The sequence below is a fragment of the Crinia signifera genome, chromosome 2, assembly GCF_055691185.1.
Source record: "Crinia signifera chromosome 2, ASM5569118v1, whole genome shotgun sequence".
In the NCBI taxonomy this organism is placed as follows: Eukaryota; Metazoa; Chordata; class Amphibia; order Anura; family Myobatrachidae; genus Crinia; species Crinia signifera.
The window spans coordinates 284,365,564-285,518,996 of record NC_139218.1 but is presented as its reverse complement, the minus strand read 5'-3'; the positions used below and the strand labels follow the sequence as shown (position 1 = coordinate 285,518,996).

General features: G+C 42.1%; 4 protein-coding genes, 1 non-coding gene and 4 pseudogenes across 16 annotated transcripts in view; 6 read left to right on the top strand and 3 right to left on the bottom strand.

Moving 5' to 3' along the window:
* Nucleotides 1-129,291, bottom strand: part of UGGT2 (UDP-glucose glycoprotein glucosyltransferase 2) — a 290,033-nt gene extending 160,742 nt beyond the window's left edge. Inside the window, exons 1-20 of the mRNA XM_083168784.1 lie at nt 128,802-129,291; nt 128,007-128,089; nt 123,778-123,908; nt 111,617-111,729; nt 111,331-111,505; nt 107,432-107,528; nt 94,437-94,509; nt 87,427-87,527; nt 76,087-76,186; nt 49,436-49,496; nt 43,510-43,601; nt 43,228-43,378; nt 38,814-38,933; nt 33,535-33,620; nt 26,897-27,035; nt 25,623-25,754; nt 15,302-15,466; nt 13,968-14,091; nt 10,697-10,795; nt 874-968 (exon numbers count right to left, since the gene is read on the bottom strand). Of these exons, the coding sequence (XP_083024910.1) occupies nt 874-968; nt 10,697-10,795; nt 13,968-14,091; nt 15,302-15,466; nt 25,623-25,754; nt 26,897-27,035; nt 33,535-33,620; nt 38,814-38,933; nt 43,228-43,378; nt 43,510-43,601; nt 49,436-49,496; nt 76,087-76,186; nt 87,427-87,527; nt 94,437-94,509; nt 107,432-107,528; nt 111,331-111,505; nt 111,617-111,729; nt 123,778-123,908; nt 128,007-128,089; nt 128,802-128,935 (2,271 nt within the window). The 5' untranslated portion in view covers nt 128,936-129,291. The remainder of the gene's footprint in view (nt 1-873; nt 969-10,696; nt 10,796-13,967; nt 14,092-15,301; nt 15,467-25,622; nt 25,755-26,896; nt 27,036-33,534; nt 33,621-38,813; nt 38,934-43,227; nt 43,379-43,509; nt 43,602-49,435; nt 49,497-76,086; nt 76,187-87,426; nt 87,528-94,436; nt 94,510-107,431; nt 107,529-111,330; nt 111,506-111,616; nt 111,730-123,777; nt 123,909-128,006; nt 128,090-128,801) is intronic.
* Nucleotides 117,198-117,314, top strand: LOC146061011 (5S ribosomal RNA; annotated as a pseudogene).
* A 58,620-nt stretch (nt 129,292-187,911) lies between the features above and the next one.
* On the top strand, nt 187,912-188,016 carry LOC146061801 (U6 spliceosomal RNA). The gene has a single exon (XR_014471253.1). It is a non-coding gene; the product is annotated as a U6 spliceosomal RNA (small nuclear RNA).
* Nucleotides 188,017-275,689: 87,673 nt separating this feature from the next.
* HS6ST3 (heparan sulfate 6-O-sulfotransferase 3) lies at nt 275,690-779,963 on the top strand. The gene is made up of 2 exons (XM_083168783.1): nt 275,690-276,911; nt 778,725-779,963. Exons 1-2 carry the CDS (start codon nt 276,280-276,282, stop codon nt 779,431-779,433), a joined length of 1,341 nt encoding a protein of 446 aa, XP_083024909.1. The 5' UTR covers nt 275,690-276,279; the 3' UTR covers nt 779,434-779,963.
* LOC146061878 (5S ribosomal RNA) lies at nt 716,105-716,223 on the bottom strand (annotated as a pseudogene).
* Nucleotides 739,835-739,953, bottom strand: LOC146061882 (5S ribosomal RNA; annotated as a pseudogene).
* Nucleotides 742,137-742,255, top strand: LOC146061881 (5S ribosomal RNA; annotated as a pseudogene).
* Nucleotides 779,964-853,043: 73,080 nt separating the features above from the next.
* On the top strand, nt 853,044-858,594 carry OXGR1 (oxoglutarate receptor 1). The gene is made up of 2 exons (XM_083171199.1): nt 853,044-853,274; nt 856,722-858,594. The coding sequence occupies exon 2, from the start codon at nt 856,723-856,725 to the stop codon at nt 857,695-857,697; it is 975 nt and encodes a 324-aa protein (XP_083027325.1). The 5' UTR covers nt 853,044-853,274; nt 856,722; the 3' UTR covers nt 857,698-858,594.
* Nucleotides 858,595-956,847: 98,253 nt separating this feature from the next.
* Nucleotides 956,848-1,106,449, top strand: MBNL2 (muscleblind like splicing regulator 2). 12 transcript variants are annotated; one of them, XM_083168773.1, is made up of 11 exons: nt 956,860-957,108; nt 1,026,117-1,026,903; nt 1,065,914-1,066,078; nt 1,071,764-1,071,964; nt 1,076,526-1,076,789; nt 1,087,366-1,087,413; nt 1,088,486-1,088,639; nt 1,095,916-1,095,951; nt 1,097,368-1,097,462; nt 1,101,292-1,101,352; nt 1,103,208-1,103,346. In XM_083168773.1, the coding sequence occupies exons 2-10, from the start codon at nt 1,026,730-1,026,732 to the stop codon at nt 1,101,343-1,101,345; spliced, it is 1,191 nt and encodes a 396-aa protein (XP_083024899.1). In that variant the 5' UTR covers nt 956,860-957,108; nt 1,026,117-1,026,729; the 3' UTR covers nt 1,101,346-1,101,352; nt 1,103,208-1,103,346. The 12 variants fall into 12 exon arrangements, 11 of the variants coding, with proteins under 11 accessions (XP_083024907.1, XP_083024900.1, XP_083024903.1 ...); XM_083168771.1 differs by having other exon boundaries at nt 956,866-957,108; nt 1,087,360-1,087,413; XM_083168772.1 differs by lacking the exon at nt 956,860-957,108 and adding an exon at nt 1,003,857-1,004,214 and having other exon boundaries at nt 1,087,360-1,087,413.
* Nucleotides 1,106,450-1,153,433: the final 46,984 nt, after the last annotated feature.

Sequence of the window (1,153,433 nt, the reverse complement as noted above, 5' to 3'; positions counted from 1 at the left end):
CCAAAATTGTTGTAGTCTGTGGGCACCTTAACTGGGTGCACGGCTTTGCAAGAGTCTCTTCCGCAAAAATTAGGTTTCTACAGTGTGGTGCACTACAAGGTTAACAGAGGTTTAACGTCCGGAGTAGCTAAGAGGCAAAGCATAGAGATGAAAGGTTTTTTTAGTGTTTTTTTTTTTTTGGGGGGGGGGGGGGGGGGGGGGGGGGGAGAAGGCGTGGGGGTAGGAGCCTAGCCATGGAGATGGCAACACACATACAATGCACACTGTAGAAGGCTCCGAAACTTTGTTTTTACACCAAAATTATGTGTGCCAGCTTGCACAAGTATAGTTGAAGATAATAAATATATACAGGCTATAAAAAAACAAAAAAAAACCTGAAATTAAAGAACATGTACATTGTATTCTGTAAAGCCATATACATCCGTGGTTATTCAATACTGTACTATAGTTTTGCTTAGTGGAGCAATCGCGACCCAGCAGTTAAGCATGTTACACACCACAGTACGCTTTATTTTCCCTAAGTGCAACTTAACTGGCCATTCTTATGGTGACAAGGAAACCCGGACAATGATACTACAGCAACGATGTGCTTCGGTAGATATTTATATAAAATACCTGCTGGCTTCCCCTGTACCTTTCTCATATGTTATTGCACATACTTTATTCAGCTTATCACCAAGCATTTTATAAATATTACTGTCAGTTGGTCTTACTCTAACTTTAAGGTATGTATTCTATGTGAGCCATTAGTAATTATGAAAACCAAATATGAATCAACATAATTATAGTGCAATATAAGGTTGGTTTCATGCCCACCTTACATACAGTACTGTACAGTAGAACATTAAACACCAGAAATTAGTAGAACTGTACCATGTGTTTCACAGCTTTAGCAAGCAGTTGTCTCCCACTTGGCTTATCAAAGTCAGCTACAATCCAGATGGTGACTGCATAAATTACATCCTCATCTGAAAAGAACAAATACCACAGCACTGATATCAGTAACATTACACACTGCACAAATAAGAAATTATTTAACATGTTAAAAATATAAAATATGTTAACAAGCAACATTTCTTTACATAGTTTAATTGTGAAATGTAACAATAATACTCAAAAGTAGTACACTTACAAAGGTTATTAATCAATGCTAAAGGGAAAATGTACCATGAAGAAACACTGACATACCACGTAATCTTATAATTAATTTCTGCTTTTCATGCAGCAGAAAAAAATGTTGTTCTATTACGAGAGGTCTCCACTATACTGCAGCTACTATTACAGAAAACTATAAGAATACCTTTACACATCGCATGCGCCACAAAGACCTAGGCAACCATTACTATCCAATGTTTTTTTTTTCTAATAAAGAGCATTTACGTTTTGCAAACAAAATGGATAACAATATATATATATATATATATATATATATATATATATATATATATATATATATATATATATAGTTCCAAGTATAGACCGCACTCTCACTAATCATTGAGATGTCACGGGGTGCCAGATAAAGGAGATGCGTATGAAACGTATGTCCAATTATAATCCGGGGTGTATCTACACCTATATAGGTCTAGAATATCCAGCACTCGCCAAAATATGAATTCCAAACAAGTTGGTAAAATCCAAATAGCTGAAGTTTATTCAATTTGCACACGGTGTCACGTAGATAAGTTCACAAGTGTTTTATAGAACATGCCCCGACGTTTCGATCCCACTAGAGGGGATCTTTCTCAAGAGGCCTACAATACACAGTGAAGGTAACTTATCAGTAAATTTTATCATAGAAACATTTTTTCAAAAGAAAAAAATAAATATACACATAGTCACAATAATGCAAAAGAACAAAAGGTATCTTACTTTAAGTTCAGTGGTACAATGAAATCAACGTGGAGTCAAGGGGAAAACCCTGGGTGACCGGAGCAGCTGCTACATGATGCTGCCCGGGCCCAGCTATTTATTCACTCTGTGTGTTAATGCAGCACACGGACGCAGCGTCCGCGTGCTGACAGCGCTACTTCCGGGACCGGAAGTTCGGGACCGGAAGTTAACGTGCGGTGACCCGCACTGCTGGAACGCACGGCTACCTGTCACTGACGGGGGCCGTGTGTACGCTCTGAGAGCAAGTTTCTCAGCAACGATATTTAGGTGGCTCTAAACAATATAGGTGATATAAGGAGCACTACGGTTTTGGATATGCGCTGTGGATCTTTATGTCAAAAAGGGGTATATTAGTGTCCTTAAAGCAATGGACTAATATAACAGAGTAAAAAGCTGGGGGCGGTATTAAAATAAGAGCCTAGTATTATCATTCAAACAATGTGAAAATATTCTCATTAGAGATTTAATAATTATAGACAATTTACTGGCTAATATTTAGTTGAACTATTGCTGGAGAAATACGTTATTTTAAATAAAGATAATATTAATGTATTTATTGTTTATGTCATTTTTTATTTATTATTTATTTTTTATTTTATTTTATTGGCTTTATTATCTTAATTACAGAGGGAGAGTCATTAGTATCCCAGTGTAAGCTGTAAAAAAATAAAAAAATATTTTTAGCATATATATACACACACAAAGAACATGTTTCTATAATAAGAAACTATTTGTATATATATATACACATTTTTGCATATATCTTCATATATATATATATCTTTTTTCTTCCTTTAGCTCAAAAAGACCCAATAAGGGAATTCTTGTGAACCAATCACTACAAGGGTATAATCAAGATAAATAATTAGTTTGTTTTGGAACAATTAATAAGAAAAGGACAGTTATTCTCAAAAAAAACCTTCCTATGATCCAGTAACCTGTCTATGACAGAAAAAATATTTTTATATATCAAAGATAAATGGAAAGTGGGATATTTACAAAAAAAAGGAATGATGAGAGAATTCCTCAGTATTGTACCTAAAGAGGATTTAGTATATACATATGGATAGGTTTAGTTTAGTTTAGACTGAAGAAAAGGGGGGGAAAAAAGGAACAAAGAAATATACATATATATACATATAAAAATATATATATACACATAAAAAACAGAACAACACTGAGAAAACGTCCATAGTATGATGGTATTATTTTAAGAAAATATTGTAAGGATTGTTCTCGTTAAGGCCCCTCGGAGCAAGTGTCCCAAGTTGATGGATCCACCTGCTTTCTCTCTTCTTGAGTAGCAAGCCACGGTCCCCTCCGCGGATAGGTGGTGGTATCCAATCTATCAATCGGCAACGAAGTGTAGATACTTGGTGGCCGGCTTGTAAGAAGTGACGGGGTATCGGAAGGTCAGCTTTACCTGTCTCTAAAGCTGCTCTCACTGATTTTCGGTGATTGGCCATGCGTTCACGGAATTTCCTAGATGTCATCCCGACATATGCCAGTCCACAAATTGAGCAGCAGAAAGCGCCACCCAGGATGATCTATGTGAATAAGTATGACCACACTTCAGCTAACATCCAAAAGAGCATTAAGAAGCATTGGCCAATTGTAGCCACGGATCACACTCTAAAACTCCAAAGATTTGGACCCCCAATGATGGCCTATAAGAAAGGTCCAAACCTAAAAGAGCTTCTCATGCGACCAATGGCCACTCCGAATTTGGAGCAAAACACCACTTGGCTACATTCCAGAAGACCAGGCTGTTTTCGCTGCACAGGGTGCACCACCTGTAACAGTCTGATTTCAGGGACAACATTTCCTCATCCACACTCTGGTAAAGCCATAAAGATTAGACACCGACTCCATTGGACTATGTCGTATATTTATTAAATTGCCCATGCGGACTGGCATATGTCGGGATGACATCTAGGAAATTCCGTGAACGCATGGCCAATCACCGAAAATCAGTGAGAGCAGCTTTAGAGACAGGTAAAGCTGACCTTCCGATACCCCGTCACTTCTTACAAGCCGGCCACCAAGTATCTACACTTCGTTGCCGATTGATAGATTGGATACCACCACCTATCCGCGGAGGGGACCGTGGCTTGCTACTCAAGAAGAGAGAAAGCAGGTGGATCCATCAACTTGGGACACTTGCTCCGAGGGGCCTTAACGAGAACAATCCTTACAATATTTTCTTAAAATAATACCATCATACTATGGACTTTTTCTCAGTGTTGTTCTGTTTTTTATGTGTATATATATATTTTTATATGTATATATATGTATATTTCTTTGTTCCTTTTTTCCCCCCCTTTTCTTCAGTCTAAACTAAACTAAACCTATCCATATGTATATACTAAATCCTCTTTAGGTACAATACTGAGGAATTCTCTCATCATTCCTTTTTTTTGTAAATATCCCACTTTCCATTTATCTTTGATATATAAAAATATTTTTTCTGTCATAGACAGGTTACTGGATCATAGGAAGGTTTTTTTGAGAATAACTGTCCTTTTCTTATTAATTGTTCCAAAACAAACTAATTATTTATCTTGATTATACCCTTGTAGTGATTGGTTCACAAGAATTCCCTTATTGGGTCTTTTTGAGCTAAAGGAAGAAAAAAGATATATATATATGAAGATATATGCAAAAATGTATATATATATACAAATAGTTTCTTATTATAGAAACATGTTCTTTGTGTGTGTATATATATATGCTAAAAATATTTTTTTATTTTTTTACAGCTTACACTGGGATACTAATGACTCTCCCTCTGTAATTAAGATAATAAAGCCAATAAAATAAAATAAAAAATAAATAATAAATAAAAAATGACATAAACAATAAATACATTAATATTATCTTTATTTAAAATAACGTATTTCTCCAGCAATAGTTCAACTAAATATTAGCCAGTAAATTGTCTATAATTATTAAATCTCTAATGAGAATATTTTCACATTGTTTGAATGATAATACTAGGCTCTTATTTTAATACCGCCCCCAGCTTTTTACTCTGTTATATTAGTCCATTGCTTTAAGGACACTAATATACCCCTTTTTGACATAAAGATCCACAGCGCATATCCAAAACCGTAGTGCTCCTTATATCACCTATATTGTTTAGAGCCACCTAAATATCGTTGCTGAGAAACTTGCTCTCAGAGCGTACACACGGCCCCCGTCAGTGACAGGTAGCCGTGCGTTCCAGCAGTGCGGGTCACCGCACGTTAACTTCCGGTCCCGAACTTCCGGTCCAGGAAGTAGCGCTGTCAGCACGCGGACGCTGCGTCCGTGTGCTGCATTAACACACAGAGTGAATAAATAGCTGGGCCCGGGCAGCATCATGTAGCAGCTGCTCCGGTCACCCAGGGTTTTCCCCTTGACTCCACGTTGATTTCATTGTACCACTGAACTTAAAGTAAGATACCTTTTGTTCTTTTGCATTATTGTGACTATGTGTATATTTATTTTTTTCTTTTGAAAAAATGTTTCTATGATAAAATTTACTGATAAGTTACCTTCACTGTGTATTGTAGGCCTCTTGAGAAAGATCCCCTCTAGTGGGATCGAAACGTCGGGGCATGTTCTATAAAACACTTGTGAACTTATCTACGTGACACCGTGTGCAAATTGAATAAACTTCAGCTATTTGGATTTTACCAACTTGTTTGGAATTCATATTTTGGCGAGTGCTGGATATTCTAGACCTATATAGGTGTAGATACACCCCGGATTATATATATATATATATATATATATATATATATATATATATATATATATATATATATATATATATATATATATATATATATATATATATATATATACATACATATACACATACACATATATATATATATATATATATACACATACATACATACATACATATACACATACATACATACACACACACACACATATACATATATACACACATATACATATACATGTTTGTTGTAGTGAGTGCTGGGCCCCCTGTGTTTGTATTTACTTGAGTGTGTGGTCACAGGCCAATGCACCCCATCCTGGGAAGTGGGTGCTGTTTGCACCCCATTCTTAGGAATGGCGAGTGTGTTGGTACTTCTCTCTATCTATCTATCTATATAGTCCCACAGAATCAAGGCACTCACCAAGCAGCAAATAAGGCAATGCTTTTTTTATTCCATAGCCAACAACAGTTAAGCCGACATTTCGGACCTAACAAGGCCCTTAATCATGGCGTCCTGAGTCCCACAAAAGAGCAAACCGTGAGTGCATTGGAAAAATACATTATATATATATATATATATATATATATACATACACATACAATATATATATATATATATATATATATATATATATACACACATATACATACACATACACACACACACACACACCCTTTCCATGTATATTCGCAAGGAGCGAACTATGTCCAACTTCTTTACAATCTCCTGGTTTAAATGAAACGAAGATACTACCTTAGGTAGAAATTTAGGAACTGTTCGAAGCACAGCCCTACTTTCATGAAAAATTAAATAAATTTTAAACCACATTTAAAACGCAATATTTAATGAAACGTTGATCAGCTGTGTTGTATATAGAATTGTGATATCAGAATAACAGTGTTTGGGAATAAACATTAGGATACCTTTTATCTTTATTTTTCCCCACAAAGAAATCTGAATCACCAAACTGGGGTCAGTAGGCCAGGTTTTGTGCAGCTCTAAAAAACCTGGCCTGGAGCTGCACAAAACCTGGCCTACTGACCGCATCTCTGCTAAATTGGTGATTTGTCCGATCGACCCACGGATGCTCCTCAATCACAACTGGACCTATCGCATTGGGATAACAGCATGATCCCTAATTTTTCCAGCTAAACAAGAGAAAATCTATACAAGTGGGAACCGTGAGTCCTTGAAAATATAGGACACCTAAGGACACATTCAATCACCAGTCTGGATCCATCTACAAACCAGACCACTCAGGATGGTAACATTCATGTCAGTTATTAAGTGCCAATTTATCCAAATATCCCGGTGATATTCCTTTTTAAAGAATGTATTGGACACTCAGTCTATTGATTCACACCTTTTAATATTATTTTTATTTGTATTTATATTATTGTATATTATAATGTATTATTAAATTTGTTATACTTTTGAGAACCGCCTGATCCATTTATTGGTATAGCCAGCGCTGACACTCCTTGTTTCTGTATCAGGCTGGAGCTGACTCCCTAAGGCTTCAGCCCACTTAATCATTGCCTTGGGAACCCAGGCAGAGGCAATAGTGGGGTAGAGTGCGAAACCCACTCCTTCAAAAACCGCTTTAAGGCATCCTTCCACTTTCTTGTCCACAGGATCCTTAAAGGCCGCCCCGCCCTGTACGGCTATGGCCTTGGACAATCTAGCTACAGGAGCATCTACCAAGGGAACCTTTCCCCATAATTTCACATGTTCCTAGGCATGGGATACATATTAGCAAATCTCTTAGACATAATACATTTTTTGTCTGGAGCTTCCCATGCTTCTCCCAGCAAGGAAATCAGAGGGAAAAGTCACATATGAATCTTCTTAAAGACACAGTGTGCAGGCACCTGGTCTTCCTCAGACAAATCTAATGTCTGATTTACTGCAAGGATCAAATCCTCAATACCAGGGACAGAAGCTTCAGCCTCTTCCCCCTGGTCCCAGCTCAAATCCTCTTCACACACACACCCTCTTCATCTGAATCCAAATTCAAAAGTGAGGGTGTAGAAAATGGGTGTCTAGAAGAAAAACTCTCAGAGGACTAGCAAACTGTTCCATATGGAGCTCATCCTTTGAACACCCTGTGCAGTGTCTTGCATGACCTGCAATAATACCGGGTTCCCCTGAGATGGTGTAATGGAGTCCATAGACGTTTGAGAGGAAGAAATATGGCCAGGAGACTTCATTAAGTTATCTCTCTGCCTGTTTAAAGCCTCCACCAAGGCATTCATGGACCTCCCCAACGCAGCAGCCCACGCAGGTTTAGACTGCTCAGATCTCTGGGCTTGCGCTCCACTGGGCACAGACTCACGAGGGGCACAAATCCCATTGATCCATCTGTTTACATGTTAATTTAACCCCACAAAACTTGCAGTCAAGTAACAAGGACCGCACTCCCTCTCCCAAGGCAGCAGCATTACACCCTTCAGTCATGTCTAATACACGGTGCACAATGTCAGGCAAAGCACAGAATCATATAACAGTGCACTTATCGGTCTGCGGCCAGTGACCTCAGCGATCAGCGGGGGAAGCGCTGTCCAGGAGAAACTGCACTCTCTGCACTTTGTATGAAAACCTTGTTTCAGCTCCACAGCATGGAGAGAAAAGGCGCCAGCACACAGAGCAGGTAGAGACCAAGTCTCTGCTTCAGCAGGGAAGGATAGCCTTTTTGGCACCTTTCCCCCTTTTAGCCGCTCCCACAAGTGTTTCTCCTCACCTCCACTGCCTACAGTTCTTTCTGGGACCACATGGAGTTGTCCAGCAGTGCTGGACTCCTGTAATAGACTTCCCTAGTGGGATTTCAGTCTATAAACCCTTCCAAGATGGCAGCCGCCATCGCGCACGGGGGGGGGGGGGGGGGGGGGCCAAGATACCCTTCTATGCAAGGAGCCAGTTCTGGACACCCCCAGGGCCAAGGAAAACCTCTCTTGTAAAGAGGTTAAGTGCACACAGAGAGCTGACAGGATGCACTTCTGTCAGCCTCTGCTGCGCTCTCAGTGTCTGCAAACTTCTGTAAGAAGTAACATACTAGAAAACCTGCACTAACTAGTGAATTAATAAAATAATAAAAACATAGCTACTCTCTGTTAAAAATCCAGAGAAAAAAGCGGCTGCAGCAGCAGCCCATCAGAATAGCACCCACTCCTGTGGGCACCTAAAACGAACTGAAGCTTCATGTGATACAAAAGGGAGGAGCCTGCTTCCAAAGACTTTCAGCATGGGTGCCTTGGTTCCTGCGGACCCACCTACATCCCAAGGTTAGCGGTGTCACCAGTATGGACGAAAGAGAAATGTTTTATTTTCTTAAAAGTCCTTGGTTCTTCAAATTAAATAAAAGCTTAACACAATTACGATCTTTTACTATGTTTTTTTTAAATTGTAGACATGAGAAAAGTATAAGCTATGCAGAGAAGAGCTCAATGCGTTTCATCTACATGTAGACGTCACCAGGGGTCATTCAAAAATCACCAAACAGATTATGCAAGAAGGACTGCTTCATAGAAGAAAAAAGAAAAAATGAGTACTTCAATACCAGTTAGGCTTTAAACCTTGTAGAACTTGATTCCAAAAAGTTACAATCTAGAATGACATTATTAGTACGAAAGATCACTTCTATCCACCAATTGATATAAGTAATATACAGGTTGAGTATCCTGTATAACGGATTATTCAGTATTTTGGAATATTTTTATATTTGAATGAAATATCTTGCATTTACTGTATGTTGTATAAAACACAACACACACCTGTAATGCACACAAATATTTTTTTGTGCATGAAACAACGTTTGTGTACAATCGCAGCCACCAAATTTGAATGCCAAACAATCATTTTCTTGCACCTATTTAGTGTCAGTTACATACCATTTCCCCTGTAGTCTTAGTTACAGATGTTTAGAGAGGGTATTTGGTTGAAATCTGCACACAAAGAGAGGGGATTGGAACCCTGTCTGGTAAGGGTATATGCCGCTATATTGGAATCAACTATCGGGGGTGCTATCCTGCCAACTAAATATGGTAGTCACAAAAAAGAGAAAAGAGGAAAGTAGTTGTAACGGATGCACTCCAAAGAGAGTTTTTTTTGTTTTATTATATTTAGGGAAATATTGTCCAAATTAATATCTTAAGTGGGGAATCCTATTAATCTTTATTAATCTTTATTAATTTGTGGATTCAGGATACACCCACTGTAGTTGCGCAAATGTTGCGCTAATGTGGTTTCCTATTGGAATCTACCGTAATTTCAAGTTAGCCAGTATTGGTTTATTCTGTGCTGATTGTAGCATTCCACATGTGCTTACAAAATATACACTACTGCATTTGATACATTGTGTTATTCATCAGTGTGTTATTGTCGTTTGCCCAGAGTTACTGTATGTAACAGTGTTGCAGAGAGAGGAGGCCCTCAGTGCTGAGCTACAATAAGCTCTATTTAGCTGCTGGTATAATACTGGCACCTGCTGGTGTTATGTGCGGTTGCCTCCTTTTTACTATGGGCAATCCTCCACACACATAATATAATATGTCCAGCAGATTATATATATTACGATTCTTATGTATAGGGGGTAGGCACTTTTCACTGAGCTACAATGAGCTTTGGTAAATGCCGATACGATACTGACACCTGCTGGTGTTATATCAAAACTACCTCCTTATTACTGAGCACAATCCTCTACATACAGTTTTGAATATTCAACAATGTTTGGGTCATGAGGCACAAGCCTATTTTACATTTGCAATATATCAAGGACACATTTCCTACACCATCTATTCACAGCCCATTATCTAGCTCTATAAACATTGGTTACAACACGTGTTTCGCACTAGGACCTTCTTCAAGCTAACCTGGTTGGAATGGGGCACGCAGACATCAGAGACGCTCACGTGCCCCATTTTCGTCAATCAATGTACGAGCGTGTGAGATGTTCGCACAACCAAGTCCGTCGGCACGCCAGCTGACAGATACCAGCAGTTGGTGCACTGCCAGAAACAAAGAGAGCGGCTCCATCAGCACACACACTAAAACATAATGAACAAAATAAATACCTTCTTTTGTCACATATTTCATGTTTTCAGAAACAACTGCACTCTTATCTTGAGAATCCAAGTAAACGAAAGTTTCATAATCTTGAAAACTGTATGTAGCTGTAAAGCAAAAATAAGGATATATAAATTAAGAAGTTTTTTCACACAGTTAGATATAGATAAAGAGTGTTTTGTGGAGCTGGGTGAATTGCTGTATTTACACATAATATATCTTTAGTACACCAATGTCACACTTCTCTGTATTCCTGCTGACTAAATTAATTTGTATTACAGGTGTTAGTTTGGTACTGTAAGCTAAAGGACATTGGGGAAGGTTTTCAACAGCATGAGGTAGTAATTGTACATCACAGCCTACTCATTTGTTTTCATACACAAATTTCTGTAAACTGCATACTCAACCTTATTACATTATATACTCTAGCTATTCATAATTTTTCATTCACATATTTACATAACCATTATATCTGACATTGACAGCAGTGGTAACTCCCAGAGACAGTGGACGCACTGGATGCTGTGCTCCAGCTGTCAGAGGGGGCTACTGAACTACTGTATGACATATCATATAACAATACAATTGGATAGATGAATAAGGCTTCTCTAGCTGCAGTCAATGTAATGTCTTACCTACCAGATATAAAAGTGGTTATGAAAAATGTGTCATATGCATACCACTAGACTAAGACAGATAACACACTAATGTTATAGTAAATTATATTAGGTAAAAGGAGTAAAGTTGTGTAATTTAAAGCATACTGTGTAGCATATTACTACACTTGGATAGATGCAAAGGTTACTTAGTTCAATGTAATTTAGCTCTGACAATTACACTCCGATTGATAATATACTGTAATGTTGAACACTGTATTGCTGCGTTATATGTATATAACATTAACTACAACAGTAACTACACTTACGTAGGTGTCCAAAGACTTACCACAGTTTCCCTGCAACTTGGTCTTTAATGGTATTGCACCTTAATGATCAGTTGTAGTAATTATGTTTTTTTTTTTTCATTCTGTAATTTCCCTTCTGGATTCATGTGTGAATGAACATGGTCTATGAACATGGTCATGGTCTGTTGCCCATCAACAAATAAGCATCAGGTTAAGCCCCAGTACTGTTCAACCTGCTTTGCCCTGGGCAGGATATAGATCGGTTTTCCCTTCCTATATCGTGGGATCAGGTCACCAATGAGCTGGTGGATCCTTTTGCAGGGTGCAGTATAACTTATAACGTAAATAGTAACCATGTTGTTATGATCGGCATGTCAACAGTAACCATGTAGACGTTCATCATACATATACAGTTATACTCAAGACTCTGATGCCACGTTCAGACCGCACTTAAAAACCGATATTTTGCTGATTTTTAACCGTTTTAAAATCGTAATCTGTGCGGTCTGAAAGGTGCAGGACCACTTTACCATTTTACAAAAGCCGATTTTGTAAAACGGTTAAAATGGAGGGTCCTACCAGTTTCAGACCCAGTATTTTAGCATCAAAATCGGGTCTGAAACGGTATTTAGGACCCAGCCAATGAGCTGGGTCCTAAATTCACTGCAGTGAATATTTAATGAGTGCTCATTAAATATTCACAGCACTGGAGCCGCCCCCCCCCGCGTGTGGGTCGACTCCCCCCACCCTCCCACCCCCTGCAATGTGTTATGAACCCCCCCCCCCCCCCTGTGCAGCCGGTACCTCCGTAATTGCGGATCCCGGCAGATCAGCATGGTCGGAAGCACTCATGAAAAAAAGTGACTTTCAGAAAATGGCTGCCCCATAGAAAAACCTGTTTACAAAAACTGTCTTTCGTATGGGGGCAGCCATTTTCCGAAAGTCACTTTCCTTATAAGAAAAGTGACTTTCGGAAAATGGCTGCCCCCATACGAAAGACAGTTTTTGTAAACAGGTTTTCCTATGGGGCAGCCATTTTCTGAAAGACACTTTTTTTTCATGCGTGCACCCGTCCATACTGCATTGCCGGGATCCGCAATTACGGAGGTGTACCGGCTGCACAGGGGGATGGGGGTGTTAGCCCTGGGGGGGGGGGTTGGAGGTGTTAACCCGCGGGGGGGGGGGGGGGGGGCGCACACACGCTGAAGACTGGCTTTGACCCTGTTTTTGTAAAGTTTCCAAAAATGTGTCTGCCAGTGTAAAAAAAATGCACTTAAACGGTAATATACCGTTTAAGAGATGCAGTGTGAAAGGGGTTTTGCCTGGCAGACCCGTTTTTGGAAACCTTTTCAAATACAGGGTCAAAGCCAGTTTTGCGGTCTGAAAGCAGCATTATTGAGTCAGGTATTCTAATTACCAATAAATGTTCAAATTATTCCTCATGTGTAAATTGTTCAGAGCACAGCTGCAATATGCAAAACCCTCTGTGTTTGAGCGTAAAAAGACAGAAAGAATTGTGCGGATCAAATGAATAATATGATGGGCCTGCTAAATACACATTTAATATAACAAGATCAAATTTTATCTGGTTAAATGTGTATTTAGCAGAATCCACCAGATTATTCATTTCATCCAAGCAATTCCTTTTCTATGTATGTCTTTTTAGACATTCATCATTTTTACTTTGAGGATATGTGAACATTATAAACTGGCATCCCGAGATTTTGGGATTAGACTGCACATGCGCAGTCTAATGCCGGGCAGCGTCTGAGCTAGTGCTCAGACGCTGCCCGGCTTCTTCCATCCCGGGCAGTGCGGCTCTGCACAGCGTGACACGGCCAGAGGTCATGCTGCGCAGGCCACACAACAACGTAACAGTCTGACTATGGAATAAAGTATCAATGGGAAATCCAGCACTACAATGTACAGTAGTACTAAATTAGGGTAGTGCACTAAAATAAAAAAACCCATAATCAAGACTTTTTTGGGGGGAAACCAATAAAGCTAACACTAGCTTGATTGGTTTTCCTTCCAATATAAAATCCTGTATTTCAGATTTGTATCCAACTTTGAACAAGCAGAGCATTAATAGGTAATATCATTCTAGTTACAAAGTAAAGCCTGCCTTCACAGATAAGAGCCTTTTTTATGTTATTCTTTATTATCTTGTTACTTGTGAGCCAATTGAATTAACTAAGCATAACTGTCCACATATAGTAGCCTTGAATGATAAGGTTAATGTGATGCACATAATTTGGTCAGTTTGTTTTAATTCACACTGCATCAGTACGGCTCGCTGTGCTCATGGTATGTTGGTCGGAATTATGACTGGAATGAAATTTATACTTACTGTAAATACTAAAAATATGCTTTACCTGATCTTGAAATAAAGTTAATGTAGGTCTTTTCATTTGTAAGAATAGTAGGATTGATTCGCGTAACTATATTGGGCTGATCCATCACAAAATCCACTACATCCATATTGTCATTAAGCTGACCCTGTGAGAGACGAAACAAAAACAACAAAAAAAACATGTAAATAAAAAAAACAATACTATATTTCACAAGCTGTGTATTTGAGGCCAAAGAAACGAAGCTCTGTTTCTTTTCTATGAACACTGGGCCTGCTGATGCTGCTGGTCGCAGGAGCATGCTCCCTATCTATACACCACCCCCCCCCCCCCCCCACCACCACCACCACCACCACCACAGGCCAACCATTCACCTCCCACCCTTCTAATTTAAGATGTTTCCGCCCTCCCCCCCCCCCCTCCTCCTTAAATGATTACCTCCGGCACCGGCAGCCATTACTGCTTTCCCCGACGCTGCTCTGCTCCTCCTCGAGTTCTCTGTGAAGCTCAGCCTCAGAGCAAACAGGAATTCACTACCTGTCTGACTCCAAGGCTGAGCACAGCAATAGGCAGCTTTTGGGATTGGCTGCCGAAGGAGGCCAGTCACCTGATGGAATGGATGCAGAGGTGCAGGGTGCCTCTGCATCCATGTCTTTCCCACACGCACCTGCCACCATGCTGCGTACCCCCTCACTACTCATGCGGCACTGCACAGTTTTAAAAAAACAAACCTTTGGGCCCCAATGCACTGCACTATCTGCACCTGAGATAGTTCCCCCCCTTAAACAAATGTAGCATGCATAATGCACTATTCTGTAGAAATCAGTTGCTATACCAGCAATAGCTGCATACCCAATGTTTATTAGGGGACCGCACTGAAGAAAGACTATCTGCAAGTCTATAGGATACTGATATGATGTTACCGCTTGTCTATGCTATGCTCACTCAGTAAACAACGCATTTTACAGAAATTGATGGTGTGCTGCTAGAGATTTGTACAGAAATAATGAGATGTTTGTTCTTTGTTTGTGTTTTACTCTCTGGAGGAAAGAATGTGTACCTCCTGAAGGATGAAGAATACTAAAGATAACTATTATTATGATATGGTGTCTGAGCTGTTTGATCTTTAACTGCACTGGTTTCACAACGTAAATCTCTCTAAATTTCCATTTCTCTTGACTGCAGCCTTGTGTGTCAGTTCCCTGACAGACCGTACAAGGTAAATGCAATGTAATATAATCACTTTTATGCAGTATAGCTGCAGGAAATGACAGCATGTGCATCATGTAAATAAAACTATAATTAAATATTAGAATGATATAGATCCATCTCGTATGCTTCATAAGCGATAAGCTCACCATGAACACTGCCCTCTGGAAGAACCCTGTGGCATCCATGATCTTCTGCAGAATTACTGTCTCCATCTCTTCAACATCCATCTCTTCACTGTTAAAGGGCACACCATTAAACAGAACTTGAGGCAGTGGACCCAGGCCACTCTTCTTATAAAAGGTTGTTCCTGCCTGTTTAAATCAGAATCAAGAAAGAATAACATTAAATGAATGTGGCTGTAAAATAAAGATACTATTGTGAGAGATGACTATTACATGTCGGGGAATTTGAAAGCTGTTACGTGTAAATTTACTGCATACCGTACAGTACCAAGTTACTTACATTCTGAACTACTGTACCAGTAATTATAGTAAGATGTGAATTGGAAAAGAAGGCTTGTTTCAAGCTGTCCTCGACACTATCACTATTTAAAAGAAACTATTTAATGTATAAAGCTTCAAAAAGTGATAAAATGGAGAATGATAAACAGCCAGCTAATGAGCTCCTAACTGCCATGTTACAGACTGGGATTGAAAAATGACAGGTAAAAGCTGATTAGCTGGATGTTTATCACTCTCCACTGTATTACTTTTTGAAGCTTGATACATCTGGCCCTTAAAGAGAAATAAATATAAAATTCAAGGACATACAAAAAACAGGGGTGTGGTAGAACACCCCGACAGTCATTAGCCCGACGCCAGAATCCCGACTGCGGGGACACAGACAGCGGCTGGAGCGCAACAAAGCCACTTGCTGGCTCGCGTTATTCTCCCTCTATGGGGTCGTGGACCTCCATGAGGGAGAGCAGCCGCTGCCCATGTGTGTGTCGGGCTTTTAGCAGTCGGGGAAATGAATGTCGGAATCCCGATTGCCGGTGAGTGCTACGGCACCCCAAAAACAGGAGGTCATCACATTATTATACAATGAATGCAAACTCTAAGTCACTGTTAAAACATGATTTTAAAACTAATTATTAACATAAAAACAAAGGCGACATTGCATTGCAGAGTTTACATTAATTGCCCTACTATAGGAGAGGAGCAGTATTAGCCTGTAATTATACCGGATAATGGCTGAAATAATGCTGCATTAAGCTCATTGTGCCTGTTATGTCAACTATGGTATACGGTCACTAAGTCGATATGGGGAAGGTCAACATGCATTGGGTCAACCACTGAATGTTGACATGCATCAAGGTCGACACACCTGAAGGTTGACACGGGCTTAGCTTGACACATGCATGAGGTCAACATGAGCTAGGTCGACAGTCAAAAGGTGCACATGGTGTTTTTTGCATGTTTTTATCAGTACTGTGGAGTCGGAGTAAATTTTGAGTACCTGGGGTCGGAGTCGGCAAACAATGCTCCGACTCCAAAAATTATAATTAATGACTTCTCTACTGTAAGAATAAAGACCAATGCATGCAGTGCCTCACATAACCGCAAAACGAACCAGTTAAGTGACCGTGAAAAAGCATGCTTTTCATGTGCTTCACTATATGGCACGCAACGCACAATTCGGATCACCAATACTTATAAATGTATTCTCCCTTGTAGCTTACAACTTATTTCAAACGTTCAATAAGGTTTTCAATACCTCGAAAAATTCATTCAACCAAGCTCTCCCACCATACGCACAACATCTTTTTACGCGGATGAAGATCTTGTTTCATGCGCGGGGTCGTTTGTTTACCTTGGCTAAGCCATTCCTTACGCTGGTTCATATTGATGTACAGGCACCATTTTTCGTCGCCAGTAACGATTCGGTAAAGAAATCGTACCTTGTGTCTGGGAATTGACCAGTGACGAGCAAGTAAACCAGCGGACAAACATTGTGTTTGTCCTTTGCTTAAACTGTTCAATACAGTAGACTGTTGGCTTCCCAGCCTCTAGTTTCTGTAGTAATAATATGTTGCCTTTCTTTCCTTCAAGGAATGTATCAAATACATTTGCATATTAATACAGGAGGAGTCGGAGTCGAGGAGTCGGGGTCAGACGTACGAGGGGTCGGAGTCGGACCATTTATCTACCGACTCCACAGCCCTGGTTTTTTTCAGCCGACGTGCCAGCAGGCGATATTTCATGCCCTACCATCAACTAGGGCGTGGTGTGAGAATAAAATAGTCTGCTAAGAATAGCGAGGCACCATGACTGAAACATGACGAGCGCAGCGATACACTTAGTGTGGGCACGCAGTGCACTTATTTAGTGTGCATGTCGATATTCGGGATTAAAAACGCAAAAAACCCTATTTTACATTGGATTCAATGTAAAAATGTCCCCAGACCCCAAATGGCCCCATTGTGAACGGCACCCCACGATTGACACCAACCCGAAGCGTGGCGAGCGTATCGAGCCCGCGAGGGGCGGCGGTACGCGTCCTCCGACCTTTTCATACCCCTACTATCCAGGTCGGCGTGGAGTTGAGAATATAAAGTGTGGCAAGCGCAGCGAGCCCGAAGCGTGGCGAGCGCAGCGCGCCCCGCGAGGGGACGCGGATTAATTCACAGGTATAAGCGTCCGCTCGCCACGCTTCGGGCTCGGTGGCTCGCTGCGCTCGCCACACTTTATATTCTCAACTCCACGCCGACGTGGATAGTAGAGGTATGAAAAGGTCGGAGGACGCGTACCGCCGCCCCTTGCGGGCTCGCTACGCTCGCCATGCTTCAGGTTGTCGTCAATCGTGGGGTACCGCTCACAATGGGGGGGGGGCATTAATTTATAGGCATGACGGGGGCATATACAATGAGAAATGGGCCATATTGGCCCATTTCCCATTGTTAGCTATGTAAAATGTGCTTAATCGCGTCCATCGCATCTTGTGCCATTATAATGGCACAAGATCGACACGATGAACGCGATTACAATGTTAAAAATATTTTAACATTGAACCCTATGGCAAAATCGGGTCCATCACGTCAAAATCGGGTCCACCGACGCGATGGACCCGATTTTGCCTTTGCCGGCAAAATGGACCTGATTTCAAAGGAAATCGGGTCCATCGCGTTAATCGTGTACCTTAAGTTAAGGTACACGATTACTCCCGATTGTGGCCGTTCTAGGAAACAAGTACCGATGCCTGTAAAGAAACGGTTTCCTGGTGGAGAAAAGCTCTATATAAAATTGTATTATTATATATTTATCCTTAATAAATATCCATTATGGTGTCATTCTGGATATTTGTCCATTTGGTGTTCCAAAGCTTCTCTAGTACTACAGATCGTTGCTACCAGTAACATCTGGAAACACGGCCAATCTAAGTTCTGTGGATGGAAATGTAATGGCGCTCATTGAGCTCAGCCTGGACAGAGTTATAAACAAACGCTGGTCTAAATGACAATGAGCCAAGATTACAAAACAGGACAATATTTCATTCCACAGATTATCACTTTAATAGCCTATCAACAACAAAATAAAAAAAGCTCAGTAAGCAACTGTGCTACAAGTTTCCTAGCCCTAGAACACAAAAATTCCATGTATAGCTATAAAATACACAATAAAAGTGGAAAAAATGCGATTAACCATAATCTTATTATTAATGTGCATTTTGTAAGCATTTCTCTGATGAACTGCTTTGAATCCTGATGAGGCAATTAACAGCTGGGAAACAATAATGAAACTTCATCAAACACATCTAAAAAGTGGTTTAATATGCCTAACTAATGTTTCCCTAACCAACAGTTTGCTTGTAGAACAAAATCATAAATTAAACACCACCTCCCACTCCAGACCCCTCTCCAAATGCCAAAGGCAGATGAAAGAAAGACTAATCTCTAGCATGCGCCATTTATCTTATTTATTAGTAGAATTTCTTAACTTTGATTTCTATAACTCCAGCATCAGCAATCCGACAGACAACAAGAAATAGACAAAACTTGACCTGCATTAAGGACTTGTGAGCAGCTGCGCTCAATGCTAGATCAGATTAAAAATCACACCTGTTGCAACAGATTGCAAGTAACTTTACAGGAAAGGTTCTCTTTAGTTAGTTGCCTAGTGTGTATTCATTTAAGTGTCTACAGTGAAATGTACAAATTACAATGTATCTTTCACCATGTTATTGCTCCGACTGTACGGCTATATGAAATAACAGACATATTGGAGAAAGTTGCAAATGTATTAATTTCCCAAATTTTTTGTTTTTGTTTTTTTAAACAAGTCTCATTAAGGAGTACATTTACTAAAGTTCGAAAAACAGAAATATGAAAGTTGCCCATCCTGTATCAACTAATCAAATCATTGTCTTATCTAGTACAGGCTAGACCAGGGGTCCTTAATTATTTTGCTCTCGGACCCCATCAGAAAATAAAATCAAATTACAGGACCCCAGCAAGTTACTGTAGAAGGTCATCACATCACATGTGTAGTCAGCAGACGGCACATAAATGGCAGCATTGTGAAGGGACAGACTGATGGGAGGAGTCTAAAATAACAGACAATTCAACAGATTTTTCAGTCTCCTTGAATCCCTGACTGAGATTAGAAAAGTCGGTACTTATGTAGTATCTGGGCGCCCGATTTTCTGATTGTATGCCTTATCTTAAGGCATACAATCAGATGCGATTTGACGCGATTTTCATCAAAATCGCATCGAATCGCATCCGATATCCCATGCGATGCGATTTTACATAGGGTTCAATGTTAACAAGGTCCTGTTCATTTCCCCACTATCCAATTGGGCATGGAGTTGGATATAAACCACGCCCGAAGCGTGGCGAGCGGATGCAGATTTTTTAAAAAGTATTATGTGTCCGCTCGCCACAGGTTTATATCCAACTCCATGCCCACTTGGATAGTGGGGAAAGGAAAAGGACCCTTTTTTCCCATTGAATTCTATGTTAAAATGGACTCAGACCATTTTAACATTGAATCCTATGGAAAAATCAGGACCATCGCATCGCATACGATTTGGTCGCATGTGATGCGATGCGATGTGCCCGATCCGATCAGATTTCTAAATCGGGCGCCCAGATACTACATAAGTACCAAAAAGTCATCAACCTTATGGTCAGCAAAATGGAGTCACGATCCCATGCTGAGAAGGTCGGGATCCACTTTGGGGTCAGGACCCATAGTTTGAGAACCGCTGGGCTAGACGATGGTAGACAAATTTTGTCGTTTGCTACCAGCAAAAGCTGCATGCTTAAAAAAAATTGTCATTTTCCCCAGCCTGGTTTTACAGTATGTTTTTGCATAGGTTGAAGTTTGAAATTTTAAGAGGTTAAATAGCTCTTTATCTGTATTATCCTTCCATTCTTCCCACCTCAGCTTTCCAATTCAGGTGCCTCATGTGCATCAATGCAGTCTGAATATAGCTTTTCTCTAATGGGTACAATGGTTGTGGTACACCTGTGCCTCTGAGCCCAGGGAGGCCCACACTGCACACGTTTTAAAATCCACCTCTCTGGGTCCCATGACATCTGCGGAAAAATGGCTGCAGCGCATGCGCAGTAGTGAATTTAGACTCCGAAACATGGTGGGCGCCATGTTTCCAAAGTCGTATGCGCCGAAGATTCTGACACAATGCCAAAGTCTACAGAACTGAGGGGAGAAGGGGGTGTACCTGGAGTCTCCACATTGGCCCCATCTTCTGTTGATACGCCCCCGAGACTGAAGTGTCAAAGTGAGCGCTGCAGCCAATGTTTTACCTTTGTGGATATGGGAAGATACTTTCCTCAGTGTTTTACGAGGAGAACATGTTCTGCGGCACTATCCATGAGGGGATAACCAACTAGATCATGAGTGGTGGTGTCAGCAAGAAAGCATGGAGATGTTACACTCATGTGGTAAGTCCTACAGTTAGAATATGGGAGAGAATTTTGTACCTTGGGATTGTAGAAATTTGCCTAACTGACTTTATATAACTTTGCAATCTATTTCTAAATACACAGTGACAATAGCCTTTCTTTTAAAACTACTGAACATACTGTTGGATGTACCTCACTTCACCGCATGCAATGTACTGTACGTGAAGGTAGGGTAGAATCACACCGCAGAACGATGTATGCACTGAAATACATTGGTGACCAATTTATCTTGAACTTCTCCAGTGTCCTGGATGAAAAAGATGTGGTGCATAAATGCTGAACGATTTGACGAAAGACGAACTATCTAGCTACAGCCTATGAGCTTTTTTTTTTTTTTTTTTTAAGAAATCTAAATTGAGCTGCCTGCATAGTCAATGAACAACCTTTATGATCGACCCACTGGACCACACATCGTCGTTTATAGCATACTCACTGAACAATATTTTGACCAATATCATTCCGAAGGGCCAAAATGAACAATATTGGTTTTATAATCATTCAGTGTGTGTGCGCCTTAAGGAGGAGACAAATACATTTGAGGACATCATTTTACACATAGATGTGTCTACATACATCTATCCCCCTTGCAACACAATTTGTGTAATACGCATGAGCCTTGTGCGACTCTTAACACTGCTCGTATTTTTTACGGGGTTTTCTGTCAAATAGCATCTTATTTGCAAAACTATATCTGCATTAAAGATGGAATGTCACCGTTGTGTCCTGGAAAGCACTGTAACATAGCATTTCATATGCAGATACAGCTGCAGTCACACACACACAATTTAAGCATGTCACATTTTAATCAGAAAAAGCTGTTTGTACCATATGTACAATTTTCTCCATTTTGCAAATAGGATGCATTTGAAAGGAAAAAGGTCACAAAAAAGATGACCTGCGCTACTGAGTCACGTCATGGCATGGTACGACTAAAAGGGCTGTTTAAATATACAACAGCTCATTAACACACACATGTAAAACATTTTGTGTCAATTTATGCATAAAACATGACAGTAAACAATCCAGCTTAGTAGACTTGTTTTGTATTAGCCTTCTAGAACTATCTTGACATTTGAACAATTAATGTTCCATGTGAGACAGGTCCTATATGAACACTTAACTGGTGATGTTGCTTGGGATATGACCCGCTCAGCAGACATATTGGCTTTCTCTGGAACAGTAACATGGGACCATGCCCTTCTAGGTAAATAGTGGAGGGGAGGGTTATACTATTTGGAGATCTATTGCCACAGGGTGAAATTGGCATATTGCTGCGCTAAATATTTAAATACAATTTTAAATACATGCTCTCAAATAATGGAGATTTTTTTTTTTTACATTTTATATACAGTTGTGCTCATATGTTTACATACCCTGGCAATTTGTCAGAGAATTTGAATAACTCAAAAACTTTTCTTTAACTCATGGTTAGTGGTTGGGTGAAGTCAATTATAGTCAAACAACTGTGTTTACTCTTTTTAAATCATAATGACAACAGAAACTACCCAAATTACTCTGATCAAAAGTTTACATAACCTGGAGATTTTGGCCTGATAACATGCACACAAGTTGACACAAATGGGTTTGAATGGCTACTAAAGGTAGCCATCCTCACCTGTGATCTGTTTGCTTGTAACCAGTGTGTGTGTGTGAGTGTGGGTATAAAAGGTCAGTGAATTTCTGGTCTCCTGAAAGACCCTTGCATCTTTCATCCAGTGCTGCACTGACGTGTCTGGATTCTGAGTCATGGGGAAAGCAAAAAAAAGATCAAAGGATCTGTGGGAAAAAGTAATTTTACTGTATAAAACAGAAAAGGGATATAAAAAGATATCCAAGCAATTGAGAATGTCAATTAGCAGTGTTCAAACGCTAATTAAGAAGTTGAAAACGAGGGATTCTGTGGAAACCAAATCACGTTCAGGTAAATCAACAAAAAATTTAGCCACAACTGCCAGCAAAATTGTTTGGGATGCAAAGAAAAATCCACAAACAACCAGCTGAAATACAGGACTTTGAAAAAAAGTGGTGTGGTTGTTTCAAGATGCACAATAAAGAGGCATTTGAAGAAAAATGGGCTGCATGGTCGAGTCGCCAGAAGAAAGCCATTACTACGCAAATGCCACAAAGCATCCAGCTTACGATACTCCAAAAAGCACAGAAAACCCTCAAAACTTCTGGAACAAATTCATTTGGAGTGATGAGACCAAAATTTTACTTTTTGGCCACAACTGTAAACGTTACATTTGTAGAGAAGTCAACAAGGCCTATGATGAAAGGTACACCATTCCTACTTTGAAACACGGAGGTGGATCGCTGATGTTTTGGGGATGTATGAGCTACAAAGGCACTGGAAACTTGGTCAAAATTGATGGCAAGATGAATGCAGCATGTTTTCAGAAATTACTGGAGGAAAATTTGCACTCATCAGCCCAGAAGCTGCGCATGGGACATACTTGGACGTTCCAACATGACAATGATCCAAAACACAAGGCCAAGTCGACCTGTCATTGGCTACTGTAGAATAAAGTGAAGGTTCTGCAGTGGCCATCTCAGTCTCCTGACCTCAATATCATTGAGCCACTCTGGGGAGATCTCAAACGTGCAGTTCATGCAAGACAGTCCAAGAATTTACAGGAACTGGAGGCTTTTTGCCAAGAAGAACAGGCAACTTTACCATCTGAGAAAATAAAGAGCCTCATTCACAACTACCACAAAAGATTTCAAGCTGTCATTGATGTTAAAGGGGGCAATACTATTAAGACCTGGGGTATGTAAACTTTTGATCAGGGTCATTTGGGCAGTTTCCGTTGTCATTATGATTTAAAAAGAGTAAACACAGTTGTTTGACAATAAATGGCTTCACCCAACCACTAACCATGAGTGAAAGAAAAGTTTGTGCGTTATCATTCATATTCTCTGACAAATGGCCAGAAAAAATCACAAATTCGGCTAGGGTATGTAACTTCTGAGCATAACTGTATATCTATATGCAATTATTTATTTAACAGTTTCTTCTATATCGCACACATATTCTGCAGCGCTTTACAGATAATATTTGAAAGTTCACCTGCCCCAGTGGAGCTTAAAATCTTCACTATATTCCCTACCACATATACACGCACACACATTTATTCTAGGGTTAATTTGTTGGGAGACAACTAACCTACAGTACCAGTATATTTCTGGATTGTGGGAGGAAACTGGAGAACCCGGAGGAAACCCATGCAAGTAGGAGGAGAATATACAAACTCCACACAGTTAGGGCCATGGTGGGAATAGAACCCATGACCTCAGTGCTGTGAAGCAGTAATGCGAACCATTACACCATCCATACTGTTACAAACAACAGTGCAGCTTTACGTGTGGCTGATTGTTCCTTACAATTGCATAGTGAATTTGCGCATTATTTAAAAATTGACACTTAAAAAACATTAAGCTTTTTTACTTCAGAAATTTGGTGCATGAGATTTATTACATTTACATGGGTGTTTTTCTTTTCGTATGTCAGCATATATAAAGTGTAACTATACTGCCTAATTTGAAAAGTTTTTGGTACTTGTTTCCTATCTGGGCGCCCGTCGTGGTGATCGCGGGTACATTTATGTCTGGCCGCGACGCGACCGACACGATGCCCGCGATTTCCCATTGAAACCCATGTTAAACATGGAAATCGCGTCGCGGCCGGCCATAAATGTACCCGCGATGCCCACGACGCGATGCACCCGATTTCCCATAGGAATCAATGTTAAATGGCCCGACCGACGCGATTTTACTGTTAAATGCCTCAATGGACCCGATGTGGCCATAGGAATCAATGTTAAATGGGCTACAGAGCCCAAATAGGCACTATTAACCCTTAAGCGCAGCGAGCCCCGCGAGGGGACGCGGATACCTTCACAGGTAAACGCGTCCCTTCGCGGGCTTCCCAGGTGTCCGCGTCGCCATGGACACCTGGGAAGCCCGCGAGGGGACACGTATAACTGTGAAGGTATCCGCGTCCCCTCGCGGGGCTCGCTGCGCTCGCCACGCTTCGGGCTCGGTGGCTCGCTGCGCTCGCCACACTATTCTATTCTCACTCCACGCCCTAGTGGATAGTAGGGCATGAAAAGGTCGGAGGACGCGTACCGCCGCCCCTCGCGGGCTCGCTGCGCTCGCCACGCTTCGGGTTCACGTTGATGGCGGGGTGGCGTCAACTACTTTTGGGGGGACATTTTTATGTTCAGGGGTGTTTTTGCCCCATTTCCCATTGTTCCCTATGATAATTTGGGGAAATTGATCCATTTAACATTGTTTCCTATGGTAAATCGCGGTCATCGCGGGTAAATTGAGGCATTTAACATTGTTCTCTATGGGAAAATCGCGGGCATCGCGTCTGGTACATCGCACCCGATTTTTTATCGGCCGCGATGCCCGCGATGGCCCCGATTTTACCCCCGATGCCCGCGATTGAAATCGTGGGCGCCCAGATAGGAAACAAGTACCAAGTTTTTCAAATGTCCAAAACATCAATATAATGTAAACTAGAAATATGCACAACTAACCTTTAACTTGTGATTGTACTCAGAGTTTAAACCCAGGATACTTTCTACATCAGCCTCAGGAAATTCATATTTCAATAGAGACTTCACAATGTCCCTGGTCAGCACTTCCCCATCCTCTACTTTACTGTACATCTGTAAAAGGGATAACAGCAAATATTAACATTACAGATGCAACAGCCAGACAAGTGCATACATATAGTGTAATAAATGTTCTGACTGCTTTACTTCTAACAGAAAAAAATGCAAACATATGTGATGATGAGATGGGAACTTCAGCTCAGTTAGTACCAAACCAGGAAACATTCTGTAACAAGCTTTGTCACTGTGACTGGGACAGCTCAAATGCCAAGAGTGACAAGTATTGCTTAGGACTGGATTCATTTGATGTTAGCAATTTGCACAACCTACGTTAAACCACAGTGACTTAATGAGCATAGGCAACACATCACTCCTTTTATGCAAACATGATACTCACACAGAGTACATGAACATATTTTATCCCAAGGAAATTATGGAGATTCACTTTATTTAGTTCCAAATCAGAACTTCGTCGTTCAGTAGTACTTTACATAAAATATTGCAGTCATTCAAAATGATCTATAGAATTCTGAAGTGAGGTGCTTAAGACTGTAAAACATTATGCATAATATATGTGTGTGTGTGTGTGTATGTTTTTGTGTATGTATGATAGATAGATCTATACATATCTATATATCTTATAACTCTGGATTGCCTAAAGCAATTTATACCAAACTTGGCACACATGACAATCTGGAAAAAAAGACACCCCTAACAAAACTGTGGGCCCAAAAAGGGTCTGCCCACTATGTAAAATGGGTCAGGGAAGCAAGATTTGGCAAATTTGCATAACATAGAGGGGGTAGAAGACATTGATTGGGTTCAGATTAAGTTCACAACCACTTAGACAACCAATCCCAACCCTGCTGTGGCCCAAAACGAGGTCCGGCCACTACATAAAGGACATTGATTGGGATTAGGGTCACAGCCAAGAAGACCTATAGGGGCCCAAAAAGGGGTCCAACCACTACAAACTGGGTCAGAGATGCAAGATATGTCAGAGTTGCATAACATAAAGGGGGTAGAGGACATGGGGTTTAAGAAAAAAATACTATGGTCATACCATGGGCATGGCGATCGCCTAAGCTTAAAACAAAAGAAAGATAAATCAAGTAATGCTAACCAAACCAGAGTACCTCAGCTAGTAGCAGATAAATCAGAGGATTTTAAAAGATATTGTTGTGATCAATACATACCCTGATCAATACAGCGAAAGCATGAGTGCTGTCTGATTCTTTGGTGATGTAGTTAAAGGCACGCCATAAAATGGCTCCTGCACCGTCATCCTCTTTTTCATCGTTATCATTAGAATTAACAACAAATACAAATCCAATCCTGAAATATAAACAGGAGATGGTAAAGGTGTTTGTGTGGGTGTGTGTGTCATTATATATGCAGCTGCCACTACACATAGCTGTTGCTCAATCACACTAAAATTAAACAATGAAAATGATATGGATATGCTGTAAGTATTGAGACATGCTTTTAATTAGCTCGAGGGGAATCAGTGACTTACATTTAAGCAGAGCCATAATCAAGCAGTAAAGAATCGATTTATTTCAATGGAAATTTTTTATTTTTTTTCCTGCTTGGTGTTCTAAAATGCTTTGTAAAACACATAACCAGATTAATATCTATGGGGAATATAGTGGTCCTAATTCAGATGTGGAAGCAGTGTCTGTCACAGCCAATAGGCCAATGTTACAAGTTTGTGCTTATGTCTGAGTCGAACCGCGCATGTCTCACACCATTGCAGAAGAAATGAAAAATGTACAGCAGAAAAAATGCCAAGCATGTTTCTGGATGCTGATTGGTGTGGCTACAAAGATGCAAGTAAATGTGGGGTCCTAAAGCTACAATAGGTAGATTATATTACAGGGGGCATCACAGCTCGGCCATACACCTTAGTTAGATCTGGCAAAAAAGGTTGAACTTGATGGACGTATGTCTTTTTTTCAACCTCAACTACTATGTAACTATGGGGGTTATTCTAGTTCATTCTTTCTGACAAAATCCTTCTTAGATGGACAAAACCATGTGCACTGTGGGTGGGGCAGATGTAACTTGTGCAGAGAGAATTAGATTTGGGTGGGGTTTTTCTTCAAAGTGAGATCTATATTGCAGTGTAAAATAAAGCAGTCAGTATTTTCCCTGCACAGAAACAAAATAACTCACCCAAATCTAATTCTCTCTGCACATGTTACATCTGCCCCCCTGCAGTGCACATGGTTTTGTCCATCTAAGAAGGATTTTGTCAGAAAGAATGAACTAGAATAAACCCCTATGTTATGTTACTTATGAAAGTGTTTAGCATTCTGCTAAAAGCAGTTACATACGGGGATGCACATCTGCTCACAAAGTCAGTAGGAGAAGCTTCCCCTATCAAAGGGCTGGTGCAAGTTTTGATGTGCATCTAAAATAAGCAAAGGTTGTCTTAAGATGCAAAAGGGCACCCTCAGTCCTTGCACATTCAGACACACAAACATGTACAGGGAAAAAGCATTGTAGGGTCATTAAACTTAAGTTGCAGATGTGACCACGACAAAATACACAACAGCAGAATCTGCCATGTTGCATATCGGACATAAGCATAGAAATTCTGCTAGCAAAAATAGGAAAGCTTACTGTGCCTTTAAAAACAAAATAAATAGTTGAGTATTTAAAGATCAGACTTCTAACCAATCACACATACCAAAAGTATGAGACAGAGAAGAGTGTGGCATTAGATGACAGAGCTTTCAGGTAAATGTATAGCAGGTAGCAGGTGGACGTGGTCAAACTTTCAGCTATTTTATTTACATTTTTTTTCTTCAAACAATTGCCATCATTGTGGAGATATAGTTGCATTATCCAATAAGGATGTTATCTTGATAATCATTCTCCTCTCTCCCACTACTTCTACAATATGCAAAGGCACTCCCAAAACAGAACTGGCCTTCCTAACTAGTCTGTTTAGCCCATGGGTCTTCAAACTGTGGAAGGCATGTTGTGAAACTACAAATCCCAGCAAATCTGTGGCAAGGCATGCTGTGATTTGTAGTTTCACAACATCTGGAGCACCACAGTTTGAAGACACATGGTTTAGTCTATTACTGTAGCCAGTCAAAACACTGCTGCCCCAGCAGACCACTCCGTACAATATGCCTGATGCAAAAAAGTTCTTCGGGAGCGCTCCCCGCACTCCAAAGGACCTCAATCTCCTCAGCAGATTAAGTCTGCTCTGCCTCTTCCTATACAGAACAGCAGACTTATCAGACTTATCAGACCAATCCAGTTTATTATTCAGATGAAAACCCAGGTACTCGTAAGATTTTACGATCTCAATATCCACTCCCTGAATCCTCACCGGTGTTGGAGGAGTATGCTGGCGTTTCCTAAAAGGAACTTTCCCAAAAATTTTTTTACCCCAAGGGCCCTGTGGATGTGTCTGTCCTCAAATACATTCACTGCTGGTTGAAGGCTCACATTTTCCACCAGGTGTTTGTTTTTATGGACACTGCTTACTTAAGGTGCATACACACTGTACAATTTTTTTGACCAATTTGGTTGAAAGACATTTCCATTGAACCCAGTGTCCTGGACGGAAGATGTTGACAAAATATATTGTCAACAAACAAACGATGAATGATGATGCGCATACCCGCCAGTTGTTCATCAAGATTGTTCGTCAACTGTGCATGCAGCTCAATTTCAATATCTTTCAAAAAGAGCCTATAAACTGTAGCTAGATCTTTCTTCTTTCGTCTGTTGTCAATATCTTTTGTCAACATCTTTAGTCCAGGACACTGGGTTCAATGGAAATGTCTTTCAACCAAATTGGTCAAAACAATGGTACAGTGTGTATGCACCCTTAGGGAGGTATTCGATGTCTGTCAAGCTCGTTATTTTTGGCGAGCCTTGTTGTTTTCTCGACGAGAGGTTGGTTTTTTAGGAGGTCGCCTATTCATTGTCTAGTTTTCTCGACTTGTTAAGTGTATATGCAGGATTCCCTAATGTTTGTAGTGCTTATCTTGACTTCTGTCTGTGATATTTTGCTAAATATTCCTATTTTGTTTCATTTTCCATTGGCTGCATGTTTATATGGTATGCTTTATTCCATTATCAGCATCAGTTTTGAGCTTGTATTTTATGCTTTTGTTTAAACTATTTCATTTGCCATATAAGAATTATTCACTTTTTTTCTGCTCACCTTTCATGTTAACTGTGCTGGATTTTGCCCATTGAAAGTCTTCTGTATACATGTCTATTTGTAACAAAACAAAGTATGAGCGCTAGGGGCTGGTTGTGGTGTGCCGTGTACAGAGGCTGCCCTGTGGTTGAGGGGTGCCGCCCTCAATACAAACAAGACAAGGAAAAAATACCACTAGGCGCCTAATGCCCCTTTCCCACTGCAGCTAAAAAACGGTAAATTGCCGATTTTCAGTGCAATTTACCATTTAAGGCTGCAGTGGGAAAGTGCCAGAGTTGAAATACCGTTTAAAGCTAAATAGTATTTCAACCCGTTTTTAAAGCAGAGCCCTACACGTTAAAATAACGTTTAAGAGGCAGTGGGAATGCCTCTTAAACGTTATTTAGCCTCCAGGCTGTCCCAGTGCCTGATGAGACCTAGTAGTTCTCACTTTGTGCATGTGTAATGAGTGCACGTGCATAATAAAGAGCCGCTCATTACATATGCGCATATGTAATGAGCGGCTCATTAGTATGCACGTGCATTCATTACATATGCGCAAAGTCAGAACTATAGTTCTCATCAGGCACTGGGACTGCCTGTACTCTGCATGGACCCCCGCTGCCTCCCCACTGCCCTGCATCCCCGTGCAGGTAAGTACAAGGGGAGGGGAGGTGGGGCACAGGGCAGGTATGGGGGGTTAGGCACTCTTTACACTGGGGGGGGGGGGGGGGGTTAGGCACTCTACATTTTACACAGTTCACTGCAAAGGGAATGGTACTTAAATGGTATTTAAAACGGTAATCTGCTGCAGTGGGAATGCTAATACCGTTTTAAATACCATTTAAGATTACCAGTACTTTAAACTGGTCTGCAATGGGAAAGCAGCATCATTGTACACTCAAGAGAACATTTAATAACAATTTAATAAATCACAATAAAAACAATTAATTGCATGCATGCAGATTAAACCTAAAAATCAGGGATATATAATCCCAAAAGTGCAACAAATTAATTGATTTTGTAGCAAACAAAGTAACTTGCTGTTAAACCCTGGTATAGGGAAAATGTCCCATCAGTGCGCAATCAGATGGTATAGCATCACATTGGGATGATTTGTATTCCACTTTTGAAACCCCCAGTGAGGTAACTGAAGTGCTCAGCTGTTTTTATGTATAGCGTCCTAGGTCTGGGGAAAGAATAACAGTCACAGATGCGTTACTTACTGCTTCCCGCAGTTAATTTTGGTCCGTGGCTTTATGACAGTGTCCAGCAGGGCGCCTCCTGTATGTTGTGCAGGGTCCGATGACACCTCGCGGCGCCCGCTTACTGCACGCCGGATTGTTGTATTGCGGAAGGGAAGCAGGTGGTAGATTAAGCTGATCACAGCTGCTGCGTCCTCACCGGTATCCGGGATAATGGCCGGGCTGTGTGGCCACTCTGCCGATGTTGCAAAGGTGGGAATGGGACGTTTTAACAATTTGCTGAGTATTGATACATCTCTCAATCCTCAGTAGTGGGGATATATCAGAGTCCTCAAAAACATGTTTCGCCGCGCTCAGGGCGGCTTTTTCAATTCGCTAATTCATAATTAGCGATAAATTACCATATTGTGATCCAATATATTTGTAATTAAAAGAGAAAAGAAAAAAGGAAACTCACGAGGGCGGTGTGGCAGACCGCCCATAAGAACATTCCAGGGAGGGAGGAAGGGAGGAAGGGAGGAAGGGAAGGAACATAACAAAAGGGATATGAATATTTTTTAAGATATTTAATTTAGGAGAAAATAAATTAAATTAAAAAAGGGACGTTGGGGATATGTTAAGGATGAAAGCGTTTTAGAATACAAGTGGGGGAGGGGTAACCTGAGAGGTCAACCAAGGGGCCCAAGTTGTATTAAATGTTTTGAAGGGGTTACATAAAATAGCCGTTATATGTTCCATTTTATTAAAATACAAAATACGGGACATAATCGCTTGCAAAAGGGCTGGGGAGGGCTTTTTCCAGTCAACAGCAATATGACATGTCATAGCTGATATTACTGGCGACGGATAAGAGTGGGCTAAGGGAAGCAGGAAGTATTTGGGTTCTGAGGGAATAACAACATCAAATAGACTCGACAGTAGGGGGATAATTTCCCTCCATATATTAATAATTTTCAGACAGGATCACCAGATACAGTATGTATAAATGTACCTCAACCTTTGTTTTTTATTAAATATACTGATTTTACTTTGGACATTATCCTGATTTTTTTTCTGAGAAAATTTATATACATCTAACCCAGTGCTGAGGATTGAACCAGCGTGGATGGTGTACTTTGGCTGCAGGGTTCAGTGCACCTGATTAATCACACACTCTCCAAAAAAGTACAGTATTCTCAAACATATCACAGGTATTTGTGCAATAGTATAAGCAGTGGCGCCGGAACGGGGGGGGCGAGGGGGCAGCTTGCCCCCCCCCAAAATTACTGAGGCGCTAAAGTACCGTTCAGGGCCGTTTCTAGAGGTGGACAAGCCGTGCAGCAGCCTGGTGCGCTGCACGGCTTGTCCGCCTCTGTTAAACAGCCAGGGCGCCCAACAATGTTCCCTGCAAGGTGTGCGCACAAACATTTTAATTGTGCGCACTACTGTCCGCCGCCCGCCGCTCACTCCCCTGTCAGTGCAGTGGAGCCTGGAGCCGGGAGCCAGCCAGCGCCGTGTGCTCTGCCTCTGGGTATAAACTATAAAGTGCTGCGCCGGCGTCTGACGTCAGACGGAGACGCTGGCGCCGCACAGCGCGCAGAAAGAGCTACACTCAGGACGGAGCCTGCCCACCTTCCTAACCCAGTGCCCACCACATAACTTAAGGCAGTGGCACAGACAGAGCCCTACCACCCCAGACGGTATGTTTAGAAATAAACTCGCCCCCTGAAAATGTTGCACACTGACTATATAATATATATATATATATATATATATATATATATATATATATATAGTCAGTGTGCAACATTTTCAGGTGTACATATATGTGTGTGTATATATATATATATATATATATATACATACATACATATGTGTATATATATATATATATATATATATGTATGTATATAAACAGGGGGTAACATATAGCAATTTAGGGGGCGCCAAAATGAGATTATATCTTGCCCCCCCCAACCTAAAAACGTTCCAGCGCCCCTGAGTATAAGTATCAGTGACATTCCTAAGGTACTGGTGACCAGGCTTGTATTTAAATCAGCTTTCCTATACAAGGCATTTCTAATAGATCTAAGCAGACATGAATCTAAAAATTGCTGCTACTGAATCTACTAATAGATTCTGTTTGATTTGGATCTGTTAATAATAATTAAAATATTTGATGTACTTTCAAAGAAACTAAACAAAAAACTAAATTCCATTTGTTACCACACTTTTATTTCCTGAGACTTTAGTTAAGACTGCAGACATTTGGCATACCTGACACACAGAAGAATTACAGAATTACATCTCAGGACAGATGAGATTTCTGGTAGTATGTAAAAAAGTGGGCATTAAAAAAAAGTGATGGAAAATAAAAAAAATTCTGGTCTATTTTCACTTAGTACTTAGGTCTCCACTGGAACCGCAATATTAACATTGCATAGTTACAGTTATTATTATTTTACTAGTTGCAATACAATACCTGAGAGGCACATTGTGGCGATAAAATAGTTCAGCGAGCTTCACATAATCAGCTGTATAATCTTGATCAGGATCAACAAAGAGAACCTAAAGAAAAATGTAGGAGTCTGTTAATATCCATGAAGACTGATCTCTAGACTGTGGAGGAGTGATGCTTGTAGAATTATTGACAAACAATGGATTTATGTGTCTAGGATCGGTTATACTTTAATTAAATAAAATGTAAATTAAAAGAAGAGTCTCAGTGTTTCATTTACTGGCACTTTAGTCATGCATTGGCAGCTTTTCCAGAAGAAACAATGCTACACTGGCTGTAGAAAATGTAAATGTTATGTAATGTATGATTTGGGGCAGAACAAAAATCAAGAAAACACACATTTTATCTGTTAAAGTGAATAATAGGTAATAAGTCACTTCAAGCTATGTAAAACCAAATTTAGTCTCAAATGCTACAAAATTGGGCATACTTGTAACCAAAAATTCTATAGAATTTTGGTAGCCAAACCACCAGATAACAGGCTGCCCATCTTGCCCACAGAGTGACTGATTTGAGAAGTATGAATACTTACCAATTAAGCACTCAATATGTCGGGCAAGACATCACAACTGGACGGGCATTTAAATTTGCCTGTTTATTTGCAATGTCACTTTGGTGGTTGCTGTAGCCAGCAGAACAGTTTGGTCACCTGCAAACCTGCATGCAGGAAGATACATCTGAACAAGGCTGTTCAAAGACAAATCCGCTATACACAAAAAAAGCTGCTGCACACAGCCATATATCATTGCTCGGCTGTATAAACTGGAAACAATGTAGTCCCATTTGTTCCTACTTCTGCTCATATTTCTGTATATTACAGTATAGAATACATGCTAAAACACACACACACTTAATTAATAGCACTGACCCCTTTTGCTTGCTCAGATAGCACTGGCCTTTGCCCTGTATATGAATCCATCTGCAGCCTATACCAAATAGTTATTGTACCCTGGAATATAGTTAGCTTCTCTGGGAGACTGGCTTTCTCTTCTGCCAGAAAATGTAAGCTAGAGACGCCCCACTTGCCTAAGTAATGCCTTTTACATGCAATATATTAATAAACATTCTTCAATAACCGCTTTAAGGTGCCCATACACTTATCCGACTTGGGCCGATCTCACCTGATCCAGTCGGATGTGTTTGACATTCCATCCTACCTGATGGGCGATCATGTGTGCATTGTACAGATTGAACCTGCTGCAGGTTCAATGTATCGAATCAGACCAATCAGCGGCACATCGCGGGTGCTTGTTAGCACTCACAATGTGTTGGTCTGGTCCGTAGGTGTGCGCCAGCGGAGTAGGGGCAGCCAGTGGTGGCATCTGTGCTGCGCTGAGCTCCTGGGGGTGACCATGCAGAAGGAAGGCGGGCAGTGTACGGGAAACGTTGAGCTGCAGGTGCCGTGTGGCCATCGGCGTTAGAAATTTAAAATAAAATTCATAAGACAGGCTGGCCACTGATTTTTTTCTAAATTCTGGGTCCGCCGGGCTGCTCAGCTGTTCCCGAACACTGCGGACTGCCTGCCCTGCTGTGACACTCGCTCACCCACACCCCCCTAGAAAAAAAAAAAAAACCACTGGGGCAGTGGCGGAACGCCACTGCCCCGGTGGTTTTTTTTTTTTTTTTTAACTCTCCTGCCCCTGCAGCTCCCTGAGAGTTTAGATGGCATATCAAGTGCCAAATCGTTAATGAGCTCTACCTGGGAGCTGCTGGTGGAAATTGGGTCCGACTTGGGCTCAGGTCAAGTCGGATTAGTGTATAGGGGCCTTTACTTTCATCCTATGTTCAGAGCGAATACTATAAAGGTTCTATAGTAAACATAACTTTATGTACCATAGTATGACTAATACTGCAAAGGAATTTGATGGGTTGTATAAGAATCTAAACTTAATGTTACTAAATAAACAATGATCTAAATAAAGACGCCTTTTGCTTGTTTGTGTATAAACACAGAAAGACCAATAAGTGTGTTCTATTTGCTACACAATAAATTAACAGCAGTTAAGCAAAGTAGAAAGCAAACATATCTAGCCATAACACTTTCTTAAGAAAGTTCTCCTAATCTTGATCACCCTTCCATCCTCACACCTTTCCCCAAGAGCATGCTTCGGTGGATTGTTGGATAATGTAACGCTGTGGTTGAAAGAACTCCCAGCACTGAAGCATACTGTAAATGCCAACCTCTCCGTTTCTAGGATGCATCATTTATTTCTGCAATGGCTTTTTAACTCCTGAGCCAAGACATTCTTAGGCGACTTAGCATTGTTTACTACTTCAAGCTACAGTTATTCTCTAATCCACCGTTATTTTGTCTTATCCCCAAAAGGCTTAGTCATTTTCTCATTAAGAACATATTACCCCCAAGGACTGCTTTAACAGAGCAAGCCCCCAGCAGGATTAGAATTAACTTTTGGGATATATTCTTTAAATACTCCTGTGAAGTTGGCAAACTGAAACCACGGCTACGGAAGAAAATACACAGTACACAGTATTAAAACCTACATTTCTTAACAGAATTATAGAAAATAATCCGATATGTATGTATTATATTGTATGTACGTACGTACGATATGTATGTATATTGTATTTGCTTTATATCAGTAATGACTGTCACTTCAATGAAAAAGTTAACTTAGGACAATGATATTCTGTGACCTTCCAGAACGACACAATGACTTTTGTGATTGTGATATTGTAGAGCTGAAAAAAAAAATCTTGTGTATGATGCAAAAGTTGTACTATGATTAAAGCAGATGGCAAGGATTTTTTTTTGTTTTGTCAGCTATTGTACCATTAATCTTTGTCATATTTTCTTCCTAGCAGCGGCAACTAATTGTATTTATTTTCTGTTTATCTAATTAGCAATTCAATGGCTTTGCTCACAACAGATGCCTCCGTTTTATATTTAAAATTTGATTTAGAAAAAAAAAAACACTTACAAAATTTCATGGAAAGATAAAATTTGACTGGCTAGGGGTTGGGGGAGCGGGGAGGGACGCAGCGGGGTTCTTTGTTCGTCCAAATATGTTTCAGGTGTAATATTCTCACATGAGGAATTCCATGAAAAGGATAAAGGAAAAAGGGGTGTGTTAGAATAAGAGTAACTAATTCAAGTCCTCTATATCTTTGGTTCTTTTTTTGTGAGAGACTACCCACAAGAGGCTTCATTGGTGACCCTAATTTTCCATTGTGAGGCTGCAGGATTCTGGCTTTGTGCCTTGGGACTATTATATCTTGTATTTCTAGGGTAGGAGGATAGTTGGAGACCTGCTCTGGCTGCTGCAGCAGCTTTTATTTATTCATTATTTATTAACAGTTTCTTATATACTGTAGCAAACACATATTCCGCAGCATTTTACAGAGAGAATATTTGAACATTCACACAAGTCCCTGCCCCAGTGGAGCTTATGATCTATATTCCCTACCACGTGTACATGCACAGACATTCTAGGGTTAATTTTGTTTTGAGCCAAATAAACTACCTGTATATTTTTGGATTGTGGGAGGAAACCGGAGTACCCGGAGGAAACCCACACAAGCACGGGGAGCATATACAAACAAACGCACAGTTAGGGCTATGGTGGGAATCAAACCCATGACCTCCATGCTGTGAGGCAGTAATGCTAACCATTACAACATCCCTGCTGTGGTTGGAAAGGGTAGGTGGAACAAGAATTGCATAAGCATAAACTTTCGCCAGTCCATCGGATGGGCATTATGACTAGTTAAATATATTTTAGTGATTTTTCTCTGAAAAAAAGAAAGAAAATCTTTTGGATGCCTATATTGCTTGCGGTTTTTTACTTTTTGTAAATCTACGTTTTATGTACTACAGTATGTGCCATTGCCCAACTGTATTACATGGTTTGAAATAATATTTTATTATTAATAATAATAAATATTAATGACTGTGGTATTAAATAGATTTAAGGATTTCGCTCTGAAAAAAAATAATCTTTTGGATGCCTATATACATCTTTCTTATGTGCCAGATGGCAGCTCTGATTTAAACCAGGGATTGAAATTAAGTTCTATTTACCTTAAAATTAGCCTCTGAGAATTAAGGACAAATTTTCAGATCAAATATTTCAAAAGTTCCCTGTTCTTTTGGGATTCCTAAAGCTATCAGTCCCACAAAGGAGAGCCCAATTTGGAGTAGGCCATACACTTGTCCCAGTCACCACATTGCTACGTCCCACTTATCAATGCACTAGCCCAATCCTTATTTGATGTGTGAGCCACTAGAAACTGTGTTATGATGTGATATAGAAGCATCCTGATAATTTTGCTTTGCCATGACCATAAATAAAGCACAAGGTCAAACACTTAATATAGCTGGAGTTAACCAAAGTGGGGAATGTTTTTCCCATGGCCAACTTCATGTGGCCCTTTTGAGTGTTACATCAAAATGTGATCTATAAAGAATTTTATAAAAGGCACTAATTTCTTCTTTACAAACACCGGTACTAGAAACAAAAGTACCTATGCAAAGCAAAAGCGGGTCTATAGTAGCTGTATAAAGACAGTCATAGGTTTTAATGGTAATGATCCTACGATATTTCAAGGAGTCCTTTCTCTATGTGACACCAAAGTTCGACAACAATTGTTTTAGAACTCCTGGGAAATGGAGAAAGGGCTTTCAACTTCCTGGTTGATTTAGTAGCCTGATAAATCTCCATATATGGATAATTCCCAAAATAGGTTGGGGACAGAGGTGAATAGTTTAGGTAACCTCATCAGCAAATAGAGAAGGGGTCTATTGTGAGTCTCTAAGTTACGCCGGCAAGGTCAGGCAACGTATTCTTCTAGCCAGTGGCTCAACAACAAAAAAAAGGGGGCAATTAAGGGAAGTCCATTTGAATCCTGTTGGTTTTATGAATGATTTATGTCCTTGTTTTAAGCAATTTATAATTGTAAAAATAAATTGTAAGTTTATTTAAGATGTAATTCAATAGGACTACATTTTTGTATGCATCCACTCTGTTATAAAAACTTGCTTTTGTGTACCACAACCCACCATTTCTGACAAAGCTCTTATTATATTTGTTGCACAGGCTATGTGGAGGAATTAGATGGAGACAGCTTAAGTTTTACATCAAAATCATAGACAACTTCACACCATGGAAATACTCCCTTCAATTTTCTTCATTTAATATAAATAAATAACTAAAACCTAACAAGATTTTTTAAAACAGAACTCAGCTTGGCATAAAACATGGAAAAATACACGAGAGGTAACTCACCAAATTGAAGAAGTTACACCTTACTGAACGTATGGCTCCAGGGAACGCTGGCCTTAAAAGCTCCTGAACACTTGAAGGCCATTTTGAATATTTGTGATCAGTTTCAATGTTGTTGATCCACTGTAAAACCATAAACAAATATTCGTGTTATCTTTAAGTATTTTCTTTAACTGAATGTATTATTAATGCATTCAGTGCAAACAGAACAACAATGATACACTGCAGTCAACACAATAACAGATCGGTAAGCTTCTCTGGAAGAATGAGGAGGGTAGATGGGAAAAAAACATAACAAATGGCTGTCTTTCTTCTTTATAGATGAAAAGAGCACAAACTTACCAATTTGCTTACTACAGGTTGGATCTGGCAACCCACCCTAAACACACAATTTTATGTAGCCCGAAATAAGTCGGAAAACACATTTTAGGTCAATTACTGAATGATTGCCATCTTTCCATTATTTCTGCTTAAGGTAAGGTTTACGTATTTTATTTATTTATTATTATGTACATTTCAAGGTTTACGTATATTTATTTATTATTATGTACATTTCAATATAGAATTTTATTTAATTAGAGGTATCTCTTGTTTTGTCTCCGCTTTTCCAAAGAAGGTCTTTATGTTAGGCAAAAAAAAAAACAGGCAGATAATACAGCTAGTCTGTTCTTGAACTCGGTATCTTTATTGACTGTTTAAAAAAAATTCATCCAACAATAAAAAAATAAAAAAATCTAAATCTAATACATGGAGAAAAAAACGGAAAGTATGCAGACATTGATTTAGTTCTACAATATTACTTGAGACATTTTCTTCCTACCAGTTCTACAAAGGCAGCAGAAGTTGGTGCTGTAACACGTTCAATATTGTATAAAAGAAAAAATAGAAAATCAATATCTAATTTTATATATATTATAAATGAAACCTGATGATTTTGAAAAGTTAAAATATAGTCTACACATTTTTCAATTATTTTATTTATTTTTTCTAAACATAAATGTAACATTTCAACAATCACTTGATTATTGCAATGGCTGCAAGGAAGACTGTGGAATGCGACCATGTTCCTATATATTATTATCGAGATTTCATGCATACTGATCACATGGTAATTTAGCAGTTTAGATTTTCAATTTATTCATTTCTTCTGTGTATTTTGTTTTAATTTGCTAGTCCATTAAAAGGACATGTGGCATTTATCATTGTAGACTCATAGTTAATTAGTTTTCACTAAACATGTGAGAATAAAAAAACAAAATATTGTGCTATTCAGTCAGGAATAATTGCTAGCAAATGTTTACCGTTCGGAGGTCAATCTCGTTCCACCAATCTTTATTCAAACACTAGGCTGCTAGAAGAATGCAAATCATAATAGAATGCACAGCACATATACAGTTTTTAGGCTTTGTGAATAAAGTGAGTAACTCTATAAAATACAAATATACAGATGGAGCCACTGTCATTTATCTCTATAATAGGATTAAGTGAGTAATTGGATTACTTTGATAATCCCCTACTCCAGGGGTGGCCAAACCTGTCCTCAAGATCTACCAACAGTTCTTGTTTTTCAGGCAGCCTGTGGATCTATAGTAGGAATGATGCAGTATGTTTGAAAATGTGAAGTTTGTAATGACCACAGCTGTGCACCAGCTAGGTGAGCTGGAAAACGTGGACCGTTGGTAGATCTCGAGGACCGGTTTGGCCACCTCTGCCCTACTCTATTGTTCTATGTATTGTATTGCAGCTGAGAACAATAGGATAGCCATGGCTAGCCATGCTGAGCCATAGCCTAAGGAAGATAGATAAGATGGGCTCCTACTGTATGCATTGATCAGCTATTATTAATTTAATTAATATATGCTTTAAAAAGCATTAGGTATCTTATCAGCTGTACTAAAAAAAAACTTTCACTCTAGAGATGAGAGAGTAAAGGTAACTTACCCAGAATCTATGTAAAAATAATAATAATAAATGGGCAGAGATTATTTCCATGAAGAGCAACTCCATTTCCAAATTACATTTTAACTTTCCAACTATCCTCTTGAGGCTCTTTGTATCTGAAGATATATCTACAATGTAGGGATTTCTACATTTTATCCCTCCTCATTATGCATGAACAACCTATAAAGGAGTCCCACAAACTCCACTAGGAAGAGCACATACTTTATGAGATACCTGGAGACAGACGTGGTAGATACAGTAATATTTGCAAGATGTCTTGCCCTCACATGTACAGAGGTTTCACTCAACTTCATTTATTTCCTCCTTTCATACCCCATTCTAGATATGGAAAAAAACATATAGGCCATTTCCACACAGCAGTGACATTCTTAATAGCACTTCACTGTAAGTAAGGACGTGTCCTCATATCTTAGTTGCTGTCATGTCAAACAAACTCCCTTAGATACCAAGATACTAGAGCATCTTCTAGCGTCGGCCTTCTTTACTTTGCTTAGTTTTGGGAGAACATTATTCTAAGGCGTGACACAATTTGACTAGGATGCATGATGAGACTTTTGCAGAATAATCCTAAATCTCCCTCCCCACAGACTAACCCTAACCTCCCACTGATACAGATACTGCTGTCATGATGCTAACTACATCCCTGCCTGGGACACTTGTGAGTCTTTACATATCTGAGCTCCCTGTCCGCTGGCTGCAACATCTTTCAGGGTGGTAGGTGCAGACCATCCTCACACCGGGTGTGGTACAGGGGTCTGACAGTCGGGATCCCAACTGGCCAGACCCAGACAGTAGTATCTGCCTTGTGGGCACAGTGGCTCACTACATGAGCCACCTATTCTATTCTCCCTCTATGGGGGTCGTGGACCCCCACAAGGGAAAATAGCCGGTGGCCGTCGGGAACCCGGCTGTCAGTGTTTTGACAGTCGGGATCCCGACGTCGGGTAAATGCCTGTCGGGATTCCGACTGTCGGGACCCTGTCCGGCACCACTCACACGAATACATGAGAAAGAAAGGAGCACAAGTAATATAACAACAACAACAACAACAACAACAACAACAACAACAACAGGTGTAGAGTGTCTGAGTTGACTATATATTAATAAAATGCTGATTATATTGCCCACCAGACACCCATCCTCAGACTTACCCACATTCACTCGATGTATATACAAACCCCACTGCACACTACTGCAAAATTACATTATAATGTAGGACACCAATTTACTTTCCCACATTCACCTTATAATGTATTTTGTGCACCACAACCTAACATTCACTGCTTCCCACTTCACATTCACTTTATGTATATAGCGGTTTCACCCCCACAATCATCTCATAATATCTACAGACACATTCTATAGTGCCCCTCCTTCACATACATACCATCTATAGTGCCCCCCCTTCTCTCACTCACTCACACACATATAATTTCTATAGTGCCCCTCTTTCCCTTCCAGTGCTTCCACACATTCACCTCACATTTGAAAAACTTACAGTACATGATGTCATGTGCTGCTGCTGGTCAGTGGCAGCTTGATCCCCATGAAGCAGCAGGAGGCAGCGGGCTGAAGGATGGACAGCACTCCGAGGCTTCCTGAAGCTCCCGCTGGCACTGCAGAGACAGCTCTGCTGATTGGCTGCTGCTGTCTGACTGCATATTCTCCTGCTGCTGCGGAACCTTCTGCACGATGACACAGACCACCTTCTACAGGAAGACACAGACCAGCCCGAGTGGCATTTGGCACAATGTCTCCATTGCTCACAATGCCTGTTGACGGCAGGGGTGCCGATGTTATCTCCTTCTCACCCCCAGCACTGACCTCAGGCACCTAGCAGGAGTCACTGGCTCATTGGATGCCTGCACAGCCTCATCCTTCAGTGTAAGCAGCAGTATTCTGTCTAACTATTACACTTTTCTGTCTAACTATCACACAGCTGACTGCGGCTTCCGTTCGTCCAGGCAAGCAGCGTGAGCAGACCATGTGTTCCGGTGCCCCAGTCAATCGCTGCTACTTGCTGACAAAATGAGCTGGCCCTAGGCTTGGGTCTACTGGTTCTAATGCAGTGTTGCTACCCATTTGTGGGACCCGGTAACCCCTTTCACATTGCACTAATTACCTGGTTGAGCCAGCAAACTAGAGATGAGTGGAGTTGTGGCAAACCCTGGCTTTCCATTTGTGGACAAAAGCATTTCTTTTGTTTCACCATCCTGTACAATATTATCCTGATCTGCATTTACCAAATTACAGTTTGCAGAATTTTTAATTTGCGATGAAAAAGTTAGGACAAACAAACTTAATGGTGTGGCCAAATATTTTATGGGAACGTATAGATCATCTCTGGATTAGCCCGGAATGAACAACATTATTATGTTTCATAATCTGCTGAGGTTTAATGTGATTACTTATATTTCAACTTTTTGCCTTCTTTATAAAAATAATTAATACTTACATTGATTGCAGCATTTCTAATGTCTAAGGCATAATTTTCCTCGCCGGGATGTACTTGCAATCTCAGAAATTTGAGGAGATCCTCATTTTCAATTCCCAAAACTGAAAGACCATATAGAGCTTTCACTTCATTTTTCAGAATATCAAAAATACTGTATTTACAAAAAGAAAAAAAAATTAGCACAAAAGGGCACTTTTGCATCATTACATTTCCCATCAAACATTTGCATAAATTAATGTTGTATCGAATATTAGTTAACACACATATATAAAAAAATCATACCTAAATGCATTATGAACATCCACATCAATCTGAACGCCGTTTATATATAGACTTGCATCTCCAGGCTGAATTCCATAGGTCTCAGATAAATGCTTTTAGTAGGAAAGAACAAAAATAAATATATTTAAATATCTGTCATAAAAGGGCCAATCACAAGAGAAGGACAGCATAAGCTCCTCTGTGCAAATCAAAGTGACCTTGAGTACGATTATACAGATGATCTAATTTTCTATATGTCCTTTTGGTAGTCAGATCTAGAGCCAAAGCTGTTGCAGATTGTGACAATTGTTCTTAATTCCCTTTACAGTACTATGGACAATATAAAATTCTGGATTAACCACTGTTGAATATTACATTATGTACATCATCTCCTGGAAAAAAGGATTACTAAAACAGTTTTGTCTGTAGGGACTACTATTTGGCACAGAACTCAGGATAAAACTATACAAATAAGAAAAACAATAGAAAGAAAAAAAAAAAAAGATTATTGGAACCTTTTTGAGCATTTGAAGATATACAAACATAAATAAATAATAAAAAATTAGATCTTGTGATCAATTAGAATTTACAGTTACTGGAGAAAAAAATGTCACTGCTCACATGACTTGAATGAACCTATGAATGATAGCTTTAATGATTAGAAAGACCACTCTACTCCTCGTCACTTTGTCACTATGGTGAAAGCAAGAGAGCATCAAAAGGGAAATGATGAAACACGTCTAAAGGGTACAAGGTACCTTGAACTGCACACCCTAATTCTAAAAATGAAGAAACTTGCTACTCATGAACCTGTGTAGACGCTCCCCTGGGCATAGAAGAAAGAAGAAAATTGGTAAGAGATGTTTTGAAAAGGTTAGTACGAACTGCTGAAAAAATCCAAATAAAAGTTCCAAATAGCTGAAGGCTGACTTGGAGCAATCTGAAAGGATTGTTTTAAAACATCCATACGCCACACACGAAACCCAAAAAACTTTACGGGCAAGGGAAAAAATATACAAAAGGAATGACTGATCTGAGCCAAAATGCATCTATGCATTTGCATTTCTGAAGCTGAATATGGACAAAACCGAACTCATTATCTTTCCCCCACCCAGAGCTATGCCCCCTACTAATATCTCTATCACTGTTAACAACACCATCATCGGTACTCTTTACTTAGAAGGGCGCCCATCATGGCCATCTCGGGCATTGAATGCACTAAAAAATCGGGTGCGATGCGACCGACGAGATGCCCGAGATTTCCCATAGGGAACAATGTTAAATGTCTCAATTGACCCGATTTTTCCATAGGAAACAATGTTAAATGGGCCACAGAGGCCAAATAGGCACCCTGAAGTGAATAATGGCCACCCGAATTGTTAACGCCACCCCACGATCAACGTCAACCAGAAGCGTGGCGAGCGCAGCAAGCCCGCGAGGGGCGGCGGTACGCGTCCTACGACCTTTTCATACCCCCACTATCCAAGTCGGCGTGGAGTTGAGAATAGAAAGTGTGGCGAGCGCAGCGAGCCACCGAGCCCGAAGCGTGGCGAGCGGACGCGGATACCTTCACAGGTATCCGCGTCCCCTCGCGGGCTTCACAGCTGTCCGCGTGCGCTCGCCACGCTTCGGGCTCGATGGCTCGCTGCGCTCGCCACACTTTCTATTCTCAACTCCACGCCGACGTGGATAGTGGGGGTATGAAAAGGTCGTAGGACGCGTACCGCTGCGCTCGCCACGCTTCGGGTTGACGTTGATCGTGGGGTGGCGTTAACAATTCGGGTGGCCATTATACACTTCAGGGTGCCTATTTGGCCTCTGTGGCCCATTTAACATTGTTTCCTATGGAAAAATCGGGTCAATTGAGGCATTGAACAGGAAAATTGGGTCAATTGAGACATTTAACATTGTTCCCTATGGGAAATCGCGGGCATCTCGTCGGTTGATCGCACCCGATTTTTTAGTGCATTCAATGCCTGAGATTTTTTACTAACGATGCCCACGATCAAAATCGTGGGCACCGTTCTAAGTAAAGAGTACCCCATCATCTCTCCCGTTCCCCAACTCCGCTGCCTGGGTGTCACTCTTGACTCCTCCCTCTCCTTTGCACCCCACATCCAAGCCCTGGCCCATTCTTGCCGGTTCCAGTTACGCAACATTGCTCGCATCAGGCCCTTTCTCTCACAGAGTGCAACTAAGCTGATCATCCACTCATTGGTCATCTCACGGCTCGACTACTGCAATGTTCTCCTCACCGGCCTCGCTCAATCCCAACTGGCTCCTCTCCAATCTGTCCTCAATGCTGCAGCCAGGCTTATCTTCCTCTCCCGCCGCTCTAATTCTGCCACTCCCCTTCAACAAAATCTGCACTGGCTTCCATTCCCCTACAGAATCCTCTTCAAACACCTCACACTCACATACAGGGCCATCTCTAATTCCATTGCTCCATATATCTCTAACCTCATCTCCATTCATAGACCCTCCCGCCCTCTACGGTCGGCTGATGACTTTCGTCTCTCCTCCACCCTGATCACTGCTTCCCATGCTAGAGTACAGGACTTTGTCCGTGCTGCACCCCTTCAGTGGAACGCACTCCCTCGCTCCATTAGACTCTCCCCGACCTTGCAAAGCTTCAAACCTATTCATCAAAGCATACCCTTCCACTGCATAAACCAGATGGTTCTCCGACCCCTTGCCTGTTTACATCCTGCTATCTAACCACCACCCACTTGCTTGCACCTCTTGTAATCTGTCTGTCTCCCCTTCCTACTAGATTGTAAGCTCCTCTGAGCAGGGCCCTCTTCCCTCCTGTTGTCAAAGCCCTCTTCTCTTCACATGTCACTCACAGCTCTCCTATACTCCAACACTCAGTGACCATCTTTGTCCACATACTCATCTCCATCATTGGCATCTAGCCTCTAGTTGTATGTTGATTGAGTCCTCACTACTTATATCCAAGCTGTAATGTGTATTGAACGGTGGCGCTCTTTATTTGTACTGTATTCTTGTTATTTATTCAATGTTATGCCAAGCTTTGTCTCCTTGTATTGTTCCTTTGTACGGCGCTGCGAAACACTTGTGGCGCCTTATAAATAAAAATTATAATAATAATAATAATAATAATAATAATCTAGAAAAGCCACAATTCTTCTGGGCATATTTTCTTTAGACAGAAAAAAAAACAAAATATAGCTCTTCAGCAATAGGAATCAGCAACTTGTTTAAAAATGACGAAAGGAAGCTTTTATGGAGAACATCAGCTTAGCTACAGTTAAACTTGGTGGAGAATCCATAATGTTGTGGTGCTGCTTTGCTGCCTCTGGTACTGCAGGCCTTCACCATATTAAAAGGAATTTGAAATTTGAAAGGATTACAAAGACATTTTGGATCAAACTGTACTACCCAGTGTATGAGCCAAAAATCATAATAAAGACTGAAAATACACAAAATCACAAAAGAATGGTTGAAGAAGAAAAGATGGACTGTTTTATACTGGAATTGAAAATCTTTGGATAGAGTTGCACTCAGCCATAGGGAAAAGGAATACTGCAAACACTCAACAGTGTAAAAAGATTGTGATAGGTGGGAAACCAATAAAATTGACCACAATGAAATACTGCAACTGAAGATCTACAATAAAAGTAGAATTACCCTCATTTGGAAAGCTCAACATGGAGTCCAATGGTGGTCACTGTATAAAATAGTCTTCGTGGAATGTGCAGCATTTTATTTATTTACAGTTTCTTATATAGCGCAGCAGATTCCGTTGCGCTTTACAATAGTAGACAGTGATAAAACAACGTGGGTAACAGACAGACTTGGAGGTAGGAGGGCCCTGCTGCAAGCTTACAATCTATAGGGATATAGAAGGGAAACACAAGGACAGGCACCAGTAATAGCATAGCAGTCCCACCAAGTTACAAGTCCAGAAGGGAAGCTAAATAATACATAAGTGCCTCAGAGGGTTATGCGTGTAGAACTAAAATATGATAGGCTTGCCTGAAGAGGTGAGTTTTCAGGGAACGCTTGAAAGTTTGGAGGCATTTGCCAAATAGCAGTAGCTTTCTGGTACAGGATCAAAGTGGTATATAAAAAGGCTTCAGCTATGAAAGAAAATCGTTACTTAGATGCTCGTACTCTCCTGCAACAACGGGGCTCACTTGTGGAGCTGTAACCTACACACTGTGAATAGAATAGCCTCAACTAGAACCCAGTCTGTCCATTTTCTAGGAAGTGGGAAAATCACCAAGGTGCTGTCAAAATATTCATCATGTACCGATTCCTAGTCTACTTAACAGATAGGTGACATTGCCATGAATATTTTATTTCTCCACTGTGTTTATGTAATGCGTGCCAAATGTACAGTACCAAAGTTCTGCATTGTGTGGGCTTCCTAAAGGGGTAACTGAGTTTAGTTCTTATTTAATAGAACTACTGCATAATAATGAAAGGAGCATTTGCTTGCATCAGTTTGAGGATGTATTGTTTATTCTCGTTGAGAACAGGAATGTTCCATCATTGAGGGACAAATATCAAGACTCTTAGAATAATGCTAACAGCAGCTATTTCATACCACAAAGTGAAGGATGCTTATTATTATCATCATCACATCTAGAATCCCAAGAGGAAATGTCCGACAAAAAAAAAAAAAGTTAATGATGCAAAACAAAGCACATTAATACTCGTTAAAGAATACACCAGTACTGTAACACTCATTTGCTAGCTGTCAAATGTGAGACACATATGTTAATGTAAATTTAACAAACATTTTTTTTAATAACCTTTCTGAGCAATGCCTTCATTTCATAAGCCACCTGGCAGTTTGAATACTATTTTGCCTAAGCACAATCATCATAATATTTTCTGCTTTTAACACCTTTGTCATCTCCCTCCTTTCAATGCATTTTGGTGCTCTGCTTTCATTATCTCAAATGGGAATGATTCCGTTCTGCACAGTTGGAGACGCCATCCCCTGCTGCTAGATGGATGGACTATAGGCACTACAGCGCCAATGCCAATTTAATGCCTGGAAATACTGATGTTTGGAAACTTTTAGTGCTATTCACTTGGGGGAGCTGAATATAAAAAATGAGAGTACAACTCATAAGGGCTTCTGTCCAGCTTGAATCCTTTTAATTAACTTCTGATTGCAGTTATTTTCACATTTTAAGGCTTCCAGCAAGCTAAGTGCATGTTATATTGGATTTTTGTGCCACAGAGAAATGTAATGTACATATAATGTCAAACAATCAACTGGAGTTTTTAAATACCACAGTTATATTCAAATTAAACACCCCACATAAATCTAGATTTGTAAAACAAATAATATACATCACATTTATATTTTATTTAAACGCATTTTCTTGCTGTGTGCTTGTTCCGTATGTACAATGATAATTGACAACATAATGCATTTTTTTTTTTCAAATATCAAGTATCGGCAGCAACTATAGGTAGGCTTGGGTTATTGTATAAAATAAAAAACAGCGGCCATGAATTTTGCTAAAGTAACCAGACTACTAATTCAGCATTGTCAAAATGCTACTTAACCAACATATTTATTTAAAATAGTCTTGTAACAATTTTTGGTCAGTTTTGAAGATGCACTGTATATGCATATTTTATTTTATTTTTATTATTTAAAATAAAAGTATTCGGTCTGTTATAAAGGTACGTCAAGGATTTATAAATAATAAGACCAACAAGTCCAGAATAAAAAGGACAACATATAACACAACTGTAAGTTTTTACGATTTTCACTAATTGATTTGTGTATTGTGATTTGATAGTAAGCTTGTTGGGGCAATAAGCTCTTATGATAAGCAAGTTGGGATGTAACCATATGTTACTATACATATGGATACAACTACTGCAGTATATATCTGATGCAAAAAGCTGTCTGAGGTCAATGTAGACAAACACAATTATAATTGTTCTAATAACAAACCATCTGGTTTTCCTCAATTTCTTTCCTCATTTCTTGGTTTAATGCAATTCTGGTTAGTGATCTGAAAAACAAAACACAATAGTCTTAGCTTGAATTAAAATAGCACAGCATACAGTATTTCATGACATTCTAACATGAAACCATTTTTAGAGGTGTTAGCCCACAGGCAAAAATTCCAAAGCCTTTACCTGTCTGCTCAGATTTATGAGACAAGGAGTCATTGTAAGAGTGTTTAATGGTGGTCTGAATATCTAAACACATTAATGATCAGAAATTATTCAATTATGATCAGAATTTTTCATCATTGTGTGTGGCAAATTAGGCCAAGTAAGATTAGCAGATAAACATATAGTTGGGGTGGAGGAGATGAAACACCTTGTTTGCATGCTTTGAAAACCACTATTGGATGACACAAGCTGTACAAATTGGTTCTTGGTCAACTTGGTGCCAGATATCACACACCAGAAACAATGTCTGCACCATGTGATGGACCTGGACAGCCACTAGGTCTATATAGACCTTTTTTGTAACCGAAGTGTGCATGGTGATAATGGGACAGGTGGAGTACCACAATATGTCTCATCAACTAATCACCGACCTTCCACCACGCTTTACTCTTGGCAAGACAGCCATAATCACACACTTCATTTATTGTTCTCAACATAAACTCCTGCTGTTGGGAACATGGTGAAAATTTGTTCATAAGGCCAGATGATGACTACATTTCACCCATGAATATCACCCTTGTGGAGTTCCCTCCTCACAGTCCTTGTAGGCACAGGGTGTTGAACAATGTAATTCAGCTCAGCAGTAATTTTTGCAGCAGTTGTCTTATTACTCTTGGCCACTATTATCCTCAATGCCCTTCTGTCTCTGGCACTTTGTCCATTCTGTTTAGATAATTTATATAGCTCTCTTTCTCCAATAGGACTCAAGGAGCTTAAAATATAGAATGAATGTAATACAGTACAGAAACAATGTAGTACAGAAAAGCTTTTCATAAACAATACAGGGGGTGGGCCCTAATCAGCCCCAGTAGCCAGTTTGCCCGGCCTGCCTGCCGTCCTGCATGCGATACATGTTTGAGGAGAGGACGCGCCGGTCCGCCCGGCGAGATGAGGGGAAGTTCTGTGGAGGAGACACAGCCGCCAATCAACTGTGGGTGGTAGCAAGCTCTTGTGAGTTTTGTGATGCACCCGCCATACACTGCATGAGCATTGCGAGAGGCCTCCGCCAGTCTCAGCAGCAGCCGCCCTCACGCGGTTCCCCTTATCTGCCAGGCAGGCCAGCGCGTCTCCTCCTCAAACTCCAATAGCCGGGGCTGATATCTTATTTAAGAAATAAAGGTAAATGAGGGGCGGCGTTAAGGGCCACCTCAGGGGGACGGGGGAAGCCGCATGCTAGGCCAGGGGGGCTCCTTTCCATGCTGCTTTCGGCTCATTACTGTCCCTGGCTGCCTCCTGTCACTTTTTATGAATAAATGACAACCCCTGGGTCTGTCATTCATATCACCCTCACAGTGCTGTGCATTAATAAGCCCGCCCTGTGTTGTCTCAGCAGTGGTGGGCAGAACAGTTGTGTATACCCGCATGTATATACTGCTGCCCGTGTGTATAATGCCCACATGTATATGCCGGTGTCCATGTGTATACTGCCCACATGTATATGCCGCTGCCTGTGTGTATACTGCCCACACGTATATGCCGCTGCCTGTGTGTATACTGCCCACATGTATATGCCCCTGCCTGTGTGTATACTGCCCACATGTATATGCCCCTGCCTGTGTATACTGCCCACATGTATATGCTGCTGCCCGTGTGTATAATGCCCACATGTATATGCCGCTGCCCGTGTGTATAATGCCCACATGTATATGCCGCTGCCCATGTGGCTTCCGAAGGTTTGTAAATGGCCCTTGGTAGAAAAAAAGGTTCCCCACCCCTGATTTAAGGGAATGAAGGAAATGCTTGAGTAAACAGGAAAGTCTTGAGTCTAGAGTGGGGGCCTCTCGAGATGTGTGGGGAAGGGAGTTCCATAATGTAGGAGCTGTGTGGCTAATCGACCCCCCGATGAATTACTAGAGATCCTAGGTACTGCTAAAATTCCTTAATCTACAGATCTCAGTAATCAGGTGGGACAGTATGGAATCAGAAGCTGCTCATCCATTTAGAGTGGTTAAAAACAAGAAAGAAGAGGTTGAAACTGCGCTTTGAGGAAGTGAATCACAATATAACAATTTATTAAGAAATTATGAATAAATTAAAATACATTAAAACACCTTCAAATGAGTATAGGTATTGCATAACATTAAAACACCTTCAAATGAGTATATGTATTGCATAACAACACAGTGATACTTGGCGTGTAAATGGTGCAATCCTTAAATAAAAGACCCCATATACATATATACATACACACATATATACATACACACACACACACACACACACATATTATTGCTGGGCACGTTAACGCGTTAATAACGCGTTAACGCACCAGCACCTTAACGCAGATTAAATCTTTTAACGCCGTTAACGCTGGGGGGGGGGCGCCCGGCGGCAGGGGTAGTGGCGTTGCGAAGGCGCAGAGTCTCTGAAAGCAATACAGAGACCATGCACCTATCCAAAAATGGCAGCCACCAGAGAAGAAGACATGCTAGAAGTACTTCTGTACCTCTAGCGGCTGTCTCCTCTGCTGCGGTGGCCATCTTTGGAGGGGCGCTGAGTCTCTACTGTCAAAGACTCTGCGCAGGCTAGTGGGGAGGTGCTGGTTGTTTTTGCTGCCGATCAATGCCTAGCACTGCTGCCGTTGGTAGGGAGAGACAGATCTGACTGGTGGCGCTGCTTCCCCTCACAATTAAGATTTATCTCCCCCTTGACAATGAGCATTTAACCCCCATGGCAGCAAGCATGTATTCCCCACTGGCAATGATCATTTGACCCACTATGGCAGCATGCATGGAAAGACCATGTAATCACCCCTGGGAACGAGCATGGAACCCCTGGCAACGAACATGGAACCCCCTATGACAATGAGCATGCAATCCCCCCTTGGCAACAAGCCTGTAATCCCCCTTGGCAACTAGCATGGCACTCTTGGCTACGAGATTGTAGGTAAGCAGCACCTTTGTGCCTAAAAATGCGATTAATCGCGATTAAAATTTTTAATCGTTGCCCACCACTAATATATATATATATTATGAGTAAATCTAGCTTGGCTTTTAAATTGGCTCTGATAAGTGTTCAAGTATGTAATGCGATGCTTATATTAAAATTAAAAATTAATCCTTCTTAGATGGGCAAAACCATGTGCACTGCAGGGGGGCAGATGTAAAATGTGCAGAGAGAATTAGATTTGGGTGAGTTACTTTGTTTCTGTGCAGGGAAAATACTGACTGCTTTATTTTTACACTGTAATATAGATCTCGCTTTGAAGTAAAACCCCACCCAAATCTAATTCTCTCTGCACAAGTAACATCTGCCCCACCTGCAGTGCTCATGGTTTTGTCCATCTAAGAAGGATTTTGTCAGAAAGAGTGAACCAAAATAACCCCCAATGTGTCTGGATAGGTGTTCATGAATGTACACTGAAACAAAACTAAATCGTTTCAAGCTAAGCTCCTGTAAATAAAATAAATAATAATTATCTATTCTTCATCTATATATACTGATCGTATATGTAAAAACAATGCCTTCAGTTTTATTAAAATGTACGGTTTCTTTGAGCAACAAGAGTGTTAATCTCCACATACAAGTCTAATTTATTCTTAAAAACCTACTCTTGATCACCCTCTCCAAATACAGACCCATCTGTCTCCTCCCTTTTGCCTCCAATCTCCTTGAGTGTATGGTCTACAACTGCCTTACTGCCTCTCTTTCCTCCAATGCTCTGCTTGACCCATTCCAGCCTGGCTTCCATTATCTCCACTCCACTGAATCAGCCCTCATAACAGTCTACACTGACCTCCATGCTGCCAAATCTAAGGATCACCACTCTCTACGGTGGACCACCCTCTCTTTCTGTAATTCCTTCACCGACTTGGTCTGCATGATACTGCCCTCCTACATGTATGAACACTCCTTTTCTGTCTCCTTTCATAACACCACCTCCACTAACTGTACATGTCCCCCAAGTTTGTGTTCTTGGACTATGCCTTTTCTCTTTCTATAGGTTTTCTTTAAGTGCATACATTAGATCTTTTGACGTCCATTATCATATGTTGATGATACCAAAATGTACCCCCCTGACCTCTTAACACTCACTGCTATTTTGTCTTGGATGCCCTAGTGCTTTTCTAAACTTAATAAGTCGAAGACTGAACCAATCAATCTTCCCAGCCTCACACATGACCTCACCTCCCACATTCTCATTACTACTATCTACTCTAGCCTCCAATGTGCCGTCTTGAAGTAATCCTTGACTCCTCCCTGTCCCTCAAACCACATATTCAGCACATCTCAAAACCTAATTGGAGAGAGGAAAGAGCAGTTTGTCGCTGTAGTGGTGCACCACAGTAAATAAGAACGACTTAAAAAGTAACTTTTAATAATTCAACATATAAAAAAGATGCTGCGAAATATGACAGACTACGTGTAACATATAACAAGGACAAGTGAACGAATAGTGCTAATTAAAAACTAGGGCTCATGCGGTGTCCCTTAGCACTTGATTCCTTTTGATGATGGATACAAAACGTCTCTTCCCTAAGTGCCGGCTGGACCGCCTGTTGACACCAGGGGGACGTATTATCTTAGTATGTGTAGCCCTGTCTGTCAATAAGTCTGTTGTGTCACCATGTTACCACACACGAATGTTGTGTTTGGTGTCACAATTTTCAAGGTTGAGAAGCCGTTTATTGGGGTGCAGCGTGAGTCACAAGCCTAGTCAGCCAATTGTAAGTAGGAGTGGGAGACTAGAGTGATAGTCAGTACAATGTCATGCAGCGGGCAAAAAATTTTTTGCCTAATATGTGCTGCTAATCTAATAGTGAGGACATGGCTGCAATCTGAGTATCTAGGATTTGGATATAGGAACCCCGATATGACCAATCACCAGGAATGAGACTGAGTTTTTAATCAAGCCGTATGGAACTCTAGTTAAATGCTCCGCAGTAAAATTGCGGCTGGTTCTCTAGCCGGCTATTAACGGTGATGCAAGCTAACAATTGTAAGCGTGCTGCTGGACCCTCCAATGGCTGTGACCGCCCCAACGGGTTAAACCCTGTGGTTTTGGGTACGGTCCTCCTGAGGTTAGGCTAGTTACGTGGGATTGTTAAAGCTTGAAAAGGTGGAACCTGTATATAGGCTGGAGTTGGGGGCAAAGATCGCCCGGTGTGTGCCACTTATGATTGATCACCAATTAATTCGTTATACAGGACATGACTACCGTTATTAGAGTGGTTAACTCAGTATTGGCGTTGCTCACATAATAAAGGGGTTTTTAAGTGATTGCCGTATGGAACTTCACGACCTGCACCGAACCTCAGTGCAGTGGTGAGTTCTCTAGCCGGCTACTTAGAATTGGCTCGTGTCGCGCTACGGTACCAATCACATATGTATATTTATATGCAGAGTGTAGACAGATGAACGTGCCGCAAGCCCGCTTAAGTGTTGAGACCGACCGTACGGGTGAGACCCTGTGAATAAGGTGCGGTTCTCACGGGGCAGCTGGCTGTGCTCTAAAACGTAGGCTGCATAGCGGCTATAGGAAAAAGACAGAGAAATTTTTAAGCTAGACATTAGAGTCCTTAAAAGGACTGATATTGCAGACAGGAACAAGGAGGCTAAGGGAGCGTGCCGCACGGCTAAGGTGGCCGGCGTACGCTTCGCAGTTTCTTCTTCAGGGCAACCTGCATTGTTGCAACTGGTGGGTTTAAGTAGACGATATTTAAAATTGTACCAATGAGCGTTCATGCTCAATCTCGTGCCACGCCTTCCATATTAGCATATTGCGTGAGTTACGATTGCATGGTGTGGTTGTCTCTTTCTCGTATATTAAATGTAATGCTGGTCCCATCTGTATCTAATACAGATAAGCATCCCTTGTATATGATAATAATTGTACTGGGTTGAGTAAGTATCGTGATGTAACCCAAGAGAGTTCTCCCTTCGCCGTTCACATGTCAATTCGATCGGGATGGCGTCAGCGCACGTCGATAACAAATGGGTAGCTCAAGGTAAGTATCTTGAAAGTGACATACATGTCGACTCACTATGTCACTTTCAAGATATTTACCTTGAGCTACCCATTTGTTATCGACGTGCGCTGACGCCATCCCGATCGAATTGACATGTGAACGGCGAAGGGAGAACTCTCTTGGGTTACATCACGATACTTACTCAACCCAGTACAATTATTATCATATACAAGGGATGCTTATCTGTATTAGATACAGATGGGACCAGCATTACATTTAATATACGAGAAAGAGACAACCACACCATGCAATCGTAACTCACGCAATATGCTAATATGGAAGGCGTGGCACGAGATTGAGCATGAACGCTCATTGGTACAATTTTAAATATCGTCTACTTAAACCCACCAGTTGCAACAATGCAGGTTGCCCTGAAGAAGAAACTGCGAAGCGTACGCCGGCCACCTTAGCCGTGCGGCACGCTCCCTTAGCCTCCTTGTTCCTGTCTGCAATATCAGTCCTTTTAAGGACTCTAATGTCTAGCTTAAAAATTTCTCTGTCTTTTTTCCTATAGCCGCTATGCAGCCTACGTTTTAGAGCACAGCCAGCTGCCCCGTGAGAACCGCACCTTATTCACAGGGTCTCACCCGTACGGTCGGTCTCAACACTTAAGCGGTACTTGCGGCACGTTCATCTGTCTACACTCTGCATATAAATATACATATGTGATTGGTACCGTAGCGCGACACGAGCCAATTCTGAGTAGCCGGCTAGAGAACTCACCACTGCACTGAGGTTCGGTGCAGGTCGTGAAGTTCCATACGGCAATCACTTAAAAACCCCTTTATTATGTGAGCAACGCCAATACTGAGTTAACCACTCTAATAACGGTAGTCATGTCCTGTATAACCAATTAATTGGTGATCAATCATAAGTGGCACACACCGGGCGATCTTTGCCCCAACTCCAGCCTATATACAGGTTCCACCTTTTCAAGCTTTAACAATCCCACGTAACTAGCCTAACCTCAGGAGGACCGTACCCAAAACCACAGGGTTTAACCCGTTGGGGCGGTCACAGCCATTGGAGGGTCCAGCAGCACGCTTACAATTGTTAGCTTGCATCACCGTTAATAGCCGGCTAGAGAACCAGCCGCAATTTTACTGCGGAGCATTTAACTAGAGTTCCATACGGCTTGATTAAAAACTCAGTCTCATTCCTGGTGATTGGTCATATCGGGGTTCCTATATCCAAATCCTAGATACTCAGATTGCAGCCATGTCCTCACTATTAGATTAGCAGCACATATTAGGCAAAAAATTTTTTGCCCGCTGCACGACATTGTACTGACTATCACTCTAGTCTCCCACTCCTACTTACAATTGGCTGACTAGGCTTGTGACTCACGCTGCACCCCAATAAACGGCTTCTCAACCTTGAAAATTGTGACACCAAACACAACATTCGTGTGTGGTAACATGGTGACACAACAGACTTATTGACAGACAGGGCTACACATACTAAGATAATACGTCCCCCTGGTGTCAACAGGCGGTCCAGCCGGCACTTAGGGAAGAGACGTTTTGTATCCATCATCAAAAGGAATCAAGTGCTAAGGGACACCGCATGAGCCCTAGTTTTTAATTAGCACTATTCGTTCACTTGTCCTTGTTATATGTTACACGTAGTCTGTCATATTTCGCAGCATCTTTTTTATATGTTGAATTATTAAAAGTTACTTTTTAAGTCGTTCTTATTTACTGTGGTGCACCACTACTGCGACAAACTGCTCTTTCCTCTCTCCAATTATCCTAATCTTTGTCCCAGTGGTAGCACACCCCCAAGCGTTATACAACAATTTAGTACATAGAGCTAATGGGGGGTCTCTTTCTATTTCCCAATTGTTAAACATTGTGATCTGTCCTGTGCGATTTGACCCACCCACAATCTCTACATCTCAAAACCTGCAGTTTTCATCACAAAACCAATGATGCCAAGATCCTTACCTTTGCTCTAGACATCTCTAGACTAGACTACTGTAATATCCTATCTGGCATCCCTGACAAATGCCTCTCTCCACAACAATCTATTCTCAATGCTGTAAGCCTGGATCAGCTTTCCCGTCAAATGCAAATTTATTCCCCTGCACATTTGGGAGGTATATATAAAGTAGTGATCTTAGGACTAGAGTTTTCTAGGACAGTCCTGACTTTGGACACTAAAAATCTGAAGACAAACAAAGGATCCATCTTATTCTTCATGAAGGCACGACACATGCCAGTAAGCACTGATCCCTGCAGATCCTTTTAGTGCCCAACTAGCAGAGCCAAACTCTGCTAGCTGGGCACTAAAAGGGTCTGCAAGGATCAGACAACGTTTCCAGTGTTTGCACCCCACAACTTTAACTTCACTCCCTTAGTGGGGAATTGGACTGACAACAAAAACTGTAGTGCACAGGTGTCTGTATAAAACAGTTCTGCAAGATTTGGTACAGTGCATTGTAATAACTAAAGAAATGGTTATTTCACTGACCTAGCTAATATGTAAGGGTTATGTTCGTAAATATCAACTATCTGTATCAATTTTTCACAGGTGTTATATTGTGTTGGTGACATGAGAATTAGGTCATTAAGCATGTGGATACTGATGTAATGTCGACATTACTGAAATGACAGTTTTTGGTGTAGTTCTATTCCTAACCCAACAGTCACCCTTACCCCTATGCAAATATCGTCATAGGACACTGACATTCTGTGAAATGTCAACATCTTCAAAGGTGTGGTTGCTAATCATGTTGACCTTATAACCATGTCAACATCATGAATGTTAACCTGTTTTTGACATGAACACTGTCAGCTTAGTTACAGCATAGCCTTTTTAGTAATCATGCAAGAACCGAAATACAGTTTTCTGGATAAAAGGAATACTATTATTTCTGGTTTACTTGATTATTATACTTCTTCTGTAACAACTAGCACACTGCATGAATAACTCATGCCCAATTCTACTTAGGATTCACACTGTGTCCATTTCCTCTAGGACATGCACTGTTTGCAGTATTGTCAGATTGTATCATGCACATTCTGCTCTTCAGTACAAGACACAATGTAATACTTTGCTGCTGGTCTCGCCAGCACAGAAGTGGCTGAGTGCAAATGTATCCCAATGCACACCTGTGAAAAGACCTTGGAGGTTGAAAGTCAGCTAGAGGTTGGGCATGAACTCAATAGAAGCAAAATGCTTTCCAAAACTTCTTCAGTATCATAGGGGAATGCTGGGACTGCTAGACATTTCAAATGATACAAATCATCTGTCATTCTGTGTAATTTGCTGCAGTATAGTAGGTATGCTTTTGTTGTCGCCAAGATATTAATGGCACCAATTAATAAGGGAAGATTGAATTCATATAAAAAAAATTACAAACTCCCCCCCATATTTGAAGAGTACAGTAGTATATTTCTCATGGAACATATAACTGGAAAACAAATATATAGCAATGGTGTTATTTATGCCAAATGACTGTTTAGGAAAATGTTGCTTAAAAATCATAATGTTTAACTATCAACAAGGATGGACACTACAAACATATTTAGGGGGATATTCAATGTCAGGGTCACGGCAGTCGAGTTTGCTCGACCGCCATGACCCAGTAACGTTCTCGGTCAGCTCGACCGAGAACACGCAGGCGGGATTCAATGTCCCGCCTGCCGGGGAGCGAAAAGGGGGCGTGGCCGTGAGTTGCGGCCGGGAAGAGGCGAGCTGCAGCTAGTCACTTGCCGGCTGTTCTCGGCAGAACGAGCCCGACAGCTAGTGATGTCGGGCTAGTTCTGCCGAGATAGCATTGAATAGGGCCCGGCGGGCATCTCCCTGATGGTAGGTGCTCGCCGGAGATTGAATATCCCCCTAATGCTATCAATCTAGTTGTACTATATCCACATTTATTTTAAGAAATGAATCCTGAGGCCTTTCCGTTTGGTGCTTCTTAAACATATTTACCAAACTGAAACAATTAATACAGTGTAATGGTGTGTACACATGGTAGATATGCCGTGCTATGCAAGTCCCGATACGATCAGATCGTATTGGGACAAGCATAGCACGGCATGCATGCAGAGGCATAATTTTGACTATATAGTGCAGATCTGCACTATATAATCTTGGCTGCCCTCTCTATTTGACTGCCGATTTTCACTCACAGGGGAGCGGGCATCAGGCTTGCAAGCCCTAAAAAAGCACACAATCAGCATGCGATATTCACTATATAGGAAACATCGGAAACCATATCGCACCGTGTGTACACACTATAACACTTTAAAAAAAAAATGAAATAAATATATGGTTTATCTGCAATACATGTCAAATAAAACATAATTCTAATTCTGGCTCATTTTAAGGTGGAAATAGCATATAACCCTGCAATGAACTTTGACAGTATACATATGCTGTGGCACAGGGATGACCAACATGTGGTGCTCCGGCTCTTGTATAACTACACATACCAGCATGCCATGCCACAGTTTCGCCATTAGGTAATCCTAGTGTCAGGGTATGCTGGGATGTGTGGCATATTTGCAGGCGTATTGGACTAAGCCCCATACACACTTACCGATGCTCCCCTCCGCACAGGAACCCGGCATCGGCAAGTGCGTACACTTGCAGATGCTGGCTTCGAGGTCAGCGATGGCCATCCTGTCACTGCAGCATGGCGGTCGTTAACGAGGACCTACCTCATCCGGTCATGCTGGACGAGGGAGGTGGTCGTAAATGACAGGGAGCGTACACACTAGGCGATATTGTCCACAATATCACTCAGAAAGCCCTGTGTATGGGGCACAAGGAAGAGGTAGTATTTATTTGCCCACATATTCACTGTTGAAAATAAGATGAAGCTCCAGAATGGAAGTCTATAGGGTGTTGACATTTGCATAATAATGTTAATAACAAAAGAGACTCCATTTGTGAGCATGTATATTCAAATCTCTAATGTCATATCCTATGTGGCCTCATAAAAATGGGATCCCGACAGTCATTTACCCAACGTCGGGATCCCGACTGTTAAAATACAGACGCACGGGTTCCCGACGGCCCCCGGCTATTCTCCCTCGTGGGTGTCCACGACCCCCATAGAGGGAGTATAGAATAGGTGCCCACAGGGTGGCGAGGGCAGCAAGCCCGCAAGGGGCTTTGTTGCACTTGCCACGCTGTCTGAGTCTGGCCAGTCGGGATCCCAACTGTCGGAACCCTGTACCACACCCATAAAAATGTACTTACAGTATGAAAGGATATGGAAAACCGAACTGTTCCAAGAAAATCAATATGTTTGGGGGAAGCATTACCAGAAGTATTGTACAAAATGGTTGCTAGTGCGTACACACTACCAGGTTTGCCCAACATTATACTAATATAGGTCATACATTTGGGACTTAAAATGAAGCCAGGTCATAAGACCCACCCAGGTTTTTTTTTGCAATAAACCATTTTTATTTATTAATAGTTTCTTATATAGCACACATATTCCTCAGCGCCCCAGTGGACCTTACAATCAATATACCCTACCACATGTACATGCACACACATAGAAGGATAATTTTGTTGGGAGCCAATTAACCTACCAGTAAATTTTTGGATTGCGGGAGGAAACCATAGTACCCGGAGTAAACCCACGCAAGCACGAGGAGAATATACGCACAGTTAGGGCCATGGTGGGAATCAAACTCCATTATCTCACCAAAAGTTTATGAATCTAATGATCTTTGAGGTGACTGTATAGGTGTGTGCCCAGCTTAAGTTATAGATTTTAGTGTGAGCTTTTAAGATACTCTAGGATCTAGCTTGCTATCCGGCATGACACTTTGCTATTCATATAACAATGTTTCCATACCAGGAAATATCTAGCAACTATGTATTAGGTTTTACTTATGTGCAGTGTCCTTTTTTGCTGTACATCAGTTTCATCCTTCCGAAAACCTTAAAAATACAGGATAAATTCGACAGCTAGAAAAGGCTTTATATTGAATTCATGTTGTTTCCTTTTTGTATCTCTACTCACTGTTATTGATGCACTTTTAACAAACTTAACGAATATGAAGCAAAAATAATGTATAATTAGTCCCTGTGAGCAGGCCCCTGGGATTCATTGTGTTCCATATCTGTTTACATCTGCACAATAGACTGGTAGTTGCTGCCTGTATTTGTACTTTCTAAAATTTTATTTCCTATTTTGTCATATTCTTTCATGATGTTATAAATAAAAAACAAATAACCAATACTCGCAGCTACACTACTACTTGTTTTACTGAAATCTCACTGACATTTCTAACAAATGTACACAGAAAAGTATATCTTACGTACAGTACAAACCTGCTAATCTCATATCCCCAGTGGGGTAGCAAATTGAATCCTGTTCTTATAATGTAACGGAAGTAAAGATTTGATACCGCAATGGACCAAAACCAAATGAATAGTGCTTTAGAGGAAATAAGAGCAATGATTTTTGTAGTACAATCTCAAAATGAAATACATGAAAATGTAAACTAGATGTGATATTGCATTCCTACAGGAGACACTTCTTTGTGGGAAATTTACTAAAATGGGAGTTCTATTTCACACGGGATGTTGCTATAGGCAACCGATACGATACGATTATCTGCTACTGTAGATTAAGGTGTAATTAAAAAGTAGAGACTCCTTGGTTTCCATAGCAACATCCTCATCTTAGTAAATTTCCCGTTCGTCTCTTACCACCTATGGCCCAGTCTCATTCCACATGTCCACCATTACGGTCACTCTACTCACAAAAAGGGGGGCGGCGATTGAGTTAGCTAGCCACCTTAATTTCACACCCACTACTATTGTCCATGGCCAGTAGGGGAGAGGATTTTGATTCAAAGATAGCCAGAACATAGATAGTAATTATGTCAACACCAGATGGTTGTCCATCAGCAGGTCATCAGGCTCAACATGAAAATGGTTGATGTGAATTTATGTCAACATGCAACTCGTCATCAAACAAGGAGACAATTTTTGATATTTAAACCTTAACATTCCCTCTAGTGCCTAAACCTAACCATAGTGCCCAACTGCCCTCTTGAACAGCCTAACCCTATGGCAAGAGCCTTACCACAACAGTCCACTTGGCAGTCTAACCTAAGCCTCCCTTAGATGCCTGGTTCTAAAACACAAAAAAAACTAATTTCTAAATTTCAATATTTTAAACAGGTCAACCCAACTTCACGCTGATTAAATTGATGGTTGTCATTTTATCCAGGAGGTGACGTGAGAAACATGATTTTGGTGCTTATACCTTTGGCTAATGTCTATGCGCACAACTGGCACAAATCCTGCTTCTTCTAAACATTTAGTTATTCAACACATACCAGCCTCCCTTGCATTTGTGGCTTCTGCTAATACTAAAGCCCTCCTCCTTCTACTCTCTCTAAACCACTTTACTAATTTCTGGCGTGTGCATCAGCCAAACATTTCACATTTTGCTACAGCATGTCCATATTAGAATTGATATAAAAACATTTGTGATCTCTGGTCCTGCCCAAACTATTCTGTGTCCACATTTCCACTAATACCTGCAAAGACGTCTCAGACTGTTCATACCAATGCTGGTGTTCCACATGGTCAGTGACCCTCCAGGAAGCACCACCTGTATCTGTAGCACCATATTGTCCACTATCATGATTTAGATTCTTCCAATAATGAGCAGCCTTGCATTCATTACTGCAGCCAATCCGATGGCTCGTGAGGGTATAAAGCTTCCTGGTTCGTAAGGTCCAGATTGCCAGTGCCATAAGTCACACAGGGGCAGATTTATTAAGCTTGGAGAAGAGATAAACTGGAGATAAAGCCGAGAAAAGGTAAAAGGAGATAAAGCACCAGCCAATCAGCTGTGTTTGAAAAAGACAGTTGGGAGTTGATTGGCTGGTGCTTTATCTCCTTTTACATTTTCTCCGCTTTATCTCCAGTTTATCTCTTCTCCAAGCTGAATAAATCTGCCCCACAGCTCTGTGTGAGAGATTAGTCCCTGTGTTCCTTAGTGTACCTGACAAGCTTGTTGCGTGGACTGGTCCTCTGAGCTGAATCCTAACCATAGTTCATCTGGCTCTGCATCCCATCATCACCATTTATCATTAGACCCTACACAACATCGATACCAATCGGTCATCTTGCTCTGCATACCATCGGTACCAATGTTCATCCGATTCTGTACAACATTGACATCATCAGTGCCAAAAGTCAGTTCCAGACAATGCTGCCCTCCATTGGTTCCAGTTGATTCTACTACTCTTGGGTTAAATTTAAAATTCCATATATATTATTTACCTGGACTTTAGTTGGCATTTCCTGTGCCACCCAAGGAACTCTAATGGGGGGGGGGGGAAACGACGCAACCAGGGCCTCAGCATGAGCATATCACTGACAGTGGCCCTGGCCGCAACCTGGCTGCCGGAAGCCGCAAAGTCCAAATCTCCTTGCTGATGAACACCACCAGCAGCTTAGTTCAGCGCTCCATTAGGTTAGTTTAGTTCTACTTTCCTGCTGGTTTTGTTTTACTCTGTATTTCATTGCCACTATTTTATGATATTCTGCAAGTTCTACATTTGCATGGATGTTGTAAGGTGAAATAGAAAGCAATTTAAACATTAAAACTGCAAAAGCATTGCAATACATACACTAAAAAGAATCAGCTTATCTACTGTGTTCTTGTTCTGGTACAGGTTTAAACAAGTGTTTAGTTTACAATGCAGAGATGTCAATGACCCATGAATCTACTCTGCAATCCAATGCAAAACATCTGCGCACAGTGACAGAGGATACAGCACTAAATACTATAAAGCACGGATTTTAAATCTCCTATGAACAAAAGACAGTAAGACGACAATTAAGGTCAAATGCAGTAAATTGAAGAACAAAAAGTGTCATCACAAAAGATTTTACTGAGCACATTTACATTTATTGGTCTACAAAAATATTTAAGCATGAGGAATATGGGGCAGTAAAGGAAGGAGGAGACTGATTATACATGAAATGATTGTTTGCAAAAGCAGCAAAGACACAGCTCATAAAATTCTCAATTTTAACTCAATGAAATGCCAGGGTCATTTTACTTGGTCTATAAAGTATCTACAGGCATTCTAAAAAAAAAAAAAAAAAAAAAGGGATCATAATAGAAGCAAATGTATCTTATTGAAGAGACTAGTTTTTGCCCTAGTACCACAAAATGGCATTATGATTTTGGCATAGCATAAGATAATATGGATATACTACAGACGTCTCACAAGACAAATGTAAAACATTTTTATATGGCCCAATCTAATAGGAGTATTCATATTCCTGTATTTATTAAATAAAATATCCAATACTATTTCCAAAAAAACATTCAGATTAACTATATATGTATGTATTATTATGGGAGACAGCCTGTCCGCACATATGCCAATATTTCGATGATCTCGAACGTTAGGGGCCAAATGTAAGGCTGCTTTCACACTGTAAAACCTGGTATTTAAAACATTTCTTAAAACGCGTCAGAGCAAGTTAAAACCCCTTTCACACCGCACATTAATACCGGGCCTCAAGTAGGTTTGCAGTGTGAAAGCAGTTGGAGAACAGGACACACAGTAGCTATGAGACAGGCTGCTGGTGTCACCACAGTCAGGGTGAGAGGAGCGCGATAGACTACAGCAGACAGGAAACAGCATCCCTGGCATAGCTACAGGCAGGTGGCAATACCCGCACGCTGCCCTGCTCACTACAGATCCCTGATGCACTTCTCCCCCTCTGTGCATATGTAATGAGCGGATCCCGCATTTTGATGCTGTAAATGTTGACATTTTCACTCTTCACGGCAACATGGTGGTGACATACTGTAAAGATGATTTACTCTTCCCATTAGGTTATGGCTGTGGCATAAACAAAACATTTAAGAGTTATTTATTGTAGTGGGAACCCCAGTTTCTGCTCTAATGAGTTTGTGCAGACTAGAGTTTCCATTTAAGATTTTTCTATTAGATAGAAAAATAATAATTAACAATATATTATTATATAACATCTACTCACTAAAATACTTTTAGGCAGTGGGTAATTCAAAGAAAAAACTATTGTGGTATAAATGATTTCAACACAGTGCTTTTCGACCTTCTATAAATACATAATTGACGTGGTAGTTGAGTAAGCAGCCCTTGGCCCATACATACATACATACACACTTTTTATTGACATTTTTAGGAACTTAGCGAAATGATATGGATGTTTTTTTTTTTATTACACGGTTTATGATTATCTTCGTGTTTTCACTATATTTATAGCTGCTGTCCAAAAAACGGATTGCAGTAAATTAGTATATAAAAAAATACGACGGCAAAAAAATAATTTCTTTGAATAAAAAACAGGACTTAAACAACTAAGGGCAATGTGCCCACTAACAAAATGGCCACCAAGGCCACGAGCAATCACAATCTAAGAATGCTGTAATAAACCATCATATACAAGCCAGGATATAAATAGGTGCATCTGTACTTCTCTAAAATCGGACAACGGCTCTCACACAGTGCTCCATTGTTAACTAGCGTGTTGCCGATCTTTGTACTATAAACAAGTACACGACTTGGACTGCCGCAAATGAAAATGAGGCTTGATATGCACAATGATGTCATGCCCACCAGCCGCTTATGGCTCCAAAACGAGGCATGGGATACACCACTAAGGATTGGCCGAATTACTATGAGGGCGTCTACATCCAACTAATTACTTACCAGGAAGTCCCTTGGCTACACAAGCAAATCAGCTATGTATGCTCTATTTAAGGACGCTATCCACTCCATACAGCAGCTCACTATCTTAAGAAGCCACCGAAGACCAAAGGAAGCGGGAAACGCATCATTCACTATCTTTTTTTGCTGAGCGACCATCCTCTTCTGAGATACATGGGGATCTCCTCCAGACCTGCAGGCACCATACACCCTGTCACACCAGAGGGCTGTTACTCGAACCTCACTGAACACTGGGAGCCAATTAATATCGGACTGCTCCCATTACAGCATAAAGGTATAAGCTGTATTTGAACTACCACTAGCATGTATAGGGAGGTTTTCTCCCTGTTTTTACTTTTTTTATTGTGTCTGGCCAGACAAGGGGATAGAGAGGGAATTCCTTTATCACCCAAGGGGACTTAACCATCTGTTCCCCAATCCCCAAGAGGAGGGTAGAATACCTGGGACACTAAACCCTTTCCATACTACTCCCAACAATTAATTCAACTGGGTGGGAAATAACTAATTAAATCGGACTAACAATCTTCATATTTTTAAAAACATTTCAGTTATTAATGTTACTGGTTGTTTTTTTTTTCCCCCATCAATACATTTTTATTGGTACAGAAAGTTTATATGGGGTACAGAAAGAAAGAGGGGACATTCAGGGGGGGGGGGCATGGACTACAATCACAGTCAAGTTACAAATTGGCAAATAACACATAACATGTCGCTACGCAGAGCGACCAATAAAAAAGCATGGTTATGAACATAGCAAAACATGGCTAACACAATGGCCCTCAAATACAACGAATGAAAGTAAGTCAACCAGCCTAGGAGGGAGAGGGAGCAGGGATGGAGCCCTGGTCCTGAGGTGGGGAGGCATCGGGGGGTTCATTCAGGCTGAACTGTGATTGAGGTAAGGGGGTTGCGGAGGGAAGGTATCTGGTGCCACCTCCTTCCGTGGTATATATGTACCAAGGTAACAAACGGGAGTGGAGGGTCCAGATGAGGGGGGTAGGGAACTAGTTTCCATAAGGTAGTGGTGGTTTGTTTTTAAGATAACCTGGAGGAGGGATGGGGGGGGAGGGTTGTTTCCATTGCTGCGCTAAGTTTGCCCAGGCCGCAATGAGGACATGTCCGAGGACACATGTTTTTTCTGCTGGGACTCCCGGAGGGTATATATGGAATAAAGCAATGCTTGGTGAGGGAGTGAGAGTGATCTGGAGGACCGTAGAGATTAATTTAAAGACCTCGGCCCAGTACTCCCGGAGTTTGGGGCAGGACCAGAAGATATGGTATATGTTGCCCACACAGCTACATTGCCTCCAGCATTGGATGGAGCAAGATGGCCAGAAGGTGTGGAGACGGTCAGGGGTCAGATAAAGTCGGTTGATGAGTTTAATGTGCATTTCAGTGTGGTTAAGACAGTGGGACATTGTGTAGGAGGATAGGAAAATCTGTCGCCACTGAGAGGGCGAGAATGACCCGCCGAGATCCGACTCCCACTTCTTATGGGCATAGGTCCTGGAGAACTCAGAGGGAGTCACCAAGGTTTTATACCAAAAGGAAATGTCTCCTGTAGAATGTATCAGGGAGGGCCTAGAGAAAACTATCTGCGAGTGTGCATCCGGGGGGGAATAGTTGTCGAAATTGGCTTTCCACCAATGTGCAAGTTGTAAATAGTGGTAATGTTCTGTATTGGGAAGTGAAAACTGTCGTTGGAGGGTAGTAAAAGGAATCATAGAGTGAGCGTCCAAGACGTCACCAAGGGAGACAATCCCGCATGAGCTCCAAACTGTCAATCGGAGGTTGGGAATTAACTTCGCTACTGTAGTGATAGGCAGGGTAGTAATGAGGGAAGTCGGGGAAGGGAGAGTGGCAGTCAATTAGTCCCACGGTGGGAGCAATTTAGTGGATGGGAGCAGACTCGGGAGGGCAGTTCTAACATGTTTTGGGGTCTTAAGTAGGTCAGATAATGGAATGTGGGGGGGGAATGGGTTTGTTCAATGCTCACCCATGCTTAAGGGGAAGCAAGGTCAGTGTAGTTTTTAACTGAAGCTAGTAGGCATGCTGATTGATAGTGGAATAAGTCGGGGAGGTCAAGTCCCCCAAAGGCTCTGGGAATCGACATCTTTGATCGGGCCATTGCTGGGGGTTTAGCTGACCAGACATATTTTGTCAGAATGGAGGTAGCAAGTTGCAGGGACTTTTTGGGGAATACATAGGGGATAGTGCGGAATAGGTACATTAGTTTAGGAAGAAGTGACATTTTAAATGCTGCCATGCGTCCCAACCAGGAGATTTCAAATGATAACCAGGACTTGGATATGGCAGCCAGGGATATGAGGAGTGGGGACAGATTGGTGTCAAAGACATTTGCCATGAGGGGTGTGATATGTATGCCTAGATATTTTATCGAATCAGTTCGCCAATTGTATTTGTAGGTAGTTTTCAGGTGGGGTAAATAATTGGCAAGGGTTATCGGGAGAGCGTCAGTTTTAGTTGTGTTGAGCTTGTAGTAAGAAGCCGCACTGTAGGAAGCAAGTGTTGAGTGGAGAAGTGGAAGGGTAGCAACGGGGTTGGTCACGAAAAGTAGAACGTCATCTGCAAAGAGACTAAGCTTGTGGCTAATGGGGCCTGTATGTAGACCTGGGAGGTTGGGATCATTACGGATGGAGATGGCCAAAGGTTCTATAGAGAGAACAAAGATTAATGGGGAGAGAGGGCAGCCCTGTCTGGTGCCATTGGAGATCTTAAAAGAATCAGATACGAAGCCGTTGCTGAATACCCGGGCCGACGGGGAGCTATATAGCGACAATATCGATGTAAGGATCCGATCTCTGAAGCCAAAGCGCGACAACACCTCCTGCATATATTTCTAATTTAATCTATCAAATGCTTTTTCAGCATCTAAAGACAGGAGGAGGAGGTCTTGTTCTGCAGAGAGAGAGTCAACCAGGTCGAACACTCTCCTCGTGTTATCCGAGGCTTGTCGGCCTGGGACAAATCCCGTCTGGTCCGGGTGAATCAGCAAGGGCAAGAATTGATTGATACGGAGCGCCATTAGTTTGGCAAACAGTTTAATGTCATTATTCAATAATGCAATAGGGCGATAGTTTTGACAAAAGACTGGGTTTTTGCCTGGCTTCGGGATGGTCACTATGCGGGCTTCCAATAATTCAGGGGCGGCAAAGCCTGTGGAGGATAGCTCATTAAAAAGATTTGTTAGGTATGGGGACAGGAGATCACTAAAGGTAATATAGAAGCCGGTGATAAACCCATCAGGTCCAGGAGCTTTGTTACGGGAGAGATTTAATGGCTGACTGAACCTCTGCCTGTGTCCATGGGGCGTTTAGGGAGTCTAATTGTTCCGAGGTGAGAGGGTAACTGTAAGCCATCTAAGAAGTCAGAGATGGTGTCAGTGGTGGGCTGTGGAGGGGTCTGAAGTCAAGTTGTAGAGCTTGGAGTAATAGTCTGCAAATTGGTTAGTAATGTCCTTGGGGTTGCTAAATTTCTCTTTATTGGGGGAGGTGATACATTTGATTCTGTTTCTGGCCTGTTGGGCGCGTAATTTGCGGGCAAGCATTCTGCCCGACCTATTACTAGAGAGGTAAAATTTGTGTCTTAATCTAGTCAGGGCAGACTGGGTGCGTGCAAGGAGAAGCTTTTGAAGTTGGCTATGTACAGCAGCCAGCTCTTTTTTTAAAAGGCCAAATGGAGTCGTCTTGTTTTGGGATTCAAGGGCAATCAGCTTAGCCTCTAGGGCTTTTTGAGTCGTGATGGCTCTACGTTTCATGTTAGCCCCCGCTTATATGGCCGCACCTCTAGTGACCGCTTTAAAAGGCGCACCAGTGGTTGGTTATAGAGGTGTCGTTTGGTGAGTTGTTGGACATGTAGGAATTGATTGTTGTTAAGATGGTGCTTTTAGCTGTGGGGTCTGTCAACAAGTGAGGGAACAGGCGCCACGGCCTGGGGGGGAAGTTTGGATGGGTGAAAGTCCCATTGCCACACAATGGGGGCGTTGTCAGACCATGTGATTGGGAGGATGTTGACTCCTGTGGTGTGTTGCAGGGACCATTTGTCGCATTGTCCAAAATCAATCCTAGAGTACGTGTTGTGCACCGGGGAATAAAAAGTATATTCACGGCCGGTTGGGTAAGTCGTTCTCCAGGTGTCGTACAGAGGTTGCGAAATGCGAAGGAGGGGTTGGTGGAAGGGGATTGGCGGCTAGAGGGTTGTCGGGATTTGTCCAATAGGGGGTCTAGGGTCAGGTTAAAGTCACCCAATAGTATCAGGGAGCCCTTGGCAGATCTTCTAACAAGGGAGAATAATTTGCGTAGGAAGGGTATCTGGTTTGAGTTGGGAGCATAAATGCAAACGATAGTGGTCAGTCTATCATCGAGGAGGCCTATCAACAGTAAATATCTGCTATTTTTGTCGGCTACTTGGCAGTGGTGGACAAAGGAGTTGTGTTTATTAAACAGGAGCGCCACGCCATTTCGCTTAGCGGGACCGTTAGCATAATTGGCCACGGGTTAATTCAAGTCTCTGAAGGTAGGGGGCTTGGAGGAGGCGAAATGTGTCTCTAGAAGAGCAACTACGTCAGCCTTTTGCTTATGGAAATATGAAAGAGCTATCCTGCGCTTATTAGGGGAGTTCAGCTCTTTGACATTCAGTGAAAAAATTTAGGCATTATAAGGTCTTAAGGGGGTGCTAAAGAGAGCCAGAGAGTACTCACGGGGGGTGTTGCAGATCTAGGGGATAAGGTAGCGACAGCTGTGTTCCATTGGTAAAGGGGGAGGGAGGGAGAAGGGGTGTGAGAGAGGAGGGGGACAGGGAACAGAGTGGGGATTGAAATAAAGGGAAAGGTAAAACAAAAAGGGTCCAGCATGACTACTGCAGGGGAATGAGAAAAAGGTTTTTTTTTTTTGCAGTAGTATATAGAGGTTGCGGGGGGTGGCCTGGTTCCTGAAAAGGGAGGAAGCAAGGCTGCCACTTCTAACTTCAAAACAGAAAGAGGTGTATGGTGGAAGAATCTAGCATACTATGAGTCAATTAAGACCGAGAAGATTATTAACATACCATAACTAATGGTGTCAGGATTCTCAACTAGTGGACTAAATTCCTAGGGCCCTGCTTCGCTAAACAAACAATAGAGATTATACTTATCACATAGTCCTCATCCCAGTGGAGAGGGAGGCAGGGGGTGGAGCAGTGAAGTCCACTGAACAGAAGAATATAAACAAGCCAGATGTATTACAGTATTCAAGTGTCGGTCCACTCCTGACACAGGGACTGCGGGCGCTTGGGTTCTTGGGGTCTGGTGACTGAGATGTCCCATTCAAGTAGCAGCTTAACCCCTGCATCTAGGGAGGACACGTTGTAGGCAGTATCTTCATGGTATATGATCAGTTTAACTGGGAACCCCCAGCGGTACCGGATTTCGTGGGAACGTAGTGCAGAAGTAATGGGAGCAAATGCTCTCCTGCTAGCCAAGGTTGCAGGGGAGAAGTCCTGAAAAAGCTGAAGGCCGACTAGGGTGTCTGTGTTCTTTTGTTCACGGGCCGCTCTTAAAAGTTGCTCTTTAATCGTGAAGAAGTGGACCCGGAGGAGGGTGTCTTTAGGTAGATGGGCGGAGACTGTCTTAGGTCTAGGGAGACGGTGGATGCGATCAATCAGCAGGTCTTTAGGGTCTGTGGAGGGGAAGAGTTTACAGAATAGAGCAGTGACGTATCCTTCGAGTTCAGAGTTGGCCACGGAGTCAGGTATACCCCTGATCTTGACGTTGTTACGTCTTCCAGATCTGCAAGTTTGGATTTAAACTGGATAATCTCTTGTTTGCTGCCGATCGTAGGAGGATATAAGGTCATTGTGGGACGCAACCAACTCCTCCATTTTTTGTTCCAGGTGATCTGTCCTATCACCTATCGCCACTAGTTCTGTTTTGACCTCACAGTATGGCAAGCTTTAGATCTTTGGCTATCTCTGCTTGGAACACAGAGAAGACCTGGCATAGAGATTTTACCGTCACAGGTTCACCTGAATCGGCGTCTATCCCTGGCACTCCAGGCGAGGGGTTCAGCTTGCCAATCATTTCCAAGGGGGAGGATCTCCTGGAAGACATGGAAATCCTCGCTGGCACAGTGTCCTTGGCTTTCTTGGAGGGCATATTGATAGTATAGGCACAATAAAGTTGAGAGAGAGAAAGATTATGGTACCGTGGGGGTAATTACCACAGGTTACAGTGGCATGTCTGGTGCTAGAGACTGAGCGTTAGAGAGTGGCCATGAGGGCAGGGTGCTCACATTTAGACAAATAGAGGAAAGTCTCCTATGCGACCTTCGATAATTGCACTGTTGTAGGTCCTGTATGTAGGCAGTTGGGGGTTAATCAAAGTAGCCACAATGGACCCTCCAGAGTGTCCCCAGTAATATGGGAGGGGGAGGGTGAGAGGGATCTCTATGCTCAGAGAATGCTGGACAGGGTGGGAGAGTGATCAAGAATCCTGGAGGTCTGGTGGCAAAGCTTTGCAGGGATTTTTGGAGTCGGTGACCAAATATTGGGGTGTAATCCCCAGGGGGATGGTAGAGAAAGAAGCTGCGGGGGTCTCAGCCGCTAATTCAGAGCTCAGCCCTCTGTATGGTGGCGGTGGTGAAGCGGCACCTATGGCGGCCTGGTCTCCGTGTAACAAAGGGTGTGAGGCACTGTGGGGGCAGGTTCACCCACAATGGGGTACTTACTGATAGGCTTCTGAGTTCCCGCAATCCCAGCTCCCCAGTGTGGAGTTAGAGCAGAGTTGCACTTCCCAGGGCCCTGCATCAGTGGTGTTCACAGCGGTCGCACCCGGCGGGGAGTAGACACAGTAAGCCGCTCAGTCTGGGTCCCGGTAGTCCAGCTGTCAGTGCGGGAGGGGGTTTCCCCGGGCGGGAGAGCGCTGATCCTCTGTTTTCGCCGGGTTCTGGCGGGCCGCGATCTCGCCACGGCTCAGAAATTGCTGTCCCGGCCGCAACCCGCAGAAGCGCTGAGAAGCGCTTCCCGGCTCCGCGGCGGGGTCGGAGGCAGCCGGAGGCACAGGTAAGAAGTCTGGGAACATGGTCCAAAGAGAAAGTAGTTAGGAGAGTGGATTAGGTGCCAGGCAGCAGGAGCTCACGCGAAGCACGTCTATCCTGCTTGCGTGCCAGGCCATGCCCCAGAATTGTTGGTTTTATCCATCTATCTATATATATGCACCTTCCCCCTTTTTTATATTTAATTTTTTTCTTTTAAATTGTATATTCTGCATACCAGTGAATGTCTTTATATTATTTATGTGTAACTTAGTTTATTAAATATATGGTTATAAATAGTCTCCAGCGCATTCTCTATATACTCTTTCAAAATTTTGACTGTCTTCTTAATACTTAGCGTGTGGAGCTGCATTTTTCCCCTGACATTCAGACTATGTCATCATTATCATTATATTTACATTACATTATCATCATTACAGTTCCACATACAACTTGCACCTGTGGTATCTCTATCATATATCCCATAACCACATTGTTAATTTGCTTAATTTCCTGTTCATGATAGAGACTGACCTCATACCCTTGTCTGTAGATTATAGCTCAATTAATTTATTTAGTACCTCCAGCAGAGTGTGTTATTTCTTGTTAAATGTATACTTGCACTCTTTGATAAAGCTGGAAGAGAAATCGAGAAACACACGGCTACTGAAATAATATATTCATGGCATATGTTATGGCCATTCACAAGGATGCTCCCGAAAGTCTTGTCATGTTTAGATCCTGTTCTGTAGTCCAGTGACCAATTGCTCAATGGGTGTCTGTTTCCGTCTTGTATTCTACAAGTGGTTAGTTAGATTAATGCAGCTGGTTGATTGAGGGTCATGCGCATCTTGGTTTGTGTTTGGTGTATGGGGAGGAGGTTGGTTTTTGAGTTGTGTATATTGCTAATTCTCAATTCATTGCCACAGTATCTATTCAGTTTATATTAGTTTTATAATAGCGTAATGTTGGCATCTGGGTGGCCTAGTCTGATTTTCGGCATCTTGCAGGTGGGAGATTGCCATTGTTTGGCTCTGGTTTGGTGTAATAATGTTTCTGTTCAACTTAATATGTAGCTATACATTTACTTATCAGTAGGGTTACCACAGTCCCTTATACTAAAATTTAATCAACTTGCTCCGGGAGCGATATAGTTACTGTAATAATAGTATCTGCAAGCATGTCTCTTGATGATATAGTCATGCAGCACAGACAGGAGGGGGTGGGGGTTCTTAACGATGCCTGGGAGCGTGCATTATTAACTATATTGATCTTACTCACTAAGCTATATAATATTCTAAATCGCTCAGAAGAGCAAGAAATAATCAATACCTTTAAGAATATAGAACTTAAGGTGCCCATACACTAGTAAGATTACCTTCAGATCTGGCTGGTTGGAACAAAAACATGCATCTTATGTGTTTGTGCGGCATAAGATGCATGTGATGATACAATCGACGAGATTTTTACATTGGAATCAATGTGAAATGGTCCCCGAGACCCAATTTAACATTTATTCCAATGTAAAAAGCCCCCAAAACCCCAATTTTAATTGCTAACCCCCCTCATGGGTGAAATGGCCCTCCCATTGTTAACGCCACCCCACTAGTGGCGAGCCCCGCAAGGGGACGCGGAATACATGTGAAGTAGTCCACGTCCGCTCGCCACGCTTCGGGCTCGCCACACTATATAGAATCAACTCCACGCCGACGTGGATAGTGGGGGTATGAAAAGGTCGGAGGACGTGTACCGCCGCCCTTCGCGGGCTCGCCACGCCTCGTGTTGGCGTTGATAGGGCTGGTGGCGTTAACAATGGTTATTGGGGCTCACGATTTTTATCTTATAGCATCTTATGCATCTCGTGGATCTTACGGATGCAGAAGATCCATGAGATGCATAAGATGAGATCTATACAATTAAAAAATAATTTCAAATTGTATTGATTGTATGCCTTAAGTAAGGCATACAATCTATGCGATGGGCGCCGTGCTAGGAAATAAGTACCCATTTGACGATGTGGAGTGGGTGGACCAGATTCTCCATTGGACACTGATATTCTAGGCAATGCACTAATTAGTTTGGCCAGCTACAAAGTGCTCGACTGCCACCAGGTTTACCTCTATTTAGAACTTATAACAATGCCTGAACCATGTTTGTGTACTGATTTGTCAGTTGTGACCATCTCTATGTTTTGTTTGTTATATATCAGTTGTCCTGATTTGCTTCTATTATGCAGTGTAAAATTATGAAAAAATATCAGTTGTCCTGATTTGCTTCTATTATGCAGTGTAAAATTATGAAAAACATATTCTAAACAAGCACAAAAAGAGAAAAACTAAAAAAAACCTTTGCATTTCCATTCATGCTTTTTACTGACATGCACGGATTTCAGAAGCAGAACCACTATGGTGCGATATAATACATTTTCTCCACACAATTTCCTCCTTTCACTGTGTGAATTACATTTACATTTGAATTTCATGTGCCAAATCCTTTATCTGAAACTCACGTCAGTAACCACTGCAAAAAAAACTGCAAAATACTAGTTACTTTTCATTGAAAGCATAGATATAAGAAGTCACTGATACACCATTTGCTCAATTGCATCAATTTATCTCTTAATGAGGTACTGAGTAGCAGACATGTTTTAACAAGGCCAAAATTACCATGACCTAAACTATATAAATGTGCATTTTCCAGTCTTACCTTGCTTTAATAGGAAAATTCTGGCTCATGTCTCGCAAAACCTTCAGTGCTTCATAAGCAGGAGTGGAGGAAATTTTTGAGGCTGCTTGAAAGCTCAGATCTAAAAAAGAACAAAATAAAACCATCACAACAAAAACAAAAAAAAAACTATGCAGCTAAGCAAATTTGGTGAAAATTATAGCGTTCTATTCACCAATAAAGAGATTGCTCAAGACAGATAATGTAGAGCACATTTCACAGAATTCCTGACACATTCTTCCAGTTAGCAGGAGACAAACAATGTACAGTATCACTTCTTAAACTACAATGAGCTAACGGGAAGAAAACATGCTGTCCACAGTAGGAGAGGATTTTTTTTTCTACAAGGATAACTTTGATTTTAGTTCTAAAGAACAGTCAAAGTTATTTGATGCCATGTGCCCTTTTTTCACAGTTTGCAGGAAGCTCGTGAACATTAGACTATCAATGAAATATGCTCATTAGAAAAGTTAAACAAAACCAAGTACTAACCTTGACTTTCTATGAAATCAAATGACTGGCAGAAGGCAGTATATATATGTTTCATTACATGTACAACTTTGTTTTATCAAATCATATCATAATATATTTATATATATATTTTAAATATCCACATAGCTGACTGATTGGTATCTGGTCGATGGGTTGACAGTGTCAACACCATATGGTCAACACGGCAATGGTTGACACATGAAAAGGACCAAGTGAATTTTTCGGAAAATGTTTGGACGGTTTCATAATTTTATCATCCACATGTATCCAGGAGGAGCGATATTAAGCATCTGGCCTGAAGCATGGCAGGCAAAGCAAGCCATGTGATGGGACTTGGAACACGGACACCCCAGAAATGTGAAAAACTCATGTTGACTCATGTTCATTAGGTCTACAACAACTAGGTCGACAAGCATTGGGTCGACACCACAAGGTTGACATGGGTCAATGTCGACATGGCATTAGGTCGACACACGCATTAGGTCGACTGGGGCTAGGTTGACAGTCAAAATGTCGACATGGGGTTTTTCCGTTTTTTTGAGCCGACAGGCGGTATTTCATGCCCTACCATCCACTAGGCCTGGGCATGGTGGGAGAATAAAATAGTGTGCCGAGCGTAGCGATGCACCATGCCAGTAGCATAGCGAGTGATGCGAGGGGAGGCGGTGCACTTCAAACTGTGTCGACCTTGAACTGTATTCAAACCTTGATCCATGTTGACCTTGATCCATGTCGACCAAGTGGTGTCGACCCAATGCTTGTCGACCTAGTTGTTGTAGACCCAACGATCCCAACCGTTCAGGTGTCGACCTTTTCCATATCTATATTTTACATGTGTTGGACTTTTGTCTGTTGACCTTTGGTGTTAACTTAATGACTTTTGACCCTTTATACCATAACCATCTGATTTGCATAAGGATTTCTTATGCCTACACTGAGATCAAAATGCTCAGTCTGCGAACACTAATGATTTCCATAACAAAGTAAGCAAAAATAAAATAAATTGCAAGGATTAAAAATCATCTTATTATCAGATGGGGAATAAGAAGCAATTTTGGATAGAGTCTACTTGTGAAGAATTAACATTAATGCATTGATTGGTGGGGCATTAATACGTAATGATCTGTGATTGATAACAATGTGCTGGGGCATATTCATAGAAAGGATGGAGACACAAGTGTGCAAATAAAAAAGTGTTCACATCAGAAAAACGCAGGATATTTTAAAGATCTAATATTCCACACCAAGGAGTTTGAAAGTAATTGGTTCTTTACTCCACCATCTGTGGCTGTACTTTAGCTCATACAAAAATCAATACATGTTTACATTACATAACAAGGAGAGTTCCTGTGCCAGCAGATGAAGTGCATAGTAAATGAATACATTTGCTCCTGATATGTACATCTCCATACAGTATGTCATTTAGTTGGCTGAACACTTTGCCAAAGAGCTTGATGATAAAATAGTAAAACTTCCTTGGAGCTCATAGGAGTCACTATTATTGCCATAGAAAATAGCTTAAATAATAAAGAGTAAAAAAATACAGACCTAGAAAGACAATTTCTTGAAGATGGAGATCCAAACTCAATTCTACACTTGCACATAGAAGAAGTCCCCCCTCCATTTTATAAAACCCTTTGCTGTGGTCTGTGAAAAAGCTTTGGGTCGGAATGAGACAGTCACAACATAAATGCTCACAAATCCTTATTCCTCCCACTAATTAATAATCCTGACTTTCAGAATGGCTAAGCATATTACCCTTTTAATATTTGGAAGGCGGGGGGTTTTAAATATTGGTAACCTGGTCTACCGTTAGAGTCAGAGGCCGCTTACATTCAAGGAGGCATCAGAAAGGTTTGCAGTTGAGGGCCCTTAACCGATAGGTTTTCTATTGGTCCAGTATTATAGTGGATCTCTCACGAAAATTTTTCACATATTGGGGCAGATATATTATAGCGGCGCTTATCGCGCCACTATAATACTTCCTGCTTCGCTTCATTAGCGAGGCGAAGCCGGAGGGGAGACCAACAAGATGTATTAACATCTTGTCCGCCGAAGCGGGGGAGCACTAACTCCCTCCTCCGGCGATGTCCCCTCCTGGAGATAATGCATCAGTTTACACTGATGCGCTGTCTCCTGTCCCCCGGGCGGCTGCACTGGGCATGCGCAGGATCTCGCTGCTCACACGAGATCCCCAGCGCAGCCCACAGCTAACAGCAGGGACAGTCCTGTCCCTGCTGTTTAGATAGGGCTTCGCCAGTCTGATGCTGGAGAAGCCAAAAGCGGCAGCAGGCGGAACGGTCAGCAATGCTGACCGTTCATACATTCGGCCTGCTATCATTTAGATAGCAGCGCCGATATGGACAGGGGCGCCCCTGCTGGCTCCTTCATACATGGGGGAGAAGCGGTATAGTGCACATAACATGCACTGATACCCCTTCTCCCCATAACAACCCTTCATACATCTGCCCCAATGACTGGCTTAATCCTGTTGATAAATTACTCCAGAAAGAAACATTCATTCATTTTCAAAGCCATCTCTTTCGCTTACAATTTTTTTCAAGTACCTTTGGATTATTCTTCACATTCTATAGGTATAGCATATATTTCATTTTCCATTCTTGGAGATGTCTGATTTTCACACATTAAAGCATTTACATTTTCTCTTCCTCTAGATATCAGGAAATGTTTTTAAATATATTACATAGAACATACCTAACTAGACTCTCAATACAATTGAGATTATTGGAAATGTAGACACCAACAAGCTGGCCTTTACCACTGTTTATGGCAGTGCCCACTAATCGTACTTTTGGGTCCAGATTAGAAACTACACTGGAAATCTAGTAAACTACAGTATATGGTTCTAAAGGGGTGTACACACTGAGAACTTTTAAACATGAGATTTTGACTAGATGGTCAAAATCTCCTAGAACAGTGGTTCCCAAACGGTCTACCTAGGCACCCTGGGGTGCCGCCTCAGGACACTTGCAGGAGTGCCTTGGGTAGGTGGACCAAGAGCAATTCATATTATTTATGGTCAATGTACCAGTCCAAACGAGTGCTTGTGGCTGCCAATCATAATATATGTTGACAAACAGAAGCAAATCCTGTCCCTCACCAGATAACTGTGACATATAAAACACAATGCACTTAATGTAACTTTTTTTTCTGAATTTCTCGATAAGAAGCATTTGGCCTAGGGGTTCCTTGAAAATATTTTGATGCTCTAGGGTGCCGTGATTCAAAAAAGTTTGGGAACCACTGTCCTAGAAGGTTAGCCAAAATCTTCCTATTTTTCTCCTGCTTAGTCAATATTGTCTAGCAGAAATTGCTTAGAATAGATTGACTGTGCAGGCAAGAAAAATTTTGACTAGATCATAGACTATCATTGCATAGACAAAATCTACAGTGCATCTAGCCAAAATTGCTTAGTCAAAATTGTCCATTAGTCAAAATCTCCCCGTGTGTACACCCCTTAATACCAGAATGGGCACTTTCGGGAATTCTCCCAAAGAATTTAACTATGACCAATGGTGTCAAGAATTTACTACTTGCCATCAGCTCAGCAGCACGTAAAGCGAGTTTACAAATATGAAATATAAAACCAGAACCACCATCATTACAATTATTTGAGGCCAAGTTAGTCTATCAATATGCAAAAGTGCAATATTTCTTTGAAGCATGGGAAAGCTACATCGCCACTATCAGTCCCGGTACGTACACAAATTCATATCTTAATATTTTTCCTACAACTGATGTTAAGCTCACTGGTCTATAATTTGCCAGGACTACTCTTATACCTTTCCCTAATCTCTAGTCCCTGGGTACCATACCGGACTAAATTTTTTTATCAAATATGGAATGCAACTACTCCCTTAGTTCCATCAGAACTCTCGAGTGAATTCCATCTGGACCTGGTAATTTATTAGTTTTTATTTAGTCTTTTATGGACCTCTTTTGTAGTGAATTATGTAAATCTCCCAGGCCAGGGCAGTATATGAACAGAATTATTTTACTAAATAAGGAAATATTGTATATACTGTAGATAAACATGCCCCAAAGGCTGTATTCTTTTCAATGAAGAACTATTTTAAGCACAGTAGCATTACTTTCAATTGTACAGAAAAAATGGCCTTATCTGTTTAATTGGATCCAGTGTGCTTGACCAGTGAGCGGGATGCATCCTACTGAGCATAATCCCAACAGTGGCTTGGTAGGCAAAGTTGTGCGCCACCCCTACATGCAGCCTAAAGCTACCCGCCCCCCCCCCCCCCCCCCCACACACACACACACACACACACAATCTAACCCTAACTCTTTCCCCATTGGTGCCTAATCCTAAACCTCTCCCCTTAGTGCCTAAGCCTAACCTAACCCACCCCCTTGTAATTTAACCCTAGTCTCCCCTTCCCACCCGTACCCACCCCTAGTTTTTAAACCTTATCCTCCACCCATCCTAATACTATGACACCTCGACATACTTAGGGTCAGGATGTCAGGATTCCATCACCAGTGGTTTTGCAGTTGGTTCGAGATTCCAGGACCGTTATTTCAAATGGTAGCATCCTGATAACTGGCATCGTAAATTACATTCCGTTTAATTTTACTTGAATTCATTTTTGAGAGGTCCCTTCTTTCTGTGTTTCTAGATTTCCACACATGCTCTAAATGTCTGGTATAATTAAAGTTAATAAAATAATTTAACAGTCCAATACTTTTTATTTACCTAATTTTGTCGACTTTTAATTCACAAAGCTTTGGGAGGTTCGGGTCAACATGAAAATAAACAGTTAATGTAGCTAATTAAAATGCTTAATGGGAAGTCAGAAGTAAACACTGAAAACTAAAGGTGAACTTTATCCAGAAAGTCCAGACAATACCTGTAGACTCTGACAGACACCTAACTCTCTCCAGGGGGATGCGTCAATCTGTAAAATGTGGCCAAACCTCCATAAATATCACTTGCCACATATACACTAAGCCCTAGAATGCAATAGATACCAGAACTTGGATGCAGTGGGCTGCAACATCTTTAGATGGAATTGATTTATAGAAGCCTATGGTCTTCTTTCGCATTCTCCACTGACAGCAATCCAATCGAATCACTTCCAGCACCCGCCACAGCACATGCGCCACTAGAAGCATGTGCAGATGGGAAGCCAGGTCATAGACACTGAAGTCCTCTCTTTTCAAAGGATAGCTCTTACCAAAAGTGCAGCTGTTTGGCTTCACTGTGACTGGCAGTAACTTCCTATTTGAAGTCCGGCGTGCCAGTCACTTATGGCAGTCCGAATGGGAGGTGTTCAGTCAATACAATTCTATGCGTCTGCTCCCGAAGCAGCCCCACAGAGGCTGGGACCAGTGCATGCACAGTACCGAAGAGGCTACTGCGCATGCGCCGATCCCGCGATGGTGATCGGGACCAGAAGATTGAGGCGGCGGTGAGGACCTGTGGTAACCAGCAGCAGTGGCACCAGAGGGGGGTAGCCCGGCATCTCGGCAGCCCCTCTACTCTGATGAGATAAGAGCCGCCACTGATACTAAAGCACAATTTTTTGAACTATAAATGATTATGTAACAAAATAATCAAAGACACAGGTTATTGAACATACAATCCTGTTCCACAGCACCTCATTCAAGATGTACCTGAGGTAGAGTCATAAGAGTAACAGTTCACTATATGAACTAACAAGTAAACAAGGCATCAATTCTTGAGTAAACCCATCAGCTTTTAATAAGGCTGTCAATATTTTATTTTCCTTCTATAAACCTTCCAGCTAGAAAATACTACAGTGTATTGTGATTATGTGCCAAAATTGGCAGAGTTCCACAAACACAAGCAAAATGAACACTGAATTCTCAATAGTTTCTGCATAGACCAGGGCCTGTCAGAATAGCTATGAAAAGGACCAGTTGCAATGAACAGTTTATGTATACAGCATAGTTGAATAATAAAATATTTAACCACTTATTTTGTCCAATCCATGATAAATATTCACCAGCCATATTATAAAAAAAAAAAAATAGTAATCAGCTCTACATTCGCTCTCCCACTTCTGCAGTGCAAGTACTGATAGCTACACAATACATTTTGCTACAGAAGTTAAAAAGTACTGTTCAATTGCATTCTGAAACTATCTTCATTCAAAAGACCAAAGAATTTCCATTGTGACCATCTGTCTACTCTCCATGACAAAGTCTTGTCCAGCTGAAATCAATATAATGTACAAATAGAAAAAAATATAGGTACTTATGTAATATCTGGGCTCCCGTTTTCCTTATGAGACTGCGTGCGCTCGCCACGCTTCTGTCACGGAGGCTCGCTGCGCTCGCCACACTATATAAAATCAACTCCATGCGTAGTTGGATAGTAGGGGGTATGAAAAAATGGGGTGCATTTAACATGGGAGCCCAGATAATACATAAGTACCAAAATATATATACCCCCCCCCCCCCCCCTGTAATTAAAATTCAAGTAAAGATAGAAAATCACTCCAATAACAGGTCATTCCATATTTAGGAGCTCACCACAAACATGAGAAGGTTTGAAGGATTCCATTTAAATGGTCTTGTGACATGCATATCAAATATCCTAAAGAAGACATGTGAACCATATCAACCAGTCAGATTCTAACTCTTTAATTTAGCACAATGCAGAAAATTATAGCTGGAATAGGAATGGTTGCTATGAGCAATACAATGTGATTGGCTGTGATCCTCTTCATTTTAAAGCAGCCAATCATCCTGTCCATGCTCACAGGAGCTTGCCACAAGTCTTTCTTGCAGACAGACACATCAGGGAGAAGGGCAGTCAAATAGAAAGCCAGTAAGCTGTGCCACGCGCAGTCTTCCCAGCTCTCTGTATGGCCAGATCTCAAAAGGCCATCAGCCTATCTAGCATTTACCAGAAGTGACAGATGGAGAGTTCGACCCAGAGCCATCACCTGAACAGTGAAGCTCCTTTTCAATTTAACAGCCACACCCAGAATACTCCTCAAACAAATTCTGCCCAATTCCTGATCAATGATGTTGTACATTATCCTGCAGGAATATTCCACTATTGTGGGTGTACATTAAGGGCAGCAGAAATTAACTGCAACATAGCAGTTACCAGTTAATAAAGGGTTCAGGTGGACCAGCAGGCACAACCCATGCAATGTGAGCACACTACAAACCATTATGTAACCATCGCCTGCCTGCATGATGTCTGATCCCCATGGGGTCCATGGCCTCATGGGGTCTGTGCCACACCTGAACCCTACCATCAGCCTGAAACAAATCAAATGGTGAGTCTTTGGACCACACCCATGTTGCCAGTTCTCCAGGTTCCAATTAGCGATATCACAAGTCCAGCTGAGGTGCTGTGTCCTGTGTCATAGTGTTAACAGCTGTACACAGGTGAGACTTTTCCCCACACATGCTATGGAAGCTAAAGAATGCTACACTGACATGATGGATACAGGTCTGATACTTTCTGAATAAGGATGGGATTTGAGCCAGTGTATCTTGGTTGTTACCAAGGAATTCTGTCCAGGCTCCGCTGGTCACCATCATTAAGCACCTGCGGTCAGTTACTGTGCTGTCCATAGTGGATGGCAAAACGGTCAAGTCAGGGTCATCTCCAAATAATCAGCCCCCATGCCAAACCCAAGCATATTATACCAACCTTATTTAACACACAAAGTACCCGGGCTTTACAATAAAATAACATCCTGTTTTTAATGGATATTTATCAAACCTTTGAGAAAAATAAAAGAAGGAGCTGCTCATAGAAGATGATTTGCAGCCACAGTCGTTTATCTAGCCCAGTTTATAAAAGATCAGAAGCTGGTTGTTTGCTATGGGCGACTCCTTTTATCTCCCTTGAAAGTTTGATAAGTCTCCAATCTCAGGGTTTTTATAGTTATCCTACCAGTGATAGTATAACAAAATTTCTGTTTATTAAATAAAATAAAAATTAATTACAATTACCTGACATCGCTTACATTTATGGAGGACTAACCTGTAAGACGTCGACACAAGTGTAGAATGACACATGAACCAGCTTTTATTTCCCACAAGCTAAATGCGAGTTTAACTCACATAATGCTATAACTCTGCCTCCTGAGTATTTTGTGCTCTTTTAAATGGAGGGAAAAAATGTTTGTTCTCTCTAGCGTTAAAAATCACTGTTTTGTAATTGCCAGACTATTTGGTTGCTATAGCAACTTAAGACTGCAGTCCTTTGGGGAGACGTACATTTTAGCTTCCTAGACACTTTGGGGGCTCTGTTATATAGACTGAAGTGACAGTTCTAGTAGTAACTACCATTAAAATCGACGGGTATTGTCAAACAACATCGCCAGGAAAGCCTAATAAAAAATAATATCCTTAATATTTTCGAAACAAACCTCTAAAAAAATAAAAAAAAAAAACATATAGAAAATAGCCCCTAAAGGAAGCATATCACCTAAATATAAGATCCAAATGTTCTGTGACAATTCTATGCATTTGGGCTTCATAAACATAGCTAATAACGAGGCAGGTACAAGCAACCTCAATGGGACACTAACTTGGGAACTGATGTTTTTGACATAAAGTACATTCTCAGGAGTGACAGAAGAGCTGACATCAGATGCATGTGCAAATCTCTGTTATACCCCTTTCACATCAAAATGCCGGTTTGGAATCCAGGTCTAGCGCTCTTACATTAAACCCGGTTCACCCGGGTTTAACCCTTCTCTTCTTATTACCCAGGTCGAATTGTCGGGATGGTCGATCAGGGTTCTAAGCTTTGGTGCTTTCACACCGCACTTCGACCTGGGTCGGCATGTCACCAATCCTGTAATTACCCAGGTCTGAGGTGTAGTGTGAAAGGGGTATTACTTTATCCTTTGTCTTTAAAAATGGAAGTATGTATGGTGTATACTGCTTTTGGGAGTGTGTCTATTATAGTATATTCATATTACCGTGAAGTAAAGAGACATTAAAACAATGTACAAATAAAAAAATTGTCACGGTGTGTAGACTGTATATAAACTTATGTATGCACTGGTGTATAGAGAACAGATACCAGTGGCCTACTGTATAGAATGGCATATCTTTAAAAATTCTGTCTCAGACACACAAAAACACTATGATCTATATTTTACATTTGAGCAAGGTCTGGTCTAAATAGAAGACACCACATGGGACCTACTGACAATTTGAGAAGATCAGTGTACCATAGCTAGACTGCAGCCACTAAGATTACCAACATCTACAAATGGTTGCTGCTGAGGAGTACCTGAGGCAACATTGGAGTTGGTGGAATTAAATATGCTAATTACATTGAACAGAATTTGCAACCCTTTGTAACTTAAGGGGCCTACACACATGACGATTTGTCGCTTGTTTTTTAGCGATTTTGCTTATTTTGACGTAAATCGCTAAGAAAAATAGTTTACATCGCTGTGTGTGTAGGGTGCACAGCGATCGCGATGCGCATACCCGCGCGTCGCAATCGCTGATAGAAAAAGAATGGTCAGTGCTCATCAATCTAGCTACATCGCCAAGCAAGACACTGCACATCGCTGTGTGAAGTGTGTTGCAGACATAGTGATCAGCGATTGGCGTCACAAGGACACTCCCCGAAGCCCTCCTTCTCCTGCAGCATTATCTACACGTGGATGCAGAGACAAGAGGTGCAGAACCCAGTCGTTAAGTATTTATTAACATTTCCATATTCAACATGGCTTTGCCCTGATAATACAGGATAAAAACCTCCTCTTCATCCATAAAGTGATCCATAATATCTCCAAACACACTTTTCCAAAAGGAGGCCCAAAGAAAAGCAATGCACTCAACTCTGTAAAAACTGCAAGCAGTCAAACAGCCAGTCTGAAAATGCAATGAGGTAATGCATTGGGCACAGTATATATACACAAACAAGAGAAACTCCCACAGTCCTAAAAAAACGCCCCCAGGCCTATTTCCCAACCCATTTTAATTTAATTATCCTCCTTTTTTAATCTCCCTTGCTAACTTCAAATCATCAATTCTAAGTCGCTAAGCAAAATCGCTGGTACACATCGCTGATAAATCACTGGAAATGTTCAGCGATTTTGTTCGAGCGAAATCGCCTATGCTAAGTCGTCCGAACTAAGTCGCTGCCAGAAATCGCCATGTGTGTAGGCCCCTTTAGTATATAGCTGGATCTCAAAGTTTGGTAGTGGGGTCTTTCACAGTTGGATCTCATTGCCTCTTTTGGCAAACAATATTGAGTAAAACTGGATTGAGGGACCACTTGCCTAGGAAAAACGTTCTGCTGTGGAAGTCCATTTGGCAATTTCCTACTTCAAGCATATTTCCATAAATTTATAGGCAAAAGCTTATACTGCTTGAAAGATCTCCCTCGAAATACCGAATAGAGAAAAGGGATGCCCTCACCATTTGTTTTATGTATTATTTATTAATTAACAGTTTCTTATATAGCCGCACACATATTCCGCAGTGCTTTACAGAGAATATTTGAACATTCACATCAGTCCCTTCCCCAGTGGAGCTTACAATCTATAGTCCATACCACATGTACATGCACACACAGACACAGTGAATTTTGTTAGGAGCCAAATAACCTAGCAGTATATTAAATATATACATAGTAAACTATGCACAGCTAGGGCCATGGTGGGAATAGAACCCATGACCTCAGTGCTGTGAGGCAGTAATGCTAACCATTACAACATCCATACTGCCCCATTTTATCCACCTCCCAAAAAATAGACTGAACTAGTAACTAACACTTAGACAAATGATTTAGTCTCTACAGATGTATAATTGAGAATAAAAGGAAGTCCTGTATCTTACCTTGTAACTCCCACACTTTTAGAGGCACCATCTCATTTGTACTTTCAATGAGATGTTTTCGTAATTCTACCAGATTCTCTTTCAGATCAGGATACATTTGTCTTGGAAGAAAAACAAAGAAGAAGACTTTATAGAATGAAATTTTGATTCTGCATATGCATTCATTAAGAGACTGTATAGAAGGCTGCCTGTCTCTGTACAGATGCACAATCCAAATGGCAATATAGATATGAAGGTCCAAATATTAATCACAAGATTGAGGTTTCTGTTTACGCTTAGATACTACAGAACTTCATTCCATGCCAGACATTAGAAGCTAGTATAAATATTTATACAGTCCAGAAAGCAAGAGCCTACTCAAAATTTTGGTTGTGTTCAACAAAGAAAAGAATACCTGTTTTATTAATTATTTATGATCTTACCTGTTTCGTTTTATGAATAGCGAAGTGACTGGGGGATAGAACAAGCTAGATCACAGTATTCTCAAAGAAATGCAATACGTCAGATTCCTAACCACTGATGTGCATGACTCTAGGGAAGGGGCAATTTAATGAGATAGGCGCAAGATGCCACAAATTCTTGGATACCTCAGGGCCACCAACATCGTACTTTTACCCCTAATATCCCACAGGACAGAGAAATAAAAGGTGTTCTGTTAGGGGACCAGAATGGCCCATGAGCATTGCGATCATCGAGAGAGGACTTGCCCCCAATAATTGAGTAAACCGTTTAATGTGATCAAACTACACTACTTCATGTGTTAAGGCAGGCATGTCCAACGTTGGCCCTCCAGATGTTGTGAAACTACACATCCCAGCATGCTTTGCAATAGTTTTAGCATTCTCTAATAGCAAAACTGTGGCAAAGCATGCTGGGATGTGTAGTTTCACAACATCTGGAGGGCCAACGTTGGACATGCCTGTGTTAAGGCATTTAATAGCTATACCGATCCAATAGTGAATACTTTGAAAACAGTTCCATACTGAATGCAAAACTTTCCACCATTTGCAAATGATGGGTTACCGGCCACTGTATAGTTCTTATAAGAAATGTTAATTAGACAAACTGTCCTATCAACCTTGGGTATATAGAAACATAGAATTTGACGGCAGATAAGAACCACTTGGCCCATCTAGTCTGCCCCCTTTTAAACATGTTACCTCCAACCATATACTTTTGCATACTAAGAAGTAGACCGATTTACTTTATGCTGGCTCTAAACCTTTTGCTCATCTATGTTTTTATTCAGCGAGGTGTCCAAAGTTGTACACCATGTTCATGAGGATGTGGTGGGACTGGTGACTTCTACAATAGTAAAAGGTGCCCATACATTGCCTGCGAGGTCTCGCAGCAGGGACGCATGTGATCCATTGTGATGGATCGCATGCGTCCCTGCTTCCCGTCCGCCTCGCCGCCAGGAGGAACGGGTGATCGGACAGCCTGCCGGTCCGACCACCTGGTCGAGTCCGATGCGCATGGGACCCGACGGCATGTCAGGAGGGATGATTTGGTCCGATTTAACGAGCCCATTGGTCGCAACCCGCACAAAATTGGACCAAATCGCCTCAGTGTATGGGGGCCTTAATATTATTATTACATCAAATGCATTTTTCACCCTTTTAAACATCCTACTATTGTATTTGCCTTTACAGCTGCTATCTAACACAGTGTGCGTCTACTTAAAATATTCACAGCAGAAAGAGAATAGGCCCCTCTAAGTTATTTCACAAATTAAGAAAGAAGGAATAAATCATAACTACTTCAATCTGATTGGTTAAACACCCCCAAAAAATTAATATCATACAGAAAAAATATGCAGCATTCCTACTGACTATGAGTTTGTTTAATAGAAATTAAACACTTAAATGTTATCCATTTAACTTTTATTCTCCAAGCTACAGTTTTAAGTTACAAAGCATTTCTATATTTGGTCAGATGTCTCTGATAAGTAAAATGTTGGCTAATATTTTTATTTATTTATACTATATGGCAAATGTCTATTATTTATTGCTGCAAGTTTCAGATACTGCAGTAAAAAAGGAGGAAAGATAACTATACATATTTCTCCTGCATATCTTTACAGTTCTTTGAGAGGTGCATACTAGAGTATACTGTACTCTTGCAGTGTCATTTTTAAAAGCATGACATTTAGTTATAAACAGATATAATAAAATGGTCAGTCAGCATTTAAACTAAACATTTGCGTAGTTTATGGATGGGTGTAAAATCTGCTGAAGTAGTGGTCTTACTATTAGTATATTACATATAAAATAAGTGGAGTATACCTGGTAACAGAATCTGTGTGGATTCAATTATCCTAGAAAGCATACCATGAGAGTTATAGGGTGGAAGACAGACGTTTATTCCTGGATATATTCAACTACAACCAATTTTTCTCACCTGGTAAAACTGCGGCTAATGCTCGTTAAAAGATTCCAGGATAATTACTGAGAACTAGGTGTTAACGCATTTGCAGCACCCGCAGTAAGGACAATTATCACGAGATTCCTTTTGGAGTCTCCCGCAGTCGAAAGAAATATGTATTAAAGTGTAGACTGTGGGCTATAACTGAACAGCCTACTGCATTAGCTGGTAGATAATTAAATCCTATCCCAAGAAGTCACCCATGGATGTATTCTGAATTACAATGAAAATAAGTTCTCTTATATTAAATCTCTTCCAGGTATTTACAGATGCATCCACCTCGTTGCACATTAAACAGTACTTCTAGTTGTACCACATCGTGGTGCTATTCTGTAGAACTGAATGTCTTTTTGTTCAACTTTTTCTGTTAAATGATGCCTTATTCACTCCTTTGTAAAAACCTATTAGACCTCTCTCCATACCACACAACAAACTGTTTGGCCATATTTTACACTGCAGCAAAAGTATGGATTGCTTTACATTAGAAGCAATCTGCTCCCCCTTCCATGAAAGCCTTGATTAATAAAATTTGGTGTTTGGCATCCATGGAATATATTTCAGCTCTCCTTTAAGATAATGTACTATAATTGCAGGTGACTTGGGATCCAAAGTATTTGTTCTATAATAGAAGATTGCCTGGCCCTGAGTAAATCCGGCCTTCGTTAACCTATCATTGTTCTGGGAGACACCCTCCTCCCCCTCCCTCTGGATCCTACACCACGCTTTTATTGTAAAATGTATGTTGGTTTTACTTATTTTACAGTTGTTTTTCTACTAGAGCTATAAAATATTAATAGTGGACTAGATTTTCTTGTGTACAACTTTTGCATTTTACATATTCTGATATTTTGAGCTGCTTTGTACCCTATACTTATATTTCTTGATCATTACATTGTATGTCAACTATGTTCATAAATAGAAACATTCAAAAATATACCTTATTCACAAAACATTGCAAATATGTGCACAAGCAGCGTATGCTTATTAAAAAGGATATGCCTGTCTATGTTCTGTGTGCGACTGTGGCTGAGTCTGCATACAGATGTGTCGACTTATATGCTTGCTGCAATACAGGGACAGCATGACATAGCAGGTTGCTTGGGACTGCGAGCACCGGCTATAATATTGGCATGAATGTCAGCACCTGCGCCGCCTCCCATTCACTTATTCAGGACCCAGCAGCAATATGGACGAAAATGCTACGTTACAGTGTTTTGAAAGTAAGACACATAGAAAGAAGCTCGGTCTCAAAGTGCTGAAGCTTTATGTGTAACGCGCCTTTGAGAGCACGGTTGATAGATGTGTCTAGCTGATTGACAGGATTCCGGATTTACTTTTCACGTTACAACTAAACTTTTATTGCTTTACTCAGAATCTTAGTTATGCTTCCAAAGAATTATAACTTAGTATTGATAGTATTAATCGCTATCAGCAGAGTAGCTAAGAGCTCCCAGATATAATTTTGACTGATCACACTGATGGATGCTGAGCCTAATCAATCAGACCTGCATCAAGCTGTATGTCCATTATTAAGCAGAGAGGTATTGAAGTATTCTCCTGTTATTATTTAAAGACTTCCTAGTGTGTTTCCAATTTAACTTACATCTGTATTAAATGCCTTTGGCACACTTTATTTCTATGAGCATGTTGCTGAACAATAAAAGTTGGATAACAATTAATACGCAGACAGTGCATTCATTGAGCTAGGATGTTTAGGTTTCAGTATGGAGTTCTTCTCTGTTCTTTTACAGATACTGTACATTCCACTAAACTTATTTATAATTTATAAAGAGCTGCTATTGGCTCAAGTACTCTATTCATCATTGCATATGCATGTATAATTAGTGCCGTGTCTGAATCACACCCCAGCTTCGTGGATAGCTACAGGAAGTAATATGCATAGATTTCAGGAACTCTGATCTTACTAGCGGTCAGCCTTATCACAATTGCTAAAATATTGACACCCACAGCTCAAAAATATATATACCTCTGCCCAGGGTTACACAAAAAAAGCCATCACCAGAAGGCTGAGACAAACAATGAAAAATAGAAGAATGTTTTTCACAGCTTAAATCACAAACACTGACAGAGCTGCCTTTTACCAAGCAAATTATATTATTGGACATAAACCCCAAAATATATTCAGAATGATCACTTATACTATGTTCACACTGCTAGTGGATTTATTACTTATAGTATGTTCACACTGCTAGGGTGAACTACCCGGCATTTAAATGCCAGGGACTGCAGTGGCGGGCCCTTCTTTTCACTGCTAGGCAAATTCCAGGGTAAAACAGTTCTACCCGGTAATTTGCCTCTTAACACAGGTTTTTTTTTGCAATCGGGGTCAATCCGGGTCGGCATACCCAAGTCTTCAACCCGGGTACAGGGCAAGGTTGGAGACCAGAGAATTTTGACCTGGGTTGACCCGTTCACACTGAAAATAACCTGGGTTAAAAAGGCAAATTACCAGGTCGACATGCTTGACCCAGGAATTTGCCTAACAGTGAGAACGGGGTATTACTCGTCCTTCCTGATCCACATGAAATTTACTGTTTTTTTTTTTTTTTTACATATTACTAAATGTTATTTGCAGATACAATGTAGGAGAGAGTGTGAATGAGCCCTTGCCTCTTGGCCGGTGTTTCAACTTAACTTTAACCAAAGTCCTAGAACTATCACTAGATTTGGTCTCAACGGATTGTGGCCCTCTACTCAGCATGCTTTTATCTAGTATTCTTAAATCTTTTCCAAATGGGTTTTCTGCAATAGTTATTACAAAAACCTAAACCTGAAACCCTTCATTTGGAGTTACAAAAAATAAATAAAAGGCTCACATGTCTAAAATTTTTATGCAACAATATTATTCCATTATTAAAAACTGGCTCCCATCTCCGGTTCACCAATGTTGTAGCACTGACAGGGTGATTCCATAAACAATGATTACTCAACGTGGTTTCCTAGCTACACTTGAATGGAACTCATCTGGGTCATAAACTCCTGCCCCCTGTCACACTGGGCATGAGTTGTATGAATAGACTTAGCACCTTGTCAGGCTGAATGCTATAGTTATCTGTGTGTGCAAACAGCTTGCTTGAATTGGTTCAAATTAAACTTAGAAAAAAAAAAAAGATCTTAAAAATGTCTGCATTAAAAGGATGTTTTGTCGAAGCTGAATACATGAAAGCTTTCTCTAACTTCCATAATTATTTTTCCTGCATAATCATTTTTGGTACAATATTGTATTTTATTTTTCTTACGCAATTGCAAAACGTTTTGATATTTGCTATCTATAGCAATACGATTTTCAGCTTCAGCCTTCGCAAACCTGATTTTGCTATATTCATTGTACAGTATTTCCATAAAAGTGACATTAGCAATATAAATGCTTTCTTAAATTCTTATTTCATGCAGTATTTTCTTATTTAAGCACATCAGTTGCTCTTTTTTCTTATAAATGGTCTTGTCCTACATACCTGTAACAGTATTTATTTAAAATATTTATTTAAAAACCCGATTTGTCCTCTGTACTTTTAATTAAGAGTATACGTTCCAAGTCTGCAAGCTTCATTGCTTCTTTGAGACATGTAAGTTTCAGCCTTCTAAAATTCATAATTTTCATAGCGCCTTTTAGAAAATACCATATCAGGGGTGCGCAAAATACCCAGTCACCGTTTTAGTGACAGTGCAAAACTGTGGCAGGGCATGCTGGGATGTGTGGCTCCACAACATCCGGGTGGCCACATGTCTTGCCCCACTGCAATGTAAAGATATTTAACTTAAGTGTTAATATAATATATATTATTTTCTAAATGCTCACTCACTTGTGCATTAAATATACATATTCTCAAATATGTAGTACTAAATGTAGCACTACTCTCCCTCTAGATCATGCATGTCCAACATGCGGTCCTCCAGCGGTTGTGAAATTACACATCCCAGCATGCCTTGCCACAGTTTTGCTATTAAGGAATGCTAAAACTTTGACAAGGCATGCTGGGATGTGTAGTTTCACAACTGTAGGGCTGCAGGTTGGACATGCCTGTTCTAGATGGTTCATCTACTACTTGCAAACCTACACTTTCATCAAGTAAAATATAATAAAATAAAATGGTATCCTTTACCAATTGCATTGGCCAAATTAAAAGGACCACCACTTGTTCATTCCTGTATTTTTGAATGTATATCTACATTCACAATATTTGATAAGCTTAATACACACTAGACGAGAAAGTAAAAGATCTCTCTCAGAAGGGCCCTTCTGAGTGATATTTTTTGACTATCTCATCTAGTGTGTACACTCCATATCATTAATGATGCGCGCTCCCGCACATCTTTAACGACCGCCTCTGGAGGGTACAAGTTTTAATGAGTGAGAGGTAATACATGGTTTATAATTTAAGGGAGCGTTGAAAGGGGCAGTCAAATCATCTAGAATACAATTTTTGAATCGGAGAATAGAGGGCAGTTTTGGGCTAAAACTAGTAGATACACAGTTTAATCTGCTAATAAAGTAGATCATATAATCTGTTTTAAAAAATGTAAACATAACATGCATAAAGATAAATGCAATTTTGCAAACTTACATCAATTTATCAAAGTAAAACCCTTGAACATCTTCAGTGATTCCATCATGTGACTTTACAGTAGAATTGATGGCTGTATTAAAAAAAAAGCAGAAAAAAGCAGCTGACTGTATAAGATATTAGTAACAAGAGATCATGAATATATACTGTATGTCATGCTGGGTGGTAGATTAATAACTTTGCTTTGTAAAACATGTAACTGAATGAGTTTAAATATCAAAATAATGCATCCATCAGTCACACTGAGGTTTCATTATAGAACATTTAATGAGCGTTGATATTCTTAAAGCTATAGACTTAGAAAGTTGAAGTGTACAAAATGCACACTAAAAACTTTCCGCCTCGACAATTGCACCAAACATGAAACAAAAAAAGGAGGAAGTACCAGTGCATATAGATCTTTCCAGGTATAACTTACACTAATGGTAGGTAAGTGTCCTTATTTGTAGGTGAAACAAGTTCTTTTAAACTAGATGCTTGAATGGTCAATGGTCAGAAATGCATTAAGCAGGTGTTCCCGTGGCTGGTAGAATCGCTGCTTATTTTTACTTGTACTGTTTGGACTGGAGGACCCCTGGAATTTCCATCCCGAGGAGAAAGGTGTCCGGAGCCTGGAAACATCGGTGAAAGGATTCCTGGGTGTAACCTCCCACATGTTATCACCGGCTGGTGATAATATGCGGTTTTTAAATCTGGAAATTGTGAGTGCAAAATAAATTGTTTTTCCCCTTTGAAAAAAGGTGTTGCACTATTTTCTGTTTCCGTTTTAGAGCATTCGAATATCCAACAGTTACTGAAGAATTTGGTGACCTTCTCCTATTTGAATAACTTTAGGATTGACCCAAGTTTAAAATAACTTGTTTCACCTACAAATAAGGACACTTACCTACCATTAGTGTAAGTTATACCTGGAAAGCGCTATATGCACTGGTACTTCCTTCTTTTTTTGTATCCTATGTCTTGATAAAGTTGGTGAACTTTCTTTTACTGGTACTAGCTGCTTCCAGGCATCAGCGCAAAAGAATTGCATATTCTCTGTTCTTGTATTCACCAAACATGAAAGCTAAAATAAGCAGGGCCCTCCTTGCCTTTTCATTTAATACACCTCATCCACCTTGTATATTGTTATTTGAATGTACTGTACTATAATATACTTTTGGTTTAACCCAAATATTAATCATATACTCTCATGTGCAAGTAAGCACTATGTTCCCTTTAGGACTGAGTACATGAATCTGGGCAAAATAGTGTGATGGGAAACAATAGAGAATCTGAATAGTCGGATACCCACAGCGCAATAATAATTCTGCCCAGGGTGACACAAATAAAGCTATCACATAGAGTAACAAACATGAAAAACATGAATACACTACACAATAGTCACATTGGCAAATGAAGATCCAAATTTGTCAATATTGTATCTAAAGGACTCAGAAAAAAGAAAAGACCATAGTGCAAAAATGCCTTATGAAAAATGAAATGACAGCGCATATCATAGAAATGATCTTTTTCTTTTCTCTTCTTTTTCTGAACCAATCCTAAGTCACCTATAGGGATTTGATAAAGGAATTGATGGTGCAATATTGTTTGATTAAAAAACATAACAATTTATTGGTGCACTCACAATTAGAATAAAAACATGAGCATATCACCCATAGAGGGTAAATAATCCTGGACGCTGGATTGACAGGGTTTCACCTTGAATGGTTTGCTTAGCCCGAAAGCGAGCTCAAGCCAATTCATTCATCACCACCGAATGGACCTAACCGCACTGCGGGATCCAGACCAACCTTGGGCATTTGGAGACTTCTCCCCTTGTTGAGGTAAAACCCTGTCAGTCCCTCTAAGGGTGACATGACATGTTTTTATTCTAATTGTGAGTGCACCAATGAATTTTTATATGTTTTTATCAAACAATATTGCACCATCAAATCCCTATAGGTGACTAAGGATTGGTTCAGTGTCTTGGGGAGGCAACTACCAAGCTATTGAAGGTGTTTACAGACAGTCCCAATGACAACTTGCACCCCTCACATGTGGTTGACAGTTAATTGGATTGAGCCCTTTGCACTAAATCTTGAGAGTTACATTTTGCACCTTGGATCTAACATTTTAGGAAATACTGTAAAACCCCATTTTATTGCACTGCAGAATTCATAAGTGGGGCAATAGTATATATATATATATATATATATATATATATATATACATACACACACACACACACACACACACACACATATATATATATATATACATACACACACAGTGAGTCAGAGTCCTGACCTCAACCTGATTGAGATGCTGTGGCATGACCTCAAGAGAGCGATTCACACCAGGCATCCCAAGAATATTGCTGAACTGAAACAGGTTTGTAAAGAGGAATGGTCCAAAATTTCTCCTGACCATTATGCAGGTCTGATATGCAACTATAGGAAATGTTTGGTTGAGGTTATTGCTGCCAAAGGAGGGCCAACCAGTTATTAAATCCAATCCAAGGGTTTACATACTTTGTCCACCCTGCACTGTGATGGTGTGTTCAATAAAAACATGAGAAAATGTAATTGTTTGTGTGGTATTAGTTTAAGCAGACTGTGTTTGTCTATTGTTGTGACTTCGATGAAGATCAGAAAATATTTTATGACCAATTTATGCAGAAATCCAGGTAATTTCTGAACCTAAAGGGTTCAATATCTATCTATCTCTAATTATTATTATTAGAAGGATAAAAACAATATAGGGAAATTAAACGTTAGAATTCAGTGGGGCAGGTAAAGATCTCGCATAAGGTGCGTACACACGGGGGGAGATATATTGCTAGCAATATATTGCTGAGCAATATATTGCTCAGTGTCTCCTTTTCAACAAGCGACCAGAGATGGTCGCTGTTGAAAAGGAACCTCTGCTGGGGGTGCCGCAGAGGTAATTAGCTGGTCGCAGGAGCAAGCTCCTGCGACCAGCGATTACAATGGGGCAGAAAACGGGAGCGCGCACCCGGCGATTTATCGCCGGGGCACACTCCCAATCACTGGCAATATGGTCGCCTGCGACCATATTCCCAGCGATTACAGCCCATATCTCCCCCGTGTGTACACAGCATTAACCTTATCCATACAGTGCTATATTCTAGCATTTGAACGCATTTCAAATATGGTTATAGAGCGGAATACACAAATGACTAACAGTCTAAAAAAAAGTCTGCATTGCAAGGAGGGGAGACATTATGCAGACAATTACCACAAAGAAATAGGAAATGTACATAATTAGGTAGAAAATGCCATGTAGCAGAAGTTGTTAGCTTTTTGGTAGGAACATATGTACAGAAAAAAAAACAACTGTCAAATAGAAGCACATTAAACAGAATTACAGTGACAACACAGGATATCGTGTCTTCAGTGCTCTTTCCAAAAGGTCTAGCTGCTCTTCACCAGCTAACAAAATAAAACCTTTAATACGACCTATTGTTTGGTGCAAAGCAAATTTAAATCGGATATGCCTGTGTATACCTTTTGGACAAATTAGGTAAGTGTAGCTAAAAGTGGTCTACAATATAGATGTGTAGCTTTAATAAACATATACTCAGCAGACACTAATAAGCATACTTTCAGCGCTGGCTCTACCATTAGGCAGCAGCCTAGAGTGCTGGGATCTGTGGGGCTCCACTGAATCACATAATTAAGTATAGCTCCGTACACACGGAGCAATATATTGCTCACTATCCCGTTTTCATCAGCGACCAAAGATTGTTACAAATATAAAGGAGACCCTCTGCCAGGGGAAACCGCTTATTGCAGGAGCATGCTCATCCGACCAGCGACCACCCCAGGGCTGGTCAGAGGAACGCGCTCCCAGCGACAGTCACCCCGTACACACGGGTATATAGGTTAGAATCACCCCGTGTATGTGGGGGGGCCTTATGTCGATAAGCGATAAAGTTCCTGGTACTTTATCACCGGCCAATCAGCTCCTGACTGATAACTGTACCTTTTTAAATCCAGCCTGTAACTTATCAGTCTGGAGCCGATTGGTCGGTGATAAAGTACCAGGAACTTTATCACTTCTCCTCCCTTATCACTGCTTCATACATTTTCCCCTGACTGCCTGGTACCCACTCTCTCTCCACTTTATCGCTCTCAAAGGTTTGATATAACTCCCAATTAAATTATCCCATTAGTATGGAATATGGTCATTGGGTCACCAGCAAGTTGTTAGACAGTCATTAGGTCGACATGCATTTAGGGCGACATGCAGGAAGGTCGTCAGGGTCATTAGGTCGACAGTCAAAAGGTCAACATGGAGTTTTTCACTGTTTTTTGAGCCGACATGTGCCGACAAATGGTATTTCATGCCCTACCATCCACTAGGGCATGGTGGGTTATTAAAATAGTGTGCCGAGCGCAGCGAGGTACCAAGCCCGAAGCATGGCAAGCGTAGCGAGCCATGCAAAGGGATGCAGTGCACTTTAACTTGTGTCCATATCGACTGTGTCGACATTCGGGTAAAAACAAACAGTGAAAAACCCCATGTCGACCTAATGACCCTGTCGACCTAGACTCATAGCAACCTTCCTGCATGTCGATCTAATGACTGTCCAACAACTGGTGACCAACTGAAGCACACCCATTAGTATATGCTGGTCAGAATTTTGACCCAGGGAGCCATTTCTGGGCATTCCAATGGATGGATTTGTATGAAGGCTTTAAGGAACTATTAGAACTGCCAGAAAGAAGTATACATCAACTACTAAAATAACTGAATGACAGAAGTGGAGGTGAGGAGTACCCAAAAGACTTGGATTTATTTTCTCTCTGTTATTAATGTTCCTGTTCCAACTCACAATGTAACAGATTATGAACAGAAAGGAAAGCTGGGATTAGGGTTACAGGTGAACAGGTGAGATACAGATAACTCCTGCTGCTTTTAAATATTTTATCACAGTTGCTTTGCACAAAGATGCAGTAACTACAGTTAAAGTGCACATCTCAGACGAGAGAGCGAGAATGCAGGTGGCTGTGATTTTGCACTTTGTAGGCTTTTCGTGTGAGGGCCTACATCATAAACCGGCTTTTGAATGTAAAATGGCATGGAATAAAAGTCACTGCATGGTAGCGAACAGTCAGTTATAACTTTAATCTGTAGATATGACATATCATGCAATGAAAGCTTACTTAATCATCAATGATAGATAGAATACATTTGGCATCACCTCTTCAGGCAAGCCTATCATATTTTAGTTCCGTACGCATAACCCTCTGAGGCACTTATGTATTATATAGCTTCCCTTCTGGACCTACAAGCTATGCTATTACTGGTGCCTGTCCTTGTGTTTCCCTCCTATGTCCCTATAGAGTGTAAGCTTGCAGCAGGGCCCTCCTACCTCCAAGTCTGTTGTTACCCAGTTTGTTTTATCACTGTCTACTATTGTAAAGTGCAACAGAATCTGCTGCGCTATGTATAAGAGACTTTAAATAACGAAATAAAAAAAAATATATATATCCTTACAAAGAATTAAAGAATTAAGAAAACCTGAAGTAAAAGTGGTGAAAACCTGGGATCCAATGATTATCAAGCAGTATAGTACAGAATAAAGACAGAGACCCACTTATCCCATACTTAAACAAAAGGTGCTGATTTTGAAGGGATGAGAAAATGTGTAAGCAATGCTCTGACCGAATGGAGGAACTCGGACAGAGTGCAGAGGTGGGAAAAATATAAAAGTGCAATACTAAGGGCAACAGAACTGTGGGCGGTATTCAATGAGAATACCTGCGAGGTGCAGCGAATCCTTTTTAGGATTCGCTGCACATTCGCCACGTTCCGGAGCCGGCGGGCTCCGGTATTCAACGTGTCAGGGGCTCGCTGCCCCTGACTGGCGAATATGAGCTCCTGCGGCGATTGCCGCAGGGAGCCTGAGGACGGTGGCAGGCAGAGAGAAGGAAGTCTCTCTGCCTGCCCCAGAACTTTGTGGGGGGGAGGTGGGCTCCCCGGGTGCCAGGCAGCACAGGCTGCCCCCCGGGGGTGCCAGCAGGGGACCGTATATTCACTATACCCGATCGCAACAATCGGGTGCAGTGAATATATGAATATGTAATGAGCGGCTCGGCTCCGGCGCCCCCTGCTGGCTGCTGTGTAAAAAAATATATATATATATATTTTTTAAAATTAAATATATATTCATGTGCTTACAGCACATGAATAAAAATAGCATGCCCCTCCTCAGAGTAAAATTCCTGATTTTTTGACACCAAATGTAAAAAACAAAAACACTTTATTTTAAAAGTTCACATTCCACTTCACCATAAAAAGATAGCGATTGCTACTCTGTGAATCATGGTGAAAAAAACCTTGAAATGTATTCGCCATGTGGTCATTGAATAGGGTGATTCACCGTTTTAGTCAGAAATTCGCCAAACAGCACAAATTCGCCATAAAAACATGGCGAATCAGGCTCATTGAATACCGCCCATTGTATCAAAAGGGTTAGGAAAAACACAAGGAAAAAGAAGCCAGTGCAGTTTACAAAAATAAGCAGCAAGTATTGTGAAAGCCAAAAAGATGGCTTTTAGGAAATACAGTATAAACTGACACAAACAGATAAAAGATAAATAAATCCATATTGTTAGACAGAAGGAGACTATGGTGTGTACACACTTGTACAATGTGCCTGAGATTTTGACTATATAGCTCATGCAGATCGCACTGTTTTAACCCTTGCGATCCCGATGCGCGCTACCGTATCGCAGCCAGAAAGTCTTGGCTGCATTGACTATATAGTCTAAATTGTATGCAGATAGTCTAAATTGTAATAGTCTAAATTGTACAAGTGTGTAAACACCATAAGAAGGTAATCAGAAGTGCACAGGCACTAGCCGAGGAAAAAATGGCCCAGTCAGTGGGTAAATGAGGTAAAACTGTTTTTTAGGTGTATAGAAGTCAAAGGAGAAAAACAAAAGACTAAACACAGAGAGTGGGAGTCAATAGCAGATCATCTTAATAATTATTTTGTTCAGGGTAAGGGGCCACAGTTACAGTAAGTTGCAGGGATAGTCCGAAAAATTACATAAGTACATTTACAGAGGAGAAGGTCCTAACAGACCTATAAAAACTAAAAGTGGCTATATCAATGGGGCCAGATGGGATAAATTTAAGGAAACTAAATAAGCTTAAAAGGTGTGCTAAAAGCATCATTAACAGAATTATTCAACCAGTCACTAACTACAGGAGTAGGGTTGCCAATCCCGGAGCATTTTTTTAAATCCTGGAATTCGGGATTGAAAAATGTCCGATCCCGGGATTTCCGGGATACCGGGATTGGCTTCCCTATTTAAAAAACCCGCCCCGGTGCGGCCGGGAGGGTGGCAAGTGAAGCTGAGAGGGTGGGCGTCTGATTTCTGATGCCGGGAGGCGGGCGGGTGAGTGAGCGGCCAGCAGCAGGAGCCAGGCAGGCAGGATCCAGGAGCCGTTGCCAGTCAGGCGGGTGGGCGATATGTCATGCTGGACGGGTCTGTGCAGCAGCTTGGCTGCGCAGCGTGACCTCTGGCCTGACTGGGTGACTAAATTAATAAATAAAGGAGGCGCAGTAGATATAGCTTATCTAGACTTTAGTAAGGCTTTTACAATGTCCCACATCGCAGACTGCTAAATAAACTGGAAAGTTTGGAATTAGATATGAAGATGGTTCAATGGATAAGATCTTGGTTGCAAGATAGAAAACATAAAGTTGTGGTAACTGGAGTGCATTCACAAGAGGGTAATGTTACAAGTGGAACCAGTGCTTTTTAAATATCTTTATTGCTGACATTGCAAATGGTATTGAAAAGGAAAGTGTGCATTTTTGCAGGTGACACAAAGGTATGCAACAGGGTAGAAACACCAGGAGGGGTAAAACAAATGTTTGATGAGCATGGAAACTACAGTTTAATGTCCAAAAATGTAAAATCATGCACTTGGGTCTCAAAAATCCAAAGGCTAAATATATTAATAATGCCATTATAGTGGAAACTACTGAGGAAGAAAGGGATCTAGGAGTAACTATTTCAGGTGACTTAAAGGCAGGTAACCAATGTAACAAAGCAAGTCAGATGCCTGGTTGCATAAGGAGAGGAATTAGCAGCATAAAGAAAGAAGTGATAATGCCACTGTATAGGCCATTGGTGCAACCTCATCTAGAATACTGTATCCAGTTCTGGAGGCCATATCTCCAGAAGGATATAAATACTCTAGAGATGGTACAAAGAAAGGCAAATAAAATGGTGCATGACCTACATCACAAACCTTACCCAGAAAGACTAAAAAGAATATTAATATGTATAGTTTGGAGCGGAGAAAAGAAAGGGGGGGCATGATAGAAACTTTCAAATATATCAATGGTTTGAACAAGGTTGAGGAGTGAAACAATCCTCAAATGAAGGGAAGCAGTGAAACACTAGGACAGGCACTGAAATTGGAGGATGTCAATATTACTTATCCCCAAATGTAAGAATAAGGCATTTGCAAACTCTCCATTGCTGCTGGCAGCCGCATCCCCATAGATTTTTATGGAGTATGCAATGCTCCATAGAAAACTATGACTTACCAATAATGGGAATGCAAAGCATTTCTGATATCGAACCCTGTTGTAGCCTATGAGCTAAGTATTATCTAGTTCTGGTAAGGTTCCCAATGGTCAAATACCGACCACTATTGAATGATGGTCAAAATACCGACACGTTTAAAATACTGACATTCATTATGCCAACATGGTCAAAAAGTAGACATGGTTTTTCTTGATTTTTTTCTATTAAGCCGACCTGTTTATATATTTTACCATTCCAGTGGACGTGAAGGGGGAATACAATAGTGGGCTGAGCACAGAGCCGTCTTTCCCATTGGGCATGATTAGGGATGCCAATCCTGGGGCATTTTTTCGATCCCGGGATTCTGGATTGAAAAATGCTCGATCCCGGGATTCCCGGGATCCCGGGATTGGCCTCCATGGTAAAAAAAAAAAAAAAACACCACGTCCCTCCTCCCCAAACTGGCCGACCCGCACATTAACACGGCAGACTAATCCCCACTATCCCTCCTGCCCTGCGCTGTCACTTACATGATGGTGGTGACAGGCAGTAGCAGGACCATCTCCAGCGGGCATGCGGGTGGGAGCTACTCAGCTTGGCTGGGAGCTGCTCAGCGGGCGGCTAGGTGCTGCGCAGCGGGCGGCTTGGAGCTCCTTAGCGGGTGGGCGGCTGGGAGCTCCTCAGCGGGCGGGCGACCAGGTGAACAAGTTCAGAACAGTGTCTGTGTGTGCTGCAGCGGCATGACGGCAGCCGGGCTGTGCAGCATTATGTGATGTCAGAGGTCACGCTGCGTAGCCCGGCCACCGTCATGCCGCTACAGCACACACAGACACTGTTCCAAACAGCCGTCTGCTGGATTTTTACAAACCAGTACTAATCCCGCAATCCCGGGATTGGAAGGCTCAATCCCGGGATTGAAATCCCGCCGTTTTTAGGCTAAAATCCCGGGATCCCGCCGATCCCGGGATTGGCCTCCCTAGGCATGATGGGCAGCTAAACAGGGGCCCAATGATTGTAGGGCCCCATCCCAAATGGGAAAGATGGCATGGCAGCGGGCAGTGGCGGCTGACCGCTTGTACCTTAGTGCTATTTGCTGGCAGGGCGGGAAGCGCTGCTGAATTTGGAAACACTGGACAGAATTCAGCCAATCAGCATCTGGACAGTCTTTTCAAATTCAGCAGCGCTTCCCACACCGGCAAATAGCGCTACAAGCTGTTAGCCGCCGTCCCCGCTGCCCAGATCCCCGCTGCTGCACAAGGCAGGAGGTTCGATGAGGGTGATGGAGGGGGTCGGGTCCCCGCCAGTATCCATAACTCGGGGACAGTGGATTAGCCAGCCATTTAGCTCGATCAGCTCACCTGTGGGTGCTCCGCTTTCCCTCTCACTGACTGTATCGGTGATCACTGTTAACCGGAGATGTGTAGAGAGTGGCTGCAGGGCATCCCCCCTCCCCCTGCTGTGCCAGGGAGATGGCAAGTAACAAGCCACTGGCGGGGGCCAGCTGGCCGGACAGGGATCCCCCGGGTGGATCCGGTTCCATGGTGCTGCTGGGCGGGGTGATCAACCCGTCTGTCACAATCCGCAACATGAGGATGACATTTGCCATACTCTTTGGGCTCATCCAGGTCGGGAAGGTCAGCAACCAGGACATCGTGGAGACGTTGCTCAACCCGATAAGGAGGTCACATGGCGGGCGCTGCCTGCTGCAAACCCAGGAGGGGGGTTGCTACATGGATCCCATTCATTTGTATGTGCTGCTGGGTTACCCCAACATTGCTTGCAGGGAGTGCAACAAGTTGCCCGTATCCTCCCACCCCCCTGCACCCAGCACTTCCCTGCTGCCTCAAGTGCAGGGCCATCTCAACATCAATGAGGGCCCAGTGAATTATTTTGCCCAGGGGCCCTCACTGGTGTTGAGACGGCCCTGCTTATACAGTGTCCATGTTGACACAGACACCTAAAAATTTCATGGATCATTTGACCTGTTGACATTTTAAATGAGCATTATGTAATGTGATCTGGGTGCAATATTAGCGCCTAGGATTGCATTGTAAATGCGATCATTGTTAAATGGGAAAGAAAGAAAAAAAAACAATAGTAACAGAAAAAAAACAAAGAAAGCAAAGGAAAGGAAAGAAAAGCAATAGACAAAGAAAAAAAAGGCAGAAAGAAAAAAAAAAAGAAAAAAAAAGGAAAAACTAAAGAAAGCAAAAGAGATAAAGAAAAATATATGCAGCTATGTCCCTGAAAACGTCAGATTTTGGAGGCTAGCCTCAAATATTATTAAGTATTCCAAATGTGAGTATCTCTCCATTAGCACTGGCAGAAGCATTCCCCATAGGTTTGTATGGGAGATGCGATGCTGCACAGTTTACCGATATCAGAACTGAAAAGCGTTCTGGATGTCAGTACCTGTTGTAGCCTATGGGCTACAGTTCATGCGATGTAGCTCTGGAAGGGTTTCCCAGGAACCCTCTAATGGAAATGGCCCCTGTTTATGGGCAGAGACATCCGCTACCCTCACAGAACATTGCAGGGATTGGCTCCTTTTGGAGCCTTTGTCACTGCGCGTGCCAGTTGATACATTCAGCCGATAGGCTAGCATTATGCATGGTGATCAGAGCACAATATTAGCGTCCAGGAATGCACTGCAAATGCGATCACTGTTAATTGGCAAATAAAGAGAAAAACAAAGCAAAAAAAAGTGGAAAAAAGAAAAAAAAAAAAAACTTACAAAAAAGACAAAAATAAATAAAATAAAAGGACCAAAGAAAACAAGGGCTAAAATTAAAGAGAAAGAAAGGAACTCTGGTTTCTGTACTAGATTACAATTTATGACTTTACTAGTTAAAATCCTGTCAAAATGATGGCGTCTGCAATGTACTTTCACTTTGACAGGTTTACTTTAGCCCACAAACTCTTTACCCCACCCCAATCTGCTTCTACCTCCAATCTGTCTTCACAGCTCCCACTCCATATCCAGCAAGTATCAGAATTCTTTTCATTACAAACCTAAGCCAAAAGTTGTGTGAAAGAAATTTAGAAAAAAAAATAAAAAAAATTAAGTAAATTGTGTTTATATGTCATCTTCGGGGTTATTTATGTGGTGAGGGACAGGATTCATTTCTGTTGGTCCACGTATTTAAAGAGGGGAAGATACAAGCATTAGTTTTGTCTAGTATACGGACCAATTTGAATCTGAAATAATCTTGGCCAACCAACCCAAGGCACCCATCTGCAAGTGTCCCAGTTTGGGAACCACTGGGTTAAACATTGCAAGAATCACTGGTTGAGGGTACTGGTAATGGCAGCAAAGCATGCGCCTGTGTGGTCTGTGCATGTGCAGGAGTCCCAGCACTGAAGTGAGCACATGGCAGGGACAGGATCCTTTCAAAGCACTTCCATAGGAGTAGGTCAGTTAGGGGTCTGGAAGACCCACCGACAATTGTGATTCAGACTGTCATTAGTCCGACATCGGAACCCCGACTGTTAAATGCCTGACAGTCAGGATCTCGACTAACGGGCTATTCTGCCTCATGGGGTTCATGGCCACTATAGAGGCAGCATAGAATATGTGGTGAGCACAGTGAGCCACCAAGCACACAGTGTGGTGAGCCCGCAAGGGGCTTCAAAGTGCTCGCCCCACTATCGGAGTACCAGCAGTCGAGATTCCGAAGTCAGACTAATGACCGCCATACCACGCCAGTCACTTCATACATCTGTCCAATTTGCGCATCCTGCAATGCAATCTTGGGCATTGTCATCATACGACATTATGTCATTGCAAAGAAAATTATTGATAAATGGCCCTCTGTAAAAAGGGCAATAACACCACTACAAAAAACACTATAGATTAAATCACAAATATGGTAAGCATAAACTCGCTAAATGTAAGAACATACACAATGTAAAAAGAATAAGGATACATAATCTACATTGATAACAGTATGGTAGGATACTGTAACTAGATCATATTTAACAATCTTAAAAGGTTTTTTTTTTATAATGAAGTGTGACAGATAGACAAAAGTATATAAGCATATAGGGGCAGATTTATTAAGCTTTGGGAAGATATAAACTGGAGATAAAGCGGAGAAAAGGTAAAAGGAGATAAAGCACCAGCCAATCAACTCCCAACTGTCTTTTTCAAAAACAGCTGATTGGCTGGTGCTTTATCTCCTTTTACCTTTTTCTCCGCGTTATCTCCAGTTTATCTCTTCTCCAAGCTTAATAAATCTGCCCCATTGTGTACTGTTGCGTAAAAGATAGCTGCATAAAAAAAAAAAAAAAAAAGAAGAAGAAGAGGATTGCTGTATATAAACATTTGAAAATAAAAATGTAAAATACACAAAGTGAAAAAGCACAAACTTAAGGCTAGAGTATCCAAACTAAGTAATAACATAAAACTTTTCTGGATTTTACTATGTATATCTAAAATACCTTCAACTTTTGTATCATCCATGGCCTTATACTCTGTGTCCTTTATGGCAAGTTCTACCCCATAGCCAGATAGGTTCACCTTCCTTGTACTTGGATTCTGGAATTAAAGAAAATATTTGGGTACTCTTTACCTAGCACGGCGCCCATCGCGGGCATCGCGGGTACATTTATGTGTGCCCGCGACGCGACCGACGCGATGCTCACGATTTCCCATTGAAACCCATGTTAAACATGGAAATCGTGTCGGTCGCGTCGCGGCCGGCCATAAATGTGCACACGATGGCCGCGACGCGATGCCCACGATTTGCCATAGGAATTAATGTTAAAACACCCGATGGACACGATTTTAATGTTAAATGGCTCAATGGACCCGATTTTACCATAGGAAACAATGTTAAATGGGCCTTAGAGCCCAAATACTTACCCTGAACTCAGAAATGGCCCCCCCAATTTTTTACGCCACCCCACGATCAACGTGAACCCGAAGCGTGGCGAGCGCAGCGAGCCCGCGAGGGGCGGCGGTACGCGTCCTCCGACCTTTTCATACCCCCACTATCCACGTCGGCGTGGAGTTGAGAATAGAATAGTGTGGCGAGCGTAGCGAGCCACCGAGCCCGAAGCGTGGCGAGCGCAGCGAGCCCCGCGAGGGGACGCGGATACCTTCACAGCTAGACGCGTCCCCTCGCGGGCTTCACAGGTGACGCGTTTACCTGTGAAGGTATCCGCGTCCGCTCGCCACACTATTCTATTCTCAACTCCACGCCGACGTGGATAGTGGGGGTATGAAAAGGTCGGAGGACGCGTACCGCCGCCCCTCGCGGGCTCGCTGCGCTCGCCACGCTTCGGGTTCACGTTGATCGTGGGGTGGCGTACAAAATTGGGGGGGCCATTTCTGAGTTCAGGGTAATTATTTGGGCTCGAAGGCCCATTTAACATTGTTTCCTATGCTAAAATCGGGTCCATTGAGCCATTTAACATTAAAATCGTGTCCATCGGGTGTTTTAACATTAATTCCTATGGCAAATCGTGGGCATCGCGTCGCGGCCATCGTGTGCACATGTTTAGCCCGCATACGACGCGACCGACACGATTTTTTACCTCACGATGCCCACGATCAAGATCGTGGGCGCCGTGCTAGGTAAAGAGTACCTATATTTGTATTAGAACTTTAAGGGGGGTATTCAGGCCCGGCGGAAATAGTGTCCATTTCTGACATTATTGGGTCAAATGTCATTTGACTTATTCAACATGGGTGCTTTCTTCCAACTGATGGAATATATTCCCACTGTCAGAAAGTCTCTGCATCGGCAAAAATGGGCACCGATAGTCGGAGACTGGCACGGATTCGACAATCCAACAGCCGTTTCGAAAAATACAGGTTCGTCTCCATGAATATGCAAAACAAACTTGCAACATGCAAAACAAACTTCTTAAAAAGTAACAAACCAGGTAATGCTGTAATCCCATATACTTTTTTTTTATATATAGAAAAAGCAAAGTATGTAACAACTCAGTAACAATATGACGTTAATAGTAATAATTGGTACTCTTTACCTAGAACGGCGCCCATCGCGACCATCGTATGCACTAAAAACCGGGTGCGATGCCCACGATTTCCCATAGGGATCAATGTTAAAAGTCAGATTGGACGCAATTTTAGTGTTCAATGCCTCAATGCCCGCGATTTTTCCATAGGAAACCATGTTAAATGGGCCACAGAGCCCAAATAGTCACCCTAAAGTCTGAAATGGCCCCCACAATTGTTAACGCCACCCCACGATCAACGTGAACCCGAAGCGTGGCGAGTGCAGCGAGCCCGCGAGGGGCGGCGGTACGCGTCCTCCGACCTTTTCATACCCCCACTATCCACGTCGGCGTGGAGTTGAGAATAGAATAGTGTGGCGAGCGCAGCGAGCCACCGAGCCCGAAGCGTGGCGAGCCCCGCGAGGGGACGCGGATACCTTCACAGGTAAACGCGTCCCTTCGCGGGCTTCACAGGTATCCTCGTCTGCTCGCCACGCTTCGGGCTCGGTGGCTCGCTGCGCTCGCCACACGTGGATAGTGGGGGTATGAAAAGGTCGGAGGACGCGTACCGCCGGCGCTCGCCATGCTTCGGGTTCACGTTGATCGTGGGGTGGCGTTAAAAATTGTGGGGGCCATTTAAGACTTCAGGGGGACTATTAGGGCTCTGTGGCCCATTTAACATTGTTTCCTATGTAAAAATCGCGGGCATCTGACTTTTAACATTGATCCCTATGGGAAAATCGCGGCTATCGCGTCGCACCCGTTTTTTTATGTGCATACAATGACTGCGATTTTTTACCCCCGACGCCAATCGCGGGCGCCGTTCTAGGTAAAGAGTACCTAATAATTTAGTATGCACTCCTATAAATTCTTCTCCACTTCTGCCTGCAAGGGAGACAAAATTTTTACTCTTTGGGATGAATAAAGACTATTTACTAAGCCAGATAAATTTAAGGGAGACAATTAACTATATAATATTTTAAATGTCATATAATGTTAGTTAATGCTTGTTGCATGGCATACTGAATGATGTGTATGTACTGTGTGTAAATATATATATATATATATATATATATATATATATATATATATATATATATATATATATATATTTTCATGAAGCCATTTAGGCATCTTGTATGAATACGTGGGTTTTATATAAAGAAGGAGTACAAACAGTGGAGAATTTTGAGGCTCTTCCACTATCTGTGAGTCCTAGCGCTATTGAAAATATATAAATTTATAATAAATTAAAATCAATCAATCCACTGCTGCTGCAGGTGTTTAAGTGAGTCTGCTAAGAGCTCACATAAGTGGATGTTTCAGTTTGTGTGAACCTCACTGAATAAAATGAACACTGGACACACTAGAAATTTGATAAACTTTATATAAAAAAGCATGAAATTAACAACATATAGCAAAATATAAGTATATAAAAAAATCATAAACAATAACAAATATTGGAATAATTAGAGCATGCCAAATGGCGTTAATAGAACACGTAAGATTAGTGGTTAGTATGGTAAACTCCGTGCAGGTCAGGGTGTTAGTTAGTAAAGGGTTAATTCCAGTTGTTTGGTAAAGCAATGTTTTTGTAAGTCAACCAGGTATTTAGGAGAGAGCAAGTGAGTTATTTTCACATTGCACCAATTTAAAAGGTGTACAGTACTACTGAAAGTATGTTTGGACTGGTCTGAGGGTACCCCCTGGTTTGTGTGTATAGGCCAGCTTTAAATCCAGGATGTGCCCACAAGGTCTCCCTCTCCATATACTAACCCGAATAACAGCAAGTATAAAATGTAGTTAAGCTAAGTAGATAAATTACTTTGGGGCAGATTTAGTAAGCTCAGTGATAAACTGTCTGGTTTTTATCACTGGCCAATCCACTCCTACCTGTGAAGTTACAGGCTTGGTTTGAAAAATGACAGGTAGTAACTGATTGGCCGGTGATAAAAACCAGACACTTTATCACTTCACCAAGCTTAATAAATCTACCCATTTGTCTTTAGTGTAAAGGAGCCCATACACGCTCCGTTGTGTCCGGCTCTGTTCTGTACTATGCGATGCACGCTCCCGCGCATCACATAGTACGGTACAAAAAGTATGTGCTGAACATACGATGTGTGGCTAGTACAAAAAGTATCGGATCACAGTGCATGCACAAGGCATGCGATCCGATGTGTACTATTTAAGTCCCGAACGGATCCGTTAAACGGACCGTGTATGGGCAGCTTAAGTTTCATTATGCTTACCCTCTCACTGAGAAGTACTATCCCAGGTTACAGTAACAATTCTTCTATGGCTCCGCTGATTCATTTAGATAACTAAGCTAACACTCCCATAAACTGAATAGAAATACAGTCAAGCACACATACCTGGACGTAATGGCGAAGTACATAAATTATCGCTCCACTTTCTGCTTTTTCTGTAAGTGTTTTGTGAAAGTTGACAAATGCTTTTGTTCCTATTTCTGCATAGAGAATGACTACTGGTGCAGTCTTGGAAAGAGTAGGGAAGATGTGATCTCCTTTATACAAGTAAGGCCTTGGCCTGAAAACGAAAAATAAATCAAATCCTGCGACATTTATCCACAGGTTTACCCATTATTACAAATATGTACAGTACATGCAGCAATATAGATGATGGACTTGTCACATGTACCTCTCCAGTGCTTCCTTCAGAAGTTTCTTTATCTGACTTGGTTTGCAGGTGTGTTTCCCGTGAACAGAAATAAATGCGCTGCAACCTTCTGGTGGAGGCTCATCAGCAGCAAACTAGAATATTAAGAATTGGTCGTAAGTTGCTTTATTTGCATTGAGACTACACAATCATCGTGCATTTCTTTAGTAAAATTGCTTGCTCTTTAACTACTGCAGATGCAAAGTGTTGTGGTAAGAATAATGTGTAATAGTAAGTACAGATCCTCCAACACAATATCCTCCAATATGACCCTTCGCACTCATAATATATGCTCCCAACATACCTAATCACTTCATTTCACTATTGAAATTTCCTGTATTAAATTAATTCATTGATAAGAGGGTGATTTAGTTAACAGCAATGCATTCATTATCACAGGTCATTTTTATATTAAATTAAGTGGGAAGCTTTGGTGCAAAATATTTTATACTTGTTGGCAGGAGTCACGTTGGAGGGTATGCAAGTCCAGAGAACCAAATGGCACATACCAACATTACATACTGCAGTGAGGACATTCGCCAACCGCAGACAAACTGAGGTAGTAAAGAAACTACTTTGGTTATTTATCAGCTAACCCACTGGATAACTGTTGAGGATTTTTTTTTACCATGAAATCAAGAATTCTATCTTCTCCTACAAACTCTATAAAATAATGCTATAGAAAAAAGCTAGATACTCACCACAAAGCTTACTAGAACTTACACAAGTAATCTCATCTCTACCTATCAGAATATATAGAATACAAATACCTCCATTTGTGAAATTCTCTGGAAACCAAACTAAGAAGAACGCTTTTTTTTTTTTTAACAGAGTACCGGTATATTTTTATATTTACTGTTGCTCAATACGGCTTATGTAACTGCACATTCAACGGATCGCATTTTGAAATCACGGTATTGTTTATATTGTTATATAAAATCATTTCTATTTAGAAGGCCTAGCGAGCCTATCCTGAATTTATGCTGTGTGTTCAATTCTTACACTTCCCATTCTCCAAATTATATCAGACACATCTTGGTGTATCGGACACCACTGTCAGGTCCTACTGGGTGCAGACAGATACTGTAATTGGCATAAGAGACATTAGTGTGGGAGAATAGGCCTGATTCAGACCTGATCGCATGGCAGCAAATTTGCACAGGGGAAGAATATCACATTTATGCACATTCGTATGGGCCACAATGCAGAACTATAATTTCTTCAATGCACCCCCTCTGCCACATCTATCCTCAGATGTGATGGGTTCCACTGGGCATCACTGCCCCTTGCTCTGTCGATAATACTGGGCATCACTGCCCCTTGCTCTGTCGATAATACTGGGCATCACTGCCCCTTGCTCTGTCGATAATACTGGGCATCACTGCCCCTTGCTCTGTCGATAATACTAGGCATCACTGCCCCTTGCTCTGTCGATAATACTGGGCATCACTGCCCCTTGCTCGGTCGATAATACTGGGCATCACTGCCCCTAGCTCGGTCGATAATACTGGGCATCACTGCCCCTTGCTCGGTCGATAATACTGGGCATCACTGCCCCTAGCTCGGTCGATAATACTGGGCATCACTGCCCCTTGCTCTGTCGATAATACTAAGGAGATTATTAATATAGTTACAGAGGTTTCAATACATGCCCTGCAGGATATAGTGAGTACGCAAGCTTAGACCAAAAACTGGATGAATTGAAAAACTGGAATAGGCATGGAAATATAGGATTTATGGGCCCCAATGATTCTGTAAAATATTTACAATTTATTAATTGTACAAATACTATGGGGATTATTCTGGTTCATTTGCTCGGATACCAATTCGCATCCTTGTGAGTGGGATCCCACCTTGCGAATGGTGGTACGCCGGCCCACCTTTCACAAGGCGCATACGTTCCCAATGGCTGTGAAGAGATGTTTTACATAAATATCCATTCGATTGCCACAGGGACCATCCCATATCTTTCGATGGTCACTGACCATCAACAGATGTGGAAGGTGCATGCATATGTAAGGTTGCTCTGAGCAACCTTACATATGCGTATATGCTTGGGGGAAGTGGGCAGGCAGCTGACATCTGGTGATATGCTAATGGTGCTTTACACCACTGCATCCAACACTTGCCATTGGATTTGGCATTGCGAGGCATGCATGCTCGGCAATGGAAACCCATTCCATTACGTTCCCACTGCACAGTTTTTGTGCTTATATTAATGCTAGTAGAAGTTCAGAACGCTTCAGCTATGGATTCAGCAGAGCACTGGCAACGTTTATGCACCATGTGCCTTAGCAGACGTTGACAATGTTTTGTGATATTGTGTGGTCTTCCACTTCATGGTTGAATTGCTGTTCTTCCTTAACCCTTTGAGTGCCAACATCTGGGAGAGATGTGCAAAATATCTGCTAAAAATACCAGCATCGCTCACATTAGTTATATTTATTCAAATAAAAAACATTGTGTTAAAAAAAAAAAAAAAAAAAGGGAAGATAATATTTTCTATATAAAAAAAAGGAAGCAATTACAGGTCATTACTATAAAATAAAAAAAGTTTTGATCATGGAATATCCAGAAGGATGACATTTCATGAACAACTTATTGCACAGTTGCCATACTATCACAGTACCACACTTGAAGTCGGAACGGCCCATTTTGTATCACAAATGTTTGTAATTGGAGACTGCATGGCTAGGTGCTTGATTTTATAAACCTCTGATAACGGGTATGATTGAAAAAAACTATTTAATAATTAACAGATGTGGCCAAAAGTATTTAGATTTTGCAAGCCTTTTGTATTCAGGATTATAGGGATTTCCCCCAAATTGGATGGGTATACAGATTGGGGGGGGGGGGGGGGGGGGGTGTGATTTAATAGCATGAGAGATTCAGAAAGTGAGAGATTTGGTAAGATATCTCCAGTTTTTTTAAAGCGGCATTTATACTGAAAAAACAGTTTCTGAATATCTCATCCTATTGTTTCACCCTAGATCTGTGATGTTAGGACAATAGTAACAGACCAAAAAGGGGATTTTTGTAAGAACTTACCGTTCGAACCCCTTTCTCTGAGTCCAGTCCAGTGATACAGCTAACCTTGGGATGTAGGAGGGTCCGCAGGAGCCAAGGCACCTATGCTGAAAGCTTTTCCCCTGGACGCAGGCTCCTCCCCTTCCGCATCCCATCATGCTTCAGTTCAACTTAAAAAGCACACTAGGATACACAACTCAGTACAATGCCCGACATCTTATATGCACAATCATATTACCATAACATGACACACATGAACGGTATGACTTACTGAGCGTAGGGGAGGGATCGCTGTGTCACCGGACTGGACTCAGAGAAAGGGGTTTGAACGGTAAGTTCTTAAAAAAATCCCTTTTTCTCTTTCATCCAGTCTGGTGACACAGCTAACCTTGGGACGTTCACGAGCCGGTCCTTTGGGAGGGTACGCTCAGACTGTCCTCCGACGCGAACTCATGGAACCTGTAAAATTGGTAAAGGTTTGAATAGAGGACCTAGTGGCAGCCCTGCACAACTGCTCCGCTGTAGCCCCATGACACACAGCCCAAGAGGAAGCAACTGACCTGGTGGTGTGTGCATTGATTCGAGAAGTAACAGGTCTACCCACCTTAGTGTAAGCAAAGGCAATTACAGACCTCAGCCATCTGCTTAGAAGCAGGCCAACCTCTCTTATGCACATCATACAGAACCAACAACAGATGTTTTGCAGATGTCCTTTACCCTTTACACGTAAAATTCGCAAGGCGCGAACTACGTCCAACTTTCTTAATTTGTCCCTATTTTTTGCCCTTTCTGGAGGGGAAAACACCGGGAGCACATTCTCCTGGTTTAAATGAAAAGAAGAAACCACTTTTGGTAAAAACTTAGGCACTGTTCAAAGCACAGCCCTATCATCATGGAAAATTAAATGCGGAGATTTACAGAACAAAGCTCCTAACTCCGAAACACGTCTAGCCGAAGCAATTGCTAACAAAAAAGTTAGTTTCCAAGAAACAAACTTAAGGTCGGCCGACCTTAATGGTTCAAATTGTTTCAAAAGGCTGACAGAACCAAAAGCTAAATCCCAAGGCGCCACCGACTGCCTATATGGTGGTTTTAACCTGGTAACACCCTGTAAGAAGAAGGTTTGAACTTCAGGTAAAAATGCTATCCTTTTCTGGAAGAAAATGGACAGCTGTACTTTCAGAGACTGTAATCCCAGTCCAGATGAGAAACCATCCTGCAGGAACTCCAATAATCTAGACACCTTGAACCTGGAGGTGTGTACTTTCTGACGCTCACACCACCTGATGTAAATCATCCAGACTCGGTGATCATTAGCAGCTGAGACAGGTTTACGAGCCCTAAGCATAGTCTGGATAACTGCATCAGAGAGACCCTTCTTTTTTAGAAAAAAGGTCTCATAAGCCAGGCGGAACGGAGACGAGCCAGGTCCAGGAAAGGCCCTTGTCTTAGGAGATGAAGAGGAAGAGGCCAAGATTCCACTGATAACCTCAGAATGTCCGAATACCAGGACCTCTTGGGCCAGTCCGGCGCAATCAGAATGGCCTGCACTTGCTGAGACTTCACTCTTCTCAACACCCTCGGTTTTATTGTGAACGGAGGAAAAATGTAGACCAGGTGAAAATGCCATGGAACCGTCATGGCATCCACTACCCAAGCGGTTGAATCCCTGGTCCTGGAACAAAATTTCGGAACCTGACAGTTGTTACTGGATGCCATTAGATCCACCTCTGGGAGCCCCCAGCGACTCTGGGGTGCTCCCCTGAGTCCGAATGTAAGTATAAACAAATGGGAGAGAAAAGAAAGAGGACTCTTTTTTTGGGGGCACTCTTGGAATATGATAAAAATAAAACTTAACTTTTATTAGTAGTATTTAAAAAGAGGGAGTTGGACGATGTAGCCTGTGACCCAAAATCTCAGATCAGTCTTGTAGTGAACTTTTGAAAAAATATATATGATATGCGCTGGGGATTTTGATGTTCGTTATCTACTTCCAGTTTGGGATGTGATGTGTGCCTAGTGAGCCCATGGGCTATATTTTAACTTGGACTTGCTAGAGGCAAATTTGGGAAAATTATGTATGTGTTCAAATAATATCAAATACAATCCAAAAGAAGGGGGGTACATATCAGATTTATGATCCTGCTAGAGGCAACCTATACCATGCAACAGTAATAGAATAAAATCAGAAAAACAGTCATAATCTTAATCCCATCAAGTCAAACATAATGGGGAATATACAATGTGGCTGGCGAGGGTTTTTTTTATGGCAAGGGTGGCTTGTTTTCAGCGAGGATCACTGAAAAACAAGCCATCCTCGTCGTTTAACCCCCTCGCCAGCCGCTCCCCAAAAGGAGGTTCGCCGCAAATGCAGCGAGCCCGCTGCATATAGCTGCAAGCCTTGCCGTTTTGACATCCACACTCACCGTTTCCAACTTTTTAAAAAGAAACAGCGACTGAAGTGGGGTGGGTTGAATACTGAAGGTTGGCTATTACTGGCTCCCAGTAACATTCTGAGGCTCTCTCATCTGTTGATATATACTGCCATACATCGCTGTGCCGCCTGATCCCATCCGAACTCAGCAGCTAAGCAGTGATTGGCTGGATCAGTACCTCTTGGGAGACCACCAGGGAATATCCAGTGCTGTATTCGCATCCAGACAGCAGAAGCAGCAAATGCATACAAAGAGCATTCCTCTATCCTAAAAACTCTTGTTATATCTCTATAACCACCAAACCTGTGACTGACACCGTATTGAAGGCATTTCCTGTCAGTAACCTGTGTAGCACTCTGTAGTAGAGTATATTATACACTCCAGGGTCCTGATCAAGAATGATTGACAATATTTGTATTGGTGCATAGAATATCCATGTCACTATATATCTTTCTCTTGATCAAGAAATCATTTGGGACTGGGAAACTTCCTGTAAAACATTTTCGCCTATCTGAATGACGTTGTGCAACAATTAACCTAGAATATTGTTATTCTCTACATATATTCCAATTGATGCCTCTTTTTCTGTGACATGTATATTTATGTATCAATTTCATGTATACATTTTAAATATTAAGAAATAAAGGTTAGATTTTACTTCACCCATTTCTCACATTCTTTCACTGATTCTATTACTACATAAGCGTGAACCCAAAAAACCCTAGTGTTCTTCCTACGTCTTTCTCTAGACATCCACTTTAATTCGGTGATGTGATGACCTTCTGCGGTAACTTGCTGGGACTGTAATTATTTTTATTGCCTGATGGAGTCCCAGAAGAAAATAGTTTGAGGACCTCTGATCTAGACCATAAATTATTGGATATGCCTCCCAAAACTACGGATTCCAACCCAAATACAGACAACTGCAAGACTATAAGACACAGACTAGGGAGCAATCACAGATCTGACTTTTCCATTCTTCGAAAAGTTTGGCTAAATGAGTAAACATGGAAAATGGAGCTATCTGGGCATCCAGCATGAGCTTTATCGGTACCAATCTAGCAAATGAAAGAGTCTAGTGCCAATATTTGACAGTGCTAGCAGTTCATTTAATACAAGGGAAGGAAGTAGACAACATGAGCCCAGCATATATGGATATGTATTTGGCAGTGGTTAAAGGAATTGATGGTAATGCCCCCTTCAAGTAAATAAGAGCTGCAGTGCTGTAACATCAAATGCAGTCCAGTAAAGCGAACTGCAAAGGTATAAGTTAATGGAGGTGATGGAGCACAGGGGTGAAAAGGGGCCCAGGGTAGCTGACTGGAGTGACTGTATTGTAGTGTACCACAATGCTCCAATGGGTTTCCAGAGTCCAATGTAAGGCCATTCTAGCAACTCTATAGCAGGAGCAGAGACCCAGCCATATCATGTCTTGAAAAAAAAAAAACCTTAGGGTTTTGAAACACATTGGCTTGGAGGAAAGGATCCAGGGGATTGCCGGGGACGCCCGCTGGGCTAATTCCATAATGCCTTTAGGTCTGTAATATATGTGGACATATACCTCTGGTGAGAGTCCTCTTGTTTGCACTTTATTTCTTTTAGGAATTTTATTAAAAACTGTATTGCACTATATGTGTTTTTTTCCTGTATTTTATATGCACATTGGAGTTGGAAAAGGAATCGATTTCATGGTGACAATACTGCTCCATTGAAAGTTTGATTTGTATACTGGGAAAGTATACAACATCAAAGGGTATGAGTCAGTAATTATCCCAAATAACCAGAAAGAGTTTATAGAGGTTGATTCCTAAAATTAGGTTAGCAGGATCTCCAGTGTACAAGCACTTATCGGTTAAGCAGGATAGTGTAGGAACACTGATCTAGAAACTGAAGTGCATCATACAAAAGCAAGAACCTAGGTACTCTGCCTCTGAAAGAGTAATTTTACTGGCAATGTACTGCCAGGACTTTCTGCTCTACAAAGGGCATATTGAGCGATTAAACCTTCCAATTACATGAACAGGCTTGCTGCACTCCGATTGGTTGGATGACTGGGTGGCATTATACTAAAATGGCAGCATGCCATGAAGTGCAACTGTGAGGAGCACCAGAAGAGAACACCAGCCACCTGTAAGTAAGTGCACTATGGGAGCAAAGTGTACAACACAGGACCTGGTAATAGGTCTTTTGGGAGTCAGTGCATGAAATGGTACATATAAGTAATGCAATAAAGAAAAATGTAAATGTTAGCTTGCCAGTGAAATTTGTATGTGTATGTACATAAAAACACATACTGTACACACATTTATTATTTTTTTCAACAAGGTAATTCTGCAACTATAACCTAATGTAGCTTTCACATCACATAAAACATTTTGAAACATTTTGAAAAACTGTAATTTTAAATGGTATTTTTAACGGGTCTAGTGTTCATATTGCAGCAGATTACCATTTAAAAATACCGTTTAAGTACAATTCACATCACCAGTCAAGCCGTTTAACCTCTGAACACGTTTCTACCCACAGCTTATTTCCTGGTTCAGGGAAGGGACACAAGACAAGGGACAGCCTATCACAGTGCTCTAACCTTTATTTTTTACTAAATACCATTTCAGTGCCATTCAGACAGCACAAAAAACGGCTCTGAATTGGCTTTAAAACGGGTAGGACTCTGCTTTTTAAACGTGTTGAAATACCAGTTAACTTTAAATGGTATTTCAACTATGACACTTTCACACTGCAGCCTTAAACGTTTTAAAAGGCAAAAAAACGGCAATATACCGTTTTAAAAGTGTGATGTGAAAGCTACATAATACAGGCCTTGAGTAATATTCACAATAGAATACAATTTAAATCATAGAATATCACAAGTTACAAAAGGTGGTTACATAACAATTCAGTACAAGACAAGACAGAGGATATCAGTATGGAAGAACAGCAAGTGAATGCAACAAGTTTCAACCAGAGTTAATGATAGTACAGTCTATTCCTGTGTGCCTCCTGGTATCGATCAAAGTTGAACTATGCAGTAAAGGTTTACGTTTCATAACAGATTAATTTTTCTACACTCAATCACAAAAGGCACAATAAAACTTAAAGGGTATGGAAACACTGTCATATTTACGATGAAGCGCAAAACATCCAACATTGTTCATCTTTAACACTTTTAGTTCTGGTTTGCTTGGGCAACACTGTTCTGAAACATACCAGTGATATTTCTTATTGTTTATGTTTTTTGTGATTTTTAAAAAATTCAAAAAGTTTTTTTTAAAATACACATAGTTACAAGGTGCTTTTGTGTAGCATATGAAATCTGAATATACTCAGGGATTAAAGTGGTCCAGGACTGCCATCTGGCAGTTAAAATTTGAGGCAGAACAAGTTCTGCTTCCATCCACCCAGTAACTATTGGTTGTAAGAATCATAGCCTGCCCTGCAAGCTTCTCTATGGTGGCTGCTCTGCCTCAGCCCATTCAGAACATAGGCAGCTGGGGCTATCATGTTAAGAAGACTCTTTTCTGAGTGTCCCACCTCCACACTCCCACCTTATCTAGTCACCCACAAAGTACAGGCTGATGCTGGGTGGCTGCAGTGCTGCCAAATAACTATGGTCTCACAGATGCTGAGTCCCCTTTAATATGTGGCAGCTTAGTAGCCACCAGTAACAACCTGTAGTTCGTGATGGGTGCGCAGTGGCAGGGCAGCAGTGAAAAATGACAGTCAGTGACTGAGTGAGTCTTTGTCTCGAAGACAGAGCAGAAGCTCTTCCTGGCTTTGGGGCTAAACTATGGTTGCCCTTGCTGACCCGCTGAGCAACACACACCTACACCACTCATTTTAGTAGATATGGTGAATTGGTGCTACAGTTACTCTCCTCTGGCAGCAGAGTTGAGAATGAGCACTCTGATGTCATCATGCGCCTATGTCGAATGCATCAGTCTACACGCATAAAGAGGAGCTGCCCAGAGAGGAGGCCCCACATGGATGCAGATAAGGGGTACTAGCAGTGGCACAAGAGGGAAGTGGGAGGAGGGGGGGGGGGAGTGTCTACTAATGAGTTGTGTCAGCAAAGAGCTCCATCATGGATAAGATGAGACAGGGGGAGAGCGGTGTGAGGTGCAAGCTGTATAAGAGCAGAGATATATCTATAAGCAGCACTACTGTGGTTGTAATGTGTAAGAGACACTACTGTGGGCATAATGTGCAGCTGCTAGTTTTGAGTGCCCAAAGCAGTTATTCAAGTGCTGCTGTCTGGCGCTGGCATTTCAACTTGCGCCACCCAGGGCTGTGTGCTCTTTGATTAAGCAGGACTTTTCGTGCGGCACCAGTTAAGTTAGGTGGGGTTGGGCGCTTTACACAGCTATACCCTTCACTATTTGGCAAGATCAGTGCAATAAAAAAAAAAAAAAAAAAGAAGATTAGTGTTTATAACTGTTTAATTTCCCCCCAAAAGTGTATAAGTGGCATCGCGTGTAAGATGCACTACTACCGTAGGCATTGCATGTAAGGGGCACTATTTTGTGGAAAAAGATGAATATAGAGGTCTACTGTGTGGTATAACATTAATACGGAGCACTACTGTGTTGTAATGTGAGCAAAGGGTACTAATGTGTGTAAAGAGAGCAAGAGGCAGCATTAAATGGGTTAATATGAATTAGGGGCACTATGGGCCTGATTCACAGTCTATCACAAATGCAAAATCTTTCTTAAATGGGCAAAACAATGTGCACTGCAGGGAGGGCAAATGTAATATGAGCAGAGAGTTAGATTTGGGAAAGTTATTTTGTTTCTGAGCAAGGATAATACTGGATGCTGTATTTTTAAACTATTCATAAAACTTGAAAGGATCAGGTGTAAACTTAAGTTTAAGCAGTGGCGTCACTAGGTGGGTGTGGCCCGCACCGGGTGTCACTCTCAGTGGGGTGACACCAAAATCATCCGCGCTACCACACCCCACTGCCATGACTCCAGTCCTCAGTCAGGCAGTCCACTCCGCACCCGCTGCAGGCAGCTCCGGCCCCAGTCAGCCCTGTCATTACGCACCGCCCGTCCTGTCCCTCCCTGATGTGACCAGTGGTGCCCGCCCGCCGCTACTACCCACAGCACACTGTGGCCAGGCACCGTCTCCAGCACACCACCACCAGGCAGTCAGCAGCTTAGCCTCAGCGTGCCGAGGCCTCCTCCGTGGCGGGTTCCGGAGTCGGGGGACACGTTCACCTGCTGCCAGTGCTCACTCCACCCCAGTATTAATTCACCAGGGTGACCAGGATATATATATCCAACTTGGGTGTCCCGGGCCCAGTCACATGCTCCTCTCACCAGTTTGAAGGCTCAGCCTCCGGTAAGTAATGTGCCACAATGACATTCCAGAAGCCAGGGATAAGTCCGGGCAATGCAGTATGAATGGGTTGTGCATGTGGGGTGTTACTGACAGTGATGCAATCTGCAGGTACACAATACAATCACGGTACAGCAGGACATAGCAATGGTGAGATGCTGGTGATTGAATCATCATCATTATCATCATCAGATCGCCTGTGATTCAAAATAATTTTGCAGTATGTAATCACTAGTGACATTCTCCATGGGATGCAGTCAAAATACCGACAACCATTGACCGACGGTGAAAATCCCGACAAGGTCAAAATACAGACATTTAAAATCCCGACAAGGTCAAAATCCTGACACGGACAAAATACCGACATATAGAATGTAGACAGGTGAAAAAGTCAACATGACTTTGGGTCGACAGGTCGATATGGGTTTTTTCACTGTTTTTTGACTCGACATGTGCCAACAGGCGATATTTCATGCCCTACCATCCACTAGGACGTGGTGGGAGAATAAAATAGTGTCCGTGCCTGAAGCATTGCGAGCGAAGTGAGGAGCTGCGGTTGATTTCCAACTGTGTCCATGTCAACTGTGTCGACATTCGGGTAAAAAAAAAAAGTGAAAAAACCCATGTCGACCTCAAGACCTGTCGACCGAAAGTCATTTTCATCTGTCTACATTCTATATGTCGGTATTTTGACCTTGTCGGGATTTTAAATGCAGGGACAGATGTGAATGTTCAAATACTCTCTGTAAAGCGCTGCGGAACATGTGTGCACTATATAAGAAACTGCTAATAAATAAATAAGGCCCCAAGTACTGGGTGAATATATTTGCAATAAACAGCTCTTCTTGTCGCGCCAGGCATCGTTTTGTCAAATAGAGCAAATACTAGGAGCTCAATCAGCTCCTGCTGATTAAAATGATATGCAGCATGTCTATTTAGTGTGTGTCTGACTGCATGTGCATACGAAATGCTGTTACACACTTCTGTCACACACTGAATATGAACATGCAATATATAATTTTCACTCTTTTTTGCAATCAGGCACTACATAATGGAATAAGTTGAACAAAAGACACTTGGCACTACAAAATTGAATGGTGCGCATGCGTTATGTATGATGCTATTTGTATCACGTGGAGTATCAATGTATGTGGGCACATCTGTAGGAGGATAAATCCAGAATCAGGTTATATATGAAACATAACTTTAAACATTGCTCATATTGAAACATTTCATGGGCATTACAGTCAAGTAAGGTGTTCAGAAGAATCTTACAAAAAGGGATTAGGATAATTAAATCCAGTAATTAACCTAATAATAAGACAAGTAAATAAACAAAATACCTGCTGGAACATCTGAACAGTGGGAGAATATGCTCTGATAGAAAATGCAAATTTCAGCAAAGTGAGTTGCAGGTCAGACAGGAACTGGCCAGCTTTCTTTAATAATAAGTTGTAGTAGGAAACCTCCGAACCTAAAAATAATTGAAAATCAATAAGAGTTTAACAAAAAAATAACTGACAATGAGTTTAAACCGCAAATATTTTATACATTTGATATAGGATCATTATATTTCTGTATGATCTTGTGAGGTAAACAGTAGATATAACAGTCAAATATTTAGGCCTCTCCATGAAATATTATGAAAACAAGAGGTAGCGCTAATAAATTAATTATTTTAATCACTGGGTTACAAAACCACAATAAATTGATTGAGTCTATAAGACAATGAACATTATAAACAGGGCTGCTGGAAATTGGACTTGTTTCCCAGAATCTCTTGCAATTACACAAGACCTTTCTTTTCCTTCCATTATATAATTGGACTTCAACACAACAAAAAATGCCAGTCTTTCTTTGGACTCTACTCTCTAAACTGCAAATGCAAAAATTTTATCATTACAGGTGATATTTTATGGGGGTTTTTAAGCTGTATTATCCTATATTCTAATAATAATAAATAAAAAAAAAAAAAAAAAAAAAACAGGGCTGCAATAAAAATGGTTAAAATATAGCATTACCCAACTAAGACCAGAGTAGGAATATTGGCTTAGCAAAAAAAAGTAGAAAAAAAAAATTATGAAGTGAATGGAAAAATAGTCTGTATCTGAAACTCTACTCAGAGCGGTAGGCAGCGTTTAAAAGACACGCAAAGCTGCAATTCTCAGCCTTGCATGTTAACCTGAATAACCCCCCTCAGTTTCTTGAGGCAAACGGATATGTAGGGTACTCATGAAGTATAAAAAGTCTTAGGAGCATAAGAGTTATTAATAAAATCATATTTGGCATTTTCTGAGGGTATTACCCCAATGTACAATAGTAGATATCTACATATCTGCCGTGGTACATGCTTTTTCAACAACAGCTGCAGCTCCTAAAGGTGGGATTATGGAGCTTGGTAAGTGCCCGAAATGCCTGATAATTCCAGCCATGGTTCTCAAAAGCTGTAGTCCTGTGCACCTATGGGCAGCCCAAAGTCTCCCAAGGCCCCTGGTCAGCCACAAGCTTGAGCAGCGTGTGCTGAGCTGGGGAGAGAGGCTGAGCTGTGGTAACAGCCTTTAATCTCTCTCCCCACCGCCCAGCTCCCTGCAAAGGGTGAGAGAAGAGCGGAACCTGGACCCCTCCATCAGTCCCGAGCCCAGGTAAAACGTACCTTCCCCTTCTCGACGGCACTGCTTAAGCTAGTCGGCCCTGTTTTCCCTTGAACTCCACCGGTAGCTTCATCCGACCTGACACTTGAAGGCCATTTTTTTTACCTGCGATAAATAGCAAGTAAAGGAACTCTGATACGGGTGCTAAAAAGCACCCACGATGTGATGATGATCGATTCAGATTTATCCTTATGTGCTGCACATAAGATGTACAGGATCTGATCATATGTGCACGAGAACCTCCGATTTGGCCTGATTTCATCTGATGTATCAGACCTGTGGGCAAATATGATGCACCAGGACATTGTTGGGTTTCATTTACTATGCAACACACACACATATATATATATATATATATATATATATATATATATATATATACGCCTCTGAGTTTGTAAGGGGTATATTCAATTACTGTCGAAACTGCCACCTTGTGGTGGCAGTTTCCAACAGATTTAGGTCAGAAGGGGGTTCGCCATCCCGCCTCCTCCTGTCGCTCACCCTGTCCCAGAGCCATCTGGGTGAACAGCAGTAGTAGCACCCAAATCCGACAGTCTGCTTTAGCACAAATCTGACAGTCAGTTTTGCCTGCATTGAATAGGGCGTGTCGAATCCATTCCAACAACTGTCGGAACGAATTCAACTTTAATAGAATATACCTATTAATTTGCATACAATAAGCAGAAGCCGTGACTTTTTTCATAAGGAGTTCTATTGTGCTTTATATACAGACTCATTGCACACAGATATACATGTACCATATATCAAATTAATTGGAGCAGTCCTAGAAGCATTGAGGTACAACAAATGCATTTTTATTGAGATAAAAGAAAGTGGCTGCCACTATTGGAGTTGAATGGGACTTGTCAGCTCACTTGTACCATGCATCTTCTACTGCATGGTATATTGAAGTTAGATGTAGGACGACACATCTTTTGAAACAAAGCTACTTTCGGTTTTGGGTCGGCACCCAGAAGTTACAGATTTGACAATATTTACTTTCCCTGGATTCTGCCACATAGTAATCATAGGCATTTTATTAGGGGTCCACGGTGAAAAGGGTGTGTCTATTGGGCATGTCTATTATGGCCCATTGGGCGTGTCTAACACCGCCAATCAGGCGTGTCTACCAACATCTATTGGCACTTGCTACAATATAAAACATCTCCCAGCCACACCATAATCTCCTGCCCATTTTAGTTTTAATCTTCAAATTACTCTGTGTAACAGTATATGCAAATAAAGCCAGTCAAAAACATATATGGATGACACAGGTATGTAGTGATGGGACTACATACCTGTGCATAACACACAGAATTGATTGTTGATTCTTTTAACAGAATACAGTCTTTGGTAAAAGGTACTGCTGGTATTGCTAGAACCGGGGAGGTGTTCATAAGTGTGTGTGCACAGCATTAGGGTGTGCCTGTTCATTCATAACAAAGGCCCTTATTCTGGTCCGTTCACATGGGGACTGATGTTTGGTGTATCCACAGCTGCATTTCTGCACATGTGCATACACCGGGTGCATGCGGCCACGACAAACAGCCTGTTCGCTGGGTGCACCCACCCAACATTGCGGGTGGGGGGCGGCGGCGGATCGTCGTGCCTATGAAAATGACCAGCATTTCATGGGCGTTCTGATAAAAACACTGGCTGTTCCCATGGAAATTGTGGGCACTGGGGGCGGGCAGCTGACATCACCAGATTTCAGCTGCCCACCCACGTCATGCCGAAGGCCCACACACATCTAAGGTTACCTGAGAGTAACCTTAGATGTGGCGTGTCCCTTCCACACCATTCGATAGTCGGAGACCATAGAATGATGTGGGTGTTCCCCCATAGCCTGTGAATAGATGTTTATGTAAAACATCTATTCGCAGCCCGTGCGAGCGTACTCCACATGTGAGGGAGGGGGGTGTAAGGCCATTCACAGGGAGGAGTCTGATGGACTCGCAAGGTTGCAAATTTGCAACCTTGCAAATAAACCAGAATAACCCACAATCTGCGCATGCCTATGCAACTATGGGTTAGATTTTTCTGGCTATGGCAAGGACCAAACAACAGATAACTTTGAATATCACATGAAAAAAATATGTAGAATTTATTAACATTCAGGTTTAAAGGTGTGTACGCACGGCAGATGCTGCCGTGAGATGTGAGTCCCGACGCGATCAGATCGCGACTCGCATCTCACGGCATGCCAGAGGGGCACAATTTACACTATATAGTGCAGATCTGCACTATATAGTGTTGCCTGCCCTCTCTATCTGGCTGCCGATATGCGCTCACACGAGAGTGCGCATCGGCAGAGCATCGGGCTCGGAAGTCCTAAAAAAGCATGCGATTTGGTTTCCGATGTTCCCTATATCATCAGGAACATCGGAAGCCAAATCTAACCATGTGTACACACATTAAGAGCAAATATTGTATTTAAATATTGGTATTAAAACTGTATTTTGGAAAAGGGTATGAAATAGTAATATTTACATGGCAATAAACAGGGTATGGGTGAAAACCGGACCAGGACAAAATCCCCGGACCGGACATCAAACTCTGCATTTTGTAGCTTGTACAGGGGGTGTCCTGTCTGGGGGTGTCCTGTCCGGGGGAGTTGCCTGTCACCAGGTAGAGGAGGAGGGGTAGAATAAAGCCTCCCTGTATGGTCCGGGCATGTAGCAAAAAAACGGACGGTCCGGACCACCTGGGGAGGCTGTAATCTCCCCTCCTCCATGTCCCTGGTGATAGCTATCACAGGGACCCCCCCGGACAAGACACCCCCGGACAGGACACCCCCAGGACACCCCCCGGACCGGACCCTACAAGCTCCGTACTGCAGACTTTGATGTCCTGTCCGGCGGTCCGGAGTGTAGTCCGGGTCCGGTTTTTACATGGTCCCCAATAAACATTATTGTACTTACCTTTGTTTTTATATATGGTTAACTCTTGTACAGTTTCCAAAAATTCCCAAAATTTATCATTTCCTTCTTCAGAAATAAACTCACTGAAAATGAAAGAAAACCTGCACTTAACATCAATTAAAAGGTAGTGAAATGAAACATCATTTTAAAGGTAGTGAAATGAAACAATGCCTTATACTGTATGTAAACATTACTTTAAGAACTTATCAGTGTTTAGCAATATGTTATTTTCTGCTGGACCAGCAAAATAATATATTATGGAGCAAAATATTAAAACAACTATATAGTTCATGTATTCAATTAACCTCTGAAGATAAACCAGTAATATAAATCCATTGGGACATCTCAAAGGCCATAGGGTACAGCAAGAAGTGATAGGCATTTCTAAACAATTATTGCAGATTTTAACAGTTATTAGCTAATAAAAAATATCTACAGTTACAGTAGTAAAATGAGCATATCACAATACAATGTCAATGAGCATATAACACGCAGCAGCCCATTATCTTGGTCATGTTGTATTGGGAAATGACAGGCACATAACATTCTGCTCCCAATACAAATCAGTTCCATAAGCAAACCTTCCGTATAGAATACATTAGCAGTATAAAGCATAACTATATTTACAGACGAATGCACAGTAGATGATCTCATTCAGCATTGCTTTGCTAGGCCATTGCACTCTATACATGAGTACATGTCTCTATGGATGTACACATAGGACCATACACATAGTAGTAGCATGTACAGAATAGCTGCTGCGGTCAATGCGCCCTGTGAGCACGGTTACCACACCTGGCCTCCAGTAATAGCGGGCTCTCTGGCCACTTGGCAGCTAAGCTTGCGGTCACTCCTTTGGCTGCTGCTGCTTGGACCATGTAGCAGTACAGAGCACAGGAGAGCAGGCAGGTTGCGTGCAGAGCCGGCATTTCAGCCGCTCAGTGAGGACACTACTGTAGGTAGAATAAATGGCAGCAGCAGCGTCAGTGAGCTGCTTCCATGCACACAGCCCAGCGGTAAATAGCCCTGCCCAGCCCTGTTAGTTATCCCAGCCGGTACAGCTATACACAGTACACAGGGAACAGCCGGCAACTGCCAACACTATATAGCCGCTTCCGGGAACTCCAGGCTACCGTGCAGGACCCTCACTGTGTGCCGCCATGTCCCGTTCTGCCATTGGCTGACATCCTCCTCTCCACAGCCAATCAAAAAGCGGCAGTTGTCATCTTTCAGACAGAGACCCGCTGCACGCACGGCGGTTGGGGAGTTAGGATTGGGAGTCAGTGCTACTCATTCAGTACAGCGGTGGTATCCCGTAGCTGGTGACATGGCAGCGCCGGGGTTTGGGGGTGATGGGATGGGCGTGTGAGAGCAGCTGATGTGTGCAGCTATAGGACAGCTGTGCGCAACTCTGCTGGGGCCTGAGCACCACTAGCTTGCTTTGCACACCAAAGGTACGTCTGCATATATACTGTAGCTATTTTTCAGCAGGAACTCAGGGCCTGCTGACAAATTCCTTCTAAGATGGATAAAACCATGTGCACTACAGGGGGATGTAAAATGTGCAGAAACAATTAGTTTTGGGTGAGTTATTTTGTTTCTGTTCAGGGTAAATACTGGCTGCTTTATTTTTACACTGCAGTATAGATCTCACTTTGAAGTAAAACCCCACCCAAATATAATTCTCTCTGCACAAGTAACATCTGCCCCACCTGCAGTGCACATGGTTTTATCCATGTAAGAAGGATTTTGTCAGAAAGAGTGAACTAGAATAAGGCCCTCAGTTCCTGAACCTCTAATTAAAAAGGACATCATCAGGAACTGGGGGGTAGATTTATTAAGTGGTGATAAGGGGCATATGTGCTATCCCCATGCACTAAAGCAGGGGATAGCACTTCACCTGATCTATGACACCCGCTGAGTGTGTGTCAAGCGTGCGGCGGTGTGAGGCAGGAGGCATAGCGCATCTACGATATTTCGTAGTGTGTGCCTGCCTCCTGCCTAATTTATGAACGGTCCGCCACCTGCAGCTATCGACAGCTACAGGCGGCGATGACCTATGCCCACAGCAGGGACAGCGCTGTCCCTGCTGCTGGCTCTGAGCTGCGCTGGGGATCTCTCGAGAGTAGCGAGATCCCACGCATGCGCCGTCAGCCGGGGGGGGGGGGGGGACGGCGCATCAATATTAACTGATGCGCTGGTCTCCAGGAAGGACATCGCCGGAGTACATCTTGTCGGTGTCCCCTCCTGCTTCGCCTCGCTAATGAGGTCGAAGCAGGAACTGGGACAAAATGTACTTTCCATAAAGATAGTTTTATTTTAAAGTCACCTGTGTCTTTGTTTCTAAGTATAGTATATACATATCTCTCTCTCTATCTTTCTCTCTCTATTTTTATTTAATCGATCCACCCCCAGACTCTGAGTTTCTGGACCGATTTTTCCAGAAAAATAGTACTGATTAGATTATAGCCGTAAGTACCACCAAGCGCTGTATGGTGTTTTTTTTTTTTTGTTTTTTTTTTTTGGGGGGGGGGGGGGGGGTGATATTTTTGTTTCATCTTAAGATGGGTACACACCATATGATTTTCATTATTGATATGCACAATAATGATATTGTTAATGATATCAACGTGCATATCTTTTAGTGTATTCCCACCACATCATTAATGGTACGTGCTCCCACGAATTGTTAATGATAACCTCAATGGGGTGGACTGCATGTTCCGCGGGGGTCCCAATAATCCATATCAGTCACTGAACATTATTGTTAACGATATTGGGCCTAATTCAGACCAGATTGCAAAGCTGCTTTTTTAAGCAAATGGACAAACCATACTGCACCGCAGGTTTTGCAGATGTAACATGTATATTGAAAGTTAGATTTGGCAAATCTAAATTGGTGTGTTAGAATAAAGCTGCCAGTATTTACCCTGCACAGAAACAAAATAAATCCCCAAAATCTAACTCTATCTGCACGTTACATCTGCCCCACCTGCAGTGCAGCATGGTTTTGTCCATTTGCTAAAAAAGCAGCTTTGTGATCACGTCGGAAATAGGCCCATCGTTCAGTGTTTAGCCCACGAGTGGTTCGTTTTACGATATCCCTGAACTGGAAAGTGATCTTTTAAAATGTTATTTTGTTTTTTTGGTGTAAAAAAAATCAGATTTTTTTTTCTGTGAAGGGGCATGCTATTTTTATTCATGTGCTTGAAGCACATTAATATATATTTCATTTTTCTTTATTTTAAAAAAAATTACACATTCGCCAGCAGGGGGCCAGGAGCCGCTCATTAACCCCTTCCCGACATTTGACGTACATTTACGTCATGGTCGGGAAGTACTTCCCGACACATGGCATAAATGTACGTCATGTACGTCATGCCATTTAACTGTCACCACCCTGACAGCAGACATGTCCCTGCATGCCCAGGGGGGGCTGCGATGCCGCCCCCCCCGTCGGTGATCGCTGTGATTGGCTGTTCAGTGTGAACAGCCAATTACAGCGTTTTCTGTGTCACCGGCGAATAACGTTCGCCGGTGACACAGGGATCGGTGGTGATTGGTGCTGTAAAGTACAGCACCAATCACCACGGGGTGTTAGGGTGACACTGGTGTCACCCCACCTCACCCAACCCGCCCCCAAAGGCCGTGATTGGTTCGTCGGACCGACGGACCAATCACAGCCATGGAGGGGGATTTAAACTAACGGTGACTGCACTGCAGACGCCATTCCAGTCTGGAATTGCGTGCAGTGCGGTCACCTTGCCAATCTGCCGTTTTACTGACCTGATCCTTGCAAAATACTTACCTGATCACAGCTTGTAGCGTTCCTGGAGCTTGGGACTTCCTGTGTTGTGCTGTGCTGTGTTGTGCTGCTGTGCTGCTGCAGTGTGTTCCAGTTATAGATAGAGAGAGATAGATAGAGAGAGATAGAGAGGGCTAGTGACAGAGAGTGCTACATTTTGTGCTGCTGCAGTGTGATAGAGTTATAGATAGAGAGATAGAGAGATAGTGACAGATTGCGCTATATATTTTTTATATATATATACAGCTGTACTGCGTGTGCAACTGACTGCTGCCCCCCCCCTTTGTGCTGATCAGTATAAATTAACTGATCAGCAACTTTTTGGGGGCACAGGTTTTTTTTTTATACAGTATATATACCAGTGCTGCTGCAGTGTCATAGAGTGGTAGATAGTGAGAGATAGAGAGATAGAGAGAGATAGTGATAGAAAGTGCTATATTTTGTGTCTGCTGCCCCCTTTTTGTGCACCCCCAGCAACTTTTTGGGGGTGCAGGGGTTATTTTTTATATATATATCACTGTCAGTGCTGCTGCTGCAGTGTCATAGAGTGATAGATAGTGATAGATAGTGAGAGATAGAGAGATAGTGATAGAGAGTGCTATATTTTGTGTCTGCTGCCCCCCCTTTTGTGCTGATCACTATATCTGAGGTGATCAGCAACTTTTTGGGGGTGCAGAGGTTTTTTTTTTATATATACCTGCCAGTTGCACTGTCAGTTGCACCAAAGGTTGTGCACCTGCTGCCCCTCACTGGTAATCAGTGTCGCATCACTGATCACCTTTTTTTTTTTTTTTGAGGGTGCTGTGGGGTCTTTTTTTAATTTTTTTTGATCAAATTTTTTTGATCAAATTCCTGTTGCCTTTGAGCGCTGTTCAGTGACGGACGTTACTGACCAACATCTGTGCTCAATTTTTGGCCCAGGACCTTTTTTTTTTTTTTTTTTTCTGCACTACATACACACTACACACTACATACTACATTGAAATAAAGTTTGTACCCCCCCTACACTATACACGTGTTGAAACATTTCACTACCAGAAACACAAAAATAAAAATGGCATCCCAAATGTCATCCCAAATGTCATCCCAGTCATCCAGAAGAATGTATTCAGCGGAGGAGGCATATGCCATGCTTGCCTCTGACTCTGACACATCCAGTGAGGCAAGCGGGGAATTTGAAGGATTCATCTTAAGCTCCTCTTCCTCCTCTAGTGATGAGGGACCCCCTCAAAGACGCCCCCGTAGAGCAGCTGAGACCCCCCCCCCCCCCAATAATCTCGTATGGACCCCACCACCAGACAATTTTGAGCCCCAGGTTCCTGAGTTTTTGGCCATCCCAGGAATCCAATTTGATTCAACAGGTCTCAGAGAAATTGACTTTTTCAAATTATTTTTCTCTGATGATTTTATAAATTTAATGGTGGACCAAAGTAATTTATATGCCCAGCAGTTTATTGCTCAAAACCCCACGTCATCATTTGCTAGGTGGACCCCTGTAGATGCAGTAGAGATGATGACGTTTTGGGGTCTGGTGTTTCATATGGGCATAGTAAAAAAGCCAGAAATTAGGCAATATTGGAGTACAGATGTTCTGTACAGCACCCCACTTTACCGTATGGCCATGACCCGGAATCGTTTTGAGTTAATCCTTAAATTTTTGCATTACAACGATAATGCACAGTGCCCACCCAGAGATGATCCCACCTTTGACCGGCTATTCAAAGTCAGGCCGGTCATTGATCATTTCAGTGCCAAATTTGAAGAGATGTACATCCCAGATAAATTCATTTGCATAGACGAGTCCCTTATACATTTTAAAGGAAGGGTTAAATTCCGCCAGTACCTTCCCAGTAAGAGGGCAAGGTATGGCATAAAAATGTATAAGCTGTGTGAAAGCACCTCAGGGTACACCCACAGGTTTAGGGTATATGAAGGGAAGGATTCAAGAATTGAACCGCCAGAATGCCCCCCCTCCCTCGTAGGTGTTAGTGGAAAAATTGTCTGGGATTTAGTGCACCCCTTCCTGGATAAAGGTTATCACCTCTATGTGGATAACTTTTACACCAGCATCCCCCTGTTTAAGGCCCTTGGTTCAAGAGGTACAGCAGCTTGCGGTACTGTGCGCAAGAACCAAAGAGGCCTCCCAAAAACACACATTGCCCAAGTAATGAGAAGGGGTGAAAGCAGGGGAATATGCACCGAAAATATGTTGTTGGTCAAATATAAGGACAAGAGGGATGTCCTTATACTGACAACAATTCACGGAGACAGTACCACCTCCGTCCCTGTACGAGGTACCAGTACCCACACCTCAAAACCTAATTGTATCCTGGATTACAATAGGTACATGGGCGGAGTGGATCTTTCAGATCAGGTACTGAAGCCGTACAGTGCCCTGCGGAAAACAAAAATCTGGTACAAGAAGCTGGCCGTGTATATCATCCAGATGGCACTGTATAACGCTTACGTGCTATTCCGTTCTACCAGCCAGAGGGGGACATTTATGCACTTTCAAGAGGAAGTCATAAAGGGCCTAATATTTGGGAACCAGCAGGCAGAGGGCCCCAGTACTTCTAGTACTGGCCCCCGTATTGTACCAGGGCAGCATTTTCCTGATGAAATCCCCTCCACTGGAAAAAAGGGCAGGACACAAAAAAGGTGCAAAGTTTGCTATAAAAAGGGAATAAGAAAGCAAACTATTTTCCAGTGTGACACTTGCCCCGACAAACCCGGCCTATGTATAAAGGAGTGTTTTAAAATATACCACACATATATGGATTATTAGGTTCATAATTTCACCGTGCTTCGGGGGTCTTGCTAATGCCACATAGCACCCACCATTCATTCCACCAGAATCTGAGCCGCAAAATCCAAAAATCACTCCTTCCCTTCTGAGTCCTGCCATGCACCCAACTGGTATTTTTTGGTCACATGTGAGGCATTGCCGTACTCGGGAGAAATTGGGGCACAGATTTTGGGGTGCTTTTTCTCCTTCATACCTTATGAAAATGAAAAATTTTGAGCCAGAACTGCATTTTTGTGTAAAAAAATGTAATTTTTCATTTTCACTGCCCAGTTGTATCAAAATTGGTGAAACCCCTGGGGGTTTGAAATGTACACTATACCCCTAGATGAATTTCCTGAGGGGTGTAGTTTGCAAAATGGGGTCACTTGTGGGGGGGTTCCACTGTATTGGTGCTTCGGGGGTCTTGCTAATGCGACATAGCACCCACCAAAATTCCACCAGAATCTGAGCTGCAAAATCCAAATATCACTCCTTCCCTTCTGAGTCCTGCCATTTTTTGGTCACACATGAAGCATTGCCGTACTCGGGAGAAATTGGGGCACAGATTTTGGGGTGCTTTTTCTCCTTCATACCTTATGAAAATGAAAAATTTTGAGCCAGAACTGCATTTTTGTGTAAAAAAATGTAACTTTTCATTTTCACTGCCCAGTTGTATCAAAATTGGTGAAACCCCTGGGGGTTTGAAATGTACACTATACCCCTAGATGAATTCCCTGAGGGGTGTAGTTTGCAAAATGGGGTCACTTGTGGGGGGGTTCCACTGTATTGGTGCTTTGGGGGTCTTGCTAATGCGACATAGCACCCACCATTCATTCCACCAGAATCTGAGCTGCAAAATCCAAATATCACTCCTTCCCTTCTGAGTCCTGCGATTTTTTGGTCACACATGAAGCATTGCCGTACTCGGGAGAAATTGGGGCACAGATTTTGGGGTGCTTTTTCTCCTTCATACCTTATGAAAATGAAAAATTTTTAGCCAGAACTGCATTTTTGTGTAAAAAAATGTAATTTTTAATTTTCACTGCCCAGTTGTATCAAAATTGGTGAAACCCCTGGGGGTTTGAAATGTACACTATACCCCTAGATGAATTCCCTGAGGGGTGTAGTTTGCAAAATGGGGTCACTTGTGGGGGGGGGTTCCACTGTATTGGTGCTTTGGGGGTCTTGCTAATGCGACATAGCACCCACCATTCATTCCACCAGAATCTGAGCCGCAAAATCCAAATATCACTCCTTCCCTTCTGAGTCCTGCCATGCACCCAACTGGTATTTTTTGGTCACATGTGAGGCATTGCCGTACTCGGGAGAAATTGGGGCACAGATTTTGGGGTGCTTTGTCTCCTTCATTCCTTGTGAAAATGACAAATTTGGAGCCAGAACTGCATTTTTGTGTAAAAAAATGTAATTTTTCATTTTCACTGCCCAGTTGTATCAAAATTGGTGAAACCCCTGGGGGTTTGAAATGTACACTATACCCCTAGATGAATTCCCTGAGGGGTGTAGTTTGCAAAATGGGGTCACTTGTGGGGGGGTTCCACTGTATTGGTGCTTCGGGGGTCTTGCTAATGCGACATAGCACCCACCAACATTCCACCAGAATCTGAGCTGCAAAATCCAAAAATCACTCCTTCCCTTCTGAGTCCTGCCATGCACCCAACTGGTATTTTTTGGTCACATGTGAGGCATTGCCGTACTCGGGAGAAATTGGGGCACAGATTTTGGGGTGCTTTGTCTCCTTCATTCCTTGTGAAAATGACAAATTTGGAGCCAGAACTGCATTTTTGTGTAAAAAAAATAATTTTTCATTTTCACTGCCCAGTTGTACCACAATTGGTGAAACCCCTGGGGGTTTGAAATGTACACTATACCCCTAGATGAATTCCCTGAGGGGTGTAGTTTGCAAAATGGGGTCACTTGTGGGGGGTTCCTAACTTTTAGCATCTTATGGTGCCTAGAAACCTACATGGTGCCTAAAAAATAATCTCATAAAAAGGAGGCTCCAAAATCAAGTAGGTGCTCCTTCTATTATGAAGCCTGTGGTTTGGTCAACGTGCACACTAGGGCCACATATAGGATATTTATGAAAACAAAAGAATTGGGGGAATCAATTTTTAGTCACATTTCTCTAGTAAAATCTACTGTGTTCCTTAGAAAAATGTATTAAAATTGCAAATCTGCAAAAAAATGAAATTTTGAAATTTCACCTACACTTTGTTTTAATTCCTGTGAAACACCTAAAGGGTTAACAAACTTCCAAAATGCTGTTTTGAATACTGTGAGGGGTGCAGTTTTTGAAATGGCATCATTTATGGGGGTGTCTCACATACAAGTCCCTCAAAGTCACATCAGAACTGAACTGGTCCCTAAAAAAATCAGTGTTTGAAATTTTCTTGAAAATTTGAAAATTTGCTATTCATATTGTAAGCCTCCTAGTGTCCAAAAAAATTAAAAGGAAGTTAAAATAATGATGGAAACATAAAGTAGACATATGGTCTATGTTAGTTATTAACTATTTTGAGTGGTATGATTATTTGTCTCACAAGCAGAAAATTTAACATTTTGCAAATTGCTAAATTTTCCATTTTTTCCCGACATTTTGGTATTTTTCACAAAAAAACACAGACTGTATCGACGAAAATTTACCACTAACTTGAAGTACAACGTGTCACGAAAAAACAATCTCAAAATCACTGGGATAAGTAAAAGCAAAAAAAAGTTATCCCCACTTAAGTGATACATGTCAGATTTGAAAAAAAGGGCTCTGTCAGGAAGGCAAAAACATGCTGTGTCAGGAAGGGGTTAAATATTCATAAATTCACTTCACACTGGTCCCGGCTTATTTAGAGCAGGACCAGTGAAGCGGCTCTCTACCCCTGTCCCCTGCCAGCTCTCCTGGGGGGGGGGGGGGGCATTTTCTGCTGCCTGTGTCCCCGGGAGTCCTCCTTCTCCCCCACAAATTCTGGGGCAGGCAGGGAGGCTTACATCTCCCTGCCTGCCAGCCGGTTCCCTGCATCATTTGCCGCAGGGGTTAAAATTTGCCGTCAGGGGCAGCGAGCCCCTGCAACGTTGAATAGGGTGACAGGGAGGGCTGGCAGCGAATGCTGCAGCCCTCCAGAACCCTGCGAATGTGCAGTGAATCCTAAACAGGACTCGCTGCACATGGAGAAAAACGCATTGAATACTCCCCATAGTATTTGCTAAGTTATCTGAGCATTTATTAACTGCTGCTGGTCCCATCTGTGTCCTACTGGTTAATTACAAAAGTTATTACGGCATTGGATTTCTTTGCAAACTGGATATATCTCTCAGCCATGGTCTTCTGCTGTGCTTCACTTAAATCATACTTTATTACTACTGCGATCTAAGAATTTATGCCTGCGATTGTCTCCATAGCCATGAATATTGATTGTGAACAATAGGAGACATTGTATTTAAACATTGAACTGCTTCTAAGGAGCTTTTAAGTTTACATTCACTGTCTGCATAATGCCTAATTGAGCAATTATTATAACTACCAGTTCGAGTGACAAATTAACCATGTCCTTGCTGAGCTGCTGTATTCTGAATATGACTACTCCAGCAATATATTGTAATCTCCTGTCAATTATATCAGCCCTTACTAATTGAGATTTAAGGCCTGGTGGCATCATAAGTATCACTGTGTTTGTAAAACAGCAAAGGAACAAGTAGAAGTCCCTCCCTGTGCACTTGGGGTCTGCTATAAATTGTACAGGAGTTTCCTAACATATAGCGACACTGATTTTTTTTCCAGAGGACCCAACCTACATATGTTAGGATCCCAGAAAAGGACATTCTTCAAAGAATCAGAGTGCCTCATATCTAAACAGAAAATATCATGATAATGAAGAGGAAAATGTGGTGATAGAGGAAGAAATTAGCTGTAGCTGTACATACAGTGTCAAAAGGAATATTTAAGTTATCCAAACATACTATACTTCTTCTCAATCACAGATTTAATTCTTAAACAAGGGACTAAAGTTTGCACTAACTAAAATTAAACACAATTGAAACTTTTATTGATGTTTACATTAAAAAGACATGGAAGAGAATTCACATTGAACTTGCGCACCCTAATTTTAAACATAAGAGGAGCTACCAAGCACTGGTAATTAGAAACAATATACAGCCTACAAATAACATGTAGTACAAATAATGTTCTTAGCACATCTTTGGCCAACAATGCATTTACACCTATCACAACAAGATGAACCTCATCAGGCGGGTACCTATCATACCTAATAATGATACATTGGGTGAGAACTAATAGGATGAGATATTCAGAAAGTGAGAGATTTGGTAAGAAATCTCCAGTTTTTTTTAAAGCAGCAATCATTTACTCTGCAAAATAAGTGTAAATGATTGCCGCTTTAAAAAAACTGGAGATTTCTCACCAAATCTCTCATTTTTTGAATCTCTCATCCCATTAAATCTCACCCATTATTTCATATCTAATATGACATATGCTAATTAAAATCACCTAAGGGTAGGGGAAAGGGATGCTCATCCAGTCAGAAGTGTACATTAAATACAGAGGAAAAGGTAAGTTATGGACAGCACACCTTAAGTTTAAACATTGCAATACTGTATAATAGGTGCTACCATTCTAAGCCTTGTAGATTCATGCAGAAAAAATAAAATGCAGGTACACACTTTAAATACATAATGTTACCCTCTAGAACAGGGCTTCTCAAACTTTTTTTGCTCTGGGACCCCATCAGACAATAAAAATAATGACAGAACCCCTGTCACTGCAAGTTACTGCACACCCCATGACTACACATGGGGTAACAAAATAGTACAAAACGACATAGTATACATTACAGGTACAATCTAATAGTATTAATTAACAAAGGTACCGTACATTACAAACAAACATAATCAGCAATCAGCTATAATACAATATCATACAATCAGCTATAATACAATATCATACAATCAGCTATAATACAACCACACCAATACAAAAAGTACAGTTACTGTCATCAACTCACAGCGCCTCCTGGATCAAGGAACTGTATTGAAAGGTTTGAGCACAGCGTTCTGAGTTCCTGGCCCAGAGATCTACAATTTATTGTGAATAGACAATAGGACCCTGAAGCTCTTCCATTGGTCAAGGGGGTCAGTTTTCACCTCTTCTGATTGGCACAGTAAAGATGAACAGCTGGGCTGCTAAGATCTGGACTTTTGGGGACTGCAGGTGGAAGGAGACTCCCATAAAGTTTGTCTTTTTGTGGATGTCATTCTTCTCTTCATCACTGACCCTCTCTTTTCTTTACCCTGTCTATGCAGTATACTGGACAAGTTTAGCGCTGCTTCCTACTACAAATTGAACACTACTAAAACTTACGCACTCCCTGTCCATCTATCTGATGCTCTTATATCCTCTTTACACTCTTGCTATCCCTATAACTGGCAAACTGCATCTATTCAATACCTAGGCATTCAAATTTCCCCTGATATGACTTCTATTTTCCATGTGAATTTTATCCCTCTCCTTAGTCGACTTTTGTCTACCTCGTGGCTCGCTTTTGAGATCTCATGTTTGGGTTGTTTAGCAGCCTCTAAAATATCCCTTCTTCTTAAACTCATGTATATTATTTTCACTATCCCCTATATCACTCCCAAAACTACTTAGACAAATCCATTCTTCTTAGATATGTTTGGAAGAACTGCCCTCCGGGACTGGCCCATGCCAGAATGGTCTTACCTCCGAAAAAAGGTGGTCTAGACCTCCCTGATTTGGCCCTTTACCAAGAAGCATACCTTTTGGCCCAACTCAAATATTGGATTGCAAGGTCATCTCCTAGATGGGTGTCCATTGAACACTCTCAAAGTTTGGTCTACCCCTTAGCAGACCTCCTCTGGACACCCAGACATATGAGTCCACCGCATATGTCGCTCCTAACCTCCACTTCTACAGCGGCTGGGTATGGGACAGATTGATATCGCGGATCCCTGGCTATTACCCAAAGTACTTGGCCCTGCCACTGCAGGCTATTAATATGGTGATCCCAAAGTTGGATCTTTCTAGATGGCTAGCATGCAGAATTCATACCCTAGGGCCAACATGGCCAAACTGTGGCCCTCCAGCTGTTGTGAAACTACACCTCCCAGCATGCCTTGCCATAGTTTTAATATTCCCTATTAGCAAAACTATTGCAAGGCATGATGGGATTTGTAGTTTCACAAAGCTGGAGGGCCATAGTTTGGATGTGCTGCCCTAGGGGATCTTTTAGATGCCTATGTTTTACTTCCCTTTTCTCATCTCCAGGCACATTTCTCCCTCCCTCCCTCATACAGAATTTTTTCACTTCTATCAAATTCAACATTGGTTTAGCCGGTCACCACCACCTAGAGGATCCCTGTTCTCACTTTCAATTCAGTATAGCCTGTATTTCTAAATCCCATTCTAAAGGAGATATTTCCTTTTGGTACAATGTCCTTATAGAACTATTTCCTTATGCTAAATCCAACTCTCAGTCCCGTTGGGGGACCGACCTTGGTATTTCCCTTTCGGTCTCACAGTGGTAAAATATTTATGCAATGTCTTATAGTATGTCTAGATGTCTTTACCACTCAGAGATGCATGTAAAATTATTGCACCGATCGTACTTAACTCCATATAGATTACACAAGTTCTGGCCTTCGTGCTCTAAATTTTGTTGGTGGAATTGTGGTGAGGTAGGACATATTTTCCATACCTTCTGGTCGTGCCCTGCTCTTCACAGTTTCTGAAAAGAGGATTTTCAACTAATTAATAAAGTCTTAAAACTTACACTGAGTCCTGACCCAGCTTTGGCCTTACTGCATATCTTCCCAACTGCAGTCCCCTCCCACCTCAGATGTTCTTGGCCATATTTGCATTGCAGCCTGGGCTACAATAACCCAATTGTGGAAGCAAACCCTCTCTCCCCCTTTGATAAAAATATTTTGTAAGGTTCACCTTCACTTCTCTATGGAAACTATGTTCTTACCATACTCATCTTCGACCTCGTGTCCCCTAATAAAGTGGTTTCCCTGGCCTGAATATGTGCACAATTTCTACCATGAACTTTGGATTCCGATCAGCAACAATTTAGTTTACTTGAATCCCTCGGCTTTCCTTTTAGGGTAACTTTTTTTCTTTTCGGTTCTTTTACTTGTTTCAACTCCCCAGGTCTATAACACACACCAGGTGATGTCTAGCTTCTGCACAGCTGTTCTCGGATCGTCTTCATGTATTGGGGCTCCTGCTGTTCAATGGGTTTAAACTGACCAATGTATGTCCCTTTTCCTTGTGGCAATACATATATATTTTATATCTGTGGTCTATAACTTGTTACTGATATATGCTGCTGTCTAAATTCAAACACTGGAGCATTGCAAGTGGGACGCTAATCATAGAAAGGAAACACAAAGGGAAAATAATGTGTAACATTAAACTACTGTATGTGTAGTGCAAATATAAGCTAAATGACTATATTTTATTAATTTGTGGATGTGAGTATAAACTATGTGTATCATTATGACTGCAATTAACAATCGCATATTTGGGGCTTCCGGTTCCGGTCTCATGGTGTGAGGACACAGCCGTTGGAGCTCCGCAATCGCCCGCTGCAAATCACCTTTTAAAGGCTTCGTTTAGCCTCGACAGAGACCTGAAGTACACCACAACCGACTACCAAAGGAATGGACCGCTCCGTGTCGCAGACGACTCCCGCGGGGACGCCCGTCGCCAGACAGGAGAAACGCCGCACCGGCAACATGGCGCCCGACGCCGAGAGAGATGCTTCCTCTCCCGCTTCTAAGAAAAGTATTATCGAGGGGGACCATGCCACCGGAGCTCAGGTATATAGAGCCCCAGACTCCCCAGTGACTTATGGCGAGATAGTGGACGCCATCAGGTCTACCATGACCCCGCTGCTCAGACAGGCGGTAGCGGACATAACAGCACAGATGAGCACTCTCACTAAAAGAGTTGCACATAATGAAAATGTCTTAGGTGTGGCAACGCACGACATAGAGGGGCTCAAGCAATCAGTCAAATCCCTGACCACTGAAAATTACCAAGTCTGGAATAAGTTGGACGACTTGGAAAATAGGTCGAGGAGGAGTAATCTCCGTATAGTAGGCCTACCATAGTCCCTCAAAGGTCCTGCCCTGGCATTTTTTGTGAAAAACACCTTGCCCACATTGCTGGGGGTCTCACAGGAATGCAGCGACATGGTAATCGAAAGGGTGCATAGAGTTGGCCCGACCCCTTCTCCCACTAAGCCTAGACCCCGGGTCACTTTGTTCAAGACTCTCAATTTTCTTCACAAGCAAGTTCTCTGGTCGGCCTCGCGCAAGGTCAAAGACCTAATGTGGGAGGGCCATAAATTATTCGTATTCCAGGATTATTCTGTGGAACTGACCAGGGCCCGTAAAGCTTTTTCGCCCATTTGCTCCCAAATGATAGCTGAGGGTCGCAAGTCCGGCCTCCTTTACCCAGCACGTCTACGTATCTATGACGGCACCTCCCAGAAAGATTTTATGTCCCCAGATGACGCTCAAGCTTATCTACGAGGCCTTTCTCCTGAGCACCCAGAAGACATAAGTGACCCAGTCGCCAGTGCCACCTCTTCATAATGGTTACTGATATCCATGAAACTGCGCTCCTGGAGTTTTTTCCCCGGGACAACTATCTGCCACGCTCTTTCATAACTTTTCTGGTTGATATCCGGCAGGCTCCATTTACCCACGAGTACCCCTGTACTGTTCGTTGCAAAGATAGTATTTGACCTGGACATAACATATCCGTGTCATGGCTGCCAGATGACTACTCCACTACACGTATGATCTCATAATGCTTAACTGTATAACTCTTCGCATATAATATTGGTGAACTCCATTCCTAAGACCAATTGGTCTCTCCTCTCCTGTTTGACTGCAGTTTGGGTGGTCTGCGGACTCCGCTCTCTTTCCCCCATTCCCCCGTACTATTACCTCCCACTACTGCTACCGGATTTGCTTCAAGTTGAACTGTTATTTTAATAGCTGTTACCCACGGAAGTCAAGAACTTCATTTTGCCTCGTTATACACTTTTTTTTGAAGGGAACTCCCCATATAGCAATTTAACAAAAATGTTGTTCAATAATAGCATAGCTCTATATATGTTTGAATGTGTATGTACCCTGTTTGTCGCTTCCCCTCCCCTCTTTTCCTCCCCCCACCCTTTCTCTCACTTCCTTGTAGACCAGGTTGTCCAAGATGTCTTCGCATCCAGATGTCTGCTACACCCTCCCTGAATATAGGCACATGGAACATCGGGGGCATCAACTCCCCAACCAAGAGACGAAAGATCCTGACATACTTAAAGAAGCAAGACATTCACATTGCCATGCTGCAAGAAACACATTTAATACCTACTGAGGTACTGAAGCTGAACACACTGGGATGGCAGGTACTAGGTTCCAGCACTTATACATCCAAGGCTCGCGGTGTAGTGATTCTGATACAAAAACACATCACACATGAAGTCTCAGATGTAATTACGGACCCGAGAGGCAGATATTTAATTCTTACACTTAAAGTCGGATCCCGTTCATTCACCCTATCCAACATATATGCCCCAAACAAATACTCCAGGAAATTCTTACAACATCTTATAGCGAAGCTGAGCCACAAATTATCAGAATCCCTCATAGTCAGTGGAGACTTTAATTTGATATCGTCCCCGACCCTAGACAAGTCAAAACCCAAAACCTCTGCCCCCACCCTCCCAAAACTAGGTGTCCCTACATTTGCAAACAAACTCCAACTGATTGATGTCTGGAGAGCCCTCCACCCTATTGACACTGAATTTACCTGCTTATCATCAGCCCATGCTACTATGTCTAGGATAGATTACATTTTGATATCGCAATCCATATTCCCCATGGTTACTTCCTCTCTCATTGTTTTGTCAGACCACGCATTGGTCATTGCTTCACTAGAATCTCCCTTGACACCACCTGAGAAAAGGCAGTGGAAATTCCCAGCCTATCTGTCTAAAAACAAAGATTTCCAAAAACATATTGAGCTAACATGGAAAGACTATACATTAAATAACACAGATCATATGACTTCTGATCCTACCCTCTTCTGGATGGCTTCTAAAACGGTGATGAGAGGCGCGATCATATCTTATGTATCAGACATGAAACGCCAATATGCCTCCAAATATATCACAATACAGTCCGAACTGACCGCAGCCTTTCAGCAATACAAATCAACGCCCTCCCCAGGTAATAAACAGATCTATACACTCGCAAAAACAAATTTTGATCATTACATTCAAACCCTAGGAGACAGACATTTGTTTTCTGTAAATTATCGCTACCATAAATTTGGTAACAAGACAGGTAAACTCTTGACTAATTTACTTCAAGGCACCCGATCTCCGGCAACGGTTCACCCTCTAAAGAAAGCAGATGGTTCACTTACCTCCTCCAATTCAGAGATAGCTGACGTATTACGGGACTTTTATATCTCTTTATACTCTGATCCCCCCCTCCCTCCCCTATGCTATCTTCTTCTTCATCATTACCCAACCTCCCTCATGATTTCTGGGATTCCCTCATATGCCCAAAGATTACTGAAATAGATGCACAGAAATTAACAGCCCCCATACAATTAGAAGAGGTCACCGAGGCAGTTAAACATCTGAAAAGTGACAAAGCCCCCGGCCCTGATGGCCTCAGCGGTGATTTCTATAAAATTCTCCTCCAGCACATAGGCCCCACCCTAGTCACTGTTCTCAACTCAGTTCTTTCTGCCACGACCCCCCCTATACATTTCAACACGGCGACCCTTAGAGTACTCCCAAAACCAGGTAGGGACCCTTCCCTTCCTGGTTCTTATAGGCCTATTTCATTATTAAACCTTGACTATAAACTCCTAACAAAAATTTTGGCCGATAGACTAAAATTTATTCTCTCTACGTCAAAATCCCCCCTTCCCGCGTCCAATTTGATTTTATCATTAGACGCGGAGAAGGCATTTGATCTAATTGAGTGGCCCCATTTATTTAACACCCTAACCAAATTCGGACTTCCTGCTAAATTTATATCATTCTTAAGATGTCTATATACCTCTCCAACTACCCAAATTGCTAGTAATGGCCTTCTCTCATCCCCGATCACTATCCGCAAAGGAACCCGTCAAGGGTGCCCACTATCCCCTCTCCTATTTGCCATAGCCCTTGAACCTTTAGCCATCGCCATAAGATCCTCCGACAAATACAAAGGGATGAAGATCGGCAACATTGAGCTTCGTCTGTCATTGTTTGCAGATGACATGTTGCTCTTCATCTCTGAACCTACCTCCACTATCCCCGAAATATTACGTCTTATCTTTTCATTTGGAGCCGTTGCCGGATATCGCATAAACCTTTCTAAGTCGGAAATCCTGCTTTTCCCCAATACGGATAAGAGAGTTAGAGAATACCTGGCCTCTTTACCTTTCAATACCACTTCCTCTGATATTAAATACTTAGGCATCAAAATCACAGCTAATCTTAATGACTTATACACCAAAAATTATGCACCTGTTATTACGAAAATAGCTACATCACTAGACAGCTGGAAGATGCTCCCAATATCTCTATTAGGAAGAGTGGCGGTCATACAAAGTATAATCTTTCCCAAACTCTTTTATTTGATGCAGAAAATCCCTCTACACATATCCAAATCAGATTTGAAGAAACTTAACAAAATAATCCCTTGCTTTCTATGGCGGGGCAAAAAACCCAGGATCGCATTCACTAAACTAACAGCTCCAAGGAGAGCAGGGGGAGTAGGCTTACCTGATTTTATGCTATATAACCAATCAGTCCTTTTCCGTTGTGTTGCTGACTGGCTGCTCGGTACTAGTTCCTTTACGGATACTAAATTAGATGAAGCAATGCTCTATCCTTTCTCACCAGGCGCGCTCCTACATTCTAAAAAGTCAGACATACCACCAATAGTGCTTAATAACCCACTTTTCAGAGATATCTATCACTTGTGGATAGCGGTCAACAAATCCCTACATAGAAACCCACAGTCATCCAAATACATACCATTATGGGGGAACCCGGCTTTCCCACCATCCCTGTCCAATTATAACTTCCGCCGATGGCACGATTTAGGAATAACAGCTTCCTCCAAGGTGTTTGATCCGGGGGGCACTATACTTCCTTTTGGAGATCTACAATCCAAGTACAACTTGCCTCGAGGGCAATTCTTTATGTATTTACAACTACGCCACTACCTTTGCTCCCTCACCCTCATCGTATAACCCTCAACCACCCTCAGGTCCTGACCGACTACAAATTCTTTTATCTACACTCGAATTCCAAAAATATAGAATAAGCTCACTATACTCTATTCTCACTGACTTAAACACACCCGAGAGATGGAACAAGCTCCACAATAGATGGGCTCAAGTGCTGCCAAACATCCCGTCCCCCCAATCTATTAGTGAAAGATATGAACAGACGATGAAAATTTTGGGATCCGCGTATCTGCAGGAAACCCATTATTTTTCTATACACATGGCTTACATATCCCCAGCCAGGTACGCTCACTTTGCCGAAGGGAATGAAGGTCATTGCCCTAAATGTAAGATAGCTTCAGCATCCTTTATACATTGTATGTGGGAATGTGGTATTGTTAAAAAATTTTGGCACAAACTGGTATATTATATTAACCGCTCACTCCAGCTAAATGTGACGCTCCATCCAGTTGCATGTTTGTTTGCTAATTTCTCTGTTTGGGATCTAAATCGAAAAGCGTCACTACTCACCCCAGTGTTAACAACGTTTATGACAGTGGCGAAAAAAGTCATCCTTACCCACTGGCTAACAAAATCCTCCCTCACTGTGGAAGAGGTTCAGACTAAAATGTTACAGCTTCTATACTTTGACAGAAAAACTGCAACTATACTTATTGAAGAAGGTGCTGTTCGTTTTCATAAAAAATGGGGAATTTACATGAATAGTCTTGACCCTGATGTTCAAACACGAATAAAAAAAAAATTTGAGCAGACTCATTGGTACTCTCTGAACCAACCTCAAAAATAATCTTTTTCTATTAGTCCCTTTCTAATAACATTATGTACTGCAAGAATGTTTATTGCTCATAGAAAGTATGATGGTTGAAAAATTATGCTAGGACTATGCTGGTCTTCTCCCTCATCCCCCCCCCCACCCCATCCTATATCCTCCTTGTCATACTTTCCACCCCCCCTCTTCCCTGTGTTATATTTGTGTTATATATATATGCCATATATATGTTTTCTATATGCTTTTTGTAAGTTTTTTATATATGTACTGGTTATTGTTGCACTGCACGATGGTGAGACTAGACATAAGGATATAAGTACACCAGATAGGAGGCAAAGTGTGAACTCCCTACATGTAATGTTACCCAAACCTACTACTTGCCAGATAGTTCGAGATAGGCCAGGTTGGACTCTATAACACATAGTTTCTTCGAGATATTTCTTTAAAGACCAACAATATTATTTCAGAGGAATTCTACGTCATTGCCTCACTATTCTAAAAGTCTAAATAGATTCAGTGCAATGTGTGTAATTAGACATAATTCCATGATTGTATTTTTTGTATTTGTGTCCAATTGATATGACTGTTACAGATCTACAAGTCACCTGAATGTGGTGCTACATGTCACTATACTTTATTTGTTACTTTATCTGAAAATACAATAAAAAGTTGTATAAAAAAAAAAAAACAATCGCATATTTTCCTGCTCTCCTCCGTGCGACTTTACTTATGTGAACGTAAATGGCGACCATAATATTCTATTGCAGTCTAAATGCAGTTCAGTTTTGACAATACTTAGGACATCAATAAATTCATGAAAAAAGATTAAAGTAAGAAAAGGATTAAAGAGAAAAAAATATAAGTCTGACAACTGTGGTGTAGAATGTCACAATAACCAAAGTCACTGTTAGGTAAAATGAGTAAACTAGCAAAACTTGTATACTTACTGTACAATTTAGACAATGTGTGTACTCAGTGACATCAGCAGTGATGGGGCCTAATATGGAGCAAGCATCATTAAGGTGCATACATACTTGCTGATGCCGGGAGCGATGGCCCTTTCTAGGAGTTTCCCATCATTTCTGCATGTAGGGCTGATCGAGGATGTCACTGACTGCATGTGGGAGAGAACATCAACTACATAGCAGGTACACACTAGACGACAAGCCTGATACTGTATGTCGGTCTGATCCACCAGATCTGATGACATACTGTACAGCAGTGTCTAGTGCAGGGGTGGCCAACCTGTGGCTCTTCTCCCTTTGATTGGCGGCTCAGGCGTGTACAGCACTGCCTGGACTCAGCCGCGGCCACATGAGAAGAGTGACCCGGCGCATGCGCTGTATTGCTAGGAGGAAGCTGGCAGCAGCGTCTTCCGTCACTGAGTCTGGCACCATTTCATTTGTGTTAGGTGTCTCCTGCTCCGTCTCCCCCCCCCTCCATCTCCTGCTCTGAGCCCTTCATGATGCGCCCCAGGTCCTTGGTAAGCAGGGCCATTTTTAAGGCATTTAAAACAAAAATGGTGCTTTATGTATATTTATCCTGATGACACCTGTATATTTATTATGCTGTGAGTGCTGCAACTTGGATTCTGATATATATATATATATATATATATATATATATCTATATATATATTTTGATGTACAACACATAGCTGTATATAGATAGATATCTATATCTATCTATATACATAGATAGATAGATACATAGATAGATAGATACACACACACACACACAGATGGAGCCAGTTTCATCTATGCGGCTGGCATGCCATATCTTTCCATCTCGGCACGCCATTTGCCAAGATGGGGGCGCCTGATTGTCTCAGATGCATATGTGCCCAATTCTTGGTGAATGGCATGCCAAGATGGAACAATATGGCACGCCGGCCGGATAGATGAAATTGGCTCCATCTGTAGAGAGAAAGAGAGATCTAAAAATGTACCTGTTGCATTTTTATTTTTTACTTGAGGTTTGAACACTCCCAGCCAGTTGAATATATGTTACTGGCACTTAGGTAACATATATTCAACTGGCTGGTGCCTTTTCTGCATTAATCCAGACTCCAATTAATTATAAAATACACAAGGTCATGCTCCTATAAACCTTGTGCCAGCTAGGCCACAACCCATATAAAAATAGGGCATGGCCTTTCAGTAACTAGGCCATGCCCATTTTACATGGTATCGGCTCTTTGTCTTACCAGAGCATATTTTTTAGCTCTTTGCCTCTGATTGGTTGGCCACTCCTGGTCTAGTGTATCAATGTGTATCAATTTATTCTATCTCAATTTCCTAAGAATGGCCTTCTGGTGGCAGCTACAGTGTATACTGCTATAGAGTATTCATCCCAATAAAAATTTTATTTCAATGTTAACAATTCCAAGAAATATGACATTAAAAACTTTAGGAATTACAGCTCATTATAAGTGATCTATCTTTTGTAAAAAAAAAAAATTAAGAATATTGAAATTGAGGAATCAGAAACATGCGTAACATCAGGAATAAAGTAACAATGGTGCAAAGAAGTGGTATTACTGCACGTTATGTGTGCTGATACTGCTTCTCTCCCATTTGTGACTCTGGTGCTCAGTGTTCAATGATAGGGTCGCATAGGTATCACCCCGACATAACCACCAATACAGTGTAATGTTAGTAGAATCGATTCCTTCAGCTGCTGATGTCATTACCCATTCATACCAGCAGGGAGAGCGCTGTCCCTAGCTGTGGTGGCTGCCGGCTCCAGGCTCAATATGAGAATCTTGCAAAATCTTGTGCATTGCCATTAAGTTGGTTGGCAGGAGAGACAGCTGTTTGTTTTATCAAGGAACACCAAAGGGGTGAGTTTTAAATTCCCTGCTGTGGCATCTAAGGTGGTAATACATCTCAGATGTAGCACATTGCATTCTTTTTTTTTGCTAGATGCGATGCAATCTAGTACAAAAAGTACAGAGAACATTGCTCCGTGTATGGGCACCTGCAATTATTACCTAGAATATATCACTTTTACAGCTACTAAGAATGTCACAATGGGAGAAAGATGAGAATATTTATCAAATAAACTATCTAGAACCAAAAAGATCTCTTTCTTGTTAAAGAATTATGTAGACCTCATTAGTAATTTTACAGCTGGTATGTATGTATGCTCCTGATACCTGCATATAACAGTTTTGTAGAGTGTTCTGTGTTGATAACTCACTGCTGTCATCTGCGCACAGGTGCTGAATCCTGTATAAAGGAGGAAGCTGGCCAGAGAAGAACAGTGTAATATAGTGTGTGTGTGAAGGGAGGTGCAATTTGAGAGGTACTGTAGTCTAGTGTGGGGAAGGGGGTTCAGGAGTAATGTGTACCTGTCCTGTACCCAGCTGGTCCCTGGAAGCTGTCTCTCTACGCTGCAGAAGAGAACCGGAGGAGGAGGCAGCAGGTGTGAGATATGTTTACGGTTCTCACATATAATTGAATAATAAAAGTTATGAAATACCACATTTATCATGAGCCCTGTTAATATCTCTTTATCCTCATTTTTACATCTGCTTAATATAATATGTGTTTATATATTTAGATATATTCATTTTTATATACAGTATATATTTTATGCGTATGTTAGCTGGCTGGTCATTCAGGATTCTCCTGTAATTCATATTATATTGATTGGAAATTACAACTTGTGTTTGCAGCTTTAAGTCCAAAATAAGGATTCAGTCGTGCTGCCGGAGAGCATCCCCCGTTTCTATCCAACAAAGAAAATTTCATTATGCTCCTAGGAAATAGCTACCTCTTCAGTGAGCTAAGCTATCTAAAACATGTTAATATATTCAATTAAAAGTATTACTCCAGTTTCCCCATTGCTTTTATTATTATTCAGATAGTTCTATATGGAATTTAAGTGAGAACAATTATGTGTTGGCAATATGTATGAGATTTAAATATTTTTATATTTTGACTATATTAAATTTTGTATTATTAAATCGGAATTTTCTATATTAAAGTTGTGTTGCCGTTCTCTCTTCTTACTACCGAATCAACAACTGTCTATTAGCATGCGTGCCTATATGTATATGGCATTCATTTCTCATATACTTCAATTAAAGTTTCTGATACATTGGAGATCATTGTCCTTTAATTTTCTACCTGCAGCTTGTATTTATTGGTGTTTTTACAAAGTTAATATTTTATCATAAAGAATAACAACTGAAGTGATTAATAGTCATACTATCTTTAGTAATGATTTTTTTCCTTTCACATAGTAATTTTAAGGCTGCCATCCGAAATTGTGGGCGCAGTATTCACAAAAATGGGGGGAAAAATTAGGGACGGGGCATAAATTTGTGCATAAACCGCAGTTTGGTCTGTGGAATGGATGGTATTATACAGTATCTTATATACAGTATATTCAGACCCGGTGCAAGGCATTTCAGCACCCCAAGCAAAATGGGGGGGGGGAGATGGTATCGCCGGTGACCTGCTCCAGCCCACTGGGGTGGAATCAGATGCGGGTGCTGCTCACCTGCTCGACGGGGGGGGGGGGGGGGGGGGGATTGCGGCCGACCTGCCACTCACCTGGTCTGAACACCCACTCAGACGCTGCCCGCATGCGCAGTCTAATCCCCAAATTGTAGAAAGACAAGATATAAGCGATAATTCGCATATATCTAGAGAGCGCCATAATCCCCAAATTACAAACGCCAATGCCGGGATTGAAATGCCCGAATTTTGGGGGCCTGATCCCGCCGATCCCAGGATTGGCCACCCTAATCACAAGGTAGCAGACTAGCTTTTGAAGCTTTTGCTTCGAGCAGGCTTAACTAGTGTCAATATATTATATGAATTATATGAGACCCTAACCTGCCTCAGTCACCCCAGTATACAGAGGTAGCCACCACCATCATTGCTGCGATGCATATGCACATACATACTAATCACTAGTGACATAACAACTTATGGGCGATCATTGTGCTGTACCGTCGCAAAAGCTCTGTGGGCGTACTATCACCCACCTCATTGCCTGCACTTGTGGATTTCAGGGTGCTTGGAACACACCCTTCAGCCAATAGTGCCACTTAAATATCCACCGACTATCGACTACAACAGCCCATACTTCGGGGACTGCTGTAGTTTTCGTGTGATGGCGACCTGTCACCATGTGCATCATGCCCCACGTAAAGGAAGTGGGGCAGCACAGGGCACCGGGAGTGCTTGTTACAGTGCTGCTAATCATGGCAATAACTATGTACGCTCATCTGTGACTAGTTGCACAGACAGTCACACAGAAACTCTATGTGCCACCCATGCCCACCAACAAACAAATTGCAGGTGCGACTAGTTACAGCTTATATGACGGCTGCTATATCTGTACATACATACTCTAATGGCAGCTCCACCTCACACACACACATATATATATATATATATATACCCAGCCTTGCCCCAGCTACCTTCCTCTCACATACATATATCTCAGCCTCTTACACACCTGTACACAAGCCACCTACTTTTCGTGTATATATGCTCCTGCCCCAATCACCCCACATATAGCACCACCCTACCCCATCCACCTTCCGCACAAACATATCCATCAGCCAACTACATCTCACACCATGGTTGCCAAGGAGAGGGCAGCCAGTTCGATGTAACATGATGCTCCACAATGCCGAAATTAAAGGGCCATGGCGGGGCCATGATGATGTGATTCAGCAATAATTGCCTCACCTGGTCTCCACGGTCCCCCTTGACAAGGGGGCAAAAATAGCATAACCTAATTTTTAGGTGCATATATGCTCCTAAGTCCTGCCCACCACCCTCCCATTTTTGTGCTGCTAGGCAGTCAAAGTTTTCCAGTGTGTTAGTTAAACTGCCGCGATTCTGCAAGCATAAAGTTTGACTGCTATTAAATGTGCTGCTTCATTGTGTTCTTATCAAGTGTAATTTACTTTATTTTTTTATTGCTATTTTCTGTACATACTGTATCTGCAACATCCCATTCCTGTTCATTCCCATGATGAAGTGGGACCTATACATAGATATAATATGATGGGATAGACCAGGCATGTCCAACGTTGGCCCTCCAGATGTTTTGAAACTACACATCCCAGCATGCTTTGCCACAGTTTTGCTATTAGAGAATGCTAAAACTATTGCAAAGCAAGCTGGGATGTGTAGTTTCAAAACATTTGGAGGGCCAACGTTGGACATGCCTGGGATAGACCTTCAAATATCTGGACTTACTGTAAATGGACAGATACTTTTTTTTTGCTTGTTTTTTTTTACATTTTCTACTTACTATTGTCTCCTATCTGGATATTCTATTTTCTACATTAATCAAATAAAAATATAAAAAACCTGCTTAACCCTTTGAATGCCCAAATTGTTGTGAGCGATCCTCAAAATATCCGCTAAAAATGCCAGTGTCACTCACAGGGACTGTTCTTTTAGTATAAATAGATACAAATACAGCCAAGTCAATGAATTGAAGTTTAGTTAAATATTGCACCCAAAAAAAGAAAAGTCGCTGTGAGCTACCCTGGCATTTTTAACAGGTGTTTTGAGGATCTCTCACAGCAACATTGGCACTCAAAGGGTTAAACCTAAACAATACATGTGCATTGGTTATTTATATTAGGACTATTTGTCCCACTTTTAACCCAGGGTGTTACTTTTGTCTCCCATCATGTCACACAGCTGCACACATTTAAGGACAAGATGACCACTTTACAGGCTCAGTAGACATTTTGGTGGACATTTTAGGCATGAAACCTCACTTCCACAATGACATTATCTATTGAAAGCACAACCCTCTCCTCAAGCTCCCAAGTGCAGTCTCTAGGAGTTGTCTTTGACTTTTCCCTCTCCTTCAAACCACACATTCAGTACCAATTGCAGCCCTGCCATTACTATCTCAAAAATATCTTCAGGGTCAGATCTCTTCTAACCCGAGATGCTACTAATCCACTCACTGGTAATTTTCTCCTATCCACCTCCATGACGTCTGACTCTCCACTCCAATTTGTCCTCCACGCTGCCACCTGGCTCACCTTCTCCAAACATAATGGGGGAAATTTTCCTCGAATATGAATACGACTCAGTCGTATTCGTATTATTATTAATACGACAGAATACGACTGGCATTGGTCGTATTTTGTCTAATATAGGAATTGTAAATAGGGCAGGTTTACAGATTCGTATTCTGCCAATGGCATAGCCAGTCGTATTCTGCCGCATTCATATTTAGCGGCCGAATATACAGCCGCTAAATACACATACGAGTCGGCAGCCTACGCGGATCAGTCAGATTTGTGCAGGCTGTAGTGTAAAAATATAAAAGGGCCGGTCCTGGTTCACAAAATACAGGGGACAAAACGAGTTGGGGTGAACCAGCACCAGGCCCAACCAGCCAGCAGGGTAATGCCACAGCTGGGGGGGAGACTTTTTATACAAGTCCCCCCGCCAAAGCATTTACCCCCTGACCGGTCAGCGTGGGCAGGGATCCTGGGGACAACCCAATGAAGGGGTCCTCCCTCCAGAATTTATCTGCCCAGGCTGATGGTAGTGTAAAAAAAAGATTAAACTATTGGGTACTTGTGTATTATAGCGGCGCCCCCGATGTACATCGTACGATGAACGCATCGCATGCCATGTACCGGATGGCATGCGATGCGACGCGATTTTGACCCCCTATACGATGAAAAATCGTATAAGCACCCTAAAGGGTGCTTTTGAGCACCCTCATGGGTGCTTACAATGTTAAATGCACCCCCACGCCACCCCCCCACTATAAACGTGAACCCGAAGCGTGGCGAGCGCAGCGAGCCCGCGAGGGGCGGCGGTACGCGTCCTCCGACCTTTTCATACCCCCACTATCCACGTCGGCGTGGAGTTGAGAATAGAATAGTGTGGCGAGCGCAGCCACAGGTAAACGCGTCCCTTCGCGGGCTTCACAGGTATCCGCGTCCCCTCGCAGGGCTCACTGCGCTCGCCACGCTTCGGGCTCGGTGGCTCGCTGCGCTCGCCACACTATTCTATTCTCAACTCCACGCCGACGTGGATAGTGGGGGTATGAAAAGGTCGTAGGACGCGTACCGCCGCCCCTCGCGGGGTCGCTGCGCTCGCCACGCTTCGGGTTCACGTTTATAGTGGGGGGGTGGCGTGGGGGTGCATTTAACATTGTAAGCACCCATTAGGGTGCTTAACATTGTATAAGCACCCATTAGGGTGCTTATACAATGTTTAATCGTATGTCATTGTATGCCATGTACAATGCCATACAATTTGAAAATTGTATGCCATCGTACACTATCGAACGAAATCGCGTCGCATCGCATACCATCGTATGCGTTATGGTATGCGATGCGATGGGCGCCGCCAAAATACACAAGTACCAACTATTGTATATAGCTGTGGTACTATGAGTCCCAGCATGCCTGGACCACATGCAGGGACTTCGAGAACCACAAGTCCAAGCATGCGGGGCATTAAAGGTCCCGCTGGAACTTGTAGTTCCACAACAGTACAAATAGTGATATAAACACACACAATGAAAGTAAAACTTTATTACATACTAAACCCATACATACAGATACCTATCTTGACACATAGGTAGGTATCTGTCTGTTCACTGTTCCTGTATTAATCCAATTTGGGCACCTGTGTAAGGAAACTGTACTCACCAGGGTCCTTCGATGTAGATCACATCTTCTTGGGTCCATGTAGGTATCCAGGGGACTTGGAAAATAAAAACAACGCTAACCTAAATCCCTGTACATACTGGGTAGAGCCGCAGAAAGCTTTGTTTACTTTGGTACTCTTTACCTAGAACGGCGCCCATCGGGGTGATCGCGGGATCGCGGGCAGTACATAAACGGCCGCGACGCGATGCCCGCGATCACCGCGATTTTCCCATAGGGAACAATGTTAAAAAGCCAGATTGACCGCGATTTTGCATTCAATGCCTCAATGCCCCCGATTTTACCATAGGAATCAATGTTAAATGGGCTACAGAGCCCAAATAGGCTCAATTAACCCTTAAATGTCACCCCAATTTTTTGACGCCACCCCACGATCCACGCCAACCCGAAGCGTGGCGAGCGCAGCGAGCCCGCGAGGGGCGGCGGTACGCGTCCTCCGACCTTTTCATGCCCTACTATCCACGTCGGCGTGGAGTTGAGAATAGAATAGTGTGGCGAGCGCAGCGAGCCACCGAGCCCGAAGCGTGGCGAGGGGACGCGGATACCTTCACAGTTATACGCGTCCCCTCGCGGACTTCACAGGTGTCCGTGGCGACGCGGACACCTGTGAAGCCCGCGAAGGGACGCGTTTACCTGTGAAGGTATCCGCGTCCCCTCGCGGGGCTCGCTGCGCTCGCCACGCTTCGGGCTCGGTGGCTCGCTGCGCTCGCCACACTATTCTATTCTCAACTCCACGCCGACGTGGATAGTAGGGCATGAAAAGGTCGGAGGACGCGTACCGCCGCCCCTCGCGGGCTCGCTGCGCTCGCCACGCTTCGGGTTGGCGTGGATCGTGGGGTGGCGTAAAAAAATTGGGGTGACATTTAAGGGTTAATTGGGTCTATTTGGGCTCTGTAGCCCATTTAACATTGATTCCTATGAGAAAATCGCGGGCATTGAGGCATTTTACATTAAAATCGCGGTCAATTAGGCTTTTTAACATTGTTCCCTATGGGAAAATCGCGGTCATCGCGGGTACACGATTTTGATGTACCCGCGATTTACCCGCGATGCCCGCGATGACCGCGATTTTTTACCCCCGACGCCCGCCGTTCTAGGTAAAGAGTACCTTTACTTTTTGCAGACCCACCCCAGAATAGCTCTATTGGCCGACTAGCGGCCAATCAGGAGTCGCTAGGCAGCCAATAACGCATATACGGGGGGGGGGGGGGTGGAGCAGCAGAAAGTGACGAAAATATGAATATGCCTAAAATAGGCGTATTTTGATTTTACAAATATGCCTATTTTAGTTAGGCGTATTTCTGTTAGTACATTTTCCCTAATATGATTTCCAAAAATGTCCTAAAAATTGGTGATTTTTAAAAAATTATTAAATTATGTAAATAACATCCAGTATAATTAAATATACCAATTTCATATGCAGGTATTAATCAGGTCTCTCAGGAATCAACTCGCTAAGTTGAATACTTCTGTCTCCCATCATGTCACACAGCTGCACACAGTTAGGGGTAAGATGACCACTGCATATGCTCAATAGAGATTTTTGTGGACATCTTCAGCATCAAGCCTCCCCTGGGAACAGAAAGACTGGAGACTACACAGCAGCGTACTCCTCTTTCAGAACTAAATAGCAATATGTTTTTACTCCCAAATGCAACATAGGAAACAGCCACCAACTCAAGATCCAGGAAAAGGTTTGTAATATTTAAATGATTAAATCAGTATGAGGCCTAGTAGTAGACCTGTATAACCATATTCTTACTGCCTGAGTATTGTACTATTGGTTAATTTAACTGCAAAACTGATATTGATAACAGAGAACAGTAATCATTTCCATAGCATTGAATTTAATAAATCATGGCTAGAATATTTAAGTAAATGACTATTTTCTCATTTAACATAAAATCTATTTTTTTAAAAGAAATATATTAAGTGCTGCCCTGATACAGTGTACGCATCACTGATTGAGTAAAAAAAAATGGTTGCATATTGTAAAATAACTTATCTGAGAAGTTCCAGAAGATATATATTTTGTGACTACACTAAATATTTATGTTCAGAAGCATCAAGCAAATGATTATACTGCTGAGATGGTAAAGTTATTGGCATGAATAATGTATGCAGAAACAATTCAGAATTTCATAACCTTTTCCCCACATCAGTAGAAATGTTTTGATAGATTTAAGCTTGATTGTCTATTATTCTGTTCTTCATTTCCTAAAATAAAAGCAACCGGGACCATGGCATCCGCACCTTGGGCCTTATTCTGGTCGATGCGTAATTTTCCGAATTACGCATAGCCATCTGCGCATGCGTGGGCAATGCTATGCGCATGTGCCACGCAAGGTCTCCGTACTCGTTCTCACTAATACCGTACAGAAAAGTGCACCGTTTTCACTCGGGAAATATGTTTTCATAGTTTCAAAGTGGGCTAAACTGGACGTAAACATGGGCGTACACGAGGGAGTGCACTAATTCTGGTAGGCGTGCATTCGGACAGAACACCGACTGCACACGAACAAAAAGGCAGGAAATATGCGGTCTTCATAAGCAAGTATTGCTTTGCGGACACCACTCGGTCATGCGCTAGGCATTCGGAACGCCCAATCAGTACGGCCGCACCTGAACCAATGTCAGCTGAACACAATACAATCCACGGTACTTGTGGAGTATCACGGCTCCCATCGTATGCCATCGTATGCCATATGTAGTGGCATACAATGCGATACGATTTTTACCGATTTTTGAGCATTTTTGCTCAAAAATCGTATGCGATCGCATCGGATGCCATCCGATGCGATGCGATGGCACCCAATTACGATTTTTGAGCATATTTGCTCAAAAATCGTATGCGATCGCATCGGATGCCATACGATGGCATGCGATGCGATGCGATGGCACCCGATTTTGCATTGAAATGCATCAGAATGCATTGAAATGTGTATTAAACTAGTGAAATGCCCCCAAATGCCATTTTTCATAGTGCACCACCCCCACTATCAACGTCAACCCGAAGCGTGGCGAGCGCAGCGAGCCCGCGAGGGGCGGCGGTATGCGTCCTACGACCTTTTCATACCCCCACTATCCACGTCGGTGTGGAGTTGAGAATAGAATAGTGTGGCGAGCGCAGCGAGCCACCGAGCCCGAAGCGTGGCGAGCGCACGCGGATACCTGTGAAGCCCGCGAGGGGACGCGGATAGCTGTGAAGGTATCCGCGTCCCCTCGCCACGCTTCGGGCTCAGTGGCTCGCTGCGCTCGCCACACTATTCTATTCTCAACTCCACGCCGACGTGGATAGTGGGGGTATGAAAAGGTCGTAGGACGCGTACCGCCGCCCCTTGCGGGCTCGCTGCGCTCGCCACGCTTCGGGTTGACGTTGATAGTGGGGGTGGTGCACTATGAAAAATGGCATTTGGGGGCATTTCACAAGTTTAATACACATTTCAATGCATTCTGATGCATTTCAGTGCAAAATCGGGTGCGATCGCATCGCATCACATGCGATGCAATGCAATTTTTAGCATACGATCTGCATACGATGCAGGTCGTGGGAGCCGTGATACTCCACAAGTACCCAATCCACTCCTTTACTCATTACTCATTAATTACACTCTTTTCATTGCTTCAATTGGAACCATTGCAGCTTAAATGGACCATTACAAAACACACAAATATATGCTGAAAGCATGGCTGCAGTTTTTACACACATTTACACTGTAAGCAATGGACAGAACTTGCTATCACTAATATAAATGTATATGTCACTTTTACATTCACCAATAACAGCACACATTTGGGGAAAAAAAAAATTATTACAGGAAGATTTAAAACATAACATTTTAAAAGCATGTTCTTTGGCACATGCCAAAAATTAAAGTTAACATAACAGGAATTTTAAACCGAAAACAACAAAAAAAAAACCCACAAATGTATTCTTTGCATACATAACCACAGCAGAATCATTAGGAACACATCAGGTGGCTTCACAACAAAAGTATAGCACCAACATTTTAAGTACAGCAGACAGTAATGGTAGCCGAAAGAGGGCAACAGGGGAACCAAACAAAACATTCAAACCGAGGGCAAATGTGGGTACCCTGTGCACGGGATTGGGTTGCACACAGGAAGCTGACACACACAGCTAAATGAAAGATTTGGGAAGACATAAGGGTGGAGATTAATGCGGACACAAGTTCATTTGCGGGACTTTTTGGCCGTGGTAGGGCCCTTGCCACGTGCAGCAGCTCCTCGGCCACTGCCATGTTGGGATGGTGGGGCAGGTGGAGCAGATGCTGTTGAAGGGGGGGGGGGGGGGTGTTCCCCTTCTGCCAGCAGGGAGTGCTGGTGTTGGAAATAAACCAGAAACGACTGACAATAGGGCCATATTGGTGGTAACTAGCTCCACCATAAGCTCATTATGGTGGAGGAGGAGGTCATTTTGGCGCAGGGCTTGATCTGCCAGCACCTGCAGGCTGGCAGCTATGGCCTGCTGGGTGCCAGCCATGGCCTGCTGGGTGTCAGCAATTGTCTGCTGGCTCCCAGCAATTGCCTGCTGGCTCCCAGCTATTGCCTGCTGGGTGCTGACAATACCCTGCATGACCTCCTCGGTCCTACGCAGCCACTCTGATGCTAACTCTCCCTGCTGGCGAATCTGCCCAAGCATCTACACCCACCTGTCCAAATCCGGTGTGGCCGTTGGCTGCTGCTGCTGCACATGGCTGCCACTGGTGGCAGGTGGCACTGACTCCTCCGCCTCCTCAAGAGATTCACAACCAAACAGTGGGGATGCTGCTGAAAGAGAAACTTAAAATTACAACACATTCCTTGAAAATTTGTACAAACTACTTATGCCATGCAAACAAATTACCTTCTAAATCAGCAGCAAAAACGTCCACTGGGGCCTCACTATCCATGTTGCTCACCCCCCGGACCTCCTCTATTGCTATACAGCCCTCAGCCATCTCCTCCAGGGGGGTGAGCTTCAGGCGGCCTGGCATGGGGCCAGCCCCAGAGGTGTGGCTGTGTTCCCACTGTTTGGTCAGTTTCTTCTTGAGGTTGGTTTTGAAGTCATGCCACCTGCAACCAAAGTTTACATATTACTACATGTCACTCATGACGTTTGATGTAGCCTCCATTGCAATCTGCTACAGATTACAACATGTGCTTCATTCCACATAACTTACATTATGTTAAACTATAAAACCAACCCTTAGAAGATACATTCACACTCACCCTACAATAAATATAGACTAAGTGACATGGCAATCATGTCTGTTGCTCCTAGCAACGTGACCGACCATTTACCAACTCCTTCTAACATCTAATAAAAACATTACTGGTCTTGTTCTGCTCAATTGTAACACACTTGAACTTGCCTCTTCTTCACATGCTCCGCCTCACAAACTTTTGGAGCTACCGCATTAATCTTCACAGTTATAGCCTCCCAAATCTTCCATCTCCTTGTGTGTGTCAACCTCTCCTGTGGACACTCTATCCAATCCTGTGCACGGGGTACCAGTATGGCAAGCTCCTGCGGTTCGAATGCCATGTTCCTGCTGCTTGGTTCTTCTGTTGGCCTCTTTCAGCCACGGCCACCAGTCGCTGTACTTGAAGTGCTGGCCAGGCTACTCTGTTGGGAAGCCACCTGCTGTGTTCCCAATGATTCTGCTGAGGCAGAAGATGGCCCAGCTGCAGATTGGGCATCTGTCGATTGGCCTGCTGTTGATGGCCCAGCTGCCTGCTCACCTCCCAATGGCTGGTCTTTGGTGAGGGGCACATAGGAGGTGCTGGAGTCCAGGCGAGCTAGGAGGCCCTGATACTCCTGTTCTCCCTCTGATTGAGAACCAGACATGTTTGCAACACCATTTTGTTTTTCTAGCACACCTTTATATACACATTTCTGTCATTGGCGTACATCAGCCACACCCTGCGTTCTTTGCGGCAGCGTTCTGTACGGCTACGTACACCATGCAGCGCTTAGGCCACGCCCATACCAGCGGACAAACAATAGTACAAAACCAGGCATACTTTCAAAGTCTGATTTTGTACTTATTGGCAGATTTGAACACCAATAAACACCTACAACTTTGGCCAGACATAAAATCTATATGTGAATGTTCATTTGTACTGTGCACTTGTTTGGTATGTACAACAAATGACACTAACCCATTCCATATGTTAATCCAGTCCACAACTCATGCATTAGTAATCACTGCTTGCATCCAAATCACATGTGATAGGCCTATAAATATTGGCTTGATGCTAGGTACATAAATGGCACCATGGGAAAGGGAAAAGGTAAAGCACTGTTTTGTATGTTAGTGGTGTATTGCTTTCTGACCACTAAGGCTGACTAATGTAGTACCTTGTACAGATATGTGTAACTGTATATTGTGGCACACTATTTCACCTGTTGTTTTCTGCCATGTATGGTGATTACATTGGTTTTCAAACTTCTTTCACCCTGTCTGTTTTAAATATACTAAGTACTGCCAAGGTTAGCTCAGTGATGCCAACCTACAGCAAGTGTTGTTTGGCTATGCGATGTTTTAGCCGTTTGTTGTGGCGCATACACGCTGTTAATGTTAAAATGATCAATAAAGTTATTAACAAATTTCACTGTGAACAACCAATTACAGGACATGATTAGTTGTATTGTGCCATTGCTAAGATGGCGGCCTATGGCAGAGCAGCCCCATTTTCGCCTGCGGAGCTCAGGACATTGGTCTCCGTTATGGAGAGAAGGCTGGGCCGTGCGGGGCCTTTTATAACAAATCAGCAGAAGCGTAATGCTTATGCAGCGGCCCGCCGCCGAATATTCGCCCGCACCCGGGTGCGGAGGAGCATCGCCCAGCTGGAGCGGCGATGGTCAGACCTCCGGAGGCGACAGCCAGATTTGCTCCAGCAAATCAGGGGCAGGATTGCTCAATGTGAGTGTTTACACAATGAATGGACATTTTTACATGATTGCTTACATGAACTTTTTAAAGTCAATAAGGTAAACTGGCTGGTCATGAGTTTAACATGCCATACACTATATGTGTGCTACTTCCTCTTTGACATGCAGTCATGTGGATATAATATGTAATTCTATAGGATTATTGATTGTGATGCATAAAATGGGCCAGATGTATTAAGCTTTAACAAGAGATAAATGCAAGGGTGATAAGGAGAGATAAACGTCCATCCAATCACATCATAACTGCCATGTTACATGCTGTGTTTGAAAAAAGTCAGTAAGGAGCTGATTGGCTGGACATTTATCTCCACTTATCACCCTCGCATTTATCGCTTGTTAACCCCTTCCCGACATTTGACGTACATGTACGTCATGGTCGGGAAGTACTTCCCGACATTTGACGTACATGTACGTCATGACTTCAAACTGTCACTGCGTCTAGAGCTGCTGCTGGAAAAGTTAAAAAATAAAATAAAATAAAAAAAAATGTGAATATGTGTGTATATATATATATATATTTATATATACACACACATATATATATATATATATATATGTGTGTATATATATGTATATATATGTATATATATATATATATATATATACACACATATATATATATATATATATATATATATATGTGTGTGTGTGTGTGTGTGTGTGTGTGCGTATACCGCACCGATCACCTACGATCGCCAGCCCCCCCCCCCTCCCACCCGGCAGCCCCCCTCCCTCCCACCCACCCGGCTGCCGCAGCGCCAGCACCCCTCCCACCCCCCCCGCCAGCCGCAGCGCCAGCCCCCCTCCCAAAGCTGGTGACCAAAATGGGGTCACTTGTGGGGGGGTTCCACTGTATTGGTGCTTCGGGGGTCTTGCTAATGCGACATAGCACCCGCCATTCATTCCACCACCAAAAATCACTCCTTCCCTTCTGAGTCCTGCCATGCACCCAACTGGTATTTTTTGGTCACATGTGAGGCATTGCCGTACCCGGGAGAAATTGGGGCACAGATTTTGGGGTGCTTTGTCTCCTTCATTCCTTGTGAAAATTAAAAATTTTGAGCCAGAACTGCATTTTTGTGTAAAAAAATAAATTTTTTTACACAAAAATGCAGATCTGGCTCAAAATTTTTCATTTTCACAAGGAATGAAGGAGACAAAGCACCCCAAAATCTGTGCCCCAATTTCTCCCGGGTACGGCAATGCCTCACATGTGACCAAAAAATACCAGTTGGGTGCATGGCAGGACTCAGAAGGGAAGGAGTGATTTTTGGATTTTGCAGCACAGATTCTGGTTGAATGACCCCCGAAACACCCATACAGTGGAACCTCCCCACAAGTGACCCCATTTTGCAAACTACACCCCTCAGGGAATTCATCTAGGGGTATAGAGTACATTTCAAACCCCCCGGGGTTTCACCAATTTTGATACAACTGAGCTGTGAAAATGAAAAATTATTTTTTTTCATTTTCACTGCCCAGTTGTACCACAATTGGTGAAACCCCTGGGGGTTTGAAATGTACACTATACCCCTAGATGAATTCCCTGAGGGGTGTAGTTTGCAAAATGGGGTCACTTGTGGGGGGGTTCCTAACTTTTAGCATCTTATGGTGCCTAGAAACCTACATGGTGCCTAAAAAATAATCTCATAAAAAGGAGGCTCCAAAATCAAGTAGGTGCTCCTTCTATTATGAAGCCGGTGGTTTGGTCACCGTGCACACTAGGGCCACATATAGGATATTTATGAAAACCAAAGAATTGGGGGAATCAATTTTTAGTCACATTTCTCTAGTAAAATCTACTGTGTTCCTTAGAAAAATGTATTAAAATTGAAAATCCGAAAAAAAATGAAATTTTGAAATTTCACCTACACTTTGTTTTAATTCCTGTGAAACACCTAAAGGGTTAACAAACTTCCAAAATGCTGTTTTGAATACTGTGAGGGGTGCAGTTTTTGAAATGGCATCATTTATGGGGGTGTCTCACATACAAGTCCCTCAAAGTCACATCAGAACTGAACTGGTCCCTAAAAAAATCAGTGTTTGAAATTTTCTTGAAAATTTGAGAATTTGCTATTCATATTGTAAGCCTCCTAGTGTCCAAAAAAATTAAAAGGAAGTTGAAATAATGATGGAAATATAAAGTAGACATATGGTCTATGTTAGTTATTAACTATTTTGAGTGGTATGATTATTTGTCTCACAAGCAGAAAATTTAACATTTTGCAAATCGCTAAATTTTCCATTTTTTCACGACATTTTGGTATTTTTCACAAAAAAACACAGACTGTATCGACCCAAATTTACCACTAATTTGAAGTACAATGTGTCACGAAAAAACAATCTCAAAATCACTGGGATAAGTAAAAGCAAAAAAAAGTTATCCCCACTTAAGTGAGACATGTCAGATTTGAAAAAAATGGCTCTGTCAGGAACGCAAAAACTAGCTCTGTCAGGAAGGGGTTAAGGCTTAATACATCTGCCCCAATGACCCCTAATTGGCACTAATGTTTCTTTTCTCCAACACAGCACAGGATCGAGCACGACAGGCCTGGGAGGAGGCAGAGGCGGGGCAGGCCCGGGAGGAGGTGCCGGAGGAGATGGAGGAGGAGGTGGTGCCGGAGAAAGTGGAGGCGGAGGAGGTGCCGGAGGAAGTGGAGGAAGTGCAGGAAGTGGAGGAGGAGGTGGTGGCGCAGGAAGTGGAGGAGGAGGTGGTGGTGGAGGAAGTGGAGGAGGAGGTGGTGGCGATGGAGGAGGCCAGGGAAGTGGAGGAGGTCGAGCCGGAGGAGGAGGAGGCCTGTGAGGTGGTGCAGGCGGATGATAGTGGTATGTATACAAAATGCATCACTATTCATTTTTTGGACTACTATTTGTTATGTAGCACTGGTGATTCAATTGTGTTTTACAATAGTATAAAGTCATAAAACAAACTGGGTACCAACAGACACACTTAGGGGTTAGATAGGGTGACCAAGTCATCCCTTTCATCCTGGACACATCTTAATTACACAGGTTCTGGGGATGGCTTTCAGCTCAATTTTAACTGCCACTGAACCTGTGTAGTTAATCTGTATCCTGGATTAAAGGGATGACTTGCTCATCTAAGGGTTACATGTCCCTGCTGCAAGCATACAATCTGTAGCCTCATATAGGTGAATAGAGTTTACAGTTGATTGATATTTCTAAACTAGATTAAGTATGGCATAAATGGAGTATGGACAGGCATGGCTTAGAATGGAGTCACAAGTGGTCAGTGCCCCTGGGCCCCCCTCTAGCTAGCCACCCCCTGTGGTTGGCATGTATTTTTGCAAACATAATTGTTGGAAGATTTTGACTTAATAATGTTTTTGTGCATGGGAGTGGGTTAGTGCTGCAGCTTCACCTAACTGGCAATATGACAATGATTTATGGAGCAGACCATCAGCAGTCAAGCCATCCATGATTGCACAAGTGTACTGTGCATTCCTGAGAGTTGACTAAGTCCCATGCCACGCTCCATCATATAACAGACACTGAGCGGTTTTTGATGAGTTGTTATTGGTGGAGCTCATTACATGCTTCTCATAGCTTAGTCATGGGTGGGTTGGGATTCAGAAGGAGCACTATGACTGTGAGGTCTTCTACAGAGTAAAGGGTAGAGGGACAAAAACAGGCTTTACATTTAGTATGTATGCATGTATGTATAGATGTATGTGTCATATATATTTATATATGTCTCTATATACATATATATATATATATATACACACACACGTCACCTTGCATTTATTAGATTTATGTATGACTATGTTAAATGTATTCATGATTATCATTACTAATTTTACCCCCTTTAACATACCCACAGATGAGCCTACCCAAGCAGATGAGGGTGTACGTGGGGCCCTCCTGCGACTCAGGGAACACCTGCACCTGGTCCTGGCCGATCTGCAGGACCTAACTGACCTGCTGCTGTGATTTTTTTTTTTTTTACATTTTTACTTTTAAATATTTTGTGACAAAAATAAATAGTTGATTACAGTTAGAAGTTGTCTGTGTGTTTTTGTGACATTAAACAGTATATGTGTAAATTGTTTAGAATATTTTTAAGTAGCAAAAGGTACATACTGTATATAGATGTATGTTATTGTAGTGTGCAGATCCTTGCAATACACAAATGTTCTATAATTGTAGAGCAATTAACATTATCCAAATAACTAAATACACACACACTGTGTTTATAATTGTTGTTAAGTTTCCTTTAGTATGTGTTAGTAATAATTAGCACATTGTAGAATATAGCATTTCACGTGCAATTATGATATAATATGCATACATAAAACCTAGATAAAGGGGTGACAATGAATAAATAGCACTTCACATGATGTAAGGGTTAATGTCTGTAATGAATGTGGTAGTAATGTGTTTAAGTATCTATTAGGATTTAATTGATTCCAATTCCAAACAAACACTTTTTAATGAGGTTGCCTAATTGCATAAGTGGGTCATGTGACCGATTTCTGTCTTCAGATAATAGTGGTGAGTTTTGCGAAAATACACTGCATCGGTGCGTACGGGCAGGTTCCCGTCCGTTCTGACGCGGTAAGACCGTGCAAACGCTGTAAGACCGTGCAGAATACTGTATGTGTGTGTCCACCGCACACGCAAGGTTTGGATGTCGTCCGTAAACACGCCCTGTTCTTAAAGTGTGAGTCCGTCTGAATGCGGAGGACCGGTGGGCGTTTCTTCGTACGATGTCCGCACAGCGTGGCGTGCGGACCACTCCGAAAGAATTCTGAAATTTACGCACCAACCAGAATAACCTCCCTTGTTCCCAGAAGCATATCTGGGATGAAATGTAATAGGGTGAGAGATTCAGAAAGTGAGAGGTTTGTTAAGAAATCTCCCGTTTTTTTAAAGCGGCAATCATTTACACAGCAAAATCAAACTGGTTTTGCAGTGTAAATGATTGCCACTTTAAAAAAAAACTGGGGATTTCTTACCAAACCTCTCACTTTCTGAATTTCCCATTCTATTACATTTCACCCCCAGTGTGCATGTGCAAATCATTCAGAAATGGCGCGGTGGCCATTTTTTTTTGTGATTTCTGTTTTTGAGATGCTGCTGTGGGACTCCTGGAGGGGTAAGTATAATATACTCTATTGGTACAGTGTGTGCAATGTGGCCCCTCCTGAAGCCAGGGGGCCATGTGCACCTCGTGGGATACGGTTGCTAGGTCAACACTATGAAGGTCAACATAACACTAACGGTCGACACAGCTTAGGTCGACAGGTCGGAAAGGTCGACACAAACATTAGGTGGACAATAGGAAGGTCAACAGTCAAAAGGTCTACATGAGTTTTTACATTTTCCCCACGATTTTCGATGTCGACATGGCACCCTATGACGCATACCTCGCTGTGCACAATGTACCCATTATAAAAATGCCTATGCAGCATTTGTATGCATCCTAACATGATTATGTGCAGTGTGCATATGCACTATGCATTCCTATGGAAGCAGAGGCTTGTGTCCGAGCACAGTCGTTCATGGCAAACCTGTAGTGGTTTTGGGTCTGCAATTAGTGGAGAACACAACTATATGCTGCAACATAAGTCAAGTATATTCTGCAAATGTCACAGCCGGTGACAGCAGGGATCGTTTATCCCTGCTTCATAATTTTCTCCTATTGTAGTTTTCTTTTTTATTGTACATCCCCCTAAATTTTTTACATCTTTATTAGGAAACAAGAACATGTTGCATGACTTATCTTAACTTATGTGTGGTCACAAGCCCCTGCACCCCAACCTGGGAATGGCGAATGCAGTTTGTACCCCATTCGTAGGTATGATGAGTACGGTGGTATCCTGTATGCATATATTTGGGTTCATTTTTAATGAACCATTCTGTGATCATAGCTTTCTCATACACCCCAGGTAAGCTAATTTATCTGAATCATGTGACAACTGCCCCTTTAATACTAATTCAGGTGCTGTGTTGGTGATTTTCTCACCTTTAAAAGCCATAAGTTATTTGGCAGATGAGCTTTAAACCAGGAAACAAGCACATGTTAATTTTAGCTATGATGTGTCAGTAGTTACCAGGTTCTTGATTTTAAAGGTTTTTTATTATTTTCTCAAAAAATTGAATACAAATAAAACATTCGTATACATGTATATGTAGATATAACACAAGGTGGTACAAATCCGTAATAGAACACTCAGGGATCGGGTCCAATGTGCTTTGAGATGTACATAACAGATTATAATATCTTTAAGCTACTGAGTTGCGTTTAAAATATTTCGAGCAAAAATCCAATGAACTTCGAGGAGAGATAGCCTCTTTCCCCATTGTAGTTAATTATTGAACTAGAGATATTGTTGATCTAATACAAGGATTTCCTACATAACATTTTGGAAATAAAACATCGGGTGTATAGGAAATAGAGAAGCAAAATAATATTCATCGATCAATTCAGAGACACGAGACAGAAATGGTGGGAGGGGGGGGAGGGGTTAGGAAGGATTCTGCGACTTTCATCTTCGAAGGGAGTTGAGGTTGAGCTCCACAGGTCGGTATCTCTTAATGTGGTTAGTGAAATTCGTCTATACATGACAAAACCTGTGTTTTTTGGATTATTTCTAGGGATTCTATAAGCGGTCTCCATTTATTGAAGAAAGCTTCTACGTTTTCATATAAATTGAGCATCAGTGAGCGTTTGTCAAATAGAAGAATCTGGAAGAGTTTGCTCTTAAGTTCACTTAGTGTTGGGGAAGTGGGGGATATCCAATGTGTAAGGATCATTTTTTTTGCTACTGTCAGGATTATGATAATAAGAGGTGTGTATTTTGAAGCTGGTGGGGTTATATTCCAATTTTGAAAATTAAGACAAAGGCAAGCGAGTTTGTCTGGTTTTAGTTGAATATTCAAGAGTGAGTTTATGTAGTGGAGAGTTTTTCGCCAAAACCTCAGTATTTTTGTACATGCCCAGATGCAGTGCAGAAATTTTGCATTGCTCATTCTGCATTTACAGCATTCACCCGTGGCTTCAGCAGCCATGTATTTGCATTGAGCGGGGGCTATATAAAGGCGGTGGATAGTTTTGAAGTGTACCTCTTGTAGGTAGGATGATTGTAAAATTTGCAAGGCCTTCGGATATGTCTTGAACAGTACTTCTGGTGAGGTCACCTCAGGTATGACCCTACTCCATGAAAGGCATAGTGAGTCCAGTGATGTATCTGGTAATTTGGCAAGCAACACGTCATATATGAGGGATGTTTTAAATCTGGTAAGGTGTAGTTTCATGAAAGTTTGTTCTAAAGGATCAGGGTTTCTAGGAGTTAGGATATAAGTGGATATTGAGTTTACGTAGTGGCGTGTTTGTAAATACATATAAAATTGGGTCTTTCGTAGATCATATTTCTCCAGAAGCGTCTGGAATGTGAAAAGGTTTCCTCCTGGGTCAAAAAGTTTGGTAGCAATGTCTAGACCTTTGCGATGCCACTCTTTGTACTGAGAATTGGTCAGGGAGGGTGGGAAACTGGGGTTCCCCCATATTGGGATAAAAGGAGAGACATGAGGGTCTCTTTGGAGTTTCCGGTTGATCAGGGACCAAGCATTGTATGTACCTCTGAAAAGAATGTGATTTTGTATGTGTTGGGGTATTTTGGAAATTGGAGAATGTAGTAAAGCGCTGGGGTGAAAGATATTCTCTTCTAAACTAGGGTCTGTATATGTGTTATTATTATACATCCAGTCTGCGATGTATCGAAAATGGATCGAACAGGAATTAGAATAGAAAGTTTGGGATTTTAAGACCCCCTTGTGGTTTGGCCCGCATTAGCTTGTTAAGGGACATTCTGGGTTTTTTCCCTGCCCACAGAAATTTAGACATTAGTTTCTCTAGAAGGCGTAAGTCTGCGTTTGGGATGATGGCTGGGATCATTTGTAGTTTGTAAAATATTTTTGGGAAAATAATGCTTTGAAGGGTTGCTGCTCTGCCTAGTAGTGAGATCGGGAGTTTCGTCCATATCTCTAGTTGTGAGGAGATTTTATTAATTAGTGGTGTGAAATTTGCTTTATACATGAAGTTTGGGTTTTTGGTTATAGTTATACCTAGGTATTTGATACTGTCGGGTTGAGTTTTGAATTGTGTAATGATGGGGTGAGTGGCTAATTCCGAAGTAAATGGAGTGAGGGGCAGGATTTCAGTTTTGTCTACATTTATTTTGTATCCCGATATAGGGCCAAAGGAATTTATTAAGGACATTACCGCTGGGATGGATGATATTGGGTCCGAGATAAATAAGAGTAGATCATCAGCGAATAGAGCTAGTTTTAGTTCTTCGTGTCGGACATTGATACCTTTGTAGTCCTGAGAGGATCTTAAGGCTATGGTGAGGGGCTCCATGGCTATTGCAAAGAGGAGCGGGGACAGGGGGCAACCCTGCCTCGTTCCTCTTTGGATTTCAAATGGAGGGGATAAGAAGCCATTACATGCTATTTGGGATGTGGGGTTCTTATATAGAGTTTGAAGAAAGGTGGTAAATTGGTGTGGGATACCAAATTTTGACACGGTGTGGTAGAGATGTGACCATTTCACCATATCAAATGCTTTTTCAGCGTCTACTGTCAGTAATAGTTTGGGAATGTTATCTAAGTGTTGTGATACAGATTGCTGTGTGACTGCTAACACTTTCCTCACATTTCTGACGGAGTGGCGCCCAGAAATGAAGCCAGTCTGGTCCCGGTGGATTATATGAGGGAGAATGGGGTTTAGTCTGTCCGCCAGTATCTTAGTCAGCAACTTGTAGTCGCAATTCAGCAACGAGATCGGGCGGTAAGAACCTGGAAGAGTTAGGTCCCTTCCTGGTTTGGGAATTAGTTTGATGATCGCAGAGTTGAAGTATTGGGGAATTTGTCTATTCACTAATATAGAGTTGAAAACTGATGTGAGGATGGGGGCTACTTTCTCTGGGTGCATTTTATAAAAGTCGCCTGAGAACCCATCTGGGCCTGGCGCTTTGGCTGATTTCAAGGCTTTTATTGCCCCGAGTACCTCAGCTTCTGTGATAGGGTTTGTTAGGTTTTGTGCCAGTTCGTCTGGTAGCTGTGGGTAGTGTAAATTTTCCCATAGGTCTGGGACCTGTGGATAGGAAGTATTACTGTGATCTGCGTTAGGGGCGTTAGACGAAGGTGCTTGATTGGAGTATATGTTTTTGTAGAAGTCCGACATAACTTGTGTAATCTGTGCATTGGAGGTAGTGAGTTCTCCATTTGGGTTTTTTAGGTGGTGTACTATCATAGGGGGACGTGTGGAATTTAAAATAGTGGAAAGGAGTTTACCTGTTTTGTTACCTAGTTTATGGTATTTGTAATTGGCAATGAACTGACTTTTATCTGTCATGGTTTGTAGGATGTCCTCTACTGATGATTTTGCCTGTAAATATTTGGATTTGTGTGTATGTGTCTGGGTTTTAAGATATGTGGAATAAGAATCTTCTAGAGCCTTCTGAGCTGTTTTGTATGATTGGGTCAGACGTTTTTTCTGTTCTTTTTCAAATCTCATGATTGAACCCCTCATGACCGATTTAACAGTCATCCAATAAAGGGTGGGATTGGATGCTAGGCAGTCCTCGTGTGTGGAGTGAAATTCTTCCCACGTTTTTGTTATCTGTTCCCGGAAGGGGAGGGATTTGGTGAGGTGGGCGGGGAACTTCCAGGTTCTATGGGGGGAGAATTCTTTGGAGGTTTGTAGGGAGACGTGTAGTAGAGCATGGTCTGATAAGATGATGGGGTGTATTTTCGCTACCGTGATTTGGGGTATCAGATTAGTAGAGACTAGTATATAATCTATACGTGAAAAGGTATGATGCGCTGCCGACAAACAGGAATATTCTCTATGGGTTGGGTGAAGTTTTCTCCATACGTCTGTGAGCTGCAGACTTTGTGCTAGAAAGGGTATATTTACTCTAGGGGAGTTTCTAATTTTGCTATGTATATTAGATCGATCCAGAATTGGGTGAGCCGTGAGGTTGAAATCTCCGCACAAAATTGGGGGTGAGGCTATGTGTGGGGTAAGCATTCTAATGATTTTTTTTAAGAAGATTTTTGAATATGTGTTAGGTGCATATATTGAACTTATGACGTGTGGCTTGCCATTAATTTTAACTTCTACTATAAGAAATCTGCCTTCGGTGTCAGCCTGTACCGAGGTGACCTCAATCGGAAGGGATCTAGAGACCAGTATCACAATGCCTCTTGATTTAGAATTGTATGGGGCTGAGGCTAAAACTCTCCACTTCAACATTTGAAGTTTCAATATTTCTGGAGGTGTTAAATGTGTTTCTTGGAGACATGCAATGTCTAGTGCGTGTTTTTGCAAGTATACTAATACCTTACGGCGTTTGGCCGGTGAATGGAGACCTCCCACATTGAGGGAGCCGATTTTAATTTCAGTCATGGGTGTCTGGGTGGACAGGGGTGTGAGACATCAGCCTAACGTGGAGCTCTCTCTCTGCTGTGTCATCCCTGGAATCCTGTAGAAACATTGGGGGGAGACAAGTAGGGGAAAACAAATATGCACGAGACAGGGGTGAAAAGAAACATATAACACAGAGTAGTGCGATCCACGCACTTAGGAAGCAGTCTAGAACATGGACTTTCCGCTGAAAACAGTAAATTTTAATTAACAAATTAGTGAACCTAATAATACGGTTCACGATATCAATGCAATTACGGAGCATGGGGGGAGTTACTCTAGGTATATTCCCTTTTTTTTTTATCTCTCTCTGCCCCACATCCTAAAAGGGTAGAGGGACGCATGCTCCACATAATAAGAAATGTAATGCCCCAAGGACTAATTATGAACGATGGGTAGAGGGGAGGAGGGAAAGGGAAGAGGTGATGAGAAGGGGAGGGGGAGGTGTAAAGGAGAGTGATGAGGGTAGGGTTAGGTGGGGGGGGGGGGCTAAATTAAGACCTTAACACTGCAGCTGACAAAATTATATCTCCCGTTGAAGCTTTTCTTAAGTAGGAGGAACCGAAAGATCCTAAATTCCTCATTGCCCACTCAGATCATTTATCAGAGATATCTACGGTCGCTGTGGAAAGTTTTTCTCTGAGGAATCCTTTGGCGTCATCTGGGTCGGAAAAGTCATAGTGAGTATCTTCTACGAAAATCCTCAGACGGGCAGGATACATTAGTGCGAACTTAACTTTTCGCTCCACTAAATGGGTGCAAATGGGTGAGAATGCTTTCCTTTGTTTGGACAGTTCGACAGAAAAGTCTTGAAATAAACGTAATCTCTTGCCTTCCCACATTAGGGTCTGGACTTTGCGGGAGGCCCTCCAGATGGCAACTTTATGAAGATAATTTAGACAGCGAAACAAAACAGGTCTTGGTCTGGGATCATTGTGCTTGGGTATGTAGCCTAATCGATGGACCCTCTCCACCACTAGGTCCTTACATTCAGCTGAAATGCCTAACAGCTCAGGTAGTTTTTTGGAGACAAAGTCCTCTAAAGCGGGACCTTTGATTTCTTCTGGGAGGCCGACTACTCTGATATTATTCCTCCACGATCGATTCTCCATCTCGTCTACTTTATTCCACAATTGGAAGTTATCTTTTTGTAATCTGATGATGTCTTTTTGCACTATATGCAGATCATGTGAGACAGCTCCCAGCCTGTTTTCATTTGTGGAAACTCTGGTGGTGAGTTGCTGTATTTGTTGGGATATTTCTTGGACTGCATTGGATAAAAGGGGGGTCATAGTGGATTTTATGGCTTCGACAATGTCTCTATAGGTGACTGGGGAGTCGAGATCTCTGCGATTTTGCGGTATATCAGGGTCACCTGCAGTTGTTACTGTCTTCTTGGATGCAGGGGAGAGAGGGGAGATGTGTTCCTCTCCTTCTGGTGACATGGTGTGGTCAACCCTGCGCTTTTCGTTTCTGATCGGAGTGTGCCTGTTCTGTTTCCCTGCAGGGAGGGACTGCTCCATCTATAACCGGTATAACTGAGTGGGCCTCAGTGGGTAAGAGGGATAATATCCTGTGGTTGATATTGTGGTGGTGGGGGGGGGGGGTGATCCTGATTACAGATCTGAAGTTTATCTGTAGGTAGTAAGGGAGAGATGGGGAGAGGAAGTCTTTCTTTGTTAAGCTGGGAGTAGGTAAGCTCCAATAAGAGGATATGTGTGTTATCTTGGGTTTTTATCTCTTACCTCCTGGGAGGGAGTAGCGTTGCAGCTTGGGTATATCAGGGAGATTATTTAGTGTCCCCTTGTGATATGTAGTTGTCTCCGTGTTGTGGGAGAGGTAACCCCAGCTTTCCCCGTACCTTTATGGGATGACAGTCCTCTCTGTGGGTGCTGGATCAAGATGGCACCGGCGCGCACGAGGGATGCCTTCCCTGAGAATTGCGGCTGCTGTGGGCTGGAGCTGTGTCTGGCTTGTCAGTGAGGCATCTGATTCGGGAGGTATGTGTGTTCTGCGCTTCCCCGTATCTGAGCCTTTGGAGCTTTTCGTGCGCCTCCGTGTAATGGCGCCGGGTAGCGGGTGACGTCACGGGTCTCCTCGTTTCTCTTGCTCCTTTGGGGGAGAAGGTAGCAGGTCTCCGGGGGGCTCTAAGTGTTCTGGGGGCCGTCGGGCAGGAGGCTATGTATCTGTGCCTTTGGTGTTTGTCGTGCGCCTCCGTGTAATGGCGCCGGGTAGCGGGTGACGTCACTGGTCTCCTCGCGTGTCTTGCTCCTTTGGGAGAGAAGGTAGCGGGTCTCCAGGGAGCTCAAAGTGTTCTGGGGGTCGGGCAGGAGGCTACTGTGTTCGGGGGCAAAAGAGTGTCCCCAGTGTGCACGGTGGACGGGATCTACCCGGAGCTGCGGTGTCAGGCAGCTTCTCCCATGCAGCCGGAAGCGGAAGTGTTACCAGGTTCTTAAGAGACCAATTGTTAGTGTAGGATTTGCAGAGAAATGGGGTCTCTTGGCGATGGGCTGCAAGCTCAAATGCATTGATCAATTAATGAACTAAAACCCAATTATTTATTTGATTATTTGTATAATAAGTGTGTGTGTGTGTGTATATATATATATACACTAAAGCTCAAAAAGTCTGGCACTCCTAGTTACCTGCCCAGGTGCTCGTCAGTGGGGAAACATGTCCCATATCAAATCCAAACCATTGAAGAAAACGTCACTCCAGGTCTTGTGCAAATAGATCAAATTTATGTGCAGTCTACAGTTGTTTCGGGCAAAAACCCGTCATTAGATAGACATTGTCCTGATGACGGTATTTGCCTGAAACGGCTGTAGACCGCACTTACAATAAACAGCTCTTCATAGAGCAATGTGCCCAGGAAGGTTATCTATCTATCTATTGATAGGTGGTTGAGAGGCGATCCTAAAGCAATCCTTGAAAGGGATTTAAAGTAACAGATGTACTCTATCCATTTATTGCTTTTCCCTGTGAATGTGTTCTCTTTACTATAATTTCTTTTAAAGTTCTCATTCTAATATGCTGATTGCATTCAAAAAACCTTGTGCTTGCCGATTGACTGAAATTATTATATTTAGTAACTGTTTAGGTTTATGCGTTAATAACTCATGTGGCAACAGATTAATGAAAGCAGCCAAGTTAAAGCACTTTTTCTCTAGTTTTACATTGCAGTAATAGATAATTTACAGTATTGCAACTGATTTATGTTTAAATATGTGTACTTGAGAGACTAATATAGCTAGGCTTTTATCTGTTTCAAGGCACAGTTCCAAAGTATTCTAAAAGTGCAGTGAAAGCAAAAGTTAAGTAGAATTTTCTGCATCTCATTTACTTTCAAATTCCTAAAAGTAATTTGTAATCAATATTTATGTTTGGGATGATTGACCAGCCCAAACTGTACTAGCAGTGCCCAAGTGCTACTGATTACTCTTTTTTTGTTGATCTGTATAACTAGTGGTCAGTGAGCAAAAAAGTCATGAAAATGATTTCACCTAATTTGCCTGTTGTGCATTCGACTACTGCTCACATTGTGCCTCCTCTTCCTCTAATCACAAACAGAAGTTTACTCAATATAGCCATACTTGGCATTGTTTTCTCTAAATGTTTTCTGAAAACTAGATTCTCTTCACAACTAGAAAGTGTCATCAAATACTGATCAGTTGTACTTCTTTCACACTGCATCCTCGACCCGGGTTATTGCCAGGTTGATGACCTTAACCTGGTTCAAGGTGCGCTGTGAAAGCATCAAAACTGATAACCCAGGTCGAGCAACCCGGCAATTCAAACCCGGGTATCCCTCTGCATAATGGGCAACCCAGGTTTAGTGTGAAATCGCTGGACCAGGGTCGGTGCAGGTTCTGACCCGGGATTATGATCCCAAGTCTAACATGGCATTGTGAACAGAAATGCTTGTAAGATTTCTTTTAACTTGATGTTATAGAAACATGTTTATTTTTTAGGACTGAGTTATACCCCTAGCAACCTTCCTTTATGTAAATACTAGCTGTTTTTAGGTAAACGTAATATATAACAAAACTGCCAGCAAGCAGTGTTTTTGATGAATTGTGCTTTGTCTGTTTTTACTATCTGTTATTGATAGTACTATCTTTTACTGTTATTACTTTGTTCTATCACTATCTACAGTTGTAAAGTGCAACAGAATTTGCTGCACTATATAAGAAACTGTAAATAAATAAATCTTATCCTTCAGTTTCTCTAACTGCTTTTCCAGTAGTTTATTTAATGGAATCACACAACTAACACTGCTAGTGTCTTCTCTCACTCTATTGGTTGCTGTTTGAAATGCTTTCAGTAGCTTGTATAAAAAGGAAAATATTATCCACTGTGCTGGACTAAGGTACACTCTCTCTCTCCTCTACCTGGCATGTCGTACGCATATAAAGGCTTTTTTCCACCTGGCTACCATCTCTTGCTTCAGTTGGTGGCATGGCAAACTGAACTGTGCTTGCAGTTGCTACAAACTTTTACATGCTGTTGCTGGGTGCCTAAAATGTCTCAACATTTTTCAGGCCACAGATAGCATTTCCTAAAGGCACCATTTTAAACAAAATCGGTACCGCCAGGTTGATTGTGTGCGAAAAATGTGGGATATGTTCAAATTCCCCTAGTTGTAATGCTCTCACAATATAACCTGCATTATCAGAAATTACAAATCCTCAGTAGAGTATTAGCAGGGTGGTCCATTTTGCTATGGCAATCCTTAGATTTTCTAACAGGTTTATATAAGTAGTGTATATCTCTTGTGATACAAAGAGTAGCCAGCTTTCAATGGAGATGGTGTATTGCATTATAGAGTATACTACTGCTGCAGAAGCAAGCTGTTACAGCCATGTAATCTTTAGTTTGACCAGTACTGCTTGTCTGATGTTGAGTTCACAGTGGGTATAATGGCATTTTATTATTTTGGTACAGGTGAGGAATTGCTATTCTGGAAAGAATCTAACTGAGATATAATTTGGTAGCAGGGACACAGGACCTCAGTTAACTGTTTAAAACTAGATGCATTGATTGCAGATATTGGGCACAAATCTAATACTAGCATAGCTGCCATGTCTTCAACGGGATGGTAGCTTTCATACTTGCTTGATCCACAGTCAGTTGTTGTTTTTAACTACTAGTCTTCTTGGTCATCACCTCAGATGAAGATTCACACCCAACAGCAGCAGCAAGGATACTTCTGGGGAATCCTGGAAAGGAAGGAGCCAGCTTGCCTTTGCAAATTGTTTGCAGAACTACTGTACTTCCAATATTAATAAGGAGATTTATGGAGGATGTGTTGGCAGAGAAGATTGCATGTGCTGGAATTTATCTAAGAGCTAGGAGCTCGGTGATGATGGACTGCTTAGTGATACTGGACTGCTTGGCATCATTGTACTATATTTTCATATTCTCCAAAACACTTTGCATGAAATGAATTGTTCCAAATAATATATAAGGATAGAGGTTTCTAGCTGTTAACTTCCCTACCTCTAATTACTGTGGCTTCTAAAGTGGTATAGATGGCTTGTCAATCATTTCCAGGATTTGGGTAAAAATGATTCCACACATAGAATAAGAAGTGGATTTTTTGGTGTAATGCACAGACATGATAACGGACTTATTTTTTTTTATCATGGGCAAGAACTACTGCCACTGGTGGCTGACTTACACAAACAACATCCTCACCATCACCATGTCACTACTTTTACTTGTACTGTTCATTCCAGCATATTTAAAGGGTGTAAGAATGTTGAAAGTAGACTTCCGGTTCCGGCGCTGGAGGAAGCAGCAGCTCCCAACTAGGGCTCCGTGTGCTCCCCAGCCTAACACCCAGCCGACCGAGACCATCCCCGCTGGTCCCCCCCCATACCCACCTGCATTAAGAGGGGCTGCGACGAGGAACGAACGGAGCCGTTCCCCGCCTGGATCGCGGCACCACAGACCCTGCTCCCGTGCGACCAACGTCCTCACTCCGGGCGGCACGAGACACCGGACGCGCTCCTGTACAGGGAGACGCCGACGGGAGTGATCACTCCTCCCCCCGGCTGACGCCGCCAAGCTGACCCGGACCCCTGCACGGAGGTGACTGCCGGGTGACGCTGATTGCCCGGGGTCTGACTCCTTGGACGCCGGGACCCTCTAACCGCCCGCAGCAGCATACAAAAGGCGGCGCCCGCAAAGCCACGCACACAGGCACACTATAACGCCGCACTGGGCGAGCCTAACAGCAGCAACAGCAGCTACACAGGCGGAGGTAAGCTCCACACCCTGCCCCTACACTCAAGCAGCCCCAGCTCTTCAAGCTCCCACACCCGCTCAAGACAGGACACCCCTCCTGATTGTTGCAGCCCTGCTGTAACCAGCACCCTATACCTTTCCAGAACTGCACGGTCTATCCTACAGAGATCCCACTGTCCTGCACTGCCCATCCTCTCCACAGAGACCCTTCAGGCGGTAAACACCCCTTCCAGCCCCAGCTTCTAAGCTCTAGCTGACCTTGAATCCCCCCTACCATGAATAAAGGGCAGCAAACACCAGCATCAGAGGAAACCCCAAGACACCGCTCATCCAGCCGTCAAGCTAGGGACAAAATGGCGGCCGCAGCACCTCCCATTACACAGCCCAAACCCCAGGGCACTGTTACTAAGGGGAAGAAGGGCGGTGAACCCCAGGACACTGCAATTGCCCCCACACAGTCTGAAAACACTGCGACATCCCCATTATGGGCTCCAGGAGATGAGACTTCGCCCGACATGACCGGCAACCCACCCTCACCTGATCTGGGACGGCTACTAACTCAAACCCCAAAACCACATGAGGGCCCAGTTACCTATACAGACATTGTGCAGGCCATACAAGACACGATTGGCCCAATTATGGAAGCCCATGCAGGAAAAGTAACACAAGCAGTCCAAGACATGAAGTCGCAATTTAAACAACTTACAAAGAGGGTAACCCACACCGAACACCTGACTGGAGAGATGTTCCAAGACGTCACCACGCTTAAAGCCCAACATGAAGCCATGCAGAAATCACAATATCAAATGCAGGCAAAGATAGACGACCTGGAGAACCGTTCCAGAAGGAACAACCTCAGGGTGGTGGGTCTACCTGAAGAAGTAAAAGGACAGGCCTTATATACCTTCATACAAACTACACTCCCAGAAATGCTATCAGTCACTGAGGAATGCACGGGATTGATAATTGAACGAGCCCACAGAATAGGCCCCCAACGATCCTCCACCGATGCACGCCCCCGACCAGTTATCTTCCGCTGTCTCAACTACATCCACAAGGAAGCCCTGTGGACGGCCTCGAGGAGAAAACGAGACATATCCTGGAATGGCTCCAAACTCATCCTGTTTCAAGACTACTCCGCAGAAGTAGCAAGGGCGCGAAAGGAATTTACACCTCTCTGCTCCCGGCTAGCCAAAAACAACAGGAAGTTTGCCCTGCTGTACCCAGCGCGCCTCCGCATATTTTCTGGTTCTTCCTTCAAGGACTTCTCTACAGTATCGGACGGTGAGGCCTTCCTCTCAGAAGAAACACTTGAGGAGACATCAGCATCACCGTCCTCTCAACCCCTCTTCACCCAAGACCAGCAGGAGTGACTCCGACACCCCCACTTTCACCCCCTACACCCATTTCACCCAAAACCACCCCCCACCCGCTATCCCCACTACTTTCTACTTTCTCCTCCCTATGCTACCCAGAATTGAATCTCTTCTCTGCAAGACATTCCAGTTAAAGTACATTACCTTCGAAAGATGAAAAAACAGATCTTACCTTTTATCCCCCCCCCCCCCCTTCTATGTCCGCCAGAAGACTGTGCTAGAGACGGTAATTGAAATTGGAGAAAACATTCCAAACTTTTGAGCCCATGGTTCAGCTTCTGGCTGCCTCTCACTTTACCGGGACTCCATGTATGTGGAACACATAATGTTTATACTAAGTAGAGAGGACCAGCGAGGTTAAAGTAATTATCTAGGATATTCTCTGCTCCTTGCTGTTACACACAGGAAGGAATCATAGGTCAGTTGTTTATAAGTTCACACCATTAAGGTGTCTGTTAATATCTGCTTGGTAAGGCTGAGGGAGACAGGGTCTGCTGGTTCAGCCCCTTAGGCACAAGCCTACATTCACCTCATCCGTTACCAACCGGAAGTTGATAATGGATAATAAGAAGGTTAGGTGCACCAGAAGCACCTGGTTTGTATTAGTGTTGATGTTTTTATGGTTATTGTTGTTTGTCTCCCCTCCTTCCCTCATGTTTTTTCCCCAGAACCCCAAAAGGTATCTAACATGGTTTTGTCTACTCAGATACTTCCCAGCTGCTGCCCACCAGCCGCAGGAGCCGAGAAGTTGGCCCCACGCGTCTAAATCAATCGAACATCTACAGATCTGTGAGTTACCTTGTCTCCCGACTGACACATGACTTCCCTGAAATTCGGAACTTTTAATGTCGGGGGTTTCCACTCCCCCGCAAAAAGAAAAAAAACTCTGCTATATCTTTCCAGAGTGGGGATTGAGGTGGCGTTCCTACAGGAAACGCATCTGATACCTGCTGAGATTCTTAAATTAAATACCCTAGGATGGCAGGTGTTGTCATCAGCTCCCTATAATTCTAAGGCCAGAGGAGTAGTCACCCTCATAAAGAAATCCATACCAACTGAGACACACTCTTCACAATCTGACCCAGGGGGACGATACACAATAACTGACGTAACCATACACTCCACTCGATACACGCTTGCCAATATCTACGCTCCCAATGCTAATCAGAGCCAATTTAACATAGATATGGTCACGAGATTACTTCCCTATGCCCACCAGCAAATAGTCTTGGCCGGAGACTTCAATCTAGCTGCCTCTAACATACTCGACAGAAATATCACTGTGCCCTCTAGGCGACAGACATCCAAATATGGAATCCAATACATACTAACCCAATTACAATTAGTAGATGTTTGGAGGGCATGCCACCCGGTTGACCGGGAGTACACGTGCCTCTCAGCAGCACACGGCTCCCTATCCAGGATAGACTATGTGCTGATGTCCCCGTCCCTATTTTCGAGAGTTCAAGATTCAGCACTTGAACCTATAACCATATCTGACCATGGGATCAGCTGGGTGGCGATCGCGACATACATAGATAGAGGCCCGGTGAGACAGTGGCGCTTCCCATCCCAGCTAATCGATTCGGAAAACTTCCGTAACATGCTAGATGCAACCTGGATGGATTACAAGCACTCTAATGTACAGACAGAGGAAAACGACCCCCTCCTATTCTGGCAGGCTTCCAAGCCGGTCCTTAGAGGCTCCATGATGTCTTATACTTCAAAACATAAAAAGGAATCCCAGAAGCTCTATCTAGAATCCCAAACTAGACTGACGGATGCGTATCAGTTATTTCAAAAAAGCCCCACAAGGGCAAACAAGGCCCAGTATGAGGAGCAGAAATCGCTTTTTGATATTTTACTATCAAAAATGGAGTCTAAACTCACATTTCTCTCCCAGGCCAGATTCCACAAACATGGAAATAGGGCGAGCAGACTTATGTCAAATCTGTTACGAGGCCAACACCCCCCAACCACTATACAAGCCCTCCAAAAAACGGATGGCACAGTAGTACACTCCGGTTCACAAATAGCAGAAACCCTACATACCTTTTACGAAAACCTATACTCCCAACCCCAAGTAGATTTACAGGAGAAAGAGAAATTTTGGGAATCCTTAACACACCCGACGCTAGACGTAGACTCCTCACACTCACTGACAGTCCCTATAACAGAAGAAGAGATCTTGGCCACTATTAAAGTCCTGAAGACAGGAAAATCCCCAGGCCCCGACGGGCTATCTAATGAATATTATAAGCTATTGGCCCCTAAGTTAGTCAAGCCCCTTTGCTCTCTATATAATGCAATTCTGCAGGGCGCGCCCCCCCCACTATATTTCAATTCAGCAATACTAAAAATCATACATAAACCGGGTAGAGATCCCCTTCTCCCGAGTTCCTATAGACCCATTTCCCTTTTAAATACCGATTACAAAATTTTTACAAAGCTCCTAGCCGATAGACTCAAACTTAAACTCCCTACACTGGTCCACCCGGACCAAACTGGGTTTGTATGGGGACGCCATTCCGTACTCAATGTGCGGAAGGCTCTTACAGCAATGCAATGGGTAGAGTCGGTCGGGCCCGCTGGCCCACACGCCCTGCTCTCTCTTGACGCAGAAAAGGCGTTTGACCTAGTCAACTGGGACCATCTTTTCCATACCATGAGAAGATTCGGACTCCCGACCGACTTTATCCGTACTATTCAACTACTATATAATAATTCGACCTCCCAAATACTAACCAATAATTACTTATCTGCCTCCCTCCCGATAGCTAGAGGGACAAGACAGGGATGCCCCTTGTCGCCACTGCTTTTTGCTCTGGCGATTGAACCCCTGGCAATCACCCTGAGAGCTACTCGAGACTTTCAGGGTATAATGGTACATACGTCAGCAGTCAAAATAAGCCTCTTCGCAGATGACATACTGCTGTTCATCTCCGATCCCAACACCTCCATTCCGGCTATACAAGATGTAATATCCCACTTCTCCCAGTTCTCAGGATTTAAAGTCAACTATGACAAATCTCGCCTACTACCCTTTCATTCCTCTCAGGGTTTTTTCTCCTCCCCCTCATTCACCTCACAATTCACGATATGCCACCCCACACTTAAATACTTGGGGATTCAGATCCCCAACAAGCTAGAAGACCTTTACACTGTTAATTTTCCTCCCATATACTCGGCAGTAGAAAAGCAGCTAATGGGCTGGATGACACTCCCACTCTCACTTGCGGGTAGGATAACTGTTATAAAATCAGTAGCGTTTCCTAAACTTTCCTACCTACTACAAATGCTACCATTACAGCTGAAAAAATCAGACCTACAAAAATTTAAGACATTATTTATAAAGTTTACCTGGGCGGGCAAAAAGCCTCGCATTCCCTTTGACCGACTACGACTCACGAAACAAGACGGAGGACTTGCTATGCCAGACATACAGGCCTTCTCACTAGCTTCCCACTTCAGATATATAACAGATTGGTTTCTAGACAGATCTGAATATACGACCCCCACTCTGGAAGGACATCTATTCCAATCATACTCCCCGGCAGCACTACTTCATGCTCCGGTTAGGATGATACATAAGCAGATCAGGGAGTCAATATTGTTTGGAGACACATACAGATCATGGAAAAAAATAAACAAAATACTACATAGAAACCCTACGTACTCCCCTTTCACCACTCTATGGGGTAACCCCCTATTCATTCCTGGCATGGAGAATATGGAATTTAAGGGCTGGAGAGACAAAGGGATCACCAATATCCGCAAACTATTTGACCCAGGGGGCATTGTAGTGCCGTTCACAAACCTAGCAGAAAAATATGACATCCCCAATAGACAATTCTACATGTTTCTGCAAGCCAGACACTTTGCTCAATCTCAGTGCCACCCCATGGATAAAAAAGAGACCGCTGATCCCATAGAGGCCCTACTTAGACCAGAATGCGTAATGGGATATAAGATTCATTATCTATACTCCTCGTTGATTACAACTGACGTGAAACGATACCATGGACAATTACATGAGAAGTGGCTGACAGACATTCCTGACCTTCCGGCTCCTCCCAGATTATTTAACAAACTCTCATCCACGATGAAACATCTCCAATCCATATCCTTACAGGAAACACATATAAAATTTATCAACAGGGCATACATTGCCCCAGTACAAAGAGCCCACTTTGTTCCTGACGACACAGGGGCCTGCTATAAATGTCAAAAATCAAAAGCTACATACTATCACAACTTCTGGGAGTGCGGTAGGGTCAGGAGTTTCTGGGACAAGCTGATGGGATATATTAACCAGACATATACCCTGAAACTTCAGAAAAACCCATTGGCTTGCCTATTCCTACAATTCCACACGTGGGAGCTCGGCCCCAAAAAGACGCAAATAATACCAATCCTTACAATCATTTTAACGCTAGCGAAGAAGTTAATACTTCTACATTGGATACACAGGAGAGCCCCCTCCATATTAGAACTAAGAAAAGCCATTCTCAATATACTCTTTTATGAAAGACAGAGCATGATACCTGATCTGGAAAAGGGAGCCCCACGATTTTACAAGAAGTGGGAACTATATATCAAAAGTCTTGACCAGACTACACAAGAGCGCATACAAAAGCTCTTTGAATCTACCTCCTGGTACCTCTTACGGCAAATTGCCGGATGATGGAGAAAACTGAAGAGTCTCTGCAGGGGAATGGGTGAAGAGACATGAGACACAGAGTAACGAAACCCAAACATTGAATATCTGTCCCCCCCCCCTTCCTCCCTACATCTTCCCACCCCCCCTTTTTTCCCTCTTTGTTGTCTAAGTGAGATGAGTGTAGATATAAATGTAATAGTTAATTTGTTGGTTGTTGCTGATATCAATGGTATAGCCGCTTGAGCTCAATAACTGAGATACCTAAGTCTGGAAGAACACTCTCTTCAAAATGGAACTTCGAACCCCACCCTGTATACCACAAATACTGACTGTCGAGACTTATAGGAATAGATGAGTCAACACTGAATCTCAGACTAGTAATGAACATAATACCAGGCTCTTTATCTTTCAATTCATGTTAACCTTATAACACAAATATAGTTTGTTGGTAATCGTTTATATTATAGTGATTAGACATTAGAGACATACTAATTCGATATATGTTAAAGAGGAAATAGAGACACAGATAACGATCGATCTCTCGCACCCTATGAAGACAACGCCAATGTTTAAGAAAAGTACAATACATGTAACATATGCTCATCAGTACTGTATACTGTTTATTTTATTATGCAAAATAAAAATTGTTTTACAAAAAAAAAAAAAAGAATGTTGAAAGTATGCTTCTCTATGAATACAATGAAATGTCAGGTTCACGTTTTATTTATTATTTTAATGGTGAATTTTTCAACTGTGACACAGCTACAGTGCTGCAGCGCACATCACATCACTGGTGACTCTGACATAGTAGCCCTGCCCACAGTCCTTACAATACAGCCCAGGGGTCTTCACTGATGATTTTGCAGACACTGACACAGTTATAGAGAGTGCTGCAGCCCACAGCCCTAGTTCACTGATGACACTGAATGTATGTGACTCAGTGGGGGAAATTTACTAACCTCCCAGAATATGGCAGATTCTGGGTATGAATTAATATGACTGGCATTGGCTGTATTTTGGGGAAAATATGATTATGGGAATAGGCAAATGTAATAATCTGTCATATTTCCTTGTTTTTTATTCCCGATGGCATAGCCGGTCGTATCCATACCTATTCATATTTGGCGGCTGTATTTACAATACGGCTGCCAAATACGAACAAAGCGGCAGCATCGCACGGATCATTCAGATCCATGTAATGCTGCCCTGTGTAAAAAAATTTTAGAAAAAAATAATTAATTAAAAAAGATCAAAGAGCCAGGCCTGGTTTTAGAAAATCAGGGGCCAAATAAGTTGGGGGTCCTCAGGATTTCTAAAACCAAAACCAGACTCAAGGGCAAGTCCTGGTTCACAAAATATGGGGAACAAAAGGAATAGAGGTTGCCCGTATTTTGACCACCAGCACTAGGGCCAAACAGCCAGCAGGACAATGCCACAGCCAGGGGAAACCTTTTATACAAGTTTCCCCAGCCAAAGCATTATACCCCCTGACTGGTCAGCACAGGCAGGGACCCTGGGGCCCAGAGCGGTAGTCAATGGACTGATTTGTGGTGTAAAAATAGATTAAAAGATTGTGTTTTGTTGCGGAACAACCACAAGTCCCAGCAAGCAGGGCATTAAAGGGCCCCCTGGTACTAGTAGTTCTACAACAAAACAAATTGTAAAAAAACGACACACACATAAGAGAAATAAAACTTTAATACATACTACACTATCATTCATGCAATACTCACCGATGGATTCCACTTTTGGCCTGTCCTCTTCTCCAGTAGAATCCCATCAGTACCTGTGAAAGGAAATTTTACTCAATGAGGTCTCCGACGTAGATTGCATCCTCTTTTGTCCATAGTAGGCATCGAGAGCACATATACTAAAATTGGAACGATACAGAGAAGATTAGCATGGCCTCTGTGCAAGGATGACACACAAAATTGTGAAGCATTCCATATTTTTACTTGGTTTCACACATGGAAGGCACTCAGTACAGTGAGTGAGATCAGCAAAAGCAGCCATAGCCTCCTCTACAACATCTAAACAAACGCAAAATGTCTTACTCAGCCTAGACGCAGAAAAAGCTTTCAACAAGATTACAGGGGGAACATTTATACAGCGTTTTAGAACACAGAGAATTTGGATCGAGGTTGATTAATATCATACACTTTTTCTACACCAATCCAACTACAAAACTGATAATCAATAATTTACTTGGGGACATAGTAAATCTTTACAGAGGCACACACCAAGGTTGTCCTCTGTCACCTCTATTATTTAATTTATCCTTAGACCCATTCATTCGCATTCTTGAAAACCAATTTTCCAAGGTATAAAAATTGAATACAAATCACTTAAAATTTTGGCCTTTGCTGATGATCTCTTGCTCTTTTTTTGGAACCCGGCAGACAGTTTGAGTGCAGTGTTTTCCAAGATAAAACAATTTGGCTCTATTTCTGGATTTTCCATGAATATCCAAAAGTCAACAGCTTTATCTCTTTCAACACAAACACGTCCAACCTGGGCACAATCCCTTAATCTAACTTGGGCAACCACTAGTATACCCTACCTCAGAATTCAATTTCCTAAAAACTTACCATTATTATACTCACTCAATGTTTCCAAAATTGTATCTAAGGTCATTTCAGATCTGAGGGAATGGCACGATTTACAACTTTCCTTTCTAGGCCGAGCCCATCTCATAAAAACGATCTCATTTCCCAAATTACTGTACCCCCGTCCAGCTCCTACGCGATGAGAATCAACTCAATAGCGCATTCCGCAGGTTTATATGGTCAGATAAAATCCTAAAATGAGTCTTAAAATCCCCCCCAAAAAAAGGAGGTATAAATTTTCCGCACTTAGCACTTTATAATCAAGCTGCGATATGCCGATATATCAAAGATTGGCTAACCTCCTCTAATTATTACGCAAACTCCGAATTGGAACAACATCTTATTCCGGTACTTGTTTCCTAGCAGGGTGCTCAGTACAAGTACCCTTATTAATAATATACATCTTTCAGCCTTCCTTCATATGGACAAAAAAAGATATACTGTACCTCCCATAGCATTAGAAAATCCACTGTTAACCTCCACCAAATCAATCTGGTTTAAAATCCGGAAAAACTGGAAACTAAATTCCCTAAAATCATTATTTCTTCCACTTTGGCCGAATCCCTCTTTTCAAGATGGAAAATGACAATTCCCTTTTCGCTTGTGGTCTCATAAAGGCTTATCTTCCATCAGATGCATAACAAATATTGACTCCCACAAACCCCTCACCATCAGGAAATCAATACTTCAACAGTGGATTTCCCCACATCCACCTTCTTTACAAATCTTTGAAGAAAAACTTTGTTTTATCTTTAAAATGTCCTGGATTGAAGCCTCACTGGCAAAATCAACCCAGATTCAAAATCTTTTTTAGCATATGGGACAATTATATACAATCTTAACCTCCTGACACAATACACCAGGTACAACTTTGTTTTCCCCGACTACGAAATACCAACTTATTCACAAAAATGTATACCCTAAATAATATAGATCAATACCACCAATATCACCTGCTTTCTCCATGCTCTCCACCAACTTTAGTTGGGGTGTGTAACCTACAGAGGTTCAGCGCAAACCAATACCCCCCATACCAAATTCTTTCTCTTCCCTCTACTACCCTTCACTCACTTATTTTTACCTGTTCTATATTGCCCCTTCCCCTTTCTATTTTCTAATTTTCTAATCTCACAAACCGTTAATATATGACTCCTCAAGATAAACAGATTCAAATCATCACATCACAATCACAATTATAATTGATTGTATGTTCTGTTTATTCATTTATTAGAAAAATGATAAAATGTCAAATCCGCTTTAAATGGATACAAGACAACTGTTCATCTATTGTTCCCATGTTGCTTTATTTATCTTCATAATTGGATTTCTTCGACAACGTTATTTGTACCAACTGCGAGCTCATCCACTTGTTGGGAATTTCTCATCCACAAAGACTTTACACTTGGATAGTACCAAATTAGCCTAATTTACCTCCATTTATTCCTCGTTGGTCTATTGTATACAATATGTCTTTGTAATCCATGGTTTGTTTACTTATATGTACATTATGATCTTTAATAAAAATGTATGGATATAAAAAAACAAAAAGAAAACGCACACCCGAACCATTTTGCGTGAGAAGTCATATGTGTTTGTTTACATTTACGGCTCCTCCACCAAACTGGGAGATTGGCCCGCTACCAGCCAATCAGGAGTGGCATCTGGGGGACCTCTGCTCCAGATTGGCTGGGGCGGGCCAATCCCCCAGTTCGGAGAAAGAGCTGTAAAAATAAGCAATCAGTTACGGTTTCTGCCGAGCGATGGTCCGCGATATGCGTTTTCTTGTTTTAACACATGGGATGCCTACTACGGATCGAAGAATATGCGAACTACGCCAGAGGCCTCGGTAAGTATACAGTAATTTCATTTCACAGGTACCAACTTGGATATCTACTGGAGAAGAGGACGGCCAATGTTGGAATCCATAGATGAGTATTGTATGAATGATTGTAGTATGTTGTAGTATGTAAAGTTTTTTTTTTCTCTTTTGTCTATTTGTTTTGATGTAGAATTACAAGTTCTAGTGGGCCCTTTAATGCCCTGCATGCGGGACTTGTGGTTCTCCAAGTTCCTGCATGCATGACAGGCTTGCTGGTACTTGTAGTTCCACAACAAAACACAATAGTTTCATCTATTTTTAGACCACAAATCAGCCCGGAGCCCACCGCCCTGGGGCACCGGGACATCACTGGGCTTCAGCCCAGACATGGATTATCCTAGAGGGGGGACCCCTTTATTGGGGGTCTCCACTCCCCCAAGGTCCCTGCCCACGCTGACCAGTCAGGGGGTATAATACTTTGGCCTTGGGAACTTGTATAAAAAGTTTCCCCTGGCTGTGGCATTACCCTGCTGGCTGTTTGGGCCCAGTGCTGGTTGTCAAAATATGGAGGGCCCCTGTTTATTTTTGTTCCCCATATTTTGGAAACCAGGACCAGCCCTTGAGCCTGGTCTTGGTTCCCAAAAAATGGGGGACAAAAATGAATGATCTGTTAGCCATTAATCACAGTAGCAGTAGCCCTTAATAATCACACTATAGTTGATCCCACACTATCTCCTTGTGTGAAATGGCACATAATCTTTTATAGAATCCAAAATATGCAACATCTGAAGATGACATTTTGCCTTATTTTGATTATTCAAGCCTGGTGGGAAAAAACAGAAGCTTGGAATTACTTAGAACCACCAAATATTTTAATTCCCCCCAAAATGTGCATATGCATGGATATATGCATTCTTGGTACATCGACACTGCAGTAATGTTTATATATTTTATATGTTTTATATGTAAATTAAACAGATGTACACTCAAATGTTCTCCTTTCCTTTTTTGTCATGGAGTAATCAGTATTATTGCGTCGTATGTTATGTAGCTTTTTTGTGTTTACAATATTCTTGTAAACGCTATTAAAACAATGTTAGCTTAGTGGTGTTGTTTATTTCCTCTAGGGGCAAAAATTGTGCTCTTCTACCCACAGTGCTGAGATAATAATAAGGATTATAATAAAAGAATGAGATTAATAATGCAACAGTTCTAAAAGCTTGCTGGACATGCATTTGTCTTATGTCTAAAATATGCATAAGATGTAAAGCAATTCAGTGTTTCATAATCCTTGCACTGATATTATATGAGTGGTCTTAGAACTAATATATACTAATAGGAGGTCCTGCTGCATGGCTAGAAAATTCACTATTTTCATGTTAATACTGTACTTCTCTTTACTTCTGAGTTATGCCTACAATACACTGAATGATAAACAAAATGCCATAAAACGGTTCTTCACATTTGATTTTCCAAACAAATTAATTTGACCAGTCTCCCAGCAGCAGATATCAAACTGCTGAAAGGTATTGGAAAGTGACAAAACATTTTATTCTTTGTGCGTGATGGGTGCCAAAATGGCTCGTTGCCAAAAGTTGACGCTTGGGCATGCCGGTGTTTGTTGAACCAATAGCAATTTGCCCAGGCACAATAATAATTGCATTGTACTAGAGGAAAAAGTAAATAAAGACAGATGCAGGTTTAATTAAAGCTCTCTTTTTAAAACAATGACACCCAAGACTCATCTTATTTTTACTCAATGGTTACTCTGTATGGGTAGAGCCCTAGTGCTATTGGCTGCCTGGAATCACAACGGGGTTAATCCCACACTGCAGATCTCCCTTTTGTATTTCCACCAGCCTGTCTGGCAACGCCTATTACCAGCTACCCTAAAATCAGACCCCCCCCCCCCCCCCCACACACACATGTTAGTCAGTCAGCCATATATGTATGGAAGGGGTTAATATAGACGAGAAACATCAAATAAATTCCTAGAGCACACAAAATACATGATTATAGTAATGCAATGACCAAGCTTACGTATATTCGCAAACATATCTTAAAGCAACCCGCCATGGCACGGCATCTCTGCTTTAGTGGCCCTATGGTACATAATAATAGCACCTAGTTGACATCCTCCAATGTGGCACTACACGGCAGTGCTGCAGAGAGGTCTGTTGGACACTGGTAAAATGTTGGGGGTGTGGCCTAATCATGGGATGCAGTCTATGGTCACCTCCCGTGATAAGGCCACACCCCCTGGGGAAATATTAATAAAACTCTGTGTGCAGCCGTGCTTGAGGAGCAGCAGCCTCTTCGCAGTACAGCAAACTACAGCATGTGCTGTGCTGACAGTATGAGAGCTCATGGTGCTGCTGCTGTTATCCTGGAGGGGGAGAGGTGAGTCGGACCAGTGACACCACACGGCCCCCCATTAGGCTCTGTTAGTTAGTACCCACTCCCCCCCTCTTGCCAGCAATGCTACATGGACAAGCATATCCTCCAACTACTAATGCAACTCATACCTCCTAGAACATTCATTCAAATAATGATACTTTCCTAATTCAATATATTGGTCCGTTACAGGTAAAATTCTGATTGTTGACACCCATCTCATGTGACGTGCATGTTTTTCCTTTAGATACTGTACAATGTTTACCTGCTCTTAATTCATCATCTTTGACAGAAATCTAGGTGCACATACCCAAATCAAGAGACACAGAATCCCCAAAGAGTATATTGATTCATTCTATATATATAAATATATAAAATTAAGAGAAGTTGTCTGGCACATTAATATAAAGACAAAGAGCAGATTATGGTCTTCTAGCTCAATGTATCCGTCAGACATGAATGCATTGTGTAGTTTACAACAAATGTCTTTGTCTAAAACTGCATCTTAAATAAAGGAAAGGGTTATGCATGCTACAATAACAATGAAAATCTGCATACCACACAAATCAGTGAATGCCTTTGACAGTAAGCTTTCAAGCCAATATTCAACAAACAACTTTATTCAGTACATTTCAATTACTGCTTATTGTTATAGTCTATAGTTAGCATACCACATTAACATGCCTATATTTGTATTCCCAGTATTGCTGAGTTATTCAATTTAGAGTAAAATACTATCCAGGCTGAATACTTTTAATAATTTTGTTTACATTTCATTGGTGCACTGTCACCTAGCAATCATATACCTCTGCCAAAATGTTTTCATTGACCTATGATTATTTATGAAGTCTTATTCACTTACCACTTCTCCAAACTATAAATTAATGGGGCCTACTCCGTTCTGAATAGCGAAAATCCAGTGGCGTAGCTACGTTTTGGGCGCCCCCCCGCCGTTAGGGGGGGCGCCCCCCCGTCGCTGCCCCGCCAAGCACCCCTACCCCGCCGCCCATGCAAACCCCCCTCTCAATCCCCCACAGCCTTACCTATCGCGCTGGTCCCGGCGGCTCCGTTCTTCTGCTGAGGACCACCAGAAAATGGCCGCCCCCATACAGCAAACAGTTTCAGAGAACTGTGTGCTATATGGGGGCGGCCATTTTGTGGTGGTCCTCAGCAGAGGAACGGAGCCGCCGGGACCAGCGTGATAGGTAAGTCTGCGGGGGATTGAGGGGGGGTTTAACTATAGCACCGCAGCCCCCGACGCCCCCACATGCACAGCGCCCCCCCCCCGCAGTGGCGGGGGCTGCGGTGCTATAGTTATGCCGCTGCGAAAATCACCTCAAATAAGGATTTTTGCTATTCTGTGCATACACAAGGCCTTGAGTAATGACAGGGTGGCAACAAGGCATTAGTTGGGCGGTGGCGCGGCGCTTGGTGGGTGCAGTCCGGACAACAGATACTTGGGCTGCCTTGCCATGTGCATGCTAGAGACAGCAGTTGTAGGTTGCGTTTTTGCAAATCTACAACTGTTGCTGAATACAGGGCCATCTTAACAGCCTTATGGGCCCATAGAGATGAAACATTATGACATTATTATGAATTTTTTTATTATAAATCAAGTGTTCAAACCAAAGATTTGCGAAAGCCTCATAACGGCGTACGATTAAAGGACTTTTATTTAAAAGCTGATTGATAGTCTGTTGCAATGTATCTATATATATCTATATATATCTATCTCTCTCTCTCTCTCTCTCTATATATATATATATATATATATATATATATATATATATATATATAATCATGTAAACAAATGCAGAAAACCAGAAGTCCAAAGCACCTGAACAGACCAGCACATCCAATACTTCAAACGATGAAATAAGAATAGGATTTAATAAAGGGTCATGATACTCATCACATAGGCGGACAGCAGCTATCTTTTATCCACATATCCAAAGTGGTAGCAGCACAGAATTGTCCCATCCATGAGTAGCTCCCTGACGGGCCGTTTCGGCGATCCAACTCCTTTTTCAAAGGGTAACCACGTACTGCGATATGGGCTGGCATAAAGACCCTATGGAGGAGATGATGGGTCTCCCGGGTGGCGAAATCATAGATTTATGAATCTTGGGTAATATATAGATGAGGGGAATCCGTGGATATTCCTGTGTTAGGAACTCGGAAATCCCCTCATCTATCCACCCATTAGTTAATCCCAGGCCAATGATGGAATCAATTTCAATCTTATATTTAGAGGTTGGGTCAAAACACAGTTTTTTATAACATGTAGCATCCATGAGCTGCCTTTGGACCTCTTCGATATATTTATCGCGGTCCAACACCACTATCCCCCCGTCTTTGTCGGCGGGGCGGATAATGATGGCCTTGTTATCACGTAGTGATCCCAGGGCCAACATTTGTTCACGTGAGAGGTTGGATCTCTGGATCCTAGCTTTCTTGGCAGTGCTTCATTGCGTACAAGGCGCATAAATGTGTCTATGGACGCATTGTTACAGGGGGGATCGAAAGTAGAGCGAACTCTGAAGGGACTAATAACATTGTCAGACGTGTTGGACTTGTGTCTGGCAAAGTGGTCCTTCAACCTGAGTTGACGGTGAAAACGATATAGTTCAGTCTCACAATCAAAGATTTTTTGTCTGTAAGTTGGGACAAAAGTGAGGCCTTTATTCAATACCTCCACCTCAGGTCCCGTGAGCTGATAAGTAGACAGGTTAAAGACCATTATTTCCCCCTCCCCTTTCTGCTTTTGTTTTTTTTCTGTGTTTTGAGCCACCCCTTCTGCAAGGTTTTTTCCTCTTGGCCTGGTACGTGTCGATGTGCCCTCTCCTAAAAAAGATGCCTTAGCACCCTTGGATAATTGTTCTGTTTCACTTTGAGAGGAATCAACATCAGTAAACTCAGCATCATCTCTCCTCCTATTGCCAAACCCACCTCTCCAGTTCCTACGAATTGGTTGACCTGAAAGCCAGGGATAGACCTTGGCATCCCTATAATCTTCTTTTACTTTCCTATATTTACTTTTTTTGAAGATAAGCAGTTCTGATTTAAATTTGGATACTGCATCTTCCAGCTTGACAAGCCACTCACCCCCAGCATCATCATTTAAGCAGGTGATACTAGTGCTCTCGCACTGATCAATCTCCTGTTGTACCGAAATGATATCTTTATTAACTTGTTGTATGACAAGTATCATTAAATCCTTGCTGCACTGATTTAGAATCTGGCACCACTGGGTGCAGAATTCTTTATTTGACCGGCCCAATGTTGGCTGATTCCTCACCCGGAACCCACGGGGTATCAGATTGTCCTTGTGATACTGGGACAACGTAAGTCCATGTAGTTCCAGTTCAATCAATCTTTTTTTACGTAATTTAAGAAGATCAGCATATATTTCTCCAGGGGTATCTTGGTCAAAGGCTAGTGCAGCCGTATCATTAAACAGGATTTTAGAAATGTCCTTGTCTGTAAATCTCTTAGTGCCCGTAATATCTTCCATATTATGACCACTGTGTATGGTGGTATTATACAGTGGAGCAATTAACGCTTGTAGAAAGCAAATAAGAACTAAACAAAAGTATATACAATAGGCAGGCAGGTGCATATCCAGATATCCAAATGGAAATATGTACATAGGTTGCTTGTAGGGAACGCACACCATTCCTTAATCGAATCTGAGTGCCAGGTCAGAAATAATGTATAATCATGTAAACAAATGCAGAAAACCAGAAGTCCAAAGCACCTGAACAGACCAGCACATCCAATACTTCAAACGATGAAATAAGAATAGGATTTAATAAAGGGTCATGATACTCATCACATAGGCGGACAGCAGCTATCTTTTATCCACATATCCAAAGTGGTAGCAGCACAGAATTGTCCCATCCATGAGTAGCTCCCTGACGGGCCGTTTCGGCGATCCAACGCCCTTTTCAAAGGGTACGATTAAAGGACTTTTATTTAAAAGCTGATTGATAGTCTGTTGCAATGTATCTATATATATCTATATATATCTATCTCTCTCTCTCTCTCTCTCTCTCTCTCTCTATATATATATATATATATATATATATATATATATATATATATATATATATATATATATACTTCGTGGGGTAGACACAGCACTCCAGACGCGTAGAATCTCAAAAGTATAAAGTTTTATTGAAGATGGCAACGTTTCAATGCGGATGCATTTTCGTCAGGCTCAATATACATTCGAACATACACAGATTAAATACCTAATCCAGGTGAGTCACGTGAGGGGGCAGGTGTTTAGGCACCGCCTCTCATGTGTGTGAGTGTGCTTACAGGTACTGGGTAAGCAGCAACACGCCCGTCCGGACGTGTGTTACTATCCCCTGTACGTGAACCATTGTCCCATGCTCAAATATACTGGTGGTCGACATAGTGCTGTAGACTTTTTGTGTTAACATGGATATCACATTAGTAAAATGTTAATAAAATATGGTGCAGATAATATAAGTATGACACAACAATAACAATGACAATGACAAAGAATTACAATATCAACAACAAACTATATAACAAAAAATCCACTGCACACTAATTGAAAAAGATGTGTCATAAAAATTGGTTTTATGTATAAATACTGTCAACTGACACTGTCCATCCGGCGTCAGCTGACAGGTGCAACAAAGGTGATATCAAAAAACATGTATACGTGTATCCCTTTTGGGGATAATAGGTGTAGGTGTAGCTACTAAGGGGTTACATCGGGGGGTAAAAATACAACCGCCAATAATGGTACTAATTCTTATTATATTACAGTAATACATTAATGCCCGAGTATTCGTTCAGCCCTTTGGGGGCAACAGTGCCCAGTCTGGCAATCCAACGTGCCTCGCACTTGAGCAACTGTTGTCCCCTATTGCCGCCCCGAATAGCTGCGGGAATGTGGTCTATCATACGATATTTGATCGTAGATAGATTATGTTGCGCTTGTAGGAAGTGTCTGGAGACCGGCTGGTCTGAGGACCCCTTGGATAGTGCTTTGCGTATCGATGACCTATGAGCCGTCATCCGTTCCTTGAACGGTCTTTCAGTCTTTCCTATGTAGGAAAGACCGCAAGGACAAATTATTTGGTATACTGTGTATGGCGTATTACAAGTCAGCAAATGTCTGATAGTTATAGGTTTTCCTGTATGTGGGTGGTTAAATGTGGATCCCGGGATCAAAAAGCTACAAGTAATGCAGACACATCTGATACATCCCACCCTATTGGAAGGTCTAGCAGTGGTAAACATCGATGCGTCTGACTTAACTAATATGTCCCTGATATTTTTGGACCTTTTAAAGCTAGGTAATAGTGAGGTATGTGACAGACCTAATGCCGGATCAGCCTGGACCAATGGCCAATGTTTGCGTACAATCTGTGTGGCCATCAGGCTATGGCTATTATACGTGGTTACCCAAGGTAGCCTTATATTGGGTGCTTCCTCTGTTTTTTTAGAATGTAATAGGACCTCTCGGTCTATGGCTAGCACTTTAGCCTTGGTGGCTTCCAATTCTTTGATGGGGTAACCCCGTTGGGAAAACCGGGCTACCATCTTGTCCATCTGATCTGTGGCTTTTATGGGGTCTGACTCAATCCTCTTGACTCTTAACTATATATATATATATATATATACACAACCTCACTCCCGGCACTCTGTTGCCCCTCACTCGGGGTGTCCTGCCCTGGTGCCCTCCGTGGTGGATTATCCACTTGTATAACCTCCTCGTCGGGGGCGGCACTCAGGGACTCCAAACGCTTGTACTTGGTGAAAAGCTTTAATCTACGTTTCGGAGGTCTAGCCCCCTTCATCAGAATACAACAAGTGGATACACTGCACACATTAAATACACTTACCCCATGCGTCTCCTCCCCTGTCCTCCGTGGCTGGCATCCTACCCAGCGTGCTCCGGCCCCGACTTCCTCTACGGCGCGTCACTTCCGGCTGCTACGTCAGAGCCGGCACCCGGCTGTTGCCATGGCTACCATGGGCTTCAGGGACGCACCTGGGGACAACCTGTGGATGTAGAACATATAAATATACAAAACCGCTATTGCGTACACTAAACATGTTTAAACCACTAAAATATTGTGTTATGAGGTTATCAGAAACAAGGTGCATTACAAAACTTCGTGCATGGATGACTGTGTCTGTATGCACAGAATTCTATTTTACTTAAAGTGACAGTGCTTACTAAAAAAACATGAAAAAATACCCTTTGCATGTTGGCATAAAGCCAAGCAAAAGGCTATAAAAATACATTGAAAAAACATATACACCCACATCTCAATAGACATGGGCTTAGACAGACTAACACTAGCAACCAGTATATTCAAAATAGATGACTTTAAATATTAGGTCCGAGAAGTAACTCTGGACCGTGACACCAGCCTTCGCTGTATGCTCATAGATCATATTCCGCCCCCTGTGAAGGAGGGTGATCGATATTCCATTCTCAAGAAAAGAGAAGCTAGATGGATTTTTGATCTAGACACATTGGGGGAAATTTACTAAGATGAATTCATAGAAAAAAATTGTATTTTCATAGGAAAATATGTGGTTTTTTTTTGTCGTATTAATATTTTTGGCATTTACTATCCCAAAAATAAGAATTTTCGTATTCGTATTGATGGGACATTTGTATTGATAGAATACGACAGAAATCACTATTTAAAAGAATGGTGATTCCTGATTTACTAAGGGGCCGTATTGAAAATTGGCATAAAACGGCCGCGAATGGCTGGCCAAATACGTCAGGAAATACACTTCATTTTCCAGTCGTATTTGACTTTAGCCTGCATGGATCAGTCAGATCCATGCAGGCTTCCATGTAAAAATAAATAAAATAACGGCGTGGGGTACCCCCCCCCCCCCCCCCCCCCCCCCCCCCGCAGCTGTAACCAGCTGGGGAAAAAAATCAGGAAACCCGGCAAATAGGGGTTCCCCGTTTTTTTTTTTTAAACTAGCTCCAGCACCGGGGCTGGTTCCCAAAATACGGGGGACAAAATGACTAGGTGTCCCCCGTATTCTAAGAACCAGCCCCAGGCCAAACCAGCCAGCAGGGTAATGACACAGCCGGGGGACACTTATTATATAAGGTCCCACAGTCAAAACATCACACTACTGACCAGTCAGCCTGGCCAGAGGCCCTGGGGGAGTGGGGACCCCCTCAATAAAGGGGTCCCCCCCTCCAGGACCTACCTGACCAGGCTGAAGCCTGGTGCTGTTCCTGGTGACCCTGGGCTGTGGTCACCGGGCTGATGAACTTGTGTAAAAAAACAAACAAAAAACTATTGTTTAATACTCTGGAACTATGAGTCCCAGCAAGCCTCCCCTGCAAGCTGGGGAGCCAACCTTCTTGGCTTCTGATTGGCCACTAGGAGAGGCGGAAGATGAAAGGAGAGGCCGGAGGAGAGGCGCGGAAGATGAAACATCTGCGTATCTCCTCAGTCCGTCACAGGTACCGGCCGGAATAGTCTGGTGTTTGTTATTTTCTGAAGACCTGGACTACGTCAGAATGAAGAGGACAGATTTTCGCCGGAGGACCTTGGTGAGTTGGATTTCCCCCCTTTGGATTTCTTCGGATCCTGGAGTCCCGGACTCTGCAGCCCTGGAGCCCCGGACCCAGGAACCAAGGCCCCAGACCCCAGACTCTGCAGTCCCGGACCTAAGGCCCTGGAGCACTGGACCCAGGGACCTACCTACGGTTTCAAGATAGGTAAGTATCAGTATGTGTAAGTTTTATTTTTCATGTGTCAGTGTGTGTGTTTATTTGACTATTTTTAGTACTGTGGCACTACAGGTGCCAGCAGGCCCTTTAATGCACCACATACTGGGACTTGTGGTTCTCCAAGTCCCAGCTTCCGGGGGAGACTTGCTGGGACTCATAGTTCCACAGTATTAAACAATAGTTTATTAATTTTTTTTACACAAGTTCATCAGCCCGGTGACCACAGTCCAGGGTCACCGGGGACAGCACCAAGCTTCAAGTCCTGGAGGGGAAGACCCCTTTATTGGGGGGTCCCCACTCCCCCAGGGCCCCTTGCCAGGCTGACTGGTCAGTAGGGTGATGTTTTGGCCGTGGGACCTTATATAATAAGTTTCCCCTGGCTGTGACATTACCCTGCTGGCTGGTTTGGCCTGGGGCTGGTTCTTAAAATACGGGGGACCCCTAGTCATTTTGTCCCCCCGCACTTTGGGAACCAGCCATGGCCCTGGAGCCTGGGGCTGGTTTTAAAAAACCGGGGAACCCCTATTTGCCGGGTTTCCTGATTTTTTTTAAATACCAGCCCTGGTTCTTTCAGCCTGGTGCTGGTTACGGCTGTGGGGGGAACCCCACATTGTTTTTTTAATTTATTATTATTTTTTTTCTATTTTTTTTACACAATGCAGCTTGCACGGATCTGATTATCCATGTAGACTGGCTATACGAATTCCTATCAGCAGCCGCTAATACGAATGGATACGCCATCGGAGGGTTACAAAGCAGTTGTATTTGACTGCTTTGTAAATTACCTTCTGGAACACGAATTTGCATATGGCTGAAAAAGTCATATGCAGTTGTATTCATTTGTATTAAGAATACGAAATTTCGTATTCTCAGTAAATTTCCCTCATTATCTCCATGAGGACTTGAGTACAATCCTTTGTCCATCTTTTTAAGATGATATTGAGTGCCTCTTCCCTTTCCCTTTTTTTTTCTTAGTTTTTTTATTGAGTTGTGGGCAGTTCATTTTTTTCACCTTTTCATTGTTTCCATTTTTTAATGTATTTGTTCATATTGATGCTGATTATTACCTTCGATTAATGTTGACTATTGAGAGTATGAGTTTTGATCTTTCCTCTCTATGTATCTATATGTTGGGTGTCGCATTATTAATCTGGTATATGAAAGTTGATTATGAGAGACTTTTGTTGATCTTCTATACCGAAGTATTGACCTAATACGCGATCCACCATGGTATCCCATATTCTATCTAGGTATACTGATTGTATATTTTGCTGTTTAAATTTATATTTTGTTTTTGATATGGTTTATTAGAGAAACCAGTTGTTATGTACTGGATTTTGAAACACTTTATTTCACATAGGCCCTTATTCTGATCTCGGCGGTACGGCCCGCGTGCGGCCGTACCGCCGATGTTTTCACTCTGCACATGCGCAGAGGTCACTCTGCGCATGTGCAGGCGAAATCGCCGCACAAAAAATGTATACGCCGCAAAGGGGGCGTATAGGGGCGTGAGGGGCTTAATAGCCTCATTACCCTATGCATACGCCCAGCGTTTCATGGGCGATCCCATGCAAACGCGGGGCGTATGCATGGTAATGAGGCTATGACGCCAGTGATGGGGGCGGAAAGCTGACATCGCCGGATGTCAGCTCTCCGCCCCCATACAAGCTTTCACACGGACGATTGTCCGTGTGGTCTAAGCTTGCGGGAGCTGGTGGAGCGTGCGGCCCTGCCTTCGATGGTCGCCGACCATCGAATGCAGGGGGCAGCTCCCACCATGGTGGAGGCGTACGCCCCACCATTTTCATGCGGATCGCCAGCCGTCCGCGTACGGACGGCCGTGGCGATCCGTATTGTAGGCGGGGATTGGTTTGTGCGGCCGGAGCAACGTATGCGGCTCCGGCCGCACAGATCAGAATAAGGGCCATAGTTTGTAATGACACATAGACACATTATTTGTTCGAAAAAATTCCTAAAATTTTAAAAAAGTGATTTTTTTAAAATAAAAAAACACATATTATAACAATACTAAATAATCTTGAAAAATGTTTACATTTTTTTTAGTAGCATATGAAGTGACTAACTCTATGACTATTGAAACGCAAAAGAGTAACAATAAGTTTGGTCATACAATTGGTTTATTCGATCATGATTGAATTACATATTGAATTTGTTGTATATATTTATTTTTTATTTTATTATTTTTATAAGCGTGTTTTGTAAATTTTGTTTATGTATGTTGTGTAGTTCACTTAAGGTCTATAGCAGGGCTGGGCAACTGCGGCCCTCCAGATGTTGATTAACTACACATTCCATCATGCCTTGCATCAGTTTCAGCATGGCCACATAGCAAAACTAATGCAAAGCATCCTGGGATGTGTAATTCATCAACATCTGGAGGGCCACAATTGCCCAGCCCTGGTCTATAGGGTATATTTAGGCCAGTAATTTCCTGCACTTCCTGAACTTTGGAACGCATCCCAAGATAGCCGCCGGCGGAACACATGGGATTATTTCGTTCCCGTTCAAACATTCGCCCACTGACAAGTATGTGAGTTCATGTAAATACCCACATGTGTGCCTCAGTGATTATTACAAACTGTTGTTTCTAGGCGCAATGGAATGCACTCCACTGCTATCATTGTGCAGGTGGAATGCATATGTCACTTCCGCCCGGTCAGCTGGAGCGCATTGCGCATTTCCAGTTTGGCAGCGGCAATTTGGTTTTATTTTAATATTATATTTTGATACTAAATGTTTACTTATTTGATATGCCCTAACTATAGGCTACCTTTACAATTAAAGTACATGTGTTATATTATTGAATTTGCTACAAATTAACCAGAGTGGTGAAGACAAGGGGTGATGATGTCACTTCCTGTCTATGGGTATATAAGTCGACCCGGTGGGGCAGATCAGATGTATCCTCTCAGGAGGATGGATGCCAGGATGCCTGTCTGATGTTGTTCATTACAAGGTTGTACATTTTCCTGATGATGGTCTTTCCTAAGACCGAAAAATCACGTTACATCGGATAAATCGTTGAGACCTTATCTTCTTTGGTGAGTGCCCTTCCTACCCACGATATACTCTGATGTTCAGTCATCTCTTGGAACACCCCGATTTTTATTGGATAACATTTGAGTGTGGATCCTTTGGATATATTTATATGTACGTACATATTATGTACACATGAAAGATGCACACTCTTCATCAATAATAAGGGGGGCGTGCGGGGTCAGAGGCTATTGTACACACAGTTCAATCAGAGGAGAGGCATCACTGCTACCAGTGACAGAGGGGACCAGCACACCCATAGAAAGTGCCACAAATTTATTGTTCAGACTTGATAATGCGCCATCTGCAGAGAGCGTAAGCAGGGATCCACCTCCCACCACAGGTATTGGTGCGGCTGCTGTCCTCTCCCAGCAGACACCCAGGAATGATCTGCAGACATCCCAAAGACTGCGGGGCGGGCATCGATGTCCGCCGCCAACTGCTACCAAAGTGGTGGGTGCCCAGGGTACTAGGGGTACAAGGTGCGATGGGGGGGGGCAGGCCTTGCTGACAGGTGTGGTTGGCTTTGGGCCCCTAGCATTTTGGGGCCCTTCAAGCCCATTCCTTAAGACAGCCCTGACCGAATAACCCCCCCATGTCCACTGTTTCGCTTTGCTTTGATATTTTATTTAATAAATTAACTATTTTCCTAAAGCTTGATCCAAACCCACATGCTTCCCTGCTTTTTACAAATGGAATCTGCTGCTGTCCTTAGTGACCAATAAGATATCATTACTCTGACTTCTCTAGTCTACTATAAATTGCTACTTAATTTGTTGCTAAAGGTCACAACACATCTTTGCTGTTTTGTCCATATTACTAAACAAGCCAAATAGCGGTCTATGGCTATTACCAACATTGCCGGCCTTGTACACCTGCTTGCTACATTAACCAGAGCTAATAAAACTCACAGTATATTAGTTTGTTAACAAATAAATATATGTCATGAGTAGAAATGGCCCACAAAGAGTATATTAAAAGTTTTGGATTTGTGTCTCATAAAAAAATATTAAAAGCAGTAACGGAATATGCTGCACTATATATGAAACTGTTAATAAAATAAAATAAATATATAAGAAACTGTAAATAAATGTTTGCTTTCTGTTCTGCTTAGAAATTTTAATTTACATTTGCTAGTGCAAGTATAACTATGCTCTATGACTATCCAATATCCAAGTCTTATTTCGGTACATAACTCCTGCATTTGTTATGTTTAGAAATTACTATTGTAAGCAATATGTTTCCTATACAGGGTTTGGGTATGAAGTCCCAGCAGTTAGTATCCTGACAGAGGAATCCCGATGCTCAAAATCCCGATGATCCCAGGAAAGTATTTTACCCATACTTGCCTATACTCCGGCAAGTGTTGGGAGACTCGTGATTTTGGGCCAGTTCCCGCACCCTGTTGAGATTTTATGGGGAATTGGGGGTCTGTGAGTAGGGGGGCGGGGCACAATGGAACAAATGTACATCAGTAAGCCCTGCCCCTTGCTCCCTGTCTCCTCTCTGGGCTTCTCCCAGAGAGAAGACAGTAAGGAAGGAAACTGTGATTTTTAACTCCACCCCTAACCTTCTACACTCCCACAGTCAAATCCACTAGCCTTCCCCACCCCCACAGCCTAACCCTAACCCCCATATAGGGCCTAACCCCTGTACTTACCCTTGGATGCGCCTGGATTCTAACAGTCGGGATCCCGCTTTCTGTATTATGATTGCATCCCTTATACAGTATATCAGTTGCTCTTTAAATAATGGGTCACTGAGGCATTGGGTTTGCATGGGTTTACTCTGTGTGCTCCACTTTTCTCTCAAAAGCCTAACATATATGAATAGGTTAATTGGATTCTGTAAGATAAGGATCATACAACTCATCAGAGATTATTATTTTATACTACTCAGTATTTAAAGCTCTGAAAACTGTAACAGTAAACTATTCCATTCCACAAATCCAAATTTTAAATATTTAAATGTAAGCATCTGTAATTGTTATTTATTTTTGTGTGCTTATACACAAGTTTAAATTGCTCATAAAATGTCATTTTAAATGTGGAAAGATATGTTTATATACCATAAGTAATCTACAATTTACAACTAAAGTAAAATAATTGCACCATGGGTAATTATGCATTTAGTGCTTTCAGTAAGAAAAATGTGTATAGAAATTAACCTTTTATAATTACATTCTAGAAATAAACAGGTTTTGAATATTAGTTAGAAATAAAAACAATACCAACCTCCACAATGTTCTTACAGCTACATATTGTTATGCTTAAAAACAGGGCCAGTTTCTAAGGTACATGTATTAATCTGGACAGTCTAATCCACCAAGGCATACTGTATATATGACAGTTATAATCATGCTTGCCTACTCTCTTGGATCCTGTAGGGCACACACGACTTTTGTGGTATTCCCCAGCTAGCACAGTATAGGGGACAGACCTCCTGTATTCCGCCCATTTCCTAGTGAAGTGCGCATAGGGTGCTAATTACAAAGAATCCAAAAACATTTTGGGAGGGGGTGTAGCCTAGTGATGCGTGTCTATGTCAATTAGTAATTTAGCCATTCCCCTATGCAAATTAGTACCAATTGCATCATGTTTACTGTGATGGGGTGAACAAAAATATAAAGCTATTGGTAGGGCAGCAAAGATATGCATGCAACATGTTATAAATAGCAGTAATAATAATAATAATAATAATAATAATAATAATAATAATAATAATACTAATGTAACTTATAATGCACTTTTTTTCCAATAGTACTCAATGTGATTGCATTTAAGATTACACGTAAGATTAGGGAGCTAAGTATTTGGCTTGTATTGTTTTAGGAACATCAATCAAATGCTTGAATTGACAGGTAAGTGACGTCACATGTGCCCAGATCATCCTTACATAGTATAATGCAGTCTGTGAAGCATGTCTGTCTGTCCGAATGCAGTAATTTTGCAAACCGCTGGACAAAATGATCTCTACTTTGCCCTATTACATGCTGAAGTTTCCCCCGAAGGTTTAGCAATACAGGTTGAGTATCCCGTATCCGAGTATCCGTTATCCAAATTATTCCGAAAACCATACTTTCCAGAAAGTGAAAAAAATAATTTTTTTTTGCTAAAAACTCACTGGGGACATTTGTAACAGCACTACTGGTGACATGATATGTAACTGGCACTCTATATGTGCAAGAAAATGATTGCTTGGCATTCAAATTCAATATCTGAGATAGTACACAAATTTTGTTTCATGTTTTGAAACCTTGTTTTTTGAACAAATAAAATATATTTGTGTGTATTTTATGTGGTAATAAAATTTATTTGTGTGTATTTTATGTGGTAATAAAATATATTTGTGTGTATTTTATGTGTTTATACAGCAAACATGCAAGATACTTCAAAATACATAATTGAAATATTAAAATATTCTGAAATACGGAAAATAATCCGTTATCCAAAATTCTCCTGGTCCCGAGCATTTTGGATACGGGATACTCAACCTGTATTACAACTTATGTAATTGGATAGGATGCAAGGAAAATAAAGCCTTTAACAAAATAGAACAGGCTGCTGGGCCCCACACTCTGTGTTACTTTAAGACTTCACTCCTAGCAACTCCTACAATGCAAGGTATCACTCTATACAGCTTTCCCACCCCCACCGTTTACAGTAGCCCTGTCCCTTGCCTTGCTCTAAGGCTTGCTTAGGCATACAGTGGGGCAAAAAAGTATTTGGACATCCACAGATTGTGCAAGTTGACTCACTTAAAAAGATGCAAGAGGTCTGTAATTTCCATAATAGGTACACTTTAACTGTGAGAGACAAAAAGTGGAAAAAAACAGGAAATGCCATTATATGATTTTTAAACAATTTATTTGTATATTCTTGCGGATAATAAATATTTGGAAAATCAAAAAGTTAAACTCAATACTTTGTAATATAACTTCAGTTGGCAATTACAGAGGTCAAACATTTCCTGTAGTTCTTGACCAGGTTTGCACACACTGTGGGCCTTATTTTGGTTCAAAAGGCAAATTCCTTCTCCAATGGACAAAACCATGTGCACTGCAGGTGGGGCAGATGTAACATGTGCAGAAAGAATTGGATTTGGGTGACTTATTTTGTTTCTATGCAGGAAAAATACTGACTGCTTTATTTTTACACTGCAATATAGATCTCAATTTAAAGTAAAACCCCACCCAAATCTAATTCTCTCTGCATGTTACATCTGCCCCACCTGCAGTGCACATGGTTTTGTCCATTTAAGAAGGAATTTGCCTCTGAGAGTGAACCAGAATAAGGCCCTGTAGCAGGTATTTTGTCCCACTCTTACATGCAGATCTTGCAACACTTGGGCAACACAGAATTTCAACTCCCTCCACAAATCTTCGATTGAGTTGTAAGAGGTTTTTAGCCAACATCTGATGATACATGGCCCCATTCATCCTCTAGTTAATATGGATTAGTCGTCCTGTCCCCTTTGCAGAAAAGCAGCCCCTCAGCATGATGTTTCCATCCCCATTCTTCACAGTGGGTATGGTGTTTCCACCCCCATGCTTCACAGAGGGTATGGTGTTTTTGGGATGCCACTCATCATTCTTCTCCCTCCAAACACAGCGAGTGGAGTTAAAACCAAAAATTTCTATTTTGCTCTCATTTGAACACACAATATTCTCCCAATCCTCCTCTGGATCATCCAGATGGTCACTGGCAAACTTTAGATGGGCATGGACATGTACTGGCTTAAGCAGGGTGACCTTTTGGGTGCTGCAGGATATCTATCCATGATGAAGTAGTGTGTTACTAATGGTAACCTTTGTGACTGTGGTCCCAGTTGTCTTGAAGTCATTGACCAGGTCCCCCCCGCGTAGTTCTGGGCTGATTCCTCACCATTCTCAAGATCATTGATACCCCAAGAGGTGAGATCTTGCATGGAGCCCCAGTTCGAGGGAGATTGTCAGTGATCTTGTATTTCTTCTATTTTTTTTATAATTGCGCCAACAGTTGATCTCTTCTCACCAAGCTGCTTGCATATTGTTGAGTAGCTCATCCCAGCCTTGTGCAGCTCTACAATTTGTCCCTGGTGTCCTTAGACAGCTCTCTGGTCTTGCCCATGGTGGAGAGGTTGCAGCCTGACTGTTTGAGGGTGTGGACAGGTGTCTTTTATACAGACAACCAGTTCAAACAGGTGCCATTAATACAGGTAACGAGTGGAGGATAGAAGAGCTTCTCAAAGAAGAAGTAACAGGTATGTAAGAGCCAGAAATCTTGCTGGTTGGTAGGTGTCCAAATATTTATTTTCCGCCAGAATATACAAATAAGTTGTTAAAAAAACATATAATGGGACTTCCTGTTTTTTTCCCCCATTCTGTCTCTCACAGGTGAAGTGTACCTATGATGGAAATTACAGACTTCTCATCTTTTTAAGTTGGTCAACTTGCACAATCAGTGGCTGTCCAAATACTTTTTTGCCCCACTGTATAATGTGCACTTATGCAGGTTTCGGGGCACGTTCCCTTCTCCCACCAACGCCCACAGCACGGACTGGACAGAGGATTCAGCAGAGGCTGGGGTGAACCGCTCCCATCATGGACCGGCACTTGCACCACCACAAGCTCCCCCATCACACGCACTGCAACACACTGCAAGCACTGGTCGGATGGAGACTTCCACACTTGACACACAGCACAGCCTCAGGTGAACAGACTGCAGAAGGCTACAGTACCAATCATATTTTATACATCTAGCCTTATGTAAGTCCTATACCCTCCCTGTATAATGCAGGTTCGGTGGGCAATTAGCTCCTTACACCATAGTCCCCGTGGGACTGAAAGCCGGTCTCCGGTAAGAAGGGGGCATGACCTACAGGGGCGTGGCTACACCACTCAAACAAAGAAATTTGCAGCAGTGTGGGCGAGTAGCCAATCAGCTGGTGGGAAACCCACACAGGGAGAGATTTTGTAAGTCTTTGATGCATTTGCTTTAATTACATTACCTTACTTTAACTACAACAAATGTACCCCTGCAAAACATGGGTGGGTTGCTAGTGTTGCTAGTGTTTTATATATATATATAGACCCCCTGAGGAAGTCCTTTTGCGACGAAACATGTTGGGCAGCTTCTGAAATCCTACCTCATTGCACTCCTTTTTTATATCACATTTTATATTACTTGTTTTATGGTACCTCATTTCATCTATTCTTATGACTTTTATGTGGTTTTTAACATAGTAGTTTTTTACCCACATAGTCAAAAAAGTTTTTTATTATTGTGTCATCTTTTTCCATTGTGCTGCTTTCTCCTATACGTGATGTTCCCATTTGTCTTATAGTGGTACATCCCCCCCCTTTTTATTAGATACATTTATTATATATGTTTTGCATGTGAAAATAAACTTTTCATACCCGTACATTTTTGCATATCCTTGTCCACTCAGTCGCCGGGTTCTTGAATTCTTTTTACCATACCTATGCTCTAGAAGGCGGTACACCACCGTTTCTTACCAAGACCTGTGCTGACACCCCGTATACTTAGGGGGAGTTAGATATATATATATATATATATATATATATATATTTATGGCACACTTGATTGGGCAAATTCAAGTTCTTCCTGTTATTGGTAACTCACACCATAAATATTCAAAAATACCTATATTTTAACTTAAAATACAGAAACGTATGGTTAAAGGTCAAAATGAGTCAATATTGACAACATTAGGATGTATTTAAAATGTTATAAAATTCACATTCTAAATAGTATAACTGTAGCTTATATTGTTGTTGATATATTGGCAATACAGATCTTCACATTTCAACTTTTCAAGGGCAGATCAGCGTTTTGTTTCCACTAAGATTTAGTATTTTTAGCCTGCAGCCACACTTCCAAAAGTTTATTGTCTTAATAAAGTTGTTTCAACATTAAAGATACCTGTATCTCTCTCATATTTCTTCTGTTTAATGCACCTGTGGATATTATTGCTGTCTGTTCCTAGAGAAACACAGCTAAAACCTCCTGCCTTTTTTCTGTTTTCAGTACTTTATAAAAGACATACCTCATGCTGCCTTTGAATGTAGTAACACCTTAAAGTGTATTACAATAGGCTGTTTTTGTCTTTTGGAAAAGCTACATGCAGTGAGATTACATGCATGTGTACATTAAAAATAATATGAATCTGCCAAGTAAAATATTTAAAACTGTTGAGTGATGTCATTTGTTAAAGCCAGGAAAGCACTACTTCATAATCTCCATGGTGGCTTCTTTAGGGAGGCTTCAATCCCTAACCAAGATGGCTGCTATCTGTACTTCTGCACAGGAGTAGCGCTATCCAGTCAGTGTGTTAGAGCGCTTGACTTTAGGTCTGATTCAGCCATGCTTGCTAGGCTGCGTGTTTTTTGCAAGGATGTGTACACATACACATTCGTTTGCATGCGGCTGCACAGAGGAGAAATCATTTGATTGTCACGCATCATCCAAATGCAGCAACAATTGTGGTATCCAGGGCTGGTGTAAGGCTTCTCAGCACCCCCCGGAAAGATGGGCAAGTCCCCTGCTTTGCCTGGAGGCCCTCTGCACCCTCCCCTTTGCCACCTGCCACAGAGTACAAGGAGGCGAGGGCAGCAATGTAGGGAAGTCTCAAGGGAAAGTATGGAGGTGAAGTCTTAGAAGTTCCACAGCAACCACCACCATTAAGGACAACTTCATCCTTGATTTTTTTGATTTGCATACTTGGTGGCTCCTCCCCCCACCCAGATCCCGGCGCCCTAGGCAAATGCCTAAAGCTGCTTAATGGTAGAGCCCGCCCTGGCGGTATCTCAACAATATACAAATCTAGCATTTTAAAAAATAAAAGTATTTTATTCAGGAATTACTTTTGGAGATGAGATTTTGGGCCTTATTCTGGTTCACTCTTTCTGACAAAATCCTTCTAAGAGGGACAAAACCATGTGCACTGCAGGGGGGGGGCAGATGTTACTTTTGCAGAGAGAATTAGATTTGGGTGGGGTTTTACTTCAGAGTGAGATCTATATTGCAGTGTAAAAATAAAGCAGTCAGTATTTACCCTGCACAGAAACAAAATAACTCACACAAATCTAACTCTCTCTGCACATTTTACATCTGTCCCCCCCCCTGCAATGCACATGGTTTTGTCCATCTAAGAAGGAATTTGTCAGAAAGAGTGAACTAGAATAAGGCCCTTTGTTTTATAATTAGCAATGCAAAGAGAAATACCCGCAGCTGTGCTCATGGTGTACCTGGTAGCCAGAGGCTGACCTGACAGCACTTATCTGGTGTGCCCATAGATGCCACTGCTGCTTTAGGTACACTGTTGCAATCAGTGTATGCTAATCAGAGAACGTATTTCTGCAAATCAATATTATGGTCCTTTATTAACTGACTGTAATGTTTTTTTTTTAGATTTCATTTGTAAAATTACAATGTCCAATATAGACTACAGCCTGGTATAATAAAGGAATTACTGCCTGATTATAATATATATGTGAAAAAAGCCCAAAAGGATACAACATGTTCTCGATTTGATAAAAAGCTCCAGCAACTACTCTGCCAGAACATTTCATATAATATAATTACAAGTAATAACCCAAGCCATAAAGCTTCATTCTGAGACCTTATGTATTCTCAGCTACCTTTAACATCAAGGAAGACCATATTTTATAACTGTACAACAACCACTGCATTATTGCAAAATGAATAATTTACTAGACAAATTTGGTATGTTTAAATTACACTTGTATTTGTTGCCAATAAAATCACTGTACTGACTTTAAGGGCCTTCAGGAATAGTTAGTGCTCTAGAAACTCATTTGTGCAGACGGCGCAAGAACAGAAGCCATGCACAAGGCAATATTCTTTCCATTTATAAGCAGATTTATTGTTTATACATCCTACTAGTTAAACTTATTTTTCAAGATATGTGTGTGTGTGCTCGGGTGTGCATGTGTGTAAAAAGCGATATAATCATAAATAAAATGATAATTTTTAATACATCGTTGAGAATCCTTTGTACTGTAGGTATAAAGTTCCTGATGTCTGAAACCCAAGGATATTGCCAATTGCTAGATTTTCTCATTTGTAAAACCTATGTCAACACTGGGGTTTCTTGTGTTCCCGGCTGTGACCGTGGAAGGAGTATTAGAGTGGTGTCACATTCATATTGAAGATAGGCAGCTGCTCTCAGACTCCGCACGTGCTTTTTAAATCACACTGTATTGTATTCACTTGTGTTTATGTTCTATGTTGTTTGTCATATTTTCGCAGATTTTAACATTAAATTAAAAAAAGGTATATTTTATGATTCAATTTTTATAAATGGTGCACCACCATAAGACTTTCTTTCCCAGTGGAGGGAGCTGGGAAGCAGAAAGCTGGAGATTTAATGTAAGGTGATGACATGCGCTGGGTAACCAGGGCACAGCAAGACCAGAGGGTTGGCGGAGACCAGAAATGGGGGTGCGGAGTCTAACTTGCCAGCGATATTCACCAGGGAGCCCTGCAAGGAGCTTTGAACTTGGCTGCGCTTTGCAAGCAGGTCGCAGCCCCCTGCCCTGGTCCTCTGGTAGTAGCTGACTGGTACCGAGGATACTGGATAGGAGACTGAGGGGTTGTCTTGAAATGACCTAGGAGCCGAGGATGACAGTCGACGGCCTGGAAGCCGCTTGGAGTTGTTGACGGCCTGGAAGCTGGAGATATCTGATGACGACCTGGGAGTCATTTAGGAGTGTCGATGGCCAGGACACTGATGGAAAAGTCTCTGGTAAGCACGTCAGCGAAAAGTCGACCTGGGATGTCGACAGTGGAGATGTAGTGCGGTAGGTCTTAGGTAGCACAGCAACTGATGGTCGATCCCGGAATGTCAACACAGATGGTAGTAGTCGCTTGGAGAACACAGTAGCTGAGAGTCGACCCAGATGTTGACGGTGACTGTCGATGGATCAGGACTGAAATTGAAAAAAGTCACTGATGGTAAGAGCAGTTTGGCCTAGAAGCCAATGGGTGTCTAGCCTGGAAGCTAGCGAAGAATAGCTAGCCAGGGCCAGCGGTGTCCTCTGTTGGGGATAGCTTGCTCCCTCAACCGCAGGGATAGAAATAAGCAGGAGTCTTTGGTAGATGGAATGTAACCAGGTTAGCAGTAGCAGCAGCAGGACACTTGGAGATGGTATCTCTGGTAACTCTGAATAGCCTGGAGCCTTGGGAACTTCTCTGGCACAGGAGTAGAACTCAGGGAACAGATTAGAGCAATTGTTCAAGGCAGGGAGGTTGGGACAAAAACCTGACTCATATTCCCCCTGCCTGCCTGTGATTGGCTGCAAGCCGCAAGAGCAATCAGAATCAGGAAGTGTCAACGTACACCTTGATTCAGATTCAGATCCAGGTGTACAGGTCAGAGTTCAGACCAGCAGATTGACCCATACTGTCAGCTGGCCACAGGTGTCATGGCGGCGCCCATGCAGCATGGGCCCAGCATGAAACTGGCAAGGGGCATTGCCAAATGCCCATGGGGGAGCAGGGACATCGCACCATGGTCCACAGCCTGAGGTGACACAAGTACTGGACCTGCAGCGCAGAGCGGACCAGCTTGAAGGTAAGGGACACGGTCACAAACGGGACTGTGCACAGCGGTTTGTGACACCATAGTTGAGGGTCTTTTTTGCCTTTAATTTCATCTTCTGAATGAAAATGTTTCCTCGATCAGGTTGTGATGAGGTAACCATTGCAGAATATTCCATTAAAATAAAAAATAAACCTCCTGGTTACTATTGCAGTGGTCTGTATGTTTTGTGAATCATTAGCCAATCAACTTTGCTTAATTAGGGCTGAATTAGAGCAGACAGTGTATCATTATACAGTCTTCTGTCACATCATCATTAAATACTAGTGACTCAGTCCCATTGCTCATGCTATTACACCACCTACACCAGGCATGTCCAAACTGTGGCCCTCCAGCTGTTGTGAAACTGCACATACCAGCATGCCTCCTTGCCATAGTTTTAGCATTCCCTAATAGCAAAACTGTGGCAAGGGGTGATGGGACTTGTAGTTTCACAACAGCTGAAGGTCCATAGTTTGGACATGCTTGACCTATACTGTTTTACAGATGGGGTGGTATGCTACGAGTCATGAACCATTCCAAGTCTTCTACATACATTTTTCTTCCCATGATTCTGCCACAGGTTGACATCAGCTTGAGGGGGTGGGGGGTTGAGACAGCATGTCTGTGCCGTAAAGAATGGATACTGTATGAAAAGTTATTTCAAGGAAATGCACTAATTATTATACTAAAAAATGTGTGTGTGGGGGGGGGGGGGACGCTTGGAGAGAGATACAGTTGTGAGAAATAATGTATCAATCAAGCTGCTCTTAACTGTCATTTTTGAATAGAATTGTCCTCGGGATGTGGCGCAGAGACCTGCACATGCATAGTAGACTTTGGCACATAGTTGAATTTTTTCCCTAAAAGCACTACTGGAGACATCTGTAACTGGCACTACTGGAGACATCTGTAACTGGCACTACTGGAGACATCTGTAACTGACACTACTGGGTACATCTGTAACAGCACTACTGGGGAAATTAAATGTACTGTAACTGGCACTAAATATGTGCAAGTCAGTGCCTGAGATACTGTAGTATACAAACTTTGGTTCATGTTTTGGGACCTTGGGGGTTATTCTTATTGATTCACTTGGATGGGAATTTGCACCCTTGTGAGTCAACCAGAACCTGCCCTGTGAATAGTGGTACACCCGCCCCCTCGCAACGTGTGTTCGCATCCAGGCCTGCAAATCCCTGTTAAACATAAACATGATCCATTCGCAGCCTGTGGGTGAACACCCACATCATTTGATGGTCGCTAACTATCGAATGATGTGGAATGTGCACACATATCTAAGTGACTCTCAGGTCACTTAGATTTGTGTGCACCCTCAGGAGGAAGTGGGCGGGCAGTCATCTGGTGATGTCAGCTGCCTTCCCCCCGGCACCAACGTCACGGTCAAATTTTTATAGGAACACCCAATGTTTACATAGGAACGACCATGAAATGCTAGGCGTTCCCATGGGCGCGACTATCAACTGCTGCCCCACGCCACCCCGGCTGCAGCCTTCGGTGCATGCCATGTGGCTATTCCTGCAGCTGGAGGCATGGCTAGCAGTTAACAGAGCTGCTGGCCAGGCCCCAACAGTGGTGAAAATGGGGGCGTGGCTTCACGGGAGCATCGTAAGTATAAGTCATACCTTGATGGTAGGCCACACCCCCACAATTTCGGTCGCGTGCCTTTGGCGCCCGTATTATCCCTCTTTCTGTCTCTCCAATGTTGGGAGGTTTGCATTTATGAGATTGTCATTTTTTTTTAAAGGCAGAACTGCAACATGTATTGTTTACAAAAAGAAAAGTATGAAAAAGGTGTGATTAAGTAACAAGACCTATCTAGGAATCTGGGTACACACCTGTATAATCACTTTCTATGTGATTTTACTGCAAGGAGTTAGATGTGATGTACGCGTTCTTCATCTAGTTACGCCACTGATTGTACCATCACATCTAATGAATATTAAACTACACATAAAACATGATTTCAGATGTAACCTATTTTCTTTCTATGATGAAATATGACAGAAAGTGCATACAGTACATGAATGGAGTGGCCTGACTATTGTACAGGTGGGAATCCAGCTTTAGCATTGAGTACTACATATGTATTTCCAAACCTCCCTATTAAGAACTCATGGTGCACTGGTGACCTACAATTATGGCCCGATTCAGGCTGGACTTCTAGTGTTTGGAGCCCAGGGAGCAGGTAAACGCCATCCCCCTGCCCCTGTGTACAGGCACACCCAAAAAACGCAGGTTCACTGCCCCCAAATGCCTACAGGGTGTCAATCACCCTGCAAACAGCCAGAAAAGGCTATCCATCGCTGGCTGCCTTCGTACAGATGGCTCACGCATAGGCGCAGCGTACCATGCGCATACGCAGGTCATCCGATAATCGCTCATGCGGCACAGCGAGCAGCTGGATCGGGCTCACAGAGTATTGAGAAGTTTCATTGAATAAAGGGAAGTACTGTATCATTTCTGGCTTACTCTTCAGCTACACATTTGCTAACATTTCTTGTACTATTGCTTTAAATTGAGCATCCACACAGGTAATAATAATGCCTGTGACCCAAAAAAGACAGAAAAATTCTCTATAAAAATGAACATGACCATTCAGATGAGTTTTCCAGTATGTGTTTATATCTTCCATTACTTGGACATCTGCTAGAACCACACTGTAGTCCAAAAGATAAATGACAAACTGCTGGCTTGTTATACTTTGAAGAGAAGCACACATAAAATGTTATTAGTTTCATGGAGCGCTCTATGTCCAGATGTCAAGACAGATGAAAGACAAGGAACGAATACATTTAAATGTTATGCTCAAATAGATGCATTTAAATTAGAAGTGGAACTGGTCATTTTGAAGTTTAAAACTTTTACTTATATGCAAATATTTGTGCTACATTTTTAGAACAACTAATTCAGCCATGAAAGCATATTCTTACAATGTATGCTGTAAATGGTATAGACGGTATTTAATTAATTAATTTGAAATTAGTGTAATTGCGGCAGTAGTGCTTAGGTTTTTATAGGGTCAGTATTAGTGTGACATTTTGTAATAGATGGGGATCAGGGTCCCTGTTTCACTACACAATATATAATACAATATTAAACAACAGGAATTGCAAAAATGTCATAAGCTCATACACCCTCTCAAGTTGTTATACAAGAGATTACTAATACCCCTTTCCCACCAGAAAATGCAGGGACCCACCTGGGAATATGGTCCAGGGATTGTGCCATTCCCAGGTTGGCCCCTTTCACACCAGAAAAGTCCCTGCATTGTCTGGTGTGTGAAGGGGGCGGGAAGGAGGCGGGAGGAGGCAGGCAGGTGGCTTGATGGCGGCGGGATGGCAGCGAGTACTCACCCCGGTTGCTGGTCCTCGGTACAGGCCGGGGATTCACACAGGAGGCGGGTGCAGATGACGCAGCTCTCTGGCAGCAGTGAGGGTACCGGAGAGCTGCGTCATCTTCATCCACCACTGTCATGTAATTTGCACACACACACTGAGGACCGGCAACACAGGTAAGTACCCCCTAGCCCTTTCACACTGGCCAGGTCCCCTTGATGAACCCGGGAACAACCTTCTCCATAGCAGGGTTGAAATTCCGTCCATTTTTCCTGGGATTTTGGCCCGGGCCCAACCTGGGAAATTTTGCTGGTCTGAAAGGGGTATAAGTAAGTGATATAAATCTCTAAAAACTGGAGCATGCATACTAGGCTACTCATGCTTCATATAAAAATACATCCATTTGTATATCAGAACTGTCAGATAATATCTGGAAATTATACAGAAAGTTACTGATATGGTTGTCCTAGGTGACATTTTGTTTTTTTAATGCTAATGAGAAATTTATTGAGGTCATAATCACCCGGAGATAAACTGAGCGCATAAGGTGCCCATACATGGTGCGAGGGTGCCGTGCAATGCGATGCATGCTCCCACGGGCATCCCATCACACAGCACATAAAGTCTGTGCAGGCCGTGTTTTATGAACCAGCTGCGGATCACATCGCATGCAAATTACATGCGATGCGATCAAGTTCAACAGCCTTCCTGGACTGGCGCAACAAAAGGACAGACTATTGAAGTGGTGCATTTATTATAAATGGAGTGTGATTTCAGCAGCGTTCATATGTAAATTTAGCAAATTTTGTTGTTGGACATTTTGTTGTATATTGTATTTTTGTAACATCGACCTTGAGCCCTATTTTTAACAATATCATGAATTAAAAGTTATATTTTTAGAAAAATAGGGGCGATAATATCACAGATATCAGACTATTTTTTCAAGCATTTTTTGAACCTTGCTAAGATGGGTTTGTTGGAAGATCCCTGAAATTGAGAAAATGTAATTGATCCTGGATTATAATATGATGCTGTGTCTGAGATGTATGTACACTTATGTCGAATCCCTCCTCCTTACCCCCTTGTCTTTTCCCTTTGTACAGGTATGCTTTTGTCTAAATTTACGTTTATTGCCCATCTTTTTATTTTTTCATTAATGTCTATGTTTATAAGTAATATGTGATGACAGTGATAAGTGCTGGTTTTATATTACCTTTTTCTCTGTGCTCTTTTTGTCTCTGACGAATTACGTTCTTAATGTATGTGTCTGTACAGAGATATTTTATGTCCTATGCTCTGAATCACTGTCCCCGCAAAGATAATATTTGATATTGTTTTCTTGTATAATGAAAACTCAATAAATTGTTTTGGAAAAAAAAAAAAGTTAGGCCCAATCTGTTTGCTGGAGCATCTTGACTTGATGTCAGTCATGATGTAGTGGTTCTCAAACTCCATTTTCAGTACCCCACACAGTTCATGTTTTTCCTGTCACCAACCATGAGGACTGTGTATACCTAGCTGTCACGTTTTAAAAATCTACAGGTGACCTAAAAAATATGAGCTGTGCAAGGTACTGGGGACAGAGTTTAAGAACCTGTGGTATAAAGGTATCCCTTCTCTAGTAAAGTGTTTTGGGTGCTTGTTACAAGGGATATCAGAGTACTCATCCAGTGCCTGGCGCTTGTTGGTTTGGTGTTGTGTCTGGGTCCATAATTTTTTAAGATTGTATGTTGTGGGTGAGCAGAGTACTGTATATACCAGTGGTTATTATGTAGGCAGTACCCAGTCCAGTATCCTAACCAGGCTCTGTGGTTTATTATTGCAAAAATAAATGTACAGTACACCATGATCCTTGTTACAATGGTTACACTAGCATTACATCAGTTGGTGACTGTCTTTTATTATGGTAGCTGTTCAGTGTTCTGGAAAAAGCAGTTACAGTGGTGGGAATTATTGGGTCTCGGGAGCGAAGAAGAGGATGTCCGTCCATCCACCACCATGTTGATAGTGATGATGTCCTTCACGATGTATGAATGGTGACTCCCTGACATCAACTTCTAGTGTTCATTCTTATGTGACTAACAAAACCAAATTTGGTCTTAAAAATTGGTTTGCAGGTGGCACAGTATTACTGTCAACTGGATTTGACTGTTTAATTACAGGAGGGCTTTAAGTGGTTTTTCTGCATTTGACATCAAGATCGTCTAAGAAAAAATTCAAACTTGTCAGTTGCATTATTTGCCAGCCATGGGTGCATTGAACTGGTCTAGGTTGTAGAAATTCAGGGGGACGAAAAAGTGGGATCCCTAGTATTTCTTTTTATTAACAATACATTTTTATTTCAAGGTTTTTATTTATAAAGAAATTAGGGGGGTACAGAATGGAAAAAAGGGAGAGGGAGAACAAAAAGTGATAACAACAAATGATAATCAGCAAGAATAAAACCATTATCTCACATTATTCAACAAACCAGAGATTATGCAATGATTTCTGTCTGAGAATTGCCCTGAGGAAGCCGCCACAGCCGGTGAAATGCGCATAGGCGCGTGATGTAGGATTGCTAGGAATGTTGAAATATTATCAGTGAAATGTGAAAGAGTGTTTTTATGTCTAAATTAAAGGAAGCAGTAGTGAACAGTTCCATTTACACAGCACCGGTACCACACACCAATAATAGGGGAAGCGGTTATCGCGCTCAGGCTGCATGAGGCAAGACCTAGGACGCTGACTGCAACACCGAGCACTGTGTGTACAACTGTACCAGGGCAGCGGGGCTGAGACGCTGTATAACAATATAAGAATAAATGGCTTTTCTCAGCCTGCACGAGGCAGAGTCCAAGACGCCGGCTGCAGTACTAAGCTTAATGTGCAAAGATGTATCTGTGTAACGGCGCTGAGACGCCCCACACCAATATACAGGAGTGGCTGCTCTCAGCCTGTATGAGGCGAGATGCGGATGCCAGTGACAGTGGGGAGCACTGCACATCTGAGTATAGCCGAACAAACGGCATAAAATACACCAAATCACTTGTGCATTAAACGTGCTTGACAATATAGCAACACAAATAAAAGTACAAGAATATCTGACAACCAACCTATGCGCAAGAATTACAGTAAGCCTGTGAATATAGGACCCAATCACACATGAAATATAAGATGTTTCCAACAAAATAATACCAATAAATATAACCCCCACCTAACTGTATGAAATACTCAAGCAGAGCTTGGGGAGCACACCGTTTATTTAATTTAATACAATAGGATATTCAAACCACCTAGGAGAGGGGTTAATCATATAATTAAAGCGCAGAAACCATCCTAGTCTGTTGTAAAATATACAGACTAGAAAGAAAATATTGTATCCATATATTCATAACAAAGTTGGTCATAGAAATTAAAGTGTGACATTGTAACTGAATAATAGAATAGTCTGTTCCAACAAATGGGTGCAGAAGAAATAACACAGAAACACCAGCAAATATAGTAGTGCTTTGTGATCTGCTTAAAAATATAAGAACTCAGTCAAGATAAATAAGGTGTGGGAAAATATACAATGAAAGTTAAGAAAAATATCCCCATATATGAAAAAAATCATTCGTGTAAATCATAAAATGCTCTCAAATTTAAAGCATCCACATCACATTTTTAATCACTTTTTCCAAACTTTTTTTGCACACTTGTACTATCGTTTCTTTAAGAGGGTATAAATAGTACACCTCTTTTTAAATGAATCTCTGAATAAAAGTTACATTTTAAGAATAAGTAACTATCAGTTGGACGTCCAGCATAAATATCTTCAAGAGTGCACCGCTGATATCTAATCTCTACTATTTCTATTTCTCCAATATGAATCCACATACAACAAGAACTACCATGAACAGCAAAGAGGAATATAATTATTAAGAGGCTAGAATTGTTAGATCGGGAGGGTTGCTATAAATGGTCGAATAGCCCATCTTATCATTAAAACGAGACCAGCCAAACCATTTCATGACTATCGAATTAGGAGAAGGGGAGTATTTGGTACCTGAGGTTTCATAAATAAACTGAGTGTGTATTTTATTGCGAATAGCCCCTATGGTAAGGATTGTGTCTGACTTTCACAGTTTACCAATAATAGCTTAAGTGGAAATAAAGACATGTCCAGCGATGTATCTGTCAGCAACCAAGAAGGATGTCGGGAAGGTATGGAGCAATGCTAGAGCTGGGTCGGGGAGAATGGATTGGTTCAGAATCATGCTCAACATCTGAAATACCTCTGTCCAGAGGGGTTTCAAGAGCGAGCACGCCCAAAATATGTGAAACGTATTCCCAACATGACCACAATTTCTTTAGCGTAAGTTAGAGGTTAAAGGCCAAATCCTATGCAGTCTATCTGGGGTAAAATAGGCTCTGTGTATGAGTTAAAAAAACATTTCGGAGTGGTTTATACAGCGAGAGATCCCAAAACAGGACTTGAATATATCATCCCATTCGTCATCGTCAAAGGTTCTGTTTAGGTCTCTCTCCCACAGTATTTGAGAAGTCACTTTATGCTTCATGGTGGTAGAAAGTAGTTGAGAATACCACCATGATATGAGAGGAAGTGGTTGCTTTAGTTTGAAGGATGGCAGGGAAAGATGGTATTTTGGTTGGCGTAGGAAGGTAAGCTTGGAGCCAACTTCTTAACTGTAAATAAATAAAAAAGTCATGCTTTGGGATATTAAATTTGTTTTGCATACCAGTAAAGTAATTTAAATGATCTCTAACATATAGGTCTCCCACAGAGGTTATACCTTGTTTAATCCATCTTTCCAATGGTAAATTAGGGATCAGAGATTTTAGGGCCTTAAGTGATAATAGGGGAGCTGGTAAAACTGCATTCTCCACATATGCTATTATTTTATGCCAAATATCTAGGGTTAGTTTAATAGATTTGCATAGGGTTGCATATTTCTGTGTTACAGAGGGGGAGGGAGGGGAAGAGCCACAGAAGATCTGCAATAGGGACAGGATGAGAATATAAACCTTCTAGAACCACCCATGGTTTCGAATCGACGTGAGTGAACCAGTCTCTAGCCTGATTCAACACACAGGAAGTGTAATAAGTTTCAATATCTGGGAAAGCAACACCTCCGTCTACCTTAGGCCTAAGTAGTATTTTCTTTGCAACCTTAGGTCTGGCCCCTTTCCAGATATACTTAGCTGAGAGTTGGTTAAATTTGTTTAATAGAGGTCTGGGGGGGGGGGGGGGGGGGGGGGGCTGTCTCGGGATGGATCTAAATAGATACATTAGTTTTGGCAAGAGGACCATTTTAGCAGCTGCAATTCTCCCAAGCCAAGAAACGTTGTGCAACATCCAGTCTCCAGTTAGCTCCAAAAAGGACTTTAAAAGGCGGTTATAGTTGCAGTCAACAATGTGTTTTGCAGATGCCAAGTGAATCCCTAAGTATTTCAAAGAACTGGTCTGCCACGAATAGTTATATAATTCTTTTAATTCCGTGACTGTATCGGGTGGAAGACCTAGAGGGAGGGCCCCTGTTTTACTAGAGTTCAATTTATAGTAAGAGACTTCTGTATAGTCCCGCAATACTCTGTGAAGGGCACGGAGAGAATTTACAGGGTCTAGAATGCATAGTAGGACATCATCTGCAAAGAGGCTGATTTTGTGTGACTGGTTGCCAATAACCGGTCCCAGAATAGAGTCATCACATCTAATGCATTCAGACAGAGGCTCGATTGCCAGCACGAAAATTAAAAGAGAGAGCGGGTACCCTTGTCGGGTACCATTAGTGATTTGGAAGCCTGAAGAGGTACACCCATTGGTAAAAACTTTAGCAGAGGGGAGAGAATAGAAAGCCAAGATAGAGTCTAATATCCGTCCGTGAAAAGCATATTTTTCCAGAGCCAGTTGTATAAACTCCCAATGAAGTCTATCAAAGGCCTTCTCGGCATCTAACGACAAAACTAAAAGAGGAACCTTCTTCGTGGAGCAGAATTCAATAACGTCTATCACTCGTATTGTCTGGAGTCTGCCTATTTAATACAAAACCAACTTGGTCAAAACCAACTTGGTCATGTTTAATAAGGGATGGGAGGAGAAGGCTGATACAATTAGCAACTAATTTAGCGTAGAGTTTCAAGTCGGAGTTGAGAAGCGCAATGGGTCTATAATTTTGTACAGAAGTCTGGGGTTTTCCCGGTTTAGGTATTGTAACAATACAAGATTCCAGCATTGCTGGAGGGAAATGTTTGGTTTCAGAGTCCTCGTTAAAAACTTTGAGAAGCACTGGGTATAGCTGGGTTTTAAAGGTCTTATAGAAGTTGGAGGGAAAGCCATCGGGCCCACGGGCCTTGTCGTTCGGTAGGGAGTCAATGCCACATTGGACTTCCTCTAGTGACCAAGGAGCATTAAGAGACAGGCAGGACTCAGAGGACAGCACAGGGAAGTTCATTCTGTCTAAGAAAATCTTAATCTTCTCAGTACAAGGTTGAGGAGTGGAAGGATCCTCTTTCAGATTATAGAGTTTAGTGTAATATGCCGAGTAAACATTGGCTATTTCGTTCGGGTCGTATATCTTCGAGCCATAGGCTGAGTGAATCATGTATTTTTTCTTTGGCTCTCTTACCGCTCAGCTTTCTAGCAAATAGTCTGCCAGCATGATTACCAAGTATGTAGAACTTTTCGTTCTACATGATTACCAAGTATGTAGAACTTTTGGTTCAGCTTAGCAACATTACGCTGAACAGCAGACAAGTAATAACTATTAACTTTATCTCTAGCGTAATTTAATAGCTTAAAGACTGATTTGTCAGCTAGGTTAACCTTATGGGCAGCCTCTAAAGAAGCAAGGTCTAATTCTGCTTGCGCAAGGGCTTTTCTATGGTCATTTTTGAGTTTGGCGGCTATTTGGATCGCAGATCCTCGAGCTACTGCCTTAAGGGTGCACCAATGTTTAAAGGTGGAAGTGTCTTCAGGGGACCCTGGGTGCAATAGAACCAGTTGAGCAGGGCGAGATGTATGCCCGTCTGCAGGAGCCTAGAGAGACACGTCCATTCCACCATGCTTCCAAGCAATGCCCCAGATCCCTAGTATTTCTATAACAGCACCAGGCTCATGGGCCGGTCCTGCTTCCCAAAATATTGGTGAAAAATGAATGAGGGTCACCCATATTTTGACAACCAGCACCGGGCCCAAGCAGTCAGCTGGCTAATGCCACAGCTGGGGGAAACTTTGTATACAACTTCCCCAGGCCAAAACATTAAACCCTGGTCAGCCCTGGGGGAGTTGGGACCCTCCCAATAAAGGGTTCCCCCTCATGCTACCCCCTGGCGGGGCTGATCCCCCTGCACGGTGGGCACTGGGCGGATAGCCAAAATGTGTAAAATTGGGGGGCATTAAAGGGCCCACTGGTATTTGAAGTTCTACAACTTCTACAATCGTCAAATAAAAGACATACACCTTACAAAAATAAAACTTTAATACATACTACATTCACTCAAACATACTTACCTATAACTTCCAATGTAGGCCCGTCCTCTTCTCCAGTAGAATCCATAGGATGCCTGTGGAAGGAAATTATACTCCCCAAGCAATCCAGCATAGATTGCAGCCTCTTAGTTCCATGTAGGCATCCAGGGGTTTAAAAAGCAAACCGCTGTCCCGAAACCATTACGAACTAGAGAAGCCCCAAGTGTGTTTACAGTAGAGGCTCCCCCCAAAACTGGGGAATTTGCCAGTGACATCAGACACAGGCTCCTCCCCTTGCCAATCAGCAGTGTGCTCTGGTGGAGCTCCGCATCTGATTGGCTCTTCGTGGCTCCATAGAAGCCCATGTTAAAATTTAACATGATCGTCTGTGGGTAGTTCTCATCATAGACGCGTTTCTTAAATATTTAACGTGGGTGACCGGGACCTGGGCATATTACAGATTGAATGGGTACGAATGACTGCCGCTGGAGATTGTGAGACTTTTTCATAGTCTCTGAAAGAAACAGCATCTGCTTCCAGAGATATGATATGTGTAGCAATTTCAGAATCAAGGTGTTTGTTATCACGTATTAAGCTTCCTAGGTACCAAGGTATTCTTTCTGATGTTCACCCATATTGACAAGAGCATTGTTTGCAGATGTAAGTTTTGCAGTTTGCTTCAGTATCTGGGTTTTCAACACGTCAATCACCAAGCAGAATTTTCGACACAGCAAATCTGTTAATGGATGAACTGGATTCTTTCAATACAAGCAGTGCTATTTTTCAGCAGGAACCAGCAGGAACTCAGTTCCTGAACCTCTAATTAAATATGACATCATCAGGAACTGAAAATGTACTTTTCATAAGATAAGTTTTATTTTAAAGTCACCTGTGAGTGCCTTTGTTTCTAAATACAATATATACATCTATCTCTCCCTCCCTCTCTCTATTATATATGTTTTTTTTATTAATTGATCCACCCCCAGACCTGCAGTTCCTGAACCTATTTTTCCAGAAAAATACTACTAAATACAAGGATGTTAAAAAAGTGGACAAGACGGTATATGCATTCAAATATATTTTATAGAAATAATACTAAGAGCATTGGATGATCTTAAGCAAAAGATATAATGATTAATTAAGTAGGTATGTTCAACGCAGCATTCATGTCAGTATATCAATAGTCTAAGAGACTTTTCTTCTATACAATAGAACAGTGTTTTTCAACCACTGTCCTGCGACTAGGGTGGCCAATCCCGGGATCGGGATCGGCGGGATCCCGGGATTTGGCCCCCAAAACGCCGGGATTTCAATCCCGGGATTGGAGTTTCCAATCCCGGGATTTTCGGGATTAGACTGCGCATGCGCAGTCTAATGCCGGGCAGCGTCTGAGCACTCGCTCAGCTGCTGCCCGGATACTCCCATACCCGGCAGAGCAACCCTGCGCAGCGTGACCTCTCAGCGTGACGAGAGGTCACGCTGCGCAGGCAGGCAGAGATGAAGCCGCCCGTCCACCTAGCCAGCCCACCCAGCAAGCAAGCAACTCCGCATTATGAAGTCGCCTGCCCGCCCACCTAGCCAGCCAGCCAGCCGACCCAGCAACCCGGCTCCCGAAGTAGGAAGCTGCCCACCCGGTATCCCGGCTCCCACCTTGCCGCCGGCCGGATGAAGCTGCCCACCCGGCATCCCGGCTCCCACCCATCAACCCGGCCACCGGCCGCCCCTGCAAATGTAAGTAAATGCGGGGCGGCCAGGGCGTTTTTTTATTAGGAAAGCCAATCCCGGGATCCCGGGAATCCCGGGATTGAGCATTTTTCAATCCCGAATCCCGGGATTGAAAAAATGCCCCGGGATTAAAAAAATGCCCCGGGATTGAAAAAATGCCCCGGGATTGGCTTCCCTACCTGCGACACACTAGTGTGCTGTGAGCAGTGCCAGATTAAGGTCCAAATGGGCCTGGAGCTGAAATTTATGAAGGGCCTATTGTGCGCTGCCACAGGGGGTGTGGCCAATATTGCAGGGGTGTGACAAGTTATGTGGGGTGTGTGGGCTATCATTTTTTAACAATATATGGTATAAAGGAATCCATATTATGATATAAAGTTCCATACGAACGCATGTGTCCATCCACCTCTTCCCAATATCTGTTTGATTTCACCTTTTGTTGATGTCTCCCACATCCCCGCTGCTGCTCTTACTTCCCCATGCCCCTCTCTCTCATACCCTCTGTCCCTCTTTAGACTTGCAGAGGTAAATTTACTAAAATGGGAGTTCTATTGTAGATGGGCTGTTGCCCATAGGAACCAATCCGATTCTATTTCCTATTATTTATTTTATTATATAATAGATAGAATCTCATTGTTTGTTATGGGCCACAACATCCTATCTTCAATAGAATTCTCATCTTAGAAAATTGACCGCAAGTTTTTCACTCCCTTAATTTCTTTCTCTCCACTGCACCTCACTCCCTCATTGCCCCCTCCACCTCTCACAACAGTACCTCACTTTGTCATTACACCCCTCACCCCTGCACCTCTAAACTCTGTACCTCTCGCCCTTATTGCATCTCTCACCCCTGCACCTCATCCCTTCCCTGGACCCTCACCCCTGCACCTTCCACCCTCACTCTTGTGCCTCATTCCCTCCTACCACTCACCCATGCACCTCACTTTTGTAGACTTCATTTGCCTTTTAGTACAAAAGATCCCCCCACCCAGACAAATAATTCTGCCCTTAGCAAAGAATAACCCCTCTCTCTCAGAAAACTCATCACCCCCACTACAGAACCTCCCCCCTCATACACCCTGATACAGATCCTCCCCCCTTCATCAGCCCAGGCAGATCTGCAGGCAGCCACTCCCTTCCCTTGTATCCCAGCAAGCGCTGGGTTTATGTCCCTTCTCTACAGTGACATACATAAATGTGGCAGATTGTAGCTGATGGCAGCCCTGGGAGTGCTGCACTTACCATAGAGCAGGACAGGGACCGCTGGGGAATGTCTTCTGACTTCCTCTCAGGTCAGGTGGGAAGCAGGAGGAGAAGCTGTTAGACATGGGGGCGGGGCTACACTAGGAAATAGCCAGACTAGTCCATCTCCAGACTGAAACCTTTGATGGGAGGGGAGCACACATCACCCATCTGCATCTAATGATCACATGCTGGCAGAGGTTCCCCCTGATGCCGATGTCCTAGCCCCTGGCTTCCTCAGCTCACACTGTCACAGGCAGACATCCACCTGTGAGCCTGAGGAGGATGCTGCAGCCACAGTCAGCAGTGAGTGCACCCCTCTGCCAGTGGTACAGCCCACCTCAACCCTGAGTCTGCAGGTTACTCCTGCTGTCCCGGCCTCGCCTGTAATCAGGATCCTCCTATTTACTGGCTACTCTGCTCAGCCTCACATCTCTGTGTATTCTCAGCTTCAGCTGTCTGGCCAGCTCAGCTTGCGGTGCGGGTCCTTGGGTGGCCACAGCAGATGCTGTGGGCCTATTTTGAATGGGGGCCTGGATCTGCAGCTCCACCTGGCCCATTGTTAATCTGGCCCTGGCTGTGAGTGGTCGCCAGGTGTGCAGCTGTCCATTAGAGATGCCTGCCGCTTGACCTGAGAAGGTCGAAATTATGTTTTAATTATGTTTCACTTTTGTGTAGGTATTTATAGATAATAAAAAATAAAAATTCCACAGAAAAATATTTTTGAGAATGTTTCTAAAGAGTTAATATTTTACCAAGCTAATAAAGATTATCAAAGTTTATTGGGCACTGTGAATATATACTTGCCTGGTGAGACAGGCAAGTTACCTTTAGAGGAAACAGCCAATTGGCTGAGAAATGCATCAAGGACAACCCCCAGGACACATCAGTAGAACAGCTGTGAGCCTGCCATCAGAACCTGCCAACACGTGGAGCACTAAGAGATATACTTGTGCCGAGACATTCTGGAGAGGTCGGTATTGATACAGACACCGGGAGAAAGTGATAGCAGGCGGCATCATACAAACCCCCAGCATTGACTGAACTCTATTGGACTATCCCCACTAACCCAATAAGCCCAACATAACAAGCTGTTAATTGACCCAAAGGTGCAGTGTTCTAACAATTATGGCTGTGGCTGACCGTCATCTAACCATCGGCTCCTTCAAGGGATATCATCTCTGTCGCACAGGCCAGCTAATAGCCACTGGTGGCTTCAGTGTGTTACAGGTGGTGTGGTGGTGCATTGGGACATTGGGTCCATATTTGTGTACATCTGGCTTATGGCGGCTGTAAAGTGGTACCTTACGTAGCAGCATCCAGCCTGTGAACTGTCTCATCTAATTCTGCTGACAATTAACGGGATAAATCAATAAATCGAGCAGCTCACTATTTAACCAATTAATCGTCTGCAAAAAATACTACAAGGAGTAATAATATTACACCCGTTTTACATGACAAACTGATGAACTCATTACTAATGGAAACTAATATATAGGTATCTGAATACCAATCTATATCTACCTACCTTGTAGTTGGAGATTTATACTGGTTACTGTAAAAAAAAGTTTATATTTTTATTACCTAGAGTTTATTGATTATACTGTATGTCTTAATTACACGCCATAACAATAGGCCATATTTTTATCTGAATTTTATGTTTATTATAATTTAATAAAATTACTAAATACATTATTGGTCTGAGTACAGCACTTCCTTGTGAATTTAGTATTTCTCCACTGTGTTTGTCCTACTGTGAGGGCCACTGGTTTTGCCCTAATGTGAGGACCACTTTGTTTGTCCTTATGTAAGGACCACTGTGTTTGTCCTACTTTGGTGGTCGCTGTGTTTGTCCTACCTTGGGGGGGGGGGGGGGGCATTGTTTTTTATCTATTGTGGGGTCACTGTTTTAGTCCTATTGTGGGGGCCACTGTGTGGGGGCCACTGTGTTTGTCCTGCTGTGGGGGTCACCGTGTTTGTCCTATTGTGGGGGCCATTGTGTTTGTCCTACTGTGGGGGCCACTGTATTAACAAAAGAATTACAAAAAAGGCAGGATAAATGTGAATACTTCCATTCTCATCAGGGAATCCATATATCTCCTCCTTGTACTGTAATTCCACACACACTTCTCAAAGACTCCTTCCTGGTAAATTCTCATAGTACTCTAGTGAGGATGGCATATACAAGGAAGAGAATGTAATACAGGGAAGTACATTTTTAATGGAGACAAAACATGCACAAGGACAGTGGATCTGAAAATCCACAAGAGTATTACAACAGTAAAATCCCTTAGCAGTAGAAGGAAAGAATTACCAGCATGCTGTAAGAACTGACAACGAGCAGTTCTTATCAGAGTGTTAAAAAGAGTCCTCCAGATCACCTCATGTGCTCACACTCTGGGCCTGTCGGCTGGGTCTTCCTTTCTTCCAGGGGCTAAGATGTCCACAAATTACCATGGCATCCTGTGTATGCTTGTTCAGTTCTAGTTATCACTTGAACCAGCTTCATACTGCATACTGCAAAGCCCACAGCTGCACCAACGCACTTAGTTAACTTCCAATCAATTAACTTTTCCAAAATTAGCATGGCCTGTCACAGGTCAGTTACGTCTCTTAAGTGGTTAGTATAGATTCAATTGAAATATGTATGACAGTGACTCACCTGTACTACATATACAGAACATGTTTTACAGTATATGGGAATGAACAAGTTTCAATCCATTGTTAGTTGTATGTTTAGTTTGATATCAGCCTCATACTTCCTATATGACATCCCTGAGTCCTTCTTGCCAAGAGACTGAGTAACTGAACAGCAAACCTAATACAAAAGGGTAACCGGTGTAAAATTAGATTGCTCTTTTTTGGATGTGTTATGGAGAGACAATAACCCCCACCTGATCGGTTACTATGGAAACCTACAATACCTGTGCTCAAGTTTGTAAAGTGTTTGTTGCAGATATAGACTACAGCTGGGTCACAAAGAGGAAAGATCGAGCACACTAAAAGAAAATGTTTTTCTGTTTGTTGGGTAGAGCACACTATATACATGAAAACATTAGTACAAGAAAGGGGGATTGTTACTATGCACAGGTAATCTAAAACAATTATAGTTGACCAGAGATTTTAAGAAAAAAAGGATATACCTAGGTTTCTATGGAAACCCTATCCATGCTAAATTTATATGGGTGTCATAGACTATATAACACATCTGGTGGTGCTCCCATACAGTTTGTGTTAAATATAGAAAAGTGGAGAAAAATAAACTCTTTTTGGCTGGGGCACTACTTATTTCTTTAAATCAATAAAATATATTTATTTAAATTTGATACATTTGATAATAATTGAAGGATAACCGTGCTGGCGAAAAATATTAATCAAATGAACAATATAGGTAGAAATTTACCACTTTAATAAGTTGAGATGTCCCTACAGTCTGGTATGTTCAGTGTTAAATACACTGTAACGGTTTATGTAACATAAATGTAACAAAACACTGTTGGCTGGAGTGTACACATGAATGCTGTCTATAGGCAAAAAGTTGTCATGTTCAATACAACCTGTAATTGGCTATGGTGTACAAATAATTTGTATGCAATCCGTTGTTAGATCTGTTTATAAGCCCAGATATCTGATGTACTCTCATAGATTGCATTCAGACTTATAAAATTTAATCCATACTACACACATATGTTCTGTATAGCAGGTATCATGTGTTTGATACTATACAGATTGGAGTTACCGGTATCCCTCATATCCTTCACAGTAGTGTAACTACCTAATGTGCGCCCCCCCACCGCAATTTTTTCGCGCCCCCCCCCTTGCCGTCCCCTTCCTTTCGGCACCCCCCCCCCCCCCTGCCCGTACCTACCCGGCCGAATCTGCGGTCACGGTCCCGTCGCCGGCTCCTTATAGCAGAAAGAGCTGGCGCTGGGAGGCGGATAGACGGGACCATGACGGCAGGTAAGACAGCAGCGGGTAACTATATCCCCGCAGACCCCCGGCGCCCACATGTTCTCTGCGCCTCCCCGCCACTGCAGGGGCTGCGGAGCTATAGCTACGCCACTGATCCTTCATAGGGAAGTGGTAACGTAAACATCTATTATACACTGCTAAACTCAAGTATTGTAAAGCTATCTACTCAGGGCCGGTGCAAGCCCCGTCAGCGCCCCAGGCAAACACCCCCCCCCTCGCGGTAATTACACGTGCTCCGGGGGTGCCGCACGGGATTTCGTATCACTCACTCATCTGCTCCCCGCTCCCTGACCCTGCTGGGATGAGTTCCATCCTTGGCAGCTTCTGCAGATTTCTATGGCACCTGCCGGCTCAGTACCGCCCTTCAGTGTCGGGCGCCCCAGGGCAAATGCCTAAAGCTGCCTAGTGGTGGCGCCGGCCCTGTATCTACTATAAAAGCTAAACTGAAAGCTAGTACTATTTACATAGATCTGGGCTTACAAATAGATTTTGCAACATACTGTATTGCATTCAATTTATCTGTACAATATAGCTGATTACAGATTGTACTGTTTTGCTGACCTATAGACAGACGGTCCAGTTTGATATGGGAGAAACAGTATAATTGACACTTTTGCTATATGTGATACTATTGCTGCCATTTGACTTCATATTGAAAGATCTGAGCGTACAGCGCTATTGTGTATACTTAAGCCAATTTATAGAGTTGTATTTTACTTGCTCGCAGACAAGCGGTCCAGCTTGATGAGGGCTGAATTATATGACATATATTTGGGTAATGTATAGTATCATACACATGATACCTGCTATACAGAACATATGTGTGTAGTATGGATTAAATCTTATAAGTCTGAATGCAATCTATGAGAGAACACCAGATATCTGGGCTTATAAACAGATCTAACAACGGATTGCATACAAATTATTTGTACACCATAGCCAATTACAGGTTGTATTGAACATGACAACTTTTTGCCTATAGACAGACGGTCCAGTTTGATATGGGCACAAATGTATGATTTACATTTGTGCTTGGTGAGATGCTGCACATATGATATGTGATATTAACTATTGCTAGTAAGCCTGACATTGACTCAATTGTACAGCATTCATGTGTGTACACTCCAGCCAACTTGTAGATTGTTTGTCCTGTATGCTCAAAAATCGTTTACATTGTTATAGAATATGGATTTTTTTTTCTCATTTTTTACTCATTTAGAGTTCACTCATCGGCTATATTTAAAGGGCAAGGTGCTGACAGTAGTAACTCACCAGAGCTGTCAGGATTCTGAGACACGGAGCTCAAACACTGAACCTTCCTCTCCGCTGTATTTTATACATGAGAGGAACCAGTAAGTGTTAGTGCCTAGACCTGTACAGGCTCTTTTTCGATCTCAACCCTCTACTTATCCCTTTACTATAAATATAGATCTTTTGGTCAACAGAAGAAACTCATGCTGCATCCACTGTAATCTATATATGATATAGCACAGCAGGCATTCTGCCCTAAAAGCTGTATCTTTTCCCGCTCTCACTATCCCTATACTCTCTATTAGATTTACAATCTAAGCTGTTACAACCAATTATGCCCAAATTAGCAGATTCAACCTCCGTCACTCCTGTGTAGCACAGTGATCTGTTACATTTATGTACATAAACCGTTACAGTGTATTTAACACTGAACACTGAACATACCAGACTGTAGGGACATCTCAACTTATTAAAGTGGTCAATTTCTACCTATATTGTTCATTTAATTAATATTTTTGCCAGCACGGTTATCCTTCAACTAATTCACTCTAGACATGCACTGCACATTACAGTGGATTGTACGAAGTGGGAGTGGGTTAGCTAGACACTGTGGGTGAGATTTAATAGGATGAGAGATTCAGAAAGTGAGAGATTTGGGAAGAAATCTCCAGTTTTTTTTAAAGTGGCAATCATTTACACTGCAAAATCAAACTGGTTTTGCAGTGTAAATGATTGCCGCTTTAAAAAAACTGGAGATTTCTTTCCAAATCTCTCACTTTCTGAATGTCTCATCCTATTAAATCTCACCCAGAATGTCCTTTTATGTTATATGTTTTGTATGTTCTTTTATCAAATTGAAATACAATATTTTAAATATACTTTATTGATTTAAAGAAATAAGTAGTGCCCCAGCCAAAAAGAGTTTATTTTTCTCCACTTTTCTATATATGAAAACATTGTCAAACTTAAAATGTTTCTAATTGAATGTTAAAAAACTGTTTCCTCGCTATAAATTAGTGTTACCATTTACAGGTATCTGTCATGAACCCTGCAAGAACACATTGTTATATAGGAGATCGTTACTAGTTAGGGTGACCAATCCCAGGATCAGCAGGAGCCCAGCTACTCCCATCTTGGCTGTGTGGCTCTGTGTAGTGTGAAATGGTGAGAGATCACGCTTCGCAGTCCGCCAGCTGCATCGCCGCTCTCCCGCACCGCTGCGCTCCTGGATGGACAGCTGCACCCCCAGCACCACCGCTCTCTCCCACCCCGCTCCCAGACAGTTTGGGGAGCCGGGGCATTATATTTTTAGGTACTTGTTTCCAAGCACGGCCACACCGATTTACATCGGGGTGGTCGTGTCGGAAAAATCGGGTCGATCGCATCGCATGCGATTTGGTCGCATGCGATGCGATCAACGCGACCGACCGATTTTGATTGGACCCGATTTTTTCATTGAATGAAATGTAAATGGGGTCCCTGGGACCCGATTTTACATTGGATTCAATGTAAAATATTCCCAACCCCCCGAAAATTTAACGTCGTAAACCCCACCCCACGATAGACGGCAACCCGAAGCGTGGCGAGCGCAGCGAGCCCGCGAGGGGCGGCGGTGCGCGTCCTCTGACCTTTTTATTCCCCTACTATCCACGTCGGCGTGGAGTTGAGAATAGAATAGTGTGGCGAGCGCAGCGAGCCACCGAGCCCGAAGCGTGGCGAGCGCAGCGCGCCCCGCGAGGGGACGCGTATACCTGTGAAGTTATACGCGTCCCCTCGCGGGGCTCGCTGCGCTCGCCACGCTTCGGGCTCGGTGGCTCGCTACGCTCGCCACACTATTCTATTCTCAACTCCACGCCGACGTGGATAGTAGGGGAATGAAAATGTCGGTGGACGCGCACCGCCGCCCCTCGCGGGCTCGCTGCGCTCACCACGCTTCGGGTTGGCGTCTATCGTGGGGTGACGACGGGGACATCTATAATGTGAAATGGGTCATATTGGCCCATTTCACATTTTTCACATTTTCTCACGATTTCAATGTTAAAAAATATTTTAACATTGAAGCCTATGGAAAAATCGGGGGCATTGCGTCGAGACCAATGTTAATGGTCCCGACCGATGCGATGCCCCCAATATTTTACCTTTCCCGACACGATTTCAATGTTAAAATATTTTTTAACATTGAAGCCTATGGGGAAATCGGGGGCATCGCGTCGGTCGCGTCGGGACCATTGTTAATGGTCCCGACCGACGCGATGCCCCCGATATTTTGTCTTAGCCGGCCAAATGGACCTGATTTCAAAGGAAATCGGGTCCATCGCGTTAATCGTGTACCTTAACTTAAGGTACACGATTACTCCCGATTGTGGCCGTGCTAGGAAACAAGTACCTATTTTTATTAGGGAGGCAAATCCTGGGATCCCAGGAATCCCAGGATTGAGCATCTTTCAATCCAGAATCCTGGGATTGAAAATTGTCCTTGGATTGGCATTCCCATTTCTAGATACAGCTTGTGCAATTCCAGAAACCAGAAGCAAACTGAAATCCTAATCTTATGCAAAACCTCAGCATGAAGCCCAATCAAACTCTCCTATATTAAGCACAAGCAAAACCTCCAATACTTAGCAAAATAAATACTCAAATTCTTATCAAGACCTAAAACTGTAATGGCTTAATTTATTATTCTGTATGAAAATCTGCGTTTCATAACTGGTAGGCATTGTGGAGGCTGGAATAATAGGGTTTTGTGGGATGGAACACAAATGCAGTTGGTAGAAAATAATTGTACAATACTGAGATCTGTAAATGTTAGACCCATCAATGAATGAATACACTGGGAATGATTCTGGGCATGAGAAGGATCCATTCTGTACATGTGCAGAACAGGTTTTTCATAATCCCTCCAACTGGTCCTATGCATTGTATACTGCAGCGTTTGGGTACCCCCATTTTGTAAGCATTGTTAGATGAAGACTTCCTGGCCACTACTGACCAGTTCTGATGGCCAGACTGTGTAAAACTAAGCTTGGACCCAATGGTCATCCAATTCTTGATCTTCAGATGCAGCATAAGGATCTCAAATGGGGGTGGGCACATTCTGTTTTAAATGTTGGAAATGATGTGTGTCTGCATGCTAATATTGCAGAGGTATGTAGGCATAGGCCAATGGATTACTCAAATTATGAACAACACAGTTGCTTAACCATTGTTGTTAGTTTATTGATAGGTGCAGTCATACTCACTGTTACATTTACACTGGCAGAGATGGACAGGGGCTGTAAAAAATACCATGGCATCATGAAAGGGGCATGGGCTCTTAGCGTGGCGACATGTTTATATCCCATGGGGGCATGTCTGTGTTCCCTAGCCGGTGAGTCTATGCTGCAAGTGGGTAGTGGTCAGGGATACTGGAACAGCTTTAGGCATTTGCCTGGAGCGCCGGCCACTGGAGGGCAGCCACTTGGGAGCAGCCACCCTTCCCCTGGATCGAGGTGAGCGGCTCCCTCTCTCGCCGCATCACCCCACCATGATGGATCATTGCCGCATCTCAAATTCCCCCCGTGGAGCGACGCGCTGCTCCCTCTCCCCCCCCCCCCGTGGAGCGACGCTGTGGCCATCAGAGCCTGGGGCGCTTCATATCACCCCCCTGTGGAACAGCTTTATATGCAGGTAATAATCACAGAAGCTAAGCAGGAGACTCTGACCATGGCATACTACATAGAGTCTTACCAATTCCCAATACAAAATGACCCCTGAACATGCTCAGTAATGATCTCAGCGGCAATCTATCTTGGGACAGGCCATAACACCTCCCTATAGATCAGGATCATTTTTTATTAAATAAATAACATCTACCCCTTTCAAGATCAGGAAGACTGTCTGCACAGTACTGAATATATATGTAAGCATGTTGGAATTACAATACTTTCTGAAACTTTAAGTGCACATAAAACAACACTAAGAATATCTGCCAGTGAGTACCACTGATGCTGTGAATGAATGTAATATTTGTTTCACTGTGTTTTTATTCCCAGTAAATCACCCAACTTCACAGAACAATAACTAACACCCCATGCTATCATACTAAAAATATGGATTTCACACAGTCTGACAGTTAAAATATGTCACGTCTCAGGGACAATGACCCGCTATACATTTTACAATACTGGCTAAAATGCAGCATTTACTACAAAATGTGCTTTGGAACAAAATAATTTCACTTTCTGAACAGTCAGGGAAATGTTAATGACATTACAGCAGATGGCAGTTTTCTGCAATAAAATGGAATTACCTGCTTCCATTCTGCAGTGTCTTATGTCACATGCTAAGTAACAATGGTTGGGTTTTACAGTAAACATATGAGTAATAGTGTTTTATACAAATTTTTTCCTCTGCATTACAATACTCAATCAAATAGCAGAAAATCAACTATTACATCTTAGGATAAGTTTAATCTACTTGCACAATTAGAATTGTAAACCCAATTAATAAAACAAGAAGACTGTAACTTACAATTAAAACATTGAAGATAGCGGAGATAAACATTGGAAAATTTGTACACTGCAATGGTGAATAAAGGGAATGAAATGAAACAAGCAAGTTGCACAGATTTTACTGTGACTAAAAATACCATTAACTTTACAGCTTTGTCTAGACAGGAAAATCACCTATTCTATAACACTAAAGATAGTAAAGATTGAAATTGTATATTCTCCCCATGCAAGTTAGATGCATTCATTATTCTGTTAAACTATGGGTTTAGTTGCTACTTATTACATTGGATTGTTGATAGATTAGGATATGAAAATACTATGATGTGTTCAGGATGAGGCTCTTGATAATGCACGTTAGCATTATACCATAAAGGTGATTTAAGTGAACTATAAACATATATTTTTTTAGCAATAGCTAACAGATGTTTGTCACACAGGAAAACATCTGGAGTTGGGCCCTCCTGGCCAACATCCTCTGTCTCTACCTTTAAAGGCGCCATAGTCCTGATCACATTCTATTTAACATGACACACAGACAAATAATACCACACACTACCTACAACACATACAGGAGGGCTCCTCCAGACCAGCAAAACCAATATTTCAAAATGGCAGAAGTATAAGTATCAATGGAAAACCTGGTGAAGTTTACCCATCATTTATGCATATTCTTGGGCTGCAGTGGTATATAATATAGGAGGGAGGAATAAATTGTCTCCTGAAAGATTTTATTTAGTAATTTACATTCAACAAAGATAGTTGTTTTTTTCATTCCTGAGGACATTTATTTTTTCCATTGCATATGTTGCTAGCAACAACTCTTCCCAAAGTTTAAATCATAATTGTTTTATTGTACATAACCAAGAAGCATTGTATCAGCTGTACCGGTGTCTCAGTTTTAATAGTCCTGTGGATACATTATCATATGAACATCATTGTTACTGTTTACATAGCTACATCTTGTTTATGAGGTATGACTGGCACCATCACAAAGGAGTCATAGATGCTTCCTTTAAATTTGGTCCCTAGACTTCATATTTAGAGGGATGTATCACATACAATCTGTACATTAGTAGAATGGAAATGTTTTCCATGCTGAACAATAGTTTTATTTCTCAAAGATAGAGATAGGACATTATGTATACAAACCATCACCTCTTATTACCCGCAGAAAGCCATCAATTTGTTGTCATGCTACTTTATTGCCTCATATAGTATAATGGCAGATGAATACAATGGTTGATTCACGACTGGAATGCTAGCACTACACGCTCGAGTACTCAACCAAATGCATTTTTTTGTGGCAGCCACTGTAAAAAAAAACTCAGACTCATACAAATTTAATACAGACAACAGCTTAGTCCGGTATAATCACTGTATGGATGCCAATTACTCATACTGTACTATATGCACCATGTCCTTGATGATTTGATCTGCCAATCAAAACTGCCACGTAACCTCAACATCTGGAATCTTAAAGAGATGTGTGACTTGGACACACTGTCTGGGCCTGTGATGTTGTGACTGATTAGCAATACCCACAGCTCAAAGCTAGAAGTCAAAATAAATGTTTTGGTTGTTGCCATATTACATCATGATGCTACAGTTATTCTGACATGCATAACATGTTGAGAAGATACATAAAAGCTAATAATACAGATAGGATACAATCTATGATTTGGTTAATTCCATTTCTGCTGATATTTGTTGGCAAAAGAGGGGGAAAAAAACAACAAAAAACCCTCTTGTTTTACAAAATGAGATAATAATGAGATAAAAAATCTTTAAATGGGAATAATTGTGATAAGATGAAATACAACTGTTTCATCATTACATTATTATTATTACTACCAATGGCGGTTGCAAAAGCGCGGTTGCAGTGCAGTTCAAAACTTAAAGAGAGGAGCATGATAAAACTACTGCATTTCCAAATGTTGCTGAACATCGCTAGGAGACAATGGTATCAACAAGCTCACTGGGAAGCAGCCAGGTAGTCTACAGCAGTGGCAGATCAACCCTCCTTACACCCAAACAATCCCCCCCCCAGGCTCTGGGACCACCCAGCTCCCATTAGCTATCTGACTGTCTACACACAGATGTAATGTAAGCCTGGTTTTGAAGGCCCCCAATTCTGGACCGGTATCCAATCCGAGTAAGGAAAAACCAGTAAAGGATACATTACAAGTTATCAACCTCTCTGACCATATACTAACTGAAATAGAAACAGACGTTCTCAGCAGAGGACTATCGTTCTCTCCCACCAACAATCTCAACAGATTTAACCTGGAAAAAGACCGGAAACTCTTCGGTCGGAAATTGCTTTTAAATCATTTTTTTGCAAACAAATCAAGATCCATTGAAGAGATAAATAGCAGCGATATCACGGAAATGTAAATAACAGCACTAATAACTCTGGATGAACTCCTAGCCGAATCAGAGGGATCCGACATAGTAACCTTGGAGAAAATACCTACCTGCAAGAAAAAGTCAACATTCACCCCACAGGACTCAGTCTGCCCAGAAGTGGGCATATTTACCAACTTGGTTTCCAAGGAATTTGACAAAATCTACACTAATCGGAAACAGCACAAGATACCATACAACCTTACAAAAGAGGAATGGTTAGGCCTTAAGAACATCCAGAGCTGGCAGGACATACTGTAGTCATTAAGCCCTCTGATAAAGGGGGTAATGTTGTGATTTGGCTCAAAAGTATGTACACGACCGAGGCATACAAACAACTAAACAATACACAATATTACAAACCACTTATGCTAAATCCACTCGGAATGATACTACCTAGGTACGAGACAATACTCAAAAGAGGACTACAGGAGGGTGCAAACACAAAGAAAGAATATGATTACCTATGGGTGGAAAATCCCAAGATTGCTACCCTGTATCTACTCCCGAAGGTCCATAAGAACCCTATTGTACCACCTGGCAGACCTATCGTTTCGGGGATAGGCTGCCTCTCTGAGAGGGCAAGCATATTTTTGGACCTACATTTGAGGAAACATGTCCTTGAACTCCCTTCATATACAAGAGATACACCTGACATTCTGAAGAAGCTACATGACGTGAATCTAGAGGAGGGTCAACTACTGGTGGGCTTGGATGTCGAGTCACTGTATACCAGCATAGACCATGCCAGGGGCCTCAACGCTGTGAATTATTTCCTCAATATGGAAGATTTTGGACCTTTTTTAAGAATTTCTGCTGGAACTCTTATCCTTTGTTATCCACTTTAATTTTTTCACCTTTGATGATAGATTCTTTTTGCAAACGAGGGGGACCGCAATGGGGGCAGCTTGCGCCCCGACTTACACCAACCTATATTTAGGTTGGTGGGAAAAATAAATGGTTTTCTCGGAGGAATATGAGAGATATTCGAAACACATCAATATGTGGAGCCGTTATATCGACGACATCTTATTGATATGGGATGGCAGCAGGGAGCTACTAGAGGAATGTCTGAGCATCCTCAACACAAATGACTTGAATCTGAGACTAACATCTGAAATTAGTAGCTTTGAAATCTCATTTCTGGATCTTAAAATCTACAAAGGGACAGATGGCAAACTGGAAACAAAATTGTTTAGAAAATGTATTTATTTATTATTTATTTATTTATTTGCAGTTTCTTATATAGCGCAGCAGATTCCGTTGCGATTTACAATAGTAGACAGTGATAAAACAAACTGGGTAACAGACAGACTTGGAGGTTAGAGGGCCCTGCTGCAAGCTTACAGTCTATTAGGTATATAGGCGGGAAACACAAGGACAGGCATCAGTAATAGCATAGCAGTCCCAACAAGTTACAAGTCCAGAAGGGAAGCTATATAATACATAAGTGCCTCAGAGGGTTATGCGTGTAGAACTTAAATATGATAGGCTTGCCTGAAGAGGTGAGTTTTCAGGGAAGGCTTGAAAGTTTGGAGGCTAGCGGAGAGTCTTATTGTGCGTGGAAGGGCATTCCATAGGATGGGAGCAGCCCGATGAAAGTCCTGTAATAGTGAATGGGAGCTAGTGATCTGCTCAGATGAGAGACGCAAATCATGTGCAGAGCGGAGTGGTCGAGATGGGAGATATTTAGTGATAAGTGCAGAGATATATGCTGGTGCAGTATGGTTAATAGCTTTAGGTACTTCTGTACTTTCACGGCGCCAGCATGGCGCCGCGCGTCAGAGTCCCCTTGCGAGTTTATTTTACTTAGTTAGTGGCGAGCGTAACCCGGAAGTACGCGCGGCGCCATGCTGGCGCCGTGAAAGTAAAGAAGTACCTAGCTTTATATGCAAGTAGAAGTGTTTTATATTGAATACGGTAATATACAGGCAACCAATGGAGGGACTGGCAGAGCGGATCAGCAGACGATGAGCGTCTTGCAAGGAAGATCAGCCTAGCAGCAGCATTTAAAATGGATTGCAGTGGTGAGAGTCTGTTCTTGAGAAGACCAGTTAGGAGACTATTGCAATAATCATTGCGGGATATAATGAGTGCATGGATAAGAGATTTAGTAGTGTCTTGTGTGAGATACGGTCGTATTTTGGATATTTTTTTTAGATGCATGTAACATGATTTGGAGACAGATTGAATGTGGGGAACAAAGGACAGGTCAGAGTCGAGGGTGACCCCTAAGCAACGAGCTTGTGGGGTAGGGTAGATTATCGAGTTGTCAACAGTGATGGAGATATCAGGATGGTAACTGTTCTTAGTTGGCGGGAATATAAGTTTAGTTTTTGAAATATTGAGTTTGAGTTGACGAGAAGACATCCAAAATGAGATGGCAGAGAGACATTCAGAGACTCGGCCCAAAACAGAATACTACTCTAAATTCTCTACTACAAATAATCCTCTCTCACTCGTGAAATCGCCCGTGTATCTGCACTGCAATACTAAATTCAGTAACAGTGAGTGCACGACTAAGTGAGCAGCAGAAGGTACTGTGGCCAATCTCTCACCCTTTCTTTCATTTGCGGAGGCTCTCCCCAACTCTCTCATCCACCATCCTCTAAATATATGATGGTGAGAATATAGAAATTTGGGTGAGATATAGACACCGGCAAACTGATTTATCTCTCACTTTATCTCTCTCCGAAAACTACATACTAAATCATTAGCAGCTAAAAAATCAAGGGATAGTTGACATAACTCAGCATAAACCTATTTACCTAGTACATACTTCGACTATATTGTTACTATCTGGACACTGTACATCAAGAGAGTTGTGACATATAGTGGGATGTACATGCTACAAGTTCTCAAAAATTTCTAAAAAATTTCTAAATCATACACAGTGGTTGATATTTCTATGAGCTCCTAGTCTTAAATTACACTAATGTTTTGTGCTTAATGATGAGCTCCTAACTTTTGCTCACATAAATAATACCTACCTCAGACAGGATTATTGAGTTGCAGTGCATCTTTTAAACTTTATTATTGTATATTGTGTGTATTACAACTTATATTAAATAAATTAGAATATTAAAAGTTAAGTTTTAAAATAATTAATATCACTAACAATTTCCTTCCACATATTTTGGTAGTTTACAGGTATCTGTATTTGCATATATATATGTAAATAATTCTCCAAGCGTGCCCCCACAAAGAGTCTTCTTTTTCTCCATGTTATTTAACATACACTTACCCCTGACTCTGGGGAGCACCTCCAACCTGAAAATGTGTTGAATGTTACAGAAAATGACCCCCCTTTTTTGAGAAAGGGAACCTTTTCAACACATAAATTGTGACAGGACTTGGATCTATTTCAAATCACTCACTCCACTACTTAAACCTATGACATTAAAATCCACACAGTGGAGTATCCAGTGAGGGACCCAAACAAAAAAACGTATACCATCCAGCTCCCATTAGCTGCCAAAGTTGCATAAGAGATTGGCTGATCCGCCGAGTCGGCTGATTATATCGGCCAGAGGGTCATTGTTTCAGCCAATCTCTATGTACCTAGACAGTTTGTTGAATCCTTACGTGCAGGCAATTAATTCATAAATTAAAGATACATTAAAGATACCAATGCTAATGCTATTACGTTTACAAGATGTTTCAGTCATTAATGATTTAACTGAATTGTGCAGCGCTGACATGGTCAGTCTCTATACCTGCATACCACATGGGGCTGGTATGTATGCAGTGGAGAGACTGATCATTGATAATCCACGATTTAAAGGCACCTTGGTGCCATTTCTTCTTGATCTGTTACATTTAGTGCTCACACGGAATTATTTTTCATTTAATGGTCGGTACTATGTTCAACTGCTGGGTGTGCGATGGGGTCCAGTGTGGCCCCATCGTATGCCAACAGCTTTATGTGGGCACTGGAGTCAACTATTTGCTCCTCTACAGAATGATGGCTGACTGTTATTATCGGTATGCTTTATAGATGACTTGTTTTTTATTGTGTCCAGACCAGTACAGAGTCTGGTGGACACTTTAGATTTACAGGACAGGGCATGAGGTACAATTCACTTTCATTACAAGCAAGTCTTCGATCTGTTTCCTTGATGTGGAGATCAGATTGGTCAATGGGCGGATCGTGACTGGCCTGCACATCAAGGAGACTGACCGTAATTCTGTGTTGTTGCACGATAGCTGTCATTCTTTGCGCTCGCCATACAGCGGGCATGGCACACGGCACACTAATTTATTCTCCCTCTATGGGTGTCATGGACACTCACTGAGGGAGAAAGTGTTGGGATTTCGGCGGTCGGGATTTTGAACGCCGGGATTGTAACTGCATCCCCACACAGTAGATAGCTTACATACAAAATTAATAGACCATGTTCCCCCACTCAAAAGGGGTGGGGATAGGGGTAAGCTATTATTGAGACTTGAGAGTAGATGGATGCTTATCCTTGATGCACTGCCATCTAAGGGTCTCAATGACTAGCTAGGATTACATTGCTTTTTATGAGGGATCTTTGATATTCTTTTGTCTTTTTTCCTCTTTCAAGATATAACATGTTTGTTACATCTTTGGTAACTTGAATATAAGGGCAGTGCAGTATATCTTGCAGGAGTGATCAGTTATGTTGGTATGGAGTGGCCGATGTTCGGGTGTATACACCAAGTACATCAAAATCTTTACAATCATATAAATATATTGATAATGTATAAATAAATATTAAACCAATGTAATAAATATTATAATATTATGTGAGACCAGTGTAAAAGTCTAGTGAAGTAACAATATTTGAATATATGTATGTAGTATTTTATGTGATATAGAGTATGTCGATTATTTGTGACAGTTATTGGTGTGCGTCCCCCCGGTGGAACATTGTTGTCACCTGTGAACGTGCCGGCCGGCATCAACCCACAGGTGTGCAGTGTTAAGCATGGGGAGGCATCTAATACCTGATATGTTTATTAATATGCACTATTCACTGTGATATGTTGTTCCCTGTTGGAATGAAGGTTATCTACTGCAATTAAAAAGTCTGACGAGTGCCAACTTTTTATGAACACATATTTGGGACCAAGAGTCCAAAGCCGGCACCGGAGCACTTTACAACCTTTACCTTTTGGAGTGCCGGGTTCTCCTCCATTATATAAACTTGCACAGGGTGATCCGAAACTCCAATAGCCGTGAAAACAATGCGGGTGCCACAGCCAAACAGACGTATACTCCTCAAATGGAAACAGAGGTTCCCCGTGCCTGGCACTCCCCTATTGGGCTGCTGGGGAGTGCCAGGCACGGGGAACCTCTGTTCCCATTTGAGGAGTATATATATATATATATATATATATATATAATATATATATATATATATATATATATATATATATATAATATATATATATATATATATATATATATATATATATATATAAATCGTGGCACACACTCAGACTTAGTAAATGAAGGGGATCAACACACGTGGTGTGATACCAACGTTTTGGGGTTTATTCCGTTTTCAAGGTATAGAACAACTGACATACATGAAAGTACATACCTTAATACCTTCTGTCCTGTACCACGAGTCCAGTCCTGTGCGCCAGCATCCCGACTGTACAGCCTGTCGGAGACCGCCCGTCCTGATGATGTCATCATCTACAATCTCCTGGTTCTCCCAAATATATGTCTAGTGTCCATGTGGCTCCAAAACACTGCCAAAAAACTACATTTACAGATAGAGCGCGTCTCGCTCTTGCAGGGGATGGCGGAAGATTCGCCATCCGCCATCCCCCGCCAGCCACTAAAAGGGGACTTGCGCGCACGAGATGCGCGCGCGTCGCCTTGCAACGGGTCTCCCCCCGGGTCCCCGCCGCCTTACCGACGGTCGCCCCGGGTCCCCGCCGCCTCGCCGCACCCCCTTACCCTATCTGTCTCCCTGAAGTGGAGACAGACAGGGTTCCCGTCCCCCCCGCCGACGGGAAACTGAGACGTGCGTGCGTGTGAGACGCATGCGCGTCTCAGTCAGATGGGGCGCCTTTCTGCCAGATTCTGGCGCTGGCGAATCGCCAGCAAAAATGAGAGGCGCTCCATCTGTACTAGCTTTAGAAGCATTTGTTTCGCGCGGGCTTACAAGGCCATCTGTTGGCAGCAAGTGAAACTACATCTACTAGCTTTCAAAGCATTTGCTTCGAGCTGACTTACTAGTACAGTATGTACATAATTTGTTCAGTGCCCATCCTAATTATAAATATACTGTATGCACAAATAAATTGCCTTATTTATGACACTGGTGGATAGTTTTAGTTTTTATCTTACTTGGCATTTGCAATATAATTCTGTACCTATAAAAAATAGAAAAGGTAATGTGGCTACTAAATGCTTAAATGTGCACTTGCTGTTATTAATAATGATGCGGCAATTTAAAGTGAATTGCCGAAAACAAATGTTGTTATTATAATTAAAGCCCTGAGTTATTGTGTTGCTGAAGCGAATAGACAGCTTAGTGATGAATTAGTGAAGTAATGTGAATAGGCATAGTATAATATATCTTCTCCTTAATGCAGCATGTGCAAGTGGCTGAATATGCATTACTATGATTTCATTCCTAGTATATTTGATGCTATGTGTACCTGCATTTTCAACATCATGGCTGAGTGTGACATCCTGGACTTTACACGGCCTTTGAGTCTTGAGTTGTTGTGCCGGTCCCAGTCTAATCCCCCAGTCTACTTGGTAATTTGCTGATCAACACAGTTAATTCTTCTATGTGAAAGGGTCAACCCAAGTCAAAATTCCCATGTCAAACCAGGGTCGAAGACCTGTGAATTTTGACCCGGGTTTACCCCATAACACAAGAAAACAACTCGTGTTGAACCGTAAATTAGCGGGTAGAAATGTATGACCCGGTAATTTGCTTTTCTGTGTGAAGGGGGTATAAAAAATATGGAACGCTATATTGTAAAAGCACATACAGAACAAAACTTGTTATATGAATTAAGTTCATAGCTATGTCTAGAATTGACTTCAGCTGCAGTCAGACCCTTCGACTAAGAAAAAACTTTCTTGAGTCACACAGTGTGTTAAAATTGTAGAGCAATCCTGACCTATCTATAGTTTCTTTGCCTAGAGCTTATAATGTTCTGATGATGTAGTTCTGCTAAACTGTGAGGCACTTGTGAGCAGTTTGTGGTTCAGTTTGTCAGAACAGTCTCCAAAGAAAGATGAATAGTGGCAAAGAATGGAAAGCCTAAATGTTACACTTCCATTCAATGTGATTCTGGCAGTTGTTTTTAATGTTATAAAATCTGACATTTCATAGATTTTTCTAATCTCCCTTATATAATAACAAACATATTTGAGTTTTACTAGAACATACTGTACAGTAGAGAGTTGATCAAGCAATGACAGCATTACCATAACCGAAAGATTTAGCAGTCACATGGATGGTACATTTGTATATAGTATCCTTACATTTAGTATGTGTGCCTATATATATATATATATATATATATATATATATATATATATACTTTAATAACTAGGTAAATATGATGGCTTCTGCCATGTACATTCACTTTGAACTGTGCCAATTGTTATTTTCACTTTGAGCTGTGGCAATTTTTAGCCCACAAACTCTCCCTCCCGCTGCCAGCCCTTTTCTGCTCCTACTGTACCTCCATTCTTTGCCTTCTCAGCTCCCTCTCTCCATATCCAGCAAGTTTGAAACATATAAGTGTCCTCGCAAAATTACTTTTAGTTTCTTTTAGCACACAAAAAAATAATTTTGTCCATTGAGTAGCCTCTTGTAGTCATAGGCCAATATTCAATGTAAATTATTGCTAATTATTTTATTTTTAAAAGAACACATTCCAGTTCAACTTAAAAAGATGGCAAATGCAAAATGGTGAATCATGGTGAAAATCATGCTGAAAGCAGTTCTCCATCCTAGCATTGAATACACTCTCGGCGAATCTCAGTGAAAACCCCATTGAAATACACCAGCGAATTGCAGTGAGCATGAAATGGAGAACTGTCCATCATTCACTGTTCGCTTTCGGCGAACAGTGAACATTGAATAGGGTGAATTCACTGTATATAGTGAAAACAGCCCGATTCGCCTCCTAAAAAACGGTGAATTGGGAGCATTGATATATATATATATGACCAATAATCCACCCACGCTATACAGAATGAAAAACCTATCGAGGTTGGCTGACTTACCACAATGTCCCCATACCACTTATGGTATGGCTCCTAATTTATGCGGATAATGTCCATAAATATGATGATCCAATGTTAAGTGAAGCAAACTACGTATGTTCATCCAGAATTTGTTTATTTCTTTTCAAGTTGTCACATGATACACATGGTACAGATCTAAAGCATAACAGTACAAATTCAGACACAGTTTTTATCTTGATTATTACAGCTGCAGAGGCACTTGTGTGTTTGTGGGTGCACTCTTAACTTAAAATCCATCTACATAGGCATCTACAAGCAGGAATAAAAGACAGAAGCCTTACTATGAAGTGGTAGAATGTTAGTTTAGAAAGTGTACTGGTTCCATTATGTTTGCGTACAGTATTTATTATGCTGTGTCTAAACTTTTCCTTGCCACTTATTTCTATTATTATTATTTTTGTTTGTTTCATATAGACTATACCATAGACCAGGGGTGGCCAAACTTGTCCTCAAGATCAGTGGGGTAACAATAACCCCGCAAACCCCTAGATGGCAGGGAGGTGCTGAGTAAGTACACCGGGGGTCTGCCAGGGCTATCACTGCGCTGCACCGCTGCCTTACCCCTCCGCTTGCTGCCCTGTTACCAGAACCCGCAGCTATATCTGTCTGCGGTCGCGGCAATCCTCCTGGCTCCTGCTGCTAATGAAACAGGCACTCACAAAATGTCCGCCCCCTTACAGCAGACAGCTTTTGAGGATGCTAGAGGAGGTGGTGGCCTCCTCTAGCCTTCTTATAAACTGTCTTCTCTTAGGGGCAGCCATTTTGTGCATTTTGAGAGGGTTATTTTTCATTAGCAGCAGGAGCCAGGAGGAGCACCGGGACTTCGGACCCATATGCAATGGCGGTGGGGGCAAGTGGAGGGGTAATGCAGGGTTGGAGGGATTTAATGTTACTGTGGAGGGGGGGAACGCTGCTGAGGTTTTCTGATGGGGGGGGGGCGCACATTTTCTATTTACGCCACTGCCCGAGATCTACCAACGGTCCCTGTTTTCCAACTCGCCTAACTGGTGCACTGCTGTAGTCATTACTAACTGTCACATTATCAAACATGCTGCATTCATTCCTTCTATAGATCCACCGGTAACCTGAAAAACTTTTGGTAGATTTTGAGAACAGGTTTGGCCACCCCTACTATAGACCATCTAAATTGTTAAACCTTTGCGTGCCAATGTAGCTAATAGGTTCAAAATATCTGCTAAAAATGCCAGGGAGGAAGTTGAGGAATATGAATCACTTTAGTTGTTGCTAGTAAATGATCTGAAGTCAATTAATTGAAATTTTGTTAAACATTGTACCAAAAAATGAACAGTTGCTGTGAGCCACGCTGGCAGTTTTAGCAGATGCTTTGCACATCTCTCACAGCAACGTTGGCATGCAAAGGGTTAAATATTAATACAGTATCCATTGTATAATAAGACCAATGTTTACAGATATTAATGTCCAGCGTTGTTAGTAGGTTATTTTACCACTACCCAGATTCCCACTTTTGCTCCAATTTTTCGCAGACTGGGAGATCGTGGACTGCTTTTGGAAACCCCTCTCTAGAAATCCTGCTTTTGCCACTGATATATATATATATATATATATATATATTTTCGAATAGCAGGCACTCTCATACAAAGTAGTTTTGTGCCGGGGTGCCCTGTCAGCTGAACAGCATACAACAAACCCATGTGGGACCGGCACTCGGCAGACTTGAAATCACTTGCTCATACCAATGCTGGCTTTTGCAACGTTTCAAACTTTTTATTAAGTTCTTCCTCAGGCAGCGTACAGACAATAAATGATATGAAAAACTAACCTTATATCCCTGTGCTTGTCAATTCCTCCCTCACGCCGGGCCGTCCACGCACTTCCTGTCCAGGTACCGGAAGTATGTCACTCACCTGTTCAGCTGTTTAGTGTTGCTATGGAAACCTGGCGCCTGGGATTAGAGACAAGAAAATGCAAAACAGTAAAACAGTCAATCACCAAGAGTGACTGTTTATAAAGGTCCTGTACAATTTATCATATTCATAGAGAGACATTAAGGTTCAATTGCTCATTGAGACCTCTGGGTCTCACCGTATCCAACAAGTAGATCCACTTTGACTCTAATGTTAAGAGCTTCTTGTTTCTATCACCCCTCCTGTGATCATCTGCTATGTGGTCTATTACCATATGTTTGAACGTTGCCATGGAGTGTTTGGCTTCCGCATAGTGTCGGGCAACCAGTTGTTTAGATGTCTTACCATTTAAAGCTGCCCGGATTGCCCCCCTATGCAATGCCATCCTCTCCCTGACCGTGCTAAGGGTCTTCCCCAAATAGCAGAGACCACAGGGGCATTTTATTATTATAATTTATTATTATAATTTTATTTATAAGGCGCCACAAGTGTTTCGCAGCGCCGTACAAAGGAACAATACAGGGAGACAAAACTTGGCATAACATTGAATAAATAACAAAAATACAGTACAAATAAAGAGCACCACAGTTCAATACACATTACAGCTTAAATGTAAGTAGTGAGGACCCAATCAACATACAACTAGAGGCTTGAGGCCAATGATGGAGATGAGTATGAAGATGGTCACTGAGTGTTGGAGTAAAGGAGAGCTCTGAGTGAAATGTGAAGAGAAGTGGGCTTTGACAACAGGAGGGAAGAGGGCCCTACTCGGAGGAGCTTACAATCTAGTAGGAAGGGGAGACAGACAGATTACAAGAGGTGCAAGCGAGGGGGTGGTGGTTAGATAGCAGGATGTAAACAGGCAAGGGGTCGGAGAACCAGCTGGTTTATGCAGTGGAAGGGTACGCTTTGATGAATAGGTGAGTTTTCAGTGCCCGTTTGAAGCTTTGCAAGGTCGGGGAGAGTCTAATGGAGCGAGGGAGTGCGTTCCACTGAAGGGGTGCAGCACGGGCAAAGTCCTGTACTCTAGCATGGGAAGCAGTGATCAGGGTGGAGGAGAGACGACAGTCGTCAGCTGACCGTAGAGGGCGGGAGGGTGTATGAATGGAGATGAGGTTAGAGATATATGGAGCAATGGAATTAGAGATGGCCCTGTATGTGAGTGTGAGGTGTTTGAAGAGGATTCTGTAGGGGAATGGAAGCCAGTGCAGATTTTGTTGAAGGGGAGTAGCAGAATTAGAGCGGCGGGAGAGGAAGATAAGCCTGGCTGCAGCATTGAGGACAGATTGGAGAGGAGCTAGTTGGGATTGAGTGAGGCCGGTGAGAAGAGCATTACAGTAGTCAAGCCGTGAGATGACTAATGAGTGGATGATCAGCTTAGTTGCACTCTGTATATGTATTTTATCATATAAATAACGTGTGTGCTTATCCATGTTAGTGGATGCCGGATTTTAAATCTTTTACCTGTGTGCGGGTGTGAGAAATATTTGCCTGTAAGCATGTGATTACAGGTTGTACACCCCACACAGGAGAAACACCCATTCCTTCTTGTCTGTATGCTAGGTTGTAATTTTGCACCCATCTCACCACTTATATATAGATAGATATACATATATACATATACACACACACATACATGCAGGATACCACCGCACTTGCCATTCCTAGGAATGGGGTGCAGTTCTAATGATTGCTTATTACAAACCAATACAATGATGTCCTCCTTTGAGGCTTAATTCAATAAAAAAAGAGAGACGGAAGCATGGACCAACTCTAGAGCAGAAAATTCTAGTAGGCTACAGCTGCTTGCACGTCACACCTGTCAGCTGGGAGGATTCCAAGGGTGATTCTCTCACTCTATTATATTTCAACCCAAATCTTATGTTGAGGAGCTCAATAAGGTCTATGTGCTGGACATATCTATTTACCAGTTGCTGGCTGTGGGACATATTGGGATATCTTTGATGACTGTAACAGAGAACTCTTTATATTTATTGTAACCCACACTGTATAGCATACCCGAAGATGGTCTAATCCTGGGGTAGCCAACTTTAGTCCTCGAGAGCTACCAACAGTGCATGTTTTGCAGGTCTCCTCACAGAATCACAAGTGAGCTAATTAGCTCCATCTGTGTATCTTTTAAAATGTGTCAGTGATTAATGAGTGCAGCTGTGCGGCAGCTAGGTTGTCTGGAAAATGTGAACGGTTGGTAGCTCTCGAGGGATAGGGTTGGCTACCACTGGTCTAATCTATACAAAAACTACTATAGGTACAGTATAATCTCTGTAAAGATTATAAAAGCTTCCAGTGGCATATGACGTTGTTGCAAAAGAGACAAAAGCTAACCATACACAGCATTGACCACAGCGGGACAGGCACACATCACCAGGGGCCTGACATTTATTCCATCCACAGGACATCATAAGAACTGTGAGGTGTGGTGACCCAGTCCGCGCTTGCCATCTAGCAGCGAGATGGGCACCTGCTGCCAACCATGCAGGTTAACTCTCCTGAGAATAAGATGTGCGAGATTTTGGAAGAGTTTTCCCATTTTTTTAAAGTGGCAATCATTTACTATACACTGGAAAAAAAACAGGTTTATTTTGCCATGTAATTAATTGCCACTTTAAAAGTGGAAAAACTCTTCCAAAATCCTTTCTGATTTTCACACCCTGTTACATTTGGCCCGTGGTGATTTCTTTCATATCTGACGTCTGGTGCAGAATCACACTAATATATGAAATAATACTAGACCATAGACAAATGAGACTGTACAAAACCATTTATCAGAGAATACAACCGGCTTTATTGAAGTCAGCTGAATCAATATGAAATATACATACACTTTCAGCTTCTGCCAAATTCATAATACAGTTATTCTCATACGGTACTCTATGTGAAATAAGCATAAACTTTCAATAGGATATGAGTACACTTAATAAAAGTGGTTCAGGGCTAAAATGGGAGAGATAAATCCCTTTAACATTTTAAAGAGAAAGTAAAGCCATTAAATTGTATCATTTATATACATGAAGTAAGTAGAATGTTTATACTGAACTTAATAACTTAATATACCCAGAGGCACCGACCAGTTTCCTAGGCCCTTGTGATGGGAGGGGGTGTGGTCAATTCAGTCATGTGTGGCCAGCCCCCCTCCTTAAGAAATCTAGGTAATTGTGCATATGCACGTGACACGGGGGTGGCCAGCAGTGGCTGTGAGCGTGCTGAGGAGAGGCTGCTGCTACAGCAGTCACTGCTCTCTCTCTGCTGTCTACAATGGGGAAGGAGGGAGATGGCAGCAGGACCTGCTTTCCCTCTTGGCACCACTGAATAACCTAACCCATTTTTTCTTACACTGTAACAGAAAATAACTGACAGTTTAGAAGCCTCACTTTGCTGAAATTGACAGTGTGCTTTGTTGATTCATGCACAATGGCAAACGTGGTGATAAAAGCTATTCTCAAATGCCTGCTTAATCTTCTCATGCATGAGATACAGTACTACTAGGATACTATCCTTTAGATATAGGGGAATTTGCAGCAAGTAACTGTGGGCTTGGACACAACCATGTTTCACTGCATGTAAAATGTGCAGAGAGGTTTGATTTGGGTGTGGTGTGTTCAAAAGGGAATCAAAGTTGCTGTATAGAAACAAGGCTTTCTAGCATATGTGGGCTACATGCATGTGATCATGTCCCCGGATTAGCCCGTAACTTCAAAGCTCATTGGTTGCCACACGCTTCGAATTCAATTTGAACCATATAGTCCAAATCAAATTGATCAGAAGGCGCCGGAGCCGCGCCCGCACCCATGCCTGCACCGTCAGCTCGCCCTCCAGCCCTGCACTGCCCTGCACCACCAGCCCTATACGCTCCCTCATCTGCTCCCGGCTGCCTGCTCCCCCACCCACTCCCAGCTCCCGGCTGTGCCGAGTGACGTGCAGGGCCCGGGTCAAAGTTCACAAAAACCATGATGTGGGGTGAGGAGGCGCAGCCCTACTATGGACAATTTGTGTGGTTGGTCCACTCCTCTCCCCTCCACTGACTGGCGGCGGCATCACTGGTTCCAGCTGGGTCTCCTCCTGGCTCCCGCACTGCCTCTGTTGCTGGATGGGCTCCTCTGCTTACTGCTGCTACCATCCACCCTCCTCATGGCCTGCTGGCTGTATCCTTGGAGCACAGGGTAAGGAGCAGGCATAGGGGAGGGCAAACAAGGGGGTAGGCACGGAAAAAGAAGCAGGCATGGGGGGACAACAGGGGTTGTAAGGAGCAGGCACTGTGGGCACACGGTAGACATCAGACACAGGGGCACATGGTAAGAAGCAGGCACAGGGGACACAGGGTAGGCATCAGGCACCGGGGGCATGTGGTAAGGAGCAGGCATGGGTGTGGGGGCGCAAAACATGCCCTTGCTCCGGGCACCGTGGCACCTCACTACACCACTGGAGTTTTCCCTCCCACTTTTTGCTAATTGTTGCACAATAATTATCTGACCAAATGACATGTTTGTGGTGAAATGAATTAGAATTAATAACTATTATCAACAATTATGTTTTGCTACTTACACACACCCCAGTATAGTCTTTAATAAACTTTAATAAATGATATTCAATAATTGTTCAACTAATTGTTTTCTGCATTGAATAGTTTTATTATCTTTTCCCTTTCCTAAAGTGATTTTGTTTAGTATAGATAGCATTTTGTACACTTGTATGTTTTAGTGTGCTCTCTCTATGGGCTTATTCTGATTGAGTCGGATGGCTGCGTGTTTGGTCGGACGGACGATGTATTGTGTTTGTGCATGTGCAGAGGCGTTTCTGCGCATGTGCAAACGCCGCGCACGTCCGAATACGGCATAAATTCCATACAGAAAACGAGAACCATCCGAGCAGAGGGTGGTGAGGGGCGTGAAGGGCTGTTTGGTCTCATTACCATATGCGTACACCTGTGTTTCATGGGCGTTCCCATGAAAACTCTGGCCGTACGTATAGTAATCCGGCCGTGATGCACGTGTGGGGGGTGGACAGCTGACATAGCCGGATGCCAACTGCCCGCTCATATCCCTGCTTTCGCACTGAGAAATGTCCGAGTGGTCTGGAGCACTCGGAGCTGTCTGACTGCTCGGTCCATCATTCGATGGTCGGCGACCATCGGAGGATGGGGGATGTTCCCATAGATGGGGGAGTTGTTCACATGAAACATCCACTTGCGGTCCGTTCGCTTGGCGTCTTACCGCATTCCGATGGTGTGAGCGTTCAGTACGGTAGGCGGGGCTAAAAACACTCAGTGGCCGTCCGAAAATATGCATCTGTCCGAGTCAACTAGAATAAGGCCCTATACAGTATGTTGTTATGGTTTCCAACCACTTTTTTTAGCTTGTTTTGCCACACAATGTATATATGATTGGTGTGGCATGTCTGTAATTAAATGAATCAAATCAACAATTACTGTCTTCAACAAAAGAATTCTGCTTTGTAACTGACAGTTACACAATATTGTTTATTATAATATGAGAAGATTTTTAACTTCGGAATCTAACATACAGTACAATATAATATCCAGTTGTAGTTAAACTAATAATAGACTTTTAGTAGCTTTCTATGACTATGTAATGGTTTTCTGTTGCATAACTAATGCAACAGAAAACCATTACATAGTCATAGAAAGCTACCTAATGCTTTAAAGTTTGCCTGGACAACCTGTGGCTCTCCATATGTTTTGACTCTACAAGTTAGGGAATGCAAAAGCTGTGGCAGGGCATGCTGGGATGTATAGTTTCACCACAGCTGGAGAGCCGCAGATTGGGCAACCTTGCTTGAGCATTACTATTTAATTACTACATTTACTATCATTACAGACTGTTTAGATTTTTTTTTATTTTGGAGCATAATCCCCAGAATGCCATTCAAATGGCATTCTGTTTTGTGATGTCAATATTCTCAGATGACTACATCACTGCTGGGGGGCTAGCTCAAGAGGATGAAATCCATTCTGTGCAACAACAGTTATTAATGTTGTATGGGATACAACAGTGTCAGGTAAAGCACATTTGGTTGCAGTTGGATATCATATGACTATGCCAAATAAGTAGATAAAAGAGTAAAAACCACCAGAGTTACTATCAACCAATGGTTTTGCCCATTTTGAGAACAAATTTGTGCTGCGATCAGATCTGAATAAGGGCCATAGTCTTATATAGTCTTCATATAGTTGCTCAATGGGAATCCAAATGAAATTCAGTCATCATGACTCACTCCCAATATATAAAACAAAATAAATTACCTATCATCTTGCACATGATGAAAAACAAACACAAAACATGCACACTATTGATGGCTATTTATGTATTTATAGATGTTAACCATGTCCTCTCTAAAATGCCTTTTTTTCAGCGTAAATATTCCTAGCCTGGTTAACCTTTTTTCATAGTCCCTTAATCAATTTAGTTGCCCTTCTGTGAACCCACTCTAGTTCCAGTTCTGGGCATCACATGTTTTTATTTTTTTTTAAACGTATATTTTATTAGAATAGCCAAAAGCAATTACATCAAAAAGGCCAGTACATTGTAGAAATGTTAAAAAAAAAACAGCAGAACAAATAGACAAGTAGCTGGTCACCATATAATAACCTTACAAATATGGCTATTAGTTTTCAATTTTTTTACTAAACATAATAAAAATAAAAAAAATATATTATGTCTTTATCAGAGAAATATGTAATATTCATAAAAAGAAGACTTTAGAAAATAATGCAAAAAGGGAGGGTGAAAGAAATATGAAAAAAAAAGAAGGGGGGAGGGGGTAAGGGAAGGAGGAAGGGGCAGACACTGGCCCTTATTCAGATCTGATCGCAGTACTAATTTGTTCTCAAAATGGGCAAAACCATGTGCACTGCAGGTGGGGCCGATGTAACATGTATAGAGAGAGAGTTAAATGTGGGTAAGGTGTGTTGAAACTGAAATCTAAATTGCAGTGTAAAAATAATGCACCCAGTATTTACCCTGCACAGAAACAAAATAACTCACACAAATCTAACTCTCTCTATACATGTTACATCTGCCCCCCTGCAGTGCACATGGTTTTGCCCATTTTGAGAACAAATTAGTACTGCGATCAGATCTGAATAAGGGCCACTGTGCGTGGTTAAATGGGCCCGGGGTGAGACCAGCTCACTCCAGGCCAGGTATTTGCCTTTGGTGCAGATTGTACCAAGAATCTCAAATTAAATGAAACTTTTTGACACTGTCATTAAGGAGGGCCTTAATGTACTCCATAGATGCAAGATACCACATCTTGTTAGTCAATGCATTTGAAGAAGGGGCCTCTGATTGCTTCTATTGAGTCGCTATTATTAGTTTTGCTACATTGAATAATTGAAGGCACAATGAATTTTGAGTTTTAGATAGGGAATCAAAAGGTTTACTAAGAAGACTATGTAAAGGGTTTTTAGGAATGGACTGACAAGTTATTTTGAGGCCAACTGCATTACCTCATCCCAAAATATAGATATCACAGGGCATTCCCACCAAATATGGTGGAAGGTACCAATGTGTCCACATTGTCTCCAAAAAAAATCTGAGGAGCCTGGAAAAACCCTAGATATCCTGTAAGGGGTCATGTACCATTGTGAATAAACTTTAAAGGAGTTTTCTCTAATGTTGGTATTAATTGAGGATTTGCTCATATATTGCCTCAAATCGATCCAGTCCTCGTCCTCCAGGTCTATACCCAAGTCCCGCTCCCAAGCCAACTCGTGTTTTTCTTTAGTCACTAGGTTCTGTGGGATGGTCAGTGAGTGCAATGTGGATATAGATCCCCTGCAACCAGGACTGTAAATACAACGTTGTTCAAATAGTGTGGGGTTTCTAAATTTATCAGATTTGTTGATAGAGCTTATGAAGCTAACAATTTGCATATATGCAAAGTTAAAGGTAGTTGAAAGGTTGTGTCGTTCACAGAGTGATTTGAAGTCAGGGGGAGAAAATTCACCTCTAATATGTCTTATTCTATCAATACCGGCTGAGATCCAGGGGGCTGAATATAATTTAATGTTCCCTAGCGGGAAGTCTGGATGTTTCCAGAGCGGGGTCAACAGTGAGGGATAGGATGATAAATTGTATTTTTTTATTAAGTTTATCCCATGTCTGTAAAATATCTTGCACACAAGGGACTTTCCCTATCAGAGGTGGTCTCAGCTTTGGGGGGTGCCAAGGGAGATAGCTAACTGAGGGTAGACCTATGAGATCCAATTCCAAAGTCACCCATGTTTTATTGTCCACAGGTGTATGCAACAATGAAATATGGCTTAATTGTGTTGCATGGAAATATCTCTCAAAAATGGGAAGTCCTAGGCCCCCACTCATTCTTGATTTGGATAGGATCTGTTAATTCTTGGTTTAGTGTTATCCACACAAAAGAATCGCAGAGGGATTGAATTTCTTTTAAAAATGAGAAAGGGACATTAGATGGGACGGTTTGGAAAAGGTATAGTACCCATGGTAGGACATTCATTTTGATGGAGTTAATTCGTCCAGTCCATGAGATAAAAAGAGGAGCCCAGCGTTTTAGATCCATTTTGATAGATTGTAGTAAAGGGATGTAGTTTGCTTTAAATAGTTGGTTGAAGGATTTTGTAATATGAATACCTCAATAACAAAATGAATTAGACTTCCACATAAAACCAAAACTGTGGTGTAAAAGATTTTTTATGTCTGGGGGCAGGTGAAGTGGCATAGCCTCAGATTTTCTATAATTGATCTTATGTCCCGAGCATTTCCCATAAGCATAGAGCTCCGCCATCAGATTAGGAAGGGAGGTCAAAGGAGAAGACAGAGTCAAAAGTACGTCGTCCGCAAACAATGATAATTTATAATGCTTGTCTCTAACAATAATACCAGTGACATTTGGATTATCTCTGATTTTAGCAGCTAAAGGTTCAATGCTCAGGACATAGAGCAAGGGAGAAAGGGGGCATCCCTGTCTTGTTCCATTATTTAGAGTGAAGGACGGAAAGGAGAGGCCATTAGTAGAGACTAGAGCTAAGTGATTGTCATATAGTGAACCAATCACTTTCAAAAAGATACCATTAATTCCATAAGACCTTAAGGATTGAAACATAAATGACCAAGAGAGCCGATCGAAGGCCTTTTCTGCATCTAATGATAACAATACAGTTGGCAATTTAGACCTATTGATGAATGAAATCAAATTAACAGTCCGTCTGGTGTTATCAAGTGCTTGTCATGTAGGGATACACATGTTTTAATTTTATCCAAAATATGATTTTCATTTGTAGAAATTTTTAAAGGTGGATTGTCTTGTAAAGTTTCTATTTTTGAAGAAGGTGTAGAATGAATCACTCAAATGATAATGATCTTCTAAAGTGGTTGGAAAAATATGTTTTGACAAACAAACTCTTTGTTTAGTATACACTGTTACCTTATAGACATTAACATTCTTAGGCAATATGCACCATTTTGTAAAACAAATGCATCAAAATAAATAAATGCAATAAAAAATACATGAAGTATAAAGTTTTGTCTAATAAAGTTTATCTTAATTTTAAATTTTGGTTAGATTTGATTGTACACAGTCTGAGAATTTCCATGTTGATGCAGTGAAATATTGTGTGATGCTATGTGCTTGCCCTTGTTCTCAAGATCATTCCATGGAACTTGTAGCTTCTGCCACATAAAATCATTCCTGGAGCTGTGAATTGATGCTTTACAAAAAGAACAAGAAGTACAAACAGAAATCAAATGTTGCTCGAGGCTCAGGATGTGTCTACTGATTTGGCATTTTGTATTTGACTCATTCAATGTATTTTTGTGATCTTTACCCCCTCAGTTGATGAGTCTGACAAAAAGTATCTCTTGATAAAGAACTCTTTAAATATATTTTGCTCTTGTTCAAGAAATAGCATTTAAAGTCCATAGTGCAAATGCATCGTTAAAAAGTGTGGTTGTCTGTGGATTTTTGTTGTGGAGACTGTAAGCATGGATATATCTAATCAGGCACATTATGAAATTTAGTATTCCGTCTATTATGAATTTTAGTATTCCATATATTATGAATTTAGCATTCCATCTATTATGAATTTAGTATTCCATCCATTTAATTACTATGGACAAAATAGTACTTGCCTGATATGAATCATCATTTTTTTTTTAAATTCACCTTTATTTTAATTAGTTTGTTGATGGATTAAATCATCAACATTCAGTTTAAAATCAATGGCTAATAAACCGAATATCATGATGACAAAAATAATATATTATGACTTTATCATCTACATTATTATTTATTTGAAAATTGAATGGTCGTTTGTTTAATACCAATTTATATATATATTTTTTTTAGCTCTGGTTGACTCCTGCTTTGTAAAAGAAAGGATATAAAACCTTTATTAACAATATGAAAGCCAAGTATGGAAAAAAGTTTGAGACTTTAATTAATTAATTAATGATTATGATAATAATAACAGACATGGATTTGGCAAATTATTTTTGCCTGAGATTGGAGTCTTCTCATATATTTTTACCCATTCTGTGATACAGAACTGAACAAAGAACAATGATGAAATATCACCCTTAGGGGGTATTCAATGTCAGGGGTACGGCTGTCGAGCAAGCTCGACAGCCGTGTCCCTGTGCCGTTCTCACTTTGCTCGACTTGAGCTCGGCAGTTGGGATTCAATGCCCCGGCCGCCGAGCGGCGAGAAAGGGGCGTGGCTGCGAGTTGAGGGCGGAAATAGACGAGCTCCGGCCAGGAGCTCGTCTATTTCCGGCTTTTCTCGGCAGAACGAGCCAGACAGCTTGTGTTGTCGGGCTCGTTCTGCCGAGAACCCCTGTTCAATGCTGTCGGGGAAGACAGCACTGAATAGGGCCTCGCAGCCATCTCCCCCGTTGGGAGATGGCTGCGGGAGCACGACAATCATTGAATACCCCCCTTAATATTGACTTTTCTCAATTGTATGTTTTGAGTTGACATAATAATAATAATAATAATAATAATAATAATAATAATAATAATTGAATAATGTTTTATTTTTATAACGCTCCTTCTTCAATAAGACAAATTGCCCTTATTAGTTTGTTAACTGCAGTTCATTACCCCATCTAAAAAGCTATAATGCATAAAAATCAATAATATTGATACTGCTAATTTTTGCAAATACCCATTTTCAAAAAATAGCACATGTCAGTTACTTGTTTGGCTACCATGTGATTCTTATAAGCTGTTTGGCACTGCAGTCTGTAATTGTCTCTGTTAAAGCACACTACTGTATGTCATACCAACCAGTACCTCTGTAATAGGTTTTATATTTCAGTTGTGTTTCAACTATTCTATATGATCAATCATTGCAGCTTGGTTGACCAAATCTGTTTCATTGTGACTAAACCCTCAGTTTTGATAATGAATTCAGAACAAGTGCCCTAGTCATTTCATTCTGAATTTTGAATCTCAAATTATTGCAGCCTGCCCTCACTTCAGCCTTTATCAGTAATTTTTCCATATCATCAACTCTGTAATGAGTCTAACCTGGATCCTGCAAACTGTTGTCTTAATGAGTCCAAATTTAGACTTATCATAGCTAGTTTCCCAAAAACTAAAGGAATAGCACATTCAGTTCCTAAAAGGCTTTTCTTGCTGCATAGGTGCAGTTTAGGCTTATGCCCCTTTATACTCCTGTTTCTTGTTCTAGTGATATCAAATATTCTGCAGTCAAGATTATTTTCCCAGTATAGTTTACAGCAGGCATGTCCAAACTGTAGCCCTCCAGCTGTTGGGAAACTGCACATCCCAGCATGTCTTGCCATAGTTTTAGCATTCCCTAATAGCAAAACTGTGGCAAGGCATGATGGGACTTATAGTTTCACAACAGCTGGAGGGCCACAGTTTGGACATGCCTGGTTTACAGCATACTTAGAAGACGACCTCACTACACTGTCAGTAGGAGCTTTTCAGACAGTGTCTAATACATTTTGAACTTCAACCATGGAATATGTCAGACTTTTTCAATTATTATCTACTAGCTGCAGTACCCGATGTTGCCTGGTATTTTAAGAATGTTTGTTTACAAAAATCAATTTAAATATTAAACACACAGTATAAATAACATTACTTGTTTCGTTAATTTACATTAAAGCGCTGCACATTATGCTTCTCCTGATATACTCTGTGCTGCTGGGGGACCCTGCTACTGCCACTATATAACTCTCAGTTTGTAGGATTGTGCTATCTCCATTTCCCTCCACACATCATTTTATTGGCACTGGCCCGTATTCAATGATGGTCTTCCCGGCCGGTGAGGGGCTTAAATAGCAAGGATCGCAGAACACGAGTGATCCTCGCTGTTTAACCCCTCGCCAGACATTTGCTCTATTCAATGTTCCGGGGGAATCCTCGCCATCACAGGACGGTGAGGATTCGCTGTATTAGCCGTGGGTTTCGCTGTTTGGGGGAAACAGCGAAACCCATGGCTAATACAGCGAATCAGCTGCATTTCACTGTGGGTTTCACAGCTTCAGCAGCAATATACGCCGATTCCCTCTCACTCCCAAAACAGAGCAAGGGGGAATCGTCGTATTAGGGGGGTCAGTTGAATACTGTGGGCTGCTCTCCCACGGCATTGAATATACCCTGTCACATGCAGCCCTGGTGTAAATTGCTGCAGTCATTCCGGAATTATGCTGAAACATACATATGAGCGTACAGCAAAAATTTTGCTTTTCAATGAATAAAAATTTTACTGTAATTGATTTTGATTTCAAATTTTTTTCATTGCCTTGGCTGTGTTTTAATATCATAAATCATGTTGTAATAATTTTCAGAGATTATCGACAATCAGTGCATTGGTGTGTCACACTGAGCATTCTGTATGTTGTAATGGGATTGTATCAGTGGGTGTGATCTGTGATCTTGGTAATTGGAATGATCGAAAAACAAAAATTGTGTTTTTTAATTAATTAAAAATTAACCATAATTCATTTCGAATTTGAATATTTTTTGTTGCCTTCGCCACATTTTAATACGCTCCTATGTAAAATTTCACCATCTTGGCTTTTAACCCCTTCCCGACATTGGACGTACATTTACGTCATGGTCGGGAAGTACTTCCCGACACATGGCATAAATGTACGTCATGTGTTTAAACTGTCACTGCGTCTAGAGACGCAGTGACAGTTAGGTGATGTCTGCTGTCCCTGACAGCAGACATCCCCCCTCGTCGCCCAGGGGGGGCAGGGGTGCCCCCCCCGGTCGGCGATCGCTGTGATTGGCTGTTCAAATGTGAACAGCCAATCACAGCTATTTCCGTGTTACCGGCGGCTATGCCGCTCGGTAACACAGAAATCGGTGGTGATCGGTGCAGCACCGATCACCACCGATCCGCAGACACCCCCTCCCACCCCCCCGGCAGCTCACCGTCCAGGGCAGCAGCACCCGGCAGTCGCAGCCGGAGCGCACGCAGCGTGCGCTCCCCCCGCCCACCCCCGTACCCACAGCAGCAGCAGCAGCAGCAGCATGAGCTGCTAAAAATAAAATAAAATGAAATCAGCTGAATTTTATATATATATATATATATATATATATATATACACATGTGTATATGTGTGTGTGTATATATATGTGTGTATACATATATATATATATATATATATACACACATATATATATATATATATATGTGTGTATATATATATATATATATATATACATATATATATACACACACATATATACACATATATACATATACATATACACACACACACACACACACACACATATATATACATAGATATTCCCGACATATGACGTATATATACGTCATGGTCGGGAGGTACTTCCCGACCGAAGACGTATATATACGTCATGGTTTTACTGTCACCGCGTCTATAGACGCGGTGACAGTTTGGAGATGTCTGCTGTCCCTGACAGCAGACATCCCCCCTCGCGGCGATCGCTGCGATTGGCTGTTCAAATGTGAACAGCCAATTGCAGCGTTTTCTGTGTTACCGGCGGCTAAGCCGCTCGGTAACACAGTGATCGGTGCTGTACAGCACCGATCACCACCGATCGCCAGCCCCCCCCCCCCCCCTCCCACCCGGCAGCCCCCCTCCCTCCCACCCACCCGGCTGCCGCAGCGCCAGCACCGCTCCCACCCCCCCGCCAGCCGCAGCGCCAGCCCCCATCCCAAAGCTGGTGACCAAAATGGGGTCACTTGTGGGGGGGTTCCACTGTATTGGTGCTTCGGGGGTCTTGCTAATGCGACATAGCACCCACCATTCATTCCACCACCAAAAATCACTCCTTCCCTTCTGAGTCCTGCCATGCACCCAACTGGCATTTTTTGGTCACATGTGAGGCATTGCCGTACTCGGGAGAAATTGGGGCACAGATTTTGGGGTGCTTTGTCTCCTTCATTCCTTGTGAAAATTAAAAATTTTGAGCCAGAACTGCATTTTTCTGTAAAAAATTACATTTTTTTACAGAAAAATGCAGTTCTGGCTCAAAATTTTTAATTTTTACAAGGTATGAAGGAGAAAAAGCACCCCAAAATCTGTGCCCCAATTTCTCCCGAGTACGGCAATGCCTCACATGTGACCAAAAAATACCAGTTGGGTGCATGGCAGGACTCAGAAGGGAAGGAGTGATTTTTGGATTTTGCAGCACAGATTCTGGTTGAATGACCCCCGAAACACCCATACAGTGGAACCCCCCCACAAGTGACCCCATTTTGCAAACTACACCCTTCAGGGAATTCATCAAGGGGTATAGTGTACATTTCAAACCCCCCGGGGTTTCACCAATTTTGATACAACTGAGCTGTGAAAATGAAAAATTTATTTTTTTCATTTTCACTGCCCAGTTGTACCACAATTGGTGAAACCCCTGGGGGTTTGAAATGTACACTATACCCCTTGATGAATTCCCTGAAGGGTGTAGTTTGCAAAATGGGGTCACTTGTGGGGGGGTACCTAACTTTTAGCATTTTATGGTGCCTAGAAACCTACATGGTGCCTAAAAAATAATCTCATAAAAAGGAGGCTCCAAAATCAAGTAGGTGCTCCTTCTATTATGAAGCCTGTGGTTTGGTCACCGTGCATACTAGGGCCACATATAGGATATTTATGAAAACCAAAGAATTGGGGGAATCAATTTTTAGTCACATTTCTCTAGTAAAATCTACTGTGTTCCTTAGAAAAATGTATTAAAATTGAAAATCCGAAAAAAAAATGAAATTTTGAAATTTCACCTACACTTTGTTTTAATTCCTGTGAAACACCTAAAGGGTTAACAAACTTCCAAAATGCTGTTTTGAATACTGTGAGGGGTGCAGTTTTTGAAATGGCATCATTTATGGGGGTGTCTCACATACAAGTCCCTCAAAGTCACATCATAACTGACCTGGTCCCTAAAAAAATCAGTGTTTGAAATTTTCTTGAAAATTTGAGAATTTGCTATTCATATTTTAAGCCTCCTAGTGTCCAAAAAAATGAAAATGAGGTTGAAATAATGATGGCAACATAAAGTAGACATATGGTCTATGTTAGTTATTCACTATTTTGAGTGGTAAGATTATTTGTCTCACAAGCAGAAAATTTAACATTTTGCAAATCGCAAAATTTTCCATTTTTTCACGATATTTTGGTATTTTTCACAAAAAAACACAGACTGTATCGACGAAAATTTACCACTAACTTGAAGTACAATGTGTCACGAAAAAACAATCTCAAAATCACTGGGATAAGTAAAAGCAAAAAAAAGTTATCCCCACTTAAGTGAGACATGTCAGAATTGAAAAAAAGGGCTGTCAGGAAGGCAAAAACAGGCTCTGTCGGGAAGGGGTTAAAATGTGGATTTGTATAGAAAGACCGACAGAAGGACAGATTTTCGCTGTCATATAGTAGATTCATTAATTGTTTCTTAGTGGAAAAGGATTAAACCATTTTGTATAATAGTTTGGTTTTTACTTGACATTCTATAAGGACATGACATACACAGTCAATGTTCTTGACCTCCTACTGAGTACACATCAAAATTATATGTATCCCAGCCAATGACACAACTTATATAAAATAATATATTGGTCGACCGTACACACTAAGCTATACATTGTGTGACCATGCCCTACTGTATATCATTCATGGCTGTGTATGCTGTAGCTCCCTGGGTCTTCCCGTTGGGAGTGCAGTACGCTGGGCAGGATGACTCCGCAAATGAACAGTGAGTGCACGCAATAAGGCAAACACAATAGACAATATGGCTTATATATATATAATTCCATCTATGACTTTAGGTCAATATATCATGTCATTTAGGATTTTAACCTTGGCCTAGAGTCTAGGCCCTAGACAATGAGACTTTGTTCAATGGCTTTAGGCAAGGCCTCTATTATTTTGGTAACAATTTCTTCTTCTATGCATTTATGGAGCTTTTGTGTATTTCGAGGAATACAAAGTGATTCAAGAATCAATTGGGGTTAGAATTATTTTGTTTCTGCCATGAGATTTGCCATAAACAGTAGCTACAAATATAAAGGAATACTTGGTTCATGTCTGGATTTCTTATTTTCTGCAGCAATGGTAACATAGGCAGCCTTACTTGATACTGTGCACATTATTACCAATGTATACAGTTTATCCTCGCACATGAGTAATATCAAACATTACCATCAATTATATACTGCAAATTGTAAAAATGAGTGGTAAGTAGGCAATCCATAATGGTCAGAATGAAAACATACAAAAACATGTTACAATAACTACTTTAAATAGATTTAGTACTTGAGAAAATATCTGAAGAATTAGACTAGGATAAATAAATATTTAAGAAAGGGTAAAATAAGGAGAGACAGAAAGGCAGTGGTGTAGCTAGGTGCCACGGTGCCCGGAGCAAGTGCATTGCCCCCCCCCCCTGATTTGTAGTAGGCAAGGCCCTACGTGGCGAAAAGGGGGTGTGGCCTAACATTATACCACACACAATAATGCCTATTGCACATTTTAGCAAACTTTGTAATACCCATTACACATAAAGCCACATGCCATACTGCCAATTACACATGATTACTATACACCAAACCGTAATGCTCATTACATACTATGTAAAAACCGTAATGACCATTACATACTATATAACACACCGCAATACCCATTAAATACTATACAACAAACCATAATGCCCATTATATACTAAATAACAAACCATAATGCCCATTACGTACTATATAACACACCGTGATGCCCATTACATACTATATAACCAGAATGCAGGGCCTGATGTGACAGCATAATGTACAACTTGTAAAGCCAAGCTTATGACTAGCATCCAAAATGCTACAATGAGAGAGCATATGGTACCTGTTTCATTAAAGCACCTCCAGCAGACAGGGGACACAGCTGGGATACATAGTGAGGGAGCATTATCGTTGGTTCAATACCCTTCAATGTGTCTCAAGGACATTTGTCCTAGAGGACCAGGGGTGGATTGGCCATAGACATCATGGGGAAGATTCCTGGTAGGCTGTGCCCCTGCCCAGAGTAGTGGCCTCATCCCCCTCCTGTCTCTCACACAAACAGACTTTTCTGGTTCACAGAGACGCTGCAAATACACATCCAAGATGAAGGCTCATCTAGTGTATATCCATTTTGACATCTATTAAAGGGTCATGTGAGGAGAAGAGATAAGAAACATTGTCTCATGATTGAGAAATGTTGAGAGATGCTCTAACATCCGCAGCCCTGTTTTGCCGGCCACCGCATTCTAAATGATCACATATGCTCTAACATATGCGATCATTAACGCAAGGGACAGCTCTTGCGATAAGAGCTGTCCCTTGCGATGCAGCGCTGGTGCTGGACTTCCGGGTCTGAGACCTGGGAGTCCATCTGCGCATGTGCAGAGCACGGCGCCGGCCACAGGGCATGCTTGGAGGGATCCGTGATGGATCCCTCACACAGCACTGCGGTAAGAAGCCCATAGGCTTCTGCAGGGAATTGCCAGATTTTGCTGGCGATTCCCTCTGCAGTGCTGCCACTGCAGAGGGGGGACAGAGCATACAGAAATACGGTAAAAACCCTGATAACAGGGGTTTTACTGCATTTCTGCTTTAAAGAATCTCCCCCATAGTCCTCAGCATACTTCACACTTCTAGGGTGGGAACACTTGTTGTACAGTATGTGATCCCCCCAGCTTTTTTACAGGACAATTAAAACTAAATTATATAAAATAGCTTATTTAAAAGTAACTTTCTGTAAGCAACATTCATAAATATTTATCTAACAGTATTGAGAACTTATCACAAACATTATGAAGATATTTGAAATAAAGAGGGTGATTATACCATTCCTGCTCCCATCTGATTTCCCGATTAGTAATTCTATTATAGAACCATATCCTAAATAGCTAATCATGTAGAACGTTCGGTTTTAGTCTAAGATACAGAAAATGATAACACAATTAAAATAGTATAACTTCTATCAAGGTATGTCAAATTGTATATTTGTATAAATGATTAACTTCTTCTCAAAATCAACTTTTTTTAGGTTTAGTTTCCCTTTAAATAATGACCTCAGAGAGCTACTTTTGCAATACAGTATTCAGAAACTCAGATACAACAGGTATACAAAGGATAGCACAAAACTGCTTGTCATGTGCACCTAAATGGTCTGAGCTGTGCACATTGAGGTTCTTGTCTACACCCTGCTCTCAGGTCATCTCAGATTCAATGGATTGGTTTTGTGGTTCTGCGCTCAAAAATACAAGCAGCTCTTATAAATTGGGGTATTAATGCAATGGAAAATAGAGCACTATCTGAGTTTATGTGACAGATTAATAAAATAAGTGAAAAGGAATATTGAGTGGTACCTGTAAAATGAAGAAATGGTTAAGATAAATATACAATGAACAAGATAAGATCTGCCAGTAAACAGTACATTTTAGACGGTTCTCTTAGAAAATAATTTATTACCTCAAATAATATAAAATGTAAAAAACAATATAATACAACTAAGACAATGCAAATACAAAATATAGAAATTAAAACAACCTATCGATTAATCGCATGAGCGATATCAAGGGTGGTATATTCAATAAAAAATTATTTTTAGTTGAAATGAGTCACCCATTAATATAAAAACTGGGTAAAGATTTTTGCATATTACCATTGATACAGTCTCCGTGTATTTTAAGGAGCTTTAGTTAAGGCAATAGTGTTTCCTTTAATTGCTGTGTAAAGATGATTCATCTGCTCAAAGTCACTTTGTATTGAGGTATCCTGATGGCAGCCACTTGTCCTCTGGTGTGGGTCCTTAGGGATCGGGCTAGGTATCCCAGATGTCTGTTAGACCACTTTACCAATATATCAAATGACGCTATAGGTTTTCAGGTGTCCAATAAAGATACTTGCAAATGCAGTTCAATGGTGGATGATAGAGTCCCAGTATGGCAATGGATTTAAAAATCTCAACGTTTTTCCCCGGACAATTTGTAACCTCTGGCTTCCTCAAGTTTTTATATTAATGAGTGACTCATTTCAACTAAAAATCTTTTCTTATTGAATATACCACCCTTGATATCGCTCATGCGATTAATCGTTAGTTTTTTTTATTTTTATATTTTGTGTTTGCATTGTCTTAGTTGTATTATATTGTTTTTTTACATTTTATATTATTTGAGCTAATACTAATACTTTTTTTTTTTAAGAGAACCGTCTAAAATTTACAGCACTGGCCGATCTTTTCTTGTTCATTTTTTTGGGGGGGGGGGGGGGGGGGGGGGGGGGACTGACCACCCCCTGCCAGCTGCCAATAACTGCGCACCACAAAACTTTCTTTTGATTAAGATAAATATTCACCCTTTTGGGGAATACATGTTTTTTGTGCAAGATGTTTAACCGGTATTGCTGTCCCTCTTCTTACCCTGAGTTGCTCAATGTTTGGAGAGATCAGGTTCTGCCATTGTTGTTAATTTTCTGTGTATTAAATGTCACTTTTTATGATTCACATGGTTGTTTTTCATCCTTTTTGTCTTTTTGAAAGATCATACCTCCCCTTACTCCTATCACCATATGTCCTTGGATGCGTTGGTGCCACCTTGGACCTGTGTTTGCTATATTGGACAACCACCTGCTAATTCATCTGATCAACTGACCCCACTTAATTGGATGCTTTGGCTATACATAGAACTGTTTGCAGCAATTGCTGAGGTTTAAGATTGGTCCTGACCAACATCTTACAGGACCGATCCCTCCAGCGACTCCCGGAAATTTGCTTGCCTCTGGACTTCATCCTATTGGGACTACTGCGATGGATTAGTGCAGGTTACTTTATATATTGGTCCATATACCAATCTTGGTCCATATACCACTCTTGCCATTTTATTATTATATATATTGTTTTATTTTCTGTGTATTAAATGTCACTTTTTATGATTTACATGGTTGTTTTTCATTGAAAGCGCTGCTTTACCACCCTTTTGTCTTTTTGCAACCTCAAGGGACTGACCACTCCCTTAAAAAGCAGCAGCTATAAGAGGGCAACTCTGATGCAAGCACTCAGTTTTTAATTTCATTTTTTCAGAGGTATGATCTTTACCTGGTTAAAGGAGTACAAATATAATGTCTTCAGACATTGAGGAAAGTAATGATTCATGGACACAAAGGGTATTAAATTACTCAAGTAGTTATGGGGTGTAAAAATCAAACCCAGTGGCATTTTGTGAGAAGGTAGAGTAGAAAACCCACCCCCCACCCTCAATAGTAAAGGGTGGGGTGGGGTCCCTTACTACCGGTGAGGTGGGTCTCTTAGAAACACACCCTACCCTGTACATCTATTAGAAACCTAGATATACCTATATCCCAATTATCCAAACTTCCCTTAATCTAAGGAAAACTGCAGAATACTAAAGGTAGTATTCTGGAGTTTTAAGACTCAAATACTAACTGCTGTATCTTAGCATAAGACTCTAAATAGTGTAAACCATACATGGTAGTGAGGCATTTTTTTAAACCCCCCAAAAGATACAGAAATCAGTTACCCTAAATACAAATAGGCTTGTAATTGTTCTCATATAATAAAAACTTGCTGCCTGCAAAAAATAAGGTTAATCACTTTGGCAAAAAATAATAATAACATGAACATATGCTGGTCTCAGCAAGGGGCACAAAGTCTCTGCTTCAACCATACTTCGGCTTCTCTCGTACATTACACGAAATTGAGCCAGAACTATGATTTGGATTTTTGTACTTGCGACGGAATAGGTCTCAAACTTTTACAGTTCATGTATTCGTGCTAGATGAAGAATAGCATCACAATCTTTGCAGTGTTGCATTCGGGAGACGAAGGTATATGCCAAAGGTCCAGGATGGGGAGCCCGGAGGAGCAGAAGAAGTGCGCCTTCTACAGCAAAATGTGCACTAAAGTTCTCTTTTTTAAAGTTTTTTTTAGGAGTCATTCCACCTGAATTTTTCTGGAAGAGAGCCTGGTACTTGTGTAGTTTCACGGCGCCAGTATGGCGCCCTGCGTCTGAGTCCCCTTGCGGGGCTCGCTTCGCTCGCCCATGCTGCGGCCTCGGTGGCTCGCTACGATCGCCACGCTATTTAAAATCAACTCCATGCCAACATGGATAGTGGGGGTATGAACTATCCATGTTGGCATGGAGTTAAGTTACTTTTTTTACCATAGTTTGTGGCGAGCGTAGAACCCGGAAGTAGCACGGCGCCATGCTGGCGCCGTGAAACTACACAAGTACCGAGAGCCTTTTGCCCTCTCGTGTAGCCCAACAAATCAAATGTTTTTTCTCCTTAGCTTGCCTTCCATATCGGACAACTTGGTCGACAGCCGACATTTGGGTGGACAGGTCAGCAACACTATATTAAAGAGGGTTAGTTCTAACCTCAAGATCAGATACATGGGGCTTCACTCCTTCCATTCTTTCACATCAGGTTGTCTGCCTGGAACTGACCAATCTTTTCGGTCACTTGGTGCTCAGAGGAGCTGATTGTGGAAACATCTTCAAAATGGGGTACCCTGAAATATTTTGAGGAGAGGGAAGGGATGAGTTCTGTGAAAATGGAGGTGCAGAAGATTGCGTGTTTCTAGCAGATCTTTCCAGGTGTGCAGCAGCACCAGCTGTATTGCCTGTTTTACCCATATTGATAACAGCAGAGAGCACTGGACTAAGGGGGTCATTCTAATTAACTCGGTAAGATGCAAAGATTGCAGCTTACATACAGTAGTCCTATTGAAGCCACCCTGGCAAATCACCACCCCCCATCGCCATTTCCCCTAGCAATCATGTGAGGGGATGTGTTACAAAGACACATCACCTAGCATGTGCCAGCAACAGAAAAAATAATTTGGTACTTGTTTAGTTTCACGGCAGCAGCGTATGCCGCTCTAGCTATGAATCCTGGAAGATCCCCAGCTGCCTTACTTCTGTAATCTACATTATCAGCGTCCTACGCTGACTCCGCGGCAGCCCAGTGCTGCTACTCCTAAACTCCTGTCAAGCTTAGTGAGCGCCTCTCACACAGCGCTGGTGCCCGCATGATATCTTCTCTTCTGTGGAGAGGGGATCATGCGGGCGCCAGCAGAGAGGCGCTCCATCTGTGTAATACATAGTTGCATCTCAGACACTCCAGCAATGACACACTCCTGCGTCTGAGTAGCGCGTGCCTCTCCTGTCCAAAGAGTGGGTGCAGATGCAATTGCATATCATGCACAATGAAGGAGGCATTTGCCAGTGTTCCATGTTACATACTGGAAAATGCCTCCATTTGATACCCCCACTATCCACAGCAGCCCGAAGCATGGCGAGCACAGCAAGCCCCGCAAGGGGTCGCGTTACACGTCCTCCCAACCTTTTCATACCCCAACCATTCACATCGGTGTGGAGTTGATTCTATATAGTGTGGCGAGCACAGCAAGCCACAGAGCCCGAAGTGTGGCAAGCGCAGCGAGCCCCGTGAGGGGACGCGGAATACATGTGAAGTTATCCGCGTCCCCTCACGGGGCTCTCTGCACTCGCCACTCTTTGGGCTCGGTGGCTCGCTGCGCTCGCCACACTATATAAAATCAACTCCTCGTCAACGTGGATGGTGGGGGTATGAAAAGGTCGGGAGGACGCATCATGCATCCCCTCGCGGGGCTCGCTTTGGTCGCCATGCTTCGGGCTGCCGTGGATAGTGGGGGTGTTTCAGGAACACATTCAACCCTGCATATCATACATCATCTGAGCAATAGCTACACAGAGGTCAGAGGCAGGAGCGTTTCATTGCTGGAGAGTCTGAGACACTCCTACGTATCACACAGATGGAGCGCCTCTCCGCCGGTGCCCGCATGATCCCCTCTCCACAGAAGAGAGGATATCATTTGGGCGCCAGCACTGTGTGAGAGGCGCTCAATAGGCTTAACAGGAGCTTAGGAGTAGCAGCGCTGGGCTGCCGTGGAGTCAGCATAGGGCGCTGATAACGTAGATTACAGATGTAAGGCAGCTGGCGAGCTGCCAGGTTTCAAACAGTCGCTACGCTGATAACGTAGCATAAGGCAGTCTGGCAAGCTGCCAAGATTCATAGCTAGAGCGGCACGCGCTGCCGCTGTGAAACTAAACAAGTACCAATAATTTGATGGTTGCCTACCATCAAATGATTTCTCCTGCCTGCACAAATATAAGTCAATCTCACATGGATTTCACAACGTTATATCTACACTGTTCGATATACAGACCACTCTGCCGATGAGTCGCTTATTAATTTCAGTTTGTCAAAAGTTTTGTAAAGTGAAAATGTTTTTAATTTAATGGACCCTTATAGGCCTTTAAGGGTCCACTTAAGGGATTCTGTTTATTGTGTTGTATTCAGAAAGTCATAAACTTTCCAATACATACAGTACTGTATCACAATGCATGAAAACAACAGAAATAGCCTTAAGGGCTCATCCGATTAAACCCATCTTCAATCTTAGATCGCCTCTTAAGATGTTAAGGTAGTGTGCAAAGTTTGAAGATGATTAAAGCATTCAAGAGTTATCATGGAACATCCACACACACACACACACACACACACACACACAAACATTGTTCAATTATACTTAATGTAAATGTGGCCCTCCATAAACTTTGTCTATGCGACAACCCTGGGGTTACTGCCTAGTAATGCCTTCGGTCATAAGTGTAGCACACCTACACTTATGACCAAAGGCATTACTGGGCAGTGAAAGGGGTTGTCACGTACACAAAGTTCATGGAGGGCCACATCTACTGTTAATTAGATGCTGCTGACACATGAATCACTACATAATGATTTCAATACAAATCTTTGGGAGAAGAAATAGTAATAATCTCCACATGCTACACACAATACAGTGTTTGTCAAACTTGGGCATTACAATCCCCATCATGATATGTTTGTGGATTTAATTACTCTGCAGTCTTTTATATCAATTTAAAAAACCTAAAGAATAAGAATAATGTGACATGCTGAAAAGGATACACAATATTGTGCAATTGTGCAGTGTTAACAAATCAGAAAATATCCAAAGACAAATCTTTAATTGCCCCCCTCCCTTTATACACCAATGCAACCATAGTGTACTCTACATACCCTGCTGACATATCTTACAGCACTCCAGTAGTCCAGGCCTATGCTCAGTTGCTCACTGACAACACAACCTGTAACTTTAATAAGTAAATCACTGCATCGCATCATCTACTTGTAATTGTATTCCAGTCTTGCTAACTGAATATTGTCCTGGTCTTTTTTATTCCTAAAGAACCTGCTACAAATGCATAGGAAAATAATTGCACAGCATCGCCTAATAGAGAGAATAGGCTGAAATCTCTGGAGTCTTTTTAAAGCACTTCATGTTTGCACTTGGCACCGATTTTTAATTTACCATCCTAATTCAATGAAATGTAACGCAGCTCCCTCCTTTCAAATGTGTGACAAATCTCTCTCTGCATAGGCTAGAGAAAGGGAGATAAAAACCTCTAGAGACTAGAAATATTTAGAGCAATTAAATATAATATGCATGACTTTGTGGTGAGAGGCATAACATGCTCTTTCTCATATACAGTACACAATACGAGCATCTCCTGTGTACTACACGCAGCTTCTCTAATACAGGCAAGTATTTTCTTTGCTGTATTTTCCTTTACACAGCAATACAATCTGCACAGTGTAATGATTGCTATAAAAAAACTTTATTAAATGATATCTTAAAGGGTTTCTGTTATTTCCTTTTAGTGCACTGTACATTCCAAGCTGCTGCAGTTGCACACACAAAAAAAAAAAAAGCACAAAGAAATCCTACTCTGAGTGCTTAGTGCTGCAGTAGCTCGCCTGCTTCTGTGAGCGTGGATGAGAAAGGTGATTATTCCGGAGACAGCTTCTACTCGCATTGGCTCTCACTCATCCCACTGACTGATTGGGTTCCATCACTCATCAGTGCATATCTCATTGGCTTATCTCCGGCGTCTGCATTGTAGGAGTCTATCTGCTCCCTGTTTACATTTTCTATTGGTCGGAAATGCCCTGTGGTTTATTCTCAGTAGAAATCAGTGATTGGGTGTGAGGATCGAGACATCAGTCTGTTATTGGCTTTCTGCGAATTAAAAATTCTAGCATCAAACCCCATCCCGTTAAGAGGAAGGCGTGAGAACTGACTTGCAGCTGTGTGTGCAAGCAATGAGAGGAGACAGCTGAGGGATAGATGTGGCAGCGGTGACAGGTGCATCATATGGCACCTTCACGTGTCCCCTCACTTGGAACTTCCCTACCGCATTGAACTTACAGTGCTCCTATTGCAGTGCCTGCTCTCTCCTAGAGCGATTCATTCATTCAGTGGCACGCAGCTTTGGGTGCAGCATACCCCCACTAGATATCGTTGCTATGAAGAAGCAAGTTATCATACTGCGATCGAAAGACAAGCTCACTTATGAGACTTGATGTCAGACCAAAGACTTAAGGTGCAGTCAATCTTCTTTATGAGCGTTCAGGATAAGAGCCTTGTTGGAATCATGGATGACAGAGCCAACAAGTTGATTTTGGCTCCAGTGTTAGCTGTACTCTTTGTGATGATTGTCTACCAGTACATATGTCCAACCGGGACAAGCTCATGGCATTTCCGGACAGGGGACTCCGCCAGAGGGTTAGTGCAGTCCTCAGAGCCCCCAGCCATTGCAGAGGCTCAGTGGCAGAGCGAGGAGGATGAGGGTGACATCCCAGAGGACAGTATTCCTGCCAAATTCCAGCCGACCTTCAACTTCATGGCCAAAGACCTTTACAGATTCGTGGATTTTAATATCAAGGGGGATGATGTGATAGTGTTCCTCCACATACAAAAAACTGGAGGCACTACTTTTGGGAGACACTTGGTCAGGAATATCCAGCTGGAGCAGCCCTGTGATTGTAAGCCAGGCCAGAAGAAGTGCACCTGTCACCGTCCTGGAAGGAAGGAGACCTGGTTATTTTCTCGCTTCTCTACTGGCTGGAGTTGCGGATTGCATGCAGACTGGACTGAGCTCACCAACTGCGTACCAGCTATCATGGAGAAGAAGGACAGTCAAAAAAGTCACAGGTCAGTGCACTGCCCCTGCACTTATTGTCCGCAATACTGTGCAAATCTTCACCCTATAGTATCAATTTACTGCAGTTGGTAGACAGATCGGTATAGTCATAATGGTCCAGTTATAATCCACATTATGTGTTCAAGATTGGTGCAACGTACAGTAGTATGAGTAGTATATGGCTATAGAGATTGAAATGTACGGTTTACGTCGGTCTATGTAAAATGAGCATACGTTAAGTATTTGCTGTTATGGAACATAACTCTTGTAATCCAATCTAATTGCTTCTAATAAGTAATTTTAATGTATGTAATTTTTTTTGTAAAGTTGTGTCTATTTCGCGTTATGGTCTTCAGACTTCAGCACCATGGACAGCAGCGCTGTTGTAGAAGTATGATTAGAGGTATGCGCACTACAGTACCATGGATAGCAGCGCGGTTGTAGAAGTATGATTAGAGGTATGCACACTACAGCACCATGGACAGCTGCGCTGTTGTAGAAGCATGATTAGAGGTATGCACACTACAGCACCATGGACAGCTGCGCTGTTGTAGAGGTATGAGTAGAGGTACTGTATGCACGCTACAGTATCATGGACAGCTGCGCTGTTGTAGAGGTATGAGTAGAGGTATGCCCACTACAGCACCAAGGAAAGCAGTGCTGTTTGTTTTACTGTATTAATAATATATTATTTTCAGTTTGCGCGTGTACTGTAGGTTTTCAGACTTCAGCACAATGGACTTCTCATTTCCTGGATCTGCAGCCTCTTGTACTGTAGTATAGTGCAATCTTTAGAGCAGTTAGGATATATATTTGAATGCGGAGTGCAGTGGATCTTATTATAAATATATTTTTATGTCGCTGGTCTTAATACAGTATGTACTACTGTCCAGACCCTGAATTACTCAAAGCAGCATATTCTTCAGAAAGTAAGACTCAAATTGACAAAAGTTTGAAAATGCTTCTTTCATGCATTGAAAAGATTATACACTGGTCAAGATACCTTAACAAACATAGGGGTAGATTTATTAAGCTTGGTGAAGTGATAAACCATCAGGTTTTTATCACCGGCCAATCAGCTCCTACCTGTCATTTTTCCAACCAAGCCTGTAAATACACAGTTAGGAGATGATTGGACAGTGATAAAAAACAGACACTTTATCACTTCACCGAGCTTAATAAATCTGCCCCATATACTTATAATCTTATGTAAAGAGACAGGAGGTGCACAATAGTGTAGTAGGTTATTTGATAGTTTGAAAGTTTTACTTCAAAAAGAATATAAACACTCACAAACAGATTGTGTGTTAAAAGAATAACACAAACAGCGCTTAATAACAAATGATTAAAAGTGACATATCACAGCTCCAAAACTCTGCACAGCTCCAGCATCTGACTTCTGGGTTTGACGTCAGCACGTACGCCTCGTCTGTCCCGTTCACTCCACTCTGCCCAGACTTGCCAGAGCTGTGTGGCGTTTTGGAGCTGGTGATATGCCACTTTTACTCATAAGCGCTGTTTGTATTATTCTTTTAACAGACAATCTGTTTGTGAGTGTTTTTATTCTATTTGAAGTAAAATTTTAAAACTATCAAAAAACCTACTACACTACTTTGCTCCTCCTATCTCTTTACATTGTTTGCAGAACTGGGCAGGTGGAAGAGCCCACAAAAGCGGAGTGCTGCACATAATCAGTGTACATTACTTCTGTCTCCAGAGCCATTATTTGGAATAAGCACCTTTATTGCACACTTCAGAACCATGTTATAATCTTATATTCATGTTGTTTGCAGAGTTTTCTTGTTTATTGAACTTAGGACCATATTCTGGTCCGCACACAATGCTGCGAAATTCACTGGCTGCCACCCGCCCCCCTCGCACCCGATCCCCCAGCATGGCTGGGAATGGATGATTTGCATAATCATCCATTCACAGCCTTGGGTGCGGGGGAGAAATTACTCAATGGTCGGCGACCATTGTATGATTCCTCCAGCGTTCGAAGATCTGAGACACCTCTATGGTGTCTCTGATCTGTGAGCGCCCAGTGTGGGAAGCAGATGGGCAGCTGAAATCTGCTGATGTCAGCCCCGTGTCATCCTGTGAAATGTGAATGCAAGGGGGACCGAATAAACCAGAATAACCCCCTTAATGCATGCGCAATGAAGTTACATACTGCCAATGTAACTTAATGATGTTTAAGAAGTTTTATTCTTTGTATATCACATTCACTCATTATTGAAAAGTATGCTGTGACATATATTTGGGGATATATAGCACTGTATATAGCACTGCCGAGATAAAATGGAGAGAGGTAACTTACTTATTAGCTTTTAACTTTTATTTCCCATGTTGTGCTATAAAAAAGACAGAAGCACGTTGTACTTTATCTCTTTTAAATTTTCCTTACTCAAAAGCTTGCTACAGTATATGTACACCATTTTGAAGATTTTGCAGTAGCATAACCATGTGTACTGTATATATATTTGGTAGCACCAGCTGTGTTTGCAGTTTCTTTTTTAACTTTTTATGACACATGGACTAAAAACAGATGGTTATCACAATGACTGTAGTGCCAAAATCTCATTAAGTCTTTTTGTAGTTAGATGCTTATTGCACCCATTGTTGCTTTTCTTTATGGTTTTTTTCCAGTTGTCTATGGTATAAATTGATGCATTTTATTATTTACTCTGCAGAATATTTGAGTCTATTGGAAATTGTTAGCAACAGCAAATATTAAAAATGTATTCATAGCATAAATATGCTTTTTACTTTGTTATATTTTGTAATACATTATATAAAAGTAGTACGGTTAGTTTTTATGGTAAACTAAATATGTCCTTCTTGCTTACTATAACCTATTTTACAGAGCTGGTAATACAATAAATACTACATACAATGATAACATTGCCAATGTGAAATGGAATGAAGTGATATGAAGGTTTTCTTCTAATTACGGTTGATATGTAAGAACATAAAACTGGATAGTAGCCATTTTACCCCTTTTTCTCACATTAAATTAAAACTGAGTTGTTAAAGGGATCATTATTGAGCACTTTTATGTCTGTATGAAAAATGATATAAGATTTACAGTACAGTATGTAGCTGTGGTGGCAGATTGAGTAGTACACTAGTCAGTGTAGAGTTTCTACTGTAGTATGATAATGCTCTGTGTATGCCCAGAAAAGTGTCTATTTGCATATGTGCTCATGCAGAATTTAGCATCTCCTGTAGGTACAAATACTCATATACAGTAGGAGCCCATCTCATCTATCTTCCTTAGGCCATGGCTCACCATGGCTAACCTATTGTTCTCAGCTGCAATACAATACATAGAACAATAGAATAGGGGATTAGCAGAGTAATCCAATTACTCACTTAATCCTATTATAGAGATAGATGGCAGTGGCTCCCACTGTAGTATACAGAATATTATTTGTGGGATGTCAGTTGCAGGTACATACATTCTGATAATTCTGGTTCCCTTACTAATAAACTGCTTGTCTATAAATTGTTCACTGATACTGGTTGTTCAGTCTTGCACTTATTATTCTTTTGGTTGAGTATGTACACAAAACTTTATTTTTTCAACCCGCAATAAGAGATACGTTTTGTATGATGTGTCTTTTTTAGCTTAGTTGTCTATATGCATACCATATGGCTGCGTTTGTGGCTTTTTTTTATGAACAAACTACACTTTTTGTTGAAAAAATTGCGATTAACACTTTATCAGCCAAAAGTATGTACTGTAGATTGCTCATTCTAGCACTTTCCACCTTTCAAAACCCATGCCGTTCCTCTTTCGTTTTGATGTCTTTATCAGATTGTGGTCTAAAAAAACTTAATACAGACCAGACTGTACTAGAAGCACCAAAGCAGGTAGCGACACCCAAGGCAGGATATATGAACTGCACAGGTTTTTACGGCGCAGGGTGCAAGGATAAACACTAGGACCGGCATTCCCAACCACAGTCCTCAGGGCACACCAACAGTACAGATTTTAGTGATATCCAGGCTTGAGCACAGGTGACTTAATTAGTACCTGAGTGATTCTGATTAAACCATCTGTGCTGAAGCCTGGATATAACTAAAACCTGCACTGTAGGTGTGCCTTGAGGACTGTGGTTGGGAATGCCTGCACTAGGTAGTATTTAGAAAATTGTGAGGACAAAAGACAAGTTAATTTGTTCATTATACCTTCTGCCAAGAATACAAGAGGAACAATTTAGGCATTGAGCCCACCATTGCGGGTAAACATGAACAATATTTTTGGGGTACTTAATTGAATTCTACAGAAACAAAGACAGTCTGTACTTATTAATGTAATCGGAAATATACATTTCCAGATTGTCTACGTTAATTGGTTCTTACTTCTACTAATGGTCTGTGCGAAATTTGTCCTTACTGTAGGTATATGAGTGGATATTTTAAAATCTGCAAACTGTAATGTTGCATTGCATATAGGGAAAAGTCATTTAGTTACTTACATTTGCAAAAACCAAGCTGAATATTATTTTCAGAGTATGTTATTTTATAATTAAATAAAGTTTTCCTATAAATCATGGTGAATATTGTAACATCATAGTTACTAACAGAAGAAAAAAACTTATTGTGTTGAATAAAAACTATGACATATCTTCAGGTGACAGCATCTGTATACAATGCACATTATTTTCTGTGTGTGACTATTCAACATGTGTATCATTTTATTTTATCCTATGAATATCAATATGTATGAATAACCAATTTATTTGTTCTATTAATCAGGTATCATTTCAATAATAGTGGAGCATTTTAAAACTTTATAGGGGAAATTTACTAAGATTGGAGTTCTATTTCACAGGGGATGTTGCAGAGGCGTAACTACTTTTTTTGCGCCCCCCCCGCCGGACATTTCGGGCGCCCCCCCGAAATATTATTCCCCTCCTTACCCGTTCCCATTGCCGCCGGCGCTTCTGCCTCTAACCCGACACGCAGATCTGTGTCGGGTGACGGGCGGTCCCCGGCTCCGGCTGCAGTGCTAATATAATAACAGACACTCAGAAAATGGCTGCCCCCATACAGCATTATGGGGGCAGCCATTTTCCGAGTGTCTGTTATTATATTAGCACTGCAGCCGGAGCCGGGGACCGCCCGTCACCCGACACAGATCTGCGTGTTGGGTTAGAGGCAGCGGCGCCGGCGGCAATGGGGTAAGGAGGGGGGAGGACAGGAGTCGGGAGCCGGGACCAGGCGGTAACTATAGTCCCGCAGACCCCCCAGGCGCCCGCACCTGCCTAGCGCCTCCCTGCCACCGCGGGGGCTGCGGGACTATAGTTACGCCAGTGGGATGTTGCTATTAGAATCGACTTCTTATATATTTAGCACCTTCTAGAAGATAATACTGTAGATAGTGTCTGATTGGTTGCCCATAGCAACATCCCATGTGAAATAGAACTCCCATCTTTGTAAATGTCCCCCTATGTATCACTGATTAACATCTATATCCTTTTATAATACAGGCAATATTCCTTTAATTTACATCTGCATTTGAATGCACACTAGGTCTAATTCAGATGCAGCCTCTAAGTGGCTATTGTATGCAAATCGGTCAATGTTGTCTTACTGCACATGCATCTGAGCCACAGTGCACATGCTCAGCAATTGAATTGCAATGGTGGTTGTTCCGCGGAATTAGTCAAGTGAGTGACAGGAAGACAGCATTTGGTGGTGGTAATGGGGAATGATCAGATAAATCCAGGTGTTTAATGGCCGCATACACAGCATTTTCTGGGCGTGCATATATTAGTAGTTGTGATCTTATTTGCTTTTAGAGAGTTATATGCATCCAGGGAAACCATCTTAGCAGGGACTTCAGTCCCAGGCCCAGACAGAAAGGGGGCCCAGGACGGGAGTTTATAAAGTATAAAATGTCATAAACAAAGTTAATATTTCCATTGAAGCAATGTAGAGGTGGAGTAGTGCAGCCAATGCTGCAGACACAGGACTCACCAGGCATTCCAGGTGTTCGAGAAAGGGAAGAGGACCCCATCTATTTTGTCAGTCCTGGGCCCCACAATTTCTGATGGCATTCCTGTGTACCTTATACAACTATTATAGCTTAAAGTTTATTTGTACAATCTTACATTATTACATTATGTGCCTGCTTACATTTTCGCTAATTACTTTCAAAATAAACTTTTATACATAATAAATGCTATAAAACACAAGTGTTGTAATATTTCTCAAAACCCTCCAGCAATAATAGCTATGTATTTGATAGTTGATAACAGCTGTTTCGGAGTCCCTCTGACTCCTTTTACAGGATTGTCGGCTGAATACGCTGTCTATCCATGCGGCAATCAAAATGGTGTGGAGTGCCACATATTGCCGCATGGATAGACAGCGCATTCAGCCAACCATCCTGTAAAAGGAGTCAAAGGGACTCTGAAACGGCATAGCCGTCAGAAGCATGGCTGCACTGCAACCTTAAATGGTCTACACTTTGAAATCACTGGCGCACCTGTATGTCTGGAATATCCTTGTATTTTTTACAAACAGTAACACTATTCGTAGATGTATAACATGTATCACTTTTTTGTTACATGTATCAGTATGTGGCCTTGAGCATATATTTTCTTCTGGAGAATCTCTTGCTACCTCTTTCTCTCAATAAAATATCATTTGTATTTATAAGGATGCAGCTAAAATGTTGACATTTACAGTGACTGACAGCAGAGGGTTTGGGTTAGGCTGCAGGTTGGGAAGTTAGGATTAGGCTGAGAAAGTAGAGGTTAGGAATAGTCTATGGAAGGGGAGGGGAGGATAGTGTAGGGTAGGTATTAAGGAGAAGGTTAGTTGTTAGGATTATGTTATTGCACTGCTTAATCTTCCAAAAGTCATCATGAAATGACCACTTGACCTTTAGACATCTCTGGACCTTCCAGACCTACTAGACAAGGGTTAGTAAACACTAGACCGCCTAGGACATTCTAATTGTGTAAAAAAAAAGTCATCAGTGTTGACATGATGAATATTGACCTATTCAAAGCTGATTCGTGAGCATGCCGGATGTTGACTTTATGAATACAATAACATTTTCATGTCAACATGAAAAATGATTACAAATTATACCACACCCATTATATATATGTACCATACATAACAAGATGTGTCTTGATAAATAGCAATTATATAAAAAGAACAAAGGAAAGTTTAATCTCATGGTGGCATTACTTACAATACTAGCATATCAGTAATTTACATTGCATATACTGTACATTATCTCATCAAAACTAGAAATATTTCTCACTAGACAGAATCATTAGTAATACATTTTTGTTGTAAGCTGTTGACATAAGTGCCATAAAATTCTGTCTGAGTCAATTAGTCCTCAAGAACACATACTGTACTCGCATCAATTTACAGATATACTTTGAAATAAAAATAGAAACCACTACTTTTTAAAATTGCTTTCATTATAATGTGTTAAATAAGAGCTGTGCACATTACATTCCTTCCTAGCAATTGAATAAAAAATGAAACCACATATTGTAAACTACCTATTACAGTTTTTCATTTACAGCTTGGAACATAGAAATGCAACTTAATGCAACATTTGACCAATAAAAACAGGTTTGACTGTTAGTATAGTTTGATTGTTGTGAACTAGAACCACGACATACGGTATTACCAGCCTAATAGCCAGTCACTTCCATAATTGCATAGAAGCCCTAGTGCCAAAGGCTGTATCTTTCGTTTTGAACAGCAGGAAGTTGTTAAATAAGGGCATCCTGAGGAATTGCAGATTTGTATATGAGGCTACTTTATTAGGTACACCTGACCTCGCAAGCTCTGTGGACTTCTGTTAAATGCTAGGTAGTAAATACATGTACAGTATCGTAAAAAATGTGAAACAAATACTAGCAACTTGGAAACATTAACCAGGTCTACTGTATAATAAATGTAAAGATTAGCTCCTGTAATTCAATGGATGCATCTTTAAGGTCCATGTTTACCTTGCCTCTACTGCATTGAACATACGGTACATTTCCAAAGTGCAAAAAGACACCAATATAAGATATGTTTTTATTAACAGTTTCTTATATACATCAGTCCCTGCCCCAGGGGAGCTTACAATCTATATTCCCTAAGATATGTACACACACACATATATACATTCTAGGGTTAATTTGTTGGGAGCCAATTAGCCTACCAGTATATTTTTGGGTTGTGGGAGGAAACCGGAGTACCTGGAGGAAACCCACACAAACATGGGGAGAATATACAAACTCTGCACAGTAAGGGCCATGGTGGGAATGGAACCCATGACCCCAGTGCTGTGAGGCAGTAATATGCTCAATTCCGAATATAGTGATAAGTTACCATATGTGCATGTGCATTGGACACACTCTATGCATGCGGCCTGCCTATATCTCAGTGTATTTCAGATCCTCAATGTCTTAGTACAATAAAACATGGGCCATTCAAACACCTTGCACAATTGATGCTAGGTCCTCAATATTAACAACAAAGAAAATTAAGCATGCAATATTAGTTGTGATATCTTTCTTCAATGAAAAAGACAATTTAAGGCTGGTGTAACCGAATCATTGTTTAAATTAATAACATTTCAATATATAGCATAGAGCACACAGGGCCTAATTCAGATATGTATGCAAATCCCACAGCCACTGTGTCTTCACATGCAGCAACTGTACAAACATATGCTAATGTTACAGGAAGTATCTTTTATAAACAGATACCTCCTGCTGGCTTGTCTGATCTGATGCTGCTTTGAGGTTACTCAGGATGACAAAGGAATTCACACTGTTTAAACCAGAGAAGCTGCGTCCAATGAAACAGCCACTGGGGGAAATTTACTAAAATGGGAATAAGACTTCACATGTGATGTTGCTATGGGCACCCAATCAGAATCTACTTCTTATTTATTTTGCACCCTCTAGAAGATAGTAGACAGGATCTGATTGGATGTCCATTGCAACACCACATGTGCAGTCTTATCCCCATCTTACTAAATTTCCCCCACTGGCTTTAACAATCCAAGAAAATTATAATGACAAGCCCCCAGTTTCTGGAGCACTGACCCTTGACTCCCATTTTTCATCTCCCAATGGCATCTATGACACTGCAAGGTAACTTTCAGAACTAGATCTACAGATGTGCAGGTATCACACCACTGCAGATGTACATAAACCATCGGGTTTCCACACATCTCTGATTTAGGACCATAGTTGGCAGGATTATAACTATCCTAGTAGAATTTGTTTTATTATACATTTATTTCCCCTTAAAAAATCCCCTTAAAAATGAACAATGTACTGTAATATTTCTACAGACTATGAATGGCTTAGTAGTACAGTATAGCAAGAGTTGCATATTTTGCTCATTTCTCATTTACTTTTACGACATAGTTTTACATTCACCACCAAGCCTTTTCCATTTAACTAGAATTATAATATATTTTATGTACTTTATTTTTTAATTTCTTGGCTTGTTTTGGTCTTTGAACAATAGATAAATGATATGCACAAGTTTCACTCATCCCTGGTTCTCAGTGACCCCCTACCCACTTGTTCAAAAGCACAAGTCTATTAACTACTTATTGGTATGCGTTAAATTATTCAAATGTGGTCTAATATATTGTATCTGAGGTTCTGTGAAGAGACCTGTAAAACAAGCCCCATTACTGAGCCAGAGGAGCAGCGTAGTCAAAAATATATATTCCAATTACTCCCGTATGCCTGGAACCTGTTTTTCTTTAGTTTGTAAGAAAATATGTGCTTTGAAAACTAATGAAGCAACCAATTCTATACTGTAATTGCTGTGAAGCAGATGATTTGAAGCTCCATTAGTTGTCTTAACTTATATCAAGGTTCAGTGATATACTTTATTTGTTCTGCTAATGATGCAATTTGTTTTCATATTTTTGAGCAATGAATGCAACTTATACGTCTATTAAGAGAAGAAAATTGCATGCTAAATTTGCATTCCGCATTAAACTTTTCAAAATAGTAAGATAAACTTTTTTTTTCTTTCTTAGAACAATATACAGTCAAGTTTTCCATAATCAATTATTTTATTGAATGTGAGAACAACATAGTAGTAGGGTTAGATATGAGAATAGTTTTATGGTGCTGCGCTCCATTAATGAAAATTCTACAGGCTGTTTTAAAAATAAATTGTTGTTCTTTATTTGTAAGTAATAGAAATGGGTATACGGCAATAAACCTTTTCAATACAAACGCCTGACGCTAAGGACAGGAATATTGTATTCCTTCAAGGTTTTTACAATTGCTCGTGGTGAATAAACATGCGACACATGCACTATGTACCTGGACCATGTGTGCTAGTTTACAAGGCAAGTAAATGGTACATGACAAAAAAATGTAGAAAAAGAACAAAACATAATGATACTGAACAAAGAGAAAATGAAAAAAAATGAAAAAAATGAGAATGAAAAAAATGCAGAAAAAATCAACACAAGTGTGTCGTCAGTTATCTGTCCAATAAATTGGACGGTGTGTACACAGTTGTCGCAATATTTTGCAATAATTGCAGTAAATTTAGGGTTCCTTGGTAAGAAAAAATGTGTTTAAACTTAGTCTGTGCTTTAAAACAATGTCAAGCGGCGTCCCGCTATTTGTACTCCTCCTGTCAGTTAGTTACCGGTTGCTGCTGGTACCTTAGGGTTGGTGTTCGTGTTCGGTCGCGGTTTTTCTCGTTGGGAGGAGGCTTGGGATCACAGGGTCCTGGACTTGGGTGCTGCGCCCGTCTACTACGTGGCACCGGCAGGTCCGTGCGTTACACGGCTGACCGGGCTGCAGTGATTCAGACGCTACTCCCTGTCTGGAGATGGAGCGGCTCACCGTTTCTGGATGGAGATCCTTCACGGTGACCGCTCGGTCTCCTGTACAAGACCCTGTATGACTTGCCTGGCTCCCCCTCCTTCAGATACTCACCACTGCCGGTACACTTGGTTTCCTTCAGTCTCGCTCAGGTCTCCGCTGCGTGGCGGTGTGTGCACCCACCGGCCGCTTCGACGTGGGATCCTTCCAGATGTTGCTAGCTTGGTTACTAGCAGGTATAGATTTGGTAGTAGTGTGTACCCTCCAACGCGTTTCGGCTTCTGCCTTCTTCTTCTAACGCACGGACCTGCCGGTGCCACGTAGTAGACGGGCGCAGCACCCAAGTCCAGGACCCTGTGATCCCAAGCCACCTCCCAACGAGAAAAACCGCGACCGAACACGAACACCAACCTACAGGTACCAGCAGTAACCGGTAACTAACTGACAGGAGGAGTACAAATAGCGGGACGCCGCTTGACATTGTTCTAAAGCACAGACTAAGTTTAAACACATTTTTTCTTACCAAGGAACCCTAAATTTACTGCAATTATTGCAAAATATTGCGACAACTGTGTACACACCGTCCAATTTATTGGACAGATAACTGACGACACACTTGTGTTGATTTTTTCTGCATTTTTTTCATTCTCATTTTTTTCATTTTTTTCATTTTCTCTTTGTTCAGTATCATTATGTTTTGTTCTTTTTCTACATTTTTTTGTCATGTACCATTTACTTGCCTTGTAAACTAGCACACATGGTCCAGGTACATAGTGCATGTGTCGCATGTTTATTCACCACGAGCAATTGTAAAAACCTTGAAGGAATACAATATTCCTGTCCTTAGCGTCAGGCGTTTGTATTGAAAAGGTTTATTGCCGTATACCCATTTCTATTACTTACAAATAAAGAACAACAATTTATTTTTAAAACAGCCTGTAGAATTTTCATTAATGGAGCGCAGCACCATAAAACTATTCTCATATCTTGCCCATTTCTTAAACGGGATTAGTCACCCATTTAGGTGCAGCTGCTAGTTAAAGATTATCAAAAAGATAGATTCAGTGCGCAGGTACAAACCCCTCGTTCTCTATATAGTAGTAGGGTTCCCAGAATAACAGATACTGTACATACATCGCTTTAACGTTCAATAGAATTTTAGAGCAGTTTTTTCTTGCATCCCCTGAGCAGGTGAAATCTTAGGGGCGATTCAGGATCGATAGGTATTATCCGAATTAGTTCTCAGCATCCATGTTTGTGCATGAACATTTTTGCACATGTGCAAACGCCGGTACCGAACGGCTTTGTTGAGTTACACATTCGCCGAGCAGTTCGCTGCAGAGAGGGAAGGCTGGTGGTGGGCAGGGGGCGGCTGTAGGAGAATGCCCAACAAACTCTGCCTAGAGAGCTGTACTGAATTAGACCCTTAGGGAAAATACTGTGGTTTTTGTACGGTTAAAATATTGTGACTCACTGCAGACCCTCTGGGACACCCTCAATCCCTTATGATTAAATAGGCCTTTATCAGTTTTTAGCTTTATTTGAGCAATATTTTCATGGCAATTGTAGGGGCAATATTGTGCAAAATGCAGACTTATGGGTAAAAATGTGTAGGGCAGGTATATCGGGGTGTTGTATGGCTAGGGCATATATTTAAAAAAATACAGGTGGGTGATACTGTACAGGTATTTTTTATTTAAAATTGAACAGACTTCAGCTTACACGCATTTTCATGCACCCCAATTTTTTTTACAGAATTTATTTGCAGCAACACTTGCTGTTAGCCAATATTAATTTAAGTTTTGTAGGGTACTGGCTGATTTCTATTTTCTATTAATAGTCAGAAATTCCATGCCAATGCTTTTTCCAATTGCATTGGTCGAGAATAAGTGAAATGACTATAGAATAGGAATGTCAATTTAAGCGGCAGTAAAATTTTTGTCCCATGGCCGTAACTAGGCTGGTGCAGAGTCTGCCACAGAGCTGAAGTTTAGGGTTCAGTGTTGGCAAGTTATTTGTTTTAATTGCTTTCACTTGTAGTTTCCCTACTGCTTGAGGCCTGGATTCTCATGACTTCCCCTTTCTCCTTCCCCCACATCTTCAGTCGCTAATACCTATACAACATTCATAAACTTAAATTGAGAGCGATTTGTTATTCAGTCATACTGTCCTCTATTACATTTCAAGATGCTGGCAAACCCAGGATTAAAACCCATCATCTGTGGTATAAATATATGATCATAATTTTTGTGCAGGATCAAATAGCTCAATAGTAGGGTGTGTAACTGGAATGCAAAAGGTTATGAGTTGGAATCCTGGATATGGCAGTTAAATTAAATTTGTTATTTACTAAAGGGTGTTGTAACTGAATAAAACATGCATGCATATGGTTTACAGAGGATTTATGTCAAAATCCATTATTTTGCAGTGTTTTGTAAATGTGTGTGTATAATTCTGTATATGTGGGAAATGGCATCATAGCATAAGCTTTCTATGGGATCGGTGTTGCCATGCTCCTCCACGAGGACATGTATTTTATGATCTTATTGGAAAAATGTGTGTGTGTGTGTGTGTGTGTGTAGGATGGATTCTCTTTTTTGACACAGGGCACCAAAAAGTCTAGTTCTGGCTCTGATATGTGCCATAGTGTCAGTAAGAGAATCATTGTGAAAATGGTCAGCCTTTAACTTCAGGATTTTACCTGTTGCCTGTACTGTACAATAGGATTACTAGGTTTATAGAACCAACAGTAGTTTTCTTAGTAGAACCTACATGGCATGGTGAAGTTTCCTCTGCATCACAATGTAGAGTATCTACTGTAGTATTATTATTATTATTATTATTATTATTATTATTATCATCCTTTATTTATATGGCGCCACAAGGGTTCCACAGCGCCCAGTTACAGAGTACACAGAATCAAACAGGAAAAACAGTAACTTACAGTTGAAGACAATACAGGACAAATACAGGGTAAATGATAATAGGAACATCAGCTGAATACTGCAACATACTGTTCATTCAGTTACTGTAGAACTAGAATGTAGTAGGGGATCCGGACAACGTGTCTACAGCAAAAAAAGGGAGCCAACCATTAGGTCGACACCATTCGGTCGACAAACAAGAAGGTTGACATGCAAAAAAAAAACCAGACTTGATTGGTGCGCCACTAACTGCAGCTGGCACTGGGGTTGTCAACTCCCAAATAAATATGAGGCAAGGTAAAACAAAATGATTTACCAGTGCAGGCTGTGAAAGATAGTAATAGTAGAATGGTATCTTTTACAATAAAATTTTATTAATAATTAATTAGCTGTAATTAAGATTATGGAATTCCATATAAGAATAAAACATTTCAAATTTTTTGGACATTAACTACTCAAATAATTACTACTCATCACTGTGCATAAATTAAATTGTATAGGGCATATTACCATCCGGACATCAAAGTCAATAGTCTCCAGTTTAGCAGCAGATGAACACCAGGTGGCCACTAAAAACACTATTCTGAAATAGATTTTTGTGACTATGACAGAGACATCGGGCCTGATTCTGGTTCACTTGCAAAAGCAAATTCTCTCTCTAATGGACAAAACCATGTGCATTGCAGGTGGGGCAGATGTAACATGTGCAGAGAGAGTTAGATTTGGGTGAGTTATTTTGTTTCTGGACAGAGTAAATACTGGCTGTTTTATTTTTACAGATAGATATCAGTTTGAAGTACAAATCCCACCCAAATCTTACTCTCTGCACGTTACTTCTGCCCCCCTGCAGTGCACATAGGGCCTTATTCTAGTTCACTCTTAGAGGCATTTGCATCCTTCTTAGCTGGACAAAACCATGAGCACTGCAGATGGGACAGATGTAACATGTGCAGAGAGAATTCGATTTGGGTGGGGTTTTTCTTCAAAGTGAGATCTATATTGCAGTGTAAAAATAAAGCAGTCAGTATTTTTCCTGCACAGAAACAAAATAACTCACCAAATCTAATTATATCTGCACCTGTTACATCTGCCCCCCTGCAGTGCACATGGTTTTGTCCAGCTAAGAAGGATTTTGCCTCTAAGAGTGAACTAGAATAAGGCCCATAGTTTTGTCCATTAGAGAGAGTTTGCTTTTACAAGTGAACCAGAATCAGGCCCATCATGTATACTGTACATTTAAAGGGTCCATTGCTTGGTTGAATAGACTCTAAATCTAACTCTATTGGCAAAATGTTATAGCCTCCAAGTGCAATGCTGGATGTGGCCGAACTTGTGGCAATCATTTACAAGGAAAAACCATGCCTTGTAAATGATTGCCCATTTACAAAACCTCAACGTTCAGTGGCTGTGCAGGATGTTGCCCAAACTGGCAGGTTTTGTAAAGGGGCAATCATTTACAGGCTATTACATTTGGCCATATGTTTGGCATATTGTGCATTTTCAAAATGACTTCATATTAAGGTACGAATACTCTTCTTACTTGACTCTTTTCCTTTCTTAAATACATTATAATTTCCATTGAAAATCAAGCTCTGCGGTTAGGAGCCTGGTAATTTTCAATTTGTGAACTATCATTCTATTTACGCATTAAATTTTTATTGTAAAGTTTTTGTCCAAATAATAAAAGGGGATACAAAAGAAAGAAAAGGGAATGGGGGAACAGAAATACAGAACAGCACTTTGGCAAATCACATTTGTCTCACGTTACACTGTAAACCAGACATCGTATTACTATCAGAGTATGGTGGACTGAAACTACACACAACATCTATATCTATAAGCATTGGAGAGGTGCATAATCATGGAGAGCCAAGTATGGTTAAGTCAGGGGGGTTGCTGTAGATGGTGGTGTTACCCATCTTGTCATTATAAAGGGACCATCCCAGCCATTTCATGATCAACGAGTTTGGGGAGGAGGAATAAGCAGCTCCGGAAGTCTCAAACAGATAGTGGCTGTGGATTTTATTATGTATAGATTCTATAGGGGGGATTGTATTCGTTTTCCACATTTTGGCAATAATTGCCTTAGTGGCAATAAATACATGACCTGCTATGTATCTATCAGCAGCCGAAAAATAAGGTGGGAAAATATGAAGTAATGCTATAGCTGGGTCAGGGGGAATTGATTGATTTAAGATTGAGCTCAGCGTTTGAAATACCTCCTTCCATAGAGGCCGCAAAAGTGGGCAGGACCAGAAGATATGGAGAATGTCACCAACGTTCCCACAGTTTCTCCAGCATAAGTTAGACGTTGCTGGCCAGATCCTATGCAGCCTCTCTGGGGTGAAATAGGCTCTATGGATGAGTTTAAAAAACATTTCTGAGTGATTAATACAGCGAGAGATCCCAAAACAGGATTTAAATACGTTTTCCCAATCTCCATCATCTAAGGGTCTTTTCAGGTCTCTTTCCCATAAAGCTTGAGAGGTCAATTTTGGTTTATTTTTAGTGGTAAGTGAGTGTGAGTACCACAATGAAATGCCTCCTTTATGAGAGAGGGCGCTCGCCTTTATTTTAAGATAAGCAGGGAAGGATGTTTTTTTATTGGAAAACGGTATATGTGTTTGTAGCCAATTCCGTAGCTGTAAGTAGATAAAGAAATCCTGCTTAGGGATATTGAAATTAACCTGGATGGACTCGAAGGACATCAAGGTATCACCGGCATATAAATCTCCCACTGTCTTCACTCCTCGTGAGATCCATCTATCTAGTGGAATGTTGGAGATATATGACTTCAAGGCACCTAGTGACAGGAAGGGGGCTGGGAGGATTACTCCTTCTACAGAAGCCAACATTTTATGCCAGACGTCCATGGTTACTTTAATAGACTTGCAGAGGGCTGTATATTTCCGTGTTGAGGAACGAGGAAGCCAAAGGAGGTCTGAAATAGGCATAGGGTGGGAGTAAGTACTTTCAAGCGCTACCCATGGTTTGGGGTCTTTATCTGCGAACCAATCTCTAGTCTGGTTCAACATACATGAAGCGAAATAGCTTTCGATGTCTGGGTATGCCACTCCCCCATCTATCTTAGATCTACGCAGGATATTTTTAGCAATCTTAGGTTTAGCCCCCTTCCAGATGAATTTAGCAAGGATTTGGTTAAATTTGTTGAATAGATAGCTAGTGGGGGGTCTCGGGATAGATCTAAACAAATACATTAATTTTGGCAAGAGGACCATTTTTGCCGCCGCAATTCTCCCAAGCCAAGAGATATCATGCAGCATCCAGTCTCCAGTCAGCTCCGCAAAGGCTTTCAGTAGGGGATTATAATTACACTCTAAAATGTGTTTTTCAGGGGTCAAGTTGATTCCTAGATATCTCAATGAACGGGTCTGCCATGAATAATTGTAACGTCCTTTCAAGTCAGTCACTATTTCAGGTGGGAAACCCAAAGGGAGGGCCTCTGTTTTACTGGTGTTCAGTTTATAAAATGAGGCTTCTGAGTATTCCTGTAACACTTTGTGAAGAGCAGGGAGAGAGTTTACCGGATCCAGGATTAGCAATAGAATATCATCGGCGAAAAGGCTAATTTTGTGAGGCGTATTGCCAATTACTGGGCCCTTAATGTCTTCTACGCGCCTAATGCATTCCGCCAGAGGCTCAACTGCCAGTGCGAAAATTAATGGAGAAAGCGGGCAACCCTGCCGGGTGCCATTAGTTATTTGGAAGCCTGAAGAAGTGCATCCGTTATTAAACACTTTAGCAGAGGGGCAAGAGTAGAGAGCCAATATAGAGTCTAATATCCGCCCGGTGAAGCCAAATTTTTGTAGGACCATCTGCATAAACCCCCAGTGGAGTCTATCAAAGGCCTTCTCGGCATCTAACGATAAGACTAATAAGGGTTCCTTCTTTGATGAGCAGAATTCTATAACATCTAACACCCTGCGTGTATTGTCCGGGGCCTGCCTGTTTAACACAAAGCCAACTTGGTCATGATTAATAAGGTTGGGGAGAAGATGGTTTATACGATTAGCGACTAATTTTGCATAAAGTTTTATATCAGAGTTGAGAAGTGCGATAGGTCTATAATTTTGGACAGATGTCTGGGGCTTTCTTGGTTTGGGTATCGTGATGATTCGGGATTCCAACATTTCTGAGGGGAAGAGTTTGGTTTCAGAGGCCTCATTGAAGACCCTGAGAAGCACTGGTGATAGTTGGGACTTAAAAGTTTTATAGAAATTTGAAGGGAAGCCATCTGGTCCAGGGGCTTTGTCTATAGGAAGGGAGTCTATGCCCTTTTGGATTTCTTCCAATGACCAAGGAGCGTTTATGGAAAGACAGGATTCCGAGGACAATGCTGGGAGACTAATTCTGTCTAAAAAGCTCTTAATCTTCTCGAAAGAAGGTTGGGGAGTGGAAGGATCTTTACTTAGGTTATATAATTTAGAGTAGTACTCCGAGAAGATATTAGTAATCTCATTTGGGTCATATGTCTTCAAACCCTGAGCAGAGTATATCATGTGTATTTTTTGTTTAGCTCTCTTGCCCCTCAGCTTTCTTGCCAACAATCTACCTGCACGGTTACCCAGCTGATAAAATTTTTGGTTCAGTTTAGCTACGTTTCGATGAACAGTGGCTAAATAATGTCTATTTACTATGTCTCTTGCATCATTTAATCGCTTAAAAAGGGATTTGTCAGCTGGATTAGCCTTATGGGCAATTTCCAGCGATGCAAGTTCTGATTCTGCCTGCTCCAGGTTTTTTCTATAATCTTTTTTGAGTTTGGCAGCAATTTGGATCGCCGATCCACGAGTGACTGCCTTAAGAGCGCACCAATGATTGAATACTGAAGTGTCTTCAGGAGGATTCTCCTGCAGGTAGTGTTCTAATGATGACTGGATCGCCAGCCGAGCCTCTGGCTGAATCAGACTTTGACTACCAAGACGCCACGGGCCAGGTGCTGTCTTCCTGTTAGTTATTTCCCACTTTAGAAAAAGAGGAGAATGGTCAGACCACGTTCGGGGAAGTATTCTAACCCCATGAAAGGATTCAAGAGTCCATTTATCTGAAAATGCTAAATCGATTCTTGAATAGGTTCCATGGGCATGTGAATAGAATGTGTAATCTTTTACCGTTGGGTTTTTGACCCGCCAAATGTCAAATAGGTCATATTCTGCTAATAATTGACGAAAACTTTTAGAGCAATCACGGGGCCGACTGGAGGACCCTAACCGGGTACGTGTGCTGTCCATAGTGGGGTCAGGAATTAAATTAAAGTCTCCCAGAAGGAGCAAGGCCCCTTTAGTTCTTTGGTGAATTTTAGCACAGAGTCTTCTACAAAAGGCCAGTTGCTTAATGTTGGGGGCATAACAAGATACAATGGTCACCTCTCTGTTTTCAAGGGTGCCGGATAGTATTAGAAATCTTCCTTCTGGGTCAGAGTATTGGGACGAGAGGGAGAATGGGCAATGATGGGAAATTAAAATAGCAACCCCGGCTCTCTTATCCGGACCATTAGCCGTAAAGCAATGCGGGTATCTTTTATCATGGAATAGTGGGGGAGCGGAAGCTGGGAAGTGGGTTTCTTGGACAGCTGCAATATGGACCTTGTGTTTGTGGAAGAAGTTGAGAGCTAGCCTCCTTTTATTAGGGGAGTTAAGTCCATTGGCATTGATGGAGATAACATTAACCATTATCAGGTGGTATGTGGACTGCTAGAGGAGGTAGAGACAGACGATCACCTAAATATATCAGTATACAGTGGCCGTTCTGGTGAAAGGGTAGGGGGACAGAAAAACAAACTGAGGAGTGACGAAGGGGGAGAAAAAAAGGGAAAGAACTATAAGGACCCCCCAACGGGGGCGAGGTTGGACGCCAAGCCATGGCGACTCGAAGAGACAGCAGGGGGTAGTGGCAAACAGAGATAGCGAACTACAGCACCTGGATCTTAATCTAACCTGAAAGAATTAACAGTAATAAAAATTAACAGTATTAAAACAGTTAGACGTATGAAGCAACAGGGCATAGTCTCCCGAGGACCTCCGATATGAGGGCCCGGGAAGGCAAGCACCCATCGCAAGCACAACCTAATAATTAGGAGGAATATAACAATAAGAACAACTAACAGAATTACCTCGACCTGTCATAGAGGAAGGTATCTGCAACAGTGTAAACAATTCAATACGGAAGATAATTCTCGCCAGACTGCTAAGCTATTATTTTAAATCTCTATGGAAGAGCAAGTAGAATGTAGACATACATATCAATAATCTAGATTCCTGTGAATAGAAAACAAGCAGAATCTGGAGACTAAACGTAAAAAAAACCGTGTAAACTCTAGTATTTAATGTTGGTCAGACCCTGGCGCAGACCAGACCGGCTGGAGTCCACACCCAGGCTCTGGAGCTGAAGAGGAGCCTGCAGAGTTTATAGTGGATAGGAAATGTTTTCCTTCCTCGACTGTTGACAACACAACTGTGGATCCTCCTCTATTGATTAGTAATTTTGTAGGAAATCCCCATCTGTAAAGGATATTTTCCTTTCGTAGGGCGGCCGTGACAGGGTAGAAAGAGCGTCTTTTAGCTAAGGTGGCTTGGGAAAGGTCCCCGAAGAGCTGGAGCGAACCCAGAATTCTGGAGGATTCTTCGGACGGTCTGGCAGCTTTAAGAATCGCTTCCTTCACGTGGAAAAAATGGATCCGCATAAGAACATCACGGGGAGCGTCCACCGGGGCACCTCTGGCCCTTGGAAGCCTGTGAATTCTATCAATCAACAGGTCAGCGGAAGAGCTACTAGGCAGAAGTTGTTGGAATATGTTAATGGCAAAGTCATTCAAGCTACTATTGGAAACCGTCTCTGGGATACCGCGGATCTTGACGTTATTCCGTCTAGATCTGTCTTCCAAGTCTGAAATTTTTTCCCGAAGGGCAACAACTTCAGCCTGCAGATTGTCATGGGAAGATATTAGATCGTTATGAGAGGAGGCGAATTCACCCATTTTGGTCTCCATATGGTCGGTACGCTCACCGAGATCGTCAATTGATTTCTGACAATCTTGTAGGGTGGTTTTAAACTCCTCTGTAACATCTCTTTTGAATTGTGCCAAAAGGATTTTCATGGAGCCCACTGTGAGTGCTTGATTATCATCCAAAACGGCTACATTAGGGGCAGGAACATCCATCTGAGTTGGACCTGGCCTCGAGGAGCATGGGGTAATTTGATTGGACGCTTGTTCCCTTGTCTCGGCTCCTTTGTTGGGCCTAGCAGGTGAAGGCTTAAAGAAGGCCACTTGGGAGACTGGCTTGGGTGTTTTGCAGCGTTTGGAAGGCATATTGGGGAAATCACCTTAGCAAAAAGCTCTATGAATGGATGGGATTTGTAAGATAGAGGAGGTGTTGTTTAGTTAGACAGGAATTAGATCATGCTTCTTGGGTATCCAGGTGCTTATAGATCATTCTAGAGTGTAGTTTCACCTAGACATGGAGAATAGTTTAAGCTGGGCTATAGACAGAAGCCACTAGGTGGAGCAGTAGGCTCAGTAATGTCTATTGTATTGCTAGCAATGTGGCAAGTGCTGCTGTGCAGCTTATAGAAGCAGATTTCTCTATTCTCCTGTATTAGATACAGTCTGGAGGTAACTCAGGTTTAACACCGCAGAGGCCAGCTATTATACTTTTGATGGTGCGGCAAGAACCCTCTAGGTATAGGCATGTGTGGGTATTTACTCACTGTTAGGTGGAAGTCCTAGAGATGCCAGCACTATGCCATCTGAGGTGCCAGGGGGTCCAGGCAGGCCAAACTGTGTATAGTGCAGGGCACTCAGCAGGTGCCACAACCAATATGGCCGCCGCTTCTTTACTGTGGGTACTGGTCCCAGAGAGGAGAACAGCACAGGTATCTCCCACCTCTCTGTATTCCGCACAGTGGTCTGGGGGAGTAGTGGGGCAGCTGGGGTCACTGCCCGCCGTCCTCTGGTGGCGTCCGTCTCAAGGCCCGATTACCGGGTCCCACAAGATGGCCGCCGCGTGTAGGGCTCAGCGAGGGGGACAGCTGCGTCCCGGCGTCTCCCGGAGCTCCTGTGCCCCAGTCCCCCGATGTCTTTATGTGCAGGTGAGAGGGGGGTCGTGCGGGGAGCCTCCGGAGGTCCGGCGGTATCGGAGCACAGCCGCGCTCCGCCTCCCGGAGCACGGAGCTCAGTCACCAGGCTTCCCCCACAATCGAGGCCGCAGGATGAGGAGAGGTGAGGGCCGCAACCCGCAGGGAGGGATTGTTCCCCCCCCCGGCTCCGCAGCGCGACACACCAGCAGTCAGGGGGATCTCTTAGGACTGAGGGCTACGGGTGTTGACCTCCGGGGACCCCCGGGCGGTGATCAGCGTTATTGGAAGCGGGGATAGCGCCGGAGCTCAGTAAGGTGCGTCTGCCTCCATGTCCGTCCAGGCCACGCCCCCCCTGAACTATCATTCTATGTAAATGGATTAGCTGCTAGTATTTTATATTAATGATTACCTATAATAACTTGGCCAAGCCAATCTGATAGGATACCTTTTGGTTCATTTTGCAAATCTGTTTTGAAATTCTCTTTTACAATGTTATATGTTATATGTGTATAATAATGCTTCCATAAACTCCAAAATGATAGTATAAATATTATATCAATGACAATGTATATTAAATGTTAGTATATAAGAAGTCCCTGAGGCAGTGAGCACATACAGTACAACATTTGTATAGGTAATGGAACACCATGTTTTCTAATATCCTTACACACCCACTTGCTGTGCAGTTTACATGATTAGTAAACAAAAAGGCACAGGTCCTATAAATTCATAGGGTGAAATTGACTTAAATGGGAATTCATTCACATGGGATGTTGCCATGGGTAATTATTAACTTCTGTACTTATATGTTAGTTGGGCGCCCACTAAGCTATTTGCTTAGTTTTCCGCGTACGCTCTTCAAACCTCAGGCTCGGTGGCTCGCTGCGCTCGCCACACTATATACATTCAACTCCATGTTGACAAGGATAGTGGGGGTATGAGCGTACTAACTATAGTGGGCGCCCAACTAACATATAAGTACCTTAACTTCTTATTTAATTAGCACCATCTAGAAGATAATAGATAGTACCTGATTGGTGCCCATGACAACATCCCATCTGAAATAAAACTCCAATCTTAGTAAATTTCCCCCATAGAAAGAGACTGAACACCTCCTATTATTTAATATTTTCTGAATTGTCCCTTTTTCTTTTATAAAATATTTGTTTTATCCATTTTTGTATGATATTAGCATAATGATACTTTAATTAAAACCAGATTATTCTGCAAATACCTGTGATTACATTATTACTGTAACTACAATGTCATTACAATTCTCTGTTCTGATCATGGCCACTATATAATATTGGTATCACTGAGATAGTCCTATAGGGTAGGGGGAACTGGGACCCACTTCCCTACCCTATACCTTTACATTTGGATTTACTTGTTGGACTTTGTGCTGCCTTGAGAAAGGTCCGTAGGGACCGAAATGTCGGCAGGCCTTACATTTAACCAATAAACTGGATGCTGATACGGATGACATTATCTGCAAGTCTGGTGAGTGCTGTTTTTCCCCTGTCTGTTTTTACATATTACTGTGGGCATCTATGCACTGCTATTTATATGGCACCTCAGCGGGTATCTCATATGAGGGTGAGAGTGCAGGTTTCTTGCTGGGAGCAGTTGAAACGGCTGTCAGGTCTCTACAGCTGTCATTTTTTGCAATGATGTGTTTGCAATAAAAGCTATTTTGTTTTTTTCACTTACATCTCTGAGTGCTGGCTTCAATTCCTTCTACACAGAGGGGGTAAGTGCTTTTATATAGATATATATATACATACAGATTCAATCCGCGCAAAGTCAGCTTCTATGACTTTAAGGTATAAGTCTGTCTCCAAATGAGTAGTGCAGCTCAACTTCAACAAAGGCTTGCCTCAGCCTCGAAATCAGGTGCATGTAGAAGAGAATAAGAAGGAGCGCACAATGAGTAAATTTAAAATCAATTTACTAAAAAATGTAATATCTCACATACATCATAATAAAGAACAATCAGCTTAGAGGTCACGTGTCACGCGGCACACTGCAATCTGGATGCGGGAGAGCGACTCGGGCAGATGGAAAGCAGAAGGACAGCGGCGTCAGCGTGTTCCACCAGGAGAGCTCAGGCGGGACAACGTACTCGATCCTGTACGTCAGAAGACCCCGCCCCAACGCGTTTCGTCATTCAAGACTTCGTCAGGAGCCGTAATGACAGGTAAGTATGACCAAGTATATAAAGCCGGCCCACAATGCTCAGCAGCTTCTGCTGCTCCTGACGCTGCATATAGATATATCTATATATATCTATATATATATATTTATACATGTATAATGTTATACATTATTCAGTTTTATGAATGTAAGTGATTATACACAGGCAGTATACCGCGAGATAATCCGCCACTTTATGGGCTACATTAAACATCTGATTTTATGGGATAATTGTTTGTTTTGTATGTGGAGCATGGACACTCATTTGAAGAAATGATGTTGCAGATGTTATCATAAGAAGTATGACAATCTATTTAAAAATGTAATATACATGGCAGCTATGGGTAGTTTGGCACAGGAGACAACTGGCACTATTACAGAGTTGGCAGATTTTGTACAGTTTGTGGAAACTGAATCTTATTAATAGATATGAATTAGCAGTGGTTGGGTGGAAGCCATCTACTTTGATTTAACATTCCATCCTTCTGTTGAAATTAATGTAGCACTTTGGGGCAGATTTAGTAACAATTGTTTAACAAAAAAATGACATTTTGTAGCTATTTACATGAAAAACTGTCCCAAACCCTTTAATTAGCATTTTTTAGTAACCAGATCACATTTTCCATACTTAAAATAGGAAATGTGATGTGACCGAATTCCTTCCCTCCCCCCTCAAATAAAAAAAACAATAATAATAATACTGCACTGAACCTGGTGATAATAATACCAGCTTCAGCAATTACAGGGCTCACTGCTATTCACTTCCTCCTGCACAGCTTCTCTGCCCCAGGGTTAATGTGATCAGCTACTGTATGTGTGACCAATGGACATACAAGCTGGTCACAGTAAAAAAAAAAAAATTATACCTACCTAGGGACCAGTGATTGGTGCTCCAGTGAGGTCTGCTAGTTATTGAGATACCCTGCTGCTCCTGTGACTCCCTGTTCAGTAAAATGATCCTGCAAAGTCGCAGCTCACTTGACAGCACTGGAGTTCACATCTACAGGGAGTCCTGATGACCGGCAGCCCTCCAGGAGTTACAGTTACCAATCCTAGGGAGTTGGTAAGTATGTGCAGGGGAAGGGGGAGTGGTCATCGCAACTAGGAGGGAGATGCCGGTGGCATTGGTATGTGGACACGTCTGTATTATTAAATCACTCATTATATCACGCATTGATTATTGCAATAGCCTCCTTACTGGTCTTCCTAAAAAAAAACTCACCACTACAATCCCTTTTGAATGCAGCTGCGAGGCTGATCATCCTGGCTAGATGCATTCAATATAAAATACTTCTACTTACATACAAAGCCATTACTCTGACTACACCGACTTATATTTCTTCACTTATCTCAAAATATATCCACTCCCGACCTCTCCACTATGCACAAGATCTGCATCTCTCATCCACACTCATTACTCGCTCCCACTTACACATGCAGGATTTATGTCAGGCAGCACCCACCTTATGTAATGCCCTTCCATGCACAATAAGACTCTCCTCTAGCCTCCAAACTTTCAAAACTCACCTGTTCAGGCAAGCTTATCATATTTATTTATTTATTTATTAACAGTTTCTTAATATAACACATATTCCGCAGCACTTTACAGAGAATATTTGAACATTCACAGCAGTGCCTGCCCCAGTGGAGCTTACAATCTATATTCCCTACGACATGTACAGGCACACACAGACATGGTATGCTAACCATTACACCATCCATACTCTAGAACCCCCACACAACCTCCAGTAGCATTCATATCTAATTGCATCCCATCAGCACTGTCTTGTAATCTGGTGGGACTGTCATGCTATGGAATTCTATCCTTATGTATCCCTCCTATTATCCCTATAGATTGTTAGCTTCTGAGCAGCGCCCTCCTACCTCTATGTTGATTTGTTTCTATCCAGTTTGTTTAATGACTGTTGTTTCCAATTGTAAAGTGCAACGGAATATGCTGCTGCGTTATATAAGTAACTGTAAATAAATACATTTTAAAAATCCAATTATTTGTGTGGGGTTGCAGCCAAGGACAATGGATTTTAATACATACAAAAGAAAGAAAATATTGGGTGACATTCTATGGAATGAGAAAAATAGACTTTTGCGAATTTTCTCGCAAAAACGGCCGAAATCGCATTTTTTTACATTTTCGCATATTTAATGAGGTCCGAAAATGTGAAAAAAAAAAATGCGATTTTTGCCAACAAGTTGGACACACTGGAAATGCGATGGCTGCTTTTCGCAGCACATCGCATCCAGATGTTTTCACATGGAAAAGTATACAAATCGCATATTTAATGGTATGCGATTTGTATAAAGTGTGATTTTATTTCCCTCAAAAATCAGACCAGGTTCTGATGGGCGAATTAGCCTGAACCCTGCACAGATCGCAATGTTCTGTTCAGGGTTCTGGTGTAAAAATGAAAAAAAAAAAACAGTTAAAATAAAAAAAAAACGAGCGCGGGGTCCCCCGCCAGAGCATAACCAGCCCCGGGCTCATTGAGCCGGTGCTGGTGACATAAAATCAGGGTCCCCGACAAATAGGGGTCCCCTTGATTTAATGAAACCAGCACCAGGCTCAAGGTTGTAGAACTACAAGTGCCAGCGCCCTTTAATGCCCCGCATGCTGGGACTTGTGGTTCTCCAAGTCCCAGCATGCGGGGTAGGCTTGCTGTGACTCATAGTTCGCCAGTAGAAAACAATAGTTTATCTTCTTTTTTTTACACAATCCATCAGCCCGATGCCCACCGCCCAGGGGCATCGGGGACAGCCCCGGACTTTCAGCATGGGCTGGTAAGTCCTGGAGGGGGGGGACCCCTTCATTGGGGGGGTCCCCACTTCCCCAGGACCCCTGCCCATGCTGACCAGCCACGGGGATAATGCTTTGGCCGCGGGACCTTATATAATAAGTGTCCCCCGGCTGTGGCATTACCCTGCTGGCTGGTTGGGTCCGGTGCTGGTTCTTAAAATACCGGGGACCCCTAGTCATTTTGTCCCCCGTATTTTGGGAACCAGCACCGGACCTTGAGCCTGGTGCTGGTTTCATTAAATCAAGGGGACCCCTATTTGTCGGGGACCCTGATTTTATGTCACCAGCACCGGCTCAATGAGCCCGGGGCTGGTTATGCTCTGGCGGGGGACCCCGCGCTCGTTTTTTTTTTTTAATTTGCGCTTTCCTGCAAACGTGCGATTTTCAGACATGAAAATCGCACGTTTTCAGGACTAAAGACATCGCACCACCTCGCACCTATTCGCACTATTTGGCCCGTTTTTCGCATCTCATTAAATATGCGAAAAACGGGCCAATCTTGCGATTTTAAAAAGGGCGAAGTGGTGCGATAAAAAAAATGCGCATTTATGACAATCCATAGAATGTCACTCATTGTCTCTTTTATGGCACCATTTTAAGCCCTATTTCTAAGCGATCTCACTAGATTGCTTAGAAATGAAGCACAGATCGCTCCGTGCATACACCTTATAGCGATGGCAATGTGCAGGCCCACAAGTCGCCATTGCCCACAGAAAAAGACAGTGCATGCACGGTCTATCTTGCTTAGATCGCAGTGTTTTGCCTATAACCATAGGCAAAACACTGCTCCACACAGATCGCTCAGCACACATCACAGTTGCATCGCATGTGTGTCTCGATCAGTGCTGAGCAATCTGTGCTTAAGCAGATCTCATAGCATGGTGCATCCATCACCCTATATGTACGGGCTTTAGCCTTTTGTACCATGTTTATCAGTCTGACCACATGTGTAAACCAAAAAGCCAACTGCATGGGTGTAGCCATTTACATTTCCTTGTGTGGTTTTTTTCAGTCCAAACCCTGTGGTGCAGCCATGATCACTTGATCCTCGTAACCTATTGACTTACACTGCTTCCTATTTAAACTCCATTGTCATAACAATGGATTAAGTTCTCTGGCTTAATTCATCCCTGGAATATTCCTAAAGTGACCAACTGTTTTACAATGAAAAGGAGGACACAAATAAATTGAAGAAAAACATATTGTAAATAAAGAAACAAGGAGCAAACCTAAATAGACTGGCAGGATGGGCAGTGGCGGAACTAGTCCCAGGTGCAAGCATATGGTTTGGACCCCCAGTAACCCATACCACCCAACTTCTAATCCATGGGAGGAGGGACGTCAATGCGCACCGTAGTTGCGCATCTGACATTTGGGGGCATGGTCTGGTGGCAAGGGGTGTGGCCTACAAACCCAGTCAGTGAAAAATAAAAGCCAACCCCATTTTTTACATCCCCACTTAAAACATTATTACACATATCAGCACTGGCATATCCCCCCCCCCCCTCCAACTTTCCCCATTCTCTGCTTCCCCATCTCCAATATGTTCACTGTGCCCTGAGCTGTCTCTTACCTCCTCCTCCGAGACAGGGCCTGGGCTGGGCGTGCTGCACAGCTGGCTGGAGTCTTGACTCTGGGCTGCAGGGTGCTGCTGCGGGCAGGCGGTGTGCGCAGCAGCTCCCACCTGGCTATTATATTATGGCTGTATAAAGTGCTCCTGCGCATGTTCAGAAAGGACTCTTTGAGCCCGAGAAAGGAACAGCCCTGTGTGATTAGAAAGGTCTGATCGCTGAAGCCACCACAGCAATGTTATTAGGGGCAATATAGGAGGACACATTTCGAGGGAGGACAGAACTTCCATAGAAGGACTGTCCTCCTTAAAGGAGAACGGTTGGTCACCATACTGTTCCTGTCATTACTATTATGTTTCTGTGTCTGACTGTCTACAGTTTACAACCTGCCATCTGTATCACCTCTGTTTAAGTACTTCCAGTATTTACCTACATTCCAGCATTTCCTGATTTACCTACATTCCAGCATTTCTCAATTTATCTGCATTACTGTACATAATAATTTGTTTTACATGACTTCTTTATTATCTACATTCGCTACACTTGGCACACTATTATATTATCACTGTATGCACACTTGGATAATAAAGTACGAAAAACCACCTTTTTTGGAAAAAAAAAACATGAAAAACTCTGTCTACCTTATTCATGTTGACCTTTTGTCAACTTTGATGTAATGCGTGTGTTGACCTAATGTCCACATTGACCTAATGCACGTCGCCCTATTTCATGTGTCACCCAAATGTAATTCTCTCTGCACAAGTAACATCTGCCCCACCTGCAGTGCACATGGTTTTGTCCATCTAAGAAGGATTTTGTCAGAAAGAGTGAACCAAAATAACCCCCATTGTTCTCACACATTTCAGTGTATTAGCTGTATAATGAGTCTATATTATAAAATTTAATTTACTTACTGAGTAGGTCAACTTTTACCATGTTCCATTAATTTGACTTAATGATCATTAGGGGCCCAGTCTAGTGTTTGTAATGAGTCGTGGGTAGATTAAATGTACTGTAAGATAAGACACACCACTCTGCATTCTCATTTTTTTTTTTCATTTTTCAAGAAATTAAAATACTCTAGCTCCGTAATATGTAATATCTTCTATTTAACAAACATATTTGTGTTAAGATAATATATTTACCAGTGTACAGTAGCAGTTTGTTAATAAAACTTTGTATCAAATTCAACCTGTTTTTATAAGGTATTATGTTTGACATTTACTGCGTTACAGGAACCTTTATCACTTTTATTTCTTTTCATAGTAATACTGTATTGGGAAGATCTTGGGTTTTGTTAGTCTGTTTATTTGCCAGAAAGCCATTTATTATGTGACAGCTATGTGATATTAACTTTGAATAAAAAGCATGCATGGAATTTGTGTGCTGCATGTTTCAGAATAGTTCTTTCTTTATTCAGTATAATTATTTTATTTAATAATTGTAGTTTATTGTGTTGTGTCTATCTATTTCTTCTTTGCTTGGTTTAAAACGGTAAATGGTAAATGTGGGGTTGTTTGCATTAACCTTTTGAGTACCAACATCTCTGTGAGAGATGTGCAAAATATCTTCTAAAAATACCAGAGTGGCTCACATTTGTTATATACATTTTTAAAAAAAGTTGTGTCAAAAAAGATCATATTTCCTATATAAGGTAAGCATTACAGGTCATTATGTTAAATGGAAATGTTTGCTTTGCAATTGTCACACCTATTTTGACAAATTCAGTTGGCACTCAATGGGTTAAATGGCATAGAATATGAGATTTTCCATTTTATTACTATTTATTTTATGACACATTTTCTGTGTACATGAAACCTCATAGAGTAGGCACTGGAGACCATGGGCCTTATTCTAGTTCACTCTTTCTGACAAAATCCTTCTTAGATGGACAAAACCATGTGCACTGCAGGTGGGGTAGATGTTGCTTCTGCAGAGAATTAGATTAGATTTGGGTGGGGTTTTACTACAAAGTGAGATCTATATTGCAGTGTAAAAATAAAGCATTCAGCATTTACCCTGCACAGAAACAAAACAACTCACCCAAATCTAATTCTCTCTCTGCACATTTTACATCTGCCCCCCTGCAGTGCACATGGGCCCTTATTCTGATCGGTGCGGCCGGATCCGATTATGCGGCCAGGACCGTGCGTGCGAAACCCCGCCTTCCATACGGATCGCCAACTCCGTCCGTACGCGGTAAGAAGCTGGCCGAACTGTATTTTTCACGGAATACGCCTCCTCCATCTAAGGGAACCTCCCCCATCATTCGATGGTCGCAGACGGACATTTTTCCGTGCAAAAGCCGGGATCTGGGCGGGCAGCTGACATCCGGCGATGTCATATGTCCGCCCCCTACACGTGCGTCACGGCCGCATTACCATACGTACGCCCAGCGTTTGCATGGGAACGCCCATGAAACGCGAGGCGTATGCATATGGTAATGAGCCCAAATAGCCCTTCACTCCCCTCTCCACCCCCTGTTCGGAGTGTTCACATATCATGCGGGATTTGGCGGTACGCTCCGCTCGCACATGCGCAGAGATGCCTCTGCACATGCACAGACACAAAACATCGGCGGGCCGAACGCACGCGGATATATCCGCACTGACCAGAATAAGGGCCATGGTTTTGTCCATCTAAGAAGGATTTTGTCAGAGAGAGTGAACTAGAATACGGCCCCATATGAGCAGATGAAATAGAGGGCCACAAAACAGAAGCATACGGGACTTCTGGAGATGGCTAAAGTTACAGTTACAGGGCTACAGTTAAAGCAGCTGTCAGTGTTGAAAATGGCTATTGTCACAATAGTGTCAGAATAGGAAATCTTAAAGATAACAAGTGTGATTAAGGATGCTAGATTTTCAAGAAACTAGACCCGGAGGGTCATAAATGAAAGCTACAAGAAATTGGCGAGCTGAGAATAGATTGATGGTGTTGACATCACCTTACATAGTACATCATAGATAAAGCAAGATAACTTGTCTGTGTGGATCAGTAAGTGCAGATGAGGGTGGTTCCCCAACAACTCTTAGGATCTGTTTGTATCATCCATGTGAAGGCATTGGAACAGCAACATGTGTCAAGTCAGTTTTTATTTGTTTTGTTGAATTTTCAATTATTAAAGGGCTCATTGCTGTTAATCAAAGTTCTGGTTACTTACCAAATTACCATAGAAGTTGACTACCTTCTTGAATCCCATTTCTCTTTCTTGTGAAGTGGGTGGGGCATTTGGAATAAGCACACAGAAAGGGCATGCCATGATGTGTCACTTGGTAAACAGTGTATATTATACATAACTTTTATTTTAGCAATTATTCCTAGCCCTAAAACAATTGTAATCCAAATGAAATGCAAGGGTGTTTCTATTCAAGTTATTTTACAACAGCACTAAAGTGACTGCTAGGCCATGGAAATACCAATACAAATGTTTAAATGGCAGTAAACATGTATAACCAGTAACATGTGATCTGTATATAGCAAGAATATATCAATTAAGTACATTTTAAATGACTTTCAGATATAGAATATCCCAAAAAGTTTAGCTGTTACTTTATTTGTATGTTACTTTCTATTTAATTACATTGATGTTAATCACAGTACAATATATGGCCAAACCTTACTGATCATGTTCTCAACTATATTCTACATGCTGTAAAGTCTGCTTATCCGCTATTATTTTTTTAATACTGTACATTTTTTTAGAAGTACTGTGTTTATAAGCAGATAACAAAGAACATAATACAGTCATTATGTTCAATGAAAACTCATATGAAAATGTTTTTGTTATGAGTGAGGAAAGAGGAGGTATTGTGGAGGTATTAAAGAGAAGGAAGTGTGTCCAACTGTCAGGAGAGAGTTTGTAAGTGGCCAATCAGGGTGTGGCTTAGGGGGCAGTGCATGAGACAATACAGGACCCATACTGCGCAATTGCATTTTAGTTACATATGGATATGTGATATGAATATGTACAGTATTGTTACCCAAAGCATTATAATGATTAACTCAATTTTATCTAACCCTGTTTCTATGACTCATCTTAAAGATATTTCCCTTTTCCTCTCTTTTCTTCTAAAAAAGTGTATGTGGGTACTCTTACACTGTGATAAATCATTACCCAGAGACGCTGTATGTCAATACCAATTAATTATACTGATAATGGATGACCTTTCTTTTAAGAATGTTCTATAATACAATTAAAAACCTGCTTAATTGCGCTGTCACTTGCTGTGTCTTTATTTTGTCTCTCCGTGGAGTTTATTTATCAGGATGCAAATGTCTTTGCACACTGCCCTGTAAGCTGTAACTTTTCACATTTATACGGTATGTACTGTGTGCAACTTTATTAAACACTGATAATAAACAATATTGTATTGCTTAGATTCATAGAATATAAGTAATAATAAGTCTACAATTGGGTACTGTGTGATTACCAGCAGCTGTCGCCATTTAACATTTTGTTTTGGAAGTACTGAAAACTATTTGATTCTAAGTAACAGAAATGTATTTAACATGGTACTATGATAAAAAGCCAGGATATTGACATTTTGGACACAGTGTGCAAATATGTTCTCTCAGCCCACTTGTGACCTTCAGACGTCCTTGATTTTGTATCCTACCTGCATTGCAGGCTCTGTTAAATCTCCATTACTGTACGTGTGGAACTCGTTATTTGACATGTTATGATAAAATAATGTTTTATAGTTAAAATAAATAACCTAGGAAACTTCAGTTTAAGGGTGTACTCAAACTTCAAAAGCATGGTATAATGACATGTGCTCTACATTATACAAACAATGGTATCTCAAAGTAGAGGTGGATTTAGACCTTTAGGGCTATAGGCAAGATACTGGTTTGGGGCCCTCCTCCCTCAAACAAACCACTATATTATTGCTGATGCAGGCAGCGTCAATTGAGTCACTTGGCCACCGATAAATGCTCTATGTTATCTGGCATTACATACAAATCTGGATCAGGTACTAGATCATTTGGATCCTTAATACCTGTGTCACATTGAAAGTAAACTGACTGCCTACATACGGTGGATGAAACCATTTTGTTTTTCCAAACATTTTTACCTCACTCAGCAATCGTACAATGATCCTTTGGGAATGTTATGGATGGCCATGATATCGTTATGAGGTCCCTTGGGACCTGCTGGGCCCTAGGGAGGCGTTTAGGTTGCCTTGTGGAAAATCCACCTCAAAGCTGCTAGAGTAAAAAATAAAAGGTGCATAAAATACATTTGCCATATATTGTAAAGCTTTTAATTGATTGCAGTGCCATAATATAGTATATGCTATTCATGTGACTGGGCAGGATCACATCATTTGCATGCTTTCTGGTCACACGGGCAGTAATTGTTGAAAAGAGAGGGGAGTTTGCCAAGTATTGAAGTACAAAACAAAAACAAGCTTTCATTTGTTTAATTCGTACATGTAATTTGTCCAGTTGAACAGTTCAGACAAGGGAGGGCCTCGTTAATGATGGCAGCTGCAGCATGGCCCCCACTCTCCACCGCCGCTCCCTTCCCACTGGCATTGGCAAGTGTGTATGATGGAGTCGGCAGAGATTGTGTAGTGTGTATGGGGCTTTAGTTATTTGAACTATCTATCTATTTATCTATATTCATGCAGAATATTTGTTTTTCTGTTTATGCTTATTTTTCCCTATTTAATACCTATGACATAAAATATATGACATAAATATAATAAAATATTTTATTAAATTAATGCCAGAGCATTTAAGAGACATATATATAAAATCTGCATATAATATCCAAATAAGTTATTCTATGTAATGTCAAAGCAGAATAAAAACACCAAAATATGTATTTTTTTATGGTACATACTACTTCTAGGTCCATGTTAAGAATTAACAACAGTACTCCGAAAGCCCCACATATGGCCTTTAGAACATTAATGGCAGAATTTAATATTTTCGACGCCTGGAGAGTGATGTACCCAACTGGGCGGGAATATATATACTGCTCCCCGGGTTCATAATACATATTCACGAATCGACCTACTAATAGTAGATAAATGATCCCTACAACAGTCGCAGTCCTTAGATATATTACCTATAACATGGTCAGACCATGCCCCTTTATTATGGTCATGGGGCATAGTTAAGAGACATAAGTTTATTCGACCATGGAGACTATACCCACACCTTTTGAAAAGTCTAGCCCACTAAGACACATATAGTGGATAACATTAAGCTCTATTTTGATGTAAACCTTCCAGAAGATATATCTACAGTATAACAACAAACTGGTGTGCGTTTAAAGCAGTTGTGAGAGGAGCAGCAATACAGGCCGGGGCACAATATAAACGCCAGTACGAACCAAAACAAAAGGACCTAGAGGCTAGAATTAAAGAATTAGAAATACAAAACCAGAAAAACCCATCTAGAGCAGGGGTGTCAAACTCAAATTCATCGGGGGCCGCATCAGCAGTTTGGTCACCCTCAAAGGGCCGGTTGTATCTGTAGGACTATGTGTCCACTCTTTATTATCATAATAGTGTCCTTCATACAAGTATGTCCCAAATAATACCACTGTAACTCAGCAGTAGCATTTCCCTCCTGCTATTGCTGTGAACTGCAGTGCATTAGGGCACACGCTGCCTGCACAGGGGGGCAGCACTCAGTCTTAGGGCATATGTCCTGCTTATTATCATGGGACACAGCAATTAATGATGGGCTGCAATGTGCCAGTGCACACACACACACATAGGCAGAGAGTTTGACACTTACCCGCTCTGATGCGTCCACTCCAGTCTGAGCTGCTCCACCACCAAGGACACAGCTGCGCTCTCACACAGGCGCATTTCCCCCTCCCTCCTGTGAGTAGCGCTCCTCGCACTATCTATCCAGGAGTGGGGGGCAGTGTGCTCCCGGTCACTGACACTCAGCAGTAAGTGACCTGGAGAGCACAGCAGCAGCAGCACCATTCACCACGACGGACCTGCTCTTTCCTCTCTCTGGCTCCTATACAGCAGGTGGGAGCGGAGGAGGGGTTGACGACCGGCGGCACTGCGCTAGAGGGAAGACATTCTCTGGCTTGTAGGCTGCCGCGCATGCGCTGAAGAGGCAGCTTTCTTGTTTAAAAAAAAAATCGAGAATAAAAGGTGAAGGCTGGCGGCGGCTGCGCGGGCCACATGAAGAGGTCTGGCGGGCCGGATTTGGCCAGCGGGCCTTGTGTTTGACACCCCTGATCTAGAGCATTGAGTAAGGACACGAGAGACAACACCTACTAGAAAGAGCCCAGACCATGGTAAATAAGACAGGGCAGAAATTTTATTTAATGGGAAATAGAGTTGGGAGAATGCTAGCACGTAAACTCAGGACACAACAAATGAGACATAGAATTAAATATATTAAGACATCTAGAAAAACAAAAATAATAGATCCAGCAAAGATAGCTCAACAATTTGCTACATTCTATTCACAGCTATATAACTTAGCATCAGACTCAATGGTCCGGATACCATCCATACAAATAATAGATTATTTTCTATCCAATTTGAATTTTCCATCAATATCTGCAGAACAATTAGTAAATGTAAATGCGTCATGGACATTAGCTGAGATAAAGGGAGTGATTAAATCCCTTCCGAAAGGGAAAGCGCCAGGCCCAGACGGATTTAGTAATGATTTCTATCGGGCATTCGAAGACCTTCTGGCCCCAAGATTACTTGGTCTGTATGAGGTAGTCTCGGATCAGGGTATATTTCCAACCGAAATGCTGGAATCACAAGTCGTGACAATACCTAAAGGGGGGAAAGACCCAACATGCTGTAGTACTGTAATTATAGACCAATCGCACTCCTCAATGGAGATGTGAAAATATACGCTATATTGATAGCGATACATTTGGCCCCCTCCTCCCGGAACTGATTCATGCAGACCAAGTGGGGTTTGTAGTAGGCAGACAGCAGGTCTCAGACAATACTAGAAGAGTATTGAATGTGCTAGATAGTAATGAGACCTTATGTTGCTTTCTCTGGATGCAGAGAAAGCTTTTGACAGACTGAACTGGACATACATGAGGGCGGTACTGGAAAACTTTGGTCTGACAGAACGTATCTTGACATCTATTATGGCCCTATATTGTGCGCCCTGAGCGAGGGTTTTTAGCAACGGGTTCCTGTCTGAAGCATTCCCTATAATCAATGGAGCACGCCAAGGGTGCCCCCTTTCCCCACTAATCGTTATCTTATCTAGCGAACCCTTAGTGATTAAAATAAGAGCAGATCAAGCTTTCCCAGGCATAAAGATAGGACAAAGTGAAAACAAGCTATGTCTATTTGTAGATGATATATTGCTTTTTGTGACAGATCCACATATCTTGCTAGCAAGACTACATAACACTCTCGATGAGTATAGAGAGGTGTCATACTATAAGCTTAACACAACTAAAATAGAAGCCCTACCTATTAATATAATAGAAAGTGAAGTAACTACCCTGAAGGCCGTATATCACTACCAATGGAAGACCAAGTCTATTGTATACATAGGTATTAATATTTCCCCTAACTCCAAGTTAATATTCAAACAAAATTGGCAGAAAATTAATAAAAATATCTCCTCTCTTCATCAATCATGGCTAGCATATGAAGTATCATGGCTAGGCAGACTGTCAGCATTTAAGATGATGGTACTTCCTAAATGAATGTACCTTTTTTGGGTGATTCCATATGCTGTCCCTCGCCAGTACATGGTAAAATGTCAGGCGCTGATGATGAACTATATCTGGAAGGGGCACCCACCTAGATTAGCAAAATCCCGAATGAATCTCCCAAAACATAGAGGCGGGGTGGCTCTCCCAGATCTAGATAGATACAGGGAAGCATGTGTTCTAACTCAAATGCAAGAATGGTTTAAAGAACCTTCCATGTTTACTTGGTTAAAAATGGAACAAGGTACTGTACATGTGCAGGATTTTCTCTAAAAGATCTTATATGGGTCCCACAATCAATGAGGCCAAGTAGACCACATACCCTACCCACAGTTTTAGACACGTTAAAAGTGTGGGATAAAATTTAATTGAAGGTCCCTTCATTAACCTTTCCAACATTAAATATACCATTAAAAATGTTTAAAACTCTGATTTCAAATTTGAATATATCAAAATGGATAGTGATGGGCCTAAGAGACTTAGGAGATATCTTTGAAGGAGGAAGACTTATACCGTTTAAAGACCTACAGACTCGGTTTGACTTACCTGAGTCAGAGTTTTTACAATATATGCAAATACAGAACTGGATACAAAAAGCGAAAGGCGCAGTGGACTTATTAGATTACCCGCCATCCACACTCCTGACCCAGTTGAATAAAATGATCCATTTCATACTGGTATAAGCTACTGATGGAAGTACCCCAAACCCCCAAGATGCCAGCCCAGCAAAAATGGGAAAGAGATATGAATATTCACCTATCTGATAAACAATGGGAAAAAATATATACCTCTGCCTTTAGCATGTCCAAATGCCTGAACAATGCAGACATGCATGTTAAGCTATTAAATAGACTATATCTAACCCTGGAAAAACTACATTTATACTGGCCCTCAAACTCACAGTTTTGTTGGAGGGAGTGTGGAGAGGTTGGGAATATCTATCACGCGTTTTGGCTTTGTCCAAAGATACAGCAATATTGGAGAGAGGTATTCGTGCTTATTAATAAAGTACCGGGACTGGCAGTGGCCCCCTCCCAACAAATAGCCCTTTTACATATATACCCAATAGAAGTGTCAGGGAATTATCAATATGTAATGGGGCATATACTGTATGTATAGCAGCACGAGCGGCTCTGGCGCAATGCTGGAAGCAAGCTACTCTCCAACATATTCAAAAAGTGATTTCCAAGGTCCAATATTAGTACACAATGGAAACAGAAACCATATATGGTATTACACCCTCTAGATCGGTGCAGAGGAAATGGAGTATATGGGGTAAATACATTACAGAATAGGAGGGTGGGATCTAGACATTAAATTGGAATAGTCTAGGAGAACTTAGATCTGATTAAATCGGAGTAAAGATATAGGCCGGAGTGGAGGGAAATTTACTTTATTAAAAAAGACTAGGAAATATAAAGGTGAAAGATAGGTGAACCTCCGTAGCAGAAAGAAATGAAAATGAACGTTGTAGATCAAAGGATGTGTAATGGATATTTTATTGTAACCCCCTGAAATGTACCCCCCCTTTTTTTTTCTGTATCCCCCATATTATATTGACATTTTTTTTCTCTTTTTTGTCTATTGGAAAATGTAATAAAGAAATAAATGTTAAAAGAATTAAAAACAGACACTTTAATTGAAATGGAAAAGATTATTGTTGATGAGCTCATGACATAATTCCTACTCCATTTTGTTTCTTTTTATAGCTATTAGACTATCTTTTCCCCATGTATCTCAGATCTAGTTCTTACTGCAGAGGGAGACCAATTAAGCATTCTTTCATGACACGTAAATTGCACTTTATCTTTGAATTTGTACAATGGCTTAACATTGTACTGTAATTTGGTTCTATGAATACACTGTATCTACTTGTCTTTTGTAAGGATTTGTGCAGGTGTTTTAAACTTGTACTTGGATTCTGTGCACTCTCTCTAGATCTATATTAAATATATCGACTATAAAAATAAATGTAACAGACAAGAATAAAATCATTCACAGAGTGGGAGAATGTAAGTGGAATGGAGGTAAAAGAAATGTTAAAAGCTATGCACATATAAGAATACTGACGTTCTATCGTATCAATAAATAAAAATGTGTGTGTGAAAGAATTCTGAAATAAAAGATTTTTTCACATTAATCAGCATCTATACTTTTTATATTTATTTTACAAATATACTTCTAGGGACTGTTTGTGAACTATGGACATACGGGCCAATTCAGGAACGAACACATTAACAGCAGTTGTATTATGCATTAAATGACAGTGGTCAAATGGTCATAGAGAACAGTTTTATAGCATTTACCTGTATAGTTATTTAACCCATTGAACCCTCAATAATTTATCTTACACAGTTAATCTCTTTCCTAGCTTTGATACATTTGCTATCATAAATTGTGGCCCTTTTTTACTTTTACTATTTTTTTTAAGATATGTTGACCGTATTTAGGATAAACCAGTAGTTAATGTTTATTTGGATGATAATCAATTTAATTGTGAAAGCATAAAATGTGCAATGATTTCCCATATCTCAGTCTAATCAAGACTTTTTTTATTTTCTATGAGCTACAGTATGTAGGAACAGTAAAATGGTGGTCAGTCGTAGCTGTCAAGAGGTGCATAGTACTTATTATTTTATCTCTTGTATATAGTTGGTCAATATTATCTATACCAGTAATGTTTAACCTTTTCCAATTGGTGGCACACTGTCAAGTCTTTAAAATTGCCAAGGCACGCCACCAGGGCCCCACTGGAAAAAAAAAACACACAGTGGCCCCCACAGTTATCACTAGTGTGCAGTGGTTGAAAAATGCTGCTTTAAGCTGCTGGTTATTCCAAGTGATGCATCTCATACAGCACTTTGAACTGTGCACACCAATGGCTGAAAGGTGACAATGATTGCGTCGGCAGGTTACACCTACAGGTTTGTGCTTTTTTATGAGCTGCATCACTGGAAATACAGCAGTTTAAGGGTCATTTGGGATTGTGTCGGCAGAGCATTATTGACATTAACTTAATTTAAGTCTATTTCAAGATCCATTAATCTGGAAAACATGGCCCGTTAACATTGATTTAAGATATCCAAAGACTCACTGAATTAGGTGTCATTGTCTGTGGCAGCAGCGCCTCTTTGAAGGGCATTTTGTTTGTGGTGCAGCCTGTCTAGAGCAGCTTCAGGTGAAGGAGCAAGGGTAGACAGAGGAGCAGTGGCAGTGTGCCAGCAGGTATTCCGGCGGGAAGGTGACATGGCGTGTGTGATCTATGAGTCACCACAAGTCACGTACCATTACATGGAAGCACCCAGTGCATATACTCAGCGGGCATGGATAGCAATTTATAAAGCTGGCAGCTACTTCAGGCAGGCAGCTACTGTAGCTAGAACGGCGGCATGGCACACCTGGTTGCCGCTCGCTGCAGACTAGTGTGCTGCGTCTCAGCGGTAAAAATCACTGGTCTATACAATATCTCTATAAGAAATAATTAAGATAGTAACTGCAACAACACAAACTGTTATTCAATAAAATCATATTTACATATTCATTATTTCAATCTTTAGCTATTTTTAGGGTCAATGTTATACATTGTTCCTTATTAAAATTCAAATGTCATGATTCCATCTAGCAGGATTTTCAAAGTCTGACATTACTATTAAGTAAACTATATAACAAACTCTTGCTAATTTCATGTATTGTATGAAATTTTTCCTTATGATATCTACATGTTAGTATATGTTATTAAAATATATAAAATATATACAGCATTTATTCTAAACAATTACTTTAATGGTCTGTAGTATTGCAAGAACATCTGGTAGGACATTTTTACAATGATTGTGATGGCAGATTACCTATTGTAATTGCAAGACACAGTGTGGTGCATAGTGCAAAATGTCCTTTCCTGAGTCCATTTTGGAGCCTTGTACTGCAGTGGCATTTGCTATCTGTTAATTTTCAGCTCATAATAAATGATACAGCGATGATCCGAGAAGGTAGCACCATTTATTTTGTCAAAATGTCTATTCTTCTACATGCTTGTGGGCGCACCTTAATATCACTTGAACTTTGCTGTTGTATTGATATGAGTAAGATATTTGTAGATTTTTCCACATGCCAGCTATTTTCTTGTCAACCCAGGATGCTAAAAACAGCTTTTTATTCATTAAAAATTAGGTACAGTAAGGTGTTACCTATAGGAAAAAATTTTTTATTGAAAGGCAATCAAAATCAATTTGCTGTCATGGCGGAATGGTCATTGTTCTTGTGTAACTTCTTTAGACTCTCTAGCACCAACACAAATTAACATCTTTTATAATCCTTTTCAATCACATCACATGAGTTTATTACACACATTCTCTTACTGACGTCATATTGTAGGGAATTTGCACAGCTAACAAAATTTACCAAGACCAGAACTTTTAGTGTGTTCTACTTTTGAGTAACCTTGGGGTTAAAGTCTAGGTTCCTATCTGGTTAGAACAAGACATGCTTTTTCAGAAACACCTGCTCTTGATTTGCTAGTAAGAGAACTGTTGGCCTTCTCCTGCATTGACATCTCCTTCAGACAAAGTCATGCTTCGGAGAACCCCGTTTGCCTACAGTAGCAGAGTTACAGGTATCCATTCCTTACCATGCTGGTAGAAGATAATCTGGCCATGTGACCAGGACTAGCCAATACCAGCAAGAGTATCAAATAATTTGCAGAGATTCTGTGGCCTATTTGGTGAAGCTAGCTGACTTTGTATGCAGTAATAGGACTCACATTGACAACTTTTAAAGGTGATTACAATGTAAAGTAATGTTGGGTGGTTGAGTATGCATTTTGGAGAAGTGGATATTTAGCTGGCTGTTCTTTAATGCTTTGTGGTGATGTTATGGTACTGTTTATGATGATGTTATTGAAATACAATGTTATAAAGACAAAAAAGTTGTAATGAAGGTATTGTTCTATCTTTTCTATTGTCATTACCTACCGGATGTGATCTGTGAATCTAAGCAGTGGAGTGTTCATCCAGGTTTAAGTTCTATGTATCATAATAGACTCACATACTGTACTGTACCATTTTTGTTTATTTAGGAAACACTAATCCAGTCATTTTCAAATGAATAAAACTTTTCAAAGCTGTATATTACCTGCACCTTTTTCTATTTAGTGTTTCCCAATTGCTTCATTCTATTTATAGATATCAAACTATTAATCATTTTTTACTTAACCAGCAATCTAATCTATTATCCACTCTCTGATTTTATTTTATTTTTATTATCCGCTCTCTCCACATCATTATTGATCCTTTAGTAATCTGCAGGTACAAATCTAGGGCGTAATAATTTCTACATCTCCATCTGCACACTGTGTTATCTTGAGAAATGTTGAGCAACATGACAGAAATGTCAATAGCACTCTTAATAAGCTTGACTTCACAATGAGGGAAAGAGTGTAATGGTCATTTACAACCCATTATAAAAACTATTTTGTTTGTATGTAAATCCTTGGTGCAAGTTAGGTGTACAATATAAATTTATGATTGTGTTTAAAAATATATTTAAGAAAGTAATATTGCAGTTAAAGTACAAATTAATCACAATATACATATATATATATATATATATATATTTTAAAGGTCATACCTTTAAAAAGAGATGTGCACTGGTAAAAGGCTCTGTCAGAATGACTTTTACCAGTGCACATCTCCAGAAAGTGGGATTTGCATCCTGAATAATCCTGACTATGTACAGAATTTAGTATAGACAGCATACTCTACTAGAAATATATTGTGGGCTTTGAGAAACCGTGTATCAGATTCACCTAAATACATGGAGCTGTCAGCAGACTTTTTAACTTTTTAAAGGTATGACCGTTTATGAGAATTAAGAGGCCTTTACAAGGACTCTCGAATGAAAAGAGTCTAAAAGACAGTGTACCTCAGAATTCTTTATAAGGATCTATTAAATCACTCTATTGTGGATATACTCCACGTGTGAAGGCCGTTGAAAGTAACGTTTCTGTTATCTGCGAACCCCTGATGAAGTCCTGCATAGGGACAAAACGCATTGGTAATACTTGTTTGCTATTTTGAAGTATCTGAACCTTATAACGGTCTGGAACAGCCACTAACATTGTGTGGATAAAGAGACTTTTAATAAACATTTGAAATTTATGGACTTTGCTTGTTCTAAAAATGATTACAAGGCTATACTGATCTAATTACAAAGGTCACTATAAAAGAGTGCCATCAGGATACGTTTCTCAGCACATATTACTGCTACTTATTTTGCAATATATACTCAATCATAGAAAAAAGGACGTACAAAAACGACAGGCATAGGTATATCACAAAATCATTTTTATTCATCATAAATTTAAAAGTAACACTGTAATCCAAGGGTCTCATTTAAACCATGTGGTGACAGAGTGTCCAATCTTTATATCCATTAACACTCAAGTTGTAAAAGAAGTTTCCCCTGATTTCCTCCCCTTGTCAAAACTGGTACATGATCTATTACTCTAGTTCTTATCCTAGCTACTGCATGTCTCTGCACAATGTCTTGCAAAAGGCTGATCACTGGTTAAATTGGTAATAGCAGAATGTATGGCAAATCTATGGTTTGCCATCCTTTCTTTAAAAGTAGTTTCTGCCTTACCTACATTTGACATTGTACAAGGGCAAACCTGATGTTAATTTTTTTTTCCCAGTAGGGGGTGTCTAAAATATTCTCCCATTGACATTGAACTGCACATAGTGTACCCGGTGCACCAATAACACCCGGGTCTATGCGTAAAAAAATGGACTTGATTGACAGATTTATTAAAATCTGTAATGTCAATTTTTACCTTATGTTATTTCAAATTTCTACCTATAGAGTATGCTGGTCGTAATTTAGTGGTAAACACTGCTGGTAGTTCGTTATCTGAGTTAATTATCGGCCATAGTACTTTGAGTTTATTAGACTGATCACTAATAGTGGAATACCGATTCACTCAAGTTATGGTCCAGTCTTCTTGATTTTTAGATTCTCTTAAGGTTAGACACGGTTGTAGGATTTTCATCAATTTACTTTTAATTCTGACTAATACACAGAATATATAGATATATTGTTGGCTGGACACACAGGAGGACACAGGCACCAATGGTTGGGAATGATGTTGTATAATCGCTGGCTCGATCATACGGAGCAGTGTGGGTGGGGGGCGTGGGGTGGTGGACATGGGTTTTGGAAATGCACATTCCCATGAAAATGCTGGGCGTTCCCATGGTAATTCGCCTGGGGTGCCAAGGATGGGCAGCTGACCTCACCGGATGTCAGCTGCTCGCCCTCTTTGCATACAAGGGCACCGCAAATCTGAGTCCCCAGAGAGTGACTTAAATTTACGAGCGCTGTAGAAATCATTCGATGGTTGGTGACCCCCAAATGCCATTCTCAAATCTTGGTCACTTACTGTACAGTAGGTCTGTTTCACCCTAAACCACTAGCAGTGTGAATACCAGATTAATGCTAGGTTCATCCCATCTCCAATCTTAAGAAACGGCACCCACCTGCCCCCTCTACAGTCACAGCACTGGCACTTGAGTCGACCGAATACCCAGAAGACATGCTCAGGTACTATCCTGTCCCCCACCCCACCCTCACTCACATCCAAAACTCAGATAGTAAAATCCTATAACCAAGTGGTAGATTCCTGTGATTGTCAGGTCAGCCATACACACAATATGATGTGCTGACATATATGCCGATATATGTGCTGCATTTGTACACACCTGCCTATCAATAAGCGATATATCGCCCTTTCAATTGATCAGATGATTTATCGGTCAGTATATGTCCGGCATGAGGGGAAAAAAAGCAAAAATATGTCTAAAGGTTGTGTAAAATAATGTGTAGTGTTATTTGTTACTGTGGACAGAATGAAAAATAGGCAAACTGCTTAATCTTGTGGGGTTTTTTGCATGACCTTATTCCAACCCTCATTTACCTCTTTCAAACATCTATCTTGTGTTTTCTAATGTGCACTAAATCATTACTTATTTCAGAGTTATTTTCTTGCTGATATGCTGTAACTAGAGCAAAATCAAAAGACAAGATGGATTGTTTTTTCCTTTCATAAATTGTCTAGAAAGCTATCCCTTTCATGAATATTGATTAAGGTAAAGTGCCTCTACTTGCTTGATATGCACTGCAGCCTTTAGTTTATATAACTGAATAAACTGCACAGAATGAAGGAAATGTAAAGGTCACTTGTGTCACACCTCATCAGTGAAATACAACAGCAGATCCTGACCCTTGTAGCATCACATAATGCAGATTATTACAACACAAAACTGTGGGAACTTGAAGTTTTGTATGCTAATAAAGTGTGGTTCCTTTGCCATTATAACAACCAAACCATAGTCTGTTCTGCACAAGGCATAATTACCCAGGGGGTCACATCCAAAAAGCATCAATGGAGTTCATTGATTCATAGGAAATACACTGGTTAAGGATGCTAGCTCTGGTAACATGCTGGTTATATCCATCATCAACATGGATCTCGCGCCGCGGGTCAAACTGTATCTGTCTGAATATTACATAGGGAGCACAATAGTGGTTCACAAACTGTCTTGCCCTAGAGCATCAGCATTGTTTTGGAAGATGCCTATAAATGGATGATTATACCATCACTATTTACATGTACCCCCCAAAATGACAAAGTAACAAAGAATAACAGTATAGAAGTATATTAAAATGCATAATGACAAGATGTTGGCACTTAAAATGTGTTAAATGACTGCAATATGCACTTTTCAAAACCACAGAAAAAGAATAAATAAAAAGCAAGCTTATTTTCATTTAAAATAAATGTTCTCATACAATTTGGAGTACATGAATTGGTATACTTTTGCGTCAGTTGAAGGCACTTTCCCCAAAATTCCAAAAAACAGTTGATTACTCCTGCAAGCCTAAAAACACTTATGGATAAGGGGCACTTCTTTGTGGCATAATATGAATAAATAACACTACTGTGTGGTATAATGTGAATAAGAGGCACTAATGTCAGTAGCTGTTGGGCATGGTGACATATGTGAAAAGCTGGTATACTGTACATGGGTCATGTGTGACAAATGTTTGTGGTTAGAGATGGAATGTAATAGAATATATTGACATATGTGGCTCTTCTGACATATCTGTAATATATTTTAAACTTTATCAAAACTCAGATTTTCAGCCCCCCCTCCTGAAATTTGTACAGTTACCCACTCAAAATATTAGTTGAATAGTCCAACTCAATGGAAGGATCCTTCACTCTCTTGGGGGTAATTCAGACCTGATTGCATGTCTGCGAATTGGATCAATCACCTTGCGAACAGCTAGCAAACAGAACTTGTTGCAGGAGTTCATCACAGGACGGCCTCCCACATGCATACTGTGAACCATATGCATGTGGGGTGTATAGGTAATCGGCTGAATTTACAGCTGTGAAATCATGTCTGAATCAGGCCCTGGTTCCCTGGACTTTCCTTGTCTCCAGAGTGCTCTCATTCATTCAGTGCTCTGATGCTTTCTGTCTGTCTTTCATAGGACACTAGATCAGCGACAGTTATTTTTATTGTCTATCTTTTTATAAAGTAAGATAATAATTATTAGTTCTAAAGCTAAAATCAGTTTATGGGATTTGTACATCTACACAAATCTATTTTCACTCTATGAATAATAATTATAATAATAATTATAATAATAATAATAATAATAATAATTAGTTTTTGTTCATTATACAGAGAATTATTGCCACTGTCGTATTTGAGTAAACAAAACTTATTCTTTATGATGTGAATGAAAAATCAACATAAGTTTTTAATAAAATACTATTCTACAAGGTCAAAGATCTCCAGCTGTTACAAAGAAATGCAATCTGCTCAGAAAGCTGACTATAACTAAGCCAATTGTAGAGGTTCAGTCGTTAGCTGAAGCTCCGTGGAATAATGTATTATCAGCTGAAGAATAGCATCAAATATGTGCATATCATGTATCCAACAGAAAATGTATTCCAAAGATTACCATATATGAAAATCTGAAAGTGTATTTGAGTTTTAGAACTTTTAAGGTCACATTTAGAGTGAGGTTTAAATTTCTGTTTTGGGTTGCTGAGCATGTGCAGGATAACAATGTGGAATTTGCAGTTTGTGTGAATGGCAGAGAGGACTCTCATTTGCATGTGCTGCTGATGTTTACTGACACAAATCACTGCAGTTTTAAAACAAGATAGGCATTATGGGAATATAACACTATAACACTATCTTTATATTCACTAAAGTGGAAAAAGTCTTGAGATAAGCAGTACAGTATATAAAGGTAATGTTATGTAGAGTTACCATACGGTGATGAACTGGAAATGCAAAGACCTGTATAAATTATAATATGACTCTGTGAGTCTGTTTAAGCACCGGCTAAGCTACTCACAGCAAGGATGCATGGATTATCTAAGTTTGAATGTGGCATGATAGTGGGTGTCCAATGGATGGGACATTCTACTTTCAGAGTTGCATGGAATTCAGGATTCCTCAAACAATGGTAACACAAGTTGACTGGGAATACTTCAATGAAGCCACTACCCACTGTGGACAGCAACGTGGCCAACCATGAGTGCTTAATGATCATGAGCAGTGACATCTGTCCAGAATTATCTGTGGTAACAGACAAACAGCACTGGTTCTAACTCCATCCAATTTCAATTTCTAATACCCCTTTTCCACTAGCAAAAATAACCTGGGCTTTTGTGTGGGGACATGCATCGATATGGATTTTTTGCTAGTGGAAACACAATTCCTGGGTCGACTGACCCGGCAATCCAACCCAGGTAATTTGTTGGGTTGGACCCGTGATGCTCTTGGGTCCAGGGGCAGTGTAAATAAGTAACCCGGATCATCGGAGGAACATTTGGCCAGAGAGAATTAATGCACTAGGTGCCAGAAACCACCCACGTGAGGTGGACCCAAACAGATCCATTACAGATCCCAGAGACCAGAACTGTCAGACCTAGTGCATCCTAGGATCCAGTGCACTGTGACACCGAAGTGACTGCACATATTGGAATTTCTAGTTTTATCTGTTAACTGTTGATATATTAAGAAAATAGTGTAAAAAGTAGCTATTTTAAGAATATTATATATTCTGTAAATAAAGTTTTACCATATTTGTGCAATAATTGCTGATTAAATAGGTAATTTTTTGCTGTGTATGAATGAGGTTAACGTTTTTAATTCATTTTTCTTTGTGAGACAGAAGCTAATTCTGGCAGAAGCTTGCTCAGACAGCATTGCCTTTATTAATATATAAGTACAGGAAAGGGGGATGGGGTATGACCGAATGGAGATTAAATAACTTGTGAGTCATTCAAGTATTATTTAATGTGTGCAACTCTACATTTTAGACTAATTTAGGACTAGAAGTCAAAGTCTTATGATGCACATGGAGGTTCTTTATGACTTAATATTTTAATCTTTAATGTGAAACACAATTCCTATCTTCAAATAGTACTGAGGGATCAAGACATTTTCAACCTGCCACTATCTCTCCAAAAATCTAAACAGACGAGATGCTGTAACAGTACTAAAATAATTACTTAATGAAAATTGCTGAACTCATTGAAGGCTGTCACATTCTGTTTTACGTTAATTTAAGAAGTAACAAGTTAAGGAAAGTCAGGTCAATTTAGCACCTGATATTCTTCTTTGACTGAAGCTGCTAGTGAATATGACTACAGTATCTATTAAGATCTCCATAAATTACTGCGACTTCTCCTAGGGGAAAAGTCCTAGCTGATCCCCTTGAGCAACCCAGGAATATAAATCGCATGCGGTCCTTTTGCATGGAATATATGCATATGATGCCATTCCCCGCTGCCAGGAGGCCTTCTGAGTTGGAGGCTGGATGCGCAAGCAGGTACGATCTCCGTCTCTGATCAGATGTGCACGGAACCATGCATCTGTGCGGATGTAACACATTTATTTATTTATTATTTTTTTACAGTTTCTACAGCATATTCCGTTGTTTATTTGATTAAACAAACTGGGTAGATACAAACTGACATGGAGGTAGGAGGGCCCTGCTCACAAGTTTACAATCTATAGGGATAATAGGAGGGATACATAAGGATATAATTCCATAGCATGGCAGTCCCACCAGATTACTAGATGGTCTTGATGGGATGCAATTAGATATGAATGCTACCGGAGGTTGTGTGGGGGTCCTGAATATGATAAGCTAGCCGGAAGTGGTGAGTTTTCAGGGAATGCTTGAAATTTTGGAGGCTAGAGGAGAGTCTTAGTGTGCGTGGAAGGCCATTCCATAAGGTGGCTGCTGCCCGACAAAAATCCTGCAAGTTTAAGTGGGAGTGAGTAATGAGTGTGGATGAGAGACGCATATCTTGTGCAGGGGAGAGGCCGGGTGGGGATATATTTTGAGATAAGCAAAACGATATAAGTCAGTGTAGTCAGAGTGATGGATTGTATGTAACTAGAAGTATTTTATATTGAATGCAGTAATATACAGGCAACCAATGGAGGGACTGGCGGAGCTTATCAGCAGATGACGAACATCTAGCCGGAAGATTATCCTTGCATCTGAATTAAAAATGGATTGTAGAGGTGAGAGTCTTTTCTTAGGAAGACCGGTAAGTAGACCATTGCAGTAATCAATGCATGATATAATGAGTGCATGGATTAAAATTTTTGCAGTGTCTTGTGTAAGGTACGGATGAATTTTTAATATGTTTTTTAGATGCATGTAGGAATGAAGGACAGTTCAGTGTTGAGGATGACCCCTAGGCAGCGAGCTTGTGGAGTAGGATTAATTGCTGTGATAGAGATATCAGTTTGGTAACTACTCTTGGCTGGTGGGAATATAATTAATTCTGTTTTGGAAATGTTGAGTTTGAGGTGGCGAGATGACATCCAAGATTAAATGGCACAAAGACATTCAGAGACACAGAGCAATACTGATGGTGACAATTCCGAGCAGGATAGATATATAGAATTGAGTATCATCAGCGTACAGATTATACTGAAATCCAAAAGAGCTGATGAGTTTCCCAAGTGAGGAGGTATAGATTGATAAAAGCAGAGGACCTAAGACTGAGACTTGTGGTACTCCAACGGACAGAGGTAGTGAGGAGGAGGTAGAATCAGAGAAGCGAACACTGAAAGAGCAATTAGATAAGTAGGAAGAAAACCAAGAAAGGTCTGTGTTCTGAAGACCTAGGGATTGTAGTGTTTGTATGAGAAGAGAGTGGTCGACAGTATCAAAGGCTGCTGAGAGATCTAGAAGAATAAGAAGTGAGAAATGGCCTTTAGATTTAGCAGTGGCCAGATCATTGACTACTTTAGTCAGTGCTGTCTCTGTGGAGTGTTGAGAGCGAAAGCCTGACTGAAGTGGGTCCAATAAGTTGTAACAGTTAAGAAAGTGTTTGATGCAAGTGTAGGCAAGTCTCTTAAGTAGCTTGGAGAGGCATGGGAGCTGTGAGATAGGACAGTAGTTTAGATCAGAATTGTGTTTTTTTAGAATGGGAGTAATTAGTGCATGCTTGAACAGAAAAGGAAATATACCAATAGAGAGAGAGAGAGAGGTTACAGATTTTAGTTAAGCTTGGGATAAGCACAGGAGACAGATCTTTACTGACTTTTAAGGGTATAGGATCAAGAGGAGAGTTAGTGGAGTAGGAAGATAAGAAGAGTGTGGATACTTCATCCTCACTTGTGGGGTCAAATGAGGAGAAAGTGGCAAAGGGCTCAGTAAAGGAATTAATCAATACACTGGCTGAGGAAGAGCTCTTGCACACTGATATTGGCAGGTGGGGAGGGTGAAGGAGGGTCAAGAAGTGATTTAAATGTATTAAAAAGTCGCTTCGGGTCAGTGGCATGAGAAGAGATTAGTGATTAAAAATAAGTTTGTTTAGCAGTGTCCAGAGCATTACGATAGGAGTGGTAGGTAGTATTAAATGTGACAAAGTCACTTGGATTTTGAGTTTTACGCCACTGACGTTCCAAACTACGTGATAGTTTTTGCAGGCGTCTTGTTAATTTAGAGTGCCACGGTTGGCATCCAAGCCTACGTGGATTGTGAGGAGTAGCTGGAGCAGTTTCATCAAGGGCAGTTTGTAAAGTGTGATTCAGGTGGGGTACAGATGTCTCAGGACAGGTAAGTGTAGAAATGGGTGAGAGCAGTTGTAGCAGAGAGGTAGAAAGTTGTTGAAAATCAATAGCATTAGTATTTCTGCGGGTTAGAGGAGGCTTGCACGATTTAGGCATTATAGTGTTTAGAGAAATGGAGGAGGTTGAGAAGGTGATAAGGTTGTGATCTGAGAGAGGGAATGGAGCGTTAGTGAATTCAGAAACAGAGCATAGCCTAGTGAATACCAGTTCAAGGCAGTGCCCCTCCTTGTGAGTAGAGGAGTCAGACCATTGGGAGAGGCCAAGAGAGGTGGTTAGAGAGAGTTTAGAGGCATGAGGAGAAAGTGGGCTGTCAATAGCGATATTAAAATCACCCATGATGATGATGGAGATGTCAGAAGATATGAAGTGTGGGAGCCAGGCAGAGAAACACATGAGATTTGGACACTTTTCACACGATTTCTTGGACTGATCTGTCGGTATCGGGTAAAAATTAGCCAAATCGCACTAGTGTATGACCAGAATTAGTTTTGCACTAACACGCAACTGCTTCCTTATTTCCCCTTCACTGTTGTTATTATGCTAACACTGGACTATATAATAATTGTGATATTGAAATAATCCTGCAATTATGTCTGCTGTATTGTTGTAGTATTGTTTAGCATGGAATCAGGGACACCTGTGAAACAAACTGTTTTAAGCTAGTCAAGGAAATATAATTTCTATCTTTAAATTATGTTTTACCTGTTATGTTACACATTTGTTAACTAGAAATACACATAAATAAAGGCGATCACGTTATGATTCATAAGACAGGGTTTCGAACAGTAGAATTAAAAATGTATTTTCTTTCCCTGACATACAGTTTAAAGTGCTTCAGTCTGTGACACCTTGTTTAATAATGTAATTAGTCTTTTTATGTAAAAAAGATTGATAGATTAAAGAGTCCTTTGAACTTGACAATAAAGCAATTAAGATGAACAATATTGATTGTTTAGTAGAACCTCTTTGTGGTATGACATTTATGTCTGAGAAATAAATAGATAAGGGGAAGCCAGCTGCAGGGAAAATATTCAATGCAAATATCAGATAATCTGAAACATTGGTCTAGACAGATGGTGCCGAGACGTTTAGTCACAATTCCAGTTTATGGCCACTTCTGTTGTTGAGTGCACAGCTTCAGTGAGTTATGCGCTGACTCTTGGGCACTCTGTATGTGGCATTTTATTGATATAAAATTGCAGCAATAAACTATTTTTGACTCCCAAGAAACCTAAAGAAAAATATGCCCTTGTTATTGTTTATGTGAGGTTTTCTGTGAAATGGTCTTCAAAAGATATAGGTTTAGCCTGTGTGCGGTGAATATACAGTAGCTTCTCACTGCTTTATGAACAATTTGATTTCACAGATCGCGAGGACCCTAAAATTATGCTCAATAATATTTTGATCAAACTTGACTAGATTATATTACTGGGCATGTTACAATATGATTGGCGAAGATAATGTGTATGTGTATCTTCCATTTAATAGGCATGGATATGAACCAAATTTAACTCAGCCTCTCAAACATTCTAATCTGAAGTCAGTGGCTATATATTGATTTGAAAAATCAAAGTGATAAGCAAAACTCAGTGTTAAGGCCCCCATACATTATGCGATTTGGGCCCGATTTCACCCGATTCGGATTTATTGGAAAATTTTCAAATACAAAAAAAGATCATGTCTGTGGAGTCTCCGGGCAGGGTCAGCGTGCAGGGGATGCCTGGGAACTGCAGAGAAGAGCCGGGCAGGGTGAGCTAACAAATAGTCTGCAGGCGGGGGATGCCGGTGAGCCGGGCATGGGGAAAGGTTGGCAGGGGCAGTGAACACATAGGCAGTGTGCGGGGGGATGCCAGTGAACCGGCGAGGGAAACGGGTCACGAGTTGGGCAGAAGTACCAGGCAGCCGCAGCTTCAAGGAATAAAAACACAATTACAATCAGCAAATTGGCTGCCCATTAATTTGTATTGGGGGTTTTCTTCCTTGAAGCTGCAACTGGCTGATCCTCCTGCCCAGCTTGGGACCTGTTCCCCTCACTGGTTCACCGGCGTCCCCCCGTCCGCTGCCTATGTGTCCACTGCCCCTGCCAGCCTCTCCCCATGCCCGGCTCACATTAAGTGCCTAATTGTGTGTCCCCCTCCCGGGGAGCTGTAGGGGAAATGAATTCCGACTCGTCCCTAGGACAAGTCGGTCTAATGTATGGGGGCCTTTAGCGCATGCCACTGATAAATCATGTGGACAATAAGAAGCACAACTGTATATCACCTCTTAACTGACCCTAAGGATGACAGGTAGGCACAATTTGCTTTCCAAATATAACAATAAAAAACTTATAGCCTATAGCTGCCATAAAAAAATCTGATACTCTAGTCCACCATTCAAGATTTTTCTAATTTCTGTCCTCTCTCTTGCATTTGTACCTCTCTCTTTGTATATCTCTCACACATCTCTGTCCCCCATGTGCTATGCGCTGTGCAATTACTTGCTGATGTGCTGTAGTCATGTACACAGATTGGCCATTATTCTGGTTCACTTGCAAGGCAAATTCCTTCTCAAATGGACAAAACCATGTGCACTGCAGGGGGGGGGGGGGGCAGATGTAACATGTGCAGAGAGAGTTTGATTTGGGTAAGTTATTTTGTTTCTCTGCAGGGAAAATACTGCTTTAATTGTACACTGCAATATAGATCTCACTTTGAATTAAACCCCCACCCAAATCTAACTCTCTCTGCACCAATTACATCTGCCCCACATGCAGTGCACATGGTTTTGTCCATTTGAGAAGGAATTTGCCTTTGCGAGTGAACCAGAATGAGGGCCTTTGATTCGATTAACTTACAATTTTTATGTCACTGAGAGGCCTGTATGTAGTCGTATGCTTGTCCTTGTAGTGCCATTCAGTTGCTTGTGGGGTGCCCTTGATTGAATTAGCTATCAATTTAGAAATATAGAGTGTAAATGCTATTATCATGTAGCAATACACAAATGTATGATCCAAAAGTGGATGGTGGTTTAGTAATTGGGGATGTCTGCACAGTCTAAAGCCCTGTACACACGGGGGAGATATATTGCTCAGCCATATATTGCTGAGCAATATATGGCTGAGCATATATTGCTCAGTTTCTCCTTTTCATCAGTGACCAGAGATGGTCGCTGATGAAAAAGAAACTGCCGGGGGAGCCCGGCAGTGGTAATCAGCTGGTCGCAGGAGCATGTTCCTGCGACCAGCGATCACTACAGGGGTAAAAACGGAAGCGCGCACCCGGCGATATATCGCCGGTGCACACTCCCATCGTGGGCAATATGGTCGCTTAGCGACCATATTTCCCGCGATAGTATACAAAATCGCCCCCCGTGTGTACGCACCTTAAGTCTATTGTTTTCATGGCTTAACCATATCTTTGCAAATATATGTAGCTGAGATCTCTTCTCTTTTTCTATCATATAGTATGTAAATGTCATTTACTGGTCAATTATAGCGTGTTGGTTGAATTGTGTTTTTTTCTTCTCTGTTTTTCTTAGCCCCTCCCTTGCAAGCACTTACAATGGACCTATACATTAACTTAAATGCCTTGCCATTTTGTATGGCATATACACCCAGCTCAATTGTCCGTAGGTGAGGGTATATTTTTTTCACACTTTACCCATTGACTTCCAGCAGTGTGTTTCATAGTTTATACCTTGGAGGTGGTCTCTCCCTCTCTTTGTATGTGAAAGTCATACAGTATCTCTGTTGCCTTTCATGCATGGTACACAACTGTGGCTGCAGCCACTTGTGGGCCTTGGTGTGATTGGTGATATAAGTACTTCTGTCCTAAAACAATTATCCTTTTTTGCTGAATGGCGCTATTCCTGTGCTGTGCAGTTTTGTATGTATGTGGACACATTTGTAGGTAGTTCAAGTTATATTTTTTTCAATTTATTCAAAACATATTAAAATGATGATAAAAATTTACATGTTTAGTTTTTTTTACAATACAGATTAATATGATATCACTTTAATGATGTATATCATATTTATGGACCAGATGTACTAAGCTTCAAAAAGTGATCAAGTGGACAGTGATACACTGTCAGCCAGCTAGCTCATAACTGCCATTTTTAAATGCAGCATGTAACATGACCGTTATGAGCTGAGCTGATTAGCTGGTAGTTTATCACTGTCCACTTTATCATTTTTTGAAGCTTAGCACATCTGGCCTTATAAGTTTGATATTTACATTTTTGCTGCTAATTTTAGTACAATTATAATTACTATTTTGGCAGAACTGCTTGAGCAGATATATACTTGGGACATGTGTACAGTGTGTCTACCAGATGATGACTTAATGAGGTTACCTGACCTTCCATTCCCATGGCTAATCCTGCGGTTGATTGAGGTGCCGGTGTCTGTTTTTCTGCATTATATAGCCAACTTTGAAAGTCCCCCAGTTCTGTCATACCAGATGGCCTGAGCTCATGACCTGTCCCATTTATAACCAGAAAGTGTGCAAAACTATAATTAATGAAGCCTCCAGCGTGTCTGAAGATATTTTTTATATATATTTATATCTACCAATATATTTTCCACATTTTTGAATAGATTCAATAGATTATCTGTTTTCAGTAAATCTATTATTCAGTGCTGTGTTTAAAAGATTGAAGGAGGGCTATCTAAATAGCTTCTATGGATGTGTCAGTAGAAGACCCACATTAAATCATTCTATTTTTATTTTAAATTTAAATATTGTAGATCAGTTATTTAATATCTTACAGATGCTGTAAGAGACTTCCAGTGTCTTCATAAAGCATATTCAACAAGCACAGCTGAGGAATGACAATTGATCTTACATTAGACTAAAGGATAACAATGGTACTTAAAAGATATCCAGAATAAAGAGTAGAGTAATTCTTTCCATCAATAGCAGTTATCCTAGTGCATGGATGAAAAGGGAATGATCAGGGTTTATAGTAAAAAGAGATGTGTAAAATATTACATGAACTCTAAGTGGCACATTATTAAGTACATATTGAATAAAATGGATGTATATATATATATATATATATATATATATATATATATATATACAGTATATTTGTAATTGAGAATAAATAAAAGGCTTATTCTGTAGAGTTGGAAAACTGACAAAATTCTATTTATGGAGTTACGCCAAGCCGACTTTAAGATGGTTAAGGAAAAAGCACTAAGGGTTTCATGCAGTGAGATTTGTCTTTTCACAGAAATGTGTTTTGGATAATGAACAAGCATATTGAGAAATAGAAATAGTTGAATAATTAGTTTCATTTGCAAAGAGCTGCTAATTATCAATCGCTTGCAAAACCTGTAAATTATCTAATATTACAGAACTCTAAAATTCCATGAGTTTTGATTTGTAAATGGAAATTGGAAAATTAAAAAATGTATTGTAATATCTGTTACTCTCTAAGTATTGAATTCTTCAGTTTTTGGGCTCTACCAGAGTATGGTCAATAAGTCTAAAAAGTGAGGAATGAGATAGGTGCATATTAGTATATAATAAAAAATGTGTAAAAAAAGGATTATATTTCCTTAATAAGGTGAACTTTACAGGCCATTATAATGAACAAAAATGTTTGATTTGCAATTTCCCACCTATTTTGACAAATTCACTTGCCACTTAAAGGGTTAAATGCCCTCATGTGAGGAATACAGATGTGTATAAGACGCAGAATGGTTATTGGCAAGGAGTGAAAAACACCTGTGCTAGGCATAATATATTACAGCAGCATACTCACTGTGAGATATGTATTTATAAGAAAAAAATCAATTGGACATTATCTTATTATCGGTAGCTACAGGTACTTAAGCTATAAATGTACATGAATGACTAAATAATACATTTGATGTCAGATGGCAATAAAGTGTGCGTTCCTTACATTTTGGGGCACACTGGTAAGTGGAATAGCCAATCAATAACTAGGAGATTGATAATTTTGAAAAAATCATCTGAAGGAAATATCTTTAAAGTATTTGATATACGGGGTGACATTCTATGGTTTGACTTAAATGCGCATGTTTTTTTTGCGCACCACATCGCCGCAAATCGCACTTTTAGAAATCGCACTTTTCTGTCAAAATTCGCATATTTAATGTGATGCGTTTTTGAGGCTGAAAAGTGCGAAGTGGTGCGATTTGCGGCGAATTGGTGCGCTGTCTTTAGTCCTGAAAATGTGCGATTTTCATGTCTGAAAATCGCACGTTTTCAGGAAAGCGCAAATTAAAAAAAAAAAACTAGCGCGGGGTCCCCCGCCCGAGCATAACCAGCCCCGGGCTCACTGAGCCGGTGCTGGTGACATAAAATCAGGGTCCCCGACAAATAGGGGTCCCCTTGATTTCATGAAACCAGCACCAGGCTCAAGGTCCGGCGCTGGTTCCCAAAATACCGGGGACAAAATGACTAGGGGTCCCCCGTATTTTAAGAACCAGCACCGGACACAACCAGCCAGCAGGGTAATGCCACAGCCGGGGGAAACTTATTATATAAGCTCCCGCGGCCAAAGCATTAACCCCCTGGCTGGTCAGCATGGGCAGGGGTCCTGGGGAAGTGGGGACCCCCCCAAATGAAGGGCTCCCCCCCTCCAGGACTTACCAGCCCATGCTGATAGTCCGGGGCTGTCCCCGATGCCCCTGGGCGGTGGGCATCGGGCTGATGGATTGTGTAAAAAAAAGAATAAAAACTATTGTTTTTTACTGGCGAACTATGAGTCCCAGCAAGCCTACCCCGCATGCTGGGACTTGGAGAACCACAAGTCCCAGCATGCGGGGCATTAAAGGGCCCGCTGACACTTGTAGTTCAACAGTAGAAAAAATAGTTAACAAAAACACACTGACACACTGTAAAATAAAAGTTTAATACACACATAACACACACTGATACTTACCTACCTTGAGCCCGTAGGTCGGTGCCTGGATCCTGGGTCCGGGCTCCGGGGCTCCAGGGCAGAAGAGTCCGGTTCCGGGGCCTTGGTCCTGGTTCCGGGGCTGGTCCTGGGGTTCCGGGGCTCCTGGGCTGAAGAATCCGGGGTCCAGGATCCGAGGTAGTCCCCAGGGGTACCTAAGGAAGCAAATCCTACTCACCTGGTCCCCGGCGACGACCTCGGCATCCTCTCCGGTGACAGCGCTGCTCCCATCTGGTACCCGGCTCGCAGGACTTTGACAGGCGCAGAGATGTTTCCTCCTCGGCATCTCTGGACAGAATGATTTCTGGCCAATCAGGAGCCGAGAAAGTCGGCTCCTGATTGGCCAGAAATCATTCTGAATACAGACGCCGAGGAAGGAACATCTCTGCGCATCTAGAGCAGAGATGCTGATGCAAGTTGAATTCAGGCTAGTTTTATGAAAGGATCTTGCTTATTTGTGGACTACACCTGGTCCAAAACCAATCATATTTAAGCATGGGCGATGTTAAGTCAAGCACAACTCAATCCACTTGTGGCTGAAGGGCTGTATCTAAGTAGTAAGGGGCATTCATACATAGGGCAGGTTTAGCGAGTATCAACAAAAGTTGCAGGCCATGCATAGCTGTGAATACGTGAAGACAGATCTCTGGGACCAGTTGTAGGGATGCTGTTGGTGTCCATTGGCAAGCATATGGAGAGAGGTGGCACAGCCCACATTTCATTCTATACACACAACGCAGGAGTAATTATGGTTGAAAACAGTTCCACCCTGCTTAATACAGTAATGTGGTGTTTGTATCTTTGCTGTTAGAGTAGTTTGTCTTATAACATTTGTGACTGTATTGAAAGAGTTATGGGGAATAATTAAATTAGTACAAAAGCACCACAAAGTAAGGGTCTGATTACAGTGTAGTCAGAGTACAAGGCAGGCATCCACCATGTGCATGAGGATTACATTTACAGTAGCCAATCATTCTTGTACAGCCAAATTGGAAGTCCAAACATTAGATTTCAATTAATAAATACTGACATGCAGTATAATTTATACATTCATATGCATGGAATAACACATTCTGCCAAATGTAATAGCCTCTGAGTTTGGCGGCTGTGCCTGATGCCGTCCGAACTCTGAGGTATTTAAAACGGGCAAACCCTTACAAGGCAAAACCATGACTTGTGAGTGATTGCCCCTTTAAAAAACCCTCAGAGTTCAGCCGGCATTCCTAAGAGTCTTTTCCATTTGACCGATTAGATGAAAAAGGCAAAAGTTGCTTCAAACAACAAAGTTGCAAGGCCTGTGATCTTTTAAACAGCAACTATGCTTATTGTTATCTGTACTTGCTGGGAAGAATAGTCAGTACCCTTTTTCTGTATTCATTGAAATCATATTATAGCTAGTATCACGCTGTGTGATACTTTTATAACCAAGGAAAGACGTATGACTTTATGCTGGAAATGTTAAAGATTGCTTCATGATTTACAGTAGTTATTATAAAAAAATACAATATATAGAAAGATCCAGCATTGCATTTTTCAGACATAAAATTAAAGGTGAAATGTCTTAACATGGGAATACCTATGTAAACCTTGCACCCACACCCAGATGATATTTTGGAATTTACAGCTTGACATCATTACAATGATACATCTATCCTGGTGCTGGCAGATCTAAATTATTCATTTTAAAGGGAATCCAATGTAAAACTGTATAACCAAAATGTGTTCAATACTGAGCATACAACAATCAAACAGCATAGATACTGTCACTTCATTCTTTGTGGTAAGCAACTAAACATTGTATTTTTTTTTATACAAAGCTTTATTGAATTTTTAACATGGAACTGTCATTGAATCAAATAGCACAAACAAGAGCATAGCATAAATGTATTAAACACAACTTCAAAAAGCCAACAGCTAACAGAAAAGGCTTTGCACTTAAAAAAATGATTAATAAAGTTAAAAAGGTTTGTTATTATTTAATCTGACTCAAGATAAAGAATTCCCACAAAATGTATTACTGTATAAAATTCAGACCCATTTATGCTATGAAACAATCTACCTACTGTATATACTATGGTGTGAACTATGACTAATTTCTTTGTTGTTAACTACAGTTTATTTACAGCACCATATAAACTATTATTATACTATTTGTATATTTTCTAAGGTGCTGGTTTATAGAAGTGTAGGTTGTCCATAGCAACAAAACTGATTCTATATGTAATTTCTCTATCACAATTTAGAAATAATAGCTAGAATGATGGGTAACTAAGGGCAACATCTTCTCTTCTAAAAACCTGTACCTTAGTAAAGTATGTGAGTACAAGGAATCAATATACTAGTCTTTTCTTCATGAACAGACTTTATCATACAGTACTGTATATATAAAATGTAGTGGGATGATCGAAACACATGATTAGGGGAGAATTTAGAGATCAGGTCACCCATAGGCACAACATTAATGGTTTCCCCCATCACATCACTTCATTCTTCATTTTTAACCTGGTTATGATGTTTTCAGACTGCCAAAGCAGACTCAACCTTACCACCCCCCCCCCCCACAACCACCATCATCTTGCCAGTAGTCTAGCAGGGCTCCCATGCAGCAGAGCATGCTGTACCACCCTCCAACAAGTGTCATCCCTAGGAAATTCACCACTGCATATGATAATATATTTTTTCCATTACTGAAGTCAGAATGCTCCTGACTTTGGTTCAAGCCATACGTTTTTGGCTGTTATCATACTGTATATTTATTTGATGTATGCATAGGTGTTGTGTTATGTGATTCATTGATTCATTTAAATAAACATAGTAACTGATATATGACAAGGATAAGTATGAAAAAAGAGAAGAACTCATCGGTGCTATTGAAAATATAAATAATGGGACACAAACACAAAATAACAATTAAAATACAACACTTGAGTTGCCAGCCCCCACATATACTTGAGTTGCCAGCTCATACAGTATATTTTTAATTGGTGATATTATTTAACCACAAAGATCTATCGATTATATAGTGGAAACATTGCTAATAACGTTTTTCCCCAAGAAATTGATAAGGCCTTCTACCAGAGGGTGAAGCATATCAGAGGCTACTTCCACATGGATCCTATCACCTGTCAGTGTGGGTATCCAGGCTTTAGAGCTACAGTCAAAATGTCGATATTGTCAAAGGTCTACAGTCAAAAGGATAACATAGTCAAAAGGATGAGAGTCAAAAAGTCAACATGAAAATGTCGACATGAGTTTTTTAAGGTCGTTATGAGTTTTTCATGATTTTTTTGGCAAAAAGACGAGCATAGCAAGGCACTGCGTCCGAAGCATAGTTAGCACAGCGAGCCATACAAGGGGACACGGTACACTTACAACCTATGTTGACATAGACATAAAAAAACATGAAAAACTCATGGTGATCTTTGTCGGCCAAAAAAACTCATAAAAAAATAATTATAACCTTTGTCGACCTTTTCAATCTTGACCTTTTGATCCTGTGGACCTTTCGATTGTAGTCCTAGACACTGTAGATCCAAAATACCCTAGCCATTAATGTATTTGGTGATGGTTACCCTAGGCAAACGGATATGCCTAACCCTTGCAGCTGTATGTTACAAGAGAGATGTATACAGTAAGCATCGATAATCAGGGATTAATCTCAATCAGCAGGTTTTCTTTTTTATAAGGAATAAAACCACAACAGAAGACATGAGAGTTGTGGGGAATGGGAGCAAATACTAATTACCTAGACAAGAGGCATAGTGGGGCCAAGGCCAGCTGCTGAGGGGGACACATTTCACCATTTCCAGTGGGCATTGCAACAGATAGTTTTTACGTTGTTTTATTCTCCAGTATATGGCTATAACTCCTTAAGTACTGTACCATGGCCCTGATCAACTCACTTGGCACCCCAAACATTTCTGGACTCTTGATAAAGAGCTGCAACACTGTATCCAAGCAACCTTTGATTCACCACAGAAGTCTAAACAGGAAATATACTATAAATTACATACTAGTAGGACTAGTAGTTCATGTTGCTGTTGTAGAAAAAAAACCCACCCTGGCAGGTGTGCCCGATCCACCCCTAAATGAGTTAATTCTGCGGGTCAATGCATAGACCAATGGTTCCCAAACTCATCCCTCTAGACACCCCAACAGTTTAGGTTTTATGGATATCCATGATTAAGCACAATTGAATAAATTAGTACATCATTTATTTTGATTTAACCACCCGTGGTTAACCCTGGATATTCTTAAAACCTTGACCAGTGGGGAGCCTTGAGGAATGAGGGGCAGATTTATGAAGCCTGGTGAAGTGATAAATTGTTTGGTAAATAAGAGTTTGGGAATCACTGGCAAAGGGGGTATTTAATTATTGCTTGTTTTTTTGCCAGGTGAAAAATCGTAGACTTTTGTCCATCTTTGTGGTGAAATGGATTTGTCCTATTTAATGACCGTGACAACTGGACAAAAAATCCATCATGGTTGAAAACCGTGTGGATTGACAAATTTATCTGCAAATGAATACTATGGGGGCAAATTCTAGCTAGCCGAAAAACACAGCACTTAATTGAAAACCCCTTTAGTCTGTTTAGAGGCTTTGCAGTAATTTACAGAATGAACACTGTATTTTACTAAATTATTGCATTGTCTTTCAGTAATATGTCAAATTTTCATAGTATTTACAATATAAAAGTCTAAGACTTTGCATTGTAAAGAAACTTCACATCTGATTAAGATAACTAATTAAGTCACGACAGAAATAGAAAACTTGTTAACAGCAATTAAACAGCTTTAATTAAATTAGCACCATCCCAATTCACCTTAACGAAAGCATGTGAAACATTACTTGAGTAAAGTATTTACCAACAATTTCTAGTGACGTTTTAATGGTATAATTTATATAGCTGTTAAACTTTGAAATAAGCGATTACTTGAAGGAATGTTGCAATTAGAACAGTGCTTTAGTTCTAAAGATGCACAAAATATAGATATTATTCAAAATCTCTATTGGAACCTGAGGCAATGTGTTAAATTGTGCCCATCCTCTACATAAGGTACTGTAACACTTTTTACATCCATACTAAAATATACATTACAGCCAAAAGTGCTAAGTAGCAGTAATATCCCAAATCTAAGTACCTCTGCACATGTAACATTTGCCCCACCTGCAGTGCAAAAGGTTTTGCCCATTTGTCCTGCGATCAGATCTGAATTAGGCCTGTGGTGTGGTCAATGGGTGCACATGATCTGGCTGCCCCCAGCCGGAGAGTGTTGTTGCTGATGACTTTGTCTACCATTACTTCTGGCTGGCTGCCAATGAAGATCCAACTGGCAGCAACTGGAGTGTACACTTGTAGCCTCTTTGAGCTACCACAGCATAGCTAGATAACTCAGCAGTGACCCATCTGCTGCAGCCACTGAAGCAGGGGCAGGCTGGCAACTTTTAGCCTAGGGGGCAAGTCCAGAGCACTGGCCCATAAGTAACAGTGCATCATCGATTCCTGGAGATCCACCCCCCCCCCCCCCACACAAAAAAAGGTTGGAGCTACGATTGCAACCCGCAATCAAACAAAAAAAACCCTGTAAAACATTTGCTTCATCAGAGGTGAGGTGGGGTGTGGAGGGCTGAGGGCTGGGAAAACCCCCTACTCTCCCTTTATAATAACAGCAGGACACCACAGGCTGCTCCTCCTGTATAATCATAACAGGGCACCACACGCAGCCTACCCTGTATAATAATAATAATAATAATAATAATAATAATAATAATAATAAAACACCACAGGCTGCTCCCCCTGTATAATAATATCAGGAAACCACAGGCTGCTCCCCCTGTATAATAACCAGGACAACACAGGCTGCTCCCCCTGCATAATAACCAGGACACTACAGGCTGCTCCCCCTGCATAATAACCAGGACACCACAGGCTGCTTCCCCTACATAATAACCAGGACAGCACAGGACAGGACAGCACAGGAAACAGCAGAAATATTTTTTATTTTGTGAGTTAGATCCTCATCTGCTTGATGTTTCCCTAAGTGTCCTGCTGCGGCTCCCCGCTTCTCTACCCTGCTTGCTGCTTCCTTGCACCACTGCCACAGTGCCCGTCTTCCACCTGCTGTCCTCCATACTCCACAGACGCATGGGCGGGCGTCGTCATCATCATGATATCCCCACCCAGCATCTATCACCGCCGGACATCAGGAGGAACAGGTGGCCGGGCCCTCCTACTTGTAGTCCTGAAGGCCGGCGGCCATGTTCCTGTAGCTGCAGCCATGTTTTGAAAGCTGGCGCTGCGGACTACAGGAACATGGCTGCCAGTGGGGGAGGAGGAGGTTAGGCGGCCTGCAACACTCCCAGTAGAGCGGCCTGGGGGGCACAGGGCACCCTTCCCCCTGTCCCTGCACTGAAGTGACGCTGTGACTAGATCACAGGGGAGAGATCACAGGGAAGAAATCAGCCCTTTTCCCCCTTCTGCCCCTCTGTGAATGATTATATAGAGCAGTGGTTCCCAAACTGAGTGTCTAGGCACCCTGGGGTGCCTTGGGATATTTGCAAGGGTGCCTCGGGTTTGGGGTTCACAACCAAACAAATTATTTATACTCCAAGTGATAGGCAAAACCAGTGCTGGTGACAGCCAATCATAAATGGATAAACAATTAGAACCACAGCTATGTTCCCCACCATGTAACTGAACCTGAGGGGGACAGTTCAGCACAATTTTTTTTATTTTTTATCCATAGGAAAGTGTTTGACTCGGGGTGCCTTGAAAAAAATGCGGATGTTCTAGGGCAACCTGGACAAGAAAGTTTGGAAAACACTGATATAGAGGGTTGGGCTCCCGCAGGTAATAATGTTATTTAATATTGCCATGTGAATGTTCAGCTGCTGGGGACTCCCTGCACATTTCCTATGCTCTGCTATGCACTAGACAATTTTTATTGAGCTAAGCTGCCTTGTTCTGTGCACCACTGAGCTAGGCCACTGTGAACCTTTAGGAAATTTTCCATGTTAAGGTGGAATTGTGTATTAACTTTTTTATGTTATTGAAATGCTATATTGTGTTTGAGGTTCATCTGGTTGAAGTTTTTTACTCCGCTTTTCTTACCCACTAAATTAAATAGCACTGTATCTTATATTGTGTGGTTTTAATGTCCATTTGGGGAAAACCAAACAAATTGAACTGCTTTCTCCAGAGCATGGGTGTAACACCATTTATTGCTTTCTCTGCACTATGTCCAGCTGTGCACCTTTCTCTTTGATTGGAAGGATGTTCTCGTTAAAGAGATACTCACATACTTGGCATTACAGAAATTCATACCTTCCAAGATTACCCAGTGGGCATATTGGAAAGGTATTTTGCTAAACTTGTAATGCACAGTAGGCATTGAGCATCATATTGAGCAATGTTCCTCGTGGTCTTTATTTGTATGGCACCAGCTCAACATGCTAATCAGGAAAACCACTAATTTTCCTTGGCAGTCTCAAGCAACAATTTGACTGATAGGATGACGGAACAGTCTCTGTTTTATATATTCTAGTGAAGAACATTAATGCCATTTTACAATCTAATGAAATAGTAATCTAGTGGTTATCATAAAAATTGTTCACCCTTTTGCAGACCTGTGATAGTCTTTGTTTTATTGAACAAGCCGGTTACTAAGATATGCATCAGTATAATGTTACCTTAATGAGGTACAGCCAACTATGAGGATCATTCAGACCTGATATATATATATATAAATAACAAACTCACACGGCGGTGAGTATACAGTACATAATATTAGGCTAATATTATGTACTGTATACTCACCGCCGTGTGAGTTTGTTATTTAGTGCAGCATGTGTGGTCTTGACAAAAATACCCAAGGGTATTGAAACGTTGACCCATTTGATACATGCAGTATTTATTCTATCATTAAAAAAGTACTTAACAGTCCGCTGGAGTGACGCAGATTCTTGCCCACATATCCTTACTTCACCGCGGACACCCGGGGCAGCTACTACGCAAGGAAGAGTGCTGGTTCATACACCCTTTATATATATATATATATATATATATATATATATTTTATATATATATATATATAGAAGCTGTGGGGGTTGCTGCGGCACAACAGGAGACTGGGCTGTTTAAATAAAAATTTAATGTGGTATGACACACATCACGTGCCCGATGTTTCGGGGTCTATCATGCCCCGTTTTCAAGGTGAGATATATATATATATATATATATACTTTACATATATAGACATTAAACAAATATTCCAACATTTTCTTATTATTTTTCCCTGTTCCAGCTCATCCATAACATGAAGCTTGGCATTTGCTATGCGCTTCTTATTATCAGGTTATATAGCTGAGGAAAAGTCACAATATAAACATCACTAACATATTTATAGAAACATGCTTTTGTTCATAAGGCTTCATGCTCTTTAATTTGCGTAGAAATTGTACTACAAGATGAAGGAAACTTAAAAGTGAATGCTTCGCTAAGAGTAATTAAGAGTGATGCTTGAGTTCTCAGCCTTCCACTGCTGAATGTGTAAATTGGACAGAGAGATGGGAAGAGTTGACAGCTGGGAAAGCTGCTTGCACACCATTCTGACAAGGTTTGGTATTGCCATAGATTAGTAATCACTAGAACTTGCAGACAGAACAGTCCCTCCTCTACAAATTTTAGCAGTGTGTGTGTGTGTGTGTGTGTGTGTGTATATATATATATATATATATATATATATATATATATATATATAATATATATATATACACACAGTATCTAATATATAGAAACTGAAATTTGTCCTTCTGACTTTCTATACAAATCCACAGTTTACAAGCTAAGATCGTGAGATTTTACATTAATGTTAATTTCTAATTAATTAAAAACCACAATTTTTGCTGGGCACTCATTGTGGGGCCTCACAGCATATGGGTAGGGCCTAGGAGTGAGCGTTTTGTATTGTCATATTTTGTCATAATCAGAATGTTTATCAGAGAGCTTTAGCTGGCTTTGCCGGCATTCTCAGCTCTCTGACTATACCAAATTATTCTTAAGGGCCCCTTACACTTGTGAGATTTTGTGAGATTTCATCCAATTTGAGTCAATTTATCTGACAAGATCTGATGTGCCGTCTGACAAAATCTTATGTGCCTGATGTGTAGGACACAATCCACAATCCTGTGCCATTGGGTATAACCAAGAGATTGGAAGAGATTGAACCTCCTGCACATAGGATAAATCTCGAGTCAATCAGGTTCAATTTGTTGAGACAATAAGTTGACAAGTGTAAGGGGGCCTTTACAATCGGAGGTTGTCTGTAAACAAACTTCGTGTGTAGTCAATATTACTTCAGAAATCATTTTCACAATGTTCTATTGTTACGAAAACAAAGCGAAGATCGTGAAATTTTACATACGACCGAGCATTTGTTTTTGTTTTGATTTAGAAATGTGTTAGCAGTTGTGCAATTTTATATTTCATTCCACATATTGGGCTTATTTTTGTTCATTCTTTCTGACAAAATCCTTCTTAGATGGGCAAAACCATGTGCACTGCAGGTGGGGCAGATGTAACATGTGCAGAGAGAATTAGATTTGGGTGGGGTTTTACTTCAAAGTGAGATCTATATTGCAGTGTAAAAATAAAGCAGTCAGTATTTTCCCTGCACAGAAACAAAATTACTCACCCAAATCTAATTCTCTCTGCACAAGCAACATCTGCCCCCCTGCAGTGCACATGGTTTTGTCCATCTAAGAAGGATTTTGTCAGAAAGAATGAACCAAAATAAGGCCCATTATCTTCCTTAATATATTATTGTTCTTTTCTGTTGCGCATGAAATAAAATGCCACCAAAGAAAAAAGCTAGATATGGTGGAAATTAAAAGAATTCCAAATAACAATAAAATGTTAGCGGCAGTGGAATATCAAGAACAGAGATTTAGAAGACTGGAACTTAATCGCACAGCTAATGCTGTTGCCAGAGCTGAGGAATCTCTGGAAAAAAGATTGGGGCCGATTCAGCATACACATCCGCTGGCAGCGTAGAGAGGGGATTTGGGTGGTGGGGGTGCACTCGGCGTGGCCGCGTTAACTTGCTTACTAGGCTCCAACTAAACATAACCTATCAAGCAGGTCTGAATTGCCCCAATATGTGAAATAATACTTGACAAATGAAGACTGACATTGGCCCCTAATGAGTAAAATGGCTATCAGTAAGTACAGCAGGGGTCCTGAGAACATGTATAACAATTTCTGCAGTTATTGCTGATGGTGAATTTTGTTATAGGTGTAATCTATCCCACTAGGTGGATGTATGATGTCAACAGATCAGAGAGGATGCCTTGATATGACCAGTACTGTTGATCATAGTATCATGTTTCCTATGGAATGAAATAGTCATTTGGGATATTTTACCTGCAGAATGCAAAAAACAGTTTCTGCTCTCTTAGGAATGATAATAAAAAAACAAGAAGATCCGGTTCCCATTTCTGACAGACCTAATAATCTGCACTTCATAAAATTTAGTAAATAATATTTTGCAGTGATAATCTAAGCTTTAATTCATTGCACAGAACTGTAACAACTTTTTTAAATATTATAAACAAAAATACAGATAGCAAGAAATCCTTCCTCATCCTTCTCTTAATAAATAATGAAAAATGTAAGGACAGTCAACAACCGTGTCTCGTGTTGAGATAAAGCTATTTATTTTCTCTGACCTTAAAGATATCAGCATGAATCTGTAGATCCCATACCAGTATCCTGTATACTAATGAATTCAGCTGAGGATGAGCACTTGTAACAAAATCTGTATTCATATAAAGTTATAAAACAAAACTAGTTACATCATATAAATTGACACGCTCCAATTTCATATTTGTTAACATCATTGACAGTGTGAAGATTTTCCGACCCAGATGTAGCAACCATCAAATTCACATTTAACATGACAAGAATGAAGTAACAACCATTAACTCTTAAATGAAACAGATACTCTTAATTCTACCTAACTTAAGCAAATCTGCTTAAGTCAGTGTAGTATAAATAAAAAAATAAATAAAAGATAACCCTTGGAAAAATCACATTAAAGAAATAAAACTCATCCTGTGCACATTATAATGTAAGATAATCATTAAAATAAAATCAGATTATCCTCATGCCACAGATCTCCTCAATGAACCTGAGTGCAAGCCATCCAAGGCTGGTTTCCATTACAGCAAAACAGCTATGAGAATTTGGATGCCAGTACAGTCTACTCCAGTTTAGGGCTTACAGCCTAGAATAGTTACCACTGTGACTTGGTGATCACATGCATGGAATGTCCCTGATAGATTATACACCAGACATTTTTAAAAAGTGATAAAATGGCACTTAAAAATGTAGGAGTACTTTTAACTTTTTAAAAATGGTGTTATCTGTTTGTGTCTTTTGAACTTGATACATTGCCTTGCTTATAAAATACAAATGTATGTCATTTGCATTACACAAATTAACATAAGCATTGTAACACACATAGGGCCAGGTTTACTAAGCTTCAAAAGTGATAAAAAAGAGATTGATAAGCTTTCAGCCAATCAGCTACTAACTGCCATGCTACAGGCTGTGTTTGAAAAATGAAAGGAGCTGATTGGTTGGTCATATATCACTCTCCATTTTATCACTTTGTGAAGCTTAGCACATCTGGCCCACACACACAAATGCACCAATACATATAAATGTGATTTCAGTCCTCAAACAATTGATTGGAGTAATAACTTTTACCAATTGTTCAGTCTCTTGAACTAATGATGTTACAGGTTGTGCGTAGGAGTGCTGCTCTCCTGGTCTTATTGCTGTTTAGTCATCTGGAAATAGCTGAGTGAAGTAAGATAGAGCACTAGGTTAGTTTTACATAATGAAGGTCACAAATTAAATTAGGAACCAATGAGGAATTGAAAAGAATAAATTACCTCGATCTAACTTATTTGAGTTACACCATTTAGCTAAAGTATTGATGTCACAGGATATTTCATTCCTGCATATGGTCTAATTATACAGGAGTGCATTTAAATGAAGGATAGTTTATGCTCAGATTATTGTCATTAGCTAGGCATACTGATATACATAAATATCACCTATTTGAGGCTCTTTTGGTGTAATGATGACAGCACAAACCTTTCTGTTTCTGATCATTAAGCAGCTACTATCCATTTGGAAAATGTCAATGGAAGTTTAAAGTGATTAGCATGAGTTACATCTCATTATAAAGTGTGCACCTTACATCACCGGAGAAAGGAAAGGGACAAACCTCTTCACACTTGTCATATTTGCTTTAAACAAATGACTTGACTCATTTGCATAGATGTCATTATGGGAAAAGCAATGGCAGGTAAAGTATTGTAGCTTGCATAAATTGTTGTTGTAAGAATGTTGGGTAGGCTGCTGTAGTGATGCCTTTCACTGTAATGCAACTGGTTAGAGTAGGTGACAGTTCTTACTATGTGGTTTTGTATGCACAAAAGTCCCATAACTTAGAAACATAGGAATTAACAGCAGATACTGTAAGAACAACTTGGCCCATGTAACATTTTTTACCTTTTGGTAACTTAAATGTAATCCTTAAATAGGGGTTCGCCTCCCACTTCTATTCCCTGAGGACCTCTTTGCAGTGCTCTTCCTTGGTTGTTATGTTATGGCATAATAGAAGTCTAGTCCTGTATCATTTCCATGTTCATCATCAGAAGAAGCTGATGGAGACCAATCAGCACTTACATTGTCCTGCAGTGTTCATAAGTGGCATATGGGGGATCATAGGAAGAGTGGGAGGAGCTGGCCATGCATACTGATATATTGCAGAAGATATCAGGCGGAGGTGCAATACAGTGGCATAGTTCTGGATTGAGTTATATAAGCACATTTCTGATTAAAGTAATGTCTGCTTTGCACAAACAAGTTTATAATTTAGAACAGAAATAAAAATAAAACATCACAAAAATAATGAGATGGATATGTATAGAGGATGAAAGTGTACAAGTGTGTATTGCTTGCTGCATTACAATATGTGCTGTATGTGAACTGATAAAAGCCACCCTGCAGCAATTCAGTATAAATCAATGAGTCACAGGTCAACATATCACTATGGCAATTCATACATTAGAACCTGTTCATGGCAATCCATACATTAGAACCTGTTGGAGAAAACATATTGTAGTGCAGTAGATATAACCTTGGAAAAACATTTTCATCTTATTGAATTTTACTTCAAGGGTAATTTGCACCCCTGACATAATGACTACTTGTATAGTTGATGCTGCAGCTAGTCTTAGTGGTTTTCTAATTCTGGCTTTAATAGTCACAGGGTCTGGCTGAAATATTATTGAGTTTTAAATATTAGTTATAATTAACAATAACATGCTTATGAATGATGCTCAACATCAGTGGGCTCCTTAATGGTTTTTTTTAACCTTACTGTAATGTAAAGCATTATTATTAATATTATTATTATTACTATTATTATTATTATTATTATTATGTTATGACAAAGCCTTTGTGACTTTAGGCTCCGCACATCTGAAGATCAGGTTGGTTATTGCATAACTTCCATTCCCGACTGCAGGACTTTCTTCTGGCTGCACCCGCTCTGTGGAATGCCCTCCCAAGCACAATAAGACTTTCCTCCAGTCTCCAAACCTATAAGCGTTCCCTGAAAACTCATCTCTTCAGGCAAGCTTATCAAATTCCAGAACCAGTCATAGAACCTTGCATTCTGTTGGAATCGATGCAATAAAGAATACAGTATCTATCCTTATGTATCAATGCCTATTTCCCTATAGATTGTAAGCTTGCGAGCAGGGCCCTCCTACATTTTGACTGTCTGTAAATACCCTGTTTGTTATATCTCTGTCTCCTTTGTAAAGTGCAATGGAATATGCTGCGCTATATAAGAAACTGTTAATAAATAAATAAATAAATAACAAGGGGCGAAGAGCTGAAAAGTAAACAAGTGATAGGGTGCCCTGAGCACGAACAAAGTGAAGGACGCATGGGAAAATAAGATATATATATTTCCTTTGATTTTCAGAAATGCTATGAGCAGGTCGATGATATACTGTATATGGGAAATAGAGAACAATGTGATACATTTTAAATGCAGTAAATAATAAGACAGGAGGTGAGGATAACCGTAAAATACTCTCAGAGGGATATCCATTGTCACCAATAAATTTTCAAGTGTCATTATCAGACAATTCAATTATAGCCCATTTTTTTGGTGTGAAAATATTCATACTTTCTTATGAAAACACACAGGATCTGGGATAAGTTCCAGCACCTAGGTGTTTATGCCAAAAAAATGGGGCTGTTAACGCTTGTTTATCAGGGATTTTTTCTTTGCATTTCTCAAGCATGTGAAACAAAATCCCCCCAAATTGCTCTCATGGGAACAATTAGCCATGTTAAATGACCAAAGCTAATTGAATATTCCCCTAGTATCTAAAATGATGCCATATAGAGATAGGCACAAATAAAATGCTTGGATGAAAAAAAAAAGTATTTATTTCTAAAATGATAACACAGAAAGAAAATAACACTTTAGCCCACATGGACAAGTAAATAGCTCACAATTGAGTTTAAGGGGTAGATGTATAAAGCAGTGACAAGGGAGAAGTGCCTGGTACTATATTACCGGCCAATCAGCTACTAACTGTTGCTTTTTAAACCCAGTCTGTAACTTAACAGTCAGTAGCTGATTGGCCAGTGATACCAGGCAAGTACCAGGCACTGAATCACTTCTCCTCCGTTATCCCTGCTTTATACATCTACCCCTAAGTAACAAATAAGCACATACTAAAATAATCAAACTGCCCAAAACACTTCTGAAAACCAAACAAGGGAAGTATTTTTGGTACTTTCTCATCTTTGCGGCCACCGCTTACATAGCACCACTGTTCCCTCGCGGGCTGGCTATGCTTCGTGCTCGGTCTCTCACTTTATTCGCCACAACTTTACTAAAGATAAGAGATGGTGGCATGGACACAGGAGGGTGGCGTGGACACAGGCGGGTGTGGTATCTCCTTGCCGAAAATCCTTACGTAGCGGTTAAGTAGCGGCTAACGTAACTGCCGTAGCGATGGCCGCAAAGAGGAAGTACTGCATTTTTTATTTTTCAGATTTTATTTTTCTATGATCTCTTCATATATTCATCCTTTGCGCTTTTGGGAAACTCAGGGGCCGATTCAGGCCTGCTTGCACAGGTCCGAATTTGGCCCTGTCTCCCGATGGTCGGGGACTGCGCATGCACATAGGTGTTAATGCGCATGTGCAGACCCCCGCAGTGAGCAACTTTGGTGAAATTTACATTCGACAGGGTGCTCGCTGCCTGATTGACAGGGAGGGGGCATTCTGTGGTGGACATCCGACGTTTCATGGGCATGTCCACAAAAACGGTGGGCGCGCCCATAGAAACACTGTAGAAATATTTTTTTGATCCACTTATCTTTGCATTTAACACTGAGTTTTCATTAATGGGAGATAATGTTCTAATAACTCCCATAGTATGTGAGATTGGACTTCCAGTGATAGGCATGTTTGTCCTTATGATGCTAGAATTGTATTGAGTTGCAGTGTGACTACACTGGTCCATATAGGAATCCTTCTGCTCTGTCTGTCTCTCCCCCAAATCCTCTTCCTGTGCTTCAGCTAAGAAGTGGCTGTGGTTGTAGCTCCGCCCACCAGCTACTCAAGATTTTGGTATTTCACTCCATTTTTGGCACTTTATACAGTGCAGCCAATCATCCAGTTCCTGTGACTTACTGCCTGCATCTGCCTCATCAGTTCTGTCTCTCTGTAGTGCCTTCACCTCTGCAGCTACTGCACATGGAGCACTGCTGTCTGTTAGGTGACCTAATCAGGCACATTATTCTACCCAAGCTCCCTTGGCTACCTTTTATGTGTACAGCCATAGGCGGATCCAGGGAAGGGGGGGGGATGTGCCTCCCTGTCATTACTTTTTTTTAAACATACTAGCCCCAGAGGAGTGGGCATGCAGCTTGTTGCAGCTTGCACCTGGGTGTCACCCTCCACCACAATGATCTGCAGTGCCTGTATACTGCCTTCCCTACCCCTCCATCCATTCCCATCCGTTCCTACTTATTCTATTGTTTTTCATTCGTCCACCCACCTCCTTTTAGTCTGTTACCTCTTATGAGTAGGGCCCTCCTTCCTCATTAACTCACCCTACCTCTTTACCTCACCAGTGTTCCTGTCCTGTTCTTCTCTTCCTCTACTTCATCTTCAGTCTCCTTGACAATTTCGACACCTACTTCAGAACTGATGCTGATTTTAGTTCTACCAGCTATACCCCTATTTATGCTGTATTTTATCAACACACCCTGTACGTTACCTTGTAATTTGTTTTTTGTTTGCTATGTACGGTTCTGCGGACACTTTGTGGCGCCATATAAATAAACAAACTACTACTACTGCTCTGCAATGTATTGTATGTGACACTGAAGCATGGGGGAGAGAGTTTGTTTGCACAGGGGCATAGTTCCCAGCAGCCTCGGCAGCTGCACAAAAAGTCAGTAGCATGTCACATAACCCATGTCAGGAGATGACAGTTGAGAGTGAGCAACAGTTGGGGAGTGCAGTCTGAGGTAACGATCTGAGCAGGGCCGGTGCAAGGTACCGAAGCGCCCCAGGCGAGTCGGGGTGGGGGCGTTCCGGTGCCCGGGGGGGAAGGGTGGGGGTTTCAAACCCAGCAGCGCTTCTCGCGCCAAGCATAGCACTAGTTATTTTCTATTTACTGCACGGACCCCGCTGCCAGCTTTATACACAGCTCCGCAGGTACCCCCGTGGCACGGACACCCCTGCCCGCTCCAGCACCTATGCTAACCCTCCATGCTGGGGGTGAGGGGCGAACTGCCGCCCTTCAGTGGCCGGCGCCCTAGGCAAATGCCTAGAGCTGCCTAGTGGTGGCGCCGACCCTGGATCTGAGAGGAGAGAACTAGTGCTGCAGGGTTACCGCTGATGGAGGGTGTGTGGGACTGCATCCCATGGAGGTGGTGAACTGGGACCCCCATTGCTGAGGAGAATGAGTGAGAGATAGGAGTACACTTTTGTGTGGAAAGGCAGATAAAAGGAGCAACTTTAAAGCCTAGAGGTGCAGCCTGAGACAAATTCAGAGGCATGTCTGAAGTGGGTAACAGAGAGACAGTGCCGTACTGTGTGGAGGTTGATCCAGGCAGAGTAAGAACCCGAGCATCAGCCTCCTTCAGCAGTCTGCAAGATAGGAGGCAAATGTTGGGTGGCAACAGGAGACTGACAGTGACTGACTGAAGAGGAGCATTAAACAGTATCCTCAGCAGACGGCTGCTGACAGCACCAGGAAACCTACGCAGCACTAGAGAGGTATAAGTACAACGCACTGTAGCACCACATATTTAGCAGCCATCAGAGCACAATATAGTTTGGCTTGACAGAGAGGCAAGCCAGTATCTCTAGAATTATGCACATCAAGCAACCCGGATACAACATTACATATAATCCTCTCAAAGGTACTGTAACTATATTTGCTTAGAACTGAGGTTGAGTAAATCCAGTGTTTCAAGCCTGCAGTATTGTGCGCTCTGTCAATGAACATTGACTCTCCCTTGCTCCAGTCAGGATTAGGAGCACATATTCCTGTCAGATATTTACCTAAAATGTCACCCTCCAATGCACGTACAGATTAGCGGAGCTCTGGTTTTATTCTAATACTACTGTGTCCTTGAAGAAAACTCTGCTTTTTGGGATAGAGCCAGCAGTCCCTACAAACTTTACCTAGTGTGCATAAGACTATAAACACTCAAATCCGAGATAACCCGACAAGAAGCCATAGTGATCATAAATTGAGTACTTCAACAGAAATTGGTTCCCAGCCCCATTATTAATATAATTCATAAGTGACTATTTGTAGAGGTCTAGTTAAATTAAGACTGTTAGTTATTGCTGTAATGTATGGTAACTTGTATTCTGTATTTAAAACAGATAAGTGAAATGTATTTTACTCTGAAATCCTTACACTACAAACAGTATTTACAGTAATGTTCTAGCTAAATAAAGGATAATAGAGAAACTGATTATTTATTGTCTGAGCGGAACTACTCCGTGGAACAACAGTGTAGCTGCAATAGCCAGATCACACAGCCATCTTATTCCTATAATAAGTGCAACCCAGGTGGAATCCATTACTGATTTACATCAGGTATTATCCTGTTTTGAGTGTTACACCTGTCTGCCGGGGGCATCCTGAGGCCCCGCTCACTGAAAGGCAGGGCCGCCTAGATTTCAAAGGTTGTGGTTGGACTGTGTGATATGTTGACTAGTGGTCAGGATGATGAGAAAGTGAAAGAAGGGAAAATAAGTGAAGGTATGTTTGGAATGCACTGAGGGGGTGTAATTGGATAGGGAAGGGTTATGAAGGTTATGTGGGACAATTTTCCTACAATTTTCACATTGACAGTCTTCCTTTGTAATTTATCCAACAGACAATGGTGTATCTATATTCAATGCTAATGTAAGCAAGTAATTGCAAACAAGCGTTTTCAGCTTTCTCTGTTACTTGCAACCGAAATTGTTTCCTATAATACCTTTTAATAGACTATATTAGCTTCACTAATGCAATGCCACTTCCTATAAATGTAACAGTATAGCATCCTTCTTCTAATGCACCTTAATGAACATCTAATGTGCTTATAATTGGTCTACCAAGAAAGATTTTGCAAAGCGACACACCAAAGGTTTTCATTGTAACAGCTAAATATATATCAAAATTATGCATCTGTCATTATTTCTACATTATCATAATAAAGACCCGTGTTCAGTCTATAAATTGTGATAATGAGCTTGTATTTATTTGTAAATGTATTGCTGTGTTTTTTTAGGTTTAATGTGAAAATGTACAGCCAATTTTACAGCTATAGCACTGTTGCAAAATAACTTTAATTATTTTGTTTGTATACACTAACTGGGAAATAACTGTTTGCTTCGTCATTAATTTCTTTCCTGAGACATGTTACCGCATGTTTGGTGCTAATTATATACATAGTTACTTTTCTCAGAACTTTGAATCAGTAAATATTTCTTTGTTATGTTTTTATTGTATTTACAGTATATATTTTTTTATATATAATATAGGTTATGATGGTCATTTTTCTACTTATTTGCAATTCACTGATAGCATGTAACTTTGGAAATCTATTGGCTTATTCTTGGTTAAATTGGGAAAATGTATCAGGTTACCAATAATTGCATTTACTGTAGTACTCTTCTTTTGCAAAATATGAGCTCTCATTTGTTTTACAATGTTTAGTTTCATTATGCAAAATAAATAATCCTAGTTTTGTAGTGAAATGTACCAAATCTCAAATTATAGTAACAGATACAGTACTCAGTGGCTACAACAGTTACAGTTTCACCTGGTGCAATCAAGAACCCCCTTCTCGCACCATTGGCTCACATCAAAAAAGGGAAGTGGCTTCTTGTGGAGGGGGCAGACCCTTGTGGGAGCCTCCAAGACATCACTAAAGGGGTTGTGGTTTAGCAAGAGAAACCCCAGATAAACTCACACCATATCTATGTGAGCTTCCCCCCAGACATTAAGACACTTTGAGTACTGTTGGCTCCTTCTCAGTGATGGGAGCCAAGTGCTGCAGGGCAATGTCACACTTCACCACCCTGCTGGGTCTTAATCGGCATTGCATGCAAATCGGCATAAGGCTCTAGGTCTTTGGAAGTAGGCTTAATACCTTTGCCACATTTAAAGTAAACTGACTGATCACTGCAGGGGATGAGACCATTGTGTGTGTCCAAATATGTATTATCCGATCAAAAAACATCAAATGGACTAGGGCATATCCGTGTGATGTCATGACATCAGGCGGTAATTGCGCATTGCTCCTCTGCCACCATTTTGGATATACAATATATCTTTCTGGGGCTTTGGACCTGCTGGGCCCTAGGCAGGCACCTGCTGGGCCCTAGGCAGGCACCTAGGTTGCCATGTGGAAAATCCACCTCTAATTAGCATGTGACTGATTGTAATTCCACTTTCAGGATTCTGATTGCTGGCATCCTGGCTACATCCCCTGTAGAGATGTGGGCATGTATATTTATCAGGCTATGGTGATAAGAGTTCCTTAAAGTAATGGTTAATAGCGTAGCACAGAAACAGCTAATCTGAAAATGATAAATTAACTTGACAGGATGGTATTTTCAATTTCTTTTTAATCAACACATTGGATCTGTGGAGTTCCTACAGGAAGAATTCTATTAAATATTAATTACCAGCAGTGAATGTGGTTTGTTGTTGTGTTTATAATCCCAGGCAGCATGTAGCACTGCATCTCTAATAACAACAAGGCCTCTGAGGAATAGCCCCTTCTTTATATTTACATACATCTATTTCTCTTCCATGCATGTTTTATCTGCTGTACAGTTGAGAAAAATTAGACATTAATCAAACACTTACTGATGAGGGTTCTTGCAAAAAATGTTTAAATGGCAAATGTCAATATTAATGTTTGGTAGATGTAGGAAATGTAATTTCTCTGTAACAAAAAGAACGCTGCATATTTCACAAGATGATTGCATTGTAACTAACATGTTACAATAGCAGGTAATACAGCAAAGCTGAATTTATGACCTGCACCTAACACAAGAGCTGCAGGTTCATATATATGTATACTGTATGTTGTGAAACTCAACCTAAACTACACAATGTACAGTATATTCAACCTAATCATACTGTACTCACATATCTGAACATTTACTGTACTGGGTTGCAGAGCTGAAACTAGACATTTTGGCTCCCAGGGCTACAAAAAAGCCCCCCCCCCCCCATGTATTTCAAAAAGTGAAAGAACTTGCTACCATGCACCTTCCCATATTAACTATGGACAGGCTCATGCATATGTTTAAGGTATTGAGCGTATTCATTGATATTGCACCTAATTAATGAAGCAAGTTCTACCTATGTGTGTATGTTCTATGATACTTATGAATGTTCTGTGTTACTTATGATTGATTGCAGCTGCTGTCTCCAGGTACAGTATAAAAGAGTCTGAATTATTCAATCATTAATTGGGAGGTGGGATATAGGAGTATATAGTATCTGTCTTTGTCTACTTAGATTTTACTTGATAATGGTCCCTTAAAAAGGACTGAAATATCATTCCTATGCTCAAAAGCTTCTGAGACATTTTAAATGCCCCAGTGTTAGCAAGTGTGTGTGTCATAATGTTGGTGTGGTCATGCCTCTCTTGGAATGTTGTCCTGTGTTAAGAATGTGTGTGCAGAAAAATGGGGGCATTGCTTCATCTGTCTGACTAGGCTGGGCTCACATTGTGCCTCCCAGGCATGCCTGAAGCTAGGTAAATGGTTCCCTGCCAAGGTTTCCATATCTGTATGTTACTGTATTTAAAATAATTATGTGTTACAAATCTGGTAAGTGAACTCAGTATACCTTAATACAGCTGTTCTTCTAAACTGTGGGTCCTGACCCCAGGTTGATTTTGTCATGTAATTGATTGCTTCTTTAAAAACATGGGAAAACTCTCCCAAAATCTCTCAGTTTCTGAAACTCTCACCATATTACATTTGGCCCACGGAGTCTGAAAAATCTGTTGAATTGTCTGTTATTATAGACTCCTCAAATAATTTTGTGCCTCCACAATGCTGTCATGTATGTGCTGTCTAATGACTACACATGTGATGTGATGACCTTCTGCAGTAACTGGCTGGGGTCCTGTAATTATTTTTATTGTCTGATGGGGTCACAGAGCAAAATAGTTTGAGGACCCCTGCCCCATTGTTGGTTTGCTGTTTACTACTGCTGCTTATATTGGCATCGCCTTGACAAAGGTCCGCACCAGGACCGAAACGTCGGCAGGCTATCGATTGAATTAAGCTATGGACTTATACTTTCATGAGAAGAATGGTGAGTGCTGTTTTTCCCTCTATTGGAATTTCTGGAGATATATATATATATATATATTTATATATATGATCCACAAGAACTGCAGCACTCCAGCCAGTATAAATGTAATTCTTTTTACTCCACGACAAAGTTTCAATACATTTTAAGTATTTTTCTTGGGCTAATAATATACAACAGAATGACAAAACTTATATACCTGACAACCTGCATCTGGCTCCCCCAGTGCAGTGATGCTTACAAATGACATCATCACACGGCGCCATTGTACGGCGCAGCATGTAGATCAGTTGACATGTAACTATGGTGACCAAGTGACATACTGTATAAATAACATAACAAACAAACTAGAATGAAACTACACAGTGCACATATATTATACACTATACATATACTAGTTTATGTTTGTTATGATATTTATATGTCGCCATGTGATGACATAATTTGTGAGCATCACTGAACCTGGTCATGCACGCCAGGGGAGGCAGATGCTGGTTGCAGGTATATAAGGGTAAAAAGAATTACATTTATACCAGCTGGAGTGCTGCAGTTCTTGCGGACTGTATGGGCAATTCGAAATCTTAAGTAGCTGTGCCGGACCGACCTGCCTTTTTTAAAATATATGTGTATATATATATATATATATATATATATGTAAGGTCATGAAATATTAGTTCAATTGAGCCCCATTGCTTTCCATATAGACCAAGTCCCAGTAAACTTCACATGAGATGATGACAGCACTCAAATGTGTCTATGTTGATGTTTTTAACTAAGGAAAATGGTGTCACAATAAAGACACATTTAATTATTCACCTACTGTACTTGCAGTCTCCAAGTGCCATTATTTAATTAGATAGCATCTTCTCAATGATTCTGTTTCAATATGCATACTCGGTATTAACGCCATCAAACCTAATCTGCCAGTGTGTAAAAAGTCTATATTAATCTTAGTAAATGTGAGAATATCATTATGTACTCTGTGGATGAAGGAGAGTCTGTTGTTATGCAGAATACATCTGAAGGCAGATGGGAATTTTCGGGACAATTAAATGATCCATCGGTCGACTATAAATTGCGCAAGGATCCTACATCTCAATTTAAATCTAAATGGGATTTTATATTATGAGTGCGCAAGAAGCATGGTGTATTAGATGTGAAGTGCAAGATCATCCCATCACTGCAGTCATCAGCACTGTCCCCAATGTGCAGTACACAAAGATTAATATTATCAGCTGTTTACATAGCCCCAGCATATTCCTTTGTGTTTCAATTTCCTTAAAAAACTTAACCAAAGGAGCTTCCTGAAAGCTCAGTTTCTATCCACCAACACATCTCAATTTCTGCATATACTCTTCTAATTACTTTTAACATCAGAACCTTTACACCCCCACCCCTCTTCTCAGTTTTGGCAGCAATAAAGGAACATTAGAACATAACTAAATACAATTATTGGAATGTATACTGTATACAGCCTATTCTGTGTGGATTTGTTTTCTACTCTGTACACACTACTGCATGTATTTCCTCACACCTTCTCCCCTGCCCTTTTCTAGTTAGTGATAGGGGAAATCCCCCTCTCCCCCCTTTTTCCTTCAGCTCTTTGGAAGTTGCTTCTATGCAAAATTTCCACCCTGTCCACATATGGTTTACAGTCATCAAGCAATCCACTGGTTTCTTCTCAATCTTTCTTAATAGTTTTTCATCCTAGCTTTCTTTTTGCTATTTTTTAGATGTTTCTATTTAGAATCTTTTGTTCCTCTCCAATTTCCCTATCCTTACTCAATGGACCAACTCTCCTTCATGTCCACATTCCAGTGTTCGCATTCTTATAACTGATAGTTATGCTTGTTTTTGGTGCCAAGGATGCTCCTTATAATCATGGTGATAAACTTATGTTTTGATACAGTATTATTCTCTTTTATGTTTACACTTGAATCAGTTTGCATCCTCAATTCTTGTATGTTGACCCTTGAAACAGAATGTGACCTCACAGCACGTCCACTCTACTGTCTATGGGAAAGTACGGGTTGAAGATTACATAAATGTAAATGCCCTGCTTCTATACATATATATATATTGAAAAAATTCAATGATGGCTCCTTATCTGATACAGGCTCCACGGCAGCTCAGTCAGTCAGGCATCCAATGTGAAGTTAAAAAAGTCTTTGTTTATTCCAGCATTCCACCAACATAGACAAGTGACCTCTGGGCATGCAGAGATATGACAGGGGAATAATACAGGAAGTGGCACTGAGAGGCAGAGTCTGTTGAGGGAGTAGGGAATGTTGAGGGGTGGGATCCCTTCTCATAGGGCCTGATTCTGTGTTGGACACAGTTACAGTTGTCCCCATATCTTTTCCTGCAGTTGGGTCTGTGACTTTATATTAATTCCAAGACAAGTCCCTTCCCTGGTGTCATGGGTGGATTGTGAATTTAAAGTGGCCCATTGAAAATTTTCCCCAAAAGTGACCCCCTTATATGCCCACATTGCCAGCCTGTCACCTTTTACCACCTAACACACCCACATCAGGATGCCACCCCCTACCCCTAAACACAATGACACCACCAACCTATCACCCTCTATACTCTCTCATCATCCATGTGACTTTCATTCAGAATCCACACCTGGTGCAGTGTAAATAAAGCATATGCACCTCCTTATATTAGAGAAACAGTGACTTACAGTCATTGTGAAGTAATTCTTTCATTCGGAAGTATAACAAAAGATGGCATCTGCTGTTCGTCTTTTGTGGGCATGTTATAATATTTAAACACACACACACACAAACAAACACACACAACTGCTTTCATTATACAGGTTAAGTATCCCTTATCCGAAATGCTCGGGACCACGAGCATATCGGATAAGGGACTTTTCCGTTTTTTGGAATAAAAGTTTGTTAGGCATACTTAAAAAGAAATACTCACACAAGGTGGGTGAAGCAGCGCTTAAATCAATGAAGGATACCAGTAATGAAAAGGTATAACAAATTTACTGATTCTGTTAAAATCACAATAATAAAACAATGACAATAAATAAAATACAATAATGGTATAAGATGGTGGGGGGGGGAATAAACGTAAATTGGAATAAATATCAAAAATGGTAAATAATAAGAATAGGCCCCGCCTCAATGGACAGTCAGAGTAAGCTGTGTTGACACTGATATGGAATAAACAGGTAAGTGCACTTTACCAATAATAAACGGTGGATCCTTTGAATATGAAGTATGCTGGGAGTCCTCACGATGTATGCGGCTGGAATGATTGCCGCTGGAGGTGGTAAGTATGCTGGGAGTCCTCACGATGTATGCGGCTGGAATGGTTGCCGCTGGAGGTGGTAAGTATCGCTTGGTGTAAACAGACCATATGTTGGTGCGAGACTGGTGGATTTTGACTCAGAATACCAGAATTTGTCTGCAGCGATCCCAGATGAATAATCCCAGCAATGGAATATAGATGTGGCTTCCGTGCTTAGTAGCAGCCCACACTGGTGTAGATGGTGATGACCAGTGGTAGTTTGCACGGTGTCCGCCAATGGGAAAAAAAATGTCCAAGTGAAGAATATGAATGGAAATGATGTCCAAATGAAACAAGGTGTCACAGCTGTGTCCAGAGGTGGGGGGCAGTCACCTAACGCGTTTCACTGCGTCCTGCAGCTTTATCAAAGGTGTTGGGGACTGAGGGTCTGAAGCAGGTATATATACCCTTTCTTAATGAGGGAATCAATACACCTGTGGGTTCAATTAATAATACCAATTCGTATACCATATAAAACATTAATATAGGAATAAGGAGGCAGACACATATCAAAATAATAAATGTAAATATTTAATATGAAACAGATATTCACACTAGAGATACTTTAAATACCTTTACTTCCATTATTATTACTATTGGCTCCGATCACGTGACTAGAATGAGTCACGTGATCGGAATCAGATGAAGAATGCAGAGCTGGACATTTGTCTGTATAAAATCATCCTACACTCACCATGTGGTAAAGGTGATCAGATGGTGAGTTAATATAGTCAGCGAGTCTGTCATAATGCAATGGGGATCTTGAAAACGCTATGTGTATGGAGCGCATATGCGTGCCATACAGCCCCCGAATCACTTCCGCCTTCATCCTGGAAGTGAAAGCGGGACTCGACGGGTAACATGCTGTGTGTGCTAGTGATAGTTGGAACGCATATGCGCTCCACAGTACAGCTGTACTCGGTCACTTCCGTTTTTAGTCCCGGAAGTGAGGATAACTAATAGTATGATAAGAAAGGGGACGGATGATGGTAACGTAGGAGGGTCAGCATGTGGGAGTTCCTGGGCCCCACGTCATGAACTGACGTGATTACTCAATTGCACAAGGGATTCGTAACAAAAACAAATGCAAATTAGATCATGTGAACAAACGTAATCAAACATATATGAATGTATGGAACGCATCATGCGTACCACACCACAAGTCATGTGATCACAATGTTTTGTACATCTCAATAGTTTTTATTTATATTAGGTCCACATTAAAACATGTATAAACCTAGGATGGGTATATATAATAAATAGAATATGTCAATTGACCCATGAATGCGTAGTGCTCCAAGAAAGATATTTAAACTCTTGGTATTTTTAAGTGGTGCGAGATCTAGAGGAAACATAATACAAAGAATTTAAGAACTGTTACAAACTCGAATGTAACAACAAATTGAATCAAAGAAATAGTAACAATAGTGAAAAAATAAAGAAAAGCTCTTAATATAGCAACGTATATAGCGGTTTTACATATATAGCAGGAAAAGAGACTATTTTTATTTTTATTCATTGTTTTAAGTCTTAATGTAATTTATTGTATTATACTGTTATCAGATTTCGGGCAAGAGAAATAGATATTTATCATTCACTATCCCATGTTGTTATTTATTCTTATTATTTAATGAGATATCCAAATATACGGAAAAAAGGAAGGAATGAAGTAGAGGCACGGGGGATGGGGGGGGGAAGGGGGGGAGGGGGGGAGGGGAGTCACAGGACAATGTTAAGTTCCATTGCCTCGTTCAAACCCCTGGGAAAAAGGCAATCCATTTTAAAGGTCCAAAATATTTCCTGTTTGCATAAGGTGCGGAACCTGTCGCCACCCCTTTTTGTGGGTGGCACATGTTCCAAACCGGTTAATCTCAGATGTTTTGGATTATTTGCATGGTGTTCGGCAAAGTGCCTTGATACACTATGTAGCAGGGAGCCTTTGATGATATTGCGGCGGTGTTCAAGGAACCTAGCCCTGAGGGGCCGTGTGGTCCTACCCACATATTTCAAGTTACAGGTGCAGGTGAGAAGGTAGATAACAAAAACGGTATTACAGTTAATGAACCCCTTTATCTTAATCTTCTCATTAGAAGTATTTATAATAGTTAATTTGTTAGTGATGAAATCACAGGTGATGCATTGATTGCTGCCACATTTGTAGCACCCCAATGGTTTGGTCGGGAGCCAGTCCAGAGGCGAGGTGGCTGTTTGAGATGGTATTTTTGGGCATTTCAGACAACTAGGTGCCAATAAATTTTTTAGTGATTTATTTTTCCTAAATATGAAAGAGGGTTGAGGTGGTAGTATTTCTTTTAATAGAGCGTCTTGTTTTAATATGAAATGGTTTTTTCTGATAATTTTTTGGATTCCCTGATAGTCTCTATTAAAAGTGGAGATGAAAGAAATGCGATTCTCTCTGACTGAGGTGGACTCTATGGGACCTCTACCGCACAGTAGGGTATCTCTGTCTCTCTCTCTGCTAGATTTGTATGCATTTTGGACCAATTGGGAGGGATATCCACAGTTTTGAAATGCAGTAATGAGATCTTTGGCCTGATTATCGAAAGATTCTAATTCGGAACAATTCCGTCTGAGTCTTAACATCTGCTCCTTGGGGATATTTTTCACCCAAGGAGGGTAATGGGCACTTTTGAAATTCAAATAGGAATTTGTGTTAACCGGTTTTTGATAATTGCTGGTCTGAATATAGCCGTTGGCACTCGTCAAAGTAAGATCAAGGAAAATAATAGTGTGTGGGTGATAATCGTGGGTGAATTTAAGGTTAAAGGAATTAGAATTTAAGTGAGCAACAAAAGAAGTGATAGAAGAGGTGTCCCCATCCCAAATAAAGAATAAATCATCTATATAACGGCCATAGAGGACCAGATTCACCCCAAAGGAGGACCCCCAAATGAGTTGGTCCTCAACCTCCCCCATATAGAGGTTGGCATAACTTGGAGCGAACCTGGTCCCCATGGCCGTCCCCATAACCTGTAAATAAAATGTGTCCTGAAAAAGAAAATAATTGTGTTTAAGAATAAAAGAAATAGAATCCGTGAGAAAATTCTGTAGTGCCACCGTCAGATCACCATCCTCTTTTAATCTTTTAGAAATTGTTTTAATGCCTTATTCGTGTGGTATGTTTGAATACAAACTCTCTACATCGAGAGTTAGAAAGTAATATGTCTCTTTCCAGACGACATTCTTTATTAAATTGAGAAAATGAGTTGAATCACGGATGTGTGATCTGAGGGTGGCAACACGTGATTGTAAATGGGAGTCAACAAATTGTGAAAGGTTGGAAGTGAGTGATTGGACACCAGAAATAATAGGGCGACCAGGTGGGGAAGTGAGGTGCTTGTGAATTTTGGGAAGGTGATAAAAGATGGGGACCAGGGGGTGGGGATTAAATAAAAAAAAATATTATTCTTTGGAGATAACACATTCCAAGGTGGCTGATTCAAGAAGAGTTTTCAGCTCCAAAATATACAATTGAGTTGGGTTAGTAGATAATTTTGTGTAAAAAGACAGGTTGGACAGTTGACGGAGTGCCTCGGCCACATAACATGTGGTGTCCTGTATAACTATTCCTCCTCCCTTGTCGGCCTCCCTGAAGACAATCGAAGTGTCCCCCAGTGAGGCCGACAAGGGCTCTCCTCTCCCATTTAGTGAGATTATCCCTACATTTATATCTAGATTTGCGCCCATCAGAGGAGCAAAGTTGTTTAAAGTCATCGAGAGTAGTTTTGTAAAAGGACTCGATGCTTGTTCCTTTAGCCTTTATGGGATAAAAATCAGATTTGTTCTTTAATCTGGACTTGTCTATATCAAAGATTTTTTTAGGAGAGTCATTACTCTCAGTCCACAGTTCCGCCAATATATCCAAAGAGGTCTAATCCCCACTGTCCAACAGGATTGGGGAACCTGGATCATAATCTTTAAGGGATTTTTTTGAGAAAAAATATATCTGTCTACATAAAGTACGAATATACCGGTTGAGTTCAATGAAAAGTGAGAAAATATTGGCGTCTGTGGAGGGAGAGAATTTTAAACCTTTATTGGCACCTAGTTGTCTGAAATGCCCAAAAATACCATCTCAAACAGCCACCTCGCCTCTGGACTGGCTCCCGTCCAAACCATTGGGGTGCTACAAATGTGGCAGCAATCAATGCATCACCTGTGATTTCATCACTAACAAATTAACTATTATAAATACTTCTAATGAGAAGATTAAGATAAAGGGGTTCATTAACTGTAATACCGTTTTTGTTATCTACCTTCTCACCTGCACCTGTAACTTGAAATATGTGGGTAGGACCACACGGCCCCTCAGGGCTAGGTTCCTTGAACACCGCAGCAATATCATCAAAGGCTCCCTGCTACATAGTGTATCAAGGCACTTTGCCGAACACCATGCAAATAATCCAAAACATCTGAGATTAACCGGTTTGGAACATGTGCCACCCACAAAAAGGGGTGGCGACAGGTTCCGCACCTTATGCAAACAGGAAATATTTTGGACCTTTAAAATGGATTGCCTTTTTCCCAGGGGTTTGAACGAGGCAATGGAACTTAACATTGTCCTGTGACTCCCTCCCCCCTCCCCCCCCATCCCCCGTGCCTCTACTTCATTCCTTCCTTTTTTCCGTATATTTGGATATCTCATTAAATAATAAGAATAAATAACAACATGGGATAGTGAATGATAAATATATATTTCTCTTGCCCGAAATCTGATAACAGTATAATACAATAAATTACATTAAGACTTAAAACAATGAATAAAAATAAAAATAGTCTCTTTTCCTGCTATATATGTAAAACCGCTATATATGTTGCTATATTAAGAGCTTTTCTTTATTTTTTCACTATTGTTACTATTTCTTTGATTCAATTTGTTGTTACATTCGAGTTTGTAACAGTTCTTAAATTCTTTGTATTATGTTTCCTCTAGATCTCGCACCACTTAAAAATACCAAGAGTTTAAAAATCTTTCTTGGAGCACTACGCATACATGGGTCAATTGACATATTCTATTTATTATATATACCCATCCTATGTTTATACATGTTTTAATGTGGACCTAAAATAAATAAAAACTATTGAGATGTACAAAACATTGTGATCACATGACTTGTGGTGTGGTACGCATGATGCGTTCCATACATTCATATATGTTTGATTACGTTTGTTCACATGATCTAATTTGCATTTGTTTTTGTTACGAATACCTTGTGCAATTGAGTAATCACGTCAGTTCATGACGTGGGGCCCAGGAACTCCCACATGCTGACCCTCCTACGTTACCATCATCCGTCCCCTTTCTTATCATACTATTAGTTATCCTCACTTCCGGGACTAAAAACGGAAGTGACCGAGTACAGCTGTACTGTGGAGCGCATATGCGTTCCAACTATCACTAGCACACACAGCATGTTACCCGTCGAGTCCCGCTTTCACTCCCAGGATGAAGGCGGAAGTGATTCGGGGGCTGTATGGCACGCATATGCGCTCCATACACATAGCGTTTTCAAGATCCCCATTGCATTATGACAGACTCGCTGACTATATTAACTCACCATCTGATCACCTTTACCACATGGTGAGTGTAGGATGATTTTATACGGACAAATGTCCAGCTCTGCATTCTTCATCTGATTCCGATCACGTGACTCATTCTAGTCACGTGATCGGAGCCAATAGTAATAATAATGGAAGTAAAGGTATTTAAAGTATCTCTAGTGTGAATATCTGTTTCATATTAATTATTTACATTTATTATTTTGATATGTGTCTGCCTCCTTATTCCTATATTAATGTTTTATATGGTATACCAACATATGGTCTGTTTACACCAAGCGATACTTACCACCTCCAGCGGCAACCATTCCAGCCGCATACATCGTGAGGACTCCCAGCATACTTACCACCTCCAGCGGCAATCATTCCAGCCGCATACATCGTGAGGACTCCCAGCATACTTCATATTCAAAGGATCCACCGTTTATTATTGGTAAAGTGCACTTACCTATTTATTCCATATCAGTGTCAACACAGCTTACTCTGACTGTCCATTGAGGCGGGGCCTATTCTTATTATTTACCATTTTTGATATTTATTCCAATTTACGTTTATTCCCCCCCACCATCTTATACCATTATTGTATTTTATTTATTGTCATTGTTTTATTATTGTGATTTTAACAGAATCAGTAAAATTGTTATACCTTTTCATTACTGGTATCCTTCATTGATTCAAGCTCTGCTTCACCCACCTTGTGTGAGTATTTCTTTTTCTGTGGTTTTCTTCCAGTGGGGAGTGACTACCCCTACAGCCAAGCAGCTGCTTTCACCGGAGATCCAGCTCATTGCAAGGCGCCTGATTATTCCTAGCGAATACCTTTTTTTCCCCCTTGTTAGGCATACTTACCTGTCCCCTGGTGGTGCCTGGTGGTCCCTCGGCGTCCACGTTGTCCCCTGGAGTCCACAGCAGGACTTCAACATCCTCTCCGGCATCTCCAGCGGTCCCAGGAGTGCTTTGCGTGAGTTCCCAGGCGCGCCGGTGACGTCACCGGCGCACGCGCGCACTTACGCAAAGCACTCCTGGGACCGCTGGAGATGCCGGAGAGGATGCTGAAGGCCTGCCATGGACGTCGGGGGACTTGGTAAGTATCAAAAAAGGGTTAGGAGGGGTAAGACAATTTTTTTTTTAATTATTCCCAAAAAAAACACGGTTTTTGGAATAATTCGGATACGGGATGCACGGATAGGGGATACTCTACCTGTACTGCACTTCTGAAGATTCGTTTTTATGAGCTAGTTGCCAAACTGTACTATTGTGTCCAAGGGTGTAACTACCATAGGTGCAAGGGGTGCAGCTGCTATGGGGCCCAGAGATGAAGGGGGCCCATCTTTACTGTATAAGTAACATATTTTACATACATTTATCACCATCAGTTGCTAAATATGGGGCCCTTACAAACTTTTGCTATGGGGCCTATGAATATCTAGTTACGTCCCTGATTGTGACACTGTTTAGCAACAGATGCAATGGGGAGGGTATTATGGTTTTGTTTTCTGCCATTTCTTACAGTGTTTCTTATAGCTGTAGGGTTAGCCTTCTTTGATGGCATTAATCTTCAGTGTAGCTGTCATTATATACATGTTCAGTACAATGTGAGCCTAATTGGAATAAATAGAATTATCACTGACAGATCCATGTCAGTCTTTTAAGTCTGCAAAGTTATTCTTTGTTTTTTGGTTAAATGAATACATAACTGGAAAATATTCTGAGCGTGAAAATAATTTTTATTGTGTTTTACACCATCTTTATTTCAGTGAATGAAGCAGATGAAGTTACAATTTCACATAGTGCATTTCTTGGTTTTATTGTTTTCTGGGAATTAATTATAGTGTTCCTAAAACCATTACATTGGACCGACAAATTAAATGCAATGGATAAAAATAATTGTTTTTCGTGTGACCAAGAAATCAATATGAGTTTAATTACCTATCTTCCCCTAATAGGTTTACAATTTAGTAAAATTACTTTAGACCTTTAGTGGAGAAACAGTAAATATATATTTAGTGAAAGCTATTTTCTAGTAAGTGAAATAAGTCCCTCAATTGCAGCAGACTGTCAGAGGTTGGCTGACAGTTTAGCAGTAGTAGATTAGTTTAGTAAACTGCAGTAATGATTTGTATGTAAAGTGATTCTGCTTCGGAGTATTCATTTATTATTGCTATTTTATGTGAATTTGTAAGCTACTCGAATGCTGTATGTCACCACAACTTTTTCTTTTTTTTATTTCAGTATGTTTACTCTTCTGCATGCGCTGTCTAATCCCAAAATCCCGGGATTGGAACCTCCAATCCTGGGATTGAAATCCTGGGGGTTTTTGGGGCCAAATCCTGGGATCCCTGGCAGTGTGGGAATGGGGGGTGCAGAAGGTGTTGCCTATGGTGCCAAGAAGCCTTACACTGGCCTTGATAGCACCACTTTTTGGAGAGAGGGTGCTTACCAGAAATAAGGACACTTTCACGTGTCCTTATTTCTGGTAAGCACCCTCTCTATTCTTCACCGTAGAATGAGCACTGAAAATAATAATGCTTTTAATAATGATAGTAATAACAATAATAACGATGATGATAATAATTATAATGGTGTTTTTTCTAAAGAAACATATCTTTGTAATAGGCAACAATGTGTAAATGTATCAGCAGTGCAGTTATTTGGGATAACTTACTTAGAATCTAAAGGTGTCCATACACGTTGCGATAAGCAGCGTGCAATGCGATGCGTTATCGGGCGGATCGCACCACATTTGAGCGCACACGTGCGTTTTGCATGCAATTTGCATGTGATGCAATCCATAGGCAGTACAAAAAGTATGTGCAGAACCTACTTTTTGTACTGTGCGATGCGATGGCCGTGGGAGCAACGTGTATGGCCACCTTTATCTCTGTTTGTCATGTTGGATTTGATATTTGAACTTCAGTTAACCTTTCTTAAAGTTAAAACTTAGAGACATATAACATTTATTGACTAATATATAAAATGGTTTTCATTTTCTTTTTTTTCCCCTTTTTTTCCTGTAAATCTGTCTCCCTATACTACCACAATTCACCAATTGAGTTTCTTTCACGTATCAAACACTTGAAGTAGAATCAGATAAGCAGCATCTTGGAACTTTCTGCCTTTGAAATACAAATAAAAATTACAGTATGAGTAAACACAGGAGATGTCAATATTTTACCCGCCTGGTTTCTAGTCAGAGCAAACTATTTGTAAATGTGTCCAGCCATGATAATATTGAGTTAGAAAGGATTGATTGAAGTTGAAGTCTGATAAAAAAAAATAATATAATCAGTTTCAAAGTGGTCTTACAAACATGCTCACTATAAACACCTTTCATTTTTGGTATATGACAAATAACAGGCTATGGTGCATGGATTCTATTGATGGTTATATTGAACACATAACTAATTCATTAGGTAAACTAATCTCAGTAGCACAGTGCAACCTAATGGAAACGTAGTAGCTCTCTATACATAAGAGTAAGGAGGGAAACACACTGTTAGTACACAACTGAAAATAAATGTATTGATCATAGTCAGTGGTGCCGAGAGAGGGGGGAGAGGGTACTATTTACCCGGGCCCAGCAATACATATAATAGAGATGAACGGGTTCGGATTCTAGAGATCCGAACCCCCCCGAACTTACCTGATCCGAGGCCGGTTCCCGCCATCCAGTCCAAATCGTCCAAATCGAGGGTAAAACGTCAACATCCCGCGTCGGATTCTCGCGAGACCTGGGGATATATAGTTCCCGGCGGTCAGCCCCATTTTCAAACAGGCTGGTGATTTCAGACAGCAATGATTTGTCCGTGCTGTCTGCTGAGGGGGGTGAGGGGGAAACCTGCTGGGGGGTGGGGGGTGATTAATGCATAGAGGGGGCTGCTAGTGCTACAGAGGGGGCTGCATTATTTTAATTAAATTAAAAAAAAAAATTACTGCTGCCAGTGCCCAGTATAAGTCCAGGGGTGCTGCATCAGTCCAGGGGTGCCCGCATGTGTACTGTATCCATCCAGGGGTGCCCACATGTGTGCTGCATTTGTCCAGTGGTGCCCACATGTGTGCTGTATCAATCCAGGGGAGCCCGCATGTGTACTGTATCCATCCAGGGGTGCCCACATTTGTGCTGTATTTGTCCAGTGGTGCCCACATGTGTGTTGTATCAATCCAGGGGTGCCCGCATGTGTACTGTATCCATCCAGGGGTGCCCACATGTGTGCTGTATTTGTCCAGGGGTGCCCACATTTGTGCTGTATCAGCCAGGGGTGCCCGCATGTGTGCCATATAATTCTATGGGTGCCCCCATGTGTCTCGTATCAGCCCAGGGGTGCCCGAATGTGTGCCATATAATTCCATGGGTGCCCCTATGTGTCCTGTATCAGTCCTGGGGTGCCCGCATGTGTGCCGTGTAATTCCAGGGGTGCCCCCATGTGTCCTGACCTTTTTTTTATGAACATAAAAATAAGGTGTTTTTTTTTTTTAATGCAAGGGCTTTTGCCATGTTACAGCCTGTGTTTGAAAAAAGTCAGTAAGGAGCTGATTGGCTGGACATTTATCTCTCTTTATCACCCTTGAACTTATCTCTTGTTAAGGCTTAATACATCTGCCCCAATGTGTGCAGCATACAAGTAATGTTGATGAAATAGTAAATTGGACAGATATCGTTCTCTACTCCCAACATTTATATGAATAAATGAAAAATGTCAAAATTGCTATTATTAACAATGCACAATAGTTTTATCAATGATACGACTGTGTAGACAAAAGCAATTTGTAAAATTGAAAGCAATTACCTGCATGTCTATTGTACACCTACAGAGCACAGTATGAAGTGACACTACCATTGTGCAGTATATACAGTATGATGTGTATTTTCAAGAAGTGTCATATTTTGTGACAATAAAGCTAAGAAGTTATGGTAAAAATTATATCTTATTTTCCATTATTAAAACGCAATAAACATAATAATTAATTGCAGTTTAGCTTTGTTATTCATTTGTCTGAGTATTTTCACAGTGTACAATGGGATAACAGCATGAAAAAGTTAAATTAATAACAAAACTTAAACCATTATTGTGTTACACTAATGATAACACAGGATTTTTTTATCTGTCCATTATTGCACTATGTTTTAATTGTGCAGTGCCACATTTCCCCTTCTCAGTGACATTTTGCACTAAAACTTTTTCACAGAATCCTGTATCCCATGTCCTATTTAGTCTCCATTTTTATTTTGATGTCATTCTGTTCATTACCACCACTTTTCATACCTTCCAATTTATGGAATGTCGAGGAACTCCATACACATGCCATCAGTGTGTGTGCCCATAAAAGTGTGGCATTGTAGGAAAAGAAGCATATCTCGCAACATGCCCCCATTGCCATTACTCTGAGGCCATGCTTAGCTTCCCCCAGACTCTCCCTTTATATACTATGCAGAAAAGTGGTATCTGTGCTCCAAAAACTCCTGTGTGCAGCCAACAGGAGCAGACATTTAGAAGGCAGTGAAGTAACTACGGTGGTTCCACAAGGTGAAGGGAGGGTACTTGTGGAGTATCACGGCTCCCATCGTATGGCATCGTATGCCATATGTAGTGGCATACGATGGCATACGATGCGATTTGATTTTTACCGATTTTTGAGCATTTTTGCTCAAAAATCGTATGCCATCGCATCCCCATCGTATGGCATCGTATGCCATATGTAGTGGCATACGATGGCATACGATGCGATACGATTTTTACCGATTTTTGAGCATTTTTGCTCAAAAATCGTATGAGATCGCATCGGATGCCATACGATGGCATCCGATGCGATGCGATGGCACCCGATTTTGCACTGAAATGCATCAGAATGTATTGAAATGTGTATTAAACTAGTGAAATGCCCCCAAATGCCATTTTTCATAGTGCACCACCCCCACTATCAACATCAACCCGAAGCGTGGCGAGCGCAGCGAGCCTGCGAGGGGCGGCGGTACGCGTCCTACGACCTTTTCATACCCCCACTATCCACGTCGGCGGGGAGTTGAGAATAGAATAGTGTGGCGAGCGCAGCGAGCCACCGAGCTCGAAGCGTGGCAAGCGCAGCGAGCCCCGCGAGGGGACGCGGATACCTGTGAAGCCCGCGAGGGGATGCGTATAGCTGTGAAGGTATCCGCGTCCGCTCGCCACGCTTCGGGCTCGGTGGCTCGCTGCGCTCGCCACACTATTCTATTTTCAACTCCACGCCGACGTGGATAGTGGGGGTATAAAAAGGTCGTAGGACGCGTACCGCCGCCCCTCGTGGGCTCGCTGCGCTCGCCACGCTTCGGGTTGACGTTGATAGTGGGGGTGGTGCACTATGAAAAATGGCATTTGGGGGCATTTCACAAGTTTAATACACATTTCAATGCATTCTGATGCATTTCAGTGCAAAATCGGGTGCGATCGCATCGCATGCGATTTGATCGCATGCAATGCGATGCGATATTTAGCATACAATCAGCATACGATGAAGGTCGTGGGAGCCGTGATACTCCACAAGTACCGAAGGGAGCTTCAGCATTCAGACACAGGTCATGGCATCTATTTCAAAACCCATTCGATTATCTTCGGCCATAATCATGCTAAATCCCCCCCCCCCCACCATGCTGTTTGCCATTTACCATAGGAGGCCCCTCTGCTATTGTAGTCTGGCTGTGAAAGCTGGTGTTCCCATAGGTCCCACACAGCTGCCATTTGAGGTCTCTGTACTCTGGGAGTGCCTCTGACCAGCATTCTGTACTTCTCCTTATCTGTTGGTTCATTTTCTGGTTTCTTTGGTACCTACACAGCAGCAGCCAATTGTGGAAGTGTGGCTAACAGTATGGACATTATTCCATTTTTTTTTTTGATTTAGAGTTACGACTTCTTATAAAATGATATGATGGTGGTGCAATAAGTATGTATTAATCAATGAATTGAAGTGTCATTCAGTTTTTGCGTATTTCTAATATGCATGATACAGAAATAGTTTTGACAAAACATGTAGACCAAAGGGTTTATAGAAATCACACAGGAAGCCTACCTTGAAAGTTTATGAGGGGCCTCCAAGCATCTTGTAATGACAATTTTGGGAGATGTGCTGAATACATTATATATTTTTTTACCTATGTAGACATATTAGGCCATCCAAAAACCACGTTCTCTGAGAATACACTGGCAAACACCGCACAAACCACTGTAAATTGCATGTGGCTTAAAGCAGATAAACATACTGATTTACATTACAATTTAGTATCAGACAATCTGTGTGTCAATGAAAACAAAGTATAGGGATTCACAATAAAAGTAATAAAGATAACATGCATACATTTTTAGGTACTTATGTATTATCTGGGCTCCCATGTTAAATGCACCACATTTTTTCATACCCCTACTATCCAACTATGCGTGGAGATGATTTTATATAGTGTGGCGAGCGCAGCGAGCCACCGTGCCCGAAGCGTGGCGAGTGCAGCGAGCCCCGCGAGGGGACGCGGTCTCATAAGAAAAACAGGAGCCCAGATATTACATAAGTACCCATTTTTACAACAGCTGGGAGTGAGGCTCCATATTCTGTTGGTCTTCCATAGTCTGTAATTCCAAGAAAGTCAACAACTGTTCTAAGTAGTGCAAAAACAGAGATCTGTCAATGCAATCAACAACACCAATAAATATACAATGCTGTTACTTCAAGGAGGCTTAAAAAAAATATTTACAAAAAAATTATTGTGGATCGCATTGATGGACGGACTGATTTGGGGACAAAAATAGGTTTAACGCAACCCCCCCCCCCCACTATCCACGCCAACCTGAAGCGTGGCGAGTGGCGGCCGAACGCGTCCTCCGACTTTTTCATTACCCCACTATCCACATCAGCGTGGAGTTGATTTTACATAGTGTGGCGAGCGCATCGAGCCAACGAGCCCGAAGCGTGGCGAGCGCACGCGGAATACATGTAAAGTAATCCACGTGCGCTCGCCACGCTTCGAGCTAGGTGGCTCGCTGCGCTCGCCACACTATATAAATTCAACTCTACGCCGATGTGGATAGTGGGGTAATGAAAAAGTCAGAGGACGCGTTCCACCACCCCTCGCGGGGCTCACTGCACTCACCACACTTCGAGGTGGCATGGATAGTGGGGGGGTGCGTTACATCTATTTTTGGGACATACAATCATATTATTGTATACCTAATGTCATGTCATCGCACACCCTATAAAATCGCATGCGATCGCATGCGATTTTGCGGGACATGCGATGCAATGCGATGCGATATTGTGGTGTACAATAAAAAAAATTACATAAAAAAAATCGCATCACATCGCATGGCGGCATGCAATGTGATTTCCCTACGGTGCTGTATGTTGAAAATCTGGGCGCCGTGCTAGGAAAGTACCTAGTGGAGTTTATGTGGCTAACACTTACATTTGTGCTTATATAAATCATTATCTACTCCCTAGTATCTACTCCCTAGTATTATTTAATCAGTTCTTGTAATATTCACAAAACATACAATAAGGAGGTTTTCATATTTTCCACCTTTACGGGAAAGTGCTGTGTATTTCTCCTAAAGATGGAGACTTTTACTGCATTTCATTACTGTAACTCAGTTTTTCTACATTCAGATAGGCATCTGATTTATAATGAAATACATTTTCTTTTACTCAAAGCAACATCTTCACAACTTACAAGTTATCTCAGACTATTGGAAGCACAGCTCAGGCTTGTTGCGATATAACCTATAGGTAATGTGAGTAGAATTCAAATAATATATACTTAAATCAGTACATCATTTTTGTTTACCACTTCACATGTTGAAATGAATAGCAGAATGTCAATATCTGTATACATTATGGGCAATACCATTCTCCCAAGTACATAGCTTAGATGAGATTTTTATTTAAATTACATTTTCACAGTTATTCATTTCCTCCTCCTCCTATCCAGATCATAGGTAATAATTTAAATCTTATTTGTACAGCAAGCAGAGCCTAGTCAGAATCTCAGTACATACTGTATGGTGAAATTACTTTTTGTGAAATCACAAGACTATTTGTGCTCTTATTGTATTTCATCTAGATAAAAGTTCTTAGGTTATTAAAGCCTACAGTAAATATATGAAGGGTTTATTTTTTCCAAATATTTGATAGAATAAATGTTAACATATTCAAAGAACAAAATTTTAACAAATTCAAAAAAAATTATTAATAAAGTATTTAATTTTTTCAGAAAAATTGAATATTTTATTAATAATAATATTATTTTCATTAGTAAAGGTTGACTATCCCTTATCCAACATGCTCGGGACAAGAAGCATTTTGAATAACGGATTATTCCGTACTTCGGAATATTTTTATATTTTAATGAGGTATCTTGAGATACCTTGCATTTATGTTGTATAAACATATGAAATACACACAAATATATTTTATTTGTGCATGACACAAGGTTTCAAAACATGACACAAAGTTTGTGTACTATCTCAGGCACTGAATGTGAATGCTAAGCAATCATTTTACACATATCTAATACCAGTTACATATCATGTGCTCAGTAGTGCCAGTTACATAAGACTCCAGTACTGCCAGTTACATATAATGTCCCCAGTAGTACCAGTTACAGATGTACCCAGTAGACTTTTAGCAAAAAATAAAATAAAAATTACATTCTGGTTTTTGGATTAATTTGGATAATGGATATTTGGATAAGGTATACTCAACCTGTAGAAGTAGTAATAGTAGTTAATACTGTTACAGCTACTACTACTACTACTACTACTACTACTATACTACAATGACTACTACTAATAATAATAGTTAATAATAACATAACACATATACTGTACTTAATTGGCATAAACAGGATTGACATAGAGATACTAAATACATTCTTGGGTACTTGTTTCCAAGCACGGCGCCCACGATATTCAGTCGTATGGCATCTTATGCATTGTATCGCATCGCATGCCATATACCCGCTTGCGATGTGCAATGCGATGCAATGCGATTTTAAATTGTATAAGCACCCTAATGGGTTTTTTCATTGTTAAATGGCCCCCCATACGATTTTTAATTGTATAAGCACCCTAATGGGTGCTTTCATTGTTAAATGGACCCCCCCTGCCACCCCCACTATCAACGCAAACCCGAAGCGTGGCGAGCGCAGCGAGCCCCCAAGGGTCGGCGGTACGCGTCCTCCGACCTTTTCATACCCCCACTATCCACATCGGCGTGGAGTAGATTATATATATATTCGATCCCGAAGCGTGGCGAGCGTTGCGTGAGGGGACGCGTATTACTTTACATGTATTCCGCATCCGCTCGCCACGCTTCGGGCTCGGTGGCTCACTGCGCTCGCCACACTATCTAAAGTCAACTCCATGCCGACGTGGATGGTGGGGGTATGAAAAGGTCGGAGGATGCGTACCACCGCCCCTCGCGGGCTCGCTGCCATCTCCACTCTTCGGGTTGGTGTTGATAGTGGGGGTGGTGTGGGGGTGCTGTTAACATTGTAAGCACCCATTACGGTGCTTATACAATCAGGGGCGGATCCAGGATAAAATGACAGGGGGGGCACCATGATAAAAAAGGGTTTGGGTGGGGGAGGGGCGGTGTTAGTGGTGCCAGTGTACATGCTAAGAGAGCGGCAGGAGAGGGTGGGAATGGAATTAAAAATAGGCCCTGGCATTTAAAGTACGCCGTCCCACCATGGCGACAAAAGTGAAGGATGTAGTTGTGCGCGCGCCAAAGGCGCACTCCAGAAAAGGGTGTGTGGCCACTCAACAGGTGGCGTGTCAACACCATATACAACTTCTACACATTATGCAACAAAATACTAGACCCCATTATACTTGCCCCTTACACATGATGCCAAATGGAATGAGCCAAAATTGACATAATGCCACATGGATTGAGCCAAAATTCTAATAATGCCACATGGATTGTGTCAAAATTCACATAATGCCACACGGATTGAGCCAAAATTCACATAATGCCACACGGATTGAGCCAAAATTCACATAATGCCACATGGATTGAGCCAAAATTCACATAATGCCACATGGATTGAGCCAAAATTTACATAATGCCACATGGATTGAGCCAAAATTCACATAATGCCACACGGATTGAGACAAAATTCACATAATGCCACATGGATTGAGCCAGAATTCACATAATGCCACACAGATTAAGCCAAAATTCACAATTCACTTGTCCACCAAAGGCGCGCATTAAACATTTACACCATAAGGTCCATTACACATTAAGTTACACGCCATTATGTCCATTATGTGTTATGCCAAACACCATAATGCCTATAAAAAATTATGCTACATAAGTGCTGCTTCTCTACATGCTCATTGCCAAGGGTTCCATGCTCATTGCCAGAGGTTCCATGCTTGTTGCCATGTGGGATTACATGCTCATTGCCAAGGGAGAATACATGCTCGTCGTGGTAAATGGGGGACAGCCGCACCAGGCAGAAGTGATAGCCACTGACAGTGGCAGAGCCTGGCAGTATTCAGAGCACTGCAGGTCCCGGCTATTTGAAATAATACCCCTTTCACACCAGAAAATGCATTCCCAGGTTGGCCCCTTTTACACCAGCCTAGTCCCTGCATTTTCTGGTGTGAGGGGGAGAGAAAACCACCCCTCCCCCCTTTAACCAGTTATCTCATTTACAAGAGACAAGTATTATATTGAAGAACTTTTGAGTAGGCTTTGAATGATGTTGGTCCAGTGAAACTGGAACGTTTGGTTCCAGAGTAATCTGCCCTCAAAATCATGAACAGCCATGAAATTACATTTCAAAAATAAAAAAATCGGTTTACACGCAATATCTCTGGAACCGATTTACCGATTTGGACCTGCCTGGTATCATATTGAAGGCCCAGCGATTTGGAATTGAATGATATCAACCACAAGCTTCTGTGATGCCAGGGCGGGAATCAGAATCGGGTGGGGGTCGGAATTTACGGGTCCCATATTATCCTATGGGGAAAAAACGTTACAGGTTTGCCAGGCGATATCTCCGGTTCCCGGGGGGCTAGAGACACAGGGCTGGGCTCGTTGGAAAGCCCTGGTCCTCAGCTACAAAATAAATGACAGGGGGGGCACGTGCCCGGGTGCCCCCCCCCTGAATCCGCCACTGTATACAATTAATAATCTTATAGGGGGCCCATTTAACATTGAAAACACCCATTAGGGTGCTTATACAATTTTAAATCGTATACCATTGTATATGGCATACAATGGCATACAATGTGATGGTATACGATTTAAAATTGTATAACATCGGCTGCCATCGCGTAACTTCGCATCACATACCATTGTATGGCTTATGGTATGCGATGCAATGGGCACCGTGCTAGGAAACAAGTACCCATTCTTGCTATGCAATTATTCATTATTAACCCCTTGAGTGGTGAGTTTTGCTGGGGCAGGACAAACCTACCAGCCTGATCAGGGCAGCTCGGGAGGACTCGGGCGTATGAACTTCTGAGTCCCCCCGAGCCGCGCCGAAAATCCCCGAGCCTGCCACCAGCCATCTGCTTACTACTACAGCTAATGGCGGCTGGAACACGGGACCTCCAGTCAGCATTCGAGAGGTGAGGGGCAGCAGTGGGAGGGGTGGATAGCGGAGAGCGGCCCCTGGGGGTGTGCCCTGCCAGGTGATGCGCCAGTGATGCCCAGCTGCAGGCACCACTGGTGCATACCTTCTTCTTAGTGGTATGCCTGGAAAATTTCCGGGACAGCCCGCTGCTTTAGTGCAGCTGAGCCGGGAAGTTTTCTGGGCATACCACTCAAGTGGTTAAACAAAATCAGCTAAATATTATGCGCATATAAATTAAAAGAATAGAGGTGAATCTCACTAATATTAAATATGGTGCAATGTAAACTTCATGCAATGTGTTTTGAACTAAAAAGTTCAAAACTAATCTGACCATTGCACCTTAACCACAGTGACATGTCTAATGCTCTGAGCAATCTAAAGCTGGCCATACATCAGAAAGATCGATCTTAAGATCGATTGCGCTCATGATTGTGTACAATTTCCCTTGAAATCCCCGGCAGTCCTTGGTGGTTTTTGGACACACAATCTACTCACAATCCATCATACAATCAGTCATACAATCCATCTGCTGAATGATTGTGTACACAAGATGTGCACACAATCTGCATACAATCCATCTTACAATCAGTCATACAATCCATCTGCTGATTGATTGTATGATTGTGTACACAAGATGTGCACACAATCTGCATACAATCCATCTTACAATCAATTGAGATTGTATGATTGGATACAATATCTTTCTGATGTATGGCCACCTTAAGTTATGCCATACAATTGGCTCATAATAAGTTTTGAAGAAAGAAGAGGGACACCCATATTGATTTAGGTGAGCAATCAAGTGGTGAAAGAGAGAATATATCAGAAAGGCTATACATGTGTCTTAAAAATATAAATTTCATGTTTTATTTTTGGGTTTAACTATAAATCAGTTCTTCTTATACTGTTAACATGAATACATCATGACTCCAAATTGTAACAAAACTGTATTGTGGGTTAAAAATTTGGGGTGGAGAAAATGGTACTGTACTGGAAGATAACTCTAATTTGGGGCTAATTTTGGAACAAATATAATATTCACAAATCCCATGTAGATGGTTTCTTTTTTAATGTTAGACAATGAGGAATTTTTAGAATGATATATTCATTATGCAACTGCTGCCAATAAAACAGCAGGTGCTTTGTCACAGTGAAGCAGTACTCTCTTTATTCCAAATGAGGTGCATATGTTTTAAGAATCATGAGGTGTAACAAGGTTTATTTGCAGCTGAACTCCCACAGATACTCTCAGTGGAGCTGTCTCATTAGTCAAATCATGGATGATTTTGTCCTTTGCTGATGTAAAATAACTGCCACATATTATTACTCTCTTTCTTAATAATATGATTGGACATATACTGTAATTCTTTGACATTTTAATATTTTTAGGGAGTAGTGACTAGGTTCTGAGCACCTTGTCATGTACAGTACTTAACTCCTGTATATCCAGGATGTCCTCAGCTTTGAAGTAGAATAAAACTACCAGGAACCAATCAGATCCTTGATTTGGTTACAACAGCAGCAGCAAATGTCATGGATCAATGTGATGATATTGTGGATAGTGTGGTTATACCTGTATTGTTGAATAGAGATGCTTTAAGCAGCTGCGTATTGTTTCTGAAAATAAATTGCATGTAAAAACAGTTGGCGGAATTTCATACTGTGCATCTTTGATTAACTAAGAAGATTCCACCAAAATTCAAGAACATCATATACAGAAGGTGGAGATTTGGCTGATTGCTTAGCACCACAAGTCTGCAGAGAAATGTACATTTTTTGCATTTAGTGGGAAAAAAATGCAGCTACTTTCATTTTAAATGTGACTGAATCAGAGCCTTAGGGTGGCATCCAATTATCCCGGTTCATTTTTGGCCAAAAAGAAATGGGATAATTTCATGATTTTAGCCAGATGGTGAGTATTGGCCAATCCTATCACAGCCCATTCTTTTTAGGTTGAAAAAATTCAGTTTTTGGACAATAACACATGGGATCGGTGATACGGTCCCAGACCCATGTGTTATTGCCAGTGGCGGCTCGTACCTGACTGGGGGGAGGTGGCTGCCTCTGGCTGCAGCTGGGATACCTTGATTCAGGCACCCCCCTCCCCCTGTCACCACCGCTGCCTCCTCTCCTGAGTCCCACTCCCTGGTGCCTGTGCTTTGATGATAGGCTCCGAGACTGGAGCAAAAGTGCTGCGGAATATGCATATATTTTTTTGCAAAGTACATGTACGTTTACTACTACATCTATACTTTGTCTACACTAAGGAAAAAATTGTAACACTAATGTCATAATATGAGTAATTATGCTAATGCTGAGTATACATACAGGGAATTATTATTGCCTACTTGTACACCATGTACAAGTAGGCAATAATAAAATAAAAGGGGATACATATTAAAGGAGTAACACCAGCAGCCTTCCCTTCAGCTTGGTAGTAATACCCATTTTACATCAAACTTCAAATTATAGTGTGAAGCAGTTCTACCCGGTTATTTGTTCAGTGTAAAAGGGTCATCCTGGGCCTTAAATCCCAGGTCGTCAACCCTGTTTTTACCATGGTTGTCGACCCAGTATTTATGACCCATGTTGAACCGTTTACACTGAAAAAAATACCTGCGGAAATCAACAAATTACCGGGATGACATCCCCCCCCCCCCCGGCATTGCATGCAGCTGATATCAGAGACCTCTGATCTGGTGACCCCAAAAGGTATTGATACCTTTGGCTATGTTGCTTGGCCCTTTATGTGACACACACTCCATGCTTTAGGATTCACTGGTTCCTTTTTTAAGGGGTTTGTGATATTGTATTTGATTTTGATGTTCTTCACTAGGTTGCCTCTTGTCACCTCTACTCACCACCAGATTCCACCTTAATATATCACATATAATCAGTTATAAGAAGATTTTTTTATGTATTACAGATTTTCCTAGTAAATCTAAGATAATGTTATTCAGATGAGGTGAGAGGCAGTGGGCCACATGACGCATTTTGAAAAGTGTATGTTTGCACTGGTACTTCTGTGGATTCTTGGATAACACAGGAGTAGACAATGGCAAAAAAATAATAATATTTTAATTACACAGCACACAAAGTAGCAGTGTAAAAAGTAACTCAATATCTAATTATATGATAATTGATACAATTATTTGTAAATACAATAATTTCTGTTAATGTCAGTGTCAATTATTTTAAACTCACATTGTCTTCTTAACCCTAAAAGGTCTTATGTCGGATTCGGTATGAAATCCAGACGGTCAAAATTCCGACAGGGTCGAAATCCCGAATGGGTCATAATACCGACAAGGACAAAATCCCGACATGGACAAAATCATCTGAAGGCGCTAAGGGATTTTTTTAACTTTCTTTTGTACTCTGTGTTTTGGAAGGGGGTGAAACCTTCCTTTTTCAAAAATTCCCAGCTGCATTCATTTATCAGCGCAAGAATATCAAACTAACCCATTGCATCTGAAGGCGCTAAGGGATTTTTTTAACTTTCTTATGGACAAAATCCCGACATTTAAAATCCCGACAAGGACAAAATCCCGACATTTAAAATCCCAACAGGGTCAAAATACAGACATATACAATGTACAGGTGAAACAGTCAACATGACTTACTGTTGACAGGTCGCTAGGTCGACATGGGTTTTTTTCACAGTTTTTTTACCCGAATATCGACTCAGTCGACATGGACACAGTTTGGAGTGAACTGCGGCCCCTCGCATAGCTCGCTTCGCTCCAAATGCTTCGGGTTCTATTTTATTCTCCCAACACGCCCTAGTGGATGGTAGGGCATGAAATACCGCCTGTCGGCACATGTCGGGTCAAAGAACAGTGAAAAAACCCATGTCGACCTTGCGACCTGTCGACATAAAGTCATGTTGACTGTTTCACCTGTACATTGTATATGTCGGTATTTTGACACTGTCGGGATTTTAAATGTCGGGATTTTGTCCTTGTCGGGATTTTAAATGTCGGGATTTTGTCCATGTCGGGATTTTGTCCTTGTCGGTATTATGACCCATTCGGGATTTTGATCCTGTCGGGATTTTTACCATCAGGATTTTTTCTGCATCCCCTTATGTCATCCTTACACCATAGTGCAGGCATAATATGTGAATCTTACCAGCCCAAGCCAGGTGCAAGCTTTCTTCTGAGTAGTGAGATGTCCATACAGGGGCAAGTTGGATGTGCTGAGTTCTCACAAAGAATATCTTGACAATTTCAGGTACTTGGCCAATAACCGTATATCAGTGTGGTAGGAAATAGCTGTCAGTTACCCCACTCTGTGGGGCATCCTTAGGTTAGAGAACCATAGATGGCTCCCATTGGAAAGAATATCACCATTGATCTTTGTAAGTTCTGCATGTTTTCCTAGAGCCTATCAGAAGCTGCAACTCCTTTCCAGAAATTCACTCAGACAGGGAGATGCATCATGCAGTAAAAAATAATGTTGGCTGCATAGTATACACCCTTCTTTTTCCCTGTGGTCATCTTATGAGTTTCATTGACCAGGTTGTTATGAAAACTATGGAGAAACTTCCCACATTTTAAGATATTGCAGTCAAAAATGGTGTCACCATGGGTCCAGCTGTAGCACATTTTCTGTAGGATTGCAAAGGTAGCAGTAGCTGTTTAAAGAGATCCATCTGTCAGGTACAACATTTGGGATACAATATTCATATACAGCACTTTGTTTTGTTACACTGGCCTAAGCTTGTGTGCTAAGCTCCTTTTATGAATACGCTGTTTTAGGCACACAAGTAAAATTTCAAAACACTATTGTACTGTATATCAATCTTTAACCATACGGCTGTAAGAAGTTATATGGCTGTCAATGGTGTTGACATCTATTGGTGCCATGCTTTCAGGAGAGTACAAAGTACTTGAAACAGGATACAGTAGTCTTTTATCGGGTAAAGTACGAGTCTCAGTGATAACCCCTGGATTAACATACGAGGCAATTTATGCATTAACAGTTTCCAGGGCTGTCACTTACCACTATGACCCCTGGTGCATCCATGAGTGATCTATATGCTTGCCTTTGCTATGGCAAGCATATAGATGAAAAGGGTCAGTGGTCCAGGGGAAAGGGGGCAGGTTTCACATCCAGCACCCCCGCTTTCTTCATTATGGTGGTCTAGGAGATGCAGTCTACTTCGGGAAACCACTACTTCGGGAAACTACTTCGAGGTACCTCTTTTCTGTTTTTTAAGTTGTTTTCTCTGATGCCCTTGTTCTTGAGCTGGTGAGATGTCCCGGGTATCCATCACAGACTCCCAGTGATAAGCAAGAGGTAAAGGAGTACTTCTTTTTATATATGTTTCTTGATTGTGGTAAATAAAAAACATTATTTTTATTTTTATCACTGGATGGAGAAGGTTTTTTTTCCATGAGGATATAAAAGAAACCTTTATGAGAGGATCACCGCTTTTAATCAAGTAAGCATACATGTAGGCACCCTTCTGGAGAAGGCCCCTGTGTGTAGTTTCCTTAAAAGATACCTTGATGAGCTTGTTTTACATCTTATCTATGTAAGCCTCAATGTAAGTTTTGACTTACGTGGAACTCACGTGGTGGACCCCTAAGTCTATACAGAAGATACACCGGGTTCAAAAGGAGGAATAGAGAAACCACTTTTTGGGAACCCCTTTATTACATCATTGAACTTTTTTACATGTGGAACTAATTTAATATTTCATATATTTTCTTGCTTTTTATGTCGTTGGAATACGGGAGCTTTCCCCATTACAGTGTTGGATGGCATTACAGTATTGGATGGCATGATTGATATCACCGAGGTATTTGTCATTTGATCCCATCATTGGGGCGCTTCACTACCTTTGTCTAATTTTTGTTGTATTCCCTTGTAAGGTGATATTGCCAAGGCTACTTGTAAATAATATCAAATAAAAATATTAATAATTATTAATTATAATGCACTCCCCTGCATCATCCTATCTTTTTTCACACACATTACACTTTTTATCTGGCATAGTAGAATAACATAATTAGATTTTAGTTACATCATTACAATTCACAGACTCCATTTAGTCTCATTCCATATCCTGTGGGTGAAAGCATTTGACAAATAATATAGAAATGTATACAAGAATGGAGAGTACAGTATGTCTCTAATGTGCACTGTTCTTATGCAGCCCTGGTGTATATAACTTTGGTATCCCTCTGACCAGATAGTGTTAATGCATTTGTGGTATTAGGTATAAATACTATGGGCGATCAGAGTTACCACAAGCAAGAAATTTATCACAAGAATAAATTAATACAGGAAGTTCTTGAATGATTTTTAAAACATGAACAAAGGAACGTTCTTACCCAGTTTGTGAATTTGGAGCCACTGATGGTAATAAGCGCAGAGAGCTTCCGGGAATATTTATGCAGAGTGCTTTTCAGGATATTTACATGCCTTGAAGAAGGGCCATAGGGGGCTCGAAACACGTCGGCCAAATTGGCTGTCGATTAAGGACTAAGGACCAAGGGGAACACTGCCCAGCTTATTACTCTGGATCCCAGCAGTGTGCATACATTTTGCAGAAAGCACTCATGCCATCAGTGGCTCCAAATTCATGAACTGGGTAAGAACGCTCCTTTGTTCCTGTTTTAAGAAACATTTAATGTCTTCCTGTATTCTCTTGGATTTTTGTCCTAACAATATCCTTTGCACCTTAGTCTATATTTTACTGGATGTGACAATGGATTTTATATTTGTTATATTTTACAAGTCTTTCATTCTTCAGTCCTGTTTGAGAAAGCGCACTACATAAATAAAACTTACTTTCTTGTAATACATTTCTTGCTTGTAGTAACTCTGAGCACCCATGTTATTGTATTTATACTGATACAGAACAAAAAAAGAAGAAAAAGAATTCCTACAAGGAGCACTCAGAACTGGCTAATAATTGCTTATGTAGCAAACATTAAACACATTTATATTTTGTATAGTGTCCCAAGAAAAAAGATTTAAAATGTAACTTTTATTGTTGTCAAAATTAAAAAGCAGTGAAAATATGGTTCAAATCAATTGTGAAAGTGCAATTACGTGTATTAACCCCTTCCTGACACAGCATGTTTTTGCCTTCCTGACAGAGCCCTTTTTTTCAAATCTGACATGTATCACTTAAGTGGGGATAACTTTTTTTTGCTTTTACTTATCCCAGTGATTTTGAGATTGTTTTCTCGTGACACATTGTACTTCAAATTAGTGGTAAATTTGGGTCGATACAGTCTGTGTTTTTTTGTGAAAAATACCAAAATGTCGTAAAAAAATGGAAAATTTAGCAATTTGCAAAATGTTAAATTTTCTGCTTGTGAGACAAATAATCATACCACTCAAAATAGTTAATAACTAACATAGACCATATGTCTACTTTATGTTTCCATCATTATTTCAACTTCCTTTTAATTTTTTTGGACACTAGGAGGCTTACAATATGAATAGCAAATTTTCAAATTTTCAAGAAAATTTCAAACACTGATTTTTTTAGGGACCAGTTCAGTTCTGATGTGACTTTGAGGGACTTGTATGTGAGACACCCCCATAAATGATGCCATTTCAAAAACTGCACCCCTCACAGTATTCAAAACAGCATTTTGGAAGTTTGTTAACCCTTTAGGTGTTTCACAGGAATTAAAACAAAGTGTAGGTGAAATTTCAAAATTTCATTTTTTTTGCAGATTTGCAATTTTAATACATTTTTCTAAGGAACACAGTAGATTTTACTAGAGAAATGTGACTAAAAATTGATTCCCCCAATTCTTTTGTTTTCATAAATATCCTATATGTGGCCCTAGTGTGCACGTTGACCAAACCACAGGCTTCATAATAGAAGGAGCACCTACTTGATTTTGGAGCCTCCTTTTTATGAGATTATTTTTTAGGCACCATGTAGGTTTCTAGGCACCATAAGATGCTAAAAGTTAGGAACCCCCCCACAAGTGACCCCATTTTGCAAACTACACCCCTCAGGGAATTCATCTAGGGGTATAGTGTACATTTCAAACCCCCAGGGGTTTCACCAATTGTGGTACAACTGGGCAGTGAAAATGAAAAATTACATTTTTTTACACAAAAATTCAGTTCTGGCTCAAAATTTTTCATTTTCACAAGGAATAAAGGAGACAAAGCACCCCAAAATCTGTGCCCCAATTTCTCCCGAGTACGGCAATGCCTCACATGTGACCAAAAAATACCGTTTGGGTGCATGGCAGGACTCAGAAGGGAAGGAGTGATTTTTGGATTTTGCAGCTCAGATTCTGGTGGAATGTTGGTGGGTGCTATGTTGCATTAGCAAGACCCCCGAAGCACCAATACAGTGGAACCCCCCCACAAGTGACCCCATTTTGCAAACTACACCCCTCAGGGAATTCATCTAGGGGTATAGTGTACATTTCAAACCCCCAGGGGTTTCACCAATTTTGATACAACTGGGCTGTGCAAATGAAAAATTACATTTTTTACACAAAAATGCAGTTCTGGCTCAAAATTTTTCATTTTCACAAGGAATGAAGGAGACAAAGCACCCCAAAATCTGTGCCCCAATTTCTCCCGAGTATGGCAATGCCTCACATGTGACCAAAAAATACCAGTTGGGTGCATGGCAGGACTCAGAAGGGAAGGAGTGATTTTTGGATTTTGCAGCTCAGATTCTGGTGGAATTTTGGTGGGTGCTATGTCGCATTAGCAAGACCCCCGAAGCACCAATACAGTGGAAGCCCCCCACAAGTGACCCCATTTTGCAAACTACACCCCTCTGGGAATTCATCTAGGGGTATAATGTACATTTCAAACCCCCAGGGGTTTCACCAATTGTGGTACAACTGGGCAGTGAAAATGAAAAATTAAATTTTTTACACAAAAATGCAGTTCTGGCTCAAAATTTTTCATTTTCATAAGGTATGAAGGAGAAAAAGCACCCCAAAATCTGTGCCCCAATTTCTCCCGAGTATGGCAATGCCTCACATGTGACCAAAAAATACCATTTGGGTGCATAGCAGGACTCAGAAGGGAAGGAGTGATATTTGGATTTTGCAGCAAAGATTCTGGTGGAATTTTGGTGGGTGCTATGTCGCATTAGCAAGACCCCCAAAGCACCAATACAGTGGAACCCCCCCACAAGTGACCCCATTTTGCAAACTACACCCCTCAGGGAATTCATCTAGGGGTATAGTGTACATTTCAAACCCCCAGGGGTTTCACCAATTTTGGTACAACTGGGCTGTGCAAATGAAAAATTACATTTTTTTTACACAAAAATGCAGTTCTGGCTCAAAATTTTTCATTTTCATAAGGTATGAAGGAGAAAAAGCACCCCAAAATCTGTGCCCCAATTTCTCCCGAGTATGGCAATGCCTCACGTGTGACCAAAAAATACCAGTTGGGTGCATGGCAGGACTCAGAAGGGAAGGGGTGATTTTTGGATTTTGCAGCTCAGATTCTGGTGGAATTTTGGTGGGTGCTATGTCGCATTAGCAAGACCCCCGAAGCACCAATACAGTGGAACCCCCCCCCACAAGTGACCCCATTTTGCAAACTAAACCCCTCAGGGAATTCATCTAGGGGTATAGTGTACATTTCAAACCCCCAGGGGTTTCACCAATTTTGATACAACTGGGCTGTGCAAATGAAAAATTAAATTTTTTTACACAAAAATGCAGTTCTGGCTCAAAATTTTTCATTTTCATAAGGTATGAAGGAGAAAAAGCACCCCAAAATCTGTGCCCCAATTTCTCCCGAGTACGGCAATGCTCACATGTGACCAAAAAATACCAGTTGGGTGCATGGCAGGACTCAGAAGGGAAGGAGTGATTTTTGGATTTTGCAGCTCAGATTCTGGTGGAATTTTGGTGGGTGCTATGTCGCATTAGCAAGACCCCCGAAGCACCAATACAGTGGAAGCCCCCCACAAGTGACCCCATTTTGCAAACTACACCCCTCTGGGAATTCATCTAGGGGTATAATGTACATTTCAAACCCCCAGGGGTTTCACCAATTGTGGTACAACTGGGCACTGAAAATGAAAAATTAAATTTTTTACACAAAAATGCAGTTCTGGCTCAATATTTTTTATTTTCACAAGGAATGAAGGAGACAAAGCACCCCAAAATCTGTGCCCCAATTTCTCCCGAGTACGGCAATGCCTCATGTGTGACCAAAAAATGGCAGGACTCAGAAGGGAAGGAGTGATATTTGGATTTTGCAGCACAGATTCTGGTGGAATGTTGGTGGGTGCTATGTCGCATTAGCAAGACCCCCAAAGCACCAATACAGTGGAACCCCCCCACAAGTGACCACATTTTGCAAACTACACCCCTCAGGGAATTCATCTAGGGGTATAGTGTACATTTCAAAACCCCAGGGGTTTCACCAATTTTGATACAACTGGGCAGTGAAAATGAAAAATTACATTTTTTTACACAAAAATGCAGTTCTGGCTCAAAATTTTTCATTTTCAGAAGGTATGAAGGAGAAAAAGCACCCCAAAATCTGTGCCCCAATTTCTCCCGAGTACGGCAATGCCTCACATGTGACCAAAAAATACCATTTGGGTGCATGGCAGGACTCAGAAGGGAAGGAGTGATTTTTGGATTTTGCGGCTCAGATTCTGGTGGAATGAATGGTGGGTGCTATATGGCATTAGCAAGACCCCCGAAGCACGGTGAAATTATGAACCTAATAATCCATAGATGTGTGGTATATTTTAAAACACTCCTTTATACATAGGCCAGGTTTGTCGGGGCAAGTGTCACACTGGAAAATAGTTTGCTTTCTTATTCCCTTTTTATAGCAAACTTTGCACCTTTTTTGTGTCCTGCCCTTTTTTCCAGTGGAGGGGATTTCATCAGGAAAATGCTGCCCTGGTACAATACGGGGGCCAGTACTAGAAGTACTGGGGCCCTCTGCCTGCTGGTTCCCAAATATTAGGCCCTTTATGACTTCCTCTTGAAAGTGCATAAATGTCCCCCTCTGGCTGGTAGAACGGAATAGCACGTAAGCGTTATACAGTGCCATCTGGATGATATACACGGCCAGCTTCTTGTACCAGATTTTTGTTTTCCGCAGGGCACTGTACGGCTTCAGTACCTGATCTGAAAGATCCACTCCGCCCATGTACCTATTGTAATCCAGGATACAATTAGGTTTTGATGTGTGGGTACTGGTACCTCGTACAGGGACGGAGGTGGTACTGTCTCCGTGAATTGTTGTCAGTATAAGGACATCCCTCTTGTCCTTATATTTGACCAACAACATATTTTCGGTGCATATTCCCCTGCTTTCACCCCTTCTCATTACTTGGGCAATGTGCGTTTTTGGGAGGCCTCTTTTGTTCTTGCGCACAGTACCGCAAGCTGCTGTACCTCTTGAACCAAGGGCCTTAAACAGGGGGATGCTGGTGTAAAAGTTATCCACATAGAGGTGATAACCTTTATCCAGGAAGGGGTGCACTAAATCCCAGACAATTTTTCCACTAACACCTACGAGGGAGGGGGGGCATTCTGGCGGTTCAATTCTTGAATCCTTCCCTTCATATACCCTAAACCTGTGAGTGTACCCTGAGGTGCTTTCACACAGCTTATACATTTTTATGCCATACCTTGCCCTCTTACTGGGAAGGTACTGGCGGAATTTAACCCTTCCTTTAAAATGTATAAGGGACTCGTCTATGCAAATGAATTTATCTGGGATGTACATCTCTTCAAATTTGGCACTGATGTTTTCAATGACCGGCCTGACTTTGAATAGCCGGTCAAAGGTGGGATTATCTCTGGGTGGGCACTGTGCATTATCGTTGTAATGCAAAAATTTAAGGATTAACTCAAAACGAGTCCGGGTCATGGCCATACGGTAAAGTGGGGTGCTGTACAGAACATCTGTACTCCAATATTGCCTAATTTCTGGCTTTTTTACTATGCCCATATGAAACACCAGACCCCAAAACGTCATCATCTCTACTGCATCTACAGGGGTCCACCTAGCAAATGATGACGTGGGGTTTTGAGCAATAAACTGCTGGGCATATAAATTAGTTTGGTCCACCATTAAATTTATAAAATCATCAGAGAAAAATAATTTGAAAAAGTCAATTTCTCTGAGACCTGTGGAATCAAATTGGATTCCTGGGATGGCCAAAAACTCAGGAACCTGGGGCTCAAAATTGTCTGGTGGTGGGGTCCATACGAGATCAATTATTGGGGGGGGGGGTCTCAGCTGTTCTACGGGGGCGTCTTTGAGGGGGTCCCTCATCACTAGAGGAGGAAGAGGAGCTTAAGATGAATCCTTCAAATTCCCCGCTTGCCTCACTGGCTGTGTCAGAGTCAGAGGCAAGCATGGCATATGCCTCCTCCGCTGAATACATTCTTCTGGATGACTGGGATGACATTTGGGATGACATTTGGGATGACATTTGGGATGCCATTTTTATTTTTGTGTTTCTGGTAGTGAAATGTTTCAACACGTGTATAGTGTAGGGGGGGTACAAACTTTATTTCAATGTAGTATGTAGTGTGTAGTGTGTATGTAGTGCAAAAAAAAAAAAGGTCCTGCGCCAAAAATTGAGCACAGATGTTGGTCAGTAACGTCCGTCACTGAACAGCGCTCAAAGGCAACAGGAATTTGATCAAAAAAATTTTATCAAAAAAAATTAAAAAAAGACCCCACAGCACCCTCAAAAAAAAAAAAAAAAGGTGATCAGTGATGCGACACTGATTACCAGTGAGGGGCAGCAGGTGCACAACCTTTGGTGCAACTGACAGTGCAACTGGCAGGTATATATATATATAAAAAAAAACCTCTGCACCCCCAAAAAGTTGCTGATCACCTCAGATATAGTGATCAGCACAAAAGGGGGGGCAGCAGACACAAAATATAGCACTCTCTATCACTCTCTGTCACTCTCTGTCACTATCTCTCTCTATCTCTCTCTATCTCTCACTATCTATCACTCTATGACACTGCAGCAGCAGCACTGACAGTTATATATATAAAAAATAACCCCTGCACCCCCAAAAAGTTGCTGGGGGTGCACAAAAGGGGGCAGCAGACACAAAATATAGCACTCTCTATCACTCTCTGTCACTATCTCTCTCTATCTCTCTCTATCTCTCTCTATCTATCACTCTATGACACTGCAGCAGCAGCACTGACAGTTATATATATAAAAAATAACCCCTGCACCCCCAAAAAGTTGCTGGGGGTGCACAAAAGGGGGGCAGCAGACACAAAATATAGCACTTTCTATCACTATCTCTCTCTATCTCTCTATCTCTCACTATCTATCACTCTATGACACTGCAGCAGCAGCACTGACAGGTATATATATAAAAAAAAAACCTGCGCCCCCAAAAAGTTGCTGATCAGTTAATTTATACTGATCAGCACAAAAGGGGGGGGCAGCAGTCAGTTGCACACGCAGTACAGCTGTATATATATAAAAAATATATAGCACAATCTGTCACTATCTCTCTATCTCTCTCTATCTCTCTCTATCTCTCTATCTATAACTCTATCACACTGCAGCAGCACAAAATATAGCACTCTCTGTCACTAGCCCTCTCTATCTCTCTCTATCTCTCTCTATCTCTCTATCTATAACTCGAACACACTGCAGCAGCACAACACAGCACAGCACAACACAGGAAGTCACAAGAAGTAACAAGATCCAGGAACGCTACAAGCAGTGATCAGGTAAGTGTTTGCAAGGATCAGGTCAGTATATCGCGGCAGATAGGCACGGTGAGCGCACTGCACGCAATTCCAGACTGGAATGGCGTCTGCAGTGCAGTCACCGTTAGTTTAAATCACCCTCCATGGCTGTGATTGGTTCGTCGGTCCGACGAACCAATCACGGCCTTTGGGGGCGGGTGGGTTGAGGTGGGGTGACACCAGTGTCACCCTTACACCCTGTGGTGATTGGTGCTGTACTTTACAGCACCAATCACCACCGATCCCTGTGTCACCGGCGAACGTTATTCGCCGGTGACACAGAAAACGCTGTAATTGGCTGTTCACACTGAACAGCCAATCACAGCGATCGCCGACGGGGGGGCGGCATCGCAGCCCCCCCTGGGCATGCAGGGACATGTCTGCTGTCAGGGACAGCAGACATGTTTAAACTGTCACCGCGTCTATAGACGCGGTGACAGTTTAAAGCCATGACGTACATTTACGCCATGTGTCAGGAAGTACATCCCGGCCATGACGTAAATGTACGTCAAATGTCGGGAAGGGGTTAAAGAGTGAAATAATTAAATTAAAATAGAGCTGTTCGTTTAGTGTGTTTCTTGTTGAGGTTCAATGACCTATAGTTTTTGAACAAATGCCAATGTGTGAAATGTTGAACTTATAATTTTGTGTATTCTAAGACCATCAATATGGAATATGACACTTGTAACACTCTGACCTGTGTCAAACAGTACTATGATGAGGTTATTGTATTGCAATTAGGTAATAATCCTATGCAACTGTGAAACACACTACACGAACAGCTCTATTTTAATTTAATTATTTCACTCTTTAATACACGTAATTGCACTTTCACAATTGATTTTAACCATATTTTCACTGCTTTTTAATTTTGACAACAAAAGTTAAATTTTAAATCTATTTTCTTGGGACACTATACAAAATATAAATGTGTTTAATGTTTTCTACATAAGCAATTATTAGCCCGTTCTGAGTGCCCCTTGTAGGCATTCTTTTTCTTCTTTTTTTGGTCTGTATTCATATTAATTCCTGGGATACACCTCTCTGTAGATATATGAAACCTGAATTAACCCCTTCCCGACAATTGACGTACATTTACGTCATGGTCGGGAAGTACTTCCCGACACATGGCGTAAATGTACGTCATGGCATTTAACTGTCACCGCGTCTATAGACGCGGTGACAGTTTCAACATGTCTGCTGTCCCTGACAGCAGACATGTCCGTGCATGCCCAGGGGGGGCTGCGATGCCGCCCCCCCGTCGGCGATCGCTGTGATTGGCTGTTCAGTGTGAACAGCCAATTACAGCGTTTTCTGTGTCACCGGCGAATAACGTTCGCCGGTAACACGCGATCGGAGGTGATTGGTGCTGTAAAGTACAGCACCAATCACCGCGGGGTGTAAGGGTGACACTGGTGTCACCCCACCTCACCCCGCCCGCCCCCAAAGGCCGTGATTGGTCCGTCGGACCGACGGACCAATCACAGCCATGGAGGGGGGTTTAAACTAACGGTGACTGCACTGCAGACGCCATTCCGGTCTGGAATTGCGTGCAGTGCGGTCACCGTGCCAATCTGCCGCGATATACTGACCAGAACCTGGCAAAATACTTACCTGATCCTTGCAAATATCTTGGCTGCTTCATCTGTGCTTGTAGTGTGCTGGATGCTTCCTGGATCCTGTTACTTGTGACTTCCTGTGAACTTGTGCTGCTGCAGTGTAATAGCGTTAGTTAGTTAGATAGAGAGAGATAGAGAGAGATAGTGTCAGAGAGTGCTGTATTTTGTGCTGCTGCAGTGTGATATAGTTATAGAGAGAGAGATAGAGAGAGATAGAGAGAGATAGAGAGAGATAGAGAGAGATAGAGAGATATAGAGAGAGATAGAGAGAGAGAGAGATAGAGAGGCCTAGTGACAGAGAGTGCTATATTTTGTGCTGCTGCAGTGTTATAGTTATAGATAGAGAGAGAGAGAGATAGAGAGAGAGAGATAGAGATAGTGACAGATTGTGCTATATATTTTTTATATAACTGACTGCTGCCCCCCCTTTTGTGCTGATCAGTATAAATTAACTGATCAGCAACTTTTTGGGGGCGCAGGGTATTTTTATATATATATATACCTGTCACTGCTGCTGCTGCAGTGTCATAGAGTGTTAGATAGTGAGAGATAGAGAGATAGAGAGAGATAGTGACAGAGAGTGCTAGAGAGTGCTAAATTTTGTGTCTGCTGCCCCCGCCTTTTGTGCTGATCACTATATCTGAGGTGATCAGCAACTTTTTAGGGGTGCAGAGGTTTTTTTTTTTTTTATATATATATACCTGCCAGTTGCACTGTCAGTTGCACCTGCTGCCCCTCACTGGTAATCAGTGTCGCATCACTGATCACCTTTTTTTTTTTTTTGTGTGTGCTGTGGGGTCTTTTTTTAATTTTTTTTTTTTACACACACTGTGATTTTGTGGGTGTCCTGTGGCCGCTGTGCGCGGATCAGTGACGTACATCACTGATCATCTTTTTCGGCACAGGGTTGATCTATTTTTTTTTTTTTTTTTGATCAAATTCCTGTTGCCTTTCAGCGCTGTTCAGTGACGGACGTTACTGACCAACATCTGTGCTCAATTTTTGGCGCAGGACCTTTTTTTTTTTTTTTTTTTAACCCCTTCAATTTTTTTTTTTAACCCCTTCAATTTTTTTTTTAACCCCTTCAATTTTTTTTTTTTTTTAACCCCTCCATTTTTTTTTTTTGTATAAAGTATTTTTTTTTTCTGCACACTACATACACACTACACACTACATACCCCCCGGGTTGAAATAAAGTTTGTACCCCCCCCTACACTATACACGTGTTGAAACATTTCACTACCAGTAACACAAAAATAAAAATGGCATCCCAAATGTCATCCCAAATGTCATCCCAGTCATCCAGAAGAATGTATTCAGCGGAGGAGGCATATGCCCTGCTTGCTTCTGACTCTGACACAGCCAGTGATGCAAGCGGGGAATTTGAAGGATTCGCCTTAAGCTCCTTTTCCTCCTCTGGTGATGAGGGACCCCCTCAAAGACGCCCCCGTAGAGCAGCTGAGACCCCCCCCCCCCCAATAATTGATCTCGTATGGACCCCACCACCAGACAATTTTGAGCCCCAGGTTCCTGAGTTTTTGGCCATGCCAGGAATCCAATTTGATTCCACAGGTCTCAGAGAAATTGACTTTTTCAAATTATTTTTCTCTGATGATTTTATAAATTTAATGGTGGACCAAACTAATTTATATGCCCAGCAGTTTATTGCTCAAAACCCCACGTCATCATTTGCTAGGTGGACCCCTGTAGATGCAGTAGAGATGATGACGTTTTGGGGTCTGGTGTTTCATATGGGCATAGTAAAAAAGCCAGAAATTAGGCAATATTGGAGTACAGATGTTCTGTACAGCACCCCATTTTACCGTATGGCCATGCCCCGGGCTCGATTTGAGACGATCCTTAAATTTTTGCATTACAACAATAATGCACAGTGCCCACCCAGAGATGATCCCACCTTTGACCGGCTATTCAAAGTCAGGCCGGTCATTGATCATTTCAGTGCCAAATTTGAAGACATGTACATCCCAGATAAATTCATTTGCATAGACGAGTCCCTTATACATTTTAAAGGAAGGGTTAAATTCCGCCAGTACCTTCCCAGTAAGAGGGCAAGGTATGGCATAAAAATGTATAAGTTGTGTGAAAGCACCTCAGGGTACACCCACAGGTTTAGGTAGGTGTTAGTGGAAAAATTGTCTGGGATTTAGTGCACCCCTTCCTGGATAAAGGTTATCACCTCTATGTGGATAACTTTTACACCAGCATCCCCCTGTTTAAGGCCCTTGGTTCAAGAGGTACAGCAGCTTGCGGTACTGTGCGCAAGAACCAAAGAGGCCTCCCAAAAACGCACATTGCCCAAGTAATGAGAAGGGGTGAAAGCAGGGGAATATGCACCGAAAATATGTTGTTGGTCAAATATAAGGACAAGAGGGATGTCCTTATACTGACAACAATTCACGGAGACAGTACCACCTCCGTCCCTGTACGAGGTACCAGTACCCACACCTCCAAACCTAATTGTATCCTGGATTACAATAGGTACATGGGCGGAGTGGATCTTTCAGATCAGGTACTGAAGCCGTACAGTGCCCTGCGGAAAACAAAAATCTGGTACAAGAAGCTGGCCATGTATATCATCCAGATGGCACTGTATAACGCTTACGTGCTATTCCGTTCTACCGGCCAGAGGGGGACATTTATGCACTTTCAAGAGGAAGTCATAAAGGGCCTAATATTTGGGAACCAGCAGGCTGAGGGCCCCAGTACTTCTAGTACTGGCCCCCGTATTGTACCAGGGCAGCATTTTCCTGATGAAATCCCCTCCACTGGAAAAAAGGGCAGGACACAAAAAAGGTGCAAAGTTTGCTATAAAAAGGGAATAAGAAAGCAAACTATTTTCCAGTGTGACACTTGCCCCGACAAACCCGGCCTATGTATAAAGGAGTGTTTTAAAATATACCACACATCTATGGATTATTAGGTTCATAATTTCACCGTGCTTCGGGGGTCTTGCTAATGCCACATACCACCCACCATTCATTCCACCATAATCTGAGCCGCAAAATCCAAAAATCACTCCTTCCCTTGCCATGCACCCAACTGGTATTTTTTGGTCACATGTGAGGCATTGCCGTACTCGGGAGAAATTGGGGCACAGATTTTGGGGTGCTTTTTCTCCTTCATACCTTCTGAAAATGAAAAATTTTGAGCCAGAACTGCATTTTTGTGTAAAAAATGTAATTTTTCATTTTCACTGCCCACTTGTATCAAAATTGGTGAAACCCCTGGGGGTTTGAAATGTACACTATACCCCTACATGAATTCCCTGAGGGGTGTAGTTTGCAAAATGGGGTCACTTGTGGGGGGGTTCCACTGTATTGGTGCTTGGGGGGTCTTGCTAATGCGACATAGCACCCACCAACATTCCACCAGAATCTGAGCTGCAAAATCCCAAAATCACTCCTTCCCTTCTGAGTCCTGCCATGCACCCAACTGGTATTTTTTGGTCACATGTGAGGCATTGCCGTACTCGGGAGAAATTGGGTCACATATTTTGGGGTGCTTTTTCTCCTTCATACCTTCTGAAAATGAAAAATTTTGAGCCAGAACTGCATTTTTGTGTAAAAAAATGTAATTTTTCATTTTCACTGCCCACTTGTATCAAAATTGGTAAAACCCCTGGGGGTTTGAAATGTACACTATATCCCTAGATGAATTCCCTGAGGGGTGTACTTTGCAAAATGGGGTGACTTGTGGGGGGGTTCCACTGTATTGGTGCAACATAGCACCCACCATTCATTCCACCAGAATCTGTGCTGCAAAATCCAAAAATCACTCCTTCCCTTCTGAGTCCTGCCATGCACCCAACTGGTATTTTTTGGTCACATGTGAGGCATTGCCATACTCGGGAGAAATTGGGGCACAGATTTTGGGGTGCTTTTTCTCCTTCATACCTTCTGAAAATGAAAAATTTTGAGCCAGAACTGCATTTTTGTGTAAAAAAAATGTAATTTTTCATTTTCACTGCCCACTTGTATCAAAATTGGTGAAACCCCTGGGGGTTTGAAATGTACACTATACCCCTAGATGAATTCCCTGAGGGGTGTAGTTTGCAAAATGGGGTCACTTGTGGGGGGTTCCACTGTATTGGTGCTTTGGGGGTCTTGCTAATGCGACATAGCACCCACCAAAATTCCACCAGAATCTGAGCTGCAAAATCCCAAAATCACTCCTTCCCTTCTGAGTCCTGCCATGCACCCAACTGGTATTTTTTGGTCACATGTGAGGCATTGCAGTACTCGGGAGAAATTGGGGCACATATTTTGGGGTGCTTTTTCTCCTTCATACCTTCTGAAAATGAAAAATTTTGAGCCAGAACTGCATTTTTGTGTAAAAAAATGTAATTTTTCATTTTCACTGCCCACTTGTATCAAAATTGGTGAAACTCCTGGGGGTTTGAAATGTACACTATACCCCTAGATGAATTCCCTGAGGGGTGTACTTTGCAAAATGGGGTGACTTGTGGTGGGGTTCCACTGTATTGGTGCAACATAGCACCCACCATTCATTCCACCAGAATCTGTGCTGCAAAATCCAAAAATCACTCCTTCCCTTCTGAGTCCTGCCATGCACCCAACTGGTATTTTTTGGTCACATGTGAGGCATTGCCGTACTCGGGAGAAATTGGGGCACAGATTTTGGGGTGCTTTTTCTCCTTCATACCTTCTGAAAATGAAAAATTTTGAGCCAGAACTGCATTTTTGTGTAAAAAAATGTAATTTTTCATTTTCACTGCCCACTTGTATCAAAATTGGTGAAACCCCTGGGGGTTTGAAATGTACACTATACCCCTAGATGAATTCCCTGAGGGGTGTACTTTGCAAAATGGGGTCACTTGTGGGGGGGTTCCACTGTATTGGTGCTTTGGGGGTCTTGCTAATGCGACATAGCACCCACCAAAATTCCACCAGAATCTGAGCTGCAAAATCCAAAAATCACTCCTTCCCTTCTGAGTCCTGCCATGCACCCAACTGGTATTTTTTGGTCACATGTGAGGCATTGCCGTACTCGGGAGAAATTGGGGCACAGATTTTGGGGTGCTTTTTCTCCTTCATACCTTCTGAAAATGAAAAATTTTGAGCCAGAACTGCATTTTTGTGTAAAAAATGTAATTTTTCATTTTCACTGCCCACTTGTATCAAAATTGGTGAAACCCCTGGGGGTTTGAAATGTACACTATACCCCTAGATGAATTCCCTGAGGGGTGTAGTTTGCAAAATGGGGTCACTTGTGGGGAGGTTCCACTGTATTGGTGCTTGGGGGGTCTTGCTAATGCGACATAGCACCCACCAAAATTCCACCAGAATCTGAGCTGCAAAATCCAAAAATCACTCCTTCCCTTCTGAGTCCTGCCATGCACCCAACTGGTATTTTTTGGTCACATGTGAGGCATTGCCGTACTCGGGAGAAATTGGGGCACAGATTTTGGGGTGCTTTTTCTCCTTCATACCTTCTGAAAATGAAAAATTTTGAGCCAGAACTGCATTTTTGTGTAAAAAAATGTAATTTTTCATTTTCACTGCCCACTTGTATCAAAATTGGTGAAACCCCTGGGGGTTTGAAATGTACACTATACCCCTAGATGAATTCCCTGAGGGGTGTAGTTTGCAAAATGGGGTCACTTGTGGGGGGGTTCCACTGTATTGGTGCTTGGGGGGTCTTGCTAATGCGACATAGCACCCACCAAAATTCCACCAGAATCTGAGCCGCAAAATCCAAAAATCACTCCTTCCGTTCTGAGTCCTGCCATGCACCCAACTGGTATTTTTTGGTCACATGTGAGGCATTGCCGTACTCAGGAGAAATTGGGGCACATATCTTGGGGTGCTTTTTCTCCTTCATACCTTCTGAAAATGAAAAATTTTGAGCCAGAACTGCATTTTTGTGTAAAAAAATGTAATTTTTCATTTTCACTGCCCACTTGTATCAAAATTGGTGAAACCCCTGGGGGTTTGAAATGTACACTATACCCCTAGATGAATTCCCTGAGAGGTGTACTTTGCAAAATGGGGTGACTTGTGGGGGGGTTCCACTGTATTGGTGCAACATAGCACCCACCATTCATTCCACCAGAATCTGTGCTGCAAAATCCAAAAATCACTCCTTCCCTTCTGAGTCCTGCCATGCACCCAACTGGTATTTTTTGGTCACATGTGAGGCATTGCCGTACTCGGGAGAAATTGGGGCACAGATTTTGGGGTGCTTTTTCTCCTTCTTACCTTCTGAAAATGAAAAATTTTGAGCCAGAACTGCATTTTTGTGTAAAAAAATGTAATTTTTCATTTTCACTGCCCACTTGTATCAAAATTGGTGAAACCCCTGGGGGTTTGAAATGTACACTATACCCCTAGATGAATTCCCTGAGGGGTGTAGTTTGCAAAATGGGGTCACTTGTGGGGGGGTTCCACTGTATTGGTGCTTTGGGGGTCTTGCTAATGCGACATAGCACCCACCAAAATTCCACCAGAATCTGAGCTGCAAAATCCAAAAATCACTCCTTCCCTTCTGAGTCCTGCCATGCACCCAAATGGTATTTTTTGGTCACATGTGAGGCATTGCCGTACTCGGGAGAAATTGGGGCACATATTTTGGGGTGCTTTGTCTCCTTCATACCTTCTGAAAATGACAAATTTTGAGCCAGAACTGCATTTTTGTGTAAAAAAAATAATTTTTCATTTTCACTGCCCAGTTGTACCACAATTGGTGAAACCCCTGGGGGTTTGAAATGTACACTATACCCCTAGATGAATTCCCTGAGGGGTTTAGTTTGCAAAATGGGGTCACTTGTGGGGGGGTTCCTAACTTTTAGCATCTTATGGTGCCTAGAAACCTACATGGTGCCTAAAAAATAATCTCATAAAAAGGAGGCTCCAAAATCAAGTAGGTGCTCCTTCTATTATGAAGCCTGTGGTTTGGTCACCGTGCACACTAGGGCCACATATAGGATATTTATGAAAACAAAAGAATTGGGGGAATCAATTTTCAGTCACATTTCTCTAGTAAAATGTACTGTGTTCCTTAGAAAAATGTATTAAAATTGCAAATCTGCAAAAAAAAAAATTTTGAAATTTCACCTACACTTTGTTTTAATTCCTGTGAAACACCTAAAGGGTTAACAAACTTCCAAAATGCTGTTTTGAATACTGTGAGGGGTGCAGTTTTTGAAATGGCATCATTTATGGGGGTGTCTCACATACAAGTCCCTCAAAGTCACATCAGAACTGAACTGGTCCCTAAAAAAATCAGTGTTTGAAATTTTCTTGAAAATTTGAGAATTTGCTATTCATATTGTAAGCCTCCTAGTGTCCCAAAAAATTAAAAGGAAGTTGAAATAATGATGTCAACATAAAGTAGACATATGGTCTATGTTAGTTATTAACTATTTTGAGTGGTATGATTATTTGTCTCACAAGCAGAAAATTTAACATTTTGCAAATTGCTAAATTTTCCATTTTTTTACGACATTTTGGTATTTTTCACAAAAAAACACAGACTGTATCAACCCAAATTTACCACTAATTTGAAGTACAATGTGTCACGAAAAAACAATCTCAAAATCACTGGGATAAGTAAAAGCAAAAAAAAGTTATCCCCACTTAAGTGAGACATGTCAGATATGAAAAAAAGGGCTCTGTCAGGAACGCAAAAACTGGCTCTGTCAGGAAGGGGTTAATAGGCATATTTATATACAGAGATCATCTGGCAATCACACCATCAGGTTGTGCGGATTAGTCTTCCTGTCCAAATTTTATACCTGATACCACAAACACAGTATACAAATGTGTTGAGATTGTCCATCTAGATTTTATTATACTGGATAAAGTATCACTTCTATATAGTACAGTGCATGTATGTTTTTTACCTTCAAAGGTCCATTTCAGAAATAATTTATTTTCATAAAAAGTCCTCTAAACCAAAATTGGTACTCTTTACCTAGCACGGCGCCCATCGCGGCCATCGACGCGACCGACGCGATGTTGTGGGGGCCATTTCACTCTTCAGGGTGGCTATTTGGCCTCTGTGGGCCATTTAACATTGTTTCCTATGGAAAAATCGGGTCCATTGAGGCATTGAACAGTAAAATCGGATCAATTGAGAAATTTAACATTGATCCCTATGGGAAATCGCGGGCATCGCGTCGGTCGCGTCGCACCCGATTTTTAGTGCATTCAATGGCCGCGATGCCCGTGATTTTTTTACCTGCGATGCCCACGATCAAAATCGTGGGCGCCGTGCTAGGTAAAGAGTACCCCAAAATTTATTTGGAAAAAGATTATTTTTTTCTATGAAGATTGCTACATCTTTATGATATCTGCATTTTTTTTAAGCTATTCAAATGCAGGGTGTTAATTGACTGCCTAAAAACACTACTTAAAATGCATATAAATATACGTGTTGCCTAGATCGCATTTCCCTTCATATAATAATATTTCCTAATTGGTTTTAGAAACAAACATATTTAAAGCTCCTTTAAATTGTAAGCATTTGCTCTCCTAAATGGTAGCTCATTATAAAACTCAACAACCTGTAATTGCTTTGACAGTCATCAGGGTTACTAAAGCAACAGTGGAACAATCAAAACAAATGTATTTACTTAGATTTACTCTTGTTGGATTTTACATAGATAATTATGTAGGACTAAATTGCTGCTATTTAAGCTCTTTTATCAATATAATCAATACACATTTTTTTTGTGCAATTACAGGCCAGCACTGTTTGTTCCAAAAGTGATAAAGTTTATCAAACACATAATATTTTATTGTTAATATACTTCTTACATGTATAATTTTTTTAATGATCAATGGCTTAACTATTAGTGACCAGAGGTGAAATAATTGATATATACCCATTTTTTTAAGCTGAAATCATTCACAAGTTAAAAAAAGACCCAGTCACATAGAAACATAGGCAACAAGAAACGACCAAACCCTTATATAAGTAAGATTGGGGTAGATATCACTTCATCGAGCTCTATTGGGGTAGAGCTCGGTGAAGTGATAAAGTGTCTGGTTTTTATTACCGGCCAATCAGCTCCAACCTATCATTTTTCAAACCAAGCCTGTAACTTCACAGGTAGGAGCTGATTGGCCAGTGATAAAAACCAGACACTTTATCACTTCATCAAGCTTAATAAACTTCCCCATTCTTACTGGTTTCAAAAGAGAAAAAAACTATTTTCCCAGTGACTTTGTAGTCATCTTGACTGATGTACACTACTTGTCAGTCTGTTGCCTGTGCTCATAAGTAGCTAAATTGCCTTTATTCTAATCCCTAATTTAAACTGCCAGAATAATCATTATACAAGATGTTTGCAACTTAAAATAATAATTTAGGGCTCCCTTCTCCACCCCAACCCACAATATGCAACACGGCAGTGAGTGAGTGAAGAGGGTGACAGTGTAAAGCAGGGGGAGGCAGAGTGTTACAGGAAGAAGAGTGGATAACAGGGAGAGAGTGCTGGGGGTAGACAGCGGGTTATGGGTACAAACACAATGTGCTGCATTGTGTGGAGACGAGGGGGCATGTACCTTGGTGGAGGCAGGAATACATTGACCTTGCTCTGTTTCTGATAGACCCCCACCCCTTGGCTTTCCTCAGTTCGGCCAGAAATACTCTGACCATGCCAAGTACACCGGTTGGGAGCTGCCTTTAATTCACAGACAGAAGAGAATCAGAAAAATGTACAGCTGTTCCTTAATTAGAGGCAGTATGTGACAGTGATCATCAGTGCTCATAGGTGGCAGGACTCTGCTATCCATCCCGAAAACAAGATCATCCCTACCTCTCTAAGGGTCCATCAGGCTGTGGTGCCCACCCTGCTCTCTGCAGTGGGCAATTCATTTAGCATTGCTCAAAATGGACTGTGGGAGGGCCAGATAAAAAAGAATTCCTTCTTTGAGTAGCAGTTTGCCCCTTACACCTCAGTGCAATGCACCTACTGCACCAATGGTAGTTCTGCCCCTGTGCCTCCATACACTATTCTGTACACTTTAACATAAGCCAACTTAAATTATACGGACCAGTTTGATTTTGCAGTGTAAATGATTGCCGCTTTAAAAAAAACTGGAGATTTTTTACCAAATCTCTCACTTTCTGAATCTCTCATCCTATTACATTTCACCCTAAGGGCCAGATGCATCAATCTTCAAAAAGTGATAAAGTTGGGAGTGATAAACCACCAGCCAATCAGCTCCTACCTGTCATTTTTCAAACCCAGCCTGTAACATGACAGTTAGTAGCTGATTGGCTGGCTGATTATCACTCTCCATTTTATGACTTTTTTAAGCTTGATACATCTGGCCCTAAGAGTTATTCCATTATCACATTACCTTTCTCATCATCATAACTGTCTTGATAATGGTGATACTATGCTGCTCTTTCTGCCACTGCTGATTATTCATTGATGTGTTTTGTTTATTTATGATACATGTGCACGTGATTATCTATAAAGGATATAAGAGTGCTGCTTCAGCGAACAGAAATGTTCTGTGAAGGACATTGGTGTGTGGATGATATACTGCAGAGAACACAACCCTGGAACACCTATACCAATCTTCTGTTTTATAAATAACACAATGTCAAGTCGTCAGCCACCATCTTACAAGACATTTGAAGATCACATTCGAACTGATAAAGAATGTTATTTAATGATCTTAAAATATTTAGAAATGTAGGGCCTAATTCAGGTTGGCTCACAAAAGCAAAATCTCTCTCTAATAGACAAAACCATGTGCACTGCAGGTGGGGTAGATGAATAATGTGCAGAGAGAGGTGCATTAGGTTGGGGTGTGTTCAAACTGAAATCTAAATTGCAGTGTAAAAATAAAGCAGCCAGTATTTACCCTGCACAGAAGCAAAATATAACCCAGCCAAATGTCGCTCTCTCTGCATGTTACATCAGTCCCACATGCAGTGCACATGGTTTTGCCCATTAAAGAGGGAGTTTGCTTTGGCAAACCAACCTGAGTCACCCCCTTAATGTCATATTTCTCGATTCAGGTTTATGCTGCATAACTCTCATTCCACCACATCCGAAAGGTGTTCTGGGTTGAGTCCTGGTGATTGTGGAGGGCATTAGAGAACACTGAAATCATTGTCATGTTCGTGGAACCAACTTGAGCAATAATTGAGGCATTCTCCTGCTGGAAGCAGACAATACAAGGTGTTTCTGAAATAGTTAAACCCATCTGCCTGGTGCCACAATCATTCAAAAGTCATAGTCATTTTCTTCTGCATTTTGGTGTTTGGTTGGAACATCACTGATATTTTTATTGGGAAAATATAAGAGAATATTTTTGTGAAAATCTCCTTACATGTACCTGCAAATGAAGAACATATATGTTATAATCTGGAATATATTTCTTAATTGAGTTTAAACTCAAATTTTGTCATGTTTGCTTAAAGATAAAACTTTGTAAAAATTTCAAAACCCTTTAACATGCTATAGACAAGGTAACCTGATAGGAATTTATACACAGTGCAGTTTCTACTTTATTCCAACTATTATGCTTGAACCATCCATAAAACTATTATACACATCAAAGGTTTTAAGTATTATATATTAAGGAGTAATAACAATAACAGAAGGCAAAATCACCTACATAGTGTATAATGAAACCTTTTCTTTCTTACTGATATATCAAGTTTTTGAAGTCTGAGATCTAAGGACCCTTGATCTTGCAGATGAAGGGGCTTTATAGCCACGAGACTTGCTGTCATTTCTAATACAGATTTATATTAAAGTTCTTGGTCAATGGCCAACTGTTACTGTTGCTTACCTCTCCCTGTAGGTAGTGTACAGTAATTATCAGGTTGTCCAATAAACACTGCAAATGATTGGAAAGAATTTACCTTGATTTGCGATTTTGCGGATTAGACTCATCTTGTATAGATATAATATTGTTGAAATGTTGCATGAAATGTAGATGGTTTGATTGACCTTGCCAGAATAGGGAACCATTTGATGCTGGTTTGTCATTTTAAAGATAAGCTAAACCTTAATTACATGGTGCCTTATACAAGTGCAATACTAATAAAACTCACAATATATAAGCTCATGTTTCCAGACTTAGTATTGTATATAAATCTTTGCAAGTAATGCATTATCCTTTATCAGCCACTCTGATAACAATAGCTGAATAAGACTCAATGGGAATGTAATGGGAAACCTGAATTGTAGAAGAAATTTCGTTAAATACCATAGAACCAGCAATGTCTGGATTTCAATCACAGTGTATTTGTAAAGTACTGTATAGATGTTTCCAGTTAATCTTAAAAGTTATTTGCGGCAAACGTTACTGATTTGCAATGAATAGTGAGCATGCAACAATTCCCGGGCATGTGTATATTCACCTGCTTCCAGAGGAATGTATGATGCCCTATGCAAACCGCGAACAGTACTGGCATGCTGCAGTAAGTACAACGTTACCTACTTTTCCTCCAATGGGAGGGAGCAGCATCGTAGGCACATAGGGGCCATGACCAGATAGGAAGTTATTGTATAGCTTGGGGGGGCTACAATCATGTAGGCGAAGAAGAATGTACAGTATCTATAGCTACAAAATATGTAATGTGAAGTTTAGCTTTATGCATGTTTTTACAAATATTGTTCTAAAGGTTAGTTAAAAATATATATATTCAAAACCATTATGTCCTCATGTTTATTATTTGAATAATGTAAAAAAGTTCCAACATTTGTAGCATGGCTGGTGGGACTCCAGCACGCGCCAAAGGTGTGTGACTGAAGTTTGGGGGTGTAGCCTAATGGTCAGGGCTGTGGCCTACAAATTGCATCATTCATGTTAGGCCATGCCCCATTTTCAATGCTGTCAGTGATCTGAGAGCTTCTGGCCATGCACCCCCCCCCCTCCCCATGGGATACTGTTGGCCCCGGATGGGATGCGGGTCTGCCCCCCAAAAAAACAGGATGGTCCTGTGAAAATTGGGACAGTTGGGAGATACAGTATGATAAAACCTTTGCATATGAATTAGCTTCTGTCCTTTTAAGGATCTAATATGAATAGCATTGGTGTGTTATTTTTTAACTTTCTATTTGTCTGTAACTTAGATCACTTTTATCTTACAAAGAATGCTGATTAAAATGTATGCAAAAAAGTCATTATCACTTTCAAAGTCTACAATGCATTTATGCAGCTACATTTGTTATTAGGATCACAAACTGCAAAATTGCTTAAACAGGCACAATTAGGAAAATAGCTGTTTACATTCACTAAACATAAAAAGAACGAAAACGGCTTTAGTTTCTTCCAAAACACAGATGATGAGAGTTTCGTTTTTTCTCCTAACATCTTCCATGCTGCTCAATAAACTGTACCAAATATACAGTCTTCAAACTATGATAACTCTAGAATGTATTTAAAAGAAAATAAGTTTTGAAAAATCTAAATGTTATGAGAAATGTGGATCTTTATTTATTTTACTGATTTTGTGACTTCATAATGATCAAATTTAAAGTCATCCATTCTCCTTCACACAATGTTCTAATCCAATGTGCAGTCCACATGCACCTAATGACAATAATCACAAGGCTTAACTGAATTATATACAACAATAGTATCATATTAGTACAGGATCATAGTGTTTTTGCAACCCACATGACTGAGTGCAATAATGACTACATATACAGTACACCCGCATGCAATTGTGTGCAGATATATTCATTGAGGTAATTATTTGTCCAAGGGGTAATTATTTTCCCCTCAGACAAATAGGGAATGTAGCCTTATGGGCATGGGCGTAACTATCACAGGTGCAAGAGATTCAGCTGCTATGAGGCCCAGAGCTGAAGTGGGCCCATATTTGCTGCCTTATATGTTTTACATACATTTATCACCATCTGTTGCTAAATAGGGGCGCTTATAAACTTTTGCTATGGGGCCTACTAATTTCTTGGTATGTCTCTGTTTATGGGGAGGGCGTGGTAGAATGTAAAGAATACATTTACTACAATCCAGGGTAAGGGGTGCTGCCTCATGACAAGTAGCAGGAGCCGATTGCTGTACGAGAATGCAACAGTGCAGTACATGGTACTCTGTCACTGCGAAGCAGCATTTTGGGTTGGTACACATTCCATTTGTGATGCCTCTGGATGTATTATATAAATAAAACTTTTTTGGGGGTAATAAGTTTGCAGTGCTCCAAAAACATCAGACAAACAGATATTGCAGATATCCGTTTAATTGGTAATATTCAAATCCTGGACCAGATTCTCTAAGCTTCAAAAGTGATAAAATGGAGAGTGATAAATAGCCAGCCAATCAGCTCCTACCTGCCATGTCACAGACTGTATATGAAAAATGTCAAACATGAGCTGATTGGTTGGTTGTTTATCACTCTCCATTTTATCACTTTTGAATCTTAGTGCATCTGGCCCCGTCTCTGTAAATTAGAGTGGAGATAACTGTAATTTGCTGTAACTGTAATGTAAATGTTTGGGCCTAGATGAATCAATGATGTTTAAAAGTATAACCTAATTTACCACGCTTTGCCATTCTTATTGAGCAAAGCCACCCATACAGGCAACAGGGATAGCTCTGGATTAAGTTTTGAAATATTTGTTCATTTGTACCTTGATTTAGTAGGATTAGTTATCTTTTAGATGTAATATGATAAAGTAGATATGGAATCATTATTGTAACTTACAATAACCTTTTGCAGGTTGCAGTGTGCAGAACCTTGAGCAGCATAATTGGCAGTCATATCACACTCAGTAAAGCTGAATATCCAGCCCTCTGTATTGTGCATCACCAAGGAGATCTTTATGGATATGGTAATAATTTGCCTTATTTTGTAAGTGAAAACATACAATTGGAAGTATTGTCTAAATGCCACACAAAAGATGATATCATTCTGTAGCTTCTCTTTCATTAGATTATATTAACCCTGCAAGCAGAAATAAATATAGAGTACTGTATTTCAAACAAATCGACATGAAATCTCTACAAATAAATTTACAGTACTTCAATGTACATCAGTGACGTGCGGTGGGGTCAGTGACTGGGGTGGCACGCATGGGGGTGGATGAGGGGGGCATCTTTAGAGTTTTGTTTGTGTGACTAAACCCACAGTGTAACACAGGACTCAGCTCAGCAGATGAGTCTTGTTATAAATATGCAGAGCTGTAAAGCAGTTACTATAAGCAGGGATTCATTCAGGCATACAGTAGTTCCCAGTGCTCTATCATGGCTCACACGTTACTGCACAATGACACAGTCATACAATCAGGTCCTATGTACAACTTGTTGATGAAACTCAGATTTAAGTAGTACAATAATAAGGGAGTAACTCTATCCTGTGTCTGTTAGCAAAGATTTACAGCGCTGAAGTTAATAAAGCCTACACATGGGTTTCAGTGCATTTTCTAAGCAATATCCCGAAAATACAAAGCTGTATTCGTCTCTAAGTGCATTGCCTGACATAGACAAGGAAGACCGGGGTAAGTACCGCTGCCCCCCATTTAATCCGGCTGTGTGTGATGTGCAGTGTGCGTGTGCACTGACAATGATGATACTCTCTAGTCTGCGAAGGGGCTTGCAATCATGAAAGAGGAACTTATATGTATATGTATATCTAGAATACAAAACATGCACCATTCAACTCCATGGAAATCCAAATCACACCAGATGGGACATCGTTAATATGCTTTTTCTCTGGGATCTGAGGGGCAGATTTATTAAGCTTGGTGAAGTGATAAAGTGTCTGTTTTTTATCACCGGCCAATCAGCTCCTAACTGTGAAGTTACAGGCTTGGTTTGAAAAATAACAGGTAGGAGCTGATTGGCCGGTGATAAGAACCAGACAATTTATCAATTCACTGAGCTTAATAAATCTACCCCACAGTGTGGTAAAAGACCTGAGTTGGGACTCAGATCCCCTAAGTTCTGGAATGTCCAGATTTTGAAAATCCAAACGGCACTTTAGTACATATTAGTAAACTGGATATTCAGCTTTCTTTAGCAAACTAATTGAGATCGAAAATATTTATCTTATAGTTCATTTGTATTTTGTTGCATACAGTATATTAGTAAAGTACCAACTTATCATTAGAATTATCTTTTATAAAATGGCAACAAATTATACACTGTTTATTGAGGGAATTATAATACAAGTAGATAACATACAATGCATACAATAGAGTGAATTAACAGGGACAGGCATTAAAAAGTAGAAAGTGGGAGTACAGCATAACATGAGGTACACAAAAGGATTCATAATATATGACAGAAACATAGAGGTTGCAAAATATTGCTGTTAATAGTGTGCCTGTGGCTATGCTCAACAACTTCAATATGCACCTGATTCCATAGCAATGCTTATTGCAACAAGTTGCAAGATGAACTTGAGACCCTTTCACAGGTAGGATGAAGCAGGACACATCTGTGTACAATATGTTATAGTTTTTCTTCTGTGTACAAGACAAAGAAATAAAGGAAAGGTGATGATCTTTGTGGTTATAAATAGCTTAAGTCTGTACACCATGTTTTCTTTTCTACATTCTTAACAATATACCAGACATATTCTATTTATAACTGATAACAAAGGGAAGAACTGATGTTTCCAATATAAAGCTATTTGACACTTGAAAGTGCTCAAAATATGTGTTTTGAACGTCTGGCTATATTTGAGAATATCAGAAACATGATGGGATAAAATGGAATATGTAAGGAAAATAGTAACTGTAATCCATGGAAGAAAGAGAATAAGATCATGTACTTCCATCCACAATGGAGACAGTATATTCATTTCCGATGGAAGATACAGGTTGGAGATCAAGGTAAGAACTACAAGAAGTACTGCAGTGTAGCAATGTTAGATCTGGAGATATTGGTAAAGCAGATATTGAGGACTTGATACCTACAGTATGGGAACGAATGTACAGGAATGGTGGTTGTTATAAAGTTTAATTCTGAACTACAGTAAATTCAGTAGGAAACAGGAGAAAGGAATTGGCCTGGAGGGAACCAGGGATTATCCCAACATGGAATAAGGACCATTGTGAAAGGAAAGTTATTTAAAGCAGGCCTACTAAGAGGGCTAACCATAGTAATATAGACTCTGAGTACAGGTTTTTAGCCAACACATGTCTGAGATGGAGAGTGTAATTAAGCATACTGAGTTAAGTGAGCGGCTCTATAGTATTTGAGAAGTTTAGAGACTGTTAAGCCTCCCTCATGAATAGATTTAGATAAAATATTCATATCAATTGTTAGTTTCATAGAACTCCAAATAAATGTGTAAGCCAGTTGATGCATTGTTTTGAAGGCACTACCAGGAACTTCTAGCAGAAGTGTTTGAAAAAGATAACAAACTTTAGAAATATAATTCTACCAGTCCAGTATTAACGGTTTATATTTAATTGGTTAATTGACTGAGGTAAATACCAACATTTTTCAATGTATAGGGATACAGACAATGATATATTGTTACCTTACAGTAGAGGCAGATTTTGCATTCCAGGAGGGGAAGATTTTTATACTTTTAGACCCACAGGATCAGAATATTGACAAATTCTATAGGCAGCATGAAGATAACATAAGCACTTACTTCTCTCATGCCCATTGCCCATAAGGGGCCTGATTTAGTCCTGTTCTCTACGCTGAGTACACTCCCATGTAAGCAAATTAACCATTGGCAACCAAAAGAAAAAAATATAACACTTATCAGAGGCTTGTATACCAGATATGAGTATCCCCTGGTTCAGTTATATAAGGGAAGAAATAACTTTATTTAATCTTTTAGACAAAATGTTCTCAAACAGTTTAAGATCGATATTCAATAAATAATTGAATTAACCGACTAATAAAAAGTTATTTATGTGAAATAAAAGACCTTAGAAGTCATCTTATGAACTTTATGTTACTATTATAAAAAATTATGAAAATAATTAACCTAAAGAGATATCCTTAGTCTCACTGTTATTAAACAAAGTAAAAGTAAACTTTTGGGCATAAATTTTATGTTTTGGTGTAAGTGAATATGAGATCTTTGGGAAATTAATGAAAAGTCATTAATCACTTTCTTGCAGCATATCAGCACACTTCCAGAACAATATGTCTGGGGCAAATAAACTTGATACAGTTTGTGCATGTGTAAGTGGTCTTGCTATCTTTTTTTCTGCACTCAGAGGTATATTATCATCATCTCTGTCATACCCCTTTTACACCAAAATCCCTGGTTGGACCCTGGTCTTTGAACACAGGAGTTTCCAGGGTTGGACCCAGCTTCATACCCCATTTACACAGCACTGTGACCCAGGTCGGACCCAGGTCTGCGCCATTTACACTGAACATGGGTCAGCACTGCTTTTCCCTATGGATGACATTAATAATGTCCATTTTAGGATAAACTGCCATCCAACTTTCCCTCAATGATTTAAATAAAAGACATCAAAGTTAGCTTTGAAAAGTGTTGGTTTGTTTATTTAGTAAAATATTTTTCAAAAAGTTTTATTCATTGCTCAAGCATACATAGCGGTATAAAAGTGCATCACCCATGTGCTCTCCCCAGCCCCTTCCCCTGCAGCAGCAGACTGAATCTCCCATGTGCTTCCCCCAGCCCTCCCCCCCCCAAATAAAATAAATAAATAATAATAATATAAATGATACTGCATCCAATTATGATTTCTGTGTGCACTGCCCGTATCCTTCCTGGCTGCTGTCTTTTGCCACTGCAGCGCACTGTGGAAAGGCGTCCAGCACTTCTGGTATCCTTTCAGCACTAACCAGATGTCCCAACCTGGGTTGGGACCATTTACACCGCCCATTACCCAGGTCCAACCAGTGTTCAACCCTGGTCAGGACCTGGATAGGAAACCAGTGTTACTAGACCTGGGTTGACCCCTTTTACACCAACGCTGACCTGGGTCCGCCCTGGGTCCAACCTGGGTTATTTCTTGGTGTAAAAGGGGTATCAGAAGCCTCATGCTATGTGTCACTCTACTGGCTGCGTATACTAACATAATCTTCGTTGAATTCACTTTCTGTTAAATGGCCACTTTTCTGAATCAGATTTCTCTAAGAAAGATAAACACCACACCTGCGCAGTCGTTCGTCAACTACGCTGTGGTGAAAAAATAAGAAGTGAGGGGTCTTATCTCCAGCTCCTGAGAAGTTTAGCAACACGGCATTACATTACAATAAAGTAAAAAAAACTGCCCTGATCATAATGACCCAACCTGACTGACTCTGGGTTAAAAAAGCTATAAGGCCTGAAATACAGACACCTTGGAGATATTTTTTCTTGAATATGGTAGTCTCTTATTGTTATTTCTAAATTTATATTGACACACAATGCCTTCACATTGCTGAAAATATATATAATCAGCAGAAGATTAGTGGACATTTTATTTAGTATTTTTATTAAGTCTCTAAATACAAGTGCAATTTTGAAAACTATTATCCCATTTTACACAATGTAATTTCATATTTCCAACATTCGATAGCTAGAAAAGCATTTTATGCTATTCTTTTAGTGTTTTGTATTATGTGCTGTACTGTATGAGTCAGTATGCGCCTCTTCATCAGTTGTTCAACAACTTAAAAAGTGTCAAAAAAAGAATAGACTTCTCAATTCTGGTGAAAGCAAATAATTAACAACTTCAGCCTCATAAATGGGACTTGAGTGCCTGGAGTAATAACCTTAAACCTTAGCTCTGTAGTACAAGGCATTTGTCCTTTAACAATTTTACAACCCTATAATTATTCAGGATTATGTGTATAAATCTATTATATTTAATAACATGTATATAGCACTTGCATGGGCTGATTTAGCCAAACTATTTGTTTCTAAAACATACTAAATCATAATGATAAATTCCCATTTTCCTGCCCCCACATTTACTAACATTCATCTTAGCATTAAAACGTTTAATCTGTGCTCCTTAAAGTAACTGTAGAAAGATACAATTAATGAGTGTGTCTGTGTTAGGAGGCCGTCTCACAGTTCCTCCTTGCTGCTGTCCCAGAGCCTCGTTGGGGCAATTTGTACAGGAGGCTCAGGGATGAGGGGCCATGGCGGCCATCTTCTTCTGGCAATAGCCGGGTAGACAGGGTGTAAGCATTGGGGACTTTGCTAGTCAACTCCCTGAACTTCTGCTCTACACTCTGCAGTAGGGGGAACACTCACTGGTCTGCACCTTATGTCACTCCCACCAGAGGTACTGTAGGCAGGAGTTTTGAAAAAAAGCCAGCTTGCCTTTCTGACAGGCGCTGGTTATGGCATGTCCTGTCTCAGCCTGTGCTTGGGTTACAGTCCTGCGTGTTCCCAGTCCCTGCCAGCTCCTTGGTCAGCACTTCAGCCTGTCTGCTGCAGAGCCTCCCTGCCTGTGTCTGCTCATTACCATCTTACAGATAAGTCAGGGGGGCACCCCTCTGCAGGTTTTTTCTATCTTTAATCTTATCATTGTCATCCTCTGCATTGTTGCAGTTACCAGCACAGAAGATTTAACCTTTCCCCAGGGTTTGGCCCATGTGCTGTTTCTGGTTTTGTTTATTCCACCTGTGCATTTTTGCTTTTCTAGTAATAGGTTTTGTATTATCTCCCTGGTAACAGCTATACATTGTTGCACCCGTGGGTTGTATCCTCACATATTGGAAGTTGGAAGACTGAGTGTGCCCACATTATCTCCCCAACTTGCAGTCTTTCAAACTCCTGTGAGTAGCCTTGTCCCTCCTTAGACCTGGCGGCACTGGATTTGGGCTGTACCTAATTCGGCCCCACAAATGTGGCTGTTATAGGTGAAGCTTTATCCTGCAGAAGGCAAGCAGGACCTTTGAACTTCGGTGTGCAATGAATAGTACCATTAATGTACTTATTAAATACCACTTATTAAATACCACAATAATGAATAGTACCATTAATGTACTTATTAAATACCACTGATAATTGGACTTGCCTTCTTCAGGAGACTTGAACCGTGGTGGATCCTCTCAGACACCTAGCTGAGTTAGGGGGGAAGTCAATTAGTTGTGGTAAATCAATTAGCTCCAGTGTTGGAGTACTCTTCCCCCGATGCAGACACTTATGGAGAATATTTACATCATATCATCAGAACAATTTGGGATTTGGGACAATAGTTATTTTTCTACTGAGCTTATTTAAAAAATGTTTGGTACTTGTGTATTAACACGGCGCCCACTACTCCATTTGCGTAGAGGGCTATTCACGGTAGCATATTGTATGGCATGCGATGCGATTTTCCTATCTAATGTATTTACTGCTCTGTGTCAGTGAATCCATTAAAAAGATAGGATGCGATAAAAAATCGCATTGCATGCCATTATTGTATGGCATGCGATGCGATGAGATATCAGTTCTGATGGAACTTAAAATAATGCCATTTAATAATAAGATGACATATAATGTCATTTATGTTGATCCCCCACTATCCACGTCATCCCGAAGCGTGTCGAGCACAGCGAGCCCTGCGAGGGGCGGTGGTACGTGTCCGACTGATCTTTTCATACCCCCACTATCCACGTCGTTGTGGAGTTGATATTATATAGTGTCGCGAGCGCAGCGAGCCGAAGCGTGGTGAGCTGACGCGTAATACATGTAACATAATACATGTCCCCTCGCAGGGCTCACTGCGTTCGCCACGCTTCGGGCTCGGTGGCTCTCTGCGTTTGCCACACTTAATATAATCAACTCCACGCCGACGTGGATAGTGGGGGTATGAAAAGGACGGTCGGACGTGTACCGCTGCGCTCGCCACGCTTCGGGATCACGTCAATACTGGGGGGGGGGGGGCTTAATAAATTACATTATATGTCATTTAATGTTATAGTACATTAAATGCCATTATAAGCGTCAATATCGCATCGCATGCCATACCATAACGGCATGGGATGCAATGCGATGCGATTTCACTACGTTTGCTTACGTAGTAAAATTGTGCGCCGTGCTAATACACAAGTACCAAATGTTTTTACAGTGCTACTATAAGGTTGATTCCTACAATGTAAATATACAGTATTCAATATATTTTATTTCTTTGTTTTTGCAAAATATACAGCTCAACATCATAATTTGGAAAAACAGCTTTAATCCCTTGAGTATTAGATTTTCCTGGGGGAGGAGAAACCTACCAGGAAAGCTTTGTCATGCCCCAGAAATACCCACCACTGAACATAAGGGCAGCAGCTGCCTTCTGCAACAGCCCCTGCTCCCTGGGTCTGTTTCGGCTTCGGCTGAGGAAGTTCATGGCACCACTGGTGCACCACCTCTAGGGGCTCCCCTGTCACTCCCTCCTGTTGTCATTTGCAGCAGTGACCAGGCAGTCCCCAACCCTGTTGCTCCCTCCTGTCGCTCACCCCGGCCAATCCTGACTTCCCACCTCATTGATTGCCGAGGCTCCCATGCCGCTGCCCCCCGCTACCATTTGCACCTTTGATCAGGTGGCAGGCTCCCACTCAGGGAGGTTCGGGCAGCATGGGGGACTATAGAAACAAAAAGAAAGAATGCCTTTTGCTGGTGCACCAAGAATAAAGTAAGACTCTTAATATATAACGTTTATTTCATTTATTTAAAATTAGTTTAGCGAAATAAAACCACACATAACAAGAAAATGACAACATTTAATAAAAAAGGGGGAAAGATGTTACCCTTGACTCAGTGTGACCCCTCTTTCCCTCTACCCTATGTGAGAATATATTTGGCATCCACAAGAGAATAAATGCTCTTAATGAGCTGGAGAGCCTGTGATGCACAATTGGATGTCTGTTCAGGGTTTGATACAAATAAGTGCTTAATTCAATTTGTATACACTGTATCTTTCCTAGACACTGATATCTCCAATTGGCTTAGTATGCAGTAAACGTAAGTCACAGGGATCGGCTCCTAAGGGCTTCGGTTAGTGTACACAGTCAGCCCAGACAGCTCCGTCTAACGTGACTGACTCGGAGACTGCTCTGTCTCCTAAGCCCCCGGTGAACTGGTATGAGAGGTGTGCAGGAGTGCACTCGCCTCGTTCAGCCGCCTCGCTCTGATGACGCTGAGTCTGGCGCCAGACTCGCGTCTTGGTCACGGAGGTGCCGGTGACCTGGATGCGCAACAGTACAGGTAAATTTCAAAACATTGGTAAGTGGGGAGGGGGAGAGGGGATTTAAAACACACTGAGTGTGTTTGATCGGTCAGCGTACGCTTCGCTTAGAACGCTTCCTCAGGACCACCTGAGGTCCTGAGGAAGCGTTCTAAGCGAAGCGTACGCTGACCGATCAAACACACTCAGTGTGTTTTAAATCCCCTCTCCCCCTCCCCACTTACCAATGTTTTGAAATTTACCTGTACTGTTGCGCATCCAGGTCACCGGCACCTCCGTGACCAAGACGCGAGTCTGGCGCCAGACTCAGCGTCATCAGAGCGAGGCGGCTGAACGAGGCGAGTGCACTCCTGCACACCTCTCATACCAGTTCACCGGGGGCTTAGGAGACAGAGCAGTCTCCGAGTCAGTCACGTTAGACGGAGCTGTCTGGGCTGACTGTGTACACTAACCGAAGCCCTTAGGAGCCGATCCCTGTGACTTACGTTTACTGCATACTAAGCCAATTGGAGATATCAGTGTCTAGGAAAGATACAGTGTATACAAATTGAATTAAGCACTTATTTGTATCAAACCCTGAACAGACATCCAATTGTGCATCACAGGCTCTCCAGCTCATTAAGAGCATTTATTCTCTTGTGGATGCCAAATATATTCTCACATAGGGTAGAGGGAAAGAGGGGTCACACTGAGTCAAGGGTAACATCTTTCCCCCTTTTTTATTAAATGTTGTCATTTTCTTGTTATGTGTGGTTTTATTTCGCTAAACTAATTTTAAATAAATGAAATAAACGTTATATATTAAGAGTCTTACTTTATTCTTGGTGCACCAGCAAAAGGCATTCTTTCTTTTTGTTTCTATTATCTGCAATTCTAATGCCTATGGTAGCACACCCTCACCAGTCATACATAAATTTTAATACATGAATAAATGAGGAGGGTCCGAAAATATACAACAACTGTTCCTATTTTTCTGTGCGATTGATATTTCTCTTCTCCGATTCTCAGCATGGGGGACTCCCAAGCAGCCCCAAACTTTCCCAGGCGGGGCCTGCCACCTTGTCACTGCTGCACAGTGTGAATGGCGGCAGGGGCAGTGTCAGGGGAGCCCTGCAATCTAGCTGTAGGTGAGAAACAAAGGGGGGGGGGGGTGAAAGGAGGGGTGCCCCTAGAGGTGATGTGCCAGTGGTGCACAGCTGGAGGCACCACTGGCGCACACCTCCTTATCGGTGGTATGCCCAGAAATTTTCCGTGAGAGCCTGCTCGTGCAGTGCATCTAAGCCCGGAAAATTTCGGGGCATACCATTGAAGTGGTTAATATTAAACCTTTTATTTAGTATTGCCACCATGTGAATTAACACCAGGGATCATATTGGCAAATCAATATACAGTACTAATGAACACATCTCTCCACAAGATGTAAGAAAGATATCATTAAATTTGGCTCTCCAAAGTAATTCTGTCAGCATGAGCCTTGTAGGTCCACAATAGATGGAGAGTTGAATTTTGCTGCTTACTGTGGGGTACATTTACTAAAGCTTCTAAAAATGAAAAGAGGCTATGTTGCCCATAGCAACCAATATTGCGTCCTAAAAAAAATTATAGATTGGTTGCTATGGGCAAAATCACCTCTTTCCTTTTTTTAGAAGCTTTAGTAAATGTATTAAAATGGGCAAAGAGATAAATAGATAAATCATACTGAACCCATTTCTCCTTATCCCACATGGTCAAAATGCTGACATTTACAATATTGACAGGTCAAAAAATAGACATGAAGTGTACCACATCTCCTCGCATGGCTCGCTTGGCTCGCTATGCTTTGGGGAAGGTGCCTTACTGTGCTTGACGCACTATTATATTCCACGTCCACTGCGATGATAAAGTATGAACAAGTCAAAGAATAAATTCATGAAAAACTCGTGTGAACTTTTTGACCTGTCAATATTTTGAATGTCAATATTTTGACCATGCCGTCATAACAAATGTAAGTATTTTGAATGTGTCTGTATTTTGACTGTCAGTCAACGGTGGTCGGAACTTTCACTGACGTCATTTTGACAGTATCCTGGGGAAATGAGTGCCTGCATTAGGTGCTTTACATTGTATGAAAGCAAATGTCAATGTAAATAAGAAATTACATAAGCCTATGGGTTATGCCATATTTATAAGGCTCATAAGACCAGTTTGCAAAATTGCCACCATTAGTGTATTACACAGGTATCTCAGTTCTCTAGGATTTATTTACAGGTCTCCAAGAAGTCAGAAGAAATACTCTAGTAGGACCTATGGAAATCTGACAGGTGTTTTATTAGAGTGAGAAATGGGATATAAACTGCCCAGAAAAAGATGTATGAATAATAATGAAGACATTACCTATAGTGCAAATTTATCCAGAGGGATTGTGCATCATTTCATTCAGCCAGATGTTAGCAAACAGAAAACATAATCTCCACTTTGTCCAAAGCAATAAGCTGGAATGTTTATTGTATAGTAAATTGCTGCCTTTGATTGCAGTAGAGAACACCATTACCTAGCACTTCACCAACCATTTAAAAGTCTTATAACATCAAATTGAACCATTTTAAAATGATCAGGATACTTAAATTCACATTGAAAAATCATCATCTAAACAATAAAATTGTAAATTAAGTTCAAATGTCATGCCTACCCCTCTCATCTTCTCATGGGAGTAAATGGTAGAAAGTAGACTTCAGTGCAACTTCTTTAAAGCTCATGGTGCAGCAATTTCACATTCATTTTAACACTTCAGTGGAAATGTGGTGACAAACTTTACAATTAAGTTCCAAGTAAAGTTTTTGGACAAATACTATTTCATTTGGATTGCCAAGAGTACATGTACTTGTCATGTATTTTGTTTCTGATACAGTAAATACACAATAGAATTCTTCAGATTTTTGCAGCCATTACTTAATCCACTAAAACCTGTTGCACATTCATCACAAAATACTGAGAACACTGAATGCATGTATTCATTCAAACAAAACCATAAGTAAAAGGGGATTCACAACTATTATGTAAAAAAAAAATCAAACAGCTTGAAAAAAATAAGCCTACAACTGGAACAGGCTTTACTTTTTGGTACAACAGAATGGCACAAAAGTAAAAGTAGTAGGGATGACTATCATCAATTGATGATTTAGCATCACTGATGGTCTATATCAAATTCTAAATACTTTTGCCATCAATCGAGAAGAACTAAATCATTTCCCACCAGTGATGGATCAGAACCATCAGATGCATGAAGCTCCACCCATAATGGACCACAAACTCTTCAATTGAATAGAATGGATGATCATTGGTGGATGAACCCAACAATGGTTTCCTTACAGATGGTTTTATGCCATCAAGGTTAATCATCAATGGTTCCATCGATGGCCATCTGATGGAACCCACCGATGGCCATCTGATGGTTCCCAACAATGGCCATCCGATGGTACCCACCAATGGTTATCTGAAATTAACTACAGACGGTCATCTCTAATAAAAGGTTAGCTGCATTGCAAAGGTCCTTGGGTGTACCTTTGTGTTCCTACTATCAACCTGATTCAGACTTGTATGCTATCTGAATCGTTCATGTACAAGTCCAATGGGGGGACACTTTGTATGTACAGGACTCCTTGTCCTGTGTCCTTACATGCAGTGCTCTCTAAGCCCCAGCCAGATTGACAGGATCAGGGCAGATGGAGACAGGGGAGGATTGTTGACCAGATCCATTCCTCAAAACAGTGGCATGTCACCTCTGTTTTGTAGGAGCTCCAAAGTCAATGATTGAATTTGGTGATGCAAATCTGTGATAAAAATCTGGGTAACCTGAACTTTAATCAGATGACTGATGGTCATGCTGTGTGATCCAATGGTACACCTTGAGATGCAACAGCAGATCACAGGAGCAGTCAGGAGGTATCTATTTACACCAGATTCTTCCTGCTGTATTAGCATACTATCTGTAGGGTATTGCACAGCTGCTTCTTTGTGGATGCGCAAAATCGTAAAACTCTGAATTAGGCCTTATGATACAGTCAGGGCTGGAGCCACCACTAGGCAGCTTCAGGCAATTGCCTAGGGCGCTGGCCACTGGAGGGCGGCACTACAGGCTGCCGATAAATCACTGCTTTTTTATTTTGATATTGCCTCTGCTCATCAGCTGAACTCAGTGGAGGGCTGGGGCAGGGTGCTAACTGCCCCCTAGCAGGTTGGTTTTTGAGCCCCCCCCCCACTGCAGGAGGCTCACAGAAAAAGGCAGAGTTTTCCCCTGAGTAGCCTGTCATTCCCTGTGAGGAGGGAGGTGTTTGTCCTGTTCTCACCAGTGACAGACTCTCCTCCGAGTGCAGGGCCAGCCTCCAGGCTTCCTCCGTCCAGTCACAGTACTGCCTGCAGCCAGTCCCCTTGCCAGAATACACCTCCTCCAGCTCACAACACTCAGTCCAGGTCAGGAAGACTTCATCAGCCACCATACTACTGCTACAGTACCAGAACTAAAAGAAAACAGGTGATTAGGTTAGGCAGCCCTGGTCTTTAGTTGTGTGTCTGTGTCTCTGAGAGGGAGAGGAAGGGTGCTGGGATGGGGTATAGATGTGTGAGGGAGGGTGCTGGGTCTTGGGCTGGGCTTTGGGTGTGTGTCGGTGTGATGAGGGTGCTGGGTGCAGGTAATGGTGTGTGAGGGAGGGTGCAGGGCTGTGGTATGGGTGTATGAGAGAGGGTGCTAAGTCCAGGTATAGGTGTGTGAGAGTCGGTGCTGGTCTGGAGTATGGGTGTATGAGAGGTACGGGTGTGTGAGGGAGGGTGCTGAGTAGCAGGGCTGGGTTACGTGTGTGAGAGCAAAGGGTGCAGGGCTGGGGTATGGGTGTGTGAGGGAGGGTGATGGGTGCAGGGCTGGGGTACGGGTGTTTGAGGGAGGGTGCTTGGTTCAGGGCTGGGGTATGGGAGTGTGAAGGAGGGTGGTGGGTGGGTGGGTGTATATATATACACATCGGGATGGATCGGCACTCACAACATATAGGTTAATGGCCAGCATGCAATTGCAGGAATTGCATAAAGACCGTTATTGTCCACCAGGTGTAGTAGAACTAGGCATTGCACTTCGGATCTTGTAAATAAGGTTTATTGCTTTTATAAGTATAGTTCACAGACCTATTGTGTATATTGGTGCACCATGCAGGATGCACGGGTGATACGCCAACAACCTATACACGTGCACTAGAGCTGCTGGTGATTGACAGCTCAGTGGGCAGGCAGCACTGTCTTTCACTTTGCCACATTCCCACTTTTGCCTAAGGGTGGATGTGGAAGTGGGGGGTGCAGAAGGCAGATTTTTGCCTAGGGCGGCATGAAACCTTGCACCGGCCCTGGATACAGTGTATGGACTGGTTGCCCTCATTTTGGCTGAACTTTACCTTTAACTCTATGCCATGGCATTTACAATCTGAACTACCTCTTGGAACAAACATCAGTTATCTCTAGACTGTGTCATTAGTTAACTTATAAATGTATTTTGCAGAGATATTATTTAAGCATTGCTGGGGAAGTATTTGGGAGACGGTTGCTGAGCAGTTATTTTTTTGCATGGAAACTGTTTTTGTTGTTTGAATATTGTTTGTTTTGTTGTTTGAATATGCACCTTGTTACATCCCTGCTTCATGCTAATTTGTGTCTCAGCGAATGTATAAGCACATGTATATCTATGAATTCTTATGGGAATGCCTTCCCTCTCCATTTTCCTATTTGTTGCAAAGCTGGCTAGCATAGCACTCAGCTGGCATGACACCTAGATGTGAACTGTAATTGTATTTACACAACTTGTAATCATTTTTACTATGATGAAGTTTATGATGTAATAACATAGTTTTAGCTTGCTTTATTTAAATTGTAAAAATAGCTACAAATGTATAGCCTTTATGGCAATGGGAAACATCTGGATGTCATCATGTAAAACAATTGTCATTTTGACAAATTATACTAATTAAGTTGCAGTATGAAGTACAGGCCTTATTGGGTTTTTTACTTAGCTTGTGCATGGCATTAGATGAGAACAGATGTGCCACAACAACAATGCAGTGATATCGCTAGCTTAGTCATCTGATCATAAGATGACTGCGGTCAGATAATGATTATGCAGATTGGTTACTAAATAAAACAACTGCATTGTTTCTTGAAAACACATTTTTACAAAAATAAAACTTAGACCATTTTATTTAGTACTGTATATAACTTTATATACTGCAGTGAGACAAAAACACAGCTGTTATTCAAATGTTATGACCTGAACATATGCTTAGATTGTATAGTGTATTATTACAACAATTTGCATCAAGCCCACACAATACATCTACCTGTACAGGACTGGCAGTGAAATTACAGCATTTCTTTTTATTAAATGACAAATAACGGAATGCACTAGTAGGTATTTATCACGCTCTTTACAGATGTGGTCAAATAATATTTTGGTTTCCATATGTAATGGGTTGAGGCTACTTTGCATTAACTCTCCGTATGGATTGGGTTGAGGCTACCTTGCATTAACTCTCCATATGAATTGAGTTGAGGCTACCTTGCATTAACTAATTGTTATTGACTCTGGGAGGGTCTCATTGACTGATTTACTTAGGCTCTTAAACAACAGATATATGTGTTTCTGCTATAACACTTTTTATGAAAACCAGATACTATTACTGTAGGTTACCCACCAATTGTCTTGCTGTCCACAGGCTGACAATGGTTTTACTTATTTATTTGTTCAGTTATTTGGAGATGCACTTGATGTATTTTTGAGGGGATGTGCCTACCTAGATCAGGTTTTAAAAGAAAAATATGTACCATGTATGATTCTTTGTCAACATTTTAGGATACGACTCCATATAAAATGCAGGTGCTGTACTACTGTGGAATTTTCCTATAGTAGGCTTTTGTCTTACTTGTCTTTTGATGTATGGTATTTTTTATACTTTTTAAAATTGTTTTTATGAATAACAGAAAAGTAGAAAAATAGAAGGGCTCCATAAAATACCTGATACCAGAAAAACACGTTGAATGTATAAACATATACATATAAACAACAGGACACTACAATAAGCACACCACAATAGTGCAAAAGCACATCTAGAGTATGACTGCTGAGCTAGTGAGTGAAACCAGTGAGTGAATCTAGTGCCATCATTACTTCCTTTTTTCTTGCAGTTTCTCTTAAAGAGAACCAGTGTAGGTGTTCCTCATAGAAACAAATCAGAGTCTAGCTATCATTTGTTAAGTACATTAAATGGTAGCTGCCTAGAATATGGTTGGTGTCTATGGGCATCTCCATTCCTGGTCCTGTTAACAAAGTTTGATAAATCAGCCCCATGGACATTTCAGGACTCACTCATGTACACACAGCACAGGTACTATGCATGCGCATAGTGCCAAACTTCAGTACTTCACAGCAGTGACTAGACCTGAATGAGGGCCAGTGTGTGATGGATTCTTTTTGTACTATGGAGGGTCTTGGTAATGTCTAGGGAGTTTCTATTGGAACCTCTCCATTGTGTACCACATACAGCAAGAGCTTTTTTATGTCACATATTTATTCTTCTAGCATTGGCTAGGCACAGTCAAGGGGCAGTTTGTGCACCTACTTAAGCAATGTTTTGGGGGGAATGCAAGTCTTTAAGGAGAGCAATAACCATCATACAAAACATGTATCCATACTGTATATATGAGATATATTGATGATATCTTAATAATCTGGAAAAGTAACAAAGCGTCCCTGATAACATTCTTTAATTCTCTAACCCATAATACTGTAACTTGAATTTAATACTCACAATTTCAATAAAGTATTCAAATAATATTATTTCTGGATCTAACCATATTTAAAATCATATTGTGTAGTTGGCCACAAAGCTACATAGAAAGGAAACCATCATCCTCTTGAATACCTCCAACTTCTAGTTCCCAACTACAGTAGTGAATATATTATGAGTTGAATTTGTTGGATTTAGATGTAATCATCAGAGGTCTCACCAGGGATCTCACCAAGGAATTCTTGAAATTAGAGAGACTTCAGACTTTAGACATAAACACATCACCTAGTGTCTCTCTTCTTACCTATCCACCTTTCCAATTTTTCTTTGCCTTAAATAAATCTGTTAAGGCTTTCACTATTTTATATATTGACATGATGTTCCTATTTTCATTTTTATACTAATATTTATTTTACTTACTATTAACACTCTTTTAATTATAATTAATTAATATACAGTAATTCGATATCACTTTATCATACATACAAACATACACAATTATCCATAACAATGTTTTTTTTTTCACTCCTCTTTTCCACCTCTCATTAATATTTTTGCACTTTACCATAACTGCCATCTATGTCATTCAATAATGTTTTATGGTAACCTGACACATATTCCCTCTCCTGGAATCCTTTCAGTTTCTTATAATATTCCTAACATTCCTTGCATCCTTTTTGATAATTTATTTCTAGACATACAGTATTTTTCTTGCTTATATTATATATTTATCATAATAATAATCTTTGTTTTCTATCCTTGCTATCCTTGTATTTAATATTGTTTAGGATCGTTTTAGTAATCCACTATTTACTAATGTGCCATAAATTAGATTTTGATTTACCTTTTTTTTTTAAATCTGGGTCCATGTAATTTCTTGAAATCTTTTATATTGATATGACTATGAGGATATAAGATGCTGCTTAAAGGCATGATCCTGCACTACTACAATCAGCCAGCTGGATTGATATATTAAATCAATCTACTGGAAAAGTTTTATTTTGTACTAAGTAAGAACTTTTCACCATCTCTGTATACTAAATGTCTGTTGATAAGGATGTAAGCATTTCTATTTTGTTTTCCACTTTATTTTTAATGTATTCTATTGAACAATAGAGATTTTTGTGATATCGGCCATTATTTAAACCTGTTAATTCTAACTAATACATGATATCGGGACAATTCCATGAAAAGATGAACATACAGTACAGCCTAAAATATTAAAGCCAACACAGATAAAAGATAGTCACCATTATTAATAAATGGAAGTAGTCTATTTTGCTAATAGAGGAAAATCATTTTTGATTTTTTAATCACAGTAATACTTCCTATTAGGGTTTTCTGAACTATCAATGTTCACTGAATTAAATTCAATTTAATTCAGAGAGAAATCTCCATTTGTAAATATGAAGACATGTCACCACTGTTAAGGAGGAGGCAAGAGGTAAGGGATCCCGTTCGTTGGAAGGAGATTTCCTGGACTCTTTGATTTGGGGCTTGTACGTTCCCATGGGTGCCGCAAGCCACCCAATGGTGAGTCAGTAAAGCAGGGTGCCGGTCAGATCATTACTACAGCATGGGGCATCAACTTGTAATAGATGCCTCTTGCTGCATTAATGCTCATCGTTGCTGCACCAATCGCCACATGCAACTTTCATGAAAATTTGCACAATAATGCACTAGTGTCTAATTTTCTCTACAGCTCATAGATATGCATTGAGTGTGGCAATTCCACTCTTCGAGTGTAATTTTGGCACAAGCAGCTGAATCAGGGCAACAATGAGAGTGGCTGCATTTGTACAGAGCTATCACTGCTTGCCACTCCAAACACTTTGGAATGAGTGCCATTTATATAATATTCCTTCACATGAATACAATTATTTTAAAGATCAAGTGAAATAAATGTATATGCTTTTTCACCCTTGCCCATTGAAGCAGTTTGACCAATTAAGCCATGCACTGGAATCTGTGACATATTGTAGCCACTCCTTGTTATATTTGGTAACCTCCTTTAATCTACTACTTTATATGAATTATTTTGTAGTAAAAAAGAAAATGGAATTCCATCCAACAGCTAAGAATTTTGTGCCATATGAAGCAAAATAGAAAGGCATATGTGCACATACTGTACCTGTAGTACAGTATATGGCCATTTTCAATAAGACAGTGTTATCAAATTGAATATTGCATATTGAGAACTTGAGAAGAACAGGAAACCTGCTTGGGTATTGATAAAATGTAATAACATCTGTGAAAATAGTTCTGCAACAATGGTAACATCTGTATTAAAATGAATTGTATGGAAATAGTTATAACTACAGCAGATAAAATAAAAAAAATCTTCAAATATTTTATAGGAAATCATTACAGATTTATACTCTGTCCCATAAAGCTGGAGACAAAATCATAGTTGTTTATTAACACAATTTGTTGAAATTTATTAAAGCATCTTCATTTTTCATCAAAACCTAGTTCTAGACACTGTTTTATCTCTGTTGTGAAATTATATGCACAGTCTTATACATAAGAGTGTTGGTGAGTCTCCACAGTCAGAGCCAATCCTTCGGTGATGTCAGGTTAGAAATTTGTCTTGTGGAAACCTACACTATAACAAGGTTTTATGGCAGCCTGTGCCAGCCAAATTGCCCTGAGTTCATGATATCATGCCGAGGTGGCTGAGCCGCCAGGAAGAATGACTCTGCCTGGACTCTCTGGATGCTCTTGGTGGCTGTACAGACTATAGTATGCATGTTTAGAGCATCCAAAGACACTTCAGGTAGCACTGCAGAGCAGACACAATTCTGGCTGCATGACATTGCTCCAGACAACCTGTTTAATGGAAGAAAGGACCATGGGGCAGCAATAGAGTCATCCCCCCACCCACCCAAACACACACATTGGGTGATGGCACCACTTACATACCCCTAGTTACAGCCCTGGTGGAAACATCCTAGAGATGTGGCTCTTATCTCCTGACCTTCTTATCACTCTACTCACAGGCTGAAGGAGAGTTCATGTCAACTGGTAGTATAAGTAGAGTAGATTATGGAGTCTGTTTCCTATGTGCTGTGGTTTTTCCATCAATTGAGGAGGTCCGATTATTCTCTGCTATATTTACAGAGCTCCGATATTGAAACTGCAATGCTTTTTTGTTCTGTTGCACAGAACCTCTCCTTCATTTAGCCCTCCTTCTCTGATTGTCCTGTCACATACATGTGACTTACAGTACATGGGGTTGATGACTGATTTTCGAGCCAGAAATAGGTTTCCTTCAAATAGTTCCTGGCCAGAGATGGGAGATGAAGAAATGGTTTTATACTACAGTATATGCCATCTGACATTTTTTTTCTGTAGAAAGTGCTCCAAAAGTCTAATACATTTCACTGATACTAAAATAATGGGAAAGAGTGCTAAAACACACCTTTTCACATTACTTTACTAAAAATAATATTATTAAATGTGCCCATAAGTAATCAGATATCTGTATGTAACAGATTTTTTTTTCTCTTGTCAGATACTTTAAAAGACAAAACTAGGGTTTTCCATGATGCTTTCATTCAGAGAGACAATACTTGTATGGTGTGGTGGTTTTTGCAATCGACTATAATAGCTATATTAAACTTCTGGCTGATGCAGACTTTGATTCTGCTTGTGCTCCATTTATACAATAAAACTGACTTGTACAAATAAAATATTATAAGATTAAGAAACTTTTTATAGAGGAAACAAATATGTATTACCTTTGTCAAAAGTGAAAAAATCAGAACAGTTCACTACTGTATTTAGTAGAACAGTCCCCAACCACAGACCTTTAAATGGTCCTGACTTGTGTAGGAGTGGGTGAGTTTCCTCAGCCTCAAAGTTGGCATTCTGGGTTATGATCTGGAGTTTGGGTGAATCGGATGTAAGAGTTATTTAGTACTGAAAAATGAAGCTACAGTATTACTACATAGTGACAATTCGACAAATATTGAAAACATTTTATGCTTTTAAAATTTATTTTATTTCTATAATGAGAGCTTTTGTATATTTTCTGAATAGCATTTTTGGTAAATTAACCAAATAAATTGCTAATATATAAAAACTGCCACCTGTCACACAATGTTGAGTGACCCTACTTATGGGTGTATATAGCTATATGTTTTTATGTATCTATGTATCTATGTATCTATTCTATCTATGTATCTATACATGCCTCACAGCAACACTGTGTGTATATATATATATATATATATATATATACACACACAGTGTTGCTGTGAAGCATGTATAGATACATAGGGGGGTATGCAATCTCTCATCGCTATTTCCGACGTGGGAAATAGCGGCAGCTCCCTATTCAATGCTGTCATTAGCGACAGCATTGATGCGGGATCAAGGCAGAACGGACCCGACTTCAGAAGCTGTCGGACCCGTTCTGCCGATAACGGCCGTGGATTGTCGTTATCCGAGCCACAGATCGACAATCCACGGCCGTTTTCATGGCCACGCCCCCTTTGCGCCCATCGGCAGGCGGGACATTGAATCCCACCTGTCGTTTTGCGGTCGATCTGACCGTAAACGGGCCCGGATCATGGCTGTCGGAGGGGATCGACAGCCGTGATCCCAGATTGAATATCCCTCATAGATAGAATATATATATATATATATATATATATGCGAAAAAAGGAATGGGAGGAGGCGCGCAAGTGAGTATAAAGTATGACAATTTTTACTAGATCATAAAAGCTCACGTACACATAGGTTAAAAGAAAACAGCATATTTGTCACCAGCGTCCAAAGAATTTCGGTACACCCGGATTCCCCAGAGACGGTATCAAAAGCTTTGTAATGCAGCGTGGATATCTGCTAAGCTTCACCGCGGGATCAGACCACCGGTTCACGTACGACAGGAACACCCTCAACGCGTTTCGTCACGCTGTAGTTGTTATACGCTGACTCCCTGTCTGTTTAGGCGTCTTAATGATATTTATAAGACATATGCATATATATATATATATATATACTATTTAAATATACAAATACATCATTAAAAAACATATCATATTTAATACAATGGGTCCAAAAACAATTTTTTATACACAATGAATAAAAACTAATTCATTGTGTATAAAAAATTGTTTTTGGACCCATTGTATTAAATATGATATGTTTTTTAATGATGTATTTGTATATTTAAATAGTTTATATATATGCATATGTCTTATAAATATCATTAAGACGCCTAAACAGACAGGGAGTCAGCGTATAACAACTACTCAGTGATTATGAGATGAATGACAGCAGCTGAGACCTGTAAAGTAAATGCTATATATACTTACCTACAACACCATGTGGACACGCCTCCTGACGAAGTCCAGCATGACGAAACGCGTTGAGGGTGTTCCTGTCGTACGTGAACCGGTGGTCTGATCCCGCGGAGAAGCTTAGCAGATATCCACGCTGCATTACAAAGCTTTTGATACCGTCTCTGGGGAATCCGGGTGTACCGAAATTCTTTGGACGCTGGTGACAAATATGCTGTTTTCTTTTAACCTACTGTATGTGTATGTGAGCTTTTATGATCTAGTAAAAATTGTCATACTTTATACTCACTTGCGCGCCTCCTCCCATTCCTTTTTTTGCATGTACCCTAATCTCTGAGGTTGGAGATAGCCTCTATCGTGGAGGAAAGGCTGCTCCACATGAAGGAATCGTTATAAGATTGACCACTCGCTATAAAATAGTGACCGAGCGTTCTTCAGATTATTGGTTGTATATATATATATATATATATATATATATATATATATAAATATATATTCCTTATATATCCTCAAAAACACAAACATAACCACATTTCAGACAGATGCTTTACAATATATAAACAATACTTATTACATGGTAACAACAGTAAATGTATTCCATTCTTCAGGTCTCCTTTTTTTGTATTATATTGATGTGTCATAAAGTAAAATAAAAATACAACTCCATGAAATATTGTGTAGTCAAATTGTCTGACTCTTGCTATTAGAATAAGCCATTGTTAGCTGCCGGCGTCTTAAAATGATAAATTAATTGTCAGTTACGTAAAGCTAAGCATGAAAACAACAAAGTCACAGTGAAGGAGAAAACAACTAAACATATTGCTTAAAACTAAAGCAACCATTACATGTGCAGTAAAGTATAAATAATGTGCTGTGATTGAAGAAGAAAATATGTTTTGATAATGAAAAGCTTTTATATAAGTTTACTTGTTTGGGTTTAAAGCTAATATACTCTAAATTGTATTGTATGTTTAGTCATTTTGTCGTGACTTTGCTTTGAAAATCATTTCTCTTTAACAGTCATTAAGTAATACAATTATTCCAAAGGAATGTTTATAGCTGTTTAATAGCATGCACATTGTCAATTATCATTATATGCAACAAAGACCACCATGAAACATAAATTGATATAAAACTGAAATAATTATTCTGTACTCACTAAAACGGTTATTCACAAAGAAAAGATGCAAATGAACACAGATATTACGCATCACATGTTTGTTCATTAAAATGATTGCCTACTCTTACAACTTTTACTAAGTGCCTGGCTTTACATTTATGGCTTGATTTTGTGTTAATTAAACCCTCCAATGCTAGTTTCAAATTACAATTTTTATTTTTAAAGCTTTGGTTAGACATTATAAAAAAAAGTATTACAGTTTGTGGTTAGTCTTCATGCTTTCAATTGAGGCGTGTTTGTTATTAAATCAAGTGTTTAAAGGTATAACTTTCCCCTCACTTGCACTAATTAGCAGCCCTCAAAGGTTCCACTTCAAATAGGTGTCCACACACCCAAAAACAAAGGCATAATAGAAAGGTGAGGGAAGTTATCCTTCTGTTGGCGCGTCAGAAACAAAATAATGGTGCAAATATGGAAGTATTATGTTCCTACATAGGAGTAATGGCTTCTCTTCTTCGCCTCACAAAGCATACAGGCTGACAAATATCTACAAAACAGGATGTGTAATTCAGAAAAATCATATATTCACATGACAACCCACAAACTCCTTCCCCTTCCTGTTTCTTCCGAATTGTATATCCTAACAACCGATGGTTGTTGCCGATGATGTCACATGTGCCTTTAAACCAGCTTGGCTACCTGTGGAAACATGTCTATTTGCATTGCCGGCTTTTCCACGATAGAAGACAAAATGCTGTATAATATGTCAGAGTGCAGCATTCGGCTACCTGTCAATGACTAAGACCTGTCAAGAGCAGCCCACACCCCTAGTAATTGAATTGGTACGAAGTTGTACATTAAGCAAAATGCTGCATTGTAGGATAAATTACACTGCTCACTCATATATCCATCCTCAGCCTTTTGTCTGTGTCCCAGTTCAGCATCTGAGTCAGACACTGCTGCTGCATGCGTTCACAGCTTAGTCGCATAATCTGAAGAAAGGGGGAGCAGCGCTGACTATGTGAATGTGGGTGATGACGATTGGACTGATTGTACAATTTAGAAGCAATACATCTTATTATAAGACATGACCAATAAAAACAATAAATCAAACCGGTACAAATTGTAACTGGCTTTTTTTTGGGGAATTTAAAATGCAATATGAGGACTGTCCATTCCTATTGTGCCTGGGGTCAGGACCATAAAGTGCAAATGCATACAAAGAGTTTTGGATTACCGTCCACCTGTAGATGGGAGGCTGGGGTGTGTGGTTTGTCTCTCCCTGGGACTCAAGGCCCGAGTTGGTGTTTGGGCCGAGTCACTTTCCAGAGTAGGGGAGTCACCCAGAGCTTGATTGTCCAAAAGATGTTATTGGAGTCCTTCCAGGTGGTGGGCAATGTCCAAAGTGTGGAAAAAGGGGTCCAAGAAGAAAGGGGTCCAAGGCTGGTCTGGAACAGTCCAATAAAACTGGGTGTGGGCAAACAACTGACGCGTTTCGCCGTCTTAGCGGCTTTTGATAAAGCATTCACATAGTCAGCGCTGCTCCCCCTTTCTTCTTTTTTTGTATTGCACAGTTCGGGTCTGACTAACCCGACATTTACCAGCAGCTGCTAGTGAAACAAGACACAGGTCACAGCGCCACCTTCCCCCCTTTTCCTTCCTTGTGGAGGACTACATTCCTTCTAGTCGCATAATCTGTTGGTGCACCAAGCAGAGCTACAGTATTTAGTGCTATTTCACATAAGTTAATGACAAAATTTGTGTATACTCCTTTATAGATTTTTGCCTTAGATATATTTTTTTCATTATCATTTAGTCTAATGAAGGATTTATTTACAAAACTCCCAAGGTCAAAGTTATAATAGAATACTGTAATGAAGTTGTTTGAGGGGAAGTACCATATGTGCATGCACAGTACAAAGTGTAATAAATAACCTTCAACATTTGTAGCTGTATAAAATGGGCTGGTGACTTCTAATTGACACTGGACAATATATATATATATATATATATATATATATATATATATATACAGTAGTTAAAAAGTTCTATCAACTATTATATCACCTCACATTTCTAGGCACTGAATTTCCCCCTATACGGTATAATCCTTTACAGTCAAAACTGCAGTCTTGTTGGAAAGACGGCAGTTTTTCTAATTGAAAAGGTCAGAAAGGGGTTCCGACCTATTCAATTAGGTCTGTTTTTTTCCGACAAGGCGGAATCATCTGACCTGTCGAACACCACGTGGATTGGCAGAATAGCCATGGATCCACGTGCTTTTGACGGAAACGTGGCCAAATCCGTCCAAATCCGGTTTTGGCACCATTTCCGTGCAATCTCAATCAGACTTGAAAAAATGTTGGATTGAGACAGGAAGGACGGCACTGGCATAGCAGCAGCAGCTCACCCGGTACTGTCCTCCTGTCCGCCATCCTCCCGCACTCTCCTCCATTGCTCACTGGGTCTCGCCATTGGGCTGGGTGAGAGCAGTAGTGGCTGATTGAATAGGTAGTGTCTGATCCATTCCAACAAATGAATGTTAGAATGGATCCGACACTATTTGAATATGCCTCTATATGTTTCTTTTGTATTGTGTTTTTATTTGCATATTACTTTGGATGCTACTGGGAGAAAAGCACTGTACAAATAAAATTATTATTAATAATAAATAAATTTATGATCCTCATTCAGAGCAAGAACATATCATTGCCCTTGACGTGACCTATTTTGCAAAGAGCACAAAGATATCACTTTACACTACTTGATAAATATACATTTATATCCCAAAATGAAAATGATGAATACTGGAGAATCTAATAATCTTCAAGACACTTAAATATTCTCCATAAAATAACCCTAGAACTATGTGAGAACGATTGTGAGCATGTATATTAATGTGCATCTAGAAGTCCCATTCATGCAGCCTGACAAGTAGCTAAATTCTGGCCATAAATTTAAAAGCTGAGATTGTATTGCTCTTGGCCTGCCACTGTGGGTTTCTAGGATGTAAATAAAAGCAAGCATACATTATTAGAGACATTCTTTCCCTAAACACAAGAACTATATGAGACTGTCTGACATTATTTTAGAATCTGTCTACAGAATTATTCTCCATAATGCTGGCAGCTTTGCAGATATGTCAGATGAGTTCTAGTCAGTATAGTAAGCCAATGAAAGATTTTAATGAGGTATGTCTGCAAAGAGCTGGTAGCAATGTGGAAACTGAGAAGATAATGAAACATGTACTCTCAAATATCAAAATAACGTAACCTCCACCATATCAGACTAGCATGAATCATATGAAAAAGCAACCAGTGCTAGGGGTTGGGAGGTGGCATATAATGATGTGAACTATGTGACACAAATATATGATATGAATTTTGTAGTAACTCCTGTTTTATTATAACATTTACAAATCCATGAATGGATAAATCCTAGGCATTAATAGAGACTTTAGCTTTCACTAGACTTTTCTAAATGACTTTATTGTGTGTGATAAAATGTGTTTCTTTTCATTGAAAAGTCCCTAATTGTAAATATGTCAGAACTAATAAAGCTTTTCAGTGATATAAGGACTTCTAATTACTCTGTTTATGTTCTTAGTACTCTGTTTATATGCTTCACCTAGAGAAAGTTCCTTGCACACTGATGTTCAACATGTATTCCCAGTTATACTCCTTTTACACTGCCGCAAAAACCCGGGGTTTCCCTTTTGAACCCGGGTCAGTGGTGATGTAAAAGGGATTAACCTGTGTCCCTTTACACAGAACTTCTACCCAGGCCCTGAGCAGGGTAGAACATGGACAGGACCTGGGTAGAGGGCAGTGTAAATGGGTACGCCGGGTCATATGACCTGGCTCCCGTTTACATCAATGGGTAAGCCCAACCTCTGGACCGCAGTGTCCGCAGGTTGGAAGGTGGGGGGGGGGGGGAACGGAACACACAGCCTCCGCTGCTGTCTGATGTATTGTTCAGACAGCAGCGGAGGCAGGGAGGAGGTGAATGGATGCCTGTGTGCGGCATCCATTCACCTCACGGATGGGGGATGGGGCGTGCACAGGGGCTGGGGGCAGCCCAGCAGCTTACCTTGGTGCTGGGCTTGCCCCCAGCGTGACGATCGGCGGTCCCGGTGTGGTGATCACCGGTCCCGGTGCTTGGAGATGATGTCATGATGTTATCTCCAAGTGCCACCTCCATTTACACTGCAGGTCAGCACAGCAGTGTAAACGGTGGAAATCCCAGATCCGACCTAGCTTGGATCCGTGTTCCAAATGCCGGATCGGATCCAGGATTTGGGTGTAAAAGGGGTATCAATTATTCAACGAGCAAAGCTCAATGTCCAAATTTTATTGTAAAACGCTGCACATGCTTTACGTTGTTTTGTTGTGCATGTTGGCTATACTTTCTATAGCTGTTGATAACATGTTCATAATACAATGCAAATTTAAATAAATCATTATTAGCCACAAAAAACATTCCACTTATTACATTCAAAGGGTGTTTTAAATGAGCGTATAAGGGAAAGAACTGATCTACATAGGTAATGTTGCATTTAACAAGCACACTTGCAGAAGTCTAAAGAGGACATTTATGATACTTGTTTGATGGATATTACAACTGTTATGCTCAGTCTATTTCTTATGTTGATGCTGGTGATAAAACCAGCATTGCAGAAAAAACTATGCAAGCTACAGAGTTGGAAAATCCAGGGTAAATACATTAAAGTGTCTGTTCTGTATATGCAGATTATCTTGTCTCTGATCTCCTCTCAGTAGTCCAATACTTGCCACCACTATGTAATCATTTACACCCCCAATGTTCTTCCACAACTCAATTACCCTCCTCCCGCTCTGTCCTTAACTTCACTGCCCACTGCATTCAGATATTGACACTGGGCCAGATGCACTAAGCTTCAAAAGTGATCAAATAGACAGTGATAAACAGCCAGCCAACCAGCTCCTGTCTGACATTTTTCCAACACAGCCTGTGACATGGCATTTAGGAGCTGATTGGCTGGCTGTTCATCACTCTCCATTTTATCACTTTTGAAGCTTAGTGCATCTGGCCCACAATCTTTATGTACATTTAAACCCTTCAACCTCCTCCTTTCCCTTCCCTTGAACAATACACAACTGCACACAAAAGAGGTTATATCTAATAGGTACACTTTTCAATTATTTAAAACTACAGTACAGTAGATACACATACAGTATATAGTGTTCAAAAAGTTTGAAGTGCTATAAAAACACTAGTGGTATGTCGGCTAATATTGTCACAGTTTTATCAGTATATTTTATGGCTACTGGATATGTATCAGTTTTTTAATTGTTAGTGTGTTATAAAGTATAATGATGGTATCAGAACCTAGCCTCCAAACTTTTAGAGTGTATTGCCTATTGCCTATTATTGCCTATTTCTGGCTTACCAAATTCTTCACATGTTCAATCTAGTTTCATCCCCTCCACTCTACAAACTGCCCTAACCAAGGTCACCAAACCTACCTCCAAGATATGGTGATTTTTTTTCTTCACTAAATCTTTCTGCCATGATCAATACTGTTTATTACTTGCTTCTCATTTATTGGTATCTGATCTGATTAATTTTTTCGGCTCTCTCTGATTCCACCCTCAACCTAACTCTACCAGTCAGTGTCTATCAAGGGACCATACCTGGCCCATAGCGCTTCCCCCTTTAAGCCTCCTGCCTTGGAAAATGTAGCTCTTTCAGTCTCCAAAATAACATCTACACTGATGCTACTCAAACATAGCTCAACTGACAAAGCAATGGTAAACCTTTTTAACAAGGACAGTGACTGTAATCACTACCACTATCTTCTGTTGGCACTTAACAGGGGCCAGGGCAGTAAAAAAGCTTTCTTTTTATAAAAAAATTAGGTAAATACCAGTACAAAAATATAACATTTTATATATTCGTCTTCTTTCACATATATTTTCATACAGTTTATTATTGTATAATGTTTCATTTATGGAATAAAACTGTGGTTATTTATTTTTCCATAGAAATATAACTAGAAAGATATTGCTGATTTCTATAGTAAAATACTCCACAAAATAATGACTGCATGATAAGATTACAGCAGTAAGAGTGTGAGCCTCCAACAAAATGGCACAGTATTCAAAGCATGTTGCTCATTAGCAAAGCTGAAAAATGGTATCTGCTGCTGCTTTATTACTGTATATACATACCAGTACATTTCTATATGCTGTGTTAGAATGACACTTTCTAATGAAATATTGGATGTAGATATGAGCAGCTATGAATACTACAATCATCATTTATTGCTACAGATGTACTGTACTATTACTGTATGAATACATTATGTGAACTGCTATGAACATTATACAGTATGTGCTATTTAGTGCTGCAATGCACTTGTAATGGCTTAATGGATTATAATTGGACAGTGTATTTAAAAATCCACCAGTATTCCATGTGGACGCAGCCACTGATGAAGTCCGGAGTGTTATGAAAGGCATTTGGAAGGACTGCCAGCTAGAAATAGAAGTGACATTGTTGGCACTTAAGAACTAAGAAAGGTCCACTAGAAAATAGCACCACTGGGTGGTTAACCCCTTCCTGACAGAGCCAGTTTTTGCGTTCCTGACAGAGCCCTTTTTTTCAAATCTGACATGTATCACTTAAGTGGGGATAACTTTTTTTTGCTTTTACTTATCCCAGTGATTTTGAGATTGTTTTTTCGTGACACATTGTACTTCAAATTAGTGGTAAATTTGGGTCGATACAGTCTGTGTTTTTTTGTGAAAAATACCAAAATGTCGTAAAAAAATGGAAAATTTAGCAATTTGCAAAATGTTAAATTTTCTGCTTGTGAGACAAATAATCATACCACTCAAAATAGTTAATAACTAACATAGACCATATGTCTACTTTATGTTTCCATCATTATTTCAACTTCCTTTTAATTTTGTTGGACACTAGGAGGCTTACAATATGAATAGCAAATTCTCAAATTTTCAAGAAAATTTCAAACACTGATTTTTTTAGGGACCAGTTCAGTTCTGATGTGACTTTGAGGGACTTGTATGTGAGACACCCCCATAAATGATACCATTTCAAAAACTGCACCCCTCACAGTATTCAAAACAGCATTTTGGAAGTTTGTTAACCCTTTAGGTGTTTCACAGGAATTAAAACAAAGTGTAGGTGAAATTTCAAAATTTCATTTTTTTTGCAGATTTGCAATTTTAATACATTTTTCTAAGGAACACAGTACATTTTACTAGAGAAATGTGACTAAAAATTGATTCCCCCAATCCTTTTGTTTTCATAAATATCCTATATGTGGCCCTAGTGTGCACGTTGACCAAACCACAGGCTTCATAATAGAAGGAGCACCTACTTGATTTTGGACCCTCCTTTTTATGAGATTATTTTTTAGGCACCATGTAGGTTTCTAGGCACCATAAGATGCAAAAATTTAGGAACCCCCCCACAAGTGACCCCATTTTGCAAACTACACCCCTCAGGGAATTCATCTAGGGGTATAGTGTACATTTCAAACCCCCAGGGGTTTCACCAATTTTGATACAAGTGGGCAGTGAAAATGAAAAATTACATTTTTTTACACAAAAATGCAGTTCTGGCTCAAAATTTTTCATTTTCAGAAGGTATGAAGGAGAAAAAGCACCCCAAAATCTGTGCCCCAATTTCTCCCGAGTACGGCAATGCCTCATATGTGACCAAAAAATACCAGTTGGGTGCATGGCAGGACTCAGAAGGGAAGGAGTGATTTTTGGATTTTGCAGCACAGATTTTGGTGGAATGAATGGTGGGTGCTATGTTGCACCAATACAGTGGAACCTCCCCACAAGTCACCCCATTTTGCAAAGTACACCCCTAAGGGAATTCATCTAGGGGTATAGTGTACATTTCAAACCCCCAGGGGTTTCACCAATTTTGATACAAGTGGGCAGTGAAAATGAAAAATTTCATTTTTTTTCACAAAAATGCAGTTCTGGCTCAAAATTTTTCATTTTCAGAAGGTATGAAGGAGACAAAGCACCCCAAAATCTGTGCCCCAATTTCTCCCGAGTACGGCAATGCCTCACATGTGACCAAAAAATACCATTTGGGTGCATGGCAGGACTCAGAAGGGAAGGAGTGATTTTTGGATTTTGCAGCTCAGATTCTGGTGGAATTTTGGTGGGTGCTATGTCGCATTAGCAAGACCCCCCAAGCACCAATACAGTGGAACCCCCCCACAAGTGACCCCATTTTGCAAACTACACCCCTCAGGGAATTCATCTAGGGGTATAGTGTACATTTCAAACCCCCAGGGGTTTCACCAATTTTGATACAAGTGGGCAGTGAAAATGAAAAATTACATTTTTTTACACAAAAATGCAGTTCTGGCTCAAAATTTTTCATTTTCAGAAGGTATGAAGGAGAAAAAGCACCCCAAAATCTGTGCCCCAATTTCTCCCGAGTACGGCAATGCCTCATGTGTGACCAAAAAATACCAGTTGGGTGCATGGCAGGACTCAGAAGGGAAGGAGTGATTTTTGGATTTTGCAGCACAGATTTTGGTGGAATGAATGGTGGGTGCTATGTTGCACCAATACAGTGGAACCCCCCCACAAGTCACCCCATTTTGCAAAGTACACCCCTCAGGGAATTCATCTAGGGGTATAGTGTACATTTCAAACCCCCAGGGGTTTCACCAATTTTGATACAAGTGGGCAGTGAAAATGAAAAATTTCATTTTTTTACACAAAAATGCAGTTCTGGCTCAAAATTTTTCATTTTCAGAAGGTGTGAAGGAGACAAAGCACCCAAAAATCTGTGCCCCAATTTCTCCCGAGTACGGCAATGCCTCACATGTGACCAAAAAATACCATTTGGGTGCATGGCAGGACTCAGAAGGGAAGGAGTGATTTTTGGATTTTGCAGCTCAGATTCTGGTGGAATTTTGGTGGGTGCTATGTCGCATTAGCAAGACCCCCCAAGCACCAATACAGTGGAACCCCCCCACAAGTGACCCCATTTTGCAAACTACACCCCTCAGGGAATTCATCTAGGGGTATAGTGTACATTTCAAACCCCCAGGGGTTTCACCAATTTTGATACAAGTGGGCAGTGAAAATGAAAAATTTCATTTTTTTACACAAAAATGCAGTTCTGGCTCAAAATTTTTCATTTTCAGAAGGTATGAAGGAGACAAAGCACCCCAAAATCTGTGCCCCAATTTCTCCCGAGTACGGCAATGCCTCACATGTGACCAAAAAATACCATTTGGGTGCATGGCAGGACTCAGAAGGGAAGGAGTGATTTTTGGATTTTGCAGCTCAGATTCTGGTGGAATTTTGGTGGGTGCTATGTCGCATTAGCAAGACCACCCAAGCACCAATACAGTGGAACCCCCCCACAAGTGACCCCATTTTGCAAACTACACCCCTCAGGGAATTCATCTAGGGGTATAGTGTACATTTCAAACCCCCAGGGGTTTCACCAATTTTGATACAAGTGGGCAGTGTAAATGAAAAATTACATTTTTTTACACAAAAATGCAGTTCTGGCTCAAAATTTTTCATTTTCAGAAGGTATGAAGGAGAAAAAGCACCCCAAAATCTGTGCCCCAATTTCTCCCGAGTACGGCAATGCCTCACATGTGACCAAAAAATACCAGTTGGGTGCATGGCAGGACTCAGAAGGGAAGGAGTGATTTTTGGATTTTGCAGCTCAGATTCTGGTGGAATTTTGGTGGGTGCTATGTCGCATTAGCAAGACCCCCCAAGCACCAATACAGTGGAACCCCCCCACAAGTGACCCCATTTTGCAAACTACACCCCTCAGGGAATTCATCTAGGGGTATAGTGTACATTTCAAACCCCCAGGGGTTTCACCAATTTTGATACAAGTGGGCAGTGAAAATGAAAAATTACATTTTTTTACACAAAAATGCAGTTCTGGCTCAAAAATTTTCATTTTCAGAAGGTATGAAGGAGAAAAAGCACCCCAAAATCTGTGCCCCAATTTCTCCCGAGTACGGCAATGCCTCACATGTGACCAAAAAATACCAGTTGGGTGCATGGCAGGACTCAGAAGGGAAGGAGTGATTTTTGGATTTTGCAGCTCAGATTCTGGTGGAATTTTGGTGGGTGCTATGTCGCATTAGCAAGACCCCCCAAGCACCAATACAGTGGAACCCCCCCACAAGTGACCCCATTTTGCAAACTACACCCCTCAGGGAATTCATCTAGGGGTATAGTGTACATTTCAAACCCCCAGGGGTTTCACCAATTTTGATACAAGTGGGCAGTGAAAATGAAAAATTACATTTTTTTACACAAAAATGCAGTTCTGGCTCAAAATTTTTCATTTTCAGAAGGTATGAAGGAGAAAAAGCACCCCAAAATCTGTGCCCCAATTTCTCCCGAGTACGGCAATGCCTCACATGTGACCAAAAAATACCAGTTGGGTGCATGGCAGGACTCAGAAGGGAAGGAGTGATTTTTGGATTTTGCAGCACAGATTTTGGTGGAATGAATGGTGGGTGCTATGTTGCACCAATACAGTGGAACCCCCCCACAAGTCACCCCATTTTGCAAAGTACACCCCTCAGGGAATTCATCTAGGGGTATAGTGTACATTTCAAACCCCCAGGGGTTTCACCAATTTTGATACAAGTGGGCAGTGAAAATGAAAAATTACATTTTTTTTACACAAAAATGCAGTTCTGGCTCAAAATTTTTCATTTTCAGAAGGAATGAAGGAGACAAAGCACCCCAAAATCTGTGCCCCAATTTCTCCCGAGTACGGCAATGCCTCATGTGTGACCAAAAAGTGGCAGGACTCAGAAGGGAAGGAGTGATATTTGGATTTTGCAGCACAAATTCTGGTGGAATGATGGTGGGTGCTATGTCGCATTAGCAAGACCCCCAAAGCACCAATACAGTGGAACCCCCCCACAAGTGACCCCATTTTGCAAACTACACCCCTCAGGGAATTCATCTAGGGGTATAGTGTACATTTCAAACCCCCAGGGGTTTCACCAATTTTGATACAAGTGGGCAGTGAAAAAGAAAAATTGCATTTTTTTACACAAAAATGCAGTTCTGGCTCAAAATTTTTCATTTTCAGAAGGTATGAAGGAGAAAAAGCACCCCAAAATCTGTGCCCCAATTTCTCCCGAGTACGGCAATGCCTCACATGTGACCAAAAAATACCAGTTGGGTGCATGGCAGGACTCAGAAGGGAAGGAGTGATTTTTGGATTTTGCGGCTCAGATTCTGGTGGAATGAATGGTGGGTGCTATGTGGCATTAGCAAGACCCCCGAAGCACGGTGAAATTATGAACCTAATAATCCATAGATGTGTGGTATATTTTAAAACACTCCTTTATACATAGGCCGGGTTTGTCGGGGCAAGTGTCACACTGGAAAATAGTTTGCTTTCTTATTCCCTTTTTATAGCAAACTTTGCACCTTTTTTGTGTCCTGCCCTTTTTTCCAGTGGAGGGGATTTCATCAGGAAAATGCTGCCCTGGTACAATACGGGGGCCAGTACTAGAAGTACTGGGGCCCTCTGCCTGCTGGTTCCCAAATATTAGGCCCTTTATGACTTCCTCTTGAAAGTGCATAAATGTCCCCCTCTGGCCGGTAGAACGGAATAGCACGTAAGCGTTATACAGTGCCATCTGGATGATATACACGGCCAGCTTCTTGTACCAGATTTTTGTTTTCCGCAGGGCACTGTACGGCTTCAGTACCTGATCTGAAAGATCCACTCCGCCCATGTACCTATTGTAATCCAGGATACAATTAGGTTTGGAGGTGTGGGTACTGGTACCTCGTACAGGGACGGAGGTGGTACTGTCTCCGTGAATTGTTGTCAGTATAAGGACATCCCTCTTGTCCTTATATTTGACCAACAACATATTTTCGGTGCATATTCCCCTGCTTTCACCCCTTCTCATTACTTGGGCAATGTGCGTTTTTGGGAGGCCTCTTTGGTTCTTGCGCACAGTACCGCAAGCTGCTGTACCTCTTGAACCAAGGGCCTTAAACAGGGGGATGCTGGTGTAAAAGTTATCCACATAGAGGTGATAACCTTTATCCAGGAAGGGGTGCACTAAATCCCAGACAATTTTCCCACTAACACCTACGAGGGAGGGGGGACATTCTGGCGGTTCAATTCTTGAATCCTTCCCTTCATATACCCTAAACCTGTGGGTGTACCCTGAGGTGCTTTCACACAGCTTATACATTTTTATGCCATACCTTGCCCTCTTACTGGGAAGGTACTGGCGGAATTTAACCCTTCCTTTAAAATGTATAAGGGACTCGTCTATGCAAATGAATTTATCTGGGATGTACATGTCTTCAAATTTGGCACTGAAATGATCAATGACCGGCCTGACTTTGAATAGCCGGTCAAAGGTGGGATCATCTCTGGGTGGGCACTGTGCATTATCGGTGTAATGTAAAAATTTAAGGATCGTCTCAAATCGAGCCCGGGGCATGGCCATACGGTAAAATGGGGTGCTGTACAGAACATCTGTACTCCAATATTGTTTAATTTCTGGCTTTTTTACTATGCCCATATGAAACACCAGACCCCAAAACGTCATCATCTCTACTGCATCTACAGGGGTCCACCTAGCAAATGATGATGTGGGGTTTTGAGCAATAAACTGCTGGGCATATAAATTAGTTTGGTCCACCATTAAATTTATAAAATCATCAGAGAAAAATAATTTGAAAAAGTCAATTTCTCTGAGACCTGTGGAATCAAATTGGATTCCTGGCATGGCCAAAAACTCAGGAACCTGGGGCTCAAAATTGTCTGGTGGTGGGGTCCATACGAGATCAATTATTGGGGGGGGGTCTCAGCTGCTCTACGGGGGCGTCTTTGAGGGGGTCCCTCATCATCAGAGGAGGAAGAGGAGCTTAAGATGAATCCTTCAAATTCCCCGCTTGCCTCACTGGCTGTGTCAGAGTCAGAGGCAAGCATGGCATATGCCTCCTCCGCTGAATACATTCTCCTGGATGACTGGGATGACATTTGGGATGACATTTGGGATGCCATTTTTATTTTTGTGTTACTGGTAGTGAAATGTTTCAACACGTGTATAGTGTAGGGGGGGGGGGTACAAACTTTATTTCAACCCGGGGGGTATGTAGTGTGTAGTGTGTATGTAGTGCAGAAAAAAAAATACTTTATACAAAAAAACAAAAAAAATTGAAGGGGTTAAAAAAAAAAAATTGAAGGGGTTAAAAAAAAATGGAAGGGGTTAAAAAAAAAAAAAAAAAAAAAGGTCCTGCGCCAAAAATTGAGCACAGATGTTGGTCAGTAACGTCCGTCACTGAACAGCGCTCAAAGGCAACAGGAATTTGATCAAAAAAAAAAAAAATAGATCAACCCTGTGCCGAAAAAGCTGATCAGTGATGTACGTCACTGATCAGCGCACAGTGGCCACAGGACACCCACAAAATCACAGTGTGTGTAAAAAAAAAATTAAAAAAAGACCCCACAGCACTCACAAAAAATAAAAAAAGGTGATCAGTGATGCGACACTGATTACCAGTGAGGGGCAGCAGGTGCACAACCTTTGGTGCAACTGACAGTGCAACTGGCAGCAACTGACAGGTATATATAAAAAAAAAAAACCTCTGTACCCCCAAAAAGTTGCTGATCACCTCAGATATAGTGATCAGCACAAAAGGCGGGGGCAGCAGACACAAAATTTAGCACTCTCTATCACTCTCTGTCACTATCTCTCTCTATCTCTCTATCTCTCACTATCTATCACTCTATGACACTGCAGCAGCAGCAGTGACAGGTATATATATATATAAAAAAAAACCTGCGCCCCCAAAAAGTTGCTGATCAGTTAATTTATACTGATCAGCACAAAAGGGGGGGCAGCAGTCAGTTATATAAAAATATATAGCACAATCTGTCACTATCTCTCTCTCTCTATCTCTCTCTATCTCTCTATCTATAACTATCACACTGCAGCAGCACAAAATATAGCACTCTGTCACTAGGCCTCTCTATCTATCTATCTCTCTCTCTCTATCTCTCTCTATCTCTCTCTCTCTATCTCTCTCTCTCTCTATCTCTCTATCTATAACTATATCACACTGCAGCAGCACAAAATATAGCACTCTCTGACACTATCTCTCTCTATCTCTCTCTCTATCTCTCTCTATCTAACGCTATTACACTGCAGCAGCACAAGTTCACAGCACAGGAAGTCACAAGTAGCAACAGGATCCAGGAAGCATCCAGCACACTACAAGCAGTGATGAAGCAGTGATGAAGCAGTGATCAGGTAAGTATTTTGCTCAGTTCAGGTCAGTATATGGCGGCAGCTCGGCACGGTGACCGCACTGCACGCTATCCCAGACCGGAATGGCGTCTGCAGTGCAGTCACCGTTAGTTTAAATCCCCCTCCTTGGCTGTGATTGGTCCGTCGGTCCGACGAACCAATCACGGCCTTTGGGGGCGGGCGGGGTGAGGTGGGGTGACACCAGTGTCACCCTTACACCCCGCGGTGATTGGTGCTGTACTTTACAGCACCAATCACCTCCGATCCCGTGTCACCGGCGAACGTTATTCGCCGGTGACACAGAAAACGCTGTGAATGGCTGTTCACACTGAACAGCCAATCACAGCGATCGCCGACGGGGGGGCGGCATCGCAGCCCCCCCTGGGCATGCACGGACATGTCTGCTGTCAGGGACAGCAGACATGTTGAAACTGTCACCGCGTCTATAGACGCGGTGACAGTTACAATCCATGACGTACATTTACGCCATGTGTCGGGAAGTACTTCCCGACCATGACGTAAATGTACGTCAATTGTCGGGAAGGGGTTAATGCCCCTAAGATTGTTATCACTCTATATAATTGTACATAGTTGGCATATGTCATTAATGGGTTTCTGTGTTGGCACAATCCATAACTCTATAAACATCTATAAACTATAAGGGGTAAATTTACAAAAGCTTTTAAAAATAAAAAGAGATGATGTTGCCCTTAGCAACTAATCAGATTCTGTCTATAATTTCTCTGTTGCAATCTAAAACATTATAAACAGAATCTGATTGGTTACTATGGGCAACATCACCTGTTTTTGTTTTTAGAAACTTTCATAAATCTTCTTCTAAGCATCTATAAACTAACTAGTTAAAAGCCTGTCAAACTGACGGCGTTTGCAATTTACTTTCACTTTGAGCTGTGACAGTGTTTAGCTCAAAAACTCTCCAATACACCCTCACTCCCTATCTGTTCTTACCTTCAATCTCTGTCTTCACAGCTCCCTCTCCTTATCCGGCAAATTTGAAACTAATCAGTGTCCCTGCAAAAATTGTATTCACTTTCTGTTATAACATATTTTAACACACAAAGGAGTCAATTGGTCGATTGAGTGGCCTCTAAGGGTCAGTGGCAGTACTACCATCCACTAGGGCGTGGTGGGAGAATAAAATGGTGTGCTGAGCATAGCAAGGCACCATGCCCGAAGCATTGCGTGTGAAGGGAGCAATGCGAGGGGATGCGGTGCATTGGAAACTGTGTCCATGTCGGCTGTGTCGATATTCGGGTAAAAAAACTGTGAAAAACACCATGTCAACCTTTTGACTGTCGACCTATTGCTTGTTTCAACCTATTGACATGTCGACCTAGACCCATTTCGACCTAGACCCATGTCAATCTAGAACCATGTCGACCTTTCCCCATGTCGACCAAACGTTGTCAACCTAATGCTTGTCAACCAACTTGCTGTAGACCAAACGATCCCAACCCTCCTTGAGGGTGACAGAAAAGATTACATTTACATATAGTTTAAATTACATTAATTAGTTAAACCAACAATCCAGGATGTACCAAACCGTAGATTATGGTGTTGGAGGTGCCCCCAAGAAATCGAATTATCAAATACTCCTGAAAAAAATGGTTGACTGGGACACTGCTGGCCGCGGAAGGGACCCAGGAACGACCCCGAAAACCGGAACGTTCCTGCGGTATTCGGGACAGTAGGGAGGTATGTATGTTATCCTTTTCCTGACCAATTATTTTATTTAAATTTTTGAAACAGCCTATACTCTAGACCATCTGTACTGCTAAATATTGATAATGTATTCCATACAGTATCCAGTGTATACTGTAAAAAAAAACTATTTTCAGGGCTGTTACCACTCCCCAAACTCCTGTACTTACTCCAATGTGCTGCAGAGTGGGAGATTTTGGTTGAAATTTGGAAACCCCCCTTTAAAAATCCTGCGTTTGCTACTGCCGGTGTCAGCTACTGCCGTCCGTCTTCAGTAACCAAACGGGTGCTGTGAGGAAAATGCCGGCGCGCTGATCGGTGAAAGTGCAGGAGCGTGTGTGGCAGACACCAGCTGTGAGCGGTGTCAGATCAGTCCTGATGCTGCTGCATTGCAGGGCTGTAATACACCACCAGCTGGCCTGGCCACACACAGAGAAACACGCACATACTGTACACATATGACTTATTGTTGACAGACAATGACCGTTTTTATTGAATTTCACATATTTCTATTTATCATATAATTTACTATGTTTTATCATAGTATAAACTAGTATCTTCCAACAGAGCGGAGCAATGACAAACACTTTCATTTTATTACTTGTTTAAGATAATACGCAAACCTTAATGCCCAACACTAATATATATATATATATATATAAATATAAGGCAAGACATCAAAACCTACGGTGTATTTAAAACATTGGCTACCAAAATCAGATGGTAGCCATAAAATAAGTAAAACAAAAAGATAACTGTTACAGTTGACAAGTCACGTAGTGGAATCAGAGATTTAAATATGCAAAGCGCCATAGATGTCAGCACGCAGACAGCAAGTAAAACAATTATTATTTGTAAAAGCAGTAGGAGTATAAAAGAATTAGTATGAATGTGACAAACTCCTAATGCACAGAATGTATTCAATAACCGTAAAGAAAACATAATGTACAATACAAATTCCAGAACCCTGGTTTCGTGGCTTCAACAATTACTATGGATGAGAAGAGAAACAGCAGGAATATATTTTTTAAATATCACATCTTAGTCATTATAAACTATGACGCATCAAAGGAATGTGGCTTTTGCTGAACAGATGTTTCCCAGAGAGTATATAGTAAAACCTAGTGCTGTATATATCAAGACAGATACAACAATCCTGAGCCAGAAATGGACAGTCTTCAATTTCCATACCTGAATAGCACTTTTCCGATATGCTGATGTTTTCACAATTGAGCGATTATTGTAAACTGCACATGCATCACTGTTGCTATGCCAACACAAGGTGATTAAGCTAGTCTTCCTTTCACAAGTAATTATAGGGAGCAGTGACAGTTCTGAGTGACCATAGATTTACTTGACCATGCACTGCTGCGAGCCACCCGGGACCTTCCCGGCGGCAGGGATGCATGTGATCCGTCACAATTTGTTGTGATGGATCGCATGCGTCCCTGCTCCCCGCCCATCTCCCACCAGGAGGGAGGTCCCAGGATGGGTGGTCAGATGGCATGCCGGTCTGACCACCTGCTCGGGTCCGATGCGCATTGGACCCAACGGCATGTCAGGGACAGACTATTTGATCCGATTTAACGGCCTGATTGGTCGCAATCAGACCAAATCGACTTAGTGTATGGGGGGTAGGGTTGACACCTCATCCCTTTAATCCTGGAGACATATTAATTACACAGGTTCTGTGGCTGGATCACTTCATAACTCAATTTCAACAGTTTTTTTTTTAAACAGCCATCAGACTTCATTCCAACTGTGTTTTTTTAATCAGCCACAGAACCTGTGTAATTAATATGTCTCCAGGATTAAAGGGATGAGGTGGCAACCCTAGTGGGGGGCCTTTAGCGAGTCAGTGTTTTCTGCATCAGCAGCTTTTATATTAGCATATATTTGCACATCCTCTGAGTAAAAAAAAAAAAACACATGTTTGACAGCACTAGCGTACCACAATGAATCAAGCCTCCTGTCTTTACCAGTCTACACACCCTATGAACCTATCAAGATCAAGGACTGGATGGAATTGATAAAGATCCTATTCTACATACAAACGTTTATATTAGAATCTTGAAGTCATTTGCAGTTAATTTCTGTGTGAAACAAGTTTTGTGGTAGAACATGAAATTTTGCAGATTTGGGAATTGGGGAAAAATGTTCCACATCGTTAGAATGCCACAATAGTGGTAAGTGAGACCAATACAGCAGAAAGATAGGCCAATGAAGCAGGAAGCTGTGCCACCACTGTGCCAAACAGCTGTAAGTGGAGCAATGCAGTGATAGGTAGTGCCAATGCAGCAGAAAGCATAGCCAACACAACAGCTATTCAATTGGTGGGGTTTTGGCGAGCAGCAAGGTGTTCCTAGAACTGCCTAGAAAGAGCATTATGGTTATTAATTGGAAAATAAACTACTCGTTGCAGCATGTATCTCTGCTAAGGGAGCTTCAGAGACTTTCTATTTGGGAACCATTAATGCAATGCAACACTGAGCCCTACATATGCCTGGAACTATAGAAGTTGTGATGAGCTTACAGAATGAGGCAGAGTATGTCTACAAGAGGCACGGACAATGCTGTGCTGTTATTAAATATCTTTAGGGGGAAATTTAATAAGCAGCATTTTATTTTAGTGAACATTTGATTTACCATCTCCAAACTGCTGATAAATTAGTATATGTTAGAAACCACAATCTACATGTAATCTCTAATGTGTGTTTTATTTCACTATTTGTTTTGTTGTAGAACTACAAGTACCAGCGGGCCCTTTAATGCCCCGCATGCTGGGACTCATGGTTCTCCAAGTCCCTGCATTTGGTATAGGCTTGCTGGGACTTGTAGTTCTATAACAAAACACAATAGTTTATTCTCTATTTTTTTACCCAAAACATCAGCCCGATGCCCACTGCCCTGTGGCACCCGAACAGCCCCAGGCTCCAGCCCAGGTTAGGGTTATTCATGAGGGGGGCCCCTTTATTGGGGGTCCCCGGTCCCCCAAGGTCCCAGTCCGGGCTGACCAGTCAGAGGGATAATGCTTTGGCTGGGGGAACTTGTATAAAAAGTTTCCCCCAGCTGTGGCATTACTCTGTTGGCTGTTTGGGCCCCTACGCCATTTTTTAAAAATGATTTCATTATTCTTTTTTTTTTTACACTGAGAAGCTGGCATGGATCTGACTGATCCATGCCATCTTCAGTCAAATATGAATGAAAACCATGTTCTACTGTATTTGACATTGATATTTACTGGTGAATTTGTATTCAAATTCACCAGTATGAATTATAGTAAATTTGTGGATACCATTGAAATGAATGGGCTTTTACAGACTTATTTTTTCTATGGTGTATACATTAGTGTTTTTAGTTCTAAAATAAATTTGAAAAGAAAAAATAAGAATCGTATACATTTGTTCTTTGGTAAATTGTTTGATGTGTGAAATACATGTGTATTATTGTAATATCTAATAGTAAAATATATAAAGCTAAATTCTCCTCACCTCTGAGATGAATTGCTGCCAGTGACCAGTGGAGGCCACTTGACAGACCAAATTACTCTTAACAGAAAGTGAAAGCAAAATTATCTGTTTCAAACTTGCTGGTTATGGAGAGAGGGAGCTGTGAAGACAAAGATTGGAGGTAGGAGTAGATAGGGACTAAGCAGTGGCAGTTTTTACCTACTGTATGGGCTGCAGGGCTGCAGCCCCCAGGTGAAATCCGCCACTGTCTCTGCCTAAAGTGAAGCCAGATGTAGTCTGTGAGACTGCTCTGGCCTCAATGTGACTGCAGTGACTTCCTATTGGAAGTCTGACCTGCCAGTCACTCAAGGCATCCCATTGGGAGATGTTCCCTCCCTCCGGGATGTCTCTCTGTGCGCAAATGTGCTGCAGCCCCAAATTGGGTTCTACGCATGTGCGGTACCTCGGATGATAATGTGCATATGCCGGACCCGGTAACATGATTAAGCCTTCGGGGCTGCTGCAAAGGCAGCCAATGGAGGCCTGGGCCAGCACAGAGTCCATGAAATCTCCATACTACAACATAGATCCATGCCCTCTTCCAGCACTAAGGGGGTTATTCTGATTCACTCGGAAAGGCACAATCACTCTGCAGCTGGTGATTTGCTTGGCACCATACAGATGGAGCCATGGACACTGTTAGTGCAGGTGTACTAAGGCCAACTCTGTGCACCATTCACCTGGACAGGTTACAATTGTAAAATTCATGCTAATTTTTTGCTGTTGATGGGCAATGGTGCATTATTTAGGAACTGTTAGTTTTTTAGATCCCAATACAATAAAATGATCAATACATACAGTATATCTAGCTGTTTTACATAACTCCAAAGTAAACATAGACTATTGACAGAGTGTACCCCGGTCTAAATAAAAAAAAAAAGATGAAAATGAGACATTTTTTATGAATAGTAATATAGTACTTCAAGTCTTATGATGGTTTTGTGTGTACAGTACAGTATGTGTTTGTTTGTCTGGTTGTCTCTAGATCCAGTCATAATGTATCAAATGTTTACACAGTAATGTGTTTTAATTTACAAGATGAATTTTTATTAGTATTACAAGAACACTAGGGAATTTGCATGGAAATGTTATTTGCTTTAATGAGTTTCCTTATCACGAACAATAAAGTGTAGAGATGGAAATAAAAGCGACTTGTAGGGAATGTTCACTGGTTATCTAAGAAATGAAAGAGAACTGTATAATTGCAACACAAGCAATATGCTTGAAATGATTACAGGAATGGTTTAATTTACTGCTTCAAATCTACAGTAATTGTTTTATTGAAAGTGGATCTGTGAAGATAGTGAAGATGTTTGCGGGAATGTCTACAAATTAAAATAGATGGCTCACATTCATTTTATATTGATATTCTTCTTTTCTAGGTAAAATGATCAATGTATGGTGAATTACATAAAAAATGATTCAAAAAAGTTTCCAAAACAAACTATTTGATAGATAAATTCTTCAGGCTTGTATAATAATTTACTGCAACAGTAATATAACCTACTACTACAAAATATTGTATATTGCACACTACATGAATATATTGTAAAACTAGACTGGAATAAAATGTTAATGAATCTTGTGAGTTACAAGACACATCAAAAGAACAGCAGGAACAATATACAACTATTTCAAACATACAGTAGAGATCAATGAAGTTGTGGTGTAATTTAGTACAAATACAATTTCTTGTGGAACAGGTCATTTTACCTGGTGTGAAATTGTAGCAATACAATCTATGAGTCCCACTTTTGCTTCAAAATTCAGTGGGCCGCCCTGACGAACCATATTTGTAAATTGTGTATTTCATGCAATTTATATTTTAGAGTAGAATTGGAACAAAGACAGTATTCAATAATTCTGCCATGTGCCATGATTTGAATTCTGGCCGCACAAAATTTATTTGAGGAACATAGAACACTACATTGGCTGCAGTAATTCATTGTTCTTAAAATGCAACCTATTATTCACTTACAGTATGTAAAATTCTGAAGAAAAATGTTTCAAAGCACAAAATTGTTGTCCTCTATGGGATACATTTTTGAAAGTAGTGTTTAATATTTACCAGTATGATTCAGCCACACTTATAGGCTACAAGCTTGTGGATAGTGGTGAAGGGTACTACCGATAAGTATTATACATCTGTGCCACGTGTAATACAAAAAAAAAATGTATGTGTGTTTCTCCCCACACATGCAAAACTTGGACAGAAGCAGTATACTTCGCTGACTAGTTATGCCTGAACAAGCAATGAGCAAGTATTCCTCCTCCACCTAACTCCACCATCTGCTACTACCAATGACTCAGGATAGAACACAAGAAATCAACCAAGAGAGATTGATATTGCACATAAAATGATAGAAGACATACAGTAAAGATGTATATGAGTTGTGGCTTGAAATGCCTGGCACAAGTGTTGTGCAGAGCAGTGTAGATTTCTATATGCCCAATATACTTCTTATGTTGGGCATACATATACAGGTAAAATGCCAGGCAATTAATCTGGCAGCCTTTTACAGTGCAGATATCAAGAAAATACTCCGTGAGATCCCACAGTGTATTGGCCATGATATTGGTGATATTGGTGATCCACCTTTGGTAGGAAACATTTCCCCATTCCTACCACATTCCCACCCATGTGAATAAACGGGACATACTGTATCAATTTGTTTGTTATGGCAGGGCATACACTAGCTTCTTTGAACGTGTGCTCCTTGCTCTACTAGACAGTAACCGGTGATTCAATTTTGTGACCTCAAATACCTACATATTACTCAGGCTTTTTGGGGTGTACCACAGAAGGGACATAATTGTAAGAAGATGGTTATTATAGATAAAACAACTGTATATGTTTGGTACTGGTTAGAGTGGAAGGTATAACATGCATTAAATATTATTTTATTATTTTGCACAAAGGTAATGTAACTGTGTCCTACTCTGGACATATCTGATGAGTCTTTTAGGAATAACATAACAAATCCAGAATATAACTTGCTTTGGGTATTTTTTCACCATAATCACTTTGAAAAAGACTGCAGAGTGTATGGAAATGCATTGGTGCCAGTGGAGTGTCTTGTAAGTGGGGGCACTTCCAATACAGGAACGGACTGCCAGTCAACCAATGAGAGCCCTTGGCAGTTCTTACATCTATCCGGTAATTGTTCTACTGTACCATTTGATGGACAAATCTCATTAAGTGCTAAACTTTGTGGATTTTATTTATATTTGTCTGTTTTTGTGTGTTTTTATTCTGTGTTCACTATTACACATAGTATGCTACATATTTTCTCTATTTTCCATTTTGTTTTCTCTGGGTATACATATATGTTTATGCTGTGCTGATAGTGGTGTTCCAGAATTCCTATATTTGGATTCATTGCTGTCTACTGGGCTTTGTATGCAGTATAGGGAGGATTGTACACTGTGTGGTGGATGTCATTGTGTCAAAAGAGGACTTAATTCATTTATGTGTGTATAATTATATAATTTATTTGTATCTGGCAATCTTTCATGCAACACCAATAGATTTTTTCGGTTTTTTCTTGTATACGTGGTTTGATCGGTGTTTAAAAAAACACCTCTTTTAGTCCTTTATCTATGACTGGTACCAGGAGAGAATCACTATTTTTTATTGTCCAATAATTTTATTTGGTCAAGCAAAAATACAACCAGTAATTAAGTAGTAAAACAGACATGAATATGGGTTGAAAGGTAGTAGAGTCAATAACTTTTAGGAGCCATAGGAGGCTTCAAAACATTCAAGTAAAAACATTATGACAAGTATAAGTTGTGGTTTGAGGGTAAAACAAGGTAATATAATGAAGGGTAAGTATGGGTGAGTTAACATGTCAGTAATTTCTGCTAGAATGGGGAGGGGGTGTAGTGGTGTTTTATTTGAGGATGAGTCTGGGCTGTTGGGGTGGGGTTGTAAGGGGGGAGGGAGGTCTAAAAGTATAATTAAGAGGTGGGAGTTATTTGAGGCCAGGGAGAGGAATGTTATGGAAAGAGTACCACAGAATCCATGTGGAGTGGAATTTTTTAACAAGATTGTTCTGGAGGCTAGTGATGTATTCCATGTCTGCCACATACCAGATTCTATTTAAGAGTTCTTGGTGACTCGGAGCCGTAGGTACCTTCCAATTTTGGGAGATTTGATACTTAGCAGAACTTGCAATGTGTAAGAACAGTTTATTGGCTTCGGTAGGAATGTGTTCAACAGGGGCACATAGGAGGAAATTGAGAGGTGTTGGAGGTATGGGAGTGGTGAGTATTTGTGAAAGTAGAGAGCGCACCATGTCCCAGTATGACTGAATTACCGGGCAAGTCCACCAGATGTGGTAAAATGTTCCCAATTGACCACAATTCCTCCAGCATAGGTTAGAAGAGCTTGGGTATATGCGGTGCAAGCGTTCAGGGACTAGGTACCATCTAGTGTAGATTTTGTATGAGTTTTCCCGTATGGCGACGCTTATAGAGCATTTGGATATAGCGGATCGAATTGTAACCCATTCCTCCTCATCTAAGTGTCTGCCTATGCCTGTCTCCCAGGCTCGCTCATGAGGCTCCAGGTATGGGGACTAGTGTGACAATAGTATCGAATTATATAGCTGGGAGATGGTGCCAGTATCGTTGGGTCTTTCGAGTGGTGAGGAAATTTGGGGTGTGTTGGAAGTTTGCTGGGAGGAAGCAAAATGACGTAGTTGGAGGTACTGGTAGTGTAGGGTGTCGGGTATATTGTGTTTTCTTTGTATGTCGGCAAACGTTTTTGGTGCTGATGGGCCCGAGATATGATGAAGTCTCGTAATACCAGCGGATATCCATGGAGAAGCTACCGTAGTTGAGAGGCCAGGAGCAAAAGAAGTGTTGTTCCAAAGAGGGGTGAGAGGGGATGGATGTGAGGTCAGTTTGAGTTTTCTATTAAGAGTGTCCCAGGTTCGGAGAGTCAAGTCGACGGTTGGAGAGTGGTGGGTGGGTCGGGGGCGGTAATTACAAGGGAGCCAGGGCAGGTGTGAGATCAGAGAGGTACCAATTAGATCACTTTCTAGGTCTACCCATCTCTTGTGATTTCTTGGGGAGTGCCAGGCGATGAGTTGACTGATTCTAGTGGCATGTAGATAGCGCTGAAAGTTTGGCAACCCGAGGCCCCCGTATTGAGAGCATTTGGCTAGGATGCTCTGGCGAATTCTCGGTTTTTTATGGTTCCATATAAATTTGCCTATTGTAGATTGTAGGGTGGTAATGGTTTTGGGGGGAATTGGGATCGGAAGGGTTTGGAATAGATATAACAATCTGGGGAGGATGTTCATTTTAGTGGCGTTGATACATCCGGTCCATGAGAGGTAGTAAGATTGCCACTGCTGGAGGTCTTTATTGATAGATCTAAAAAGTGGGGGGTAGTTTGCTCGATAGAGTTTGTGATATGATTTAGTGATCTGTACACCTAAGTATTTAAGGGAGTCCCGTTTCCATGCAAACTTAAAGTTAGACTGGAGTAGAGTTTTGGTAAGTCCCGGTAAATGAAGAGGAAGGGCTTCAGATTTAGTGTCGTTGAGTTTGTATCCAGAGAGGGACCCGTAAGTGGAAAGTTCTGAGAATAGATTAGGTAATGAAATTAGTGGGTTCGTCAGAGTGAGAAAAACATCATCAGCAAATAATGATATGGTGTATTGTGAATGTCCAATTTGGACCCCTTTTACATCTGGGTTATTACGTACTAGCTGACCCGCCTGGCGTTGCCCGGGAAAACCTTGGGGTTTTTTTATTTCCAAAATTGCTGAAAAATGTCATCTTACAGTATGCTGTGCCAAAGACCCAAGACTGTAATTTGTTATGACGGCAATGAAATCAGGTGTGGTGGTGTTGTTGTTTGAAACACAACGCTCCTGAGTTGATAACTTGTATGTTTTGATGAATTCCACATCCACTGCTGAGATTTAGCACCTATGACATACCCCCCAACATCTGAGGGTCAGAAATTGGTACAAAATCAGAAAGGGATGTGGCCACACCTCCATTTCTATACTTTCAATGGTACAGTTTCTAGGGTGTGTAATTACAGGCGCTGAGTGCGTGGAGACCGGGGTGGGCATTACTTACCGTGCCATAATTAATTAAAAATTCACCGCTCCCTGCCAGTGCCGCTCCCCTCACCGATCCTGCCTGCAACAGTCTCTGAGGTCTGGAGATCTGTAAAGCACATGCACCGGGCATCTCTACCAAACAGTGGGATAGCCACTGAGTGTGGGAGCAGGTCCGCAGGCCTGGCAACACGACATCATGACGCGATGCACGCTAACCGCACCACTGCAATACACCACTGGGAACGGGTGCAATGGGCCAAATTCTTCCCTACACCCACCGGGCCAATACACCGATCCAGCCATCGCAATCATAAATGGGTGCATTGATAAGGTTTGGAGTGTAATAAGTTGAAGAATAAGACTGTGATAAAGATTTGCCATGTTAAAGTGTACAATTTACTCGATAAATTGTGAAAAAATATATATACATGTACATAGAAGTACAATTAAAAAATGACAGTAGGATTATAAAATAAGTTCTGATTCAAACTGATAATTGTTTGGATGGGGGTGGGTTTCGAAACAAATCTATAGTTGGGGGGGTATGGATATTGTGGGCATAATTGGTGTTTGGTACACCTACAGGGGGTCCTCAATTGATGGGATTTTCAGTACAGTGTCATGGTCACAGTGTCACCATAGCGGGATTCCCAATTGGGGTCCAGGTGGTCTCTTAGGGACCCTTTACAATCTCGTAGGTCTCTCCTCCTTGAGCCTACGGTCTCCCTTAATGATAGTCAATCACTGAGGGAGACCATAGGATCCAGGAGAAGAGACCAACGGGATTGTAAAGGGACCCCTAAAAGACCACCTGATCCCCAATTGGAAATACCCCTATGGTGACACTGAAGTGAAAATTTATCATCAACTGGGGACCCCCTGTGGGTGTATAAAACACTAATTATGCCCAATATATCCATACCCCCTCCACCTGTAGATTTGTTTCGCAACCCACCCCATCCAAACAATTATCAGTTTGAATCAGAATATATTTTTTAATTCTACTTTCATTTCTTGATTGTACTTCTATGTACACATATTTATTTCACGATTTATTGAGTAAATTGTACACTATAACGTGACAAATCTTCATCTAAGTCTTATTCTTCAACTTCTTACACTCATAACTTCAAACAAACACATGCAGCGCTCATGGCCATCGACCAAACATTATCTATGAACCAAAAGAGTCTGGGAAACCCTTAAGGCAGAGCAGTGCCTAACATCCAACTGACTAACAGGGTGAGTGCAGTGTACCCACTTTATATTGATCAACGGGTGCATTGGCCAGGACAAAGATTTCTCAGTGCAACTGGCCGGGGTGCGCAGAGCTGTATATGGGGAAAAAAGAAAAGCTGGTACATTAGGTACAGTTTTTATTAGCCGGTACAGACTGTTAAAAAAATGGCAAATTATTTTTTTATGTGTTTGTGTGTGTTACTGTTTTTGTGTTTGTGTTGTAGTGTATGTGGTTGTGTGTGTTGTGTTGTATGTATCTGTCCAATGCGTAAGTGTGTGAGGTGTGCTATGTATATACAGTATGTGTATGTGTGTGTTGTGCATTTGTGTATCTGTGCAGTGTTTAAGTATGTGTTTTGTGTCTTGTACTGTTTTTTGTGTGTGTGTGTGTGTGTGTGGTGAATGTGGGTGTGTGTTGTGCTGTTAGAGGTATGTTATGTGTGTTGTGTGTATCTGCCCAATGTGTAAGTGCGTAAGGTGTGCAACGTATAAATGTGTGTGTGTGTGTAGTGTGCTGTGTGTATCTGTGCAATGTTTGTGTGTGTTCTTTGTATTGTACTGTTTTTGGGTGCGTGTTGTAGTGAATGTGGGTGTGTGTTGTACCTTGAGTGGTGTGTTATGTGTGTGTGTTGTGTTATGTGTATCTGCTGAATGTGAGGTGCGCTACATATATATGTGCGTGTAGTGTGCTGTGCGTATCCTGACAATGCTTAAGTGTGTGTGTTCTGTGTGTTTGTTGTACTGTTTTTGGGTGTGTGTTGTAGTGTATATGGTTTTGTGTTGTACTGCATGTGGTGTGTTATGTGTGTGTTTTGTTGTGTGTATCTGTCCAATGTGTAAGTGTGTGAGGTGCGCTACCTATATATATATATGTGTGTTGTGTGCATATGTGGTGTACTGTGTGTGTGTGTGCGTGTACAATATGTACGTGTGTGTGTGATGTGTGGTCTATGTATATCCTCAGTTATTCCTAATTGTTTAAACCAGGGCTGGGCAACTCCGGCCCTCCAAATGTTAATGAACTACACATCCCAGGATGTTTTGCATTACTTTTGCTATGTGGCCATGCTGAAACTAATGCAAAGCATCCTGGGATGTGTAGTTCATTAACATCTGGAGGGCCGGTGTTGCCCAGCCCTGGTTTAAACCCTTCACCATAATGTTAGACTGTGTCATTCATGCTCAATGACAGCAATGATATAATGGCCCTTATTCTGATCTGGGCGGTACGGCCCGCGTGCAGCCGTACCGCCGATGTTTTCGCTCTGCACATGCGCAGAGGTCACTCTGCGCATGTGCAGGGGAAATCGCCGCACAAAAATTTTATACGCCGCAAAGGGGGCGTATAGGGGCGTGAGGGGCTTAATAGCCTCATTTACCTATGAATACGCCCAGCGTTTCATGGGCGTTCCCATGCAAACGCGGGGCGTATGCATGGTAATGAGGCTATGACGCCAGTGATGGGGGCGGAAAGCTGACATCGCCGGATGTCAGCTCTCCGCCCCCATACAAGCTTTCACACGGACGATTGTCCGTGTGGTCTAAGCTTGCGGGAGCTTCTGGAGCGTGCGGCCCTGCCTTCGATGGTCGCCGACCATCGAATGCAGGGGGCAGCTCCCACCATGGTGGAGGCGTACGCCCCACCATTTTCATGCGGATCGCCAGCCGTCCGCGTACGGACGACCGTGGCGATCCGTATTGTAGGCGGGGATTGGTTTGTGCGGCCGGAGCAACGTATGCGGCTCCGGCCGCACAGATCAGAATAAGGGCCCAGGTGTGGAGTTGTTCCTTCGAAAACGGTTTCCCCAATCGTCAATCTTTTCCCCCAGATCATCAATGAAGGCAAATTTAAACTTGGTGTTTTTTAAATTTCTAAGTGAAATTTCCCAAAAACGGCTTCGAGGTGCACACCACCAGGTCCAGAGGTACCTTGTTGCCAAATTTGGCAGCTCTGAGTGCCACGGTGTGCCCGCAATGCAACGGACACGCACGCACACACACACGCACACAGACTCTTCAACTTATTATATAGATATGTTGGGCCAGTGGTTCAATAACAAGGGCGAAGATGAGGGGGGACAGGGGACAGCCAGAGAATCACTATTTTTATAGCACAACGTCACAATTGTCAGGCCGATCAGTTGTTACAGGGTAATCAGACTGGCGATTGTAAAGATGTGTTCCCAGCTTAAGTGATGGAATTAAAATGTTCATATTTATTAATAGTGAGTTTGGAGATTAAATCATTAGAAATATTGGAAAAATACAGAATTGCTAGGTGAGTACATTTTTCAAAACAAAAAAATATCCCCTTAGTCTTGCTGATGGTAGCAAATAAAGTTATTAAAGGTGTGTTTAACCTAGTCAAACTATTTCTCTCTTACTTCCTCCTCTTTTGAGAATAATAATGCTGTAGATGCTATAAAGTAAAGCTAATTTGTAGAAAAACTACAATTGCTAATTGTTATTGACCAACACACGTTAGGAAAATTGGCTTTCCACCTATGTTGGTAATTTAAGTAATTCATCTGCTTTTCACCCTCAAGGCAGCCATTCAGGCACTTAAGCAGCCCAATGGAATACCTAGAGTTTGACAAATGGAGAGTAAAAAGGCAGCCTCAAGCACCTTGAATTTATGTTAATTCTTTGAGAACCCTACTTGATGTCCTTTCATCTGTACACTGTCTTAAGGGATCTTGGAAATGCCATCAAAAAAGACTATACTTATTGCTTAATTCTCATAAATCTTCAGTTATTGTATTTTACTGCTTAAAGTGTTTACCTTTTTATTTTACTAAAATAGTGCTTATATCTTGTCTGGTGCATATAAGTAGTGTGTACAAAGGTAACATCTCTTTTTCTGTCAGCTTTTTGGTTTAATATGAACGGTATACAATATTACACCAACTGGTGTTTCCGCAGAGTTAATTTTATACTCGTGACTAGAGGACCCTAGAGTGCTCATTAAGGACGTTTTATGGTCTCTTGGCACATTGCCAGTCATAAGATGCAGTTGAATTCATGTTCCAACAAGCTTTTCAGTAATACTTTTATTTTCATCATAGATTTCACTGGTCTGGGATCCCTTATCTTCATTTATTTGTGCAAGAACTATGTAATAGGTCATAATGCTCCATAAATATTTCACAGTATGGCAAGATGAAAGTCATATTAGTTTATAGTTGGACACCTTTTTTACTGATGCAGAATAATAGTGTATATAGAATGTGTTCTGTTTTGCAATCTGCATATACACCAGATGAAATTCTTTTGTTTGCCATGCTTGGCCTGAGAATGGACAGTTAATGCAACCCTACTTCTTGTAAATTAGGGTGGAACATTTTCATTCGGTTCCAATAGCTTACAATAATGGTATCCGTATAGAAGATAAACCGTAGATAGTCAATGTGTTGACACCAGATGGTCAAAAGGCACTAGGTTCAAAGGTGCTAAAAGGTCAACAGTTAAAAATGTTGACCTTAGGTCTACATGGTCAAAAGGTAAACAGGTTAAATGGGTTATCATACAAATTGGGGACATGTGAAGATAAAAGTATTGATAGAAATACTTTTATCTCTGCAGTATTTTCCATACGTTAGAGTTAGCAATTAATACAGTACAATAGTTAAATGGTAAAAGGAGATGGAAAGTCGGTTAATGAAATCAATCACCTTGCTCCACTACTGATGGACCTTTTAGCATAACAACGTGACATGAATATAATCTGATTCCTATTGGAAACATATGATGATGTAATAGAGAAACCAAAGCTCTATGTGTATAGGTGAGGGAGGCTGATAACAAGGTGGAGGAGCAGGGAGTAAATTTGCTTTGTCAAGCTGCAGTACTCAAAAAGTGGGATGTCACTCTCCAGCAAAGGTTGCCAAGGAAGATGTGGGATGACTGCACTGATTAATAATGTTAATTAAGGATTTATAAATAGTGCTAGTAACTTAATATAATTACATTTTAATATATAATTTCATAAAAACAAATTTGTAAATGAATAAACCAAATACATGACGCAATTAATAATATATGGAACAATTGTGCTGTTAAAGAGTGGTGAATGATGACTAGAGTCCATTTGGTACTGTATATAGTGGAAGGGCCGAGCTGGGTTTTAATGCCTGGTTAAGTCCATTGCTATTTTGACATACTCGATTTGTCTGTAGCAATGATGATGGGATCTTTTTCCAAAATGTGTAGCTTAATGGAGGATGCTGACCCCCTGCTGTTTCAAAGCCAAAAGATGGAAAAGAGATTTTTTGGGAGTATTGGGGCCCCAGATTTTCAGCAATACAGAATGGTTCCGAGTCTGGTCCAGTAGCTCAGGCATTGAAGATGTTGGAGTGGTAGAGTGGAGTAGAGATCAGCCACCTATGAGGATCTACAAATGCGTTTCACTCTTTAACAGAGCTTTTCAAGGTGTGTAGTACTGGTACTGGTGGGTTTATATACCGTTACCAATCAAGCTAGTGGGAGGGTACTAGGCACTTAATTAACAAATGAACATAAACAACATTTCAAAACTTTTGTTTAAATATAATCCATCATGAGCAGGAGACAGATAAGCATAAAAAATAATATAGTGCTTAAAAATTGATATGTATAAAGTGGATTTTGAGAATTAATTAAAATAATCTCTAGTAGCATTTCCGGATATCCAGAAGTGACATGCTTCTGGTATTTGGAAAGCATGGCACTTCCGATATCCTTGATGATGAAATGCAAGTTACAAGCCCTCGTAGGGCGGGAGTGTCTCGGTTGCCATTTTAATTTGATAGCCTAATCATCAGTCAACACTTTTTAACAGCACATGTGTTGCTTATATTATTAATTGCTTTCAGTATTTTGTTTATTATTTTACTATTTATTTATTTGTTTTTATGAAATTATATATTAAAATGTCATTATATTAAGTAACTAGCACTACGTATAAATCCTTAATTACAATTATTAATCAGTGCAGTCATCCCACATCCTCCTTTGAAACATAAGCTCTATGTAGGATTTTTAAGTTAGCCTATTATTTATATATATTATCCATTGGGTGAATGCTATCTACAAAGTCATTCATTTGTGGAAGGTCTATAGGCCATTTTTTTTAAATAAATAAAAAATAGAGATGTCTACTTTGAAATTAGTTTGAAATTAGAAAAAGTTAAAATATAGCATGTCAGTGTGGGTGGAGTTTGAAACATTAAACTGGGATATTTAAAACAACATTTTCTAATTTTAAATACACAAAAAATTGGGAAATAGTAATACAATATTTAGACAATTTCAGCAATTGTGCGATAAATATTGTATTGTTATTTCTTTGTCTTGCTATATTTAAAAACATTACATAAGGATGACAGGAAATCTTGATTTGTCCAAATAAGAATGTTTGTTAAATTGCCAAGTTCTCAATTTAGCTTTATATTAATTACTATCCATGCTGCATAAGTTCAACAAAAATAGGTTAGTAGAAGAAGAGGTATAAATAGCTATTGAAAATAGTAGAATTGTGCCTTGTCCATTATAAAAAAAAACAATAAAACGTTTAACAACCAGCTAGAAAAGGCTGCCTGGGAGAAAGCCTGCACATCTGGAAGACCCAGATTTCCAGATGTGGATATTTTACTAGCAGTTTTGGAAATGGCTAGTGAGAACGTTTTAATGTAATAAGAAAGTTTGGGAAAATTGCAAGTTTTAAGTTTGCAAATTAAAGTTATTCTCCTTACTAGTAAAAGGGATAAATGCAACTAATTTTCAAATTAAGCCAATCGTTTCTTAGTAGTTCGAGAAACATTTAAACCATAAAGGCCATTTAAGGAAGAGATGATATGAATACAGTACCCAGATGTTTTATGAATTGTGATGCTATATGGAAGTGCAATAGTGCAGGTAAAGATAGATAAGGCTAGCAGGAAGAGGATAATGTTCAGAGTTTAAATTTATGGAAGGCCTGTAAATAAACTACGCCTGAAATGGAACTCATTTTAACCAGTATAGACATACTGTAACTGGATTGGAAATAAACAGCATCATGTTGTCAGCAAAAGGTGATACCTCCATATCCTCTTGCCTGGCATGTATTCACAAATACAAGGGAAGGTCACATAAAGTAGATTCAAGGGTTTTTTAATGCCAAGGTATACAATGAAGGAGAGAGAGGGCGTCCTTGTGTAGTACCTCTCTGATTAAAAAAAAGAGGAAGAGACTGTAAGAAACTATTAACTTGGACTGATGAAGAAGGTCGAAAGCTTTCTCAGCATCAAGTGATAGTAAAAACCTGGACCACCTCTTCCGGAGCTATCAACCTGAGCTACTGCTGTGGGTTTGGGATAAGTGCTTCATCTCCCTACACCTGGCATAGAAAAACCATATGATGACACTTTGTATTGGAAGAGAATAACGGTGTCTGCATTTAATTATTATTTGCTTATCATTTAAGATCTGCAGACAATAAATAATATTAAAGTAGATAAAAGTAAATGAAAGAAAATGGATAAGCATATTTCTCAGGAGATCAGCAGTTATTTGGAAAATTATGTCGATCAGAGTACTGTATTCCGTACTTTAGCATATAAATGGAAAATGTGAAGCAGTGTGCTTCTATTACAAACATACCCTTGCAATTGTTTGAGTTAATCCATCACTTGAGGCAAGAGGATTTCTAGTTTCAAAAATGATATGATTTCTCAAATTTTGCTTATTATTTGTACCTTTGTGACCTTCACTCAGGACTGGGGAAAATCACAATAATTGGTAGTAGTTTAAGGGTTGCCAGGAGTGCAAATGATTTGTTATTTTTCACTGTTCTGCAAGCTATTGTGCATAGTAGTTTTGCACTATAAGGAAACCAATGTTTATTTCTGGAAAGTTTTGTACAATAAGGTTTATTTGGAAAAAAGAATAGGCAAGTTCCTAAGGGACAACCAGGGCCAGCACCACCTAGGCAGCTTTAGGCAGCTGCCTATGGGCATCAGCTATTGGAGGGCACTGCTACATCTGTTATACTAAAAAATGAAGGATATATCTAAAAAAAGTCATCCTTCTTTTACATCGCGCGAGTGGCACCGGGTCTATACCACTGTCACTCAGACACATCACCAGCACCCACCTGCACAGCCTGTTAGGTTCTAGTGTGCACTGTCTACAAATGTGTTCACTTGCCTGCCTCCCAGGCTAATATGTTTAGAGCTGTGGGGTGCTGCCATTTGCCTGTAGCCAAAGCTACATTGCATACACATCCTGCAGGCACTGTGCTGAACTTACTGTTGAATGATGTCTGGAAATGTTGGGGCTTGAAGACGCTGGGCGCTGCACTGCCTGCTGATGACTCATTGGATTTCCTGACACAGAGGAGTCATCTGCTATGAAGCATGGATAGGGGTAATGGGAGCACAGTGTGGGATGGGGAATCAGGTCACATGTACAGTGTGGGATTGAATGTAATGTTTGTGAAATGGAAGTTAGAATGTAAAGTGCGTGGGATGGGGTAAGGTGTACAGTCTGGCCGACTTTTGGGGTAGGGTGCCACTATACCTTCCACAGACCCACAGTAGCTGTCTCTTGTATATAAGTCTGAAAATGCCACTGCATACCCTTAATATACCAGTAAATACAATCACAAAAAGTTTATACAAGTTCAAACTTGGGTAATGTTCTAAAAAGAGTAAATATTCAACTTACAATGGGGTCATATCTTGAAAAGGTTGCACTGTGTTTGCTATCACATTTTCATTTGACAAGTCATTTTTTTAAGATCTGACCACCAATCTAAGTGTAATAATTTACAAACTCTAATTAGAACTTTACCCTATTACCAACTTGTATATAAACTTTTTGTGATTGTATTTATAGTATGATTTATTTATGAAACCTATGTTTATAGATGTCAGTGGTATGTTATGGACATGAGTCCCCATGATAAAAACTTAACTAGTGGTTAGTTTAGTAACCATGTGGGATAGCAGGATGTAAGACAACATAGGATGAATTCAGCACAACTCAGAAACATGCAATGGGAGTCAGAACCAGCCAGGAATGGTCTCCTACAGCTAAACTGTGGTGTTCGCAGTGCACATACAATGGTGGCAGTGAGACTTGCGGAGGCATAGTGGTGTGTAGTGGCACTGCTGCTGCTATATGTGGCACCATAACTCTGAAGTACTGAAGCATTTTATCAGAAAGAGAGAGACACTCAGAGGCAGGTTCTAACTAGGATAGAGACAGAAGAAAATTTGGTAAGGAATACATGCATTTGAAGTTGCAGGTACGCAACAGTGCACCAATTTTACCAAGGGGACATGGGGCATATGAGTAAACAGTGATCAGTACACTCCTCAACAAAATTTGGATGGCTACTGTACATAAAAAAATCTGATGTTGAAGATGAAATGCGATAAGCCCAACAATTTTAAACCAAGCTTATCACGGAATTGAAAAATGCTACAGTATATCACTACAGTGTGTATTCTATATAATTGTAAATTGTTCAATATACTTAAAGTACTGCATATATTTTTTTTAAACTTGTTCTTTATCTATATCTAGAAATATCTATTACAGTACATCCAGAAAAATCCTATTTACCGATTGTTAGAACCCTGGTACTAGTGGGTGTGGCCAAGAGTGGGGATTGGCCACATTCCATCGGGTGTGTGAGTAGCAATGATGGTACATGGGTGTGTTATCTTGGGGGCATGGCTATGGCTTCTGACCTTTCCTCGGCCAACCTCTTTGTGTCCTTGCCCAAAATGTTCTCTCTAAATTTGAAGGCATGGACATTCTTGTAACCTTTATCTATGGTTACATAATTTTTTTAGATAATAGTATTCATGATAGAAGAATTCACCTAACTAGATAAGAGCCAATGCTGTTGCCAACATACTAGACCTTTAGCTTTTTGCATGATCAAATAGGAGCGATTCTCAAATGTTACTACTTAACACTAATAGGTCAAGGGGTAGATGTATCAAACTTACTAGAGAGTACAAATGGATCATAGCAACTAATCAGTTTCTAGTTATCATTTATTATCTACATTCTTTAAAACCATGGAAATATTTATATTTTCTGTTGCATATACTACAAGATATATTAGATTAGCTCTTCAATGCAGAAAAGCATTTTCTCAGTAATAGTTATTCACCAATATTAAAATATTGATATATACAACATATCTGATTATGTGTAAGAGCTGATATCTGACAATCATCATGCACCAAAAAAAACGTGAACTTTCGGCTTAGCCATGCCAAAGCACTGGTCCTAAGTACTTAGTTAACTATAAGTGAACTAAGATGCATTGTGGAAAAAGTATCACACTACAGAAAAAACTGCACAGGACAGGAATCATGCCATAAGGTGTAAAATGATAGTTATATGGGGACACATATGGGCATTTATTACCTCCAAAATAAAAAACTAAACAAAACAGCCCATTCATACCTATTGGAAGCACTGGCCTAGACATTGGCCTAACTCCCAAGACATTGGAGTCACTGGCTGCTGGGCTTCAGCATTCAGAGGGACACCAAGAAATAAATACTGAGGTGGCTGCTGAACTTGGACAAATCTCTCTCTACTTATTTCATATACTGTAGATATATGTTAGTCACTGCTGACTCGTATATGTAAACATGCTTTTAATCTGAATTTCGTCTTTTTCACTTTAATTGTTCTTTGCACTTCAAATCAAATGCATTTTTGAAATTGTGAAACATCAATTAGCCAAGAAAAAATACCAAATTAATCTTCGTGGTTGAGGAGCATCAAATTACATGACACAGTTTTTGAATCTATTGATTTGTGTTTTCCTATAAATGACCTGCAGCCGCAACACAGCTCACAAAGCCAGAAAACAGTACCTTGCTTTAGCAATGCATGAGATAAGATTGCCTTTATACAAACAGAATACAGTACTAACTTAGAAGATGATATTCTACAGAAATGAGATATATTCAGCACATAACAGAAAATAATATTTAAAGTATTTGACGCTCTGCAGCTCTAGTGAGAATGACTTATACAGTATAATATATATGTAAATACTACTTTAAAGTATAGTATTTTATATTTTTAATATATTTAATTAAAATATTATTTTCTGATGGGATTTCCAGTAGAAGCAAAATACCAAACTAAGAGGTGACACTTAAACTGTACACACATTTACACCAAATGACTAATAATAAAAAAAATATAGCATCTAAAGGGGCATAGACACAGGGCTATTTCAGCCCCTTTTCTAAGTGATCTGACTAGATCACTTAGAAAAGGAGCATGGAATGCTCCGTGTGTATACCCTGCAGCGATAGCGATGTGCAGTCCAGCGTGTCGGTATCGCCCTCAGGGAAAGCCATTGCTTGCACTGGCTTTCCCTAGATCCCAGGGCTTTTGCCTATTGCACCGCAATGTGTGCTGAGCGTTTGTGCTGCAGCACGTCACTCAGCCAAAAGCCAGCTCACCCCGTGTGTACTTGGCTTTAGAAACAGAAAACAAATATTTTAATTTGCTAATTGATGGATCAAAACATAGAAATACAGAGGGGGGGGGGGGGGGGGGGACAAGAACTAAATAACCAGTTAAATGAATCAATAAAAAAAACACAATTACTACATAACACTACTAAAGAATTAATGGATATTTAATTTATATAATATGGTACAGGAAAGACCCCCTTTCTAAGAACATTAACTACCTAACAGTGAGCCAGACATACCCATATTTAACGTTAGAATTTGAAGTTTTTCTTAAAACAGATTTTTATCTTAGGCAACAAAACATCTTTGTTACAAAGTAATAATGTGTTTAGCCCACTGTTTAGCTCACTGGTGAAATAAAGTGAAATAAAGTTGAAAAATAATAATACTTCTCTTTAAAGAACTTTGTCTCAAATACAATCAAGTATTCAAAGCATAAACATGCTGTACCTCAATTCTGTTTTTTATACTCCAGACCGGAAGTCAAGTGCCACCCCACCCAGTTTCCAGGCACCAAAATCTGCATTTTTGTGAAGGACACGCAGGGAAAGATACTTTGGATAAGCTACCCCACTAACCACAGCATCCCTCCCGATTTGGTGTATTAATTAAGAGCAATATTTACTGATACAGATAAAGCTCCCAATGCGCCATTCAGCGCACTAAAGTGCAAATAAGGCGCACGTACATGTTCAATGGATGTGTGAGACGCTTGCATGTCCCTATCCTGGCGAGTGGGCTGCCTTGACATGCCAGATCGGCAAAATAGTGTGGCTCCTTCTGGACCACAATAAATCACTTCTGGTCATGGGTCTGCAGTCTTCATTTTTGCATTTGAAATACATTCCATTTACCTATACTGTCAACAAAACTTTGAGCAAGAGCCAAGTGCTCAAATCACTTAAAAACTATAAGGACAATTGATGCAAATGGCACAGCAGCTGGGCAGCTATCAACAGATGACTAGGGTGTTTATGAGACACCAAGTGTTAAACCCAGATCCCTCATGGTGCAAAAAACATTTGGATCTGGTTTGGAGACTTTCTAGCAATAGACAGCTCTCTTATATTCTGCTGTTTATTTTGTTATCAAAGGTATTATCTATTGCTTAATTCGAGAGCTAATTTTTTTTTTGTGTGTGTGGGGGGGGGGGGGTGGTTGTTTTAATTTATTTTCCATTATTTTGTGTCTATTTGGATTTTATATACAATAAATTCCTCTTGCGCCAATTATTGTCAATTTTCTATCAAATTTACATTCGATCTCTTCAATCCAAGTGATGCTTTTTCGTCTGTCCTGTGTTTTAGCCAAAAATGCAGCGGTTTTTGAGTATTTTCCGCAGATGCAGGTCCGACTTTAAATAAAGTTGATTCTGCTTAATTGGAAAAGCAGGCCTTAAATGGCCGCATTGAATAGGGATGTCCAGATTTTTGGGCTAGTTGAAAAATTGATACAAGATTAAATAAATACCTCCCCACTGTCTATATCTCCATTTGAGTTTAAGGATTCCCCATGTGTATATAGCCTTGCTTTCTGATTATACTTTCTGGTGTCTTCCCACTACTAATCAAAACATTTTTTATTGCAAAATATACACAAAACAAATGTTTACACCCACAATGCTATCAAGTTGATTCAATGCACATGAAAGCAAAATATTGTTTTGGGTATACTATCAGAAAACTAAAGGAATGTGGCTAAGAGTATACTGAATGATATTCACATGGTGTGCTCAGTGAATTTCCTATAGATTCATCTATCCTTAACATACTGTATACTACAGTAGCTGTTACTTGTAAACATTGCAGTGAAATCATGATGGCAATTTAATTGAACATTTTGGTCTCTGCAGTACTGACAAATAGACAAAATCCAAAACTTGAGGAAATGTTATCAATCTTTGAACTTGAACACTTAAAACATTAAGGCACTCATGAAAAAAAACCTAAATTGATTCCTTGATAAAAGATAAGACAGGAAGATTGCCAGCAGAAAACTTGTCTTGATAAAGTTCAATTAATTGCATGAAATGTGTTGATGCTGTTTGGAATGTAAATTAATTTTTGAGCCTTCCCTGTTAACTTTTATCTATCTTTGGCTGTGGCAATTGGGTAGATCAGAGGAACTTTAAGCAATAAATGTACTGACATCTGGATGGCGAAGGAAGTCCTTGTTCTGTCTAACCAGAGGGACAGAGGAAAAATGGCTGAAGAATTAACAAAAAACACACGGATCCACAATTCTTTCACTAATACACGTGTTTCCCAACTGTGGTGGTTTTTCCGACGAAAATTTGCAGCTTGTATTGAATAAGTTGAATGTAAACTTGACTGAAAATCTTTGAAAAACTGTCGGAAAATCCGCACGGATTGACTAGCCCTAAAGTGACAAAATGGCAAGCACTAATACAGGCATTACCACTGTAATGCATTATTGTGCTTGCAATCCATATTTGTGCATACAAAAGTATCTTTATGGACAATAGAAAGCATGGTGTTGGTGTATTACATTTTTTTTGTACAAAATGGTAAATAAGGGTTCTATAATTGTTCAGAAGATCTATCCTACAAAGTTTCAAACTCATCTTAAAGACTATATAGTATGTTTTGTTTTTGATTATATCCAGGAAATTTTCTAAAGTATATCAATTAAAATTATATATACATGACACAAACACTGTGGTTTCTTAATTTATTATTTAATAAAAAATCCAGAAATTGGAATTCGCTTTCACATGATCGATTAATTCTAAAAATATGATGGCGTGACATATAATACTCATTGTTCACAATATTATATTGTCAATATTTCAAAGTGAAAAGACAACATGAAAATGTGTAGTATTATTATCTTTTGCATCCAAAATAAATAATAATAAGCTCTTAAAGTACCAAACAATAATTAAGTTATTGGACACAGATATCTAATGGTTATGGTATAAAACATAGACTGACTCATGATAGACAGTCATATGGTCTAATGGTCAAAAGGTCGACATGGTCTAATGGTCGACAGGGTCAAAAGGTCGGCATGGTTAAAAGGTTGATATGAATAAGGTCGACATGGTTAAAAGGTCGACATGTAAAAGAATCAACATTCGTTTTTAATGTTTTTAGGCTGTCTATGTTGACATAGGTCGACATGGACACTGTCTAAGTGTACCGCGTCCCCTCGCTGCACTCGGCACACTATTTTATTCTCCCTCCACGCCCTAGTGAATGGTAGGGCATGTCGGCACATGTCGGCTGAAAATTTTGTAAAAAATATGCATGTCTACCTTTTTCATGTTGACTTTTTCCATGTCGACCTTTTGACTATGTCGACCTTTAGACCCTGTGGACCTATTGTGTGTCCACCTTTAAACCCTGTTGACCTTTTGATTGTCTACCTTTTGACCCTGTCGGCCTTTTGACTGTCGACCATTAGTGGTCGACCTTATGACTGTCTATCATGAGTCAGTCTATGATCAGTCCGGATACCATATCTAATATGTAATTGTGAGAAAAATGTTGAAGTGCCATCAATTTTAAGGGAACCACTTTAAATCGAGTGACCTGTGCACAAATTAAATAATAATAGTATATACTGCAGTATATTATTTTGAACAGTTTTATGTAGATATTTTTTTTTTATGAGTAAAGGTGCCCATACACGGAGATATCCTGCTTTGCAAGGTGATGAGCTCTCCCGCACATCGCACATCGCAAAGCACAAAAAATATGTGCTGCGTGTAATTTTTGAACTAGATAGCATCGCATCTACAGTAGTACAAAACACACGGTGCTTTAGCACATCACATACATTTTGAACTAGATGTGATCTAGTTTAAACGGCACTTAGATAATCGCTCCGTGTATGGGGACCTTAAGTAAATAAGGAATACTGTTAAGCAAACCACATTGTCATGTTCATCATAATTTTTATACTGTGTAAGATCACCTAGATCAATTTACACAATCTACACTATAACCTTATACATGCTTTGACAGTCACCCTTTTTAAAAAGTGTTGTATACAGTAAATTCTCCTACAAGTTACATTACTACATATTTCATTAAAAGCCATGGGGAACCAAAAACTTTGAGTAAGTTCCCTATACCATAATTGAAGAATGTCAGATACAGTATTTGTGCCCATAAAATGCTGGGCGTTCCCCTGATGCCCCTGAAGATGATCAGAAGAGTTAAACTGGAAGTCTCCTTGGTGGTTGCAAACCGGTTTTAGTTTGGTTCAGGTCCATTACAGTTGGGTAGATTCAGATTTCTGGAGAACCATAATGTATGTCTCTGTATCCAATGTGTGCGATATACCATACTGGGACAGAACAGTTCCTACCCCAATTAAAGCATCTACCTCCAAAATTTTTTTTTGTAAAATCAGGTTTATTGAGTACTCTAGTAGAGATAGGGGGTGAAATTTAATAGGATAAGAGATTCAGAAAGTGAGAGATTTGGTAAGAAATCTCCAGTTTTTTAAAGCAGCAATCATTTACACTGCAAAATCAAACTGGTTTTGCAGTGTAAATGATTGCCGCTTTTAAAAAAAATGGAGATTTCTTACCAAATCTCTCAAAAATGGAGATTTAAGCCTCTATACTGTATACAGGAATGAAGCACCAGTCCCTCTTAATAAAATAAAAAATCCAGGACCAGCTGGGGTGGTTGATGGAAATATAAATTCTCTATCCAAATTGTCCTTTTTTATATTCCAACACGGCTTTTGATTTTGCTAGGAATAATGGACAAAATTTGACCTCCGAGAGGAGTCTTGCCTGGTAGTAGGTTGAAAATCCTAGTCCCTATGGATCTGCTGCTTGTTTATTGAATTATCCTAAAATCTGCATAGAAGTGGCAGAAATATTATATCGTTGGAGGACTGAGTAATTCCAGTGGGCAAGAAATATTGAAGGCAAATATATGTGCATGCTTCTTCACAGGTTAGAATTAGAGTCAACCAATATATATTGGCTAGATACACTTCTGGTGAAGGCCGGGGATGGTCACACACTTGCCAGTCTCCCAGGTTCCACCACCCGGAGCCCCATCCCCGGCCACTCAGAGATCCGGAGAATGCAGAGAGTGGTGAGCGAGCGGCAGGAGGGGAGCCCGGAGGAGGCCGCGGCCGTGGCGCAAGCAGATCCGGAGAGCGGACCGCAGATAGAGTGGGGATCGACAGGAGAGGAGGTCGGAGGAGGACCCCAGCCAAAACTCAAGATCCAGAGGAGGCCCCCAGCAAGGATGCGGCTGCGCCCCCCGGCATGAACGCGGCTGTGGCCTCCGGTGCAGGATGAGGAAGTGCCCCCCCAGTGGCAATGGCAGGATGCTGCCCCCATTGCATTGGACCAGAGGACCGCAGCTAGAGGTGGGGTGAGACAGAGGAGGGATGAGGGTGCCCTCCCCACAATACAGACACCATGAACCCCCCCGGTCGTGCTTCGAGGCCGCAAACACCCAGTGCCCAGCAATGGACTCCAGCCCAAGCTCCAGCCTCACTGGCTTTCTCTGTCTTACCCCCTCTCCCTGCATGCTGGCTCCCCCCCAGCTGCAGCTCCAACCAGGGCCCTGACACACTGCCCCCCCCCTACGGCCTAAGGATCCATCCTGCTGTGTGCTGTTGAGCCCTTCTGCTGCTGTGGTTCTCCTACAGGAAGTTGGCACTGCAAATGGCTGCCTAGGATCTGTGCACTTAGCCATATGTAACCTTGTGTCCCCTGTGTGATAACTGTAATGTATCTGCTTTAACTGCGATGTCTTTGCTCATACTGTTACCTACCTGGCTGCTGCAGCGACTAGTGGCACCGCTGATGGCTGCCTAGGCACTGTGCAGCTCGGCGGGTATATGTTCTCTGTGTGAGAGAGAGTTAAATTTGGGTGGGTTGTGTTGAAACTGAAATCTAAATTGCAGTGTAAAAATAATGCAGCCAGTATTATCCCTGCACAGAAACAAAATAACTCACACAAATCTAACTTTCTATACATGTTACATCTGCCCCACATGCAGTGCACATGGTTTTGCCCATTTTGAGAACTAATTTGTACTGCAATCAGATCTGAATAATGGCCAATGAGAATGTTCTAGAAAATTAGCACACCTTGTCCCCTCTCCAGATACTGCTAGGTGCAAAAGTTTCCTAATATTTTTAAATAAGATTGTAGACCATGGCCAGGTCCAGCACAAAGTGAACAGAATTTGTCACAAAAAATGTTTTGCTATTCTCAGAGCAGAGTTTAAAACGATTAACTTGTATAGGCTCCTCAGTGAGAATTTTAACAATACACAAGAGAAATGTCACAGAAAACACTGGTTCTAGAGAGCAAACTACTTATGAAGGAACTTGGACCTAGATGAGCAATGCTTGTGTGCATTTATACAAAAGGGACAAAGTTTTTTTCTTTACTTTTTGTAAAACTTGTGGCAAAAGGTTCGTAAATCAATTTACCACAAATAGACCTAACATTGAGGTTTTCTTACACCTGCAGAGATTTTAATTGCTATTGATGTTACTATCAATATTATAGGTGATAAGCTGATAATACAGTTTTCATCTACAGTATCTTCTCTGTCTATTTTATATAATAAGTTTCAAACAATATCAATGATAAAGGCATGTAGGTTTTGTATTTACATACATAAGAAACTATGTAGTATGCAAATATGGAGAAAGATCAGCATTTACCCAGGGGGTACCACACAGCCTCACCTGTGGGCACCTCAGACAGTCAGAATGATGAAACAGGAGCATGTGAGTGACAGGTACAAAGAATACCATTCAATAGTGGACAGTCAGCGTCAGATTGTAACCTCCAGTCCAGGATCTTTGGCTGCTGCTGCTCCAGTGAGTATGTTTGGAAGCCACAGGGCTGAATGGGTTAGATCACCAAAATGTATACTGAGCACTTTGGACCTGCAGATGCATGGCCACAGTTTTTATTTAATAATGTGACCAACCATTGTCATCAATCACCATTTTCCCTAGTTACCTCCCATATCATCAATGTTATTCCATCTCTGATCTACCCATCTCCCTTCTTTCTCCCCTTGTTCTTTACCCTGTTTCCCTCCATCTCACCCTTTTCTTGCCCCTGTCACTTTCTGTTCCTTTCTTCCTGTACTCTGCTCCTTGTCTTCTGCCCATCTCCTCCTGACCTTCACTCCATGTTCCACATATCCTACAACATTTGCCTCTCATACCCCACCCTGTTCTTCCCCATTCCTATTGGGAAGTATTCTGTGTCCTGTGCTTTGCCTTGCACCAAATGATATTAAACTTAGAGGTCCCAATAAATCAGAGCCCTCTTCCATGATCCAATGTCACCACTGTTGATTCTCTTGATAATAAGAGAAATTAAGGGGCATATTCAATGAGTTCAGTCTGGCTTAGCAAAAGCAAAACCTTGCATAAAGTACTTTGCACACAATTTTGCAATACCATATGTATTTGTGATCCTGATACCCATCCTGATCCTGATACTCTTAGAATTCAATCTTCTATTGATATTGAAGTTTTGTTTATTTTCCGGTGTTCCCCAGAGCAGGTCTCATAAGAATACAGTATGCAGACCTAAATCTAAAATTAGTAGCTTTCAAAGTACCATGTGCCTATTTCTAAACTTGATGTATAGTAATCTACCATTCCTATGTAACTTCCTGAGTGGAGATTTACACAAAACTGGCAAGCTCTATCACAAAACGACTCCCAAAAAGCTCATTCTTTTCTGATATAAGATGTTCTTCAACTGGATGTCATCATTTCCCACCAAATGTTTAATATAAAGACACCAAAGTATGCGTATTCTCCAGCACCATCCATTAACATAACAGCTCTATGCAGGTTTTCCTGCATTTAATTTATTTTATTTCATTAACTTTGTTTTTTTATGGCTCTAAAATATATGGCTAAAATAATACAGATACTCAGCTAATATTCTTTATTCTCCATCTTCATTGCATCCAGATAGATTTACATTGGGCTGCAGACTGAAATATCCCATGGTATCAATAAATACTTGGGTACCATAAAACAAGCTGTGTTATTTGATATACATTTTTTTTTGTAAAAGAAAAAGCTAAGGTAAGATTATAAAATACAGCAGATGGCATCAATAAAGCATCTATCTCTGTCAATTAGAAACTGGAAAGGCTATTATGATTTGTAAGGACTGTGCATCATTAGAGGGTTTAGAATAAATTTATATTCCTCTGGCCTCAAGCAAAAAATTTGTATAAAAATGTAAATGTTGTTGGGCATTGTAGCAAGATATGGAAATGTTTGTGGTTCAGTCAAGCATTGCTGACATAACATACTAGAAAATGTTCTGTTTCTCAAAAACTTACACATTTCCAGTGATGTTAATATCAGCTTCTCAGGATAAATATTTGTAATCGGTTCTACATAGTTGTTCAGGTGAAAACACTGGAATGTTAATTTATGCATTGACATTATTCAATGCGCTTACTATCGGAGGGGGTGATATGTACTCTAATGGTCACAGAATCACAACCAACAGAGTGATAGATGAAAGGTTGATATAGATTTAGGTTTTGTTACTTGTCCATATCTTGTGTTGTTAATGTTGTTAATCTGAGGTATTATTACTGTGGCAATATCCCTTTTAGCAGTCATTTTCCTGATTTGGTCAAACCATTACTTTCTAGCACAAGTCATTGTTTATTTCCTGTTTGGTATAAACTTCAACTTCTCATCGGAGGATCCCCCTTTTCTATTCTGATTATGCCTGGGGGGTAGCATATGTTCAGTAAAGCACCATCTGGGCTTTTAGCTCCAGCTTGTAAAATAGGATGTCTGGATGAAGGAGTTCTGTCTTGCATACTTGTATCTCTTTAGCCACGTACCCGACGGTGTCATCATACATAACAGTGATTTTATCTATTAATTGAGCTATGGCCTGAATGTATTTATAGTTAATGGTTCCTTTGGTTAGTTTGGCTATGGTTAATGTTACCATCAGTAAGTGATGTTAAGTGTATGGTTACTATTTGTTCATTGGCCATCATCATCACAGCCAGTATTACTTTCAATAGGGAAACACACTCCCTAAGAGTTTGTGGAAATCCATTTATATGCTCTCCTCCCACATGTGTAGTATATATCATACAGGAGCAAGTAATGTACAGTAAGGCATAGAATATACCAACATTCTGAAACATAATATCTACTAAGTGGCAGAACCATCACTTGTTGGATGTGTTTGGGTCCCTGAGAGATGACACAGGGTCTGACAACTACCGTTAATTTCCAGTCAGAGGTTCTATGATTGACAGCTGGCTGGAGACCAGAAATGAAGAGATAACACATACACACAGACAGAGTATGGTCAAACTCAGCAGACCCTTCTTGTCTGAAGTTTATTATTCAATGTACTCAAAGTATTACCCCAAATCATGGAACGCAGTCCACGGCAGTGCTCATTAAATATTTTTAATCAATTTTAATAAGCAAGCAGCAATTGTTCCATCTCCTTCTAGTTCCCACAACATTAGATGTCCTCTTCACATTCCAAAACACTATCTACAGATTTCAGGAACAATATGTAGTTTGTGTATACCTTCTGGCCTTGGTACATCGTACTGCTGGTCTTGGGAACAATGGAGGAGCTGGTAGATTCTCAGTCACGCTGAAATAGACTCTATTCTGCTATATGTTCTTAAAGAAACAGTGATACATTAATGCTAGAACTGAATATAATTTAAAACCTAAAACCTTATACGTATATATGTGTATATAAAAGGTGAGAATCATATCGATACTCTATCAGATGACTGTTTCCTTCTGTATTACTTCAGCGGTACCCTTCCAATTTGTATCTTTCTGTTAACTATCATGTACCTCATACTTCCACAGTTAGATTTATATCAAAACAAATGTTAAATAAAACAATAATATCACCCAATACCCTTGTACCTGTGTATCTGTAGAATGTATGCATACCACAGGATTTTCTAAATAATATTATAGACATTATCAGCTCTGTGGTCTAGTTAAGTTATATCTCTCTTTGGTTCTTCATCCATCTTGTAATGAGAATAGTTACAGTACTGTATGTTACATTTATTGGCATTGGAATAAGACAGGGGTCCTCAAATGTTTTTGCTCTGGGTCCCCCTCCAGGCAGTAAAAATAATTACAGGACCCATCAAGTTACTGCAGAAGTTCATCACATCACATGTATAGGCAGGAGACAGCACATACATGGCAGCATTGTGGAGGCACAACATGATGGGAGGAGTCTAAAATAGCAGACAACTCAACAGATCTTTCATACTCCTTTAATCACTGACTGAGATTAGAGAAGTCATCAGCCTGATGGTCAGCAACATGGAGTCGTGACCCCATACTGAGAAGGTCAGGACCCACTTTGGGGTCAGGACCCACAGTTTGAGAATGCTGCAATAAGACTTATATTGTCTTGTCCATGCGGCATGTGAGAAAACAACCAGAAATTGCTCTCCTTCTAACTTAAAAAGCAATCACAGGTGGAATGCACCTCCTCTTGATTTTGCATTGCTATGGATTGCATATGCTAAACTGCTTAGCATATGCAATCCATACTGAATCATGCCCAAAGTCACTTAGTACAAGTAAGGATCTGTATATACAATACTTGACATAGGAAAAGTCGGCATCTTCTCCTTTCTCTGACGAGTAAATTTACTAAGATAGGATGTTGCCTGTAGCAGATCTATTATCTTTTAGAAGGGGCTTAATAAATTAGAATTTGATTGGTTGCTATGGTGAACATGCCACCTTCAATAGAAATCTCATCTTAGAAAATTCACCCCTGAGTGTCTGGATCTTGATAGAGCCTGAGGGTCCCAATGAGAAGTACCCCATGCTGGTTTTCCTTCGGCTTCCATTATCTGAGATTATCAGTGGTAGAGGCAGTTTAAACATTACAATGTTACATTTCTAATAAATATACTTAAGAACATTATAACTGCAATATTGTGTTTGTACAGTACATGTGGCAGATATTTTGTATATAAACATCATTATCTGCTAATTTAAATAAGTTCAAACATCAATATACAGTATATGCAGTTAATGCAAATTAATATAAATGTGAATTTAGGCATAGAGTATAAGTAAAATAAGAACGAGATCTTTATAATAATGTACACTATAGATTTTTATTGTGCGTCATTCAGTTTTAATATTGGTTTTAACTCTATTAATGCAGCTTATCCTTCCATAGCTACGTAATAGTTTAGGCTGAAAAAGAGGTAAAGAGGTACGTCCATCATGTTCAATCTTTGATTAGAGGGTATGGTCTATTTGTTGTTTCCCTATTTTAATTGTGCATTTTGGTTTAACTTTGGACAAATTATGATTATTGATTGTACGGATTCAGTACTAAATCCCGGCGGTCGGGATCCCGGCGTTCAGAATCCCGACGCCGGAATCCCGACAGCCGAAATGCCGACAAAGGGGGGACGTGGATCGCCCCCCCTTGCGGGCTCGCTGCGCTCGCCACGCAGCGGGCCCGGTGCCTCGCTACGCTCGGCACACTAATTTATTCTCCCTCCAGGGGTGTCGTGGACACCCACGGAGGGAGAATATGTCGGTATTTCGGCGGTCGGGATTCCGGCGTCGGGATTCTGAACGCCGGGATCCCGACCGCCGGGATATTAACTGCATCCCGATTGTACCCATGGATGTTTTTAAAAAATAAATGTTTATTCAACCTTATTTTAAATATGATTATTGTGTCTGCCGACACCACCTCTCCAGGAAGAGAGTTCCATAATTTAAATGCCCTGACCGTAAAAAAAGCTTTTCATTCTAAGGGTACGAAATATTATTTTCGCTAAACACATGCCCACCTGTCAAAGACTCCTTTCTCAAATTAAAAAGAGTTCCTAACAGTTCGATATATTATCCCCTGATATATTTGTACATGTTAATCATGTCTCCCCTAAAATGTCTCTTCATAGCTTAAGGATTGTAGCCCCTTTTACTAGCTTGTTTGCTGTTCTAAGGACCTTCTTCAGTTCAGTAATGTCCTTTTGTACTGTGGAGCCCAGAATTGTACTCCAAATTCTAGATGTGGTCTAACCAGTGTCTTGTAAATTGGCATGATTCCACTCACATCCTTAGCTTCTATGCCCCTTTTTATACAGGGTAGTATCCTGTTGACCTTATTGGCTGCTACATGACATTGAGCACTACACCCCAGTTTGTAGTTAATTTGGATTCCTAGGTCATTTTCCAATTCTTATTTACCAATGCCACCCCGCTTAGATTCTCAGTAGCTCACAGGTTGTGTCTCCCAAGAAGCATATCTGCATTTATCGACATTGAACTTCATTTCCCATTTTTTGCCCACTCATCTAGTTTATATAGATCCTTCTGTAGCATGGAGACATCCTGGTCACGGCAGAATAAGCTTGATTTTAGAAGCTATCGGGCCCGTTCTGCTGATATGACCGTGTATTGTCGTGATCCCGGTCGCAGATCTACATTTCACGGACATTTTCATGGCCATGCCCCCTTTTCGCCGATCGGCAGGTGGGACATTGAATCCCACCTCCCGAATCGCTGTCGGTCAAACCGCAAACGGGTCAGGATCATGGCTGTCGGGAAGGATTGACAGCCATGATCCTGGATTGTGTACCCCTCTTTGTTTCTCCACTTATTACTGGTATCCAACCTGAAAATGCACTGTTTACAACCACTCTCTGCTACATTTTTTACCCCTAATCCCAATTCCTCCATTTTATTGATCAACCTCATATGTGGCACAGTATCAAAAGCCTAAGTAAAATCCAGGTGGACCAAGTGTACAACATTTCCAGTCCCTTTGGCACCATACCAGATGAAAATGATTGATTAGAAATGCAATGCAGAGGATTTGCTAACTCCTTCCTCAATTCCATAAGTGCCCTAACATTTTGCAGAGCCTCTTTTGGATATCTTCTGTAGTGAAATCTATGTTTAGTTTTAGTGAGCATGTCCCATGTGTGGTGCCTGTGGGTTCCTCTGTCTGGTTCTCCCTAGTAAAGACTGATGTATTTAACAGTTCTGCTTTATCCCTATCCTCTCAGTATGCTATTTACATTAACATCGGTTAACGGGCCAATGTACAGTATTTATTAATCTTTTGCTATTTATGTATTTGAAAAACTTTTTGGGATTAGTTTTGCTTTCAGTGGCTATCCTCATAGTATGTAATTTAGCACAGTAGTACTTTACATATTCTGTAATTTGTTACGTTTCTATTTTTGGGGGGTTCTTCATTAACATACAGTAAACAAATAAAGGTATCCTTGAAATATATTCAACTGCAATTTTATTTGTAAAGAAAACAAAAATAAAGGAAAACAAATGTTTTCAGTAATTAAATAAAATGTATCCGAGTCAAAATTGCATAGAAAAATGTGTGATCTAATTAACTTATCCCTTATTTTAATTATTAAGCCATTGCATACATTTGGGGGGTCAATTTGCAGCAGATTTCTTTAATATTTTGCCATGCTTCATTTACAAAGAATAGTTAATGATATGCTTTTATTGTTACCCATTTTTAGAATTAGGTGTGTGCATTATAGAGCAACAGATACTTGTTATTAAAAAATCAATTTCATGCATGACTAACCAATCTCTTATCTCTCTGGCTACATGTTACTGTGAACTCATTTGTGTTTACCCAGCTGGATGGTAAAGATTTTGCTCAAAGTGGACCCTTGTGCCACTGTGAGGGAAGAAATCTAGATTTGTCTTATTATTTCTCCTCAGAACATCTGGTATTTTTAAACCACAGGAGATAATAAAATTCTGCATGCACTAAACGTTCCCTGTATTCGTCGATCTCTGCTTAATGCACTTTATAGAGCAATACAATCAATAAATTGACTAAAATTGTATGATTTAACTTTATGCAAAGAAAGAATTAAAAAACATACTGTATGTATGACAAAGCATCATGGTAGAAAAATGTGTGTGCTATGAAATGTTGCAAGAGAGGTTCTGTAACATTTACAGTAATTTAAACAGCTACAGTATATCTATAGTATTAATAACAGCAATTTTTTTCTTTTTTCTGTTTAAAAAGATAGTTGCTTGATGGTTTATGTTTAACTTGGGAGATGAATACAAGTAAAGGATAATGTAATACATACAAGCAATAAAAATGGAGCATAAAAGAGAAATTGGCAATATATATATATAATGTGTTAACATTAATATATATATCTATATCTATCTATCTATCTATCTATCTATCTATCTATCTATCTATCTATATATATATATATATATATATATATATATACACACACACACACACACACCCCTCCACCTCCCTAAAACACAGCAAGAACATTTATGACGTTTTTCTTGTGGTGCACAAAAATATGAAAAAAATCTATTTCCTTTACTATTGCTACAGTATTATTACTACAGCTACTCCTATAGCCTTCACTACAACTAGTGTATATAGCATTCTCTACAACTATTGCTGATATTACTATTGATGCATCTGAAACATCTACTACTGTATTACTTCAGCTACCAGCTACTAGTAATACTACTACTTCTGCTGCTGCTAATACAACTACAGCTGCTATTGCTATTGCTACTGCTATTACTATTACTACTATTGCTACTACTACTGCTATTTCTATTGCTGCTGCTACTACTACTACTACTACTACTATTATGACTACTGCTATTTCTATTGCTGCTGCTACTATTACTACTATTATGACTACTGCTAGTTCTATTGCTGGTGGTGCTGCTGCTGCTGCTGCTGCTACTACTACTACTACTACTACTACTACTACTACTACTACTACTACTACTACTACTACTACTACTATGACTACTGCTATTTCTATTGCTGCTGCTGCTACTACTACTACTACCACTACTACTATTATGACTACTACTATTTCTATTGATGCTGCTACTACTACTACTACTACTACTACTACCACAACTACTATTATGACTACTGCTAATACCACCACAACTACTACAACTGCTGCTACTGTTGCTACCACTGCTGCCGGTGCTACTACTGTAGTATTAGTACTACTGCATGAGTTGACTACAGCAGCAAAAAAAAGTCTTAACGAGTATTAATACAAGACCAATAAATAGCTAAATGATTTGCATTGTGTTAGTCATTTGTTCATATTTATGCCCTAATACATTTCAACCCTTGTAAATTATAAGCTTTCTCTTCAAATATATTGTTATCTGGGGTCTAAAGACCCATACACATGGGGCGATTTTGAACTGAGACTAGCTCAATTTTGTCATTTGAGCTGCTGTCAGCTCAAAATCCACCCAGTGAGTACAGCTGTGGGATGAGTGGTGAGCATTGATGCGCACCCCTGCATCATCACCGGCATTCGCTGCTCATCTGCAGAGTCCTGCGTTGGAAAGTCATCCACTCCCAAAAAATTGTTCAGAAGAGTGAGAATCGCTCAGTGTGTATGGACCTTAAGACATTTCAGGAAAGTATATTTTAGCTAAAAAAAGGTCTTGACTCTGCACAAACAAAACGTAATAGAACAAAAAATTAGGTCTAGAGATATGCAGATCCGGATTTACACGATTTTACATGGAGCTCAAAATGGAATCTTATTGGCTATCGGCTGTCACATGTTTGGGCTCTAATGCAGCCTTATTCATGAACCCACATTGAGAAAGTTAAAATAAAAGTTGACTATTTATCAATAAAGCTTTCTTTCTAAGAATGATAATAATAACAAAATGTGATTAATATATTTATTAATATTTAAGAGTTCCTTATATTGAGCACACATATTCCGCAACGCTTTACAGAAAATGGTTTAACAACGAATCAAGTGGAACATTCCAAGCAAGGTCACAGAGTTTAGGATAAACATGCTACTCCAATTATTGTTACTTGTTTAGCAGAACTCAGCACAACCTCATTTAAACTATCTATTATAATTTACCAAGGTATAGTACTGGATGCTGTAAGTCAATAACCCTCCTGAGATTTGAGTGATGTCTAACATAAAGTCTGCATAATTGCAGAATGTCTTCCATGGGGAGACATCTTTTTAGTATAATACAGCATGCAGCTAAAACTGATTGTCTTTATTTCTTGGAGGCATAGACCTAGTAAGTAAGCACAGGCAATTTGAAACATAAAGAGGAACTCAATAATATTTAAAAGTTGAAACTTACAACTACATGATGGCAAAATGAAAACGTGGTCCTTTCTTCTGTTTGTTGCATTAACTATTATTTGAATGGAAAAAAGTATGCTGAGGGGGATTCAATTGAAATATTTATATAATCAGTAAATTATACTGTATGTATATAGATGTGGTCAGGATCCCAGCAGTCAAAAATGTTATGGTTAGAATCAGAATCATCATTATTGGCCAGGTATACTTGCGTATGCTTGGAATTTTTTGTGGTAACAGTGCAGCATCAAGCAGGGAACACAAGGGGGTGGGAAGAGAGGCATAAACAAACATAACATACATTTCACATATATCTAGAACAGTTCGAGTTAATATTTAGTATTTGGTACGTTCAATACTGTTTAGTTGGTGAACAGCTATTGGGAAGAAGCCTTTTGTAGGTCTTGTCGTCTTTGCTGGGATGGACCTAAAACATCTGCCTGACGGAAGGGGTTCAAACAGGTTGTGGCCAGGGTGTAGCTTGTCCGCCAAGATCTTTCCTGCACGCTTATTGACCCTGGCTATATATAGTTCTTGGACAGTGGGGAGCTCCGCCCCAATGATCTTTTCTGCCATCATCACCACTCTTTGCAACCTTCGTCTGTCATTCTCGTTTGCTCATCCGAACCAGATTGTGATCGAGGAGCAAAGGACAGACTCTACTATGGCAGTTTAGAAGATGAGCAGCAGCTCCTGCGGGATGTTGAATTTCTTGAGTTGCCTCAGGAAGAACAACCGCTGCTGAGCCTTCTTGACAGTTGTAATGATTTTAGACTATGCAAGGAGGGTGTCGCAATCCAGTCCCTGAGAAACATTTACTTAGCATCTAAGTGTTTCTCCTGGCTTGCTCAGAGACTCTCCTCCACACTCATGCTGCAGCGCTCCAGTGTCCGGCCGGTGCTGAGTACGTGTGGCTGATGGCTCCCTCAATGTCATCCTAGTGGGTACTGCTATGTTATGTTGCCTCTCTCGTGCAGGTCTCAGGCCTAAACCACATGCATGCCAAACTTCCCTCTATACTCAGCATGGGTGCAGCCATTTTGGTTTGGTATACAGGAAGTGTCTCCAAGTGAAGCCAATCCAAGCCAAGCTGTTCTAGCATCATCCTGCAACTACCAATCCATTGCAGCCACTCCCTATAAATATGCTGGAGCTGGGCTAGACAAACAGTCAGTGCAATGATGTCCTTAGAGTAACAGTGTTCCCAGTTACTAGTGAGTGATTCCTTTCTACAGCACATGCAGCCTTCCATCCTACTACAGTCCTTGGTCCTAACCAAGTCTATACAGCAGGGCTGGGTAACACCGGCCCTCCAGATGTTAGTGAACTACACATCCCAGCATGCCTTGCATCAGTTTCAGCATGGCCACATAGCAAAACTAATGCAAAGCATCCTGGGATGTGTAGTTCACTAACATCTGGAGGGCCGGTGTTGCCCAGCCCTGCTATACAGTATGTGCCTTCATTGGTTTCCTGATTATCTTCATCATACCATCATTCATTATATTCTTCACTGCTCACTTCTGTTATTATTATTTATTAACAGTTTCTATATAGCACACGCATATTCCGCCATGCTTTACAGAGTATATCTGAACTGTCACATCAGTCCCTGCCCCAGTGGAGCTTACAATCTATATTCCTTACATATACACGCATACACATACACAGACATTCTAGAGTTAATTTTTTTTGTTGGAAGCCAATTGACCTACCAGTATATTTTTGGAATGTGGGAGGAAACCGGAGTACCCAGAGGAAACCCATGCAAACATGAGGAGAATATACAAATTCTGCACAGTTAGGGCCATGGTGGGAATCGAACCCATGACCTCAGTGCTGTGATGCAGTTATGCTAACCATTACACCGTCCGCGATGCCCATGATGTCAATGATTCTGTTGCTATCTGCTCATGTATCCAGTACCATACCGATCACCAGTCACCATCTAAGAGTGTCAACATCGATATTACCACCATCAGTGCTAAACATCGGTTGCAGTCTTCATCGGTGGGCCTCTCCTGTATCTGTGGTAATGGTATCTGCCTAAGCTATATACTTACCTGCAGTGTTCTTCTGTGTATGCTCCACAATCTATTGCCAACATCGGTCAGGACTGATTCCTATCTTCATTGTGATATTCTTCAGTCCACTTACAAGTTATCTCTTTTTCAGTTTTCCAGTTATTCTTGCAAGTTCAAGTATTCCTGGCAGGGCCTTTGTCTTTGTCTTCTTCTGTTTATCTAAAAACCTCCATTTATATTCTATAATTATTAAGGAATCTAGCTTCCATTTCACTCCAGCCTCAGCCCAGAGTCACCCCTCAGACGTGAGAGAGGGGAGGTGGTGGTTAGGGTTAATCTGCAGGAAGAGTGGGCTAGGGTTAAAATACTTATCGGGATCCATCAGCATTTTGTCAACATTCTAATCATTGGAGGTGGTGACTGCCAGGATTTCGACACCACTTCCAGAGGGGGTGGGCGGGGTGGACACCAGTCTGGAACAGGTGAATGCTCAGCATTTATGGGCTGGCCATTGATTTCTCTCCCCTTTGGCTGCATGTGAGGGGCTGTGTTCTCGGAAACATACCCTCGCATGTTATCGAGGGGATGCAGGCGGAGCTGGCAGTGGGGGTGAGGGCATTTGTCGGGTGGGGCTTAACTGCTCGCTGGGCAGGGAGTGTACAAGTGTACACTGCCTAGCAACAAGGTCTTCATCTGACCCTAAAACAGAAAGATTGCATTAAGAGTTCATCACTTTGCAAATTTTACATAATGTCACCACATCTTCAGTCACTTCTGCAATAAGCCTACGGACTTTCTTGTAAATGTGTCTGATAATCACAAACCTTCAGATGTCTACACATAAAGATGTAGCTACGCTGAGCATCCTATTCACAGCAAAGCTGGCGTGACTATTGTGCCCGCATGCATGTGCACACCACAGGAATACCTTCCAGTCCAGGGTCTCAAGTTGTACCTGCCATACAGCATGGCACATACTGTATTCCCATGCGGGGATGCGGTCAATTTGCCGGCGGTCGGGATCCCGACACTGGAATCCCGAACCGCCGAAATCCCGAAACTTTCTCCCTCCGTAGAGGGAGAATAAAATAGCGTGCAAAGCGTAGCGAGGCACCGGGCCCGCTGCGTGGCAAGTGCAGCGAGCCCGCAAGGGGGGTGATCCACGTCCCCCCCCCATGTCGGGATTTCGGCGGTCGGGATTCCAGTGTCGGGATTCCGACCGCCGGGATCCCGACCGCTGGGATTACGTATCGGATCCCCCATGCGGTCCTGCTACATGAGAACTGTACATTGCAGCATTGATGTCTGTGTATACTGGTATGAGACATGTACATAAATTAAAGAATGATGTCAACTGATACAGTAAGTTTTAAATATGATAATATTATTTTTTGTATGAACTGATAAGATACATATCTGTTAATAATAAAAAAACTTGTGTTTACCATTCAACGGGGTAACTTTAGTAAGATGGGAGTTCTATTGCAGATGGGATGTTGCCCATAGCAACCAATTAGGGTATGAGAATCATAAAGTAAGATATTTTGGGAGAGTTTTCCCTTTTTTTTAAATCAGCCATAATTTACACTGAAAACCAGGTAGATTTTGCCATGTACTTGAGTGGCAATTAATAAAAAAAGGGGGAAACTGTCCCAAATCTCTCACATTCTGATTCTCACACCTATTACATTTGGGCCTACTTCTTATTTATTTAGCACCTTCTAGAACAGGTGTGGGGAACATTTTTGTGCCATGGGCCATTTGTATGGAGAAAAAGTCCTTCGGGGGCAATATGTAAAAATGTATCTTACAAAGTGTCCTGCTGCAGCCGTCCCACAATCCTGAGGCTGCCGCTGAATAGGACTGACAGTCTCCGGCTGCTGTTGATTAAGAGGAATCTCGTGAGAGATACCGACCTCCTGTTAAAATACCCCTGTACTTGACTCCCTGCAAAGCAACCGGGCGGGTGGGTGGGCCACACAGATCGGCTACGGGGGGCACATACGGCCCACGGGCCTGAGGTTCCCCACCCCTGTTCTAGAAGATAATATATATAATCTGATTGGTTGCAATGAACAACATTCCATCTTCAGTAGAATTAACATTTTAGTAAATTTACCCCATATTTAGTGCAATGACCTTAAGCAAGAAATACAGGATCTAGGTTATTTATACACAGTCTTTGTTTTTTCTCCATCGTATAGAGCACTGAATAACCCCAGTACTGGATTTATCATTACACTGTAAGATATATGCCACAGGGCATCCAGAAGAAAAAATAGGCTTTCTAAGAAACCTCTGATATGAAAATTCCTTGTAAAATATATTCCAATTAATACTAATATTACTTGCAAATGAGAGAATGAGAATAATGATTTTCTTTATCGTTGATGGTTAACAATGACTTTGACATACAACAGTAGCTATAATAATGCAATAATTTTCGTTAACCACATTATTCCTTGTACAACATTAATCTCCTTAACTATATTATAATTACTTTTTTAATGGGAGCCATTTTTGTATACAAGTAATGTAATATGGAATATAAATCAAAGAAAGCTGTATTTTGCTAATGGAGCAAAACAATTTCAATGGAAATTCAATTTGGATATCGTACAAAAGATCAAGGTGAGGGATTGAAGGTTCCTAAACATCTGTCTTTGTCAGTTCCAGATAGTTCTGCATTCCAAACTTAATTCTACTTGTTAAAAAAAAAAAAAGACAATCAAATATAAGACAATCACAGATACACGAGACTAGACATTCACGGTCACAGCTCCACTAAGGTGACCTGCAAAAATGATATAGTAGAAGGAGGTGATGTATTTATTTCTTTAACAGTTTCTTATATAGCACACACATATCCTGCAGCGCTTTACAGAGTATATTTGAACATTCACATCAGTCCCTGCCCCAGTGGAGCTTACAATCTATATTCCCTACCACATGTACATGCACACACAGACATTCTAGGGTTAATTTTTGTTGGAAGCCAAATAACCTACCATTATATTTTTGGATTGTGGGAGGAAACCGGAGCACCCAAGGAAACCCACGCAAGTACAGGGAGAATATACAAACCCCATACAGTTAGGGCCATGGTGGGAATAGAACCCATGACCTCAGTGCTGTGAGGCAGTAATGCTAGCCATTACACAGTCCGTACTGCCTATGTACTCATACAGGTATGTTCATTCTAGTATCAGTGAGTACCTGGGGTCACAATGTTCCCTCTAATTTTACGAAGGCTGTGTGCGGCAAAAGATTTTGGCTGTGCAATTTTGGAAGGAAATTTAAATTTTTGTGCGTCACTTATATATAACTGGAAAATGATGTTCAGCATTTGTGGTAACTTTACTTCAAAATTATATTAAACATTTAAACATTCAGAACACAGCACACAATGTAGTTAATGGGTGAAACACACATTAATTGAGTCCACAAGTGCAAAAAGGGACCACTGCTGCTTTGTGCGCTCTGTTTTAATGTCTGTGCGCACACTCGTTGGGTTGTGTGCGCGCGCACGTGCGCACAGCTTAGAGGGAACACTGCCTGGGGACTAAGAAAATGTGGTGTAGCCCATGGTTGCCAGTCAGCTTTAGTTTTCTAAATTATAACTAATAAGTGAACATCTCTGTTTTTTAGAATGTAAGTTCTCATAAGCAGGGCCCTCTCTCCTTTCATGCCTTTTCCTCCCTCTATTAGAATATATATTTTACTCCATAGTCAAGTAAGCGGCACCTAAACCTACGTCTCTGCAACTGTAATATTTACTTCAGTGTCTTGTCCCCTGATACAACTAGCCTTCTTTACCATGTACCATGTACTTGTCCTAGATTGCCTTGTGCTGTAAGTCGTTGTTTTCTTGGTTTTGCTCATTCATGTATTTTTAGGTGCTGCAGAACCCTTGTGGTGCCAAATAAATGATAATAATAATACTAGTTACTCTGTTGGGCCAGCAATGATAGAGTAGAGGAGTTTCACGAGTATATCAGAAACTGGACCGTTCATGACCTCTCATATAGGTATTTCTTATGTGTCATGTGGGTGCTAGGGCATTGGTCTTTAATAATCATTCTGAATTCCAGAGTCGAGAGGATCACAATAATATGGGACCAGAGAGCAAGTTAATAACAAGTTATTATGTCTCTTACCTGCTCAGAGTAAATACCCTAGGAATGAAGTGAAAGAAGCTGATAGACACCATTTACAGGAGGTTAGGTACAGTCTAGAAAACAGAATCAGCTATCCAACTGTCTCTGGGATTAAGGGCCGGCTTCAGGTTTGCTTGGTACGTTGTGATAATCGCAGCTTACCAAGCACCTGAGACCAGTTCCCCTCGGTACTATGCGAGGGTATGTGTAATGAAAACACATCCCCTGGCATGCCTCCGCTGCATGGAAAATCATTTGACATCAGTTCCTGACTCCAATTCATCAGGAAGCATTAAAATAAAAAGCAAGTCCTGGCTTACATTTCATTACGGACAGAGGAAATTCATTCACTGGTGAGTAACCATCAAATGCTTTTTCATCTGTGTGGCAGCATGTGAGCGGATATACTAGCATGATAAAAAGTTGTGACAGTTAAACCTGAGACAGTCAAGAATTTTTGTGATTGCAGTAATCTTGGATATGAGGTTATCCTGGGATAAATGGTTGTGAACTAGAGAACTACAAAAAATATTTTTAACATGAGCAAATCAAAAGCCTGATGATTGAATATTGGATATCACCATCCAACAAATTGGCCAACATGAATTTTGAGTCTGGGATCTGATTTATATTTCCTCCACATTACTAATTAAATAAAAAATTTTTTTTTACATGAAAACGATTGCTTTTGCAGCTATTAGAATGCATTTATGGATTTGATTACTTTTATTTACAAAAACAAATTTAAAACAAACAACTCATGTAACAGAATATATAAAAAAGTTTAGAAATGAATCTTTTAATATTTATTCTGTGATTGAATGGACTTTTTCGTATTAGCCCCCAAATATAATCCCCTGTCATACTCTCATTGTATTGGCCCTGATTACGACATTCAAAGTCGATCACATCTTGATGAAAATGTTCACCTTGCTCTTCCAAGTAGGCACCCAAGTTATCTTTAAATTGGTTCAAGTGAGCATCATCTATATATATATATATATATATATATATATATATATATATATATATATGTATATATACAGGCGAACTCCGGCACTCGTCTCAGAAAAAATCTCACAGCATCACAATTGCAGTTTTCAACGTTTCGAGCCCTTTATTGGCCCATCGTCAGGCAGTACAGTATCAAAGAATACAAGTTACATCACGTACCTTTATACCCAGAGTGTTCTCAAACTTCGCGCTGTCCCGGGCCGCGGTTTCCGCCCATCAACCGGAAGTTCAGAGCGCATCACACTCCTGTTCCCCTCGGGAGCTTGCCGCGTTACCATAGTTACCCGGCGCGTTCAGAATGAGTGCATATGTACAATGTTACCTTCACCTACAACAAAAACGATACATTATATACATATTACATCTACAGTATTTACAAATTTACAAGCACTATGTAAAGCCGAATACTGGTGCATTACATACACATCAAAACCAACACCGCATTTCTACGCATCTATAAAAATATGCTCAAATTGAGCTGCTCATTTAACCCTCTCGGGTACACTGTGTTTAATATATGGATCCACTTTGACTCAAGACATAAAAGCTTTTTACCCCTATCACCTCCTCTGTGATCATCAGGGACATGATCAATTATCATGTGTTTAAGGTTGGACATGGTATGATGCCCTTTAAGAAAATGTTTAGCAACAGGCTGATCATTACCCTTACCACTTAGGGCTGCTCTTATCGCTGTTCCTCCATGGCACCGACAGCAGCTGAAGAGAGCAAGTGCCGGCTGATCGCATTATATATATATATGTATATATATATATATATATATATATATATGAGCGTATCTCCAGATACAGGGAAAAACAGGTATCCAAATAAAAGAAGACAGAAGGCGGCACTCTCAAAAAGGTGAACAACTGTATTCAATCCATGGCAAAAGTGAAACAAACAGTCAGCATATAGGTGTCGACAAGTTTTGGAGCATTGCGCCCCTTCCTCAGGACAACTGACTAAACAGAAAGTCAAATGTGCAGTGCAGAACTAAAAAACTACATCTCTTTCTCTCTCACACATGCACAAACACAGAGGCAATCACAAGGTAGCAGACTAGCTTTCAAAGCATTGGCTTGGAGCGGGCTTACTAGTGTAACATATGTATGATGGTAATGATCATTGTAAAAGAGACAAAAGAAAAGCTTTAAAAAATATATTTTCCAATATAGAGAATCAGAAAATAGTCATTAAAATAAAGACTAAAACAAGTTGTTGTTTTTTATTGATAGGTAGAGAACCATATGAATTTACCAGTATAGAGATTGATATAACAGTAAAATGGGCAACTCTTGAACAATCCTGGTAAGGCCTCAATGCACCACTACTGTATGCATGTGTGTGGGATAGTATCCTTGATTACAATTTAAGTAAATATGTAAAATATAAAATGTATCAAAAAGCTTGGAAACCCGCTTCGTTTGTACTGTACCAGATGTCCTGAAGGTAGAAAGATAAAGCAATTGAATCTGCTTACATAGGGGTGTCCCACAATGGCCCTGTGTTTTTGGTTAGCAGTGCAGGGGAACCCGAGAACTATTTCCAGTGGAAATATAGCATACACTGCAGAAGCTGGGAACAGCAGCCTGCTAGTAAACTGCTGCTGACATTTTGTAAGTTGGAGTACAATATAATATATATCCATCTTCATTTTTTCATAGACAAAAAATATTTATTTACTCTTTGTATAGAACAATAGTTCCTAACCTGGGGTACCCCTGGGGGCACATTGCAGACAATAATTAGGGGTATTTGAAAATAATATTGCTAATGGCAGAAGTCTCCCGTTGCCATAAAGATGAACCATGTTGCGTCACTTACGGTTCTGTCTGCAGTTTCATCAGCATCTCCACAGTTTTTTTCCATATCACCAATCCACTGGGAGCTTCCCTGCACCGATACGGGGGGGGGGGGGGGAAGCAGTCGCCGCCTCCTCTAGCATCCTCAAAAACTGTCTGCAGTATAGGAGCAGTCATTTTCTAAATGTCACATCTTTTATTGGCAGCAGGTCCCGGGCAGAGCAGGTCCCGGGCAGATGGCAGCAGGTAACAATAGCCCCGCAGCCCCCCCCCCCCCCGGCGCCCTCACTTACTAAGCGCCTCCCCACCACCGTGGGGGCTGCGGAGCTATAGTAACGCCACTGCTCACACTACTCCTACCTAGGTTTTCAGTAGGTATGCAAGTGAGTACAGATGTTTCCTCATACTATCACACACCATCCCTTCTCAGCACACCTGGTCCAATGTGACTAGGCTTCCACAGCGCGCCATTCCTTCTTTGTGCACCAGTACTGTGGATAGTTCATATTGGTACTCATAAATGAAAAACCTTATCAAGGGGTGCGAGAGAGAAAAAAGGTTGGGAACCGCTTGTTATAGAACATAAAAATAAATGAAGGAAAATTAGATTGGATATGAGTCTTCATACTTACTTTTGTGCAAAGATTATTTGATCATTAGTTAAGGGAGTTTGTGATTGAGCCACCAGGAAAAACTTATAACATTACTTCTTCTTGGTGTTAGTGGTGACACCTGAAACTTGATGGAACTTGATGTGTGTATGCTATGAACAAACCTTCACTAACAGCAAATCTGAACACAAGCAGATTGTGCCCTTTGTATGTACACCTGCCACTACTTTCATAGTTAGATGCAAAATGAAAGACTACCTGCTTCAATGAGATGTTGGAATTCTGTCAGCAGTTATCGTATCACTTTTACTTTGAAGAAAAAGACCTGCTGTTAACATATCACAGAATCTTTTCTTGATATTGGATGTCTGCCATATCACATTTTAAGTTCTATTTATAAAGAATTTTTTAGCATAAAGATATATTGTAGTAAAAAAAAAGGTTATTTAAAGTCATGAAAAACAGCTTGATACAGTTTCAGCCATAAACAATGAATGCCCATACTGTACATTCATGTGCATTATTAATATTTTATTATGATTATTATGATTATTTATAATCATAATAATCATAATAAAAATTGATAATAATAAAAAATAAAGTGTCAGTCATATTACAAAAACTTCTGTAGAAATACTGTTTACATTTCAATACCATCCAGCTCAATTGACATGCATATGTTGGACATGAAAATAGTTTGGGGGGGGGGGTTCATGTGCTGTAACAAAAATGTAGAGATGAAGATGAGAAGGATTTAGGTTCAGAATAATTGCGGTAGGTCTGTAGTGCTGAAGTTTTCTCTCTAAAGCAACTTGTATAAAGTTGACACACCTGAGGGTTGAACTTGTTTTTTCTGAGGTTCTGGTACTGGAGCTGGAATATAATGGAAGTTGGGATTCCTGATAAGCTTTGCCCACATCAATGGCTATGGATACTGGAGACCAGGAATAGAAAGTATGTGCTTGGTGCAACAGTAATGAGTCTATGGTAATGTAGAAGGTGAAAGGACTATAACGGTACTGGAACCGTATATGGAGTATGAACTGGATCAGATGGAACCAAAGGAATGCTGGAAGCTGAAGGTAATAGAAAGCAGTAATAGAAAGCGGTGGAACGCATGCAGACATCCGGGTGGTGACACGTACATGCACTGTTGCTAGTGGATAATTTCATCCTGGAGAGCGTGCACCTTAAGTAATAAACATCTAGCACTATTAGGCAAGCAACGGCTGCTAGAGTTGCGGGGAGCCCATAGATTTGAGGGGGATTTACATTTGATTCAGGGTGAGCTGGAAGGATACTGGAATGCCCAGGGACTTCTGGGTTCAGTGTACTTCTGGCAACTTCTGGTCACAGCTGATAAATGAGCAGTTTTTATACATTTTATAAATATGTATGTTTCAGCCCTTATGTTTCACATAGGATTTTATTGTCACAATAATTGATTGTTTAAATATGTTGTTTCTGAGCAAGAAAATCTTGGATTTTATACTTTTTTAATAAAAGTTCAAGACACTCCCATGAGACTCTGCAAGAAGGAGGAGTAAAGATAGGGAGGGTATAAAAACCCAACACTAAATACAGGAAATACACCCTGAGGAAGGCTTACTACTAAGCAGAAACGCATTGGTGGATATAAGAGGGGACATAAAGACTGTTGAAATGGACCTTTTTGATTTACAATCTTGGAGGCATTTGGGAGTGGACGTTGTGGAGACCCAGGACCTCTTTAAACATACTCCTTTGTTTTAACTGTGACACAAATAGCCATAGGCGTGCGCAAGGGGGGTGCCGGGGGTGCACAGGCACCTCCTAATCATAGCTGAGGGATGGGGCTTTCCAACGAGCCCAGCCCCGTGTCTCTAGCCCCCTGGGAACCGGAGATACTGCCAGGCAAAGCTGGAACGTTTTCCCTATAGAATAACATGGGACCCGCTAATTCCGACCCCCACCCAGTTCAATGGCTGCCAGTTCCCCCTTCGGCATCACTGAAGCTCGAGGTTGATTTCAGTCGAACCCAAATCGCTGGGCCTTCAATCTGATACCAGGCGGATCCATATGGATTATTTGATTCCAGGGATATTGAGGTTAAACCGTTTTGTTTTTTTTGTATGTGTGTGTGTGTGTGTATACTATGTGTGCGGGCAGGCATTTGCCCCTGGGCACTTGGGGTACAAGTGCCCCGTGCCCGCCACAGCCTCCTTCCCTTTTGAGCGGCTGACCAGATGCTGCCTGCCGCTGACAGGTAAAGTAGCTTCAGTGTGCGGCGTGCAGCATCCGGCCAGTGGCTCAAAAGGAAGGGAGGCTGCAGCTCCGGTGGGCATCTTATAAGAAGAGTGCACAGCGCTACCCGGAAGTGCGGATTCACGGGAGCGCTGGTGTGCAATGCGCACCCCCAGCAATGAGCATGAAACTTCCCTTGTCAACGAGCATTTAACCACCCCCTTCCCAGGGAGCATGTGACTCCTGGCAAAGAACATTTCACATCCCCCCCCCCATGGCATAATCTGTAATGGCCATCACAGTCTGAGGCGTAACGTGTAATGGGCATCATGGTGTGAGGCGTAACATGTAATGGGAATTACACGTACAACGTGTAATGGGCATTATGGAATGTGGTATACTATGTAATGGCTGTGTGATGTGTAATATGCATGTAAGTATGTGTTAATTTTTGGCACGCGCCTTCGATGTGCACAGTCCCTATTGTCCCTGTTTTAATAATATTTTTTTTAAGCCCTAACATAATTTGTAATGGGCATTACGGTGTGTGGCATGTGTGAAGGGCATTATTGTGCGTGACATTATGTCTAGTGTGTTTCATTATGTGTAATAATAGGAGATGATGAACACGCCCAGTAGATAGTGATGGACACGCCCCCTCCAATGGTGCACCCCCTAATAAAATGGGCTGCGCACGCCTATGCAAATAGCCTTGATCAGAAGGTCAGCCATGGTACTATGCCCCTTGTTTTGTTTTATTCTTTATAGTAAATGCTTACCTAATTACACTATGTAGAGCATTTTAACTTTTATCTGAGGTATATGAAGAATTGAAGAGAGAAAATTGTATATTGCAGTATTTCATGGTACTACACAAAATACCTTGTGGCCCAAGTTAAGGCTCAATTCTGGTGCAGAGCATATAGACTGGTTAATAATAATAATAATAATAATAATTATTATATTTTATTATTAATAATAGTAATAATAATAATAAAAAATGTATACTATCTACTTTACACTATGAAAAGTGTGATTTTTTGTTTCATCTTTGAGGTACCAAGCACCTGTTAAGTATACCATCTTTGAATACAGTACGTCATAAGCATATCATTGTAGTCAGCAGAAAGTGGTGTAAATAAGTTTCATTTTATGAAGATTTTTTTTTTAAATGATGCATCTTGTGTTTGTTCAGCCTGGCTGTAGGACACATTCTCTTACATGTACTGTCAATGAACATTATAATAAGCCATATTAGTTCAATTGTTCACACTTAATCCTGTTTATACATGTGTTTTAATATCACATTTTCTTAATGTACCCCCAAATATATTCCCACAATTTACCCCTCAAATACATTTCCTTAGTGTACCCCCACAAATATATTCTTAATGAACCCCTAAATACATTTCCTTAATATACCCCAAATATTTTTTTCTTAATGTACCACACAATAACATTTTGTTAATGTACCCCTAAATGCATTTCCATAATAAACTACCCATACATATTACTTTATTATACCCCCCTCCCCATATATTCCCTTAATGTACCACCTCAGGAAAATGGTGGAGGTACAAGGTGTGTTCCTCCACACTGTGGAGGTTGCTGCTTCCGTGGCAGTAGTACATGGTGGATAGGACATACAGGAGTGAAGATGATGAAAGTGTCATCCTCCCCCTTCTCTTCCCCCATGCTATCATCCCAGGAAGTGGCAGGCCCAGGGGAGCTGATGATGGGGGATGCCAGGGTGCTGACAGCACATGAGAATGGCCTGCAAATTAAGGCATACCCTTGTAATGGAGTATAAAGAGGACTTACACTAATTTGGAACAACTACCAATGCATGTGCTTTAAAAATCATACTGACTGACATTTTGAAAACTACTATACAGAAACCCAATGTCAGCATGGATTATGACATTTTCTGGGCCCCTTTTATTTGTTCAAACTACTAAACATATCAACAGTGTCGGAACTCCCAGAGACAATGAAGGCTCCTGTCGGGCACCAAGCCCTACAGAGAGCACTTCCCCTTCCCCTCTAATGTCACAGCACCTGAAGTTCCCACTCTGTTACTAGTCTGACAAAGGAGCCAAGCACAGAGGAACCAGAAGAGAGAATTATTATTGCTGCTGTGGGACCTCTCCATCTCTCCTGATTTGCGTCCTGCGAATGGTGAGCTCCCAGTTTTCTAGATTGGAGTGGCAGTGCAGGGTACAAGCATGCTGAAGAGCTGCTGATGCACCTCTGACTGATCCCCCAGTACTTGCAGCACTGAACCCATTCCCAAGTACTAGTGGCAATGCACCTGTGATTTCAGCGCCCCCCCCCCCCTCACCACCACCATGCCAGCGATTACTCCTATCACCTCCACAAGTGGCACCACAAGCCTCTTTGGCAAGGTCCTAATTTTTATATTTTATGGTTGCTGCCCCCAATATGTGTTTAAAGTGTGTGCTTTTTTCTGGAACCACGCTTACCAGCCTCCTCAGTGTCTTCTTTTTGCTGTTGCTACTTTGGGGGAGCTGTATGGTGATGCACAGCTGCTGTAGTTAAAACAAATACATCAATAAGTCATGTTGCAGAGGTATTATTATTATTTAAATATACATTTTTAATGATGCATTATACAGCACAAAGTAATTGTTACATAATGTACAAAAACACTTGCCCAAACAAAATCAGTGGTTAGTGTGTTCAAATCCACACACAGCACACAACATGGATTGTTACAATCACAGTAAAAGGGAACATTTTTATCTTTGCTCACCAGAATGAGGTGGAGATGCTGGATGGTCTGTGTCCAGTGAGCAGCTCCAGCGGAAACATCTGCTTCAACTCCTCCTCCTGGAACTCTGTGTAGTTGACCAATGCAGCTCACCATCCTCCTGTCCTGAGATGTTGCCATACTCCATGTTCCAGAGGCCATGACAGCATGTACTACATCCAGGAAGGACCCCCACATGGTCTGCTTCACACACCTCTGCCTCTCTGTCTGACAAAGACTGCTGCTGGGACTTGCTTCCTCTACCTCCTCCTCCTCCGCCATCCTCCTATTATCTCTGCCCACTCTCCTAGATGTCATGCCTGCTCCAACTCTGCATCACCTCTAAAAATACACCAACCTCTCTCCCTTTCTCTCTCTATAACCACCAACCTTCCCCCAAGAAAAACACCTACTACTGTCCTTTCAAAGTACAAAAGGGAGGACTGGGGTTGTGATGCTTCAATAATGATACTTTTGAGTGCCACTGGGTGAACATCTCTCACACTGTGCAACTGTTATGCATTCTTCCTGGTCTAAAAAACCGCAAGGTCCGATTTGCCTTTGAAGTGTATAAGTCACATTGTCATAGTTCCGGGAAAAAAACATTATAATGTATGCTGTCGTCCAACTTTTTCCCAGCCACTAAAATCGGCTCCCATTACATCCCAACCAATATCTTAATCTTATACATTTTCTTATATTGATTGCATCGGTACCAAGAAACATTTATCCATACAAAACTGGTATTTTACAGTATAACAATGATCTAGAAATGATTTGCTTTCTCATTTCTCATGTGTTCAGATATTAAAATGTATGTACTCTTCTTAGAAAAGAACATTCTTTTCTCCTACTTCAAATGACATGATTAGCTGTTCCGCTTGTTCAATATGTCATCTTATTGCATTTCAAAGTGACGGAGTCACATTTCTCTCTCTAATGTGCTTGAATTTTTAGATTTATGTTATTTTTGGATCAAGAAAAAAGGTTTTTTTTTAGCTTCTTTTCAAATTTACAGGATTTCAACAATTCCTGATGGATTGAACAAGATTATTTCTCTCTCTCTCTCTCATCTTGCTAGGCTGTGTACATTTGGAGCCTATCAAGCAGATTACCACCACTCGGGCAAACGCACCCCCCCCCCCCATCACCATCACCATCACAATGTACGCATTCACATCCACTTGCATGCACCCGCACAAAGGAAAAATAATTTGATGGTTGCTCACCTTCGAATGACTTGTTCACAGCATAAAAGTAGCCCAGGACTTTTCTGCTGCATGCTGAAGTCCAAATTGGGGGTGGGCACTGATGTCGTGATGCCATTCGCCCAGCTCAAGCAGGAAGGGAAATGCCTACATTCCCTTGAGCATTGATGTAAAGATCCCTGTAGATAGAGAGATATTGTGGATTTAGTTAAGATTGGGATGAGCACACGAGACAGAGCTTTACTGTTTTGTGAGAGTATAGGAGAAAGAGGAGAGGTGGTAGAGTCACAAGATGAGAAGAGTGTACTGTAGATACAATACGGCAGCTTCATTTGTGGGTTTAAATGAAGAGAAGGTGCCAGAGGGGTAAGGTAGAGAATTGAGCTTGACACTGTTTTTTTGTTAAAACACATACCGTATTTTTCGGACTATAAGACGCACTTTTTCTCCCCAAAAATGTGGGGGAAAAAGTGCATGCGTCTTATGGTACGAATATGCATAGAAAAAACCTGTGAGTTGGGTGGGAGAGGCAGCAGTTATCAGGTGCCGGTAACAGCGGCGGCGGCTAACTGCGCTGGGTGGGAGAGGCAGCAGTTATCGGGTGCCGGTAACAGCGGCGGGTCCTGGCAGGCTGCTGCTGCTTCGCCGTCATCTTGATCCCGGCATCTCTGACAGCGCGGCAGCAGAGCGTCCGCATCAGCCGGCATCACGTGACTCCCCCCCGCTCCTCTCGTCACCTCCTCCTTCCTCGAGTCGAGTGCTTTGGGCAGTAATCTGACTGACAGGCTGTACGCGGGAAACCTGTGTTTACACAGTACGTGTGTGTACTGCTGTGCAGTGTAATCTGACTGACAGGCTGTACGCAGGGAACCTGTGTTTACACAGTACGTGTGTGTACTGCTGTTAAATGAACCTGTGTCTACAGTGTGTCTACAGTGTGTGTACTGCTGTTAAATGAACCTGTGTCTACAGTGTGTGTGTGTGTGTGTGTGTGTGTGCTTCTGTCATACTGAAAATGCAAAGTTTGCTGTCAAAACTGATGTTAAATATTTTGCCATAATAAAGTGACTCCCTCCTCCTTACACTGAGTGCTTTAAGTGAAGAGCCAGAATATCCAATATTTCGGCTGCTTCAATTTAAAATGAATGGGGATATTACACTATTTGGGCTCAGAATATTTTTTTCTTGTTTTTTTCTCCTCTAAAAACTAGGTGCGTCTTATGGTCAGGTGCGTCTTATGGTCCGAAAAATACGGTAATTTAAGTTCAGATCTTATCCATCTTGTCCTTGACATAGGATGCAAGCTCTTCTGCATTGTAGCTGGTAGGTTTGGTGAGGTAGGAATAAGAAGTGATTTAAATTACAAATATCATTTGTGGCTTAAACAGAGATGAGAGATTGGAAATATGTTCAGAAGTGTCCAGATCATTACAATAAGAGCAGCAGTAGATAGTCGTATATGTAGGTGGATACATTGGAATGTGTTACAATGGCTGCGCAAAGCATCTGACCCTGTTATAGTATGTGGAAGGTTTTCCTCACCCCTTCACCATCAGAAGTAAATGTAGACAAAAGGTCAAACACTACTTAACTAGCCATTCATGGTCATTGAAGATCATTTCAGGGATAACTTCCTTCCTCTTCACTTAAACCATACAGTTCCTGTCAGTTTCAACTTAACTGGTAATTTGCCTACTGATTCAGCTACAGTATACCAGGAAATTTCCTGGTATACCTGGTGTCTTGTGCCTATTGTAATTTATTGTACTTCACTGTATGCAATGTCTGTTCTCTCACTGTATAGATAAGATAGATATCACACATCTTATATACAGTTACAGTACTCTCTGATAAAGCATTAAAATGCAATCAGTTAATAAAATTAAGAATTCATGAAAAAACATACATTTTATTAAGTTTCAATCGTACATCAGGTGTATTCTTCACCCTTCAATTTATGCCCATAAATATAAATAATACACTGCATTTAAATAAAATAAGAAGTAATAGAAATTGTGTGTTATTTAATATTGTGTGCTGCTAGATAGAAGATTGCCAGACCTATAAATAGCCACCTCTTCCTATCACTGTGTTGGCAGATCGGTTGGGAAGACGACACTTCGTGAGTTGCAGGAATTTCTGCTTTTCTACAGATATGATGACAGGACCTGTTATTATCTTCTAAAGGCTGCAGTTTATTGGATTTGGAATGCTATTTAGCTCATTTAATTTTTATTGGTGCTTAAACTCAAGTAATGTGTCAATAAGCAAGGCATGAATTGTAATTCATGTAATATGGCCTCATTATTCCTCTTAGAATTGTAACCTATGGACAACTTATTCTGTCCTCAGGTTCTGAATGTATGTATGATGGGTGCAGGGTGTGCAGTGCATATGAACACCTAAGTCCAGACATGGTCTAGGTCGACAGTTAAAAGGTTGACATGGGGGTTTTCACAGTTTTTTTGAGCCAACATGTGCCAACAGGCGGTATTTCATGCCCTACCATCCACTTGGGTGTGGTGGGAGAATAAAATAGTGTGCCGAGCACAGTGAGGCACCGTGCCCAAAGCATTGCGATAGCAGCGAGCCATGCAAGGAGATGCGGTGCACTTAATCCTGTGTACATGTCGACTGTGTCGACATTCAGGTAAGAAAACTGTGAAATCAGGTGATTTGAGGATGCTCTTTCTCAAACATCATATCACAGGAGCTAATCTAGAGTATTAAAACAGGATATTTATGGAGGAGAGGATGAAGCTCTAAGCTGAGAAAATATCTGGTCTTGCAATGGAAGAAGGCGCTGCTTGTTATAGGAGCTTGCAGCTAATTACGTGACTGTGCACACTGGTGAAGGCAGCCTCCCTGCTGGTTATGGGTAGCATTCATACACTGGTATAGGTTGTGCACTCCGCAGGCTGAGTGGTAATGCACACAAGTAATTTATGTGCGCTCTGCAGGAGGTGAATGGATCCATGCAGGTGATGAATGAGCACTCTGCAGATAGTAAATGAAATGTACAGGCCAGCAGTGATAGACTGCTCAGTCTCTGCAAGCTGGAGGTGATGAGCTTTGTGAAAAATGCATAGGACAGTAGTGATTAACTGCACGGGCTTTAAACATTGTAATAGCAGATGTGTGACCCCAATCATGCTCTATATAATACTTATACTTCTATAATAAATAAAGACACGGAGACTTGAATTTGGCAGAACAGTTGTTAGCTGAATTTTATTTCAAAGAATTTTTTATGCTAATTTTTGTTTATTATTTTTTGTTTGCTTATTTATATTTAAATTTTTTAAATTTTTTATTTAATTTTTATTTTATTTTATATTTTAATTTTAAAGGTGGCCCAGAAAAGAGCGGCTTTTAACTAAGCTCCACCCAACACCCATGTATAATCGGTCTAACATATAAAAGCGGTATCCACTCAACCTACAGCACTGGCTGCCCACCCTCTGAGTGGGTTCGCCATCCCCGGTCGGGTAATCTAGCGAAGGCCTAAGCCAAATGAGAGGCGAGCGCACCGCAACATGACCGAATACGCAATAACATAACTTGATAAACCTCTTGAATCAATAACTTGCCGCTCTTTCCCGCCTAACAGCTAACGCAATTAAACTACTAACCCAAACCCTCTAGACCATAATTTTAGGGCAGGGAGGGCGGGGAAAATTCCCTGGAAGAAGAGGAAGACTCCTCCTACTCCCAGAGTAATTAACAGAGCCAACAACCCAAATTCAAGATAGCCATAGGCTCTCCATGTCACATGACCTCTAAGGTCACACCCAGCTATCATGTTTAATCTCCTCCATGCCTATGCAGTCATTACGTTTTACTAAACATTGTAATAGCAGATGTGTGACCCCAATCATGCTCTATATAATACTTATACTTCTATAATAAATAAAGACACGGAGACTTGAATTTGGCAGAACAGTTGTTAGCTGAATTTTATTTCAAAGAATTTTTTATGCTAATTTTTGTTTATTATTTTTTGTTTGCTTATTTATATTTAAATTTTTTAAATTTTTTATTTAATTTTTATTTTATTTTATATTTTAATTTTAAAGGTGGCCCAGAAAAGAGCGGCTTTTAACTAAGCTCCACCCAACACCCATGTATAATCGGTCTAACATATAAAAGCGGTATCCACTCAACCTACAGCACTGGCTGCCCACCCTCTGAGTGGGTTCGCCATCCCCGGTCGGGTAATCTAGCGAAGGCCTAAGCCAAATGAGAGGCGAGCGCACCGCAACATGACCGAATACGCAATAACATAACTTGATAAACCTCTTGAATCAATAACTTGCCGCTCTTTCCCGCCAACGCGGGGTCTCTAGCAAGAGGCACCCGCCCGCCACCTATCCCAGGACTATACCTACAACCGCTAGCAAGTCCTCGATGAACCAATACAGACCCCCCTCAACTAAATGAATCCCGTCCGGCCTAAATAGCTGATGATGCCTAAACCTTATACGCTCGTGTGGTACCACGGCCCCGCCTGCTTCAATCACCCATTTAGCTACAGCCGAATTCAATTTCTTCCTGGACTCGTCTATGGCCCTACAGTCTCTTGCCCCTCTCCAACAAATCCGGGGGACCACAAAGGACCAGATCAGGGTGCATCCAGGCCAGGCACCCCTAATGGCAGCCAGGTCGTCTATAATCAGGGCCCGCAACTGCAATTGGGACATTTTCCCAAGATCGTTACCCCCAAGGTGTAACACCAATATGTCCGGCACACCGAACCTCCTCACCTTCAGCAGTAAGAATGCCTTTAGCTCACGCCAGGACATTCCTCTCACACCCATCCACCTCACCAAATGACCAAAATCACATGCGGGTCCCTTGCCTGACTCTATCAACCTGGCCGCCCAATGTACGAAGGAGTGCCCAACTATCCATATTCTGCGTGCATCGGAGCCCACACCTATAAAGAAGGAGATGGTTGATATCAGTTAGCGCCTGTCTCTAGGATACCGGAGCGGTAGTTCACTAGTTTTGGAAGGGTCTGCCAAAAGAAAAAAAGGAATTTGGTGGTTGCAGCACAATTTGGTGCTTTTTAATGCTTCAATACCAATTGAAGCCACTCCTGGACACAGAAGGGAAGCCACAAACAAGGGGGAGGAATGGGTTTGGAAGGGGTTTGGAAAACAAGGAATTACTCGGCCGGAGGAAAAAACGTCTGGACCTGCTGAGGGACTCTTAATTGGAGCCGAATTAGCCGAATTAGATATAGCCGAATTCAGTCCGTCAGATCAGGTAAAAAAGCGTGAAAACTCCGGACACTGGCCCAACAACAGAGTGTGGCTAATCCCCGAGTAGGAAACAATCGGGCAGGGGTAACATAGGAGTACAACCACACAGCTGGAACCCATATATGCATAGACCGATCAGGGCAGTAGGTGAGGCCTAATATACTTTCTGTATGCTGCCGAGCGCCAACGCCCTAGCCTCTTAATTTCCCTAACCGACTGACCAGCGCTGGCAGCAGATGTTGCAGCTCCAATTCTAAAGGAGTGGGTGCCAAATTCCTCTGGTGACAAACCCAGTTCACCCAAGCATTTCCTAAGCATCCATGCAAATTGGTATCTGGTCAGGGGAGATCCATCATAGTGCACCAACCAAGAGGCAGCCCCAGCTGGTCGCACTAGTGTATAGCGTTCAGCCATTGCTACCGGACATGCCGATTTGGGTATGACAGAGGCTATGTGCACCCACGTCCCTCTTGCTGCCTGGTCGGTCTTGGATCGCCTAATCCTACACCAAAGCGACCCTGCGTCTATGCGAATGTCCGTATATAGCAGCGCAGCAACCTTAACTTTCGATGCCGCCACCAACTCTAATATTCTAAAAGCTCCATGAAACGCCATGGAAAAGGCTAAACTGAACAGGAGGGTCTCAAACTCGGAGTCTGTAAATGAACTAATTTTTTCCAACAAAGATAACAAAAGAGGGAAGCTAATGGGACGCCTGCAATCGGGAGCTACAGGAGCAATGCGAGCCCAACCCTTCAAAGCCCTACGCACCAAGAAGCCTTTTGTAAAATCCTGTTTCCCCTTCAGTTGCGCAAAAAAATGATATTCCTGCCAGGTAACGCGCTGCAACAGCTCTAGATTTCCCTGTCTTGTAAAGATGCCAGATAAAAGATAGGAATAGTTTACTGCCCCGCGTACCTGGCTGTGCTGCCCCTCCGGAAAAAGCCTCCCACTCGGACCAAGCGTGGCGGTATGTTCTAAGCGTAGCCGGCGCTACCGATAATTCCGCTAGCCCCTCCAGTCCGGGCTGATGACCTGCCAAATATAAGCCGGGCACGAGACCCCAACAACATCAGCATAAGGAGCCAGTTCCCTAAAGCGATCCCACTGAAAACGCGAAAGCGCGTCGGCTACTCCATTCTCTGTTCCCGGGACATGCCTAGCCCTGAAGAGGATGTTAAAACGTAGACATTGCAGGAAGAGCTGAGACAGCACCCTCAAAACTAAAGGTGATTTTGCCTTTTGGTTGTTAATCGCATGTACTGTGCTGTAATTGTCGCACCAAAAGAGTACACTGCGATTAGCAAGCTGCGCGCCCCAGACTTCAATCGCTACCATAATGGGGAACAGTTCCAGGAGCAACATGTCCTTCGTGAGGCCTTTAGTGAACCACGAAGGGGGCCATGCCTGAGCGCACCAACTACCGCCCAAGAAGCACCCAAAACCTGTTGCGCCAGCGGCGTCGGTGAATAGCTGCAGTGAGCAGCTGTCAATCACGGGAGCCAGCCAGATGCGAATGCCGTTGAATTCTTCTAAAAAGGTAGCCCAGACGGCTAGGTCGCGCCTGATCTCCGCAGATAGCCGCACTAAATGGTGAGTTCTGGCTACCCCAGAGGTTGCCCTTTCTAACTTCCTACAGAACAGCCTACCCATTGGGATGACCCTACAGGCGAAGTTAAGCTGTCCTAGCAGGGATTGGGCCTGCCGCAACGTAATTTTACGGGAATCATGGCATGCGTCAATGACTTCTTTCAGCTTAGTGACTTTCTCGACGGGTAAACAACACTGTCCCAAAACTGTGTCTATCTGGATCCCCAGGAAAGACAGGCAGGTCATAGGGCCCTCTGTTTTGTCCTCCGCAATAGGCACCCCGAATTGCGAGAAGACAGAACGAACCGTCTCCAACAACACTGCACAGTTTTCGGAACCTGCAGGGCCAACGCAAAGGAAATCATCCAGGTAGTGAGCGATCCCGCTCAGCCCGGATGACCTCTCCACGCACCAATGCAAAAAGCTACTGAACTTCTCGAAAAATGCACAGGATACAGAGCACCCCATCGGCAAACATTTGTCAATGAAGTACTCCTCACCTATGCGAAAGCCCATGTACCTGAAAGCATCGGGGTGAAGGGGCATGAGACGAAAGGCCGACTCAATGTCCACCTTCGCCATCAGGGCCCCCGCACCATTGGCCCGGACCATTTCCAGTGCGTCATCAAATGACTGGTAGGTCACTGAACAAAATTCCTCTGGGATGGCATCATTTACCGACGAGCCTGCTGGGTAAGAAAGGTGCTGGATAAGTCTGTACTTACCAGGAACTTTCTTGGGTACTACCCCAACGGGGGATAGAATCAGATCGGGCAGGGGAGCAAAAGGGAAGGGCCCGGCCATGCGACCCAAACGCAGCTCGTTGTCAACCTTGTCCCTTAAAACTAAGGCCAAGGAGCGAGCAGACTGAAGATTTTTAAACTTTCCCCCGGCAACTTCACCCTGAATAGGGAGGTGAAAACCCTCAGCAAAGCCTCGCAAAAGAAAATCCGCGGAATTCCTGTCCGGGTAATGGCGGAGCCATGGTGACATGGCCTCCACCCTTACCGGAGTATGGGCTCTATCTAGGGTTGCCTGACGTAGCGGGCCTTGCCGCTGCCGAGGCAGCCGCCCCCCTAGAGGGGCGGCTCCCTCGAAAGCAGCTAAATGCCGGGTGACTGCCTGAGCAGTTTATGCAGACGTGCTTGTAACGGCACCGCTGCCCCTGATTGCAGAAGGAGTTGTTGAAACCATAACATTTACCCTTTGCAGCCCCCGGTGTAAAGGACCTACCGCCAGAAGGGAAACGCTTCGGCCCGGCTGCGTCACTCCCCGTGGGACGCTGAGTCACCGCTGTGGCGGGAGTTGGAGCGGCAATAGCTCGCGTGCTCTCCACCGCCTCCACGGGAGTCCTTGTGAGTGCCATCCAGACTTCCACGTCCTTACACCCGAAATCTATGACGTGTAAGCAGTCCTGCTTGCGGCAGAACTGCTCATCGTATGTCCTCCACGCTACACCACCGTACGTGCGCCTCATCTCATGGACCATGTGAATGTATCGAATTACATTCAAATGCTCCTTTGGCCTATCCTCCAGATAACAAGCGGAGAAAACACAGAATCCCGCCAGCCAGTTATCATAGGAGCGGAAGGCTTCTGCCCCTATGCCTCCTTTTGCCTTAGCGGCTTTGTAGGCTTTTTTGGACTCATCAGTCAGACTGAACAAGTCCACAAATTCCCCTTTCTGAATTTTTGACCTACAGCTTTCCCTAAGACCTCTAAGCACGGCAGTGTAGTCGCAGTGCACTACTCCAGGCAGGTTACGGCGCTTGCGCTCCCTCTTTGAAATTGAAGCTGTATGTTTGCGCTTGCGACTGAGTGCTTGGCGACCCGCCTCCTTTTTGGCATATTTGGCCGCCTGCTTGCGCGCCTTCTTAGCACTGCCTACCTCGGAGCCACCGGCAGATGAAGAGGAGGAGGAAGAGGAAAAGCGACTAGAGCCAGACCCCACTGTGGAAGAGTACGCTACTGAACCAGCCCCTTCATCAGTATTTCCCTCACCTGAGGATTCGGGCTGCGCCGCCCAGGTGTCATCATCCGTGTCATCCTCCAACTCAGCCTCTCCTTCGTCCACAGGGTCAGCCTCTCCCTCATCGTGATCTGAGGAAACAACAGACAAAGGCCCGGCGGGCCTCCTTGCCCCGCTGCGGCCAGACCTGCGACCACTGGGAGCGGTGTTAGCATCGTGCCTGCTAGAAGACCTATGCTGTGAGCCCTGCGCTGTGGGGCTGATATTCCTAAAAGCCCTAACAAACTCAGCACAACCAGGGATAGCTTGCCCCCTAGCAGAAGATCTGCGGTGGGAAGACCCTGATGACCCGGCTTCGTCATGACCCTCCCCTATCAAAGGAGCCAGAGCCCCAGCCATTGATGACAAGGCCGCAGATAACAAAGCTGGATCAAAAGCTGCAGGAGAAGTCCTGCGTGCACTTTGTGACCCCCTTGTGGTCTCCCTGTCCCTGCTAACACTCCTGTGTGACCTGCTACTCCTAGTGCTCCCTCTCCCCCTTGATCCAGGAGGGGTCTGTGAGCGCTCATCTCCCCCCTGGCTTAGCCTTTCCCATGACGGCCTATAGCCGTACAGGGGAGTCTCAGGATCAGGTGAAGGGGAAAAACCCCTCTCTGATCCCCTTGATCCTCCCTCTGGGCCTGCATCCGCACTGTTTACTGCCCCCCTGCGGCTTCTAGGGCGACTAGGCCCGGCCGCCATGTTATGTGAGCGCGCTGGGCCGCGTAATGGCCGCCGGTCCGGGCTAGCCATCACGCTGGCCTCAGCAGCGCTGCCTTGCTCATTGCTGCCTCCAGCCCCCCCCGCCCCGCGAGCAGCGCGGCGGGCGCCGTCAGCAGACCTGCGCCCGCCGCGTGACACTGCTCGGCCGCGTCTGGCCGGCTGCACGCGCAGGGGGATGCCGTCGTCGACGGGCACCCGGCGCGCTGCAGACCCCGTCACGCGGCCTCTTCCGGAGCGCTCGGCTGCACCGCCCAAGCGCCCCCTACCACGCCCGGGGGCCTGAAAAGCTTGTGGGAAGCTGCCCTCCACCAACGCCAGGCCGCGGCGGGCGCTCAGTGACGCAGCGCGACCGCCGCGGGCAGCACCCCGACCGCGAGCCGCCGCCAGCCTGCCGTCAGGAAGCACAGGAACAGGAGCCTCAGCCCCACTGTCCCTACGCCCCCCTCCGGAGCCGCCAGCAGCACGCGCCGCAGAGCTGCCTGCCTCAGGTGAGGACGCAGTCTCCCTCCCGGCTCCCAAGGCCTCCGCAAAGCGGGCGGGCGGCCTGACAGCACGCCTTGAGCGGCTGGGGGCAGAGCGGGACATGATACCAATATTATGCTAGAGGAGAGCAGAATAAGGGGTGCAATTTAAGCTAGTGGGCCTAACCTTCAGAGCAACAAAATGTGTGTACTCACTCAGAAAATTCCCTGGAAGAAGAGGAAGACTCCTCCTACTCCCAGAGTAATTAACAGAGCCAACAACCCAAATTCAAGATAGCCATAGGCTCTCCATGTCACATGACCTCTAAGGTCACACCCAGCTATCATGTTTAATCTCCTCCATGCCTATGCAGTCATTACGTTTTACTACTTGCTCGATATGATGCTCAGTGTGGAGACTGCACAGGATTGCATTGTTATCTGCCCAGGCTTTACTCGCTGAAGGTGATGAGCAGTATGGGAACTGCACAGGATTACACAAACTAGTTAAAGCTGGAGATGAAAATTGAGAATGGGAACTTGATTAACTAGAACTATGGAATGTGCACCAGATGGCAGATACTGCAGTTCAGCTAGGAATAAGAAAGCATAGTTGCTGATACTGGAAGCAGGAACTGGTAAGAAAGAGATTGTACTTACAATAAGCATATGCATTTGATAGGTTTAAATTAGAGATGAGCGGGTCCGGATCGCCGAGATCCGACAGATCCGAATATCGGGGATCCGGGCCAGATCCGAGCCGGCTCGGGAGTTCCCGCCTGAATTCCGGACCAATAACGAGGCCGAACGTCATCATCGCGCTGTCGGATTCTCGCGGGAGCGGGATCTTATAAAAGACGCACGCGCGCCCCGCCATCTTCACTCCAATCTTGGAGAGGGTGATTGGGAAGCTCTGTGTGCTCCGTGCTGTGCTCTGTGCCATGTGCTCCGTGACCTGACCTGTGCCCTCACTGCCCTGTGCTGTGCTCCGTGCCATGTGCTCCGTGCTGTGCTGTGCTCCGTGACCTGCCCTCACTGCCCTGTGCTGTGCTCCGTGCCATGTGCTCCGTGCTGTGCTGTGCTCCGTGACCTGCCCTCACTGCCCTGTGTTGTAGACTTGAGAGTCAGTGACTGTTTATAGGCCTGAGCCCTGTAGTGTGATTTAACTAACTGGGTGCTGCAGTGCTCACACGCAGGGGCTGCAGTGTTCACTGTCCAGGGGCTGTCCTGTGGCCCGTGCCCTGTTGTGATTTATTTAGCCCTAAGCCCTGTGTTGTGATTTATTTTATTTAGCCCTGAACCCTGTGTTTTTTTTGTGATTTAACTAACTAACTCAGTGCTGCAATGCTCACACGCAGGGGCTGCAGTGCTGCTGAGTAGTACACTGTGTACAGGGGCAGCATTAATACAAGGGGCTGTGTCCAGTGTGACGGCCTATATCTTATCCATTGTCCAGTGTCACGAGTCACTCACTCCTGTCCTGTGTGACGACTGACGACATATCCTGTATCCAGTGTGACGACATATATCCTGTGTCCAGTGTGACGACATATATCCTGTGTCCAGAGTGACATATATCCAGTGTCCAGTGTGACGACATATATCCAGTGTCCAGTGTGACGACATATATCCTGTGTCCAGTGTGACGACATATATCCTGTGTCCAGTGTGACGCTGGGCCGGTGCTACCACTAGGCAGCTTTAGGCAGCTGCCTAGGGCGCTGGCCGCTGGAGGGCGCCCCTGATTTTTAATTTACATGAAGCAGAACAGCGATTCTCGCGTGCGGCCGCCACTTTTCTCTTGGCACTATTAAAAAAAAAAATTGTGCAGTTGCAGCGGTTTCCAGAAGGCAGGCAGGGGGGACCTGGCAGAGAGTAAGTGAGAGCTGTCCAATATCAGACAGCAGTCAACCACCCACCTGCGCGCCCAGCTAGCATTCCCTCACTACACGACCGCCCCCGCCCGTCAGTAGAGTCAGCGCCTCCCTGCCCCTGCCAGCAGCAGAGACAGGTGCTTCATGGGGTCCGCTGTGCTGCCGCTTGCACCGCATGTCGGTGCCGCCGTTTATGTCTGTTTTTTTTTTATCATTACGGCCGGGGCACAGAGCGGCAGCGTGTGTGTGCGGCCGGGAGGGAGGGACCTGACAGGCTGCGGGATCGCCAGGGCACAGAGCGGCAGCATGTTTGTGCGGCCGGGAGGGAGGGACCTGACAGGCCCTGACAGGCTGCGGGATCGCCGGGGCACAGAGCGGCAGCGTGTTTGTGCGGCCGGGAGGGAGGGACCTGACAGGCCCTGACAGGCTGCGGGATCGCCGGGGCACAGAGCGGCAGCGTGTTTGTGCGGCCGGGAGGGAGGGACCTGACAGGCTGCGGGATCGCCAGGGCACAGAGCGGCAGCATGTTTGTGCGGCCGGGAGGGAGGGACCTGACAGGCCCTGACAGGCTGCGGGATCGCCGGGGCACAGAGCGGCAGCGTGTTTGTGCGGCCGGGAGGGAGGGACCTGACAGGCCCTGACAGGCTGCGGGATCGCCGGGGCACAGAGCGGCAGCGTGTTTGTGCGGCCGGGAGAGAGGGACCTGACAGGCCCTGACAGGCTGCGGGATCGCCAAAGGAAGGGGTCCCAGCGGCAGAAGGTTAGGAAGATCAAGAGGGTGGGGATGCAGAGTGGAGGACTTTAAAGCGGTCTGCCGGGAACCTTAAACCAGAGGTCTGCACAGGAAGAGTGAGGTGAATCCATCTGGAGTGTCCACCAAAACAGCCACTTTTGAAGCACAAGGGGCCAGGTTAGTAGTTACTACACACCCCTAAAGCCTGACATTATCCCCCCCCCCTGCCTAACTAACTATACACACACCCCCCATCCTAACTCCTATACACCCCCTCCCATCCTAACTAACTATACACCCCTACCAACCTATCTATCTATACACTATCCTCCCCACAGCCTGACTCTATATATACTCCCCATTACCCCCCCCCCATGGTATTGGGAGGGGGGGGGGAGTTGGCAGAAGTTTTGCCTAGGGCACCAAGAACTGTTGCACCGGCCCTGGTGTGACGACATATATCCAGTGGCCAGTGTGACGACAATATATCCTGTGTCCAGTGTCACAAGTCACAACATATATCCTGTGTCCAGTGTGACATGTAATGTGTGCCGGCATATATCCTGTGTCCAGCGTGATACTACCTTGCAGACACAGTCAATGCTGTACCAAACACCCACTGCTCCTTGGCTGCACATGCCAAACTGCAAAATCAATCCACATTGGGATCTTGGTACTTGTGTGGAGGTTCTAACAGAGGAGCGCAGCTACAAGGGGGGGGGGGGGGGGTTATTAAACTGCCACCCTGTCTGCCCCTGTAGTGCTGCTCTGCTTCCAACATGTGCCAGGTTGGAAGTGTAAGGTCCACATGTATGTGATGCCCACTGCTGTCGCTTAGCTTAGTCATCCAGCTACCTCGGGATAACCTTATGGCCCTACTACAGTATATGAAAATGATTTTGTGAGCTGTGAAGTGAACAAAATTGTCTAGAAATGAGTGGAAACTAATGTTATTGAGCTTAATAACACTTAAGGGCCAAAAACAGGCCCGAAAACTATTATTTTAGCAATTTTTAGCATTTTTCCAAATAAATCCAGATCCAAAACCAAAACCCGCAAGGGTGGTTTTGCCAAAACCAATCCGGATCCAAAACACGAAGGGAAATCCAGATCCAAAACCAAAACCAAAACCCGAAAAAGTGGCCGCCGCACATCTCTAGTTTAAATAGGACACTCTGATTGGTAATTTGTGCCCCTGGTCATGTGGAAGCTAGCCCCTCTGTGATCGGGAGATATAGGGGGTGATTCAGGTTGGCTCGCAAAGCACATTTGGTTTGCTAATGGACAAAACAATGTGCACAGCAAGTGGGGTGGATGTAACATAGGCCCTTATTCTGGTCGGTGCGGATATATCCGCGTGCGTTCGGCCCGCCGATGTTTTGTGTCTGCGCATGTGCAGAGGCGTCTCTGCGCATGTGCTAGCGGGGCGTACGGCTAAATCCCGCATGATATGTGAACACTCCGAACAGGGGGTGGAGAGGGGCGTGAAAGGCTATTTGGGCTCATTACCATATGCATATGCCCCGCGTTTCATGGGCGTTCCCATGCAAACGCTGGGCGTGACGCACGTGTAGGGGGCGGACATATGACATTGCCGGATGTCAGCTGCCCGCCCAGATCCCTGCTTTTGCACGGAAAAATGTCCGTGTGGTCTGAGGTTGCGGGAGCTGGTGGACCATTCAGTCCTGCATTCGATGGTCTGCGACCATCGAAAAGTTATCGCGAAAAGGGGGCGTGGCCTCGAGAAAGGGGGCTTGGCCTCACGGGGTGACGCGAACTCCGGCCACGCCCCGTTTTCGCCGCTCGTCGGCGCTGAATAGATGCTGTGCGCATGCGCACAGCGTCTATTCTCGGCAAGCTGGGGGGGCTCCCAACTGTCCCCCCCACCGCGGGACAATGGCGGCCCCGGGCGGGACGCGGGAACGTCCCCGAATAGCGGGACGTTCCCGCGGAAATCGTGACAGTTGGGAGGTATGCTTACTGGGGGCATGTGGCTCACCGGTAGCGAATATTCCCTCTCGAGTTCTTGCTGTCACCTGTGGGACTGCAAATGATAAAAGAAGAGGTGTTGTGAGTCCAGCGGCTCCAGCCCCAAAATACATTCATACCAGCCCAGGAAAGAGGTAATCTTATATTTTTCTACACAGCTGTATACAGTTTAAAGACATATTACCTCAGAAAATGGCATTTTACCTCAGAGAGCTAAAGTCAGCTATATTTATACACAGCCGCAGACAGAAAAGAGAAATTTTTCCACAGAAAGACTGTAATACGCTCTTCTCTCACCCAGATGTATATATTGAAAGATATTATCCCAGGAAGGTTAAAGGAAGCTAACAACCTAATGCAGGGTTAACTAAGAGACTGCGTTTACCTCAGATGATAACTGTACAACAGGCAGACATTTACTTGGTTCCTCATCAGAAGGAGATAACAAGTCATTTTCCATCACTTATATAATTTGATGGAGAAATAGTGACTGTAATAAGCAATAAGGTGTAAAGACTTTATACAGTGACTTACATGCTTAGGCAAAGGATATGAAGAAAAGTGGAGAGAGGATATAAACAGTGTTGTTACAGTGTTGTTACAGTGTTGTTACAATGGGGGTTATTCTAGTCCATTCTTTCTGACAAAATCCTTCTTAGATGGACAAAACCATGTGCACTGCGGGTGGGGCAGATGTAACTTGTGCAGAGAGAATTAGATTTGGGTGGGGTTTTTCTTCAAAGTGAGATCTATATTGAAGTGTAAAATCATGCAGTAAGTATTTTCCCTGCACAGAAACAAAATAACTCACCCAAATCTAATTCTCTCTGCACATGTTACATCTGCCCCCCTGCAGTGCACATGGTTTTGTCCATCTAAGAAGGATTTTGTCAGAAAGAATGAACTAGAATAAACCCCAAAGTGAGAAAGACAGCTATTATTACCTGGTTCAGTTCACTTGTGGATTACAAATAAGGATACTCAGTGCGGGGCTCCAATCTACAAAAATAGATGCTTTGGTTATAAGCGACTACTACCTAATAAAGAGAGAGACTAACTAAAAGTTTACAGCTGCAGCAGGTATATTATTGTGCAATAAGAAATAAGTATTCTAGTATATAATAGTGATAATATTGTCATTTTTATGTAATGTGAAAACGGTAACAGCCACCACTAGGCAGCTCTAGGCATTTACCTAGGGCGCCGGCACCTGGAGGGCGGCAGTTCACCCCTCACCCCCAGCACTGTGGTACCTGTGAAGAATCTTGCGTCCCCGGCATCCCTGCTGAGTGCTGGTGCGTGCAGGGGTGTCCGTGCTGCCGGGGGAACCTGCGGCGCTGTTATTGTGTATAAGCTTGTCGCGCCGGCGGGGTCCCTACAGTGAATAGAAAATAACTAGCGCTATGCGCGCGGCGGCGCGGGAAGCGCTAGTTATTTCCTATTCACTGTAGGGACCCCGCCGGCCGCGACAAGCTTATATACACAATAACAGCGCCGCAGGTTCCCCCGGCGGCACGGACACCCCTGCACGCACCAGCACTCAGCAGGGACGCCAGGGACGCAAGATTCTTCACAGGTACCACACCCCCCCCCCCCGGCACCGGGGCGCCCCCACCCCGACTCGCCTGGGGGCGCTCCGGTGCCTTGCATCGGCCCTGGTAACAGTATATCTATGTTGAATACATATATAAATATCTGATGACTGCATCAATGTAATGTTTATTGCTTATACCTTTTGTTTTAACTTGTAAAATAAAGTACCTGATATTCAAAAGAAAGAAACATCGCGGTGGACATTCCTACTTACTAGATAGAAGAAAGGAAAAGGGAATTCATTAATATACTTCCTGTTCATTGCACATGTTAAAAGCTGGAAGAATTGATATTTAGATGTCTGCACAGTGATTCTTACAGAATGGGTCACTCTAATCTGATCGGCTTCCATCACGACTACCACCGCCCGCCACCCTGCGCTGTCCACCAGAATGGGGTGCGCGGATGTGGAGATGCTTATGCACCCCATTTTTTAAAATACTCTGTGGGGGTGATTCTCTAGCGATCGGACAGGGCTGATGTATTTGCGCATGTACAGACCCCCTGTGCGAATGCCTTTGGCGAGTATCAAACTTGCAGAGGCGTTTGCATGGGTAGAGAGGAGGGTGGGTGGGACCAGGCACCGGCTGTAGCAGGGAGCCCACGCCCTCTGATGCACTCTGGCGGAAACAAAAGTCAGTTTAGAGTGACTGACTTGCTAGAAATATCTTCTGGTTGGCCCTGCTGCAGTGCTGCTAGATGACATTGCTAACAACGGCCATTCAGCCCCATCACTCTGTCAATGCCAGCAGCTGGGTAAACACATTGCGTAGTGTGTACCCAATTTAGGATTAATACTCCCACAAGGGGCACTGACAATGGCATTAATGATCTGCAGCAGATACTGAGGTGAGCCAGTTATGGTTGTAATAGTTGTGACACTGGAAGATAAATGTATTTTCTGGGAGTTTAATGGGTGAGAAGTAAATAAGTAGACAAATAACTCAGCAATTGTGTACTGATTGATTCTCAGGAATGGTAACATTGTGTCCTGTTCCTGTGGAGGCTGACATACTGTAAGCACTGTTCCTAGATCGTATAACTACTCATTCAGTCTACAGTCAGTTTTCATATGCTGTGCAGTGTGTAAGTGGAATCTCGTTTTCCCACTATATCCTGGTGTGTAATTTTGTTGTCAACCAGAGATAAGTTATTTCTTCCAGATTGCTTGTTTGTAAAACAAAAAACACAAGAGCCAAAAGCAAGTGACAAAAGAGTTTGTTCCATTAACGTGTTTGTTTATTTGTAAGCTTGCAGTCAAACAATACAACTATAGACACAGTGAGCGGAGTTAAGAGTTTCATCCCCAGAGGCCTCGCTCTGTTCTTCAGAGCATCTACATGGTCTAACTAATGCACTGATGCTATTGTGGATTTCCATTAAACTGTGATATTCTAAAGAACTTGTTTACATGGGTACATGGGTACTAAGGGGTACATTTACAAAGATGGAAGATATATTGAAGATGAGATTCTGTCCATAGCAACCAATCAGATTCTACTTCTTATTTATTTAATCTAGAAGATAATAGATACAACCTGATTGCTGCTATGGGCAACATCCCATCTTCAACAGAACTTCCATCTTAGTAAATTCACCCCTAAGAGACCTCTTCACTTTGTCAACCCATAGCACCCATGTGGGCTATTATGGCTGTAGTTATATTCTTGACCCCACAAGTAATTGAAGTATTGGACATTTGTGCTCTACTACTGTAGTTAGTAGAGCACAATTCCCAAAACAGGAATTCTTTATTGTTCATCAATTCTGTTGATTCTTGGTACTTTTATACAACTATATTGATGTTTTTGTTATTTATTGCAATTATTAAAGGCACCTTGTGTATAATGTGTGTGTGTTCTACATTACCTACTACTAATTGTATATACGTAATATTTTCATATCGCTTTTATACATTTGGATTTTAATATACTAATGTTAGTTTATATTTTCTGGATCATTCATATACATTATTTAATTATTATAAACTACATCATAATAGGACTCAAATGCACCATATGACCCCCTCCCCTTCTCTCCCTTTCCAGCTCTGTATGTTATGTACGAATTATACCGTTACATTGTGCAGAGGGAGCAGAGCTGGCAGAACTCTTAAATTAAGCACTGACTGGATAATCCTGAGGACAACTGGCTTGTTTGGAGCATCTAAAGGATGATCTGGGTGTGCTGCAACAGCAATGCTGGCACCCAGCAATCCGGGCACACTGCTTTTCCAGGCACCCTTCTATCTAGTAGCAAGAAGCATTTGCAAAAAAAAAAAAAAAAGACGCCCAATGTTAGTAGTCTTACAAGACCTAGTAGGACTGCAGCAATAGTGTACAGTATGAGGACTCAATGGTCTAACTATGGAGGGGATGCAACTGCTATGGGGCCCTACTGCATGTGAGGCCTCAAATCCGAACAGGCACTCCACTGCACTATAAAAGAAAATATAGCTTCAGAAAGGCCACATGTGAAGGTAAAGAGTGAGATTATCACTGTTATTGGGGGGGTGATGAATGATAATACACATAAAGTTATACTTCCATTATCACATATGGAATTCCATCATGCTTTTACGCTATAATGGAAGTATAACTTTATGTGTATTATCATTCATCACCCCACAATAACAGTGTTAATCTCACTCTTTACCTTCACCTGTGGCGCCGTCTGAAGCTATATTTTCTTTTATTGTCTCTATTGTACCATTGTGAGGACTTGAGAATTTCCTCCATATATAGCTTTTGTGATAGCCTTAGTAAGCACAGAACTAGGGAGAACACACTTTTTCCTGACTCCCACTGCACCCTTTTGAATTTTAGGGGGAAATTTACCAAAATGGATTTGTAAAAAATAGGTGTATTCGTAGGCAGAAATACACCTATTTTTTACACATTTGTATTTTCGGTCAGATCCGTGCAGGCTTTAGTGTAAAAAAATATAAAAATAAATAAATATTAAAAAAAATGGCGTGGGGTCCCCCCCCCACAGCTGTAACCAGCACCAGGCTGAAAGAGCAGGGGCCGGTAATTAAAAATCAGGGAACCCGTCAAATAGGGGTTCCCCGATTTTTAACAACCAGCCCCTGGGTCCAGGTTCCCAAAATACGGGGGACAAAATGACTAGGGGTCCCCCGTAATTTAAGAACCAGCCCCAGGCCAAACCAGCCAGCAGGGTAATGCCACAGCCGGGGGGAGAGTTTTTATACAAGTCCCCCCGGCCAAAGCATTCAGCTCTCTGACCAGTCAGCCTGGCCAGGGGCCCTGGGGGAGTGGGGACCCCCCCCCAATAAAGCCCCCCCCCCTCCAGGACTTACCTGACCAGGCTGAAGCCTGGTGCTGTCCACGGTGGCCCTGTGCGGTGGCCACCAGGCTGATCTTGGTGTAAAAAATAGAACAATAAACTATTGTTTTAAACTGTGGAACTATGAGTCCCAGCAAGCCTCCCCTGCAAGCTGGGACTTGGTGAACCACAAGTCCCAGCCTGCGGGGCATTAAAGGGCCCGCTGGGTTTTGTAGTTCCACAGTTAAAAAAAATAGTTAAATAAATACACACTGACACCTGAAAAATAAAAGTTTAATACATACATTACACACACACTGATACTTACCTATCTTGATCCCGTAGGTAGGTCCCAGAGTCTTGATCCGGTGCCTTGTCCTGGTTCCGGATCATGTCGTCTTTCTTCACCATGTCGATCTTCATGTCGGCATCGGCGTCAGGTCCGGGTCCGAAGAAATCCATGGTGGACCTGTGGAAGGAAATCCAACTCACCCAGGTCCTTCATGGAAGTTCTTCTGGCTTGGTCTGACATTGTCCAGGCATTCTTCCATCTTCTGGCTTCTTTTTCAAGCTGCCGGCGACTCCAGCAAAGCTCCCCGACTGTCAGAGCCGCAGAGATCCTTCCTCCTCGGCGTCTGGACTAAGACTGAATTCTGGCCAATCAGAAGCCGACTTTCCTTGCTCCTGATTGGCCGCTAGGCGGCTTCTGATTGGCCACCATATGGTGCTGGGTCCACCCATATATGCCCCACATAGGGAAAATGTCCATCTATGCTCTTGTATTGTGCTCTGTTCATCTGCCTGTCTGTCCCCCCATATGGTGCACTGTCTGTCTGTTCATCTGCCTGTCTGTCCCCCATATGGTACACTGTCTGTCTGTCTTTGTCCAGCCATATTTGCCCCTGTCCATCTTTACCCTCACCCAAACTCATTCAGTGCTGTAATCAGGTAGTGTCTGTACTGCTCACTCTCCTTCACTCTCTTACTTTCCCTCCACACTCTTCCTGACACTTCTCTTCTCTCTCTCTCTCTCTCTCTCTCTCTCTCTCTCTCTCTCTCTCTCTCTCTCTCTCTCTCTTTCTCTGACACTGTCTCTCTCCCTCAATTTCCAGGACAATCTTTCTTTCTTTCTTTTTCTCTCTCTCTCTCTCTGTCTCTCTGGGTATGGGTCATTGGGTCAACACTACTAAGGTTGACATACATTGGGTCGACCACTGAAGTTCGACTAGCCTTAGGTTGACACCTGAAAAGGTCAACATGCCTAAGGTCAACAGTGTCAAAAGGGCGACGCATTAGGTTGACAATGGGAAGGTCGACAGTCAAAAGGTCGACATGGGCTTTTCACGGTTTTGTCCTAAATGTCGATGCAGTCAACATGGACACAGTGAAAGTGCACGCTGCACTCATCATGCTTCATTATTCTATTCTCCCTCTCCACCCTAGTACCCAAATAAAATGTAAAAAAACCATGTCAACCTTTTGACTGTTGACCTTCCCAATGTTGACCTAATGCTTGTGTCAACATTTTCAGGTGTTGACCTAAGGCCTGTCAACCTTCAGCGACCATTGTATGTCAACCTTAATAGTGTCGACCTAACGACCACATACCCCCTCTCTGGTGTTGTCTCTCTCCCTGACTCTGTGTCTCTCTTTCCCCCTGGCATGGTCTTTCTCTCACTGCCGTCACTCTTTGTACTGCCCTCCAGACGGGCATTTTAGTGACAATGGTAAGGGCTTTCATGATTTTGCTATGGGGCCCACAAAATTTTAGTTACACCCCAGTCTGTACTTATAGGAAAAACAAAATAAATATTTAGTTTTATAAATAAAATATGTATCTTTACATACTGTAGTATCAGTACTTTCTTTTTTCAATAATAAATTTTTTTATTAGGTCAAGTAGTTAATTCTTACATAGATTTGGTATAAACATCGTAAGGCAATTAACATATAGGGTGAGATTTAATAGGATGAGAGATTCAGAAAGTGAGAGATTTGGGAAGAAATCTCCAGTTTTTTTTAAAGCTGCAACCATTTACACTGCAAAACCAGTTTGATTTTGAAGTGTAAATGATTGCCGCTTTAAAAAAACTGGAGATTTCTTCCCAAATCTCTCACTTTCTGAATATCTCATCCTATTAAATCTCACCCATAGTATACACTTAACACATCACATAGTACAGGTGACTAGTGTTAATTTAAGCGACTAAGGGGTTAAAACCTGCGCTGAGGTTTGACCTGAGTTTTACTTACGGAAATAAGATAGGAAGAGAAAGAAGAGTGCAGAAGAATGGGAGATAAAGAAGACAGAAAAGTGGGTCGTACCAGGACAGGTTTACAGAGACACATTGGGGGCAAAAAACAAACAAACATGGGGTTAGGGGGGGGAAAGTTATACACGTAGCAATATGTAAAAGGTATTGGAATGTTCAAGTATATGTCATTATTCTTGCGAGTGCGGGGGAGATGTCAAGGTGTTTCCGTCCCATATATCTATTCTAGTTAAGGTGAGGCCCTGTGTTTCTCGAAACTCTGCCCACTTGAGCCATTTCAGGTGAATCGATGCCTTCGATGTTGAGTACCTAGCGTTCGTTGTTTCATATAGGAAGTGGTTGTGCACCTTGCTCACTACCTGACCAACCAGAGGCACTCCCTCCGACTTCCACATACGGCCAATAGCTGCCTTGGCGGCTATAAGGATATGCCTCAGTATGTATATGTCTCCCCCTGAAAGTGTTTCGGAGTAGTGGAGAAGAGCCAACACTGGGGTCAGGTGGACCTGGAATCTAAGGACAGAATTAGCCAGTAAGGACACCTCCGACCAGAAAGGGGCCAGCGCAGGGCACTGCCAAAATGTATGTAGCAGTGTGCCTACGTTGCCGCACTTCCTCCAACACTGGGGGGAAACGTTTGGCCAAATGGCATGTAGTCTAGTCGGGGTGAAATATGATCTATGACAGAGTTTAAAAAACATTTCCGTATGTTGAATGCATTTAGACATTTTAAATCCTGTATGGAAAACAGTGTCCCAAACCTCCTCACTAAGAGTAATATTGAGGTCCGTCTCCCACTTGATCTGCACCGGTAGCTTCCCTTTTTTTGTTACGGAGATGAGATAGTTATACCATCGTGAGATACCCCCTTTGTGCAACTTGCTGTTTAACTTAGAGGTGAGGATTTTGGGAGCAGGCACCATTGGTATCGGGCCCTCCCTGTTAGCCATGAGCCAGTGGCGTAGTTGGAGGTACTTGTAAAACTCACTTTTAGGCAGCCCGTACTTCTCCTGAAGGTCGGAAAACTGCTGTAAAGAGTCTCCTTGCATTAATTGGCCCAGAGTAGAAATCCCTGCGTTAATCCACGGGTTCAAATTTAGGTTGGGGATAAGTTTAGAAATGGCTACCAGAGAGATCTCTATATTTGGTAGGCTTAGCCCGCCCATACTGGCGAGTGCCCCATGCCACACCTCCAAGGTAGCCTTTGTCGCTGAGCTTAGTTCCGATTTTTTCTGAATAGCCCGCAGGGGAACCCATAATAGATCAACCAACGGAATGTTAGAGGCTAACGCGCACTCCACAGCTACCCACGGTTTTGAGGATCCGGAGACGTACCAATCCCCGGCCTGGCTTAATAGGCACGCGGCCTGATACACCTCCACATCCGGGAAACCTCCCCCCCCCAGGACCTTTGGCAGAGCTAAATATTTTTTAGACACCCGTGGACGTGATCCCTTCCATATGTATTTTGTAAAGATGGCGTTAATTTTGCACATTAAAGACCTGGGAGGTCTTCTGGGGATTGACCGAAATAGGTAGAGGAGTTTCGGGAGAAGGACCATTTTGGATGCTGCCAGTCTGCCCATCCACGAAATTTCGTGCATGGACCATTCCGTTATTAGTTTTTGGAATGCACCAATCAACGGCAGGAAATTACATTCCATCAGGTGGGTCTCCCGAGATATTAACACTCCCAGGTATTTAATCGCCCTTCCCTGCCATGCGTATCGATATTGGTCTTTCAGACGAGCTACCTCTGTATCGGGTATATTTAGGGGGAAGGCCTCTGTCTTGGTGGTGTTAAGTTTATAATATGAGATTGCGGAGTACGCATCTAGGATCTCATGTAGCGCGGGCAATGATGTGTCTAACTTTTGGAGGCAAAGGAGGACGTCGTCCGCAAACAAACATATTTTATGTAAAATTCTCCCTATGACTGGTCCAACTATTCGGCTGTCCGCCCTGATCTTCTCTGCAAGTGGCTCTATAGCTAATACAAATATTAGAGGGGATAAAGGACACCCCTGTCTAGTGCCATTTGTTATTTGGAAGCTACTAGATATGGTTCCGTTCACAAACACTCTCGCAGATGGGTGGGAATAAAGAGCGAATATCGAGTCTAACATCCTCCCCTGAATCCCAAAACGTACCAGTACCTCCCTCAGGTATCCCCAATGCAGCCTGTCGAAAGCCTTTTCGGCGTCTAGTGACAGCAATAACAACGGGGACTGGGCTCGCTCACATACTTCAACTACATTTAGTACTCTCCGTGTGTTGTCCGGAGCCTGCCTGCCCGGTATGAAACCGACCTGGTCAATTTTTACCAGGGATGGGAGCAGCGGGGCCAACCTATTAGCGATTAATTTTGCGTACAGTTTCAAATCTGTGTTTAATAGGGCGATGGGTCTATAGTTCTGGACTGCCGTGGAGGGCTTCCCAGGTTTGGGGATCGTGACTATCCTAGCCTCGAGCATTTCACCAGGGAATTCCCCGGATTGAGAGGCCTTGTTAAAGACTCGTAATAGGATCGGGCCTAATTCAGACTTAAAGCATTTGTAGAAGTTGGTCGGGTACCCATCTGGACCCGGGGCCTTGTTGTTAGGCAGGGCGTCTATTGCAGCCTCTACCTCTTGCAGGGACCATGGGGCATTAAGGGCTTGGCAGGCTTCGGACCGTAACCCAGGGAGATCAACTTCATCCAGAAAAGCAGTGATGTCAGCTTCCGAGGGCTGTGGGGTAAGGGGGTCCTCTCTTAAATTATACAGCTTAGCATAATATTCTGCGAAAGTGTTTGCTACTTGGAAGGGATCAGTGACCCTGGCTCCCCTTGCATTTATCAGAAGGTCTATTCTTGCCTTGGTCCTTCTGCCTCTCAGTTTCCTGGCGAGCAATCTCCCCGCCTTGTTACCAAATAGGTAGAAGCTCTGGTTTAGTTTAGAGATATTTTTTTGTACTTCACTGAAAGCTGACGCATTGACCTTATCTCTAGTTTTCGCCAGGGCAGCATATATAGCCTCATCTGAGGGGTTATTCTTGTGGGCTGCTTCTAGTTTGACCAGTTCAGTCTCTGCCTCCAACATCTCCCTTGCCTCCTTTTTCTTAGCTCTGGCCGCGGCCTGTATTGCCGCCCCTCTCACTACAGCCTTTAGGGCGCACCAGTGAGTGAGTATGCTAGTATCGGATGGGTCGTTGGTGGTGATATACAGGGATAGGGCATCTCTAATGGAGTTCTTAGTGTCCATTTGAGTCAGGGCTGAACTGCCCAGACGCCATGGACCCCGGGTAGACCTGTATGAGGTCAATTCCCACCTCAAACGTAAGGGGGAGTGATCGGACCAGGTGATGGGGAGTATGTCGGCTTTGCGGATGGAGGCTAAGGTCCACTTGTCGGCTAAGGCGAGATCGATTCTCGAGTATGTCCGGTGGGGGTGGGAGAAAAAGGAATAATCCCTCACACCTGGGTGTCTGGCGCGCCATACATCATACATGTCGTATTCCTTAATGAGCTGCATGAATTTCTTAGAGTGGACCGGGGGTTGGGCTGTTCTATGTCCTGGGGTATGTGATTTGTCCATAATTGGGTCAGGGACTATATTGAAGTCCCCTAACAATAACAATGCCCCTTTGGCATATTTCTGTATAGTGGTGAGGAGAGCTCTGATAAATGTAATCTGTCTGGTGTTAGGGGCGTAACACGAAACTAAGGTAGTTTCTACTCCCTCTAAGTTACCCACTAAAATTAGGAATCTACCTTCTGGGTCTGCATGCTGGGAGGACACTTCAAAGGAACAATTGGCAGACACTAGTATAGCGACACCCGCCTTTTTGTGGGGGCCGTTGGCCGTATAACACTGGGGAAACCTATGGTTAAAAAATCTAGGTGGAGCTGTTTTAATAAAGTGAGTCTCCTGTATGGCCACGAGGTGGGCTTTCTGCTTGTGAAAATAAGCCAGCGCTAATTTCCTTTTTTGGGGCGAATTCAAACCTTTCGCATTCAAAGACAAAACATTAATCATTTATAAGACATCAGGAACCCGCATATAGTCACGTCTAGTCAAATGAGTTTTAGCATACGGAAGTACATTCACAATATAAGCTACTCTGTAAGGATAGACATGGGGGCAAAACACATGGGGTGGAGATGAGAAAAGGGGGGTTGAAAGGACAGAGAGAAGAAAAAGACAGGCGACCCCAAGTGGGGTCGTAGTGAGGGGTCTGTCCAAGACCACCTCAACCGTGTTGAGTATCTTGGGGGTAGTGGGTTTGGGCCCAGTCACCCCTCGCAAAAGGTAACTAAAGCAAAATACAAAAAAGAACAAACACAGATATAGTGAAGCAACCATTAAACCTTAATCTGTGTATTTTTTTTTTTTTTTCAACCTTAACACATAGGAAATGAACTTCAACAATCCTGAGTCACGCAATTTCTAAGTGACCCTTAAACTAAAACAGGAAAAGCCTAGCATGTGAGGGTCCGACCTCCTACAACTATAGTAACAGATAAATAGACGAGTGTATGGGCACGCCGGGCCTGCCAAACCAAGCTTGTGAGGGCCATAAGGGCCCACAGACCACATTAGGTAACCATAAAATTTAGACAAACTTTTTAGGGTGGGCACCTCCCGCCAATATCCCCGACTCTGTTCTGCCATCTAAAGTCTGTGAACGATGAGGGTGGCAGGGGGGAAAGTGTCCAGCAAGGGGGTGTGTGGACCCTAATCTATTCCGGAGCTACCCCACCAGCGACCAGTCCTGCTGAAGTCGCTGGCTCGGGGAGGTCTCCGGGGAGGCGTCTTGCAGCTTCCAACTGGACACCAATTTCAATCCGTCCTCCACAGAAGAAACTGCAATTGTGGAACCTTCCCGTTGTATTAACAGGCGGGTCGGGAAACCCCATCTGTATATTATATTGGCTTTGCGTAGGGCCGTTGTGACCGGCGTGAAAGAGCGTCTTTTAATGAGGGTATCTCTTGAGAGGTCTCCAAATAGCTGAAGTGGCCCCAAGGCCGCAGCAGAGTCTGCAGAGGGTCTTGCAGCTTTGAGGAGGGCTTCTTTTATGTGAAAGAAATGCACTCTCATCAGCACATCTCTAGGAACTCCCTCGGGCGCAGATCTCGCCTTCGGTAACCTGTGTATGCGGTCCAACAAGAGGTCAGCAGGGGTCACCGAGGGTAATAGCTTTTTGAAGATGTTGATGACGTAGTCGTGGAGACCACTGTTAGAGATGTTCTCCGGAATGCCACGTATTTTGAGGTTATTCCTCCGTGATCTATCTTCCATGTTGACCAGTTTCTCCCGCAGGGCCACCACCTCTTCTTCCAGTGCTGAGTGGGAGTCTATAAGGGTGTTGTGGGAGCCCACTATTTCACCCATTTTGGTTTCCAGCTCATTTGTGCGGTCTCCTAGTTCGTCAATAGAACGTTGGCAGATCTGTAGGGATGATCTAATTTCTGATGAGACCTCCTCCTTCATTTGATTGAGCAACAGTTTGAGGGTCCCCACTGTTAAGGCTGCATCGTCGGCCACTTCTGGTCTGCTATCTAGCTTTTGTTGAGAGGTTTGAGTAGGTGGAGTGGCGTCTGATATCGGTGTGAGGTCGGGCGGGGAGGATGATGTGGAAAGGGGGTCTATTTTGTTGCCCTGACTTCTGGGGGACGGCCTGAAAAACGGAACCTGGGAGACTGGTTTGGGTGTCTTGGGTCTCTTAGGAGGCATTTTTTTTTTTTTTTTTTTTTTTTTTTATAGTCACGTCTTAGAAGTCGGACACCGACTCTGTGGGGCAGTCGGGAGAAACTGTATGCTCTCAATCTATAGGCTCAGGGCATGTGTCTCGGTCTCATACGAAAGGTCACGGTTGTTGCTTCGTCTGCATTATGATGATGCGAGGGGTAGACTGGGGACCTTTAGGGGCCAATCATCACATGTTCATCTTGTGTAGGCGCGTGCAGGTGAGCCGCCTGTACTTCCAAGGAAGATGGCCACAATATGTGTGTGAGTCGTGGTGTGAATCGTGCAGAGGTCCCTCAGGTGGTCGGGTAAGGCCGGATTGGCACCTTAATTCGGCGTGGGCACAGGAGCAGATGCAAAAGACGTCTTCCCTGCTTGCCAGCTAGGCCACGCCCCCATATATATATATGTCTTATATTTTATATACACACATATATATATATATTTTTTTTTTTTTTACTTTAATTTATTCGTTTTATGGAGTTTTGGGAGGGCCAGTGCTAACTAGGTGGTTGTGCAGCTGTGGGTCACTCAGGCTTGCTGGGTCAGAATGCAGCAGCAACAGTGCAGGAGGTGGTGGATAGTGAGGGGAGAGAGAGCTAGGGATTTTTACTACCAAAAAGATGGCCGCCGTCCTTGCAATGGAACAGGGGAGCCTGTCTCCCTCACCTGTAGGTGGCTGGCTCCTGAGCCTGGGGAGGGCACCTTCGGCTGTGTGGGGGGGCTGAGGGCTGTCTCCAGGCACCAGCGCGAGTGGGATGGTGCGCGCTCCACGCCACGGAGCTCCGATTGCTGCTGGGCTCTCTAGGCGAGTCCCCGACTCCGGCTGTAGTGCAGGCCTTCTGGAGCCGATCCGTGCCTGTCTGGCCTCGTCGGCGATAGCTGCAGGGGGCGCCGGCTGTGTGTGCCTATGCCCAGGCAGCTCTGTTCCTCAGCGGTGGCGGGGGATGCTCCGGTTCGTCGGGCGGAAGTGGCGGGGGAGCACCAAAATCGAGGCCCCAGCTTCAGGACAGTGGGAAGGCCGCAACCCGCAGGAACGCTGTTAAGCGCTCCCCGGCTCCGCAGCGCAAGCCCACCGGTACTGGGGTGCAGGTAGGAGCCTGGTGTGCCGGTAAGGGTGGCAGGGATGGAGATTAAGGCAGTGAGATTAGTAAATTTAGCGAGTTTAGATAGGGAGCTCTGTGAGATGCGTCCTCTCTCGAGTCCCGTCAGGCCACGCCCCCCGTATCAGTACTTTCTTATAGCGGGATTAATATTTGTTTTAAATATCAATTCTTTGCAAATACCAAATATGTTCTTCCTTAATCACATTTTCAAATTAATTATTCAGAGCAAAAACAAAATTGATGTTTAATGTTGATAACTTTCATCCAGGGTTCCAACATGTAAAGGTGCGTACCCACGGTACGATTCATGTTTCGTCCGATATCGTATGCGATGTCACGGGAACGCACTATAGGCTAAAAACCATCAGATTTGGACTGAAAATAATGTACTATCTGCAAACGATATGGTATACGATCTGACGTCACAGCTACTTGGCTAGATCCTGGACGATCACAGTGTTTGCATAATGGGCAGGGATTTCAAAAAAATAACAAACCCCTCATTGGCAGGCTGTAGAAGTGGGTGTTTGCAGGGTTGTATAAAGGCTCAGCAGCCATTTTAAAATTATTGCATTTGTGCAGAGTGACTAGTTTGTATTTCCTCATCAGGTTATTGCAGCTAGTGTGCTAATCAACCTTTTCCAAGGTCAATAATGGATACTTTCCATTGCAATATGCTGGCAGCATATGCAGGAGCTGCTGTGATAGCAGAAAGGGAGAGCTCTAATGATGAGAGAGGAAAAGGCTCCAATAGGGCAAGGCGATCCTGCTGGACCAAGCATTGGCTTTTACAGAGGGAAACTCTCTCTCATATGCCACTACTTGTCCAGATTCGTGAAAACAACCCAGTAGACTACCGTAACTACCTGCGGATGGATGACAGTACATTCCAGGAACTGCTGGGACTGGTGAGGCCCTATATCCAAAGACAGGATACCACCATGCGGAGGGCAATACCTGCAGAGGACAGGCTGATCGTCACTCTGCGTTTCCTGGCAACAGGTAGATCCCTAGCGGATCTGAAGTTTGGGTCCTTCAATTCTCCTCAGGCTTTGGGCCGTATAATTCCTGAAACCTGCAGGGCCCTATATGCTGTCCTCAAGCCACAATACTTGAAGGTAAGGACAATTTAAAAGTCACATTAGTTGTAAATATGTATTCACAGCATCCTCCGTAGAGTATATGCTAATGCACATGGTCCCATTGTGTTCCCACTTAATTGCTTTATTTGAAGTGTCCTTTGTTCTCTATGTGTGCTCCCCGCATGCTCTGAAAGCAGCAGCAGACATATACCTAGAGAAATGAGCACACACCAAATACATTGTTTAATGTTGTAAAATCTGAATTAAACCAGACACCGCTTAAGATTGCTGACCACCCCAGCGGCAAGGCTTACGGAGACGAGGAGGGGGAGAGTTGGGGTGGGGTGGCCCGTAACTCTGTGGTGGCTTTTTTATGGGGCAGGAGAAATCTGCCCTGGTTGGTTTGTTGTACCCCAGTAAAACACAACAAGCATGGGCTTAATACAGGCCTGGCCAACCGCTGCCTCTCAAGATGTTGTGCAACTACAAATCACATCATGCCTTGCCACAGTTCAGCAATAAAGAAAGGTAGTGTTTAAACTGTGGCAAGGCATGGTTGCATTTGTAGTTTGCCAACATCTGTCCATCCTTAATATATATCATACATGGTTTGCAAAGTATAATTATGTGGAGAAGTGTGTACTGCCAATCAATTGTCCTCCTTGGGAAGGCTCAATAGTGAGCATCAACAATGAAATATGCTATAAAGTTATGTAAATATAAACCTCAAATGAAAATCATTTTTCTTCAACCTTTTTTTCTAGTTTCCTACTACTCGTGAGGAATGGCAGGGTATTGCGGCCGATTTTGAGACCAGATGGAACTTTCCAAACTGCGGAGGGGCCATCGATGGGAAGCATGTCCGCATTACACAGCCACCCAAATCTGGTTCCTTGTACTATAACTATAAAGGGTTTTTTAGTGTAGTACTGCTGGCGATAGTGGACGCCAATTATGAATTTGTTTATGTGGATGTGGGTAAAAATGGCAGGGCATCAGATGGAGGTTCACTGAAAGACACTCTTTTTTACCAGCACCTTGCCACAAAGCGCCTAAACCTCCCTTCTAGTGATGATTGCCAAAATGGACTAAATTTTGTTTTCCTAGCTGACGAGGCATTCGCACTCCATGAGCACATCATGCGGCCCTATCCTCAGAGAGTGCTTAATCAGGAGCGTCGTATTTTTAATTACAGGCTTTGCAGGGCGCGACGCACTGTGGAAAATGCCTTCGGCATAATGAGCAACAAGTTCAGGATTTTCCACAGTGCAATCAATATGCGCATCGACAAAATCCAATGGATAGTGCTTGCAAGTTGTGCCCTGCATAATTTTTTGAGGCGCAAATCAAGACACGAATTACCTGTAGTGTCAGAACCGGAACCAGCACAGCAGTCTCAGGACATCGATGGGTGGACCTCCCTTAATGCAAACCCACTGGCACATGGGTCATCACAGCGTGCAAAGCAGGTCAGAGACCAATACCTGGCCTACTTCAATGGAGAGGGTGCATTGGACTGGCAGCTTCAAGCAATTGCCTGATACTGAACCTGCTATTTGTACATATTTGTTTATGATACATTACTTTGACTGCAATGTCCAAAAAATTTGCATGTGTTGTATTTTTGGAACAAATGCTATGTTTCAAGTATTAAATAAGTTTAGCTTACTATTTTATAAAGTTTATTGTATGTTACCCAAACGTATATTGTTTTTATTGAAAAGCCAACTGTGATAGCTGAATGGTAGTGTACACAGATTGTGACGTAGTTATCAATACCTTGGGGGAAAGCAGTAATTTATGAGAACAACAAAGTTTTGCAGAAAACAATATTTATTGCCCTTTCCACAAAAAATTGCAACCAGGCAATGTAGCTTTTTTCTTTTCAAAATAAAATGTGGTCCTTTCCACAAAAAATTGCAACCAGGCAATGTAGATTTTTTCTTTACCAAAAAAAATGAGGTATGATTTGTTTTCGGATCATAAAAACTATACTTCAAAGTAATGTGTTACAAGAACTTTCCATCAAGCCACATATCACTACTTCCTAACGGCTCAGCATTAACTTCTAGATATCAGGAACAGAGATATCTTAACTACCCAAAGGGACTGCATATATTATAACATTTACAACTTGTACAGATCAGGCTCACAAAGGAGAGTGGCCTGTGCACCCACCCATACAGAGGGGGTACCACTCGGGCCGGGAGTGGAAGTTTGATATTGGGGCTGTGATGAGGTAGCACTTGGGCTACAATACAAGGGTGGGCTTGTATGTTCAGTAAAACTTGGTGGTGGGTATGATGTGCGAGATGGGTATTGGTTAGGGGGAGGACGTTGGCCTTGCTGCGTTGTATATGATGCTGATGATGCAAGGTTAATATCACGCCTTAATTCGCCACTGCGCCCCCGTATCATCAGATCATATACAATCCTCTTGAAATGGATGCGCTGGTCTGGTACCATTGCCTCCAATTCCTGTGCAACATGTGTACCAAAAGCATTGAATTCATTGGGTAACTTATGCAGAACCTCCTCTGCACTTTGGAGAAACCGCTCGGCACGGTTTGGTGCTGAACTTGAGGAAGCTCTAGACTTGATTGTGGTGAGGGTCCTCTTGGGTCTTGACGGAGGTGTGCTTTCCACCACCACAGCAGTCTGCTTGGCTTCGGTTTGTTGGGTGTTGGGTGGCTCTGTCTCCGCACCTGAAAGAGTGACCTTGAATGTGCACAAAAATAAACTGTCAATAACAAATTACATCAAGCTAAATAACACAGTAAATAATATTATGTATACACTCACCACGTTGCTATTATCTGTTTCCTCCTCTGGCAATAGCCCTGGAGAGACTTCCATCATTGAACACTGTGACTGACTTAGGGGGTCTTGATCCTGTAGGAAATGGAGCTGATCATAGTACCATAAAGATGGTTTTTCAATCTCCTCTACCCCGGCTCCAGAGCGTTTGGAATCCTCATATTTCTTGCGTTCTTTTAAGTATACTGTACGGAAATTTTGAATCTTCTTTTTCACAAACTTTATGTCGGCAGAAGCATTTATGCCTTTGACGTATGTCAGCATTTCCTGCAGTGCCTTGTTGCGTTTCTCCTTATTAGCATAATTTTTGTCCTTGACCCGCCACAGACACTCATTCGCCTCATACATGTCCAGAAATCCTGTCCAAAATTCCTGGTTTGGGGTTGCCATTTCTTAAAAAAAATAAAAATAATAATTTAATATCAACACAACACTGACATCACATATACTGTAATAAAGCACTTTCTTCACGCAGCTCTCCATCCCCTGTGATAATGCAGCCTCACCCTCCATCCCCTGTGATAATGCAGCCTCAGCCTCCATCCCCTGTGATAATGCAGCCTCCCCCTCCATCCCCTTCATGCAGCCAGGTCTCCCATCCCCAACCAAGCACCATTTTCTTGCAGGCACCCCCACCTTAATACCCCTTGATAGATGCAGGCGCACACCCCGCCCAACCCACCACCATTATGTTGCAGGAACCCCCACCTACCCCTTGATGTATGCAGATGACCCCTCCCAAACGAGCACCATTTTCTTGCAGGCACCCCCACCTACCCCTTGATGTATGCAGGCGACCCCTCCCAACCAAGCACCATTTTCATGCAGGCACCCCCACCTACCCCTTGATGTATGCAGGCGACCCCTCCCAACCAAGCACCATTTTCATGCAGGCACCCCCACCTACCCCTTGATGTATGCAGGCGACCCCTCCCAACCAAGCACCATTTTCATGCAGGCACCCCCACCTACCCCTTGATGTATGCAGGCGACCCCTCCCAACCAAGCACCATTTTCATGCAGGCACCCCCACCTACCCCTTGATGTATGCAGGCGACCCCTCCCAACCAAGCACCATTTTCATGCACGCACCCACACCTACCCCTTGATGTATGCAGGCGACCCCTCCCAAACGAGCACCATTTTCTTGCACGCACCCACACCGCAGCTGAAACACCCATGACAAAATGTACTTGCTTTTTGTGCCTGTCTCCAGCTCCTCGTGCCTCCTCTGGGTGTGTGCGTGCGTCGTGCTTTTTTTCCCTGGCTCCAGCTCCTCGGGCCTCCTCTGGGTGCGTGTGCGCCGCGGAATGGCTGATGGGGAGTGTCTGGGCAGTGTCCAGGAAGTGGCCAGAGCGTGCCGCTGATGACGCGCATTGCTTGCTAGAAAGCATACGATACAGTGTGCCGTACGATATGCACTGTATCTTATGCTTTCTAGCCAAAATTCAGTTGCATGCTCACCCGACCAGCTCCCTCCCAGACGACCGGCGGGAGCGCGCATTGTACGTTGGATAGTGCGTACACACGGTAAGATATAGTGCACTATCTAGCATGCTATTCGAACCCAGCTAGATAGTGTGCTAGATGTTGCACTATATCTTACCGTGGGTACGCACCTTAAATGTAAATGTACAAAAGGGGCAGACTAGATGAGCCAAATGGTTCTTATCTGCCGTCAAATTCTATGTTTCTATGTTTCTACCCCATAAGCTAGGCATAAACTCGTGCGATTTGGCCACTTGTCACCCAATTCCAATGGACCAGGCCGAAAAATTGAGTGAAAAGTGGCCAAATTGCATGTGCTTGACATTGGATATGATCTGATGCGTGTCCCCATTGGATATGGAGATTGGCCCAGCTGCACATACAGTAAATCAGGTGTCAGTGCCCTAGGTGCTCTGGGGAAATCAGATACAATACATAAGAGCTGCTAAAAAGCAATGGCGATTTATTGTATCTGATTTCCCTAGAACTCCCCTGGCAGCTCCCCAGGAGTCTTTCTGTGCTATCTTTACGTGCCAGAAATCACATGCGATAAATCGTATATGAAAATAGCAAGTACCAAACAGGATGAAAAGATTTCCAGGGGGCTGCCATGGGAGTTCAAGGGAACGGATGTGACTTGTGGCTCAGTACTGTATGGGGGCCATAATACTGTATCTATCTTTTTATTCAAGCCTAACACTACTCCCAGCTCTCCAAGCTCTTCACTCCTCTGTATAGTCTTTCACAAATTTATGGTCTCTCTACTAGGAACAACAGTTGTACTGTAAGCAAGGTTATCTAGCTACAAAGAAGAGATGTTTCGGTGAACATTGCCTTAATGACTCTTTCCCCAGATAGTGAGAGACAAGTCATATACTGATGCCCCCTTGGTTTACACTTTGCAATCTGCAGTATGATTGGGACCCAAATTGAGCTTTATGGATTGAGCCTGCATTCCCTCAGTTTGTTCCATGGAACCCTTAAAGCAGCTTTTTATATAGCCACATTTTTCTGGACTGTTGTTTATCCATCTCAGTATATACTGTAATTTCCCATTTATAATATCCTCTGTTTTTTTTTATTACAAAATACATATTAAGTATACATTTCTGTAATTATTATAAATAAGAGTTTAGTCAGAGTGGACTTCAAATTGCTTTAAGTGTTTTAATGAGCAGTCAGTCATTAAAAAGTATATTGATTTATTGATTGGGGACACATAATTTGTGCTTTGCCTAAGGCACTTGTAGGTTCAATTATTCACTTATGCTTTTTCAGTCGTATCTTGTTCTTTGGGATTACCATAGACAATTAATGAGAACTCATATTCAAAGTATCAAAATACTTTTTAGATAGTAAGTTGCTGTTTAAGAGTGAGGTTCTGAACTAGAAAATTACTGATCAGCTTTTAGAGATATAAATATAGTAGTTTCCATTTTATGGTTATGGTATAGGGCAGGGATGGGGAACCTTTGGCCCTCCAGCTGTTGTGGAACTACACATCCCAGCATCATGGCTGTATTAAGCCTCCGGGGGGCACGGGGTCACTTTAGACAGGGTGACCCCCTCCCATTGTTATTACTGGCCGCAAACTGCATGGGAGAATATTACACTGTCAAATGGTCAATGGTTAACTGTGTGTGTGTGTGTGTGGGGGGGGGGATAATATATATATATATATATATACACACACAAGACAGGAACAGAGTGCGCTAGAAGGTGAAAGTACACAACTTCTTTTACACAATCAAAAATTTAATAAAAGCCAACAACACGGCTCATAAAAAATACAGTGGTAATATATTCATAAAAATGAATCAATTTGACAGCATCTGTGATAATTCAGTATAACGACAGGCCTGTCGTTATACTGAATTATCACAGATGCTGTCAAATTGATTCATTTTTATGAATATATTACCACTGTATTTTTTATGAGCCGTGTTGTTGGCTTTTATTAAATTTTTGATTGTGTAAAAGAAGTTGTGTACTTTCACCTTCTAGCGCACTCTGTTCCTGTCTTGTATTTCTATCTGTTCTGGGTCTCAGCTAACAGGGGACTCTCAGAGTTGCTGCTATCTTTAGAATTGGGCGCGGACGTTTTGGGTTTCTTTTGTCTTTAATATATATATATATATATATATATATATATATATATATATATATATATATATATATATATATATATATATATATATATATATATATATATATATATATATATATATATATATATATATATATATATATATATATATATATATATATATATATATATATATATATATGTATGTACAAACACAGGGGGCCCAGCACTCACTACAACAAACTAACTCACCTTAACATTCAAATAATCAATAAATAAATAATGGGGTTTTAGTTCATGAATTGATCAATGCATTTAAGCTTGCAGCCCATCGCCAAGGGACCCCATTTCACTGCAAGTCCTACACTAGCAACTGGTTATCTTGAGAACCTGGCACCTGCTTACACATCATAGCTAAAATGAACATGTGTTTTTTTTCTGGGTTAATGCTCAACTGCCAAGTAACATGGCTTTTATAAGGTGAGACAATCCCAAACACAGCACCTGAATTAGAATTAAAGGGGCAGCTGTCACAGGTTTCAGGTAAATGAGCTTATCAAGGGTGCATGAGAAAGCTATGATCACAGTAACAGAGGTTAATTAAAAATCAACCCAAATATATAGATACAGAAGTACCAACACACTCGCCATTCCTAGGAATGGGGTGCAAACTGCACCCACATCCCAGGGTGGGGTGCGGTGGCCTGTGACCACACACTCTAGTAAATACAAACACAGGGGGCCCAGCACTCACTACAACAAACTAACTCACCTTAACATTCAAATAATCAATAAATAAATAATGGGGTTTTAGTTCATGAATTGATCAATGTATTTAAGCTTGCAGCCCATCGCCAAGGGACCCCATTTCACTGCAAGTCCTACACTAGCAACTGGTTATCTTGAGAACCTGGCACCTGCTTACACATCATAGCTAAAATGAACATGTGTTTTTTTTCTGGGTTAATGCTCAACTGCCAAGTAACATGGCTTTTATAAGGTGAGACAATCCCAAACACAGCACCTGAATTAGAATTAAAGGGGCAGCTGTCATAGGTTTCAGGTAAATGAGCTTATCAAGGGTGCATGAGAAAGCTATGATCACAGTAACAGAGGTTAATTAAAAATCAACCCAAATATATAGATACAGAAGTACCAACACACTCGCCATTCCTAGGAATGGGGTGCAAACTGCACCCACATCCCAGGGTGGGGTGCGGTGGCCTGTGACCACACACTCTAGTAAATACAAACACAGGGGGCCCAGCACTCACTACAACAAACTAACTCACCTTAACATTCAAATAATCAATAAATAAATAATGGGGTTTTAGTTCATGAATTGATCAATGCATTTAAGCTTGCAGCCCATCGCCAAGGGACCCCATTTCACTGCAAGTCCTACACTAGCAACTGGTTATCTTGAGAACCTGGCACCTGCTTACACATCATAGCTAAAATGAACATGTGTTTTTTTTCTGGGTTAATGCTCAACTGCCAAGTAACATGGCTTTTATAAGGTGAGACAATCCCAAACACAGCACCTGAATTAGAATTAAAGGGGCAGCTGTCACAGGTTTCAGGTAAATGAGCTTATCAAGGGTGCATGAGAAAGCTATGATCACAGTAACAGAGGTTAATTAAAAATCAACCCAAATATATAGATACAGAAGTACCAACACACTCGCCATTCCTAGGAATGGGGTGCAAACTGCACCCACATCCCAGGGTGGGGTGCGGTGGCCTGTGACCACACACTCTAGTAAATACAAACACAGGGGGCCCAGCACTCACTACAACAAACTAACTCACCTTCACATTCAAATAATCAATAAATAAATAATGGGGTTTTAGTTCATGAATTGATCAATGCATTTAAGCTTGCAGCCCATCGCCAAGGGACCCCATTTCACTGCAAGTCCTACACTAGCAACTGGTTATCTTGAGAACCTGGCACCTGCTTACACATCATAGCTAAAATGAACATGTGTTTTTTTTCTGGGTTAATGCTCAACTGCCAAGTAACATGGCTTTTATAAGGTGAGACAATCCCAAACACAGCACCTGAATTAGAATTAAAGGGGCAGCTGTCATAGGTTTCAGGTAAATGAGCTTATCAAGGGTGCATGAGAAAGCTATGATCACAGTAACAGAGGTTAATTAAAAATCAACCCAAATATATAGATACAGAAGTACCAACACACTCGCCATTCCTAGGAATGGGGTGCAAACTGCACCCACATCCCAGGGTGGGGTGCGGTGGCCTGTGACCACACACTCTAGTGAATACAAACACAGGGGGCCCAGCACTCACTACAACAAACTAACTCACCTTAACATTCAAATAATCAATAAATAAATAATGGGGTTTTAGTTCATGAATTGATCAATGCATTTAAGCTTGCAGCCCATCGCCAAGGGACCCCATTTCACTGCAAGTCCTACACTAGCAACTGGTTATCTTGAGAACCTGGCACCTGCTTACACATCATAGCTAAAATGAACATGTGTTTTTTTTCTGGGTTAATGCTCAACTGCCAAGTAACATGGCTTTTATAAGGTGAGACAATCCCAAACACAGCACCTGAATTAGAATTAAAGGGGCAGCTGTCACAGGTTTCAGGTAAATGAGCTTATCAAGGGTGCATGAGAAAGCTATGATCACAGTAACAGAGGTTAATTAAAAATCAACCCAAATATATAGATACAGAAGTACCAACACACTCGCCATTCCTAGGAATGGGGTGCAAACTGCACCCACATCCCAGGGTGGGGTGCGGTGGCCTGTGACCACACACTCTAGTAAATACAAACACAGGGGGCCCAGCACTCACTACAACAAACTAACTCACCTTAACATTCAAATAATCAATAAATAAATAATGGGGTTTTAGTTCATGAATTGATCAATGTATTTAAGCTTGCAGCCCATCGCCAAGGGACCCCATTTCACTGCAAGTCCTACACTAGCAACTGGTTATCTTGAGAACCTGGCACCTGCTTACACATCATAGCTAAAATGAACATGTGTTTTTTTTCTGGGTTAATGCTCAACTGCCAAGTAACATGGCTTTTATAAGGTGAGACAATCCCAAACACAGCACCTGAATTAGAATTAAAGGGGCAGCTGTCATAGGTTTCAGGTAAATGAGCTTATCAAGGGTGCATGAGAAAGCTATGATCACAGTAACAGAGGTTAATTAAAAATCAACCCAAATATATAGATACAGAAGTACCAACACACTCGCCATTCCTAGGAATGGGGTGCAAACTGCACCCACATCCCAGGGTGGGGTGCGGTGGCCTGTGACCACACACTCTAGTAAATACAAACACAGGGGGCCCAGCACTCACTACAACAAACTAACTCACCTTAACATTCAAATAATCAATAAATAAATAATGGGGTTTTAGTTCATGAATTGATCAATGCATTTAAGCTTGCAGCCCATCGCCAAGGGACCCCATTTCACTGCAAGTCCTACACTAGCAACTGGTTATCTTGAGAACCTGGCACCTGCTTACACATCATAGCTAAAATGAACATGTGTTTTTTTTCTGGGTTAATGCTCAACTGCCAAGTAACATGGCTTTTATAAGGTGAGACAATCCCAAACACAGCACCTGAATTAGAATTAAAGGGGCAGCTGTCACAGGTTTCAGGTAAATGAGCTTATCAAGGGTGCATGAGAAAGCTATGATCACAGTAACAGAGGTTAATTAAAAATCAACCCAAATATATAGATACAGAAGTACCAACACACTCGCCATTCCTAGGAATGGGGTGCAAACTGCACCCACATCCCAGGGTGGGGTGCGGTGGCCTGTGACCACACACTCTAGTAAATACAAACACAGGGGGCCCAGCACTCACTACAACAAACTAACTCACCTTCACATTCAAATAATCAATAAATAAATAATGGGGTTTTAGTTCATGAATTGATCAATGCATTTAAGCTTGCAGCCCATCGCCAAGGGACCCCATTTCACTGCAAGTCCTACACTAGCAACTGGTTATCTTGAGAACCTGGCACCTGCTTACACATCATAGCTAAAATGAACATGTGTTTTTTTTCTGGGTTAATGCTCAACTGCCAAGTAACATGGCTTTTATAAGGTGAGACAATCCCAAACACAGCACCTGAATTAGAATTAAAGGGGCAGCTGTCATAGGTTTCAGGTAAATGAGCTTATCAAGGGTGCATGAGAAAGCTATGATCACAGTAACAGAGGTTAATTAAAAATCAACCCAAATATATAGATACAGAAGTACCAACACACTCGCCATTCCTAGGAATGGGGTGCAAACTGCACCCACATCCCAGGGTGGGGTGCGGTGGCCTGTGACCACACACTCTAGTAAATACAAACACAGGGGGCCCAGCACTCACTACAACAAACTAACTCACCTTAACATTCAAATAATCAATAAATAAATAATGGGGTTTTAGTTCATGAATTGATCAATGCATTTAAGCTTGCAGCCCATCGCCAAGGGACCCCATTTCACTGCAAGTCCTACACTAGCAACTGGTTATCTTGAGAACCTGGCACCTGCTTACACATCATAGCTAAAATGAACATGTGTTTTTTTTCTGGGTTAATGCTCAACTGCCAAGTAACATGGCTTTTATAAGGTGAGACAATCCCAAACACAGCACCTGAATTAGAATTAAAGGGGCAGCTGTCACAGGTTTCAGGTAAATGAGCTTATCAAGGGTGCATGAGAAAGCTATGATCACAGTAACAGAGGTTAATTAAAAATCAACCCAAATATATAGATACAGAAGTACCAACACACTCGCCATTGGGACCCAAAATTGATTGATTGGGACCCAAATTGAGCTTTATGGATTGAGCCTGCATTCCCTCAGTTTGTTCCATTGAACCCTTAAAGCAGCTTTTTATATAGCCACATTTTTCTGGACTGTTGTTTATCCATCTCAGTATATACTGTAATTTCCCATTTATAATGTCCTCTGTTTTTTTTTATTACAAAATACATATTAAGTATACATTTCTGTAATTATTATAAATAAGAGTTTAGTCAGAGTGGACTTCAAATTGCTTTAAGTGTTTTAATGAGCAGTCAGTCATTAAAAAGTATATTGATTTATTGATTGGGGACACATAATTTGTGCTTTGCCTAAGGCACTTGTAGGTTCAATTATTCACTTATGCTTTTTCAGTCGTATCTTGTTCTTTGGGATTACCATAGACAATTAATGAGAACTCATATTCAAAGTATCAAAATACTTTTTAGATAGTAAGTTGCTGTTTAAGAGTGAGGTTCTGAACTAGAAAATTACTGATCAGCTTTTAGAGATATAAATATAGTAGTTTCCATTTTATGGTTATGGTATAGGGCAGGGATGGGGAACCTTTGGCCCTCCAGCTGTTGTGGAACTACACATCCCAGCATCATGGCTGGATTAAGCCTCCGGGGGGCACGGGGTCACTTTAGACAGGGAGACCCCCTCCCATTGTTATTACTGGCCGCAAACTGCATGGGAGAATATTACACTGTCAAATGGTCAATGGTTAACTGTGTGTGTGTGTGTGGGGGGGGGGGGGGGATAATATATATATATATATATATGTATGTATGTATAAAATATCACATGAACACATGAAAAGCCTGTGTTTGTCCCTCTGTACCTTACTCTCTACGAGCCCTGACAGGCTCAACGCTACATCTAATTAAAAACCCTCTCATGAGGGTTAAAAACCTCTAATTAAAAACCCTCTGTCCTCCATGGGCATGAGAAGCATATGAGGAGCTCTGCCAAGCAGAGCTCAGCACAAGCCTCTCCGCCTCTGACCTGTTATGCAAAGTCTCAGGGAACTTAGTCAACTCCCAGTAATGCCCTGCACACTTGTGAAGTCTGTGTGCCTTGGCACCAAATGCTCAGCGATGGGCGGTGGGCATCGGGCTGATGTAAAGTGTAAAAAAAAGAAGATAAACTATTGTTTTCTACTGTCGAACTATGAGTCCCAGCAAGCCTACCCCGCATGCTGGGACTTGGAGAACCACAAGTCCCAGCATGCAGGGCATTAAAGGGCCCGCTGGCACTTGTAGTTCTACAGTACAAAAAATAGTTAAATAAAACATGCTGACATCCTGAAAAATAAAAGTTTAATACACACATAACACACACACACTGATACTTACCTACCTTGAGCCCGTAGGTCGGTCCCTGGATCCTGGGTCCGGGCTCCGGGGCTCCAGGGCTGAAGAGTCCAGTTCCGGGGCCTTGGTCCTGGTTCCGGGGCTGGTCCTGGGGTTCCGGGGCTCCAGGGCTGAAGAGTCCGGTTCCGGGGCCTTGGTCCGGGGTCCAGGATCCGATGAAGTCCACAGGGGTACCTGAGGAAGGAAATCCTACTCACCTGGTCCCCGGCGACAACATCGGCATCCTCTCCGGCAGACGCGCTGCTCCCGGCTGCTGTGGTACCCGCTCTCGGACTGAAGAGGCGCAGAGATGTTTCATCTTCCGCGCCTCTTCTCAGAATTATTCCATTGGCCGCCTAGCGGCCAATCAGGAGCCGACTTTCTCGCTAGGCGGCCAATAGAATCATCCGGAGGAAAGGCACGGAAGATGAAAATCTCTGCGTCTCTTCAGTCCGAGAGCGGGTACCACAGCAGCCGGGAGCAGCGCGTCTGCCGGAGAGGATGCCGATGTCGTCGCCGGGGCCCAGGTGAGTAGGAACCCCTGTGGACTTCATCGGATCCTGGACCCCGGACCAGCCCCGGAACCAGGACCAAGGCCCCGGAACCGGACTCTTCAGCCCTGGAGCCCCGGAACCCCAGGACCAGCCCCGGAACCAGGACCAAGGCCCCGGAACCGGACTCTTCAGCCCTGGAGCCCCGGAGCCCGGACCCAGGATCCAGGGACCGACCTACGGGCTCAAGGTAGGTAAGTATCAGTGTGTGTGTGTTATGTGTGTATTAAACTTTTATTTTTCAGGGTGTCAGTGTGTTTTATTTAACTATTTTTTGTACTGTAGAACTACAAGTGCCAGCGGGCCCTTTAATGCCCCGCATGCTGGGACTTGTGGTTCTCCAAGTCCCAGCATGCGGGGTAGGCTTGCTGGGACTCATAGTTCAACAGTAGAAAACAATAGTTTATCTTCTTTTTGTTACACTTTACATCAGCCCGATGCCCTCCGCCCAGGGGCATCGGGGACAGCCCCGGACTTTCAGCATGGGCTGGTAAGTCCTGGAGGGGGGGACCCCTTCATTGGGGGGGTCCCCACTTCCCCAGGACCCCTGCCTATGCTGACCAGCCAGGGGGATAATGCTTTGGCCGCAGGACCTTATATAATAAGTGTCCCCCGGCTGTGGCATTACCCTGCTGGCTGGATGGGTCTGGTGCTGGTTCTTAAAATACGGGGGACCCCTAGTCATTTTGTCCCCCGTATTTTGGGAACCAGCGCCCGACCTTGAGCCTGGTGCTGGTTTCATTAAATCAAGGGGACCCCTATTTGTCGGGGACCCTGATTTTATGTCACCAGCACCGGCTCAATGAGCCCGGGGCTGGTTATGCTCGGGCGGGGGACCCCGCGCTCGTTTTTTTTTTATTTTAACTGTTTAATTTTTTTTTTACACCAGAACCCTGCACAGAACATTGCGATCTGTGCAGGGTTCAGGCTAATTCGCCCATCAGAACCTGGTCTGATTTTTGGGCGAATTATAGACACACTTTATACAAATCGCATACCATTAAATATGCGATTTGTATACTTTTTCATGTGAAAACATCTGGATGCGATGTGCTGCGAAAAGCAGCCATCGCATTTCCAGTGTGTCCAACTTGTTGGCCAAAATCGCACTTTTTTCACATTTTCGCAGCTCATTAAATATGCGTAAATGCAAAAAAAATGCGATTTCGGCCGTTTTTGCGAAAAAACTCGCAAAAGTCGAAACTTCTCATCCCATAGAATGTCACCCATTGTCTTTATTAGTCATTGACTGATTGTTTGATATTGAATGTTTAATTGGTTACAGTATGAATTGTTTATTATTTATATTGGTGGGATTAACATGGAAATCATTTATATTTTATTTCCACAGAACTTCTGCTAGTGGCTCTTATGGTGAGTACACAGTACACGAGTGTTTACATGATAAGCATGAGAGAACGACATACAGTACAGATGGAGCACTACTCTTGTCGGTGCTGCTCCTGGCGATACAATCGCCATCTGGCACCGCCGCCAGCTGACAGAAGGGGTGTACCGTCTGAACCTTCCACCGCCCTCTGCAGCTCCCCTGCAGCCCCCCCTCTCCAGCTGCCCCCAGCTCACCCCGATCCCAGTCCGTCTCCCTGAAGCAAAGATGGGCAGGGAAAACGCTCCCTGCCGCCGTGTTGACGGGGATGTGCATGCGTGTGAGACACTCACGTGTCCCCGCCAGATGGAGTGTCTCTCCACCAGCCTGTACCAGCTAAGGGATTCTGCTGATTCCCTGCTCTGGCTGAGAGGCGCTCCATCTGTATGGTAACAACATTATTGTGTATATCGTCTAGTGTGTATGCACTATATCATTATCAATGTGCACTCCCATGGTTCATAAGCACTGTCCTCCATCATTTTTACATGCAGGATGATGGAAGATGTTGCTAGTGAGAGCCTTGCTGCTTGTTGCACATGGCATGGGCAAGTGTATATGTATTTACCATTGCCGGCTACCCCACTGGTTCTCTATGCTCCGGATATTGCACTGCTTTTGTTTAATGTGTACCCAGCTTTACTTTATATTAGCAATATCTTGACCACTCATGTATACAATACTGTTTATTTGAATTTACACTGCTGGTATTTCTTTCACTGTATTTATTTTTGTTTTGCACAACTGTAAAATTCAAAATATATCAAATGTATAAATTAATTATCAGGTTATAAACTCTTAAGCCCCGTACACACTGGGCGACACAGCTTTTTGTGCTGAGCGACAGGCTGCAGCATGAGCGCTCAGCACATAGCGGGACACCCGCTAGGCACACTGTAATGCTGTGTGCTGAGCGTTTGTGCAGGACTTTGCTTATTTTTATAATAGACAAATCCCCGTTATCTGTGGAAGGCCAGTGCCAGCAATGGCTTACCCAGCCGGCAAAACCGCGCATCAGTATCGCTGCAGGGCATACACACGGAGCGTTCCGTACTCCATTGCTAAGCAATCTAATCAGATCGCTTAGAAAAGGGGCTTAAATCGACCAGTGTGTATGTCCATTACAATACACATATCTCTTATATACCTTTAGAGTCCTATTGCCTAGTACTTTGTGATTAATGCACCAAGTTTATTAACCTTCAGATCCTTAACTAATTAGTACTATTTCCATCCCTAGATTTCGTTATACTCTCAGTATAATATAAGTGAGAAAAAAAATAATTTAAAAGTTTCTTGAACCTTCTGTTCAGTTTCCAAATAAAAAGAAAGACTCAATGTAGGTTATACACTGCACAAATCAAATTAAAGTACTGAACAATTGACATTAATTACACTTTAGCATTGCTGAAGACTGAAATCAGCTGACAGTATAGAGCTTAATGTGTCACTATTGAAATATGTTGCGTTACTTTTAAATAGGTGGCACAACTACCCACGTAATCGCTATAATTACATGCAGAATGGACGCTATAATGACAATTAACTCCTAGTCTATTCTTATATATATTTGTGTGTGTGTGTGTGTGTGTGTATGTTTGTTTTAAATTTAGAAAGATTGAATAGGTAAATTTAAATGGAAATGTATTATAAACTTTGTTTATATATTAAATATACATTTATTCTCAAAAAAATATTTTATAGCGCTCTTTATCCAACAGAACTCAAGGCACTTTACAGGCATCAAAACAAGCACATGCATATTAATTCAGACACTGAGCAGACACTTGGGGTAATAATTCCATGGGGTATATGTTCCATACACAAAAAAGGGTACTTGTTTCCTAGCACGGCGATGTTACGCGATGGCAGCCGATGTTATACAATTTTAAATTGTATACCATCGCATTGTATGCCATTGTATGGCATATACAATGGTATACGATTTAAAATTGTATAAGCACCCTAATGGGTGTTTCCAATGTTAAATGTGCCCTCTATAAGATAAATAATTGTACAAGCACCATGTATGGGTGTTTACAATGTTAAAAGCACCCCCACGCCACCCGTACTATCAATGCCAACCCGAAGTATGGCGAGCGGCTGCGGTACGCGACCTCCGACCTTTTCATACCCCCACTATCCACGTCGGCATGGAGTTGATGTTATATAGTGTGGCGAGCGCAGCGAGGCGAGCACAATGAGCCCCGCGGGGGGGCGCGGAATACATGTGAAGTGATGCGCGTCCCCTCGCGGGCCGCGCTGCGCTCGCCACGCTTCGGGCTCTGTGGCTCGCTGCGCTCGCCACACTATATAAGAACAACTCCACGCCGACGTGGATAGTGGGGGTATGAAAAGGTCGGAGGACAAGTACCACTGCCCCTCGCGGGCTCGCTGCGCTTGCCACGCTTCGTGTTGGCGTTGATAGTGGGGGTGGCGTGAGGGTGCATTTAACATTGTAAGCACCCATTAGGGTGCTTATACAATTAAAAATCGTATAGGGGCTTATACAATTTAAAATCGCATCGCATGCCATATGCCCGCATGCAATGTGATGCGATGAGATGCCATACAACTTAATATCGTGGGGCCGTGCTAGGAAACAAGTACCCAAAAAAGTACCAGATGAGGCAGCCATCTTGTGTGCACTATGTAGGGATACTCTGAGTGGAATAGGTTATGCCTAGAAGAGATACAGTGACACAAAATGGGACGATTGCAAGGATCAATTGCTAGGAGTAAGGACCCAACAAAAACCACCAGGACCATGTATTTTGCATCCCAATTATGTGCATACCAGGGGAGGCAGCCATGTTGGTCAAGCTGTTATCCGGTGTGTTTCTACCTTATATTTTAATTGTCTTTCCTTTTTATCTGGTCTGCCATCATTGCTTAACTGTCTTCTTATCACCTCTTCCTGTTGTCTGGATGTTGCCCGAGTAACATTCGCAAAGATGTAATTGTTCAAAGCATCTATGATAATTCAATAGTATAGCTGGTACTTGTTTCCTAGAACAGCCACACCGATGTTGATCGGGTCGGTCGCATCACATCGATCGCATGTGACCAAATCGCATGCGATGCGACCGACGCGATGGTCCTGATTTTTACATTGATTGAAATGTGAATAGGGTCCCTGGGACCCTATTTTACATTGGATTCAATGTAAAAGTCTCCCCAGACCCCAATTTTAACAACCTCAACGGCACCCCACGATTGACGCCAACCCGAAGCGTGGCGAGCGTAGTGAGCCCGCGAGGTCCGACCTTTTCATACCCCTACTATCCACGTCGGCGTGGAGTTGAGAATATAAAGTGTGGCGAGCATAGCGAGCCACCGTGCCCGAAGTGTGGCGAGCGCAACGAGCGGACGCGTATAACTTCACAGGTATACGCGTCCCCTCGCGGGGCTCACTGCGCTCGCCACGCTTCGGGCTCGGTGGCTCGCTGCGCTCGCCACACTTTATATTCTCACATCCACGCCGACGTGGATAGTAGGGCTATGAAAAGGTCAGAGGACACGTACCGCCACCCCTCGCGGGCTCGCTATGCTCGCCACACTTCGCGTTGGCGTCAATCGTTAAGTGAAGGTACACGATAACCCCCAATTGTGGCCGTTCTAGGAAACAAGTACCGTATAGCTTAATGTCAAAAGGTGGGACTAGAGCTGCAGTCAGTTGTGTTTAATGGTTATGGGTTATTAGGTCGACCAATACTAGGTCGACATGCATTGGATCGACATGTCTTAGATCAACACATGAAATAGGTCAACATGGCTAAGGTTGACAGGTCGACACAAGCATTAGGTCAACAATGACAAAGTTTACAGTCAAAAGGTCAACATGAGTTTTTCATGTTTTTTTCCCAAATGTCCACATAGTCAACATGGAAACTGTCAAAGAGTACAGCGTCTCTTTGCATAGTGCGCTGCTCTTGCCATGATTCGGGCACGGTGCCTAGCTGCCCTTTGCACACTATTCTTTTCTCCCTCCATGCCATAGTGGATGGTATAGCATGAAAAACCGCTTGTTGGCACATGTTGACTAAAAAAAAGTGAAAAACTCATGTTGAACTTTTGACTGTCTACCTTGTCATTGTGGACCTGATGCTTTGGTCGAACTTCTTCAAACCCTATCAACTCAATGCATGTCCACCTAAGCCGTGTGCTTCTCAAGCTTGCAGTTCCTTCACATGGTGGAATAAGCCAGCACCAGCGGTTGATTCAGTGGGCCTTATTCTGATCGGAGCGGCCAAACGTGCGTACGTTCACTATTAACGTACGCTAGCCGTACGCGGCCGTTGGGGTTAAGTCCACCCACAAATCAGCCGCTTACGTACGGGCAGAAATAACGCAGAAGGGGAGTGGCGTACAAATGAGCGTACGGCAACGTACGCGGACGGCTCAGCCTTGCACTCCGACAACAGGCGTACAACTGAGCGTACGGCGCCGTTTACGGACGTCTTTCGTCCGTCTTCCCACCGACTTCTTGCGTAGATCTGAGCGTACGCCAGCTTGCACGGACGGGTCCCTATTGTTTTCAATGGAAAACACAGCTTGTCACCGCTCGTGAGAGTGAGCGTACGTCCGTGTACGCTGCCATACCCTTCACATATATGGACCTGCAAATCTTGCCTTTCAACTACAATTCTGACAATTGATTAATTAATCTATTTGTTAATCTATTATTGTTTTCTATTAACTCAATTGTCTACCTTAATAAAGACCTAATAAAACAACATTTGAACCCTCATTACATGTATATTTGTTATGTTCTAATGTGGCATTTTAATCACTATCTATGTGTCCCCATATTGCTGTTACTTTTAAATCAAGTTATGTTGGTGTTTCAGTATATGTACTAAATTATGTCCATAATTACTTTGTCCACAATGTGTAACATGTATACCTACCCTGATGTTATGTGTGATGTTTTAATCGAACAACATTAAACATTCATGCATTTTCACTATGTGTTATTTTACTCAAAAACACACACATTCACACATCAATCATTACCCCTCACCTCAAATTACAAGTATAACTTACAGTACACATCTGTATGTACCTACCCTTACAAGCCCTCTAACATATTTCTGATTAAAAACACAGGCAATTTTGAACTGTACATAAACTTTTATTTATAACACAAATAATAAGGGGGGGGGGATAAAAAAAAATTAAATGCGGGCCTCCAGAAGGCCAAACAGGATCTGGAGGTACAGGAGGGTGAGAACGATCTCCCGCATTAGGGCTGCCACCTCCTCCTGCTGCTGTTCAGTGTCTGTAGTGAAGGGATAAAAAAAAATAATTAATATATAACATACACAAATGTTTGTTGTATTTGTACATAATAAAAAGTTCAGAGTTATGTGTGAAGGCCACATACATTTTTAAACTACATTGAAGATGGGTCTGCTGTAAACACAGTACTAAAAAATAATATGTTAACACACACATACTGTACATAGTAAATAACATTAATTCAATTACTCCTTCTTGAATGTATGTATGCTGAGACCCAATTGGTAGTTTGGTTTTGGGGGACTGTCCTCTAACCTCACAATTAGGCTGTGCTATTTAAGGGTTATGACATTGTTGTGGCTTAAGCACTCCTTACTATTTTAAATTTAGGACATTGCTGTACAAATTATAGGCCTACAGCTATGTTTGTAAAGCATGCATCCGCATGGCCTCACACACTATTAACAAAACAATCTCTACATTTATGTTGCACATCATGCTGGGAACTGGAGTTACCCAACACCTGGAGCCACATTACTACCACACCACTAATGTCGGATATCTCATTGGATGTACTGTTATGTCATCTTCCTCTGCAGAGCCACAGGTGGAGCAAGTGGCCCATCCTCCACCAAGAAGACACCCCCAGCCCCAGCCACAGGAGACATGGGAAGAGAGCATGATGGTGACGCTGGAGAGGATCGAGCAGCAAGGGGTGGATGCTGCGATCCGTCAGCAGCAGGTGGCGGAATTTCTGGCGGAGTGGAAGGCCACAAACAGGCTGCAGTGTGAGGCCTTGACCCGCATTAACGACACTCTGGCGGCTGGCATAGTAAGCATTGGCCAACACCTCAGCCGCCAGAATGAACTTCTTGCGGAGCAGCTGTCCACCGCCAGGTCCCTAAGGGACAATCCCCCATCTGCTGCCCCACCCCAAGCTGCTCCCCAACCTTCCACCTCTGCTGACCCTCCTGTGTCGACTAGGGGAAGACGCCGCAAGGCAGCTGAGCCAAAGGCCCCTGTCCCCAAGGCCCCATCTAAAAGGGGGAAAAAAGGGCCCAAATAATGAGACCTGGTTCACTTCCTCTGTGGTTGGACCCCAAATGTTTAAATTGCACTGGACATCCGCTTCCTGAGTTGGCCATCTATCCATTTGCGTGCCATGGGCATGAAAGTTCGTATTTTGACCTCTACAAATGCAGGATAAATTTGTGGTGGTGTGTATCTTGCTTAGTATTCACCCTGGTTGTTGCAGTACGTATTCTGGTGTCCCCATTTCTTTCACCATTGCATTTGCAGGGTAACACATGTTTGGAGATATGCAACCTCTTGTTCTGGCTGTTTTATTATTTGTGTGTCTATTTTATTTGTTTATTTGATTTCTCACATTAAAGTGTGAAATAAGCTGTGATGCTGAACAGCAAATAAATTTATTTTACAAATTAAATCAAAATTGTGGTATGTGTCATTTCTTGTGTGAAACAAATACTAGATTTATGTGTACTTACTGACCAGGGTATTTTTGAACATTTGTGGAAGTGTGGTCGAAGTTTCCCATGTGTAACCCTCTCCATGGCCATTCCCATGTTCCTATCCAACTTTTCCCTGCTAATTAGTTTGTGTCAGCACATGTGCAGAGCAACTTAATAGGTGAGAAAGCAGTTTGTGTGCAGGTGAGGTAGCTCCTACAGTAGTAGGTAAAAGCAGGTCCAGAACAATGCTTTCCTCATGGAGTGGGTGAGGCAGACAAACAAGGGTGAAAAGGTACATTTGTGTAGGAATGCATATGTGTCCTCCCTAAAAAAAGATGTGTGAATGGGCCAAACATGATAAAATAGGTTGTGAACAAACATGCATAACTTTTTAAATATATATGATTTTACAGTGTCATAAGCAGATGTAGGAATCCTTTGTTAGAGAGATGAGAGTGCAATAATGTGATTGATGGCATCTTACATCCAGAGTGTAGTCAAATCCAAATCATAGCAGATGAGATAGTGGTACAGGTCATTATTTTGGGTACTATACAAAGATTGTGTGCAAAATAGTGGTCATGGGCTTAAAACATTGCTGCAACATCCTTTGTAGGTGTTAGATGTGGTTTATGTTATTGTATCCTAAATACAAAACCTATGTTAGTATTAGAGTGAACACGTTGACACATGTCGACTTGTGTAGATTGAGTGTGCTACTGCGTAAAGTCTATGAAAGCACGTAGTGAATGTGTCTAACTGTTTAGCAAATACCTACCTTAGCGTATATAAGCAGGTCTTAAAAAGATTCTTACCTTAAATTAAACAAACCATTAAATGTGGAGAAGTATAGAAACATAAGCTTCCAATGTGTTTGCGTGCTGTGTGTGTGGCTTGCAGGCAGTGAAATAATGGTTTGGACTTAATAGACTGCAGCATTGCTTATTACATTCAGGTGTATGTGTTTGAGTAGGAATCAGCGTTAATTAGCAAACTCAGGCGCACGCTGGCATGCGGTATCTGTAGGGGTGGTTTGAGATGGCGGTTGGCAGCCGCCTGTTTTGTGTCCGAAATGAACGGTGCCTTAGTCGATCGTGCGGTAGTAGCACCGCTCATTTTTGGTGCACACCCCCGTGTACGCCCATTATTTCGGCCGCTCCCCTCATCACGCCCCTATGCCGCCCCCAATGCCCGTACAATCGCGTACAGGTTTTTTCGCACGTAGAGACCCGTCCGTAAGCGTTGTGGAGTGGTCGCGCCTGCGCATTAGCGAATTTACGCATGCGCAGATCATGAAAAACCCCGGGACGTACGCGTACGGCCCGGCCGCTCCAACCAGAATAAGGCCCAGTATCCTGAACACTAGTTGTTATCCTTAGAAATATACAGTATATAAAATGGTTCTGAAAATATAAAAAAACAGCATGGATATATATATATATATATATATATATATATATATATAATAATTCAAAGAATGGTGAGGAAGCAAGCGTGAAATCCTCATGATATATGAAATCTGCAATCTCCCGCTTGTTACTGGTACTTTTATATTTCTGTTCAAACATGCAGTGATTACTACCATTCTGAAAACACAATTCTGACCCTAACTCTCTTTCTAACTACCGTGCCAGCTCCCATGCCTCTCCAAGCTACTCGAGAGTCCTGTCTACTCTAGCCTCACACAGGGGCTTATTCTGGTTCACTTCTTCTGGTAAATTCCTTCTTAGATGGACAAAACCATGTGCACTGCAGGGGGGCAGATGTAAAATATGCACAGAATTAGATTTGGGTGAGTTATTTTGTTTCTGTGCAGGGAAAATACTGACTGCTTTATTTGTACACTGCAATATAGATCTCACATTGAAGTAAAACCCCACCCAAATCTAACTTTCTCTGCACATTTTACATCTGCCCCCCTGCAGTGCACATGGTTTTGTCCATCTAAGAAGGAATTTTCCAGGAGTGAACCAGAATAACCCCCCCACACACACTTTCTTAACTCTCACACCCTATTAGACCCACTTCAGTCAGTCTTTAGTTCCCAACACTCCACTGAGACAGCACTGACTAAAGTGATGACTGATCTGGTAACTGCCAAGTCTAAAGGCCATTACTCACTACTTATTCTTCTAGATCAGTGGTGTCAAACTCGTGGCCCTTCAGCTGTTGTGGAACTACACATCCCAGCATGCCCTGCCACATATTTTATATAAAGGATTGCATGTAGTTCCAAAACAGCTGGAGGGCCATGAGATTGATAACACTGTTCTAGATCTTTCTGCTGAGTTTGACACTGTTGATCACACTCTTCTCATACAAACACTGCACTTCCCAGGTCTTAATGATACAGCCCTTTCCTGGTTCTCAAGTTACCTATCTGATAGCTCTTTCAGTGTTTGCTTCTCTGACTCTACCTCCTCTTCACTTCCTCTTCACTACCTGACTACTGTAAGTTGGAGTTCTGCAAGGCTCAGTTTTAGGTCCTCTGCTTTACCATCCTGAAATCTCCAGAACTGTTGACAACTCAACAATCTACCCTACCCCACAAGCTCGTTGTGTAGTGAGTCATCCTCGACTCTGAACTGTCCTTTGTTCCCCACATTCAATTGGTCTCCATATTACATGCATCTAAAAAACATATCCAAAATATGACCCTATCTCACACAAGACACTACTAAATCTCTTATCCATGCACTCATTATATCCCGCATTGATTATTGCAATAGTCTCCTAAATGGTCATCCCAAGAACAGACTCTCGTCACTGCAGTCCATTTTAAATGTTGCTGCTAGGCTGATCTTCCCAGCAAGATGCTTATCGTCTGCTGATCCGCTCTGCCAGTCCCTCCAGGACAGATTGCCTGTATTTTACTGTGTTCAATATTAAATAATTCTACTCACAAATAAAGCTATTAACCATACTGCACCAGCATATACCTCTTTACTTATTACAAAAGATCTCAGATCTTGGCCACTCTGCTCTGCGCCATATTTGTGTCTCTCTTCTGCACGGATCACTATCTCCCACTCACTATTACAGGACTTTCATTGGGCTGCTCCCACCCTATGGAATGCCATTCCATGCACAATAACACTTTCTACTAGCCTCCAAACTTTCAAGCGTTCCCTGATAATGTACCTCTTCAGGCAAGCCTATCATATTTAACCCTCTGCATAACCCTCTGAGGCACTTATTATATAGCTTTTCTTCTGGACTTGCTACTTGGTGGGACTGCTATGCTATGCTATGTATTACTGGTGCCTGTCCTTGTGTTTCCCTATAGATTGTAAGCTTGCAGCAGGGCCCTCTTACCTCCAAATCTGTCTGTCACCCGGTTTGTTTTATCACTGTCTACAAATGTAAAGCACAACGGAATATGCTGCGCTATATAAGAAACTGTAAATAAAAAAATAAAAAAATAATAGGATCTCTACCAACCACATAAGTATAAATAGAATTTTTGATACTTATACAGTAGGTTAGTTGGGCGCCCGTTAAGTAGTTTGCGTACTGGTGTATTGAGAATACCAATACACCACTATGCTGGCTATGTAAACTATGTAACTTACACAAATGACGTAAGTTATGCAAATTACTTAACTGGAGCCTTGCTAACACATAAAGGGGCATATAGCCTCTATCCACGTCCTAACCCCAGTGTCCACGTGGGCATGGAGTTAATTTTATAAAGTGTGCCGAGCGCAGCGAGACACCGAGCCCGAAGCATGGCGAGCGCAGCGAGCCCCGCACGGGGATGCGTATCTGCGGGCGCTCGCCAAGCTTCGGGCTTGCCACACTTTATGAAACTAATTCCACGCCCACGTGGACACCGGGGTTAGGATGAGGATAGTGGCCATATGATTGTGTAAGTGTGTGTAGTGTGTGTGTGTGGTGTGTGTGTGTGTGTCGTGTGTGTAGTGTGTGTAGTGTGTGTGTGTGTGTGTGTGTGTAGTGTGCTTGATATACTTACCATCCTGGCATCTCTGGCACTCGGCTCCCCGCAGTCCCGGCCGCCATGACAGTCCAGGATCTACGCTATGTACGCTATTAGCGTAGTGCCGCTGGGGGAGCTGGGAAACCATGTGATGCTCCCCCAGTGGTGACTACGCTAATTCGCCGCCATTGCTCCCCGCTGCCTAGAGGCTTTGCCCCCACCCAGCTGCCGCTGATTCCCTGCCGCCCAGCCGCACAATCCGCTTCATAATGTAAGTTAACCCCCCTGGCTGGCCACCCGCCCCCGCCCACTGCACAATCCCTGCCCGACGCCACAGAGTAGCAGGCCGCCCGGCAATGGCTACGCTGATAACGTAGCCAAAGCTACGTTGTCAGCGTAGCGTAGCCGGGCGCCCGGCTAACATATACATGATTTTTTTTGTAGCGATGAAATGAGGGAAGCAATTTTCTTCCGAATGGAGCAATGATGTTGACCAATTTTTCATAGAAACAATCAAAAAGGGTTAATCAGTCCCCCATAATGACCAAAAATTCATAGGACAAACTCCCATAAGTAAAGCTATTAAATTGGTTATTAAAACAGTTCCGTACTCTTAATGCATAGCGACAAAAGATAAATTCAGGCAAAAAGTGGGTATAAATATACAAAAAGAGTGTACATAAACTCTTCATAGTGACTCTTAATGAATAGAGACAGAAGACAAATACAGGCAAAAGTGTATACAAATATACCAAAAATGATACATAGGCTCTTCATGGTGACACCACAATGAACAATTTCCTGTCAAACTCATCCACCAAAATGGAAGTGAGTGATGGAAGGACTGAAGGGCCCAGATTTTTATAGGGAATTTCAAGTGATGTCACTTCCTGTTTGACTTTTTTCTCTAAATCATAACAGTATGGTCTCAATTGTATGGAGACCTAATAATGATATTAAGCTGTGAGGGATAATATAAAGTGTATACTCATTCAGAATTATTTATTTTTAGTTGATTTGCAGTCCGCAGCTCTGTTTCCGGTCAGTGTGTTCCTGTTTGCATTCCAACCCATTTCCCGATTGAATGGAATATCCCAAGCTATTCTCCGAAGCGCCAAAAAAGGCTCCAACCCAATTTTGTGATCTCCGCGGTCACACCGAGCTACCAGTGCAGCGTCAGGGTCCCCAAAGAGAAGTAGCAAATTGCGGGGCTGATTCTCTTCGCCGGATGTCCTTACATTCCAGCTTCAGCTTCCAGTGTGCACTCCAGCTTTCCTTGCCAGAAGCATATGCAATCTATTAGTAGTTTCTAATGTACGTTCCACTGTAAATGGGTGCATGGAGACACATGCGTTCTATACACTATTTCTAATATGTGCTCCACTGTAGATGGGTGCTTGGTAATTTGTACCGAATTATGTGTTCCAATTTGATGGGAGAATTATATATATATATATATATATATATATATATATATATATATATATGAGGAAATAAGCAGCACTCCTCGGAGACTGCAGAATCGGTATAGTGAGAGGATATTTAATCCATATGCGGTGAAAACAACGTTTCGGAGCTCGGTGGCCCCGTCGTCAGGTCAAGGTGCTTTCCTTGACCTGACGACGGGGCCTCCGAGCTCCGAAACGTTGTCCTCATCGCACATGGATTAAATATCCTCTCATTATACCGATTCTGCAGTCTCCGAGTGCCGCTTATCTCCTCATCTAGTTATTGCTGAGGCCTCATCCCCTCCTGCCAGAGGGCACCGGAGCCAGTACATTGGGGCATTTACCCAATAGAACCAATTCCAATATATATATATAATTCTCATAGATCCAATCATATTATTTGAAATGATATATAAATAGAAAAATTATACTTGTGTCTATAATAGTGTTTTAAACTTAAATGGGGAAATTTATATATAAACATGACACCATAAGGAGTTCTATGTATACATAAAATTTAGCTATTTACAATACATATACTTTAATCTTAAAGTGTATTAATATGCAAAATTATTTACAACAATTATTGTATATTTGACAATTGCATATTCAATTAGCATACAATCAATGATGTTGTCATATAGTTATTGACAGTGAATACAATTAGTGATAATGTAATTAAATATACTGACATACCATCCTGACATATAATCAATAACAATAAATAAAATTTTTAAGATGTGTGTAAAGTGAAGTCGTACTTTAGATTCAGAGATACATTTTAATCAACAAGTCTAAGTCTTAACACTATTACCAGGTGTGTGAATTTGGAACGCACACTGGAATGCACTGACCGGAAACGGAAGTGCGGACGGCAAATACACTAAAAAGAATTGAGACCATACTGTTATGATTTAGGAAAAATAATCAAACAGGAATTGACAGTACTTTAAATTCCCTATAAAAATCTGGGCCCTCCAGTCCCTCACTTACTTCCATTTTGGTGGATGAGTTGGTCAGGAGATTGCTCATTGTGGTAAGTGTCACCATGAAGAGTCTATATATCTTTTTTGGTATATTTGTATCCACTTTTATCCTGTATTTGTCTTTTGGCGATATTCGTTAAGAGTTCGGAACCAAATGCCCTTTGAATTTAATCTTTCTTTATGGGATTTTGTCCTATGAATTTATGTTTGCTCCTTATGGGGGACTGATTGGCCCTTTTTGAATGTTTCTAGGAAAAATTGGTCAACATCATTGTCTCATTGGGAACAAAATTCCTTCCCTCAATTCATTGCTACAAAAAAAAAATATTTCTATTTGTGTTTACATTGTAGGTAGAGATCCTATCATGAAAGTATTATATGCTTGCTTCCTCACCATTCTTTGAATTATTATATACAACCATGCTTGTTTATATATTTTAAGAACCGTTTTATCTATATTTATAAGGATGACAACAGATCTAATGTCCATCAAACTAGTGTTATACAATTGTTTGTGTGGTATGTAGTATATCATCTCTTTTTTTTTTTGTGAAACCTGTTTTTGTAAAATATTTGCAGATTAGATTTTTATGTACTGTACTTTTACTATGCAACTCAGATATGCCCCGGATGAAGGTGTAAGATGAAACAAGTTGGTTTACTGTATATGGAAATATGTATTATGTGTTATGTCTGCAACTCTGAGAATGATATTACAGGTAGGGTGGCCAATCCCGGGATCGGGATCGGCGGGATCCCGGGATTTGGCCCCTAAAACGCCGGGATTTCAATCCCGGGATTGGAGTTTCCAATCCCGGGATTTCGGGATTAGACTGCGCATGCGCAGTCTAATGCCGGCCAGCGTCTGAGCGTTTGCTCAGGCGCTGCCCGGTTTCTCCCTTCCCCAGCAGTGCATCCCTGCGCAGTACAGAGGTCACGCTGCACAGGCCAAGCAGCTGCACAGAGCCAGTGTGGCCCGCCCCCCCACCCCGGCTCGCTTCCCGCCCCGCTAGCCGCTACCCGCCCATCCACCCACCCTCCAGGCTGGCTCCCCGCCCATCCACCCGGCCGGCTCCCCGCCCATCCACCCGGCCGGCTCCCTGCCCATCCACCCGCCGGCTCCCAGGCCATCCACCCACCGGATCCCCTGACGCCCGCCAACACACCCGGCTGCCCAGCTCCACAGACACCCGGGCCGGCTGCCCACCCACACACCCGGCCGCACCGCACCCCACCCCACATGTAAGTAAATATGTGGGGCGGCCGGGGTGCGTTTTTTAAATTAGGGAAGCCAATCCCGGGATCCCGGAAATCCCGGGATTGGGCATTTTTCAATCCCGAAATCCGGGATTGAAAAAATGCTCCGAGATTGGCTTCCCTAATTACAGGGTGGTGTTTGCCTATGAACCTACACCATTAGGTGGCGCTGCTTCACTCAAAGAATATATAAGACTTAAAAGATATAGAAATATCAAACCAGCGCTCCTGTGTGACTTTTTTAAAAAAACTCTAAGAATGAATTGAACAATATCCATCTTTTATTTGTTTTTAATTGTACAAATTAAAAAATATATGTTTCACAACATTGTTTGAATTGAGGCACTCTTTACAATACGCTTTCGGTGGCCCATCTGTATTTTCATTGCACCCTTTTAACATCTCAATAACTAGACTATCTTCCATACCCCTCACTAACAGGAGGAGGTCTATTAGAGGTGCAGCTTCCTTCTAATCTGTAGACTAGCATAACGCAGTATCTTATCAGTATTTTTTTGCAAGCAATATTTAATTAAACTTCAGTTATTTCACTTACAGATGTAGCGCCTCTCATACACAGGGCTGCCGAGAGGTGGGTGGGGGAGAGGGTACTAAGTACCCGGGCCCAGGCTTGCTGGAGGGGCCCAGCGGGGGCCCTTGTCCGACCCCCCCCCTTCCCCTTCCGTCTCTCCTGGGCAGCAACAGCACACATGCACAGCACATACTGTAGGTATGTGCTGCTGCTTCTGAGGGGGGAGGGGCAACAATAATACTCCCCCCCTCGACTTTAAAGTGTGTTTTCACCCCTCCCTAAACATTTTGGGGCGTGGCATAATCGTGGGAGGTGGCCCCGCCTCCCGCAATTAGGCCACCCCGCAAAAAAAAATTTACGGGGGCCCTGGCATACCTCTCGGCTGCCTTGCTCATACAGCTGGCAGCTGGTGAAAGAATCGCCAGCCCCCGCTATCCGACCAGAAGGGGGCACGCGTGCATGAGATGCTCATTCCTACATAGCTCTCAGATGCCTCCCTGGCACTCCCCGCCAGTCCCCACTGCCTCCCCAAACCCATCTTAGCCTTGCCCGTCACCCTAAATTGAAGACGGGCACGGGATCTTTTTTTCACAACATTTTTTTCATTTTAATTTATGTAACAAATGGGAGCGACACTGGCATTTTTAGTGGATATTTTCTTATTATATTCTCTCACAGACATTGCACTCAAAGGGTTAAAACATTTAGAGCAGCTTAGACATTTATATAAAACAATCCAAGTTTATTCTCATCAGTTTTCCTATTTATTCAACATAAGGTTATTGTCGTCTCCCAGTATACACTTGTCTAATACCTTAGGCTCATTTTTATGATCTTTTAGTATTTTCCCTCAGTGTTTTGTGCCAGCATCACACAGATATGCTGTTATGCTGTATATAATTATTCGTTGGTTGGACGAATCAGATTTCTGAACATTAAATTAATTGATATAATTTTGTTAGATGCTGTCATTAATATTACCTAATGGTTCATTTAGTGCTTAATTGTCAAACAAATGATTAGCGCTCTTCCTTAAACTAACCATGCTCTGTGAAGTGGAACTTATCCTTCTGAGAATAACTTTATAGGCTCTTACTTAATGCTTATGTGTTTTGAATGTGTTCTAGTGTCTTCTCAGAGAAAAAAAACAATTGAACAGCCACATTTGATTCCTTTTTTTTTTAAATTAATGTACGTTTTCAATTGAATTTTACTAGGGTAAACGGTAAAAATATGCAGGTTCTCTAAAATAACATTTTAGCATGAGCAATTTAGACGTGACTATTCTAAATATATATTATTAGCACTGAGAAAAACTGAGCAGGACTGTAAATGATAGATAGTGTAAATTCAATTAATATGCGATGACTGTTACGTGATCCATTATTTTTAGGGATTTGGTGCCCCTTGCAAATTGAAGGACTTTCTCAGTTGTGCTGCAATGGCATGATATCACACCCTGGGTAGATGCACTAAGCTTAAAAAAGTGTTCAAATGGAAAGTGATAAAAGCCAGCCAATCAGCTTCTACCTGCCATGTCACAGACTGATTGGCAGGCGCTGATTGGTTGGTTGTTTATCACTATCCGTTTTTTCACTTTTTGAAGCTTATGGCATCTGGCCCTCTATATTTTGGGGCTACAACATCTTGGAGATTTGATGATAAGTTCCAGATCATGGGGTGTGGACCAAAAGATAAGGCTATGGTCCTGAAATTTGCTGTGACCCTTACATGACATTGAGAGACTTTGTGCCCTAGACAAGTGCCATCCTGGCCAACTGAAAGTTATATCTCTGCTCTCTCACCCAACCACATTACAAAGACCACACAAATATTGAGGCTGGGTGGAGACCACACTGGACATTACCCTCACACAGAATAGTTTGGTGGAGCTAAGGAGGTGTTAAATTGTATGTGTGCCAATCAATAATATATAATGACCCTAACGTTGAAAACATAAGTAAATAAGACTCTGGAGCATGAATGAAAGAAATCAGTTTTGATCAAATAGTTAAAATATAACTTTTATCATATATTCAGTTAAATAGATTGGAGAATAAAATAAGTTAAATGATAAGAAAAATAATTCTAAGTCCTCTGTAGTTGTTCAACTGTGTAATCATGTCCCTTCAATTAAAAATTACTTTGGGACACATTTATTCTAACTTTAAATGTATTTATTAAAATTAATGATACCTTTAATAATTATGCTTTAAATGTCAATAATTCTACAAATTAATGGTTCCTTACTGCATAATCCCTTTGTGAATTGTGAAGGTGAAGTTTTTATGACTTTTTATGTATTAGTTATGTATCTATTTAGAGGACATATAATGCAATTTGTTTGTCTTGAAGAAAAAATAGGTACACTGTAATGGATTATTTAATTAATTATAAGTGCCCCCTGTAATATTTATTTATTTATTTACAGTTTCTTATATAGCGCAGCAGATTCCGTTGCACTTTACAATAGTAAACAGAGATAAAACAAACTGGGTAACAACAGACAGACTTAGAGGTAGGAGGGCCCTGCTGCAAGCTTACAATCTAACATAGTTACAATCACTGTAAACATCACACCTCATGTATTCAGGCTTCTGTAAAGGGTCTGCTTAAAAGTCAGTGCTTTTTCTGGTTTCTGTTATCAAGAAATATATATATATATATCTGCAAAAATTAGTCTAATATGTTGATTCCAATAAAAAAAAGACCTAGTGGTCTGGAATATTCATACCCAGTGACAATGATATTCTAAAAAAAAAAAACTCATACTGCATCACTTTAGATAGATTATTATTCAACTATGAATGCCACAATTGGAAAAGTTGTCATTAAAATGTAAATTGCGATAGGTGATTACACACTGCGCTCACCTTGTAGTTTTTCTTACTATTCGCAGGCGCTGTTCTCTCTAAAGGGTGTCCCAGTCCCTTTTGGCTGAATTAGTATAGATTGGGGAGAGAAAGCGCTGTCCTGCTTGCGTTGGATGTGGAGAGTGAATGGTATCGGTGTGCAGAAAATGGAGGGAAGACAAAGATAAATGTTTAAAAGCTAATTTATTTTGATTGCAATTGGGTTAATAAAATGCCAGTGTTGTACCAGAGTACGGTATGATGGGGAATTGGGAATGGAATCTGATACCCTATGGGTATGTACCTGGGGTGGTATTAAATGGTGTTTATTATACACCTAATTGGGGTCCCCACTGGGTGGGAATGTTCCTGAAAAAGTGTCACCAGGGGAGATTCCCAATTGGGCTTAAGAATGTCTGTACTAGACTTCTTTAACTTCCGTGGGTCCTGGGCCCAGGACCTACGATCTCTCCTGGTGATTTGTGGAGGAAGGGTGGTGTTGTGCAGTGCGGTGGGATGGGTGGGCGGTGAGGTGCCTCTGCGGCTTAGGGCGATTCCAAAAGGAACCCCCTTACAATCCCATAGGTTTTTTAAAAACCTATGTCCTCTCCTGTCATTAAAATGTGTTTAATTATCCTATGCCAGTGGCCACCTGCAGGGGCACCTTGGGTTGGTGGTCCAGGACCAATCAAAATGATCTGTGGTCAATGTTAAAGGCAAAACCATTTCTTAAAACTTCCAATCATAAAATATGTGGTCATTCAGAAGTGGCTACTGTCCCTCACAACATAACTGAATCTAAGGATGACATGTAATCACAAATTATTAAATGTAATATTTTTTCAGATTTTCCTTTGGGCTGGGGTGTCATGAAAACCTTTCTCTTGGAAAATTTGGGAACCAATGCATATGCCAATGGTTCTCAAACTGTGTTCCATAGCATCCTGGGGTGCCTCAAGATAATTGCAGGAGTTTACATAATTTAATATTTTTTTTCTAAACTTCTCAATAAGAAACTTATGGGGTGCTCTGATTCACAAAGGTTTGAGAACCACTGTATATGCAAATATATTTACAAAAAAATGAGTGAAAGTGTTATTCAATGTGTTTAACATTGTGTTTCAATTGTAATGAACATGTGGCAAGTTGTCAGAGAGAGAGAGAGAGAGAACAGAAGATAAGGGTCCAGTATACCTGATACCCAATGCAGTTGAGAGCCTGGCCAGGCCCAGGTACTTTCAAGGGGCATGGTCTAATCACGGTAGGCATGACCATGCACCTGTCACAATGAGTAGTATGATTCCCACCAACTCGGGAATTGGCTCGACCTGACACAGGGGCGCAGAGTCTAACCATGCCGGGGGTTTTCTGCCAGTGACCCCTCCAAGCGGGATTTGGGCTTTAGCGGCGCCCGACACGTCGGTCGCGGCCCCCTGGTCAGGTTTCCCGTGTGAGTTGGTGGTGGTTATGGGAATATGGAAACGTGGTCATCTAGCCGGGTCATTTACAGTACGGTCAGTAGGTACACAAGGTAGAAGACAAGAGAGAATCCAAAGCCGAGCCGGGTCATACACTGGGAGCACTTTTCGCGGGACACTGGGATGAGACTGAGAGAATGGTCGAGGAGGTTAGCTGAGGTCATACACAGGGTAACTCGGATGCAGGTACAGTGGGATAAGACAAGAGAATGGTCAGGAAACAAGCCGGGGTCTGTATGATAATAGCAGTCAGGATACAATACTCAAGGACGCTGGAGCTGGTGTGAACCTATACTCTGGCAGAGTTCCCCTGCCAGAGACTTCCTTTTATGCTAGCAGCGCTGCTACCTATTTCCTGCCTGTCCCTTTAAGAGATGCTCAGTCCGGCGCGCGCGCCCCTAGTGGGCGCGTGCACGCCAAGCTGGAACCACGCACAGAGGAGGACGCCGCAGGGAGAGCCCTGCAGCTGACGGAGATGCGCTGCCTGGACGGCTGTCTCCCGGGCTTCTGAGCACCGCTCAGACGCTGCCGCCCGGGACCCCTAGTCTGCCTGCCGCACCACGCTGGACCCCGGACCCGGTAAGAGACCCCCGCGGTCCGGGGAAGCGTGACATTACCCCCTCCCCTAGGGGTGGGCACCGAACACCCTATGAAGGGTTTGTTCGGATATTTTTGATGGAAGTTGTGAAGTGCCTGTGGGGCGTGAACCTCAGAAGCCCTAACCCAGCAACGCTCTTCAGGACCAAATCCCTTCCAGTCGATGAGGAACTGAAGAAACCCTCTGGAGATCCTGGAATCCAGAATTTGATTTATTTCATACTCCTCTTGATCACCCACCAGAATAGGAGCGGAAGGACGTTTAACGGTGGAGAACTTATTGATAATAAGTGGTTTGAGAAGTGACACATGAAAAACGTTGGGAATCTTAAGGGACTTTGGAAGTTTGAGCCTTACTGCCACAGGATTAATTACTTGGAGAATGCGAAATGGGCCGATAAATCTTTGAGCAAGCTTCATGGATGGAACCCTGAGTCGTAAGTGCTTTGTGGAAAGCCAGACCCTATCACTGGATTTAAACTGAGGAGCATTTCTTCTTCTATAATTAGCGTAGCGCCTATAACGATCAGAGGACTTAATCAAGTTTTTCCTTACTTCTGACCAAATGTCTGAAAATCTTCTAACCGTCTGTTGAACGGCTGGTAACGTACTGAAGGATTTGGAAAAGAATTCTGGAAGGTTAGGGTGAAACCCATTCTGAATGAAAAAAGGAGACTTGCCGGTGGACTCGTGAAATAGATTGTTGTGGGCAAACTCTGCCCAGGGAAGGAGAGACACCCAATTATCTTGATTGGCTGAAATATACACTCTTAAAATTTTTTCCAGGTCTTGGTTAACCCTCTCGGTTTGTCCATTACTCTGGGGATGATAGGCCGAGGAAAAATTAAGTTTGATATTAAAAGAGGAACATAGAGCTCGCCAGAATTTGGAAGTGAACTGAACCCCTCTGTTTGAAACAATACTTTGAGGGAAACCGTGCAGCCTAAAAATGTCCTTAATGAAGATCTCAGCTAACTTGGGAGCAGACAGAAGACCTTTTAGTGGGATGAAGTGGGCTGCCTTGGAAAAACGATCCACTACCACCCAGATAGTGTTACAGCCCTGGCTGACAGGAAGTTCGGTAATGAAATCCATTGAGATATCTACCCAGGGATGGCTGGGGATTGGAAGAGGCTGAAGTAACCCGGCCGGAGCTTGCGAATAATGTTTGTGTTGAGCAGAAGTGTCGCAAGCAGCCACAAAGTTCCTAACATCTACTTTCACTGAAGGCCACCAGTAGTGACGGCAAAGGATCTCCATGGGTTTTTTTGCACCAGCATGTCCGGCGAAGCGAGAGGAATGGAACCAATGTAAAAGTTTTGTTCGAGAATTTGAAGGCACAAAAGTCTTCCCGAAAGGAATCTTAATTTTCCTAGAGGAGGCGATGAAACAAGATGATTTTAGGATGGGTTTCTGCTCTTCCAATTCTTCCGAAGAAGCTGGCCCAAAGAGTCGAGAGAGGGCATCCGCTTTGATATTTTTGGACCCTGGACGATAGGTTAAAATGAGATTGAAATGGTCAAAGAACAAAGACCACCTAGCCTGCCGGTAGTTGAGACAATGAGCGTTTTTTTTAAATACATCAAATTTCTGTGGTCCGTATAAACTGTTACTGGAAATTTTGCCCCATCTAAAATATGCCGCCATTCTTGCAAGGCCAGTTTGATGGCCAACAATTCTTTGTCTCCAACTGCATAATTTCGTTCGGGAGATTGAAATTTTTTAGAAAAAAAACCGCAGGCATACCATTTATTGGCATCATCCCTTTGGGAAAGGACTGCCCCAACCCCTGCTGATGAGGCATCCACTTCTAGAAAAAAAGGTTTATCAGGATCGGGACGTCTTAGGATGGGGGCGGATACAAAGAGCTGCTTAAGTAAAAAAAAAACTTGCTTGGCTTCCAAGGACCATTCTTTAGTATTTTCCCCTTTCCGAGTAAGCTTAGGTATCGGGGCCACCACGGATGAATAATTCTTGATAAACTGTCTGTAAAAATTACAGAATCCCAGGAATCGCTGGATGGACTTCAGTCCTATAGGTTGGGGCCAGTCGGATATTGCGGATAGCTTTTTGGGATCCATCCGCAATTCTGTGCCTGTAACAATGAACCCCAGGAAAGGCATCTCCTGCTGTTCAAAGGAACACTTCTCCAGTTTGCAGTATAACTGGTGTTCCCGAAGACGGGACAGTACCTCGCGAACATGATGCCGGTGCTCTTGGAGGTTTTTTGAAAAAATTAAAATGTCGTCTAGGTACACGACTACGAACTTATTCAAGAGGTCTTGAAAGATATGGTTCATGTATCTTTGGAAGACTGCCGGTGCGTTGCTAAGACCAAACGGCATTAGAAAATCTGTATGTTATCATAGATTAATTTAGAAGTAAGCATTCACTACTAATTGTTGCAGCCCATTGACTCATAGATGCACAATAGTCCAAATGAGATTTGCACCCTAAGGTTAGCTCATAGTTGCCTACCCTCCTGCATTCTGCCAGAGATTCCCTGAAATAACAGAAATCTCCCTCTCTCCCTCATTAGTCTAGCAATCTCCCTCATTTCAACTAGCCCACATTACACTGTTACATTTTTGGGGGGAATAGGAATGAGAGAGATACATTTACATTGAATCATATGCACCATTTCCCAGCACTTTACCAAGTATAGTAGCTCTTACTAACTGCTTTCGGGCTCATCTACATTTGGATATAAGTCATTTTAAAAGATTCCTCTGAGATGTAGCAGTACACACCCACGATTCTAGGTGCACATTCACAATCTCTTTTCACAATCTCTCCATATATGGAACCAGACACGCCCTTTGGGTGGAGCATGACACGCCCCCTTAATGGGGCATTTTGCTAAATTCTATTTCCAACTATAATCTCCCTGAAACTAGTTTTGAAAAGTAGGTAAGTATGGGTTAGCTGCATATAGAACGTTGCACTTGTACTCCCTGTTTCCTGCACAAATCAGGCAGCATAAGAGCTCAATGCTTTACACATAAGAACAGTTTTTTTTCTGTGAATGCTGCCAACAGCATTCACACAGAGAATCATTGTTTGTCAGGAACCTACACTGTCTTTTGTGTGCAGGGAAACAGTCATAGAGTTAACTAGTGTAATAAATGTGTCTATCAAATGTATGTCAAAGTGTAATTCTATGGGAATGCAAATTGTGAATGAGGTCCCTTCACATTTGTTGCCATGGAAGCTCTTAAAACCTAAAAAGTAACGCACAAATTATAAGAACAGTTTTAAATGGGTAAAACCAAGTGTTTCGCAAATATCATGTAATTGTGTGCATATGGATAAATAAATAATTATTTTACACATCTGTAATTCCCAGCAAGTGTATATTGTAGCATATGTTCATCGTTATGTGAGCAATGTATCATTTCTACTTAAATCTATGAATGTTCTCAAAATTATTGAAAAGTGTGCAGACACTCTACTTACTTGTTCATCACTTATAGGATCTAATACAAGTATATTTTTGGACTGTGGTAGGAATATTTAACACCCAGTGGAAAGTCATGCAAATATCAGGGAGGGAGGGAGGGTGCTTATTGCAAACTTTACACACATAGGGCCTGATTCTACATTAATAAGATGGGGCCGTTGGGCAGGGCGTCTGTGCATGCACATGTGCATATTTGACATCAGGTGGGAGCAGGAAAATGCTGGGCATTCCTCTGGGAAAACAGGTGGGCCGAAGCCTGCCAGGGGCGGGTGGCTGACATCACATGATGTCAGCGCATGACCCATCTTCGGCGGACTCCAACGGAAAGACTGACTTTTATTTCCGAAGGGGAGAGATATCATTCGATGGTCGGTAACCATCTAATGATTTCCCTCCCCTTCAGCTGCATGTGAGGGTCTGTGTTTGGGTCAGGCGAACGACGGCTGCTTAGCGAGTAGTCCTAAATCAACCTTCATAAAACAAAGTGTTTAGGTCAGGCGAACGACGGCTGCTTAGCGAGTAGTCCTAAATCAACCTTCATAAAACAAAGTGTTTGGGTCAGGCGAACGACGGCTGCTTAGCGAGTAATCCTAAATCAACCTTCATAAAACAAAGTGTTTGGGTCAGGCGAACGACGGCTGCTTAGCGAGTAGTCCTAAATCAACCTTCATAAAACAAAGTGTTTGGGTCAGGCGAACGACGGCTGCTTAGCAAGTAGTCCTAAATCAACCTTCATAAAACAAAGTGTTTGGGTCAGGCGAACGACGGCTGCTTAGCGAGTAATCCTAAATCAACCTTCATAAAACAAAGTGTTTGGGTCAGGCGAACGACGGCTGCTTAGCGAGTAGTCCTAAATCAACCTTCATAAAACAATGATCTCTGATTGAAGTTTACATTTCTTGAGGCGAGCATTCGGCCAGGTGGCAATGGGTGTCGAGCCACTCGCTGAGCAGCGAATGACTGCTGCTTAGTGAGTGATCCTGAATCACCCCATAGAACAATGGTCTCTGATTTAAGTTTGCATTTCTTGAGGCGAGCATTTAGCCCAGGCGGTGTGCAGTGTCAAGCCGCTCGCTAAGCAGCGAACGACTGCTGCTTAGCGAGTGGTCCTGAATAACCCCATAGAATTGTCTCAAATGTATGTTTACATTTCTGTAGGACGTATTGTGGCATGTTTATTGGAGGAGCATTTTTTTTTGTGCAGTGTCTAAAACTTCTGAGTATGTTTAAGAGCAAGAGAGGAAATATGCTGTAAGTTCCCATAGAAACCATTTAGACATTTGCTTTCACTGCTTATCTTGCATCAGATCAATGAATCGGTTACTATGGGCCTAAATATTGATAGCAAAATAGTCCAAGACCTTCTTGGATTTTTATTTTGTCACATTGACTAGCTTATATACCGTATGTATGGTAAGGTGACTACATTTGCATGTGCTAGTCTATCGGATGAGTTTGGCTTGGTATGGGCATTCTCTGCTGTATATACAGATGGAGCCACTCTCATTAGAACGGCTTCTGGCAAGTCTATAGCCATGCGCCGTCCCCCGCCCGTCCGCCAGAGTCTGACAGAATGGGTCCATCTATTATACTGTGGCCCAAATATAATAGGGCGTGAGAATCAGAAAGTGAGAGATTCTGGAGTTTTCCCTTTTTTTTTAAAGGGCAATCGATTACATGGCAAAATCAACCTGATTTTGCAGTGTAAATGATTGCTGCTATAAAAAAATGTTAAATCTCTCCCAAAATCTCTCACTTTCTGATTCTCACACCCTATTATATTTGGCCCTGTATGTCAGCAAGGTTGACTCTAGTGCAAAAATTAGATTTAGTTTTGTAAAGTGCAATCCCTTAAATGAGATAAAATCACTACACTACATGCCCTTATACCCTGCACTACATTACTACACTACATACGCCTATACCCTGCACTACATCACTACAGGCCCCTATTTGCTGCTCTACCTTACTACACAACATACCTCTATACTTTGCACTATACTAAATGCCCTTATACACTGCATAAACCTATAGGCTACAAAACATCGCTATACTACACTCCCCTATATTCTACACTGCATGCCCCCATACACTACACTGCACACCCCTATACACTGCACTACCGCATTACATATGTGCCCTTACATAACTGCTCTACGCCCTTCATCCCCATATTAACAGTAGAGCAGCATAGTGCATCCCCCCACATGTGCTTACCATAAGCAGTGTCTCAGTGTCAGCTCAAGGATGGGGATGGCCTGGTTCTGCAGAAGGGCCATCAGCCGCAGGCTGCCTTATACTATTGGATAGCTGATCCATCAATCAGTGTGGTGGGGACAGACCAGAGAGGGAGCAGAGAGCAGTGCTGCAAATTGGCACCGCTAGACCCGGTGATGTGTCTGCTAATTGCTAACGCAGTCTGCACCTGGCACAGCAACATCCTGGCGGCAGCAGCGCTCCCCGCAGAACCTGCCGGTGCTGGCTCCCCCAAACCATCACGGGGTGTATATATCACTGTTTTTTCTATCACCTTGACAAAGGGGCGTTCGTGCCCGAAACGTTGGTGTCTTGTTACCCTGAATATATTTTCTAAAAGAAACCCTTGGAGTGCCGCCTGTTTATTTCCAACATTACCCTTACCCTACGGAAGGCACCGAGGTAATTATCTGGAGGGGAGAGTGCCGGACCGCACAACAGACTGTACAGATGGGGCCGGGCTCTTCTTTGCTGGCGAATCGCCAGAACGTCACCGCTGGCGATCCGCCAGCAGCCTGGCTCGCCATCTGACTGAGACGCGCGTGCGTCTCACGCGCGTCTCATCTCCGTCGGCGGGGCGACGGGAACCCTGTCCGTCTCCGCTTCAGGGAGACGGACAGGGTTAGGGGGGGTGCGGGCAGGCGGCGGGGACCCCGGGTGACCGCCGACAAGCCGGCGGTCACCTGGGGGAAGCGCGTCCCCTTCTCGCTATACAGATGGCGGCTGGCGGGGGATGGCGGCTGGCGTCGCCATCGCCATCCCCTGCAAAGATGAGCCATGCCCCATCTGTATATATATATATGTTTGTGTTTGTGACTGCTTCTGCACTTGCTAATATTTGGAGGATTTCGTTGCAACTGTCAATTCAATTGGATTGGTTAAACTAAACTAGGATTATCTTTCATTCATTCTTTCTGATTACTGGAAGTACATCGGATTGTTGTCTGAGACACCTGACTGCTATGCATTTATTGCATTGAATGCCTATAGTGTCTACTGATTGCAATATCTTGCCCCTGATGAAGTCATGATCTGACGAAACGCGTTGGGCCTTGTATCTGCGATTAAGAAATCTGTGAATCAAACAAAATCCTACCTAAGTTCACCAATTGTGTATTTGCATATTTGTGATACCCCCAGAAGGGTTCTTTTATTGTACATAATGTATATGTGCACTTTTTATATTTTATATTAAATATACAATTGTTTAAAGTGACATTCATTGTTCTTTAGCGCACTCTGATCCCCCCCTTTTCTTTATGTCTATTTGATTGGGTCTTGGCTAGCAGAGGACCCCTCAGAGGTGCTGCTCTCATTTCATCAGCGCAGGAAAAGGTTTCCCCTTTGTATATATATATATATATATATATATATAGTGTGTGTGTGTGTGTGTGTGTATGTGTGTGACTGTATGTGTATATTTATGAAATGTGCAGGTTTTAGAATTTGAGATCTTAGGGGCAACCATTTACACTGCAAAACCAGGTTGATTTTGCAGTGTAAATGATTGCCGCTTTAAAAAAACTGGAGATTTCTTCCCAAATCTCTCATTTTCTGAATCTCTCATCCTATTAAATCTCACCCCTAATGTTTTCCATTTCTGCTGCATCTGAATGACAACCATGCCCTCTCAACTATGAGGACTATATTACTGCCATACATCACTGTATCACCCAATCTCGCCCGATATTAGAAGCTAAACAGGGATTGGCCGGGTCAGTACCTGACTGGGAGACTATCAGTGAATACCCAGTGCGGTAATTTCTCCAGACGCACAGGACTAACTTTCAGCAGAGCAATTCTTGCTGCTAATATATTCTGTCTCTATCCCTTCCATTACCATAGCACCAATTGGAGCTCAACCGATTCAGGACATATATATATACAATATCGATCAGGCGGCACTCCCGGAATTTAAGTGAAAGCAAAAGTGGCTTTATTGATCCTACATGTTTCGGGCGTCAGCCCGTCCTCAGGGAACCCTGAGGACGGGCTGACGCCCGAAACATGTAGGATCAATAAAGCCACTTTTGCTTTCACTTAAATTCCGGGAGTGCCGCCTGATCGATATTGTGTGTACACTGGGACCCGCGGGTTCTGAGAGGAAGGCACCGGGTGATTATCGCAATACGGGATCTGTGGAGTGCCGGGCGATACTGGACATATATATATATATATATATATGATATATTTTTAGGGCATCAGTGACCCTCACAGTGGACCACCATGCTATTTTCATTGGATGTGGTAACTCCCATGTATTCCTGATGGAATCAATTTTTTGCTATATATAAAATATTTTTTGGACATTCATTCTAGTGTGCTGGCTTCTAATTTTTTACACATATATATATATATATATATATATATATATATATATATATATATGAGATATATTTTTGAGGACCACAATACTAGTCTATGGCATTCTATAGCATTTTCTATATTTCTGTTATTATCTAGATGCTGTGTCATGTACAAATACTGATATCATCTTGTACTGTCTTATGTTATAAGTACAAACTGTAGCACACAAATGCAGTGTAAATTGCACATTGTTGGTGACGGGTTACAAGTGAGAATCAGTGCAATCACCATTTTCTGACTGTTCAATTTATTTGTGACTGATAGTTTCTTTCATTCTATTTTCTTTTTCTACAGTACTATGTGTGTGATGTCATTTTAAACCTTTGAAATAAAAGTTATATTTTTACTAAAATCATTATACATCTATCTACAGTATATTGATTTTTGAAAGTGTGCCCCACTGTTCTTCTTGGGTCTTCTTTTACATAGTTTTTCAGTAGCAACACTGAACAAATTTGGGAGCACCACCAACCAGTTACCACTGATGATTGTTAATATGGCTTTGATGTTGGTAACATTTGATTGACTGCTTTACATTATTAAGCCAGTGCCAATACTTTCCAATGTTATTTTGTGTACACCACATTAAACTTATCAGTACAAGAGGAGGGGCGTACAGCAGAGATTGGCCTCACTCAATATATATATGTATAAAACATTTATCAAGGCCCAGGCCATGCATTCTGTACTGGGTAACCAAGCCTCTATTGGGGATGCCTACACCCTGGCTGGAGGCTGGCCACATCCATGGACCCCTAAGACTGCATTCCTCCTGTGGGCCCATCATATCCCAGTCAGATACTAACCGACTTCACCCCTGACAGGAGTAATGTGGTCTGTGGAAGCCTGCTATTTATGTGGCAGTCGCATAGATGTAACCAAAAGGCAAATAGTTCCACAGATCACAAGACACACTGTAGGCAGGGCTGTCGAGGGGGGGCAGGGCAGGCACTTTTTATCTGGGCCCGGGTCTTCTGGAGGGGCCCGGGGCCTTTCTCCCCCTCCCCCTTTCCTGTGAGCCGGGCAGTGGGGAAAGGGATGACAGGCTGCAGCCCCAGCGCAACAAGACAACTGCAGTCGCCACCCCTGACTGCAGTTTGAGTTACCTAAATCAACTTAATGGAAATCTACAGTTTTTTATATGAAAGATGTTGCATGACCTCCGTAGATAGCAATTCATTGAAGTGTTTAAAGCGTATTCAAGAATCTTGAATTTTATTACAGTTATTATGCACATTGAAGGCAGCCATTTGCTCCCTGAAACAGTTGTCAAAAGTAGATTAACACTAAAAGCTAAATCAACATTCAGTATAGTAATAATAATAATGGCAGAATATTGCTTTATATGTTTACTGCATGATTCCCTGTTGTGCCTATTTAATCAAGTGAACTAAAAATGTCTTTCCAAAGGAAATAAATATTCACATTTAGCAAATCTATAAATATGTATGGAACTATCTATCTTTAAAAGCAAGCCCTGTATATAGACAAGCGTATGAGATTTTTCAGGAAAATATGACAAACCTGAAGTTAGAAAATATATTAAACTATAAAATAATATCTTCAAAAATTGACTTGGCATGTTTTTATTTGAAATGAAAATACTTATATAGTCAAGGCTTCCTGTTCCTAATCATTCATAAGTGCTTGCTTGTGTGTTCCCATATAGGTGCTAAACCTATACCTCCAGGGAGACATACTTTCCCTTATGTTCAGTGATATGTGTGGACACGCAATCACTGAACTTTGACTTCGTTAAAATGGCTAGTTCCAAAGTGCTCAACCATGCACCCCCCAATTGGGGAAACCTTCAATGCTCTATCAGCTACAGAGAATGTAGGTACCTCCAATGTTCTGCTGGTATAATAGGTAAAACCGCATTATTGGTTGGTCCTATTTGTTGCAAATTTAACAATGAAAAATGTATTGTAGAATATTATAATGAGTTGGGACCCTATGGTTGACCACAGGAAGGGCAACATTCATTAGGTTGACCACTGAAGCCTTAGGTCAGCACTCTCAAAGGGTTGACATTGGTTGAGGTTGACAGAGTCATTAGGCAGAAACAAGCATTAGGTCGACACGGGGAAGGTCCACAGTGAAAGCGTCAACATGGGGTTTTCACATTTTGTTGTCCCGAATGTCGACACAGTCAACATGGACACCGTGTCGGTGCTTGCTGCGCCTGCCATGCTTCGGACACTATTTTATTCTCCTTTGTCAGTCTGTTGTCTTTTAATGCAGATTTATGTACTGTACAGTATTATGACAGTTTTTACTTTGTAGCCACCTGTTATCGACCCATTGGATACAGCCATGTAGTGGGCAGAGTCAATATTCATTAGCATGAATCCATTCACTAGAAATCTATATTTCAGGAGACACAGCTGAGATGCTCCGCTCACATCAATATTTCTTCAGGGTACAAAATGGTTGTTTCCACTGTGACTAGGTAACATGGTAAATGTTTCCCAGCTGAAAGGCAACTGAAAAATTAATAACCATGTTCGAAAAAACATTTTATTATTTGTTGTGAATACAAATGAAAAAAAAGACACCTTCTCTAAATGCAAAATGTACAGTAATGTGCTAACCATTACAGTAGCAGTGTTACATACACTTAACATTTCCAAAGTATTGTTATTTACAATGACTCACATTTCAATATAAGTGAATGCAAGAAAAATCCTTAGCTGAGAAAGTCACAATTTCTTTAATGTTTTTTTTTAAGAAACTATGAAATTGTTTGTTCTGGTTAGGTGTATTCTAAATGATAACTGTCCTCATATTATTATGGGTTTGATCTCTTGAAACATAATTGACTGTACTTCTGTATATTGTCATGACTAAGAACTCGTGAAATTGTGTATTTCATTATTAAAAGTGGACAATAAAACAAACTAGTTGAAGTAATGGTAAATATTAGATTCCAGCTATAAAGAAATCTAATTTTGCTTGGATGACACAGTAATGTAATTATCAATTACAATTTAATCAGCCAATCATTGTTCAGTGTTGTTCAACTAATGTTTTTTTACTAAAAATTTATTGTTTGTAAATCTGCAATCAATGTGCCTGGTTAATATATACTGAGCCTCATGGTTACCAAAAAGTGAAAACCTAGAGGTTTTTTAATGTTGATTAATTTGATTGTACATTAATGTTCTACTTCACATTTTACTCCAGGCAAAACATATGTCATTTTTGTGTTTATTATTCCATGGCAAATTTGAATAAAAAGGTCAGAAAAGGATGCCTTTAGCTGTAGAGCTATTTTTAATCAAATAAAAAAATATATTATTTAGCACACAAAGCTCATCTGGATGACTGACCGAATCAGGCCCACCTTAAGAATGTTACTGCAGTACAGATCAGGGCTTAACGTAGTTCTGGAGAACTGGTGGAACTCATTTGCCCACCCCCTCATTAAGCAGAGCCAGGGACAGTGCCAGGGTGTCCAGTGCTGCCCCCTCCCTGCAAAATATGAAACTGGGTGTGTGGTTTTGAAAGGAAGGGGCATGGCCACACAATAGTAGTGCCTCTTATAGAACATTATTTGACAGCAGAGTACCACTTTGCCCATCTTGTTGGCCCCTTTTTTTTATCCTTTAGGAAATATTAATACTTTATCCTTAATAAGGTTACATATAGGCCTGTCCCAAGCCTGTTAAAATTGCTCTACTTTCTTAGCCTCTGTCACCTCTGACAAAAGGCTCTTTCACTTATCCACTACCTTTCACTTATCCATTTCCTTGTTAAATGTTTCCTTAAATTACTCCTGAACCTCCCTCCCCCCCCCCAGATTCAGAGCATGTCTTCAATGCCCACAATAGTAGTACCCCTTACACATACCACAGTACCACAGTAGTATCTGTTTGTCGTGGCCATACACCAGGCGCATGCAGATGTGCAGAAATGTGCATGCATACTTCAAAAATATTGTTCCTGAATGAGAATTTGCATGCGAAGGAATGAACCAGAATAACCCCCTAGATGTTTGGAAGTCATTTCTGTGATACAATGTTAAAAAAAATTGCAACTAGCAAAATGAGAGTGTAATAGTAGGAATTGTTTTTAAACTCAGTTGATAGAATGTAATATTACATTTATATACATTTTTAGACATGGATGCCCTAATTATTGAATTTTTGAACAATATTGGTTTTAATCTACTGTAAATGCAATGATATGATTGTAAAGATATAACACACTTCTTTCCGTGTCCTACTATCGTATTTAATAGGAGTTGACAGCAGCTATAAAATGTATAAGATTCATATAAAAATATCAGCTTTTAAAGACTACCAGGCATCAATTACATGAAACATACATTAAACTTCTATACCTAGTTTAAAAAGTGTTTTGCATTTCCATATCTGTGTGTCATTTATTTTTGTTTTTATTCTATATGCAGTGCGTTTGTCTCTGTCATATTTAACTAACTTTAATAACATTCTGTACTGTTGTTCTTACATAATTCTCATATTAAATAAGCTAGGTTACTTGGTGTTTAGAAAGCAATGTTTGTGGCAGATATTTGTTGAATTTACATGAACGCTGTTTAAATAATTTTGGCATTTCATTTGGAGATCATTGAAGGAGTAATTGAAGACTTCTTACGAATGTCAGGTTTGGAACTAAATTTAAATAACGGTAGCAGTGGGTATATAGTAATAAGTGTGAAATAATACTGGGAATTTGGGGAGAATTTGCTGTGATTAACCAACATGCCCTAGTGTGTGTGTATATATATATATATATATATATATATATATAAACGTCCAGACTCGGTGGCACTCCCCAATAATACACGATACACTCAGGTAAGTGGATAACGTTTCGAGGCACTTTATTGCCTCGTCATCAGATCAAACAATACAGTACAAATAACAGAATTTATACTCACAACCCATCACCCGTGTTCACTCCCGGCGCGGGAGCATCCGCCGGCGTCTCCCGCCCTCCACGTCACTGAGCGTCGCACGACGCTACGTGTCATCATGTCACTCTGCTCAGGACTTGATGACGCCACGGGTGATGGGTTGTGAGTATAAATTCTGTTATTTGTACTGTATTGTTTGATCTGATGACGAGGCAATAAAGTGCCTCGAAACGTTATCCACTTACCTGAGTGTATCGTGTATTATTGGGGAGTGCCACCGAGTCTGGACGTTTGTATTGGAGACCACGGTCTTCTGGCTGAGCACCCTTTAAAGTACTTTTCTTCAGCGGATGTGCTGCTTCCTTTGGGACATTATATATATATATATATATATATATATATAGTGTGTGTGTGTATATATATATATGTATATATGTCTATATATATATATATATACACTGTATATACACACACACACTATATATACACGATTCCTTCATGCTGGCACAATGATAAAAGAGGTATTTGCTAAACACTCTTGAATCACTTTTCTGCATACAGTATGTGATTTTTAGATGCCATCATGGTGGTTTTTAAAATATTTTTTTAATCAAGCAGCAGCTCTTTCACTCAGTTACAATTAAAATGCAATGTACACCCTTACTACAACTTTCAGCAAAGGTGGTACAGAAATTCCTCCATCACAAGCAGCAAAAGATTAATCAATATTTACACAGATCCTGGGACAGGTCAATAATACTTGGCTGATTCTTTAAGTAGTTACCCATATTCAGGTCAGACCAGCAGGAGTTGTGGCCTTTTCAAGGGTGGGCAGTGCAGGGGTGTGGATGCTCGTTTGCATCCTCTTGACCCCATCCCTCACTATTCAATGTCCAGATTACCAGCATTGAAAGGTCATACGTGAGGCTACGATGAACAAATTTAGCACAAATTCTGTAATTGGTCTCCCTGTGCCGCCCACTTTCAAGGGAAGCTATGGGTAGTGTGATGAGTTGCAGGAGACTGAGGGGAGATGAGACCGGTTTCAGGAGATTTGCCTACCCTTCTGGGGCCCAGGAGCACCATCCGATTTTCTAGAGTATCCTGGTGAATTTGGGAGAGTAGGTAAGTATGATACAAACCTTGTAAAGCTTCTCCTCACAGCCCTATGTTATATACATTACAAAGATCTATACAAAATAGCAAAGACTATGTGCAAACATTGATAGAGTCTGTATACAACAGCATCAATATTCATTCCGGTGAGATGTAAGTCTCAATACCCATGCTAATGTAGAAACACATCACATTTCATTAAGGAGATAAAATATATGCTCTATGCTGGACAGATTATGTTGAGTAAATTTCAGATATTTTTTATTTGAGGTTATGTGCATTCCACTACTGCTTCACTAGGTTTATTACACTGTGTACCTAGCAAATATGCTTTGTGTTGGTTTTAATCCCTAGTAAACAGTTAGTAGGAGTAGAAGAGTTTATTCATCAATTGTTCCCAGCCTATCCAAATGATGGAAAAACATAACAGTAATGTCAGTGCCAGCGGCTGTGCACGCACAAACAGAGCAACATTTGGATTGCTGGGCACACTGAGGGCAAAACACTTGAATTCCCCTCACTGAGGTAAAAAGGATTGTTAGCCTTTTATTAAATATGATTTCATAATTCATTCATTTCATTCATATTTTACATTATTTATTTCTTTAGAAACCACACTTATTTTAAGAATTTGTATTCAAAGGTACATTGTGATGCCAGTTACATATTACAGGTCGAGTATCCCGTATCCGAATATCCGTTATCCGAATTATTCCGAAAACCATACATTCCAGAAAGTGAAGAATTTTTTTTTTTTTTTTTTATAAAAACTCACTGGGGACATATGTAACAGCATCGCTGGGGACATGATATGTAACTGGCACTATATATGTACAAGAAAATGATTGCTTGGCATTCAAATTCAGTATCTGAGATAGTACACAAATTTTGTTTCATGTTTTGAAACCTTGTTTTTTGAACAAATTAAATATATTTGTGTGTATTTTATGTGGTAATAAAATATATATGTGTGTATTTTATGTGTTTATACATCATAAATGCAAGATACTTCAAAAAACATCATTGAAATATTAAAATATTCCGAAATACGGAATAATCCGTTATCCAAAATTCTCCTGGTCCCGAGCATTTTGGATAAGGGATACTCAACCTGTAATACTTAACATTGATTTATTTTAAAGTTTTCAAGACCTTGGTGAACTGTATCATAGTTAAAGTAAACTGACTACACATACATAATACAGTGGATAAAACCATTTTGTGTGTCCAAACATTTCTCATCCTATTAAAAAACATCACTTAGCAACATTGTCACTAGTCCATAGTAAGTCAATAGGCTGCAAGCTAAACATTATTGGTCTGGACCTTGTATTTCTTGGACTGGATAGGATCTAGGTGTATAGATAAATGTTTAATGGAGACTGCAATCTCACCTTACACAGCAGCTAAGCACTGTATACTCTAGGCCTGTGCTTGATTCTACACAAAGCTATTTCAATCAGTACAGTAGCTCAAGGATGCATAGAATGCCTACTCTACTCCTGAACTCCATTCTAACCATATCCCCTAACACTAATGCCCTAACCAAAACCGCAAACCCATAAATTAACCCTAATACCCTATGCCTAAACCCCTAAACTATGCCTAAAATCCTACCCCAAACCTCTCAACTAACACCCCTTTCACACCATCCTAAATATCCGGTTGGGCCCGGGAACAACCCGCGACTAGCGCTTGTGTGTATGGTTCCCGGGCCAAAATCCTGGCAAAAATTGCTGGGATTTCAACCCTGCAATGGAGCAGGGTTGTTCTCATGCTCAACCTGGGGACCTGGCCGGTGTGAAAGGGGTAGGGGGTGGCTGCAAATTGGCATCTGCAGTTCCACCACAGGTGATGGCAATCATACATTACCAGGGAAGTCCAGGAACAGACCATTTTCTCCCTCCTGGAAAGGGTCCGGTAGGCAAGTATGGTTTAAAGTAAAACAACATGGTGTGAGCCAGATCTATATATAACATTTTTTTTTAATCTGTTGTAATTGTTTTCATTGTCCTATTTATAGGACAAATAACTGAACATTTTTTATTACATTGTGAGTTTCTCTTTTCATTTAGCCTATTAGCCATTCAGGTACAATTCACAAACTATATGTTAATAAACTTGTCCATGGCATTTAGAGCACTTTAAGTGAACCATATGGAAACCATATTAAAAATATTTTTTTGAGGTATTGTACAGTACAGTATGTGGGATTTTTCAGGGACTAGGTCAGCAACTACAAAAACTGTTAGTTTTCTCAGTTTACTTTGATAAGTTATAACTCCAAGAATTGCTCTAAGAATAGCACTAACATATGTTTGTAGTTGAAACAGATATACATTTATGAGCAGCAGTAATTTAACTTTATTATAAATTATACAGCTCTGTGGGTGTCTTACTCAATTAACAAATGTACTTATTTAGTGCCTTTATTATTTACATAATAATCTATTATATATTATAGCTCTTATGGCTATTGCCGTTATTATTTACAAAGATTGCTGGTTTTATTGTTATTTTTACTATTAATAATTATTATTAGCATAATAATTCTTAATGTTGACATTGATATATTGGTGTGGGCTACAGTGAACTGTGAAAAAGATTTTTTTAATTGTAGGCAAATAAGATATGTTACAGTTGGCATATGGCAATTCTATTTTTTTATTGACTGTTACCTATAATTATGTATTTAGGTCGTGGTTGAAGTTCACTTAGTGCAAGATGAGAAAAAGTTGTTTTTATTTTAATAATTGTTTTTTTCTTTTTTTGGAATATTGGCAAGTACTTAAGGTAGATGCAAAATCAAGCAAACAATTAAGCAATTAAGGTTATTATCTCTTCCTATTAAATTAAATATTATAATTTGGCTATGAAACAAACACCCACACACCCACACACCCACACATATATAAAGAAAAAAAGACCTGAGTTTGCACTAGACAGAACAGCAGAAGCTCTATACGACCTCCCTGTTAGTGGATTAAAGAATAGCAAAATATGTGAAGATAGAGTACGCTCTAGATGTGACACCTCCAATATAGTGAGAATAATTTTTTGGTTGAACAATCTCACACAATTTAAAAGCAAAATTGAATATATTTATTAAAACATAAATTAAAAACAATGAAGAGTCAGACACAGCAATCCATTATGCAGTCATTTCTTGGTAGATAGGAACTAGAAACCCAATGAGTTTCATCATAAAGAATTCATCAGGGGAATAGTTTCTGGGTGGTAAGAAAATAGCCATTTATATAATGGTCAAGGTTTTGACACGTTCAAAAATGAACTAGAATTTATATGCATACCCAAACTGTCATATAATGAGTTTTGGATTTTCTGCTGTTTAGTCGGTCCCTTTAACTGGTCTCCTCAAATTTATAGGCGTTCAATAAAATTTGTAAGTTTTGAACCATGTATATAAAATAAGTATAAGAGAGGAGCATGCTTGAGGGGGTCCAAAACAAATCTGAAAAGTTTTAATACATACCCAACAGAATTTGTATAATACAAATGCTATGTAATCGCAAGGATTAGAAGAATACCTAGGAGATAATAAAACCAAGGTTTTCTATTACTTCTCATAATGAAATGGTCAACCTACTATTTTCACATGATCATACAATGCGAAGGTAAACTCAATATCTTCACCATAAAGAAAGAAATAAATACATTTCCATGGCAAAAATAGGATATATACCCATGGTTCTAAACATTAGATGAGGGATAACACTTACTCCTCCAAATGACAGATATCTAACACAATAAAGTCTAGTTGTACTTGCTTAGATATCAATAAGCTATTACACATTCTTTACAAAATACAAACATAAATAAAGCCATTTCATAAGAAATCATTCAGAGTGCAACCTACCAGAGTGTTGAAATTGTCTGTAAACAACAGGGCAGCAGGTGTGTGTGTGTTCCAGCGTGCCTTCCATGGAGGAGGACCTACGGTTCTGGCTCTTGGGTGTGTGAAAGAGTGCGCGTGCGTTCCAACAGATATGGTGAGGAAGGGAATTACGACGTGCATTCCATCGCGGTAAATTCCAGTAATGGCTCCAGCGAGAGTGCATTCCACCGGGTTTATCGGATGGGGGAAAGATTGGACTACCTTGTGCACATTTAGATGGACCAACTTCCGGTTCCAGAGGGCTAGATATCACAGTGTGTGTGTGTGTTCAACTGAACATTTCCTAGGAGACCACTAGCTAACAGTTTCATGGGCGGGGAGCTTGTATTGTTTAGCAGCAGCTTTCCAGGAGATAAAAATACATTCCAAAGTACGGAACTAAGCCTGTACTATTTTTCAGGAGTTATTCCTCCCATTAGGAGTTTCCATTTCATAAATACCCAGGCGTTGACTGTGAATATCTATAGTGATATTTGGAATTGTCCATAGTAGTAATTGGATCTGATTAAATATATATTTAATACTTTATTGAGTTGCCATTTACTCAGAGCTAAGTACACTGTATGTACCACTTATTAAAGGAAGGATAATGTTTCTTCTTATATGTCCCACATAGGGACATATTAGAACAAGGGGAAAAGGTTTATAACTATGAATGATCTTTCATTACAAAGAAACAGTGTTACAATAAACAATATGATAATATACCATGATATGTATAAAAAATGTTTTACACATAATATTCCATGACAATACATATGGGAGAATATTAAGATATATACAAATAAAATAATATAAATCATCGTAAGCTTTACGGTGTGCAAATTTACAGTGCAAGGAAAAGGGATTGTTAAAACAACTAATCATACTTAATGTGAAATTATACAGTATGGTTTATTTATTAAACCACCTTTATTATGATACACTGTATTATTAAGGCATCATGTGGTGTGTTGTGTACAGTAAACATAAAAAATGAGTGCATGGAACAATCCGAAGACTCATACCTAATATGTACAGTATTTGATGATAGTTGGTGGTGTATATACATAATTAATATACAATAGGCACCACCTGAGTGACTAGAGTAGAGAAAATAGAAAGAGGAAGGATGATGGATTTTGATCCTAAAAAGGACTTTTATCCTATAAAGGGAACAATATTCACACTCTCATTTAGCCCTTTTGAGTGTTGTGAGTTCAAGGAATAAATCCAGAAGATCACATACTGTACATAGAGTTACAGGTGGTGGGCATGTTAAGAGTATATTCTTTTAGGTTCAATTTGCATTTGAAATTAGGTTTTTCCATAAATTTGCAACATATACGTCAGCGGATGTCAGCTTCCCACCTGCTTCCCGTACAGGGCGCCCGGCAGATGCAAGACACCAGAGAAGTGTCTTAAGCAGCCCATACACGCCGCTAAGCGTGCTGTCCCGATGTGTGCTTTGAGGTGCGCGCTCCCGCGGCACCTCATCGCACAGTACAAAAAGTATGTGCTTGCACATACTTTTTGTACTTAGGTTTCATCACATTGCATCGCATTGCATGCACAACGGATGCACATGCAATGCAATGCAATGTGATCCATGCTAGTACAGCACGGAAAGCACGCTCACAAAGCAGCGTGTATGGGCAGCTTTACATCTGTGAGCGATGTAGAAATCATACAATGGTTGGCAACCATCGAATTATTTCCTCCCTGCGCGTTAGATGTGAATGGATATTTATGCTAAACATCCATTTGCACGTGTGCGGTGGAACTCTGCATTTAAGGGGGGGGGGGTGGCCATTTGTGTGGGAGGATGTTGCAGCTTTCCGTGTGGACCAGAATAAGGTCCATTACGTGCTACTCATTAAAGTTAAGGGAATGTACAATTTTCTGATTAGTTTGAAAAATGTGACAGAATACCGTGGGATGTGAGAATATCAAAATGATTCCAAAATTATATTTATACCACTCTTTCAAGAAAACCTGGACATAAAATTAGAATGTGTAGAATGAATCCCAATTACAGTAAGCCGTGGTGATGTACAGTATAAATAATTAAATTTAGATCACATACTTAGATCACATACTGAATACATAAACTGTAATACAGTATGTGCCATACATATTGCACAAAACAAAAATACAGATTTAATATTTTATAATGTGTGTGGATTAAATAAATAGAATATAGGGCCTTAATTAGATATCGATGCAAAGCCGTCTTTCTTTTCATAAGAGAACTTCCTGTGCCTTATTGATGATTTTGTTTCAGTGGTCATTCCTTATTTAACCAGTTCCCCTGATGGTTTTCCGTATGGTAATGTGCAATCATCCCTGGCTTCCCATACCTTATATGTGCATCTGAATGTTTTAGTGCGCTACATGTATCTGTTGCACTTGACAATGCCGTTTCATACTACACCTGGTAACTTTGCCCTGTGTTACTATTCACACGCACAATTTATGTCTGCACCATATGCTAACTATTTTATCTCATTTTTATTTTTCTTATATTATGTGTTTAGAATATTTTCTTATTATAATATTACTTATTGTTCTAGATTATTTTTTTTACTAATGTTGCTGTTTTCACAGATTCCTGGTGACCCCCAGGAATCTCTTCATGCCCAAACTCTTAAATGGCAACAGTGTGCTGCTTCTTTTTTTTCTTGTCCTAATTTTCGATATATTTGTCCTTATTGGCCAGGGTCTCAATATGTTGTATGTAATTTTTGTCTTGCCCTCTCTCCTCGGCCTTTCCATGTGTGCTCCTGTTTCATAGCACGTATTTACTGAGATGGGAGTTCTATTGAAGATGGGATGTTTCTTTGGGCAACAACTCATCAAAATAGAACTCCAATTTTGCTAACTAAACCACTTGGAGTTCTGGAGACAACCCATACATCTTCTCCCTCATCATTCCCTCTCTAAATTTACTGAAACTACAGATGCATCATGCAAACACAGCGTGGCATGCCGCATGCATTCTCATCTCTTTTGGGTGCCATTGTAAAGGTAATGCACTGTATGTACCGAAGCCTGACAGACAGTCTCGTGCACATTACAGAAAATACAGGTCCCTTTTTAATACAATAATATTGCTGAGATTGTAAAATTCAACAATAATATTGAGGAGATTATGGTGTTCATTTTAGCATTCGCCATACTTGAAAACCCATGCAGTTCCTCTTCCCTGCCTGGGGTGTCGCTGTCTGCTGTAGTGCTTCTAGCACATTATGGTCTGTATATCAGCACTGGCATGCAAACCAGACCTGTGCTAGAAACACCACAGCAGACAGCGACACCCCAGGTAGGGAAGAGGAACTGCATGGGTTTTCAAGTATGGCGGGTGCTAGAATGAACACTAGATTATGAAATTCAACAAGGCTGCCTTACAAAAGAATGCCTTGCTCCAGGATCATATATAGGACTTTATATTGTAAATTAATAGCCCCAAAATACTGTACAATAGTGGTTAAGGCAACACTTTACATACTGTGGCATAATAAAGTGTTAAAGATAGTGTGATAGGCTGATAAACTAGTATAGGCTGCGTGGCCTAGTGGCTTCGGCTTAAGCATACCATGTGCTGCATTTGCGGTTTGGCTCCCTCTAAGAAGCAATTCAGTTTTTTATTTCTACGGTATTATTTTTATATTAAAATGGGTACTTGTGTTTTGGCGCCCCTTACATAGTTAGCGTAGTGTCCCTGTCAGAATCAGCATAGTGTTCCCGCGGCCAGCGTAGTCAGCGTCCCTGTCAGTATCAGAGTTGTGTTCCCGCAGCCAGCAGAGTCAGCGTAGTCAGCCTCCCTGTCAGTATCAGTATCGTGTTCCCACAGCCAGCAAAGTCAGTACGTTCATGGCTAGCCGGAGCTTACGTAGTTAGCGCAGTCAGTCAGCGTTATGCAGTTAGCATAGTCAGTCATTGCTTATTACATTGTGTACGAACCATTCACCATTTTAACCTGCCTGACATGGCAGGTGTGAATGTGTTCCTGATACACCCCCCACTATCATCGTCTGCCCGAAGCGTGGCTAGCATACGCGGGACACATCCTCCCGACCTGTTCATACCCTCACTATCCACATTGGCATGGAGTTGATGTATGTAACATGGAGCACTGACAAATGCATCCTTTATTGTGCATGAGACGCACTTGCGCACCGCACCCCCCCTTTGTGCAGGAGATGCACGCGCGCTATCGAACCCCTAACCCTGTCCATCTATCTGAAGCGGACAGGGGCAGGGTTGCCATACCCTGCTGCAAGAATTACTGAGACGCACAAGCGTATGAGACGCTCGTGTGTCTCAGGCAGAGGGAGCGCCTCTCCGCCGGGGCCCGCATGATCGCCTCTCCACCAGCGTCCACCAGCGCAGGGGATCTGGCGGTTACCGGCAGGCGCTGTGGGTAACCAGGCTTGCCAGGGACGCTGCGGAAAGAGCTGCAGCTCGTGGGGACAGTACGGTGACTACGCTGTCTGACGGGGACACTATGCTGACTACATAGGGCTGCCGCGGGGACACTACACTGATTACGCTAGGCAGCTGTTGGGCTACGCTGACAACGTAGCTTAGCCTATGCTGAAAACGTAGCGTAGGCTGGCGCCGTGTTAATACACAAGTACCTTAAAACGTTTATACTGTATATTTTTCAATTTTATTTGTGCAAGCTGGGAGACAATTTTGGTGAGAATTGACTAATGTTTAGGGACTCTGCTCACCATCTCCATAGTAAGGCTCCTACCACCAAACTGTCATCTCTATGCTTGCCAATCAGCTGCATCGGACAGTAAACCATTAGTCACCTTGTAGTGCAACTCACTGTAGAAAGATACAAATTCCCAATGGATTAAACTCACACCCCTTATTTAGCTATGTTTAAAGAGAAATTATTGTATGGCTTTTAAAATGGATTGAATAGACTCTTCCGTCCACAAACAAAAAGACAAAACTTTTTTTTCAATTTGGTTAAAAACTTTATTGATACTTTAAACAGATATTAAACTACAAGTTCAACATTGTTTAAATCAATACAATGGTATGAAACAAGATTGGTATTGCTCTCTTCTTCTTTATTTCCTTTACTTCCTTTTATTGCCATTAAAAATCTAGAGATCTTTGTACTTATTGTGGTTAGAAAATGTGAAACTGGAGGTGAAGTTCCTACCCTAATGCCCTAAGTTGGATGTAAACATTATATTTTCATATAACACAGCTAGAGTGCAAAATTCAGAGAGACTCTCAATTTCATGACTTCTTTTTGGGACTTGGTGCTGCAAATTTTCTCAAAATGATGTTCTCTCAAATTGTAACTGAACTCCATATGTATGGAATTAATATAATTATTATGTGTCTTATCTGACTTCAATAAAAACATTTTGGCGAAAAAATAAGACACAAACTGATCAGAAAGTGGTAAAGGAACTTATTTTTTGCGGAAAAAGTGGTTTCTTTACCACTTTCCGATCAGACAGTTAAGTGACTGATGCAGCTTGGGGACATACTGTAGCTTGTGGCAGTATGGAAAGTGGTAGCTGAACATGATTGTCACTCAACTGAAATTACTGTGTGAAATGATGCTTTGCAAGTTTCTGTTCCGCAAAAAAAAGGTTCCTTTTGCAGTGTGTATTGAAATGAGCTATACAGTACAATGTAAAGCATATCCAGCAGAAAAATGATAACAGAGCAAATTTCTACATTACAATATTTGTCAAAAGTCTACACCTTGTGTCCTTTGCAGAAACTAAATCCCAACTGCAGAAACTTAATCTCACATGTCACTGCTCCAAATGATTGACACTTTGTTGTTCTCTTCCGGAGTAGAACGTTTTAATTTACAGTAGTATCAGAGCCCCACTTTATTAATATTGTTTTAATTCTCATGTTGTCTCATCCAACTGAATGGTATATACTTGCCTGCTCACTTCTTGTCCATGTCCTGAACTTTGAGGAGTCTTTAACGGATACTTTGATCCAAGATTTTTTGCACCTAGAAAGATATCATTGGGTGACATTCTATACTAAATTTTGTCTTAAATAATCTCACAGTCCAAAATCCAGCTCTTTTACTAGAAGAAAAGCTGGTATGCAGTCAGACAATAACTATATCGGCAGTACAATTTTGATAGATATGATGACCACATGATTCAAAAATGTATATATTATATGTTGAAACAATAAAACTGTTGACAATAGTTAGGAGTTAGGGATACTTTAAAAATGAACTGTCAACATTGTGATTACGTTGACATTTCATAATTAATGACAAAATATATGCCATAGTGCAGTGGTTCCCAAACTGTGTGCCTAGGCACCCCGGGGTGCCTCAGAACACTTGCAGGGGTGCCTTGGGTTGGTGGACCAGGATCAATTCATAATATTTATGGTCAATGTACCAGGCAAAACCAGTGCTGGTGGCTGCCAATCATAATATATGGGGACAAACAGAAGCAAATCCTGTCCCTCACCAGATAACTGTGACATATACACACAATGCACTTCATTTAATATTTTCCTTCTGAATTTCTCGATAAGAAGCATTTGACCTAGGGGTGCCTTGGAAATATTTTGATGCTCTAGGGTGCGGTGATTCAAAAAAGTTTGGGAACCCCTGCCATAGTGCATAAAAATATTATCTTGCATGTTGTATAGAGAATTTAATTCCATATGTCCAACATATACAACTGTCTCTAGGAAAATCTTGGAAAATGCCAGTTTACGTAAACAATATCTCATTTTGCGCCTATCCCAAAATGTCTGCTTACGCTCCACCACTGCTCACAGGAACAAGAAGCAACTGCACTCACTACGATAAAAAGAAGCCACAGACTGTCTTATTATGTTGAAAATAATATCTAGGATAAAAAAATATATCTTTGATCCTTGTGTAGCATTGTGGCAATGCGCAAACATTATGGAAGCAACTAATTCTTTTTCACAAAAAGTTGAATTGATAGTTATCTGACATTAATAAAATATACTGTAGATACCAGACACAGTTTTATACAAAGTAACACAATTATTTTAGCTTTATTCTTATCATTTCAATGCTTTAATGTGGATATTTTATTTCAGCAGTGATCATTTATAGTATCAAAACCATATGGTACATAAAAGGAAGATTTTAGTCCCATCGTGTAGGACAATTTATCTTTAGTCTGTCTAACAGATGGGGGGAAGATGACATATTTAATGAAGACTACATAAAAATGACACAAGTAAATCAATAAGAATGATACATTTCGACTTTTTATATATTTGAGGCTGCTTACATAAAACTGTAAATGTACATATTGTTGTCGGATAAGATATGTACTGTATCTCAGTTTTTAAGCTCACAATATTCTTATCATCCGTCTCTATCAGATAATTCAGTTTCTGAATGTAAGCACTGATAGATTAATGATGATCACATGTGAATGTCATGTTAAAGTAAGAGGCAAAAATCAATAGCTGTTTCTGGTATATTAATCTCACCTATCAGTAGTATAAATCATGGGCAGTGGTGTTAAATTAGCAGATTTTTTTATACAATTACTAGATACATTGTGTTATGTTTAATGTATTTTTTGTTACATTATCTTCAACTTGTTCCTGTAAATTAGAATTTATTTTTAAAAGTTAATTTTCAATGTTCTTAATTAAATTGCTAAAAATATCAAAGGAAATAAAAATCTGTTTTAAGGAGAACAAGATAGCTTTCTCTGTGTTACTGTATTTTCCCTTAAATATTACCATACCATGGTGGAGATAAAGTGGAAGGTGATAACGCACCAGCCAATCAACTCCCAACTGTCATTTTTCAAACATAGCTGTTTGGCTGGTGCATTATCACCTTCTGCTTTATCTCAACTTTATCTTTTCCCCAGGCTTAATATATCTGCCCCCATGTGCTTCATTTGTTGGAAAAATAGTACTTGATGTTCAGTGGGGAAGTCTTAAAAAAGGCTTTCTCTTGGCTGAAAAAAAGTATTAAATACAGGAATCACTGCTTGTGCTAGAGTCTCACCAAGTGTATTTGTTGAACTATATAAAAGGCTAGTTAAATTAGAACACATCTTCATCTGTGCAGCCTTCTTGTGCATTTATAAACATTGAGCTACATTTACTAAGATATGAGTTCTATTGACAATGTGATGTTGCTATGGGCAACCAATCAGATTCTATCTATTATCTTCTAGAAGTGCAAAATAAATAAGAAATTAAAATCTGATTGGTTGCTATGGGAAAAATCTATATCTTCAATAGAACTCCCATTTTAGCAAAATTACCTCATTGTATCTCATGATTACATTATACGGATTCGGCATGAAAAGCAGGCGGTCGGGATCCCGGCGTTTAAAATCCCGATGCCGGAATCCCGAATGCCGAAATCACGACAAGGGGGGGACGTGGATCGCCCCCCCCTTGCGGGCTCGCTGCACTCGCCACGCAGCGGGCCCGGTGCCTCACTACGCTTGGCACACTAATTTATTCTCCCTCCGAGGGTGTCGTGGACACCCACGGGGGAGAAAGTGTTGGGATTTCGGCGTTCGGGATTCCACCGCCGGGATTTAAACTGCATCCCCATTATACAGACATTAGGCTAATCTACCCTTGTGTTACATGCATAATAAAGTGTCTATATTTGTCCTTAACCAGAGTTGTATGCAATTTGTGCTGCACCTACCACATAACCATATACTTAATGTGCATGCACTACTTTCAATAGATACAGATGTCATGCTTGCGGGTCCTGGCGATTCTATAGGCAACTGCCAGGACCCACCATCAGACGGAAGGGGCCACACGCATGAGACGCTCATGCGCCCATTCCGTCTGAGCCCACCGCCACCAGAGGGTATGGTTGTATAATCAGTTGGACGGAAGCTTAGAAGAGCTACTTTACCATTCAAGATGCACTATCATTTGGTTGCCGCCCACTTGGAGGTCAGAAGAATATAAGATATAGGGCAGTATTCAATGAGAATTTTGACGATGTGCACCGAATCCTGTTTAGGATTCGCTGCACATTCGCCACTGCCCGCCACGTTCCGCAGGGAGCCTGAGGACGGCGGCAGGCAGGGAGATGGAAGTCTCCCTGCCTGCCCCAGAACATTTGTGGGGGGGAGGTGGGCTCCCCGGGATAGCCAACAGGGGACCGGGTATTCACTACACCCAATTGTGCATATGTAATGATCGGGTGCAGTGAATATATGAATATCTAATGAGCGGCTCGGCTCCCGGCCCCCTGCTGGCTGCTGTGTAAAAAAAATATATATATTTTTTTTAAATTAAATATATATTCATGTGCTTACACATGAATAAAAATAGCATGCCCCTCCTCAGAATAAAATTCCTGAGTTTTTGACACCAAATGTAAAAAACAAAACACTTTATTTTAAAAGTTCACATTCCACTTCACCATAAAAAGATAGTGATTGCTACTCGGTGAATCATGGCGATAAAAACCTTGAAATGTATTCGCCATCTGGTAATTGAATAGGGTGATTCACCATTTTAGTCAAAAAATCGCCGTACAGCACGAAAATAGCACAAAATCGCCATAAAACATGGCGAATCAGCCTCATTGAATACTGTCCATAGAGCAATGGGTAGGAAAATTAATACACTCTTAGGGATACATTTACTAAAGCTTCTAAAAAGAGATTATGTGTAACATTTTCTAGGATGCAATAGAGAAATGATAGATTGAATCTGATGGTTGTTATTGGAAACATCACCTCATTTTCATTTTTAGAATCTTTAGTAAATTTAACCCTTACACTATAAGGTTTATTTATTAAGGCTTGCATAGAGATAAAGTACCAGCCAAAAAGCTCTTAACTGTAATTTTTTAAACAGAGCCTGTGCCATGGCAGTTAGGAGCTGGTTGGGTGGTTCTTTATTTCCATCCACTTTATCGCTCTCCAAGGCTTAGTAAACATACCCCTAAATGTCTTATTTATTCATTGTTCTAAAGACGAAGTACTTATTTGATTAATTTATACAGATTATTGATAGACTGTAGACAGGCACAAAACAGTTCTCCACAAATGGGTATTGTGGGCACTAAGGCCTGAGCTACAACATTGATGCTGGTTAAACAATTATTGTTGTAGGAGGTGGAACAGATTGTGATAAAGGTAATATTTCATTGTCTTAAATCAACCTCTTCACCTCAAACTACTCCGCCTAGGAAGCTACCTGTTCTTTGATTGTGGACTTTCTGACTGATAAAAAACAAGTTGTGAAAGCGGGGAAATTCACCTCCCAAGTGTGGTCCATCAGCACAGGAGCCCACGGGGCTGTATACTTTTACCCCTGCTCTTCTCCCTGTACACCAATGACTGCACCTCAGAGGTGCAATCAGTTAAGATAATGAAATTTGCCGATAACACTACCATCAATGGCCTCATCAAGGACCGGGATGAATCATCCTACAGACAAGAAGTGGACCAATTGGCCCAGTGGTGCAGCAGCAACCATCTAGAGCTCAATGCACTCAAAACCATCGAGATGGTAGTGGACTTTAGGAAGAAGTCTGTTGGTGTTCCTCCACTAACAATTATTGACAATGTGGTATTGCTAGTGGACTCCTTCAAGTTCCTAGGAACCACAATCTCCAGGGACCTTAAATGGGGGCCCAACACTGATACTATTGGTGGAAAAGCGCAGCAGATGCTGTTCTTCCTTAGCCAAAAGTTCAACATCCCACAGAAGCTTCTGTTCATCTTCTGTACATGTTGCCCCACCTGTTTATATTGTCATTGTTTATACTGTATACTGTTATACAGCAAACCAAAAACAAATTCCTAGTATACGCAAGTATACCTGGCCAATAAAGTTGATTCTGATTTTTTATTTACTGGAAAATTATTTTTTGTTTCTTAGCCTACCCAAACAAGCAAACATTTATGGATAGTTTTTACTTTGTTTCCAGGATATTCACCAATGACGATTACTGTTTAGGTAGGATGATAATGGACGTGTGCTGGATAACAGAATAATGTAGGTCATTTGCTTTGTATTGTATATTTTGTTATAAATCAGAGTAGATGTGCAGTAAACACACCGAAGGTAACAAAATAAACTTGGGAAAACACAAGACAAATACAAAGCACCTACTTGCTAATAAACTGTGTGTGGGTCTAGTGTCATTGGAAGCAATGGGTTCTATTTTCAGACTTGTTTAAATATAGTAAAATGCATGAAATTACAGCCACTAGGTACAAGGCCTTATGTATTACAATGGAAGTCAGCCGGTGGTAAATTGCTATCAGATTTGTTGGAGTATTTTTGCTTCCCAGCCTTTTAAATCTCTTAACCCTTACTACTCCAGAGACGTCGATCAGCTGAAATGTAATTTTCGGACAAACAGATGGAAAATGTTTAACGATGTTTTAAAAGCATCGTACTTTATCTTGGAATACATGAATATAGTGAGGATTTAGGAAATGGTAACATCAATTTGAAACACCTGGCAAAAGGGCTAATTTGCAAACAGTTTGGCTTTTACAATGTGAAAGTGGACATTGAAGTGGCATTTCTTTTTATACAGTATGTTGTTCATTTAACACCATTTATGGACAATTTCACTCCATTTCTGCCTACTCTACTTACGTGTAATAACCCTACATGAATTTGACCTGCTGAGTTAGAATGATGCAGCCTCAATTATCTGTTGCCAGTACTGTAGACTGTAGAGTAAATGATCATTTACCCTGCAGGTAACCCTTAACCACGTGTTACCACGAACCTACAGGTGACGTTGCACAGTGTTATTTGTTGTATTTGGTGCTGTGTTTGTGCTACAGGTGAATCCAAATTGTAATTTTGTGCTAGTAGTAAATGCTGATGTTAAAATGTGTATTCTTGGACTGCAGTTGTAAATTACAATAGAATATGCTGCTGTCGCTGCACAAATATTAATAAAATAATAATAAATATTATTTTTTGTATAATCTGTTTTTATTGAGATTTAAAGGAATTAACACAAATAACAGACTGAGGAGATTTCACTCAAAGAAAACATATGAATAGCCAACATATCTCGACGCAGCGAGACGGACATTTTTAAACAATGGGTAACAAAATGGCAATTACAAATAGAGTTCTCATGGGTCTGTAAACTGATTAAACATAAGGAAATGAAGAGCCAGAGAAAAGTGGGTTGTAGGTATTTGCAATAGTACAATCAAAATGAGGTGAAAGAAGATCAGATGAGAGTAGAGCGAAAGAAGGAAGAAAAAGAGGGAGAAGAGCGATGGGAACTGACCTTTCCCGAGGTAGGGGAGACAGATAGAAGCGATTTAAAGCTAAAATAGTTTAGTGCCGTACTAAGCTAGGCTGCTTAAGAAATGGAGAAATGTGCCAGCGCTGGCTGAATAATTATGAAGACCAGACGGTATCTCAAAAATTAATATAAATTTAATTATACATATAAAAACATAATATAACAAAAATTATAATAAAAACAATGAATAATTGTTAAAAGAGAGAGCACAAGATGCTGGGCTGGTATATGCGGAGCTCCACAAGTGTGGAATATGAGATGAAAGTTAGTAATATTACCATCTGTGGTTGGCTGGTGTGGATGACAAACAGCAAGACAAGTGATGTTGTAGTCCCTGTAGATATAATTCCCTTTGGAGGGATGAGGGTATTCCTCCCTATTTGGCGTCTTCTCCTTTATGGATGGATCTTTTTAGGAACTAGGCTGAAGTCCCAAGCAGGCTTTTTGTAATCCAATAATTTATGTGGAGATAATAGACGTCTGTGGGAGAAAGGGCATCACTAGGACAGAAGGATGAGATGATAGTGGAAATAATACAGCTCAACGCGTTTCCCCGGATGTTTGCTGTCCGGCTTCCTCAGGAGCTTAAGAAATGGAGTCCTTAAATTCCAGTGAGTTCTTGTGTTCTAGCCAAGGGAGCCAGGCGGCTGTGAAATCTGAGTGTTTGTCAACTGCGGATAGTAATACATCCTCCATGTTCATGTAATAGTCAATTTTGGCAAACCAGGATTTACGTGTGGGAGGGCTTGTGGATTTCCACAGGACTGGAGCATTACCTATATGTCTAAGCAATGAGGATTTTTATAAGGAGAGCGAGATGGAGGAGAGATTTAGCAAGATTTAGAGTTGTGGGGATATAAATATTATTATTAACAACCGTTTCATATCTAGCACAACATATTTCATTGTGCTTTACAATTGGACCAACAGTAATAGAACAACACTGGGTAATAACAAAGAGAAATACAGTAGAGGTAGGAAGGTCCTGCTCGCAAGATTACAATCTATGGGGAAATATGCATTGCTACCTATTATATAATAGTTCTACCTGATTGTAAAGTTCTTAATGGGCTGTATGATATGGTCTCACAGCAATATTAGGCAAATATCAGGAGGATGGGAAGTGAATAAAGACAAAATATATAAGGTCATGTGTGGACTGTAAAGACAGGACTTAATTGAGTAAGATAGTTTATGAAGGTTTTGCCAGCAGTTCTGGAATCTGATACTCTTGTCTGAAGAGGTCAGGTTTGAGGGAATGCTTGAAAGATTGGTGTCTAGAGGAGAGTCATGTGGTGCATGAGAGGACATTCCACAGAGTGGGTACAGCCATAGGCGTGCGCAGCCCATTTTCTTAGGGCGTGCACCATTGGAGGTGCGTGTCCATCACAGCCTACTGGGCGTGTCCATCGCCGCCTACTGGGCATCAATGCAAACTAAATAGAAGGTGACTTATTTATGTATATTCACTTCAGAGTGAATCATTCTCCTACACAATACACCAGTGTTTTTCAACCCCTGTGCCGTGGCACACTAGTGTGCCTTGAGCTGTTCTCAAGTGTGCCCCCAGATCTAGAGATGTCCACACCAGTTTACAGCCACCACCAGTTCAACTGTTAATTATTGGTCTCTTCTTTTCATGTAAATGGCCAACGTATTTTATTTTTGTTACCTATGGGGACCAGTGTGATTGTTTTTTTTATATGGGGCCAAAAGGTTTGTTTTTTTTCCTGTGGGGCCAATGTAGGGATCTGATGGTGTGCCTTAGCAATTTTAAAATCTTATTTAGTGTGCCTCAAGGTAAAAAGGTTGAAAATCACTGCATTACACAGTATACCACATGCCATAATGCTTATTACATGTTATGTCACACACCATAATGCCCATTACACATTATGCATCACACTGTAATGCCCATTACACATTACGCCTCACACCATAATGCTGATTACATGTTGCACCTCACACTGTGATGCCCATTACACGTTGCGCCTCACACTGTGATGCCCATTACCCCTCACACCATGATGCCCCTTACACGTTACGCCTCAGACCGTGATGCTCTTTACACATTACGCCTCACACCATGATGCCCATTACACCACACACCGTAATGCCCATTATATGTTGTGCCTTACATTGTGATGCTCATTACACGTTGCAATTCACACTGTGATGCCCATTACCCCTCACACCCTGATGCCCCTTACACATTACGCCTCAGACGGTGATGCCCTTTACACATTACGCCTCACACCATGATGCCCATTACACCACACACCGTAATGCCCATTACACATTATGTCACACACCATAATGCCCATTATATGTTGTGCCTCACATTGTGATGCTCATTACACGTTGCACTTCACACTGTGATGTCCATTACATGTTGTGCCTCACACTGTAATGCCCATTACACCTCAGACCATGATGCCCCTTACATGTTACACCACAGACTGTGATGCCCATTACACATTATTTGACATACGTGATGCCCATTACACATTATGCCACATGCCTTAATGCCTATTACATATTATACTACACACCTTAAGGCCTATTACATATGATGCATCATAAGTATTGCTTACCTACATGTTAATTGCCAGGGGTTTCATGCTTGATGCCAGGGCTTTCATGCTCAATGCCATGCTCGGAGGGCTCAGGAGGTCTCTGGAACAGCACACGTTGGGCTGGAGCACAGTAGCACAGCACTTGCCATTGACTTACTGGGGCAGTGGACTGGGCATACTGGGACTGGCTGGACATGGACAGGCAGCAGTCAGTGCAGCCAGATGTCGGCCAGCCTTGTAAATTTAAATGTTGCCAGTTGCTTCCCCATTGTCCTTCTTTAGCTTCTGTGCATGCGCCGGACACACAGTGGATGGGGACAGAGTGCCATGGAGAGGGGGACAGAGTGCCATGGAGAGGCAGTGTCAGAGAGAGAGAGAGGGCAGAGTGCCATTGAGAGGCAGTGTCAGAGAGAGGGCAGAGTGCCATGGAGAGGGGGCAGTGTCAGAGAGAGAGAGGAGAGAGTGCAATGTAGGGGGGGAGCAGAGTGCCATGGAGGGGGGGAGCAGAGTGCCATGGATAGGGGGGGCAGAGTGCCATGGAGAGGGGGGACAGAGAAAGAGTGGGAGCAGTGTCAGGGAGAGGGGGGGGGCAGAGTGCCATGGAGAGGGGGGGCAGAGTGCCATGGAGAGGGGGGGGGCAGAGTGCCATGAAGAAGGGGGGCAGAGTCAAAGAGAGAGAGGAAGCAGTGGCAGGGAGGGAGTGCCATGGAGTGGGGGGCAGAGTGCAATGGAGAAGGGGGGGCAGAGTACCATCAAGATGGGGGTCAGAGTGCCATGCATATGGGGGGGCAGTTTCAGAGAGTGAGAGTGAGCAGTGTCAGGGAGAGAGGGGGTTAGAGTGCCATGGAGAGGGGGGGCAGACTGCATGGAGAGGGGTATTTGTGTCAGGGAGAGCAGAGTGTCATAGAGAGTGGGGGCAGAGTGTCTGAGAGAGAGGGAGAGTGTTAGGGAGAGGGGTCAGGAGAGAGATCACACTACCTGTCCTGAAATGAGCAGCTGAGGTATCTGATGGGGGCGGGCATTTTGCAGCATTAAGCCCCGCCCCCTTTCTACCTGCGAATCGCGGAACTCTCCCCCTCTGAGCGGCTGCAGCCTTGTGGTGGCTGGGGACTTCCTCCCAGACCAGCGGCCTCTAGGAGGTGCTGCAATCGTGCGGGGGTGCCAGTCATTAGGAGGTGCCTGTGCACCCCTGGCACCCCCCGTGCGCACGCCTATGGGTACAGCCCACTCTAATTGTGAGTGGGAATTAGTCATTAGAAATTCTGTATTCATATTAGTAATTATATTTTTTATTGTAAATGTGGCTTCATACTGTATGTATTAATAACTATTTGACAGTACACTGCATTGTTTATCTAACACTTTATTACATTATTTTTATTTTACAAATAGCATAAAACAACTTTCAGTACTATAAACACTTTCAAGTCAAATCTTTATGTTATCTCTACACCTTTATGGGTCTCATGTATACACATTTGTTACTTCTGACATACAGCACATTTGACTTTGGGGGGTATTCAATGTTTGTCGTGCACCCGCAGCCATCTCCCAACAGGGGAGATGGCTGCGGGGCCCTCTTCAATGCTGTCTTCCCCGACAGCATTGAACAGGGGTTTTGCGCAGAACGAGCCCGACAGCACAATCTGTCTGGCTCGTTCTGCCGAGAAAAGCCGGAAAAAGGCGAGCTCCTGGCCGGAGCTCGTCTATTTTCGTCATCAACTCGCGGCCACGCCCCCTTCTCACCGCTCAGCGGCCGGGATATTGAATCCCGACTGCCGAGCTCCAGGCGAGCAAAACGAGAACGGGACAGGGGCACGGCTGTCGAGCTTGCTCGACAGCCATTCCCCTGACATTGAATACCTCCCTTAGAGTGATAGCCAACTCCAGTCCTCGAGAGCTACCAACAGTTCACATTTTCCACAGGTTCACAGGTGCACTCATTACTCACTGACACATTTTAAAAGATCCACAGATGGAGCTAATTACTTCACTTGTGATTCTGTGAGGAGATCTGGAAAACATTAACTGTTGGCTACTCCAGACATAGATGCTACATATTCTGTAAGACAGAAAAGTCTATTAACTGATAGATGCAGTCTATTGTAAAGTAATAACTTTGAGAGAAATAAAGTACCAGCTCATCGGCTCCTTACTAACATGTTATTTGCTGGGTTTCAAAGAGAGAGCTGATAGGTTGGTGAATTACCATTATCCACTTTATCATGTTATAAGGCTTATAACATCTGTTCCATAATGTTTTATTATTTATTATTAAAAATTAGATTTTCATTTTGTTGTGTTGGTTATTAGTATATCTTAGAGAGCCAAATACAATTTTTAACTAACAATAAGAATTTTTTTTTTTTTCAAGGAATAAAGGAAACTGGAATGTGACAGTTTGTGCAATGGGTGTTGCTGCAGTACCAGAAGCAGCTGATATGTTTTACTTCCTAATAAAAACCTTTTTTTCTCTTCAACATTCCTGTGTCCAGAATTATCTGCTGCTTACAGTTATTCACTGACAAAGCAAGCAATCAGCAACAAACTGATTGGTTTTCCTAGTTCAGGTTACATGTGTGATTGGTTGCTATGGATTATGGCACATTTGCACTTTGTACATCCACCACATCATCTGCATACATATTTCTAGCTCTGGAAGCATGACCTCTGCTACTTGTTTGGTCAATAATGAATAATTTATGACATGCATAGAGTTGTTTATTGAGTGTCAGCCTCCAGGAATAAAGTTTCTGAAGGCCAATCTGATCTCTTCTAATCATCTTGGCAATGGGTTACCGGTAATAAGTGATTATTTATTGTATTGGTATGTAGTTTATTTTTATGGGTTTGACTATTTTTATTATTTATCTTTTCTTATGACTTTTATAACTAACCATCAAAAGTTTGCTTCCCATTAGACATGCAATATGAAATTACAATTTAGGAAATCATAACCTTAGGCAAGCTAAATGCTATTCAGATTGTCAATCTTGGTAAATTTGTCAATAAAAACATAAGTTATGGTACAGGTGTAAATTTAACTTTATTAAAATAGAAATGTTATATATTCATAAAATACTGTGTATACATTTTTATGGCTCAAAAAACAAATGTTAAAATCACATGTTAGAAAATGACTGATTATATATGAATACTTGTTATAATTATGCCATTTTCACTTATATAATAATCAATCCTAGTGCCCACTGTTACTAGTGACCGTAGAATGCCCATTGTATTTCATCCTGTGCTGTACTCATCAGATAGTGAATACATCAGTAGCTGACCTCAGAACAGTGCTATACAGAACACTATCAGAAAAAAATCTTCCAGCCCTGACTGTACAGACATCAAGTTTGAAATTTAATAGGATGAGAAATACAGAAACTGAGAGATTTGGTAAGAAATCTCCAGGTTTTTTAAAGCAGCAATCATTTACACTGCAAAATCAAACTGGTACAGTGTAAATGATTGCTGCTTTAAAAAGAAATGGAGATTTCTTACCAAATCGCTCACTTTCTGATTCTCTCATCCTATTACATTTCACCCTATATGTCAAAAAGAAACCTGGAATTGTCAGATTGGATATTTTGTCTATCTAATACTGATACTGATATTGATACTGCAGACTTCACAGTGATCCATATAAAATTATTTTCATGTTTTCATACAAATGTAATGTGGTAGCTCTACCATCATCCAAAGTAAGATACCTTCTGGAGTCTAACTGGAATGTCATTCATAAGAATAAGAGAAAGGAGACAAATAAACACACCACAATGAAACAAAGTTTAAATTCTTTAATTCATTGTCTTAGATTAAAATACAGATATTCAATATTTTGCACTTAGAAACAAAATTACCATAAGAAAATACCTTTGTTTCATAACATTACTGCTTCTGCAAAATGTAAATTTGTTAGAATGTAGTATGGGTATGTATAAATATGCAATCTGTGTAGCAAAAGGAGTAGCTATTGAATAACAAGACTGATGCTGCAGTTTATGTGTGATTATAATAGGTACATTTTAACTCAGTTCTCCCATTTTGCATATACTGTATATAACTATATACCACTGCATTCTTATTTCCCACTGGTCAAAGCTGTGCTCTAGCTCATTATTTGTCCGCTGCCTCGACTGTTGTTCTGAATGGTGGCTTGACACGTAAACATCAGGCATCAGCCACAATCAAATCCTCACTTTTCATTGGAGGAACATATCCAGAATCAAGCGTTTAATTCCAACAGAAGATCTGCCTAAAGTCACACATACATTCACACCTAGACTACTGCAATGCGACCTACCTTGGTCTCCCAGCAAAATAATTTCACCACTTGCAGCTGCCAGGCTATTCACCAACCAGACCCATTTCAGACATATTCTCTACTCGCTTCACTGGCTGCCTGTAAGACGGCGAGCCACTTTTAAGATTAGTTTACTGACATTCAAAGTCCTTTGTGACCATGGGCCAAAGTACTCAAAGAAACTTATGATTCCATACTGGCCTGCTGATTACTATGATCACAAATTCTCATGACTGTCACTAAATATTTAGCACCACTTAAAACAGACGTGCAGGTAACATACAATCTGGTCCATAAGTCTTGGTTAGCATAAGGAAAGATTCAGTGTAACTTTTCTGATACCTCCTGCTTAAAAACAAAAACGTCAGGAGGAGGTGAGGCCCTGCTTTCACGTTCTGTATTCATACTGAAAATCAAGACCAAGTCAACACATTGCTTTACTGTTAAATAAGCATTTTTATGACCCAAGGTAAAAATACTACTTCTTCGACTGCTGTGTGACAGTGAAACTTGAAAAACTTTTTGAGATAGTCCAAGGTCAATGTTTTCCCACTCCCTTTTAAGTATAGTCCTGATATATAATAGCCAGATCTTGAGACAACAATTTTAACCAGTGCTCGAAGTAGAAATTTAGTAGAGGGGGCATGGAAATGTAAAACCACCCCCACCCACCTGGTACCTCTCACTCCCCTATCCTCCCATGTGCCTCTCACGTTAATATCCTTCTGCTCCTCTCATTCCCATATATCCCATGCCTTTTAATCCCCTGTTTCCTATTCCCATCCACCCCTCACTCCACTATCTCACCTCATATCTACACTGCTTCTTATGCTGGGATCGAGGTGCAGTCGGGAACAGTGCAGATTAGATGTACTGTAGGCACCAGTCAACAGCCAATCCCTGCTCGCATACCAGCTGCCAGTGAAAGGAAGGGGCCTCTTTTGAATCTGGCGCTGATTGCGCACCAATCACATCTTGCAGACTACCAGCCAATAAGTTGCTACTTGGCAGCTTCTCATTGGCTGGCCACCAATGAGACATGATTTACTTACGTCATATTTTAAAAAATCCACCCCTTCTGTTGATTGGAAGCCTATATGCTAGCCAGGATTGGCTGGCAGTCAGTTCTGGCTTTAAACTGCACTGCAGGGGGGACCAAATGCATCCTTCCTGGCTCCTGTTCCAGTACCACCGCACTGATAATACCAATAAAGTTTTTTTTGCCAATACAAAAATTTAAGTTTCCCAATATAGGCTAAGTTCTAGTTTTCGGTTTATTGGGTTGGCCACTAAAAGTCTAGATATACACATTGCTAATTTTTCTATTTTTTGGCTACAGTATATAACATGACAAAAGCTGTGGATACTACTTGTGCTTTATCTTGAATTAACAATAACAATCTAAACACAATGTAAAAATAAAATCAGATATATTGTTTCTATTTGTTATGTAAATGACAATAACTAAAAACTTTTTACCTTTTGAGATTGTAATAGTTTAAAACTTTTTAATGAATTCATTAGTCAAGTTATACTTCTATTTAATAATATCATTCATTAAATGAAAACAACGTCTCAAATTAAATTGCAAAATAAACTATATTAATTAATTGTCAACCCAAATTGGCAGGTCAAATACATCTGAATTAATACTAATTAGTTATACCATACTTTACGGTGCATAAGATGTGACTTCTCTCTCAATGCTTAGGTGATATTTTATTGGATGGCAGCTCAGAAATGTTAATACATGCTAAGAACGTGTTTTGTAATAGTTCTTTGATTCAGACTGTGACAGAGCTGCCCCATAATTCCATAAACATAAGGCACGTTAATCCCTTTAGTTGACGGATTATTAAATGGGCAGCCTCGATGAGTAATTGAGTTTTTCGGCTAATGCTTTGCTTGGAATTTAAATGAAGAATGACTTGATATTTATGCCTTTGCCGTTCTAAAGCCTCTGTAATTGATTTATTATGAAATAACCTCTTGCATTGTTGACATTAAGCAATTACCTGTACAATATGTCTTTATCTGCAACAGAACAGTATTGTTTTTATGTACTTCTAAAAGATGAAGTTTAGAACGTAGCTATTTCTGTAAAAGCTAAAAGGTTATTTTTCAAAGTATGTAGAACGTATTGTAATTTATCTAAAATAAGAGATTCAAATGGGCAAAAACTCTGTTCTGGTTAGTTGCAATCTATATCCTTGTAAATGAGCCCTCAATTTCCTTGATCTTTTTTAGTTTAACTCTCCCCCCCCCCCCCCCCCCCAAAAAAAAAATCTAAATCTTGTTTTTGCATATTAGTATAAAGATAGATGTACTTGTATGCTTACTTCATTCTCATCAAGGAAGCATCTATTTGTTTATGGACCACCAGATTTGATACAATTGAGAGTACTTGAGATAATTAGTGCTAATGAGGACTGATATAAGTGGGGTCTTGGCAGAAGGTATACATTACTGATATACATGGGGGCATTCTAGTTTGGTATATGTGGAAATTATTTTTGCTTGTGTTATGCATATTTCAGTGTTTATTTTGCAATACACATGTACATTTTGGGGACTTTTCAGGTGTGATAACTAAGCAAAAAAGCATGTAAATGGGCAATACCATGCTGTACCATGTGCAGAGTTAGATTTGGGTGAGGTGTGCAAGGTAAATCATGTCTTTTTTTTTTAGGGGGCTCTCCCCACTGGGCACGTTTTTTCCGGGGAGCTCTCCCTAAAAAAACACCCTACCACTGCACTAGTGCTGCTGAACTATCAGCCGCTGCCCAGCCCTGCACTTGGCAACCCAGCTGTGTGCGGCATGACGTTACAAGGTCACGCCGCACACAGCCTGGGGAGGGAGGCCGGGCAGCAGGAGCCAGGCAGCCGTCAAAGCTGAGTGTGGCACTGATCCCAATGCTCAGCTCAGCGGCGCTGCCCGGCAAGAGGGAGCGCTGGCAGTGGCACTCCCGAGAATTTTCCAGGTTTGCCAGTCTGCACACTGGAGCGAACCCCGGAAATTCACAGGAATGCCACTCAAGGGTTCATATTTACATTGCTATTTATATTTCAGTTTGAATATACCTCACCCAAATCTAACGCTCTCTGCATAGGTTACATCAGCCCCACCTGCAGTGCAACATGATTTGCCCATTAGAGCAAGATTTTGCTTTTGAGATCATTACTGAATAACCTCTTGATACATTAAATGTGGACTAGTAGGGTTTACAGCTTTACCTGAGGTTTTGATTATACAGTATGCCACTGCAGCAATTATGTTCAATGCAAGCAACAAATTATTAAATATATTAGATGAATCAATATTGAATTACCTCTCTGAGTAAAAGAAAGTCTAGTTGAGATCAGCTATAGCATAGCATAGTGTATTCTATAATGTCCAAACATCCCTGACACTACTTTTTAAAATGTTAAAATTGAGATATAAAGAAAGTAATAATGAAATACCTTTAAATATATTTTCCTAGGCAAAAATAAACAAAATATAGGGTAATTTAAACAGAGCACAGCTGGCAGTGCATAATACCCATTTGGGTGTATATTTCTAGGTCCAAGTACACACAGAAGACTATCCACCCTGTTACATCTCAATATGTTTGACCTCCATAGTTTTTAATGAGGGACTCAAAAATGTGTCTCTTGCAATATTAAAAACACACAGCAAACATACATTAGACCTAACCTACTACATCAATATAAAGGTACAGAAATTGATTTGTACATATTAAAATACTAATATTAATGTTTTCCTAGTAACCCAGTTCTAAGCTCAGTCTCGCAAGCCTAGAGCAGAACTATTGTAAGCAACTTGTAAAAATTGGCATTTCTGCAAAGAAAAAACATCAATTTCCTCTAATGAAAGTATGGTGGATTCTCTTGGGACAGCAGGATGGATTGAACAAACTATCTCCCCTGTTGTTGAAGATAAATGATGCTGTCACTCAGAGTTCCCCTAGCCATGGATGGAATTGGCATACAAACATCCTGTTTCCCAAGGTTGCAGAACAGTCCTACAGCCTCATAAGATGCACACCTGCCAGTTGCTCTAGAATATGATTTATTTTATTAATTACAACTTTTTACTAATATTGTAGGATAAACTGTATGTATAAAATGCAGAGCATAAATAATGTGAGGATGTTAAGCTATTTTATCACTAATACTATGCAAATATGATTCACTGACATCAATAAATGTTGCTGTAATCATAAAAATATGGTAAAGGATGGATATATAATATTTATAGTAATATGTTTTAAACTGTACATGATACACATATTAGAAGCATTTGTCAAGCTATTTCACTCCAATTAAAAAATCTTAACAATTATTAATACCTCTTTGAGGGGCAGATTTATTAAGCTTGGAGAAGAGATAAACTGGAGATAAAGCGGAGAAAAGGTAAAAGGAGATAAAGCACCAGCCAATCAGCTGTGTTTGAAAAAGACAGTTGGGAGTTGATTGGCTGGTGCTTTATCTCCATTTACCTTTTCTCCGCTTTATCTCCAGTTTATCTCTTCTCCAAGCATAATAAATCTGCCCCTCAGTCTTCTACCCACTCTGCCAATGACTATAATCTACTTCCACCTCCAAGACTTTACATATTACATATGCATTATGGAACAAACCTCTATGCCCAGTCAGCATTGTGTGATATCTTGTCTGTTTATTCTGCATTACTCTCTTTTTCCAGACTATATAATGTTGCAGAACTTTATTGTGTAATAAACATAATAATAATAATAATAATAATAGTATAGGGATTTGTGCATGGTGGTAACTATGTGTGGGTATGCAGTACAGATGTCAATATTTCAAGACCTAGGGGATGGTACCATTGCTTTCCCATGGCATCTGAATTGTCTTGAAGGATGCATGAAATAACACCCTTTAATCAGGCACCTGATACTCGTGGTGCTCTACTACATTCTGGTTCTGTCAGACTGGCCCTCTTAACCTGACACCATAAAATCTCATGTCTGGTGGACAAGCCGATACATGGTGGATTTTTCACTCCAATAAGGCCATGTTTATATGTAACTAGTTAGAAACAACAATTTTTTGAAATCTTTGAAAATATTTTGGGGAATAAGTATAGGTAACCAAGAAATAATTTTTATAAAGTTACAGTAGAAATAATCTAATGAGAGGAGAGACAGACATTTCAAAATGGCTTATTCCACAAGTGCAATATGAAAGTTTCTCTGGAGGCATTTAACTAAAGTGGATAAAAGTAAGTGTATAACAAGAATGGGCGCTTCCTTACTGGATGGAAAATCGGAACAAGAAAATGAGAAGAGAATAAGGAAGAAAGGAAAAAACAAAAAGAAAAGAAAACAGATAAAAGATGGAGTGAAAGAAAAAGAAAAAAGAAATTGGCGGGGACGATGGTGTAATGCGAATTCCTCTGATAAAGGTATCTTTTGTTGTTTGGAGGATAAAAAGATATCTTTATGAGAGGAATTCGCATTACACTATTGTGAGTACGGGTATGCCACCCATTTATTGACCATTAAAAAGAAACCTTTATATACGTATACCCACTGTTTTACCTGTAAGTTAGGTACGCCCTTAAAATGAGACGTACTTAACCAATCAAAAGTGGTATAAGAAAGTAGTGTTTCTACATATTGTTTTGTTTTTAATCTTTTACATATACCACTGATTGGAGGATACAAAGGACCGAAAAAGGATCACATCAAAGGAGGAGGAGCAAATACAACAGGGGAGTCCCCTCCCACTTCTTTTTCTTTTACTCCATCTTTTATCTGTTTTCTTTTATTTTCTTTTTTTTCCTTTCTTCCTTGTTCTCTTCTCATTTTCTTGTTCCAATTTTCCATCCAGTAAGGAAGCGCCCATTCTTGTTATACAATTACCTTTATCCTTTTCTGATAATCTCAAGGGTGAGATTATTCATAACAAGAGAGCAGCATCCTTGGAGCGCTCGATTCAACCCAATAATTCCCTACCAATATTTAACTATAGTGTATTTTGTTACATTTTTTTCTATTCTGAACAAACCACACAACAGAGCTAAATGAATTGTTGTTGTCCCTGCTTTGTTTATAGACTGAAAAATACAGAAATGTCAAAACCAGTACAGAATGATGTTTTGCAGAATTTTAAGGAGCTATCAAAGGGTTTTATTATATTCATTGGAAAATAGCAGAAAAAAGAAAACTTTTTGTTGGGGCAATCTTAGCTTATTATTAAAACGTAACTTTTAATCATAAGGAAATAGCAAATAAACAAACAAAGAAAAACATTAATGTAAAAGTTTCCAGATAAATCAGACCAGATCCATCCTCAATATGCAGAAATCACTTTACCCTACAGGTTATAAGGATCAAATGGTGATTGCTGTGAATTTCCAGTTTACCAGATTAGTTATTTTGTAACAGCAATTATGTTTATGTAAAATCGTTACTGTATGGAAGATAAATGGTAACAAATGTAACATCAGACTGCCAGCAGATTGCCTTCAAGAGACAAGCTACATACAAAACAAATGTTCTTTATTTGTGGATAATTGTGTGCTTATTCTACTATGCAGCATTTTAGAATCACAAATTCCTAATCCATTTTACATATGCAATATTATATTCAATCGACGATCATCATGTTCTCATTCATAATGTTGATTGAGAATAGTGACATTAAACATGTCACTACTAATGTAACGTTCATGGTCAGGATGTCAGCACTTTGCTTTTCAGGTAAATCTAGATCAAATACTAACCCTAAAGCTTAACCATAACTCCTAAACCTAACCCAAAGCATAACTTATACTACCCTAGTGTTAACTTCAACATTTTAACAATGTTGAAATATTGACACTTGTAGGGATACGTACACATTTCAAAATAAACTCTGAGTGCCAGGTCATTGAAATCAATACAGCCTGATACCACAGGCACTGTTCACAATGCCCAGGACCAGCACATCCATGAATGATTAAATCCATTTATTCAGTATACTCATCCACAGGCAACAGCATATCAACATGTTAGACACAGATCAAGGCAGCATCTCATAGGCCGTGGACAAAACTCAGTCCCCTGAAAACAATACCAGGCACCAGATGTGGCCTTCTTTTGTCCAAGACGCAGTGGCGTGATCTTCGTGGTCCCATCCATGCTGTGAGTTCCTGGCCGGCAGCTATCCGGGCACCTGACACAGCTCGCCTGCTGCAGTTTGCGAAGCGCTATCTGGATTCCACCATTAACCCGTGATTGCGCTGCTGGATCTCTGCTATGGCAAGCTATTATACCCTAACCCCAAAGTACATGTGCAGATTATGAAGTAAAATCTTTTTACAATTATGCTCACTGGTGCGCTTTCTCTCATTTCTTTTTGCATATATATATATATATATATATATATATATATATGCAAAAGAAATTAAGAAGAAAACGCACCAAATGAGCAATATATCACACATTTTTACTAATATAATAAAGCTCACGTACACAGGGGTTAAAAAATGTATGCTTGCCAGCCAGATCGAATAACCGTCACAGCCCAGACTACTGTGTAAGGGAATCATCGCCGCTCAGCTGTAGTCGGAAGACCTCAGACCAAGACACAGCACCACTCACACAGGAACAGGAGGAACACCGGCTGGAACACGAGTGGAAGATGGACGTCTCAGCTTTGGACCAAACAGGCTTTTGAGCCTGATGATGATGTGAAAACATTGAAACGTTGCTGTCGTGATACATAAAGTTTATTCTTGGATTACAAATTGGACGGAGTGCTGCTCTTTTTTGTGGAGTATATATATATATATATATATATATATATATATATATATATATATATATATATATGCATATGCTTTTGTATACAGTACAATCTTTAGAAGTTTAGTGGGTGTTATATGAAATTATATGGTGGTTTTAATAGGACGAGTGGGTACATGTATATTTTTTCATTATAAGGTCATTTAAACTGACAGCTGTATTTCTCAAAAGACAAAGGCCATTGTCTGGTTATATGTGACCAAATTAGACAAGTGTTTTTCAGTAGTAACAGTGTTAGCATTAGGGTCCTTGCTTCTTAATCCAGGGGCAGTATTGTTCACCTTGTGTCGTAAATCTATTTAATCTATATGAACTATGTTATACATTGTATTTAGATGTTATTTTGAACACTCAAAGAGGCAATAGTGCCCCCTACTTTTTTTTTACTTTCATTTATATAATATTACAATTTGAAATTTGGAATTATGAAATAGCTTAGTAAGGTTCTGCAACATATATAAAACAGACTCTGTCAGTGTTAGCCTCTTGCCTGGAATAAAACACATACTGTAGAAGTGCCAGGAAGACCTGAAAATAATTAATTTGCTGATGTGATTGCTGTATTGTGTATCTGCTTAATTGATCTAATAACCATAGATTTGTATATATCATTTATATGTAATATTTAAGTTATTTGTGGAAGTACTTTTCTGGGAATCCACCCATCTGGGTCTCCTCGAACTTAACCCACCTGAAACAAGTACGTTTCTATGGGGATGAATTTGCCAAGCTCTGTTATTTAATACATTCCAGAGTTTTGCCCCTGTAGATAGCGCCATCTTAAGATTTAAAGATGGCATTAGCTTGTTGTAGCTTATTAGGTACATTTAAAAACAATAAGCAGTCATGTGTACAGCTTCCAAAGAAGTAGCAAAGGAATCACAAGTACAACCCCTTCTCTACTTAGACAATGCAGGAATTGGCAGTTTTTGATAGCTTAGGCAATAAAAAATAATAAATATCAGGTCTCAGACCTAACAATTAATAAATATGTCCTTTAGTGCTTTAAGATGGAAATTTACTATAATTGAATTTTGCATCCAGATTGTTAATTCTTTGGGTTTCAAAGTCAAATCGTTACAAACTGCAATTTGGAGGCTGAATATCCAGATTTCATTCCAAAATCCCACCTGCTGATTACCAAAAGCTGGATGTTTGTTACAGAAAACAACTGGCTTGTCACATAAGCTTGTGTTTGAACCATGCATCTTCACAGTGCACAGATTTGAATTTCTTGTCAAACACACAGATTGTGTCCTAAGAAAATCTTTAACAACCTTGGCACATTTTTATTTTCCTAGTCACAGTGACAGGAAAGAAAAGAGGTGATAAGGGAGTTTCTTAGTTGTTAAATCAGAATCAGAATCAACTTTATTGGCTAAGTACTTGTGTAAACCAAGTATTAGATTTGGATTGCTGTGCAACAGCCTGGTAGGTAACAAGTAAAACAGTGTGCCATTGCACGCCAAAGCACCTCTTTTCCAGGGCCCCGAGGATGGGAGCTCCACCTGTATGTGACCATCCCTGGCCCCCAGATTAGATGAATGTCTGAACATTCTGGACTCTGGTATGCTGGAGTGGACCAGCTATCTAAAGGGACCTTGGCTGTCTCCAAAGCTCTTTGTGCATGTTTTCCTGCACTGTTTGTTGTGTGACAGCTACAGCATTACAGGGATGTGCACAAAGAGCTTAACAGCAGCAAAAGTTGCTTTTGTCAACCAGTCCTGTATTCCAGAGTGTTGACTGTTCCTGCCATGCAGGTCCCATTCCCTCTGCCCAAGTGCAGTAGCTGTGGGTCAAGAGGGGGCCAGCGCAGGTTTCCCCAGCCCTCAGCCATTTGAAATGCAGCACCTACTTGTGAGCCAATCGGAGCTCGTAAACGAGCAGCAGCTGTGATTAGCTGCCAGGACATGAGCTCCGTTTGGCTGACAAGCTGGCACCATACTTGAAATGGCTGAGGAACACAGTACAGGTTGGAGAAGCCTGCTCTTCACCCTCCTTTCAGAAGCTGCAGCAGTGGAGGAGGAGGCCAGGGTGGTGAGTCTGCACTACAGGAGGCATTATGTATAATTGGCACTACAGGGTATTATTTATAATTGGCACTACTGGGGGCATTATGTATAATTGGCACTGCAGGGTGTGTTATATATAATCAGAACAACCAGGGGACAGGGCATTTCGCAGAATTGTCACTACAGGTGGCATTATATGTGTAAGTGGCACTACAGAAGGCATTATGCATGTAAGCAGCACTAAATTGCTGTGAGGAGGGGCAACATTTATAAGTATATCTTTGCATGCATAGTGTTACCTATAAGTGCTGGGAACATTGGTGCCACTTTTGACATGAAACTCTTGACAGAAGGTAATATGTAATGGGCATTGCATAGTGTGATGTAAGGTGTAATGGAAATTATTGTGTGTGGTATATTATGTAATGGGAATTGTGGTATAATATGTAATGGGCATTATGGAACAGCCCTGTTGAACCATTCCAGCTTTCACTCAAACCTTGCGTTGCAAAGTATTTACAGTACTTACTGATTTCTGAGAGTTCTCAGGTCTAAAAGTAAAAAATACTACAGCAACAAACAAGAATAATACAGTCTGTGTTATTTATGTGTGACCGGAGCATGGCTGATTCAATTGTTAATTAATAGGTTTTTTTTTTCGTTTTTTTCTGTGTTTTGTTTTTGTGAGACCATGGAGCAGGATTGAGGGTAATGGATTGGCAGCACAGTGATGACAATGAGTATGTTAAGGAAGAAAGGGAAGTAGGAGAGTTCGTAGTAGACCAAATGCAAGAGGAAGGGGTTATTATTATTATTATCATTATTATTATTGTTTATTTATATGGCATGACAAGGGTTTGGCAGCACCTGACAACATGTAGATGAGCCAAAAAACAAGAAAATAGGGATATACAGTACAAATATAAATCAGGACAAGTACATGGTAGATAACAGACACAGCAGCAGACACTGACACAAATATAAAAGTGGCAAAGATATATTCTTAGAAAAGCACATGAGAAGAGAGGGCCCTGCTCGTGAAAGCTTACATTATAAAGTGAAGAGGCAGACTGACTGGGGTGACACACCAGGGATAGAAGTGATCATAAACAGAAGGTTAGGATGAGAAATGGTTATATTTAATGAAGAAGTGGGTCTTGAGAGCCTGTTTAAAGTTTTGTAGGGAGGTAGCGAGTCTGATAGGGAGGGGTAGAAAATTCCAGATACTGTATATGGGGCTCAACAGGCCAAAATCTTGGAGTTGGGAATAGGAAGAAGTAACCAGTGGACAGGCGAGGTGACAAGCAGAGAGGGCGAGTGGGAGTGTAAAGAGAGATAAAGTCAGATGTAGGTGGGAGAGGAATGGGTGATGGCTTTGTGAGTGTAAGTAGCTTGAATTGTATTCTGAAGGGAAAAGGGAGCCAATATTGGGCTTGTAAGAGAGTGTAGGTGGACATAGTATGTTTGGAGGAAAAGTACCCATACCAATGAATCAGATTCTAGCTATCATTTTATAGACTGTACTAGTATTTGATTGGTTGCGATACACGACACTTGCACTTGCACTCTTTAGAAGGTTGGATACATCTTGCTCAACTGGCAATTGTAGTATGTGTTTGTAATGCTGTAAAGTCCTCATCTAAGCTATTGTGATCAAATTTGTGGTTTCTGAAAGCAAGTTTGATGAAAGGACTTCCGCGACTACACTAAACACCTGAGTAAAGTGCCTTGCAAACATTACCTGTATAATGCCCTAACACTTGGGAGCACACAGATTCAAATGATCCTGTGCCCATGAAGTGGAAATCACATAGTAATTTGTGCATGACAGCAATTGCATTGCAGCAATTTATTAAAGGCTTCATACCTCACCTACTCATAAAGATTCATAAGGCTCCAACAGTTCAAGCAAAACATCGGAATCCCCTCCTGATCTCAGATAAATTCCAGCGACAGCATTGCTTTAAGAAGCAGAACCCTGCGGAACATTGACAGCACACGCTTCTGCTACTACTGTTACTACTCCTCCTGACTGCGTATCCTATAGTCTTTCTGTTATTGGAGATGCAGCTGTTCACTAGGAAACATGCATTTGCTGTACTTTTATATTTTATTACAATATGGCTTTGTTTTGCTACCTTATTAAAATAAATACAAATGCATTGAATTGCAAAACAGGCAAAAATGATTGTTTCTACCTGACTAGCACAAACTGAGAGTTCAATTGAAGATGGGCTGTTGCTATAGGCAACCAATCAGATTCTATCTGTTATCTTCCAGATGGTGCTAAATAAATAGGAAGTAGAATCTGATTGGTTGCTATGTGCAGCAACCCATCTTCTATCTAACTCCTATCTTAGTAAATAGCTGGGTCTATAAATGTTTAACAATTACTGTGTATAGTGAGTGTGGGAGTGTGAGGAGCACAAACAGTTGCCATATAGGTAATGCTAATTACTTGCCTGAGGTGGGGAAATACAAGGCTGCACTTACTTAAATCATGTGCTGCTGGGTGATAACACAGTTGGCTGAAGCAAATTGTACATAAAAAGAATAATTTCATGGTATAACCGGGTGAAGTGAATATTACAAAAAAATCTACATTAACCAAGGAAAAACAACATTGCAGTTTCATTAATTGAGTTATTTACCAATTGGTTCATTAAATGCTATTAAATTATAAAATATGTTTTATGGTTCATTCAATATTCTTTAATCCCGTTAAAACTTTGCCGGTGCCACCATTTCCTTTGTTCTCTTGTTTCCATATTAGAGGGCACAGTCACCTACTTTTTAGAAGTATTAGAATATTTGGCACAGCTATTGCTTGTATGTGTTGTTTTAAGACATACTTGTCCCTCATGGAAAAACAAAGGATGTGTAGGGAATGTGTGAGTGTGTGTGTTCCTTCTATACGTGTGTGTGTGTGTGTGTGTGTGTGTGTGTGTGTGTGTTTAGACAATAACTCCCAACATGACCCATTCTAGGGGGGACACAAAACTCTGCTCATTTTCTTCCCTTTTAATGTGTGTAAACTTTTACTGTAGAGTTTTACTAAAACCCAAACTAGACATCAAACTGTATCATTGCCAGATCTGAAATTGTAGTTCTGATTTTCATGCATGGAAAGAATACAATTTATGCACTGTACCAAGCTGTGGGTTGCAAAGCCACATGTCAAACCGCCAGAAAATAGGCACTTTGTGCTACAGTACTTTAATATTATGGGGTATTCAATCCCTGCTGCTATTTCTGACATATGAAATAGGGGCAGGTGTGTATTCAAAGCTGTCAATCCCAACAGCATTGAAGTGGCCCAAATGGCCAGTATGGGCCCGACTTTAAAAGCACTCAGGCCCGTTGTGCCGAAAACGGACATAATCACAGCCGAATCTGAACAATATCTACGTCCGTTTTGCAGACAGACCCCCTTTTTGCCAATCAGCATTGTGTCCATTAACACATATACTGTACCTGTGGTTCCCAAACTTTTTTGAATCATGATGCCCTAGAGAGTATCAGTATTTTTTCACCACACCCCTATGCCAAAAGTTTCGGTACTTGTTTCCTAGCACGGCCACAATCTTCTTGGTCGTGTGCCTTAACTTTAAGGCACACGATGCCCCCGATGGACCCGATTTTCTTTAAAATCAGGTCCATTTTACCGTCAAATGGAAAATCGGGTCCATCGCGTCGGTCGTGTGCCTTTAATAAGGCACACGACGCGACCGACGCGATGGACCCGATTTCTCCATAGGGTTCAATGTTAAAATATTTTTAACATTGAAATCGCGTCGGTCGTGTCGGTCTTGTGCCATTATAATGGCACAAGATAAGATGGACTTGATTAAGTCCATCTTAACATAGTAATCAATGGGAAATGGGCCAATATGGGCCATTTCTCATTGTATATGGCCCCGTCATGCCCCCCCATTGTAAACGCCACCCCACTATCGACGCCAACCCGAAGCGTGGCGAGCGCAGCGAGCCCGCGAGGGGCGGCGGTGCGCGTCCTCCGACCTTTTCATTCCCCTACTATCCACGTCGGCGTGGAGGTGAGAATAGAATAGTGTGGCGAGCGCAGCGAGCCACCGAGCCCGAAGCGTGGCGAGCGCAGCGAGCCCCGCGAGGGGACGCGTATAACTTCACAGGTATACGCGTCCCCTCGCGGGGCTCGCTGCGCTCGCCACGCTTCGGGCTCGGTGGCTCGCTGCGCTCGCCACACTATTCTATTCTCAACTCCACGCCGACGTGGATAGTAGGGGAATGAAAAGGTCGGAGGACGCGCACCGCCGCCCCTCGCGGGCTCGCTGCGCTCGCCACGCTTCGGGTTGGCGTCTATGGTGGGGTGCGGTGTACGCCGTTAAATTTGGGGGGGTTGGGAATATTTTACATTGAATGCAATGTAAAATCGGGTCCCAGGGACCCGATTTACATTAAAATAAAAAAAAAAAATCGGGTCCAAAATCGGTCGGTCGCGTCGATCGCATCGCATGCGACCAAATCGTATGCGATGCGATCGACCCGATTTTTCCGACACGACCACCCCGATGTAAATCGGTGTGGCCGTGCTAGGAAACAAGTACCAAAGTTTCTTTTTGAGAAATTTAGCAAAAAATAATTGGTACTTGTTTCCTATCTGGGCGCCCGTCGTGGTGATCGCGGGTACATTTATGTATGGCCGCGACGCGACCGACGCGATGCCCGCGATTTCCCATTGAAACCCATGTTAAACATGGAAATCGTGTCGGTCGCGTCGCGGCCGGCCATAAATGTACCCGCGATGCCCGCGACGCGATGCTCCCGATTTACCATAGGAATCAATGTTAAAAGGCGCGATGGACCCGATTTTACTGTTAAATGGCTCAATGGACCCGATTTGGCCATAGGAATCAATGTTAAATGGGCCACAGAGCCCATTAACCCTTAAATGTCCCCCCAAATTTTTAACGCCACCCCGCCATCAACGTGAACCCGAAGCGTGGCGAGCGCAGCGAGCCCGCGAGGGGCGGCGGTACGCGTCCTCCGACCTTTTCATGCCCTACTATCCACTAGGGCGTGGAGTGAGAATAGAATAGTGTGGCGAGCGCAGCGAGCCACCGAGCCCGAAGCGTGGCGAGCGCAGCGGATACCTTCACAGTTATACGCGTCCCCTCGCGGGCTTCACAGGTGTCCGTGGCGACGCCGACACCTGTGAAGCCCGCGAGGGAACGCGTCTACCTGTGAAGGTATCCGCGTCCCCTCGCCACGCTTCGGGCTCGGTGGCTCGCTGCGCTCGCCACACTATTCTATTCTCACTCCACGCCCTAGTGGATAGTAGGGCATGAAAAGGTCGGAGGACGCGTACCGCCACCCCTCGCGGGCTCGCTGCGCTCGCCACGCTTCGGGTTCACGTTGATGGCGGGGTGGCGTCAACTACTTTTGGGGGGACATTTTTATGTTCAGGGGTGTTTTTGCCCCATTTCCCATTGTTCCCTATGATAATTTGGGGAAATTGATCCATTTAACATTGTTTCCTATGGTAAATCGCGGTCATCGCGGGTAAATTGAGGCATTTAACATTGTTCTCTATGGGAAAATCGCGGGCATCGCGTCTGGCACATCGCACACGATTTTTTATCGGCCACGATGCCCGCGATGGCCGCGATTTTACCCCCGATGCCCGCGATTTCAATCGTGGGCGCCCAGATAGGAAACAAGTACCAAATAATTAAGTAAAATGAGTTTATATGTCATTTTTAGGTTTAGTTATGTTGTGACAATATTCACTTCTATCTGTCCACATATATTATGTTTGGTAGAGACAAGTATTGGTTTTGCCTGTCACATTGACCATAAATAATTTAATATGTCCTGAACCACCAATCTGAGGCTCCCCTGGTAGTATCCTGGGACACCCCAAGGTGCCTTGGCATGCAGTTTGGGAACTACTGTCATATACAAATGTACAAACAGCTCTGCTTAGCAGAAGTTATACTGCTAAAGGTGCCCATACACGTCCCGATGCGGGTGTGCATTTTGAGCTTAAAAAGCACGCATCGCATCGCATTGCATGACTTGTGCATGCGTTGTGATGCGATGAAAAGCAAGTACAAAAAGTATGTGCACCTCAAAGCACATATCGCACCACCGGGATCGGTGCGTGTATGGGCACCTTAACAATAATAACAGTAATTGCTATTTTTTGGGCACTTCAAAGTTCTACCCATTGGTGACATGGCAGTACTCATCTTACCAGCAAGGCTTCAACAATAATACTTTCTTCAGCTAGAGAGCTGCGAGGTGGCTGCAGTATATGATGTTTGTGGGGATGAACTGTATACTTTATTTTAGATTTGACTGATTTACTCTGAACCTCATTTATCCTTCCCTTTGGTCTTTGCAGCCTGATGCCTTATCTTTGTGCATCGGGGTTTGATGTAAAAATAGTCATTTCAATTTGCCCTGAACCATACAGAATATGGGACCTTGTATAGTGCCTCACACTTTATGTAGTTTAAGTTTTCATTTCTATACAGAAGGCCAGTAAATCTGTATTTAATTTTAAAATCACAAGCAGTATACAATATGGTATTTTGTGAATCAATACAAAATGGTAACCTTGTTATTATAAAGTCAGTAAAATTATCTTTAAGTTATTTTCAAACAATAAGTGTTCAGCTGATATTTGTGTACTGTATATTTATACTGGGTATAAGAAACAGAATAGGCCCTTTTTATACACATGTAAATGTCAAAGCCTCAACTTGGTCTTTCTGTGATCAATGAGAAATATACTGTAACATTTCAGATCATCAGTGGCTTAACAATGCATGTTGAATCAGAGACAACGTAATGTTATGACAGCAGTGGGATTTTTTTTTTTAATCATCAGTAATTTTTATTAAGAACATTTGTTTTATTGGAAGAGATACAGAAAAGGAAAACAAGAAGGGGGGATGGTAACAAGAACCAAGGGACACGGGATACATAAACATTAACAATCAGAAAACAATCACAAAAAATAGTCTAAAAATATAAAATAACTGAAACCAGAAAAATGGACCGTAGTGGCAAAAAATAATGAACATATTCTGGTTTGAAAGCAACAGGGGGATTCAGCTACATTCAAGCTAAATTGGAAAGGGCTTGTATGAGATAAAAATGTATGAGATAAAAACTGCACCATTCCTGTCAGTCATGTAGACATGCCGTGTCACCCATTAAAATAAATGGCGGCTGACAAAGAAAATGGCATGAATTAAGTTTCCATAGCAGAATGACACTGTATCTTGTGGCATACCCTAAGGATAGGGGTCGGGAGAGGTTGCTTCCACAATTGAGCTAGAGCAGCACAGTCCACTATACAGATATGGTCAAGGACATACCTTCGGTGGGAAGGAATCACATTGGGTAACATATCCAGCAAGGCAAGAATGGTAGAATGAAGAAAAAAAGAGATGTAAACACTTTATTAATAAATAAAAATGTACTCTTTGCAAAAATTGTGGAGAGCAGGGCAGATCCAAAAAACATGGTACACATGGCTTACCGACCCACAATAATGCCAACGATAATTTGAGCATGAAAGCCAAAATGTATTTAATCTTTTGGGCATTAAATATAGCCTATGCAATAGCTTTATATGCATTTTAGAATGGTTCAAATATTGGGGCAGATGTATTAAGCCTTATCAAGAGATAAATGCAAGGTTGATAAAGAGAGATAAACATCCAGCCAATCAGCTCCTTACTGACTTTTTTCAAACACAGCCGGTAACATGGCAGTTAGGATATGATTGGCTGGACATTTATCTCTCTTTATCACACTTAACATTTATCTCTTAGGGCAGTGGTTCCCAAACTGTGTGCCGTGGCACCCTGGGGTGTCTCAGGACACTTGCAAGGGTGCCCTGAGTTGGTGGCCTAGGACCAATTAAAATTATTTATGATCAATATCACAGGCGAAACTAGTGCTGCCAATGATAACGTGGACAAACTGTAGCAAATCCTGTCCCTTACTATGTAACTGACCCTAAGGATGACATATAAACACAATTTACTTAATTTAATTTTTTTCCCCCGAATTTATCAATAATTCACATTCGGCCTAGGGGTGCCGTGAAATAGTTTTGATGCTCAAGGGTGCTGTGATTCAAAAAAGTTTGGGAACCACTGTCTTAGGACTTAATACATGTGCCCCATTGTAACATATGATGGGAAGAACTATAAATCTTCTCCCATTAGGTATTCTAAAAGTAGCGACCTACAGTCTCCCTAGACAAGTGTTCATTCCTATAACAATAGGTAACATTTCTATGCACTATACTAAAAGAAAATATCAACCTTTGTACCAAACTTCAAATTTTTAAGAGCCCAATTTATATTTAAGAAAAGCCCCAGATAAAGGATGCAAATTGAAGCCAAACCATCCTGAGAGGCAGGAGATGAAAAATATAATATTTGTTTGCATGGACTACTTGCTCTTGTCAAGCTCCATATTAAAATGTCTTATGGTGGCTATCCACTAGTGAGATATGGCCACTTTTTTATGCAATTCTGACACATTGCTGCGACAGATCACATAAAAGTGGCACATCACATGTCATTTACCTGCGATTGCGATTTGAGATGCATTCCCATACGTGTCGAATATTTTTCGCAGCCCGTACCCCTGCAAGGATCAAATATGATACATTGTATGCAAAAGGGCCGCATACAGTGTATCTTTGGGTGAGATGGCGGTGTATCGCATGCAAGGTACCGCATGCGATACCTTGCCCTAGTGGGTGGGGGCCATTAATTGATCAAGGACTGTAGTTCCTGCATGAATGAGATTATCTGGAGACCATTCTATACACAGCGCCTCCATTGCCAGCACTTATGACTGTGACATAACTTTATGACATTGAATGTTATTACTAAGTCCTAGAATCTAAAAAAAAACTAAAATTATTTTTTTATATTTTTAAATCCATTTTTTAGCGTTTTATAGGTTAAAATTTTCACTTTAGGATTGTATGAAAATGAAAGAAAACTTTACAACATATCATTATATATGAAACATCTGTTGCTTTATTACAAATGGACAGTGCTGTTACTTACCCCAATGTGGCATATTGTGAACTTTTGTTAGAGCAAATGAGGGGGTCCCAAAATTCATTTTTGCACCTGGGCCAACCACTCACAAGTTCTACCACTGCACACCAGGTGTGGCAGCTACTAAAAAGAAAACATGACAGGGGCTTGGCTTTTTGTAAGGGGGAATGGCTAAGTATTCCTGCCCTTTTCTATCACTCCTGTGGTCCAAAGGTGTCGGCTACCCCCCGGAGACCACCTTGTCTGCAGTGCCAGCTCAAAGGGAATTTTAGGTTCTATAGAAAGTACAGATTTGTTATTTTTTCTTACATAAAACATACTGTAAAAGAAATTTTGAGTGTAATATTAATTAGAATAGGTTAGAACTTAAGAATTCTGTTTGTTTTACCTGTTTCTAGTCAACTCAAAAGAATAAACTTTACTGTAAAAAAGTTAAAAAGTCAAAAGAAATGACAATTCCACAGATTTGGAATAACTAATTATTAAACGTAATAAAGCATCCAAAATTAGTGAGAAAGCATGCATTACTGTATGTAGACTAAAGTTTTATCTTTACTTATTCTTAACATATTCTTAAATTGTAATACAGTATATGATACTGTAAATACTAATTTAATTATTGCATCTTTTCTCAACTTGTTTATAGCATGTTACTGCTTTTATATATAGCAGTGCTGAAACATTGGATCTAATATCAATTATATTCTTTGCAAGTATTTTGTTTTGCAAATGTTGGGGGTACAAATGGCATTGGCTGCCGTGGCTCTAACCATTTTGACACCTTAGGTAAAAATTTGAATGGTGCCTGCTAGCATTGTCACTAGTTATACCTCTGATCCAGCACCTCTCTTCTAGAACAGCATCCTTCCCCCAGCAGTGACCAGTAACAAACATAGCAATCCATATCATAGTGTACTTGCCAGCAAGAGGATTGGTGCTCCCACCACCTATGTTTCTATCTTAGAAATTATTATAATGTGATACACCCCTCATGGTGGGGTGTGTGAGGGAGGATCGTATCATACCTGTCCTCCTGCAGCTATCGTGGATCCCAACCTAACACCTGCTTTTTAATCTTTATAGCAATACTAACTGTAGTCAAGAAACTGTGGTTATTACTGGATCTTATTGCACATAGAATATTTATCATTGTTCTTTAGTTAAATGCCATTCTGTTCCTACTTGCACATAATAACTTTATAAAACTGTAATCTGATACAGTTACTTCAAACCGACAAAATTGGTCAACAATGCTCCAGGCTGCCAATATGTTACAGTAATGAGCCAAATTCATATTTCTTGGCGTCTGCTGATAGAGTTATTGTTAATGTGATACTATGGGAGCTTATAGCATATAATTACTAATTAACAAAATTACTTCATGTTAATACAAATTATGCATACTGTATGTTATTATAAAAACTTGGAAATAAAGAGGTTTTCATGTATCACGATGGACCAATATCGCATTCATAGGAATATTTAATACAAGGATGGATGATAAATCATAAGGGGGCAATACATAATAACTTGGGATGGCTGAAAGCTTCTTAATTTTACTACTGAAAGAAGAGGAGGGCAATTGGGAATACTTCTGTACTAGTTTATTTTATTTTGTTGTTTTAGAGAGTCCCCAATTTTAAATGCTGTGTTAAGTTACAGTGAGAACAAAAGTGGGGGTGCTGCCAAAGACAATACAAAATGTTATTTCTTGGACATTTTTCTAACATGATTTTTCTAGTCAGAGGTCATTTTTTATATAGGATCCAGCTCCTCTATAATACTGAACATCATATCAATTCTACAGTACAGTATCTGCTATTTTAAAAAAGGTGGAAAAGTGAGTGTGCAAATGAGAGGACTCTACTCTACTCACAGGAGCATCCAGATTAGTGTTAGCAGCCAGAGGTTGTGGGAAGCTTGGTGGTGGGCTCAAAATATAGTATACAGCTGTTTTCCTAAGGCAATGCTTAGGGAAAGACCAATACTGTATATTAGTATAGGTCTGTGACAATTGGGTTGGCTGAAGTAAGTGTAGAATATACTGTAGGAAACTTGGGGGTATTATGAAGCTCCCTCTCAGGAGAATACAGATGTACTGTAGACAGGGCCGGCACCAACACTAGGCAGCTTTAGGCATTTGCCTGGGGGCACCGGGCACTTGGGAGCAGCGCCCCCCCCCCTAAGTGGAGCCTGGTGAGTGGCATCCCCCTGGACCTGGAGTAGGTCAGCAGCGGGTAAGTGCCCCCCCATGTGGAGCCAGGTGAGCGGCACCGCACCCCTTTCCCTCCCACCCCCCCCCCCCCTGGAACAGGTCGGAGGCGGCCACAGTACCCCCCTGTAGCGATACGGCCGTGTTTTGATGCGGCCACACCCCAACCCCCTGGAACAGGTCGGCGGCAGCCACAACCCGCCCCCCCACCATGTAGCATCCCCCCGGAGTCAGAACTCTTGACTTGCAGGGAATAGTAAATTGCAGCAGTTTAGAGCACTGGTAATTGTTGATATCTGCAGCAGTGAATAGCAGAGCTGGCTGAGAGCTACAGTATGGCCACACACCAGGCCAGTGCTATGGTGTTTGATGCCCACAGCAAACTATACATTTGCACCCTCCCATACATTACAAAATAATAGCGTATACTAAAAGAAGAAGGTGTGGTCTCGATTTCCAGGCACAACTGCATTGTTCGGACCAGAACCCTGCACCGCTCCATCACCGTCCTGCAAACACTGTGTCACCGCACCATCACTCTGTCACCAACCTCATCATTTTTCACAATGCAACTGAAGTTTAATAAGTTGCACAAGCGCAATTGCACATGCACACATGCACAATTTGCTGGATGCATTTTTCGCCAATTTGCAAATGCTACTGAATGAGGGCCATAGTTCCTGCAGTAGTAGCTTACACACATAGGGGCCTAATTCAGACCTGTTTACTAGGCTGTGTATACTTGCAGCCTAGGAAACAGCTAAGCAACCACCACCACCCCGCCAAACGCATGCAGTTCGCTGACCATGAAATAATTTTTCAAATGATTTCTCTCCACTTCGGTAATAAAAGTCAGTTTAAACAGACTTTTATTTCTGCTGCTGATCGCTGCATATGGGGCGGGCGCTGACGCCATGTGACGTCAGCCACCCGCCTCAAATAGACAACGCCATGCCTCCATTCCCATAACGCTGAGAGTTCCCCTGCTCCAGCCCCCTGTCCGCCCACACCCGTCACCTCTGGCGAGATCGGCCTGGCAAGTGTGACACTAGCCGCAGCCGTTCCCTCCCGGGTTTGCACATAAACATAAATGGGCATGCTCAAATCACAAATATTGGGGAAGGGGTTGAATTTGGCCCGCTACGAGCGAGTCTGAATTGGCCCACAATGCACAGACGCCTTTTCTGTCGGGCAAGGGTGTCCACTGTGCTTACAGTAGACACCTACTGTATTGTAGCTTGTCAATCCCTTTTATAGTCCAAGTATGCAGTGAGATCTAGCAGAACAACAAAGACACATGGAGAACACCCGGGATCCTGTGCCTGTGCCCGCAGCTCTTATGACTCCCAGACTACATACTGTCACACAGGAGGTAAGGGTGATCATGAACAAGTGATCTACCTGCCATCCTATACATCCTCCAGCCTGTTGTCTACCACACAGGAAGGCGGGGAAGCCCTGGGCTGTCAATTACCCACTCAAACTAGCCGTTGGACGGTATTGCAGAGACGTGCTAGCCATCCTGTCTCCCTGACAGTCACCCGCACTAGCAGTTGCACAGGAGTACAGGGACACACTGGCCTTCCTGTCTCTCTGACAACCTCCTACCACACAGAAAGCAGGGGAATGGTGGACTACGCCTCTCTCTGTCCCACCAAAAAACTAACTAACAGGAGAGTGGTAAAGTATATGATCTATTATCAATACAAATGATATTGCGTTTTTTCTAAATTTATATCTTGCATATATGGTGTGTTCCATTTTGATTGCTTCGATAATTACTGAGTATTTAATGGACACTATTTAGCAGATAGACAGGCGGACCAGTCTGATATCTGCATACTGAATTGATGTCCCTTAAAACAATCAATATAAATCACTTAAGGCAGTGTTTTTCAACCACTGTGCCGTGGCACACTAGTGTGCCTTGAGTTGTTCTCGTGTGCCCCCAGATCTAGATATGCCCAAACCAGTTTACATCCACCACCAGTTTAACTGTTATTTACTGGTCTCTTCTTTTCATGTAAAGGACCAATGTATTTTATTTTTACCTGTGGGGACCAGTGGGATTGTTTTTTATATGGGGCCAATAGGTTTTTTTTTTTCCTGTGGGGGCCAATGTTTTTTGCCCTGTGGGGATCTCATGGTGTGCCTTGGCGATTTAAAAATCTTATTTAGTGTGCCGCAAGGTAAAAAAGGTTGAAAATCACTGACTTAAGGTAAATTAACTTAATATTCACCAGTGCTACAGTATATTGTAAATGCACAAATTGCAATTATATCACACCCTGAGATTGCAACAGTTATACACCATACCTTTTTCTTGAACCGCAATTGTAGCAATCAAATTTTTCTTCTGTAACCTAAATGAGTCAACTAGACAGGAGATACCTTTAACGCCTAATCATCTGTATGTGAAATTATAACATAATAACATTTAGTTATTGGTGCAATGCAATACTTGACTAGAGAATTGTTGTAACGGCATTATTATTATTATTATTATTATTATTATTATTATTATTAATAAACCGGCAAGAAATGTTTATATTTCTTATACAGTATTTCTTTATATATTTTGAGCCCACTCATCAGCATTGGCTACCGAGCGAATTAGCTGAAAGTCGCAGCTCACTTTACCGGTCAGAATTTTGAGACACAGTATTAACACTCACATTTCCGACCTGCTGTAAATTTTAAATGAAGGTTAACATCCTCATAAACTGTCTGCTGTAAGAGGGCAGCCATTTTGTGAGGGACATTTTTAATAGGAGCCTGGAGGAACGCTGGGACACAGACTAGTAGATCAGATATTACGTCCCTACATATTAAGCATGGATGGGGTTACCATAGCACCATATTAATATTACACCTTCTAATTCTGGTTAAACAAATTGTTTAATACCTGTGTAGAGTAACACTCCCAATTTTACTACTTACAACATTTGGTAGTATATTGAAGTAAATCGGGATCTGCCACGATGGCCGGAATGAGGGTTGGATCTTAGGCAAAGGGGGGATGCATTTTATGAAGGGAGTGGCCTTATGCTGCAACCCACACCATCATAATTTTGAGGGCATGTTTAGGGCTCTCTGAGCCTCTGGGCAGCCTCCGGCTCCTTTCCCTACACTGCTAGATGCAATTTGCATGCTCAATGCATCTATTCAGTGATAACTGGCTGCTTTGCAGAGCAGAGCAGTGGTGATCACTGCCTCTCCAAACTACTGGCCCCCACCCATGGGACACTGGTGGACAGCAGGACAGTGTTCAGTTAGTGGGACTGTTTCACTGTAATCAGATCAGTTGGGAAGTATGTGCAGGTAATACTGAATACCGGACTGCAGAGCAGAACTTTGGTTACACAGTCAGAAGCAAGGAAATGGACACAGGAGTTCATTTGTTTTGAAAAAGTTTGTAGGAAAAAACTTTATAAGGTGCCCTTAAATCTTCTAGGCTTCTCAGATCAGATGGTCAGACCAGCAATCTTGATAGGTACAGAAGAAATCAAGTGACATGGTCAAGATGGTGCACCTACTATATGCTGAGGCTCTGCAGCAGTGGCGTAATTACAATATCTGAATCTTTTCAGGTGCCCCCTTTGTATATGCTCATCATCAGGGGCTGCCGCTGCACCAAATGTACTGCTTATTGTCACAGGGGTTTCCCAGATCTGGTCAACACCACCGGATCTATCTCTCCTGCTCCCATTAAAAAAGTCCCTCCCAAAATGGCCACTGCCTCTTCTAGCATCCTTAATAACTGTCTCCTGTGAAGCGTTTGCTGTTTTGGGACAGGAAATTTTCAATAGGGGAAGGTGCGACAGGACCACAGACAAGTATCTGCAAGTCCCGGCAGGGCTCTAGCCAGGGCTATTTTTCAGCAGGCTCCAGCAGGAACTGAGGCCCTTATTCTAGTTCACCTGCAGTGCACATGGTTTTGTCCATCTAAGAAATATTTTGTCAGAAAGAGTGAACTAGAATAAGGGCCTCAGTTCCTGCTGGAGCTTGCTGAAAAAATAGCCCTGGGTCTAGCAATAGTCCTTGCAGATCCCCAGCTCTCCTGAGCCACAATAGGGTTTGCACGTGGCTCTTGCTATGCCACTGCTCTTCAGAAAAAGCTGCAGCAGCAGCTCTACCCATATAACAAAGTAATAAGCTGGCAATAAATGATTGACCCACCTAGTTATCCAAGGCATCAAAGCAGCACCGGGGTTAGTGCAGTATTAACATGTAACTTAATAAAATAGAATACTTTCAACCTGCATTGTTTTTAAATCATACTGGTTCCCTGTTTCCAGCTATATAAACATAGTGGAGAAACCCATAATGCACTGTGACTCATGCTTACACTAATGAATGAATTGTCCCCATGCATACATATTTGTAATACTAGACATTAAGGGCTTTATTTACTGAGCAACAGATTGCTTAGTATATAAAACCCTTAAAGAGAGTTTGCTTGTGGTTGGCATTTTCAAATATAACCCCGAAAAGGTCACAAAGTTAGTCATTTATTACTTACAGTATATCAATAATTACAGGAGTTCTCATACTGTAGGTAGCAGAAATTAGAGAGGCAGAAACGGTTAAATGTTCCTCTCGCTATATTTCCTGTTTACTGTTATTTTGGAGATCACTGAACCACTGCTGACCTGCAGTTTGCCAAAGATAATAACACTGACTCTGTATATTCTCTACATTACTGTGACATAGAACTCTTGAAATTTCTCTAATTAATGTTCAGTGAACCTTGACATATGTCATTTTAGCCCTTTAAAATTGTTATTTTGTCACACTGGCCCTTTTCATCTTAGATTCATACCATAATGAAAAACTATGCCTAGAGCAATATAAAATTGTATCCCTTCCTGACCCAATAGTAAGTATAAAATGTATTACAAATGTAATTTTCTTGATAGAGAAACAGAAAATAAACAATAAAGACTGGAAACCTAAATAGAACTTTTACCTTGATATATCTGTTAGAGTTCCTGTGATTTCTATATTAGAGTATGTTTATGGTGTCTTGTACAGCAGACTCTTGTTGGTGTAGCTCAGTGGCTGCTTTTCCATCAACTTAAACATTTGCTCTGCCATTTCCTTTACAGCTCTATGGAACATCCAGTCCTGGAAAGTGAACACTACCGATAAAGGCAAGGTTAATTTTCCCAGATACTATAAAAGTTCCATGCAGGGGCGTAGCCAAAAAGGAATTAATCAAGAAAAATCTGATGGTTTTCTTCAAGCTTAATCGTTAGGTTAAATCAGTGGTTCCCAAACTGGATGCTTAAGCATCCTGGGTTGCCACAAGTACAGGGGTAGCTCAGGTTGGTGGTCCAGGATTAAGTCAAATTCTTTATGGTCAGATTAATAGGCAAATTCAGTGCAAGTGCCTCCCAAACATAAACATGTGGACAATCAGAAGAACAACTGTACACCATCATGTAACTGACACTAATGGTGCCCGATCATCACTGGCTGCTGATCTGTGCATCAGGTCAGTGGAACGGCAGTGCCGATGTTTCAGAGGAACAGGAGATCAGGCCCACAGGTAAAGGTGGAGTATCTCCCATACAAGCTGGGGCTGGCAATTGAATCGCCAACCGCCAGCCTTCGCCATCCACTGCCAGCAGCCGAATGGGACGTGCGCAAGACAGATGTGACGTTCCGACGGAGCTCCTTTTTGGTCCCCGCCTCCTCCCTGCCAGTCCCCGTTGGTTGCCGCCGCCTGCCCACACCCCCCCCCCCGCCCGTCTCCCTACTGCCAAGTGATTGGGACGCACGTGTGCGTGTGAGATACTCACATGTCCCAGTCAGGTAGAGTCCCTCTTAGCCAGCGCTCACCAGCGGGGACATTCTGGCAAGCCCTGGAGCTGAATGAGAGGGGTTTTATCTGTATATGGGCACCTTAGGGATGACAGGTAGGCACAATCTACTGTTTTGTACTTTTTTTCCCCCAAAATGTATCAATAAAAAACATGAATCCTAGGGGTGCAATGAAAAAAGTGCTGATACTCTAGGCCACTGTGATTCAAGAAAGCTTGGAAACCATTGTGTTAAATTATTCCATTTTTCTACCATGAAGTTTTATAAAACAGTTATTAAAATACTTTATTTGTCTATGTTTCAAGTATAAAATATTAAGCACACATAAAATGAAAATGTACTTGATAAAAAAAAAGTAATGTAATCATTTACTTCTGCTGTTTTACAGGGAAGAAGGAAAACTCACATATATCTGCCTTAGACTCCTGGGAATTGTAATGCTGTTGCTAGTACTTGGCAGTTTGTATAAATGAGGGCTGAGGAAATTGTAGAACTCTTGGAGGGATGGATACGTGTAATGTAGCAATAGGTCTGTTGATGTATTGGATGTGACATTGCTTGTCTTTAGCAAGCTGATGAATGAATGTTTGTACCTGTTTCAAATCTGCATTTAGATCTTCCATTGCATTGACAAGCTCCTTCAGTAGAGAAATTACAATATCCATCTGCTTAATTTGTTGAACTCTTGTTGTTCAGAGCCTCTAATCAAGATGGTTATCTGCTAGGGTAAAATAAAGCTACATAGCTCTGACCGACCGTGAATGCTGCAGTTCACTGTAATATACTGTAGCACTAACGCCTTAACCAAATGATTGTCAAGCAGTAATAGTCATTCTTGGACATAATAAATATTATTCATTTGTTTGAAGTTTTTCGGACTTTATTTTTTCCTTATATATTCTGTTTGACAGTTCAGCTTGCCAGAAGTCTGTATATATGTGCAACATGCACAACGCTTGGCAGCCTAAAGGTCTTGCAGAGCTTCAGGAAACAATTGCTTAGCTTTTTGGTGGACAGTTAATCAAATCAGTGTTCAGTTGAATAATTTGCTTTGTTTTGCTTGAGTAATGATGTAGCTTAATAATATCACAGAGAAATCCATGTTAGTGTAGTAGACCAGTATTGTTATCCACAGTATATTTCTGATACATATGATGCCTGAGGCAGCCCCAACCAGTCTGCTTCTCACATGGATGGAGAAAGAGAGTAGATTTGTTTTTTAGTAAAAGTACACTCTTCCGAACCATCAGAATGCACATGCAGTATAGTATGTACAAAGAACTGGACAGTGAAGTCAACGCTGCTGATCTCAAAATGAAACTAAGGGGGGTATTCAATCCTGGGTCACGACTGTCGATCCGTCCTGACAGCCGTGACCCTGGCCCTTTTTCATTTTGCTCGCAGCATAGAGCCAGGCAGGATTCAATGTCCGAAAAGGGGGCTTGTCTGCGTAAATGGCCGTGGATTGTCGAGATTCGGCCGTGATCGCGACAATTAATGTCCGTAATCGACAAAACGGGCCTGACAGCTTTCAAAGTCGGGCCCATTCTGTTGATCTGCCTTTTCAATACCTCACCCCACCCTGTCCAGCATCGTCCTCTTGCAGTAAACAAAAATATATATAGACCTCCTAAATGCGCCACCTTGTGGAGCACAGCTCTAATGACACCAAAAAAACTTTCACCAAAGTTTTAGAATAGACAGAAAAAACAAGGTAGATCCCACATAAAGATAATTCACAAATTCTTACATAAGACACCTTCTGGGTGGGTGATATAATTCACAGAGTCCTGATATTGATCTGAAATAACTCAGAAAAAGACAGACATAGTGCAGATGGTTTGGACACCAAAAGTATATAAATTTGTCTTGATATCCCACTCACATATTTGATGTTAGTTTAAAGGTAGAATCGGGACACTCAGGTCCTGCATAGATCACTCTGGGCTCAGATGATGATTTTCAGGGAAATCCTTAGAACTTAGAAAATACGTATAGTGCAACACTGTATAGATAAAATATCAAATTTTTATTACAGGTGTACACTCACATTTAAAAACTAAAAACAAGCATGTAACACCACGGAGGGTGTAAAAGATGAGAGGATGGATAATAGCCAAGGATAATACTTGCTGCTCGCTCCAAATGGGGGTACCGGTTCCTCCAAAAACAGAGGGTGGTAAAGCAGTCAAGCAGAGTCCAAAGACTATTCCAGGGAGTCCAAATGAGATGGTGTTGTCAGGCTTAAATGCGTTTTCGGACCTGGATGGTCCTTCCTCCAGAGCTTCTGAGTTTTCTATTGTGTGGTGAAATTGAGTATAATTATTTAGAGTGGAGGAAACGTTTTCCTAAAGATTTCAGCACTAGACCATCCCACATTCTATTTCAAGGTTCTATTCTACATGTAGTAAGGTGTTGAGGTCTGTCATGGTTTAGCTACTTACCATATCTAAATGATCTAAATACCTTTGCAAACAATTGAGCCCTGTTATTAAGCACATTCTTTCATTTAAAATGTCACAAAATACATTTAATTGTTGAAAACATGTTGTCAGTGTCCCTGATAGGGCATACTGCATTGATTTTATTTAAAAGCTAGTGTGACTTTGTATACAGTCCTTCAATATAAAGTAAAGAAATTAATGTGTTTTTTAAGGAGCCTAAAGATTATCCCCTCTGGAACTAGAGGCATTTTAATAGAATAGCTTCTTAATTACAGAAGTGTCCTTGATAAGAGCGAGGAACCATTGGGTAGGAAGGTATTGATTGAAAGCACTTCTTTTTCTCCTAAAAGATGCTCTCAGCCAGCAAAATACTCACCAATAGGGAGATGAGTTGAAGCTTAACATAATTTAATCAATATGAGTCTACTTCCATGGCACATAAAGGTGTCTGTGTTCATTTAGCAATAAAATTGTCAGATTATAACGATTTCAAAGGGGAAATAGTCATCTTAGTAATTGCAGTTCATCATTTTTATAGGCTGTAATATATAAGTAATTATGTTGAATATGTAAATGTTCTTGTACATCTGTAATGTACCAAAAGCAAAATAGAGCATCGGTTCACCAGAGTGTTATTTCCTGGTGAATTCGTGATGGAACAAGCTATTATGTTTCAAGTATGATAATGGTATCATAGATTAAAGGGGATACATGCATATAAATTTCAATAAATAAAATCAAAGCTCAAACTCTGTATTATTCAAACCAAAGCACAACACTTTAACATTAGGAATCAGTACTGTTTGACCAATAGTCAATATAGATTTAAATTATATAAATGACCTCAAATTCAAAGATTGTACAGTCTAGTCCAGTGGTTCCCAAAATGTGTGCCTGGGCAACCTGGGGTGCCTCAGGACACTTGCAGGGATGCCTTGGATTGGTGGTTCTGGACAAATTCATAATAGATATCGGCAAAGCAATAGGACAAAACAGAGTTGGTGGCTGCCAATCGTGAACTATATGGGCAAACAAAAGCTTATCTGGTTCCTCTCTACATAATAGATCCTAAGGATGCTGTATAAACACACTTTACTTCATTTAATATTTTTTCTAACTTTATCAACAATAAACTTTTGAACTAGGAGTGCCGTGAAAAATATTCCGATATTCTAGGGTGCCGTGGTTCAAAAATGTTTGGGGACCACTGCTCTAGTCACATAACAATTTCTGCATGACCAGATCTACTGCCCCATACCACATATTTGGGATACAAGACTGTACAGATTTGACTGTCGGTGACAGTACTGAATTGCTTTTTCACATTGGTCAGCTTTCTGGCTGCATACAATAGACAAATCATTGCCATCATCCGCAATCTATGTTTTCAAGATGACCGAAGCTAAATCTTAAAAATCCAAATTGCTGAACATGTTTAGAAACTGAGGAATTTATTAGGTACAACAACCAATAATCAGTATGGATGAATTGCTCAAGCTTGATGTTTCATACAAATCCTTTTATATAAACACATTAAAAATAGTGACACCTGTGGTTACAGTATTTTTATCAGAAATTTACATCTACAGACGTGTTATTTTTTCCTGTGGTTTCAGTTGTGCCAAGTAAACTCTCTGAGCCCCAGATACCTCGGAACTCCCAAGCTGCATTGCTAGTGTACACTGACCATTGCAAGTGTGGAACATTTGTACATCTGAATCTGTGTAAAATTGACTCTGATGTGGCAGCCACAGTTTTCCTCACTCCAAGTTTCATTGAGCTGCTTCTACATTTACATGTGGTGTGTGTGAAACCAATACCTGTGATGTTAAAGTTGCAGCCTAGGGTCTCTAGTGCACTGTGAGCGGTTATTCTTGGCATCTTTGCCTAAAACACAAAATATAAAGTATAATATGGCATGATACTCATCTAGGATTAACAAGACTCCCACAGTTTGGTTTGCAGGCATATGTTGGCAAGCAGTTTGATTTTGCAATTCGTTGATGCTTTATTTCTTTATACAAAAATAAAATGTAATTAAAAAATAAGTTTTTGGGAGCAATAATAATAATAATAATAATAATATTCCACAATGCTTTACAAATTACAGTCACAATTGAGAGAACAAGAAAACAGTCAGTTACAGTACGGAGATTACAGGACTGTAATAAATAGTGTAAGTTTAAACCTATGGGCTGCTGGCCCCCCAGGTAAAATCTGCCACTGTGCTCAGCCTAAATGAAGCCAGAGGCAGTCTGTGAAAATGCACTGGCTTGACTGGGACTTGCAGTCTCTTCCTATTGGAAGTCCAACCTTCCAGTCACCCAAGGCAGTCCCAGGTTATCCCTCCCTCCGGGATGCCTCTTTGGCTTCTTTGGGCTGCAGCTGAAGCAGCCCATTGAGAGCATACATTTGAAATAGAGGAAGTGTGTATGCAAGTGCAATTTCTTCCACTGACACTTGGTGGTTTGTGAGCATTTTGCAGGTATCTGGGGCATTAGGTGTACCAGTGTTGAGGTTTGGATCTACAAGGGTGAGTAGTGATCACTGTAGTCAAGAGCAGAAGTACGATATACACTGTAGAGGGAAATGGCTTTTTCAGGCCTTTAGAGAGATCATTATGGATTATAGTGAACTGAGCATTGCCCAGGGGATAAGGATACATGTCAGCATCAAGCCTACATATAATGGTAGCCCAGGGTGGCAGAGGTTGGGAAGGAGTGAGGGATAAATTAAAAGAGAGAAGGTGGTGGTGAGACTTACAATATGTATAACTTTTTGTACAATTTGTTTATCAAAGACTTTAAAAGATAATTTCTATCATTTTCAATTATCACATGTTCTCTTCAAGGTACAGAGCACTGAGAAAAACATTTATAGTAATGGGAGTTTTGTGTACCCTTCATAGATTATCCAACTGGAATGAAAAGACATCTCTTTGTAGTCTCTGGAGGCCATTTAGAACCCTGAGCTGATGTACTGTAGTTTGCATGTTGTAGAGATATGAATCTGCTTATTTTTATTGTTCATCTGCATGTAAACTTTGCACAATATTTTCTGAATGTTATGACATGATTATTATTATTATTATTATTATTAATAATAATAATAATAAAAATAACTGTTTCTTATATAGCGCAGCAAATTTCTATGCACCATACAATTGGAAATTTCATGCAACACATTAGGTATTTACAGACAGTCAAAAAGGTAGGAGGGCCCTGCTTGCATGATAAAAAGGAGTGCAGTATCCCAAGCAAGTTTTTATTAATAAAAAGCTTTTAAGAACAAATAAAAGAAATGGGTCACGTACCACAACTGACGGTTACCACAACCGCAGTGTATTTCAGCGTATGTTCTGTGGATCTCACAGATGGTTGGAGTGGTTACACTCAAATAGCAGGACGACGCTATATTGATTGACCCCACGAATCCGGGTGTTTGTGAAAGGAGCTGCCGGTCACACTAAGGCCAAAGTCCTGGATATATGTGTTGTGACTAATTAGTCCTCTGATTTTGGACATAAAAATGACTTGCGCACTATCATTCCTTTTTAAAAAAAAAAAAATATATATATATATAATGACAAGGATCACAAACACAGACTCAGATGTTGTTTATTCTGAACAGGTTAAATCCATATGCACTCGTTATTACAGGGAGTAGCATACAGGTCCTCTTAGCATAACAGACTTTTGCCAATGCTCCAGTGGTCCCCACAATAGCCCACACACACCCTTGCACAGCTATTTCATCATCAAGAGCATGGTGACTCTGCTCTGGAAACCCTTATGTCAGGAAAATCCAGTTGCTGCTGATTAGACACCTGGGTTTGTTACTGCTCCAAAACCTGGTCTGGATCCTCCACATTACTTTCATGTGGGGGAATGCTGACTCTGCCACAACATATATACTGTATATTATGTAAAGTCTGCATAATGAATTGAATGTAGTAACAGTATAACTTTTCTACTAAAGAGATTTACTAAATTATGTTTTCCTCTGCAATTCTAATTGTTGTTTTCCTCTTTGCCTATCATCTATATATCTGCTGGCAGAGAGTTAAACTACATCTCTTTCTTACACATGCACAAACACAGAAGATAGCAGACTAGCTTTCGAAACTTTCAAAGCTTTTGCTTTGAGTGGGCTTACTAGTACAATTTGCAATTAGAAAAAGTAACTAGCCAGCTGGAACATCTGAGTGAATTCAGTATTATTCTGAAATCCTTATTTTTACTACCTGATATTTGTCAACAAATGTATTTTGTATAAATGATATTCAGCAACTTCATCAGAAGCCTCACATGTCACTCACTACTCGATCATGCTGTTAATCCTTTATTTGGCAAGAAATATTTCCATTTTTTTTATACTTCAGTTTATGAATAAATTAGGATATTGCTTAAAAGAGTAATACTGCCAGACTTCTGCTTCCAGGCTGCATGGTGGGAACAGGCTGAAGCCACAGCTCGTAGAAAAATAGAGGTATACCAATCTCAAACAGCACCCAGTAAACCCAGGGTGAGTGGGTCTAATATAAAGTGCAGTATGGGGGAATCAAAACTTATACTTCCATATAGTGATGTTCCGCCTGCATCCAGTATATTCCTCTGAAGGGTAAAGTCCTCCAGTACATGTAAACAGAGAAGGGCTTATAATAGTGAAGCCTATTTTATTAACATGTACAATCATAAAACACAATGAAATACATTAAAATCATGAAACAAAAAATCCAGACTCATAGGGGGAATAGGTACAAATCACCAAAAGGTACTCCGGCGGAGTACTGTTGGCAGCATCCCAGACAGAGGAGGACTTAAGGAGCAACCAGACCGGACTGGTGAATATATGACTGAACGCTTTTGAACTGATTAACACCCAGTTCTGATCCACCTTTTGGTAATTTGTACCTATTCCCCCTATGAGTCTGGATTTTTTGTTTCATGATTTTAATGTATTTCATTGTGTTTTATGATTGTACATGTTAATAAAATAGGCTTCACTATTATAAGCTCTTCTCTGTTTACATGTACTGGAGGACTTTACCCTTCAGAGGAATATACTGGATGCAGGCGGAACATCACTATATGGAAGTATAAGTTTTGATTCCCCCATACTGCACTTTATATTAGACCCACTCACCCTGGGTTTACTGGGCGCTGTTTGAGATTGGTAAACCTCTATTTTTCTACTATCGTGTTACCTGAAGGATTTGGGATTTTTCCTTCCATACCCATTTCTGTAGCGACCATATAGTGCAGAACCTTAAAGTTTAACACTTGCTTTTGTTTGAAGCCACAGCTCACCTGCACACTGGAGCCAGCCGCTGGTCTCCATCCACCTGTAGACCAACGCTGCTCCCTCCTGCCCATGAATGGAGAAATTCCTGGCCGCTTGGACTGCTCCTAAGCCACAGCAGAAGCGCTACAAAAAAGCAGCACTGAGGCCAATATGGTGACAGACCCAGACACCTCACCTCTGTCTCCCCAAGAAGGCAGCTGCATCACAGGGTGATTCAGACACCCCACAGTTGCACAGGAACCCTGACTCCCCCTGCACATATGGAGATATAGTATTAAAGCCACAATGTCTCCATTGCTCTCTAATGCTGTGACTGAAATCACACAGCAGCTGCAGCACCTTACATCCAGGGTCTCTGAAACAGAAAATAGGATTGGAGCACTCTGCCATGATATGCATATTGCCCAACCTGATGTAATTAAACTTCAGAAGGAGAACTTTCAATTAGGGAACCGCCTGGATGATGTGAAAAATCGTTCATGCCATAACAATATTCGTGTAGTGGGTCTCCCTGCTGTCATTTGCATCGGTCTCACTCCCCTAGCTTTTGGGTATACCAGAGGAGTGCAAACATATTGTGATTTAAAGAATCCATCGGGTAGGGCCCCCTCCCAGGCAGTCAGACGCCCGACCGAGGGCCATCCGGTTCTGAGGTTTGAGTTATCTGCATAAGGTAGCTATCTGGAAAGCTTCTCACAAACACCAAAACCTACTTTGGGAAGGGAGGAAGATTTGCATTTTCCAAGATTTCTCAGTTGAACTCTGAAATCAACGTAATCTTTCTGCCCTATATGCTTGAAACTAATAGTGGACAGCCAGAAATTCGCCCTAATATATCCTGCCCGCCTTAGAATTTTTTGTAATGGTGTTTTTGTGTTTTATATGTGTACTACAGTATATGTGTGTTGTGTCCAGTGTGTCATGTTGCCCAGGTTTTGTGTGTGTTGAGCATTGTTTTATGGTGCCCGCATTGGTTTGTCAGATATGCCTGGATGATCCAACCTTAGACAGCTAATGGGGCCTGACATATATGACTTATTTTTTGTGTACTTTTGGCTTGTTGTGGCTCCTGGGCTGCTTCAACAATGATGTGTCCTTGTGCTGTGTGGTGTGTGTGGCCACTGCTCTGGTGTTTGAGATGCAAGCAGGCAGTTGCCTGGCACCATGAGTTGTGCGTCTACCCAGAAGTACACAGTGATGACTTCTGGCATTCAGAATGCGGCGGACTCCGGGAGCCAGGCAGAACCTGTAAGCATAAATGTGCTGTGATGGCAGTGATTTCTTGCTGTAGGTTGGGACTTAGGATGGGGGTAACACCATAAAATGTTCCCCTTGTTTTAATACACATCTTTTTGCAAGTTACCAGTCTTTTGAGTGCGGTTTCTTTCCTAATGGAATTGGATTAATATCACTACTTTTTTTTACTTTTTCTGGCACCTGAAGCAAGTTGGAGCTATTAAATGAGTACCGGAAGATTTGTATCTATGTATTTGTGCTGCAGGTTAACCCCTAAGCACCTGTTGCAAGACACCTATTGGATATATATACATCAGGGTTCCTCAAACTATTTTACTCTGGGACCCCATCAAACAATAAAAATAATGACAGGACCCCAGCAAGTTACTGCAGAAGGTAATCACATCACATGTGTAGTCAGCAGACAGCACATACATGGCAGCATTGTGGAGGCACAAAGTGATGTGGGGAGTCTAACATAACAGACAACTCAACAGATATTTCAGACTCCTTAAATCACTGACTAAGATTAGAAAAGTCATCAGCCTGATGGTCAGCAACATGGAGTCGCGACCCCAGGCTGAGAAGGGTGGGACCCACTTCCGGGTCAGGACCCACAGTTTGAGAACTGCTAATCTATTTTATTAAGTTAGACATTCCTGCTTACACCTATTATACCTACATTGGTCTTTATTATTTGTTTGGCTTATTTTAACTGCTGTATGTGCCTTTTCATCGTTATGGAGGATGCAGTTGGAGCTGCCGTGGATGAAATGGCTGGATGTCATATATTTGCTGTTCCACCATGTGAGACATTTTCATTTATGACAGCAGAAATTTAAAGTATTTTATTTGATTAGAGTGATACTCCACAAAATTCCAGTTTATCTTTGGAAGAAATATGCCATCAGTTATTTCACTTATGTCAATAAGAAACAGATTTTTTACTCCATGGGACTTCCTTATCGGATTATTTCCATTCTAGACTTATTCCCCAGGGTTTTGTAGTGAGGAATACCCCCACAATTGGGCATCATAACCTAGATTTTGTGAGAGAGTGAGTTGGGATTTTTAATCATTGTGCCTTGGATCTGATGGTCCTGGTGATCGAGGAAGTGGGGTGTGAACTCCAAACTACCAGGAGTAAAATCAGTGCATTTATTACAGAGCACAATACGATGCTTAATGATTCTACTAATGCCACCTATTTAGATAAATTGGAGCAACAATGTGAATCCTACAAGAATGATTTAATCAAATTTAAATAAAATTGCACCGTAGATGCAAATTCCAATGAAAACCATGTTTACACTTGGTTGGCGAGAGTTAACCTGCGACAAGGGAATAGTGAGAAAAAAGATGCCTTTGGAAACCAAGATCACCTAAAGGTCATACTCAACGCAATATGGCCACTGCTAATAATGACAGTGACTTCATTATATCAGATTCTGATGATACCAACAGCTCTCAGGATGTCTCTTTGGGACAAGCTTAGTTACCACCTGTTGGTGGAAACAATAACCACCCACCCACCAGGGGAAACAAAATAAGGGGAATAAGGCTAAACACCCCTCGCACCAACAAGAAATAGCTGTAATGAATTTGTCCCACCATGCTTTGACCACATTAGACCTTATGTTTCTTAATAAAGGACTATCGTATGTACCCACTAACGGACATGATCCTTTCTTATGGAAGTGCGTCCATCAAGTGGGGTTTAGCATCGTTTTATGGTGCCCCACATTGGTTTGTCAGATATGCCGGTTGATCCACCCTTACACAGCTAATGGAGCCCGGCACTTAGAGGATGGGGGTAACCCTTCCCTGAAATGTTATCCATGTTTTAATACACATCTTTTTTCAAGTTCCCAGTCTTTTGAGTGCCATTTTTTTCCTTGTGGAATTGGATTAATATCACTACTTTTTCTGGCACCTGAAGCAAGTTGGAGCTATTAAATAAGTGTCGGCAGATTATATCTATCTATATACACACACACACACACACAAAAATTGGATGCTACTGCATTTGAGACCTTAGTAAATAAATATGTAACAGAACAATGGACAAAAAGTTTATTAATTAAACTTTAATTGCAATTTTCTCAGTTTTTCCCCCCATAATTCTGAATCACTAAACTAACAGATGTTAAATCTTACTGTAAATATCTGTACATAAAGTTCCCAAAAGTGTGCCCATGCCAGCAATATTCACTTTATCAAATTACCTGGCTTTGGATTCGGACCAGTGCTTGGAGCTTATGCCAGCACATAAACACCTGGTATCTTTGAAAAGATTTTTCTAATGCTTAAACTGTGCTGTAATTCACCTTGAAAAACCTCAAAGTGGGGACTGTGCAGAAACATATAAAAGCATGCAATGAATTCAAAATTAAAGTAACAAGTTTAGAAATGTGCAAACACCCACACAGTGTGGTTACTTTAGAAACTCTATTAGAAAACTACAAACGTAAAGGCGACTAAATAATACCCAGAGTTTTATATAATGTTATGATAATCTAGTACAAATAATCTAGATTTTTTTTCTCATATGCAGATAATTCAGTCAAAACTACTTATATAATCATTAAGTCGATACTCAGCTATGAACGGCCTAGCAATGTGGCTTGTGTGGCCAACCATGGGCATTACCTACTATTAGTGCATGGATCTTAAGGTGCGTACACATGGGGGAGATATATTGCTCAGTTTCTCCTTTTCATTCCAGACATGGTCGCTGATGAAAGGAACCTCTGCCGGGCGGAGCCGCAGAGGTAATCAGCTGGTCACAGGAGAAAGCTCCTGCGACCAGCGATTAGAATGGGGCTGAAAACGGGAGCGCGCACCCGGCGATTTATTGCCGGGGCACACTCCCATCACTGGCAATATGGTCACCAGCGACCATATTCCCAGCGATTTCAGCCCCTATCGCCCCGTGTGTACACAGCTTTACTGTGATTCATTCTAAAATCACACATGTTCTGGCTGTTAAATGATCAACACAATGGGCCAGATGTATCAATGTATCAGATGTATCAAGCTTCAAAAAGTGATAAGATGGAGAGTGATAAACAACCAGACAATCAGCTCCTAACTGCCATGTTACAGGCTAGGTTTGAAATAACAGGTAAGAGCTGTTTATCACTCTCCATTTTATCACTTTTTAAAGCTTGATACATCGGGTCCAAAGTCAGCTATATATCCATTGGGTTTCTATAATTATTAAGAAGAGAAAATGTATTTCTGCTTTTATTATGCATCTATGCGCTAGATTTTAAGATGAATAAATACTTCAGTGATCTCCCCAGAAAATGTTGCTAGCCAGGTGGTCAGAGAAGGGCAGTGTAATTCTTTGCTGTAATGAGTAAGCGAGTAAATCCGTCAACCAGCGCTTGTAATCAAGGAAATGAGTTACTTCCCTTTAAAATGTCCAAACAGTTTTTTATCCTCACATCAGGTCCATGGGCAGTATTCAATGAGAAAAGTTCTCCGTGTTTTGTGGAGAATTTGTGCTTTGTTCGCCTTGGATGGAGCATTTTGCTCTCCAAAAGCGAGCAACCCTATTCAATGTGAAATATTCTCCGTCTTTTTAAGTGATTTTCTCCGTCTCTCTCCGTGTAGCAATTCTCCATCTTTTGATGGAGAGCTGGAATGTGAACTTTTGAACGTAAAGGTTTTTTTTTTAAATTTTGGTGTCAAAAAATCAGGTTTTTTTTCCTGTGAAGGGGCATGTTATTTTTATTCATGTGCTTATAGCACATGAATATATATTTAATTTTAAAAAAAATATATTTTTTTACATTTTTTTTTTTTTTTTTTATATGTGGAATTGTTTTTGTGCACTGTTTTTATATGTTGATGTGAATTAAATACAGTTTTATGCGATGATTTCCAATACCTTGTTTTTTCAATGTACTATCCATTGTGATATGGACCTGATGTGAGGAGAAAAAACTGTTTGGACATTTTAAAGGGAAGTAACTCATTTCCTTGATTACAAGCGCTGGTTGAAGGATTTACTCACTTACTTTTCCAATTGTTATTTGTGGGGTATTGAAAGAAAAACCATAGAATATTTATTTCCTAGCAACTTGGTTTTTGCGCACTGAGGTGAACACTAAACGTTTGTATTTTTTGCTGTAATAAAGTTTAAATTCCTGACATTGTTTTGACCGTAAGATTATCAATTCTAAATTAACTAATTAAATAGCCTTAACAATTGGATAAAGTGGATGGATAAAGAGTAATAATGGACCAGCTCCTCACTGCCATGTTACGGGCTGTTTGAGAGATGACAGTTAGGGGCCAATTGGCTGGTCATTTATCACTGTTTATCATTTTCCTCTATATGACTTGGACCACACTGTGGTGCATTAATCATCACCAAAGCAAACTCCATCAATAGTGGTTACACAAAAGACAATATACAAAATACTCTACGGTTTCTGTATGACTACAAAACCTCACCCATACTACTGTGGTACCCTGTATGCAATATGTCTTTGGCTTGCAGTTATCTGATCTTCATAGGATTGTTCCAGCATGCCACTATATATTTATATATCAGCTAAATTGCCTGGAACAAGATCTTCCCTTGGAAAAATAAAATAAATACTACAGATTCCCTTCAACAGACTTAGATGTCCAGAATACAGTCTTCCAATTCACATAAATGTCTTGCAATTCAAATTCTCTTAAAATAGCAATGCCAATGTACCCAGAGTACATTTTAGAATTATTTTACCATGAAATTAGTTTTCTCCATCATTGCCTTAGTTGAATCCTTCATTTTGATCAATGCCAGGACATTAAGTGGAGAAGCCATGGATGCACATGCTGTTTCTACATCTATCTGTCAAACTTCTGTTTGTGGTGGCTACGTAATGTTATACTTTTATTTACTTAAATCAGAGAGATACAGTACATGTCCATGTACTTGTGTAAATGAAACTCTGATGATCATGCTCTGGTTGTATTTTAGGTTTTAAAGACCTATTAGAAAAACTTTTTTCCCCATACAGGCTGCAAATCCTCACATTTCACAGTATATCTACAGGCAAGTTCAAGGATATTAAGTCTAGGGGCAGGGGTGTAACTAGACATTTGTAGGCCCCATAACAAAAAGTTTGCAAGGACCCCTTTGTACCACACAATCATGGAAAATGTATATGCAGTAACACATGTCACTCTGACAGGAAAGGAGGGTTATCACAGTTATGGGGCCCCTAGCAGCTGCACCCCCTTTACCTATGGTAGTTACGCTCTTGATTAGGGGCCTGATTTAGCATGGATTACAAAAGCAAAATTTTTTGCTAATGGACAAAACCTTGTGCACTGCAGGTGGGGCAGATGTAACATGTGCATAGAGGGTGAAATTTAATAGGATGAGAGATTCAGAAAGTGAGAGATTTGGTAAGAAATCTCCAGGTTTTTTTAAATCGGCAATCATTTACACTGCAAAATCAAACTGGTTTTGCAGTGTAAATGATTGCCGCTTTAAAAAATGAGATTTCTTACCAAATCTCTCACTTTCTGAATCTCTCATCCTATTAAATTTCACCCAGAGAGTTAGATTTGGGTAAGTTATATTGTTTCCTTGCAGGGTAAATACTGACCACTTTATTTTTACCCTGCAATTTAGATTTCAGTGTGAACACACCTCCCTTAAATCTAACTCTCTCTGCACATGTTACATTTGCCCTACCTACAGTGCACAAATGGCCTTATTCTAGTTCACTCTTAGAGGCAAATTCCTTCTCAGATGGACAATACCATGTGCACTGCAGGGGGGCAGATGTAACAGGTGCAGAGAGAGTTAGATTTGGGGTAGTTATTTTGTTTCTGTGCAGGGAAAATACTAACTGCTTTATTTTGACACTGAAATAGAGATCTCACTTTGAAGAAAAACCCCACCCAAATTTAATTCTCTCTGCACGGGTTATATCTGCCCCCCTGCAGTGCACATGGTTTTGTCCATCTAGGAAGGAATTTGCCTCTAAGGGTGAACTAGAATAAGGCCTTTGGTTTTGCCCATTAGAGAAAGATTTTGATTTTGTGATCCATGCTGAGTCAGGCTCTAAGATGGTTAAATATGCAGCGGTGCAAATCATATGGAGTATGGAACTGAGATTTTGCTTCTATTTACTTTTACACTCACATGCAAACACAAAATTTTGATTACAGAATAATATCAGTTACATTTATTAAAAGCACAGATTCCATTTCGGGGGAATTTCCTGCTTGGTTAGGGAGCATAGAAATAATGGGGCAGATGCATTAATCCTGGAGAAGAGATAAACTGGAGATAAAGTGGGGATAAAGTGAAAGGAGGTAAAGCACCAACCAATCAACTCCCAACTGTCATTTTCAAACACCGTTCATTGGCTCGTGCTTTATCTCCTTTCACTTTATCTCCACTTTATCTCGTTTATCTCTTCTCAAGACTTAATACATCTGCCACACATTGTGTAATCCAATTCAGATTATATCATTGGGATACCTAATATTAAAGCTGTCTGTTTCTGGTGACTGCATTGAAGGGATAGAACATGTTATTTTGTTGCTATTTTTTGAGTAGGATATATATTTTTTGCTAGCAGTTGGGTTTGATCTGACAGGTGAGAGGCTTACGTGTTTCCTTCATCCTTACTTAATATTCAGTCTTCTTTATTTTTAATTAACCGCATCTATCTAGGGATATCAGCACTGACGGTACTGCATGCAGTGAATGTAATCACTAGAACATAAATGATACAAGACAGTGCTGCGGTCGATGTGATACATGTCCTCATATCTATTTTAAGTATTATTTATATGTATACACTAGACAAAATATGTGCAATTTGGAATACTGACGTTTTATGGTATTTCAGTAAACCGTTCCAATTGATGTGTTCTTATCTTCTTCTTTTACATGTCCATAACCCTGCATCGTTCCGTACTGTGCGTGTGATGTGACGCTCTGATTTCAATCTCCCACTGGCAGGTAAGAATTGTGTCCTTTTTGTTGCAAGTTGTTACAGTGCATGAGAACAGTCACTTGTAATTTAGGGGTTGATGTATAGAAGGGAAACCAGTGGAGAAGTTGCCCATAGCAACCAAAGAGCATCTATCTATGATTTTATAGAATGTATTACATAAATTCTGCCTCATATTGGTTGCTATGGGTATTTTTTCCATTGGTCCACTTCCCTGCTCTTTTTGCTGCTTGATACATCAACCAAGATACAGAAGTTATACATGTCCTATTTGTCACAGTGTACAGCATCCTCTATTGATGGTCACCACTGCAATTCTATGCAAATACTGCTACAAACTCCTTCCCTTGTGTATATCTGTTTGCCCCAAAGTGCACACTTCAGCATCTGTGCACGCTCGCTGGCCCTGTGCATGTGGGTCTCTGCCTATTTAGTGTTTGGTGCAGACAGTATGATCAGTTGCATCATCACAATTTTGACCAGTCCTATGGAAGGTGCAGTTTCTGTGTCTGATCGTGGCCTCTTATGCGTGCATTTGTGTGGCCATCTGCATAGAAACACCCATGAACTCCCCATAACACGCTCACTGAATGGACCATTTGTGTGTGCAGTAAAAGCCACCTTACTTTGCCACCATATTTTGGGAACCAGGCCCGTCCCTGGGGCTGGTTTAAAAAAATACACGGAACCGCTGTTTTGGTGGTTTTCTGATTTTTTAAAACCATCCCTGGCTCTTTAAGCCTGGCGCTGGTTAAGGCTGTGGGGGGGGGGGGGGGGGGGGGGGTTTCCTTCATCCTTACTTAATATTCAGTCTTCCTTTTTTTTCCCTTTTTTTTTTACACTGCAGCCTTCACGGATCTGACTGATCCGTGCAGGCTGCTTGTACAAATTCGTATAAGCGGCCGTATAGACGCCCGCTAATACGAATAGATACGACATTGGGTACTACAAAGCAGTCGTATTTGACTGCTTTGCAAATTCCCCTCCGGAATAAAAATTCGCATACGACTAAAACAGCCGTTTGTATTCGTATTCATTCGTATTAAGAATACGAATATGAAAAATCGTATTCGTATTCTTAGTAAATTTCCCCCGATGTGTCAAATGGTTATGGTAAAAGTGAGCAGCTTTCAGCTGAAAATCGCCCAGTGTGTATGGGTCGGAAAAAATATTAAGAAGATAGTTGTAGTGTCAAGATGTTTTTTTCTATTAAATACCTCAATATGTTTAAAATTTCTCAGATATATTTTTTTTGTGCAAAGTAAGATTCCTGTGTTTCCCATGTAGCAACAGAATGAATTATGAGTCTAATTGTGACTTTTTATATTATTCAAGATGAACTCTTTCTCATTACCTTTACAGTTTATTATCTCTACTGCTTTTATTGGATTTTTTTAGTAGATGTTCAGTTAAATAAAAATGTTTAATTGTCTGGAAAAATGATGTCTACTCAACAATGGGCATTTTCAAACAATTTACAATAAAGCGATCTAGAAACCAGAATGTGCATTGATCGGCATTAACATAACACATACAATAAATGTCCATAAACCTGAAAATTTCTACACACCTAGAAGTCAAATGTATTATTTGAGTGGCCATTATAGGTATACTGTACTTGCTCTTCCTGTATGATGCACACAATGTAATCTAAGCATAGGCTTGCATGTGTCTTGCGTGTGTGTGTGTGTGTGTGTGTGTGTGTGTGTTTTGTGGAATGGACAGAACACAATATCATGCTAAACACTTTACAATAGTTCCACCAAAATAGCTCATCTGCTATTTATTTCTAAGGATAAATGTTACAGGTGTAATAAGAATACTCCAACATTCAGCCAACAGCTGAGCAAAATTGAGCAATTATTGTTGGTCTGTGTGTGCATCACTGTGACAATGCGCTCATGCACTGATTGAAGTGTGATTATAATAGCCATTTTGTGGGAGGCAATTGGCGGTGCTGGCCAACACGTGATTGTGTGTCATGACCATTTTGGTCAAGCTTTTCAGACACCAACTGCAGAAAACACATCTCCGGTGTCTCGGTTGTGGCAGCATTGACCATAGGCTAACTCAGGGAGTCAATGTTATCTGAATCTACGTTGATGCTATGAATGTTTACACCATTGTGGGCAGCTGCGAAGGCTCTGGGGGCATCGCTATGGAAATCATGGCAGCTGTTACGGTATATTTTCACCCATCCTCAAAAAATGCATCTGCAGCAGCATTATTACACAACTATGAGTCATGCCCTTTTTCAGGAGCAAACACAGGCTTTATTTGGGGGGGTTCCATGTGTGATCAGCATCCCAGTGGACATGATGCCGGCATTCAATGTACCAAAGCCAATATCGCGACTACCGCCTGGAGAACGGTCCAGAAATCTCAAAATCAATTAGTATGCCAGTGTCTAAATCCTGACTCCCGGGATTCCAAACGCTAAGTATGTGGGCAGCATGAGCATGCACCTGGGAAAGAGCGGTTAGGTTTAGGCACTAGTGGGGGGACCTAGGGTGTGGCTATGGGGAGGGGGTTAGGAACTTAGAAGAGGGCGATATGGTTCAGCTGCGGGTGGGTTACGTTTAGGCGGCGGGGTGTGAGGGGACTTATCTTTAGGCTGTGGGGGTCAGGGAGGTTAGAGTTAGGCTATGGGGAGTGGGATTAGTCACTTAGAAGGGGGGATAGAGTTCGGCCTAGGTGGTGGGGGTTAGGCTTGAGTATTAGTTTGTAGAGTTAGGGTCAGGCTGCGGGGAAGGAGGGGTCAGGCTGTTGGGGAGGAGGGGTTAGGCAGCTGGAAGGTAGGATTGGGTTTTGGGGGGTGGCAATTGAAAGGTAATTATACCTACCTGTCCCCTGTCTGGATTCATGACTTTGGGATGCCAGCGTTGGTATTCTGACCACTGGATTCACACCACTGGCCATCCGTATACATAATATATATGTGTGGTATGTTGTTGCTGCATGCATATACACACAAACACACACACCCCCTTTTGTGTGCCACTGCATGTGTCTGATTCATAGCTGTATGCCCTAATTATGTTGTACTGACAAAATATGTGTTGCAATGTTGTATAAATAGAATTTTTTTTTCATTACATGAAAACAAATGCTTGTAATATAAAATGTATATAGTGTACAAAGTAATCTAATTATTCAAACATATGGGGCTCAATCCAATTCCGCAAGAATTGTGGCTATATTGTATGTTGCACTTATATGTCCCCTGAATGGGTAATTAGATTGAGCTCATAGTATAATATACAGATTTAAACAATATGCTAATAAGTGATTTTGTCTGAAACACCATATTTACCAGAAATAAACAATAGGTTGCCTGTATATCTTTGCTACAAATGAATATCCCATAATACTTTTCGGGATAGTTTCCACTAGTTTCCAAGGAGGATACATACAGATGTCTGACGTTTGGGATGCCGGTGTTCAAAATGTCGATGCCGGTATCAAGATGGAGGTAATGCCGATGGAGGAAGAACCTTCCTCCTGCTCCCCAGATTCTATTTCTCCCTTTCTGCAGCTCAACCCTACACCTATTCTTCCTGTAGCTTGACCGTAACCCTCCCTAATATTGCCTAGGCCCCGTAACCCACAATTCAAACCTAAACCCCTGCCCCACAGCCTAACCTAATTATCCCTTCTAAGTGCCTAAGCCTAACCTTCCCTCCCACAGCAACCTAAATCCAAGCATCCTTCTAGTGCCTAAACCAAAACGTTTCCCCCTTCCCTGGCCTAACCCTTACCCACCATGTATACTTACATTTGACATCCTGGCAGTCGGGATTCCAGCATTCTCATTGATTCCGGTAACAGTCCGGCATCCCAACTGCAAAGATGCTGAATGCATCAATTTTCAGGGTGTTTGGTTACTATTGCTTTAAAACACAGATGCACCCAAAAAAAAAAAAATGCACAGTACTTATTGGTTACAGTAGTTTAGCTATGCACAGTCTATTGCCAGGACTCTATTATTTGTACATACAGTACCAGACCCCTTATATTACATAACTCGCTTCAAGCCATGAATTAAATGGTTTGTGTCAATGGGTGCAAATGCTGCTGGCACTCATTATTTATGCTCTCATTCTTCTGATGTAGTGAACAGAAATCTGCCTAAACCAGGGGTTAAAGCGTGTGTGTGTGTGGGGGGGGGGGGACTGGGTGGAACTGAGCTCCACCACCTGTAATGGTGAGGTGAAACTAGATCAACCTCCACCTTGTCCTGCACAGTACTTATAATAAAAAATCATTATAGTTTGCAGGGGAGTGCCAAAAAGCCTTCCACTGGCCCTGGCTCTGCTTAATGGGGGGAGGGGTGGAAATTAGGTATCAGAGGGAAATTAGTTCTCCCACCTCTTCATGACCACTTTAATCCCTGTCCCAAACTCAGCACATCCAGAAGTTTGTATGGGTTTAGCCACTCTACAAAGCTAAACTGAGAGCATTAAGTCAGCAAAACAATTTAATATCATATGTTGGGTGCCCATCAGTGGCGGATTCAGGGGGGGGGCACCCGGGCACGTGCCCCCCCTGTCATTTATTTTGTAGCTGAGGACCAGGGCTTTCAAACGAGCCCAGCCCCATGTCTCTAGCCCCCCGGGAACCGGAGATATCACCTTGCAAACCTGTAACGTTTTTTCCCCATAGGATAATATGGGACCCGTCAATTCCGATCCCCACCCAGTTCCGACGGCTGCCAGTTACCGCCCTGGCATCACAGGAGCTTATGGTTGATTTCATTCAATTCCAAATCGCTGGGCCTTCAATATGATACCAGGCTGGTCCAAATCGGTCAATCGGTTCCAGAGATATTGCGTGTAAACCGATTTTTTTATTTTTGAAATGTAATTTCATGGCTGTTCATGTTCTTTGAGGGCAGATTACTCTGGAACCAAACGTTCCAGTTTCACTGGACCAAAATCATTCAAAGCCCACTCAAAAGTTCTTCAATATATTACCGGTCTCATGTAAATGGGTCAGTTGGTTTCGAAGATATAGCCGGTTAAATGAGATAACTGGTTAATGGGGGGAGGGGTGGTTTTCTCTCCCCCTTACACCATAAAATGCAGGGACTAGGCTGGTGTAAAAGGGGCCAACCTGGGAATGCATTTTCTGGTGTGAAAGAGCCGGGGTATTATTTCAAATAGCCGGGACCTGCTGTGCTCTCAATACAGCCAGGCTCTGCCACTGTCAGTGGCTATCACTTCTGCCTGGCGGCGGCTGTCCCCCATTTACCACGAGCATGTATTCCCCCTTGGCAATGAGCATGTAATCCCACATGGCAACGAGCATGGAACCTCTGGCAATGAGCATGGAACCCTTGGCAATGAGCATGTAGAGAAGCAGCACTTATGTAGCATAATTTTTAATAGGCATTATGGTGTTTGGCATAACACATAATGGCGTGTAACTTAACGTGTAATGGACATTATGGTGTAAATGTTTAATGTGAGCCTTTGGTGGACATTGTCCCTGTTTATGAAGTGTATTGTGAATTTTGGCTTAATCTGTGTGGCATTATGTGAATTCGAATTCTGGCTCAATCCATGTGGCATTATGTGAATTTTGTCTCAATCCGTGTGGCATTATGTGAATTTTGTATCAATCCGTGTGGCATTATGTGAATTTTTTCCCAATCCGTGTGGCATTATGTGAATTTTTACCCAATCCGTGTGGCATTATGTAAATTTTGGCTCAGTCCGTGTGGCATTATGTGAATTTTGGCTCAATCCATGTGGCATTATGTGAATTTTGGCTGCATCCGTATGGCATTTTATGCATTTGGCTCAATCCGTGTGGCATTATGTGAATTTTGACACAATCCATTTGGCATTATGTGAATTTTGGCTCAATCCGTGTGTGTTATTATGTAAATTTTGTCTCAATCCATGTGGCATTATGTGAATTTTGACACAATCCATGTGGCATTATTTGAATTTTGGCTCAATCCATGTGGCATTATGTCAATTTTGGCTCATTCCATTTGGCATCATGTGTAAGGGGCAAGTATAATGGGGTCTAGTAATTTGTTGCATAATGTGTAGAAGTTGTATATGGTGTTGACACGCCCCCTGTTGAGTGGCCACACACCCTTTTCCGGAGCGCGCCTTTGGCGCGCGCACAACTACATCCTTCACTTTTGTCGCCATGGTGGGCCTGCATACTTTAAATGCCAGGGCCTATTTTTTATTCCATTCCCACCCTCTCCTGCCGCTCTCTTAGCATGTACACTGGCACCACTAACACCGCCCCTCCCCCACCCAAACCCTTTTTTATCATGGTGCCCCCCCTGTCATTTTATCCTGGATCCGCCCCTGGTGCCCATTACTTACAGTATGAGTGCCTAAACACAGTTGAACTTAATAAAGGTCAACTTATTTAAGCAGCTGCCTGTTAAGTCTATGAAAAGCTAATTGCACTCTATCTGCCCAAACATTCCTTCAACATGTGTTTTCTTATAAGGAACAATCATTAATCCTAGATATGAGGAGCACTACATAAAATGACAGTAGCATCACTTGCCTGTTTCACCTAAATGATGATGATGACATATATAAAAAAGAAAAAAAAAGAAAGAGTAGTAGATAAGTGGAATAGCCTCCTATCAGAGGTGGTAGAGGCAAATACATTAATACAATTTAAACATGCTTGGGATAGGCATATTGATATCCTTACAAAGAAATAAGGATCAAATACGGTTTGAGGTAACGTTTAAAAAAAGGGGCAGACTAGATGGCCCAAGTGGTTCTTATCTGCCGTCAAATTCTATGTTTCTATAAAATGATGGGGAAATTACCAATATACTGTATCATTCCTTACAAAAGATGGCATACCAACAACAAATATTGTGATGTTCTCTGGATATTTGCTATAATTGACTCTAGTTCCTTTATCTAAAAAACGTCTTCTGTTACAATCCTTTGCTCAGTAGATAGCTATGTTTTGATAGGATGTCCATATGCAAATTGACACAAGACAGTGTTAGATAAGCATAATAAGGACATACATGTCAATTTTCAAGACATTATTTTAAATTGTGTTTCTGATTACATATTCCATTCTGATTATGCTAATACAGTAAGTCTATCTAATTCTCAGTTGCTGTTGATTTTAAGCATCACAGTGTCTTTTCATTTGTTAAAGTCAAACTGACAATTCATTGCCAAAACAAAGACATATTAATATACAGATCATTTAGAAAAAGAAGGGTTTTGATATATTTGTTGCTCTTGCGTTTCAGTAATTTGACATTTTAATGCGTGACATGGAGGCTTGAAAATGTGGGATCTATCAGTGATCAGAGAATGAAAAATGTATTTGAACTGCTGGAAGACATTGTAACATACATGTGTCAGATATTAAAACAAATTGTGTTCATAAATTCAGTTATCTTGCTGCAATGTCAGACTTAATTTACTCCTTTCAACGAGAGATGTCAGTAAGAATTGCTATGATCTGGTCCTAGTTTTCTTCTTGAGATAGTTATGTATTAAGATTTTATGAAACATTGCTTATCCTACTTTCTTTAATGCGGAAGATAATGATGGGTGCCACAGTCATAATGTAACATTGCTGACAAAAGCACATGCGACAGGCTTCACTATGCTCACGGTGCCTCAATACTGTTCTGTAGGTGTGGTTCCCCAATTAACACTTTGAGTAAATTTGTCAAAATATGTGTGAAAATTGTCAAGAAAATTTTTATATTTATCAAAAGGTCCTGTAATAGTTACCTTCTATGGGAAATATAATCTTTTTTTGAATATATATAACAAATGTGAGCGATGCTGCCATTTTTAGCAGATATTTTGCACATCTTTTAGAGATGTTGGCACTCAAAGGGTTAATAACCAACATATACTTACCTATCTCTATATTTGTCAGTTTACTAGATTGCAAGGTTATTTTAGATACATATAATTATTTATTTATAAGGAGCTACTGTTACATGTTTGCATACAACATCTAAAGCTGTGTACACACAGTGCAATATATCGCTCAGCAATATATTACTCAGTGTCCCTTTTCATCAGTGACCAGAGATTCTCGTGAAAAGGAGACTTTGCCGGGGAAGCCGCATGGGGAAATAGCAAACATTAGCGAACATTAGGGGCTGAACACGGGAGCGCCCACAACCCATACAAATCACTGGCAATATGATCTCTCAGCGACCATATTGCAAGCGATATGTGCTAAAATTGCACCGTGTGTACACAGCTTACGTTTTTTTGTTGCCATACTGTTTAACATGAGTTCCTTTAATAAATGTAAGTGTTGTATTTCATTAAATCCATACATCTACATAACTAGAACAAGAAGAGTTGCTTTATCTAATTTGAATTAAATTATTGTATGTTTGGAAGACTTTGTAATGCTACACTATTACTATTACTACTTTTATGTGGGCTAAAATCATTTATCTTGTTCAGTTATTTTGAGGACATGCTAATTATGGTCTCACAAAAGAAGCCTATATATGGAGTGTTACATAGGCAAAAATCAGGATTACTGGGCTTGGCATTAAGGATAAAACTTTAGTATTTTAGCAGAACCAGAGTAAGGGCTAGATACAGTACCAAGCTTCAAAAAGTTATACAGTGGAGAGTGATAAACAACCAGCCAAACAGCTCCTACCTGTCCTTTATCAAACCCAGCCTGTAACATGGCAGTTAGAGCTGATTGGCTGGAGGTTTATAACTTGTATATACTTATCTGACCGCTGTTGGGATTATCTCCTTGGGGGTAGTGGCGTCGGTATACTGACCACAGGTCTTCTGTATGTGTCCCAGAAAGTTACAGAATAACATTGAGGCAATTCCATGGAAATATGGATATAGGCCCTTATTCTAGTTCACTCACATGTGCAAATTCCTTCTCAAATGGGCAGAACCATATGCACTGCAGGTGTGGCAGATGCAACATGTGCAGGGAGAATTAGATTTACTCGTGGAAAGAAATACAGAGAAAAAATTGATGTTTCTCTGTGGAGAGTGCTTATGTCAGGGCTGTTTTCTCAATATGAGCAGCTCCACTGGGGATTAGTCAGATCCCTGAAAGAAGGCAAACAGAAACAAAATGTGCTGCACTCAGATAATGATTTGGACAAAGTAATGTTAAAAATTATTATTTAATAATTAAAACATAATTCATATGTAATGCATTAAATATAAAAACAATATAAGAACAACACTGGGACATGGATAAGTAAAGAAATAATGAAAGGTAAACCTGCTCTGGACTGTCCAACTCCTGAATTGGAGTCCAATTGTAATCCAATTAGGCCAATGGAGGCAAAAGACAAGCTGTGAAGCCACTGGAGGTGTCCCTTGAGATGGATGAATGGTAAATTACCAGGGCGATCCTCACCAGAGTGCGGTGTGCTTGGATGTGCTTGCCAAAGAAGCTGCTGGAGGTGTCCTGTTCCCATAAGGTTGGTAAACCAAACAAAGGGTCCTCTGAAGTGTATGCTTGATACTTGAAGGGGTTGAAGTGCTCCAATGGGGGGAGTGGATGAATGGAAGTGTCCAGATGATGAGCAGGAGAATAAAGTGTCCAAAACAGGTCCCAGCCTTAATACCAACGCGTTTTGCTGTCTTTTAAAGGGCAGCTTTTTCAAGGTGACTGTTATATGGGTCTGAGGCTGGGTTTAAATACCCTCACTAATTGGTAAGAGTGACCTCATGGAGAGTACATATTATATATATTGTAATGTTCTCAGGTTACTTAATGGAGATTACGTTACTTACTTTGAAAGTAGGCTGATTTACTGTATGAATTATATCGTACATAAGATACCACTTACACTATTTTTATATGGGCTTATTGTGGGCTATTGGATTATGATGATTTGTTCACATTAGTTGTGGTAGTTGTATAATGAATAGCAGTGTATCACTGTAAAATGGTGATTATGTTGCCAGTGGAATCAGCCATAGCATCCTGCAGAATGTCTTAATATATCATAAAGAGAGACCCAGAGAGCATTAACAGTAACTCACCACTCTGACAATCTCTGTCCACATGCATCACAGCAGATTGTTGATGCGATATGTATTTGCCAGTGAGTGATCCTGTTGTGCATTCACAATTCTGTGCATGCATGTGGATCGTCCAACTTGTCATCATAGTGCCATCCGCACATGGAACTACATGTTGTTAGACAAGTGATGAAAAGCTCAGCCTTTTGTTGCTTAATAGGCTGCCTTCAGGATTAATTATCATGGCTGGTGCTGGTGGAGCCGGCATTGTGGTGTCACCCCTTGAAATGGTGACACCTAGGTGTGGTCTGCACTCCCGGTACCCCATTGTGATGCCTCCAATCTAACTTACAGACACAACAGTTGTAATAATCTTAAGGTGCCCTTAAACTAGTGAAGGGGTGGATAAACCATTCCTCAAGATCGACCAAAGGTCCATGTTTTCCAAATCACCTAGCTGGTGCACAGCTGTAGTCATTACTAACTGTCACATTTTCAAACCTGCTGTATTCACTCCTACTATAGATCCACAGGTTGCCTGCAAAACATACACTGTTGATAGATTTTGAGAACAGGTTTGGCCACCTCTGCACGAGTGCAATTTGTGCCATTTTCACTTGATTTGATGGATCAGACAGATAAATTGAGTGAAAAGTGTCAAATCGCATGAGTTTTATCTTCGATTCTGATCCGATGCACAGTCCCCTGCACATCAGATTCGAGCCAGAGATTGCAAGGGCTGCCATAAAGATTCATTAGATCTGGCAGCTCTTGCTGGGATCACATATGATACATCATATGCAATAGGACTGATTACGATGTATTGTATATGATCCTGCCGCCCAGGAGGCTGCCGGGGAGGTCAAGGGAGTTTGTATGTGACATCTCCCATCAGAGAAGCTGTGGGTGCCTTTAGATTGAGCAATAATGAACACAGTATTATAAATGAGAGAACTATTGGAAAGAGACTCATTGTTAACATAAAGGTAAAATTATTAGTATGATGATAGTGATAAAGAAACCATTTTTGACTTTTAGTAATTGATACTGAACAAAAAATATATATACAGAAAATGTTAAACACTTACTTTTGTTAAAAGAGTATCCCAGTCCTCAGAATGTAATCCAGAAAAACCTAACAGTGTGTAAGAAAGTGATATCTAAAGATGTTACACCTACAGTATATTATTGCTACCAATTTACCTGAGAGTTAAAAGATATGCTAAGGCAACAAGGTTGATGTAGTGGTTACCATAGCTACCTTAAGGCGTGGTCACACTGGGATTGAATCGGGATCGAATTGAACAGCTAGCAAAACGCATTAGATCTGGACTATATAGTCTTGCCTGCACAGTCGATTTTCAAATCAATTTTGATGCTGTAGGGGCGTGCATTGGTATAGAATCACCCTAGAATGTGGCTGAAAACTATTCGATGTCCATTAGATTTTGATTTGATTTCAATCCGATTATATAAGCAAAATCGAATAGAAATATATACCGAGCAAACCGTGTGGATGGGTCATTACAGTGTGAAGACCATGGAGTTTGTATGTCTTCTCAGCGTGTGCATGGATTTCTGCCAGGGGATCAAATTTCCTCCCACACGCTATAAACATACAGTACTGGTACTTTAAATTAAGTAGCTTCTGAAAAAAATGAGCCCTAGTGTGTACTGTATGTGATCGATAATAAATCTTCACTAGGGCAGGACACTGCGTAAATAACTATATATTCGCTGTAAAACTCCGTGAAATATGTGCGCAACAGTATACAAATAACTGGTAATAAATACAGTATATAAATGCTATACCTGTGAGTATCACTAAATGTTTTAGTATCGGAACTTCATGATGCAAAGAAATGAATCTTGTTATGATTTGTAATCCCTCCCTTGTGGAATATATATTAGAAGGTGGATGAGATATTAAATATATACCACGAAAAGATCATTAAAATGAGTGAAAACTTTGAAATGTTATATTTAGATTATAAAACATATGTGCAATACAATATGTTTCACTAAATAATTTGCTTGTACCTCTGTGGAAATATGCATATATAGTATTTAATATTCATCTTGTGCAGATTAAGATTTTTTTCCTGAGATCACTTTAATGTGCAATCATAAATGAATGGAAGGAACATGGGGGCAGATGTATTAAGCCTTAACAAGAGATAAATGCTAGTGTGATAAGGAGAGATAAACGTCCAGCCAATCAGCGCCTTACTGACTTCTTTCAAACACAGCCTGTAACATGGCAGTTGGCAGGTGATTGGCTGGACGTTTATCTCTCTTTATCACCCTGGCATTTATCTCTTGTTAAGGCTTAATACATCTGCCCCACTATTCCTTAAATGTTTTCATGTCTTGCATATTTCCTTTTTTGGTCTTTTCATTTTGGCTATGATGATAGCTAGTGTACAAGATGTATTAAAATGATCTAATCTTCTGTAAAAGCCATGTAAATTATTCAGCGTTCTTTCATATGGATGTTATTAGTTGTAAGAGTTCCTAATCTACTTTTTATATCTCTGTATATTAATGATTTAATGATTTGCAATATGCTGGTATGTTTAGTTCAATATTTTGTCAACTGTATAGCTTTTCTCATTTGAAATAACTAAATAATTGCTGCAGTGCTGCTGTTTTAAGTAAAATGAATTTGTAAATGCTGTTTGTAAAACATAAATGACTGCATGTAAATATGTCTCACAAACTTGCTTTGATTGATTAGAGCAGCGGTTCTCAAACGGTGGGTCCTGACCCCAGAGTGGGATCCGACCTTCTCAGCATGGGGTCACGACTCCATGTTGCTGACCATCAGGATGATGACTTTTCTAATCACAGTCAGTGATTCAAGGAGTCTCAAAAATCAATAATGAATTGCTGTTTTTTTAATGTCCATACACACTGGGCGATTATGTCCAGTATGTTTATGGACAGTGATGATCGCTATCATTGCTGGGGAGAAAGGCGCTCAGTGCTTACACACTGAGCGGCTTTCCCCCTGCCCGATGCCATTAGCGGGAGAGACGACAGCATTCCATAGCGCAACACTATGCAAAGCCGCCTACAAAGCCGCTCATCTGGTGGTAATACCACCAGATGAGCGGCTTTCCCGGCAATGATGTGGGAGCGTGCATCACTGCTCACCGCTCATCGCCGGGCCATACACACTTGGCGGCTTTGAGCTGAAAGCCGCTCAAACTTGCTGTTTTCAGCGGCTTTCAGCTCAAATTCGCCCAGTGTGTATGGGCCTTCAGACTCATCCCATCATTTTGTGCCTCCACAATGCTGCCATGTATGTGCTGTCTGTTGACTACACATGTGATGTGATGGCTTTTTGCAATAACTTGCTGAGGTCATGTAATTATTTTTATTGTCTGATGGGGTCCCAGAGCAAAATAGTTTGAGGACCCCTGGTTTAGAGTAAAAGATTAAAATAAATGTAATATGTGATGAATCATAAAAAAGAAAATGGTTTGTAAATCAGGGGCATAGGTGATATGGAGTAGTTTAGTAAATACTTAAGGGGGTTATTCAATCTTTCTTCTTATTTCTGACTGATTCTGAAAATCTGGAAAAATAAAAACGATTGAATAGATGGAAATGCAAATTCTATCTATTCTTTGGGGAAACAGATGCTATATAGCAGTTTTTTTTGTGAAAAAGCAGCATTTAATACCCCCTTTTAGGAGTAAATTAACCAAATTAAAGCTTCTAAAAATAAAAAGTGAGATGTTGCCTATAGCAACCAATCAGAATTTATAATTTCTCTATTGCATCCTAGAAAATGATCCACAGAATGGGATTAGTTGTGAAGGGTAACATCACCTCTTTTCATGTTTAGAAGCTTGTGACTGTTGGTAATATAACTGCATACTGTGCGAGGAATAATGAACAACATAATATTAGTTCTGAGTCTGACTGATGTTCACATCATATACTGTACATAACAGATTTAGGAGGTGGTATAATCAGAAAGACTTTGAAAGGATAATTGAAGACTAACATCAGTTTTGACATATTTCCTGTACAAATAATGAACTCGGGCTGCTGTCAACAACATCATTTTGAATAATTCTGAGAACAACAATATTGGTACATCAAACACAATGGTGACAGCAAATATCACACCTTTTTAATGGTAATTGTGTCAGATTTGATTTCACTTCTACAGCAATAAACCAAATTGGTTTCTACTCCTCTGGTGAAACTTTGGTCACTATAAGGCATACCTTCCAACTTTTTTGGGGACAGAGGAGGGACAGAGTGTTGCGCACCGGAAATTTCAGGGGGCATGGCCTATACTTGTGGCTCTCCCGTGAGGCCACGCCCCCATTTTTACGCTATGGGGGCATGACCCAGAGGCCCCCTGGCTGCGGGAATAGATGCTGAACACAGCGTTTATTCCCTGCTGCTCAGCAGCTGACAGGGGGACTCCCAACAGCCCCCCCTCGCCGCGGGACACTGCCAGCCGCGGGAGGGACGTGGGAATGTCCCCGAAAACCGGGACTTTCCCGCGGTTTTCACGACTGTTGGGAGGTATGTATAAGGTTATGCTGTTTCTTTGTTGCTAGTTAAAGTTTCAGTACGTAGGAGACTATTAAGGCACAAATGTAGCAACACCATCATGAATTGCCATGTTATACAGGCAGATCCTTTTATTAGACATGACAGACATTTTAGTGCTGTGGACAAGAGAAAACACTGATACACCCAATTGCAGCTTATTGGTGACTATAGCAGTTAATCTTGATGGTGCCACATGTTGCCTGAGCTACTGTACAGTTTATTTTAGCAAAGTACTGCAGAGCTTTTCAACTGCATAAAATAAAATACACCCACGCTCATTGAAATACCTCTCACCCACATATCAATGTAGTAAACAGTACCTCTTATCCACTAGTACTCACTGATACCATCACTGAAGTACTGAAATACCCATATCTTCCCCATACTGTACATCACCCACTGATATACCCTTCATCCATTACCACTCCTTGACCAGTGGCGTAACTATAGCTCCGCAGCCCCCGCGGTGGAGGGGAGGCGCAGAGCAAGTTTGGGCGCCGGGGGTCTGCGGGGCTATAGTTACCCGCTGCTGTCTGCGGTACCTGCCGTCACAGTCCCATCTCTCCTAGCGCTGGCTCCTGCTTCTATAATGAAAACGGACACTTAGAAAATGGCTGCCCCCATACTGCATACAGTTTTCTGTCTGCAGTATGGGGCAGCCATTTTCTAAGAGTCACGTTTCATTATTAGCAGCAGGAGCCAGCGCTACGGGACCGTGACGGCACGGCAGGCAGGTACCGCAGACAGCAGCAGGTGGGCAGGTATGGGCATGGGGGGGGGCTGCCGAGGGAAGGGGGAGTGGGGGCAAATTTTTTTTAGCGGCGGGGGGGGGGGGCACATAATAAGTAGCTACGCCACTGTCCTTGACCATACATCACCCACTTATATACCCCTCACCACCACTCCATGAAACCATGTTTGACCGCTAGAAATCATTTTACTCATGATTAATACCTGACCTCATACAGTACTGCACCCACTGAAATTCCCATCACACGCCACCACTACTTGGCACCATACATCACCCACAGACAAACCTTATCCCAAATCTGGCAAAAAAACACCAAATTTTGTATAACAATTTTAAACACTTATACAGTTTGTGTATTATGCTTCTCACTTCTGTCTGTATGGTATCTGCTGTGCTGTCCCTTCATTAGTAAGTTCCGTGTTCACTAAGCCCATATCTGTATTGATTTTCTCTGATCCCCCTACACCCCTTTCTTTATATTCGTTTTTGTTCACCTTTTTCATCTGTACAGTATGTTCTGTAGGGCCAGATGTATCAAGCTTCAAAAGTGATAAAATTGAGAGTTATAAACAGCCAGCCAATCAGCTCCTACCTGCCATGTCACAGGCTGGGTTTGAAAAATAACAGGTAGGAGCTGATTGGCTGGCTGTTTATCACTCTCCACTTTATCACTTTTTGAAGCTTGATACATCTGGCCCTCTCCCTCCCACCTACCGTATATGCTCTGTTATGTACATCTAGATCTTGGGGGTTATTCTGGTTGATTCGCTCAGATGCGAATTAGCATCCTTGCGAGTCAACCAAATCACGCGTTGCGCATGGTGGTACGCCGGCCCACCATTCTCATGGCACGTAAGTTTGCACGCAAATGGATGTTTTACATAAACATCTATTCGCAGCCTGTGGGGGAACATATACATCATTCGATGGTCACGACCAGCGAATGATGTTGAAAGCACACGCACATCTAAGCTTGCTCAGAGAAACCTTAGATGGTTATGTGCACTACGAGGTGGGCAGCTGACAGGTGATTTCAGCTGCCCGCCCCCCGCACCTTCGGCCCAGTAGCATAAGAACGCCCAGTGTTCTCATGGTAACACCCGTGAATCGGTGGGTGTTCCCATATATTAATGGACCGCTCAGCAAGGATGGGTGCGTGCACCCAGCGAACAGTTTGTTCGCCATGGGCACACACACCCTGTATCTGCACAGAAATGACCCTGCGCATGTGCAGACACAAAACATCGGACCCTTTGCGAACAAAAGGGTCCGAATGAACTGACTTGAATAAGGTCCCATGTCTGTATTTGGCATACCCTCTACATGTTTTTTTTCTGGTGTTCCCTACTTGTCTATGTGCTCTGTATAGTGCTGATCCCCCTTACCTATATGTTCTGCAGTATTCTCTTTCACACCGCAGTTAACTTGCCTTATTATTTCTTTTGTTCATTTCTGCCGATTTCTTTCCACTAACAGGCAATGATGCTACATCATTGCATCACATATAAAATGCTGCTGGAATCAGGTGCCACTGTAGAACACAAAGGGCCTTATTCTAGTTCACTCTTAGAGGCAAATTCCTTCTCAAATGGACAAAAACATGTGCACTGCTGGTGGGGCAGATGAGCAGAGAGAATTAGATTTGGGTGGGTTTTTTTTCAAAGTGAGATCTATATTGCAGTGTAGAAACAAAACAGTCAGTTAGTATCCCTGCACCGAAACAAAATAACTCACCTAAATCTAATTCTATCTGCACCTGTTACATCTGCCCCCCTGCAGTGCACATGGTTTTGTCCATTTGAGAAGGAATTTGCCTCTAAGAGTGAACTAGAATAAGGCCCAAAGTCAGGATCCATTCACCTCTTTAGACTGCAACACAACAAGAAGAGCTGCCACTGGGGTAATGTCTAGCAGCTATGGTAGCACCCATCAGGGCTTATTACCTTGGGCAGAAGCCACAATCACATTGCCCTAATTATAGTCCTGCTTGCTTGCAGAAATTGTGACTCTGCACATCTACAAAATTGAAAACATACGGTATACTGAATATTAGAAATATTTCCAAAACAACAGTGATTAAATCACACAGGCTACTTTGAAACATCTTCATGGGGTCACTGTGTCAATTAATCCAGCACAATTCTACATGTTTCTTCCTCTATTGGCAGAAGGAATAGCTGGTTATTTCTGTGCCACACCAACGTTCAGTGAGAACTATCTGATGCACAAAACGTTTGTAGACATATTGTTGGCTCAAGAATAATGAAACCACTTGGAGCACTGATGTTATTGATCTGAAATGGTTCAATATGCAACATACATGTCTGCCAGCATTTACCTGGCGTAGTGCTTGGCACAATGTGGATAAAGCTGCATATTCAGGAGCATCTGTTTGAAACAGGAAATATACAACATTGCAGGCAATGAAATATTGAGCTGATTTAACCTTTTCCTGTTCTTTTAAATAATTTTATTGGCAGATAGACTATTATGAATCCAGAGAATACGATATTCATTAGGCCATTAGCACAATGGGCGGTATTCAGGAGGTTATTCTGATCGGTGCGGCCAAACGTGCGTACGTTCACTATTAACGTACGCTCTCCGTACGCGGCCGTTGGGGTTAAGTCCACCCACAAATCAGCCGCATACGTACGGCCAGAAACAACATCGAAGGGGAGTGGCGTACAATTGAGCGTACGCCAACGTACACGGACGGACCAGCCCTTACAGCCGACAACTGGCGTACAACAGAGCGTACGCCACCGTTTACGGACGTCTCTCGTCCGTCTTCCCACCGACTTCTTGCAGCTATCTGAGCGTACGCCAGCTTGCACGGACGGGTCCCTATTGTTTTCAATAGAAAACTCAGCTTATGTCACCGCTCGTGAGAGTGAGCGTACGTCCGTGCACGCTGGCATACCCTTCACATATATGGACCTGCAAATCTTGCCTTTCAACTACAATTCTGACAATTAATTAATTATTCTAATTGTTATTTAATTATTGTTTTCTATTAACTCAATTGAAGATTGTGTGCAAAATAGTGGGCATGGGCTTAAAACATTGCTGAAACATCCTTTGTAGGTGTTAGATGTGGTTTATGTTATTGTATCATAAATACAAAACCTATGTTTGTATTAGAGTGAACACGTTGACACATGTCGACTTGTGTAGATTGAGTGTGCTACTGTGTAAAGTCTATGAAAGCACGTAGTGAATGTGTATAACTGTTTAACAAATACCTACCTTAGCATATATAAGCAGGTCTTAAAAAGATTCTTACCTTAAATTAAACAAACCTTTAAATGTAGAGAAGTATAGAAAGATAAGCTTCCAATGTGTTTGAGTGCTGTGTGTGGCTTGCAGGTAGTGAAATCATGGTTTTGACTTAATAGACTGCAGCATTGCTTATTACATTCAGGTGTATGTGTTTGAGTAGTAATCAGCGTAAATTAGCAAACCCAGGCGCACGCTGGCATGCGGTATCTGTAGGGGTGGTCTGAGGTGGCGGTTGGCGGCCGCCTGTTTTGTGTCCGAAATGAACGGTGCTTTAGGCGATCGTGCGGTAGTAGCACCGTTCATTTTTGGTGCACACCCCCGTGTACGCCCATATTTACGCCCATTTTCCCTCATTATTTCGGCCGCTCCCCTCAACACGCCCCTATGCCGCCCCCAATGCCCGTACTCTCGCGTACAGTTTTTTTTGCACGGAGAGACCCGTCCGTAAGCGTTGTGGAGTGTTCGCGCCTGCGCATTGGCGATTGTACGCATGCGCAGATCATAAAAAAACCCCGGAACGTACGCGTACGGCCCGGCCGCACCAACCAGAATAAGGCCCTCAATGTGAATACCGGCAACGTGCAGAGAATCCTGTTTAGGATTCGCTGCACATTCGCCACTGGTCGCCACGTTCCGGAGCCTCGCCGGCTCCGGTATTCAACGAGTCAGGGGCTCGCTGCCCCTGACCGGCGAATCTGAGCTCCTGCGGCGAACGCCGCAGGGAGCCTAAGGACGGTGGCAGGCAGGGAGATGGAAGTCTCCCTGCCTGCCCCAGAGCGTATGTGGGGGGGGAGGTGGGCTCCCCGGGGGTGCCAGCAGGGGACCGGGTATATTCACTACACCCGATCATGCATATGTAACGATCGGGTGCAGTGAATATATGAATATCTAATGAGCGGCTCGGCTCCTGTGCCCCCTGCTGGCTGGTCAGTGTAAAAAAAAAAATATATATATATATTTTTTTTTTAAATTAAATATATATATTCATGTGCTTACAGCACATGAATAAAAATAGCATGCCCATCCTCAGAATAAAATTCCTGATTTTTTTACACCAAATGTAAAAAACAAAACACTTTATTTTCAAAGTTCACATTCCACTTCACCATAAAAAGATAGCGATTGCTACTCTGTGAATCATGGCGAAAAAAACCTTGAAATGTATTCGCCATCTGGTCATTGAATAGGGTGATTCACCGTTTTTGTCAAAAATTCGCCTTACAGCACAAAATCGCCATAAAAACCTGGTGAATCAGCCTCATTGAATACAACCCTCTGCCTTGTGTATCAGGCTGTTCAGCTACAGTGACTCTGCACTGGCTTGTCCATTCTAGCTGTTCTGATTGGATATTGTGTCCTATATTTAACAGCCTGCCCTAGGACTCATGGCTGTTTATGCTCAGTCCAAATCCCGACTCTGCATGTATAATGACCCTGAACTACTCTGCATGTATTCTGATTCTGAACAACCCTGACTGCTGATCTTGTCTAGCCTGTTCTAATCGGAGTTTCCTAGTTCCCTGCAAGTGCTTGATCCTGGGTGTTCCACCCTATATTCCATGGTTGCCTACCTGACCCTCTCCTTCAGGGAGAACATGCTCTGTTCCTGGACTTCCCTGGTAATGTATGATTGTCATCATGGAGAGCTAGGTAATTGATAAGAAAGGTGTTTCACCACAGGTGCTGGCAATCATACAATACTAGGGAAGTCCAGGAACAGAGCATGTTCTCCCTGAAGGAGAGGTTCAGGTAGGCAACCCTGCTATATTGGCTCTGTTAAGAGTTTTTATTTGTATATACTGTACAGTATCTGTGTGTGCACCCTTTAGTCTGTCTCTAACCAAAACTGCTCCTCAATCTGGTCCTGTTGTATATCTGTTCGTGTTGCTGGTACAGTAGCATCTATTCCGCTATGTAATATATATATATGTACCATCTGTGTCATTACTAGCGAGCCCTGCATGTCTGCATCTCTCTGCCTGTGACAGCTCTGTTTCGCACTCTGGTCCAGTAAATCCATTTGTTGGAACTGGCGTTGCTTGCAATCCAGTCCTGTCCCTTGTCTGCACATACTGTATTGTATTTAGACACTACTAGGGACTGCACCCCTAACATCTCGGCCTTTGCGGTTCAGTACCCAGTGTTTGGTAACTCCTTCTCCAGTGCTGTGGTGCTCATGTTACATAGTTACATAGTAGGTAAGGCTGAAAAAAGACTTGCGTCCATCTAGTTCAACTTGGTATAGATATCCATTGCTGATTTGGTAGGTTCTGGTATTTTACAGACAAATTATATTTCTTATTTGTACCCATGGATGTTTTTCTCCAGTAAATGTTTGTCCAACTTTGCCTTGAACGCATTTAATCAGCCAGCCGTTACCACCTCTCTGGGAAGAGAGTTCCAGAGTTTGACTGTTCTGACCGTAAAGAAATTCTTTCTACTAGCTGAATGAAATCTTTTTTCTTCTAATCTATACTCATGCCCTCGCGTCCTAGATTCCTTTCTAGTAGAAAAGAGGGTGCGTGACAGTTCCTTATATTGGCCCTTGATATACTTGTACATGTTGAGCATGTCCCCCTTAAATGTCTCTTTTCTAATGTAAATAGTCCCAAATTGCTTAATCTCTCCCCGTAGCTTAAATTCTCCATTCCCCTAATAAGCTTTGTTGCTCACCTTTGGACTTTTTCTAATTCTATGATGTCCTTTTTATAGTGTGGGGCCCAGATGTGTACCATCTCCCGCAGTAGTTGCACAAAGTAGTGTGCTAAAGTTGTTATTTGTCTTGTGTGTCTGCTTCTCCTTTTTGTGTCCCACCAGTTCTGTACTTGCCTTGCCCAGCCTCCTGTAGCAGCTTTGTTCACCTTAAGACCTGGTGGCACCCCAGTACCTTGTGGATCTAATCCGTCAGGTAAAAGTGACTGTTATAGGTGAAGTCTTAGCTTGTAGGAGGCTGCTGGGTAAGAGAAACCGCGTCACCTAGTACCACATGGTGGCGCCTCTAACATCAGGTCATCACAGCTGTGACTTCTTGCAGTTTCTCTAATGCAAAAATATTCAAATGCCTTTTTCAGCATTCCCTTTGTCCACTAACATGGAATGCCCTTGGCAAACCATATGAAGTCCAGTTTGCTTATCTCTGCAATGTTCAAGTGCGATGGTGTATCTGCTTTCTCTACCATCAACACACCATCGGTCCCACCATTAACGCCTTCAGTAGATGCTGGCTAGCTTATAGATGGCCCTTATGGCCATTGTGGCAGCATTGACACAACCTTTTTATGCAAATACTTTAGATTACCTCCCAGTCTCCACCCAAGTGCTCATAAATGGCAGAAGTTGCCTCAAGTGATAATGATGTTGGAAGGAAATGCACATACCTTCATTTGCATGCACAGTAACCATTCCCTAAACTTTCTGTGCATTGTGCAGGACCAACTGCTCAACTGCGCAAACATATATTAAAAACCTATCATTCATAACTACTTCCCACCACCAGAACCGGGCCAAATTCAGCCCCGTCTGATCAAATCTAGGTCTAAGGGGAGCTTCACAGCATATTTATATATATACATATACTTATTTCTTCTTATCTAGAAGACAGACACATAGCAATTGTGAAAAATACAAAAACAGCTAAGTTAAAATGTCAACAATGTTCCAAAATCTTTTCACATGTTTTAATAGGTCTGACTTTTATGTGATAAGTCTCTGCATAGATAAATCATATCAATATCTGAAACTAAAGAACAGGAAGTGGGCACTCACCAAGGTCAAGATTTCAAGTTGAAGGTTTTTAATGCATTGATAGAAACATCATGTCTACCTCCGACATAACGTAACGTTTCGGTCTCACAAAAACCCTCATCAGGAATTGCTGCAGCTTTTCAAGGAATAGCATCAAACAGGCAACCCGGCATCCATCCTCTAGAGAGTTTCACTAAACTTGCTTTTACTAGCTGGAAAATGGGATATCTTTAGGCCACTACTGTAATTGTATATTCTCATTCACAGATAATCGCTTGTAGCCCTGGATGTAAAACTGGTGTGATTCACAGATATAAAAACTACCTATCGGCAGAAGGAAATTTGCACACGTAGAGTCCATTTTACCAAAGGTGATGGGTACACTTCACATATGAACATAAAAAATTAGCTGATTTAATTGCACAGCCTTCTCTTAATGGACGTATATATTGATGTTGCCTGAGAGCATGAGTGCTACAGCCAGGATAACACTCTAAATACCAAAAATTAACTATAAAGTGATAGGGTTAGGCATAGAGGGCAAGGTGTACTAAGCTTGAACAAATTATAAAATGGAGTGATAAACCACCAGCCAATTAGCTCCTAACTGTCTTATTACAATATGTGTTTGGAAATTGGCAGTTAGGAACTGATTGGTAGTTTTGCACTCTACACTCCATCACTTTTTTGAAGCTGAGTACATCTGACCCTCAATGTTTCACTAGGGGTAATAAGATACCCCCTTAGAGGGTGTGTGTGTGTAGGGGGGGGGGGGGATCTAAGCATGAAGAGAAATAAAGCACTAATCAGATCCTAACTGTCAGATGTGACATGATAAAATATAATTGGTTAGCACTTTATCTCTCACTACTTTCTCACTCTCCATGCTTTGATAAATATCCATATAGGTTTTATGTCCCTTTAGAAATTGCCCAGTTGTTAATGTAGAAATTAAAACTTGTGTTATTGATGGCAAATTGTCAGTATTTATTTATTTATTTATTAACAGTTTCTTATATAGCGCACACAGATTCCGCAGCGCTTTACAAAGCATACTTAGGAGCAAAAACATATATCAAATTACAGTACAAGACAGTTTAGGACAAGTACATGGTAAATATGGATAGTTGCATCAGGGGACAGGACACTGAAGCAATCATCAGGGTGGCAGAGGTTTATATATTCTAAGAAAGGCACAAGAGGAGAGAGGGCCCTGCCCGTGAGAGCTTACATTCTAAAAGGGGAGGGTTAGACAGACAGGGGTGACACAAAAGGGAAAGAAGTGGGCATAAACAGTAGGTTAGGATGAGAGATGGTCAGGTTTTATGCTGGAGGGTGGGAAGAGGTCAGCTTAGTCTTTGATATTTTAAGTCTAAAAAAGCGCTGGGTCATCCAGGAGTAGATAGCAGAGAGACAGTTGGAGATATGAGTGAGGATGGAAGGAGAGAGATCAGGAAAGGAGCGGTAGATTTTAGTATTATCAGCATAGAGGTGATAGTGGAAGTTAAGTGAGCAAATAAGCTCACCCAGAGAGGACATATAGAGATAGAGAAGAAGAGGACCAAGAATAAAATGATGGGGGACACCTACTATCAATGGAAGAGCAGAAGTGGTGAAGTCATTAGAGGTACAGCTGGGCATTTTCAAAACAGACAGTGCAAATACAAGCATTAACAGTGATATTCAAAGTTTTAGCAGTTGCAGAAATGGTGATAAGCTGGATGAACAATCAGATAGCCAGGAGTAGTATGTTGTGAGTATGAAGTGAGCTCACTCAAAGCAGTCCCTTGGTTTTCGGAGTTGCTGTAGGTTCTGTTTTTCTGAATCACTTTGATATCAAGATGTTAAGTTGGTTGGCAGTTTCTGTCCAGTTTAAGTCCAGAATAAGTCCAATCTTTAATCTATGTAACTTTTTCCCCTACTTAAAAATCTTCCTACTTTAAAAGCTGACAAAATATCAATAGTCAGCTTTCAATAGTCAGCCAGGCTGTGTCAGCCTAGTATTCTCACTAAATACTAAAAGCTGTTTCTAAGTTAATTGATTAAGACCCCACCCAGCCAGAGCCCCTCTCCCACTAGCAATAAAACTAAGATAAACAAATGGTAAGAGGTTACATACCATCCCAGCCACTATTACATTCAAAATCACTTTAATTCTTAATACAATTGCACAAATACCTATAATAATGCAATATGCAGGCAGAGTGATGGTGACTCAATACTGGCAATGGCATGTAAGGTTAAATACCTATAATAATGCAATATGCAGGCAGAGTGATGGTGACTCAATACTGGCAATTCCATGTAAGGTTAAATACCTATAATAATGCAATATGCAGGCAGAGTGATGGTGACTCAATACTGGCAATGGCATGTAAGGTTAAATACCTATAATAATGCAATATGCAGGCAGAGTGATGGTGACTCAATACTGGCAATGGCATGTAAGGTTAAATACCTATAATAATGCAATATGCAGGCAGAGTGATGGTGACTCAATACTGGCAATGGCATGTAAGGTTAAATACCTGTAATGAAATGAATAAGAAGAAGACAGGCGTTACATCACAGTCGTTCCAGAATAAGTCCAATCTTTAATCTATGTAACTTTTTCCCCTACTTAAAAATCTTCCTACTTTAAAAGCTGACAAAATATCAATAGTCAGCTTTCAATAGTCAGCCAGGCTGTGTCAGCCTAGTATTCTCACTAAATACTAAAAGCTGTTTCTAAGTTAATTGATTAAGACCCCACCCAGCCAGAGCCCCTCTCCCACTAGCAATAAAACTAAGATAAACAAATGGTAAGAGGTTACATACCATCCCAGCCACTATTACATTCAAAATCACTTTAATTCTTAATACAATTGCACAAATACCTATAATAATGCAATATGCAGGCAGAGTGATGGTGACTCAATACTGGCAATGGCATGTAAGGTTAAATACCTATAATAATGCAATATGCAGGCAGAGTGATGGTGACTCAATACTGGCAATTCCATGTAAGGTTAAATACCTATAATAATGCAATATGCAGGCAGAGTGATGGTGACTCAATACTGGCAATGGCATGTAAGGTTAAATACCTATAATAATGCAATATGCAGGCAGAGTGATGGTGACTCAATACTGGCAATGGCATGTAAGGTTAAATACCTATAATAATGCAATATGCAGGCAGAGTGATGGTGACTCAATACTGGCAATGGCATGTAAGGTTAAATACCTGTAATGAAATGAATAAGAAGAAGACAGGCGTTACATCACAGTCGTTCCAGAATAAGTCCAATCTTTAATCTATGTAACTTTTTCCCCTACTTAAAAATCTTCCTACTTTAAAAGCTGACAAAATATCAATAGTCAGCTTTCAATAGTCAGCCAGGCTGTGTCAGCCTAGTATTCTCACTAAATACTAAAAGCTGTTTCTAAGTTAATTGATTAAGACCCCACCCAGCCAGAGCCCCTCTCCCACTAGCAATAAAACTAAGATAAACAAATGGTAAGAGGTTACATACCATCCCAGCCACTATTACATTCAAAATCACTTTAATTCTTAATACAATTGCACAAATACCTATAATAATGCAATATGCAGGCAGAGTGATGGTGACTCAATACTGGCAATGGCATGTAAGGTTAAATACCTATAATAATGCAATATGCAGGCAGAGTGATGGTGACTCAATACTGGCAATTCCATGTAAGGTTAAATACCTATAATAATGCAATATGCAGGCAGAGTGATGGTGACTCAATACTGGCAATGGCATGTAAGGTTAAATACCTATAATAATGCAATATGCAGGCAGAGTGATGGTGACTCAATACTGGCAATGGCATGTAAGGTTAAATACCTATAATAATGCAATATGCAGGCAGAGTGATGGTGACTCAATACTGGCAATGGCATGTAAGGTTAAATACCTGTAATGAAATGAATAAGAAGAAGACAGGCGTTACATCACAGTCGTTCCAGAATAAGTCCAATCTTTAATCTATGTAACTTTTTCCCCTACTTAAAAATCTTCCTACTTTAAAAGCTGACAAAATATCAATAGTCAGCTTTCAATAGTCAGCCAGGCTGTGTCAGCCTAGTATTCTCACTAAATACTAAAAGCTGTTTCTAAGTTAATTGATTAAGACCCCACCCAGCCAGAGCCCCTCTCCCACTAGCAATAAAACTAAGATAAACAAATGGTAAGAGGTTACATACCATCCCAGCCACTATTACATTCAAAATCACTTTAATTCTTAATACAATTGCACAAATACCTATAATAATGCAATATGCAGGCAGAGTGATGGTGACTCAATACTGGCAATGGCATGTAAGGTTAAATACCTATAATAATGCAATATGCAGGCAGAGTGATGGTGACTCAATACTGGCAATTCCATGTAAGGTTAAATACCTATAATAATGCAATATGCAGGCAGAGTGATGGTGACTCAATACTGGCAATGGCATGTAAGGTTAAATACCTATAATAATGCAATATGCAGGCAGAGTGATGGTGACTCAATACTGGCAATGGCATGTAAGGTTAAATACCTATAATAATGCAATATGCAGGCAGAGTGATGGTGACTCAATACTGGCAATGGCATGTAAGGTTAAATACCTATAATAATGCAATATGCAGGCAGAGTGATGGTGACTCAATACTGGCAATGGCATGTACTGTAAGGTTAAATACCTGTAATGAGATGAATAAGAAGAAGACAGGCGTTACATCACAGTCGTTCCAGAATAAATCCAATCTTTAATCTATGTAATTTTTTCCCCTACTTAAAAATCTTCCTACTTTAAAAGCTGACAAAATATCAATAGTCAGCTTTCAATAGTCAGCCAGGCTGTGTCAGCCTAGTATTCTCACTAAATGTTTGGTCAAAGCCTATACAGAGCAATGATTTTGTTATTATTATTATTTGTATTAGTGTTCCTATTTACTACGCATAAGTAAGTTGATACAAGTCATGTTCTTAATGTGCCTTTGATAATTGCATATATATTGGACTGATGCACTTGTAGAAGAAAACACTTAAGAAACATTTAAATGCACAAATTGAACATTATTTAAGTTATCAGCACTCTTCTGTTTATTGGCAATAACTCTTTTAGGAACAGATGATAAATACTAGACAATGCGGTCTTGTCAGTAAGACAGTCACTATCTTTGTAGAATTTTATCTAAATTCTTTTATAGTGGTACTTAGCGTAAATGACACCATTGACTGAACACAGCAGTGTGGTAGCTCAGTTCAGCATACCATCTGGCCTGTTTAGGAATTTGTGTATTGCTTGTGTTCAAGCCATGCTCCTTATTACTGCCAATGTTTACTCATCATGTGTCCCCCTGAAGCTAATCATCAGATTACCCAGGATACCAGCTGGTTTGTTTTACGAACCCTTCCTCTCTATTTAACAGTTCATTTTTCTTTACACAACGCTCAATCAACAGTCCTTTTCTATCCGTGTTGCTGCTGACATTTAAGAATCCCCTTCTCTTCATTTCTTTCTCTTATTTTGCCAATATTTTAACCTAAGTACATGTTTAACTTACAGCACAATGTGTTACTTCTCACAATAGTATTGCTCTGGTTTTGTGCTTTCCATTCTTCATTGCATTTTATTAGCTCATGAATAAGTGATGGTAAACTTTCACAGCAATCTACTTAATGCCAAATAATACATATTTTGGAGAATGAAGTTATTTGAATAATTTGCAATTTACTGAAGAACTGAACTGAAGCCGATGTTTTGGAATATAGCAGTGTGTTAAGATACCAGCCTGATCTAAGTATAGAACTGGATGTAGCAAGGAAACTTATTGATTAGATGAAAATTAATTTTCAAAAAAATAACAGAAGTGTTTTATAATCATCAGAATTCCAACACACACATACATTAGCAATGTACTGTAGATATTGAACACATATTGGGCATGGTTGCCTACCTGACCCTCTCCAGGGAGAAAATGGTCTGTTCCTGGACCTCCCTGGTAATGTATGATTGCCATCACCACAGGTGATGGCAATCATACATTACCAGGGAAGTCCAGGAACAGAGCATTTTCTCCCTCATGGAGAGGGTCAGGTAGGCAACCATGATATTGGGTGAAATGTAATAGAATGAGAGAATCAGAAAGTGAGAGATTTGGTAAGAAATCTACAGTTTATTTAAAGCGGCAATCATTTACACTGCAAATTCAAATTTTTTTTTGTGTCAATGATTGCCGCTTTAAAAAAACTGGAGATTTCTTACAAATCTCTCACCTTTCAGAATCTCTCATCCTATTACATTTCACCCACTATTTGGATTTACTGATTACATGGTGAGTTGAAGTGTTAAAAATACATGTTAAAGGACCATTAAATACAAGACTAAAAATATTGTTTTTATTAAATCCTACATTCATTGCTATACTAATGAGAAACAATTGAGAACTTAAGGAACAGTAACATGAAGAAAGTACAGCACTGAAGGGGGATGTGGTCAAAATCATGACAGTCGCATTGATGGTGAGTATTGGGGCTAGTTCTAGGGTTACGGTTATTCACTAGGAGGATGGTTAGGGTACCAAAGGAAATGGTTAGCATTAGGCTGATGAAGGGGAGGCTTAGTACTAGGCTGTTGGAGGGGTGGGTAAGGGCTAGGGTTATTGTTAGAATTCTCACCGAAATTTATCAGCATAGTGTTTGTTGGGTTTCTGCTGTTGGGATTCGGACCCTGACTGCCAGCATTTCATACCAAAGTATAGCAAAATTCCCTAGGACTGTAAAATATGTAGGCGCAATAATAATTATGCAAGCAATTTATCATACGCATACTTTAGTACTGCAGTCTTGTGCCATACCTACCTCACTCTGCTTTATAAAGACAATGTAACTTCACAATGGGCCTGATGCTGAGGTGAAGGTATGACCATTTCTGAAGCATATCTTGAATGTAATTGCACTATTTCTGCTGAGAAACATAGTGAAATCAAGTGTGAGCAATGCAGGGTCATCTGCATTTCAATTGCAAGTGAAGGAGCATAACAGATATGTAATTTGTCAGTAATCAGCCTTTCTCACAGATTACAGATTGTGCAGAATTAGGTGGAAGAGTAAATATGCCTGTGCAAAAGTATAGGCTTGTGCAAGTTGGCACTGATGCCTATGTTGAGAAAATAGGGAAGGATGGAATGCGATGATATGCATGTATAGAGGGATGATCTACCATACTGCCAATGTACATTCACTGCATCAGCAGAACCAATGTGAGCATAACTTGTGTTCAAGTACAGTTAAAGGTGGAGATCCTTTTGTCGGTAACTATATTTCTCCAACTGTGATTGTGATGAAACCCTACATAGCCTTGGGAGTAACACCCATAATTATAATCAATGGCGTGTTAAAAAAAAATTGTACTCAAGTATTCAAAAACATGTTTAAACTTCTTGGCCAAGCAACCTAACCATTTCATATAAAGTCAAACACTATACTGCCACCTGGTCTGGTAATCTTTCTTAGGGTATTCCAATAAAACAATTCAGGTACAAAAACAACCACACAAGTATAGAAATTGCTGGGCATTTACAGATACTTTAGCTCATGCTGATGCTTCTCCTTTTTATCTAATGTTATGATCATAGGGTTGGAGGAATATAAAAATCGCTCACATCAATTAGATTTATCTCCTCTGAAAAACACTATTATCTACACATATTGGTTTGTGATAATATGAAATTTGTCAGTAGCTAAATTGTGGATGAGACAAGTTATTTTTCCATGAGATTTGAAAAGATTCTTTCTTTCTCTTTTGCGCTTTGGAAGCAGATATTGCATGGATGAGAAATAGTCTGCTATGTTCAGAAGATTACAGAATTTTCCTCTCAACTCCACTGTAATCTCTTATATACTTTGAATGGTTTGTGAGATTCTGGCAGAAGCTTCAAAAGTTTTAATACAAAAGGTGATTCATGTTATGCCTGAAATTATTATTTTAAAAGTTTCTGACAGATAAATTAGACCATCTCAGTCACTGAATTAGACCATTGCCATATGTAACAAAAAGAATTACATGAAGTATTACAAATGTAATACAGGTTGAGTATCCCGTATCCAAAATGCTCGGGACCAGGAGAATTTTGGATAACGGATTATTCCGTATTTCGTAATATTTTAATATTTCAATTATGTATTTTGAAGTATCTTGCATGTATGCTGTATAAACACATAAAATACACACAAATATATTTTACTACCACATAAAATACACACAAATATATTTTATTTGTTCAAAAAACAAGGTTTCAAAACATGAAACAAAATTTGTGTACTATCTCAGATATTGAATTTGAATGCCAAGCAATCATTTTCTTGCTCATATATAGTGCCAGTTACATATCATGTCACCAGTAGTGCTGTTACAAATGTCCCCAGTGAGTTTTTAGCAAAAAAAAAATTTTTTTTTCAATTTCTGGAATGTATGGTTTTCGGAATAATTCGGATAACGGATACTCGGATACGGGGTACTCAACCTGTACTTAATAATAAAAAAAATTGGTTGTAAAATCGAAATATTTCTTTTATAGTGTTTCTTGCAAAAAGGGGGTTAGTTATGATGATGATGATGATAAATGCTAAAGAAAGATCAAACCACCAATTGTGCACAATACCAGTCAGCAGTTGTAACAGCGTTCATGAAGGGGCAGAAGTATTATCTGTTACAGTACATATATTTAGCTAAACAATTAAAGCTAATGTAAGTAGCACTTTCAGATCCAAATGTGAAAAATAACATGCTATGATATACAGTAGAGCAGTGGTAGCCAACCCTAGCCCTCGAGAGCTACCAACAGTTCACATTTTCCAGACAACCTAGCTGCTGCACAGCTGCATTTATTAATCACTAACACATTTTAAAAGATACACAGATGGAGCTAATTAGCTCACTTGTGATTCCGTGAGGAGACATGAAAAACATGCATTGTTGGTAGCTCTCGAGGACTAGGGTTGGCTACCCCAGATATAGAGCATTGGAATAAGGATAATCCGTTAAATATATTAGGCCTGATTTAGAATTGGATGCAAGATTATCTATGCTAATAATTCATTACTTGTGTCACAGTACATGTCAGCAACTAATACTCTTAGTAACTTCTACTTGTATTAGCTCGCACATGGAGGGCTGAGTGGAGGTGTTTACCTATAAGTTCACCACAGTAGGGTGTGAAGATGCAACAAAACTATTCCCCTCAGAGTTGTATCCAGATTCTACTTACGCATCTGTTAGACTTTTCTGTAGGCTTTTGCATATCCCACAGACCTAATGCAAGTTAATGATGATAACCACATATTATGGTGGCAGATGGGACTAATTCAGAGTAGTACACAAACCCAATGCTTTGCATTCTACTCCGATGGCAAGCCAACTCTAGCCGTAGAATTATTGATATCATAATTAACTTTATTGGCCATGTATACTCGCATATACTAGGATTTTTTTGTGGATTTCAGTGCAGCTACAGGCAAGGGAATATAAGGAAAGGTGTGACATATGAATACAATTACATCACTTGGGCATACTAACAGAGGTTATTTTATATTTCAGCGGTAAGCAGTTAGGCAAGTACATACTGCGATCATGTATTTACAGAAAGCAAAGTTAGATGAATCAAGAATTGGGGTTAGCAGTAGTTTTTAGGGAATTGTTCATTTGCTGGATAGCTATCGGAAAGAAGCTTCTTATGGTTCTGGACGACTTGGCAGGGATGGACCTGAAGCGTCTACCCGACAGGAGAATGACGAACAGGTTATTCCCAGGGTGAAGCTTGTCTGCCTCAATCTTCTCCGTGCACTTCTTGACCCTAGATGAGTACAGTTCCTGTACAGGGGGAGGTCAGCACTGATGTTCTTCTCTGCTGTACTCACCACCGTTTGCAGTCTACGTTTGTCAGACTCCCTTGCCCCTCCGTACCAGATTGTGATAGAGGAGCATAGGACAGACTTAATGATTGCCATGTAGAAGATACGCATGAGCTCTTGCGGGATGTCGAATTTCTTTGAGTTGTCTCAGAAAGAACAGCCACTGTTGGGCCTTCTTGACGGTAGTTGTTATGTTTAGGCCCCATTTGAGGTCACGGGAGATTCTTGTCCCTAGGAATTTCGAGGTCTCATCCCATGGAACCGTACTGTCAGAGATAAATAGTGGGGTCAAGGTGTTCGGATTTCTTCTGAAGTCTACCACCACTTCGACTGTCTTTTATTAATTAAATATTGCACACATATTTTTAAATTGCCAGGTATCTAATTAATTTTCATTAGTTTATGAAGCATAGAATAAAATAGCGTACAAAAGACAGATGGCGGCACTTGGAGACTTGTGGTAAAAGCTTTTTATAATTTCATAGTGCAAAAAGTAACCAACGTTTCGGGGATAACCCCGTTTTCAGGGTGCAGAATACAACGTGGTATTCTGCACCTTGAAAACGGGGTTTTCCCCGAAACGTCGGGTGTCAGCTCAGGTGTCCCAGAAAAATCCAGTAAACCAGTATAGCTTAGAGAATACGCCAGTTGTTCTTGTGATGGATGGAGAAATCCATTGAGATATTGAGGTATTCTAGGCACTGATCCGGTGTTCAACAATGTGACAATGGCTCCACCATTATTTGCTGCCCAGTTGGGACAAAATTTGAAGGACATCCTACTGAGATCTGATGTCACTCCAAGCCCCACGTTGGATAAAAGGTGGCTAGTGGCCAAATCAGGATGCTTTAAATGTCCAAGCTGCAGCACGTGTCGAGGCCTTATCAGTGGCCCTTCGTTTCATCACCCCCATACGGGCCAAAGCATCACTATTCAACATCATCTGACTTGCACATTAGACCACATGGTGTATTTTGTGTGATGCCCATGTGGTCTATTTTACGTGGGTAAGACCATCCATACCTTTTCTGAAAGAATGAACCAACACCGGTCTTCTATTCGACTTGCCTATGCCCATCAGTCGATGGACAAACACTTCTTGAAAATTAAGCACAGATTTCCTTGTTAAGCTATATAATGATCGATTTGGTACCCCCACTGTTGAGGGGAGGTAATCGGGGGCTGATCTTACTAAGAAAGGAGGTGAAGTGGATCCATAAACTGGACACAGTGGCCCCTAGAGGACTTAATGAGAATAATTCTCTGTCTGTTTTCCTTTGAGTTCTAGTAGTGAGTGTCATGGTCTGAGCAACCAGAATAACAGTGCCCTTGTATATATTGTGTGTTGTTCATATTTTGCCTATATATATATATATTTTTTTTGTAACTTTTGATATTTTTGTGTAAGAGATTTTTTATGATATTTGTTCACTGGGTGGCGGTAAGTGCTGTGTGAGCTTATGTCGCCCAATGAGTAACTGGTCACAAAGAATGACAATAGTTTATACTTTATACTGATACTACATAGTGATGGCTTATAAGTTAATACTATGGGTTATGATGAAAAGCGGGGGTAAGCGAAGTTCAGAGTCCCAAGATATGGTGAGACAACAGCACCACAGTGGAACGCACACTTCCGCACAGTGATGAGTCAGGGTGCTGACACACTTCCGCTAGATAACCCACATGCTGGCTGGCGAGTGAGCGCTAGTCTATTAGGATAATAGTGCCGCATTGGAATGCATGCTTCCTGGCATTGCAGTCCATTCGGCGGAAGTGACGCGTCATGGCGATGACGCACTTCTGCTGTATGACCCGCAAGTCAGTTATCTGTATGGTGTGATGGCGTTTACCCGGCGTGGCAGGTGAGTTTATGCACAGATCATGTATAAAATGTGGACAGGTATGTGCAAGTTGGACACTGCCTGATATATATGTATATATGTTGATGTACTGTATAGTGATGTGTAGCATAGATCTATATTTTCTCTCATGGTGAGGAGGTGTGTCCATGAGCTCATTGGGTACATATAAGTCTCACAGAGCCATTTGGGGGTTATGCATTTTAGAAGGAGATAGTGGGGGCCTTGAGAAAGGTCTGGAGGCAGACCAAAATGTACATTGCACTTTATATTGATTTGATAAAGATGGATATATATATATATAGAGAGAGAGCAAAAAGAACATATAAAGAACAAAGGGTGCTCCTGTGGACTGGCTACCACTTGATATAAAGATAAATACCTGGGGCACACTGTTCCACTGTAAACTCCTTAATTACCGGATCCATGGGAACCCCACACGCTGGTTTGCGTAGGCAGATCTCAGAAGCCGAGAGCCGGGGAGGACGCGGACCAGAGAGAGCACCGGGTCACAGGCAGGCAACGGGTATCACGCGTTTCGTCAGAGATATATATCATTATATGAATAAGAAAAATAATAAAATATATATATATATATAAAATAGAAGAGTTCCAGGCACTCGCTACATCAGTCAGCGATCTGGGTGCCTTGCTAACCCTGTCAAAATTTCACCTGTTATACAAATCCTTGGAGTGCCAGCCGTCTACCTTCTACTATATATATATATATATATATATATATATGTGGCCACCGGACCGGCACTGTCCATACATTTTCAAAGAGGCTGCGTGCCCTTGTCAGGAATCAAGTAGAGAGCAGTGTATCCCAGATGAAAGCCAGGATACAGACACGTCACTGCAGCATGTATTCAGGTCAAAAGGAATTTATTGTAACGTAGCCCCAACGGCTCGTTTCGGGGATAGTTCCCCTTTCTCAAGAGGCAGGTACAAGTAAATTTCACATAACACCACATACCTTTTAAATACAAGTGCAATTGGCGCCAGTCCGTCCTCCAGGCGTCTCCCACTCAAGCTGTACACCTGTGCACGGGTCCCTCAGTGAATACGTCAGCGTCTCCCACACGCCGAGATATCACTATGGTTACCCGCTCCAGCGTGTACATGAGAGTAACGCCTCCCCTGTCAAAACAGCCTCACTACCACCAATCCCCTATCAGACAGAACCGCAGCTCACACCTGCGTCCCGGTCTTCATAGAGATCAGCAGCAGAAGTTGTGGTGTTATGTAAAATTTACTTGTACCTGCCTCTTGAGAAAGGGGAACTATCCCCGAAACGAGCCGTTGGGGCTACGTTACAATAAATTCCTTTTGACCTGAATACATGCTGCAGTGACGTGTCTGTATCCTGGCTTTCATCTGGGATACACTGCTCTCTCTCTCTCTCTCTCTCTCTCTCTCTCTATATATATATATATATATATATATATATACAGTATATATATATTTAATATAGGCATAATAAATAAAATATATTTAAGATAGGCAGAATAAATAAAATATATGGTCAGAAAACCAAAAAGCAGAAGAGAGAGGAGGGAAAGAAACTTGTCATCCTAAGACCAAGTGGGGGGTAAATTACCTCCTAAGTGTTATATTAGAGAGAAGATACTCTAGAATATAACTAGAGTCATGGATCAGCGTAGTGGGATAGGTACAATCTGTATTGGTTGAAAGATTCGTTCTCAATATGGAGCACTACTCTTTAGAGTGGGCCTTACTTGTTTAGTCAGTAGACATTTTTTCGGATCAGAGAGAAGTTTTAGAAAAGAAGGTATATATTTGTATTATATGTAAACATCTATTAGTGTCTTAAACACCCTGCAGTTAAAGGCCTATGTATATTTATATTACATTATCTATCAAACTATAATTCTGCATATATGGTGTTAATGACTGCATATATGGTGTTAAATATAATTGTCTCCCATGTTTAGAGAAAACAAGGGGAGCTCTATGTCATCATTTCAAATGTGTTGCCTGTGTTGGGCCACCATGACCCATATGGAACTATGGTGACAGTGGCAGGGCAAAGCTGGCAACAGATAGTTTGCATGAAACTATGTGCCATAAATGGATGTCCTTTTAATGTTAGTTAACAGCTATGGATGGTCCCGCATGGACCTGCAGTGACAATGTTGACCAGAGATGGACAGTGGACCACACATAACAGGGAGGGCCTAAACATTGTTGTTAAGCCCTTGTGGAACCATAGTCCCCAGGTGTAAGATCCAGAAGGCTTCTGTCTTACAGAGCATGCAATATCTGTCTCCCCCCTGGGTGTGGCTTTGATGTGCTCCAGTGCTTTCACTTTTAATTCTTTAAGATTACCTTTAAGGCAAGCATCTATGTGTCTAGGGAGACTGTGTGTTTTCAGATTCTTAAGAACGCATCTTCAATGCTCTAATAATCGTGTATTTAGGAAACGTATAGTGCGTCCCATGTATTGAATGCCGCATCCACATGTGATTACATAGATCACGTAGGTAGTATGACAATTCATGCAGTCTTTTAGACATTAGTTCATTTTGTTGGAAAATGAAGTGACACTATGTTCCACATAGTCACGTGATGCAACTACTCTGGCCACATCTGAAAAATCCTGATGGTTTTGGTGGTAAATATGTGAGGGATTGGCCTGTGCTTGTGGAGGGGTTGGTATTATGTGTGTCATTTTTAAAACTTGGGGACAATATATTTTTTAAATTGACCTCCTGAATATTACCCTATCAGAGTGCTCCAGGGTAGGGTTTTATTGTGCTTCATAATCTCAGATTTTTTCAAATTATTTTGTTTTAGTTTTCCAGGCTAATGATTTATATTGGGTGACAAATTATAAAGATCTTAGTTGTGTCTTTTTTTCAAGTCAGCAGTTTTGTCTGGTTTATCAGTTAATAATTCTAATCTTTCTAGATATAAAACCTCTGTTAGGGCCTTATTCAGGATTGTCTGGGGGTAGCCTTGATCCAGAAAGGAAGCGACATATTGGAAGACTGTACCTTGAATGTTTCAGGGCTCGAACAGTTCCTTTTCAGTCTTAAGATATTTATTACAATTTACTTTTCCTAAATATGTTGATGTACATATTTCATTATCTATGATGTTAAAGGTGATATCTAAAAATTTGATAGAGTGATCACTAAAAGTGCTTGTGAACTTAAGGCCGAAATCATTAGTGTTGAGGTGCTCAACAAAGTGCATTATAGAATCCCCATCAACATTCCAAATAAAAAAGAGGTCATCTATATACCTGCCACAGAGGTCCAAGTTCGCCCCGAAGTCGCCACCCCAAATGAGACGTTCCTCAAGGAGTCCCATATAGAGGTTGGCGAAACTCGGGGCGAACCTGGTCCTCATAGCAGTCCCCCATGTCTGTAAATAATACCTGGTTTCAAACAGAAAATAGTTGTGGGTGAGAATAAATGTAATTGATTCTAATATAAACTCCCGTGATGCTTTGGACCTAGTGTGATCTTGTTTAAGATAGTGCTCCACAGCAGAGATCCCTAAAGAGTGTGTTAGATTTGCATAGAGCGATTCTACATCACACATGATGAGTTTTTATGTGCTCTTACATTTGATCTGGTTTATTTTTTGTAGAAAGTGTGTCTCTTATATAGGATTTTAATGATATGACATGGTCCTGTAATTGGGCGTCAATGTAAGCCGACAGGTTACAAGTCAGGAAGCCTATCTCAGAAATAGTCGGGCGGCCAGGGGGTTTTATAGGGTACTTGTGCACTTAGGCAGGTGGAAAAAGATTGCTGTTACTGGATATTGAATATATAGGTAATTCCAGGACTTTTTGGATATAATTCCAACATCTAGTGCATTGTCAAGTAGTATTTTAATTTCTCTCTGGTATTCTAGTGAAGGATTTCATATTGGAGGTGTGTAAAACTCTCTATTGCCCAATTGTCTATTGGCTTTACAAGTCACAAATGTCCTGAATAACTAGCCCCCCCCCCCCCTTTTCGGCCTGTTTTATGACAATTTCTCTATTTTTCATAAGGTGTTTAGGTGCCTGTCTCTCTCTTTTGGAGAGGTTATCCTTCTTTGTCTGTTTCCTGTGCTTAGTGTCACTGCATGGTGACCTGAAATCTTCATGGGTGTCCATGTAAAAACTCTCTGCGAAAGGGGCCTTGGTTAATGATATCATTCAGGCTTTACCCGCAGGTAGTTCATTTTCATGGCATCGACACTACTGTTAACGATATCGGCAGCGCCATATATCGTACAGTGTGTACGGACCTTTACTCAGGTTGAAGTCACAGAGACTGATGTTCATGTCAGTCATTAGCCTGTGTGCAAATGCCCCAGTAGAACACAATGTATGGTTGGTTGGTTAGTCAGGTAATAAACAAGTAATATTTTTTATTTGTAACATTTTTAAAAAATGTTAAATGTATCTTTTTGGGGAAAATCCCAAATGAAAATGCTGGCCAGGTTTTGCCCCAACCGACGCCAACATTTATAATAAACAAAAGCATGTAATTTGCTCATCTCCAGGATTAAATGAATTGCATTTTGTTTCTGTGTATTTGCATTAAATCTGTATTGCCACTTAAGTCTGACGTTTGCTAATGTCCAAACAGAAATGTTAGCTTTATGTATTGCAGATATACTGTACTTGCATATCTTAATGATTCATTTTTTTGGGAGATGTTCAGAGAGGAGAAGTGGGTGGATGGCAATGTGGGTGGGGTCATGCTAATTGAACAATTACACCCTGTACCCCTGCAGTGAAATGATGTTATTTGGACTCATTTACATAGGGGCACGGCTAAAGTATTATGTTAGCTTAAAATCATGTCATTGGGCCACACCCCCTCTGCCGGGACTGTGAATTTGCTGTATTTCTCTCCCCATTCTGCCCACGTCACTTGGATGTGGGCAGAATGTGGAAGGGGTACCCACTCTTCTGGGGACTACCCTAGAAACTAAATCTGGGGGGAGTAGGCATATATGTTGCAGACCACTGTTCTAACATTATTTTTATTATTAACTTTTCTAATCAATATCAGACATTGCTAATTATATAAAGAGATCATGGAAAGGCATTTCTAAAAGAAAAACTATCCCCTAAATGTGTTATGCGTACCATATGAATTCTATTTTCACGATTTTAAATTAGAAAAATCCTTTATTGATGGAAATAAATGTCTTAATGTTTTGTGTCATTTTATCATTTATAAATATAACTTACTATGATTCTATAAATGATTGCTACATTATAAATTGTAAGTTATTGATCATTTGATCACAAATAGCAATGGTTGCTATGACTTTGAAGTCTATTCCAACTAAATAGAATACGATCTTGGCAGGCCTGGCTGACCAATGCCGCACTATTCTATAATCAAAAGACAGATCTGAGTGATTATAACCATCTGCCACTACTACCTTGTTTTTTTTTTTTATAATGTAATCCAAAATAAACACAATTTTTCTATCTTTTAAATAAATAATCAAAGCAAAGGCCACATTAACAAAGTACAGTGATGCCGAAATGTAATGCTGTCTGTTCTGCTTGTGTTTTCCTGTATTCCAGAAGCGTAGTTAGCAGTATATTTAGCACCAAGGGAAAGATGAAAGTAGAACATAAAAAGAACAGCACAATCTGTGTTGCAGGATTGAGCGTTCCTGCAGAGACGGAGCAGCCAGTAAATAGCACCTGAAGGACAAACAGATATAAGCAGGTTGGGCAATGTGGTGGAAGAATGAGAACGATTTCACCTGTAGTGAAAGATATTCTGACAAATCAAATTGTGATAACCTCTCAGTTTCTATTTGTACCTTCTATTTGATCTCTCCTTCCCTGGATTTCCACCTTTTTACCATTTGATCTATTTTCTCAATTCTCCTGTTATAAGCACTAAGTGACATTTTTATGCCGTAATTTAACCATTGAAATATTTTCAAGATTTACTGATGTATATTTACTGTATATCATTTTACGGTGCGATTCAAGAAGGTCAACTCAGCTCATTTTGGGCTGAACTGGGCTGCATGTGATAGGTTCACCTCAAGGTTTTATCTGCCATGGTTACCATTTTCAGAATTTCAGCTACTGAAATTGATTAATTGCATGTATATCTTTAAATATATGTCACAGATGATATGTATTTAAAGTTTAGTTTTGTATTTAAGATGCCACTCTTTAGCTTGCCGTGAGTTGTCCACTTTGGACTTCCGTAATTAAACGTACTCCTTGCATATAGCACATAGTGATGACCTGGACCTGGAGAGCCATCTGCTTTAATAATGCCATCTGGTACCTAGCACAAGGAGATGTAAAACACTTATTTTGTCAGCAAGAAAAAACATCAGAGCATATGGAAAGAAAAACTATGAAATATCTCAATAATAATCAATAAACTGGGCTGAAAATCTTCAACTTTAAATTTAAAATGCTGTTCATGTAAAGAATTGCTCACACATCCTGTAGACTACAATGGCTAATCACGCCCGGGCCCTGCGATGCTTGCACATGTGTGTATGCATCAGAGGCTGGATGAAAGTGGATACATCTGTAGGCTATGTAGGTCCTCATGCATGCCTGTACGAAGATGAGAGTATACCAGAAAAAAGATCTGGCAATTTATTAGTGAAAAGTCACATGCTTTTAATGTTGCAGTCTTATAAAATACTAATACAGCTTGAGTATCCCTTATTCAAAAATCCGTTATCCAAATTATTCCAAAAACCATAGTTTCCAGAATAAAAATCCATGTTTTCTGTGGTTTTTTTGTTGTTGCTAAAAGCACTAATGGGGACAACTGTACCAGCACCACTGCGGAGTTGGACATGATATGTAACTGCACATGCGCAAGCAGGGGGGGTTCCGAGTACATAGAAACCCCCGAGCACGCCTATCTATTGGACCAGCTGTCCAATATTAAAACAACCTCAGACAGACTGTGCGTCTCCCAGCAGCTGCAGTGCCTCCAAGTACAGGAGACAGGCTGCCGCTGGGCTTACTAACATTAGGGGGAGCTAACTGCAGAGGCAGCGGTCTGTGTGACTGTGCTGTGGGGGAGAGCTGGCCGGGGGAGGCAGCAAGTGGGACTGTCTGCTGCAGATAAAAAGGTACACTATTCTATGTTTGAGGGAGCTGGTGCCGGTGGCTGGGGGAGGGTAAGGTGATGCTGTGTGTGTCTGTGTGTACATGTTTTGCTGTGTGCATATATGCTATGTGTGTGTCTGTTTGTACATGCTGTGTATATTTTTGCTATGTGTAAGTACATACTGTATGCATCTATGCTATGTGTGTGTCTGTGTGTACATGCTGTATGCATCTATGCTATGTGTGTGTCTTTGTACATGCTGTGTGCATCTATTCTACTGTATGTGTGTGTCTGTGTATTTTTGTGTGTGAGTACATGCTGTGTGTTTGTGACTGCAGTGTGCATGTATGCTATGTGTGTATGTATGTATGTATGCATATTTCACAACTTTTTAAATCAGCGTGGTCGGGACTCCTGCGTGCGATCTACCGTATGTGCTCCTAAAACAATGGGTGTGGACTCACAAAAGGGGTGTGGCTTTGCGGCAAAGCCACAATTGTTGTGGGAGGCATGGCCAGCGAAGCCACCTCTCCCTCTGCCTATTTACAAAAAAAAAATAGTATTTTAACTGACTCATCTATGTCATAGTTATTATCATTATTAGTGCACACTTACTGTAAGATCCATGGCGAAAAAGATCTGTCTAAAAACAGGCATATTATGCATTTGCAGAAAACAGCATAGCCCAAAATTACTTTGAGACATGCACATTGAACTTAGCTATTAGCAACGTTTTATGATCATTAAGCTGCAAGCAGATATAGCATAGAGCAGAGTTAATAGCAATCAACATCATCAGCTTGTTATCGGAAATGTGAGGGATTACCCCACAATGGTTTTCCACCCCATTTTGCAATAACAGAATTTTCTGAGGGGTTTGAGGCTGGACATTGTTTTGGGGAGGCGAGGGGGACTCAGTAAGCAAACTAACAGAGAATTGCCCCCCCCCCCCCCCTCATAGTAAATATACCCCTACATTTCATTTAGTGAAATTATATCGTTAGTCTACAAAATCCGAAAGGGGTCACATGTATTAGCTCAGATAGCTGCGTAGCGTCTATAACATCTAAGAACCTCTGATTAAATGCTTGTTATGTTTGCTCTACTAAAATATGACCTTTTAGTTTGAAATTCAATGGCTGTGTTGAATGTCACTAAAATAAATGAAAGTACCCTTAACCTTTAAATACATAACAAAACACAGAATTATAATCCTTTAAATGTACTTTTTTGATAAACCAGAGAAAACTTACCACTTGCTGTATTGTACTGTACACACATTATATAATGGTCCATATACACAATGAAGGGTAATTACTCTACTAGTGTGCTGTAATCAGGGGCATAACTAGGACCTTGTGGGCCCCACAGCAAAATCTTGAAGAGGGCCCTCCTCTCATTGTAACTAATATGGGGAATGCTGAGAGCCGATAGAATGCCACCTTCAGGTCCTGCCATTTGGACTCACAACTTTGGAATGAGATATATGTACGCTACAGTTCATGGCATATAACATGTGATAAATGAATAGAGAAAGCAGGTGGTGTAATCCTCAGTGACCATGAGCTCACAGCCTGAGAGAAACCTGTGGCAAAAAAGTGCAGGGCAGACACTGCTTAGTTGATAGCAGCAAAATGCTCTAAATCATCTCTCACCTGCTCATAAAGTTCAAGAGATTTGTGCGGTTCAGCCTAAAATGCTGCACCTTCTTATTAGTAAACCTGTTCAACACAGGTTATGGTAATCATACATTAAGGAAAGTCATAGGAAAGTCCAGGAGCAGTTTGCCCTCCTGGCATGGGTCATGTTGGGAGGTATGCAACAATTCCATAGCAAACACCTTCACCGGTATCAATGATGAGGGTGGGGTATATACAGGTGTGTTGTTAATGATGATAGGGTTCAGCTGGGAGTTTTTTTGGGGGAAGGTTGTGTGGTCAAAATCGCCACCCTCAACCTGGTCTATTGATATGCTATTTCATATTTGTAAGGTTTCAGATGCGAATTGCAAATTTGCACCCTACTATATTTGCTATTTTGCAGTTTTCAACGAGAAAACATCTGGATGCAAATTTTTTGGTCACGGTAAAATGTGCAAATTTTACAGCAAATTGCACACCACTACATGTGCGATTTTCAGTAGAAGTAGCAGTTTTTGTCCCCCAAAAATCGCACATTCTTAAAAATCGCACCCTATTACATATCACCCATGCTGCAGATATAGTGCACTGCTCTGCGGGTGAATTCACAGCGGTGACAATACTCTCCCCCCAGATTCTCTAACCCACTGTGGGACACTGCGACCAACAGAATCTAAAAAAAAAAAAATTAAAAATATAGGCCGGCCACTGATTGGCTGAGAGTGCTCTCTCTCTCAGCCAAAGAGGGGCAAGGTAGCGAGGCTGCTGTTTGGCTGAGAGAGAGCACTCTCAGCCAATCTGCAGCCGGCCTATCTTTTAAATTTGTTTTAAAAATCTGCTGCCGCTATTCGCAGTGTCCACTCAGCACTTCACAAACACTGTGGATTGCCTGCCTCGCTGCTGCACCCACACCCCCCAGGTGCACAGTGCAGCCAGAGCCCATGCTGCCTGCACCTTCACATAGGCATGTGCCAGTGTTGCTTCACTGCTGGGACACACCTACTAATCAGACCCAACACATTGTGGGTGCTAAGAAGCACCTGCGATGTGCCACTAATTGGTCCTATCTGACAGATTGAACCAGCTGCAGGTCCAACCCAATGCACATGGGACTGCACATCGGGTCTGTAGATGTGTCAAACACATCCGATTTTCTCCCAAATCAGATAAGTGTATGGCCACCTTTACAATTAAGCATAGGTTTTGGTGAACTGAGATTGCATTATATAATATGTGTCAGAATTTATCTTACCAAGATTGTGATGTAGAAACAATCAACAAACATAATCGAACGCTATAGAGGCAATAGTTAGTTATGGCTTTCAGGCAATGAATAAATAGTTATAGTCTCTGTATTACAAAAGCTTAATATTGGCAGTTAATACATTTATGAAGTAACTGTTGTCTAAACAAATTTATGGTAAAAAAGGATTTCCACGATTAGCAAAAAATTCCAATCTGTTTTTTTTTTGCTAAGAACACATACACAAACACTTTTCTAACTCGCTGTGGATCACACTCATCATCTTTTTCCCAAAATAAGATTACAGTTGCAGTCTGTCAGCCTAAGAAATAGACATGCCCATATGCCACTTCCAGATGGAAAGAAGTGTGTTATTTAATAAATGCCTAAATTTGCCCTTTACAGAAAATTAAAAAAGACTCAAGACTACAAATGAAAAAAAAAATCGCTTAAGATATTTCTACGTAATTAGAGTGTAATATTGTAAATTATTTACAGTGTTTTCAACCAATTTGTTTAATTTAATATCACCACAGTCTGTTTTTAATAAAAACACTTTAATTGTACTCTACATACTCATATGTATAAAATTAGTATGCATATCATAAAACACAATTTTTAATCAACCATAATGACATCCTTGAAATACTCCACAGTCCATCCACAACCTGAATTTTCTCTTCAAACTATATTCTTTCCCAGGGTTAATTTCTAATTTCTTATAAATGTCAAAGAATAGCTCTAAGCTAAAATGTGTGTATGTGTCATCTCACATAAAATTAATTAAATCTCTTAAATATCTTGAAATGTCAATTACACAAGGAAACCTAATTTAATTAAAAAGGTTCACTGACTGGTGATATTTACCACTTTACTGTCATAAATGTATGCCCCTCTATGTGAAAACTCTAGTTCAACTTTGACACATTTTGTCACAAATTGGTGCAGGGAAAATAATAAGTTGAAATGTAATCATTTTTGAATTATTAATACACTAATTAAAAGCCTGTCATAAGGAAGACTTAAGGTGTGTACACACGGGAGCAATATTGTGTGAAATCGCTGGGAATATGGTCGCTGAGCGACCATATTGCAAGTGATTTCGAGCGCAGGTGGCGATAAATCGCCAGCTGCGCGCTCCCGTGTGCACTGCCTAATGGTCGCTGGTCGCAGGAGCATGCTCCTGCGACCAGCGGCTTTCCCCGCGATCGCTGTGCCGGGAGGTCAGCGCCGGGGAGATCAGCATTGATCTCCCCAGCCCCGTGCGGCTGCTCCCTCCCTCCTCCGTTCAAAGTGACAGCAGCAGCGTCTGCTGCTGCTGCGCTCCCCCTCCGCCCCGTAGCAGTGTCTCCTGTTCATCGCTGATGAAAAGGAGACACTGAGCAATATGGTTGCTGGGGATATATTGCTAGCAATATATCCCCAGCAATCATATTTCCCCGTGTGTACACAGCATTAGTTCCTCTCTGCTCCTGCCTCCAATCTCTGTCTTCACAGCTCTATTTCCAGGAAGTTTAAAACATATAATTTTGGTTTAATTTTCCGTTAATGAGTCATTTGGTCCATCGAGTGGCCTCTAGTGGTCACTGGCGGTACTTCGCCCCAAAAAATGTGAAGAAGATTCAGACATTTATATATATTGATTTTATCTTATAGTAAGTAATCTTCTACCACAAATATCAAGATAGTAAGGCTGCTCAATTAAAATTGCCAGTAATGCTGTCCTAACCCATTTTAATTACTAACTACGGTAGACCAGTACTTAGCCCAGCATTTAAATAATAGGATTGCCTAATGGGGCTAGGTACTTCTATTTATTATAATTTAAAGTAGATCATTCAAGGATTTCAGAAAAATGTATATGCAATTATTACTTAAAACATCTGCACTCTTAACATAAATAAGGTAAGGTCATTGACTTGTGATAAAAAAAATAATAACGATAGAGTGTATATGTATGTACACATGATAGGGAATATAATTGATACAATGATGTGAATGACTAAAAAGCTCTCTGTAAATCACTGTGGAATATGTGTGCCCTATTTAACGAACTGAAAATAAATAAAATAAAAAGGAACAAATTACAGAGACCCATCTCTCTATTGCTCTAGCCATGGGTTATCATGATTGACCAGTTTGTCATATAAAGAGAGCTCTCTAATAGCCAAACCCCAATATATTTAATCCATCACCTTTTTTTCTGAAATCCTTTTTTTATTGTGATTTTAATTAGCCAATCAGTGTTCTGAAATTTCCTAACATATCTAAATGTATGTGATCATAGTCAGCTAGCCTAGTCCTGCATGTACTGTATGTGGTCAACTGTAGAATTGCATATTTTTGGACTGATTCTAAGTTGCACTCAGGTCTGCAGATGGATTGAATATGCCACTACACGTAGGTATGAATGAGTACACATTGTACTAGGCCATTTCTTCCATACACATGAGCAGCTGTCATCATTATCATTGGCTTGCTGATCTACCCCCATGCTAGGTGCAAGTGGGGGTAAGTTAACTGCCAACATATGGGGTAAATTGACCAATTGATTTACTTGTTTAAAGATGCTCGTAACTTTAAATAAATGTAACAATGCCTTTTCCTTTTCCAAAATAGTCTTATTACTTTAAAGATAACTTTTAACATAATAAAACCAACCAAATAAAGTTTATTATTCAAGAATGAAACAATTTTTAGCATTACAACAACTATTCAACTGTAACCCCAGCCTTTTGAGGTTGAGGTATAGTATTGTATCTTTTTTTTTCCAGAGATATAATACTAAGAAATACATTTCTGTCATTTTACAGACTGTTTTCTTTAAAAAAAAAAGAGCTAGGAGCTGATTCATTTGTATCTCTCTCTCTCTCTCTCTCTCTCTCTCTCTCTCTCTCTCAGCTTTGAGAAAGCTCTCTATTTGGCTCAAATAGCTCTCTATTTGGCTCTATTTACCCTACACCATTTTGGTCAAATAAAACTGCCTAGCTCAATTATTCAGGATACTCTGTAGCTAAGTTATTTATATGGTTTTAGACATTATTAAATCCCCAACATATACAATATATATTTTTGGACCTGAAAAAATGTCACTACAGCTCATGCACAGTTTCCTAAAACTCACTATATACACCTGAATTCAGATCTGAATTCTACTGATTAATGGGTCTAATTCAGTTTGAATTGTAGTTTTGCAAATAATTGGAAAACTACAACTCTTGGCAGTGGCGTAACTAGCTTTTGGGCACCCCCCCGCCGTTAAAGGAAGGGGGCCCACCCACGCACCCCGCCGCACCAACCCCCGCCCGCCCCACCGCACCAACCCTCGCCCGCCCCGCCGCACCAACCCCCGCCTCGCCGCCCATGCAGTCCCCCCCATCCCCCGCAGTCTTACCTACGCTCAGTACGCGCTGGTCCCGGCTCCCTTCTTCTGCTATGAGGACCACCACAAAATGTCTGCCCCCATGCAGCAGACAGTTTTAGAGAACTTTCTGCTACATGGGGGCAGACATTTTGTTGTGGTCCTCATAGCAGAAGAAGGGAGCCGGGACCAGCGCGTACTGAAGACTGACAGGTAAAGACTGTGGGGGATGGCGGCGGGGCGGCGGGGTGTAACTATAGCACTGCAGCCCCCGGCGACCGCACATGCACAGCGCCCCCCCCCCGCGGTCGCGGGGGCTGCGGTGCTATAGTTAGGCCCCTGACTCCCGGCACCAGCACAAGGGTGCCGCTCAGCACAGGTCAAGGCCATCCCATACGCTGAGTTCCTCTCCAGATTTGCAAAGTTTTGCAATCACTATCATACATACTAAGGGTAGCCCCATGGCTGCAAATCTTTTGGGATCCTGTGACATCATGCAGCCACTGTGGCACACCCCTCAAACGTCCTGGGTCCGCTTGTCTGGTTCGGCTTACGCCGCCCCACTAACCCATTGTTGCCCACATCATCCTGTAGACTGCAGTCGCATTTTCCTGATTTCAGGATTATGACGAATTCACTTGGCACTCACAGGGTAAACAGCACTGAAGAGGCCAGTGGAAAAGTGAAGGGAACAAATCTAGTAGCAATCTGGGTGCAAAGCACAGTCAACCATAAAGGTTAGCAGTGTGTATTGGAACCAAATTGTAGGAGTAAGGAAATGGATACAAATAGAAATTATAAAAGAGAAAACGATTCCCTGGTAGTCATTACAGTATTAGTGAGGTGAATATGCCAAGTAGAGTGCATTTCTGTAATTACAGAACCGCAGTATTTTATAAACAGTAAAACAGAGCTTTTCTTGTGCCTAAAGGCAGCTTGTTCAGTATATTATTGTAATGTCTTCATTGTTTTTAACAAGCTAAAGTAAGAAGGGAAAGTCAAGAGAACATACAGTACATTCATGAAGGTGAGTTCTTTACAAAGTAAATAACAATTAGGCAGTGTCTACATTGATCATGAAATTTGTCCAGTGACTGAAATACAGCGTAATACAAAATTATCCATAATGAATATTTGTATTCCTGCTGTGCTTCTGCTCCTTACTTTTGAAACGACCTTCAATATAGTTTTTCCTAAATATAAACCTTATTTAATAGTATGTCTTGAGATTCAAGGAAGATGATCTTAGCTGATTCTTATTCAAGCAATTCTACTGATTCACAAACTTTTGACAAAGCGAATAAAGATTTGTAAATCATGATAACAATTCTGGAAGCTAAAAAGTGTCAAAAACCAAAGTCTTTAAAATGTCCACAACTCTATGAGGTTTATTTACTAATATGGGATGTTGCTATGGGCAACCAATCAGAATCTACTTATTTAGCACCTTCTAGAAGATAATACAGACTAATTTGTTACCCATAGTAACATACCATCTGAAATAGAGCTCCCATCTTAGTAAATAAACCCCTATGTCTGGGAGGTGTTCATAGAACAGTTTGGCGTGAGCAATGATCAAGAACGTTTATAGATTGGTCACTGTTCTTTTAGTTTTTGTTCTTTTTAGTTCTTTTGATTTTTTTGGTCCTTTTAGTGCTAAGGTTTGTAAGTCCTGTTAGTGATCTGTTTGCAAGAAAGTATGGGCCTTATTCTAGTTCACTCTTTCTGACAAAGTCCTTCTTAGATGGACAAAACCATGTGCACTGCAGGGGGGCAGATGTAACATGTGCAGAGAGAATTAGATTTGGGTGAGTTATTTTGTTTCTGTGCAGGGTAAATACTGGCTGCTTTATTTTTACACTGCAATATAGATCTCACTTTGAAGTAAAACCCCACCGAAATCTAATTATCTCTTCACAAGTAACATCTGCCCCACCTGCAGTGCACTTTTTCCATCTAAAAAGGATTTTGTCAGAAACAGTGAACTACAATAAGGCCCTATATCCCCTAGATAAATCTAAATAAGGTACTTGTTTCCTAGCACAGCCACAATCGGGGGTAATCGTGTACCTTAACTTAAGGTACACGATTACCCCCGATGGACCCGATTTCCTTTGAAATCAGGTCCATTTTGCCGGCAAATGCAAAATCAGGTCCATCACATTGGTCAGGTGCATTAACATGGCACGCGACCGACGCGATGCACCCGATTTTCCCATAGGGTTCAATGTTAAAATATTTTTAACATTGTAATCGCGTTCATCGCGTCGGTCTTGTGCCATTAGAATGGCACAAGATGCGATGGACGCGATTAAGCACTTTTTACATAGCTAACAATGGGAAATGGGCCAATAAATTAACCTTTATATATAAATAAACCTTTTCATACCCCTACTTTCCACGTCGACGTGGAGTCGAGAATATAAAGTGTGGCGAGCGCAGCAAGCCACCGAGCCCGAAGCGTGGCGAGCGGACGAGTATACCTGTGAAGTTATACGTGTTCCCTCGCGGGGCCCGCTGTGCTCGCCACGCATCGGGCTCGGCGGCTCGCTGCGCTCGCCACACTTTATATTCTCAACTCCACGCCGACGTGGATAGTAGGGGTATGAAAAGGTCGGAGGACGCGTACCGCCGGCCCTCGCGGGCTCGCTACGGCCGCCACGCTTCGGGTTGGCGTCAATCGTGGGGTGCCGTTGAGGGGGTTAAAATTGGGGTCTGGGGAGACTTTTAAATTGAATCCAATGTAAAATAGGGCCCCAGGGACCCTATTCACATTTCAATCAATGTAAAAATCGGGACCATCGCGTCGGTCGCATCGCATGCGATATGGTCGCATGCGATGCGATCGATGCGATGCGACCGACCCGATCAACATCGGTGTGGCCGTGCTAGGAAACAAGTACCCAAAATAATTTTCCTTGACATGTGCTAATGTTTAATTTATACATACTTAATGTCTGTACTTTTTCAATAATGTCACATTATGTTATGCATTTTTTGGATTTCTGGAAAAATGTTCTGGAGTGTGTAAAATCCCTGTATAGTGTAATGGACCCTACACATGGGGCGATATTCAGGCATTTTCTAAGCGATTTTACATCTGTAGCACCCAGGTATTGAGATTTGTTTGTGGACCAGATGACACGAAGCTCCTTCGGTTACAGGCAGGTCTTCTTTGACCGCAGACACACCATGACAGAGAGGCAAGTTCGTTTCTCCCCTTATTTAGCAGACACAGACTGACATGATGCAAAAGGTACAACACAATTTTATTGAGTTAACAGGATTTGGACTATAACGAAGATTTAGATATTATATAAAAATAAGTTTAAAAATAAGAACTTTTAAGTTTAGCTTAAAGACAGAGGATATAAGTATAAAGACGGCAAGCCTACATAGAATGATAGAACACAATTAGTATATATCAGAAATTTTTAATCGGTAGCAAACTGGTGTAGCATCTGACATGTGAGCCGACTTGCTGTAGGTTTTGGTACACAGGGGTAGATTTATTAAGCTCGGTGAAGTGATAAAGTGTCTGGTTTTTATCACCGGCCAATCAGCTCCTACCTGTCATTTTTTAAACCAAGCCTGTAACTTCACAGTTAGGAGCTGATTGGCCGGTGATAAAAAACCAGACAATTCATCACTTCACCAAGCTTAATAAATCTACCCTACAGTTTCTTATAACCAGCAGGGATAACTGAGTAGCAAGCAGGTATGGATGTGACAGGTGAGTGGAATAGCTGTAGGCTTTGGTACATAGTTTCTTATAACCAGCAGGGATAAACAAGTAGCAAGAAGGTGTGTACATGACAGGTGAGGAGTGGCTGTAGGCTTTGTTATGGGTGTGGTATTTGGTCCCGACAGTCGGGATCCCGACAGTCATTAGCCAGACGTCGGGATCCCAACTGCCCAGACTTGCGGGCTCGCTGCGCTCGCCATGCTGCGGGCATGGTGGCTCGCTACACTCGCCACCTATTCTATTCTCCCTCTATGAGGGTCATGGACCCCCATGAGGGAGAATAGCCAGTGGCCGTCGGGACCCCGAGTGTCGGGGTTTTGACTGTCAGGATCCCGACGTCGGGATGCATGTGACAGGTAAGCGGAGTGACTGTAGGCTTTGTTACACAGTCTCTATAACCAGCAGGGATAAATAAGTAGCAAGCAGGCATGCACGTGACAGGTGAGCAGAGTGGCTGTAGGCTTTGTTACACAGTCTCTATAACCAGCAGGGATAAACAAGTAGCAAGCAGGTATGCATGTGTCAGGTGAGCGGAATGGCTGTCGGCTTTGGTAAACAGTCTTTATAACCAGAAGGGATAAACAAATAGCAAGCAGGTGTCATGTGAGTGGAATGACTGAAGGCTTTGGTACACAGTCTCTGTAGCGAGCAGGGATAACCGAGTAGCAAGCAGGTATGCACGTGACAGGTGAGCGGAATGGCTGTAGGCTTTGGTATAACAAGCAGGGATAACCGAGTAGCAAGCAGGTATGCATGTGACAGGTGAGCAGAGTGGCTATAAATTTTGGTCCACAATCTGTTATAGTTTTTAGTCAAACAGTATCCCAGGAATAAATAACCAAGCAATTATGCACCTTTATGGACTTAAGTTATAGCTAAACTCACTAACATTTCATGACATGCAATTCAATATCACTTTACCTCAGCATAAAATCCACTTTACGAATGACCACCATTACATTACTTAAGCATACATTTCTTTAACATATTGTAGAACACAAAGTAATAATGATGGGGAAGAGAGAGAACACAAGGGAATCCATCCTTACAATAAACTTCTATATTTAAGAACCAGAAGAATGGTGCCCTAGCCTGCTGTGTGTGTATCCCACGCAGCTTTAAATGCACGTCCCCACAGGTCTGTATCTTCCGCCGATTAATAACCTGCAAGCAGGTTATAAATCGGTCCGGGCAAGTGTTAACGGAGAACACTGCCCCTGACACAGACCTGGCCCTAGCCTAAATGTCATCCTAGGCAAGATTTTGGCTGGTGCCCCCTAACACCGCCACTACTTCCGCCTCTGACCCTGCTCCCCTTTCCCAGCACCATCAACCCTCATCATAGCAGTCATCAGTTTGGTGCTCCTACCCGCAATATTTTAAATAGAAACAGTGCACAAATTTGGTGTGCAGCCCAAACAGGGGTGTGTTCTTGCTGGGAAGGGGCATGGCCACACAATAGCATAGCAAAATCTTGAACGCACCCCCCCCCCCCCTCACCCCCAACTTTGTCACAGTGACCATAGTGGGGGCAGAAGAAAGAGTGAGGGGAGCGTGAGAGAAAAAGGGTGTCACAGAAAGAGAAAATAAAGAGAGGAGCGAGAGACAAAGAGGGTGTCAGGAAAGAGACAGAAAAAGAGAGAGGAATGAGAGAGAAGGGTGGTTAGGAACAGAAAGAGAGCTTCATGGATAAATAGGGAAAGAGGAGTGAGAGAGAGAGAGAGAGAGAGAGAGGAGCATTAACAGAAGTAAGAGCGAATGTCAGGGAGTGAGAGAAAGAGGGGACCAAGAGAGTTAGGGTGAAATTTACTAAGATGTGAAATACACTTCATAGGTCATGTTGCTATGGACAACCAATCAGAAGCTGCTTCTTATTTATTTTCCACCCTCTAAGATAGTAGACAGGATGTGATTGGTTGCCCATAGTAACATGACCTGTGAAGTGTATTTCACATCTTAGTAAATTACACCCTTAATGTCAGTGAGAGAAACAAGGAGAGACATGAGACTTTAAGAAAGAGGTAGGGGGAACATGGGGAAGGAGGTGGGGAGGAGAAAGAGAGCAGAAAGTGACAGATTAGGGGCAGAAATAGAGAGGTGAGACAGAGGGGGTAAGTGTTGAGAGAAGGAGAGTAGACAGGGGGAGAGAGAAAAAGATTATAGACAGCAGGCTAGAGAGGGTGACGGGGCAGGGGGTGATAGATGGGTGGAAACAGAAAAAGAGGCTAGGAGGCGAGAGAGGGTGAGAGGGGGTGGGGGAGAGAAAACAAAGGGAGAAAAAGAGAGGAGAGAGAAAAGGGGTGGGAAAAAGATTAATAGGGGGAGGAGAGGGAGGAAAGAAGAATAGAGGGAATGAGGGGAGGGGAAAGGATGGGGTGAGAAAGTGTGGGGAGTGGGAAGGGGAGGGGGAGAGGAGGGAGAGCAGGGGTTTGAAAGTGTTTTGACAGTAATCACTCCTAAGCCCACCACCCCCTCACCCCCCCCCCTACACAGGGCTGCTTGCACTGGGGGATCAGGGGCAGCAGGGGTTTGAAATATTTCTGATCAGAACCCCTCCCCACCACACACACACACGCACACACGCACACACACCAGTATCAGCTTCTTTTTACCCGTAAAAGGGTGCAGGGGATGCCTGCTGGGCCTTCGCCCCCCCCCCCCCCCCCCCAAGCCCTGGGCCCTGCACCTTATATTGTTACGCTACTGGTAGTAAACTGCCAACCAGTGGAAATGGTTGGACAGAACAAGGTTGTTCTTTGTTAAGTGTACATATGACACACAACTATGGTTGGGAAAAATATTGTGCAACGTGATTACTTAAATCTTAAATAAGTTAAAAGGATTTAGAGTGTATTTAGTGTGACATTAATTAATATTATTTTTGGACTATTAGAGACATTATACACAGTATAATGTGTTTACTTCAACACTGGTAGGGAAAACCCAAACACATTATATGTCTCTAATAGTCAAAAAGAGCAACAATCTATACAGTATATACGAATAAATGTGAAATGTAACAAATAATTTTATGGTTATATTTAGCTGAGATGTTTCAGAGTCCCTGAGATCATTAATTATAATAATTGATCAGAGCTAATTGCATAGAGAAATGTAATAACCGGTTCAAAGAACTGTATGTCAGTAGGAGGAATGGAAAATGTAGCTAATTGTAGACTATAATAAATATACACTTCCCATGACTACTTTGAGCATACATTTAAAAAAAAATTATAAATGCTTGTACATTTTGCAATTTCTTCAATAAATTGGGCAAATGTGTTGCTGTGAAATGTGTAGCAATGTGATAAAAAGCAAGAAATAGTCATCAAACTTAAATAAACTGAAAAAGATCGAGGGGCATGGTTTGACCGAGTGCAGGAGCAGACGTGCTTGGTGTGAGCTCCGATATTTTCCTGTTAATTATCCGGTTTTAGGGGTGGTGGATATCCCACTCCCTTCCACTTACCCTCCGTGGCTTGCCTTCCCTCCTCTGTGCCCTCCGTGGCTCTCCTGCGCGACCCGTGGGACTTGCTGACCCTGCCTCCTCCTCTTCATAGCATCCAGTGCCTGCAGCCGCCCTCCTAACCCCAGCACAGGAGCCAGAAACTGGGGTGAGAGAAAGCATTATATTTATATCTAGATAGATAGATATGCATGAGTATGTGGTCAGAAACATTGGCTGACCACCTGTGCAATTATTTTCCACTGGAATGCCACTTTTTACCTATTGTTTTATTATATATATATATATATATATATATATATATATATATATATATATATATATATATATATATATATATATATATATATACTATGTGGCGGCACTCCAAATAATGTACACAAAATATACCGATCACAGAGTTTAAATGATCGGGGCAGCGTCAAAAGGAATCAAGTAAACATAAGGAAATAATCATATTAATGTCTATACAAATAGATTATAGAAAACATTGCAAACCCAGGTGCTCATAAAGGCCCTTAGGGGCTAGAATACCAAGACGGTGGATCCAGCCGGATTCACACTGCAAAAGCTTTAAAGACCGGTCACCCCTTCTGTGGAACGCCGATATATGGTCAATCAGAATAAACCGTAGTGACACAACACTGTGGCTAGCCTCCAAAAAGTGGCGTGCCACAGGCTGATCACTAGAGCCTGTCTCCATGCATATTATATATATACATATACATACATAAACGATGACAGAGGGTCACCTCCTTGTGTTGCCCCCCTGGCTGAAAGTTGCCAGCCAGTCCCTGGCTATAGTTATGATGCAGGGAGTGCTGAGGTTAGGGTTAAGTTGTGGGTAGAGAGGGTTAGTTTTAAATACTAGCAGTGAGGGTAGGGCTGAAGGGGAAGGCTAGGGTTAGACTGCAGGGACAGATGGGGGGGGGGTGCATGGGGAAGGTCAGCATACTTACCTGACCTCTGTCTGGATTCCCTACTTTGGGGCACCGGCATTTTAACTTGCACCACCTGCAGCCACTTTAACCACTGGTGCAACCGCACTTGTACATGCATATACAATGCTACACTGTACAGAAACAGTCATACAGAATATACAGAACCGCTCTCACCTTAACACTAATCCGATATGCACCTCAAAGCCCTCTATCTTTATCAATTCAACCATTAAAAAAAAAAGAAAACTGACCAATAGGTGGGTCCATTAGGCCTCCAGCCCACTGGGAGAATTCTGTGCCCCTGGATTTCTTTCCCTTTAACCAATACAGTCATGATTGTAGCACTGTTAAATACCATTACTTGTCCATCAGTTTTCAGAAATGTCCTTTAGAGTATTATTTTTTTATCAGTGAAAACTAATATTGTTTTTCTGAAGGGATAGAGTTAGGGACATACACATTGAAATCCACTGACATTCAAAGGTAAATTGAGTAATAATATGGAAGATAGTGTTGAGGAAAGAGTTTTATTAAAACAGAGAAGACTATATAAAATAATAAACTAGATTGCTGAGTAATAAAAAGTCTCATCTTACTTTCTTTACAAAAAGATTCTACTTATACATTTTTTGTCCCTGAAAAGTGAATTAGAAATTGATCTAAGTAACTTTATGACTGATAAGGAATGACTGTAAAACGTCATTCAGTTATCCCAAAATGTTATTACACTTTCAATATTCATAAATCATAGATAACTCACAAGGTTTATGCATTGTTGTTAAAGTTGAATCGACGACCTTACAAATGTCTCAAAGCATAGATATCTCTCTACGAAAGTGTGTGGTGGAACTTACATAATATCTTAAAGATTTGTCAGTTTTTTCCAAATAAAAACAAACTTGCGTATGATAAAAACTGTACTTTTAGGTAAAGGCCCAGGTACTATCCCAGCACAAGCAGTCATATACGATTCTTTTAGCAAGACAAAATTATAACGTTTGAATTCTGCACTTTGTAATGAGAATAAAGATTTGATATAAAATGAAGAAATAAAGAATAATCCTATAATCAACAACATAAATAATTACTCCTACAATAACTTATGTTCTAGTGTTCAATGGGGTTTATATTAACAGAGGTATGACATATTATGACATCTCATTTCTCTGAACTCATATATATATATATATATATATGATTTATATATATATATATATATATATATATATAAATCATATATATATATATGATATATATGGTCCCTGTGTGGAATTATTTCATTGTTGACGTCCTGCGAGTGCCGCCACTGCTATTGCGTATCTACTGTTCTTTCAGCTGAGAGAGCCAGGAAGGCACCTGGGCCAAGTAACCCCTGGACAGTTGGGTGGAGTGCCAGTCTTCAAATTGATATATATATATATATATATATATATATATATATATCAGCAAATTGGATAAAGGCAATAGCGACTACATATACCTATACAAGAAACGTATCCGTTTGTAAAATACAAAAGATTTTATTTAAGTACAAAGTAGTCACAATAGCACTATTTAAAAGAGCAAACAATGAGTCAATATAGAAAAAACACCTAATGTGTAAAATATGTAAAATATGCGAATTGGTATAAAACGGCCTACATATGAGATCGCTAAAAAAAAGGGGGGGGGGAGAGATAAATCTATAACAAATATATATATATATATGGGATAAATATATATATATATATATTTGTTATAGATTTATCTCTCCCTCCTCCCCCCTTTTTTTAGCGATCTCATATGTATCTGATTCTACCAAAATCAGCTAAGGTTCACAGGAATACGTTGAGAGAATTGTACTCGTTAAGTCCCTTCGGGGTGACTGTCCCCAACGTCGCAATCCATTTTGCCTCTCGCTGCTTTAATTTACGTTCCCGATCGCCTCCTCTCGGGAGTGGAGGTATATGGTCAATGGATAGAGATGGAGTGTCCCATACGGAGAAAGTGTAGGGCCACCGGCTTGTCACTTTTATTTGTATCCAGAGCTTGTCGAATTGAGTGGCGATGATTTTTGGTAGAATCAGATCGGATACTGATAAGGCATCCTATGATATTTTTACGCCCATTCTTTTTGAGGGGCGGGCCTCGTCGACATTGGCCCCTTTTTTATCTATATGTATGTATATATGTTTGTCTTGTCTGTCATTATGTACATATCGTTTTTGCACATTGTGAGATTTATCTGTCCACCCATACAGCAGTTTTCAATCCTTTATATTATTATATTGTTATTTGTCAGGATTGGTTGCCATGGCAATTTGGCAGCGTTTGGACATCATAGGGACACTGGCATAAAATAAAATCTTTAATAATATCTTTAATACTATATTATCAATAAGTGGTGCCGTTTTAGTGAGCTTCAGTGTCCACACTTACACTACTACATTTTTTCAGTGAGTATATAAGGCTGATATCGAGCAGTCATTGCTACAGTGTCAGTGTTTGGTTACCATGGCGCCGTTTGCGCCGCTTGACACTGACGTATTCAATAGCTTTTTCTCCCTCTAGGTCTGGGAGGCTAGCAATGACGCGCCAGCTTTGAAATTATGGCACTTCCGGGACCGGGCGTGCGTTCCAGCAGCGTGGAACGCACGCAACTTCCGGTTTTGCGGTGTTTTTCTTTATAATAACCTTTTTTCTGTCTGTTGTTTAAGTTTTAATAGCTGAGTGGCCCTGATGGCTATAACGCTATGCCAGCTTGCCATGTAATATGTTTATTAGCCAGCAATGTTTGTTGTGATGTGATTTTGATACTAATTGACTGTGATTGGCTGTCTGATATACCATGTGATGTGTAACAGGTATATATACTGCTATGGTGGCCAGTATGAATTGGGTGTTCATGGTGGAAGGACCTGCTCTTGATATTGCTTGGCTTTGACAAAGGTCTTTGTTGAGACCAAAACGTTAGCCCTGTCATGTAAGCAACAATAAATCATTTTTTCGTCAAATTTATTCAACGATTGGTGAGTGCCCTCTTTTTTTGCTCTCTCTCTCTCTATATATATATATATATATATGCTGTTGAAATCATATCCTAAGATGAAATCCAGATGTGAACAATGAAAAATATGTTTTAATAAAATTGTTTTATTATTGAATTTCTATCACATTGTAATTGGATTGGTTATTCACACCACAAATCATAGTGGTGATTTTACTTATAGCTGGTGGAGAATATATAGCGCTCTCTACTCTCTCTTTGTCTATATATATATATATATATATATATATATATATATATATATATATATATATATATATACACACCATACCATTAGTCAAGATAAAACTAAAGCCCACAGCCCAACTGTCTCTTACGACACATGGCGGTATTCAATGAGCCTGATTCGCCATGTTTTTATGGCGAATTTGTGCTGTTTGGCGAATTTCTGACTAAAACGGTGAATCACCCTATTCAATGAGCAGATGGCGAATACATTTGAAGGTTTTTTTCACCATGATTCACCGAGTAGCAATCGCTATCTTTTTATGGTGAAGTGGAATGTGAACTTTTAAAATAAAGTGTTCTGTTTTTTACATTTGGTGTCAAAAAATCAGGAATTTTCTTCTGAGGAGGGGCATGCTATTTTTATTCATGTGCTGTAAGCACATGAATATATATTTAATTTTTAAAAAAAAAAAAAATTTATTTTTTTTAACACAGCAGCCAGCAGGGGGCGCCGGAGCCGAGCCGCTCATTACATATTCATATATTCACTGCACCCGATGTTACGTTCGGGTATAGTGAATATACGTGGCCCCCTGCTGGCACCCCCGGGGGGCAGCCTGTGCTGCCTGGCACCCGGGGAGCCCACCTGCCCCCCACAAACGTTCAGGGGCAGGCAGAGAGACTTCCATCTCTCTGCCTGGCACCCTCCTCAGGCTCCCTGCGGCAATCGCCGCAGGAGCTCATATTCGCCTGTCAGGGGCAGCGAGCCCCTGACACGTTGAATACCGGAGCCCGCTGGCTCCGGAACGTGGCGAATGTGCAGCGAATCCTAAAAAGGATTCGCTGCACCTCGCAGGTATTCACATTGAATACCGCCCACAGTCTTACTATCAGAGCTTTCAAGCAATTGACTGGAAGGACTTGGGCTTTTTCTTTGTAGTGTGGGGGGGAGGGGGGTGTCTGGTTTCCAGGACCTGTTTCCAGTATTCGTTTGTGACCATTGCCGTCCCTTAGGAGGAGAACGGTGCCTTTTCAGGCCCACTAAAGAGTGTCTCATCTGTATGTAAGATTTGATTATACATTTTAATATAATGTGATTTCAACATGTGAATACATTTTTTTACCTTTATCAGGAGGCAAGTAGCATTTTATTGATATAACTCACTTTCTCAACAGGACTTAAGTTGCTTGAGGTAGTGCAATATTATTTCTCCTTCTCTGTTTGGTTGTTCTTGTCATACAGGGAAGAGAGGTTTGGAAGAATTTTTAGCCACATTTTATCTGCGCTCAACAAAAACAACAATTGGAAATTAGAATTGGAATTGTGGCGTTCACAATCCAAGGCATGTTATGGATTATTAAGATATCCTATAATGTTCTAGGCTGTCTGACGTGCGGTGGGGTGAGGCAGCCTTTCCTGTCATACTAGCGTATATACTGCCATTTTGAATTGATAAAGTATGTCAAATATACAAAGAATTTATAAAAAAAATCTTATTTCTATTATGCTAGTCATTTTTATAGTCAAAACCCTGAAGTAAAAAGTCTATGGCAGGTGAGGCAGTGCCTTTTCTTCACATCTCTTATCAAAACTCAGTGAATCTCCAGCAGTATATACAGTACTGCTGCACATGTGTATAATGCCGGCATGTACCCCATATGTTGTGTGCATATCTGGCTCTGGTACTTGCCAGGAACTCTTGAGCCATTTACCTCACCACATGTCCCTGAGGCTGTGGGCTTTATCTCTATATTTAAATGTCACTTGGTATAATGCCTATTGGAGAATTTATGGGATGCAGGGAAAAGAAATTTAGATAAAATAATAAACACATATAGGTAATGCATACACACAACTTAGCTCAGATAGGATGTGCGAAGGGGTCTCATGCTTTCTCAGACAAAAAAAACATTTGCAACAAATAAATATATGTCTATATTATTATTATTTTCTTGAATGCATTAATAGCATAAACATCACAAAGAAGCACAGTGTGTAAATGTACTGTGTAATTGTTTGTGACTATGAGGTGATTATGGTTTTACTATTCCTATTGGACTTTTTTTTATATCTTATTACTTTTTAAAAAGCTTTGATTGATTTTTGATGGAGGTGGTTTACCTTTTTATATAATCTTGTTGATTTGATCTCTTTAGCATTCAAACTGCAGGAATGTAAACAAACACTAACATTCTAATCAATTGCTAGACTTCATTTGGCAAGCAAGGTGGTGATCTGGCACGCAGTTACACAAATGGCAATCATTTATTTATGCCATAGGCTATAATCTAGTGCTTCACTTGACCACCAGATGGATAACTTGCAAGCAGTGAAGTCATAAAAAGCTAATGACACCTTAAACATATGTAGATAGAATAGTTATTTAAATAGATTTTCTCAAGCTTTGTCGTTTTTTAGCATTGGTAGATGTTTTTAGGAGTCAATTTGGCTGGCATGGATAATTAAAGGTATTACAGTGCTATTGTCAAATACTGTTATTGATACATTACTAATTATTACTGTAGCATTAGGCATACTATGTAATGTTTATGTTGTTTATGTTGCTGACTTGGGGTTATAATTAATATATTATGGCATTAAGAAATCACTGTTCAGGGTAATATACTGTAGTGATCAGTAAGAAGTGAAGTAATCATTTTACTTACATGTTTTGGAACCATTTGGTCCACTGTGTATGCATGGCTAGCCAGATGCAGATGTACAGTAGTACCATAAGAAGAACGATAGACACTAAAATCTCCTAAAGTTCACAAGGAAGGGATAACTAGATCCCTCTCCCGCAGAACATATTAGAATGGCTGTTGTGAGAGTTGGCATATGTTAGATTCAAGCAACTCTTAATTCTGTATTTAAAACTGTAGAAACACTAGTTTCCACATATTTTAATTACAGACTTAATTACCTGATAAATAGACCCCTTGGTGTTTTGAAGGGTATTACAATCTGTTTACAAGCAGCAATTTCTTATTGCATTTTTAATGACACTTTTCACATCCTCATTTCTATGCAAAGAACAACATTTTTAGCATATTATTTATCATTTCTAAAGACTAGTCTAGATACTATATTTAGCATTCTGACAAAATTACATAGAAAATATGAATGTACATTAATTATATTTGGAGAGAACACTAATAGTAGGTTGTCACTACTGTAAAAATAACTTCTGTTTGGTCATGGAGTTAAGTAGGGGCTTACTTACCTTCTACTTTAGCAGGAGGTAGGGAAACACCCAACGTGTTTCGTCCTTGGACTTCATCAACAGGTCTATGCTCCTAAGCCTGTATCTGGGTCCATCTGTGCAGCACGGAAGCACATGTAAGCGTATGTGACAGCCGTTTCACCCTCTGCGGGCTTGATCTCATATGTGGTGAAAAGGCCATCACATTTGTTTACCAGGCTACCGTGCTGTGAACACGAACCTGGACACAAGCACAGGAGCAGAGACAGCATACCAGACACTTTGTTCATGTACACTATGACTCTCTTTCCAGTGTCCTCTAATCCTCTGGCATTGAGCTGACGCCACTCTGCTGTGTCACACGCAGCGGCCTGGCTGTAGGTTCATCCCATGGAGAGCTAACCAAAGTGTTATTCTAAGCGCTAAATGGGCAATCACTACAGCTGCAGTCTAAATGGGATTACTCATTCCCAGTTGGACAAAAAAATTCAGAGACAGTGTTTAGACAGTGCTAAAAGTGTTGCACAGTATGCCAATAACAACCAATCCAAATAATACAAAATACAAAGATATTAATCCATAAAATATAATAACATACTAAGACACATGTATAACTACCAGTCAGTTTAATAAAAAAATGAATACAAAAAAAAAATGAAAAATCAAAATTGTGTTTGTAAAACTGCAGCAGAAACTAAAAAGGAAGAGAGCTCTTTCCTATATTGGTATTAGTAGCAGTCTATGCCATAGATTAGCCTACTTTGGAGAGAGCAGAGAGGAGAGACTCACCTTTCTTTCTTCTCAGACACCCTGGCTTGCAGCTTACTTACTAGATCAGTGGTCGCCAACCCATCACTCGCGAGATACTGGTACTGTAGATTGCGGGAGCGATCCGGGTGGCTCAACCACTGCAGCCGCCCGTCCCTCCCTCCCTCCACTGACGGCTGCTGCTTCCATTCTGAGGGGAGGAGAGCGCATTACACATCTCTCCTTCCCCTCACTGTGTATCCCTGTGACTGGGCCATCAGCCAATCAGAGCTCGTTGGCTGGAAGCCAATCAGGAGTTGGCCCGCGAGCTTTGATTTGCTAACGGCCTAGTCACAGGGAAGTGAGGGGAAGGAGAGACGCGCAATGTGCTGTGCTCTCCTGCCCTCAGAAGGGAATCGGCAGCGGTGGCGGAGAAGGAGGAGACAGAGACAGACAACCAGGCCAGCTAGCAGGGGGCACCAGACTCATCCCCCCCTGGCAGCAGCAGGAGCAACAATGGTGAGTTGTGCTGCCTGCAGCTCTCCGGGCCTACATGTGATAATTTGCATGTGATTTACATGTAAAAAAAATGGCACATCAAGTGCCAAATCTGAAAGAGCTCTCCCGTAGAGCTCAGGGGAAATCGGGGCAGACTTGTCCGTAGAACAAGTCAGCCTAATGTAAAGGGGCCTTTAGCTTGTTTGTTTTTCACCGAAATATGCATCTTACTCACAATGTGATGTGGCAAGGATGCTTCACAAAACTGCACTGGTTAATTCCATATGCTATTCTCGAATATCTGTGTGTGACTGAATCTGAATCTGAATAACAGTAACAGCAGTGAATGCACCTCCAACCAAATCTGAATCAGGACCTTAATAGCTCTGTTTCGCCTCTCAATGTTACTCCCTCACACCAGGTACACATTAGTAGCTATACACTGGAATAAAACATGGAGGGGGGTATTAATATTAAGCATATTTTTGGTGCACATTTATTTTATTATGAGGGTGGTTTAATAAGGTATCAAGACCTATCATTTCATACATTTATTCAACTTATACATAGAGATGTAACCACAATCATCAGGGCTACCCCACTAGTGTCCATTCAGCTCCCAAAATCTCACCCATGACATCTCTGCACCGGACTGTGCCAGCTAATATATTTAGAGTGAGTTGCAGGTGCGACTTTGACGCATGCACACGCCGGAGGATGCGGGCAGTATGCCACGCATGTCACACCTGCAACATAGGGGATGCTAGATGATGCTGGCTTTATCTGTATATGTATAACCATTAGTATGGCCTTGAATAAAATTGTTTTTCCACATAGTCCCCACTTGTTTAAGTATCTGTTCCTACAGTACATCAAAGCACCTATCCCATCATAGACAAAACCAGTGTCAATCACATAAAGCCAGGTCATGATGGCTTGCTGAACTTCATCATCAACTACTAATTATATTCCACCCAAGAGCTTCTTCAATGGTCCAAAGAGATGGAAATCACTTGGGTCCAGGTCAGGACTGTAGGGAGGATAGTCCAGTACCTCCCAATGGCCAGGGCCAGGGTAATGCTTCTCAGCACCCTAGGCAAAACTCCTACTACCCCAACTAGCTCACATTGCATCCAACACACACTTTCTAGCCTCTCAAGTGAAGGTGTGAAGGTGGTATCCTACAAGTTCCACAGCTGCCACCTGCTTTAAGTACAATAAGGATGTCTTCCTTATAGACATCCTTCATTTCGGGACAGGCAGACTTAGTGGGCCCCCCCAGATCCTGGCTTCAATTTATAGTAGGTGCCTAATGGTACAGCCATCCCTACCAATGATTCTCTTGAATGTCTGTCCTTACATAATCAAAGGCAGTGCAGCAATAACAGACCTGTCTCCGCGACATGACATTATCACCATACACCTTGATTCACAAGCAGATGTGATCAATGTTTGACCATGTTTCTGCCAGCACCACCATCTTACAACAGATGATGATATAAGTCTCAGTCTAATGATCGTGTGGGGAACCTGCTCTGTCCTGGTGGGAAATTAGAATGAAGCACAGAGCAACCATTTATTGTGAGGTGGCCAGGATACAATTTCATTTTGACTGAGGTTCAAAAAAGTACTGGTTTCACTTAGAGGTGACTCATTAAATATATGTACGTTATGTACACATGCTTGGTTTTCCAGACATATATAATTTGCAGCCAGATGTACAGCATTGAAAATCACAAACAGGCACAGACACTTAGATAGGAGATTTCCCCTGCAATGTATTAAGTCAGGCATGTCCAAACTGTGGCCCTCCAGCTGTTGTGAAACTATACATTCCAGCATGCCTTGCCATAGTTTCCGCATTACATAATAGCAAAACTGTGTCAAGGCATGCTGGGACTTGTAGTTTCACAACAGCTGGAGGGCCATCGTTTGGACATGCCTGTATTAAAGTGATTGCATCAGCCATGTATGCTGCAAACTTACTATGCATGTAAAGTTATTAGACAGCTTGTGAGAAGTCAATATACAGTATAGTGTTGTGTGCTTGAGTGGCTGTTATGGGGGAGAGATCTGAAGGACCCACTCATAGCTCCCACCCTGTCTGAGGATGTACAGGGAGGGTAATGAGACTTACTTCTTCCCCCTTACCAAAGCCGAATTTCCCATTAGGCACGTGAGGCACCGGCCTAGGGGCGGCACATGTTTGGGGGCGGCACTTGGATGCCTGTGATAGTACTGTAAGCCCAAAATGTACCAATAACTGCAAAATATCCACTGTACTGTACTATATTCCATCTTAAATAGAGTGTAAATGGATAGGACATGCCGATACTGCCCCTATAAACTGTCCTACTTCGTAAACATTATTGTTGTGCCTAGGGGCGTCCTCCTCCCTAAATCCGCCCCTGCCCCTTACAGGGTAAATTCCAGTGGGAAATAGGGGGTGTGGGAGGGTGCCACATGGCTGGGGGTCAAGTGGTACTGAGAAGGAGGAAAGTGTTGGGTCCAAGGTGTAGATAAAGTATGATGGAGGAGCTGAGGTGGAAGTAGGAGGAAGTAACATTTGAAGTGGGAACTGAGAAGGGCACAAGGCTGGTCCCTGGTAGGTGCAGGGGGAAAGGAGAGGGCCCAGGAGGCAAATGGAGAAATGCTGTTGGGAGTGAGGAAATGGAGCAGCTGGAAAGAGGAGTATCTCTTTCCAGAGATTACAGGTGCCTCTCACATGTGTGAGGGAGGGGAAGAGGTGTACCCAACCCCCCCCCCACCACCACCACCACCACCACCACCAACACCACATTACTATATTGTGTACAAATGATGTACCTGGTATCAACCTGGTGCATACAGTATCTGTATGAGCAGTACCATAGGTAAAGATAAAATTACTATGAAATCACATAACAATTCCAAGAAAAAAAAAACACATAAAAAATAAACTTTTTTAAAGACATTTTGTTATTTAACTTTCCACAGTATGAGAATATTTAATGAACATTATTTATTATTATTATTATTATTATTATTATTATTATTATTATTATTATTATTATTATTATGTGTTTTGTGCTGTCATAATATGCTACAGTACCATTGTAGAACTGGACACATCATGAGATTATTACACAGTAGCTAATCAACCTGCGTAATTTGAACCTTTCTTAGGGGCACATTTTACACCCTTTTGGTACAAATTTTCATCCAACTCCACATTAACCCTCAATAATGTTTATTTAAGTTAAAATTAGGACTATTTGCAGATTTTTGTTTTCCATTTTTCTTGTGCAGTGACTGCAATGTGAAATCTAGTCCAAGAGTAATGGCTGTTACTGCTGTCTTCAGTACAAACACAAACACGTTTATCTTGGCAGATGTTGGATCCCTTCTAGCAAAACAATTGTGGAGAAATACCTGCAGAATGAAGATAAGCTTTCCTTGCTTTGACTGCAGGGTAATCAAATATTGCTCAGTGTCCTAGGTAGACAGTCACCAAAGCTTTTACTAATTCACTATAGAGGGAATGCATGAGCCAGGCCGTGCAACAATTAAAAAGCTACTTAGAGGAATACGTCTTAGTTTACTTAATACTGCCTGTAGGTTTTAATCAAGGATATACTGTAATATAACACATTAAGCACAGTAGGTTCTGTTATAAATGGTCATTATATACAGTACAGTACACTTAAATCTTTCCTTCAGCCTTAAAATTAAGCGACTAAAATATGAGATACAGTATGTACACATGCATGTACAATGGGAATGAATCCTGTATAAACAAGCAGATGGAAAGATGAACAACATTGCTAATGGTCTAGGACAGTGGTCGCCAACCTGTTGCTAGCTCGCGGTAGCCATCTGGGTGGCTCAACCACTGCAGCCGCCCACCCCTCCCTCTATTGCCTGCCGCCGCTTCTCTTCTGAGGGGAGGAGAGCGCATCACGCATCTCTCCTTCCCCTCACTGTGTATCCCTGTGACTGGGCCGTCAGCCAATCAGAACTCGTGGGCTGACAGCCAATCAGGAGCTGGCCCGTGAGCTTTGATTTGCTGGCAGCCCAGTCACTGGGAAGTGAAGGAGAGATGCGCGATGTGCTGTGCTCTCCTGCCCTCAGAAGGGAAGCGGCGGCGGAGGAGACGGAGGAGACAGAGACAGACAACCAGCCAGCCAGCAAGGGGACACCGGACTAGGGTGGCCAATCCCGGGATTGGGATCGGCGGGATCCCCGGATTTGGCCCCCAAAACACCGAAATTTCAATCCCGGGATTGGAGTTTCCAATCCCGGGATTTCGGGATTAGACTGCGCATGCGTGCAGTCTAATGCCGGGCAGCGTCTGAGCATCGCTCAGACGCTGCCCGACTTCTCCCGGCAGCACTGCGCAGCGTGACCTCTCAGTGTGAGATCAGAGGTCACGCTGCGCAGGAAGAGGTCGCGCCCGGCATTGTGATGCCGCACCGCCCGGCCAGCCAGTGCGCCCACCCAGCCAGCCAGTGCGCCCACCCAGCCAGCCAGCGTGCCCGCCCAGCCAGCGTGCCTACCTGCCCGCCCGCCCAGCCAGTGTGCCTACCCGCCCGCCCAGCCAGTGTACCTACCCAGCCAGCCAGCGCATCCACCCGCCCACCTAGCTAGTACGCACCCAGCGTCATTGACGACCCGTCCCCCCACCCAGCAACCCCTCAAAATGTAAGTGATTGTGGGGCAGTCTTTATTAGGAAAGCCAATCCCAGGATCCCGGGAATCCTGGGATTGAGCATTTTTCAATCCCGAATCCCGGGATTGAAAAAATGCCCCGGGATTGGCTTCCCTACACCGGACTCTCCTACGCCCCGGCAGCAGCAGGAGCAACAATGGTGAGTTGTGCTTCTGCTGGCACAGTGGGGGCATATCTGGCACCATGGGGGCATGCTTAAATCACAGAAGCCACAGGTGTGTATATAACCAAGTATGGAATATTGGGCCAGTCAGTGTGCATTGTGTAATGACTATAGACAGTCAGTGTGTATTGTGAGATGACTATAGACAGTCATTGTGCATTGTGTGATGATTATAGACAGCCCATTTGCATTCTGTGATGACTATAGACAGTCATTGTGCGATGACTATAGACAGTCCATGTGCATTGTATGATGACTATAGAAAGCCCGCGTGCATTGTGTGATGACTATAGACAGTCTGCATGCATTGTGTGATGATTACAGACAGTCCGCGTGCATTGTGTGATTATTATAGACAGTCTGTGTACACTGTGTGATGACTATAGACAGTCTGCATGTATTGTGTGATGACTATAGACAGTCAGTGTGTATTGTGTGATGATTATAGACAGTCAGTGTGCATTGTGTGATGATTATAGACAGTCAGTGTGCATTGTGTGATGATTATAGACAGTCCGTGTGCATTGTGTGATGACTATAGACAGTCTGTGTGCATTGTGTGATGACTATAAACAGCCCGCGTGCATTGTGTGATGACTATAGACAGTCAGTGTGCATTGTGTGATGATTATAGACAGTCAGTGTGCATTGTGTGATGATTATAGACAGTCCATGTGCAATGTGTGATGACTATAGACAGTCAGTGTGCATTTTGTGATGATTATAGCAATGTGATTATAGCATTGTGTGATGACTATAGACAGTCAGCATGCATTGTGTGATGATTACAGAAAGTCCTCGTGCGTTGTGTGATGATTATAGACAGTCCGTGTGCATGGGATGACTATTCATTGATACGGTCTAGTGGGACTCATTATGAAGAGGTTCAAAAGTGTGTGTGTGTGTGTATGTGGTACAAGGGGATGGTATTATAATCACGGCATGTCAATCCATATGGTCAAAATCCCAACACCGAAATACAGACACTGAAAAAGCTGACGGATCCCCAAACTGTGTATGAGGGTTAAGGATAGGCATTAGGGGAAGGGTAAAGCTGGACATACACTATGCAATTACCTGTCAGGACAACTGTCAAATTTGGCTGGTGAGAATGAAAATCCTGTAATGTATGGAAGCAAATAAAAATCGACCATTTGTTCCCAAACACTGGAAAATGGATAAAAACGGTCATTGTGTGATGACTATAGACAGTCCTTTTGCATTCTGCACAGTGGGGGCATCTCTGGCACCATGGGGGCATGTTTAAATCACAGAAGCCACAGGTGTGTATATAAGCAAGTATGGAATATTGGGCCAGTCAGTGTCCATTGTGTGATGACTATAGACAGTCAGTGTCCATTGTGTAATGACTATAGACAGTCAGTGTGTATTGTGTAATGACTATAGACAGTCAGCGTGCATTGTGTAATGACTATAGACAGTCAGTGTGCATTGTGTAATGACTATAGACAGTCAGTGTGCATTGTATGATGACTATAAACTGCCCGCGTGCATTGTGTGATGACTATAGACAGTCCGCGTGCATTGTGTGATGATTACATACAGTCCGCGTGCATTGTGTGATGACTATAAACAGCCCGCGTGCATTGTGTGATGATTATAGACAGTCAGTGTGCATTGTGTGATGATTATAGACAGTCCGTGTGCATTGTGTGATGATTATAGACAGTCCGTGTGCATTGTGTGATGATTATAGACAGTCAGTGTGCATTGTGTGATGACTATAGACAGTCAGTGTGCATTGTGTGATGATTATAGACAGTCCGCATGCATTGTGTGATGACTATAGACAGTCAGTGTGCATTGTGTGATGACTATACACAGTCCATGTGCATTGTGTGATGATTATAGACAGTCCGCGTGCATTGTGTGATGATTACAGACAGTCCGTGTGCATTGTGTGATGATTATAGACATAGACAAATAGCATGGTCCCTCACCCCAGGAACAACTACCCCATGGTGAATAGCACTTTGACTCTACCAGGTACTAGATGTACAATGGAAAAAGAAAAGGTGCAAAGAAATTATATTTTAGAAACATCGGGACTATGTAAAAACCGGACCCAGACTAGACCCTGACCGCCAGACCGGACATCAAAATCTGCAGTCCGGAGCTTGTAGTGTCCCATCCGGGGGGTGTGGTGTCCCATCCGGGGGGAGTGTTGTCCAGGGGGGATCCCTGTGATAGCTATCACCAGGGACATGGGGAAGGGGAGATTACAGCCTCCCCTTGTGGTCCGAACGTCCGGTTTTTGCTACATGTCTGGACCATACAGGGAGGCTTTATTCTCCCCCTCCTCATCTCCCTGGTGACAGGTGTCACAGGCAGCCCCCTGGACAGGACACCCCGTACAGGACTCCCCAAGGACCTGACATTACAAGCTCCAAAATGCAGAGTTTGATGTCCGGTCCGGGTCTTGTCCTGGTCCAGTTTTTACCCATACCCCATGTTATCATTTATGTAATATATGTGCTGGCTGGAAACTGGATTGCTCAATGTGGTCATTTGACGCCTGGAAATCAGCATAAGACCTTACATACTGCTTCTAGGTCTGCCCTCACATGCCCATTGGCTATTTTGACAGGAGTCTGGAGGTTAGCTTTGGAATGTGTGAAACCTTATGCTGGTCCCCGGGTGCCACACTTGATCCCTTGGGGAACCACTTCTTTTGGGGTTGTATTGGATTGGCACTGGTATTGGATAAGGAACAGAATAACGTAGTGACCAACATATACACCGTTGCTCTATTACACAATTTTAGGCAAGGGTTGATGGTTGGTGGTGCTCCCAAATGGAGTTCAAAAGTTGAACTAGAGGAAAGAAAGTCTGGAGACGACTTAAAGGGAACCCGACAAGGTTTTTTGGGGCACACTTGTAAATTATATGGATATGATATGATGTCTTATACATGAAAAAGTAACTTTTAATTATTAAACACTTAAAATATATATATAGCATGAGTGAGGGTGTACACTGTCAAATGAACTTCAAAAATGTTCAGTTCTTTCCTCCACATCAAAGCAATAGATCAATAAATCAAAATGTGAGTGACTTGTCAAGTGATTGGTTTTAAATAAACACAGCGAAAATTTCTCAATAAATAACTGTTCCTGGAAAACAAGTACGATACATCAATAGTGTGACATCTGATTTGTCATCACAGATAGAGATAACAGTTATGGTGGTGCAGGACACACCCCCTTGTAACAGTGGATTAGCAGTAGGAATTTGCAAAGTGAGAGTGCATAATCAAAGACAAGGCATCAAGGGGGAAAGAGAAGATATAGAAATCAAACCTCCTCCCCACATCATGTTGGCTTCTGCTGTTATGGTGAACTACAGCACCGGCTATTCCCTGTTAGTTCCCCAGACAGGTACTAGGCCGACCCATCACTGTTTAGATTCTGGGTTTGGATGGTACCAGGCGGTTTCAGTGAGGTATGACTGTAAGATGATAATGAGAGAGCTCCGCTGATCTGGAATGGGCTAAAGAGTGCTTCTGCTGTTGGTCTAGCCACAGATAATACCTCCCTGTTACCACGTGAGCATTGCAGGGAGACAAATTGCAGCAGGGCCAATGAGAGAGCTCCTAAAAATTAGGAGATAGTAAATGAGGGTAAGTGTTACGCCTGTGTCCCACTTCTGCTGTCCTCAATCTTACAAAGTATAGGATTGTGGATGAGAGAGGGGGAGTAAGGCAATCCTCCCTTGAGCAAGAATAAGAGAAATGGGAGAAAAGAAGAAGATGAGACAATTAGTGAAAATATGAATGTACCCTCAGTCCAGACGGGGGCTGGTGTTCTGGGTGTCAGGGTTTAATTGGTCCGATCACCCAGTTCACCATGGGGTTTGTGTCGGTACTGTTATTAAACAAGATATATGAGTGGCAGATTCTGGCAATGAGCCAAGTTTGCACATTGGTTGCTCAGTGTCTCAGATTCTCTGAGCCTGCGTTGGAATGAAGGGGAGGTTCTGTATCAAGGTAATTGTCGCCCTGAGACAGTCTCCACCAAGTGAAGTAACAGATACTTAAATTTCATACAGTGTATGGAAATGGTGATACATTGGTATACCATAAACTGTAACAATGGCACAATATACACTCTGCAATACACTGTAGCAATGGCACAATTTATAATCTGCTCCCAATGTGGATAAAGATGGAGTTTAAGACTCGGGTATTATATGCGGGTGCCATAAAGATACAGATATTCAAGGACACTGTCAGCATAACACACGATACAATTGCATGAATCTCTCAGCATGTAGTTGTCCTGTCATAACAGGGTTATCATACACAGCTTGTGCACAAAAGACAGGGAAAAACAGCAACAAATTACCATCTACTCCCAAAATGGGTAACGGACGGCGCCGTGATACATAAGTGCTGCGTTTAGGAATAAAGTTTTGCCTGCTAATATCCTGGAAATGCAGATACTCTTGTGCAGTCAACAAAATATAACAAACAACAATGGGTGCAAAAAAAGCCAATAATTTAGCTGTCCCAACACAGCTATGTATGGTTTGTACACAGGGGTGCTATAGTAGTGCTAGAAGGGAAAGCAGAGTAGCAGGTGAGACCGTAAATCAGGAGAAAACAGTATAAATTACTATCTAATCCCAGGATGGGTCACAGTCGGCGCCGTAATACATAAGCGCTGGGTTTGTACATAGAGGTACTGGGTGGTGTTGGTGGTGAAGGCAGAACGGCGGGTGATGCCGCCGTCTGCCTGGTTGCTGGCAGGCTCAGCCTGCTTTACCTTCCTATGCGAGAGACAGTCAGACGCCGGAGCGGCGTGTCCGTAGTGGAGTGGTATGGAGGGTATCCCGGGGGGCGTGTCCTGCGCGTCAGACACGTGTTTCGCAAAGAGGCTTGTTCAACCAGCACATATATTACAGACATGATATGCTCTGTTTCTGGACTTCCCTGGTAATGTAGGATTGCCATCACCTGTGGTGAAACACCTTTCTTATCAATTATCTACAGTAGCTCCCCACAGGTGATGGCAATCCTACATTACCAGGGAAGCCCAGGAACAGACCATTTTCTCCCTCATGGAGAGGGTCAGGTAGGCAAGTAGTATGGTATATACTGTATGTGCTAGGTGCAGTGGCGTAGCGCCAATTTTTGCCCCCTGCCAGAAAATATTGGCGCCTCCCCTGCCTTGTCTTACCCTTCCTCTCCCGCCACACCTGTATTCGGCCGGGAAATCGGGACCGCAGATTTACTAATCTGCGTCCCAGCACTCCTCCTGGCTCCTTATGAGTCAAATGTCCATCACAAAATGGCCGTCCCCTTGTGCCCCCCCTGTATCCACCGGGACAAGGCAAGTAAGGCAAGTAGAGGTAGCGTAACAATAGCCCCCGGCTATTGTTACGCCACTGGCTAGGCGGTTCACCCCTTGCGTTGTTAGATCGGCACTGTAGCATGTTTTTAATTGTCAATAATTAACATTTCAGTGCCTAATCAATACATAAATATATTTGCGGTACACAGATTTAATTCATGTAGTGCAGCAAATTAATAAACCATTTAAAAAATAAAATTTGAATTATAATATAACTATTACTAAATATTAAAGTGCCATTATTATTTATAAATCCAATAACAGGGCAGTTAGTATTTTATGTTAGCTGGGACCTTATTAATTAATTAACGAATGAGGCATCAATCATATTATTCAACTGTGGCACTACAAGTGCAAGCAGGCACATGACGATCTATTATTAAAGATTAATACGGACACAATTATCTATTAGTTTACATTATACAGTATGACATTTGGCCTGTTAGTCTGTCCCAAAATATATATTTGTTCTTGTATTTTATTTTTTATTTTTTCTAGAGACAGAGGTCTTATGGTTAATATCCTATTAGGTTGCACATTTTTGTTCTTTTATGTACTTTTTCTATCACTAACATTTTGCCATTCACAGATCGCTCAGGGGCTGGAAATGTAGCAGAGACTACATATTGGTAGACTTAAAATTTCTTTTTAAATTTTGACGCTTGGTTTCATACTTCATAATAGCTCAGAAACAGCGTGAAATGAATAAAATCTAATATAAAGTGATGCCTCTTTCATTTGGAATAAGTGAAGTAAAGGTCTCAGCTGACAGGACACATTTAAAGCAAGTGAACTTAAAATTAAAACGGAAGAGTAGCTTTAGGAAAAATGTGCATTGTTCCATTGTAATGTTGAATACTTATGGTTGCTCCTTATAATCCTTACCCTTCCAGGAGATCTGTGCCAGAGCTAAGTTAGTGCTTTATTTTGATTTATATACAGCATTGTACAGATAACGCTATTGTCCATCCAGGTCCCAATTATAGAATAGCTGTGACTTTGTATTTGTCAAGTGAAAAATAATAACTGCTGAGAATTATGCGAGGCTGATGCGGAATATATTTCATGGTAGCAAAATGTGTTGTTTACATCCTTCTTGAAGGAGCCAAGAGAACCATAACTGTGCTCCGGCTATGTTATATGGCATTGCAAGGCAGAAATGCAAATGCTGTGGACGCTCATCTTTATACATCAATACTGCTAGTGACATTGAGCAGATAATTCCGAAACAAACTGAAATGGCTACTTATGTATTTATTTCTATATTTCTATAAATGTCTCTATTGCTTTCTTTGTTTGAATAACAATATCTGTCAGGTTTATATTTTTTTATTGGACTAAATAAAGTGGACCAATCACTCCAATGTAAAATTATACATAACATTTATTTTATACATCAATTAAGGAAATTTCTAATTACTGTGGTGTAACTGCATTGGTAAAGCATCTGGATTGAAATGTGTCTATGCAGTTTAGGGCCGTATTAGGCTTGATGTTTACAGTACCACATGAGGAAAAGGGTGCTTACAGTGGCGTAACCACTAAAGGTGCAGGGGGCACAGTTCCTATGGGGCCCTGGCTGCTTTGAGAGCCCACTAGTCCCCTTGCACCCTGACTCCAAGGCCCATTGCTCCCCTTCGCCTTATGCACTTCTGTAGAGCTGCCATCAAAAATTGTGGGGCCTAGTACTGTCAAAATAGGCAGGGCCATCTTTTCCCTTCTTGAATCCCCGGTATGCCTGATGAGACCTCCAGTTCCACAGCACTGATCGTACTACTCTACATTGCTTCAAGGGAAATGGGAACTTTGTTTGTGACAAGTTATACTGGATAGATCCCAGTCCCGGCCCCCCTTTCTGTCTGGCCCTGGGAATGGAGTCCCAGCAGACCCCCTGATGGTTGCCCTGCACTTCTGTGAGGAATACAGATGGAGGCTAAAGCAGTGATGCCTGGCAATCCCTTTGCCTCTGGTATTTGCATTCCACAGGGCGGAGGCTGTAGTCTCCTGCGAGCCAGTGTTTTCATGCCGCATTCAGTGCTGTGGTAGGGATGGTGCATCCGGCACAGTCCTCCAGGAGGGGCATTTGAAGCAGTGGCATCTGGTGATCCATTTAACCCTGCGTCCCCTGGAGAGACTCCTGCTCTATGGGTCACCAGGAAAAAGCAGCTACTCTGTTGCCCTGGTGTTCATCTCTTCCCCCTTCACCGCCACCCATCCGTCTATGCCCCCATATAGTGCTCTGTTCATCCATCTGTCTATCCATCTATGCCCCATCCTGTGCTTTAATCAGGTAGAGTCTCTACTGCTCGCTCCTTCTCCCTTTCTTTTTCGCTCCTCTCTGCCTCTCTTCTCTATCTCTCTACCCCTGATACCATCCCTCTCTCTCTTCCTCTCTCACGGACACCTTCTTTTCCTTTTACTGTGTTTGTGGCCATGCCCCCCTACACTGCACATTGTTGATACTACAGCATGAATTGCATCATCTGATCCCCATGGACCCCCCTGCCGAAGGGGAGGTAGTGGGGAACTCTTGGAATTGCAGGCGACTTGCCCACCTTTCCAGGGGCCAGAAGTGGTTAATATTTTTGGAGGGGAGGGTAGGCGAGTATGCAGTAATTTGGGAGTGTGCCACCATGTCACCTTAATGATATGCTTCCATCTTCGTCAAACAGTAGTTTGTACTGAACTTTTCTGGTGCCCTATTTCTTTTGAAAAATGATGAAAGCCTATTTTGTTTTATAATTACATACTTTAGGTCCCAAATCATTTTTCTTATAAAAGTCTGAATCAGTTTCAAATCTGAAGGTAACCGTAATTCTTGCACCATGTTAGCATAGAATGATAACAAAATACTAACATAATCATAGTAATAATAAAATATTCAAAAGAAGAACATTTTCGCCTTCACCATAACTATAGCAATTTCCTTTGCTATTTCAATGTATTTTTTTTTTTTTTACATATCTATTAATTCTTCTGGAATAGTTATTTATATCCCAATCTGCTGGGAATGTGGCTTTTTCTTGTATACATTTGTGTCAGGATAATAATACCTGAGTGGCTTTTCTCAGTAGTTTTTCTTACTTAATAATGCCTCTTCACAAGCTTGCTCAGCTGCATAATAAACGGGTGACACGCTGTAAGTACAATTTACAATTCTACATGTAGATTTAATTTACATCCCTCTTGAAATGTTCAGCAATTCTTTCCCCTGGGCTTGTTATTGTCCTACATGATTTATAGTTCAGTGTAATTTATGATGGTATACACCAAAATAAACTATGAAGCTATATTAAATGTTAGCTATAATTTATGGTTAGTTATAATCTTGAAGGGTCACATAAAAACAGGGCAAAATTGATTGTTGAGTATTACAACTGTGTCAAATTTACAGTGCTGCAAATCTGTCTGTACTGCTAATCCCTGTTACTGATGAAATATGGTTTTTCATTTAGCTTGACTTTAATATGATACCACTGTTCTGCGGCGACTTTTGTTCTAGCTATTGCTATATTAGATTCTTGGATGCCCAACTAAAATGACAAATTATGAAGAAACCAATTTCCTGTATACCTTATATTTCCAAATTAAACATGACTACAGTATTTTAGACACATACAGTACTACTGAGTTATGCTGTTCTCCATGGTAATCTGTGTTTCGACAGTAACATCAATAACAAAGAAAAACAAAGTTAACAAGACCTCAACAGACCCGCTTGTCCAAGTTTGTGTTTAAGTATAGTTATAGGAATTCATCTATTTTTAAAAGATGGCTCATCCTATGGGTCATGTTGTAAGACGTTTTATATATTTCTCCTGAAAACTGGCTTGCAGATAGAGAGAAAGGGGGCTCAATTGTCACCTCTGCCAACAGTGGCCGGACCTACTGTATATTGCTTAATGATTAATGTGTGCTGCAACATTTGATTTGCAATTGGCTGGTTCCTCAGTCACTGACCGTAGTCCTTTGCAGCAGATAATAGATTCAACTCTTCCTCCTGTGTCATCCACTCCTTACCATTTCTCACCATACTGCCTCCTGTACATCACTCCCCTTTTGTATAAATGGTACAGGTCCATGATGTAGTTCTGCAATATGACTACTCATTTCAGTAACAGCACAGGCAGATCAGTCAGTAATCAAAAGAGCTAACTGGCGAAAGCAATGGAATGGAGGATAGAGTCTGCCACCAAGCAGTAATTTGATAAGAACAAAGCAATGTGCCCCCATCGCCCAAGTCTATTGAATACTTTAGATGTGCATGAATGGGAACAGCCTGGCAAGATAAACTCTCTTCTGTTATCAGACAGTGTAAAAGTATCTCTTTCATTCCTGAGTTATGGCACTGTCTGTCTACAGTATCTGTAGTATGCAATGTTTTACATGTGAATCAGATGGTGGGGGAACTGTGCATTCTGTTCATGTGCACAATGGGTCCAACGTGATCGCTTGCAGTCCCCCATTAGCAACAGCTTCCATGGACGGTCTGAGTAAACTTCCCCATCCTCCACTACACTCAGAAACTGCCACCTCTCTGCTATCCTGATCCACATCCCCACCACTTGTCCTGTGACCCCATCAGAGCACTGGTGGGACCCATTTTAAATTTTGCCATGGGGCCCACAATGGTCTAGCTAATCTGTTTAACAAAACAGGAACAGTAGACTAAGCCCCCATTATGCTTAATCTGGCCCTGTTTTGCAATGCTAATATGGGGCTCTCCCATGAAAAATAGGACTGTTGGGGGTTATGCAATACAGTAGATATAGAAAGCTTGAGGTGAATTATGTTCTGGGGATTCTCTCTTCAAGGTTCCTTCTTTACTTAGCTGTTTGGCAGAACGGAGTTCCATACTTTATCTGTAAATTCTGCATTATGTGGAATGTAGTGTCTATAAATAGAGTAGGCCTATAATGGTGCTTTGGGGTGTGGTGTAGAGAAACATGAAGAATTATGTACTGAAATGATGAATGAGCCCAAAGGGGAAATATAGATGTTGCAGGAAGTACAACGGTTATATGCACATAACTGAGGGGAGGAGGAAGGTGCAGCGATATGCTGTCACCCACTCTAATCCTCTAAACATGTGTGAGTGCTTGCTCATGTATAGTGAAGTTCAACCCCAACAGAGCAGTGCGGGGGCCTATGGTGCTGGACATGTATTGCCAATACAAGCTTCATTACTATAGTCCATTTGGCAAAGTGATTATAAATATAAAATACACCATTTAGAAAACTTAACAGTAAACCTATTAGCATTTTCTGAACATCATTAGATGTAGAAAATCAACCAATTTTTGTAATCACATAATAATTTTAGCATATAAGTTAGAGTTTCCCAAACTCTGACAATACAGTCCAGGATTTAACCCCTTCCCGACATTTGACGTACATTTACGTCATGGCCGGGATGTACTTCCCGACACATGGCATAAATGTACGTCATGACTTTAAACTGTCACTGCGTCTCGAGACGCAGTGACAGAGGGACGATGTCTGCTGTCCCTGACAGCAGACATGTCCCTGCATGCCCAGGGGGGGCTGCGATTCCGCCCCCCCGTCGGCGATCGCTGTGATTGGCTGTTCAGTGTGAACAGCCATTCACAGCGTTTTCCTGTGTTACCAGCGAATCAGACGCTCGGTAACACAGGTGTCAATCACCGCCGGGCGTCAGGGGGCATGAGGGGGTCATCGGTGACGATGATACCTCACCCCACCCTCACCCCACCTGCCCCCAAGGCTGTGATTGGTCCGTGGGACCCACGGACCAATCACAGCCAAGGCGCGACATTTAAACTAACGGTGACTGCGCTGCAGACGCCATTCCGGTCTGGAATAGCGTGCAGAGCGGTCACCGTGCCTATCTGCCGTGATACTGACCTGATCCTTGCTAATACTTACCTGATCCTTGCAAATACCTTACCTGATCACCTGATCACTGCTTGTAGCGTGCTGGACGCTTCCTGGATCTGACTTCTTGGGACTTCCTGCTGCTGCTGCAGTGTGATAGAGAGATAGAGAGATAGAGAGAGAGATAGAGAGAGAGATAGAGAGAGATAGAGAGATAGTGACAGAGAGAGCTATATTTTGTGTCTGCTACCCCCCCTTTTTGGGGGTGCAGGTTTTTTTTATATATAAATAACTGTCAGTGCTGCTGCTGCAGTGTCATAGAGTGATAGATAGTGATAGATAGTGAGAGATAGAGAGATAGAGAGATTTGTGTCTGCTACCCCCCCTTTTTGGGGCTGCAGGTTTTTTTTTTATATATATATAACTGTCAGTGCTGCTGCTGCAGTGTCATAGAGTGATAGATAGTGATAGATAGTGAGAGATAGAGAGATAGAGAGAGATAGTGACAGAGAGTGATAGAGAGTGTATATTTTGTGTCTGCTACCCCCCCTTTTTGGGGGTGCAGGTTTTTTTTTATACATATAACTGTCAGTGCTGCTGCTGCAGTGTCCTAGAGTGATAGATAGTGATAGATAGTGATAGATAGTGATAGATAGTGATAGATAGTGATAGATAGTGAGAGATAGAGAGAGATAGTGACAGAGAGTGATAGAGAGTGTTGCATCACTGATCACCTTTTTTTTTTTTTGAGGCTGCTGTGGGGTCTTTTTTTTTTTTTTTTTTTTACACACACTGTGATTTTGTGGGTGTCCTGTGGCCACTGTGCGCTGATCAGTGACGTACATCACTGATCAGCTTTTTCGGCACAGGGTTGATCTATTTTTTTTTTTTTTGATCAAATTCCTGTTGCCTTTGAGCGCTGTTCAGTGACGGACGTTACTGACCAACATCTGTGCTCAATTTTTGGCGCAGGAGCTTTTTTTTTTTTTTTTTTAACCCCTTCAATTTTTTTTTTTTTAATTGGGATCAAATTCCTGTATAAAGTATTTTTTTTTTTTCTGCACTACATACACACTACACACTACATACCCCCCGGGTTGAAATAAAGTTTGTACCCCCCCCTACACTATACACGTGTTGAAACATTTCACTACCAGTAACACAAAAATAAAAATGGCATCCCAAATGTCATCCCAAATGTCATCCCAGTCATCCAGAAGAATGTATTCAGTGGAGGAGGCATATGCCATGCTTGCCTCTGATTCTGACACAGCCAGTGATGCAAGCGGGGAATTTGAAGGCTTCGTCTTAAGCTCCTCTTCCTCCTCTAGTGATGAGGGACCCCCTCAAAGACGCCCCCGTAGAGCAGCTGAGACCCCCCCCCAATAATTGATCTCGTATGGACCCCACCACCAGACAATTTTGAGCCCCAGGTTCCTGAGTTTTTGGCCATGCCAGGAATCCAATTTGATTCCACAGGTCTCAGAGAAATTGACTTTTTCAAATTATTTTTCTCTGATGATTTTATAAATTTAATGGTGGACCAAATTAATTTATATGCCCAGCAGTTTATTGCTCAAAACCCCACGTCATCATTTGCTAGGTGGACCCCTGTAGATGCAGTAGAGATGATGATGTTTTGGGGTCTGGTGTTTCATATGGGCATAGTAAAAAAGCCAGAAATTAGGCAATATTGGAGTACAGATGTTCTGTACAGCACCCCATTTTACCGTATGGCCATGCCCCGGGCTCGATTTGAGACGATCCTTAAATTTTTGCATTACAACGATAATGCACAGTGCCCTCCCAGAGATGATCCCACCTTTGACCGGCTATTCAAAGTCAGGCCGGTCATTGATCATTTCAGTGCCAAATTTGAAGAGATGTACATCCCTGAAAAATTTATTTGTATTGACGAGTCCCTTATACATTTTAAAGGAAGGGTTAAATTCCGCCAGTACCTTCCCAGTAAGAGGGCAAGGTATGGCATAAAAATGTATAAGCTGTGTGAAAGCACCTCAGGGTACACCCACAGGTTTAGGGTATATGAAGGGAAGGATTCAAGAATTGAACCGCCAGAATGCCCCCCCTCCCTCGTAGGTGTTAGTGGAAAAATTGTCTGGGATTTAGTGCACCCCTTCCTGGATAAAGGTTATCACCTCTATGTGGATAACTTTTACACTAGCATCCCCCTGTTTAAGGCCCTTGGTTCAAGAGGTACAGCAGCTTGCGGTACTGTGCGCAAGAACCAAAGAGGCCTCCCAAAAACGCACATTGCCCAAGTAATGAGAAGGGGTGAAAGCAGGGGAATATGCACCGAAAATATGTTGTTGGTCAAATATAAGGACAAGAGGGATGTCCTTATACTGACAACAATTCACGGAGACAGTACCACCTCCGTCCCTGTACGAGGTACCAGTACCCACACCTCCAAACCTAATTGTATCCTGGATTACAATAAGTACATGGGCGGAGTGGATCTTTCAGATCAGGTACTGAAGCCGTACAGTGCCCTGCGGAAAACAAAAATCTGGTACAAGAAGCTGGCCGTGTATATCATCCAGATGGCACTGTATAACGCTTACGTGCTATTCCGTTCTACCGGCCAGAGGGGGACATTTATGCACTTTCAAGAGGAAGTCATAAAGGGCCTAATATTTGGGAACCAGCAGGCAGAGGGCCCCAGTACTTCTAGTACTGGCCCCCGTATTGTACCAGGGCAGCATTTTCCTGATGAAATCCCCTCCACTGGAAAAAAGGGCAGGACACAAAAAAGGTGCAAAGTTTGCTATAAAAAGGGAATAAGAAAGCAAACTATTTTCCAGTGTGACACTTGCCCCGACAAACCCGGCCTATGTATAAAGGAGTGTTTTAAAATATACCACACATCTATGGATTATTAGGTTCATAATTTCACCGTGCTTCGGGGGTCTTGCTAATGCCACATAGCACCCACCATTCATTCCACCAGAATCTGAGCCGCAAAATCCAAAAATCACTCCTTCCCTTCTGAGTCCTGCCATGCACCCAACTGGTATTTTTCGGTCACATGTGAGGCATTGCCGTACTCGGGAGAAATTGGGGCACAGATTTTGGGGTGCTTTTTCTCCTTCATACCTTCTGAAAATGAAAAATTTTGAGCCAGAACTGCATTTTTGTGTAAAAAAATTTAATTTTTCATTTTCACTGCCCAGTTGTATCAAAATTGGTGAAACCCCTGGGGGTTTGAAATGTACACTATACCCCTAGATGAATTCCCTGAGGGGTGTAGTTTGCAAAATGGGGTCACTTGTAGGGGGGTTACACTGTATTGGTGCTTTGGGGGTCTTGCTAATGCGACATAGCACCCACCAACATTCCACCACCAAAAATCACTCCTTCCCTTCTGAGTCCTGCCATGCACCCAACTGGTATTTTTTGGTCACATATGAGGCATTGCCATACTCGGGAGAAATTGGGGCACAGATTTTGGGGTGCTTTTTCTCCTTCATACCTTATGAAAATGAAAAATTTTGAGCCAGAACTGCATTTTTGTGTAAAAAAATGTAATTTTTCATTTTCACTGCCCAGTTGTATCAAAATTGGTGAAACCCCTGGGGGTTTGAAATGTACACTATACCCCTAGATGAATTCCCTGAGGGGTGTAGTTTGCAAAATGGGGTCACTTGTGGGGGGTTCCACTGTATTGGTGCTTGGGGGGTCTTGCTAATGCGACATAGCACCCACCAACATTCCACCAGAATTTGTGCTGCAAAATCCAAATATCACTCCTTCCCTTCTGAGTCCTGCCACTTTTTGGTCACACATGTGGCATTGCCGTACTCGGGAGAAATTGGGGCACAGATTTTGGGGTGCTTTTTCTCCTTCATACCTTCTGAAAATGAAAAATTTTGAGCCAGAACTGCATTTTTGTGTAAAAAAATGTAATTTTTCATTTTCACTGCCCAGTTGTATCAAAATTGGTGAAACCCCTGGGGGTTTGAAATGTACACTATACCCCTAGATGAATTCCCTGAGGGGTGTAGTTTGCAAAATGGGGTCACTTGTGGGGGGGTTCCACTGTATTGGTGCTTTGGGGGTCTTGCTAATGCGACATAGCACCCACCAACATTCCACCACCAAAAATCACTCCTTCCCTTCTGAGTCCTGCCATGCACCCAACTGGTATTTTTTGGTCACATATGAGGCATTGCCATACTCGGGAGAAATTGGGGCACAGATTTTGGGGTGCTTTTTCTCCTTCATACCTTATGAAAATGAAAAATTTTGAGCCAGAACTGCATTTTTGTGTAAAAAATTGTAATTTTTCATTTTCACTGCCCAGTTGTATCAAAATTGGTGAAACCCCTGGGGGTTTGAAATGTACACTATACCCCTAGATGATTTCCCTGAGGGGTGTAGTTTGCAAAATGGGGTCACTTGTGGGGGGTTCCACTGTATTGGTGCTTGGGGGGTCTTGCTAATGCGACATAGCACCCACCAAAATTCCACCAGAATCTGAGCTGCAAAATCCAAAAATCACTCCTTCCCTTCTGAGTCCTGCCATGCACCCAAATGGTATTTTTTGGTCACATGTGAGGCATTGCCGTACTTGGGAGAAATTGGGGCACAGATTTTGGGGTGCTTTTTCTCCTTCATACCTTCTGAAAATGAAAAATTTTGAGCCAGAACTGCATTTTTGTGTAAAAAAATGTAATTTTTCATTTTCACTGCCCAGTTGTATCAAAATTGGTGAAACCCCTGGGGGTTTGAAATGTACACTATACCCCTAGATGAATTCCCTGAGGGGTGTAGTTTGCAAAATGGGGTCACTTGTGGGGGGGTTCCACTGTATTGGTGCTTTGGGGGTCTTGCTAATGCGACATAGCACCCACCAACATTCCACCACCAAAAATCACTCCTTCCCTTCTGAGTCCTGCCATGCACCCAACTGGTATTTTTTGGTCACATATGAGGCAATGCCATACTCGGGAGAAATTGGGGCACAGATTTTGGGGTGCTTTTTCTCCTTCATACCTTATGAAAATGAAAAATTTTGAGCCAGAAGTGCATTTTTGTGTAAAAAAAATGTAATTTTTCATTTTCACTGCCCAGTTGTATCAAAATTGGTGAAACCCCTGGGGGTTTGAAATGTACACTATACCCCTAGATGAATTCCCTGAGGGGTGTAGTTTGCAAAATGGGGTCACTTGTGGGGGGGTTCCACTGTATTGGTGCTTGGGGGGTCTTGCTAATGCGACATAGCACCCACCAACATTCCACCAGAATCTGAGCTGCAAAATCCAAAAATCACTCCTTCCTTTCTGAGTCCTGCCATGCACCCAAATGGTATTTTTTGGTCACATGTGAGGCATTGCCGTACTCGGGAGAAATTGGGGCACAGATTTTGGGGTGCTTTGTCTCCTTCATTCCTTGTGAAAATGAAAAATTTTGAGCCAGAACTGCATTTTTGTGTAAAAAATGTAATTTTGCATTTGCACAGCCCAGTTGTATCAAAATTGGTGAAACCCCTGGGGGTTTGAAATGTACACTATACCCCTAGATGAATTCCCTGAGGGGTGTAGTTTGCAAAATGGGGTCACTTGTGGGGGGGTTCCACTGTATTGGTGCTTGGGGGGTCTTGCTAATGCAACATAGCACCCACCAAAATTCCACCAGAATCTGAGCTGCAAAATCTAAAAATCACTCCTTCCCTTCTGAGTCCTGCCATGCACCCAAATGGTATTTTTTGGTCACATGTGAGGCATTGCCGTACTCGGGAGAAATTGGGGCACAGATTTTGGGGTGCTTTTTCTCCTTCATACCTTCTGAAAATGAAAAATTTTGAGCCAGAACTGCATTTTTGTGTAAAAAAATGTAATTTTTCATTTTCACTGCCCAGTTGTATCAAAATTGGTGAAACCCCTGGGGGTTTGAAATGTACACTATACCCCTAGATGAATTCCCTGAGGGGTGTAGTTTGCAAAATGGGGTCACTTGTGGGGGGGTTCCACTGTATTGGTGCTTTGGGGGTCTTGCTAATGCGACATAGCACCCACCAACATTCCACCACCAAAAATCACTCCTTCCATTCTGAGTCCTGCCATGCACCCAACTGGTATTTTTTGGTCACATATGAGGCATTGCCATACTCGGGAGAAATTGGGGCACAGATTTTGGGGTGCTTTTTCTCCTTCATACCTTATAAAAATGAAAAATTTTGAGCCAGAACTGCATTTTTGTGTAAAAAAATGTAATTTTTCATTTTCACTGCCCACTTGTATCAAAATTGGTGAAACCCCTGGGGGTTTGAAATGTACACTATACCCCTAGATGAATTCCCTGAGGGGTGTAGTTTGCAAAATGGGGTCACTTGTGGGGGGGTTCCACTGTATTGGTGCTTGGGGGGTCTTGCTAATGCGACATAGCACCCACCAACATTCCACCAGAATCTGAGCTGCAAAATCCAAAAATCACTCCTTCCTTTCTGAGTCCTGCCATGCACCCAAATGGTATTTTTTGGTCACATGTGAGGCATTGCCGTACTCGGGAGAAATTGGGGCACAGATTTTGGGGTGCTTGGTCTCCTTCATTCCTTGTGAAAATGACAAATTTGGAGCCAGAACTGCATTTTTGTGTAAAAAAATTAATTTTTCATTTTCACTGCCCAGTTGTACCACAATTGGTGAAACCCCTGGGGGTTTGAAATGTACACTATACCCCTAGATGAATTCCCTGAGGGGTGTAGTTTGCAAAATGGGGTCACTTGTGGGGGGGTTCCTAACTTTTAGCATCTTATGGTGCCTAGAAACCTACATGGTGTCTAAAAAATAATCTCATAAAAAGGAGGCTCCAAAATCAAGTAGGTGCTCCTTCTATTATGAAGCCTGTGGTTTGGTCAACGTGCACACTAGGGCCACATATAGGATATTTATGAAAACAAAAGAATTGGGGGAATCAATTTTTAGTCACATTTCTCTAGTAAAATGTACTGTGTTCCTTAGAAAAATGTATTAAAATTGCAAATCTGCAAAAAAAATGAAATTTTGAAATTTCACCTACACTTTGTTTTAATTCCTGTGAAACACCTAAAGGGTTAACAAACTTCCAAAATGCTGTTTTGAATACTGTGAGGGGTGCAGTTTTTGAAATGGTATCATTTATGGGGGTGTCTCACATACAAGTCCCTCAAAGTCACATCAGAACTGAACTGGTCCCTAAAAAAATCAGTGTTTGAAATTTTCTTGAAAATTTGAGAATTTGCTATTCATATTGTAAGCCTCCTAGTGTCCAAAAAAATTAAAAGGAAGTTGAAATAATGATGGAAACATAAAGTAGACATATGGTCTATGTTAGATATTAACTATTTTGAGTGGTATGATTATTTGTCTCACAAGCAGAAAATTTAACATTTTGCAAATTGCTAAATTTTCCATTTTTTTCCGACATTTTGGTATTTTTCACAAAAAAACACAGACTGTATCGACCCAAATTTACCACTAATTTGAAGTACAATGTGTCACGAAAAAACAATCTCAAAATCACTGGGATAAGTAAAAGCAAAAAAAAGTTATCCCCACTTAAGTGATACATGTCAGATTTGAAAAAAAGGGCTCTGTCAGGAACGCAAAAACTGGCTCTGTCAGGAAGGGGTTAAGGATATCTATTCTTGAATTATTAGTACCTCCCTCCAGAGGCAGAACTCTGGGAGGCAATGGAGTCATCTGCCGCATGGCTCCTTCTCCCAAGGGGGCACATCTACTCCCCCTGCAAGTTTAAAACAATTATTTAAAAGCCAACGATATTGCGTCTGTGGCTGAGTTCTTAAATATATATGTTCTCTATCTATCTATCTACCTATATTTCTTAACAGAAATATATATTTTATATAGGTTTGTGTGTGCATATGTGTGTGTGGGCGGGCACCAATATATGTATCTTGCCTCCGTGCAACTGTAACAAACTTACGTCTTTGCCTCCCTCTATTAGATCTAACCATCTGGAATCAAACATAGACAACCTGAAAATCTGTACTTTAATGGCAAAGTATGGGAAACTGGTAAAAAACATTATTATCCCACCCATGTTTTGGGAGAAGTGATGACTTTATTTCTTCTGCTGTTAAAATGATCATAATGAAGCTGAAGTATGTTCTTGGCCCAAATTTCACTGTTTGATTATTGGAATACCTAGTATGCAGCTAGTTTTAAATGTATCTTTATATATACGGTATTGTTAAATCCCTACACTGTTTGTTTTACCCTTAGTTATACTATAATAAATAATTAGTGGCATCTGGGCAGACATCCTTTTATGTGCCACAATTACATATTGATTTGTTTATTTAAATTGGTTTATATACAGTACTGTATCCCCTCTGTAAATACAGTAGTTCCAATAAACTTGCATTGATATTATCACCTTTTACTGTGTAATCATATCCTCTACTGCAAAAGAAAATCAAATTTTTGCTTTAAAGATCATTTATTTATTTTACTGAAATTGTCTTAAAGGCAGAACAAACAAAGGGGCATGCCCAAAATTATAGGCATGCCCAACATTTGTTTCATTGCAGGCCTACAGTAAATGGGAATATATAAAGATAAACCACTGCAATGTCCTGTTTATGATTATTTTGGGACCGCTCAATTCTCAGTCTCGACTGTTCTATTATGCTACTCACTGTAGTTGAGCCTCAACATGTAAAAATGTAAAAAGTGCCTCAAAAAAAGTCTAACCTATAGACTAAAGTTGGGGAACATACTATACGATTTTTCAGAATGATATGAAAGATAACGATATTGTTCGTTAACGATAGCATTGTGCATTTCTTTTTCAGTGCATCATAACTGATGCGCGCTCCCGTGGAACATTACCAATTTTCTGGATCAATTGAACATGCAGTCCAATCTGACAATATTGGTCAGAGCCTGCAGGCTCAGCGTGGGTTCCGGTGACAGCACTGAATGATATCGTTAACGATATCGTTCGGTGTTTACCTGCAGGTCATCCGTTTTCACGGCACTGCCGATATCATTAACAATATCGGCGGTGCCGCATATCGCTCCGTATGTACGGACAGTCAGAATACTCTCAAGATGCACAATTCCATCTCCTGAATCTCATTTATATTGTGCCCACATGCAATCTTGTTTATGCATGTGGGCACAACAGCATGTGCAATCTCCTTTCCCAATGTACAAATCTAACGCAAGAACCTGATGACATCACAAAAATGTAATGCAATACTGGCATGCACTGTTGCATCGTGTAAATTATCTCTATTATGTCCTGCTTATATGTTGCACTGTATAATATTAATTTGTTGCGCTACTTTAGGTGTGGAGAATATTGACAATTTACAGTTAAAAGATTTCTGAAACAATATGCAATGTACAGAAGCACATGTGAATTGCTCATATAGTAACTCATTAACCTTATTTCCAATTTCATGCCCAATAATAGCACAATACGCTGCTTCTAAATTATTTCATAGTACTTAATCATATCTAGTACCCAGTCAAACACAAATTCTGAATATGAATTTGATATGGCCTACTGTTTTATTGATCTTCAGAGAATTAAACCCTTTGCATTGTACCCAGTTTGACTTATTATTAATATTCCTTAAAATCTGATTACAGCAGCTTGATATAATAATTCTTTCCTAGTTTCACAGTCTGTAACAGTATTTTATTTTTCTCCTGTTCCGTGCAAGAACTATTGATTTACTCCTGATATGAATTTAATAGGTTCAACAAAAGAGCTGTTTTTAAGTGTTATACTGTATACTTTTTTCTTTACTTCACAAGTTTTTTGCATACACTCCTGGCATTTTTTTTTTCAGACAATGTAACAAAAGCCTGGCATGATTATGAATGTTCTACTTTTCTATCCTCAAGGGAAGTATAAAGTCAATATGGCAGCAATAGATTTTGACTGTATAACTTTTGAGAAGGTCATTTCAAAGTGATAGAAGTGTGGATGAATACTTCAATATTCAGTGCTTCAGTATTGTAATAAAAAGTGTCAGAATACATTTCTATTCATAACATATCAACTATTGAAACATACGCACTTACTGTATACATTTATGCAGATATGACAAGGAAAGGTGTGCATGCATATTAGAAATACCCGAAATTAAGTATGATCACAATTAGGGCCCTTTCACACACACCGGCAGCCGCCGGGCGGCGAAACCCCGCACGGCCATGAAGCCGTGCCGTGCACAGAAGTTTATAGTGTCGGGATGGCCGCAGCCAGGGTTTTCGCCGTCCGGTGTCAGCCGGAGCGTGTGAAACAGCCCTTAGATAACATAAAATTAAGGACATACAGTAGAAAAGGCTACTTAAGGTGCGTACACACGGGGGCGATTTTGTCCCAAATCGCGGGAAATATGGTCGCTCAGCGACCATATTGCCCGCAATGGGAGTGTACACCGGCGATATATTGCCGGGTGCGCGCTCCCGTTTTTGCCCCTATAGTGATCGCTGGTCGCAGGAACATGCTCCTGTGACCAGCTGATTACCACTGCCGGGCTCCCCCCGGCAGTTTCTTTTTCATCAGCGACCATCTTTGGTCGCTGATGAACAGGAGAAACTGAGCAATATATTGCTCAGCCATATATTGCTCAGCAATATATGGCTGAGCAATATATCTCCCCCGTGTGTACACAGCATTAGATTCTGTTGTGTAAATTAGTATTACTAGTCATTTACAGTATAAAGCGCAGACATATTCTGCAGACCTTTACAGCAAGTTATCCTTTCTAATGCTCCACAGCAACCAGGTCAGTATTCATAAAGTCCACACCACAATGTCAACATCAGATCATCAACATTGTGTAAACTGTTGACAGGCACCAGGTTGACATCTCCAAACTGTTGACGGGTTCACAATGTCAACATTTGAAATTCGTCCAGTCGCCGAAGCTGCAGAGCCATCAGGGGCTCCGGCAGACACAGGAGACCGGCCATCCTCTCCTCCTGCTGCCACCGCTGCTGCTAAGCTCCCGGCCTGCGCTCAGTGCTGCTCCTTCCTGTCCAGGGACAGGACAGGCATCGTCCTGTTCGGGGACAGAATAGGCATCGTAAAGGCCCAGTCGGCAGCAGCAGGGACAGGGGGCCAGACCCGGAAGGCGTATGTAGCAGCAGGATCCCGGAAGAGCTGGCCGGACTTCTGCTGCCGCCGGCGGCATCTCGCGCATGCGCACTTCGTATCGTGCAAGCGAGGCAGCTGCTGCGGGAGAAAGGGGCCCTCTTCCGGGAGTCCATGAGATGTCCCACGGACATTCCGGGAGAGTCGGCAACCCTGCTTAAGTGTCTCACATTGTATCCCTTTTATATCCCCCCGAGATGAATACTGAATTTGTTAGGTTGCAGCATTGCAACATACAGTACTGTATACTCCATAATACTATACAATGCCACATAGCAACACAGCTTCACATGGTATAGGGTGTGAATTATTAGATAAAATGTCTAGATAGACATTCAATAGGTCTACCCCAAAAGGTCGACATGCCATAGGTCAACAGGGTTAAAAGGTCGACCTGGGAAAGGTTGACAAAGGTCAATATGGTCAAAAGGTCTACATGAAAAAGGTAAACACATGAAAAGGTCTACATGGTTTCTTTCACATTTATTTGGTGTTAATGGTGACAACTGTCAATATGGATCCCAAACCCATTGCCTACATTCAGCACACTATTAAATTCTCACTCTGTGCCAACATGGATGGTCAAGTAAGAACAAGCTGGGTTTAAAAAAAAAATGTGTCTACCTTTTGTCCCTGTCAACCTTTTTCATGTCGACCTTTAAAGTCCACCTATTGCATGTCATCAATTTTGGGTAGACCTATTGATAGATCTATCAACTGGAACCAAATGTATGTCTGGTATTACTGATCTACAGGAAGAAGCATCATATTTACTCACTGATTAATGCAGAATTGTACTTTTTTATGATATGATGATGATGATTATTATTTTCACATTTATATACAGTAACACCAGCATGTTTAACAGTTATATAACATCAAATAACCCATTTTAATGTAATGGATTTACTCCATTTTAACCACTATGCAGCACAAAAAAAACAATACCAAATACACAGTTCACTTAACAATATAAAAGTTTTCCATAAGGATATGTACAATAATCAGTAAAAGAAAATAACGCCAAGATGTGCGTTATATTTTACCAGCTTTTGTGTTTGGACATGCCAGTGCTGGCAGTGGTGAATAGTTTTAAAAGTAAAACAAAACAACATTCCAGAGGTTAATTACCCCAGTAATTAAAAACCATCAAGTTATTTGGAAGCTGTCTGCTGGGATAAACGGTTTTAGATCATCTCTACACTTGAATTAATTTGATGGGAAAGTCTGTAGGTCAGTGCAATATTTCTTATTGTTTTTCTGTGTCAGGTACTTTTCCCTGCTGCCATGTTAGCCAAATAGGCAGATAATTATAAGGATAAAGCTCCAGTAATGATATTTCCAAAGCAATAGTGGCATAATCTGTATAGTATGGTACTGCTTGTGACATTTATCTGTTAAACAACAGACTTCTGCAGTCCATTTTGGACATTAAGGGCTCTCCAACTATATTATGAGTTGGAGAACCATTAACCCCTTACAATCACTATTGGATCTAGAATACGGACAGGAACTGGGCTGGGCTATATGAGCGTGATGTTAGGCTGGGACTGACTAAGCTGGATGCTAGGCTTTGACCGGCTATGTTGGATGCCAGGTTGGTACTGGGTCTGTGAGGTGCAAGGCTAGAACTGGAAATGCTTGATGCCAGACTGGAACTGACTAGGCTGGATCAGATAATGCTGTAAGCAGTAGTAGTAGTGAAGGATAAATTAATAGAAGTAACTGTATTGACCAGTCTGGAATGGGAATTGCTGGAGACAGAGATGCTGCAAAGGAGGTCAGAACTGGAAACTGAGTTAACCAAATGGAGCTGGTATTGCTGCAAACAAGAGTGTTACAGTGCAGTTCGAAGATAGGCTTAGACTAGTAACCTCAGGACACTTGATGACTTATGCTGTGTACACATGGGGGCGATAGGGGCTATAATCGCTGGGAATATGGTCGCAGGCGACCATACTGCCAGTGATTGGAGTGCGCACCAGCGATAAATCGCCGGGTGCGCGCTCCCGTTTTCTGCCCCATTGTAATCGCTGGTCGCAGGAGCTTGCTCCTGTGACCAGCTAATTACCTCTGCAGCTCCCCCAACAGAGGTCTATTTCATCAGCGACCATCTCTGGTCGCTGATGCAAAGGAGACACTGGGCAATATATTGCTCAGCAATATATTGCTAGCAATATATTGCTGGCCAATATATCTCCCCCCGTGTGTACGGGGCTTAAGTCTGTGCATTAGTGCCTGTACTGTGGTAGGAATCTGAGGAAATGCACACACATTAATAATGTTTGTTGCAAGTGAATGCTGGAGATTTCGGGAACACTATGGGCTAGCAACACAGAGTTAAGATGATAATGTCCTTTAGAATGATAATTCAGTAATAGGCTGGAACATGCACATGAAATAGAAAACTTGCATACATTAATATGAGAGGTTTACTGTACACTGAGATTTTGGAAATCTGCTGGAAGCAGAGGGTACACAATTCCTGAATGCAGAATGCTGGTTATTAAAAGGTATGGGCTGAACTGAGCAGGCAAGATACACTGGAGTAGATTAGATGACCCTTTCATGTGGAAGCACAATAGGCCTTATTCTAGTTCACTCTTTCTGACAAAATCCTTCTTAGATGGACAAAACCATGTGCACTGCAGGGGGGCAGCTTTAAAATAGGGTAAATACTGGCTGCTTTATTTTTACACTGCAATACAGATCTCACTTTGAAGTAAAACCCCACCCAAATCTAATTCTCTCTGCACAAGTTACATCTGCCCCCCTGCAGTGCACATGGTTTTGTCCATCTAAGAAGTATTTTGTATGAAAGAATGAACTAGAATAATTGCTCTGGTAGTGAGCTACTGAACAGGAAAGGTTTACATAGGAGCTGTAGGTCACAGAGTGGCTGCCAGAGTCAGCTGAGGCAAGAGGAACTCTGACAGGAGTAGGTAACATCAGCTGACAAGATACAAAATGGCAACATCCTTGCATCAGCTTCACAATAGAAATACAACTAGACAACGGACTGTGGACAGATAAGTGATGAATCACTGAGTGCACAAAACAAGTTTAAAAAGGGGTGTGTAATAAGTTTCCAGATGAAAAAAAGTACTTTATTTACAAAGTGAACATTCAATTTTTTCAAACTATTCATCAGAGTCTAGGCAAAGTTGTGAATCACTTAATGAAGTAGCTAGTCCAAAGCAGGTATGCTACATGAAGGTCTCTACTGCGGCTTCTGGTGCCTCAAATAGAATACAATAAATTCTGGACTGTATTGTGAGTGACCAAGCTCCTGAATGCGTTCATAGACCAGAAAATCCACCACTTTTCAGTGGTTGGTGTAACTGTTCCCAGTGATGATGCACTGCTGCGTGAGTGGTACCACAACTAAATGGCTAAATGACTGCTTTCAAATCTGGTCAGCATGTTGTGACATCAAGGCACCTGACTCTCCATATGCTCTAATGACAGTATTCAGCTATTTTGTGGAGTATCAAGCATACGGTTGAGATGCATATCTCCTTCTCTAACCATGCCATGGTCATTCTGGCATCCATGCCAACGATGGCTCACACAAGACCAAGATTTTCCTCAGTGATGGTAGACACAGGTTAGTTGCAGTGTTTTTCATCTTACAGGGACCGTCTCCCACGCCAAAATTTTGCAAATCACTTGCAGTCAGTCAAAACTCAAATTCTTTTTTGACCACTCTTGTAGTGGTAGAAGATCATGGCTCTCCAGTGACCTCCATTGAGCTCCGTAATGGGTTTTTGAAGGAAGTGAACATTCTGACTTCTTTAGCAGGGTCTGATAGAAGGTGCCCTAGGTTAACACACATGTAGCTACTTTTGTAATGCCGCTGAACATACATGTATGGGTGCTCAGGGACTCACCATTTATACTGCCGATGTGCATGTAAAGAAAGGTCATACTACTGGCATGTAGGATTTAATGCTTGTATGCCACAAAGTGAAGGAGACTTTGGTTTTAGGTTACCCAGTTGGCATTGTACATAAAGCAATCATTACATCAGTAACTTAAGTTAGTACAGCCATCTGGCAATCACCTTAAGAACCTGAGAAAAGGGGGGAGTGGACCCGCTACAGCTGAAAAATAGGTGATTAGATCTTTCGTTGACTAATCTATGACCAACATAGAAACTACTCCAGGCTGATGCTGGTAGTTGTGGCGTTGGTGGTGCGCCCAGCGTTCAGTAGCTAGACTGAAAGTGGGATGGTTTTCTTGTGTTTGCAGGAGAAGCAAACCAAGGACAGTGAACGCTTTGTGGGCGCACTCTTTAAATAATATCTTAAATGCGTATAGTGGAATTATTTTAAAATATAACTTTTAATGGAATTAGCTTAAAAAGAGTGGGGCGCAATGAAAATTATAATGTATATAGTATTATTGGTTTTGTTGTGTGGTTATTCTATGATGTTAAATATTCTTTTCAAATAAATCTCTTGACACCACACGTTTTATGTATCATTTACTGCATGTGATCAACACAGGTATGTAGACCTGGGTGACAGTAGGCTGCAAAAATGAGTTTATCCCCCGGGGTAGGGATTTATTTCTGGGGGGGATTCAGGCTGCCCCACGTCACTTTGTAAGAAAAATTATTTAGTAATTGTAATAATAAAGTTAGGCCTAATGGACGATTTTTGAACACTGATAGTAGGCGGCTCCAAAGCTGCTTGTCAAATGATCGTGCAACCCCAGATGAGTAATACCACACCTGGACTTCTCCAGGGGTCTCCCACCCGGATACTGCCCAGGCCCTTCACTGCTTGGCTTCCAAGTTCGGAAGGGTTTTGGGCAGACCAGTGAGGTGTGGTGGTATAATGGGTAGGGTGCAAATCACAGACAGCTGCTCCAGTTAACTATCGTTGTCATAGATAATTGCACAGGCATGTATTATCAGATTAAAGTGACACTTTGTGATTGAATGGATAGTGTAAGAATAGATAGTCTAGCACAGTGCAGACAAATACAAAATAACTTGATGATAACCAAAGATTAGTAATAGTAGGCTGGTATAGCACAATACACTTAATTGGGATCAAATATGCAAAGTCGCACTTGCACAGACATATATTGGATTACCCCTCTATAGTACAGTGACACACTGTGGTTGAATAGATGGTATAAGAATAGACACTCTAACTCAGTACAGACCAATACATAGTAACTTGATAATATCCAAAAGTAGCAATAATAGGCTGGTGTAGCACAATTCACATGATTGGGATCAAATATGTACAGTCGCACTTGTGAAACAGTTTTTCTGAGTTGTACTTGCACAATTGAGTCACAAGGAAAGCAATTGCTCACAGTGTGACAGTGTCACAGAAAAAGCACTTAGGCTGTGTTTACAGGGATAGCTGATACCTGTGCTGCTGACTAAGTAGCTTGAGTCATTGGGTTCTTATCTATATAGTTAACTGGACAGTGTTGATTTCAGTTTATCCATTAGACATAATCCACCCAGATGTGTTGGTTGGTATCTCAGATTGAGGCTGGTGCGCTGTAATGTATGCCGCCAGAGTACCTCTCACGTATCTGGGTCATTAACATAATTGCTACAGTTGAGAGATAGAGTGGGTGAAAGTCTGGGGGAGCAGCGCTCAGAGGCAATGCCGTCCGAGATTGCTCCTGTACCTGAACCTGCTTGGATCCCGGCAGGTAGTCGTGGTGTCCTGCACAGAGCTGCAGGGCCGGAGGGGGCTGAGTGACGTCTGTCTCAGCGAGCGCCGAGCACTGTTGCAAGTCCTGCGGGGAAAAGGTCAGGAGAGGCCGGCCTGGAGTCGTCCCGCTGTAGGTTCAAAGAAGGGTGACGTGGGGGGCCGCTGGACACGTGTTTCGCCTACGACAGGCTTCGTCATGCAGCATACATTACAGCGCACCAGCCTCAATCTGAGATACCAACCAACACATCTGGGTGGATTATGTCTAATGGATAAACTGAAATCAACACTGTCCAGTTAACTATATAGATAAGAACCCAATGACTCAAGCTACTTAGTCAGCAGCACAGGTATCAGCTATCCCTGTAAACACAGCCTAAGTGCTTTTTCTGTGACACTGTCACACTGTAAGCAATTGCTTTCCTTGTGACTCAATTGTGCAAGTACAACTCAGAAAAACTGTTTCACAAGTGGGACACCTGTACGTGGATGCCTGTACCTGTCTTGTGACCTGCTTACCGGACCCTGCTATCCCAGAACGGGTGATATGCTGTTTTAATTTTTTACAATTGTGAGTGCACTGAATAAAAATCTGTTACACTTTTACTCCGACTATATTGCACTATTTGAGCTTCTATTTCATCAGACTTACGGATAAGAGAGCACAGGAGGAATTCCACCTCACAAAAAGACCCTGCTACATGCCCATATATGTTGGATTTATGTGAGTGAACTGAGTAAAACCAATCTATCTCCATCAACATATTATATTGCACTATGGTCTTTTTCTCTCTGTTTTTGTTTTGAGCAATTTAGATCAAACTGTTCACAGCCTGATTTAATTCAATTACTGTGTGAGTTAACCGCCATCGCCAGTGGGTATACCTATCTTTTTTCTATGTACTGTTTCACAAGTGCGACTGTACATATTTGATCCCAATCAAGGGAATTGTGCTACACCAGCCTATTATTGCTACTTTTGGATATTATCAAGTTACTATGTATTGGTCTGCACTGAGCTAGAGTGTCTATTCTAATACCATCTATTCAACCACAGTGTGTCACTGTACTATAGAGGGGTAATCCAATATATGTCTGTGCAAGTGCGACTTTGCATATTTGATCCCAATTAAGTGTATTGTGCTATACCAGCCTACTATTACTAATCTTTGGTTATCATCAAGTTATTTTGTATTTGTCTGCACTGTGCTAGACTATCTATTCTTACACTATCCATTCAATCACAGAGTGTCACTTTAATCTGATAATACATGCCTGTGCAATTATCTATGACAACGATAGTTAACTGGAGCAGCTGTCTGTGATTTGCACCCCTACCCATTATACCACCACACCTCACTGGTCTGCCCAAAACCCTTCCGAACTTGGAAGCCAAGCAGTGAAGGGCCTGGGCAGTATCCGGGTGGGAGACCCCTGGAGAAGTCCAGGTGTGGTATTACTCATCTGGGGTTGCACGATCATTTGACAAGCAGCTTTGGAGCCGCCTACTATCAGTGTTCAAAAATCGGCCATTAGGCCTAACTTTATTATTATAATTACTAAATAATTTTTCTTACAAAGTGACGTGGGGCAGCCTGAATCCCCCCAGAAATAAATCCCTACCCCGGGGGATAAACTCATTTTTGCAGCCTACTGTCACCCAGGTCTACATACCTGTGTTGATCACATGCAGTAAATGATACATAAAACGTGTGGTGTCAAGAGATTTATTTGAAAAGAATATTTAACATCATAGAATAACCACACAACAAAACCAACAACACTATATACATTATAATTTTCATTGCGCCCCACTCTTTTTAAGCTAATTCCATTAAAAGTTATATTTTAAAATAATTCCACTATACGCATTTAAGATATTATTTAAAGAGTGCGCCCACAAAGCGTTCACTGTCCTTGGTTTGCTTCTCCTGCAAACACAAGAAAACCATCCCACTTTCAATCACCTTAAGAACGTCAACCCCTGCTACCTACAAGCCCCCCCCCCCCCCCTCAGTCGTGTTGCTATAGGCTGCAGCCTTATCAGCCTATTGGTTTATCAGGCACTTTTCTTCAGTGTGCAGTGGTGCTTATATGATGTTATGTTCCGTGACATTTCACAAGAATTGTAGTTATTGATTATAGTTCTTAACCAGAGTCAGATTGTGTCTACTCTAGCTACAGTATACTCTGCACATCCAGAAACTAACTGCACAATGGGCCTTATTCAGATCTGAGCTCAGTACAAATTTGTTCGAAAAATGGGCAAAACCATGTGCACTGCAGGTGGGGCAGATGTAACCTGTGCAAAGAGAGTTACATTTGGGTGGGGTGTGCTGAAACTGAAATCTAAGTTGCAGTGCAAAAATAATGCAGCCAGTATTTACCCTGCACAGAAACAAAATAACTCACCCAAATCTAACTCTCTATACCTGTTATATTTACCCCACCTGCAGTGCACAGCGTTTTGCCCATTTTCCGAACAAATTTGTACAGAGCTCAGATCTGAATAAGGCCCAATGTGCACACCACTTATATATTCAATTTCCACTTCTTTGAAAACATCACCCTAGCAACTCAGTGAAGTGATGATGGTATTCAAAGGACTTTAATAAACATTTTTTTCAGTCATATTTTGTAAACTAATTAAAAGTGTTTTGCTATTCTAAACAATTTACATTGCTGAGTGTGCCTAATTATCAATAATTATTTAAAGTGCTAAACTGTGTGATAATGAAATCCACTACACAAGTGGTAATTTGTCATGTTAAATAGGAGCATAAACAACCTTTTTATACATTATGTTTGTATACCATGAAAATACTGTGATAGACATAAACAATTCCAATTTATCTGTGGGAATATGTAAAATAAAATAAGCAGAAGAATGGGGAACGTGTTAATAGGCTGCAGCAGCATCTGCATTAGTCACAGCTGCTTATACCATTCATACTGTATGTATAAGCACTTAGGAAACTGCTCTGCAAGTCTGTACTCCAGGCATTCCCAACCACGGTCCTCAAGGCACACCAACAGTGCAGGTTTTAGTGATATCCAGGCTTGAGCACAGGTGACCTAATAGTACCTGAGTGGTTCTGATTAAACCATCTGTGCTGAAGCCTGGATTTTACTAGAGCTGTGTACACACGGGGGCGATAGGGGCTGAAATCGCTGGAAATATGGTCGCAGGCGACCATATTGCCAGTGATGGGAGCAGAGGCAGAACTCTGGGAGGCAATGGAGTCATCTGCCGCCGGGCTCCTGCTCCCAAGGGGGCACCTCTCCTCCCCATGCAAGTATAAATCAGTTATTTAAAAGCCAACAATATTGCTTTTGTGGCTGAGTTCTAAGAAGTATATGTGTTATCTATCTATATTTCTTAACAGATATATACAGTATATTTTATATAAGTTTTTGTTGTGTTGTGTTGTGTATATGTGTGTGTGTGTGTGGGGGGGGGGGGCACCAATATATATCTTGCCTCCGGGCATCTGGAATGAACTTACGCCACTGGATGGGAGTGTGCTCCGGCGATAAATCGCCGGGTGCGCGCTCCCGTTTTAGCCCCATTCTAATCGCTGGTCGCAGGAGCTTTTATTATACAGTCAGCTCATACAATTCTTTGTGGAAGTATCACTCAGTCAGTAGTAAGGCTTAGAATTGGACACTAGAACAACGCTTTGTTATATTTAGCTTAAGCACCAGGGAATTTGTCCCAACGTAATAAAGACATCTGTCTGTTACAACAGTTTATGCACAAATTCCAACCCTGGAACCTAATTCATTTTGTGCAGAAATACAGCGTTGGAGGTGGACACCGTGTACTAATCATTTTAGCCTGTGAATTAATGACAAATTTACTATTCAAGTTGTCGTAATGATTTGTTCATGCATATATTTTAAATTTAGTGACGGTTCTCTCTTTTTTAGATTTGTGTAATAAAAGTAAAATTTTAGTCCACTCACTTTACCTATCACATATCAACTTTAAAAGTGTGCCCCAAAAACCCTAAAGGTGTGTACACACGGGGCAATATGATAGCTGACAATATATTGCTCAGCAATCATATTGCCCCGTTCCCGTTTTCATCTGCGACCAGAGATGGTCTCAGATGAAAATTTAAACACTGCTGGGTGAAGAGGCAGGGGATGTCCCTGGTCGGAGGAGCATGTTCCTCCGACCAGCGACCATTCAGGGGCTGAAAACGGGAGCGCGCACCCGGCGATTTATCGCTGGTGCACACTCCAATCACTGGCAATATGGTCGCTCAGCGACCATATTCCCAGCGATTTCAGCCCCTATCGCCCCCGTGTGTACACAGCATTACTGTTCTGCCTTTGTCCTCTCTGGGACATATCCCCTTTAGGTTTATTGCTGAACAATTTTGGGAGCACCACCAACCCAGCACCTCCGTGGTACTAGAGCCGAATTGGGTCTTATGTTGGTTTTACTTGAAGATAATAAATATTACTTTGATTAATTTAGAGCTTGTGACAATCCTTTCCCTCCCTTACAGATTCATTATTTTATAATCAGGAAAATCTTTTATTGCTACCACGATAGGTCCAGCACTGATAACCAATGCAGTAGTAACTGTCTTTCCCGCCTTGATATTTATAAATTGTCAATGATTATTGGGCTGTTTCAGTCTCATGCAAATTGTCCACAGATGGAAATAAATACAGATCTCTGTGTGCATTCAGAGTTGTACGCACGTTCGTCATCACTATCAGTGCACATTAGCAGCAGCCTTATTATTGGTGCATCTCGAATCACCAAGGATAAGGCATACACCCACCTATAAATAGCCTGCAGTTCCTTCAATAGGCCCTTGGAAAACTAACGCTGGCCATACACAAGACCAACATTCCTCCATTCATTCAACTAGTTGGTTAGTCTGACTGAAAATCTGGTATTGTATGGGAGCAAATGACAATCAGCAAATTGTTCACAAACCCAGGGTCTGCGGGCGCTATTTGTATGCCACTGGATTGCGGTCAAAGCAAGACTCCTCTGTATATGCTATGTCTTCCTAATTTTCTGAGAGTCAGTGGACCCTTTATGACAAGGCACACATATGATATAATATAATAGATTGTAAGCTTGCAGCAGGGCCCTCTAACCTCTAAGTCTGTCTGTTACCCAGTTTGTTTTATCACTGTCTACTATTGTAAAGCGCAACGGAATCTGCTGCGCTATATAAGAAACTGCAAATAAATAAATAATAAATGTGCGTTTCCTGCTTTTAAATATATTGATTTCCTTTGCATATGGCACTCACAACTGGATTGCTCAAGGAACTCAAAACTTCTACAAAAAGTACTTTGTGACTGAAAAAAGGAGGAATGCGTTCATATAAATACACAGCTACACGCCTGCCAGCTCAGTAAATTAATTCTACTGTTCAGTATATTAAAATAATTTGGCATACATTTTGCTACTCACCCTTACTATTAAACTTATGTACAGTATTGTTTTATTGCTATCATTAATTTAGTCTATGATATTATGCCCATATTTCCAACAAAAAAAAACTATTTTTCTACCTTTAGTAAATATAACCTCTCTAGTCTAAAGGTAAAATAGCATCACATCCCATGCACAACAATGCTATTTTAGCACAAAAAGTACTGGGTAATTGGTACGAGTATGGGCACCTTTACATTTATTTGAGATAATTATATTACTTTGTCGATTGAACAGATCAGACAGCTGTTACTACACAATATAAAGTTTCACCGCTCATTAGTAGACCTTTCTTTAGAACTATTACAATATTACAATCAGGTCAAGAAAATAATCAATGAAGTTGGGTTTTGTGTCGGTTTCATTTCAGCTGATTTTATAAATTGGTACTTTCCGCCCCTTTGGAATATGAGCAGTCATTGCTAGTGAAAAGATATATTGAGTATAAAAATGACATGTGATCGAATGAAGCCTGGCAGCTATGCCTTCCAGACGAGTGTTTCACTGAGAGATAATTTTAAGACTGATATTGATTAGTGTAAGATGGATATATCTTAGAATGGTATTCTTTGGTGGATCATTAATCTTCATATAGCCTCACTATGCTTCCCCAAGTGTTTAGCTCTTGATACAAGGTGATAAATAAAGGAGTTCTGTTCTGTCACACACAGCTGTTTCTGTTGTAAAAACCCAATATGTCACAGTTATAAAAGTTTGGAGACTGAGGTTTTACCAAGATCATTTATATGTAACCGTTACAGACACCAACATGTGAGCTAGATGATTAATCATCATTTTGAATAGCTATGAGTTAGGGATTTTGAGTCTTCAAATAATTTTGACGATACCAACCAGAATAGGAAGCCATATGTTATTAAAGGAACAATTAATGTAGTATTTAATCTCAGTACCAGATTATAACAATTTTATATGGTTACCTACAGTATGGTGTATAGGAAATCATTATACTACTGCCATACAGATGGAGCGCCTCCCAGCCTGCCAGATTCCCTGAGCCGGCGCAGGCTGGCGGAGAGGCACTAAATCTGACGGGGATGTGGGAGCTTCCCACACACATGCGCGTTCCCGTCTGCACAGTGGCGGGGAGCAGTTTCCGTGCCCAGGGAATCGGGGGTGCTGAGGGGGAGCTGCTGAGGAGGTGGCGGAGGGCTCAAATGGAACGGGGCACACAAGTATATCGAGCACTCGTGCTACCTTCTGTCAGCACAGCGGCGATTCACCAGGAGCAGCTCCAACTGTAGGTCACTAACAACATGGGTTACAAAAATATAGGCTGCTCTGAAGGCAAGGATTGTGCCTACTTGCACTTCAAAGACCAGCATAGTAATTTGTTTAGGTTTGTTGGTGGAAACGAGTCTTGCTATACAGCATCCCATCTTCAAAAGAACTCCCATCTTAGTAAATAAACCCTTTATTGATTTACAAGGTCATGAATGAAGTACTTGGAAATGTACCATAGTCCAGTGAGTAGTTCCAAACTGGGTACTGTAGGGCCCTTGCAAGGGTGCCACAGCTGGGTGGCCCATGTAATAGTCAAAACCAGTGCTGGTGGTTATCAATCATAGGATATGATGACAACACTGCCCTTCACACTAAACCTAAGGATGATGGTTTACTCAATTTTCTTAATGTAACAATTAGACAATGTTTTAGACAATTTGTTTAAAGTAACAATTTTTGCTTCATTTATCTTTTCTTTATTCAACAAAATTTGGTATCTACTGCCGTAGCATATAATTAGCAAATTTAACAAAATGAAAACTGCAGAAGAGAGAGAGAAACAAATATTTGGTATGCACAAATGATGCCCCAGGTTGAGACAATTTTCACAATGTGTTCATATCGCAGTGATTCCCTGCGCCTATACAGAGGTTTTCTCCCCCACTCCAGCAGTCTAACATAGCCGGCAAAAGTGCTCCAAGTAACTACGAATGGAGGAAGCCAAGGAAAGAGGTTATGACTGCTTGATAAATAGATCACAATGGCCCTTATTGCTCTTAGCAATTTAGGGCAAATTTTAATGAAAAAGAACAAAGTTCGTTCATTTAATAATTTTTTTAATAACATTTTTTAGGAAATATTACTGTGTTGGTACAAAGTATTCATTTGTACACAGGAGGGTGCTAATTACTCTCACTAATAAGACATTCATATAGAAATAATGAATAGAAATTGGACCTTGCACTCCCATTGCAAGTTATAATTTGCTTTCCTTTCTGCAAACAGAGTATGTTCATATAAACAAAGGCATTGTTCGATGAAATGTACAAGGTATTTGTCATATAAATGGTGTCTGGAATTGCAGCAGTTGTGTTAGAGACTGAGAATTAACATCATTTATCAGCATACAATAACAAGTAAGTTAGATGAAAAGTAAATATAGCTCTCTGCATTGGTATAAAAAGCACAATAAAAAATTCCCTATCTTCAGTGCAAAGTATTGTAGTAACATAACTGCATACTCCATGCATTGTTTAGGCAGAATATATGGGAGTACGGGTTTTTTTGTCGATAAAGTCTAGATTGACAGTCAAAAGGTTGGCCGTTATTGGTTGACAGTCAAAAAGTCAACACATCAGAAAGTTTGACATGCATTAGGTGGACATGCATTAAGTTGACATGATCAAAAGGCTGACACAAGCAAATGTAGACATGAAAAAGGTTGACATGGAAAGGGGGCCAACATGACTTTTTCATGGTCAACAAGGACACCGTATAAGTGTACCTCATCTCCTCACATGGCTTGCTGAGCTCGGCACACTATTTTGTTCTCCCTCTATGCTCACTGGTATGGTAAAGTATGAACAAGTTGGTTTAAAAAAAAATCATGAAAACGTCATGTCGACATTTTGCTTGTGTCAACCTTTTTGACAATGGTGACCAAATGCATGTCAACCTTTTTCCTGTGTTAACTTTTTGTCTGTGGACCTAGACGCTGTTGACCTAATGACCGCATTGTATGAATACAGGCATTTAGCTACATGCTCTCTCTCCAACCTGCAGCAGACACACATGGGTAAATTTAATAAAGCTTCTAAAAATGAAAACTGTTAATGTTGCCATAGTAACCAATTAGATTGTGGGTGGGATGTACTGTACTAATTATTGTGACCAAGTAATTTTTCAGGTGTATTTTATGCCTATTCCACAACCTTCCAGATGATATTTTCGTGGGATGTACTAATATTATATAGCAACCAGTGATTGGACTCACTGACCTTCCCCACAATTCGCAATGAACTGAAATCAGCCCCTGTCCCGATTGTCGGATTTCTGCATGCGCTTGTGCAAACCCCAACTGCGAACAGCCTAAGCAATTTACATTGTCGCCGGGACGTTCGCAGCGAGGAGGGAGGGGTGCGGGAAGGAGGCAGTAGTGGCGATGGGACATGGGAACGCCAAACATTGTATGGGTATCCCCATGATAACACTGGGTGTTTCCCTGCAAATGTAGGGGGGGTGTGAAGTGTGCCGGGGGGGTGTGGCTTAGGTCAGTGGCTTAACAATAGCCCCGCAGCCCCCACGGTAGCGGGGGCTGCTTGGCTATAGTAATGCCGCTGCTTCCACCACAGACCCGCAGGTTTACCCAGGGGCGTAACTAACTATTTAGCGCCCCCCCACGCCGCACATTTATTCGCCCCCCCCCCCACACACACACACACCTAACCTGCCCCCCCCCTTCTTACCCGCGGTCTGCGTCTCGCCCGGCTCTCTGTCGGGACCTTCCTGACGTCACGGTCCCGGCCGGCTCCTGCTGCTACAATGAAAACGGACTCTTAGAAAATGGCTGCCCCCATACTGCAGACAGAAAACTGTCTGCAGTATGGGGGCAGCCATTTTCTAATTGTCAGTTTTCATTGCAGCAGGAGCCGGCCGGGACGTGACGTCAGGAAGGTCCCGACAGAGAGCCGGGCGAGACGCAGACCGTGGGTAACTATAGCCCCGCAGCCCCCCCGGCGGTGCCCCCAATTTCTCTGCGCCACTGCGGGGGCTGCGGAGCTATAGTTACACCACTGGGTTTACCTGTATTCGCTGCGGTGGTCCCGGCTCCCCTCCTGGCTTAATTCTGATGCTATGGAGACGGAGCATCATAAAATGTCCACCCCCATATACAGTAGCAGACTGTCTGCTGTATGGGGGTGGACATTTTGTGATGGTCTGTTTTTCATAGCATCAGAATGAAGCCTGGAGGGGAGCCGGGACCACTGCATCAAATACAGGTAAATCTGCGGGGTTGGGGGGGCATGGGCGGCCAGGGGGGGGACGCTGCTTAATTATCGGCAGGGAGCGCAGTTACGCCACTGGCTGAGGTCACATGACATCATCCGCCCTGTCTTCATCCTGGCGCCCACAAATATAAGTCTGTCTCCACTGACTTATATTTGTGATACGAATGATTTCTCCTGCTGCGGGCGCATGCGAGGGGAAGTGTTCTCATAACACCTCCCCTAGCATTGGTTGCGAGGGATATGGCGGCATGGGGAGGTTTGATGGGGGAGACGGGATGCAGTCAAAATCCCGACAGGGTCAAAATCCCGAATGGGTCAAAATACCGACAAGGACAAAATCCCGACATGGACAAAATCCCGACATTTGAAATCCCGACAGGGTCAAAATCCCGACATTTAAAATCCTGACAGGGTCAAAATCCCAACATATAGAATGTACAGGTGAAACAGTCTACATGACTTTCCGTCGACGGGTGCGAGGTCGACATGGGTTTTTTCACTGTTTTTTGAGCCGACATCTGCCGGCAGGCGGTATTTCATGCCCTACCATCTACTAGGGCGTGGTGGGAGAATAAAATAGTGTGCCGAGCGCAGCGAGGCACCGTGCCCGAAGCATTGCGAGCGAAGCGAGCTATGTGAGGGGCTGCGGTTCACTTCCAACTGTGTCCATGTCGACTGTGTCGACATTCGGGTCAAAAAACTGTGAAAAAAACATGTCGACCTCGCACCTGTCGACGGAAAGTCATGTAGACTGTTACACCTGTACATTCTACATGTTGGGGATTTTGACCCTGACAGGATTTCAAATTTCGGGAATTTGAACCTGTCGGGATTTTAAATGTCGGGATTTTGTCCATGTCGGTATTTTGGCCTTGTCGGTATTTTGACCCATTCGGGATTTTGACCCTGTCTGGATTTTGACCGTCGGGATTTCATACCGAATCCGGGGAGACAGTGTGGGCCCTCTGGGAGTCGGTATGCTGCGATCTTCGCAGCTTACCGAGTCATCCGGAATCAGGCCTGATGTCTGTGCGAAGTCCTCCAGTAAGTATCGCGCATGCGCAGAGTGGTGCAGGTCTGTGTCTCGGACACTATTGTGGTCTGCCACAGAAAGATGTACCTCCCTCCTCCCTGCAGCCTGTTGACTGAGAGACAACTGCTCATTTAACTCTTTTGGAGAAAGATAATGTGTCTGTGTCTATTTAAGTAAAACTATTTTTCTTGTTTGCTGTACATTATCCTGAAGAAACAGCTGGGTACAAGAGTCTTGATCTTTCAAATAACCTGCAAACATAATGTTTATTGGCCCTTTAATTTTTCCGTCAAAGATATCTTCTCTTGTTATCACGGTTTCATTTGGTGACAGGTACAGCGTCTCTGTTTCCCCATCCAAAATCCATGTGTTAAAGATTTAAGTGTAAAACGTATGTACAGGAAGATTTGTCTTTTCATTTTCATGTGTGATATTTAGTAGATTAGTTAAATATGAAATAGAAAAAATGATAACTGATTGAATAACGCATTGTGAAGGATTTGCATAGGATCTAGGAAGAAGAGTCTCACTAGGACCGGTATTTGGAGTTTTAGCTGATTTAATACCAAACTAAGAAAACACATATTTGTGCATCTCTCATATGACAGTTTATTCAACAGTTTAATTATTCATTGTTATTCTATGATTAATTAATTTAATTCCCTAGGTTTTAATGTACTGCATCTTGTCTCTTTAGTTTAACATTCACATATTTGCTATTGCGGTTCTTTGATGTATGGGTTTAATCTATTTTTATTAGTTAGGTTAGTCACACTGCCATGTGCATGTGGCAAATTACACACCTTAAAACAACACCCAAGCTTTATATTCCATAGTTTCTATGCTTTTCATTGTTCACCATTTTCTATGTCTGCAGCATAATTGTATAATTAATTTGGATAGAAATCATCTCTAGATGAACTGGAGAATGCTATGGAGATTTACAGCAGAGGTTGTTAACCGGGTCATTTAAACAACCAGCAACTGCTCAAGCATAATTTTTGCAAGGGCTATTTTACAGTGGAAAAGGTCAAGGCAGAATGATGAGCATAATCATTGCTTTAATATAAATCTAGTAGCAAGGGAAATCTAAGAAAAAGTCATATGTTCATGTGTTTAGTATAATATACGTAACTAGGCAAGCCCACAAAACAGTGTATGTAGATTTGGTACCTACATCTCCTTAGAATGGCAGAAACAGGGATGGAATGGCCCTGCAAATGCAGAACAAGTGTGATATGGGTGTGTTCTACTCAGGGCCGGTGTAAGGCTTCTCGGCACCCTTGACAAAACTTCAACCATCTGCCCCCCTCCCCACCACCACCACCAATACCCACTTTCAAACCCTTAAGGCATACCTGCCTAACATTCTGGAATGGCAGGGAGGCTAAAAAATTGTGAGGTACTCCCAGCCTCCTGGGAGGTGGGCAAGTCCCCTGCTTTACCTGGAGCCCCCCCCACACCCTCCCCTTTGCCACCCACAACAGAGTACAAGGAGAAGGGGGCAGCAAAGTAGAAAAGCATGCCTCAAGGGAAGGTATGGGGGTGAGTTCTTAGAAGTTCCACAGCCGCCACCTGCATTAAGTACAACAAGGATCCTCATAGACATTCTTCATTTTTTGATAGGCAGACTTGCACCCCCTAGGCACCCCCTCACAGAAGACTGTTATTAAGCATGCTAGAGGAGGCGGCGGACTCCTCTTGCATCCTAAATAACTGTCTGCTGTAAGGCAGTGGCCATTTTCTAAGTGATACTTTAAATGTAACAGTTACAGGAGCAGCACAGGAGAAGCGCAGACAGGAGTATCTTCTGGTCCAGCCGGGCAAGCAGCAGCATATGCAGCGGTGGGAGGGTGAGAGGAAAGGGGGGATAAGAGGAGGGGGGGGTAAGAGGAGAGGGGGGCGCACAAGTTTTAGTGGTGGGGGTGCCCAAATTTTTGTTACACCAATGTACACTTGATCTGGCACATGCACAGTGATAATGTCACTATGCAGCATGCTGACATCAGTGAGATCCATGTGCACTGTGACTGAGCAACATAATGTAGTATGGTTCAAACGGTGGTGGGGGATCGTCACAGGCTCAAGTATGGATTTATTGAAGTAACAAGAATTCTAAATACCAACATAAGACCAATGTTTGGACAATAATTGTCTTAGGTACTCGGTTGGTGGTGCTCCCAAAAGGTTCAGCAAAAAAGCTGTATATAGTGTAAATGTCCAAAAGAGGGGACAAAGGAAGAACAAGACAGGGTTTTTGGGGCACGCTTAAATGAAAATTAGAAAGGTAAGGTAAATGGCAATAGGATTAATATATAACTTTTAATAGAATTCACTTAAAATAAGTATGCACGTCAAAACGGCGGCGTCAAGAATATGAGAATTGTAGACAACAGACGATATGTCAAGACTACAAGACAAAAACAATAAATGTTAGATAACAATAAAATATTATTAAATTATTTACTATAATAGTAAGTAATGATCTCTGCTGGTTGGCGAAGATTTTTAACACCTGGGGGACCACCCCCAATTTAGTGGGACGTCAGAAAATAGAATAGTATGGTATCATGCACGTATATATCACTGATTGATGTAAATTAATAGTAGGTAGTCGGAGAGGAAATAAAGGAAGGAAAAAGAAGAATAGAGCAGTGGTCTCTACTGGGGTGCCTGATGTTGTGTAGTCACCTGATGCTGATACGACACCAAATATTCCCCATCAGTCCCCCAATGGGTACTGATCTGGCCAATGACTGTTTAGCTGCTGAGATCGGACGAGATCAGGCGGCTCAGTGATGTATGGTCGTATACTCTATCTGGCGGAGCAACACAGGGATTGCATGTTGGACCGACAGACACTTCTGCTTTCCAGGGGCAGCTAAAAACCACAGCCTGTTACGTGAAGTATTGCAGGATGGGTCTAGTCTTAACCATGGATGAGAGAGTGATGAATAGTGGAGATGACAGGTATTGAGAATATTGCAATTTAACAGGTCCTTCTGCTATCCTCCATCATATGATAATATCAGATGGAGGTTGAGAGTGATGACCTGGTAGTGCTCAGCTCAAGAAATAGAGGATCAAGAGGTTGGTAGGTGATGGAGGGATGAATGTGCCCCCCCTATCCGGACGGTCTAACTGGTGACATGAAGGAGTTACATGAACACCAGAGTAGATTTGGGGGTTGTGTTGTACAATTCTGTAATTATTCAGTCACTGAGGGACAATAAGATATAACTGAGTCCCAAAGCAAAAGCACTGATGGTAACAAATATATGATGATAGGTATCACAGATGCTGGTATAAGAAAACTTGAGTTCACGGTAAGGAATTACCAGTAAATTCTTGTAACAATAAACAACAGTCACAGATAACTCATAGGTAGTGTGTTGTTAGATACACACGTTTACGTTAAGGGTCACAGCATAGTTGTCATGCCTGTGAGTTGAAAATAGGTCACAGTAAGGACATAGTAGAAATTTCACAGTAAAGATTTCACACTAAACATTTCATAGTACAGATTTTTAACCGTGAAGATTATATCATCCGTGGGGGAGCTGCCACAAGTATCCTTATTGAAGTACACTGTTAAACCCACAATTGTAATGTGGGTCACAGCATTAATAGTATGTACATGAGGTGAGAATTTGATCACAGTAGATTCCTAGTAGAGATTCCACATTAATGATTAGACAGTAAAAAAATTACACAGTAAAGTTTTTATAGCAGTAGGGATTTTTCCATCTGTGGGGGAACTGTCACAGGTGTCCTTAATATAGTGCACTGTTTAGCCCACAGAGTTGTGGTGTAGGTCACAGTATTACTAGCATGTGAGTGAAGATTTCAAAACACATACAACAGCATACTCTCCCATAAATAGTAAGACAGGGAGGGTAAGGTAACTATGTGGATAGATTGGTTTAAGTAACACGCAATTGGACCCAGTTAATTGGGAGAAGGTGGATTCCTCTGAGCTGCACTAGCTGTGCAGTCCCACGCTAATTACTAAGGGTACCTGGCGGGTAAGAGCCCGCTGACGAGGGGGGCGCGCTCTGTGCCCCGGGTTTCCGAGTGAGGAAGGGTAGTCCCAGGGGGGAGTCCGGCAGTCTGGTCGCTGCTGTAGCGTGGTAACCTGTGCGGAGGTTGCCTGGCGCCGCGCTCGTGGTCCACTGTTGGTTGGGAAGTTCCGGGTGTGGGTGACGTCAGGGGGTGGTCCCAGGGTGCAACACTGACACGTGTTTCGCCGGGGGAGGCTTGATCACAGTGACGCGCTGATCAGGGATTCCCCATCACGTATTATACGCGGGGCAGCCAATGGGAAAGATCGGCTGGGTGATTGACAGTCAGGTGGACAAATGAGAACCGGGTAAACTGAAGGGGAGGTTCATTGGTTAATGACAGGTTGTCTGAATGTTGGAAATAGGTGAGCGCGTACATAGCGCTATTGGATGTGCGCGTGCGTAGCGCTGTTGGGAGAGAGATGAATGGGAGATGCAGGGGAGGCAAAATTGAGTGGTGTCGCTGTTTACAATCATAATGAAGGGGGTAAATCCCCTAATGGGAACAGAACATAACATGTTTTCTGTGGTAGAGATAAAATGGGGAGAGGTAAAGGGAAGTGGGTGTCCACTAGAATGGTTGGTAATAGGAGAATGGATGTCACTGAATAACATTAGAAGGTAGACAGATCATGTGTCGACCCCGTGGGGTCAGAAAAACTGGATTATTATCATACCCACGATGGATATTGATGTTCAACATGAGTAGAGGCAGAATAGTACTAATGATGAAAGTGCAAATTAGACCAGGTATGAACGGTGACAAGATGATGTCAGCAGTTACCGCAGGATAACCGATTTTTACCAAGAATCAACCAAACTTCACCTAGCTTGGTCAGAATAGCTATGTTGCTAATGAATAAGTGGTACTAAGTAATTGTATTGGTACATAATAATATAATAGATGACAGTGATAAAATAAAATAAAATAAAATAAAATAAAATGAAATAAAATGCAATGGTATAGTAAATGAACTAAAAGTAATGATAATAACAATAATAATAGCAATAAGAACAATGATAATGAAAGGGATGGAAAAGTGAATGAATGTGTAAGAAATGAGAAAACATAATAAGCGTTAGCTAGGGGTACTAGGACTCAAACGTCTAGGAAAGCACTGTAATTAATCCCTTCATTCAGACCTTGAGGGGAAAGTGCATCTAAGTTAAATATCCACCAACTCTCTCTCTGTAGTAAAGATTGGTGAATGTTGCCCCCTCTACGGCCCAAGTGTATTTGTTCAAGGCCAAAGAAACGTAGTTTCGAGGGGTCCGAGGCATGGAATTGCAGGAAGTGTCTGGCGACTGATGTAATTTGTTTCATCCTTAACCTATCTTTTGAGGCATTTCTGACGGTTCCCATGTGTTCAAGAATCCTTTGTTTTAATGGGCGGGAGGTCATGCCTACGTATCTCTTATCGCATGGACAGAGGATGCAGTATATCATATTGCTACTCTTGCAATTGAAATATCCATGGATCTCCAATGGTTCATTGTACTTATTGTTGATATTAGTGATGTTAACAGTTTGGCTGCAGACTTTGCATCCACCGCATGGATGTGTTCCTTTGATGATGGGCACTCTAGGTTTTATCCTGACATAGTGACTCTGAACTAAGTTGTCACGTAGGTTGGGCGCCCTCCGCCAGCTCATATCAACACTGGATTTAAGATTATCACTTAGATCTTTGTTGGTAAGGAGAATGTGCCAATGCTTTTGCACAATGTCTTTGATGGATTTCCACTGTTGGCAATATGTGCCGACCATCCTAATGGTCTGTGGGGAATTGCTCATGTCCGTTTTGGTATGAAAGAGGATAGATTCCCTTGAGGTATGTGATATGGATTTTTTGGCCTTCTTGATAAGTCTCTTAGAGTACCCTCTGTCGTGTAGGCGTTTAGAAAGCTCAATACATTTCTCCTCGAAAATCTGGTCATCGGAGCAGTTGCGGCGTAGCCTCAGGAATTCTCCCTTGGGGAGATTACATACTGTAGGCGGGAAGTGTGCGCTGGTGCTGTGTAGCAGACTATTTGTTGATGTAGTTTTCCTGAACAGTTCTGTGCTAAGTTTGTTGTTGATGTCACGATATAATCGGAGGTCAAGAAATGTGATGGTATTAGGATTAACTTTGTGGGTGAATTTGAGGTTGAGATTGTTAGTGTTGAGTCTTGAGATGAAGTCATTGAGTTGATTCCTGGTACCCTTCCAGATGATGAGGATGTCGTCGATGTATCTCATCCAACTGTGTATACATTCAACATCCTCATCATTCTGGAAGACAAATTCCCTCTCCCACCATCCAAGGAAGAGGTTGGCGTAAGTGGGGGCACAGGCTGCTCCCATCGCTGTCCCTCTTCCCTGGATGTAGTAGTGGTCATTGAACACAAAGAAATTCCGATGGAGAACAAAGCTAAGAAGTTCCAGGAGAAATTCGTGAAAAGGGGTCATCCCCTGCATATTGAGGAAATATCTGGTGGCACCGATCCCTAGGTCATGTTGGATACAGTTATAAAGGGATTCCACATCCAGTGACACAAGTAGATGGTCGTCGTCGAGTTGTATCTCGTGTACTTTCTTTAGCACATCTGTAGTATCCTTGGTATAGGATGGGAGACTCATTACGTGATGACGAAGATGGATATCAAGGAAGGTACAGGCGTTCTCAATGAGGGAACCATTGCCCGAGACAATGGGCCTCCCGGGTGGTTCAGATAAGGATTTATGAACCTTCGGGAGAAGGTAGAAAGTGGCAACTCTGGGGTTTGGATTTTGTAAATATTGGAATTCTGATTTGGTGATGGTGCCTTCTGAAAAAGCTCTTCCTATGATGCGATCGTATTCTGTTTGGAAATTAAGGGACGGATCAAATAGAGTTTTGTTGTAGCAGGATGCATCATTAAGTTGTCTGTGTACCTCTTTAAGGTACATGGGGATCGGCCAAAGAACAATATTGCCTCCCTTATCCGAGGGTTTAACAACAATGTCATCCCAACTCCGGATCTCCCGTAGGGCCATGGATTCTTGTTTAGTCAGATTACTTTTGGTGCGGAATTTTTTGCTCTTACGATGAAGTTCATCGAAGTCCCGTGCTACCAAGTTGGTAAAGACTTTGACCTCTGGGCATAAGGACTCGGAGGGAAAAAAGGTGGATCTTTTTTTGCAAATTGTTCGGCCTTGTTGTTGAGATCCCAGATCCTGAAGTTCCTCTAAGTCACGAATCGCTTGGAGTTCCTGTGAGGACCATGAGGCAGTTGGGTCTTTATCATGGTCAGATTTATGAAGTGCATGAAACTTAGTCAGCAGAAGTTTCCGACTAAAAAGATGCAAGCTGGTCTCCCATTTGAATCGATCAAAATGATTAGTGGGAGAAAAAGAAAGACCTTTTTGTAGGACCGCAATCTGGTCAGGTGTTAGAGTATGTTTTGACAAGTTGATAATCTGTAGGCCGGATTCAGAAGTCGTCAGAGTCGCCTGTTCCTCTGGGATTGTCGACTGGCTTGGCGAGGTTCCCATGTCGACCAATCTTTTCTTCGGCTTCTTGATGCTCCTTCTTGTCTTCCTTTTCCTCGTCCCTGTCTGGGGCCACTGCCCCTTCCAAACTCTAAAAAATTATCCCTATTAGAGTTGTCGCTGTTATCGTCAGTACTTGAGTACTCGGACTCAGAGAGTGTGGTATTACCCCTTTGATCCCTCTTATATTGGCCTTGATATTGCTGCGGTGGTTTAGTCCAATTAAAGATTCTGCCGGTGCTAAAGTCGCGGCAGTCGCGTTGGAATTTGGATTTTTTTCTTTCGATTATTACTGCTTCGTAGGTCTCAAGGTCTTTCTTGTTTTTTTCAAAATTGTTTTGGAAGTCGTTATTTTGTTCCCACTTTTCTAGTTTTTTACCCAGTGACTCTATATTTTGGGAGCACTCCTCTAGTATCAGGTGATTGTGCTTAATGAGTATGGAAATGAGTTCCTGCGAGCACTTCAGGAGGCTTGTCTCCCAGTCTTTTTTCAGACTTTCTGTGTGGAGGTTAAAGGATGGAAAAGTCTTAGGTCTGAGTCCTCTAGGTGTGATTTTGTGTTTCAGATAATTTTCCAGACTTGAGAGGTCCCAGTTGGTCCTGATTTGTTTTTGTAGAATTTTTTTCAAATTGTTAAGTTCCTCTTCCCATGATGTATCTGTAGGAGTTTGTGAAGAGTGAGCAGAAAAGATGTTGTCAAAGTCCTTGGTTCGATGTTTGTTTGTTAGTTCGTCCCGGAGATTAAAGGTAGACATACCAGTCGGGGTAAGGTAGCGTCCGAGTTGAGTTTGTCACCTGGAGTTGTCAGTTAGGAATCCCTAAATTTGGTAAGTGACAAAATTGACGGGGGATCCCGGAATTTCCCAGAAAAAGAAAGAGGGGGGTTTTTCTGGTGGTGTAAGTGCCGTGCTCGATCCGGAAACTGAGATAGACCTCAGTAAGAATACTTTGTTCAAACGGTGGTGGGGGATCGTCACAGGCTCAAGTATGGATTTATTGAAGTAACAAGAATTCTAAATACCAACATAAGACCAATGTTTGGACAATAATTGTCTTAGGTACTCGGTTGGTGGTGCTCCCAAAAGGTTCAGCAAAAAAGCTGTATATAGTGTAAATGTCCAAAAGAGGGGACAAAGGAAGAACAAGACAGGGTTTTTGGGGCACGCTTAAATGAAAATTAGAAAGGTAAGGTAAATGGCAATAGGATTAATATATAACTTTTAATAGAATTCACTTAAAATAAGTATGCACGTCAAAACGGCGGCGTCAAGAATATGAGAATTGTAGACAACAGACGATATGTCAAGACTACAAGACAAAAACAATAAATGTTAGATAACAATAAAATATTATTAAATTATTTACTATAATAGTAAGTAATGATCTCTGCTGGTTGGCGAAGATTTTTAACACCTGGGGGACCACCCCCAATTTAGTGGGACGTCAGAAAATAGAATAGTATGGTATCATGCACGTATATATCACTGATTGATGTAAATTAATAGTAGGTAGTCGGAGAGGAAATAAAGGAAGGAAAAAGAAGAATAGAGCAGTGGTCTCTACTGGGGTGCCTGATGTTGTGTAGTCACCTGATGCTGATACGACACCAAATATTCCCCATCAGTCCCCCAATGGGTACTGATCTGGCCAATGACTGTTTAGCTGCTGAGATCGGACGAGATCAGGCGGCTCAGTGATGTATGGTCGTATACTCTATCTGGCGGAGCAACACAGGGATTGCATGTTGGACCGACAGACACTTCTGCTTTCCAGGGGCAGCTAAAAACCACAGCCTGTTACGTGAAGTATTGCAGGATGGGTCTAGTCTTAACCATGGATGAGAGAGTGATGAATAGTGGAGATGACAGGTATTGAGAATATTGCAATTTAACAGGTCCTTCTGCTATCCTCCATCATATGATAATATCAGATGGAGGTTGAGAGTGATGACCTGGTAGTGCTCAGCTCAAGAAATAGAGGATCAAGAGGTTGGTAGGTGATGGAGGGATGAATGTGCCCCCCCTATCCGGACGGTTTAACTGGTGACATGAAGGAGTTACATGAACACCAGAGTAGATTTGGGGGTTGTGTTGTACAATTCTGTAATTATTCAGTCACTGAGGGACAATAAGATATAACTGAGTCCCAAAGCAAAAGCACTGATGGTAACAAATATATGATGATAGGTATCACAGATGCTGGTATAAGAAAACTTGAGTTCACGGTAAGGAATTACCAGTAAATTCTTGTAACAATAAACAACAGTCACAGATAACTCATAGGTAGTGTGTTGTTAGATACACACGTTTACGTTAAGGGTCACAGCATAGTTGTCATGCCTGTGAGTTGAAAATAGGTCACAGTAAGGACATAGTAGAAATTTCACAGTAAAGATTTCACACTAAACATTTCATAGTACAGATTTTTAACCGTGAAGATTATATCATCCGTGGGGGAGCTGCCACAAGTATCCTTATTGAAGTACACTGTTAAACCCACAATTGTAATGTGGGTCACAGCATTAATAGTTATGTACATGAGGTGAGAATTTGATCACAGTAGATTCCTAGTAGAGATTCCACATTAATGATTAGACAGTAAAAAAATTACACAGTAAAGTTTTTATAGCAGTAGGGATTTTTCCATCTGTGGGGGAACTGTCACAGGTGTCCTTAATATAGTGCACTGTTTAGCCCACAGAGTTGTGGTGTAGGTCACAGTATTACTAGCATGTGAGTGAAGATTTCAAAACACATACAACAGCATACTCTCCCATAAATAGTAAGACAGGGAGGGTAAGGTAACTATGTGGATAGATTGGTTTAAGTAACACGCAATTGGACCCAGTTAATTGGGAGAAGGTGGATTCCTCTGAGCTGCACTAGCTGTGCAGTCCCACGCTAATTACTAAGGGTACCTGGCGGGTAAGAGCCCGCTGACGAGGGGGGCGCGCTCTGTGCCCCGGGTTTCCGAGTGAGGAAGGGTAGTCCCAGGGGGGAGTCCGGCAGTCTGGTCGCTGCTGTAGCGTGGTAACCTGTGCGGAGGTTGCCTGGCGCCGCGCTCGTGGTCCACTGTTGGTTGGGAAGTTCCGGGTGTGGGTGACGTCAGGGGGTGGTCCCAGGGTGCAACACTGACACGTGTTTCGCCGGGGGAGGCTTGATCACAGTGACGCGCTGATCAGGGATTCCCCATCACGTATTATACGCGGGGCAGCCAATGGGAAAGATCGGCTGGGTGATTGACAGTCAGGTGGACAAATGAGAACCGGGTAAACTGAAGGGGAGGTTCATTGGTTAATGACAGGTTGTCTGAATGTTGGAAATAGGTGAGCGCGTACATAGCGCTATTGGATGTGCGCGTGCGTAGCGCTGTTGGGAGAGAGATGAATGGGAGATGCAGGGGAGGCAAAATTGAGTGGTGTCGCTGTTTACAATCATAATGAAGGGGGTAAATCCCCTAATGGGAACAGAACATAACATGTTTTCTGTGGTAGAGATAAAATGGGGAGAGGTAAAGGGAAGTGGGTGTCCACTAGAATGGTTGGTAATAGGAGAATGGATGTCACTGAATAACATTAGAAGGTAGACAGATCATGTGTCGACCCCGTGGGGTCAGAAAAACTGGATTATTATCATACCCACGATGGATATTGATGTTCAACATGAGTAGAGGCAGAATAGTACTAATGATGAAAGTGCAAATTAGACCAGGTATGAACGGTGACAAGATGATGTCAGCAGTTACCGCAGGATAACCGATTTTTACCAAGAATCAACCAAACTTCACCTAGCTTGGTCAGAATAGCTATGTTGCTAATGAATAAGTGGTACTAAGTAATTGTATTGGTACATAATAATATAATAGATGACAGTGATAAAATAAAATAAAATAAAATAAAATGAAATAAAATGCAATGGTATAGTAAATGAACTAAATGGGGAGGAAAAAGTAATGATAATAACAATAATAATAGCAATAAGAACAATGATAATGAAAGGGATGGAAAAGTGAATGAATGTGTAAGAAATGAGAAAACATAATAAGCGTTAGCTAGGGGTACTAGGACTCAAACGTCTAGGAAAGCACTGTAATTAATCCCTTCATTCAGACCTTGAGGGGAAAGTGCATCTAAGTTAAATATCCACCAACTCTCTCTCTGTAGTAAAGATTGGTGAATGTTGCCCCCTCTACGGCCCAAGTGTATTTGTTCAAGGCCAAAGAAACGTAGTTTCGAGGGGTCCGAGGCATGGAATTGCAGGAAGTGTCTGGCGACTGATGTAATTTGTTTCATCCTTAACCTATCTTTTGAGGCATTTCTGACGGTTCCCATGTGTTCAAGAATCCTTTGTTTTAATGGGCGGGAGGTCATGCCTACGTATCTCTTATCGCATGGACAGAGGATGCAGTATATCATATTGCTACTCTTGCAATTGAAATATCCATGGATCTCCAATGGTTCATTGTACTTATTGTTGATATTAGTGATGTTAACAGTTTGGCTGCAGACTTTGCATCCACCGCATGGATGTGTTCCTTTGATGATGGGCACTCTAGGTTTTATCCTGACATAGTGACTCTGAACTAAGTTGTCACGTAGGTTGGGCGCCCTCCGCCAGCTCATATCAACACTGGATTTAAGATTATCACTTAGATCTTTGTCGGTAAGGAGAATGTGCCAATGCTTTTGCACAATGTCTTTGATGGATTTCCACTGTTGGCAATATGTGCCGACCATCCTAATGGTCTGTGGGGAATTGCTCATGTCCGTTTTGGTATGAAAGAGGATAGATTCCCTTGAGGTATGTGATATGGATTTTTTGGCCTTCTTGATAAGTCTCTTAGAGTACCCTCTGTCGTGTAGGCGTTTAGAAAGCTCAATACATTTCTCCTCGAAAATCTGGTCATCGGAGCAGTTGCGGCGTAGCCTCAGGAATTCTCCCTTGGGGAGATTACATACTGTAGGCGGGAAGTGTGCGCTGGTGCTGTGTAGCAGACTATTTGTTGATGTAGTTTTCCTGAACAGTTCTGTGCTAAGTTTGTTGTTGATGTCACGATATAATCGGAGGTCAAGAAATGTGATGGTATTAGGATTAACTTCGTGGGTGAATTTGAGGTTGAGATTGTTAGTGTTGAGTCTTGAGATGAAGTCATTGAGTTGATTCCTGGTACCCTTCCAGATGACGAGGATGTCGTCGATGTATCTCATCCAACTGTGTATACATTCAACATCCTCATCATTCTGGAAGACAAATTCCCTCTCCCACCATCCAAGGAAGAGGTTGGCGTAAGTGGGGGCACAGGCTGCTCCCATCGCTGTCCCTCTTCCCTGGATGTAGTAGTGGTCATTGAACACAAAGAAATTCCGATGGAGAACAAAGCTAAGAAGTTCCAGGAGAAATTCGTGAAAAGGGGTCATCCCCTGCATATTGAGGAAATATCTGGTGGCACCGATCCCTAGGTCATGTTGGATACAGTTATAAAGGGATTCCACATCCAGTGACACAAGTAGATGGTCGTCGTCGAGTTGTATCTCGTGTACTTTCTTTAGCACATCTGTAGTATCCTTGGTATAGGATGGGAGACTCATTACGTGATGACGAAGATGGATATCAAGGAAGGTACAGGCGTTCTCAATGAGGGAACCATCTGTACTATGAAATGTTTAGTGTGAAATCTTTACTGTGAAATTTCTACTATGTCCTTACTGTGACCTATTTTCAACTCACAGGCATGACAACTATGCTGTGACCCTTAACGTAAACGTGTGTATCTAACAACACACTACCTATGAGTTATCTGTGACTGTTGTTTATTGTTACAAGAATTTACTGGTAATTCCTTACCGTGAACTCAAGTTTTCTTATACCAGCATCTGTGATACCTATCATCATATATTTGTTACCATCAGTGCTTTTGCTTTGGGACTCAGTTATATCTTATTGTCCCTCAGTGACTGAATAATTACAGAATTGTACAACACAACCCCCAAATCTACTCTGGTGTTCATGTAACTCCTTCATGTCACCAGTTAGACCGTCCGGATAGGGGGGGCACATTCATCCCTCCATCACCTACCAACCTCTTGATCCTCTATTTCTTGAGCTGAGCACTACCAGGTCATCACTCTCAACCTCCATCTGATATTATCATATGATGGAGGATAGCAGAAGGACCTGTTAAATTGCAATATTCTCAATACCTGTCATCTCCACTATTCATCACTCTCTCATCCATGGTTAAGACTAGACCCATCCTGCAATACTTCACGTAACAGGCTGTGGTTTTTAGCTGCCCCTGGAAAGCAGAAGTGTCTGTCGGTCCAACATGCAATCCCTGTGTTGCTCCGCCAGATAGAGTATACGACCATACATCACTGAGCCGCCTGATCTCGTCCGATCTCAGCAGCTAAACAGTCATTGGCCAGATCAGTACCCATTGGGGGACTGATGGGGAATATTTGGTGTCGTATCAGCATCAGGTGACTACACAACATCAGGCACCCCAGTAGAGACCACTGCTCTATTCTTCTTTTTCCTTCCTTTATTTCCTCTCCGACTACCTACTATTAATTTACATCAATCAGTGATATATACGTGCATGATACCATACTATTCTATTTTCTGACGTCCCACTAAATTGGGGGTGGTCCCCCAGGTGTTAAAAATCTTCGCCAACCAGCAGAGATCATTACTTACTATTATAGTAAATAATTTAATAATATTTTATTGTTATCTAACATTTATTGTTTTTGTCTTGTAGTCTTGACATATCGTCTGTTGTCTACAATTCTCATATTCTTGACGCCGCCGTTTTGACGTGCATACTTATTTTAAGTGAATTCTATTAAAAGTTATATATTAATCCTATTGCCATTTACCTTACCTTTCTAATTTTCATTTAAGCGTGCCCCAAAAACCCTGTCTTGTTCTTCCTTTGTCCCCTCTTTTGGACATTTACACTATATACAGCTTTTTTGCTGAACCTTTTGGGAGCACCACCAACCGAGTACCTAAGACAATTATTGTCCAAACATTGGTCTTATGTTGGTATTTAGAATTCTTGTTACTTCAATAAATCCATACTTGAGCCTGTGACGATCCCCCACCACCGTTTGAACAAAGTATTCTTACTGAGGTCTATCTCAGTTTCCGGATCGAGCACGGCACTTACACCACCAGAAAAACCCCCCTCTTTCTTTTTCTGGGAAATTCCGGGATCCCCCGTCAATTTTGTCACTTACCAAATTTAGGGATTCCTAACTGACAACTCCAGGTGACAAACTCAACTCGGACGCTACCTTACCCCGACTGGTATGTCTACCTTTAATCTCCGGGACGAACTAACAAACAAACATCGAACCAAGGACTTTGACAACATCTTTTCTGCTCACTCTTCACAAACTCCTACAGATACATCATGGGAAGAGGAACTTAACAATTTGAAAAAAATTCTACAAAAACAAATCAGGACCAACTGGGACCTCTCAAGTCTGGAAAATGATCTGAAACACAAAATCACACCTAGAGGACTCAGACCTAAGACTTTTCCATCCTTTAACCTCCACACAGAAAGTCTGAAAAAAGACTGGGAGACAAGCCTCCTGAAGTGCTCGCAGGAACTCATTTCCATACTCATTAAGCACAATCACCTGATACTAGAGGAGTGCTCCCAAAATATAGAGTCACTGGGTAAAAAACTAGAAAAGTGGGAACAAAATAACGACTTCCAAAACAATTTTGAAAAAAACAAGAAAGACCTTGAGACCTACGAAGCAGTAATAATCGAAAGAAAAAAATCCAAATTCCAACGCGACTGCCGCGACTTTAGCACCGGCAGAATCTTTAATTGGACTAAACCACCGCAGCAATATCAAGGCCAATATAAGAGGGATCAAAGGGGTAATACCACACTCTCTGAGTCCGAGTACTCAAGTACTGACGATAACAGCGACAACTCTAATAGGGATAATTTTTTAGAGTTTGGAAGGGGCAGTGGCCCCAGACAGGGACGAGGAAAAGGAAGACAAGAAGGAGCATCAAGAAGCCGAAGAAAAGATTGGTCGACATGGGAACCTCGCCAAGCCAGTCGACAATCCCAGAGGAACAGGCGACTCTGACGACTTCTGAATCCGGCCTACAGATTATCAACTTGTCAAAACATACTCTAACACCTGACCAGATTGCGGTCCTACAAAAAGGTCTTTCTTTTTCTCCCACTAATCATTTTGATCGATTCAAATGGGAGACCAGCTTGCATCTTTTTAGTCGGAAACTTCTGCTGACTAAGTTTCATGCACTTCATAAATCTGACCATGATAAAGACCCAACTGCCTCATGGTCCTCACAGGAACTCCAAGCGATTCGTGACTTAGAGGAACTTCAGGATCTGGGATCTCAACAACAAGGCCGAACAATTTGCAAAAAAAGATCCACCTTTTTTCCCTCCGAGTCCTAATGCCCAGAGGTCAAAGTCTTTACCAACTTGGTAGCACGGGACTTCGATGAACTTCATCGTAAGAGCAAAAAATTCCGCACCAAAAGTAATCTGACTAAACAAGAATCCATGGCCCTACGGGAGATCCGGAGTTGGGATGACATTGTTGTTAAACCCTCGGATAAGGGAGGCAATATTGTTCTTTGGCCGATCCCCATGTACCTTAAAGAGGTACACAGACAACTTAATGATGCATCCTGCTACAACAAAACTCTATTTGATCCGTCCCTTAATTTCCAAACAGAATACGATCGCATCATAGGAAGAGCTTTTTCAGAAGGCACCATCACCAAATCAGAATTCCAATATTTACAAAATCCAAACCCCAGAGTTGCCACTTTCTACCTTCTCCCGAAGGTTCATAAATCCTTATCTGAACCACCCGGGAGGCCCATTGTCTCGGGCAATGGTTCCCTCATTGAGAACGCCTGTACCTTCCTTGATATCCATCTTCGTCATCACGTAATGAGTCTCCCATCCTATACCAAGGATACTACAGATGTGCTAAAGAAAGTACACGAGATACAACTCGACGACGACCATCTACTTGTGTCACTGGATGTGGAATCCCTTTATAACTGTATCCAACATGACCTAGGGATCGGTGCCACCAGATATTTCCTCAATATGCAGGGGATGACCCCTTTTCACGAATTTCTCCTGGAACTTCTTAGCTTTGTTCTCCATCGGAATTTCTTTGTGTTCAATGACCACTACTACATCCAGGGAAGAGGGACAGCGATGGGAGCAGCCTGTGCCCCCACTTACGCCAACCTCTTCCTTGGATGGTGGGAGAGGGAATTTGTCTTCCAGAATGATGAGGATGTTGAATGTATACACAGTTGGATGAGATACATCGACGACATCCTCATCATCTGGAAGGGTACCAGGAATCAACTCAATGACTTCATCTCAAGACTCAACACTAACAATCTCAACCTCAAATTCACCCACGAAGTTAATCCTAATACCATCACATTTCTTGACCTCCGATTATATCGTGACATCAACAACAAACTTAGCACAGAACTGTTCAGGAAAACTACATCAACAAATAGTCTGCTACACAGCACCAGCGCACACTTCCCGCCTACAGTATGTAATCTCCCCAAGGGAGAATTCCTGAGGCTACGCCGCAACTGCTCCGATGACCAGATTTTCGAGGAGAAATGTATTGAGCTTTCTAAACGCCTACACGACAGAGGGTACTCTAAGAGACTTATCAAGAAGGCCAAAAAATCCATATCACATACCTCAAGGGAATCTATCCTCTTTCATACCAAAACGGACATGAGCAATTCCCCACAGACCATTAGGATGGTCGGCACATATTGCCAACAGTGGAAATCCATCAAAGACATTGTGCAAAAGCATTGGCACATTCTCCTTACCGACAAAGATCTAAGTGATAATCTTAAATCCAGTGTTGATATGAGCTGGCGGAGGGCGCCCAACCTACGTGACAACTTAGTTCAGAGTCACTATGTCAGGATAAAACCTAGAGTGCCCATCATCAAAGGAACACATCCATGCGGTGGATGCAAAGTCTGCAGCCAAACTGTTAACATCACTAATATCAACAATAAGTACAATGAACCATTGGAGATCCATGGATATTTCAATTGCAAGAGTAGCAATATGATATACTGCATCCTCTGTCCATGCGATAAGAGATACGTAGGCATGACCTCCCGCCCATTAAAACAAAGGATTCTTGAACACATGGGAACCGTCAGAAATGCCTCAAAAGATAGGTTAAGGATGAAACAAATTACATCAGTCGCCAGACACTTCCTGCAATTCCATGCCTCGGACCCCTCGAAACTACGTTTCTTTGGCCTTGAACAAATACACTTGGGCCGTAGAGGGGGCAACATTCACCAATCTTTACTACAGAGAGAGAGTTGGTGGATATTTAACTTAGATGCACTTTCCCCTCAAGGTCTGAATGAAGGGATTAATTACAGTGCTTTCCTAGACGTTTGAGTCCTAGTACCCCTAGCTAACGCTTATTATGTTTTCTCATTTCTTACACATTCATTCACTTTTCCATCCCTTTCATTATCATTGTTCTTATTGCTATTATTATTGTTATTATCATTACTTTTTCCTCCCCATTTAGTTCATTTACTATACCATTGCATTTTATTTCATTTTATTTTATTTTATTTTATCACTGTCATCTATAATATTATTATGTACCAATACAATTACTTAGTACCACTTATTCATTAGCAACATAGCTATTCTGACCAAGCTAGGTGAAGTTTGGTTGATTCTTGGTAAAAATCGGTTATCCTGCGGTAACTGCTGACATCATCTTGTCACCGTTCATACCTGGTCTAATTTGCACTTTCATCATTAGTACTATTCTGCCTCTACTCATGTTGAACATCAATATCCATCGTGGGTATGATAATAATCCAGTTTTTCTGACCCCACGGGGTCGACACATGATCTGTCTACCTTCTAATGTTATTCAGTGACATCCATTCTCCTATTACCAACCATTCTAGTGGACACCCACTTCCCTTTACCTCTCCCCATTTTATCTCTACCACAGAAAACATGTTATGTTCTGTTCCCATTAGGGGATTTACCCCCTTCATTATGATTGTAAACAGCGACACCACTCAATTTTGCCTCCCCTGCATCTCCCATTCATCTCTCTCCCAACAGCGCTACGCACGCGCACATCCAATAGCGCTATGTACGCGCTCACCTATTTCCAACATTCAGACAACCTGTCATTAACCAATGAACCTCCCCTTCAGTTTACCCGGTTCTCATTTGTCCACCTGACTGTCAATCACCCAGCCGATCTTTCCCATTGGCTGCCCCGCGTATAATACGTGATGGGGAATCCCTGATCAGCGCGTCACTGTGATCAAGCCTCCCCCGGCGAAACACGTGTCAGTGTTGCACCCTGGGACCACCCCCTGACGTCACCCACACCCGGAACTTCCCAACCAACAGTGGACCACGAGCGCGGCGCCAGGCAACCTCCGCACAGGTTACCACGCTACAGCAGCGACCAGACTGCCGGACTCCCCCCTGGGACTACCCTTCCTCACTCGGAAACCCGGGGCACAGAGGGCGCCCCCCTCGTCAGCGGGCTCTTACCCGCCAGGTACCCTTAGTAATTAGCGTGGGACTGCACAGCTAGTGCAGCTCAGAGGAATCCACCTTCTCCCAATTAACTGGGTCCAATTGCGTGTTACTTAAACCAATCTATCCACATAGTTACCTTACCCTCCCTGTCTTACTATTTATGGGAGAGTATGCTGTTGTATGTGTTTTGAAATCTTCACTCACATGCTAGTAATACTGTGACCTACACCACAACTCTGTGGGCTAAACAGTGCACTATATTGAGGACACCTGTGACAGTTCCCCCACAGATGGAAAAATCCCTACTGCTATAAAAACTTTACTGTGTAATTTTTTTACTGTCTAATCATTAATGTGGAATCTCTACTAGGAATCTACTGTGATCAAATTCTCACCTCATGTACATACTATTAATGCTGTGACCCACATTACAATTGTGGGTTTAACAGTGTACTTCAATAAGGATACTTGTGGCAGCTCCCCCACGGATGATATAATCTTCACGGTTAAAAATCTGTACTATGAAATGTTTAGTGTGAAATCTTTACTGTGAAATTTCTACTATGTCCTTACTGTGACCTATTTTCAACTCACAGGCATGACAACTATGCTGTGACCCTTAACGTAAACGTGTGTATCTAACAACACACTACCTATGAGTTATCTGTGACTGTTGTTTATTGTTACAAGAATTTACTGGTAATTCCTTACCGTGAACTCAAGTTTTCTTATACCAGCATCTGTGATACCTATCATCATATATTTGTTACCATCAGTGCTTTTGCTTTGGGACTCAGTTATATCTTATTGTCCCTCAGTGACTGAATAATTACAGAATTGTACAACACAACCCCCAAATCTACTCTGGTGTTCATGTAACTCCTTCATGTCACCAGTTAGACCGTCCGGATAGGGGGGGCACATTCATCCCTCCATCACCTACCAACCTCTTGATCCTCTATTTCTTGAGCTGAGCACTACCAGGTCATCACTCTCAACCTCCATCTGATATTATCATATGATGGAGGATAGCAGAAGGACCTGTTAAATTGCAATATTCTCAATACCTGTCATCTCCACTATTCATCACTCTCTCATCCATGGTTAAGACTAGACCCATCCTGCAATACTTCACGTAACAGGCTGTGGTTTTTAGCTGCCCCTGGAAAGCAGAAGTGTCTGTCGGTCCAACATGCAATCCCTGTGTTGCTCCGCCAGATAGAGTATACGACCATACATCACTGAGCCGCCTGATCTCGTCCGATCTCAGCAGCTAAACAGTCATTGGCCAGATCAGTACCCATTGGGGGACTGATGGGGAATATTTGGTGTCGTATCAGCATCAGGTGACTACACAACATCAGGCACCCCAGTAGAGACCACTGCTCTATTCTTCTTTTTCCTTCCTTTATTTCCTCTCCGACTACCTACTATTAATTTACATCAATCAGTGATATATACGTGCATGATACCATACTATTCTATTTTCTGACGTCCCACTAAATTGGGGGTGGTCCCCCAGGTGTTAAAAATCTTCGCCAACCAGCAGAGATCATTACTTACTATTATAGTAAATAATTTAATAATATTTTTTTGTTATCTAACATTTATTGTTTTTGTCTTGTAGTCTTGACATATCGTCTGTTGTCTACAATTCTCATATTCTTGACGCCGCCGTTTTGACGTGCATACTTATTTTAAGTGAATTCTATTAAAAGTTATATATTAATCCTATTGCCATTTACCTTACCTTTCTAATTTTCATTTAAGCGTGCCCCAAAAACCCTGTCTTGTTCTTCCTTTGTCCCCTCTTTTGGACATTTACACTATAATGTAGTATGGGCCAGATGTATCAAGCTTCAAAAAGTGAAAAAGTGCAGGGTGATAAAAAGCCAGCCAATCTGCCCTTAACTGTCATTTTAAAACCCAGTCTTTTGCATGGCAGTTAGGAGCTGATTGGCTCCACTTTTTCACTTTTTGAAGCCTAGTCCTAAGTGTCTAAAGCCAAGCTTATTATTTTGCAATGTCTCATCTTAAGGATTCATTTAATTTCACTTAATTTATTTAACATCAAGAACAAATGCTGATTTAAGCATTTCATTGTTAGTTCTGAGATTTACACCCTTCCAAAATACCTTTCATCATAAAATTGCTGTTTTAATAATTCAGGTATTCTATTCCTAAATGGCTTCTCAGCAGTGAAAACAATATTCTTATCAGAAAGCTCTTCCCAGAATATATCAGTTATACCTCCAGAAATTGAAATGAACTTGCAATAGACTTGTAAAGGCAGGTTAGAAAACAATTGTAAAGGGTCACATATGGAAATAAAGCAATTCAATACTTTTAATGTAAAACTAACTAGTATATTTGGAGTCACCATTAAAACATTAGTGTATAGTGCATACTAGTGTACCATTAGCATTGGCTAAGATATGTATACAGCCTCTGTCAACAAGGGCACAAGAGAAATCTTGGGGCCTGGCGCAATTTTACCTCTGGAGCCCCTCCTCCCCCCCTTATCCCCACCCCTTCTGCTACAATTGAATCAAAGAACAATGTGGTATAATATATATTTACATTACAATCAAATTAAAGTAAATATACTCTTAGGGCCTTTTTCTAGTTCACTCTTAGAGGCCAATTCCTTCTTAGCTGGACAAAACCATGTGCACTGCAGGTGGGGCAGATGTAACATGTGCAGAGAGATTTAGATTTGGGTGAGTTATATTGTTTCTGTGCAGAGAATATACTAACTGCTTTATTTTTACACTGCAATATAGATCTCACTTTGAAGAAAAACCCCACCCAAATCTAATTCTCTCTGCACATGTTACATCTGCCTCACCTGCAGTGCACATGGTTTTGTCCAGCTAAGAAGGAATTTGCCTCTAAGAGTGAACTAGAATATGGCCCTTAGTCACTGTGGGGAGATTGTGTTGGTTGGCTAGCTTCATTGTTTTTTTAGTTGGGACTAGATGTGTAGCACTGGCTGTCCAGAATGTAGATCAAATTTGGGTGCAGCTGCCCCATTTTGTGCATCTCTGCAGGCCAGAGCTTAATTTTTTGGTAAGCAAATAAATATTTTGCACCCCTTAGTGGAATACAGTACATGGAGTTGTGACTTTACGGTGAAGGAAGATGGGCACAGAATAGTATCATTTCGTATTATACAGCATAGTAGTGTCTGTTAATCACATTATGCCCCACAGTAGTGTGTATTATTTACATTACACCACATGGTAGTATCCGTTATTCACATCACCCCACACAGTAGTGCCTCTTATACACATAATGCCATGGTAGAATCAGTGATATAAGTTTCCTACCAAACAAATGCGAGTACAGTTTAGTCTTAAGATAACTTTTCTTCAAATTTGTTCTAAAGCAGAACCACTAGTGTTCCATTACACCACAATGGAATGCCATCACATTATGCTACACTGCAGTGACTACACATTATGTAACACTGCAATTCCTTCTCATTATACCACAATGTAGAGCCCACACATTATATACACAGCATTAGAATGTAGATAGCATGAATTGTATGTCAATAGTACAGAGTTAGCAAAGATTGCATAGCAATCGAATCTTAAGTCAAATAGCAAAGGAATCTCACCTACACATGGTTTTGTTCATTAAAGAATGAGTCTTACCTCCAACTGTCCCACTTTTCATGGGAACATCCTGTTTTTTGGGACGTTCCCACGTCCCGTCTGGGGCAGGCAGTGTCCCGCAACAGGAGGGTACAGATGGGGCAGGTCCCATCTTGGCAGGGGATGGCGCTGGCGTCGCCAGCCGCCATCCCCCACCAGCGCCATGGCGATGGTGAGAAGGGGACGCGCGCGCACGAGAAGCGCGCTTGTCCCCTTCCGACGGCGCTTCCATCCGTTCCCCCGGGTCCCCGCCGGCTTGCCGGCGGTAACCCGGGGTCCCCGCCGCCTGCCCGCATCCCCCCTAACCCCCCCTAACCCTGTCCGTCTCCCTGAGGCGGAGACGGACAGGGTTTCCGTCGCGCTGGCGACGGAGACTGAGATGCGCGTGCGCGTGAGACGCACGCGCGTCTTAGTGTATTCGCTGGCGCGGCTGCTGGCGGGTCGCCAGTGCGGACGTTCTGGCGATCCGCCAGCCAGGATGGGACCTGCCCCATCTGTAGTTGGGAGTCCCCCTTGTCATCCATGAATAGACGCTATGCACATGCACACAGCGTCTATTCCTGCAGCCAGAGGGCTGGGGCATGGTCAACACCTCACAGAGCCACTGGCATTGCCCCCGCAGCAGCATAAAAGGGGGTGTTGCCTCGCGAGAGCATCGCGCATATAGGCCATATAGGCCTTGCTGCTAAGGCACGTGTTTCTCTTCCCTTGGGCCCAATGTTGGGAGGTATACCTTAGTTACTGTTCAAATATATAATTATCATGCTAGGTCGGTCTATTTGCAAACAAATAGTGGGGAAATTAAAGGAAAAACCTACTATCTGACAGTACAGTTATAACTCAAGTTATACGTGTCTTACTTTACACTTGTCATTCTCAGTAATCTACAATGTGATTCACGCCCAAGGACACAGAGAATTATTGTGGTCCTCAATCAGTACAACCTCAATGGCTCAATCACAATGATTGATGTATTATTACCAGCAGAAGTAACACTGGTTAATGTGTAGTGATCCCACACATGTCACAATATTGCCAGGATATAGCAGTTGTTAATAACTGTGAATGTCACATTTTCGATGCGAAATTTAAGTCAATACAAAATAATGCAAATTAAATAGAAACATCAGATATTTTTCTTAAAAATTATCGTAGACAAAACCTTTTTTTCTGCAGTAGTTTAATTTGAAATGTCAAATAAGTGAGTGAATACTGTAAATGTATAAAACTTACAAATTTTTTAGCAGCAATGCTAATAATGTAGGGACTATCAGCTGGATAGGTCATAGGCCCTTATTCAGCTCAGATCGCAGTACAAATTTGTTCTCAAAATGGGCAAAACCATGTGCACTGCAGGTGGGGAAGATGTAATATGTATAGAGAGAGTTAGATTTGTGTGAGTTATTTTGTTTCTGTGCACTCCAATTTAGATTTCAGTTTCAACACACCCCACCCAAGTTTAACTCTCTCTATACATGTTACATCTGCCCCACCTGCAGTGCACATGGTTTTGCTCATTTTGTGAACAAATTTGTACTGCAATCAGATCTGAATAACTGCCATTGTACAATTGCCCATTAGTTCTAGATAATGCTGCTGATAGTCATCACCACATTGTTGCATCAGCCAATTACCTCTGCACTATCCAGGGCTATATTAACATATAGGCACAGTGGGCTGCTATAAATGGGAGTCAGGGAGATAATGTTGCCCAGCAGTTCTGATGGTGAATTAAAGGCAGCAGTCTCTACCTGCCTCCCAGCCTGAAGACAAGATTTTCCTCAAAGCACCTGCTTAGGGTCCAACATGTACCAAGGAGCCCCATAAAGATATCCTGGCCATTCAAAACATTCCTATTGGTGCATTGTATCACGTGACACTATGACATCACAGTCCCAAAGTCCCTTCGCTGTTCTTTGATAGAATAAAAAATTATTTGACAACACAAAATGAATTCGTCCACTGTATGTGGGCAGTCATTTTACTTCAAATATGACATAGGCATTAAGCCTCCTTTCAAAATATCCTGATTCAGTGCCAGATGTGTCAAGTGGAGAGTGGAGAGTGATAAACAACCAGCCAATCAGCTCCTACTTGTAATTTTTCAAACCCAGCCTACATATACCATGGCAGTTAGCTGATTGGCTAATTGTTTATCACTCTCCATTTTATCACTTTTTAAGTTTGATACATATGGCCTTCAGACTTTTACACAATGCCAATGTTCATGCAGATAAGCATTTATCGGTAAACTGTGCACGCGCAAAGGTACTCTATTGATGCTGCATGTAATCAGCAGCAAAAATGTAATGCTATAGATGGTTGGAGGGAGGAGGACCCCAAACTGTTATCTTGCCAAAGGCCCCAAGAGGGCTAAATCTGCCACCACTGGCTGGGAGTGTGCTGATTGTGGATGACTACCTCACACTTGCTAGTTTGATTTGCCTTTCATGTGAAACCAATGTATCACAGAGAGGTAGTAAGCATTTTTATCCACATTTCAACCAAGTTGCTTTATACATCAAATGCAAGCATCCCCTCAGTTATTATTCTTTGTAACATCAACAAGTTTGCCAGTATAATCACTGCATCTAATGCCATGCACTGTTTGCCTCAAACAGAGAATTTCTTTCTTTCAAAGTCACTTAAGCCTTTTCCATGGTTTCAAAGCTGGAGAAAGGAACCATGGGTCCCTGTGTGGCAGCTTCTAGAACAGGGGTGGGCAATAAGCGGCCATTCAGCTGTTGATGAACTACACATCCCAGCATGCCTTGCATTAGTTTCAGCATGACCAAATAACAAAACTAAGGCAAGGCATGCTGTGATGTGTAGTTCATCAACAGCTGGAGGGTCTCTTATTGCCCACGACTGTTCTAGAACCTAGCAATCTTCCCAAAAACAAGTGCTGCATGCAATTTCTCTGTTTATAATGAGGATCAGATGTGGCCCCCACCGTAATCTGATGCAGCCCAGCCCAGATACCTTATTTTGTCAAGACAGCATGTTAATTGCCTTATTATTTCATGAAGCACCTCTGTGGAAATGTGTACTTATATTTGCATTGCATGATTCATTTACTAAAGTGTTTCCTTAACAGTAAGAATCGCATAATTACATCTTATGACAGGTATTGCTGAGGAATAGCAGATGCTTCGAAAGCTAGTAGATGTAGTTTCACTTGATGCCAGCAGATGGCAGTGTAAGACCGCTCAAAGCAAATGCTTCCAAAGCTGGTAGATGTAGTTTCACTTGCTGCCAGCAGCTGGCAGTCGAAGTCTGCTCAAAGCAAATGCTTCTAAAGCTAGTAGATGTAGTTTCACTCGCTACCAGCAGATGGAAGTGTTTTGGAGCCACACAGACACTAGACATACATATAGATGAGTAACCCTTTGAATGCCAACATCTTTGTGAGAGATGCGCAAAATATCTGCAAAAAATGCCAGCATCCCCCACATTTGTTATATAAATTCAAATAAAAAATGTGTAAATAAAGACTATATTTCCTGTATTTAAGGTTAACATTACAGGTCATTATGATGAATATAATTGTTTGCTTGGCAATGTTAACACCTATTTTGACAATTTCACTTGGCACTCAAAGTGTTAATAAATACCTTGTAAGTCACAAATTGACCAGATTTCATGATATCCTTATACTAAGCATAAACTAAAAGTTTCTCCTGAAGCATTTGGCCATAAGGGTTCCATGCAGAATTTCCCCCCAACCATGCAACATCATTGTCCCTTCTTTATAGACTATAGATTCTGCAAAAGACAGAATTTATAAATACAACATTGAAGGCATAAGCGGAACCTACAGTAACACCTCTATAAAAAAGGATTGTGTTGCTGCAGAAAGTGATTGACAACAAATTCCACTGCAACTTGGCTTATCTGTAGTTCAGATTCTTCAGAGGCTTCTCTTAGCAGACAAATAACACATTTACATTTTCTGCTTATAAAGTGCATATTATCTGAAATTATTCTGAACTGCTGCTAAAATGTTTGTCATATTAAGTATTAGATCTAATTTTCCCAAATAGCTATGTTTATAAATGCCAGCATACAAAATTGTGAAATGTCAGCTTACATGTGGATTCTTGTACATTAAAGTATTGGTGCTGTTCATCCATTAATATGATTTATGCTGTTTCTATATAAGATAATTCCATTGGAAATGCTACATTGTTACACTTTAGTCCTCTTTATGTAGTCCTAAAGAATGGATCATTTTCTTTATATTTTGGCATATGCTACCAAGCCTTGCAGTCGTGTTATTCTTGGGTGAATGTGTTTTATGCATTGGATTATTGTAGTAATATATTTATCTATTGTCTCTTCTAGAAACTTCTACTATATTACAATGCTGAGGGATCCGGTATCCCGTTACCTGAGTGAATGGAAACATGTCCAGAGAGGAGCAACTTGGAAAGCCTCACTCCATGTCTGTGATGGAAGAAGTCCCACCCCTGATGAGTTGCCTACATGTTATATCGGGGATGACTGGTCTGGAGTTACATTACAGGAATTCATGGACTGTAGCTACAACCTGGCTAATAACCGTCAAGTACGGATGCTTGCTGACCTTAGCCTAGTTGGGTGTTACAACTTGACATTTATGAATGAAAGTGAACGGAATGATATTCTTCTGCAGAGTGCCAAGAATAACCTTAAAAACATGGCTTTTTACGGCTTGACTGAGTTTCAAAGAAAAACACAATACCTGTTTGAGATGACATTCAATCTTAAATTTATTTCTCCGTTCACACAGTTCAATACTACCAGGGCTTCAAATGTGGACATTGATGAATGGTCCCGTGAACGGATAAAGGATCTTAACTATTTAGATATGCAGCTTTATGAATATGCTAAGGACCTTTTCTTACAGCGCTTCCAGTATACTAGACAACGAGAGCATCAGAGAAAGAGGGAGAAAAGAAAGGAAGCAAGGAGGCTTCTGCGGGAACATAAGGCCCATCAACCTCACAAGGAAGAAAAACCAACAGAGGTCTCTACTACTGAAGACTACAATAGTCAGGTGGCAAGGTGGTAATACTTGCACATTTTTAATTCAAAATAATAGGGAAATGAACATGAATTTGTTATCAGCATTTTTTTAAAAAACCTTTTCCATTCAAACTTTTAAAGTAGAAAATAAAAGGTTAGAATGATATGGTGATTTCAAAGAAGTCATTAAGACAGGAGATGGAAAAAGACATTAGAAAACCTTTCCTGAATGAACTATACCAACTGTTCCATCAGATTATTTGTTTCTAACAATATAATGATTATCCTTTGGATCTCTTAAAATTTCCTAATTTTGTGACCTGATCTCTTGTTGTCATCTTCCATTAAATCTTTCCGGACATAAAATGTCAGCATAGGAATTGTGAAAATGTCAAATGGACTTTTGTGCTCTTTTCAAACTGTTTGCTTCTTACCTTCTCTGCACTAGATTAAACTCTCTTCATTTGTCAATGTCTACAATTCCAGAGATTTTTAAGTGGTGTGATAAGACGAAAAACAAATGTTGTGTTTCATTACAAAAAAAAAATCTATGAATAATAAAATTATTTAATTACATCTAAGTCCAATTAATTGACCTTTACAAAAAAAAAGACAAATGGCCAAATGTAATAGCCTTCAAGTTCGGCTGCCATGCAGTATGCCAGCTAAACTCTGAGGTTATTTAAAGGGGCAATCATTTACAATGCATGGTTTTGCCTTGTAAATGATTGTCTCTTTAAAAAAGACAAACCTACAAGTTTGGCTGACATCCCACACAGCCCCTGTGTTTATAATAATCCTTCTAAAGCCACATACAGTATTTACATTTATCTCTTTCCATTATTACACTTTGTACTTATTTTTTACAACCTTAATGGAAGACTTATCACTGTAAATTATAGCATTGGCCTACATACATGGCTAAAGGTGTTTCTTTAAAAAAAAACTGCTGGTCCATTAGACGCCGCCTGCAGTGCCATCCACGCCCTGCCCCCCCTCACACATGTGCCTGCAAATGAATGATTTACATAATCATCCATTCGCAGGCGGGGAGAAATCATTCGATGGTCAGCAACATCAAATGATTTCTCCAGTACTCGCAGTTCAGAGACACCTATATGGTGATTCTGAACTGCGGGTGCCCCATGCAAGGATAGGGCAGGCAGCTGACCAGTGATGTCAGCTGCCCACCCCCCGCACCCATGTCACATTCTCATATGGGAACGCCCATGAAACGCTGGGCGTTCCCATATGCTAGTGTGCCTGCCCAGCACCCCACGCCACTCTCTGCCCCCTGCCTGCTGTCCTGGGTGCGTGCACCCAGTGAACCCACTATTCGCACCATCGGACCTCGTGCAAGCATATTCTGATTGCAAAGCAATCAGAATAGGCTACACAGTCTGATCATCCCTTCCTCATTACCCATCTTGGAACAACTCTGCAGAGCAACAAGTTGCAGGGGAAGAATTCATGAGGTCTAATCTTGACACAGTACTCAGAAGGCCATGAATACATTTACCATTTCATATATTGTCCAACTAGCCCCGTATGCTCAGTGATGAATTCTGTAATATTAGCCATTATGTGCCTTTCGCTGGATTACTTTCTGCTATAACTCTGGCATTACAGATCTATAGTCAGACTACACTACATTTTAGAAAATATTGTTTCTCAGTTTATTTCTAGATTCTGGAGATTATTTCATTCAAATCTTGGGATCAATCTGTCATTCTCCACATACCATCCACAAATCAATGGTCACAGTGAAATCATCAATTGAGGTTTAGAAACTGGGCAGCTTTTGCTTACTATAAATACTACATTTCAACAGGACTTTCTATGGTTATCTCATTGTCTGGTATAAAGTCTGGTGCTCCTAAGGGAAGACAGACTACTAAACATTTTGGGGGAAATTTACTAAAGGAAATTTGTAAAAAATAGGTGTATTTGTATTCAGAAATTCACTTATTTTTGACATTTACTATCCCGAAAATACGGCAATTCGTATTCGTATTGATAGCACATCATTACGAATACGAATTGTCATATTTTCGGCATAGTAAATGTCAAAAATAAGTGTATTTCTGGATACAAATACACCTATTTTTTTACAAATTTCCTTTAGTAAATTTCCCCCTTTAAGTGTACAAGTTAAGCACATTTGCCATTGTTTTTACAAAAGAATGGTGTCTTCTCTCAATTTACAGTACCAGAAGGTTCTTATGGTGCACACCTATTTAGTGCCATTGTTGCCCTTCTCGTATACATGTTTGGGGAGGCTTTCTGCAGTTTATTAAGTGACAAAATTATTTGCTTATCATTGCTGGATAACTTCATCTTGAGATGGTCTTCACAGACAGTGGTAACAGATGTGAGGGTTTTAATAGGGTTCCTTAAGCCCTAGAATGGTTAAAATCGGTATTGCTGAGGTAAGCTTTATGGACATGAATCATTACACACTGCTTTCTATTACAGTGTTTTACTTTTCACCACCATGGGGGGTTTAATATTGAAAGTAAATGATAAAATTGTGCTCCTTACAAGTATAAAGTTAAGAAGAATATCTGGACTATTAGGACCTTTACATACAAGAAAATATATGCCGTTTAATTTCAGTTGATTTTACCATAGTCTATATAACAGTGTACTATCATTTTTACATTAATCACATGTGTTGGTAGAATACTATGGTCAATGGTATGATACATTGATGAATTAATGCTTAAATTATAATAACCATGTATAAAAACACAAGGCTGGCTGTTCAAAGCAAAATCCACACTCATTCTTTTAATCTTTCTATTTTGACACATGCTTTAAGCATCTTGCTCAACTTCTTTCAGCTTTGAACTAGACATACATCAGTTGCTAATGCTATAATACTATGCACACACAAAATAAAGCTGTCATCAAATTCAATGTTTTTTTTTTTTTTTTTTTAGAATATAAACGATTAATTTTCTTATTCATGTAGTGTCTGGGGTTAATCTCCCTAAATGAATGTAGAACTAATGTAATTCCGAAAGCAGAATAAGGAACATTTTCCAAAGAACCATGATTTCATTTATATGTAATGAGTCATTATTCTACTACTGTATATCTATTACTTTTGTCCTCCATAAGTATAATGACACTTAAAACCCAGGTACTCTGTGTATTGGGACATGGGTAAAGTAGTCAATTTAAATATCTGTGCTGTCATTTGAAGGTCAAATCTAATGGTAAGCTTCTATAAACTTTAGATAACTAAGGGGAATATTCAAATAGTCTAACATTTCCCAGAAGTTAATAATGTTTTTTTTTTCTTTTGTATATTTTTGTTTACTTTTTTGAAGGTTAATTTGATCCAATTTAATTTTTCTTTTGTGCCAGCAAAAAATAAATCTGTTTTTGGGTCAAAAACACTGGATCTGTCCATGGATAACATAATAATTACCAAACTATTGCCTTGGTATCCAGTATTAAAAAAATTCCTGTGATCATTTATACCAGAGTAAATATGGTATTTGTGCCCTGGATTGACAATGTGTAGGTCCCCCGTCACCAGGTCAACCACTATTAGTCGACAGTGGGCTAGGTCAACACTTAAGAATGGTCAAAATACCTTAAGTCGACAATGAAGAAGGTTGAAACAAGCTGAAGGTTGACATGGACATGGTCGACATGAGTTTTTTTTTTTGTTTAGACCGACTTGGTTTACACTTTACTATCCAATTGGGCATAGAGCACAAATATTATAGTGCCCGAAGCATGGTGAGCGCAGCGCATCATGCGAGTGGACGTGGTACAGTGTCCATGACGATGTATGTCGACATAGACACCAAAAAACGCAAATGAGTCATGTTAAGCTTCTGTCAATGTTGACCTGTCAGTTATTTAGAGTGCATGTAGCTGTACCCACGGTGGCGTGTCAGAATGCGGTTAACAGTATACTGATGCCAGCATCCCGGCTGCCCTCACAACAGCGGCACAGAAACTCTGAATATCTCAGGATTCCAATGCTGGAAAATTGACTGCAGGAATCCCAATCGGAATACCAAAAATCGTCTATGGGAGTAAAATACTATATCTATTAAGTGCTGAAGAGTTTCCTGAGGTCTGGCTACCCCTCCCTTTAACTTGTCTGTTACGGAGAAGAGGACACGCTTATGTGTGGTAGATATTCAAGCGCTGTCTGTTGAGGATTGACCCCTGATCATATCTTTGGATTTCCCCCCCCCCCCCCAAAAAAAAATTCTTTACCTACCGACTAGGGGAAGTCGGTTATTAGGGGGTCTAACTTCAGATCAGCTGCTGTTGTATTTTGTGCATTATTTGTCTAACGTTTTGAGGATATTTGTATTCATTCTTAATCCACTCAGGTCTGGTTGGTATACAAAACGGAATGTACCTACAGTAGCTAAATTTGTGGGTGGCATTAGGTTCCAGATAAATGTGGAACCTAAGCTTATCAAAAAGCAGGTTGGGCACTCTCTAGCACCTGTTGTATTATTTTTTTTAATGATGTCCATGTCCATGTGTGGCTGCGAAAATGGTATCTTATAGATGAAATTCCAATAGAATTTGATTTTCCAGAATATCTCTTAACTCCATAAAGCCATATCACTTACATGCAGCACATGGAAATAAAGTCTGTGCAATTGGTCTTTGTATTTAACATTCATCTTTATCTTGCCCACTAGCAGGCTGGTCTTTGAAAACAGAAAACAGGTAGTTGATTAACCAATGGATAATGCGCTAATTAAGCAGCCTAAGGTACTGCTACCAAAAAATTAAAGCACCACTTCAATCAAACAGAAACATACGATACCAAAACAGATATTGGAGCGTTCCTCTGGTGCTTAGATGTTAAATAATGTTGTTCCTTTTCTTTCACAAAGGGATGATACCCAAAAGGAAAAAGAAAAAAATACAAATAGTGTAATACTGTATACGTTTTTTTGTTTAAAAAATGTAACATTAAACTGGACAAATGCCTAAACAGCGTAATTAATAACAGTATTTTGCTTTCTGATCTAATAGTCAATGTAGACTAACATAGTAACATATCTGCTCAATAGCATACACACAGGGAGGGGATTTGAGTACCCAGACATCATGGTACCATGGTCGCACATTGCATTGTGTAAAATCCTACTAAGGCTATACAATTGGACCCCTTCAGGGGAAGGTGCTGTACAATCTACACTGCAGGCCTACTCAAAGGAGCGGCTGTTCTCTAAATGTGAGGATCTGGTGAGTGGGATGGAGAAGAGAAGGGTGAACGCAGAAAGGTGGTTGAACAATACTAAAGAGAAAAGATTAGCAAGAGCAATCGGAGAAATGAACATAGAGTAAAGAGTAGCACAGAAAAGCTTTAGTAGAGTAAAGAAACAAGAGAGAATACATGTGATACTGGAAGAATGATCTGCAGTGGGGCACCATGCCATAGCAAACAAAGTATTTTCAAGGAATAATGCTTATTTTTAATAATATAAATCTCTGTTACTGCTATAATATAATGGCATTAGCAGAAGTGTGGTGTTACTAGTAAATTTGGGATGGCCCCTTCTAGATATCCTGCCAATCACTAGGAAATAGTACACTTGTCATAGTGTACTACACCAATGGGACATATTATTCTCTAGTAAAATAGAAAATGCTGGCCATTCCCATGGTAATTCACCTGTGACATGGGTGCCAGGGGCAGGCAGCTGCCAGTCCTCTTCCCGTACAAGGGCGCAGCAAATCGGAGTCACCCGAGAGTGACTTAGATTTGCGAGCGCTGTAGAAATCATTTGAAGGTAGCCGACATTCCATTTGCAGTGAAAATCGGCATGCGGGTAGACCTTTGTGTGGTTGGCTCGCAAAGCTGTGAATTCAATCAGAATGACCTCCTATATTACTTAAGTGTAAATTGTGACATGAAAATATTATTTATTGCTATCTAATGTTCATTATATATGACAGTTATATCCATTATGATCTAAAGATGTGTTACCAAAGTAAATCTTCCCCTGATGCTGTCAAATGTGTGTTATTTCCCATATAACACTGCAGACAACTTTCAAACTAGAACACTGGTGCCCTCTGCTGACCAATCCGAGGAAGTCTCTGCTGAAGCTAAAGTTAATGCAGGAAAAGAAAACTTTATATCCTTGCTGTAAATTAAGATGAAACAAGTGTTGCTAATGACACTCGGAACTACAAAATCATACCTCACAAATAAGGGCACTGTGGGGACACCCGGACACTCATCTCCCATTTGACACTGTGGGGTAAATGTGCTAAGGTGCATGTTTTTTAGAAGAGGAGATTTTGCTCTTAGCAACCAATTAGAATCTAGCTATTATCGTAGTCTAGAAGCAGCTAGATACATGTTAAGTAGAATCTGAATGCTATGGGCAAGATTCCACTTCTAAAATCCCACACCTTAGTAAATATACCCCTTAGAAACTTGGGGGTGATTCTAATCTGCTCACATTGCTGCAAGTTAAGCCCTGTGCCTATGGTTGAGGGACCGCACATGGTCTTTTATGTGTATGTCCCTTTGCAAATGGCTTTGGCGATTTGCATATTCATTGAGCTGTTTGCAGGGATCGGGGCAGACCAGGAGCAGACATTGGTGAGGATGGGGGATGCTGGGCAGTGGCTACGCGGGCAGGACGATGTGTGCCCGGGGAGGGCGGCTGACATCACAGGACGTTTCCACTGACTTTTACTTGCGAATCCAGGAAAAATCAATCGATGGTCGGCGACCATTGAATGATTTCTCCTGCAGTGGAGACATGCAAGGGGATGTGACTTCGAGGGGAATCGGAGGTGGGATGTGAGTATTCCCGGGGCAGGCTCTCTGGTGCTTGGTAAACTGCGATCTTCTCAGCTTACTGAGCCAACCAGAATTAGGCCCATAGGAACATAGAATTGGCCCTTGGCCCATCTCATCTGCCCCTTTTTGTATCCTTCCTTTAACCCCTTCCTGACACAGCCAGTTTTTGCGTTCCTGACAGAGCCATTTTTTTCAAATCTGACATGTTTCACTTAAGTGGGGATAACTTTTTTTTGCTTTTACTTATCCCAGTGATTTTGAGATTGTTTTTTCATGACACATTGTACTTCAAGTTAGTGGTAAATTTTCGTCGATACAGTCTGTGTTTTTTTGTGAAAAATACCAAAATGTCGGAAATCATACCACTCAAAATAGTTAATAACTAACATAGACCATATGTCTACTTTATGTTGCCATCATTATTTCAACTTCCTTTTAATTTTTTTGGACACTAGGAGGCTTACAATATGAATAGCAAATTTTCAAATTTTCAAGAAAATTTCAAACACTGATTTTTTTAGGGACCAGTTCAGTTCTGATGTGACTTTGAGGGACTTGTATGTGAGACACCCCCATAAATGATGCCATTTCAAAAACTGCACCCCTCACAGTATTCAAAACAGCATTTTGGAAGTTTGTTAACCCTTTAGGTGTTTCACAGGAATTAAAACAAAGTGTAGGTGAAATTTCAAAATTTCATTTTTTTTGCAGATTTTCAATTTTAATACATTTTTTCTAAGGAACACAGTACATTTTACTAGAGAAATGTGACTAAAAATTGATTCCCCCAATTCTTTTGTTTTCATAAATATCCTATATGTGGCCCTAGTGTGCACGTTGACCAAACCACAGGCTTCATAATAGAAGGAGCACCTACTTGATTTTGGAGCCTCCTTTTTATGAGATTATTTTTTAGGCACCATGTAGGTTTCTAGGCACCATAAGATGCTAAAAGTTAGGAACCCCCCCACAAGTGACCCCATTTTGCAAACTACACCCCTCAGGGAATTCATCTAGGGGTATAGTGTACATTTCAAACCCCCAGGGGTTTCACCAATTGTGGTACAACTGGGCAGTGAAAATGAAAAATTAATTTTTTTACACAACAATGCAGTTCTGGCTCCAAATTTGTCATTTTCACAAGGAATGAAGGAGACAAAGCACCCCAAAATCTGTGCCCCAATTTCTCCCGAGTACGGCAATGCCTCACATGTGACCAAAAAATACCAGTTGGGTGCATGGCAGGACTCAGAAGGGAAGGAGTGATTTTTGGATTTTGCAGCTCAGATTCTGGTGGAATGTTGGTGGGTGCTATGTCGCATTAGCAAGACCCCCGAAGCACCAATACAGTGGAACCCCCCCACAAGTGACCCCATTTTGCAAACTACACCCCTCAGGGAATTCATCTAGGGGTATAGTGTACATTTCAAACCCCCAGGGGTTTCACCAATTTTGATACAACTGGGCTGTGCAACTGAAAAATTACATTTTTTACACAAAAATGCAGTTCTGGCTCAAAATTTTTCATTTTCACAAGGAATGAAGGAGACAAAGCACCCCAAAATCTGTGCCCCAATTTCTCCCGAGTATGGCAATTCCTCACATGTGACTAAAAATACCAGTTGGGTGCATGGCAGGACTCAGAAGGGAAGGAGTGATTTTTGGATTTTGCAGCTCAGATTCTGGTGGAATGTTGGTGGGTGCTATGTCGCATTAGCAAGACCCCCGAAGCACCAATACAGTGGAACCCCCCCACAAGTGACCCCATTTTGCAAACTACACCCCTCAGGGAATTCATCTAGGGGTATAGTGTACATTTCAAACCCCCAGGGGTTTCACCAATTTTGATACAACTGGGCAGTGAAAATGAAAAATTACATTTTTTTACACAAAAATGCAGTTCTGGCTCCAAATTTGTCATTTTCACAAGGAATGAAGGAGACAAAGCACCCCAAAATCTGTGCCCCAATTTCTCCCGAGTACGGCAATGCCTCACATGTGACCAAAAAATACCAGTTGGGTGCATGGCAGGACTCAGAAGGGAAGGAGTGATTTTTGGATTTTGCAGCTCAGATTCTGGTGGAATTTTGGTGGGTGCTATGTCGCATTAGCAAGACCCCCAAAGCACCAATACAGTGGAAGCCCCCCACAAGTGACCCCATTTTGCAAACTACACCCCTCAGGGAATTCATCTAGGGGTATAGTGTACATTTCAAACCCCCAGGGGTTTCACCAATTTTGATACAACTGGGCTGTGCAAATGAAAAATTACATTTTTTTACACAAAAATGCAGTTCTGGCTCAAAATTTTTCATTTTCATAAGGTATGAAGGAGAAAAAGCACCCCAAAATCTGTGCCCCAATTTCTCCCGAGTATGGCAATGCCTCATATGTGACCAAAAAATACCAGTTGGGTGCATGGCAGGACTCAGAAGGGAAGGAGTGATTTTTGGTGGTGGAATGAATGGTGGGTGCTATGTCGCATTAGCAAGACCCCTGAAGCACCCATACAGTGGAACCCCCCCCCCCCACAAGTGACCCCATTTTGCAAACTACACCCTTCAGGGAATTCATCTAGGGGTATAGTGTACATTTCAAACCCCCAGGGGTTTCACCAATTTTGATACAACTGGGCAGTGAAAATGAAAAATTACATTTTTTTACACAAAAATGCAGTTCTGGCTCAAAATTTTTCATTTTCATAAGGTATGAAGGAGAAAAAGCACCCCAAAATCTGTGCCCCAATTTCTCCCGAGTACGGCAATGCTTCATGTGTGACCAAAAAATGTCAGGACTCAGAAGGGAAGGAGTGATATTTGGATTTTGCAGCTCAGATTCTGGTGGAATTTTGGTGGGTGCTATGTCGCATTAGCAAGACCCCCGAAGCACCAATACAGTGGAACCCCCCCACAAGTGACCCCATTTTGCAAACTACACCCCTCAGGGAATTCATCTAGGGGTATAGTGTACATTTCAAACCCCCAGGGGTTTCACCAATTTTGATACAACTGGGCAGTGAAAATGAAAAATTATATTTTTTTACACAAAAATGCAGTTCTGGCTCAAAATTTTTCATTTTCATAAGGTATGAAGGAGAAAAAGCACCCCAAAATCTGTGCCCCAATTTCTCCCGAGTACGGCAATGCCTCACATGTGACCAAAAAATACCAGTTGGGTGCATGGCAGGACTCAGAAGGGAAGGAGTGATTTTTGGATTTTGCAGCTCAGATTCTGGTGGAATTTTGGTGGGTGCTATGTCGCATTAGCAAGACCCCCAAAGCACCAATACAGTGGAAGCCCCCCACAAGTGACCCCATTTTGCAAACTACACCCTCAGGGAATTCATCTAGGGGTATAGTGTACATTTCAAACCCCCAGGGGTTTCACCAATTTTGATACAACTGGGCTGTGAAAATGTAAAAATTTAATTTTTCATTTTCACAGCTCAGTTGTATCAAAATTGGTGAAACCCCTGGGGGTTTGAAATGTACACTATACCCCTTGATGAATTCCCTAAAGGGTGTAGTTTGCAAAATGGGGTCACTTGTGGGGGGGTTCTACTGTATGGGTGCTTCAGGGGTCTTGCTAATGCGACATAGCACCCACCATTCATTCCACCACCAAAAATCACTCCTTCCCTTCTGAGTCCTGCCATGCACCCAACTGGTATTTTTTGGTCACATATGAGGCATTGCCGTACTCGGGAGAAATTGGGGCACAGATTTTGGGGTGCTTTGTCTCCTTCATTCCTTGTGAAAACGAAAAATTTTGAGCCAGTACTGCATTTTTGTGTAAAAAATTAAATTTTTTTACACAAAAATGCAGATCTGGCTCAAAAGTTTTCATTTTCACAAGGAATGAAGGAGACAAAGCACCCCAAAATCTGTGCCCCAATTTCTCCCGAGTACGGCAATGCCTCATATGTGACCAAAAAATACCAGTTGGGTGCATGGCAGGACTCAGAAGGGAAGGAGTGATATTTGGTGGTGGAATGAATGGTGGGGGAGGGGGACTGGCGCTGCGGCTGGTGGGGGGTGGGAGGGGTGCTGGCGCTTCGGCTGCCGGGTGGGTGGGAGGGGGGGCTGCCGGGTGGGAGGGGGGGGCTGGCGATCGGTGGTGATCGGTGCTGTACTTAACAGCACCGATCACCACCGATCACTGTGTTACCGAGCGGCTTAGCCGCCGGTAACACAGAAAACGCTGCAATTGGCTGTTCACATTTGAACAGCCAATCGCAGCGATCGGCGGCGAGGGGGGATGTCTGCTGTCAGGGACAGCAGACATCTCCAAACTGTCACCGCGTCTATAGACGCGGTGACAGTTCAAAGCCATGACGTATATATACGTCAACGGTCGGGAAGTACCTCCCGACCATGACGTATATATACGTCATATGTCTGGAATATCTATCTGTCTATATATATATATATATATATATATATACATATATATATATATGTGTATATATATATACATATATATATATACATATATATATGTGTATATATATATATACATATATATATATACATATATATATATACATATATATATATATACATATATATATACATATATATATATAAACATATATATATGTGTATATATATATATATGATTTCATTTTATACATTTTTTAAGAGTTTTACATGCGGGGGGGTTGGAGCTGGGGGGGAGCGCTGCGGCTGCTTCTAGCTGACAGGGAGCGAGGGAGGGAGAGCGGCTGCCGGAGGGAGAGCAGCTGCCGGGCGGGTGGGAGGGAGGGAGAGCGGCTGCCGGGCGGGTGGGAGAGCTGCGGATCGGTGGTGATCGGTGCCAGCACCGATCACCGCCGATCCCTGTGTTACCGAGTGGCTTAGCCGCCGGTAACACAGAAATAGCTGTGATTGGCTGTTCACATTTGAACAGCCAATCACAGCGATCGCCGACCGGTGGGGGCATCCCTGCCCCCCCCGGGCGGCGAGGGGGGATGTCTGCTGTCAGGGACAGCATACATCTCCAAACTGTCACCGCGTCTATAGACGCGGTGACAGTTAGAAGCCATGACGTACATTTATGCCATGTGTCGGGAAGTACTTCCCGACCATGACGTAAATGTACGTCAAATGTCGGGAAGGGGTTAAATACCATTTGCAGTAACACCAACAACAATATTAAAGATCACTGGCCGAAGTACAGATTCCTGGGGTGCTCCATTGGTAACATTTTCCTCCTTAGAATACACTCCATTTACTGCCATACAATCAGGTTCTCTTATACACACCATATCCATAGTGTTATAATCTAATCCAAGTAAATCCATGCTGTTTGAGATCCTTTAAATTGTTGGAGTTAAGATATTGCACATTTTTTTATTTTAATAGTGTTTCTATTACTTTCCATAGTACTGAAGTATGATGCTCACTGTTACTGCAGTTAATATTTTCTTCCTTGATTCCACTTTTGTGCAGTGGTAAAACAGTCACTCTTTCCAAATTCTCTGGAATAGCTCCTGTACTGACTGGTTGAATTAATTTGTAAATGGTGCTACTAGCACATCTTCAAGCTCTTTTAGTATCCTTGGATGTATCACTTCCCACCCCATTGATTTATCATGGTTCATCCCAACAAGTCAAGTCCAGGGTATTAAGCAGACCAGTAATGGCTACTAGCAGCATGGATGCATTTCTCATGGACTCCTCGGGAATAGTAGTAAGTAGTTCTGTATCATTAGATCAAATACAATCTGATTTAAGCAATGCAATCCATACTTGCCAAGAATAATTTCTGGGTGATGAGGCAGTTGCTATTGGGGTTAGATTTTCTTCTCTGAAGGGTAACCAGAGTAATCCTATTTTTCATCAATTGTCTGTCAAACAATCATTTGAAAGAATAAGCAAGTATGACATACCATCATATTACACAGCAGATCACTAAAGTCATAACAGCTTTGTTGGCACTTGATCTGCATCCAATATCTGCAACAAATTTCAGATGATTTGTAGAGGTCATGTGCCCAGGCTATCAAATTCTATCTAAGTTCCTCTTGAACATCAATCCCACAACTATACAAGGAGATTTAACATAAAGTCAATACTTTACTTGAAAAGAACATTGTTTCCAATATACACCTACCTACTGTATAGATATGTGGACAATTGGCACTGGTCAAATAAGAGTACATGGCAATTAAAGTGCACTGGATAGATGTAACAACTTTAGCAGCATTGAGAGTAGTAGCAGCAGCAACACAGTCCATAATTTGCTCACATAACCTGGTTGTTCTGAATTTCCTATAAAAGTGAATAGGCTTCTCATGGCCCGTAAAATTATTTCCATTTTAAATGGCCTGTAGATTAATATGCCATGTGCAAAAATCTGTAACCCGTCATAGCATCAGCTAATCAAAAATGTATTACTGAATTGGAATTCCACACTCTATGGGGGTTAATCTGGTTTACTTGGAAAGGCACAATCACTCTCTAATGGACAAAATCATATGCACTGCAGGTGGGGCTGATGTAACATGTGCAGAGAGAGTAAGATTTGGGTGCTTTGTTGTTTCTGTGCAGGGTAAATACTGCATGCTTTATTTTTACACTGCAATATATATTTCAGTTTGAGGGACACCCTCCACCCAAATCTAACTCTCTCTGCACATGTTACATCAGCCCCACCTGCAGTGCATAAGCACAACTGGACATTTTATGGAAAAGAGCCACAGCTGCTGCAAATGCACATTATATACAGATTCTGGGACTCAGTCACACAAATTAATCATCACTTCTTCTGGTGCATATTAGTCACAATGCATTGCAATTAATACCCCATTTACACTGAACCCAGAATCCGGTATATTACTGAGGCATGCTCTGACAACCTGGGTCATGGCTCAGTGTGAACTTGTGTGACTGCATATACCCAGGTCTATTAGCAAGGAATTGGAAACAGGACTTTTGCAGGGCTATTCCCGAGTCCAACATTGGTAGCGACCAGTGTGAACGATGCTACCTGGGTTCAACCCGTGTTTGTAAGAAAGGAGCTAATTGGCTGATTTGCCAGGACAGACCAGGGTTCAAGGTGAATGGGGCTAACCTGGGACTTTCCTGGGTATAATGGAGATAAGTTGGGGTCCAAGGTGCAGTGTGTACGGGATCTAGTTAGCTGGGATGATCTGTGACAGTAATAACCTGGTTAAAAAAACCTGTGATATTGCCAGGGTGGCAATGTGAACATGGTATTAGACAGATTTCCAGTCAAAAAAAATGCAGTCTCACAGGACCTGGCATGCTGATAGGAACTGTTTGGTACAGCAGCAGAAAGGGTGAATAAGTGTGCTGTGGCTTGTGGTTGAGTATAAACTGTCTTCCATTAAAAAGAACTTATAACATATAAAATACTTGATCCTAGCTAAAAGTAAAGAAGTTATGATCCGCAAAAAATTCAGTAATGATAATGACCACTACTTTTGATTAAATGAATGCAGCATATCATAAAGCTGATGCTATGTCTCAGAAATCAATTAACAAGCTCTCCTTTCATCTCATAAAAAAATATTTCAGTCATCATTAAAATTAGTTTACTTGTAATTTTTTTTTTTTTATTTTAATATATTCATATTTATTAATTAATATTTATTAATTCATGTATTTTACTGCCCCCCCCCCCCATTTTTTTTTTTTTACTGTTATCATCATCACCATCAAGTGTCCTAATTCCAATTGCTAGCAACTGAGAGGCACCAGGAGGCTGGGATGAGTACAGGTGATAGCTCGGCTTCATGCAGACTCAAGCCTAAACCTACAGATTTCATGGTCAAATAGTAAATTAGTAATTCAATTTCCACTGCCTTATTTATTGATTTGTGATTTTTTTTTGTAAGTTTTCTTAAATTGTAATAAAAAAAATATTGAGCTGAAGCTTGGTACACTTATTCCTTACCACAACCACTATCATTAATACCACTAATACCTTTAGGAGAGAACCATGAAAAAGAGCTCTCTCAGCCAATCAGTGGCCACCCTTTCTTTTCAATGTTTTTTTTTTGTTTTAAATCTCCTGCCCACTGCCCGACACTTGCAGCTCAGCGGTCAGAACTGCAGATAGGTGTGTGCCAGCACTAGCACACACCTATGGATGGTTTCAGATATCACATCACCCTTAATGTGCCGCTGGTGAGTACAATTCCGATGTATCTTATGTTCAGACCTCCGACTGTGGTCTGATGTGTATGGGACCACGCAATGGATTTGATTAGATGTCATACATATGTGACTTGAGCTGATTTTGCCAATTTCACCCACTTTCTCTGACCTATCCGCCGGAATCGGGTGAAATTGGGCCCAAATCACAGACTGTAGGGGCTCTATACACTTGTGTTACAGGATCCTAAAAGTGGAGAATAGCATATGAAATAGCACTCAGTAGTTTATCAAGCGCTGGTGGCGTGGTATCCCAATTATTTTTGTGTGCATTATTTGTGGTGGAGGTGTGAAGAACCTCTGTGTAGATTATAGCACTACTGGCTGATCTGTACACTGTATTTATTTCCTTCCTTTAGTGTAATCACTAGTACATGCACTGTTAGGGGTAAATTTTCTAAGATGGGAGTTCTACTGAAGATGGACTGTTCCTATTGGAAACCAGATTATATCTATTATCTTCTAGAAGGTGCTACAGTAAATTAGTAGAATCTGATGGGTTGCTATGGGCAACATCCCATTTTAATAAATTTACCCCTTAGAGGGCTTACAGTCGAATTATCGACCACACTTAGGTAAACAGTCATTAGGTCGACACCGTTGGGTCGACAGGCAGGAAGATAGACAGGGTTCTAGGTCGACATGGTTGATGGACGACAGGTGTCTAGGTCGACATGGGACAAGGGCGACATGGTTTTAGGTCGACATAGCGTTAGGTCGACATATGTTTTTTCACTGTTTTTAGAGCCGACATGTGCCGACAGGTGGTATTTCATGCCTTACCATCCACTAGGGCATGGTGGGCGAATAAAATAGTGTGCCCGAAGCATTGCGAGTGAAGCGAGCGATGCAAGGGGCTGCAGTTGACTTCAAACAGTGCCCATGTCGACCTCACGACCTGTCGACGTAACCCATGTCGACCTAATGCTAAGTCTACATAAAACCATGTCGACCTTGTCCCCTGTCGACCTTCAACCATGTCGACCTAGAACTCTGCCGACCTGCCTGCCTGTCGACCCAACGGTGTCAACCTAATGACTGTCAACCTTACTGTGGTCGATAAAACAATCCACACCCCCTTAGAGTCAGGGCCAGATTCACAATGAGCTATAGCTCCAAGCCTCCACATAAATATAGGCCCATTATTATGACAGCAGGTTGATCACCAGACAGATACCAGCTGGCTACACAACTACTGTACTTGGCGGTTTTCGACCCAATATGCGCACCTGGATGCATTTTTGTAAATGAGATTCAGTTATTGTACAGTACATTAATGATCTATTTGCACCATTTTGTTTGTGAACACTATTTACAGTAATCATTTCTATAAACTTTTCAATTTATAATGTTTTTATTTTCCATTTAAGAAAATCTTATTAAAAAAACAAAATGTAAAACAAATGTGTTTATTAAACTGTAGAAAGACCAAATTTGTTATGCTACTCACACAACTGACTGAACAAAGTATGACTAATTTCCAGTATGTCTGTAATGTGAAGTTCATGATTAATAATTTAATCATTTCAAACACTTATACAGCTAGGAAAAGTTTCCCCTCCATATTAGCAATGCAGTAACTGTAACCTTTATCTAATTACATTTTCATATCACACTGCTTGCACTGTGATTAGAAATAGGTAGTTTTGTTAAACGTTTTCATTGACGATAGGGAAATGTCCTTTTATTTAGATATGCTATAATATTATTAGGGAAAAAAAACAATTATTCTTTATTTGTGCTTAAGTCATGTTCATTAATTTTGCAGAAAGCATTTTGCAGATAAACAATATAAGTTAATTACAGGTATGAGGACTCTTCTAGTTTTACAGAAAATAACTGTAAACATGTTTGTATTTAACACTGTATGATGGGCACTTATAGCTGGTAGAAGACTCAATAGAGAGTAAGTAGGCTGTATAACACATTTCTGCTGTCCCTAAATTAATTATGATGTACTTATAATGGTCATAGATATATTCCACCCCATCTACTGTACTGATCAGTATTGCAGATGACTTCAACAAAGTCTACCAGGGAAATGGTTATATACTCTACTATTCCCATACCTCCAGGGAAATAGTTATATACTCTACTATTCCCATACCTCCCAACTGTCCCATTTTTCGCAGGACAGTATCGGTTTTGTGGGACAGCCCTGCCCCCCACCCGTGTTTGAGTCATGTTTCCATTCAGAATGGCGCCCATTATTTCCATTGCTGGAAGTGCGCGATCGCGACCGGAAGTGACGCGGCCGCGACTTCCGGTTTTCGTAGCTGTACTGAAGATAGCAATTAGGATAATAGTAATATTCTGAGTGGCTTCCCTTATTGATATTATAGTGTCCTTTCGCTGCCCAAAACTGCAGGCAGTGGTTGTAGCTGAGTTGATAGCCGGCGGAGGTGTCGCGATTCCCGGGTATCAACATCCGGTGACTACGAAATACGTATTGACATCCAGAACCGGAAACCGGAAGTAGTCACCAGATGTTGATACCCGGGAATCGCGGCACCTCCGCCGGCTTTCAACTCAGCTACAACCACTGCCTGCAGTTTTGGGCAGCGAAAGGACACTATAATATCAATAAGGGAAGCCACTCAGAATATTACTATTATCATAATTGCTATCTTCAGTACAGCTACGAAAACCGGAAGTCGCGGCCGCGTCACTTCCGGTCGCGATCGCGCACTTCCGGCAATGGATATAATGGGCGCCATTTTTTAAGTATAAAGAGCACTACCACACTTACATCAGTCACCTTGCCCTTGAAGAAGAGCACCTGTTGCTCGAAACACGTTTGGCGGCAGTGACTGATTGGACTACCACAAGACTGAACCTGACCAGTGCTAAGGTATTTGGGGCCACAGCAGGGTGCACTTCCGGATTGCATCCCTGCCCTTTTTCCATCCCTTGCTGGCTCCAAATACCCTTAGGGGTAAGGATTCATCTTCAATTACATCCTTTTATATGTGAACCTATGTTATTTGTCAAAATAAAATTTTATATGTTTTTTACCAAATCTCTGGCGCCTGAAAATTGTCACATCCAACCATTTCTGCCATATTCCAAGGTCTGAGGGAGACCTTAAGTGACAACCCAAAGGCAGCCTGAGAAAGAGCGCAGGACAAGGGGTACTCAAAATCTACTTACCAATTCCTTATGTTTGACTATGTATGTTCAGTTTTTAATGATTGTCTGCCTCCTGCCTCATGCTACTATTATTTTATAGATTGACATAATTGGATGATCTATGATGATTGATTGTTTGGTCATGTGTCCTATTTCTTAAGGTATATATACCCACACATGCCTGCAAGCACTATACCTTTGATAAAGCTGCCAGGAGCGGCGGAACGCGTCAGAGGGTACCTGCCCTATACCCACCTACCCATTTGGGATTGCAGTCCAGACCAGCCCTACAGGATTGAACTCATTTGCCACCCTTTTTCCATCTGGGAGGCCATCTTACCTTCTGGTGCACCAGCTAAACCTTCTCCTGCTACAAAAAGACCCACCATTCTTCAAAAATTTGCCAGTGAAACCGGTTATTTGTGCCAACCTTGGGCCGGTCACTTGGACTTCTGGACGGTGTCTATAGAAGCAACCAAGCTTAACCAGGAGTGGTAACTATAAACATCCTATTTACAAAGTTGGGGTACGCTTTCCTTCAAACAAATAGAGATACCTTTACGCGTGTATCCCCTCTTTTCATCCATGTAAGTGAGGTATGCTGTTTAAGCTCACTGTACTTATACAGCCCTCACATCACTACTTTATGCACACATGATGAGACCATAGATCTCAGACACTTTCTTCTTTTTCCCGAGTAATTACGAGAACGCCGGGATTAATTCATTCACACATAAAGAAAATACCCACTTGGAGAAGTTGCATCCCCTTTTGGTCAACACAGTAAAGAAACCTTTACGAGAGGAATACCATCTTGAACCCACGTGAGTTTCGGTACGCCCAAGGGGAATTAAAACGATCTCCACATATAAAAAACACCACGCCTTTGAGCGTTTATAATAAATAGACACAGACACTGTATTCTAATTTTGCTTTTTTATTTTTTCACGCTAAACATCACTATCTGGAAAACTCTACCTACCTGAGAATCACCACCATCTCACCAGGAAAAGAGTCCGGATACACAGAAATTCTAAGTATCATTTATTGCGCCACTGGTTTATATATCCCATCTTTTCCAAAATCCTATCTACAAAGTTTGGGCCTAATAGGAATGGACTCTCCCCCCACCTTGTCGACTTAATTGTGGGTATAGGCATTGTTTTTCACTGTTGGTTTTATTTATTAGGTTTTAAGATAGGTATTAACATTGTGCATTATTATTATTAAATATTTGTAAAGATCATCCAATTTCATTAATTGATCAAAATCTTGGGTAATATCCCTAGGGCGCTGCTATGCCCCCCCCCCCCTTTTTTTTCCCATTTCTATTGTACAGGTCTCACCAACCTGATCCTTTAGCAGCTGCTGAGCTAGCCACTGTACCAAGCGCTCCCCCTAGTTTCCTCCCCTGTACAGGGTTGGTACTAGATTCCCTTCATTTTAATAACAAGGCCTAATAAAGCCATTCATTATTTATTGTTTAGGATGGAAAAATTATAAAAAAAATAATGTAATCATATTGTGGCAAAATTGTATCATGGATATATTTAACAAAATATTAAGGTTGGAATTTACTTAAGGGAAAATGTGCCAACATTTTCCATATGTACCAAGGTCTGGAATATATATTTGATGGCATTACCCAATAGAAGCCTATGGGGTTCTATGTGCAGTACCCACAGAGAGGGATCCCTCCCAGCACCCCCGGAAGTCCCTCTATTGTAAAAGACAGCTCTTATGATGAGTGCTATCCTTGGCACATTTCTAGGTATGGAATAGCGTTATTTATTCCACTATGTATCCAAAATGAGGATTTTTTTATATATAATTATATGAAGGGTACAACACATTTTATGCCATGGTGCATGAGCACCAACTGCTTTAGGATAACAATGCTGTAAGGAAAGGCATGGGAAAGACTTGTGCTGACAATATTTATCCATCTTAGAGGTATATTTACTAAAGCTCTAAAATGAAAAGAGGCGATGATGCCCATAGCATTCAATCAGATTCTGCCTATCATTTTCTAGGATGCAATAAAGAAATTATAGACAGAATCTGTATGGTTGTTATGGGCAACATCACCACATTTCATTTTTAGAAGCTTTAACACAGAAGCAATTCTAGGCCATCCTGGCGCCATCTCTTCCCTAGATAATAAAGGACCCGCACCTGACCATCCTCCTGATATAATAGAAAAATGTGGACGTAATAGAAATGTGATTGAGGAAGTCAGTAGGGGGCTGTACTTAGGGAAATCTGTTGATGTAATACTGCTTAATTTCACTAAAGCTTTTGGCATGGTGTCTCATAAAAGGTTATTAATGAAACTAGGTAATTTAGGGTTAAGAGATAAAATGTATAATTGGATTAAAAACTGGTTGTACAATCGGGGACAGAGAGTGGTGTTAAATTGTAAACATTCCCACTGTAGTAAGATCCAAAGTGGAGTCCCGTAAGGTTCAATATTGGATCCCACCTTGTTTAATATATTCATAAATGATATTGGAAGTGACATACAGTAGTGAGTGAAATTGCAATATTTGCAGATGACACGAAATTGAGTAAGGAAATTAACTCAGGAGAGGATGTGGAAACATTACAGAGTGACTTAAATAAACTGGAATGGTGGGTGGAAAGGTGGAAAATGCAGTTTAACGACGTAATGTAAAGTAATTCATTATGGGAACAAAAATGAACAAGCTACTTATAGGCTAAATGGAGTTATTATAGGGAATTCTGCTGTAGAGAAGGATTTGGGGGTCATCATAGATGAAAAATTGGGTAATAGTGCACACTGCTCAAGTGCAGCAGCAAAAAGCAAACCGGACACTGGCATGCTGTTAGGATTAACTCCTGTTCTATAGGGATAGAACAGGGAACTATAGCAGATAGGGTACCTGGAGCAGTTGCTGGATGATAAGGATAAATTAATTACATAAACTTAACTGAATATGGGACATAGGACCTATAAGAGAAACTGACAATAACCAGGAGCATAGAGATGAGGACGGGCCACAATCCCAACCCTGACTCTGTTAATCCCTCCAGAGGTTATAGGCATCTGCAGAGCTAAGACTTCACCTATAATAGCCACGTTTACCAGGGCCACAAGGACTTTGCAAGGAAACAAGGTGCCCACCGCCTCCGGAGTGGACAAGAGGAAAGCTAACTAAAACCTGTAACAATGGGACACAAATACACCATGTGGCACAGCTGTCCTCCACGGGAGGGAATACTCCAGCAGTCTAACAACACGTAAACGACTAGTGACCCCTGGATGGATCACTTAGGAGGGTAGTGTAGTAGGGTGCAGCGACACAGCATTATACCAAGCTACCATAAATGCAAAAATGCATGAAGGTGTTAAACAATACACAATACCATAAAAACTTGACCCATGTATGCAATAGTATAGGAAGATGATACAACTCTGAACTGGCTACCTCAGCAGTACTAATAATTGTTTGCAGGTGCAAAAGAGAGACCATATAACTCCACACAGAGTAGTCCTGCAAACTGCAATAACCAGAAAGGACTGATGCCTAGATGATGAAAGGCACTTATCTCTATACTGGTGTGGGTCAGGTCACCCAGAAGCCAGTACCAGGAGACAGGACAGGAACTGGACCCTTCTGCAGGGGGATAAGGTGGTGAACTGCAGGGACACAGATCTCAGGCTGCACAGGACGCTGACAGGGCAAACGGTCTAGGATAGACAACATTAGAACAGGAGCCCGACTGCTGACACACGCCAAGAAACAGGCTGGAGACTGAACTCAAAGAACTTTCACAGTGACAAGCACATGCTCCCTTCACTGAGGACCAAACAGAAAAAGGGAAATATCACCAGCAGGGAGCAGCTGGTCAGAAACCCTAATAAAGGGTCAGCTTATGAGGGATTCAGTGCAGGTGTGCCTGCTGCACAGAAATCCCAGTCCAGGTTGCATAGAAAAGAGCTAATTAACAAAATTAGCAGCAGCACACCTGACACATGCATTAAAACGGGAATGGCCTCAAAGGATGCCAATGTGATAGTGCCTCTTTACAAGGCATTAGTGAGACCACACTTGGAATACTGTGTTCAGTTCTGGGCACCACACCTTAAAAAGGACATAAATGAATTGGAACAGGTACAGAGAAGGGCGACTAAGTTAGTAAAAGGTCTCGAATCACTAGAATACAAAGATAGGTTAACCAGGCTGAATATGTTTTCACTGGAGTAAGGGAGGATGAGAGGTGATATGATTAGTATGTTCAAATACAGGACTGGGAATCATATGGAACTGGGAGATGATTTGTTCACTAACAGGCCTATACTTAGGACACACAGGCATGTACTGAGTCTTGAGAAAATAAATTCCGTACTGAATTAAGAAGAGGATTCTTCACCATTAGAGCAGTCAAATTCTGGAACTCATTGCCGGTGGTGTATCCCACTCCTTATAAAGTCCCCTTGTAAAGAGAGCAATGTTATTTACTTCACCTTTCAGCTGTGTTAATGTTATGGCTGGTGAGTGCATCGTCATGTGTTACATTTCTATACTCTTATGTTGGTGTTGAATGTGCAACAGGATACCAGATAGTGATATTTTCACAGTTCACTTGCAGATTTACACAGGGAGGGTTTTCACTCTGTCTGGGTGGTGGCTAACAACTCGCAGTCAATCTGTAACCTAACAGATGAGCAATCAGGTCTGAATCAGGCTCACGGTGTGATGTAATATAGAGCAGCCAGTAAGATATGAGGTTCAGATTAGACCAGTTTAGCTAATTATACCTACAGTATTATCCCGACCATTGTTGTGTGCTATAGCACATTTGTTCTATTTGCTGTATACAAAATAGAGGAAGTTGCTCAATACACGTAATATGAAAAATGAACAAGTTCCAAGTTCTCTGCAGACCTTATTACTTGAAAGCAAACAAGAATCTAAATGTAAATGTTCACTAAAAGGATAAAACCAGTATATTATTTAAAAAAAACGAAATTGTCTTTTATGCAAAGCAAGCACATGATTATAAGCTGGTGCTTATTCATGAGTAAATGCAGAATAATAGTTATTAACTTGTCTGTTATGATGTTAATGGTTTTTAGTAGAATTAGCTTTTTCCATTACTCCTTGAGTGAGTGCACTTATGTGTGGGACAGTGCCCTTGTGTTTGGGAAGAGTAAAGGGGGTTGGTGAATGGCTTAGAATTCTGCCGGCTCTATAGGCCGCAGTGTTTATTTTGTCAGGAATTTTCAGTGTAATATTTGACACAATTAAATTACACATTTTATTAAAAAATTTTAATTTCATCTTAGCCAAATTTGAGTAGGTGGATATTGACTAACATTTTCATCTAATTTTAGTCATGGATTTTGTCATAGCTTTACAGTTTATTGATACTGTAAGGGATTTTGCTCTATCATTCCCTTGAATACAGTACTTTGTATACAGATGTAGCGCCGCTCATCTTTGCGAATCTTTCACCAGCCCCCGCCAACCGCCAACCCCCAGCCCCCGTCACCACCCCAGCTCTCCGTCCCCACCGCCACCCCAAATCCCCCTAACCCTGTCCGTCTCCCTGAAGCGTAGACCGGCAGGGTCCGTGCAGGGTCCCATCACCCAGCCACCGAGAGACTGGGTTGTGCGTGCGTGTGAGACAGTAAGTAGTACAGTACTAGTCTACTGCAACATAAAATGAAGCTGTAAGGATGCATATTATAATATAGCTATTTAGCTAAAGTTAACTTATTACTTATCTACATAAACGGACAGAGTGATTCTCTTGACAAAGAGTTGTTGGGTAGCCAAAGAGCAAGTAATTAAATGAGGGCCAGAGATGATGGATAAACTTGTATAAAATATAGCATTATTAATTAAACAATAATTATACAATAACTGGTCTTACTGTGAGTTAGATCCATGCTGCATCAAAGGAAACACATGTTCCAGGGAAATCTGGCATTGCATCTGTGTGTCAGTTTCCGGAGCCAGTCACAGGCTCCGTGAGAGGGATCATAAGATCGTCATCTTGCAAATAGGCCACCATAACCATACAGTGTTTTATGCCATCTAAGGATGGTTTACATTAAACAGGGCTAAACTCTGAAAAGCTATGATTTTTAGAATTTTGTACATAGGTATCCAATCATAGTAATTTTTAACGATAAATCCAGGTATAACAATGCACTAAATAATCCTCAGCTTAGTTAACACTCGGGAGCACCACTCCCAAACACAGTCCAATGTAACAAAAATTAAGTGATAACCCATCGAGGACTTTCTGTTGAAAATATGAGAATGATCTCAGTGTCCAAGATTGGATCTGTAAGGTGACATTCCCATATAGGACCACACTGACCTGAGTGTTGGTCCCTATATACACTCAGAGGGGAGCCGGCAGCTGTTTCTCAGTTGCCTTACGGATCTCCTGCTACCATTACCCTATTTTTAAGAAATACTTTTTAAATATCTTTATTGATTTTTACCTAAAAAATTATCTTTGGAGGAACGTATTCACCTGCATCCCGCATTCCTTTGATGGCATTGAAAGATACCTTCACATGCCTATAAGGAAATTTATCCCAACCTTTAAGGGCCTACAGGGATTTACTAGGTCAGTATTGCTGACTGGGAATCTTTCCTCCTCCGTCTTCTGAGACTTTGTTCATGATTGATGTAGCACAAACAAACCTCTAAGTGAATATAGGGACCAACACTCAGGTCAGTGTGGTTCTATATGGGAATTTCACCCGGAAGTTGATGTCACCTTACAGATACAATCTTGGTCACTGAGATCGTTCTCATATTTTCAGCAGAAAGTCCTTGCTGGGTCATCGCTTAATTTTTGTTACATCAAATCGTAGTCCCCTTTGATAATAATCTTATCCTTCTGCAGTAGATTTTTGTGATATCTTATACATTGCAACAATTCAGAAATTATGCAGAAACTGCTGTTTCTACATACATTTATGATACAAATGCTTTATAAATAGTCCCTATAGGGCCAAATGTAGCAAAATTAAAACAAGTGATAAAATGGAGTTATAACTATCCAGCCAATCAGCTCCTACCTGTCATTTTTTAAGCCAGCCTGTAACATAGCAGTTAGGAGCTAATTGGCTGGTTCTTTATCACTCTCCATCTTATCACTTTTATTTATTTATTTTATTTATTAACAGCTTCTTATATTGCGCACACATATTCTGCAGAGTATAGTTGAACATTCACATCAGTCCCTGCCCCAGTGGAGTTTATAATCTATATAGATTCAGTGGTAAACGCAGGATTTTCAGAAGGGGGTTTCCAGAGGGGCGGAGCAAAGCACGGAGATGGACACTTAGGTGACCCAGTATATTCCTGGTCAGTTAAAGTATTATAGATAGACCAAATGTATATAAATAATATATATATATATATATATATATATATATATGGGGGACGGCGGCCTGGCACTCTCCTTGCTGTGGTTCTGGGACCCCGGTGCCCTTGATGAAAAATGTGCAGGTTTGGGAACAAATCACGGCACTCCAAGGATTTTGCAAAAAAGATATATATTGTAGGGAAAAACACACACCAACGTTTCGGAGCTCAGCGCTCCTTACACTGTTTTTCACCTTGAAAAAGGAGCGCTGAGCTCCGAAACGTTGGTGTGTGTTTTTCCCTACAATATATATCTTTTTTGCAAAATCCTTGGAGTGCCGTGATTTGTTCCCAAACCTATATATATATATATATATATATATATACACATACAGGGGCGTCAACAGCAGTGTATGACCCCTGGGCATAGCAATGTATTGGGGCCCCTACCGATCCTCCAGCGGTAGGGGTGGAGAAAGATTTGATGTCCTGCAGATGGTAGGGGGTATTATATCAACCGCTCTGCATGTAGGGCCTGGATCAGTAATTTCCACTAATAACCCCTTTACTGCACAGATGGTGGGAGATGGAGTGGGAGAAGGGGGCATTGGGCTGAATGAAGGGGCTCTGATATATAACTTCCAGGTGGTAGAGGATGTTTAATATGCAGAGGAGGGGTGTATAGTGGAGTGGGCTCATTATTCATAATTTTCTGGTGGGAGGACAGCTTGCTCGACTGCAGATATCTCCAGTTTCCAGAAATAGATTTCTTAGATTAGAATGGAAAAAATAGAGAATCCCACCTACCAAATGGTATTGGGGACTAGGGGATCAGAGTTCAGGAGGCAAAGCAATCTGCCCACGAGAATATAAAACTACATACCAGGTGTGTGGGGCTGGAGCAGTAACCAGCTGCTGGAAGGCTGATATATCTGGTTCTGGGAACAGTAGAGACAAGCTACTAGTGTCCCTCAAAGGGGAAGAGTCACAGCTTTTGGAATATACCATTAAAAAACTCTATGTCAGACAGAACCTGAAATATCTGACTGGGAATAACAATTAACAGGCTTGGATGGGGACCACTGCTTTGAAGTCAGATATCTCCGGTTCCCAAGGGCCGATTTTTACAATTCTTATACCCATGGAAAGAGGGGACATTAGCTTTCAGCTGAGACCCTTAAACTCCTGGGGGGGTTTCTGGGTACTCAGAAACCCCCCCTGCGTGCGCTACTGAGATTTAAAGCATACTTGCCTACCCTCCCGCATTCCCACCCCCTACTCATGGACCCACGAATCCCAGCGTTTGCGTGGATTGGGACGGAGCTTTGATACGGCAGCCTTGTCCCCGCCCCCCGACCTGCACATTTTGTTGTCCTCTCAGGACATTGAAAAGTCAGCAAGTATGATTTGAAGCAGCTTGATACAGCTGACCCTTAGTCACTTACCAAATCATATCAAAAGTTGCATTTCTTTACATTCCTGTAAATCCCAAAGCTTTTTAGTAAAATAATTAAAATGCACGCTGTGAGGTGTAAACATTTAGTTACACTGAAGAATTTCACAAAAAAAGCTGTTTACTTTTGTACTATTAACCCCTTCCTGACAGAGCTAGTTTTTGCGTTCCTGACAGAGCCATTTTTTTCAAATCTGACATGTCTCACTTAAGTGGGGATAACTTTTTTTTGCTTTTACTTATCCCAGTGATTTTGAGATTGTTTTTTCGTGACACATTGTACTTCAAATTAGTGGTAAATTTGGGTCGATACAGTCTGTGTTTTTTTGTGAAAAATACCAAAATGTCGTGAAAAAATGGAAAATTTAGCGATTTGCAAAATGTTAAATTTTCTGCTTGTGAGACAAATAATCATACCACTCAAAATAGTTAATAACTAACATAGACCATATGTCTACTTTATGTTTCCATCATTATTTCAACTTCCTTTTAATTTTTTTGGACACTAGGAGGCTTACAATAGGAATAGCAAATTCTCAAATTTTCAAGAAAATTTCAAACACTGATTTTTTTAGGGACCAGTTCAGTTCTGATATGACTTTGAGGGACTTGTATGTGAGACACCCCCATAAATGATGCCATTTCAAAAACTGCACCCCTCACAGTATTCAAAACAGCATTTTGGAAGTTTGTTAACCCTTTAGGTGTTTCACAGGAATTAAAACAAAGTGTAGGTGAAATTTCAAAATTTCATTTTTTTTGCAGATTTGCAATTTTAATACATTTTTCTAAGGAACACAGTACATTTTACTAGAGAAATGTGACTAAAAATTGATTCCCCCAATTCTTTTGTTTTCAAAAATATCCTATATGTGGCCCTAGTGTGCACGTTGACCAAACCACAGGCTTCATAATAGAAGGAGCACCTACTTGATTTTGGAGCCTCCTTTTTATGAGATTATTTTTTAGGCACCATGTAGGTTTCTAGGCACCATAAGATGCTAAAATTTAGGAACCCCCCCACAAGTTACCCCATTTTGCAAACTACACCCCTCAGGGAATTCATCTAGGGGTATAGTGTACATTTCAAACCCCCAGGGGTTTCACCAATTGTGGTACAACTGGGCAGTGAAAATGAAAAATTACATTTTTTACACAAAAATGCAGTTCTGGCTCAAAATTTTTCATTTTCACAAGGAATGAAGGAGACAAAGCACCCCAAAATCTGTGCCCCAATTTCTCCCGAGTACCGCAATGCCTCACATGTGACCAAAAAATACCAGTTGGGTGCATGGCAGGACTCAGAAGGGAAGGAGTGATTTTTGGATTTTGCAGCTCAGATTCTGGTGGAATTTTGGTGGGTGCTATGTCGCATTAGCAAGACCCCCCAAGCACCAATACAGTGGAACCCCCCCACAAGTGACCCCATTTTGCAAACTACACCCCTCAGGGAATTCATCTAGGGGTATAGTGTACATTTCAAACCCCCAGGGGTTTCACCAATTTTGATACAAGTGGGCAGTGAAAATGAAAAATTACATTTTTTTACACAAAAATGCAGTTCTGGCTCAAAATTTTTCATTTTCAGAAGGTATGAAGGAGAAAAAGCACCCCAAAATCTGTGCCCCAATTTCTCCCGAGTACGGCAATGCCTCACATGTGAACAAAAAATACCAGTTGGGTGCATGGCAGGACTCAGAAGGGAAGGAGTGATTTTTGGATTTTGCAGCACAGATTTTGGTGGAATGAATGGTGGGTGCTATGTTGCACCAATACAGTGGAACCCCCCCACAAGTCACCCCATTTTGCAAAGTACACCCCTCAGGGAATTCATCTAGGGGTATAGTGTACATTTCAAACCCCCAGGGGTTTCACCAATTTTGATACAAGTGGGCAGTGAAAATGAAAAATTACATTTTTTTACACAAAAATGCAGTTCTGGCTCAAAATTTTTCATTTTCAGAAGGTATGAAGGAGAAAAAGCACCCCAAAATCTGTGCCCCAATTTCTCCCGAGTACGGCAATGCCTCACATGTGACCAAAAAATACCAGTTGAGTGCATGGCAGGACTCAGAAGGGAAGGAGAGATTTTTGGATTTTGCAGCTCAGATTCTGGTGGAATTTTGGTGGGTGCTATGTCGCATTAGCAAGACCCCCCAAGCACCAAGACAGTGGAACCCCCCCACAAGTGACCCCATTTTGCAAACTACACCCCTCAGGGAATTCATCTAGGGGTATAGTGTACATTTCAAACCCCCAGGGGTTTCACCAATTTTGATACAACTGGGCTGTGCAAATGAAAAATTACATTTTTTACACAAAAATGCAGTTCTGGCTCAAAATTTTTCATTTTCAGAAGGTATGAAGGAGAAAAAGCACCCCAAAATCTGTGCCCCAATTTCTCCCGAGTACGGCAATGCCTCACATGTGACCAAAAAATACCAGTTGGGTGCATGGCAGGACTCAGAAGGGAAGGAGTGATTTTTGGATTTTGCAGCTCAGATTCTGGTGGAATTTTGGTGGGTGCTATGTCGCATTAGCAAGACCCCCCAAGCACCAAGACAGTGGAACCCCCCCACAAGTGACCCCATTTTGCAAACTACACCCCTCAGGGAATTCATCTAGGGGTATAGTGTACATTTCAAACCCCCAGGGGTTTCACCAATTTTGATACAAGTGGGCAGTGAACATGAAAAATTACATTTTTTTACACAAAAATGCAGTTCTGGCTCAAAATTTTTCATTTTCAGAAGGTATGAAGGAGAAAAAGCACCCCAAAATCTGTGCCCCAATTTCTCCCGAGTACGGCAATGCCTCACATGTGACCAAAAAATACCAGTTGGGTGCATGGCAGGACTCAGAAGGGAAGGAGTGATTTTTGGATTTTGCAGCTCAGATTCTGGTGGAATTTTGGTGGGTGCTATGTCGCATTAGCAAGACACCCAAGCACCAATACAGTGGAACCCCCCCACAAGTGACCCCATTTTGCAAACTACACCCCTCAGGGAATTCATCTAGGGGTATAGTGTACATTTCAAACCCCCAGGGGTTTCACCAATTTTGATACAAGTGGGCAGTGAAAATGAAAAATTACATTTTTTTACACAAAAATTCAGTTCTGGCTCAAAATTTTTCATTTTCAGAAGGTATGAAGGAGAAAAAGCACCCCAAAATCTGTGCCCCAATTTCTCCCGAGTACGGCAATGCCTCACATGTGAACAAAAAATACCAGTTGGGTGCATGGCAGGACTCAGAAGGGAAGGAGTGATTTTTGGATTTTGCAGCACAGATTTTGGTGGAATGAATGGTGGGTGCTATGTTGCACCAATACAGTGGAACCCCCCCACAAGTCACCCCATTTTGCAAAGTACACCCCTCAGGGAATTCATCTAGGGGTATAGTGTACATTTCAAACCCCCAGGGGTTTCACCAATTTTGATACAACTGGGCTGTGCAAATGAAAAATTACATTTTTTACACAAAAATGCAGTTCTGGCTCAAAATTTTTCATTTTCAGAAGGTATGAAGGAGAAAAAGCACCCCAAAATCTGTGCCCCAATTTCTCCCGAGTACGGCAATGCCTCACATGTGACCAAAAAATACCAGTTGGGTGCATGGCAGGACTCAGAAGGGAAGGAGTGATTTTTGGATTTTGCAGCTCAGATTCTGGTGGAATTTTGGTGGGTGCTATGTCGCATTAGCAAGACCCCCCAAGCACCAAGACAGTGGAACCCCCCCACAAGTGACCCCATTTTGCAAACTACACCCCTCAGGGAATTCATCTAGGGGTATAGTGTACATTTCAAACCCCCAGGGGTTTCACCAATTTTGATACAAGTGGGCAGTGAACATGAAAAATTACATTTTTTTACACAAAAATGCAGTTCTGGCTCAAAATTTTTCATTTTCAGAAGGTATGAAGGAGAAAAAGCACCCCAAAATCTGTGCCCCAATTTCTCCCGAGTACGGCAATGCCTCACATGTGACCAAAAAATACCAGTTGGGTGCATGGCAGGACTCAGAAGGGAAGGAGTGATTTTTGGATTTTGCAGCTCAGATTCTGGTGGAATTTTGGTGGGTGCTATGTCGCATTAGCAAGACCCCCCAAGCACCAATACAGTGGAACCCCCCCACAAGTGACCCCATTTTGCAAACTACACCCCTCAGGGAATTCATCTAGGGGTATAGTGTACATTTCAAACCCCCAGGGGTTTCACCAATTTTGATACAAGTGGGCAGTGAAAATGAAAAATTACATTTTTTTACACAAAAATTCAGTTCTGGCTCAAAATTTTTCATTTTCAGAAGGTATGAAGGAGAAAAAGCACCCCAAAATCTGTGCCCCAATTTCTCCCGAGTACGGCAATGCCTCACATGTGAACAAAAAATACCAGTTGGGTGCATGGCAGGACTCAGAAGGGAAGGAGTGATTTTTGGATTTTGCAGCACAGATTTTGGTGGAATGAATGGTGGGTGCTATGTTGCACCAATACAGTGGAACCCCCCCACAAGTCACCCCATTTTGCAAAGTACACCCCTCAGGGAATTCATCTAGGGGTATAGTGTACATTTCAAACCCCCAGGGGTTTCACCAATTTTGATACAAGTGGGCAGTGAAAATGAAAAATTACATTTTTTTACACAAAAATGCAGTTCTGGCTCAAAATTTTTCATTTTCAAAAGGAATGAAGGAGACAAAGCACCCCAAAATCTGTGCCCCAATTTCTCCCGAGTACGGCAATGCCTCATGTGTGACCAAAAAGTGGCAGGACTCAGAAGGGAAGGAGTGATATTTGGAGTTTGCAGCACAAATTCTGGTGGAATGATGGTGGGTGCTATGTCGCATTAGCAAGACCCCCAAAGCACCAATACAGTGGAACCCCCCCACAAGTCACCCCATTTTGCAAACTACACCCCTCAGGGAATTCATCTAGGGGTATAGTGTACATTTCAAACCCCCAGGGGTTTCACCAATTTTGATAAAACTGGGCAGTGAACATGAAAAATTACATTTTTTTACACAAAAATGCAGTTCTGGCTCAAAATTTTTCATTTTCACAAGGAATGAAGGAGAAAAAGCACCCCAAAATCTGTGCCCCAATATCTCCCAAGTACGGCAATGCCTCACATGTGACCAAAAAATACCAGTTGGGTGCATGGCAGGACTCAGAAGGGAAGGAGTGATTTTTGGATTTTGCGGCTCAGATTCTGGTGGAATGAATGGTGGGTGCTATGTGGCATTAGCAAGACCCCCGAAGCACGGTGAAATTATGAACCTAATATTCCATAGATGTGTGGTATATTTTAAAACACTCCTTTATACATAGGCCGGGTTTGTCGGGGCAAGTGTCACACTGGAAAATAGTTTGCTTTCTTATTCCCTTTTTATAGCAAACTTTGCACCTTTTTTGTGTCCTGCCCTTTTTTCCAGTGGAGGGGATTTCATCAGGAAAATGCTGCCCTGGTACAATACGGGGGCCAGTACTAGAAGTACTGGGGCCCTCTGCCTGCTGGTTCCCAAATATTAGGCCCTTTATGACTTCCTCTTGAAAGTGCATAAATGTCCCCCTCTGGCCGGTAGAACGGAATAGCACGTAAGCGTTATACAGTGCCATCTGGATGATATACACGGCCACCTTCTTGTACCAGATTTTTGTTTTCCGCAGGGCACTGTACGGCTTCAGTACCTGATCTGAAAGATCCACTCCGCCCATGTACCTATTGTAATCCAGGATACAATTAGGTTTGGAGGTGTGGGTACTGGTACCTCGTACAGGGACGGAGGTGGTACTGTCTCCGTGAATTGTTGTCAGTATAAGGACATCCCTCTTGTCCTTATATTTGACCAACAACATATTTTCGTTGCATATTCCCCTGCTTTCACCCCTTCTCATTACTTGGGCAATGTGCGTTTTTGGGAGGCCTCTTTGGTTCTTGCGCACAGTACCGCAAGCTGCTGTACCTCTTGAACCAAGGGCCTTAAACAGGGGGATGCTAGTGTAAAAGTTATCCACATAGAGGTGATAACCTTTATCCAGGAAGGGGTGCACTAAATCCCAGACAATTTTCCCACTAACACCTACGAGGGAGGGGGGGCATTCTGGCGGTTCAATTCTTGAATCCTTCCCTTCATAAACCCTAAACCTGTGGGTGTACCCTGAGGTGTTTTCACACAGTTTATACATTTTTATGCCATACCTTGCCCTCTTACTGGGAAGGTACTGGCGGAATTTAACCCTTCCTTTAAAATGTATAAGGGACTCGTCGATACAAATAAATTTTTCAGGGATGTACACCTCTTCAAATTTGGCACTGAAATGATCAATGACCGGCCTGACTTTGAATAGCCGGTCAAAGGTGGGATCATCTCTGGGTGGGCACTGTGCATTATCGGTGTAATGTATAAATTTAAGAATTGTCTCAAATCGAGTCCGGGTCATGGCCATACGGTAAAATGGAGTACTGTACAGAACATCTGTACTCCAATATTGCCTAATTTCTGGCTTTTTTACTATGCCCATATGAAACACCAGACCCCAAAACGTCATCATCTCTACTGCATCTACAGGGGTCCACCTAGCAAATGATGACGTGGGGTTTTGAGCAATAAACTGCTGGGCATATAAATTAGTTTGGTCCACCATTAAATTTATAAAATCATCAGAGAAAAATAATTTGAAAAAGTCAATTTCTCTGAGACCTGTGGAATCAAATTGGATTCCTGGCATGGCCAAAAACTCAGGAACCTGGGGCTCAAAATTGTCTGGTGGTGGGGTCCATACGAGATCAATTGTTGGGGGGGGGTCTCAGCTGCTCTACGGGGGCGTCTTTGAGGGGGTCCCTCATCACCAGAGGAGGAAGAGGAGCTTAAGACGAATCCTTCAAATTCCCCGCTTGCATCACTGGCTGTGTCTGAGTCAGAGGCAAGCATGGCATATGCCTCCTCCACTGAATACATTCTCCTGGATGACTGGGAGGACATTTGGGAGGACATTTGGGAGGACATTTGGGATGCCATTTTTATTTTTGTGTTACTGGTAGTGAAATGTTTCAACACGTGTATAGTGTAGGGGGGGGTACAAACTTTATTTCAACCCGGGGGGTATGTAGTGTGTAGTGTGTATGTAGTGCAGAAAAAAAAAAAATACTTTATACCAATACCAAAAAAAAAAATGAAGGGGTTAAAAATAAAAAATTGAAGGGGTTAAAAAAAAAAAAAAAAAGGTCCTGCGCCAAAAATTGAGCACAGATGTTGGTCAGTAACGTCTGTCACTGAACAGCGCTCAAAGGCAACAGGAATTTGATCAAAAAAAAAAAAAAAATAGATCAACCCTGTGCCGAAAAAGATGATCAGTGATGTACGTCACTGATCAGCGCACAGCGGCCACAGGACACCCACAAAATCACAGTGTGTGTAAAAAAAAAATTAAAAAAAGACCCCACAGCACACACACAAAAAAAAAAGGTGATCAGTGATGCGACACTGATTACCAGTGAGGTGCAGCAGGTGCACAACCTTTGGTGCAACTGACAGTGCAACTGACAGGTATATATAAAAAAAAAAAAACCTCTGTACCCCCAAAAAAGTTGCTGATCACCTCAGATATAGTGATCAGCACAAAAGGCGGGGGCAGCAGACACAAAATTTAGCACTCTCTATCACTCTCTGTCACTATCTCTCTCTATCTCTCTATCTCTCACTATCTATCACTCTATGACACTGCAGCAGCACTGACAGGTATATCTATATATAAAAAAAAACCTGCGCCCCCAAAAAGTTGCTGATCAGTTAATTTATACTGATCAGCACAAAAGGAGGGGGCAGCAGTCAGTTATATAAAAAATATATAGCACAATCTGTCACTATCTCTCTCTATCTCTCTCTCTCTATCTCTCTCTATCTCTCTATAACTATCACACTGCAGCAGCACAAAATATAGCACTCTGTCACTAGGCCTCTCTATCTATCTCTCTCTCTCTATCTCTCTCTATCTCTCTATCTCTCTCTCTCTATCTATAACTATATCACACTGCAGCAGCACAAAATATAGCACTCTCTGACACTATCTCTCTCTCTCTCTATCTCTCTCTATCTCTCTCTATCTCTCTCTATCTCTCTCTCTCTCTATCTCTCTCTATCTATCTCTCTATCTAGCTATTACACTGCAGCAGCACAATTTCACAGCACAGGAAGGCACAAGTAGCAACAGGATCCAGGAAGCATCCAGCACAGATCAAGCAGTGATCAAGCAGTGATGAAGCAGCGATCAGGTAAGTATGGAGCAAGGTTCTGGTCAGTATATGGCGGCAGGTGGGCACGGTGACCGCACTGCACGCTATTCCAGACCGGAATGGCGTCTGCAGTGCAGTCACCGTTAGTTTAAATCCCCCTCCTTGGCTGTGATTGGTCCGTCGGTCCGACGGACCAATCACGGCCTTTGGGGGCGGGCGGGGTGAGGTGGGGTGACACCAGTGTCACCCTTACACCCCGCGGTGATTGGTGCTGTACTTTACAGCACCAATCACCTCTGATCCCGTGTCACCGGCGAACGTTATTCGCCGGTGACACAGGAAAACGCTGTGAATGGCTGTTCACACTGAACAGCCAATCACAGCGATCGCCGACGGGGGGGCGGCATCGCAGCCCCCCCTGGGCATGCACGGACATGTCTGCTGTCAGGGACAGCAGACATGTTGAAACTGTCACCGCGTCTATAGACGCGGTGACAGTTTAAATCCATGACGTACATTTACGCCATGTGTCGGGAAGTGCTTCCCGACCATGACGTAAATGTACGTCAAATGTCGGGAAGGGGTTAAAATGAATCAGTTGCCCAAGACAGAAAGTCTGCCGCCTTCTGGACATTCCATAAAATTGCAGTTAAGAGTTTTCAAGCACAACATAGCTTCATGTTACCATGAGAAGGGTTAGGATTCCTACTGAGTAATTGCTGGGTGATGCCATTTATATAACAGCTCTGGGAGCAAGGCATGGAGCATGGCACAAGATACCTCAACACACAGGCTGATATTTCTTGTTATAGCTGGTATTCTCTGGTCAGCATACTGCAGAGGCAGCCTCACTGTAGCAATTGGAAATGATGCTGTAACTTTGTATACACTGTATAAGTCAACCCACCAATTCCACCAGAGCAAAGTCTCTGCAGTAATTTGGTATTCCTTTTCTTTAACCCCTCTGCGGAGGATGAGTGGGATTTATTCTCCACGCAGTGCCGAACTTCCCATTAGGCACATGCCTAGGGAAGCCACATGTTTGGGGGAGGCACTTGGATGCTTCCCCGAGAGGTTTTAGCAGTCAGCACACATACCTCCCAACTTTGAAGGAGCCGGAGGCGGGACGTAGTTGTTGCGCAGGGGGGTGGCCTAATTTTGGGGGCATGGCCTATACTCGTGGCTCTTCCGTGAGGCCACGCCCCCATTTTGGCACTATGGGGGCATGACCCAGAGGCTCTGTGAGCCTCTAGCCATGCCCCCAGCCCCCTGGCTGCGGGAATAGATGCTGTGCGCATACGCACAGCGTTTATTTACCGCTGCTTAGCAGCCGACAGGGGTGACTCCCAACAGCCCCCCCTCACGCGGGACACTGCCGGCTGCAGGTGGGACAGCGGCACAGGCCCTGATAATCGGGACTGTCCTGCTAAAACCGGGACTGTTGGGAGGTATGCAGCACATGCTGTAGGTGTGTGCTGCTGCTGCTGCCCGGGAGGGAGGGATGGGGTGGTTGTCGGACCAGGGCCCCCACTGGCTCCCTCCAGCAAGCCTGTGCCCAGGTAATTAGTACCCCCCCCCTTCTCAGCAGCCATGACTGTCAGCCTGAAATGTACCAGCAACTGAAAAATATCCCCCGTACTGTACCATATTCAGGGCATAAAGTGGTCATGCAGAGGTGGGGGAACTAATTTCTGTATGCTACCTAAATACACCCCCTCCCCTTCCCCAATAAGGCAGAGCCAGGGCCAGTGGTAGGGTTTTTGGCATCCCCCTGCAAACTAGAATGCTTTTCTGTGAGAATTACTGTGCAATGGAGAATGTGGAGGTTAAAATGTTCTACCTCACCATTAGAGGTGGTAGAACTCAGTTCCACCCCGTTCCCCCTCACTTTAACCCCTGACCATATTCCATCTTGAATAAAGTGTGAATGGATAGGACATGCATATAAACGGTCCTACTTAGTAAATACAGTATGTAACTAATAAAAAAATAAAAAATTTAATAGTTAGTGGCTTTTTTACTAATTTATTAAATTGTCTATTATCAAATGAGGATTTATAAGTAATCAATAAAAATAATACAATTGGGGGGGGGAGTGTCGCCGTTATTGTTGTGCCTAGGGGTTCCCTCACCCCTAAGTCCACCCCCTGCCTCCACATATACATCAAGACTGCAGAGAAGACTCCTCCTCCACAGAAGATGGCAGACAAAAAAACTTTTTTTTAAATTGACTTGCCGCTTCCATCCTAGGTAATCGGTGGGAACTGTTTGGAACCATTCCTAATATTTTTTATGGAAATAACTTATAAGCAAGGAAATGAACAAACATTTGTCAAACTAAACTAAAAGTTTGACAGGTGTGAAGCATTTAATATCTATTAAAGCATACATTATGTACATTTTCAGTTTCCTAACTTCGTCAAGCAAAAGGGATGCTGATATTCTGTAGAACATACAGCATTCCCTACACCTACAAAGGGAAGACTGCATGTCACATGTGATCATTAAATTCAGTTTGACACTGATCTAACTGGTTTTGTTCAGGGATAATTATGAAATATTGACTGTTTTTTTAGTTAGAATCCTTAGGTAACTTGTGACCTCTGAAGTACAGCACAGAAATTAAGCTCAGGTATTATTATTTAGCAGAAGCAGGGACCAGAAATTGGCCCTGGCATTTTGAGCACACAGGCCCACCTGCAGTAGGTGGGACCCTTGTGCGCCGAAAAGGGGGTGTGACCTCATCGAAAGGAGGCGTGGCATCACAAAAAGGAGGCATTACACTGCCCATTACACATTATGGAACACACTGTTATGCCCATTACACATTATGGAACACATCATTATGCCCATTACACATTATGGAACACACCGTTATGCCCATTACTCATGAAGCCACACACGTACTGTCCATTACACATGACGCCACACACCATGATGCCAAATTACACATGATGCCATATTTAGCAGTTACTGTGCCTCTGCTGTCATCCCAACTGTGTTATTTCACATTATAGATCTCAAATGCAATCCATTTTACAGCACAACCCTAAACACTGTGTTTACTAGGGATGTCTACATTTTCCAGACTTGGCTTTTCCAGCATTTAAGTTCAAATTATTTTCAGAAATAAATGCTGCAGAGTATTTTACCTCTGGTGCTTTAAGGATGTGGTGCTGGAGTGGGTGTGTGGTGTGGTTGCCATCTCTCAAGTGCTGTCTGCTGCTGCTCCGTCCCGCCCTCTCCCTGCTGGCTGCTGCTGCTCCCACCCTCCTCGGATGCGGCGATGGTCGGCACTAGTGGTGGCTGCAGTGCTGCTGCTCAAGTCCCACTCACTGTCTTCCCGGGCCATCTCAACACTCCCGAGTCCCTCTTTAACCACTCCCTCTGATGTGCATGTGTGCAGGCGGTGACGGCGTCATGACATTACCCGCACAGCTTCATATGAGGAACCTGGCGGAGACGTGAATAAAGTCAGATCCTCCTACTCCTCGCCGTAGCCAGCAGCAGTGTGCCCGGTCTGCTCAAAATCGGCCCGCAAAGACATTGGCCCTTCTGGCATTTGCCAGAAGTGCCAGATGGCCAGTCTGCCCCTGAGCAGAAGTCATATCATAACGGTGACCATGTGCTAACAGTTTTATTACTTTTTTTGGTTGTTATGCGTCATTCATAGGCGTGCGCAGACCATTTCATTAGGGGGTGCACCACTGGAGTGGTGTGTCTTAGTTATGCATATGGAATTCAGAATAAATAATTTTTCCACACAAACAAACCAGGAAAGGGGCCAGTGCGCGCCGCAGGCGCGCTGCAAAAAATTACACCTTAATACCTATTATACATAATGCCACACACCGTAATGCCCATTACACATAATGCCACACACCATAATGCCCATTACCAAAATTATTATGCCACACAACATAATTTCTATTAAACATAATGCCACACACACCGTTATGCCTATTACACATTATACCACACAACCTAATGCATTACACATTATACCACACACGTAATGCCCAGTACATATAATACCCAACACCGTAATAACACATTATAACACATATCACCCCCTGCCATCCATAGATCAATATCTCTATCACCCCCCCCCCCCTTTGTAGCTTTATGCCTATAACCCCATCATCAATGTTCATATCTTGAGACCACCCCCCCCCCCTTTCCTCCCCACCACATTCAATGTAAAATCCATGTACCTTTAACTTTGCTTTATTGTGATTTATTTGCTTGGGCTACTTTGGCTTGCTTTATTTTGTGTTGCAATAATTAATCTTGGGTGAACTTACAGCCTGGGGGAGCTGGCCGAAAAAGGCAGAAGATAAAATTATGTGGGGTAGCAGGGAGGCTGATTAACACATAAATGAATGCACCTCCCTCTCCCTGCTCACTGACCTGGTAGGACAGAGACATGGAGCTCCGTCACCAGCCTGCAGGGAGGATGTAGGTACGCTGCTCGTGCTAAAGTTTAAACCAGGGCACCAGGCTTCCTGATGCTGGTGTTGGTGCCTGTCAGTGGGAAAGAGCGCCTGTACTGCATCGGCACCATGCAGACTCCGACGGACACCCGGCCCCTCGATTGCTCCCTGTATGTCAGGCAGCTTAATCGCGTGGGGAAGAGTGCAGGCGCAGGGTGCAAACCAGCACTCGCACACACCGGGCAGGGCGCACAGCCACATCGTCATATAGAAAATAGGAAGCCTGTAGGTTGAAGGCTGGAGGAGGCGGCAGCGGCGGGGGAGTGTCAGTCATTAGGGGGTGCCCGGGCACCCCCGGCACCCCCTGTGCGCACGCCTATGGCGTCATTATGTCGATAAAGTCCACAGCCAAAAGGTCGACAAATGAAAAAGGTTGACATGAACTAGGTCAACGTGGTGAAAAGGTCGACACAATGAAAAGGTCAATATGAGAAAAGTCGACATGGAAAAATTTTGGCATTAGGTTTTCATGATTATTTTTTTACCGACTTGTTCATTCTATCTAACTGGAAATAGAGAGTCAGATTATAATATTGTGGCGAGCGCAGAGGGGCACCGTGCCCGAAGCTTGGCAAGCACAGTGAGCTTCGCAAATGGACAGGGTACATTTATATGGTGTCCATATCAACCTAAATCAACATAGACACCAAAAACCATGAAAAACTCATGTCAACATTTTCCGATGTCAATCCTTTTCCAGTGGCGGCTCCTGTTATTGGGCTGCAGGACTGCAGCCCCTCCAATTAAAATCACAACACCAGAGACACAGACAGATAGCACCAGAGCTCTTGTGCTTCTTGTGGGCCCCAATCGTGGAGGGATGTGCGCGCTACCTCCGTAACTCTGGTGCTGGCTGTGTCTCTGACACACTGGTAACCTCCTCTCACTAGGCTCCATGAAGCAGCAGGGCAGATACAGCAACAGCCCAACCCTGTGGGGAGGAGTTCAGCATGTAGTAGCTTCCTATTGACAGCTGCTACTACTCATCATACATAAAGATGGAAACTCCTCCCCCTCTTGGGCTGCCAGTACATGGAGCGATGACAGCAATAGCTTCCAACAGGAAGCCATTCTGTGCAACTCACCAGAGCTACAGTGCTTCTATGGGCTGCTGTCTGTGCAGCCCAGAAGCAATTGCTCTGCAGTGAGCATGCCCAGACTTCCGTGAGTGCATGGAAGTTTTTTTTATTTTAATAATTTTTGTGTGTAGATCTTTATTAAGAGTATAATTTTGTGTACTTTAATTAATACTAAAGTTATTAAAAGTGTGTATTTTGCTCTGTACCTGTGTTTGTGTGTATATGAGTACATCATTTATTTACAGTAATTGCATACAAACACTTGTACAGCGCAAATCAAACTAATAACATGCAAATAATTAATGACCATTTGGAACGAGCAGTACCCAGGAAATTGCAGCCCCCTTAAGTTTAAAGGCAGGAGCCACCACTGTCCTTTTCATGTCAGCACTTTGTTGTGTCGACCTTTTAACCAAGTGGACCTAATGCAGGTCAATCTTTTTTTTGTGTTGACCTTTTCACTGTCGACTAATAGTGGTCAACCTTTTAACTGTCAACCTTTTTACTGTAGATAATGACCCATACTCGTTTTGCGGTTCACCTTTCACTTTATGATGTATCTCTGATGTATCTATACAGATGGTTCATTTCCAGTGGGTTTGTAGTCCTTTCATGTGTTTTATGAATGCATTTTCTTCATACTGTACTTTGATGTTATAATTAAACTTTTTGTGGTTCCATAGGATGAAATAATGAACTGATATACACATTACACCTTTCTATAAGATATGAAGGATACAACTGGAAAATAATATTTCTACAAATAATATATTAAAACAGAAATAAAAAAAAATGTTTATTAATATTAAAATACATCTTTATGGCCCTTATTCTGAATCGGACGGTACGGCCCGCGTGCGGCCGTACCGCCGATGTTTTTAGTCTGCACATGCGCAGAGGTCAATCTGCGCATGTGCAGCCCCATTCGCCGTGGACGTATTTCGTCCGCCGCAAAGGGGGCGTATAGGGGCGTGAGGGGCTTCATACCCTCATTTCCCTATGTATACGCCCCGCGTTTCATGGGCGTTCCCATGCAAACGCGGGGCGTATGCATGCTAATCAGGGTATGACGCCACTGATGGGGGCGGAAAGCTGACGTCGCCGGATGTCAGCTCTCAGCCCCCATACAAGCTATCACACGGACGATTGTCCGTGTGGTCTCAGCTTGCGGGAGCTGCTGTGGCGTGCGGCCCTGCCTTCGATGGTCGACGACCATCGAATGCAGGGGGCAGCTCCCACCATGGTGGAGGCGTACGCCCCACCATTTTTATGCGGATCGCCAGCCGTCCGTGTACGGACGGCCGTGGCGATCCGTCTCGTGGGCGGGGATTGGTTTGTGCGGCCGGAGCACCGTGTGCGGCTCCGGCCGCACCAACCAGAATAAGGGCCAAAGTCTTGGTTGATAATTATTCAAACAAACAAGCAGCCTATAGTGAATACAAATGATACTTCAGTGATGTTTAATTTTAATTAATAGATATCGTTTCGGACAAAAAAAATGGTTCCATTGAGAATACAGAAGAAACATAAACATATAGCTTCAATTATATCATGCAAATAGTAATGCTCGAATGACATTAAGGGGAATATTCAATCCCCGTTGCTTTTTCCAACAGGGGAAATAGTGGCGGGCACATATCCAATGCTGTCTTGACAATGTTGCTGAGAACAGCCATGGAATGTCGCGATCACGACCGGATCTCGACAATCCACCGCCGTTTACAAAGCCAAGCCTCCTTTTCGACGATCATCAGATGGGACAGTGAATCCCGTCTGCCAATTTGCATTCGAGCAAAACGACAATGGGCCAGGTTCCCGACTGTCAGGATGGACCAACAGACGTGACCCGGGATTGAATACCCCTCCTTAATATTTTTGGACGTAATTTCTGATATTATTTATAATAGAATTAAGAATGTTACTTGTCTACAACATCTTAATAAATTATAAATTACATTTGTCAAGATTTTATATAGTTTTGAAAAGCCTGGGGTGCCACCGTTTCTGTTCAAAGCTCATTTCAAATCAATAATGAAATATACGCCATACTGTGCATGTGGAGAAAGAAAATTAGATGAACACAGTATATGGAATATAAAAAGAAAATAATGATACAAAACAAATAGATTATTAACATATACATAATGCTATTGCAAGTTTTTGCTAAATTTATAATCCATGATAACACAAAAGAAAAAAAACATTAGAAACGTTAAAACAAAGAAAACAAAAGCAAAACAGAATAGTTTGTGGCAGAGAAAATAATTCAATGGGACACTAATACTGGTTTCACATTGCAAACCTGCTTTCAACCCGTTTTTGTAAACGTGTCTTAAAACAGGTCAAAAGCCAGTTAAACCCCTTTCATAATGCATGTTGTAACTGGTATATTGCAGTTTCAATACCGTTTTTGTACCTTTCAGATTCAACCTGTTTCACCCATAGAAAGCCATACAATGTCATTTTAAATGTTTTTTCCTGCTTGTGGGTGGGGATCATGCAAGGAGATAACCTATCACCCTTGTGTGGTTATCATTTGTAGCAAATACCGTTTCTGAGTTGTTCAGACTGCAGGGAAAACTGCTCAGAAACGTGTAGTCAAAACATGTTTCAAAATACCGGTATTCTGTAACCGGTAAATTGACAATGGAGTTTTCACACTGCAGCTGTTCCCGTTTTAAAACGGTAAAAAAACGGCAATATACCGTGTTAAAGCTGCAATGTGAAAGGGGTATTGATGTCCCAAGTACACAATCAAAAAACATGTTCCTGTGGAGCGCACTGCCCTTTCAGGCAGGTAACGTCCACCTGGGACTTTAAGTATCAACTACCGGTCTGTCCCAGACAGCCATACATGGCAGCATTTTGTCTCCTGCCATGCAAATTAATGAGGCCGGTAAGTTTAGCACATACAAGCGCTTGGACCCATTGCTACTTACCCTGTTTTATTGGTAAAGGCTTTGTCTATTATGGTTGTTTTATATGAGCTTTTTATGACCGGAAGTATGTATTCCACCGACAGTGCGCATTCCTGAATCCATTCGATCACAGCTGTGCTACAGGTATATTAAGTTATTTGCCTTAAGTATTCTAAGTATATAAGGGGGTGGTATGGTTTAAAATACAGAAAGTCTGGATTCCGATGGTCGTTTCTCAGACATTGGAATCACGAGCCCGACAGGGGGCATGCACATTCAAGCCCCTGGCGGGCTCGGTGGCGAGCGCTCTATTCCCCTTCTATGGAGGTCGTGGAAAATTGCCTGTGTAAGTTGAGATCCCATCTGTCATGCTCCTGCCAGTTGTGATTAAGATGTCAGAGAGTTGACTGTCGGAATCACGACCGCAAGTGAGTAATCTGCCACCCAAAAAGGGGACAGGCTGGGGTAGTCAGAACACTTTCAGCTTGCCTGTTGAACTGACGTCCTGAATGTCTCTGTCTTGAAAAAAGCCCCCCGAGGGTCAAAATGTCGAATTGATATGCTTCTGTATTGAATAAAATATTGACAACACTATCCTGGTGAGTGCCCTCAGCTGCAATTTTTTTAGTATGCTCAAATTGAGCATACTCAAGAAATCCAATAGGAACATCTTTAGTGGTGCACCCTGGCTGCTTTCATTACCTCTGGATGTGATTGCAAACTTTACAAAACTGAATCACTCTCCGGTTTTCTGTTTACTTCTTGGACTCCACCGCCCTGACCGGGACTTAGGCCCGCCCACCAGCCAATCATGGTCAAATCATGGCCCGGGATTTCCCAATGCCGGACCATAATTGGCTGGTGGGCGGGCCTAAGTCCCAGTAGGTGGGTGGAGCTCCAGAAGTAATCAGAAGACCGGAGAGTGCTTACAGGGGTGCAGGGGTCCCGGAGAAGTCCTGAAGACGGCTGGTGAGTATGTTTTCTATCCACAGGTACCCCAAATGGATACTACTGGACAAGGGGACCGATGCTCCGTGGCAACATAGGTAAGTATTGGATGAATGGGCTCTGTGTGCAATAAAGTTTTACTGTCAGTGTGTGTGTGTGTGTGTGTATTTATTTAACTATTTGTACTACTGTGGGACTACAAGTCCCAGCGGGCCCTTTATTGCCCCGCATGCTGGGACTTGTGGTTCTCCAAGTCCCTGCATGTGGTGCAGGCTTGCTAGGACTCTTAGTTCCACAGCAATATACAATAGGATTCTTTCTATTTTTTACACTATTTTATTAGCTCGATGCCCACCGACCAGGGGCATTGAGGACAGCCCCGGGCTTCAACATGGGCAGGTAAGTTCTGGAGAGGGGGGACCATGTTGACCGGTCAGAGGGATGAATGCTTTGGCCAGGGGGACTTGTATAAAAAGTCTCCCCCCCAGCTGTGACATTACCTGGCTAGCTGGTTGGGACCGGTGCTGGTTCTTGAAATACGGGGGACCCCTAGTCATTTTTTCCCCCCGGAAATTTTGGGAACCAGGACCGGCCCTTGAGCCTGGTGCTGTTTTTGTAATATCAAGGGAACCCCAACTTGTTTGTCCCTGTGATTTTATGAAACCAGGACCAGCTCTAGTTATGCTCAGGAGGGGGGACCCCACGCTGTTTTTTTTTTGTATTTAACCCTTTTTTGGACAGAACTATGCACAGATCACAATGATCTGTGCATGGTTCTGTCAAATTCGCCAGTCAGAACCTGGTCTAATTTTTTGGTGATTTTTGGTAAGGTTTACTAAAAATCGCACCCTATTACATGTGCGAGTTAGATAAAAATAAAAATTGCCAATTCAAAATGTGCGATTTCGTGGCAAAAAGTGCTATTTTTTTGTACCGCAAATCGCACCCTATTACATGTGCGATTTTTGGAAAACGTGCGATTTCAGACATTTTTTACCAAAAATCGCACACGTCTAAAAAAAACGACCCCTATTATATTTCGCCCCTGGCTTCTGCTCCAAAACATGGTCTGGATTCTCCACATTACTCTCATGCGGAACTGAACCCCTGGACATAGATACATGAGATACGTGAAATTCAAGAAGAATATTCCTTTTCAATGAGCTTTCATATCATATATTTCAATAACAATGAAAAATGTTAAAAACTACATTTGTATTTTCTCATAAAGCTATAGTTTGCAACTTTTGAGAAAAAAATAATTGTTCATACTGTTATTAACAAATCCATCAAAGTTTTTGTTTGGGATCATCTGCGATAAAGTTTTCCCTTTGGATTTTTTGGGTAAAAATAATAAAACTGAGATATATTAAGGCCTGTTCATTACTTTATTATTAACCTCCTTAAACAAGCACTTTGATGTGTATTGTGTACTGTACAATGACCCAGTATGTTAATAATAAAATATTTAAAACTTTTGAGATAAACTTATGTGTTTCATATATTTTAAGAACGCTTACTCCCGATCATTACCATTTGGTGCTGCTGCTCTGGATGGATGGGTTGGAACTGGCAGAAGGCTTAATTTGTTTTTAGTTTTCCCATGCAGATTTTTATTTTGCTGAGAACTACTTATTTGTCATGCAGGAGGCACAAAGCTATCAATGGACCAATGCACAAGCAACAATTCTCCCATATGTGATGTATTACAAGACAGAAACCAAAATTTTGCATATTAGCTACTGTATGTTGTTATGTCAGAATGCCAGGAACACAATACAGTGGTAGTCTACTGCTTCTGGCAGAAATTTATAAACTTCCTGAAGACAACTTTACTGAAACCAACAAAAAAAATGTCTTACTAGCACTTACCTAATGGGACAGCTGCACAATGAAAAAACAAGGAAAAAATTTGCTAACTGCTCTCATAGGTGGAAATGTGGGTACTTGTGTATTATCAGGGTGCCCATTACGTAGTTTACATAGTGGTGTATTGAAAATACCAATACAGCACTATGCTGGCTACGTAAGTGGCTCTGGAGCCCTAAAAATACACAATGCAAATTATCCCCACTATCCATGTCATACCCCCAGTATCCACGTTGGCGTGGAGTTGATTTTATAAAGTGTGGCGAGCGCAGCGAGCCCGAAGCGTGGTGAGAGCAGCGACCCCCGGTGTAGTGCCGCTGGGTGAGCAGGGAAACCATGTGATGCGCCACCAGCGGCATTACGCTGAATTACGTACAGCATCCGCTGCGAGTGCCGGAGCAGGGGTACTGAATGCAACTGCCGGGGATTCACCATGGACCGCCGGGATTCAGCTGGGATCGACGCGGTGCCCGGGCCGGAGGAGAGTAACTATACAGTCAAAAGGTCGACATGGGGTTTTTCACACTTTTTTGAGCCGACATGTGCCAACAGGAGGTATTTCATTCCCTACCATCCACTAGGGCGTGGTGGGAGAATAAAATTGTGTGCCGAGCACAGCGAGTCACCGTGCCTGAAGCATAGCGACCGATGCAAGGGGATGCGGTGCGCTGGAAACTGTATCCATGCCGACTGTGTCGACATTCAGATAAAAAATCATGTTGTCCTTTTGACTGTCAATCTAGACACTGTCGACCTAATGCTTGTGTTTACCTAGACCCATGTTGACCTTGTCACATGTCGACCTAGAACCATGTCGACCTAACGGTGTCGACCTAATGCTTGTCGACCAACTAGCTGTAGACCAAATGATCCCAACCCAGATAGATAGATAGATAGATAGATAGATAGATAGATAGATAGATAGAAGAAAATATCCTAAAGAACATAATTGTCCCATGTGACAAAGTCATGAGTATTTTACTCATATCTATATTAACCCTACAGTAGTCATGGCACTAGGGAATATTTATATATTTATTAACAGTTTCTTATATAGCACAGCCTATTCCTTTGCACTTTACAAAGGAGACATTTATCACCTACATGCTAATGCAGTCATTAGTATACAAACAAAGCCTTCATACAGTATTCCGCTAATACTATATTACTGAGCCATGACTTGCATATATGCTTCTTATATATTTAGACTAATACTCTCACTCCTATGAATATTTCTATGGACTAATACACTCTACTCGAGTAATTGATATCCCAGGCTTTACCAGCAATATACCGCCATAGTGAAATTCTGAATTTAGCAAATAATATGAGTTATATCATTATGACTACTATGCATTTTGCGAGGGAGCCCTATATTATGAACTTACATCCACTCAAAATATAAATTCACCAATGTTGCCAACCTATTTGTGAATTTTCCACCTTGATTAACCTCTCTTGATTTAACTTATTTCCTCAATTAGAGAAACCTATGTTTTTAAGAACTATGAGTTTAAATGTAATTAAACTTATATCACACTATTATTACCATTGATCCCCATTATATATACTTCTTAGATCAATATCCTTCCAACCTCTTTATTGGACCAAGAGGCAGCATTAATTTAAGTGATTAATTAAGCTAATTGATTTTCATTTCTGCCGTTTTTCAAAAAATGCGAAGGGCTGCAGGGTTAAATAGAGCAAACCCCAGCACCCCAACGACAGGAAGTGATCAAGCCCTCTACGGGCGAAACGCGTCTTCCCACGCCACCACACAGAGAACTACCCAGAGGCAGTCCGCTCCTGCTGACCGGAGCTTGTCTGGCGCTACCGCAGGTTACATACGGGACAGTGATTTGAGACTGTGCACACAGCGCAAAGGGAACTGCAGCCCGCTCAACGCTCCCCACGCCACCACACTGAAAGCTACCCAGGGGCAATCTGCTCCTGCTGATCGGAGCTTGTTTGGCGCTGCCGCAGGTCACATACGGGACAGTGATTCAAGACTTGGCATACAGCGCAAACGGTACTGCAGCCCGCTCTACGCTCCCCACGCCACCACACAGGGAACTACCCAGGGGCAATCTGCTCCTGTCTACCTGGTACTACCACAGGTCACGTACGGGACATTTATTTAAAACTGTGCACACAGCGCTAACGGAATTGTAGCCTACTGTGTGCTACCCCGGATAGGACTGTGAACCTATTCCCGATGTTTATTGCACCAAGCGGGACGGCTTTCCCCTTCTTTCCCTTCTCCCTGACAGCCGGAGTTATAGACCTGTCTGCTACGTATGAGATGTCGGGAGAATACTACACCAGATAAGTAACCGGGTGTTTAAACTGTGCTGAACATCGTATATTTAATAGACCCTGCGGGTGTGTACCTTATGGGGATACATACTACTCTACCAATTTATACCTTGAGCTGATATATAGCGCAGCCCACATTTCTTAAATACACCAAGGCGATTAGAAATATTAAGGCTTAGATATAACACTGTCTAAACATAACTGTGAATCGGCTATCTGATATTGCTATAAACTCTTCTCACTCTCGGGACCGGTAGTTCAAGTTCTGCTATGCGCAAATAGTATCAGGATTGGTCCTACATGTTAAACGCAGAGTTGCAGAGAGTTTACCTTATCTTTCTTCTAAATTGACAGATATCCTATCAGATCTCTCATCCCTCATCCTCTTATTAAAGATGAGGTGACAGCAGAATCGATATAGGAAATAATATCCTGTTAATCTCTAATCTTAAACCTTTTTCTTTATACATACCAGGTGGATACATTGTAACAGACTTCTCTTGTGCACACAGCTAGTGTGTATCCAATGTATCAACTATATGGCAGATCTCTGTCCACTTGGTGGTAAACATATGTGCACACAGTAACTGTGACATTTTTCTAATTATCTTAAATTCCTGTTCATTCCTCTCTCACTTGACTGGTAACTGGGCGACGGCACTGCAAGGTTTAATAACATCAGTGTCGCCATACAGTCATTAGCAAGCAGCAGAAGGAAATAAATCTGTCACGTTCTGAGCAGAAAGCTTCTCTGCCTAGTCCCCATCCCACTATCCTCTGAAACATGATAGTGAGAGTAGGAGGATAGGTGGTTTATCTTGCTGATGGCTCTCTGTTAGTCTGTCAATATCTGTCTCTTTTTGGTTCTTCATAAAAGCAATCACTACACAGTGTACTCAGCAAAAATAACTATGCTGTAAAGTTGTACTACCTACAATACTAAACCGTATTTCCGTCACCTACCACACTTTAGCAAGTGGGATAAATGGTGATAGTTCTTATTACAGTAGATCAATCCTTTTAAAAAATAAAGGGGATAACCATTTGAATACTGAATGCGTCAGACAGCCTTCTGTTGACTGGAGTTTAAGAATTAAGTGTAATATAGGAACTCAGCAAAATAGCTGAAAATAAGTGTTTGTATTATTAACTCCTGTACCTATAATTACTAGCTATTGAGCACAATTTGAAGGAATCTTCGTATCTAATAGTTTTCCTCTAATTATTATTGGGTTTAACAAAATTCTCTGTGTGGGTTTTATATGTGTAAGTTCGTCTGTATGTTACGTGTAATTGTGGAAATATTGTATTTCCCTTCTAGCACCTACACCCAGTTCAGTATTACAGCTGAAGGGGTACTATAGGGCCATTTTCTAATATAATTAATAAAGGCTAAGTTTTAATATACCTAATACATCCTTTTCTTCAACTTTAGTGCCCCCAACACAAGTCTTCTTTTCTCTAAGTGTATTTTCATATTAGAACCATAAGAAGTTATAACCAAACTTTAATTAGTTATGGTACTGAAATAGTTTTTAATCAACTTGTAATCTATATATATATATATAAACAATTAAAAGTTTTAATCAACTTGGCTCTAAAACTTAACTGTCTACTTAATATATATCACATCATACGCTTCAAGGCTTATAAACAGTGTAATTGATCACAATTTACATATTCCAAATTACATGAAAAGATTTACCATCAGAGATTTTATGTTACTAATTAAGAATGAGTAGTTTAAAAAGTGCTTTGATGTGAAACTATATAACTTTAGTGCCACATTTCTGAATTTTACCTACTTACCCTGTAAACTACTGACACATGCCTCTAAATTCCAGATTACTTAGCAGTTTAGTAACAGTCCCACAGTCATCCTTTTCTTTTAACATTGTTTCAGAATGTGACCAATGTGAAAATATCACGCCACCCTGGCGGGATGCAGTTTAAATCCCGGCGGTCGGGATCCCGGCGTTCAGAATCCCGACGCTGGAATCCCGACCGCCGAAATCCCGACACTTTCTCCCTCCGTGGGTGTCCACGACACCCCTGGAGGGAGAATAAATTAGTGTGCCAAGCGTAGCGAGGCACCGGGCCCGCTGCGTTGCGAGCGCAGCGAGCCCGCAAGGGGGGGGGGGGCGATCCACGTCCCCCCCTTGTCGGGATTTCGGCGGTCGGGATTCTGGCGTCGGGATTTTGAACGCCGGGATCCTGACCGCCAGGATTTCATACTGAATCCACCCTGGCTACCCTTGTTTCTAGCTTTCACATCTCGTAATCAAATGATGGCTGCAATTCTCCCAACAATGGGCACATTTTGAACAAGCCATGAAGATCACATACAAATCCAGTAATACTGTCCAAATGTCACCTCAAAAATATATGTCATTGTTATTCTCAAGTCATCCTGTGTGTGGCCAAAAGATCAAGACCAAGGTGTAGTGAAAGAAAATGAGTCACACTGGGCCAGATGTATCAAGCTTCAAAAAGTTATAAAGTGAAGAGTGATAAACAACAAGCCTATCAGCTCCTACCTGTCATTTTTTAAACCCAGCCTGTAACATGGCAGTTAGGAGTTTATTGGCTGGCTGTGTATCACTCTCCATTTTATCACTTTTTGATACATGTGAATCATGTGATCATTTAGATAGCAGTGCTAATATGGACAGGGTTGCATAGCACCCCTGTCATTTAGTGCATCCCAGGCTCCTTCTTGCATGGGTGAGAAGAGGTATCAGTGCACATAACACTTAATACAGGGGGAGTGGCTTATTCCTGCAAGGTCACACCCCCATTTTCACCACTGTGGGGGCATGGCTAGCGGCTCTGTGCGCTGCTGGCTATGTCCCAGCCCCTCAGGCTGCATGTATAGACGCTGGTTTAGATATCCATTGTGTCAGCAAAACATTTTAACAGTGGTCTGTTCTTTCTTCATACTGTACGAATCTTTCTATCCATAAGAAACTGTCCTAAATACTAATGTGGTAACTTCTACCCTGTGGAGCCCATGTGCTAATCATATTTGTCTATTCAACCATAAGGGGGTATCCTATTGTCTGAGTGTAAAACAGGCTTTTATCGTGATTTAGAAATATGGGGATTATGATACAGTGCTTTGGGTTTTTACTGAATAAATGTATTTATTACAATATTAAAAAAGATGTAATACAAATAATATACAATACATATGAGAATTCTCGCAATAAAGAATATTGATAAAACTGTGTTTAAAAAAAAGGGGTTAATTTCCAGCTAGCGATCAATGTTGGGGCAAAAATTAATATTTTTGGTCCAAATCAACACCACGGTGTATAGTTGCCATATATTATGGATGACCTTATTGGAAATGAGTTTTGAGAGTCCCGGAGATTTCCCAGTGCAGGATTCCCGAATGTCACACAATCGGTGGAATGATGAGAGAGGCAGTCCTTAAGGTATGGCTGATACCAGATGTGTTTGGCTGAAGGTTTTGGGAGATCCAAGATGGTGTTTAAAACAAAACTGGTCCAGGTATTGAGTCCTCTGGAATTCCAAGGTCTTTAGATGGAAATGAGTGTGAGATGGATGGCTCACCAATAAAGAGCTAGAGTAGGATGCAGTGGCTCAACGCGTTTCAGCGTGTTCACACGCCTTCATCAGGAGCTTTTATCATGATTTATGCCAGATTGTCATTATCAGGCTATCCGGTTATAGCCAGTTTTCCAATGTGGTAAATAACTGATTACTGATCCATGTTGCATTCTCGGATGTAATATCGGATCATCTCTGACACCGTGGCACAGTTGCATGTCCCATGGGGTTGTGGAAGCCGGCCAATGCATCTACTACAAAGAGGTCAGGAAATCTCTGCCTTTGAATGGTGAGCCATTTCCTGCCAGCCCCAAATGACATCAAACTATCAGTCACTGACATTCTGATGCTGTAATACAAACAACCTAAATCAGGAATCAGGCTCCAGAATTTACCCCAGCTGTGGTGATTGATCTGTCTGTGCTTGTGCTGGCTGGTTATTGTGCTGGCTGGTTATTGATGTTATTTTAACCTGCAGATCATCACCAGAAATTAGTTATCTAATCAGAATCATCTTTATTGGCCAGGTATACTTACTTACGTATACTAGGAATTGCTGTGCAACAGCCAGGGTGGGAACACTTAATGAAACAGTCACAGTACAGATGAATATAACATGTACAGATATGTATCCTGATGAAGGACATAAGGAACATACATTTACTGAGCTGCGCAGCACCCAGGCAGCCATTCAGCAGTGCCACTTGGTGATTGCACTAGCCAGGTAGGTAGACAGTAAAAACAGTACAGATATAGGACACGTACAGATATACTGTATACTAGATGTATCGTGATGGGGGACACGGACATGGGGAACATATATTACTGATCTATACACCACCCAGGCAGCCGTTCAGTGGTGCCACTTGGTGATTGCAACAGCCAGATAGGTAGACAGTAAAAATAGTACAGATATGGAATACAACAGGGTTGACACGAGGTACATATTTGGCTAGTGGCACAGATCCTAGGCAGCCATCAGCGGCGCCATCTTTATGTTGCTGCTCACAGGGCAGAAGTGGAGGGGCTCAGCAGGCCAGCGTGGGTGGAGGTGAAAAAGGGGGGGTAGAAAGAGTCAGTGAGGCCAGGGGGGAGAGCCTGTGAGGCCAGTGGCCGGAGTTGGGCCCTCTCTGGGCTGCCCCTGATAGTAAAGTGGCACCTCCGCCCTTGGGGGCCTCTGCTGGGTTTGCCGGAGCATCAGTGGGGGCAGACAGGCTCCTGCAGTCTGCTGCAGCACAGTGGATTGGGGGTCTGCAGGTCGGAGGATCACGTGTGCCGCGGCCAGGGGATCTAGATGGTGCGGCTGGGGGATCCTGCGGTGCATGGTGGACATCTCTTCCCTCATTGCCGGGGGCGGGGCTAATGCCAGCGTGTGTCATGGCAACAGCCGGGTGACGCTGCCGGGGGATCCTGCTGGCGGCCGTGGTGGTCCCCTATCGCAGGGGCAGTCCGGCGTCCTCTGTCTCTGTCGTATTCCTCCATCTCTGCCTCCCTCCTCCCCCGTCTTCAAGGCTCCTCTTCTCCAGGGGCCGGGGATTAAAGCTCCGGTGGATGGGAGCTTTCATGCGTGCGAATGTCCCCGGCCCCACCAGAAGCTAATTCCCCTAAATTTAGTACATGATAAGTTACCAATAAAGCTTAAAGCCTACATTTCATGAGAATGAGGGTAGTTATTGGTAAGAGTCTTGTTATAGTTGGTTCTTGGCCTATGAAATTTTTAGGGGGGCATGGCTTAATTGCAGGAGGTATGACCACGCACCCTTGGAATAAAATACAGGACAAAAAGAGTAGCTACTTTTTTACCTGTTCATAACCCCACTATCCACTATGCATGGAGTTGATTTTATACAGTGTGGAGAGCGCAGTAATCCGCGTCTCCTCGCGGTCTCCACAATGTACCTTGCACCCAAGGAACATCTGGTGCATAAATCAGCAATAAATGCTGATAATGATTACTTGTGCATTCTCAAGTGGATGTATAGGGGGTTTAGCCACAAACATCTGTCTGGATGAGACCCCACAGCTATTTTAAAGCATGCAATGTGGCTACAGATGTGTCTGCTTTGTGTGCATCAAAAGCCTTTGAGATTATTTGTGATTGTGATGTCCTTGCTCATTATTAATGCTGCCACACCACAGACCAGGGAGCAAATAGTAGGTATGAATGTACAGATTATCTCAGAAGTGTAATGTTGTTTGTTTGTTTGTTTGTTTGTTTATTGCATTAGAATTCCTAGTAATAGAAACTATGCTTAAGAGTGCAAGATGTGTTTCTTGTGTTCGGTTATTAGACTTGTTTACTTGCGAAAAGTTATTACATTTATACAAACAAATCATTTAGATTTTCCATCATGTGTCTCAGCCTAGAAATCTTTTATTAAATGTAATTATATACAAGATTAATAGTTCAAAAACACATTAGCATATGCTGAGTATGACAGGTTTTCCTCTTCAAAACTAAGAGAGCGTTTCTCCAAAGCATTTAGCAAGGAGCCAGTGTCATTGGCTGAAAGCCTCACAGGCTGCACTTTCTTTGACAGATGACTCTTGGTCCCAACTACTGTAGTTCTAAGTCTAAACTTTCCAGACTGGAAATGCCAGATCATTATAAGAACTGATAGCTTGACTTTCGGAAGTAGAGTCTTAGGAAAATACAGTGCACATGTTGTTTATATATCTGAAATGGATATGCATCTTAAGGTCGACAGTGTCTAGGTCGTGAGTCAACAGGTCAACCATGAATAGCCAACTGATACAAGGTCGACATGGAAAAAAGTTTGAAATGCACTAGGTCGACATTGACAAAAGATTGACACAAGGAATAGATCGACTGGCACTACATGAGTTTTTCACAATTTGTTTCCTTTCTTTGGACTTTTTCAGACCTTATGAACCACATGGACTATGACTGGGAATGGTAACGTGAGGGAAGTAAGAGAACGCGTTATATTAATTAGGGGCCAAGTTTATAGATGTCAACATTGACAACAAAAATGGCATGTCGACATTTTCATGTGTTGATATGGGAAAAGGTTGACACAAGCAAAAGGTCCACACATGAAAAGGTTGACAAGCTTTTCACGATTTTTCGGGCTTCAATGTCAACAGATCGGCATGTTATCCAACAATTAGTTACTTCGCTCTCCATGCTTGAGACACTTTGCCGTACCCAAACATGGATGATAAAGTATGAAAAACCCATGCCAAACTTTTCAGATGTGGACTATTGCCACATGGAACTTTTGCTTGTGTCAACCATTTGTCTATGTTGGCATTGTGCATGTCAACCATGACTGTGTTGACCTATTGACTGCCGGCAGCTGTCCAACAAAGGCTCACCCTTTAACTGTACCATTTTAGCCAGTATAGTACTGTCTTTTATAATACTCATAATTCAGCCCACAGGAATTGGCTATCAACCCCACAGAAAATAATACAAATAAATCCTCAATATTCAATTCAATACTCAATACATTGTAATTGGATTTATTCCCTTATCAGTTAAGCCCACTATTTAACATACTTTCTATAAATATCAATTACCCTCCTTGTAATGAATGTATCCAAAACATCTTGCAAAAAAGTTAGTGAACATGCAGTGTCATTGCGATAGCCATGTGGAAGTAATGCTACAGCCTGACTATTCCTGCAGAGAAAAAACAAAAAAACATTTCAATGTTGATAGTGAAAATAACTTCCATGTCTCATTAGTGGCCTTCTTGTCATCAAACTTTATTAGACTCATTGATCTTGAATATAATTGTACATCTCAGGGCACCTCTAAGGCAACTGTTCTAAGTAAATAATTCCTTTCCACGTTGCAAATTTCTACACCCTTCTCCCCTTTATTTTCCTCTGGCACTAAAATACATGTGTTTGCTATTGCTTTAAATGTTGTCCAAAGCATGTGATACACAATTCCTTATAATTAGTTACCAGCCCATCAAAATGACCACATACTGTAAATGTTATGTCAGCATCAGCAAATATATATAGGATTATACCATTTGCATTATAAATGCTTTTACCGGATTTGTATTATGGAAGTGATGTGTACTTAGACAACATGCCAGGTCGACATATTGTACCCTGGTTCCATCCTTCAATAGCATGTATTAGGTCTCTAGCAATATTGTCAGGTTTGAAGTGCAGCACATTAAACCTGACTAGTGACCACGGTTATGGATGTATGTATGCCCCAATATGTCATCTAATCTGCTGGATCGGACCAACAAATAGCTCAGTGTGTAACCAGCTTAAATTTAGTGCTATCAAAGACTGTGATTGGAAGTAACTGTTCCAAAACCTGTAGATGTCATTGCCCACTCAGCACAGAAGGAACAGCACTGCGGCATCTGACTTCTCCAGGCCGCATGGGAGATCATTTGATGCAGTAGCAGCAAGATCTCGCTCATGCCCAGGGGAGCCGGCCATTGGGAGAGATGGGGGGAGAGAAAAAGAGGTTTCATGAGAGAAAGAGGACATGAGAGAAAAAGAGAACGAAAGAGAGAGAAAGGGATGAGATGGGAGAGCAAGAGTAAGGGTATCAGGTAGCGAGAGGAGAGTGGCAGAATAAGAGAGTAGCAGTGGAGTAAGAGGGAAATTGAGATAGAGGGTGACATTCTATGGGATGAGATAAATAGACTTTTGTGATTTTTTTCGCAAAAACAGCCGAAATCGCATTTTTTTCCATTTTCGCATATTTAATGAGCTGCGAAAATGTGAAAAAAGTGCGATTTTTGCCAACAAGTTGGACACACTGGAAATGCGATGGCTGCTTTTCGCAGCACATCGCATCCAGATGTTTTCACATGAAAAAGTATACAAATCGCATATTTAATGGTATGCGATTTGTATAAAGTGTGTCTATAATTCGCCCAAAAATCAGACCAGGTTCTGATGGGCGAATTAGCCAGAACCCTGCACAGATCGCAATGTTCTGTGCAGGGTTCTTGTGTAAAAAAAAAAATGAAACAGTTAAAATAAAAAAAAAAACAGCGCGGGGTCCCCCGCCAGAGCATAACCAGCCCCGGGCTCATTGAGCCGGTGCTGGTGACATAAAATCAGGGTCCCAGACAAATAGGGGTCCCCTTGATTTAATGAAACCAGCACAAGGCTCAAGGTCCGGCGCTGGTTCCCAAAATACGGGGGACAAAATGACTAGGGGTCCCCCGTATTTTAAGAACCAGCACCAGACCCAACCAGCCAGCAGGGTAATGCCACAGCCAAGGGACACTTATTATATAAGGTCCCGCGGCCAAAGCATTAACCCCCTGGCTGGTCAGCATGGGCAGGGGTCCTGGGGAAGTGGGGACCCCCCCAAAGAAGGGGACCCCCCCCTCCAGGACTTACCAGCCCATGCTGAAAGTCTGGGGCTGTCCCCGATGCCCCTGGGCGGTGGGCATCGGGCTGATGTAAAGTGTAAAAAAAAGAATATAAACTATTGTTTTCTACTGTAGAACTATGAGTCCCAGCAAGCCTACCCCGCATGCTGGGACTTGGAGAACCACAAGTCCCAGCATGCGGGGCATTAAAGGGCCCGCTGGCACTTGTAGTTCTACAGTACAAAAAATAGTTAAATAAAACACACTGACACCCTGAAAAATAAAAGTTTAATACACACATAACACACACACTAATACTTACCTACCTTGAGCCCGTAGGTCGGTCCCTGGATCCTGGGTCCGGGCTCCGGGGCTCCAGGGCAGAAGAGTCCGGTTCCGGGGCCTTAGTCCTGGTTCCGGGGCTGGTTCGGGGTTCCGGGGCTCCTGGGCTGAAGAATCCGGGGTCCAGGATCCGAAGTAGTCCACAGGGGTACCTGAGGAAGGAAATCCTACTCACCTGGTCCCCGGCGATGACATTGGCATCCTCTCCGGCAGACGCGCCGCTCCTGGCTGGTACCCGCTCTCGGACTGAAGAGGCGCAGAGATGTTTCATCTTCCGCGCCTCTTCTCAGAATGATTCCATTGGCCGCCTAGCGGCCAATCAGGAGCCGAGAAAGTCGGCTCCTGATTGGCCGCTAGGCGGCCAATAGAATCATCCGGAGGAAAGGCGCGGAAGATGAAAATCTATGCGTCTCTTCAGTCCGAGAGCGGGTACCAGCCGGGAGCAGCGCGTCTGCCGGAGAGGATGCCGATGTCGTCGCCGGGGACCAGGTGAGTAGGATTTCCTTCCTCAGGTACCCCTGTGGACTACTTTGGATCCTGGACCCCGGATTCTTCAGCCCAGGAGCCCCGGAACCCCGGACCAGCCCCGGAACCAGGACCAAGGCCCCAGAACCGGACTCTTCTGCCCTGGAGCCCCGGAGCCCGGACCCAGGATCCAGGGACCGACCTACGGGCTCAAGGTAGGTAAGTATCAGTGTGTGTGTTATGTGTGTATTAAACTTTTATTTTTCAGGGTGTCAGTGTGTTTTATTTAACTATTTTTTGTACTGTAGAACTACAAGTGCCAGCGGGCCCTTTAATGCCCCGCATGCTGGGACTTGTGGTTCTCCAAGTCCCAGCATGCGGGGTAGGCTTGCTGGGACTCATAGTTCTACAGTAGAAAACAATAGTTTATATTCTTTTTTTTACACTTTACATCAGCCCGATGCCCACCGCCCAGGGGCATCGGGGACAGCCCCGGACTTTCATCATGGGCTGGTAAGTCCTGGAGGGGGGGGACCCCTTCTTTGGGGGGGTCCCCACTTCCTCAGGACCCCTGCCCATGCTGACCAGCCAGGGGGTTAATGCTTTGGCCGCGGGACCTTATATAATAAGTGTCCCCCAGCTGTGGCATTACCCTGCTGGCTGGTTGGGTCTGGTGCTGGTTCTTAAAATACGGGGGACCCCTAGTCATTTTGTCCCCCGTATTTTGGGAACCAGCGCCGGACCTTGAGCCTGGTGCTGGTTTCATTAAATCAAGGGGACCCCTATTTGTCGGGGACCCTGATTTTATGTTACCAGCACCGGCTCACTGAGCCGGGGCTGGTTATGCTCTGGCGGGGGACCCCGCGCTGGTTTTTTTTTTATTTTAATTTGTGCTTTCCTGCAAACGTGCGATTTTCAGACATGAAAATCGCACATTTTCAGGACTAAAGACATCGCACCAACTCGCACCTATTCGCACTATTTGGCCCGTTTTTCGCATCTCATTAAATATGCGAAAAACGGCCCAATCTTGCGATTTTAAAAAGGGCGAAGTGGTGCGATAAAAAAAATGCGCATTTATCTCAAACCATAGAATGTCACCCAGAGTGTCAGAGAAAGAGAGTAAGAAGGAGAGTGAATGGCAGGGAGAGAGCGTGATAGTGGTAGGGAGAGAGACACAGTGTCTGGGAGAGAGAGTGTCAGGGAGAGAGGGAGCGACAGTGTCAGGGAGAGACACACATTGTCGGGGAAATAGAGAGTGTCAGGGAGAGTGAGGGAGAGAAAAAGAAAGAGCAAAGTGGAGTCAGCACTACCTAACCTGCAGAGGTACCTGATAAGGATGGGCACATCCTGGCAATAAGCCCAGCACCCTTAATACCTGCTAGTTGCGGAACTCAGAGCTGGCTGGATACACCCCCCCCCCCCCACACACACACACACACACATCCTCCAAATGACTACAGCTTCATGACGACGGGGATGGGACTGTGGTAAATGGGATTCTGCTATTAGCGGGGGTTAAGGGGAGCTTTAGAGGCAGTAAGTGCATAGGTGCAGGGGGAGTAGCTGGACTACAAAGCAGCTCGGCCCCCATAGCAGTTGCACCCACTGCACACTCCATAGATGCATCAATAATGGACTGATCACCACTTTACTGTTTTCAAACAACATAGCAAAATATATATTTAATATTTAATGAACCACAGCATAGTCTCAAAGCACAGTATTACAGAATGGTTGTTTGGAGGGTGAAACATGCCTGGGTTGCAGCTGTGCCCAGTAAGGATTTTTTGTTTAACATAAAAATTAAATGAAGGAAAATACTGTGGGAACAAGTGAGAACAGAGCAGTGTTGCAAGTAAGGGGGTACGGCGTGGTACGGAGTACCTGTAAAAAAGATGTTGCAGGTACGCAGTACCACTTACCCCCTGACCCACTGTAAATTCTATTTTTATTTTAAGTCTAAATATAATGCATCCGCAACCCGCCCACCCAGCATTATGATTGGTGCTGTATGCAGCTACCGGCTACTGCTGATTTAGCCTGTCACACTGACAGGCATCAGCAGCGCAGACAGCATGAAGAGCAAGCTCCACAATTGTAAGCACAAGCTGCCTGGCTCTTCCCCAAGCAAGAGCCAACCCACCCCAGCCATCCCTATTTCCCATTCCTTGACCCCTGATGCCACGCCATTATTGTCATTTAGTCACTCCTCTAGCTTGTGTGACCACGCCCCCTCATGACACATGGCCACGCCCATTGTTGGTGGAGGCTATCAGTACCACCAAGAAAAAAATTCTACTTGCACCACTGGAACAGAGATGAGCGACCAGCAACAGCTGGAGCCTTACCACTGGGCTAATCAATGAACCAGGGGATATATGTACTAGCAGTCACACTTTCCTCTTAGTAAGAATTTCTCGAAGGGGGCGTGGCCACGGCGGCAATGGAGTAACACGCTAGTCGTTGTGCTCCTCCAAGAAATCCTGTAAGTAATCCTCCTGCTCTCCCCCCGGGGGTTGGGACCTACCCTTTCTTACTGGGGATCACCCACTGGAGCTGCTGGGCTGCCTCCTCCGGTGCCGGCTGCCTTCATTCTCTCCGGGTGCCGTTATCCCCCATCACGTGCGGTGACCCCGGGACCTCACAGCGCAACACGCTGCTTTGCCTGCCTGCGGCGGGGGGGACGGAGACGCTGCCGGCGCTTGTCTCTGCTGCCCGTGACGGTGCTGGACGGGCACTCTGAACTGCCGCACACAACAGGTACCTGGATCTTGCCCTCTCCCCTCCTGTTGTGACCCTGGTGCGCGGGACGGGGGACACCCCCTCCTTCCTTGCTGCTGAAGCCGCCATCTTCCCGCTCTGTGCTGCCAGCCTGCCACTGCCCAGACTTCATAAGAGATACTCCCTCACGGCCCACAATCACTGTAAAGGGTGAGGGGTGGGCTTCACCTCCTCACCAGCAGCATAGCAGGACTATAAAGACATACACCCCTTCATACAGGGCTGCGTCCATTCTGCCCTGAGCTGCATATCCAGGCCTGCTGGCTTATCTCTTTGCCATCACTCCATGCTGGGGCGGAGAGGACCTTCTCTAACCTTATAAATTAGACTTGTCTGACTACTGGTGTTGCAGCTTACACCCTACGTTCACCTGCACCAGGCTGAGCTACCTGGGCCCCCACTTCCCTTTTGCTCCTTTTTACTAATCGAATAAGCATGGGGAAATCCAATGCCACTGCCAAACTGGAGAAATATACCAGAAACCCTCCTAACCCTCGCTCGGCTGAGTCGGCTGCACCGGACCCTGACCCCTCTCCCCCGCCCCCCATGACTTCTGATGCAGTTGACCCGCCATTGGGTCCCTATGCAAAAGGTGCTAGATGCTCTATTAGCCAGTGAAACCAGACTCACCGATAAGATTGCTCAAGTTCAATTTGACCTTTCCACATTCCGTCAGGACCTACAGCGGGTGCGCAAGAGGGTTGGGGAGGTTGAGACCCGCGTCTCCACAATTGAGGACAATCTCACTCCTATTGAACGCCGCACGACTACTCTGGAATCGCAGATGGATGATGTTCAAAAGAAACTCACAGACATGGAGGGGCGTCTGCGGCGCAATAGTGTCCGCCTTGTTGGCCTCCCCGAGAGGGAGGAGGGCTCCTCCCCTGAAAGGTTTCTCGTAAAATGGCTTGTGGAGTCCTTTGGCTTAGAGGAGTTCTCCTCTCACTTTGCTGTGGAGCGTGCCCACCGTGTCCCCATGCGCCCACTACCTCCTGGCGCCCCACCTCGCACCTTCATAGCACGGTTTCTCCACTACCAAGATAGAGATGCAGTCCTACGCCTGGCATGCACGAAGGGTCCACTTACATGTAAAGGCTCCAACTTTTCTGTATTTCCTGACTTCGCGACGGGAGTCCAGAAAGACAGGGCCCAGTTTCTCCCAACCAAGCGGCGCCTGCGGGAGCTACAAATCCCATATGCTATGTTATTTCCTTCAAAACTGAGAGTTGTGGCGGATGGAGTGACAAAGTTTTTTCAGACCCCCAAGGAGGCGGCTGTCTGGCTGGGCCGCCATAGACCTGCTAGGCATGCTTTGGACAATGACTGATCCCCATCGGCCCTCTGAGGTTGTGTATACCTCTATCCACTTCGCCCTGTTTTTCATACTCTTATTGACTCACCAAATGTTACGCTGTTCCTAGCTAATGTGGAATATGCTTACTGTACGTCTTCCAGCATGTTGACTGTGGGATAGATGGTATTGATCCTTGCAATCTTTTGTCGGGCTTCATGCAGCATCTCCGCGTTGCCCCTAAGTACATATATTTGTTATTTGCTGATTATATATACTAATATGCAGGGGCTTTACAATGGGCTGGTTCCCTCCCCCCGGGTGGAGTTTGATATAATCTGAACCACCTTGGAGGGGCTCCAAATGCTGAGTTGTCATTACATTTTTGGCCCCCATATGGGGTTTCTGTTTGTTTTTTTTCTTTATATAGGTAGTAACTAGCAGCTAGTCCTATACTGGCTGATCTTCTTTCCCAATTCTGGGATGTTTAGCCTTCGTTCGGGAATTAGGCGTACCTCGGGTTGGGTGGGGTATGCGGGGTGGGTTTGGGTGGTTACGGGTTTTGAAGCTTTTTTGTTTCCTTTTATGATATATGATGCTCTTGATGTATTTGTTTCATTGCTAATCCTTCCCTGGTACTGTGTTTGGGTGAAATGGTCGGTGCTGGGCCTTGTGATCACAAATTCCCTACTCCCCACGGATTATGGCTAGACTTAGTTTTCTCAGTTGGAACGTTCGTGGATTGAACGACAAGCTTAAGCGCTCCCTCGTGCTTGGCCAAATTAAGAAATATTCTCCTGATATAGTCTGTCTGAGTGAAACACACCTAACGGGTACAAAAGTCTTAGCACTCAAAAAACCTTGGGTGGGATGGGCTTACCACTCCACATATACCTCCGCCTCCATAGGGGTGTCCATTGTGATACGTCGGACTGTGCCATTTTCTATGGAAAGGGTGCAAACAGACCCGACTTGACGCTATATGTTCCTAAAATGTACACTTAATTCCGTTTCAGTTATTCTAGCAGCAATGTATATTCCCCCGCCCTATTCCCATGACCTTCTCAAAAAATTAGCTAGCTTTATGGCTTTATACCCCTCTACCCCAATAATATGTCTCGGTGACTTTAATAATGTCCTTAATCCACAACTTGACAGGCTAACCACCTCTGTCCCCTCATCTCACATACACTCCACGCCATTCGCAAAGTTACTCCTTGAGATGGGTCTGGTTGATGCCTGGCATGAAAAACACCCACATTTGAAGCAATACTCCTGCTTCTCCCTCTCCCATTCCTCCTTTTCGAGGATTGACCTGGCCCTTCTTACAAGAGATCTCTTGCCACGCACTAGTCATGTTAAATACGAAAGTAGAGGTGTATCTGACCACTCCCCCATTACATTATCCCTTGATTTCAATTGCCAAACTGGCCAGAGGGTCTGGAAGCTTAATCCCTTCTGGCTTGAACGCATGGGTCCTATGACGGAGCTCGAGGCTGCATGGGAAAAGTTTTTCTGTACAATTCTTCCGGTGTCTCTCCTATGACTCTGTGGGATACTTTCAAGGCATTTGCTAGGGGCACCCTCATTCGTACTATCTCTGATTTGAAGGCTTCGTATAGACAACAGGAGAGAGACTTAGAATTAGCTTGCACTACCGCGGAACTCGCGTATCTAGCAGACCGCTCAGAAGCCTTAAAATTAGTGTGGCTACAGAACCAAAGGGAATGGATATCGTATCTGGAGGATAAGGCCAAATATAAACTACTATTCTCGTCCCACTCGGCCTACGCTACTGCGGACAGGCCGGGTAGCTTCCTGGCCCATTTAGCTAAAGGAGATCGTGCGAATAGCACTGTGGTGGAAATACGACACCCTGACGGATCCAGAGCTATACATACTCCTGACATAGCAGATGCCTTTGTTGCCTTCTACAGTAGGCTATATGAGACCAGGCTGGTTTGTGGTTCTGACGAACTAAAATCGTATGTGGGTAGTATCCCTCTTCCTTCTATTTCTGTTGAGGCCTCTAGACTCTTAGACTCCCCTCTTACCCTCGAAGAGGTAGTAACTGCTGTAAAATCCTTCCCTTCTAAAAAAGCTCCGGGTACCAATGGAATCCCAGTAGATTTCTATAAAAAACATTTAGATTTCTTTGCTCCACGGTTACTTACCCTTTTCCACCAGCTGTTAGACCCACCCTCTATGTCGGAGGCCCTGATTGTCCTTATCCCTAAACCGGGTAAGGATCCCACTTTCCCTGAATCCTACCGCCCTATCTCCCTGCTCCCTACGGATATTAAGATCCTTGCTAAGATCCTTGCCATAAGACTGAACCGGGTCATTGAACATATTATACACCCGGACCAGACTGGATTCATGCCTCATAAATCCACTTCTATTAACCTACGACGGCTCTACACCCACCTTCAATCTCCTCGTGGGGATTCCCACTCCTCGGTCATAGTCTCTCTTGATGCTGCCAAGGCATTTGACTCCGTGGAGTGGGATCTTCTCTGGGAGGTGATGAGATCCATGGGTATTGGTCCAATCTTTATAAGATATGTTAAACTTATGTACTCGGGGCCTGTGGCACGGATCTCTGTCAATGGTTTTGTTTCCTCCTCTTTTCCCTTGTCTCGAGGTACTAGACAGGGATGTCCCCTCTCCCCTACCCTATTCGCGATTGCAATAGAGCCCCTAGCTTGTCTAATCAGACAATCCCCTGTTATACGTGGCCTGTCTATAGGAAATAGAGAGGATAAAATTGCTTTGTATGCAGACGACGTCCTGCTGTTCCTACAGAATTACGCAGAATCTATGCCTACGCTCCTTGAACTTATTAACCAGTTTGGGAAATATTCTGGATTGTTGATCAACTGGGATAAATCCTGCATAATGCCACTGACTGGGAAGTGTCCGTCCGCTCCGGAGGTTTCATTACCCTTGCAGTGGTCTGACTCCTTCAGATACCTAGGTATCTCCATCTCTAACGATCACCGTTTATTTATACCATTGAATCTAGACCCACTGATTACGCTACTCCGCTCTAAGATTAGCTCATGGACTAAATGACCTCTTTCCCTGACAGGCAGGGTAAATTTAATTAAAATGGTTTACCAGCCAAAACTACTATATGTACTCCAACAATCCCCTGTATATATTCCTCAGAAATTCTTCCATGCAATTAACGGCCTACTGTCCTCGCTAGTCTGGGCTCATAAACGTCCGCGTATAAAACTTACTGTCCTGACGCGGCCTAGGGAACGGGGTGGTTTGGGACTCCCGGCGTTTAGGACGTATTACTTTGCTACCCAACTGTTGTTTATTTGGCAGTGGCTGAATGACTGTGATCCCTCTGCCCACTCCCAGCTTTTCTCGCAGATTCACCCCCCTCTCTCCCCTCTACAGCTTCTCCTTAGTACCAACACCAACTTTACTACGGTCCCTTTAATTAGACAGGCAATCTTAGTCTGGAAGCAGGTCCATCTCCTCCTGGGTGGGCAGGGCTTGGACCCCCAAACTTCACTATACAATCCCCTACGTCTCCCTGAAATAGCACATCTACAAGTCCACGCCGTCTGGGCCAAATGGGGTATCTCTACACTAGGTGATCTATACGTGGACAATGTACTTAAGACCTTCCAAACCCTTCACTCTGACTTCTCTGTACCAAACTCTTACTTTTTCAGGTATCTTCAGCTACGCCATGCCCTCTCTGCTCAATTTCAGAGCTCCCCCCTGACCCTGTTAGATTCCCCTGTAAAGGCCATGGTTATGGACACCACCAATGCTCACTTAGTTTCTCACTTCTATGCAAGACTTCAGCTACACATACACTCAGATACTATACCACGGCTCCGGGCTACCTGGGAAACTGATTTGGGTCCCTTAGACGATGTGACCTGGGAATTGGCACTCTCTAGTCCTCGCATCTCAACTTTAACGGCTAGGTTCCAACAGATCCAGTTTTTTATCTTGCACAGGATATACTATACCCCGGACAGACTGTGCCATCTTGGTAACATCCCTGCTCCGGTGTGCCCTAAGTGTGGTACACTGGATGGCTCCTTTTGGCATCTGATCTGGTCATGTCCCCATGTGGCGGCTTTCTGGTCAGGAGTTATCGAGGCTATCCTCATCACAGGCATCCCAAGAGATGTCCTCACACCAGCAGTATGTATATTGGGTACTCTGGAAGAGGAGTCCCTGGATTATCCGACCAGGCGCTTTGTGATAAATCTATGTACCCTGGCCAAGGTGTGCATTGCCAGAACCTGGCTCGCTAAGAATTTCCCTACTACACAAACTTGGCTTAGGCTAGTTAATGAAACCATTTCCCACGAGAAATTTACATATCTAGCCAGGAAAGCCGGACATAAGTTTCAAGCTGTCTGGTCTAGGTGGCTGGACTCACAATGGGCCTTATTCTGATCGGTGCGGATATTCCCGAATTCTTACGGTGCAGGCCGCACGCAACGCTGTGCGGCAGCGTGCGGGCATCGTCCGTAGAAACGCCCACGTGTCCTCCGCATTCGGACGGAGTCACTCTTTAAGAACAGGGCGTGTGTACGGACGACATACAAACCGTGCGTGTGCGGGGGAAACGTACAGATTCTTGCACGGTCTTCCCGCACAAGCACGGTCTTACCGCGTGAGAACGTACGGAAAGCTGTCCGTACGCCCCGATGCGGAGTATTTACGCACAATCCTACACTTTTGTACTGAGTACACACAGCGATCACATGACCCACTTAGGCTATTAGGCAACCTCCTGAAAAAGGGATTTTTAGCAATTGTAATCAATTAAATGCTCATCTATACTGACCCACATTCCTACTACATTCATGACACACATTAACCCTTACAGCATGTGACCCTAACATACATCTAGATACACTATGTACATTTTGCTTATTTTAAACATTTTAAACAACTTACACATATACTTTAGCATGTTAGAAAAAATCACTGACAACTTTCAACTTTAAAGAACAATTTATTCATACAGAACCATAACAAAAATAACTTTACATTTCCCCATCAATTATTTCGTCCATTAGGACCAACATTTCCCTCATCAGGCCTCGGAGTCTAAGGAGGGCCCCACGTATTAAGCCTTATCAACCTATAAATGCAAAGGTTAGACTGATACTTGTACATGCAAACAGCTCCTCAGTGGCCTTTACAAAACACAGCCTGTAACATGGCAGGTATGCTGTGACATTTGGGCCATTGTAAGCATCACAAGCATTAATCCTCCCCAATAACATATTTTATGACCATTACAGGGTGTCAATCAGGAAGTAGCACTCATATATTGTATGGCATGTTTAACTCATGATCAGGCTGCTGACCTTAGTGGATTAAATAATGTCAGGTAAGCAATCATGTACAAATCCACATTTACTGTTGAAATACTCACATCTAGCAATACTGGCCCTTATGCTTTGAAGCCTCTCTGGCTCCCTGCGCCGGAGGTCGGACCACCGCCGCTCAAGCTGAGCGATGGTCCGCCGCACATGGGTGCGGGCGTATATCCGCCGGCGGGCCACCGCATAGGCAGAGCGTTTCTGCCTATTTGTGATGAATGGGCCCGCACGACCCAGCCTGGTCTCCATAACGGAGACCAGTGTCTTCAGCTCGGCTGCAGAGAAGGGTGCTGCTCTGCCATAAGCCGCCATCTTAGCAATGGCACAAATCAAACAATCATGTGCTGTCATTGGTTGATCAGAGTGATATTTGGTATTAACTTTATTGTTCATTTGTACACTAACAGCGTGTATGCGCCCGAACAGACGGCTAACCCATTGCATCGCACACCCATCCTAAACAGTGTAAAATAAGATGGAAACACATTATATCTAATCTATAACATTCACCAAACATGGGTCTAAGCAACTGGTGAAATAGTGTGCATCTCTAGACACTTACACCTAACTCCACATGCTGCCATGTGTACACTTACCTTCTACTGGCCCCTACTACAGAGGTGTCATGAAAAGTAGCTAGCATCTAACCTGAATGTGGAGTGCTTTCACATGTGATTTGGATGCTAGCACTGATTACTTGTGGCTAAGTGGTGGACTGGATTGACATATGGAATGAGTAGTGGCAGTTGTACTACATAGCAAACAAGTGCACAGTACAGAAGTACATTGAAATATACATTGCATGTCTGACCTCAGTTGTATTTGGTCATTGGTGTTGGAATCTGCATTTATCTAATAAATCACACTTACTGAGTTTGCCAGGTTTTTTGGAAATATTTTTCAACACCAAGGGGCGGCCCATATGCGCCGCACGGTTGACGCTAGCGTACGGGACGCGGCCGTACGGAACGCAGGTTGCAGCTGATTAACGCCAATTACAGAAATAGTATTTAAAGTTGGCCTAGAAAGGCAAACAGTTGTTGCAAACATGCCAGGCTCAGAGTCAGAGGAAGACCAGGTGGTGCAGAATCTGTTGTCCCGCATGGAAGCCAACACCACTTATGTGCCCCTCAACCCAGAGCCCACAGATGGCCCATCAACATCAGGCCAATCAGCAGCTGGGCCATCCTCAGCATCAGCAGAATCATTGGGAACACAGCAAGTGGCTTCCCAACAGAGTAGCCAGGCCAGCACTTCAAGTACAGCAACCGGTGGCCGTGGCCGTGCCAGTGGCAGTGCCCGTGCCAGTGGCAGTGCCCGTGGCAGTGGCAGTGCCCGTGGCAGTGCCCGTGGCCGCAGTGGGGCAACAGAGGAACCAACCACAAGAAACATGGCATTTGAACCGCAGGAGCTTGACATCCTGGTGACCCGGGCATGTGATTTAATAGAGTGCCCAGCAGGCAAGTTGACACACACAAGGAGATGGAAGATCTGGGAGGAGATAACGGCGGAGATTAATGCAGTGGCTCCACAAGTTCGTCAGACGGAGCATGTTAAGAAGAGGCAAGAACATGTGTGTTACATTTGAGTAGTACAAGTCCAGTAATGTTTACATTCAATATTAGATGGAGTTGGCCAATGGGTGTTCACGTTGCTTGGAGGCACATACATGTTGGCCATGACATTGAATTGATAGTTATTGGAGGGTGACTGGTTTTGTATCTTCTAAGGGTTGGTTTGAAAAATGAATATAATGTCAGTTTGGTGTCAGTAGCCACATGTTGTATTATGTTTCATATTGCAATGGGTGCTACAGCAAACATGAGTAGTTACATGTATTAATATGTACACTTTGATTGCAGGTGGCACGACTTCAAAGGCAACCTCAAGAAGAAGTTGACCCAGCGGTGGGAACACAGCCAGACCTCATGCCGTCAAAGCTGGAGCTCACCCCCCTGGAAGAGATGGCCCAGTGCTGTATCGCAGTGGAGGAGGTCCGGGGGGTGAGCACTATAGACAGCGAGTCCCCAGCGGAAGTGATGGCTTCTACGCTTGAAGGTAATTATTTGCCAGGCCATAAGTAGATGTTTTAGATTTGGCATGGAATGTGTGGTAATTGGTAATTTCTCGTTCAACAGCATCCCCACCGCTTGGTCCAGATTCTCTTGAGGAGGTTGTGGAGTCTGTGCCACCTGGCCCCAGTAGCAGGCCCGTGCAGCAGCAGCCGCCGGGATTGTCCGCGGCTGAATTGTCCATGTGGGGCCGTGTGCTGGATAGTATTATGCAGCAGGGAGACTCGGCATCAGAGCGGGTGCGTAGGGCCGAGGAGGTGCTGCAGGGTTTGACCACCAGCCAGCAGAGTATTGCTGAGAGCCTGCAGGCTATGAGTGCCAGCCAGCAAGCTATGAGTACCAGCCATCAAGCTATTGCTGCTAGCCTGCAGGTGCTGGCTGATCAAGCCCTGCGGCAAAATGACCTCCTCCTCCGCCATAATGAACTTATGGTGGAGCTAGTTACCAGCAATAGGGCCCTAATGTCATCCGCTTCGGGTGCATTACCAACAGCATCACTCCCTGCTGCCAGAGGGGGAAGAACATCCACCCCCTCACCAGCATGTGCTCCACATGAGCCACCATCGGACTCTGGCCGTGGACGAGGCCGAAGAGCTGCTGCACGTGGCAAGGAGCCTGCCAGGGGCAAACGTGCCCGCAAATGAACTTGTGTCCCCATTAATCTCCACCGTTATGTCTTCCCAAATCTTCCATTGAGCTGTGTGTGTCAGCATCCTGTGTCCAAATCCGTGCCCAGGGTCACCACTTTTGCCCACGGTTCAAATGTCATGTTTGGTTCACCTGTTGCCCTGTTTCGGCTACCATTACTGTGTGCTGTACTTGAAGTGTTGGTGCTGTACTTTTGTTGTGAAGCCACCTGATGTGTTCCCAATGATTCTGCTGTGGCTATTTATTATATATTATGTCATTTTTGTCCTGGTATGGTACCATTTGTTTTGTTATGGTTTTGAAATTTGTACCAAAGTTTCTTTAATAAATTTTATGTTGGCCCCCCAAATGTCTGTATTAATTGATACATGCAGAAGTGCCATGTGTATTAATATTAAGTTGTGTGCATTATTTGCAGTGTAAAAGTGTGTGACAAGTGCAGCATGTAAAGTTCCCTGCAATGCTTCCAATTGTAGCAGTGAGAAGCGTGTAATTAACAAGTAATGGGTAAAGTATGTGATTGTATTGGGTTCAGGTGACATTGGTTGAGGTGCGTCCGTCCTGATTATGCGTTCCGATTGCCTAGCGCATGACCGAGTGGTGTCCGCAAAGCAAGAGTAACCTTTTGGACACCGCACATTTCTTCCCTTTTTGTTCGCGTGCATTCGGCGTGCTGTCCGAATGCACGCCTACCAAAATATGTGTCCGCCCATGTTTCCGCCCAGTTTAGCCCACTTTGAAACTACGCCCCTGTGTCATTCCGCATGACGCCCATAACACACCCATATTGGCCGAATGATTGCGGTGCACATTTCTGTACGGGATTAGTGAGAACAAGTACGGAGACCATGCGTGGCACATGCGCGTAGCGTTCTCCACGCATGCGCAGACGGCTAAAAAACGCCATCCGAAAGAATTCGGGAATATCCGCACCGATTAGAATAAGGGCCAATATGCCATCTGTGAGGTTTAAGCTTACGTGGCCCGGTTGCCCCCTGAGGCCCATCGCCGACCACTACTAGCACTGCCCTATACTATTATGCACCTTTGTAACTAATAACTTGATGTGATCTACTACTCTCTTATCTACACCCTTTCAATACCCTTTACTCAGTAATCTGCATATATACATGTTAATAGTCAACATCCACAATTGACCTCGATGTCATTCCAAGAACAATATGATCTGTAACTGAATACGCCTGAGCATCTGTTTGTTATATCATATTTTTATTTTACTTTCTTGTTATGTTTGTTTTTTGTTGTTTTCTATCTCAATTCACAAAATTGACAATAAAAATTATTGCATTAAAAAAAAAAAAAAATTCTCCAAATGAATATCCAAGAATATGTGGGGGGAAATATATCTGTTAATGTAATTATATGAATTTTGGTTGGTGGTAAACAAGCATTGACACCAGAGGCAGAATTACCATTGGTGCAGCAGATTCATTGCACCAGGGCCCCTGATGACTTAGGGGCCCACTGCTGCCCAAACCAGCAATAAGTTATCCCCTGGCCCTCCCGCAAACCACTTTGAGCAATGTTGAATGAATTGCCCACTGCAGAGAGCAGGATGGGCCCCACAGCCTGAGGGACCTGGCCGTTACTTTAGAGAGGCAGGGATGACCTTGTGTTCTGGATTGAGACAGAGTCCTGCCACCTATGAGCACTGATGATCACAGTCACATGCTGCCTCTCATTAACAGACAGCTGGACATTTTTCTGATTCACTTTGGTTTATGAATTAAAGGCTCACAACCGGTGTAATGGGAACTGTCAGTGTATGCTTGCCTGAGTGCCAAACTGAGGAAACCCAAGGAGTGGGGGGCCTGCCAAAGACAAAGCAGGGGCCACTGTGTTCCTTCCCCCACCAAGGTACATGTCCCCTGTCATCCGCACCCTGGAGGACAATGTGCTTGTACCTGTTACCCTCTGCCTTACACTGTCACCCTCTTCCTCTCTCCTTCACCCACTGCCGTGTTGCATATTATGAACTTGGGTAAGGGTGAAGGAGGGGGGCCTAAATTATTTTTTTGCATCTGGGCCTACAACCCACAACCTCCAACAAAGGTTGACACCTTTGCTCTATAGTGGTTGCTTGGGCAACGTTACTTTCTCTGCAGTCCTGTCATTTTCTCCATTATTGATACAGTAGGCGACACATAGTGGTGCGCATACTACCATGTTTTGGTTTTGGATCTGTGTTAATTCAAAGTTTTGGTTTTGTTCTGTTGATGTTGAGTGTGTAGACTTCTTTCAAAAGGGCCCTTTTAAATTCTCATCTGATGTATATGAGGCTTTACACTGCACATAGGCAGAAAGAGACCATGCCAGTTACAGTGTTGGACAGAAGGTATGTGTCCCAAGATATTTTATGTTGGTCAGTCGCAGGGATACATAATGTCCTGCACTCATCTGAGTTAGTAAAATGCTTTGCTGTCTTAGCTGTTGGCGGTGTAATTGGACAATCAGTTAGGCGTATCTTAGGAAACCTCTGATTGCCTTTTCACACATTGGGGCAGATGTATTAAGCCTGAAGAAGAGCTAAAGTGGAGATAAAGTGAAAGGAGATAAAGCACCAGCCAATGAACTGTGTTTGAAAATGACAGTTGGGAGTTGATTGACTGGTGCTTTATCTCCTTTCACATTATCTCCACTTTATCTCTCTCCAGGCTTAATACATCTGCCCCACTTTGAGAAACAGAAAACAGGGGTAATATACTGACCTCTCAGATCGGAAGTTTCTTTTTTGGTTCATGCAGTTTACATACATCCGCATTTTGAATAACAATCATTTTTATGTCCTTAAACTTCACTATTTAATTGTGTTTTATTAATTCACCTTATTACCAGATTGTTATCATATGCTAAACAAATACACGACTGACCCACATGTATTAGAGTAACTTTTAGTAATGTTTTTCATGATTGTAAGAGTTCCCATAATAACTGTTAATGCTAGTATATATATCATGTGTCAACATCTCATTGGCAAAGGGAGGAGTAACACTACCAAAACAGTACTTTGATGTGGATTAGTGAGTGCTGCCTGACGTGACGACATCATAACTTTTCTTTCTTATCTGATTATTCACAGGATCCTGGGACGGCGTAATCCACTTTAGTATTTGCTTCAGCACATCGAAATGTCTACCGAACAATTTTCTACTGATCCTGATAAATAGTCCAAATGAGCAGGTGACTTAAACGTTGAGGACATCATTTTGAGACAGGTATGGTAGTTAGTTCTGTTATCATTTCAATGTACAATATTTCCTGAATATTGCATATGAGAGGGGTTGTTGTAATTTGACAAAGGAACAACGGCTACTGAATTCATGAAGATGGGATTATGCAACCAGTGATTAACCATGGATGAATGAACCAAGTCTTGAGGTCGTAATTAGAATATAATATCAGCAACTCAAAAACCAAAGTCTGCAAATCCCCGTTATTCCCAGGAGGCAAATCCCACCTGGGACTGAAGATTTCTTATCTGATTCCAGAAAACTTATCTGGTGTCTTTACAGTTTACGGATCAGATCTGAAACAGATTACAATTTATCTAGACACATACAGACACTAAGATTGCGGAACATGTCCTCTATAAAGTGTATTTTAGCCTACAATATAAGTTAGCCACCTGATATACGTTAGCCACCTTCTGTGTACGATTTTCAGAATTATGAAGAAGATATATAGGGGGAAATTTACTAAAATGGGACCTCTATTTCAGATGTGATGTTGCTATGGGCAACCAATCAGATACTATCTATTATCTTCTAGAAGGTGCTAAATAAATAAGAAGTGGATTCTGATTGGTTTCCCATAGCAACATCCCATGTGAAATATAACTCACATTTTAGTACATTTCCCCCATAATGTAGATTTTGCAGTTTAATCAATGGAAATATATGATATATATGGTATATAGTGTACATTGGATGCTCTCAATGGGGCTGGGTTGATTGAAGGTCACCTGTGTGACATAGAGTCATTATTTCAGATGTAGACCGGTGTTTTATCATAGTTTTGCCACAGAAACGAAAAAGTATATTTTAGCACGTATCATTGTAAACTCTTATATTCTTATTTTAATATTGTAGATTATATAAAAACATAGTTTAGAAAATGTGAATGTACTTTTAAGCAAATTAATTTAACGTATGTCTGAAAAGGGGACCTCATTTACAATTTATTTGCAGCTGTCATCGGCCTGCATTTGTGCAAAATGTATTTACTGTAGATCAGTGGTTCCCAACCCTGGTCCTCAAGTACCCCCAACAGTGCACGTTTTCCAGGTCACCCGGCAGGTGCACTCATTATTCAGGCACATTTGAAAAGATCCACAGGTGGAGCTAATTATGTCACCAGTGATTCTGTGTGGAGACCTGGAAAACATGCACTGTTGGGGGTACTTGAGGACCAGGGTTGGGAACCACTGCTGTAGATCATAGATTCTCAAACTCTGCCCTCTGTGAACTGTTGGTATGCCGAGTTTGAGAATGACTAATTTAGATGGCAAATGTGCTTCGGTTTACAGAGCAAGATCTTTTGCAGATTTGCAGAAGTTTGCACTCTTGAACGATTATTGATACAATTTGCTTTAATGTGGTTATTTTGAGAAGCTTTTGATTGAAGAGAAAAGCAGGTATTAGTCCAGGGGTGTCCAAACTTTTTGCGATGAGTGCCAGATTTGGTGAAGTGTAAATGTGTGGGGGCCGACCATTCAGCCTGACATTCTTTGAATCATTAATCACATCAGAATGGTCCCCCACTCTGCCCCCATTCACTCTATGTCCCCCAGCGTGCCCCTTCACTGTATTTCCCCCAGCCTGCCCCCATTCACTGTATGTCCCCCATTCACTGTATGTTCCCCACTCTGCACCCATTCACTCTGTCCACCAGCCTGCCCCCTTCTCTTACTGTCCATCAGTGTCTCCAAGCCTGATCCTTCTTCACTGTATGACCCCCATTAACTATGTACCCCACTCTGCCCCCATTCACTGTATGTCCCCCAGTCTGCCCCTGCTCCCCCTTCTCTGAATGGCCATCACTGCCTCCATTCACTGTATGTCCCCCAGCCTGACCCTCCTTCGCTGAATGTCCCCCACTCTGCCCCCTCCCTTCTCTGTATGTTTCCCAGCCCCTTGTGTGAGACAGAGGAAGGAGAGTAAAAGCAGGCACTGCAAGGACAGGAGATGCTTGGGCTCCCGCTGCTGCTCTCCTACGCTCTGCATGTTACGGGAGCAAGCTTCCCCCTTGCTGCCCCCCTCCCCAAATACTGCTGTCACTGTGATTGTGGAGTAGGGTGATATACGATTGCAGCAGCAGGGGTAGGACCCCAAACGCATCTGATTGTGGCGGCCGGCACCTCCTCACTGCAGCAGACAGCAAGATAAAGGCGCTCGCCGGGGCCCCACCTTAAGTGTCCTGTGCTTTGCTTCCCACATCTAATGCTCTGCCTGTTTCCAGCTGGAGGCTGTGGGCCGATTGAAATGACAGGACGGGCCGCAATTGGCCCCCGGGCCTGACTTTGGGCATGCCTGTATTAGTCAATGCTTATGATACACATAGTATTTCTTCTACCCATTTCTGGATTTCAGGGATTTTCTTTTACTTTTAGTCTGTACAGAGGTTGGGGTTTTTGATGGTTTAATGAAAAAAAAAAACTATATATATATAAAAAAAATATATATATATATATATATATATATATCTGAAAAGTGGACCCAAGACTTCAAGTACTTCTCTTCCAGTTACATATATTATTAACAGTTATTTTATATAGCGCACACATATTCTGCAGCGCATTACAGAGAATATTTGAACATTCACATCAGTCCCTGCCCAGTGGAGCTTACAATTTATGTTCCCTTCCACATGTACACACAAACAGTCATTCTAAGACAAGTATTTATTGGGAGAAAATTAACCTACCAGTATATTTTTGGATTGTGGGAGGAAACCGGCGTACCCGGAGTAAACCCACGCAAGCAGGGGGGATATACAAACTCTGCACAGTTAGGGCCGTGGTGGGAATCGAACCAATGAGGCAGTAATGCTAACCATTACACCCAGTGGCGTAACTATTAAACCCCTGCTGAAAATATAAAATGGCTACACCCATAATGCAGCAGACAGTTTTTCAGGATGCTAGAGTAGGTTGCGGCCTCCTCTAGAAACCTTAAAAACGGTCTGCTGTATGGGGGCAGCCATTTTCTGATTCTGTCAAATTTTATTAGCTGCAGGAGCCGGGACCAGATAGAAGCGCCGGCGGCATGAGATACCGGCCAGCGGCAGGGGCAGACGGCAGCGAATAAGTATAGCCCTGCAGACCCCCCAAGTGTCCACACCTTCTCAGCTCCTCCCCGCCACCGCGGGGGCTGCGGGGCTATAGTTGCATCACTGATCACACCGTCTATACCACCCAATATGCTTTTCACATGTTCATACTAGACATTTAAAACATGCTGCTCAAAGTATTCTGGAATACATATAGAGTAATGACCACGTCACTGTTTCCACCTGTATTGTTGAAAAACAATTATAGGTTGATTGTACATGTCCATGGTCTAATCACTATGTTATAATAAGTGATCCTACATGACATACAGTATATGTATATGACTACAATGGTGCAAGCTGTTTTGTATTTACATTTTTGTTTCCTCTACCAGGATGGACAATGTTTCTGGATATGACAATAACTCCAGCTATTCACATACCTTACAAACAACAAACTGTACAAACCTTGTAGTTGACAACTTCATCCAGGTGTACTTTCTACCTACTATGTACAGCATCATCTTTATAGTTGGATTTCCAGGAAATATTATTTCAATTTCAGTATATGTCCTGAAGATGAGGCCATGGAGAACCAGTATCATCATCTTGCTGAATTTGGCCATTACAGACCTCATGCACCTCAGCAGCTTACCGTTCTTGGTTTACAACTACGCAAATAAGGAACAATGGAGTCTTGGGGACTTTATGTGCAAGCTGATCCGCCTTGTTTTTCATTTCAACCTGTATGGCAGCATTCTCTTCCTCACTTGCTTCAGTATCTTCCGCTACTTTGTCATTGTTCACCCTATGAAATTTCACTCTATCCACAAAAGGAGGTGGGCAGTTATAGCTTGTGCATCTGTGTGGATAATTGCAGTGATTGAGGTCCTTCCTATGATTTTGCTAATGACGGAGGTACAGGACACAGTAGCTTGCATGGACTTTGCTGCATCGTTTGATAAATACAATGTACGCTGGTATAATGCCTGCCTCACTTCCATTGGCTTTGCAATGCCATTAATAGTAGTGACTCTCTCTTATACTTCCATCAACCGCTGCCTTGCAAATGGACCTTATACAAATGATGCCCCTAAGAAAAAAGCTCGAAGGCTTGTTGTCATTCTCTTGGTTGTATTTTATGCTTGTTTCTTACCTTTACATATCTTTAGAGCTATTCGTATTGAAACTCGACTGTATCCTGTAGGATGTATGTATGAAAAACACATCCATGCCATATATATAGCCTCTAGACCAATAGCATCACTCAATACATTTGGTAATTTGTTACTATATGTTGGTGTTGGTGGGAATTTCCAGCAGGCTGTTCAGGCAGTTTATAAATCCAATCCCTATAAACAGCAACCATAAATGACGAGTCTTATGTATGATGCTGGGAACAATAATTACAGTATATTATGGCTCACGGAGGAGTCTATTGGGGTGTGGGTTGTTAAGTCTGCAACAACTAGGTCGACAAGCACTGGGTCGAAACCACTAGGTCGACAGGTAGCAAGGTCGACATGGGTCTAGGTCGTCATGGGTCAAGGTCGACATGGGTCTAGGTCGACAGGACATAAGGTCGACACAAGCATTATGCCGACATGGGCAAGGTCAACAGTCAAAAGGTCGACATCGGGGTTTTCACTTTTTTTTACCCAAATGTCGACACAGTCGAGATGGACACAGTTTCAAGTGCACCGCATCCCCTCGCATCGTTCGCTTCCCTTGCGATGCTTCGGGCACGGTGCCACGCTACGTCCGGCACACTATTTTATTCTCCCACCACGCCCTAGTGGATGGTAGAGCATGAAATACCGCCTGTCGGCACATGTCATCTCAAAAACCAGTGAAAACCCCACTGTCGACCTTTTGACTGTCGACCTTGCCCATGTCGACCTAATGCTTGTGTCGACCTAATGACCTGTCGACCTTCCTCCGATGATCAAACACCTTGTTTGGGATAAAACTTTTTTCAACCCCGATATGTAATTTTACTAGGTGATGCAAGCTAGCAAAGGTGGCAACTGGTTTTAGCACATTAATGGGAGCGGAGCATATTTATACATACACAAGAACTGAAACGACCCAAAAAGAAAGTTTGTTAGCATAAGGATCAATTGTGGTTGATACGTGCACAAACCAAAGTGACAATTCCCAGAAACTCTGTTGCATAATTATACTCAGAGTTTAGTATACCATGTAAGGAACAAGCTGCTAATGAAAAAAAACCTATTATAATGTTCTTTTAATATTACATTGTTAAGTTTGTACATAAAATAATAAGTGAATAATGTATACAAAACAAGATCTGAATAATAAACTATAATTAAAGTCATGTGTAAGATGTACTCTGGTAATTATATTTGTACAGCACACTGTAAGATTTATTGATGTAAAAGGTGTGTCCTGAACACCAAGCTGAAGTAGCCACTAGACTAGTTATTATACTGGAGAGGTATACTAATACTTGGAGAGAGATAAAGTACCTGCCTTGCCACAGGTTGGATTTGAAAAATACCAGGAGCTTGTAGTTATCTCTCTCTACTTTATCTCTCTTCAAGGATTAGCACATCTGATTCCCTGTCTTATGAGTCTCAGAAAGAAATGTTCATCATTCGAACATAACAACGGACAATACTTTCTATTATGGGCAGTACAGATGGTGTAATGGTTAGCATTACTGCCTCACAGCACTGAGGTCATGGGTTCAATACCCACCATGGCCCTAACTGTGCGGAGTTTGTATATTCTCCCCGTACTTGCATGGGTCTCTTTTGGGTACTCTGGTTTCCTCCCACAATCCAAAAATATACTGGTAGGTTAATTGGCTCCCAAAAAATAAAAATAAATTAACCCTAGAATGTCTGTGTGTGCATGTACATGTGGTAGGGAATATAGATTGTAAGCTCCACTGGGGCAGGGACTGATGGGAATGGTCAAATATTCTCTGTAAAGCGCTGCGGAATCTGTGTGCTCTATATAAGAAACTGCTAATAAATAATAAATAAATAAATCACAGTGATGGAGAAATAAAACAATCCCTTGCCCTGTCTGGCATTTCAGCCATTAAATTACTGTACGGGATGTCTCAGCTGAACTGTCAAAGGTTGCTCAGTACTGTTTTCATTTTCCAATATATTGTGTCTTTCCAAGCAGATCATAATGTATTGTTTATGGTATTTAGCTTATTTATAATTATCAAAAGTATCATATTTTGAAATGATATTATGCATCCAATTAACAGCCTGTTTTTTTTACTACGTGGGGAAAAGTTCTGTGTTTCTCACTCTGAGCCAGGAGCGGATCCAGGAAAAAATGACAGGGCAGGGGCACCACAATAGGGGAAGAGGGGAGGTAAATGGCAATATGCATATCAAGCTCTCAGAAAAAGGGCGTAATCATGTTATAAGGAGCATGGCCTCACAAGGAATGCCTTACTCATGAGACGCTCCCCTCTTCTTGACCAGTTGCAACAGCAGAACTGCGACAGAGATGAAGTGATGAAGAGTGTGAGGATTCCAAGAAATGAGGGAAGGAGACATGGTGGTGACCCCATGTCCTCCTTCTCTATCAGGGCAAAGCTAGACTTTCTGGTAAAGTCTCATTAAAGCGCAGCATCAGTGAGCTCAGTACAATGTATTGTGCGCAGCATCAGTGAGAGCAATGTACTGTGCGTCAGGGGCAAACGCAGGGTTTCCAGAGGGGCGGAGCAAAGCACAGAGATGGACACTTATGTGACCCAGTATATGCCGGTCGGTTAAAGTATTATAGATAGGCCGAATGTATATAAATAATAATAACAATTTTATATATATATATATATATATATATATATATATACACACAAATCTTCTCTTCACACAGGTCACTACATCACATCCATCAGCAAGGTAACATTGAATAGGAAGTAAGATAGGGGCAGTTCAGGGTCACTTTTTTCACCCTACATGGGACTGAGCCTATTGTATGTGATCAGGATGTGAGGGATCTTACATTTTCCCCAAAAGAGCAATAAACATTGACAAGTTTATTTATTGTATCTTTTGACTACAAAGACATAACGGGGGAAATTTACTAAGTAGAAATGGCTACGAATACGCCGGTCTGTCCTGTCAGGGGGTTCATGGTTCGGCTGCGGGACCTTATATAATAAGTGTCCCCCAGCTGTGACATTAACCTGCTGGCTGGTTGGGTCCAGTGCTGGTTCTCCAATTACAGGGGACCCCTGTTCATTTTGTCCCCCTGTATTTTGGGAGCCAGTGACGGCCCTTGAGCCTGGTGCTGGTTTTAAATATTCCGGGGATCCCCTACATCTTTTACCCCATGTATTTTTATAACCAGGACTGGCTGGGTACAGTCATGGGGGGGACCCCACGCCATATGAGCTTAACAATAACCAGCATACAGTAGCATTACCATGTCTACCTATGGAAGAGAAAAGCAGAGGCAGGAGCATTCCTTTTCAATCAGCACTTGTGTGAATAGACATTAAATATGTCCCTTATATTGATAATAAGTAATAATGCAGCAATGTAAACCACCATGTTGGCTATAACAGCTACACTGTCAACATGCAAATCTACATGTTTTTGCTATTGACATCTTCCCCCATCAACTGTTTCATGTGACCACCTGCCTCTTACTACTAATTCCACATGTTGGTTGCAAAGTTAATGCATAACATGTCCAATACCGAATTTATAAGCCTCACACCATCAACAAGATCACAATTTCCTCAGTCTACCAAACCTGCATCTATGCCCTCTACAGTACTTTGCTCCTCACATCTATTATCTGACTTGAATCTACTCATAGGGAGCCCTAGAGTCCAAGGAGAACCCAGGGGGACAAAAGTTTCAGGCTCAGCGGTCCCAGGACTGAAAATGGCTTAGACCACTTGGCTTTCATTTCATGTAAATGGGAAACAAAACTTCCATGCCACTAAAGTATACAGTAAAATGTCTGGCTATTGGTCAAATACTCTGGGGCTGGTTTACACCCATAATTCCCATCAGTAAAACTGTACTGTAAAAACTGTAAAGGAAAGACAGATAAAATATATAATATCACTACCTGCAAGTGCTGTGAGCATACATTTCCATCCAACAACGAATGCTGATCTACCATAACAAAGCTATGACAAGGTGGCCTCATTCAGTAAGGTAAATATATAGCGCAGCTTTCATCTAGGGCCTACCAAGCTTAACTCAAAGAACATCTGTTGGACAAAGCATTACGATGGTATTAATAATCCAGGAGCTCGCTGCCATTATTGGCAAAGTTTTGCAAAAAAGTTAAGTCTTTTATTTCCTTGCTCCGGGTATTATCTTGTCTACAAGTGAAGATACTGTCTGTGTGTGTTTTGTACACAGTTACAGTAGTTACAATATTAATGAAAAATCAGGAAGTTGTGTAATGTTCTGTAGTGCTGGTGTTACAAAACACCGTATGACTTCTGAGTTAACATTAACAGTGGAAAGAGCTAATTCCAGATTAATCATGTGGACCTCTGCACATACACACTTCTTATAGATGAGGTTGTGTTTGGGGTTTGAAGTTGTGTTTGGCCACTGTATCCAACCTACACTGTGTGTCCCACACTGTAACATGCTCAATATATAACTGTGCGTCCCAATGTACCCCACACTGTATCCAGCAGATATGGACACTGTATTTTTGGTCAGGGACAGAGGCGTAACTACTACCTTCTGGGCCCCATAGCAAAATTTTGAAAGGGCCCCCCACCACAGGAGGAGAGGGTGACAGGTGTTTGTGTTTGGGGGGGGGGGGGGGGGAGATAGAGAGAGATTATATGGAAGGGGCCGAGGTGTAAAGGGGGGGGGGGGGGGAGTTGTAGCAGAAGAGAGGGAGAAAAAGAGGAGAGACATGGTGGGGAGCGAGTAAATGAGAGGAGGTGGAGAGAGACAGACATAGAGACATAGACAGAGAGAGACAGACAGATAGAGATGGATACATACAGCGAGAGAGACATACAGAGAGAGAGAGAGAGATAGACATACAGAGAGAGAGAGACAGGCAGAGAGAGAGAGAGAGAGACATACAGAGAGAGACAGAGAGAGAGAGAGACAGACAGACAGAGAGAGAGAGACAGAGAGTGAGACAGATAGAGAGAGACAGAGAGAGATATAGAGAGAGAGAGACAGACAGAGAGACAGACAGAGAGAGAGAGAGAGACACATACAGAGAGAGACAGACAGAGAGAGACATACAGACAGAGAGAGAGAGACAGACAGACAGACAGAGAGAGAGACAGAGAGAGACATACAGACAGAGAGAGAGAAAGAGAGACATACAGAGACAGACAGACAGACACAGAGAAAGACATACAGACAGAGACAGACATACAGACAGAGACATACAGAGAGAGAGACACACACACACAGACAGAGAGAGACAGACATACAGAGAGAGAGTCACACACAGACAGAGAGAGACAGACATACAGAGAGAGAGACACACACACAGACAGAGAGAGACAGACATACAGAGAGAGAGTCACACACACACACACACACACACACAGTGTTTCTCCTATTCACATCCTCTCCCCTCCGACCCACAGTTAACCCTGTCCCCCCCCCTTACCAGTATAATTCATGCTGTTAGTGCCGGGTCTTCCTGCACTGACAGCTCCGTGTCTCCTGTTTCCCAGGGCCAGGCAAGCAGCACAGCGTGTGTCACGCCGGGGCTGGTCACTAGATAGTGACGTCAGTCCCCGGCAGCATCAAAGAAGGGAGAGGGGGGAAGGCTGCAACAGCCGGACCACCACATTCCCCTTCATATGTACTACATCGTCACTAGCGGGGGAGAGGGCAGAGGCACCACTTACACTCCCAAGCGAGCGGCACTAATAAGGAAAAAGGGTGCAGGGGATGCCTGCTGTGCTATGGGGCCCCCCAAGGGCCCGGGCCCCATAGCAGCTGCATCCCCTGCACCCTCCATCAGTGGCGTAGCTACAGGGGTCGCAGCGGTCGCACCTGCGACCGGGCCCCTGAGCCAGGGGGCCCAGCCCCCGCCACTGTCCGGCCGCCTCTGCTCCTCTCTCACCGATTTTAAGTGTGTTTTCTCCTGGTGCCCGGCTCTCCCCTCCCTAGTTCCGTTCCCAGGTGTCCTTTGCGGCGCCGGCGGGCATTGCATGACGTCATGACGTCACTGCCGCACCAGCGCCGAACCCTGCGCACAGTGTGGCGCTCAGGGGATGGATGGGAGACCGTGTACTGCCCTGCCTCACTGTCTCAGGGCGCGAAAGGACAGTGAGGCAGAGGCGGGCAATCAGTGCGCGGTCGGTGTAGCAGTGCAGCCAGAGCCGGGGCGCGCATGAGGGGGGATCTGGACTTCAATGTGACCCTGGTGACCCGGAGCCTAGTAAGTTATGATGAGACAACAGAACAAGCTGCAGACTGTACAGAGAGTGATCAGCATGGTCTCACAGGCACCGCTATCTGTAACTATAACAGCATGCATCAGTTATGTACTTCACTGTCAGAGCCAACCAGACAGTTATTGGTAGAAAACAAGACAGGAGAGTCATGCTGGTATTTGTAGTACTACACATGCTGGTGGTGATCCTGCCTGGCTGTTACCATGCTTCATACCTCACCTACATCTGTGTCTGCAAGGACTGCACCAGTGTATAGAACAAGTTGTTCCCTTCTCACCACTAGCTTTACTTTTGTTTACACTAGTGTTGCTGTTACCATAGCAATATAATGCTTCCACAATGGGTGTCAAGACAACGTGGGCGGGGGGAGAAGCTGTACTTTGTGGGAAACAAACTACTGTACATCCTTTCGCCATATTTAGTGCTGTATGCCAGGAAGTTGTCTAGTGATCGATTTGTCACTCTTTTATCAGAGCCCAGACTCATTGTGATGCCAGCATTGTATTCTGCATACAGCAAGCCATCTCTCCCATACAAATTCTGAAAGGTGCAGTGGCCACGCCCCATTTACCTGTGGCCACGCCCCTTTCTGGATAATTTTGTTGTATGTAGGGGGGCCCCAAGCTGACCTTTCGCACCAGGGCCCATGAACCCTTAGCTACGCCCCTGCCCTCCATAGTTACGCCACTGGTCAGGGAACTGTTGGGAAACTGCTTAACAAAAAGCCACATTGATCAAGGCTTTATAGAGACAGTAATCAGTGGCGCACCTTTAGCCTGTGCTGCTGAACAACACTGTGAGATGTGAGGTTAATAATACTGTAGGCACAAAAAAAAGCCAAATTATGTGATATTAGCTGTTTTTATTAGTAAGTAAGTAAGTTGTATGCACATACTGTAATACAAAGGGTTATCAGTACAAGGAACAGGCAACAATGGCAGTACAGATGTACATCACACATACAGATATGCACAAGACGCATTCTAGTAAGGGACACGAACATGGGGAACATATTTACCGAACTGTGCAGTACCCAGGCAGCCATTCAGCGGCGCCACATGTTGATTGCACAGCCGGTAACAATACTGATATATATACTAGATCAGTGGTAGCCAACCCTAGCCCTCAAGAGCTACCAACAGTTCACATTTTCCAGACAACCTAGCTGCTGCACAGCTGCACTCATTAATCACTGACACATTTTTAAAGATACACAGATGGAGCTAATTAGCTCACTTGTGATTCTGGGGGAAGTTCTCTAAGAATCTCCACCCCCCTTCGCCGCCCATCGCATTTATAATTATCGCAAATGTTCTAACATATGCGATAATTATAGCAAAGGACAGCTCTTGCGTTGAGAGCTGTCCTTTACGGTGAGAGTCGCCGGGTCCCAGCAGGTCCTGGCGGCTCCCCCCTCCCTCACACACCCGGCGTTGCTGCTGCTGCGCCAGGCTCTCCTCCTCCCTGCACCCTGAAGAGGATCAGTGCAGGGAGGAGGTCACAGGTCCGGGCAGCACAGCTCTGTGCTACCCGGACACAGGTGAGGGGGGGAGGGGGCGATGCGAGGCGGCGGGGGGTCGGCACGGGGGGCTGCAGAGGGTTGCGGTAGAAGCCCATTGGCTTCTATGGGGCATCGCCAGATTTTTCTGGCGATGCCCCCCGCCGCGGTAACCCGGCGGGGGATGCTTACAGCATCCCAAAATGTGGTAAAAACCCCGGTAACAAGGTTTTTACCGCATTTTTCACTAAGAGAATCTCCCCCTCTGTGAGGAGACCTGCAAAACATGCACTGTTGGTAGCTCTCGAGGACTAGGGTTGGCTACTTCAGTACTAGATGTACTCTAATGAGGGACACAGACATGGGGAACATATAATTACTGAGCTGTGCAGCACCCAGGCAGCCAATCAGCGGCGCCACATGGTGATTGCACAGCCAGCTAGGTAGCCAGTAACAGTACTGATATATATACTAGATGTACTCTAATGAGGGACACAGACATGGGGAACATATCATTACTGAGCTGTGCAGCACCCAGGCAGCCAATCAGCGGCGCCACATGGTGATTGCACAGCCAGCTAGGTAGCCAGTAACAGTACTGATATATATACTAGATGTACTCTAATGAGGGACACAGACATGGGGAACATATCATTACTGAGCTGTGCAGCACCCAGACAGCCAATCAGCGGCGCCACTAAATTTTTTATTACATTTTGGAGAAAAAAGATGCAAAACCAAAACACAGGGGTTGCCTCACATCTCTACTCTGTATAAACAGTATAAACTCTGTACAATTATTATTAGCATTCCGTGCTCTGGACTGTATAGTGTACCTCTTACAAGAGCACATATTTGTAAAGAGCAATACTATAATTCTCTTATTAGAAATATATTACATATCCAAAATTCCTAAACATGGAAAATTCTGAAACATGAAATAAAGTAAAACTTGCTTTCTGATGGATCAATGTACATAAACCTACAATGTGCATAAACCTACAGTAGTTTAATGCACAACAATATTACAGATACTGTATAAAATGATCTTCAGACTATGGGCCTGATTCAGAGTTGATCGCTAATGTGAGAATTTGCAGTGTACTGCGAGCAGTAAGTCACAAGGCAATATGCAATTCTCGACCCATTGAAAGGATTGAATGTCTGTGCAAATGTGAGTTAGGGCCTTATTCTAGTTCACTCTTTCTGACAAAATCCTTCTTAGATGGGCAAAACCATGTGCACTGCAGAGGGGCAGATGTAAAATGTGCAGAGAGAATTAGATTTGGGTGAGTTACTTTGTTTCTGTGCAGGGTAAATACTGGCTGCTTTATTTTTACACTGTAATATAGATCTCACTTTGAAGCAAAACCCCACCCAAATCTAATTCTCTCTGCACAAGTTACATCTGCCCCACCTGCAGTGCACATGGTTTTGTCCATCTAAAGCCCAGTACACACACATCGATTTGCTTTTGATTTGATGTTAGATTCGATTTTCTATTAGATCTGGCATTAGATCTTTCCATTCGATTTGGCATTAGATCTCTACTTTTGCATTAGATATCGAATTCGATATAGAATTTGATATACATTCATGGTACATTGTACACATTCGATTTACTAGATCCCTTTCGAGATTTCCTTGGCTGCATAGAGGATTTTTTTGTTCGATTTGGCGAAAACGGGAGCGCGCATCGAATCGAATTTAGATCGAAAGGAACAACAAACCGAAACGATTTCTTACAGGATTCGATCTGATTTTGCTCCTATAAGCAAAATCGAATCGAAAATGGCCAAAAATCCAAACGTGTGTACGGCACTTAAGAAGGATTTTGTCAGAAAGAGTGAACTAGAATAAGGCCCTTAGTCTCAGGTTACCGCTAATCGGGGACTGAGATAGGGTGGAGGTGGTCATCATTTTTCAGAAAGACCCGTAAAACATCAGGTTTATATCCTCAAATGCTGATTATGATCCATTGGCATTTTATGTTGCTGATTCCCCTAATGCACGTGTGATTCCATCAATTCCCCTAATGCACGTGATTCCATCAATAATCACACAGCTTGCAAATTCTCTAATTAGTGGTTAACTCTGAGGCCCTATGACTGGTATCCAGTTGTAGTTAAATTGCTGGTCATTATCGCGATATCCAATTATGGCCTGTTTTTTTTTCCCAGGAAAATTTTTTTTCATTACTTCACAATAAGACATGGAATCCAGGATAAATTCCCAATCCCACTTGTTATCGTGGCTCTGAGAACTACATATCGCAGATCATGCTTCAAGTGCCTTAGGCACCTGAAGTATAATCCCTGATAAATGCCACATATTGAGGCTCATTGGATAGCACTGGCTGAAGCCATTAGCTAATGTAAATTACTGCAGCTAAATGGAAACTGGCCTATGTGTATAACCTGTCTATGAAACAAAATTAAATGTTTGTATGTAATTGTAAACAAACCATGTTTCATGCATAAATGTATTAAATAATACTGTATAAAATGACATTCAAGCTATGTGCATGATGTGTATATGAAATGTAAATGCCTCCTGTGTTTGGAATGCAGCATGACTGCCGCTCCCCCCTGTTATTGCTTGTCGCGTCACCCGCCGGCATTGGCAGGTTCACAGGGATCTGCCAAAATTGCTAGCAGACCCAATCGTAACAGTGTGTATGCACTTGCCGAGGGTCTGGGACGGATATTAGACAGCACTTACATAGACAGCCATTACATCGAAACCATTAGTTCGACAGCTCAATAGGTCGACATGGTTTTAGGTCGACATACCATTAGGTCGACATGTCATTAGGTCGACAGCTCATTAGGTCGACAGCTCATTAGGTCGACAGCTCATTAGGTCGACATGTTTTTAGGTCGACACTGCCATTAGGTCGACAGTGTCTATGTCGACAGTCAAAAGGTCGACATGGGTTTTTTCACTGTTTTTTTGGCCGAAATGTCGACACGGTCGACATGGACACAGTTTGAAGTGTACCGCAGCCCCTCGCATCGCTCGCTTCGCTCGCCATGCTTCGGGCACGGTGCCTCGCTGCGCTCGGCACACTATTTTATTCTCCCACCACGCACTAGTGGATAGTAGGGCATGAAACACCGCCTGTCGGCATATGTCGGCTCAAAAAACAGTGAAAAAACCCATGTCGACCTTTTGACTGTCGACATAGACACTGTCGACCTAATGGTAGTGTCGACCTAAAAACATGTTGACCTAATGAGCTGTCGACATAATGAGCTGTCGACCTAATGAGCTGTCGACCTAATGACATGTCGACCTAATGGTATGTCGACCTAAAACCATGTCGACCTATTGAGCTGTCGAACTAATGGTGTCGATGTAATGGCTGTCTATGTAAGTGCTGTCTAACAATAGTCCGGATACCCTTGCCGATGCCTGTACCTACTGGTTACACACAGCAGCCAGTATCAGCCGGAACTATACAGACCTTAACTCCCCTCATTCAACCGAACCCTGACCTCCCTCTAGTCTTAACCTTCTTCCTGCAACCTAACTCTGACCTCCCCCCCACCACACCTCCCAAACCCTAACCTCCCCTCCCGTAGCATAATGTTATCTCTCCCCACCCAAGGCTTAACGCTATCCATCCTCTCTCGTTGCCTAACCTCCCCTCCAACAGCCTAGTTTTAAAATGTTTTCAGTACATCATAGTATAAAGAGTAAACAAATATTCTATTCAAGGGACATCAATTATTTCTGTATCACTCACATACTGTAATGTTTATTCTAAGTAGTGGTGTCCCTGAGTGGGTACTGAGCAGCAGTCATGTGGTGAAGGTTACTGAGTCATATATAGCTTTTGGTGTAGGAAATATTCGCTTCTAACAGAGCGGCAGATGTATTAAGCCTTAACAAGAGATAAATGCAAGGGTGATAGTGGGGCAGATGTATTATAGCGGCGCTTATCGCACCGCTATAATACTTCCTACTTCGCCTCATTAGCGAGGCGAAACAGGAGGGGAGACAGACAAGATGTATTAATATCTTGTCCGCCGAAGCGGGGGAGCGCTAACTCCATAGGTGCCGATTTATGGTTTTGCTGGTGGGTGCTCAAGCCAAAAATATAGGTGAGTGGCTTCAGGAGGAAGGGGCACAAAATAATACCAATTAATATTATGCAGCACAGTTGTCTCCAATATTCAAATTATGACAGCAGAGTTCCCCTTTTTACACATAACTGGTGGACCTGCAGCTGTTTTTCTATGATAACCGTTTGTTCCCCCATGCACAGGAATGCCGGGCAGCATCTTGTTTGCGCAAATGCGCATGCGGCAGCCACCGGTTCACTAAAGAGGTGGCCCGTGTCTGCGACGTATTACTCTGTGGACGGAAAACACTCTTCCCGGCATACTGTTTCAGGTGCTGCAGCCGCAAATTAGCAAGATAATTCGGTGGCTCAGCAGCGGGACTCGGGCCCGTGGGTGCTCATCAATTTCCGTGGGTGCTCGGGCCCTTGAGCACCCACAGAATCGGTGCCTATGGCTAACTCCTCCCTCGGGCGATGTCCCCTCCTGGAGATAGCGCAGCAGTTTACACAGCGCAGCCCAGACCTAACAGCAGGGATAGCGCTATCCCTGCTGTTTAGATAGGGCTTCGCCAGCCTGCTGCTGGCAAAGCCAAAAGCAGCAGCGGGCAGAACGGTCAGCGATGCTGACCGTTCATACATTCGGCCTGCTATCATTTAGCACATTCAGCCTGCTATCCATTACCGCACGCTAGCGCCGTCATACATGGGGGAGAAGCGGTATCAGTGCACATAACGTGTGCTGATACCCTTCTCCCCCATATCGTCTGATCATACATCTGCCCCAAAGACAGATAAACGTCCAGCCAATCACCTCCTAACTGACTTTTTCAAACTATGGGGCAGATGTATGACCGGGCGATATGGGGGAGAAGGGGTATCAGCGCACGCTATGTGCACTGATACCGCTTCTCCCCCATATGTGACAAATGCGCTAAATGACAGGGGCGTGCGGTAAATGACAGGGGTGCTATGCCAGAGAGTGACTTAGATTAGCGAGCAATACAGAAATCATTCAATGGTCGTGACCATCGAATGACTTCGGACTCCCACTCAAGCCTGCGAATGCTTGTTTATGCAAAACATCCATTCGCGGCTCTGCAGGGATATTTGCAGTGTAGCCGGGAGGGGGGGGGGGGCATTCGCACAACCGGCGAGCGGTGTGACATGGCTCTCAAAGCAACAAACTACCAATGCTTTGTGAGCCAACCAGAATCAGGGCTACGGTGAGATGATGAAACTCATCGCGTAATAGTGAATTCCTGATTTACAAGCAGAAGTGTTGGCGGGGAGGGCCAGGAGCGGCCGGCAATTTCAGAGATGGGTGCGTGTAGTCCCTGTTTTACGGAAGTGGCCAGACCAAGGACCACGTCACAAGGCACAGTTTCCTTGACCTCGCAAGCTGGGAAGAACTAAAAGTGCATCATTTTTTCTAGAATTGGAGATGTTGATTCACCTTCTAGAACAGGCATGTCCAAAGTATGGCCAATTGCGGCCTGTGCCATCATTTCAAGTGGCCCGCAGCCTCCAGCCAGAAGCTGAGCTCGCCACGCTTCGGGCTCGGTGGCTCGCTGCGCTCGCCACACTTTCTTTTCTCAACTCCACGCCGACGTGGATAGTGGGGGTATGAAAAGGTCGTAGGACGCGTACCGCCGCCCCTCGCAGGCTCGCTGCGCTCGCCACACTTCGGGTTCGCGTTGATAGTGGGGGTGGTACAGCCTCAAAAATGCCATTTGGGGGCTATTGAACATGTTTCATACTAATTCAAATGCATTTGGATGCTTTTCAGTGAAAAATCATATGCGATCGCATGCGATCGCATGCGATGCGATCGCATGCAATGCGATTTTTCTGCATCCGATGGCCATCGTGGGAGCCGTGATAATCCACAAGTACCAGTTTGGACACCCCTGTTCTAGAAGATGATAGCTGGAATCTTATTGGTCTCTGAGGCAGACATATCTACTTAAAAAATATGCACTTTCATAAACATACCCCTATGGCAACTGCCTAAAAGTTAAAAGTCTAATGGTAAAACCAGTCCGAATATCTTTTTGTGTACTGCGATTTAGAGGTTGCAGTACAGGTGCATTTTCTACTATGAAACACTAGATGTCACTATTGTTTAACACATACTTTATACTGAATATGATTTTTGTTTATTTTAATACTATTTGTGTGAAATCAGTGTTATATTGCAAATTATAAATGCACAAATGTAATATATTACTCTAGTGCAGTCCAAAGGAATTTTAATCTATATATTCACTAATACTAATATTCAACAAAAATAAGAGAGATCATTTATTTTTGATCACTGGAAGAGTTACTGTACAGTAACAGATTGCTCACCTTCCTTGTGACTTTTCTGGTCATTTGGCCAGGGCCGTATTTCAGTGCCATACCGCCCATAGGCACTCCCCAGCGCCGGAAGCGCTACACTTCTCTCATGTCACTGACATGACAGGGCTGCCTCTTTCCGGTGCTGGGTGATCCCCGATGCCGGTTCACAGAACAGACGCTGCAGGCACAGCTGGGGGAGGGGGGCGGCACTTCCCGCACGGCGGAAAAGTATTTTTTTTTAAAGTGACAAAAAAAAGAAAATCACGGGCCTAGTGGGAAATCCGGCCCTTGTTTAGTTATTGATGGAAGCAGGAAAGATAGAGGACAGGGCTGCATTGATTTTAATAAATGTTTTGGTTTTATATAAATATAAAATTGTCATGTTTCTTTTGTGAATCTAGTGCAGATGCGTGTAGCCGGCTACATATTGGGGTCCTCGAATTTCTAAATCAATTAAATGTCAAGTACATACCTCCCAACTTCTGTGTTGGGGAAATAGGGACACTCGCGCGAGCGTCCGAAAAGGGGCGGGCGTATGCAAATGAGGGTGCGGCTCATGCTAATTAGCCATGCCCTCATTTTCATACGGGAATAGACGCTGTGCGCATGCGCACAGCGTCTATTCTATTAGATTGGGGGGTCTTCCAACTGCCACCCCCCACAGCGGGACAATGCCTGCCGCGGGTGGGACAGCGGGACAGGACCCGAAAATCGGGACTGTCCCGCTGTAATCGTGACAGTTGGGAGGTATGCAAGTATGCATCAAAAAGTTTTCTGCTGTATTTTCATTATCCCCACCAGGGTGCAGTGAAACTCTCTTAATGTGAGTCACTAGCTCGAAATGTCAAGTGAATGTTGTGAGCCTCCAGACAATGCTAGGAATTACTGCAGTAGAAATAATATTGCTGAAAAAGTGCCATAGTAATCAGTACTGCGTTGTAAAATGTATAATAGAAGTAGCAGTGCCCAGTAATACTGTATGTCCCCAGTAATGAGCTGTGATATATGCCATTGGTAACAGTGAAGAATGCACAATGCAGAATGTGCAGTGTCAATGGTATATCTATAATGGGTTCCTGGTGACTGTGCTGCACTAAGCTACATTCCCCCTCAGTGACAGTGGGTGGTGAGCCCAGGTGCAAAAATATAATTTGGGTCCTCCTCCACCCCAACAGAAGTTCACAATATGTAACACAGCATTGGGTGACAGGGGGAGGCAGAGGCTGACAGGGAGATGTGGGAGCAGGGGCGGATTACCCACGGGGCGACAGGAGCGGTCGCTCCGGAGCTCCCACACATTCCAGTATTGTCCTTGTGTTGTCCAGGGCAGAGGCAGAACTACCATTGGTGCAGCAGGTGCATTGCACCGGGGCCCCTGAGGACTAAGGGGCCCACTACTGCCCAGACCAGCAGCTTGTACCTCTGTCACCCACTGTTGTGGGGCCCAAATTGTACTTTTGCACCTGGGCCCCCCACTCACAAGTTCCGCCACTGGTCCAGGGCCCCCACAAACCTCAATCCAGCCCTGGGTGGTAGATAGGGAAAAACAGTGGGTGACACGGTGAGTGTGACAAGGGCAGCAGTGGGTGCCCTCATGGTCCAGGTACACTGCACCTGCTGCACCAATGGTAGTTCGACCTCTGTTCCCCCTCTTCTCCCAATGTTATGGCTTGTTTTGTAGCGGTGGGAGGCTTCTTGCTGTTCTTCTATCCAATGAAGCATGTAAAGGGAGGAATTCCACCTTGTTACCACCTCTTGCTTCAGTTGGTGGCAGGGAAAATTGAACTGTTCTTACAGAAGTTGCAGTCTTATACATGCAGCTGCTGAATGCTGAAAATGACCCAACATTTATCAGGCCAAAGCCAGCACCTCCTGTATGTCCCTGTAAAATCTTAAAAAAAAACTCTGCCATCAAGTTATTTGTGTGAGCAAAACATGGGACGCATTGGAATCCTGCTGTAATGCTTCCAAAATATTATCACAAATCCTGAGGAGAGTCCAAAGGAGGTAAGCCATTTTGCTATTATATACCTTATTTTTTCTAACAGGTTATGAGTGGTATACCATTTAGCGAAGACAGTAATACATTGGGGTGTATTCATTGTGGCCGGCGAGGGGGTTTTTATCACTAGGATGGCTTGTTTTTGGGGAGGATCATTGAACAAGCAATCCTTGCTGTTTAACCCCCGTGCCGGCCACTCACCCGCTTCAACATCCCGGGGGAATCCTCGCTATCAGGGAAGGTGAGGATTCCCTCAAACGGCAAGGGTCGTGGCTGACACAATCCACAGTTTCCAGGCCGACTCAGTCCGTGGCTCCCAGACCAATGCAGTCCAGGGCTCCCTGGCCAACACAGTCTACAGCTCCCAAGCTGACACAGTCTGCGGCTCCCAAGCCAAGAATATATACCACAGTCCTCATCCATCACCCCCCATTCATTGGTGATAGGCCAGTTAGGTAAAGGAACTCTGTCAGAGGGCCACGACCTGTCCACCAATTGCAGCAAAGTCCAAACCTCCCTGCTGAGTCCCTGGTAAATACCATTGGTGGGGTTAGACTACGCGCCTCTGGTCAGAGTCACATCAACTACCCTACCTAACTGTGTTCTCGGTGCCCAGTGACATATGAACTGTCACAATTTAAAGCGTCCTGTGTTCCAGTACCCAGAATCCTCCACTAGCTCACTGCTGCCACAGCCGGGTACACCTGATACCGGAGCCCTGAAACCCAGTTCTGCATGTCTGCATATCTGTGGTTAAGTGGACAGTGGGTACAGTAACATTTTTAGGCCTATAATTAGAGGTATTTTTAGAGGTATTGTTTAACATCCTTGTACAGGCAAGGAATTGCTTGTCTGGTAAAATGGAACCAAGATGGAGTTTGGTAGCTGGGACACAGGATATCAATTAACTGTCTAAGAACCACTGAATTAATGCTGGACTTTAGTCACTAGATCTAATAGCAGCATACCCGTCAAAGAGTTATTGATCCACTGTGCTACTGGGTGACAGCTGTCAAACTTGCTTTTTGCAAAGGATTTTTAACAATCAATTGTTGAATGAAACTGCTCATAGTCTTCTTGGTCCCCTACTGGGATGAAGGTCCATCCCAACAGAAGAAGCAGTAGGCTTTGTCATGGTTTATTCTTCTGAGAAATCCTGGATATAGTCAAAGCCTTATCCTGAATAAAGGATATTGATGATAAAGGTGTTGGCGGTAGAGATTTCAGGTGCTGAGATCTAGCTCGGAGGAGGGAGCTGGCCTGTAGTTATTTTTTAGCAAAAGATTTCTTAAAACTTTCCAAGAACTCACTGCAAATTACTGTCAGCTACAAATGTATAGACAAGTGTCAGGATTTGGGTAAACATAATTCCACATACAGTATAAGAGCTGGATTGTTTTAGTTTTATGTCAAGGTATAACAATGGCATTCTTATTATGAGCAATAACTTCTTCCATTGGTGCTTGACTTACAAAAACAACATTCTCACCAATGCCACAGTCAGCTATCCCCCCCCCCCCACACACACAGACACCACCCCCCTTATACTTGTATGTAATGGACATACAGATGGGGCAGGTCCCATCTTGGCAGGGGATGGCGATGGCGACGCCAGCCGCCATCCCCCGCCAGCGCCATCTGTATAGAGAGAAGGGGAAGCACGCACGAGAGGCGCGCATCCCCTTCCGACGGCGCTTCCAGCCACTCCCCCGGGTCACCGCCGGCTTGTCGGATACACAGTGTTTGACAGTATGTGTAGTTTACAGAACTTGTGAGTTATGGATACAGAGTGGGGTATGGTCTGCAGAGTCACAGTACTTGTTTATAATGGATACACATTGGCACACGGAGTGTGAAGTCACAGTACTGCTACGCCATGGATACACAGTGGGTTATGGTTTGCAGAGTCCACAGTACTTGTACGGAATGGATACATATCGGGTTACGGCCTGTGAAATACACAGTACTTGCACGTTATGGATACAAAGCGGGACACGGCCTGCAAAGTCCACAGTACTGGTTATGGCTTGCAGAGTCCACAGTACTTGTATGGAATAGATACACATTGGATTACAGACTGGGGAGTTCATAGTACTAGAACGATATGGATACACAGTGAGGCATGGACTACCAGTGGTGTAACAATGGTGCCGCAGACCATGTGGTGGCTTAGGGAGCCAGCGTGGCCTGTGGTGGACGCCAGTGCACAGATATTAAGCTGAGCTTAGTGATAGCTGCAGCCAGGAGCTGCTTGGCCATGGCAATGGCGCTCGTCACGAAGTTGCACTGCCGTTGGCCTGGGCCTGGCTCCCATTGTTGACAATCACTGTACACAAAGCCAAGTGGCTGCTGTGTACAGGATGGGTGGGGGCGTGCTGGGATGGGAGGGGAAGCACAGCAGCCTTACTAGTGCTGGTCTCTGCCTCCTCTATCCCTCTGAGTTCTCCATAATGCATGTAACGTCATCATGTCACACGCACAAGGGAGAGAGACGCCGGAGAGGAGTCGGGGAGACAGCTCAGAGGCAGCAGATGCATGGTGCAGATACTCTATGACACCCACACCCTATGACACGCTGGGAACTGTGATACTGCCCCCTCTGGAGGATGTAACCACTGGCAATACTTCCCCTGCTGAAGGCTGCTTGATGTCCCATCTGAGTGCACAGCTTGACAGTGAAGTTAGGAGTCTGAAGTTACTCAAACTGGATATTATTACTTCAACTCACCTTGGATCACTATCCAGGATGACAGAAAGTCCCACCGACAAATCTATGCTCAGCGTCTGCTGTTCAGCTGAGTGGGGTAGACAGCAGGAATTAGAAGCAGCCCCAGGGATTCACCTTTTTCTGCAGTCATTGATTTAAAGAAAGTACCAACAGGGTGATCATAGTCGGAACCAAGGGGGGCACACATAGGTATGTGGTGGGAAGGAACCAGGATGGACACATAGAGACATGTCGTGGGAAGAGGCCAGGGTGGACACAGGGAGGCATGTGGTGAGAAGGAACATGGAGAGAGACAGAGTGGTATGTGTTAGGAAGGGGCCAGGGGGGACACAGAGAGGCATGGGGAGAGACAGAGAGGGAAGGGGTCAGGGTGGGCACAAGGAGGCATGTGGTGGAAAGGGATATGGGGAGAGACAGAGAACTAATGTGTGAGGGGCATTACAGTGTGTGATGTGCAGTGTAAGTGGTACTAAGATGTGCACTGTATAGTGTGAGGGGCATTACGGTGTGACATATAGTGTAAGAGGCATTATGGTGTGTGGTGTATAGTGTAAAGGGCATTATGATGTGGCATATAGTGCAAGGGGCATTACAGTGTGTGGCGTATAGTGTAAGGGCCATTATGCTGCATGGTGTATAGTATAAGGGACATTATGGGGGGAGGGGACCTAAAATTATTTTGGCTTGGGAAAGAAAAATGTATAGTTACGCCACTGGCCTACAAAGTCACAGATACACAGTGGGGTATGGCCTTCAGAGTAACAAAACATATACTGTATGTTATGGATACCCAGAGCCTAATTCAGGTGGGCTCAGTAAGCTGCGCCTGAGACGCCTTGCGTACAAACGCCCACCCCCCACCTATGATTCCCCTCAGTAACATGCGAGGGGATGTGTAATGAGAATACATCCCCTTCCATGCCTCCGCTAGCAGGGCAATCAAATGGTTTTGAATGATTTCTCCTGCCTTCACAAATAGAAGTCAGTGAAAACTGACCTTTATTTGTGAGCACTACGGCAAAGACGGGGCGGGCGGCTGACATCCTGTGATGTCAGCCCCCAGCAGGCACCAGCCCACCCGCTTACCCATGGGTATGCCTAGGTGTCCTCATGAGGTGTTCCCATGGCTGTGCCCCATTCCCGCCATCGACAGCCCTGCGAGTGTGTAAAGCGTCATTGTTGGGGTCTGCGCATGCACAAATATGCACTTGGGCATGCGCAGACCCTCCACCATTGGATTGGGGCTGAATTCTCCCCATTCCGAATGGTGTTGAATTAGGCCCACAGTGAATCTATTGTGTTTAACTTTACCTTTATAAATATGTTTCCCTTTTTTTTTTTCATTATTTTAACATTTAAAAAAATTCAAACTTTATAAAGCTGGCCATGCACCTAAAGATTTATTGTCCGATCTGGCTGGTTGGAACATATGGGAGCAAATAACAGTTGACCATTTGCTTTTAAATGCTTGCAAACTGAAACATGGTCATTCAGATTTTTCCAGCTTTTGTTTCAACCAACCAGATGGGACAATAAATGTTTAGGTGTATGACCAGCTTAAGCCAAAGTAAACACGTCTTAGTACTTCTTAATGTGCATATTTTTGGACAGCTCCAGAACACATGGTAAATGTCTTCAATCTCCATACAATTCCCTAACAAAATTTTGATTGGAAGGCCACATTTTATATAGTTTGGCCAGAGTAAAATAGAATGTATATGTAACAGTTTGAATCGTATTTCCAAATGGTTATTACATTTAGAAAAATTATATTTTGAAGGTAGTGAACACAGTGCAAGTCAGATTCCCACTACAGTTACGCTGATGATTTAATTCCAGTCTTGTCACCCTGGTATAAGGAATAACAAAAATGAATAGAACCATTACGGTTACCAATCGATAACTTGGATAGGATATTAGGTGGTGGAAGATGTAAAGCTCTGGAAGTGTGAAGATACTACAAATCCAATGGGTATTATGTGTATATGTGAACAATTCCCTGTGAGGAAGAATGTACTGAAATGTAGAGAAGAAAATAGGGTAATAGAGGTATTCTCCACAATATCTGCAATGGTAGTAAGTCCGCATGAAAGACATTTCATAACATTCAAATCAGGGAGTAGATGGAAAAAGGCAGACAAAGACAGATTACTGATTGTTAAAGAGAGACATTTAGTAAATATCACTTTAGCGTCCCACGCCCTAAGTGACTTTTGATAACAAGATTATACATAAATGGAGAGAGGAGGCAGACCCTACTGGGTTTCATTGGAAATGACAATGGGTAAGACACAAAACCATTACTCAGTACTGTAGCAGTTGGACAGCTGTATAATGCCAATATGGAGCATGTAATAACTCTTTGCATTCCAAAATTCCACAAAACAGCATTAAAAAATCCCATTGAATGCAATTGCATACCATTTTCTGCATCTAGAGAGAGAAAACTGGCTTTACCTCCCTCACTAGTAAGTATCTTGGCTATATCAAAGACCATAAGGGTATTATATGACACTTGTCTACCCCATACAAAACCCACCTGGTCCGAATGGATAAGAATAGATATAAATGGAGAAAGTCTATTGGCGATCAATTAAAAAAAAAATGAAATCTACAGTATGTTGAGGTCTGGATAAGGGACGGGGTCTTTCCCTTGCTTGAGAATAGTAACAATCCTAGCTAGCAACATTGGTACGTGTTTCATGGCGGCAGCTTACGCTACGTTTGAAGATACGCTATTAGCGTAGCCCAACGGCTGCCTTACTTGTATAGTTTCACGGCGGCAGCCTAAGCTACGTTATCAGCGTAGCCCAATGGCTGCCTTACTTGTGTAGTTTGACGGCGGCAGCCTAAGCTACGTTATCAGCGTAGGCTGCTGCCGTGAAACTACACCAGTAACTTCCGTACTGTTGCCGGGAACTGCATCTCTGTCCCCGGCAAGTGTACTTAGCACTTCTCTCACAGCATGATCCCCTCCCGAGCACCATGAGGGCTCACCACACTACGGGCTCAGTGGCTCGCTGAGCTCGCCACACTATATAAAATCAACTCCACGCCGGCGTGGATAGTGGGGGTATGAAAAGGTCTGGAGGACGCGTAACGCATCCCCTCACAGGGCTCAATGCGCTTGCCATGTTTCTGGCTGCCGTGAATAGTGGTGGTTTCAAAAGGCACTACAGAACCCCTAACCCTGTAGCCAGGGTTGCTGCACCCTGCCGTAAAATCTATTCAGACACAGGAGCGTCTCATTGATGGAGCGTCTGAGACGCTCCTGCGTGTCTAACAGATGGATCGCCTCTCTCCCGGCAACAGCATGATCCCCTCTCCACCAAAGAGAGGGGATCATGCTGGTGCCGGCAGTGTGAGAGAGGAACTGAGTACGCTTGCCAGGGGCACCAGGGACAGAGATACAGTTCCCGGCAACAGTACAGTAGTTACTTGTCTAGTTTCACGGTGGCAGCCTACGCTAATAACGTAGCCAGGGACCTACGCTGACTAGCTGAGCACACTACGCTACTTCTGACTGACTACGGAACATAATAAGGGCTAGGTCAAATGTAATTTTTTTGTTATAAAAAGAGTAGTTGAATCCATTCAGCCCAGGAGCTTCCCTAAAAGTATGCCCAATTTATAATCTAGGGTATAATACTTCTGTTATAATTTGGTAGGGGCAGAATGCATTCAGATTTTTAAATATGGAGTTGGTTCTACCTAGAAACAAACTCGCGTTTCAGTAAACGAGAGGGCTTGGTTTGATTGAAGGATTCTACTTGGAGTAAGCTCTCTTCTAAATCACCCTGTTGACCAAGGTATTGTCTCCGTAGCCTAGCACCTGCATGAATAGCCACGCCTAGCACCACCACCTTAAGAGCACACGAAAGCACTGGAATATATGTGTTCTGGGGGAGTTAGTAGAAATAGGCAGTTAAAGCATCTGGGAGCAGCAACCGCTTCAGGGTAGGACAACAAATAATCTGTGAGCTGTCATGGCCACGGGGTTAGGGTATGTTACGTCGACCATGTCTAGGTTACCATTCATTAGGTCGACACCCTATGGTGGACAGTGACTAGGTCTGCACCTATGAATGGTCAACATACCCATGGTTGACAGTGTCTAAAGGCCGACACAAGCTTTAGATCGACAATAGGAAGGTCAACAGTCAAAGGTCGACACAAGTTTTTCCACTTTTTTTTGTCCTGAATGTCAACACATCGCTCACCATGCTTCGGACACAGTGCTTTGCTACACTTGGCACACTATTTTATTCTCCCACCATGCCCTAGTGGATGGTAGGGCATGAAATACCGCTTGTCGGCACATGTCATTAAAAGAGTGAAAAACATGTGTCAACCTTTCGACCATTCATAGGTTTCGACCTATTCACTGTCAACCATAGGGTGTCGATCTAGACATGGTCAACCTAGGGTCCAGATACCGGCCACGGAGGGGCATTAGAGTGGTAGAAGTGCCATGTCCAAGTTACTGCAGCAGATCTGACCACACTACTGAAGATATTTCAGACCAACCAGTATGTTAAAGCATACATTTGCTAAGCAGAATCAGATTTTTTTTTAAAAATAAGAATTATGCATATGGAAAAAGTGCATATAATCGTTTGCCAATGGGGAATAAATCCACCATACATCATATACATAAAACTCTGCAAGAAACTGGCCCAGACTGCCTGAAGAACTCAGAAACAACCCTGATCTCCTGAGAAAGACGTATCTAATTTTTCATCCAACACTAAGTTTAAATCACCCATAAACACTAGGTGGGCTTTTAGTACTTTCTGAAGGGTTTCTAGTAAAATTCGTAGGAAAGGCACTTGGTGTGTGTTGGAGCATATGTGTGATCTCACAATTCTCAAACTTCCAAACAAGGATCAAATAATGTCTTGAATCAGATATCCTTACTAGAATAGATTATGCTAGGCTGTGAGGCCTTCTGGCTGTGTAGTCTTCTAGATGTGAAGTATTCTAGTGTCAAGTATGCAGACTATAGTAATATAACATCGGAGATATACAGGAGATGAACAGGAGGGAAACAGGAGGACAAAGAACACTTCATCCTCCATCTGCAACCCCAGCAATCAACATACTGCAGTGATTTACCTGACTCAACATCACCTACAGTCTGAACAACCTGGACACTGATCTCCACACTGAATTAAGTGCTGTCACATACTGCTTCTGTCTCCCTTATACATTCCCTATACTTCCTGTAGGCTCTCCACGCTTCCAGTACATCACCTTCTCACTACTCATTCTAGGCCACTCCAACCTCATTCTATATCACTACTCTGATCAACTTTACACAGAAATATGGCTCCTCGATCCAGTCCCATACCAGTCCTCGCTGTCAGGTCTCACCCCCTCTCAACTTCCACACCTCTCACACGCACCCACAACCCACACAACCTAATTACTATCTCACCTGTCCCCTCCCTTCCTTTCTTCTGTGCTCTCTGGAATGCTAGATCAGTCTGCAACAAGCTCCCAACTATCCACGACCTCTTTATCTCCCACTTTTTTAACCTTCTCGCCATCACTGAAACCTGGCTATCCTCCTCTGACACTACCTCCCCTGCTGCCCTCTCTTATGGAGGCCTCTCCTTCACACACTCGGTCAGACCTGATGGCCGCCAGGGTGGAGGAGTGGGCATCCTCCTCTCCCCCAACTGCACCTTCCCCGCCATCCCACCTGAGCCCTCCCTCACATTCTCCACCTTTGAGGTACACACTATCCGCCTCTTCTACCCCATTCACCTCCTTGTGGCTGTAATCTACCGCCCCCCTGGCCCCTGCTCCCCTTTCCTTGATAACTTTGCTGCGTGGCTTCCACACTTTCTTGCCTCTGACCTCCCCTCTATCATCCTCGGTGACTTTAACATTCCTATTAACATAAATAATGCTGCCTCCTCTAATCTGCTTGACCTTACCACCTCCTTTGGACTTTCTCAATGGACCTCCACCCCCACTCATAATCTTGGACACTCCCTTGACCTAGTCTTCACCCACCATTGTAATCTCTCTGATTTCTCTAATTCTTCCTTCCCACTCTCTGACCACAATCTGCTCTCTTTCACCCTCTCATCCTCACCTCTCCCCTCATTGCCCAGACCCACAGTCACCAGACGTAACCTCGGGTCTCTTGACCCTACTGTCCTGTCTTCCCTGGAGACTTTCCTCTCTCCTCTTTCAACCATGACCTGCCCCAACCAGGCTGCCTCTTTCTATTTCTCTTCTCTCACCTCTGCTCACGACTCTGTAGCCCCCCTCCACACTGTCCCCCTCCGACGCTCTAAACCCCAACCCTGGCACAACAAAATAACACGATTCTTGCAAAAATGTGCACACTTTGCTTAACGCCTCTGGAGGAAATCTCACTCTCTGGCAGACTTCCTCCATTTCAAGTTTATTCTCTCCTCCTACAGCGCTGCTCTCTCCTCTGCCAAGCAATTTTTTTTCAAATCTCTCATCTCTTCCCAGTCCTCCAATCCCCGACGTCTCTTTGAAACTTTCAACACTCTACTTTGCCCTGCACCACCCCTCCTCCCCTCATCCCTCACTGCCACTGACTTTGCCTCCTTCTTCCTCTCTAAAATTGAGATAATCCGACATGATATCTCCTCCAATACCCCCTCTGCTGCCAACCCACCCCAATCATCCTCCCCTCCAAACTACCCCACTCTGTCATCCTTCTGCCCTACTACAGCTGAGGAAGTCCACTCCCTCATCTCATCCTCTCCCCCCTCTACCTGTCCCTTGGACCCTCTCCCCTCCCATCTCCTCAGTTCCCTCTCCCCCACTTGCTGCTCCCAGCTTGCTCACCTCTTTAACCTATCTCTTTCTACTGGCATCTTTCTCTCACCCTTCAAACATGCTCTGGTCTTTCCTATTCTTAAAAAACCAAACCTGGTCCCTTTATCTCCCACAAGCTACCGCCCTATCTCTCTCCTCCCATTTACCTCTAAAATACTAGAACGGCTGGTTTACAGGCGTCTCACCAGCTACTTGTCTGACCACTCCATCCTTGATCCCCTTCAATCTGGCTTTCGCCCACTTCATTCCACTGAGGCTGCCCTAGTGAAAGTCACCAATGACCTGCTGTCAGCCAAATCCAAGGGTCACTTCTCCCTGCTTATCCTCTTGGACCTATCTGCTGCCTTTGACACTGTGGATCACCCTCTCCTCCTCCACACACTCCAAAACATTGGCCTCTCTGGCACAGTCTTCAACTGGTTTTCCTCTTACCTCTTCAACCGTTCTCAGTCTCTGCCTCTGGCTCTACCTCACCACCTTCTATCCTTCCTGTCGGGGTCCCTCAGGGTTCCGTCCTTGGCCCCCTTCTGTTCTCTCTGTACACCTCCTCTCTGGGTGCACTCATTAACTCCTTTGGCTTCCAATATCACCTCTATGCGGATGACACCCAAATCTACCTCTCCTCTCCTGATCTGTCCCCCACTGTTTTCTCTCAAGTTTCCAACTGCCTCTCTGCCATCTCCACCTGGATGTCTGAGCGATTTCTGAAGCTGAATATGGACAAAACCGAACTCATTATCTTTCCCCCACCCAGAGCTATGCCCCCTACTAATATCTCTATCACTGTTAACAACACCATCATCTCCCCCGTTCCCCAACTCCACATCCAAGCCCTGGCCCATTCTTGCCGGTTCCAGTTACGCAACATTGCTCACATCAGGCCCTTTCTCTCACAGAGTGCAACTAAGCTGATCATCCACTCATTGGTCATCTCACGGCTCGACTACTGCAATGTTCTCCTCACCGGCCTTGCTCAATCCCAACTGGCTCCTCTCCAATCTGTCCTCAATGCTGCAGCCAGGCTTATCTTCCTCTCCTGCCGCTCTAATTCTGCCACTCCCCTTCAACAAAATCTGCACTGGCTCCCATTCCCCTACAGAATCCTCTTCAAACACATCACACTCACATACAGGGCCATCTCTAATTCCATTGCTCCATATATCTCTAACCTCATCTCCATTCATAAACCCTCCCACCCTCTATGGTCGGCTGACGACTGTAGTCTCTCCTCCACCCTGATCACTGCTTCCCATGCTAGAGTACAGGACTTTGCCCGTGCTGCACCCCTTCAGTGGAAGCACTCCCTCGCTCCATTAGACTCTCCCCAACCTTGCAAAGCTTCAAACGGGTACTGAAAACTCACCTATTCATCAAAGCATACCCGTCCACTGCATAAACCAGATGGTTCTCCGACCCCTTGCCTGTTTACATCCTGCTATCTAACCACCACCCACTTGCTTGCACCTCTTGTAATCTGTCTGTCTCCCCTTCCTACTAGATTGTAAGCTCCTCCGAGTAGGGCCCTCTTCCCTCCTGTCGTCTAAGCCCACTTCTCTTCACATGTCACTCACAGCTCTCCTATACTCCAACACTCAGTGACCATCTTCGTCTGCATACTCATCTCCATCATTGGCATCAAGCCTCTAGTTGTATGTTGATTGAGTCCTCACTACTTATATCCAAGCTGTAATGTGTATTGAACTGTGGCGCTCTTTATTTGTACTGTATTTTTGTTATTTATTCAATGTTATGCCAAACTTTGTCTCCCTGTATTGTTCCTTTGTACGGCGCTGCGAAACACTTGTGGCGCCTTATAAATAAAATTATAATAATAATAATTATATGATAAAAACAACACAAAGTAGCTGATGTCATTGCTAAAATACTACAAGGAAGGAAATAGAACAGTCAGACATAATGGCATAAGTGAATAAGGGGTGTCATGGAATATCTTAATGTCTCAGAGTACTAAAGCCCAAAACTCCTGTATGAAGGCTGATTTGAACCTAGAAAGAGGATGAGAACAGGCAAATATCAGAATCAGAGACTCATCTTCTCCAAACTTACAGGTAATAAGTGGCATCAGGTACATTAGCAGTAGAGCCAGGTGAAGGTCAAGCAACAGCAATATCTCAATCTGCCAATAACTTAACTCCTGCTTCAATCAATGAGATGTTATATGTGGAGGAGTCATACTGGACAATGATCTTCACTGGGAAACCCCATCAGTAAGGGATATTGTTGTCTTGACATATGTGAATGAGTCATTTTGGACAAGGCTGTTGACTGGAAACCCTCATCAGTACAGGATATCTTTATCTCGAAGAGCCAATATGATGGCATAATAAAGGAATCTCTTGACCAAGGTGTACTGTCCAGACCCCCAGCTTGTTGGGCTGCCTATAGAATGCTCTCTACAATATGAAAGAAATGGATTCTTATCATGCACACAGCATCTATTGACTTCTGCTCTGCTAAGCAGAGCAGCAAGTGATAGGGGTCCTGCCAACTTTATCCCAACAAACCACAACAGTCCATGTATTGACAGGTCCCAAAAAATGGGACTGTCTCATGAAAATCGGAACAGTTGGGAGGTATGCTGTTCTACAGAAAAAATATGGAAACAAATATTATAATAAGCATATGTCGTACCATTAGGAAATGCATTACTTAAATATACCTGTTGCTCATTAAAATAATATATATATATATATATATATATATATATATATATATAAATCAACTTCTGTTTTCATTGCCTTAAGCCTTTAGCAGATTCACTAATACTGAATATTGTTCATAGCACTTTCTTCTTATTTACCGTTACAAACACTTGTTACTATGGGAATATCTATCTCCAGGTTGCTTAGGTAACAGCCATAAAAAAAAAGATTTGGATCTATAGAAAAAATCTTTTTGACAGTCTCTGGGCAACAATGTAAAGCTTCTCTGAGCAGTTGGTTAGGTAAGTATATCTTTATCACATATATGTATATAATAAAAGGAAAGTAAGTAGGAAGGAAATATACCAGTTATATTGCCCACCCCTGTTTTACACTGAACTCTCTATATACAAATATATGTTCCAGTTAAAACAAAATACCATAATCTCCAAAAACAAGTTTACCCAAAGTCTATAAATACTTACGCTTAGAACGGTGCCCTGTCCAGTAATATTACATTCCTCTATCCAAATCTGCTACATTCAGTACCACAGAGCTCTCGCACACTGTAACTGCCAATTAATAAAAATATATATAGTTAGATATAACCCCAGCAATTTGCACTGTGTGTGCCTGTAATTTTCCTTGCAAGCTCCCGAAACAAATATTTCATCACACTACAGTAGCTGCAGGTATGCCCTGTTTATCTTCTGAATACAGGGTAGTTTGATGTGTATTTGGCCTTAAGCCTTTGCAATGTTTTGCTGCAGATAAAATGATTGTGAAATGCTTATGTTGGCTCAAAGCATTTTAAAAAGATTTTTTTTTATTTTATTTTTCCATTGGCTGAGCTGAGCTGATGAGACCTATCTGTCTTGAGAGTCCATCCACTCCACTCCAGTGCTGAGCTGACTTGACCTATCTTTGTCCACTGTGTCTAACCACATTAGACCTGACCATTCAGTGTCCAATGTGTCTATACACTCCAGTCAGTGCCGGTGCAAGGCACTGGAGCGCCCCAGGCGGGGGGGGCGTGGAGGCGCTCCCCTGGTCCCCGGGGGGCTGCTCCGATTCGGCCGCTCTACCGCAGTGGCATTCCACGGGGGATGGGGGGGTTTGCCAGGGGGTGCCTGGTGATGCGGCCGCCGGTGCCGCTAAGTGTGCCTGGTCATTCCATGGGGGGGTCTCTAAGTAACTCCGGAGGTGGGGAGGGGATCAGGTGATGCAGAGGGGATGGGGGGGAGTTGCGGCCACCGGTGCCACTCACCTCCATCCGGGGGGGCTGCTGCAAACTGCCGCCCTCCAGTGGCCCGCACCTAGGCAAATGCCTAGAGCTGCCTAGTGGTGGCGACGGCCCTGACTCCAGTGGCTGAGTTGAACTTTTCATTATGTTAATAAATAAATAAACCTATCTGCCACTGCAGTGCCACTGTTTGCCAGATAAGCCATGTAGAAATTCATGTTTGTGCAACCCATTGCTTTCGCTTATACCCCTTTCACACCAGAAATGTAGGGACAAACCCGGGAATTCAGTTCCCGGGACAAGCAGGGACATTCCCGGGTTTGGACTCATTCACACCAGAAAATTCCCTGCATTTTCTGGTGTGTGAAGGGGGCTGGCCACAGGCGGTGGCGCAAAATGACGGGACAGGCGGCGGATGAAGATGACGCAGCTCTCCGGCTCCCTCACTGCCGCCGGAGAGCTGCGTCATCATCATCCACCACCTGTCCCATCATTTGCGCCCGCCACCTGCGTCAATTCCCGGCCGGACAGGACACCGAGGACCGGCAACCCGGGTAAATATACCCTACCCCATTCACACCAGCCAGATCCCCGGGTTGAACCCGGGAACAATGGGATCATCAGTGGCATCTCCATGCTATGGATATAAGGCCCAATGGTCCCCATGGATACATGCATTTTAAATAATATTTTTCATGGGCACTTATATGGAACCACTTGTAACACACAATACATGAACAAGCCCTGTATCATGTATCAGTGTCTTTACAGTAAATCTTATTAACTGCTGGCTCATCTACATTTGGATGTTAGTCATTTTATGACACACCTCTCAGATGTAGCAGAACATGTGGGCGCTTCTAGGTGTAATCTTGGTCATGCAGGGCATGGTGTAAAATTACATGCAAATCAGCTGTATTAAAGTATGTGGGTAATTCAGACCTGATGGCACGGCTGGGAATTCACAGCAGCCAGCGTTCAATTACGCTGCCACCTTTCTAGAGTGAAATACCTGTGCGAATGGATGTGGATGGCTAGAAATCTATTCGCAGCCGAGCGAATATGACCAAATCCCATTGTTACAGGGTCACCATTGAATGATTCTTACAATATTCAACGCTCCTGGTTCAGCAAAAATAAACAGAGAGCTTTGCTCTTTTCACCGCTTGGTCATCGCCATTGTTCACCATTGCTTTCTTATGGGAATTTGTGTACCTCACCGTTTGTGTATTCAATGCAAAAAATGGAGAACACTGCTCACTTTTTTTTTTTTTTTTTTGGTATGGCTCTCCGTTTTGCTCTCGGCATCTTTTTTGGGTGAACTCAACTTACGTACTTTTTTTTTTGGTGGTTACAAGCTGTTTTGTATTATTTGATGGATCTATATTTCTTTTTTTCTTTAGAAGCGCCACATTAATATATTTAGATTTTTTGTGGTATTTTTTGTCCCCCCATGATGCATTTTTTTCTCACTTTATATTCTACCCATAATTCACCTCTCCTTCCTCACTTCTTCGTTTGGAGTACAGACTTAGCTGCTTTGGAATCTTTTTTTTAGGCTAATTCGCATTTTTCTGCATATATCTGGAATATTTGAACACTGCATACAAATGGAGCCATTAACTCCTTGTACGCCGCATTGGTCAATGCTTGCCGTCAGGGGGCGGCGAGCAGCAGTTTTATGCACTAAAATTCTGCGTGACCGACTCTGAGTGCCGCCACAACTTGCCTGATATCCATGGTGGCTGTGCCACAAACGGAAGGCACCAGGGCAAAGACACCCCTCGATCCGGGGCAACGGAGTGCCGGGGACACTGCTGGCTTTATATATATATATATATAGGGGTCGAAGAAGCGGCACTCATTCGGACTTGCAGTAATGACACTACACACGCAGTGCTGATTGACGTTTCTTTGTAAGTGTTTTTTGTTCCCTTAGCGTCCTGTATACGCCGGGTGCTAGGCAACCGCATCACAGCTACGGTCCGACGCTGACGTGCTGACGCAGTGACGTCACTCAGAGGGCGGACGGAAACCCAGAAGTGTCTGGTGTGCCGGGCGGGCCGGAGACGGGCGCTTGGAGGTGGAACATTACACTGACTGGTATTTAGGTAAGCACATTGTCTGTACACTGTTGGTTCTATGATTTTGATAACGGAATTACATCCGAAACGTCAATCAGCACTGCGTGTGTAGTGTCATTATTGCAAGTCCGAGTGAGTGCCGCTTCTTCGACCCCTATCTTCACCCCCTGGTGTGCACCCCGGCGAATATACAGCATCACTATCACATCCACGGAGTGCCAGCTTATTGCATCCTATATATACAGATATATATATGCGGTTGAGTTTGTGTTTGTGCACTGGAATTGAGGAATGTTCTATAGTTTTATATTGTATTTTAATTGTGTTACGCAATGACAATTATTTTCTATTGCATGTAATTCACATATTGGAAAGAAAGAAATACCCATACTGTATATACATCATCAGCAAGAGTGAGATTGCTACGCATGGGTGAAAAGGTTACTAAGAAAATGTAAGATTTGTCTTTAATGTGGGAAGCGCCAGTGATGGGTACTCTACTTTGATTCTTTGGTTACCAATTACTTTGGAGTGCTGAGAAACCCTCCTGCAGTGTCCCATTCTAGCTGTCTCCCAGTGCACTGTGTTATAATTCCCATCTACATTTTAGTTAATATATATTAGTAATCACATCCGGTTTCTTAAAGCATGCCAATAGAACAATATAATTATGTCCTCATCTGAGGCTTAATACAAGAAAACAACACAATCATTCATACAAAAAACTATAACGCAATAATATCTCATAGGAGGTGGATTGTATCAAGCTCATATTGCTTGTGTAACAACTTCATGTACCATTGGAGGCTTTTGTAAATATTTTCAAAATTTTCAGTTCATACCTACTGTATATCAGAGTCTTTATGTAGATAAGACCAGGAACTGTCTTTCCTCTGCTCCAGTACACTATGCAGTATGGGTTGGAGTAAACAGTCCTCTGTAACTGATATCAAGGGTATCCTGATGTGCGGTACCTCCCAGCATATGATGAAGAAATATGCCCGGAACACAGACCTTATCGAGCTCTACGATTGTAACTTTAGGAATCCTCCATCCTGACAAGTGTACTGCACATATGGTGGCAACTTTCTTCAATTTTCCATTATGGCAGTTGGTTTGCAATTCCTGCTCAATGGTCCATAGTGCACAGCTTTTAGGGCTTGTACAGCCCAATAGCCTATAATATATTTTGCTCCTTTATAAGAATTGTTATCATTAAATGCTTTGCTTATGAGTTCACAATAAGAAGATCTCTTTTAATCTTTAATTGAATTGCTTCCTAATCTTTAAGCACCACAGTTCATGAGATGTGTGCATGTTATGTTCATTGTATAGCTTATGCATTATCCCTGCTGTTAGCCACTGGAGGATCCAGCTACCATGAAATAACCCAAATCAGAGCCTGCTTTTATATGCCTCAGACCAGAGCCTTGCTACCCCATGCCAGCAGAACACTGTGTGCAATGTGGGCCCATAAGTCTACCAAATGGCTGGGTGGCACCCTTTAGTCAAAAGAACATGTGGCCTGCACACCATGCACCTAGGGTGGATACATCACTGGTATGCCTCATAAATAAAGTGCAATACTGTATCTAACTGAACTGAATTGCTAGTATTTACTTCTTAGTGTATACGCAGCCCTTGGATTAATGTTTGAAACTGTGACACAAAGCATCATTTAGCTGCTCTAATTATCACCTTGAAGAATAGCATGACAAGTTTGCTATGGCAACGCTTTCATTTCAATCACATTATTTAATTCAAGTATTGCTGCGTGGACACATAATAAAGCAGTGTTAAGAATTAACTACAGTATACCTAATATTGAATCTAAATCCAAATGTGAGTAATGAATAACCATTGTGAATACAGTGTGAATAGGACAGGGAGTGGACCTTAAAGGACCTAATTAGTCCTTTTCGTAGACAATATTGAAAAACTCATCATGTTTTATTTTTATTTTTTTAATGTAACATGAAAGAAAATCTTAAGCACTGCCTTATCCTTCTTATTATCACGGATATGCTTTTGTGAACTAAATTATGTATGAAATGGCCTGTTTTTTAATTGTTTGTATCCAGTGGGAACGAAATATCACTGCATAATTTGGAAGGATTATATCAGTCCCCAAGGGATTGACATGAAGCACAGCAACTCAGGATTTCTCTGTCGTGTAGTACTGTATTTCTGTAACGCATGAGAAGTAGACAAATCAGACCCTGCCAGGGCCATAGAGATTTGTAATTACAAAGTGTACTACACTGTAGAACATAAGTAATTGGACAAATGCCTAGTATCGTGTAGGACCCCTTTTTTGACCTGCGCCCCACAAATGCTTAATAAAATGGGTTCAAACATGGTAGCCACACCATTTACAGTATCTGAACATTCCAGAATGCAATTCTGGAAAACTTGGGGCCGATGGCACAGTGCGTTATTCAGCTGGAATATCCCATCTTTATCCATGAAGGGCTGCAATGGTCACTAAGCAATGCATTGTGGCATTTACTGGTCAATTACATGTGCAGGCAGACCAGTGGACCCAACCCATGCCACGTGAACACACCACACACAGTGATGGAACCACCACCAGCCTGAATGGTGCCTTTTTTTTACTACTAGCATCCATGGCCTCATGGCATCTGCAACACACCCAAACCCTAACATCAGCCCAGCCCAAAACAAGTGGAAACGATGCAGGTCTGGTCATTACAAAAATATCACAGTACATCGGCGCAACCTACCATTACCTTTACATACTGCTATCCCATTACTTTTGTCAATTTAATGTATTTACACTAAAAAACGACTTGGATTTACACCAGTGTGCCAGGATGGTCAAAGTACAGTATCTACTCTCAGGAGACACTTTTGCAACATTAGGAGTGCCATATGGATAGTGGCCAGGCGCTCAGTTAGTTTAGTTCAGATGCATGGAAAGGAGAGGTAATGCTGAGTAAGTAACAATCCATGGCTTCGCCCAGCTCACTAAATGGTATTAGTAACTAGTCTAGAACACTGTATGATAATAGAATTCAGAGATATTGGTTACATATATTTGCGCAAATTTATGTGTAAGCCCGGAAGCTTAAAATATTAGTGATAGGAAGCCGAAGCTATATATATATATATATATATATATATATATATATATTACAGTGGGGATAGCCGGCACTCCCAGGTAGTGTATACAAACAGTCTGCGCGGTGCCTTCCATGGAGGGGAGAGATAGTTATGGTTGGATCGGCGGCACTCACTCCAAAATATCACACTGACAACAGGCGTTCAGTGGTATGACATGTTTCGGTTATTTATTCAACTGTCCTCAGATACAAATGATAACAAAAATGTAGCTTACCTTTATAAGGCTATCCCCGCTGTACTATTATTCGCTAGAGCATTGTACGTTCTGGACTGAGCAAGGCACCCGCCGTTTACAATATCTACAGGACCTCGATATCCTATTAACCACACGTTTTTTCACGGTGATTTGCCAATTCACAAAATCATCTGGCAGCAAGTACCATCCAGCATGGAACCTGTACAAGAGGAGGTTGCGGGATTCAGGTTTACTGCACTACCGCCGGGAGAAGTATTATCCCTTTCAGATGTTGATGTGAGCAGAATACTGATACATGAAAAACTCTCTGCATCCAAAGCAGCAGATTCTGTCGACATGATCTATGCACAACTTCTAAGATTGGAAAAACCGGGAAACGGACTTTCATTTGCACGGAGTCTGCCTATCTGATTATTTCAGAGATAGAAAAATTCCTAGGGGGTTCCGGATTAGGAGCACCCCGACAATTGGGCGCAATAACCCAAAATTTTGCCGTCGATGGGCAGCTGTGCTCAACAAAGCCTCATTTCATTTAATATTACTAGTCATAGAAGAGTCCACAAAGGAGCTGGCAGCGACACGCATCAAAATTACCGCATTTGAAAGCTAGCATATGGACAACCTAGTGACGGATAAATCTTGTGATTGGCTGGAAAAATTGAAGACAGATGTGGATAAATATAAAAATGATCTCATCGCCTTCAAAACAAAAAAAATTGCAGCTGTTTCCAAGGATTATGAAGACAACTGTGTCTACAATTGGGCCAATTACCCAGCTAATAAACCTAGACAACAACGTCAAAGATATGGGAGACGCCCACAAAGATCCACCTTGGATACAGGTACATCTAGTGCCACATCGAACAGCGAATCTGAGGCACCACGCTCCAATAGGGCTAAAGATCTCCCTTTGGGGGTATTGACCAGGGCGAGAAGAGAAGGGCCCGCCCCAGATATACCCGAAGAGGAGGCCAGTGCGAGAGGCAGAGGAAAAAGGAACACAAAGAAAAGCACTCGATAGTGAATCTCTCATCAAGAGTTTTGACTGAAGTGGAGATCAATGTCCTATCCAAGGGACTTAGCTTTGTTCCAACCAACTCACATGATAGCCTCCGCAGTAAAGTCGACTTAGCCCATCTCAATCGACAACTCCGTTTAAAATAATTTTTTGACAGGCGTCCATCGGAGCAGACTGAAATTCCAACTTGTCCGGTTAAAATAAAATCTAGTTTTGACCCTGTCTCCATTAACCCTGCCATCCGATCCTTCACCAGGACTATCACCAATACTATAGAGAATTGTGATACTCGATCACATCCCACCATTCAGAACCTGACCAAAGATGAAAAATTGGCCCTGACTAGATTATCGTCATACACTGATATCACTATCCGCCCTGCGGATAAAGGGGGCGCGATAGTGGTTAAGAACATTGTCGATTATAAAAATGAAATTTATCGCCAGTTGAATGACCCCCATGTCTATGCAAAATTGGACTGTGACCCTACAATACAGTTCTCATTAGAACTGACTGCAATCCTACAAAATGCTGTATCAAATAATGTTATCACAGAACAGGTCAAAACGGCCCTATTGGAAAAACACCCAAAATTCCAAACTGCACAAAAATAATGTTAATCCCCCGGGCAGACCAATTGTGTACGCAAGGGACTCATTATTTTATAAAATCGCCAAGTATTTGGACTTCTATCTGCAAACCCCTGTCCAACACAAACCAACATATCTCAAGGACACCACCTCTTTTTTAGAGAAATTGCGATTGCATGGCCAAGTGACACCAGGGACCCTACTGTGTACTGCTGATGTGATCAGCCTTTACACCAACATACCGCACAGTAGAGGTATCCAAGCAGTCAAAGTACTACTTGAGGACAACCCCAGGTATAAAGGCCCTGAATTATCATTCTTTTTGACCCTGCTACGCCTAGTATTAGAGAGAAATTTCTTCATCTTTGACAAATCGTTTTACTTACAAGCATTGGGGTGTGCTATGGGTGCGGTGATGGCACCAACCTATGCCAATGCCTTTATGTTCATTGTGGAAGAAGAACTGTTCTTTAAGCATAAATATCGAGAGAACACCGAACTGTATACAAGATTTATCGATGACATTTTCTTTCTATGGCGGGAGTCCTAAGAACATCTGGTGGAAATGATGGACACTATCAATGCAGCAGATCCAGACATCAAATTTACATTCAATATACATAATGAATGTATCCGATTATTGGATGTACAAGTTGCTATTTCACATGTGCAATTCACCACAACATTATACAGTAAAGTGACAGATTGCTACAACTTGCTCTCATACTCCAGGCATACTGGCAATTCCTGCGGGTGCACCGCATCTGTTGTGATCCGATTAAAGAAGAGAGGCAACTCGATTTAATGGAAAAGAAATTCTTGGAGAAGGGATATACTAAAAAGCTGTTAACAAATGCGAGAACCAAGGCCAAGTCACAACCCAAACAGGGGGTTAGAAAAGAGTCGGATAAAAACAAGGACTCAATTATATGGATCAATAATTTCTCAACGGAAACAACAGCTATCACCTCAATGGCCAAACAGATCTGGCCGGTCATCACAGCCGATCCAGATCTCAAGGGATTTAAAGATCGTCATTTACTCCCCTGCTATACTAGAGGAAGGAATCTGAGGGACATATTGGTCCATACGGATGTGTCTGACTTTGGACCTACAGTACCAGTGCACTTTCTGTCCCGCAAACCGGGGAAATACAAGTGCCTTGGCTGCACAACCTGCAGTCATCTGCTCGCCCAGAACTATATTGTACACCCACATTCGGGACATAAGATCAAAATTAAAAAAGCATTAACATGCACAAGCAAATATGTGATCTATTGCATTAATTGCCCGTGCAGTATGTACTATATAGGCAAAACAATTTGCCAATTCCGCGAACGCATGGCACAGCACAGGAGTGCAATCAAACTTACCCTGGAGGGTAAGCTGGCCGACCAACTTGTGGCCAAGCACTTCTTGGCCTGTAAACACAATTTATCCAATCTCCGATATTTGATGATAGACCCAGTGGCAGAGAATAGACTGGGAGGAGATCGTGACAGGCTCCTTTTGCAAAAGGAGGTACAGCGGATCCATCGATTGAAAACGATGGCGCCGTATGGACTTAATGAATTCCTTAGTTATAACTGTTTTCTATGAAGTATCTTTATTTGCATAGTATTTGATCTGTTCATGTACGCCTGACATCACTGTTTGATTAGTCTATTTAAAATGTTTGCATCTCTTTAAATTCAGCCTGCCGGAACTTTGGCAACTTTGTATGTTGTTTCACTTTGGTGTACGGAATGTATCAGATGAAGCACTGAATACTTCCGGTTTTAACATGGTGATGGGGGTGGAGGTCTATCTATGCACTTCTATAAAGGTAAGCAACATTTTTGTTATCATTTGTATCTGAGGACGGTTGAATAAATAACCGAAACATGTCATACCACTGAACGCCTGTTGTCAGTGTGATATGTTGGAGTGAGTGCCGCCGATCCAGCCTTAACTATATATATATATATATATATATATATATATATATATATATATATATATATATATATATATATATATATAGAAAGTGAGAGGGAAAATGAAATAAATTAATAATTAAATTAAATGTAATTAAAATATTAAAGAAATAGTGTTAGTGAGGGAAAAAAGACACACCACTTAGGACAAGTATCCAATCTGAAAATGCATCATTTACCACCACTTTCTGAGGGTGATACAGGACTGCTCGCTAAGCAGAGGTTGTTTGGTGCTTAGTGAGCAGCTTAACGCCGCCCCCACTACCAATTCCTCTTGGTACCATGCAAGGGGATGTATGTGAACACATCCTCATGCATGTGGCCAAAGGGGAGAGAAATCATTTGATGGTCGCAGTCCAAACTGATTTATTTCTGTTGGAGTCCGCCAAAGATGGGGTGGGCGCTGACGTCATGTAAGCATCGGCCCACCTGTGTTCCCAGGGGAATGCCCAGTGTTTTAATGGGGATTCCCTTAAAACGCTGGGTGTTCCCCTGCTCCTGCCGGATGTCCGCCCCCACCTGCCCCCTCTGGAGCGAACGGCTCTGAGAGTGTGAAACTCGTGGGGTCTGTACATGCGCAAATACACACATGCGCAGACCCCCCACCATCGGAATGGGCCAAATTTGGCCACGTACTATCAATGCTGAATCAGGCCCTATGTTGTCTCTCCTGCAGCTAATTTCCTACCCAGCTACAAATTTTTACATGTAGACTAAAATTCTCAATTCTTATATGGCACAGTATTAAAGGCTTTTGCAAAGTTCAAAATGCCTACAGCATACCCCTTATCTACAATTTTTTTAATGTCCCTCTAAATAATTCAGGATACCATCCATTAAACTTTTCTCAAATAATTTCCCTACAATTGGTGAAAACATGTCTAAAATTCACTGGGTCATCTTTTTCCTTTTTTGAATATTGGTACTATATCCACTATTCTCCAGTCCTTTGGCACCATACCAGATTAAATGGTTTATAAAAAATGTAATACAGAGGATTTGCTAACTCCGCCCTCAGTTCCATTAGACCCCTGGGATGAATCCCATCTGGCCCTGGTTAGTAATTTGTTTTGACCTCTTCTGGATCTCCTCTGTAGTGAAATCTATATTTAGTTCTAGATGTGGGATTCAACTGCCTGCTCCTACCTGATATCCGGACTATTTGTGTACAGCAAAAAGATAGACAACCATTAGGTCGACAACATTAGTTTGACATGTAAAAAGGTCGACATGTAAAAAGGTCGACATACAAAACGGTCGACATGCAAAAAGGTCGACACTACCATTAGGTCGACAGTGTCTAGGTCGGCATGGGTTTTTCCACTGTTTTTTGAGCCGACATGTGCCGACAGGCGGTATTTCATGCCCTACCATCCACTAGGGCGAGGTGTGAGAATAAAATCATGTGCCAAGCGTAGCGAGGCACCGTCCCCGAAGCATTGCGAGTGGCTGCGGTTCACTTCGAACTGTGTCCATGTCGACTGTGTTGACATTTGGGTCAAAAAACAGTGAAACACCCCATGTCGACCTTTTCACTGTCGACCTAGACAATGTCAACCTAATGGCAGTGTCGACCTTTTAGCATGTCGACCTTTTAGCATGTCTACCTTTTTGCTTGTCGAACTAATTGTGTCGAACTAATGGTTGTCTATCTTTTTGCTGTAGATCCCTTGTCCCGGTTCCCCTCCTCCCTAGTAAAGATAAGTCAAGTGTATTTACTTCATCTTTATCATCAGTAATGCTATTACCATTAACCTTGTTTAAAGGGCCTGTGTTCTCATTTATTAATCTTTTGCTGTTTATTTATTTATAAAATACTTTTCAGTGGCTATTAGTTTTTATTTTACCTTTTAGCGGCTTTAATTTCCCTTTTACAAACTTTACAAAATGTTTGTATTTAGGGAACGCCTTCTCGTCCCTGCTAGTTGTATATTTTAAATGCTCTCCTCTTATGGTTTATTGCTTCTCTAACTTTTTTGTTCAACCATGACAGGTTTGTTTGGTTGATATGACTCTTATTTCCCCATGGGATAAATTTATTTGTTAGTGTATCCAGCAACTTTTTGAAAGTTTTCCAAATTTCCTCTGCATTTTTCCCCTTAAATAGAGCATCCCACTTTATTTCTTTTAAAGAGTCCCTAAACAATTTGAAATTAGCTTTCCTAAAATTAAGTATTTTAGATGGTCCCTTATATTGTTGTTTACAGATGCTAATTCCCAGTGAAACCATATAGTGGTTACTGTTTCCCAGATGTTCTATTACTTTGGTGTTTGATACTAAATCAACATTATTAGTCAGCACTAAGTCTAATACTCCCCGTTACGAGTAAGTGTTTCTACTAAATGTCTAATATACTGGTTCTTTAGTAAGTTTAGAAATCCCCCACTTTTAGCTGAAGTGCTAGTGTCATTAGTCAATGCCTGTATAGTTACAATACCTCAAAATTAGTGCCTGCCTGTGTTCTGCCCATTTATCGATATGTTGTAAAAGTAGTGCCTCATCCCATTCATGTCAGGTGGTTTGTAGCTGGCCTCAGCGCTACTAAAATCCCTGGAAAAATGGCTACCGTGCCATTTTTCTGGAGATCTGAGCATGTGCAGTAGGGTCTGAGCGTTCCAGTGCTCAGACCATACAGTGCCGCGCTGCTGCCACTATCCCCAGAAAACCGGATACCGTGCCATTTTTCCAAAGATCTGCTGGCAGAAAGGAGGTGGTCAGACAGAGGAGGCTGCACCAGGGGCTTCTCCTCTCTTAAACCACCTCTTAAAAGTGTAAACCACAGGGTAATAGACTAACCTCTTGCCACTTTCACTCAGTTAAAACTTTTAAGTTTCCTGTAAAATAGTGCTGCTTAAGCTTGATCTCTGAGCTTAATTAATCATAAGAGGAAGGGAACATTGTGTGTTTTTATTGCTTGTGGCACTTTTGTTGGTGTGAAGCTTTTTAACACATAGCTCAGAGTGTGCTTAGGCAAACACTTCACCAAAGTGAAATACAGTATGATGGTGTAAAATTTGTCCAATTCAATTCAGAAGAATGCCAACTTTTAGGCCATGCAAACTTCAAGCCCTGTATTATGGCAAAGTGACAACGGGCATGTGCTCTTCCATACAGTTAAGAGCAACCATACAAATATGTCCTCCACCCCCTTATATCATCAGATCTTTAGTACTTCTTACGTTAATTCCACTGCACTTACTTGCACTTAATGATACAGTGTTCTTGCAACAACAAAAAAAATTTTGTGGACTGGATATATTACAACAAATACTTATTAAATAATTATATAAATTAGTGTATTCAGTGGCGTAAGTTCGTTCCAGTTGCCCAGAGGCAAGATATATATTGGTGCCGCCCCCCCCCCACATACAACCCTATATAACCTTATATAGAATATATACTTCTGTTCAGATAGATAGATAGATAGATAGATAGATAGATAGATAGATAGATAACACATATATATTTCAGAACTCCACAGAAGCAATTTCGTTGGCTTTTAAATATCTGATTTAAACTTCCAGGGAGGGGAGAGGTGCCCCCTTGGGAGCAGGAGCCCGGCGGCAGGTGACTCCATTGCCTCCCAGAGTTCTGCCTCTGAGTGTATTCCTCAACCAGAACATAACACTAAGAAGCCATTACTTTACAATGTACAAAGAAACAATTATGTATATATATAAACAAACATATATATATATATAGATATAGTGGTAGAGATGTGACCCACTCGGGGTGAAGCATCACACGGCACTCCAAGGATTTTCAAGTGAATTCAAAATGGTATTTATTGCAACAGTTTCGAGGCTGCTTGGCCCCTTCGTCAGGCTTACATCAAGAATAGTGAAAACAGTGTTTAAGGTGCTTACCTTATAGTGTAGGAGAGGCCCCAGGTGATCCGGGATCAGCTGCATTAGCAGATGCCAGCATCAGAGGTGGCCGGAAGCCGGGCCAACGCCCGGAGACTCACTTCCTGTTGCTGGACTATCCCTGGTTGGCTGCAACGTCAACGCGTCCCGTTGCCATGCAAACAGGGGCGTGCCTGTCAGACAACCTGGGTGTCTGGTGCTGCTGATCACCCGGCTGGAGGCTACATAATAAATAAAGTGCAAGTGCTTGTGATACATGAAAGTGACAGGTACATACACTATTAAAAACAGTCAGCAGTACAGGCATGACATTATAGTTGTTAACTAGGCAATTTAAAGTAGCTGCATGATTTTTTAGGCTACAAAGCAAACTAACTGAATGGTCGACATTGCGGTGTCGACACTTTGCAAAAATGTCCTGAAAGACGCAAAAAATTGGGCAAAAGGCTAAATGGATGATACAAGGGTCATATAAGTGTATTCCACATAATTCTTTCATTTAACCCTTTTGGGGATACAGTGTCCAACCGATGGATCCACCTTGCTTCAAGGCGGAGTAGAGCTTTCTGTCGGTCACCACCCCTGGGCATGGGGGGGACATGGTCAATGATGTAGTATTTTAGTGATGACAGAGGATGTTTCAAAAGCTTGAAGTGTACTGCCACCGGCTGTTCCATGGGCTTGTTTTCCAGCGCTGCCTTGATGGCAGATCTGTGTTGTGCCATTCTTTCTTTGAATTCCCTGGTAGACATGCCTACGTAATAGAGTCCACATGGACATACTATCACGTAGACAATGTACCTGGTGCTACACGTGAGGACATGTCTGATGGGATATATGATGTCCTCATGGGGATGTTTAAATGAGGTGCACTGTATCAACATTTGGCAGGTTGTGCATTTTATGCACCTGTAGCATCCGTTGGCCTTAGTTTTATATTTCCCAGATCTGCTACTATCAAAGCCAGTGACATCTGTATGGACAAGCATGTCACGCAAGTTCCTGCCCCTTCTGTAACAGGTCATCGGGCGAATGTTGGAAAAACACGGTAAGCTTTTATCAGTGGCCAAAATTGGCCATAGTGCCTTGCTGGCAATGGGTATGAGACTGCTGTTTGTGTCAAACGTTGTGGTCCATGGGAACACTTGTTTTCTGGTGACTTGTGGTATCGAGGGGTTCAACAACTCCTCTCTGTTCAATCGTAGTACTTTCTCTTTGGCTGATTTTAGAGCCTGGAGTTTATAGCCACGTTGGCGAAATCTCTCAATGATGGTATCCAATTCAGTTGGTAGCTGTGACGTGTCACTGCAGATTCGAGCCGCCCGGAGCATCTGGGAGTACGCTAAACCCCTCTTCAATGGGGGGGGATGGTGGCTACTTGCTAGAAGGAGCGTATTCCTGTCCGTTTTCTTGTAGAAGATGTTGGTACTGATTATGCCGTTGTTAAGAGTTAGAGAGACGTCCAGAAAGTCAATGTGTTCCTGATGCCAGGTGTAGGTAAATTTGATGGGTCCTGGCATGCTGTTAATTTGAGACATGAGGTTAATGAATTCCTCTGCTGTGCCCTGCCATAACATAAAGAGGTCATCTATATATCTGCATAGCAAAATGATGCTCCTATTCCTGATGTCCTCATTAAAGAATATTAGTTCCTGCTGTGCCATGTAGGTGTTGGCATATGACGGTGCCACCGCCGACCCCATGGCACAGCCCCCCAGTTGGAGGTATATCTGGCCGTCAAATCTGAAAAAATTACTCGTGATGACTAATTCAAGGAGTTGGAGATATAGCAGTTTGTCAAAGGTGAAGTCATCCCCCAAAGATTCCAGGAATCTTTGCATGGCCAGCAGGCCCTGGTCGTGAGGGATGGACGTATATAGAGACGCTCCAGCCAAAGACCCCCTTTAGGGGTGACTACCAGAAGGGGAAGAGGCACAAAGGAACCCGTCGTGGCGGCCAAGGGGAGAGGCTCTACAAAGCCCACAGGCCGCAAGTAAAAGCTGTTTTCAACTTATCAAGTCGCACCCTGTCGGCGGACGAAGAGAATGTTCTCAATAAGGGACTATCATTTATTCCATCAAATCGCCACGATGCCTTTAACTGGCAGTTGGATATGCATAAAATGGGCCGCAAACTACGGCTCAGAGAGCACTTCCAACATACCATCAACCCTGTGACTCCGACACCCGTCACCCAATTTATACAATCTCATCGACATTCGTCCTTCGACCCCATTTCCCAGAATTCGTCCATTAAGTCCTATACGCGACTTATGAATGCATCTATGGACAGATTCAAGGCGGCAACCACCCCATTCCATCCTAACCTGTCTACCAGGGAGAGTAATGCACTTAAAACACTGCAGATGGACAAAAGTATAACAATACGCCCCGCTGACAAAGGCGGGGCAATAGTCCTACAAGACCTCAGTGCTTATAAAAAAGAATTGGACCGCCAACTGGCCGATGTCAAAGTGTATAAAAAATTACACAATGACCCCACTGACAAGTATAAAAAGGAATTGATGTCACTTTTGCAGAATGCACATAAGGACAACAAAATTGACAAAAGGCTGTTGGACTCCCTAACCACAGATCACCCGATACTACCCATACTGTATAGTGTCCCAAAGATCCACAAACATGCCACAGTCCCACCCGGCCGTCCCATCATCTCGGCGCGTGGCAGCCTTTTCCAGCCAATATCCCAACTACTTGATACATTGATTCAACCATTTGTTGTCAAACAGGAAACACATTTGCTAGATACCACTGCATTTCTTAACCGGTTAAAAAGACTACCTCTGCTACCCCCCAACACCATCATGTGTACTATGGACGTGACGTCTCTATATACGTCCATCCCTCACGACCAGGGCCTGCTGGCCATGCAAAGGTTCCTGGAATCTTTGGGGGATGACTTCACCTTTGACAAACTGCTATATCTCCAACTCCTTGAATTAGTCCTCACGCGTAATTTTTTCAGATTTGACGGCCAGATATACCTCCAACAGGAGGGCTGTGCCATGGGGTCGGCGGTGGCACCGTCATATGCCAACACCTACATGGCACAGCAGGAACTAATATTCTTCAATGAGGACATCAGGAATAGGAGCATCATTTTGCTATGCAGATATATAGATGACCTCTTTATGTTATGGCAGGGCACAGCAGAGGAATTCATTAACCTCATGTCTCAAATTAACAGCATGCCAGGACCCATCAAATTTACCTACACCTGGCATCAGGAACACATTGACTTTCTGGACGTCTCTCTAACTCTTAACAACGGCATCATCAGTACCAACATCTTCTACAAGAAAACAGACAGGAATACGCTCCTTCTAGCAAGTAGCCACCATCCCCCCCCATTGAAGAGGGGTTTAGCGTACTCCCAGATGCTCCGGGCGGCTCGAATCTGCAGTGACACGTCACAGCTACCAACTGAATTGGATACCATCATTGAGAGATTTCGCCAACGTGGCTATAAACTCCAGGCTCTAAAATCAGCCAAAGAGAAAGTACTACGATTGAACAGAGAGGAGTTGTTGAACCCCTCGATACCACAAGTCACCAGAAAACAAGTGTTCCCATGGACCACAACGTTTGACACAAACAGCAGTCTCATACCCATTGCCAGCAAGGCACTATGGCCAATTTTGGCCACTAATAAAAGCTTACCGTGTTTTTCCAACATCCGCCCGATGACCTGTTACAGAAGGGGCAGGAACTTGCGTGACATGCTTGTCCATACAGATGTCACTGGCTTTGATAGTAGCAGATCTGGAAAATATAAAACTAAGGCCAACGGATGCTACAGGTGCATAAAATGCACAACCTGCCAAATGTTGATACAGTGCACCTCATTTAAACATCCCCATGAGGACATCATATATCCCATCAGACATGTCCTCACGTGTAGCACCAGGTACATTGTCTACGTGATAGTATGTCCATGTGGACTCTATTACGTAGGCATGTCTACCAGGGAATTCAAAGAAAGAATGGCACAACACAGATCTGCCATCAAGGCAGCGCTGGAAAACAAGCCCATGGAACAGCCGGTGGCAGTACACTTCAAGCTTTTGAAACATCCTCTGTCATCACTAAAATACTACATCATTGACCATGTCCCCCCCATGCCCAGGGGTGGTGACCGACAGAAAGCTCTACTCCGCCTTGAAGCAAGGTGGATCCATCGGTTGGACACTGTATCCCCAAAAGGGTTAAATGAAAGAATTATGTGGAATACACTTATATGACCCTTGTATCATCCATTTAGCCTTTTGCCCAATTTTTTGCGTCTTTCAGGACATTTTTGCAAAGTGTCGACACCGCAATGTCGACCATTCAGTTAGTTTGCTTTGTAGCCTTAAAAATCATGCAGCTACTTTAAATTGCCTAGTTAACAACTATAATGTCATGCCTGTACTGCTGACCGTTTTTAATAGTGTATGTACCTGTCACTTTCATGTATCACAAGCACTTGCACTTTATTTATTATGTAGCCTCCAGCCGGGTGATCAGCAGCACCAGACACCCAGGTTGTCTGACAGGCACGCCCCTGTTTGCATGGCAACGGGACGTGTTGACGCTGCAGCCAACCAGGGATAGTCCAGTAACAGGAAGTGAGTCTCCGGGCGTCGGCCCGGCTTCCGGCCACCTCTGATGCTGGCGTCTGCTAATGCAGCTGATCCCGGATCACCTGGGGCCTCTCCTACACTATAAGGTAAGCACCTTAAACACTGTTTTCACTATTCTTGATGTAAGCCTGACGAAGGGGCCAAGCAGCCTCGAAACTGTTGCAATAAATACCATATTGAATTCACTTGAAAATCCTTGGAGTGCCGTGTGATGCTTCACCCCGAGTGGGTCACATCTCTACCACTATCTACTGCCTACAAAGGAACCCAGGTTTTTGATTCCAGGACAGCGGAGTGCCGGGTCGACACCACTTTATATATAGATATATATATATCTATATATATATATATATAGATATATATATATATATATATATCTATATATATATATATAATATATATATATAGATATAGATATAGATATAGATATATACAAAACAATAAAATTATGACACTTTTTCTGTCCTTATAGAAACACTTTAAAAGTGATCCTTATCCACACTCAGTAAAATGGGTTAACTTGTTTAGGGCAGCAGCTCCCCTCTGGTGAACCCGATTCCCATGGGAACTTCAGAACATTTCCATCTAAAACAAATAGAGGGGGCGCTTCATAGTGTAATACCGTTTATTTAAAACAGGTGAACAATGCTAACAGCAAATCTCCTATTATGAAGGTAGAACCCGTACCGAGGTGTTCCTCCGGTGTGGGCTGGCTACCACAAGATGTATACCAAATAACCACTGGCACAAACTGCAGGCACTTGTAGCTCACTCACGGGACCTCTCACTGCTCCAGGAGCACGATGTCAATTCCGGAACCCAGCGCATCAGCGTCTTTGAGCAAGAGCAGCCACACAGCTCGATCTCCAGCGGCACACAATGCGTCACACAGGCCATGCCCCTACGCGTTTCGTCATAGGACTTCGTCAGTGGGGTGATATATATATATATATATATATACACACACACATACAAAATAGATCCAGCCTGGCACTCCCTTTAGCCAGTGACAATAGCCCCTGGGGGGGCTCAACACTCACCATAATAAATTACTGTAACTCAAAGAATTTAAGCTTGCAGCCCATCGCCAAGGGACCCCATTTCACTGCACAAGTCCTACACTAACAATTAGTCTCCTATGAACCTGACAACTGCTGACACATCATAGCCAAAATGAACATATGCTTGTTTTCTGGTTTAGCGCTCACCTGCCAACTATCTTATGGCTTTTAAAGGTGAGACAATCACCAACAGAACTCTTTAAGACCTGTAACAGCTGCCCCCTTAGTGCCAATTCAAAAGTTCTGCATTGATCAATTCATGAACCAAAACCCCATTATTTATTTGATTATTTCTATATTAAGGTGAGTTAGTTTATTATGGTGATTGTTGAGCCCCCCCGTATCTGTATTTATTAGAGCACGTGGTCACAGTCCACTACACCCCAATTTGGGAATGGTGAGTGCAGTTTTTACCTCATTTGTAGGAATGTTGAGTGTGGTGGTAGTCTGTATATATTTTGGTTCATTTTTAATTCACCATTCTGTGATCATACTGTTCTCATGCAGGTAAGCTCACTTACCTGAAACCTGTGACAGCTGCCCCTTTAATACTAATTCAGGTGCTGTGTTGGTGATTTTCTCACTTTTAAAAGCCATAAGGTATTTGGCAGATGAGCTCTAAACCAGAAAACAAGCACATGTTCATTTTGTACATAAAGTGTCAGCAGTTGCCAGGTTCTTAAGAGACCACTTGTTAGTGTATGTAGGACTTACAGTGAAATGGGGTCTCTTGGCGATGGGCTGCAAGCTTAAATGCATTGATCAATTCATGAACTAAAACCCCATTATTTATTTGATTATTTGTATATTAATGTGAGTTGGTTTATTTATGGTGAGTTTCGTTTGCCCCCCCCCCCCCCCCCCCCCCCCGTATCTGTGTTTGTGTATGTATGTATGTATGTATATATATATATATATATATATATATACACCTTGTGTATACAGTATATAGAGAGAGAGAGAGAGAGAGAGAGAGAGAGATAGAGAGAGAGGAAGGTTCCCCGAAGGGAAAGAACAACACTAACCAGACTTGAATGAAATATTCAAAACTGCCACGGGGTCCAAAGTTAATCAGTCAAGTGTATCCTGCCGACATTTCAGTCCTCTGGGGACCTTTATCAAGGGAGCAAAGTATCCAACAAAATAATCCAAAAGTACAGCAGTAAATCCACATATGGGGAAAGGAACTGGGGACCATCTAATACTTTTTCCTGCTTTCGCAAATATAAGTGAGTGGAGACTGACTTATATTTGTGGCAGCCAGGAAAAGACAGAGCGGGCAGCAGATGTCATGTGACCTCAGCCACCCGCCCCCTGGCACACTTCGTCCCACCCGCATTCCTATGAGAATGCCCAGCATTTTCATGGGGACAGCTATGAAATGCTGGGCATTCCCATTGCCCAGCACCGCCACCGCCCCTGACCATCCCCCGACCACCCCCATCCCTCCCCACTGCGAACGGCCAGGCAACAGTGTAAATCACCGAGGCCATTCGCAGTTGGAGTTTGCACATGCACAGGAATGCGCATGCGTAAAGCCCCGATCGTCGGGGCAGGGGCCAAATTCGATTCACTGTGAGTGAACCAGAATCGGCCCCTTGAGGTAAATGTCTGCTTTAAACATTGACATTGAAACTGATCTAAGATATCCTCTTGTAAATCTGTACAGTCTATACAGTTTACACAGCACAATTAATTGTCTGTATTTGTCTGCTGTGTGTTGGTTATCCTCTGCTTCTATGCATACACTACACAGCACCAAATGTTGATGAAATATTGTCAAAAGTAAATACGCTGTTTGAAATGTTCCTTGTCTAGTTTTATGTTACTATAAACAATTGACTATAACTGTTTAAAGCTTAATGTCAATTTGATTTAGTAAGACTTTATTTCTTAACAATAACTAATCACTTTAAGATTTGTACTAGTTCCCGCATTTACATTATGTAAACTAAGTACAGTGTTTTTATTGATATAAAATATTGTATAAGCAGATATCAAATCACTGTATTAAAACATCCAACTGAGAACCCTCAACATGTTAATAAACATCTGTAATTACAAAAAATGTGTATTATTAAAGGGACCCTCTATTTATCAAGATGACAGCCACTATATTGATTTAGTATTTTTTTAAATGATGCTTGGTTTTTGATATCTCCATTCCCTGTCTTAGATTCCTTATGATACCCGCTATACGGTCGTTAGGTCGACACACTGCATTGGGTCAACCACAGAAGGTTGACATGGATTAGGTCGACACCTGAAATAGGTGACATGCCTATGGTCGACATGGATGGAAGGTCGGCACAAGAATTAGGTCGCAAATGGCTAGGTCGACAGTGAATAGGTTGCGATGGGTTTTAACTGTTTATTTTGTGCTGACATATGCCGACAGGCGGTATTCCATGCCCTACCATCCACTGGGGCATGGAGGGAGAATAGAATAGTGTGCCAAATGTAGCGAGGCACCATGTTTGAAGCATGGCAAGCACAGAGAACCATAGGAAGGGACGCAGTGCACCGATACTGTGTCCATATTGACCTTGTTGACATTCGGGACAACAAAAAGTAAAAAAAAAACATGTCAACCTTTTGACAGTTGACCTAATGCTTGTGTCAACCTGCCATTCACGTCAACCTTAGACATGTTGACCTATTTCAGGTGTTGACCTAAGCCGTGTCAACCTTCAGTGGTCAACCCAATGCATGTCAACCTTTGCTTGATCGACCCAATGACCCATACCCGGGGTGATGGGTATGGGTCATGCTCGCCTTAATTGCTTTAAACTTGTTGCAAAAAAAAACCCACCTAACAACTTCCACATCCTTGTACAAAATTTAAAGAGGAAATTTAACCAAAGCTTGAAGAGAGATAAAGCAACAACTCGTTATTTCATATGTCAAACAGCACAGTTAAAAGACGATTGGTAAGTAACATAGTAACATAGTAATTAAGGCTGAAAAAAGACATTAGTCCATCGGGTTCAACCTATCTAACTTGTAACTTCTGACTTGAGTAAGTCAAATCTATAGGATTCCCTTAGTGGCCAAAAATGCATCCAGTTTTGATTTAAACTCATTCACAGTAGTTGCTGTAATCACCCCCACTGGCAATGAGTTCCAGAATTTTACTGCTCTAATGGTGAAGAATCCTCTTCTTAATTCAGCATGGAATTTCTTTTCCTCGAGCCTCAGTACATGCCAAGGTGTCCTATGTATAGGCCTGTTAGTGAACAAATCATCTCCCAGTTCCATATGATTCCCAATCCTGTATTTGAACATGCTAATCATATCACCTCTCAACCTCCGGTAGGATATCCCCTACATCAGTAATGGCTAACCTTGACACAACTGTTGTTGAACTACACACCCCAGCATACCCTGCATCAGTTTTACTATTTGGCAATGCTAAAACTGATGCAGGGCATGCTGGGATGTGTAGTTCAACAACAGCTGGAGTGTCAAGGTTAATTGAGCCACGTTCACAGCTTTTTTAATGCGTATCGAATAAAAGTTAATTTTATATACTAAAGAGTGCCCCTAGAAAAAGAGAGTGCTTTTCTTTCCCTCTTTCTGCATCTTATGGTGAATAAGCCACATTTTTATGGGAAAAATTGCAAAAAAGTATATTTTTAAGGTTACACGTTATTTACATATAAACAATACTTGTTATTGATTTACAACATACAACTCACCCCCCCCCCCCCACACACACACACACACACAAAAAGCTATGTTTATGTCTGACTTTATAGAGCTGTTTTGTATGATACTTTCTAACTCAGCTGAGTGATATGGTCAATATGGGGAGAACATCTTAATGCAACTTTTTACGTGTTCTGAGTACAAAAAAGTCCAACTTTTCATTAACTGGAGTGCTATTACATTGACTGATTTTGCAAAATGTTTGACTTTTGCGAAAAAATAGGACATTTGACAAAATAGGACCAAACTCGGCTTCCATTACATCCCGACACATTTGTTTTCCTCAGTAGGGTGCTCATCTTTTTTTATTGTGTTTCGGAATATAGTTTTTTTCTCATGTTGTTTTCATTGACTTTTGAGAAGCCACCCTGTTCTTTATGTTGTTGAGGGGGAACAAAAATTATTGTATGTTCTATTTTTACTGTATGTATATTTTCTCCAATGCTCTATGTACAAAATGAAATGACAAAGGAAAAAAATATCCTTTTTTGTTTTTTTGGGAAGGGGTTTTGCAAGGTATCTTAATGCATTGGTAAAGGAGCTTTAAAACATAGCGAAAATGTTTTGCCCGACAAACTAAAATTTCTGCCAACAGTTATATTTGACCTTCTCTTTAATGTGAGCAATTTCATTTTACAGACTTATGGAATATTCATGCGCACATTTCATAAGACGTCCGTGAACCACAACCTCTGCAGATCTTATTGTATTAATCCTCAAGTAACATTTCCATGGGTTGCTAAGACTACAGTCTCACCCCACATCTTGGTCTCCTGTATTCCTTTACTCCCTACATAGTTACAGTAACCACTTGCCTTCCATAGTGACTGGAGAAGTAGCACACATTAACATATATCACCGTATAACTTTTCCTATAATATCTATATGAGGCGGCAATGGAAGTATAACTGATGTAGGTGTAAATGGTTTCATTGTGACATATTAACCATCAAATACATAAATTCAGAATTTATGTGTTTTCATCATATTTCGTTCCCATGTAAAATGTCATTTCCATGGCAACAAATCTATTAGGAAAATTCATTATGTTTGTATACAATGGTTTAGTAAGCCATGTATTTAAAACCATTATTTAAAATAAGACTGCCAATTTAATGTTTATAATTAGGCATTGCGTCATTACTCTCATATCCTCATATCCTCTGAACTTATCTTATGAATTTAGCAAACAGGCACAGAAATTGTTTAACTGGTATTATTAATATATTATCTACTAAAGTTTTATGTTGTTATTATTATTATTATTATCATAGTGTGGTGTTTATTGAGAGGTCACCAGACAGGCTATTAGATCAGGTAAGTGGGCCTTTGTAGGATTTCCGTGGGCCGTGAGATGGACGGCCATGTCTCTCAAGGGGGCCTTGATGTGGCCAAGCCTGTTTACGCTGTTCTGTGTGTTGCCATAATAAAGTAAGAGGTGGGTATAAAAGCAACATGAACACAGCATAATGAGGATCATCCAGACCTGATCGATGGGCTGTGAATTCGATCAGCTGTGCATGCGTATGTATCACTGCATGCATTCGCGAGACCATTCTGCAATAAAATCCAGAGTCTAAATCGCAAGCATTTTGCAAGTTGATTGACAGGAAGACAGCGTTTGGAGATGATAATTGGGCGTGGTTCTGGTAGTGTCAGTAAAAATGCAGGCGTGCCCAGGCATTTTCAGGGAAGGCGTGTGACAGCCTGTTTTTATCGCACAGGCAGAGTAGGTTCTAGGTTATGCACAGACTGCACTCACTGGGAAAACCATTCAATGGCAAATGAGTTGTAAATGGATTTAATCTAATCGCCGAACAATCTGTGCTGAAGCCTGGATATCACTAAAACCTGCACTGTTGGTGTGCCTTGAGGACCGTGGTTGTGAATGCCTGCCATAGATGCTCATTTCAATTGAGATGGGCCAAATGGTACTTATCTGCCTTCAAATTGGGATCCCAATTGTGACAGTAAGTTGCAATAGTCGTTGGCCATCTAATTAAACTAAAAATTACAGTATGACTGCTGGAACTGCTCCCCACTTCTAAATAAAGGGGATAACATGCATGCACATCCACCCAGGGCCGGCGCCACCACTAGGCAGCTCTAGGCATTTGCCTAGGGCGCCGGCACCTGGAGGGCGTCAGTTTGCCCCTCACCCCCAGCATGGAGGGTTAGCGAACTGTGTAAAAAACTTGCGGCGCCGGCGTCCCTGCAGTGCTGGAGCGGGCAGGGGTCTCCGTGCCGCGGGGGTACCTGCGGCGCTGTCATTGTGTACAAACCTGGCGGCGGCCGGCGGGTCCCTGCAGTGAATAGAAAATAACTAGCGCTATGCGCATGGCGGCGTGGGAAGCGCTAGTTATTTTCTATTCACTGCAGGGACCCCGCCGGCTATACACAATGACAGCGCCGCAGGTACCCCCGCGGCACGGACACCCCTGTCCGTTCCAGCACTGCAGGGACGCCGGCGCCGCAAGTTTTTTACACAGGTACCCCACCATCACCGCCCCCCCCCCCCCCCGGCACCGGGGCGCCCCCACCCCGACTCGCCTACGGCGCTCTGGTGCCTTGCACCGGCCCTGCATCCACCCCAACATCGGACATGTACAGTACATAAACTATCAGGTTTATACTTATTTTGGAATTAGGCCCAATGTATTTAAAATGATATTTGTTACCAAATATAATTGAGTGCCTTCTTTTCAAATGAAAACTGCATGTTATGCACATCTTAAAGCCATTCGGTGTGGGCCAAAATCTAGGCTAGAGGCATTCCAGCTCTCATTCAGGAAACTCATTTGCATATTGTACTTTCATTTCTTCTTAATTTGTTCCCCTTTTTATGTGTTTAGATGATTTTTTTTTTAAATTAGAAAAAAAATTATATGTTGTTCTGCTAAATATTCCCATCGTTTAGCATTTGCCTATTATACTTTGCATGTTTCTGTTTCAGAATTTGAGTGAATTTTCCCAGTCCTATATGATAATACAATACAATACTATGAATTAACCAACATTTTCAGCTAATTTACACTTTCAGTGCATTCCAAATATGAGTGTATAAATTCATACACACACACACACACACACACACATATACACATTCATGCATACATACACACACACAAAAATACATACTGTACATATACAGTACACTGATCAGCCATAATATTAATTTCAACTGCCTTATAGTGTGTACAGTAGGACCCCTTCCTCCATGCCACCAAAGCAGCTCTCTCCCATCAAAGGCATGGACTGTACAAGACCTCTGAAGGTGTTCTGTGGTAACTGGCACCATGACATTAGCATCAGAACCTTTTAGTCATATAAGTTGTGAGGTGGGGCCTCCATGGCTCCGGTTCATCCCATAGACCAGTCATTCCCAACCACGGTCCTCAAGGCACACCAACAGTGCAGGTTTTGTAGATATCCAGGCTTGAGCACAGGTGACTTAATTAGTATCTGATGGATTCTGATTAAACCATCTGTGCTGAAGCCTGGATATCACTAAAACCTGCACTGTTGGTGTGCCTTAAAGACCGTGGTTGGGAAAGCCTGCCATAGATGCTCATTTCAATTGAGATGGGCCAAATGGTTCTTATCTGCTGTCAAATTCTATGTTTCTATGTTTGTATGAGATCTGGGGAATTTGGAGTCAACATCTTGAACTGTTCTTATGCTCCTCAATCCATTCCTGATTAGTTTATTAAACTGCTAAAAGAGGTCACTACTACCATCACAGAATATCGTTTCCATGAAGGAGTGAACTTGGGCTGCAATGACGTTTATGTCGGTGGTTTCTGTCAAATAACACATAAATGCCAGGACCTAAGATTTCCCAGTAGAATTTTAACCTGGTGCCATCTGTTCCCCAGGTTACTAACATGCAGTGCACACATGACAGGGTCATATGGGGGTATTAATAGGCTGCCCCATATGCAGCAAGCAAGTTCATTCTTTCTGACAAAATCCTTCTTAAGGTCCATACACACTGGGCAACTATGCCCAGTGTGTATGGACAGCGGTGATGTCAATCATCGCTGGGGGAAAGCCGCTCAGTGCATACACACTGAGCGGCTTTCCCCCTGCCCCGCGCAGACGGAGGGGGGAGGACGGCGTTGCATAGTGCAGAGCTATGCAAAGCCATCCTCAACGCTGCTCATCTGCTGGTATTACCAGCAGATGAGCGGCTTTCCCGGCGATGATGCGGGAGCGCGCAGCAGCGCTCATCGCCGGGGCCTACACACTGGGCGGCTTTCAGCTCAAAGTCGCCCAGTGTGTGTGGGCCTTTAGATGGACAAAACCATGTACACTGTAGGTGGGGCAGATGTAAAATGTGCAGAGAGAATTCGATTTGGGTGGGGTTTTACGTCAAAGTGAGATCTATATTGCAGTGTAAAAATAAAGCAGTCAGTATTTTCCCTGCACAGAAACAAAATAACTCACCCAAATCTAACTCTCTCTGCACATTATACATCTGCCCCCCTGCAGTGCACATGGATTTGTCCATCTAAGAAGGATTTTGTCAGAAAGAGTGAACTAGAATAAGGCCCTGTGTTCTTTCTGCCATCTTTCTGCCATCTTTCTGCCATCTTTCTGCCATACCTAGCCTTAACCTTTTCAGCAATTTGTGCTAGACTAGCTCTTCTGTGGGATATGACCAGACAGGCCAGACTTAGGGTCAGATGCACTAAGCTTCAAAGGTGATAAAATGGAGAGTTTTAAACAACCAGCCAATCAGCTCCTACCTGTCATGTCACAGGCTGTGTTTAAAAAATGGCAGGTAGGAGCTGATTGGTTGGTTGTTTATCACTCTCCCTTTTATCACTATTAAAGCTTAGTGCATCTTGCTCTTAATGAGAATTGGGCGTTCCTGACCCTTTCACCAATTTAACAGTTGTCCTATCATACCACTTTTGGTAGATACTAACCACTGCATACATATACACACATAGGGCCTTATTCTGTTTGGTACGGTGGGACCGTATACGGGCGGATCAGGTTTTTTTTTCATCTGCGCATGCGTATCTTTAGCAATGCGCATGTGCGGCGACCTCACACCGCTCACGGATGGGTCTCTCCGTGCGAAAAATCCTGTCCGCAAGAGCACGGTCATTGTGGGTGGCATGTGGGTGTTTTTATGGGAGCGGCCGGAATAATGAGGAAAACTGGGTGTAAACATGGGCGTACACGGGGGTGTGCACACAAAATGCACGGTGCCACAACCGCCTCGATCGGCAAACGCACCGTGCATTTTGGCCCAAAAACAGGCGGACGCCAAAGATAGCTCCAGACCACCCCAAGAAATAACTTATGAGAGCGGACGCCTGGGTCTGCTAATTAACGCTGATTACTAGTCACACACATACACCTGAATGTAATAAGCAATGCTGCAGGCTATTAAGTGAAAACCATTATTTCACTACTTGCAAGCCACACACAGCCCTCAAACACATTGGAAGCATATCTTTCTATACTTCTCAACATGTAAAGGTTGGTTTAATTTTAGGTAATATTCATTCTAATATCTGGTTATATATGTCCAGGTAGTTATTTTATAACCATCTACAACCATTTAGAAAGTGTTTTTGTATTCTTTAAAAAGCAGGACACTCAATTCACAGGAGTCAATAACACAAACATACCAGTTTTTATTATGAAAAAGACACATAAACCACGTCTAAAGGCCCATACACACTTGAAGATTTTCATTTCAAAAGACTTTGCCAAAATCTTTGATAGCTATATCTTTCACCAAAGTAGTGCGTACACACTGAGCTATTTTCCCCAAAGAGCGAGAGATTTTCAGGAGGCGAAAGACTTTGCTGAAAATCTTTCATTATGAATGGGCTGGGTTTGAATTCCAAGGGTTCCATATATATACAGTATATCGGTGGCAGTGGGCATATAAATATATAAACATTGGTGGGCAGTGTTGGCACTAATGTATGCATTGCTGGCACAGACCAGCAATATATACGTTACCGCCAACACTGCCCACCAATGTTTTTATATTTATATGCCCACTGCCACAAATGTATATTTATTTAAATGACCCCCCCCATGTGCCCCTGGAGCGTCTCGGAGGCCATCACCGCATCACCCTCCAGCCCCTTCCCTCCCTCGGAGAGATGTTTCCGCATAATTTCCCCATGGAGCAACGCGGCAACCCCCCCCCCAGTGGAGTGGGTAAGCGCCAAAGCGCCCTCCCTCCCCGCCTGGGGCACCCCGTGCCCTACACTATCCATGGCCGTCCCCAGCAGATAGCGACGCACACAGCTGCCCACCAATGTATTTAAATGCACCAACAATATATTATAATATATCATATAATATTAATATATATATATATATAAAATATATATTAATATATTATATATATATATATATAATATATATATATATATATATATATATGGGATGCAGTTAAGATACCGGTGGTCGAGATCCCGGCGTTCGGAATCCCGACCGCCGAAATCCCGACATATTCTCCCTTCGGGGGTGTCCACGACACCCCTGGAGGAAGAATAATTTAGTGTGCCGAGCGTAGCGAGGCACCGGGCCCGCTGCGTGGCGAGCGCAGCGAGCCCGCAAGGGGGGGCGATCCACGTCCCCCCCTTGTCGGGATTTCGGCGGTCGGGATTCTGAACGCCGGGATCCCGACCGCCGGGATTCAATACTGAATCCATATATATATATATATATATAGATCCGGATGTTCGGCACTCTGGTTAAAATGACAACTTGCCGGGGTGCCTTCCTATTTATTGATAAATAACGAATACCCTCTGGGTTTTGAAGTCCAGTAAGGAAAAGCGGCACTCCACGGGCTTAAAGTAGAAAAAGGCTTTTTATCCATGAGGTGAGTAGTGTACATCAAGTCTTGATGTACACTACTCACTACTCACCTCATGGATTAAAAGCCTTTTTCTACTTTAAGAGGGAGATCCGTCTGTACACGGTGGCGTACGCTCAAGTGTACGCCACTCCCCATTGTCGGTGTCTGTGAACGTCCATGTGCGGCTGTTCTGTGGGTGGACTTACGGGAAACGTACGGTGTGACGGACCGTACGTACGTTTCACCGTACCAACCAGAATAACCCCCATACAGAGAAAGTACTTAACTACTCTGCTACTGTATTTCTGACAAAAGTTTAAATGTGTTTTAAATATTGTTTAAATGTGTTTTATAAAATATGAATAACTGTTTTTAGTATTCTCTAAAAATGCTAAATTTTTGGTGATAATGAAATACTATTTTTAAGGTAATTTTTAAATTCATTATGTTTACATTCCACCAATGTTTTGTGTGATTTCTCATATAAAGTATTGCTTTGCTGTAAAGGTTCATGGTTAAAATATCAATTTGATACATTCACAATTCATCATCATTCTTAACAACTTTTTCAGCTTCCACCATTACAGAGTAATCCCTAATTATCTGTAATTAACTGTAACTTATTGCAGTCCATAAACAGATAGCAATAGGCTTAGCTGTCATGTACATTCTATTGTACTTCTGTATTTAGCTTTATGCCAAAAGCATATGAAAAGGTGACGGTCTATTACACAATGACAATTATCTTCAATTACTGACTCATACGATAATAGCTATTCAAGGACAAAACCGTTTTCTTTATTAGTATGTAATATTCTAAAATAAAAATGCAAGAAAAAGACTTATAAGGGAAATATAATTGCTAATTGAATAACTGACTTTATTGGACAATTCCTGTAAATTCCATAAGATATTTGCTAATTCTTAAGCAAAAAGCCACTCATATATCCATGATTTTAATTAAACTGCTAAGACAAGATACACTACAAGGACCATGTCTAATTTAGGAAATCCCTGTCTAAATAGAAGAAATTCCCACTTCAGAATTGCAATTGAGTACATAGTACTTGTGGAAATGATGAGTGCCCCAGGTTAAAAGGGATAGTATGAGAAGGAAATAATGCAGTTTATTTATTTATTTACAGTTTCTTATATAGCGCAGCAGATTACGTAGCGCTTTACAATTGTAAATGTCACAGACCCTGCAGTTACTGTAATACAGGTGGCACAAACCCCACTGTTACTATAATAAAGGTGGGAAAAAACAACCTTGCGGTTGCCCTCACAAAATGAGATGCTGAATAAATAATTCAAGCAGAATCTATCAATTTATACAGCGAATAATCAATCCAATATTTTGCAGCAGATTTATGGTGTGACTGTGAAATCACCCCCAATTAATTGACGAAACATGCACAAAGCAGGTTACCAATTTCAAAGAATCTAGACAACTGCAATATATAATATATAGCGCCTACAATTCTAAAATGTCCACAAATTCCATAAAAGTTCACAAAATAATTGAAGATAATTTTCCAAGAATGTATTTTATTTGATTCTTCAAAGGTAGTATGAACAATGGGTACTTGTGTATTCGCCGGGCGTCCGGTACGTAGTTAGCGTAGCAGCGCTGTCAGAATCAGCGTAGTGTTCCCGCGGCCAGCATAGTTAGTGTAGTCAGTCAGAGTCAGCGTAGTTAGCATAGTCAGTCAGAGCCAGCGTAGTTAGCGTAGTCAGTCAGAGCCAGCGTAGTTAGCGTAGTCAGTCAGAGCCAGCGTAGTTAGCGTAGTCAGTCAGAAGTAACGCAGTGTTCCCGCGAGCATCCCTGTCAGAATCAGCGTAGTCAGACAGTCAGTGTCCCTGTCATACTGTAGCTGAAGGTAAAGTGACAGTGTAATGGCTGCAGAACCTGTGACAATGTTTAGCTTGCCAAAGACAGAGTAGGAGGCAGTGTTATTCTTTCAATAGCACCATTTGCTGCCACAGACTAAAAATTGCATAAATGGAAACCCAATGCGCCTCAGCATGAAGGAGTCAATGTGGCGCTGCCATATCAAATTGTGCCGTAAGAAGGTGAGCCTGCGTGTGGCACATTGGTTCCCAGGTTGCTGTTTACCGTTTTTGACACTGTTTTTGATACCCCCACTATCCACGTTGGCCCGAAGTGTTGCGACCACAGCGAGCCCCGCGAGGGGATGCAGTATGCGTCCTCCTGACCTTTTCATACCCACACTATCCACGTCGTTGTGGAGTTGATGTTATAAAGTGTGGCGAGCGCAGCGAGCCACCGAGCCCAAAGAGAGGGGACGCGGATTACTTCACATGTGTTCCATGTCCCCTCGTGGGCTTGCTGCACTCGCCATGCTTCAGGCTCGGTGGCTCGCTGCGCTCTCCACACTTTATAAAATCAACTCCACGCCGACGTGGATAGTGGGGGTATGAACAGGTCCGGGAGGACGCGTCCGCTCGCCACGTTTCGGGTTGTCATGGATAGTGGGGGTTTGAAAATGCCTCCTTTATTGTGCATAGGACACACTTGCACCAGCATACCCATTTATGCATGAGGCGCACGTGCTAATAATTACTGAGACCCATGAGCATCTGAGACACGCTTGCATCTCAGACAGCTGGAGCGCCTCTCTACCAGCGCCCGCATGTTCCCCTCTCCGCAGGCGTCCACCAGTGCAGGGGATCTGGCGGTTACCGGCGCTGTGTGAGAGGCGCTCACTAGGCTTGTCATGGACTCCGGGGACAGAGCCATGGACGCTGGGGACAGAGCTGGGCTGCCACGGAGTCACTACGCTAACTACTCTAAGCAGCAGTTGGGCTGCCGCGGAGTCACTACGCTAACTATGCTAGGCAGCCATTGGACTACACAGACAGCGTAGCTTACCCTACGCCTGCGTATGTATGCGTACATATGCTTATTGGGTGCCCGGCTAATACACAAGTACCGAAAAATGTACCAACACGTTTAGTCTTCCAAAGACTTCATCAGGGGAACTGTTTACAATCTAAAAATATAGACATTGTTTCAATGCACAATCATAGAACAAGGATTTTAATTACAAAGGATCAATTCAATAACTTTTTAAGATTTTTAGAATCAGAAAAAAAGAGATGAGTGGTGGTGGGAAACAAAGAAAAAAATGATATAGAAAAATGGGTGATTATTTGGTTAGTGAATTATAAGGGGTTTGGGTAAGATTAAATCGTAAGTACCTTTTATAGTATTTCACAAATCTTGTGATTTAATCAGATATTCTTGCAAGGCTATCTAGGAGTCGATCATTTCCCTATAGGTATAAATATATTTCAAATTAATTCAGAGTTACTTCTCCCTATCGTGATAATTACAGGTTAAAGAACTTTACCGACCTAAATTTTGGGAACAAGGGTGACTGTCAACCTGTGATTAATGGATGATATCAGGCAGATACTCCATCTAAACTGGATACCATTAAAAAATGTGTAAAACAACCTACAAACAAGTGAAATATAGGTTATCCTCGGACTGATTCCGATATACTTATAATCTTAATATTGTGGCCTTTACGTACTGGAAAAGTTAAAGGCAAAAATATTTCTAGTGACTGTCCTGTTGATCCATAGCTGGACATAGATAGAGTGACATTATGTGGTAATCCCAGATATTAAATAATACGTTTAAGTGAGTGAATAAAAATGTTTACAGGCGGATATCAAAAAAACTTCTTGAATTGATGCCGGCAAATTACGGCTATAAACATTAAAAATACCACATAAGTACAAGCTTTCATTACAGAATATATGTGAAAAATACAAATGACTTATTTTTTTTAAATTACTACATAAAATTAACAAATATATATAAATAAAAATAAGAATAAAAATATTGTTTAAGCCTATACAGACATTGAAACAGGCATAGTCCATAAGTATTTCATTCATGCGTATAACTAGTTCAATGGTAAGTATTACAGTGTCATATCATACCTCCTCTTGGGACCTCTGTCTACTGCAGGGAAAGCCACTAGAATGAATGGAGAGAGTTCCTATTCCATATATACTGTGTATATATATATATATATATATATATATATATATAATAGGGAGAGAAGGATGATGTCATATCCTCCTGTTTGTTGATTGATCACACTCTGAATATTATATATTAGTATGGGTGTGGATCGTTTTATCGACCACACTTAGATCGACAGTCATTAGGTTGACAGGGGGGAAGGTTGACAGGTGTCTAGGTCGTCATAGGTGAAGGTCGATAGGTGTCAAGGTCGACATGGGTTTAGGTCAACATTGTTTATGTCAACAGGTCGAAAGGTCGACATGTTTTTCTTACTGTTTTTTTACCCAAATGTCGACACCGTCGACATTTGTCAACCTTCCAACCTGTTGATATAAACCATGTCGACCTTGTCATATGTCGACCTGGACACCTGTCCAGCTTCACCTATGTCGACCTAGACACCTGTTGACCTTCCCCCTGTCGACCCAACGGTGTCGACCTAATGACTGTGGACCTAAGTGTGGTCGATAATTCGACCGTATCCCAATAGTATCATATGTACTACTATCAATAATGTGATCCTGAATTAGTGATTACTTATATTGTGGGCGAATTTGGATAGTAATGGATAACTATTAGGCTAATTCTTACTATCCAAACTCGCCCACAATATAAGTAATCACTAATTGAGGATCACATTATTGATAGTGGTACATATGATACTATTATATAATATTCGGAGTGTGACCAATCAACAAACAGGCGGATGTGACATCATCCTTCTCTCCCTATATATATGGAATAGGAACTCTCTCCATTCATTCTAGTGGCTTTTCCCTGCAGGAGACAGAGGTGCCGTGTCTATCACCTGTGGCTCTGAATGTGCTGCCACACTTTGCTCTTTTCTTGACAAACAGAATATAGGAGAAATATGGTACTGTGTATATGGATTTGTTTTAAGCGTATATACAATGTGCAGACAGGACTTTAAAGTACTCAACCTGTGATAGAAACTATAGATGATATAATACACGTGTGCAGGTAATAGACCCAATAAGATTACAGCTCTAATTACTGTAGATTAAATCAAAACTTGATTTCAATTACGGAAGTCATTACAAAATCTTAATGTACCCAAAGAAGGCTTAGGTACTAAAACAATGGCATTATTCCACTCGCTGGTTGATTCCTCTATGACCCCTGGGCGTGGCATCTCCTCCACCTCTTGCTTTACCCCTGCCCACTTCGCCTCTGGTATGTGATACGGCTCTGATTAGTGACCACCCTGGGAGGACTCACAACATTATGTTGGATGATCTGTGTCTTTCCCGAAATGGAAGAAACCACATCTTGGTACTGTGCCAATAAATTTACCACACACTGCTTTTGCCTATGACTAAGGGTGACCTCCAAAGAGGGCTGACTGGCACTTTCCTTCCAAGGTTCTAACAGGTTATATGGTCGATTTGTACTTCTCCTTCTTCTACATTCCTGTCAAACCTTGCAATTAACCGGTCCCACTGCCTCCATGATTTCATAAGGGCACCTGTAGGGGGCACAAGTACTAGCACCTTGTCTCCCGGGTTAAAATACAGGATGAGTGCGGTAACATCATAACTATGCATTTGATGCTGCTGAGCCCTTTCCATATGTTCATTGAGGAGTGAAGCAATCTGCCTTAGTCGGCCATACAATTACCTATCAAATAACTTGTGTCCCAAAAATTACAAGTAGCCATAGGGGAACCTCCGTCTCTGCAAAATTGCAAATGAAACCTGAACGACTGCTGAAATCACCGGTGTACCCGTGCAATGCATCCTTGGGACTGGAAATGCCACTAAAGAGGATTCCGATGACTGCCAAGGATGCCAGGGGACATCATGGACGTCGGGGGAACATCGGGGCACCGCCAGGGGACCTGTTAAGTATGGGGGGGGGGGGAGAAAATATTCCGAAATCTGCAAAAATCATTTAACCGAAATGCTTGCAGTCCTGAGGATTTCGGATAAGGGATACTCAACCTTTGTAATACTACTACTGTACTAAGGGACCCAGCATATGTCAAATCACTTCAATCATTTTAATATTTTGTGGATTATATTATCTTTCTTGATCTAGGGAAAATGAAGTAATGACAGCTAAAATCGGACAGCTGGTTTACAGCACATTCATCATTGACACAATGCTGTTTAATGATCTTCTTATATGACCTGTTCCCTACTTATTTCCTGCTGTATTTATCAAGTGTCTTCCAAAATCATAGCTGAAATCAACATTAAGTTCTAATCAGATATCTTGAACTGGATGCTGAGCATTGTTACATTTTTGATCATGTTTCATTTCATTGTCAAATTTGTAAAATTAAGCATAATATTTGTCCTATAATGATTTCAATGTTTTCTTTCTGAACGCAGACATTTTTTGGTCATATGAGTAATGTAACAAAATATGTGGTTGTCAAGACTAATGGCGTCCTTTGGAAATAATTTAGTGCATGTATGGTTTCATTTATAAACTGCAGATGTTCATTAATAGCACATTTTCCATTACTATTGTGAGGCCATATTCCCCCTGTCTCACTTGCTGTTCCATACTCTGGTGTGATGCACACTGAAGAATGTGTGGGTGTTCCACTGCTTCACTGGAATGTGTTATTGCTGCATTGTTGTGCTTCTGAGGTGTGCACCCACTAGCAGTTGCTAGGTGGCAACTGATACTTTCAACAAAGGGGCTGTGCATGTCAAAAATATCAGTAATTGTTCACTTTGTGGTTGTATGTATAGGAAAAGCTTGTGTTTGTACGAAAAAAGCAACATCATTAAATTAATTTTATATGTTCAGAAATTATATAAAATATACTACTGAATGAATCATGTTTTCTCTGTTGAATAGCTTAAAGTACTAGAAAGACACTAATGCAGAGGCAGAACTACCATTAGCGCAGCAGGTGTATTGCACCAGGGCCCCTGAGGACTAAGGGCCCACTGTTGCCCAAAACAACAATGAGTTATCCTCTGGTCCTCACACAGACCACTTTGAGCAATGCTGAATAAATTGCCCAGTGCAGGGAACAGAGTGGTCTCCACTGCCTGAGGGACCTGTCCCTTACCTTAGAGAGGCAGGGATGACCTTGTGTTGTCGCAGTGGCGTAACTACATTTAAAGCGCCCACCCGCCAGGAATATTGGGCGCCCCCCATAAGTTAACACTCCCCCCCCCCCCCCCCCCCACCCGAGAAAAGTTATCACTCTCCTTACCCCATTGCCACCGGACACGCAGATCTGTCGGGTCCCCGGCTCCTAATAAAAAGTGACACTCGGAAATGCAGGCAGTTTTTGTGGATGCTAGAGGGAGGCGGTGGCCTCCTCTAGCAACCTTAAAAACTGTCTGCTGTATGGGGGCAGCCATTTTCTGAGTGTCACTTATTAGTAGCTGTAGCCGGGAGAGCTGGGGACCCGACAGATTTGCGTGTCGGGGTAAGAGGCGGCGGCAACGGGGTAAGGAGGGTGTTAACTTTTTGGGGAGGGGGCAGGAGCGCCGGCGGTAACTATAATCCCGCAGACCCCCCCACAGCGCCCCCACCTTCTTAGCGCCTCCCTGTCACCGCGGGGGCTGTGGGACTATAGTTACCCCACTATGTTGTCGACTGATGGCAGAGTCCGCCAACACTGAGCACTGATGATCACAGTCACATGCAGCCTCTCATTAACAGACAGCTGGACATTTTTGATTCACTTCTGTCTGTAAATTAAAGGCAGCTCACAACCGGTGTAATTGGAACTGTCAGTGTATACTTGCCTGAGTGCCAAGCTGAGGAAACCTAAGGGGTGGGGGGGGGGCTGTCAAAGACAGAGCATGGGCCACTGTGTTTCTGCCTCCACCAAGGTACATGCTCCCTGTTCTCTGCAATGCACAGGACATTAGTACCCATCACCCTCTGTCTGTCACTCACTATTTCCTCCTGCCATACACTGACCCTCTTTCTCTACCTGTCAGACACAAGCATGTTGCGTATTGTGAATTTGGTTTGGGGTGGAAGAGGGGGGCCTATATTATATTTTTGCACCAGGGCCCACAAGCTCTGCCACTGCACTGATGTAGAGTATACAGTATATGACCTCAATGTAACAACATCAGGGAGAGGAGCAATAAAGGAAGAACCAAACGCCTGACAATCTGAATGTGTTAGTTCCGCTGAGCAGTATCAGACATCCACACAAGCAAAGCTGCAGGCAAACACTAATGTCAACATATGAAGGACAAAAAGTTTTAAGCAGCAGTGCAATGTAGTGGTTTGTTTTGTGTGATTTCTTATTTTATATAAGGGCTTCAGGAGAAATGTTATTACCAGCTTATGATACAACCACTACTATGTAAGCCATTTGCAAAAAGAACATCTCCATACAAGGGATTAAATCCAATCCAGTGCAGAATTTCAAATTGAAAGAAATATTATTAATCATGTTCCCCAGCATCATACCTCCCAACTGTATTTATCAAGCATCGTCCCGCTGTCTGCTTGTGGACAGCAGTGTGTTAATGCTGTTGTTCTTCTGAGGGGGAAGGGCAGTTTGTTGTGCTTCTTCCCGATGGAGGGGCAATTGGGAGAGCAGTGGTGATGAATGCGCACATCATCTATTCATGAGAGAGGCTATTGGGTTGTGTCCAGCAGCTCCCAGAGTGCTGGGCCTGCCTCTACAGTGACATAAAATGGGTGTGTGGCTCATGGGCACTGCACTTCCTGTGAGGCCATGCCGCCTAATTTTCAGTGTGTACAGATGTCTATCTTTATGGCAACGGAAGGGTGGAAGGTATATTCAGCCATCTTCAAATCTGCTTTGTAAAAATATAATTAATATGATGATAATATGCTTAATCCAGAAAGCCAGAATCCCAACACTTCCTGGAGGTAAGTACAGAAGTTGGAGATAGGGTGAGGCTGAGTTTGTACGTGTTAGGCTGCAGTGGTTATTGAGGTTAGGGTTAGGCTGCAGGAAGGACCAATTAGCATCAGGCTGCAGGACGGGTGAGTTAAAGGGTAAGATTAGGGGTAGGGAAAAAAATCTCAACCGGAATGTTTCAGTATTCTGGCCATTGGCATCCCGCTATCAGTCTGCTCACTTTGTTTTGGGATTCCAATCCTTCCATCCTATAAACAGTATGTTGTGGCTGTGGCAATTAGAAACCCCAGCTGCATTTGCCAGTGTCTCTTTTCTGATAATATTCAGCAAAATTACACAGTTCAAAGGCAAAATCTGCTGATGGTTTGCAGTTCTTAATCTTGATAATTTAGCTGTTGCTAAGAGACAGCATATCCAATGAAATTTGTTTGACTGATCTTTTTTTTTTTTTTTTGGTTTATTAGGAAGTTATTCAAACAATATTGAAAATTGATAATAAATAACTATCCTCGGAAATTAAATTCATATATTACAAAGTGGTTCTGAGCTTGTTGATGGTATTCTGCTGGCAGGTGCTGTTTTATGGATCTCAGGTAAGCAAAATAATTTTTGGCTAGAAAATTATAGGAATTTAATATAATCCTGGAGTGTTTATACCAGGTGTCTGGAGGCACAGATGGTGACCCTCCCAGCAGCTCCGGCTTGCACATGTGCTGACGTCCCAGCAACTTGCCAGTGGTATATCTGGGAGAATAAATGTGTTTTTTTTTATGGAAGGGAATTGTGGCAATTTAGGAAAATATATTTTTTGGTTGCTGGCTGCAAATTATGATAAATAGATGGGGGCGGTAAAGTTGTGAGAGATTAAGAGCCTTATTCTGGTTGATATTCAGCCTTGTGTGCCCACCAAACTCGGCCTTGTGAACAGTTGGCTGAGGCCACCCATTCGCAAGGCCAACTTGCTCACAAGGGTTTGCGTATGGATGTTACTCAGTAACATCCATTTGCAGGGCAGGGGGAACTTCTCACATCTTCCGAAGGTCACCGTGGTATCGGAATCAAAACTAGAAATAGACTGTCTATTTCCACTATATCAGAATGAGGGACCCTGTTTCCCCCCCCCCATACTTGCCATCCCTCCCTCCATTCCATCGGGTCCCAGCAGCCACCAATATCGATTACCAGAATTAGCCCGTATGTACACGCCATAACAAGGTACTGTAATCAGATTTGCAAAGGCACAAGCTGAGGAGAAAATGGTGCATATAAACGGAGGAAGAACTTTTTATTAGGTATATAGGTGAAAAGAAAACAACAAAAGGTGGAATAATAAGACTAAAGACAGAGACTGGGAGTCTTGTTGAGAGAGACAACGTAATAGCAGATTATCTTATTTTAATTTTTTTTGCTCAGTATTCACTACTGAAAGAGAGGGGAAAGGGACACAGTTAAATTTCAAGGATTTTAATACAAATTAAATAAGTAAAAAAGAGCAAATTTTTACCATTGCACAAAAGTGGAAGCAAAAAAGATGCAAGCAACTACCGACTGGTGAGCCGTACAGAAGTAAGGAAATTGAAATTGACAGAAATACATACAGTAGTTGTGGATTATCCCAGATCATGACAAATAAAACTTATTTACTTTTTTTGACTAGGAGACTAATGTAATAGATAATTGGGGGTTATATACAGGGGCATACCACGTGCCTAGAGGTGACAAAGTTGGTAGGGCCCCCTCCCCCTCAACCGCACATGACAGCATTAGCTACCCCTCAGATACTATAGACAGCACCTGTGACCCCCAGATAACACAGATAGCATTGGTTACCCCCCCCCCCCTCGATACTACAGACGGCACCTATGATCCCCAAATACTACAGACAGCACCTGTGACCCCCAGATACTATAGATAGCACAACTTGCCATAATACAGACTGCACCTGTGTCTCCCAGATGCTATTGACAGCATTGATGACCCCCAGTTACTACAGACAACACCTGTGAACCCCAGATACCACAGCAAGCATTAATTCCCCCCATACACTACAGAAAGTATTGGGGACCCCCAGATACTATAGACAGCACCTGTGACCTCCAAATACTACAGCACCTGTTATCCCCTTGATGGTACAGACAGCACCTGTGACCCTAAAGATCCAATATATGGCACCTGTGACCCACAGATCCTACGGACAGCACCTTTTAATCTCAGATACAATACAAAAGACAGCATCGGTGACACCCAGATAACACAGACCACATCGGTGACACCAAGATACCACAGATAGCATTAGTGACCTTCATATACTACCAACAGCACCTGTGGCCCCCCAGATACAATAGACAGCACCTGTAACCTCCAGATACTACAGCCAGCATTAAGCCTGTTGACCTAGGGGTGGTCACTCCGGGGCCCCCACACCCGCCACCCCACTGCTGCGGTGGCAGGTCACGGGTGGCAGGCAGCGGGGTCTGGCAGCGCAGGGTGGGTAGCACTGGTGGACAGGGGGTCCCTGCGGCATATCTGAAGTCAGCGGCGGGGTCTCCGTCCGGCAGAGGGGGGAGATGATGCCTCCGTCTGTGGCGGAGGGGGGGGGGGTGATGCCTCCATCCGGCGGAGGGGGGGGGGGCACAGACCTTTTTGTCCAGGGCCTCCACGCACCTTAATCCAGCCCTAAAGGGAGGATCGCTAGGTACATATAAACATTAGAGATTCTTTAGATTCTGAACCACTCTTGGATCTGGGTCCACCCAAGCCGTCCCACTGTGAATCTAAAGATCAGCTTCTGGATTTTGGATTCTCATGGGACTGGGATTAAGTATTTAATGCACCACAGACAGGATTTGGCATCATTTCCCATCACATCATGATCTCTGCTGTGTGTCTAGGTATGGGCTTCTATTGTATACTGGGCATATTTTATTGCTAACTGTGCTGTAGTCTATACTCGTGACTCTGTATTGTTAGGGCACGCTTCTCTATGCTGCACTGTACTCTGCGTATATAATTCCTGGCTGTGCTGTAGTCTATACCAGGGCCGTCTTAACACATGGGCATAATAGGCAGTTGCCACAGGGCCCCACAATCCTAGGGGCCCAACACCCAAGCTTTCTGACAAAGGGCATTCTTCAAGAGGCTCTCGCTCCCCTAGCATACTCCTAATGCCACTGCCCTGCAAAGCTATCTGAAACCCCCAGAATCCCCCAGCACAGGGGCGGAAGTGCCAGGGACAATTGTTGCTGGGCTTCAGGCATTAAAGGGAAAACTAGTCCATTGTCCCCCACCTGAGCACAGCACAGCACACACAGAAGGAAGATTTACTGTATCAGTAGAATGGGACAGTCACAGCAGGAACTACTATGACTGTCTCATTCTGCGGATATATCTTCCTGCTGTGTGTGCTGTGCTCAGTACCAGATGTCCACCTTTCCCCAAATGCACTCCCCAACCCCGCTCACCGGAACATCGATAGGCACTGGGATGTTGCCGACCATGGCAGCTTTGCGTCTTGGCTCCCGGTGGTGTTTTTAAGGTGAGGAATGCTGGGGGAGTCTTCCATCATTACACTCCTTTCTCCCAGCATGTGAGGCTGCAGCATGAGCGTGACCTTGGGTTGAGGGGGGTGTGAAAAAATGGTCTCCACTCGTACACTTTTTTTGCTCTGTGCCTACCTCCCTCTCACCCCTCCCACCCTCTTTCTCGCACCTATCTCTCTCCCTCTGCTCAACCCCTCTCTCTCATCCCTCTCTATGCTCAAACCCCTCCTTACTCCTCTATCTCTGTGCCTGTCCCTCCTCTCTTTTACCCCTCTCTCTCTGCCTGTCCCCTCTCACTCACTCTCTGTGCCTGGGCCCCCCTTTTTTCATCCCCCTCTCTTCCCTCTGCCCGACACCCCCTTTCTGTGTGTTCCTGATATCCCCCTCTCTCATCCCTCTCTCCTTCTCTTTGTGCCTGACCCCCTCTCTCTCTCCCTCTGCCCAACTTCCCTCTACCTCACCTCTCTCTCTCTCTCTCTCTCTCTCTCTCTATGCCTTACACCCCTTCTCTATCTCTCTGTGCCTAAACCCCCCTCTCTCTCATTCTGCTTTTCTGTACCTGACCCCCCTCTCTCACCCCTCTCTCTCTCTCTCTCTCTGGTCAACCCCACTGCCTCTCTCATCACTCTTTCTGTTTTTAGATTTGTTTGTGCTCCTGGAGGAGCCCAAGTAGGGCCCCACTGCAATGCTTTCCCTGGGGGCCAATAATGGTGTTAAGATGGCCCTGGTCTATACTTGTGGCTGTTTACAGTTAATTATATAGGAGCACGCTTATGTATGCTGCACTGTACTCTGCAGTATTATTGGCTGTGCTCTAATTATATAGGGGCATGCTGCAATGTGTTGCAATGTATTGTGATATGAATTAGAATTACACATTTGCCTGCAATTACATCCAAAAAATAAAGAGGCACCTGTAAGGGTGGATTCCAGTGTGGAAGATTTATTATTGTGTGTGAAGAAGAGGTACACAGTGATAGGGGTGAGGAATCGAATGATGACAACGGATAGATCTTTGTAAGCAATGTACAGTACACAGACCATTGGCAGCTTGTTTTGTGGGGGCCCAAACAAACCAATTATTTCAGCCAGAAGTGTGCCAGTCTATGTTGCTGAAATGATTGGTTTGTTAAACTGTGCATGTTCTGTTTAATATATACAACAACCTCTTTTCTTTGCATTATGTTCTGTTTGGAGCATTGCTGACTTTCTTTTTGTGTAGAAAAAAATCTTCATAGTTTATTAAACTGCCACCATTTCTGGATGAAAACAATATTGTTGCGAGCTTTGAGATGGTCACAACTAATGTTATTCAGATTAATGCCCCTTTCCCACTGCAGCTAAAAAATGGTAAATTGCCGATTTTCAGCGCAATTTACCGTTTTAAGGCTGCAGTGAGAAAGTGCCAGAGTTGAAATACCGTTTAAAGTTAAATGGTATTTCAACCCGTTTTTAAAGCAGAGTCCTACACGTTAAAAAAACGTTTAAGAGGCAGTGGGAATGCCTCTTAAACGTTATTTAGCCTCCAGGCAGTCCCAGTGCCTGATTAGAAATAGTAGTTCTCACTTTGTGCATGTGTAATGAGTGCACGTGCATAATAATGAGCCGCTAATTACAAATGCGCATATGTAATGAGTGGCTCATTATGCAAGTGCACTCATTACACATGCGCAAAGTGATAACTACTAGTTCTTATCAGGCACTGGGACTGCCTGGACCCTGAATGGACACCCGCTGCCTCCCCACTGCCCTGCATCCCCGTGCAGGTAAGTACAAGGGGAGGGGAGGTGGGGGCACAGGGTGGAGTGTGCATCTGCACCACATGTCTTTCTTTGCAGAACTACAAGTTCCAGCATGATAGCACCTCATGTAAATCGGGAGTGCATTCTAAGATCCCCCCCGCCCCCCCATAAGCTAACATTGTGTACACCTGTACACCTGAAGGTTGGGACTCCTTCAACTTAGAGTAGCACCCCGCCCACCTGATCTGAACATTAGTTTACCAGTTTGGTCCCTGGTAGCCACAGACTGCAAACTGAGGGCACAATGAAGGTAAGACCTAAAAATTTACACTAATTGCTAGTCTTGGAGATGGATTTGGGGCGCAGCTCCCCTTGGGTTGGTGTAACCGAGTTGCTTTCGGGGTGGCACACCCTAACATTTATTTAGCACTATTTATTTTCACTAATATTATACTTCCTAACACTACACTTTTTAACCTCTAGCTCCTGCTTCTTTCTTATTAACACACATTTATAGATTCGTTTTTCACTTGTGTGCTGCCCTGGGGTGACTGGCTTACGCTGGCCTTTTTGGGGTTCCGCGCCCCAGATTCTTAGTATTAGGGACCCACCAGAAATGAGGTTACCGTGAAGCTGGTTGGTGGGCAAATATTTCTTGGCCAACGAATATACCAAGAACCTCTATTATTGATTGATTTTGATTAATAATATGGAGTGTGCATCTGCACCACATGTCTTTCTTTGCAGAACTACAAGTCCCAGCATGATAGCACCTCATGTAAATCGGGTGTGCATTCTAAGATCCCCCCCCCCCCCATAAGCTAACATTGTGTACACCTGAAGGTTGGGACTCCTTCAACTTAGAGTAGCACCCCGCCCACCTGATCTGAACATTAGTTTACCAGTTTGGTCCCTGGTAGCCACAGACTGCAAACTGAGGGCACAATGAAGGTAAGACCTAAAAATTTACACTAATTGCTAGTCTTGGAGATGGATTTGGGGCGCAGCTCCCCTTCGGGTTGGTGTAACCGAGTTGCTTTCGGGATGGCACACCCTAACATTTATTTAGCACTATTTATTTTCACTAATATTATACTTCCTAACACTACACTTTTTAACCTCTAGCTCCTGCTTCTTTCTTATTAACACACATTTATAGATTAGTTTTTCACTTGTGTGCTGCCCTGGGGTGACTGGCTTATGCTGGCCTTTTTGGGGTTCCGCGCCCCAGATTCTTAGTATTAGGGACCCACCAGAAATGAGGTTACCGTGAAGCTGGTTGGTGGGCAAATATTTCTTGGCCAACGAATATACCAAGAACCTCTATTATTGATTGATTTTGATCAATAATATGGAGTGTGCATCTGCACCACATGTCTTTCTTTGCAGAACTACAAGTCCCAGCATGATAGCACCTCATGTAAATCGGGTGTGCATTCTAAGATCCCCCCCCCCCATACTGCCTGAACCCTGCATGGACCCCCGCTGCCTCCCCACTGCCCTGCATCCCCGTGCAGGTAAGTACAAGGGGAGGGGAGGTGGGGGCACAGGGTAGGTACGGGGGGGGTTAGGCACTCTTTACACTTGGGGGGGGAGGGATTAGGCACTCTTTACACTGGGGGAGGGGGGGTTAGGCACTCTACATTTTACATGGTTCACTGCAATGGGAATGGTACTTAAATGGTATTTAAAATGTTAATCTGCTGCAGTGGGAATGCTAATACCGTTTTAAATACCATTTAAGATTACCAGTACTTTAAACTGGTCTGCAGTGGGAAAGCAGCATAATATTACCATAGGACAAAAACAGGACAAAATTCTCTGATTTTAGTAGTTCTTAAGATTTTTGCAAAAATATACAGATCCAAAACTAAATGCAGCAAGGGCAGTTTAACTTTTGGCAAAACCAAATATAGATACAAAACACTAAGGAGATACAGATCCAATACCAAAAGCCATGACAGAGGCCGGCACACATTCCTAATATACAAACATGTTATCATGTATGTTTATATGTGCTGGATCGATCCCCGGGGATCTCTGGAGCTGAAAACATCCCCTTAAATTAAATAATGTCAGAATTATGCCCAGTTTTAAACGGGGCAATGGATTCACTGTTTAGACGTGATTGCCTCTAAGGGGTTAAATGAAAACCTTTCAGTTGCGGGCTTATAAGTAAATAATATTATAAGCTGTGGTTGTTTCCCGTTCATATGATATTGTAGCCATCAGTTGTGTTGTTAAAATGTTTGTATACATTGTATCTACCCTTTCTGTGTGTTCGTAACTTAGTATTTGTATATATCACCATAGTAACAAGCGGAGCAAGCTCCTGAACAGCTCTGATGGTTACGTTTTGCAGGAGAGCCCCGGGGCGGTGACGTCACTTTTATGAGACAGCCGGCATGGATGCTCCCAGCAGCGTAAGCAGGAGGGTGTTGTCCGGGAGGCGGACCTCCGATACATTATCAATTATCAATTAATATAGCTCCTAAGGGAGCACCAACTAACCCTCCATCTATAATCATTCCAATAACTTGTTTATATGTAGGTATGACCGTTTATGAGAATTAAGAGGCCCTTACAAGGACTCTCGAATGAAAAGAGTCTGAAAGACAGTGTAAGTATAACCAGAAGAACTCAAACCTCCAACAAGGAACTTTTTCCTTATATAAAAATCCTGTTCAAAGAGTCAAACATAACATATATTATCAGCCTAAAACAAGTTTATTGCTTTATTAGGTACCTCAGAATTTTACACAAGGACCTATTAAATCACTCTATTGTGAAAATACTCTGCGTGTGAAGGCCGGCGGAAGTAACTTTTGTGTTATCTGGTATGTGATTTTATATACATAAGCCAGTGTGGATTATTATCTTGTGTTGTGTTTCTGTTCACCTCCATTCTGTCAAAACTCCTCTGTTTAGTTAATATATCATGAGGACCAAGCCAAATTAATCATTGTTCTTGTACTTTCAAGTAAAGTCCTAAAGTTGAAAGTTTTAATGTTGTTAAAAATGTACAATTTGTTGGTAAAGTATTTTTAAAGTATGCTTTTATGTGTTTGTAGCAAACCCCTGATGAAGTCCCGCGTAGGAACAAAACACATTGGGAATACTTGATTAAATAAAATTCTGTTACTTTGTGCTCATTGGTGCGTCTTTTCTACTCTTTTTGCAATATATATATATATATATATATATATATTTAGACACAACGTGGCCCGGCACAGCCTCCTATGATAAGTGGTGGTTGGGTGCCTGCACAGAATAGTGCATGTATATCCCAGTCTGTGGTGCGGCACTCCAAATTAGACTCCTCTCATAGCGGTACAAATAATGTTTTATTCCGTCTTTAGCAACGTTTCAATGCCGCTAGGGCATTGTCATCAGGCTCAGAACAACAAGATAAATGAACAGACATACCTTAAATAAGCACCCAGAGTGAAGTCACGCCGGCAGGAGAGGCAGGAGCCGTCCGTGCAGCGCTTGCCAATGACGTCAGCGGCAATAGCCGTCTGTGCGTCCTAACGTGCACCCATCACCATAGCAACTAAAGAAAACAATATCAGGTTAAAATAAATGCGCTGACACAAGATAAACTGACAGCATAGAAATACCACACATTAAATACATGTAGCAATGCACAGTGAAAGCATATAAAACGCATGACATGTGACAACATCAAAGATATATTGCAAGAGAAATACATTATAATAGAGCAGAAATACCAGAGTGTTCATTGAGGCCGTGGGGTGCCAGTGTCCCCAATCTAGCAATCCATCTGGCCTCACATCTGAGCAATTCTGCTCCACGATCACCACCCCGCATAGAAGGCGGGATGTGATCAATCATTCTGTATTTAATGGATGTCACGCTATGTTTTAAAGTCACAAAGTGTCGTGCGACTGGCTGTTCACTGGTACCCAGTGTAAGTGCTTTTTTAATCGCCGACCTATGTGCTGCCATACGCTCCTTGAAAGCACATTCAGTTTTACCAACATATGTCAAGCCACATGGGCATAAGATTTGATATACAACATATTGGGTGTTACACGAGAGCGTATGGCGGATTTGCATGGTCTGTCCAGTGCGTGGATGATAAAAGGTGTTACCTGGGATAAGATACTGACATGTGACACAAGGGCATCTAATGCACCCTAATTTGCGGGTGGTACGGGCAATCTGAGATGGCGAAGCGTCAGATTTTACCAGAATGTCTTTAATATTTTTAGAACGTTTGTAACTCATGAGGAGTTTGGTGTTATCGATCCCTATGTCAGGATCAGATTGTACAATTGGCCAGCGAGAACGTGCAATTTTGTTAATTCTAGGGCTCATCATATTAAATGTGGATACCCAGGGCATGACTTTATCGTCCTCTTTTTTGGCAAGTTTTGGTTTGAGAAGATCCACCCGATCCAACTGCATAACCCTAGCTTTAGTGGCCAGTAGCTCATGCATGGGGTAACCCCTCCTGCTGAACTGAGTGATCATCTCATCTATCTGTATGGACACAATCTCAGGGTCAGACACAATGCGCTTTACCCGAAGCATCTGGGAGTATGGTAGACTCCTTACTGATGCCCGGGGATGACAGCTGGAATATAAAAGGGCATTATTCCTATCTGTCGGTTTGGTGTATACACTAGTCGACACGGCCCCCTCTTGGATATTGATTTGAACATCCAGAAAATTGATTTTATGTTGGTCGTGTGTATAGGCAAACTTAATGGCATTGTGTGTCAAATTATGCTGGTCAATGTATTCACATAGTATCGCAGGTGGTCCACGCCAGAAGATCAACAGATCATCAATATATCGATGATATTGGATGATGTTAGAGGAAATAATCGGGTTATCAAAGAAAAACGATTGCTCAAACTCAAACATAAAGACTTTGGCATATGAGGGGGCTACCGCCGCCCCCATAGCCACGCCCATGAGCTGCAGGTAGAATTCTTTGTTGTATAGAAAGAAATTTTTAGTAAGTATGACTTCCATAAGGTCCACAATCAAATTCACATCAGGACCGTCGTATGTAGCATCATTGTTTAGAAAGTGTCGCAGTGCAGGTAACCCCATATTGTGGGGGATTGCTGTATACAGCGAGCAGACGTCTATGGCAAATATCCAAGTATCCGCTTCCAGAACGGGCAGTTGTTGTAGAGAACATAGTAGGGCCGTTGTGTCCATGAGGTAGCGTGGATGATTCCGGATTCCGGTTTGTAGGACGCTATCCAAATAAATGGACAAAGGTTGCATAAGGGAGTTTCTGGCTGCAACGATCGGCCTTCCCGGTGGATCTATAAGTGTTTTATGCACCTTGGGGGTGCAGTAAAACAGAGGGACCAGTGGGTGAACTGGAAGTAGTGCTCGCATCAATTTTTCAGAAATTAATTTCTTATTCACTGCTGATTGTAGTAGTCCCGTAAGTTCTCGCTGGAATCTATGTGAAGGATCACTTAGGAGTTTGCGGTACGTGTTAGTATCATTAAGATGTACCATGACTTGCTGGTGGTATTTGTCCATATCCATGATAACTAATGCCCCACCTTTGTCGGCAGGGCGGAATACCAGTGAGTTGTTGCTGGCCAGATATTTTAATGCCAGCCGTTCACTTTTGCTGAGGTTGTTGCGGGGAAATTCACATTCCTTGGCTGTTGTGAGTACCTCATTATTCAGGACTCTACCAAAGGTCTTAATAGATGCGTTATAAGATTGAGGATCATACGTGGAGTGAGGTAATATTTTTAGTAGACACACAATGCCATTAAGTTTACCTATACACACGACCAACATAAAATCAATTTTCTGGATGTTCAAATCAATACCCAAGAGGGGGCCGTGTCGACTAGTGTATACACCAAACCGACAGATAGGAATAATGCCCTTTTATATTCCAGCTGTCATCCCGGGGCATCAGTAAGGAGTCTACCATACTCCCAGATGCTTCGGGTAAAGCGCATTGTGTCTGACCCTGAGATTGTGTCCATACAGATAGATGAGATGATCACTCGGTTCAGCAGGAGGGGTTACCCCATGCATGAGCTACTGGCCACTAAAGCTAGGGTTATGCAGTTGGATCGGGTGGATCTTCTCAAACCAAAACTTGCCAAAAAAGAGGACGATAAAGTCATGCCCTGGGTATCCACATTTAATATGATGAGCCCTAGAATTAACAAAATTGCACGTTCTCGCTGGCCAACTGTACAATCTGACCCTGACATAGGGATCGATAACACCAAACTCCTCATGAGTTACAAACGTTCTAAAAATATTAAAGACATTCTGGTAAAATCTGACGCTTCGCCATCTCAGGTTGCCCGTACCACCCGCAAATTAGGGTGCATTAGATGCCCTTGTGTCACATGTCAGTATCTTATCCCAGGTAACACCTTTTATCATCCACGCACTGGACAGACCATGCAAATCCGCCATACGCTCTCGTGTAACACCCAATATGTTGTATATCAAATCTTATGCCCATGTGGCTTGACATATATTGGTAAAACTGAATGTGCTTTCAAGGAGCGTATGGCAGCACATAGGTCGGCGATTAAAAAAGCACTTACACTGGGTACCAGTGAACAGCCAGTCGCACGACACTTTGTGACTTTAAAACATAGCGTGACATCCATTAAATACAGAATGATTGATCACATCCCGCCTTCTATGCGGGGTGGTGATCGTGGAGCAGAATTGCTCAGATGTGAGGCCAGATGGATTGCTAGATTGGGGACACTGGCACCCCACGGCCTCAATGAACACTCTGGTATTTCTGCTCTATTATAATGTATTTCTCTTGCAATATATCTTTGATGTTGTCACATGTCATGCGTTTTATATGCTTTCACTGTGCATTGCTACATGTATTTAATGTGTGGTATTTCTATGCTGTCAGTTTATCTTGTGTCAGCGCATTTATTTTAACCTGATATTGTTTTCTTTAGTTGCTATGGTGATGGGTGCACGTTAGGACGCACAGACGGCTATTGCCGCTGACGTCATTGGCAAGCGCTGCACGGACGGCTCCTGCCTCTCCTGCCGGCGTGACTTCACTCTGGGTGCTTATTTAAGGTATGTCTGTTCATTTATCTTGTTGTTCTGAGCCTGATGACAATGCCCTAGCGGCATTGAAACGTTGCTAAAGACGGAATAAAACATTATTTGTACCGCTATGAGAGGAGTCTAATGTGGAGTGCCGCACCACAGACTGGGACATATATATATATATATATATATATAGTATCCTGGTATGTTCGGCACTCCGGACAAACGTTGTAGGTACCGCGGTGCCCTTATGTTAATTTAATACAGAGATCCAGATCCCCTGTCCTGAGCCCAGGCACAGGGGAAGAAACGGCACTCACGGATTTGAAAAAGGGTAATTTTATCAATACATGATAAGTGAAATTACAGCATCGTCATCAACGTTTCAAGGCAGATTGCCTTTTCGTCAGGATGCGCTGTGATGTGTATAAAGTGCCAAAGGTGCAGTGAATAAACCCGAGCAGTCTGCTCTCTTACCTTTTGTAGCAGTGTAGAAAGACATGCCGGCGTGTGCGGTCTCCAGCTTCCGGGACCGAGGGCGCAGCACACAGTGACGTCGCGCCGTTGCCCTGGTTACCCTAGACGCCTACTGCCGTCATCCGCTGGACATGCCGTGCCTGTGTGCAAAAAACAACATAAGACCAACTTGTAAAATACAGTCGGATATAAGTGAAAACATACTATTAAAAACACACGTGCTGGGGCTGCTAAACCATAAAAATGTAAATGTGTAGTGCTTATCATAATTAAAATAGCTCTCTCCGCAGACTAAAAATGTATTGTATTGTCATGTTACATGTATTATGCATCGTATAGACATCCAAGCGCTTCCTACGAAAGTGGCTGTATAAAGGTAAAATATAATATCATCATAATTATGGCAATATAGCAACTCAGCCTATCTAACATTTACACTCAAATTTTCAATGTAATTAGGTAGCTACACACTGACTGGCCACCAATAGTTCACCCTAGAAATTAGCTAGATATTTCAGCCTCATAGGGTTATTACACAAAAGAGTTCCAAGCTATCATTTCATTGAGTCCCAGTGGTGCCATCGTATTCAGTCTGCAAATCCACTGGGATTCTCGCTGTGAGAGTATCTTCTGCCTGTCGCCTCCCCGGGCCAATGGTGGCACATGATCGATAATTTGGCATTTTAATTGGGCCAAAGAGTGCCCACTAGCTTTGAAATGTCTGGCTACCGGCTGGTTTATTTCTTTTCCTTGCAGACAGGCCAGAATAGCTGACCGATGTAGTGCCATACGTACCCGTAGGTTGACTATGGTCTGGCCCACGTAGAATTTCCCGCAGGGGCACATAATAATATATATAATGTACGGTGTCTTACAATTGACTACGTGCTTAATGTGATATGTCCTGCTTGTCTGGGGATGTTTGAACGTGGAGCCCGTGATGAGATAGGCGCAGGCGGTGCAGGAGGGACAGCGGTAGCATCCAGGTTTTTTCTCCTGTATATTAAACAGGGTGGGGGGTGGAGGTTTTGTAATATTGGTCCTTACTAGAAGATCCCGCAAATTGCGGCCCCTTTTGTAGCATGGCATGATGTTTTTATCCTTAAACCCCGGCAGTTGTTTATCACATTTAATTAAGGGCCAAACAGCTCTGAGAGCTCTGGGAAGTACTGTGGTTGCCGGTGTGTAGGTCGTAATGAATGGTATGATATTTGTAGACTTAGTCTTGTGGTTCTTCTTGGTTTGTAGTAGTTGTTCCCGAGGGATTTCCAGTACCTGTTGTTTTTGTTGCTTTAAGATGGATCTTGCATAACCCCTAGCGGCAAACTTTTCAACCATTTTGTCCAATTCTTGGCCCACTGTGGAGGTATCACTATGTATTCTGGCCACCCTCATCATTTGTGATTTGGGTAGGCTTCGCTTGAGCGCAGGTGGGTGGTTGCTATTTGCTTTCAGCAGGGTATTCCTGTCTGTTTCTTTATGGAACACTGTGGACACTACTCGCTTGTCATGCAGCTCAATGTTCACATCCAGATAGTTAACCTTCTGTCCTCCTAGATGGTAGGTGAATTTGATAGGGCCTTCACGGCCATTGATATTATTAATGAGATCTATAAGGGCTTGCTGAGTGCCTGTCCATACTATCAGCAGATCGTCTATATAACGGGTATACATAGCGATCTGACGGCTAACATTCTGATCCATGAAGAAAAACTACTGCTCCTGTTCAAACAAATATATGTTCGCAAGTGATGGTGATACGTTAGATCCCATAGAGCATCCAGTTAACTGTAGGTAATAGCTGCCATTATGGAGGAAGAAGTTTCTGGTTAATGTGAGGTTCAGTAGTTCCAAGAATAGCGGTATATCAAGTGCCGAGAAGTTGACTTTAAACAGGAACGCCCTAGTGGCTGAAAGTGCTTGTGCGTGGGGGATCACAGTGTAGAGGTTTTTCACATCTAAAGTGCACAGTGCTGTATTTTGGGGTAATTCTCCCAGTGCCTTGAGTTTTAAAAGCAACTGGGTCGTGTCCTTCAAGTACGTCCTTTGTGTCATAATGTACGGCTGAATGAGATTGTCCAAAAACTGCGAGATCGGTTGGAATAATGACCCCCGGGCTGAGATGATGGGTCTACCCGGGGGATTCTTAAGATCTTTATGCACCTTCGGTATTGTGTAAATAACCGGGGTGATGGGGTGGTCTTTAGTCAATGTACGCAGGACTTTTTTGCTAATATGGCCCATCTGGTGAGCCTGAGCTAAAATCACGTCCAATTCTTTCTTAAATTGACCAGTCGGATCTGTTGGCAGTTTTCTATACGTTACTGGATCTGATAACAACAAATCTAAATTCTGGATGTATTGCTCAGTGTCCTGTATTACTATAGCCCCGCCTTTGTCAGCGGGGCGTATAGTTATGGCCAGGTTGTTTGACAGTTGTTTAAGGGCTTGACTTTCCCTCCTGGTCATATTCGACCACTTGCTGGGAGTTGTAACATCGAATTTCTTCACCGATTCATCTACAATATTTACAAAGGATTTGATAGCAGCATTACTTGAAGGAGGATCGAAAGTGGAGTGTCCAAATTTTTTTATGAAATCCTCATGTATATCCCGTTGGGGATTCTGTTTGTTCTGGAAAAATTCTTTCACTCTTAATGACCGTCCCATTTTGTGCAAATCTACATTCCAATTAAAAACATTATGTTTATTTGAAGGTACAAAGGATAATCCCTGGTTTAAAACTTTTTCTTCTTCTTGGGTGAGTGTATATGATGACAGGTTAAAAATTAAGGTCTCTTTCTGTTGGCGGTTGGCGGTTTTCTGTAGCCGATTCGATTGGCCGCCTCTTCTGGTATATCGGGCGCGGGATATACCAGAAGAGGCGGCCAATCGAATCGGCTACAGAAAACCGCCAACCGCCAACAGAAAGAGACCTTAATTTTTAACCTGTCATCATATACACTCACCCAAGAAGAAGAAAAAGTTTTAAACCAGGGATTATCCTTTGTACCTTCAAATAAACATAATGTTTTTAATTGGAATGTAGATTTGCACAAAATGGGACGGTCATTAAGAGTGAAAGAATTTTTCCAGAACAAACAGAATCCCCAACGGGATATACATGAGGATTTCATAAAAAAATTTGGACACTCCACTTTCGATCCTCCTTCAAGTAATGCTGCTATCAAATCCTTTGTAAATATTGTAGATGAATCGGTGAAGAAATTCGATGTTACAACTCCCAGCAAGTGGTCGAATATGACCAGGAGGGAAAGTCAAGCCCTTAAACAACTGTCAAACAACCTGGCCATAACTATACGCCCCGCTGACAAAGGCGGGGCTATAGTAATACAGGACACTGAGCAATACATCCAGAATTTAGATTTGTTGTTATCAGATCCAGTAACGTATAGAAAACTGCCAACAGATCCGACTGGTCAATTTAAGAAAGAATTGGACGTGATTTTAGCTCAGGCTCACCAGATGGGCCATATTAGCAAAAAAGTCCTGCGTACATTGACTAAAGACCACCCCATCACCCCGTTTATTTACACAATACCGAAGGTGCATAAAGATCTTAAGAATCCCCCGGGTAGACCCATCATCTCAGCCCGGGGGTCATTATTCCAACCGATCTCGCAGTTTTTGGACAATCTCATTCAGCCGTACATTATGACACAAAGGACGTACTTGAAGGACACGACCCAGTTGCTTTTAAAACTCAAGGCACTGGGAGAATTACCCCAAAATACAGCACTGTGCACTTTAGATGTGAAAAACCTCTACACTGTGATCCCCCACGCACAAGCACTTTCAGCCACTAGGGCGTTCCTGTTTAAAGTCAACTTCTCGGCACTTGATATACCGCTATTCATGGAACTACTGAACCTCACATTAACCAGAAACTTCTTCCTCCATAATGGCAGCTATTACCTACAGTTAACTGGATGCTCTATGGGATCTAATGTATCACCATCACTTGCGAACATATATATGTTTGAACAGGAGCAGGAGTTTTTCTTCATGGATCAGAATGTTAGCCGTCAGATCGCTATGTATACCCGTTATATAGACGATCTGCTGATCGTATGGACAGGCACTCAGCAAGCCCTTATAGATCTCATTAATAATATCAATGGCCGTGAAGGCCCTATCAAATTCACCTACCATCTAGGAGGACAGAAGGTTAACTATCTGGATGTGAACATTGAGCTGCATGACAAGCGAGTAGTGACCACAGTGTTCCATAAAGAAACAGACAGGAATACCCTGCTGAAAGCAAATAGCAACCACCCACCTGCGCTCAAGCGAAGCCTACCCAAATCACAAATGATGAGGGTGGCCAGAATACATAGTGATACCTCCACAGTGGGCCAAGAATTGGACAAAATGGTTGAAAAGTTTGCCGCTAGGGGTTATGCAAGATCCATCTTAAAGCAACAAAAACAACAGGTACTGGAAATCCCTCGGGAACAACTACTACAAACCAAGAAGAACCACAAGACTAAGTCTACAAATATCATACCATTCATTACGACCTACACACCGGCAACCACAGTACTTCCCAGAGCTCTCAGAGCTGTTTGGCCCTTAATTAAATGTGATAAACAACTGCCGGGGTTTAAGGATAAAAACATCATGCCATGCTACAAAAGGGGCCGCAATTTGCGGGATCTTCTAGTAAGGACCAATATTACAAAACCTCCACCCCCCACCCTGTTTAATATACAGGAGAAAAAACCTGGATGCTACCGCTGTCCCTCCTGCACCGCCTGCGCCTATCTCATCACGGGCTCCACGTTCAAACATCCCCAGACAAGCAGGACATATCACATTAAGCACGTAGTCAATTGTAAGACACCGTACATTATATATATTATTATGTGCCCCTGCGGGAAATTCTACGTGGGCCAGACCATAGTCAACCTACGGGTACGTATGGCACTACATCGGTCAGCTATTCTGGCCTGTCTGCAAGGAAAAGAAATAAACCAGCCGGTAGCCAGACATTTCAAAGCTAGTGGGCACTCTTTGGCCCAATTAAAATGCCAAATTATCGATCATGTGCCACCATTGGCCCGGGGAGGCGACAGGCAGAAGATACTCTCACAGCGAGAATCCCAGTGGATTTGCAGACTGAATACGATGGCACCACTGGGACTCAATGAAATGATAGCTTGGAACTCTTTTGTGTAATAACCCTATGAGGCTGAAATATCTAGCTAATTTCTAGGGTGAACTATTGGTGGCCAGTCAGTGTGTAGCTACCTAATTACATTGAAAATTTGAGTGTAAATGTTAGATAGGCTGAGTTGCTATATTGCCATAATTATGATGATATTATATTTTACCTTTATACAGCCACTTTCGTAGGAAGCGCTTGGATGTCTATACGATGCATAATACATGTAACATGACAATACAATACATTTTTAGTCTGCGGAGAGAGCTATTTTAATTATGATAAGCACTACACATTTACATTTTTATGGTTTAGCAGCCCCAGCACGTGTGTTTTTAATAGTATGTTTTCACTTATATCCGACTGTATTTTACAAGTTGGTCTTATGTTGTTTTTTGCACACAGGCACGGCATGTCCAGCGGATGACGGCAGTAGGCGTCTAGGGTAACCAGGGCAACGGCGCAACGTCACTGTGTGCTGCGCCCTCGGTCCCGGAAGCTGGAGACCGCACACACGGCATGTCTTTCTACACTGCTACAAAAGGTAAGAGAGCAGACTGCTCGGGTTTATTCACTGCACCTTTGGCACTTTATACACATCACAGCGCATCCTGACGAAAAGGCAATCTGCCTTGAAACGTTGATGACGATGCTGTAATTTCACTTATCATGTATTGATAAAATTACCCTTTTTCAAATCCGTGAGTGCCGTTTCTTCCCCTGTGCCTGGGCTCAGGACAGGGGATCTGGATCTCTATATATATATATATATATATATATATGAAACAAAGGATGCTGGACGGCACTCGCATTCACAACTAAAGCAGTCAGTCAAATAAGAGTCCACACACGGAGGTGCAGTCGACGTTTCGGGTCTCTGACCCTTTATCAAGACAGAACGTCGACTGCACCTCCGTGTGTGGACTCTTATTTGACTGACTGCTTTAGTTGTGAATGTGAGTGCCGTCCAGCATCCTTTGTTTCTTATGTTTCCCATCTGGGAGGACAGGACACCGCAGAAGTTAGAATTTGGATGTGCGGAGTGCCAGGCATCATTTGGATTATATATATATATATATATATATATATATATATATATATATATATATATATGGTAGTAGAAATGGCGGGACACACAGAGGTTGGTAAATAAGAGGCTGTATATCAATATATAAGGTGCATCAAAAAAACACCCCTTGTTCAAGGTGCAGGATGGTCACCATTCTGCACCTTGAAAATTGGGTGTTATTACCCCTAAATGTCGGATCTTTTGATGCACCTTATAATTTGATATAAAGTTTGTTATTTACCAGCTTCTGGGTGCCGCAATTTCTACTACCATATACCATTGTTTACTGGAAGGCACCAAAGCAATTGCATCTCCACAGAAGCTGATTGCCAGTCCTCCTTTCGGAGATATATATATATTTATAAATATAAAGGCGAATAGCCGGCACTTGCTTTCAAACAGCTTGCTGGGGTGGTGCCTGAACGGAGCAGGATACATACAGAAGAACATCGGCACTCACCCACCATCAAAAAATTCTCAGAAGCTTTAGAGGTGCATTTGCAACGTTTCGGGTTCCTTTATTAAACCCGTTTAATAAAGAATCCTGATTATGTACTGCCTGACGACGGGTTTAATAAAGGAACCCGAAACGTTGCAAATGCACCTCTAAAGCTTCTGAGAATTATTTGATGGTGAGTGAGTGCCGATGTTCTTCTGTATATATATATATATATATATATACATAGAAGAAGCAGCACTCGGAGACGTGGGTAAAGGTGAAGAAACCAACTGGTGGTTTAATATGACATGCGGCAACGTTTCGGGGTCAAGCCCCTTTCTCAAGCCAAAATACAACACTTGTATTTTGGCTTGAGAAAGGGGCTTGACCCCGAAACGATGCCGCATGTCATATTAAACCACCAGTTCCGCTTCTTCTATGTTTATATATCCACGCTACCTGCATTTGTAGAAGGCACCGGGGCAAGCAATTGGAACACAGCGTCTGGGAGTGCCGGTTCCCACGGATTGTATATATATATATATATATATATTTCAGTTCTTGAGCAGCACATCTTAAACAAAAAGTTACTGGCGTGTGTCACAGGAGTAGGATTGGATGGGTTTGTGTGAGGATCAGGAACCACACTGTGAGCAGCAGAAATGGGGTTAAATCGGGCTGGTTTAATAATAGACGATTTCATGAAGGTACATTGATACTTCTCAAGTACAATCAATACTCAAATACTTCTTTGAGCAATACCGAGGAACTTAAATACTTGCAACTTGCTATATTCTGGAAAAAGTCTGGAGGGAGAATGGCGAGAGAAGATAGGAGGTATACTGAGAGGATCCACTGAATACAGGTCTGGAAGTGGATGGTGAGGGTTAACTGAGTACTGGATTTAGGCGGTGAATGAGCAGGCTGGACAGGAGAACTGGCGCGGAGGCTACTGAGGCAGGAAACTGGTAATAGCACTTCCCTGGGAGGACGGAACCAAGCCAGGGCGCAGGATTAAATGGAGCCAGAAGAAAAGCTGCAGACAGGCTGAAGACTTTTTTGCACTGACACTGGACAGCTCTTGACAGCCTCCCTAAATCCCTAGGGAGAAGCTGCCATTGGCCAAAGCAGCACATCGGGGAGGAACTACACAGATTGGCCCAATGGCTGGTTTGCCCAAAACAAAGATGGCGGCACCGGCTTCCAGATGCCGCTGAATCCCTGCAGACCAGAACCTGCACGCCAGGAGTGTCACTGACAGCCCGCAGCAGCCGCCCCCTTGCTGTCCCCGATCCGCCACCCAGGACCCAGCGCCAGACAGGAGAGATGCCAGCACGCACAGAGGGGTGAGTAGGAGCCCGATGTGTGTCGCCGGCTGCTCTTCTGACAGCGTGGTGCCATCCATATCCCCTCCAGGATTAAAACATACATCCAGGAGGTGGCACTCAACAAGTAAGGATTGTCCAGCAGGTAGGTTCTCAATGTTTCAAACTTTAATTGTTCTTCATCAGGATACAAAAAAGTGTACATTACAAACTTACATTTATTAGAAAACTGGGCGGGATCATCACAAGCTAAATCGGTGATAAAGTAAGAATAATAATTACATTGGATATTGATTCTACCAACATGCGACCAATAATGACAGGTGTTGTCTGTGGTGCTGGGTTGGTGGTGCTCCCAAAAAAGTTCAGCGCAAAAGATGTATGAAAGTGGGTGTCCAAAAGGAAGGACAAAGGAAGAACACAACAGGTTTTTTGGGGCACACTTACTACAAATAGACAAAAAGATATGGTGTGTAAAGATGATTGAGTTAATATGTAACTTTTATTAAGGTTCTCTGGCGCTGGTCTTGTCTGCCCAAAATTTTCTGTATCAGGAAGAGTTTCACTTTGAGCAAGTCAGTCGGGCACTGGTAACAGCGTGATAGCTGTATAGCCGCCGCCGGATGATCAGTTGGCGGCGTCTGTGGAGGACGGAGTTCCGAGAGTGAAATGACGTCAGGGGGTGGTCCCGAGGTTGCGTCTGACACGTGTTTCGCCGGGAAGGCTTGATCACAGTGACGCGCTGATCTGGGATTCCCCGGCACGCTAAATACGTGGGGCAGCCAATGAGGAGGGTCGGCTGTATGATGGACAGTCCTGTGGACCAGTGGGGGCACGAATGGCTGATACCTGGGCTCGATGGCCGGTGACTAACTTATGGCAGATAGAAAATAACAACTTGGAAGTGGGTGTGCGCATTTGGTGCGCTTACTCCTGTAAGAATGTGGTCATATGGATTAGAGGCTGGGTAGAGCTGTTCAGTCTGGGGTTTGTTTACAGATGTGTGGGATAAAATGATGTAATGTACTGGTGTGGTAGAGGAGGACAGCTAAGGTGAGAACGTAGCAATTTGAAAACCAAAATTGAAAAACAAAATTGAAAAACAAAGAAGGGATAAGACGGAGAGAGATAAAACGGAGAGAGATGAATGTCATGGTAAGGTAAAGTGAAAGGGGGAAAGACAGATACAAACGGTGAGGACATATTGTAACAATTCTAATAATGAACTTACATTTATACATACCACCCACCCTCCCTTACCCTTCCAACGCTTGTATAAAACCCACCCTCCCTTACCCTTCCAGCGCTTGTATAAAAAAACCTACTATTTTTATACCACCAAGTGATGCACGCCAGACCAGCACCTCCCCTCCCGGCGCCGCCAGTCACGTGATAGCGTCAATGTCACATTGTGAGTGTGGCTACTCATGCTCCGGACAGACGCCAGAGAGTACATATGTAACCATGGTAACAGCACAAGCTAGTGTCCATTAGCCATAAGGGTGTTCCCACCCACTACAACTGTCATAATAATAATCACGGAAAATTGCTGTGCTGCATTGAATAAAACAGTGACATTACAACCAGTGTTACATAAAATACAAAAAAATAATCATAATAAAAAACAAAGTTATGGGCAAGAACCAAATAACAATGAACATCAACACGGCATAATAAACACGTGCTAATAATATATCGCTACAATAGTGATAATAATAATCACATCAGGCACAAGCGCATCCCATATGTAAAAGAACAAGTAGGTAATCACAATATTAAATGCTACAAATGATCCTTGCTAAAACCTTTACCATTATAAATTTAGAAAGCTAAATGCTTTCTTGTATGTATATATATGTATATATATATATATATAGTTTCATGGCGGCAGCTTATGCTACGCTAATAGCGTAGCCCAACAGCTGCCTTACTTTTCTAGTTTCATGGCACCAGGCTAAGCTACGTTATCAGCGTAGGCTGCCGCTGTGAAACTACACAAGTGTTGCCGGCAACTGCGTATCTGTCCCCGGCGTCCCTGGCAAACCTAGTCAGCGCCTCTCTCACACCGCTGGCGCCAGCATGATCCCCTCTCTTTGGTGGAAAGGGGATCATGCTGGCACCGGTGGTGAGGCGCTCCCTCTTTTTCAGATAAAGGAGCGTCTCAAACGCGCTTGCACTGAGATGCTCCTGCATCTCATTAGCTATTGCGGCAGGGTACATCAACCCTGCGGACAGGGTTAGGGGTTCTGTAGCACGTGCGTCTCCTTTCCAAAGTTGGGGTGCGGACGCAAGTGCGTCTCATTCACAATGAAGGAGGCATTTGCCAGTGCTCCATGTTACATACTGGCAAATGCCTCCTTTTGAAACCCCCACTATCCACGCCAGCCCGAAGCGTGGCGAGCACAGCGAGGGTCCGCAGTACGTGTCCTCCCGACCTTTTCATACCCCCACTAGGGGACGCTTCGGCCTCGGTGGCTCGCTGCGCTTGCCACACTTTATAAAATAAACTCCACGCCGACGTGGATAATGGGGGTATGAAAAGGTTGGGAGGACGCATACTGCTGCGCTCACCACGCTTCGGGCTGCCGTGGATAGTGGGGGTGTTTCAGGAACACATTCACACCTGCCATATCATACAACTGAGACAGTAATGAGAACATGTGTTAACTGGTAATGAGCCCCTTTGGGGCAGGTCTGGGTGTCAGGCAGGAATTTGTGGCTCTGCAGAAATGCCACCGATTCCTCCTCAGTCTGGGGCAGGTTGAAGAGTGTCAGCTTTTCAGCAGCCATGACTGAAATACGTCTGCCTGTCACACACTGACTAGAACTGCCTACGCTGACTAGCTGAACACACTACGCTACTTCTGACTGACTACGCTGACTACTACACTGACTAGCTGGTCGCGTGGAACACACTACTCTATTTCTAACTGACTACGGAACACACTACGCTACTTCTGACTGACTACGTTGGTCGCGGAAACACGAGGCCGATTCTGAAAGGGACGCTATGCTAAGTACGTCACTGCCGCCGTGAAACTAAACCAGTACCATGAATTATTTTAAAATACAGCTCAGTGAGTTCTTTTTCAGCTTTGGGATTATTATTATGATCAATTTAACAATAATTAATGTTTAGGTGATTTGAATAAATACATTTGAATTCAAACTGACATTTCTCATTGTGTGGTTACAGTAAACAAATTAAAATACTATGTTAGGTCTACTATATTTTATTCTAAATGGTAAATCTTTTCCAGCTGAAACAAAGAGATGTGATATTTTAAAGGTGTACACAGCTGCAGGATTTAAGCACAGTAAGGTCAACAGTTATATTTGTTTGCTAATCAGTGTAGAGCCAGAGTTTTTTATGACACACTTTTCCTGATGCAGCCTCTTTTTACAATTTCTTTCATTTAGAATTAACAGGATACATTGGCATATGTCATGGTCTTTGTATTCTGTTGTAGACAATAGTAAATAATAGTGTATTTTTTTTATAAAGCTGAATGGGACATGGCCTAAGCTAGAGCTGGACCCATGGATTTAAACCAGCCCCCACCATTCCTTAGGCTCCTTGCCCCAGTAATGCATACATTTCTTTTAGTTCTCTGACTAGACCCCAAGACCAAGCTTTAGAAGTCAGTTTGGGCAGCAGTTCTAACAAAGTGAAATACTATAGAACAGTGGTGGCCAACCAGAGGCAATGAGCCAAAGGTAAGACAAAAAACCAAGAGCATGCAGAAATGGGTGTGGCCTAGCTCACACAAGGCCATGCCCCATTTTAAATAGGTTGTGGCCTATTTACAAGCAGCACATTTATGCTACAGTGCATCAAAAAAGTATTTCAACAACCACAGATTGTGCAAGTTGACCCACTTAAAAAGATGAGAGAGGTCTGTAATTTCCATCATAAGTACACTTCAACTGTGAAATAAATATTTGGACACCTACCAACCAGCAATATTTCTGGCTCTTACACACCTGTTACTTCTTTAATAAACTCTTCTATCCTCCACTCTTTACCTGTATTAATGGCACCTGTTTGAACTGGTTATCTATATAAAAGACACTTGTCCGACTGCAACCTCTCCACCATGGCTAAGACCATAGAGCTGTCTAAGGACACCAGGGACAAAATTGTGCAGTTGCACAAGGCTGGGGTGAGCTATTCGACAATATGCTAGCAGCTTGATGAGAAGAGATCAACTGTTGGCACAATTATAAAAAAAAATGGAAGAAATACAAGATCACTGACAATCTACCACGACTCCATGCAAGCTCTCACCTTGTGGAGTATCAATGATCTTGAGAACAGTGAGGAATCAGCCCAGAACTACATGGGGGGGACCCAGTCAATGACCTCAAGAGAGCTAAATACAGTCACCAACATTACCATTAGTAACACACTACATTGTCATGGATACAAATCCTGCAGCACCCAAAAGGTCCCCCTGCTTAAGCCAGCACATGTCCAGACCCATCTAAAGTTTGCCAGTGACCATCTGGTTGATCCAGAGGAGGATTGGGAGATTGTCATGTGGTCAGATGAGAGCCAAATAGCACTATTTGGTATAAACTCCACTTGCCGTTTTGGAGGAAAAAGAATGATGAGAGTCATCCAAAAACACCATACCCACTGTGAAGCATGGGGGTGGAAACAATATGCCTTGGGCCTGCTTTTTGTGCAAAGGGGATGGAACAACTCATCTGTATTAAAGAGAGGATGAATGGGGCCATGTATCATGAGATTTTGGACAAAACCATCCTTCCCTCAGTAAGAGCATTGAAGATGGAACGTGGCTGGGTTCCAGCATGACAATGATCCCAAACACACCACCTGGACAATTAAGGCGTTGCTCCGTAAGAAGCATTTCAAGGTCCTGGAGTGGCCTAGCCAGTCTCCAGACCTAAACCCAATCGAAAATCTGTGGCTGTCCAAATACTTTTTGTCCCACTGTATATAAACCATCTTATGACACATCACCTTTAAACCATTTAATATATTTCTAACACCTTGGCCCTTATTCTGATCGGTGCGGCCGGATCCGAATACGCGGCCAGCACCGTGCGTCCTAAACCCCGCCTTCCATACGGATAGCCAACTCCGTCCGTACGCGGTAAGAAGCTGTCCGAACGGACCGCACGTGTATTTCTCATGAATACACCTCCTCCATCTCAGGGAACCTCCCCCATCATTCGATGGTCGCAGACCATCGAATACAGGACCGAGTGGCCAGGCAGCTCCCGCAACCTCAGACCACACGGGCATTTCTCCGTGCAAAAGCAGGGATCTGGGCGGGCAGCTGACATCCGGCAATGTCATATGTCCGCCCCCTACACGTGCGTCACGGCCGCATTACCATACGTACGCCCAGCGTTTGCATGGGAACGCCCATGAAACGCGGGGTGTAAACATATGGTAATGAGCCCAAACAGCCCTCCACCCCCTGTTCGTAGTGTACACATTTCATGCGGAATGTGGCCGTGCGTCCCGCTCGCACATGCGCAGAGACGCCTCTGCACATGCGCAGACACAAAACATCGGCGGCACGAAAGCACGCGGATATTACCGCACCAACCAGAATAAGGGCCCATGTGACACATTACTTTAATCTTAGCAACCCATTTAAGCACTGCAAAATGCCAAATAAGACATTACTATATTATTCTTGCAGGACTCTATTGCAGGATAAGCCTACAGCTGAATCAATCCCAACCATTAGTGACTAAAATAACTCACAAGCCTGGGAAAGAAGCTGGTTCAATAGGGTAAAACCCTGGAGAGAGCAGCCAAACACATCACTGAGGAGCTGAAATAAAGGTGGCCACTAAAAGGTCCTCCCTGATATCTCTTTTTATAATTTCATACATGTAAAAGGGCTGGGTTTGCCAAGGAGGGAAAGGCAAGACTGGCCCTACTGTCTCACCAGAGAACTCAGCAGTGGGGGGCACAAAGCTTGAATTGAGGCTGATCTGTTGTACCAGATACAGACGTGTACATAGACCACACGCAATCAGGGCCGGTGCAAGGCTTCTCAGCACCCTAGGCAAAACTTCAAGCTACTCCCCCCCCCCCCCCCATTTCAATCCCCATGACCCCGCCCCCCGGAAGGTAGACAAGTCACCTGCTTTTCCTCTGCACCCTCCCCTTTACCACCCACAATAGAGTACAAGGAAGAGGGGGCAGAAATGTAGGAAGTATGACTCAAGGGAAAGTATGGAGGTGAGGTCTTAGAAGTTCCACAGCCCTTATCTGCATTACGTACAACAAGGATCCTCATAGACATCCTTGATTTTTTGATTTGCAGACTTGGTGGCGCTCCCCAGATCCTGGCGCCCTAGGCAGCTGCCTAAAGCTGCCTAGTGGTAGAGTCGGCCCTGCACGCAATGCAGAAAAGAGATAGATGTGTTATGGAAGTGTTGTCGGCATGCCTGCTAATGCATTCTTAGAGGCACAGCTGCTTTCACAGAGACCATAGGGGTAATTCAGACCTGATCGCATGGCCAGAAATTTGCATGGACAGCGTTCAGTTAAGCCACTGCCCCACTAAAGTGAAATACCGCCTTGTGAATTAATGTGCTCGCTGTGCGAATGGATGTGTACAGCTACACATCTATTCATAGACATGCAAATGTGTCCAAAACTCATGGTACAAGGCTCACCATCTAATGATTTTTTACATTGGGCACAACTCATCGAAGACTTAAAGTAGCCAGAGACTTACTGGGCGGTGCGATGGAAAAAGGCATATCACACGCCCTCCCGTAGAATGCTTAGGCATGCCTAGCATTTCCCCAGACTTTCCCAGCATTTTTCCAACACGCCTGTGTTTTTCTTGGCACTCCTACTAAACAACCGGTTACCACCCCCAGACGCTTACTTCCTGCCAATCACCATGCATACGGACAGGGATTAGGGATGCCCATTGCCCATCAATGATTCAAAATCATCAATGGTTTATGGCCGATGTAGAAAAGTTTGGTACTTGTGTATTATCTGGGCGCCCAATTTTATCATTGCATGCCACTACTTAATGCATGCAATGCGATTTTTCATTGTAAAGACCAGATTTTTAATTGTATAGTCACCCATGGGTGATTTCATACCCCCACTATTCAAGTACGCATTGAGTAGATTTTATATAGTGTGGCGAGCACAGCGAGCCCGAAGTGTGGCGAGCGGACGCGGATTACTTTACATGTATTCTGCGGCCGCTCGCCACGCTCCGGGCTCGGGGGCTCGCTGCGCTCGCCACACTATATAAAATCAACTCCATGCGTAGTTGGATAGTGGGGGTATGAAATCACCCATGGGTGACTATACAATTAAACATTGGGTCTTTACAATGAAAAATTGCATCGCATGAATTGTATGCCACTATATTGCATGCGATGCGATGCAATGAAAAAATCGAGCGCCCAGATATTACACAAGTACCAAAAGTTTTGCCACCGATGGGAAAGAAACAGGTGGTTTTCCTCCATCGATAGCAAGCATAAATGAATCATTTTTTTTTCCCTCAAGGGGAGGCCAATCATTTAAAGGAAATGGTTAAACATCGATAGGTAAAAACATTGTTGGTCCTCTTTTGCATAGTATACCACCTTCGATGACAGGTTGCACTATTGCCATTGATGGCAAGGGCTGTCAGCAGCGCTGACAATTTCGCTGCCGCAGCGTCCTGGCGCCCTTAGAAGGGCGGACCGGGTACTTCCGCCCAGTGGGGACAGGATGATTGATAGGTCCGCCCGGCCGCGGCGCGGCACAGCCGGGGGACGCTGTCAGTGAGTGGGCCGTATCGTCCAGAGGTTGCCTAGCAACCAGGGGACGCCGGGCGGCGCGCCCAGGCAGCTGTTGTTAATAAGTGAATTGCGGGGGCTGGTCTGGCGGCTGATTGGCCAGCGCATCCCTTTTAAAGGATCTGGCCCAGCTCAGCCCCGCCGGTGATATTGTTCTCTGCAAAGGGTCTTCTGAACTCTGCTGTCCCGGTCCGCCTGGCCCCAGTTGCTTTCTTAGCTGTGTTTCAGCCGTGCACCAACTCTGGTGCTGTTGCCACCGTCCAGCCGTGGTCCAGCTGCCATCTAGCTGTGGTCGTTCTCCAGTCCTGGTCCGGATCCATCTTGGTCAGCGATATCCCCATCTGGTCCTGCCAAGTCACCCCGGGCTTGCACGTTACCATCTTGTGCTGCCGGTGGTCCGGTCTGGTTACGTAAGTGCTCCAGTGGAGCCCGATTCCTTATCTTTTATTTTTGTGGGCAAGCTGCCCATCGTCCTTAGTTATTGCTATTTTCCTAGTCCAGCTCTCCGTGATTCGGAGAGGCTCACTGTTGTGGGCTCACGCCTGTTTTGGGGTACCGTTATTGTAAGTGTACCATTTTGTTTTGGCGTGTGTTTTGTTTGGTGGCACCCTGTTATTATCTTCGGTGTCTGTGACTTGGTCACGCTCCCCGTCCCTGGCCTGGTGCCGTTAGTTAGGGTATTTAGTCCAGGTAGGCCCTTTTAGTAAGATCTTCATTTTGGTCCAGTCCCTGACGGTCGCCGTGGGTTTGTCCCAACATAAAACCTGGTTGCATCGAGGTTTGAGCGGGCTTAACTCGTTCCTTCGAACGCGGCAACTAAAGGAGAAGGCTAGTACTCTGCAGCCTGCGGTCACCTGCCCGGGACGGCCAACAGAGTTAGCGTAGGGCTTCGCCGTGGCTGTTCTAAACAGCGGTCCCGGCTGAGGGCTCAGCCCAACACTATCATTGCTTACACCCACGCATGTTACAACGGCAGCAATGGCCATCCCTACCAGGGATCAAAAAAAGTAGCAGCCTTTTATCGCTGGACAGCCTTGCACTGCGAACCTATGCGCATGTGCAGCCTATCAACAGGGCCGGCTCTACCACTAGGCAGCTTTAGGCAGCTGTCTAGGGCGTCAGGATCTGGGGGGGGGGGCACCACCATGCCTACAAATAAAAAAATCAAGGCTGTCTATGAGGAGCCTTGTTGTACTTAAAGCAGGTGGTGGCTGTGGTACTTCTAAGACCTCTATACTTTCCCTTGAGTCATACTTCCTACATTGCTGCCCCCTCCTCATTGTACTCTGTTGTGGGTGGCAAAGGGGAGGGTGCAGAGGACCTCCAGGGAAAGCAGGGGACTTGGTCACCTTCCCAGGGGGGAAGGGGGTCGGGGGGATGGAAGACCACATGATTTTAAAAAAAATTGGGGGGGGGGGGGGGAGAGTTAGGGGGGAGTAGGTTGAAGTTTTGCCTAGGGTGCTGAGAAGCCTTACACCGGCCCTGTCTATCAATAATTGGCCACTGTGCGAATTTGCAGGTCTAAATTACCCCCCCCCCCCCATGTGCAAGGGATAATTTATTATTTTATTTATTTATTAAGTTTCTTATATAGCGCACACATATTCTGCAGCGCTTTATAGAGAATAGTTGAACATTCACATCGGTCCCTGCCCCAGTGGAGCTTACAATCTATATTCCCTACCACATGTACACGCACACACAGACATTCTATGGATCATTTTCGAGGAATCCAATTGACCTACCAGTATATTTTTGGCTTGTGGGAGGAAACCGGAGTACCCGGAGGAAACCCATGCAACTACGGGGAGAATATACAAACTCCGCACAGTTATGGCCATGGTGGGTATCGAACCCATGACCTCAGTGCTAACCATTAAACCGTCCGTGCTGCCCATAATAGTTGACATGCTGGTACGCTGATGGCGTTACTGTGTTCAGTGGTGCAGAAAGTGGTGATTCCAATGCCTGTACATTCTTTGCGCATGTACTCTAGCGAACACTGAAACTAGCATTTGCCTATTATCGCTGCTGCATCTCTGCTGAAAGGCACATATGCGGATACAGTAGCATCCACCTTTCAAACAGGCCAACAGTGTCTTGTAAACTACAGCTACTATATATCAATTAAATGAATCAGTGTAGTGTGATATACAACCAGGTTACCTCCTTCTTTTACAAAAACAAACAAAACAAAACCTATCTTGATGAAAGGAGCCTTTCACTGCCCTGAATTGGTGACTCAGCCAGGCCGCTTCTGGTAGTTATATCATCATAATATGCTTATTTCTTCCTGCTTGTGTTATGCATTGCACAGCATCTGCCTCAGTGATTTTCTCAGTAGATGGATAGATAGATAGATAGATAGATAGATAGATAGATAGATAGATAGATAGTCTGGTAAATTTACTAATATGGCAGTTCTATTGAAAATTGGATGTTGCCCATATCAACCAATCATATTGTACTTCTTAATTATTTAGCACCTCTAAGTATACAACAGATAGAATCTGGTTGGTTGCTTTGAACAAAATACCATCTTCAATAGAACTCAAATCTTATTAAATAAACCCCATAGGTGTAAATTACTAACATGAGAGTTCTATTTCACATGAGATGTTGCTATGGGCAACAATCTACTTATTTATTTAGCACCTTCTAGAAGGTATTAGATGGTATCTGATTGGCTGCCCATAGCAACATATTATCTGAAATAGAACTCCAATCTTTGTAAATATGCCCCATACAGTATAGCAGGAATCCGAAAGGATCTGTATCACTGTATAAAATGTTATTGCAGTTAGGTAAGGCCTTGTGCTGCCCGTGCCCAGTAGTCTACACGTTCCTGTGAAAGCATGCATGAGTTGCACATTTTGTTTGCAAACACAGAAAGATCTGGAACTAACTAATAAAAATGTATTAAGTACAGTATGTTGCTGTTATTGCTTCAGTCCAGTGAATGGCGCAGCTCCCTCAGTACTGCGCGTGTGAGTGCCGAGGTGTGTGACAGTGACACTGTGGAGCAGTGTTGTACAGTAGGCTGTGTGTGTGTCAGTGTGGAGCAGTGTTGTACAGTGTGTACAGCAGGGTGTGTGAGTGTGGATGTGAGTGTGTGAGTGTGTGTAGTGTACTAGAGTACTAGAGAGAGAGATTAGTGTAGCTGACAAGTTTCCCGTCCCTCCCTCCGCAGCTCTCTCCACCCCGCCCGGCGCCTGGCTCTCTCCCTGACACACAGCAGCAGCAGCAGCAGCAGATCCGCCTCCTCCCGCACCCTCAGCGCATCCATAGGCTGCTGCACGCATCGGCTTCTCCGTGTCCCCCACCGCTGTCACCTAGCAGACATCTGCCATAAGGTAAGACCAGTGATATCTCTAGGCCTCGGCCTCAGCAACTGCTCAGTGTGCGTGGCGATGAGCTCGGGCAGGAGCGGCTGTGCCGGGCCCGGCTGCTGCCGTGTGGCTGTGGCACAGATTTCCATGTGTCAGCCGCTCCCTGTCCCAGCGCTGCGCCGGCTGGCTGGGTGTCACTGCTTCCTCGGCCAGGGCACTGGGGGAGGGGAGCTCTGTCCCTGCAGGCAGTGCTCGGGTGCGTGTCTCTGCAGGCGCTGCCAGATGTGGCGGAGCTTCTGCTGCGCTTCCAGGCGATCAGCTATGTAGTGTGACTTCCATGGGCGCCGGGAGGTGGCATGCTACCCTCTCACCGACCGCTGCTAGCATATGGTGCAGCTTCTGCACGGGCACACCGCTCCCTGCTTGGATGTGGGCACTGTTATCTGCCCGGTGTACATGATTACCTACATACATGGCACACTATATATGCGAGGGAGATAGTACAAAATAGCGATGTATATGACAGGCAGATGTTACTGTCAGCTCGTAGCACGGTCCTGTCGCAGCAGCAAGTCTTTACCCCCATTGCTAATCAACACGTTGCTGCTGGCTGTGTGGTACTGTAGCAATAGCCAATGCTGCCTTGCTGTAAGGGAGCCATGCCCAGTACTGCCTTGCTGTGAGGAAGCCATGCCCAATTCTGTCTTGATGTGAGGAACCCAAGCCCAGTTCTGTCTTTCTGTGAGGTAGCCATGCCCAGTGTTACTGTCTGACCATTAGCTAGCCACATATAAAGTGCTGCTGCATGACTGAGGAAGCCATGCTGTACCACCTTGCTGTGAGGAGGCTATGCCCAGTAATGCCTTGCAGTGAGGTAGCCATGCCCAATGTTAGTGCCTGACCATTAGCTAGCCACATATAAAGTGCTGCTGCATGACTGAGGAAGCCATGCTGTACCACCTTGCTGTGAGGAGGCTATGCCCAGTAATGCCTTGCAGTGAGGTAGCCATGCCCAATGTTAGTGCCTGACCATTAGCTAGCCACATATAAAGTGCTGCTGCATGACTGAGGAAGCCATGCTGTACCACCTTGCTGTGAGGAGGCTATGCCCAGTAATGCCTTGCAGTGAGGTAGCCATGCCCAATGTTAGTGCCTGACCATTAGCTAGCCACATATAAAGTGCTGCTGCATGACTGTGAGGCAGCCATGCTGTTCCACCTTGCTGTGAGGCAGCCATGCCCAGTTCTGCCTTGTTGTGAGGTAGCCATGCCCAATGCCACACCACTACTGCCTTGTTGTGAGGTAGCCATGCCCAGTTCTGCGCTACTACTTCCTTGCTGTGAAATAACCATACATAGTTCGGTATTGTTGTGAGTTAGCAATGCCCAGTGCTGCCTCGCTGTGAGTTAGCCATGCCCAGTTCTGCCCAACTACTGCCTTGCTGTAGATAACCATGCCCAATGCTGCCTTGCTATGAGGAAGCCATGCCATGCCTACGTGCTGCTTTGCTCTGAGGTAACCATGCCCAATGCCACACCACTACTGCCTTGCTGTAAGGTAGCGATGCCCAGTTATGTGCCACTACTGCTTTGCTGTGAGATATTCATACACAGTTTGGCATTGTTGTGAGGTAGTCATGCCCAGTTCTGTCTTGCTGTGAGGTAGTCATGCCCAGTGCATTGCTGTGAGATAGCCATGCCGATTTTTGCCTTGTTGTGAGGCAACCATGCCCATTTCCGCACCACTACCGCCTTGCTGCGAGGTAGCCATGCCCAGTGGCTATTTGGTTGTTATATGCAGCACTGCTGTCTGTAATGTAGCCATGCCTAGTGCTGTAAATTTCCACTTATTGTATTTCTTGCATAATTATGACTCACGCTTGAATGTTTTTTTTTATGTTAAAATGATATCTGTAGGAGAGGATTGCGTGTCTCTACATGCATGCATGTTCACATGAATATTCCTGCATTGTAATTTTAACTCTGTGATACATGGCTAGGGCCAAAAGCAAGTAATATGGTGGTATTATATGGGTATGAAGTGAACCTGTGTTGGTTGGATTATTAATTTTTTTGTATGGACATTGGGCAAAAAATATTAATGCATCACATGGTTAATCAAATGTTTTGTCATTAAAACATTATTGTTACTGTATATTAATAAAAACATATGCAAAGTATAATTTAAGTTTTTACAACAAGTTGATCCATAATCAATTTGTGAAAAATGTCTGTATCTGACGTGTCACATTAATGCATTGCAACTGTAGCACAGATGGTACAAAGTCAGATCTGGTGGAAACACATTGGGCCCCATTTAGCAACAAAAAAATAACACCGGCTGTATTTTTTTATTTTGCATAACTGTACAAACAAAAATGAAGCTGGTATTCAGCAACACTAACCTTTCTGGCCAGGTCCAGCACTGACCCCTTTCCCCGTCAGCAACGTCCTCCATTCTCCTGCTGGCAGCCCAAAACTGGGTACACATTAGATGATGATATATACCCAGAACCACATCGCGGGCAATGGGACCTGGCAGGGGAGCCAGCATTGGCAAGTGGATACACACTTGCTGATGCTGGCAGCGATGCAGAAGGTAGGGGGGGCTGCTGCATTAAGCTGCATGGCATCGCTATGGGAATACATTAGGAATACATTAGGATGATTTGAATAATTTGTTCTGATCACTCAGCCTTATCAGGAAAATTGCTCCAAATGTCATCTAGTGTGTAGGGATGGCCATCGTTGCCTTTGCCATGGATGGTTTCCATTGATGGCATAAGTGCAACTGGCCATCGATAGTGTATAACTATTCAATGGATGACCATCAATGATTTGGAAATTGATGGACATCCATTTTCTGTGATTGAGTGGCCTGTGAGCCAATCAAAATGTGGGGGTGGGTGTCGGGGGCGGAGCTATGCTCCATGTCCCGGCACTTTACTATTCGTTTAAGCTTTACATCGATGGTGGGAAACCATCTGGTTCTCCCCCATCGATGGCAAAACTATTCGACATCGCCCATAGAAATCATCGATGGCCATCCCTACTAGTGTGTATCTGGTCTGCGCATTTTGCATGACGGCTTCACCTGTCAGGGACCAGGCAACGCCAAGAAGGCTTCACTGGAGCTGGAAGGCAGCTCTGGATCCCCATCACCGGCAATGGGGACTGACCCGTTCTCACCTGCTATAATTGGTGTAGTTAAGCATCCTCGATAAATAGGGCCTATTGTCACAATGATTTCACGCTACGTACCACTCTACTGAGTGATGTGCAGGATAATGCCACAGTGTGTCATATTATTAGGATATACATAGTCACTTATTGGATGGTTGGTATTGTGGGGGTAATTCAGACCTGTTTACACAGCCATGAATGTGTAGCGGGCAGTAATCAGGTATAAGCAACCCCACTATAGCGAAATCCCACCTTTCGAATGAATGTGTACGCTGTGCAAATGGAGGTGTAGCGAATACTTTGAGTCCGTGCAAAAATGTCTCACTCCAATCGTAAGATGCTCACCATTTTTCAAAACCCAGCTTGCGCTGTTCATAAATATTTACTACAATTCTGGGGGTTATTCTGGTTGGTTTGCAAAAGCAAATTCCTTCTTTAATGGACAAAACCATGCTGCACTGCAGGTGGGGCAGATGTGACATGTGCAGAGATTGTTACATTTGGGTCGGGTGTGTACAATCTGAAATCTTAATTGCAGTGTAATGGTGTGTACACACAGTACAATCCAGACTGAGATTTTGACTATACTGTATATGCAGAGCGCACAGGTTTTTACCTTGCGATCCCGATGCGCGCTCCCAGGACAGCACAAATCGAAACCCAGATAGACAGGGCAGCAATGACTATAGTGGAAATCGATTGTAGATGGCATGAATTGTATGTAAATAGCACATAAGTTAGCAAAGATTGCATAGCAAGTGGAATAGTAAAGGAATCTCACCATGTGTACACACCATTAGAATAAAGCAGCCAGTATTTACTCTGCACAGATACAAAATTACTCACCCAAATGTAACTCTCTGCACATGTTCAATCAGCCCCACCTGCATGTAACATCAGCCCTTCTGGCTGAGGTCTCCTTATATTTATTTCTCTTCACCCCTCTCACGTTTTCTGTTTTTCGTTTGTTTGGTCACGTTTTTTGGGCTGTGTGTATTACCCTTATGGGCTACCCACTCCCCACGTACCAAAGCTTTCTCCGGTACTTCTTTACTTTCACGGCGCCACTAGATCAGAAATCGCGGTCATCGCGGGCATTGAATGCACTTAAAAACGGCCGCGACGCGACCGACGCGATGCCCGCGATTTCCCATAGAGATCAATGTTAAATTTCTCAATGGACCCGATTTTACTGTTAAATGCCTCAATTGACACGATTTTTCCATAGGAAACAATGTTAAATGGCCCACAGAGGCCAAATAGTCACCGTAAAGTGTGAAATGGCCCCCACATTTTTTAACGCCACCCCATGATCAACGTGAACCCGAAGCGTGGCGAGCGCAGCGAGCCCGCGAGGGGCGGCGGTACGTGTCCTACGACCTTTTCATACCCCCACTATCCACGTCGGCGTGGAGTTGAGAATAGAATAGTGTGGCGAGCGCAGCGAGTCACCGAGCCTGAAGCGTGGCGAGCGCAGCGAGCCCCGCGAGGGGACGAGGATACCTGTGAAGCCCGCGAAGGGACGCGTTTACCTGTGAAGGTATCCGCGTCCCCTCGCGGGGCTCGCTGCGCTCGCCACGCTTCGGGCTCGGTGGCTCGCTGCGCTCGCCACACTATTCTATTCTCAACTCCACGCCGACGTGGATAGTGGGGGTATGAAAAGGTTGTAGGACGCGTACCGCCGCCCCTCGCGGGCTCGCTGCGCTCGCCACGCTTCGGGTTCGCGTTGATCGTGGGGTGGCGTTAACAATTGTGGGGGCCATTTCACACTTCAGGGTGGCTAATTGGCCTCTGTGGGCCATTTAACATTGTTTCCTATGGAAAAATCGTGTCAATTGAGGCATTTAACAGTAAAATCGGGTCCATTGAGAAATTTAACATTGATCTCTATGGGAAATCGCGGGCATCGCGTCGGTCGCGTCGCGGCCGTTTTTAAGTGCATTCAATGCCCACGATGACCGCGATTTCTAGTGGCGCCGTGAAAGTACAGAAGTACCCTTTCTCCTTTGGGGGAAAGCTGTGGTCCCCGAGGGCGACCCGAGCTGCAAGGCATAGGGAAGCATACAGAGGGTCTCTCCAAGCTTCGGTGCGGAGGACCCACCCGCCCTAACCCTTCCAGGGCTTGAGGGTCTCTCTGAGCTTTGGCAAGGAGGATCCACCCATCCCTATTTTCCCCTCTTGTGTCTTTTGGCTGAGAAGGCTCAGGGGAGGGTCCATACGTACGTACTCCCCTTATGCAAGATTTAGGTCACTGCACAGGGTGTTTGGAGCACCACCAAAAAAAAAGTCAGCCTCACCTGCAGTGCACATGTTTTTTTTGTCCAACCAGAATAACTCCCTCTGTCCAAATGAACCACCATAATAGTAATAACTAATTTTGTCTTGAATTTTAAAATACATACACATGATTATTACACCCAAGACACTTTTTCTGCAATAGATTATTGAAGCGGAATGTAATGTCTCCCGAGTCCGGCTACAGTGCGAGAAGCTGGCCAAACTCAGATGATTTTTTTTACATGGGCAAGCGCTTACAAGGCAAAACAATGCCACTTTAAAAAAAACTCTGAGTTCGGACAGCATCCTGCACTGCCGCCAAACTCGGACAGCGCTACATTCTGTCCTTTGTATCAAGTGAGAGCACATTTAAAAAGGGATCATTAAAAACACATAGGTCATCATGACAAGCCATTGCAGGAGCAAACTAGATGGGCCAAATGGTTCTTATAGGCCACCAAATTCTATTTTTCTAGTGCAGCATTACTATACTATAACCCAGAGGTTCCCAAACTTTTTGAATCACGGCACCCTAGAGTATCAGAATATTTTTCAGGGCACCCCTAGGCCAAAGATTGTTACAAGAATAAAAAAAAAAAATTAAATGAAATTAGTCATGCTTAAATGTCATCCTTAGGTCCAGTTATGTGGTGAGGAACATGATTCACTTCTGTTTCCCCACATATTTTATAATTGGAAGCCCCAAGCACCGATTTTGCCTGTTTCATTGGCCATAAATAATTTGAATTGGTTCTCGACCACCAACCTGAGGCACCCCTGCAAGTGCTCTGAGGCACTCCAGGGAGCCTAGGCCCATAGTTTGGGAACCACTGCTATAACCTATAACTCAGGGTTAAAATGTTTGGAAATTATTTTTATTGGAGGCATGACCTGGGTTTGGGATGTAACTTGGCAGCTGTCATGTGTGGAACTGTTTCGCTCAAATCAGTCGGACTATTAATCTGGAGTCATCAGGGGCTCCCTCACCACAATTCCAGTCTGTTTGCATGTAAAAATTCTACACCGCATTACAGACTCTCCCATATATAGTATCCCTCCAGGATCACAGCAGGGCAGGGTGGAAGGGGAAAGAGGGCAGCTTGAGCTTGGTTCCCGTGGCCACCGATGTCACTAATGTGGGCGTGCCTGGCTGCAGACATCACTATTGGGAGCGTGCCCAGCACCTACAGAAGTGCCAGGCTCCACCCAAGCTCCCTGGTCTACGTGAATAGATGCCGTGCGCAAGGGCCCAGCTGTTTTATCAGGGTGCATTTTGCCCTGTAAAAATCAGGCAGGGTGCGGCGCCCTGCTAAAACAGCCTATAATGAACACTACATATATTCCCTCACCAGCACATTGGTTGTGAACACTTTGGGGTAAATTTACTAAGATGGGAGTTCTATTGAAGATGGGATGTTGTCCATAGCAAGCAATCAGATTCTACTTATTTTTTAGCACCCTCAATAGAACTCCCATCTTAGTAAATGTACCCCTTTATGCTTCACAGACACAGTTGTTGGCCCATATCACTGGCTTTGTCACAAGACTTCCTGAGCATCCCCTGTATAGTGCTTAGCAAGCTGTTCTTGGTAAAGAGTCTATACCACCCGCCAGACACCACACAGACCGGAACCCAAACATTCCTACTTGGAGCAACCTTGCTAGCCTCCATTCACTGGAGCATGAGTACTAGGGGGAAGTTTATAAGATGTGTATTCTACTTCACATGTGATGTTGCTATAGGCAACCAATCAGATCCTGTCTACTATCTTCTAGAGGGTGCTTAATAAATAAGAAGTACATTCTGATTGGTTGCCCATAGCAACATCAAAAGGAAAGTAGAATACACATATTATTAAATTTCCCTCAAAATGTCAAATAAACTTATGAGATTTTAGTTTTCCCTCTTTGTAAAAACTGAAAAAGAAACTGAACTGACCTGAAATAGTAATTCCAAGATCAAAAATAATGTGCCCTTCATTTAGGAGGGAGAATAAATTAGCATAAACCATAGGTACAGTATACATTTTTCCATTAAGGTAAAAAGGAAAAGTGTTGTCACTAGTGGAAGAGCACGGTTGGTGTAATGAAGGCATTGCCAAACTGTAGCCCTCCAGCTGGTGTGAAACTACACAACCCATCATGCCTTGCCATAGTTTTAGCATTTCCTAATAGCAAAATGTGGCAAGGCATGATGGGACTTGTAGTTTCACAACAGCTGGATGGCCATACTGTAGTTTGACCATGTCTGGTGTAATGGATAGCAACTGTGTGGAGTTTGTATATTCTCCCCGAACTTCCACCAGGTACTCCAGTTTCATCCCATAACCTAAATTCTTGTAGGTTAATTGGGTCCAAAATAAATCAGCCTAAGTGTACATGTGGAAGGGAATATAGATTGCAAGCTACACTGGTGCTATTATTTTTGAAGCACTTCAGAATATGAATGTGTTGTATAAATGTAAATAACTGGTGTTGATACATTTTCAGATCAAAATGAAATTTTGTTTTAAACAAGCATTTTTATTTTTATTTGATATTTAAATAAACAAAAACTGTTTGCTCATACATATACACTGTCATAAAACTAACAGCCATAAGCTGCTTGTTGGAAACCCTTTACTAGCAGTAGATGTAAGTTATGCCCCGGTGCTTCTAGGGTCACAGTCTGAATTCCTGCAAAAGAATGTCAGGCCCCTTTTGTGAATGTGCTTCCTACTCTGTAGCATAGTATGTAGCTACATATCAGACAGGCTGAAATGTACTGTACAAGCAAGCATTAATTGCATTAGACCTCACAGTACCAGCATCTGATTGATGCATTATCATCAATTTTCACCTATTTTAATGTGACACTAGCAATGTGTACATTTTTTACTGCATGCAAATGTGTTATGTAGCAATGATATTTGTGTGATAGTTATGTATACGCCTGTAATTGGTTAGACTATCATTAAGCATCTTGTAATAATATTTTATCCAGTATCCCAATACCTCTATCTGTATATACTTACATACATACATATGGGCAGTACGGACAGTGTAATGGTTAGCATTACTGCCTCACAGCACTGAGGTCATGGATTTGATTCCCACCATGGCCCTAACTGTGTGGAGTTTGTATATTCTCCCCATACTTGCATGGGTTTCCTCTGGGTACTCTTGTTTTCTCCCACAATAAAAAAATATACTGGTAGGCTAATTGGCTCCCAACAAATTAACCCTAGAAAGTCTGTGTGTGCGTGTACATGTGGTAGGGGATATAGATTGTAAGCTCCACTGGGGCAGTGTGAATATATCCCATCCCATCTTCAACAGAACTCCCATCTCTGTAAATAAACCCCAGAGAATCTGGTAAAGAAAAGAAACATATACGAGTATATTTTGCCAAGTATTCAAAGAATAATTTATAGCTTAGCTATCATCTACCTTTTACTTATGTGTATTCTTAATTGATTTATTTCCTGGACTGTCCTGTAGTCACAGACAGCAAAATGTAATCCTCTGAAAGAAACTATCTTTGCATCACATTTATCTTATTGGGGAAGACTGCATTTACTAAATAAGGTTATTTTTTAGCAATGGAGAATAAACTAATAACTCGGACCAATTCCCAGTTACTGTCTGTGTTTAAAACATTGTTGGCATTTAAACAAATATGTAGTGTTTGGCTGTCTCCAACATATCCAACGGAAGGTGCATGTAATCTAAACTTTTCACAATTTATTCACATTCAGAAAATAGTCATATTGTAAGCAAAACAAACTTATTCTGCTTTAACAATATTCTGTAATTTCTTAAATAAAGTGTTTTTAAATAAATATAATAATAATAATAATAATAATAATAATAATAATAATAATAATAATAATAAGAAGAAGAAGAAGAAGAAGAAGAAGAAGAAGAAGAAGAATAGTTGCCCAACACCACTGCACCGATGCCCAGGAGAGAGCATGAAAAATCCCCATGTCCTATATGCAAATGGTTGATGTCAGCTGTGCATGCTTGCTTCAGGGGGTTTCCTCTGCAGGTAAGCCTCGCTGCCAGAAGTCCTAATGGTGCCCACACACGGTGCGATTATCGAGTGCGGTTTGATTTTTTTTGTTCAAACCACAGCTAGTTCAATTTGCACGTGTTTATTTTCCCATGCAATGCGCACTCCCGCGTAGTCCATATCACAAGGCAAAATAGTATGTGCATGCTATTGTACTAGATACTATCGAAGTGTCAACATCTCGTGCAGTTCAAATTGAACAGTGTGTACAGTCCAAATCGCATAGCACAAATTGTATAGGCTCAAATCACACCTAGCACACATCTCACCATGTGTGGGCACCATAAGGGTGGCTCCATAAAGACCTGTTCCCAAAGGTCTTTTTTCCCTGGGGTGATCTAAAGCAGTGGTTGTCAACCTCAGTCCTCAGGGACCCCCAACAGTACACGCTTTCCAGGTCACCTCACAGTTACACAGGTGCACTAATTACTCACTGGCACATTTTAAAAGATCACAGGTAGAGCTAATTACTTCGCCTGTGATTCTATGTGGAGACCTGGAAAATGTGCACTGTTGGGTGTCCATGAGGACCGAGTTTGAGAACCACTGATTTAAAGGACCAACAATAAGCTGCAATATCTGGGTTTCAGCTTGTGATTGGTTCTCCCATGCCTCTACTGCCATTTAATGTTTCTTAGCTTAAATGGTGCATCAATTTTGTACTACATGGATTCTACTTTAATCTGTATTTCATGGGACTCTGGCTAGGGGGAGAAGAACCTTAACAAAATATTCCATCTAGGTTGCTGCTTTAAAGATTTTAGCGTGTCATGTTCTCTGTTGCCATTTTTTCTTTTCTGGTGTTTTTACTGGTTGATTGATTTGGTTTCATATCTCCTTATTGCTGAAATTGTTTAGTGTAGTGAACTGTGCTAACTCCCCATTACATCCGGTTGGGTGATAATTATGGTTCTGCTAACTCAGCATTGTGCTTCTGCAAGTTGGGTAGAAGCTACAGTCAGGGATGAATTACAAATCACTGTGTAACCTTATAGTTAAAAAAACATAACACAACTGTACTTCACCAAAGGAATCAGTCCAGAAGCCAAAGAACCTTAACAAAATCTGAGATTCTTCTTGGTCATCTTTAGTAATAGACAAAGCTGTATAGTACACAGTGTGCAGGTCTTGGAAGCTATTGTGAAGTTTTTAAAGAAGCGAGGTAAAAGTATCAACAAAGGATAGCTACAAACGGATGGCATTTGGCCAGCATTCTAGTTTAGGATGCAACTGCATAGACATTTTTCAGGTTATATTGTTCAGTTTCCCTTCAAAGACGCACCCAAGAGGTATTATGATGCCCTATGTTTCTCTCAGTCTGAACAAATTCCCCCATTCATTAATAAGACATACTTGTTATTCTATAGCAATGTAATAAAAGTGGTCATAGAGAATAAGTATATTACAATATCGGGCAATGCACCAATAACTATGGTATAGGTATCCTAATTCATGGCTAGTATCATATGGACTAAACTAATAAGGTTCCACATGATTACATGCTGGGTTCTGGTAACTGAAACAGTAATAGGTTCAGGTGGTTAGGGAAAGCTTCTGATAAACTAATGGTATACTCCAATGGCAATGGCTAGATGCCGGTAGTATAATGATAAACATTCCAGTGGTAAAGCTGGTTACAGAATATATAATGTTAAACACTTTAGGGGTAGGTCTGGCAGCAAACAAATCATAGTCAGGAGAAAAGCCTAGAACAGAATTATAGAAAATGGCATAAACAAAATACAGAACTAGGCCTGGACAATAAGTTGATCCATCTATTTCACCCAGGCCCAATACACCTGGAGAGGTTTGGCTAAAAGGAATCCCGTGCTAAAGGAGAAATGCGGTAAAACAACCCTGTATTTTTTTTTACCGGATTTCCGAATGCACTAAACCCTGCACATTGAGGCTCCGTTGCGGAGGGTAACAGCTGTTCACTTACCCCATAGAAGCCTATTTTGCTTTTTTCTGCAGCACTGTTGGAGAGATCTGACGCAGATCCCTCCCAGCATGCAGTGCTACCTTTGGCATCACTTTGGCATGCGCATAGGGACTCCCAGAATTTGAGTGTTGGACGAGCATCGCGAAGGACAGCTCTTATTGGAAGAATTGACCTTTACTGTACTAATCGCATGTTAGTGCATATGTGATTAGTATCAATGCCCATGAAATGTGTGGTGGGTTGCACAGCGAGGTTTGGTGCACCTTGCGCAAAAGAAGGAAGCTAGCGTGATTTCACAGATAAATGACACTAAAGCTCAATGTAAATGATGTTAACTGGTAATGCATTTGCGTCTGTTGCGATCTGCTGCCTGCTACTGCCAGTTAACCCGCTGTCATTCTGAACAGCTGACTTTAGTTATCACTACTGTTTACCTGCTTCCGAATGTATCACTGCATATCTCCTTTTTTCCTGTTTATCTGTTATGGCTTTGATCTTTCAGTGCTCTTGTCTATCCATACATTGTAATTGGATGACTAATTGATCTGCATGTATTATACTAATGCTGTATTGAAGGTGTAATTTTGTTAGACTTGCAGATTTTATCTAATGTGATCTACTCCACTGGTTACTTTCAAGATGCTTTCAGCATATGCACCTTGGTCACGTTTTAAAACTCAGTCACTGACAGCTGGCATGTGTGTGGCTGATTACAGCAATCAGCAAAGCTACTAGTATAGATTGTTATCTGAACAGTTGGCTAAATGTATTTGTACTCTGTAATCACTGTTTCAGGGAAGTTTGAAAATTGAAGATTGCATTGCTCTAGCCACTGGTGTATTTACTATATGGGATAATGCTCAGTTGGGCATACGGCCATTTGCTTAGTGTAAAATATACTGTACTGTATATAATCATAAACGAAGACCTGAGTTTTGCACAGCCTTAAGGCCCCCATCCACTAGTGCCATATGGCCTATTTTCATGCGATTCCAAAGCATTGCTGCGATGGATTGCATGAAAACTGGCACATCGAATGTCCTTTTCCTGTGATGACAGGCTTGGTCCTGTGTGCCTCGCATCTCAATCGCAGATCAGATGGACTGCCATGAATATTTCTCACAATAGCACATGAATAGGTGCACATCGCAGTGCGTTTGTACACCTGTGATGCGATCGCATTTTATTTATATATGCGAATAGCCCATCCCACTTGATGAATCGCATGTGTACATTGCTGGAAAAATGTGATTTATCACATCAGATGGATCATAGTAGGATAGATTGCATGTGATTAAATTGCTGGAGGAAAAACAAGTGCAAGTAGCAAATCGCAATTGCAGGCCTCCCGGGCAGGTTCCATCTTTTTGCAGGGAAAAAGAATCCAAGTTATTGCTAGTGGATGGGGGCCTTTACACTTGGTGGAGGGAGAAGTGGGAGGGAAGATGCAGGCAAATGCCGACGAGTACAGTTAGCGTGTGTGCATTATTGTGAGGCATGTACGCCTGTCCCTAGCCATATCGCTTATGGGTGCCTGGGGGATGGTGCAAGAATACACTGCTTGGGGATTCAGCACTGATTCTCTCTTTATGAATCATGCCTGTGTTGTGTGCATATTTTATTTTTGTTTGTTTTGATGTAAGATTGTTTGCTGTATTGTAAAGGTTCATTGTTCATTCATTGTTCACTATTAATACAAATTTCAAAAGTGTTCATTGTGTTTATGATGTACTATAGTTGCGACAAAACCTGGCACATACCCTATTGGTGCAGAGCTGGACGCATCCTGAGATGTCAATGTATACTACTGTATGTGGTTACATATACACTATTTTTCCATGAGGCTTATTTTAGTTGGACGGTGTATAGACATTTCACTCTCCCACATAAAAACCTCACCGATATAAATTGTTAATTTGTGGTTATTTAGCTTGTGTATGGTGTGCTTCAGTCTGGTGCGTTCACATCAGAATGAGTACAAGAACTCCATGGAGAATGATCATTTAGATTACTAAGAGCATATTGTTTTGGTCCTGATTTATATTGCAGGTTCATAATGTAGCTGTGAAGACTGTGTACATAAAGATGTATTTTTCATTCTTTAGGCCCCAATACATTAGCCCGAATTTTCCTAAGGACAAGTTGGACCAATTTGCCCTGGAGCTCACCCGGCAGCACCCTGAGAGGCTCACTTACGATTTGGCACTTGATGTGTCATTCTTACATGCAATAAATCGCATGTGATTTATTGCAAGTAAACTCCCGGTGCACTGCAGCATTGAGCAGGAGAGCCAGGTAGCAGTGATTTGCGGGGCGGGCAGTGGCGGGGTCCGGGAAACCCGCTGCCAGCCCTGTAGCACCCGCCCCTGCACATAGCTGTGTGCCAGCGTTACTTCACCGCTGGCATACACCTACGGTTTGGACCTAACACATTGTGGGTGCTAAAAAGCAGCCGCGATGTGCCGCTGATGGGTCCGATCCGATAGTTTGAACCTACAGCAGGTTCAATCTGTAGGGTACGACCCAATGCACATGGGACTGTGCATCGGGTCGGTGGGGATGTCAAACACATCTGATTTGGGCCGATTTCTCTGCCCCATCCGTGGGGATCGGGTGAACTCGTCCCAAATGTTCCTAAATATGGAGGCCTTAAGCTCATTTAGCAGTGTGCTGCACCATGCTCATTTTTTAATTGTTGATTTTGTGACTCCATTCACTTCTCTGGAGCATGTCACACAAACGCACAATCACTCACTAACAATCTGGTCGCCAGCACCACCACCACCAGGAGATTAGCGGAGCAAATGGCTGTGTGCCAGACTACAGCCCAGCCCACAGGAGGAACAACCCATTCACAGAACAGGAGGGTGGACTTCGGGGCTTACAAATAATGTGCCAGGAGGCTTACCACCAGTCACTCCTTTCAATTACACTTGGGAGCCAGTCACGGTTTATGATGCCCTTGGGCATGAAAATTACCTGTAAGTACTGCACATAGTAAGATTGTGCATCATCAGTTTAAGCACGGTAATGGAATGGAAACTGAGGCACATCATGATATTCATGTTATTCCTAATAATATATCAATAAACATGCATTTCATTTTCTTACATTTATACATTAAACATACAAAAGAGACCAATAAAAACCGATGCTGTTACTTCACAAAAACAGTATAGCATTCAAGAGTAGAACATTACATACATTTAAATTGACAATATTATATATATTCACGCTACCCAATTCCCTACCCACTGCACATACCCAAATGAGGTATAGGTCGTTGCATTATGGCATATCTTACGAAACAACAAAGTAAAATCTTCCCAGGATGTGGGCGTGTTTAGGTGCAATCAAGACTTATTATTGTAGTTGATAATAAAGGAGAGAAAAGAGAAAAAAAAAAAAAAAAAAAAGGGGGGGGGGAGGGGGAGAAGAAGGGCAGAAACGAGTGAGGAAAATCATTACAAATATCCTTAACACCTATTTGTCGCTCCTTGCTTTTATATCAATGAGCAGGTCTTAATACGTGACACATTTAAATCGTGACTATCTTTATTTTAGTATATTCATGTGTATCTATGAAGAGGAGAAAGAGAAGAGAAAAAAAAAAAAAATCTTTCCCTCTCTCCTCTCTCCTCTCCTCATATCTCCATAGTGCTTCTATGTGTTCCTATATTAATATTTTATATATTTATACCTTCTTACCATGTGACCTATAAACACAGTTTACCTCTACCTAAAATATATATTTAATACTTATTTATTACTTCTTATTTTTATGTCTTTAGACTACTCTTAGTGCACACTGTGTTTAAGGAGTGACTACAGTTATTTTAATATATTCCTATTGCAGGTGACCTACAGGCTTATGTTTACAAGTGTTTCTGTGTATACATAAAGTAATACTTTATAAATTTGTATCTACTTACGGTGTAATCTATACCATCGGAGAACCAACAAAAAAAAAAAAAGGGGGGAAAGGGTGAGGGAATTCTTTGTCTTCTACTGCCCAGATTGCACTTTACAAGCCCCCATCCACACAAGGATCGTACATTGCTGAACGACACCATGGATCCCATTTGGCGTGGTATTTAGCCATGTTTTTCTGTTCCCTATACATGAATTTCTCATGTCTATGCACTTCATTAACTAGTGCTCTCCATTGCATTAGTTCTGGATACTTGGCTGAGAACCATACTCGAGCTATCAGCACCTTTGCTAAAGTGCATAGGCACATAAGGCAAGAGTATGTGTCTCTGGAGCATAATTCCAGCACCCCAGTTCCAAACATACAGACCCTTGGATTAAATTGTACATTGATAGGGACTATATGCTCAATATCACACCAAACTTTCCTCCAAAAGCGCTGTATCTCTGGGCACTCCCAAAGTAAGTGCCAGAACCCTGCTTTGTCCTCCCCACATCTTGGACAATTATCGTTAGTTCGTAGTTTGTGTTGGTGCATTCTTGCCGGCGACCAATAAACCCTATGCAAAATATAAAAATGAATTTGTTGAAACCTAACGTTTGCAGTAGCAGTTTTTATCGAGGCCTTTGCTTGGTCCCATTGTTCTATTGTGAGGGGACCTAAGTCCTGTTCCCATTTCTCCTTCAAGTGGCCTAATTGATCCTCCTGGCACCTGTTATTAATATTGGCGTACAAGTGGGATATTTGCCCTCTTTTGGGTAGATTACTCAACTTCGTCTTTATTGGGGACACATAAGTTTCCAGCATAAGCCCCCCAAATTGGGCGGTGATAGCATGCCGCAGCTGTAGATATCTATAGAATACTTTACTTGGTACATCCCACTCCCTTTGAAGCTGTTCAAATGTTTTTAAAATACCTTCGTTATACAATTGGCCTATTTTAGTGACCCCCCTGTTTTTCCACATATTATCTCTGGAGATCTTATGTAGTTCGGGGTAATTATTATTGTACCAGAGTGGCGAGTCGCCTTCTATGCCCCTACAGTTATATAAAACATGTACCGGAAGAGATAGTCCTCCCTGCTCCTTTTGTCGACACAAGGTTTTCAGTGCGACCCGTGGGGGGCTATTCTTCCAGATAAATGAAACCACCATAGAGTTAATAGATGAGAAGACCTTCTTTGGGATATAAACTGGCGAATTCTGCCAAACGTACAGGTACTTCGGCTGAACTATCATTTTTAACATATTTATGCGTCCTGTGACCGATATAGGGAGCCTCTTCCAGACATTAGACCTCGCTCTGAATTCTTCCGTGATTGGATCTACATTAAGTGATATAAATTCTCCCACATTCGGGGTAATCCATATCCCAAGATATTTAAATTTTAGGGACCATTTTAGTTGATGATTATTTTGGTGAGCTAGAGGGATCAATCCTGAGAGGGGAGTTATGTTGGATTTTTCCCAATTTATTTTGAGACCCGAATATAAACCAAATTCATTCACCACCTCTAATAATGTCTGCAGAGACTCATCCGCATCGGCCAAGAATAAAAGCGTGTCGTCCGCATAAAGGGCTATTTTGTCCTCATGGTCCATTATTTTGATCCCTTTTATCTGGTTGTTTGAGCGTATCAGAGAGGCTAAGGGCTCTATTGCAATTGCAAACAGGGTCGGCGATAGAGGGCAGCCCTGTCTGGTTCCTCTACAGAGCTTAAAATTGTCCGAGCGGAACCCGTTCACAGAGATTTTAGCTATTGGTGTGTCATAAAGTAGTTTTAGCCAGGCAACAAATCTTGGCCCAAATGCATATCTCTCCAAAACAGCCCAGAGATACTGCCACTCCACTGTATCGAAAGCCTTTGCTGCCTCAAGAGACACAACAAAGGCTTCCGAGACCTTACCCTGTTCCCTCTGCAGATGGTAAAACAGTCTACGGAGATTATGGCTGGTGGAGCACCCCAGGATAAACCCCGTTTGGTCCGGGTGAATTATTAAGTTTATTATAGAGTTCAGCCTTAGTGCGAGAATTTTGGCCATTACTTTAACATCGGTATTTAAGAGAGATATCGGCCTATATGATTCAGGGAGCAGTTTGTCCTTATCTTTTTTCGGTATCACTATTATTGTAGATTCCATCATTGATGGGGGGAGAAAACCCCATTCTAGTAGTGAATTAAACAAGTCCTTTAAGTAAGGCACAAAAAAATCTGCATATTGCTTATATACTTCTATCGGGATCCCGTCGCAGCCTGGAGTTTAAGATGCCGGTAGTGACGAAATTGCATTCGCCACTTCCTGTAGCGTGAAGGGTGCTTCTAATTTTGCAGCTTCCTCCCCTGTTAATGATCGCAAATGCACTTGGCTTAAGTATCGCTGCATTTCCCCGTCTGTTTGACCACTCCGGGATTCATATAAACCTTTGTAGTAGGTAGCAAAGACCCCCACAATATCCTTACCACTATAGCATGTTTCACCGTTAGGTTTAGATATTGCTGCTATTGTTTCTTGATTATGTGAGACCTTGGACAGAAAAGCCAGTTGTTTACCCCCCATTTCTGACAAGTAGTATTGTTGATGTCTAGAGAACATTAACTTCCTTTTTGTTTTGCTGAATAAATAGTCAGCCCATTCTTCTTGGGCTTTCAGCATGTCCCCTCTGTCCCTGACCAATTGTGAGTTAACATATTCCGACTCAGTCCGTCGGACTTTGTCTTCTAACTCTCGCTCTTTGGTTTTACTAGACTTCTTTACTTCGTTAATTGTTTTAATAAATGTACCACGTATTACTGCTTTAAAAGCATCATGACGTATACCAACATTCTCATAGCCTTCGTTATTTATCAAATATTCCTGCCAGGGTTCAACTATCCCCTTATTTTCCCCCATCACCTTTAACCAGTAGGGGTTTAATTTCCATGTACCCAAGCCTTTATCTGGATTAATATCAAGTACCATAATGACAGGGGAGTGGTCCGATATACCCCTCGATAAATATTCAATGTTTTTAACTATCGGAGCCAAACCTTGGGAGATCAAGATCATATCGATCCTTGACAGAGTATTATGGGTTGCCGAAAAACAGGAGTATTGGAAGGTGCAGGGGTTTCTCACTCTCCATATATCTATAAACCCAAGCTCCCCTGTCCAATAAACATGCATTTACCTATGTCATTATCTCTTAGAATTAGTGGTGATACCAGCACAATGATTTATTTGTATTTGACACCCTTAACACCACTAATACCCTAGTACAGTCCAAAGACACCACTTCAGCTATGGTGGAACATCCAAAATGTTGCCTTTAAAAATAAAGGCCAAAAAAAAAAAATTTGTGTCCTCCTCAGTAGTGAAAGTGATGTAAAATGTTCCTTCCTCATGCTTATATTGCCTAATGCAACCTATGTAGTATATCCAAGATGGCTGCCTTACCTTGTATTGTCATGGGCAGGCTGAGCAACATATGAAAGCTTTTTGGCACTGTGTATTCTATAATTCACTTTCATTTTATCCTTGTACAATTATTTCTATGCTTTGCTGATCTCAATTTGTCACCCGATGTAGTGTGCCCAAGAGAGTGGCCTAATCTGGTACTGCATGAATTAGATGATTTTGCAAAAATGATCAAAGCGACATATTTATCAAAGCAGTAAGATGGCCATACTGTCACATTAAAAAGGTCCACATGCGTTAGGTCGACCACTGAAGGTCAACAGGTCTTAGGTCGACACACTCGACATAGGGAAGGTCGACAGTAAAAAGGTCGACATGGGGTTTTCACCCTTTTTCATTTTGAGCCCACAGGTTGTATTTCATGTCCTACCATCCACTAGGGCAGCCGTGGGCCCCTGTAGCCAGTTTGAGTGGCCCGCCCACCCACTTGTTTGGGAGACTAGACATTCTGCAGCAGCAGCAGCAGCCGTCTCTCTTCACTCTTCATTCAGCGGCAGCCGGAGCGTGGGACGGGGGAAGCAGGGGACTTTTTAAGGTGCTTATATTTTTACATGGCCCCCAAAGGATTTTATCCATTTTGAAATGACCCTGCAGGGTGTGGAGGGAGAATAGAATGGTGTGCCTGAAGCATGGCGAGCGTAGCACTGATAAGGTGTCCATGTCGACATTTGGGACAAAAAAGCATGAAAAACCTATGGCGACCTTACCAATGTTGAGCTAATGCTTGTGTCAACCTATGGATCCTGTTGATCTAAAGCCATGTGAACCTTCAGTGGTCGACCCAATGCATGTCAACCTTCCTGTGGTTAACCTAAGGATCCACACGCGTTAGAAGAGGGTCTATTGTGCCGCAAATGTCTTTTATGTGATGGAAGAAGTTGAAGAAAGATGGGAGGAGAAGTGAGCATAGTAGGAGAGACGGACTCCATGGGGGCCACTGCAAACATTCATGAGTACCAAGAGTTGACTAAGAGCAAGTATGAAATAGACAATAAATCCATGAATAACCTCATGGGGCCTACACACATAGCGTTAATAAGCAATTTCCTAAGAGTTTTGCGATAGCGATGCTCGGCCCCATCCGTCTATACCCCTGGTAGATGAAGAATGAGCATGTACCATAAATCTAGTGTGGGCCGTGTCCTCTCTATTGAGAACACGGGCCGTGCATCTCTGTGTGCTGAGCGTTATGTGCTGAGCTAGACCACTCAACACACTGCTCCCCTCGCCCTGTGTGTAGGCCCCATTAGTTCATGAGAGATCTAATGGTTACACAAGAGTTAAGAATCTTACACAGCTAAAAAGAAACCTTAAACGTACATTAGACTAATAATTATAACAATTATGGGGGTTATTCATTTGTAACAGGGAAATTTAGTTGAGTTCCCAGGAGCTATTCAATTAATTCCCACGATGGCCAATTTTTCATGAAAGCATGCACCGGATTATCCACTTTAAACAGCTTGTCTTTTGCTAAGTGCCTGGCACCATGCACTCACGGTGTGCCCGGCACTTGGGACCAGCCCTGAAGCCCTACTTAACGTGCATTTCTGCTTGTATCTCAGGAGGGTGCGAGCAGGACTCTGTGATAAGTGCAGCCTCGGGGCTGGTCTCGGGAATTGATTGAGTTACCCTGGAACAATTTACTCACCCCTTATGATGATTAATGATGCAGAAAATAGAGGATGAGTAAAGACGACTGTTATTCAAAGAACCCATAAAGAACGGTTAATAAAAGGGTTTGCTTGCAAATTTTCACACCTTTTTTGATAAATTCCCTTGGCACTCAAAGGATTAAAGCACCTGCCACATCGCGGTCAATTTAATAAGCTAGGAGCTCTATTGAAGATTGGATGTTGCCCATAGCATCCTGTCATTCTATTATCTTCTAGATAATAGAGGCAACATCCCATATTCGGTACAACTCTCATCTTAGTAAATTTACCCCATCCCATCCTATCCTATGGCAAAGCAACTGTCCACAGGTTCATGCATGTGGTAAACCTGGCCAATTACACCATTTTTCTACACTTTTGCTTATCACAGAGTGGCTGAACTTGCATAAAAGGATTGTTTGTTATTGTCAAAATGAGCCTGTGTGTAGCAATTGGCAACAGGAAACGTAGTTCCACAAACAGACTGAATGACTAGCCTGGCAGGCCAGGAAAAAACAGATTGCAGTGCGTGTGGCCAGCTGTAGATGGGCTAGGTAGGGATTTATTTTTAACAGTGCCAACTGTTAAATACTTTACAATTATTTATGTAAAAATGATCTTGATTTTTCTGTCTATTTTTTTACATAACCGTTCCAACATTATAAAGTGTGCACTCTCCCAAATGTGTGCTTTTCCATGTGAAGACCTAGCACCCTAATTTATAATCATTTAGTTCTCACCAAGGCCCTTATTCTGGTTGGTGCGGATATGTCCGCGTGCGTTCGTTCCGCCGATGTTTTGTGTTTGCGCATGTGCAGAGGCATATCTGCGCATGTGCGAAAGGGACATACGTCCAAATTCCGCATGAATTGTTTACACTACGAACAGGGGGAGGAGAGGGGTGTGAAGGGCTGTTTGGCCTCATTAACATATGCATACGCCCCGCGTTTCATGGGCGTTCCCATGAAAACGCTGGGCGTACGTATGGTAATGCGGCCGTGACGCACGTGTATGGGGCGGACATATGACATTGCCGGATGTCAGCTGCCCGCCCAGATCCCTGCTTTTGCACGGAGAAATGCCCGAGTGGTCTGAGCTCGCGGGACCTGCCTGACCACTCGGTCCTGCATTCGATGGTCTGCGATGGGGGAGGTTCCCAGAGATGGAGGAGGTGTATACATGATATCCACTCGTGCTCCGTGCGGTCAGCGGCTTACCGCATTCGGACGGATCGAGCGATCCGTACGGAAGGCGGGGTTTAGGACACACGGTCCTGGCCGCATATTCGGCTCCGGCCGCACAGACCAGAATAAGGCCCCAAGTGCTGAAATTTTTAAATTAAGTAAGCAAATATTACTGTGTCACTATTGAACAAACACAGTAACGAGAGTGTGTGTGTGTGTGTCTGTTGACATTGGAAAATGTTGCCTCATTTCAAATTGGCATATAACGCAGGTTTGTATAATAATTACGGCTGTAGTGCATGTGCTTAGCGTGTGCCCCACCCAGTTACTGTTGCTCATGCCGTGTACATTAGCTATAAAGGTGCATACATATACACTGTAAGAGTTCCGTTTTGCTATGTACGATTCTGACTATGCAACTTCCCTTTACCTCCCCGGAGCCTAGAAACCACTGATATTGACTATACACACACTGCAATTTGGACTATGTAAGGTTTTGACTATACCAGAACACTAGATTGTACACAGTGGCCCTTATTCAGATCTGAAATGGGCAAAACCATGTGCACTGCAGGTAGGGCAGATGTAACATGTGCAGAGAGAGTTACATTTGTGTGGGGTGTGTTTAAACTAAAATCTAAATTGCAGTGTAAAAATAATGCAGCCAGTATTTATCCTGCACAGAAACAAAATAACTCACACAAATCTAACTCTCTCTGTACATGTTACATCTGCCCCACCTGCAGTGCACATGGTTTTGCCCATTTTCCGAACAAATTTGTCCTGCGATCAGATCTGAATAAAGGCCAGTGTGTGTGTGTGTGTGTGTGTTACTGCGTCAGAGTTCAGGATCCATTCTAAGCCTCTATTTTTCTAATATTAATCCAATTCTGCTATTAATGTGTGACTGTGTAACTGAATTGTAGAACCTGAAGCATGTTATTATATGCTTTTTCTCAAGAAAAACACCAGAAGATGTAAATGGACATGTGCATGGTAGGGAAGACTTTTATGGAAGTCTAAAATATAAATAGTGATCCTTCCATTCTGGTGCTACAAGCTGACTCATTCTTTAAACACTGACACCACCTCTGCAGAATGTATGATCAGAGAATGTTGTTGGATATAGGGCAAAGTACAGACATAAGAAAAGTGTGACTTTATGGTGTAATGGTGCCACTGACATGATACTGAAGAAGATGGCATTAAAGAATACAGCTTTATTAAGTTGTATGTTTAAAATGAGAAGCTTCTTATGAAACATGCAGTGACATATTTGTAATGGGTGCAATGTGCGCAGTGCACGCGGGCCCCTGAGTCACAGGTTGGCCACACCGCACATACTGCAACCATTTTTTAAAACTTACCCTCCAGAGTCCAGCGCTGAAAGGCAGCGGTGCTGCCGGAACCGACAAAAAAATGGCAGCCGCGCCAATTTTACCAAGGTCTCCGCATGCGCAGTAGACTTCTGAGCGCTCTAGTGATCAGAATATACTGTGCTGTGCAGTGCGATGCTGTTCCCAGCAGAGAGGAGGGAGGCTGAACAGAGAAGGCTGCACACAGGCCTCCTCCTCTCTTAAATGTTCCTGGAAACATACTACAGTGTGTTCCATAGGTGCCGATTTATGTGTTTGCTGGTGGGTGCTCAAGCCAAAAATATAGGGGAGTGGCCACAAAATAATACCAATTTATATTACGCAGCACAGTTGTCTCCAATATTCAAATTACGGCAGCAGAGTTCCCCTTTTTACACATTACGAGCTTTACTGCCGCTGTCAGTCATGGCACGATAGCGCTGTACTACGATAGCCTACATCTGTATTTGAGAATCAAACCCCAGAAGTCCGTTTACTTAATTTAATCCCCAGAAGGGCTGTATACATTTATATTTTATATATGAATCAGTGTTTACACATATTTTACTAAGCGCTTTTATGAATTACTAAATGGTATATACTGTATTTTAAATATATAAATAAGCTGCTATTTATTTTCAAATGCATGGACATATCTTTTTTATCACACACACCCATCTATATCACAGTCAGTACACAGGCACCATTATATTGCATTACACATATTCACACCCCTTCCCTCCATATTACTGCCAGCACACACACCAATGTTTTACATTACTTATAGCCCCACCCCGATATTACAGCCAGTACACACACACCCACACATTAAACACAGTCCCCACTTCCCCGTGACATACAACACTCACTGGCTGGAAGTTCAGGGACCCAGCACTACAGTGTAATGGGAGCAAGCAGGCAGCTCACCGCAGGCAAAAGAGAGGATCAGCCTGCCCTGGTGCATGTGGTGGGCAGAGCCAACTTCAGTAGCAGAGTGCCTGGCTGCTGGCTCTCCTGCTTCTCCTGACCCGATGTGCTGACTTCCTGTCAGCTTGCACTGCAGCTCAGCCACAGTCCGGTACCCAGAACCTCGCGGTTCGTTCCAGGTGTGCATGCACAGTACGTACATTAAAGTAAGCGTCCCGGAAATCAGGGGGGGATGCAGTTAAGATCCCGGCGGTCGGGATCCCGGCGTTCAGAATCCCGACGCCGGAATCCCGACCGCCGAAATGCCGACACTTTCTCCCTCCTGGGGTGTCCACGACACCCCTGGAGGGAGAATAAAATAGCGTGCCGAGCGTAGCGAGGCACCGGGCCCGCTGCGTGGCGAGCGCAGCGAGCCCGCAAGGGGGGGCGATCCACGTCCCCCCCTTGTCGGCATTTCGGCTGTCGGGATTCCGGCGTCGCGATTCTGAACGCCGGGATCCCGACCGCCGGGATTCAATACTGAATCCATCAGGGGGAATGCGGGGGTTTGGGCCTGGTGGGTGATTAACACTCCCAGGCCTGAGCACCCACGGAATCTGCGCCTATGGTGTGTTCAGTGACTCAGAAATGACAAATGAAAGGGAGCCAGGTAAAAAGTACCACCTATGGTCCATGCGAGGAGGCTTCTTGGCTCAGATATGCAGCATCTTTAAACTGAATTGGGGTGCTGGCTCCTGTCTGCTTGCCATATATATATATAGAATGTAAGCTTGCGAGAAGGCCCTCCTACATTTTGACTGTCTGTAAATACCCTGTTTTGTTGTATCACTGTCCCCTTTGTAAAGCGCAATGGAATATGCTGCGCTATATAAGAAACTGTTAATAAATAAATAAATAAATATGAATTTAAGCAGAGATACATGAGGTGAGACTTTGACTATGCTTCTCTCACATGAGTAATGCCCGATACAGAGTGATCCTGATTAGCCTTGGACATCCTGTGGCTCAACACTTTCATCACCCTTGCCTTTCACCAATTTGACCTACAAGTTTGTGCCAACTGACAGTGCCCTGCCAGTTATTACATGACGTTTGAACACTGCGCCATGGTAATGAGTAAAGTCATCATTGCTGTATAGGTGCCCATACACATTTCGATTTTAACGAGCTGTGCATTTTGAACTTCCAGGTGCCATGCGATTTTGGCACTTGGGGATGTGATGCGATGTACAGTACTGTACTGTTGTGATGCGATTTTTGTCATATTTTTTTTTACGTTTATAGTTACCAAATGGACATCGCATGTACAGTACTACAAAAGTGATGCGATGCGATGTAGCACAAAAAGTACTTCCTGCAGATACTTTTTGTGCTATACAATATCGTACCCATGGGGACACTCGTCGCATCGCATCCCCGCAGGTACACAGTGCGATTTTAACCAATGCGATGCGTTTTGAACTTTAAAAGTTCAAACCGCATGTTAAAATCGCAACATGTATGGGCACCTTATCTTCTACATAACAGTTCACAGATACCATGTTATATCGGCAAATTAGATTTTTATATTAGATATTTAATGCAAGACATTTCTGTGAAAGCCTACAAACCGTATACATCTTGTGGACCCAACATCACCGAAAGCGTCCACAGGAACTGCACATGACGTTTTCGTAGTAATATTTTGACCACAAGCAGAGATACAGCTACCTTCATTGAAGAACTAGTATTAAAAGTTCACAAAAACTTGAAGTTAGATCTTTGTTTGCTTATTATTATGCCTTCACAATCAATAGTGCCATGATTCTTCTCTCAGCACTGCCCTAATAGCTTTTTGAATGTATAATGCAAGACTTTCTGAACTATTGTCCGCGTTTTATCATTACTGGAATACATTTGTTGCTTTCACATTAGATTTAATTTTAGAAAGAAATATTACAATATTTAAATAATATATTGCTTGTGTATTGCTGTATCCTAAAGAGAAAAACTTTGTTTTTCTCCAACAAAGATAGTGTAAGCCAGTGGTTCTCAACCTCGGTCCTCAAAGGCCCCCAACAGTGCATGTTTTCTAGGGTCACCCAGCAGGTGCATAGGTGCACTCATTACTCACTGACACATTTTAAAAGATCACAGGTGGAGCTAATTATTTCACTTGTGATTCTGTGTGGAGATCTGGAAAACGTGCACTGTTGGGGGTCCTTGAGGACTGAGGTTGAGAGCCACTGGTGTAAGCCATTCCCTCACAAAATGATATGTGCAAGCTGTGGCTACATATACACAGAATACACAATTTCCCACTGTTTCATATGTGTTACTTGCAAAATATTTAACTTAATTCAGTATAAGAATCGGAGAAGTATTTGTCTCATGTCTTACTGTGGCAAAGGTTTACAGGTTCTCTTAAACACCGACCTTTGCAACTGTGTCTGGTGAAGTTAGAAACTCAGATATGAACATAATGCTATGTTACCATGGAATTGTCACTTTCTGTTATCAGTGTGTAAATGGTCTGTGAACTTACACAATCATCCTCTCTTTTCTGACACACTATGGCAGATGTGTAGCAAGAAAAATGATTTGTCCTCTGTAGTAATGAATAAGTTATTCTAGAAAGTGAAATACTTCCACATGTACCAAATTTACAGGTATAGTCATTTATGTTTCCCCATTTTCATAAGTACGTAACATGCTGGCAGGTTAATATAATGATATTTCACAGTAGGTAATTTTATTTGCCTGTTTTTACAGAACACGATTGGGTAATTCAATTGAATGCTATATTGAATTGCACCGGGATTATGGCCCTGATTCTGGTGGACTCAGTAATCTGTGAAGCCTGCTCCACCAAAAATCCCCCCCCCCATGCCACCGTATCCCCTCCCAACCATGCGGGGGGATGTGTTATGAAGACACATACAGTACCCTCACATGTGCCTGCTTCTCAAATATAAGTCAGTAGAGACTGACTTATATTTGCGGGCAACAGGACAAAGACAGGGCGAGTGGCTGACGTCGTCAGACGTTAGCCGTCTGCCCCCCAGCACACCTCATCCCGTCCGCAATCCCATGTGCGCCCAGCATTTTCATGGAGACGCCACCACCCCTGTCTGCCCGATCCTGCCCTCAGCCCCCCTCCCCATTGTTATTGGCCCAGCGACATTGTAAATCGATGAGGCTGTTCGCAGTCGGGGTTTGCGTTTGCACAGTAATGCGCAGGTGTACACCCCGACCGTCGGGCAGGGGCTGAATACGGAGAGTGCCAGTAGAAATCCTCTGGAAGTGGGTTTACAAAGCGGCTAATTGAATAGCTCCAGGCATTCATTCTCAACACTATTGTGTAGGGCATGCCATTGAATTCTCCTTAGTGTATCCTCAAGTTCAAAGAATAAATTGTATACAGAAGCTAAAAAACAAATTTCAATATTTTACAGTTTATTTATTGATCATGTTGAAACAGTGCAGCCATTAGATTTGCAGTTGTGGGTTGTTAGACTAAGGTTTTTAAAGATGTTTTAATGTATTCTATATTTACATTTTTTTCCCTAACTATTCTATAGTTAGCAATAAGAAAGTGCAGTAGATCACATATTTTATTACAGGAAACATGCTCCTTACCAGCGAGGATATGGGAGAATATGCACAGTTGGTGCTGGTGCTACCGTAGGCTCTGTCACGTGATGGAGATGAGATCATGCAAGCCCGTTTTTTGTAACTGAAGTTTTGGTGACCAAAGCCACATTTATGCACAGTTGCTGATAAAAACTTATAATTTGAGGAGAAGCTTCTGGGACAGGAAACCAACTAAGGGCAATATTCAATTGATGCCGGATCCATTTTGCCGGAATGGATCCGGCATAAATTATTACATTCATCGGCCAAATCCGGATGTCAGATTTGGCTGATGATTGACACTCACCCGGCCGGAGCTCAGACCGGGTGAGCGCGGCAGCGGGGGATGGCGAGGGAGCCGGGTGAGCTGCTCTCACACGGTTCGGCGGTGGGTATGTACGGGAGGGTGCGGGTGGCGGCGTGAGGGTGCGGGCTGTGGCGGACAGGAGGACGGCACTGTGTAAGCTTCTGCTGCTCACCCGGCGCTGTCCTCCCTGCCTCAATCCGGCATCTTGTTATGCCGGATTGAGAATGACGGACACACAGCAGTTTTGGCTGTGTTTCCGTCAATCCATCTGCTTTTCGGCATGTCTAAACTTTTCGACAAAAAAAAAGCTAAGATTGAATAGATCGGAACCCCTTCCAATGTATTCATGTCGAAAACTGCTGTCTGCTCGGCAAGACGGCAGTTTCGACACTTATTGAATATCCCCCTATATCCTTGTCTACCTCCCCATTCCTAATCACTACAATGGACTTGGCAGACAGCCCAAACTTCTGGGAATACTATTGTTACTTTTCTTTACATTGTTGTTGCAATTTGTTCTTTTTTTTCTGTAAAGACAGGATCCGCTGCCATTTGTTTTGAACTGTAAAGGAATCCGACAAGTGGTTGTTATCTAGCATTCAGTACATCATTGGAATTTACTCCATTGACATCAATCCATTTAACTTGTGTTAAACTCATTGAATGAAGGAGGCATCATTGGGAAAACAGTACAGCTGCGCAGTACGCCCAAATATGCATAACATGTGCGCGTATTGGATCATTTTAAACAATGGTTTCAATTTTCAGGTGCATTTCATTCTTTATATTAGTATTAAAAGGGATTGTTACATACTGCACAAACAATTGCTACCACCATATAAGAGGCCAAATTACTTTCATCTATAGCTATCTTTTCACCTGTAAAGGAGGAGGAAACTTTCTTTTTGTAAACTGGGATATATAGGTTTATACAGAAAGATAAGTGGACATTTTACAGTTTTTGCTTTTTGTTCTCTATAAACTAGCTGTACAAATATAAATACATTTTGTTATAGGGTGGTATAATGCCTTCTACGGAAAGCCAGCACATTGGCCTATCTGTGCCTAATTTTAACGCTGAATTATTCTGTAGCCTTTTACATCATTTTCCATCCATGTGGAACAGTAAAGTGTAGTGGAGCGAGGCACTTGGCCCAAAGTATGGTGTACATGGGTACATAGGGTACACGATACACTAATGTTGGGTACATGTGTTAAAATGTACAAATTGACACAAAAAACATGAAAAACTCATGTTAACCTTTTCATGTGTCCACCATTTCCATGTCAGCATTTTGTCTATGTTGACAATTTGGTGTCTTCCTAGACACTGTCTACCATTTAGACCGTAACCTTTGAAAGAACGTTAATTCCACAGGTGCGTCATTGGTAGATGGCCACAAATTGTATGCGTCAGAGGTCACACGTTGCCATCCAGACCTCAGTTTGACCTGCCATCTTTAAAGAGAAACAGTGATATTTGTAGAGATTCATTTACTGTACTGTATATGTGTAATTGTGGTGATGTGTTGCAGATGTAATAAAACACTTATATCGTACTGTCAGGTGACATCTGCTTTCTTTCGTATTGAGCAAATAGCTAAAGGACAGCAGGCTTTTACTAAGATGATTTATGAAAGCTCATTAATTTCTTGTACAATGCATGGGTGACCTAATTTCACGAGGTGACAATATGTCCACAGCAAAATGTAACATCATGCTTTATGGGCAGTGAGCATGAAACATTTTTAACCTTTGTTTGTACAATATACTAACATGATATTTGTAGTTATTTAAAGCATGTTACATGTATTAGGGATTATTCACTTCTGACTTTAAATTAACTTTATTGAAATCTTTGTAAGTGTACAGAAAAAACATGGGAAGATTATTATGGGGCAGGAGGGTAATGGTAAGGACAGAAATAATTGTGTTAATACATCATAATCAGTATTAACACTATAGCATAATTTATCTACATATAAAATTATGTTGACAAATGAGATTCATAAGTACTCTATGCAAAACTATTTTGTAATAATTAATTAATGGAATACTTTTCCAATACCTTTTTTTTTTACCCACAATGAAATTATTAGCAATTAAAAAATAAACTATGACCTACAAGGTGAATGTATTCTGTCTTCATGCGCTCTAAATTAATTGCAAGTTTGAGCACATAATCTGAATTGTTGAAAGTTTACAGTATATGACATTTGACACTATACATAGGAACATTAATATATACAGTAGGTGTTGTTTTAGAATTGCTATTTTTTACATTACTGATTTCCTAAATAAAAAAAAATCCCTGCTTATTATACCATTCATTAAGTTATTAAACTTTGATATTATTTATTTTACATCTTTAAATAAAATTATTTTATTACTACTTATTATTCCTGTTACATCTGGATAGCTGTATATAGACTAAATATATTAACACATTTATAGTACACTCAGAAATGCAGTACTGAGTGTACCTAGGCTTTGAATTGAAATAAACATGAAGTAGATTAAACCATTAGATGTTTCTCTGTGTATTGCCTCCTTAAGGGCCCTACACACGAGATTTGTGATACTATTGAAGAGTATGGAGGGTGTTCAATGTTTGATTCCGACTGTCGGAATATCTTGACAGTCGGCCACCTCGTCTGCAACGCGACAGACAGAATTCAAAGTTCCGCCTGTCGAGTGTCGAAAAGTGGGCGCGTCGGTGAAAACGGCTGTGGATTGTCGAGAAGTGGCTGTGAATTTCACAATCCACGGCTGTTTCCCACAAAAGAGATCCGACTTGTTTTTAAATCTGATCTGTTTTGTTGAAATCCGCCTTCAATGTTGTCATAAACGGCAGCATTGAATAGCTGGCGGACGCTATTTCCCATGTCGGAAATAGCGCCACACATTGAATCTATCTATTCCTCTGTCTCAAATCATCACAGATTTTAAACTTGTCTCAATCTTACTGAATAAACACCTGTGTTTTAATGCAAATTTAGATTCAGTTTTGGAGTGATTACAGTGTTTACACAAATCTGAAAATTATGGTTCTGAGCACTTCCACAAAGTAAATTTTGACAGGCTCTAATAATAATGTTCCATCTTCACTGACTTGCATATACATTTTATTTGTTGCTTTAAGAATAACGCATATGGGCAGAGAATAAAGATGACATTGTCTATCATGTCTGTTATTGAAACCTACTGCAGGTTTGTGTGGAGCAAAATGTACATTTTGTTTGATAATTGCCAGTAGGAAAACAGAATCTGTGGCCTTTTACTTAGCATACACATCTCTGCCCTTTGGTGTCTGTGTGGTGATCATAACCCAGAGATAAAGCTGATCTTGTCAAGAAACAGAACACAAGCATTTTATATTGCAGACCCAGCTGTTTTCCATTATAGAAGACTAAAAGACAGTTAACATCCTCCAAATAGGATGAATATTGCTCTCAAGGCCATTATGTAGAACATTTGTACCGACCTGTGTTCATCTTGCAGAGAAAGTCAGTAGTAATGGAAGTTGTCATAGAAACCACTAATATGAAGCATTTGTTGTCTGAGCAAAATGTGACGTTAATACATTTATAGCTTTAGTCAAAAAATACCTTGAGGCAAATGCCATGGGTAATACCACTGATACAGTGTGTTTATTTAACTGCTTCTGTCATTTCATGTGGTTAGAATAAAAGGGATATTTAATTATGCAACATTTAAAGTTGATATCACAAAATTTGTAGTGTTCGTTTTTGTCGGGAGCCAGTTAACCTACCAGTATATTTTTGCAGTGAAGGAGGAAACCAGAGTACCTGGAGGAAACCAACGTAAGTGCAGGGAGAATGTACAAACTCCACACCGTCAGGGCTGTGGTGAAAATCAAATGCAGCACATCAGTCCTGTGAGACAGTAATGCTAACCATTACACCAACTGTCCATTATAACTCTATCATTTTGGGGGATATTCAATCTCCGGCGAGCACCTCCCTTTCGGGAGGTGCCCGCCGGGCCCTATTCAATGCTGTCTTCCCTCACAGCATTGAGCAGGGTATCTTAGCAGAACGAACCCGACATCACTAGCTGTCGGGCTTGTTCTGCCGAGAACAGCCAGGAAGTGACGAGCTGCCGACTGCAGCTCGCCTCTTCCTGGCCGCAACTCGTGGCCATGCCCCCTTCTCGCTCCCCGGCAGGCAGGACATTGGATCCCGCCTGCATGTTCTCGGTCGAGTTGACCGAGAACGGGGCTGGGTCACGGCGGTCGAGCAAGCTCGACTATCGTGAACCTCACATTAAATACCCCCCCCTTACTCTTTTTGAAGTTAAAAAGATAATTATTATATTGCAAGTCAAAAACTTTTTGTTATGGAAGTCACGCAGAAAATGCATTTGGTGCATTTTGTATTATCATGCAGAAGTACTGTATTAACATCGAATCACAGATGTAGGCAGTTACATGTTCCAAAAATGCCTGTGACGTGCTTGCGATTTTTGCTGCAACTCTACATTACTTCTTCAAACGTCAGAGACAGGGAGCTACCATAGAAATGCAATTGCAAAGCAAGGAGGGACTTTACATGACAGGTGGCCTTGTTCTTTGCTGGCAAGCCAGCAGCATACAGGAGACTGCAGTTGCAGTTTTGCTTTTTAAGCAAAACTGTGACTGAAGATGAATTAGGCCAATGGAAACTTTGGTAGCTCTGGTGCATGGAAGCTCATTGTATGGTATGTTATAATGAAGATCTTAAGCTTTTTGTTTTTTTAATGGGGCATAAAAAGGGGGCGATTTTAAGCCCCATTTCTAGATTGCTTATAAATGAGGCATGAATCGCTCTGTGTGTATGACCCATAGCGATGCCTATGCCTGGTCCTGTGCACCAGAATTGGCCTTAGAGAGATAGTACATGCACTATCTATTTTAATAAATTGCAGTATTTGGTGTAGCAAAAAACTTTGCAGCACACATCGTGGGTGCTTTGCTTGTGTGCCGCCATGTGTGCTGAGCGAGCTCTGCTTAAGCACCTCCCTCAGCATGAAGGCTAAAATACATTTCGGTCTAACTCATAGATAAACATCATAAAAAGGGATAAAAATGCACGAAGGAGAACATGTGTGTAACTGATGCTTTTAAAAAGTGTGTTTAGCGTAGTTTGCACTTTTACCAATACAATATATTATACTGGTTAACCCTAGGGCCTTAGGGGGTATTCAATATGGGGTCATGGCTGTCGAGCTGACAGCCATGAACCTGTCCCATTTTCGGTCTGCTCAACTGAGAACAAGCAGGCGGGATTCAATGTCCCACCTGCAGCAGGACAAGAAGGGGGCGTGGCCGTGAGCTGCGGCCGGGAGCTCGTCACTTCCCGGACGTTCCCGGCAGAACGGACCTGACTGCTTGTGAAGTCGGGCTCATTCTGCCCAGATACCCTGTTCAATGCTGTCGGGGAAGACAGCATTGAATAGGGCCCTGCAGCCATCTCCCCCGTCGGTAGATGCTGCGGGTGATTGAATACCCCCCTAAGTCTTTATTCATGATGACAAGCTCCTAAGCGAGCCGTGTCATTAATTTTTCCTTTTCCAAGTGCAGGTGGCCTTTTTGCACTTGTCAGAGAAGTTTTAAGGTGCATACACACAGTGAGATTTTTGCTATGGTGATTTTGACTATGCGATTTAGCCAGAAACATGCAATATTAACTATATTTACTTGAGATATAGTCAATATTGGCTTGCCTGCATGAGTTATTTTTTCTTGCAATGCCAATCCCACAGGGCACGCATCAGCATCGCAAGCTGCATACACACTGCGATTTGTGCTAACATTTCTTCCCATTTTGGCTATATAGCTCAAATCGCACCGTGTGCGTGCACCTTTAGTGTACCTGGCAGCAGACATCTGACTACGGCCTTTCAGTTGCACACAGTCCATCATTCTTCAGCACCAAATGTAGGCTTGCTCAGGGCAGGCCTGGCTGTGCTGTGAAAATACTCTGCCATGAAATGACAATGATATGTCTAAACTGCATACTGTTCCATTCTTGCAAAATGAGAAACAAATAAAATATAGGGGGCAGAACAATATGTTTAAGCTGGGTATGCACTGTATTGCCTGTACATGCAGGACATTGAAAGATATTGCTAGCAAGAGACAAGCTGCAGCATGGCCCACGCTCCCCTATTCCCGGGCCTCCGCTGAAGCTCGTCTCATGTACATATATCTTCATTTGAAAATATAAATGCTTCTGTTATTGGTCTATTTGTTATACATACTTTTGTTTTAATAAAACAAACCAGTATAAATATTTAATTAAAATTACTGTTTTTTTATATTTAAGTGAATAGTAATTTGTTTAAAGCTAATAATAATAACATTGTAAAAACAATAAACAAAACAGTGCATGCGCACCAGTGTATGTCCTGTATTTACAATTTTGTGCTCATCCCACTTAAGATTAGCGTCCAGACAGGAAGATGAAGAGATCCCTGTCTAGCAGTGACAGTCCTCAAATGGAAAGTCTGTTGTCCTTGGATACATCTTAACTTCAGGTCTCAGAATAGTTCTGCTGAATCAACTATTGTGAGGGCAGATGAAACATTATATGCATTGTGGTCATAGTGCACAGTGTAAATATCTGATTAGGCCAGCTCACTCCCATGGGACTAAATATTCTCTTATCTTCAGTACATTATTTTACAAGTAGGGATTAAGTGGAACATTATCTGAAATCCAAGTTACTTTATGAAGCCACATTTCAGATGTTTGGAATTTGCCAACACTGCAGATATTTGGAGTTTTGATTGATTTAGGACGCTGTATTGCAGAGAGCCACGTGGAGCACCAAACAGATTTTTTTATGAAATGACAGGATTTTATTAAATAACTAGTATTTAGATCTGCTGTCATGGAACTTTGGAACTTTAACATTCACCTTGCACATTTTTGTTTCCAATATTATTATTAGCTTTAAACAAATTCACTTAAATATTTAAAAATTAAAAGTTATTTTAAATATTTAAAACTGTTTTATAAAATCAAAAGTGTGACCAATTTTTATTTTTTATTCATATTTGAAACAGAATTCCTACATTTATCTGTGATTAGTACAAACTATAATTCACTATAGCAGGGCTGAACAAGTCCTATTTGGGATAGTTTGTATAAAGGGCTCAGTGTTTACATAATTTCTGACTGCCGGGTATCTTGTGATTTATTATTCTGTCAACTGTTTATTACACATGACTATTAACTAGAAAGTGTTTTGTGAAGTATACACAGTAGTGAAGTGTTTCTCACGGACCTATATCCGTGCATGTGTTGCAGATCTCCTAGGTGTAGTAAAGGTGTATTTTTTACTGGATGACACACTTTAAAAGTATGGTGCAGCTATAGGACTTCCTGCTCCGCCTCAATACCAAGGCGGAAAAGGAAGCTACACCTGCAGAATGTCATTACATCTTATTTGCTGGGGCAGGGGGAGTGAATCCTGAATCCCCCCCCCCCCCCTTTCTGGTGGTGTCCACCGGGGCACAAAGCACATAAGCTTAGTGCTGATGCAATATGTCTCTCTGCTCGGCCAGCTCCAGTTTGCATGTGCGAAATTTCGCTACTCATGTAAATCTCACATGCAGCCCAAAGCCAGCACCCACCAAGGCTAGTGCCCCTGTCATTTACCACACACTGGCACATTCATACATCTGGGAGAAGTGGTATCAGTGCACATAACATGCACTGTTACCACTTCTCCCACATAACAATGATTAATACATCTTCCCTTGTGTAACACTGTATCAATGGGTTAGGGCAGAGGCAGAACTACCATTGGTACAGCAAGTGCAGTGCACTGGGGCCCCTGAGGACTAAGGGGCCTACTGCTGCCCTTGTCACCCACTGTTTTTCCCTGTCACACTCTGCCTCCCTCTGCTGCTACCTGTCACCCTCGGCTTCTCCCTGTCACCCACTGCCATATTGCATATTGTGAACTTAGGATGGGGTGGAGGAGGGGGGCCCAAATTAAATTTTACCACCCACAAGTTCCGCCACTGGGTTGGGGGTTTAGGTACTCAGCCTTGGATGGAGATAAAGTACCAGCCAACCAGCTCCTGACTGTCATTTATCAAACCCATCCTGTAACATGGCAGTTAGAAGTTGATTGGCTGGCACTGTACTGTAGCTCTGTCCACTGTATCTCCCTCCAGAGGCTTAGCATTAAGACCTCTTAATCATTAAAGTGGAGTGCAACCAACACCTGCTAAATCAAAACAAGCAATGATCAGTCTGTGTATAAGGCAAAGCATCTGTTTTACAAATGTTTTATCCATATGAATGATAAAGTGCTCTGTATTATTTTCACATATGTGGTTATACTATATGACTGATAAGAACGGTATGGACTGCAGAAAGGTTGCATGTGTGGCCATTGATGGCAGCATCTTAAAATAGTTATCCAGATGATGAAGTGAAAGGTCTTTTAGGGTAACTGGCAAGGATGTTTATTATGAGTAGACATGGGTGTCATTAGCTATATAACTCTGGTTTCCTGTTCATATATCTCTGTGTGTTAGATTTTTGTTTGCATACATGATTTTGCTAGGCATGCAGGTTCTCGGAGAATGTAAAATAATCCCGCAGGCAAAAATTACCAAACAACATTTCTTAAGTGTAGTTTTGATCTTACGACTGTCATATAATGAGTCAGATTTTAATGAGCCCAGTATCAAATTGTGACAGCTGAATCTACCCCTATTAAAATTCAGTAACAACATGCTCCATCATACACTTTGCCAGATTGTTGAACCCACATCAGTTTATTTTTTGCTCTACATGCCAGGATATTAACCATCGATTCATCTTACTAGAGTAGTGGTGTTAAATAAATCAGTGTCATAGTGTGATCTCATTTAGACGTTCCCTTTGTAGAAAAAAAAGTCAGTACACCATATGTGTTTAGGTCTATGTGCACTGCACAGATTGAATTATTTATTATATCTTTTGAGAAATATTGATTATCTTTCCATAATGGGTGAGGCAAAAGGTCTCTGCTGTGCCTATGCTCTGATTTGACATCAAACACCTACTGTAATGTTATGGGTCAGCACAAGAATTTGCTGGTCAAGAAAATGTCATGTGCTCTGTTTGCACCATCAATAGGGAGGGAAGGAGTTGGGAAGAGAAGGGGCTTTACTTGAGATTTAAACTTGCTGGGTATTATTATTTAAATGTGATAAAGGGAGGGGAGAAGGTTGCTTTTTCTGTGTTACAGGATTATCAAAAATTATATTAGCTTCAAAGCTGCTCACAGTATGACTCACCTTAAAAGCATTAAGTTACTAGTGTAATACAAACAGGACTGACTCTTGATTGCAGCATCAAACTCAGTAATTAAAACATAAGAACTATTAACATCAAGCAATGGTAGAGATGGACTCCTTAGACATGAATTCAGCTAATAATGGGCCATTCAATGCCAGCCCAACCATCTTAGACCAGACTTTGGGGGTCATTCAGAATTATTGCTAGGCTTGCACACAGAGGGAAAACCATGTGCAATTACTCACCATCTAATGGCTTTCCCCCATGTTCGCATCGCCGAGTAAGTCTACTCGGCACGCCTTCGCACTCCCAGAAAATACAGGCATACCACCTCAAACGCCCGGCACCTGTCACTCAATTTTCAACGGCCAGTGATGGTTAGCCAATTATGTCTGTGATTGCACGGACGGCTTGCACATGTGCACTGAGGACCTTTTTACATGCGCGGTCTTTTCGATCATTGCTTGGGCTGCAAATTTTTAGCTAAGCAATGGGGTCTGAATGACCCTCATTGTTCATAATATGTAGGTGGATGGCCTATGTTGCACAAGCAGACCTATGTGTTTGCACTGGAAATGCCTATGGTGTAGAATTGCAAATTTTATAAGAAAGTATACTGGCAAAATTGAACATAGACATATGACATTGACTTCGATACTGTAATTTTGGACCAGGGTCCGTTTCTCTGCCCATGTATGCATACAGAAAATACTTTAATGTGCTACACAAGTCATTTTACACACACACATAGGGGTATATTTAATGCCGTTTAGGCGATATTTTTTACTTGACTTATTTATTTATTTATTAACAGTTTCTTATATAGCGCAGCATATTCAGTTGCGCTTTACAATAGCAGACAGTGAAACAAAACAGGGTATTTACAGACAGTCAAAATGTAGGAGGGCCCAATCTATAGACTTGTGATCTTTCTTCCTATTTGATATTTTTTACTTGACTTGTGATCTTTCTTTCTGATCATAAAATTGCCGGCTATTGTTTATACAGAGATGTCTTAATGACCTTTTAACAGGATGTAAAGGATTGGTATGCTGTAAGAGACGCACAGTATAAGTTAGGTGTAATTAACGCTGCATGCAATGTCTACCATTCCATTGACAGGAAGTGGTATTTTTCCTCAGAGTCTATTGTTCGTATTCATAAGGTCATTGCAGTCTGTCTTTAGTTTACAGCATTGAATTTACTGCAGTGGTATTTCAGGCTGAAGTACTTGGTCCGTATTGTTCTAAATGGTGCTGCAATGGTATAACTATACTAAATTCTATTGAATAGCTTTCACTTATAAAACTGTTGCTGGAACCAAAACAAAACCCTTTTCCATGTTACAGTAGCATGGACTTTGTTATTAAAAATGGTGACTGTAGCAGAGTCTTTAGCCAATCGTCTAAAGGTGCCCATACACGGTACAATTGTTGGGTGCGATGTGATGCGCGCTCCCATCACACATCTCATCGCACAGCTCAAAAAGTATGTGCTGCACATTCTTTTTGTACTAGATCTCATCTCATTGCATTGCAAAACCTATGCAATGTGATGCCATCTAGTCCAAATTGTATACAATAAGGTGCCCATACACGCTGTGAGAATCACATGCGTTATGGGCTAGATTCGATCTAAAAGCAGTACAAAAAGTACATACTTTTTGTACTGTGTGATGCGATGCCCGCGGGGAGCGCACATCACATCCCATTGCATGCTGCTATCGCAGCGTGTATGGCCTCCGTAAATACTGTATCTGCAGTGGACAGAGTAGCCTTGCATGTAGAGCTGAGACACCCAGACAGGCTTACAGGCACTATGAATGTGATTGCTGAGTGTGCTTTTTTTCTGTCAGCTGATCTACAGCAGCTGAATGATGGGGGTGGGGACAACTTATAAGGCAGATGCTTTCTGCACTGAAGATAATTGTATTGACAGGAGGATGCCAAAGTACCTGTTGCTTACTTAAGTAAACAGGTTTGTCCTTATATCCTCTGTATAAAGATAGACTTTTAGTGTTTGAAGGTGTATGTTTAGTATGTTACATTTTGGGAACTTGCTTAAATAAACACAAATAAAAACAAAGTAAAGCTGATAGCTACATAGTTACTTTTACATGGAATGGTGTTCCTATATATACATCCCAGTCTAGTGTTTTACACTCCCCAGTGTCTGCACATGCCGCTCAATCTGAAAATTTCATCAGCAACTACATGTATGGAGCGGGGGTCCCGGTGACATCACTGACCAATATTGTTAATGACATCGGTCAGTGTGTATGCGCTATGCGATTCTCCCGCAGCTCTGCCAAAATAGTTATCAATATCGGTGGTGCCAGTAATCACCCAGTGTGTACCCAGCTTAATTGATAAATATGCCTAGTTCTCTGATTATTATTATTATTGCTTCTTTTTTCCAAACCTATGTACTTTTGAGGTGCAAGTGGTACGTGACCACAATGTATAAATAGAAATCACAGAGCTCTGCACTGACCATTATAAACTAAATAACACCATAGTAAACAGCCATCTCACCTTTAAAAAGCCATAAATGAGTTGGCAGATGAGCATTAAACCAGGGTTGCTTACCCTCCTGGAATGGCCGGGAGGCTCCCGAAAATTGTGTCCCCCTCCCGGCTCCCTGAAAAGGTGGGCAACCCTCCCGGATACCGACGGCTTCCCCCCGAATCTCCCCCGTGGCAGCGTTAATTCCCTGAGATTCGCAGCTTTTCTGAGGGAGGGGGTGTGGCTAAAGATGCAAATCAAATCGCATCATTTAGTTGTCCCCCACTCATCGAGGACCCGCGGATTGCGGGATTTTCAATACTGGGGGGCAGAGCTTGATGACTATAACGTGTATAGATTTATTTGTAAAAGTATTGGAATGGGGTGCATTTTTACATTTATTCCCCTTTTTTACTGCTGTATAATGCCCATAATTTAAAAATGTATTTGCTTAACTATGGTAACTAAAACACTTCCAGTTAGTTTTCAATTTACTTAATTTAAAGTAAAATAAATATTTTTTTCTCTCTGGAAAACCTATCCTCCGACTTTTGCTTATGGCTGTATGCACATTACTGTGGGAGTGTGGACAAGGAGAAGCTTATGAAGCCACGTGAAATAAAGAAGGTGCATGACAGAGTGTTAACCTGTGGGAAAGTAAGCAGAGAGAAAAAGAATTGACATATGTACACACGGAGACATAGAGATGTAGCGCCACTCTTTCAATCCCGGCGCCCGCCAGATCCTTTTTCACTGGAGAGCGCCGGCTACAGATCCTGCCGCCGGCCCCCGCCGCCGCATACGTCTCACGCGCACGCACGTCCCAGTATCAAGGCGGCTGGGCAGAGTCTCCCTGTCTGTCTCCGCTTCAGGGAGATGCTGCCCAATTTGGGGGGGGGAGGGGGTGGTCGGGACGGATCCGTTGCCAAGGGGCACACTAGCATCTCGTGGGTGCGCGCCCCTGGTGGTAGCTGGCTGCTGGCGGGGCTGGTGATAGAATCGCCAGCCCCTGCAAAGATGACCCCCGTTACATCTGTACCCTTTCTTCTATGGATTACATTTTCATTCTGGTTCATTACATCAGGTAGTCTTATCTCACATTGCACCAGAGCCGCACAGCTCCTAGCGCACCATCGGTCAGACTCCCGGCTCCACATACAAACTGTGTCACTGGAAGAATACCACCAACTCGTTTCGTCACTCATGATGGCCATTGTGTCCTTATATCTCCCAGAAGCTTGAAGAATGGACGTATGAAGCTGAATAGTCCAAAATAAGCCCACGCTCACATGCTTTGGACTGATCCGGACCAGCCTCAGAAGATTCCATTCCCTGTTGGACCCACACTGCATCCGGAATAGGGCACTTCCGCCACCTCAATTGGCCACAGTTGTGGTAGACTACTCCCTTATTTTGGACAACTATCCAGCTTTATATATCCATTCTTCAAGCTTCTGGGAGATATAAGGACACATTGGCCCTCAACTAAGGTGGACGGTAACAAAATCCTTTTCACTAACTGTTTTCTTGGTCCGAAATTTTTAGGAATTCTAGGAACGGACAGCCACAATATTCACCTTGTGGGAGGCTTTATTCCCTATGCATCATTACCAAATACCAAAATTGTGTGTTTTTAATAATTGGTCACACAATGTATTTTATTAAATATATCTAATTTTAATGTGAAATTGATTATACTTTACATACATTTGCTACATTACAGGCACCAGTGCTGCTATTCCCAACCTCTTCTTTGCCCAGAGACTGTGGCTAGAAATAATCAGAACACATTGAAAGTGGAGCCATGGGCGCAGGGGATTGAGGTCCCTCTGAGATTGCTAGATACATGAAGATTATCTTCAGGCAGCCACCCAGTGGGCATTTCTGACTTGTGGAGTCAAATGCAACCATGTCAGGGATAGCACAGCCTGGCAAGGTTACATCTGATGCATCCACACCAAACAAGTGGCTGATATACATTATTTCAATGTCATGTAGTCTCTAGTGTACACACTTAAAGATTTATCTGTCCAATCGGTCTGGTGGTAACAAAAGATTGGTAATGTATGGGAGAAAAGACAATCCAGTTGTACTATTACCATTAAGAGTATCATGTGATCATGTCTTACTTACTTTACACTACCCAATCACTCGCTGAGCCACGGATAATGCTTAAACATCACCATACAGCTATAGTTTTAATTGGGTTAAGGGGTGTACACATGGTGCAAGATCTGTACTATATGGCCTTGCCTGCACAATCTATTTTTCTATTTGATGCAGTGGGGCTGCTCTTTGGGATCAAATCTAAATCGAATATAATCCAAATTGAATAGAAAAACAGACCACATCGAACCGTGGGCATGGGGCATTAATTTCTAACAGAACTTTATTGTTCCTAAACAGAGAACAACCCAGCCGTGCTGACTCAGTGTGTTGGTATGCCAGCCCTGCCAATTTATACTCCCAGTTGTTTGAAGCTGTAGTCTGCACATTTCAACCAACTGCACCCAAAATTGTCTCCTCTCCAAAGCCCTGAATCATTAGTTTTTTTTTTTTTAATTACTATTTTAAATTAAACCATTGAATACAAGACAAGCGAGGTACGAATTTATAAATGTATTATTTATAGTTCTTATTTAATTAAATGCCACATTTTGGTTTGGGTGTTGTTAATTAAACAAATAAATAAGGCTTCTACCTCAAGTGCTAATATTGCTTCCTGAGCTGAAATGTATGGTCAAAAATATCTGAACCACTTAACATGCCAATTAAAGTACTCTTAAATTTTATTTGGCATTACATTTTATAGTCATGTCGTGTTCAGCAGTTTGTAGATTTGGGATACTCTTATTTCATACTCCTTTTAAGGGTTTTAATAAATATATATATATATATAATCTTACATAATTCCATCTTAAAAATGTGCAGCTCTGGATCATCTTTTATAAACTGCATTAAGTTATACATAGGATATGAGTGCTCAAATATTCTCTGTAAAAGTGCTACAGAATATGTGTGCGCTATATAAATAACTGGTGATAGATGTTTAGACCCGGAGCCATCGATAGGTTGTACTACTATATTGTTATGTTAGCCGATATCTCACTTTTGTTTTAGTTTTATTAGTCTGTAACTGTGGGCCTTATTTTGGTTCACTCTTTCTGACAAAATACTTCTTAGATGGACAAAACCATGTGCACTGCAGGGGGGCAGATGTAACATGTGCAGAGAGAATTAGATTTGGGTGAGTAATTTTGTTTCTGTGCAGGGAAAATACTGGCTGCTTTATTTTTACACTTCAATATAGATCTCACTTTGAAGTAAAACCCCACCCAAATCTAACTCTCTCTGCACATTTTGCATATGCTCCCCTGCAGTGCACATGGTTTTGTCCATCTAAGAAGGATTTTGTCAGAAAGAGTGAACCAAAATAAGGCCCTGTGAGACAATGATACGGTACGGTAGCATTCCAGTGTACCTTTTTTATTTTGACAAAAAAAATTACATTTTGTGTGTTATCTTATGCTCGTACTCTCACTTTTATGATTTACATTTTGCTGCTTCAATTATTAAAAGTATAAAAAAGAAAATAACTGGTGATAAATAATAAATTAAGGTGATGACAGAATCATAGACTTGAGCTTTGACAGCAATCCATTCAGACTGGCCAATATCTCTTGAAAGATGGGCAAAGATAGGCAAGACCAAATAAGTCTAAATATCATAAAGTCATAAAGTCTTAAGCCCCATTCACATGGGGCAGCCTGGCTTTTTTAGCTGAGAAACGTGCTGCAGCAGGACATAGTGGGACATTGCAATGCTGTGTGCTGAGCGTTCGTGCTGAGCAGGGCTTTGACTATTTTTATAATAGCCAAAGCCCCGCGGCCATGCGGGACTGCGCATTGGCATCGCTGCAGGGCACACGTGATCTAATTTCTAAGTGATCTAATCAGATCGCTTAGAAAAGGAACTGAAATTGCCCCATGTGTATGCCCCTTAACCCATATGGGCCTGATGGTTAGTGCACATCGCTGATGGTGAAAGGACTGTGCATGCGCAGGATGTTTACTGCACATGTGCAGCCCTCCATCTGCGAGTCCGCTTGCCTATTCCCAAAGCCGCAGCACAGTGGAGGGGGGAGGAGTAGGGGGCGCATCATAGCTGTGTTCTTGGGAACAAGGATGAGGCCAGGCTTTCCATGGCTGCATGCAGATTCCCTGGCCTCGCTGGGCGAGTATGTCTCCCATACTAAGTAAGTCTCAGATTATGCAGCCTTGCCAAACCAAACCGATGGTCGCAATGGTGATCTGCGTCTATGGACGATGCACCCAGATTGCAAATGCAATGCAGGAGGTGTATATTTCATATAGAAACCTCCTGCAGCATTTGCATGTTGGTGGACAGTATTCCAAAGCTGTCATAAAATGAACTGAACATCACATTGAAGCCACACTAATATTGGACCAATTTGATTATATTGCCAAGCAAACCTGAAAATCTAAATGTAGTAATAGGCCATGAATGCTTTCTTAAGTTATTTATGTATTTCAGTTTATATAAAAAAAATATTATCAAATAAGTTATACATCCAATTCCACAAAGTGGTAAAATTGTGTTCAGGCTAACGTGGGAAGAACTTGTAGCGGCCAATCTGCCATATTGGGAAAGGTAAATGATGCCACACATAAACACAGAATTTTGCTTTATATATGCGTACAGTACAGTTCCATCCCGATGTCTATACTTCAGGTGCATTATCGTTCATTATCATTCTTTGTATAGTAAGGATTGTTTTATTAAGAGTTCCATTAGGGAACTTTTACTTGTGTCTTTGGGCTATGTAAAATAAATATCAACAAATCACTTTAAGAGGGGCAGAATTACTGACTCGGACAGCCTGCTGACGAGTTGTCTAGATAATAGATGTTTGGCTTCTTCACTTTTATTAAAATAAATGACACCTATCAGCTGAAATGTACTACACAGCAAGGGTTTCTGATCATATGTGGCCACTTATGTGCACTATTCTCTCCTAATGGAGGGTCCCATTGTTTATGCAAAAATGACCACTTCCCTAGTACTTTGGTATCGCAGCTGTTTACCAGCCCAGTATCAGGTCTTCAGTGCGCTTTGTGCTGCCACCTTCCTCAGATCCCATGCCTGGAGCAGTGATGCACTGACCACAGAATCCTAAGGACGCTCCAAGAAGCTGTGCAGGATGTATGGCAGACACTGTAGCAGTAATGCTGGCTACTGGCTTTTGGTTCAGCAATCCTACTAGCGAGAGGCATGGAACCTAGGGCCTAATTCAGACTCTGTTGCAGTTTTTCAAAATTTGGCAAAACTTCAACTAGCAATGGTATGACTGCGGGGGTGGCTTGATGACTGTGTTTTGGAACTTCTGCCATATATTGTAGTTGTGACTCCCCTACCATCTGCTTTGTGGTATAGAAAGGGGAATAAAGAGCCTTCAAGTCTTATGATGTAAAAATGTAACGCCACCAGGACTTGACATTTGTTATTGTCACTTTCTTTATAGTTAGATTTCTTGCTCAGGGGTCTATGTACTAAACCTTGAAGAACGATAATGTAGACAGATATGAAGTACCAGTCAGCTACTACCTGCCATATTACAGGCTGTGGGACAGATGAATTAAGCCGGGAAAAGTGATAAAGCGGCCGAAGTTAATGAACCAACCAATCCGCTCCTTTACTGTCAAGTTATAGGCTGGGATTGCAAAATGACAGTTAGGAGCTGGTTGGTCATCACCTTCCACATTATTGCTTCTCCAGGCTTAATACATACAGTATGCCACACAGTTTGAAACATGACAGTTAAGAGCTTGTTGGGTGGTGTTTTAGGGTAGATGTATGATCCTCCATTATGGTGGAGAAGTACACATATATATCTGCCGGTGTGTGCAAGACTCGCAAGATGTAGTGTGTGTGCACAGGAGCCATCTGGGTGTGAGACAGTGCATCAGCACTAGGCGGATGCACTATGGGGGACCTGGCGGACATCGCCTGAGAAGGTGTTTTGACTCCCCCACTTTGGCATCCAAAATGTTGATGCATCTTGTCGATGTCTCTTCCTGCTTCACCTTTGTTAAACCCACACAATATATAATCTAGTATAATACATCTGCCCCTTTATCTCCATCCACTTTATTGCTCATCAAGGCTTAGAGAACGTCAATCAGCCCCTAACTGTCATGTTATGAGCAGTGTTTGAAAAACATGATTTCTTGTAATTGGTGGGGAAGTAGGCTATACTGTACATAGTACTTTAAGACTGCAATTGTAAAGTACAGGAACAGTTCATGGCCAATTCTCTGTCACAGATAGCCACCTTATGGAATAGAACCTCAGACCTAAATGTACCAAAGTTGTGTGGGAATGAAAGGTTTTAAAGAAAGGTTGGGTTGAATGATACCAATCAGCTGTACTTAATATTAGGTGTGCCTGCCTGCACTTAGGACATTTGTGACACTCCTAGTATTGTTGAACTACAAGTCTGAGCATACAATGCTATGTGGCGAATAGACAGCAGTACTGTATATACAGTAGTGCACATGATAGTTTAACGTGACTAATAAAAAATATTCAAATCAGCAGTTATGCTTTGCCTAGATTTGCAGCGTTACTGCTGACGTTGTAGTGCTGAAACCGATGTTCTTATTGATGTGTACTTGACAGATGACTAGTCAACAAAAAAATGGCTGCAGCAGATGTATTAATTGGAATACAGTAAGCATATATAACCAGCATTGTCACTGCAACATTTTTGAGAAAATTGTCATTAATGTTGATCTGCATTTCATTACAGTGCAGAAAGCACTCTTGTTTACTCAGCAGGACACAGACAGGCAACAATTTTACCGCAGCTGTTGCTGAGTTACAGGTCTGATCACCTTCAAGCAGCCACTGAGGATTGTGGGAGTTGTATTTTAGCAGCAGCTGGAATGCTGAAGGTGGCCATCCCCTGCAGCAGAGTGATGCGGATGCTATCATCTTATCCTGATGTAGGTGACGCTGAGATTCTGTAAAGGAAATTCCATTTTCATCAGTATGGATACACTGTTGTTTTGCACTCTAGTTCTGCTGTATTGCAGTGTCACTCACAATCCCAGAGCCAGTAAATAGAAGACAGGGAGCAGCAACTGGCATCCTATTGGTTCCTGTGGGCTGGGAGGGATTGGAAGAAAGGGCTGCAGTTTTCCAGCTACACTGTATAAACCATCTCTCTCTGCTTCATCATCTGATGGGAAAATCCCCTGGAAGGGCAAGGCATATGTGAGTGTGCCAAAAAAAAGAAGATAGGGACAATACAGAATTTGCTGCAGATAAGACCTTAGCGTAGTGATAGAGATGACGCTGCCGCTGCTGCATTTGATGGAGCTGTGGGTGGACTGTGCAGAGGAACATCAAGTGCTGTGAAAGGTAAGAGGATTTGTTAGTGTCCCTGAATGTAATAAGAGTTTGCTGCAGTGTGCTGCATACAGAATATTGCTTACATGAGTCAGGATCAGCCTTACAGGGCAAAGGCTAGAGCACACAGCCAGATCTATGAACTAGGAATAACAGATGGTTTCCTGACTAGTGTTCTGCTATGTATTGCCCTGCACATTTATCCTTCAATTTACTGTACTTTGCGCGTTTAAGCGACAGATTAAAACACCTTGTGATTTGCGGTTATGTATTATAGTATTGACATGGGGAGATGACATGACGTTGCCATCAATTTAGTTCCAGAATTGCACAGGGTGACATTTTCCTTTACAAGTAGTTAATGTAAAAACGCAGATGCTCTACGCAGCGCCTGTAGGTCACAGCCTTGCAGTTTTGTGTTGCTTTTTATTACATCACGTACTTCAAACTCTAGCCAAAATCTAAAGACTGGTGGCCTCTCATTATGTCATTTCTATATTTTTATCTTATAGATAAGTGGATTAGCTATGGAAATAAACTTACTGCAATTATGCTGTGTTCATGCAATATTAATGAGAACACACAGCCAGCAGAATAAATTAATGGGAACAGATTTCTGTTTTGAAAGCCCTGCTATTGCTTTTAGCAACAAACTTTCTAGCTTTCATCAAGTCTCAAGTGTCAGATAAGGAGGGTTCATTTGAAATTGGCGTTTTTGTGGCAAAGGGCGTATTTAAGAATAAGTCAAGTATTGCCAATCCTGTAGAATGACAAGGGAAGGCTAGGCCTCAAGTGCATGACTATTTACTTGTGCAGCATTGACTGGTTCAGTACATAAGCCTTTGGAAAAGAAATCCTGAAGTATGGAATTCAGGACAAAAAAGCAGAGTAGTTTATAGATAAGTGAGATACTATATTGTTATATGTGTGTGTATGCATGTACATCTAAACAGAGCTGTATGTTTGTTTATGTAAACAACTATTTGTATGCGTGAGTGTGTACACAAACACAGGGTTGGTTAAGCCCTGTTCATTATATCTACCATTATACCTCTGCAGTTGTTCCTGTGTTCTTTGGATCAGACCTTCCGCTTTAAACAAAATCCTTGACTGCAGTTCCAAAGAGTCACTTTGTAATAGTGGGAGCAGTTGACTGCAGAACCTCTGCAGTGAGCTTGTCTTAATTAATTACTATGCCAGCAATTTAGGGGGCAAAGGTATGCTGTACCATAAGGTTCTTGTATTACCAATCACAGATCACACGAATAATGGCTTAAAAACCAAACTATTAATGGAGACTAGTTTATCATTTGTTCTGGGCCAAATGTCAGTCTAGCATGTATCCCAGTCATTATAAGAAATTATCGGGCCGATTTGTCTGAATTTGTCCCCGTTTCTGATAGTTGGGGTGTGCGCATAGTCGCTCATGCGCATGTGTAATCTCCATTCGGCAAGTTTTTCACTCGTCGGGCGTTCGCAAAATGAGTGACAGGCAGGGGGCAGCCACTTAGGCCCGCCTAGCGTTTCATGGGCGTTCCCACAAAAATGGTGTGCGCGCCCATGGTAATGCTGGGTGTACCGCAGCAAATGCGGGCTGGGCACTGTCTACTTGGGGCGGGTGGATGACAGTATAAGTCCAGGCTTACTTATTATACCAAACAGAGGAAAAATCATTCAGTGGTGAGTAACCATCAAGCTATTTTTTTTCCTCTATGCGGCCACATGTGAGCGCATGTGTAAGTGTACACATCCGCTCGCATCATAGTGAGGGGATTAGGATAGCAGGGGGGGCGTGCGTTCAGCGGGCAGTGTTTACCTGCTTGCTAGGCAGCGAATATATGCAGCCTAGCAAGCAGGTCTGAATTACCCCCTATATGCAGAGTAGGGGGTACAGTTACTAAGATGGGAGTTCTATTGAAGATTTCATCTTGCCCAAAGCTACCAATCAGATTCTACTTCTTATTTATTTAGCTTAAGGCCCATACACACTGCAGCAGGTTACAGCGGCTTTCAGCTCAAAGCCGCCCAGTGTGTATGGTCCGGCGATGAGCGCTGCTGCAAACTCCCGCAACATCGCCGGGAAAGCTGCTCATCTGCTGGTTATACCAGCAGATGAGCGGCTTTCAGGACAGCTTTGCATAGCGCTCCGCTTTGCAATGCTGTTCTCCCCCCCTCCGTCGGCGCCGGGCCGGCGTAAAGCCGCTCAGTGTGTATGCACTGAGTGGCTTTCCCCACAGCGATGATAGTGATCATCGCTGTCCATACACGCTGGGCATAGTCGCCCAGAGTGTATGGACCTTAAGTTCTCTAGAAGATGATAGATAGAATCAGATTGGTTGCTATGGGCAGCATCAAATTTTCATTAGAACTTCCATGGTGACCCCCCCCCCCCCCTTCCCAATAAAATGCTGACCCCCTGGTTTAACCCATCCAGTCCTGAAGCGCAGGGCCATTCCCACCAGGGCTGTGGGTGGCGGGCTGATTGTTAAATGTTAAAAATACCCGCTAGTGGCTGCCGCAGCGGGCTATCCCGGAAAATTTCCGGGCATACCACAAATATGAAATAGTTGCTCACCAGTGGTGTCCAGGTGTGCACCACTGGCGCACCACCTCTTGAGCCCCCCGTTACATCTCCCAGCCCCCCCCCCCCCAATCAGCTGTGCTCCAGCGTACGCCGGAGATCTTCTAACCCCTGCCGCTCCTCTAGCCGTCTGCCGCCATTCTTTTTGCAGCAATGACGCAGGCTCGGGGATGTGCTGCCCCCTTCCTCAGATCCCATGCCTGGAGCAGTGATGCACTGACCACAGAATCCTAAGGACGCTCCAAGAAGCTGTGCAGGATGTATGACAGACGCTCCGGCTGACACTGTAGCAGTAATGCTGGCTACTGGCTTTTGATTCAGCCATCCTACTAGTGAGAGGCATGGAACCTAGGGCATAATTCAGACTCTGTTGCAACCTCACCCGGCTGCAATGTTGGTCTGTCCTCTTCTCCAATAGGATCTATGCATTTAAAAAAAAAAAAAAAAAAAACCCGAACTGGAGAAGCCGCCTGTGTGTATACTCACAGGAGGCTTTTCCCACTACTGAGGGAATCCCAGTGACTCAATCACTGGGACTACCCTTAACCAAGCATGGCTGAGCTCAACACTGATTGGATGTAGGCTTCTCCATGGAGAACATAAGTGAATTACCACCTAACTGACCCTATGGATGAGACATAAACACAGTTTATTGTTCTGATTTCCTCAATGAGAAACATTTGGCATAGGGGTGCCGTGATTTAAAAAAGGCTTGGGAACCACTGCTATATGCTATAAAACAAAATGCACTTGTAAATTTTCAATCAAATTAGCTGGTATTGCTATTTACATAGCTATATGTTCTAAATAAAGCAGTTCACATGTGTGGTGTCATTGGCCAGGATGTTAGATTGCTCAGCACACAGAGTTGTGCCAGCGATCTGTGTTTTCCGATGACTGGCGATTTAAGTAGATTTATCCAGCATGCTGGATATTAATCGCCGGGCAATAGTGGCACGTGGTGCCATGCATCGTGCCATGGTAACTACACCCGGATCGATGTAGGGGCATTTTCTAAGCGATCTGGTCAGATCCCTTAGAAAATGCCTTGAAATTGCCCCTGTGTAGGCCCCATAAATTTTCTTCTAGGATCTGTTTGATGTTTAGATCGCTGGACAACTGGATCTATGCAATCTGACATTCCTGTTGTCTATTAAAATTGCCCATACTGTAGATCTTGTTTATCAATATTGAACCCTACACAAACCTCTGCATGTGTTTTGAATTTCATGAGATTTAAGGGGCATACACACAGAGCGATTTTGTGCTATTTTCTAAGCAATCTGACTAGATTGTTCAGAAAGTAACCAAATATCTCTCCGTGTGTATGCTCTGAGAGATTAATTATCTACTGCTAAGTCAGTGCATGCAGTCAAAATCTAGTCAAATTGCTAAGCAAGTGACTGCAAATCTCTCTATGTGTACAGAAAGAGAGATACTGATCGCAATCTCTCATTCTGAACTACAACCCGGCCTTTTTTTGCTTAAGCAAAGTTGCTTAGCAGAATCACTTAGCACAAATCTTTGCATGTGTATGCACTCTACATTCGAGATCTGGACTCCAGGAAATCGCCTACCCTAAATAGCTTAGCAAAATTGCTTAGCACACATCTCCACGTGTGTATGCCGCTTAAGAATGAGGTTAAAACTGATATATTGTTGAGACAAATGGCTCTGAAGTATGACTTTATACATTAAAATAAATTTTTTTAAACTTACCGGCAAGTTTTTCTTGAGCTAAATACAAGTTAGTAATAGTATTCCATTGCATGTAATGGCTAAGATGGCTGACACACATAATAGTTTAACAACTGAGAATTATTTTTGTATCTGTGTATTTGTCTGGTACTGCAATTATGCCCCACATTAACAAACTATCCCTATATTTATCGTAGCTCAGTGTGCAAAGACTTTTATGTGTCAACAATAAATGATGTCAAGAAAAAAGTTTTAAGCCCCAAAAATATTTACTATGTCATTTATACTATTGCTCTCTTATTCCATGACAAAGTGCTTGGCAGTACATATTGTACAGTACATGTATTTCCTTATTTAGCTTTCAAGAGCTGGAGGGGTGCTTATTTTTTTATGTGTTGCACATGGGCTAAAATAATTAATGAGAAAGAGAAGACCGTTTAGGATTTTTATTACATGTATCATGCTGTATAGTAGACCGTTAACTTGTACATTTCTTTACCTAACTCTTATTGCAGATATTCATATGGAGAAGTTACCCTAGTGCTTGTTAGTTAGTTGATATTTAACTGTTTTATTTTTTCTGTTCCAGTTACAACAGAGTGTTAGAGGTAGATTCGCTTAGCCGTGAAATAGGTTATGTGACACTACAGTGCTAAATAAAAAACACGGCTGGAACTAGAGGTCCATACACAATGGACGATTTTGATCAGCAGCTTTCCCCCTTCCCGACGCTGTCAGCGGACAGCTTTGCATAGCCCAGCTCTATGCAAAGCCGTCCACAAAGTTGCTCATCTGCTGGTAATACAAGCACGTGAGCGGCTTTTCCTGGCGATGATGCGGGAGCGCGCATCACCACTCATGGCCGGGTCGTACACACTGGGCGTACATACTTGGTGTTTTGAGCAGCTTTCAGCTCCAAATCTAGTGAATTTGTCAAAATTGGTGTGAAATTGCCAAGCAAACATTTTTATTCATTATAATGACCTGTAATGTTTGCCTTACATAGGAAATATAATCTTTTTTTATGCAACCTTTTTTTATTTGAATTTATATAACAAATGTGAGCGATGCTGCCATTTTTAGCGGATATTATGCGCATCTCTCACTATGGGCAGTATTCAATGAGGCTGATTCTCCATGTTCTACGGCGAATGTGTGCTATTTTCTTGCTCTAAGGTGAATCATTTTACTGAAAAACTGATTCGCCCTATTCAACATGCACTATTCGCCGATGGCGAACAGTGAATGACGGACAATTCGCCGCCTGATAGCCGCCGTAATTCGCTGTGGTTTTTCAATGTGGTTCGTCGTGAGTGTATTCAATGATCAGATGGCGAATTGCTTTCTAAGTGGTTTTCACCGTGTGTCACCATGTAGCAATCTCCATCTTTTTATGGTAAACTGAACTGTGATCTTTTAAAATAAAGTTGTTGTTTTTTTTTATTTGGTGTAAAAAAAAAATCTGTATTTTTTTTTCTGTGAAGGGGCATTCTATTTTTTTTCATACACTTACTGCACATGGATATATATTTAATTTTTTATTTATTTTTATTTTATACACATAACAGCCAGCAGGGGGCTGAGAGCCGCTCATTAGATATGCCGAGATATTCATATATTCACTGCTCCCGCTCATTACATATGCCGAGCGGGAGCAGTGCAGCGGCTTCCTACCCCAGTCCCCTGCCAGCTCTCCCGGGGGCAGCTTCTGCTACCTGTTTCCCCGGGAGCCCTGCTTCTGCCCCACGGTGTCCGGCGCAGGCAGGGAGGCTTCCATCTCCCTGCCTGCCGCCATCCCCCGGCTCCCTGTGGCGTTCGCTGCAAGGGTTAAAATTCACTGTCAGGAGCAGCGAGCACCTGCGGCATTGAATACAGCGACAGGGAGGGCTGGCAGCGAATGTTACAGCCCACCAGAACACGGCGACTGTGCAGCGAATCCTAAACAGGATTTGCTGCACATCGCCATTATTCACATTGAATACTGCACTGAGATGTTGACGCTCGAAGGGTTATAAAAAAAAAAGTGGATTATGGTCAATAAATGTAATTTTCTTTAAAAAGAGCACGAGGGGACGTGGATTACTTGACGTGTATTCCGTGTCTCCTCGCAGGGCACACTGAGCTTGAGCTACGGTTCGGGCTCACTTTATACAATCAACTCCATGCCAACGTGGATAGTGGGGGTATGAACAGGTCGGGAGGACACGTACCGCATCCGCTTGCCACGCTTGGCCTGACGTGGTTAGTGGGGGTTTGAAATGGAGGCATTTGCCAGTATGTAACATGGAGGGAGCACTGGCAGATGCGTCCTTTATTGTGTAGGATACACATTTGCAACCGCACCCCCCCCCCCCTTTGTGGACGAGACGCACGCGCTACCAAACCCCTAACCCTGACCGTCTCCCTGAAGCGGACACAGGCAGGGTAGCCATAACCTGCCGCACTAATTATTGAGATGCACTTGCGTATGAGACACTCATGTGTCTCAGGCAGATGGAGTGCCTCTCCACCAGCGCCCGCATGATCACCTCTCTGCCGATGTCCGCCAGCGCAGGGGATCTGGCGGTTACCGGTGCTGTGTGAGAGGTTCTCACTAGGCTTGCCGGGGACACAGCTGCAGCTCGCGGGGACAGTACGGTGACTACGCTGCCTGACTGGGACACTACGCTGACTACGCAGGGCTGCTGCGGGGACACTACGCTGACTACACTGGGCTGCCGTTGCCCTACGCTGACAACGTAGCATAGCCTACGCTGACAACGTAGTGTATCGTGGCACCGTGAAACTACACAAGTACCCATTTATTTGTTGAAATACTCTTTCTGGGTATTATTTGTCATTCACAGATAAAAGATTTAATAACAGTCCCTTTTGGCCCCTTCCAGCCTCCTATACTAAATTTATTTCTGATTACTAGCTATATTATCTATCACTTTTAGTTGTAGATGGTTTTCCTACTCTTATATGTGACATTTGGCTTTGAATTGTGTGTGTTCTGATATCTGTAATGGTAATACTGTACATGAAGTTTGCAGATTTTTAACGCGGGAGTGCCTGCTAATTCTGTCATAGCTGAAAAGTGATCACAAATACAAAATTGAGGCTTTAATCAAACAAGAGGCCAAGAGATAAAATATTTTCTGGTTCACAAACACATGTAGTGGACTCCAGCTTAGTTCCACATATTTATTAATAGCTTAAGCATGCACTAGACTGACGCTGCTGAAATTATATTTTTTAGTTGTAAGACATCTAATGCTGGGAATGCACGTGCAGATAAAATGCCTGTCAGACCGACAGGGTTTTTTTTTAGAAAAAAAAGCAAGAAAAAACAAGCAGAGTTAGAGCTATTTAAAAAAATATGTAAAAATGTATGGTCTTTACAAAGTTTTGATGAGACATACGTGTCCACTCAATGTCCCTGTGGTTGTCCCAATGCTGATAATAATGACCGATATCCACTGGAGGTGTATTTGAGAGCGAAGTGGCACTTGATCCTTTTTTTCCAAGCAAGGAATAATTAGCTTAAGGAGCTGTAATGCCTGGTTTCCGTTTTACCCCAAATGCAAGTCCCAGCAGAATATGGGAGAACGGGGGATCCTGTTGGGTTCCTTTGGACTTCAATCCAAGACTCCTGGTAAAAAGTTGCTACACCCACTTTTTACCAGGATTCTTGGATTGAAGTCTGAACCAACCCAACAGGATTCCCCTTCTCCCATATTCTGCTGGGACTTGCATTTGGGGTAAAATGGAAACCAGGCATTACAGCTCCTTAAGCTAATTATTCCTTGCTTGGAACAAAAGGATCAAGTGCCACATCGCTCTCAAATACACCTCCAGTGGATATCGGTCATTATTATCAGCATTGGGACAACCACAGGGACATTGGGGGTTATTCTGATTGGTTTGGTCCCCCGTGCCTTCGTACGGGGGGAACCGATGTTTTGCATTTGTGCATTTCTGTAAGTTCGCCATCCCGATCGCACCTAGCCATGCGACCAGGGGGCAGTGGGGTGGCGGCGGGGGCATAGCCCATAGAAACGCCCAAGAAATGTGATCAACACTGGCCTTTTTAGCAGATACTTTAAACATCTCTCACAAAGATGTTGGCATTCAAAGGCATTTTAATACCTTCATTAGTTTGTAAGATTTGTTACCAAGATTTTGTACATTATTTACCAAATGTACACTTCCCTGCTTATACAGGAACCATCATGTTCAGAAGATGATGGTTCCAGTGCAGCTGCTTGGTATTTGGTCATGTTGTTCATTGGTATTCAAGTAGCATTTTAATTAAATGGGATGCATTTCCTGCTAATGTGTCTCCACTCTAATGGATATGTCATTGGATAATCCTTTCTTGCTACTTTAATCCCTTCACCCCCTTCTGTTATCTATTGTTTCTTGCAATAACTAAGAATGGTTACAGATGCTGCCTTGTACTGAAGCACTACATATTATGATGGTGTGATAAAAATAGTAATGTACTGTATAACATATGGATTCCTAAATTGTTCACTTACAGATCATATCAAGTCCACTGCTCCCTGTAATGAGGCCAAGATCACATGAAAACACCTCTTCTGAGCCTCTCACTATACACAATTTATCTTCTTTCAAGTCTTGGTTCTGTATTCATAAATACTTTAATTGTGGGTGTTGTACTGTATATTAGGGTGAAAATTCTCATGTCAAACTGGTTACGATTGAAATGGGAATCTTAACATGCTTAGCATGTTGACAGTGACCATGTCTAAACAGATGACATATCAACATGACAGAATGTCAATATTAATGTTCCTGGTGACTCAACGGGCAAATAGCGGATCTCAGCGGCATTGGTGTCTCCAGGGTCATCAGCCATGTTCCAGAAGTCATGTGAGCAGCAATTCTGACATGCCCTCTGTAGTGCTCATTCTAGCACCCGTTAACTTTGAAAACCCATGCAGTTCCTCTTCCCTGACTGGGGTGTCGCTGTCTGCTGTGGTGTTTCTAGCACAGGTCTGGTTTGCATATCAGTACTGATATACAGACCACACTGTGCTAGAAGCACTACAGCAGACAGTGACACCCCAGGCAGGGAAAAAGGAACTGCATGGGTTTTCCAAGTTGGTGGGTGCTAGAATGAACACTACCTCCCCCTAGTGACTAAACGTAACATCCATCTCCACACTCTTGCAGAGTCTAACAGTAACCTTCCCCTGTAGCCTAACCCCAACCCTAACCTGCCTAACCCTAACTATCGGCATTCTTTAAACACTTGTTATAACTGGTAGATCCAAACTTGAGGGTATTGACCTCTTTCGGGCTGTGTTCTGTCTAAGATGGATCTTCAGAGCAATGATGCTTGTGTTCCCAGGGTTGAGACTTGTAGAACACACATGCAGGTCTTTTTTCCTGTAACAGCCACCTTTTCCCTTAAGGCTAGGCACACGTACCGGTACTGGATGCTACCAGGACTTATGCCGCTGGTGGTAGTACAAGTTAACCCCAGGTGACCCGGACCAATGCCGGCTAGAAGGAGGTTCCTACTTGGAGACTGGAGAACAATTATAAATGCAAGGTGGAAACTAGGAAGTGTATTGGGTGATTAACAACAGTGAGAAGGTAGTGGATGCGAGGCTGGAGAGTGGAATAATGAATAGTGACAGACATTAAAACTAGACACGGGCTGATGGAGATGGGTAGAGCAGAGATCACTTGAGGCAAAGTAATGGAGAAACTGAGACTAGTAACAACCGAGAGGAAAACAATAATGGAAACAGACTGTTAATAATGGGAGACTACTGAATACAATACAGGAAAACAGACAGGATAACTGACTAATACACAATAGAGGGTGAATGGAAAACAGAGTTGGAGGAATTCTGAGGACTGATAGGAGACAGAACTGGAACAAATTCTGAGACTGACTGGTAACTAACTAACTAACTAGTACAAAAGCATAGAGCTGAGTATCAAGTGCTTACGCCGCAACTGTGAGCTATGACCAGCACTAGTTGAGAGATAGACCAGGAAGATATAGGGAGCATGGACCAATCAGAATGGCTGGAAAAACAGCAAAGCTGCAGTTACACAAACCTGCCAGAGGTGGCTATAACACATCATTTGCAATCACACCAAAAAGTGCTTTACTTTTTTCACAAGTGATGTGGCCCGTTCAGATACAGAGTGAGTGACTGCAGAGAATCTTCCTGCAGCTGCCACTCACAGAGGGGCCTCTGCCTCTCTGCACCCTCCCCCAATAACTGCCATGCTGCCAATTACTGCTGATTGGTCAGCACAACAGGATCACCCAACGAGCAGTCGCAGTTTTCTGTTTGTCATATTGGTGCCGATTCGATGTTTGGGTGGAAACAGATTGTTTTGCAAATATTTTTTATATATATGTTTTTTTAATGGCAAAGTCTTTTGGATATGTTTTAATATATTTTTAGATTTCACTCATTACATATTTTTTAGATTTCACTCATTACATAAAACAAAGTCTGAGCAGTGTTTTGATAAAAAAATGTCAGTGGATAAGTGTCTACATGTAAGATATCTGGGTCGGACCCCCTCCTAGCGGCAGGTAACGAGGATCGCATACAATACATCGCATGCAGAAGTACCGCATGAAGGGGGGTATTCAATGTCAGGGGCACGGCTGCCGAGCGAGTGCGACAGCCGTGCCCCTCTCCTGTTCTCGCTTTGCTTGCCTGGAGCTCGGCAGTCGGGATTCAATGTCCCGGCCGCCGAGCGGTGAGAAGGGGGCGTGGCCGCGAGCTGAGGATGGAAATAGATGAGCTCCGGCCGGGAGCTTGCCTATTTCCGGCTTTTCTCGGCAGAACGAGCCCGACAGCTTGTAATGTCTGGCTTGTTCTGCCGAGAACCCCTGTTCAATGCTGTCGGGGAAGACCGCATTGAATAGGGCCCCGCAGCCATCTCCCCCGTCGGGAGATGGCTGCGGGAGCACGACATCCATTGAATACCCCCCGAAATGTATCGCACACTACCCTGCGATCCGGGAGGGTCCTGGGCAGCTCAAGGGGAATTGGATGTGACTTCTACTGTGGGAGAAGTTGCATAGTGCATGGGGGCCTTAAGTGCTATAAAGTAGCAGCCGCAGCTTTTTTTCCAATGCAAATTCTGCTCTATATTCACAGAGCCACACACAATATACAATATATCACATTAATCAGCACAGTTGGCTTGAGCATACTCATCGCATTTTTGACATATATTGAGGATACATTTATAAGGCTGTATCTGAAGTGGCAGGTGCTGTCTAAACCTGGGAAACAGGGCCTTTTGGGAATCCTTGTCTTCACGGAGTACCGCTAGAAACTAGTGATGGACTACACTTATGCTGACAGACAGTAGAAAGCTGGAAACAGTCCGAGGTAGTCAACTCAAATATCAGAATACAAACCAACTACAAGAGCACTTAGGGCAGGGCTCGACAAAACCCAGGGGCCAGGTCGCCATGGCGACCAGGTTCTGCTTCCTGGCGACCAGATTTGCCAGGAAGCAAAACCCCCGGGCAGAGTGGGGACTTGAATTATTGACGGCAGCGGGTCCCACTGTGGGTTATCTGGTTACAATTAACAGCCAGTGCGGTGTCAGCAGCCGGCACAGTGGTGCACATACGGCAGCCGCTGTATCAGAGCAGGACAGCAGCGCGCCTATTTCAAACAAGAGCAGGAAGAGAGCTGACTTACACTGAGCACATGTACCGGGCAATCAGACGCCACACAGCAGCAGCCTGCGCCACCCGGTGAGACACCCGCCGCCACTGACACCTGCAGCCAGCGCCACGCTGCGTACATGAGTGTCCTGTCCATGAGCCTAGAGCCCCGCTGCGCGTCTCCCTATGCTGCCGCCTGGTACCTAGAACCCACCAGAGACACGGCGGCTCCCCGGGACCCTGCAAGCCACGGGCTGTGTGAGGAGAGCAATCCATCCCCCGCCCCCCCCCACGCAACATCTCATCCTCCCTGCCCGATCACCACCTGCGCCCAGACCAGCATGTGCCAGCACCTCCCCGGAGCCCTACAGCTCCAGCGTCGCCAGCTCCGTCTGCATGTACCCCTATAGCAGCACCGCGGGCACCTCCTGCGGCAAGGACCACAGCGGCAAGAAGAACGTGGACTGCTTCAACAGAGATGCCTGTGCCTCTCTCACACTGCCACTCACTTTCACCCATTTTCCATCGGTCTCCGTCAAGCACTGCTTATCATCCTCTCTATGTCACCCTCTATTTTTTACCCACTTTTGGCCACCCTTGCCTCTCCATATTACCCCCTGCCTCTCCCTGTCCATCACTGCCTCCATCATCCACTATGGTGCCCCCCCTCATCTTTATACTCTATCTGTTCCTGCCTGGCATCAAGCAAGAAACCCATAGCAATGAGATAATATAGGTTAGCGGCACTGATGTGGCATAATATGTAATGGGCATTACGGTGTTTGGTTTGCTGTGTAATAGGCATTACGGTGTGTGGTATGTGTAATGGGCATTACAGTGTGTTTCATAATGTGTAATGGGCATTACGGTGTTTGGTTTACCCGGTAATGGGCATTATAGTGTGTGGTATAGTATGCAATAGGTTTTACAGCCTGTGGCATAAACATAATGTGTAATGGGCATTGTTGCAAGTGGTGTAATAGGTAATGGGTGTGTGACATGTGTAATATGCATTATGTTTTTACTTTTTGGCGCGCACTGTCCCTATTTTTTGTATTTCTGGCTCCTACACTTTTATCCTGGCTCCTAAATTTTTTTTAAATTTGTCAAGCCCTGACTTAGGGGGTTATTATGGTTTACTCCTTCTGGCAAATTCCTTCTTATATGGACAAAACCATGTGCACTGCAAGTGGGGCAGATGTTACTTGTGCAGAGAGAATTAGATTTGGGTGGGGGTTTTACTTCAAAGTGAGATCTATATTGCAGTGTAAACATAAAGCAGTCAGTATTTTCCGTGCACAGAAACAAATTAACTCACCCAAATCTAATTCTCTCTGCACATTTTACATCTGCCCCCCTGCAGTGCACATGGTATTGTCCATCTAGGAAGGAATTTGCCAGAAGGAGTAAACCAGAATAACCCCCTTAGTGCTGTTATAAAACAGAATAGCATGGCATATTAATTAGACTAAATATTGATTTTGTAGATTATGTCTGATGTTTTCTGGGACTTCTGGTCCTTTTTTAGGGCAACTGGATAAACAGAGCTGCTAATGTTCTTAAGATACAATTCCTATAATTGAATTGCCACCTTTGGACCAGAGGTTTGTGGTCTGTATTTCTGTTCACGAGTCTGTGGCCAGATTTATACATAAATAACCTGTACACAATTTCCCGTCAAGTGAAAAAGAGCAGCTAAAAATCTGTTAGTTGTCCTATGTGTACGGACCTGACCTGTAGACAGGTGACTGCACAGCACGTAAGAATAGTGTAGTTAGGAACTGCAGTACATACAGTGATCGCGAAAACCCCCAAAAATGATGGGTCCCTGGGACCCCTCACTTACAAATATCGGGGTCCTACTTGACCTTTTCTGGGTCCCAACGGAATAAAGCCTCCTCTCCCCGTCCCCAGCATGGCACATACAGAAGCCTCCTCCTCTCTTCCATATGGCATATACCCTGAGCCAAGGGCCAGCCTGAGCCTATTTTTTTTTTTTTGTAAGCAAACATAGATTTGGGCACCCCAAAACTGTGGCTATTGTGGGTTGGGGGGGGGGGAGAATCAATTGGCAATTTGCCTACTCGCATAAAGCAAGATACACATATACTAAAAAGGAATAGGGACACCTGTGCTGCACCAATCACGATAGTAAAAGTAATGGCAGCAGGAACAGGAGGGATAGGGTTAGTGAAATCCCAGCAGAGTCTAAAGGCTCCTCTCCTACAGGCAGCTCTGCCTGTTAAGAGTTAATTGGTGAGCTGCAGCCTTTCTGCCAGCTGTGCAGTGAGGGGAGGAGGGGACAAGTGGGCCATTAACAGCCACCACTCAGAGCCTGGAGGAGGTGACAGTGACACACGAGAGCAGCACCGCGAGGTAGGAGAGGAGGAGGGAAGTTTGCAGCCCGAGTCCTGCTAGCAATAAATCCCCTTACATGACACAGCCAAGCAGCCTGCTAAATGGACCACGCACCCCTCTTACCTCTACTTCCTGCCCGGGTCTGCTCCGTCCTCACTGTCACATCCTCCCTGGTTCTGGCCCCCAATGCTGGTTTCAGTTCCTCGTGCTCTGTCCTCACACCAGCCGCAGTGCTGTTCCCCTGCTGAGCAGCTGCTTCTGGTGTTGGTTTCAGCCGTCTGTTGTTGAGGCACAGTGCAGGAGCCAGCTTACGTGGGTTTCGTGCACTGATGCCTATGACCTGCGGTAATAGGGACCCAGCGGATGTGTGAAGCGGCCGTAAGTCACGCTGTGTCACGATCGCATCACCACTGAGGGGGAAACGGATCCCTCCGCCCTTGTCACACATATTAACACGGCGTGCACGCCGAAATGGCTGGGTCCCAGGGGACCCAGCTATTCATAAAAAATGAGTCCCTGGTGCTCCAAAGTGGGTAAAATACTCACTATAGCGAGTATTTGCGAACCCTGACATATCATCTTATTGTGTAATAGGGACCGTTGAGGAGTCAAAAACTTGATATGTTTCTCCATGGGAGCCCATGGTTCCATGAGAGGTTTACAGTGAAAACATGAAAAAATGGTGACATATATATATATATATATATCACCACATATATATGACTTTTTTTTTTTACCTTCCGGGGTAAGTAAGTTCCAGCTGTTTCTGGTAATGTAAGTCAAAGGGTTGAGTGATGGCTTAAATGTGTATAATGTAGAATGAGGAAGAGAGTAGACATAATGCCAACCAACTTGGGAATAGAAGAAGGGCTGATATAATCAACAGAGAGCTGAAGGGGGACCTTGGAAATTGGAAGAACAATACTTTGCCATGTTAAAATGGTGTTATCACGGTGTTATCTGTGGTTTTCAAACCTATAAAGGTCACTGCGCCTTTATATCTATATTCCATTTTTTTCCAGTTGAATATTTTCATTTACACTAAAGCCCCGTACACACGGGGGGAGATATATTGCTCAGCCATATATTGCTAGCAATATATGGCTGAGCAATATATTGCACAGTTTCTCATTTTCATCAGCGACCAGAGATGGTCGCTGATGAAAGGGAACCTCTGCGGGGGAGCCGCAGAGGTAATCAGCTGGTCGCAGAAGCAAGCTCCTGCGACCAGCGATTATAATGGGGCTGAAAACGGGAGCGTGCACCTGGCGATTTATCACCGGGGCACACTCCCATCACTGGCAATATGGTCGCCTGCGACCATATTTCCAGCTATTTCAGCCCCTATCGCCCCCGTGTGTACACAGCTTTAGACAAATTTATAACTTTATATATTTCTATAGATATTTGAACATTTATTTATGCTGAATGTTATTTGGATCATGGATAATACTAATACTGGCATTATGTGTTGGCAGCAGTTTTTACCGATCCGCGAACATGGCTGTTGCACAAATGTCTCTTTTAGGATTTTAGTTGTTTACTTGTGTCTTGCTAAATAGCATTCCATGTATGGCTAGGTGCCTGGGCTGCAGGGAAGCAATATCTCACTGTAGTCATAGTAAGCTGGCATAAACCATTGTCTCACACTTCATAAACACAAATCACTACAAATTCCCATTGATTCCTCTACTCCTATGTTATGTCAAACCCATGTGTTTTGCAATAACCAAGGCTACAAATCCAAAAATACAGTAAATACAATTATTAGTTTATGGAACTGTAGCTGAACTTATTTTATTTAGCAGATTGCCTGTTTCTATTAAGGGCAGTATTCAATGCTCCCGATTGCTCACCGTTTTTTTAGGCAAATCGGGCTGTTTTCACTCTGCGGTGAATCTTTTTCACTAAAAATCTGATTCACCCTATTCAATGTTCACTGTTCGCCGAAAGCGAACAGGGAATGCCGGCCAGTTCTCCGTTTCATGCTCGCTGTAACTCGCTGGTGTATTTCAGTGGGGTTTTCACTGGGATTCGCCAAGTGTGTATTCAATGCTAGGATGGAGAACTTCTTTCAGCATGATTTTCACCGTGATTCACCGTTTTGCATTCGACATCTTTTAAAGGTGAACTGGAAAGTAATCTTTTTAAAATAAAGTTGTTGTTTTTTTGGGGTGTAAAAAAAAAAAATCTGAATTTTTTGGGGGGGGCGTGTCCCCTGCCAGCTCTGGGGGGGAGCAGCTTCTGCTGCCTGTGTCCTCGGGAGCCCTCTTTCTCCCCCACACATTCTGGGGCAAGCAGGGAGGCTTTCGTCTCCCTGCCTGCTGCCGGCACCCGTTGCCGCAGGGGTTATAACTCACCGTCGGGGGCAGTGAGCCCCTGCGGCGTTGAATAGGGTGACAGGGAGGGATGGCAGTGAAGGCTCCAGCCCTCCGGAACTCTGCGAATGTGCAGCGAATCCTAAACAAATTTATCATTTTAATGTATTTATGAATACTGCCCTAAGAATCCTACTTATTTTTATCCGTCTGGGATTTTATTTAATTTACTGTGTAAACTATAAATGTAAACTGACATTGCACTATAATGGGGAAATGTTTACAGTGTGAAAATGTTGTGAAAAGTGTTGATTTACAAGGATAAATAGATACATAAATCTAATATGTCAGGGGTTTTATAGTTACAGTATAACTTGAAATAGAAATCCAATGAGCTGTGATCCATCCATACAGCCATAGAGATGGAGCTGCCCCTGGCAATTCTATCGCCAGTCTCCGTTTCTCGCCAGCTGCCAGAAGGGGGTGTGCGTGCACAAGACGCTCGCACACCCAGTTCTGAGGGAGCCTCCTTGCCGCTCTACCGCCGCTGCCCGCTTATATATTTTTTTATTCAAGACAAAAACAGAAGAGTACAGAAAAGCTGTGACTTTCACATATTGTTGTTCACTTTTTTCTCTTATGCTATGCTTCTGTACTTCATGCGTTTCAATCTAGAATCGTGGCTAGACATTCACAGAGGCATAAATATCCCTAGATGTGTGCTTGGCAACAGTATAGAAAGTGCCTTCCACTTTTGTATCACCACTTTTCATTTAAGTCTAATTTTTCTATCTTCCTCCTAAAATACTGCTTCATTTAGCCTTCCTTGTATTATATGCCATTTCCTACATATAGTATGTGTTGGTTTTTAGTCCATTGCTGGGAGCACCCCTATAAAATGAACCTTTGCTGAATTGCAACACTATTGTCCAGAATTAGATTGGTTCTGGTTGATAGATCTACAGTGTCTAGATAGAACGTCAATTTGTCAACAGGGTCAAAACGTCAACATTAAAAAGGTAGTCACATGAAAAAGTCCACATGGTTTTTTCATTTTTTTTTTTTTTTTTTACGGACTTCAACAATCTTAATTCACCATCCATGTCGGGAAAAAAGGGAGAAAATAATAGGGTGCCGAGCGTAGCAAGGCACTGAGCCCGAAGCATGGCGAGTCATGTGAGGGTACACATTGCATTAATTGGGGGTCCATGCCGATAGTTCTAAAAAGCTTGAAAAACTCATGTGGACCTTTCATGTGTCTACCTTTTTATGTTGACATTTTGACCCTGTCGACCTTTATCATATTGACCTTTTGACCCTATCGACCTTTTGCATGTTGACCTTTGGGGTAGACTTATTGACTGTAAATCTAGACACTGTCTATCTAATAATCCACACCCAAATTGGATCACGATGACCTCCTAACATCTCCAGTTCTGAGCTGTTGTCCAAGAGATAAGGGGGTCGCCTTTAGCAATTTAATTAGAGACCTTTTTTTTTTGCCCATTCCATTTTCTGTATTGGGGTGAAAATATATAGATTTTGTGTTTTTACTGCTGCAATTGTGAAAACAAACTATCAGGGATTTTTTCCAGTGCCTGTTGAGAATCGGAAAACAAATCCCCAATAAGACCTCCCTGCGGACTTCATTATAATGTCTGAAGTTGTGTTTCTTGTTGCAGTGTTATTCAGTAGTCTTCCTATTCAAAACCATGTTACACTATTGTGCGTTCTACCTATATTTTTCAGAAATGTTACACCTCCATTTGGCTTTTGTAAATCTCTGTTCCTTCATAAACTTATGACAGAAAGTTCCATGCCTTTGTGCAAAATGTGGCCCAGAGCAAGGAGGAAGGAACCTCATGTTTTCCAGTACACAGCAAACATATTGCGTTTTATAATTTCCTCCACCGTGCAATTTTCACTGTATATTTGATACTCTCAAATAATCTATACATAAGTGTGTGGGGGCATTTAGTATATGATTTTGATGTTTTTTTTAAATTGCAGTAGAATTGCAGCAGTGTATGTTAAACAGTAAGAATTAAAGTGGTCCTTTCCTAAGGAATCATGCATCATGTTTCCTTCAGAACTTCCTTGTTCCATTAACTTCATACTTTAAATAGTCCATTTAAGTTCAGAAACTTTATTTGTGTGTTACAAAGTTGATATTAAGAGCATTCGGACTTTGATGAAATGTTGACATGCTCAGAATGTTGACAAAACTGTGTAGCAATGGTGTCTTCTGAGTTCAGCGGTGTCAAGTGATGTGGAATTAAAGAATGCTAACCCCTATACTAAATTCTAACTCTCACTCAAACCCTCACACTGACCCTCCTTACAAAACCTAACTAATGTCAGCATTCTCTAGAACAACAGCATTTCACATGACAACATTTCAAATATTGACAGATGTTGGCATTGTGAACATATTCAAATTCTTCAGATGTTGACATTTCAACAATGTCCGCATCATAGCTTGACATCCTGGTGCTAACATTATGACTGTTCAGTTGCTTGGCACAGTCACTTCACTAAAATGTCACACCAGAATGTGTGACACAGCTCAACACAAGATCACATGCCTTTTTGCACACACACCTTTGTGCACACATAAAGTCCCGATTCATCTTGTTCTACTTTGCAGACTCTTGGGGTAAACTATAAATTTACTAATATGATATGTTGTTAAATGCAACTATAAGGCCATTTTCAGTCTATAATTTCAGCTTACTGGTTATATTAACAAGCACCAGTGATGCCGCCAATGATGCATCAACTGTAAGTTGCCTAATATAGTAGAACATGGCCAGCTGCCAGTGTGTCCAATCTGAACACTAACCTTCTCATTTGCATCTTTGTGGAGAGTTTTAGGGAACTTTTGAACCAATTGAACAATATTCGAGGAAATATTGATTGAGAACTGTTGCCACCAGTACGTCAGTTTATTTCCATCTCCACCAAGGGGTAAATGTATGTAAGTGGCACATAACATGCGGCTATATGGCTCTTCCCTCATGCAGTATCTAGCAGGCAGACCCAGCAGCCACTTCGATGGCTGTCAGCTTTTTAAATCGCTGACAGCTACCGCCAAGGGTGCGTGAGCACGAGACGCTTGCACGCCCCGTGGCAACGGAGCCTGCCGTGGGTCGCCGCTGGTCCCCTTCGTCCCCTCCCCCCCCCCCCCCCCCCTCCCCCGAACTGGCCAGTGTCTCCCTGAAGCAGATACGGGCAGGGAGATGCGCATCCCAGTCCCTCGCCAGAGAAGGGGATCTGGCGGGCGCCGGCAACGGATGGATCCGGCTCCTTCTGTAGGACAGATGATAATGGTAAGTATGCAGAATCTACAAATCTTTTGCATGCACACCAGACAAGATTTTAAATGATATGTACGTTAACGACCAGCCATAACAACATTTTTGTGCTTATCTTCCAGTGCGTACGCACTATATCAGCGGTTCTCAAACTGTGGGTCCTGACCTTCTCACCATGGGGTCACGACTCCATGTTGCTGACCATCAGGCTGATGACTTAATCTCAGTCAGTTAATTCAAGAAATCTGAAAAATCTGTTGTATTATCTGTTATATTAGACTCCTCCCATCATTATGTGCCTCCACAATGCTGTCTGCTGACTACACATGTGATGTGATGACCTTCTGCAGTAACTTGCTGGGGTCCTGTAACTATTTTTATTGTCTGATGAGGTCCCAGAGCAAAATAGTTTGTGGACCCCTGACCGTCTGTCTTTAGTGGCATCCTCTGTCGTCAGTACATGCAGCAAAATCTGAGGATATCATAAATGACAGCATACTCCTGTATGTGGCCACTGACCATTTCATTTGTAAAATCACTATAATTTGTCAGGGAGTTCAAGGAAAATCGTTGAAGACATCATATAATTTGCAGTGTTATCTAGTGTTTACCCAGCTATACAGTCACAAAATATGTGCTGCCTAATCAGGGCCGGTGCAAGCCATGTCATCACCCCAGATGACCGCCCCCCCCCTCCGCCCACCTGCTCGCACCTGGCCCACTAGGGGGGGGATGGGGGAGCTGACGCCGCTCACCTGGCTCCACGGAGGAGTTGCGGATGCTCACCCGCTCCATGTGGGGGTGCGGCGGCCTCTGACCCGGTCTCCGACCTGCCACAGCCGCCACTGACTTGCTACAAGTGCCGCCCTCCAGTGGCCCTGTGCCTAATGTGTTAATGTGACTACACAAGCTTGAGAAGCAGGATTATTGTTCCTTATAACCATACAGTGGTCACGCATTACAGCAGGGGTGGCCAAACCGGTCCTCGAGATCTACGGTCCACGTTTTCCAGGTTACCTAGCTGGTGCACAGCTGTAGTCATTACTAACTGTCACATATTAAAACCTGCTGCATTCATTCTACTATAGATCCACAGGTTGCCTGGAAAACACGCACCGTTGGTAGATCTTGAGGACAGGTTTGGCCACCCCTGCATTACAGTATAGGCAAAATTATTAACATTGGCTGCAAACTGCAGTGTGCCTGGGCAGCTTTACGTGACATATACAGTATATAAGATGCAACATGGTTTTTACAATTTTTGTATTTGCTCCAAACTCTGCTTTAGCCCTTAAATGTATAGAACCATAACTTTTGTTTGTAGAAAGCTTCCTGGCACATTGTATATGTACTTTTATCTCCATTTGATATTTAGACTCTTTTGACTCTTTATGGCGCATAGACGTTTTTCTGCAGAATAAACCCTAGTGTTTCTTGTTTAAGAATAGATGTCATTTATTGTTTTTTACCTGTCAAAAAACGATTCAGTCACATTACTGAACATTATACAGTCAATCAAAAAGCAACAAAGAACGGGACTTTACTTTGGCATTTTATATATAAATAAAAAATAATTGCATTTTGAGCGATTTCTATGCACAGAAATGTATAAACTTTAGGACTGAAATCTAGTAATTGGAAGTGGGGCTGTAAATAAATTGATTAAGAGACTAACTGCATTAAACTGAATTGTTTTCGAAGTGGCTTGTCTAATTGTTTTGTCTGCAGCATTCATCCATGAGTCACTCCCATGTCCTGGATAGATGCCTAGAATATTACAGCAATATGTGTTCCAATTGGATGATCTGCTGTCATGCAGATATTTTTTTTATATCAGAACAGAGGGCTGTTCTATGCTGCTCATTTATGTGACACTTCCTCATAGGAAGGGTGGGGTCGTCTTTTAGCTCAGTTTCTTTTTAACCCGCCTTTTAAAAAATATATGTATATTAACCTCTATGTTAATCTGTGTCTTTTAGGTTTGCTGCTTCTTTGGAAAGTGCCTTTTGGATAGTCACTTCTGCCAGTAAGTACTACAGTGGATATTCTGGATTTAAACACATTGTAAAGAGCAAACACCCAGAAGTCTGTTGGGAAATTCAACTGAGTTACCTTCTATGTCCACTGTATCGTTGCCAATGACTCATCGAGAAATAACGGAGTATCTGCAAAATCAAAGGGACATTTGCTTTGTCCAGTAACGCCTGTTGATTTTTCAAAGAGCCTGTTATTGTGTTTTATCATTGTTAAATCAATATCAAATTGTGGCCAAGCAAGAACTAATATCTTCCATTGAAGACAACCTCTTTGAACAAGAGTTACTTTATGGAAATCAGCTATCGGCAAAGTGGTTATCCCACCCCGACATACACATTTGTTTAACCCAGGCTTCTTGATTATTGACTGAATCTGCGCTGGCTAATTGGCTGTTCTCATGCTGCTTTGCATATCTTGGACTTCCTTTAGCCGTTTATTCCATCTGAAGACATACTTTTATTTTACTAAAACTTGGTGAGGAACGTTCCAAGCTCTACCTGAATTTCAACGTGACAGTTGTTAGCCAGGCATCAGATCCCTAGTGCTTTCTCCAGCATGGCTTTGAATGTAGCTCCGGTAAGAGATACAAAATGGCTGACGCTAGAAGTGTGCCGACAGTTCCAGAGGGGGACTTGTTCAAGATCCGATGAGGAATGCAAATTTGCACATCCACCCAAAAGCTGTCAGGTTGAAAATGGACGTGTTATTGCTTGCTTTGATTCCCTGAAGGTAAGAGTGTTTCTATTTACATACTGTATGTTTCCAAATTTGTGCATGTATTTAATGAAGAGTGTGGGTGCTCATCAACCAGCCGTCCTCAGTGAACACCATAAACTGTATATGTATATGATTATTTACCTAAAGAAATTTTATTTTATTAATTGTGACTATTTAGGTTGGCTATTTGGGTTGGCTAAATATATTGGGTTGTTTTGCCCGGCACTCCAATTCAATCGTTGCAATGTGCCCGGTGCCCTCACAATAAAGAAATTTGTACAGGAAAGGATGCTGGTGGCACTCACAGACTTTTCAAATCAGGGATGCAATAATCCCAAACAGGCAGGGTGTGTTCAGCGTTTCGATTTGTTATGGTTCCTGAAGACAATAATAAATCGAAACGTTGAACACAGCCTGCCTGTTTGGGATTATTGCATCCCTGTCTGTGAGTGCCACCAGCATCCTTCATCCTTTCATTCATATATATATTATTTTTTTTGTAAAATCATACAATATATATATATATATAAATATATATATATATATATATATACAAACATATATATATATATAGCAGAAAGAACTCACAACAGCGGCACTCAACAGGAACTTTTCAGCGTGTATTACCAAAAACCAACGTTTCGGGGGCCCGTGGTGCCCCTTTGTCAAGGTGTGGGTAACAAAGGGGCACCACGGGCCCCGAAACGTTAGTTTTTGTTTTTTGAAAATACACGCTGAAAAGTTCCTGTTGAGTGCCGCTGTTGTGAGTTCTTTCTGCTATTCACTGTATCCGGAAGGCACCCAGGCAGCTGTACCCCGTTGGGTGAGTGCCAGGCCGCCAAACAAGTTTATATATATATATATATATATACTTCTTGTGGCGGCCCGGCACTCTCCTACCTTCTCAACTGCCCCGGTGCCTTCTGGAGGCAAGATATAGAGAGTAATAGAACAAACAGCGGCACTCGCAGGGAACTTTTCAAAATGTGTATTAGAACATGAAAACCATTCCAACGTTTCGGGGCGTGCGTGGCCCCTTTGTCAAGGTGTGGGTAACAACTGTTACCCACACCTTGACAAAGGGGCCACGCACGCCCCGAAACGTTGGAATGGTTTTCATGTTCTAATACACATTTTGAAAAGTTCCCTGCGAGTGCCGCTGTTTGTTCTATTACTCTCTCTATATATATATATATATATATATATATATATATATATATATATATATACAAACATTATTAAATCATACACAGATTTTCTGTAGATGCGTGCAAAGAAACATTTGCTTCACTTTATGTTTTATGGCTATCTGATCAGTCGAAGAGCCCACGAACATCTAACTTGTTACTGTATTTTGAAGTTTTGCACAGTACACATATATCTAATAAATGTTATATATTATATGTAAACTATATAATTTGAAGCAGTACTTTTTCCAGATGTCCATGTTATTTAGGGGTGGATAAAATCATTTAGACTTGAAGTGACAGTCAGTCAAATCTAGGAGCTAGCAGGATCTTTGGGAGAGCCAGCAATATGTGACTCCACCTCATAATGGCCCTTATTCTGATTGACGCGGACTTTACCGCATACTTTCGGATCGCGTGTTTACGGCGTCTGCGCATGCGTGGAGAACGCAACGCGCATGTGCCACGCCTTGACTCGGTACCAGTTCGGCCAGATCCCGTCCAGAACTGTTCACCGCTATCATTCGGGAAATAGGGGCGTATTATGGGCGTCATGCGGAATGACACATGGGCGTAGTTTCAAAGTGGGCAAAACGGGGCGGAAACATGGGCGGACACGGGGGAGTACACTTATGTTGGGGGGCGTACATTCGGAAACCACTCCGAATGCACGCGATCAAAAAGGGCAGAAATGTGCGGTGTCCACAAGTGTACTATTGCTTTGCGGACACCACTCGTTCATGCGCTAGGCGAACGTACGCCTAATGACTACAACCATTAACACCTGAACCCAATAGAATCTACTCCTTTACTCATTACTCACTAATAGGACGCTTGTCAGTGCTTTAATTGAAACCATTGCACTTCAATTGCTGTAAGGGTTAATGTGTGCAATGCATGTGTTAGGCATGATTGTAAGGATATATTGGCATCTAATTGATTCCAATTCAAAATAAGAAGTTTTTTATGAGGATAGGTAATTGAATAAGTGGGTCATGTGATGTATAGCAGAAGATACTTCATAGTGGGTTGTTTGGCGTAAATACTCCGCTTACGTGCGGTAGCACCGCTTGGCTCCCGTTCGGATGCGGTATTCCCGAGCATACTCTGTAATACTCTGTAATACCGTGCCGAATCGGAGTGTTTCTCCCGCACACGCATGCTTTGTATGTCGTCCGTAAACACGCCCTGTTCTTAAAGAGTGAGTCCGTCCGAATGCGGAGGACACGTGGGCGTTTCTACGGACGATGGCCGCACGCGGCAAAACACCGTGGCGTGCGGACCGCACCGTAAGAATGCGGGAATATCCGCACCGATCAGAATAAGGGCCAATGACTCCTGGTAGGCATTATTGCTAATATTTTAGTAATATTGCCTTAGTAATATTGCCTACCTGGGTTTTACATTTGTCTAAATATTGAATATTAGACACTAGGGGTGACATTCTATGCTTTGCGCTAAAAGCGCATGTTTTAATCGCGCACCACATCGCCGCAAATCGCCTTTTTCAAAATCGCACTTTTCAGCCAAAATTCGATTATTTAATGTGATGCGCATTGGAGGCTGAAAAGTGCGAAGAGGGGCGATTTGCAGCGAAGTGGTGCGCTGTATTTAGTCCTGAAAATGTGCGATTTTCATGTCTGAAAATCGCACATTTGCAGGACAGCGCAAAGTGTAAAAAAAAAAGAACGAGCGCGGGGTCCCCCGCCCGAGTATAACCAGCCCCGGGCTCATTGAGCCGGTGCTGGTGACATAAAATCAGGGTCCCCGACAAATAGGGGTCCCCTTGATTTTATGAAACCAGCACCAGGCTCAAGGTCCGGCGCTGGTTCCCAAAATACGGGGGACAAAGTGACTAGGGGTCCCCCGTATTTTAAGAACCAGCACCGGACACAACCAGCCAGCAGGGTAATGCCACAGCCGGGGGAAACTTATTATATAAGCTCCCGCGGCCAAAGCATTAACCCCCTGGCTGGTCAGCATGGGCAGGGGTCCTGGGGAAGTGGGGACCCCCCCAATGAAGGGGTCCCCCCCCTCCAGGACTTACCAGCCCATGCTGATAGTCCGGGGCTGTCCCCGATGCCCCTGGCCGGTGGGCATCGGGCTGATGACTTGTGTAAAAAAAAGAATTAAAACTATTGTTTTATACTGGCGAACTATCAGTCCCAGCAAGCCTACCCTGCATGCTGGGACTTGGGGAACCACAAGTCCCAGCATGCGGGGCATTAAAGGGCCCGCTGGCACTTGTAGTTCTGCAGTGCAAAAAATAGTTAACAAAATCACACTGACACACTGTAAAATAAAACTTTAATACACACAAAACACACACACACTGATACTTACCTACCTTGAGCCCGTAGGTCGGTCCCTGGATCCTGGGTCCGTCCTTCGGGGCTCCAGGGCAGAAGAGTCCGGTTCCGGGGCCTTGGTCCTGGTTCCGGGGCTGGTCCTGGGGTTCCGGGGCTCCTGGGCTGCAGAATCCGGGGTCCGGGATCCGAGGTAGTCCCCAGGGGTACCTAAGGAAGCAAATCCAACTCACCTGGTCCCCGGCGGCGACCTCGGACTCCTCTCCGGTGACAGCGCTGCTCCCATCTTGTACCCGGCTCGCAGGACTTTGACCGGCGCTGAGATGTTTCTTCCTCGGCGTCTCTGCACAGAATGATTTCTTGGCCAATCAGGAGCCGAGAAAGTCGGCTCCTGATTGGCCAGAAATCATTCTAACTAGAGACGCCGAGGAGGAAACATCTCTGCTCTAGATGCGCTGAGATGTTACTTCCTCGGCGTCTGTATTCAGAATGATTTCTGGCCAATCAGGAGCCGACTTTCTCGGCTCCTGATTGGCCAAGAAATCATTCTGTGCAGAGACGCCGAGGAGGAAACATCTCAGCGCCCAGATACCTCGCTGCGAGCTGGCGCATGACATAAAAATCTGATGCTGGCAGCAATAGGCTACTGCATGAGAACAGATGATGCTGCCTAAGAGGGAAACGTCTCTGGACCTCATCGATGAGGTGAATACCGTTGGCATATTTGATAGTATTACGGTGTTACTAAACAAAATTAAGAAGCTTGTTATAAGATCCTTTGGTAAATGGGGCCCTATATTATTATTATTGGTATCCTTTGGCGCCACCAGGAATCCGCAGTGACCAATTACAGACTACATAAACAAAGCTCCATCAGCAAAACAATGACTTAGGTACTTGTTTCCTAGCACGGCCACACCGATTTGCATCGGGGTGATCGTGTCGGAAAAATCGCGTCGGTCGCATCGCATGCAACCAAATCACATGCGATGCGACCGACGCGATTGACCCGATTTTTACATTGAATCAAATGTGAATAGGGTTCCTGGGACCCTATTTTACATTGGATTCAATGTAAAGTATTCCCCAGACCCCCAATTTTTGGCCTTTAACGCCACCCCACGATTGACCCCAACCCGAATGGTGGCGAGCGCAGTGAGCACGCGAGGGGCGGCGGTGCGCGTCCTCTGACCTTTTTATACCCCTACTATCCACGTCGGCGTGGAGTCGAAAATATAAAGTGTGGCGAGCGCAGCGAGACACCGAGCCCGAAGCATGGCGAGCGCAGCGAGCCCCGTGAGGGGCCGCGTATAACTTTACAGGTATACGCGTCCCCTCGCGGGGCTCGCCACGCTTCGGGCTCAGTGGCTCGCTGCGCTCGCCACACTTTATATTCTCAACTCCTCGCCGACGTGGATGGTAGGGGTATGAAAAGGTCGGAGGACGCGCACCGCGGGCTCGCTGCGCTCTCCACGCTTCGGGTTGGTGTCAATCGTGGGGTGACACTCACAATGGGGTTGCGCAACCCATGACGGGGCCATATACAATGTGAAATGGGTCATATTGGCCCATTTCACATTGTTTCCTATGTGAGATGGACTTAATCAAGTCCATCTCATCTTGTGCCATTATAATGGCACAAGACCGACGCGATGCTCCCGATTTCAATGTTAAAAATCTTTTAACATTGAAGCCTATGGCAAAATCGCGGGCATCGCGTCGGGGGCCATGTTAATGCACGCGACCGATGCGACCGACGCGATGCCATCAAAATGCCCTGCATGATGGCTGTATATAAATCACTATACCAGCTAATATTACATGACCACTTAAAAATTATATTTTGTTTTTGCTTTTGCCTTCAGTAACTCTTACAAATCCTCCTCCTTCTGTCAGAATCAACTTAGATCTGCAAAATCCCATACTTAAAATCTACCTCTTTTGGCCTGCCTCCATAATGTTCTATCTGATTGCCAGAACATCATATATATTACTGGACATGATAAATTGCTCTTCAGGACCCTTGTGCTCTCTCAGTCAGTAATCAGCTGAAAGTTCTAGCCTTGCAGATGTCTTCATGCTAGGTTGGAGTTCAGAGAGCATGGCCAGCCAAGTCCTTTCTACACCAGGTTTTTTTTCACATAATAATATTAATTTAACATAGGAGACATGCCTAAAATCCTGAAGAGAAATCATGAGCATTTATGGAGAGTTAGGCCCTTATTCTGGTTCACTCTTTCTGACCTAATCCTTCTTAGCTGGACAAAACCATGTGCACTGCAGGGGGGGGGGGGGGGGCAGATGTAAAATGTGCAGAGAGAATTAGATTTGGGTGAGTTATTTTGTTTCTGTGCAGAGTAAATACTGGCTGCTTTATTTTTACACTGCCATATAGATCTCACTTTAAAGTAAAACCCCACCCAAATCTAATTCTCTCTGCACATGTTACATCTGCCCCACCTGCAGTGCACATGGTTTTATCCATCTAAGAAGGAATTTGTCAGAAAGAGGGAACTAGAATAAGGCCCTTATGCTGATCTGTAAAGATATTCATTGAAAACTATGTTATACATTTGAATTCCTGCATTCTAATATTGAACAACACATATCCATCTGTCCATAAAATAATGAAGATTCATATGGAAGGATTTCTTTCATTTCACTACTCTAGCTTGCTGTAAGTAATAGATGCTGTAAAAGGTTTATATTGTTAGAGGTACGGAGAACACTTCCTGATGGTCACATTCCATCATCGTATGTCTTCCGTGAAAAAGCGGAGCAGCTGGTAGGGAAAGTAAGGAGCTGTACTAATTACCGGTAACTTAAGTATGTGTGATCATGTATACATGATTATGGCCATGTATAATTAAATGTTGTGATCTATGTCAGTGAATGAGGCACAACTGTAGGCTTTTTTACTCAATAAAAGGAGTCAGTTTGCTACTTTGGCGTTGGCAGCGCATCAAGTAGGACCTATGGGAATTTCCCTTTCCATCCAGAGAAGTGTGAAGAACTTACATTGTTTGAATGATGTCTGTTGGGTAGGTTCATTGCTAAACCACATGCATGCCATTATAAGACACTTTAATAAATCAATTTACAGCATGAGCAACAAAATAACATGACTCTACTGTATTTATTTACATTTTCTTATATAGCGCAGCAGGTTCCGTTGCGCTCTTCAATCGAAAGCAACAGTGATAAAACAAACTGGGTAATAACAGACATATATAGACTAGCTTTAGATAGATATACGTATCTGTCACCAAAGTAGTGCGTACACACTGAGCTATTTTCCCCAAAGAGTGAGAGATTTTCAGGAGGCAAAAGAATTTGCTGAAATTCTTTCATTATAAGGCTATTGACATAATGGTCTGGGTTTGAATTCCAAGGGTGGGAGCAGGGGCCGTTGTTTTCAGTGCATTCCTGTTCTTGGTGCCTGATTCAGAACGGATTGCTGGGCTGCATATATTCGGAGCCCAGCGATCAAGTAAATGCCGCCTCATGCCACCCTGACGGAACAAAATCCTGCCCATGTGCACAGCTATGATTTTATTTGCAGCCGTGCACATAGGTAGAAATCTGTTCACCTGCGCCAGCAATGTATACATTACAGCCATAACAAAATATACAATGGGGGTAGTGGTGGCGGTAACGTATACATTGCTGGCCTGCACCAGCAATGTTTACGTCAATGCCTATTATTAATATACATTGGTGGGTAGCAGTGCTTAAAGTGGTCCTGGTGAGGTGGTGAAACTCACTTCCACCACCTCTTTCCCCCCATACGTATGGGTGCTAGGGTGTTCGGCACCCCCCTCCAAGCTTTAAATTAATGGCCTATCCCACATACTCATGAAAAGAATAATTTGGGCCACATAATACCACCCCTAATTCAAATTATGCCCCACAGTGCAAAACAACCCAACACATAATAAAAATGGAACCGTTTAGGGCATGGCTTTGTGGGACAGGGGATTAGGCACACAATAATGCCCATTACACATTATGCCACACACTGTAATTCCCATTACACAATGCCACACATGGTAATATTAGGGTTTTCTTGCTCGATGCCAGGGGTTACATACTCGGTGCCAGGGGTTACATGCAAAGTGCCAGGGGAAAGTTAATGTGTGAACTGCACTGTGCGGTAAAGGAGACAGCCGGGCAGAGCGGTGGAAAACCCGGCTGTCTCAGAGCAAGTCTATCCGTCCGCGGCCTGGCTAGTTCAAATGAAGTGCCAGCTCGCCAGCCAGTCAGAGCTCGGCAGTGAATCAGGCAGTGGTGGCTCCTGATTGGCTGCCCGGCCACGAGCTCCTATTTGCTCGTGAGTTGGAAGTCGGCGCAGACAGATGGACCTGCTATGAGACAGCTGGATTTCCCACCGCTGTGTAGTAAACCCTCATTGGTGTCCACTGGTGCCAGTAATGGGCTGCACCCACTCTGTAGAATGCCCTCCCAAGCACAATAAGACTCACCTCCAGTCTCCAAACCTATAAGCGTTCCCTAAAACTCATCTCTTCAGGCAAGCTTATCAAATTCCAGAACCAGTCATAGAACCTTGCATTCTGGTGGAATCGATGCAATAAAGAATACAATGCCTATTTCCCTATAGATTGTAAGCTTGCGAGCAGGGCCCTCCTACATTTTGACTGTCTGTAAATACCCTGTTTTGTTGTATCACTGTCCCCTTTGTAAAGCGCAACGGAATATGCTGCGCTATATAAGAAACTGTTAATAAATAAATAATATATATCGCTGGCCTGTGCCAGCAATGTATATATTACTGGGTAATAAACCCTCATTGGTGCCCAGTTGTGCCAGTACTATATACATTGCTGGTCTGTGCCAGCAATGTATATACAGTATTACTGGCTAATACTGCAAATCATCATTGGTGCCCAGTGGTGCTAGAAGTATATACATTGCTGGCTTGTGCCAGCAATGTATATATGGTACTTATGTAATATCTGGACTCCCGTTTTTCTTATGAGACCGCGTCCCCTCGCGGGGCTCGCTGCGCTCACCACGCTTCGGGCATGGTGGCTCGCTGTGCTCGCCACACTATATAAAATCAACTCCATGCGTAGTTGGATAGTAGGGGTATGAAAAAATGGGGTGCATTTAACATGGGAGTCCAGATAATACAGAAGTACCTATTGCTGTCTTATAACATTGGTGGCCAGGGCTCCATGCTGAGCAGGGTGGGGCGAGCAGCGTACTAAGCAGGGCGGGGGGCGCTGCGAGCAGCGTGCTGCGCTGCACAGAGGATATACTGTGTGGCCGGGCGGAAGGAGGGAGCAGCCTCCGTGTGGAATGTAGAGCCAGCCAGCCTGACGGAGGGGGGCGGCACTGACGAGCGGCGGGGCAGGTGAGTAGTACTAGTGAGCGTGGGGAGGAGGGAGAGAGGCGGTCAGCCGGGCTGAAAGTGTATCATCTTTCAGCCCACTCTGCGTACACACCTCGCAATAATGGCTTAAAAACCAACCATCATCGCTAGACGTGCTGGTGAAACCAGCAGACTGCACACCTCGCTGGCGATGATGCGGGAGCACAAATCATCAGCAGTCGGGGGGCATACACAGCGGTTTTGAGCGATTTTCAGCTGAAAGTCGTCTAGTGTGTATGGGCCTATAACGTAACGATCTTTATGGCTATTATGAAGAGGTAACGTACATAGATTACATTATTCACACTATTCTTTGTAGCTTCTAATCTAACTGGCATTATGTCTAAATGGGCATTATAAAGGATAACTTATACAGATTCATATAAAGTTTTTTTATTATAACATTATTTGTGACTAAAGGTGAGCATACACATGTTTAGTTTAGGTAAACTTTAGATTCAGTATGCCAGTAACTGCTGTTTGTTCTTTTTTAAATAAAATATTCAATACAGTAACATAGTTTACAGTTACTGGCCACATGACAAGGGCCCTTACCACATTGCATACCTTTATGTATATATTTCGGCATCAGTGCCATTCATCTGGGCTAGGTAAGGATGTCATTCTAGCATTACATTACTAAACATGACAGCTGAATAGAGAATTTTTCACTTCAAATGATTTCGTTGATAAAGACCCATTTACCGTTCAGAGATGAAAGAAACACAGTGTTTCGGGATTGTTGTTCGTTCTTTCATCAGGTTAATATTACACGCAGAGAATTTAGTGGAAGATTTATCGGAGATTGGAAAGAGAGGTAGTGTAGATGGATAGAGTGCCAACCAATCATCTTCTGTTATTTTTCAAACATCCAATTAAGCTTATCTGCCCCTCTGTGTCATAAAAGCTGTAGCCAATATTTAAATAAGCTGCTGGTGTATAATAAGCCGGGTATTTATCCTGTTGCAATCTTGAAACAGACACTCAAGGAGCCAGCCATCTTTTTCTTCTTAAAGGCATGCATGAGTATACTGCTTTGTTTGGCCATATGCAATCTTCTGATGAGGCGGATGTAACCCAGGGGTCACCTATTCTGCTGTATGTATGGGAGCCTGCCTGCCTCTCTGTCCCACCTCCCATGCAACAATAGAGCATCAGACACTGATGTGAGGCCTGCAGCGTGGCAATGATTGTGGCCGCAAACTGCTTCCCACTCAGACAGACATATCTGCATATAAGTATCGTATAAATTACCCCACACACACACACACACACACACACACACTAGTACCGGTTTTCCTCCCCCTAGTGCTGGTGCATGTAAATAGTCATGGTCACCGGATAGATGCCCTTATGATCAGCTAGGGACATGTTGATTTTGTTTTCAATCTGCTTTCACTTGTCTTATGCCTAGCTTTTAGTGGATTTGTACTTTTGTTCTCCTATTACTGCTCTTAAGCATCTGACTTATTTGACTGCTCCGCTGCTGTCCTGTTATTCAGTGAGTCTATCTTGTTACCATGGAGTGCAGGTGCAGCATATGTCCGTGTCCTTCCAAGGAGCTTCCCCAGCATACATTGCCTAACCGGGTGAATATTTATTTTGCATGTTTTAATTGTTTAGTCTAAAATTGGTTTTATTAATAGGTTTCAAATAAATCATATCAAAGCCTAATAACTTTGGATGGTTAGGGGTAAATTGACTAAGATGAGAGTTTTATTGCAGATGGGCAACCAATCAGATTCCATCTCTAATTTATTCAGAAGATAATAGATAGAAACTGATTGGTTGGTTGCTTTGGGCAACATCCCATCTTCAATAGAACTTCTATCTATAATAGTACATTTTCTCCTTAAGGTTATAAAGCATTAAAACATGGCAGAACAAGGTTTCTAATACATTACAATGTTTCACAGTATTATTATAACAAACTGGATTATATTTTTTTATGAAAACGTTAATGCAAAAAAAAAATAGTTTCAACCAAAAAAAAACATTTTTTTTTCTAGCCCTGGTTAAATTATGATTTCCCCTTTTCACTCCTTTTGGGGTTGAATTTTGAAAAATCCCTGTTTAGCGGGTGCTTACATTATGAAAGCAATATACTCCCCAAATGGGTTTGGACTGGACGTTGATAAGTCAGAGAGTAATGACATTTATTTTTATATACAGTATTAAGATTGTGATTTACTACAGGGATGCCAATACATTTTAAATACCTTGCGCATTCTTGTCCATCTTATAGTATAATTGAGCTACAGATTTATGTGTTTTCTGAGGCAGAAGCATTTATTATTATTTTTTTTCTAGGATCAGGAAGTCCTTAGTACACTGCATATTTCTGATATTAAAAAAATATCTACTCATATTAGATAACTGGTATTGCTATTTACAGATTTTTGATTCACTCCCACTTCTGTGAGCAGACACACTTATAACGCCAATGTGTGCTATACTTGTAATGTGTGTCTCTGGATTTATAGATGTGATAAATGCAGTAATCAGTCTAATTGCCGTTTTTTGTGAAGGCGAGTACTCTGGCCAATTATATGTTTTAGCTTCTCCAACACTGATCATTGTGACAACATACAGTATACTGAAGCAAAGCTGGGACCGTTTACTGCAGGTGCGCGCCGGTTGAGGCAGAAGGAATCGGAGTGTTTGAAAACTTTACAGCTTAAACAAACATAATGATTATGCCTTGATTGAATCTTAAGGTTGCTACACTGCAAGGTGTCACCCTAATTTAGTATCCGTACATTTCCCCTGTCATTCATGTACATTGCTATTATACTGTATACTCCTGAAAACATTTATTTCTGTAACTGCCATCTGCTCTGCAAAAAGTGTTTCTCAACACCATATGTGGTCATTTAAAAAAAATATATATATTGTTAGTGTTTTAATGATTTTACAAATCAAAAGGAAGCCAAGTAGCATTTTTTTAAACGATACACACCGGCCTGCATAGTAGCTCTCCATTATATCATTTGAAAAAATCTGACTATATATGCCTGTAAATATTACATTTTACTGAAAAGGTAGAAAGGAGCATATTATCATGTTGAGATCATGTGCAATAAATGGATAAAAAAAAGGAGGCGCATGAAGTTCTTGTTAGGTGCAAAGTAAAATAATTAGTACAATGACATACTTACAGGAGATTAAAATAGCTCTTCTTCAAATAATAATTTAATCATAACAGGCTATACGATAGGGTAGAGTTAGTAACCGAATGGTATTTTAATCCTTAAAGGTAAAAGCTACCTTCAGAGAGTTCGATCATGCTGCTTTCACACCGCAAAACCTGTTTAGACCCGGTATTTAAATGGGTCTTAAAACCGGTCAAAGCAGGCTTAATGCCCGTTTCAGACCGCATATAAACCCGGTCTTAAACCGGGTCTAAACATGTTTTCTTGTGTGAAAGCAGCAAGCCCCCCCCCCCCCCCCTTTCCTCCTACCTGGGCATCGCAGCAGAGGGAAAAGAATGATCACGCTGGCAGGGAGGGGGTCTACTACTAGTTCCCATCCGCTGCAGGGACCCCGCTGCTGATCTCACATATGCTATGCTGCCAGCGCGACCATTCCCTTCCCTGCGCTGCCCAAGTAGTGGGGGGAGGAGGATGCCTCATTGGAGGGGGGGATGCCTCCAGGGGGTGGGGGGAGGTTTGGAAGTGTGCATATCTAACGACCGCACTGCATATTTATTGAGCGGGTCCCCACCCGCTCAATAAATATTCACTGCCCCCTCATTAATATACACAGAGCGGGATCACTATTGGCTGGGTCCTAAATACCGTTTCAGACTGAAAAAAAAACGAATCTGAAACTGGTAGGACCCTGCTTTTTTACCTTTTCCAAATACCATTTTTTTTGGGTGGGGGGGGGACGGTAAAGTCACTAAGTCACTCTGGACCTTTCAGACTGCACAGATTACCGTTTTAACGGCTCAAAATCTGCAAAATACCGTTTTTTTTAGTGCTGTCTGAAAGGGGCATTAGTGAGGTAAATTTGTTTATTCTGTTTACACAAAATTGCAGTTAGTTTTGCTATTGGAATTGAGAGGCTCATTATCAGGGATGTTGGAAAATATTGTCCTTAGATCATAGTGATACCAGTGAAAGCTTTAGGAATGCGACCTTCCTTTCTAGAGCACGCAGATATCTCAGAGGTTTAGAAATGACTGCAGACGGTCTCTTTCAAACAGGTTTATTCACCGTACCGTAACTTCCATAGCTCGTTGGTCATACTTATACCATGAAACACAAATGATTCCTCCCCCTTATAGAAGGGGATATTACCAAATACATACATGTTCACATGCTACACTCCCCTAGTGTGGTGTTACAAAGTCTATAACTGGTTTGAAGTAACTTTACTATGCCATCTCCGATGACATGGAAGAGTGTATTTCCTCATATGGGTAACCTTGAGTTATCTACAGAAGCTTGAAACTCAGAAGGAATATATCTCTTAACCCATTCAGCTTCCTGTACACAAGATAAGTATATATAATGCTAGTACATATGGGTCTTTATAATACTTTGTACTGACAAGAATTATGCTATGGTATAAGTGATATAATGTTGAGTAAGATATACTCTATCATTTACTCCCTCCTTTTTATAATAATTAAACATTACAATTGAGGTTACATTGTTTACATACAGTAGTAAACAAAGTCAAAAATACAAAAAATTATTATAAATATAAGAAAACTCATAGTGGTCGGACATCTTACAATTCAAACTGCCTAACTATGCAAAGTATTAGTCACATCAGATGGTTCTAGTGGGTTATAGCCCTGAGAACAAGGTAGCTTCTCCCTGTCGTCAGAGAGCAATTGGCTGTTCGCTCACATCCATCGGAATAGACTGATTCTCTGCTTTCTGTGTCCTTCCAGATACGAGTTTTTTAAACTTGGTTGTAGTTGTTGCGGACTGACACTGTTTTAGACAAATAGAGAAAACACACATCAATACCTTGAAAGCAATATAAGCAAGTATGCATAATCCTATAATTTTTTAGATCTTCATGATTTATCACTTGTGCTGCAGGTACTATGCATCCTAGGGTGAAATTCTCATAGTCGCCATAAACAAACCACTTGTAGGCATATTTCCCACATAAATAATATAGATTCTTTGGGAGAATTGGAGGTATGTTGTCCCACATTCTCCTTAAATTATCCAATCCTCTTTCTGTCGTTAGACTATCAATTACAAACTCGTTGGAATTGCTTCCTGTCTCATTCATCAAATGTGATGGGGACGAATGTCCACTCTCCTCCTCCTGAGGTAGGACCTTGAGAGCAGATCCAACAGTTTGTAGTGTTAAGGGCATTCCCTACCAAATTATGCAATTGCAACAACATGTTTTGGTTTTCTCCAGTAGGGGCCTTTCATCATTCTATGCATGTTTCCTCAGGTGGCTGTCCACAATACTCACAAATACACCTTGAGATGAGTGGTAAATTCCTACATTCATGGTTAGGGCTTATTACTTCCCTTTTTTTTTCACATAATGTGGTTTGGGATAGACTATAGAGGTAACTTGTACTGTACTGTTGTTATTAACTTAATCTGGTGCCTCTAGTATTGTACATAACCATATTATTGCCACTATTGTGGTTGCCAAACACATAATACATCCCCATAGACTTTTATCGAGTTTGGGCCCCAATAACATTTCAGCAAACTGCATCTTCAAACTTAACTTTGTAATCGTTTATAATGGGAGGCATGAATCCATGTGTCCCTCCCCTGTAGCTTCACTGATGTTGGTGCAGTCAGTAAGACCTGAAATGGACCATCATATCTGGGCTCAAGCGATTTCCGAACATGTCTCTTAAGATACACCCAATCTCCTGGCTGGAGATGATGCGGATTGTTTTCTGCTGTAGACTCTGTAAAGTGTGTCCCCCATCTGACTCAATGACATCTGGGACACCATATCTTCAGACAATTTCTGAGAAGATTTTCTTAGCTGTGTTCCTTGCTTTGGCCTTTGCTTCAGCGAAAGCCTTCACCCATTTTGATAGAATGTCCACTATTACAAGTGCATATTCATACACTCCACACTTAGGCCTCTGAATGTCGTCAATCTGCAGTCTCTGAAAAAGGAGCTGTTGCTTTTGGTATTGCCCCTTGTGGAGTTTTTACTCTTATCCCTGGATTGCTTGTTCCAGAGATCCAGCATGCTTGTGTATGAAGTGTTGCTGCTGATTGGAATCCTGGAGCAATCCATCTCTCTTTAGTAATGGCAGTCATTTGATCTTTCCCAAGGTGGGTCTGTCCATGAGTGACTTGGCACATGGCTGAGTATAGTACTCTGGGTAGACATAACAGTTCATCTTTTTTCCAGAGCTCTGTTTCTTCATCTTTTGCCGCTCCTTTCCTTTGCCACTCTGCTTTTTACACTGGACCTACTTAGTCTTGGAACTTCTTTAATTGCTGCATATCTGCCATGTGTTGTGGTTCTTCCGTTTCCGTCACAACCAAGTAGTGTCTTCTTTCTACTGGCTGGGCTTTTGCTGCTCTCTTAGCTTCTGCATCTGCAAGATTGTTTCCTCTTGTTTCTTTTGTTTGATTCTTTGTGTGTGCTTGAATCTTGATGATGGCAACTTTGTGTGGCTTCATTAATGCTTGAAAAAGTTTTTTAATGAGGTCAGCGTGCTGTATCTGTTGACCTGTAACTGTTTTAAAGTCTCTGTTTTTTTCCAGATCAAACCATAGTCCATTGTCACTCCCCAGCTGTATCTGGAACTGTATAAATGTTCGCTGTTGTATGCTCTGCATACTCCAATGCTTTAGTAAGGGCCACAAGTTCAGCTGCTTGTGCTGATAAGTGTGCTGGTAGGGCTCCAGAAGTTACTACTTCAGTGTCAGTAGTGACGGCATATCCAGTGTAGGGCTTGCCATCTTCATAGTATCTGGACCCATCACATATAGTTCGTAATGAGCATTGGGTATGGGCATATCTTGGACGTGTGGCAATGTCTGGGTTTCTTGTTCCATCAAAGCAAGACAGTCATGGGAAAAATTTTAAGTATTAGTATTTTCCTTTTTGTCCTCACTTTCAGCTTCTGTATCGACTTCCATTCTCTGGGCTGTGTTAGATGATACTGTGCTGACAGAAGGCGCTTGTCCCCCTCATTCTCCCTCCTTTTGAACATTGATGTTCAAACTCCTTTTTGTTCTGGCAACAGAGCTGGTAAGAGTGTCAGGATTGAGGGTAGTGCACCTCTTGATTGTCACGTTGGTTGCACACAATAGGGACACTTCGTACTTGGTGAGTCTTGCCGCTGAAAGATGTTTGGTTCTTGCTTGTCGTAGGATTTCTGTAACAGCATGTGGTACTTGTATAGTTAGTTCATGATTACGAACAATGTCTATGCACTTGTACTTCAATACAGCAGCCGCTGCCTTGGATGATTTTGTCAAGCCTGCTGGAATAGTAAGCAAGAGGTCTTTGTCTTGTTCCGTGGATCTGTGTTAACACTCCCAAAGCATGTCCTCTTTCCTCATGACAATATAAGGTGAAAAGTTTTAGAATAGTCTGGCAGGCCTAAGGCAGGTGAAGAAGCAATGGCCAACTTTAGTTGCTGAATTGCTTGAGCCATGTCTTCATCTGTTGGATGTGGACCCTCTGTTTTGATGGCATTGTATAATGTCTGCATGTAAACTGATGCAAGAGGTATCCAGTCTCTGCAATAGCCTACCAGGCCCAGGAATGACCTGACTTGTTTCACAGTCTTTGGTACTTTGGTTTGCAGTATTAGCTGCTTTCTGTCTTCTGTCAGGTGTTTGATGCCTTGAGAGATACAATGTCCAAGAAAGATGACTTTTTGCTTACAGAGCTGTAGTTTTTCTTTTGAAGCTCTGCAGAGTAGAGACACTGTTTCTTGTTGGCATTTGTCTTGAGTTGTAGTAGTTAACAAGAGGTCATCGACATACTGGATAAGCTGAGTTTCTTCTGAGAAAAAGGGTCTCCAAGCCTGGAGAACTAGTGACATGGCTTCAGAGTAGTCACTGGGACTATTAGCAGCCCCCTGGGGTAATCGTGTCCAGCAGTATCGTTTGCCATCATGTGTAAAAGCTAACAGTTCTTGAGAGTCTTTAGTGATAGGCACAGCATTTGCCAGATCGTTCACCGTAAACCAGGCCCCTGATGGTGGGATCTGATTCAGCAAGGTGTGTGGATTAGGCACAATGGGACAATTAATTAACAGTCTCTTGTTGACCTCTCTAAGGTCATGAATCATTCATGAAACAAAGACGTCGACCATGGAGATCTACTTTGAACAAGGATGCCGGACTGTAGATAAGCTTGTAGTTGCTTGGTGATGGCGACTCTTTGATCAGGATTCAGTGGATATTGCTTTACGGATACTGGCACTGCTCCTGGCTTTAGTTGCAGTTGGACAGGTTGTACGTTCAGCTTGCCAGTGTCCATCTTCCCCTTAGACCACAGCTTGTCTGGTACTTGGGATGTGATCCAATCTGGAAGGATAACTTCAGCAAAATCTGTAATAGATGACGGGGAGAGAGACTGCCTATACCCACAAATGACACAAAACAGACTATAAATTCCACTAATGAGCACACATGCTACACCTGTGCAGCCTAACAGAACACTCAAGCTATAGATCCACAGGAGTAGCTGTGAATAAGTGAATAAGGCAAAACCCCAAAAGCTAATGCAAAACCTGGAAAGCTAATCCAGAGAGACCATACAAACTAAACATAAAACAGAAAATTTCTAACTAAATACCCAAAACAGGAATGAGCCACTCTGTGGCTTGTAACAATGTAGTATCATTGTTCATATTAGGCTATGACAAATAACATAGTCACATATGAACAACAATAGGAACCGTGTTTATTTTAGCACTGCATTTTTAACGTAAAACTAAAATTTCAAAATAATGTCATAGTAAAGAAGTATAATATTCCCTTCGAATACTAAGTATTTCTTAAATGCACACATATGTGTTTGAGTATGTGTGTATATATCCACATATTTTCTTACTTTAAGGAAAAATTCAAGTAGTAATACCCAATGAAAATTAAGAAATATCTGATATGCAAAAAAATACACTTAATTGTACTGAAAAGTTTGCTATGATTCTATAAAAAAAGAACAGAAATAGCAGTCAGCTCGTATCTTTAAGTATCTTTAACTTTCTACTAAGGAGACAGAAAAAACAAATGTTACTGTCACATAATTGTTTTTAAAAAAAAAAACAAATTAAACATACAACTTAAATACTGATCAGATTTCTAAAAGAAAAAGAAAAAGACAATTTTAAAGTCAGCGCTATAATCCTAAAAAAAAAATGATTCTTTTAGCTAGCTTATTGCAATAGCAGCTGTTGTGACGTCACATGCATTGAACATAAAGAGACATTCACTGTTACACACACTGTGTTAAGCATAGAGCAGCTACGTGATCTTTCGTGACCTTTAGCTGTCATGCAGTCAGTTAAAATCCTTAACATGCTCAAATGTTAAATACTGAATGTTTAAATACACTTTAGTATTAAAATTCACCAAATGCAAAGATCATAATTTGCATACATATGAATTAGACATGCACATTAAACATTTCAAATGATTACACACATGTAATGACACAAATTTGATGATTTTAGTTCATTACTTTGAACACAAAACTGTACATTTGATTCTGCTCATTGGTAATATGAGGAAAATTAAGATATTAATTTACAGTATTTTCCTGGCCAGGATACATTTTCCAAAATCACCAATTTGCAGACTTTCAAACATAAAGCTTTTTTTATTTTCTCAGATCAGTTGTTTGATCTGGGCACATATTTATTTATTCCTATGATTTTTAAATAAAAACAAAACTTTAATTTCTTTTTATAGTTACTTTGGATGCCATTATTTTTATCTGGATTTTCATACTGTCTGTCTTTGTTTAAGATACTTATTTTTTTTTCTTAATTGCTTGCGTGTCCTAGCCTCAGATAACCCATCTTTGGGTGGACTTTCAAATGGCACCTCTTTTTTTCCCGTATTTTTATCTTGTAATTCCTGTAACACTGTAAGCCATATATTAACTATCTATATAACCTTTTTTCCTGTAGCCAATGTGCGTTTGACACTTGGAATTGCTTCCAAGCGTCAGGATCTAAAATTCTATCCTTATGAAAATTAGCCCTTCTTAAAATCGAAACGATCGATTTGATAGATTTCTTACCTTTCCTTTCTGCCAAAAACCTTTTAGGGGGAGCGCTCCATTAACTTTACACTGTTCACTCCCATTGGATTAATTACTTCCTGTGGGTGTGGCCATTATCCACGTGCGTAAAGCAGTGTGTAACGTTGTGCAGAAAGGTAAAACAACTGTGCTTCTATTGGCTAAAGTTTAATATAGATGCGGCTTTCAGTTCCTTGTTTTCAATCTAAGTCAAAATATCATAACCACCTATCAGGACAATAATATGATACCACTTTTTATAACGTAGGCAGGCACCCTGTTCTGAGCACTTAAAAAATGTATTACTGCAAGCAATTCTGTTATATGCACCTTAAGCTTGTTGCTGTTTAAATGACAATTAGACAGACAATCCGCCACACACACCTCAACATATACGTAAACACTTCTAGTTTTATAAGGGCTGTATCCTAATTGGTTCAAAATGGCTTCCAGGGGCCTTCTTTGTAATAAGGCAGGTCCAGCCTATCACAGCATATTCCAAATGAAAGTCTTTGAAGCTTTTTGAACTTTATTCACACCTTATAACTTATTTGTGTTTACAAGACAAACATCAAAACGCTTTTAGAGCACTTTGTCCGGCGTTAACCAGAAGTAATACCGGACTCAGATCGCTCCACTTACAAGCCTCGTTAAGATGGCCAATTCATACAACATGAAACATGTGCATACAAAATTCCGACAAACAAACAAAAAACTCCAAAAAAAAAAATAATAAAAAAATAAATAAAAAATAAATAAATTAATAAAAAATAATAATAAATAAATAAAAATAAATAAAAAACAACACAACTTATGCAGTCATATCCAAAGCTGTGCGATATCCAAATGCTCTATATATGGGTTTTTTATATGAGGTTTGCAAGAAAAATGCAAGTGTATATTTATGCTCTGCCTTTTAAAACAGGGATTCTGAGAGAGTAAAATATATACATATATTTATATATATATATTTTTTTTAAAGAGATTCCACTCACCTCAGATCCCTCTGTAAATAGCAGACACAAATGTACGCATTCTTTCTTGCTTCTTGTCATCCCAGGACGGGCCACCACTGAAAGCTTTAGGAATGCGACCTTCCTTTCTAGAGCACGCAGATATCTCAGAGGTTTAGAAATGACTGCAGACGGTCTCTTTCAAACAGGTTTATTCACCGTACCGTAACTTCCATAGCTCGTTGGTCATACTTATACCATGAAACACAAATGATTCCTCCCCCTTATAGAAGGGGATATTACCAAATACATACATGTTCACATGCTACACTCCCCTAGTGTGGTGTTACAAAGTCTATAACTGGTTTGAAGTAACTTTACTATGCCATCTCCGATGACATGGAAGAGTGTATTTCCTCATATGGGTAACCTTGAGTTATCTACAGAAGCTTGAAACTCAGAAGGAATATATCTCTTAACCCATTCAGCTTCCTGTACACAAGATAAGTATATATAATGCTAGTACATATGGGTCTTTATAATACTTTGTACTGACAAGAATTATGCTATGGTATAAGTGATATAATGTTGAGTAAGATATACTCTATCACCAGTGCTGCTGGTATATGAGACAACACGTAACAGGAACCAGAGTATCTAGATGTGGCCAGAGAGTTCGGTATAGTGGTTCTGTCTGTCGGTTGGTGCAAGGACAGGAAGGGCCTTTGTAAAGCCATCGTTGCAAACTGTATCGGATCTGCTGTATACTGTAGATAAAGTTGTTTTTGGTGCACAATATTGCTGTATTCAAAGGAAATTACAAAATCGGCCTGCATGATAGAATTGCCTGATGGAGTTTTTTCATTTATTTTACTAATCTGCTTAGTATTGGATGTCAGGTGTTACTTTACTTCTCACAATGTCTCACACATCAAAGCTTAGTGCAGGTGGGTATTGCTGACATGTTTAGTGGTCCTTCAATTTTTCTGCTCTCAGTAAACATATGTTTCAAGTATAACAGGACATGCCCAAGGTAAGCCCTGGCCTCATTCTAAGCACATCTTGGAGAAGAATTTGTAGACATTTGCCACAGTATACACATTACATTTATATGTATGTATATATATATATACATACACACACATATATAATGTGTGTAAAGAAAGGTATAGAGGTGCGCTTGTAGGTGTTTCACGAGAGAAAATTACGCAATGGTAAAAAATTTAATATATTTATTCTGATCCAACCTTTGGCCAACATTTGCCTGAAATAACCCAATGGGATTATTTCAGGCAAATGTTGGCCAAAGGTTGGATCAAGTATTAAAATTCTATGTGAAACCACCTATTGAAAACAAAAATGTTATACTGCAGTTCAGAATAAATATATTTTATTTTTCACCATTGCGTATTTTTACCTTCTTCTTTTCATTTCTGTTCCTCGTGCCTCTATTATCTATTAACAGCGAGGTTCTATAGAAGTGCAGCTACCCAAACAGCACAGGAAAAGGTCACAACCCCCTATCTTTATATATATATATATATATATAGGAGGGTACAGGGTCGGCGGCACTCGCAGTAAATAAACCACACCAGGCGGATGTAACCAACGTTTCGAGGTCAAGCGACCTCTTTATCAAGGTGCATCAAAGTGCATCTTTTTTTTTTTTCACTTTGATGCACCTTGATAAAGAGGTCGCTTGACCTCGAAACGTTGGTTACATCCGCCTGGTGTGGTTTATTTACTGCGAGTGCCGCCGACCCTGTACCCTCCTACATTGCCAGCTGTGCTGTTTATGGACGGGCACCGCCTCATTCATCATTAGTGGAAATATCATTGTGCTTGGAGTGCCACCATCTCCCGAAATCTATATATATATATATATATATATATATATATATATACACACACTTATACATACAGCAAGTGGTCAGTCAATCCAGCAGGCCAGGCTTCTCTTCATATAATTTGTGTCAGTGCCTTCCCAGCTATCCCAATTTCTGAGCCCCAGTATGGTAGGTTTGAGGGTAAAGGCCCCCATACACTAGGGCGACTTGTCCTTAGGACAAGTCGCCCCCGACTTCCCCCTGAGCTTCCCCGGCTGCTCCCCGGGGGAGCTTGATTAGATTGGCACTTGATGTGCCATTTTTTACATGTGATAAATCGTCTCGATTTATCACATGTAAAAAAAACCGGGGAGCAGGGGGGGGGGGCTACAGAGGTGGGAGCTGGGGGGCTGGGGACGCTGCGGGGGACACGTCTGTGTCCCCCGCTGCTGGGGACGCTGCGGGGGACAGTGTCTGTGCGAGGCGGTAGAGGGAGCAGGGGGGGCTGGGGACGCTGCGGGGCCAATCACAATCACTCACTCGCTCAGCCAATCACAGGCCGCCCATTCATTGTATGGGCTTTTTTTTTTTATTCATTACTGACAGCTCCCGGCCGGCTCCCCCTGCCCGGCTCTATGCCGCCTGTGTCCCCCGCAGCGTCCCCAGCCCCCCCTGCTCCCTCTACCACCTCGCACAGACGCTGTCCCCCGCAGCGTCCCCAGCAGCGGGGGACACAGACGTGTCCCCCGCAGCGTCCCCAGCCCCCCCTGCTCCCTCTACCGCCTCGCACAGACACTGTCCCCCGCAGCGTCCCCAGCCCCCCAGCTCCCACCTCTGTAGCCCCCCCCCCCCCCCCCCTGCTCCCCGGGGTCCCAAGTCGGGTGGTCGGACGTGCAGCAGGTCCGACCACCCGACGCAGATCCGATGCGCACGGGACCGCGCATCGGATCTGAGGGGACATCAAAACTAGCCGATTTTGGTCCGATTTCGGCCAGATCCGACTGATCTGGCTGAAATCTGACCAAAATCGGCTAGTGTATGGGGGCCTTTACATATACATTATGTACTTTAAATTATGAAATAAACCTCACTGATATCTTGTTGGATCTTGTGTGCATTAGCTGAGTAGATAAGCAGTTTACAAAAAATGTCAATGCCCCACTACATTCCAGACCTTGAACAAGACCTCTGTGGCAATGAAAGTGTTAGCCTGTTTATTTAGTTATAGTGTTTATAACTAAAATATGTAAGTAGCTCTGTACTGTCGGCAGCAACAACTCCTGAGATGCAAGATCACAACATCTATCATCTCTGTCTTGCTGGGCCACCATGCTGCTAATCCTGGTCCTCTCTGCTACAGTTCCCTCATTTCCTCCTCAGCAGATGGAGAGGTCGTTGTCACAAGATTATCCCCTCAGGTGAACCTAATGTTGGTATATAATTATATATATTTGAAAGGTATAATTGCACATCTCAAAATAGGAAACACGCACAGGGGGACATTTACTAAGATATGTATGCATTCTATTTCACATGTGATGTTGCTATGGGAAACGAATCAGATCCTGTCTACTATCTTCTAGAGGGTGCTAAATAAATAAGAAGTAGATTCTGATTGGTTGCCCATAGCAACATCACATGTGAAGTAGAATACACATCTTAGTAAATTTCCCCCATAGAATCTTATCCTGGTCCAAACGCACCACTGAATTAGCATCTTTGCATGTGGATTAAACGCCACCCGCATAAACGCCGCCTCTTGCACTTGCAGACACCTTTGTGGTGTCTTAGGTCTGTGGGTGACCTGTGCAGGAAGCGGACAGGCAGCTGACGTCAGCTGCCCACCCCTCGCACCTGCGTCATTGGGTTATTACCATGGGAATGCCCATGAAATGCTGGGCGTTCCCATGGGCGCAACCCATCACCCACGCCCCCCCCCACCTGCACTGCTAGGTGCAAACGGGACCGTGAACAGGCAGTTCGCCGCGTCTGCACATGTGCTAAACATCACAAACCAAGTAAAATAACCCCATAATGTATGTATATGAATGACTTACCATTGCATTACTTAGAATTAAACACAATAGAATTCTCAGTTTTAAAGACCCAAATAACTAACAGTGAACCTGTGAAAGGTAGTTTAGATAAAAATCTAATTAGACTGATTTTTGTGACATTCTGTTTCACAGTACTTTCCTTTAAGTGGGAATGGAACGCTTTAGGTGGAAATGGAACGCTTTTGATTTGATTCCGATGGGCATCATCAAAATCGTATAGAAAAATAGACTGTAGAGACAAGACTATATAGTAAAGATCTGTACTATGTGGTCTATGTCAAATATATAGATGGCAGAATGTAATTCGATCCCAATTCCATCAGGATCGAATCATCATTGAATAGAAAGTACATTGCACAGTGTATCGATCCCTTTAGCCTGCTACATACTTTCTCAGCTATTTAATGGTGGGAATCAGCACAATTCTCTCTTATGCCTGTAAATATTTTATTGGCAGTTAGATTTGTTTCTTTACATCTGATTGACAGTTCCTCCTCCAAAGTTTCTCCTGGACAGAGGTCATTTCAGCAATGCCCGGAGAGTGATTGACTGCTCAAGAATGATGTGCATCACCAGATGTTACTGTAGCATTTTATAAAATGTATGGCAAAAATCTGCAATCTTGAAAATCTGCAGCTCAATGCATTTACCCCACAGGGCCATATTCAATATGGCCAGCAAGGGAGTTAAACGGTGGGGATCGCTGAAACAAGCGATTCTCGACATTTAAACCATGCGCTGTCCACTCACCTATTATCGCTGTCAGAGGATTCCCCCAAACAGAGCGGCTCGCGGCTAATGCAGGGAGCCCGCTTCATTTAGCCACGAGCCTCGCTGTTTTAGTTGCCGCATGCGCGGTTCCCCCATCGCCACAAAACCTAGCGAGGTGTAAACGGTGTGTAATCAGCACTGCTCGCTGTCACAGCTCGCAAAAATCATTGAATACACCCCATAATGTCATCACACTTTATATTGTTATATGGAGGGTGGAGAAGAACATTTACTTGGAATGACTCGCAGAGAGAATGTCTTACATCAGTTAAGACATATGTGGTAGGGAATAAAGATTGTAAGCTCCACTGGGGCAGGGACTGATGCGAATGTTCAAATATTCTCTGTAAAGCGCTGCGGAATGTGTGCACTATATACAGTAAATACCGGTACCTGGTAACAAGACAATCTCTTGATCCAACATTTCGTGCTAGCATTATGACTGCAATGAGAAAGAGTCACAAAGTCACAACTTTTTTAATCATACAAAATAGAAAAAGTTAAATAACATTCTGTGTTTACATGGAAGTGCATAGAGTATTGTAATATTTTTTTCATTAGTGTAGCACCTTTTAGCCCCCAAATCATTTATTGGTACTTATATGTTAGTTGGGCGCCCACTAAGCTATTTGCTTAGTTTTCCGCGTCCCCTCGCGGGGCTCGCTGCGCTCGCCACGCTTCAGGCACGGTAGCTCGCTTCGCTCGCCACACTGTATAAAATCAACTCCATGCTGACATGGATAGTGGGGGTATGAGCGTACTAACTATAGTGGGCGCCCAACTAACATATAAGTACCCATTTATTTTATTGGCGAGGCCCTATATACACATGCAGTATTTATCAGGAAACTGTGCATAGCATAGATGTTACTGACACATAATACTGTATGTAGACATTTTAAGATAATTAACCAAAGCTTTCACTGACATGTGCTGTAATAGACATGATGTGGGGTTCATTGATACCCCAAATATATTAAACACCAAATTCTATCTAGAAATCAGGTTTTGCTATGCTGTGATATATATCATTTCTACAGCAGGGTACGTTTCTTAAGTAGTTTCCCACTTTATCCTATTTTTAAGCGTGCCAGCTGAGAGTGAAGACAGAATGTGTTTAACAAGCTGAGGGTTTTATTAATAGGTTTTAAGAATGAGACTATTCTCTCTAATTAGTTATTAACCTCTATATCATGGAGGCGCCAAGGGAAGTAAGTCAAAGTATTTCATCTAAGCCATGTTCATTTCATTCAGTTGATAAACGTTTTAAGTCATCTGCTATTATATGTACCATGTACTTTGTATATTGCATTAACCATTTATATAAGCACATACTTTGCTAAAATGGTAATTTTCTTGTATTAAAATAATATCTTGACCCCCGAACACTATATACATTTAAAGTAATTCTACTCAATTGGCTTATATATAGATTACATTTCAAGGCTTTGCCATGCATCTAATTTAATCAGCCGCCATCAGGTAGCGGTTATAGAGATCTGGAGAATACATTTTGGTACTCCAGCAGTTTTTGGTTGTGAGAATGATGTTTATATTCAGAAATCCCCCCCTCCCCCCCCCACCCCCCACCCTTCCTTACTGGGATCTATATGAACTTTCATTCACTACAATGTTATAGCCCCATTCTCTTATTGGGAGGGTGGGGGTGAAAACAATACCCCACATTCAATCTGTCTCCAAATCATGTTAAATGCATCTAAAAAACATATCCAAAATATGACCCTATCTCACACTAGACACTACTAAATCTCTTATCCATGCACTCATTATATCCCGCATTGATAATTCCAATAGTCTCCTAACTGGTCTTCCTAAGAACCGACTCTTGCCACTGCAATCCATTTTAAATGCTGCTGCTAGGCTGATCTTCGTCTGCAGTACTGCTCTGCCAGTACCTCCATTGTTTGCCTGTATCTTACCGTATTCAATATAAAACACTTATACTTGAATATAAAGCTATTAACCATACTGCACCAGCATATATCTCTTTACTTATCACAAAATATCTCCCATCTCGACCACTCCGCTCTACACAAGATCTGTGTCTCTCTTCTGCACGGATCACTAGCTCACATTCACTATTACAGGACTTTCATTGGGCTGCTCCCATCCTATGGAATGCCCTTCCACGCACAATAAGACTCTCCACTTGTCTCCAAACTTTCAAGTGTTTCCTGAAAACTCACCTCTTCAGGCAAGCCTATCATATTTAAGTTCTACATGCATAATCCTCTGAGGCACTTATGTACTATATAGCTTACCTTCTGGACTTGGTGGGACTGCTATGCTATTACTGGTGCCTGTCCTTGTGTTTCCCTCCTATATCCCTATAGATTGTAAGCTTCCAGCAGGGCCCTCCTACCTCCAAGTCTGTCTGTCGTTACCCAGTTTGTTTTATCACTGTCTACTATTATAAAGCACAACGGAATCTGCTGCGCTATATAAGAAACTGTAAATAAATAAATGAACTCTGAGCGCTGAGCGGTTTTCCCCCCAGCGATGAACGCTATCATTGCTGACCATACACGCTGTGCATAGTCGCCCAGTGTGTATGGACCTTTACTTTAAATTCTTTGTATTAAATATGTATCATCTGTCAACATGCCATACAGGATACAATGGTGATTAAAGTTCAATTCTTGTTCACTGTCACCATTGTACAGTATCTTGTCATGCATTAAGTATGTGATTCAATGTATTTAAAGTAAGAACGTGGAGTGCCACCTGTTTTGTTTGTGCCGAGAGAGAGAGAGAGAGAGAGAGAGAGAGAGAGAGAATCAACACATCCCTGCAAGCACACAGGGTAGACCAGCACCAGTCCATTCAAATTTTCAAATGTGCAGTTTATTGTCCAAACAGGACATCTCAATGCTTCAGTATTTAATTCGGCATATTACAGTGACACCCAACAGGCTATACTCATCACTACTTGCGTCTCCTCGATGGCCGTTTTGGTATATATATATATATATATAGAGAGAGAGAGAGATACCACTGCACTCGCCATTCCTAAAATTGAAGTGCAAACAGCACCCACACTTCCCAGGTTGTGGTGCACTGGCCCCTGTGACCACACACTCTAGTAAATACAAATACTTTTTTCAAGTATTTGTGTGTGTATATATGTATGTATATATATATATATATATATATATATATATATATATATATATAGAGAGAGAGAGAGAGAGAGATACCACTGCACTCGCCAGTCCTAAAAATGGGGTGCAAACAGCACCCACACTTCCCAGGTTGGGGTACACTGGCCCCTGTGACCACACACACTCTAGTAAATACAAATACTTTTTCAAGTATTTGTGTAAAGTTGCCTCAAATTAGTGTGGAAAATATGTACTTGGCAGCAATATTCCAGAGTGGACATATTCTATGTGGTATGTCTGCTTCATATCAATGTGGCGATTATCATGATACAGCTATGGCTTGATACTTTTAGCCTTAGGAGAAGAGCATGCCACCTCTACCTATTGATGTCATTAGTGGAGTGTGGGTGTTTGATCCCAACGGGAGGATTGGTGCCTTCAAAGTACGCCCTATGGACTGTTCTTAGCCTGCTGTCGTAGGTTTAATCGTATTTATGCACACCCTTATAACAAAGACCGTTCCACAAGATGATTGGAGAGCTGAAGTGGTAACAAGCTTTACTAAGGGAATGAACCCAAGACCAGGACATGACAGACCTTTGAGGGGTTCTGAAATATGATTCTGCATATAATGTAGAGGATAATTAGTTTAACATAGTGACAGCATGGTTTTATCAAGGAGCAGTCATGCCTATCAAATATGATTACTTTTTTTTTTTTAGGAAGAACATTTTACAATGGATCTTAGAAGTACAATCCATGTGATATAATTGGATTTTGCAAATTACTTTTTTTATGCTTTTTTTTTTAATAACATTTGGGTATATGAGATGAGAGAAATACAGTAGATCTATGGGGGAAAGTATGCATATACATGGCTAGATAACTAGGTAAAGGATAAAAGTTAAGGGTGGTTATAAACAGATTAAATTCAGACCGTACTAAACTTTTTGTTGGCTGATGACAAATGGGTCATGTAAAAATATTAAGACAGAGCAGGATGCAAAGGTTCGGGAGAAAAACATAGAATTACTGGGCAGTAAAATGGCAAATGAATGGCTATTGGGTTGTATACCTAGGCCGTGATAATAGATTTTACAAATAAAATATATTTGGAGTAAATGCTAGGACTTGGCAATACGTGTTGGCAGAACAGCAGTACTCCGTGCCAGCAGGTGGCTACTAATTGCACAAAATCTTAAAACATTCTGTAAACCTAAAGTATATCACCAGTTTGTACCATTTTGGACACCACACAGTAAGAAGGACCTAGTATGACTCCAAGTACTTAAAGCAGGAACCTTAGCAGTAAGTGGAATTAAAGAATTAATTGATAAAGAGTTAGAACTTAAGGTCCCCATACTTTTATGTCATTTTTTTACCCGATTCTGAGTAATCGGGACAAGAAATTGGTCAAAATTTTCTACCTTGTCTAATGTTAGGGGTTTGCGCATGCGTGAATATGCGCATGTGTAAACCCCCCGAATGTGACTGCCTTCAGCATGTTTCACACTCTCTGTGCCGTTTTCTCCAGGCCGCGCCCATAGAAATGCTGGGCGTACCCCTGCATGTCAATGCCTGCTTTGAGCGGGTGGCTGATGTCACATGAATTCAGTTTACACTGACTTATGTTAGCAAAATGAGAAAAAAAAAATCAAACGCATCTGCTTGCATGCTAGTGAGCAGATTTAGGTGTGTGTGTGTGTGGGGGGGCGTTCATCAAGGTGGCCTTTTTCCTGCTTGCTAGACTGCAAGTATACACAGCCTAGTGAACAGGTCTGAATCAGGCCCATAGTGTATGGGGGCCACACAGCTGTGAGAGGAGAAAAGCAGAATGGAGAGGTTATTTTGCAATAGAAGTTGCTACATTTTCTCCTGAGGGTAAAATAAGGTTACAATAATACATAAATGCAGGTATTCATGTTATAATGGAAAGCTGTTTTTGTCAGAAACATAAAAGAACACTGAAGGCCAAAGTAGTTTGTTGCCGAAACAATTTACATAAATAATAGTGTTCTATTACTACTTATCATATTCAGCGCAGTCGGTGGCTCGCTATCTAAAATCAACCCCATGCCAACATGGATAGTGGGGGTATGAACTATCCATGTTGGCATGGAGTTAAGTTAGTTTATTTTAGATAGTTTGTGGCAAGCGTAGAACCTGGAAGTAGCACGGCGCCGTGAAACTACACAAGTACCATATGACTTTAAGGGAGTCTATTCTTGAAGCAGTGTAATGAGTGACAAAGTGAAGCCAGTGGATAAGTTGTCCATCGAAAACAATCTGCTGCTGTGTATAAACTTGATAAATGTTACATCAAATTAAATCTGATTGGTTGCCATCTGCAACTTCTCCACTAGCTCACTTCCCCACTCTTTTCACTACTTCCTGAATAGACCCCTTATTTTAGTGTTCCTTCGAGCACCCTGCATCTTTGAAAACCTATGTAGTTCCGTTTTCCTGCCTGGGATGTTGCTCTTTGCTGTAGTGCTTCTAGCACATGTCTGGTCTGCATATCAGTGCTGAAATACAGACTACACTGTGCTAAAAACCCACAGCAAAGAGCAACATCCCAGTCAGGGAAGCGGAATTGCACGGGTATTCAATATGAAGGGTACCGTGTGCATTATTAGATAGACCATCAATAGGTCGACACCAAAAGGTCGACATGCAATATGTCGACATGGTCAAAGGTCAATATGAAAAAGGTTGACGTGTGATTTTTTTTATTTCTTTTTTTAAATTGTCAATGTCGACATGGACCTCAATTAGTGTAACACGTACCCTTACTTCGCTCAGCTTAATTTTACCATTTTTAATTGTAGTCCACATGGATGGAAAAGTATGAAAAGGTACAAAAAAAATTGGGAAAAATCTATGTCTACCTTTTCATGCAATAACCTTAACAGTTTTACTTTATGAGCAATTGTTTGTGTTAGATATGTTACATTTTAGATACTGTTTAACACTATTTTATAAATACAAAAATATAATATGATATCACTCATGTAAGTAAGTTTTATTTGTATAGCTCACTTTCTCCAACAGGACACAAGGCGCTTTACAGACATTAAAAATAATGCACATACTGTAATACAAAGGGTTATCAGTACGAGCAACAATGGCAGTACAGATATACATCACACATACAGATATGCACAAGACACATTCTAATGAGGGACACGAACATGGGGAACATATTTACCGAGCTGTACAGCACCCAGGCAGCCATTCAGCAGCGCCACATGGTCATTGCACCAGCCAGGTAGGTAGACAAGTAAAACAGTACAGACGAACAAAAACAGAGCACAATTAACAGTACAATTCTTATTACACAATACAGCTGAGATATAGGGAAGTGACTTGTAGGGAAATTGTCACTATATAAGCCGTACCTCCTATGTCACAAATACACAGGATACACACAAGCAGCCACACTTAGGACACAGGTGATCCTCGGATAAACAGACATAGAAGGGTGATATATCTGGTATGCCTAAATCTTCCTGTCAGAGGCATAAGTTTTTCCCAATTGCCTAGAAGCTAGTTGGAGTTTGGTGTTTCCCCCTCCCACCATATAAAAAAGGTTCAAAACAAATACTTTGTGTGTGTGTGTACCAGAGCCTGCAGTTAATTTACATCAATCCAGCTATGCTGTGTCAGAATTGCCTGTGGGTCAGGGTTACTCATGAGTAGAGACAGGATTATATGCATTTGCATATTTGCATATGCATTTGCATATTTTGCCCATTCTCACTGGTTATTGCATATTTTACCAAAAATCTAGTGATGGTGCATATTTTAGGCCCTGCCCCCTTCCCGCCCGCGAGTCACAGCACTGCTTTGCCCTGCTGCTGGCCAGGTAGTGCTAGAGTGTGCAGGTTGGGGCAATATGTGCGCAGTGTGGGGAACCTTGGATGTACAATATGTCTGACACTGCTCTAGGCTGCCGATTCATGTTGATAAAAGTCAGTCGGGGCGGATGCCATTACGAAGCTCCTGAACCTTTGCCTGCCCCTGGCCTGGGACTTTACACCAAGAGACAGACTTCTGCAGCAGAGGAGGTGGGCAGAAGGGTTGTGACATCATGCGGCGCGAAGGAAATGCTGTGTCAGTGAGGAAGCCCTCCACTGCGCTGCCCTCACACGCTATGCTGACATTTGATCCATCAGTGCTGGAGATGAGGGTCCTTGTAGTTGATGCCAGAAGAGCCTAGGATGCTGGAGTATGCTGTAGCAGCCAAGAAGAAAAAAAATCCTGTGTACAGCACTAAACATCTGCAGATGCTGTGGGCCTATTTTTGAGGTTTATTTGCAACTAATTTTATGCTGATTTTTAAATAAATAAGTTAAAAATTACTCTTTTATTATTTAATGTAGCATATTTTAACACTTTTCATGCATATTTTAAGTATTTTTCATGCATATTTGCATGCATATTTCAAGCTTTTTATGTTGCATATAATCCTGTCTCTACTCATGAGCATTCAGAATCAGCATTCACCAGATGATCCCGTCTCACAGTTCGGATGCAGTGGCGGCTGCACAGACACTTGCTGCAGCACAAGCTGAGCAGTACCAGGTGAGAGCCATACTGTCCACTATTACAGGTGTTAGCAGGGCTCCTGGTATATAGCTGAATGTCTCATTGTATCTACAATGGGTGTGATGTGTGCCCGGGTACGGGCCCACGCTGCATACCCTGCACCCATGCTTAATTACTTACCTTAGTTGTGTCAGCACTTCAGCTGCAGAAGATATCACACGGAAAATGCTGCAGCAGCCATTTTCCTTCTGATTTGTGCATGTGCTGTATTAGTCACTAGAAACATGGTGGGTTCCCGGAAACCTGCATATGTAGAGTAGAGGATGGGAATTGCATGCTGTCTGTTGTAGGGAGTACATTTTTTTTTCCAGAACATACTGTGTGTTCATATCTAGTGCTGCATCTTTTTAGTATGTATTTTTAGCTATTTACATATTCCACAGAGCTTTACAGACATTTTTTTCATTCATTCACATCAGCCCGGCTCCAGTGGTGCTTACGTTGTATATTCCATATTACATGGGCACAGAAAGGGGGTTATTCTGATGTAATCGGTCCCCTGCGCGTTCGCAAGGTGGACCGATTTTTAGTGTCTGCGCAGTTATGCATGTTTGCCGTCTTACTTGCACTTAGCATTACGGGCGGGGGGCAAAGCCCATGGGAACACCCAGCGTTTCATGGCCATTCCCATGAAACCGCTGGGTGATTCCATGGCAATGGCCCAATATTGCGAGGTGCGGGCAGCTGGCGTCAGCCACAGAGGTGTCTCAGATCTGCGAGTGCTAGAGAAATCATTTGATGGTCGCTGACAATCGAATGATTTCTCCCCCACATTCAAAGCTGCAAATTAATGATTATGCAGGGGGATAATGGGGTGCAAGGGGGGGCTGGTGGCCGTGCGGGCGGAGTCTGGGGTACTCATAATGCTGCGAAATTCGCAGCCTTGTGAGTCAACCAGAATAAGGTCCAAAATTTGAGGAAACAAGCCCACCCAGAGAGAAAGCTGTACAAAATAAGGGGAAAATGCAAATACCACACTGGGTGGGCCGTAACTGGGAATTGCACTCATGACTACAGGGCTTTGAGACCATAATGCTGCCACTATGCCCACATTGCTTTATTTCTCATTGCTGTTCCATTGCCACCCCTCTTTGCCACTCTGTGCAAGAAATAAATTGAATCTCAAAGTTTTCCAACTCACCGCTCCTTTCTAGATCTCTAGCCTCATTATCGTACACACGCCCTCTTATCTTTTCCCTTCTAGTGCTTGCTTACTCACTTTGTCCCTGATTATCAGATTACAGTATCTAGATTTTGCATTCACAATTTCTCCCTGGTCAGCCCTAACCTCTGAAATTATTTAGCGTGTACTTAAAATAATATATTTTTTATTTTACCTTTGCACCCCTCCACATTACTATGGAGTCTTTTCCATGTTTAATTATGCAAAATGTTCACTAATTATGTATTTATGTGAATTTATATATAGCTGGTATTAGTCTGTACTTACAGTATTTGTCTTGTTGTCAGTGTAATCCCCTTATACATACCTACGGAGCTCCTGTAGCAACGTATACTGTAAATAAAAGTCCTGAATAAGTCATAGAAGCGCCAGTCATTTTTATGATATCCAAAATGTACTGAGACATATGTAAATAATTATGGCTTGTTCTGAGACATATGTAAATAATTATGGCTTCAGCATTGGTAACAATTGTAATTGCAATAAGTGATAACCAAGTGTAATGTTATGGGACCCATACTTGATGCAGAAATTGGGTTTATTATCCTTTCTCTGGGGATGAGAGAAATGTGTCATGTTTGATTTACTCAAATCTTGCAAGTAAACAGAATCCTGTTTTCGCTCACATTGTTCACAACCAGCTCTAGCATCTAGAACGCTGCCAGTTTCTTTCCTTGCTTTGATCAGAGGATTTGTGAGCCAAATACAAAATTAACCTTGACCAAACCATCTGAAATGCAATGATAGAAGGCCAACAGGCTCAGAGTACAAATATATAAGGTTAAGTGTTAATACCTTTATCATATGTGATATTAATGATCCTATCAAAATCTTTAAGTGTCAGTCATATTTATTAAAGTGATTGTCCTTTTAATTTGATCAACATAAAACTCTTTAAGCAGCAATGTTGTAATTCTAAGGGGTTCTCCTTTTGAAATAACCCTGATTTTTTTTACCCAAAATACTGTAAGAGATGCTCAATATAGTCTTTATTGAACAGGATATATTCATATATAGCTGTGATCACTACTTATCACCTTTTGTGCTGATCTTCCCATAGCCAAAGATCACATCCGCTAGTTCTAATGCTTTCCGGGATAATTCGCTAATGGTGCAAATTCGTATTATCTTAGTAGGTTTGTGTTCATGGCTTTACCCTGTTCACCTTAGGGGAGAATAAGAAATAGACAATTTTATCCTTGCCTGATTGGTTGCTGTACGCAGGCACATATCTAGTGACCTCAGTATACAATTTCACTTTTAGTAAATCAAAGCCCTGGCCCAGCAGCATCAGATCTCCTGCCATGCATGAAACTGAGCAGTGCCCAAGGTGATTGACAGACATCCTGGTCATATATGAGTGCAGTGACCCTGGAAAGTTTAGGATATTATGGGAGTAGAGAGGGACCCCCCTCCAAATAATTGCTATTGGAAAGGAAGAGGATTTTGCCCAAGAGTTTATTTCAATGACGGAACCGTAGGTATGAACACGAGAACACGCAGAAAAAAGCTTCCACACAGTTTGACCTTAGCTCAGACTAGGGCAGGGGTTCCCAATCTTTTTTGATTCACGGCACCCTAGAGAATCAGACTTTTTTCACGGCACCCCTAGGTCAATTTTTTTTTATTTAGATTGGGTTTATATGCGATTCTTAGTGGCAGTTATGTGGTAAAGGGCAGGATTTGCTTCTGTTGGTACACATTCTATGATTGCCAGCTACCAGCACTGGTTTTGCTCATAAATAATTAACCATTAATAATTTGAGTTAGTCCTAGACCACCAAGCCGCGGCACCCCTGCATGTGTCCAGAGGCACCCCAGGGAGCCACGGCACACAGTTTGGGAACCACTGGACTAGGGTAAAGAGAAACGCTGAGAACATATAGCCATCCGGCTCCCCTGATTGTCCACTAGAGGGGTGCAGGTGCAGACCAAGATTAATCATGTTTAACAAAAACAGATATCTACTGATAGATTGGTAATATATCAGATATAAGGTACAATAAACATTGGATGCCATGCAAATATTATGAAATGCAGTATTTAATTTATTAGATAGATAGAATGTATCTGAGCAGTGCTGCCACTTCCATATAAGCATGCATGCACATATCTGAATGAGGCCCAATGTGTGCTGTGTGCATAATACGTATATTTAACATTGCACAAAAGGAGCAATGTTATGGCCATGAACATTATGCAGAAAATCAATATCCGTGCCTAAAACTTGAACTCACACTTAGGGGTTTATTTACTAATATGGATGTTCTATTTAAGCTGGGATGTTGCTATAGGCAACCAATCAGATTCTATCTATTAACATTTCAGAAGATGCTTAATAAGAAGTAATTCTGATTGGTTGCTATGGGCAACATCCCATCTTTAATATAACTCCCATCTTAGTAAAAAAAAAACTTAATTGCCCCAGCTTATTGTGACAATGAGCGATATTTAATGTGAATACTGGCGACGTGCAGCGAATCCTGTTTAGGATTCGCTGCACATTCGCCACTGCTCGCTGTGTTCCGGTGCCTCGACGGCTCCGGTATTCAACGAGTCAGGGGCTCGCTGCCCCTGACTGGCGAATTTGAGCACCTGCGGCGGACGCCGCAGGGAGCCTGAGGACGGTGGCAGGCAGGGAGATGGAAGTCTCCCTGCCTGCCCCAGAACGTTTGTGGGGGGGAGGTGGGCTCCCCGGGAGCCAGGCAGCACAGGCTGCCCCCCCGGGGGTGCCAGCAGGGGACCGGGTATATTCACTACACCTGATCAGGCATATGTAATGATCGGGTGAAGTGAATATATGAATATCTAATGAGCGGCTCGGCTCCGGCCCCCTGCTGGCTGGTCTATGTAAAAAAAAAAAAAAATTAAATTAAATATATACAGCCCATGAATAAAAATAGCATGCCCCTCCTCAGAATACAATTCCAGATTTTTTTACACCAATTGCAAAAAACAAAACACTTTATTTTAAAAGTTCACCTTCCACTTCACCATAAAAAGATAGCGATTGCTACTCGGTGAATCATGGCGAAAAAAACCTTGAAATGTATTCGCCATCTGGTCATTGAATAGGCTGATTCACCGTTTTAGTCAGAAATTCTCCTTACAGCACAAAATCGCCATAAAAACCTGGCGAATCAGCCTCATTGAATACCGCCCAATGAGTTGAGATAAAAGGTTGTTTTTTATTTTACTTTTGTGCCTAGAATACCTCACATTATTACTTGTAAACTACAGATACGTATATATTTACTATGATCTGTTAATGGAGACTACACTAAAACCACAAATACTGAACTGCTGCATGTCAAACCATATTTAATTACATTTTCATAAAACACAAGAATGGAAAAAGGTTATAGAATATTGGAAAGGAAGGAAGCAAAGCATTATTGTGGGAGATATAATTATATCACTTATCTTAGCAGACAGATTGTATCGCCCCCATCTACTCCCATGCCTACTTGCTGTCTATAACATTGTTATATCTTCAGGCTTTCTTATTGATTTAGTCATACATTCCTAGCATCAGAAACAGATCATTTACTTGAAATGTATAAATGGTCCTACAAGGGAAATCTGAATCTTATTCCTCTTCTGGTGACGGCCAGATCAGACACAGAGCTGACTCAGAAGATATTTGCTCAGGAGGATAAAGTAGACCAGACTGACCATGAGTAGCTTAGCTATCTGATACATGAAGATCTGTTAATATACTGAAATAAAGCTGGGCTGCCATCTGTCAGGATGTTGTGTTGCTCAGTGCCTCCTTTTGGCACATTGACCAGGCCTGTCATCAAGCAGCGTTATAGAAATGTGTCACAGAACCACTGAGATGGCTTGAAGCTTAAGCACGAATATCATTTTCATCGGTTTTCTCATTTTTTTTATTTTTTAATAACAGTAGCAGACACAAAATAAGTGGTAGGATTTATACATATTATAAAGCTTTTCAGAAGGGCCAGATTCAGTTATCCATGATCATTTATAGGGTGGCAGTCTCTGACTTTCCTGCCCAGGGCTATTCAATTACCATCCATTCTCCTAGCATGGTATATTACCCACTAACATGCATTGTCTGGTATAAGCAGTATGGGTTTACGCGTGTTTACAATGCATGCATTTGGATTTCTGTTCATACCGCCATAAGGCTCAAACAAAAATCGACAATACGTGCAGCCTGCGCTAAATGAAGCCCTGGCAGATCAATTGGCCTGTGGTAATTGACAGGCCAATGTCAATAGTCAATTGGCTAATTGATGCAAAGAAGCGCTTTATCACATGAAACGCCTTAAGCTGGGTACACACCTACAGAATTATCTGTAATCATAGTTTTTGTCCATTTTCCAGTATTTGGGAGCGAATGGTTGATTGGCATTTGCTCCCATAAATTACCAGATTTTTGTTCCCACCAGACAGATTGGACAGATAACTGTGTATGTGTGTACCCAGTTTAACTGTAAACCACTCCCATCTTGCGTGTGGTGTGCACAATGAATTGTGCTGTTGGAAAACACACTTCCTGCAGCTTTTTGATACCTGGTAAAAGGTTTTTGTCCAGGATTTATCGTTAAAGTTTATCGTCCACTTCCCTATCTATCCTGGTAATTGTGACTGGATGGGATGGTGTTACATGTTCTAGGGCATGTGGCTGTAGCTTACACATCTGCATATTGTATCTGTACTGAAGAGGTTGTTTATATTTCCCAATGAATTGACAACACCCGTGGAGATTAGATGGGTGTTGTTGCGGCCCCACAGCCTTGAGCTGGAACACTTCAGACGAAACATCCCAGCCCTTCCCCAGTACTGTGGCCACACAGGCTCTCCGCTGCCTTGGACAAAAGGTCCACTCATTTCTTACACTGGTGTATTCATTGGATAAATTGTGTGCCTTTGAGGTAATGTGTTTCATATGTGCAAATTTGAGCTTGCTCTGATTATAGTGTGTGAATCCTTTCTTTTACTAATTTGTGGAAAGAATAATACTTAGCTGATCAGTGATACAAAATCCTAGTTCAGTCTATTTAAATATTAGGATTTGCCGCAAAATTTAAAAAAAATGTATGGGCTAAGTATGTTGGCTCTGTACATATGCCCTCCCCAGTGAAACTACAGGCCCCAGCATGTTCTACCACCTCATATATGGCAGGGTATGCTGGAACTTGTAGTTCACAAGAGAATGAGCCATGGGCACTAATGGCAAATGACATGATGTCTATTGAAACCAAACAGCATAATTACAAATTGATTGACTTTACTGCTGTTAACCTAATTTACTAATGTTGCATATTAGTACAGTATCTTGCTTGTCTTGGTTCCTGTCTCTTTATTTACTATTGTATTGTCTTGAAAGAAATTAATCTATTTGGCAATTCTGCATGTTTTAGGGACGCTGCTCAAGAGAGAACTGCAAATATCTGCATCCACCAACGCACCTAAAAACACAGCTAGAAATAAATGGCAGAAACAATCTTATCCAGCAGAAAACAGCTGCAGCGATGCTTGCTCAACAAATGCAGTTTATGTTCCCAGGAACACAGCTACAGCCTATGGTGAGTACACTTCCTTTGTACTCATATGCTAAAAACTTCTTTGTTTTCTTTCCTTTAGGGAGTAACCACAGTGATTATCTTTCTGGATGTCTAAATGATTATTTACCAGCTGATTTTAAGCGTGACGAACACAGGGGAGAGACTAATCATTTGCAGGATACTTTAAAGGGATGATGTGTATCCAGAAAAATCAAGTAGTACTATAGAACCCAATAAAAATTTATTTTTCAATATTATGAGAAAATATACAATGTACTATAAATAATGATACATGCAAAGATGGGCAATGCACTTCATTATATGATGACAATGGGGGGAATCCAATTATCCATGTTTCATGGTTGTAGCTATTCAATAAAACACCAGCCCATACATTTCATGTAGAATGCAGAATGTATGCACGCTGCAATGAAAAGTCCACTCGGGGCAATCCCTGCTGATTGAATTGGCAGACACAGGAAATTAGACTCCCCCAATATGTACTGTCATTCTTGCATAAAGTACTGGTGTTCCATGTCTTTGAGGTTTGAAAAGTAGTTATCTCTGTGTAACTATACCACAAAAATACTTCCCATTTGGACATTTCTTTTTGTCTTGTGCTAGGCATTGGCAACTAAATATATAATGAAATAATCAATGAGATGGAAATTGAATGTATGCTTTGTGGGATCTCTCCAAGGGATAATTGTGGAGGCCCAGCTCTGCATAATGATGGTGAGGCCGGGTCGGAGGATGCAATCTCATCTTCCACACACATAAGCAGGATCTGGAAGAGGGGGGTCTACTCACCTGGGAGGACTCCGTGACAGTCGGAAGTTTTCTGGATACCAGGGGCGGAACTTCTGGCGGTGCAGACGGTGCAGTGCACCGGGGCCCAAGCTATTTCATGGGGCCCGTTACTCTGCACCGCTGCCGCCGTTTCCATCCTTTTTTTTTTTTTTTACTTAAAGTTTAGTGACCGGCGTGGGTGCGGTGGCCTGCGAAACCCGCGGGAGGGGGGGGGGGGGGAGTGTGGAATGGATATTGTGCGCCGGGGGGAGGTTTGCGGATCGGATCTCTGCTGTGGATCCGATCCGTGGCATTGCTCTCCCAGCCGTCACAGCCGCCGGCGCTACAGAATCAGTGCGGCTGTGACTGCTATCTTATGTTCTGACCTCAGCTGTGAGAGTGCAGCCTGCGTGTGCCGAGTGGCTGGCGCGCAGGCTGTAGGAAGGAGCCGGAGACCAGCCAGCCACCCACACTGCAACTAACTCCATCCCGCTTGGCTCCCCAAGTCCCCAATGTGTTGGTAAGTCTCAGAGGCCACTGACTACCAATGCATTGGGGACCAGTATAATAAAAATAAAGGGCGGCATGTGTAATGGGAGGGGGAGGGGGTTGGAATTATGTGTACGTTGGGAAGTGGGAACAGTCAGTGTAGGGTGTATAATGGGAGTAGAGAGTAGGATTATGTACCGAGTGGAATAGGGTGTGTGTGTGGCCAGGATAGAGGGTTATGGGGGTATATGTTGGGGACAGGGGCGGATCCAGGATAAAATGACAGGGGGGGCACCATGATAAAAGAGGGTTTAGGTGGGGGAGGGGCGATGTTAGTGGTGCCAGTGTACATGCTAAGAGAGCGGCAGAGAGAGGGTGGGAATGGAATTAAAAATATGCCCTGGCATTTAAAGTACGCAGGCCCACCATGGCGACAAAAGTGAAGGAAGCAGTTATGCGCGCTCCGGAAAAGGGGGTGTGGACACTCAACAAGGGGCATGTCCTTGAGTGTAGTGTACAACACTATATACAACTTCTACACATTATGCAACAAAACACTAGACCCCACTATACTTGCCCCTACACATGATGCCAAATGGAATGAGCCAAAATTCACATAATGCCACATGGTTTTTGTCAAAATTCACATAATGCCACACGGATTGAGCCAAAATTCACATAATGCCACACAGATTGATCCAAATTCAAAAAATGCCACACGGATTGAGCCAAAATTATTATTATTATTATTATTATAATTTTATTTATAAGGCGCCACAAGTGTTTCGCAGCGCCGTACAAAGGAACAATACAGGGAGACAAAACTTGGCATAACATTAAATAAATAACAAAAATACAGTACAAATAAAGAGCACCACAGTTCAATACACATTACAGGATTCTAGTGACAATTCACATAATGTCACTAGGATTGAGCCAAAATTCACATAATGCCACACGCATTGAGCCAGAATTCACATAATGCCAAACAGATTAAGCCAAAATTCACAATACGCTTCATAAACAGGGACATTGTCCATCAAAGGCGTGCATTAAACATTTACACCATAATGTCCATTACACGTTAAGTTACATGCCATTATGTCCATTTTGTATTATGTATGTATTATGCCAAACACCATAATGCCTATTAAAAATTATGCTACATAAGTGCTGCTTATCTACATGCTCATTGCCAAGGGTTCCATGCTCATTGCCAGAGGTTCCATGCTCGTTGCCATGTGGGATTACATGCTCATTGCCAAGGGAGAATACATGCTCGCGGTAAATGGGGGACAGCCGCCGCCAGACAGAAGTGATAGCCACTGATAGTGGCAGAGCCTGGCTGTATTCAGAGCACTGCAGGTCCCGGCTATTTGAAATAATACCCCTTTCACACCAGAAAATGCATTCCCAGGTTGGCCCCCTTTACACCAGCCTAGTCCCTGCATTTTCTGGTGTGAGGGGGAGAGAAACCCCCCCCCCCCCCCTCCCCCTCTTTAACCAGTTATCTCATTAACCGGCTATATCTTCGGAACCAACTGACCCATTTACATGAGACAAGTATCATATTGATTTGAGTGGGCTTTGAATGATTTTGGTCCAGTGAAACTGAAACGTTTGGTTCCAGAGTAATCTGCCTTCAAAGAACATGAACAGCCATGAAATTACATTTCAAAAATAAAAAATCGGTTTACATGCAATATCTCTGGAACCGATTGACCCATATGGACCAGCCTATCATATTGAAGGCCCAGCGATTTGGAATTGAATGAGATCAACCACAAGCTTCTGTGATGCCAGGGAGGGAACTGGCAGCCGTCGGAACTAGGTGGGGGTCGGAATTGCCGGGTCCCATATTATCCGATGGGGAAAAAACGTTACAGCTTTGCCAGGCGATATCTTTAGTTCCCGGGGGGCTAGAGACACGGGGCTGGGCTCGTTGGAAAGCCCTGGTCCTCAGTGAAAATGAAATGACAGAGGGTCCACGTGCCCAGGTGCCCCCCCTGAATCCGCCACTGGTTGGGGAACAGAAACTGAAGTGTGGGATGTGTTGGGGGTAACAATATATGGGGTGTTTGAAGGAGATAGGGGGAATAGGGTATTTTGGGGGTATGGGGTGCATGTGGTAAGACATGGGCAGCCTAGATGCTGGGTCCTGGGGGGAGCAGCGCATGGCCACTCACTGCCCATGAGTCTGGGTGGTGTGCGCTCAGCTCCTTGGCTGCTGAGGGGCTCAAACCAGCACTGACAGAACATTTGAAATATGGCACCAGCCTATCAGAGTTCATGGACTGGCAGCCACAGTTAGTGATTGATTGCTGGACTACAAGCTCTAATTGGTTCACTAGCCTGCACCATATTTCAAATGTCTGTCGGCAATGGTATGAGCTGCTCAGCAGCATAGGAGCTGAGCGCATACCACAATGGCGGCGAGTTCTCTCCTCCCCATTTATATGTCACTAATATGGGTATTTAGTAAGGGGAACTAATGTGGACATTCTTTAAGGGGCACAACTGGGTAAATTATGTGTAAGGAACATTACTGGGGGCATAATATGTAATGGACATTACGTGTGTGGCATAATGTGTAATGGGCATTATGGTATGTGCCGAAATATGTAATGGACATTACGGTGTGCGGCATTGTGTAATGGACATTACAGTGTGTGGTAATGGGCATTACGGTGTGCAACAATATGTAATGGGCATTACGGTGTGCGGCATAATGTGTAATGGGCACTACAGTATGCGGCATAATGTGTAATGGTACTGCAGTGTGTGACAACATGTAATTGGCATTACAGTGTATGACAATGTGTAATGGGCATTAGGTTGTGTGTAATTCTGGCACAGTGTGTCTAACGGGCTCTTTCAGATCGATATCCCCGATTGTACCCCATATTTTGATCCTGGGTCCTACCCTTTCACACTAAACCCCTGTCACTCATTATACACTGGGCAACCCTGTTTTAACCCTTCTTATAACCTGGGTTGGTCGACCTGGTTATTCATGCTTTCAAATCCCACCTCGATCTGGCAATAATCCGGGTAAAAAATGTGATCTGAAAGGGGTATCAGGGGCTCTGCCTAGAGCAATGGGTACAAGTTGCGCTACTATGTGGTGTAATGTGAATAATGGACACTACAGTACTTTGAAACTATTATGAGTCCACACCACTTTCCCACAAAGCTATGCCCTAAATGTTTGGCATACTGTTCCTATTTTGAGTATGGGGGGGCCCGAAGCATATATGTGCACCTGGGCCCACAACTCACTAGTTCCGCATCTGCTGGATACATATGGAATATTAGTAGTTGTAGCTACAGTATTCTCACTTTATAAGTAAATAATCATTGCTGGAAAAGTGTAGTATTAGATATTTACGTGCACTAGTACCTTACAGGGGCATTATTCAAGTGTTTGTACTGCTCAGCTTTACATTGCATGTGTTGTTATGTTCACGCTTTTTGGTTTATATGATGAATTGCATTACTCTGTTTACATACAGAAATATAACATAGGATAGGTAGCAAAGATGAGTGTATAACATTTCCTGTTGTAAATACCTGAGACATTATTAGAGAGTGGAACACTCACACCCCTCCCTAACAACCTATTTCCTATCCTCTTTTCCCGCACTTACCACTTTTACACTTTCCTGATAAGCCATTGTGTCCTCTCTGTAGGTCTTATACCCATGGGTGCCAGTTGTGTGCACTTTAACCGAAATCACTACACATAAATGGATGTGGAAACCTTTGTACTTTTTACCATGTGTAAGCGCAGTAATGCAGGTTTCTGTACACAGCCGGCTCCATTAATGCGTTTCAGGTAGATGAACCACACTGAGCTCTATATGAGACTTACATTGACTTCCTGAAAGACAGTGAACATACACTTAATCAGCTGTTTGTCTTCCACTTAAGGTTGCATTTTCCAAACATAAATCAAATGCCGATGGGTATAACACGTTGTCTTTAGGTCTGGAGCAGGTAATTAGTATGGCTGTGTGGCGTAAGTTCGTTCCAGTTGCCTGGAGGCAAGATATATACACGCACACATACAACCCTATATAACCTTATAGAAAATATATATTTCTGTTCAGATAACACATATATATTTCAGAACTCAGCCACAGAAGCAATATCATTGGCTTTTAAATAACTGACTTAAACTTCCAGGGGAGTAGAGAGGTGCCCCCTTGGGAGCAGGAGCCCGGTGGCAGATGACTCCATTGGCTCCCAGAGTTCTGCCACTGGCTGTCTCCACAAATATGCAGTATAAATTTCAACCTTTAAAATATTCTTAACCAAATGAGTGCACAACACTGATACTGTGACAAAAGTGTGGTAAATGTCCCAGATATGTTGATTATATAATATTTCTTTTTACAGTGGCACTCACTAATGTGTTTTTCTTTGCAGCCCACATATTCTGTAGGTCCATCACTAGGAACAAATACAGCTATTAGTTTTGCTCCGTATCTTACTCAAATGACACCAGGTGTTGGATTAGTTCCAACTGAAATGCTGCCCTCTACACCTGTAATGGTTCCTGGAAGTCCACCTGTATCAGTCGGCGGTTCTACTTCTACCCAGAAACTTCTCAGGACAGATAAATTGGAGGTACAGTTTACATTGTATCCTTAAAAGCAGTGACCTGTTTAGGTTAGTATATATCATCATACGTCCATGCGATAAATAATTACATAGGAAAAATAAAAATCTCATTATACAAAATAAAATCTATAAAAAACAGTTCATAACAATACCAGGATACAGCGGCAACATTTACTTTTTAAGGAGTAGTATAATCAGTGTAGCCATATAGTAGTATACGGGATTTTACACTTACACTATTCGCAAGTTTATCCATGTCCTTCTACTTCAAGGGAGCACATTTGTGCGGCATCTGAGGCAGTTACTGTAGGATTATATGGTACACTAAATCGAATTACAGTGCGCGGTGCATAACAATAGAATTCATGTGATCTTACTTTCGCTTTTTTATTTCCATTTTTCCATTTACCCTCTGAGTGCCTAGTGAATTTGTCAAAATAGGTGTAAATATTGCCAAGCAAACATTTTTCTTCATTATAATTTTATTTTATTTTTACACATTTTTTACTTGAATTTATATAACAAATATAAGTGATGCTAGCATTTTTAGCAGACATTTAGCACATCGCACACAGAGATTTTGCCACTCAAAGGGTTATTATTAACATTGTGTGACAGTTGTTTCTGTACCTTAATGTAGTGTTCTGGATCCTTCTTTTTGGCCTAATTACTCTAATGCTGTGTACACACTGCTGCAATTAGGCATGAAATCGCTGGCAAAATGGTCGCTCAGTGACCATATTGCCAGTGATTTAATGTGCAGTCAGCGATAAATGGCTGGGAGCGCGCTCCCGCGGCCAGCCCTTCATGGTCGCTGGTCGCAGGAGCTTGCTCCTCCGATTCTGCCTAAAAATTGCTGGTCGCTGGTGCACAAAGCACTGTGCACCAGAGACCAGCGATATCTACCCTCCAGCGCCGGCCGGGACCCGCCCACCTGCTCTGTCACAGCGTGACATTCCGGCCCAGGACCCGCCCACCTGCTCTGTCACAGCGTGACATGCCTGCCCGAGACCCGCCCACCTGCTCTGTCACAGCGTGACATGCCGGCCCGGGACCCGCCCACCCGCCCTGTCACAGCGTGACATGCCGGCCAGGCCCCGCCCACCCGCCCTGTCACAGCGTGACACACGCCCCCCCTGCTTCCTCCTCTGTCAATGCCAGCGCATACAGCACAGAAGCTGCTGCGCAAATCTCCCCCCCACTGTGCCAGCACCCACACCTTCTGCGCGCCCCACAGCCGCACTAGTCAGTGCATAGGCTGTCTTTAGAGGGCATTGGTGTTGGGCAGCATGATTATGTTCATGCTGCCCATCGATGGTGATTTGCACCATCGGTGGGCAGCATGAGCATTACCATGCTGCCCCACACCAATAGTATGTGACATGAAAAAAAATGAAGGGGGCATTGGTGTCGGGCAGCATGATTATGTTCATGCTGCCCATCGATGGTGATTTGCACCATCGGTGGGCAGCATGAGCATTACCATGCTGCCCCACACCAATAGTATGTGACATGAAAAAAAATGAAGGGGGCATTGGTGTCGGGCAGCATGATTATGTTCATGCTGCCCATCGATGGTGATTTGCACCATCGGTGGGCAGCATGAGCATTACCATGCTGCCCCACACCAATAGTATGTGACATGAAAAAAAATGAAGGGGGCATTGGTGTCGGGCAGCATGATTATGTTCATGCTGCCCATCGATGGTGATTTGCACCATCGGTGGGCAGCATGAGCATTACCATGCTGCCCCACACCAATAGTATGTGACATGAAAAAAAATGAAGGGGGCATTGGTGTCGGGCAGCATGATTATGTTCATGCTGCCCATCGATGGTGATTTGCACCATCGGTGGGCAGCATGAGCATTACCATGCTGCCCCACACCAATAGTATGTGACATGAAAAAAAATGAAGGGGGCATTGGTGTCGGGCAGCATGATTATGTTCATGCTGCCCATCGATGGTGATTTGCACCATCGGTGGGCAGCATGAGCATTACCATGCTGCCCCACACCAATAGTATGTGACATGAAAAAAAATGAAGGGGGCATTGGTGTCGGGCAGCATGATTATGTTCATGCTGCCCATCGATGGTGATTTGCACCATCGGTGGGCAGCATGAGCATTACCATGCTGCCCCACACCAATAGTATGTGGGCTCAATATAAATGAAGGGGGCATTGGTGTCGGGGTGGCAGGGGCCGCACGGTCGTCTTGTGCCCCCACACCCCTGGCAGGAGCGGGGCACTAGCGGCTGCTGCCGCTAGATTATCCTGCCCCTACAAAGATGACCCCTGCTACATCTGTATATACACCATATACACATTTATTCCCTTCCAGAAGGACTTCCCACAACCCATGTCAATCATAAATGAATTTAAATAGAGGGTAAAAAAAATCTAGTCAAAATTGCTAGCAATTTTCAGGGAAAATTGCTGGTCCCTCTGAAAAACTGGAAACTGAGCAATATATTGCTGAGAAATATATTGCGGAGATATATTGCAAGTACACTGAGCAATATATTACTCAGCAATATATTGCAAGCAATATATTGCTAGCAATATATCTCCCCCGTGTGTACACACCTTAAAATCTTAATTTAAAAGCAGAAGACAAGATATTTCAAATTATGCAGAGTAGGTCAGAGGAAGATAGAGACAAGAAGCAGAACAGTCTGCTGGGAATCTCAGGCTTCTCTCAGCTACAGGAATAAGGACACAAGTGAACTGCACCTGTACATTAGCTTACAGTTCTTTGAAAACAATAGCAGGCATTCACTGAGCAAGGATTACAGTATGTTGGAGTACCTCACTGTGTACTATTTCATTAGATAAATATTCCATGAAATTAAACCCAAGCAAAGTAATTCTTAACCATTTACAGGTTGAGTATCCCTTATCCAAATATCCGTTATTCCAATTATTCCAAAAACCATAGTCTCCAAAATGTACTTTTATTTTTTCATTTTTTGCAAAAAAAAACCTACTGGGGACATCTGTAGCTGGCGCTACTGGGGAAATAACATGTAACTGGCAAGGACATCATTTTTTGGCATTCAAATTCAGTACCTGAGATTGTACACAAACTTTGTTTCATGTTTTAAAACCTTGTTTCATGCACAAATAAAATATATTTGTGTGTATCTCATGTGTCTGATGTGTTTATACATCATAAATAGAAGATACCTCAAGATACCTCTTTCAAATATAAAAATATTCTAAAATACGGAATAATCCATTATCCAAAATTCTTCTGGTCCCAAGCATTTTGGATAAGGGATACTCAACCTGTACTATATATTGTTTATAGTAAAGAGAAATGTGTGTTAAACAAAACTATAATAATAATGTATTTGGGGTGACCCTTATGATTTTATCGCATCTTATGTTTTTCTTAAGGTAAAGCTCTCCCCTATTCAGCAAATATCCTGATTTAATTTTTTTTGGGTGGCTTATTCACATCTAGCTGTACATGTAATGTCCACGATTGGACTTTTCTACACCTAGGGCCTTATTCAGATTGCATCGGTACTGCGCGCATTCGCACGCAGTACCGATGTTTTGCGTCTGCGCAGGCGTGTTTCTGCGCATGGTGCGTGCACACACGGCGGCCTTTCGGGTCGCCGGGTGCACGCACCCATGGCAGCGAGGGGGGGGCGGAGATGGGCGGTGAGCGCTGGGCTGCCCCATTACCATATGGGAACGCCCAGCGTTCCATGGGCGTTTCCATGAGAACGCTGGGCGTTCTCATGGTAATGAGGCAGTGACGCGGGTGTGTGGGCTGGGTAGCTGACGTCACCGGATTTCAGCTGCCCGCCCATATCACGCCAGCGTGCACGCATATATACGCAACTGAAAAGTCACTTATATATGCGTGCACGCTAAACATCATTCGATGGTCGGTGACCATCGAATGATGTGGGCGGACACCCCAGCAAAGCGAATGGATGTTTATGCAAAACATCCATTCGCTGCTGTGCAGGTGAAGCCGCACTTTGCTGGGGGGGGGGTGCGTTCGCCGGGCGGGGTTTGGTGGACTCGCAAGGCTGCGAATTCACAGCCTTGCGAATCAACCTGAATAACCCCCCTAATCTCGGCTTTCCCTATATAAGGTGTGCATGCAGTCTCTTCTCTGCAACCCGTGCCGTTATTGAGACCAAACCACTGATTCTGTACACTCTTCTGTTAGCGGGCATTGCGGCTTGGAGATTGAGTTGTCGTTACTGCTTCTTTGGACAGCAGACATGCATAGGTGCAGCAGCCATCCAGCTGCCATCTGGCAATGCAATACTGGATCCTGTGGTGGAAATCTCAGTAACAGTAGGACTGCTAGAGGAAGTCCATAGGTCATTTCCATTAGGTGGGACACATGATAATTGCGGTGGGCAGCTATTCATTTGAAATACTTTAAACCATTATCGCATAAACCACTGGATGTGTTATTTTACCATTGTTTATTTAAAGGGGTTTCAATCCTTAAGTAGATTTGAATGCATTAGTTTAGCTTTATAAATGGTTTTTGTAGGAAGACCTTCAGTGACGTGTCCTTGTGTGTCTTATGTAGGTATGCAGGGAGTTTCAGAGAGGAAACTGTGCACGGGGAGAGACTGATTGTCGCTTTGCTCACCCAGCAGACAGCACGATGATTGATACAAATGATAACACTGTAACCGTTTGTATGGATTACATTAAGGGTCGTTGCATGAGGGAGAAATGCAAATATTTTCACCCTCCTGCACATTTACAGGCCAAAATCAAAGCTGCACAACATCAAGCCAACCAGGCTGCAGTGGCCGCACAAGCAGCTGCTGCAGCTGCAACAGTGATGGTAAGTGGAATTGCTCGCCCACACAAAGCATTCATTTTCCTATTGCCTATGCACAAATGTAAGTTCCTTCAACATGGTAAGACATGCTGTATGTTGCAGTGAGGGAAATAGTAGTATATTATATGGTTTTCAGCAGAACAGGTATTGTAATCCTGGTTGCAGCTCTTACTGATTAATGTCACCATCCATTCATAGTTCTAATCCAGTATTGGCTCACAGCAACATGGCATTTTAGCTGGTCCTTTTATTAGTTGCCTATATAGCTGTCTTGCTCTCTTTTTTGTATTATTTTTTCATCTCTTGAATTATGTGCACTATGACGCTTTAAGCCTAAAAGAGTCATTTTTTTATAATTAAAAGAAATCATTTCATGTAATTAGATTAAATAGTTAATTTAAACAAAGTATATTTTAAAATTGAAGTATACATTTAATCAGCATTTTTATAGCGTACATTTTCCAAAAGAGGACTCATTGTTTTATGTTGCAAACTGTCTTTCACCCTACATGTGGACTCCAATTAGCTAACTAGCCATATTGTATGAGGTAAAGCTATTTGATTAAATGGCCTTTTCCCTGCTCTGGTAATCTGAGGTTAATGTGCTCTAACCCATTGATTCTGCACAAACTGCTTAATCAGTGGGTTTTCACCTAAACCCCTCATGGTGCCTTTTCTTGTTGACCTTTGGAAAAGTCCACCTCCTGTAGATTAATGCAGGGGGTAATCCCTGATAACTGAATCTCCCAGTGCTGATAATTAGATGTAGGAATTAGACTCCCCCACCCCTTATCATACTGCAAGTGAAGATTGATACATTTGGATTGTAAAAGCCAAATCTTACATTCAGCCACTTAGTAAGCCATGAAATGGATTAATACGAAAGGCCCATACACACTGGGCAAATTTGAGCTGAAAGCAGCTCAGTTTTGTATTTTGAGCTGAAAGCAGCTCAAAAGCTACACAGTGTGTATGAGGCAGCGATGCACGCCCCTGCATCATCGCTGGCCCTGCATCATTACCAGCAGGTGAGCAATGGGGTGATCACCTTTCCATAGTGTCCTGCAAAGGAAACTCTTCCATCCCCAGGAAAATTGCTGGGCAAAATCAACCAGTGTGTATTGACCTTTAAAGATAGATTATCACAAGTGAGAAGAAATATAGTATACCGTATCAGAACATCATTGCGCTGAATTATTTTGCTTTAATCCCTTACAGTAAACACCACTCACTCCAAATCTTAATTTATTTCCTTTACATCGATACATGTTTCTTTTATGATTCATGTTTGTTTATAAAGGGTACAATAAAATGCAAGCCACCTTCGTCCATGTTAGATTGTTATTGTTGTCTTCATGCAAGCTAAGAGTCCTATATTCTTAACAAATGTCATGTATCAGCGATTCTTTGTAATTGTGGCAATAACCTGTACCTTGTTATATTAAAGAGAGGGTGGTACAGATAGCCCAGGCTCACTGCCTGTGGTTGTACACTTCAATGAATCCATTGTACCTTATATTCTATTATACAACTGTTAATATACAAAAAGCTATTGTCCAAAATAATAGCATTAAACAATGACTAAGAATACATTACTAAGTGTGACTTGTCAGATCAAATCACATGTGGGAATAATAGTAGCATTCTAATCCAACAAATACAACTGAAGTAATGAGCATAAAACTCGACAGTAGTGGAGGAGCTGAATACAAACTATTGTAATCAAAGTCAATGCAAAGCTTAACTATACTATTCCTTATATGGTCAACTAGTGCAACCTCTGCTTCTTCCTGTCTCTGTATTCCAGTCCCTATGTTTGTCTTAACATTTTCTGATCTTTACTTTGCCTAGGATTGCACAGAGGATGTTGAATGTTGGTATTGCCAATGTTAACAATACAAATAACCTTAGCGCATATTGAATACTGTAAAATATAATGCAATTTTTGCATATTTAGAAGTCAATTTTTATACACTATTGTTCTATTAGGTGGTAGAAGTCTAAAGCTCCATACACACTAGATGAGATAGTAAAATAAATTGTACAGAAGAGCCCTCCTGAGTGATATCTTTTACTTTAGCGTCTAGTGTGTACACGCAATATCATTAACAATGCACGCTTCCTGGCATCGTTAACGACCACCTCCTTCATATGATCATGTACAGATGAGGGAGGTCCATGTTAACAGTGGCAATGCTGCAGCTGGTTCATATACCATCACCCTTCTTCAGTTTTTTTGGGAGTTTCATGGTGGGCAGGGAGACTTACTAGCTAGATTCGGTACTCTTTACCTAGAACGGCGCCAGCGATTGGAATCGCGGGCGTCGGGGGTAAAATCGCGGTCATCGCGGGTAAATCGCGGGTACATAAAAATCTGCTGCCCGTGATGACCGCGATTTTCCCATAGGGAACAATGTTAAAAAGGCTGATTGACCGCGATTTTCATGTAAAATGCCTCAATGCCCGCGATTTGTCCATAGGAATCAATGTTAAATGGGCTACAGAGCCCAAATAGGCACAATTAACCCTTAAATGTCCCCCCAAATTTTTAACGCCACCCCACGATCCACGCCAACCCGAAGCGTGGCGAGCGCAGCGAGCCCACGAGGGGCGGCGGTACGCGTCCTCCGACCTTTTCATGCCCTACTATCCACGTCGGCGTGGAGTTGAGAATAGAATAGTGTGGCGAGCGCAGCGAGCCACCGAGCCCGAAGCGTGGCGAGCGCAGCGAGCCCCGCGAGGGGACGCGGATACCTTCACAGGTAAACGCGTCCCTTCGCGGACTTCACAGGTGCCCGGGTGGCCACGGACACCTGTGAAGCCGGCGAGGGGACGCGTTTACCTGTGAAGGTATCCGCGTCCCCTCACGGGGCTCGCTGCGCTCGCCACGCTTCGGGCTCGGTGGCTCGCTGCGCTCGCCACACTATTCTATTCTCAACTCCACGCCGACGTGGATAGTAGGGCATGAAAAGGTCGAAGGACGCGTACCGCCGCCCCTCGCGGGCTCGCTGCGCTCGCCACGCTTCGGGTTGGCGTGGATCGTGGGGTGGCGTTAAAAATTTGGGGGGACATTTAAGGGTTAATTGTGCCTATTTGGGCTCTGTAGCCCATTTAACATTGATTCCTATGGACAAATCGCGGGCATTGAGGCATTTTACATGAAAATCGCGTTGGTCGGGCCATTTAACATTGATTCCTATGGGAAATCGGGTGCATCGCGTCGTGGGCATCGCGGGTACATTTATGGCCGGCCGCGACGCGACCGACGCGATTTCCATGTTTAACATGGGTTTCAATGGGAAATCGTGGGCATCGCGTCGGTCGCGTCGCGGCCAGACATAAATGTACCCGCGATCACCACAACGGGCGCCCTTCTAGGTAAAGAGTACCCTAGATTCCACTAAGGGCAGTATTCAATGTGAAAGTTCTCCGTGCATGGAGAGCGTTTTATTTCGCTCTCCATGCACTCTCCGTGTTTTAGCGGAGATTCTCCGTGTTCCGGAGCCTCCTGCTCCCACTATTCAATGTGGCTGATGCTCGCCGCCACTCGCGGCGAGTCTTAACCCCTGCAGCGGACAAGCGTCCGCGGCAGGGAGCTTTCAGGGAGCCGGGGGACGGAAGCAGCCAGAGAGATTAAAGTCTCCCTGGCTGCTCCAGAGGAATGTGGAGGGGAGGTGGGCTCCCCTGGACCCAGGCAGCACAGGCTGCCCCCCCCCTATAGCCAGCGGGGGACCCAGTATTCACTGCACCCGATCGTGCATATTAACGATCGGGTGCAGTGAATATATGAATATCTAATGAGCGGCTCGAGCGCTCCGGCTCCCTGCTGGCTGCACTGTGTAAAATTAAATATATATTCATGTGCTATAAGCACATGAATAAAAATAACATGCCCCTTCACAGAAAAAAAAGCCTGATTTTTTGACACCAAAATTAAAAAAAAAAAACTTTTAGTTTAAAAGTTCACATTCCAGATCTCCATCTAAAGATGGAGAATTGCTACACGGAGAGAGACGGAGAAAATCACTTAGAAAGACGGAGAATATTTCACATTGAATAGGGTTGCTCGCTTTTGGAGAGCAAAATGCTCCGTCCAAGGCGAACAAAGCACAAATTCTTCATAAAACACGGAGAACTTTTCTCATTGAATACTGCCCTAAGTCTGGTGATCCACTATTTTATAGTTTAATAAGAGGTTGCCTTAATGTTTTAAGTGTTTCCTCAAACACCATGTCAGAGAGATTGAAATCTACTATACCCTGACAATCCTTCCTGTGACAATTCACTAAAACATTTCTCAAAATAAAACAGAATCAAGGTAGAGGGCCGCACCATCAGTGCATAGCAGTAATTATCCTTACTCTACGAAATGGGAGCTCTCCTAGATCTTTGTTCCTTTTGTGTGGAAATAGAGGTAACCATTTTTCTCCTTTATTTCAAATGGAAGGTGATGGTGACTAAAATTTCCAGGTGGTTGTTCATTTCTTTATCCTCACAGCGTAATGAAATATGATGTGACTAAAATATTCATAAAAACACAAAAGAGGTTCGTAGTGCAATACCTTTAAATACATTTATAAGGTTTAATTAATCGATTGCACACACCATAAAATCATTAGATTAATGAAACCTTTTAAATGTATTTGAAATGATATACTACTATTTTTTTGTGTTTTTGCGAAAATTTTGTAACATACTTAAAATCACACACACTGAGGATGCAAAAAGAAATGATCCCTCTGGAGGTTCAAGTTACCATCACATTCCATTTGAAATAAAAGGAGAGGATTGTTTCCTCTATTTCAACACAAATTGAACAAACATCTAAGAGATGTGTGATATAGATAGCTCTCATTTCCTTAGAGCAGGGAAAATTCCTGTACTGAAGGGTGCGTTCTTCCACCTTATTTTTTATTCTACCTTCACATATTGGTGCACTAGCAAAAGTTTTTGCTTATGCAATTCTTGTACCACCTTCCCAACCACAGCACGGCAAAAGCTGCTGAAACAGCCAATGCAGTTCTACAACTATCCACCTGCCCCACCCAACCACAGCAGGCCAGAAGCTGCTGCAGCAGCAGAGCAAGTCTCCAACTATCCACCTTCCCTTCACAACCACAGCAGGGCAGGAGCTGCTGCAGCAGCCAGAGCAGGTCTATAACTATCCACCTTCCCTTCCCAACCACAGCAGGGAAGGAGCTGCTGCAGCAGGTACAGAAGATCCCGAAAACTCTCAATGTATAAGCAAACAATCAAGAGAAAAAATAACTAACTGGGGAACGATCTCACATGGATTTCACAACGATATCTACAGTGTTTGATTCACAGACCACTCTGCTGATGAGTCGCTTTTTAATTTCAGTTTGTCAGAAGTTTTGTAAAGTGAAAATGATTTTCATTTAATGGACCCTTATAGGCCTTTAAGGGTCCACTTAATGGAGTCTATTGTGTTGTATTCAGAACGTCATAAGTTTTCCAACGACATATCACAATGCATGAAAACAACAGAAATAGCATAGACCCTTATGACAGCAACCTTAAGGGCTCGTCCGATTAAACCCATCTTCAAACTTAGATCGTCCCTTAAGATGATAAGATAGTGAGTGTGCAGAGTTTGAAGACGACTTGTTAAAGCTTTCGAGAGTTATTGTGAAACGTTTCGATACAAACACACACACACACACACACACACAAACATTGTTCAATTTTACTTATGTAGATAGTTGCATACACATTATCCATTGTCTTTGCTTAGGTGGACAATCTTATTTAACTTTGCTTATTGTGCATTGTTTAGGTGTATATTTATCTTTGTATTTCTCATAATATGCCTAAGAGGGAGAAGTATCAAGTCTTGGTTGCTTTGGGTAACTTTTGTGCTTAATGCTTCTTTTATGCATGCACCTAAAAATGTTGAATGCAGTCGCATGGCCAGTTTTTGATATGAGGCGTTCCAGCCATGGGAAAACATGTGCCCAAGGTGCTTCAAATGCAAATATCATCATCATCATGTAGATGCATAATACAAGAGATAAATAGATATATAGGTGGGTCATAAATTACCTATCAAACATTTTAAAATCTGCCAAAATGTTTAAATTGTATATTTGAATTTCACATGCAATGCAAACAGGTAGTGGGAGTTTGGGAACACCAATGAGGTAATGATGGTGCAGCCAATCAGATTCATTCTGGTCAGTGCACAGGCTGCAGCTACTAAAGATGATGATGCAGGCATGCATTATTAGCCTGGCAGTGACACCCATGTCATCTGATCCTGGTCTGGACCAGGTACATCGGCAATCCATGACTGCAAACTCCAAATCACCCTCCTTTCAATGCGGCCATTAATTACTGCTGATGCCATTATGCGAGTAGTCATGTGTGCACTGGCCAAGACCAGCTAGGTGATGATTTTTCAGCTCCCTTCTTGTACACCCCCACAAACACATACACACACCACCTATGTCAGTGATTGGTTTTATATTGATGACCATTCAATGTTCAAAACTCTTAAAAATTGAATAATTTCATAATACATTTATTTATTTATTAATAGAATAAAAATATGTTGACATGCATTAATGTTCAATTAATAACTAATGGTGTGTAGGGCATTAAGAATACACTGAGCAATGCACTGTAATTCTGTACTTTCAGTGAGCACACCCTATTGGGATAATCAGTCTATAGTGAATGTATATTTAGTGTAGGTGGGTAACAGCCAATCCTATCATCTCGTTTTCACACACATCTATGTTATTCTTTCCCTATCCATAAAAAGTATTTGATCTAAAAAGAACACCACATGTCCTTACAGCAATGAACAAATGTAGCACTTCTAGTGCTGCAAATGCCTGCCAGCGGCTTAGTCATTTTTATTTCTTCATAACAAGGAACAATAAAATAATTGCAAGTAAGTTGCAAATAATAAAATAATATTGCATAATAAAAATGTGAAAAGACAGATAGATTATTGAGCCATTGTATACAGTATAAATAGAATGAATACCTCATTTTAATACATATTTATAATAAAAAAAATCCTTTTTTTTTTTCATTTTCTATTATGCATACACTATTACATATTTTATTTGTTTTCTTCTGCTTTGCATAGATTGCTATTATATTTTAGCTATCAAAACTAAATTGGTGATATCTTTTTTTATATAGAGCTGTAACTGTTTCTTACCTGTTGTGCTGAACTCATTCATAGTCACGGGTGTGGATTAATGGATCGACAGTGTATAGGTAGACAGTCATGAGGTGGACACCAAATGGTCGACAGTGCTTCAAGTCGACAATTAGAAAAGGCATTGATGGTTCAAAAGGCCAACATGAAAATGGTCAACACTATTTTTTTGTTCTTTTGTCTCAAAAGTATCTTTCTTGGACACAGCTTATTGTGGATATGAAATAAAGCAGATCCTAAATTTGAGACAAAATAATTAAAATAATGTGTTGACTGTGTGTCGACCATTTTCATATCGTCCTTCTGGACCTGTGGGTCTAGTGCATGATGACCATATGGTGTCAATGTTAATGACTGTTGACCTATACAGGGTCGAGCTATCATCCAGTTACTCATTCACTATTGTGATGTTTTGTTTTAGATCAGGCATGTCCAACCTGCAGCCCTCCAGCTGTTGTGAGACTACACATCCCAGCATGCCTTGCAATAGTTTTAGCATTCCCTAATAGTAATACTATGGCAAGGCATGCTGGGATGTGTAGTTTCACAACATCTGGAGGGCCGCAGGTTGGACATGCCTGTTGTAGGTGATAGGAAACAAATAGTATAGTGTGTTATGTTCAGTTAGCATCCTACAGCTAAGTACAGATCTCGTAATAGACGCACTTTATATATTATGCGGTACTCTTTACCTAGCACGGCGCCCACGATTTTGATCGTGGGCATCGCAGGTAAAAAAATCGCGGGCATTGAATGCACTAAAAATCGGGTGCGACGCGATGCCCGCGATTTCCCATAGGGAACAATGTTAAATGTCTCAATTGACCCGATTTTTCTGTTCAATGCCTCAATTGACCCGATTTTTCCATAGGAAACAATGTTAAATGGCCCACAGAGGCCAAATAGCCACCCTGAAGTGTGAAATGGCCCCCACAATTGTTAACGCCACCCCACGATCAACGTGAACCCGAAGCGTGGCGAGCGGCGGCGGTACGCGTCCTACGACCTTTTCATACCCCCACTATCCACGTCGGCGTGGAGTTGAGAATAGAATAGTGTGGCGAGCGCAGCGAGGCGAGCGCAGCGAGCCCCACGAGGGGACGCGGATACCTTCACAGGTAAACGCGTCCCTTCGCGGGCTTCACAGGTATCCGCGTCCCCTCGCGGGGCTCGCTGCGCTCGTCACGCTTCGGGCGCGGTGGCTCGCTGCGCTCGCCACACTATTCTATTCTCAACTCCACGCCGACGTGGATAGTGGGGGTATGAAAAGGTCGTAGGACGCGTACCGCCGCCCCTCGCCACGCTTCGGGTTCACGTTGATCGTGGGGTGGCGTTAACAATTGTGGGGGCCATTTCACACTTCAGGGTGCCTATTTGGCCTCTGTGGGCCATTTAACATTGTTTCCTATGGAAAAATCGGGTCAATTGAGGCATTGAACAGGAAAATCGGGTCAATTGAGACATTTAACATTGTTCCCTATGGGAAATCCCGTCGATCGCGTCGCACCCGATTTTTTAGTGCATTCAATGCCCGCGATGTCCGCGATGGGCGCCGTGATAAGTAAAGAGTACCTATTATGCTAATGTTTATTCTGTACCCACTATGTTGGTTACTAGATGCAATTAATACGGAAAGTAATTAATTGAAATACATTTTGTGTATTGCTCTGTTATCTTCAAATGAGGTAACTTTATTTTCTGTATTTTATAGGACTTTGATAGGGCTTTCAATAAGGTGGGGAAGAACATCCATATCATGTGAAATAAAGTTATAATACAGTTCACATGCTACTTTCCTCTTTTTTTACATTGGGAAAATGGATGAATTTATTCTAAATATTTAAAGCATATATGTATTTATTTATTTATTTCCATTAACTAAAAAAAAAAAAAGTGATGTTGCATTCATTACAGAAAAAAAAATCATCCATTTTATATTTGCAAAAATCATTATTGTATCATTGTTTATATATAGCATAATATTATAGTATCATTGAGTATTTCAATGTATTTTATTGCAGGGGGACTATTTATTGGTTTATTTTGACAATCACTATTCGTAGTGTTTTGTTGTTGTCTGTGCAGAACGTTAATTCATGAACAGAAATGCTCTAGCAACAGTGATATTGCAGATCTTACAAAGTTACTGCCTCAATTTTAAAAAGGAGGCAAATAGCGAAACAAATTTAATCTAAATAAATATATTAAATAAAGTTATTTTACACATAATATATAAAGTTACATATTGATGCACCATGGTTAAAAATAACTACTGTAGTTTTACTTTGCTGTACATGAGTATGAAGTACTCTTTGTACAGTAAGATTATCAGCAAACCTCCAGTTGTTTTGGAATGACACTAAACCATAGCTTAGAAGTATTACAAAGCACAAGGCAAATGCTAATTGTACAGAAGCGCTTGTGGCTTCAGCCTCTCATCAGCTACAGCAGTGATACAGAATAATATGGCTTGGTTTTTCTCATAAGCGTTCCTGCCTCACTATAGCTACAGTATTTATGTTTGCTGCATTCAGTCGCTACTTATGAAAGTCTTTGGGCTACACACTTCATCAGCACTAGTGATCATTTAAATAAAATATTTATTTGGCACCCCTTTTATTTAAATCTGAATAAATATAAAATGTCATTGATATTAACATTCTAATGTAGTATAAAATACTACACTTGCAGCCTGGAGACTTTTGGCAAGCTAGCCCCTAAATAGAATAGCTGGTTTATATATCTTACTATGTGAGTACTAACTTGTGTCTGGTTTAATAAGTATATGTTGTCAGTTTCAAATGGTTGAAAGTCATTATGCAATAAAACAACTTGAAATGATCACAAAATAATATATGATTTCATTTGCTTTAAAGTTACTAGGCATCAATATACTTTTAAGAGTAGTAAAATACAATGGCAATGTTTTGCTCAGTTGGCAGCACGTGTTAATAAAAAAAAAAAAAAACTGCAACTAACTTCTCGTCTGCCATGGTGGAAGCCTTTAATCCTGCTATGAATTGATTTCTTAATTTGCAAATGCTTCTTGACGTTTGTTAAATGCTATATTAATTTGATTTACCTGAGACATCTGTATTTTACTCTCTTATCTGCTTTTAACTAAGGTATAGTAGATGCATTTTTGCTTTAGTACTAATTAAAAATGTAATATTCATTTCTTTAAAGAGACATTTTTGTTGTTGTGCATGCCTAGTGTTTTATATGTTGTATATTGCATTCAGAATATTTTTTTCCTTCTCACCTATCCACAATGCAATGCCGTTCCCATGATGCACCTCTGCTTGCTGTTTACCTGTATGTTAATTCGCTTGAATCCCATTGGCCCACTGCCATCATGTGCTCGCTGCCTGTTATTAAAAGACGCAGTCGACTGCCAAAGCAATGAAGCGACCTCTCGAAGCAACTGTAGATCTGGTACTTTGACCTTTCACCTTTTGCTTTGCATGTAGCTTATTTCAATGATGCAACTAATATTTTTATTGCTTTTTTTTTTTTGTAACATCATCTGAGACAACCAATGCATATAACTAATGTATGTAAACTATCAAAGTCTCTTATTTAGCCATCTTCATGTTTCATATGTTACAAACACAAAACACCTTGCTGTTAAATTCCTGACATGGCTTCATATTAAAGTACTTGTACACAAGATAACACTGGACAACACTGCCTATGTTGTAGCTGAATTAGTAAAGTTATGGAGATTTTTTGCTATTTGGAATAAAAATTAGCATATAGGGAATATTTTTAAACTGCATTTTGTAGCAAATACATGTATCAAGCAGTGAAAAGACCAGCGGAGGATTTGCCCATAGCAGTTTTTCAGTGGAGGTGTTGCCTTTAGCAACAGATGAGCTTCGAAGTATTATTTTATCAAGTGCATTCTATAGAACTCTTAGCAGAAGCTGATTGGTTTCTACAAGCAACTACTTCACCGGTCCAGTTCACTCTTTTCACCGTTTAATACATCAACCCCTAGAGGGCATATGTAATAGAGTCCAAGTTTGCCCGAGGTGCGGGATGCCGGACGTTCTCGGACACTTGTTTAAAGTGGCAATCATTTACAAGGCAAAAATGGGTTTGGCTTGTAAATGATTGCCACTTTAAAAAAAGCCGGAGAACAGCCTGCAGCACGCACCTCCGGCAAACTCTGACCCTGTTACATGTGCCTCAATATGTGATACTTGAAGTCAGGAATACAAGTTGATCTGTACAGATGCTGTAATGTGTTTAGTTTCTGTAGTTTTGTGACTACAGCCTTAACGTTAAGGGAACCACGCTTTTGCTACCAATAACCAAATCTCACTCATTCTGCATTGCCTCAGTTTGAGTTAAGGTGCATGGCAAGGCATCTTTATTTTAGTTGATTTTTTGATTTACTTCAAATTTTATCACAATATGGATTTAGTTTTTTTTTCTGTGTGTATTTCAAGATGTGTCCAAATATTCTGATATCTACAAGTATCATCTAATTTTTTATTTACAGGCTTTTCCACCAGGCGTCCTTCACTCCTTACCAAAGAGGCAGGCTCTAGAAAAAAGCAATGGTGCAAACACACTGTTTAATCCTAGTGTCTTGCACTACCAACAGGCTCTGGCCAATGCACAGTTGCAGCAGCCAACAGCATTTTTTCCAGCAGGTATGTCTTATAATAATTTTTGGAAAGATTACACATAAGAAGAATATTTTATTTTTGTTGTTGATGGATATCCAGCAGTTGATGAGCCCCTCTGGCTGCTGGGGTTTTAGAAGTTGTATAGTAGATGGGTCCCCATATTTTATTTAAGATGAAGCAATGCAGTCTATATATTTATACTAATAACATCATTGAGTAATGAGGCACTTGTGCAGTATGCCTCAGTCCCTAGTTTCCTGTGAAATAAAGAGCTGATAATTGAGTTCCACCACAGAATAGCTGAAACTACTATGTTAGATGAATGATGCTCACGGAGGGTGAGATTGAGCCGAGAGTGGGGGAATGTTGTTTACATTTTGCTGCAATAGCAAATTCCCCCTTCAATGGTAATTCGATGGAGAGCATTTAATCCAATTAATAAACTGTTTCTACACAACAAAGTGAATTTTTAATTAAATTTTAGTCCCAAAAAGAAAACTCTGTACATAATAAAATATTTATTTAAACAAATGTGAATACAGAAAAATACTCAGTGGGAGCTATAGGATACTCTTACATCCTCATTAAGTTATTAAGTACAATATTAAAACTGTACAGTACATTATATACAGATCACTGTCATAGGGTAATGCTCATAAATCAATTCTAAATAACCAGGAATGACTTGGTTTATGCCACGGATTGTGCTGAGGGAAGCAGTGCAAAAATTCATCGCAAATGTAGTGTTACTTCACATTAAATCTCATTTTGGCCTAAAAGCAAAGAAAATTAAAAACATTTCAGATATCATAATTATGTTACAGATGTGCTGATTGTGGAGCGGTTTCAATAATTTCAGTCAAGTGTAGTATGTGGTGGTTTAAGTGTTATATATACCATTGTGTGTCATATTCTATTTTGAAGTGGTTCACTGTAAATTGTACTTTTGCAGAATTTACAATGCAGTATGTTAAAGATTTAACTTTGCATTGCAGTAGTAGTTTTGCTTTAAATAGTCCTGACACTACTCGCTTTTTATTGTCCCAATTAGGGTCTTTGTGCACAACAATTTAACCCATGCAAAGGTTATGTACAGTATGATGCAATGATCTACACCTGCCCATTGCATTCATACTCATTTAGACAGCAACTCACATGCACAAGCTTAACATTTAGAATTAAGAATTTGTTCTGCTTGGCTTCAAACCAGTGTGCTTTATCAGCATAATTAGTGGTGTGTTATGGTCATATGACATTGGTTTATTATACAGGTGTCTTATAGATAGTTGTGAAGGATTGTTTATCACTAAAGTTGCCTGTGCTTAATTCTCTCTGTGATTCTTTTGTTTGGTTTGGAAAGGCATACCAAAATCCAGCGGCGTAACCTCAATTAAATATGTTAAACCCCACCCCTTCACCACTGTGTCTGCTGCCACCACCAGGCCAGTTGCTGCTCAGCTTTTGGCCCGCCGGGACCAACAGCGTTTCCTGTCCAGCGCTTCTCCTAATACAATGAAAAATGTCCCTGGCAAAGTGGACACCGCCTCACAGTAGACAGTTATTAAGGATGCAAGAGGAGGCTGTCACCTCCTATAACATTCTCAATAACTGTCTGCTGTGAGGGGGGTAGACATTTTGTGAGGGGCTTTTATAATGGCAACAGGAGGAGCACCAGGACCGCAAACAAGAAGATCTGCTGGTCCCGGCGGGCTGGCAGCGGAGCAGCAACAGCCCTGACAGAGCTATTGTTACGCCACTGCCAAAATCATTTACTAAATTGAGATTTGTATCTTACTTTTTATTCATGACACACATTGAAATAAATTGTATTTTTCATGTATAATATTATTATTATTATTATTATTATTAATAAAAAAGGTTACACTACCATAGCCTTTCCAAATCAATAAACCAACTCCTAATCCTTGCTCCTAAAATATAGCCTTATTTGATCTCTTACACCTAACAGATTTATATTATCTGGTGTGTTTTTCTCTACGTTTCAATGTGCCGGGACTGATTTGCTATGCCATGGCATTTAGATCACTGGAATGTTTTACCCTCACAGATGTTTGTTTTATGGATGCCTTACCAGGGTCTTTGTGAACAACTTTATTATAGTGTATTTGTATTGCTCTTCACTCTAAGGCCATTCATCAGTTTCCCAAGCAGTATTTAATTTACCAAAAAAAAAATATATATATATATATAAAGCACAGGATGCCAAGTACTGCCTCCGTAAATGTTGCTGTGTGGTTGCCCGCACTGTTGGGTATCGTATAGGAAGTCGTGGTGTGCAGCACTCCAGCCAAAGTCTTCTGAATATCAAAACAGCTTTATTAGAAACAACAACGTTTCAATATCTAATCGATATTCTCATCAGGTTAAAATACACCAAGTAACATTCACCTTAAATAGACAGTGAAATCCACATCAGCTGGATGTGTGCACGAGACTCGCGCCAAATGTGTCAATGAACAGCGTCAGCGTTTGCCGCCGACACACCCCCAGGAGCGCAGATTGTATGACATCACAAAATACCATGGGAACCACAAAACATAACATAAATGCCATGGAGACTAAATAAAAAACTCACATAGCCGCAAACAAGGAAAAATATACAAATATACAAAGAAATACATTAAAGGCAACAAGCAATTAAGCATATGGTCGACATCAAGAGCTTGTTGACTCAAACCGACACAATGGCCAGTATTCAATGCCTCAGATTCGCCGTTTTTTTCAGTGAATCTGGCAATTCCCTGGTTGAATGGCGAATTTTCTGTTAGAAAAAACAATTCGCCATATTCTATGGAGGCAATTCGCCATAAATGAACCACGAATGTCTGCCGATTCGCCGAAAATGATTCTCCACAATTCGCCTGTGATTTTCAATGGGGTTTTCAGTGGAATTCGCCGACAGTGTATTCAATGCTCAATTCGAGTGCTGCATTCTCCATTGAAATTCGCCATGAGTCTCCGTTTAGCATTCGTCATCTTTTTTAGGTGAACTGTAATGTGTTCTTTTAAATTAAAGCGTTTTTATTTATTTTTTTGGTGTTAAAAAATCAGAATATTTTTTCTATGAAAGGGCATGCTATTTTTATTCATATACTTGCAGCATATGAATATATTTTCAATATTTTTTTTTTTTTAAACAATATATATATTTTTTTTTTTTTTACACACATTCGCCAGCAGGGGGCCGGGAGCCGGAGCCGCTCATTAATATTCATATATTCACTGCACACTGGTCCCGATCATTACATAGGCACGATCGGGACCAGTGAGTGCAGCGGCTCCGACCCCAGCAGCACCCAGCAGCACCCTGCCCTTCTGCTGGGGGTGAGGTGAGGGGAGGGGGGAGAGATATGCAGCTCCAGCAGTAGCAGACCTCTTGATGTCAGCGCTGGGGCTGCCGGAGGACTGCTGCTGCAGGCTGTGCGGGGGGGGGGGGGGGAGGAAAGGAGGATTCGCCTCAGGGATTCGTCCGCCTGCCGCCTGCCCCCCTCACTCATGCCGGGAGCCCCCACAGGGACGCAGCAGCAGCAGGCCTTTAGCTCCGGCAGTCACAGCACGGTGATGTCAGCGCTGGGGCTGCCGGAGCTGGAGGACTGCTGCTGCGGGCTGTGCGCGCTGGGGGGGGTGGGGGGGGGGAATCGCCACTACCATTCCCCACTACCATTCGCCTGTATTCGAAGTCAGGGGCAGCGAGCCCCTGACGCATTGAATAGTGTGGGCTGGGGGAGCCACACGAATTCAAGATCAGCGATATTTGCTGGCGAGCGCACAGCGAATCCAAAACAGGATTCGCTACCTTGCGCTCGCCAGAGCATTGAATACCTGTCAATGTCGATAAAAAAACACAAAAAAATATATATAAAAAAATATTAAATCAAAAGAAATAATTATACTAAACACCAGAAGAAGAAGGAAGAATCCGATAAATGAGAATGTAATTACAGTGTATTAAATATACTAGCATGTAAAAAGAATTAAACCATGTAAAAATCGAACTGTGGTAAAGGGTGTCAATTCAGGAGTGATGCAATGCCAGACTGCTCGTTGAGCCCAATCTGATGTAGATTTAGGATTGGGTAACACAAGGCTATTGCCAAGTTTTAAACGATCTAGTAATTTGTATATTTTTCCTTGTTTGCGGCTATGTGAGTTTTTTATTTAGTCTCCATGGCATTTATGTTATGTTTTGTGGTTCCCATGGTATTTTGTGATGTCATACAATCTGCGCTACTGGGGGTGTGTCGGGGGCAAACGCCGACGCTTTTCATTGACACATTTGGCGCGAGTCTCGTGCACACGCCTCCAGCTGATGTGTATTTCACTGTCTATTTAAGGTGAATGTTACTTGGTGTATTTTAACCTGATGACAATATCGATTAGATATTGAAACGTTGTTGTTTCTAATAAAGCTGTTTTGATATTCAGAAGACTTTGGCTGGAGTGCTGCACACCACGACTTCCTATATATATATATATATATATATATATATATATATATATATATATACACAGTGCTATTTTTGTAGGAAAATAGGTTCAGGAACTGTGGGCGGGGGGCAGAAAGTGGGCGGAGATGTGGGAGGAGCTACAAAAGGGGCGTGGGATTACATTTTAAAAAAAGGAGAGAGAAAAAAAAAGAAAAACATAATTCCTCACTCCGCCACGCTTATTATACTTATGCCCCACACTGTAATGCTTATTATACATATGCCCCACACTGTAACGCTTATACATTTGCCACTCACAGAGATGCCCGTTATACATTTGCCACTCACAGAGATGCCCGTTATACATTTGCCACTCACAGAGATGCCCGTTATACATTTGCCACTCACAGAGATGCCCATTATACATTTGCCACTCACAGAGATGCCCGTTATACATATGCCACTCACAGAGATGCCCGTTATACATATGCCCCACACCGTCAAGCCCATTATACATATGCCCCACACCGTGATGCCCATTATACATATGCCCCACACCGTGATGCCCATTATACATATGCCCCACACCGTGATGCCCATTATACATATGCCCCACACCGTGATGCCCATTATACATATGCCCCACACCGTGATGCCCATTATACATATGCCCCACACCGTGATGCCCATTATACATATGCCCCACACAGAGATGCCCATTATACATATGCCACACACAGAGATGCCCATTATACATATGCCACACAGAGATGCCCATTATACATATGCCACACACCGTGATGCCCATTATACATATGCCACACACCGTGATGCCCATTATACATATGCCCCACACCGTGATGCCCATTATACATATGCCCCGCTCCGTAACAGTTATTATACATATGCCACACTCAGAGATGCCCATTATACATATGCCACACAGAGATGCCCATTATACATATGCCACACACAGAGATGCCCGTTATACATATGCCACACACAGATGCCCATTATTCATAAGGCCCACACAGATATGCCCATGTAGCCCACACAGATATGCCCAAACATATGGCCCACACCAAGATGTTTCAGACAGCAACAGCAGTGTTAAAGATAACATTGCATCAATCAGTGAAGTTCAGTAAATTACTGTACCAGGCAATTGAGGCTGCCGCTCGGCTTGAGGGATCACATGGGGCTGGAGAGTAAGCTCCCTTAGGCAGGCAGGCGGAGGGAGAGTGGATCCTGGGGGCACTTCAGACAGGCGGGCGAGCGGAGCAAGAGAGGCTGGCGCGCTCCCGGCGGGAGAGAGCAACAAGCGAGGCGGGCGTCGGGCGGGAGAGAGCAACGAGAGGCGGGCGGGTGCGACAGCGTGTCTCGGCGGGTGGAGGGCGCAGGAGTCACCATGGACGCGCACTGACACTGACGTCAGGCGCATCCATGGAGTAGGAGGCCAAGGGGTGGTGGCAGGAAGTACATCTTCCTTGACCCCGCGGAAACAGAGATTATCATTGTAGATAATCTCTGTGGTGCGTGCAGCCTGCGTCCGGCGTTGAACTTCCGGAACGCCGTTCCTGGTGAGGTCATTTTTCAATTGAACTTCAGGAACGGCGTTCCGGACCGTTCCGCCACAAAAATAGCCCTGTATGTATATATATATATATATATATATATATATATATATATATATATATATATATATATATAATGTACTATTCACAATACTTCATAATATTTCATATTGAAATATTCACTACTTTTCACAATATTTTGACAATTAAGCTGTTTTAAATTCATAAATACTAATGGCTGAAATGAAAATTACAAAGAAAAAAATATGTTGTTAAATATGTCACCAAATTTGTTGACCGAAATTCTGATAAATTATCCATTGCAATTATTGCTTGGTCCAGCCAAACACAAATTCTTAAAAGTTTGAAAACTCACCTTGTTTAGACTTTATAATAAAATATTATAAATTAAGGTTTATGAAATATGAATACGTTTTTACATGGATTACACAGAAATAAATCACAGGAATAGATTAAAAACTGCACCTATAGAGTTCTGTAGGACTATAAATAAGTTGTGTTCCGTCCCACTCCTACTTGACTCGCATAAAAACAATGTGGGTGAAATTTAATAGGATGAGAGATTCAGAAAGTAAGAGATTTGGTAAGAAATCTCCAGGGTTTTTTTAAAGCAGCAATCATTTACACTGCAAAATCAAACTGGTTTTGCAGTGTAAATGATTGCTGCTTGAAAAAAAACTAGAGATTTCTCACCAAATCTCTTAACTTTCTGAATCTCTCATCCTATTAAATTTCACCCACTGTGTGAACTACTATTTTAGCGGCAACTTTTACCAAAAATGTTTCTTTATTTTGTCCCTTATTATGTGTTTTTATATCAAGACATTTGTGTTTGTTGCCCTTGGATGTAACACAGTATTGCTGTGTAAATATAATTTTATGGCATTTGCACTACAGATTTATTGTATATCCAATATCTAGAAAATGAACAGGATAAGGAATTGTCTAAAAACATAAGAAAAATCAATGTATTTAGTAGAAGTTGCAGGAAGACATGTAAAAAAACATAGTTTGTTTGAAGTTGGAGAACACCATTAACCATACCCTAGCAGTGAGGCAGATGAGATGAACATTATCTAATGGGTATGAAAACAGATGTGAGACCATGTATGGCCTTAGTTACTGAGGTGTGCACTAACTGCTATATATCTAGAGCTGTGCCTGAATTTCACTCCAAATGTTACCTCTGTGTTGCTAACAAGTTTCTCTCCCCTTTTGTTTTCATTTTTTGCCCACCTCTCGTTGCATGCTGTGAAGGGTCATTTATGTGTATGACACCAGCTACTAGTATTGGTAGGTTTCTGTCTACTTTTTTGTCTTTTTTGATACTACACAATTTACCTTATGTGGGTCTGAATGCCTTCTGTACAATATATATGCAGCTACTGTATGTTACTATAGTACTCAATGTTCTAGAATATTTTACTTTTGAAATATTACCTAGATTATGTAAAATGTCTCCTCTTGGCGTTATAATTTTACCTGTCGCATATTACGGTGAGGAAATAAAAATGATGTATTTATGTGTTTATGATGTCTCTTGAGTTTAATGAAAAATGAAGTGTAAGTAGTATCACCTGTGTCTTAACGTGTCATAGTGTTGTGCTTTTTTTCTCCTTTTTGCTATGTTTAGAATATTTCATCAGAGTTTCCCAGAAATTTATTGTAGAGAATTGAGAGTGTTTTAGTGTACACCTACTTATACTTAAATACTAAGGGGGGTATGCAATCTCCGTCGAGCATCTCCCGTGGGGGAGATGCTCGACGGGCCCTATTCAATGCTGTCTTCCCCGACAGCATTGAACAGGGTTTCCTGGCAGAACGAGCCTGACATCTCTAGCTGTCGGGCTCGTTCTGCCGAGAACAGCCGGGAAGTGACGAGCTGCCGGCTGCATCTCGTCACTTCCCGGCCGCAACTCGCGGCCACGCCCCCTTCTCGTCCCGCTGCAGGCGGGACACTGAATCCCGCCTGCATGTTCTCGGTCGAGCTGACCGAGAACAGGACTGGGTCACGGCGGGCGAGCAAGCTCGTCTGCCGTGACCCGAAGATTGAATACCCCCTTAATGTATTTGCTAAGTAGTTAGGAGCATGTAACACCTTTTAGCACAACTAGTTTTAAGCATGGGATATGTGTTGTAGCATCTTAATTTCTTCTAATGCTAGATCTACAGTATATTATCTGAATTTATGGGTGCCGTCTTCCAAATTGGGATACACAGTATATCACCAATTCTCTCACATACACACACACACACACACACACACGTTTTACTAAATAATCTGTGCTTTTATTATAAATGTAGATTAAAGTCATAGAATTGTTAATAGTTGCAGTGAAATTATGACACTGTTTATAGTGGAATTACAAATAAACATAAAAAATATATGCACTAATTTATTGAAAAAAACATGGCTAATCCAGATTGACTACTACAATTAGAAACTGTCTACCACTTTAATCCTTATTTTCTGGGAATCCCTGATAATATATTTTTTACAAACTTCCTTTAATTGTACCTGTAATAAGCTTATTTTCCCTTTTTTATTTCTCTCCCACGCTTCCTTGCTTTGCATTGTGATTGCATGCCATCTGCTGGTTTAACCCATGATGGCTTGCTGCTATGTGATATTCACCATGCCAAAATCACTTCTATTACCATAATGCTACACCCTCCTGTTCATTGCTTCCATGGTTCCCCTCCTGAAAGTACCCATGATGCACAGCGCTACGTCCGCCACTGTCTCTGCAGCAACAACTCCTGCAACAAGTGTCCCCTTCGCCGCAACAGCCACAGCAAATCAGGTTTGCTCCTTTTTAAAGCTTTCTTTCACAAATCCCAAACTCTAAATGAGTGCTAATATCTTAAAAAAAATTCTCTACAGAATTTTTTTTATAAATGTCTACCCATCAAATTTTTATTTTGTTAAGTATTGTTTAGAAATGTGTTCATGAGCAGGCTGCACTTATTCAGAGTTAACATTTTTGCAAGTATTGGTTTCTCTGTTTTGTGTTTCCTTGAATATTTTTGTTTTGTTAACAACAAAGATATGATCCATGGATCAAAGCTTAAAGCATCAGCTTGTACTGCATATTATACATACAGAATAAAGTTACTCTGTACTTTTTAATTTTCAAATCTGTAAGCTGGGATGTTACACATTATTAATTAAACTCCATTTGGCACATTGGGCCTGGTTCATTTGGAAGTAAAGCAAAGAAGACAAAAACATGTGTGTCTGGAACTTACCATGTTGCTGCGCAAGTGGAGCAAATAAATTTATATTTTTTCTGTGCAGGGTAAGTACTTGCAGCTTTTGCAAGTAGCCAACAAATGTTAAACAGCTTTATTTTTACACTTCAATCTAAGCCACAATTTGAACACACCCCACCCAAATCTACCTCTCTTTGCGCATTGTTACATCTGCCCCACCTGCAGTGGGGATGCGGTCAATTTGCCGGCGGTCGGGATCCCGGCGTTCAGGATCCCGACACTGGAATCCCGACCGCCGAAATCCCGAAACTTTCTCCCTCCGTGGGTGTCACCCATAGAGGGAGAATAAAATAGCGTGCCGAGCGTAGCGAGGCACCGGGCCCGCTGCGTGGCGAGCGCAGTGAGCCCGCAAGGGGGGGCGATCCACGTCCCCCCATGTCGGTATTCCGGCGGTCGGGATTCCAGTGTATGGATTCCGACCGCCGGCATTACGTATCGGATCCCTGCAGTGCTGCATAGCTTTGCCCAGGTGCACAGTTACTTGCTTTTATCTTGTTTTACTCCCAAATCGGAATTAGGGTCAAAATGTAATATTAAAGGGAGCAGTCTCTGTTAATTTTATAAAATGTCACACATATTCTTTTTACTACTTTAAAGTTTTATTACAAATGTTTTTATTTTTCCTTAAAAAAAAAAAATTCACAAGAGGTTCAACATTTCGGGTGTGGATGTTTTTTGTTGTCAATGTTGACACCTGAGCACGTAGATCCCCTGATTACTTTACCTCGTCCCCTTGAGGGACCTTTACCATTTCCAACCATAGTCCACCTGGATGGTAAAGTGAAAATGTTTTTTAAAAATTAAGAAAAAAGAGACAACTCATGATGACTTTTTTCCACATGTCGACCATTGCCATGTCGACATTTTGTTTGTCGATGTTTGTCTATGTCGCCTTGTACCGGATGACTATATGGTGCTGACCTATTGGCTGTCAGCCTAGACACTGTCAACCTTAAACTCCTATTCTGAATGATGAGTAAAGGCTGCTAGTTTATTCGCACACAAACCTACACATGTTATTAATGCATACAACATGTGTTCATGCTCCTACTGTATTTCTGCTTATTGGTCATTTATAGTCAGTGGCTAAACTTTATGGACATAGTCAGTGACATTGTAGATTATAAGAAGGTTGTATCCACTGTGCCAAGACCATAGGAAAACCTTATGACTTAGCGGCATAGAGCTGGTACTAGAGGAAACCTCTAGATTAGATTAAACCTTTAACTGCTAATAATAAATTGAACATAATGTCAACAAACATTCAAAGGCTGGCGAGGATGGGCAGTGTCGTTTTAGGTGTAACTGGGTCAGAACTGTTGTTATTATTCTATAAATATCGATGCCCTCAGGAATGCAGAAAATAAACAGGGCAGAATTACAAAAACCTGCAAATAACTTGCAATCAGTTTTATAGAAAATATACTTTTTGACACTGATTATGAAGTGATATATATATATATATATATATATATATATATATATATATATATTAATAGATTAGTAGTGGTATTGACCAAAGTCTTGCCTGGATATGCAGCTGCAAGTTGTGCCCATGACATACTCTGCCGCCATGTGTGTGTATGTGTGTGGGGGGGGGGTTACAAATGTGTCTTCCGTTTCCCATTACTGTCAGTAATTTGGCATTACTGGCCTCTCATACGAGTGCTACTCAGCCTTTAGTGACGTAATTTAGCAGACAATACCTATTGTGCGGAGACAGAGCAGGATATTTTGGAAGAGTAGTGTTATAGCTCAGTAATAGCTCTGTTACCTGCTAATGACTGATATAATACACTAGTATTGGACTAGAACCAAAGCTTTAGAGCAGTGGTGTTGCTGCTCCTGCTGCCAGATATCTCTGAGATGGGCTTTGCTGCTCTTTGTTGCTCCAGTGGGCAATTTTAGTAAGACAAAGTCTGGAACTGCTTCTCTCCAAACCCTCTTTTTCTCATGTTATCTCATGCATATCCCATGTGGACATGCTGCGGGGCTGCTAGAGATGCCTACAACCATTTCCACTACTTTGGAAGGGGAAGACAGTCCAATACTGCTGTGTCCCACTTGATGCACACTAACCTTTAGGAATGGGTGAACCTAGAACTATGAACTAGAACCATTTCATATCACCATTAGGTATGATCACCTGAAGCTATCTAGTTGTGTTACAAATATATATTAAAAAAAAGATTAAAACATTTTACTTACATACCGACATACCGCAGTGATCCATTAATTCTTTAAGTTAATCCTTAAGGTGCCGCAGTACCAAACATGCCACCCAAGCCCACACAAATCCACTTAAAAAGTCAACATAGGATTATGGAATAGTGTTTTAGCTAACCCATGAAGGGCTTTGTCTTTGTAATATAGAAGTGAAACTGGTACACATTATACATTTTAAAAGTTATGTTTGTTTACTTTTGGGCAACAATTTTATTTTGGTGACACTGCCAATAAAAATGCTGTGCAGAACACAGAATGGCAGTTAATGTACTCAGAACATTTTTTCATTCCACATTAGAATTCCACAATTTTGATTCACAATTTGCCATCACACGCCATGCTCCCGACCTATCACGTAGGCATCAGCACAGCTTAGGTACTGGGTGAAGACAACAGATCCTGCGGTTGGGATAGTGATCCGTTTCTTAGGAAGGCTCTAGCATGGGGCGGCCTCCGTGTACGCACACCCGGGTTTCATTTCTTATCAAACAGTGCTCTCGTGACATGACAGAAAATGCTACATGTATTAAAAGTTTACTCGTGATTATGCCAATGGAATTGTACACATAAGCTATAAAAACTAGGAGTTATTATTTGGATATATATATTAATGCATGTATGTACGTAATACATGTTTGAACAAACACAAAATGTACTTTTTCAATACTTGCTAACACGGCTCTGCTTTCTGTGTGCTTTCAATCCCCCCTGTCTCCTTGTAGGCATTCTGCTCTTTAATTCCTGTGCTTGCATTATCTACTAGGAGAGTAACAGGTCCCCAGAAGGGTATTCATTTTGTTTATTTATTTTTCCTGCCTTAAATATGGGTAGCATATTGAGATAATGAGATGTACTTTACCTCCAAATAAAGTAATCTGTATATTGTATTGCATTCATTCAGGAGCACCACTAAGCTCCTGGCACTGTACTGTGATGTAGTGAGGCTGATCTGTTGTCATAGCTGCCACCGTAGCTTTATAATCACCTGAGAATAAACCTGGTGTCTCACTAGACCTAGCCCACACCTTCTTGTGCAAGTGTTCCAATGCTTAATGCTTCTTCATGTTAATGTGAATGCATTACATCACCTTATGTAATTAATGTCTTTTCCCCGGATGTTCCATACTACAACAGCTTGAACAATGGATTTACAACATGAATCACAAGTTGGAAATGTTTTCACAGTAATAATTAAGTGAGTAAGCCATAAGGGTCCCATATGTTCACACTCAGTAACACTCCAACAGCTGAACAAAGCTGAAAAACAAAGATCCCCACTAAATAAGTAGCACAAAAAATGTTAATACACAGGTGTATTGTACAATACACAAGCTGTACCGGGAACCAAGCAGGACAGTTTTATAAGTTGTGTTTTAAAAACAACTTTATTAATAATTCCATCCATTTACACCTAAGTATGTTCATTCTAGCTACATATTTCTAATCTCCATCTCTTGAACATTTTATATAACAAACTATACTGTACTTGCTGGAGCCAATGGCACCTTAACTATTATAGTATACTTATAATATAGAGTTATTGCAGAGTCTAAGAACAGGGTATAGAGTTGTACACCTTGTTCTAAGGCAGATGAACGGTGCATTGACAAGTATATTTCAGCCACTTGATTATGACTTTTATGAATCTCTTTACAATCCAATAATGATAACTGAGTGTGCCTTTCTGCATGTAACAGCGACAACATTGATACATAATAATACATTGGATATACAATAGTGCTATTGTTTTTGGAACAAAGGACACAATGCTATGCTGCCAGTCTAAAAAAGCCCAAGCTCCAAACAAAATATATATCTGATAGCTGTATAGATAAAGAAAGTTATTTCATCCTATGCTGAAAGTCTGGATCCTTGGCTGCATAACGGTTTTGTAAATGTGTATAAACATTTTTCCTTTATTGGCCGATCAGCATAGTAGTTATTTCCCATCATCTGTATTTCATCACGAACATTGGCCATAAAGTTCCTCATTGATGTCATTGGTACCTACTGAATTTGAATGTTGCTTTATCAAAATAGCTGCCATCTTTTTGCTGTAGCCAATTAATTCAGCAGGAACTAGTGACATCAATCAGGAAAGTCATGTCCAAGTCCTTCTAGTGAAAAAGCTATATCTCATAAAGGGCAAGATGTATTAAGCCTTGAAAATTAATAAAAATGGAGAGTGATAAAGCATTAGCAAGTCAGCTCCTAACTGTCATGTTACATGATGGGTTTTAAACTTATTGGCTGGTGCTTTATCACTCTCTACTTTTATCACTTTCCGTGGCTTAGTACATCTGACTCATGTAGAGATTTACATATATTAAAATGTTGTTTTGTTAACCCGATTATTGTAAACCAATTAAATAATTAGCACAACAAAAAGCAATATCCTTAAATATTGAGCCCCTGGTAGCCCAGCATCACGTAGCTCTATGGGGGAGCAAGACAAAATGTGTAACATTGATATGATTGGAGGGATGATGTGCTACCATTATCAGTTGTAAACACTGTTCCGCCAGCACATTACATCAGTTGCTCCAATATTAGCTGGAATTGCATTGCCCCATAATTGTAGGTTCATTCGTCCAAATTGATGACCTTGTTTTTGTTGGAATTTCTTAAAAAGTAAACAAACAAGTAGAATGTTATTTACCTGTGTTTCATCATCCACAGATTCTGCTGTGGTCTTGGAGCAGCTATTCTCATTCCTGCTGGCAGCGTGTTGTCATTGGACGACATGTTTCCGCATGCAGTCAGTACGGCCTTCTTGACCCCAGCCGATATCAGGAGATTTTCCTGAGTGGGTAGATCATATAACCAATTAAAAAATAGGTAAATTGTATTCTGCATTTAATGGTTAGCAATTCTGCTAAGATGACCGTGGTAAGATAACCATTTTTTTTTTTATTCAAGAATGTAAATCTTTAAATATTGCATATTTCTTAAAAGATCTACATATGTTTTGTGTATCTGTGCTACGTCTGTGTAAACCACAATTTGGATATCAGAACTAATTGACAAACTCCTTTTTTTCCTTCTCCCAGATCATACTGAAATAATCATCAAGAGCGGAGTAGAGCAGCAGGAAGATTCACAGAAGATAGCAAAGCATTCATATTGTACATACTATCCAGTCTCCTCCTCTATAGAGTTGCCACAAACTGCATGCTAATAAAGGATCTTGTTCTCTTTACGGACAAACTACAAACTCTTAGAAAGCTAGTGCTGCTATATTATACATTGATAATATATATGGTATGCTTAATATATTCCAACATAAAATAGTTAACTACCTGATACCAGCTGTGATGTTAGTGGGTAAAGTTTACTTTTTAATATTTTGTATACCTGGCACCCACTTGACAATAATGTCTTATCTACGTTCACATCCAAATCAGAGGGTTTAGCCCCATCAGTCCATATATTTTAACTTCTGAAAAATATTTCAAATTGACAAAGATTGTTTCTTGTCTGATGGCTAATTTAAGATTGTGAATTGTAACACATTATTCTAGCCATATATATATAGTTTACCCCTTTTGTAGAGAAGACCAAGAAGAAAAAGCACTCTCAAACATGGAAACCAAGCTTATGTTAAAGCACAAATTCAAAGCCTACAGTCCCACACCCAGTGTTTCAAAAGAGGAATAAAAAGTAAAAATGCAGTTGTGTTGGAATAGTTGGGATTTCAAAAAGACAAAAGACAAAAAAGGAATCATTTGCACAGTATGACTGTCATACACAAGAAAGTCTTGAATATTTTTATTTTAGTTGTGAGTGTATGATGTTTTATAACCAAGACTTTGCAAAAGTGCCTAAATTTCACCACAGTACAACAAACGCAGAGCGCATGCGACTGATGCCAACCCTCCCAGTCACCAACAAATGTACTTCTCAAAAAATGCAATCAAAGGTTAAAAAATATAGCATGTCGGGTATCCAGGTTATTGCAGGAAGACAAGGCATCTGAGGAGGAGTTTTCTTAGATAATCGAATGTACAAATGAATATATATATCAGTCACAACATAAGGGTGACTCTAATCTATATATAACATATTACATTTTTTAAATGTAGTGAGAGTTTTATTTTGACCCTGCTAAGTGCTTGAGAGACCTGCAAAACACTGCGGAGCAATGCATTACAGGCCTTCCCACACTTGACCATGAGGCAACGCAGGCAGCAGTGAAATATCCTTCTGGCTGCCTAGATATGCTTGAATACAGGGTCTATAGTGCTATACTTTTTTATAATTGGATAAAGAGAGTTGTAACAGGATTACAGCACAAGATTAAAGAAAACTGTTTTAAAGCATATTTTATGTCTGAAAAGTTATGAAGAGTTGTTGCTTACAAAAAATACAGAAAAAAAATACCTATGATAAAACAGATTTTTGATGTTTACTATTACAGTAGGCAGTTGATTTACATGGTAATGTCTGTACATTTATTATGTAATTTAGTTAAAAGTTTATTTCAAGCACTATTGTACCAAATATTTCATGTTTCTATGTTGCACATTTGTCACACTAAGTATGTTGTTGATAAATTATGGATATCAGAACAGGACAGCTGTTATACCTGAATAGTATACTTAAGTGTTAGAAATATGTTATTTTTTTTCTCTTGTAAAAAGACAATATTAGTGATTGCAGTATTTTAAGAAAATTTCAAGAGTTGAATGTAAGCTATTTTTAATGTGGTCAGCCTGTTCTAAAAGAAGGCGCTGTAATTCTATTAATGGTAATCAGGAAAAGAATCTGCCTTTATTTTTATTTTATTTTGTAATATATGTACAATGTTTGATTTCTGCTCTTATATTAAAGAAGCAGATCTGATTACTCGACAGAACTATATCAAAATCCACTTGAAAAGGAGTATTTTAATATTGCTTATATCACTATAAACCTGTATCTTTAAAGAAAAAGTTGACTTATATGAAAGTTGATGCTCTAATCTATACTGATATTTTTTACTATGTTTTGAATTGTTTTAACATTATTTGTTTTTTGACTTCTCAGTAAGCAGCCATAATTTACCTTTGTCACCTCAACCAGCTAGCCAAATGTCAATGACATCATAAATGCGAAAAAATATTAAAATGCCAGTGACCATCAATATAAAGAATAGAACGTACAAGTTTGCTATAAAGTTGCACGATACCCCCCACCCAGTGGGTAGTTGTAACAGCCCCTTATTTGGTCACCTGACAAATATTTCAACCTTAATTTACCAACAGTGAAAATCATTAAAATTAAAAATGCTTGAATAATAACAACTTCAACATAAAGTTTTATATTGATGACTTAAAAAATATATATATTATATTTATTTTAATTTTTTCAGCAAACCACTTCCAGGTTACAGCACCATACTAGACCCAGTCCTTATGCCGTATATCTGTTCTATCTTATTTTGAATCGGGGTCTAAAATTATAAGGATATAAATGGTTGACATCTGTTTTAAGTTTTATATATATATATATATATATATATATATATATATATATATATACAGTATATATATTTTATTATTTTTTAAAGAAAATTACTATTGGATGACATTTTGTGTTTTGTATTTTTGTTCCTGTAATGTCCTCTAATTAAAGTAGCCTCTTCAACAAAGCATCATAAATGTAATACTTCTATTAAAGTAGAGCAATAGAAGGTCAAAACTGGTTAAACTAAAAGACGCATACATATGTGTTCTATAAACAACACAATGAAGGACATTTATAAAAGCAGGTGCACAGAAAACCCTCAAATCAGCCTGGTCTACTATGGTTTAGAGAAATAAGAGCAGATGTGATTGGTATGTGTTATAGTACAATTTTCTGGATGGTTTCCTGTGCATCAGTTTTCAGAAATGTTCCCCAATATGTAATCATAGTGCTTGTTGATCAATATCCAGCCGTATGTTATATCAATATACTACAATTCTTAAGCCGTAGTATTATTGCCTGTTATAATCTACAGTATATTAGTTCATCCCGGTCTTTTAAAGCACTGAAACTCTGTATGTGGTTGATATCACTACAGGACCTTTGAGAAACTAAATGTTTTAGGATTGGTAAAGACATAGTGTTTGTATTTTATATAACTTGAAAACAAGACCAGCACCAAAATCCCCAACCTTACTCTGTCACTGATTCTTCATTCATGAGGTTACTAAAGTCTCAAGAAGAAAATGCCAACATTTTGCATCTGCACTGTCCTACTTCAAGGTCTTCTCTTTGTATGGGGATGTAAAATATTGCAAAAGTTTAATAAATTATTTTGGTGCAGGAATTGTTCTTGTCCATCATTTTTTCTATACTTAAAATATTAACTATATGATTTAATATCACACTGGTATACACTGACACTATCCAACACAGGAAAACGATACACCCAAGTAGGAAAAAGTAAAGCAAGCCTTTTAACCCCTTCAGTGGTAATCCCGAAAATTTTCTGGGCTATGCTTTAGTGCCCAGACGGAAAATTCGGGATTGCCACTGCTTAGAGCTGGGCAGCGCCGCTGAGATGATCACTGAAACCAGCTAGCTTCAGCACTGCCCGGCTCCCTCTGCTCGGCCGCGCCTCCTCGGCTGTTGTATTACAGTCTGGGACTGTAATGTCGCGGCGGGTTGCCAGGGCAGAGGTGAGTTGGCAGGGCCGGGCAGTGGCTGACATAGTGCTCCAGCGTTGCTGCCCAGCCCCAGGAGACAGCTTGGTGGGGTTTATTTAGGGAGCGCTCTGCGACCATCAAATGATTTTGGGCCTGCACACAATCCTGCGATTGGATGTTTATGCAAAACATCCATTCTCAGTGTTGTGGGGAAATTGCAGAGTGGCGGACGGCGTTACAGGACTCGCAAAGCAACAACCTAATGCTGCTTTGCGAGCCAACCAGTACCAGTGCCCATGTTCAGTAAGGCGTGCTGATGGAATTGTGTGCTGTGCAATGTTCTGTTGAGATAAATAGATTTGCCTGGTTTTAGATGCATCTCTTGCTGCAAAGATACAGCAGGTGTGGTGAAAGTGTGCAATGATGATGGCTATGTAACCAAAGAATGAATAGGCTGTTGAAATTCATATAGCTCAGCACATGGACATAGGCGAGAGTAATTACATTCAACTAACATCAGTTGTGCTAGAGCAGATAGTTGTGCCATAAATACAGTGAAATTCTGAGGGGTGTGGTACAGCGGTCCGACAGTCATTAGTCCGACGTCGGGATCCCAACTGGCCGGACTCAGACAGCATGGTGAGCGCAACTAAGCCGACTGTCGGGACCCCGTCTGGCACCCATTCTGAGAGGGGATGCAGGAGCATGGAAAAACAGTCTGTTAAGTTTAGACTTCATTTTTTTTAAAGCACATATTCTGGTAAAATTTTTATTATACTATAAATTATGTTTTGGCAATGTGCTGCTGCCACATATCCAGTTTCTAAAGTAACACTACAATGCAGATTTTTCCACACACCTCTGTATGTTATCATGCTTGTCATCGCCTTTTGCTACCGATAAGTCTTGAAATTGAATGATGATAAATAAGCTCTGGATTTTTAGGCTCTAGAAAACTAAAATTAGTTTTTTTCAATCCATGTTTTAGGATTTTATAAGTTTAAAAAATATTAGTTTATGAATTTATGCATTGCATGAAAATAATACAAAACTATGCAAGTTATCATTATGTTTGAAAAATTGCTCCTGTATTACAGATGTGCTGTTGCGTCAGTTACCCCTTCCACACCCAGTGTGACAGACACTAAAAAGTTATTGTGGTTTCAAGGGATGAGGTGTGGCTACATGGGAGTGGCATGGTTAAGTGTACCAACCTCCCTTTTCTGTAACTCCATGAGTCTGGGAGATGCTGGCTGCCCCCGAGACTGTATGTCTACAGTGCTGTCTCCTAAGGTGTATACACACTGTACAATTTTTTTGACTAATTTCGTTGAAATACATTGATGACCAATTTCCCTTGAACCCAGTGTTCTGGACGAAAGATGTTGACAAAAGATATTGACGAAAGATCTATCTAGTTTATAGGCTTTTTTTTAAAGATATAAATTGAGCTGTATGAACAGTTGACGAACAACCTTGAACAACAACTGGCGGGTATGGGCATCATCATACGTCGTTCGTCGCAAATGCACTGAAAGATAATTTGACCAATTTCATTCAGAATGGCCGAATGAAGGAAATTGGTCAAAAAAATTGCACAGTGTGTATGTACCACTACACTGCGACAGGAGCTGGGTGCTGCACATAATGTTATTGTACGGTACCTGGCTCTTGTCACTGAGCAGGAGCAGATACTTTTGAGTCACCCATCAGAGTCACCCACCCAAGATCACACATGGGTGCCCACCACACCCCCACCCCCTTGTGATGCCACTGCAGATGTGTCCTGCTACACATTTGCTGCTGTGATGTGCACGCATCGTGGGAGCACTATGCCACTTGAGGCTGTAGCCACGGTTTTCCTATAGAAGCAAATGGATCATGTGTACACTCGCACCTGGAAATCTGACTGCAGTCTTGCTCCTTGCGCTGCGCAGCAAGGCTGTGAAAGGATAAAGCTGCGGACATGAATAACATGAAAACTACTCATTCCACACCGTTCCCACTGCCATCTGGGGGTGGATGGCAGTGGGAACGGGGCTCATCCATGGAAACGCCCAGCGTCTTATGGGCATCCCCAATGCAGGCGGGCCGATGCCTGCCTCGTTTTCGACGATTTGCGGAGGAATTAAGTCAGTTTCATCAGACTTATATTTCCGATGGCAGGAGAATGATTTTTCCTAAAAGCTGATGCAAGCGAGGAGATGTGTTCGCTTACACATCTCCATGCATGCATCAGCTATCAGGAGAAATCATTCTCCTGCCATCAGAAATATAAGTCTGAAGAAACTGACTTAATTCCTCCGCAAATCGTCAAAGATGGATTTAGAGGGGTGGGGGGTTGGTGGGGCGGCGCTAAGCCGCTCAATAAGCAGGGAACGGTAACTGTTTACCGAGTGGTGTGGAATGACCCCTAAATGCGGTACTTTTAGGAACCTTATACAAAAATATAAATATAAAATCCATCTAGCAAGGCAAGTACAGTAATATAAAACACACTATTAGAAAAAACATGTATCCGCATAAAAATAAATATATAAAATTACTATATTCAAAATGCATATGTTTACATAAACAGTCTGAGGAACAGAAAGTGGGCAGTTGTCCTGTGTTACTAGGGTTTAACCACAGATTTAAGGCTCTATACAGCATTTTACTTGTGTGAGTGCAGCATGTATGTATAAATTAGAATGCTGTAAGGAGCATTAAACCCTGTTGCAGACAGAGGATTAGTGGACTCAAACAAGAGCATTTGAGATCACTGCATGTGCGGACTTGAGTAGAGGAGTGTGTGTTGAGGTAAGACATAAGGAAAGGAATTATAATGGTCTTCTCCCAGCATTACAGTGGCTGGGAGGAGACTGTTGGAAAAGAACAATGAAGTAATCAAAATACTCATCTCACCACTGTAGTCAGTAGGTCACAAGTTTGGAAATATGTTATCGAGGCAGTGACGTTGTCAGTAAGGGACCTACAGTAGGGAGGGATAAATGACCGCACCAGTATGGCACTGTCCATTTGTAATCCAGCATTTCAGTCTGTAATGAAGAAAATGACATGGCACAACGCTCTCTCTGGAAGGGCAATGCCAATAATAAGAATAAACATTTTCTGTAGTAGTAAATACAGTCATTCATTTTTTATCTTTCTTGCATTAGATGTAAATTTATTTTTAAGTTCTAGAGTGGGTTATTTTATTGCTTTACTTGTCCATACTTTTTGGATTTTGCCCTTAGTAAATAGGGTTTTAACATTGTATTGTAATATGTTATTATATCCACTGCAACAAGCAATAAGTTTATTATAGTGGAAAAGTCATACTAATGCCAGATCCTTTTTTAATTAAGGAACCTTAAACTACAGTAGCTATGATCCGACTATTAGGGGACACTTTCTATAAACCAAAGGCCAACCAGAAGAAAGGGGATGCGGTCATTTGGTCTACAGCATGATGGTCGACAGTCATTAGGTTGACACCATTAGGTCGACGTGAGAAAAGGATGACGTGGGTCTAGGTCGACATAGGGAAAGGTTGACATGGTTCTAGGTCGAAAGGTCATTAGTTCGACAGATCGACATGGGGTTGACATGGGGTTTTTCACTGTTTTTTGAGCCAGCGTGCCTATAGGCGGTATTTCATGCCCTACCATCCACTAGGGCGTGGTGGGAGAATAGTGTCCGACGCATTGCACTGGAAACTGTGTCCATGTCGACTGTGTTCACATTCAGGTGAAAAACCCCATGTCGACCTTTTGACTATCGACATAGACATTGTCAAACTAATGACCTGTCGAACTAATGACCTTTTGATCTAGAACCATGTTGACTTTTTCCCATATCGACCTTTTCCTATGTCGACCTAATGGTGCCGACCATCATGCTGTAGACCAAGTGATCCCACCCCGAAGAAAGGACTATGCTGTGGTTGTGCTTTTAAAAACAAAATCTTTACTATCTGCGAATAGAAATATGTACGTATGCCTTTCATTTCTGCAAGATAAAAATAATCTACATCTCTCTAAAAATGAAAGAAGCTGTGTGAAGAAAACTGTATTGATATTAGAAAAAAAAGTTCTTCATATGTTTTTATTTGGGTATACTCGTACGGCTAAAATCATTTTACTGCTTCCACTTTTTAGAAACCCAGAAAGTAAATCATGGGAGATTCTATTAATAAATGATATCCAATGAAGTCCCAAAATGTGTTGTCTGCCTGGTGCAATCTAATGCCAACTGCGGCCGTGCAGGATCCAACTGCTCTAAATGATTTTAATTAGTCAATGTTGTTCTAAGAAACAACCAGGGCTATTTTTCCAGCAGGCTCCAGCAGGAACTGTGGCCCTTATTCTAGTTCATTCTTTCTGACAAAATATTTCTTAGATGGACAAAACCATGTGCACTGCAGGTGAGGCAGGTGTAAAACCCTGGAAACAACCCTTCAACTGAATCATTTTGGACAAAATGGGCTGATATCCTTTTGCCAAATAACATTTAACTACCTCAGCTGTTTATTATTATCATTATTATTATTATAACAGGATACAGTCACTAGGTCTACAAGCATTAGTTTGCGCACTGAAGGTTGACATGGGTTAGGTAGACATGGTCATTAGGTCCACACAAGCATTAGGTTGGCATGGGGAAGGTCGAAAGTCAAAAAGTTGACATGGGGTTTTTCTCTTTTTTTTAGCCAACGTGCCAACAGGCGGTACTTGTTTCCTAGCATGGTGCCCATCGCATCGTATACCATAAAGGTGCCCATACACGTTACAATTATTGTATACAATATTGTATACAATATCGCATCTCATTGCATATCGGTTTTGCGATGAGATGAGATGAGATCTAGTTCAAAAAGTATGTGCTGCACATACTTTTTGTACTAGATCTCATCTCATCTGATCTCATCGCAAAACCGAGATGCGATGAAATGCGATATTGTATACAATATTGTATACAATAATTGTAACGTGTATGGGCACCTTAAGACTAATTAAGGTATACGATGGTATGCGACGCGATGTTGTAGCGAGAATACGAGCCTGAAGCGTGGTGAGCAAGCGCGCAATACATGTAAAGTAATCAGTGTCCCCTCACGGGGCTCGCTGCACTCACCACGCTTCAGGCTCGCTGCGCTCGCCACACTATCTACAATCAACTCCACACTGATGTGGATAGTGGGGGTATGAAAAGGTCGGAGGACACGTACCACTGCGCTCGCCACGCTTTGGGTTGGCGTTGATTGTGGGGGTGGCATTGACTGGGGGGCCATTTAACATTGTAAGGACCCATCAGGGTGGTTGTACAATAAAAAATTGTATACCATCGCATGCAACTATATGGCATGCGATGTGATTGCATAAGATGCCATAAGATGAAAATATTGGGTGCCGTGCTAGGAAACAAGTACCCAACAGGCAGTATTTCATGCCCTACATGCCAAAAGGCAGTATTACATGCACTAGGGCAGTGGTAGCCAACCCTAGCCTTCGAGAGCTACTAACAGTTCACATTTTCCAGACAACATAGCTGCTGCACTCATTAATCACTGACACATAGAAAGGTTTTAGCACTAGCAAAGTAGATCGGCCAGGGGGTGGGGGGAGGTTAGGCTGCAGGGATGAAGGGTTACGGATGGGCACTTAAAAGGGTTGTTAGGCTGCTGGGTGGGAGGGTTAGGTTTAGGATGTGGGCTACAGAGGTTAGGGTTACATACTAGCAGGGAGGGAGGGCTGGGTTTAGGATATGGGGTAGAAAGGTTAGGGTAGGGGGGGGAGGTAAGTTTCATCTCTTCTGCCGGTCGGCCGTAAGTATTCCTATAACTGCACTAGCTACATATAGAATTTAAATTTACATAATGTTCTCACATTCTTCCTCCAAACACTCTCAAGGTATATCTAGTCGTGTCTTTGCTTTTGTGTAGATAAATTGTAACAATATACTGATATTTTGTGGTTAAAAAAGTAGTAGGAGATGAAATCTACCAACATATGTATAAGGTCTCATATCATACAGAAGTTGCAGTTGGAGACAGAAGAAGGTAAGCAGAAAGTCATGCAGGCCTCTGTTATTCTTTTCAACATAACTCGGATCAGATAACTCTGGGTGCACCTTTCACACCTAACCGAGACCCGGTTTCCCCAGCAATATCCCCAATCAGTGTGAAAGAGGTTAGAGTGATGTGACCCAATATATAATTAATGACACATTCACATTAGTTTGAATAAACATCCCTGCTATATACTGTATACAACACCAGCCCCACTAAGGGGTGAGATCAGCGATGGGATTATTTGCAGAAGTTGAAGCCAAATCAATTTTTGTGATGTTAGAAATTTCATATAGTCCACCTATCACATATGAGATAAAGCTTATTTATTACACCTATATTGTTATTCTAATGCTATGATTCTATATGCCATGCTTTATAAGAGAGTTTAGGCATTATAACACATGTCTGCAGTGTAAAATTATCATTAAAATATTTTACAATATTGGTCATCACATAATTATACATTTGGAGTCACAAGAAGTATATACAATCAAATTACTAGATCTGATTGGACACTGTTTCTACACACACACACATTGTAAATACAGGTTTAGCATCCAAATATCTGTTATCCAAATTATTCCGAAAACCATAGTCTCCAAAATGTACTTTTATTTTTTATTTTTTTATTATTTATTTTTTTTGAGAAAAATTGTTTATTTGTTTTTTTTTTTAAACACATATCAACATACATGAAATGGGTGCAGTAATGATTACATGAGGATATGTATTATGGCATTGACAGTAGTAAGCTTAACGCAAAAAAAGAAAATAACACAGAAACATCGTTGAATGGAGTAATCATTTGTAAGAATGCTATGGTATTTGCGAGGTATGACTCCTGAGTATTCCAAGCATTTTTTCTAAAAACCTACTGGGAACATCTGTAACTGGCACTAGTGGGGAAATAACATGTAACTGGCACTAAATATGTGCAAGGACATGATTGCTTGGCATTCAAATTCAGTGTCTGATATAGAACACAAACTTTGTTTAATTTTTACAACCTTGTTTCATGCACAAATAAAATATATTTGTGTGTATTTCATGTCTTTGATGTGCTTATACATCATAAATACAATATACTTCAAGATACCTCTCAAATATAAAATTTTTCCAAAATAGGGAATAATCCATTATCCAGAATTCTTCTGGTCCTGAGCATTTTGGATAAGGGATACTTAACCTGTAGTTAGCACACTACAACCTTCTACAATGCAGACTACACCATTATAATACAGGTTAAGCATATTTGCTCAGTAGTAGTTTAAATGGTACGGCAGTCACTGTTTTGCACACTGCTTATCTCCAAATAATTTTATATGTGAAAGAGCAGTAATTCCCCAATAATGTTTTAAAAGGAGTATTAAAGCATTATGATAATTATTTATTGTTACATCATGTATTGACCAATCAGAGAAGGATCTTCCACAAGGCAACCTAAGCGCTTGCCTAGGGTCCTGCAAGTGAGAGAGCGTTTCAGCAAGAGACGGGGAGAGAGAGAGTAGGCGGAGAGACTGATAGGTAGAAAATGAATAGCTGGATCACCTCCTACAGGCCTGGGGTAAGGGACAGCGGCACTGCCATCTTGCCACTGCCCACGGCCTTATTTAAAAAAGTGGAGAGGGTGCATGGGATTGCTAGCTTGGCCACGGGCCCCCCAGCCACCAGGTCCCATAACAAATGCATCCCCTGCACCCTCCATTGTTACGCCACTGCCTAGGGCCCCATGTGGTCTAAATCCACTTCCGATGCTAATTTATAAGAGGAATCTGAATATATATTTGAAATGATCAATTGGGTATTATAATATCATAAAATGTATTAATGTACAGTATCATAATCGTCTCATTTAATATTAGTAAGAATAACATATAAGTGGATTCAATATATAAATTAATTAAATTAGAAATACAATACAATAGTGCACTTTTACACTATTTGCACTTCTGTTATCATGTAACTTAAAGAAATTTTCATTTTGGAGAACTGTGAAGATTATTAAATTAGAGACTCTTTTCTACACCGATAAGCTGTTTTCGACTAAACCAAAAATGATAAATTGTTGCTTCTAATGTCTGTTTTCTCTTTGTAGTACATATGCTAACACTGCAACTGTGATTTTGGGAAGGAAAGGAAACATGGCAGCAATGGTTAGAAGTAGTTGTGCAAAAAGAAAACAATTGGTCTTTGCTGTCACTTCCCCACTTACGGTTTAGCGCATTTAGATGGGGAATGAATGGTCTATTTGCCACAGACATTAGGCTTGACTCAGAAGTAATCCGTTCTATTAAAAAAAAATAAAAAAATGTAAAAAAAACTACTGTTGTAAACGTCCTAAACAAAAGGTTCATCATATAGAACTGATGGTAACCAGAAAAGAATGCATATAAAAGAAGCCCACAGGGAAATTGCACATGGAATAAGCCCCACTGTCATAATGCACTTTCCCTGTGCACTTTTTTTCTGTGTTTTTATTTTTTCTAGTTACCAAAGTAGACATTCTGCTGATGTCAGACACAGTGTAGCACATGCTCTAAGTTACACCATGTGTATGTACCCATTGTAACCGCAGTTTCCATTTTAGATGCACACATTAGGAAGTGTATTGAAAATGTAGTATGCGTTCTTGGTCGGTGACATAGAGGCAGTGGCATACCTCCCATACAGTAGGTGCAGGGGATGTGGCTTATATGGGACCCAGAATGCCTGCACCAGTAGCTCTACAGCACAATGCAAGTAACACCGGGCAGTGCTCCATTCAGGGGGCCTAGCGTGTCCCGAGGACTGGGCCCACAAGACATTCCGGAGTGCCAAAGTGAATTCCAAACCATGTAAGGCCTAGTGGCTCTGATTCGGCTGCTGTAGGATCTGGGAGCTGCGATAAGATACCCCCACCACCCAGCACTCACTGACCCATCCATCGCCTTCCTGGCCCTTGGTTTATATTCCCGCCCCCACTAGTCACTGGACCATGGGGCAATGGAAGAAGGTGGCCTAGTCTTATGAATCACATTTTCTTTTGCAGCATGTGCAAGTGCATTGTTTACCTGGGGAAGAGATGCAACACAGGCATGTCCAGAACATTTGCAAGGTAAGTCGCTGAAATAAATGCAAATATTTAAAAAAATCTGGAAAGATCCAATATTCAATATACTCCTGGACCCAAACATTTTGGATATGGAACACTCAACATGTAGTACAGATGTGCCTGCTATAGCCTTGCTGCTTTTAGCAGCATGCTGTAGTTGAATACAATGTGAACGCATCAGAGCCAGGCTCCATCTGTTAAAACAGAAATTAACGCATCAATATTCCTATGCTTTTATTACACTCTGTTTTCTTAAATACTGTTATTATTGCTGCACGTGGCATTAGCTTATTGCACAAGGTACTAGCCACAGCGTATGGCTGAAGATTCAGAACAATGCTGGAAAAGTGATTTTTTCTTTTATAGAGAATTGTTTTAATTTTATAAGTTTAAGAATGCAATGTTGACAGTATAGTGGAGCAAGGACAGCCAGCTAGTCTCCATGTTCTTGTCAACAATATGAGAATGATCTCATAAGAAGGCCACGCATGCGTAGACCCCAAGGCCACTCAAACTTTCCCTAGTAACAAGTGAGTTGGGTGACAGGTGAATTATGACAGTATTGACTGAAAGCAAAGCTGGCCAAAATAAGACTCAATGCTTATGATTAATTAATTAATTGTGATTAGGGTTTAAATATCAGAGCTAGAGAAGGAAGGGGCAGGCAATTGAGGAAGAACAGGCAAGCAAGGGGGCTTGAGGTAACTATGAATGAGGTTTAATGGCCGATCACTGTCCTTGATAGGTTTCCATTTGACTTAGAATTATTGTTTAAGTATTAGCTAATCAGTTTTATGTTTCTTGTGTTAGTCTGCATTTGCAAATTGTAATCAAGCTATCTTACAATAAAGCATTGTCATACATTTTTTACAAGTTTGTGTTGGCGTGCAATTATTTCAGCATTTGCCGTTATTTTTAAGGGTTATAAAGTAATTAAACATGGATACGCGTTATCACATTAAAGTTCATGGTAGCTGGGCGCATGAGCATGACTGTTCACTTCCCATTCAATTCTATGGCATAGTGTGGGAGCCTGCACACATTACCTGCAATGCTATGTTACCCAAGTATGCTAACTTTAATATACTGCGATTTTATTATTTATTATATTGTTCATTTTTATATAGCTTCTCGCCATTGAAAAAAAATAATGTGAATTATGCTTTGTACATGGATGGCTATCGTACTGGACATAATGTCGACTGACACTTTTGTAAGAAATGTAACGTCTGTTGTTATGATGTGAGTGAAGCAAGAAAGATAATAGAGCGAGATTCTGGCAGAGATCCCCTACTACAAAGAGCTTTGACTGAACATACTAATTAGTGGCTTCAGTTATATGATATGCTGGATCACTAATTGTTGTTTGTACCTTCTGTCAACTAACAGCATTATGCATATTAGAAATGTAAAAGATTACACTGATCTAAAAGCCATATGGTTCTAGGTTAGCTAATTGACCAGCCCATCCAGAAGAGTATCAAATATTCTAAATTAAATTTACCATTTAAAAGCTGCTTAAAGTATATCTAAGCCGTTTATACAAAGCTTGTGTGGCCATTTAAGAGTAATTACACTACACTAATATGCTGACCGTTGTTAAATGGAAATCAAACCTTATGGCACTTACTGCTATATATCCAATCTAGAAGTATTGGTCATGCATTGCTACACCCAGGCTTAAACTAGTCATTAAAACTCCACCAGCACATGCAAGGTTGGACCCCATCATTAAGGTTTACACACAATGAAAACATAAACATCATTATTTTCTCCTCATAAACCATTGCATTACTATATGCATCATGGGTATTTATATTAACACAAAATAAAATCTCATTACTCCAGTGCAGCCTTTCACTAAACGGAATCTGCTGCGCTATATAAGAAACTGTAAATAAATAAATAAATAAACAAGTTAATTCTAAGCACCATATAAATGGATAGTTTTGATAAATTTGGAAATTAAACTTTACAGACAAAGGGGATTATTCTGTGTCATTCGGAAAGGTACAATCACACTCTAATGGACAAATCCATGTGCACTGCAGGTGGGGCTGAGGTAACATGTGAAGAGAGAGTTAGATTTGGGTGGGGGGTGTACTTCAAACTGATATCTATATTGCAGTTTAGAAATAAAGCAGCCAGTATTTACCTTGCACAGAAACATTAAAACACCCAAATCTAACTCTCTCTGCACATGTTACATCAGCCCCACCTGCAGTGCATAGGGTTTTGTCCATCAGAGAGTGATTGTGCCTTTCCGAGTGAATCAGAATAACCCTCAAAGTATCTGTCAATATAGTGACAGTACACTAGGAAAAAAATAGGTAAGAAATAAAAAACAAAAAACAAAATGGAGTTTACAGAAATTGATGAGGTACAATTCTTTATTTGTCATGGGCACATAACTGGGATCATTGGCAGGACTGGTACAGACTTAAGCAGCCCATACACGCTGCTTTATGGGCGTGCTTTCCGTGCTGTACTAGCACGGATCAAATCGCATTGCATTGCATGTGCACACGTTGTGCATGCAATGCAATGCGATTTGATGAGAACTAGGTACAAAACGTATGTGCAAGCACATACTTTTTGTACTGTGCGATGAGGTGCGCGGGAGCGCGCACCTCAAAGCACACATCGGGTCAGCTCTCATAGCAGCGTGTATGGGCTGCTTTAGGACTTGATTATGATAATAATTAGGAAGGCCAGTAGATTAATACTAGGCTACTGACATGTGTCCCACCTGACCGAGGCAGCTACTGAAGTATGAACTGTACACAGGCAGAATGATGCTTATACTGAGGAATACAGTGGCGTAACTTCAAATATTGCATTTCAACTATGTCGGTCAGTTGAACGTGTCGGCATAATGAATGTTGTTAAATTGACCATGTTGGTATTTTGATTGTCTATGGGTGTCGGTATAATGACCATCAGTAAAACGTCTGTCGGTTAATTGACTGCTACCCAGTACAAACATATTAGGAAACTATCAGCCTATCTACTGGCTCCATCTAGTGTTATATTAGTGGCATAACATTTGGTAACGCAGGGCCTGATTCAGATTGCTCATCTGCAAATTTGAAAATGACTGCAAGTAGTTATCCACCGCCCAGACAGAAAATAAACAGCCCTGTGCAAATCTGCAAGTGAATTGCAAAATTATCGGTAACCGTTATCCTGTCGCACGTCAATACGCAATTCATGAACTATCAAAATATTTTCCCACTCTGTGCAAATATGAGTAAATCATTTGAATTACGTTTTGGCTGTGGTCAGAAAAAATGCAAATATTGCCTTAAAGGATTGGTAACTATATTCTTCAGCCATGTGCATGAATAAACCCTGCTTTGTGCTCAAATCGCCCTACTAACCAATGAATTTGGCTTGACAAAATAATAACAAGCTATACCATCTTTAAAGCCTCCTTGCTTGGCAGGACATATAACCTGTTCAAAATTATGGCAATTACTTTTTTCTTCTTTATGCTAAATTGCTTTGCTTAATATTGTACCTCTGCCTGACTAACCATTAATAGTCCTATCGGCAAAACAACTACTCTTGGCTGAATCTGTCTTTCAACCTTCTGTTCAGAATTGGTCACATGTTTCAAAGTACTATCAATGTCAATATTTTGCTTGTTATAAATCAAGATCTGTTACGAGCTGGTAAATACAGATAATCTATTGACATCTAGATTATATCAATTGTTATTGATTATTTATTATATAGTATTTTTTATCTTTAGTTTTATTAATAATAATTTTTATTAAAAAACATTTTCCATTATAGCGCAGTGTCTGGTGTTTTTCTGAGATAGAGGCAAGCACTGACGCCACACACCCTCCCTTAAAGTGCCAGGGCACACCTGTATTTTGGGGGGAAAACTGCAGGCTACCAAACACCGACTTCCTGTCAGTCAAATTGCGAAGAGATTGCGATTAGATATTTTCTTAGTTTTGTCGCTAATTTGGCTCACGCATGCACGCTACACTCCGTATGCATGTGCAGTCATTTGATAATCATATGGATTGTGAATTACATCAGCGATCAACTTTGAATATCCCCACAGTTCTCATTATTTTTGTTGTGTTTATTATAAACCTAATACCGTTATGTAGTTATCTGCATAACGGTATTAGGTTGACATGCATTGAGTTGACCACTGAAGGTTGACATGCACCAAGGTCGACACATGCATTAGGTCCACATGGGCAAGGTCAACAGTCAAAAAGTGGATATGGGGTTTTTCACTTCTTTTAAGCCGGCATGTGCCAACAGGTGGTACTTCATGCCCTAATATCCACTAGGGCGTGGAGTGGGAATAAAATAGTGTGCCAGGCATAGTAAGGCACCGTGCATGAAGCATGGTGCGCTCACGAGTGATGCGAGGGGATGTGGTGCAACCTGTGTCCATGTTGTCTGGACATTCGGGACAAATAAAGTGAAAACTCCAATGTTGACCTTTTGACTGTCGACCTTGCCCATGTCGACCTAATGCTTGTGTGAACCTAATGACCCTGTCAACCTAACCCAATGTCGAACTTCTGAGGTTTCGACCTTGATGCATGTCGACCTTTAGTGGTGGACCTAATGCATGTTGACTATCCACTTGTCGACCTTATGACCCATACCCACAGTATGGTTCAACTGTTTTAGTCTAACTGAAGACCTGAAAAACCAACAAGGGGATCTTGCAAATCTTAGTTTGTATCTTGGAAATTACAATATGACGGATCCGTGGAACTGAGGTCCACCGTGGTGATGGAAGTCCAGCATGTGGCCACCTACCTCTGGAGTTCACAGGTAGGATGGGAGACTGTCATGCCACAGGCTTTTGAAGTGGTTTGGGCTCCTGGCTCATGGGCTGATCTGATCTATCCATGTTCTAATACGGAAGCGGATTGCTTTATGTGTTCAGCCAGGATAGAGAAGTCCACTCTAGGAATTCCCCAAAGTAGACATCTACCAAGTACTTTTACTCATATACCGATGGCCTAGTCAACCCAAACCATAACTAGGGTAGGATGCAGCTGAGCTCTTGCTACAGCATAAAAAAGACTTAAAAAGTCACTTTGATCTTGCAGTCAGAGGGGTCCTTGAGTGAGGATGCCCCTGGGACAGGCAGAGTAGTTTTCCTGGATAAACATGAAATCAAGGCGACCACAGGTGGAGGAGTTTCCCAGTTAGCCATCATTAAAGCCTTGAAAAGATAAAATGATGCAAACTGCCTAGGAATTCGGAAACGTTGCTTTCAAGTTGATGCCAATTGGTCTTCATTAGAAAAGGAAAAAACCCTGCTTGTTTCAGTTGTTTCCCAAACAGGACAAATTCTGGGGATTCCAGAAGGCACTCTTCTGGTAATTTCAGGACTTTTTTTTAACCGTCTGTAGTAACACTTCTACCCCCAATGTATCATGTTCTGGTTTAAGCATCTGATCTTCCAGAAGTTTTTCCCACTCTCCTTCTTCCGATTCATATGAAGTGAATCAACATTTTCTGAGTCGTCTGAGTGCAAAAGTGTAACTTTTAATTGGGATCCGAACCTCAGGCACAGCGCATAGTATGCAGTGGCCTTAACCCCTTCCTGACACAGCCAGTTTTTGCCTTCCTGACAGAGCCCTTTTTTTCAAATCTGACATGTATCACTTAAGTGGGGATAACTTTTTTTTGCTTTTACTTATCCCAGTGATTTTGAGATTGTTTTCTCGTGACACATTGTACTTCAAATTAGTGGTAAATTTGGGTCGATACAGTCTGTGTTTTTCTGTGAAAAATACCAAAATGTCATAAAAAAATGGAAAATTTAGCAATTTGCAAAATGTTAAATTTTCTGCTTGTGAGACAAATAATCATACCACTCAAAATAGTTAATAACTAACATAGACCATATGTCTACTTTATGTTTCCATCATTATTTCAACTTCCTTTTAATTTTTTTGGACACTAGGAGGCTTACAATATGAATAGCAAATTCTCAAATTTTCAAGAAAATTTCAAACACTGATTTTTTTAGGGACCAGTTCAGTTCTGATGTGACTTTGAGGGACTTGTATGTGAGACACCCCCATAAATGATGCCATTTCAAAAACTGCACCCCTCACAGTATTCAAAACAGCATTTTGGAAGTTTGTTAACCCTTTAGGTGTTTCACAGGAATTAAAACAAAGTGTAGGTGAAATTTCAAAATTTCATTTTTTTTGCAGATTTGCAATTTTAATACATTTTTCTAAGGAACACAGTAGATTTTACTAGAGAAATGTGACTAAAAATTGATTCCCCCAATTCTTTTGTTTTCATAAATATCCTATATGTGGCCCTAGTGTGCACGTTGACCAAACCAAAGGCTTCATAATAGAAGGAGCACCTACTTGATTTTGGAGCCTCCTTTTTATGAGATTATTTTTTAGGCACCATGTAGGTTTCTAGGCACCATAAGATGCTAAAATTTAGGAACCCCCCCACAAGTGACCCCATTTTGCAAACTACACCCCTCAGGGAATTCATCTAGGGGTATAGTGTACATTTCAAACCCCCAGGGGTTTCACCAATTGTGGTACAACTGGGCAGTGAAAATGAAAAATTAAATTTTTTTACACAAAAATGCAGTTCTGGCTCAAAATTTTTCATTTTCACAAGGAATGAAGGAGACAAAGCACCCCAAAATCTGTGCCCCAATTTCTCCCGAGTACGGCAATGCCTCACATGTGACCAAAAAATACCATTTGGGTGCATGGCAGGACTCAGAAGGGAAGGAGTGATTTTTGGATTTTGCAGCTCAGATTCTGGTGGAATGTTGGTGGGTGCTATGTCGCATTAGCAAGACCCCCCAAGCACCAATACAGTGGAACCCCCCCACAAGTGACCCCATTTTGCAAACTACAACCCTCAGGGAATTCATCTAGGGGTATAGTGTACATTTCAAACCCCCAGGGGTTTCACCAATTTTGATACAACTGGGCAGTGAAAATGAAAAATTACATTTTTTTACACAAAAATGCAGTTCTGGCACAAAATTTTTCATTTTCAGAAGGTATGAAGGAGAAAAAGCACCCCAAAATCTGTGCCCCAATTTCTCCCGAGTACGGCAATGCCTCACATGTAACCAAATAATACCATTTGGGTGCATGGCAGGACTCAGAAGGGAAGGAGTGATTTTTGGATTTTGCAGCTCAGATTCTGGTGGAATGTTGGTGGGTGCTATGTCGCATTAGCAAGACCCCCCAAGCACCAATACAGTGGAACCCCCCCACAAGTGACCCCATTTTGCAAACTACACCCCTCAGGGAATTCATCTAGGGGTATAGTGTACATTTCAAACCCCCAGGGGTTTCACCAATTTTGATACAACTGGGCTGTGCAAATGAAAAATTACATTTTTTACACAAATATGCAGTTCTGGCTCAAAATTTTTCATTTTCACAAGGAATGAAGGAGACAAAGCACCCCAAAATCTGTGCCCCAATTTCTCCCGAGTACGGCAATGCCTCACATGTGACCAAAAAATACCATTTGGGTGCATGGCAGGACTCAGAAGGGAAGGAGTGATTTTTGGATTTTGCAGCTCAGATTCTGGTGGAATGTTGGTGGGTGCTATGTCGCATTAGCAAGACCCCCCAAGCACCAATACAGTGGAACCCCCCCACAAGTGACCCCATTTTGCAAACTACACCCCTCAGGGAATTCATCTAGGGGTATAGTGTACATTTCAAACCCCCAGGGGTTTCACCAATTTTTATACAACTGGGCAGTGCAAATTAAAAATTACATTTTTTACACAAAAATGCAGTTCTGGCTCAAAATTTTTCATTTTCAGAAGGTATGAAGGAGACAAAGCACCCCAAAATCTGTGCCCCAATTTCTCCCGAGTACGGCAATGCCTCACATGTGACCAAAAAATACCATTTGGGTGCATGGCAGGACTCAGAAGGGAAGGAGTGATTTTTGGATTTTGCAGCACAGATTCTGGTGGAATGTTGGTGGGTGCTATGTCGCATTAGCAAGACCCCCAAAGCACCAATACAGTGGAACCCCCCCACAAGTGACCCCATTTTGCAAACTACACCCCTCAGGGAATTCATCTAGGGGTATAGTGTACATTTCAAACCCCCAGGGGTTTCACCAATTTTGATACAACTGGGCAGTGAAAATGAAAAATTACATTTTTTTACACAAAAATGCAGTTCTGGCTCAAAATTTTTCATTTTCAGAAGGTATGAAGGAGAAAAAGCACCCCAAAATCTGTGCCCCAATTTCTCCCGAGTACGGCAATGCCTCATGTGTGACCAAAAAGTGGCAGGACTCAGAAGGGAAGGAGTGATATTTGGATTTTGCAGCAAAGATTCTGGTGGAATGTTGGTGGGTGCTATGTCGCATTAGCAAGACCCCCAAAGCACCAATACAGTGGAACCCCCCCACAAGTGACCCCATTTTGCAAACTACACCCCTCAGGGAATTCATCTAGGGGTATAGTGTACATTTCAAACCCCCAGGGGTTTCACCAATTTTTATACAACTGGGCAGTGAAAATGAAAAATTACATTTTTTTACACAAAAATGCAGTTCTGGCTCAAAATTTTTCATTTTCAGAAGGAATGAAGGAGAAAAAGCACCCCAAAATCTGTGCCCCAATTTCTCCCGAGTACGGCAATGCCTCATGTGTGACCAAAAAGTGGCAGGACTCAGAAGGGAAGGAGTGATATTTGGATTTTGCAGCACAGATTCTGGTGGAATGTTGGTGGGTGCTATGTCGCATTAGCAAGACCCCCAAAGCACCAATACAGTGGAACCCCCCCACAAGTGACCCCATTTTGCAAACTACACCCCTCAGGGAATTCATCTAGGGGTATAGTGTACATTTCAAACCCCCAGGGGTTTCACCAATTTTTATACAACTGGGCAGTGAAAATGAAAAATTACATTTTTTTACACAAAAATGCAGTTCTGGCTCAAAATTTTTCATTTTCAGATGGTATGAAGGAGAAAAAGCACCCCAAAATCTGTGCCCCAATTTCTCCCGAGTACGGCAATGCCTCATGTGTGACCAAAAAGTGGCAGGACTCAGAAGGGAAGGAGTGATATTTGGATTTTGCAGCACAGATTCTGGTGGAATGTTGGTGGGTGCTATGTCGCATTAGCAAGACCCCCAAAGCACCAATACAGTGGAACCCCCCCACAAGTGACCCCATTTTGCAAACTACACCCCTCAGGGAATTCATCTAGGGGTATAGTGTACATTTCAAACCCCCAGGGGTTTCACCAATTTTCATACAACTGGGCAGTGAAAATGAAAAATTACATTTTTTTACACAAAAATGTAGTTCTGGCTCAAAATTTTTCATTTTCAGAAGGTATGAAGGAGAAAAAGCACCCCAAAATCTGTGCCCCAATTTCTCCCGAGTACGGCAATGCCTCACATGTGACCAAAAAATACCAGTTGGGTGCATGGCAGGACTCAGAAGGGAAGGAGTGATTTTTGGATTTTGCGGCTCAGATACTGGTGGAATGAATGGTGGGTGCTATGTGGCATTAGCAAGACCCCCGAAGCACGGTGAAATGATGAACCTAATAATCCATAGATGTGTGGTATATTTTAAAACACTCCTTTATACATAGGCCGGGTTTGTCGGGGCAAGTGTCACACTGGAAAATAGTTTGCTTTCTTATTCCCTTTTTATAGCAAACTTTGCACCTTTTTTGTGTCCTGCCCTTTTTTCCAGTGGAGGGGATTTCATCAGGAAAATGCTGCCCTGGTACAATACGGGGGCCAGTACTAGAAGTACTGGGGCCCTCTGCCTGCTGGTTCCCAAATATTAGGCCCTTTATGACTTCCTCTTGAAAGTGCATAAATGTCCCCCTCTGGCCGGTAGAACGGAATAGCACGTAAGCGTTATACAGTGCCATCTGGATGATATACACGGCCAGCTTCTTGTACCAGATTTTTGTTTTCCGCAGGGCACTGTACGGCTTCAGTACCTGATCTGAAAGATCCACTCCGCCCATGTACCTATTGTAATCCAGGATACAATTAGGTTTTGAGGTGTGGGTACTGGTACCTCGTACAGGGACGGAGGTGGTACTGTCTCCGTGAATTGTTGTCAGTATAAGGACATCCCTCTTGTCCTTATATTTGACCAACAACATATTTTCGGTGCATATTCCCCTGCTTTCACCCCTTCTCATTACTTGGGCAATGTGCGTTTTTGGGAGGCCTCTTTGGTTCTTGCGCACAGTACCGCAAGCTGCTGTACCTCTTGAACCAAGGGCCTTAAACAGGGGGATGCTAGTGTAAAAGTTATCCACATAGAGGTGATAACCTTTATCCAGGAAGGGGTGCACTAAATCCCAGACAATTTTTCCACTAACACCTACGAGGGAGGGGGGGCATTCTGGCGGTTCAATTCTTGAATCCTTCCCTTCATATACCCTAAACATGTGGGTGTACCCTGAGGTGCTTTCACACAGCTTATACATTTTTATGCCATACCTTGCCCTCTTACTGGGAAGGTACTGGCGGAATTTAACCCTTCCTTTAAAATGTATAAGGGACTCGTCAATACAAATAAATTTTTCAGGGATGTACATCTCTGCAAATTTGGCACTGAAATGATCAATGACCGGCCTGACTTTGAATAGCCGGTCAAAGGTGGGATCATCTCTGGGTGGGCACTGTGCATTATCGTTGTAATGCAAAAATTTAAGGATCATCTCAAAACGAGCCCGAGTCATGGCCATACGGTAAAATGGGGTGCTGTACAGAACATCTGTACTCCAATATTGCCTAATTTCTGGCTTTTTTACTATGCCCATATGAAACACCAGACCCCAAAACGTCATCATCTCTACTGCATCTACAGGGGTCCACCTAGCAAATGATGACGTGGGGTTTTGAGCAATAAACTGCTGGGCATATAAATTAGTTTGGTCCACCATTAAATTTATAAAATCATCAGAGAAAAATAATTTGAAAAAGTCAATTTCTCTGAGACCTGTGGAATCAAATTGGATTCCTGGCATGGCCAAAAACTCAGGAACCTGGGGCTCAAAATTGTCTGGTGGTGGGGTCCATACGAGATCAATTATTGGGGGGGGGTCTCAGCTGCTCTACGGGGGCGTCTTTGAGGGGGTCCCTCATCACTAGAGGAGGAAGAGGAGCTTAAGATGAATCCTTCAAATTCCCCGCTTGCCTCACTGGCTGTGTCAGAGTCAGAGGGATGCCATTTTTATTTTTGTGTTTCTGGTAGTGAAATGTTTCAACACGTGTATAGTGTAGGGGGGGTACAAACTTTATTTCAACCAGGGGGGTATGTAGTGTGTAGTGTGTATGTAGTGCAGAAAAAAAAAAATACTTTATACAGGAATTTGATCCCAATAAAAAAAAAAAAATTGATGGGGTTAAAAAAAAAAAAAAATTGAAGGGGTTAAAAAAAAAAAAAAAAAAGGTCCTGCGCCAAAAATTGAGCACAGATGTTGGTCAGTAACGTCCGTCACTGAACAGCGCTCAAAGGCAACAGGAATTTGATCCAAAAAAAAAAAAATAGATCAACCCTGTGCCGAAAAAGTTGATCAGTGATGTACGTCACTGATCAGCGCACAGTGGCCACAGGACACCCACAAAATCACAGTGTGTGTAAAAAAAAATTAAAAAAAGACCCCACAGCACCCTCAAAAAAAAAAAAGGTGATCACTGATGCGACACTGATTACCAGTGAGGGGCAGCAGGTGCACAACCTTTGGTGCAACTGACAGTGCAACTGGCAGCAACTGACAGGTATATATATAAAAAAAAAAACTCTGCACCCCCAAAAAGTTGCTGATCACCTCAGATATAGTGATCAGCACAAAAGGCGGGGGCAGCAGACACAAAATATAGCACTCTCTATCACTCTCTGTCACTATCTCTCTCTATCTCTCTCTATCTCTCTCTATCTCTCTCTATCTCTCTATCTCTCTATCTCTCACTATATATCACTCTATGACACTGCAGCAGCAGCACTGACAGTTATATATATAAAAAATAACCCCTGCACCCCCAAAAAGTTGCTGGGGGTGCACAAAAGGGGGGCAGCAGACACAAAATATAGCACTCTCTATCACTCTCTGTCACTATCTCTCTCTATCTCTCACTATCTATCACTCTATGACACTGCAGCAGCAGCACTGACAGGTATATATATAAAAAAAAAAACCTGCGCCCCCAAAAAGTTGCTGATCAGTTAATTTATACTGATCAGCACAAAAGGGGGGGCAGCAGTCAGTTATATAAAAAATATATAGCACAATCTGTCACTATCTCTCTATCTCTCTCTATCTCTCTCTATCTCTCTATCTATAACTATCACACTGCAGCAGCACAAAATATAGCACTCTCTGTCACTATCTCTCTCTATCTCTCTCTATCTCTCTCTCTCTATCTCTCTCTATCTCTATCTCTCTCTATCTCTCTCTATCTCTCTCTATCTCTCTCTATCTATAACGCTATCACACTGCAGCAGCACAACACAGGAAGTCACAAGTAGTAACAGGATCCAGGAAGCATCCAGCACGCTACAAGCAGTGATCAGGTAAGTATTTGCAAGGATCAGGTCAGTATACTACGGCAGATAGGCATGGTGACCGCACTGCACGCAATTCCAGACCGGAATGGCGTCTGCAGTGCAGTCACCGTTAGTTTAAATCCCCCTCCATGGCTGTGATTGGTTCGTCGGTCCGACGAACCAATCACGGCCTTTGGGGGCGGGCGGGGTGAGGTGGGGTGACACCAGTGTCACCCTTACACCCCGTGGTGATTGGTGCTGTACTTTACAGCACCAATCACCTCCGATCCCTGTGTCACCGGCGAACGTTATTCGCCGGTGACACAGAAAACGCTGTAATTGGCTGTTCACACTGAACAGCCAATCACAGCGATCGCCGACGGGGGGGCGGCATCGCAGCCCCCCCTGGGCATGCAGGGACATGTCTGCTGTCAGGGACAGCAGACATGTTTAAACTGTCACCGCGTCTATAGACGCGGTGACAGTTTAAAGCCATGACGTACATTTACGCCATGTGTCGGGAAGTACTTCCCGACCATGACGTAAATGTACGTCAAATGTCGGGAAGGGGTTAACCGCTAGGCCATTAGAGCTACATTAGAGGGGTATTTTTTATATATTAATCTATTATTTATTAACAGTTATTTATATAGCACACACATATTCTGCAGGGTTTTACAGAGAATATTTGAACATTCACATCAGTCCCTGTCCCAGTGGATCTTACAATTTATAATCCCTACCACATATACACGCACACATTCATTCTAGGGTTATTATTTTGGGGAGCCAATTGACGTACCAGTATATTTTTAAATTGGGGAGGACACCAGAGGAAACCCATGCAAGCTCGGGGAGAATATACAAACTCTGCACAGTTAGGGCCATGGTGGGAATCTAACCCATGGCCTCAGTGCTGAAAGGCAGTAATGCTAACCATTATACCATCCGTGCTGAAAGCTGTGGACTTATCAGTGGTCCCCATAGAAGCAACTAAATACTCCACATAATTTAGGAGGCCAGAGGCCCAAGCAGGTTCGAACCAGCAGGTTTCTTCTAATTCAGATGACACATTTGCCAGAGTATTCACCAAAAGTGAAGCCTATTGGGAAGTAAATGATGGTTCCCCTGACCCTGAAAGCCAAATAGTGTAGCCTCCCCATCAGGGTTGGTCTATATAAAATGATTATTGCAGGCAGAGCAAGTGAAGAGCTTTTTGTGAAGCCTTAGTAGTGGACCTGTCTCTCAATGGGCCTTATTCTGGTTGGTGCGTTAATTTCCGTATACTTTCGGATGCCGTTTTTTAGCCGTCTGCGCATGCGCGGGGAACACTATGCGCATGTGCCACGCATGGTCTACGTACTTGTACTCACTAATACCGCACAGAAATGTGCACCGCAATCACTCGGGAAATATGGGCGTATTATGGGCGTTATTCGGAATGACACAGGGGCGTACTTTCAAAGTGGGCTAACCTGGGCGGAAACATGGGCGGACACGGGGGAGTGCACTTATTTTGTTAGGCGTGCATTCGGACAGCACACCGAATGCACGCGAACAAAAAGGCAAGAAATATGCGGTGTCCATAAGCAAGTATTGCTTTGCGGACACCACTCGGTCATGCGCTAGGCAATCGGAACGCCTAATCACTACAACCAATGTCAGGTGAACACAAAACAATCCACTCCTTTACTCATTCCTTGTTAATTACACGCTTGTCACTGCTTCAATTGGAACCATTGCAGCTTAAATGGAACATTACTAAACACACACATATATGCTGCACTTTTCACACACTTTTACACTGCAAATAATGAACACAACTTCATAGTCATAATACAAATACGGAATGGGATTATATGGTCGACGAGTATTAGATCGACGGTGTTTTGGACGAAGCCGTTAGTCAGACTGTACGGTTTTATCCAAAGTGTATAGATAGACAGTAGCATATGGTCCATCATAGTTAGATCGAAATATGCAAGGTCTTACGGCAGAAAGGTAGACCGCTATTAGGTCGACCTGTATCTAGGTCGACCGCATTTTTATCGACAAGTACGAGGTCGTTAATCGCTAGGTCGTCCGCTATTAGGTTGACCGGTAAATATGTCGACCGTTTCAAGGTCGAAAATAACAAGGTCGATCAACAATAGGTGGACCGCTATAAGGTCAACAAGTGCAAAGTCAACTGTTTATGATTTAAGCACATTTAGGACGCCTTACACAAGGTTCACCGTTAATAGGTTTACACATAAACCACGTTCTACAGCAGTATTCTGACGTGGCACCACAAGTGCCACAATGACCTGGCACTGTGCAGCGCTGCAAACACCCATTACACCGTCACCCATGAAGCTCTCCACCCCTGGGATCCCTCCATCTCCCTAGCTTCACCAATTAAATACGGCACACCTATTGCCGGCTAAATGCAGACTCCCCAAGTCTCCCCATAGAGTCACACAGGCTCCCGTCTACATTTAGAAGCTCAACTCCACTCTAGCGCATTGCCGGGCCCTATCATGACTGCGGCGCCCAGTAGGCAGCTGCCCAGGGTGCCGGGATCTCGGGGGGCGCTAAAGTCTGCCTATCAAATATTCGCGGATTTCTGTGGAGGATCCCTGTTGTACTTAATGCAGCTGGCTGCTGTGGAACCTCTGAGACCTCCCCCACACTTTCCCTAGAGGCATACTTCCCTACTTTGGTGCCTAAGAAGACTTATACCGGCCCTTGTGGCACCACAAGTACCACAATGACCTGGCACTGCTCAGCGCTGCACACCCCCATTACACCGTCACCCATGAAGCTCTCCACCCCTGGGATCCCTCCATCTCCCTAGCTTCACCCATTAAATATGGCACACCTATTGCCGGCTAAATGCAGACTCCCCAAGTCTCCCCATACAGTCACACAGCCTCCCGTCTACATTTAGAAGCTCATTCCACGCTAGTTGATAGCGCTTTGCCGGGCTCTATCATTACTGTGGCACTACAAGTGCCAGAATGACCTGGCACTGTGCAGCGCTGCAAACACCCATTACACTGTCACCCATGAAGGGATCCACCACTGGGATCCCTCCATCTCCCTAGCTGCACCCAATAAAGACGTCACCCCTAAGCACCCCTATACCTGACTAAATCCAGACTCCCCAAAGTCACACAGCCTCCCGTCTACATTTAGAAGCTCATTCCACGCTAATTGATAGCGCTTTGCCGGGCTCTGTTATTACTTGTAGTGCCACGTCAGATGATTAGTGCAGAGTATTGAGAGTGGCAGGGTGTCATTACCGTCATGAATAGGTGCTACAAGATTGCCGATCATGTTAATGTCGAACTTATGTTACAATCGACCTATAAGGTTTCGATGTCATGTAAGTGTCGACCTTTACAGTGTCTGTGAAGTGGTGGCGACCTAAGTTCGTTCGATCTTCCCGTGATCGACCAAATGACCGTATACCACATTAACATATACATTTCATGTCTGACCTCAGTTTTATTTGGTCATTGGTGTACAAATCTGCATTTACCTACTAAATTAGACTTACTAAGTGTGGCTGTTTTTTTTTCTATAAATTTCCGCAGCTAGGGGCGTGGACTATGTGCCGCACGGTTGACGCTGCCGTACGGAACGCAGGGTGTCGCTGATGTACGCCAATTACAGAAATAGGATATAAAGGTGTGTTAGACCAATGCAATGTTGTTGCACACATGTCTGCATCTCTATCTGAGGAAGAGCAGGAGTGGCAGGACCTATTTTTCCGCATGGACTCCAGCACCACCTATGTCCCCATCAACCCAGACCAGCCATTGGGGGAAGAGCAGCCAGATGGGCCATCTACATCAGGCCAATCGGCAGCTGGCCCATCTTCAGCCTCAGCAGAATCATTGGGAACACAGCAGGTGGCTTCCCAACAGAGTAGCCTGGCCAGCACTTCGAGTACAGCGACAGGTGGCCGTGGCCGTGGCGGTGCCAGTGGTCGTGGCCGAAATAGGGCAACAGAGGAACCAACCACCAGAAACATGGCATTCGAACCACAGGAGCTTGCCATCCTGGTGCCCCGCGCACGGGATTGGATCGAGTGTCCACAGGACCGGTTGACACACACAAGGAGATGGAAGATCTGGGAGGACATAACGGCGGAGATTAATGCGGTGGCTCCACAAGTTCGTGAGACGGAGCACGTTAAGAAGAGGCAAGTTCATGTGTGTTACATTTGAGCAGTACAAGACCAGTAATGTTTACATTAGATATTAGATGGAGTTGGTCAATAGGCGGTCACGTTGCTTGGAGGCACAGACATGTTTGCCATTTCATTCAATTGATAGTTATTGTAGGGTGAGTGTATCTTCTAAGGGTTGGTTTTCAAATTTAATATAATCTAAGTTTGGTGTCATGAGGCACATGTTGTATTATGTTGCAGATTGCACTGGGTGCTACAGCAAACATGAGGAGTGACATGTATTAGGGAAGCGGTCATCTATTGGAATGAACTTAGGTCTACAGTCATTAGGTCGACCCCACTAGGTCGACTGGCAGGAAGGTCAACATGAGGAAGGTCGACTGGTCATAAGTTCGACATGGGGTTTTTCAGTGTTTTTTGAGTCGACATGTGCCGACAGGCGGTATTTCATGCCCTACCATCCACTAGGCCGTGGAGGAGGTTATTAAAGCTGTGGCGAGCGAAGCGAGCGATGCGAGGGTCCGATTCTCATTGCCAACTGTGTCCATGTCGACTGTGTCGACATTCGGATAAAAAAACATTGAAAACCCCATCTCGACCTTATGACCAGTCGACCTTCCTCATGTCGACCTTTATGTAAATTCGACCTTAAGTCATGTAGACCTTGGCCAATGTCGACCTGAAATCAGGTCGATCTTCCTGCCAGTCTACCTAATGGGGTCGACCTACTGACTGTAGACCTAAGTTCATTCTGACAGATGTACCGATTCCATGGATTAATATGTAAACTTTGATTGCAGGTGGCACGACTTCAAAACCAACCTCAAGAAGAAATTGACCCAGCGGTGGGAACACAGCCACACCTCTGGGGCTGGCCCCATGCCAACAAAGCTGCAGCTCACCCCCCTGGAAGAGATGGCCGAGTGCTGCATTGCAGTCGAGGAGGTCCGGGGGGTGAGCACCATGGACAGCGAGGCCCCAGCGGAAGTCATGGCTTCTTTGCTTGAAGGTAATTATTTGCCATGGCATAAGTAGCTGGTTCTAATTTTGCATGGAATGTGTGGTAATTGGAATGTTCTCTTTCACCAGCATCCCCACCGCTTGGTCAAGAATCTCTTGAGGAGGTTGAGGAGTCTGTGCCACCTGGCCCCAGTAGCAGGCCCGTGCAGCAGCAGCAGCCAATGTCCGCAGCTGAATTGGCCACATGGGGGCATGTGCTTGGCAATATTCAGCAGCAGGAAGAGTCGGCATCAGAGCGGGTGCGTAGGACCGAGGAGGTGTTGCAGGGTTTGATCAGCAGCCAGCAGGCTATCGCTGGGAGACTGCAGGCTATTGCTGAGGCCCAGCAGGCCATGGCTGGCACCCAGCAGTCAATTGCTGCTAGCCTGCAGGTGCTGTCTGATCAAGCCCTGCGGCAAAATGACCTCCTCCTCCACCATAATGAGCTTATGGTGGAGCTAGTTGCCAGCAATAGGGTCCTAATGTCATCCGTTTCTGGTGCATTACCACCATCAGCACTCCCTGCTGCCAGAGGGGGAAGACCATCCACCCCCTCCCCAGCATCTGCTCCACCTGGCCCACCATCTGACCGTGGCCGTGGCCGTGGCAGAAGAGCTGCTGCACGTGGCAAGGAGCCTGGCAGGGGCAAACGTGCCCTCAGATGAACTTGTGTCCGCATTAATCTCCACCCTTATGTCTTCCCAAATCTTTCATTGAGCTGTGTGTGTCAGCTTCCTGTGTCCAATTCCGTGCAGAGGGTACCCACATTTGCCCTCAGTTCGAATGACATGTTTGGTTCCCCTTTTGCCCTCTTTCGGCTACCATTACTGTCTGCTGTACTTTAAGTGTTGGTGCTATACTTTTGTTGTGAAGCCACCTGATGTGTTCCTAATGATTCTGCTGTGGCTATGTATGTCTAGAATACATGTATTTATTATATATTATTTTATTTTCTTCCTGCTATGCTACCTTTTATTTTGTGGCGATTTCTAATTTATTTGATAAGTTCATTAGATAAATGTTTTTTTGTTGCCCCCAAATGTGTGGTTTAATTGATACAAAACCCAGTCAGGGTTGAAGTGGCCTGCAGAGGGAACTAGGTATTAGGCTGTTCACTTGAATTATACATTATATATATAGTATATGTTACCTCATACTGCATAGGACTATGGTGTAGCTAAAAGGCAAATGGTATACGGTCATTTGGTCGATCACGGGAAGATCGAACGAACTTAGGTCGCCACCACTTCACAGACACTGTAAAGGTCGACACTTACATGACATCGAAACCTTATAGGTCGATTGTAACATAAGTTCGACATTAACATGATCGGCAATCTTGTAGCACCTATTCATGACGGTAATGACACCCTGCCACTCTCAATACTCTGCACTAATCATCTGACGTGGCACTACAAGTAATAACAGAGCCCGGCAAAGCGCTATCAACTAGCGTGGAATGAGCTTCTACATGAAGACGGGAGGCTGTGCGACTTTGGGGAGTCTGGATTTAGTCAGGTATAGGGGTGCTTAGGGGTGACGTCTTTATTGGGTGCAGCTAGGGAGATGGAGGGATCCCAGTGGTGGATCCCTGACAGTGTAATGGGTGTTTGCAGCGCTGCACAGTGCCAGGTCATTCTGGCACTTGTAGTGCCACAGTAATGATAGAGCCCGGCAAAGCGCTATCAACTAGCGTGGAATGAGCTTCTAAATGTAGACGGGAGGCTGTGTGACTTTGGGGAGTCTGGATTTAGTCAGGTATAGGGGTGCTTAGGGGTGACGTCTTTATTGGGTGCAGCTAGGGAGATGGAGGGATCCCAGTGGTGGATCCCTTCATGGGTGACAGTGTAATGGGTGTTTGCAGCGCTGCACAGTGCCAGGTCATTCTGGCACTTGTAGTGCCACAGTAATGATAGAGCCCGGCAAAGCGCTATCAACTAGCGTGGAATGAGCTTCTAAATGTAGACGGGAGGCTGTGTGACTGTATGGGGAGACTTGGGGAGTCTGCATTTAGCCGGGAATAGGTGTGCCATATTTAATGGGTGAAGCTAGGGAGATGGAGGGATCCCAGGGGTGGAGAGCTTCATGGGTGACGGTGTAATGGGGGTGTGCAGTGCTGAGCAGTGCCAGGTCATTGTGGTACTTGTGGTGCCACAAGGGCCGGTATAAGTCTTCTTAGGCACCAAAGTAGGGAAGTATGCCTCTAGGGAAAGTGTGGGGGAGGTCTCAGAGGTTCCACAGCAGCCAGCTGCATTAAGTACAACAGGGATCCTCCACAGAAATCCGCGAATATTTGATAGGCAGACTTTAGCGCCCCCCGAGATCCCGGCACCCTGGGCAGCTGCCTACTGGGCGCCGCAGTCATGATAGGGCCCGGCAATGCGCTAGAGTGGAGTTGAGCTTCTAAATGTAGACGGGAGCCTGTGTGACTCTATGGGGAGACTTGGGGAGTCTGCATTTAGCCAGCAATAGGTGTGCCGTATTTAATGGGTGAAGCTAGGGAGATGGAGGGATCCCAGGGGTGGAGAGCTTCATGGGTGACGGTGTAATGGGTGTTTGCAGCGCTGCACAGTGCCAGGTCATTGTGGCACTTGTGGTGCCACGTCAGAATACTGCTGTAGAACGTGGTTTATGTGTCAACCTATTAACGGAGAACCTTGTGTAAGGCGTCCTAAATGTGCTTAAATCATAAACAGTTGACTTTGCACTTGTTGACCTTATAGCGGTCCACCTATTGTTGATCGACCTTGTAATTTTCGACCTTGAAACGGTCGACATATTTACCGGTCAACCTAATAGCGGACGACCTAGCGATTAACGACCTCGTACTTGTCGATAAAAATGCGGTCGACCTAATAGCGGTCTACCTTTCTGCCGTAAGACCTTGCATATTTCGATCTAACTATGATGGAACATATGCTACTGTCTATCTATACACTTTGGATAAAACCGTACAGTCTGACTAACGGCTTCGTCTAAAACACCGTCGATCTAATACTCGTCGACCATATAATCCCATTCCGATGGCGCAAATTAATTAATTTATTTTTTCCAAAAATTCTATGTTTTTTAACCTTAATAAATAGTTAATTACAGTTCGAAGTTGTCTGTGTGTTTTTTTTAAATGGAAAAGTATATGTGTAACTTGTTTATAATCTTTTAAATAAGCAAACTGTACATACTGTATATAGATTATGTTATGTTCACATGCTGTAAGGGTTAATGGGGCAGATGTATCATAGCAGCGCTTATCGCGCCGCTATGATACTTCCTGCTTCGCCTCAATAGCGAGGCGAAGCAGGAAGGGACATCGACAAGATGTATTAACATCTTGTCTGCCGAAGCGGGGGAGCGTTAACTCCCCCCTCCGGCGATGTCCCTTTCTGGAGATAGCGCATCAGTTAATACTGATGCGCTATCTCCTGTCCCCCGGCCGGCCGCACTGGGCATGCGCGGGATCTCGCTGTTCACGCGAGATCCCCAGCGCAGCCCACAGCTGACAGCAGGGACAGCGCTGTCCCTGCTGTTTAGATAGGGCTTCGCCAGCCTGAGGCTGGCGAAGCCAAATCCGGCTTCGTGCGGAACGGTCAGCGATGCTGACCGTTCATACATTCGGCCTGCTATCATTTTGATAGCAGCGCCGATATGGACAGGGGAGCATAGCGCCCCTGGCCATTACCGCACGCTAGCTCCATCATACATGGGGGAGAAGCGGTATCAGTGCACATAACGTGCGCTGATACCCTTCTCCCCCATAACGACGGATAATACATCTGCCCCAATGTGTGTAATGAATATAGTAGTAATGTGTTTCAGTATATATTAGGATTTAATTGATTGAAATAGGCAACAATCCCTTTTTAATGAGGTTGCCTAATTGCATAAGTGGGTCATGTGTTCGCTGTGTGTGCTCAGAAAAATAGTGTTGTATTTGAGCGTAAATACTCCGCATCGGTGCCTACGGCCAGGTTCTCGTACGTTCTAACGCGGTAATACCGTGCTTACGCTGTAAGACCGTGCAGAATCTGTACGTGTCCACCGCACACGGAAGGTTTTTAGGTCGTCCGTACACACGCCCAATTCTTAAAGAGTGAGTCCGTCTGAATGCGGAGGCTCAATGGGCGTTTCGACGGACGATGTCCGCATAGCGTTGTGTGCGGCCCGCTCCGTAAGAAATCGGGAATGTACGCACCGATCAGAATAAGGGCCAATGTGCCAAGCATATACAAACACACACAGTAGTGTAAAGCTTAAAATAGATGACAGGTAGAGACCAGAGAGTAATATAATTCAACATAGGCATCTATGGTGGGAACTAGACATAGACGCATATGTTAAACTCATATCATGCGCGTGTATGGAGGAGCACACAGCCTATCAGGCGCTGTGCTCATCTGGAGCCCGATCACGATAGGCTGATGGAAGTCCCAGTGACTGATGGCATTGGGAATTCCCTCATTCTAGAGGAGGAGCTAACTATGCAGTCTGTTTGGTTCGGGATTTTGCTTTTTTATTTTTTAACACCTGTGATGTCTACTTTGACCGAAGAGGATGCGATCTATCCCGGAGCTGGAGAGTATAAGTTTTTTTTTCACAGCTACTCATTAGATTCTACTTTAGAAGAGGACCAACCCTCTGTGTTCAAGATAATTAAGTATGTATGAATGTTGTGTGTAATAATACTTTATTCTGTGTATATGTACATTTATTTGGGTATTGGTTCTGTGGTGATACTGTGGAGATACTACAAGTCTCAGCTAGTCAATTAATGCCCGTTTACTTGTGATTCTCCAAGTCCCTAGATGTGTGTGTGTGGGGGGGGAGGCTGGCTGGGAATTGTAGTTTCACAACAAAACCTAAATAGTATTATTTCATTTTTTTAACCACTTTTAACATCAGCCTGGCACACACCACCCAGGGGTGCTGGGTTCAGCCGTGACCGGGGGTGGCCTGGGGGGACCCATTTATTGGGGGGGTACTTATGTATTATCTGGTCTCCCATGTTAAATGCACCCCATTTTTTCATACCCCTACTATCCAACTACGCATGGAATTGATTTTATATAGTGTGGCGAGCGTAGCGAGCCACCGTGCCCGAAGCGTGGCGAGCGCAGCGAGCCCCGCGAGGGGACGCGGTCTCATAAGAAAAACGGGAGCCCAGATATTACATAAGTACCTTGGGGGGTTCTCACTCCCCCAGGGACCAGGTGAGGGCTGACTGGCCATGGTTGTCATGCTTTGGCTGGGGCAACATGGGTAAAAAAAAAGGTTTCCCTCAGGTTTTATATGACACCGCTTGCTGTTTGAGCCTAGTGCTGGTGATTAAAATACGGGGGACCCTACTTTTTTTGTTCCTTGTATTTTAATAACCAGGACAGGTCCAAGAGCCCAGTGCTGGTTGCAGAAATACAGGGTTTTTTAGGCAATATTTTCATAGTCAAAGAAGAAAATGGGAAATATGCTAACTATGTGGTAACATGGTGGAGTTATATCAATGAGATCCTCATAATTTGCAAAGAAGAGGAGAAGACCCTATTCTCCCCTTATAGAGAATTTGAATAACACCCCAATTAATATACTCACACAATACTTTGATCATCATTGAGTGCTATTTCTGGATTTTAAGATTTATAGAGGTATCAACAGAAGTATTCAAACTAAACGTCATCGTAAGGAAACTTTAACTAACAGTTTATTACATCAGATAAGTGGCTTTTTCCACCCACAATTACAAAAGCACCTAAATATGATTTTCTTCATTTGGGATGTAATTGCTCAGACAGCAAAACATATGAAGATTTAAAGAGAGAGGATACAGTAGAAGGTCTATTAAGAAAGCAAACTTATGGCATAATTGCCTTGGAATTCTAACAATAAAATGAAGCGACAGACAACCATCATGTTTTTGGGTAATTTCTGAAAAGAATAGAAAGAGATCCAATAAATAATAAAAAAAAAAAAAACATTGGCCCTGTTAAGTTGCAGGTGTGAACCATGAAGAGCTGGTCAGAACGGTCACAGGGGACCCTATACTGACACTAGCCCTGTTGCCTTCCCCAGTGCCTATCAAGTACCTGCAGAACTAGGCTTCACCTATAACAGCCACGATTCGAAGGGGAAAATTAAGTCCGCACCAACTTCGGTGCCGCCAGGTCTTAATTAAGGACAAAGCACTAGCAGGACACAGAGGAAAAGAAAGGAAAACTAGCTGAGGATAATAACAAAGACCAAGTGATAAAGAACTTAAGGAAGCAACACTGTCACACAAGGGAGGTCTTAACCAGATGCAGGAGCAACCCAGTTGCTAACCAAAAGCAATAAGAGATGCAGGAGCGACCAAATTGTGAAACATAACAAAACACCAGTGACTCCATCGCAAGAATAAACAGAACTGAAACATAACAATTAACAAGATAAGGTCTTCCCGCAAAGTGCGGGGGACCTGAAAATTAGTACTCATGACACCTGAGATGGAAAGTAGCGCCGTAGACCAGATGGAAATACACTCCTAAAGCAGGCAGGAAGCGTGGATACAAAACTCCTGGTGGACTCAAAGACCAAGTCAATCAGGAACCTGGACCAGGCAGACTGGAGACCGAGGACAGGATAACATAGAAGCTAACACCGGCAGGGCTGCATTGGCCTGAATCCTATAAAAAGACCCAGACAGTCAATCAAAGGATTCCTAGTAAGACCAACTCCAAGAATTCTAATTACTCCAGCTGCGCCTAGGTGTGCTAAACCCAGCATCCTGGCTGCTTAGCAACCACCGGAAGCGGAATCTCCTTCAGCCACATGGCATTTCTGGTTGCCAGGCGGAAAGCTGATTTAGGACATCTGGGAGTGGAAATTATGCTACCAGCAGTGTCTGTGCTTGCCCAGCGAGTATCCGAGTCTGAACGCCCAAGAGCGGAAGAGATTCCTTATTCCCGTTAACTAGCAGCTGCTGAGTTATTTTTAACAGGTCCAGCCTTCACCTAGATAATCATCCATCCAAAATTTTAGACCAGAAAGTGGCCATAGGCTGCCATCCAAGGAACATGAGATGAATTAGTGAAAAGCCACTTCAAAAATCCTCCAAGGCCAAGCAAACCCACAAGCTTTTGTCATGTGGCACCTGTAATGCATGCTATTATATGTAAAATAAAAATATGAAGTGTTTGACAGATATGGTGATATTCTAAAAATCCAAATCTTCGTAAACTGCAATACTATTGGACTGCATATATTGCAAATATGGCTTCCAGAGCATTGAAACATTGCTTGCTAGAACACGTAAGTGCCATAAGGAATGCAGCTTCTGACCTGGACAAGGGGGTTATTCTAGTTCACTCGCTAAGGCAAATTCACTCTCTAATTGACAAAACCATATGTGGGGCAGATGTAAGCATCTGCAGAGAGAGTTACATTTGGGTGGGGTTCGTACTTCAAACTGATATCTATATTGCAGCATAAAAATAAAGCACCCAGTATTTACCCTGCACAGAAATAAAATAACGGTACTTGTTTCCTAGCACGACGCCCATCGCATACCATTACATAAGGTATGCGATGGTATGCGATGTGATAATCGGGTAAATGACCCGGATTGTACAATTTAAAAATCGCATCGCATGCCATTTGCTGGCATGCGATGCTGTGCGATATTAATTGTGCAACCCTGATGGGTGCTTACAATGTTAAATGCTCCCCCATTGTCCACGCCACCCCCACTATCAACGCCAACCCGAAGCGTGGTCTAGTACATTCCAAACTTTGATCTGCACTTCTTTGCTTCATTTTTTCTTAAGAAACACTTCTTATGTTGCCAGGGCCGGTGCTACCCACTCAGCAGAGGATGCAGGGCAGTGATGTGCTGGACAGTAGAGGCGCTCTCCCTGCTGTACATCCTATGCTGTCATCTGCTGTTGCCGGGTGCCGCTGCGCCTGTCACACTGCATGACATGCAGCAGCGCCGGCAGCACAGAGCTTCCTCCTGGCTCCTAAACACCTAATCAGCGTCAGGGACCGAAAGGGGGCAGGGCTACACGGACAGAGGGGTGGGGCTACACAGGACATAGGGGGGAGCTATAAAGGAGCAAAACTGGTGAAAAAAGCAAGAAGTAGAGGATCAGCTGCCAGCCTGAAGTGCCCTGACCCAGGTTAGTAAAATGTGAGCCTACTCCTGCTTGCAACTGGTGTGGGCATATGTGTAGGCAGCACTACTACTGTCAGCAACTGATATGGGCATATGTATAAGCAGCATTACAGCTGTCGGCAACTGGTGCGGGCATATGTATAGGCAGCACTACTACTGTTGGCAACTGATGTGAGCATATGTATAGTCAGCGCTACTACTGCCGGAATCTGGTGTGGGCATATGTATAGGCACTGGAAGCGCTACTATGGTCTTTAACTGGTTTGGGCATATCTATAGGCAGCGTTACTACTGTCGGCAACTGGTGTGGGCATATGTATTGGCAGCGCTACTACTGTCAGCAACTGGTGTGGGTGTTATGTATAAGCAGCACTACTACTGTTGGCAACTGGTATGGGCGTTACGTATAAGCAGAGCTACTACTGTCGGAAGCTGGTGTGGGTATATGTATAGACAGTGCTACTACTGTCGGCAACTGGTGTGGGCATATGTATAGACAGCGATACTACTGTCAGCAACTGGGGTATGGGTATTACATATAATTTAGACAGCGCAGATTGGACACAATTAGTCACACAATAAATTTAAAATTTATCTCTATTTATTTTAGACAAATGTTTTTAAAGATATATCAAACTTTAAAACAGATCACCGGCCGGTGGGGTTCATACAATACATATATGGTACCATAGAATGGTTATAATACACACAATCGCTAAAAAATCAAAAACATATAAAATAACAATAAAGGCAAAGTTCAGCAATAATTTCACTTAGCCTGATTCAGCATATGCAAGGTTAATTTGCTGGTTTGTAAGCAGGGTTAGTTTTGCTGGTTTATAAGCAGGGTTAGATGTGAGTTAAGCTGTTTGCCAAAGGGCTGATAGTAGACAAGTTATTGTGCTGTGCTATCTGCACAGAATCTGCATGCAGCAGCTTTATAATTGGTTCAGTCACACAGCCATACGTTTAGTATCATTTTTAGCACATGGATTAGAGCAAGCAGACATAAAGCAGTTTGATAAATTTATACTCTGCGACTTGCGTGTTAATTTGTAATCCACTCTTAGGGGATAGGGACTGGTTTCCGCCTTGGATGGGTTCCCAGCTGGTAGATGTAGTCGTCAGCTTTATCCAGAACACTCCGGCTTCCAAGTCTCCCCACGCTGCGGTGCTTCTCGTGTACAACAAGCAAGGGCTGATGCTGATGACGCGTTTCCCCGCCTCTCCTTGGTCAGCGGCTTCCTCAGATAGCTGAGGAAGCCGCTGACCAAGGAGAGGCGGGGAAACGCGTCATCAGCATCAGCCCTTGCTTGTTGTACACGAGAAGCACCGCAGCGTGGGGAGACTTGGAAGCCGGAGTGTTCTGGATAAAGCTGACGACTACATCTACCAGCTGGGAACCCATCCAAGGCGGAAACCAGTCCCTATCCCCTAAGAGTGGATTACAAATTAACACGCAAGTCGCAGAGTATAAATTTATCAAACTGCTTTATGTCTGCTTGCTCTAATCCATGTGCTAAAAATGATACTAAACGTATGGCTGTGTGACTGAACCAATTATAAAGCTGCTGCATGCAGATTCTGTGCAGATAGCACAGCACAATAACTTGTCTACTATCAGCCCTTTGGCAAACAGCTTAACTCACATCTAACCCTGCTTATAAACCAGCAAAACTAACCCTGCTTACAAACCAGCAAATTAACCTTGCATATGCTGAATCAGGCTAAGTGAAATTATTGCTGAACTTTGCCTTTATTGTTATTTTATATGTTTTTGATTTTTTAGCGATTGTGTGTATTATAACCATTCTATGGTACCATATATGTATTGTATGAACCCCACCGGCCGGTGATCTGTTTTAAAGTTTGATATATCTTTAAAAACATTTGTCTAAAATAAATAGAGATAAATTTTAAATTTATTGTGTGACTAATTGTGTCCAATCTGCGCTGTCTAAATTGTATATATTTTTTTGGCCTTTTTTGGCGTAGGAAGGGTTGAGTATCCCTTCCAAGACAGCAGCGAGGATAACTATTAGTTGTTTAATTTCCTGCGCTTGGTTTAAAGTTTTTTCTGTTGTATTACATATAAGCAGTGCTACTAATGTCAGCAACTGGTGTGGGCATATGTTTAGGCAGCGCTACTACTGTCGGCAACTGGTGTGGGCATTCCGTATAAGCAGCACTACTACTGTTGGCACTGGTATGGGCATTACGTATAAGCAGAGCTACTACTGTCGGAAGCTGGTGTGGGCATATGTATAGACAGCGATACTACTGTTGGCAACTGGGGTATGGGTATTACATATAAGCAGTGCTACTACTGTTGGCAATTGGTGTGAGCATATGTATAGGCAGCTCTACTACAGTCAGCATCTGGTGTGAACGTTACATATAGGCAACTCGGTACTTGTGTAGTTTCATGGCGCCACCACGCGCACAGTCTGTTAGAAACTTGGCAGCTTGCCAGACTCTGTGCGCTTGCCGCTCTAGCTGTTCTCAGCGCTACGTTACCAGCGTAGCGTGTGCCACTCTAGCTGTTCGCAGCGCTACGTTATCAGCGTAGCGTAATGTACACGCTACAATTGAGACGATTTAGCGTCTGAATCCCGAGTCCTTGCAAGCCGCTAAGAAGGGGGTTATTTGGATTCAGACGCTAATGCGTCTGAATTTCGTAGGGTGTAGGGGTACATAGGGGTGCACTGTGCAAAACACTCCTAAACCTGTTCACAATGACACTAGTCGACATAACAGCTGTCGACCTTGTTAATTCCACTATCCACGCCAACCCGAAGCGTGGCGAGCGCAGCGGTACGCGTCCTACGACCTTTTAATACCCCCACTATCCACGTCGGCGTGGAGTTGAGAATAGAAAGTGTGGCGAGCGCAGCGAGCCGACGCAGATACCTGTGAAGCCCGCGAGGTGACGCGGATACCTCGCCACGCTTCGGGCTCGGTGGCGCGCTGCGCTCGCCACACTTTCTATTCTCAACTCCACGCCGACGTGGATAGTGGGGGTATGAAAAGGTCGTAGGACGCGTACCGCCGCTGCTCACCACGCTTCGGGTTGGCGTGGATAGTGGAATTAACAAGGTCGACAGCTGTTACGTCGACTAGTGTCATTGTGAACAGGTTTAGGAGTGTTTTGCACAGTGCACCCCTATGTACCCCTACACCCTACCAAATTCAGACGCATTAGCGTCTGAATCCAGATACCCCCCTTCTTAGCGGCTTGCAAGGCTCAGGATTCAGACGCTAAAGCGTCTAAATTGTAGAGTGTACATTTCGGACACCCCCTTTGTCAGCGGTGCGCAGGACTGCCTATTACACTGTGGAACTATAAGTACCACAGTGACCTGTCAGCGCTGGGCAGCTGCTGCCGGGCACTACTCTGATAACGTAGCTTTACATATGGGAAGCAGCCACGCGCTACGCTGAGAACAGCTAGAGCGGCACACGCACAGTTAAACAGAGCGTCTGGCAAGCTGACAAGTTTCTGAGACAGACTGTGCGTGCGGTGGCGCCGTGAAACTACACAAGTACCGGCAACTCTACTACTGTCGGCAACTGGTGAGGGCGTTACGTATAGACAGCGCAATTACTGACAGCAACTCGTGTGGGCATATGTATAGGGAGTGCTACTACTGTCAGCAACTGGTGTGGGCGTTACATATAGGCAGCTCTACTACTGTCGGCAACTGGTGTGGGCATATGCATAGGCAGCACTACTACTGTCGGCAACTGTGGGCATATGTATAGGCAGTGCTACTACTTTAGGGAGCTGGTGTTGGCATTGGCAACTGGCATCGGCGTTACGTATAGGCAGCTCTACTACTATCGCCAACTGGTGTGGGCGTTACGTATAAGCAATGCTACTACTGTCAGCAACTGGTGTGAGCGTATGTATAGGCAGAGCTACTACTGTCTGCAACTGGAGTGGGCATATGTATAAGCAGTGTTATTCTGTCAGCAACTGGTGTGGGCATCATGTATAGGCAGCTCTACTACAGTCGGCATCTGGTGTGAGAATTACGTATAGGCAGCGCTATTACTGTATACAACTGATGTGGGCATGTGTATAAGCAGTGCTACTACTGTCTGGAACTGTCGTGGGTAAATGTTTAGGCAGTGCTACTACGGTTGGCAACTAGTGTGGGCATATATATATAGGCATCGCTACTACTGTCGGCAACTGGTGTAGGCATTACGTATAGGCAGCTCTACTACAGTCGGTATCTGGTGTGAGCATTAGGTATAGGCAACGCTACTACTGCCGGCAACTGGTGAGGGCATATGTATAGGCAGAGCTGCTACTATCAGCAACTGGTGTGTGTGCGTTACGTATAGGCAGCTCTACTACTGTTGGCAACTGGTGTGGGCATATGTATAGGCAGCTCTCCTACTGTTGGCAACTGGTGTGGGTATATGTATAGGCAGCTCTCCTACTGTTGGCAACTGGTGTGGGCGTTACTTATAAGCAGCGGTACTACTGTCGGCAATTGGTGTGGGCATATGCATAGGCAGCACTACTACTGTAAGCAACAGGTGTGGGTTTTACGTATAAGCAGTGCTACTACTGTCGGCAGCTCTATTACTGTTGGCAACTGATGTGGGCATGTGCATAGGCAGTGCTACTACTGTCAGCAGGGCTATTTTTCAGCAGGCTCCAGCAGGAACTGAGGCCCTTATTCTAGTTCACTCTTTCTGACAAAATATTTCTTAGATGGACAAAACCATGTGCACTGCAGGTGAGGCAGGTGTAAAACCCCACCTAAATCTAATTATCTCTGCACAAGTAACACCTGCCTCACCTGCAGTGCACATGGTTTTGTCCATCTAAGAAATATTTTGTCAGAAAGAGTGAACTAGAATAATGGCCTCAGTTCCTGCTGGAGCCTGCTGAAAAATAGCCCTGACTGTCATCAACTGGTGTTGGCATTACATATAAGCAGCGCTATTACTTTTGGCAACTGATGTGGGCATATGTATAGGCAGCGTTACTACTGTAGGGAGCTGGTGTTGGTGTTACGTATAAGCAGCTCTACTACTGTCGGCAACTGGTTTGGGCGTTATGTATAGGCAGAGCTACTACTGTCGGCAAATGGTTTGGGTGTTATGTATAGGCAGAGCTACTACTGTCGGAAACTGGTGTGGGCGTTACGTATAGGCAGCTCTACTACTGTCGGCAACTGGTGTTGGCATTATGTATAAGCAGTGCTACTACTGTTGGCAACTGGTGTGGGCGTTATGTATAAGCAGTGCTACTACTGTCGGCAACTGGTGTGGGTGTTATGTATAAGCAGTGCTATTCTGTCGGCAACTGGTGTGGGCATCACGTATAGGCAGCTCTATTACAGTTGGCATCTGGTGTGAGCATTTGTATAGGCAGTGCTACTACTGTTGGCAACTGGTGTTAGTCTTACATATACATGCGCGCATGGAGGGGGAGTTTTCGAGTACATGGAACCCCCCCTGCCCACCGATCAATCTGCGTATACAGATAGTATAGGAGCGGAGCAGGGACTGCAGCTGTCAAAGCTGCCTCCGAATTTTCAATGAGAGGCCGTTAAGCATTGGGCTGCTTGTAGGAGGAGCTGCAGAGCGCATATCCTCAGACGTTTCTGAACTTGCTTGGCTGCCAGCTGACAGGGTGAGGCATGTTATTGCCTGGTTACTGACAGACCAGATTCTGCAGGTGTGTAATCAGTGGTGTAACTATAGTCCCGCAGCCCCCGCCGTGGCGGGGAGGCACCGAGAAAGTGTGGGCACCAAGGGGTCTGCGGGGCTATAGTTACCCGCTGCCAGCCGCCGTGACCTGCCACCGTCCGTAGTGACCTGCTCTCTCCCGACTCCCTCCTGCTGCTTATGAAAAGGGTCACTCAGAAAATAGCTGCCTCCATACTGCAGACCAATTTTTTGGATGCTAGAGGAGGCGGTGGCCTCCTCTAGCATCCTTAAATATGGTCTGTTGTATGGGGGTAGCCATTTTGTGAGTGACCCTTTTCATTAACAGCAGGAGCAAGGAGAGCCGGGCCGGGACCGCAGACGTGGGGGGTAAGGTCGGTGGGGGTGTGGGGTTGATAAGGTGTGCTACTAACACTTTTTTTGGGGGGGGGGGGGGCGCTGCAAACATTTTTTGGCAGGGGGAGAAAAATTAATAGTTACGCCACTGTGTGTAATACATTTTGCTGGCTGGGTGAGCACATTTATGGGATGGGGGGGTGGAAGGATGTATAATAAATTTTGGTGGCTTATGTGCCTTAGTAAATTATGCTGGATGATTTTTTTTATGTGAAACAGGTGTCTGTGTGGGTGTGGTACAGGGGTCCGACAGTTGGAACCAGACAGCATGGCGAGCGCAACAAAGCCCCTTGCGGGCTCTCTGCGCTCGCCACGCTGCGGGCATGGTGGCTCGCTACACGAGCCACCTATTCTATTCTCCCTCTATGGGGGGTCGTGGACCCCCATGAGGGAAAATAGCCGATGGCCGTCGGGAACCCGGCTGTCTGTGTTTTGACAGTCGGGATCCCGACTTCGAGTAAATGCCTGTCAGGATCCTGACTGTTGGGACCCCGTCCAGCACCCGTGTGATGGCTGTGTGCATGAAATCTTAGTAAGTGTGTATGTCTGTATGTATGTATGTACAGTATGTATGTATGTATGTGTCTCTGTATATGTATACTATGGGTGTGTGTGTGTGTCTGTGTGTACAGTATGTAAATTATATATGTGTGTCTGTATACAGTATGTATACTATGTGTGTATGTCACTATATGTACATGAAAATTGTGTGCCACTCCTGGCCTCCCAGAATTGTATGCAAGTCTCCATGAGTTGTATGTATGTATTTATGCTGTGTGTATTTACAGCATGTATGTATGTATGTATGTATGCATGCATGCATGTATGTATGTATGTATAAATGAATGCACAGATGTGTGTGTGTGTGTGTGTGTGTATATGAGTATAGTCCAAATATGTAACATGTTGTGATGTGATTTTATTATTAAGATAATGCTGGCCACTTTTCTTGTTGAATGTGTGTGTGCGTGTGCACATGCGGAAACCCCCTTCCGAGAATCCTGTGTTTGCCCCTGATATAAGCAGCGCTATTACAGTTGTCAACTGATGTGGGCATGTGTGTAGGCAGTGCTACTACTGTCGGCAACTGGTGTTGGCATTACATATAATCAGCGCTATTGCTGTTGCCAACTGATGTGGGCATGTGTATAGGCAGCACTACTACTGTTGGCGACTGGTGTGGGCATTACGTATAAGCAGTGCTACTATTGTTGGTAACTGTTGTGGGTATATGTGTAGGCAGCGCTACTACGGACGGTAACTGGTGTGGGAATATATATACTGTATATATATATATATATATATATATATATATACATACATACATACATACAACAAAGATATTGCGAGCGGCACTCAGAGACTGGATACACGAAGTAACACTGCAAATACGTGTTTAATGCAAACTTCAACGTTTCGGGGCGCTGGTCCCCTTCGTCAGGATAAACACAAAGTGTCACACAAAAGAAATTTATAGAAAAGACTTACCCCCCTTCTAATCACTGCTGCCCCTCTCGCTGCTCCGGGTCACCTGGCAGTGCAGCACGATGTCCATTCCCCCATACTGCAGTTTCCTGTTTCCGGAGGAAACGTGTCATCCTCTCCCTGCCGGTCACCTGGCAGTGCTGCACGATGTCCATTCCCCCGTACTGCAGTTTCCTGTTTCCGGAGGAAACGTGTCATCCTCTCCCTGCCGGTTCCCATGGCAACGTTCGGGTTAACAATCTGAAATAACCACATAATAAACATTAAAACCGCAATTATATGCTGTGTCATTATTCATTGTTTACAAAGTGCTTAATGTAAGTGATTTGTTGCATCAGTGCTCATGTTTTTACAAAAAGAGGCTGTACTGCTTAAGCCTGGACGACGGCTGAAGTAGCCGATATTGTGCTGAAACAAAACTATCGGTTAGTGCATACATATATATGAAGTTACATTTTGCTTCCCTCATGGTTCCCCTGTTTGGGCTATTCAATCCCAAATTGGAATATGGTGGGACCCATCCCACCCGCAACTATTGTGCTGGAGGCATGGTCGACATGCTGTGTCGCCACTCCCCTCCTTCACTAAGCCAACTGACCGAAACACCATGCTTAGGCATGAGAGTTTCCACCCCAGGGCAACAGTGAAGGGGTTACCCATGTCTCAGTTTATACGGGTGTGTCGGACCAACAGTGAGGCATCAGAAAGGGAACACCAACTGGATGCCATGACCCTGAAATTCCAACAGAGGGGATACCCCCCCGGGGAGCTTGTAAAAGCACGGCAGCGGGCCAGTGCAAGACCACGAGCAGAATTACTAATTCCCCAAAAAATTGAGAAATCAGAGCCTCCTTATCCATGGGTGAACCAATTTAATATTAACAGCAGACACACATCTAAAAGGGCCAAAGAACTATGGCTAATCATCACCACAGATAGGGATTTAAAATAGCTAGCCAGTAAACACCTAATGCCCAGTTATTCCAGGGGCAAAAATATACGGGATCTAGTGGTCAAAACAGACTTATCTAAATTCAAGAAACCCAAACCCACCCATTTTTTGCAAAGGGGCAATGGATGCTTCAAGTGTATCAACTGCACGACTTGCAGTTACATGGAGACTGGGGATTCTATCAGACACCCCTACACGGGGAAAAGGTTTAAAATTAACTGGCCCCTCACATGCACCAGTCGCTTCGTGGTCTATGTTATTTTGTGTCCATGCGGACTTTACTACGTTGGCAAAACGGAATGCCAATTTAAGGTCCGCATGGCACAGCATAGACAAGCAATTAGGGCAGCACTCAGTGCTGGCGCTGGCGAGCAACCGGTAGCCAAGCACTTTGTGGTGGCCAAACATAGCATAGCCATGTTAAAATACAAGATAATTGACCATGTACCCCCAAGCCTGAGAAGGGGTGACAGGGAAAAAGCCCTATTGCGTTTGGAAACCCGATGGAGTTACAGATTGGGTACCATGCGCCCCAAGGGACTCAATGAGCACTTGGGGTTGATTAATTTTATCTAATTACCATCTTTCTATGCTCACCCTGACAGGTCCCCCCACTTGTAAATGCCAGCTGGTCACCAGTGATCATAAACAGTGTGGGGTGAATTTATGAAGCTTGGAGAAGTGTTATCTATCCCCATAAAGAACGTTATGAGCAAGGTGATAATGGTTCAGCCAATCAGCTCTTACCTGTCAATTTACATATTGTAGCTGATTGGCTGAACCATTATCACCTTGCTCATAACGTTCTTTATGGGGATAGATAACACTTCTCCAAGCTTCATAAATTCACCCCTGTGTCCCTTAAAATAATCGGGGTAGACAAAAGAAAACCACCAAGTGTAGGAGGGGAGTGGCGACACAGCATGTCGACCATGCCTCCAGCACAATAGTTGCGGGTGGGATGGGTCCCACCATATTCCAATTTGGGATTGAATAGCCCAAACAGGGGAACCATGAGGGAAGCAAAATGTAACTTCATATATATGTATGCACTAACCGATAGTTTTGTTTCAGCACAATATCGGCTACTTCAGCCGTCGTCCAGGCTTAAGCAGTACAGCCTCTTTTTGTAAAAACATGAGCACTGATGCAACAAATCACTTACATTAAGCACTTTGTAAACAATGAATAATGACACAGCATATAATTGCGGTTTTAATGTTTATTATGTGGTTATTTCAGATTGTTAACCCGAACGTTACCATGGGAACCGGCAGGGAGAGGATGACACGTTTCCTCTGGAAACAGGAAACTGCAGTACGGGGGAATGGACATCGTGCTGCACTGCCAGGTGACCGGCAGGGAGAGGATGACACGTTTCCTCCGGAAACAGGAAACTGCAGTATGGGGGAATGGACATCGTGCTGCACTGCCAGGTGACCCGGAGCAGCGAGAGGGGCAGCAGTGATTAGAAGGGAGGTAAGTCTTTTCTATAAATTTCTTTTGTGTGACACTTTGTGTTTATCCTGACGAAGGGGACCAGCGCCCCGAAACGTTGAAGTTTGCATTAAACACGTATTTGCAGTGTTACTTCGTGTATCCAGTCTCTGAGTGCCGCTCGCAATATCTTTGTTGTATGCTAGTGGATCCAAGCGGCCACACCTGAAGGCACCAGAGCAAGTGAGTCCAGGGGGACAGCAGAGTGCCGGAGCCAGCACATAATATATATATATATATATATATATATATATATATATATATATATATATATATATATACATACAAGAACTGGAGGCGGCACTCAGAGGCTTGTGCAAAAAGTTAAATGTGTATTGAGCACATAACAAGTGATCTACGTTTCAGGGATAGCCTCCCCATCATCAGGATACATACATGCAGTGGTGACAGTGTTTAAATAGTATTGTACTCACATACAGAGACATCATCCTGCCCACGGCTTCACCGCCCGCAGCCCTGCCGCTTCCTCCCAGACGCTTGCTTCCGCTTCCGGTGATGGCTGACGTCAGCGAGCCCGGCGGCGTTGCCATGGGTACTGTGTAAACAATAACAAAGTCCGTGAGCAGCATGAACAAAATTACAGTGCAAAATCAAATGAGAGATCTGCTGCAAGGTGCAGATCAAAAGTGCTAGTGCTTAACAGTTAAAACCTGCTGGCCAACAAACAGATATACAGTTTATACAGATATATATATATTAAAAAAGTGAACATTTTTAAATTTAAAAAGCGGCTCTGTCAGTGGCCTATCAGACCAATACTTATTTGTCCCACTATGGGGCAGCTGAATTTTAGATACATGGGGCAGTCTGACTCCTATCAATTAACTCCGATCATTCATAAAAAGTGTATGAGGCAGAGGGACTCATTAAGGCCCTTAGGGCGCAATGTGACCAAACTAAAAATCCATCTGGATTCTAATTGTAATAGTTTTTTGGAACGGTCACCCCCTCTGGGGGAAATCGGGACATGATCAGCTATTACTGTCGGTAACTGTGGGCATTATCTATTTATAAGCAACACTACTACTGTCGGAAACATTTGCCATTATGTATAGACAGCACTACTACTGTGGGCCTATGCAGGTTGTTAGGTCGACATAAGCATTAGGTCGACATGGTCTAGGTCGACAGTCAAAAGGTTGACATGGGGTTTTTCACTGGTTTTTAAACGGACATGTGCCGACATGCGGTATTTCATGCCCTACCATCCACTGGGGCGTGGTGGGATAATAAAATATCGTGCCGAGCGCAGCGAGGCACTGTGCCCAAAGCATGGCGAGCTTAGCGAGCCATGCCAGGGGACGCAGTGCTCTTAAAACTGTGTCCATGTTGACTGTGTCGACATTCGGGTAAAAAAAAAAAAACAGTGAAAAACCTCATGTCAACCTTTTGACTGTTGACCTAGACCAGGGCTGGGCAACACCGGCCATCCAGATGTCAGTGAACTATCCCAGGATGCTTTGCTTTAGTTTTGCTATGTGGCCATGCTGAAACTGATGCAAGGCATGCTGGGATGTGTAGTTCATCTACATCTGGAGGGCCGGTGTTGCCCAGCCCTGACCTAGACCATTTCGACATAATGCTTGTGTCGACCTAACGAACTGTCGACCCTGTGCCACGACCTAGAC

Bases quoted from the DNA above. Each gene is read 5' to 3' on its own strand.
- MBNL2 (XM_083168771.1), top strand. From the start codon at position 1,026,730: ATGGCTTTGAATGTAGCTCCGGTAAGAGATACAAAATGGCTGACGCTA. The intron at 1,087,414-1,088,485 runs GTACTTTGACCT...TTTTATTTACAG, and splicing joins TCGAAGCAACTGTAGATCTG to GCTTTTCCACCAGGCGTCCT. The intron at 1,095,952-1,097,367 runs GTAGGTTTCTGT...CCCTCCTGAAAG, and splicing joins GACACCAGCTACTAGTATTG to TACCCATGATGCACAGCGCT.
- OXGR1 (XM_083171199.1), top strand. From the start codon at position 856,723: ATGGACAATGTTTCTGGATATGACAATAACTCCAGCTATTCACATACC.
- HS6ST3 (XM_083168783.1), top strand. From the start codon at position 276,280: ATGTCAGACCAAAGACTTAAGGTGCAGTCAATCTTCTTTATGAGCGTT. The intron at 276,912-778,724 runs GTCAGTGCACTG...TGTCTCTTCTAG, and splicing joins GACAGTCAAAAAAGTCACAG to AAACTTCTACTATATTACAA.